Genomic DNA, 1,153,433 nt, shown 5'->3' on the forward strand with positions numbered 1-1,153,433 from the left:
TCACCTTCGACAATACCTGGATCAATACCTGGCAAATGGGTTTATTCGTCCTTCCAAGTCCCCTGCTTCTTCAGCTTTGTTCTTCGTTCCAAAAAAGGAAGGAGACCTTAGAACTTGTATAGATTATCGCTCCCTGAACCAGATCACCGTTAAGAATAGATATCCGTTACCTTTGATCCCTGAACTCCTGGACCAAGTCAGAAAAGCATGCATATATACAAAGCTGGATCTTAGAGGAGCTTACCACTTGGTACGAGTAAAAGAGGGTGATGAATGGAAGACGGCCTTCCGCACCAAGTATGGGCTATTTTAATATCAGGTCATGCCCTTCTGACTTTGCAATGCCCCGGCCGCCTTTCAATATTTTATGAACGATGTCCTCAGAGAGCTCATAGATGTGTGTGTTGTTGTTTACATTGACGACATCCTCGTTTATTCTTCATCGGAATCTGAACATCGGAAACACGTGAAAATGGTCCTCGAAAGATTGCGTCAACACAAACTTTTCGCTAAGTTGGAAAAATGTGTTTTCAACGTGACTGAAGTTGAATTCTTGGGATTCATATTATCACCTGGCGGAGTGCGTATGGATTCAAAGAAGGTCGATGCAGTTCTCAAATGGCCATCACCATCCTCCGTAAAAGGTGTGCAAAGCATCTTAGGCTTCGCTAACTTTTACCGCAGGTTTATCCCCGAATTCTCTCGAATAGTCCAGCCCATCACTGCCTTGTTAAAGAAAAACAAACGTTTTGAATGGTCTACCGAGGCAGAACAAGCTTTCCAGGATTTGAAGACTAAATTTATCTCTGCACCAATCTTAAAACACCCTCGCCCCGAACTCCCCTACATCGTGGAAACTGATGCTTCAAGCCTTGCCATGGGGGCAGTTCTATCACAAAAGGACCCGGTAACCAATCAGTTGCATCCCGTGGCATTTTGGTCCCGCAAATTCTCGCCTCCTGAAATCAATTACACGATTACTGACAAGGAACTTCTGGCTATCAAGTCTGCCTTTAAGGCTTGGCGGCATTATCTGCTGGGGGCCCGACACACCGTTACTGTGATTACGGATCACCGAAACCTGCAATATTTGAAAACCGCAAAAGCCCAATCCTCTAGACAACTCCGTTGGGCATAATTCTTTGCCGAGTTTGACTTCATAATTACCTATCGACCTGGTACAAAGAACGGTAAAGCTGATGCCCTTTCTCGGATGGGAGTGGAAGAACACTTGATCAACCCTAAACCTGTACCAATCATTCCCGAACAAAGAATTCTGGGTGTAATCGCCACAGAATCCATAGAGGAAGTTAAGGATAAAGCCAGGCAACTTGTAACTCCAGCAGACATACAGAATTGGCATCTGCAGGGAAAGGACTTTGCAGTAAAGGACAATTTATTGTATTTCCAAGAACGATTATACCTACCCAGCACAGATTTACAGAAAAAAGTAATCTCTTGTTATCACGATTCTTTAATGGAAGGACATCCCGGTATGGCCAAGACCTCAGAAAAGATCAAGCGCTACTTCTGGTGGCCGTCTGAGAAAAAAGATATCAGAGACTTTATAATTATAATATCCTGTGGAGTATGCGCCCAAAACAAGAGTCAAAAGGAAAGACCAGCAGGCCTCTTACGCCCTATTGACATCCCACCTCGCACTTGGCATACGCTTTCTATGGACTTCATCACCGATCTACCTCCATGCTCCGGATACAATACGATTCTAGTAATCGTGGACTTATTCTCCAAGATGGCGCATTTCATTCCGCTCAAAGGCTTGCCAACAGCAGCAACTCTGGCCCGAGAATTTCTCGAAAACATCGTCCGACTGCACGGTTTTCCTTCGGTTCTAATTTCGGATCGAGGTAGTCAATTTATTTCTCATTTTTGGCGAAGTTGCTGTCGGTCGGCTCAAATTGATGTGAGACTATCGACCAGTCACCACCCTCAGACCGACGGACAAACCGAGAGGACCAATCAAACTCTGGAACAGTATTTACGCTGCATGCTGCAACAAACTGAAAAAACTTGGAAAGACATCCTTTGGATAGCCGAATATGCCTACAATAACTCTGTCCATTCGGGAACTGGGAAAACCCCGTTTTTTCTTTTGTACGGCAGTCACCCTCGAACCTCGGAGTTGGATCCCCTCCAAGATCTTGAAACACCAGCAGTAGACTACCTGCATTCTACAATCACCCAAGCCTTTAAGGAAGCTGTTTCTCACCTTCAAAGGGCTAAAGAACAATACAAGAAAGGAGCAGATCAACATCGGAAGGAAGCCCCTCAATATCAAGTAGGGGATCAAGTCTGGTTATCCACCAAATATCTACCTCTAAAAGGGCCACGCACATTCAACCCAAGATACCTTGGTCCCTATTCCATCACTACCATAGTAAACCCAGTAGCGGCCAAGTTGGACTTGCCCCCGCACATGAAGATACATCCGGTCTTCCACGTCTCTCTATTAAAACCCGTGCAACCTCAAACCCGACTAACTAAATCTCCAAAACCTATCCTAGTTGATGGAGAACTCGAGTTTGAAGTCAAAAGCATTCTGGACTCCAAGATCTCCAAATCTAAACTATTTTACCTAATTGACTGGAAAGGCTACGGCCCCCAAGAGAGATCCTGGGAACCTGCTGAATATGTCCACGCTCCTCGCCTAATCAAAAGATTTCACCGAACATTTCCTGACAAGCCAAAACCCCCGGAGAAGCCCGGTTTGGGAGGGGCCTTGAGGGGGGGTACTGTCATGATCTCTGCTTCCAAAAGGTCAGGGTTTTCCCAACTCCCTTGGAAGCAGATCCATAACCCAGGTTCCGAGTGCCAACCAGTCCTAATTGGGACCTTTTGGACCCAGTCCTGGCGCCAGTGGCACCAGGCTCATAAATATGCCCAGTCCCAGCGCTGGAAGCGCCGGGCTCATAATGCTTGGGTGGACTTACCTGCAGCAGACCATGCTGCTTACTTGCCTGCCAGTTGAGCCTCTGATCCTCTTCTGTTTGGAACTACTTTTCCTGTTGGGTGGGGCAGGAGCCACTCCCTAGATTCAGAACACTGGAACTCTTCTGGAAAGCAGGAACTCTTTTCTTACCTAGGCGTGGCTGTGGAAGGAGACACCTAAGCACTACAGGAGGCTATTTAAACCACACCCGATGGATGAATCTTGCTTTGCGTTATTCTGCATCTTCTGCAGCAGAACGCTCATCGTGTCTTCTGCATCTGATCCTGGGCCTAAGGAAAAAGGCTTACCATCCTGAATCCAGTCTTCAGCAACACCTATAAAGACAAGAAAGAACAGGTTAGCATTACGGTCTTCAGTGACAGCTCTTCACTTACCTGGTCCATCGGCTGTCACCAACGCCTCGCGCTGCATTCCGGCATCTGAAAGACAAAGGCTTACCTACTCCTCGCGCGCTCCAGAGGTCTTCACACTGCATTCCGGCTTCTGAAAGACAAAAGCTTACCAACTCTTTGCACGCTCCGGAGTGCTTCGGCGCTGCATCCCGCATCTGAAAGACAAAACAAGGTGCGTTTAAAGACATTGGGGAACTTTAATACTCACGTGCCATTACTCCTTTCCACATCTAACCCAGTGGGTATTCCGGCACCCTGCAGCCGCTCCGAACTTGTACCTGCAAAATAAAAAGACAGTTAGAGCGCATCGTGAAGCAGGCAACAAGCGCTTACTTACGTGCTTCCAGGCGCTTCTATTCATCACACGGGCTCCATCTTCAACTCACTTCAGCCTGTCATCCGCCATCGCCGGAACCCTGCAAAACAAGAAACATCATTACTAAAGACTTTAAAGACATTAGAATTACTCGAAACTTACCATTCGTGCAGTAAACGACGGACAGCAGTCCTCTGAAGTCAAGAGGCCTGCTCCCCTTATCCAGTGAAGAAACTGGTTACAGCACCCTGCCCCGAGGCAGATGGAGAGCACGGCGTTCACTTACCTAAGGTGAGAGCGTTAACCTTTGGGGTTCTACAGGAGAAGAGAAAGGGAAGAAGAGAGAGACATTCAATAACCCAGTTCCTTAATCCCATATTTTCTATCTGCAGACATCTTACCCTTCGAGTCAGACATACAGTGCACAGAGGTCCAGCCCAAAGAGCCAGCCGTGTGTTACACATCACCTTTGAAGATACGGTATACGCCCAGTCAAGACCGGCGCCTCTACGGGAATCAGGTGAGCGTTACAGAACGCAAAGCCTACCACAAAACTCCCGTCCAGGCGCTATGGAAACCTCGGATACCGACCAGCTAGCCCAGTTACTTGGGGAACTAAGGGCAGAAGTGCATGCAGCCCGTCAGGAAATGAACGCTCTAAGAAGGGAACTGATTATTTCCAAGGAGCGAACAGATGATCTCGCTAGACAATTGCTACAGTCACAAGCCGGACAGACCCCGTTACCCGCATCTGGGGGAAATCTTCCTTCTACATCCTCTATGAATCCAGTGCAGATCAACCTACCTGGGAATGTACCTCTGGCTCCGCCCGAACGATTTTCTGGTGACCCAAAGAGGTTTGCAGTATTTATCAATCAGTGCCGGTTGCATTTCTTATGCCGGCCAGCAGCCTTTCCAACTGATCAAGCTAAAGTAGCTTTCGTGCTTTCGTACCTTAGTGGCAATGCGGCAGACTGGTCGATCCCTCTAGTAAATCAAGATGATCCGGTCCTCCATGATTTTCAAGCTTTTCAGCTCAGTATGGAAAAACTGTTCGCAAGACATTCACAGGGGCAGGCCTTGGACAATGAGCTTCTTTCGTTGCGACAAGGTAATCAAGACCTTTTGGCTTATATTGCATCTTTCAACAGACTGATAGTGGAAACTCAATGGCCTGAGGACAAAAGGATTACGCTGTTTTATAGAGGTCTACGTGGAGAGCTCAAAGATGTGTTAGCCCAAGTAGTGAATCCCCCACAAGATTGTTCGGACTATATAGACGTAGTCGTTCAATTAGATCACAGACTGCAGAACAGGAAGGCCGATCGTTCCAAGTTTGATGCTCGAGTATTTTCCAAACCGCCAACTCCTTCCAAAGGAGTAGACTCCGGGGAACCCATGCAAATAGGGGGTCTGAAAGGTCCTCTAACACAAAAGGAGCGGGAAAGGAGAAAACAGTTGCAATTATGCCTCTATTGCGGAAACTCAGGGCACTTTCTTCAAGACTGTCCGGTGAAACCTGCCAAGAAGGCAGTAGGAGCTGCAGTTACCAAAGTTACAAACTCTGAGCAGGGAAACGACCTCGCCCGACAAGAATAGAGGTCCTCTTGCCGAGCGTGAAAACCAGTTCCGTGACCTCGCATTTCGTGATAAGTATGGTCCTCATTAGCCCTGATAATCCGGATCGATTACATGCAATTGAAGCTTACGTCGACAGCGGTGCCATCGGCAATTATGTGGATCGTGAAATGGTTTTGAGGATGAATCTAACTCTTTGTCCCAAGGCTGTAAAGGACGTCATTACTACGGTGGATGGTACGGAGATAGCCTCCGGGCCAGTAACGCATACCACTCAAGAGGTGACGCTAGTAAGTCAAGATGGACACCATGAGAAGATCGTGTTCGATGTGATCAAGGCCCCTCCGTTTCAGATTATTCTAGGAATACCTTGGTTAGAGAAACACAATCCTCTGATCGATTGGCGAGCAAGAACGGTCCAGTTTCCAGAATGTGTCTCTACTTGTCACCCTCCACCTGGTGTTGCACTGGCAGCAATTTCTTCAGAGACTCCCCAGTTACCTCCCGAATACCTAGAATACCAAGATGTTTTCCGGAAGGATCAGGCTAACTCTCTACCTCCTCATAGGTCAAGTGGCACAGCGAGTAGAGCGCTCGCTTTGACATCCGTGCAGAGCCTGCTAACCCAGGTTCGAATCCCGGCAGGGCCAAACTCAGCCTTTCATCCTTCCGAGGTCGATAAATGAGCACCACACACCGTGGGTAATAATAAGCAGCGCTCAGATACCTGAGGGTTCGTAGCGCTATATAAATGCCAAATTATTATTATTATGACTGCCAGATAGACCTGATACCTGGATCTACTCCTCCTTGTAGTAGAATTTATGCCCTCACCGAGCCTGAGAACCTTCACCTTCGACAATACCTGGATCAATACCTGGCAAATGGGTTTATTCGTCCTTCCAAGTCCCCTGCTTCTTCAGCTTTGTTCTTCGTTCCAAAAAAGGAAGGAGACCTTCCTTTTTTGTATAGATCTTCCTTTTTTGTATAGATTATCGCTCCCTGAACCAGATCACCGTTAAGAATAGATATCCGTTACCTTTGATCCCTGAACTCCTGGACCAATTCAGAAAAGCATGCATATATACAAAGCTGGATCTTAGAGGAGCTTACCACTTGGTACGAGTAAAAGAGGGCGATGAATGGAAGACGGCCTTCCGCACCAAGTATGGGCTATTTTAATATCAGGTCATGCCCTTCGGACTTTGCAATGCCCCGGCCGCCTTTCAATATTTTATGAACGATGTCCTCAGAGAGCTCATAGATGTGTGTGTTGTTGTTTACATTGACGACATCCTTGTTTATTCTTCATCGGAATCTGAACATCGGAAACACGTGAAAATGGTCCTCGAAAGATTGCGTCAACACAAACTTTTCGCTAAGTTGGAAAAATGTGTTTTCAACGTGACTGAAGTTGAATTCTTGGGATTCATATTATCACCTGGCGGAGTGCGTATGGATTCAAAGAAGGTCGATGCAGTTCTCAAATGGCCATCACCATCCTCCGTAAAAGATGTGCAAAGCATCTTAGGCTTCGCTAACTTTTACCGCAGGTTTATCCCCGAATTCTCTCGAATAGTCCAGCCCATCACTGCCTTGTTAAAGAAAAACAAACGTTTTGAATGGTCTACCGAGGCGGAACAAGCTTTCCAGGATTTGAAGACTAAATTTATCTCTGCACCAATCTTAAAACACCCTCGCCCCGAACTCCCCTACATCGTGGAAACTGATGCTTCAAGCCTTGCCATGGGGGCAGTTCTATCACAAAAGGACCCGGTAACCAATCAGTTGCATCCCGTGGCATTTTGGTCCCGCAAATTCTCGCCTCCTGAAATCAATTACACGATTACTGACAAGGAACTTCTGGCTATCAAGTCTGCCTTTAAGGCTTGGCGGCATTATCTGCTGGGGGCCCGACACACCGTTACTGTGATTACGGATCACCGAAACCTGCAATATTTGAAAACCGCAAAAGCCCAATCCTCTAGACAACTCCGTTGGGCATAATTCTTTGCCGACTTTGACTTCATAATTACCTATCGACCTGGTACAAAGAACGGTAAAGCTGATGCCCTTTCTCGGATGGGAGTGGAAGAACACGTGATCAACCCTAAACCTGTACCAATCATTCCCGAACAAAGAATTCTGGGTGTAATCGCCACAGAATCCATAGAGGAAGTTAAGGATAAAGCCAGGCAACTTGTAACTCCAGCAGACATACAGAATTGGCATCTGCAGGGAAAGGACTTTGCAGTAAAGGACAACTTATTGTATTTCCAAGAACGATTATACTTACCCAGCACAGATTTACAGAAAAAAGTAATCTCTTGTTATCACGATTCTTTAATGGAAGGACATCCCGGTATGGCCAAGACCTCAGAAAAGATCAAGCGCTACTTCTGGTGGCCGTCTTAGAAAAAAGATATCAGAGACTTTATAATTATAATATCCTGTGGAGTATGCGCCCAAAACAAGAGTCAAAAGGAAAGACCAGCAGGCCTCTTACGCCCTATTGACATCCCACCTCACACTTGGCATACGCTTTCTATGGACTTCATCACCGATCTACCTCCATGCTCCGGATACAATACGATTCTAGTAATCGTGGACTTATTCTCCAAGATGGCGCATTTCATTCCGCTCAAAGGCTTGCCAACAGCAGCAACTCTGGCCCGAGAATTTCTCGAAAACATCGTCCGACTGCACGGTTTTCCTTCGGTTCTAATTTCGGATCGAGGTAGTCAATTTATTTCTCATTTTTGGCGAAGTTGCTGTCGGTCGGCTCAAATTGATGTGAGACTATCGACCAGTCACCACCCTCAGACCGACGGACAAACCGAGAGGACCAATCAAACTCTGGAACAGTATTTACGCTGCATGCTGCAACAAACTGAAAAAACTTGGAAAGACATCCTTTGGATAGCCGAATATGCCTACAATAACTATGTCCATTCGGGAACTGGGAAAACCCTGTTTTTTCTTTTGTACGGCAGTCACCCTCGAACCTCGGAGTTGGATCCCCTCCAAGATCTTGAAACACCAGCAGTAGACTACCTGCATTCTACAATCACCCAAGCCTTTAAGGAAGCTGTTTCTCACCTTCAAAGGGCTAAAGAACAATACAAGAAAGGAGCAGATCAACATCGGAAGGAAGCCCCTCAATATCAAGTAGGGGATCAAGTCTGGTTATCCACCAAATATCTACCTCTAAAAGGGCCACGCACATTCAACCCAAGATACCTTGGTCCCTATTCCATCACTACCATAGTAAACCCAGTAGCGGCCAAGTTGGACTTGCCCCCGCACATGAAGATACATCCGGTCTTCCACGTCTCTCTATTAAAACCCGTGCAACCTCAAACCCGACTAACTAAATCTCCAAAACCTATCCTAGTTGATGGAGAACTCGAGTTTGAAGTCAAAAGCATTCTGGACTCCAAGATCTCCAAATCTAAACTATTTTACCTAATTGACTGGAAAGGCTACGGCCCCCAAGAGAGATCCTGGGAACCTGCTGAATATGTCCACGCTCCTCGCCTAATCAAAAGATTTCACCGAACATTTCCTGACAAGCCAAAACCCCCGGAGAAGCCCAGTTTGGGAGGGGCCTTGATGGGGGGTACTGTCATGATCTCTGCTTCCAAAAGGTCAGGGTTTTCCCAACTTCCTTGGAAGCAGATCCATAACCCAGGTTCCGAGTGCCAACCAGTCCCAATTGGGACCTTTTGGACCCAGTCCTGGCGCCAGTGGCACCAGGCTCATAAATATGCCCAGTCCCAGCGCTGGAAGCGCCGGGCTCATAATGCTTGGGTGGACTTACCTGCAGCAGACCATGCTGCTTACTTGCCTGCCAGTTGAGCCTCTGATCCTCTTCTGTTTGGAACTACTTTTCCTGTTGGGTGGGGCAGGAGCCACTCCCTAGATTCAGAACACTGGAACTCTTCTGGAAAGCAGGAACTCTTTTCTTACCTAGGCGTGGCTGTGGAAGGAGACACCTAAGCACTACAGGAGGCTATTTAAACCACACCCGATGGATGAATCTTGCTTTGCGTTATTCTGCATCCTCTGCAGCAGAACGCTCATCGTGTCTTCTGCATCTGATCCTGGGCCTAAGGAAAAAGGCTTACCATCCTGAATCCAGTCGTCAGCAACACCTATAAAGACAAGAAAGAACAGGTTAGCATTACGGTCTTCAGTGACAGCTCTTCACTTACCTGGTCCATCGGCTGTCACCAACCCCTCGCGCTGCATTCCGGCATCTGAAAGACAAAGGCTTACCTACTCCTCGTGCGCTCCGGAGGTCTTCACACTGCATTCCGGCATCTGAAAGACAAAAGCTTACCAACTCTTTGCACGCTCCGGAGGCCTTCGGCGCTGCATCCCGCATCTGAAAGACAAAACAAGGTGCGTTTAAAGACATTGGGGAACTTTAATACTCACGTGCCATTACTCCTTTCCACATCTAACCCAGTGGGTATTCCGGCACCCTGCAGCCGCTCCGAACTTGTACCTGCAAAATAAAAAGACAGTTAGAGCGCATCGTGAAGCAGGCAACAAGCGCTTACTTACGTGCTTCCAGGCGCTTCTATTCATCACACGGGCTCCATCTTCAACTCACTTCAGCCCGTCATCCGCCATCGCCGCAACCCTGCAAAACAAGAAACATCATTACTAAAGACTTTAAAGACATTAGAATTACTCGAAACTTACCGTTCGTGCAGTAAACGACGGACAGCAGTCCTCTGAAGTCAAGAGGCCTGCTCCCCTTATCCAGTGAAGAAACTGGTTACAGCACCCTGCCCCGAGGCAGATGGAGAGCACGGCGTTCACTTACCTAAGGTGAGAGCGTTAACCTTTGGGGTTCTACAGGAGAAGAGAAAGGGAAGAAGAGAGAGACATTCAATAACCCAGTTCCTTAATCCCATATTTTCTATCTGCAGACATCTTACCCTTCGAGTCAGACATACAGTGCACAGAGGTCCAGCCCAAAGAGCCAGCCGTGTGTTACACATCACCTTTGAAGATACGGTATACGCCCAGTCAAGACCGGCGCCTCTACGGGAATCAGGTGAGCGTTACAATGGGTCTTTGACTACAGCTCTTATACCAACCCCTTGTTACAAGCCCTAAAGAAAGCACAGGGGACGAAAGTAAACATTGTGTGGACCGAAACCATTGAAGAAGGGTTTGTCGAACTAAAAAGGACATATGCACGGTACCAGTTTTAGGGATTCCCAATTATGCAGAGGAATTCTACCTGTTTTCACACACGAATGGCAGTGTTATGACAGCAGTACTCACACAGAGAACCACGTTGGGGTACACGCCCCTGGCATACTACAGTGGGAATTTGGACCCAGTGATGACAGGTCACTTCCCGTGCAAACAAAGTTTAGCCGCCGCAGCGTTCGCCCTAGAGAAGGCTACAACCATTGTGATGAGATGCTCAATGACGTTGTTCGTCGAGCACGAACTATTTGCCATTCTAGAGAAACCGAAAGGCACATTGACATCTCAGAGAGCTTCTGCTTATGAAGTTATCATATCAAATCTATCGATTAAGATAATCTGATGTAAGATAGTGTATATATAAGATATATATGTCTATAGCAGAGCCAGACACTGAAGGAGAGCCAATCCATGACTGCGCGAACTATGAAGAATTTTATGATGAGATTCCCAGAGTGAAAGAAAATGCATTGGCAGAAGGAGAAGTCGTCTTCGTTGACGGTTCTTCGAGAATCAATCAAAATCATGGGCAGAGATATACAGGCACCGCTGTGATGAAGCACACGGCAAATGGAGAATTTTTGGTACTCATTAATGCACGATTACCATCACATTTTTCAGCACAAGCTGCAGAATTATTAGCGTTGATACTCACGCTCGAGAATCATGCAGACCAGGAAGTGACGGTGTACAGTGACTCCGCCTATGTGACATCAACAGTGCACACAGGCCTAGCGCACTGGAAAAGGAGGGGCTACCTCCGAGCGGACGGCACGCCAGTGCAGCATGCAGCCCTATTGGACAGGCTCATTAAGGCACAACAGCTCCCAGTGGGCATAGCGGTCGTGAAATGCACCTCCCACATGAAAGGGACAGATTTTATCTCACGAGGAAATCAAGCAGCAGACACAGAAGGCAAGCGTTTGTCGACCAAAGACGAAACAATAATGAATGTGGAAATAACTGATGTGCATGAGAGAATTATTGTTGCACGAAGTGAACTTGAAGGTTATAGTAATATGGAGAAAACCCAATTAATGGAACTCCAAGGGGAGGCACACCAGGAGCAGAAAAACCTCTGGAAGCAGTGAGGTTGTTCTTTAAACCCCTTCCGAGAGCTTGTGGTGACAAGACAGCACTGGTAAACCGGTGATGCCTATAGCCTTATTGAAAATAACACTGGAACAGTTACACTATCCAACGCACATGACAAAAGAGAATCTAGCTGTGACGATTGCTGAAGACTGGTTTATACCGAACTTGGCAGAGCATGTTGCATTTTTTATGGTGAACTGTATAATCTGCCAACAGTTCACAGGGGAAGTGGTAGGATCAGAAATGCAAAATGACTTGAATTGCATGACATCTTCAGGGTAATTCATGGAATTAATGTGCGCTGAAAACGGGGGCACAAGCATGGAAATCGCAGGGCACGCATGCATAAGCCATGCATGTAGCCGTTTGTCAAGTCATGGAAGGCGCTGCACGTGGCTTACCTGAGATCTGTGCTGAATCCACATGTGGTGCACACGTCATTGCGACATCCCGAAGGCTGTGCGCGAGACAGCATTGAAGGTGCACACAGGGCAGCGCACACACCTAAATAGGGGGCACAACACACAGAATGGGGAACAACACGTGAAAATGTGGGCATTATGGGGGAAGTACCGCTGCTAAATCCTCGCAATGCCCACACGTGCGCTAACAACACGTATTCATGAAATCGAACAGGGGAAACCTGTGCGCCACAAAAGACGTGCTAATCTGGAAACACGTACGCCAGGCAGAAGCTGGCATAAGCGGCCCCACGCAGCATAAAAGTGCGTGCAAACAACAAACAAGCTCATACGATACAATGAATATACCGTTCCTTGCAGCAGTGGTCATGGGACACCGCAGGAGAAGGAGGATAGCCAGGCCCTGCATTTTTTTTTACCCAGGACCAGCCTTTTTGGGATGCCTGATGACCAGGTCTATGGCAGGTACATGTTTCCACCCCATATCAGCCTAGACCAGGTTGCTGAGTGGGAGGATGACCTCACATCACCCACCCTGTGCTCCCAAGCATTGAGCCCCTTGGAAAAGGTGCTCAATGTATTGCATTTCTTGGCCACTGGGTCATTTCAGAAGACAAGTGCCATAGTTGGGGGTGTCTCACAGGCTACGCAGTCACGCTGCCTACACCAGGTGTTGGTGATCATGACTGCACGCCCCTCAGTCCGCAGGCACATATACATGCCCAGAACACCCGCAGAAAGGCAGGCCGTAGTCCAGGACTTTTACGGGGTGGCACAATTCCCCAAAGTGCTAGGTGCCGTTGATTGCACCCATGTGGCTCTACGTCCTCCTAGGGCCACTGAGCACATCTATCGCAACTGCAAGCACTGGCATTCCATCAACAAGCAGGTTGTATGTGATGCCAAGGGAATCATCACCTCTGTATATGCCAACTATTCGGGGTCCAGGCATGACAGTTTCATATTTAGAATGTCACCCCTAAACCGGGACCTGGAAGCTGGGAGGAATGTCGACACATGGCTCATTGGTGAGTACAAATGCCTCTGCACATGCATGCATGTCACACACAGAGAAATGGCAAAACCCAACTAATGACAACCATTATCACCTCCCAAGGGGACAGTGCCTACCCTCTGAGCACCTACATGATGACGCCAAAACGGAACCCCACCACACCACCCGAGGTAAGATACAACGCAGCCCATATTGCAACCCGGGGCATAGTGGAGCGCACATTCAGAGTGCTGAAGTCACTTTTCCGCTGCCTTGACCGCTCTGGCGGCCAGCGGATAAATGCGCCCCCAGTAGTGTGCAGAATTATAGTGGCAGCATGGGTCCTGCACAACATTGCAAACCGGCGGGGCGTGACAGCGGACATGGTGGAGCCCCCACATCCCCAACCACATGCACGGCCGCTGCGCATGTAAGGGGAAAGGGCATGTGGTGAGGCATCCTGTACCCAGCTTGTGGCAACATTTTTCACCTAAAATCCCACCCCTGCAGAATGCACACAGGCCTGGCACATACCAGCTGACAATTGATGATGACAAAGGGACAGTCAACTGTCACAACCATACTACCCTGAGATTGTTTCCCTGGAAGTGCTACATTGTGTGCATCCCTAGCCACTTAAAAAGCCCCAATGCTGTGTCAGTAAAAGGCACACATTCATTCTGCATGAAGGACTACCCCATTGCAAAACACCACACCCAAATACTGGTATGTCACCCAACCCCTCCCAAACCCCATCTCACCTGCCCAAGACACCATGGCATGGCATGCAATTTGAAAGCAACCAAATGAATGCACAACACATTACACAACTCTCACCAAGTGCACCGTCACAAATGGAAACAGGCCACAGACAATTCCCTGTCACTGATGAAAAAGAAACAACACACATGAACATATGCTTACCAGCATGACAAAACATGAATACAGGACCCAACAGTGGCAACGTCTGACAGCAACCAAACACAATAGTGCAAGTGTGACAACCTGACAAATGCAGCACATCAACCCCTTCCATCTCCAGTGTGTTGCTGGTATGTAAATGTGGCAGGGTACTGCATACAACATGAACTGCATCTGCAATGGAGACAGGCAAGTTAAGACATGAAGAAGCTACATGCAACTATGCATAATGAGCAATATGGAATACAATATAGAAATCAAACATTCAGTGGAGAAATCATCAGTAATCCCCACTAGGCGTGTATACACAGTTTGGACTACAGACTGGCCACATAACTGATGGAAGCCCAATGCCTCTGTGTAGGTTACTGTCACACGGTGCCACCCTTGCGAGCCCATGGAAAGGGGAAGCAGGAGTGGCATATGTTTCTGGACCCCAAGCTTCAAACACAAACACAAGACAAGCCTGCATGAGCCCAGCTGCAACACACAGTGGATGCCTACGGGTGCCACACAAAGCAGCACACTGTAACATGAATGCACAATAGACAAAAAAAGAGGAATTTATTTTGTTTTAAATGCTCATGGGTCGACCAGGGTGGGGGGGCACCCAGGAGGGAAGAGGTACAGGATGCACCCCAACACCCACATGCATGGATGATGAGCGAAAAAAAAATACCCTCCATGGGCTCATGGCCTGCACGGTTACCTGATAGTGGGAGAGCTGCCATCACTGTCATCACCCTCTGGTGCTACATGAGAAGGTGTGTGTGGTATGGGAGGCAGATCACGGAAAGCCCTGGCATGCTCCTCCATGGCAGCAAGCATGCAGGTTTGAAAGGTTTGGTTCTGCAGGATGATGGTCCGGAGGTCCCCATGCAGCACCTCACGGGTAGCACGGATTTCTGCCTGCAAGGCGTCACGTGATGCACAGATCTCCTCATGGGTTGCCTGGAGCTCAGCTAAGATTGTGCGTGTTAGCTGCTGCAGCTGCTGTTCTGACCGTGTACTCTGGGACACCTCAAGTGCACCCAGATTAGCTCTGAGGAAGCTGTTTTCGTCCCTCAGGGCATTCCTGTGGGCCGGTGCCTCTGCAGATATGGCTGTGCGCAGAGCCTCCAGTTCAGCCCATCGGTCCCTGTTGGTGGCCAACTTATCCTCCCTGTGTGAGCTGCATGTGGACTACGTTACCTGCTGCTGGAGCTCCACCTGCCTTTCGGGTGGGAGAATGGAAGTGGCCACCCTATCCACGGCCTGAGCCATCATCTCACATGATGCCCCCTGTTGTGCTGCAATTGCATAAATGGAGTGTACCTTGCTGTGCTGGCACTGCCTGAGGCTGCAGGATTGCATTCCTCCTTTGATCTGTTGCACCAGGAACAGGAGCAAATATTGGGGAGTGTGACCTTGCATCCGTAACCGCCACAGGTGGACATTCAAACACTGAATGGGCCATTGAGGGGTCTACCCGCAGTGCAGGTGCATTGGACAGAACAGCATCCCGGCCAGAAACACTCACCTGTGACGGGACATTTGTCTCAATGTCTGATTCAGCACCTGAGCCATAGAGATCATCAGAGGTATATCCAGAGACACCCGTGGACAGGATGGTCTGTAGACCAATGTATTTTCGTGCACCACCACCCCACGTCATTCAGTGGTGCTTGGCTGGGGCTCTGAGTACTCCTGCCCCTGCGCCATCTCCTCCTCCTCCACAGCATCTATTGCCTCATCACCTGCACAAAATGAAAAGAAAAGTAATGAGGACACACATGAACAGCATAGCCGACACACATAGGCATCACAATGTACACATCCAATACATTAATCAGACATGTCACACATGACACAAACTCAGCCATGCATGCAGTGGCAATGAAGTGGAAGGGGACCCTGAAAGCAGACACTGATGACTCCAAAATGGAAAAGCAACACATGTGCTGCATGGTGCATAGCACCTGCATCACACATTAGCCTGTGAGTGGCATGGACCATCCACAAACATGACACATGCCAGCACACAGATGGCACGTAGCATAGCCATGCCAGAACTCACAAGGACACCCAGATGGGAGTTTATCACTACTGTCCCCCATCCATGTCAAATGCATATCATCAAACAGAATATGCAAAAGAGTGGGACAAAACACACATGTGTCACACGCTGCAACAACGCCAGTGTGTCCAAATGCAGTGATGGGAGGCGCATGGATACATCAATGGTAGGTCACTTGGACATGACACAAGTCAATTGTCATGTTGAACATTCAAACAGGGCTCAGAAGTGATCGGGTGCAGTGCATGTGTAGGTGCACAGCAGTCAATCAGCCTGATTGATGAAATCATTTGTGTAAAAAGTGCACATTTGTGGTCCTTTGTGGGGGAAAATCCCTGTCTGAAGTATGGTGATTTTGGGGCAGAATGGCATACACACCTGCATTTATCATGCAAATGATTTGATCAATCAGGCAGAATAAAGAGAAAAAACTGCATTAACAATGTCGTGGCATGATGGCAGTTTAAGGGCAAGTGCAGTCATCATGTGCAAAGTGTTTGCAGTGGTCAGTAGGGATACAGTGAATCCCAAACCCCAGGGCGGGGGATGGCTTGAAGGCACTACATGGGTCACATATAGAAGTTATGACTACACAGCCTGACCTGGAACTCAATCACAACACATCACCCAAGCAACATACACATGGTCTGGACACACATGGGCCCTCACCGGACATTGTCTCAAGATCTGGTAGGTCTCCCACACCTTGGATCTGATCCTCTGCGATGAACCCTCCAGTGATTGCCTCTTGTTCTGTGAGTTCATCCTCCTCTGGTGGTGACCCACTGCCAGTCACCAGAGTAGAGGCGTAATTGGAAGCCAGCTTGTTTTTTGCTCGGCGTTTGAGGTCATTCCAACACTTTGAGCAATCATCAGCTGTGCGCTTCACAAATCCAAGCGAACTAATGTGGTCCACGATGCACTGTCACTCCGCTGGGAGGGGGCATAGGTGTCCCTGAATGGTCCTGGACACACTGCCCTCTTGGGCCACCCTACCCATGTTGGCCACCACTGCCATCTTGGCCACACTGGCCACCCTGCTCATCCTGGCCATGTCCCCTACTGCAGACACCTCTTGAAGGTTGGCCACCTTTGCCTCCCTTAGCACTTGGGCGCCTCCCAACCATGGCACTGATGTACTTGTGCGAATGGGAGATGCCGAAAACAATTGGGATTGCCAATGGGCTGATGTTTCGGTGAAATATTTAGGAGTCTACTTGGTGCGCGATATTAAGAGAACGGTAGAGTACAATGTAGACAAATAGAGAGAAATTCTGCTGAAGGATGTACACAGATGGGAAAGATTGACTCTTAAGCATCTGGGCAAGAATCAATGCTATCAAGATGATGCTGTTGCCAAAGGTCTTGTATTTTATTCAATCACTTCCCCTTAAATTTACTAAAAGAGTGCTCCGGAGCATTGATAGGATTTTTATGGACTTCCTATGGGGAAAAGGTAATAGGCCAAAAATTCCACGATTTATTTTGGTGCGTAGAGTTAAAGATGGGGGCTTTGGTTATCCGGTATTGGAGAATTATTGTAGGGGATTTTTATTGAAGAAGGTTTCTTATTACTTTGAGGAAGGGCGGGGATCAGACCCATATTGGCTTTTAATGGAAAAGGAAATGCGGCATCCCTTTTCCCTGGACTGTTTATATTCGTATGGGAGGTTGGCAAATTCTGGTACAAAATTGGAGACTCTAGTGATTTCTAAGTCAGTGTTGGTTAATTGGATTCTAGGGTGTGGGCAATCCTTGTATTTGTACGATTCGGCCTCTATTTGGCTAAATCCGGGTTTAGAAATTAATAATAAAATGCTTAATTGGAGGGGCTGGGCTAACAGTGGCATTCTGAAAATAGGGGATGTATGGAGAGGGGGGAGGATGGTTCCATTTGAAGAATTAGCTAATCGTTATAGTCTGCATAATGGAGAGGCGGGTAGATATGGGCTTTTGGAGGGGTTGCTGATGGAAAGATTGCAAATGTTGAGCGGACCTTTGAGTGGTAGACCTCAGATTTGTGAGATTTTTGCTACGTCTTCTAGGACAGTTTCTACATATGTTAGGTTGATGCCTTTGCAGGACTGTATGAGGAGTTCCTGGGGTCAGTTGCGAATGAAGTGGGTGTCTGAATTGGAAACTGATCTTTCTGATGGCTTGTGGGATAATAGCTGGAGGGCTTCAGTGAGGGCCAAGGTTGATTTAAATCTGAGGTATATTCACCAACGTCCTTTAGGCCGTATTTATTGGACACCAGTGAAAATGAAGGAGAGAGGCTTGGCTGATGTAGATCTGTGCTAGGGGTGTGGGGGCTCGAGAGGGACCTATCTACATATGCTCTGGGAGTGTAGCAGAGTGCTGGACTTTTGGAGAGAAGTTTTGGATTGCATTGATATGGTAACTACTATGACACTGCCTCGTACTTTTCTGTCAGTGATTTTCCTTTCAACTGATAGTCGAAGTGTAGAGATGTGGGATTGTTCGGAATGGATTGATAGAGCATTGTTGATGGCCATAAAACAAATAATGAAGGTGTGGAAATCCAGGAAGAAGCCACATTGCGAGAACTGGGTGTCGGATATGCGGACGCTCTCTTGGTATGAGAAGATTCAGGCAGTTCGACAACATCGGGAAACTGAGTACGAGGAGAGATGGGGGTCATTCAGGGATTTATTTGGATGAGGTGTAGGCTTTGGTTTATTTTGTGGATATTGAGGTTGGGGATTGGTAGGGGTGTATGCTTTGTCCTTTTTTTTTGTGTTTTGTGTTGTCACGTCTTGCCATGAGATAGGAGGGTGGGGATGTTTTCGGATTTCGTTTTGAATAGCTGTTACTATCTGTTGTTACTCAGTTGTATTATGTTTTGTATAATTATTAAATAAAGTTGATAAAAAAAATAAAAAAAGAAAACAATTGTCCTGGGCAATTGGGGTGAAGGGGGCAGGGTACTAGATGCAATAGGTACCCCAACGGCTCAGGCGCCCCAAAAACAAAAAAAAAGGGCACTCAACCCCTCGGTAGCTCACGTGCATGCAATGAAGGACCTGCAGTCTGCTATGGCACCCAGAAACACAAAAATGTGTACACATGGTACACACAGACTACAATGGCCTCTGAATGGGTGCGCGACACACAGGGGCAACCAGAGTGTAAAAATATGTGCGCGACTCACCGTCTGCCTGGAAAATGAATGAAAAAAAGACGCGCGTGTGTGCGTTGGCAACACCCCCGCCAAAAGAAGAATTGAACTCTGCCTCAGTAAACAAGGAATACGCACTGCAACCGTTGTGAAGTAATCGCGTGTCAACCAACAAGAATCACAAGCTCGCTCTCCACGAAAAGCACGTACAAGAAAATGGGGTACTACACGGACCTTTAACCCCTGCTCACAGCAACGCCTACGTGTGTCACATCACTTACGCGCTTATGCACTAAGTGCTTTTCCTCAATTTTCACGCAAACGTGCTGATTTTCATGCGCAGATTCACTCTTCATCAAGCTGGCCACGGGACAACACACGGAAGACCTCACTCCTGTCCAGAAGGCCATTTTCCTGCACCTCAGAGCTCCGAGCAGCCTCCCACGAGCCATCTGCTGATGCCTGCCTGCCTGCTGGCCATGTGCCTGCTATTTGGTGCCTGCACATCACCCATCTGCATGGGTCCAGTTGCTGCAACCACCCCTGCTGGAACAGAAGACTCCCGAATGCTGTTCCATCACTCCACAGCCCAGCGCCAGGGCCCAGTTCCCCACCCACACCTGCCTCTGGGTTTGCCATGTCAGGCCAAACTCTACTGGGACCAGTGGCGACCCCCCGGCAGAGAGGCAGAGGGCTGCCAGCTTCACTGCAGGAGAAGTTGACATCCTGGTGTAGCAAGTCCTGGTGCATTATGATGCCCTCTTCGGACGACCATGCACCTACAAGGATGGATGGGAGAGGATCTGGTTGGACATTGTGGATGCCATCAACGCAGAGGTAGTGGCAACCCGTGACCTGAAACACGCCCATAAGCGCTGGGAGGACTTCATATCTAGTACCCTCAGAAAGGCCCGGCGCCTCTTTGACGCAGCGGATGCAGTGCAGCGCCGGGTCCTGTTTAGCACCGGCCAGATGAGGGTCCTGGAACGCATTTGCCCAGCGCTTCACCTCTAGGTCCTTGAGAGGCAGACCCATCTGGAGTCGAGCGGTAAGTGTCCATGCGTACTCATTGGACGCAGTGCATGTTGAGGTGTGCCAGGAGTGTGCAGCTTGGACGTATGTCTGACATGGCCCATGTATGGATGTGTATGTGCAGGGACATGATCGTGCTGCATGTGAGTCCAGTCATGTGTCATGCACATCAATGGTGTATGTGTACCAAAGCATAATGCACAACTGCATGTGAAGATGCACACATGTTTGCATGCCTGGGTATGTACTCAGCCATTTTGGGGTACGACACATGGATGTTTGTCATGCCTTCATGTACATTCATGGTTTACATGTGTGTGTGTCTGTTTGGGGGTGTGTGACTGTGAGACACCATGGATGCATGTGACACAGACATGTAGGTACCTGATTGGCAGATGTGCCATAGTTGCAGATGATTGCACTGTGACAGGTGGTGGAGATGTGGAGATGCATGACTGTCTGGTGGCATGTGTGCATGTGTTCGGCACTCCCCATGTTGCTTGTGACGTCATGGCAACCTTTGGATGGTCATGCAGTTGTGTGTGTATGGATGCTGATGCCTGCTGCACGATTCCTGTTAATTTATGCATGTGTGTGGGTTCAAATGATATGAGTGTTGGGGAGTGCGATGCCATCTGTGAAGTTTGACACTGCCACTCATGTGCAACTGTCATGTGTGTATCAGACCATTGTACAGTGCCCTGATGCCTGTGTTCTAGCTCTCCCTGTCTGCAGCATCGACTGATGAAGAGGGAGGAGACTGTGCTGTGGAGCACAGCGGCAGGGATGCCACCGCCAGCCGGAGACGCAAGATCCAGCTACCCTCCGAGGTAATCATATCTTCCGGGAGTGAGGAGTCTGGTGCCGCGTACTTGGCAGCAGCTGCCAAGGGAAGGTCCAAGAGGCGGATGTTGGAGGTTGACTCCTCAGCAGCAGAAGGGGCAGCTGAGCCCCCACAGGGGCCTATGGAGGAAGACGGCACAGAGTCATCCAGGTTGGTGGGGGGTTTGGTTGAGGAGGCCATGACAGCCCCACGCATGGGGCCTGCAAGGGGGGATTCCACTGGTGCTAGTGTTGCAGTCCAGGGGCAGGGACAGGAGGCAGCACAGGCCATCACGGAGGTGCCTATGTGTATTCCTGTCCCCGATCCTGTGACTGCATCATACCACAGCAGTAGGGATGCCTTCGTCCAGACCTGTTTTCAGGGAGGGGATGCGGGAACAACAACTGGCATTCCTCTCCCTGCAGACGTGGCAATCTGTGAGTGGGTTAATCCTGTCCTAGCTCGGTTGGTGTTGTGCGCACGTGGAATTCGGGAAGACGTGCAGGGTTCTTGTCAGGACAATGCACGTCATTTTGAATTCCTGTAAGGGCGCGTCGACCTACTAGAATGGGTCATCGGCATTGGGTTCCTCCATGTGCTGGATCTTCTTGCGACCCCCTCCTCAAAAGAACCCCCTATGCGCTGGTCATCCACTGTGCCATCTTCCCGCCCAAGTATCACCTGGGCCCCCTGTGGAGCTGCCCCTCAGCCAGCGGCCAGGCTGGTAGAGGACACATCCCTGCCACAGTCGGGAGTCGGAGGTCCAGCAGGGGTGGCCACCCCACCAACTGGACCCCAGAAAATGGATAACCTGCAGGCATCAACAAGCAGGGTACGTGCACGCCGCCGCCAGGGGAATCCATCAGCATGGATGCCGTCATGGTGCCAGAGGCAGTTGCATTGTAGACAGCAGCAGGCTCAGTGTGGGAGGCATCATGGCTCGGGGCCATCAACATCCAGGGGGCAGGCATCGCCCAAGAGGCAGGAGGACCCAGGACTGGGAGTATCTTCCGTGTGGCAGCGGTTGGCCCAGCAGATAGATGCGGAGCAGCGGCAGGCGGAGAGGACACGGCTCACAATGGTCAGGACGGACAACTCCATGCACCCGGCTTTGAGGCGGGCTGAGTGCCTTGAGGCAACTCGCAGGGAGTTGGAGGATGCAACTCGCAGGGAGTTGGAGGATGCCATGGCTGCATCCCTGTGAGACCTTGTGGCCAGGGAACAGGCCAGCCTCTGGAACATCGACATGGAGTCTGATGATGCCCTGGCCCAGGACATCAAAAAGTGAGCCGTCGGACTATCCCGCTGCCTTTATAAATAGTTATTTAGGTTTAGGTTTCATTTTCTTTTTTTATGATTTGGAGTACACAGACTTTGCTCCACTGTTTGTATATAGTTGTGTTTTACATAGAGTTTTTTGTAGGTTTCATTTTGTTTTGGGATCATGGACCCTTCTGATTTACATTGTAAATAGTTCTGGACATGTACATACTTTCTTCTTTACGTCATCCCATGGAGTAATGGTTTTTTTATGCTTTTTAATTTTGTATTTATTTCTATGGACTTTGGCGATGGACCACTTTCATTTTTCATGTGTTGGATTTTAATTTTTCCTTGGATTTTACTTTCTTTTTGATATTGCATTCATAATTTCTTCATTTGCATGTGTGGTTTTCACTTTGTTGTTTTGTTTTGTTTTTAATACATTTCACAAATCTTCATTATTGGTGTGGTCTACTCTCATTCGTTTCGTGCATGTCTCTATGAGCATTGGCTCAGTCATGTGTTGCCACTGTGTGGCTCTGTAGGACATTTATTCATGGACATGCTGGTTCTTTTCAGACTCTCATTGCATGGGTAATTTACTAGGGAGTGGGTGCAGTGGATGGTTGGGTGTTTGTACTTGGGGTGGGGGGATGAGATTTGGGTTGGCATTATGGCCATGGGTCTGTATTGTTATGACGTGGTGTTTGGAGGGACATGAGTCGGGCCCTGCTGGCAGGTGCCCATCAGTGGTGGGGGTGCATGAGTTGGGGTCTGCTGGCAGGTCCAGTTACTGGTGGGGGAGACATGAGTCAGGGCATGGTCAGGGGCTGCAGGGGTCCCCCCTGTGGTGTGGGCTGGCTGCAGGGCATGGTCAGGGTTGAATGGGCTGCCTGCGGGGCATAGCCAGAGGTGTAGAGTGGTCCCTTGTGGTGTGGGGTGCCTGCGGGGGATGACCAGGGTGGATGGGCTGGCTGCCGGGCATGCCCAGGGATGTGTGGTGGTTCCCTGTGGTGTGGGCTGCCTGGGGGGCATGGTCAGGGGTGTAGGGGGGGCCCTGTGGTGTGGGCTGCCTGCAGGGCATAGTCAGGATGGATGGGCTGCCTGCGGGGCATGACCAGGGTGGATGGGCTGGCTGCCAGGCATGCCCAGGGGTGTAGGGTGGTCCCCCTGTGGTGTGGGCTGCCTGCAGGGCATGGTCAGGGTGGATGGGCTGCCTGCGGGGCATGGCCAGGGGTGTAGGGTGGTCCCCTGTGGTGTGGGGTGCCTTCAGGACATGACCAGGGTGGATGGGCTGGCTGCCGGGCATGGCCAGGGGTGTAGGGTGGTCCCCTGTGGTGTGGGGTGCCAGCAGGGCATGACCAGGGTGTATGTGCTGGCTGCCGGGCATGCCCAGGGGTGTGTGGTGGTCACCTGTGGTGTGGGCTGCCTTCGGGGCATGGTCAGGGGTTTAGGGGGGGCCCCTGTGATGTAGGCTGCCTGCAGGGCATGGTCAGGGTGGATGGGCTGCCTGCAGGGCATGGTCAGGGTGGATGGGCTGGCTGCCGGGCATGCCCAGGGGTGTAGGGTGGTCCCCCTATGGTGTGGGCTGCCTGCAGGGCATGGTCAGTGGTGTAGGGGGGGCCCTGTGGTGTGGGCTGCCTGCAGGGCATAGTCAGGGTGGATGGGCTGCCTGCGGGGCATGGCCAGGGTGGATGGGCTGGCTGCCGGGCATGCCCAGGGGTGTAGGGTGGTCCCCCTGTGGTGTGGGCTGCCTGCAGGGCATGGCCAGGGTGGATGGGCTGCCTGCGGGGCATGGCCAGGGGTGCAGGGTGGTCACCTGTAGTATGGGGTGCCTGCCGTGCATGAACCGGATGGATGGGCTGGCTGCCGGGCATGCCCAGGGGTGTATGGTGGTCCCCCATGGTGTGGGCTGCCTGTGGGGCATTGTCAGGGGTGTAGGGGGCCCCTGTGGTGTGGGCTGCCTGCAGGGCATGTGGGATGTTCTGACCCACTAGGGTCTTCCCTGCAACATCACTGTGTGCTGCTTTCATCAGAATCAACAGAATGACCGCCAAAAAGCCCGATGTGTGCTAAAAATCTGTCATGATTCCTGCCCCTCATGTCCCCAGCCCTCCAAGATGTCAGGCTGGAGCCAGGCCACAATCACCTACATGGCCCTCAAGGGCCTCTCCATCCCTCCAAAGACCCACTTGGAGTCAAACTTGGCGCTTGTGGCACCAGACTCACTCACTCCCATAGGATAACATTGGGGATTGGACTTGTAGTGCATTGATGGGGACAAGATGGATTCCCCCACATATTTCGGTTCCTGGAACTGCATGTGCGGTCTAGTCTTTTGGGTGTGGTTCAGCCCAGAGCCACCTGGAATACCCAGAGACTATTTAAGCCACACCCAGGCTGAAAAACATGCTTTGCGTTTTCTGCACCTGCAGCGTGATACTCACCGTGTTCGGATCGGTCTCCAGTAGGCCTGCATATTTCTTCTGCGCTCAGCTTCTGCAAGAACAAGGACAACGTTAGGAACAGCCTTACCTGCGGCGCTTCTGCCCATCAGTCATCGCTCCTTCTGTTCTGCGGGCATCTTCGGCAGTGTCATTCCCATCCCGGCACGCTGCTTCCTAAGGAAAAGGGAAAAGAACAGAAAAAAGGCATTAGTAAGCATTCTGCAAATCATTGCTTATTTTTAAATACTGTACGAGCTTCAAACGCTTACCTGAATCCCAGCCACTCTGGGGGAACTCTGTCTCCGGAACTTCTCATCCATCTGCAAGAGGAAAAAGACACTCCAGGTTAGCGTGGAAACATCTAGAGGTGCCACATGCCACGCTTACCCATCGCATTTGTTCTTCATAACCGGCATCCACGCTGAAAACGTCGCAGCAACTAAAAGACACAGAAAAATAACTCAGTTCAATGCAAATACGAAAGGGGTGCATCGCGCATCACGCTCTCACTCACCTTCAGCGCTAGTCATCTCAGCAGCACGCTGCCATCCCTGGAAGCCGGCCATCATCTAAGGAAGGAAAGGAACGAAGTTAGAGAACTGTTCAAAAGACTCATTATACTTACCTGTCGGACTCTTGCCAGTGAAGTAACTAGGCAGCAACGAGCCCGCATCAATCAAGGCGCCCCTGCGCTGAAGGCAGGATGGAGAGCACAATATCCAAGAAAACAAGGTGAGCTGTGGATCAAAGGGAAGGGTTGGACCCCGGGGAAGAAGGGGTTCAAGCACACAGAGACAATAGGGAGTTAAACTCTACCAATCCTGTGTTTCAGGCCCAGTCTCCAGTCGAATAGCCTGCAGGGAAGGGTTCAAGGTCGTTAGAGGTCAGATCAGGCTGAGTGTCATCCCCGTGGATACCAGGTGAGCGTTACAAAATCTCTGAGAAGTGCGCAAGGGAAACCGGAAAAAAAGGCTGCAAATCCATTTTGCCTATGTCAGTGGTAAAACAGGAGACCCCACTGCCAAAACCTGTCATTGGGCTGCCCACAGAGTGAAATAGAACTGCTTGAAAAGGCTGTGCTGCATTGCCAGGAAAACCCAGAAGTGCTTTAAAATCTGTTTTTCCTTGCTGTTGAAATTGCAAAATCATGTTCCCCAAACAGCAGAGAAGATCCAACATCCTTGTGCAGTGTTCACCATCACCTTATTTAAGGAATCCCCATGAGCACAATGTCAGGAGAAGCACCTTTCATCACAAAAATATCCCCATTCAAAAAGGTGCTTGCCTGGAAAAACCTGTCAGATGTGGGCGCAGTACCGCTGCTCACCTGTGTCAAAGCTGTCATTTACTTACCCTGTAGTTTAAACTTGTACATTAAGATCAAATTGGGGAAAAGAAAAGACTTGCCATCAAAAGCAATATAGGTTGCTACAATTCAATTTCTATGTTTTAAAAAGACTGGAATTAAGAGATCTGTGTGTATATTTGTTGAAAATGTAAGGTTTATTTTAGCAAAAGACAATTTTGAACAAAGTGTTTTACAGTGAACTGAGGCCAGCCACACTGGACTTCAAAGGCACATTCCACAGTTTGCCCCAAACAAAGGTGCCTTCCTGTCACGAACCACATCCAGAAACCCCCCTGGCATGCCCATGGGCCAGGAGGGGTCTTGGCTCGGGTCTCCAACAAACTTAGGCATCCTTTGCCTAGGCCCTCTTGGGGCCAGTCCTGGCGTCTTTGGCACCTGGCTCATACTTAATAAAGACTTGTGTTTAGGGAACTACTTTATTTCAAGTGCCAGCCAACATGGAGGCATCCACATAACTTGGCTCCTTGGAACCAAGCTATGCGGTATAGTGTTTTGGGTGTGGTACCCTAGGAACTACTTTACCTGGGCTACTTTCTTGAAGCTATTTAAACCACACCCAACTTGGATAACACGCTTCGCGTTACTTTGCAATCCTGCAACGTGACGCTCATCGTGTTCAGCTGTACCAGCGAACCTTGGAAGAACAGCATCTGTAAAGAGACAAAAGGACATTGTTAGCAGCAACAGCTTACCTGTAATTTTCATTGTTAGCTGCCCACAGCTCCTGCGAACAACATCCTAGGATCAGCGCGTCTCCCGGACTGACGGATCTGCAAAAAAGGAAGAAACTAGACATTAGACACTTTTACAACATAATGAACTGTGCCGAAAAGCTTACATGGCAAGTTTCCCCTCGACCAGCATCGCCTCGGGATTTCATACACAGGGTGAGCACCGCGATCTATGGGAAAGAAAAGACAACAGGTTAGCAAAGGCAAGGCATCATAGCGCTGCGCATAGCTCCTACCTATCACATCATAGCGATCTTTATACGCCATCATTTACCGGCGAGACCCAATTCAACCAATGCATCACATCTGACTTCCGCGCACCTAAGGAAGAGAAAGAGACATTTATTAAACCAAGAAAGGCATGCAAGAATAACAACAATATAGAACAGCAATAAGACCTACCTGAAAGACTCAAAGCGGGCCGGCATCAGTGAAGTAACTAGATCGCATTCGCCCACAAAGGACAATGCGCCCCTGCCAAGAAGGCAGGACAGAGAGCATACCTGAATTAACAACAAGGTGAGGAGAGGTCCAAAGGGGCTGCGGGCATACAGGGTGGTGGGGGGGCTGCTTACCCCAGTTGCCCAGTCTTGAACATTGCCCGCCTGTATTCCAGGCAGAACTTCCCCGCTGGTCACATCTGGGAACCGCAGAGAAGGATACCAGAGTCCCTACGGCTGGGTGGCGTCCCCGTGGATACCAGGTGAGCGTAACAGAACGTGAAGCCTGCCAAACCAATCAACCTGGGCGCCATGGAGACATCAGAATTAGGCCAATTGGCCCAATTGTTAGGAGAACTTTGTGCCAAGGTTCATTCTGCCCGACAAGAGACTAACGCTCTCCAGAGAGACTTATTAGTGACTAAAGAGCGCACTGAAGGAATTAGCAAGCAATACTTGCAATCACAAGCAGGACAGACACATCTACATGGAAACATCCCAACGATGCAAAATCCTACCATGCCATCCACTACCTCTACTCCGGTACAAATCATGTTACTGGGAACAGTTCCTTTGGCACCACCGGAGAGGTTTGCAGGTGATCCACGGAAATACGCAGCCTTCATGAATCAGTGTCGCCTTCACTTTCTTTGCAGGCCTGGAACATTCCCAAATGACCAAGCTCGGGTAGGCTTTGTTTTATCATACCTGAGTGGTAGCGCAGCAGATTGGTCGGTACCATTAGTGACCCATGATGTTCCTTTATTACATGACTTTGGGGGATTTCAGAGGGAAATGGAAAAACTCTTTGCTCGCCATACCCGAGAGCAAGCAGTGGACAATGAACTCCTTTCCCTCCGACAGGGGAATCAGGACTTGTTAAAGTACATTGCTACTTTCAACAGATTGGTTGCTGAAGCTACGTGGCCTGAAAACAAAAGAACCACGTTGTTTCATCAGGGCTTATGAGGCGAATTAAAAGACGTTCTAGCTCAAGTGGGTGGTCCTCCTAGAGACTGTTCTGAATTCATAGATTTGGTCGTACAACTGGACCATTGGTTGCAAGACCGAAAAGCAGATCATTCCAAAATGGACCCTCAGGCTGTGTACGTTCGATCTAGAGACAATGTAACTCGAGTGCAAGAAAATACTGTGGCGCCCATGCAAATCGGAGGGGTACGACCTCCACTAACAAAACAAGAGCAAGATAAAAGGAGACAACAACAACTTTGTCTGTATTGCAGAAAACCAGGGCATTTCCTGAGGGACTGCCCAGTGAAACCTCCAAGGAAGATCGTCGGGGCCACGGAAAAAGATGAAGAGAAGGAATCTAAGTCAGAAAACTACCCAGCTCGGCAAACGTAGATGTCAGTTTGTCGAGTGAGAGAAAAGAGCCACCGACCTCACACTTTGCAATACCGGTGATCTTAATTAATAACCAACGGTCGTCAAGAATGCATGCCGTTGAAGCATACATCAACATCGGAGCAGTTGGGAATTATATAGATCAAGATCTGGCTGCAGAGATGGGGCTTCCCCTATGTTCCAAGCCGACTACAGACAAGGTAATTACGGTGGATGGGACAGAAATCACTTTTGGACCCGTAACCCAATGCACAGCCGAGATAACCTTGCTGTGCCAGGATGGACATCCGGAACTTATTTCGTTCGAGCTCATCAAGGCACCTCAATTCCGGCTCATACTAGGGATGCCCTGGTTAGTCACTCACAACCCTTTGATTGACTGGTGGACAAGGAAATTTACCTTCCCCAGCGACTGCTCCCTAGCCTGTTATTATCAAGAACAGAAACCAGCTTTCAGTATCTCTGTGACTCCCGGAGCGACAGCATCAACCCTGGGAGTAACTAATACATTGCCTGAGGAATACCACGATTTCCAGGATGTATTCCAGAAGGACCAAGCCAACACGCTGCCGCTGCACAGGCCCTATGACTGTCAGATCGACCTTGTTCCAGGTGCTTAAGTCCCTTGCGGTAGAATCTATGCTCTTACGGAACCTGAAAACCTTCATCTGAAGTCTTATTGAGACCAGCACTTTGCAAACGGATTCATCCGTCCATCAAAACCCCCTGCAGCCAGTCCTTTGTTCTTTGTACCGAAAAAGAAGGGGACGTAAGAACCTGTATTGACTACCGCGCATTAAACCAGATCACTGTGAAGAACCGTTACCCCTTGCCACTCATCCCTGAAATGCTGGACCAGGTCAAAGATGGCCAGATTTACACCAAATTGGACCTTCGCAGAGCGTACCACCTGGTCCGGGTCAGAAGCGGAGACGAATGGAAAACTGCTTTCCGTACCAAATACGGTTTGTACAAATATCAAGTCATGCCCTTTGGGTTATGCAACGCTCCCGCAGCATTTCAATATTTCATTAATGACGTCTTGAGAGAGTAAATTGATGTCTGCGCCCTAGTGTAAATAGATGATATCCTAGTGTACTCAACCTCAAAATAGTATCATATCAAACACGTCCGTTCAGTCCTCACCAAGCTCTGTGAAAATCGTTTATATGCAAAGCTTGAAAAGTGTTTTTTTCACATCACTGAAGTTGAGTTTCTGGGTTTTATTCTTACTCCAGGAGGCATCCGAATGGACCTGCATAAAGTAAACGCCGTTTTGAAATGGCCATCACCAACGTCAGTAAAAGGGGTACAAAGCATGTTGGGCTTTGCGAACTTCTATCGCTGGTTCATACCAGACTTCTCTCAGGTCGTACACCCGATCACCGTATTGCTACGAAAAAACAACAAAAAATTTGCCTGGACCGAAGAAGCAGAAAAAGCTTTCAGGAACTTAAGAAAAGGTTCACCTCCGCGCCAATCCTGCGACATCCTCGCCCAGATCTTCCTTATATCGTGGAAACGGACGCTTCCAGTATAGCAATGGGAGCTGTCCTCTCACAAAGAGATCCAGAAACCGGCCAGCTACATCCAGTGGCCTTCTGGTCAAAAAAATTCTCACCTCTGGAGATTAATTACGCCATCACGGACAAAGAACTCTTGGCGATCAAATCCACCTTCAAAGCCTGGCGGCACTACCTTCTAGGGGCCAGACACACCATTACAGTTATCACAGACCACCAAAGCCTGCAATATCTTAAAACAGCTAAAGCCCAGTCTTCACGCCAATTGCGGTGGGCCCTTTTCTTCACCGAATATGATTATGTCATCACATTTCGGCCAGGGGTCAAGAATGGAAAAGCTGACGCTCTCTCTCATACAGGCACTGAGGACATAGTATATACGACCCCAGACCCAGTCCCCATCATACCGGAAGACAAACTCTTGGGCCTCACTACGGCCTTAACCCAAGTAGAACTTAGAAACGAGATTCAACAAACCATGAATCCAGATACTTTCCTTGCATGGCAAGCACAGGGGGAACAATATTCCATCAAAGATCACTTACCCTTTTTTAAGGATTGTCTGTCTGTACCCACCAAGGACTTACAACAACAAATGATTTCAGGTTATCACGATTCTCTGATCGAAGGACACCCTAGAATCACCAAGACTCTAGCCAAGGTAAAACAGAACTTCTGGTGGCCTGCCTGGTGTAAAGACGTCATCCAATATATTCAGTCCTGCGGAGTCTGCGCACAAAATAAGTCGCAAAAACAAAAACCATCCAGTCTTCTGCAACCTTTGGACATTCCTTCCTCTCGGCACACTCTTTCCCTCGACTTCATCACTGACCTACCACCCAGTCAAGGGTTTAACACCATTCTTGTAGTCGTGGACTTATTCTCAAAGATGGCACACTTTATTCCGCTCAAAGGCCTCCCTGACGCATCCACTTTAGCCAAAGTGTTCCTTGATGGTATTGTTAAACTACATGGCTTCCCATCAGTCCTGATCTCCGATCGAGGTAGCCAGTTTGTCTCCAACTTCTGGAGAAAGTGTTGTGCAATGGCGCAAATTAACGTCCGGCTATCCACTAGCCATCACCCCCAAACGGACGGTCAGACCGAGAGGACCAATCAGACCCTCAAGCAATACCTACGGTGCATGTTGCACCATGAACTAAGAGACTGGAAAGACTTACTATGGATAGTCTGGTACGCATATAACAATTCATTGCATTCCAGTACCGGACAAACACCCTTTTATACCCTTTATGGTAGACACCCACGTACCTCTGAACTGAATCTCCCAACCAGTTTGGAAATGCCAGCAGTAAAAACCCTTCACACCAACATCACTCAGGCTTTCAAAAAGGTCAAAGAACATCTTATTCTTGCCAAAGAAAAGCAAAAGCAATTTGCCAACCAACACCGTAAAAAAGCCCCTGACTATCAGGTAGGAGACAAGGTTTGGCTGGCCACCAGATTTGGACGCATCAAGGGAACCCGGACCTTTCAACCCAGGTACTTAGGGCCTTACACCATCAAGGCAATTATTAATCCAGCGGCCGTCAAACTAGATTTACCACCTAACCTACAAATCCACCCGGTATTTCATGTGTCCCTTTTAAAACCAATGCAGCCCGGTACACGGATTGGGACACCACCAAAACCCATACTTATTGACAGAGAACCAGAATTCAAAGTCAGAGGCATCCTGGATTCCAAGTATTCAAGGGGCAAGCTATACTATCTAGTTTATTGGAAAGGATTTATATCCCAAGATAGATCCTGGGAACCCTGTGAAAATATTCATGCACCACGTCTGTTCAAAAAATATCATCGAAACTTTCCAGCTAAACCTGGGCTGGACAGAAGGAGCACTTTGAGAGGGGCTCTGGGGGGGAGTGCTGTCATGACCCACACCCAGGAACCCCCCTGGAAAGCCCATGGGCCAGGAGGGGTCTTGGCTCGGGTCTCCAACAAACTTAGGGATCCTTTGCCTAGGCCCTTTTGGGGCCAGTCCTGGCGCCTTTGGTGCCAGGCTCATACTTAATAAAGACTTGTGTTTAGGGAACTACTTTATTTCAAGTGCCAGCCAACATGGAGGCATCCACATAGCTTGGCTCCTTGGAACCAAGCTATGCGGCATAGTGTTTTGGGTGTGGTACCCTTGGAACTACTTTACATGGACTACTTTCCTGAAGCTATTTAAACCACACCGACTTGAATAACACGCTTCGCGTTACTTTTCAATCCTGCAATGTGACGCGCATTGTGTTCAGCTGTACCAGCGAACCTCGGAAGAACAGCATCTGTAAAGAGACAAAAGGACATTGTTAGCAGCAACAGCTTTCCTGTAATTTTCATTGTTAGCTGCCCACAACTCCTGCAAACAACATCCTAGGATCAGCGCGTCTCCCGGACCAACGGGTCTGCAAAAAAGGAAGAAACTAGACATTAGACACTTTTACAACATAAAGAACTGTGCAGAAAAGCTTACCTCGCAAGGCCCCCCTCGACCAGCATCGCCTCGGGATTTCATACACCGGGTGAGCACCGCAATCTATGGGAAAGAAAAGACAACAGGTTAGCAAAGGCAAGGCATCATAGAACTGCGCATAGCGCCTACTTACCATATCATAGCGCTCTTTATACGCCATCATTTACAGGCAAGACTCAATTCAGCCAATGCATCACATTGGACTTCCGCGCACCTAAGGAAGAGAAAGAGACATTTATTAAACCAAGAAAGGCATGCAAGAATAACAGCAATATACAACAGCAATAAGACCTACCTGAAAGACTCAAAGCGGGCCGGCATCAGTGAAGTAACTAGATCGCATTCGCCCACAAAGGACAACGCGCCCCTGCCAAGAAGGCAAGATGGAGAGCACACCTGAATTAACAACAAGGTGAGGAGAGGTCCAGAGGGGCTGCGGGCATACAGGGTGGTGGGGGGCTGCTTACCCCAGTTGCCCAGTCTTGAACATTGCCCACCTGTATTCCAGGCAGAACTTCCCCACTGGTCACATCTGGGAACTGCAGAGAAGGATACCAGTGTCCCTACGGCTGGGTGGCATCCCCGTGGATACCAGGTGAGCGTAACACTTCCCTTTTGCTCTCTGCCCAGGAACTATCATTTAGATGCTAATGAAAGAAGGAGGGGATTTTGCTCTTCTTCTCTGAGGAGAGACAATAGGCTTTCTGGACTGAAAGGGAATGCAAATTCAGGTGTCAACAGAAACCAACTGCCAGCAGGAAGAGAGCCCTGGACTACTCTGGGCCCAGCAAACCATGGAGGCGGGACCAGACAGATTTGTGTATCTAAAACTGTAGAAAATATCATTTTGGAAAAAGACTCATAGAGAACTGTGCAAAACTTGTAAAAATCTGTAATTTATTGGTTGTTAATATGAAAATTCTGCTCACAGTTTGAGACTACTCTGAACTGCGATGTTGAAAGACAGGACTACCGAAATGTTGATGTTGTGGCAATTGTGATAATGCTAGAAATATGAAACTTCACAGGATTATGCCCAGATGTCATGCACATGTATGGAGAAAAATGTGGTCAGATCTGACACTGGGTAACCAACCAAAAGTGTGAAAAACTGTCAATTTTGATCCGAAGCACTCACTAAGTTGGGACTCGGACGGGTACATGCTCTACTAAATCTGGGATGTAAATATGTATTATTAGCAAGTTGGTGATATTGTAAATATGATTTATGTGAAAAATAGATTTACTGTACTGAAACAAAGGGGAGGTACTCCCTGGATTGTAAAATACAGCATCACTATGACACTATATTTCCATCATACGCTAGGCATTGACTTAGGTGGAGTGCCGGGTTGAAATCACTTACAGGCATGGTCAGGGTGGATGGGCTGCCTGCGGGGCATGGCCAGGGGTGTAGGGTGGTCCCCTGTGGTGTGGGATGCCTGCAAGAAATGATCAGGGTGGATGGGCTGGCTGCCGGGCATGACCAGGGGTGTAGGGTGATCCCCCGTGATGTGGGCTGCCTGCAGGGCATGTCAGGGTGGATGGGCTGCCTGTGGCACATGACCAGGGGTGTAGGGGGGGCCTGTGGTGTGGGATGCCTATGGGGCATGGGGAGGGGTGATGGGCTGGCTGCAGGGCATGGTCAGGAGTGTAGGCGGGCCCCTGTGGTGTGGGCTGCCTGTGGGGCATGGGGAGGGCACACCCGGGAGGGCCCGCACTGCCAATTCACATGCAAAGGTCACTCGTGTACCCCAGAATACACGTACCCCGCTCACGCCAGGGAAATAGCATGTAAAGCTCACTCGCATACCCTGGAATACATGTACCCAACTCGCACCAGTGAAATCGCATGGGCAGCTCACTAACGTACCCCGAATACACATACCCCGCTCCCCGCTCTCACCAGCGACATCTGTGTAAAGTTCACTTGCGTACCCCGGGAGGCACGTACTGCGCTCGTGCCAGCGAAATCACGTGGACAGCTCACTCGCATACCCCGCAATACACGTACTCTGCTCGTGCCAGCGAAATCGCGTGGACAGCTCACTTGTGTACCCCAGAATAAACGTACCCCGCTCCCGCCAGCAAAATCGCGTGTAAAGCTGACTTGAGTATCCCCGAATACAGTACCCCGCTCCTGCCAGCAAAATCGCATGTACAGCTCACTCGCGTACCCTGGAATACATGTACCCCGCTCCCACCAGCAAAATCGCATGTAAAGCTCACTCACGTACCCCAGAATACACATAGCCCACTCCCGCCAGCGAAATCGCGTGTAAAGCTCACTCGCGTACCCCGGAATACACGTACCCCGCTCGCGCCAGTGAAATTGCATGGACAGCTCACTCGCGTACCCCCAGATTCGCGCACCAGTGTGGTGAGGAGCCACATTCATGCCCTGTAGGCAGCCCATCCACCCTGACCATGCCCCACAGGCAGACCATCCACACTAACCATGCCCTGCAGGCAGCCCACACCATGGGGGACCACCCTACAGCCCTGGGCATGCCCGGCAGCCAGCCCATCCACCCTGGTCATTCCCTGCAGGCATCTCACACCACAGGGAACCACCCTACACCCCTGGACATGCCCCGCAGGCAGCCCATCCACCCTGACCATGACCCGCAGGCAGCCCCTCACCCCTGACCATGACCCGCAGGCAGCCCACACCACAGGGGGACATTTTCCATGTAATTTGCCTGGCGCAGGCGGAGTATGCGTATTGAAGGGGGTGCGCGGGGAGATTTTCACACCTTTTGGCTGCCGCGAGTGGGGTACGTGTATTCAAGGGGGTGCGCGAGTACATTTTCACGCGTTTTGTCTGCCGCGAGCGGGGTACGCATAGTTTTTCATGTGATTACAGTGTAGGGGACCTGTAAGATGGTCCAGGGTTAGAGCGGCCCTTCATGCCATACTGGAGATTTCTATGGCTTTTCCTTGCGCAAGTGCCATTCTTGGGGGCATAACTGACGCTGCAGGATGTTTCGCTGTGCCACGGCTGCAAATGGGTTGGGAAATCCATGAATATGCAGTGTGCCAGAATGCTGTTTAGCGCTCACAGCTGGAGCACGCTGGCGCATGCTCCCTCTCTGCACTGCCCCCGTGCGCTACTTCTGCGCTGAATTCTATGAATTACCCCCTTGTCTTACTGTAATTTCAGGACAGCTGCAGCGACGACAGAAAGGGTGCAGGGCAGCACAGAACACAGAAGGAGATACTACAACAGACCAAGTTCAGGGTTAACATGTTCCACAACTGTTCCCTGGGGACACGCTCCTGGTGAGAAACCACACAAGGAAAAAGTGGGACGAGCCAAGGTTCAACGGTCCATTCAGAGTGGTGGACGTCACTCCCTCTGCAGTCAAGTTACAGGGAAGAAGAGCCTAGATCTTTTTGGGTGACATCAAGCCGTACATCGGAGAATATCCTCTGACCGCACCGCAATGCGTAGAGACTACAGACAATGGAGAAGTACCACAGCACGTGCAGACGAGATCCATGACGAGGAAGAAGGACAAATGACCAGCAACGCAAAGGCAAAGAACTTTTTGTGCAAAGTTGTGGCTTAATTTTGGACATTTCCTCTGAGCAAAATAAGGGAATAAGGACATAAACACGGATACTCTGTGTGTCCTAGTTACAGGGTGAAGAAGAAAATTGCACGTATAAGCCACAACATCTGTTAACTTTGAACTTTGGACTGAGGCACACTGAAGCCTTGATAAGAAAACGATATGCCAAATTTTGATCGAGGACACACAAATTGGAAGAAAATACAGTATCCAGACTCTCTTAATACAGAAGCCTTATTTGGACTCACGTATGGTGTCATGCAGTAGTGACATCACTAAGGATGTTTTAATCTACTTCAAGTTAGTATTGAGATCGTACCCGTCATTAGTGGGAAGGCTCACTAACATCACCAGATTTCTTCAAGATTCTGAAAATGAAAAGACAATAAGGGGGCTGCTCATTGTGATTGCTGAGCAGTTTGTTTTGCTTCAGGAATACAGCGAGATAAGCCAAATGCCCCCAGCAGAAGAAGCAGCAAATAGGCTTGTCAGCGTGCAATTCTTTTGTTAGCTTAATTGAGATTGTCCAGATCTTGTCGGGAGAAACACAGATGTCTTGACATTTCTTTGAGATCCAGCAAACACAGAACGTTTGAGTATAATCCTGAATGGAATAATAATTCAGGTTGCTCTTCAAGCTCATCAAAATCACAGAAGAGTGTAAACTTTCCACCAAGGGACAGATCGAGAAAGTGTTGCCAGAGAGCTTCACTCCTGCTCATGCTGACCATATAAAGACATGTCTTCTGGAGTGAAACAGATAAGAGGCATTGACTGGGAGCTTGTTGATTTTGAACATGCAAACTAAGAGACTTGCTGAACTTATTCCCTTTTTTTGACATTTTCATATACGGAAAAGAGAACTTTTTCCAGAGACAAAAGAAAATATATTATTCGTTCCAGTATCTGCAACCTACAAGCAGAAACAGCAGAACCCAGATATAACATTACCAAGAATGTATTCAAGAGTTAGTTTTCTTTCCTTAGATGATCGAGCTGGGCAACCAAAGTAGTAATCTTGTCATCCCTCAGGAGGAGAGACGCTCGTATTGTCCCGGAAATAAGTGTTGTAGGTTAACCTATAGAGGAATCATGTACCTATGCACTGTATTCATCATTGTCTTACTGTCACTGAGGATTCGAACTGCATTTTTTATTGGTGCAAAAAGTGTTCCGATTCCAGTGCACCCACCTAATGATGCAAGCATGAAACCCACGAAGGTGCCCAGACCTTACATAGTCATTCCAGTCCCTAGAAGGTCTGACAGAGGAATGAGTCAACTTGAGATGGATGTGATTAGCAATGACACACACACACTTTTGGTAACAAGCAAGTTGAAATGCCGGAGACAGGGACGGCAGAGGAAGCATGAGAAAAGGTTAATGAAAAACACGCACACGCAAATGATGAGTGCGCATACACCAGGTCTAGTGTCAATAACTGCAGAACCACAATCCAAAGAATGGGAGAAGTTTGGACAACCTACAATGAGAAGTTCCACTATAAGTGAAGTCAAAAGTCAAATGGAAAAAGCTGAACTTTTAAAGAGACAAAAGGAGTTGGAGACTAAACAAACACAGACAGCATTGACAAGCACCCTCATTCCAACAATGAAAGGGACAAGTACAAGTCCTACAAAACTATCACATGCAGAGTGATAGCAGAATCAATTTGGCCGTTCATAGCCAAAGCCAGGAAAAGGCAAAGAGATAAGGAAGGAATGACAGAGCTTTCTACTACGTAAGGACCTCGGATGGAGATGCCTGAGAATCCTCCAGCAAGAAGAAGTTATATGGATGCGATTAAGGATGCGATGATAGCAAACTACATGAAAACCTTAAGAATCAGAAGAAGCACACAAGAAGATAATAACAAACTAAACGACTACCTGGACAGCACAGCACACTTGCGAAATATCATCTGCTACCAACATATGAAAGAAGTTGGATGAAGAAATTCCGATGAGGAATGCTTTGTTTATGCACTCCTACCTTACAGCATGGGGAAGTCAAAGATCTTCGTAGCTGTCGAAATAGATGTACAGACAGCACACAGTCTATCACACATAGCAATGTGCAAGACCAGAAGCCAGTTCATGGGAAGTGATGCTTCACTCAAGTGGGCAACTGAAGCAACTGATTCAAATGAAGATGATTAAGTCCAGGACATAAAGACAAGAAACAATGGAAAAACAAAGAACATTGTGATCAGATATGAGAAGCCTGGAGTTAAAGGCGCAGAGATCAGAAGAGAGACAAACCAAAGACTGAACGTTCAAGGAAAAACTCCAGAAGAAGCTTGGAGTTGGAAGAACAGAGGCCAAATGCAAATTTGGGGAACAGTGCTTTCACCAGACGGATGGGAGAAAGGAGTAGTGATCTGCAGAGCATGGATGGTCATCAGGCATTACCATGGTACCATTGACATAGCACAAAATGAATGCAAGCCATTATGGCCAAGACTTGCTAAATTATTGACATGGGTTGAAGACAGAGGAGGACCCTTGCAGATAGTGCCATTGGAGAGTCCAAAATTCTGCTTCAGGAATAACGGCACAAGAAAAATGGGAGAGAATCAGAACTGTGGACGAGTATTTGATGCTCCAGGAATGGTACATGGTACTGCAGTGAACATGGATCTTTTATTGGGCATGTGGATCCAAAGCATATATCAGATTGCCAAAGAATTGGGGAGGTATATGCACACTAGTGAATGTCCATGTTCCAGCGTTGGTGATTCCAAAAAGTGATTTAAACATTGACAGTTTACCGAAAGCAGATACTGATGAGCCGAATGAAGAGAGGGAATTACTTTTCTGCCAAATCAGAAAAAGCCTTTCATGTGATCATGTATGAACACAGGTTGTTCAGCCTAACCTCATCAGTGTTCACGACAATTCTGATGCCAAGAGTTCAGGTTGGAGCAAATACTAAATGGTTGCGGATAATCAGATTGGAGTTACTGCAGACCATCAACACGACCATAAAAGGATTCAATGCAATCAAGGAGGAGTTAAGGGTGATTCTACTAATGACTCTTCAGAACAGATATGTCCTTGACATGATCACAGCTGTGGATGGAGGTGTTTGTGCAAAAATCAGAGAATCATGTTGCACATTTATACCATATCACGATGACGAAAATGGAACCTTAACAGAGGCCATAGGTATGCTGACGAAACTACAGAATCAGATGATTGATGAAGCTGACAAAGTTGACGATGACAGCTGGTTTGGATCACTATTTTCATGGATTCCGCAATGGATGGCAGATGCATTCAAATTCCTAGGAGCCCACCTAGTGATGATATTACTTGGAGTCTGTGTTATCAAGATAACAGTATCTCAGTGCCAGAAAACTGCAAAAAAGGCCAAAGGGATGAAGATCATGATTGATTTCGAGTCCGGATGGAAGCCTAAGGACCTGACAGATGAAGAAATAGGGACTTTGTGAAAGTCAGCATTTATGCACCTGAAGGAACAAAGTTTCGGTATCCAAGGAAAAATAGAAATTATGTGGGAAGACGGATCTATTGCAATCCAAGTGGACAATGTCAACTAATGACTTGGAACAAAGATGAGCACATAAGAACAGCAGGAAGCTTGAAGGGAGTCATAAAAATATGGACCCGAAAGAGACATTTCTTCAGACCTCTATGCATGGATCCAGAGGATGAAATAAAAGTGGATACAAAAGAAGAAGTGAAAGTGGTCGATGAACCGCCCAGAGGGGGGAGTATAGAGGATTTACCAAGCACGATTCACACTACTATCGCCTATTTGGAAGTACTAGGAACATTCACGCCGAAATATGTGACGTATGATGAGCAAATAAACCAGCAGAGAGCCGCAGTCTCAAGAGGAGAGTTTTGCAGCAAACAAATCGAGAATTAAAGATGGAGAGAAACTCAGACGAGGGTAACCATGCCAAGAAGCCAAGGTCGCATCGGCTGAAACAGGCCAACAGTGGATACAATTCATGAGAAGAACAGAGTATCCTGTTCAGGAAGGTCAAGATAAGCCACAGATGGCAGACGACTGGCAGAATTAAATCAAATACACGAAATTGCATGAAGAATAAAACGATTTCACGGTGTCGGAATCACGTGACCAGACAAGCAGGAAGGAATGAAACTTTCACACCTACGCCTGGACCTTTGCCATTCCCAGACACCTTAACTTTCCCAGACCAAGAAACAGACTTGAGGCCAACCACAATGAAATAATTGACACATGACCACTGAAGTGATGAGTGATTTTAACAATAATTGGAGGGAAGTTGGGGGTGCAGATGAACTCCCTGCACCTATTCTGCACGCTGCTAAGCAAGTGGAAAAGTATGAGTGGAGTTGATGCCAACCCAATCATAGTGGACCATGTAATCTAGGGTCCTATAGTTAGTAGAACCAATGAGATGTCGTACTTTTAGTGACGTTTACAGTAATCATTTTGAAGGAAGGGCTTAGGTGCCCCAGCTGACATTGTTTATCCAATTCCCTTTCCCCATTACAATATAAAGATATAATACCTATATTAAAGTTACCTTCCTAGAACCAATCAAGTTGCATGCTAAGTTTTAAGAGTTACACATCAGTGATGACGTGTTTTTGGTATAAATACTATCTTTTTTCTGAAATTAATTGGAGTTGAAGCGAGAAGGAAGATCGAGCGATTGCTGATATTCATTAACTGCCCGTTTTTTCTACTTGTCATTAAACGGACTCCCTATGCCAAACTATTGAGTTGTCATTATTGATTTGATGCGAGAGTACTAATCAGCATCCTGATCCATCTCAAGGGTGCTGCTACTCATTTTAAAGTGCTGTTTGTGTCCGATGGGCCGGCTGGGGTCTCTACAGCACAGAACCATAACTATAGAGTGATGACCGCCACCCTAGAATATACTGAGATGTACAATATGTCTTTTGAACTATTTCTGAAAAGTTCCAAAGTTTTATTCTTGCAACAGGGCCCATCCACTGAACTCTCTCCCCTTAACCAACCCTCTGTAATCCCTCGCGGAAATTTAACATTATTTACAGGTGGAAAAAAGCAGCATCTCCTCCAAACAGGGATTCATGGGTATGTGAATTTAAGCGTTCTGATCTCTGAAGCATGCATCTTAGTTGCTGGACAGAGAACTAAAAACACTCAGGGCAGCAGAGCAAACAGGCAGCTTGACAATCTGTCACATGGCATGACATTGAATTATCAGAAATGTGCTTTAAGGCCACATCTACAATAATATGACTTGCAAAACCAAATAGTCCTTCCTTTGCAAAAATAGAAAAAAATAGAGTGCCGAACTTTGTTTTGCCTGTTGTTGCTTTACAAACAAAAATTACCCTCCACATTTGCAAAGCTAGGGCCTGATTTACAAAAGTGTTTTTCAATGAGAAAATGCTATTGAAAAACGTTCTGTAAATCAGGCCCGTGATCTATGCGATGTGCCAAAGTGTGTTCATATGCCCACTGCTGGTTGTTGCTGTGCCCCATTCTGAAATGTTTCAAATTCCACCCAAAAATGGAATCCTTCAAAATGGTCAGGAACCCTTTCCAGTTTTAATGCATTTTTCACCTGGCAGACTGAAGACCTGATTCCCCCTGTAAAACTCTCGGACTGCTATGCTGCCGATGCGCTCCCCCCCACCCCCCCGGCCCCCGCCGTCCTCCCTGCGATGCGCTCAGCGCTGTCATTTGCTCCCTGTACACTCGCCCCCCACCGCACCTCCCTGTTCTTTTCACGCCCGAAGTAAACCTCCATAAACCTGTCTGGCTGCAGGACCAACTTCCATTTGGCTGAGGCGAGCAGAGCAGCGCGCTGACCTTCCTCGGCGTGCATGACTTACTCCCGCCATTAATCATGCTTTACTCTCGGATAAGGTGTTTTACATCGCATTCATCATCCCTTTCTCCATTCTTCACCCCTGACGATGCGACCCCGTTCCAGAACATTCATCCCAGGAAAAGAATGGGGCAAACGCACCCTGCGGTTCACAAAACACGGAATTGTTCATTGCTCGTATAGCATGTTACAAAAATAATTTCAAACCATTTGCTTCCCTTCCATCTTCCATCAGTCAATGTCCCACCTGCTGTTTCTAAACATCCCGTGTCTCCATTGGATGTAATATGATATGATATGGCATTTATAACGCACCTATGCACAAGTGCTTCATGTGTATGTATGGCTGTGAGGCTGCACAATGTTCTATGCATCCCTCTTTTGTTGTTATGATTCCTCTCTATTGCTATAAAGCTGATATTTAACACCTGACTTTAATGTCTGATAATAGTCGTAGTAAAAATAGAATGAGAGCACTAGCACTAGTCAGACCCGCGCCATTGTTTCCCAAAACTAGACTGGAGCTCAATAATGACTCAAAATAAAACCCATCAAATAAGAAAAGGAGGGGGAATGGAGTATGTAGCATCAACATTAAACTGAATGGCTGCTTGCTGCATTGCTATTAGATGGCTATGTTACCACTCTCAAAGGGGCTAGCTCTGTCAACCGTGCCCTGATGGCAGTCTGAGGAAGCCCTTATGGGTTTCATTTGTGAAGTACTAGTTTTGAAACATATTATCACTTTTTACATGTTCACGTGCATCTTTACATCTTTGCATCTTGGATTTTGTACAGCGCAAGCAAGAACCAAGAGAGAACAAACTCTTACATAACACAGAGGCAGAAGCAGGAAATGCTCCCTGCTGCTGATCTAGGTGGGGTTCCGTCTATCTGCTGCACCCAGATGGGCATTGATGCTTTTCAGGTCAAGCCACTGGGTTTTGGAATTTACTTACAGCCAGGCGTGGACTGGCCTATAGGGCAATAGGCCCATGCCCGAATCCAAAAACCAAATGCTCGTGTGGGACAGTTTTTTTGGTCAAAGTGGGCCACTTTTTTGACCAATGTGTTCGAGGACTTACTTTACTATGGGGCTAGTATTTTTGACCTGTGTTGCTGAATACAATTCTTTAAAATGCACAATATGCATCACATTTTATTTAAAAAAACCTCCCCTTTTGGTACAATTCAAACAGTGTCACAAAAGGAATGAAAAACCCTTTGCAAGTGTGGGCCACTTATTCATTGGTGCCCGAGACATTTTTACGGCTCAGTCCGACCCTGCTTACAGCTTCTTTAGACTATATTCCTGATTGTTCTGTCCTTCAAGAAGAAATTAAAACATAGTAGATAAATTCAGCTTGATTTCCTTTTATTGTACGTTCCTGTACTTTGGCTTCAAGAGGTTGTGTCTTACCTCCACCAACCAGGTGGCCTAGGTAAGTCACTGTGTCCTGCGCTAGCTGACACTTTGTGGTCTTGATAGTCAAACATGCATTCTGCAGCGCCTGAAGCCCTTGTTTCAGGTGGGATAAGTGATCCTCTCAAGTGTGACAGAACACAACAACGACATATAAATAGGCGACACTGAAGTTTTCCAGTCCAGACAAAACCTGGTTAACCATCCTCTGAAAAGTGGCAAGGGCATTCTTCAATCCAAAGGGCATAACAGTGAGCTGATAATGTCCTTCGGCAGTTTAAAATGCTGACCTCCCTCTTTCTCTGTCTGTCAAGCTGACCTGCCAGTACCCTGCCGTGAGGTCAAAGGTTCTCATGTACTTGCCAGTGCTGAGCTTGCCAATGAGCTCATCTGCCTGAAGGATGGGGTGAGCATTTGTCTTCATGACAAAATTGAGCCCCCTGTAGTCCACACAAAAGCAGACTTCAGTCTTCCCACCAGTGGTATTTTTGGGGACCAGGGGCTGTGGGATGGCTCTATCGCTCCTACGGACAGCATCTTGGAAACTTCCTCCTTGACGGAATCCCTGATCTTATCGTACATCCAGTGAATTCTTTTTTTCACTGGTTTACTGTCTCCAGTGTCCACATCATGGGTGCACCAATCTGTGCAACCTGGAGTCAATGAAAACAGACCGGCAAACTGTCCCAGTAAACGGCGACAGTCTGTCAGTTACTTTTCTGACAGGTGCTCCCTCCCCGTCCACCTGTGCCAGAGCCTCAGCATGAATGTTGATTTGTCTTCCTAGCTCTTGACAAGAGCCTGGATGGCAGAAATGGTGATAGCATGCTATATACATCGAAATAAATAGAAACAGACTGATATTGGTAATACTTCATATTGTATAAACTCATTATAAGTACAACATAGCCTGTTTCAGTGTCTTTTGTACCCCAGGATATAAGGAAGTCTTGTGCATGTTCCATAAAGGATAAGACTGCAGGACAATCCATATGATGAGATCCCATTTTAGGAAGAGTCCTTTGTACTTGTATTTTATATTGTTATGGGATGGGTTCCAAGATGCAAGTGTTTGTGAAATCTAACCAGCTATTTCAATGCATAGCCTATGCGAAATAATTAAGGATACGGCTCGTACAGTAAAGTCTACCATGACCAGATACAATTAGGGATTATATGTTGAAAACATGTTCTATTCTGTTTTTTATGTGGCACTTGTATTTGTATTTGGATGTCTATTGTTAGTGGAAGAAAATAGTGCTTGGAACAGAAGCATTGCACATAATATAAGGAGGGCATGCTGTGGGTGTACTAATCCCATTTCAGAGTGCGTTATTATAGATGAAAACTGAACATATAGGATGATACATGAGTCGAGTTTTGGAGGGCGATGTGGCAACATAAAACAGTCATAGAGCTGGAGGGACAGCGGGCCATCACACTCAGGGATAGATAATGTAGTTGTGTTTATGCTGGACTGCTGTTTGAGGACAGCATTTTTTTCAGATGCTTATATCCTTGGTGCAGTTTTTTCAGAATTAAATGAAACCTAACAAACAAAATGACAGCCAGTTTCACTTTCATGAAGTTTTGTCCAGGAGGGGCAATGCTATGGTATGGGACGGGGGACGATACTTACATTTTCCATGCTTTTTCCTCATAAGCCAAATATTTATCTTACCTTCAACAAACACTGCTGGAAGGATTTGCACCGGATCTGTGCAAGGAGCTGGCATCTGTTGTGACTAGAAAACCTAGCTAGAAATAGATATTAAGCTCCTTCCACTGCAGCGTTCCTTGGAAGTTTGGCCCAATGCTATTTGAAGCTTTATTGAAATACATTGTTCCTGAGAGGAATGCTTGGCTTATGTTTACTACAAAGACACCTTTCTTTCGAAATATATCGAAACGGCAATGACTACCTTAATTAAAATCATCATGCAAATCGAATTCTGTTCCAAGTTTTCATTATAGACCACTCTTATTCCTACTTCTGAAGGAGAAGAAGCGGGATAGCAAATTCTAAATCAACAGGATACGGCTCACAAAGTGTACGCATGGATCAGGCTGTTTGAGTGGACAGAGAGAGACTGTCAAAGCAGTCAGTACCACAGGTGCGTTTTGTAGGTGGGGCAATTGCTAGGCAGGCATGTATTTTCTAGGTTGAGGAAAATGGCAAGTCATACATGCATTTTGTAGGTGGGGGAATGCCAAAGCAGCAAGAGCTAGCTACACATGTATGTTATATGCAAGGAGGAAGGCAATGGCAGTGTTAGGCACTCATGCCTTTTGTTAGTGAAGGAGAATGTTGTGTATCCTTTCCTTGCGATAAACTCACACCCGTCAAGAATCCTCTCCACCTTGAACTGGTCTTCGACGCTCTGATTACTAGTTCCAGAGCATGCGCCCAATACCCCTTTGACCTCCATTGCTAACAAATATTATATGTGTCTAACACAGCTTGGTCTTTTTGTCCGTGAATACAAGATGGATGTGCTTAACACTGCCTTGGCCTTCTCCTTTACCAACAAAGGCTGCCTATACCTATCATTGCATTGAAATTCTCCACCAACAAAATACACATGTTCATGGCACTGATTTGACCTTCTTCTCTGCCAGCAAAAGACACATGTGTCCAATACTGCTTTGGCTGTGTATACTGCCAATAAAAGACACCTGTGACTGACAGGGCGTCGTTGGATCTATCATGCGCCAACAAAATAAAAGTGTGCCTGCTGTAACATTAAGTTGTCCTTCTCCTCAATCAACAAAAGACACTTGTGCCTAACACCACGTTTGCCTACTCCACAACAAGGGATATGTGTGCCTAACACTTCTTTGACCTTCACCTCTCTGAATAAAAGAAATATATGCCTAGAACTAATTTGACTGTCTCCTCCACCAACAAATGATGCATGTGCCTAACACTTCTTTGACCTTCTCCAATGCCAACCAAAGAAACATGTGCCTAACACTGCTCTGGCATTCTCCCCAAAGAACAAAAGACATGTGTAAACCTGTTTTAGCTCTACCAAAGAGCCATGCCTCCCTTACAAATGCCGGCCTTTGTATTCAACAACAGACAAATCAACTTCCGGAGTACCCAGTGGTCCGGGGGTGAAGATTGGTTTCTAAACCATCAATCAGCCCCACAGCTCGAATACACCAGAAGGGATCCGAACAGATTGCAATAACAAGCAAATTATAAACCACTGTATCCAATTTTGGCAACATGGACGGAATGGCAGGCTTATCTCCGAAAAGTTGTGGATTGTTGCTTAGTTGCAACACAGCAAAAATACAATTATTACCCAATGATAAAAGGGACTGTTCAGCCATGGTTGTATCAAACATATCTACTTTATTAATCACAACAGACAGTCTAACAACACTACGAAATACAACCCACCTTGTAAAGAAATGCAGAGGACAGACAGTTTCGAAGAAGGAAACAGTATGCGCTCTGGATACTAACAGGAGGGTAGTCGGTATGGTTAATGACCACAACAGTTTGTTAGGATTGCTTGGCTTCAGCACAAAAGGTCTTACAATGCCTGCCCCTAGGAGCCTTTTGGGATGGACCAAGGGGACAGAACCGCAATGTAACTTGTGCTGTAGGTGCTCTCGGTGCTCAACAGAGTCGAGTCAGCTTCAGGGTGCTTTGCAGGCTTCTGGACAGAGTTCAAGATGGGAGTCAGCTGCAGTTATCAGGCAGCAAGACGGTTTGGTGAGCAAAGCTGGATGAACGGCTGCAGGTTGGCCTACATAGCGACTCAGGAATCATCTCAGTGCTGATCGTCAGCTCTGAAGAACTGATCGAGACGTCTCAGATGTGTTTAAGTGACTGTGGCGTGACAACTGTCAGTCTAGCAGTCGGTTGCATCATTAGGAACTCGACTGGCTTGAAAATGTCCTTTAAGGCGAACATCGGTAGATGACTGTCGAAGCACTTCTCCCAGCTCCTTCAATGGGCTTTTGTTGTCCTTTAAGGCAGACGGCCCACGGCTGTGGAGTGTGTTGCAGGCAGCTGCCTTGTCATTGGTTGCAGGTTCATATCCAAGAACATCTGGCACTTCCTGTCTGGGAAGCTTGCTGCAGACACTACCAGGGAACACTGTGTGCTGGGTAGGTACCTGTTCTGGAGCAGCTCGAGGGCTCTCTGAGTTCTCTATCTCCCTCTGGTCCACGGAAGATGTTTAGGGGAGGTATCTTGCTTCCCTCTTTGGATCTCCTGGCATTCCTTCACTGGCAGAAGCTATTAGGCAGACTGTACCTTCATCCAGGGTCCAAGGTTGAGTTTTTCTTTGTTACTTCTGGTGATGTCTTCAGATGGTCTGCTTAAAGAGGGGCACCAGTCCGCTTTTTTTTAAAGCCAAGTTGCACACAGTGATTGGTGTAAGCTAAGCCTAACTTAATGAGCCAACCCCTGGGTCCCTACCAACAATGGTCTATGTTTGTGAGGTCATAACCAGAGTGCTTTGCAGCAGGAAAAGGTAAAGGGGTGAAAAAGGAACCAGGGGTGTCCCAGAACCAAGATGGCGGAAACCTCCTCTCGTCAAAAAGAGCTCTGGGCTCACTCCCTAGTGCTACTAATTCCCACTCATCTGCACATCTGCTGTGATCAAAGAGTCGCTCTGGTTAATGGATCTCCCTATGGTCCTGATTAAAGCAGCAGGTCTCCCTTGAAGATGCCGAGACCAGACTCTCTGGCTTTCGCAAACCACATTCTGAAATCTTATTATTGGGGTCCCACTAACGGGGGTGGCATACTGCAACAAGAGACCCAGACATATCAGTTCACTGTCATTGATACTGAGGGCGGGAGCTGGCTTCAGGCTGACACAGTTACATATGAAATGTTGTTGGGTTTCCTGTCTCCTTTGTTATCCTCCGTAGCCAGACCTCCTGGGGGCCTGTTTGAAGCACCCTCTGCTGTTATTTTAATCACTGCCACCAGCTCCAGGGCCTAACAAAAGAACAGGGCAGTTCCATGGAGCCTTTGTCAGTTAATCAGGCTGACCATGGCAGGGGGGTGAGGGGAGCTTAGCCTCCCTCATCTTCAGATGACATTGTGCCCTCCTCGCCTCCCCTCCAGATCACTGCAATAGAGACTTACAATGGTGCATTAACATTCAAAATGCTCTCCTTGGCAAAATCGCCACACTCCAAGACAAAATGAATGCCAAGAAATCCAAGCTAGTGCCGCCACTCCATACCGGTGATGCACAACACACATCACCCATATCTCTACCAAGATTCAAATTCACCCCCGTAACCATCACTGACACCATCAAAACTATCCAAGGCCTAAAACCATCCAAATGGCAAGGCAACATCTGCCCAGCCTCTTTCATAAAACAATCTGACTAAGAACTAGCCCCTTTTATCACAACTCTGATCGACAACTCATTCGCCTCGAACGACATTCCAGAAAATCTCAGAGGGCTGGGTCCTCCCCATCTTCAAAAAACCCACCTTAGACCCAAACATCCCCACAACCTACTGCCCAATCATGACCGTACCTTTCCTCTTTAAAATACTAGACAGAATGCCATGCATGCAATCCAAACATTTCTGGAAACAAACAACCTCCTTGGCCTCAGACAATCTGACTTCCGCCCAGGCCATGGAACTAAAACCGCTCTCTTGGACCTAAAAATCCAAATGGACAAGATAAAAGACAAAGGCAACATGGCTTCACTTCACTTATTAGATCTCTCAGAAGCCTTTGATTTGGTTAACCATAAAATATTGTGCAGACACCTAGCCCTAGATGCCCACTTCTCGGACCATGCCATAAAATGGGTTGAATCCTTCTTATCTAACCACACCATGAGGGCTTTCTCAATTACGATGGCTGTTCCCCCTGCCCCAGTTACCTGTGGAGTCCCCCAAGGATTCTGCATCTCCCCTACTCTTTACCACATCTTCACCAAGCCATTGTTCGACCTACTAGACAAACTAGGAGTCATCTACACTAACTATATGGATAACACCCAAATACTCCTGCCCATCACGGGTAATCACAACCTTGACTCCAACACCCTAAACTAAATCTACTTAACCATACAGGCATAGATGGCTCATAATAAGCTTTGCCTGAATAACGATAAAACCGAGATGCTCCTCATTGGCAATCTCCCTCAGATCAATAACCTTTCCATCGACTACAAAGCCTTTGTCATTGACGGCAACACCATTACCACTTCCAAAGAGATAAAAACACTAGGAGTGTACCTTGACTCATCACTCACCATGTTTAGGTAAGTCAATGCTATTGCATCGGCAGCAGCCTACACTGACAAATTGATCACTGCCAGCAGATCGTTCTTGACTACGGACAACTGCGTCACACTCGACAGAGCGCTGATACTATTGAGGATATACTTCTGCAACTCTCTCTTTGCAGGCTCCAACACCAAAAACATTAAAAAAAACTTCAAATCATCCAGAATAACGCAGCCAGAGCTGTACTTAACATTCCTAAAAAGGACCACATCTATGTAGCGAGACGTAAAATACACTGGCTACCGATCCAGGAGTGCATAACATTCAAAATCCTATCCCTGATGCACAAATGCTTGTCAAAAAGAGCCCCTAGCTATTCACCCGCGCTGCCTACGCCTTCCGTCTGGACATCCCCCGCTTCAAGCACCAAAAAGTGGGTGGCAGCAGCTTCCCAGTAGCCACAGCTAAACTTTGGAACGCCATGCCGCTAAAGTTGAGATCTGACACATCCCTCTGGTCATTTCTGAAAGACCTCAAAACCTGTCTCTTCAATCAAGGGAAATAGATACTTACCACCTGCATACTTCGTACTGTATCTGTAATTATGCTACATACTGTCCTCAAATGTATCATAAGATGTACTGTTGAACTAACCTCTGTCATATACTGTAACCTAATGTAACCTATGAGAACCACTGTAACCTATTTATTGTAAGCGAGTGAATTATTACCGTAACCTATGTGCAATATAAGTGAACTACTGTAACTACCATGCCTCTATAAGCAGCACCTAGATGCCTCCGGGCTAAGTGTGCTTAACAATTGACAAATAAAATAAATGTTCCTAACCCCATATTGCCCCCCTCTGACAACAAATGATATACGTGACTAACACTGCTCTGGTCATCTCTTCTGTGATGATAAGACATGTTGGGTTAATGCTGCTTTGTCTTCTCCTCTTCCAAAATACGACACGTGTGAGGCACAGCTTTGGCCTTCTCCTTTGTCAGCAAAACACATATTTGCCTAATACTGATTTGACCTTCTCTGTAAACAAAAACATGTGTGCGTAATACTGGTTTGGCCTTCTCCTCCGGCAACAAAGGAAATGAATGTGTAACAATGCTTTGGCCTTCTCTGCAAATAAAAAACACATGTGCCTAACACTTCCTTTACATTCTCATCCAACAAACAAGGCATGCTTTTGGAACACTGCTCTGTCCTTCCCTCCTCTGCAAGCAAAAGACGTGTGTGTAACACAGGTTTGGCTGTCTCTCCACCAACAAAAGGCACGTGTGTCTAACACTACCCAATTCCCAACTAGACTATGGACACGGTATGCTTTCAGGTATCCTGAGGAAACACATGAATAGGCTACAGAAGGCCCAAAATACTGCAGTGAGATTCATTTTTAGAGTTCCAAATCCACTCCAATTTCAGATTTGCGTTGCTCTCTACACAGGCGACCTGTAAAGAAGAGAGTCGATATTAAGACGATTTACCTTATTTCAATTTTTGAACCATTTGGCCCCTAAATATCTTGCTGAAAAACTATCATGGTATCAACCAAAGTAACGACTGTGTTCTGCCAACCATCTTCTTTCGATAACGCCCCCCCCAGAACTCCCTTGCTCAATTTCCAGAGGAGGTCGATGCTTGGCACCAGAATTTAGAACAGCCTACCTTGGGAGCTCAGGAACACGAAGAATCTGATACAATTCCGCAAATATTTGAAGACATACCTCTTTAATAAGTACAGTTTAGAGCCCCTTTACAGGATTATCAATACAGAAACGGGCAGTTCAGAACTACTATTTAACCTGCGTCCAGATACAGTTAAGCCTGCTCGATTCAGCACAATACAAATAAATTAAATCAAATCATAGCACTGCTGGGGGGCGCTGTTGCGCACGGCAGAAATGGCCACCTGATTGCAGAGCTCCCGCTCCACTGAGAAATCCTGCGCCAGAACACCCATTTCAGAACTGCCTGCTGAGCCCAAACTGTGTGTACAGACAGCCCATCTACCCGTGGTGGGTCGGGTGAACTCCTGTGGTCCGGAGACTTGAAACGCTGGAGAAACAGTAGCGCAAAGATCAGCCGACACACATGGCAAATTCGATCCGACATCGAGCACCGAGGTGTGCTACTCGAGCGCCACGGGCGAGGCCGCGAGCGAGGCCCCAGATGGGAGGGGCCTGAAACTGCAACCCGGGCCCAACATCCTGCCCAGTGCTACGTGACCATCTGTGAAGTCGGCAGGGGAAGGGAAGGAGAAGTGAGGTGACCCGGCACACATCCGAGTACGGCCCCAGCCGAGCTCCAGAGGTCCCCCCACATATCCTGCTGCGTATGACGAAGCGAGGCGGGTGGACAGTCCACGACACAAAACCACGCGGAGACTCAGAGGCAACGACATACGCCTGGGCGCCAAGTAAGGAGGCATGGTGATACGGCGGAGAGGGGCCACAGAGACACATCATTATCGGAGAAGGGGCGACAGGCGGCGACCCGAAGACAGCTTCCATTCATCCGACATATAGAATTTGCCAATGCTACAAGGCCAGCAAGACCCAGTAGAGCATGCATTGATCCTGGGTGTCTGGGGCACATTTCTGCTCCGGGGAGTAGTCCCCCAAGGTCTCCAAATACTAGCGGAGACCCTCCTCCTGGGGCAGCACTGTGTGGGCCGCTGTGGGGCCCCCGAGCAAAAAAGAGCACCCACCAGTGGTGGGGGCAGAACGCCGAGCGCTCTACAATACGCGGCATAAGACCCCCGAGGGCACACACTGGCAGTGCTAGTCCCCCGATCCGGACAAAACACTGATATACACCCTGCCCCAGGGGACTAGTCGGTGGTGCTGCTCTAAGCCTATAAAATCCAACTGGCAGCCCGGAATGGCTAAAAAACCCCTGAATAACACGGACCTATAAAGTACCACGAACGTGGCAATCCTAAAGTGAAATACGTGGGGGGACACAGTCCACTCGCGGATACCAAGTACTGGCAAGTGGTACACCAAGAAGTGAACACATTTAACGCCTCTCCCCTTAAACCTGATCCTGCCCCGGGGCCGTGACATAACATAAGGAGCAGCGAGTAATATATTGTATTGCTGCAGTTAAACAGCTCGACAGCACTATGGGGGAACCACACAAGTCGGGGAAAGGTGCCAAGACGCCGGGAAACAAAAAGAAAGGCCCAATGGACGCCTACACGGGCAGCCAGAATCAGACAACGTTGGCATACATCCACACTGACGCTAACGAGCCCCTTAATATAGAGTCTGGTGATAATGTGGACAACTTAACTACAATAGTGCAGAACGGATTTCGCGCAGTCAACATGAAGCTGGATGACATAGTGTCCACCATCGGTTCTTTAAAGGCTAGAGTGGAGAAAGAAAGGGCGCGTGTAACAGAAACTGAAAACGGGACAAGCACTAATGAAGACAGTATTGCGCACCACAGCTGAGACTTCACCCAAATCAAGGAAAATATGGTGAAACTGCAGAACAAATGCGAGGACCTTGAGTCGCGCTCGAGGAGAAACTACATCCGTGTGGTGGGTGTATCGGAATCCTTTGGCAAAGGACAGATGGAAAAACAAGTCGAGGAACTGCTCAGATCCCTGTTCGGACCGTAGACATTCTCCGAACACTTTTTGTTCCAGCGAGCACATCGCACAATGGCACCAGCACCTAAACCAGGCGCACCACCGCGCACTATAATTGCACGACTCCTCAATTACAGAGACAGAGACACAATCCTATGTAAGGCAAGAGAGGTGGGAACTCTCCAATATGAGGAAAGTCGCATACACATCTATCCAGACTTCTCGGCGGGGGTCCAGGCAAGCAGAAGATCCTATGAGCCAGTCAAGAGGCTCCTGAGAGAACGCCAAATCCCATATGCTTTGATGTTCCCGGCCAAGATGAGGATTCAACATCCAGGAAGAGCGCATTTTTTTTAGTCTCCAGCCGAAGCTACGCAATACATTGAAACCTCCATAACCCTTCCTCCTAGAGGGGGCAGACCGGCACAAAATAATAGGCCCAGACCTGCAGACTAAGAAACACAAAAGAGTTAACCATCCCTAGGCTGTACTCAAGATAAGTTGAAGATTAAGCGGCACCAGGCAATTGGTCAAGTGGAGTTGCTGGACCCAATCGGCGGCCATGTGAAGCAACATGGCTACCCTAGGAATATTCCATGAGTTTGCTTGGACACATCGTCAAGTTGGGGGTGATGATGAGGGTGGCGGGATGGGACAGGGGGAGGGGACTGGGGATTTCAGCTCTATAATTGACTTACGGTGGCACGTAGTTGGGGGTTGTTGCCACTCTACTAAGCTATGTTCAAGTGGTAAATTGATGGAGGTAACTTGTTGTTTGAAAAGTAAAATCGTGGTTACATTAAGACTAGCGCTGATCAAATTGCAAAAATACTGTAAACCTGTTAAATGTGATAATGTCAAATATTCAATCTCAGAGTCCTGGAGATGGGTTGAAGGTCAAACTGTTGACGTAGAACGTATGGGGATTAAACAATCATATGAAAGTTAAGAAAATCAGCAATTATATTGGCAGGCACAATCCCCAAATCCTAATGCTGCAACAAACCCATGCAGTGGGAAGGAGTAACGCTCACATACTGGCCAAGTGGGGTCCCCTAAGGTTTCGCACAAACTATTCATCCCAATCTAGAGGGGTAATCACCTTTATTCATCCAGGCCTGGCGTTCAAGGTGGGTGGTCATAGGGTTGATCATCTGGATAGATATGTTATGGTATGGGAGGTGGTTGCTGGCCAACATCTACTCCTGGTTAACACATACGGTCCCAACATCGACGACCCTTCTTTTTACATGGATATATATCAGATAATCGTGTCACTAGATGTGTCTAATGCAAGATAAGGAACTGCTAGCTGACATACACAGACACCTTCAGGAATTTGATAAATTGGCCATAAGGGAGGTCTGATATGTGGCAGCCCCTATACGAGCACGTAGATACGGGGAGGGTAATAAGGCTGTTAGAACACTTGCCAATTTACTTAAGCAGGACAAACAACCCACTCAGATCACAAGTATACTTACGGCACAGGGGGAGGTATGTCGGCCCCCAATTTTGAGCTTTATTACTATGTGGCCCAGAGGCGTCGCTAGGGGGGGCTAAAGAAGCTATAGCCCCCGGTCTTTTGGTTGTAGCCCCGGATATAATCTCAGGAGCTACAGCCAAAAGGCTAGCTAGCCCCCAGTCCCAACAATTCCCACATCAGTGTAGCCCCAGGTCTTTTCCAGACCTAGCAACACCCCTGATGTGGCCCAAGCACAGTTTGCGAAATATTGGTACAATGATGCGGATAGTACACCCCACGCATGGATAGAGGAATACACCACACACCCCAAAAACATACAATCAGTCATTTTTGATCCACACTACAAAGACACTTGTGAATACAATCCAGTGAGTTGCACAGTCAGGGCATGGGAAGCCATATACAAAAGACTGAGACTAGAGACAACCTATAACCCCGAGATATCTTTATGGAACTTTCCGAGTATACCCCCCACACATGACATGAGCATACAGGAATCCTGGGACCCTAACAACGAGATGAAGGTTGGCAATATGTTTGTTAATGGGACGTTTTTGGACCTGGAGCTATTGTTGAGGGCACTGGGTGATGGGCCACTTAAAACACTCCAATATTATTGTATGAGGTCCGCATTTCAGAAAAGGTGGCTGCTCTTTCCAGATGAGCCCGCACCACATCCGTGTATACAACTGTTGACAGGCAAGGATGGCCTGGGAATCTCTAAGATATACTCTGCGGTGCAGGCCCACACCCCCACGTTGAACCAGATTAAGGAGAAATGGGAAGCAGACTTGCAGGTTCCCATTGAAGAGGAGAGATGGGCTAGATATTGTCTGCTCACCAAGAAGGTCTCGCTTAACTCCGGACTTAGGTTGATCCAATACAAAATTCTAAATAGGTTACATTACACCGGCCAGGGTCATCAAATTTGCGCCAGATACCTCAGATGCCTGCCCTAAATGCAACGCTCCTCAGGCTGGTTCTTTTCGTATGTATTGGTGGTGGCCGGTGGTGTAGGGTTTCTGGAGGGATGTGGCAAAACTGTTGGAGGAAATCAGTCAGGTTCCCCCTGAACTGACCCCCCAGAAATACTTGTTCGGCGACATAGGCAAACGTTCTGAAAAAATCAGAAGATTGTTCAACATCTCATGTGCTGTTGCCAAAAAATGTATTCTACAGAAATGGAAAAGCGCCGCGCCACCCAGCATGAACCAATTTCTACAAGAATTGACACATGTCAATGAATCAGAGGAGCAATTTGTTTCCACTCAACATGCGACATGCAGACCCAAAGACATCTGGGGCCCGTTTAGAGTCTACTTGTGTACTATGATTGCTGATGATGACATGTCACCATAACATTGTTTTTTTAAAAGAATGCATTGAATAGTGTACTCCTGTTGTATATGCGAGATGAACCGTGCAACGGTGCCCTGTAACTTTCTGTGACCACTAATAAAAAGAGTTAAAAAAAAAAAATCATAGCACTGCTTTGGTCTCCTCCGCCAAAAAAAGACACATGTGTCTCATCCGTCTTTGGCCTCCTCCCCCAACAAACGATAGGAGTGTCTAACACCGCCTTTGCCTTCTCTGCCAACAAAAGATGCGTATGCCTAACACTGCATTCACATTATCTTCCAGCAAAAGATACATGTGCATAGCACTGTTCTGATCTTCTCCTCTGCAAAGAAGGTGTGTGTGCCTTCTCCTCTACGCATGACATGTGCCTAACAGTGCTTTGAAATTCTGCTCTGCCAACAAAATGCACTTGAGACTAACACTGCTTTGGCTCTCTCCTCCGCTAAGAAAAGGCATGAGTGCCTAATAAAGATGTGGTTTTCTCCTCCACCAACAAAAGTCATATGTGCACTTTGGCCTCTTCTGCCTTCAAATGAGCTATGTGTTAAACACTGCTTTGGCCGTCTCCTCTGCCTATAACAGATGTGTGGCCCCTAACGCTGCTTTGACCTTCTCCTCTGCCAACAAAAGACACTTGAGACAAGCACTGCTCTGGCTCTCTCTACTGCTAAGAAAGTACATGTGTGCCTAGTAAGGGCTGCCTTTCTACTCTACCAACAAAAGACACATGTGCCTTACATCACTTGGACCTCTTCGGCCTGCAAAGGACATATGGCCTTCTCCTCCGTTTACAACAGATGTTTGTGCCTAACACTGCTTTGACCTTCTCCGCTGCATGAAAAAGATGCATGTGCCTAATCGTGCTTTGACTTTGCCTCTACCAAAAATACACGTGTACTTAACACTGATTTGACCTTCTCTCCCAACAAAAGACATGTGTGCTAAAGACATCTTTGACCCTTTCCTCCGCCAACATAAACATGTGTCCAAATGCTACTTTGGCTTTCTCCTCTGCCAACAAAAGACATGTGTGCTTAACATTACTCTGGCTCTCTCCAACAAAAAAAGACACATATACCTATCAATTAGTTGGCCTTATCCAAAAACAAAAGACGTCTGTGACTAACATCAGTTTGGTCTCCTCTACCAACAAGGGACATATGTGCCTAACACTCTTCACCTTTGTGAGCGAAAGAAAAGTGTGCCTAACACTGCTTTGACCATCTCCCATCAAACCAAAAACACACGCGACTAACACGGCTTTGCCTTTCTCCTTGTCCAACAAAATAAAGGTGTCCCTACCACTGCTTTGACCATCTCCTAGCAAAGCAAAAACACATGCGACTAACGCTGCTTTGCCTTTATCCTTCTCCAACAAAAGAAAAGTGTGCCTAACACTGCTGTGACCATCTCCTAGCAAGCCAAAAACACCTGTGACTAACAATGCTTTGCTTGGCCTTTCTCCTTCTCCACCAAAAGAAACATGTACCTAACACTGATTTAGAGTTCTGTGCCAACAAAGACAGTTCAGCCTACATGTGATTTGGTCGCTCCTTCAGAAACAATCAGGAGTGGATCTCTGGTAAATGGAGCACTGTACTTCCCCTCTTGTACCCTAACTTCCTGACATTACCTAGGCCCTACTATAAATTTAATTTTTACTCTATCCTACATTGTTAATAATTCTAAACCATCCTGAAGCCACCCAAAGCAAGAGCTTTGTGATATCCTATCTATTCAAATGCCAACCACTGAGCGTTTTGAGTTTCAGCTAAACAGTCTTTATATAGGCCAAGGTTGAACTTGGGTAAAACTCTTTACTTAAACCGAGAAAAAACGTTACACATTTCGACCTGCTCAAACCGGCTGAACTTTGAGATGGTGAAATTCTGCTCAAAATGTTTTGCCTGTGCCTATGTTTCTGTTCCTCTGACCTCCCTGTGGTTATTGTGTCGTGTGCATGCTGCGTCATTAGGCTACAGAAAGAGGATGGAATTACTCCTTCAATATATCATGATTGGGGTTTTCAGAACTGAAATGTTAAATCATTTCTTGTTTTTCGGAAACACTCTTAGTTCTCCCTGCCAAGGACTATTGTATGCACTCCTTTGCAGCTTTCTCGAGTCTTCAATGTTTTCATATATTTTCCAAAAATCGGTTCTTTTGTGGGGCAATAATTACATCTCTGTCCCCTCTATCAAGGATACAATGAACCACTGGACAGTACATTTCTTTCTGGGCGTGAGCTCTAGCACCCCTCATTTGGCTAGCTAATCAGTGTGATCCTTCCCTTCTTATCTTTTCCTCCCATTTTGGAGTGACCCTGGATTATTTCCCAAAATATAGCCATTTCTTTCTTTTTTACTATGTCATCAATCTTTTGTATTCATTTTCTATGAATATTCGCTGTGCATTTGTTTTAGGTGAGTACTCAAAAAGGTAATGTTGTGCATAATATGAAACTGTGATGATGCCACATTCTTCCAGTGATCTTCACCCATTTTGCGTGCCTAAATTTCTTTTTCTTGCTAGTAACTCATTCTGATTGGCTTCTTTTAAGTGAAAAGAGCACCCAATAAAATATGTAGTATGTGATATTTCAGACTTTTTAAAATGCCTTTGTTGTACAAATCTCCTACCCCCACTCGCCAAAATAATCTTAGACCAGCACAAACACACAGAAACACTTACACAACATACACACAGCAAGCACTCACTGTCTCATTCACAGTCACGAGCACTGATCATGCACTCACTAATAACACAGGTATACATGCACCCATACACATATTTAAATAATAAACAAACATACAAACACACATATTTACACAAAATACACACACAACCTACACACAGCAAACACTCTTTCATTCACACGAACATCCATCATGCACTCACTCATAACACAAGCATACACGCATCCATACACATATTTAAATACTAAATAAACGAACATACAAACACACACATTAACACAACATACACACAGAAAGCACTTACATCAGCATCCATCATCATACATTCACCCAACAACACAAGCATGCACGCATCCATACACATAATTTAAATTTAAAAAAAATAACATAAACAAACTTACCTTCTGCCACAGATCCGGAGGTTCCAGTGCTCCAGCCCCCCCAAAGCATGAACAGGAATCAGGAAGTTTCCTGGTCCCTGCACATGCATGCAATGGGCCTGAGCGTGCGTCCGGAGACGCCCCACTCCAGCCTGCTCTATCTGTATGCGTGAGGAGGCATGGAGGCGCCCCCTTGCACATACAGACATGTGGTTACACAGCCAGCATTTCAAATTAGCCATGTGAGGCTGGGGAAGCAAACATCCCCAGCCTCGCATGGCTCATTGAGCTTGCATGGCTAGGGAAATTTAACTATGAAAGGGAAACAAAGTTTCCCTTTCACAGTTAATAGCAGTCCCTCAGCTGGAAAAAACTGCTGAGGTAGTGCTTGTATTTTACTGGGCTGGCTCCTCCATAATGGGTGAGAAGAGGCCAAGGCCCGATGGGGCGACGCCCCTCGCCCATTATGGACGAGCCGCCCCTCATCTATGAATCGATTATCTGAACAACTCCACGTTTTCCTCTGTACCATGTATGTACCTAAACATGGATTTCTGACAAACATTGCAATATAAGGCTATTTTTTTTTAAGACATATTGAACACACTGAATTGTGTCACAAATCCAATATTTTTAAGAGTCTGGTGTGCAGTTACAGCATTCAGCTTCTCACCTGGAATAAAGGGTCTGCATGTTGGACTGCTCACAAAGCTGCAAGCATGTTACTTTCAAGGAAAAGAGTGCTTTGCTGGCATATAATGATTGTATTCATGTGTTCATGTTTTGGTACAGTAAGATAAATGTCTGAACACCCTGTTTCTACGAGGAACCTCTTTACTTTATGGGTAGAGGACAGGAAAGATGTTTTAGCAACACTTTCCTTTTAGCTCTTCATCTAAGTGACGTTGAACATTGCCCCCTTCCCATGCCTGACCTTTCTTTAGCAGTTTCACAAGTGGCAGTGTTATTTCTGTATATTATTCTCGGAAGGAATGGCTGTAATTGGATATTCATAATAAGCATCTTGAGTTTTTTAAAGCTATTGTCTCTTTTTAAGTTTAGTAGTAGTGGTTCCCCCTTCTTTTTGTGACAATGCATATCTTCCTCAGTGATTTCCTGGCCAAAGTAATTACCCTGGGCTATACACCACAGAGCTTTTTGAAGAGAGAACTTGGGTAGGGCGTCATATGTTTGGAGTAAAATGCCTATCCGATTTCAGCTAGATTTCTCTATATTTGTACTTTTCAAGAGGTCATAATCCATATACATTTGTGTATCACTTTCATTTGCATCTTATTGTTTTGTGACACTATGTTAAATTTCTAGCCACTGTTAGAGAATGCAAATGGACTCCTGCAAAAGTAGGACTTGTATATTTTGGAATTGAAATACTGGAAAGTGTTGCTTGGTCCTGAACACCAAAACTAACCACTGGTCACCAGGCACATCCAATGAAGGGAGCACTTTTAAACCTTGGAGTTGTGCCACTCCATGGTGAATGTGTGGAATAAGCTGGGTGTTACATTTTCTGTAGCTACTAAGGTCAGCACATTGTGGCATTGACCATTGCCTTTGAGAAATGCTAATATTGGGTGTTGTGAACTGTTGTGGTGCATTTCGCGTGTTTGTGTGGTATTGAAATGGCGGGGGATGTGTTGTGATGCCCTTCTCGTGTTTGTGTTGTTATCGGAAAGGAAGGAGATGTGGTGCGATGTGCTTGTTATGTGTGCATGCTGGCATGGAATGCTGATGAATGCTCAGTAGTCTCATGTTATTAAACATATGTTAGTGCACAAACTGTATGCGTATGTGGATGTTGATGGTAATGGGAGTGTGCCTATGTCATTTACAAGCATAGAATAATCGTTTGAGGATTTGCAGCTTTAAATGGATTTATATGGACTTTAGAGAATACCGTTATGGTCTAAAGTGTGAGAGTTGGATAAGCATGATGTAAGAGAGGTAAGAAAAAGTGCCTGAGTAAGATAGAAGTAACCTCTTGAGGAATTCCGGGGTTAGATTGTCTAGAGCAGCATGGACTTTTAGGATTTTAAAGGTATGCGCATAGAGTAAAAGTAGGCTGCAAGAAGTCAGCATGGACTTTTAGGGTTTAAGACTATGTGCATGTGGTAAAAGGAGGCTGCAAGAAGGCGACATGGACTTTTAGGGTTTAAGACTATGTGCATGTGGTAAAAGGAGGCTGCAAGAAGGCGGTATGGACTTTTAGTGCTGCATATATTTGCAGATATTATTGTAATAGGATATTTAAATGCAAAATGTTATATGCTTGAAGTGAGTTGCCAATGTTGAAGTGTGGGATAGCGTCCCATTAAGTGAAGTGTAGGGATAGCGTCCCACACAAAGTATTGTTGAAGTGTAGGGATAGCATCCCATTAAAGCGTAGGGATAGCGTCCCATATTGTGTGAAGTATAGGTATAGGGTCCCAGTTAAGTGAAATATAGGGATACCGTCCCAGTTAAGTGAAGTGTAGGGACAGCATACCTGTAAAGCGAAGTGTAGTGATAGCGTCCCATTTAAAGAGTAGGGATAGTGTCCCATTCAGTGAGAATTGTAGGAATAGCATCCCATTTAAAGTTTAGGGTTAGCGTCCCATTTAAAGTGAAGTATAGGGATGGCATCCTATTTAAAGCAAAGTGTAGGGATAGTGTCCCATTTAAGGTGTAGGGATACCTGACCCAGAGTAGTGAAGTATGAAGTTTGAAGCCAGTGTAGGGATTCCGTCCCAATAGAGGAAGGTAGTGCCTTCCCAGTGCGTCTAAGTCTGAAGTCAGTGTAGGGATTCCGTCCCAATAGTGGAAGGTATCGCCTTCCCAGTTCATTTAAGCCTGAAGTCAGTGTAGGGATTCCGTCCCAGAGTAGTGAAGTATGAAGTCTGAAGCCAGTGTAGGGATTCCGTCCCAATAGAGGTATGTAACGCCTTCCCAGTGCATTAAGTCTGAAGTCAGTGTAGGGATTCCGTCCCAGAGTAGTGAAGTGTTAAGTCTGAAGCCAGTGTAGGGATAACGCCACAGAAATATTTGAGTTGCATCTCTCAGTAAAAAGATGCATGGTATGGATGTTTCGTGTGAGCTTCCTGTGTCTGTATTTCCCGTGTTAGTTTTGTTTGTGGAAAGGAGGGGGATGTGTTGTGATGCATTTCTCGTGTTTGTGTGGTATTGAAAAGGCGGGGATGTGTTGTGATGCCCTTCTCGTGGTTGTGTTGTTATCGGAAAGGAAGGAGATGTGTTGTGATGTGCTTGTTATGTGTGCATGCTGGCATGGAATGCTGATGTGAGCCAGAAGAATGTTTGGTGATGAATGCAATCCCAAGGTTCTATCCTGTGTCAGTTGAGCCTGGGTGATGGGACCCAGTGGTTCCTATTTTATCTGTTAACTTAAAGTAACTTGCAATAAAGCTTAAGTAAGAAGATACAGAAACGTCAGAAGTTACTTCATTTCATTAATTTATTGCATGATTCCACCAAATGCTAGATTCTTATTAATTTCCATTAGCACCCTGCGAGGCATTCTGAACCAATGAGAATGTTGGGCACGCGGGCTGCATTCACTAAGGAAAGCCAGCATTCTGAGTATTTTCATTGTCATCGGGGGCTTCCCTTCCCCGCTCCACCTTCATCTCAAGCTACACATGTGCTAATGTATCTTTTTTTAAATTAAAAAAATAAATAAAAGTACCTTTGTTGTGTGGCCTTGTGCTGCTTAGTAGTGCTATCTACGAACACCATTTTCATGTTGATGACGACACTGTCATCAGCATGAAAATTGGACTTCAGGAAAAACAGCACTGCTGGCACTGGGACGCGCAAGCAAGGTACGCTTTCTTTCTTTTTAAAAAAAAAATAGACACCATTATCACCCAGGTAGGGATCTGCATGGGTGCTAATGGCGATATGACCCTCAGTGGCGGGCCGACTCTGTAGGTAACGGCCCGCCACCCTTGTTAAGGGACCCTCGCTGCACTTGGGCCCTTAACTAAGGCGACGGGCCATTGCCTAGAGGGTACCCGCTACCTCAGGGCATATCGCCTGAATAAAAACTGTAGTGTTGGCAATGGTAACTAGAACGTCTGTACAAAAACCAGTAGCATTTGACAGTCTAGTGGAATTATGAAAGTACGTCCACGGTCTTATGGGTCACTGGAATTGATCCATGAAAATTCTGTGAATATCTATCCTAATCTATCTGTGAGTATATTACGTGATACGTTCCTCTGCCTTTTCAATTTGTACCCAAACTAGGTGGTAAAATTCAGGAAATGGCTCAATTGGAGATGTTTCTGTATCCTCCTGTTGTGGAGATCATATCTCCTGGTGTACCCCCCAGATGAGGTATGTCTGAAGGGTTTGGTTAGTCATTTCTAACTTACAAAACAACTGGCTCATTTTGAATTTAAAAAGCAACCTCTTCTACTTTAAAAGGAAAAGCAGACTGCACTCTACATATTCCTTCAGGGGTGTTGGAAATTAGTTCTGGTGTCTCAACATTTTAATTGGCAAGATGTTCAACTATTATGTGAATAAAAGCATTAGTCAAATTAGGGGGAACATAGATATCGCCATTCTAAGCTTGACCTTTTTTTGCAAATGAATACTGTGGAGTCCATGATTATCTTTAAAAATACAAACAGCGAGACGTGCTTTCTGAACCAAAGATGCAGGATTGACAATTATGCTATGTTGTTCTAGGTGCATGAAAGCATCAGGCCCAGCATCAGTGAGACTTTGGCCTTTTGTATCCTGCAATGGTAGTGTGAATTGCCTTCTCCGGTTTTAGTCCAGCGGCATAAGGTAATACCTGTGCTGTATATTATGCTTGCTCACAGTTTCATAACTCAAATGGATCTCCACAAAGGTGACTTAGTTGTGATGGCCATTTTATGTAATACATCATTCCGAAGAAAAAGGTGAGGTTGAGTATTTTTTACAATCCATACATTATGATAAATATTGTTGCTGCCGCTAGTAATATTTAATATTAATTGCCCCATCATAGGTAATATAGAAACAGATACATTCACCCTGTGCCAATCCCGGCTTCCTGACAACACGTCTACATGCCGAAAGGCAAGATCCAAATTTTGCCGCAATTGCGAAGCTACAGAGTGACACCGTTTTTAAGCATCTCTAGAAGGGCAACTGCCTACTGAGAGATATCCAAGGACAGAAGAGCACCTAAGCCTCAGAAGAAGATCAGTGGCTCAAAACACGTGTTATGCTGACCTTCAAATAAACTGCAGGCAATGATGCATGTATCACTTTGAGATTGTCGCAGTGTGTATGTATCTTTTTCTATTAGGTCTTTATATTGTGGAGTATTAGGCAATATACCCACTCTATACACTCACCTGCTGCCATTTCTTTATCATTAAGTGTACAATGCTCTTGGGTCTCTTTTTGCCACAAACGTGTCCTATCACAGGCAACTCTGATATACGTTCATCTAATCCAATGGCCCATCAGTATTAAAGAGAAAACCTAGGTATTTCAACTTTGTGATGGAAGTTTCTCTTTCTAGGAAAGTCAAATCTGGGTGTTTTGCATTGCTGTCTGTTCGTACTTTAGGCGTTCCTCCCTCTATCCCTCTATCTAGGCTTTTTCCCTCGACCCAGAAAATGTGCTCCTAGGTGTCTTGCTTTTTCTGCTGCATGTTGAAACCTTGGCTTTCTCCCTCTTCCAAAAAATGTGCATCTAGATTTTCTACTTTTTCTGTTGTATGTTGAAATGTAGGCATTTTCCCTTTATCCTGGATGCTTGAATCTAGATGGTTTCATTGCTGTTGTGTTGAGGTTGGGTGTCGTGCACTGCATTTTTTCCCTCTCTCTCTCCCCCCTTGTCTCCATTCTCTCCCTCCATGGCACTTTCAATCTCTCCTATCTTCTCTAACTGCTACTCTATTACCTATCCTAACTCTCTTTCGAAGTCTGGAAGGAAATAGTTCAAGAAGGATCTCCTGGTTTCCAATCCAGGCCTGCCCATCGCTGACACCTATGTCAACGCTTCTTCCAGGTAGACTGTCACTGACATCCTCTTTGACGTTCCCTCTCCGGACCTTTGGATTCCCCATATTGTCTCCGTACTCTCCCCTTTCTCATCCTCACCCATTAATGGTGGCACCCATTGGCAAGTACTTTTGGCATATTTCCCTTTCTCTAGGGCCATCATTAATGTCTACTGAATGGCACTGTCATCGTCCAGGGCTGTCAGCCCAACCTCCTCCATCTTCATAGGCGTCTTCTGTCTCTCATCAACTTCCTCCCTTCTCCTGCCACTCCTCCTTCTGCCACTCCTCTGGCCCCTATGCCACCACCAACGGGTGTACCACATTCCTGTAACCCTTCTCGGAAGATCTTCAAAAGTGGTAACCAGCTCCACTTAGCTACCCTCAACTGTCTCTCTGCCGTTAAACACTCCTCTGACATCTGTCACCTCCTTGAAATCCTCGACTTTGACGTCCTCGCTCTCACCAGAACATGGTTTATGGCCAGCTCTGTCACAAGTTTTGACACTCTCCTCCCGGAGGGCTACAAGATCCTCTCTAAACCCAGGCCTAACCCGTCCGGGGGAGGAGTGGCCCAGACCTTCCCTGAATGGCACCCTGCTACTATCATAACCTCTCAGTCCCACTCGTCCTTTGAATGCCTCATCTGCAGGCTTGGTGTCTCTCCAACCCTCTCACTGACTCTGGCCACCATCTACAGGCCCCCTGGTCCAGTCTCCCTCTTTCTTTCAGAGTGGTCTGACCTCACATCTTCTCTCCTGGCCTCCACCTCTAAGCTTCGCCTCCTTGGAGACTTCAATATTGACCTTGACTCCCCTGATGCAGCCTCTGGACTCTTCAGCAACCTCTATGACTCTCTTTCCCTCTCAATTCTTCCCTCTGGTCCGACGCACTCATCCGGACACACCTAGGATGCTCTCATCTCAGCAGACATCCCCAACTCCAACCTTCTCACTACACCGTTCTCCTGGTCTGATCATGCTCTCCAGTCCTCTCACCTGGACCTCCTGGGTCCCCCAGCTAAACCCCCACCCGCACTGTGAGTCTCCAGCTCCGTCATTTGACCAATGAAGTGAGTGTCAGTTGCGACTTTTGTCGCCACCTTCATTTCACCACTCCTACCACTGACTCTCATACTGACACAGCCTTTACTAACCTTCAACTCTCCATCTCCAACACTCTGAACATCCTTGCCCCTGTCATGAAGATCTGCATGAGGCCTGCCTCTAAGCGCAACACCTTGTATAACTCTGACCTGGCCACTCTGAAACGCGCTGATACAGACTATCCATTAACTCGAAGAAGAGGTCCTATATCAAGCATGCATCTGTGGTGCCACTAACAAAACAGCAGAACTTTCAAAATATGCAAGGAACTCGCCAAACCTACTGCAGCCTCTATTGCTCCTCTGCCTTCCCTGGCTCTCTGCACTGCACTGCCTCTCACTTCATTACTAAAACTCATGACATCCTGTCCTCACTCTCCTCTATACCACTTCCTTCTGCCTCGCCCGCTCTCAGGCCTCCCTTGCCCCTCACATTCACTCCTTCTCTTCTGTTGCTCTCCCATATCACATTATGAGGTGTCTAGACAGACACTCTATGAAAGTCCCATCCAAACAGGTGCTACGCTGCTCCTCCAGAACTATCAAGGACAACATTGTCTCCCTTGCTACAGCCTTGGCTGATTTCAGCTATCACTCTGTTGCCAATGGCTCCTTCCCACTACTCCTCAAGCACTCCCTTGTGCACCCTCTCCTAAAAAGAAAACCTATGCCAACCCCTCCTGGCTGGCTAACTACTGCCCTATCTCCATTACCCATGTCTTGGGCAAACTTTTGGAGAACCTGGACATCTCCCAGCGTATGCACCACACTGAATCCGTTGGTTACTCTACGACCACCAGTCTGGCTTCAGAGCAGCCAAAGTCATGGAAACTGCACTCCTGAACACCCATCAAGACATGCTCTCTAATCTCAATTCCAACTCTCCTTCTGGTCTCATCCTTCTTGACATTTCCTCTGCCTTTGATGCAGTCAATCATGCCACTCTTATAAATTGGCTTTGTGATACCCTTGGCATTACAGACCTGGCTCTGGACTGTTTGACTTCATTACTCTCTGACTAGCCTTCACAGGTTCAACCGGGCTCTTTTCTCTCCTCCATCTCACTCTCCACCTGTGGTGTCCATCAGGGCTCTATCCTCTCGCAGTGGCTTTTCAACTTCTACATTGTCCCACTAGCCCATTTGATCTCTGCCTTCTCTCCTAACTTCCGGTGTTGTGCGAACCACACACAGCTCTCCTTCAAGCTTACCTACACTGCCTCCTCTACTTCCTCTCTCATTTCTGACTGTCGGCCTGCTATTCAGGCATGGTGCACTGCTAGCGATCTCTGCCTTAATGCAGTACGACTGATATCCTTCTCATTATGAGCCCAGCTCCCTCCTACACTCTGGCTCCTCTGCATGGGCCCTCTCCCCTCACCCTCCTATGAGGCAAAAAACCTTGGTGTCATCTTTGACTCCTCTCTCTCCTTCCCTCCTCACATCACAGACCTTGCCAAGAAGGATCACTTTCAGCTGCACCTCCTCAGAGGCATTCCCCCTTTCTTCCCATTCCCCCAGAAACTCAATGTCTCCAGAGCTCTGTTCCTCTCCAGGCTGGATTACTGCAACATCCTCTTCCTTAATCTGCATAACTCCTCCCTTTGCCCCCTTCAACTAATCCAGAACAGGACTGCTAGACTTATCCTTGGCCTCAAGCCCAGGGGCTGCATCTCTCCAGCCCTAAAATCTCTTCACTGCTCCCGGTTGCCTGTGAGAATCAATGTCAAGACCTTCTGCATCATCCCCAAGGCTTTCTGGGGCCTGGCACTCCACTGCATCCAACTCTCTCTCTCCCTAAATACCCCCCTGCTAGAGCCCTTCAGTCTTCTAGCTCCAACTCTCTGCAGATCAGATGCTTTTCCAAGTAGAGGGTGGAGGGTAGATATCTTTCCTCCTCAGGTGCCTCCCTCTGGAATGGCCTCCCTGCCCCTCTCAGACTTGCGCTGGATCTCCTTAAGTTCCAGAATCTTCTCAAGACCCTCCTTTTCTCCTCCTTCCCTCTCCTCTTCCACTGCTAATGTCCCCCTTGGCTGGCTGCCTGGTTCCTTCAGATTCTTACAGGGCACCAAGCATTCCTCAACCAGTCTACCCTTCACTTGGTATCCCATCACCCCCCCAACCTGCACTTGCCTTTCCGGGCTCCCTCCGCCTGCACTAGACTGGCTTGGCCTGCACCCCATTGAGCCCATCCAGTCCCGTCTCTCGCACGTAGCATGTGAACATCTTTCCCCTGCACTCTCTGCTTTCCCCTGGCACTTGTCCACCCGGCCTCCCCTTGGCACATGTGTAACCCAGGAGCCCTACGCCCTGACCGACACTTCCCCACTCCCCTCTCCCAAGCACTTCTTGTTATTGCACTTCCACAGTCCGAATGACACATTGCCTAGTAGGACTGTTTTTGTTTCTTCATCCGTCCCCCCACCTTCCACCTTTTGCCTTGTTGCACCTTGAAACACCTTTTGCCGTATAGGCGCATTATAAATACCCAATAAATAAATACATTACATAAAGTAATGGAATAACATTTCACTCATGTATGTTGCTGTTGGGATATTGGGATATGATTATGTCATAATGTTATGGGCGAAACAAGAGAATGCAGCATGGTGTGCAGTATAAGATGTGTTTTTACCCCGGGACAATAGCATGAAAGGAAACTATGATAGGGTGAACATTTTAAATTTGGGCAACAGTAGGCAATTTATTTGACATATTGGATCACATGGCAGGGGAGACCGGGGAAGTGAAAACTAGTGAGAAGAGTTCAACAAGTCTCTTTTGCTGACTAAGCATGAGGTCCGGAATGGGATACATCCTGGACAGGGGAAAGCAATACATTAAGCTGAATCACAGATAAAATATACTGAGCAAGGACACTTGCCAAGATCCTAGAATATTAGGCAATGGGGAAGTCTTATTAGAACAACATAAGTACACAGGCAGGAAGAAATAAGGTCTTTGAAAAATTACTTTATAGTGTTAGAACTGTATGAAAAATATATTATTTCATCCTACAAATGTGTCCTCCTGCACTCCTTTACATGTACAGTTGCTAGAAGGCACATCCACAAAACCTCTTTTGATGATGGAAATGTTATCTATTCAGGACCTGGCTACATGCAGAATGAAACACAACTTCGGATTGCCAGGAGGAACTCCAGAGGGTTACAAGAAGAAGCACCACACAGGTATTTTTTCATGTCAAATCTCTTTGTGTTAATACAAAAATGTTTGCTGACCACTCCTGAGTTAGTCTCTCAGCTTTGAGGACATGCTAATTTGGCTGGGCAGCTCCTTTTAGGAACACTAAGGTGAGTTTACCAGGCAGAGTAAGAATCCCAAAGCTCTCCAGGAGGGTAGACAATATGGGGGTTCTTCCAGTCTGAGTCAGGCACTTTGTGAGAGGAATTGATCCTGAATCATACCTCCTGGCTGGTGACTGGGCCATCAGGCACCACCACAGTTCCAGTTCTTGCTTGGGTTAATAAAAGTGCAACCTACATGATGTTTTTCTGCAGTTTGAGTACGTTTGATCAGATTTACTCCTATTATTTTATTTTGGAAATTACATAAGATTGGCCACAGGTTTTTCTCAAAAGTTTTGTCTCTGGGGGCTCTCCATACTTCACTTCTCTGGGCAGAAGCCACGCCCCTCCACTTCAAAGGACCTGGACCCAACCCGCAAGGTGAAGCCCGGAGGAAAGGGCGTGGGTGCCTGGCGCTGATTTCATCCTGGGGGCTCGCCATACTTCACTTCACCGGGCGGAAGCCACGACCCTTTCAGTTCAAAGGACCCAGACCCAACCCACAGGAAAAGGCACGAGTGTCCGGCGCTGACCTCATCCTGTTTCTGGGGCCTCTCCTCCACTTCAAAGGTCCTGGGCCCAATCCGCTGGATGAAGCCCACAGGAAAGGGTGTGGGTATTTGTGGCATGAAGGTTGTTCGGCACACCAAGGGAGAAGGCCGGCATTTCGAGAAGGCGGACACAACATGCAAGACAAGACAGAAAGCAAGGCAGAAGCACTATGCACAGCACCTGACCAGGTGAGAGGATGGGCTGGTGGTGACCCATACCAGGCATCACCCTCCCTCTGCCGTGGCTGTCAAGTCTCCAGAGAATCCCTCCACCACCACATATATCATCTCTCCTCTCACCATGGCACACAACGCAATGCCAAAATATGAAAATACTAACTCTCAGGTGGAAAATTGCAACAGATCTTTCTTCACTTGGAGCAAACATAAAATGGCACCATAGCCCCATAAGACTCACAGGTGAGGCATACACCCTGATGAATGAACTTTACCAGTTGCTCGGTGCTACTCAGGATGTTTTAGTTGCCAAAGATAAAGATAAAGAGGCCAAGGACAACATATGTATCAACAGCAGTAGCAGAGTTGTTACCAGTAGCCCTGTGTGTTGGGCTACAGATACCATTACAGCCAATGACATAGCCGACCCATTAACTTCTGTAGGCCTGCCAAGGGGTCTGTCCATCGACACAGTTGAGTCTAGCTCATGTGCTAGGGATGTTCGGGGGGTGACAATTGCATTACTCCAACTATTTCACTTTCGGAGGCTATGATTCCCAATAAGTACCCGGTGCCCCTCTCTGACACTTCTGACATCCCCACAATCAGATCTGGCGTGGGTGAAGATGAACCAGCGCCTTTGAGAGCCAGTACAGGCCAGAACGTTGTGAACAGTGTGCAATTAAATCAGTCACAGGTGGGGAATCACCGGCTAAGAATAACCCCAAGAGAGATAAAAAAGATGATGTGACCACACCAATGCAGGGACTACAACCGGAACTCACAACAGCGGCATTGCCCCCAGTGTCTAACAGACCTACTGCACTTATGGAAAATGTGTCCCATCAAGGTGCTGAAGGCAAACTGTGTGTTGCCCAGAGACTCAAACAAGAAGAGGCCTGTTATGTGCGTAAGGAGTGGCCCCCTCCTGTTCACCCGTCCCCTCCCCCTGGCCATCTCTTGTGCACACTGTGAACCCAGCTGCCAAGGCGGACCTGCCAGTGGGTGTAAATGTACCCTTGTTCTGTCTGAGCTGTCAGTCCTAAGGAGGCTACCTCTGGCCCTTTTTCAAGCCCACGCAAGAGAGGGACCCACTTGGGGAGTCACTAACTAAACTGGAGGCTGTCCAGAGGGCACCAAATACATCAAAGGTGGTAGACCCCCATAACTCTGATGTCCCAACAAATATGATCAGCACTAACATGGTCGGGCTGGGGCCCATTAGTGAAAACATAGAGAGCACTGGCCCTGATAGCATTTTGCCTGACAAGGGGCATCAGGTACAAACCACTCAAGTTCCCTTGCCCTTACCCTAAGATTATAGAACCATGCAGCACCACCGTCCCCACCGATCTCTACCCAGAGGTACATTGTGCCCTTAGTGCTAAGCCCACTGCGGGCAAGCCAGTTAGTAGGGCTGGCTATGCGGCATCCACTTCCGCCCCCGTTGGTGTTCGCACTAGGGCCTGCAGATCACAGCCTGAGCAGGGCATGAGAAACAGCAAGGTGAGAGGTGCCATATGGGGGGGATAATATGTTTGGGCAAGGTCCCCAACCACCTGGAAGCCAGGGAAGAGCTCACAAACAAATCCACTGGTCTCGTGCTGTGCGTGGTTGCCTATCTGTAATCTGGGAGGATATCTTAAACTGCACCCGATTCATTATCAGGGGTGAGCGTTTTTGCCTGCATATGTATAAAGGGACTTTGGGCTACTCCATTAGAACAGTTGAATCTGTATATTTGGTTAATCTGAGAAGACTTTAATTGGATTTGAGATTGCTCTCAAACAGCGGGTTTGAGGTTCCCAGTCGCTTGCTTCATTGCATCAAGGAAGGATGTATATATATTCATTTGTTTTATTGTTATTTTGTATGTGTTAGGATGTACTTTTATGGCCCCAGGCCGAAATAAAGTTGGTGACTGTCAAACTGAAATGCTAATATGCTTTTACAAATATGTATTTTTCTTGCTTTCTTTTCTCTCTTATTATATTGTGGTGAAACACAGTCTCTCTTCACTCACCCATTTTGTCATTCTTTATGAGGCTGAAATTGATTCAGTATCCTCATTTTCTCTAGTTCTCTTGCACTACAGTAATGCCTGGGATTTGGGTGTTCTGGAGGCACACTTCCATAGAAATGTTGCATTTTGACACCAGATGGCATGCACCAGGAGGGTGTACATGGTGTAACATCTTTGATATCTAATCGTTGTACAAGTCAAGGATGTTGTACAACCATTCTGAAAGTGAACTCACCTGCTGATATCCTACAATAGCATTGAGAAAAGGTGTGCTATTTTGATGCCCAATGATTATTACATGCTAAAATTCATGCTTTCCAATCTTAGTGTCTATCTCATTAGTACCTGTTAGCTTAATCTCTTTCCTATATCAATTAACAGACCCTTCGAAAGGCGGGAGGTGCACTTTTGTTTCTCTTTGCCTTTTTGAATAATTATGTCAGTAATGGTTTAGACATGATGATAGACTTTTCTCTTATGTCAAGGAGAGTAAATACATTTCACTGCCTTTTAATTAACATGTGTGCATACCATCTTTCCTCATGAGCCACTCAATAACACAAAAATGGGAATGTTAGCTTTTGTCAGTGTTGATTTCTCATACCCTGCCTGGGCCGAGTTCCTGGAGGCGTAGCAGTCTATATGGTTTCTCTTTTAAAAGTGCCATTGATGTGTTTAATTTATGTTACAACCTGTAGCAGTGAATGTTTATTTGGATTTGCAAACATCCTAGCGAGGTGAATCCTTATTGATTTCTCCTCTCCTCTTGGGTGATCAGACTACCTTTTAAATTCAGCTCTGTGTGATTATGGGCCTCATCTCAGGATTTGAGCAGTGCTCATATCACCTGTATGTACTGTGTTGTGAATACAGTACGCGGTGGCGCCAACCAAGCCTACTTTAGGCTCAACTGCCACCTTAAATCTCAAAATCCTGATCTTCACCTGAGATGTTCCGCTTCCTCTGGCTCTCCCAAGGCTTTCCATTCCTGTGCATCTGGTGCGCTATTTCAAAGGGGAACTTCAGAGTGGGGCTTTCTTATGACTTTGTAAAGTTTGGTAGACATAAGAGCCCCATGAAGAGCAGGGGTACATTTCAGTTGCAGGGCGACACCTGGCCTGTCTGTCCACCCCGTTCAACACCACCACCATGCCCAGGCAGAGACGTTGGCAGAATGGCCTTTGTATTTTGAAGTTTTCTAGGCCTTTTTTGAAGGGGATTTCCTACATTCTGAGGCTTATTTTCTATAGAAATGTCCCCTCATTTTAAGGTCAATCAGTTGGTTAACCTACATATGAATAGAAACTCATCTTTCAGAAGTCTTAATTGGTTTAGAAAGGGAATTTCCTAAAAGATGTGTTTCATAATTTCTTTCGGTTCTAACAGGGATTTTTGAATTTTTTGTGCCACAATTTTAGTTTTGTGCAGCCCAATTTTAACTTCCTTATTTTTCCTGTCTCCTTTACATTGGAAGTAACCTTTGGAAGTGTATCCTTATCCTTATGCTGTTCATCAGACTTATTTTGAGCAACAGATGTAGATTTCTATTCAGTGTTTAAACTTGCTTTTCAAGAGACCGTTTATATTCTTCCCAGCTGGAGTCCTTCTGGGGTTGCCATCAATTATACAGCTGTCCTGGTTCCAGATAAGAAGTATCAGAATGATATGGGAGTGTGAGATGACCTTTTTAAGGCGTGCTCCCCATAGTTGGTATTCTTTTCCTCCACGTAGAGAGGTCTGCATTCTCATAAACTAGGAGCAGATTATATATACTGTGAAATACATTTTAGAATCATTTTAGAGTCTTGGAAGGATTACTCAGCGGCGATGTGCTCGCCTTGGAAGCAAGACGACACGGAGCAACACAGGTTCGATCCCCAGTCCCTGGGTCCGCGCTTAGAAACCTCTCGGTGTTAAGCGTGTTATAAATAACCTATCATATCATTGCATAGAGCTGTTATGGACTGGTATTCTGGCCAGTTTTAATAGTGCAGTCATTCACTCGGGATTAGAGTGAATTACAGCATTTAGAGTAATGATGTTGCAGCCCTCCCAATCTAGAGTGGAGAGGAGGATGTTGGACCTCTGGGGAACTGAATAGTAAATAATAAGACTTATGTGTGGGACCAATTTCTGTGGGTATTTACAACCTGCCGTGGGCCTATTTACTTTGTATCCTGAATTGACATAGGTTTTCACTTGAATGTAGTCTGTTCTCAAAGTGAGTGCATGTGCTGTATCGGTGACACTGGGAGCATGGTTGTGTGTGTGTTAGCTTGATTCAGTTGCAGGTAAATTATGCACCCGTACAAGGATGCTTTCAATCTACGACCCTGGGGGTGGGAGGGTTGCAATGCGACGGAATTACTTTCAAGTAAGTTTATACATACATATTTCTTCCATTTCCAGGCCTTTTAGCTGTTGGATCTTAATGTAGTGCCCCCACTACTGCATGCCAAAAAAGGTGTTGAAGATAGTCCTGCGTGGCTTTATTCGATTCTACGCCTCTATGCACCGGGTCTCCCGGGCACTGCCCAGGATACAATTTGTGTACAGATAAACCTAGAGTGATAATGCCACAATGTGCACTAAACATGTGCACTTTTAATTCTATGAGACGTCTAGATTCTGGGCCACTGGCTAATCCCATGTTTGACCTTTATTATTTGTATTATTTAGCCCAATTGAAGCTCATCTTCTGGGAAGCCCAGTGTATCAGTACAAGTGTGTTGTCCCTGCCCTTAAGAGTGAAGATAACATTGAAACATGTGATCAACAAGTGTAGGTCTTTTATTTGTTGAGTTCTTGTTGTATTTAAATAATGTAAGCAGTGAATAATATGTACACTGAACTTGTTTTTCAAAATTATTATTTGGAACTATTATCGACTTCAAGACACCCACTGCAGCAATGAATTTGCTTTGCCCGTCTTACTCTTTGTAGACCTATACTGTTGGTGATGGTGCATCACTTGGAACAGACCCCTTTGTAAGGCATATCCTTTTGTATCTGGATGGGTTTGGGCTGTAAGACCCTCCGACAGCACATCCTATTACATTCTGTCTGACCTTGTGGACAGACCTGACTGTAAGTGTGAAGGATCATCCCTCTCCTTGACTGACCTGCTGTTCAGCCTGAAAGAGGGATCTTCAGTGAGAAACCTGTGTGGGTGCAAGAATGGCAAGCCCAAACATGGCATGAGATTTATCAGACACCAACTAAAATATGGGCATGTCTGTATATCTGCAGAGTACACTCCCGAATAAATCAGTTGGACAAAATGGCCTATCCAAGATGGAGGAAAAGGTAAGTGCTCTGTGTGCCACACGTTTATACTTTCCAGGTGATTATCAATGACTCAGAGAGAATGGGAAAGCACATGTGAGATGCTGCTTAGCTTGCAGGAGCCAGAGGCCCTATAGGAGACATTGACTATCCTCCAGATCCTGGTCCACACTTTCCTGCAATCCTCATTGAAGTACCTGCTACTACAAAATCCCTATTCAGGACAATTGTGTTACCTATCATGCTAATCACTCCAGTGATGAATTCAATGAACCTGTGCCCCCCTTTCCAGTCCTATGCCTATTGCATCAATGTTGGGTCTATTAATAAAACCGTTTCAAGAAATGCTGGAGGAAACCATTGAGGCCATTCCGGATAAAAGAGAGGCCCAAAGGGAGGATTCAGCTGCTAAATGCTGGGGGAAACCAGATCATATGCAGGATGACCTGGATGAGAATGCACAAGAATCCCTAGGCAACTATATCAGAACAACCCTGTGCTTTGATAATGTGGACCAACCTCTCTCTACAGAAAGAGTGCAAGTTAGACAACTACAAACCACAGTTACTACTAGCCCGTTCGTCATTGGAGATACAGAAGATGTACTGACCACAGATTTATAAGGAACTAGAGCAGGCTTCCATACTTAGATACCTGGCAAATCTGTACCGTATACAAGATTTCCAAAAGGATTTCCTGTGCACATTTAAGGTGGTCTCTTTACTGCTCTCCATTTTAACGAACACATTGGTTGCTTCATAAGATGAGGCACCACCCGATTCTGTGGATAGAAATGCTGAAGCCTAATTAAAAAGTTTGTGTACACCGAACACATTTGCTGGAAGAGCCTCTCCTTAAACACCTTATACTGCATGATCCTTGGACAGGAGGTTCAGCAGCAGATTATGGTTCTGATTCACAGAGAGACTCATAATGATGAATTAAAAAGACTGATTCACTTAGGCTATTGCTTGTGATTCACTAAATGTAGCTGCCTCAGCATCATCCTTTACTGTGGTTGCCAGAAATCAATTTTAGTTATTTATTCTGAAAGTTGATGTTAGTTTATTTTAGTTTATTTATTTGTAGAGCACACCTAACCTTAAGGACAATTGTTACAAGTATAATGTAAGCATTGGTTTGACAGTTAGCTGCTGACACGTGTTACATATCGGTCAACAGGATGGCAAACATGAGGGACGTAGGTACAGAAGAACCAGAGGACATAAATACAATTGCAATTGTTACAATAATAGGAAGAGTAGAAGCGGGCACAGACTTCAAAGGAAGCAGATCTATGGAATTAGAGACGGGTAGACTGTGTTGGATTTGCTGTTCATAGAGCCATGATTTTACTTTAGATCGAAAGGCCCATAAGGAGGGTTCGGCCCTGATGGCAGTGGGTATGGAGTTCCATAGCTTGGTGGCTAAGACCGGGAAACTAGACATTCCTGCAGTTTTCAGATTGAATTTGGGGATGTTGAGGCAGTGAGAGTAAAGGGATCTGGTGGGACTCGAGTATTGGTTCCTAGAGAACTTGTCAGGCAGATAGTCCGGCGCTATCTTAGAAAGGCATTTGTGTGTGATTACTAGCGTACGTAGGGAAATTTATCTCGCACTGGGAGCCAGAGAGTATCTCGTTTTATGGCACAGGTATGGTTGGACCGAGGGATGTTTAAGGCTGACCTGAGGGCATTGTTCTGTAGGATTTGTAGTTTATTCAGATTGTGTTTGGAGGAGCCTATGAACAGAGTGTTGCAGTAGTCCAGCTTTAATAGGATCAGGGCTCTGGCAAGCGTGAGACAGATATTGGTGGATAGGTAAGGTTTACATGAGTTGATAGGTTTATTGGTGTCGGCTGTAGCCGATGCTGTAGCATTGACTTGTCTTTTGAGTGAAAGAGTGGAACCAGATAGATGCCCAGTATTTTGACCTCTCTGGCAACATTAATGATGTTCCCGTTCAGTTTGTACTGAGTGTCTAGTTTGTTTAGGCTCACTTGGGAGCCTTCAATAAGAAGTTCTGTCTTATCGTCGTTTACACAAAGGTTGTGGGAAGCCATCCATGCTTGAATGTGCTGGCATATTTTGTTTAGCATTTTGGAATTTGGTCATAGAAGCCTGTGAGAGTGATGAGGATTTGGGTGTCATCTGCATAGTTAGTGTAGGAGACACCCAAGCTGTCAATGTGGTCAAATAGGAACTTTGTAAATATATTGCAGAGAATGGGTGACACACATGAGCCCTGGGGGACACCACAGGTGATGGGTACTGGGTCTGCAGATGCTGTTGGTGCAAAGACCCTGGTTGTTCTGTTCATGAGGAAGGATTGGATCCAGCTGGCGGCGCCCTGAGAAAATGAGGCAGCGGAGGTTAGATGTTTAGTTAGGATTTGATGATCTACGAGAGAAAAAGCTGCTGAATGATCCAGCAGTAGGAAGAGGGAAAGGTTTCCTTTGTCTTTGGCCTCGTCCATTTGGATTTTTAGATCGAGGAGGGCTGTTTCCGTGCCATGCCTAAATCTGAAACCGGACTGGTGCAGGTCTAGGAGGTTGTTGTCATCCAAGTGTTTCTGAATTTGTAGAAAGGACGCTCTATCTACAATTTTTAAGAGGAAAGGGACCGTAGTGATAGGTCTATAATTAGTTGGAATGTTTGGATCTAAGTTTTTTTTTTAGGGAGGAGCATCACCCATGCCTCTTTAAGATTGTTGGGGACTGTACAGCTTTCAAAGGAGGAATTAATTCGGGAGGTAATGAACGGACCTAGTTCTTTGGCTCCTTCCTTGATAACTGGGGCTGGACAGGTGTCTCCCTGGCATTTGGAAGGTTTCAGGACGGCGATGATGTTTTCTATTTCTTCAGTAGTGACTGGTGAGAAGTAGAATGGGTGACAAGGAATGGTCTGTCGGTCAGGGTTTTTACTTGGATTAGTGGTCAAGAATAGACTTGTCTTTTTAGCATCTATTTTGGTTTGTAACAGGGATATTTTATCTGATAATGCCTTTTGTATATTAGCACACCAGCTAGAGTCGTTAGTGCAGGTTTCAGTGTGTAGGGTTGGTGATTCCAGTTCCCTCAGTATGGTAAAGAGCTCTTTGGTTCCTGATTTAGCGTTTTTAATTCTAGCATTGTATGTCTCCTTTTTGGTGTTGAGAATGGCTGCTTTGTAGTTGATTGCCGCTGTGGAGCACTTCTCCTTATTAGGCACAGAGGGTGTTTCCTCCAAGTGGCTTTGGTGGTTCTTTTGATATTGTGGAGGGTTTTTTTGGTTGGAGGTAAAACATTTATTTAGGTGTGCTATTGGTTTAGCCTTAGTGAGGCGATTTGGTTGAGAGCTTGATCTAAGGTGTGATTGTAGAGGTCTACAAGAATACATGGACACTTGTCAAAGTCTTTAGATGGATTGGTAATAGGCAGTAACAGTGGGATTAGATTGTCTGAGGTGATGTTACGATTATTTCTAGATAACATTTGCGGGGCGATGGGAGGGCTGGTATTGAGGCTATCCTTTATGGTAAACATAATACAGTGGTGGTCTGACCAGGCACATGGTACATTATAGAGGATTGTGGTGGTGAAGTTTAGGTCTGCCAGCCAGTCCAGGGTTCTACCTTTGTTGCGAGTAGGATCATTGATACGATGTTTAAAGCCGAGTTGTGAGATAGAGTTCTCAATAGTAGTTGCATTAGTGTCGTTCGGGTAATGCACTACCAAGGTAGAGATCTCCCATGAGTAGGATTTGAGAGCTAGGTTTGGTTTTTCGGGTGAGGAGAAGGGTGATGGGGCCAGGTGGTCTATAGATGAGATGTATTAGAAGGGTGCGGGCAGCTGCCAGAGGGAGCTTAACTGACATGAGTTCACCAGAAGGGAAGCAATCTTTTTGGATGTCTCTGAGACCAAGGTTTGTTGTTTTGTCTAGGAAGGCAACTCCCCTGCCTTTGCCAGTGTTTTTGTCTGCTCTGAATAGAGTAGTTATCTGTTAGAGCTAGGGAGAGAGCTGGTCCTGTGGCAGGGTGTAACCAGGTTTCAGTTATCACCAGGAAATCTAATTGGTTTGAGGAGATGAGGATGGAAATTTCAAGGGTGTGAGCTAGCAGCGATCTATCATTGATGAGAGCTCCTCTGATGGAGGGTGTGTCAACATCTGAGGTTGCTAATGCTGGAGATTTCAATTTAGGTGTTTAGGTGTGTGTGATCGGATGATTAGATTCAGAGGTGGTTAAGGAGCTAATGTGAGAGCTAGTAGAGGGTGGTGTTGAGGGCGCAGTGAACTCTTTGGTGTGATGGGTAAGCGAGCCCAGTCTGGCATTCCTAAGTCACAGATGAGTGGGTGAGGAAGCAAAGAGATGAATCAATTTGGCTGGAGTGATGTTGCATTGAGTGCTATTCGCTGGTATAGCAGTGAGGCCTGGGAGCGGTGTAGGAGGTGTAGGAGGCTGGCATGTGGGTAGGAACCTGGTGGGTGCTATGGTGTGAAAGAGGGGTAAGAGAGTAGCCATGGTTAGAGTAACTCTCTGAAGGGTGGCCATTGGTGCTGGGAGGTGGGTAGCGAATGTTGTGGTCCTTAAGGCAGGCACAGTTACTATGATACTAGGATAGTGAATGGGTTAATGCTAAAGATACAAGCACAATTACAGTGATACTGGTATAGTGAATGGGCTAATGCTACAGATGCAGGCACAAATACAGTGATACTATTATAGTGACTGGACTAATGCTGAGGATACAGGCACAAGGATACAGGCACACTTACAGTAATACTAGCATAGTGACTGGGCTAATGCTAAAAATCCAGGCACAATTACTGTCATACAAGTATAATGACTGAGCTAATGCTGTGGATACAGGCACATACAGTGATACTAGTATAGTGACTGGACTAATGCTGAGGATACAGGCACAAGGATACAGGTACAATTACAGTGATACTAGTATAGTGACTGGACTAATGCTGAGGATACAGGCACAAGGATACAGGTACAATTACAGTGATACTAGTATAGTGACTGGACTAATGCTGAGGATACAGGCACAAGGATACAGGTACAATTACAGTGATACTAGTATAGTGACTGGACTAATGCTGAGGATACAGGCACAATGATACAGGCACAATTACAGTGATACTAGTATAGTGAATGGGCTAATGCTGAGGATACAGGCACAATTACAGTGATACTAGTATAGTGACTGGGCTAATGCTAAGGAGACAGGCACAAGGATACAGGCACAATTACAGTGATACTAGTATAATGAATGAGCTCATGCAGGTACAATTACATTGCAAGGTCTACGTCTATGTGCAAGGTGTACTTGTGCAAGAAATGCAGGTAGTAATACTTTGCACAGACAGCTACTTAGTCAGGGACGAGTGAGTGGCAATCTACTAATGTGTGCCAGGGGCGAGCAGGATAGTATCCTATGGGAACAGTATAGTTGCATTTATGGTCACTAGCAGAATGCATAGACGGCTATCCAGTGATGGAGGCCGCTGGAGGCACGTCAGGGCAGGGATCAGAAGTGCCTCTATTGAAGGCTGTGCTGAAGGCGGTTTATCTGAGCATGCATCAAGTCGGCGGGCAACAAAGCGAAGGATACTTGCGGCTAATGCAGCCAATCGTGGTATTACGGCGGATAGATAGATAGGTGCACAGGACATATCTGCAGGGCAAGTGAATACTGAGTCAGTGTGTGCTTAACATTGCTAGGTAGATGGTGGGGTGCAGCAGTACAGTGCACAGTAAGTCCACTTGAGGGAGATCTGCTGATGGGTTAGTAGAGTTCTGACACAGTTCTGCTACAGGGTGATGTGTGTCAGGCGGGAGGAGGTGGTGGGGCAGGGGAACATGGCCCAAGGCTCTCAGAGGCCCGACAGTCACAGACAGGGATGGCATTGTGCTCTGGGCCTTAGGCGAGGAGCCGGCTTGCGCCTTCCGGCTACCCGCCTAAGGCAGAAAGGATCCCTACTCTTTCTACCATTCACAGGGCAAAAACCGTTCACATTGCATTTGGGCTACTCTCTGAAAGGTGCAATGGAGAATAGGAAAGGGTTAATTCAAATACATTCTCACTGGTTACCAAGAGAATGGAGATTATAACACCACTTTGTTTCAAAAGACAAACATCTTTCCAGTTGATAAAGCATTGAACGAGAATACAGGCAGAGGGAGATGTAGATGATATCCTTACTCACGTGAAGCGGTGCAACAACAACCTGCATAACAGTCCTGACTAAATGGATGGGCTACCTCTACCCCTGATACTCCTTTCTTCAAGTTAAATCAGGATTGTTTTTGGGCATGCCAATAAAACTGCACAAAACAAACCAATTAATGGTCAGTCCATGTGGAGCAGTCTTGGCAGTTGTGATGCAGTGGTGGAGCAGGCAAACACTTGGACCCTGATGTTCCAGGTTGGTGAAGGACAGAGGATGTTCATAATGCTGTAGAGAGCATTACAACTTATTTTGTTTGTTGCTGTGTTCACCCAGTGCATAATATTTCATAAAGCTTGATGGGAAATTTGTTCAGCCGCTCATCTGGTATTCCTTTTTGTTTTCAACAGTTGCTGGTATGTTGGTGCTTGGTGACTGCTGCCTAGACTGACATTCAGAAGAGCCATGCACTCTTAGGATGGTTCTTACCAAGGCCACAGAAGATAGTTACTTAAAAGAAACACCAACACAAATTGCTACTAAATCACGCTGTCTTGTGTGAAATAAAACCTGTGACAAAAAAGTCAGACTGTTTGTGTTCAACAGACAATGCAACATATTATGATCCTCATACTGATGGTAATTAATGGTAGAAGAGATACAAGCAAGGGAAGGCATTAAATATCATCAACCCAAGTAACAAGTTATTGGAGCCGCCCAAACATTGGGACAAGATCCCTGCCTACTTTAGTAAAACAGTGACTAATTCAGCAGTAGGCAACTCTATTGATTCCCGAGATGTGGCTTCTAGTTTTGTGAATGGAGATAGAGGAAATACTGTTATGCATCAAAGCTCTCACTAAATCATAACTTTCAAGGTATTAAGTGTGCTGGCAACAGTCATGATAGAACGGAAAATAGCTCAGTTGGTTTCGATAAATCATTCTTGTGAATCTATATGAATCCGGAAGGCGATGCTCTAAAAGAAAAATCAAACATATTATCAATTGCTGAAGAACAAATCGGCAAACGTTCACATGCTGTGGAAGTCTATTGAATTCTGCAGCATGGTAGCCTCCACGGTAGTCCTGTTTGAGCCTGTCGTTTTTTTGCCGATAACTACTCCTTTTTGGCAAATGTGTTTGATCCTGGTACTGCAGTAGAGAGTGATGGGCTACTTTTGGGTAATAAACACCACCACTGTCCTCATCTTTTACTGGTACTGAAGTATCTAATAAAATGGTATTGGCAGCTGTCGGAGGACTTGAAAAGTTACACGTTTTCTCTTCAGAAACATTTGACTGTATGTAAAGAGCTGGAAGCGCAAAAGCCAATGATCTTTTCTGTGTGTGATGCTTCTTGCATCCAGATGGTGGCCGTGCCCCCTTTCGTGGCCAGTGTACGAATGGCAATTCAGATGAACTGGAGTCCAGCTCAGGAATCAGTACTTTTGTTAAGCTTCCTCTTGGATGCAATTGGGTATTGGAGTGGTTGACTACCAAATAGCACCATTAGGAAAAGAGACTACTTGAAGTCACTACTTAGTGTTTAGAAATGGACCAGCAAGCTCACAATTTCATGAGTGTGGTTATCAAGGAAGATCAAATTTATGATATTGAACCTTCATCTAAATTATTAAAAGTAAAGTAAAACAAAATATATAAGCCTGGCAGCAAGAAACTGAAAGTGCAATCACTTAAGATCATTGCGCTGACCCAAGGCCATTAAAATGACCAACGGGTTTGGTGATCCCACATTACCAGGTGTCTCCCCAGGTAATTTGGGTTTAAGGATGTGAGCGTGTAGGAAAAATTAAAATGAGAAAGCATTATTCTTCTGAAGTTCGGCTAAAAAAACGGCTATTCGGTTTTCTGCCATAGTGACTGAAAGCCGAAGTCCACTTTCTAATATTAGCTGTATTCTCTCTGTTTGGGAGATGACAGCCAATCATAGAAAGTGTGGCAGTGTCTAGGCTGCAGAAGCCAAATAAGCTGTTTGCTTAGTGGCTACTGCAGCCTGACCACAAGGGAAGCAGCCTCTGCAAGTTGAAATAGGAAGTGAGAGAAGGGAACAGGTCTTCCCTTCCCTTGCTTCCTATGCCAATGGACCAGCAGATGCCAGCACCGTCAGAAAGTTCACTGCCCAGGTAAGTCCCCCGCTCAACACACAGTGAGGCCACTGAGGTGGCCAGCTTTATTTGCGTAGGGACACCTGTGCAAAGCCGGTGGCCCGACCTTCATTTTAGTATTAGGGGGCCGCTCCACTCACCAGGAGTGGCCCCCAGACTCACAAAGCTGCCAGGGCATTTTCCCCCGGCGACCTTGACATTTGTAAAGACCCCCCCTTCAACACACAGTCAGGACCTGGGGTGTCCTGTACCCCCGCAGCCTCACTAAAATGACCAGCAATATTTGCGCCATACCACCAGTGCAGAGCCGGTGGCCGGACCTTCATTTTAGTAAGTTTGGGGGCTGAGAGTCATCTGCTGGAACACACGGGGTCCCAATAATTGTACTTCAAGGGGCATAAAGAACTATCTGTTTGATGTGGGAGATGTGATAATGTTGCAGGAGACATGGCTCGTAAACCCTATAGTAGTTGAAGAGTATTCAATTGTTGTACAAGGGGCAGCACAGAAAGCCAGAGGGAAGCCAAGTGGGGGTTGCTTATTGCCTCCAAAAATTAAAAATTTAAGGATGTTGTCTCCTCTGAAGGGAATTTTCAAGGGTTACAAATGTGTAAGGCTACATTCAGAAATGGGGCGTGTGATAGAGCAATAATTTTCTGCAATATATACTGGAATCCATCTAATATGGCGCTCCTTGTATTTCTTGATGTGTTAGCCAAGGCATTAGGTGACATGAAATCTGCTTTTCCAGGGGCGGACATAATCCTAGGGGGTGCCTTTAACACACAATGCATTGACCTCCTAAGGAATCAGAGAATATCTCTGGGGAAAAGAACTACCAAAAATGGCCACCTGTGGGTAGAGTGGTTGAATGATTGGGGCTTGAAAATGTTAAATGGGTGTCTTCCAGGTGACATCCCGGCTAATCCAACTAGGACTCAAGGCACGTCTGCCTCAATATTAGACTATCTTTTTCTATCTGGTGGTCTCTTCGAACAGAAAGTAAACCTGAATATTAAAGAGGGAGGTGGTAGTGACCATCTTAGACTGGAACTCTTTTTCCCAGAAATCTCAGCAGAAACTTTGCCACGGATGCCTCAGAGGCTTACAGCTCGGAAAGGCAAAGTACGCCTAATGAAATATAAAGCTGGGGGAACTGACCTGAATGAAAGGCTTTCTGCACTACCAGAAGTAGTGCAGAGAGAGAATTGCTCTCCCTCAGGCTTTATTAAATTCATTTGGCAAATTTGTCCCCCGAAGCCAGGTAGGGGTGGGTCTAAACATGCCCACCGGCACTTGTATGATGAAGAAACGATGGCTAAAAAAAAAGATCTAAATGTCAGGTTGAGGTTTATAAAAAAAAGACTCATCTATTGGTAAAATTGAACAAGGGGTGCAAATAAGACTGCTTAAAAACAGGTGTCAGTGGCTAGGAATGTAAAAAGGTTCCAACAGGATGGGGAACATATCTTGGAGGTCCTAGGCAAGATAGTTGCTAAGGGGTTCTGGGACACCATGCATGAAATGGAGGGGGAAAAAACTACCCAATTATGCAATCTGGTACCTAAGGATGAGTGGATCAAATACCTAAGTCAGTCTTTGGTCAACCAGTAAGAACAGTTTGTGATTATAATACCAAGGCAGAATGGCGGCTTGATCTCAACACCTTGAATATCGAAGACTTCATTAGGAAAGCCTTGTCCTCGAAAGCCGCAGGGCCCAACGGGCTGACTTATCAAGTCTTGAAGGGAAATCCAGCTCTATGGGCAAAACTGCTTAACTGGCACTAAAAGGAAAATCCTGTCTAAGAAACAATTACCAACATCATGGCGTACTGCCACAGTTATCCCACTATTCAAGTGGGGTGATAGGGAGGCGTCGAAAAATTATCGCCCCATCGCCTTGCTGGATATTGACAGCAAGATTTTTATGAAAATCTTGCTGGGGGAACTAGAAGCATGGGAAAAAAATCAGAATGCTCTCAAAATGTCAAACTGGGTTCAGGAGGGGTCTCTCAACGGCAGTGAATGGCATAGTATTAAATCTCCTGAGTGAAAAAACCCAGGGTAAGGGAGGCGAACAACTCTATGGTGCCTGGGTAGATTTCTCAAGGGCCTTTGACCAAGTGGACAGGGGAAGGTTGTGGATGAAACTAAGAGCAAAAGGCATCCCAGAAGGGCTGCTGGCGATGCTCATAGAATTCCATAAGGATAATGATATCAGGGTGAGATTAGACGCGGAGGGTCATCTGTCAGAACCTGTAAGAGTTAACTGGGGGGTCAGTCCTTCCCAAAATGGTAAGAAAATACATTGGCTGGCCTACGCCGATGATGTGGTGGTTTTAAACAAAACAGCCATCGGGCTGCAACGTCTACTTACTGGCATTCACAACTACGCAGTTGAAAATGGGCTCTCCCTGAATCCTAACAAATCAAGGGTGTTGGTATTTAGGCAAAGGAACAAAAAATTGTTTTTCCCAGGTGGTCAATGGGGGGGGGGGCAATCAGAAGGGTGGATAATTTGATTTACCTGATCTACAAAATCTATGCCACACCGGCATTATGCAAGGTGGAGTCTGGCCTTGAGATAAAAATAAAACCCCTAGCAGCCCAGATGAAAAGAATTCTTTGGAAATACAGCAAATTTTCATTCATACCTGTCCTCAAGTTCTACCAGGCCAAAGTCATCCCCGTCTTATTAAATGGGCTAGAAGCCAAACCCTACCTATGGAACACGTCTTGGCAAAAATGGGAAGGTCTCGTTTGGAAACATGCCTTGGGTCTACCAATGAGTCTATCGATGGATAATATCAGATTCGAACTGGGCTTAAGATCATTAAAATCCCAAGCAGGGTGGAAATTTGACTCTACACCACCGTATTATGACAACTCAAGACCAATCCTTATATACAGATATGAGAAAACATCTGGAGGCTGGTAATTCCCACCATTTGGATAGACTTGACTCGCTGGCGAAGGAATGGCAAGAGTGGGCAGACATAGGCCCTCATTACGACCCTGGCGGAGGTCCATGGTGCAATTTGCACCATGGACCATGGCGCAGAGCTGCCAACTCCGCCATGGGGGTTGGCGGACTTACCGCCCCATTCCGACCTTGGCGGGGCGGTTAGTCCCCAATCCCCATTTACCCTTCCCCATTCCCATTTTCGCCCCATAGGGTATAATGGGAGTGGGGAAGGCGTTAATTACGCCACCGTAGATTACGGTGGCGTAATTAACAAGAGGTCCCGTAGCGCCATGGATTTTTCCGCCCGGAAAATCCGGGCGGAAAAATCACCATGGCGCTACGGAAAGTCTTAATCTGGCGGAGAGGTACGCCATGCATTACGCTGGCGTATACCCCTCTCCGCCAGGGTCGTAATGAGGCCCATAGACTCAAAATTGTTGGAGGAAAATCCATTAAAGGCCCAAAAAACATGGGAAGAAATGGATTGGATTAAGACCCTTGAGAAAATAAGATCAGGGTCACACCCAAATCCCCTACAAAGATCGGAAAGAAAACTGGGCTTCCTCAGCAAATATCTAATAAAATTCCCAGACTGGAGACTAAGGAATACGTTTTTCAGACTGAGACTGAACATATTACACACTGGGGAAATCCTGGCGAGAAGAGGTTTGGCAGCCTCTTCAGTAAGTCTATGTCAGTCGTGTGCCAAACCAGAAAACCAATCAATTAAACATCTGATGATGGAGTGTGAGGGCACGAGAAACTCTAGGCATCAATTTCTCAGTAGATTTATGTCCGATGTGACATACGGGGCACATGACCATTTCTGGGAAAGCCTGATCGATGGTCACTCCCATCAAAAGACGATCGCTGTTGACAAGATGCTTGAGGACTGTAAAATAGATTTGTAAAATTCTTTTAAAAATTGTTTAAATTTTGTTTGAACTAGTTTGGATGCAAATGCTTTGTTTGTTAATTGTTTAAATGTTCTGTTCTTTTTAAAATATGTATTTGACTTGAGATTTGTGAAAGGTTATATTTTTGTAACCATATACAATAAAAAATAATTTTAAAAAAATATGGCTATTCATTCCTTTTCCGACACTGTCTGACTAGTACCGAAGGGGGTGTTTTTTGACAAAATGTGATGCAATTCAAATTGTGCATTTTAAAGAATGTGTATTCAGCAACACTGGTCAAAACGATTAGCCACATAGCGAAGTAACTCACCAAACTGGCCCACCACATTGCCCCAAAAAGTGGCCAAATATGGCCCCAGTCAACTGGTCCATGCCCTATTGCCCATTCCAAACTTGGATCTGAGGCCACCAGCTTTGCCTCAATATTGCAGCAGCCAGGGGGCACTAGGACTTTCATTCCGGAGGGGAGAGATTTGCAAGGTGGGGTTGGGTTGTGACAGGGGACAGCATAGGCCATTGGTCAGTGCTGGGGGCTTTCAGTGCTGCAGGATTGGGGTCTGGCATAGGAGTCTAAAGGTGGGTGCTGCTTAACACTCTGTGTGAAGTATTTGTTTGTAAGCATTGGTGTATCCTGCTCTCAGCCAATCAAACATAACATAATCCTTTACTTTTAGTCATATAGCTGCCCTGAAAAGACGCAGCACCAACCAAGGAAGCTCATCTCTGAGACCAGATTGCCATTCCACCTTGATGCAAATCACTGCCTAGTGCCTACACATCTGGTGAGTACTATGGGGGTTGTACTATTCAGGGGAAGCTTCAGGTGCGAGGTCACCACTCTGCGTGTAGGCCTGATAAATGAAAGACTGCTATGTTATGCTTGCCGTAGTCAGTGGATGTAAATAGCTTCCCACGCCTGGGAATTCCAAATCCGATTCATGTCATTGCATGCTCATATTTCCTTTTCTACATAATTTGACATGCCTTTTTAAAAGGTTTTTTTTTAAACAACATTTTTTGAAGTAAACCCGAATACTGCTTCAGAGCCATCATTCGTTACAACCCGGCCAAAACATACTCTAAAGTTTGACTTTTGCTTTACATTTTCTTTCTGTCATCAGTACGAGATTGTGATTTATATAAAGGCCCGCAAGCAACAGCTAGAAGACGTGCATAGCAGAAACCCTATCCCTGGGCCAAAGCAGCAGAACCCCTCATTGTCGGCATGAGTAGCATAGAGGCGAAAACCAGTCCCATGTGGGATTATTTTACCATTAAAATGGAATGATAACACCAAGGCAGTGTGTTCTGTGTGTCTTGCGGTTTTGTCTTGTGGTTCCGCAAACTCAAGACAGTGCAGCACATCAGCACTGACCAATCATCTGCGGTCCGAGCATCACAATGACTATGTTCAATATGAAAGGAAAAAAGAGGCTGTTGTAGGAACAATAAACAGCAATGTGACTCCCGCAAAGTGCAAGAGGGCATGGTCACAGCTATCCATTTAAGATTGTCTGGACAAGAAACAATTCTGGCCTCTGGACAGCCCTTGCGTGCATTTTAAATTTGCAAATTTCAGAAGTAACTCGATCAAATGGCTAATTGAGTAGTATCAACCTCAACATTACTCGTTACACCATTCCACCTCTGAACCCTCATCCTCAAACCTATGACTGCACAGTTCGAGTAACTCAGTGTCTTTCAGTATTGCACATGTCTGCAACTATGTAAATTTGATTGTCATACCTCTGCAACTCTGTATCTACATACATAACTTTGTAAATACATATCTTCTGCTCACTTGTAACTCTTGCAACTGTATTACATACCCTCTGTACTCCTGTAATATTACAACACTGTATTACATATCACCTGTAACTCTTGCAACTGTCTAATGCACCCAGATACCGCTGGGTTAAGGTCTGCTATGGAAATAAACAAACAAACCAAGCAGCAAACAAACATGCTGTGCATCCCAGTATTGGCGAAATGTTAGCATTAGACTTGCAACCATTTTCTGTTGTTGAGGATGTAGGTTTTGTGCATTTGCTTCATAAATTGGAGCCTAGGTACAAAGTGCCATCACGTAAATATTTTTGGATTTGCATCATCCCTGACCTGTATGAGAAAGTGAGCCAGTGTATTGCTTCAGAGGTTGAGAGCACTGAGAAAATAGCATTTCCTGTAGATCTTTGGACCGCTGATAATACTGTGAAATCTATTATGAGCTTAACAGAACATTGGCTAGCCAGAAACATGAAAAGGCGTGGACTTTTGTTGCAGTGTGAGGCTTTTGGGGGAAGCCATACCGGGCCCAAAATAGTCTTGGCATTCCAAGAAATGCTTGAAAGGTGGCAAATTAGCCATTCCAAAGTGCACGTTATTGTTCGTGATGATGGAGCTAACATGTGCAAGGCCTTCAGAGAAGCAGATTTTGTTAGTGCGGGGTGTTTTGCACATACCCTACAGCTTTCCATCCATGATGGCCTTTTTGTGCAAAGATCTGCGTCAGACATGATGTCACATGCAAGAAAACGTGTTGGCCACTTCAAACATTCCAGTTCTGCCAAGTTCTGCTTGCACGCACCACAAAAAGATCTTGGGTTTCCTGAATTGCAGTTAATCCAAGACGTGTCAACACAGTGTCAACAAAGTGGAACTTGTCCTTTTTGATGGTGGGGTGACTGGTGGGGCAGAGGCGGCCAGTAAGTTTGTACTGTGCTGAGGATGATTAAGTGTCTAATCTTTCTGCCTGCCAGTGGCTTTTGGCAGAAAATGTTTTGTCTTTCTTGGTACCCTTTGCAGAGCTCACAAAGGAGATTTGCTCCCATGCCTCAAGCATCTCCTTGGTGGTTCCTATTGTCAAAGCTTTAAGGTCCTACCTGAGCTCTCTTGAGGTTAGGGACACTGGTGTGAAGCTTTTGAAAACAGAGTTATTGAAGGCTGTAGAGGCAAGGCTATACCTATCTACTTTGTGACGACAGGTATCGATCCTTGGTTCCAATGAAAATGTTTGAGTAGTGATGTTGTGGCCAACAATGTCAAATGTGCAATCCACTCTACCTTAGCCCTGTGCGAACAGACCTCTCACCCTCCTGTGGGGCAACATGCATATGCTGACCTGCAAGAGGATGAGCCACCATCCAAAAAGAGTGTCCCACCAGGTGGCATATGGGCCTTCTGGGACAGTGTTATTCAGCAGTCACCGGCTGGTGTGAGTCAATCAATTAGTTCCATGGACACTGAGCTCACTATCTTTTTGAGTGAGCCGCTGCTCCCTAAAACAGAAGACCCCCTGAAATGGTGGGAAATTAACAGTGTTTGATTTCTAGGGTTGGCAAAAGTTGCTTGTGTATAATTGGCACCTCCTCCTACCAGTGCGGACAGCGAGAGAGTGTTCAGTACAGCTGGAGATATTTATTCTGAACACAGAAGTAGTCTCTTAGCAGAAAATGTTGAACGCCTTGCTTTTCTGAAATATTACCTTCCCCTTACAGGTTACTCTTATTAGTGACATAAGAGTAAAGTAGACAGGCTTTTTCCAGATCTGTATAGTATTTATTTTTGTCTTTTTAATAAGATTACAGAGATATGTGTCCAATTAATAAACATGAATACCCATGCAATAGAATGTCTCCTTAGTTTATTCATTAAAATGTTGTTTATTATGCCCTAGAACATGTTTACCTAAAACAAAAAAAATATTTGGCTCACTATTCCGCTCCGGCCAAATAGCTGGACCAACTATTCGCTATTCGGCCAAATACTAAATTAACTATTCGGTACAACCAAAATTGTGGCCCTCATTATGAGTTTGCCAGTATCCTGGTGGGAATTCTGGCAGGTTACCAGCAAACTGTATTACAGGATTATGAGTGGCGTTGACAGTGGTAAAAACCCATTCCCAGGAGTCCCATTTGACTTCATGAGGGAATTTGCCAGTATTACCGGCAACATTATAATACCGGCTAGTTTTTGCAAGTAAGGTAGTGGAATTACCTCCAGATTGTAGCTGGAGGTCATGCCGCCCACCTAACCGGCAAACTTGTAGTTGGCCAGTGCAGAAACATGACAGTAAACGGTAATACTGGTACGTTAATTCTGCACCGGCCAACTTGTAATGAGGGCCAGGGCCCTCATTACAAGTCTGGCAGTATTTTGGTGGTAAATCCAGTGAAATAGATGTGGGTTTACCACAGGATTACAAGTGGTGGTTGGTGGTTTAAATCCCCATTTTCTGGGGTCCATAAGACTCCATTGGGGATTTTTGGCCGAATTACCACCGGCGGAATAACTGAGTGGTAATTGCACATATTTTTGGATTCAAAGCAGGAAAAGTGGCAGTAACATAATGACTTCCAGTTTTCTCCCACACCCCAAACCTCGTAATGAAGCCCATGTATCTTATCTTATAATATTGAGAGTGACTCCCCTGTGTATACAGAAACAGCTGTGATTCAAAACACCATCCACCCTGTTCTGGTCCATGTTGTTGCCTAAGGATTGTTGGCACTCAAATATTTATTTTTCCTCCTGCACTAATTTACACAGACTGCAGGAATTCTAAGACTTTTTACACACAAGCATCAAGTATTTTGTCACCTCACAAAATGATGGTAGACTGATTATGAACCACTTAATGTAATATCCCCTTCCACTGAAGAATACGAATACTTTGTCTTCACCAAGAACAACTGTTTTGCCGTTTTACCAAAATAGAAATGCTGGTTTGCAGTCACTGAACATAATCTGCTTCTACCAACGAAGAACGGTTAGAATGTATTTCTTACAGTGATAAGCCGGCCTCATTACACGGTAGGCGGTAAGGGTTTACCGGTACCAGTATTTTACCGGTACCGGTAAATCCTTACCGCCTTACTACGAGGTCCCTTTGCGGGTTGGGGAATTTAACACCTGCTTTTTGCAGGCATTAAAAACCAACCCGCAAAGGGACCAGGGAGCTAATTACGGTACCGCAATTTGCGGTGCCGTAATTAGCACCTTCCCCATTCCCATAGAGCCCAATGGGGCAAAAATGGGAATGGGGAAGGGCAATGGGAGAAGGGGGATTACGGCCCCACCAACCTTGGAATAGGGCGGTAATTCCCCTTTCCACCAAGGCGGTGCCGGTATTTTACCAGCATGGACCAAGGTGCTAATAGCACCTTGGTTCACCGCCATCCGTGTAATGAAGCCCTATGTCTCCTAATTGTATCAGCACCTCCGGGTGGAGAAAAAGAAAGAGTTTCAGCTGAGGCAAAATGCCTCTAGGTAGCAGATGATTGTTTAAAAAGGATTATGCTTCTTTGTAGAAAAATAGTGATTCAAATAGAGGAGGTAAACATTAGGCAAGAAGAAAACACCGCTGTCTGCTTGCCTACACAAAATAGTCCTTGCAAAATTAGGATCATTCCTAAAGCGCACTCATTTGAAAAAAATGTCTGTATTAGCCTGGGTTTGTCCTTGCTTAGATCTGCAGTCTAAGCAGTTGCAGAACTTTGACCCTATCCAGTGCTTGAGCAAGAAGGCTTGGCTGCAGGCACAAGTACCAGCTGTCAGATGATGTGCATAACGGCGAGGCGCGCCAGAATCACAACCCAATCAACCCAAAACGTAACCTCATTGTAGATGATCAAAACTGCAATGTTACAAATAGGAGGCACGCATAAAGAAGAATGTGTGCGCGGTTGAAGTGAAACAAAGCTTACACTGCACATGTCACAAGTGAGCGAGTGTGAATGAGTGAGCCAATTTGTGTAGCGCAGGGCTGCACATTTAATCTACTGATCCTCTTAGCCAAAGAATTCATTTTTGAGGAAGAAGGCTTCAATTTGCAGAAACATGTTAAGTGGCACCTTTTTCTAACCAGGTTTCAGGGCTTTCAAATGGATGACCAGAACTAATGTTTGTTTTATATTTTCAGATCATTTTCAATAGTCTCTGCTGCAATGTTCCCTCTAATAATTTTTCTCCATGTGCGGAACTGGTTGGTTGTTGTGCGCACATTATTTTCCATGTGCGCAACTGACTAAAGAGGTAAGCCTCTTCGTGAGCATGTGTATTTAGTGAACTACCATCGCAGAAGAGTTTGAAAAGGAAGTTCCTCTTCCCACCCACTGCAATTCTTGACAAATCATACAACACTTTTTCCAAACACATAGGCTAAAATAAAATATGCCATATGTGATTATACAGAAAAATCATCAACCAGTCCAAGACTTCAACATCTGCCACAATACCGTGAAAACCTTTTAGGCCACTGGTAAATCACACATGAGTACTACAAAACACAAATATCTCTTGTCATAACTGATGTGGCTGTCAAGAAATTCAGACAGCATACAAAATATGCCCATGGATTAATGTGTCAAAAACATGCTGATAGGAGTTCAAGTGCCACTTTAATGAAGTAATTCAAGGGCCAGGAGAACATGTTTCTAATCATTTGTGGAAGGATGATAATTACATCAGAATGACTGCACCTCAGAATATGATGATCATACATTCCTGTGCCTCTGCTTACTATCCACATTACGTTCCTCTGAGGGTAGTTAGAACACCAGCCTACAGCTAAGAGACATATGCACCATCAATTTTTACTCCCTAATAAATGAAAATGTGCCTAACAAAAACGAGAAACAATGAACATATCGTTGTTTCAACCCACAAAGCTCCACTGATATTTTTTCAAATTAGTGACCAGTAAAGTACTGGCATAGGAAGGAACACTAATATTAATGCCCAAGCTCGAGAGGAATTTTAAGGGGAAGAACATCTTTTAATAAACAGAAAGTATCCCTATTGGCAAAGCTAATTACTTTTTTACTCTCTGAAAAATCATTTGAATCCAAGTAGGGAGCAAAATCTGATTAGAGCCCCGACATAGGAAGTGAAATGACAGGGAACATAATAAAGTCCATAGTTTTGCCCAGCTTCTGCACCACAGCCTAGAAAAAATTAAACAAGAGCCTTACTGAGGTTTATTATGGAGCCCTGCTGAAGAATATATATGCCTTTTAAGTTAATAGCATCAATTCATCAGAGATTCAACTGATTGAGTGCCTTCTTCAGTAACTATGGATCCCTCTTCTATTATTCTTTGTGATCAGTTAAATAAGATGGAGGGGGATGCTAGAGACGATACACATAACACATGGTTATATTGTAAAGCCCTCAGCAGCTGAGCATAGAAAGAAAAATAAGGTGCTGTTGTCTAGACCGGTACTATACTTTCCTATCCTTTAGCAAACAAGCAACACATTTCTTTCAGTGTGCTGCCGAAACGTATGACTAGGTTTTTAAAAGTGCTGCTTTGTTCATCATCTCCAGGGAGTGATAACCTGTGCTCTTCCACCCATACCCTTACCCAGCCCCTGTGCTAGCCTCCAATACTAGTTGAAAGAGCACTGTAAAAAGTGAGGGATTGTAGTAGTGAACACTCACTGGGATTTGCAGACCCACAAAACTTTGTAAGCAAGCCATATTTAATGCCTCAACATATTATGTGCATTTTAAGAATGTCAGGACTCTGCATGTACACAATTATTTTGCAGCGCATACAAGATTGTTTGCAGCATACCCACCCCACCCTTATATCATTGTGTAGGAAGATGCAGTGGTCAGGGAAACCATTTTTGGATAGCAGCGAGTTGTCATATAATGTGTGAAGGTCTATAACCAAAGGAACTCTGAACACAATGCATATTGTGTGAAAAGCATTCTCCTGTTTGAATATCCGGTGCCATGATACTATGGACAAGTAATCCCAGGCATAGTTCATACCCATTATCCATTGTGGGCAAAGAAAATGATATTGCATTGTTGCTCTCCACTTATAGGGTAGTGTTAGTGATGCTAAAGTAGGACACGCTGAGCATCACATTTGTCTTCTCAAAATCCTAAGAGGACAAATTAATATTTGATTTTAATAATGCGTTAACTTGCCAGGGGGCCACTTCAAAGCATGTGCGTGACATATGTACAAAGAAGAGGAAGTATGGGATAACGTTACACATCCAAGTAGCCTGCTTACTTGCAGTCATTATTCGATATTTGAGCTAGTAGTTTGATTGTATAGTGTGGGTGACGCTTTTGGTAAAGCACAGTGAGTAACAGAAAGGCTGGCACGTGAACGTTATTCATATTACAACAAACATAAAACATGTGGATGTAGGTACACGTTTGCTAACCTTTCACAGAGCCAAGAGAGGAAGAGTCAGGGTTGTTTGGTAGTATCATAATGTGTTCTGGGGCAGAAGTTAGAGTCATAAGGTAAAAGTGTGGTAGAGTCAAGTTTGGGAGTCTTGGGTGGTGAGGGAACGTTATTTGGTTAATGGGTGCAGGCATATCTTGGTTAGATTCTTCGGTTCATGGAGCTAGTTTTTCTTATTAGTTTTTAACCTCTTGTGTGTGTATTTTGCTGTTAGAGATTTTAGGTGCCTACTGTCACCCTTGCATAATTGAGCAGAATATCAAGACTAGTTGCTTATTTTAAGAGAAATAATATTTCAGCTAATTACTGTGGCTTGTGCCTTAAAAATCTTCTGAGCGGCACCCAGAAGGAAGCTGGGCAAGCGCACATGCGCACATCTTAGAGGGAACATTGCTCTGCTGTCTTGTCAATAAAATATAAAAATATTGTTTTTCTTGACAGATTCCCCTAGTCCCGAAGCACTGTAATAATACTTATACATTATTACCTAATGCAATTGCACTCAGTGTGTCAACCTTGGGAACATGAATGGCTGAATGAGCCCAGCCCTGATGCAAAACAATCACAATAAGCAACACACTGATCTCTGAACAGAGCGCTTGGCTTGCTGATCTATCTTTAGGGTTCGAAATTAAGATTGGATAAGCAGGAGTTAAAAGAGGCTCCTGGTATCCAGCATTAACCCAAGGCTGCATTCTTTAAATGTCGTATAGATGTGTTCAAATTCACATAGGTGGGTGTGTCCAGCTTCACTTTGCATGAGGAGCCGAAAGAAGCTCCAGGGACCAGATTACAGAAACTTTGCAACGGTGCAAGTGCAAAGTTGCACGGTGTTAATACTGGTGCAAAATTTGCCCTTTTTTTAAAAAAAAACACTGGGACATATAAGAAAACTATTTCACAATCACAAGTGTAGATTTGCATGTTATAAACACGAGGGCAAAAATTGCCATAGTGCAAAAAAGATAATTTTCAATGTGTTTTTTCAAGAGGGCAAAGTTTGCCCTAGTGCTAACACCATTATGTATTAGAATTAGGAAAAACGTTGCCGTGTTGCAATTATGCAGTGAAAGGTTATCCTTTTTTTGCCCATGGGCAAGTACCATGCCAGACTGCATTTGTCACAGCTTAATAATTTTCTGAAACCTCCCAATGTGTACAAAAATAGGAAAATCTTTGCCCAAGTGCTAATACCGTGCAATTTTGCACTTGCACCCGTGCAATGTTCCTGTAATCTGGCCCCAGGTTGCTGCTGCTATAAGGCTAAACAGGCTCTTCTAGGCTACAAGCAGGACATAAATAGCTCCCAGCTTCCCTCAATTTAGCACCCTGTCGCTTACATTGAGTTGTCTATAACAAGCATATCTCGTTTGAGATTTTTGTATTGAGCCATTCATTATTTTCCACTGACTGGCACATTTGAAGGGGTACACATAGTGTTACAGGCTAAAGTTTGCATGTTTTCTACAGATATCAGACCAATCTGCAATAGGGGATGTATACATTTTCTCAGAGCACAATTTATTTATTTTATTGTTTTAGTTTTCTAAATGTAGTAATGCACTCATTATGTTGCGCTATTTATTTTACCCACTGTTAGTAATTTATAGCCCACCATCATGACTGACTCTGGGTGGCTTTGTATAAGTTACAGTTGAAAGAGTTTTTACTGAGGGAGTCAGAGTGCAGATTGCAGCAGATGAAACCTTTTATGATGAGTCTAACCTCCATCCTATCCGACCGCCCATCCCAGGTGGAACTTGGGTCCTTTCTCTCTACAATCACTCTTTCAACCTGTGGCGTTCCCCAGGGTTCTAACCTATCTCCCTGGTTCTTCAATGTCTATATGGCTGGCCTGGCATGTGTGATTGCCACTTTCATCTCTAACTTCCAGTGTTATGCAGATGACATGCAATTCTCCTTCAGGCTACCCTCAGCCACCTCCTCTACCTTGCTCATATCTAACTGTGCACAATTCAGTGCAGGTGTGCTGCAAATGACCTCTGCCTCAACGCCAGTAAGACTGAGATCGTTTGCATTGGGACTAATGCTCCCGCTTTCCCACTCTCACTCTGGCTGGCCTCCCTTGTTCCTACGCCCACACCCACAAGCGAGGCAAAAAACCTTGGGGTCAACTTCGACTCCACTCTCTCCTTCTCCAAACACATTTCAGACATTTCTAAAAAGTCCAACTATCAGCTGCACCTCCTCATAGGTACTCTTCCTTTTCTCTCCTTCCCCCAGTGGATCACAGTCTCCAGAGCCCTGGTTCTCTCAAAGCTGGACTACTGCAACAGCCTCTTTCTCAACCTCCCTGCCTCTGCTTTGCACCCTCTGTAACTCATCCAGAACAGAACCGCGAGACTTATCCTTGGCCTCAAGCACATTGACCGCATCTCTCCGGCACTGAAATTCCTCCACTGGCTCCCTGTGGCTGCAAGGACCAAGTTCAAGGCCCTCTGCATTGTCCAAAGGCTTTCTGGGGCCTGGGACCCACCTATCTGCAATGATGCCTATCTAAATACTGTCCTTCCTGAGCCCTCCCCTCATCTACCTCCAGACATCTGTGAGTGAGCTGGTTCTCCAAGCAGAGATTTGGTGGGAGATCTTTATTCTCAGCAGGGGCCTCCCTCTGGAATAGTCTCCCTGCCGCCGTCCGTCTTGAGCCTGATCTACTTAATTTCCAGAAACTCTGTAAGACTTTCCTCTTCTCCTCTTCCTTCTCTCTCCCTTTACCCTGCTAACCTCTGTCTCTGCTCTATCCCTCTCTCCCTCCACTCCACACAGCTTGCTGACTGGCCGCTGGGTGTACCTCAGAGTCTCACAAGTTCCTGGCTCCCTTGCCAGTCCTCTCGCACTGTCTCCAGTGCCTGCACTTGCCTCATTGCTACTGCACTTGGTCAATGACCCATGAGAGTGGCATCTCTCAGCACTTACCCAGGTGTCTGACTGACTGGGCGCACTTGGACTCCCCGCCCTGCCCTTGTCCTCCCCCCTCTCATCTCCTGTACCGTCTGTGCACATGCACGATCTCAATGTACCATGCCTTGAAGATCGTCTATCTTTCCCTGTTCTCCCCTCCTTGCATGGTGGCGCCTCAATGCACTTGGAAAAACTGCAGAATCGTTGTCAGACATATTTGCTGTTATCTACACTGTTAATTGTACTATATGCACTTACTCTACCTTTGCAGACTTGTATCTTTCAGAAATTCAAGGGCTCTGAATGACTGTTGCTTTTTCCCCCTTGTTCCCTCCCTTCTTGAGCACTTTTAAACACTTGCTTTGTGTATAGGCGCTTTGCAAATAAACAATCTCTTACTGCCATACTCAATATAAAGCTGTCTTTTTAGTATTGCATAGGCCTCTTGTGGGTTTCGTTTTTATACAGCAATGTTAAATACAACGATGTGTTACTCAGGAAAAAGATATTGCTTACATTACCAAAACATGTTTCAGAAATGCATTCTGCCATGTAATTGCTGTCCTGCACATTAATCTCAGCACGAATGTCAAAACCTTGCTGCTATGTTCAGTTGCAGGGATCAGACGATGGGAAATCCTCTACGATGCTATTTTAACCGGGCAACTACTATCGTACTAAGGATATTTGCGTACTCATCCACGAAACTGGACCAAAGCACCCCAATAGCCCCCTTGGCAATACATTGAATGGTGCAAGTTTTGATCGTGGACGATGGACACAGGCAAACGCTTTGATATGCTGTAGCCAATTGGGTCCTGATTTTGATGGGGCCTCGGCACTGTGGTGGGGAGGCAGGAGCCAGGTGGGGCAGAACCTATGCACTCCGGGGCTTCTCTGAAGCCAGATGTTCACGCTGCTTCTGCTGCCATAGGACTGCAAAGGGGATAGGGCGTTTTTGCCGCAGTAGATTTCATCGAGATAAATATCATCCATTTTTTTCAATGGATTTTGCCACAAATATATGGGTTTAGCTGAATAATTAATGTATGGGGTTAACGGAAGGGGGGTGCTGCAGCGTTTATCTCCCCCACATATATTTTAGGCAAAATCTTCCCGTAGAAAAAACAATTCTATGATTTCGAATTTGGATGAAAACATTGCAGAGAAATCACATAGAAGGCTGCAGAGGGATGGGTGAGGAGCAACAGTGTTATTCCATTATACCATGTGTTCGCTGGAGACAGGATAATGCATATCATGCTGTATTGTGTAACTTTCTTTCTGACCTTTTAAATGCCACAACATCTGGCATGTAACTGCTTCGGCGAGATCTGAACACACATGCCGAGATGTTTCATCCACATTTACATGAAAAAAGGATTGCTGAATAAAACATTTTTTGGGGCTGATTCATGGAATTATTTGCGCCAAAAAACGGGGATTTGTGCGCCATTCTAGCCGCAAATCCCCATTTGTTAAACAGGGATTTGCGGGCAGAATGGCGCACAAATCCCTGTTTTTCGTCACAAATAATTTTGTTTGCATTCCAATTTATTGGGCAGTTACGGTGGCTTCCTATTAGGTAGAACAGCTTTTCGTAATTTCAACAGAAGCAGGAACATTTACATCACATCTTAAAAAAATGTGCTTGTATGGATTATCCGGTAATCCATAGGGCTATCAATGGAGAGTGTCACTTTTCTTGCTGCTTCCTCCTTTTAAACCTGTCCCATACAACACAGTCTCCTCTTTTCCTGTGTCTTTCCTTCTATCAGATCAGTATTCATGTAAACATTGTATTTCTATTCATAATTGATGAGTGTGGCAAGAGTGTTTATAAATATTGACTGTCCGATATATTTAAATAAAAACACTTTTTAAGTTATGGTGCAGAGCTCTGCTCTGTGAACTAGGATCTGCACGTATATGCAAGGATGGCACACACACATTTAGGATGAAACCCCACTAGAATAGTTTGCTTACCACTTGAGCTGGTGTTTGAGCATATGCATGGAGTGTCATCTCAGGGGAGTGGGGCTTGTTTTGTTAAATTTAAAATCCTTCGGTCCTGAATGACACCCGACGCAGATGGATTATCACATAAAACCCTCTGAAAGAGAACCAAAGGCATGATATGATATGATGTGGCATTTATAACGCGCCCGTACACAAGTGTTTCAAGGCGCAGCAAGACAAGGAGGGGAAACAAAGGGAGGACAAAATAACGATCTTACTAGGTCATGTGTCATTCAGATTGTGCAAGTGCAGGGAAGATGGATTGGGAGGCCCAGACTTTACTTAGGGCCTAATCACGAGTTGGGCGTTAGCCCTTAAATTCGGCGGTCACGGGAAGTCAGGGGAGCATCCAGCCTTGCAAGAGTGGGGTGGGCAAAATGTATGGCTACTTTCCCCCCAAATGCTGTGCACCCAATTCCATATGGTCTCATTCGAGCCCACAAACCGCCCACTCTACTTTTTTTGGTAAAATTAGTGGTAGATGGCATTTTAACACATGAGAAAAATAATAAAACTGCAGAATCATTCCAGATGCAGGAAACTCATCTATTAGAGCTCTGTCCAGGCGCTCTGGGACAAAATACATACAAACCTCCTAATTTGCATATGGATTGCACCAACAGAAATGAATTCACAGAAAAGGACATCGCAAGGAGCAGCATCAGTCTTTGATACTTGGAGGCACCATGGAACCAAGTTTAGACTAAATTGCCATAAGTAAGTCAAGTGGCAAATAACTCTGTGGTGCAAAATACCTAAATGGCACTATTGTTGGATATGTTTTAAATAACAGCATGATATATTAACATAAGCTCTGAAGTGAATCACAGAGCTGCAGATAAGACACTGCATGATCAAATGATCTGCCCAGGATCACACACTTTGGTTAAATGGTGAAATCAGGATGTGGAAAATTTAAGCAAATGAGCACATTCTTCACAGGTTTAGTTGATATAGATAATTATTAAGGTTTCTCTTTGCATTTCATTTGCGTAAATAATACTTTATTTATAGCAATGCCTTGGAAGCAAAGCACATTATATGAGAAACAAAGTCACCATATCATCATGCAGATACATTTTAGCCTAACAAATCCGCGTAGGGTAAAGCCATAGTCATTATTTCAGAAAGCCTGCAGCATTTTGCACCCTTCTCACTGCTGATCACTCCCTCCCATGCACATTTCCAAAGGGAAGAAAGTCCCTGCTAATAGTCCCCGCTCCCTCCCATCAGTGCCTAATGGCTCACATTGAAATGCTCTGTTGACACACAGCAACGTGAGAGCCGCTCTGCTGCTGCCCGGAGCGCCTTGGGACATTGTCCTGGCAGAGGGACACCTCTCTCGTTCTGCTGACAGGACAATGAGTGTGCTGAGAAGGAATTGCACCATCATTGAGGTGCCGAACAGGAGCGGTGTCGCACTCTCAAAAGAGCCTGTGGGGGGCAGCTTTCCCACCCTGCTCCTCCTGCTCGGTACACCACTGTGGGGAGTATCATATTTTCCTCTGCCCATGCATCCAACCTGCTCAAAAGACAGCTAGTATACATTTTTGAGCTGCAGTCCAATAATGAAAAAGGGCGGTAGCAGTGAGGATCCTGTCTCAAGCCCTTTTTAAACATTGGTTTTATGAAGCTCAGAGACCAGGAAGAAGGTATCATCACAGAGGCAGCAATTTCACTGAATGATTTTAACAAGACTGGTATCCACCAGTCCAGAAACCATCTATATATTTCAGGACTAATATTGGCAGAGCTGGGAGCAAACACGCAGAGAAAATAAATCAAACCCATATTAAAATGGGGCGGGGATAAGGACAACCAGGTGCCATTTCCACCTGTCAAAAATATTACTTTAAAAAAAGGGCCCCCCCCTTAACTACTTGTGTGCAATCAAAAAGTAACAAGTCTTCCGCATATGCTAACCAAAAGAATTTAGATGTGACTAGCTTTGGGGGCATAAAAAAAGCCACACTCCCTAAATATTCTCCGATGTCTGACACATAGAGGTTGAAAAGACAGGGTGCCAAAATGCACCCCTGCCTCAGCCCAGAATGCATGGGAATAGATTTAGAAAGGTGAACAACACGATTAAGCCTAACCTAGATGTTCGAGTCCCAGTGGAGATGAATTATAGTGTTCAATAGCCTTCTTTAAAGTGCCCACCTCGCAAATTTGCACCAAAGCAAGTCTATATTGACAAGGTCAAAAGCAGCAGACAAATCTATTGACGCTATGTATATTGATTTACCTTCCTTACCCCGGGTCAAATCCTGTAAACAGTTTATTATAAAACCATTCAATGCAGTCCCAATATTTTTGCAGAAGCCATTTTGATATTTTTAAGTGTGCCTGAGCAGAGTGCCTAATTTTCTAGCACCATCAAAACTAAGGAACGCAAATATCACCGTTCATATTATTTATGGATCTATAGTTTCCTGGGTCCTTTTTTATTCCTTTCTTAAATATAGGGACAACATATTAGGTTTTTTAAGCAGGTGGAGTTATGGATTTACACAATATCTGTTTAAATAGAATATACAAAATACTTGGCCAAATTTCAGGTGCTTGTTTAAACAGTCGGTGAGAGAGGTAGGTAGAACCCGCAGCATGTGAACCACTAGCCTTTTTAATAATAGTCATCATATCCTCAGACTCAAAACTAAATGATCACTCAGTCCCCATATTACACTCCGGCTCCACAACTGATGTGTTTGTCGCATAGAGATCCCAAGAGTAATTCACCCAGTCCTGTTCTAAAATAGGGTTTGTTTGTAATTCAACCTGCTTTCTCTCAAGATCATTGATTATTGTCACAAACTATTGACTTTCCTTAAGTAAATGCCCTACATTTATCTATTTGTGGGTAAATATTTATCTGACTACTACTTGCCTGACGTCTGAATCCTGAGCTTGTGTTGCCCAAGTTCGGAACGTGCTACATATAGTGAAGACTGAAAATGAAATGGTGCAGTAGAAGCGTAGGATTTCTGGCACAAAATGGAAACCCAGTGGTGCTGGATAATCACATTTCATAAATAGACTATTACTGGAAATGGCATCGGCTAGTTAATAGATCGGCCATTTATTAGAGAGCCAGATAGCAAAGCTTCTGCTGTACACCGTGTTTCTGAAATGACAACTTCCCTGCGGCCCTATTCATGTTAATGAGCAACTTTGTTTAATTCCCTTCCAATGTCCCTTATCTGATGTACCAATAGCTAAGAAAACCCTAAATAAATTATGCGCTGGGTATAATTTTTTTATATTCATTTATTAATTATCTCTGCGCCAGCTGAGATGCAATCAGCTCATTCGGATGTGATTGCCTTCTCTAAAATGCTAAGCTAAGCAAGTGACACAGACAGAAAATCAGCTCCTGATAAAGGAAACAAGCCTCACCTCTGTGCGACTTTCCTTACTAAAGTTTGTCATTTTCCACATCACCATAATGCCCTTCCTTCTGCTCAAATGGTGTGATCTGCAAAACATCTATGGGGGTGAGGCTTGGTGGTTAAAAAAGATACACTGTGGCCACCACAGCAAAGAAAGCCAAAATCTGTGCTCATCAGTCCTCCACCCACTTGCTGTGCAGGCAACAGAAAATACCGTAAATGCACCATAGAAATATGTCTGCAAGCCGGCCTCACACACACTTGCTACACATACAATAGGCATTGGCAATGCCAACAGATCTGGCTTTTGTGCAGGCATGGGGTTGACATTTGCCAGGTACTTCCATAATGGTATTCCCAAGCCACAAAATGGCAACAGGTGGAAAGCGGCGTGATTACCTGGGCATATGATGGCAGAGTCTGGCAAATGCGTTCCTAATACCTACCACAAGCTAAAACCGTTCTCTTTGTCAATAGCTGTTGTGCAAGGAACATACATAAATCAATTGGCTGAAGGCACACATGCTTAAGAAATGTTTAATACACCAGTGGCTACTTTACAGCTGCAATTAAACCAAAGACTGTATTAAAATAACATTTTCAGGCCAACGTTTGATGTTGCAGCTTGATAGAGCAGGACGGTGTGTGTTGGGCTGAGAGGTGCAGGTAGTGGTTGGGAATGGCCAAAGGGATAACACCTTCATGCATAATAAATGGATGGGTAAATAACAAAGCAATACCCACAATCTGGACGTCCATCCTCAGATGCCATCTCTCTGCTAAAGAAATTAACTGTGCCAGTGTGCCCTTTGCTCTAATTGTTTTCTCTTTGCCAGTGTATCTTCTGCATAAATTTCGCTATGGCGCCAAAAGATTTCCAATGCTTGTAAGTACAAAGAAAAGTTAGATGATGCTTCGGTGGATTAATTTAATTCTACTACCAGTTGTTCCCCCTACACTGATTTCAGGGTGGCTAGCAGTATATGCACTGCTTAGAGAGATGCCACCAGAATATTCCCTGCATGAACTTATGAACTCATCGTGCCTCCTGGTAGTCCTATGCATACATTTTTCGTTGTGGTAGCAGTGTAACCACTGCATAGATTTCCACCAAGATATCTACTGCATAGTTTGATGCATTTTTTATGGTGTGCTAGTGTGCCCTCTGCACTAATATCTTTGTGGTGCCACTGCACAGATAGATAATTGTGCCGCACATATACACGTTGCACAGTAGGATTTTCTCACTGTGGTTACTGGCGTGCTGAGGCAGCTGTTGAATTTATTAATTGGAGGGGCCTAAATGTGTGCGTGGAATATGTGGGAGTGATCCAGTGTGGCGAGGAAACACCCGAACCAGCCAAGGGTGGTTTGGGGTTGTTCTGGTTAAAATTGTGCATTTTACAGCACACTTTCTGTGAATAATTGGTTAAAAAGCCACACACTTTTCCATTCGTTTTGTATTTATTTATTTATTAATTTTATTGTTTGCTTGTTAGGCGCTTATACAATGAGAGCATACTGTTTCAAAGCACCCACAGGGTTGAGAGGGAGCAAGGGTGGGAAATGCATTACAACATAATATTTAAGAGCAGTGGGGGAAAGAGGGAGAGAGACGATCGTACTATGCCTTATGAGTATTCAGAATGTGCAAGTGCAGAAAGGAAGAGGGAAGAGGGTGTAAGTGCTGGGATGGGAGGTCCGAGCTCATGGGTGAGCCACAAATGAAGTGCTAGGAATGTTGAGTGCTACACGGAATGGGGTTGCGCGAGGTGTAAGTGCGAACCTCCAGAGTGGAGGGTGTGCAGATGCAAGTGCTGTGGGTAGACAGGAACGGGGCAGAATTGGTATCGGAGGTCAGGGCCCAGAGGTTGTATAAGGGACCAGAACACCAATTCAGCAGCTGTGGGATTAGCAGAGTAGAAATGAAGGGAAGGAGGAGGAAAAGAGGAAGGTCTTAAGGAGATTCTGGAATTTGAAAAAATCCTGCTCAAGGCGCAGGGGGTGGGGTGGCTATTCCAAAGTAGGGAGCCCGCTGAGGAGAGTGAATGTCCCCCTGCTGTCTGTTTAGCAAAACACTTTACACACAAAGGCCCTCATTACGACTCCGGCGTTAACCAGAATTACCACCCCATTCCAAGGTTGGCGGGGCGGTAATTCCCCATTTACCATTGGCCCTTCCCCATTCCCATTTTTGCCCCATAGGGCTCAATGGGACTGGGGAAGGCGGTAATAACGGTACCACAAATTGCGGTACCGTAATTACCTCGAAAGTCCCTTTGCGGGTCCCTACTTTAACGGCTGGTCTGGACCAGCCGTTAAGGTCGGGAGCCGCAAAGGGACCTCGTAATCAGGCGTTAAGGGTTTAACGGCGCCGACACCTTTTACGGCGCCATTAACCCCTTAACGCCAGGGTCGTAATGAGGGCCAAAGAGTTGGTGCCAGAGGAAAGTAGTGGTCTAGAGGGAGAGTATTTAGTGAGATAAAGTTGATGATAGTGTGATCCCAGGCAGCCTTGTGGATGATGCAGAGGGATTCAAATGTAATCCCTGCAGCAACCAGGAGCCAGTGAAGACGTTTTAGTGCCAGAGAGATGCGGTCCCTGGGCTTAAGGCCAAGGATAAGTCTTGCTGCCCTATTCTGGATTAGCTGAAGGGGTCGCAGAGTGGAAGATGGTAGATTCAGGAGGAGGCTGCTGCAGTAGTCATACCTAGATAGAACCAGGGCTTGGGTCACATTGAGCCTCTGAGGGAAAATGAGAAAAGGTAGAAAGAATTCCTTTGAGAAGGAAGAGCTGAAAGTGTGACTTCTTGGCAATGTCCTGAGTGTGAGGGAGGAAGGAAAGCGATTCGAAGATGACTCCAAGGTATCTGGCTTCAGATGAAGGTGCAGAGAGAGAACCCAAGGAAGAAGGCCAGAGTGAGGGGATTAAAGAGAGGCGGGGGTCTTGATGGGAAGGATCTCAGTTTTACAGGCATTGAAGCAGAGATTGTTGAAGGTGCACCAGGACTGGAAAGCATATAAGCAGTCGGGGATGAAGGGGGGTGCAAGAGGGTCAGCAGGGAGTTTGAAAAAGAGCTGTGTGTGTCATTTGCGTAACACTGGAAGTTGAAGGAGAAAGAGGAGATGCATGCAAGGAGAGCAAGGTAGAGCCAGGGGGAGCGTATAGAGCCCTAGGGGGACACCATAGGTGGAGAGGGAAGTAGGAGAGGAGAAGGGGCTAAGGATGACTTGGGAAGAGCGGTTAGTGAGGAAGGGGGTCAGCCAGTCCAGTGCCCTTTCTGAGATACCAAGTATAGCGTGGAGCCTTTGTATGAGGATGGAGTGGTTGACTGTGTCAAAGGCAGAGGAGAGATCAAGAAGGATAAGGACAGCTGGGGAGTTGGAGTCCATTGAAGCAATCAGTTATTCACAAGTGTTCAGAAGAGCAGTTTCCGTGCCTCTGGATACTCGGAATCCAGATTGATGGTCGTGGAGACCACCAACAAGTTCAGTGTGTGAGTTGAGTTGGGGCAATGCCAGCTTATCAAGCAGCTACCCCAGGAAGGGGGTGATGGAAATAGGGCAGTAGCTGACAGAGCAAGTAGGGTCAAAGGAAATATTTTCAGAATTGGGTGCACAAGGGAGTGCTTAAGGGGGGAGGAGAAAGATCGAGCAACAAAAGAGTTATTGCGGAAATCTGCGAGAGCAGGGGCAAGAAAGCCGATGTTATCCTTGATGGTCCTTGGTGAGTATGGGGAGACCTGTTTAGAAGACACCTTCATGGAGCTCACAACTCTGGTAACTTCTTCAGGTGTGATAGGGGAGAAGGAGGAGATGAGAAAGCAGGAGGCAGGGGAAGTTGGGGTCAGAGTGTGTGGGATTGGTTGTGAAGGAGTATAGAAAGGGTGGTCAGGATGTCCTGAGTGTTGGTGGCAAAGTGTGAGGCCAGGGCATTGCAGGGGGCCTGGGAAGGAGAAGGTGAGGAGGAGACTGCGGATGGGTTGGCTAGTTCCCTGTAGATCTTGAAAAGCTCAGTGTCTTGTTCGATGCGCCAGAGACCAGTGCCTGTATGTGGGCTCTTTTCTTAGCATGGATGGAAGGTCTGCATTGCCTTTGGATCAAGCGGCAGGCCAGCTTGTCAGAGGATGAGCCTGAGGTTAGCCATTTCCGTTCTGCTGCCATGCACTTTCGTTTCAGGACCGCAAGTTCGGTGTCGTACCAAGTGTTACACTTAGAGGCAGGTTTCAGATGGATCCTCGTGACTGGGGTAAGAATGTCAAGAGTACTGGCGATGGAAAGATGGGGGTGCCGTGGGTAGCGTCAGAGGCGGGTGGGTGAAAGTGGAGGCGAAAGCAGCTGCAGTCACTCGTTTTATTGGGTGGATGTTAATGAACGAGGTAGGTGGGACTTTTGGGGGGGGCACTCAGGGGGCCAAGGGGACCCAGGTAGGCAGAGAGGAGAGGATGGTCTAACCAAGAGAGAGGGGTGTCTAGTGGGAGGGGAGAGGTCAGAGTGTATGAGGGCATCCAGGGAGAATGGAGAGGGAAATCAATGTGCAGAGGTCAGTAAAAAGAATGGATGCAGAGCCAGGGGAGTCCAGATTAATGTTGAAATCACCCAGTAGGAAGAGGTTAGAGGTGGTGGAAAGTAAGGAAGAGCAGAAGTCAGCCTATTCAGAGGAGAATAGGGTTGTGGCACCTGGAGGCCGGTAGATGGAAGCAATGGTCAAGGTGGAGATGGGAGAGATGACCAACTTGCAAACCAGGCTTTCAAAGGAGGAATAGGGCTGGGTAGGTAAGATGGAAGCAGGAACACACTTAGGGAAGATTAGGGCAACCCCCCCCACCAGTGAGGTGAGGTCGAGGCTTGGAGATGATCTTGAAGCCATCAGGGACGAGGTAGTCAAAGGCAGTGACTGAGCTAGCATAGAACCAAGTCTCGTTATGAGCGAGAATGTCAAGGTCAATGTCTTCAAGAAGGAGGCAAATGTCAGAGGAGTGTTTGTTGGCTGAACGGGCATTAAGAGTCGCCAGGTGGAGGAGGTCTGTGCCTTTGAAGGTTTTCTGAGGTGGAGTACAGGAGCATGGTACACCATTCAGAGGAGGGAGAGAAGGGGGAGATGCAGGTGAAGGAAGGAAGTTAATGAGAGAAGGCAGGATCCGGTCAAAGAGAAGGAGGTTGGGTTGTGCCCCCTGAACCAGGATGGTGCCAGTGTGGTAGACATTAACGAAGCAGCATGAGAATGAGAAACCGGCCAAGAGGACTTTCCACTTGGTGCCACCATTAATGGAGGAGCATGTGGAAGGAGACAGAGTAGAGGTGAGACGGGGGGTCCATAGCTCTGGAGAGGGGACAGAGAAAAGGATATCAGTGAAAACCTCTTTCGAGGAAGCACTGACATAGCTGTGTGTAATGGGAAGTCCAGGGTTTACACTCAAGATTTATTTTACGTGCTTTTTCCTAACAGACTTTAAGAGGGGGCGTAGGTGATAGTGTAGCAGTTAGAGAATATAGTAGAAATGGAGAGAGCCATAGGACAGCAGAGGTTTAGACAAGGAATGAAGGAGGAATGGCTGCACAGCACAGTTCTAGTTAAACACACCAGGACGCCTAGTAGATGGAGTAGGAAAGAATAAATGCAAACCAGAGGAACATTACATCAGATGAATGGCATACAAATGTATGAACTAAACACACCCAAATTCGATTTAAAAGTGGAGGCAACAAACAATGCAATACAGATGGTGCACAGATGTAATGCTAACATACCTAAATTTGATTTTAGAAGCACACCCAAATTCGATTTCAAAATGGAGGCAACGAGCAATTCAATGCAAATGGTGCACAGATGTAATGCTAACACATCTAAAATCGATTTTAAAAGCACACCCAACTTATATTTCAAAATGGAGGCAACAAGCAATGCAGATGGTGCACAGATGTAGTAACACACCTAAAATCGATTTTAAAAGCACACCCACATTTGATTTTAAAAGCACACCCAAATTCTATTTAAAAGCACACCCAAATTCGATTTCAAAATGGAGGCAACAAGCAATGCAATGCATATGGTGCACAGATGTAATGCTAACACACCTAACATTGATTTTAAAAGCACACCCAAATTTGATTTTACGAGCACAACCATATTCAATTTCAAAATGGAGGCAACAAGCAATGTAATGCAGATGGTGCACAGATGTAATGCTAACAAACCCAAATTCGATTTTAAAAGCACACCCACATTTGTTTCCAAAAAGGAGGCAAGAAGCAATGCAATGCAGATGGTGCACAGATGTAATGCTAACAAACCCAAATTCGATATGGATATACCTTGCGGCTCCAACCGATAGACTTGTGCGTTCACTTGGCGAGCTTGTCAACAAACCTGGTGGATATGATAGCACATGGAAAAAAACAATAAATGCAAGTCACCAACAATTCACAGAAACATTTTCCATGATGCCTCTGCCCAAAACATATGACAATATAAAATCAATGTCATGCTGACTGTGCCCAAACATGTCCATGCAGGCTGCAACAATATATGCCAGATTATCACATAAGAAAGTACTTCTGCTGGCTTTGCCTTTACAAAATGCCATGCCACACTAGGAAAGCATGTCCATTCTGGCTGCACTAATGTAGTCTGGAATAGCCATGAAATAACACCTATCATGTTTGCTTTACCCTTGATGCTCAGTAGTAAATGCCACTCTACAGTAAGGAAATATATCCAGACTGGCTGCACCAATGAATGTCAGTCTACCAAGGTAAAGACACTAATCATGCTGTCTTTATGCTTCATAGCAGTAAGAAAATGTCACACCACAATAGGAAAGCATAACTAGACTGGCTGCACCTTCAGTCACCTCTGGCTGCACATCTCTAATGTAGGCCAGTATAGCCATGTAATAACATTTATCATGTATGCTTTACCATTACAGCTCAGTAATAAATGCCATGCCACAGTAAGAAAGTATTCCCAGACTGGCCACACCAGTGAAGATCAGTCTAGCAATGTTATAATACTTATCATTCTGGCATCACCTGTCACACCAGTGAAAAAGGCCATGCCACAATAGGAAAACATAAACATTCACACATATACTGCATTCATGAACTCTTTCATTTACATGCACACTCAAACAACATTCACGCTCTCATTCATATCCACACTACACTTTGTTTGTGGCTTCACTTTCTGTTTGTAACATCACTTGCTGCAGCCATCTTGGATCAGTGACATCACTTCCTTTGGCCATCTTAAATTGGTGACATCACTTCATGTGGCCATGTTCTATCGGCCCACTCTCCTGCTAAAGGCTACAAGAAACTCCTCTGGGAACACTAATCAGGAAGTAATTGCCTCATCCCAGCAACACATGGATAAAATCAGGGAGACCAACCAGTGATGGACTAGACTATCAGGTGACAAGAGCATCTGTCAGCACATCTGCTTTGTGGCTTCACTTTGTATCTGTAACATCACTTCCTTGTGGCCTCTTGGATCGGCACAATCTCCAGCTGAAGGGCACAAGAGAATCCTCTGGGAACACCAATAATGAAGTAATCGCCTCATGTCAGCAATACCAGGAACAAATTCAGAGAGAATAGCAACTGATGGACTAGGCGATCATGTGACAAGAGCGTGCAACATCACTTCTGAACTCCCTAGGGGAGTCCAGCCAGCGGTGTCTAAGTGAAGGGCGGTACAGTGAAGGGTGAAGACCAGGTAATGACCAGACTCTTTATCTCTACGCCTATCAGTCTTTGCTTTTGCCTTCCTCCATGCTGCACCTCTGAGTACCTCTAGCGTGCTAATTACTGTGCTCTCTCTCCACACTGCAGTATTCAGGTACAGTGCTTCCACTCCTGCTCCTCCTGCTGCTCCTGCTACTCACTAGTCCCTACACTTTATCCAATCACACTACAACTTCCTGCTTTGCTATCCCTATTATAAAACTCACATCTCAAAACTCCCACCACGCCATCTCTCTTTCACCTACTTTCGACTAATAAAGCCAACGAGCTAACCATGGCTCTCCTAACACCTATCCGCCTTGCCTAGCATCCTCTGAAACTCAACTTCTCTGCACTTCCTTACTGCATCAACTGAACATTGCATTCTGGAATGCTCAGTCTGTATGCATCTCTCCTGCCCTATACCTTCTTGCTATCACTGAAACCTGGATTTCTCCATCTGTCACTGCCACTCTGGCAGACCTACACGACTCCAAACTATCCTTCATTCACTCTCCTCATCTGACTGACAGAGGTGAGGTGTCAGGCAGATACTCTCTCCCCACCTCAATGCCTCACTATTTTCCAATGCCAACTCCTCTCCTACCTGTTTTGAATCCACCACCTCTACTATTTCTCTGCCTCACTCAGTTCAAATCATCTCCCTTTATCGCCCTCCTGGGCCCACCCGTCACGTGACGTTAATCTTCCTTCTCCAACCACTTCTCGTAAATCTGAACATTGGTCTTTTCTTAGTGACCACACTCTTTACTCTATCCATAAATTACCTACCCACACTGGGGGTAACTTTTTGGATCTTTTATTCATCTTCATTCTTCTCTCAGCCACTAATACTACTGTCACACCAACCCTATCTGATCACTCCATTGTTTCCAACACCATCTTCATTCCACCCTCTGACCTCACCTCACCACTTTCCTCACCTATTACTAAAAGGAAATTTCAACCTTCTGACATTCCTCCCTTCCTCTCTTAGCTACAGTTCTCACTCACCTCCTTCACACCTGGTACCTTTTTCACTAACAGTGCCTCCTCCAGATTCCAATCCTTACAATATGACTAATTCTTTCTCAGTTCCCACTGCTAAATTTCACCCCTAAGTTTCAGCATCCTCAACCATGGGCCACCCTATTCATACACCCTCTCTGCACAGACATGCATTGGTTGCTGCGCACATGGAGTCATATCCTTTTGTATGAGGACCTGCAACTCTACCACTCTGCCTTGAACTCTCTCAAGTCATCGCTTGATAGAGCAAAAAGGGAATTTTAACTCACCCTCATTGACTCTCACTCAACCATCCTCGCCAGCTACAGGGTACCCTAAGCTCACTACTCACTCCACCTAAACCTACTACCATTAATTCTACTCTCACAGCTAATGGCCTAGCTGAATAGTTCACTGCAGACATTTCCAAAATTAGAGTCTTTCCTGACCTTCCTCACACTCCCTGCTCTTACATTCTACACTCTGCCTACTCAACCATCATCCTCTGACTCTATGTCCCACTTGAGTCACATTAATACTGAAGAAGCCCTATATCTAATGATGAAGGCTATATCCTCATATGCCCTATCAGGCCCTCTTGCTCCTCAGCTAGTAAAGCCTATTGTCCCTTTAATGGTCTCTCACCTCACTGAACTCTTCATTCTGTCCTTCAACTCTGCTTGCTGTTCCTCTATTTTCAAAATGGCCATGGTCATCCCTCTTCTAAAAAAGCAAGGCCATCTTTCGCCCTTTGTCCCTCCTTCAGTACTATTCTAAAGTGCTTAAAAAGGTCCCGTTCAACCGCCTTTCCAATTTCTTAGACATGCGAAACCTTTCAGACCCCCTACAAGTAGGTTTCTTCTCCTGTCACTCCACGGAAACTGCTCTCATGAATGTCTCCAACTTCATTGCCTCTGCTAAGTACTCCAACTTATCCACTATCCTAATTCTTCTTGACCAGTCTGCTACCTTTGACACTGTCAATCACTCTGATCTCATTAATACTCTGGCCCTCATTACAAGTCAGGCGGTGGACCATGGTGCTATTAGCACCATGGTCCATGCCGGATTCCGCCATGGTGGATGGCGGAATTACCGCCCCATTCCAAGGTGAGTGGGGCGGTAATTCCCGATTCACCATTTGCCCTTCCCCATTCCCATTTTTGCCCCATAGGGCATAATGGGGAAGGGGAAGGCGCTAATTACGGCAGGCGTTAAAGTGTGAATCAGGCGTTAAGGGTTAACGGCGCCGTTAAACCCTTAACGCCTGACTTGTAATGAGGGCCTCTGTCTTGGGATTTGCAATCAGGCCATTGTCTGAATTGAATCCTACCTGGCACCTCACTAATTCTCTGTCTCCTGGAGCAACACCTCTCAACTCAGTCCTCTATCTGTAGGTGTTCCACAAGGCTCTGTCCTGGGTCCTCTTCTCTTGACACTCTACACCTCTGCTTTTGGGGCACTAATCTCCTCCTTTGAGTTCTCGTAGTAACTCTTCAGGGACGACACCCACATCTTCTTCTCTTTTTCTGAACTTTCACCTGATCTCCAAATGTCCACCTGTCCCTCTCCCATAAAATATTGAATGGCTTTGCACTCTCTACTGTTAAACTCTACCAAAACAGAGGTGCTCTTATTCTCTGCCAAATACTCTCCCTTCTCTCTTCCACTGCTTAGCCAGTTCCCACCTGACACTCTCACCTACCATTTGTCAGCTAGAAACCTCAGCTTTATCTATGACCCTTCTCACACCTTCTTTACTTTCACCTCCAAAAGTGAAAAGGTGGCTTGTCTAAAAAAATATTTGTTTCTAAACATTAGGGAAATCAGGCAACCCCTTCCTTTCACCACTGCCAAGCATCTCTTAACCCCTCATGTCTTCTCTAAACTGGACAACTGTATCAGCATCCTCTTTGGTCTCCCCAGCTATGCTTTCTGTCCTCTCAGCAAAATCATTAAGTTTGCTTTCACAGGCACATCTTGTCAAGACTGCAACTAATGTTCTATCAGCCAACTTTTTGCATAGCAGGTTTCACCTTATTTAACACCAGTTAATCCTTTGCATAGCTGAATCAACTAACTATTCAACCCATCACATAGACTAATCCCAGGTTAACAACACAGCTAATGCTAATGATTTGTTATTTATAGAGCACTTTCACCAAAGCAGTGTACATAGAACATTTATATACAATTAACACCCAACCAAAGTTGATACTCATTTCCAATTTCGTAAGGATGAAAGGCTGATTTAGCCATGGCTGGGATTTGAACCTGCAACCTGCAGATAACACAGATTTCATCAGCAAATGCTCAACCCACTGAGCTATCTTGCCAGCAGCTATTGTAACAGGAACATATTTTCATACTAATGACAAATTGCTCTCACTGCTCAACATCAAGCAGAGGGCTCCAATGAAGCAAACAGGAGCCCAGGTCTTTGAACTAAGCAAGAAGCTGTGCATCCCCACTCTGACTCCCTCTCCTGCCTTCTACTCTCACCCTTACACTCTCGCCACAAAATGTGCTTGGGTCACTAAGTCAGAAAATGACATGCCAAGAAAATGCAAATATAATAGAAACAGAAAAGAAGGGAATAGAAAGAAAGGAATGGATTCTCTCCTAGCTACTCCCTCAGATCAATTGACACAAGATGTTAGAGAAATCCTACTTTCTCACCTCAGAAGACCTCTAATAACGTTCATTTCTAGATACCTTCTGAAGCATTTACCTGTGCGTTGCCAGTCTGAGGAACCCACATGACTTCAGCCAGGATCACATATTGGAGAAATAGGAGCCAGCTCTCATCCAGCAATCTTCCTTTCACCCACTCCAGGATGAACAAGCATGCATTGCCCATCCCACAAGTTTGCCAGGAAGAGGAGCCAGAACCCAAGAAGAACCTATTAAGTCTCTTTATATCATAAAGCCTTAACTTCGAGGCCTGAAAAACCAACGGAATGAACATTGAAATGTTAAACATTCCTCCTACCGACAGAACCTGCCATGAAATGCTTGGTACCAAATGCTTTCTGATCAATGCATGCTCAAATCACCAAACACTCTTCTGAGATCTTTGTCCTTTAACCTGAGGATCAAAATGAGCTGTGCTTCATCATGGAAAGCTGGCTCCCTGATGAACAAGCACAGTTATCTTCACAAGTATCCCGGTGGACTACAAAATCAAGTGCACAGATCGTACCAATAAGAGGGGTGGGGGGGATAGCACTGATACACAGAGATTATATAATTGTCTCAACACCCTATGTTAACAACATCCTGGACTATGATTCACCCACTCTTATCTTCTCCATCTCTCACACCTCAACAATAAGCATCATCCTCATATACACATATCTGTCCTGCAGCCAAACCTTTGCAGAGAAGCTTGCTGATGCAGCCACCAACATAAAGGTGGATTGCCAATATCTGACTGTCCTTGGAGATTTGGACATCTGGCTTAACAAAGAAGGCAATTCCAACGCAAGCTCTCTTGTAGCAAACCTTACCACACTACACCTCAAACAAAGGTTTATGGGTCCTACCCACATAGCTGGTCACACACTGGATGGCATTTACTGTAACAAGAGCATAGTCACTGTTTCCTCCCCAACCCACCACTCTCCCCTGGGGAGCTCACCAATGAATCCCTTTCACAATATTCCCAGATGCACACCCACTTGCAGCACCATACGACGAACACCTGATCTTAATGGACCTTGCACAAAAGTGCATACTAGCACTTCTATCTGGAACACTTGAGGCATGTAAACCATCCCTTACCATAGATTTACACCAACAAATGCACAAAGTGAGCATATCCAAAACATTCATGACTCAATGAATTTTACTTTACCTTGGAAACAATCCAATAAGCTCTTGCTTCCTCTGCAGTTTACTTTGCTACGCAGGGCGCCCTGGGTGATGGGATTCTACTTTTAGGGGTAGTGGGTCCTTGCTTCCTGCACCCCCTTACTTACTTGATGTCTTTTTATTCTTTAGTTCCGTTTCCTCATCGCCAGTGTTATAACGGGTACTTTGGAACGCTTCAGGTAGGTTACCTCCTAGGTTCTTTTATTGTAGATACATAAAGTTACATCAGAGGAACTCACTGGCTCCCATCACTTAGACTTACATGTTCCATCTGCCTGGGTAGGAACATGTAGCATCGCTTTCATTGTGTCACACGCAATGAGATGTCTGTTACGTGGATCAGCCCATGTCTCGAGGGGAGTGAAGTGCTGGAGTGAAAGGAGAGACAGTTGGCGGAAGGCGAGCAGAAAGCTGGAGTCCGGTGGGGCTCATCTGTCCATTCCTCTTAACTTCCCTCAGGGGAGAGTGTAGAACAGCCCTTATCTTCCCTGAGTGGATTCCTGCCACTGTCACTCCTACGCAGACCTACTCCTCTTTTGAATGTCTTGTCTGCCGACTCTCTCTCTCTCCTAGCCATTCCCTTACCGTGGCTACTATCTATCGGCCACCTGGTCAAATTTCCTCCTTCCTCTCTGAGTGGGCTGACCTCTCCTCCGCACTCCTGTCCTCAACCACTCAACTCCTCTTTCTTGGCGACTTTAACATCCACCTTGATGCCTCCAGTCCCCCCACTGGTCTCTTTCGTGACCTCTGAGACTCTCTCTCACTCTCTATTCTCCCATCTGGGCCTACTCACTCTGCTGGGCACACTCTTGATGCTCTGATCTCTTCTGACCTTCCCCTCTCCGATCACTTTCTCCTATCCTCCCACCTCACCCTGCCTACCCCACAGGCAAAGCCACCCTCTTCACTGCCACCCACCTTCTCGGTCATCCGACCCATGAAGCGTGTGTCAGTTGAGGCTTTCGCTGCTACCTTCTCGCCCCCCCCCTGCCCCTTCGGCTGACTCCCACCCTGACACAGCCCTCTCCATGCTCCACTCTGCTATATCTGTTACTCTTGATATCCTTGCCCCCGTCATGAGAATCCGCCTGAAGCCCAAAGCCAAATGTAACTCCTGGTATGACTCGGATCTCGCCACCCTAAAACGCAAGTGCAGGGTTGCAGAGAGGAAATGGTGTGCTTCATGTTCATCCTCTGACAAACTGGCCTGCCGCCTGCTCCAAAGGCAGTACCGGCTCTCCGTTCTCACCAAGAAGAGAGCCCTTATCCAAGCCCGCATCTCTGCGGCATCAAACAACTCCGCCGAACTCTTTAAAATCTGCAAGGAGCTGGCCAACCCTAATGCAGTCTCTACCTCTCCTGTCCCCTCCCAGGCCCTCTGCACTGCACTGGCCTCTCACTTCATCTCTAAAACTCAGGACATCCTGTCCTCGCTCTCCTCCTTTCACCTCCCTCCCTCCCTACCCGGCCCTTCCTCTGGCCCTTCTGCGGTCACCCCTCCTCCCTCTTTCTCTGCCTTTCCACCTTTCTCTGCTGACGAGGTTTCCAGACAAGTCCGATCAATGAAAGTCTTGTCTAAACAGGTTCGCCCCTGTTCCTCCAAAACTATCAAGGACCACATCGACTCCCTGGCTCCTGCCCTGGCTGACTTCTGCAACCACTCCTTCGCCTCTGGAGTCTTCCCTTCCCCCCTCAAGCACTCCCTTGTGCACCCTCTTCTCAAGAAACCCTCCTCCGACCCCTCCTGCCCGGCTAACTATCGCCCTATCTCCATCACTCCCTTCCTGGGCAAGCTCCTGGAGAAACTGGCCATCTCCCAGCTTAACCTCCATTCTGAATCTGTTGGTAGTCTTCATGACCATCAATCTGGCTTCAGAGCTGCCAGAAGCACGGAAACTGCTCTCCTGAACATCCGTGAAGACCTGCTCTTGAACCTCGATTCCAACACTCCGTGTGTTCTCATTCTGCTCGATCTCTCCTCTGCCTTTGACACTGTCAACCATGCCATCCTGCTCAACCGTCTCCGGGAAAACCTGGGTATCACTGGTCAGGCTCTGGCGTGGCTGACCTCTTTCCTTACAAATCGACCCTCCCAGGTCCAACTGGGGTCCTTCCTCTCCGACATCTTTTTCTCCACCTGTGGTGTCCCCCAGGGATCTAATCTCTCTCCCTGGCTGTTCAACCAGTATCTGGCACTCCTTGCCCACCGCATCGCCGCTCTCTGCCCTAATTTCCAGTGCTATGCGGACGATACCCAGCTCATTTTCAGGCTACCCTCAGCCTCCCCCTCTCCTTCCCTCATCTCTGACTGTCTGTCTGCTATCCGAGAATGGTGTGCCGCCAATGACCTCTGCCTTATTGCCAGTAAGACTGAGATTCTACTCATCGGTACTCCCACTCCCTCCTTCCCTGCAGCTCTCTGGCCTGCCTCCCTTGGCCCCCTCCCTGCTCCTACCGGCAAGGCAAAAAACCTTGGGGTCATCTTCGACTCCAAAATCTCCTTCTCTCCTCATATTTCTGACGTCGCCAAGAGGTCACACTACCAGCTGCACCTCCTCAGAGGTATTCTTCCCTTCCTCTCCTTCCCCCAGAAGCTCACTGTCTCCCGAGCCCTGGTTCTCTCGAAGCTGGACTACTGTAACAGCCTCTATCTTAACCTGCCTGCCTCCACTCTCCGCCCTCTGCAACTCATCCAGAACAGAACTGCGAGACTTGTCCTTGGCCTCAAGCCCAGGGACCGTATCTCTCCAGGACTGAAATCTCTACACTGGCTCCCAGTGGCTGCGAGGATAAAGTTCAAAACCCTCTGCATTGTCCACAAGGCCTTCTGGGGCCTGGGTCCTAAATACCTTCAACTCTCTCTTCCCAAATATCTTCCTTCCCGTGCCCTTCGCTCATCCGCCTCCAATTCCCTCAGGGTTAGCCGCTTCTCGAAGCATCGAGCTGGGGGTAGATCTCTCTCCGCGGCAGGGGCCTCCCTCTGGAACAGCCTTCCTGCCTCCCTGAAACTTGAGGAGAACCATCTCCGGTTCCGGAAGCACCTCAAAACCTTCCTCTTTGCCTCTGCTTTCTCTCTCCTTCTCCCCTGCTGAACAGCTAATTAATTGTTCACTGAAACTGCACTGATCCTGCAACTGGACCACTCTTAACGGCCTCGGTCCTGGGCCCAGCCACTCTCCACTTGCACTGATGCCCTGGAACCCCTTTGCACTGCGGGACTGTCTCTGTATCCCTACAGCCCCCCCCTTCCCCAGCACTTGCTCTGCACTTACCTCGCACTTGCCACCAGCTGGCCCTATTTATTTATTTATTACTTTACGCCACTTACCTTGTACTGCACTTCCCCCCCTCCCCTTCCCCTTGCACTTTTCCCCCTCCCCCACCCCTGCACTTGCGCGATCTGAATGACACCTGGCCTAGTAGGATCGTTGTCTGTCTCCCCTTGTCCCTCCCCTCCCTGCCTCGTCGCGCCTTGAAACACCTGTGTATAGGCGCGTTACAAATACCATATCATATCATATCATATCATACCAGACTGAGGAAGTTAGCAAGAACATGCAACTTCAATGAACAATTAGATGTACGGCTCAGAGACCAGCTTATGCTTGAGTGCAACAATACCAAAGTCAGGGAAAAGCTGTGGTCAGAGGATAACCCATCTTAGACACAGTTCTACGTATTGCAACAGAGGTGGACACAGAGGTGTGTCAAATTGTTAGAAAACAAAATATTAAGACAAAGATATCAAAGTAAACACCTTACCTATGAATGCACCCAATACCAGTGAGGCCATTGCATCATTAGGTGATGCTGTTGCTAAAAGAAGAACCGATGAGAGGAAACGTAAGTCGACCTGGAGAGATGACAGAAGAGGCAGACCATCGTTTCGGGGACGGAGAACAAGTAGCCCCAGGAGGAACAGTCCAGGCAGGTGTTTCAGGTGTGATAGTGTCAACAACTGGGGCAGATGATCCCGATTGCCCCGCTTTGAAAATCATTTCCCATACATGTAAAGGTAAAGGTAACTTTTCAAAGTGTTGTAAAACAAATAAGATATCCATGAATTGGATTGGAGGTAATCACAGCGAAGATGAAGGAGAGAAATGTGTATCCATGGTTTTCGATGATGATGATGAAGAAGAAATAGATGGTCCCAGGGCCCCAGTGTTTATAGACGATACAAAAATGGACATGATGATTGATTATGGTGCTAAATATACACTGCTGCCACAGAACAATTGGGATTGGTCAAAACACGAGTATCTCAACGAGATTGACATCAACCCCAAGGCTTATGGAGGAGTGGCAATCGAACTAATAGGATGGTTTTGAGGAATACTAAAGTTTAAAGAGAGGACGGCCAGAGGAAAAATATATGTAACGAAAAAAGGGAAATCTCCACTTCTGAGCTGGATGCACCAGCGAAAACTTAAAGTGAGGTTAGACCCTAACGCAGTAGATTCCATACTTGCAGTGGAGCAACATACACGATGATGTTATGAGAGGAGTTATGAAGGAACTCTTCCGCAATGAAATAGGATGTCTACGTGGGTTCGTACATAAGATCCAAATGAAGAAAGATCATCAGCCTGTGGCACAAATGTTGTGCAGCATTCCTTTGTCAATGAGGGAGGAAGTGAAGATTGAATTGAAGAAATTGGAAGATCGGGACATCATAGAAAGCATAGATGCCAGTGAGTGGGTGTCACCCCTTGTTGTTCTGAGGAAGAAAATGGGGAAACTCAGGATATGTGTAGATATGAAAGAGCTCAATAAGTGTGTAATCCCGGAAAGTCACCCACTACCCAACATACAGGAAATTATGTCCACGATTGGCAGAGCTCAAATCTTCTCCACATTAGATCTAGCATCAGTGTATCACCAAGTTTAACTACATTATGAATAGAAAGCTATGACCGCGTTCATCACGCCACAGTGGTTATTCCAGTACAAGAGGATGCCATTCGGACTTGTCTCCGCAGCTTCTGTCTTTCAAAGAATTATGCATAGACTATTCGATGGAGATGATGGCATCATATGTTTTCAGGATGATATACTGAAACATGCTGACAATCTGAAGCTTCATAATAAAAGACTGGAGTATGTGTTTAAAAAATTGAGTGCAGCGGGAATGACCTTAAGTAAAGAGAAGTGTAAGATCAACAGACCAGAAATAGAGTATTTGGGTCATGTCATTTTGGTAGAGGGAATACGACCCAAGAGGCAACTGGCTGTGGCAATAGAGAACATGCTCAGACCTACTTCTAAGGAGGAGGTTCGTACTTTCATAGGCATGGCAGAATATTACTCAAAGTTCATGCAGGATTTTGCCAGACATACGGTATTCCTGCACAAACTCACCAAGGGGAAAGGTTTTTTTGCATGGAACAAAGAGTCTGAGGAAGAATTTGTATCGATCAAGTCAGCATTGGCAAGAGCTCCCGCCTTAAATAATTTCAGAAGTGATCGTAAAACCATCATAACGATGGATGCCAGCAATGTAGGTTTAGGTGCTGTTGTCACACAAGATGATGATGGAAGAGAAGTTCCTATAGCCTTTGCCTCCAGGTTGTTAAAAGGAGCAGAGAAATCATAAGCCACCATTGAAAGGGAGGCGTTGGCTATTAAATGAGTGGTGGATACATACAGAAACTTTATTTGGGGCATAGACTTTGAATTTTGCAATGTCCAGACATCTTTGCTTGAGATAATTATGTCCAAAGGATTGGACAAGGTTTCTGGTCGCAGCAGGAGATGGGTGACTCAGTTACAGGAATTTAACTGTGCAGTAAAGTATGTGCCTGGTGTAAGAAATGTGGCTGCAGACTTCCTACCCATACTGTATCAGACTGCCTATCCAGACTTACGAATTTGATGGAGGCGGACAGAGAAGAAGACAACTCAGAAGTCATTTTCAGTATAGATTTGGTGCCTGTTCCACAAGAAGAATGGGAAGAAGCGATGGTACAAGATAGTTCTCTTAACAAACTTCGTTGAGTATTGGAAGACAGCAGTCTTCAAAAGAAGAGTCATTTTGAGGAGTGTGATATGTTGCCATACTGGAACGTTGCTGATGATTTAAGCATCCAAGGTGATTTGTTGATGCGCGGTGACAGGATCATCCCACCATTGAATGTACGTCAGAGAATCATAGACTTAGGTCATGACGGCCATCAGGGGATTATCAAAATGAAGCAAAGAATAAGGAGTGATTATTTGTGGCCTGGATGGGATCTCCAAATTGAAAGAACAGTTTGGGACTGTATCCTTTGTAATATGAGTGATAAAGTTTGTGTGGGTTCGAGATAGCCTATGGTCATGACAGATATCCCTGAGAGACCGTGCGACAAACTGCTATGGATGTGTTGGGTTCAGTGTGGAGTAATGGGAGGAAATATTTCTGCTTAGTAGTGATTGATTTGTTAACCAGATGGGTGAAGGTGTTGATCAGGCCCTGCATTACCACCAAATCAGTCACTGATTTCTTGGATGAAATTAGCAAGCATGTAGGTCTTCAGAGAGTGATTGTCACGGATAATGGGACCCAATGTCGCTCAAAAGATATGGAAGACTAATGCAAAAGGAACTCCATTGAGCATAAACGTAGTGCCATTACCACTCCCAAATGAATGGTATTGTGGAACGTTTCAACAAAATTCTCAAATAAGCCATTCGTTGGTGTGGTCTAATGGTTTAGAGTGGGAGAAGGCTGTTAGAGATGTGATTGTGTCACACCGTTTCCCCCCTCATTGTACAATGGGTGTTTCCCCGTTTAAGTTTAGCAGAGGGCGGAAAGCCAACACAAAATTGGTACCACCTTGGTTGGGGAAAGATACTGACATAGGAAAGAAATTGGAGGGTTTTGTAGAGAATATTACAAATAAACAGCTAAAGAACAAGATATCGCATGACAAGTCAGGTGCGATAAGGTTGGAAACACTCGCCCATATGTGGGTGACACAGTTAGTATCAAGCTTCCTCCTGTTCTTAGGAATGGACCGTGCAGATGGCACAGACCCAATGTGGTGACTGAAGTATTCAAGGATGCAGTGAGAGTGGATGGCAGACGTGTATGGAACATGGAGAGGGTATTTGTGGTGAAAAGGTTGGATGGAAGGGTGAAGAGTGGTTGGAATGCAAAGGGTGGTGTTGATGATGCAAGGGGAAAGAGGAGACAAGGGGAAAGTTATGCTGGTGGGAAGAGGAAACAGGAATCAGAATTTTCCTTGCCTAGCAACACAGTGAATGTTTTTGTCAGTCAAGACATGGGAAGACCTATCAGAGACATCTACGTTTGGCTGAATATGTTTAGACATAAGGAGAACAATCTTGTGGCGTTCCGTTCATCTGCGAAGAAGGGAGGATGTGTAGCATCGGTCTCATGGTGCCAGGTGCAATGAGGTGTCCGCTACTTGGATCGGCCCGTGTCTCGAGGGGAGTGACTGTGCTGGAGTACGAGGAGAGACGGTTAGCAGCGAGCAGAAAGCTGGAGTCTGGTGGGGCTCGTCTGTCCATTCATCTTAACTCCCTTTCCATATTTAATGTATTCCCTTCAGTACAAATAAACCCTGTTCCGTAAACTATTCTCTGTGTCCTCGCCTACCGCGTAATACCGCAGAACACCAGCACACTAGCATTCTCTCACTCACACAGCAACATTCTCACCATCCGACATTCTCTCTGGCCTCATGCATTCCAGAGCAGCTTACATGCAGCCATTCAGCAAAGCACTTCACTACAATTTCAAATTTAAAACTGTGGGCATTCTTATTAAAAATGGCCATAATTTTAAATGTGACACATGTCTGTTATAGTGATTCTGCAAGATATCCTTTTGAGCGAGTAATGGGAGTTGAACTCTGCTGTTTACATTGGTCACAATTCTCACCCTAATACAAAATTCTGTAAATTGCAAGACATATATAGCAATGTGGACATCTTTTGAAAAGGATGCAAGGTTGCATCCAGTCTCGTTGCAAGTCTACTGAAACATATCTGGGAGTTTCCTTGGTCAGCCCTGGTCCTCACGACATAAAAGCTTTCTGCACATGCTGCTGCAGGGAGATCTTCTTTTACATGGTGCACCAGCCAGCATGGGGGAGCCTCGAAGAGCTTTCCTGAGCTGGCACGCGCAGAGGCTGCCTCAATTCTTTTGGAGGGTAAGGGTTGGCTGGATGAACATGTTGAAAAGCTTATCATATTGATATCGCCTGGGCGGGCTATTGTCCTCCGCTTCTGTATGTTTGCTGCTGCTGCCATATTAATGAATGTTTAAATGTAAATGGTCTGCTCTCCCAGGTGAGAATTCTGGCAGGATCTTGGTAGCACCCCTTTTTCATCGGACCGCAAGGCTTCGTACTCGGACACTAAGGCAGAGCGCTGCCTTCTTCCTGCAGCCTGAAACCTAAGTGGGAGGCTTTAGTCCTCCCAAGGCAGGGGCCGGCACAACCCTATTTAAGTGAAAAGCACCCAGCTCCCGTGCTAATGCCGGTCGTGCCTTCACAGTTGCCCACTGTATGGCGCCAACTTTTATTTCGTCCAGGGTGACGCCAGAGCGAAGGCCATCCCTTACTTTAGTCTGCTTACAGGTCTGTGCCACTGAATGGAGACCTTGCCAGGTTTCACCACTACGAGGCATAAAGCAACACATTTCCAGGATTATGGCTTCACTCCTATTACATGTTTAAAACATTTCAGTTCTGAATTTGTTTCATTACATAGATCTAACACATAGAGCTTTAATTATTGATGTGTTGTGTTATGGACAGTGAGCAAATATCTTTTATATGCACAATATTTTTTTTGCATGTATTATTTATGTGTGCAAACAGTTTTGAATATACAAAATACAACAACCAGTATTGTCATACGTGCAGAAAGACGGTGAAAGCATTTGGTGTATACAAAATAAAACGGCCAAAAAGAACGATGTAGTCCAAATGTTTGGTGCTTCCAAAATGCAGCAGTTGACATATGTTTCTCAGAATCCTTCTCTAAGTTTTCAGGTTTGTGTCCAGGTGCATTTCAGTCAGACTAGTCTAGTCTTTAACATGGTTTTGTATCAGCTGTTTTTCATTTATTCAAATTTAATTTGGAACAAGTGGCTGAGTCGTTCTTCTACCTTTCCTTTGGGGAGTATTGTATTCCTTGTGCAGAAAAGGATTATTTTTTGACTATTTGGGACATGGATTCCATTTCATTTTTGGGATAATTATCCTCTTGCTTCTGTTAGCTTTTGTGTTTCCATATTTTAATTTGCTGCCCATGTAGGGGGTACGTCTTCCTGGATGTGTCCTCTGGTGTGTGCCATTGAGTGGAAACGTTACCAGGATGAACCACTGTGTGGGAATGTTCTAGTTGTGTGCATACTTAACGTAGAAAACACTGTAGCCTTTTTACCAGTATGGGCCATTGAAGGGAGATGATGCTCTTGAAGGATAGAGAAGACTGGTTGTGCCAGAGCCACCTGAGATCTGAAGGGATCAGACACTTAGCTATGGACAGGAGGCTGAACCTCTACGTGATCCCAAAATGAAAGGTGCGCCATATGAAGCCTGAGCAGTGCACACACAGCTTGCAGGTGATCGAAAATACCTAATTATGATTGCACGCCAACCAACGGGACTGCAAAAAATGTTAATAGTACTATCCAGTACCAAGCCTTATTATCAAAACCTAGCAACAAGAAAAGTCTGGATCAAACCAGAGCAAGTGTGTCAGTAACCATAAAAGGCAGAGATATCCAGATGCCAGGAGGAATGTGAGAGAAAATATGAACAGAACCTATGGAGGTCAAAATACTGAACCATTGTTGATTAAACTGGAGGATACACCTGCAAGAGGTGCATTGCCTGAGAGAGCGGGAGGCCTAAAACACCAGAGAGAATAGAAATCTGAGGGACCTGAGAGCCTAGGGAGACCTGTGAGACCTGTAAGAATCTTGCCTAGTAGGTCTGGCCCATACATGTGGTGGTACTTCCTGGAGTTGGCAGCTAGAGAGAGCAAGGCATTAGCACCTAGGGTGAGGGGTGCAGCCAATCCGGTTCCGTGGTTCGAGGGCTGAAACCGATAATCTCAGGCCGCTTTCTATGGAACCTGCAGGCTGCTTCCCCTGCCCCACACCACCATCTTTGCCAAACCCTCCCTTCCCTTCTTTTTTCTATATGTCCAACCCCCACCCCTAGACATATTTACATGATCACCAGATAGAATGCCTATCTTGCCCTATGCTAAGGTCTTTCTGTGTTCAAAGCCTATCCTTGCCCTCACAACTAAAGCTAAACAATGTGTAGGGATGTTAATAATAAAAGAAATAGTGATTAACACAAAGTTCCGAGCTTCCTTTTCAGCTCCTCTTCCCCCAGTTCAAGAAAGTTCCAAAAAAGTCTTGGGATTACCTTTCCCAAATTCAAAACAGTTTCACAAATCCTTGAAGTTGCCTTCCCCAACTTCAAGGCAATAGAGTTCCACACAATCCTCAGAGTTCCCTTCACCAAGTTCCAGGCAACACAGTTCAAAAGAAAAAAGAGTCGTGAGGCTCTGTCCGCAAGACATCATTTGCAGTTCATCAGGTCTCAGGGTTCTCTTCCCCAAGAATTCAATACAGTAACTGATATTTTTTTCAGTCTTTCAAAGTTCAGCACAAGTCTATGTCATCCCGACCCTCCTTCAGGATTGCATTACCAGTTCACTTACAGTGCTTTACCTTGGCTTGTTTCACAATGTCTTTGTCTTTCACAATTTAGGGCTCACTGGTCTAGGCGCAGTTATCAGACCGCACAGTCCACCCATCCCACGTAGCGCAACCAGGAACCCTAGGCTCTCCAACACACACAGGTTCTTCTGTACGTTTCCCCGTGTACAGATTCACATTCACTTATATTCTCTTTGTCGGTCTCTTTGCTATATGCGCAGTGTCACACTTTCCTGCCTTCTCCTGGTTAGCCTCATGTCTTTGCCATAATGTGCCACAGACCTCTTGCCAGTCTTTGGCCTTGCTGCACTGTATCCAGTCATAAAGTTCACTTTGTGGTGGTCTTGTCCATGCCCAAATTTCTATGGCACTCTATCACACTTGCACTCTTTTCTGTAGGTTGCTTTCAAATGGGCAATTTGCCTTTTGGCTTTAATCAGATATTAACTTTGCCCATAAAGTTTTACTCAGTTCAGTGTTCAATATGCTTCATTTTACTTGTTTTCAAGTTTTCATTCAGTTCAGTATTCAATATACATAATTCATCTTTGTTTCAAAGTTTCATTCAGTTTGGTATTCAATTAGCTTTGTTTCAGGTTTTCATTCATTTCAGGATTCAATATTACTCATACAGCACTTAATTGCCTATGCATAGTCCTCTAGGAGTGCCCCAGTGATGAGTGACTTTCCCTGACACTCACCGGTCCTCTGCGTACCTCTCCATTGGCTCCTTTTCTTCCGTTCTGCCTCTCAGGTTGGTGGGCAAGCCTCTGCAGCCCCGCTCGCACTTGGATGTTGTCCTCCACATGCAGGCAGCTCTGCTACCTCGGCACAGACGCGGACGGAGTCCTTTCTTCTTTCTTCTTTGCTCGCAGCTCCAGCTACTCTCTCTCCAACACAGAGGCTGCCATACCTGTGGCAGCTTAATGGCCCAGCTTGCCCTGGGCTCCACAGGTCTTCTGGGACTTTTGACCGGCGTCCTGGCATCTGCTCAGTTAGCACCACGGATGCCTCCTCATGAGAAGGTTCCCCTGCTGGTCTCTCACACACAGGCCTCCCTGTTGCTCTTCTTGCTGCTTCTTTGACCTCTCTTTATACACCTGCACCAACCGACAAGTTGCAGGTGTGGACTCTCAATTGGGCTTGCCTGACTATAATTAAACAGACATGAGTGACCTTTAAAGCACTCTACAGGCATCTTCTTTAACCTAGTACTAGAGTGGTGACATGAGGTTTTGTTGTTCATCACTCCTAGTCACCTCTTCCTTGTCCCAGTACTGTCAGAGGAAAAATGTGGGGAAAGGAGGGGAGATGTTTTACAGTAGCCTATAAAGGCTGGAGAGGGTTAGGTTGGTCTTCAATAGGGAAAGAGGGATATCATGTTTAACCTGTGGAGACACCCCACTCCCAATCCCCAAGGACCCTCCACCCAGGCGATCCTTCCTCACTTCTCCTCCCTTAGGGTCAGGATCCAAAAGTGATGGCCTTTTCCTGGTCACCTGTGAAGAGGATCCAGGGGGCAGTAGGAGTGAGCATACCCACTGGTTTCACACAGGTGTCACCCAGCTAAGTGGGTGCAATGTGCTGATACTTTGTTGAGACTGCAGGAAACATACAAGACACCATAACCCTGGAACCAGGAAGGTAGATTAGATTGAGAACTAGGGGGAGTCCAGTACCCCTGAGGGACAGAAAAACACTAATGCATTACAGTTTATCCTTTTTCTACACCTTTACCTTAGATTGTTCTCACTGAAGAACACCATTTTCAGTTGTACAGATCACCCTCTGAGCAATACGGTTCGAATCCACGTTCTGGTCTCTGGTAAGCGCATTATAAAAGTTGAATTAATAACTTCTTATTACTTGTCAGTTTTGTATTTTTTATTTGATGAATAGCAAACAAGTTATAGTGAGAGTTGTTTCTCCTGGGTTCTTATTCAAGAATTGTCAGTGTCTTTACTTTAGGTAGAAGGCTACGTGTTCTTTGTCTCCACCTTTGTTTGTTATACTCATATACACTCTGACACTCTGGAATGTGACATTTCACCCAACATGTTTCCAAATCTCTATGGGCGGTTCTTATAAAACCCTGGGTCTTTGCAGCTCTTTATCAAATGAAAACGCTGCTCCTGAGTGACTGCTTTAATTAATGCATACTTAGCTATTTAAGCAGATGCCGGTGAGCGTAGGCCAGTTCTAGCACATCAACACAAGTACATCATGCATTGGGGCGCAGATTGTAACTGTAGTACAATCCATGGTGGGAACTCTTGAAATGTGCATAATCAGGGTGCTTTGATGAAATCAATGTTGTGACTCAGTCCCAAGCAGTTGTAAATGCTCTCTGAAGCCTCTGGAGCCGAAAAGCCAGCCTTACAGGTCCCTCTGGCCAGTTCTGTGGGCCACCGGAAGGCAGACAGAGTTAAGATGAGCAGACCCTTCCTCCAGTCACCACCCTGCGTTTACTGCCCACAGTAAGGGTTCGTATCCAGTTCCCCAATTACACATGAGGCCGGTGACTTTGGCTCCTAACCATAAAGCGGAAAACAAGAAAAGGAGTTGCGTTAATACTTACAAGGTCAAATCAGTAGCCAGGCTTCCCCACAACAGAGTCCAGGCTCTGTGTTAGAATGCTGGAGCTGTGCAACTTGAAGTTGAGAGCAGGGCCAGCCCTAGGCATGAGCAAACTTGGTGGTCACCCCGGGCGCCAAACTAATATGATTTACGAAGGGCTCCATAACCTCTGCCATGCCAGCATGGAGGAGCCTTTAAAAATCTCCTTTGGGTTAGCGCGACTGCAGCCGTGGTGACCTATGTACAATAAAATGCACCTCCATGCCAGTGCAGCACTCTATGTAGGTGAAAAGCTCCACCACCAATTGGGCGCCACTGCCGCACCAGCATGGGGGAGCAGCCTTTCTATTACAAGGGACGCCACGCCAGCTCAGGGTGCCTTTCAAGGGGTCCCCTGAGCTGGTGTGGTGGAGGTGCCTTAAATGAAAAGCGTCCAGCTCTTGTGCTGCCTCTGGGCGCTCCAGCACGGGTGCAGAGAGCTTTTTTATTTGAATAGGGTGCCGCTGTTACATCAGCATGCGGCAGCCTATGAAAGGCTTCCCTGAGCGGGCATGGCTGCACACAATTTAAGTGAAAAGCACCTTGCTCTCGTGCTGGAACGGGACACTTTTCAGTTTGATAGGGCACAGCTGCCACACCAGCACATGGCAACACTTGAAAGGCTTCCACGAGCTGGCATCGTAGCTGCTTCCTATTTCAGTGAACAGCTCCACTCTCCTGTGTTGTTGAGGGGTGCTTTTCACTGAAATAGGGTGCTGCTGCCCAAAAATAATACCCTGGGCTCCCCTCCTCCTTGGGGGTAAGGTCACAGCTAAACATTTTCATAAAAGCAAAGAACATTTTGGAAGCATAACAGATACTTATCTTCCTAAAATGCTCTTTGCATTAATTTAAAATGCGTGATTCTGTTAAAAAGGATACTTCTGGACACTTCAGGTGGGTTACCTCCTACGTTCGTTTATTGTAGATACATCAAGTTACATCAGAGGGACCCAATGGCTCCCACCACTTAGGCTTTTGCCTTCCAACTCGCTGGGTAGGAACACCAGCACACTAGCATTCTCTCACTCACACATCAACATTCTCACCTTCCAAACTCTCTGGCCTCAAGCATTCCAGACCAACTTACATGCATCCATTCAGCAAAGCACTTCACAACACACCTCCCGTCCTTACCATACACACCCTTCATGAACCACATCACAACACACATTCCATAACACTCACATGGGCACACTTTCCAGCACCACTCACAGGACACCTAATCATCCAGTACCATTTAAATGGCACATACACTTCCAAGTACCATTTACAAGGCACACACGTTTTCCAGTACTACTCACTTGGTACCTAGCCATCCAGTACCACTCGAATGGCAAATAAACAACCAGTGCCACTGACACAGCACATACATTTTCCAATACCATTTATACAGAATCTTACCACCAAGTACCATTTGCACATAATGTTCTGCCACCACTCACATGGCCCCTAACCATCCAGTACCACCTCCATGGCACAAACATTTCCCAGCACCACTCACATGACACACACACGCATCCTTTTTAAAGAGCATTAGAGCTCACTCTGTAAATACCAGGCATATAAAAATTCATCTGAACCAACCTCCACGGATTGTCATATCTCTTCCACCCCAACAGCACCAACGCGGCTCCTTTTTCCGGCACCACTCACATGGCACCTAAACCATCCGGTACCACTCAACTCACATGGCACTTACATTTACTGACACTACTCACATGGCACATACCCATCCATTACCATTTACATAATGGGTATGACTTTGCTCTACTACTTGGGCAACATGCCACACATCCAAATGTTACAGTATCCCGCTGTACATAACAACACGGTGCACTCTCAAGTACTCCTTTGACCAAAAACCATACATCCACATTTTCTGGTACCTCACAGAACATAACAACACTGTGCCCTCTTAAACACAACCTTTACCAAAAACCATGCATCCCGATTTCCGGTACCATTTACATGGCATATAAATATCCGGTGCCACCAGTCTGGCACCTGCACATGCGATATTACTACAGCAGTACAATTTCTCTCTCGTCCACTCCAACCACTCCTCCTAGTAATTCAATCGTGTCTAAAATTCCCACACATTTCTTAAGACTCTATTTCCTAACATTCCTACTAAACATTTAGACATGTTCTTGTTTCCTTAAACATCAGTTACATAGAGCAACGCTAAAAGTTCTTACTGCTCTTCCGTGGTTCTAATGCCTGAAACTCCTCCAAGTATTAATGGCTAACACCAAGCATATTGAAATGCTACAAATCCATGATAATTGGTGCACATTTTACACTGTGTCACCACTCATAACTTTCATCCCAATCAAAGTGCAACATTTGGCTTCTTTAAGTATTTTTGAATACCTTGCACTAAGCGTCCTTGTGGCTCTTTCGCTGCACATATCCTGACACACCTCAGACGTTTTAGAGCTTTACATATACCTTAAATAGATCATAAACCTATATTCAAACCTGGGAATACGCCTAACCCTTCAGGATTTCCTATCATTCACATATCCTTCCCGAAATGACATTTCTGCAAATGTCCTATCTCCCGGAACACAAAGCAGCCTTGTTTCACCTTGTGATTCCCGCGCATAAGTTTACTTGCCGACACTTCATGTGTTCGGCCGTCACTCCATATGTTTCCATGCTTGGAAAAAAAAGTATTTCCTTCCCTTGGTGCATCGAACCCACACATTTCGCTTCAAAAGCTGTATTGACCCTCTTCTTTTTTTACCACTCCTACACAGCACCTTGCTATTTCCTAGCATTGCGTGGTCATGCGTAAGGTCCTTTCCTTTATGATGTTGAAGCTACCAGCTTAGTGACATCCACTCCTCACTGATACCCGTTGTTATGCGGTCCATGTCACCATTCTGCAGCTGAGTTCGAAGCAGCGTGGAGCACCGGGTCCTCCTTTCGGGACCAACATCTCTACGGACACCTCTGTGAGCACATGGGGCTTTCACATCAGCAGCAGTACCCCCAGCACTGTACTCCAAACGATAGACTCTGTTCCTTCTACACACCGTGTACCACAGCAAGGTTTAAGTTCAAAAGTACTTTCCTGCACAGCACGACCTGCACCAGCAGGTTACTCCAACAAGCCTTTGATATGCATCTTCAACACAGACCTCTTGGTGTGTTATGCTGGCTCATCCATTTGCCGGCCTACCATGGCCTGAGTATCAACTCAACTTCCTGGGTGTTTCCTCACCCACTTCCTTGCCAGCCTTGATCTTATTACCCTGTGGCTGTTTCCTTACAACGGTCTCCAATCAGCACATCAAAGACAAAAGGACATTTTAAAGAGCATCCAGGAATTCAAGGACAGAGCAGCATGCAACACATCTCCAACTCCAACTCAATACATTTGAGACCAGATTGCCAAAAATACTTTGGGGGTCATTATGAGTGCGGTGGTAAGGGGTTAACGGCACCGGTAGGAATGCTGGTGCCGTTAGCCCCTTACCGCCGTATTCCAAGGTCCCTTAGCGGGTCCCACTAAGGCCGGCTGGTAAAACCAGCCGTCCTTAGCGGGAGCCGCTAAGGGACCAGGGTGCTAATAACCGGCCCGTTATTAGCTCCCTCCCCATTCCCATTGAGCCCTATGGGGGCTTGAATGGGAATGGGGAATGGTTTTCAGAATTGGGACTTACCGGGTGACTCCGAGGTTGGAATGACCCAGTAAGTCCCCATTCTGAGAACCCGGACACGAGTTTGGAGACAGCCATGGCGCTAATAGTGCCATGGCTGCCTCCAAATTCGTAATGGCCCCCTATGACAGAAAAGATCCAGCACCTTTCTACACCAACATCAGAGATGACCTTAAGAATGAACAGCCCCTTCTCTAACTTCCTTTTGCTTTTTCTCAATAAATTACCTACTCACCGCCATTGGCTCATGTAAGTCAGCTGGATCTCTGAAGTATCTCTGCCCACCAGATACTTACAAAACTATACTGACACATCAACATTGATGCCCTTGTTCACATCCTTTCTCAACAACTCAATGACTACTGATCTTTTGATGTTTGCATACAAGAAACTGTTCCTCAAAAGCCAACAACTGATACAAAAGACCCTGCAAGCGAATGCCCCATATCAAACCCTAAATTCATCAAAAAAGTACAGGAAAAAGGTACACACAACAACTTAAAAGTTTTGTTGAGATAAACAACTTTTTTAACGAGTAACAGCACAGACTTAGATCATTGAGAGGTACAGAATCAGCTCTGTGCTTAATCTGGGACACACAAAAGAACAATGCACATGACAATTCAGAAAACACGCTCATGCTACCGGACATCTCAGCTGCATTTGTCACTACTAACCATGATACAATTATTGGGAGTTTTGGAGACATTTGAACAAAAGTTGCCATCCTATGCTGGAATGCTAGATCACCTCCATCATCACTGGTGAAATGGAAATTACCATCATGGCACCCTAGAATGTCAAGCCATGTCCTCTATTCTATGGTGAACCACAAGGATCCACACTGGCCCCTCTTCTTTTCAACATTTACAAGACACCTATTGGACCACCTCACTCCCTCCAGCATTGCATACTACAACTCTCCGGACCTAAATACTTGCCTTGCACACATGGCCCACTGGATGAGAGCAAATAAACTGAAACTCAACCTACCAAAACGGAAGTGATGCTCTACAATGCAGGCCCATGAAACACCACCTCAGTCCACTTGCCTAAAGAGATGGACACATGCTCAGTGCAATCCCTCATACTATAAAATCCAAGAACCACTGTTGCCCATACGCTCCCATTCAAACCATAAATTACAGCCATTGTTGTTTCAACCTTCACACTTTGTGTCACATCATGCCTGATACCATAAACACATGGCTGCAATACCTCAAGTGTTTACAAGACTACCCAACACAAACTACAAAAGTGCAAAGCGCAAAATTAAGCAGCCAAGCTACTCCTCAGGATGAATGTGTTGATCATATAATTTCAGCACCTCCTATGCTCCACTGACCCCTGTCAAAAAATGAACATATTTCAAAATCCCCTGCATCACCAATTGCGCTTTTCATGGAACAGGTCCAGCATGCTTCAGAAGGAAATTCCAGCACTACACACTTCTCAGAACGTTATGGTCCAGCATTGTAGCACTAGTTCTACTTCCCAATTTCAACAGGGAAAGACAAGGAAGACCTTCTTTCTCTCTACTTGTCTCCAAACTGTGGAACTCACTACCTAAGCATCTCTGCATTACATTGACCTACCAGAGGCGAAGGACACAACTAAAGACCTGGCTCTTGATTTAACTGTTTTGGACAAAAGAGAAACATGCCAACATCTTCACATCCAGTAATTAATACAATTCCTGGGCCACCCCATTTTTCATGAACAATACTCTTAGCTCGCCATATAAAACCACTGTATACTGGAGACCAATCTTCAATCCCTCTTGCTCAAGTAACCACAGTTTCACATGTTCCTTCTCTAAATAAGGCATATCATCATGATACAAGACATATCAATATCTTAACTTAAGGACAAGCTCTAAAACAACAATTGAAAATCTTAAAAATAATTTGGACTTATTTACATCCCATCTCGATAACCACTGGAGGTGACCAGCCAGCGGTTACCCACCATTTGCCCACTCAATTTTCCTACAACAGTCCAAACTGGGCCACTTTCTCTGGTACCCAGGAAGGACTTTACCCACACCCTTAGCAGTCTCTGATAACATTTTATTTCCACTTCTTTCAATGCCCATTAACTCCTCACTACTGACATCTTGCATCCTTACACCACAATCACCAGCAAAGATCAACAGAGTCTAGCTTACTTGACACATTCCCATCCTCTCCACTTCCTATCAACAACCCAGTGTATCCATCACTGCTTTCTCAACCTTGATGCTGCCCTAAGGCTAACCCACCCTAGTGTATAATTATAGTGTATCCACAACCCAAACAGAGACTCCATACAAACAGGTAATGGGTGCTTCAAGATCAACACTGCAGGTTTCTACGTTAGCCTACCATATTTTTTTGCAAGCCACGCGCAGCAAGGCCAATATTATTGGCAGATGGGTGCTATATAAGATAACTTACCTCACATTATCTTATTATACGTTATACTACTATTCCAAGTCCCAGAGGTATGATAAGAGGTATTTTATTCCTCAAAATATATGACCATGCTATCATCTCTTCCAAATCAGGTGTGCCTCTTTTCATTAATTGAACAAAAGGCAGCCTTTCTTATGTTCTCGACTGCTGAGGCTCTTATCCCGACTTCACTGCTCCCTTGACTTGACTATTGTTTGTGTCTTCTTGTCAGGCTACCTGAATGTGCTCTTGCTCCTATTCTATCTGTCTTTAATTGGGCGATGCGTGTACTCTGTGTACTCCACCCTCTCACTCATATTGCCCCTGCCTTAGCTACATTTGACTGGCTTTGTTTTCCTAGTCATCTTTATTTCCGTTTCCTCTGTATTGTTTTTAAATGTTCTCATGGTATTGTGTCCTCATGTTTCCTCTTTAGGATCTTCTCATCATCTGACACTTTTTCAGTTCTTTTCACTGTTCATTGCCCCCCTTCTGCACAAATAAACAAAACCAAAAATGTCAGGGTGAGAGGTCACACCACTCCAGCTTACTAAAATGTACAACAGTCACTGGAAATACATTTTTTTATAACATAAATGTGTTTTAATAACATCTGGATAATACTGGTGGGGATAGAGCACCAAGGGGTATTTGTGAAAACAATACAAATAGGTATGATCCAGTAGACAAAACTGGATCTCAATGAAAAAACAATAACAGCAAACTGCTACTCTTGGACAATCATATCAGTTGTGCAGTTACAAGAAAGAAAATAAAACCAAATTCATAAACATATATACAAAAAGTCACAAAAACAACAATGCTTAAACTGTGACTGTTCAGGTGGTATTTATCGTCGACACAACAGTGTTTCGGCCTAGAGGAGCTGTAAAATGCAGCATAGTGGGCAGGCCTTCATCAGGACGTGTGATGGCAAAATCGTTGCCCCGGGATCTCTATCTATAAACAACAAATGGAGTGTGGTGAGCGGAATAGTGACCTCAGATATAAAATGATAATTCAATAAGCTCCCTCAGGATGCTTCATCAAGTAACACAGAAAAGCTCCCTTATTGTGGAGCCTCAATCTTACCAAAGACTTCTCCAGTGCAAGGGTAAGCGAGAAAATCCATCATGAGTATAGATGTCTGGATGGCATTAAATTTGCCGTAGAGGAAACAAGTGTGTACCTGTAACGACATATGAGGGTCTGTAAGAAATCGTGTACAGATCCTTGTGCCATACATAACTAAATGAAATAAAAGGTAAAAGCTTACCTCAAACGGTAAGAGGTGTCTTCTAAGTTGATAATAGTGGAGACACTCACTGCAGATGGTGGCTGCTGACACAGATTGTCCAAAAGTGACAATGCCTGTGTGCAAAAAAACGCACAGGGATAAGCCAACCAGCTTTGCTGAAGCACGTGTTGTAACAGAGCCAAAGCGGCTCATATTAGTGAAGAAACACTGAGTGTAACAATTAAATGGACACGGGTGTAGTCGGCATTCTAAACTTAACCCAAACCAGTAGCCCAAGCCGGAACCCAAAGTGTAGAACTTACTTCTGTAAATTGAAGCATACATCTGGGCTACGCGGCGCTGCATCTGCTCTGGATGCGAAAGTTGCTGTGAAAGTGAAACCGTAACCATGGCGACCCCGGGTAATCAAACCCATGGGTCGTGTTGATTGGTTCGGTAGTGGCGCTCCCCTAGTGAGGCGCCATACAACACAACCAATTGCTGGCCACCACGAAAACCTGGGGGCGGGCCCCTAGTCGTGTTGGCTGGGTGCACGACAAATGCGTGCTGCAGTATTAAAGCGGAACGTGCAAGTGGCGCATGGGCAGTGGAAATCGCGCTCGCCGGCATGCACGGGCAGCTATGTCTAAAGTATGCATTCTGTGTATACCCAGGGTGGATATGCTAGTGTTAAACAGAAGGTGGTCACACAATGGAGGAATTGTCTACGCTGGCAACACTGAGATAAAAGCAGTGGCCATCTCTATTCAGTGATTATAGTGGCAAATGGATGCTGGTGTCGCCACGAGGGAAGGAGGACTAAAATATCACATTGCCTAAATCTAAAGTCATGTCTCACACAACTACTGAAGTTAGCTATATTGTGACACTGTATGACGATAAGTGCATGGAACACAAGGGCAGAAAGTGCTGACAAAACCATCCGATCATGTGTGCTTGGATAATTGCAATCAACTGTCAAGGACAAAACTTTTTGGAACAACACTCTTTCATTTGTAACATAATATGTATGTCATCAATATTGAGTCTGTAGCAACATGCAATTGGAGTACAGTGCAGTACATAATAGTGTATTGACATGGTGCAAATGGAAAAAGCAACATATAAGTGTCATTAAAAGAATTTTTAAATATTTTTGTCGTTTGCACAAAACCAGCTCGGCATGCACTGTACGTGGAAAAAATGCAAACTATGCAACTAAATGACAAAGTCCATATAGGTAACAGAACCCACAACACAACAGTAAGGAATGTGCTTCTCCCAGCACAGAAACAAATGCCCTCATGGTGTGTCAGATATAAGGGTCAAAAGGACAACAAACGATCCATTCCAATTCACTGGTTGTAGAAATGTTTCCATTCTACCGAGACAGTCAAACCTGTTTTAACAGTGTCAAGTTTGTGGACTAACTGTTGTTCAAGCCTGGTGAGTGCTTTGTCCCTATCCCCTCCTCTTTTTTGTGGAGTAAGTTGCTGTATGATGGTCCACGAGATGTCATCATTGGTATGTCCCAGTCGGTTAAAATGCTCGACCAAGGGCTTGTCCGGTATTCTGTTTTTAATACAGGATCTGTGCTCTGAGATCCGCTGTTTTATTGGTCTAGTAGTCTTGCCTATGTACAGCAACAGGCATGGGCATCGTATTCCGTAGACCACAAACTTACTGTTACAATTAGTATGGGTTTGTAGAATACGGTGGTAGTCCTTGTAATCGAAGGTTTTGGTGGGGGTGGTGTAACGGCATGCCACACAGTTTCCACACCGATAGTGTCCCACAACACTCAGAAGGTCCCACAATGTGTTCGGAGTCTTGGTTTCTTACACATATGTGTGGACCAAAGTGTCCCTTAGGTTCCTGTTCTTTTTAAATGCAAAAATGGGCTTTTTCTCCAAAGTGCCATTGTTTTTTATTAGATGCCAGTGTTTGTTGATTGTTTGTTTGGTGGGATTACTCAATGGGCTGTATGTTGTGACACAAAGTAGTCTATTCATCTCGGTTTTTTCCTTGGGTGTTAGACATATGGTTCTGTCCATGTTCAGAGCCCTTTTTCTTGCTTGTTTAATGGATTTTTTGGGATATCCCCTTTCTCTCAGCCGATTTTGTCGGCCATTGGCATGCTGCTCGTATTTTTCTTTGTTGGAACAATTGCGTCCGATTCTCAGTAACTGGCCGTAAGGTAAATTGTATCTGAGGCCCTGAGGGTGATAGCTGGAAAAATGCAATAAGCTATTGCGATCTGTTGGTTTCCTGTATAGTTCGGTATGAAGATTGCTTCCTAATCTGTATATGTGTAAATCGAGGAAATCCACCGCCTGGTAGCTCCAATCGATGGTGAACCGAATATGGTCATTACATTGATTGATCCATTGGTGGAAAAGATTCAGATTTGCTTCTGTGCCGGTCCATATGAGCAGGACATCGTCAATGTACCGTCTCCATACAAGTATTTGTGATTTGAAGGGGTTGTGGTCATTGTGTATATGATCTGTTTCATACTGAGCCATGTACAAATTCGCAACATCGGGGGCAAAAGTGGCCCCCATGCTAACACCTTTTATTTGTTGATATAGTTGATCCTTAAATAGAAAGAAGTTCTCCGACATGGCACGTCTCACACATTCTAAAATGAAGTCTGTGGGTGTTGTAGTCACATCATTCCTTTTATTGAGGCACGTTTTGAGAGCTTCTAGCCCCTCTCTCTGTGGCATTGATGTATAGAGGGCTTTGACATCCATCGTGGCCAGAATACAGTGTTGCGGTAAAACAAGGTCTTGTAGTATTAGTATAACATTCGTGGAGTCCTTGATGTAAGATGGCATCTTGCTCACAAATGGTTTGAGGAAGAAATCTGTGTATAAGGATAAAGGTTCTAGGAGGGAGTCACATGCAGAGACTATGGGCCTCATTACAACCCAGGCGGTAAGTTCCCTACTTTACCACCATGGTGTAAACTCTGTTTACACCATGGTGGATGGCGGATTTACCGCCCCATTCCAAGGTGAGTGGGGCGGTAAATCCCCATTCCCCATTTACCCTTCCCCATTCCCATTTTTGCCCCATAGGGCATAATGGGAGTGGGGAAGGCGCTAATTACGGCACCGTAAATTACGGTGCCGTAATTAGCACCAAGGCGGGTTAGCGCCTTGCATTTTAACGCCTGCTAAAAGCAGGTGTTAAAATGGTAATCAGGTGTTAAGGGTTAACGGCGCCGACGGCGCCGTTAAACCCTTAACACTTGGGTTATAATGAGGCCCTATAGGTCTTCCCGGTGGTTGTCTTGGGTTCTTATGGATTTTGGGTAGAATGTAAAATTCAGGGGTTCTTGGGTGTGTTTTGTTCAAGAAATGACGTTCTCCCTCACATATCCAACCTTCCTGTTCAGCGTGTTTGGTTAAACTTGTAATCTCTTCCTGGAGTCTAGTAGTGGGATCTCTCATCAAGATATTGTATGATGTTTCGTCAGCAAGAAGGCGTAAGCATTTTATCTTGTAGTCAGCCATTTCCATAATGACAATCCCACCACCTTTATCAGCAGGTTTCAGAGTAATGGTGGGATCTTGGTTGAGGTCTGCTAAAGATTTCCTTTCATCAAGAGTCAGATTGTCTTTGTTATAGTTTTTTCTGGGCAAGACCTTCAGTTAGTGTTTTAGTGACCAATTTTTCAAATGTTTCAAACTCCGCTGGTATAGAATGTGCGGTGGCATAAAAACTGATTTGGGCTTAAAGCCTGTGGTGTTCTCAGGCACTTGGTGATTGTCAGATATGGTCTCTTGATGATCAGGTAAGTACACCTCAAAAAAATACTTGAGTCTGATGTTGCGGAAAAATATCTTCAATTCCATCTCGGCTTGAAAGGAGTTTGCTCGAGCGGATGGTACGAAAGAGAGGCCTTTTCCCAGTAGGGTCTCTTCTGACGGAGTTAGAGTTCTAGATGACAAGTTAAAAGTAGGGATCTGTTGTCTCATGGCTGGTTCGAATACCACTGTCGGGTTCTCATATACTGTCCTTTTTGTTGCGGCCATTTCTTGGGGTGCGCCCGTTGTCCCCCCCAAGGATAAAAAGGATGTTGTGGAGGTGGGCCTGAAGCATTGCCTCCGGAGAGACTAGGATCACTCCCACTGGAAGACGCAGAACTGCCGGAGAAATGTACCACTTTATTGCACCTGTAGAAGTTGCTCTGTTGTTGTTGCTGTAAATCCGTGTAGTATGTCTCTCATAGGTACGGATAGGTCTTCTCCTCCCCGTAGCTGCTAAGGTCCTTCCTAAACTTTTTGATCTTACTGTCGATAGTGATCTGTTTAAATTTTGCGATCTCTTCTTCTAATTTTTCCAATTTCTGTTTGGCGTCTTGTACAGTTGCGTTCTCGGTGAATTTTTTCTCCAGTTCAAGTAGCTCCTCTCCTTGTTTTTTACATTCCTCCTGGGCAGTATCTATGATCAAGAGGATCCAGTCCCTGCTACATTTATTTCCCACGCCACTAAAGTTTTTCTTGAACTTGGGGTTATCAATAAATACTCGGGGTATGTTTTTAACCTGTAACCCATCTGGAATGATTCCTGCCCTCAAATACTCAAGCATGAAAGTGCCATGCATCTCTGTGCGTATTAATTTATTTTTGCGCTGATTGATGCCATCATCTTCGTCTTTATTGGATCCTTGGGCTAAAACGCCTTCCGGTGTTCCAAGGGTCGTCGAAATGCCTAGTAATTTTTGAAAATATTCATCGGTGTATGATACAACATTAACTTTGTCCATTGCTTGCTCAATTGTAGGATTTTAATTCCTTTTACAGTCTAGACAGAGTACTAGATAAGCCCTACAGCCACGGGCTTTGCTAGAACTAGATTAAATATAAGGGCACCTGGCAAAACCCTGAAAACCCAGGTGGGTATACTTAAATAAACAAAACCAAAAATTTCAGGGTGAGAGGTCACACCACTCCAGCATACTAAAATGTACAACAGTCACTGGAAATACTTTTTTTTATAACATAAATGTGTTTTAATAATATCTGGATAATACTGGTGGGGATAGAGCACCCAGGGGTATTTGCGAAAACAATACAAATAGGTATGATCCAGTAGACAAAACTGGATCGCAATGAAAAAACAACAACAGCAAAATGCTACTCTGTCGGGTGTGGGTGACAGTAATATATTTATCAGCTCCCAGCACTCATGTAGGTGCTGCAAGCACATTTCAACATCATGTATTGTATTTGTATTTTATTGATTTATAAAGCGCCTTACGCCAAAGCGCTGTACAAAGAACAACATGATACATAAAAACATGAACGATAAACTGTGGAAGCATAACAATATGAATCAATCAAACAACAAAACAATGGAAAGAGCAATTAACTGAAAGGGGAGGGGGGAAAGGGAGAAGGGACAGGTTGGGGTGGAGTGAAGGGGGAGGAGGGCAAGAGGGGGAAAGGGAGGGAGGAAAAGGGGGTAGAGGAGGGGAGGGAGAGAGTCAGGGAAAGAGAGAAGAAGGGGGGATGCAGAAGGGGGTAGCGGATTCAAGGAGGAGGATGGAGAAGAAGAGATTTCAGGGAAGTGCGGAATGAAGGGAAGGTGGGGGAAGAACAGATGGCAAGAGGAAGGGAGTTCCAGTGTAAAGGAGCTAAAAGCTGGAAGGAGCGAAAATGGGAGGAGGTACAGGGAGGAGGAGGTGAAGTGAGAAGGAAATGGTCAGCTGATCGGAGGGAACGGGAGGGAGAGTAGAAGGAGAGAAGGGAGGAGAGATAGGGATAGAAAGGGCCCATCATGCCCTTTAAGGCATCCAAGACACCCAAAAAGGATATCTTGGCCTCCAACCCTGATCTCCTTATCGCTGATACCTATACCAGCGCCTCTTCCAGACAGACCCTCACTGACATCCTCTTTGTTGTTCCCTCGCCCGATCTATGGACTCCACATTTGATCTCTGTGCTTTGTCCTGTCTCCTCCTCTGCTATTAATGGTGGCACTCGCTGGGATGTCCTCATGGCTTCTTTCGACTCCTCCAGAGTCATCCTTAATGTCTACCTAAATGGCACTGTCATGGTCCAAGGTCCTCAGGCCAATCTCCTCCTCTTCGATAGGCATTTCCCTCGCCTCATCAACTTCCTCTCATCTCCAGCTGTCCCCTCCTTTCACTCCTTGGCTACCTTGACCACTTCTTCCTCCTCCTCTGCCACTCTTCAGGCTACCTCTGCCACTCCGCAGGGGGTACCTCTGATTTGTACCCCTCCCGGAAGATCTTTAACGCCGGAAACCTTCTTCATCTTGCCACTCTCAACTCTCGCTCTGCTGTCAAACACTCCTCTGACATCTGCCATCTCCTTGAAGAACTGGACCTTGATGTCACAAGCTTTGACACTCTACTCCCTGATGGCTACAAGATCCTCTTTGCACCCACATCCTCTCGACCTGGAGGGGGCGTAGCCCTGATCTTTCCTGGATGGATTCCTGCCACTATCATTCCCACTCAGCTTTACTCCTCCTTTCAAAGACTTGTCTGCAGGCTCTCAATCTCTCCTTGCCACTCTCTTACTGTTGCTACTCTCTACTGACCCCCTGGTAATATCACTTCTTTTCTCTGAGTGGGCTGACCTCTCCTCCTCCCTCCTGGCCTCAACCACTCAACTCCTCCTCCTTGGTGACCTCAACATCCACCTCGATTCACCGTGTCACTCATCCCTGCTCTTTCTCAACCTATGTGATTCCCTCTCCCTCTCTATCCTCCCCTCTGGCCCGACGCACTCTGCAGCTCACACACTTGATGTCTTGATCTCCCCTGGCCTCCCCCTCTCTACCCCTCTGACCACGACACAACCCTGTCCCTTCTCTACTCTTCTATCTCTGACACTCTTGATGCTCTTGCCCTTGTCATGAGGATCCGCTTGACGTCCAAAGCCAAGTGCAATTCCTGGTATGACTCCGACCTAGCTACACTTAAACGTAAGTGTAGGGTGGCTGAGAGGAAATGGAGGGCTTCCTGCTCATCCTCTGACAAACTGGCCTGTCGTATGCTCCAAAGGCAATACCGACTCACTGTCCACACTAAAAAGAGAGCCCAGATTCAAGCCCTCATCTCTGCGGCATCTAACAACTCTTCTGAACTCTTTAAGATCTGCAAGGAGCTTGCCAACCCTGCAGCAGCCTCCACCCCTCCTCTTGCCTCCCAGGCTCTCTGCAATGCCCTTGCCTTGCACTTTATCTCAAAAACCCAGGACATCCTGTCCACCCTCTCCTCCCCTGCCCCCCCTATTCCCTCTCAGTCTGTGCTTTTAGACCCCCCTTTAACCACCCCCACCGCCCTTCTCTTCCTTTCCTATTTTCTCCCCTGACGAGGTTACTAGACAAGTCCGATCTATGAAAGCCTCGTCAAAACAGGTTCACCCCTGCTCCTGTAAAACCATCAAGGACCACATTGACACCCTCGCTGCAGCCCTGGCCAATTTTTGAAACCACTCCTTTGCCTCTGGATCCTTCCTCTCCCATCTGAAGCACTCCCTTGTGCATCCTCTTCTCAAGAAACCCACAGCTGACCCTTCCTGTCTGTCTAACTATGGCCCAATTTCCATTACCCCCTTTCTGGGCAAACTCCTTGAAAAGCTGGCAATCTCTCAGTTTACCCTTCATTCAGATTCCGTTGGCTGTCTCCATGACAACCAGTCTGGCTTCAGAGCGGCCAGAAGCATGGAAACTGCTCTCCTGAACATCCGTGAAGATCTGCTCTCCAACCTGGACCTCTAAGATTCCCTCTGTCCTCATCCTTCTTGATCTCTCTTCTGCCTTCGACACGGTCAACCACACCATCCTGCTCAACTGTCTCCGTGATAACCTGGGTATCACTGATCAGGCTCTTGCCTGGCTGACCTCTTTCCTCTCTGATCGACCATCCCAGGTCCAACTGGAGTCCTTCCTATCATCTATCTTCCTCTCTACCTGTGGGGTTCCCCAGGGGTCTAACCTCTCACCCTGGCTATTCAACCAATACCTGGCAACTCTCGCCCACTGCATTGCCATTTTCAGCTCAAATTTCCAGTGCTACGCTAATGACACTCAACTCATTTTCTGGCTGCCCTCGGCCACCTCCTCTCCCTCTCTCATCTCTGACTGCCTAACTGCCATTCAAGATTGGTGTGCAGCCAATGATCTTTGTCTGAATGTCAGCAAGACTGAGATCCTCCTCATAGGAACACCATCTCCATCCTTTTCCCTTATTCTCTGGCCGGCCTCCCTTGGCCCTCCTCCCACCCCTACCTGCGAAGCTAAGAACCTCGGGGTCATCTTTGATTCCACACTTTCCTTTTCCGCCCATATCTCTGAGGTCTCTAAAAAGTAAATTTCCTACTGCACCTCCTCAGAGGTACTCTGCCTTTCCTCTCCTTCCCTCAAAAGCTCACTGTCTCCCAAGCTCTGGTTCTCTCTAAGTTGGACTACTGTAACAGCCTCTTTCTAAATCTACCTGCTTCTACCCTCCGACCTCTGCAACTTATCCAGAACAGGACTGCGAGACTTGTCCTTGGCCTCAAGCCCTGGGATCGTATCTTTCCAGCTCTGAAATCTCTCCATTGGCTCCCTGTGGATGCAAGGATTAAATTCAAAACCCTCTGCATTGTCCACAAGGCCTTCTGGGGCCTGGGTCCAAAATACCTTCAGCTATCCCTCCGCAAATACCTCCCCTCTCGAGCTCTTCGCTCCTCTACCTCTAACTCCCTCCGGGTCAATCGTTTTTCAAAAAAACGCGCTGGGGGTAGATCTCTATCTTCGGCTGGGGCCTCCCTCTGGAACAGCCTCCCTGCCACTCTAAAACTTGAGGAGAACCATCTCCGGTTCCGGAAGCACCTCAAGACCTTCCTCTTGGCTTCTGCCTTCGCTCCCCCTCTCCCCTGCTGATCTGGTCTCTCTTGGCACTGTGCACCTGGCCACCCTCTGTCCCCAGGGCCCAGGTACCTGCTCACCCTGCCACCCTCCTGTACTGCCTCCTGGCCACCCCTTCACTGGGGACTGTATCTGTACCCATACAGCCCCCATCCCCATTTTCTCCTTTTTCTGCACTTATCAGACTTACTCAGTCTGCTGCCGTAAACACAGCACTTGCCACTTGCTTGGCTGCACTACCACTGTTTATTGCCTCCGTTTTCTTTTTAATTTATATTTATTATTTATCTGCTCTGCACTTTGCACTCTCCCCTTTCCATGCACTTTTCCCCCTTTTCCCTTTCCCATGCACTTGCGCGTTCTCAATGTCACTGGGCTTTGTAAGATCGTTTTTGTTGTTCTTCCATGTTCCCCTCCCTTGCCTAGTCGCGCTCTGATACACCTGTGCACCTGTGTACGAGCGCGATACAAATCAAATATCATATCATATCATGCTCAATAGCAAATTTGTTTGCGGGCAGCATTGTTTCCTGATGCTGCCTTCTAAAGTCAAAATATTACACAGAATAGTCAGAAAAGATTGTCCTGTGACTTGAGCATTCCTAACAGGTACTGGGGAATGTATGCTATTTCAATGCACTTCAAAGTGCATCCTTTCTACTACTATAAAATGTGCTTTTTGTTACATATAAATACCTTATACAAAATGTCCAGGATTTATGCATGTAGATTAACAAACAGGATCTTAATATGAACATATTGGATGGGCACATACAGATGCGCTCAGTGAATCGGCTGCACCTCTTGTTTTGCTCCTTAACTTTGAGCTTGGGCAGCTACAGCTTTCAGCCGTGTTATCAACTCTTCTCGTAGGTGTTGTTTTGGACACATTGGTCCTGGAGGTCTTCATCATGCAACACTGAAAATGTGTCAATCAGACTTCAGCTTTCTTAGCTATGTGTAGGTCAAATCTGACTCTTACCTATCCATCAACCACGCACCGTATATGAACCATTGTATTACATTCAAACAATCTTCAATCTCACTATCAATACAAGATAATATAAGAGCTTATACTCACCTGATGTCAAATAGTCCGTCCGAACAGAACTTCAGTGAAACCTAACCCCATGCACCTCCTGTGCCCATTTCACAAGCCACATGTCAAGATCTGAGTGACTGCTTTACAGCCACCTGAGAACAGCGAGAAACAAGCAGGCTGAGACACGGATCAGATTTACATTGATGCACTGATGCACCAGGTGGAAAGGAAACTGCAGGACGAAAAGTCAAGAAGAAGATACATCTGCTCATGCGTACAACACACCACGCCCACCAGGGATATTAAGAACATTGCATTCTGTATCATCAGGGATTACATTGCTCGTGTTGTTTATACTCCCTGCTCCATCTGCTAGTGATAGGCTGGCAGCAGATAGCCCTTGGGATACGCTTCTTATTCAGTCAGGGATCGTCCATGCTGATGAGTCTTAGAAAGTACACAGCAGATCTCCAGCCGCTCAGGTGGCGGAAACATACTTACTTGACCCACTTTACACAAGCAAAGATGATTATCCACTACAGTGCTGGTCTAGTAAGTGGTCTTTCTGTTGAGAACCACTTGTTAGAGTTACCAAAGAAGCACTTACTGCTCACCTGTCTGGGTAGCCTCTGCAAAATAGCTAAGTGCTGGGGGCGCTGTTGCATTGGATCTCAGGATAAGAAATGTACGTTAATTAAAATTAAAAAGCGCAATAATGATGAAGACTATAATATAACCCAGACACCAGCTGTGAAGATGAAACCTTGTTGTACACTTCAAGTTAGTGGTGCTATTACTAAGATTCTCATAGATATATAGATATGGGTGGCCTAACTATCGACACTGTGCTTACCATCGGTCAGGCCATGCCCATAGCAATTTGCACATATGGGGCCGACGTATGGGGCGTGTCTCTAGTATCAATAATCCAGACTAAGGAAATTAACTTTCTGTGATATCTTTTGGGGGCCTCCAAATGTGCCCCAAATTATTTGCTTCCCCAGGAATTAGGGCTGGATTATGTACATGATTTAATTAGTCTAAAACCTCAATTATTTTGGATTAGATTATGGTCACAATCAAAACCACACTTAACACATGACATTATTAAGGGTGCATTGGCATCTGACATCTGTAAGAAAATCCCCTGGTTTAACCACATGACGAAAGAGTTCAGTTCACTTGGTCTTTCGAAATTATACAGTTCCTTTGTTGACATTTCAAGGAAGGATAAACCATTGGTTTATCAGTGATGTATGGACTACAGAAGGTCCATACGCCATAGTGTGGTGATTAGAAAACCTTCCGTTTTTCATTATTTCGAGCTCAGTTGTAACAAGTCAAATGCTAATTATTTAAAATTGCTTTCTGAGTATGCGCAAGTGGAGAGTTTTATTTAGTTTAAGTTCTAGCAGTCCACCAAACCAATTGTGCTGAGCCACCGTATGGACAGGAATGGTCCAGAATTGAGTGCTTTTTGCCTGTGTAATAATGATGTTTTGAGAAATCTCACACATGTTCTATTCTTTTGTCCACTATTATGCAATACTTCTAAGATCTAATTGTAGAACAATCAGAAAAGCCACTGAATATTTATGTCTATTGCCAATCAAAGATGTTGCTATTGCTGTTCATGGGGTTTTAGAAGGAGCCTGTCGCTGAAAGAGAACCCATGCTAGAATGAAATTAAATTTTTACAATTTGGCATATCAGATTCTTTATGTTTTAAACAGGGCTGGACTGGCCCGTCGGCCAATCGGCCCGTGGCCGGGCCGTTCCGAGCCCTGGGGGCAGGTCTGTGTGTGTGGGCCGGTGTGCCGGGCCCAGGTAGCAATGTTTTGCTGGCTGGCTTGCACCGCACACGGCGGGTGCATTCATTAAGGAGAGGTAACACGTGAGTGTTGTCTTTCTTTGGTAAATGCACTGGCTTGGCGGTGCCCTGGGCTCTGGGCTGATCCAGCGACAGCGTGACACCAGTTGTTGCAAATGCAGTGGGTCACGGCAAGGGGAGCGGCTCCTGGGCAAGGAGCCGCTCCTTTTGTTGTGATTCATTGCATTTGCAATGACAGGTTGTTGGGGGTGGGCCAGTCATGTGAGTTCCTGAACTTCCTGGTGCTGAGAGGGCTGAGCCTGATTGACCCGATGACCATTCAGCCTGTGGCTGTGCCGAAATCATGGGTGAGGTACTAGGGCCAGTTGCTGAAACCCACGCCTGGGCCCACAGTCGCCGGAAGTAAGGTACACATTTTGTTTTCTTTTTACTCGCTGGTGTGATGTCCAATGCACCAATCATGCAGTGTTAATAAGTAACGCTGGTGAGCACAGAGCAGTTCTCCATATGGCACCTTTAATTGTAACCCACAATGGATGCTATCTTTACCGCGCTGCAACATATTGTGTTTTCTAATTTTTCAGAGCACTAGGCCCCCTTTTGTGCAGGTCTTCCTAACGCCGGGAGGTTTTCATTCGTTCTTTGACACTGAAGTTTTCACTTCTGATGTGACCTTCGCACCGCAGTTGGGACCGAAACGATAACCGAACACACACAAATGCAAACAGTCTGAATTCAAATGTAACCCCCAGCTATAGACACACGACTTTCCTCCAAGAACCCTTTACACATTACAGAAAGAGCACCTGGACTACGAGGTGTTGCGATTGGCAGGTGTGGTTGAGGTCTTATTACAGAAAGGATGGAGGGGTAGGGTTGAAGATGGATTGCGTGTGTGAGCTTGTGTGTGTTGCGAGGGGTGGAGGAATGCATGCAGCAAGGACAGCACTGGATGACCAACTATACAGGACCTCTGTTTCCAGTATTCATATTTATAATTTGACGTATAACAATATGCTCAGAATCACACATTGTTTGGTGCTAAACTAGTGCAGACGCCGGGATTAGAACCCGGGCTTGCCCACTATTTCACATCTTCTCGACAGAGTTTCTAGATTTCTGCAGTGCTTTCAGCAAAACATTTCGCTTCGAACATTTTCAGAGCCACACATTTTTCCTTGCATGGTTAGGTTTGCTGGCGGTGGCATAGTTTCCAAGGAAGCATAAAAGTCAGACGTCAGTCTCCCTGGGGACGGTACCAGTGACCACATGATAATTCAGGATTTGAATGACATCATTGCCCTGAATGAGTTCCGGAGAGATCCCGCCTGTCTGCAGAGGGATGTCAGGCTGATTTATGGCAAAGCCGAGACAGTATTTTACAGTCAGATGGAATTAGTGTCTCATCAGACAGAGGGATCGCCCTCCCCATATGGGTGAGGTTAAACCAGACGATTTCATGTCCTCCATTGATTCCAGGCTTTAAATCCGCAGGAGGTGCCCGGGTGTAGGCGTTACTTAAGGGGATTTGATGACAGACAGAGTAATCGTCAGTCACTGCGTGAAAGACATTAGTAAAGTTGGTTCCCAGTTTAGTACAATTATTAAAAAAAAGAATTGAGAACGAGAAGAGAATGTCATAGTGTATGGCAAGAAACCATCTGGGACATTTTAAAGGCATTTCAGATTGGTTTGCTTAGGCTGAAAGGAAACAGGAAGTTAATAAATGCATGCCAATTGGCTGCCAGTTTGGGCCAATAGATGACATTTCACCTCAATATGACACAATATTACAGCACGTCCTAGACTCCATGCATGTGGTCTTAAAAGGTGTGGTGGTTCTTTTCCACCAAAAGATGCCAGGATCTCAAGCCACCTTGCACATGGCATGAACCTGCCATCAGGGTGGCAAGGGATTTAACAGTAAAGAGGTGGTCTGTGATGGCCATCCGCAAAGAGGATATTATTCTCTATTTTATACTGCCAGTGCAACTCAATCCAGCGTGTCTGCTGTAGCAGAGAGCACAGACCTTTAAAACATTTCACAAAAACAATTCAGAATGAGATGAACATATAGTTTTGTCTAAGGAGGTCAACGTTACAACTCTCCTGAAATTGGCTTTTTAACTGCAAATTTTACCTAACCATACACAAAGAGCGCTATTGTTGCTGTTGTATTACAATCTGAAATCCTCCTTATTACGCCAGAGCCTAGGTAGGGCTGTAGTGGAGACGAATACTACATTGGTGATGAACGAAGCCTACCCACACGTGCGCCTGCTCCATTCCGGCTCCCATAGCTCTCAACTCACACGCTTTTGGCGGGTGTCACCCGCCTTGCAAAGGGCTGACTCACCCGCCAAGCCTCCTGCACGCCCATTCATTTCAATGGGCGTCTCACCCGCCAAAAACAAAATCGGGTGATTTCACCCGCCTTTGCGAGGCAAATGGTTGAGAGCTATGGGCTCCAATGGTTCGACCCGCATGCCCGGGCCGGGAAGAAGGCGTAGGTTGAGGTGACGTCGGTCTCTGAGCAGGACTGGGCAGCCAGAGGGACGACGCTCCAGGGGAGGAAGGTGTCTAACCAGCAGCCAGCTTGAGGTCAGGCCACACGGTGCGCATGCGCCTGAGGCACGCTCCTCTGATCGGGGCAACGGCCAGCCCAAGACGATACGAGCATGAGTTATCACACTGACTTTGATGATTTTACCCAACACAGGTAGAATTAAAATATTTGCACTGCTGTTCTATGCTTCCATCTAGTGCCCTAACATAACAACATCGAAGCATACAGACCAGAAATCATCTCTTATTCATTAAGAAACTGGAGCATCCGGGTGTTAAACATTTCAGTTAGTTGCTCTTGGCAACACAATGACCCACAACATGGATCTGGTTTGCCCATCTGTAACCAAACATTTACAGCGCCCTTTTTAATATTATATTTATTTTGATTTATTCACTACCCTGAGGCTCTTCCGAGCGAATAGAGTGTTGTGCACATTTTAATAAAAACAATACATAAACATACTACATTTTTTTAATCGCCTGGGGCATTTTTGATGTGCACAGCTTGCGTGTCCTCTTTTTAGAATGAAGCAACCCAGGCTTTTACCAAATGGGAACAAATGTTCAGTCGGCTCACTGAACAGACAACTTTAGGAAAAGCCATACTTGCATGCGCTAAACTGTACTAATTCATTTGGTTCCCACTGGAATCAAATTTCCTTTTGACTAGTCAGTTTTGTAATCGTGTTAAAAACTGAAAACTGAAGCGCCGAATATCATTATTAGTTGGGTAAAAATAATATCTCAGTGATGCGTGATTATGTACCAAATCCTTCATATGTGTAAGGCACATATTACTATCCATTCCTTCTAAGCTTATTTTTGATAGAGAACATATGAAATATTATTAGCATTTCGGGAAGACAATTTATAGAATTTGTGCACAGTTCATGACAGAATATCGCACATATTTCTTCTAATTTCTCGACTTTTCCTTAACCCAACTAAAAACTATTGATTTAATAGAACCCGAAGCCATAGAATGCGATATCTAACAAAAGTATAAATAAAGAACTTAGGTTTAATAATAATGAGCCACTGAGGCCCTGATTCATCGAACGTTTTCCGATGGGGTTGCACCATTATAAAACACTTCCATGAAACAGGCCTTGCATGTTCAATCCTCAGTGCTTAACAAGCCTGTAGAACTTTCAAACCCTGGTTGTATGAAATCAGGATGTGATTAAATTAGAAGTATTGCGCATACTTTTCCTTTTAAAACATTGAATTACATAAATTACCAATGACACCTTAGTGAAAAGCAATAGCTACAAGTAATCATGTCAATAAGCCCCAAATGAGTGATCAAAATCGAGCACATTGACTACTGTGGCCAGCCATTTTACAATGCCCTTAGCCACTCTGCAGCTGCTGTTGCAGACTGAAAAGAATCGAGTGATTACTGGACATCTGACACTGTTCTGCTGAGGCTACATCCTATCTGAATGTAAAAGCAGGGTCACATAGTATGACTGACAGAACACACAAATGCACAACACACACACCATGCACGCACACACAAACACACATTTAGAGACAGAGGGAGGGAAAGAGATAGGGGGGAGAGAGAGAGATAGAGGGAGAGAGAGAGGGGGTACACCCAGTTAGAACAGTGAAGTGTCCTCTACCTCATAGTGTAGTGATGCAATGTGGCCATATATTTATTTCCAGGCAGGACTTATCCTCACAGATCAATGCCAGACTTCCAGGAATCGATTATTGTAATTTGTAGTAGTCGCATTGTAGCAGCAAATATTCATTCTGAAACGGCTGCCCACAGGAGTCTATATTAGTGTTCATTCGTAAAGAATGTACATATTTATAGTCCATTGCCATTCGCTAAGATGTTATTGAGGACTACTTCAATGATTTGAAAGAAAATGTATACACAATAGCACTATTTTAACCACAGGGTGAATACTTTAGGGTCATGGAATTCGGAAGTATCAATCCACTGCAATACTAAATGACATATATTTTTTTTAATACTAAAAAATGTTCTATTAGTACTTTAGGTGAACAAACAAAATTGGACCGTAGCTATGAGGTTGGAAAGAGGCTTCCTAACACAATAATTACAACAAAATAAATGTATTACAAAAATAACATATTTTAACAAATCTTACTGTATTCTCATAAAAAACCAATACACATTTCTATCTGGACACAAATCACCCCTCACTTATTTCAGTCCACCATGCATTCACATTTTTTCGATATCCTCTATCACAAACATATTGCAAAATTACCTAGCTTATATACTATATATAACCTTCAAACGTATAATAAAAGAATATAATAAACAAATCCTTGACACCCTTCTTAATTACTGTATTCGCACAGTTTAATGTGAAATCCGTGTGTTTTCAACTGCAAAGAAAAATGGGAGACCAAAACAAAAATGGATGGATCAACCACTGTCTCTCCGTTCAGCATAGATTTCTGCCTCCAGTTTCAGTACAAAATACAAAATACAAAATACACATTTACGTGTTCCTCTAGGACCCCCCTAGTGGAGATCTCATTCCCTAATGCTATTTGTCATGAGTGATGGCCATTTGCATATCCCTAACGTTGTCTAACTGGGGTCATCTATTTTCCTCATGTAGACAGAGCGGGTCTACATGAGTACATAAGTGAGGGATGATTTGTGTCCAGATAGAAATGTGTATTGTTTTTTTATGAGCATACAGTAGGATTTGTTCAAATATGTTATTTTTGTAATACATTTATTTTGTTGTAATTATTGTATTAGGAAGCCTCTTTCCAATCTCATAGCTATGATCCAATTTTGTTTGTTCACATTCTCCTACCTGGAGGACCAGTAGCGGTACAGGTACCCTTGTAATTTATAAACTATTAGTACTTTATGCACAGTTCTATGTGATTACAGAGAATAAATAACAGAGAATGCTTTTTTTTAGCAAAAACAATAACAGTGAAAAAAAAATCAAATTAGTTTTTTTTGGGGGGCAAACCTCCCGTTTCTCTATGTGCTTAAACCAACCCCAAAGTTTCAATGTTTTTTTTCCTCTGTTTTTTGTTACTGTGTTATAGCATTCTCTGTAATTGTATTCTCTATTATCACTGGATACAGTTATACATGTTATAAGGAAAAGGTACGTAATTCGATTGTTTAGAAATGTCAATTACAAAACAATCGTTGATGCAAAAAATACTTTTGCTCTGTGCAAGATAAACAATTTGGTCATGCTTTATGTTCTTTTATTCAAGGAGCTTTACTATTGAATAGCAAGTGTTCTTCCACCTAATTAATTTATATCTCTTTGTATGGTTTTAATTACTACTTGGGTATAACTGCTTGTCTTATTTTGCATTTTATTCAATATTCGTTTATGATGGATTTTACCCTTCAAAATAAAGATAATAAATTAGCACTTAAATATGACTCTAATACTCTTTAGTGCCAGACATTCGTACTCATGGTGCATTATCTTTAAAAATACACAAAATATAATTCTTATGACCTCTGGTTATTTGACTGAATAATACAAATAAAATGGTATATAACCCGGCCACAATATGTCCTCTTTCCTCTTCTGACATTCTCTCAAAACTCACTTGAAAAAGAGGACTGTCTTCCGCTATTATAGATTATGTTTGTGGCTCCAATCCAATTTTTCAGCATAGTACGCATTTTTAGGTAATAGATGCCATGAAAGTTACCATCTGTCAAACTATCGACCTTTTACCCTTTTGGATACTGCTGTAAAAAAAACTGTTCTTCCATCTTGCTTGAACAGATATTGGTCTGGGATACTGATGCTGTTGTAATGGTCATCTTCCAATAATTTCTTTCGATAACGGTTTGGAAGTGGGTTTAATGGGCTACTTTTAGCTATCCTGATCCGTCAATCTTTGGATTAGCAAACTCTGCAGTACATGTTCCATTTGTTGATTTATCAAATGCTCTGGCAGACTTCTGCAACCACTCCTTTGCCACTGCAGTCCAATCTTCCCTTCCCGCCAAAGCACTCCATTGTGCACCCTCTTCTTAAGAAACCCACAGCCTACCCCTCCTGCCCGGCAAACTATCGCCCAATCTCCATTACTCCTTTCCTGGACAAACTCCTGGAAAAGCTGGCCATCTCCCAGCTTAATCTTCACACTGAATCTGTTGGTTGTCTCCATGACCATTAGTCTGGCTTCAGAGCTGCCAGAAGCACGGAAACTGCTCTCCTGACCATCCGTGAAGACCTGCTCTCCAACCTTGATTCCAACACCCCCTGTGTCCTCATATTACTTGATCTCTCTTCCGCCTTTGACACAGTCAACCATGCCATCCTGCTCAACCGCCTCCGTGATAACCTGGGTATCACAGATCAGGCCCTGGCTTGGCTGACCTCTTTACTCTCCAATCAACCCCCCAAGGTCCAACTTGCGTCCTTCCTCTCCTCTATCTCTATCTCTACCTGTGGTTTTCCACAGGGGACTAACCTCTCTCCCTGGCTGTTCAACCAATAGCTGGCACTTCTTGGCCACCGCATTGCAGCTCCCTGCCCAAAATTTCATTGCTATGCTGATGACACTCAACTCATTTTCAGGCTCCCTTCTGCCACTTCTTCTCCTTCTCTCATCTTTGTCTGTCTGTCTGCTATCCAGGAGTGCTGTGCCGCCAATGATCTCTACCTTAATGCCAGTAAGACCGAGATTCTCCTCATTAGCACACCTGCTCCCTCCTTTCCTGTCTCTTGGCCCTCTTCCTGCTCCCACCTTTGAGGCTAAAAACCTTGGGGTCATCTTCAAATCCACACTCTCCTTCTCTCCTCACATCTCTGACATCTCAAAGAAGTCACACTACCAGCAGCACCTGCTCAGAGGTATTTTTCCGTTCCTCTCCTTCCCCCAGAATCTCACTGATCCAGAGCACTGGTTCTCGCTAGGCTGGACTACTGCAACAGCCTCTTTCTAAATCTGTCTGCTTCTACTCTCCACCCTCTGCAACTCATCCAGAACAGGACTGTGTGACTTGTCCATGGCCTCAAGCCCAGGGATCATATCTCTCCAGGACTAAAATTGCTGCACTGGCTCCCAGTGGCTGCGAGGATTAAGTTCAAAACTCTCTGCATTGTTAAAAAGGCCTTCTGGGGCCTGGGGCCTCAGTACCTTCAACTCTCTCTTCCTAAATATCTTCCTTCTCAAGCTCTTTGCTCATCTGACTCCAACTCCCTGAGGGTCAGACGCTTCTCCAAGCAAGGAGTTGGTGGTAGATCTCTTTCTCCGGCTGGGGCCTCCCTCTGGAATAGCCTCCCTGCCTGCCTGAAACGTCAGGAGAACCATCTCTGGTTCCGGAAGCACCTCAAAACCTTCCTCTTTGCTTCTGCTTTCTCTCTTCCTATTCCCTGCTGAACTCCTGGCTGAATCTGAAACTGCACTGGTCACCTGGCTACCCTCTGATCTCGGGCCCAGGTCCCCTCACCTGCCAGTTGCACCCCTGCACTGCCTCCCTGGCATCCCCTGCACTTGCAGCCTGTTTTCTGCATCCCTACAGTCCCTCCCACCTGATGTCTGCACTTACCCTTTCACATGCCACCAGCTGGCCGCACTTTTACAATTATTTTTATTTATTCTATTTATTTTTACTGTCATTCCCATGTACTGCACTGCCCCCTCCCCCACGCACTTTTCCCCCTCCCACTTGCCCTGCACTTGCGCAATCTCAATTTCACCTGCCCTACTAAGATCATTGTCTCTGTCTTCCCTCTGTTCCCCCTCCTTTGCCTCATCGTGCCATGAAACACTTGTGTATAGGTGCGTTATAAATGCCATATCATCTCATATCATATCATAGACAGAGTCAACAATTAAATTATGGGGAAAACTAAAGTTATGGGATATACCCAATTTTATTTTGGACATATTAACAAATGTGCATGCTAACTACTCCCTTAAGGTCTGTTTGGATAACTCTGGGACAATGGCCCTCATTACAACACTGGCGCGAAACCATGGCGCTATTAGCACCATGGTTGGTGCCGGTGTTGTAACGGGTCCGCCATGGTTCAATGGGGAATTACCACCCCATTCCAAGGTTGGCGGGGCGGTAATTCCCCATTGAACCATGGCCCTTCCCCATTCCCTTTTTCGCCCCATAGGGTTCAATGGAACTGGGAAGGCGCTAAGTACGGTACCACAAATTGCGGTACCATACTTAGCACCAAGGTCCCTTTGCGGGTCCCTACTTTAACGGCTGGTGTAGACAAGCCGTTAAGGTCGGGTCCCACAAAGGGACCTTGTAGTAAGGTGCTAAGTGGTTAACGGCGCTGCAGCCTTTTATGGCGCTGTTAACCACTTAGCGCCAGGGTCGTAATGAGGCCAAATGACTTGGACAATACATATTTTTTATGGGCTGCACCGGGTGTGTGTTCTGGCCCCTGCACTTTTTAATCTTTATATTTCTGATTCCCATTCCCATTTGTCTATGGCCAATTATTTTCCCCCAAAAATTAGAGCTAATCCCTTGCTTTTTCTAGCATATTGAGATGATCTTATACTTTTAGATTAAACTCTTATTGTCGTCCAAAGAATTATCAATATCTTCAAGTGGTACTGTTATTCCAATGCATTGCTTATAAATATGAAGAAAAATAATTCTCAAGATTACCATTGGTAGGAAATCTTCACCCTTTTATTCGAAAATGGGGTTCCGTGAGATGGAAATTAGTCGACAAATTCACCTATCTCGGTTTTCGAGTTTGCTCTAAACCCCAAATAGGTAGTATGTACAAAAATGTGCAGCATAAAGCCATGGTTTTCTCAGCTCAAATGATTAGGCTTGACCGTAAGTATGGAAGATTCTCGGCCCTCCCAATAATGCTGTAGAGGAGGTCCCAAGTACAGCCCGCACTCCAACCGTCCATTTTGAAGTACCAGGAACGTTCATGCCGAAATATCTGACGTATGATGACCAAATAAACCAGCAGAGAGCCGCAGTGGGGCTCTGTCCAGTTTCTATCAGGAGAACAGCGCATATTGAAGCACCGATACCAAGGAAACCATGGACAGTAAGGTACCCATTGAGAAAACCATATCAACAAATGAAATGAAATGAAGATCGTCTAAGTACAGTCCCTGAAGAAACCAAAAAGGTTTTAATGGAAGATGAATGGTGATGACACACAAATCCGGACAGACTCACATTTAGAAGATATGACGACCAGAGAATGACATAAAGAGATGAAATGCCATGGGCCAGGGACATTGTGAACCTAAGGTGAAAGGATGATGTCAAATGTCAGAAGCTTAAGCCATGAGCATGATGAAGATATTTCACCAGTTTACGCATGTACATGTGCTTAGAACCGCAAGAAAGAAGCAGAATCAACACAAAGGTTACTAAAGGCCACATGAGGAGAGCTTCATACTTAGCAAAATCAAGAATAAGCAGCAGAAACGAAACTCAGCAGAGGCAAATTGTGCTATGAAAACCAAGGTCTTATCAGTCAAAATGGACAAACAGTAGCTACAATTAATTGAAGCAAAGAACAGAATATCCTGGTCTGAAAGGTCAAGATAAGAAACTGAAGGCAGGTGGTGGGTGAAATGAAAATCAAATACACAAATTACATGAAGAAGAGGCAAATTCATGGTGTCTGAATCACGTGACCAGCCGAGCAAGAAGAAGTGAGACTTTCACACCGATGCATGGCAGTGGGCCAGTCGAAGATATCAGAACTTTTCCAGACAGGAGCTGCAGTCTCGAGGCCAACCACAATGAAATAATTGACACATCGCCACTAAAGTGATGATTGATTGTAACAATAATTGGAGGAAGGTCGGGGAACTAGGGGGCACCCTGCACCTGGCCGACCATTCTGCATGCTGCAAAGCAAGGTGGAGAGGTATGAGTGGGGTTGGTGCCAACCCAATCATAATGGACCAAGTAATCTAGGGTCCTATAGTTAGTAGAACCAATAGGACGTTTTACTTTAAGTGAAGTCTACAGTAGTGATTTTGAAGGAAGGGCTTAGATGCCCCACCTGGCAGTGTTTACCCAATCCCCTTACTCCGTTACCATATACAGATCTAGTACCTATATTAAAGTTACCTTTCCTGAATCAATAGAATTGCATGCTAACTTTTAAGTGTTACACATCAGTGATGACGAGTTTTTAGTATAAATTATGTGTTTTTTATGAAGGTCGTGGGAGTTGTGAGGCGAGAGAAAGGATCACGCATCTGCTGATATTCATGAGACTCCCCGTTTGTTGTACTTGTCATTAAACAGACTCCCTTTGCCGTACCGTTGAGTTGTCATTATTGATTTGGTGTTGGAGTATTAATCTGCACCCCCATCCACCTCACGGGGGCTACTATCTTATCTTAAAGTGCTTCTGGGCAAACCCTGACTCTATGGGCCGGTTGAGGGTCCCGTAGTACACTTGGTAGCAGAGGATGGTTTATTGTTTATCGATTAGACAAGACACCCATTGACCGTCAACATAAAGTAACTCTACGTCCTCTGCAATATCACAAGTCCTTTACCATCCCGCTGAGTAGACCGTAAAGCTCCCCGTAGACAGTGTTTAGAGTAAAAGTAGAACCTGCAGGCAGAAGTCTGAAGGCACCTGTGTTTCCCCACATGTCCCCATCCCACTCCTACGGGCAGCTGAGCGGGCGAACGCCAGGAGAGGCGGTGACGAAGGCGGTGATCCTGAGCATCCAAAGAGGAAACATGCGAACGGTGAGTGCAAATGACTAAATGCTTTGGCAAAAAGTACATGCCTTAGAACAAGTGAGGGAACGGTAACAGATGGAGGCAGGAAAACAAAATATAGTCGTAAGTAGAGTAGAATGTATATATATATATATATGGGGAAGGAAATAGTGACACAGAGGGTGACTAAGTAGCAAAAGAGGATACTGGGGAAGACACCCGAGAAGAGAGAGAATACCAGGAAAGACAACCGAGAAGAGAGAGGATACGCCCAATTCCTACGATTTAATATAGCGGCTAGAAAAAACTTGCATGCATAGTCCTGAATAAAAAAGGAACAAATAGGTCACCACAGCGGTTAAAGACGCTTGTGAAAGGGATGAATTTGCACTCCATGTCGGGGTAAACATTAGGGACAGAGGTCTGTGTAACCAGCTTGAGTTTGTCTAGTCTGGTAACGTCTGTCTTATGTGTTATTTGTTGTGACGTCATAGGACAACATTTTTTCCTTCGAAGAACTAGCATATTGGATAATTGAAATATTGTAGAATACTACCTGATGTTTGTTGATTAAAATAGAAGATATACAATTTTGTGGAAAAAACGGGATTGGAGCTTGCGACGATTGGTGCTCGCTCATGCTGTTGAAATTGTTGAAGGAACGAAAGACATAACAAGTGTTATATAAAGATAAAGTGAATAGATTTAAGCATGGAAGACATGACTCCATTAGTACACCTGTGCAAACAGTTGCCAAAACATGCAACTTAGCTGAAAAAGTACAGTGCAGAATGGGTTAAAGGAACGGCAAACAAGATGTGTATGCCATGGCCCCAGGGTGGATCGTTATCTAAAGCGGTCCTACAGCACATGACGACATATTTGCATGCCACATACACGGGCAAAAAGTTAGACAAACGCCTAGCTAGTTTAGAGTTGTGGAAGATGTATCAACAGTATAAGGAGGAGGAGCTGCCATTAGACTGGATACTTAATGTATGAACAGAGGGGGATGAGATGCCTTCAGTGCCACCTGCCCCATCTGAAATGAAAACTGAAGACAGTAAGGATGAAGGGTTATACCCGCTAAGAGAACTTAAAGTAGCTACAGGGTATAGCAATGCGGCATATGAGTCACCTACGCAAAGTAGTGACAAAAACCTAGACAAGGCTAAAGATAGAGATATCAGCTTCAAAGTCCAGGGGGACAAGGAGAGACGCAAGAATGAGAGAAAACACCAGGCACAAGCAAGTACATCTCTTGACACGGAGAGAGAAGGCAAAAGATGGAAAGCAAGTGAGGATAGAACTGATGAGATAGCATTCACACAAAACAAATGGATGCAAGGGCAGATTTTATTGAAACGCGATGGTAAAAGCATAGATGACATGAAACAAAAAGAGAAGCTGGATGATTTACAGAGAAAAGAGAAGAAAAAGAAATAGGATTGAGAGACGAAAGAAGGAAAAAAGATAGGCAGAGATGGGAACAGTTATATTGGTAAGAGCAAGAAAGATTACACAATCGTAAACAGAGAGCAGCCAATGATCAGGACAGACAGGAGCAGCGAAAGATAGAAGAAGAGCAAAGGATACAGGAGAAAAGAATAAAGAGACGAAGGGATGAGGAAATCTGAAGGGCAAATGAACGTAGAGACGCAAAGAAAGAGGAAGAAGATAGGGTCAGAGAAGAAGCGAGGAAGTGCAGAGAATTCGATGTAGAACGTAAACATAAAGGCAAAGAGCATGCAATCTTGAATATCTGGAGAGGGAGGTTAAAAAACCTGAGCCAGTAGTAGATTGGGAAGATATTGAAGAATTCTTTCCTGAGTACGATTTGGTACCAGGCACATCTAGGGTGAATATTGAGGATGACTCCAACACCAGAAGCATCAGAGAGACGATCGATAGAATATATGATGAAATGGGGCTAGAACAAGTACCCCAAGAGGAGGGGGAAGACGAGAGCCTGGAGAGCACTCAGATGTACGGTGCTGAGGACGTCTCCCGAAATAGTAGAAATAGAGAACTGTCCCTAGATAGGTTGGAAATCAGTAGAAACAAAGAGGATGCAAGAAGTTGCACGGGTTGGGCACAAAAAATGTCACACACCGAAAGAGAGGAGCATGAGGAAAAGGAGGAAGAGAGGAGACGAGATGCGAAAAATGATTCTCAGGAGGAAAAGGGATAAGATGGTTAGATTCTAGTGGGTCTGCACCGAGGGCATCACAATCAGCCCCACAGTCAGACACGAAGAAGTATCTCCCCCCGGTCAGAGGGGGGTGTCTCCACCACCCTATGTGAGCCGGCTAAGGACATTGCCAGGTAGGCGGCGATGCAAGAATATGACTCCTGCAATAGACAGAAGAATAATGAGAGAAGAGAGAGAGGGGTAAGCGTCCTTATTTCCGTTGCTCGAGAAAGGTCGAACGAGACTACAGTATATTCCATGGCTACACATGGATCGGGAAAACTTGAAAAATAAGCTTCCAATGTTGACATCAGGAGCCAGAAAATGGATACACGAGTTAGAAAAAATGACAGGAGGAAACACGTTAGCTATAGGGGATATCAAAGGTCTCTTAATCGCCATAGAGCAGATGATGTGTGGACACAGGTAGGTTACCCTTGTGTGACCACAGTTAATACCGCGCATGACAGAGCTCCATTTAATAATTGCAGAGCTCCATTTAATAATTGCAGAGCCGCGGTATGGAAAGCATTGCAATTGCTATATCCGGATACTTCCTACATGGGAGCTATAATGACACGTAAAATGAAGGAGTCGGAAGACCCTTTGCTTTACATCCAGAATTTCCAAGATGCGTGGGTACTTGAGACTTAGGAATCTTGGGGGAAATCTATACCCTGTTTTACCATATATTATGCCAAGGGCTGCCAGATCAGGTACAGAAACAGCTCAAGAAATTGGTAGGAATCAAGGCCAAACCATGGTCTGAAATACAGTTGACAATAGCACACTATTGCAGGCTTCTGCAAGAAAAGAATCGCAAAAAAGTGGCTGCACGAAAGGGTGAAGAAGCAAAATGAGTGCAGAAGAAATTGTCAAAATATGCCCTTGAAGGGGCAATGATAACTAGCACAGATGGGTCGAGCATTGAGCAGGCCAATAATCCACAGAAGAATTATCAGGGCAATGCTGGGTTTTATCCCAGTTTAAGAGGATTTAGAGGAAGAGGATGGCAGAGTAATCAGGGAGGGTTTCAGAATAATCAAGGAGGCTTTCAAAACATGCAAAGTGGAAATCAAGATATGTCAAATGGGCAAATAATCAGACCACCGCCAGTATGTTGGTTGTGTGGGATGACAGGGCATCTAGCACGCACATGCCGAAGTCATGGCATGATGCAAAACGACCAAGGAACAAGCGCAAGCATGGTGAATCCACCTGTGTTCTTACAGCAGGTAGGAAATGGAGTTGCACAGAATCACATGGTGCAACAACAAACGCCAGGAGCACAGCAAAGCTTGCAACCTCAGAATTCGATGAGTTTTCAAAAAAGAACAGTCTCAACAGTCACCGATGCAACTGTCGCAGACAGTACAGGCCAGGCTGTAACCCCTGGAATGAGGAGTAACACTGGTGATGGGGGAAGTCCATTCGCACAAGGTGGGACAAAATTATATATGGACTATGACAGCTCTCTGGGAACCCTGATGTGTTCTATCCTATCAGTGACACCAGACCCTCACCAGGAACCAAGGGTGGATGTCATTATAGGGGATAAAGAATATTCCTTCTTAGTTGACACGGGTGCAACACATTCGTGTATACGTGAAGGCAAGTTTTCCTTGTCCAGCGATGCTATAAATACTCAGAGTTTCACAGGAGCTACAAGTCGTGTTCCTTTTACAGACGCACTTCCAGTCTGTATAGGAAAATGTGATATGAATGTACCGCTATTATATTCACGACAAACCCCAGTAAACATCTTGGTTTGAGATCTAATGACGAAGTTAAACATGACAATCTCGTTCACGGAGGAGGGCATAATATGTTCAACTCAGGAATGCACTATTTGAACGTATGTGAAATGGTTAGAGCATACTCAGGACACAGCTATAAGGGCTATACCATAAGAGCCTGAAATATTTGCATATGGAGTATGCGTGCTAATGGCAGGGCTGCCAGGCCTTGCTCAGGAAGCCATGAGGACACCAGACGAATTTCTATTTAGGCCAAGAATATTTATGCACGAGGAAAAGGTACAAGTATTTCCCTTGATGATACACAAAGCCGCGATACGAGGGAAAATGGCTTTGATTGATGGTTGTGATGATGAAGGCTGACAATGGTGTAATCACCATTGAAGAAGGGTACAGATTGACTGACGTCACTGATGATGATCTGTTTGACGAGCAAGCAGATAGGGGAGAAACAACAGTTGAGGTAAACCTCACTTTTTGGGTGAAAATGATCAAAAGAGAAATGCCTCAGAGAATGATGTTGGCACAGAACCATCCTGAATATTTCGAGGACTACATGGCCCAGGTGCCTGTCTCAGTATGGACCACAGGCCCCTATGACGTAGGTTTATTGAAAGGAGTCGGAAAAGTGAAAATCAAACTGAAGCCAGGAGCAATACTGCCAAAAGCAGAGCAATATCCCATGCCCAGGGAGGCAGATGAAGGAACGTTTAAGACAATTTCAGCTATGATGGAGCAAGGCATTTTAGTGATGTCAGAGTCGTCATGCAATACTGCAGTTTACCCTATCAAAAAATCAAAGGGAGGGTCTTGGCGTTTAATTCAGGATTTACTCCAATAAATGATATTGTTGAGGCAGAGTTCCCTTTAGTCCCTAACCCGGCTACAATTCTATGTAATATATCTGCTGAAGCAAAATATTTCACGGTGATTAACTTGAAAAATTCCTTTTTCTCTATCCCATTGCACCAAGACTCACAAGATCTGTCATTCATGTTCAGACAAATGCGTCTGAAAAGCAGGAGGCTACCCCCAGGGTTACTGTGAGTCTCTTTCGATTTTTAACAGAGTCCTGCAGATGGACCTAAGCAATATTGCATTAGAAAGTTTTGTTTTACAATATGTTGATGACATCTTAATTTGCAGCACGACAGAGGAGAGATGCAGACACGATTCTATTCAGCTATTGACCGTATTGGCTGTGAAAGGATTTAAAGTTGACAAAGAGAAGTTACAATACTTACTGTCAACAAGAAGTGCAATACATAGGTCAGCTGATCTCACATGAGGGGAAAAGGGTTACTGCAGAAAGGGCTGAAGCCATACTGAACACAGCCAAGCCACACACAATAAAGTAGATGCAGAGCTTTTTAGGTCTTTGCCATTATCTCAGGGCATGAGTCTTCGACTACAGCTCATATACAGAGCCCTTGCTAGAGGCCCTGAAGAAGGCAAAAGTGACAAAAGAAAAGATTGAATGGTCTGAGACTATAGAAGAAGGGTTTACAGAACTCAGGAGAGCCATTTGCATGGCACCAGTTTTAGGGGTTCCCAATTATGCAGAGGAATTCTACCTGTTTTCACACAAGAATGGCAGCGTTATGATGGCAGTGATAACACAAAGAACCACATTGGGGTACAAGCCCCTGGCATATTATAGTGGAAATTTTGACCCATTGATGAGAGGTCATTTCCCTTGCGAACAAAGTTTAGCTGCCGCAGCGTTCGCCATAGAGAAGGCTACAACCATTGTGATGGGATGCTCCATGACGTTGTATGTCGAGCACTCGCTGATTTGCTATTCTACAGAAACGGAAGGGCACATTGAAATCTCAGAGAGCTTCTGCCTATGGAGTGATCATTTTGAATCCTTCTATTAAAATAGTCCGATGCAAGATAGTGAACTCAGCTATGTTCATAGCAGAGCCAGTCACTGAAGAAGAGCCAATACATGACTGTGCAAATTATGAAGAATTCTAGGATGAAATTCCCAGAGTAAAAGAAAATGCATTGGCAGAAGGAGAAATTGTCTTCGTTGACGGTTCCTCGAGAATCGATCAAAATGATGGGCAAAGATATACTGGCACTGCTGTGATGAAGCACACAGCAAATGGAGAATTTCGAGTACTCATTAGTGCACGATTACCATATCATTATTCAGCACAGGCTGCAGAATTATTGGCGCTGATACTAGCGATTGAGAATCACACAGACCAGGAAGTAACGGTGTACAGTGACTCCGCCTATGTGACATCAACAGTACACCCCAGCTTAGCACGCTGGAAAAGGAGGGGCTACCTTCGAGCGGACGACACGCCAGTCCAGCACGCAGCCTCATTGGACAGGCTGATTAAGGCACTACAGCTCCCAGTGGGCATAGCGGTCATGAAGTGCACCGCCCACACAGAGGGGACAGGTTTTAGCTCACGTTGAAATCAAGCAGCAGACACATAAGCCAAACGTATGGCATCCAAGAGTGAGACGATCATGGATGTGGAAGTCAATAATGTAAATGAAAAAATGATTATTGCACAGAGTGAACCTGAAAGCTACAATAATATGGGACAAACACAGTTAATGGAACTCCAAGGGGAGGTACAACAGGAGGAAAAAAAACGTTGGAAGCGGTGAGGGTGTTCTTTAAACCCCTCCGAAAGCTTGTGGCGACAAGACAGCACTGGTAAACCAGTAATGCCTATAGCCCTGTTAAAAATGGCATTGGAACAGTTACACTATCCAGCACACATGCCAAAAGAGAATCTCGCAGCAACACTTACTGAAGACTGGTTCATACCGAACTTAGCAGAACACGTTGCAATTTTTTATGGTGAACTGTATGATTTGCCAAAAGTTCACGGCTGGGCACACACTAAAAGTAATTAGAGGAGTCATCCCAAGGCCCAATGGATCTTTTCATCACTTGCATGTCGATTACGTTGGTATGACTCAAGTATGTAACAGGTACAGGTATCTAATTGTTGTGGTGTGTCCATTCTCCAGATGGATAGAAGCAAGTCCATGTACACACCCAGACTCTACCTTTTGCTGCCAAATTTCTAGTGTGAGAGGTATTTCCCAAATAGTTCGTTTACAATTGTTTGAATGAACAATTGACCGAATTTAAAGGGTCACAATTGACCTTTTCAAAATTGACCGAAGATATATATTATATATATATATATATCAGTGAAAAAAACTTTGTTAAAGGGACGTTATGGTTAAGTTGCGCTACTAAAAACCTATGAAATTCAGTGAAAAAACTTTGTTAAAGGGACGTTATGGTTCCAAGTAAAACCGAAAAACCCTTGAAATTCGCCAGTTATGGTAAGCTAAGCAACCATAACTCGCGCCACCACCGTGCACTGCTAAGACTAACACCCAGGACATCAAAGATGACATCACAAATGTCATTGATGACATCACTGATGACATCACATGTCTGGCTCACTATTTTTTCTTTTGCTGACATATCTAGGCCACATGGTTTTCTTCAGTAACAGTCAGAAACTAAGAATTTTATTTTATTTGTAGACATATCCTTCTAGTAGGTTCTTACAGTAATTCCCTTAGAGTACAGCCACATCATATGAAACATATACATATGGGAAAACACAAGCTTGAAAGACAGCAATCCTTTTTGTGCATAAAGATAATCACTAGACTTATGAGCACTTTCTGATAGTTCTGTTGTTTTTTTTATGGCTGTACTTTCCCTGTATATGGTCATATTTGTAGTCATTGTACTCACACTACTTTCCTTAGGGTCCAATCACACCAAGTGATACATATACATAGGGTAAATAGCAGCTTTGAAACAGAGCAATCATTTATTTGCATGAAACTAATCAGTTAAGTTATGAATTGTTTCTGCTACTACTTGTGCTTTTTTGCTAACTTCACTTTCCTGTATATACCCATATTGGTATGTGTTCTGGTGCCTTTGTGTTTTGTCTATAGTAATGCAATTATGTAATACATGGGTTTTATTAGCTACTTATTACATATTTCACAGTACACAAAAATCTATTAAGAAAACAATTATCATTTCATTATTCAACATATTAACTTTATGAATATCATACCTTCATCTTGTACGCTGCACACAATGTTATGTTTCTGTATGAGTAGCTTAGTATACTAGATAGAACCCCATAATAGGATGCTATTTATATCAGTGCATCGTTCAATGCACTTATTAGGGTATATTTCTTGCAATGATTCTTGACACTTTTTTCGCAACATAATAAGAATCCCTTCTACACATATTTCATGAGAAGTACATACACATGTGATGTCATCAGCGATGTCATCAATGACATTTGTGATGTCATCTTTGATGTCCTGGGTGTTAGTCTTAGCAGTGCACGGTGGTGGCGCGAGTTGTGGTTGCTTATGTTACCATAACTGCCGAATTTCAGGGGTTTTTTGGTTTTACTTTGAGCCATAACGTCCCTTTAACAACGTTTTTTTCACTGAATTTCATAGGTTTTTAGTAGCGCAACTTAACTATAACGTCCCTTTAACAAAGTTTTTTCACTGAATTTCATAGGTTTTTAGTGCACAACTTAACCATAATATCCCTGACTTCATATACATGTAACATAGAACATACTAACCCCCTCGTAGTGATTTTCATATCCGCGGACTACCGCCATGTCCGCGGACACATAGAAAATCTGAGCGTGGTGAATGTAAATTTAAATAGTGTGCCCCATTTCCCCTTTGAAGTTGGCTCTGAAAAGAGCCGTTTTTTTTTTTACAGATGCTTGACAGACACCTGTTATTTTGTATTTTTTTCTTGTTTTTTTTCTTACTTTACTCCTAAAATCTTCACATAACCTTCTCCAAAGCAACCCTTACATTCCAAAATAGAAAGGCATTTCCCGTAAAAGATAAAGAAATGCCATCTTCTTTAAAATTAACAGCATTACTGGCATTAATATTCTCATTGTTACAGAAGAACATACCAGCTCTAAGCATGAAGGCACACATGCCTCGGTTGATGAAACACCTAGCAATATTTTGCTGAGGACAAAAAACTGAACTATTGTCCCATATTGCCCTAGGTAGTAATCCAGAAAAAATTACTTTTGCATTTGGAAGAATCTTCATTACTGCTTGAACCAAGCATTCCAAATCAGCCAACAAAGCAGGGGCACTGACGTTGCCCAAATGGAAAGCACCATAGTGCAAAACTACCACATGCGGACTGTTCATCGTGGCCACATCCTCACAAACTTGTACAATTCCCTGTACATTGCAATCAAGCACACTGCTCCACACCACCTCCACTCCTTTCACATCAAAGTTCTTTGCAACATGCCTGCATTCAGCGTACTGCTGTAAACCATGCACAAACATATCTCCGAGCACCAATACCCTGACTTTCTCCACTTCTGCCATCTTCACCACACACAGTCTCTTTCAACACAAATCCACAACCTCGACATCTGATTGGCTGATCCGTACAGTCTTCTTTCCATGTTGGATTTCCTGGAAAAACCCGGATGTAGCACGCCCTGTCCACGAACAGCCGCGGTGTCCGCGGACGGCGTCCACTTTACTCTCTGTGCCATTCCCTCATTGCATACAGCTAAGCAATCACACAATACGAATAACGTCCTCAGAACAACCCCATTTTGTGAATTTATGAACATTTCAGAACAATTATTATTTCATTATTCAACATATTAACATTACACATATTATACTTTCATCTTGTACTCTGCACACAATGCTATGTTTCTCCATTAGTAGCTCAGTATACTAGATAGAATTCCATAATACAATGCTATTTATATCAATGCATCGTTCAAAGCACTAATAACGGTATGATATTTATTGCAATATCCTTGACACTTTTTTCGCAACATTATAATAAAAATCCCTAGTACACAAATTCCATGAAAAGTACATACACACATGATGTCATCAGTGATTTCATCAATGACATTTGTGATGTCATCTTTAATGTCCTGGGTGTTAGTCTTAGCAGTGCACGGTGGTGGCGCCAGTTATTTTTCAAAGCTTACCATAACTTGCGATTTTCAGGGGTCTTTCGGCTGTACTTAGAACCATAAAGTCCTTTAAACAAACTTTTTTTAATATCACGCAAACAATATACAAACATGGCGTGCAAAAACCAACTTCTACAGATGGCTTTGCACAGGATGTTTCAAAGTAAGAATTTATGCTCGTTCACAGTGAAGGTCAGCTGCTTCCACAACTTCTACAGATGGCTTTACACAGAATGTTGCAAAGTAAGAATTTATGCTCGTTCACAGTGAAGGTCAGCTGCTTCCATTTTTTTCTTGGCCCCGGAGAGGCTCACGAAGCGGACTATAAGGTTGTATTGTGTTTTGACCTTGACAGACAGAGATTGTGATGAAAGACTTCTCTTGAAGGAGTGTTGCTTAAACGTAAGAGAAGATAAAGATGAAATTTCTGAAACGAAACCACTTTTATATATTATATCACTATGCGAAAGATCGTTGGCACATGCAGAGTCGTATTTTGGGACTGCACTACTCATAGACAATGGAAATTGCAATTGTACTGTAAGTAACCCTTTAGATTATTTTATACCAAATATAATTACAATAGCGTAGCATTAAAGACCGCTCAAGTTGAACTTGTTCGTTGAAAGTGGCATAATGTTTTCTACCGCGCACTATCACCGCCGAATTTATCCCCTATCGTTTAGAGGGCTCTGAAAAAGGCAGACAACACAGGGTGGGTTAATAGAAATAATTTAACCGGTCTATAGGCGGTCAACCGCTCTACCCGCTGTGCCACTTCACTGTAGCCTGTCAAGTGGCACAGCGAGTACAGCGCTCCCTTTGACATCCGTGCACAGCTTGCTAATGCAAGTTTGAATCCTGGCAAGGCCAAACTCAGCCTTTCATCCTTCCGTTGTCGATAAATAAGCACCACACACCGTGGTTAATAATAAGCACCGCTTAGATACCTCACGGTTCTTAGCGCTATATGAATGGGAAAATATTATTATATTATTACAAACATACTCTGTTGCACTATCTTCGATAGCAAATATTTTCAAGCCCTAATAAATAAAATGATGATTTTTAATGAAGATCGGCTGGTGATACTAATTTATGTTTTTTAAAACAGGTATGTGGCTCCATTTTGCCTAGGTCACGATTTACAGACTCCAGCGGATGGCGTCTTCAACTGCCAGGTGCAGGTCCAAATATGCAACTTCATGACCCTCACCATTTTATGGGACAATCGCCAAGGACCAATATGCCCTTACGCAGTACTTGCGGCTACAAACAACATACCAACCAATAGGGTGGTCTAATGGCTCGTTGTTGGAGCAACCTTCCGATTATCAGAGCGACCATTTACTGCTTTTATCATAAACCAACAGCCTATCTACCGCAAAGGAACAACGTGTGGCTCCAAATAAACTTTTGCTGATCGACAGCAGAGACAATAGCAAATCGCTGAATATTCACTAAAAATTTCATGTGAAATAAATGTACTTTACCAAATGTACAATCCTGCTGTTTACTTTTAAACCGCAGTTTCATATTCAGAATTGTGGCGCACTGAGTTGTAAGCTGATCTAACACTCTCTGTACCGCAAAGGAACATCGCGTGTCTCAACATGAACTTTTGCGGATCGACAACAAAGACAAATGCAAATTGCTGAATATTCTCTAAACATTTGATGTCAAATAAATGTACTTTACAACATTTACAATCTTGCTGTTTGCTTTTAAATCACAGTTTCATATTCCGAATTGTGGCGCGCTGTGTTGTGACATAATGTGTGTTTTCTTCCGGGTTCTGTGTAAAGTCGCGTAGTACTGGAGACGACTGGGCGCGTTTGATTACGCACTCTGTAACGTCATGGAGAGAGGCGGGGAATATGAATGCTTTGATAATATCAGGCTTAGGGGCGGGAGATATGATTTAGTGTCGCAAAAGCAAGTCAGCCAGGTCAATAGCACATTTATCACATAATGTCGGCGCACACCAGCCGGATTTATCGTTTCTTTAGTGGACAAAAAGTCAGTTGACGCCCATAGGAAATTGTACTATTAGCGAACAAAAGGAGTGCTCTTAAAACACTTTCACCCTGACAACGAACAATACAAACAACGTTCTCAGAACACCCCCATTTTGTGTAATTGCAACCATTTCGGGACACTGTGAGTGTTCTTAGAACACATTCAACTATGCAGATTACAATACGGACAGCTTCCTGAGGACACCCCCAGTTTGTGTATTTACGAACAATTAAGTACACCGCGAGTGTTCATAGCTCATTTTTACCTTCCTTGCGAACAAAAATGACACATACTCCGTCCTCTAAACACCCCACCATTTAGTTTATTTACAAAATGTCAGAACAGCCGTGTTCTCTGTGGACAAATCGAACGCAACAAAAACGTCTAGCACATAAAAAAACAAAACATTGAACCTATCTCATACTCCCCCACCCTCCCCAAACACTCTTAGACACCAACACACGGCACTAAATACAATTTTGTATCCACGTTTCACTGCGCTGTACGCGGTCGACTGCGAATACAAGATGGCAGGCGCCAAAGAAAATCTGACGCGCTCCACGCCCCTCGCCATCCGCGGACATGACGCAAGGCCATGGGCCAATCGGGGTGCTGTCCGCGGAGCGAACAGGGAAGTCCGTCCGCGAAGCGAACACAGATATCACTAATTTTTTTGCCTTACATTTTGGTAATTTTTAAAAAATCTACTGGACAGATTTACACCAAATTTACAAAAGCATGCTTTTGGGACCAGGCCGCCGCTCCTGCCGCAAATTTGGTCTAAATCCATCCAGCGGTTCGGGCTGTAGCCGTGCGCAAAGTTTTTTCCCATTCAGTCTACGGGAAAAACAAAAGTTTTGGGACCCCCCCTATAACTTTTCCCCCCTGGACGAATCCTCACCAAACTTTGCAATAAAATTCAGAGTGGCCCAACTACTTTTTTTGCAAAGTTTGGTGAGGATCCGTCCAGGGAGAGCGAAGTTATAAGCCACCCAAAAAGTGCTCTTCCTATGGAAACAGCAACTTAACCATAACTACATGGCCACTACCGTGGCCATGTAATTATATATATATATATATATATATATATATATATATATATATATATATATATATATATATATATATATATATATATATTTAAAAAGAACCCATTACCCGGTCCGTGATGGAGACGGGATAAAGTTTACGGAATGCACTCCCAAAAACAAATAGAGAAAGCCAAGGTGACTCTCTATACTGAGGCAGAGAGACCAAAGTTGGTCCAGACTGACATACCTTTATTTTTCAAGTCAGCATGGATAAGAAAAAAGCACAGAATCCCAAGGCCCAATGGATCTTTTCATCAGTTGCATGTCGATTACGTTGGTATGACTCAAGTATGTAACAGGTACAGGTATCTAATTGTTGTGGTGTGTCCATTCTCCAGATGGATAGAAGCAAGTCCATGTACACACCCAGACTCTACCTTTTGCTGCCAAATTTCTAGTGAGAGAGGTATTTCCCAGGTATTACCCAAATTGTTCGTTTACAATTGTTTGAATGAACAATTGACCGAATTTAAAGGGTCACAATTGACCTTTTCACAATTGACCGAAGATATATATTATATATATATTCAGTGAAAAAAACGTTGTTAAAGGGACGTTATGGTTAGGTTGCGCTACTAAAAACCTATGAAATTCAGTGAAACAACTTTGTTAAAGGGACGTTATGGTCCCAAGTAAAACCGAAAAACCCTTGAAATTCGCCAGTTATGGTAAGCTAAGCAACCATAACTCGCGCCACCACCGTGCACTGCTAAGACTAACACCCAGGACATCAAAGATGACATCACAAATGTTGAACACATTCCACTTGACAGAGAACAATACGGACAGCGTCCTCAGGACACCCATACGAACATTTCAGGACACCGGGAGTGTTCTCAAAAACGTTTTCAGAACACCCCCATTTTGTTTATTTGCGAACATTTCAGGACACCGCGGGTGTTCTTAGAACACATTCAACTTGACAGAGAACAATACGGACAGCGTCCTCAGGACATCCCCAACGAACACTCCCCAGACACCGCGAGTGTTCTTAGAACAGTTTCACTTTGCTTGCGAACAAAACGGACACATATTGAGTCCTTAGAACACCCCCTAGTCAGTTTATTTAGAACATTTCAGAACACCTGTGATGTCCGCAAACAAATCGAACACAAAAAGGACGTCTAACACATAAAAAACACAACTTTCATCCTATCTCATACACTCCCACCCTCCCCAAACACTCCTACACACCAACACACTCTACAAAATACACATTTTGAACAAAGTTTCACCGCGCTGTCCGCGGACGTCCGCGAATCCAAGATGGTGGGCGCTACCGAAAAATCTGACGCGCTTCACGCTCCATGCCGTCCAATCAGCGAACACGTTGCATGTCCGCGAACATCACGCAAGACGATTGGCCAATCAGGACACTGTCCGTGGAGCAAACAGGGAAGTGTGTCCGCGAACCGAACACAGATATCACTAATTTTTTTTTACCTACTTTTTGGTCATTTTAAAAAAAACTACTGGACGGATTTTCACCAAATTTGGAAAAGCACGCTTTCGGGACCAAGCCGCTGCTCCTAGTGGAAATCCGTCCAGCGGTTTGGGCTGTAGGCGCGAGCTACATTTTTTTCCCATTCAGTCTATGGGAAAAAAAAAGTTTTTGGACCCCCCTATAACTTTGCCCCCCCTGGACGAATCCTCACCAATCTTTGCAAAAAAATTCGGAGTGACCCAAATACATTTTTTGCAAAGTTTGGTGAGGATCCGTCCAGGGAGAGCGAAGTTATAAGCCACCCAAAAAGTGCTCTTCCTTTGGAAACAGCAACTTAACCATAACTATATGGCCACTACCGTGGCCATGTAATATATATATATATATATGTATATATATATATATATATATATATATATCGGTTTGGTAATATATACATATATGGTACAATTGATCTTCACAATTCGGTCAATTGTGAAAAGGTCAATTGTCATTCGAGCAGTTGTAAAACAAACTATTTGTATAAAACCATTTCCCAGGAGGGGAGTATTGTAACGCTTACCTGACAAAACTCTGCGGAAACGTCTAGGAAGTCTGAGGTGAATTTCCTTTTTCTGTTCTATGCTCTCAGGTGAGTTCTGTAAGGAAACATGGAAAAGACTTCAGCTATCTAGCTACTGCTTTTATCTCTGACCAAGAACCTAACTGTAGAAACCCCTTTTTTAGGACAAACACCAAGGCTCACCTTAACCTTTAGTTTGGGGAGCTATCCATGCTGAACTCAAGCAGGGGCGCTAGTTCTGAAGAAATGCAGAGGGAATTCTGGAGTTGGTTTTCAGGGTAGGGAATAATCAGATAAAAACATAGGAGAATTTGCCATAAGACGGCGTGTGGGAAGAAAATGCCAATGCCTTAGATTCTCCTAACCAATAGTAATTTGCGGTTGGCACTATATCTAAAACATCAGGCATGTATAGACAGACACTATATGTGGGCAACCACAAGATATATTCGTGAACATATAGCTCATCACAATATACAGCCTGAACCCAGCATAAGGTGAATAATAGCACTGGAAAACAGCACTGACAGGTAATAATACCTAATACTTGATTAACCCCCAAAACTTCACATATAATATCGCCCTCACCCTGTGGTGCATACTGTCAGTCACAAAACTAGGAGCACTCTGGTGAAAAAGGCGTACAATAGTAATGCGCAGGTATAGACCAAAATAACTGTACTTGCGTGACACTGAAAACCAGGAACTAGTTTTCAAACACCACACCTCAGGGGAACAGCTTCGACTGACAGGAATACCAGAAAGAAAAGTAACGGGAACACTTCACCAAGAATGGAGGGAAAACTAAGAGAGACTGGAACAGAAATAGTAACTGTGACTGACACAAAAACTGTAATTGGGAAATGGGGTATTCTGAGGAATTTCTGAGGAGACGAGGAAACTGCGGTAAGCGCTGCTTCTGCTGAAGCAGTCAACACGCAAAGCGCTGACCTCCAGAGGGGCGGGGCTTAAAAGGAAAACTTAGCCTGAAGCATAAACCGGCAACGTTAGTAGTCAAGGGCATATTGCAGGCGGCCACGATAGGAAGGCAGGGGGTTCTAATTCCCCATGATAGCCTATCCCTTCTCTGAAGCCGTTTGCCACCAATGCCATGCCCATGCCCAACCCTTCAAGACCTTCCTATGGGAATTGATACTTGGTGTTTTGCCCGTGATCATGACAAGTATGTGAAGTCATGAGATCAGATAATGGGACTCACTTTGTAAATGAAGATTTTGAATAGATTAGCTTGTTGCTTGGTATAAAGCACACGTTCTCATCGGCGTATCACCCACAAGGTAACGGAATATGTGAGAAGCTCAATGGCTTGTTAAAGGAGAAGATAGCCAAGTTGAAGCCTACTCTAAGAAAGGGATGGTTACACTGCCTTCCTTTGGCACTGTATGCACTCAGAAACCAGCCTGGTTCTGACCATCATCTTACGCCACATGAAATAGCCACAGGAAGAAGAATGCGCATTCCCCTTACACCCCGAGACCGAGCTAGATGTGATGCCTAGCCAACAAGAGAAATCTTAGGTTTCTGAAATGCAAAATTACTTGAATTGCATGACATCTTGTCTTACTGTAATTTCAAGCCAGCTGCAGCGAAGACAAAAAGGGTGCAGGGCAGCACAGAACACAGAAGGGGATACTGCAAGTGACCAAGTTGAAGGACTACATATTCCATTAATCTTCCCTGGAGACACCGTCCTGGTGAAGAACCACAGGAGGAAAAAGTGGGACGAGCCAAGGTTTAACGGTCCCTTTACAGTGGAAGACCGCACTCCCACTGCAGTGAAGCTGCAAGGAAGAAGAGCTTGGATCTTTTTGGGTGACATCAAGCCATACATCAGAGAAGGCCCCCTGCCTGCACCCCACCATGAAGAGACTACGGATGATGGGGAAGAACCACAGCACGTGCACGCGATCCATGACGAGGAAGAAGGACGCATGACCAGCAGCAAAGTAAAGAAAAGGAACTCTTGTGCAAAAGTTGTGGCTTCATTTTGGACATTCCACTGAGCAAAAAAAGGGATAAGGACATAAAAACAGATACTCTGTGCATCCTAGTTGTAGGGTGAAGAAGAAAATTGCATGTGTAAGCCACAACACAGGGCCTCATCACGAGTTCAGCGGTAATCCTTAAAATCGGCGGTAACGCTATCAGCGCCGATTTGAAGGGGCCATCGAATCACAAGTCCAAATACCATTGGCGCCATTGCAGCTGGGGCAAGTACAGCCGGCTGTACAAGCGTCAGCTGTAAAAGCGCCAGTAACCATTCGCGCTAAAACATTTGTAATCACAAGTCCAGCCTAGGCGCAATTAGTGCCAGAAAAGCGGCGGATACTCCGCTGAAAATACCCGCAGCAAAAAGCTGGAGGTAAAAGAACACAGGCCACAGCAATAAGGGCCCAGGTGAAACCATTGCAATTCAGAGGCCTACAAAGGTCCCACCCATGCACAACACACCCTCCCGAACACCATTACACCAGTAGGAACAGGGAGGAGACAGCAATAAGGGCCCAGGTGAAACCAATGCAATTCAGAGGCTTACAAAGGACCCAACCATGCACAACACACCCTGCCAACACCATTACACCAGTAGGAGCAGGGAGGAGACAGCAATAAGGGCCCAGGTGAAACCAATGCAATTCAGAGGCCTACACAGGCCCCACCGATGCACAACACACCCTCGCCAACACCATGTTGCCATTTGGAGCCGGGAGCCTTGATGTGGACTTCTATCTGCTGCGCCTGGAGCTACAGAGGCCAGCCAACCAGGCCAGGGCCCTGGGAGCACAGGGGGTGGTGGGGATGAGGAGAAGGAGGAGGAGAGCAGCACCAGCAAGGCAGCCAGCAAACCCCAGGGTCAGGTCAACACCCTGGGCCCTGACTGATGGCCAGTTGGTGACTGAATATCGGCTGGACCGGCAACCATCACCCAGTTGCTGGACACAATCCAGGCTGACATCAGCAGCCGCATAGCCATCAGCACAGCAGTACCTCCGCTAGTGAAGCTTGTGTCTGTGCTTCAATTCCTTGGGACTGGCAGCTACCAACATACCATTGCCATGATGCATGGAATGGCCCAGTCCACATTCAGTGCCATGCTGGGACAGGTGCTGGATGCACTGTTGAATCATGTGAATGAGCACATCGCATTGCCAGCCACACAGGCACAGGTGAACCAGCTGAAGGGTCAATTCCATGCCATTGCAAAAGTCCCGAATGTAATAGCAGCCCTGGACTGCACACATGTAGCGCTCGTACCACCCCAGGCACATGAGGCAGTCTACAGAAACCGGAAACAGTACTATTCCCTTAATGTGAAGATGACATGTGGGCCTGACCTCACCTTCACCCACTGCTGTGCCCGCTACCCAGGATCCACACACGACTCCATGGTCCTGCGCAACAGTACCCTGCCAGCGTACATGGAAAGGCACTAAGGGCAAAACACATGGCTGCTGGGTGAGTAGAAATGTATACCATAATGCATGTCAATCTACAACTAATGGGGCTGGTCACACACAATGAAATCCATGAATCTCAATAGGCAGCACCATTGCTGCAGCATTCCCATTCAAGCACCTTGCACGAGAAACCTTGGACATGTCCAACATAGCAGAACACACCCATTCAGGATGTAAAAGACATGTGGCAGCACAGTGACATATGGAAGGCCTACCACCATAAAGCCTCCTGTGTGAGTAGCACTATGGCTCCCAACACTGACACAGTACAGACATCCCACCCTGCCCACCCGACAGTCATGCAATAACACATAAGTTGCCACATCCACAAATGCACCACACATAAGCAGACTGAGTAATGGCAATGTACATCCCACAAACACTGCCCCCAGAATGGCCAAGGAAATGCATGGAGAACATTACAGAATAGTGACAACCAGCAAATGCAACTGCAGCCAAAGGGAATACAATGACACATGAGGCAGCCACTTCTTTCATGCAGAAGTAGATGGAAGGGCCCCCTTACCCAGTGAAAAGTGAATGAGTACAGTTACATTCTGAAACAGAGGCGTACCAAGTTGAGAGTACCTCATTGATTCAATTCTGCTCATAGCACAACACACTCCACAATGTTGTTGACCTAATGACAAGTATGGCAAAATGACACTGATGACTGAGCTCTGTACACCTACTGAACTTACCTTGCCCCCATACCGGCTTTCTCTCCCCTGCAGGTGATTCTGGATATCCCCAGTACATGTGGCTCATGACCCCTGTGCGTCATCCACACACAGCAGCGGAGCGGGCATACAACCTTGCCCATGCTCGTACACAGATCTGCTTGGTGAGGGCATTTGGACTGCTGAAGGCACGCTTCCGGTGCCTCGACCGCACGGGAGGGGCATTGATGTATGCACCAGAAAAAGGTGGCAAAATTGTACTGACATGTGCCATGCTGCACAACATCTGCTGTAGCAGAAATGTGCCACTGCCCCCTGATGCTCATGTGCAGCCACCTGAGGATGGGAGTGAGGATGATGATGTGCCTGAAGGTGTTGCACGTGCACAAAGGGTTGGGCTGAGGGAGGGGAGGTAGGCCAGACAGGGATTGATTATTTTTCTAACACGGGTGATGGGTAAATTGAACAGATGTCACTTCAACATTAAATAGCACTTTTTCACAATCACTACTGTGCACGCTTTGTGATTTTTGAAACGTGATTTATTCTCAGTGCAACAAACCCCCCTCCCTCCAGTGAACACCCAGCACACAATCCCCTCTACCCCCAGTGAACACTCAGCACACAATCCCCCCTACCCCAGTGAACACCCAGCACACAATCCCCCTTACCCCCAGTGAACACCCTGCACACAATCCCCCCTGCCCCCAGTGAACTCCCCACAACAGTGCAGGTAGGTGCATGTGTCTTATCAGGGCACCAACAACAATGCCATGTACGACTAGGATGGTCGTGTGCACTTTCCTTGTCCGGGCACCTCTGGTGTGTGTGACCTCAGGTGGCGCATAGACCGGCGCCTAGGAGATGCTCAAAGGATCCCTCCGTGGGTGTGGTTGAGGTTGAAGGGACTGACCCTTCAACAGCATGTGCTGACGGATGAGGTTGTTTCCCTCCCTTGTTTGCTCAGCAAGTGCTGACACTGCCTCGCACGACTCCCTCACCCTTTGTACAAACCCTGTCAGGGCAGCGGTACATTGCTCTACAACTCTGCATGTGCGCGCATTGTCACGCGTTATGTACTTGCATCCATGGCGTATGGATGCACTGATAGCCTTGATGTGATAGCTGTGCACCTTGGCCATTGATTCTTCTTTGGCTTGTTTGGCCTCAATCACATCCAGTCAGCCCACCACTGCTGCCCCTGGTGGGGGGGCTGCATGGGGACATGGCGCCGGCTTGGATTGGGCTGCCAGACTCTGAGTGCCGGTCTTCAGGGCTGCCATATGATGGCTTGTCCTCGTCTGGCTGTGGTGTGCGAACACAACGCACATGCACTTGTGGGCTTTGTGCTTGCTGTGTGCCTGGCCTTGGGGTTCCCTGTGGTGTGACCATCCCTTCTGCATCACTGCTTCCGGGTGAATGCAGTCCTCCTGGTGAATGCAGTCCTCCTGCATGATGCGCACGTGGAGGTGTCACTCCCATGTCGGGCTCCAATCCACAGGTCAGTCCCTCTGCATTGGGGCTGTGCCTGGTGGCTTGGGGCGAGCTGGCCGTGGGCTCCCTGTGGGCATGTGGGTGCTGCTGCGGTCTGGTAGGGCTGCGTTGTGGTGAAGTGGGGGGTGGCCTGCGTTGGCTCCCTTCTGTGCGGCCTCTTTGTGGGGTGGTGGTGCTGGTGGAGGCTCGCTGCCATAGGCGCCGTGATGGTGTGGCCTCCTCCCCATCATCCTCATCCCGTTGGGTTTGACGTGTGCCTGTGGGGTACATAGAATGTGGTTTGAGTTCAATGCTACCTACATTAGTGTAATGCAGTTCATGCTAACAAGTGGGATTGAAGACAGTATCAATCATGCATTCAACTTGCATTTTGTTCAGTCGCCATGTGGTGCTTGGTGTGAGTGAGTATGGAGGTACACTGCATGGGAATGTTTGAGTGACAAGATTGCATGCGTGGTTGGGGTGCACTGCGCTCAGGGTCTTGGGGGTGTATTCCTGCACACTCAAACTCTACGTAGGTGTCCCATGGCTATGGATGTCTATCCCCTGCCCCTAACATTGATGCACTGCATGTGCAGGGTCGTCTAGGCAGCACTACGGTTCAATGGATATAGGGCTCACTTATGGGTGTCTGCAGTTCCTCACACACATTTATTCACATTCACTCAGGGTCTGCATGTGTGGTACTTTCAGTTGCATGCATTCGGGGGGACTCACCTGCAGTTGGATCGATGCCAGTGCCTGCCTCCGCTCCACCAATTCCCTTGATGGAGCCAATATCAATCAGGGCACTCATCTTCTCCTCCCAAGATGTGAGTTCGGGTGGGGGGGGGTGTCCCTCCTCCAGTGCCCCTGCTTGCACTCCAGTGCTGTGACAGGATGCAGCGGACTCGCACACTCAGGTCGTTGAGGCGCTTGCGGCAATCCTCCCCATCCGGGGCACGCGCCCCACAGCAGTGACCCTTTGGCTGATGTTGCGCCAAATCTGTGCTCTGCGGTGGCCACTGGTTTTGCGCTGCTGCAGCTCCTCATGATATGTGTCGGCTGCCTCCACCAGTACAGCCAGCTCCTGGTCGCTGAATTTGGGCTTTCTCACCCTGTCCAGGGCAGTCTTGCCCCTAGTGCGCTCCTGTGACATGTTTTGGTGTTAGATGAGGGTGAATGGCTTCCAGGTGCTGTGATATCCGATGGATTGTGATTTCCAAGATGGGCACCTCTTTGTTTCCCGTTCCGGCAGTGACGCGTTTCCCACGCGCTAAAAGCGCCCGCTCATGGCGCTTGCTATCAGCGCGATATGGCGGTAGCGCACGGTGCGCCGGATTTAAGGGTTCTACCCGTTGTGCACTATTTGCGCTAACGCCATGTCCCGGTGCGCGTGCACGAAAACTTGTGATTTGGCGGATTATCCGCCGGGGGGCTTGGCGTTAGCGCTATTTATGTCCGACGGGAAAACCGCTGCATTACTGCCGAACTCGTGACGAGGCCCATAGTCTGTTGACTTTGAACTTTGGACTGAGGCACACTGAAGCCTTGATGAGAAAAGAATATGCCAAATTGTGATCGAGGACACATACATTGGAAGAAAATACAGTATCCTGATCCTTTCAACACAGAGACTTTGTTCGGAATTACTTATGGTGTCCCACAGTAGCGACATCACCAAGGACATATTAACATATTTCGATCTAGTGCTAATAACGTACCCGTCACTGGTGGGGAGACTCACCAGTATCACTGACTTTCTTCAAGAGCATGAAAGCGAAAAGAATATAAGGAGGCTGTTCACTGTAATTGCTGAGCAGTCCCTCCTACTTCCAGAATACAGCGAGGAAAAACAAAATGTCCCAAGCAGAGGAAGAAGCGAATAGACTTATCAACGTACTGTTCATTCGTTTAATTGAAGACTGTCCAGATCTTGTCAGAAGAACTGCAGACGTCTTCACATTTCTTCGAGATCCAGCAAACACAGAACACTTAAAGAATTGGTTCGATCAAAAAATGTTATTGTCCCTGCGGGTCGGCCATGTGTTTTTAAGCCTAAATCGCTCGATTTTAGAACAATTTCCTATGGACCTTACCCGAGTTCTCGTCCATTAAACGCATGTGAAAACAGGCACCAGGGCGCTGCCATTTTGTGATAATCCTATCACTTGCCCCATCGCCCTGGCTGACCTGCTTTTGCGGGACCCAAATCATATCCCCCACCCCTGAGCCTGACATTGTCAAAACATTCAAATTCCCCACCTTTCTCCGTGACGTTACTGTGCTGCGTAGGCAAACGTGCCCAGTCGTCTTCTACGCGACTTCACACAGAACCCGGAACCAACACAGATCAACTCACAACACAGCGCGCCACAATTCGGAATATGAAACTGTACTTTAAAATCAAACAGCAATACGGTACATTTGGTAAAGTACATTTATTTGACATTAAATGTTTAGAGAATATTCAGCAATTAGCATATTAAATCAGAATGGAATTTTTTTTCTTTTCTCTCGATCCGCAAATCCGGAAAGTTTATCGTGAGTCACGCGCTGTTCCTTTATGGTACACAGGGTGTTGGTTTTCGTTAAAAGAAGCACTTTGGACGCATGGTGTACCGCAAGGCTGTTCCATCAACTAGGCACTAGGCCACCGTAAAGGTTGATATGTCGCTTCTAGCCGCTACTACCACGTAAGGGCATATGGCCCCTTGGCGATCGTCCCATAAAATGGTCAACGTTGTCCAGTTGTTTACAAGAAGCTGCAGCTGGCGGTTGAAAAATCCATCTGCCGGCGTATGGAATAGGTGGTAGTGGCAGTACGGTAGGATGTACCTGTTTAGAAAACATAAAAATTGAAATTAGTCTCACCAGCCAATCCTTATTACTATTATTAATTTTATTTATTACGGGCGAGCTGAAACTATTTGCTTGCAAGGATAGTGCAATGGAGTATGTTCGGCTCTAAAAGCAATGCGAAAACTAACGAAATAAATCGAGGGAAACACACAAACTAATGACTTTTTTTACCGTTGAACCACTGAGAAACAACTGTATGTCTACATGCGTGTCAAATGGGCACATGCATGCCCATGTGCCCGGTAGAAAGACGATCCCACAAATGTTGTACTTGCTCTTCATTCATTCATTCATTCATTCATTCTGGTATAAAAGCGTCTAAAGAGTTCCTTACATTATATTTGCCATTTCCATTGTATCTCTGTGTAATGCAGTCCGTAAATCCCACTGTGTTCATGCCAACGGTTTTTCATATACTGAACTAACATGAAACTCGGTCTAGTTTCAGAATTTTCAGCCTTATCGTCTCTTACGTTATTGCCCCCCTCCTTCAAAGTAAGTCCTTTTGGCATGGTCCCTGTCTCTCAAGGTAAAATAAAATAGAACGTTATACTGCCAGTGCGATTTGTGGGCCTCTTCAGCCTGCGAGCAAAATATCAAAGCCACTGACCTTCACTCTGCATGAGCATAAATTGTAGATTCTTACTTTGCAACATCCCGTCTAAAGCCATCTGTGAGAACTTGAATTTCCAACTCCATGTTTGTACTAGGCCTCAATGTGCAAATGCGAACTGGCTTCTCTCCCATCGGCAACGCCTCGCTAAGGCCCCCAATTTTGTCCTCGTTGTCAGCGAGCTTTGCAGCCCTAGAGAACCATAACTATGGAGACATTGACCTTTTGGGGGAAGGTCAGGGAAAGTATAAAGTACCCGAGGAGTTGAGTTGAAAGTGAGATTTATTGTTTATTTGTTTTATTATTTGCAATACGCAAGCCTCCCCTCGGTTAACAGTGCACAGCATTTACATGAGATTGCGAAACTTAGTTGCATCAACAAAAATATATACATACACATACTCACAAGGTCAGCGATATGAGGTGAACAGAGAGAGAAGTCAAAGATGACACCCATGTTGTTCGCCACCCAGGATGGTGAATGGAGGGTTTAGGGTTAGCATACTTTGTATGCACACTGTACAATAACATTATTTCCAAAAAGACAATCAGATTACAATGATTTATTTAAACCAGGATTTGAACTTCTCAACGAGCTCTGCTTTGGGTGGACATGGCACAGTGGCAATGTTTGGTGGCAATGCATCAGTGCTCTGCACAGAAACGCTCAAAATTCTATATCTGTGCTTCTCTAGTACACTAACAATAAGGCCTTTAATAAAGTCGAACTCCATTTCCTCATATACTGGTTTTACCCCCCATTTCTTAGTACTTTTTCCAACGGTCGTAGTGTAGCAAGGCATCCCTACATTTCCCGTAGACCTAGACTGTTCACGGCCCACATTCTCGTTATGGGCCAAGACTGTCAGGAAATGGAATTGGGGCAAGCCTCGGCGACCGTACCGTAGGAATTAGCTGTGAAAGCTGAAGAAACTACATTTCCAGTAGGCTGAGGGGGCTGGAGTAGTTCTTTCCTCCTTGCGCCATTCGCCAGCTAGGGATAATTGAGACGGCAGCTGGGGGTAATTGAGACAGCTATTAAACCATTGACCGCCCGTGCACTGGTGCTGATAATTGTTGATTATGAAGCACGGGCGGCTACGACGTGTCGGAGCAGCAGGAGAAAATATGGCATGCTGATCTTCACATGTACTCATTAAATAGGAAGAAAGCTGCGATACCTTTCGAACTCTCGGTTATGAGTAACGAGAACATTGCATTCTGTTTTATGCCGCGGCGGTGGGAACTTCCAGTTCACGGCGGCTGACTGCAGCATTTCAAGAGGTCCGGGTGCGCTTGTGAGCCGCCCAAACACACAGATAAGTGTTTTTCTTCTTATGGTTAAATGACACAGGAGTATTTGTGATTTATTTAGCGGCTGGCTGCATTGAAGATGGTCTGTTATGTCCACGAGCAATGCTATTGAGTTCCCTGGACATTTTTGTTAATATGTATTCCGCTATGTGTTCCGCAGTCCTTTCTTAGGAACTGAAACTCTTTGAAGTACAAGAGCACACTTTTCATTTACGTTCGTTCAGTGTGGGCAGAGTTTTGTAACACCCTCTGTAATGTTCATGTTGCCTGCATACAGTGGCCAGAGTCTTGTCACAGTCTCTGTGAAGTTCATGTGCCTGCTTTACTAAGGGCAGGGTTAGTTTCACGTTTGTCTACTGCTTTGCTAGCCCAATGGGCCATGTGTTCACGTTTATTCATCATGGAAGCAGCTTTCTTGTTTGTGTCATTCCGCTTGTCATTACTGTGGGATCATGTCATTGTTATTTGTGGCCATCCTTCATGTTTGGTGTAATATGCAAAATCAGGTTTCAGGAGGAGGTTTAGGTATACTATGCATAATTCTGAAATAGGTGTAGGATCAGGAGTAGGTATTCAGAATTCAGGGTATTAGTATGTTGTTATGTGGAACAATTGTGAATTATATGTTATGTCCCCTTCTTTCCTTTGTCTATCCACCCCCTTTCCCTAATTCCTTCTTCCCCCCATTGGCTGCCACGTGGTTCGCTGTGATATTATATTCAGACGCCCGTGCCAACCACGGTGGGAGGGTCGATTCATTCGGCTTCTGTGGTTCGGGAGAGGGGGTTGATCCCCTATTATCCCTTACGGTTTTTGACAAAGACCGCTAGTAGAGTCCTATGTTTCATGCCCTGTAAGATGAAATGCAATCGTTTTGGCCGATACTTTAGGCACATATTGTGGAACACCTCCAATTCTCCTGTGTGACAGAATTCTGTCAGTCCCCTCAAATCTCTTGATAGAGTTTTATCGTAAACAATCTTCTCAATGGCTTTGTGCGTAGGTGAAGATGCAATCAACCACTTCTTCTTCCGTGCCTCCTCTGTGGACAAAGGGCCATGTTCACATTGGTGGAAATGTTGGTTTTCTGTGCAGCGGTGAACGTTGGTACAGTGGTGCATCAGTGACTGCCAAGTAGGATTTCCACTGACCCTTCACAGGTTTTGGAGCTCCACCAAAGATGGTTGCTGATAGACTGGGACCACTGTGAAATAATTTAAAAACCTTTTTTTTCCCTGCAGCCGAGATTTTCTTATTGATTGATTTAGCAAGATGTCAAATTGATGTTTAATATGTGGGAACTGCTCTCTCATTGTCTTGGCAATTGAAACGTGTCTGTCCGTGGCTATGAGGTCGATGTGCATTCCCCTTGATTGTAGATATTGCAATGATTTTATAAATCCTAGTTTCTCCATGGCCACTGAGGATTTACATTGGGACACCTGCACGACCACCGAACTCACAATTTTCTTACTATCCATGTCCTGAAAGTGGTAGGTGCAGTACTTGGCAGAAAATCCAGGGCTGTCGGACTGTCCATTGCTGGCTAGCCTGAATCGTTTCCCTTTGAATGTACTTGCTAGAGACAATTGTTCACTTTTCCAAGCATCACTAATGGCCGGAAACAGATAATCATGTTGGTATTTGTAGTACTGCGTTTTAGAAATAAAATAGAGTCCCACAAACTGAAAGAAAGACTCTGACTTTCTAAAGCTGGACCCACTAAAAAGTGAGGCAGCTGCACACAGTAGATTGCCTGCTGGCAGCTTCCCCAGCATCGGTTATGCAGACCATGAGAACGCATGATTTAATCTACAGGCGGCATGTATTTTGACCTTACTGCCTTGTTTTTGACGAGTCACATGAATCAATGGCTCTCCACATACTTCCCCTCCAACTGAATGCCCACATTTCAGCATACTTATAATATCCATCAAACAACTGTCGAATACTATGTATTTGCCCTCTTTCATTAGACTGTCATCCGGCGTGAAAGTTGTTTCGGACTGTGGCGTTGAGGACATATCAACAAATTTGAAAGAGATATCGCTGATATCAAGTTCTGATGCGTCGTTGGGTGCTGCTGCGGGTTCATTCTCTGTCATTTCAACATCTGTTACTTCAGCATTGATGGGAGAACACAACAATGTCGACAGCTTTTTGGGTGGCATTTTTTTGGCGGGTGTAGATTGTGTGAATTGATACATTCAGTATCATCTTCTTTTGGTGGTGCGGTCGAACTGTAGCAATGGTCCAATAAAACTTTACTGGATTCTCCGGACATATTCAATTCATGTTCTGGCCATTGGACATGAGCATCTCGAATCTCAACACGCCGCGTCTGAATTAATAGTTCCTCCATAGTGTAAATGGTCTGGGAAGCAACATCTCTCATTTGCTTCACTGTCTGTGTATGTATAGTTCGTACACCCACGGGTAACTAGAGGGCAGATTGGAAAAGGGATGTTCATTTTAAACACAATATAAAGTATAGTACAATTGACAGGAAAAAAACATAATATAGTCCCCAACACAAAACAATTTCTAAAATTATGAACTGTTTGTAACTAACCTTATTTTTGTTTCTTTTCTTTGCAACTTTCTTGACTCGAACTTCAACATCTGCACGCTGTTGCTCCGATTCATTTCCGCATGTCTTCCCTTCCTCAACGACTATATTTTCTGTATCTGCATAGACAACACGGAATGACGCTCCATCGACTCCCTGAAACATAGTACTTTCATTACTATGTATCACAATATTGAAAACATAAGACACACGTGAGAACGAACACTCAGGTACATCTCAATAGCTAAACACAAATTAAACATTCTGTAGAACAATCAAACGACAATTATTCGAGCTCTGATGATCTAGTTCGATGGAACTGTCAGTATCCATACCTCTGGCTCCGCATGGACTGCCATGAATGGTTGTATTGGAGAGGAGGCATCAGCAACTCCCTGAAACACAGTACTTGCATTAGTATGGTTTTCAATATTGGAAACATAACACACACTTGGGGTCGACGGCACAGGTACATATAAAGAGATAACCACAAATGATGCATTGTCTAAAATAATCAAGGAATATTTAAATATGATCAGATTTCATCGACTTATTTCTCTGATTTATTTACATCTGCATAATCTAAATGGGATGTTGTTATTGTAGTTGAAGCTCCGTCGTCTCCCTGAAACACAGTACTTGCGTTAATAGGGTAGAAAGTGTAGCAAATGGAATCACATTATATGATGAGGCTCGATGGAGCTGTCAGTATCCATACCTCGTGCTGCCGAAGAATATGTAGGGATCTTGTAAATGTAGTGCGCACTTCCGAAAGCTGTTGCGCCGATTCGTATACGCAAGTTCCCGCTTCCACTTCCTCTGGAATTACTTGAATGTCAGACTCTGCATCAAGTGCAGGTGTTGACGCTCCATCAACTGCCTGAAAGATAGTACTTGCATTAGTAAGGATTACAATATTGAAAACATAACACACACTTGGGGTCGACCGCACAGGTACATATCAATGGCTAACCACGAATGAAACATTGTGTAGAACAATCAAACGACAAGTATTCCAGCACTGATGATCTAGTTCGATGGAGCTGTCAGTATCCATACCTTGTGCTGCTGAAGAACATCTAGGGATGTTGTCAATGTGGTGGACGCTTCAGCATCTCCCTGAAAGACAGTTCTTGCATTACTATGGATAACACTAATCATAACTGAAAACAAACACCAGTGGACGATAACTAAGCTGTATATCAATTGGAAAGCACTAACCAAACATTCGGTAAAATAATTACACGATACAATAAAAATATTACTTGACATGAATAAAACAAGTCTGTAGCGGAATAGCCAAGCAAGATTACCTGATAGGCGCTAGAAGTGGTTGATAACTGCGAGCATGTCACGGATGTAGAATTTTCTTGCTTCAGATTCAAAGGATAGTCAAGCAGTTGTAAAGGTAAATTATTGATTGATAATGAAATGCCAATATTAAAAATTGCCATGTAAGGAGACAGAATACTTGAGAGTAATGCTATTGAAAATGCGCAATATAGCACAGTTCCCTGTGCCCATATATAGATTTTGTTTGTGGGTTATGAAATCGAAAAAGAATATATTGATGAATGTCATTATTCAAAAAGCTATACACTCATATCAATGTCGAAGGTATTACAAGGGACACAACACCTAAAATATCAATGAATCCATTCGGCTACCTACACACAACCGCAAGGCCTAAAGCTAAATCCGGACACTTGACTCACCAGTGGCGAAATGTGGACGAATAGAGTGGGAATAGCGTTCGCGAGCAATTTTCGTGTAGTTCGCCGTTTATTCTTCTTTGTTACCCAAGATGTTGTGTACATGTTCGAGGAAAAGTGCCGGCTGCAGATCACCCCTCTTGTCCTCTAAGACTTGTTGGACTCTACTTTCCAGCTCATCCAGTGGATATCCGCAATGTCTGACCCATTCTCTTATTCGATCAACAGTTTCCGGGAATACATGCATTGTAGTGCCTTCAGATTTAGCATGGGTCTTCGAAGGGCAACCACTAATGGAACATGCAGGCATTGTTGAAAATTCTGAAAAGTAAATATCGACATTATTATACAATTTTGATGAATAAAAATGTGATACAAAAGTAAATGAACCATACAATGTTCAATGCAAGGTTTGTTTTGGTCGCAGGAACTATACCAGTTCATCATGTGCGGCTTAGTATGTGATGTGACTAAACTCTGAACATGTGACTCGTCCCTTGGATGTTCTGTCTTGCACAAGAAGGAAACATGCTTACATTATAGACTGGACCCCCGAAGGATGCAATTCAATGACAATTGACACAGATGAAAATAAATAGATCTAATGATAGCATAACAATGGAAACTCAAGACAATATCAATGAGACCAATGAACATAGCACTATTGAGAACTCTACTCGCAAATAGATAGCAATTTAAAAATCAACGAAATATGACTAGGATACAAGGCCTTACCTTGACCAACAAACAGTTGGATTCATCAAGCAGAGCAGTATGTTGCAGGAGAACAGGTAGATGGCCACAGGTAGCACACTGACAAGTTTGCTCGAAGCGGTCACAGAAGTTCACGGATAGCATGACGACGAGCAGATAAGCATAGATCTCAGTGGTTCTCAGGTAGCACGTTCAGGAGTTGACTTGCAAAGCACAAAGATGTTCTCATAAGATATATCAAGTGGTTTATAAAGTATTACAAACAGGGGTGTGTTTGTGAATGAATGACGTGTGTATGTTGTGGTATTATGTGGTTTGCCGGGGGCCGGCCAGCGTGAGCGAGGGGTCCTGGCCAGACACACTGGGTCTGAGGAGGCCATGTGAACGATGGGCCCTTGGCGTGGGATACCTTTTGAAGTGTACATGCTGTTTGGCACCTTGGCCGTTCGCACCCCTGACAGCCCCCCATGGCAGTGCGCATCCACTGGCGCGAACCGCCTTTGATAGAGGGGGTGGGATGGATGGGCCTGGGGCGTGCAGGTAAGGCACAGGAAGACTGCTGAATGGAGACACACTTATGTGGATTGCAGGGGGGCGGCCTGCTTCAAGGGGGAGCCCTGCGTGGAGACACAGAGTCTGAGGAGGCCATGTGAGCGATGGTCCCTTGGCGTGGGATACCTTTTGAAGTGTACATGCTGTTTGGCACCTTGGCCGTTCGCGCCCCTGACAGCCCCCCATGGCAGCGCGCATCCACTGGACTTGTTGTTATGGACTTTTGTTTTTGTTAAACTAACCACTTTTTTTATACTTTATATAGTTATACTTCGCCTTTGATAGGGGAGGGGGGGCTGGATGGATTGATGGACCGGTCGGCGTGCAGACAAGGCACAGGAAGACTGCTGAATGGAGACACACTTGATTCATTTAAAAAATCGAAACAACCGTTGTTAAAATATATGTGGTGTTTTATTTTTTGATGGCACAAAAATACAAAACTTTACACATTGTACAAGTCAGGTTGCAGCACAGCGAGGGAAAATCCCCTGTACTGACCGCTGTCACTCAGGAAAGTTTCTCTTATGGCACGAACGGCACAGGCGGGTATTACTCTTCGAACGCGGTGTCCAAGCCTCCCGTGAAGCCACCTTTTAAAGGAACGATAGGCCACCAGCCAGTACCACCTGTGAAAAATAATGATACAAACTGTATTTAAATGACCAAGATAAGTTGATTAAACGTTTGTTGTCAATGACAATTCTTGTAACTAATGGCATTCTGCTCGGACAAATGCTATCTAGACACTGCACACTATTGAATGACTTTCATGCGTTACAATGATATGTAGATGTAATTTTGGATATAGGAGACCACCATGAAATAGTAGTGGCATCACAAGCAGATTATACTTACTCGTTACTCGGATTACGAGGACGAACAGTTGCGCAAAGTGGACTGTGTGAGGCAGGCTGCCCTGAAGTCTGGCAGCTCGGTGATGCATTGCGGTCGTGGCTCGCCTTCCGAAATGTAGGCCACGCATCCCGAGTTTTCACAGCAGCAGCAGTTCTCCTCCTCGGTTGGCATTAGCTTGCACCGATTGCATATGCACCAGGTGGAAACACCGTCCATGCGACTAGGTCCAGTGTCTTTACCCGTTTATTCGTCCTGCCAACTGCCATCCGAAGCCCCATTGTTTTCGCGTGTTTCCCTTTCCAGTAGTTCCTCCTCGGTATACTCGGGAATCTACATGTAGGGCATTATTGTAGCCACTGTGTGGTAAACAAACTAAAATAATTTATAGCGATGGTACAGGTGTTCACACGGGCTACAAGCAGCAAAGGTAGCTGACCAGAGCACAGAAACTAGTCACAGAATACTCAAAGTAACACAGAGAGAGGAATGGAATCGAAAATCTGCTGCTGTGTGTTGTGAAACGGTCTGTTTATACTTATTGAGGAAAGAGGCGTCTTGCCATTTCCATGGTGACATGTCTTTAGCTGAAGCGCAGCGATTGTTGACACGAGACGTGCTTTGGCGTTGTGAAATGGGCGGTACGCGTCTGCTGAGGACAGGCTCAGAGGCTGGGGATATGATTTAGTGCCGCAAAAGCAGGTCAGCCAGGGCGATGGGGCAAGTGATAGGATTATCACAAAATGGCAGCGCCCTGGTGCCTGTTTTCCCGTGCGTTTAATGGATGAAAACTCGAGTAAGGTCCATAGGAAATTTTTCTAAAATCGAGCGACTTAGGCTTAAAAACACATTGCCGACCTGTAGGGACAATAAAAAATGTTGACTGAACCATTCCTTTAAGCATAATTCTGAATAGGATAGTTATCCAAGTAGCTCTTCACGCACCCGAAATTGAAGAAACTGTTCACAGTGAGTGAGGGCCAAACAGTTCCAAACTTTAACAAGGGCAGGACAAATGTCCTTGTCACCATAAGACTGTAGGTTGGCGAGTAACTTCTTTTTTCGCCTAATTGAGGATTTCCCTGAACTCGTAGGGAGACCTGTCGGTGTTGACGTCCTCACATTCATCAGAGACCCAGCTAATTCTGCGCAAATGAGCATACTCTTGCATGTATCGTGATGCAAGTCGAACTTTCTAGCCATCAACAGAACGATCTGAGAAGATTTTAACTTTCCACCGAGAGACAGATCGAGAAAGTAGTGCAAGAGACTTTACTTTTGTTATATTGGCAAGGACACAACATGTCTTCAGGAATTAAACAAATCAAATGCATCGATTGGGAACTCACATATTTTGAACATGCACAGTAAAGAGACTTGCTGAATTATTGCCTGATTTTGACACTTCCCATAGCCTACCAAGAGAACTGTGTCCAGCGATAATAGACAATCCATTGTTCAGACAAAGGGGGACAATTGTTTTAAGTACCTGCAACACACAAACAGAACCAGCAGAATCCCGAAATAATATTGTCTAAGAGTGTGTTAAAAGTTACCATCTTTCAACGGATGATCGAGATGGGGATTCAAAGCAGCAACCTCGTCCTCCTTCAGGAGGAGAGACGTCCGCATTTTCCTAGAACTAAATGCTGCAGATTAACCTACAGGGGTATCATTGTTTTACTGTCACTGACGATTGGAACTGCATTTTTTATTGGGGCACAAAGCATTCCAATTCCAGTGCACCCACCTAATGATTCACGCATGAAGCCTACAAAGGCACTCAGACCTTACATAGGGCCTCATTACACGGTAGGAAGTAACTATGGCGCTAATAGCGCCATGGCTGCCTCCAAAACCTTACCAACTCCGCCCTGGTGAATGGAGCTATTACCGCCCCATTACAAGGTTGGTGGGACCGGTAATTCCCCATTCACCAGGGCCCTTCCCCATTCCCATTTGAGACCCGATAGGGCTCAATGGAAATGGTGAAGGTGCTAATAACGGTACTGCAATTTGCGGTACAGTTATTAGCTCTAAAGTCCCTTTGTGGGTCCTGTCCTTAATGCCTGGAAAAACCAGGCGTTAAGGGAGGACCCACAAAGGGAACTCGTAGTAGGGCGGTAGGGGATTACCGGCACCGGTGCCCTTACCGGTGCCGGTAATCCCCTACCGCCTACCGTGTAATGAGGCCCATAGTCATTCCAGTCTCTAGGAGGTCTGATGGTGGAATTAATGAACTTGAGATGGATGTGATCAGCAATGACACAAACACAATTGGGGTAACAAGCAAATCGAAAAGCCGGAGACAGAGTCGGCAGAGTATGAATGTAAAAAAGCTAATGACAACCAAATGCATGCAAACACTGAATGCACACACGCCAGGCCTAGTGTCAATAACTACAGAACCACTGGTCAAAAAAGAGGGGAAGGTTGGATTACCAACAATGACAAGCTCTATGATTAGATGAGTTGGAGAATAAACAGAGACAACATTGACAGGCACACGTGATCAAATGAAGGGGTTAAGTACAAGTTCTACACTACAGCCATATACTGGACCAATGACAGAGTAGATATGGACATTTTTAACCAAAAGAAAAAGAATGCAAGAGGGGAAGGAAAGAATTGCTAGACTTTCCTCCACTTGACTGGCACAGATAAAGATGCCTGCATCATAGACAGGATGCCAGAGAATCCTCCAGCAAGAAGAAGCCATACAGATGCATTGAAGGATGTAGTTATAGCGAACTACATGAAAATGTTAAGAGTCAAGAGAAGCATACAAGGAGATGCCAGTGAACTAAACAATTACTTGGACAGCACAGCACATTTGGGAAACAACATCTGGTACCAGCACATGAAAGAAGTTGGAAGACGAAGTTCAGAGGGGGAATGCTTTGTTTGTGCACTCCTACCGTACAGACTGGGAAATTCCAATATCGTCGTAGCTGTAGAAATTGATGTCCAGACAGCACACTCTCTATCACACGTAGCAATGTGCAAGACCAGAGGCCAGTTCATGGGTAGTGATGCCTCACTGAAATTTGCAACTGAACCAACCGATCCAAATGAAGATGATTATGTCCAGGATATAAAGACAAGAAACAATGGAAAGACAAACACATTGTGATCAGATATGAGAAGCCTGGAGTGAAAGGAGCAGAAATCACAAGAGAAGCAAACTAGAATTTAAATATCCTAGGAACAACTCCAGAAGAGGCTCGAAGTTGGAAAAACAGAGGCCAAATGCAGATTTGGGGAACAGTGCTTTCGCCAGATGGATGGGAGAAAGGAGAAGTGATTTGCAGAGCATGGATGGTCCTTGGTCAATACGAGCCTACCATCAACATAGTGCGAAATAGATGCAAGCCATTGTGGTCAAAGCATGCAAAACTGCTGACATGGGTCGAAGACAGAGGAGGACCCTTGCATATAGTGCCACTGGAAAGCCCAAAATTCTGCTTCAGGAATAATGGCACTAGAAAGATGGGAGAAAATCAGAACTGTGGGCGAGTTTTTGATGCTCCAGGAATGGTACATGGAACTGCAATAATTATGGACCATTACTGGGCATTTGGATCCAAAGCATACATCAGACTTCCAAAAAACTGGGGAGGTATATGCACAATAGTGAATGTCCATGTTCCAGCATTGGTGATCCCAAAAAGTGACCTGAACATTGACAGTTTCCCGAAAAGCAGATGCTCACCTGAGGAAGAAGAGACCTGTGGAACTGCTGAATCGAATGAAGAGAGAGAATAACTTTTCTGCCAAATCAGAAGAAGCTTGTCATGCAATCTCATATAAACACAGGCTATTCAGCCTCACTTCATCAGTGTTCATGCTAAGATTTCAGGTTGGAACAAATACTAAATGGTTGCAGATAACCAGATGGGAATTACTGCAAACCATCAACACGACCATAAAAGGATTCAACGCAATTAAAGAAGACTTAAGGGCAATCCGACTGATGACTCTCCAGAACAGATATGTACTTGACATGATCACATCTATGAATGGAGGTGTTTGTGCAAAAATTGGAGAATCATGTTGCACATTTACACCATCTCACGATGAAGAAAATGGAACCTTAACAGAAGCCATAGGTATTCTGACGAAACTACAGAATCAAATGATTGATGAAACTGACGAAGTAGACGACTACAGTTGGCTTGGATCACTATTTCCATGGGTTCCACAATGGATGGCGGATGCCTTCAAATTCCTAGGAGCCCTGCTAGTGATGATATTGCTAGGATTCTATGTTATCAAGATAATAATCTCTCAGTGCCAGAAAACTGTGAAAAAAGCCAAAGGGATGAAGATCATGATTGATGTTGAGCCAGGATGGAAGCCCAAAGACCTGACTGATGAGGAAATCAGAAACTTTGTGAAGGCCAGCATTCATGCACCAGAAGGAACAACGCTTCTATATCCCAGGAAGCATAGAAATGATGTGGGAAGGTGGGTTTACTGCAGCCCAAATTGACAGTGTCAACTAATTACATGGAACAAGGATCAACACGTGAGAACAGCAGAACGTTTAAAAGGACCCCAAATATACATTTCTTCAGACCATCATGTATAGACCCAGAAGTTGAAGAAAGAATGGACCCAAGTAATGAAGTAAAAGGGAATACAGAGGAACCAAAGAAGGTGGATCCAAAGGAAAAGATGAAAGTGGTCAATGAATTGCCCAGAGGGGGGAGTGCAGAGGAGGTCCCAATTACAGCCCACACTCCAACTGGTAATTTTAAAGTACCAGGAATGTTCACGCCGAAATATGTGATGTATGATGAGCAAATAAACCATCAGAGAGCCGCAGTGGGGCTCTGTCCAGTACCTATCAGAATAACAGCACATATTGAAGTACTGATACCAAGGAAACCATGGACAGTAAAGTACCCATTGAGAAAATATTATCAACAAATGAAACGAAATGAAGATCGTCTAAGTACAGTCCCTGAAGAAACCAAAAATGTCTTAATGGAAGAAGAATGGTGACGACACACGAACCCGGACTGACTCTCATGTAGAAGATATGACGACCAGAGAATGACATAAAGAGACAAAACGCCATGGTCCAGGGAAATCGTGCACCTAAGGTACAAGGACAATGTCACATGTAAGAAGCTTAAGCCATGAGCATGATGAAGATATTTGACCAGTTTACGCATGTACATATGCTTGGAACTGCAAGAAAGCTAAGAAAATCATGCAGCTTGCTATGCTTAGTAGAAAGATACCACCTATACATATCTACCTCAAAAGAAGCACACCATTTTGCTTCAATTGTGCTTTGATTGGTAACTTTTAAAAGAGATTCTTGCACACCATTGATACATGAATGATCGTTTGGCAAACCATATCACTATTCCATTACACCATCAGACAAGGAACGCACAGTGTTGAGGAGATGGCCAATGGCGTGAGCGTCAGAATTAGACCATAGTGATGGCCCACTGGAGATGCAAAGGGGATGAGGGACTCAGAGATTTAAATTCAAGGATCTCGTGGAGAATTAAGGGCCAGCTCTGTATGTAGGGATACAGTTATGGGAAAGGGGTAGGGAGATTTACTGTTGGGAAGTGTTCAGGAAATTCTGAAATCTGCTGAGTGGGTGTTAAGGGGTGGTCTGTATGGTATCCAGTCATTTTACCAAAAACAAGAGAGGTAAGTTTTAACAAGTACCATAATACCGAAAAGAATACCCAAAATATGAATAACATATGTATATGGTAGTGGGGTAGGGGTTTACATGGGTGGGGGTGTGTTTAAAAGGATAGGAAAAAGGAGGGTTTGGGAGGGCCAAATAAAAATAACAAAAATCAGTATTTTGGCTTCGTTGAAATTTACCACTCTGATTTTACCTTTGGAAAATCACATACAACCGTCTGTATGTGACAGGGTAACGTTGATAATGTTAGTGGATATGAGCACAGTATGGGGTATTTCTGTAGGATTTGGGTGCTTGAAACCTCATGTGGAGATGAGGGCATGAGGGTGTGCTGAAAGTGGACACTTTTGATAATGTGAAACAAAGATGCAGAATCTTAAACATTCTCCCACAGGTTGGACCGCGAAAAGAGAGTAAAAGTTATACAAATGGTCTTCTAGCATAGTCAAACTCAAGCATGAAATGACTTGGAAATCCAAAACCGATCAGTATCAGACACTATACACATATTCCCAAAACACCAAAATTCACCATGCTCTTTCTCAGCCAGATCCACATCCCTTTAAGAGAATGGGTACAGTATCCAGAGGCCTCTCATCAATATAATCAATCTGTGAGAAGGAGTTACGTGCTTAAGAATACATATGTAATACCTTGCAGGATGAGAATGGGTGCAGTATCCAGAGGCCTCTCATCAATATAATCAATCTGTGAGAAGGAGTTACGTGCTTAAGAATACATATGTAATACCTTGCAGGATGAGAATGGGTGCAGTATCCAGAGGCCTCTCATCAATATAATCAATCTGTGAGAAGGAGTTACGTGCTTAAGAATAAATATGTAATACCTTGCAGGATGAGAATGGGTGCAGTATCCAGAGGCCTCTCATCAATATAATCAATCTGTGAGAAGGAGTTACGTGCTTAAGAATACATATGTAATACCTTGCAGGATGAGAATGGGTGCAGTATCCAGAGGCCTCTCATCAATATAATCAATCTGTGAGAAGGAGTTACGTGCTTAAGAATACATATGTAATACCTTGCAGGATGAGAATGGGTGCAGTATCCAGAGGCCTCTCATCAATATAATCAATCTGTGAGAAGGAGTTACGTGCTTAAGAATACATATGTAATACCTTGCAGGATGAGAATGGGTGCAGTATCCAGAGGCCTCTCATCAATATAATCAATCTGTGAGAAGGAGTGACGTGCTTAAGAATAACTATGTAATACCTTGCAGGATGAGAATGGGTGCAGTATCCAGAGGCCTCTCATCAATATAATCAATCTGTGAGAAGGAGTTACTGCTTAAGAATAAATATGTAATACCATGCAGGATGAGTTTAGCCTGCATGCATTTTTTAAAGATAAGTCAATTTTCATTATTTCATGATTGCTGTCGGCATTTAGCTTTGTTTTGCAACACATACTTTAACACAGTTTTGGGTCACTATCTCCTCAGCAATGATTGAAAATGCTTTTTTGTTAGGCAAGAAAAGATTCATCAACAGTACCTCGTCTCCTTCGCGCTCTAGTTGTAACATTTACCATTTAACATCTGTGACTTTAACAACATATTCATTTAAACTGCAATGCTTTCGTTGATAGGATACTCACACATTCTGGCTTCCGGAGAGCACATAATGGTATTCTGTACCTATCGCCACCGTAGACAATTTTAAGCCCTGCCACGGGTCAAATATGTTATGAATAGATGTACTATGTGTGCATTTACCATCACTGCAATTTGTTTTGGTGGTTAATCCACTAAATTACAAGTGAGAGGGTGACGATGTTAGTCCCCATTTAGGAATCGCTAGGACTCCATATAGGGTTGGAGCATTTACTGTGGTTGCTTAATCTTCCCTTCCCAGTGAACATGGTTTACTGCTTTGTCGGCAGGCCACAAACCAACAAACACATTTTACCTTTTGCTGAAAACCAGGTAAAGGGGTGGGGTGTCCAAATCTCATGTAGCCAGTAATGTCCAGCGGATCCTAACCGGTATCTATGCAAATTTTTGTGCAGATTGGTGAAAATGTGTGGAATTGTATGAGGAACAATGCTTCGCTAAACCACAAACCCACAAGCACATTTTTATTTTTGCTGAAATCTGGGGACAGGAGTGGGGCATCCAAATGTCAGGTATCCAGTAATGTCCAGAGGGTCGTAACGGATAACTATGGTAAATTTGGTGCAAATTGGTGAAACTGTGTGGAATTGTATAAGATAACAACCCCACACACACGTTTTGACTTCTATATATGTATAGACTAGCAGAAGCACCCGTTCTCCGTACAGGTTCTGTACACAGGCATGATAACACTGGTCCTGTAGGCCGCTGTTCCGATTTGTTTATCGCTTGATGTGCTTTGCACCCTGAAGCAATCTGCACTGAGAATGGGCACATGTGGCTGGCTGACATACCCTGGAGCAAACGTTGGGGAGGCGAGAGTTGGTGTGCTGCCGCATACTGGGCCCTTCTGTGCTTTCTCCCCACCTTTTGGCTCACCCTGGCGTGGTGCAGCTTGTTGCGGTGCATTGCAGTGCAAATATCTTGGAAACCGTGCATCCCAGAGACTGGGCCTCAAGTTTTGTTCCTCGTGTCAGGTCCGATCCTTCCGTGACCACATTGATGTTTCCCGATTTCCAGCAACCACCTCATGTGTGAAGGTGTTGAAATCCGGGGAAAGTGGTGGGGTGTCCAAATGTCATGTAGCTAGTAATGTCCAGTGGGTCCTGTCCTAACAGGTAACTATGCAAAATTTGGTGCAGTGTGTTGAAACGATGTGGAATTGTATTAGGAACAACGCTTAGCCAAGCCACAAACTTACAAACACATTTTGACTTATGCTGAATTCTAGGGAATGGGGTGGGGTGTCCAAATGTAATGTAGCCAGTAATGTCCAGAGAGTCCTAACAGGTATTTATGCACAATTTGGTGAAGATTGGGAAACAGTGTGGAACTGTATAAGGAACAATGCTTTGCCACAAACCCACAAACACATTTTGACTTGTGCTGAAATCTATTTATTAATTTTTGTACACCTAAATAATCACTTCATTCAGGCCTACAATATGACTCTTGGTTTTAACAATTAGCGACTTTTCAAGGGATATTAGCACATGGAAATTGTCACTGACCTTCTCTTGGACAATCATAATGTTTAGAGTGGAGTCAATAACTACTGGTATTGACTGCATTCTAAACATTCTGGGCCCAATTAATGGATTTTTTTGCATGGTTCAAAGTGACTTTGCACTGCAGAAAAGTGACTTGCACTGCCGACATATGTCTTCAGAAGAAAACAGGGAAACAAAAATGCAATTTTCAGGCAAGATTTTGGGCCTCATTACGACTCAGGCGGTAAGGGGTTTACGGCAGCGTAAACAGCGCCGACCCTTACCGCCTGATTCCGAGGTCCCTTAGCGCCATGGCGGATTTAACACCTGCTGGTGTTAAAATCCATGGTGCTAAGGGACCATGTTGTTAATTACGCCACCGTAATTTACGGTGGCGTAATTAACGCCTTCCCCACTCCCATTATGCCCTATGGGGCAAAAATGGGAATGGGAAAGGGTAAATGGGGATTGGGGACTTACCGCCCCGCCGACCTCGGAATGGGGCGGTAAGTCCGCCAACCACCATGGCGTAAACATAGTTTACGCCATGGTGGTAAAGGTACGACCCAGGCGGTAACTTACCGCTTGGGTCGTAATGAGGCCCTTTGTTTCAACAAGACACTTCCTCTCTGGGAGGACCTTTTTATTTGCTGCAATATTCTATTTAACACATGAAATAGAAAGTTAAAAAAGTTGGATCATGCTTTCACTTTCTTATAGAGAAAACATTTACTTTGACATGATAGTTCATGCATGCTCATTTTAAATCAGTTCCAATTCACCCAAGTTGTAATTAAAATGCTTAACTTATGAAGTCAATGGGCCTCATTTCGAGTTTGGAGGTAGCCATGCCATCATTACCGGCATAGCTACCTCCAAACTCGTGTACGGGTCCCAAATAAGGGAATTACAGGGCCATTCCAACTTTTGGGTGCCCGGTAATTCCCATTTTTGGGACCCGGTACGTCCCCATTCCCATTAAGCCCCAATAGGGCTCAATGGGAATGGGGAGGATGTTAACAACGGACCCATTAATGAGGGGTCCGTTGTTAGCATCCTGGTCTGCTCACGGGTGCCAGAATGCACGTCTGACCAGACCAGACGTGCATACCGCCACCCGCAAGCAAATTCGTAATATGGCAGGCCGGTATGAACGGTGCCGGTACATTACCGGCACCGTTCATACCGCGACCGCCAGGGTCGTAATGACGCCCAATGTCCATAGTGAGGGCTGAGTGGACACCACTTATTTTGCTCTCTTGAATGAGTTAATCAAACTTAATAAAAGAATAAAGGTTATTTGGTCCTGTTGCCAGATGCCTCCCCGTTCGCACTGTGGGGTGGTACAAACTAATAATAAACAAGTGACTGGGTTGGTTCTCCCAGTCGGCTGGAAGGACTTACGTGGAAATCCACTCCAGTTATTTCTTTGATTTGTCACATTATATATTCATGTTCATTGAAAATTCTTGATCAACTTTATCCGTTCAGATATTTATTTATTTTTTTATTTATTTTTTTAGATATAGTTGTCTTTATTGTTCAAAACCACTTTACGGTAGGCCTATTGCAATTATTATTGCGTCTAATGCATTTCGGTCTTTATATGACCTTCTTCAGGAACTGTTATAAGAATATAGAAATTAATAATAATGATAATGAATGAAGGGTAAAATAAATGCGTCATATGATTTAAAGATTGTTAATCATATCACTTCAAACCATTCAAAAATGTACCTGTGGTTACAATTTCCTTGTATTCTTGGCTTTGTTCTTAAATTCTTTACTTTGGAAAAATGTTTCTTAAAAAGGAATGTAATTATTCATGTTTCCTTTAACTTGTTTAACATTTGAGTGAATAACACAAACAGAAGTTGAACACTGAAGAGGTTGTTATGCAACTACAAGTACGAGTGATAGACATGTGCTGTCAAGAAAGGAACTAATGGGGGGCGTGGCCGAGCGCCAGGGAAGATGGCCGTTTAAGAGAGCCGCTCCGCCTCCAAAAAATGTCAACATTGCATTAAGCCTTTTTTTTTGCATAAACGTAACTTTTTATGAATGTTCCTTGCTGCGTTGCTGGTCCGCACGGGATTGTGGAGTTTCTGCAGTGGTCCAGTGTCATGAAGAGCTTCTCTGAGAGCAGCATCCCGTCCTGCTGAGAGGCTCCGTGAATAAAACTGAAACACGCCACCCCTCATGTGGAGAGGTGCAGAATCGCGTTTCAAGTGACGCGGCAGCTTGGACCTTGCATTACGGGCACCATTCCTCAGACTACGCCACCTGTGGCGTAAAAAAAAATAAAAGTAAATAACAGTTAACTTAGGATCACAAAAGAAAGGAGATCTATAGGAGCACACATTAGACAGAGACACAGAGAAAAAGGTGAGAGGATAAGGAGGAGGGGGAGGAAAGAAGGGGATAGAAGAAAAAGATGAAGGAAAAAAGTTTAGAGATAAAAACAAAAATAACAACAAAATATATGTAATAGTGGAAGGGGAAAAGAGAAATATATTGCTGAAATATAGATTTCACAATAAGTAAAGCAGAATATTAAACAATGACAAAGAAGGACTACTGACAATAAAGGAAATATATATTCTCAAAGACTAACGTTATCAAGCAGCATAAATACCACTTCCCTTCTGTTTTTTCATAATCAAATAAAGGTCTCTGCACTAAATACTTCTCTCCTCTAAATATTATAAAGAATTGCCACGTTAATCACTCCAACAATCTACATCTGCTAACTACACAGCATGGATTATTAACCCCCAACTTCTTCGCCTCCTCATAGAAAACATCAATAGCTCTCATCTCATGTTTTTAGCTCCACAGCTTTGACTGCTTGCTCCTCTCCTTATTATTATATACTGTGCTGGTAGATTGCTTCTGGATTCCATTACGCTATTATAAATCCCTATATGATCTCTTCATACTTTTAAGTCTCCATAGTCTGCGCCTTATTATTCTCTGTCTTTCCATTTTGGACTCTTTATGTAAGAGTAAGACAGTATAAATAATATGGATGTAATAAATGCATACTATGAGACATCATAGAAAATAAATACAAAAAGACATCGCCAAACACTTTCAAGTTAAGAAGTCACTCCAACGTATTACAAAAAGGTGTTCACACAATTGGATGCAAGCTGAATGTTGTTCTGACATACACCTATTTTCAAATCTTTACCTCAGTTAAACGCTCCAATCAAAAATCTCAGTCAATAATTATCAACAATGGCAGCTAACAAAGCTAATAAAAAAAATGCATACTCTGCAAAAATGCCACCTCCTCTTAAACAAATCTTAAAAGACCAAAAAGTCACTCACCACCTCCACTAGGCATTTCCGATCCTGCCATTGAAGCCATTCTTGCGGAAATCAGATCAAGCACCTGTAATTACATCCTTTTGCCTCACAGAAGTGAACAAAACTGGTAGCAGATGGAAGCTTAATAATTTCTTCCTACATGATCCACAGTGTAATCAATCAGTTCAATCATTCATCCAACAATATTTCATTAATAATCAAGACTGTGATACTTCTGTTCTTAACAATTGGGATTCGTTCCAAGCAGCATTAAGAGATCACATTATGGCCCTCTACGGTAGGAATAAGAAACGTAGGAAAAAACACCTAAATGACCTTTATTACAAACTTAAGCAAGCCGAGCAATGCTAGTATTTAGACTCTGGCTCGACTAACCTATGGCAGGTCATAATGTTACATTTTGAAATTAATAAAGAAATTACAGAACTTGCAGTGGGAACAATATTTAAATATAAAACAAAGATATATCAAACATCAAATAAAGCGGGCAAAATTCTTGCTTCTTACTTAAAAACCAAAGAAGAAAAGTTTCACATTTCCCATATTGAGGATACTCAGGGCATATCTCCTCATCGTTCTGATGAAATACATGACTGCTTCAGGAAATTCTATACTGATCTTTATACCTCAGAATGTTCTATTCCTAATGATAATATTGAATCCTTCCTTAAAAGTATCAGTCGTACATCATACCCTCGAACAGACCCTTCTCACCTTGATAAAGATAATACATCCTCAGAGATTACTAAAGCCATTCATGTCCTGGGCAAAGGGAAAGCACCTAGCCCAGATGGGCTATCCACTGAATTCTACATCAATTTATTTAAAGCATTAACCCCAAAACATAAAACACTATTCTCATACTTTATATCCCAAAAATCATCTTCTGGTTCATTCTCAGAAGCTTTACTTATCATATTCCTTAAACCAGACAAAGACCCTTCACTCACCAGTAACTATTGACCAATTTCCCTTATCAACATTGAAAGTAAAAGTTTTGCAAAAATACTAGCAAATAGAATCGAATCCTGACTCCCAATCCTGGTTAAAGCAGATCAAACTGGTTATGTGAAAGGATGCAAACTATCCTCTAATGCTAGACTGCTACTCAATGCCATTAACCTAGCAGCTAAAGACAAAAAAGATAGACAAGGCTATGCTGCCATTGCATTGGACGTGGAAAAAGCTTTTGATCGTGTAGATTGGAACTTTATGTTTGTTGCAAACCCTACGCTGGCACGGATGTGGTGAGAATTGTATATCACTTTCTTTGGGGAGCAAAAGAATTGAGCCATCCAAACTCAAAGCACCTTATGAAATAGGCGGTGTTAGATTTCCAGACTTTAAGCTATATCATTCTGCATTTCTCATAAAGCAATCTCACCACTGGTTCACAGATCCCGAAATCTCTGATACTCCTACATGGTGCACATTAGGAAACCACCACACAGTTCATCCTTATAACATCACTGATATATATATCTATATATATATATATATATATATATATTTTTTATTATTTTTTTTAAACATACCTCCAAGAACATCTTGGACTCTATTAAAGCATCCGTCACAGCCCTACAAACCTTTCTCTTCCCCCATACCAAACTCCCAATAAGTACCTTTCCCCTTTACTATGTCACAACAAGAATATAGTAATTAATAATAAGGTCCTTAATCGTAAATCATGGATTAAAAAAGGAAATAGATTCATCCAATACATTATAGATGGTCCTTCTATTATCTCCTTCCTGCAAATTTCATCCAAATTCGCCATTCCCAAAGCTCATTTTCAGTACTACAACAAAATAATTAACTCCTGTATCGATGCACTTAATCACTTCTCCAATGAGATTCTTTCTCCAGATGCCCTCATACTATTACAGCTTACGCGAGGGAGGTGCCCTGCTGCTTAAAGACGGATCAAAAATAGGTAAGACTCCCCAATTGGGGATGTTAAACTCTATCCTTTTGATACCCTTGTACATTACTAAATTGGAAGCAATAGAATTTTGCAGCTGGTATATTTTTTTGTTATTCAGGTCATCTAGAACAACCATTTTATGAGGAGCACACGCAAGATTATAGAAAAGGTATGAGTATTGCCAATTGTTAAATTACAATTTTCGATATACTATGAAAGCAACCAACCCAGTCACTTGTTTATTATTTTATAACGTATGAAGACAACCATGTTATTTAAATACTACAAAATAAAACCACATTTAATTTACTAACTCAGTTTGTCTATTTATTTTACTCACACTTAAAGCAGAATTGTTTACTTCAGCGCAAAAACTCCAAAACATGTATTGCTACCATCATTATGTGCTCATAGCCTTATAGACCTTGGGAGGGGTCATTATCTCTTGGGATAATGACCCTTCCCCAACTTACGGCCCTTGGCATTATCCCACAATAATGACCCCTCCATCAGTCTAAAAGGCTATAGTAAATCACATTGAGGTTGGGGCCTTAGGGAATTGTTGTTAAAACAGACCAGTTGAGTATTGACACTTCAAATTGTCGTTCCACTGTATTTTTTCTTGCATGGACAAAACATGATTGAAACTGTGCGGTGTTGCAATTCATAAATGTCTTTTCAGAGCAGCATTAGGAGAGACCTACATCCAAGTATGTGATGTTCTTTGTAAATCAACCAATGATGCACTTTGCACAGATTGATGCCCTTTGACTAGAGCAATGCCCCAGACAGATTGGGGCACATAACTCACATAAAAAGAGTTCAAGAACCAATTATATAATATTATATGTGTATTTATTTATTGAACATTTGTTAGGCATCTGTACAGCAAAATGGTGTTTCCAGGCCCCACAAGGCTAAACGGGGAGGGAGCAAGGAGGTAAATGACAATTGCAAAAAACAGTAAATAAACAATCAAGGTCCTACATTCGGATGTGCAAGTGCCTGCAAAGGGAAGTGCAGGGGGTGGCAGGGCAGTGGAGGGAGCAAGGTATGGGGTAGTGCTAGAGGGAGCCCGGGATGGAAATGCCACAGGGACCCAGGGTGGAGGACAATTGCTAAGTGCTAGTGTGGAGGGATCCCAGGGGTGGGATGCAGAGCCGCCAGGCAGGGGGCCTGCAAGGGCAGTGCAGAGGTTGGGGAATTTGCTGGTGACAAATGGGTTGGGGCCTGGTAACTAGTGAGATTCATGAGGGACCAGACAGCCAGTCTCAGTGGGATTACCGTGAATTGATCGAGAAAAGAAAAGTCCTACTGAGAAAAGACCGATTTTATTTTAATCTAATTTAATCTAATTTTTATTTTTTGTAATGCGGCGGAGACCCACTGCAGCCCTCCTCCAATTCCCCCTACCTTAACCTGTGCTCTTTTCCCACCCCTCCATCTATTTTTAATAAAAAAATTAACAGAAATCCCTAATAAATGTGACCAAAACAATGTGGTTATTTCTCATTAGGTATTTTTGTATATGATCTTTTCTGCAGATACCGTCTCAGTGACCGTCTCAGTGACCGTGGGGTGATTAGCAGGGAAGGAACAGAGGGAAAGAGGTAAAGAAAAGCAGACTTTGGAGAAGTATAAGGAACTTAAGGAGTGCAGGCTTAAGCCTGAGAGGGGAAGGGAGACTGTTGCAAAGAAAGGCACCAGCCAAAGAGAGAGCGGCCCCCACCCCCATTCTCTGTTTGGAAAAGTGTTTGGCGAGCAAAGAGTTGGAGTTAGTGCAGCAGAGGGCTCTAGCTGGGAGGTATTTCGGGAGAAAAATTTGAGGTAGCGTGGTCCCAGTCCCCAGAAAGCCTTGTGGATGATGCAGAGGGTCTTGAATTCGATCCTCGCAGCCACCAGCAGCCAGTGGAGTGATTTAAGGGTTTTAGAGATAGGGTCCTAAGGCTTGAGGCCAAGGATAAGTCTTGCAGCCCAGTTTTTAGCTGAAGGGGACGTGGGGGGGGGGGGAGATTGAGGAAGAAGCTGTTGCTGTAGTCCAGCCTAGGGAGGGCGGACCAGAGCTCTAGAGACATTGAGCTTCTGGGGAAAGGTGAGGAAAGGCAGAATGCCTCTAAGGAGGTGGAGCTGGAAGTGGACATTCTTGCCAAGGTCCTAGATGTGAGGGGTGAAGGAGAGGGAGGAGTCGAAGATGACCCCCCAGGTTTATGGCCTTACTGGATGGTGAGGGTAGATGCCCCAATTATCAAAGTGAAGAGACAGCAAATGGAGCTACAATTGATTGAGAAATAGCAACTATCTATGTGGAGGAAACATTACAGCATGCTTTTTCACACTGTTGTGGTATGATGGTGATATATCCATGATTACATTGTCATTTGGGAAGGTTCAAAGGATCAAGTTCAGAATGTCATCCCCTGGCTCAGCTCTTTAGATACACATATAAGATTCAGTATGGAAATGAAGGAAAACAAAATTGATTTTCTTGACATAACCATCTTTTAAGCTGATAACATCCTGAAAGTATGACCTTTTACAAAACCAACTGCCAGCAACTTTCTATTCAGATATGATAGTTTCCGTCAATGCTCTTTGACAGGCACTGTACCAATTACCCAATTTCTGTGTCTTCATAAAAATAGTGACAGGAATGATTTGGAAAGAGAGACTAGAATACATCAACATTGGTCAAACGATCTTGGAAAAGAGCCTCTAACAACAAAGCAGTTTTACTTTAGAAATAAGAAAGAACAACACACACGGATTAACTCGTGTGTGAGAGTGTTTATTCCGGCCTCTCACACAAAATAAATAAGATCCTTCTAAAACATTGACATTGAGGAAATGGGCCTTCAAAACTAGAAATACCTCTTTTTGCTTTTTGTGAGAAGTAGAAATTAATGTGATCACTTGGTGCATATTACTAAATTAACACATATATACATGCATCCACGCATGCTGCGCCTAGTCTGCCCCACGAACGTAGTGCCATCAAACTGTGTTGCCAATTGTTTCTGCTTTCATGTTGTGCTATTGAAAGTGTTCCTGAATTCACGTGTGCTGCTCCCAGTCTGCCCCACGAACATAGTGCCGCATAGCTTGTCAGAACTGCATCGTGATCACACACTGCCACAGGAATAATGCTGGTCTAGCTACCCAGTTCACTCTGTGCCTCAGTCACCTCAATCATATCGCACATTTACCACATTGCACCAACAATCCTTCAGCAATACAGCATTCGCCCAGCCACCTGCTACCAATGTATCCTACTTCTCATCCCCACCATCTTACACGCTAACATATCACCACACTCCCTGTACTACCCTACACATAAGGCGCATCTTCATTGCCCTCGCACTCACATTAGCCACCTTCTGGCACACCAATCCAGCCACAATGCTAACTTTCAACACACGCCTCACCACTCGCACTCCTCATCACAAGTCTAGCTAACACTGCCCTCACAAGCAACCACCTCACTGCCCTTCCAGGCGCTCAAACCCACCTTAGATCAAGGATCTCTATGCTCATGGTACGTACCGAGCCCGCTCTGTACCCCAGCCTGTTCCAACCCCACTGCCATGAGAAATTTCAAACTAGGGTCCTGAACACCCTTCACACATGCTCCATCACATACCACCACATCCAAGTTCCCTATTGAGCAGCAAGCTCCCTCACTCTGGCCACCCCCCCTGGTTGCCCTCTCTCAAACCACCAACACACCTTTACATCCTTGCAACAAACTCTTCTACTCCAGCTTCCCTTTATCCACCCAGCCAGCTCTCCCCATACCGCTTCCATCTCTAAAATAAACAGTCCCGCCCATGCCCTCAAATGTGCTTTCATTAACGCTCGCTCTCTCTGCCCATGCTCTTGAGATTAATGATCTCATCACCATGCATGACCTAGAACTACGTGCTATCATTGAAACCTGGCTCCATGAGGCATCTGGCCCAGCTATCTCTCTCTCACACCCCCAGGGATACTCCATCCTCTGTCAGGACCGTCCGCTTTCAAAATGTGGAGCTGTTGCCCTTATATCCAAGGATACACTCTCCATTAGGCTGTTCAATCACCCATGGTAAGGTAATGCAGACCTCCTCTCCGTCAAAAGGTCCCTGTCCTCCACTTGAACTTTAAATATACACATCATATACAGGATTCCTGGCACCGCCCCTACTTCCTAGGCCACCTCCTACATGTTCTAGGCAACAACCTAAAAAGCTCCACTAAATCCATCCTACTCAGTGACCTCAACCTAGGTCTCAATGACCCCCGAGGATAAAGCAGCCTCAGCCATAGACCCCTTGACTGGGTCACAGACCTCAACTGCTCATCCTCCATCAGTTCCAACATGGCTTACCCGTGGACTGACCAATTCACCGTTCCTACCAAACCCACCACTAAATTATTCTCCTATGCCCCTCCAGCCATGGTCAGAAGCTCCAAAAAACTAACGAAGCATAACCTTCTTCCATTCCTGGACATCCCAGGACTCAAACCTCTCTTCACAAGTGACTCCAGCTCACTCACTGACATATACTCTCACACCCTCATTAGAGCCATTGAAGCCATACCCCCATCGAAGCAAAAAAGGCAAAAAAATCCATGAACACCAACTCCTGGTTCACGAAAGACCTACTATCCCTTTGTACCAGCAAATGCCTTGCTCTTACCAAATGGCAGTCTAAGCCCACTGATTCCACTTTGGAAGAATTCAAAAGGCTATCCTTGCAATACATAAAAGCAATTTTCAAAGCTAAGTCCAATTCCTGCAACCAACGGATCACCAATGCCAACTCTAAAACCAAGGAAATGTTCTTCACCTTTAAAGACCTCATCACCCCTTCCACCAGCCCCGATGAGATCATTAAAGACGAAGCCTGGTGCTCCAGCATGCAGGCAGCCCTGCTAAACAAAATCAATCTTCTCCAAGATAAAATACAATCCCAACGCAAAGCACTCCCCAAGCCTGGCCGTCTTACGATGCCCACCAACCATCCACTCAAACCCCCCACCCCTCTCTTCTCCTTCAGACATGTCTCAAAATCAGAAGTCTTAGATCTCCTCCAACATCTCAAACCATCTATGTGTAAAGGAGATATATCCCAACCTAACATTATCAAAGACTGCTCTCACACCCTGGCTCCTCATCACTGCGTTCATCAATGCCTTTTTTACCACAGGCACAGTCCCATCCACCCTAAAACAAGCTTGGGTCTGCCCACTTCTAAAAAAAACCTCCCTTGATCCTACCTCTCCAATAACTACTGGCCCATCACCACTGTGCCCTTCCTAATCAAGATACTAGATAAAGCAGCTCACAACCAGATCTAAAATTTCCTCGAATCTAACGCCATTTTAGGTAAAAGACAAGCAGGTTTTCGTAAAGGCCATGGCACCGAAACGGACCTGCTGGATCTTAAAAATCTAATTACTAAAATAATGGACACAGGCAAAGCAGCCCTCCTACTGCTCTTGGGCCTTTCAGCCTCATTTGATCTTGTTGATCACAAGATTCTTACTTCCCATCTCACCAATGCAGCTCACTTCTCTAATCAGGCTTCCTCCTGGATAACCTCCTTCTTAGAAGGTAGAGCCATGAAGGTCTTCTCTGATCAAGCAAACGCAGCTCCCGTCACTACCCACTGCGGAGTTCCCCAGGGCTCCTGCACAGCGCCTACCCTCTACAACCTGTTTAACAAGACATTCTTTGACAAACTGGACTCCGTTGGCATAGTTTACACCAACTATGCCAACGATACACAAGTCCTCCTCCCTCTCACCAGATCCTACAACCAAGACGCAACAGCCCTCCTCCAAATATACTCCACTATTCAAGCTTGGATGGCAGTCAACGGACTGTGCCTTAATGGAGACAAAACGGAGATCATCCTCATTGGACTCAAAGCAATACTATCCAAACTCAACCAAAAATACTGCAACTTCGCCGTTGACAACACCACTATCCCTGTCTCCTCCGCTGTGAAGACCCTGGGGGTCTTCCTAGATTTCACACTCTCGATGACACGACAGGTCCATGCCATTGCCTTCGCCTCTGCCCACACCACCAAATGAATAAACGTGATAAACCATTCCTCTCCAACCAAAATCACCCGAGTGACCATTGGAGCTAAATCAGATTACTGCAATGCTCTCCTAGTAGGGACATTGGCCAAAAATCAAAAAAGGATTCAAATAGTCCGAAATAACATTCTCCGAGTAGCTCTCACCATCCCTAAAAGGATCCTCATCACTCAGGCTGGAACAGCCGCTCATTGGCTCCCTGTAAAGGAGAGAATCACCTTTAAGACCCTCACATTAATGCACAAATGCTTAAGCCTCTCCGCCCGCCCTACTTATCTGAAACAATCACCAGAGATACCTCTACTCATCCAAAGAGAAGTCACTACGCCAACAGGACATGAAGTGGGGTGGGGGGTGCTTTAAAATCCCACGGAGGACAGACAGTAGTGAGACCTGTTTGGCAGAGGCCGTAGAAGGTGTAGAAGGACCAAGGGTGCCCTGTCTTCACTGCACTGCCATTAGCATCACTGTAAATAACTGCACCGAATTAATGCCACAGGAATTTACTATGCTGTTAATGGTGACACAGGAACAGAGCCATTTACAGATTGGCAGGTGGCAGCGAAAGGTTATGGATATAGTGGAACAGTGGAGGAGTCAGGGCAGAGAAAGGGTTTGGACAGGGCATGAAAGGGATGGAGATTGGGAGAAGTAATGCTTCAGAGAAAGGAAAGAGTCAGAGTAGAGAACAGTGTGTAAAAGGGCATTGAAGACACAGCAAAGGCGTGTGGGGAGGGGTGGTTGGTGATGGGAGGGATCGCCTTCGAATGTTGAGGATGGCAGAGGGGTGGGTGTGTAGGAGGGGACCGGCTTCAAGCGCAAGGAACCCAGCTAGGCAGGAGTCTCTGTGGGAATTAAGGCGCAGTAAGTGAGGGTACATTAACGATCTTTTCTGTAGATGCAGCGTGGGGAGAACATTGATGTACAGACATGGAATTGCACCAAGAGACCAGAGAGGAGTGTGGAGCAGGTAGATGAGGAGCTGGGGGAGAGTATGGGTGTGTCGAGTGACAGTAAGGTACTGGGGTAATTGAGCGTGTGCTACCACTGTCCGCTCAAAAGAGAGAAGGTGAATGTTAAGATGAGCAGGCCATCCCTGTTTACATCACCTAGAAATTCACAGATGGGGAAAGAGAGAGAGAGAGAGAGAGAGAAAGAGAGAAAGAGAGAGAGAGAGAGAGAGAGAGAGAGAGAGAGTTACAGAACGGAATGGACCAGCTTATACTGTAGGTGAACCTTGTGTATAGTGACCTAGGTCTTCATTATATATTGCTGGAGTAGGGAGCGTGGGCAAGGGTGGTTTGAGCCCCCTCTAAGGTTGATTGGAAGGCTTCAGGGCCCATCCCTGTACTTGGAATTCAATTCCACTAAATCTGTATGTTTTAACCTAATAAAAAGTACACTTTCTTTATTTCCTTACTTAGATTTGTTAACAACCTTAATATGTGTGTGTTTTTCGCCACCTGATTTCGGTGTCCATTCATTACTGTAAGGATTATAAGCTTCGTTGTTTGTTTTATACACCTAATTCAAAACATGTCCCTACTGCACAACTAGGCTGACCCCTAACCATACTAACCCAGACTGCATGTCAACTTGAGTGAATGTGCCTACTAAATCTGTGTAGCACCGGAGACTTATTGCCCTAGTCTAGTGGTCCCACATGTCAGAACCAGTGCTTGGGTAACTATCTCCATTTCAGGGGGGATGTGAAAGGATTTCTTTTTAGGAAACAGGCAGCCTCTGTAAATGTGGTTCATAAACAGTAACCAGGCTAGCATTGAGTGTTATCTTACAGAAAGGACCAGTAAAAGCTGTAACTCGGTAAGAACACCGAAGATAACAGACTTGGGAATGCAAGTGTTGATGGCAGGTCCCACAGCCAGAAGGAAAATAAGCGTGATTTCCCATATCTCTTTGAATTTAACGAGTTACCAGGTGATTACAACCCCCAATGGCACAGACACTATGTGAACCCGTGAATTGGGAGACAGAGGGGGTCATTCCGAGGTGAGCGGTAGGGGATACCGGGCACTGGTAAGGAGACCGGTGCCGGTAATCCCCTACCGCCCCATTCCGAGGTCCCTTAGCGGGATCCGTAAGGGACGTGTGGTCGGACCACACGTCCTTTACGGGTCCCACTAAGGGACCACGGTGCAAATAACGGGCTTGCCATTCGCGAACCTGTTATTTGCGCCCTCCACATTCAGGGGGCTCAAAGGGGAATGGTTTGTTCAATGGGGATTTACCGGTCCCTCCAGGGTCGGAATGGGCCGGTAAGTCCCCATTGAACAACACCGGAGTCGGAACCAGTATAGGAGGCAGCCATGGAGCTAACTGCTCCATGACTACCACCATACTCGGAATGACCCCCAGAGTGTTTATGAATGCAGAGACGGGTCAAATCTATAGGTCACAAGAAGCCATGCAACCAGTCTGCAGCAACCCTACTGCACTTCTCCCCAGCAAGATTGTGTGTGGCCCAATATCCAACACATGAGAAGGGGCAACGAGTGGAAACGCCTGTGGGGAAAAATGTAAACGTGAAAAAACAATCCCCACACTCAGCTATTGCAGGAAAACAATTAAGTGTAGTTCAGCTAGGGCCACATAGAAATAAGGATTCCCAGTGGGCACCACCTGGAGGGGATGGATCAGAAGTAGGCAGGGAAGGAAGAAGGTGGAGTCTCAGAGCGGCGAGGAGACAGAAGAGCAGAGAGAGAGAGAGGAGGAGGGAAAACAGAAGGAGAAGAAGACTGGAGGTGGTGGAGCAAAAATAAAGAGGCGGAAGGAGAAAAGGGGAAAGATGGAAAGATCTGAGAAGTGTGCAACAGAGAAAGGAGAAGGCAGCAGAGAGGATGAAGAATGATAGAAAAAATGGAGGGTGTTTGAAATATCAGACTCAGTGAAGAAAGAAGGAGGAGCAGAAGAGACCACTAGAAAGAGTGCTGGATGCTCGAGAGAAGTCAAAGGCATAGAGACAGGAGTGGGCGGGAGAACTAAGAGAACCAGGCCAGTTGAGGTTGGAGAGGATTCTTTGAGTAGCATAAGGGGGAAAGAAAAGCAAGAGAAAAGAGATAGTGAACAAGAGAGGAAACATCTGGAGAGGGGGAGGTGGTTAAGAGAGAAGAGTAGAAATAGAAAGACGGGGTCGGGAGCCAAGAGAGAAGGTGTAGAGGCCCCAAACATTGCATAGGGTTAAGGAGGAAGTTAGAGATTAAATAATCTTGTAGGAGAGCTTCAAAAGCCAGGAAGCCAAGGAGGCAAGGAGAACGAGGAAGTGTCAAAGCCAACTAGCTCCAGAGGCAGGTTGCCCATCACTCCAGTGTCATTGCCACCATGTTACCTCTGCATTACCTCACTTCTGTACTAACGGTTTGTAGTTAAATTGGATGATGAAGCATTTTACTGGCGGTAAATCCTCCACTTTACCTCCAAAACCTGGTAGATTTACTGCACGGTAATACGCTTGTGGTAAATCTGCAAAAAATTCTAATGAGTGCTATGGGTTCCAAAAATGGGGATTCATACCACCTTACCAGCACGGGACATAGTGGAGGAAACTGTAACCCAGTTTGGCAGTAATTCTGTGGATTTACTGCCAGATTATCACCAAACTTGTGATGAGGTTGAAAATGTTTTTATATATCTGGAAAACCATCAAAAGTGTGTGCAACCAGATTTTTACTGTAGCATCAGAAAATGATACACTGCATGCATGCATTACTGTGCAATTCCAATTGCAGTGCTAAAGAAAATGCTCAGGAATATGAAGGACATGCATATTCCCCATTCCTTGCACACAATGAGGAAGAATGAGGAATAGCATGGGCAAGTTGATGGAAGCTGCAAGTAAAAAATGAACATACCCAGTAAAACGCAAACAAAGCTCAATTCACTGATTACTAATTGCAACTTCCTGGAGCAAAAAGGCACATGCAAACCTTGTGATAGCACCTCCACGTGATATGCAACGCAACGTACAAAGCCCAATGAATATGTATATAAGCACGCAATGCACACCATTTGTTGCACTTCCAGGATGAATCCAGCAGTAGTGGCAGAGATCATACATGTTCGTGGAAGGAGGAGGAGGAGGGTGGTGAGGGAGAGAATCTTCTATCCTAGAAACAATACTTTTTGGAATGCCAGATGATGAGGTGCATGCAAGTTACTGATTCCCTCCTCATGTCATCCTAGACCTGGTCAGGGAGTTGGAGGAAGACTTTGCATCACCCACCATCTGCTCCACAGATGGTGCAGACAGCCCTAAATGTTTGGGCTATGGGCTTATTGCAGCACTGCTCTGTCATTGTTGGGGCATATTGCAAGCAACGCAATCCCGGTGCCTATATCAGTTATTGCTCTCCATTACATCATGTGTGCGTAGGCACATGTACATGCCACACACACAGCAGGCAAAGCAGAGAGCGTGGCAGGTTTTATCTTATGTTATGTTACTTGGCATTTATATAGCGCTCTATATATCATTGGTATGACCTCAAAGAGCTGGTAGGTTGAACGCTCTCGGGAACCTGTAGTTCTAGTCAGTAGAGATAGGTAGTGTTGTAGGGTGCGTGGGTGCAACAGATATGTGTGCAGCTGATGTAATTGCCGGATGGTAGCTGCATCCTAGCGTTAAGTGTGGTGCTGAAGATCTCAGTTGGATGTGTGCAGTCTGGTGGGTGGACATCCACACTGGGTTCTGGCTGCGTTAGGCCTGAAGGACGCTTATGTGAGCAACTAGGCCGGAATGTCCTCAGCTAGCTGCGTTTTATTACGGTGATGGGGTGTTCATGGGGTAGTATTCGTAAGTGAACAGCTACGCCGAATTTGTCAGGGGTATAGCTGTGTTCTAGTTGTATGATGGTGTATAGTAGAGAGTAAGCGTAGTGATTTGATGGTTATCTTTAAAGCGCCAGAGACCAGGCACGTGAACAGGATGGCAGGGAACACAGCGACACATGGACACACAATGACAGGGGGCTGGGCTTACAGCGACAGGAGGGGGGATACGGATATATAGCAACAGCGTGGGGAACAGGAAAGCAGGGTATGCAGTGACACACGTGTGGGGCATGTTACATTCACATTTATATCTAGATGCGATTCAGGTTAATGTTCACAACTCCACCCAAATGTGGAACATGCTAACATTTGCATTTCTGTCTACAAGCGACTCAGGCTAATGTTGTGATTTCATCTAGGTGTGGCACATGCCGCCATTCACAATTCCATCCTAGTGTGGGACATGCCGACACAGTTCACTCTAGATGTGTGCGATAGCTAGTCCACCCTGCTCTGTAAACAGGAATTAATTATTTTGGGTCTCCTAGCAAAAGGTCATTTATCCTCTTTCCGGCCACAAAGGGAATCTGCTCTCACAATTGTTTTCGGCCACTATGCAAGAGATAGCTTTGTAACCGTCAGTCATCACACCCACCTGACATATTTTACTGGTTGCAGAACTTCTAGAATATAGTGGCCTGTGAAAACGTACTTTTCTATTAACAATACTCCCGAACTATGCACTCAAAGAGAATAAAGACATGCCATGCCCGCCACGATACTGAGCACCGGTGGTGGTTAGGTGATTGACCTGAGGTTTGGGTTGGATCCGGTTGGGAAGTAGGATGGTCGTTTGTCTGAGGAGAGCAAACTGGTTTTGCTTCATCATGGCTTTTCTCTTGTTGTGTGAATCTGGTGGTAATAGCTGCTTAGCATGGGGTTGTGGTGGGGTGGACCACAGTATTCATATTTGCTGCGATCGCATATTATGGCATATTATGCCATAGCATACTTCCCACAGGTACTGGGAGCCATTGATTGCACACATGTTGCACTACAGTTCACCTATAGCGACCAAGCACAGGTAGTGCAACCGGAAACATTGGCATTCAATCAATGCAAAGGTCATCTGCAATGCAAAGGGAGTCATCATGCATGTGAGTGCCAATTTCCGCAGAAGCAGATTTGAAAGCTTCATTTACAGCCGTTCAGCACCATACCAGTCCCTGGCATCGGGAACCTTTGGCAACACCTGGCTCATCAGTGAGTATCAACTATCACACACATGCAAGCAGTCACATGACACATAATAACACACCATGACAATCAGTGCCAGCAACAATCATTTCCACATTTGCAGGGGACAGTGCCCACCTGCTCTCACCGGTCCTGCTCATGCCATTGAGGAATCCCAGCCTACAGCTGATGTAAGGTATAATGCAGCACACATAGCCACTAGGGGCATAGCGGAGCACACGTTCGGGGTGCTCAAGTCACACTTCCCCTCCCTTGACCACACTGGTGAGGTATTGCTATATGTCCCATCGGTAGTATGCAAGATCATTCTTCTTGTGTCCTGCACAATGTTGCCACATGGCATGGCATACCAGTAGAGCTACAGGAGGGATGTCATCCTCAGCCCCAGGCACTACCCATCCCCTTGTCAGGCCAAAGGGCACAGGGACAGGATGCATGCAATCAGTTCATTCTAACCTACTTCACCTGAATAGCAGCCCCTGTGGAGCATAAACAGTGAAGCCACATCCCTGGTCCTTCAATGATGAATCATGGATAATCCACTTTGCCCATATCAAGACCCTGAGAATGGGTGTCTGGCAGAGGCAAACTATTTGTGTCCATAGCCATCATAACTGCACAAAACACTTACACAGTCATAGCAAGTGGAAACAACAGTATCCTTGTCACTCACACAAAGCATACAACACAATCAATTAAACCTGTAATCACTTCCACGTGCTCACCACCAACAATTGTGCACTCAGACACCCAACAACACACAAGAGAACGCAAGTAGAAAGGCACAGCATATAATGTAAGCAGGAAAAAACACTTGTGAGGACTGCTCTGGCCACCTTAGGGACGTCTCATGCCAATATGCAGGTGGAGTCCCTGCTCCATTCCCTCCCAACATAACAGCTCATAAAACACATTTACATGTAAATAGTCATAGAAACTGAGAATAGTGCACGTTCAGTTAAAGAAAGATGCCCATCTCACCTCAGCTCTTTTTCCTTGAGAGTCTGCTCCAGCTCCCCACACATGTAGCAATCCACTTCTCTGTAGGTGTTCAAAACAGCCTAAACTGCTGATGTGTGGTGTGCAGGCATTCCACAGACATGTGTCCTTGCATAGCAGCAACCATCTCTCCTATCTGAATACCTCAGAAGAAAGTAAAACACAAGGTCAGAGCAGGTAACACATCCCTTCACCCAATGACACTGTACCCTTTACCCCCCTGAGTGCCATGCAACAACTGCAAGCAATGACTCACGAGCTACCCAGCTTCATGTCTCCCTCTGCACCCATGCAGCTGAACCTGCTCACCTCTGGCCAATGCACACATATACACCCAACACAGTGAACACGTGCATGCCATCAATGCCACCATACCCTGTGCTGCCCTGAGTGCCATGAACCAAACAGCTCAAAGTACACACCTGGCTCCCATCCACAGCATTTCACCCTAGATCACCTTCTCAGCTTCCATAGACATGCAGCGTGTGAAATTAAACCAACTGGAAAGCCTTGAGGTGTCCTGTATGGAGCAAGGTAGCTTGACAGCTATGGTGTACCCAGTGGCGAAAAAGGGTGGGATAGCATTCCTAGCCATCTAGGGCACTGCCATCAATGCCTTTGAGCTTTGCCTTCCAGAGTGGGCTGGGTGCCCTGTGAGGAACTCTGCAGAGTAATGTTGCTGGCACTCTGCATTAGAGGAAGGTGCAAAATGGCTGGGACACCTCTGATACATGCCATCTATAGAGGCCTGGGTATGGTCTGTCAAAACTCCCTGCCCGCTTACCTAGGCATGCATTGCAGAATAAAATAAAGACTTTGTCAATTAATCCTGCATGGAACTTTGAAACTTGACAACCATGGGTAATGGGGCAGTGGCCTCCGCGTGCCTGTGGTATGCCCCATGCCTTGCAAAGCTCTGATGTGTTTAGCAGCTGCTTGCCCTGCCAAGGTACCCACAGCCACTGCTTTGCACCATAAAACCACCTGGGTGGTCACTCCTGGAGCCACACAGAGGGGGTTGTTCGGTGCTTGGAGGCCAGGGGTTGTGCCTGTTAATCCAGCTCATTGAAAGAGCTATCTTGTGATCTGGCCTGAGCTCCATGACGGCTGGGTGTGCTGCCTCCTCCCCTGAAAACCTGCTTCAAATGTGGGTCGGCCATTTTACTGGCCAGCAGCAGACCTGGGGAATACTGCCGGGGTCCCTGTTGCTCCCTGGAGGTAAAAGCCAAAATGCACCCTTGCCAGAGCACCACTGCCACACCGCCTGACTGTGAACCTGAATTGCATATGGGTCCACTGTTGCCCCTGATCAGCTGCTCCTGCTGTTACTTGGCAGGGGGCCACATGGACCTCCTGCCCATGACCATTGGAATGCATTACACTACCAAATGGCTGGCTTCCTCTGGAAATCCAGATGGTTGTCAATTGAAAAATTTAATTTCAATGTGGGTCCAGAAGGAGACAGGATGCTCATGGCCAGAACGTTCCCTCTGTCATCCTACCACCACCAGGTTCATGCTCTGGGAATGCATCATCTGACCCCACCAGGAATGAAACTGTGATGTCAGGAGTCCTGGGAACAAGTACCTGCAACAGGTCCAAGGATCCAGTGACGGTGCTGATCTGAGCTTAGGAGAATAAAGGCAACTGGGACCTTGTGACAGGCACAGTTGCAGCACCCCAGGCAGGGCCATTGGACAATTGATGTTTAAGTGACACTCAGTCCGGCACAGCATCAGGAGGAACACAAAGCTGCAAGGTGAGATTGCAGTGTCAATGGTCAATGTGTTATACAGATCACACATACAAATTTCAGCTAGCTGCACCTTTTCATTGATGCGTGAGCTGAGTTATCTACCAACAAGAGACAACTTATATCCATCAAGATGTTGGTGCAGGAGAGGCTGGGGGGGGCAGTGCCAGCCGTCCTGCCTGCATGGCGACATGGATCCATGCCCTTTACAGCATCCATACTTGGGAGTGCAACAAGGCCATTGTGTAACACAACACACATGTTCCCGGTGCAGACTTCTAAGCTTGCTTGCTGTTCTGCGTGGCAGCATGACTGCCATTCACATGGTGATGGTGGACAGGTATTTGTGTGCCTTGTGCAAGACCATCAGCACCATCACAAGATGCCCCTGAGATATCCTCGGGAGGATAGCTCAGGGGACACATGCTCACCTTGGAAGCAAGACGACGCAGAGCAACAAAGGTTCCATCCCCGGGTCAGTGCTTAGAAACCTCTGGTTATTAAGCACGTTATAAATAACCTATCATATCATATCATAAAACTAGGGCCAATTAAACAGACTCACCATGGCTGTTGCCACCAAACTTGCCCCCCAATGATTCCCTGTTAAAGGATGTGAACTGAACACATTCCATTCACATTGAATCAAAAGAATCCTGTGACGCTAATTCAAGCCACTGCCTCACCAAATTGGGATTGGCCAATTAGCATGGCTGTTTCCTTCCTTGGATGTGGTGACTGTTTGTCAGGTTCACTCACTTGAACTGAAACATGATTGACACTTACCTGTGAGCACCATGGTAGGCATAGGAAGTTGGCTGGCCAGACATCACTATGTATGTTTGCCATCATGGGGAAGTGAAAGCTGACTGAGTGTAGCTACAGTCACTGAAGTGAACATGATATGCCATATTGTTCTAGGTCTGATTAATGAACGCATCCCAGGAGGTCAGCGACTGCTCACATATATTAGCTGTACATCCACCACGGAAAACAACGTAATTGAGCCAGCCATCACTAACTCAATAGCCTATTTGCACTGTCACTGTACTAGTCGTGCGTACAAACACGTGTATGGCTCACTCTTTGACACAAGATAATGCCACTGGCTGGATACTCACAGTAGCTGCACCTGCATGAGCGTAGCAATCGGGGTGCCTTGCGCCCGCCTCAGGCTGATCTTCACACCATCTGGGACTTATGTGGGACAGAAGCAAGAGAGCATGCAAAGCCCCAGCACTTGGTGGGTGGACAGGTCAACCACACGTGCACCAACAGGTCAGCCTGCACCGGGGGTGGTGGTGCAAGGGGAGAGACTGGACTCAGGCACAAATGAAAGTGGGAGGGGTCATGCCATGCACCACCACCAGTGTGGTGAAAGGGGGGTTGTCACCCCACAGAGCGGTCATTATGAACTGCTGCATATGTGTTCACAGTGACAAAGGCTGAAAAGCAAGGCCAAGAGGGCCTGCACTGGGGCAAACAACATCCAACCCCATCCACTATGAACTGGCCACCAGGGAGCTTTCAGGATGCTCAGCCTCTGCTCTGCCAGTAGGGGAAAGACACTGATGCAAGGGGGCCCAATTGATGAGGCATACCCTTAACACAATACCAAGATGGGTGGAATCAATTTTCTTATCCTGCCACCATGAATGTGAGAGCCCCACCAGAATGGGAAAGGCTGTGTCGGTGCCCCACAGGCAGAGCAACAGTTCAGGACCAAGGATCAGCCAACACGTGCGTTGCATGCACAGATGGACTGGCTACAACCGGAAGGTCACATCAAAGAGTGTGAGCACCAACGAATACACGAAAATCAGAACTCAGAGACACAGTAATTACTGGCAGTGTAGTATACAAATGGTCACCCAAGTATGTTATGCACTGTGGACACAGGGTTTAGTCTACCCTGGGATGTAGGCACAAAGCAAGTTGCCCAGGGACCTGGCGGATACCCTTGGATGAAGGGGATAGAAAGGGACACCAAGAGAGGGGTGGAATGGCTGGGGAGGGAAGGTACAAGTGGGGGAGTGGATGGGAAGGATGAAAGAGGGAAAGAGGGATTGGGGAGAGAGGACCCAGAGGGAAGAATGCACAGCTGGGGAGCAGAGAGAGAAAGTGGGAGTGGAGAGCAAGGGGAAGTTCTTCTGGTAGGGAGATGAGGGGAGTGAAAGTGGCTGTTAGAGCATGTGAGGGGTGAGAGAAAGAAGGAAGACAGAGACAGAAGGAATCAGGGGCAGAGAGGCCCGGAGGCACACTGATGAAAAAATAGCACCGATGTGGGTGAAGGAGGACAATATGGGGAGAGGGTGAAAGGCAAACTGGGAAAGAAAGGCCACTTGCTAAAGGGTACTCCTCAGATTCACATCCTCCAACCCACACGATCAACACACCACAGCATGCAACACAGAAAGAGACCCAGGTCCTCAATCCCCATGCATATATCGCTGTGGCAACCCCACGCCAGGCTCCGTCACACCCACCTACACCCCCATTGGACAAATGAGTTCATGGACAGGTCGTCAAACCTTAGCTGTTTATTTTTTATCTTTTTATTAAATGATTTAGTTTTTTACAAACTTGTTCATTTTGATCCTTCAAATTCCTTTCTGAGGATGAGAGGGCCTTCAGCAGACCTATACCACATAACGAAAAGAAAAGAAAAAAAGTGAAACTACAAAAAAAGAAGAAGATAAAAATGAAAGAAAACATAAAAGGCCTATTATCAAAGCAAGGGTGGTGTGCTATAAAAATTACTGTTCGAGAGAGAATCTCTCTTTGTAATCATGCAGTCCGTTCTCTTTAAAGTCTGCAGGCTAGTTTTAAGTAGCTTCATGACTAAGCTATGTACAGGGCTTTGCGATCACTTCTCTCCAGAATTGAACAACTCTGAAAATGAGACTTTTAAGGCCTCCCATCATCAAGATGGCCCAACAGTCCTTAGAAGAGATAAATCTGGGTGGTAGCATGACGCTATACTTTTTTCTTTCCTTATTGAGCGCTTCACAATCCATGAGCAAATTTTGGAGAGATTCAGGTTGACAAGGGGCTTGGCAAAAAAGACATGCATTAGAGGTCTCCGTAATTTGTTTGGTTTGTACCAGGACTTCTGTTGTCGGCAGTAGATTGAGTCGCATTCAGAGAAATAAATCTCGGGTCTGCTGACATGGAAAAAGCTTCAGTGCTGTACACTCCTGGATACAGTTTATCGACAATTTATACTGGCTTTTCTTCTTTATGGTCTCTATCCAGTCGTTTCTCTGTATTTTTATTTTCACTTGCAGAGGACGGTGTTGTAGCATTTCCAAGTTACATTCCAGTTTGTCAATTAATTGTACACAAGCTGCTTTCCATGTATTAAGAACTGTGTTGTGCATGGTCTTTGTTCTTGTTCTTAGTATGTCTATTGGTGGCAGGTTGTTGTCCACTATGGTTTTTTCTGAAGCAGTCTAATGATTTCCATACTATGATTGATTGTATGGATTGAAGGGCTAGTTCAAAGCGTATCCCTTGGACTGGATATGCCTTAGGAAGAAAAAGGGTTTTTCTCCGAAAAGTGCCTTTGAGAATGTCCCATTTCTGCCTGGACTCTTTGCGTGCCTCACTAACCAGCAACTCTATCACCAGCATGTCGCGCGCGCACACACACAGCCATCTGGTAAAGCTCAAACCATTGGCACGCTCAGGGGAATGGGTAGAGGTGCAAGCCGAGCAGGATACAGAACCCTGGCTCTCCCTTCAGGAGACACACACACAGAGTGCAGTTGCCTCCTTGTGTTATGGGGCGGCGCTGTGTCCAAAGGGTAAATAAACCAGAATGCCTGCCCCTCGGCGAGAGCGAGATGCCCCAGTGGGACTGGAGGGGAATCGGACCGGCTTGGGTAAGTATAGGAACAACCTTTTGGTGGTATAACGCAATGAGTGGTCGTAAGGAAAACATACCATACCTGTTGCTCCAATTTCCAATTCCACATCTAGGAAATGTAGTCTGGGTGTGCCCACCTCCATAGTGAATTTAATTCTGTCGTGTATGGAGTTTAGATATTCCAAAAACTCTTCCACCTCACTTTTTGTTCCCCTACAGTTCACGAAGATGTCGTCTATGAATCTTTTTCATATAATCAGGTGTGTTTTCCATCTTGGCTCAGGTAATATGAGGGTCATTTCTAGGTAGTACATGAATAGATTGGCATACGCTGGGGCCATAGATGACTCCATGCGTTACGATACTCAGGACAAAGTCATCATATCACAAGGATGATCAAGAAAAATTGGAGAATAATTGGAATGGATCCACAGTTGAAGAGGAAATTGGAGCAACAGGTATAACAATGAAAATATACCACAAGAAAACGGATGTCAACAATTCTCTACATTTCTTGAGTCACCATCCTGAACATTTACGTAACAACCTACCATACAGCCAAATCATTCGTTTGAAACGGATCATATCTTCTCCAACCACATTGGAAGAAGCCAACCTGGCTATGACCGCCAAATACAAGAAAAGAGGCTACCCAGCAAACATTATTGAGGTAGCTAGAGAGTAAACAGAGAGAATATCACAAACTGAACTACTAATTCCGAAAGAGAAACCAGAAGGATTTCCCTTTATTTATGCGTTACGATATTCAGGACAAAGTCATCATATCACATGGATGATCAAGAAAATTGGAGAATAATTGGAATGGATCCACAGTTGTAGAGACTGTTCTCCAAGCCCCCAATTATAGCCTACAAAAGGGGACGCAATTTCAAGGACGCATTAGTTAAAGCTGAAAGCCCACCCACGGAGGAACAATCCACTTTGAAACCAAGAAAGTCAGGGACGTTTGCATGTTTGAACTGTGGTCATTGTAATAACATAATGAGAGGTACACATGTGAGACATCCATATAATGGAACTAAAATCATGCTAAGAGACTATGCCGCATGTGACACTAAGTCGGTGATCTATGGATTGAGTTGCCCTTGTGGCATCTTTTACGTAGGACAGACAAACAGAAAGGTCAAAGAAAGATGGCATGAACATAAAAGTAACATCAGAACCAAAAACATAATGTCACCAGTGGCACGTCATTTCGACGAGAAGAAACACAGTGTAGCTCAATTGAAGGTAATAGTCCTAGAAGAAGTCAAAAAAACAACAAGGGGAGGGATTCATACCAAAAGATTGAACCAAAGAGAAATCTATTGGGTAGACAGGCTGAATAGCTTAGCCCCTAGGGGCATGAACGAAGACTACAACTTGGGAGTATTTTTGTGAATATTGTTGTAAATGTTGTTGATGAATCTTTTTCAGACATACATCAGAAACTGAAGGATTAGGACAATCACACGGAACAACTAAGCACAGTATTGAATGGAGCTGTAAGAGGGATGCAACATACAATGTATAAAAAACATTAAGAGAAATCAGAATGTGAGCGCACCTTTTCATCCTATAATTACCTACATATCAAATATATGAACTATGAAGGTACGAGATCAGGGTACTGCATAGTACAAAAAGATTTTAGGAATCAGGAGATGAGTATATAGTTGGACATTAGAGAATTTAAGACTAATGTACATTAACATATACCACCTAACGCTTAGTGGAATCTTCTATTTTTCGTTCTGGTAAACGGCGAGATTATTTGCAGTTTTTGACACGGAATACACTTTCAATTCAGATCATATTGACAGTGAGTCATCATGATCTAGACATCCATAGTCACTATCACCGCTATAAGCTGGTGACACATATGAATATCTACTTGTTGATACTTGTTTAGATTATATGAGCGTGACGTCATCACGCCGCCGCGTGATGTCACCACGCATACGCGTCCTCACCATGACGCTTACATAAACAAAGCGGACATTTTGCGGATCTCTTCTACCGCGGCAGCTTAGCAAGATTAGGAGAACGAACTGAGGTAAGCATTAAAACGCCCTAAAACTATGGGGAATTCAGAGCCATATGCACTGAACCATTGAGGATTTAATAGACTGGAGCATGAGTTCTAAACTTAATGAAGAAGTAATTCCATATTAATTCTCTACAGATTCACCATCGGGTGAAAAGTTAACCCACTTAACTGGGAGGACAATTTGAATACCCCTTACTGGGAACAAGGACATATATCATCGGATTATGGTACCGGTTGATCTCCTGAACAAAAATCTTGTCTTTAGAACATTGATTGAAGAATACTGACGTAGGAGAGAGGCATCTGAGCACCCATTGGTGCATCAGCTGAGGACAGCGAACAGGTAACAATTGAACCATTGGTACTACACCATGACTCTCATTATCCACATATGGGTTTATATCACAAGAACCTTTCTGGAAGTGTAAATAATAGTAGGTTCATCCTTATATTTATTCTTTTAACTTTACAGGCCGATTTCACTAGGATACCAGAAACGGTTGCTAAAAGAAAGAACACAGGTAATTATGAGATGAAAATGAATGACAGATATAAACAAGAAAATGTAAATGCAATAGATGAGTGACAATACTCTATTTACTTATTTGTTGTAGATGGGATAACTGCACATGAAAAAGGATAGACAACTCCTGAAGAAGGGGATAGAATACCTCGAAACGCCTAGAGACACATAATCTAATATTGGATGTTCAATAAGAAGTATTATTGAAAGGAATGAAAAACTATCTGATATTAATGATGTGTATTTGTTTATCCATGCTATGTTGAAACAAAACATAAGTCAAAAGCTAATACCAATTTTGAAATGCACTTTGTTTGAATAGTAATGAAGATTGGAAAAGAATATTCTTTTTACTATAAATTGATTGATGAAATACATCATAAGATTGTTTGACACTATTTTTTTAAATTTACGTTTATGATAAGGTTTGAACCTACAAAAAACATATTACTTTTTGGTTGTATTTAAAATAAACATTGGGTGTGCAGGGGACGGGAGAGATCCACAAGGTTGTGGACATCTGTTGTATTGTATCTTAGTACCACAACCCAGTGCCAGGGTTGTTTTCTCTCCCCCGCACCACATTACAGTACATATAGAAAATCTAAAGATTGAAAGTCACTGAATGTATTGGGAGTGCACTAGGACTATCTAGAGGAGAGGTTCTCAGCCAGGTGATGGATGTCTCTGGCCACCCCCTTCATAACCTTACAATATCGCATGGTCACACACATCATCTGCTGCTCCCACTCTGACTGTCCATCATGCACACATCCACCATGTGTGCCTGGTCGATGACAGTGGGATTCTGGGTCCCAGGCCCATCACAGTGGGACTCCCCGGCTTGGCTGCAGATCTGCAACCCTCCACTGGACAACAGACCATGCTGCTGATTCTAACACAAGCAAAGGCGACCTGGCAGCCGTAACCAGCATAGAGGCAGTGCTTCCCATTGACCATACCCGTGACTCCTGGCTCACCTCCTCAGACTCAAAGGCCCCATCTGAGCTGCTGATTGGGGCACCCTCCATGTCCCTCAGTGAGCCCTCCACATCTGATTCAGCAAATTCATGTGAAGAGTCAGGAAAAGAGTCTGCAACCCTACCAAGGACTGCCTGCAGCAAAAGGAGATTCTCATTGGGTACGAGACCCCAGCCTCCACTGGTGGGCTTTCGTGTGACCCCCTCCTCTTCCTCCTCCACCTCTTCATCTGCTGCATCATCATCTGCACAAAGACAGACCACAACATTCTGAAGAATCAGTACCTGGCACAACATGCATATGTGCATTAAAAGACATACAGTCACAAAATGGCCAGTCACTCACACATCACACATTGTGACTGCACACTGTGACCTGGACAGCACAGATTAATGGCATTTGGCAACCTGTGCAATCATCGCTGGGCATACCAGGCCGAGCAACATGGCCTGGTTTGTGGGATCAAGAGTACATACATACACACGGGCATGATTGAGAGTGATTCCTATCAGTGGAAGGTTGGAGATCTGTGCATCGTCAGTGAGCCCCTACTCTGCTCTGACCTTTTCTTGCAGCAACATGTGGAAGTCTGACCTGTTCATCCATTGACCCAACATTGTGTGCAGACACATGAGTTGCCATGATCTCCCCAGCCACCATTGCAAAATTGCCCCCTGCAAGATACTTGTTGATATCAATCACCTGCATCGCCATCATGTGTGAGGAGACTGTGACATGGAAATTACCGAGGCACGCATGCAGGGCCAATGCTCCATTGACACTCCAAATGTAAAATGCACTACACTGAAACAACTATTGGCCATCCACATCTAGTCCTATCTGGAAGACATCCTCTTGTTTCTATGCACAGACATTGTTGCTCATCCCTATCCATGGCAACCTGGGCCAGGGAATGGATGACTGTGACATCATGCACACATTGCTGTGATTCTCGGTGAGTCATGATTAGCATCCACAACAGCCTATATACATGCATGACACTGTGAATGTGTCCAATGAGAAGGGTGTTGCAGGCCATTAACACACATACGAGTAATGGCACAGCAGTGAAGTCCAGCAGACAGCGATGTGTACTGTGACACCAACATGTACCACACACAGAAAACACACAACCACCTCCCATAATGCAGGTCATGTTATACAGGTTTACACGGTAGCATTCATGCAGTGCCCATGGATGGCTGCCAACTGCAGCCAACCTTAATCCAACACATAGCTGAGCATGTGATGCAAATTTATCAACACATATGCACAAATGCCACACACCAGATGAGTCGACATCATACCGGTCTGATTGCACAGCGAGTAGAGCGCTTGCTTTGACATCTGTGCACAGCCTGCTGATGCAGGTTCGAATCCCGGCAGGGCCAAGCTCAGCCTTTCCTCCTTCTGAGGTCGATAAATGAGGACCACACACCGTGGGTAATAATAAGCAGCGCTCAAATACCTGAGGGTTCATAGTGCTTTATAAATGCTACATTATTATAGGGGTCCATGCCTCCCACGCCATGTACCGGCTCATTGTTGATAAGTCCACTTGTGACCTCTTCAAAAGGAGTCGGCTCCTCCTCCTCTGGTGACCCCCTCCAGTGGCCTGGGCAGAGGCCAGGTTGCCACTGATCTTTTCCTTAGTCCTTCGAATAAGGTCATCCATCCGCTTGTGGACCACGTTAGCAGTGCGCCTCTCCATACCACAATCGTTAATGAGGTCTGCGACCTCCTGCCACATCCTCATTTGCTGAGTGGGAGTACGGGTGCTGCCATCCAAGTGGTAGAGATGCCCATGGTGTTCCTGCGCATACACCATGAGGATTTAAAGCTCCTCATTGGTTAAGCACTTCTTCCTCAGTGGGCCCTTCTTCACTTGTGTCTGAACATGGGTTGGAGCCTCTTCCTTCTCTTCAGGGTATCCCCTCTTGGCCTTGGTGGTGCTGGGCCTCCTGTAGGCCTCTGACCCTGTCCTCCTCCTGGTGCCAGGTTACCTGTGGGCTGATGCTCTCCACGCCCTGGGGCCGGGTCGTATGTGTCCTCACCAGGTCCTCCTCCTGGGGCTGTGTCAGTTGTCTCCTCAACAGGTCCTTCTCCTGGGGCATGGTCATGTGTGTCCTCACCACACCCTCCTCCTCTCGCTTTCAGAGCCTTACCACTCATGGTGCCAGCAAATGGAGAAGCACACCCAAAAAAATATACAAGCTATATGATAGACTATGTAGAGTGGTACTGCAAGCCTCCAAGGCGCCCCACCAGATAATTATGCATTAAGCGATGAGTAGAGGGCCCCTCAATTCATAAAATGTGCACGCAATGCCATATAGCCACACAAAACTGAAAGAAATGTGTATGCAATGCCGTAGAGGCACCCAAAACCAAATAAATGCATATACGCAATGCCGTATAGGTACCCAAAACTGAAAAATGCATATGCAATGCCGTAGAGGCACCCAAAACTGAAAAAATGTGTATGCGTAACATGAAGGCAATGGCTTGCGAAGCACCTTCAAATATGTGTCAGCGATAGCAAATCCTCTGTCTCTCCTTCTCGCGCACGTCCCACCTCTTACATATCCCTGTCACTGCAGTGTGCTACATAGGCATGCCGTAAGCATGCCGCGTGCATAAAGAAACTTGCCAATCCTACTGCAGTCTCCACTTCTCCTCTACCATCCCAGGCCCTCTGCACTGCACTGGCCTCCCACTTCACAATCAAAACTCAGGACATACTGTCCTCACTCTCCTCTACTCCCCTCCCTCCTCTCTTACCGCTCTCAGGCCTCCGTTGGCCTCCCTCTCCCCTTCCCTCCTACTTTCCTCCTTCTCACCGATAGCACTTCTCTAAACAAGTCCTCTCTGAAAGTCTCCTCCAAACAGGTGTTCCCCTGCTACTCTAGAACCATCAAGGACAACATTGCCCCCCATGCCTCAGCCTTGGCTGATTCATTCAATCATTAATTTGCAACTGGCTCCTTCCCACTGTCCCCTCAAGCACTCCCTTCTGCAACCTCTCTTTAAATAACCTTCTGCTGACTCTTCCTGCTCGGCTAACTACCGCCCTAAGTCCATTTCCCCCTTCCTGTGCAAACTCTTGGAGAAGTTGATCATCCCCCAAATGATCCATCACACTAAATCTCTTGGTTGTCTCCACCACCAGTCTGGCTTCAGAGCAGTCAGAGGCATGGAAACTGCTCTCCCGAACACCCGTTACAACTTTCCCTCCGTTCTCATCCTTTTCGATGTTCCCTCTGCTTTTGATATGGTCAATCATGCCACTGTTATGAAGCGACTCTGTGATACCTTTGGCATCACAGACTTAGCACTGGATTGATTGACCTCCTTCCTAACTGACCCACACTCCTCGGGTCAACTGGGCTCTTTCCTCTTCTCCACCACAATCTCCACCTGCATCGTCCCATCACAGCTCTATCCTCTCGCCATGGCTCCACAAAATCTACCTTGCCCCTCTTGTCCTCTCCACCTTCTCTTTTCACTTTTAGTGTTTATGAGGACAGCACAGAGCTTTCCTTCAAGCTTCCCTCCACTTCCTCCTCTTCTTCCTCTCTCATTACTGAATGTCTGACTGCTATTCAGGCACGGTGTGCTGCTAACGATATCTGCCTTAATGCCAGCAAGATCCTTCTCCTTGGGACCCCTGCTCCCTCCTTCCCTTCTACTCTCTGGCTGCCCTGAATGGGTCCCCTCACCTGACCCTCTTGTTAGGCAAAAAACCTTGGTGACATCTTCAACTACCCTCTCTCCTCTTCTCACATCGCAGACCTTGCCAAGAAGGCCCACTTTCAGCTGCACCTCCTCAGAGGACTTTTCCCTTTCCTCACATTTCCCCAGAAACCCAATGTCTCCAGAGCTCTGGTCCTCTCTAAACTGGATTACTACAACAGACTCTACCTAAATCTGCCTTTATCCCCCATTTGCCTCCTTCAACTTATCCAGAATAGGACTGCCAGACTTATCCTTGGCATCAAGTCCAGGGACAGCATCTCTCCATCTCTAAAATCTCTCCACTCGCTTCCTGGCTATGAAGATCAAGTTCAAGACCCTCTGCATCATGCACAAGGCCATATTGGGCCTGGGACACCATAACATCCAACTCTCTCTCCCTGTCATGATGCCTACCCCCGGGGACCCAGACCAAGTCCAGCAACCCCGGAAGCAGGCATCAAGTTATCATAAGCAAGCCCAACAACCCCTGCTAGGGGCTATTTGGGTCCAGTCCTGGCGCTAATGGCGCCAGGCTCATATGGAGAGTCAGTCCTGGCGCCATAGGTGCCAGGCTCATAGATTAAAACTTACCCGATGCAGACCATGCTGCAAGCTTACCTGATGCAGACCATGCTGCAAGAGCTCCAAGCCAAAAGAAGCTTGGAAGGGACTACTTTACTTAGGGACTATTTTTTTACTCGGGCGGGGCTGGGGAGGAATACTTACCTGGGACTACTTTGGGGGCTATTTAAACCACGCCCGAAGAGCAGCACACGCTTCGCATTATTCTGCATCAGCAGCGTACAAGTCTGCATCCAGCCTTCTGCCACGCCTGCCTCGAGTTTGGAGCTTCTAGAAAAAGGGAGAAAGAAGGAGAAAAGGTTAGAACAAGAGCAATACCTTTGATCCTTACCTGAATTCCCGATCCATCACGCCTTCGAGCTGGAAGAAAGAAGTTATTTTATGCACGTCACCTCGCCTGCTGCAGCGCCGCGCTGAACTCACCGGCCTTCGCAGCATCATCACATTCCACTGCATCCTCCTGCATGTTCCCGCCGCACTCCGGCACCTAAGGAGAAGACAACAACAGCAAAGTGAGCCAAGGGAATACACAGAGGAATAATAGTTACCCACCCCATAGACTTACCTGATTTTACCACCGGGGGTAATATTCCTCTTCACGGGTCGGCGAGCTTCCACTGCATCTTCGCCGAACCCCGGCCCCTAAGGGGAAACAAAAGGACAGGAAGGTGAAACAAAGGGACTAACAAGGGGATCCCTCCTCACCACAATAGACTTACCTGATTTTACCGCCGGAGGTATTATTCCCCGAGACTTCATACTTTCTCCCAGCGCCTGAATAAGGGAGAAAGCAACAGGTTACCTATTGACATTATTTTATCGAACTGTGTTGGAAAATACAAATCCTTACCAGAATACTACCGGTTGCCACGGGGAACTTTTCATTAGGGTCAAGCTGCAACCTTCAAGGAATCGGACAAGAGTGAAAGTCAGGCATTTGAACTCTTAGGAACTTTATACTTATGGCGTCTTGCCGGGAATCTCGGAGTCAATATTGTTCTGGAACTCACCAATTCCTTCGAGCCAGTGAAGCAACTGGTTATCAACGCGCCCCTGAGCTCAATGCAGGATGGAGAGCTCATCTTTTCAAACCATTAGGTGAGACTACAGGAGGGGACATCAAAGGTGATCTGAGGGGAGAACAGCGGGGGTGCAGGGATTTACGCTCAACTCCACGGGTGGTTAATGCCCTTTCTCCATTTGCAGAAGAATATTCCTACGGGCCAAGCAAACGAAGCTAGGTGGGCCAGTCCAGTCCGTCATCTCGGCCCTATGCATCACATTGGTGGAGACCGCAGCTGTCCAGTTCCGATCGACGCCTCTGTGGGAGCCAGGTGAGCGTAACACTCCCTAAATACCTCCGTGCTAGAGCCTTTGGTCTTCTAGCTCCAACGCTCTGTGGATCAGATGCTTCCCCAAGCAAAGAGTTGTGGGTAGATCTCTCTCTTCGGCAGGAGTCTCTCTCTGTAGTTGCCACCCTGCCTCTCTCAGGCTTGAGCCAGAACTCCTCAAGTTATGAAAGCATCTCAAAATCCTCCTTTTCTCTTCTTCCTTCCCTCTCCCCCTCCTCTGCTAATGGCCCCCTCTGCCCACTGACTGGCTTCTTGGTCTCTTCTGGGTCCTACAGGGCACCAGGCCCTCCTCGCCCTGTCCACCCAAGCACCCCGTCTCCCTGATGCCCCATAATCTGCATTTGCTCTTCTCGGCCCCCTTCCCATGACTAGCCTGGTGGGGTGTGCCTCCTTACCGAGCCTGGTCCACCTCGCACTTAGCATGTGATCGTCACTCCCTGAATTCCCTGGCACTTGCCCACCTGGCATCTCCTTAGCACCTGCCTATCCACAGGGGCCCATTGCATACCCCTCTGGATTTCCCACATCCCCACTTCTCTTCCACCCTGTACTTCTTGTTACTGCACTTCCACGATCCAAATTACACAAGGCTTAATAGGACTGTTATTGTTGTTTTTCTCCCCTGTACCTCCCCAGCCCCCATTTTTGTCTTGTGGTGCCTTGAAACACCATTTGCTGTATTGCACTTTATAAATACCCAATAAATAAATGAATAGCTGCTGCCTGATAGAGTGCAAGTGCCTGCTGCCTACCAGCACTGTATTGGAGTGGTAGCTGTTCAGCCATTGCCTGTTCTCCTGTGTCGACTCTGTGGCCACCACATCTGGCAACTTGGGACTTCCACCTCTATGTACCACCACTACAGGTCCACAGCATATTGTCAGGACCCAGTTCGCCCACACCTGCCTCAGGGATTGCCATGCCTGTGTCATCCTCCTCCTCGGTATTGAGCAGCACCCCCATGACAGCGAGGCAGAGGGCAGCCAACTTCACCTCCACCGAAGTTGGCCTTCTGGTGCATAGTGTCCTGCAAAAATTATGATTCCCTCTACAACCCAGCAATGCAGCTCGGATCAGATAGGCATCATAGGATCTGGGATGCCATCACGGTTGCCATCAATGCAGTGGGGATGACAGACCATTCCACCAAGAAAGTAAAGAAGCACTGGGGGGACCTCAAGCACTCGAGCCAGGATAAGGCGAGGGCAGCCCTCGAGGCAGGTACCTCCGTGGAGGTGCACTGTGCGGGCTGCCATTGGATGTCAGCCCTTCAGCTCCGGGTCCTCAAGAGGTGCTGCCCAGAGCTCCACACTGAACCCTTTGTAGAGGAGGTCCCAAGCATGATTCGCACTCCAGCCACCCATTTTGAAGTACCAGGAACATTCACGACGAAATATGTGACGTATGATGAGCAAATAAACCAGCAGAGAGCCGCAGTGGGGCTCTGTCCAGTACCTGTCAGAAGACCCGAACAGCACCTGTTGAAGTGCCAACCCCTAGTAAAACTTGGACAGTAAGGTACCCATTGAGAAAACCATATCGACAAGTGAGACAGAATGAAGATTGTAGAAATGCAATACCTGAAGAAGCCAAGAAGATACTAAAAGAAGACCAATGATGATGTCATAAGAACCCGGACTGACTCACATATAGAAGATATGATGACCTGTGAATGATGAAAAGAGACGAAACACCATGGATAAGTGACATACTGAGTTTAAAAGTGAAACGATTGATGTCAAAATATCAGAATCTTATGCCATGAGCACGATGAACATACTCAGTTAGTTTACACGTGTACATATGCAAGAAACCGCAAGAAGAGAGATCTTGAGGCTTGCTTAAGCTTAGCAGTAAGATAGATTGCAGCAAGCGCCACCTATACATATCTACCTCAAAAGGGGCACTTTATACAAGTATACTTCCACTTTGCACAAGAGCAGAATCAACTAAAGGTTACTAAAGGTCTCAAGAGGAGAGTTTCGCAGTAAGCAAATCACGAATTAAAGACAGAACGAAAACGCAGACAAAGGCAAGTTATGCCAAGAAGCCAAGGTCGTATCGGCTGAAGTAGCCCAACAGTGGATACAATTAATGAAGAGAAGAACAGAGTATCCTATTCTGAAAGGTCAAGATAAGCCACAGAAGGCAGATAGCTGACAAAATTAAATCAAATACACAAATTGCATGAAGAATAAGACGATTTCACAGTGTCGAAATCACATGACCGAGCAAGCAGAAGGGATGAAACTTTAACACCTATCCATGGACCTGTGCCATGCCCAGACACCTTAACTTTTCCAGACCAAGCAGTTTCAAGGCCAAAATACAAAGAAATTATTGACACATGACCACTGAAGTGATGATTGATTGTTGCAATAATTGGAGGGAGGCTGGGGGAGCAGACGAATTCCCTGCACCTGGCCGGCTATTCTGCACACTGCTAAGCTACTGGAAAAGTATGAGTGGGTCGTTGCCAAACCAGTCATAGTGGACCAAGTAATCTAGGGTCCTATAGTTAGTAGAACCAATGAGATGTCGTAGTTTTGGTGACGTCTACAGTGTCCATTTTGAAGGAAGGGCTTAGATGCCCAATCTGGCAGTGTTTGTCCAATCCCCTCACTCTGTTACCATCTACAGACATAGTACCTATATCAAAGTTACCTTCCTATGACCAGTAAAATTTCATGCAACATTTTAAGCATTACGCATCAGTGATGACGAGTTTTTAGTATAAATGATGTGTTTTTTATGAAGTTCATTGGAGTTGAAGCGAGAAGGAAGATCGAGCGATTGCTGATATTCATTAACTCCCTGTTTTTTGTACTTGTCATTAAACAGACTCCCTTTGCCAAACCATTGAGTTGTCATTATTGATTTGATGCGTGAATATCAATCTGCATCCCCATCCATCTCATGAGTGCCTCTGCCTCATCTAAAAGTGCTACTGGGTAACCCCCAGCTCTATTGGCCGGTTGGAGTCCTACTGCACAACTTGAATAGCAAGCCTGTCTGCAAGGTGCTGGTGAGTACCCATGGGGTGCACTACTGTACAATGTATGTGTGTCATGAATGGACATGCATGATTGCAGGTTCTCCTTTCTGTACACAGCATGTGTGTTGCACTGATCTGCGCCAGCTTGCACCCTCCTGCTGCTACCGGGCATACATGATGGCAGACATATGTGAAGTGGACCAACATAGGCATGTGCATTGCAAGTCCTCGGTGAGTAAGTGCACTCAAGCGCATGCAATGTGAGTTGGTGAGACATGTGCCCAGGTGCACGTCCCATGGCCCTGGCTGCGGGTTACATTTGGGTTACTTTGGCATTGGTATTGTGCCATGTCATGATTTCTTGCAATGTGTTTGTGGCCCACGTCAATGTGCTGGTTTGACATGTGTGTGTGTCATGACTGTAAGTCATTGTTGTCCCGACACTCGAGTCAGTATTCAGGCTGATTGCATGGGAGTGTGTGTGTGTGGGGGGAGGGGCAGTTGCTGGCTGACACGTGCTGTCTTAATGATACTGTTATTGTTGTGTATGCCACACATGCATTGTCACTGTTTACTGATGTCAATGTTCTTTGTCCACTTTTCCACAGTTGCTGCAGCTGGCATAGAGGTAGGACGCTGTGCTGTGGAGCGGAGTAGCAGGGACAGGGTCTCTATCCCAAGCGCAAACCCCAGCCACTCACTGTTGACAGCTCCTCCTCTGAGTGGTGTGGCTGGGTGAGCATCAGTACCATCAGGCGAGGCTGATGAGGGTAAATACTAAGAGAGGATTGTGGTGGCAGACAACTCAGTGGCTGTGGTACAGGATGCTGACACACATGGGGCTTCAAGGGAAGAAGACTCTCTGGAGTCATCAGGTTTGGAGGTGTATATGGAGGAGGAGGAGGCAATTGCAGGCCAGCCCACAGGCTCAGGTGGGGGCATCCAGGAGGGTGTTCCGGCTGCACCCTTTGCCCAGAAACATGAGGTTGTGCAGTCCATGATGGAGGGTTCTGCCCAACCTCCTGTCCCTGGGCCATCTGCTCCGGCAGTGACCACCTTTGTGAATGCCTCTGTCCAGACTGAGGCTTTCTTGAGACCAAGCTGGCTATCCTAAATGTGTTGCAGCCCCTGCTGGCTGGTCTTGTGAGGTGGACTGTGTCTCTTTGTGATGCTGTTTCAGCTTCTTGTGAAGTGCTGGTTCAGAATCATGTGCAGATGAACCGCTACCTGGGCCAGCTGGCAACTGCACTGCTCTCGGATGGTCTCTGTGCATCGGCACATGCAATTGCCCCCTCTTCCACTTCCTCCTCTGAACCCCAGTCATCCTCTAGGGAGTCTTCCGTGCCACATAGCCACACAACTAGCTGTGCACCAGTCCAAACAACACTGGCCATTCTGGTGGGTACCTGCATCCCTGCCTGAGGTGGAAGTCCCAAGAAAGCCACATGAGGTGGTCACTGTGTCTGCTCAGGCACCAACACAGGAACAGGCAGTGGAGAAACAACTGGCACTTCGAGGCAGTACAGGTGCTGTGCCCCCGACAACAAATCTCATCCAGATGGAGATGGTACCTACGCAGCTTACACTCTGCCAGGCAGCAGCAGATGAGGAGTGTGAGGAGGCAGTTGATGCAGGGCCATTCCACCCTGAGGAGGCAAATTAGGCATGAAATGGCGAACATCTGGCAGGAGGAAAGAAGGTGGCTGAAGGAGATGGTGTGAAACACTTGTGTACGTGCGCGATAGAAATAAAATATCATATCATATCATATCCAAGCAGAATATGAGTGGCGAGGCAGCAGGCGAGGGAGGCAATCATTGCCAGGACCAGGGCCGAGGTGGCAGAAAGGCTGGCAACGAGGTTGGCAGCAATCCTGGAGAATGTTTGTAGGGATGCAGAGGTGGAGGATGAGGCATATGGTTGAGGACCTTCAAGCCCTCCAGGCAAGAACAGTAGCCCGCCTTCAGGCAGAGGATGAGGAGAGTGTCTCAGCCCTGGTGGGAGCTTTGCAAGATATTTGAGCCTGCTGCCAGTGTATATAGTTGTATAGTGTTAGGTTTCATTTTGGACTTTTATTTTATTTTTATTCCAGAACATTTTTACCCTTCCCCATATGTTATTATTGCAGTGTACACATTTTTAATACACGTTTACGAACCTAGATACCAGACTTCTTGCAGTCTCCATGTGCAAAATAACTTTTTCCATGTTATCCAAATGCATTTCTTCTATGACTGTCATGTGGGTTGGGGCCTCACTGTGGATGTGTTGGCCATGCTCATCACTTGTCCACTCGATATTCGGTAGCTGTATCCCTCCCAAAGCATGGCCACCCACCATATCTGCAATCACCCACTACCTGCTCTCATATTGTGCTCCACATCTGCCACTCATACTCTTCATATTCACTTGATTGATTAATCTGTACAAAATATCCATTTCCTTGACTCTCACACTCTCCGACAGCCTTCACATCACCCAACCACATGCCTTTACTACTTGTGTCACTTGCAAGGACTTTGCCACCCCAGCCTACCTACAGACCTACCTTCCGTCCTTCCTTTCTGCAGGCTACAATGGACACACGCATTCCAAAGGACTCAGAACAATCTTTGATATCTCAGACTTGGGTCCCCCAAGGGCATTCACCTACAGCGCCTTGAGGCCATTGCAATGACACATGCGCACAATAATACGCAAAATTGCATTACATTGCATTACTATGACACAAGTACATGTAGTGGTCAAAGTGTAGCTGGTGCTACATTATGCTGTCCTGTTGATGTGATACAGATTATGATGTACCAGGGAGTCTTGTAAGGATCTACGGCCATGGATTCAACAGCAGGGCTCCCAGTTGTTCATGTTGTAGTAGGATATGTGGCAGGTATACTTCATGTTGGAGGCAGGCCAGAGGAGTTGAGGTAAGTTGTTGTTCAACATTGGACTGGTAGGGGTGCAAACTAGCAGGGGCACCCTAGGGTCGTGGGCGGGGGTGAGTGGGGTTGGTGTGAACACTTCAGGGGGCAGCCTGGAGTTTTGGGTGGCTGTGAGTGGGGGTGGTGTGAGGTGGGTGGACTAGCAGGCGCAGCCTCCGGTAGTGGGCCAAGGTGAGTGTGATGGTTGGAGGTGTCAGGACTTGAGGGGGCTGCCTGAGGTTGGTGGCAGAGGAGAGAGGGGTGGTGGTGGTGTGAGCACTTGAAGGGGCAGCCTGGGGTTTTGAGCAGAGGTGAGTGGTGGTGATAGAAGAAGGGAAGGCTAGCAGGGGTAGCCTGGGGAAGTCAGCCATGGTGAGTGGGAATAATGGGAGATATCAGGAGTTGAGGGAGCTGCCTGGGGTCGTGGGCCAAGGTGAGTTGGGATGGTGGATGGTGTGAGCACTTGAGGGTGCAGCCTCGGGTAGTGGGCGGGGGTGAGGGGGTGTGGTGGGTAGTGTGAGCCATTGAGGGGGCAGCCTGGGGTTGTGGCCGGAGGTGGGTGAGGTGGTGGGTGCTGTGAGCACTTGAGAGGGAAGCCTGGAGTTGGGGACCGAAGTGAATGGGGTGGTGGGAGGAGGGCAGACAAGCAGGGGCAGCTTTGCGTAGTGGACCAAGGTTAGTGGGGGTGGTGGGAGGTGTCAGGACTTCAGGGGGCTGCCTGGGGTTATTGGCGGAGGTGAGTAGGAGTGGTGGGTGGTGTGAGCACTTGAGGGGGCAGCCTGGGGTTGTGGGCGGAGGTGAGCGGGAGTGGTGGGTGGTGTGAGCACTTGAGGGGGCAGCCTGGGGTCATGGGCAGAGGTAAGTGGGGGTGGTGGGAGGAGGGCAGACTAGCAGAGGTAGCCTGGGGTAGTGGGCCAAGGTGAGTACGGATGGTGGCAGGTGTCAGGACGTGAGGGGGCTGCCTGTGGTCGTGGGCCAAGGTGAGTGGGGATGGTGGCAGGTGTCAGGACTTGAGGGGGCAGCCTGGGGTCGTGGTCCAAGGTGAGTGGGGTTTCTGGGTTGTGTGAGCACATGGGGGGCCGCTTGTGGTCATGGGTGGAGGTGGATGGGGTGGTGGGTGCTGTGATCACTTGAGGGGGCAGCCTGGGGTGGTGGGCGGAGGTGAGTAGGGGTGGTGGGAGGAGGGTGGGCTAGCAGGGGCAGCCTGGTGTAGTAGGAGGTATCAGGACTTGAGGGGTCTGCCTGGGGTTGGTGGCAGGGTGGTGGGTGGTGTGAGCACTTGAGGGGGCAGCTTGGGTTCATGGGCTGATGTGGGCAGCCTTGGGTCATGGGCTGAGGTGAGTGTGGGTGGTGTGAGCATTTGAGGGGGCAGTCTGGGGTTGTGGGCTGAGGTGAGTGAAGATAGTGGGAGGTATCAGGACTTGAGGAGGTTGCTGTGACTTAAGGGTGATGGACCGCAGTTTCGCTGGGATGGCGCTTGAACTTAGGAGTGGTGGTACGTGGTTTTGGTGCAGTTTGAACTTAGGGGTGATGGTACGTAGTTTTGGTGCGGCATTGAGTTACAGGGGACAGCATGCAGTTTTGCCAGGGTGCTGCCTTGAGTTACTGGTGACAGTTTGCAGTTTTGTCAGAGTGCTGGATGGTGATGCAAAGCAGGCGCAAAGGTTGTTTGTTCCTGCTAGTTTTTGTTTGCATGGGGGCATGTTGAGGGCGCTCTGTGCACAACTTGTTGTTGTTTGCGCTGCGTTTTACGTTGCTCTTTTTAATCTATGAAACCACGGACAGCGCAAAACATTTCTCCCGTGCAAGTAGGCGCAATGTTTTTTATGCTGCTAAGTAATTTGTGGGGACTTAGTGCTTTTTCTATGAATTTGGCCCTAAGTCACTTCACATCCTAGGGCCTCATTACGACCCTGGCGGAAATCGAAAAACGATGGCGGAAATGCAATACCGCCATCGAATAGCGCTCGGTGCGATCATGACCCGTCACCGCAAAGTACGATGCCATTAGCGACACCGTAGTGAACGCCAACGCTAACTGCACCAAGTACGCGCGCGCGCGCCATGCCAAACCGTAATTACCACCATGGCGCAACGGTACGCGAATTCCGACCCTAGCGGACATGCACCTAACGCCATCAAGCACGGCGGAAAGTACCATTCCGCCATGGTGAGAAGTACGGCATCGCGAACCAACCGTAAACGGCCCTACTGAGTGCTTGTACACCGCTCCCTGGCCACATTGTACAACCCCCCGTAGGTGCAATGAAGTCACACAATGCAACCAGTGAAATGCACTAGTCATCCATGCCTGCCAACGAACAAATGAATCTCAAGAGGGCCCAATGGGAGCTGCAGGGCACAGATGGCACGAATACAGAAGCTATACAAATGGACATGACCTCAGTCTCCCACCAAGAAACGCAAGCAAACACAGGCACCTGTGACCAGCAATATTCCGATAATCACATCATTCCACCAATCCAACTGGCTGACCGGCATCTGTTACACAAAAGCTAATCCCCCGCCCCTGAGCATGACATCATCAAAACAGTCATAATGGCAGCCCTTATCCCTGACCTCACTGGGCTTCGTAGGCAAACGCGCCCAGCACAGTACCACGCTACTATACCCCGAAGCTGGAACCCAATGCAGATCTCCTCACAATACATCGCTCCCCAAATAGTAATATGCCACATCACTTGCAAAGAAGAACGCTACACGGTTCATATCAGAATAGAAATTTAATGCACAACAAATTCTCCAAGCCCATACAGCCATTAGGCCATGAACTCCAAAATACATTTCACCATTGTGGGCTGCATCCGCAATAAATGACCAGCTACTTCTTGTGTGACGCCCTGTTCCTTCATGGTACACAGGGGCTACATTCCCGTACGAAAAGGCAACATGGAAGCGCCTAGAACCGCAGGGCCGTCCCAATAGGGAGGCACTAGTCCAGCTGAAAGGCCAAAATGTTGCTCCTAGCCACTAGTACTGCGTAAGGGCATGTGGCCCATTGGCGATCGTCCCATAAGATCGTAATGCTGCTCCACTGATTAACACGAAGCAGCAGGTGTCGGGAGTAAAATCCATCTGCAGGAGTGGCATACGATGGCAGTGGCAAAAGGGGAGGAGATACCTGTCAACCAAATGAAATGAAAAAGAATAGTATGGCCATCAGAACTACATTTGAATTACTCACTTCAATGATCACACCAAATCCACAGCCATATGCATGCTAGCCCACTCCAAAGGATCATCACCACCCAAAAACCACTTGCGAATCATAACTATCTATATCGAGGTGAAAACACTATCACAAACGAGTGTACCTGTGCATGCGTCTGTTAAAACAGAATCCATCAGATGGGATTGGTAACGTGCATAGACACAAGTGTCTGAAGGCGCGTCGAGACAGGGAGGGCTCAACAAGGCCAGATAGACGATGGTCCCACTATGGCAGCCCTGCATCACATAGCGCAGGGGAGGCGGATAGATTCCAAGAAGCCCTGTACATGGCAAACTCTGTATCAAATCATCTGTCCATGCATCCATACATCATTCCCTCATCCCGTAATGAAAACGCCTGTTTCCATACTCACATAACATGTGAAATTTCCATTGAGTCTGTGCGTTATGCAGCCTGCAAAATCCACTGTGCCCCAGCCCGTTATTGCAGTGTTGTGAAGTAACATGTATTTGGGAACGTCCGGCCTCATCGCCCACGTCGCTATTGCGCATCCCAAACTATTCATATCAATCATTGCATCCTCGCCATGGCCCCTGTCCCAAGGACATTGAACAATAGAACGTTATATTTGCAGTCAGACCTGTGGGCATCTCCTCGCCGCTAGCTGAAAACCGAAAGCGCCGCCCTTCGAATTCCTCATTTGCAACATCACGTCGAAAAGGCATCTGTGGCCGCTTGAAATCACAAATTAATCCATCTAGTGCGGCTGTGTGTGAAAATGGCAACTGCCTTCACTCACAAATGGGACGCCCCGCCCATCGGTGAAGCTCGGTACAGTGTTGCATGAGGGTCCACCGTTACTCGAGTACTACGTTCCACTGACCCTTCACAAGTCTGTTCGCGACTGCAAAGATAGTATGTGAAACAATGGGACCATAGCCGAATGAACATATCAACCAATGTTACACTGCCATCGGGTACAAATACATGATTGCAATAGCAAGATGCCATTCGTCGAATTGCAGCGTTGTGTGCGGGACGTGCTCGCCCAAAGGGGAGTGCAGCTTGCACAGGTGGAATGAATCACCACAGGTGGAGGCCATACAGCCTGAAAACACATAAATTGCACACCCAGTCTCCTCCCACAACCACACCCACTCCGAAATGCTACCGGCAGGACTAGCCATGTTGGCCCTGGGGGACCTGATAGCACTGCAAGTACTCCAACTTCAAGAAGAAGACGAACACCAACTACAACCGGCCGCACGGCGGAGACGCAGGAGGAGGAGGAGGCCAAGGCAGGGCCAGCAAGGGCCGCCAGCACAGCCACTACCACCACGCAGGCAGCCCGCAATCCCACGCCTCCGAGCACATCCGTTCAACCTCACTGATGAGCAGATCCACACCCTCTACCGTTTGGACCGGGACACCATAACCGCCATTGTGGGCATGACACAGGCTGACCTTGTCAGCATGATAGATAGCCCAACCGCCATCCCACCCCTACTGAAGGTGGTGTCTGTACTACACTTCCTGGCCACAGGCACCTACCAGCACACAGTCGGACAGTTGCATGGCATATCACAGCCACTGTTCTCACGGACACTATTGCAAGTGCTCGATGCCCTCCTGAAGCACGCAGACGACTACATCTCTCTACCACGCTCGGAGCAGGAAAATACCAACACAAAAGTGGGATTCCATGCACTTGCCGGCATACCGGGTTGCATTGGTGCCATCGACTGCACCCATGTGGAATTGGTCGTCCCACATGCCATGGAGGCCCAGTACCGCAACCGAAAACAATTTCATTCCCTGAATGTACAAATGGTGTGTGACTCCAACAGGATCATTACACATTGTTGTGCCAGATTCCCTGGATCAACCCATGATTCTATGGTCTTGAGGAACTCTACTATACCACGCTACATGGAGCGACACGCAGGGAACAGATCCTGGCTACTCGGTGAGTCTCATTTCATGCATGATGATGTGGGGTATGTGATGCGGCAATGACCTGGCAGGAAGGGGGGTGAGGGGCGTACGTAGCAATGGCATTCCTCAATATTCCTTTCTTGTCCACATACAGGTGATGCCGGGTATCCACTGAAGAGATGGCTCCTCACACCAGTCCGGAACCCACGGGACCAGCATGAGGAGGACTACAACCATGCCCACTCACGTACCCGTGTAGTCATAGAACAGGCATTCGGCCTACTGAAGACTCGTTTCCGCTGCCTCAGCAGGTCTGGCGGGGCACTCCTGTACCGCCATGTGAAGGTTGCAAAGATGGTCATGGCATGTGTCATGCTCCACAACATGTGCGTACGTAGAAATGTGCCCATGCCCCCTGACGCAGAACTGCAAGCACCTGATGATGGTCATGATGAGGGTGGGGATGTGGCAGCACCTCAAGGAGTCTGCGAGGCACAGGAGGGCCGTGACATTCGTCAGCATCTCATAGATGCATGCTTCTAGCACTCACGCCTGGTGGCTGATACATGGACACGGGACTCGTGGCACTGTGTGTGTCTGGAACATGCACAATATGGACTGTATGCCTATAATGGCCTCGTACACAAAGATCAATGTCCACACATCTCATTGCATGATCGTGCATTGTTTATGGCATATGTGATATCATGTTAAACACCCTATCGACCCGCCACCCAAGTGAGCCCAACACACCCCCTCCACCCTTCTACCTCCCCCCCGAACACCAGTGTCCAAAGATGCTCATTGTCAGTGAGCTGTCGCTATTGCAAGCCCCCTCTGCGGGTATCAGGGGCACCCCTGCCTGTGGAGCACAGGTTCCTCCCAGATCTACGTTGGGGGCTGCCCTGGACGGAACTTGCAACGGATGATGTCTCTGCCTGCTCACGTCCATGCATGTCCCTAAGGGTTTGTGAGAGCTCAGTGAGCACACGGCGCACTGCGGCAAGTTCGGCACATACGTCTTTGGACGTCGCATGCAGTTCCCCCCTCAGGCTCTCGGTGCTTCTCTCCATTTGTACTCTCAGGCTCTCGGTGCTTCTCTCCATTTCTACTCTCAGGCTCTCGGTGCTACTCTCCATTTGTGCCCTTAGTGTCTCTGTACTTGTCTCCATTTCTGCCCTAAGTGTCTCAGTTGATGTTTCTATGGCTGCCTTAGTGCCCCCACATTCATCGGCATGGTCCTTGAGGAGCGTGGCCAGTTGCTGCTGTTGCACGATTACCTGGTCGAGGGACTGTTGCCTCTGCTGGGCCATGGCCATTTGCGGTGGTGTCACAGAGGGGCTGATCACCTCATGTTGCCTTGCCACAGGGCTTGTGGGGGATGGACAGTCGTCGTCTTGTGGGTGCCCCTGCGTGGTATCCTCATGGTGTACGGGATGGAACAGACAGGGGGATTGAGACAGGTCATGGATGGATCTAACTTCGACATCCCCGTTTTCTGTGTCGGAGCATGCTGCCATTAATGCAGTATCACCTATGGTGCTGCTGCCACCAGAAGCAGTGCCTACTGTGGCATCCATTGGGGGGACCTGTGGTGGTGTTGTTGTGGGCATGCTGGCTGCTGGGGTGCCTGTTGGAGTTCCCTCCTGTGTGCTGCCACTTGATTTGTGCTGCTGCCGTGTCTTGATGCGTGCAGCTGAGGTGGAGGGTCTTTGGCCGTTGGTCTTGGCCCTCTTTGCAGGTGTGCTGGTAGGGGTGTCCTGGAGCTCGTCGTTTGGATCGGACCCTGTGGTGGAGTAAAGGAGGGCGAGCGTTATTTATGGGTCTGTGGGAATTGGAATGGCAATGTATCACATGCATTGGGGTGGTACCTGAGGGTGATTTGGGTCGGGGCCTTGGAGGTGGTTTCATTTGTGTGTGGAGTGAGGGTGCAGTTGTTTGGCAGCCTGCAGTTAGGGTGTGCCTGCTGCACGTGTAGAGGGTGTTTTTAGGATTTTTAATTATTTATGTATTTGATGTGAGTTTTAAAGTGTGCTATCAGGCCTATGTATGTGGACGTTCTCCTGGACATGTGTTCCTGTTGCACTATGTGGGCACGTGGTACTTCACATGATTGGACATTGTGGTTTTGGCATTGTTTTATTTGGGACACCTACCTGAATCTTCGGATGTCTGCACTCCTTTCTCCATCCCTCCGACTCCCTCTATGCTCTCCATTCCAATGGTGGAGGCACAGATTTCTTCCCAGGGGGTCAACTTGATGGGTGATTCCGATCCTCCCCCGGTAGCTGTGGCAATGTTGCGGTTGGCAGAAAGTATGCTACGGACGCGTATCCGCAGGTCGTCCCATCGCTTTCTGCATTGCTGTGGGTTGCGGGGTGCGGTCCCCACCGCACTTACCCGCTGTGCCACCAGGGCCCATATGGCCTTCTTGTTCGCAAGTGCCGTCCTGGTCATTTGCGTGGAGAAGACGACGGCAGCATTCTCCTGGAGGGTCTCCGTGAGCACCGTGAGTTCCTCACGGGAGAAGTGGACCTGCCGCTTGCGGTCGCACGCTTTCTTCGCTACTTTTCCCATTTTTCTTGGTTTCACTAGGGTGGATGACGGGTTGGGATGTGTCTCAGGGTAGTATTTTTAATGGTTGTGTGGAATTTGTGGTTTTATAGGTGTACGGCGGGATGTTTCCCGTTCCGGGACCATGCTTTTACTTCCGTTTCCGTATATTTACGGTCACCGTACTTTCCGGTTGGCGCTCACTGCGGTGTCCGCTGAGATGGGTGGCGGTATTGCACCTAGGGCGCCGTACGGCGGCGGTGTGGGCCGTTTTGGGGTCATTTCCGCCATCGCGGACTTTGCACTTCCGCCATGGCGTGGTGCTCGTGCCCGATGGGTCGGAATGAGCCGCACTTTGCTCCATCGTGCAATGGCGGAAACGCTATTTACGCTATGGCGGTCCGGTCGGTTGATTTCCGCAAGGGTTGTAATGAGGGCCCTAGTGTTTAATTGCATTTTTCTGCAACATGGAACAAAGTATTCATGCACGGGTTGCTTCCAGTAGTGTGATTTCATTGTTGTTATTATCACATTCTAAATAAAAAGATATAGCAGCAATACTAAAAAACCTAGTTTGGTCTGCTTGGCAAAATGGCGTGCATAACCACATACAGATGTGGGCTCCCTGCAGGGGCCGGTGTATATCTGGCATGCTAAGGAAAGGGAAGAGCCCCAGGCAGCAGCCTGACCCCTTAAGTGCCGCAATAGCCATATTGTTTGGACTAATGATCTAAAACAAATAATGCTGTCAAACAGTATATTTGTATTTGTTTTTATTTTCCTAAAGTGACACGTTATGTTCCTTTCTCTGAAACAATCTGACAGATGAATGCACAAAAATATAGGAGCAAATGAGGATATCGGCTACTGCCTTCAGCTCGATGTCACCTGACATGTAATGAGAGGAGACAGGTCTACTGAAAAGACTGTTTTGTGGCTGCCATTGTAATGATTAAACCAACAAGTCAGTTTCTGGGTGTCTGAGTCAACTAGGAGAAAAGGATTTGCAGGCTTAGTTTAGGATGGCAATATTTTGAACGTAATTGTCTTATTTTTTTATTTTTTTTTAAAACATATTTTTATTGTTTTCTAATGCAAAAATAAACATTAACACAAATTATTTCTCCCAACTTCCCCCCCACCTCCCCGTTAGAGTGGGTCCTCATCAGTTTTCAGTTCTGGAACATTTACGTACTGAACAAGTCTGATATTTTAATATTATGTGGGCACCATTGGGCCATGTAGTCTGATTTCAAATACTCTAGGACTTGTCCCCATTCCTTCATGAACGTGTTGTTTTGGTCCTGGAGATGGTGCGTGATCTTTTCCATGGTCATTTGGGACCACACCTTTTGCAGCCAGATGAATACCAGCGGCGGGTCTCATTTCTTCCAACTTTGGGCTATCGTTGCCCAGGCTCTAATGACTAAACCCATGAAGCTCCTCCATTGTGCTTTGTGGAGTCTCTTGTCCTGTGGGTCTTTAAATCCGAACAACCACACTCTTTCCCCCATTTGGTCTGCCGCTGGGAACATTTTCTGGATTTCCAGACGCACTTCCTTCCAGAATCCCTGTACCCCCTGGCAGTCCCACCAGATATGCCTCCAAGTTCCTGCGTCCGGGCACCCCCTCCAGCAGCGATCCGACGTTGCCGGGTACATTGATTTGAGCCTCTCTGGGGTGTAGTGCCATTGTGTGGTTATTTTCAACCACATTTCTCTGGTTTGGACTGCCCTGGTGAGTTTTGGGATGCCCGCCCAAAGTTCTTCCCATTGCTGCCTGGTTATTTCTTCCCCCAGCGTGGCTTCCCATCTCCTCATGTATGCCCATTTTATTTCCTCTCCTTGTGTGTTAATGTGGGTATATAGGGTTGACACCAGTTTTTTGTCTCCTGGGTTGGAAATGATGCACTGTTCAAATGGTGTGAGGTCCCTTGAGGCCGCCTGGAAGATCTCTGGTGTACTTAGCCAGTGTTTTAATTGCTCGTATCTAAAGCGGTCGGTCTCTGTTAGTTTCCACATGTTTTTGCATTCCTCGAACAATCGTATTTCATTATCCTGGATCATTTCGCCTAATTTCCTGCATCCAGCTGTTTCCCATTTCTCAAAGGCGCCGGATTCCTGTCCCGGGGGGAACTGAGGGTTACGGCAGATTGGCGTGAAGGGGGCCAGTGGGGTGGTCATGATTCCCTTCCTGGTTTGGTCGTCCCATGCGTTGAGGGTGGCTTTCATGACCTCACTGACTCTGAGGTTTTGGTGTCTGTGTTGTTTTTGTTTCCATAGTAGGTCTTCTAGGGGGGTCCTGGCCACTGCCCTGTCTTGTGTTGCCCAGATCGTCTGTTGGTCCCCCCGCCAAACATTCCTTGAGGAGCCAGAGTTGGGCTGCCTGATAATATTTTTTGAAGTGGGGGAGGGACATACCGTCTGCCTTGGTACCCTCTTCCACCATTTTTAGACTTAGCATACCTGCAACTGTTTCTGTTGTCTCCTTGTCTCCGGCGAGGAGCATAATCTCTGATTTATTCTTGTTAATCTTCAGGCCTGAGATCACCCCAAATTCCTCCAATATTTCTATGGATCTTGTCAGGGAGTTCACCGGGTCTTCCAGGGCCAATAGCATGTCGTCTGCATATGCAATAACATTATGCTGCCTGCCCGCCATCTCGATCCCTCTTACCCCCACCGTTTCCCTTATCTTAATTAGGAGAGGCTCCAAAAATATGGCATATAGCAGTGGTGATAGGGGGCATCCCTGTTTCGTACCCCTCGTGATCTCCACCCTCCCAGTGACTTCTCCGTTTATTGCTATTCTTATCGATGGGGAGTTGTAGTTGGCCTTAACCATATTTATAAACTGCTCTCCGAACCCCATATGCTTCAACGTTTTAAGGAGGAAGGACCATTCAACCCGGTCAAAGGCCTTCTCGGCGTCTAGTGAAAGTAGGGTTGCTGGTGTGTGGGTAATGCCTATTTTTTCTATAAGGTGGATGACTCTTCTTAGATTGTCGTGTGTTTGTCTACCTGGGATGAAGCCTGATTGATCTGTGTTTATAAGGGTCGGGAGGAGTGGTGATAGTCTGGCAGCCAGTATTCTAGTGTAGATTTTGGCATCTAGGTTTATTAAGGCTATCGGGCGGTATGAGGCCGGGAGAGTGGGATCTTTACCTTTTTTGTGGAACACAAGGACTTTTGCCTCATTCATGGAGAGGGTGACGTTCCCACTGTCCTTGAATGTGTTTAGCAGCCTCTTCAGGAATGGAACTAAAGTGTCCGCATATTTTTTGTAAAATTGGGCCGTGAAGCCATCCGGGCCTGGTGCCTTTGACTTGGGAAGGCCCGCTATTGCCCTTTGGACCTCTTCCTCTGTAATCCTTGAGTCTAAAGCCTGTTTGTCTTCTTCTGGTATTATCCGGATGGGAATAGATTGCAGGAACTTGTCTTGTTTCTTTTCGTCCGGGTGTTCCGTTGCATATAGTTCTTGGTAGAACGCCTTAAAGACTCCCCCTATGTCCTTTGAGTTAGTATGTGGTACACCTTGCGCATCCTTGATGTTCAAGATCGACATTGCTTTCCGTTTTTCTCTAAATTGTCTTGCAAGATATGTGTCTGCTTTGTTGGCCTTGATGTAGTGTCGCTGTTTTAAATAAAGTAGCGATCTCTCTGCTTTTTTTTTGCGGAGCATCTCTAGTTGACCATGCACATGTTTCATTGCTTTCTTGAGAGTTCTAGTGGGATGGAGTGTTAGCTCCTCCTGTATGTCTGTTAGTTTCTTTTCGAGCGTTCTTTCCCATTCTTGATGTTGTTTGTCTTTGGCTACCTTTTGTGCTATGACATGTCCCCGTGTTGCTGCCTTAAAGGCTTCCCAGACTGTTCCCAGTGGAACTTCTCCATTGTCGTTTAGATCAAAGTATTCCTTGATTTTGTCCCTTAGATCCTCTCCCTGCATCTGGTCCGTTAGAATGTCGGACGGCATTCTCCATCTTCAGAGACCTCTTTCCCTTCCGGGGGCCTGTACGTCGAGCCATAGGGGGGCGTGGTCTGACAGCGCTATCACTCCCTTTTCGATATCCTGGATCCTACCCATCAGTCCCACCGACACCCAGATATAGTCAGTCCTCGACATCGTGTTGTGCACGTGCGAGTAGTAGGTGAATCCTGCATCTTGTCCCCTTATTTCCCTCCAAGCGTCTCGTAGTGCCATCTGTTCCATCCTTTGCTTCATTCGTTTGGAAGGAGTCCCATGTGCCTGCGTTCCCCCCGCACTCCTATCTATGTGAGGTTGCCAGGCCAAGTTCAAGTCTCCTCCCAGGATTATCTCACCCTTCGCAAATTCCTCCAGTTTCCCCAGGGTATCCAGAGAAATCCGTCCTGCCCAGTGTTCGGCGAGTATTTTGCCGCTAGGGTGAGTCTATAGCCTTCTAAGGAGATATTAACAAATGCAAACCTTCCTTCCCTGTCTACTCGAGTGTCTCTGAGGTTTGCCGTCAGGCCCCCTTTCGCAGCAATCAGTACTCCTGCTCTTTTTTCCCCAGCGTTCGCCTGCGCCCAGATTGTATATCCTCTGAGGTGTACTTTCTTTTTGTCCTGTGCCTTAATGTGTGTCTCCTGGAGGAGCAAAATGTCCGCCTTTTCCCTTCTCAGCAGGGCCTCCATTATTTTCCTTTTCACCGGTGAGTTCAGCCCCCTTATATTCTGTGAGAAAATTCTGAGCTTCCCCATCTCTTCTACTCTGCTTGTACAATTATCGTTCCCTTATGCTGTGATCCCTTCCCTCTTCCGGATTGTCCCCCACCCTGGCTCCCCCCCCAACTTCCCATCTCTCCCCCAACTATTAACATGAATTCAACTTCGATCCCGAGGAGGGCCCAGGCACCTAAGGTTGCTAGGGCGTTGCGCCTATCGCTCCCTGCCCTCTCATAGCTCGGGATTAACTGTGTGGGGGGTCCTAAACCCTGCTTCATCCTCTACCTAGGGTACTTCCTTCCCATTCCCCCGCCGGGCCTGTTCTACTTGGTAATTCAAGGTTTTCTAGTTAATCTTCTTCCGTCCTCGCCCTTCAAGGGGGGACCAGCCTGTGGCCCTGTTGATCATCTCTAGTGGTCTCCTGCTGGTTTCCCTGTTTTCCCCCAGCCATTTGGTTTCTTCTTTTGTCTCACTACCTCCCATCCTCTCAACCTTTTGTGGGTCTCCCTTTTCGTCCTGCTATCCCCTGTGTCCGTCTCTTCCATCTGCTTGTCCATTATATTGAGCCCCTCCTCGCAGGTAGTCACCCTTCTCTGCTTGCCCTCCCATTCGAATACTAGGCCGAATGGGAACGTCCATTTGTATCTGATTTCTTTCGCCACCAATTCCTTCACTAATGGGGCCATTTCCCTTCTTTTTAGGAGTGTTGCTGAGGCGAGATCTTGGTACAACTGTATTTCCACTCCATTCATCCTAATGTGGTCAAGGCGCCTCGCTTTCCTTAGGATCAGTTCCTTTTGTGGGTAGGAAGCCAGTGCTGCTAATACACCCCTGGGTCTCTCCCTGGGGCACCAGTTCTTCTCGGACCCACCCTGTGAATTCTGTCTATCCCAATGTTCTCCGATTCTTGTTCTTCGATTATATATCTGAACACCTCTTGTATCGCTGTTTTAAGGTCTTTGTCCGTCACCGATTCGGGCACATTCTTTATACGGATTTTGGATCTGCGGGAACGGTTCTCCAGATCTTCACACTGGATTTCCAGGTTATGGGTCAGCCGGATCAAGTGCTCTTGTGTTTAGCTGTTCTGTTTCGTTTCCTCCTCTAAATTTTGTACGATTCTCTCTACTGTGTCTGTCCTTTCCTTAGCTTGGCCACGTCTATTTTCAAGTCCTGTACCGCCTGCTTCATCTCGTTTTTCATGGAGGCGAATTGGTCCTGGACTGTGGACATAAACTTGTCCTGGAGCTCCGCAAACCAGGCCTTCATATCATCCCTTGTCGGGGGGAGAGCGCTCTGGTTTGGGAGATATGTGTCAGAAGGGAGTTCTTCTCCTGACCTGTCTCTTGGGACTGCCTGGGCTTCTGAGGACCACATTTGTAGCAGACTTGTGTCCTGTTTGTGGGATTGCGATGTGGGTTGAGAGGGGGCCCCTTTCCCCTTTGCTCGTGACATCCTCCTTGATTGTGTGGGGGGGGTGGCTGGTGGTGGTGTGGTCACCCTGAGGGCTGCCGGAGTTTTCTTAACGGGGGGGTCGTGCTGCCTCCCCTGCTTCCTCCTTGAGTGCCCTGAGGCCGACGTCTTGTGTATGTGCCGGGGATAGTGAAGGGAGGGGGGGGCGCTTGTGCGGGCGCGCTCACCTCTCAATCTCCTCTCTTATGTCCGCAAAGCCCGCCGTGCCGTGTCCGTGAGTGCCCGGATCGTGCCTCCTCCTCCTCTCGTTCTTCGCCGCCGGAGTGTCGATCCCTGTGTGCCTGTGTGCCTCACCGCTGTCGATCCGGCTGCTCGTGCCCTTCTCTCCCCGTCTGCGCTGTGCCGCCCACCGCACCCGGCGGTGATGGGGGAGTTCTTCTTGGTGCCGGGGCGGGTCCCGTTCCTCTTTTCTGTGTCGGGATAGTAGGCGGCCTTCTCCCCGGGACTGTTCTTTCACGGGTCTGCCGCTGCGCGGCCTTCTCCGCTAGGCTGCCGAGAACACCCTCGGTGGGGGAGGGGCGGTTGGTTCTTTCAGCAGCGGGATCGCCGGGGGCTGTGTTGCCGGGGTTGTCTCCGATCGCCACCGAGTCCACTGTCTCTTGGGTGTTGCGGCTCCGATTCCAGTGCGGGAACCGTCGGAAAAGCTCGATTGAAGTGCTTTTTTGTTTAGGCCCTGCGGGAGCGCGATCTAGACGCAACCTCCTCTGCCGGCGGCCATCTTGGAATGTAATTGTCTTATTTTGAGTGTAATTCAGTGAAGTTCTCCCCCAAATGAAACAAAAAAACGGTGGGATATTTAAAATGCATACTTCCTATTTTCAAACCACCTCCTAATTTAGGATTAAGGATTCTATAGGGCATTTATGGCATGGGGTAAATATAACAGTAAGGGGGTATTGACTGCATGGGGCGGGGCACACAGAAAATACTGCATGGGGTATATATGTGGTATTTAAATATGCGTTGTTTACTCCATGTAGTACTTTATATGCACCCTATGCCGTGAATATCCCATGCGAGCCCAATTCATAATTAAGTGATATTTAAAATAGCACGTGTGTTCCCCAATACCATCACGCTTATTATGAAGCTATAAGAGTTATAAACAGTTATAGTAACTGTTCTAAAATAACCTAGGACAAGCTGTTCAGCTTTTTCAATTCAGGATTTGAGAAATAGGTCCCAGTGTTTGCATTGTATCAAGTTAAGCTTCATAATTAGTTTGCTGTTCAAATTTGTTTTATGTAATATCCACCAGGTACCAGTTAACCAAGCTCGGATAGGTGATGCAGTAGCTGTGACGTGGACTGTGGACTCGGGGGATCTGATTTATCACCTTGTTTTTCCAAAGTGACCACTGTGAATGAATTCATTGAATCGGAACAATTTCAACACCTAGACCAGGGGTCTGCAACCAGTGGCATCGCCAGGAATTAAATTTAGGAGGGGCACAGAGGGGGCCAAAGACAAAATTAGGGGGGCACAGACAAAAGTAGGGGGACAACATGGTCACTGCTCGTCTTAGGTAGGGTGGCACAAGGGGGGGGCACAGGGTTTCACAACGGGGCCCCGGCTCCCCCAGGTCCTCCCCCTAGCGACGCCAGCAACCTTTGGCTCTCCTGATGTTTATGAACTACAAATCAAATCAGCCTTATCCAGTGTAGCATATAGTGGGGGAACGTGGCAGTTGTAGTCCAAAACATCTGGAAAGCCGAAGGTTACAGACACCATAGTCCTAGTCTGATCCTTGGACTAACGAAGTGCAATCTTCTTTTTCCAAGAAGAGAAGCTTTCACAAACGTGGATTTATCCCATAATCATGCCTTAGACCCACATGTTCGCAAGGCATGTGAAAAGCATTGGTTTTGCATGATGTGTACTAAATAGGAATGGGACATGTCAGAAGAGTGCCTGAGACATGAGCGAAGATTTCCAGAAACAAAACAAACTGCTCACATGACCCGCACCTGCCATTGCCTTTGTGGCGTGTTTGTATGTGCTTTCTGTTGCGTACTGAACATGCACTGGCTTGCAATTTTATGCAGATGTTCTTAAAGCAGTAATACCTCATAAGAAATACTGCATTGCGTATTTACATATCTTTAAATTAGGGACGTAGAAAATCGAAGGCAATTTTCTGGGGTTGTGGGCTGAGGTGAGTGAGGACAGTATTTTTTGCAGCTTTCCGTAGCTCGCATTCGGCTTCCCACTAGCTCCTTGCATCACACACCAAAATGAGCACTGTGTGTATATTTCGGTGTCTGCGGTTCCTGGGCCTCCTCCCCTGCCCCCTCCCTCTCCTCTTCCTGCAAAGCAAACAGTCAAAGGCTATTTACACTGTGAGATGATGGCCTACATTTGGGCTTGAAGGGCTCCGAGCAGTGTCCCAACAATGGGAAAACTATCAATAACAAAAGTGACTGTGAAATGCATGTTGTGGCCATTGTCACCGTGGGGTGCAAATGATGACAGAAAGGGAAGGGGTGCATACATCTGCATAAATCTGCATGACATGTGAAACAAAGCTGTGGCTGTGACGTTTTCAGTTTTTATGTGGTCCTTTAGATTTTTTTCGGTTAGAATTACTTTGCATGCTGGTAGTTGTATGCTTTCGATCAGGATGTGTAAAATAAAACTACGGCTTTAATCAGGTTTTGCTCAGCGCAGTGGGTAGAAAAAATACACTCAGTGTGAGCCTCAGCCCGCAAGAAAAAAGGTACATCTACTGGTATATGTTGCTCTTTATGGTAAAACTGCAAATTTCTTTTTTTTTGTTGTTGAAGATAATGAGTTCTTTTAGAGGGCGCTAGTACCCCGGTTTTGTTTAAGGTTACGATGGAATGTGCTGTGATATTGAGGAGTCCACATCTATTTGTGTCGCAATACAGGAATTTAAGTGTTAACAACAATTTTACATTGACGTAAGTGCGGGAAACTTCTAGCAGCACTGCATTGTTTCTGGTGCATGTCCACTTACATTTAAAAACTAAACCGGAATGTAAAATGACATTCTATAAATGGCAGGACTTTAAAAAACATGATTTGAGAGTTCTGTTTAAGCCTATGTTTTATGAAACTAAAGTACGAATTAAGTGATAAGGTGAGAAAAGCAAGCAGTATTTTGTATGTATATATTTTGAAATGTATACGATTAATATAGTGTCAGCCTAGTTACTAAGTAACACAGCACTTCTTGTTAGGATGAAGCCGGCGATTTCAATCTATTAAGATGATGTTCGCCAAAATAAACACAAATCAGGCATCCACCTCCACTAGATCTAATTCTACCTACCTGTCTCCCGCACAAACTGAAGCAGGAACCTACATTGTCATCCACCACCCCTCTTTTCCAACTGAACAGATCAGATAACCCCTGTACAACCACCCTAACGCCACTCATCCTGACTTTGATGAATTCCCGCAGCACATCAAATCTCACACAGTCCAACATATAATGAGGCACAGTCTCTGGGCACTCACAAGCCTCACACGCTGCTAATGCACCTCTACCCATCAAGCACTTCCACCCCGTCAACCCTGCATGACCCACCCTAAGGCGATTCAAAATAGTTTCCTCCCTTCATGTCAACTCCACACCCCCTCAAACGCCCGAACCCACACTTCCCTGCACACTGCATACAAATGCCGACACTTTGAACTCATATCCCACTGATCCTGCCACATAGCCTTAATTTTCCCACGCACCATCACCTGTACCTCAGCCACGCTCAATGGGACTTTTACATCCTCCTCCCCCCGCAACGTGGCCCCATATGCAGCCCGATCCACCAACTCATTACCCAAGACCCCACAATGATTGGGAACCCAAGCCAACTCACCACGGTACCTCCTGCAACACACTCCTCTAATCGCTGTCCCTATACAAAAGCCATGGGATGGGACGTTAATTAATAGGGTTGGTCTCCTTTGACTATGTACACAAACTGGGAGATCTGCAAAGATCTGTGGCAAACCTGTATGCAGATGCTCACATTCTGGTATGGGATTTTCAGCCTTTCAATGCTGGCTTGTAATGGTGCGATTTATGGACACTGTCTTTGGTAAAAATTGGGCAAAACACCATAAAATTAACAAGTAATTCTCTAACCCACGGAAAATTCCAATAGATGCCTTGTCACCAACAGTACATGGGATATGCCTGCACTGTGCCAGCACTGCCACTGTAAAACAATGATTTTGCAAACAATATGTCATAATTGTCATTTTAAACCATGTATGTGATACTCAAGCCCTCAATATTTCTGAGAGAGCTCTACCTGCAAACTAGGCATGCCCCATTTGTCTTGCACCAGAATTACCTGCATGATTCCTTCAGGGAGAAGCAACAATCCTGTGTGAGCTTTTCACTGTGATGCTGCCTCCTTCATAAAGGGAAGACAGGTGGCAGGTCGGCACCCATTAGGAATAAGTTGCCCCTAATTACAACCATACTCTCTTTGCTCAAAATGTTAATATACCAAGTTATATATTGTCTGGTTGATATGATAGTTTATTTATATAGCGCCTATACACAATGTGTTTCAAAGCGGTTCAAGGCAAGGTAGGGAACAAGGGAAAATACAACAACATTCTTACAGGCCATGAACAGTAAGGATGTGAAATTTACTATTGTACTCGGCCTGACGACATTTCTGGTAGAGCCAGAGGAAAACAAAAGGTGAAGGAGAGGGGTGCAGAAAGGGAGGGGAGGAACAAAGCAAGTGACTATTGTACTAGGCCTGACAACGTTTCAGATAGTGCTGGAGGGAGGGGGGGGCAACAGTAAGGGGTAAGGGGAGCGACAGACGAGGTTGCTATCATAGTAGGTCCAGGGACAATTCTGATAGAGTAAGTGCATAGAAGAAAGTAAGGGGAGGAGATGGGAAAAGGGAGAGGGGAGGGAAGGAGAGAACAGAGAGTAAGCAGTCAAAAAGAGTGGAGAAGCAAGAGAGGAGAGGGAATACAATTGCAGAAGTCAGTAGTAACACATAATGTTGCAATCCAGGATACAAGATGAAGATGGAACAGCATGATTCAGGGCCACCATGAGTACAAGATGCAAAGGAAGTCCAGCATGAGAGTTGAGAAAGGGTGACGCACCGTGAATCAATGAAGTCCATAAAAGTAAAATTCAGCATTGGCCACAAGACGTTGATGGTGAAACCAGAATGTATCAGGACAGACTCCTGTGTGCAGGAAGTGGGGGTGCACAAGGGAACAACACGGGGGGGACCAGAGAGGGTGGGGATGGCCTGTTGGGACAAAGGGTGTAAACACATGTTGGTGCATGCTTACCTGCTGTTTTAGCAGGGGGTCAGACCCTGGATCCTCCTGGTCCTCCAGGTCCAAACAGCAATATCCCTTTTCTTTGACTGCCCTTCACTTTGGACGCCCAGTCGAGAGACGCCCTTCATCTAAGAGTTAAGAGCAGGAAGGAAGAGGCATGGCTAAGAAGGTGGGCGGAGCTTAGGCCAGGTGACCTAGATCCACTTGCACCTGCTCCCCAGCTGCAAAGGAAAAGAGGCTGGAGGGCTCTTTAATTAGGGAAAAGAGCGGCAAGCAGGAAGGCACCAGGTGGGCGGGGCTTGCTAAGTGGTGAAAAGGAGCGGCAACCAGGAAGGCACCAGGTGGGCGGGGCTTAGGCCAGGTGACCTAGATCCACTTACACCTGCTCCCCAGCTGCAAAGGAAAAGAGGCTGGAGGGCTCCTTAAGTAGGGAAAAGAGCGGCAAGCAGGAAGGCACTAGGTGGGCGGGGCTTGCTAAGTGGTGAAAAGGAGAGGCAACCAGGAAGGCACCAGGTGGGCGGGGCTTAGGCCAGGTGACCTAGATTCACTTACACGTGCTCCCCAGCTGTAAAGGAAAAGAGGCTGGAGGGCTCCATAAGTAGGGAAAAGAGCGGCAAGCTGGAAGGAACCAGGTGGGCGGAGCTTGCTAAGCGGTGAAAAGGAGCAGCAACCAGGAAGGCACCAGGTGGCCGGGGCTTAGGCCAGGTGACCTAGATCCACTTACAGATGCTCCCCAGCTGCAAAGGAAAAGAGGCTGGAGGGCTCCTTAAGTAGGGAAAAGAGCGGCAAGCTGGAAGGCAGCAGGTGGGCGGGGCTTGCTAAGTGGCGAAAAGGAGCGGCAAGCAGGAAGGCACCAGGTGGGCGGGGCTTGCTAAGTGGTGAAAAGGAGCAGCAACCAGGAAGGCACCAGGTGGGCCGGGCGTAGGCCAGGTGACCTAGATCCACTTACACCTGCTCCCCAGCCGCCTGGGTTGTTATATGATGTGTGCACAGTTCATGTTATTGCTGTCAACCCAAAAGTTATTTTTGCCCTCTGATTTACACTTTTTTCCATATGTAAATTTGTTCAATCTTGCCAATTATTTTGACGTAAAATGTTTTAAGGGTAGTCAACAAAGTAGACTATTTTTTGACTGAATTGGGGATATGCTAAACTGGCAGTGGATTTTATTTTTTGACAAGGCAGAAAGTGCTATATGGGGAATGTTTTTAAAACCATATAACACACTGGCCCTCATTACGACCCTGGCGGAAATCGAAAAACGATGGCGGAAATGCAATACCGCCATCGAATAGCGCTCGGTGCGACTATGACCCGTCACCGCAAAGTACGATGCCATTAGCGACACCGTAGTGAACGCCAACGCTAACTGCACCAAGTACGCGCGCGCGCGCCATGCCAAACCGTAAATACCACCATGGCGCAACGGTACGCGAATTCCGACCCTAGCGGACATGTACCTAACGCCATCAAGCACGGCGGAAAGTACCATTCCGCCATGGTGAGAAGTACGGCATCGCGAATCAACCGTAAACGGCCCCACTGAGTGCCTGGACACCGCTCCCTGCCCACAAAGTACAACTCCCCGTAGGTGCAATGAAGTCACAATGCAACCAGTGAAATGTACAAGTCACCCATGCATGCCAACGAACAAAAGAATCACAAGAGGGGCCAATGGGAGCTGCAGGGCACAGATGGCACGAATACAGAAGCCATTCCAATGGACATGACCACAGTCCCCCACCAAGAAACGCACGCAAACACAGGCACCTGTGACCAGCAATATTCCGAAAATCACATCATTCCACCAGTCCACCTGGCTGACCGGCATCTGTTACACAAAACCCAATCCCCCGCCCCTGAGCATGACAACATTCAAACAGTCATATTGGCAGCCCCCATCCCTGACCTCACTGGGCTTCGTAGGCAAACGCGCCCAGCACAGTACCACGCAACTAAACTCCGAAGCTGGAACCCAATGCAGATCTCCTCACAATACATCGCTCCCCAAATAGGAATATGCCACATCACTTGCAAAGAAGAACGCTACACGGCCCATATCAGAATAGAAATTTAATGCACAACAAAATCACCAAGCCCATACAGCCATTAGGCCATGAACTCCAAAACACATTTCACCATTGTGGGCTGCATCCGCAAGAAATGACCAGCTACTACTTGTGTGACGCCCTGTTCCATCATGGTACACAGAGCCACATTCACGTACGAAAAGGCAACATGGAAGCGCACAGAACCGCAGGGCCGTCCCAATGGGGAGGCACTAGTCCAGCTGAAAGGCCGAAATGTTGCTCCGAGCCACTAGTACTGCGTAAGGGCATGTGGCCCATTGGCGATCGTCCCATAAGATCGTAATGCTGCTCCACTGATTAACACGAAGCAGCAGGTGTCGGGAGTAAAAGCCATCTGCAGGAGTGGCATACGATGGCAGTGGCAAAAGGGGAGGAGATACCTGTCAACCAAAAGAAAAGAAAAAGAACAGAATGGCCATCAGAACTACATTCGAACAACTCACTTCAATGATCACACTAAATCCACAGCCATATGCATGCTAGCCCACTCCAAAGGATCATCACCACCCCAAAACCACTTGCGACTCATAACCATCTATATCGAGGTGCAAACACCATCACAAACGAGTGTACCTGTGCATGCGTCTGTGAAAACAGAATCCATCAGATGGGAATGTTAACGTGCATGGACACAAGTGTCTGAAGGCGCGTCGAGACAGGGAGGGCTCAACAAGGCCAGATAGACGATGGTCCCACTATGGCAGCCCTGCATCACTTACGCAGGGGAGGCGGACAGATTCCAAGAAGCCCTGTACATGGCAAACTCTGTATCAAATCATCTGTCCATGCATCCATTCATCATTCCCTCATCCCGTAATGAAAACGCCTGTTTCCATACTCACATAACATGTGAAATTTCCATTGAGTCTGTGCGTTATGCAGCCTGCAAAATCCACTGTGCCCCAGCCCGTAATTCCAGTGTTGTGAAGTAACATGTATTTGGGAACGTCCGGCCTCATCGCCCACGTCGCCATTGCGCATCCCAAACTATTCATATCAATCATTGCATCCTCGCCATGGCCCCTGTCTCAAGGACATTGAACAATAGAACGTTATATTTGCAGTCAGACCTGTGGGCATCTCCTCGCCGCTAGCTGAAAACCGAAAGCGCCGCCCTTCGAATTCCTCATTTGCAACATCACGTCGAAAAGGCATCTGTGGCCGTTTGAAATCACAAATTAATCCATCTAGTGCGGCTGTGTGTGAAAATGGCAACTGCCTTCACCCACAAATGGGACGCCCCGCCCGTCGGTGCAACTCGGTACAGTGATGCATGAGGGCCCACCGTTACTCGAGTACTACGTTCCACTGACCCTTCACAAGTCTGTTCGCGACTGCAAAGATTGTATGTGAAACAATGGGACCATAGCCGAATGTACATATCAACCAATGTTACACGGCCATCGGGTACAAATACATGATTGCAATAGCAAGATGCCATTACTCGAATTGCAGCGTTGTGTGCGGGACGTGCTCGGCCAAAGGGGAGAGCAGCTTGCACAGGTGGAATGAATCACCACAGGTGGAGGCCATACAGCCTGAAAACACATAAATTGCACACCCAGTCTCCTCCCACAACCACACCCACTCCGAAATGCTACCGGCAGGACTCGCGATGTTGGCCCTGGGGGACCTGATAGCACTGCAAGTACTCCAACTCCAAGAAGAAGACGAACACCAACTACAACCGGCCGCACGGAGGAGACGCAGGAGGAGGAGGAGGCCAAGGCAGGGCCAGCAAGGGCCGCCAGCACAGCCACTACCCCCACGCAGGCAGCCCGCAATCCCACGCCTCCGAGCACATCCGTTCAACCTCACTGATGAGCAGATCCACACCCTCTACCGTTTGGACCGGGACACCATAGCCGCCATTGTGGACATGACACAGGCTGACCTTGTCAGCATGATAGATAGCCCAACCGCCATCCCACCCCTACTGAAGGTGGTGTCTGTACTACACTTCCTGGCCACAGGCACCTACCAGCACACAGTCGGACAGTTGCATGGCATTTCTCAGCCACTGTTCTCACGGACACTATTGCAAGTGCTCGATGCCCTCCTGCAGCACGCAGACGACTACATCTCTCTACCACGCTCGGAGCAGGACATTACCAACACAAAAGTGGGATTCCATGCACTTGCCGGCATACCGGGTTGCATTGGTGCCATCGACTGCACCCATGTGGAATTGGTCGTCCCACATGCCATGGAGGCCCAGTACCGCAACCGAAAACAATTTCATTCCCTGAATGTACAAATGGTGTGTGACTCCAACAGGATCATTACACATTGTTGTGCCCGATTCCCTGGATCAACCCATGATTCTATGGTCTTGAGGAACTCTACGATACCACGCTACATGGAGCGACACGCAGGGAACAGATCCTGGCTACTCGGTGAGTCTCATTTCATGCATGATGATGTGGGGTATGTGATTCGGCAATGACCTGGCAGGAAGGGGGGGGGGGTGTGCGTACGTAGCAATGGCATTCCACATCATACGTTTATCGTCCACATACAGGTGATGCTGGATATCCACTGAAGAGATGGCTCCTCACACCAGTCCGGAACCCACGGGACCAGCATGAGGAGGACTACAACCATGCCCACTCACGTTCCCGTGTAGTCATTGAACAGGCATTCGGCCTACTGAAGACTCGTTTCCGCTGCCTCAGCAGGTCTGGCGGGGCACTCTCGTACCGCCATGAGAAGGTTGCAAAGATGGTCATGGCATGTGTCATGCTCCACAACATGTGCGTACGTAGAAATGTGCCCATGCCCCCTGACGCAGAACTGCAAGCACCTGAAGATGGTCATGATGAGGGTGGGGATGTGGCAGCACTCAAGGAGTCTGCGAGGCACCGGAGGGCCGTGACATTCGTCAGCATCTCATAGATGCATGCTTCTAGCACTCACGCCTGGTGGCTGATACATGGACACGGTACTCGTGGCACTGTGTGTGTCTGGTACATGCACAATATGGACTGTACGCCTATGATGGCCTAGTACACAAAGATCATTGTCCACACATCTCATTGGTTGATCGTGCATTGTTTATGGCATATGTGATATCATGTTGAACACCCTATCGACCCGCCACCCAAGTGAGCCCAACACACCCCCTCCACCCTCCTACCTCCCCCCCGAACACCAGTGTCCAAAGATGCTCATTGTCAGTGGGCAGTCGCTATTGCAAGCCCCCTCTGCGGGTATCAGGGGCACCCCTGCCTGTGGAGCGCAGGTTCCTCCCAGATCTACGTTGGGGGCTGCCCTGGACGGAACTTGCAACGGATGATGTCTCTGCCTGCTCACGTCCATGCATGTCCCTAAGGGTTTGTGAGAGCTCAGTGAGCACACGGCGCACTGCGGCAAGTTCGGCACATACGTCTTTGGACGTCGCATGCAGTTCCCCCCTCAGGCTCTCGGTGCTTCTCTCCATTTGGACTCTCAGGCACTCGGTGCTACTCTCCATTTGTGCCCTTAGTGTCTCTGTACTTCTCTCCATTTCTGCCCTAAGTGTCTCAGTTGATGTTTCTATGTCTGCCTTAGTGCCCCCACATTCATCGGCATGGTCCTTGAGGAGCGTGGCCAGTTGCTGCTGTTGCACGATTAACTGGTCGAGGGACTGTTGCCTCTGCTGGGCCATGGCCATTTGCGGTGGTGTCACAGAGGGGCTGGTGACCTCATGTTGCCTTGCCACAGGGCTTGTGGGGGATGGCCAGTCGTCGTCTTGTGGGTGCCCCTGCGTGGTATCCTCATGTTGTACGGGATGGGACAGACAGGGGGATTGGGACAGGTCATGGATGGATCTGACTTCGACATCCCCGTCTTCTGTGTCGGAGCATGCTGCCATCAATGGGGTGTCACCTATGGTGCTGCTGCCACCAGAGGCAGTGCCTTCTGTGGCATCCATTGGGGGGACCTGTGGTGGTGGTGTTGTGGGCATGCTGGCTGCTGGGGTGCCTGTTGATGTTCCTTCCTCTGTGCTGCCACCTGATTTGTGCTGCTGCCGTGTCTTGATGCGTGCAGCTGAGGTGGAGGGTCTTTGGCCGTTGGTCTTGGCCCTCTTTGCAGGTGTGCTGGTAGGGGTGTCCTGATGCTCGTCGTTTGGATCGGACCCTGTGGTGGAGTAAAGGAGGGCGAGGGTTATTAATGGGTCTGTGGGAATTGGAATGGCATTGTATCACATGCATTGGGGTGGTACCTGAGGGTGATTTGGGTCGGGGCCTTGGAGGTGCTTTCATTTGTGTGTGGAGTGAGGGTGCAGTTGTTTGGCAGCCTGCAGTTAGGGTGTGCCTGCTGCACGTGTAGTGGGTGTTTTAGGGGTTTTTAATTATTTATGTATTTATTGTGAGTTTTAAAGTGCGCTATCAGGCCAATGTGTGTGGACGTTCTCCTGGACATGTGTTCCTGTTGCACTATGGGGACACATGGTACTTCACATGATTGGAAATTGTGGATTTAGCATTGTTTTATTTGGGCCACCTACCTGATTCTTCGGATGTCTGCACTCCTTTCTCCATCCCTCCGACTCCCTCTATGCTCTCCATTCCAATGGTGGAGGCACAGATTTCTTCCCAGGGGGTCAACTTGATGGGTGATTCAGGACCTCCCCCGGTGGCTGTGGCAATGTTGCGGTTGGCAGAAAGTATGCTACGGACGCGTATCCGCAGGTCGTCCCATCGCTTTCTGCATTGCTGTGGGTTGCGGGGTGCGGTCCCCACCGCACTTACCCGCTGTGCCACCAGAGCCCATATGGCCTTCTTGTTCGCAAGTGCCGTCCTGGTCATTTGCGTGGAGAAGACGACGGCAGCATTCTCCTGGAGGGTCTCTGTTAGCACGGTGAGTTCCTCACGGGAGAAGTGGACCTGCCGCTTGCGGTCGCACGCTTTCTTCACTACTTTTCCCATTTTTCTTGGTTTCGCTAGGGTGGATGACGGGTTGGGGTGTGTTTCAGGGTAGTGTTTTTAGTGGTTGTGTGGATTTTGTGGTTTTATAGGTGTACGGCGGGATGTTTCCCGTTCCGGGCCCATGTTTTTACTTCCGTTTCCGTATATTTACGGTCACCGTACTTTCCGGTTGGCGCTCACTGCGGTGTCCGCTAAGATGGGTGGCGGTATTGCACCTAGGGCGCCGTACGGCGGCGGTGTGGGCCGTTTTGGGGTCATTTCCGCCATCGCGGACTTTGCACTTCCGCCATGCCGTGGTGCTCGTGCCCGATGGGTCGGAATGGGCCGCACTTTGCTCCATCGTGCAATGGCGGAAACGCTATTTACGCTGTGGCGGTCCGGTCAGTCACTTTCCGCCAGGGTCGTAATGAGGGCCACTGATGGAAATACTTTTTGCACATGCAGCCCAAAAATAAAAAAATTAACCACCCTCGTTGAAATCCTGCATGCAGATGCAGACACACCATCCAAAAAAAGGCAACAGATGTACCATTTCCATCTAGAGTGGGAAACATTTTTTTCTTTAATCTACGGTGGGAAAAAAGAGTAACGTTGAGAGGCATTTTTCAATAATACACACAAATTGCAAAAATCATTTCCCCAAAGCAAGCTGTCTACAATCCTAAAACGTAAGTAGCACTGCAATGTGAACGCTTTTGCAAAGGTATCCTTCAACGTTGCTCATTATTTTATGGAAAACAAATGTACTGTTACAGATGGTGCAATTGTGAAGGGTGCAGTGTCTCCCGTCACTAGAGCTACTCATAAAAAAGAATGAAATCTAAAGATGTTTTTGAAGTTATTAATGTCATGGTAAATGCATATGGTGTTCCTTTTTTTTTATAAAGAGCAAATAAATCGCCCAAATAAAACTTGTTACAAATTCTCATACTCATGGACATCACCACCCCAGTAGCTCCTGCCAGAAGCTCCTGTCTATTGGCGATTAACTACAAGTACCTATTGTTACCGTAAAGGTTGAAGACAGTGTAAATGGCCCACTTATTAGCGCTTTTATTTCTAAATATGTGTTTGTTTCACCTCATTGCGTAGTTCACTACACATTCCTCTCCATGGCACAGGTGTATTTTTACAGCTAGTGTAACTAGCCTGCAGGCAATGCGCTTCCCTGTTGCTGACTGAATAGAAGATGTGGCAGCGAGTTAGGTTGATGCTTGATTTGAGCACATTGCTGGTTTAAGACCACCTAGGACCTCTAGTCACCAATGTTTCGAGGGTCTCTCAGATAATGTATAAGATAAACAATTCTCTTCAGTGGCGGTGGGTTATCTTTCCAATCATTGTGACATATGTAACCACCAGGAATAGATGGCATCCCAATGGTCCTGGGTGGGTTCAGGTGAGGGGGATTCGGCTACTGAGATAATTTGTATAATAATGGACCGAAATGGTTCTTATTTCGCAGCTCATTCTCAGATAGTAGTTTGATAAAATGCTATAGGATTTACAGTCAGTGCGTTCTGAAGAGGAGCCTGTGAGCGACATTGCAATACTTCAGATGTCTGGTGGAAGAAGCCTTTCTATGCAGCAAATAATGTGAATGCCGATCCAAAAATGGTTCAAGGATCTGAAGCAGACATGTATTTGTACCACATAACCGAAGCAGTGCCTGCTTCAATGTCAGGTGCGAACCATTAGAGTCATAGGCCATGTGCCAGTAGAAATGACATCAGTTTTAGGTGTTGTGCCTCTACACTTTTGCTATCCCCATGTTTAATTACTCAAGTGTTTGGCCCTAATTTGCAGGAAATACTGCCAGCCAAGTGCTTGCGGTACCTCCCTCACGTTATGACCAAATTCCAAGTATGGCGGTTTGATCACAAATGGTGCTAATTATACTACTGCCACTTTTTTACCACACTGCCGTACTTGTAATGAGCCTCATTGTGCCAATAGGTATAATTCAAACCATTTCTAAATTTTGTACCAGGAGGGATAAACACAGACCATTGAAACTGTAAATACAAGAACCATAAGGCAAAGAATAAAAGCCACACTGGTTGAAATACTCATGATTTGACTGAGATCAAAACAATGCTCAACACAACAGTGCACATACAACATGTCAATGTTAATGTTAAAGGTATTTGTACCACGCACCGTCACACCGAAAGTGGTCGCCAGGCACACTGGAGGATCTGAAAGAGGAGGGGTGGAGGGTTAGTAGGATGTAGCGGGAGTAGGATAGTGAGAGCTGCGATGTCTTGTTGACAGTTTCAGTCCGGTTTTCACTGTGCGCTGAGCTTGAGTGCATTTATCGGATCAGAGGGTTCCCATGTGCTGTTGATACAGTTTATGTGTTGTTTGTCTGCTGTTGCAGTGTGGTGAAGTATGTGCGGATTGCTGTGCAGAGAAGTGGTTGTATGGGTTCTGTGTGAGAAATGTATGTTGAAATTTGAGGTTTTCTAGTTAGGGTTAGTGTTTTTATTTTTGGTCTTTCCTTACCTCTTAGACTTTGTGTTTCTTTGTTCCACATCCATGGTTACCCTGTGAGTTTGGAATTGTAGTTTGTCCATCTAGTTGGCAGGTATGATGGGGTGGCAGTTTTCCTCTGTGCTACTTTAGTGGTTTGTGTACCTTGTTGAGGCAGGCATATTCCCCCAACCTGGTGTTGGCTATGCATAGTTTTCAGGATTCAGGCCCTTCCTGCCATTTACATGCTGGTGGTCCTTACCTGCCTTTGTTTCCTCTGTGGACTAGCAGTGTGTGGATATTGTGTCCTCCCCTGCCCGCCTGGTCCCTCCTTGCTCATTCCCAAGCAGGATCCTAACCTACCTACATTTCCTATATGGCTTAGCGGTATGCAGAAATGGCATTCTCCCTCATGCCTCTGTTAGGGAAGATAAGTTAGTGAGTTAGGGAGGATGGGTTGCCTCTCTGGGATTCTTCTTTCCCGCTGTGTATATGCTTCCTGGTAATTTCCTTCTGGTTTTGGGGCAAAGAGCCAAGTTTTGAGTAGTTTTCTGAATTGACGATGATCTCTTGTGTTACATATGTATTGTGGTAGCCCATTCCAGGTTGCTGGAGCCAGGAGAGCAGGATGGTCCTACAAATTTTCTTTTGTTGTATGGTTTTGGTTCTAGGCGGATGTCGTTTCTTGATCTGAGTGGTCGTGTTGGAGCGGTAGACGTTTATTTTCTCTTTTAGGAACACTGCTCCCTGGCCGTGGATTGCTCTGTGCTTTATGCAAATTGATTTGAACTTTATGTTTTGTTTTATTGGTAACCAGTGTAGCATTTTTACTGCTGGCGTAATATGTTCTCTTCATGGTAGTTTTAGCAGGAGTCTGGCTGCCGTGTTTTGGGTGCGTTGGAGTTTTTTTAAGAATTGTTTCAGCATTCCTAGGTATAGGATCTTGGTGTAGTCTACTCTGGACATGATGAGAGCGATGATGGTAAGCGTTTTGTGGGTGAGAGGAATGGTAGGATCCTTTTTACTGTGTGTAGGAGGAAGAAGCATTTCTTGATTATAGTGTTTACTTGTTGCTCCAGCGTTAGTTTGTTGTCCATCACAACTCCCAGGTTCTTTACTATCGTCGATGGAGCTGGCGCTGTACCAAGTTCCATCAGCCATGGGATGTAAGGATTGTTTTTTCTGCTTTTGGAAATTATCATTTTTCCTGGGTTGAGTTTGAGGTTGTTTGAAGTTATCCTGCCATAGAGTTCTTGGAGGCAGCTCTCCAGTCTTGTGTTTTTTCCTGCGTGTCTTTTATTTTGTAGACTATTTGTGTGTCGTCAGTGTATTTGTAGCATTTGAGGCTGTGTCTTTTAATGAGCTTGATTAGTGGAGCCCTATCCAGAGCCTCAATGTCAAGACATATGAGCCTTTTTATTATTGTCAGGGCCTTCAGGTCTATAGGAATTATTTGTGTGTGTCTAATGGGTAATCTGGCCATGTTTGTCTGCACTTGGTTTCTAGGTTATGGGATCGCGTGTTGCTCCCGTTGGGACTGCAGCTCATTTGTCATCTCTGGGGCACTTCTGCAGTGCGTTTGCCATCATGGGGAAACTTCACCCAACTACTGATTTACTGATTTCTTTAAAGGCTTCTGAGGAACAGTTAATACAGATACCTGCACTTCAATGCCTCAGATCTGGGAGGTCATTAAGATTCTTAAGCCTATATTGGAGTGGGCTACCTAAAACATCTGAGTTTATTCCTTAGACATAATAAATGATACTGACACAGACATTGAGTAGCTGGTTTCATGTGAGTGTCTCCCATGGACAGTTGAGCCAAAGCAGCAAAAGGGGAAGCAGAGTGCATAGAGGAGAGTGACGTTGTTGAGCTATGAGCACTCTACGAGCACTCTATGAGCTGCTGCTTTGGTCTGCTGATACTTAATTCACCCCCCCAAAATGGAGCGGCGAGAAGTGGAGTTCCGAAAGGAGAGTGCCGTTGTTGTCGTTGAAGGCGAGAAGCGGCATGAAGGGAGAAATCAGCCGTTACTCTGTTCCCGGCACCCAGAACCCGTTAATCTTGTTGCCGCACAGTGATCTATCAGCCACCTACGGCCTGTGCGGGGAGTCCCTATATCTGAGGATTTATCCAGTGGCTCGTTCTGATTGATTCTGTTCGCTGCGGCAAACAGCTTGTGCTAGAAACTATGAAAATTATGAAGCAGGGCTTTTGGAAGATAACACGGCTAATGCACGGATAAAAACGCAGGTGAGGAAATTTCTCTAAAGTTCTGCAGTCTCATAAACTGACCCTTAATTAGACTCACCAGCTGTTCCTTACCATTGCAGGATTTGTGTTTAAGTGATTTGTAAGTGGCGGGTCTCATACCACTGCATTGCTAAGAGGCTCTGAGTCTACGTGGAAAAGCCCCTGTTTGTGGCTGCAACTTTTGGGTGCACATACTACAGAGACTGCAGGGTGTTACCCTTTGATGCATAGTTTTGCACCAATAACTACAAATAAATCATTAGCACCAGCCCATTTTGATTACCCTACAGATCCTGGACTGCCCCCTGCAGCGGTAGTGGCTGTTGAGATTATGTTATCTCTTTACTCTTATAGAGACTATTCGCCTAATGGAGTCTGTTTCCTCTCCCTTCGTTTGAAGGATTGGTACCAGCTTTGGATAGTTGTGGCTGTTTTCCTGGTGAGTGAGCCCATAAATTGAGCATTTCCTAAATTGTTTAACATATTGGGCACATGAAGGGGGCTCAACTACGGAAATATGGCTTGTGTAGCGCTGGCAAAAGGTTGCGCAGCCCACAAACCGACCATATGCAATTAAGTGGGATTCCATGCCCTAAAAAGGATAGAAAAGATTGTAGCCCTGAAACACGAGGCAAGATAACGGGCTATTTTGGGTCAGTAAAGAAGGCATGGGAATGCCAAATCCCTAGTCCAACAAATGTATGCACAGACATAAGCATATCTAGATCTGAGAAAACAGCGGGGTTGTAATCTTCGATTGACAATGAGAACTCTTTATTGAATCTAGTTTTGGATCTGCAAAAGAATACTCTGGGAGCCGCTGATACAGCATTAAACTCTTGTAACAATTTCAATCATGTAATTGGCACCCAATTATCAGCCTTAACGAATTTAGAATAATTGTTCTTGTTTTTCGAGTTCATCAGTATGTACAAACATGGCCAAAGAGCAGCAGGAATTAAAACACATCCTGGCCAGAGTGGTCGATGCTATGATGGACTCTTATTGGAAGACACACAGCCAATTAAAGGTGCAGCAGGATGAGTCAGCAGCTATTGCCGTGAGGGAGCAGGATCTGGTCACTGAAATCTTGGACTATGACATTGACTTGTGTGAGGATCAGGTATTGCCTGTTAGTGGCAACACCAAGGTGCAGTGTGCACAAAGGAAGCCTCTGGGAAATGAGGCTGATGAAACCTGCGACTCTGATATTCATCCTGTAACAAGTGTTGCACTGGCAGGCAAAAAGAAAATGAGGAAAAGGCAGTATCACAGGCAGCAGACCTTTTTTTTATAAAGAAATGAGATCTTCCCCACACAACTAATGCTACCACATTGACATCTCAGGAATTTGATCACGTGAAGTGTGCTCACACAGTGAATCCTAGCTGTAATTGGGGTTAGGTGAACCATATAGAGTCCCACACTGATTCGAGGAAAACCACCATTATTAACACCCTTGCGGATAGCTCTACCCAGCAGGTACAAATATCTGGGCCTATTGATAAATAGCTACAATCCGGCCAAAATGGCCAGGGCTTTTGGGAACAACCAGCAGCTCTTCTGGCTTCAAATGGCATATAAGACTCTCAGGTAGTCCCCATTCAGCAACAGATTGCAAGGCTGATTGATAATCATCAGGCAATTGAGCGAACAAATGTACAATGTAAGCAAGTGCAGTCTTATTTACATGTGATAACTCAAACTGCTGATTTAGGAATAGGAGTAGCTACACCTGTAATAGATCTGCCATTGGGAAAATAGGCGAAGTTGGAAGAGATTCAACCAACTATTGCTCGCCCATTTATGAATCGAGGCTTTATCATGAGACTGTTTCAAATCATTCCTACCCTCAATAACATAAACAGTGAGGATATTTCACAAGTGGAGTTGCCCGATATTGAAAGTGCTAGTAATTGGGTGGTGATGGAATTTGTATCACATGTAGTGACAGCTCTTTTAAGTTCATGGGCCTCATTACAAGTCTGCCGGTCCAGAAATAAGGGTGCCATACAGGCACCCATTGCGGACTGGCAGACTACAACTATGCCTGCTGGCCCGGTAGGCACAGGTATCATGGAAGCACCGGCACCGTTACTAACTCCACAGGAATGGGGACTATCATTTTCCAGCACCTGAAATCCCAGCACACCAGGACCTGAAATGTTTCGGTGGCACCGGGATATCAGGCCCCCGAAACAGTGTTACAGTCTGGCAGCTTTACCGCCAGACTTGTAATGAGTTCCCATGTCATACAAAGCATAAAAATTTGTGTTTTCAGCTTACAGTATGTCATAAGCACAGTCTTTGTTTCCCAGGCAGCAAAGTAGTTGATACTCATATAAATCAATCCTCTTCTTCTAACATTATAGACATGCTTACATCTGAGAGATTAAGCTTATTGGCAACAACAATTGATTCTACAGCATCTGCAGCGGGTTCTAGGTTCTTAAATCAGTGGATACCGGACTCATTTGAGTCTTATGACAATATACGTGTGAAGGTACCGAACCAATGTAAATGGGCCTCCTGGAATACACAGGGGCACAGTTCCTTTTTACGCAACCATTTGGGACTATCCTTACTTGTGTCAAATGATGTTTTCTTATTGCAAGAGACTTGGCTAATTGATAATTGTTTCATTGATGGTTACACTATATTGTGTAATCTATCACAGCAAAATCCTCCAAGTCGCCCTATGGGAGGCCTTGCTATTGGCGCTAGATCTCAATCCATACTTACACCATTTACTTCTGGCCCTGTTTCTCCAAATGAACTGTCGGCTATATTGAGTGACCATTTAAAGTCACATATCCAAACATTAATTATAAATTAGTATGATCTCCCAGGAGCGGTGTATTCTAGCTCGGATCAAGGTAAAGTAGATAAGCTCCTCTATCTTTGGTATGATCTTCATCCGAAAGGTCAGGTGATGGTGGCAGGTGGTTATAATGTCTGTATAACAGAACAGACCTTGGTATTCACCGTGCCCCCCACCACTGGAAACAAATCCATTGAACAACTTTCTGTTAACTCGAAAAGGAAAGGGAAGGAAACTGAATGGGGCAGTGTTTGATACTTTTGACTTAATCCAACTTAACTTAAGGGCTGGAAGGGGAAAAGTACCTAATAAATCTAAACGCATTAGGACCAACATTAATGTTAACAATCAGGGATATCGGATCAACTGTACAAATCAGGCAGTAGAGAAAATAAATGTATATTTCTCCTCTGATTATCAGTTACTGGAGAAAGGTCTAGTCAAACATAATTGGGATTTACGGGCAACCAAGTCAACAATCACTGCCCCACTTAAGGTGCAATGTATTGGGGAAAATGGGAGCAGGTGCATGCAGGTGCATGCAAAGTTCCTTTGATGGCTTTGTACATCATTGAAAAAAAGAGCTGCACTGAGCTAAGACAGCAATTAAAAACACAGCTGCATTAAAGAAGACTGGCTGCCTGGCCAGTTAGTTCAGCTTCAAACCTGATACAAAAACTGGCTGAGACAACATCGGAGCTCATTAAATAGTGCAAATTGGAAATATCTTTTTAGATTATTATGTACTAATGACAATAGGAAATTCTGGTAATATAATAGATAATACTTCCAAACAACACACAGGAATTAAATCCTCTATCTGGGGAAGTTGGATTAATCATTTTACCTCACTTTACTATGACCAGGATGTGGCTAGCCCCATAGTAGCGATTCCAAAAGAAACGATTGCGCTAGTATCAGATCAATGATATTTGTGATGTCATCTTTAATGTCCTGGGTGTTAGTCTTAGCAGTGCACGGTGGTGGCGCGAGTTATGGTTGCTTAGCTTACCATAAGTGGAAAATTTCAGTTTTTTTTTCGATTTTACTTGTTACCATAACGTCTTTTAACAAAGTTTTTTAACTAAATTTCATAGGTTTTTAGTAGCGCAACTTAAGCATAACATCCCTTTTACAACGTTTTTTCATTGAATTTCATAGGTTTTTATTAGTGCAACGTAACCCTAATGTTCCTGTAAGAAAATGTTTTCATTGAATCTACACATATAGATAATGTAAATTTGATAAATGTTAACTAGGATGCCCTTAGTTTATATACATATCACATAGAACATGCTGAACCCCCCACCTGCGCTAGTGCGTCTGATATCCGCGGACCATGCGTCTGTTGGCGGACACACTTGGACAACATCAACACTATCCAAAAACTCAGGGGGTATCTTACATTGTTATATCATCCAAAAAAAACACTAAACATGTTAAAAAAGCAGCACATAAAAAATTACATTCAATAATAAATAAGAAGTGACACTGTGTATGTAAGACACTAACAGTCCAATTACATTGCATATGCAACATAGTGGAATATACCAAAACACAATAAAAATTCCACCAACAGAATTACCTCACAGAAATTGCACAGCAAACATCAACAGGACACCTATGCAGCAGTAACAAGAAAACTTAGCAAGACACTATTGACTACACTACATTTATTGTATATATTTATACACTTTCTGTATTAGGTACACTAAAATTTATATTATTTGTTTTTACACAGAAATGTCCAGTACTTTGGAATGGCTGGAAGAAAATGTTTCTCGGGATGAAATGAGTGAAGACAGTGATACTAATGGTAGACACTACACTTCTCTATATAAGCCAATTAATAACCTTTACTTTATGAGTTTCTCTAACAGACCATACAGACATTAAAAATAATATACCAAGAGAGACGTTAGAAAATCCTCTGCAGCGAATGGAGCTAAAAATGGATATGTTAATGAAAAATGTCATTCATATATAAAACCTTGTGGAGGACCATATAAAAGACAATATTAAATATCACTCTCCCACATGTACCTGTTCCCCCTCTCCATGTCCCAGCCAACTATCCAGAAAAACCTCCCAACAATAAAAATGTTACAATGAGACTTCCATCCCTTCCTCCCCTCCCATCTTCTTCCCCCTCTCTTTCGTAATGTGTATACTGTTATACAATAATAAAATATTAAGTGTGTTGTTAGTATATTCCTCTGTGTCTCATTTAAAAAAAAAGGCAGTTAAGGTATCCACGGACAGCGCGGCTGTCCGGGATGTCCTCAATTAACCAAAATGGGGGTGTCCTAAGGACACTATACCTGTTTGTATTGTTGGCAATCAACATTGAGGTGTTCTTAGGACACACAAGATGTCCGCCTGCATGTAATTAACCAAAATGGGGGTGTCCTAAGGACACTATACTTGTTAGAATTGGCCGTATTGAAAATGGGGGTGTCCGTAGTACACTAAAGACATCTGCATGTTCGTAGCTATGCAAAATAAGGTGTCCTAAGAACATTTCCCCTGTCTGCATTGTCTGTAACCAGAATTAATATGTCTGTAGAACACATAGCCCACCCGCCTGTCTGCAAAGTTCTGACACACATTTGTTTTGTTCGGGGACCTGAACACTGTCCGTATAACACCCACACGCATGCATAGCACACCCTTGCCCCTACGAACATCGTGCCTGTCCGCAACTGTCCACTGCACGTGTGTCACACTTTTAATTAGTTTGGGGACTGGAACACTGTCCGTAGAACACCCACACACATGCGTAAATCCAACCCCACGCATTTGGTGGCCTACGGACAGCCGTCCCATTCGGCAACATGTCCTCGACGTCATCATGTGACCTTACCCACGCTAAGCGTACCAAACACTGTCCAGGCCCCCGGACACCTAAGAAGTGTTTTTCTCAGCAATCCAATGTATTTTCCTGAGAAAGTTGCACATGTCCCACACTAGGTCCCTGGCGATCTGCATACTTTTTGGAATTTTTTTTCAGCCCTTTCTTGGTGTTCAAAATGTTCGGGGACAGCACAGATGTCAGCGGACCTCTAAATTCTTTGCGGTGCTGCCCTGTCACAATCATTGCACTTTTTGCTGGGAGGAAGTGGTGGCTCTGAAATGAGCCTTTTTGTGTTTTTTGAAAACTTCGTATGATCAACACCTAATGCAAAATGGATTGCTGTAATTCCAAAAAAGGTTGCAATGCATTTTGTATATTTCACAGAAAAATCAAGTAAGATGTACTCCGTCTCTGTGAAAAATGTGTGTACTACGAAACATAATATTTTCATTGTGAACAGAGGACATACCAACATCTCTCAAAAAGGCACAGACAGCCTTGTTAACATTGCACCTTGCTTTCTCCATTTGTGGACCAAATGAAGAAGAACGCAGCCACATTTGTCTCTGCGCAATACAGGAAAAAATTACTCTAGAGTTTGGATACATGTCCATGACCTTCACAGTCCTTCTTTCATTTCAAATTGAAAACAGATTACAGACACATGTCCTAAACTGTTCCCTCCACAATGAATAATAATAATGTCTGGATGACACTGTGTCACCAAAGTAGCACAAAGAGGTACAAATCCAGCCACTTCATTCCACGCACTCCATGCCAGTGCACTTCCACATGAGGGAATCCAAGAAGGACAGCCACTTTGCAGCAATCGGCATGCACCTCCAACCAATTTATCTGCTTTCTGAAACACACAGCCATAGCTATCTCCGCACTTCACAGGAAAAATACTTTTTAACAAACTCTCTGCTCACCCAGTAAACCCTACTGACCAATCCCTTTCTATGCTACTCTCATTTGCATCCCTCTCGACCTCAAAAATCCTGTATGTAATACGCACTGCCTGCGGACAACCGCGGTGTCTGCGGACAAATCGAAAAATCTGAGCATGGGGAATTAAAATTTAAATAGTGTCCCCCATTTCCCCTTTGAGGTTGGCTCTGAAAAGAGTCTTTCTTTCGTTTGTTTGCAGATGCTTCAGAAACACCTTTTATTTTGTATTTTCTTTCCTAATTTTCCCCCAAAAATCTTCACATTACCTTCTCCAAAGCAACCCTTATGTTCCAAAACAGCATGGCATTTCCCATAAAAGATAAAGACATGCCATCTTCTTTAAAGTAATCAACATTACCAGAGTCAATGTTCTCATTCTTGCAAAAGAACATGCCAGCTCTAGTCATAAAAGCAAACATGTCTCGGTTGATTAAGCACCTACCAACATTTGGCCTGGGTATCAAACTAGAAAAAATTATCTTGGCATTTGGAAGCAGTTTCATTATTGCCTGAACCAAGTTTTGTAGATATTGCAACAAAGTAGCGCCACTGACATAGCCCAAATGCAAAGCACCACAGTGCAGAACAACCACATGTGGACTATTATACCTAGCCATATCCTGACAAACATCTACAATTGCCTGCAAATTAAAACCAGGCACAGTGCACCACACCACCTCCACTCCTTTTGTGTCAAAATGGTTAGCCACATTCTTAGATTTAGCATACTGCTCCAAACCATTCACAAACATATCTCCAAGCACCACCACCCTGACTTTCTCCACCTCTGCCATCTTCACTACACACAGCCTCTCTCAATACGAAGCAGAACCTGATTGGCTAATCCTCAAAATACACTCCCATTTCATGCTCGGAAGCCCCGAATGTGGCATGTCCTGTCTGCGAACAGCCGCACTGTCTGCGCAGCGCGTAAGTAACACTGGGGCAGCCCTCCTACCCTTTCCACTTCACTCTCTGCACCATTCCCTCATTGGCTACTGTTAAGCAGTCACACAACCATCCACCAATTACATGCAAGACCTCTACATCTAACTCCATCATCACAATTAAGCACTTTAGATGTACTGTTGATCACTCCGAATACAATTGCGCTTAACTGGAAAGCACCTACAGAAGCCACTAGTACACTCTCCAACATTTCTACTTGCAGATTCATGCACATCCACATGCATGAACACTTGTTGCTTCAATCACAACTTTGCTCCTCTTGGATGCAGGTTTCGGATACGCTAAATTTTGTTAGGAAGGCTAGGCAAGCGCGAGCGCACCATGCGTGTAACAGGCCTTTGTATGGCCTTCGTTTCGGCCGGCGTATCCGCCTACCGGCGGATGTAGAGATAAAAAAAAAATGCGGGCTCAGCCTTGTTGTGGCACCGCGAAGCGCCCGGCATGAGCAGGTCAGGCACGGCTTGTGGACAAGGTCAGGAAGGCCTTGCACAGTGTGCCCGTGCTAACGAGAATGTGCAGTTGGAGACTGCGTCCTGGGGTCGAGAGGGCTCCTGCCCTCTTCCCTTGTGGTGGGGGTGATGGAGTGGGGGTCCTGGCTGCAGAACAGGCCTTTGTATGGCCTTTGTTTCGGCCGGGGTATCCGCCTGCCGGCGGATGTAGAGATTCAAAGAAATGCGGGCTCAGCCTCGTTGTGGCGCCGCGATGCGCCCGGCATAAGCAGGTCAGGCACGGATTGTGGACAATCTCAGGCAGGCCTTGCACTGTGTGCCCGTGCTCACGAGAAGCTGCAGCTGGAGTCTGCCTTCTGGGGGGAGAGGGCTTCTGCCCTCTTCCCTTGCCGTGGGGGTGATCGAGTGGGGGTCCTGGCTGGAGAACAGGCCTTTGTATGGCCTTCGTTTCGGCCGGCGTATTCGCCTGCCGGCGGATGTAGAGATTCAAAAAAATGCGGGCTCAGCCTCATTGTGGCACCACGATGCGCCTGGCATAAGCAGGTCAGGCACGGATTGTGGACAATCTCAGGCAGGCCTTGCACCGTGTGCCCGTGCTCACGAGAAGCTGCAGCTGGAGTCTGCCTTCTGGGGGGAGAGGGCTCTTCTTTTCTGAGCGATGTGGAAATTGGAGGAACCGTTTTTTTAATTTGCAACAATATTTGTCTCGGTCGTCTAGTATTGTACAAAGTCCATTTTCATAAGGTTTTATTAGTGTTTGTTAAAGCTCATTCTTTTAGCTTTGGGGGAAATAAAGGATTGTGATTAGCCCTAGAACATAAAACACTGACGAGGCAGAGCCAATGAGTGTCAAGGAGGCATTTTACTAGTAAATCTTCGACCTACATAAATATAGGTCAAATAAAATCAATACAGCATAAAATCGTACAATCCATTAATAATCTGAAACTTGAGGAGAACCACCCCCGGTTCCGGAAGCACCTCAAGACCTTCCTCTTTGCTTCTGCCTTTGCCCCCCCTCTCCCTGCTGATCTGTTTCTCTCTCGGCACTGTGCACCTGGCCACCCTTTGTCCTCCAGGCCCAGGTACCTGCTCACGCTGCCGCCATCCTGCACTGCCTCCGGGCCACCCCTTGCACTGGGGTCTGTATCTGTACCCATGCAGTCCCCCTCCCCTTTCTTTTCTTTCTGCACTTATCAGATATACCCTGTCTGCTGCCTTAAACACAGCACTTGCCACTGCTGGCTGCACTATCACTGTTTACTGCCTTTATTATTTATTTGTTTTATTTATTAGTATTTATCTGTTTTCTCCTCTGCTCCGCACTTTCCACTTCTCCCCCCTTCCATGCACTTTTCCTCTATCCCTTTCCCATGCACTTGAGCGTTCTCAATATCACTGGGCCTAGTAAGATCGTTGTTTTGTTCTCCCCTGTTCCCCTCCATTGCCTTGTTGTGGTCTGAAACACTTGTGTGGGAGCGCGATATAAATAAAATATCAATCAATCAATCAATTAATATCATCATAAGTCAACTAACAACACATTATATAACATCATCGCACAACATACAAAATAAAATCCATTATATGATGAAAATACATTGTAGGATTGCCATCACTCAACCACCTATTGCACAGAAAATAAATATCTGTTATACCATTGTACCATTAATCAACCGCGTAAGCTCTCACATAATGTTGATTTTTAAAAGTGCTGCCTTCCATAGGTAATATGTAGCTGCCGTTAGAACGAGGGATTCTGCTGAAAATATTGCACTCCCAAATTGATCAGACAGTAACCTTTCAGGATCAGCGACCAAGTCACCATATACTTTAAGGTGTGACTTCACTGAAACAGTGTATTCTGATAGTATATGCCAGCTATTTCCAATTTATAGCCACAAAGGTGACAACGTCTGCCTCACGCTCAATGCCCTGCCACACACACCTAAGTATTCAAATGTAGATACAATTCCTAGGTTCAAATACAAAATAAATTGCCTCGGAGCCATAGAACAAAGTTTGCCCAAATAGGTGTATGGTTGATCGGGGCAAAAGCCTTGCGTGGAATATTCTAGATATCTCTTCTTCAAACTTAGTTTCGATATGTTCATGTCTCGATCCTAGGTCTTGTTTTTACGCTAGTAGAGTTATAAATTGAAAATGATCCACCTTGGATGGAATGGTTAAGGCAATGGTGGAAAGTTGTTTGGTTGCTGATTGTTCTAAGTCCAAATAAAGTGAAAAAAAAAAATATGATTGACAACATTTGCCAACAGCTCAAGTAGAGAACTAGCCTAATTATTAAGCATTTGTCTTATCCTGGTGCTGGACTGGCACGATGGCTGGCGAGGGTCCGTATGGGTCATACTCAATGCTTCTGCTGCCCTGAATTCAACAGGCTTCTCACTCCACAGTAGAGACATGATGAAGAAAAGGATTTCTCCTGCAAATCATAAATCACTGCTTCTCAAACAAGAAGTATATGTAGTCCTGCGGCAAACACCATAACAGAAGTTGAAAGCCGTGTGACCCGAACCATTTCATGATCCCAGTTTTGCACCAGGAAGTGATGCAAGGAGCAAGAGTCACTGCCTTGTGCTACATACACCCTTTACCAATAAATGGAGCACTGTGTCAACTTGAATCCTCCTTGAAGGTTGCTCACTCATGAAAAGCTGTTGCTGCTTTTTCTTAAAAAATGTATTGTGCGATTGATTAAACAGAAAAACCTTAAACCCAGTATTTCATAACACCATAAAACAGATACACACGAAAAATCAAAATATTATCACATTAAAATTATTTGATCCAAAATAAAATTCTCCAAATCCAAAAACGCATATACAAATTACACCAATAAAACATAAAATGTCATCTAAATTACACAAAATCTATCCATACCAATTACAATATAATCTAATTCATTTGTGTTAATACGATCAATACTTCCTCTCATACAAAAAAACCTGCAGAAGTTATTACTAGTGAGCTAGCTCCAAATATGTATCACCCCGTATATCTTCATGGTGTTCTACAAATTCGTAACAACCTTTCTTGTATAGAGTTTTTTAGCAAAGACACTGGGTTAGGACATGGCGACTAGTTTCCACAGTTTGTTTACATAATCTAACCTCATATGGTTTATTAGCCCAGCCACCATGAAACTCAAACGTGGGCAAAATATTAAAACGTAGTGATAAATCTACTTAGTTCGCCATCACAAAAAGTGGTTGAATACATACAAGCTGCATTGACACGAAACCCTTGTGCAGTATTCCCCAAAACCATTTTTTGTTGTTGCAATATTTATATATTATTTGCTCAATCTCAAACCTGTGTTTTCTACATTATTATAGCCAATACATTTGGAAGCTCCAAGATTTCCTCCAATGAATAATCAATATTAGTAAAATGCAAAGGTGCTGTTTTCTTTAATTCAGTAATAAAATAATGTATTTTCCCTAAATACAGATTTGAAGCAATGAGACCCACGAGTGTACTTGTATTCACCTTAGTCAATAACAGGGATATATATAAATATATATTTACACAGCCATGGTAGTGGCTGTGTAGTTATGGTTAAGTTGCTGTTTCCATAGGAAGAGGACTTTTTGGGCGGCCTATAACTCCGCTCTCCCTGGACGAATCCTCTCCAAACTTGCAAAAAAAAGTATATGGGCTACTCTGGATCTTTTTGGCAAAGTTTGGTGATGTTTGGTCCAGGGGGGGAAAAGTTATAGGGGGGGTCCCAAAAAGTCTTTTTTTCCGATAGACTGAATGGGGGAAAAACTTTGCGCACGCCTACAGGCCAAACCGCTGGACGGATTTTCACCAAATTTACGGCAGGGTTCTTTGTCCCGAAAGCATGCTCTTGTAAATTTGGTGACAATCCGTCCAGTAGTTTCCTTTAAAACGACCAAAAAGTAGGTCTGAAAAAATTAGCGATATCTATGTCCACTCCGCGGTCACACTTCCCTGTTCGCTCCGCGGACAAGAAATAGATTGGCTAATCCATAGCGTCATGTCCGCGGACATGTGGCGCTTTCACTGATTGGTTGTGGAACAGCGTGAAGAACGTCAGATTTCTTCGCTGCCTCTGCCATCTTTTGTTCATGTTTTGGTGTACACGGACATCGCCGGTAACACATACAAAACAAGACACCAATGCACTTGTTATACTTATGAAATACTGTTTCAAGGTGAGCTTTAATTAGGTTGTGATCTAATGTGGCAGCACAAACTGAAAAAGTGGTGTTTTCTTGCCACCAAATTCATACGGTAAAGTGGAGGTTGGTGCTCAATGTACGGCGACCAATGCCTGCGTCTGTGTTACAATGTTTTCAGATTAATATTGAAGTCGGACTGGCGTCCTACGTTTTGAAATCTGAGGCCGCCACCTGGAGTGTTTGATGGAAACAGTGGTTCTGGGGGCGTATGGGAGTAGCGGTTCTCATGATTGGATTCTCATATGTTGTTGCAAAGTGAGAATGTATTTGCCTTCTGAGTGAAGGTCAGTTGATTTGCTTTTTTGGTTGCAAGCTCAGTAGGCCCACGCATCCAAGTCAATCCATAAGGGGCTATTGTTTTTTGACCTTGAGCGAAAGGGAAACTTCAAAAGCTATGCAAGGAATGAAAGCTTGAAAAAAAATACCATTTGATAAGGTTATGTTTTAAAAACGTTTGTAAGGAACATGAATATCAGTTCACGACCATTCTTTGATGCAAACACATTGCTGTCTGACTTTGCCAAAAACAATGGAGACTGTCAAGATCATGTAAGTTTAAGTTTGACGACTCTACACTGACCCGCGTTTTAATTTTATATTACCAAACACTAATTGTGACAATGTAACTGAAGCATTATCTTTTTGCGCAGTTGTAATTTTCCTCCAATAATAGAGAGTGCACATTGTCTGTGTCTGCAGGCTACGACTAGAGTCACCCTTGTTGACTGTTATTTCTTCTTCTTTGAAATGTTATGCTTGCCCACACAGCTTTGTGTATCAGTTTGCACGTTCTTTTGGTCTTGTGTAACATCAAGACATGTCATTTTCTCTTGCTTGTCCATTCATGTTGGCTTCTTAACTGAATTACCATCTCACTGTGCAGTTGCCCTTTTTTTAACCCTTACGGCGAGTGCTGATTGTCGTCTTTTGTAGGCTGTCACTATATGTACCCATGGTCAACGCTAATATTTCTTAAAATGTCAATGTTTGTCCACTTCCATTTGTGTACTACTTTCCACAATCTTTGTGTCTTTTTTGGAATTTTTTCCTAAAGGTTGTGTATTAACACAGATTTCCTCTTTTTTTCGCCTAGCTACATCTTGCCATACTGTGCATGCCATGGTTTCCAGATGCCGAGTGACGGCTTCTTTCAACGCCAGATGCAACTGCTCGTGACCGGCTGCCTGTCCATTACAATGTTGTGGGATGACTGGTCAGGCCCCCACTGTCCCTATGCTGAACTAGCCATTAGGAGTAACTTAACATCATTTATGGTGGTGTAGGGTAACGGTGATGGCGCCGTCTTGGAAATACCTGTGCAAACAAAGCAGGTGCTTTAACAGAAACGCATAATTTGTGTGTGCGAAAATAACTGCGTGTGTCTCACCATGAACATTTTCAATGTCGCCCTTAGAACCATTGTTACAATTTAATTGAAAATGGGATTAGTCAGATGGTCTCTGACAGTTGTTTGTTAAATAAAACTACTTTACAAATTCTAAAATGTTAACGTTTTCTTTTAAAATCCAGTGTATCATTTCAAAATGTATGGTACCACGTTGTACATCGCTGTATGTTTATTTACAGGTTCTGCGTCACGGCACATGCATTTGCTTTTTGGAGGCAGTCCTGGAAAGCGAAGAGGGGCCATGTATGGAACAACCACCTTTCCTTTCGATGGTGGCCATCTTAAAAAAGGATTTTGTTTTGTAATCAATGTATGTTTATGTACAGGTTCTGCGTCTCGGCACATACTTTTGCTTTTTGCTGGCTGCCATGGAAAGCGAAGAGGGGCCATGTATGGAACAACCACCTTTCCTTTCGATGGTGGCCATCTTGAAAAAGGATTTTGTTAACCAGAAATCCTATTTTTCAGTAGCACACATTAATGCTTTGCACATCTATACTATTACTGACAAATCGTATTGCGCTTATGTCTTTTACTGAGAAATATAAAGTACATGGAGTGTATGCAATTTTTTTTTGTTATATATTTACACTGTGAAAGGTGGTTCTTAACGCAACATTTACTTTGTTAACAGGTGGCTTTCTTTTTTGGTAGGACAGCTAATAAGGCCATTTGCGAATGGAAATGAGGAAAGAGGCATCGAACAGTGATATGTGGGGTGTGTGGACGGTGCAAAAATATTGTGCGTTTATTATTTCTAAGGTTGGGACAGTGTTTGTCATGCTCCTTCAGTACAGCAGTGCTGCTGTTTCTTGGGGAGGAGGGATGGCCTTAGCTGATGTCATTTTCCGATAACTAGAACTTTTGCTAAAAGTATGTAATGTGTACTACATTGTTAATGGCTAACTACCCAATACGTGTTGGTGCTGTGCAAGGCAAAAGTTGAAGGTGGACATTTCTACATCAATATAAAATCTGTTTCCACACTGTCCATGAGGCAAACATCTTACTGTGAAGTGTTTACGGATTCTGGGACACGTTACCGTTCTGTACACCAGCATATTGTCATGTGGTATTCTCCGCAAGGTGTGTAAATAAGTCAGAAGTTACTTTACATTATGGTTACGTGCCACTACTATAAACCGATCATCTTTAGCAAAAATATTTGCAAAAGAGACGGTATGGGTAAGTTGCTGTACTGAAAACCTGTGAAATTGAGTAAAAACTTATGGTTAAGTTGCCCTACTAAAAACCCGTAAAATTCACAAAAAAATACTTTGTTAAGGGGACGTTATGGTTAAGTTGTGCTACTAAAAACCTGTTAAATTCACACAAAAAAACGTTATAAATGTGACATTACGGTTCGAAGTAAAACCGAAAAACCCCAGAAATTCGTCAGTTATGGTAGGCTAAGCAACCATAACTGGCCGCACCACTGTGCACTGCTAACACTAACACCCAGGACATCAAAGATGACATCACAAATGTCATTGATGACATCCCTGATGACATCACATGTACATTTAGTTTTCATGCAGAGGCTCCACAAGGAATTGCAGTTATATCATTGGCAGAAAAGTATCAGAGATGACTGAAGAACTAAGATATGCCACGTAGGTCATTAAGCAATGCATTGCTAAAAAAAACAATTCCATTACTCAGTTCTTTCAGTACATGAACAAACTCATGAAGACATGTAGGCATTGTATGCAGCATGCACTACAGAGGTGCAATATTTGCAATCTTCGCATGTTGCATACCACATTGATAAATGCTACCTTTACAAATGTTTACATACTGTGAAACATAAATATCTACGTATGCTTCCTTTACTGCATAATTGCTCTATTGCTCACAAAAACATATAGAGAGCACTATGCATACAAATATAACCATATACAGGGAATATAAAGCATGCACCAAAAATTGCAGCTTTAATAGAAAATGTTCATACCCAAACTAATTAACTTCATGAACAGACAACATTCTTTTTTCTGGATTTCTTCTTCTATGCATCTGTATGATATGATGTAACCGTAACTTAAGGAAAGTATTGTTAGAACAAATGAGAACGGTAAGGACTGCAAATATAGAACCTTCTTAAACTCCTGACTGACAGTGAAGAAAGCCACCTGGCTTACATATGTCAGTGAACAAAAAAGAGTGAGCTACACATGTAATATAATCTGTTCTGTCACCACAATACTTTGTACTATAGTATAGTGACTTTTTAGTTTCTGCCTGTTACTGCCCCAAATATATCAGTGAAGGAAACAAGAGAGAGCCAGACATGTGATGTCATCAGTGATGTCATCAATGACATTTGTGATGTCATCTTTGATGTCCTGGGTGTTAGTGTTAGCAGTGCACAGTGGTGCGGCAGATATGGTTGCTTAGCCTACCATAACTGGCGAATTTCAGGGGGTTTTTGGTTTTACTTTGAACCATAATGTCACGTTTATAACTTTTTTTAGTGAATTTCACAGGTTGTTAGTAGCGCAACTTAACCATAACGTCCCCTTAACAAAGTTATTTTTAGCATATATATATATATTACGTGGCCTGCAGTATTGGCCATGTAGTTTTTGGTTAAGTTGCTAACCCCATAGGAAGAGCACTTTTTGTGCAGCTTATAACTTCACGCCCCCTGGACGAATCCTCACCAAATTTTGCAAACAATGTATATGGCCCACTCTGAATTATTTTACAAAGTTTGGTCAAGTGTGGTCAAGGAGAGGGGGCAAAGTTATTGGGGGGTCCCAAACATTTTTTTTCCCATAGAAATAATGGGAAAACATTTCTGTTGCGCCTAGGGCCCAAACCGCTGGACGGAGTTTCCCCACATTTGCGGCAGGAGCGGCGGCTTGGTCCCGAAAGTGTGCTTTTGTTCATTTGGAGTAAATCCGTCCAGTAGTTTTTATTTAAACCAACAAAACGTAAGGCAAAAATAATTGTGATATCTATGTCCGCTCCGTGGACACACTTCCCTGTTCGCTCCGTGGACAGGACACCAATTTGACAATCAGCTTGCGTCATGTCGATGGACACGCAACGTGTTGTTTGATTGGCTGGGATGAGGCGTGAGATGCGTCAAATTGTTTCGATGCCCCCGCCATATTCGATGTGCGGACATACGCTGGAAGTGAGCATAAATCCAATTTTAGGGAGTGTGTTGGTGTGTATGAGTGCCTGGAGACAGTGGGGGAGTAAGAGATGGGTCAAATGCTGTATTTGTTTAGGTGAGAGAAGGCAGTGATGTGTTTGCGGTGTCCGCAGTCACGCCGTTGTCTGCGGACATTCTAGACACTGGGCAGACTACTGGCTAATTTAGTTTGTTATGATGTTGATTTTCGCTTGTTAAAAGAGCATTAGGTGAACAGGGTATGTACTGAACAGTTTGTATGTTGGTTGTAATTATTTTTTAGAATGTTAATTGAAGTGGATAGTTTTGAGTTGGATGTATTATGTTTTTGGGATGTGGTCATTTGGTAGGTGTTTGTTTCTATGGGTGTGTTATGTTGCAGTGGTTGTGGCCAGGGCCTAGAGTCTTGGTTGCATGGCTGAAGGCCGTAGGCCGTAGGCCATGCACCCAAAACTCTAGGCCCTGGCCACAACCACCGCAGCATAACTCTACAATGCTACCAAACATTTTGATTGTGGTATGTGGGCTGCTTATGGAATATGCTTTCAAAAACTGAGTACTGATTTCTGTTGTGCTTGGAGATGGGAGAGTCTGAAATAAAATAAGGGTTGCAAGGAAGGACATGGTGCTTGTGTTGCAAATTGAAGGGAAGGGGGGAGATGTTGTATGTCTTGCTTTACAACACTATACATAATTGTAGATGATGTGATAGATATGACTACACCAGTGCATAGTTGAATGCTGTTGTGAAATCTAGAACAGAATGGGCAACCATCTGGAATGAGAGAGCTGTGTAGATTGGAAGAACAGTTGTAGGGGCAGTGGTGTTGTTTTAGCTGCCTTTCAAATAATATTGGCTATCTGTGTGCATAAATAAAGATGCATGTACTCATCCTGGCTGCGTGTAATTTTATAACACACTAGAAAGGGTAACTACAAGGGTAAGTTAAACACGAATAAGGGAAATGTCAACATTGCAGATGACATCATTCAAGTTAGCACGATAAATGACACACATGACATGGCAAATTGCCTCTCTCCCCAGTCAAACAAAGTACCTTCCCTTCCTTTGAATACCCTAGTGCTGAATTTAACACTCTTAAACACTTGATCTTTGGTCAAACACACCTTGGATGTCCGGGGCTACATCAGTGATAACAATATAGATATCATGTGCGTAACTGGACCCACTATAGAACAGGTCACCCCACCAGGCTATACATTTTTTGGGAAACATCGCAAGGAGGGCCATGGTGGTGGCGTCTCAGTTATCTGTAAAGAGGATTTGAAAATGTATGAGACCCAAATTGACTGTGAGGGATGTGATATCCTACATACAAAATGTATTCCTAATCCCAATTTTAGCATACACTTGATAACGGTATATAGACCACCAGGTGTCTCACAAAATTTCAATGTACTCAATGCTATCCAAACCATGAACTCCGCCATCATATTAGTAGGAGACTTACATTTATGGAAGGGAAATATTGCAGATAAAAAAGCTAGGAATTGGAAAAACTGTTAAAAAAAATAACATCTTGTTGTGTAATAATGATCCAACACATATTAAAGGGAACATTTTGGATTGGATGGCAAGCCAGAATATCACACCATCAGGGATCACTAATACACCATGTATTTGGTCCGACCACTTTCTTGTCTCCAGCCAAATATTGCTTCCCAACTCTAAAAAGACCAAGCATGAGCCACTGCGTAAAACTACTATTAGAAATTACAAGGCACTTACTGCAGATAATCTATCGGAATGTCTGATGCACAAAACCAACGAGTCGGACCATCCTGATACAGTTGTGGAAGAATATAATACGCACATAACTAATTTACTGGATGATGTGGCCCCATTCAAATCTAAAACTACTAGGAAATCTGTGCGCCAACAAAGTTGGTTTACACCAGAGCTGACTAAATTGAAGGCGAGCAAAAGACGCGCAGAACATATCTGGCTTAAACACCAAAACTCAAATAATAAGGCCACTTGGAAACTACACGAGAAAGTATACAAAGAAACAATAACGGAGGCCAAGCGAACCTACTATAATGATCAAATTGAATCAGCAGATAATGATACTAAGGAACTCTTTCGCCTCTTCAGATACTGGGAGAAGCCAGAAGTTCTTAATCACACCATTACACCGACTGAGGAGGACTGCGTTAGAACACAGAAAGCTTTCGCAGATAAACTGTTAAGCGCCCAAGACAAAATTAGGAGAGAGCTACAGAATCAAACCTCAAGTAAAATTTCCCCCAATTTACATAATGTAGGAATCAAACATCCGATCGATCAGACAACTACTATAAATGAGGAACTGAAATATACTCATATATGATTTAAATTCCCAGATATCTCAATTTGCGGAGATTGAAGACATCATGAGTGCCATGAACTCGACTAGTTGCCCGGGGGATCTCCTACCTTCAAAAATAATTTTGGACCATTTGGGCATTTTTGCTCCATTTTTATGCAGATTTGTGAATGCTTCGTTCAGACACTGTATGGTCCTGCAAGCCATTAAAACTGTTGCAGTCACACCTCTCTTAAAAAAGGCAGGCCTAGATCCTAAAGATGCCACCAAATTTCGGCCAATTACAAACACATTATTTCTCTTGAAATTGGTCGATAAGGTAGCCACAATCCACCTTCAACTTCATATCGAAAATACAGGTAGGCTACACGAAAGACAATCAGGCTTCCGTCGTTTCCACGGCACAGAAAGTGCCCTGGTGGACCTCCAAACTCACATGCTAACTTTAGTGGAAAGGAGTAGACCAGGACTGTTAATACTATTAGATCTTAGTGCTGCCTTCGATCTCTTGGATCATAAGATCCTACTAAATAGGCTGCTAGATATGAGCAGCCTGGCCACCGAGACTATAAACTGGGTTAGATCCTTTCTGGAGGGCAGAAGATCCAGGGTACACTGTGGAGACGCATTCTCTGAGGTGGAAACTATCTTGTGTGGCGTCCCTCAGGGAGCATGCTTGTCGCCCCTGCTCTTTAATATTTACATTGTTCCCCTCTGCAGAGAATTGGAAAAGCTGGGCTTTTTATTTACTAATTACGCAGATGATTTCCAGTTGTCTATGGAGCTGTCAGGAGATTACCAGGAGGATCAGTATAAACTAAATGAAGTCTATAAAGTGATAAAGAACTGGATGACTTCAAACTGGTTATGTCTAAACGCAGGCAAAACGGAACTCATGATTTATGGGTCCAAAAAATCTAGAGAGGCGCTAGTTCCAGCTTTTTCGAGTTTCATGGTTGAGGACTGCCCTATCGAAGTGGTTGATAAGGTGAAAACCCTGGGTGCATATCTGGAGGCCTCCTTGGATGCAGGATCCCAAGTAGATGCTATCGAAAAAAACACCTGATACCATCTGCGAGTACTGAGACAAGTTGCCCCTTTAATCTCCAAAGAAAATCGAGCTAAATTAGTAAGGGCAGTTATTTTGCCATGCCTGGACTACTGCAATGCCCTATTGGGGGGTGCCAGCAGAGAAGAGGTCCTTAGATTGCAGAAAATTGAAAATACTTCCGTGCGTATAATCTATGGCATGAAAAGGCATGAACCCACCTCTCTTGCCAGAAGGGAACTACACTGGTTGCCGATATCGGCCAGAATTTCCTTTAAAGTACTGACTATGTGTCACAAATGCATCCATGGGACAGCCCCAACCTACCTAAGGAACAGGATTACTATATACCAGCCCACAAAAAATCTCTGCTCTACCTCCACCTGGCTTTTACAGGTGGCAAGGACTAAGAGAGCCAGTGGAAATGGATGCTCCTTTCCAGTGCTTGCGTCCAAGACATGGAACAATTTACCGCCGGGACTTAGAGAGGAAAGTAACCTCCTATCTTTCTGAAAACCTTTGAAAATTACACTCTTTGTCTAACTCTCGGCTCAACCTCACTGAACCTTTTCTGCTTGTGTAGGAGCGCTTAGATGCCTGAGGGCTTTGGAGCTTTATAAATGTTGTAACAACATAACTAAAAAAAATGAACAATAACAAAAGCCTTTTTCTATAATTATACTGTTATTTCTCCCATGTTTTAACATGAAATGACACTTTGTTAGATAGTTGCGTGTGTTGTGTCTGATTACTAATATAGTCATTTGTAAAGGAAGTTGAAATGATAGGATTTATGTGAAATATGCAGAATGTATAGAAAGGAAATTGTATGTACATCTTATGCACTATAATGCTTTAAATCCTATCATGGTTGAAATGTGGTTAAATATGTGGCAGTGGTTACAGAAATGATAGAACGAATGAAGAAAATAACAGTTTGCACATTGCAGTTAATAATAGGATAAATAACCATTTGGAGAGCAGACAACTTTGCAAGGGACACTTGATCATAGTATATTGGAGAAATTACAGTAAGTTTGTTTTACAGGTCACAGAGGGTAAGTGGTAATTAGTCTGTTTAAATGCATTTATACAAGAGATGTGCATGTACCATACATGCCAATCCTCCTGTTTTCTCTGGGAGACTCCCGAATTGTTATTTTTCACGTTCTCCCGCCGAAAATACATCTTTGCACAATGCATTCTTATGACACAAATTTTGTCTCCCGATTTTTCGGAGGAAATGTCCCTCCCATCCCTGGATTGGAATGTTGGCATGTATGATGTACTGTGAAAAGAAATATTCATACGCTTGCCTAGCCTTCCTAACAAAATTTTGCGTTTCCGAAACCTGCATCCAAGAGGAGCAAAGTTGTGATTGAAGCAACAAGTGCAGAGGGAGGTTCTCCACCTCAATCACCACCCTACTGGTGCTCAAGGTAAGCCTATGGGCATACTTATCTATGTACTCGCACCATCCTCTTACTCACCCACCTTCTTCTACTGCCTACTGGCAGCACTGAGCGCATACCCCTTTGAGTCTCAAAGCTGCACTTCCATAGCGCTCCACGTGCTTACCCATAAGTTACCTCCTCCAAAGATGGCCGCCTCGCACTGGTGTGCGCCACCCCAACGAAATACCTGATTCATAGCAGCTAGCTGTGCTGCATGCTGCTGTTAACCCAGGCCTCAGCCTACATTGCCTCATTGACCCTCGCTGCTACCCGCTGGTCTACCAGCCCAGCCTGAACCCCGGGCCTCCCAAAACAACCTTACCACACCAGGTACAACAACATTGGTCAACCAGTCAACACTTCACTCTACTTGCCTAAGGCCATTCATCCGGAACCTGCTTTGCAACCCAATTGACTCATACCATTTTTGCTCTAAACCTGCATATGTGCACTTGCCTATTTGGGATGATGTGCCCACTGTGTACTATATACATGTGCCCTGCCATTTCATAGTTGCACTTAGCCTATATAATCTAGGTGTTGCATTCTAGCTTAGGTGTATGACTTGAATCTAGGTGTTGCCCCACTGCATTTTAGACAAAAGTATTACTCTGCATCTAGGTGTTGCCCCACTGCATTTTAGCCAAATGTATTACTCTGCCTCTAGGTGTTGCCCCACTGCATTTTAGCCAAATGTATTACTCTGCATCTAGGTGTTGCCCCACTGCATTTTAGCCAAATGTATTACTCTGCACCTAGTTGTTGCCCCACTGCATTTTGTCCAAATGTATTACTCTGCATTTAGGTGTTGCCACATTGCATTTTAGCTTAAGGGTATGACTTTGAATCTAGGTTTTGCCCCACTGCATTTTAGCTTAAGTGTATTACTCTAAATTTAGGTGTTGCCCCACTACATCTTAGCTTAAGTGTATTATTTGAACCCAGGTGTTGCCTTATAGGCCTGCCCCCTATCAGGCCAAATTAGCTATCTGCAAGCCCTAGCCTGTGCTGCTCACCTAACTAGCTCTACAAAATCAGGTCACCTGCACTGCGTAACCTTGTAGCCAGACCATGCTCACCTGGCTCTCTCTTGTCATGTTCCCCTTCTGTGTCACGCTGGACAACGTACCTTGCAGCGGTAACAATTACATAGCCTTTAAGGACGGCCTACCAAAACTTGGATGTCCAAGACAATACCCTGTCCCCTGCCCCATGCCCTTCCTACCACCCCTGCCTCCCTTCCCTGCCACTCACCACTCGCCTTCTACCTCCCCCTTAAACACTGGCCTCCCAGCTAATGCTGACAAAATACTCAGTTTCCCAAGACCTAGTGGTCCAGGTAGCGCCTCACCCATCACTAAGCCTAACCACACCAAACTGAACACCAAGCCCTCCGCTCCACCAAGCCCCCAGGACCTACCCCCACAATCTCCCCCAACCTCACAGCTCGCAACAATAGACTAGGCACTAGGCTCCCCATTACAACCAGCAGGCCTAATGCCAAATCTAACACCAAAGCCAACAAGAAGCACAAGGCACCCATTAAGCCCAAACAACTCCCACTAAAAGGAGCCTTACTTAATGTCAGATCCCTTGCTGCCCACCCAACAAAAATCACTGACATCATTCTAACTAATGATCTTGACTTCTAGCCTTAACTGAAACCTGGCTTCACGAAGCGTCCGGAACATACTTATCGTTAGCCATCCCAGTCAATTACTCTATCCTTAGAGCCGATAGACCCAACACCAGGGGAGGAGGCATTGCGATCATCTCCAGATCCTCCTTAGACTTCAGATCAGTCTCCTCAGCGACACTCAAATCCTGCGAATCACTCACAGTCAAGCTGCAAACCTCCCCCACAAGCACGATCACCTTGCACCTCATATATAGACCCCCAGACCCACCTGGGATCTTTGAAGAAGACATCACCTCTCTCATTGCTGAAAATTCCAAGCCATCAGCACAAATTATTATCCTAGGAGACTTTAACCTTGGTTACCGCGACACCAATGATGCCCCTGCTGCTTCCTTAGCCAATGCCCTAACAGAACATGGCTTTGCACAACTTAATGTCCTCCCCACCCACCAGAAAGGCAGAATTATCGATTGGGTAGCGACCTACAATTGCAACACAATCTGTAAGGACCCCCAACCTCTTGCAAGGACGGACCACTATCTCATCCCACTTGAAATCAACACTAATCATGTAATACCCAAAAAGTGCCCCATGGCACCTGCCTTTCCTACCGGAGACAAACGCAACATTACGGCTGAGGCCCTACTTCCCCTGGTCCTGCCCACCCTCAACGCACTTCCAGCCAACACTGATCTAAACCTACTGATTGACACCTTAAATGACTCCATGGCCAATGCAATGGATAACATTGCCCCTTTGAAATTGCGCAAAGATAAACCTAGAGCACACCTGAACTTGTGGTAAACCCCCGAACTCAAGCTCGTCAGAAAAGAGAAAGCTAAGGCACAACTCCTATGGAAAACCAATCCGTCTGCAGAAAATAAATCAAATCTCACGAACATATCTTCTTTATACAAAAGTGAAATAATTTGTACCAAAAAAGACGCATACAACGTTAGGATTGATCAGGCAGGGTCCTGCACTAAAGAATTATTTAAAATTCTAAAAGAACTAGAACATTCCAATCCACCTATAGATACCTGCCTGAAAGACAAACCCTGGTGCACCAGCATCCAAAACGCCCTTAACAACAAAATTATAGGACTCCAAACTAAAATTGAGGACAAACGTCAACAACTCTCCAATAACAAGTCTACCAACCCCAGCTCACCAATGCCCATCGATACCAAATCGGTCTTCACGTTCAAGAAAGTATCTACAGCAGAAGTTAAAAAAATAATCACCTCCTTAAAACCCTCAAACTGCAAAGGGGACAGCTGTGCCGCCCAGATCATAAAAGATGCAGCTAGAGATCTATCCCCTTTCATCACTAAACTTATCAACCTTTCTTTCTCCAACAACTCAGTCCCTAGCAACTTAAAACACTCATGGGTTCTCCCACTCTTAAAAAAACAATCATTAGACCCAGCCATACCCACCAACTACAGACCCATTACCACAGTCCCTTTCCTTTTAAAAATCCTGGACAGAGTCGCCTACCTTCAAATTCAGGAATATCTAGAATCCAACCAACTACTAGGAATACGTCAATCTGACTTTAGACCTCAACATGGAACAGAAACGGCCTTTGTTGACCTCAAAAGTCAGACTGATGACATCAAAGACAAAGGTAATGCCTCTATCCTGCTCTTCTTAGATCTATCAGCGGCCTTTGACCTGGTAGATCACAAAATCCTCTGCAGACACCTAGCCACCGCAGCTCACTTCTCCTCCTCTGCTGTCACATGGATACAATCCTTCTTGGCAAACAGAACTATGCGGGTCTTCTCTACAACAGCCACAGCAGGCCCTATCCCTGTAACATGCAGGGTCCCACAAGGCTCTTGTGTCTCCCCCACTTTGTATAACATATTTACAAAGCCACTATTTGACCAACTGGACCGTCTGGGTGTCACCCACACGAATTATGCAGATGACACCCAGATACTCCTCACCATCACAGGCAATTACCATGAGGACGTAACCCGGATTAATGAAATATTCTCCATCATTCAGGCATGGATGGCCTCTAATGGCCTTTGCCTGAATGATGAGAAGACGGAGCTCCTCCTTGTCGGCTCTCCCAGTAACCTGTCTAAACCTAATCCTAATTACAACAACATCACGATCGATGGTCACACCATCCCTATTGATAAAAGTGTGAAAACGCTTGGCTTTTACCTTGATGCCAACTCCAACCTCACCAAACAAACTAACATGATCGCCTCAGCCTCTGCCTACACCGGCAAGCTTATCAGGGCCAGTAGACCCTTCCTTTCACCCAATCGCTGCCTCACCCTTGCCAGAGCCCTCATACAGTCCAAACTGGACTATTGCAATAGCCTGTACCTAGGTGCTAACCAATCTGTCATTAACAAATTACAGGTACTTCAAAACAACGCACTACGTGCAGCACTCAACATCCCCAGGCAAGAGCACATCTCCACTGTTAGGAAATCGTGCAAATGGCTTTCCATACGTCAAAAAATTGATCTGAAAACCATCTGCCTCACATACAAGGCATTAAACCATCTATCCCCACCATATCTCACTAATAAATTTACCATGAAACCCGCCACGAGAAAAACGAGCTCCTCCAATACTTTATGCCTGACAGTGCCTAGATTCTCCTTAAAAAGAGCGGGAGGTGCCAGCTTCACAGTACTTGCCTCCCAACTCTGGAACACCTTACCACTCAACATTAAAACTATTGAGTCCTTCCAGGTCTTCAGGAAACATGTAATTGGTTGGCTCTTGAATAAAGAATAGCACGTACCCCCCAGATATGTATATACACCTCCGTCTGCTCAACTGTGCTTGTGAACTCTGTAAATTGCTGTATATTGAAACTGTATATATCTCACTATGTAAACGTCTTCTACAAGCGCCCTTCTGCCTCTGGATTTGGAGCGCTATACAAATAAATAAACATAAGCATAAACAAAAAAGACAGCTAGCCCCGTAGCTACTGGAGAGCAGTGCTCCTTTCCATTGGACCAAACTCAATTTAGTGTATGCAGATCCTGGGGAAAGCAGAAACCAAGCTAGTTCACCTTGGAGAGCGAGGAATGCTGACCACTGGACAGACAACACCAGGGAAAAGGGAAGAATATGCCAAGATGGTGGCTGAGTTACTATCAATTCCCCTCCTTCAACCATGTGATCAAAGGGCAAAGGCTGAGAATGAAGAGGTATAAAGTGGAGACAGAACAGTAAATAGGTAATGGGATTTCGCTTTAATCGGGTGAAGGCAGGAGTCGTATGACAAGGAGACGGGACACTGCAGAAAGTGAAAAGCTTTAAGACCTGGAACAGGTGCGGTGGGAACAAGAGCTTTAGAAGACTGGAGGACAACTAGCCCAGAAGGTACTGTGAGCACGTCTGACTTTGATGGTGCTACACCCTGGTAAAAGTCTGTCCTGGGGAACCCAGGTTGTTAGAGGGGTTCTAAGGCCTGAGGGTCGTGGCAAATAGTCAGGGATCCCAGGAGAAAGTGTTCCCCGAGGAGAAAGGAACGCTAGAGTTCCTGCCATGAAAATTATGAGAAGTTCTCCCAGAAGTGAAAAGATGTCACATAGGGCTGGGCAGCAGAGTGGTTGCTGCAAGAGGACAGAGATGCGCAAATGTTGGTGGTACACGGGAAGCCTGCAACAGGATGAGAAGAAACACAAGGAAAAAGTAAAGCAGAGGAAAAATAACTTTGGGTGGATTCTGGGAAATGTACTGAAGGTGTTGAAAGAAATTGGACCTCATTACAAGTCTGGCGGTAAGTGGAAAAGAAGGTGGTAACGAAATTACTGACACTTTTACTACTCGGATGAATTAGAGGTGCCAGAAAATGGTTGCTAATTCCACTGGCGGAATTAGCATGGGTGGAATTACTTCCTGTGAAGTTACTGCCAAAACTCTGCAAAATTAGCCTAGGCAGTAGTTCTTCTAGTGGAATTATAGCCAAAAATAAAGGTGGTAATTCTGAATCATTACAAGTGGAAATATCACTGAAACCAGCAGAAATAGCCCGTAACAACACAGTGCAGTTACCTCCACCTAAAAGGTGCAAGTAAAAGCATCCAGGTGAGGAAACTGACCCTGCAGATGCCAATAAATGCCCCAAAATGGTATTTAAGGCCCACACCTTCCCCAAACACACTTTCAAGTAACATCCAACCACAACTAGACTACAGCATACACAGCCGGCTACTGTTCATTGAGCTCCAGCACCATGCAAGACCACAGTAGGGAAGGATATAAGCACCACAAAGGCAGAGGAGACATCTGTTGCGGAGGCCACACATGCCACACATCCATCCACCCCCCTGGACACTGACTGACAACAATTAATGACGGTGTATAGGCTGGACCGCACACCATTGCAGACCTACTGACGCTGACTGGGGTTGATCTTCAGAGCGCCATCACCATCAGAACTGTCATCAAACACCTGTTGTAGCTGGGGTCCATCCTTCCCTTCTGTTCCATGGCTTCATTCCAACACACAGTGGGAACGCTACATGGCATGTCACCGCCAACATTCTCCAAAGTGCTGGAGCAAGTGTCGGATGCTCTCATTAGGTGTGGTCAATGGCAGGACTTAACCTGGGTAGACTAGCACTTGGATTTGACGAAACCTGACTGTCCGTCTGAGGAAGCCATGCTGTCTGATATCTAAGTAGACAGGTGACCCCCAAAGACAGGGACTGAATCCAGGGAAAACCCCCAAAGGGATAAAAACCTGTAGCAAGGCAGGTGGAGATTGGCAAAGCTGTCAGCAGGATCCAGTTGAGAGGCACAGAGACAAGGCAAGGAACAGGATCCAAATTCATTCAGAAAGTGCAGTCCCCAGCAGAGGAAAAGGGGCCGAAGAAGGAGACGAGGACCAGGCAAGCAGCAGCAAAAAGAAGAAAACTGAGGCTGAAGGGAATGCAGGAACGAAGAGGAACCCTATACGAGTCGAGCAGAGACAGCAAGCAAAGGTACGCAGGCGGCCGCTGGTGACTTTCAAAGGCAATGGAGCGTACATTTCTGGCTGACCCTGAGAGCGAGTGAGTGCACAGAGTGAGCCAGAGCCTCTTAAGGCAGGGTTTTCATCCTCGAATAACATTTGGGGAAAACACTGGTTAGGAATTGCAATATACTGCCCTAATTGACACAAACATGGCATAAAAAGCTTTAGGTTTTAATAATGGTAAATTATTCTGACTTGTGTAAGTGCCATGGTGCCATGGTGTATTTTAAAGCGAAGTGTAGTGAGTATAGCTGTTACTATGTTGCACACACAAAGAAAGGAATTATATAGGTATCCAGCAATGCTGGAAATATTGTCTTCTGATGCTGTTACTGGCATTCATATGCGTCCAGGGGCTTTTAGGCATTGCCTGCCCTAGACTGTGCTCTCTTTTCAGGCACCATAAGCCTATTTCTGTGCATACCATTGTAGTGAATATAGTGCAACCAGCAAAGAGTGTATATTGTTCCACACATAGGAGGAACACGTTGTTCACCCCTAGTTATTATAAGTGTCTAAGGGTTTCTGCAATCTGATCCAAATCTCCTGGACCCAATTCTAAAAGACTTTGCATTGAGGCAACAGAGAAGACGCCCGGGAGCATCTCTGATTTGCACCCGCTCCCTTCACAAAGCCTAAAAGGGGAGCATGAATGGAGATGGCTGGAGCATCTCTGAAATGCGTACATGCAAATGCTATTCACAAAAATGCGCTCAAGGACATCTCAGAGATGCTGAATGAATCTTTCGATTTGCTCCATTTTAAGGGTTTGTGGATCAGGTGTAGAAGGGGAAACACAGAGATGCACAAGTTCAATACCACATTTGCTCTGATATAAAGCTTTGAGAAACAGACCCTTTGTATTTTACCTATGACAGTATCCACATCTACTGTTCAGAAAGGACTTGCAACTTGGTAAAAGTCCCACTACATTGACAGGAACATTCATAGCAGTAACATTTCAATCAAAACAAGTTGCAGCATCTCAGATAGTGATGGTTAATCAAATGTTCCCCAAGTATGTCAGTGGAGATACAGGCAAGAAAGAAGAATGTAGGAACACTTTTGATTCCTTATGCATGATATCGTTTTTCTTACATAATAAAGGCTGCTAAGTTGCTTATTAAATAAATAACTAGGCTTTTACAAACGTTTCTGGCACGCTGCGATCAGACTTGGCGCTATTTTCAAGAAGATTAATTAAATTCATTTTGGCTACTAGGTGGCGCATTAGCACCTCCTATAAGCCAGAACTATTGCATTGTACAGCTAAGAGGGGGGTGACAAGTGAAGAGGGGCACGCAGGAGGTGTTTGGTCATTTACCAACCCACTAACTTTCCCATGGCCATAGTAATCTCTTTGGTCATTCCGACCTACAATGCAGCATACTGTGATCTTTTTGAGACATGTCTATTAAACAGTAACATCAATCTTTAGCCTGCCAGTGTTATTTCTATGCAGTCTGCTTAGAGTTCATGGCTTAAATTCAGTTGTAAAAGTGGAACGGGTGTAATAAAATGTCTCAAACAAGCTACTTGATTTATATTTTGTTACTTGCACTGACGTCCTGTTAAAAAACAGGCACTACTATCATGTGCCCAGATAATAACGCCATTTTTCATCTGTTGCCTTTTTATAGCCAGCTGGACCATTATGGCCATGCCAGGCAAATGCATATCCAAAACTGTTGGCTTTGCCACTGCTGCAGAAAGTCAAGCCCTTACTCCCTCTAGACAGCTTTAGATCCACCGTCGTTCAAGGACTGGTCCTATCCCACTTGGATAGGGCCAATGCACGCCTCAAAGGCCTCCCGTCGGCCTCCTTTGTGCCATTGAGAAGTGTCCTACATGCGGCTGCATGCCTCATCAAGGGTCTACGCAGATATGGCCACATCAACCCATCCGTCATAGACCTTTCAATGGATCCCACTGCACCCATGAATCACCTTCAAGATTTGCTGCATCATCTTATAATGTACTCACCCTCAAGTCACCCAGCTACCTCGTGGAGAAACTCAGCATCTCTGGCAGACAGGGCACCACCAGAAGCCGGGATATGTGCAGACTTGAAATCCACCACTGCAAAAAGGAAAGGACCGGAAAACAAGCCTTCTCTACCTATGCCCCAAGACTATGGAACCTCCTTCCCATCAGACTCGCCCCCACACTCCTAAAATTCAGAAAAGAACTCAAGACCCACATCTTCAAGGAGTCTCTCCTCCGCAACACCTAGGCCATCACGTCGCCCCTCGTGCCACATGACTCACAAGACGCTGTCTGCCCCTCTGCTCCAAGCCACCATGTACAGCTGCACCCCTCCTCAGTGTCCCTCTGTATCCTACCCCTGCTGTATATTTGTTCTGTTGTTACCTCTGGAAAGTGCTCCGTTATGCATGTGTTTTTATTTATTTATTTATTGTGCATTTGTAAGGTGCTTACACATCAAGTAAATTGTGTTTCAAAGTGCCCACCGGGCAACGGGGAGGGCATATGGGATTGAAAGGCAATTATAATAACAAAGAAGAAAGAGAGAGACGGTCCTACTTGCCCTTGTGAGCATCCAGAATGTGCAAGTGCACAGAGAGAGATGGTCTGAGGGAGGGGTGGGGTAATTGCCAGGAGTGCCACGAAGGGAAGTACTAGGGTGTAATTTGCAAGCAGCTGTTAAGTGCCTGCCAGAGATCACTTGGTAGGAAAACAATAAGTTCAGGCCTGTGAGATAGCATAGGCCAGTGGTAGCCGGACGGAAAGTTTTGGGAAAATGCTGAATGATATTGGAGTGGGGAGGCCAGGACCTAGAGGGGCACATAAGGGCCCTGGCCACCAATTTCCGCGACTGCAAGGTTTAGCAAAGGAGGGAGAGAAAAGAGGAGGAGGTGAAAAGGGAAGTCTGGAGGAGCTTTCGGAATTTGAGGAGATCCGGCTCAAGACAGGGCGGGGGGGGGGGCAGCCAAGGGAAGAGATTGGCCACCAGCTCGCTATTTAGAGAGCGGTTGACACAGAGAGAGTTGGTGCCGGAGGAGCATAAAGATCTGGAGGGAGAGTATTTAGTTAGAGCCAGATGTCGATCACGCGGTCCCAAGCCCCAGACAGCCTTATGGATGATGCCAGTGGAGAGATTTTAGTCCTGGAGAGATGTGGTCCCTGGACTTAAGGCCAAGGATAAGTCTTGCAGTCCAGTTCTGTATAAACTGGAGGGGACGTAGAGAGGAAGAGGGTAGAGTGAGGAAGAGGCAACTGCAGTAGTCCAGCGTAGAGAGTACCAGAGCTCTAGAGACAGTGAGCTTGTGGGTGAAAGTGAGGAAAGGAAGGATTACTTTCAGGAGGTACAGTTGAAAGTGGGCCGTCTTGGCAAGGTCCTGATTGTGTGGTAGGAAGGAGAGAGAGGAGTCGAAGATGACTCCAAGGTTTCTAGCTTCAGAGGAAGGAGAAGGGGGGAGTCCATAGAGGGTGAGCAGAATGAGGGGAAGAAAGAGGGAGCAGGAGTCCCAATGGGTAGGATATCAGTCTTGCTGGCGTTGAGGCAGAGATCATTGGAGGCACACAAGGAATTGATGGCAGATAGGCAGTCAGGAATGATGGAGGAAGTAAGGAGAGGATCAAAGGGTACTTTGAAGAAGAGTTGTGTGTCATCTGCATAACACTGGAAGTGAAAATTCGGTGTGCAAGCGGAGCAATATAGATGTTAAGGAGCAAGGGAGAAATGTTGAGCCCTGGGCAAAGCCACAGGTGGAGTTAGAGGTGGGAGAGGAGAAAGAGACCAGATAACCTGGGAGTGACGGTCAGTGAGGAAGGAGGTAAGCAAGTCCAGTGCCCACTCCGAGATACCAAGAATATCTTGGAGCCATTTTATGAAGATAGAGAGGTTGACCATGTCAAAGGCAGGGGAGAGATCAAGTAGAATGAAAACAGCTGGATCGTTAGAGTCAAGAGATGTGGGCAGTTCTTCACGGGTGTTCAGGAGAGCAGTTCCCGTGCATCTGGATGCTCGGAAACCAGATTGATGGTCGTGTAGGTAGCCGACAAGCTCGAGTCAGTAGGGGTACAACCAGCTTCTCCACGGGTTTCCCAAGGAAGGGAGTGATAGAGATGGGGCGGTAGTTAGTCGGACATGTGGGGTCGGCTGAAATGCTTTTTTTCCGGAGGGGGCACACAAGAGAGTGCGTGAGAGAAGAGGGTAAAGACCCAGTAGCAAAGAAGTGATTGCAGAAATCAGCAAGTGCACAGGCAAGAGAGATGATATTGTCCTTAATTGTTCTGGAGGAACAGGAGGAGACCTGTTTGGAGGAGACCTTGATAGAGCGGACAACTCTAATGACCTCATCGGATGTGATAGGAGAGAAGGAGGACAGAGAGGCAGATGGGGGATAGGAGGCCATAGATGGCAGGGGGATAGGGGAAGGGGGAAGAGAAGAGAGATTGCTCAGGATGTCCTGTACCGTTGTATACCTCTGTAAAGTGCTCTATTATGTAAATGTATTGCTGTATACCTCTATAAAGCACTCTGTTGCTTCTAGATGTTAGGCCCGTGCTAAATAATACAATAATAATAATAATAATAATAATAATAACAATAATAATAATGCTTGTTTTTGTGTGTGTGTAGCATGCAGACTGTGTGTACAATCCTGTACATATTCCCTGGAGAAGCAATGCACATTGAAAATCTTTTAAGGATGTGTGTGATACACAGGGAACTTTAAGAGCAGCATCTCAATGTGTGATCACTGTATGGTAATCAGTGGCCTCAAAGGTTGAATAGGGAAACAACTGTCATTGTAGATTAAGGTAAAGTCCTGGGGTTGGTTAACTTGACAATAAGTATTTTATTGATATGGTGCCAGGAATCAGTCAACTGCAGAAATAGTTTTGTCATTATGTGCAGAAGTGCAAATAGTTCACATGTGCGACAGCAATTCACATGCACGAAGTGGCGGGTGCCGGGAGGAGGGAGCGGATAATCAGGGGGCCAGTGGGAGGCTGGGGTGCACACTGGGCACCAGGTGGGAGCCAGGGGGATAACAGCCCCCTCCCTCCCCTGTGTCAGCCACTGGCACGCTAAAAGTCAACAGTAATATGCTTGTGCAGCGAAGGTGAATGAATATCAAGGTCGGATTCATTTTAGATAGTGCTCTACTTTTGGAACTTTAATCTTTCCTGGTAATGCCCTAACCATCATTCCTAGTCGATGATAAACAAGTCATGACGGGGTTGTTGAATCCTCTGACTGAGCACTGGAGGGTAGAAGGAGGAAGTAGCTGACAACTCTCCCGGGCTGGATGCCGTGAGCCTTATATATAAGCATGGGCAACCGGTCATTAAAGGAACAATATCTGCCTGGCTTTACAAGGGTTCTCAAGTTATAACTGCGAGTGCGTTCCACTTTTGAGAGGCACTGAACAAGAATATACTGCTCTCCAAACAGGCAGAAAGAAACCTTTTTAATAAAGTGTCAAGAATACTGCCAAAATTGGAGGCAAAGAAAATCATCATCAAGCCAAGATGGCAAATCTGTCTGCATTTTAGATATCCAAATGCCTGCATCTATTGCTATGACGCTACACCCTGCTGACATTGCAACTCGTGGATAAGAACATGTCTATTAATAACAAGTCCCAACAACTCAGAGCAGTGATAGGCGAGCTTTTCGAGTTTCCGAAATGGGCGACACAAGAGCAATGGAAGGTAAGAGGAATTATTGCATTTCTTTATGAAGGCTGCAGTTTTGCATGTATAATAGAATAAAGTCCCTTCAGTTTCATTTGCATACAAACACGTTAACAAGGCTTTTACAAATGTGTTGGCTACCTCAAATATGATCTGCCTGTCATCAGACCTCGGAATATTTTCAAGACTAATCCTGTAGCAAGTGAACTTCAGAATAAATCGTAACATTTTATTTTGGTATTGTTTATTTGTAATGGTCCCGTACACGTTTGTGTCTCAAAGCGCAACAAGGCAAGGTAGGAATGATCCTACTAGGGCTTGAACATTCGGATCGTGCAAGTGCAGTTATTTATAAAGCGCTTAATACCAGAGGTCGATTTTAAACACAGATCCGGGTTTGCTCAGCGTGGTCTTGCTTCCAAGACCTGCGTGTTGCCACTGAGCTACACTCCCTACACTCCCTGCATTCACATTGAGCTATCCTCACGTCCATTGACCTGCTTCGAAGAATTACTGCAAACTAGATGATGATGTTTAATCTTGATTGGATATGATTGGTTATTTATAATGCGCTTAATACCCAGAGGTTTCTAAGTGTGGACCCGGGGATCGAACCTGCTTTGCTCTTGTCATCTTGCTTCCAAAGTATGTCCTTCATTACAGGCATCCCTTTCCAGCTAATTGAAATGTCTCCCTAAATTGGCAGTAGCAAGGATGAATTCACAACTCACAAAAGTTGCAGAAGCAAGTATTTCATAAGAAATAAAAGGTGTGCACCTTTTATTATGGAGACACCTCAGTACATGTAATCCCTACTATTCACAGTGCTTTTATCAGTGTGCTTATAATGTAATGATGCTTTCATTCAAGTGAAAAGAAGCATTTGAAATCTAACTGCAAGGAGCGCCTTTGACTACAAAAGACCCCCCAAAAAGCACACCGTAGGAAGTGCTCTTTTTTCCAGACTTGGAGTGGACATGTGTGCCGTGCTATAGGCCCAGTCACCATGGTGTGCACCTTGGTCGTCTAAGGGGCACAATGTCAGTCTTAGAGAAGCTTAAAGACATCTGGGTTTGCCAATAATAGTTTAAAACATAAAGTGCCTTTTATTCTGGCAAAATGTATTCTACATTATAGCCGGCAGCCTTGTTCCATACAAACTGATTCCTTCTAAGGTCCATACTACACGACTGTATATTCATATCAACAATTGTTCTTTGGTGGGAAATCTTTGCAGTATGTCTCAGCCCTTCCTACATCTTTGTGACATGCGGCACAACAGAAAAACGAATGTGAAAAAAACACATGTTTATTATAACCACAACCTGCATGGGGCTAGCTTTATTGTATTGGCTGGTATCGGCATTTCACAGACACTAAACCCCTGAATTAATCATTGGACAGTGAACATAAGGTCCTTAATCAGTAACACGTCATGCAAGGGATCGGATGCAGAGTAAATGTTACACCAAATAATCAGACCAACTCAGGAAGTTGGCAAAGTCCCATTCGACTGTTTAAATATCAATTGTCTAAAACAGGGAGTTACAACGGACATCGACGGACGTTCGTTTGAGCTCTCAATACATTTGACATAAAAACACACTTTTATACTAAAAATTCATCATAAGTTACATCATGCTATGTGGCAAATAAGAAAAACCTACGGGTGATTGTGGGTGGCTCAAGGGGAACATCTAAGTATACATTTTATATGGGGTCGGGTTGTGATATGACATCTACTGTAAAGTGGACAACTTAAGCCTGCCTCTAGTGCAAGTCATCGTCAACACTTATTAAGTACACAGACTACTATTGGCTCTTAAACTATAAGGCCCTTCATTATACGGCCCTCTGTAACTGGTTGGCACGCTCGTGCCTGGAACATTCGGCTCCTTAGCAGCACTTAAGCTCATACGCAGGTGCCGGGAGGTGGACTTGACTGTACCTCCCCACCCAATTAGCCCATCATCTCTCATCCTCCATGCCTTCTGCCATGAAGAATGCCTTTGAACTTGGCCTTGCAATGTATTCTCGTCTCTGGGAATATAAGAGAGTACGGGCACACGCTTATCACAGTCCTAGTCTGCATGCCCAACTCCTATTTCCATCCTTAGCTCATGTGACAGGAGAACGCAATTCAGCCCATTTTGCAGCAATTGTCTTGAATTAATAAACTTGACACTCATGGTGTTCTTTCTGTGCACCTTAACAAGGAGCAATTCAGCTTCTCACGGTTTCTGTTCTTAAAGGATAAATAACCAGCTTTGGCTTGCTCCAACTTTGATACAAGGCCAATCAGCTTCACCCTTCTTCGCTCCGACACACACAGCTCTCAATCTTTCTTTCTCTGTGGGTTTGAACTTACTAAAGTTTGTGACACCGATGTCCAGACACTATACAATGGCAGCTTCACCTGTGGTCTGTTCACTATGTATAGCTAGCTTCTATGGTCTACTTGGGTTGCTGCATCTGTACATTCATTGAACGGCTTGCATTTTCTGCAGTGCGTCACACACACACATGCAATCTTCTTTTCTGCATAAGAACGTTCACTCGATTCTTTATTTCATCATCATTTTCAATAAGGGCTATACAAAATGTACTTCTTCTTATCTTCTTAGTGCGTCACTCTCACTTCTTGTGATGTCACCAGCTTCTCTTTCTCTCGTTTTTATATTCCTTCCGGGACCTTTTCCAAGAGATTGTCATCTCTTCGGGCATACATATGGTATGGCTTTCTTAACGGATACCTTTTCTCGCACACTCGTTGTGGTATGGTCATAATTACTGGTGTCAAGCATGGTTCAGTTTCAGGCTTCCAACATATAGGCAGTAGGGGGGCGGGACTTCCTGCAGAGGCATTTGGCTGCTCCTCTAACCACCCCGGGCAAGTAACGGTCTCCACATCTTTATACCTGTTCTTAAAGATGTGATTCTTCAGAATCCAGATCTTCATTACTCCCCTCAGGGAACCGGCAGATTTGACATGTTCATCCACACTCCAGGCCATATAACTGCACTGCCCATTTGGATTACAATAGATCCATCGTCACACGTACCTCTTGTGATTCTTTGGATACAGGAACTTTGTTCCCTCAGGTGCTAGGATGCTGGCCTTTATGTATCCTCTGATTTCTTCATCAGTAAATTCCTTCGGTCCAAATCCTGATTCAGCATCAATCATGATACTCATTCCCACTGCTTTCTTGGCTGTCTTCCTGTATTGCACAATTATTATCCTGATCACACAGAATCCAAACATCACCATCACCAATATTGTTCCACGAAGCTTGAAGATGTTTGCCATCCACTGTGGAACCCATGAGAAAATAGATGCAAACCAACTGTCGTGTGCAACATCCTCTGTCTAATCTTCCATCTTGTTATGCCGGTTCATTAGCAACATTACGGCCACTGTCAAGGTCCCATTCTCGTCATTGTGAGTAGGTGTGAATGTGCAGCATGATGGTCCAATTTTGGCACAAACACCTCCTTCCATTGCTGTGATCATCTAGGGCATATCTGTTCTGGAGGGTCATTAGTCGTATTGCCCTCAATTCTTCCTTGATAGCATTGAATCCTTTTATGGTAGTGTTTATTGTCTGCAGAAGCTCCCATCTTGTTATCTGCAGTCATTTAGCATTGGACATCATCTGGATCCCAGGCATAAATATAGTCATGAAGATTGAAGCAGTTTTGCTGAAAAGCCTATGCTCATACGGGATAGCCTCATATGCATCTATTGATTTTGCTGAGAAGTAATTTTCTCTCTTGGTTCGATTGAGAAATTTCAGCGATCTACTCCTTCTGAAAGGGGCATCTGTTTTTGGAAATTCTCCAATGTTCAGGTCACTCTTAGGAATCACTAAAGGTGGAACATGGATAAGCACTAAGGAACAAGTTCCTCCCTAATCTTTGGGCAGTTTCATGTAAGCTCTGGACCCACAAGCCAAATATTGATCCATCAGGAAGGCTGTCCCAGCTCCCATTCTGGAGACATCAACTGTAGTCTTGCAACCTATGTAATCGCCCACATGCTTCTTTCCTTTTCTTCGAAATCACAGTGTCGCATTTGCCAATGGAATCTCAACCTTTGGCCCTGATTCATCTTCTACCCATGTCAGCAACTTGGCATGTTTGGCTCATGACTTCAAACACTGATCATTTACTCTTTGCACTTCTTGCACATATTCTGGCTTTAATAGATGAGCTGTACAGGACATCAATCCTTCTTCCCATCCTTTCTTGGGGTTCACTTGTCCATTAACTAGCAGCTGAGATCGTTCCCAGCATCCAGGCATCCAAGCTATTTCTGTTATATCAGGACAGTCCATTCTCTTCATTTCTTCTCTGACCACTTCATCCTGTCCTTCCCTAGGATACATGAGCATCTTGCTTTTCAATGCAGGCTCCTTTTCCATGTGTGTAGTCTTGATATAATCATCCTGGAATGGAAATGACCATTTTGGTCTCCATCGCAAAGTGGCCCAATTTCCTTGGAACTGTCAATGAGTTGTGCATGCTGCAAGGTGAACAATACATCTGCATCGTGTTTTGGCATCTCTCTGGAAATGAAAGTTCGGGCAGCATTCATGGCATCGGGCATGAGAGTGCAAACATGACAACTCTCTTTAGATGTTCTTTCCCCTACACTTTCTCATGTGTTGATACCACATGTTGTGACCAAAGTGTGCTGCATTATCCATGTATGTATTTATCCCCTCATTATCTTCCTCCATGCTTCTCCATTGTCTTCCTAACAGAATGGTTGTAGCCCATGGAAACAACTCTAAAGCAGCTTTACTACGCTAAGACAACACAAGAGGTTTTGGTCCATCGGTAATGGACAAATCAACAATAGTTCCTGGAGTGGGGAGGATCAAAGGCACATCTGCCTTATTTCGACCAATGAAATAGAGAGTGTGAACCAGGAGAAACAGAAAGAGAAAGATAGAAATTGAACATGCATATATCATACACCAGAATACCAATATCCACCTTTCGTGTCATTTTGAGATTGGGTGGGCTTGTTCATTCCCTAAAATCGTGTTTACCTCATCATTTCTCATTTCTACTATAATCAATTAAGGAAAAAAGAAACACTTTTACTCCTGCAGTTGTAATTCTTGTTCAATAATTGCGATTAGCAATCATCTAATCACTGGTCCATTTTTAGGATCCTGTAAAAAAGCGAAACATCAATGTATCTTCTGACAATAGCAGGATAAGATTGAAGGATAAATATAAAAACAGAAAGCACAAGTTCTCTCCATTGGTTAGAACCATAGGGCTAAACAAATAGATACTCTGTGAACAACAAGTCGGGGTATTGCTCTCGTTTCCAATCTTCGAACTCGAAATCAAGATCGGGCATATTTGTGATACATCCATATTTTTCTAACGTTCATTTTCAAAATTCCTGTGACTCTCAGCAAAGATTTCCATGCCTGCTATAATATCTATAAGGAGTGTCCAAAGTGAATCACAGTCCAAATGCAAATCTGCATTTATCAGCTAGTAGCTTTATCGTCCTTCTTCCTTGTCATTGTCATCGATCGAGTCTGCACACACTGACATTCTTCTTGTCTTGCTTCTGGATTGGCAACGGTGGGAGGTATGGTCTCGCATCTTTATGGTTTAGTGTCACTTAAATGAAGCCAAGCTTGCCTGCCTTAAAACGTTTACTGCTGATGGGGTTATATTGTCAACAATAAAAGGGCCATGGAAACGTGGCTCGTGCCACTTACGGGTGACATTTCTAATTAACACGGCATCGCCAATAAATAATTTAGGTGTCGATAATAGTTCAGTTGATCCGGTTGCTGAATGGTTTTCATCTGTGATCTGAGACCTACCCCCTTGGCGCTTGAGTTCATCTGCAATGAGAGAAATCCTAGACATCATACATGTCAAATATTCATTTGCATCATTTCCTAACATTTTTGCTGTGCTCTGGGCATCACTTCTACTCCTGGATGGAGGTGTAAGAGGTGTTCTCATTTGCCTCCATGTTACTAGTTCATGCAGGGTGAGGTAGTGGTTCAAACCAGGCTGATTCCGTAGGCCATATAAAGCTAAGGGCAGGCAATATAGCCATCCCCATTTTAGTGTCAGTTTTATCTTGGCAATCCTTTCCTTACGGAGGCCATCAAGTCTCTCACATATGCCGTTCGCTTGCGGGTGATAAGCAGAAGAAAACCTATGCTTAATGATCAATAAAATAACTATCTGTTCAAATACTTCATTGACAAAATGTGGCCCATTATCAGATCTCAGCACTTCACACACTCCCCATCTTGGAAAGATTTTGGCCACTAGAAACATTGCTGCACAAGTGGCATCAGGGTGTGTACCCGGTCCGGCCTCGATCCACCTGGAGAAGGGACAAACCACCACTATCAGATACCTATGTCCACTACACACCTGCAGCATATCAACATAGTCAATATGTAAATGCTGAAAAAGACCATTCGGCCAAGGAAGTACTCCTGTAATCATTCTCAGTGTATGCCCAGTGGTAAACCTTTGACATACAATGCAGTGTACTACATAAAATGCAACATGTTCTAACAAATGTGGAATAAACCAGTCTTCTGCAGTCATTTCAGCAAGACTTTCTCGAGTTACATGAGCAGAGTAATGCAGCTGTTCAAAGGTGACCTATAATAATGCTACTGGCATCTCTGGCTTTCCAGTGCTACCTTGTCACCATAATGCTTCTGTGGAGGATAAGGAACACCCCTTTCACTTCCATAATTCCTGCTCTTTATGTGGTATACTTCGTTGAATCTCCATTAATTGGGTATTCAGTAATTTATTAACCCCTTCTTGCATCACCAAAACTGTGGCTACTTTCTCTTTAACATTGGGTATATCAAAACTTGAAATATCTGGAGAATATGCAACCCTCTTGGATTCTATGTCTGTGGCTTTGTTCCTGAAAGAAATAAAGTCTATACACTTAGTGTGCACTGTGCATTTAACGACTGCTATAGCTACTGGGAGCTGTAGTGCTTTAATAAGCCTGTCCAATAAAGATGCTTGCTGGACTGGCGAGCCGTCCACACAGAGGTAGCCCCTCCTTTTCCAGCACGCTAACCCTGTCTGTACAGTTGACGTCACATAGGCGGAGTCACTGTACATGTCACTTCCTGCCCTTCATGTTTCTCAAGAGTGACAATGAGCGCTACCAATTCTGCTGCTTGCGCCAAAAAGTGAGACGGTAGTCTGGCACTTGCTATCACTTCAAATTATTCATTTGCTCTATGCCTCACTACAGCTGCGCCAGAATGCCTTTCTCCACTAGTTTGATCAATTTTTGAAGAGCCATCAATAAAGAGAATTTCCACTCCTGGCAAAGCATTTTCTTTTAGACAAGATAAATCATCATAAAACTCAATATAATTTGCACAATCATGCACATGGTCACCCTCTGTCACTGGCTCGGCTATAAACATGGCAGGATTCACTATTTTACACCTGACAATTTTGATTGTTGGGTTTTGAAATCATTACTTCATAGACAGAAGCTCTCTGAAATGTCAATTTGCCCTTAGGTTTCTGTAAAATGGTGAACAGAGCATGCTCCAGGAAGAGGGTCATAGAGCAGCCCATCACAATGCTTGTACACTTGTCAATTGTGAACGTGGCAGCTGCCAATGACTATTCGCAAGGAAAGTGTCCTTTCATAATTGGGTCTAAAATCCCACTGCAATATGCTAAAGGTTTATACCCCAATGTGGTCCTCTGTGTAAGCTCTGCAGTCATGACTGTCCCATTTCTGTGTGAGAATACATATAATTCCTCAGTATAATTGGGAATTCCCGAAAACAGGAGCTGTACAAATAGCTTTTTTGAATTCCTCAAATCCTTCCTCCATCTCCTCATTGCATTCTATTGTAACTTCGTCCACTTTTCCCTTTTTTTAAACCTGCAAAAGGGGTCTTGTGCATGAACTGTAATCAGACACCCAGGCTGTAACATAATTATATAGTCCCAAAAATCTGTTTTACTGTATGCGGTTTTGCAGTTTTCATAATCGCCTCAGCCCTTTCAGGTGTCACCTTTTTTCCCCTCATGTGAAATCAACTGTCCTATGTATAACACCTCTTATTGACAATACTGCCATATTTCCTTGTCTACCTTGTATCCCTTGTCTGATAGGATAGTCATCAGCTGAATCGAGTGTTGTCTGCACTCATCTTCTGTAGTGCTACAAATTAAAATGTCATCTACGTAATGTATCACTGTAATTTTCAAATCAACATTTCATAGGTCCATTTGTAGGACCCTGTTAAAGATTGATGGAGAATCACAGTACCCTTGAGGCAAACAAGTATGTTCCAGTCAAGGTGGATGTAATGTAAATGAAGTCAAGTCGTGTGCAATGGGATCAAGAAAAACACATTCTTCTAATCGATCACTGTGAAATATCGAGTTTCCACTGGGCTACTGCATGATATCGTCGCTGGGTTAGGAACTAAAGGAAACTCTGCATCTATAATCTGGTTAAACGGTCTCATATCTTGTATAAATCTCCATGATCCTCCCTTCGATTTTTTGATAGGATACACCAGAGTGTTACACAACGATTCTGATTATATCAGAATGCCTTGTTTCAACAGTGCTGAATGGTCTTGAATATACCCACATCGGCCTCTCAAGACATAGGGTACTGTCTTGCTTGAGGTAAAACTGCTCCTTGCTTCAGCTTTACTTGGACTTCCCTTAGCCCCTTTAACAGACCCATGTCATAAGGGCCTGTAGTCCATAGAACGCTTGGCACCTTTTCCAGGTCTTCTTTAAAAAAGGCTGGACGCTGTCTCATTATTGCCATTCGCTGGTGGGACTTCCATTTTCTCTATCCTTATTCAGTATGTGATGCTCATAGAGAACACTACTTCATCGTCTGTTGGGTCATCTCTAAACATGTCATTGTCAATAATGTCAGTAAATCTACACCCTTCTTTAATGGCTATCACTGTTCTCCAAGGTCTGCCTTCGTCATCTTTCCCTTCAAGCATTGCCATTTCCCCTTGTACTATGGCTGCATCTAATTCTAGAGGGATAGTTTGTCCCCCCTCTTCGTCCATAGGTATCTGTGGTCCAAACAAAAATGTGTCAGGTATTCTCATAGTCCTTCCCACTAAGCCAGGTAGCCATGTTAATAGAATGCTCACCCCACAAAGGAAAACATCAGGCTCAACTGGAATGCCTCTAAGAGCCACTTGCACTATGAATGCCAATACAAATACGCCCAAATTTAAATAGTGTATGCCAGGAGTAAACACACAATACCTTTGTCAGTAAATGAAATCGTCATGTGAAGTTTTGTCATCAAATCTCTTCCCAGAATGTTAACTGATGTCTGTTGTGAAAGTAACAATGGAACAGACATGTCACACTCTCCTATAGAGACTGGATATTCATCAGTAAAATGAACTCAACTTGTAGCTCCAGAGAACTCTTTAGCATTCATGGCAGTTCCCAACAATGGATATTTTCCCTCTCGTATACACAAACAAGTAGCCCCAGTGTCTACTAAAAAAGAAAATGATGTGTTTCCTATCATCACATCGACCCTTGGTTCCTCTTGGGTGTCTGGTGTCACAGATAATACTGAGCACATCAAGTCGCCCTGTGAGCTCTCCTATTGTGGGTACATGCATACTCCTGTACCAGTGAAAGGATTCCCTCCTATTACAATGACAACCCCTATCCCAGGTGTCAACAATTGTCCTGCATTTGCATACTGCTGTGTCTGCATGGGCGCGTGCTGCGACTGCCCTTGTGGTGGATTCATTTGCGCTTGCTGTGGTTGCTGTGCCTGTTGCATCCGTGGCGCTTGCATTTGATACACTGTGTGATCTTGGGCAAACCTTTATCTAATTTGTGTGCTATATGTTGGAGGATAAGCTGTCCCCCTCGTGTGAATTGTCCATTCTGTACATTCCCTTGGCTCCCACATAAGCGCACAATGTGTCTTGTCATCCCACAAGTCCAACATACAGGAGGAGCCATCTGATTAGTCCCCCTTGGTTAAACCCTCCTTGAGCATTTTGATTCTCACTCTGTACATTCTGAAACCCACCTTGATTGTTTTGAAATACACCTCTTCCTCTATATCCCATAGCTCTGCCTCGTGGCATGAACCCATAACCGCCCTGGTCCATTGTGCGCTGGTTATTCGCCTGTGATGCACCTACTGCTTGCTGTATTCCCAGTCCTTCTATGCTTGTCAATACCCCCGTTCTATGGCATACTTTGAAAAAAAATTCTAAACTAATTTGGCATCTTCATGTTTCCTGATCTCATCTTTCTTCTTATTTTTCTCCTGCCATAGCCGGCATTGGTGCACTAATACAACTGTATTTTAGACCATGGCCTGGCTTCCATTCCCACTTGCTTTTTCATCTGTCTCTGCACGTGCTCTTGAAACCCTTGACATAGTATGGGGTAACATAATGCCACTGTTTTTCCCACGGCTCTTTTGTTTCAAGAGTTCAGCACTCTTGAATAGCCTGAATATAAGCAATAGGACCTTCATCTTTCGTGTCATAATTGCACCCATGTCTAATGTGTGAGGATACTGTAGCCTGTGAGCCCTCCATACGTCTGCTCTACAATTATTAAATGGCTCCCTATCGTGCGCTGTGTTTTGTGCTGTCACACTTGAATAGCCTGCTCTCTTTCATATGCCATCAACTCTTTCTCCAATGATGGCTCCCAAGAGACATGTAATGCCCCCTATGGCCTACGTAGTTCCTCCTGTCATTTTTTCTAATTCATAAATCCATTTTCCTACAGAAGATGTCAAACTCAGAAGCTTGAATCTTAAATTTTCCTTATCCATCTGTGGTCATGGAATGTACTGTGGTCTTGCTCCCCCTTTTTCCAATAAACAAAACTGCATAAACCCTGACCCACAGTCAGCTCCCATTGTCTGCCTATCCATAGCAGGGACAATCATTCCTGACGGTTTCCTTCCTGGTACTGATCTTAACCTGCTCATATTTAGCAGTGATTCTCCCCTTTCACTATGAGATTGTCCTCGGGAACGCTTTGGATATGGTATGGGATCTGGCAGTTTAGGTTGCTCTAAATTGGACCTTCTTACTTCCTTGTCCACCTGCAGACTTCCCTCGGGGTGCATGTACCTCCTCCCTCTTCCCCATAGAAGGATGCTCTTTCCTCATCTGACATGTCTAGTCCCCAACTAGTATGACTCTTGTCTCCTATACTCTTATCTAAGGTTAGTCTACTTAAAGACAAGGCTCTGTGCTCAAGACTGAATGGATTTTTCACTTTGTTTTGTGATTGGAAGACTAGGGATTCATCCCCCTTCCCTTGGGTTCCCATTTGCTATGTTCCTTTAACTCTTGATAGGCCTTAATGATCCTACCTCTGATGCTTCCTATATCAAAATTCTCTTTGTCTAATGCCACTCTAGATGCCCCTGGTGTTGCTTCCTTTAACAGAAGGAATTCTTCTATACTTTCCCATTGTATTGCTGGAATCGGTTCCATTAGCTCCTTTTGAATGTGATTAATGTCCAGCTCCCATTGTCTCCTTTTACGTTCTTATTCTCTTCGCTTTCTCGCTCCCCAACTAACTCTCTCCTCTTCTTGTCTTATCTCTTCTCACTGCTGCTCTTCTTTCTTCTTCTTCCCTTCGCCTCTGTATTATTTTATCCTTTAATTTCTACGCTTCCTCCTTTCCTCTTTTCTTTTCTCTTCTTTCGCTGCCTTCCACTGCTCTCTGTCTTTTGTAATACTTTCTTTGCTCCTCTGCCCTTTCTTCTTTCTTTTGTTGTTCCTCTTGATACATCTGCTCTCGCCATTATCTGTTCCTTCTTTTACACTCGTCTTGCTTCAAACCTTTTTCTCGTTCCCTGTATTTTATATCCTGTTTGTCTTTATCTTCCTTTTGCCTTACTTCCTCGATGCAACCTAATCTTTTTTCTTACTCTCATCTGGCCTATCATCATTGCTATAAGCAGGCGATTCATATACCGGATTACTATACCCTGCTGCCACTTTTAGTTCCCTTAACAGATATAACTTCATCTTCTGTATTAACGCCTTTTACTTCAGGTGAGGTAAGGGGAGCAGAAGGCTCGACACCTTCCTCCTTACTCTGATTTACCATCCATTTCTCGGGTGCCGGATCCTCTCTCTTCCTGGTTCATCTTCCAGAGCTCAAAAATAGCTAACCTTTCCTCCAATTTCTTCCCAGTGTACGCAGCGTGCAAGTATGTGGTCATGTGCTGCAACACCGCTTTTGACAGCGATCTCCCTTGTGGTCATGGTATGAACATCTTATCTGCTGTGCCTTTCACCCATTCAGCACTATACTGTTTGAGCTTGGGCATATGCTTTGGCAATGTCTTACATTAATGCATCAAAGGCGTAATATCTCCCATTGTGATGAGTCTCAATTGGCTGTCAATACTTAAGAGACTTTTTATAAAAGTACCTTCACCAAAAACAACAAATATATGCGTACTCCAACAATCGCCAGTCAAGCCTCTACCTTTTCACTGATCTCTTTCTACCTCTGCATTGTTACCAACAATTTTCCTAGATAGACAATAAAACTTCTTAACATAATCTCAACTCTTTTGCAACTCATTGTCACTCTTTGAAACCTTAATTTAACACAAACAAATAAACAGACAAACAGACTAGTCGACTCTTCATATTTAAACAGCGGTAATCACCCTAAATTTTTTTCTCTTTCCCTAATCAATACTCTGATCACAGAGTATGGATTATCATTTTATACGGACCTGTCCTGCGCGTAGCCTAGTTTACTCTGACTGGAGTGTATGACAATCTCTTCTGCACTCAGGACTCATTAGGTGTTACTTCTATCTCATCCCCCATCAGAGGAGCAGGAGCTCCGTCTGACCACTGCAGGAGCAGTGACTACCCCAGGAGAAGAGAGCTACATCTGCACCACACACACAGTAAGCACGTAGTTAATTTGTGCCTGAATACTGATTGCCGTGTGAAAAATCATCGGAGTACATCTATTTAAAGATGCCATTGAAAATAGCATTATTGCTACCATTTACCCAGAATCCTTCAACTTAAGCTGGAATACTGCCACTTGTAACCTCCATTCTTCATTGTGCACCACAAGGTGTGCACCTTCAAAGATGGCCGCCCAGGGGTATGATGCCTCAGCACCCTCTGCCTAACTAGGCCCAAGCTCTACTGCCAGGCTCGTATTGGCTACTGTGTGCCTTATTTCCACAAATCCGGCGCCGGCCGGCGTAAACCGGCCCAATTCGCCAAGGCCCAGGAAACAAGGCTGCTTCCTGTCCCTAGCCTGTCCACAGCCGTACACGCCGTCAGCCAGTAACTCTGCCCTTTGATCAGGATACTCAGCATAGGATGGTCCCATCATCTTGCAACACTGTCCACATTGCAAAGGTACATTTTATTTGCAAAAACGTTACAATCCATCGCATCTACACTTTACGTTTGCTGTGCTTCTCCTTGTCTGCGTCTGAACCGGAGCCTGAATGCAGAACCATGCACTGTCTGACCTTCTATCTTGCTTGACCTCAACGTGCACCATAACCCCCTGTTGGAACTAACCCACGCTACTATCGTTAAATATGAGAGCCTGGTAACGCTTTATAATATGTTTCCCCTTGTTTAGCTGCCTCGTAATGCGGAATGATTAGCCCACTGCTGTTACCAGTAATTGCAGATGCTAATCACCACCACCTATGTAACTAAGTGGCTTTGCATACATCCATTGTTATTTTGGTCAGGAACTGCTGCCCACCTTGATATGCTTGCTGCATCCTTGCTCGTAAAAATCCAGTAAAAGGCACCCTTAAGTATCAAAACTGCCACAAGACCCAGACAACTCTGATGCCTGTGGCAAAAGTGTTGTAGGACATGGAGTCAGCATCAGAGGCGAGCTTCATGAGGGAATGTGCCCACTAACAACTTGCCTAGTTCCCACTCCCTGCACAGATGCCGCCTTACATTTGACGTGCCCTCTGCGCATCCTCCTAAAACCGCCACACATGTGGTATTGATTGCTGCTGGTCTGCTGCTCACTCTTAACGTTGTATGCATTGCGGCCCACGGCCACATCAGCTGTCTAGTCTCTTACGTGCTACTCATGGTATACTGATTGCTGCACACATGCCTACTGCCTAGTTTCATATGTGCCCTGTGCTGCCAATTATGTATTGATTGTTTCCCATTTTTATACGTGCCCACTGGGTTTTTTGGTACACTGACTGCTGCCCACTTGCCTACTGCCTAGTTCCATATGTGCCCTTTGCTGCTCATGATGTATTGATTGCTGCCCATTCCTTAAACGTGCCTACTGTGTTCCATGCTGTTCTGACTACTGCCCACGTGTCTACTGCCGAGTTTCCTATGTGCCCTCAGCTGTTCTTGTTAGTAATCGCTGGCCATTTATATGGGGCCCATTCTTAATGTGCACCTGCTTACCCACTCCATTTCTATCGTACTAGCCTATGTTCACTGTCCTAGCTTTAGTGCACGACCATCTGCTCCTGCTTATTTAAGCGCGCGCCCCTTAAAATTACTGTTCTTTCATGCAAGACACCAGTATTCTTTATTTTTTAAACTTTATTTATTGATTTTAATAATACAAATAGATTGTAAATACAAGAAAAGTAATGCAGAATACACACTTTTGAGGCAATTCACAACAATATTACACATCAGTCAAATCTTCAGAAAAATTATATACAAGAATTATCTAGCTCCCTCAACACATAGACGATAGGACAAGACAGAAGACTACAAAAAAAAGTACCAACAACATTATCAAACCTATTAAAACAACCCATTCATCATGACCATTATTATGCACTCCACTACCATGTAAATCAATAAAAGACTTCCAAAAGGACCAACAGTTTTCTTCTTTCTCCGTTTTCCAAAACATAATTCAGATAACACAATTACATCATTAATCCAGTCTTCTACTATAGTTTTTTTCCTGGACTTCCACAACTTCGAGATCTGTTTTATTGCTATCACTAAAATCTTATCTATGCAAACTCCATATAAGCGGGCTGTCAAACAGCGCTCACTCTTCGCTAGCAACAACACTTGAAACGTATTCCTTGGAAATGAGATTGACAAAGTAATGTCTCACCTATCCAATACCTCACGCCAAAAAGTCAATATTCTAGGGCAATTCCACAACATATGAACCAATGCCCCCCTCTCATTGCCACATCCCCAACAAATATCTTCAGTTATCAAACCCAAAGCAGACATTCATACCGGCATCCAGTATAGCCTCCCCAAAACCTTCTGATGTATAAGCCGCAAATTAAGATCCATCTTGCTACTGTACCCAACTCTCCACACATAATTCCAGGCATCATCAGTAATTACACAACCTAAATCAAATTCCCATTTCTCCTTCAATTTGTTCCAAGACTTCATCACCGAATCATCCTTGCGCATAAGTTTTAAATATGTAGATACATTACGTATCGACAAGTTGAGCATGTTCCAACCCGCCGGCTATTTCTCTAACGGTATAGACAACATATTGAATACTTGAGTCAATAGACTTTCTTATCCACTATATCTATTCCTCTCTCTTCCTCTTAAATGAAACACTTCTTGAAGCTCCTCAAAAGTCAACAAACGCCCATCCCGTAGTAAATCATCCAATGACAACACACCTTTTGAGACCCAACTTTGCAGTATAGAAATGTATTTCCCATTTTCAAAGCAGGGTTATACCAAACAGATGACTAAAGATTCATAAAAACATTTCGATTAAAATTAAGTATCCACCATGACATTGATTCTTTAGTCACCTTAATTGTCGGCAATTTAGTAGACCCTCTAGGCAATCTCCCCATCAAAAAATATTCCCTAAACTGAATGGTAACAAAGCTTCCCTTTCTATAGTTAACCAAATTGGTTCTCCCTCCAACTCCTTATTAGCATATAGTGCCACCTTCTTCAAAATAAAACCTCTATAATATTTTCCCAAATCCGGATATCCAAACCCCCCTTCTTTTGTATCTCGTAGCAAAATGCACTTTGGAATCTTAGGAGCTTTCCTCTCACCCCAAAGAAAGTCCTAAAAAACCCGATCAAGGTCCTGAAAAAAGCAGAGGAATCGACTACATGACATATAAAATATTTGGTAGAAGTGACATTTTAATTGTATTAATTTTTGCCCAAATCCCTAAATCTAATCTCGACCACCTCCTAATATCTCTCCTAAGGGTATCTAACAACTTGTAACATTAAACTGAACAATTTTCCGCATATCCTTGATCAGAAAAATCCCCAAATATTTCACATATACTTCAGACCATCTACAGTTCCACCCTACAAAATCCCCTCTCTTAACTGCAGTTGAAAGTGGGAACACCTCCATTTTATCCCAGTTGATTTTGTAACCTGAGTATCTGCCCACTTTTTCAAGCACCTCCTTAAGAACCATGCTACTCTTCTCAGGATTCGAGAGTACCACTACCATATCATCCGCATAAGAAAGTACTTTCACTTCCTTTGTCCCAAAATTCAGACCAAATATTCTCTGTTCACTCGTATCAATGCCACCAAGGGTTCCAGTGCAATGTTAAACAAGAAAGGCGATAAAGGACACACACTCCTGTCGAGTTCCTCTGCTGAGTTGAAAAGGTTCAGACAACATATTATTAACCCAAACATGCCCCAATGCAGAATTCTGAAGACAACAAATCACTCCTCTGTACCTATCCCCGAATCCAATTTTTTCCATAGTAAAATCTAGAAAGTCCCAATTCACTCTGTCAAATGCTTTTTCAGCATCCATAAAAACCAAGGCAGCATCGAAACGTTTATCACTATGAAGGCTTATTATGTCTATCAATGTCTGTATATTATCATAACCAGATCTACCCTTCATGAATCCCACTTGAGACTCATGAATGATATTCCCAATGCAACCACTCAATCTATTTGCCAGTATTTTTGTAAAAAGCTTAACTTCCACATTTAATAAAGAAATTGGCCTATAGTTCTTACATTCCTTGCTATCCCTTCCATCTTTCGGTATTACAGTAATCATGGCCTCTGCCATTGATCGACACAGATCTTCCCCTTCTAAAAAAGAATTAAGCAAGTCACACAAAATCGGAGCCAGAAAAGTATCACATTTTCTATAGAACTCAATGGGTAATCCATCTAAACCTGGAGATTTCCCTAATTGTAATTGACCAATGGCCAGCAGGACCTCATCAACTTCAATTTCTGCTTCCAACATATTGGAATCACTTGATGCCAACACATTAATAGGAATATTTTCAAATAGAACTTCTAAACTCCGCCTGGTCATTGATTCCTCTTCTGTATACAATTTTTTGTAATAACTTCTAAAACTGGAACAAACGTCAGCATTCTTCCACACCAATTGCTCATTCTCATCCCGAATTCCCTGAATAAATGCCCCACCCAGTATACCTCTCAGTCTATTCGCTAACAATCTACCACTTCTATCACCAGTTTCCCAATATTTTTGTTGTGTAAAGAAAAGACCCCGCTCCGCCATCAAATTATTTACTTTGCCAACTTTACCCGAGTTTGTTCCAATACAGCTCTGTCCTTTACTCCCCCAGACCAGGCATATTGCTGTTGTAACTTTGACAACTCTAATTCCAATACATTGATTTCATTCATGGATTTCTTCTGAAGACGAGAAGTCCAGTTAATTAGAGAACCTCTAATATTCGCCTTAAAGCTATCCCATATAACTCCTTTCCCAGCAGAACCCTCATTAATTTCCAAAACAATGGTCATTTGTGACAACAGATCAATCGCCACTTCCTTCTCTTCCAATATTCTGGCTTGCAATCTCCACTTTCTAAAAGGCGAGGTTATTTCATCCATCTGCAAACAAATATCTACCGGTGCACCTAGAGGTTTATCCAATAATGTCTTAGTGATCAAAATATAATCCAACCTAGGGAAAGAATCATGCACTGGGGAGAAGAATGTAAATTCAATTTTGCAATTCTCTCCAAACGTCGACCAGCTCAGATTTTTCATGAAAGAAATTGAACTACCTACAATTACTTACATTAGTATATCTGCACGAGCTGATTCTATCTATCTTGAAATCGCGAATACAATTAAAATCACCTCCTAAAATAACCATCTCACCATGCATCTCATTTAAAAGATTTGAAATATCATCAAAGAATCCCTTACCAGATGTACATGGACCATAAACACAACCTAGGGTGATCATTTTTCCCTCATAAAAAAATCATGCGGCCTTCCCCATCCATCACTACTTTTTCAATTTTATATTGCAAACCCTTCCTAAACAAAATACTCACTCCTCTAGAATTCGCGGAATAACAATTTGACAGGTCCTTTTATTATATTTAGAAGTATTCAGCCATTGTCTAGTTTCATCTATCAAACACGTTTCCTGTACAAAAACAATATCAGCCTTGGATCTCCACAATCTCGCCATAACTTTCCTCCTTTTCCTAGAGCATTTCACACCTCTCACATTCCACATTACTACTATCCGATTGTTTTCCCCCATCTCGACCTACTCAATAAAGTAAGATATCCTGCCGTTCCATATTATGAGTCCATATTATGAGTGAAATGGCGTTCACCACTCGAATCCATATATACAAGAACCAGGAATCTTCAAATTCATGTGATTTCAAAAGATAGAAAAACAAGTAAGGTGTCAACATATGCAAACAATATAAAGACAAATACTCAACCCACACATCCACAAGACAAAACAATGAAACACAAATCAAAAATAAATTAACAGAATCCTGGAAAACCCCTCCAGGTAACACTAAATTCCAAACCTCCTCAAACAAACAGTATTCCAACTCCATCCCCTCAAGTTTGTACCTGCCTCCATATAATATACTTGTTAAATATCATTGTCTCCGTATCAATCAGAACTAAAAAAATATTAACTAGAACACTACATATAAAAAATCCCACAACTAAATTTATGTAACTATTTGCAATTTCACAAGGCTAACAATTCCATAGCCCATAACATTCTCAGAAAAACAACCCTTGTTCCTATTCTATATAACCCTTAAAAAATAATGAATCAATGCAATGTATGGTCATCAACAATTGAAGCTTAATCTGTAAACCAACAATTTAATTTTAAGAATATATTGTCCCTTTCACCAATAAGCTATAGACATCATAAATGATGATCCCACAATACAACTGAACTCTTATTTTCCCCCTTAGGCCGAAAGTGTAAATTCCCTGATGGACAATCACCATAGAAATCCACAATTCAACTGGAATGCACAGATCATTTTCACATGTAGCACATATATTTTTAACAAGCCTACTACATCATCAAGCGTGTCTCGTTTTGGGAATAACACATCCACACTTCTTCCTTACCATTAATGTATTGCTGATTTCAGGAAGTACATGGTATGTGCATCTACAGATGCATCCATTTATTGATCAGACAACAACCCACCAAAATGATAGGTTCAGTAATGTTACAACATGGCACTGATTAATCACATACATAAGTGGTAAATAATACTCCAACAATTCATCATATATAAATAAAATAACCTTGCCTGACAATACGGATCAAATGGACACTGTAAAAGCATACTGTATCCAATATAAACATTGCCACATACTTTCCCGAAAGTCAAATATGGAAGCAAAACACATTCAGCAAATGGCTATAAAAGGACCAGTTGGTCACAGCTTCAGCGAAGATGCTGGAGAAAACAAAGACAATGTTGAGCAGGTTGTTAGCAAAAACCAGCCCACCCATGAGATTTCCCACATTCTCTCTCCAGTTAATAGCAAAACCACAGGGACCAGTATCGTTTGTACTCTGAAAAAAAATGAAGCAGGATACACCTGGAACAAATCCCTAAAATAAACACGCGTTTTGTCCAGAGGTGGTAAAAGTGTTTCTTACTAAATTGCGTCCCTGCCATTACAGGGCTTATATATGTGGACATTGTGCTCCATTTTCATTTACAAAAGCTTTTCAGCAAATCCACGCGCATTGCAGAAATAAGAGAAATATAACAAGCTCCCCAATACAGCGCTGGGAAAGGTAAGTGTCTGCCTCAGCCAATCAAAAGCAAAGCTGGAAAGGCATGAACTACGAACAGAGCAACAAAGCAGTCCTTACAGCCAGCACCATTCTCCAAGTAGAGGCAGGAACAATTTACACACAAGCGACCACTATCTAAATCCTGAATGGGCTCCATTTCTGCCTCCCACACAACAATCCAGACTCCAATCAAGCACTGCCCCCTCTCTTTCCTCACATCATCCCCCTCAGAGAGCATCCAGCCCCACAACAAATCAGACGCCCACATAAGCCTGAACTCACACAGTAAATGCATTCTAAGCACCAGGCCGTGCCCGGGAGCTGTTTTTTTACACCAGTGAAACAGCAGATTTTGATCCCAACTGTTCAAAGGCAGGATCCCGAAAGATAACACCCCCAAAAGCATTCTGAGCATTCATGCCTGCCTCGGAGCTCCTCGCTGAACCCCTCAACATCAACCGATGTTTACTGCCGTTGAAACGGAACACATTTTGATCTGTCGTTCAACCAGGTGCAAAACACGACATAAAGAGCAAAATGCATTCAAGAGAGAGTTAAAAAGTGGCCTGTAAATGGATGGGAAGAGAGATGAACAAAACTGCTGCGGAACGTACACAAACACCCCCAATGCACCGAAAATGGCACCTCCCAAAACCCAGCCCCAAAATCTGAAGAGAAGGGAGGATGAACACATGTTGAATGGATCAACGGATGCCAAATACACGTTCAAAACACCAGTATTCTAATACCTTACATATCACTCATTGTGCCACCTCCTAGTTGCCACCACCCTACCTAGGCCGAGGTTAGGAAGTGTCCCAGCTGCCACCTACGTACACCCACTACCAACCATTATGCATTGGTTCCTGACACACCTCATTCACATCCTGCACTTCAGTACTTGTCTCATCTCCGGCCCTACTGTTAGTAGCAGGACCTACCAGCAAAACACATTCCATAACACTATCAGCACACCACTCTCTGCCTACTTGTGCATTAGCCACTTCGCACATCAACAGTCTTTACACCACAGCCATCATGCCCTGCATTAACCCTTAATTAAACGACCCTGCCCTTTGGCGCCAACACTTCGCCACCAAACCAAAACCCAATCAACCTTGCCCTACATCGCTCAGAAATCTTAGGGTGAGTTCTAGATTCACCCTAACGAAATTGTGCACTCATCCTGGAACTAATAATAGAAAACATTCATATCAGGATAACAGTGATTGTGATATTATCCAGTCCAAACCCTCACCCAATCTCCACAGTACCACCACTATAGAAACTCAAAACTAGGACCTCGACCTTGCTTAAAATCTCCTGGCCCATACCCACCCACTAATAGTAAACTCTCCCTGCCCCATACTAAATTAACAAACACTACCAATGACGCAGGCACCAGCTCTGTCACTGATAATATGAGCACGACCCTTCCAACTACCGATGAAACTAGTAATAAAGTTACCACGATCAAAGCAGCCCTTATTAATGCAAGATCCCTTCCAGCCCATGCACTGGATATTGCAGACTTTATCACTACTGAAGACCTTGACCTCCTTGCCGAAACATGGCTACATGCAGCAACCGGCCCATCTTTGTCCCTTGCCATACCAGACAACTATGCCATTATTAGATGTGATAGAAACACTAACCAAGTGAAAGGAGGCGGTATTGCCTTTATCTTCAAGAACTCTATTGATATCAGAGCTATTCCCAACTTCCGGATCCCATTTGCCGATTCAATGTCTATCAAACTGCCTCTATCACCCAACCATACTGCCACAGTGCATCTCATTTACCGGCCATCTGGACCGATCTCCACATTCTCGGAAGACATTGTGACACTCCTTGCTACCAATACTAAACCTAACTCGCAAAATATAATACTAGGAGACTTTAATCTTGGCTTCAAAAAACCAGCACACTAATGCTCTTGATTTAGCCAGCACATTATCGGGACCTCGGATACACACACCACATTCACGAGCCCACGCACGTTAAAGGTAAAATCCTTGATTGACTGGCAGACCTGAACTGTACAACCACCCTAATGTCCATCACGCCATGTATCGGGTCTGATCACCACAAAATAACCTTCTCCATTAAAGCTACACCACACAACGCTAAACAGAATATTGCCCCGGCTACCCATACCCATAATAAGAAAGACATTACAACAGAAAAACTCCTCCTGCTTATTCTTCCCCTCCTCAATAACACATTATCCTACCACGTATACCCAACAGTCTTAGTAGATACCTACAATCACGCCATTCTAAATACTATAGCTCCTTTTAAACTGCGTAAGGCCAAACCTCGATCTCACCTTAACTCCTGGTTTACACCGCACCTACGAGATCTGCGCAAAACCATGAGAAATGCTGAGGCACACTGGAAAAACTGCCCTTCGGAAGTCAACAAAAGCTTCCTGACCACAGCTTCTTCTAACTACAAAGAAGCAATCTTTTTAGCAAAAAAAGACATATATAACAAATGAATCGTACAAGCTGATTCTAATACAAAAGAACTGTTCAAGATCCTCAAAGAACATGAATCTCCTATTACCCCCATTGACAAATGCATCACAGACTCCTCGTGGTGCACCAACATTCAAAAGGCACTCTTTGATAAATATCTATGTTACAAACTAAAATCAACTCTAAAAAATGTATCTTACTCGCTGACCCAGAATCCAAACCAGCTACGTACAATATCGCTACCACGGAACACTCTCTCAAACCATTCAGTTTCTCACCTCTGTCCATTTGGGAAGTGGAAAACATTATTAGGAAGCTCAAACCTTCCCACTGTCAAGGCGATCTATGCCCTGCTCCAATCATTAAATCGGCCGCTCATGACCTTTGCTCCTTTCATTACCACTCTCATTAATGCCTCCTTCAAAACAGGAATTGTTCTGTACAACCTTAAGGATGCTTGGATCATCCCTCTAATCGAAAAACCCACTCTTGACCCTTGTAACCCATCCAACTATAGACCGATTACAACGGTACCCTTTCTACTAAAAATACAGAATTACCTAAAATCTAACAGTCTCCTGGGCCTTAGGCAATCAGGCTTCCACCACAGACATGGTACGAAACAGCCCTGATTGACCTTATAACACAAACCCAAGATATAAAAGACAAGGGTAAATTAGCACTCCTACTTCTGCTTGATCTATCGGCAGATTTTGACTTGGTCAACCACCAAACTCTCTGCCACCACCAAAAATCAGCTGCCCACTTCTCAGATGAAGCTACATCTTGGATCAAATCCTTCCTTGTAAATAGAACCATGAGGGTTTTCTCACCATCTGCCTCCGCTGAACGCTCACCAGTCCTCTGTGGGGTACTGCAAGGGTCCTGTGTCTCCCCTACTCTCTATGATGTGTTCACGAAGCCGTTCTTCGACATTCTTGATTATCTGGGTGTTACGTACACAAACTACGTGGATGACACCCAGATACTCATCCCTATCACTGGCGACCACGCAACTGACACAAAAGCCCTGAATGAAGTCTACTCAGTCATCCAAGCCTAGATGGCGCATCATGGACTCTGTCTAAATGACGAGAAAACTGAGCTACTAATCCTTGGTTCTCACATTAGACTTAATAAACTGGACTCTGCCTTCAAATCCTTCATTATCAATGGTAACACTATTAATGTCTCCAATAATATCAAAACCCTAGGTATTTACCTGGATGCTACACTATTGCTCACCAGACAAACTAAAGCTGTGGTTGCAGCATCAGCGTACACATGCAAACTAAGTACTGCATGCAGGCCCTTCCTCATGGCAACTAAAAGTATTACCCTTGCTAGAACCCTAGTCGTGGCCAAAATTTACTATTGCAAGGCCCTCTACCTTGGGACCAGTCAAAGAAATATCAGCAAGCTTCAAGTAACCCAGAATAATGCCATTAGGGCTGCCCTCAACATCCCGAGGCAACTTCACATTTCTGACACAAGACAAAACCTTCAGTGGTTACCAGTTGAACACAGAATCTCCCTTAAAACCTTAGCACTGACGCACAAAGCCCAGGTGAACCTCACTGCAGCATATCTTACCTACCGGCTCTCTGCCCACACATCTTCAAGACCCCTTAGATCAGCTCAAGCACACACCCTTTCCATTCCTAGATTTAATCTCCAAAAAGCTGGAGGATCTAATTTCCCTGTCCTAGCGGCCAAGCTATGGAACACTCTACCTCCTCCCTCAGGGCCAAACCCTCCTTCCAACTATTTAAAAGCAAAACCAAATGTTGTCTTCAGGGGTTGGAACATGATGGGCAGCACTCTTCAGCCTAGCTACCTCTTGACCCGCTGATCTGGAGGGCTCTCCATTCCACCCTGCCCCTACTATTACCTCACCTTAATGTGTAACCTTACATGTTCCTCCTTTGTAACCTCACTGTTACATTCACTTGCCTTTACCTATGTAATGTACCTGTCTGTACTATTCTGTGTACCAGATGAATATTCCTCTGTATTCTTTGTCAATCTAGCCGTCAGCTTAATATATGCACTGTCGTCTCATTATGTTATAATCAAACAAAGGCTGTTTTACCGTGTATTGCTATTTATATCTTTAAGAAATGCGCCCAGATGCCCCAGGGCCAGGAGCGCAACACAAATAAAATAAATATAAATCTCCTCACACAATATTTCCTGTTACCCCTGTTACTTTCGTTACTTTTAAAATTACCACAAGCCCGTTCCCTTATTTTACCATTCCCCTCAATCTACCATTCAATTGTCTTCTCCTTCAATCTGACCACTTTCACCTTTTGTCTGCAAATCGCCTGTGGAAACCAGGAAGGGGTTTCATCAAAGAGGGACCCTGCCCACTGTCTCGATTTTCTTGCTAGATTTTCTATTTCTGATGCTCTCCACAGGAAACAGTGCTTTCTTCCAGCTAGATGGCAGAGGCTGCCCGATTGTCTGAAACTCTGGAGTCAACAGGTCGATGGGTCTTCATCAACCATCCAATAATGCTACCACATGAACCCAGGGCACCCTTAAATCAGTAACATATCATACTCAGGATGGGATGCAGAATAACTCTTACACCAAATGATAAGACCAACTCATGAATTTGGCAAAAAGTCTCATCTGACTGTTTAATTATCAATTGTCTAAAATATGGTGTTACAATGGACATCAATGGACGTTCGCTCATGTTCTCTCAAACAATTCCCATAAATAACATAGCTTTATACTAAAAAGTTGTCATATGTCACGTCAAACTATGTGGCAAATAAGAAAAACCCATGGGGGTTGTGGGGTAACATCTAAGTATACGTTCTATATAGGAACAGGCTGTGATTGGGTCTCTATAGTCAGGTGGACAACTTATGCCCACTGCTAGTGCAAGTCATCTTCAACAGTTATTAAGTACACAGTATACTATTGGCTCTCAAAATATAAAGCCCTTCATTATATGGCCTCTATAATTGGTTGCCACACTTGTACTTGGAACATTCGTCTCACTAGCAGCACATAAGCTGATAACCCAGGCATCAGTGGGTGGATTTGACTTTTGCTTCCCACCCAATTAGCCCAACATCTCTCATCGCTCATGCCTTCTGCCATTCAGATTGTCTTCGAACTTGGCCTTGCAAAGTATCCTTGCTCCTGAGAATATATGGGAGTACAGGCACACTCTTATCACAGTTCAGGTCTGCATGCCCAACTCCTATTTCCATCCTTGGCCCACATGAAAGGAGACCATATTTTGACCTGTTTTGCATCGTTTAATTGTCCTTAATAAACTTGGCACTCATGGTGTTCTTTCCTTGAACCTTACCACGAGACAATTCAATGTCGCAAGGTTCCTGTTCTTTTCAGATAGATAACCAGTTCTTAGCTACTTCATCCTTTGACACCAAGTCAGGCAGTCCTTCTCAGTCTTTCTTCGATCTTCAGCCACTTCTTTGCTGCAACACACACACAGCTTTTAATCCTTCTTTCTCCATGGGCTGAAGCTTACTAAATATGTGACACCGAATGTCCAGTTTCTATTGATATATAATGGCGGCAGCGCCTGCAGTCTATTCAGTATGTATAGCCAGCCTTTATGATTACTTAGTCTACCTGCATTGCTGCATCTGTGCAGTTATTAAACGGCTTGCATTTTCTGCAGTGTTCTTCAGACGTGCAATCTTCATTCCGCATATGAAAGTTTAGTTGATTCATTATTTCGTCATCAGATTCCATACGCACTATGCATCCTCTTATTAAGCCACTCTTCTCAGTGTGTCACGCTCACTTTGTGTGATGTCACCAGCTTCTTTTTCTCTCATTTTCATATTCCTTCGGGGACTTCTTCCAAGAGCTTGTCATCTCTATGGGGATACATCAGATAGGGTTTTCTCAAAGGATACCTTTTCTCGAAAGCTCTCTACGGAATAGGCACCATCACTGGTGTTGTGCATGTGGCGATCTCTGGCTTCCAGCATATAGGAAGTATGGGGGTGGGACTTCCTGCAGAGGCATTTGGCTGCTCCTCTAAAGTCTCCTCGCTGGTAACGATATTAATCTGATCACATATGGTGGTGATTCTCCCTTCTCACTATACGATTGTCCTCAGGGAACTTCTGGATATGGCATGGGATCTGGCGTCCTGTTTTTAGGTTGTTCCAGATTTGACCATCTTACTTCCTTGCCTGTCTGCAGGCTGCCTTTGGAGGCACATGCACTTCCTTCCACCCCCCAGGGAAAGATTTTCTTTCTTTGTCTGACATAGCTTGTCCCCAGGATGTATGACTACCCTCCCCTTCTCCCTGGTCTAGGTTCAGTCTGCTTTCTTCTTTGTTTCATGGTTTAAATGCTGGGGACGCATCCCCTTTCCCTCGACTTTCATAGCTGCTACCTCCCTTTAATTCCTGATAGGCCTTATAAATCCTATCTCTGAGGCTTCCTATGTCAAAGTTATTTCTTCTAATGCTACTCTAGATGCCCCTGGCATTGCTTCCTTCATCGGAAGAAACGCTTCTATTCTGTCCCATCATATTGCTGGACTCGGCCCTACTGGCTCCCTTCGAAAAAGGCTAGCTTCTGAATCACGCTGTCTCCTTTTTTGTTCTAATTCTTCCTGTAATTCCCTTTGTTTTCTCTCCTCCATTCTGATTCTCTCCTCCTCTTGTCTTATCTCTTCTCTCCTTACTCCTTCTCTTCTTTCTTCTTCTTCTCTTCATCTCTGTATCCATTTCTCCCTTAATGTCTGCGCTTCTTCCTCTTCTCTCGTTCTTTCTCTTCTATCCTTATCTTCCATCGCTCTCTGTCCATTACCATATTTTCTTTGCTCGTCTGCGCTTTCTTCTTTCTTTTGTTGCTCCTCCTGGTACATCTTTTCTCACCGCTCTCTGTCCTTTCTTTTATGTTCGTCTTCCTTCAATCTTTTTTCATGTTCCCTGTCTTTTCTATCCTGTTCACCTTTATCTTCTCTTTGCCTTCCTTCCTCGATGCTTTCCCCATTTAGCTTGAGTAATATCTGTCCTCCCATCCATTCATTCTGCATAAGTGTTATCTCGTCAGCTTTATCTTTTTCTCCTTTCCATCTCTTAATCTCTCTTTCTATTTCTGTTGACGCACTCAATCGCTCACTCTTCTCTTCTTTGTTTTGTATGATTCTAAAGATCTCTTTTCTCTTACTCTCCTCTGGACTATAGTCACTGCTATATGCGGGCGAGTTTGCATATCAGATTACTATACCCTACCGCCACCATCAGCTCCTTTAATGGATACAACCCCACGTCTTCCATATCAACGCCTTTCACTTCACGTTAGATAAGAGGAGCCGAAGGCTCAACATCTTTCTCCTTACACTGGCTAAGCATCCACTCCTCGGGTGGCGGATCATCTTCTTGGTACATTTTCCAAAGCTCTAAAATAGCTAATCTTTTCTCTATTTTTTTCCTCTTGTACGCAGCGTGCAAGTATGTGGTCATGTGTTGCAATATCGCTTTTGACAGTGATCCCCCTTGTGGCCATGGCATGAGCATCTTATTTGCCGTGCCTTTCACCCATTCCGCACTATACTATTTGAGCTTGGGCATGTGTTTTGGCAATGTCTTACATAAATGCATCAGAGGAGTGATATCTCCTTTGTTACGAGACTCAATTGACTGTCAATACTTACTAGATTTTATAAAACGGCCTTCACCGCTTTTCAATACTTTTAAAACAACAAATATGAGTATGCTCCAGTCAAATGCCGCTCAAGCCTCTAATCTTTTCAATTATCTCTGTCTGGCTCTGGATTGGTACCAATTTCTCCACTAAGATATCTACTTATAACTTCTCAATTTTTCTCAACAGTAATTTCACAGCTTCTGCTGCCTCCTCAATATGTCTACTTCACCAGACAAACAAGACAAACTAGTCGACTTTACACATATACTAAAAATATCCTGTGATCACCATTTATTTTCTCTTTGCCTCTAATCAATTACTCTGCCACAGAGTCTAAATTGTCTCCTTATGTAAATCTGTTTACATGTAGCCTAAAGACTCTGACTGGAGTGTTAGACGACTTCTTCTGAAACTCCCTTGAGTCAGGACTCGTTAGGTGCTATATCTAACGATCACACAATATTTCCTGTTACTTCAAAAATCCCCACAATCGCATCCCCTTCATTTGCCATTCCCCTCAATCTACTCACCATTCGTTCATTTGACTCAAGGCCCTCGGTATTGTCTCCTCCTCCAACCGACCACTTTCGCCAAAGCACCTGTGGAAACCAGGAAGGCATTTGGTCAAATAGGGACCCTGCCCACCGTCTCGATTTTCTTGCAAGATTTCTAATCAGCAGCTCTCCACAGGAATCCCTGCCAACTTCTAGATAAAAGGTGGAGGATGCCCGATCCTCCAAAAATATGGAGTTAACAGGTCAATGTTAGAACATCCAACATTTTTGCCACTTGAACATAAGGTCCTTAATCAGTAACATGTCATACAAAGGATGGTATGCAGAGTAACTCTTACACAAAATAATCAGATCGACTCAGGAAGTTGGCAAAGTCCCATTCAACTGTTTTAATATCAATTGTCTAAAACAGGGAGTTACAACGGACATCGACGGACGTTCGCTCGAGCTCTCAATACATTTTACATAAAAACACATTTATATACTAAAAATTCATCGTAAGTAACGTCATACCACGTGGCAAATAAGAAAAACCTATGAGGGATTGTGGTTGGCTCAAGGGGAACATCTAAGTATACTTTCTATACAGGGTTGGGTTGTGATAGGACATCTACTGTCAGGTGGACAACCTAAGCCTGCCTCTGTTGCAGGTCATCCTCAACACTTATTAAGTACACAGAATACTATTGGCTCTTAAACTATAAGGCCCTTAATTATATGGCCCTTTACTATTGGTTGGTACACTTGTGCCATGTCTGGAACATTTGGCGTTTTAGCAGCACATAAGTTAAGACCCAGGTGCCGGGAGATGGACATGACTTTGCTTTCCCACCCAATTAGCCCATCATCTCTCATCGCCCATGCCTTCTGCCATGAAGATTTGCCTTTGAACTTGGCCTTGCAATGTATTCTCGTCTCTGGGTATTTAAGGGAGTACAGGTACACGCTTATCACAGTTCTGATCTGCATGCCCAACTCCTATTTCCATCCTTGGCTCATGTGACAGGAGACAAGACCATAATTCAGCCCATTTTGCATCAATTACTTGTCTTGAATTAATAAACTTGACACCCGTGGTGTTCTTTCTTTGCACCTTAACAAGGATCAATTCCGCATCTCATGGTTTCTGTTCTTCAAGGATAGATAACCAGACTTGGCTTGGTCCAACTTTGATACCAGGCCAAACAGCTTCATCCTTCAACACACAGCTCTCAATCCTTCTTTCTCCATGGGTTTGAACTTACTCAATTTTATGAAACCGATGTCCAGACACTATACAATGGCGGCTTCGCCTGCAATCCATTCACTAGTTTCTATGATCAATTAGTCTACTTGCATTGCTGCCTCTGTACATTCATTGAACGGCTTGCATTTTCTGCAGTGTGTCACACACACATGCAATCTTCTTTTCTGCCTAGGAACGTTCACTCCATCCCTTATTTCGTCATCAGTTATTCTAAAGTCCATACATTTTCTTCTTCTTATCTTCTTAGTGTGTCACTCTCAGTTCTTGTGATGTCACCAGCTTCTTTTTCTCTCATTTTCATATTCCTTCTGGGACCTTTTTCAAGAGATTGTCATTTCTTCTGGTATACATCTGGTATGGCTTTATGTATGGATACCTTTTCTCGAACACTCGTTGTGGTATGGTCATAACTACTGGTGTCAAACATGGTGCAGTTTTAGGCTACCAACATACAGGCAGAAGAGGGGTGGGACTTCCTGCAGAGGCATTTGGCTGCTCCTCTACACATACATAGCCTGTTTCTGACTAAGTAATGAGCGTCCTTATACCTGTACAGCTGACATGTGTTTCTTGGGCGTGAACCTTATCTATGCAAATCCATTATCCTGGGTTCTTATATATACAGTCTTAAGTTCAAACAATGTCTTACTTATTCTCCAAGGATCCTGAGTGCTACTTGTTTCTGGCATTAGCAGTATTTGGGTATCTAGTTCCTTGTTAGTCGTGTTTTTACTCTTTATGAATTTTAATGTTGTGGTGAATAGAATTGCAGAATAACATGTATGGTGTATTCCTCAGTGCGGCAAATTGTTTTAGTGTGCCTTAACAATAGCCTGTTCCTTTGGAGATGCAGGTGTTGTAATTAAAAGTTACTAGAGAAGTAGAGGAAGAACCGGATAGCGTAAGGGGTTTCAGTGTAGATGAACCCTCTATTTCAAACTCCTGATCTGAAAGATTAGAAGATGAAGATTTGGTTGTGTTGGGGCCTGTTAGAGAAGACCTATTCAATCTAAAAGAGCTATATTGTTACTACCATGTATAAACAATAATGCTCAGATAATAATGAATACCATGGCAAGAGTTCCTTGCCTCTGATTCTTGTGTGTAGCATTCAGCTGCACTGTTAGATTTATCTAGAAGATTTATCAAGAAGATCATTTTGTTCAACTACACTGTGCTGCAACTTGTGGCTATCTTAATCTTTAATTTTGTAAAACCCTTTTTATTTCATTCTTCTATAGTGGTATTCAAGTGCTCCTGAGGATGGCATATGCTGAAATTTGTTTAGCAATTGCAAATTGTTACCATGAAGTTATGACTTCTTGGTTAAGATGTGATTTCCATGGGGTTTGCTCTTATCTTCTCATGACTTTTGAAGACTGCAGTTGTATTCTTTATCATATTATATCAGTGTTTCCACCCACCTTTTCCCAATGTATCCACCCCTTCTCACCTGTGCACACAGTCTACTATCAGCTGTCACCTTTGACAGTTGGTTGAAACATGTATGCCATTTGATCAGATATCTGGAGTGTACCTCATACAGTGAATGTGTTTACTGTTTTGGTCAGTCCATTCCTCATCAATTCCCATTGCTGTACCTCTGATTGCATCTTTGAGTGCAGACTTATCCTTGTCTGTGAATAAACTCTCTTGATGGCACCCTTCATTATCCATGATTTTACTGGGTCTCTAGTGGTGAGAAGTGAGGGATCCTTGGGGACAGTAATGGATCTTGCGAGATAACAGATTATTTATTAGTCATGTAAGTTTAAAGCCATGTCATGCTTGATATAATGGAAATAAAACCTACCCTCCAAATTAATTGTCCTTTAAGGTTGAAGCACACGTGATAGTTTTTGATTGGTGAACAGAATACACGTTTTTCAACAGCATCTGGTAAGTGACCTATGATCATCTAGAGTCTACATCAGAGAACCCATACTTTCAGAAATATTATCAAATGCAAAGAAAAAACATTCCATTAACAAGTGGCATATAATTACAAAAATATGTATTACCCTATTAACACATGTATTAGGTAATTATGAGATATATCTTTAGACATTCCATAACACCTATAATTGGACAATTATAATTTCATATTCACAAACTCTATTTGTATTTGTGTTTTATATAGTGCAAACCTAGCTCAAGAGCAACGGAGTGGTGTACAAGAGTTCAAGGAACAGAAGGTCAGTTCTCAATGGGCTAGTAGTGGTGGTAGAACTGGGGCAGAGTTACCTGAGTCACACCTAGGAATTCACAGAAAAGTACGATTTTCAGTTCTTTCCTGAACAGTAGGGGGACTATAGTGCTCCTTATTCCGACCGAGATGGTGTTCCAGTATGCCGGGGAATAGCAGAAGAAGGACTGTTTCTGGTCTTTGCCTGTCATCTAGTTTATTTTCTAGACTAGCAATGTCCTGTGTCCTATAAGCGAGTGCACCACACAAGGTGTTAAATGTTTCTGCAAGGTTAGCAGGTTTCCAGGAAGTGGTTGCCTTGTATTATTATTATTATTATTATTATTATTATTATTATTATTATTATTATTATTATTATTTATTTCTTGTAAAGTGCTGCATGCCAATGGGCGTAAGATGATACAGCCATTTTTAAAAAGATCCTGGCAGGGATAGGAAGCACAAATTATTAATTAATTAGCAGTCTTCTATATGCAAAACTATGTTATATAAACAATTAAATATTTCAATAGAAATACCAAGTCACTGCCAAAGATGGGGTGACATAAAAGGTAGAAACACCTTCTACAGGTACTCCATGTCTTTTAAGTAATGAGATTTCAGAGGTAGAATTTGCTGATATGCATTAGTGACATCAGGCAAATGACAGAGTTCATCCAAAATGACATTGCTGTGTCAGCTATGACGAGTCGAGGGAGTCCAACCCCCTCTCTGCAAGTTGGAGCCACCCCCTTTGGGACTAAGGAGGTGAGCTTGCTAAGCTAACCACAAACTATGGAGCAGGGCAAGCTGGATTCCGCTGGGGGGACCGCCCCTTAGAGGACAGGTAATCCCTAACCAGGGATATGTGTTTTGCTCACTCGTTTCAAAAGTCTAATTGTTTTGTTGGTTATATGGCAGTTAAACTGTGTAATAACTTGCAACTTGCTACACAAATGGCTGGTATGGTTTCTGACCCTTTTCAGGCATCATCTTCACCTCAGAAGGGAGAGAGGGAGATAGGCCCACCCCCTTGTTGTGTGGAGGATAAAGATCTAACCAGCCTTGGAACACAGGATGAAGGTAGCTCACAGAGCTGCAGAGGAGGCAAGACTTGTATGGCAAGAAGAAGCGAGCACATGCCAGCATTGTGGATTAAGACACGGCTGAGACCGTCCATGCTGAGACACAAACCGCAGAATCCCGACTCCGGAGACTTTTGAGTATTGGAACGGTCCAAGTGGCAGACAAGCACTATGCCCTATGTCGGCACTATGAGGATCCAACAGCGAAGGAAGGCAGCCATTGAACACCCAGTAGAAGCCAGAAGAGGGAACCTGCATCGCCTACCCGGAGGAGAACCACTCAGAGACAAAAGGTATGTGGTCGCCACAGGGAACCTGGAGGATGGAGGAAAGGCTATACCTGATCCAGGATGGGGTGATAGAAAGCAGACTCCATGCGGGTGAAAGAAACCAGGCACCAAGGCAGGGTGAGAGACACCAGACCATAAGGCATGGTGGGAGAAAGCAGAACCCAAGGAGGGGTTTGAGAAACCAGATGCCAAGGTGGGGTTTGAGAAACCAGATGCCAAGGTAGGGTGAGAGAAACCAGACCCCAAAGCGGGATGACAGAAATCAGACCCAAAGGTGGGTTGAGCAAACCCAGACCCCAAGATGAGGTGAGAGAAACCAAACGCCAAGGTAGAGTGTCCATCCGAAACCCCAGGGCTGGCTCAAAACCAGGGGGCAACTAGCTGGAGAAAATACCATGAGATTCCTTGGTGGAGAACCCAAGGAAAGTACCTTGTGCCGATTTATGGACCAGGGGATTCATAGAGGTGGAAGAAGACCTGGGACTGAGACAAAGTCCCTGGTATCCAGGGAGAACGATTTTAACCAAAGACTGAGGCACAATCCAAGAAGGCGATGTTGCAAAAGACATTTGGTCAAATTTTCTGGAACTGTGAAAAGAGACATCACAGTGCAACATAAATCATTCACCATTCCTCTGCTGGGCAAAGGCCCTCATTCTATTTTTTGTTAGAGTTATGGTCTTTTTCTATTTATAGTAGTAGGCTAGAACAGGTTTCTGAATGGCAAACTTGTATTATTTTGTAGGACATCCTGACTAGAACTCTTTTAGACTCCATTTCTTTGCTCTATGCTAGGGCCAAATAAACTAAGGGACAGCTTATGTTTTGAGTATTAAAATAAAGAAATATTTAACCCATAAAGCCACCTTCTCCGTCTCCTGATTCTTACTTACCACACAGACTACTTTGATGTCAGAAAAGCAAGTTAAGTATAAAAAAGTCATTACCCTATGGGCAGGGGAGATATCATTATATTCTTGCAAGCCAACAACTCAGAACATTCAAAGAGAAAATGAATTCCAAATTGCAAACAGGGGTCAGACACACGAGGAGAGGAGAATTTACCCAGAACAGTGAAAAGAAGACACAGCTTAGGATACCCTGTTCTTGAATCCAAGGGGTGAGAGGGAGAATTGGATGACCTTCTGTCTCATGATTTATTTGCTTGAAAGGGGAAGCAGGAGCCAGCGAGTCCAGAACGAATCATCCCTGATGCGGACTCCTGGCTAAAGGTTTCTACCCAGCAAATGAGTAGCATTAATGAACAAATGCTCCTTTTACAATTTAAGATGTGATTATCCCTTGGAAGTGAATTTTGGAGGTGGGGTGGTTTACTCCACATCCACAACCTCTCATTTATTTCTGATGAAGTGCAAACCATTTCAAGCCCAATTTTAAAGTGTTAAAATTCTGAACAAAGATAGAAATTAATGTGCACGTTTATATGTTTTTTCTCCACCCAAAACGTAACACTTTGGGCCTCATTACGACCCTGACGCTAATTGGTTAACGGCGCCATAAAAGGCTGGAGCGCCGTTAACCCATTAGCGCCTGATTACGAGGTCCCTTTGCGGGACCCGACCTTAACGGCTGGTCTACACCAGCCGTTAAAGTAGGGACCCGCAAAGGGACCTTGGTGCTAAGTACGGTACCGCAATTTGCGGTACCGTACTTAGCGCCTTCCCCATTCCCATTGAGCCCTATGGGGCAAAAATGGGAATGGGGAAGGGCCATGGAGGAAGGGGGAATTACCGCCCCGCCAACCTTGTGATGGGGTGGTAATTCCCCCTTTCTCCATGGCGGAGTCGGTAAGTTACTGGCACGGACCATGGTGCTGTTAGCACCATGGTTTTCCGCGTGGGTCGTAATGAGGCCCTCTGTCTATGTTGTATAATATGACTTTTTCTAATTTAATCTGATTTTACATTAGTTTGTCTGATGTGACATTTCATTGAATGCTACAATAATTGTGTGCTTGTCATTGAAGTAAAAACAATGGTGTTCAGATCACATTGAGGCAAGCCATTTGTATATTACAGCTTATTATGGATGTCTATTTGAACAAGTGATATTAACCTGGATTTACCTGTAGCATTTGGGTGACTTCCCCTGTAGTGAGATGGGGACTGGAGGCAATTAAATTCATGTTTTTCATAATGAATACAAACAAAATTTTCTAGCCAAAACAGTTGTATCCTGTCCCATATTGTGAGGTTGGATTGCGAATGTAGGGATCATTTAATAAGGGTATGGGTTGTCCATTAAAATACGTGCATCAAATAATTGTGCAAACCTGGCTTTGAGTAAGGTTGTTCAATTGCCTTGGAGGGAGTCCTCCCAATTAAAGTTGTGCAGATATCTTTGCATATGGAAGAAGTTACATTCATTTTCATTCTTTCTTTTTATTTGGATAAGGATGCTAACCGCAAACTAATTACTATATCCTATTATATACATCTTGTTCTTAACTCCCATCAGCAACCTTTGCCCCAACACAGATTAATAGATTAAAATGCCATTAATTACATTTTGTGTTAGAGAGGCCACATTGTATGACCAGATTGACATCCATAACAGTGCATGGGCCATCTATATTGTTTCTCCAAAGGATTTATTTTTATTGTTCTATGTGACCTTTCCTCATTTTGAAGCCCGAGCACAAAAAGATTGATTTAATTCAGCAGATTTTGTGTGGCCTCCAAAATGGCAAAATATCACCTATTAGCACCCTGGCAGGGGGAGCCAGCCAATCAGGTGGCTAGGAACACTGGCTTGAACCTCCGGTGAAAGCTTGCATTCCATCCCGCCTGATGGCCGGCTCCCTCGTCACCATCTTCCCCCTACGCTCTGTCCTTTTTTTGTTTGTTTTTTCCTCCTCCCCACCCCCACTTACTGCATTTCTGTGATGGCAGCACTTCCCACCACGGCTGCACCTTCCTCTCTGCTCCTGCAGGCCGCCATGGAAAGGGAAGTGGGGCTCCATACCGTAGTTGGTAGCTTTGTTTACAGGATATTAGACAGGATAATCTGCTAAATCCTTTCACCTAATCATTATAGTAATGCTGTGTACAGAGCTTTGTATTTTGCAGATCCCAGATCTCAGCTTGTGATAACCACTGTATTCCTTGGTTTTAAAGTTGTAGTGTTACATAGTTCATGGCAAGAAAGACCAGTTCAGGAAAAAACACTGTTGTATATAATTGTGCCGAGTTTAATGTTGCATTGCTTTATTTTCAAATGTTTTTATTAGCATTTTTTTAAACATAACTTTGCAATTTCAATATTATTCATATAAAACAGTTCACAGTACTTGCAATGATGTCTTAGCATCAACAACATGTTCAAACAAGTAACATTCACCACTTGCAATGGTTAGTGTCGCATTTAGTTTATTGGTGTACCTGAGACGGTGCAGGATTCCATTAGACCATCCATCTCAGGGGCTCCGGAGCAGTGGGACAAGGCATGACGACATTACAAAAGAGTTCAGACCATACACTAACTAGTGTGATGTCACTGTTCAGGAGGGTTTGTCATCTGACGGGTGGAACATGTCTCTGATTAGTGCTTTCCAAGCCTCACATTTATCACTCCCATCCAGCCCTGTCCCCCTGGAGCTCATTCTGCATCTGCCCAACGCTCAAACTCTCTGTACCAACTCTTGTAGTGCGTGCAACGTGGTGATTTGCAGGCCATCGTGATGGATCTTTTGGCCAGAACATGCCATGTCCATAAACTTCAGGGCATGTTTAAACTTGCTGACTCTCGGGTAGGCCTCTAGTAAGCACTCCTTCAGTGACCACCTATATCGAACTAAGCTGGCCTTCCTGCAAGATTGTTCAATTCTTATCCAAAAGCTCTGTACTCGATCGCACATCCAGAACATCTGTATTAAATCAGCCTCCCCTCTCCCGCACCAGGGGCACAACGGTTGCACATTCTTATTGAACGTGGCTATCCTACCCGGTGTCATGTATGTGCGGTATAGCACATTTAGTTGTATCAGTTTAAGGGGGTTCCTGGTTACCTCTTTAAGGTATCCCAGTATCCTTTCCCCTTCTTTCTTGGATATGTCCACACCCATGTCTTTTTCCCACAGTGCCTTCAGCGCCATGCCTTTGGGGTTGGGGATATCTATGAGCACGCTGTATAATCTAGAGACCGGGCGCCAACTGTCAATTAGGTTGTACATTAGGGTTAATAAAGTGTTAGCTTCCGGTTCCGCGGGTCAACCATCCCACTTTTCTTTGGCTACTTTCCTGATCTTTTGGTACCAGAGGAACTGTTCACCCAGCACCCTTTCTTTTTCTTGCAATGATCTGAGTTCACAGAAAACCTCCTCTTCATATAAATCACCCCAGGTGTATACGCCCCATTCTTCCCATCGTCTTGCTGTCGCCAGATCAGCTTTGACTCTGCATGTTTCAGCAAGAAACATCATCTCAGGTGAGTAGGGATTGCTAAATTTCAGTACTGACAGTGTCCTTTTCCATATCTTCCTTCCCAGCACCAATATCATGGGGGAGTGTCCCAGGCAGTTTAAGGTTACACGTAGAATTTCCTTTAGCTTAGCTGGGGCCACTAATCATTGTAATGGGTCTGTCTCAGAGGTGCACTCATCTACTAGCCATTTAACTACATGGCCAAGTTGAGCTGCCAGATAGTATTTTTCTAGATTCAGCATTTGTATCCCACCTGCTGCATAGGGCAGACATATTGTGGCGAGTGAGAGCCTGTGATGAGCCACTCCCCACAAAAATGTGCGAAGTAGTACTTCCAGCAGTCGGAAGAATTAGGCTTTTATGTAGCAGTGCATGTTATTAAAGTAATACAAGAATCTCGGGAGGATAATCATTTTAGTGATAGCTACCCTACCCATTAGTGATAGTGGTAACTTGGACCAGAATTTCATGGAGCCACGCAGTCCCCTCTCTACCGCTGCTGTGTTGCTTTTGTGCATTTCTTCCAGAGTGTGACGTAAATTTACCCCCAAGTATCTAAACGATTCCAGTTCCCAGCGCACTCCGACGTCCGGCAATTCCCCTACGCCTTTCCCTCTTAGTCCTGCTATCGGGAATATGCAGGATTTGATTGTGCTGAAGTTAATACCAGACACTCTTGCATAGTTACTTAGTATATCTAGAACCACAAGGACGTTTAGGAGTGGATCCCTCAGGTATAGGATGTTCCAGGCCGATGATACCAGCCTTCTGGTCTTCACTCTAGCCACTGGGGCTGCATATAGCAGCTACACCCATTTGATAAAGTGTTCCCCGAATCCGAATTCTCTCAGTGCTGCCACCAGCCACTCCCAATATATTGAGTCAAATGCTTTAATTGCGTCTAGGGATAAAATAGCATATTGTGCCTGGGAGTCTATCGTGTGTGCAAGTACATGCTGCAGTCTCCGTAGATTTAGCGCAGTGCTGCACCCTGGGATGAAACCAGTTTGATTACTGTAGATAAGACCCCCTATCGCTTTGCTTAATCAATTGGCCAATATCGTGGTCAGGATCTTGATGTCGTAATTCAACATCGCTAACGGGCGGTATGAGTCGCATTCATTCGTTGGCTTCCCTGGTTTTGTTATTGGGATCAGTAGGGTCTCTCTCATGGAGTCCGGCAATATTCCTTTTTCTTTTGCCTCCTAATAACAGGGTGAAGGTAGACTCATATATTTTATAAACTCCAGGGGGAGCCCATCGCTCCCGGGAGTCTTGCTCGAGGCCAAAGACCTAATCACCTCAGTTATGTCCTCGGCAGTTATTTCTGCCTCCAGCGCCTCTTTTTGTGTTGCCCCCAGCTTGGGGAGACCTATCTCCTCAAGTGTGCTCAACAATTCTTCTTGAGACACCTGATTTTCGTGTCTATATAGTTGGGAGTAAAAATTTGCTAAAAGTGTCATTAATTGCCTGTTGCGATCTATGAGTTGTACCCATCCCATCTCTTAGTTCCATAATCAGGTGTTTTGGGTGTGCCCTCCTGCAGAGCCATGACAACAACCTCCCCAGTGTATCCCCTTCTGCGTGTCCCCTGATGGTTTTCACTAAGTAGTCAAATTTTTCTTAGTCTTCCCCACACCTCTTGGCACCCATTCCTTAGTTGTGCCAATGCAAGCTCTTCTTCTTTTGTACCCAGCAGATTTAATAATTTCTGTTTTATATCATTCTCACATCTTTCCAGCTCCAATTGTAGGGTTTTCCTGATGCCTCCCACACTGGTGATAACCTCACTCAGCACCACCACTTTCATTGCTTTTCAGAGTGTGCCCCACTTTTCCACAGTACCCACATTCTTCTCAAAATATTCTACCAATGTATCTCTTAATTCTTCTTTGAAGGCTGGGTCTGTTAGTGTATCTGTGGGCATGCGCCACAGTGGTGTGGGAGGTCTCGGACCTAAGGTTCTCCATGTCAATAGTAACGGTGGGTGGTCTGATATCGACCTGCCCAGGTACTGTGCTGTGTCCATCTGCTCAAGGTGCATTTTAGCCACAAATATATAATCAATCCTCGTATACAGGTGGTGCAGTGAGGAGAAGTATGAGTAGCATCTGACAGTTGGGTGTAGTTCCCTCCACACATCTACTATGCCCAGTGACCTCAGCAGCACGTTTAGTGCCCCAGTTGCTGCCTCATTCTGAGTTGCTGGTTGGCTAGATCTGTCAAGCTCCCAATCACACACACAGTTAAAATCACCACCCCAGATGAAAACACATTCCCAAATTGGAGCTATCTTAGCACCTAACATATTTAAATATGACGGGATTCCGTGATTAGAGAAGTAAGAGTTCAATGCAGCCAGGACGAGAGTGGCACCACACCTGCAGCCTCTCAATATCAGGTACCTACCCTCTGGGTCTGCCACCCTCTCCAGTAGCTTAAAGGGCAGTGCTGAGTTTATCCAAGTGATAACACCTCGGGCGAACTGAGAGTAGGTGGCTCCACAGCATTGACCTCCCCAGTGCTCAACAATCATGTCCATGGTTTTTTGTATTAGGTGGTTTTCTTGCAGTAATGCTATAGACACTCTCTTGTTACGCTCACCTGGTCTCTGCGGAGGCGTTGGGGCACAGTTGCAGCCATCCCATGGGTGAGGTTGCGCGGGTCCAACTTCACCCTCTGCGCTTATGTGGTGACTGGTGGTAAAAGTTGATGTTGCTCGGGACTGCTCCTGCGTGGAGAATAGGGGGTGTGAGTATGCCAGCTTGTGCGCCTGATCCCCTTCCAGACCCCTTCTCCCAAACCATGGTACCGTGGGATGCGCTGTCCCTGGAAAGCTCACCTGTTGATTAGTTTTGGCGAGCACTCCATCCTGCTGCTTCTGGCAGGGGCGCTTGTATGATCTGGACTGAGTTCCTTCACTGGTCCCTTGCACATGGTAGTCCAGTCCTGTTGCAACTAAGCCACTATACTTCAAATAAGTGTTCCTGTTTGCCTTTGTCTTTCCTCATCTGTTTTTGTTGTATTGCAAAGTTTATTGTCTTGTATTGCTGTCCTTTCCACTTTTGATGTTTGCTCTTTTGCTTTCTTCCCTTGCAGGTGATGTTGCTGGCCTGGCAGAAGCTGCGGAGCTCGAGGCGGCAGCCGGAGGGAATGAGGAACGAAGCTGCAGCGGTACAGTAGCTGGTAAATTGTTAAATAGGGGGCGCGCAGGGTTCAAATGTGGCGCAGCCCTACGACGGATGTTCTAACCTTGTCTTTCTTCTTCTTCACAGGGTCCGAGTTCGTGGATGCGGAGTGCAGTGCTGCGGCGTCGGGGTCAAGATCACTGGATGTCATAGATGAGTCTGCAGATGAAGCGATGAAGCACCGGTTTCCTGGAGGTGAGTATGCAGGAGAACAGCTGGTTTCAAAGGTAAATAAACTGGTCCAAGCGGCAGTGAGCGTCACGTTGCACGTGAGTGCACAGTAACGCAAAGCACCCCCTTAAGGATGGAGAAGCTTATATAGTTGACCTTCTGAAGCCACGCCCACCAGGTACAGCCTGCCTGCCACACCCTGCCACACCCAATGAGTCAGCACATGAAGACCAGGCCTAGGGAGCCACACCCGATGAGTCCGCACATGAAGATGTTGGCCCTCATTACGACTCCGGCGGTAAGTAATGGACATTACCGGCATGGCGCAACTAACGTGTCCGTGCTGGTCTTGAACCATTAAAAGCAGTAAATTACGACCTCTCGGGTACGAGCATTGCGCCATGCCATTAATGTAATCAGCGCCATGCCGGTAACCTCCCAAAAACATCAGCTACCGCCATCGTATGCCGTGTAAACTGCACCACCGCCTCCCTACCCACCGATGTTAGCGTGCACCGCAAATAGGGGTCACCGCTATTAGCGGTGATCGCTATTAGCGGTAACCGTAAAAAGCCGGATCCGGAAATTACGCCATCGCACCGGAACGGGAAAGAGCACGGCGGCCATCTTTAAAAACACAATCCATTGCAATCCTCCACAACCACTGCACATCTGACCCCGAGACCTTGCAGAAAACTACACCCACATCCATGCATCCCCACAATGCCAAAAGTTGTTAAAAAAGTCTGCGATCGGCAGCGGCAGGACCGCTTCAGCAGGGAAGAGCTAACAATGTTGGCGGAAACGCTCCAGGAAAAGGCGGACATCGTATTCTCCACCGAAATGACCAGACCGGCCATAGCACGCAAAAAGGCCATATGGGAACTAGTTGCACAATGGGTCAGTGCCGTAGGAACTACACCCCGCACCACCAAACAGTGCCGTAAAAGGTGGGATGACCTCCGGCTCTGGGTAAGGAGCATACTGTCGGCTAACCGCAACATGGGCTTGGCAACTGGCGGAGGAGCAGACTCCCCAATTAAAATGCAGCCGTGGGAGGAGATATGTGCCACGACGATCGGCATTGAGAACATCAAGGGGGTCGGTGGAATGGAGAGAGGAGCCCCAACATCAGGTGACACAGGTAGGTGCCTCCAATTAAGCCATGCGAAACTCCCTGAAGTCCACTTACATGGGAATCACAATGTTACCCTATAGGGTTAACGCAACACTTCAGCATAAGACTGCCAACAGGCATCATTGACCTACACCCTGCACACATGCAGTATGCACACTCCACAGTAGGCACCCACATTCCTGCATGCTCAACCCACTCAAAAGTGAGACAACCTGTATGTCACAGCCTACAAAGTGCACCATCTATCCATCAAATTCATGGCAGTCATCACAATGCCTGCTCAATATCTGCTGACCCATCAATAACACTTTCCCTCATTCGGCTCCAACACAGGCTCCCAATTGGACACCGGCAGGGACGAGAGTGGCACCACACCTGCCAAGAAGGCCAGGCCAGAGGCAACAGCACACCAACCCTCCACCTCTGCTGGACCCAAAAACAAATCACAGTAGCCAAAATTGCCTGCCACAACACAGCCCAGGGCAGCGATGATCCCCAAGGCAAGCAGCATGCTACCACCCACAGAAGGCACGCAACAACTGGTGCCCACTGAGGGGAATGTGTCTGCAGGAAGCAGTACAATTGGGGAGACTGCTGCCATTGCAGCCTGCTCTGACAGTGATGTGGGGAATGATGAGGATGACACAGAATGTCCCCCACTGCCCACCTTCATTCCTCCCACCTGTCCCTAAGTAGCCTGCATGATGACAACACACAGGGGCTATCCCCTGAGAACTCCTGGCCAGCCACTCCCTGCCCAGTGGGAGGTGTGGAGGAGGGGAGTAGCCCAATGAGCCCGGCAATTGCATCATCCAATGCCCCAAATTACCAACAGTCGCTGGACCAAATATTGACGAGGCAACACCAACTGTCCTCACTCCTCACGCAGCATGTGGTCGATTGTGGAGGTGCCAGTGCAGACATGCAAAGAAGTGCTGAGACTGTCAAGGCAGCCATCGAATCCTCCAGCAAAGACATCTGTGCTGAAATAGCCGCGGTGCGGAACGTGCTCAGTGAGCTCATACAGACAATGAGGGACATGCGGCATAGCGAGCAGCCCAGTACCTCCTCCGCTGCCAGTTCTGCCCCAAGCAGCCCCGTCCGCAGGTCGGCCAGGAACCTGCGGAGTACAGGGAGGGGTTCCCCGGGGGCCGGCAGAGGGGGCTGCCAGTAGAGGCCACCCAGTGGATCAATTCCACATTAGGCACCGCGACACAGGGATCCACGCACTTTTGTGGGGAGTTGAGGGGGGAGGCGGGAGTGGGTGTGTTGGGGAGTTGAGGGGGGAGGCGGGAGTGGGTGTGTTGGGGAGTTGAGGGAGGAGTGGGCGTGTTGGGGAGTTGAGGGGGGAGGGGAGAGTGGGTGTGTTGGGGAGTGGAGGGTGGAGGGGGGAGTGGGTGTGTTAATTGAATTCACATTTACAATATATTTTTTCTTGACCACAAATCACATGTGTGGACATTGCTCATTGCGTATGTGTGCTTTATTGGTGAACAGTCCGCAGTGTCCATATCCCAGACACACACAGTGCCACAATTGCCATCTCCATGTGACACCCCCCATTCGTGTGTGCTAGAAACATTGGTTGATCAGAGTCTGACACATTTCACGCCCCTCCTGTGCATCGCTGCCTCCCTGAGGTGCTGCCCCATCCCCACCCTCCTCATCCTCATCGTCAGGTGGTTGCAGTTCAGCGTCAGGGGGCAGGGCCACATTTCGTCTGATGCACATATTGTGTAGCATGACACATGCCATGACGATCTTTGCAACCTTCTCATGGCGGTACAGGAGTGCCCCACCAGACCTGCTGAGGCAGCGAAACCGTGCCTTCAGTAGGCTGAATGCCTGCTCAATCACCACACGGGTACGTGTACGTGCACAGTTGAAGTCCTCCTTGTGCTGGTTCTGTGGGTTCCGGACTGGTGTAAGGAGCCACCTCTTCAGGGGATATCCTGCATCATCTGTATGTGGGCAACAATGCATGTGTCCGTCATGACATCAAATACCAAACATGATGTGCCACCATGGCATGCATTTGACTGTTACTTTGTACCAATTTGACATGCACAAATGGATTCACGCTATGTGACCGGTATATGTGTATTCCTCTCATGGACTGTTTTGCATGCCATCAACCAATGTATGCAGGGGGGTCAAGTGCCTTGTGAGTGCCCATCCACTGTGTTCGTTCATGGCGTTTGTTTTGGTGACCTGGCACGTGTCCTGTGATATCAACGCTCACATCTTGGCAACATTGCTGTCAGCCTCATGATGACCCCACTGAGCATTACTGATGTTGATAGGGAAATTTTTGGGGCCTCGCTGTCTGTGTAATGGTGTATCTATGTTTCTGTATGTCATGTGCCTCCTTTGTGCGCAGTTATGGGGGACAGGCCTTTCAGTTGATGGTGTTTGGTGCCGTGCATGTAGGTGCATTTTGTTGAAGTCAATGTGGTCCGAATCGGTACAATGCACTTGCAGATGGTTGTGTCATGGTTGGGGCACACCTTCATTCACATGGTAGGGCTGCTAACATCGGGCATTATGTGTACAGGTGCCAGCTGATGTTTGTGCTGCTTTAGGGTATGAGCTGGCTCCATTGCCTCTGCTACTCGTAGCCAGGTTAAGTATGCATCATTCCCCCCCTTTCAGCCAGGTGAAGTATGCATCATTCCCCCCCCTTTCATACAGGTAAAGTATGCATTGGTACGTCAATCACCTACCCACTTCATATTTCCATGGCCATGGCATGGGACTCACCGAGTAGCCAGGATCTTGGCCCTGCATATCGCTCCATGTAGCGTGGTATTGTGGAGTTCCTCAGGACCATTGAATCATGGGTTGATCCAGGGAATCGGGCACAACAATGTGTGAAGATCCTGTTGGAGTCACAGACCATTTGCACGTTGATTGAGTGAAATAGTTTATGGTTGTGGTATCGTACCTCCATGGCATGTGGGACCACTAATTCAACATGGGTGCAATCGATGGCACCAATGCAACCAGGTATGCCGGCTAGTGCATGGAAACCCACTTTGGTGTTTGCAATCTCCTGGGCAGACCGTGGTAATGAAAATTGGTCGTCTGTGTGCTTGAGGAGGGCATCGAGCACTTGGATCAGTGTACGTGAGAATAATGGTTGTGAAATGCCATGCAAGTGCCCCACTGTGTGCTGGTAGGTGCCTGTGGCCAGGAAGTGGAGCACGGACACTACCTTCAGTAGGGGGGGGGTGGCGGTGGGTGTTTCTATCATGCTGACGATGTTGTTGTGTATCATGTCCACGATGGTGGTGATGGTGTCCCGGTCCAAACGGTACAGGGTGTGGATCTGCTCAGCGGTGAGGTTGAATGGACTGGCTCTGATGCGTGGGATTGGGGGCTGCCTGCGTGGTGGCACTGGCTGTGCTGGTGGGGCTTGCTGGCCCTGCCTTGCCCTCCTTCTCCTCCTGCGTCTCCTCTGTGCTGCCTGTTGTTGTTGTTGTTGTTGTAGTTGTAGTTGTAGTTGTAGCACTTGCATTGCAATCAGGTCCTCCAGCCCCAACATTGCTAGTCATATGGGAATCATTGTGGAGTGTGACTGGGTGTGGGAAGGGGTGGGGTGTGCTCTTTTTGTACTTGGTGAGTCTGTATTGCCTCCACCTGTGCTGATTCTGTGCACCTGTGGCAGCTGGGTACACTGCGCATGGCCATTTACGGTTGGTTCGCGATGGCGGAATTAGCACCATGGCGGTAAGGTACTTAACGGCCTTTGTAATGGCGTTAAGAGCATGTCCGCTTGGTTCGTGATTCGCGTACCTTTGCGCGAAGCCGGTATTTACGGCATGGAAGGTTGCATGCGCGTGACCTTGGTGCAGTTAGCGGCACCGTTAACTACGATGCCGCTAAGAGCACTTTCACAGGTCATGATCGTACCTAGCGGAGAACAATGCCGGTAATCATTTATCGGCATCGTTTTTCGCTTACCGTCGGGGTCGTAATGAGGGCCGTTCTCTGGAATAAAGGCTTTCAGCTCCTGGAAAGTTCTTGTAAAATAAAAGCACTCCTGCACTGAAATAAAGTGTTCCTGCTCACATCTCTATATGAGCCTGGCGCCAAACGTGCCAGGACTGAGTCCAGCCAGGGCCCCTGTGTTTATGGGTCCCAAATGGACATAAGTGAGTCAAGTGACCCATTGCCCCCATCACTAGATGGTGTGGTTTTTCTGTTCTGGGGCCTGTGGCCATGACATCTCTTTCTATTAAGGAAGGACTTCACCCGGTTCCTACGCATATATGTGCCTAGTCCCCTGACGTTCCATGTCAGTACCTTGACATCCGTCCGCCGCCATACCATTGTTGTTCCTCCCTTCCAGAGTGTCCCGCATCCAAACCCGTGTCCCAGACGTGCGCATACCTGGTCATTTTCATAATACAGGTATTCCTTTTACCTGTCCGTTCACCCCTCCATTCCTGTACACACCCCTCCATACATGAAATTTTTTGTGGAGAATTTGTTACGTAAACATTAGTAAACCAAAACAAAACCAAAGGACTGCCCGTAGCTGCCCTGTAATGAACAACCAAGCATACATATGCTTTCATTACATGCTAGGCGGTGAACCAAGGTGCTATTAGCACCTTGGTCCATGCCGGTAAAATACCGGCACCGCCTTGGAGGAAAGGGGAATTACCGCCCTATTCCAAGGTTGGCGGGGCGGTAATTCCCCCTTCCCCCATTGCCCTTCCCCATTCCCATTTTTCCCCCATAGGGCATAATGGGAATGGGGAAGGTGCTAATTATGGTACCGCAAATTGCGGTACCATAATTAGCAACCTGGTCCCTTTGTGGGTTGGTTTTTAACGCCTGCTAAAAAGCAGGCGTTAAAGTACCAACCCGCAAAGGGACCTCCTAGTAAGGCGGTAAGGGTTAACGGTCACTGGTACAATTACCGGTGACCGTTAACCCTTACCGCCTTCCGTGTAATGAGGCCCATAGTAACTGCGCTCAGCAGCCACATACCAACTGCGGCGCTCGAGCACCCCCTTGCTCTCTTGACCATTCCAGGCCATCTAGTGAGGGTCGTGTGGTGTCAGCAACAGGCCAACGCACAACTGTTCATGGGGAGGGACGTATAGTCCTTAGGTGGGAGCTCAGGTATTGCTTCTGTCATTCATGGAACACATTGGGGACAGTAACAGCAAGTAGACATTATTCATTCACTAAACATCAGCTGGATCTCCAGTCGCCTTGCTCATCCTCCTCACTGCTCTTGTTCTGACCTAGCAAACTTTAAGTGATCTGCTCATCTCCACGGTCTAGATTGTTGTGTTCTAACCACATCGTGGCCACCACTGGTGTTTTGCAGAAGATTGGGCGGCCTTTATAGATCAACTTGAGCCTTGATGGGTACATCAGCATGTACTTAAGATTTAGTTGTCGGAGCCTTGCCTTGATTGGTATGAAAGAGTTTCTCAGGCGTTGCACAGCTGGTCTATAGCCCGGGTATATTGCGATGGTGGTGTTATCATGTCGAATCTCCCCCCTTCTCTTGAGAATTTTAGGATGATTTATCTATCCCGGAAGTTCAGTATCCTAGCTATCACGTGGTGGTGGTGGGAGCCTGATGGAGGACTCTTTTGTAAGGATCTGTGGACTCTTTCCACCACAAAGCCCTGCGAGAGGTTACCCGTCCCAATTTCCTGGAGTAGTAAATTTTCAACAAAGTTTGTGGGGTTTGGTCCTTCCATCCCCTACGGAATTCCCAGGAGGCGTATGTTATTTCATCAGGCCCGCCCCTCCGCGTCTTCTGCCCAAGCTTCATCCGTGATCAAAGCCACTGGCTAGGAGCTGCCACCAAATGAGCACCAGGGAGTTAATTGCCATTTGCAATAGGTCCATTTTCTCCAGGTGAAGTGGCACAGCAATGCTAGCAATTTTTTCTTTTTTTTTATAATTTATTTATCAAGGTTCATGTTAACAGCAAAGTTCAATGAGTGCATTTAACTTAACAGTACAAAGTGACAGGCCATCCACCTCATGTAATATCTTACATAGCAAACAATAAGTCATCAATTCTTCCTACGACCTTCCATCACTAAGGAAACCAAGTAGTCCATGGTGCAGTGTCCCTATTGCTTAACAATCTCGTAACCTAGTCAAAACTCATGTCTTTCCCACTGCACACCAGCTCACTGAATGTTAGCAACCACTTTCAAGGGACATCAAACTACAGAGGAGTAGGGCAAAGTCCATGGTGCGTGGCACACAATCGCCCACCAACAATGGTACCCTTAAAACGGCCATTACCAAGTTGATGGCAGCGGAGCACAGAGGCAAGAGAATTCAAGTGTGGTGCTGGAGGGTGGGGAAGGGTAGCAAGAGACAAAAAGTATGCGCTTTAATTAAGCATAGCGTCTAAGAATGGTACTAAATGTGTTGTCGGTGGTGGAGGATGTGGGGAGTGTACACAATGTACTGTATCAAACCATGGAGCTCTGGAAAACGATTGTTATAATGTCGCTGAGTGCTTTGGTTTTATGTCCTCAAACATCTCTACAGTAAAAATACCTGAAAAAATCTGTGGGAAAATCAAAAACGGACTGGATAAATACAATATATATGCAATAAATGCTTCAGGCATAAAAAGTAAGAATTCATGAAGAGATTAAAAGTAGCAGTGGCATATCAAATCGTATCCCATTGTTTTGCCAACAGGAATCCTTCGAAGTAATTTACTTTGAAGGAATTCTGCCAAAACAACTCTTTGGGCCTCATTACGAGTAAGGAGGTAGCCATGCCCTTATTAAGACTGCCTCCATACCGGGTTCCAGTACCGGGTCTTCTAATGAGGACTTACCGGGCTATTCCAACAATGGAGGACCCGGTAAATCCTCATTGGAAAAACCCATCCCTATTTGAGCCCCCATAGGGCTCAATGGGAATGGGGAGGGAGCTAATAACGGGCCTGTTAATAACTAAATGGTTTTATCAGGCGTCCTTACCAGGTCCCGCAAGGGAACCTCGTAATAAGGCGTCCCGTAATGAAGGGTGCCGGTCCCATACCGGCACCCTTCATTACGGGAGCGCCATGGCCGTAATGAGGCCCATTGAATTATATAGGTGCATAGGGGTAAGGGGACCAAAGGGGTGGGGAAGAGCTTGGGGTAGGCAGACTAGTATATGGAAAGTGTGGACTTGGGGGGAACCCCCCAAATAAAAAGAAAATCAATGAGTTTTTTTTTGGCAGAATACCTGCAGAGTAAATTACTGCAGAGGAATTCCTGTCAGTAAAACGACATGGAACTGATCATATCCTGGGATCTAGTTGATACTATTGATAAAGCATCCACCTAATCGATGAGGGTCATGCCACGTTCAAACTCTGGTACTCAGTCTCTCATGCGCACAGCAGGTAGATAATCAACCCTGCCTACATTACATTCTCCTCCCACTTGCAGCATGCCTATGGCAGGATCAGCATATGAAGGCGTGGTGCACTCAACCTCTTCTTGAATGTCAAGCATCCACATAGTGTTGAATTGATGAACTGCATCTCTAAAGGCTGTGCGTGATCAATTTTAAAGAGATATTGCGGCAAATGTTGCCATTTGAGCCAATTAAAAAAAAGTGATACGTTGCAAACATGATCACAGGTACTATTACCTGGCATGTACAAGGTCTGCAGTGGTACAAAAGGAGGCTCCGAGAATACCTTTTTGAAACACAATCTCAATCTCTTGCAATGCTGCTTTGCTAGCAGTTTCCAACATGACACTGCAAAACATTGAAGTTGAATTTTTTTTTTTTTGTCTTGCAGATAAACAGTTAACATTATAAGCTAGACCCACCAGACCCATAACACAGTATAAGAATGCCTGGTCCTATGTGCTTCATCTGCATCACAAGCTTTTCAATATGTAGGTTCCAAGTCAGATCTCTAGAAATTCTTAACTCCAAATAATCAAATTGATTAAGTTATGTTATGGGATGTCCATTCGTGCCTAGTGGCATCAGTTTAAGGTTCTACTTCCCAACCATTGCACCTGGGGCCAGATTACAGAAACATTTCACAGGTGCAACTGAAAAGTTGCAAGGTATTAGCACTAGGGCACAAAATGTGCCCTATTTCTAAAAACACTGAGACATAATAGAAAGTTATTGCACTATGACAAGTAGAGTTTGGCATGTTATAAGCAGCAGAGTGTTGGGATGCACGTACAGTGTGCCAGCCAGGCAAAATGGTTCAGGTTGAGAAAAACCTATTAGAATGCAATATCGGAGGAGCAGAGTGAAGTTTGCGCCACAGACAACGCATATGTTGTTTTACTTAGGTTTGATACACATTAGATATGCACATTTTGCAACACAGAAATATCTACAAATGTAATAATGCTGTGGTTGCAGAGATCATAGATAGGGCAGCATTATAGGCCAGTGTTTAGTTGATGTACTGTAGTGACGTAGGATAGTGTGCTATGCAGGAAGAATTAAAATAAGCAGAATATGGAGTCAGGAAGGCAGACTGGTAGAAGAAGGGTTGGTTTGCTAGGTTTGCTAACTTGGTAAAAGTGTTGCCATTGTTGATGTTAAGGCCTAGCACACGATGAACAGAAGAGAATGCACGCCTTGGTGTGGAGATGCAGTTCTGGTAGTTTAGATCCAAAAACAAATTCCCTTTTCCCGTTCCCCAGGAGGGAAGCCGATGTCAGAGTCACCCATGGTTGAACACTAACTGTATCCAGCTGCAGGGCCTGAACGTGGTGGGAACGGAATGTTAGTAGGTAGAAGAGCAGGAAGGGATGCGCCCTTTGAAAGATGTAGGGCCTCATCATAAGTTTGGCGGTAACCCTTAAAAGTGGGTATAATGGAACCAGCGTCGACAATACCACTCCGCCAGACCAATAGCCGGCGCAAATACAGCCAACTGTAAAATCAACCGGCACTATTACAGCTGGCGCTATTACAGCCGGCCACACAAGGCGCGAACACAGCAGCATCACAAGTCCATGTCGGCGCTATTAGTGCCGCAAACTGACGCTAATATCACCAAAAACATGGCACAGTTGCCCTCAGCTTCCAGCTGGAGGTAAATGAATACAGGTGCCTGAAATGAAGCCACAGGAGATCCCAATTCACCACAGAGGGCTATATAGGGCACATCCCTACCCAAAACTGTTTCCCACACCATTCCGCTATTAGCCACTAAGAGCTGGGACAGGCAGCTGCTCATGCTGCTTCTGGACGCAGAGAGGCAGGAGGATCAGGCCAGGTCACAGGGAGACACAGGGTATCAGGGGAGTAGGAGGAGGAGAAGGAGAAGAGCACAAACAAGGCATGCACCCATCCCCAGGGACAGGCCCTCACCCTTTACCATCACCGACACCCAGTTGGTGACACTGTACTGCCTGAACAAGGAGACCATCACAGAGCAGCTCACAACAATCCAGGATGACATAGGGATTAACATCTGTACAGCTGTGCCCCCACCCCTGAATCTAGTGTCAGTACTGCAATTTTTAGGTGCAGGGCCCTTCCAGCGTTCTGTGGCCATGATGCACAGCATGGCATAGCCCACATTCTGTGCAGTGCCTGGCCCGGTGATGGATGCCCTCATGAGTCATGTACAACACCACATCACACTGACTACCACCCCAGCTCAGGTGAATGCCATAAATGTACGAGTCCATGCCATAGCACACATGCCAAATTTGATAGCAGCCCTGGAATGCACCCATTTGGTGTTGATGGCACCCCTGGCCCATGAAGCAGTGTACAGAAACCACAAAGACTATCACTCCCTCAATATGCAGGTGACCTGCAACCCGAACCTCATCATCATCCACTGCTGTGCCCGCTAACCAGATTCCACCCACAATTCCATGATGCTACGGAACAACACACTCCCAGGATGCACATAGAGGCACCGTGGACAACAGACGTGGATTGTGGGTGAGTGCAACTGTGCGCATGCAGCGCTGGTGAGCACCGGACCAAAAGGGAGCGGGGGTTGTAGACGTGAACACTGACACAAAGCATTGCATGATTAATATCTGCAAGAGTTTGACCAGTCCACCTCCTATACCAGCGTTACAGTACAGCCCAGGGAGCATGCACATGTTGCACAAAAACATGAGGGATGGGTCCATGTACACATATAGTTGGATTCGTAAACACCAAAATGCTTACATGAAGAAACAGCACCTACACCACTGACATGCACCCACGTACCCCCCCCAATGGTGTGCCACTGCACCCAGAACCCTACAGATTGCTGATAGTCAACCCAGCATGCCCCATGCACCAGAACAGTACACCCACACATGACTACCACCATGTTGGCATCACATGTCACTGACGGACATAGCATGTAACACCCGCTTGTAGGGGACATGGCGCATGTGAATTAAAAACCATGCATCACACTGTGGAATCAGAAAATACAATATTAAGGCTTTTACACCATGCAAAGAGAAATACACCAACACGGGCTTGTAAAGATTCCCAGAATCTTTATTGCAATTCTGTACAGTTTACAAAACAAAGTACACAAATAGCTATTTGGCCGTCAATACATCACAGAGACCACCAGCAGGGTTCAATGTGAGCAGTGAACAGGATTTGCTAGCTGGACATCAGTGTATTTATACAGTTTCGTTATAACGATGTCCAGCCTCTTACAAGTTAATCATGTACTGGGCTAGGGTCGCGCCAGGTTCGTTCCTAATTTACATATCTCATGCATGCGGTTTACTTTTTAATACATTTGCTAACAAACACTATTATTCTCTAGGTTTAACTTTACACTCTTTACACATTGCTTTAATACAGGTCAAACAGATGTTTTGCATGTCGTGTTTAGATAGCGTTATTGTTCTTGTATACTTGTAGGTTAACATCGCTGATTCAAGTAATCCCCTGATCCCGAGGTCAACAAAGGACAAGGTCTACATGACCCTAACATGTAGCCTGAAGGCAGGTTGGACATTAACTCTCCTACAGAGGTTGAAGAGGTTAAAGCAAGAACAAGAGAACACAGGTCGGCCATTTTAGGCCACAGGGTGACTTTGCACAAAAAACTAAAATGGCGGCTTTAACCTAAAATGGAGGCTTGATTCACCTAAGGTCACGACCTTGCAATACGGATTTCCTCGCAAAGCGACTGGGCATAGGCCAACATATACAATGAGGACGAAACAATATTATATCAGTTCTAACAACACGATTGACACAGTATGAACGGACATAGGACAGACACATTCAACGGATTGATGCTGTATATACCCCAGGACAATGTCAATTTCCATGATACTGTAAAAGTCCACCGTCCCACGTAACACAATGTCTAATGGCTGTCTCTCGCCCTATGCAGGTGACTCTGGATATCTGCAGCTGCCTTGGCTTATGGCCCCTGTGCGATACCCTAAACACCACAAGAGACAGTGTACAACCACTCACACAGCAGGACCCGCATATACATTGAGCGCACCTTTGGCCTGCTGAATACATGTTTTCACTGCTTTGATCCCACTGGGGGGACACTGATGTACAGCCCAGAAAAATGTGTCCGAATTGTGCTACTGTGTTGCATGTTGCACAATATCTGCTTGCAGCGAAATATACCACTACCCCCTGATGAAGGCATGCCATCCCCAGAGGATGAGGATGCTGAACATGATGCAGGGGCTGCAGTACACATCAAAAGAGATGATGTCAAGGATGGTAGAATTGCCAGCCAGACCCTCATAGACAATTTCTTCTAACACATGCACATGGCACAAGACTTTTACCACTGAGTGAGACCCACTATTGTTAATAAACTTGGCTTTGACACAATCAACAATGTCCTCGCTTTGATGCAGTTCAACAGATTTATTGCTACCAACTCCCCAGCACAGTATCCCCCTCCCCCTCCCACCACCAACTCTCCTGCACACTATCCCCCTCCTCCCTCCCACCACCAACTCCCCTGCACACTATCCCCCTCCCCCCTCCCACCACCAACTCCCCAGCACACTATGCCCCCTAACCACCTCCGACCACCACCAACTCCCCAGCATGGCCACTCATGGTGCCCAGTGTCCCAGAGTCATTCACAATCAGGGCCTCTTTGTTGCCTGCCTCTGGTGACTTTGTGCGCAGAAGGCACTGGGACTGTCTTTGCGGCGTGCCCTGCTGTTAACCCTCTGTGGGTGTTGTGGAGGTGGACAGGAGGAGCCTGTCACCATGTTTTGCTGCCACTGCAACTCATTGGCTTCCACTAGCGCAGATACACCCTCCATCATCTCCCAGAAACCTTGTGCATAGAGTGCCAGGCCGGAGGTGTTGGCACTCATCTTGGCCCTGTTCTGCAGCATTTGATGCACAACTGCACAACTCTGCGGGTGGCCTTCTGGATACTCTCCCTGATGGCGTGAAGGTGGTCTGAGTGAGTATGCCCAATGGCCTCCATCTGACACTGTCTGCACTCCATGTCATCCAGCCTTTGCAGCACCACATTGTGTAAGGAACTATATTGTCGAGGGGGTGGGATCTGCACTGGGCTAGGGCTGTATGCGGGTGAGCCATAGGATGGAGTGTCCTCATCCGGCTATGGTGTAGATTGCCGCTGGTGGTGTGGAGGGCTTCCTGGAGGCCTTGGCCAGGCGTGGACCCCGAGCTGGTGTCCCCCTGTCACTCCTCAATGGTACTGGTAGCAGGTGTCAGCTCTGTGTCCGTGTATATGACTGCAGGTGTGGGTGCAGCTTACCCTGCACTGCTCCAGGTGGCTTCTGGTGTTGATACAGCGTCTGTGGTGCTACAGGCAGGCTTGGCCTTGCTGGCTGCAGGCGCTGCATGGTGGTCCATGCTCCGAGGCGAGGATCATGTGTGCCTAAGTGGGGTAGTGGTGGCTGACCTTGAGGGCCTTGTAAAGCCACTCCCTGATGGGCCTGCAATGTACTCTCTGAGGCCTCTGGTGATGCATGACTGCTTGTAGGGGACATAGGAAGTGTATGGTTCAACCACGTGTGTTAGCATGCAAGACATAATTGCAATGGTACAGAGTGTAACCCCAAACATATGGGTAGATGGGCATGGTTGGCCTTTGGAGGATGCATGTGGGACCACCGTCATGGGGTTGCCTGTGGTGATCAGTGTGAGACCCATGGCCTGTTGGTAATTGGCCTGTGTATGTGTAAAACACAGTGTCCATGCTGGGCCAGTTTATTTCTGACATGCATGCTTTTGGAGCTTCATGGCCCCACATTCCCTCCCCGGGTGGCACTGACATGGTGGGGTTGGGGGTGGGGGGGTGGTGGCTTATTCCATGACACTTTTATGGCTCAATGGGGCAATGCTGTGCTGCCAGCAGGGTTGTACTGTGGTGCACAGTGAATGTCAGGCTGAACACGTGTCTGTGTGTGGGACATGTACTTCCCTTTGGCTTGTCTGACATGCCATCATGGGGCAGGCCTACTGGGACAGCTTCTTGCTGCGGTTATTGCTGCACAGTGTTATGGTCATTCACACACATAATTCACGCTGGCACAGGATGCGCCAGTCGGGTGTGGTGGCATTTGTTTTGTTCACTTGCCTGCCCTTCCCGCTGCTGTGACTCTCAGGGATACCTTTGGTGCCATGCCCGATGTGGAGGGTGGCTGATGTGCCACCTCGTCACTCTGCCCTGTCGGCGTACTCAGCGTCAGGGCATGATGAATTCTGTCCCTGTCCACTGGGGCTTCTTATGTTGAGTTGTCATTTATGCATGCATTCGGGGGGACTGATTCACCTCCTGCCTCCTGGCTGCTTGCTCCTGCCTCCGCACTGCTGACTCTGTCTATCCCCTCGAGGTCCAGCAGCATGCCGCATTTCTCCTCCCAGGCGGTGAGTGCTAGTTTCTCGACAGTGCCTCCTCCTGTCACCAGGACTCACAGCAGTGTTGGGACAGCAGTCCCCGCACATTTACCCTCTGATCGTTCCACCTTTTTCAGCAGTGCTCTCCATCATGGAGTGCACTGGCAACTGCTGACATCTTCCGGGCAATGGGGTGCCATATTGCTGTTCTCCGCTGGCCACTGGTCTTCCTCTGCTTGCTTCGGTACAGCTCCTCACAGTGGGCCACCACCTCATCTTTGAGGACCGCAAGCTCCCCCTCACTACATTCCGGGATGTGCAGCCGATGATCAGACCCTTGCCTTGTATCCTCTCCTGTGACGTCTTTGCAGGACTGGATGGCTGCTAGTTGTGGAGATATTCAATGGATTGTGCTTTTCAAAAAGGCTGCTGTGATGCTTCCCGTTCCGGCGATGATGCAATTTCCACTGGCGCTAATAGTGCCAGGTTTGCCAGCAGTAGCGCTATTAGCAACTGTTTTGCTCTGGTAGCCATTATTTCGATGCAATTACCCTGGGCGCTTATAGCTTTACCGGCAGTAATGCTATTTGCTCCAGTCTTTAATTACACCGATTTACCGCTGAACTTGTGATGAGGCTGATAATCATGAGACTAGGGCAAAAGGTTCTGCGATTCCAATGAGCCAAGCAAAGATTTAGAACACTACTGCCCTCACCCGGGGGCGGACATCCCATCTGAATTACACATAGGTACACAATTTAAGCAAACAAATCCTCCATCTGACTCAATAGAAGTGCCCTGGTCACTTCATACCTGGGCACCTGGGGGTGGGGGGATATAAGGGGAGAGCCGTGTCTGGAACGTCTTGTTATTTGGGAAAGGAGGAGCGGAGGTGATGTCAATAGATTAAGTACAAGGTCAGGGGTGCAGCTCATGTGCACCATGATGTCTGGGTTAATGAGGAAGCCTATTGTCTTATCAAAGCAGAGTTGGCCTTGCCAAGTTACTTTGATCACACCTGGAACAGGAGGGTGCACATCACGGGATGGCGCCAAATTTACAAACGTATTAATAAGAACCCACCAATCAGATACTTGGGTTCGACAGTGACGATGTAGGGGACCACGTGTTCAGGGGAATGGGGGTAACGTAGATGTGGCCATTCAGTCAAGGTACTATAGGGGGGATTAGCATGTTCTATAGGTAGTAGCCAATGAGGTTGGTGGAATTATGCTGTACTCATTATTATGGATAGTATTGTTAACTTGTGGAATTTCCACTATAGTAGCTGTAACCCTTTGAGATAAGCCAGGCTACGTGTCATTACGGTTCAACTGGACCATCTGAGAGCCTTTTTGCATGCAATAAACCATAAACCTTGTTTTTCTTTGAAAAGAGGAGCAGTGATTATTTTGCAGTCTGGATTGTTTTTATCTCCCGGGTTTTGGGCTACCATCCTTTCAAGGGCAAAAATTGCCTTTGTTCAAAAAAGATACCTTTTCACTGAATTCTTGAACTAGGGCAAAGTTTGCCCTAGTGCTAATACAGAATGGTATTAGTACTACGGCCAACTTTGTCCTGGTGCAAAAATGCATCAAAATGTGTCTTTTTTGTAGTAGGGCAATTTTTGTCCTGCTGCTAATACCATGCCAAACTGCACCTGTCATGGTGCAATTACTTTCTAATATGTCGTAGTGTTTTTAGAAATAGGGCAAACTTTGCCTTAGTGCTAACTTCGTGCAACTTTGCACTTGCACCTGTGCACAATTTCTGTAATCAGGCCTCAGGATTTACTATCATTTAGAGTTAATCTCCTAGTAGACATGCAATCTGATTTGGGGTTAGTCTCCTATTAGACATGAAATTTGCATAGGATCCAGGTAGTGCTGAACAGACCTATGTTTGTGGGGTAGTAAAAACAAGAAATCACAGTAAGGAGGATTTATAGTTTGTGAAATGAAAGATTACATTAAATTGGTGCTAATACGCAGTCTTGACAGACATCACATTTGAATGGGAAAATGTTTGTTCTAGCTCTTCTCAGTAAAAAAAGAAACGGATCTGTTTCCCAATACATTTACAATTATTTGAACAATTGTTATGGGACAATATAAGATTGCACTCTCAAGATTAGTAAGCAAAAATATACATTTCATACAAAATGAAAATGCAGCAAGATATATTGCAGACTTCATGTTGAACAATTTTACATTTAGTGCAATAAAATCATAGACATACAGAAATGGTATACTTAGCTTCTATGCTCTCATGTTAATCTCACAGAACACATATCTTGTTACACAAACAGACCACATCCGCAAGAGTTTCAATGAAATGGGGTGGTGTAGATTTAAGTGCCCTAAAATAGGAACAGGGTCACAGGCTCCCTTCATCCCTCTTCATCAGAACTGGCTGAGTGTCGGTTATATTTTTGTACTATGAAAAAAATATGCAACTTGCATCTAGTTATTCCAAAACAGCCTAAATGCTGGTATCTACACATAATACAAACATAATACACACAAACGGGGCTCATTATGAGTATGGCGGTCCAGGAAAAAAGTGGCGGTAACAGAACTATTCCCACTTTTTACACTCCGCCATACTACAAGTTTGGCCCTGGAGTGGGGGATTTAACTCTAGCATCATGCTGGAGGTAAATCATCCCACTTTCCATGGAAAAATCAGAAAAAGGCGGCAGAACTCCTGCTGGCGGAATTATCGCTGCAGTAATTCCACCAAAATACCCATTGGAGTCCTGTGGACCCCAAATTAATGGGGACTAACACCGCTACCACCACTGGTAATCCGGCAGTAAATCTGCCAAACCAAGGGGCAGTAATGTTTATTCCATTGGGCGGTATTTCGGCGCATTTACCACTGGAATGCCGCCCAACTCATAATAAGGCCCTATATATAATGTCTTTTTTTCCCAACTAGTCAATTCCATTCAATATTCAGACATGCACATATTTAACGAAAAGACAAAAGCTACATCAGACTAAAAGTGTCTCCTTCCAGACAACGATCCCCAGTCACCCCTAAGTGCAACATCAAACTCGAGCATTACATTGATTTATTTAAACATAATTACAATTACGAAAAGCATAATACCACTGTACCTTCATTATGTTTGCACTCAACACTCTGCTTGTAATCCAATATTTATGCCCCCATTCTGTCCAAGAACACATCAGAGTCTTCAAAGTTTCACAATTTCTTAAGGCACAAAGTGATTCAGCGCTGCAACATGAAAGTAATAATACACTCTGTTCTCGAATGGACCTCACTATTGCTTGGTAATGGAAACCTTTGTTGAAATAATCAGGCTTACCCCTTTATGTGGCGAAATAAGATACAGAGTCCCAGGCTTCTTACATATATATATATATATATATATATTTTAAAAAATCCACCTTGGTCTCTAAGTCCATGTATTGGTGACAAGGTTTACAGAAAGAGTATTTACTAGAGCCGTTTTGCAGAAGGAACGCCGCTATACTTCCCGGCTGCGTTCAATGGCAGAGGTCACTATATAACTAACATTTTAAGTTATCTTCACAACACTAACTTCATGGCGCTACGTTTTTATTCACATTGGCCATATTTTGAAACAGACTGCTGACTCTGTTTTTAGTGAAACTAGCTATAATATTTCATCCTACGTTTATTGTGGGAATTGTATTCTCTAAGCCATAGTTGACTAATGTGTTTCATGAATGTCAGTAGAACCTGCACAAAATGACACACAATTGTTTCATCTTTATAATCTCTGTTGTGCCTGTCCTTTTCTTTCATCCTAGGCCACTAAACTCCTGATTGACTCGCTCATCTTCTCCCGGCTCAGCTAGTGCCTTCTTCTCCCTATGTCTCATTTTACCCCATTACTTTTGTTTTTATTTAAAATGATGTGTCAACTAGTTCAAAAATATTAATTTCCCATATGCTTATAAAATCAATAAAAATCAATAAAAGAGCAAAAACCTGTATGCACTTCTTCACATTTGAGACCACCATCAAAACAAATATCGTAATTATAAGAAACAAAAACAAAATCACATCTTAATATTAATTATCTACAACAAGAACCAAATTCAAATTGAAGGTCCGTTACCTTCCAGACATTAAATAAAGCAATCATCAGGGATGTGTTACATGCGTTAAGGCAATATTTCCAGTAGGCATCTTCACACAACCCCTGAAACCTATGACCAAAACGGGCCAATAGTTTCTTATATGTTGATTTCATACTCGGGCAAGAAGTGAAAATGTGTTGTGCCATTTCTAGCACTTCAGGTTTTAAACAGATACGACATGTGTGAAATTCCTTAGATATGCCCAATTGAGGGCCAAGTGTAGTTAGTGTAGGCGACTGATCTAATCTTAACAAAAGGTAGCATCTTCGCACCGAAATTGCCCGGCACTTAATTAAATACTGCTACAGTGTCATGAATTTATAACATAATTCATAGTGTCTCTGGTACCTTTTTAGATTATCTAAGTGGGAAACGTTGACAATCCAATCCCATGCCTTTACTTTTGTTGCAAACTCCTCTTTTAACTTGTAGAAGTCTAATGACCAACCCAATACAAGCAATCAAAGACTATTTCCCTTGGCTTCATTACATAGTCTCAGGAGGATAGCTCAGGCGCAACGTGCTTGCCTTTGAAGCAAGATGATGCGGAGCAACACAGGTTCGGTCCCTGGGTCTGAGCTTAGAAATCTCTAGGTATGAAGTGCATTATAAATAACCAAGTATAAATATAAGTATGCATCACTTGGCACAAAATGTTCAATAGATAGCACTGAGGATCTTTCCATGCCTGTATCAATAAAATACCCATTCTCCTCAATACATGAGAACTGAGTGAGCACAGTCCAAGCGCCAAACATATCCGCTCAATTGGAATGAAGCGTGGCAGGCCCAGAAGGGTATGCCAAAACCTGCCCTCTATCCTTTCCATAATCAAACAAAGCTCATGTCAAGTGGAACAGAATAAGAACAAACAAAGAGAAAATAGGGAAAAAGACCCAGAGCGAGACCAAAAAAGAGCTAAAAATGAACAGACAATTTTATGTCATTTTTTGAAAAATACATGATCATTTTATTATTGTATCAAAAATTGGATAATTTCATATTCGGGCTATGTAAGCCTATACCAAATGTTGATTCAATATTTTACAGAAAAGATGCATTGCAATAAAAATACATTTATACATCATGAAGATGGGCCCACTAAAGGGTCCAAACCACATGTGCACGTGTGGGGAACCGGAAGCCCAAGAAGAGTGAAGGGGATCAAATAGAATGTTCTAAAGTCTACCTAACAATTACAAATGAGTCATTTTGATAGTTTAGACGGGGTGGAAGCATCTAGCCGCGTTTCCAGTTGATGCCTGTGTTCCTCAGGACGAGATGCTACCTTGTAGTCAACAGCCCCAAATTGTGGCTCACTTCAATTATACACAATTTTAGAAACAGTTACTAAAAACCCAGTTATTATTACAAAAAGGCAACAATACACTTTGGGGGTCCCATTACATGCTTGATCATTGTCTCTGCTAGTCACATATTTATCTAAAAGTTCGGTACAAGTGGTAGCGGGTGCAGGTATCGTAGTCTTCAATCGAAAAAACACCAATTGTTAATTTGCTGGCGACTCCAGTCGCACGTCTTCTTAATGTCTTTCCCACAACCCTTAGCCAACAGAATCCTTTCGTACAGTCGGGCCAAAAGGCAAGCTCTCAAATGATTTCCTCAATCGCACAGTCAAACCGTGCTGTACATCTATTTCCTTGGACGTAAATTATATTTCACAATTTCTGGTGCCGAAGGATCGGATAACAATATGTCGTCACTTCCCACTGGAGGTGGCGAGTGAACGGAAATGGGATCAGAAAATGATTGATCCGGAAGTACCACTGTTGGAGAGTGCGGAGACAAGATGGCCATTGTGTCTGGCCTTACGAACTCTGGAACGGTCTCCGATACTCTTGTGTCGGTTGTTGCTGTTTCGGGCACTTTGGTTACAGCAGTGGAAAGGGATTCTGTGTCTTCTGTATCGTATGGCACGGGCGGCGGGATTCATTTGGTGTGCGTCGTGTGGATCCAGTTCTTATGACCTGCTACCCACACAGCAGTCTTGGTGACTAGCAGGAGCTGGTAGGGACCCCTCCACCAAGGTGCAAGGAAAGACGACCTCTCGAAAACTTTCTTGAGGATCCAGTCCCCCGGTCGTAGACTGTGACCAGGACCCTCGTAAAATACAGGTAATGCCTCTCGCACCTGGTGATAAATTGAAAACAGATTTTTAGTCAACTGGTTACAGTAATCTGAAAGAAGCACATTCTCTATATCCCACAACGAGTGACTTTTTGGCATACCCCAAATATTAGCAGGCCTCCCCATTACCACCTCAAAGGGAGAGAGCCCAGTCTTAGTTTGAGGGGTTGTTCTCATCGACAGCAACACGATTGGTAAGGCGTCCGGCCATTTTGGTGCCAGCACACGTCTTAGCGAGCTTGTTCTTTATAACGCCGTTGTGCGTTTCCACTAATCCGGCACTTTGGGCATGTCTGGCTGAATGGAACCATTTATCAATCTGTAATCCTTCGCATATTTGTAAGATTACAGCAGCGATAAAGTGTGGCCCATTATCCGACCAGATGACTCTCGCAGCCCAAACCTAGGAAAAAACTCTGTCAACAGAGTTTTTGCCGTGGTTATGGCTGTTGCATCTCTAACAGGGAAGGCCTCAACCCACTTACTAAAGGCACAAATGACAACCAACACATATTTAAGATTGTTGCAACATTCCATTTCAATAAAATCAAAGTGAATATCCTCAAACGGAACAGAAGGTGGAGTGAAACTTCCTCTAGGAGTCGAGGTGCCATACTGAATTTTCGTGCCATGCGAGGTCAAGAAACCTTGTTCTTTCCAAAGTCTACCGAAGTTGTGAACCACCCCAAAAGCATACTGACTGTTGGTATATATATTTACTGTAAGCCCTTCAGAAATTTCACAAGCTCGAGTTAATGCTATAATTTCTGCGGCCTGCGCAGAATTATACATAAATCTTTTGGTTTCCACAATCGTGCTTAAAGTAGTTACGGCATAAGCAGCCAATGATGTACCATTCGGAAGTTTAAAACAAGAACCATCACAAAATAGCTCTCCTTGTGGGCTATTCAAAGGCATGTCTTTCAGATCGATTCTACCTTTAGCTCTTGTTCTGTCACATAAAGACAATCGTGTGACGTTTCGTCACCATCAACAGTATCTTGCGGGACAGGTAAAAGTTCAGCTGGATTTAATACACAAGACCTCTGAATTTGAATGTGGGGAGCAAACAAGATCAATTTGTATCTTGTCAATCGTGCGGAAGTGAGGTGTTGCGTTTGAGTTCTATTCAATAAAATATCTACATAGTGAGGTACCATTAGGGTTAACGCATGACCCAGGACCATTCCCTCACTCTGTTTTACAGATGCAGCAGCAGCAGCGACAGCTCTCAAACATCTTGGCAAAGCGCATGCAACAGGATCAAGGGCGGATGAGAAATAGCCGCACGGCCTATTCTTCCCTCCATGTTCCTGCGTTAACACAGCCAAAGCACATCCATCATGTTCATGCACATACAACACAAAGGCCTTTTCATAATTTGGAGTTCCTAAAACCGGCGCTGAACACAGCGCGGCTTTGAGCAAGTCAAATGCTGTCTGGTGTTCCAAAGTCCATGGCAACGGCAAAGAAATGCCCTTCTTTGTCAAAGTCAGCATTGGTTTAATCGTTAACGAAAAGTTAAGGATCCACAATCTACAGTAAGAAGCCATACCTATCAGGGCACTAACTTCCGTCTATTTGGGACAGACATGCCAGAAATAGTTTTTATTCGTTCAGGTGTCAACCGTCTTCCCTCCTTTGACAGGAGATAGCCTAAATAGGCGACCTCCTGACAACAATATTGGAATTCTTTTGAGTGAAGCTTTGTGGCCATGTTTTGCTAGATGAAAAGCAACAACATGGTGCCTTCTTTACAGGCACTCTCAGAATCAGCAGCCAAGAGGAGATCATCTACATACTGTAGTAACGTGCAAGTAGTAGGGAACTTGAGGGTATCAAGCTGCTCTTTTAATGCCCTACTATAAATACTTGGACTCTCAGTGTACGCTTGTGGTGCACGAGTGAATGTGAACGAGCATCCACCGAGGGTAAACGCGAACCAATACCAACTCTCCTTGTGTATGTGAATACTGAAAAATGCATTTTTGAGGTCAACAACGCTAAAGTGAGTGGCAGAAGCCTAAATCATGGTTAGTATCATTGTAACATCATGTACAATAGGGAATTGAGGAGCCACAATTTTGTTAATAGCACGTAAATCAATTATAAACCGAAAGGGAATCACATTATCACCTTTTTTGTATACTGGCAAAATCGGGCTGTTACACAAACTACCCGTAATTTCCTCAATTACTCCACGATGTACAAAATCAGAGACTATACATTTCAAAGCCTGTTCGCCTTCAACTGAGATCTTATATTGTGGGATGCGAGGCAATTTAACTCCATGTTTCAGAATAATTCTAACAGGTTCAATTTGAAGAATGCCCACATCATTATCATCAATTGCCCATAAGCATCCCGGAATATTACTGAATTCTGGCAGTAAAGGTCGAGTCAAAAACTGAGAGACGAGTGATTGCTGAGGTGAAATTGTTAACCGAACCCTGTCCGGAGAACAATGTATTACTGCATGCAATTCCTTCAACAAATTTAACCCAAGCAAAATCTCCCCACAGTTTGTAGTAAGTAGAAATGGACACTGCTCCGTGAAGGGACCCAGTGTTATCGGTACCGGCAAAGAGACCGGACAAACTACAGGTGTGCCTGAAAACCCTACAGAAACGTTAGACTGCCCTGACAGGGGAATATTTGGAACCCACGAATGGTCAATGGAACATTTCTGTGCTCCCGTATCTACTAAAAATAGATGCTTCCTATTTCCCACCGCCATCTCAAAGTAGGGGCCTTTCTGATGAACGGGAATAGGCGTCGGTTCCAAATCCTGCTTCGGGCAATCCTAGTGAAACAGAATATCGTCAAAAGGAAGCTCTCCAGAAAGGTACGCGGCAGAAGGGTGATCAAAAATGTTTCTATTATCCACATTCGAAACTTGCTTATCCTGTGAAGGAGGTTGCTGTGATTCTGGTGCAAACTAACCTCTGCCAGGGCCCCCTGCACCTGGGCGACCTCTGGATCATCTACCCATGTTTCCAAATGACCTTTGCTGCAAGGTCGGATATTGTGCGCGCCAGTGGCCTTCCTGTCGACAATAGGCACACTGGTTAATGGTTACCGGAGCCAGGGGCGTACTTCCCTGTGGAACATACTGACTTCTAAATTGATTACCCCCTCTAGGATTTCTAACAATCTGTTGTAACAGGACTTTTGTTTTCAGGTCACCCTTTTTTTTCTCAAGTTTTTCCATTTCATTATTCACACCATTTTCATAGAACTGAGCCATGTGCAGTCATTCTGATTGAGACTTTGCCTGCCAAGCTCTTTCGGAAGACATCATCTGTAACTGGATGTCAGGCAGCAATCCACGTACAAATTTGTCGACAAACAGCCTTTTCCCTGACTCTGTGCCTAAGTCTTGTGCACTGAAATCTGAAAATAACTGTTCAAACCGATTGAAGAAATCGGTAGCACCATCAGACTTTCCTTGGACACAGGCCGTAAGCTTGTCCCAAATGATTCTTTTTTCAGGAACTATAGTTTTTAATTTTACAATAATCCTATCAGGCAAAGTTAATATCACTTGAGGCGGCCGCTCGCCAGCTGGTCTTTCTCTGTCGTGCCTAACCATGTTATCCCATGTATGTCCTAACCCAGGTACATCATCTACAGTCCTAATCTGTTTCCACAAATCAACTGGTAGGAGTACGGTAAATAATAAATCAATATCACTTAAGGTAAATACCGATGATTGTAAGATTGACTCTATTTCTTTATAGAACCCGGTCGGATTCTTTCTTACATCGGGAATAGATTGCTTTATGGTGTTCACTTCCTGTCTTGAAAACGGGACGTGAACAAACTGTGATACGTAATGTGCAGGAATTTCCCCCGCAAGTATTCCTCGTGCAGCATCGGCCGCAATCTCAACTTTTGGGACAAATGTCAGAGGGACCTCTCTCATAGGCAACTGAGAAGTAGGTAGCTCCGAACGCTTACTAAGCAACAGAGCCAAATCAAGCGCTAAGTCAGTCAAAGAAGTATCAATCGAAAAGGCTCTCTTATAAACACTCAACAATTCTGCGGGACAACAAATCTTTCTTTTTACACACTCATTCTGCAGGTATTCTACCATAACCTGTATCACTTTCTTTTGCATTTCTAACGTATACTGACCATATGTGTCATATACTTCATCTGGAGTTATTGACATATCCGAAATCCATCTTATCGCATAATTTGTACAAATTCGCGCTTCCTCACCTTTTAATTCACGGTGAGGAGAAAACCGTTTCTATAAGATCATAATACCTAAACTATCACCATCTGCTTCCTCATTCTGTAACCCTTCCAACTCCTTCCTATACACAAAAATCTTCTTGACATGCTCATATACATTCTCCGCAGTATCTATGGACAATGCTAAGGTGTTCAAATCCTGTAACCCTTGTGGGAGATCAACATTGTTTAATCTTTTCCACATTATACTCAAACGAATCCCTTATCCTTCAATAAAGACATTTTTTTTCAGGACTACCTTTTAAATTTTCGAGTGTGGAAAAAACATCAGCTTGTTCACCCTTCTCCATACAATGTTTGGCCCAAGCAATCAATTCATTCTTTTTATCTGGGGACACAGTATTACGAGTCACAACCCTTGGTCCCGCTCCCTGGTCTACTACAAGCGATGCAGAATCACTTGGAAGAGGAAGAGTAGGCACATTCTGAATATCAACAGGTGGAGGCAAGGGGGCAGGCAAAGGAGCGACGGCTGGAAGAACAACAGGAAGAACAACAGGGAGGACCGGAGGAACTATAGGAGGAGGAATAACAACGGGAAGGGGCAAAGCGCCAAGCGCGGAGGCATCGGGCCTTCGTTCATGCAAAGGTTTATTAATCAATTCATCTGACGTATAAAAATCTTTTGAAGGGTACATTTTTTGAATGCCTAATTGAAACGCTCTGTCCGTGTTCCTCACTGACTCCAATTGTTTATTTTGATCATATAACCGTGCCTTTTCGACACTTGTCATATGTCGACGCATATGTTTCTCTCTACTCTTTTGTTGCTGCAAAGCTTCTGTTTTCCAACTGTGTAATGCATCAAATGCTGCAGGTCTAGCCTTTTTCTTTACCAATACAGACTCTAAATATTCTACATGAGGGATTTCAAAGCTACCATTGGTTGGTCACCAAAGATTAGAGTTATGTCTGGTCTGTCTGTGCCAAATGTCATTAAATGCTATACTACCAAAGCCTTTCTTACAGTACATAGTACATGCTGGCGGCCCCTCCTGTGATGCGGGATGGCTATCTTCCAAAGATTGTCTGTCTCTGCGGAATAATTCCCTAAAGCAGGCACACAATTTCCCAGGCATATCAAAGTTCTGGTGTTACCTGGTCAAATAATTGTGCTCGCTAGTACAATACGCCAAATTCAAATTGTCAGGGTTAAATTAAGAATCGGGTCACGATTCACCTGACCAAAGGACTGGGAGGCCCGATCGGGTTACTAAGGTCAATGCCAAGGATCCATGTGTCTGGTGATTTTGGCAAATTTACCCATCTCAATATATGGACCCTCGTCAAGACGTCGTCTCGGGCTACAGCTCACCGTTCAGGGATCGGATCGTGCAGTTCTGTCGAGGAATTCACTTCTCGTCCAGAGGGGCCGTTTCTGTTGGCACCGTCTGGTCACGGTCTGATAGCCGAGCCAACCTTCAACGAGACGAAGTCGATCTTGAGGGTCCCTATTCGGGCGCCATCTGTGGTATCAGAAAATACAATATTAAGGCTTTTACACCATGCAAAGAGAAATACACCAACACAGGCTTGTAAAGATTCCCAGCATCTTTATTGCAATTCTGTACAGTTTACAAAACAAAGTACACAAATAGCTATTTTTCCGTCAATACATCACAGAGACCACCAGCAGGGTTCAATGTGAGCAGTGAACAGGATTTGCTAGCTGGACATCAGCGTATTTATACAGTTTCATTATAACGATGTCCAGCCTCTTACAAGTTAATCATGTACTGGGCTAGGGTCGCGCCAGGTTCGTTCCTAATTTACATATCTCATGCATGTGGTTTACTTTTTAATACATTTGTTAACAAACACTATTATTCTCTAGGTTTAACTTTACACTCTTTACACATTGCTTGTATACAGGTCAAACAGATGTTTCGCATGTCGTGTTTAGATAGCGTTATTGTTATTGTATACTTGTAGGTTAACATCGCCGATTCAAGTAATCCCCTGATCCCGAGGTCAACAAAGGACAAGGTCTACATGACCCTAACATGTAGCCTGAAGGCAGGTTGGACATTAACTCTCCTACAGAGGTTGAAGAGGTTAAAGCAAGAACAAGAGAACACAGGTCGGCCATTTTAGGCCACAGGGTGACTTTGCACAAAAAACTAAAATGGCGGCTTTAACCTAAAATGGAGGCTTGATTCACCTAAGGTCACGACCTTGCAATACGGATTTCCTCGCAAAGCGACTGGGCATAGGTCAACATATACAATGAGGACGAAACAATATTATATCAGTTCTAACAACACGATTGACACAGTATGAACGGACATAGGACAGACACATTCAACGGATTGATGCTGTATATACCCCAGGACAATGTCAATTTCCATGATACTGTAAAAGTCCACCGTCCCACGTAACACAATGTCTAATGGCCGTCTCTCTCCCTATGCAGGTGACTCTGGATATCTGCAGCTGCCTTGGCTTATGGCCCCTGTGCGATACCCTAAACACCACAAGAGACAGTGTACAACCACTCACACAGCAGGACCCGCATATACATTGAGCGCACCTTTGGCCTGCTGAATACATGTTTTCACTGCTTTGATCCCACTGGGGGGACACTGATGTACAGCCCAGAAAAATGTGTCCGAATTGTGCTACTGTGTTGCATGTTGCACAATATCTGCATGCAGCGAAATATACCACTACCCCCTGATGAAGGCATGCCATCCCCAGAGGATGAGGATGCTGAACATGATGCAGGGGCTGCAGTACACATCAAAAGAGATGATGTCAAGGATGGTAGAATTGCCAGCCAGGCCCTCATAGACAATTTCTTCTAACACATGCACATGGCACAAGGCTTTTACCACTGAGTGAGACCCACTATTGTGAATAAACTTGGCTTTGACACAATCAACAATGTCCTCGCTTTGATGCAGTTCAACAGATTTATTGCTACCAACTCCCCAGCACACTATCCCCCTCCCCCTCCCACCACCAACTCTCCTGCACACTATCCCCCTCCTCCCTCCCACCACCAACTCCCCTGCACACTATCCCCCTCCCCCCTCCCACCACCAACTCCCCAGCACACTATGCCCCCTAACCACCTCCGACCACCACCAACTCCCCAGCATGGCCACTCATGGTGCCCAGTGTCCCAGAGTCATTCACAATCAGGGCCTCTTTGTTGCCTGCCTCTGGTGACTTTGTGCGCAGAAGGCACTGGGACTGTCTTTGCGGCGTGCCCTGCTGTTAACCCTCTGTGGGTGTTGTGGGAGTGGACAGGAGGAGCCTGTCACCATGTTTTGCTGCCACTGCAACTCATTGGCTTCCACTAGCGCAGATACACCCTCCATCATCTCCCAGAAACCTTGTGCATAGAGTGCCAGGCCGGAGGTGTTGGCACTCATCTTGGCCCTGTTCTGCACCATTTGATGAACAACTGCACAACTCTGCGGGTGGCCTTCTGGATACTCTCACTGATGGCGTGAAGGTGGTCTGAGTGAGTATGCCCAATGGCCTCCATCTGACACTGTCTGCACTCCATGTCATCCAGCCTTTGCAGCACCACATTGTGTAAGGGACTATATTGTCGAGGAGGTGGGATCTGCACTGGGCTAGGGCTGTATGCGGGTGAGCCATAGGATGGAGGGTCCTCATCCGGCTATGGTGTAGATTGCTGCTGGTGGTGTGGAGGGCTTCCTGTAGGCCTTGGCCAGGCGTGGACCCCGAGCTGGTGTCCCCCTGTCACTCCTCAATGGTACTGGTAGCAGGTGTCAGCTCGGTGTCCGTGTATATGGCTGCAGGTGTGGGTGCAGCTTACCCTGCACTGCTCCAGGTGGCTTCTGGTGTTGATACAGCGTCTGTGGTGCTACAGGCAGGCTTGGCCTTGCTGGCTGCAGGCGCTGCATGGTGGTCCATGCTCCGAGGCGAGGATCATGTGTGCCTAAGTGGGGTAGTGGTGGCTGACCTTGAGGGCCTTGTAAAGCCACTCCCTGATGGGCCTGCAATGTACTCTCTGAGGCCTCTGGTGATGCATGACTGCTTGTAGGGGACATAGGAAGTGTATGGGTCAACCACGTGTGTTAGCATGCAAGACATAATTGCAATGGTACATAGTGTAACCCCAAACATATGGGTAGATGGGCATGGTTGGCCTTGGGAGGATGCATGTGGGACCACCGTCATGGGGTTGCCTGTGGTGATCAGTGTGAGACCCATGGCCTGTTGGTAATTGGCCTGTGTATGTGTAAAACACAGTGTCAATGCTGGGCCAGTTTATTTCTGACATGCATGCTTGTGGAGCTTCATGGCCCCATATTCCCTTCCCGGGTGGCACTGACATGGTGGGGTTGGGGGTGGGGGGGGTGGTGGCTTATTCCATGACACTTTTATGGCTAAATGGGGCAATGCTGTGCTGCCAGCAGGGTTGTACTGTGGTGCACAGTGAATGTCAGGCTGAACACGTGTCTGTGTGTGGGACATGTACTTCCCTTTGGCTTGTCTGACATGCCATCATGGGGCAGGCCTACTGGGACAGCTTCTTGCTGCGGTGATTGCTGCACAGTGTTATGGTCATTCACACACATAATTCACGCTGGCACAGGATGCGCCAGTCGGGTGTGGTGGCATTTGTTTTGTTCACTTGCCTGCCCTTCCCGCTGCTGTGACTCTCAGGGATACCTTTGGTGCCATGCCCGATGTGGAGGGTGGCTGATGTGCCACCTCGTCACTCTGCCCTGTCGGCGTACTCAGCGTCAGGGCATGATGAATTCTGTCCCTGTCCACTGGGGCTTCTTATGTTGGGTTGTCATTTATGCATGCATTTGGAGGGACTGATTCACCTCCTGCCTCCTGGCTGCTTGTTCCTGCCTCCGCACTGCTGACTCTGTCTATCCCCTCGAGGTCCAGCAGCATGCTGCATTTCTCCTCCCAGGCGGTGAGTGCTAGTTTCTCGACAGTGCCTCCTCCTGCCACCAGGACTCACAGCAGTGTTGGGACAGCAGTCCCCGCACATTTACCCTCTGATCGTTCCACCTTTTTCAGCAGTGCTCTCCATCATGGGGTGCACTGGCAACTGCTGACACCTTCCGGGCAATGGGGTGCCATATTGCTGTCCTCCGCTGGCCACTGGTCTTCCTCTGCTTGCTTCGGTACAGCTCCTCACAGTGGGCCACCACCTCATCTTTGAGGACCGCAAGCTCCCCCTCACTACTATCGGGATGTGGAGCCGATGATCAGACCCTTGCCTTGTATCCTCTCCTGTGACGTGTTTGCAGGACTGGATGGCTGCTAGTTGTGGAGATATTCAATGGATTGTGCTTTTCAAAATGGCTGCTGTGATGCTTCCCGTTCCGGCGATGATGCAATTTCCACTGGTGCTAATAGTGCCAGGTTTTCCAGCTGTAGCGCTATTAGCAACTGTTTTGCTCTGGTAGCCATTATTTCAATGCAATTACCCTGGGCGCTTATTACCGGCTGTAATGCTATTTGCTCCAGTCGGTAATTACACCGATTTACCGCTGAACTTGTGATGAGGCTGATAGTCATGAGACTAGGGCAAAAGGTTCTGCGATTCCAATGAGCCAAGCAAAGATTTAGAACACTACTGCCCTCACCTGGGGGCGGACATCCCATCTGAATTACACATAGGTACACAATTTAAGCAAACAAATCCTCCATCTGACTCAAGAGAAGTGACCTGGTCACTTCATCCCTGGGCACCTGCGGGTGTGGGGATATAAGGGGGGAGCTGTGTCTGGAACGTCTTGTTATTTGGGAAAGGAGGAGCGGGGGTGATGTCAATAGATTAAGTACAAGGTCAGGGGTGCAGCTCATGTGCACCATGATGTCTGGGTTAATGAGGAAGCCTATTGTCTTATCAAAGCAGAGTTGGCCTTGCCAAGTTACTTTGATCACATCTGGAACAGGAGGGTGCACATCACGGGATGGTGCCAAATTTACAAACATATTAATAAGAACCCACCAATCAGATACTTGGGTTCGACAGTGACGATGTAGGGGACCACGTGTTCAGGGGATTGGGGGTAACGTAGATGTGGCCATTCAGTCAAGGTACTATAGGGGGGATTAGCATGTTCTATAGGTAGTAGCCAATGAGGTTGGTGGAATTATGCTGTACTCATTATTATGCATAGTATTGTTAACTTGTGGAATTTCCACTATAGTAGCTGTAACCCTTTGAGATAAGCCAGGCTACGTGTCATTACGGTTCAACTGGACCATCTGAGAGCCTTTTCGCATGCAATAAACCATAAACCTTGTTTTTCTTTGAAAAGAGGAGCAGTGATTATTTTGCAGTCTGGATTGTTTTTATCTCCCGGGTTTTGGGCTACCATCCTTTCAAGGGCAAAAATTGCCTTTGTTCAAAAAAGATACCTTTTCACTGAATTCTTGAACTAGGGCAAAGTTTGCCCTAGTGCTAATACAGAATGGTATTAGTACTACGGCCAACTTTGTCCTGGTGCAAAAATGCATCAAAATGTATCTTTTTTGTAGTAGGGCAATTTTTGTCCTGCTGCTAATACCATGCCAAACTGCACCTGTCATGGTGCAATTACTTTCTAATATGTCGTAGTGTTTTTAGAAATAGGGCAAACTTTGCCTTAGTGCTAACTTCGTGCAACTTTGCACTTGCACCTGTGCACAATTTCTGTAATCTGGCCTCAGGATTTACTATCATTTAGAGTTAATCTCCTAGTAGACATGCAATCTGATTTGGGGTTAGTCTCCTATTAGACATGACATTTGCATAGGATCCAGATAGTGCTGAAGAGACCTATGTTTGTGGGGTAGTAAAAACAAGAAATCACAGTAAGGAGGATTTATAGTTTGTGAAATGAAAGATTACATTAAATTGGTGCTAATACGCAGTCTTGACAGACATCACATTTGAATGGGAAAATGTTTGTTCTAGCTCTTCTCAGTAAAAAAAGAAACAGATCCGTTTCCCAATACTTTTACAATTATTTGAACAATTGTTATGGGACAATATAAGATTGCACTCTCAAGATTAGTAAGCACAAATATATATTTCATACAAAATGAAAATGCAGCAAGATATATTGCAGACTTCATGTTGAACAATTTTACATTTAGTGCAATAAAATCATAGACATACAGAAATGGTATACCTAGCTTCTATGCTCTCATGTTAATCTCACAGAACACATATCTTGTTACACAAACAGACCACATCCGCAAGAGTTTCAATGAAATGGGATGGTGTAGATTTAAGTGCCCTAAAATAGGAACAGGGTCACAGGCTCCCTCCATCCCTCTTCATCAGAACTGAGTGTCGGTTATATTTTTGTACTATGAAAAAAATATGCAACTTGCATCTAGTTATTCCAAAACAGCCTAAATGCTGGTATCTACACATAATACACACATAATACACACAAACGGGGCTCATTATGAGTATGGCGGTCCAGGAAAAAAGTGGCGGTAACAGAACTATTCCCACTTTTTACACTCCGCCATACTACAAGTTTGGCCCTGGAGTGGGGGATTTAACTCTAGCATCATGCTGGAGGTAAATCATCCCACTTTCCATGGAAAAATCAGAAAAAGGCGGCAGAACTCCTGCTGGCGGAATTATCGCTGCAGTAATTCCACCAAAATACCCATTGGAGTCCTGTGGACCCCAAATTAATGGGGACTAACACCGCTACCACCACTGGTAATCCGGCAGTAAATCTGCCAAACCAAGTGGCAGTAATGTTTATTCCATTGGGCAGTATTCCGGCGCATTTACCACTGGAATGCCGCCCAACTCATAATAAGGCCCTATATATAATGTCTTTTTTTCCCAACTAGTCAATTCCATTCAATATTCAGACATGCACATATTTAACGAAAAGACAAAAGCTACATCAGACTAAAAGTGTCTCCTTCCAGACAACGATCCCCAGTCACCCCTAAGTGCAACATCAAACTCGAGCATTACATTGATTTATTTAAACATAATTACAATTACGAAAAGCATAATACCACTGTACCTTCATTATGTTTGCACTCAACACTCTGCTTGTAATCCAATATTTATGCCCCCCTTCTGTCCAAGAACACATCAGAGTCTTCAAAGTTTCACAATTTCTTAAGGCACAAAGTGATTCAGCGCTGCAACATGAAAGTAATATTACACTCTGTTCTCGAATGGACCTCACTATTGCTTGGTAATGGAAACCTTTGTTGAAATAATCAGGCTTACCCCTTTATGTGGCGAAATAAGATACAGAGTCCCAGGCTTCATATATATATATATATATATATATATATATATATATATATATATATATATATATATATATATATATATATATATATTTTAAAAAATCCACCTTGGTCTCTAAATCCATGTATTGGTGACAAGGTTTACAGAGTATTTACTAGAGCCGTTTTGCAGAAGGAACGCCGCTATACTTCCCGGCTGCGTTCAATGGCAGAGGTCACTATATAACTAACATTTTAAGTTATCTTCACAACACTAACTTCATGGCGCTACGTTTTTATTCACATTGGCCATATTTTGAAACAGACTGCTGACTCTGTTTTTAGTGAAACTAGCTATAATATTTCATCCTACGTTTATTGTGGGAATTGTATTCTCTAAGCCATAGTTGACTAATGTGTTTCATGAATGTCAGTAGAACCTGCACAAAATGACACACAATTGTTTCATCTTTATAATCTCTGTTGTGCCTGTCCTTTTCTTTCATCCTAGGCCACTAAACTCCTGATTGACTCGCTCATCTTCTCCCGGCTCAGCTAGTGCCTTCTTCTCCCTATGTCTCATTTTACCCCATTACTTTTATTTTTATTTAAAATGATGTGTCAACTAGTTCAAACATATTAATTTCCCATATGCTTATAAAATCAATAAAATCAATAAAAGAGCAAAAACCTGTATGCACTTCTTCACATTTGAGACCACCATCAAAACAAATATCGTAATTATAAGAAACAAAAACAAAATCACATCTTAATATTAATTATCTACAACAAGAACCAAATTCAAATTGAAGGTCCGTTACCTTCCAGACATTAAATAAAGCAATCATCAGGGATGTGTTACATGCGTTAAGGCAATATTTCCAGTAGGCATCTTCACACAACCCCTGAAACCTATGACCAAAACGGGCCAATAGTTTCTTATATGTTGATTTCATACTCGGGCAAGAAGTGAAAATGTGTTGTGCCATTTCTAGCACTTCAGGTTTTAAACAGATACGACATGTGTGAAATTCCTTAAATATGCCCAATTGAGGGCCAAGTGTAGTTAGTGTAGGCGACTGATCTAATCTTAACAAAAGGTAGCATCTTCGCACCGAAATTGCCCGGCACTTAATTAAATACTGCTACAGTGTCATGAATTTATAACATAATTCATAGTGTCTCTGGTACCTTTTTAGATTATCTAAGTGGGAAAAGTTGACAATCCAATCCCATGCCTTTACCTTTGTTGCAAACTCCTCTTTTAACTTATAGAAGTCTAATGACCAACCCAATACAAGCAATCAAAGACTATTTCCCTTGGCTTCATTATATAGTCTCAGGAGGATAGCTCAGGCGCAACGCGCTCGCCTTGGAAGCAAGATGATGCGTAGCAACACAGGTTCGGTCCCCGGGTCTGAGCTTAGAAATCTCTAGGTATGAAGTGCATTATAAATAACCAAGTATAAATATAAGTATGCATCACTTGGCACAAAATGTTCAATAGATAGCTCTGAGGATCTTTCCATGCCTGTATCAATAAAATACCCATTCTCCTCAATACCTGAGAACTGAGTGAGCACAGTCCAAGCGCCAAACATATCCGCTCAATTGGAATGAAGTGTGGCAGGCCCAGAAGGGTATGCCAAAACCTGCCCTCTATCCTTTCCATAATCAAACAAAACTCATGTCAAGTGGAACAGAATAAGAATCTAATACATGAGTGTTGAATAAACGATGAGAAAATAGGGAAAAAGACCTCCGGTTCCCCACACGTGCATATGCAGTTTGGACCCTTTAGTGGGCCCATCTTCATGATGTATAAATGTATTTTTATTGCGATGCATCTTTTCTGTAAAATGTTGATTCAACATTTGGTATAGGCTTACATAGCCCGAATATGAATTTTATCCAATTTTTGATACAATGGGCCTCATTACGAGTAGCCTGGTAAAAACGGGTCCATTACCGGCATGCCGGTAAGAGCGGGCCCGTGCTCGTATGAACCCGCTAATAGCGGGTGATTACGAGTGCGCGAGCACGCGCGAACCCCCATGCCGGTAATGGCAATACCGGCATCCCGCTAAAGGCCCTCAAACCCCCGATAGCGGCATCACGGGACCTTCCAATACCGGCACCGCCTCAGATAACCCCTAAATACCGGCACGGTAATACCACCATGCAAATAACAGGTTTGCAAAAACGGACCCGGAAATTACGTCATCGTGCAGGAACGGAAAATGGGCCGGCGGCCATCTTTAAAAACACAATCCATTGCCATCCTCCCCAACCACCAGTCCTTTTGTGTCGTGCTGCATCAGAAAACACTCAGGATGTCCAAGGCAACCAGGAAGATGACCCCACGGAAGCGGAAACAGCGTTTCTGTGACGCTGAGCTCAATATGCTGGCAGACACTCTGGCCCAGCATGCAGACATCATCAGGTCAAACGACATGAAGCATGCTGCCCAGATGAAAAAGAAGCAAATCTGTCAGGAGGTTGCCCAGAGGGTGTCGGCCGTGGGGACCACCCCACGTACAGTGCACGACTGTCGCAAGCGGTGGGACGACCTCCGCCTGAGGGTGAGGAACATCCTGGCAGTCAACAGGAGGGCGGCCATGGCGACAGGTGGGGGGGCCACACTCACCAGCAAAGCTGATGCCATGGGAGGAGACTGCCAGCTCATTCATTGATCCAGAGTCAATAGAGGGATTTGGAGAGATGGAGATGGGCGCCGCATCATCCACAGAAGGAGGTGAGTGACCCAGCACATCCCTGTAGGGGAAACCATGACGTGGCACAAGTGACATGGAAGTGAGACTAGGCAAGGCAATGCATGTCCCAAACCCACATCAACATATCAAGTCAAGAATGCGTGCCACACCCTGCCATACACAAATGCATGCTGAGTGCCAATCCCAATACCAACACACAGGCAACATAACTCGACCGTGCCCATGTAACCCAACACACAGACACCATATCAATGGCATGCCACCTGCCATGCATTGATAGCCTACATGCCCCCTGAGAACAACAAAAGCCACACCCCTGTAATAAATGGATGCATGAATGCATGGAGATTTCGCAGCACAATAGAATGTCGCTGGCATGTAACACCATCCCTGATGACCTGCATCTCTTCTATCCCCCAGGCACCGATGAGGAAGATGCCAGGCAGGACAAGGGTGCAAGGGTATCAAAATCACGGCAAGGGACAAGGGCCACCACCACCCCCCAGCCTGAGAAACAGGCCAGACCAACAGGCACTGTGCCAGACTGGGCTGAAACCCAGGAAAGAACACCTGCAGCCAGTGTGGGCTACACACATGGAGATCAGCAGCAGCCACCCACAACAGTGGGATGTGTTCCCGTACCTGCATTGCCAACCACCGCGGACGTTGCAGATGCTAATGTGAGCACCGAGGGTGTCACAGTTGTGTCCACTACACCCACCCAAGCCCCATGCCCACTCCCCCACCCCATTTGGAGGCCAACAGCAGTGACGATCCCTGCCTCCACGACTCCGACCTCGGACATTCCGACATGTGCCCCTTCGAGGAGGACAGCACCCTGGATGTGGGCCCCATGCAAGCGCCATCCTGTTACGCTCACCTGGCTCCCACAGATGCGTCGATCTGAACTTGGCAGCTGCGGTCTCCACCAATGTGACACGTAGGGCCGAGAAGACGGACTGGACTGGCCCACCTAGCTTCGTTTGCTTGGCCCGTAGGAATATTCTTCTGCAAATGGAGAAAGGGAATTAACCACCCATGGAGTTGAGTGTAAATCCCCCCACCCCCACTGTTCTCCCCACAGATCACATTTGATGTCCCCTCTTATAGTCTCACCTGATGGTTTGAAAAGATGAGCTCTCCATCCTGCATTGAGCCCAGGGGCGTGTTGAAAACCAGTTGCTTCACTGGCTCGAAGGAATTGGTGAGTTCCAGAACAATATTGACTCCGAAAAGTATGTAGTTCGTAAGAGTTCAAATGCCTGACTTTCACTCTTGTCCGATTCCTTGCAGGTTGCAGCTTGACCCTAGTGAAGAGTTCCTCGTTGCATCCGGTAATATTCTGATAACCATTTGTATTTTCCAACGCAGTTCGATAAAACAATGTCACTATGTAACTTGTTGCTTTCTCCCTTATTCAGGCGCTGAGAGAAAGTATGAAATCTCGGGGAATAATACCTCTGGCGGTAAAATCAGATAAGTCTATTGTGGTGAGGAGGGTTCCCTTTGATAGTCCATTTGTTTCACCTTGCTGTCCTTTTGTTTCCCCTTAGGGGCCAGGGTTTGGCGAAGATGCAGTGGAAGCTGCGCCGACCCGTGAAGAGGAATAATACCCCCGGTGGTAAAATCAGGTAAGTCTATGGGGGGGGGGATAACTAATATTCCTCTGTGTATTCCCTTGGCTCACCTTGCTGTTCTTGTCTTCTCCTTAGGTGCCGGAATGCGGCGGGAACATGCAGGAGGATGCGGTGGAATGTGAAGATGCTGCGAAGGCCGGTGAGTTCAGAGCGGCGCTGCAGCAGGCGAGGCGGCGTGCATAAAATAACTTCTTTCTTCCAGCTCGAAGACGCTATGGATCGGGAATTCAGGTAAGGATCAACGGTATTGCTCTTGTGTTAACCTTTTCTCCTTCTTTCTCCCCTTTTTTCTAGGAGCTCCAAACTCGAGGCGGGCGTGGCAGAAGACTAGATGCAGACTTGCAGACACGGTGAGCGTCACGCTGCTGGATGCAGAATAACGCAAAGCGTGTGCTGCTCTTCGGGCGTGGTTTAAATAGCCTCCAAAGTAGTCCCAGGTAAGTATTCCTCCCGAGTCCCTAGGTAAAATAGTCCCTTACAAGCCTCTTTTGGCTTGGAGCTCTTGCAGCATGGTCTGCATCTGGTAAGTTTGCAGCGTGGTCTGCATCAGGTAAGTTTTAATCTATGAGCCTGGCGCCATAGGCGCCAGGTCTGCACCCAAATAGCCCCTAGCAGGGGTTGTTGGGCTTGCTTGGGGTAACTTGATGCCTGCTTCCGGGGTTGCTGGACTTGGTCTGGGTCCCTGGGGGTAGCATCATGATACATCCACCACCCCGGCTACCACCACCCTGGCTACCAGCACTCCTGCTACCGACAACACCTTTCAGGCTCGCCTGTCGAGGGTGGAGGCTGTTGGGTATTTTGTGTAGATTTGGGGCCTAGCAGTATTTTCTTACCGCCAAAAATAAAAGTAATTTAGCAATAATCACTCCTTACATTTAGATTGGGTTGGTATTATGTTGGTATAGTGGTGAGCATTATTTCAGTACACAGATATATTTAGTTGGTGTGCATTTTTACTTGTGGGCATGATTTCATTGTTTTATTCGTGGCCCCACCATCCAGATCCCCTTATTTTTGTTTAGATTGTTCGTGTGATCACTAGAGAGACCTCAGGCCTACATTTCAGAAACACCACATTTTCATATAGAGTGCCATCTTGGGCTGTTCTCACTGACTTATCTGCACCAGCGAGCTAAATCATGTGGTATATCACTAATTTATTACATTAGTGAACTATATCCAGAAGTCTCTCTCTTTCTGCTGACTCATTTACCTCCAGCAGACTATTCCATTATGTCCCACTCAAATGTCACACACACATATACCGAGTGGAACCATGCACACAGCTATTTCACTGCCAAGTCTGATTTTTAGCTATCTTGTTCTTTCTGCTTTATCTACATGAAAATTGACAAATGCACTGTCTAAAATATTCCCCATGTTACCAGTGCTATAATGATGTATGCACCAAGAAAAGAAAAAAAAAGAAAAACACACTACCTGTCTGTTTTCAGATATTTTAGTGTATTATAAACAATTGCATTTCAACACCATCTTACCCTTTTTACAGAAATAAGTGGAAGTTTCACAGCAGTAGAAATATTCACTTTACTTTATCTGTAACAAAATGAAAAGGAATACAGCAAGAGAACACTCAATTTACAATATTAGACATGTTGATTAAATCCAGGAATTTCCTCTTCTACTCTGCCTGAATAGGTTTCGCACACAGACACCGCCCCTGCACTCTGCAATGTATTTACCGGGCTTGTGCTGCAGGCGAATTCCTCAGGCTGGTCGCCTTCTGGAAATGGCTCAGTGCCCCCTCTTAAATCACCCCAGCGAGGACGTGCATCTGCCGTCACTCAAGCCAGGATTCATTGACTGGAATTTCCCAACCTGTGTAGCAGTGCACTGGGACCTTCTTCTCAATCAGGAAACTTCCCAGCCACACCAGCCGAGTCTTTCTCCCAGCTGTGCCAAATGCCTTCCTCCCTTCTTTCTCTCCGAGATTCATTAGAAAATCTCTGTTACAGCCTACAAAACGAGTTCAACCAATGAAATTCTATCCTGTCCTACCCTCCCTCTCTTGAACAATGGCTTACTTTTACAGCAAACAACTGTAACAAAACTGATTTCCTGCTTATTCAAGTTTTTGCTTCCTGCAAATACTGTGGACAGAGCACAGAGAGAGAAGAGAAAAATAAATAAATCTGCACACAGTCTAGTGTGAGTTTCAGCCTGCCTCACTTTGCACTGGAGAACACATTACAATATTAAAAGTTAATGGGGTTAATTCATTAATCCTCTAATGTGTCTCCTGTAACAGAGGCATTTCAGATGAGAAAAGAAAAAAAAAATGTGCATTTTACATGTAAAAAATTGTTTGCATTTTAGATGTAGAAATCGTTTTTTGACTGAATAGCCTGTCTTCATTTACATGTCCATGTCACACTGGCAACACATGCCTTGCTGTACAACATTATAGCAATGCAATAAACCCATGCAGTGGCGCTGCATAAAAAATGCTAATTGACACATGTCTTGCTGTACCACATTATAGCAATGCATTAAACCCATGCAGTGGCGCTGCATAAAAATGCTAAATAAAATAATCCTACAAGGCACGACAGGAGTCGATGTTAGATCTAATGCGGCAGTATATTGCCGTTGGGGAGGACTCTAGGAGGGCCATCACTACTGCCATTGGGGAGACCACAGCAGCCATCGCTGCAAACACTGCTGCAGTTAACGCGTCCGCAACTCTCATGAGGGACTGTCTGGGGGCAGTGACGGAAGTCCTAACGTCCATCCTGCTCCAAATGCAGCGGCCACGCCTTGGAGCAGGCGTGGAACCAGCTTCTGACACGTCCACTGCTACGACCCCTTCAACCTCTGCCCACTCAAGCCCCGTGCGGATGACCCTGAGGAGTCCACGGCACTCGGACATGCCACCCCCCGATAGCAAAAAGGCCAAGAAGTAGGGTGGCCAGACAATGGCCGTTGGACACATGGATGATGGTGAAGGGAACAATCTTTAGAGTACATTTGGGGACATCTGGGGTTTGTAGGGTGGGTTAGGGGGTTCACTGGGGTTTATTGGGGTTTGTAGGGTGGGTGAGGGAGTTGACTGGGGGTTGGGGGGAGTGTTCACATTTTTGCTTGCTTGAAAAATACACCCGTTGTGTGCAAGAAATGCAATGGCTGGACATACTTCATTTTGTGCATGTACATTTAATGTGTGATGGTGTACAGTGGCGAAGTCCAAACAATACAAGTGTGCATGTCCACATGCAGCCAGTGTGTCACTGACACATGTCCGTCATAGTCCCTGTGTTTCAGAAGTATTTGTAAATCAGTGCTTGACGTACAGCATGGCCATCCTGTGCATCACGTACTGGGAGGGGGGCTACTTCACCTCCATTTCCATCACCATCATCCTCACCCGGGCCATGCATGTCAATGTCAGGTGCCAGTGGTACATTTCTCCGGACGCACATGTTGTGCAGCATGACACAGGCCATGGTGATCTTCACCACCTTCTCAGGCCTATATAGGCGTGCCCGACCAGACCGCCTGGGGCAGCGGAACTGCGCCTTCAACAGGCCAATGGTCTGCTCAATCACAACACGGGTACGGGTGTGCACACGATTGTACTCCTCTTCATGGCTGTTCTGAGCGTTCCGCACAGGGGTAAGTAGCCACGGCCTCAAGGGATATCCTCCATCACCTGCAAGCAGATACAAATAGGGGTGTGTCACTCTGAACTGCCACCTTCAGGGAGCACAGTCATGGGGGCAGCTATTTGGTGTGGGCATGCACATGTCCACCTAAATGCAATCTATGCTGTCATGAGGTGTGGTAGTGGGGATAGCGTTCAATGGCTGATGCAGGGTGTAATCAAGCATGATGAGGCAAATGTGCTGTGGTAGTGCAACAATGTTTGGCCTCCAATTCATGCTGTTCATTCTTCACTGTGCATGGTCACACTGTCCACATTGCCACAGTTGCCATCCTGTTCATTCATGCATTGCTTGCCATCACCATGGTGGCCTGGTTGTGCCTCTTACTTGTTGTCATCGATATGCATTATTTGTGAAAAGTGGGCCAGTGATGTGTCATGTTCCATTTGGCCGGTTCAGGTCAGGAGTGTCTAGCTCTGCATGCATTCTCCAATCACCGGCAATTGCCACCCAGGTGTAGTATGCCCCCCCTTTTCCACCCAGGTGGAGTATGCCTCCCCCTTTCCCACCCAGGTGGAGTATGCCCCCCCTTATGCATCCCTACACATCAGTACCCCAAAGCACTGCCATGGGACAGCTGTGCAACTCACCAAGCAGCCAGGCATGTGGTCCAGCATGTCGCTCCATGTGACGGGGTAGCGTGGTACCATGGCATCATGTGTTCATCCGGGAAATCGGGCGCAGCAATGTGTGATGATCTTGCTGGAGTCACATACCAATTGCACATTGATGGAGTGGTATTGCCTGCGATTGCGTTACACCGCCTTCATGGCATGGGGGACTACCAATTCCACATGGGTGCAGTCAAGGGCACCAACACAAGTGGGCATGCCTGCCATTGCATGGAAGCCTACTTTGGTGTCGGCTATCTCCTGGGCAGTCCGCGGTAGGGATATGTGGGTGCTTGCGTGCTTCAGGAGGGCATCCAGCACTTGGTTCAGTATGGGTGAAAATAGTGGCTGTGAAATGCCATGCAGCTGCCCCACTGTGTGTTGGTAGGTGCCTGTGGCCAGGAAGTGTAGCACAGACACCAGCTTTAGTAGCGGGGGGATGGCAGTGCGTATTTCAATGAGGCTTGCAATGTCGTTCTGTATCATGTCCACTATGGTGGTTATGGAGTCACGGTTCAACCGGTACAGGGTGGGGATCTGCTCAGGGGTTAGGTTAAAAGGGCTGGGTCTGGTGCGAGGGATTGGTGGTTGCCTACGAGGCACTGCTGCCTGCGCTGGTGGTAATTGCTGGGCCTGTCTCACCCTCCTTCTCCTCCTGCGTCTCCTCTGTGCTGCCTGTTGTTGCTGCTGTAGTTGTGATTGTTGTTGCTGTTGTTGCTGTAGTTGTAGCAGTATGGGCATGTCCTCCAGCGCCATGATTGCAACAGCTAGTGGTAGCATTTTTGTGTTGGAAGGGGTGTGGTGTGTGGGTGTGCTCATTTTATACTGGCCCAGCCTCCATTGACTCCACCTGTGGGTACTGTGTGCACCTGTGGCAGTTGCCTTGTATCCTGATTGCTGTTTGCGGGTGGTCCGCGATGCCTGTATGGCCGGCATCATGCAGCCCATGATTACCGGCTTCACAATGCCAGTATTTGCATGTCCACGTGGGTTGGGATGTCCCCCTATTACCGCCATGCCGGTATTTGCTCCCCAAAGGGGCGCATGTATGCGCCTATGCCGCTATTAGCGCCACTGTTGTTTAGGGTGCCGCTAATACCGGGTTTGTGGGTCGGAATACACCGGAGCGGTAAATGATGCCAGTATTGCCATACCGGCATTTGTTTTGCCTTACCGCCAACCTTGTAATGAGGCCCAATAATAAAATGATCATGTATTTTTCATAAAATGACCTAAAATTGTTCATATTTAGCTCTTTTTTGGTCTCGCTCTGGGTCTTTTTCCCTATTTTCTTTTTGTTTATTCAACACTCATGTATTAGATTTTTATTCTGTTCCGCTTGACATGACCTTTGTTTGGTTATTGTTACTGCTGCCCCACTGTCAGCGACGAAGGGGACACTCATCCTTTGTTTCAACTCTATCCTTTCCAACCATGTCAAGTCATTCATGCAAGCCACTTCAAGCCCATACAACACGGCAGGGCAAAAGCTCTGCTTATAAAGCTTTATGATGCCAGCATATTTATAGTCTGCTGTGCAAATTGCACGTTTTTTCATGAGCATTGTTTGCAGCTTGGCTTTGAATATTTTTTCAGCCTTGATTCCAACATATTTACCCATGTCCATCTCGAGTCCCAGGTATTTATAAGATGTTGCTCTTTCAATAATAACTTCTGCTACCTTTAATGAGCATTTTTCACAGCCCTTTCCATAAAACATATACTTCGTCTTATCGAAGTTCAACACCAAACCGTTCAATTCAGTACACCTCAATAGCTCATTGGCCGCCCTATGCAGACCCATATATGTGTGCTCTATTATCGCAATGTTGTCCGCGTAGGACAGCAAATCAACATGGGTTCCCTGCAAATTTGGAGGGCAACCATTAATTCCTGCTAGATATCCCGGTAGATGAGAAATGTACAGATTGAACAGAAGCGGAGCGAGCACACAGTTCTGCTGTGGAAATCGAGCAGGTGCCAGCTCTGCCGCCGCCCAACTGCACGTACACACACATTTGTTCATGTAACTGTCTGAGAGCAGCCAATAACCAGGGGGGAATTCCCAGTAGATTAAGTTTTTCCCAAAACATTTATCAATCCACCATATCAAACACGGCCCAAACGTCCACAAATAATATGTAAAACTGTATTGCGTACCTGTCCTAGTCAAGTCCTTCCTGGTCAAAGCATCCAACAACAATGCATTATTTATGGTAGATGATCCGGCCCTGAAACTGGTCTGAAACATTCCCAGAATCTTACGTGTCTCTATCCACTCCTTCAATGCTTTCATTAGCATGACACCAAACATTTTCCGGTGCCATCTAACATGGATAAAAGTCGATAATTAGCAGGAATATTTCTGCAGCCCGTCTTAAACACTGGTATTAGTAATGATTGACGCTAAGAATCGACCCTGAAGCATGTACCTTGTCAAACAAGAGATCAGTAGGGATACCCATTGTGCGGATTTCTCTTTTAGGACAATATTGGCCAGTTTGTTTGGGCCTGGTGTCCTATATCGTTTCTGGTTTTGTATTTGAATGCATAAATCTTCTTTGTCATATGTTGACTCAAACGGGACAATGGGTTGTACCGGCTGTGCCACAACTGAGTCCACTCTACTATTAAATGTTTTTCCAATATATGTCACCCATTTTGCAGCAGAAATAGGATGTAGGATACTGTTTTAGTGTTACCTTTATACGCCCGCATGCCTCCCAGATCAGTTTGATTTTCCCACCCGCAAAGATTTGAAAGATATTTTGCCATAGACTATTTTTTAAAGAAAAATTGTGCCGCTTTAGCCAGTTAGCATATTTATTGTTGGCACTTCTGATCAATGCATGGAATTCGTCCACATTTTTAACCTTACGGGACATACTCCTGATTTTTTATCTTAGTTCACGCTTCACGTTCCTGATAATGTTATCAAAATGTTTACACAGCTCCATTTTTTTTACATGGAATGCTGAGGGGGCATTAACCATTGCGAATTTGGATTTTAGTTTGCATATCCACTTTTCAATTTCATCTGGGGTTTTATTTGAGAGTGTTCTGATGTTAAGTTCTCCCATATCCCCCATGTATCTACTCATTCTTTTTAAATTACGTTCTGACCGACTAGTCCTGTTGTTTCCATTATTTACTGTTGCCCCAGCTTTAAATGTCGTGTTAGAATTGTCAATTGGCAGATTCAATTGTAAGATTACTGGACAGTGGTCACTGTTCTCATTGGCTGCTATGCTAAGACCTCTTATGTGTGTGATTAACCCTTTGGAACAATATACATAGTCAATAACTGCACTTTGAATACCACAGTGCCAAGTATAGCCCCCTGGGATATCTCCCATAGTGCGGCTAATGAGCATCACCATATCACACACACACATGAAAGCGGACCAACGTTGGCCAGCTCTGTTCGTCTTGTGCTGTGACAGAATAGAACCAGATTTAACCCACTCATTAGCCTACACTTTTGTTAGATATTTACAATAAGCATTCAAATAACATGCCAATATGATTTTATCAGTATCAGACATTCACCACGACATGATCACTTCAGTGATGCCATCAAAGATATCCTCAGTACAATAACCACCTGGCGGATCATTGATATTCAACAAGAGGACTCTTTGTGCATCAGTTTGTTTACTCGTTCGTATTTCTATAGCAAGGATGTTTTTCTGAGGTATGGGTATGCTTAACCATAAGGCCATGCCTAACTCCTATTGCAAACCCCCTGATGGTCTCCCCAAAGGACGTTTCTTTGCTTTACTCTAAAATATTACATAACCTTCAATGATCAGGTCTCCCATGCTCCAGTTTTCCTGTAACAGAAATATCCTAGATAAGTGTAACAATGCTAATGAACATGTCCAATCAAGAAAATGTTGGAAACCACTAGTATTACATGTCAAAAGTTTGATTCACTCATTGTTCAATATAGCTTTGGGCAGAAATGTCACCAACCATTTCCACCACTGCAGATTATCCATAGACTCACCCTCAGTCTCAGCGAGAGTGTGTTTGTTAACCCTCATCTTTTTAGTGATACCCTCCTTGCTTGCTTCCTTTTTTGCACACAAATATCAACTTAACATCCTTCAGGATAAAGCCCAATTTTAAAAATTGGGTCTTATGGGCTCTTATCAGATTGACCACATCCTGTGTAATGCAGTTTATTTGAGTTGTATTAGTTGGTGAACCTTCTAAGATTACCATAAAGTCTTAATACTCTGAGGGATGGAATTTTCTGCTAGATATCACCAGAATTTCTGGTTCGACCACCGCCAAACCATTCTCGCCCCCACTCCTGAGTACTTGGTTAGAATGACTCTTATTAAACTTTATTTGGGGCTTAATTTTTTGTTCAGGCATGGATCATCTTCCAATCACTATTTCTATGCATGTATCAGAATCAGTAAAACTTGTTACACCATCTTCACTAGTAGTTTATTGACTTGATTGCGAGTCTGTTGTTCTTGTAATAGCCAACTCGTTACTGTACCAGTCTTTATTTCTCTGCTTCCCTCCTACCTTTACAATTTTTTTTTTCCTCGCCCTCTAGCCAACTCCAGTGAGTATACTAGCCATATTAGGCATGCTTTCAGTGGTAGTTTTTTCCCCACCCCAATCAAATTTTTCTGTTTGCCTTTGTTGGATTTTCAGCTGGCAACATTGTTTACCGGTCGGGAATACATCAATATTATCTGAATCATCCACCTCTAACTGCTGGTTACTCAGGGGTTCAGTTCTCACCGCTTCTAGTGGTTCTAAGTAGATGGGATCTCCCCACACTTGTACTTCCTTTCTTTCAACATTACCAGCATTTGGCTACATCAAAACTGGGCCTCTTGTTTGTAGCGCTGTCTTTTCGATTTTCTGTAACACTGTACCTTGATGGGTCATTTCTTCATTGAGTTTGCCACCAAGTTTCAAAATAATTTTTGAAGCGAATTACATTGTGGAGACTGCAGATAACAAGTCCATCGAGGACTCCATGCTTTGGTTAGTTTGTTCTTCGTCTGCAAAGTCTGCATATAATTGTGGTGTATTACTTAGCCTAGTAGCCGGTACTGCATGAGCATTTAATGATTGCCCCCTATTAAGCTCTTTACTGCAAGTGGGGGTAACTAAATTAATGAAGAGTGGGTGGAAGTTGTCCTGAGTCTTGTGAATTTATCATATCCGTGCTAGTCATCTTCTCTTGCATGGGGCTGTTAATTGTTCTTTTGTCAGCCATTAAGTATGAAGTTATTTTACCAGCCCCTTGCCATGTGAAATCTCTTCCACATTTAAATGCGTACCCACTGATACTGCAGCGTGTACCTCCACACCTTCCTTGCAGGCAGTCATATTGTTTAGTTTCTTATGAGCATGCAGGTTACACACTGTCCTCTTTGTCTTTGATTTGTTCACCATTTTAATCAGTCTGACCGTAATTTAATCAGGTTTACCACTACCAGTCCACACTTCTTTTCTCTTATTGAGTGGTCGGCTAGAGCACACACCTGATAGAGAAACAGTCCAATTGTATTCCAACGTACCTCGAGGAAGCCACAACCGATCTTCCAATTTGCTCTCGAAGACCACATGAGAAGAATAAACAATATACTGCATCGTCAGTAAATCATTCCCATCCAAACTTCTCCAACTCTAATTCTATAGGTCTACATGTAGATTACAAGAGATGCAAATTTCAACAAAGATGTTGACCCTATATAGGTTGTAATCCCCATATTTGAGGTTTGGACCTGAAAATTGATTCTTTATAGGTGGTAACAAGGTTTTGATGCAAATGTTCCCTTTTTCAAAAGGCATAGTGGAGATTTATTTGGTTTCTGCCTCAAAGTATATGCTAGTTTACTCCTAATCAATTGTTTCACTTCTTGACCTAAAGGGTTGAATATAGAAACACATACAACGTTGTTGTCTCTGTTTTTAGGGATTTTTGGAGTTAAGAGAGAAGTCCAGTCTGTTTCATTGCTCTCGTGATAATGTTTTTCATACTAAGAAGTAGGAAGGACTGGAGGTTGTACATTCTCAGTATCCAGCCTGCAAAAGTCTGGATTACTACAATTTAATTTGAGACAAGGGCACTTTCCATAAGGCAGGCCTATATTGGAACTAGCAGGATGATACTGGAGAAATGAAGCAAGGTATTTTGATTAGCATTTTTTGTATATACCTTGATACCCAAAATATTGTTCTTATTAATGAGCAGTAAATCACAGAAAGCTATTAACTCTTGCTATTGTGACATGTAAAAATAACATATGCAGCATACAGAAATTGAGCAAGATGCCAAATGCATTAAGGTCAAGCAATGGCCCTTTCTAAATCCTGAACATATTGCCAATGGACTGTAGAGGAGCAGGTAGACACATAAATCCAAACTCCCGCCCCTCACCGCCATCATACTGGAAAAGCAGGAGAAGAGCTCTGTATAGGACCATATGTGTTGTCCCTATACCGCATCGAGTGCACGATAGACGATATGCACTCAGACAACCATACCGAATGTACCCTCTCACTGAGAGAGTGGAAGGATGTCTGCATGCACCGTTGGACATCATGTAGTGCTGAGTGAAATCTGATGAGGGCAGAGTGATGTCATGAAGAAGATATACAAGGACATAGTGAAACGATATGAAAATACTTAAGAGAAACGATGTAACTGAAGCAACAAGAGAAACATGTACAAAATGATAAAATAATCATGTATGCAAAAGAAGATAAAGTAGCTTGGTGTCCAATAAGTGTAAATACGCAGTAATGCAAGGTAGATGAGATTTATAGAAGCTTGCTATAGAGGAAAAGATAACATGGCAAGGACGGCCATGATAGAAAAATTGACGTCGTCTTGTGCAAAGATTCATTCCATCTACCTCAGAAAAGGACCAGGGCTGCAGAATCAGGAGACGCTGGAAAATAGCTTTACATGCAAACGAAGAGGAGTCTATGTTGGCCTGGGATGAAGGATGATATTTCAGGAATAGCTGCAAAGCACAAAGGGAGGCAGGCGGATAAGCCATGAACGTGAGACATATTTCTCTTAGATTTAAGAAGATGAAAGCATTTGCAAGAGCTACGTATTGGACAATTAACCGTGAATAAGGCTCATACAAGATGGAGCGAGCAAGTCTCTAGAGGCCAAAGGAACAAGAACGCCCAGCATTAATGAATCAAATAGCAGTAAATAGGAGGTTGAAATGGACACATTTGCGGTTTCTTCACACGCGATGCAAAAGTCAAAAACAAGGGCTATTCATTAAGCTGTGATTGAAGATAGTGATATGCTCATACTCCCTTAAGTGTCCCAGAGCAGAGAGCAACTGCAAGGTCAACTACTGACTGAAAACTTTGGCTTATGGTCAGATTGATGAGGAAAGTGGGGAGTAATCTTACCTGACTCAAGCACCTGGGTTCGTTTCACTTACGTGCTGCTAGCCGAGCCGAATTTCTAAAGTTGGGTGGGAATGCCAACCAATCAGTGGGTCTATGGGGCAACCTGCTTTACAATGTTGCATAGACCAATGTGTTGCCATTTTGTCCGCTATAATCAGTATTATACATATTTAGATGTAGTTTGAGGTGTGTCTTACAGATAAGAGACAGCCAATGAGGTACTAACCCATATACATTCTGTAAGTAGACATGTTCCCCTAACTAATGCTTGTCACCAATAGGTTTTACAGTTTGACATATTCTTTGAGTCTGTCCAGTTATTTAGTCTGAGATCTTTATTGGTAATTCCATCTTGCACAAGAGACGCTTCAAGGTGCTAGAGCACAGAACCTTTTCCATGTTACGATTTTCTCGATTTGTAGATTTAAATCTGAAAGAACATAAGCATAGGATAATTATACAAATATGAGTTGGCAATATTTGGTGCACAAACAGAGCTCATGCAGGATCCCTTTCTCCTCTCAGACCGAAGCAGATACTCCATTCTAAGTTTGGTTACATCTGAATAGTCAGGACCAATAGGGTTTTATAGACTCCCATATTGTAATTACCTTCCATGAAAGAGCCCTGTCAACTTGATCATATGATGTACTTAGATCCAGCAACTGCAGGTGTCCATTAAACTTGGTGGTCCAAATATGCAGATTCAAGTTTTTCTGTGCTGTAACTAATGTGTACTCAAAACATATAGTAGAGTCTATCATCCACCAATGCAGTCTCTCTCCCGCTCTCTCTCAGTATCTTAACTACCTATCTCTCTATCTCTTTCTCTCTCTCTATTTCTCCATCTCTTTGCGGCTCTTTCTCTAACTCCCTCTTTCTATTTCTAATGCTCTTTCTATAGCTCTCGCTCGCTCGCATGCTTTAGTGAGATGTGTGCATCTCTCTTTTATCTCTGTGCATGTGTTACCTCTCGCAATCTTTCTCTTTGCTGCCCTTTCTCTCACTCCCTCTTTAATGGCTATTGCTCTGTCGCTAGCTCGCTCTCTCTCTTTCTCTATCTCTCAGTCTTTAATGAGATGTGTGCATCTATCATTTATCTCTGTGCATGTGAAACTCTTTCTCTCCATCCCTCTCATTTCACTCTTTTGTGCATTGCTTTCTCTATTTCTCTCTGTCCTCCAGCTGGATATCGTTGGCCGGCCCTCACTATCACTCTCTTTCTCTATCACCTTCTCTCTCCACTGCTAACTCCTCCAACTCTATCTCGCGATCTCTCTCACTCCCTTTCTCTGTGTAAAAAAGTTAGTTTGTATCAATTTATAAGCATCCAAAATATAACAGGACAATGTTGCTGCAAAGAAGTCAGCAGATCTTTATCCACAGATACTGTAGCAGAATAAGCAGGTTACAAATGCACAGTGTAACCTGTAAAAATGTTTCCATCAGACAGCGTTAAAATATATCTGGAATATGCCAACATCCATGGCATGTGAGAAAGCAAGGTAAACGTACATAAACGTCTGATGTTAGATTTAAATGCAATTGAAATCTTGTTATACACCGGAGAGCAAGAAATCACAATGGAATTCTAGAAGTATATGTCTACCAGCACCACCTGGTAGTTACAATCTAATTAAAGAAAATAGTAACCTGCAAGAATACAGAATGTGTTCATGCTTTTTTGCGAGCGATGAGGTCTGCAATTAGTACTAGTGCATCATGTATTCCTTTTGGATTGGGACATTTTGAACTGCAAAAGTAATCCATAGCACAAAACAATGTCCCTCATTTTCCAAATTCCCCTGAGAGTTACAACTATGTAAAAAAAATGACGTAAATGGTGTATATCAGGTTTTGCACTTGTTTAAAAACAGCTTTTTTGGGATTCGGGACACGGAATGGAATTATAATTTCAGCCGAATTCCTCCACTTGCAAAACCAAATGTTTACATGTCATGTACATGCTCACAGAAAACCATTGGTTTCCTATGGAATCCACCTGTTTATAGCACCTGGTAAAATCAAGAGGATTCCAAAGAAAATCGGGGGATATATTTACACTTTTTTACTATTAAGTGCAAAATCATATGTCAACCAGCTTTTGTCAGGTGTAACGCTTTTTGACAATGTAGCAAGCCGCTCCCCGTGCAATTTGCATTTTAAAAAAATATTTTTTCTCAAGTACATTACTCCCACATCCCTTCTTCCCCGTCCCAGTCCTTACATAGCTGAAGGACGTCAGTCAACACTCCAGTTATTTCCCACACATGCCTTGTACTTCAATACTCCTACTTACCTCACATGTTCCAGAACAGTAAAAAGCAAGCCCCTGTTTTGTTGGCTGCACCCCAGCCTTTTTGGGATGAAGGCCCGCTGGGCTGTGTCTTCTTTATTGTTTCGGCAAGAGGGCATCCTGGGCTCAGGGGGTGGTGGAGCATGGCGGGCGCAACATACTCAAGTAAATCCTGGCCCCCAGGCACTGCAATCAGGGTTGGAGGGTCTGGTGTTATGGGTATGTGGCAGCACATCCTGTGCACTGCTAGCTGACCATGGCAGACCGGCAGCGTGATGGAGTAATGCAGAGGGAAGACACTGCGGGTGGAGCTGCTTCCCACAGCATACCTTTGCTGGTAGCTTCCCATGCGGTAGGTTTTCCATGTGCCTCCCAGTCGCTGGAAGCTTCCTAGAAAGGTCTGGGGTGTGGGGGGTGAACGATTGGTGGTCACCGGTACATTCTTGTGGTTGTGGAAAGTATGAACTACCTCAAGAAAGCAAGCAGAAAGAAGGCTTGGGGACACCTCTACTTGGGAGAAGGGTCTGCTCCAAAGTGATGTTGATCTTCATCTTGTATCCTGGCTTGCAACATTATGTGTTACTACTGACTTCTGCAATTGTATTCGCTCTCCACGCTTGCTTCTCCACTCTTGTTGACTGCTTAATCTCTTTTCTCTCCTCCTTTCCCTTCTCCCTTTTCCTATCTCCTCCCCTTACTTTCTTCTATGCACTTACTCTATCAGAATTGTCCCTGGACCTAATATGATAGCAACCTCGTCTGTTTCCTCCACCCTCCCATTACTGTTTTTTTCCTCCCCACCACCCCTCCAGCACTATCTGAAATGTTGTCAGGCCTAATATGATAGTCACTTGTTTTGTTCCTCCCCTCCCTTTCTGCACCCCTCTCCTTCACCTTTTGTTTTCCTCTGGCTCTACCAGAAATGTCGTCAGGCCGAGTACAATAGTAAATTTCACATAAGAATTCAGTTAATGGAGGCAGACCCTAAATCCCTCAACCCAAGACCCATGGCATGGCAATTTAAAAAACTGTCAAGTAAAAACTCCCTTTGATTGAGGACATGAGGGACACAGTACCTTTGCAGTGCGAAGAGCCAGATTGCATTGCTGTTCCTAGATGTATTTGTAAACGGTATCCACTGAGGGAAGAAGAGCAGACCTTACCAGTGGCTCTGAAGCAGATTCACTACCGTCCATTTAGTTCAGAGGTCCAACTCTGGCTCCTGTGAAAGCTACAGTTCATGATCTGACTGACATAAACATGGACTCAGACCTAAAGAGAAGTTAAGCTACGGCTCACCTGGTCTTTTGGGCATCCACCCATGACTCTTACACAACACAGGTGTTATTGGATGCCTTTCAAGAACTTTTCTCAAGGAATGAGGAAGGACGGGAATGCTGGGATTTGTTGGAATGCATGCATCATCAATCTGAGTTCCTTTCAGACCGGGCTTACTCTTTGGTACTGGGGCAACCATTGCCATGGGGGAAATGGTGATGGCCAGGTGTCACATTCATGTGAATAAATGGCAAACGGAGAACTCACAGAAGAAGGCACAGCAGGAAGAAGCAGAGGTTGCAGCCTTCAAGACATAACCCCTCCATTTCAGGACAATTCAGGGTCCCGTGCTCTACAGGTGGAAGTTGGCAGAAGGTAACAAAGACACCTCACTCATGACTGGAAGAGCTCCCTTTCAGCCCTGGTGGGGTGAAAGCTGTCTCTGTTCAAGGAGATCTGGCTCTCCTCCATCACCGATCCCTGGGTGTTTGACATACTGGAAAAAGGTAACCACACAGAGTTTTACCTGAGCCCCCAGACACAGGAGTAGTGGAGGGAGCATGGCACTGGGATCCGGAAAAAGGGCATGCTTGCAAACAGAACTTATGTCGCTTCTACAGAAGAAAGCAATTTCCCTGTTAGCTCTGACATCTCAAAGGAAGGGAGGAGGGAATGGTACTCCAGAGTTTTGCTGGTCCTGAAGAGGTTGGGGGTGGGGGGATAGCATAACAACGCATTCAAAAATTCAGTCGCAGGTCTTCATTTCGAATTTGTGGTGCTTCTGTTGGGACTTTGCTCAGAACTCCAAGGCTTCACAAACATGATTGCCTCTTTCATGGGGATTCTACACTCTGAAGGGCTGAGGGTCTATTCATATTTGGACATCCATGGTTTCTCACCTCTGGAAGTTAAGGAAGCAGTTTGTAGAGTATCCTCTGTGCTCAGGATTTGATCTACATTTTGGCTCATTTTCCAAACAAGTTCGGAAGGATGACTCTGCCGAGGAACAAAGCAACCAGAATTGTGCAGGAGACGGCTGGTCTGTGTCAGCTGAAGAAATCCTCTAGAGTGGCTAAAGGTTAAGGGACTGCCGAAAGCAACACTTTTTGGAACTCTGTGTGTGATGCTACATCCCCACCTCCTCCCTTGCCACCTGAAAGGAGACCTGCAGTGGTGTTTGAAGCGGGGCAATCGTCAGAAGGGTGCCCTTCGGCATCTGTATGTAGTGATCACCACTGATACCAGTGCTCGAGATTGTGGGTCTGCACTTGGGTCTGCCAGCAAAATTCTTTTTCTAATTATGACATATTTGTGGTTAATGAAAATGCAGAATACAATTGAACGAATAAGACATCAAAATAAATGGAAGAAATTATTCTGAATAAGAAGTACATGTTTTAAGTGAGAAAACTAAAAGGCTCAAATCCTACTAAATGGAAAACCATTCTGAATTAAACAGATAACACTTGGGATACATCTTTGCCACTGTTTGCATACTGGTTTTGCAATGTTATGTATTTTATTTATTTTATTTTTTGCATTTGTATAGCTCACTAAGCCCAAGGGCATGAAGGCACTGAGAAAATATAATTAGGTCACACATTCAATGAGGTTCAGGTAGGTGAGTTACATGGAGACTTGTCACAGACATGAAATCAGATCAGGTTACAAGGTTAGGGTGCAGTATAGAAGGCCAATCAGATAGTGTCTTCCCCGAAAAGCCAAGTTTTGAAGCATTTCCGGAAAGCCCAGTAGGATTGTTCCGCCGTAAGTCATGAGGGAGGGCATTCCAAAGTTTAGTGGCAATGACAAGGAAACTGGACCCTCCAGGTTTAGTAAGTCTGAATTCCGGTGTAGGCAGGCAGTTGGTGTAGGCTGTTCTCGTGGGTCTCCTTTATTGGGATATGGTCAATTTCGTGGAGAGGTAAGGTGGTGCAGAATTAGACAGGCAACAGTGGGTGATTACTAGAGTTCTGAAGGTGATCCTGTCACATATGGGTAGCCAGTGGGCATGTCTTCTTACCTCGGTGATGTGTGCTTGCCTGGGGATGTTGAGAGCAGCACGCAAGGCATTGTTCTGTATGACTTGCATTTTCTGTATGTTGCGGGTGGAGGCCCCTGCGAATAGTGCATTGCAGCAGTCAAGTCTTTAGCCAATGATTGCTCTGGAGATCGTTAGACAACTGTCAGGGGTGAGGAATGGTCTTGAGGCATTAATGAGTTTGGATGTAAATGCTGCTGAGGATGCAATGGCGTTCACTTGGTGATTGAAGGTGAGTGATGCGTTTAGGTATATGCCTAGTGTTTTGACAGATGAGGAGACAGGGATAATAAACCCATCAATGGAGAAGGATCTGTACCGGGAGTCAAGTTTTTTTTAGTATGGGTGGTGAACCCACAAGAAGGATTTCGATCTTGTCATCATTGAGACACAGGCGGTGCATGGCCATCCATGGCTGGATGGATTGGTAGACTGAGTTTAAGACGGTGGAGTCAGTGTCAAAGTTGCCAGAGAGCCAGAGAACGACATGCGTATCGTCCGCATAGTTAGTGTAGAAGGTTCTGATAGTGTCTAAAAGTTCAAAGAGGGGTTTTGTAAAAACATTGTAAAGTGGTGGTGGGACGCAGGATCCTTGGGAGATGTCACAGGAGATGGGTGCTGCTGGAGTGCATACGTTTTCTGTGAAACCCTTTCATGGCCCTGCCTTCCAGGAATGAGGTGACCCAATCTGTTGCTTCAGGTGAGAAATTGGCTGCAGACCTGAGGTGTTGGCACAAGATCACATGGTCGACCAGGTCGAACGCAGCTGAGAGATCCAAGAGCAGAAGAAGGGTGGGTTTGCTGGTGTCCCTGATCTCATCTAACTCGTTCTTTAGGTCGAGAAGGGCCGACTCTGTACCATGCCATGCCCTGGTCAGAAGCCAGATTCTTGCAGTCCAAGGATGTTGCTCAATTTTCAGGCTGCTCTGTCCAGGATCTTGAGGAGGGACGGTACTGTGGTAATGGGTCTGTAGTTAGTAGCCATGGATGGGTCTAGGGTAAGTTTCTTAAGCAGGGGTAGAACCCAAGCTTCCTTCAGGGATGCTGGAACCTGGCATGATAGAACGATGCGTTAATGAATTTGGTGAGAAAAGAGGTTAAGGAGTCAGCGCAGTCTTTGATGATGTCAGCTGAGCAGATGTCCCCTTTACATCTGGATGGTTTAAGCCCTTTCAAGATGGAGAAGACTTCTACTTGGGTGACCAGTTTAATGTGAAATGGGGGTGTGTTCCATTTGCTAGAGGTGGAGTTGTAAGGGGGGGTGGGCTATGAGGAATGGAGGCTTGTTTGACGTTGATCTTAGATTGAATGGTGGCAATTTTGTCAAGTAATGCACTCTGAATTGCCGTGTTCCAGGTTTCATCTTTAGCAAAATGTGTAGGAGTGGTGGTAGGGGATTCTAGCTCCCTGAGAATAGTGAATAACTCGCGAGTGTTGTAGTTGGCATTGGTAATTCTGGTTTTCTAGGTGGACGATTTGGCTTGAAGGATGGCTAGTTTGTAAGTCTTGGCGGCTGTTACAAACTGCTGCTTGTTGGGGTCAGATGGGTAGTTTCTCCAGTTAGATTCAGCCATGCATTTTTTGGTGATGAGTTTAATAAGGTCAGGCATAATCCATGCGTTGCGGTGAGTAAAGGGTTTTGCTTTGCGTAGGGCAAGGGGGGATGCTGTATCTACTGCTTTGAGCAAGGTTTTGGCATAGAGTTCCACTAGGAGGTCTGGATCTGAGTCAAATGGTGTTTCTTTTTGTAGTGCGTCAAGAGGGGGGTGAGATGTTAGCTTTTGTACGAGAGCTTAGCACCATAGGGGAGTGCAGGGAACGGATGAGTACAGAGGGTGGATGAATGCAGGGAACGGGCGAACATAGAGAGCGGATGAGTGTGGCGAGCGGATGAGTGTGTCGAGCGGATGAGTGTGGCGAGCAGACGAGTGTGGCGAGTGGATACGTGCGGGGGACAGGTGAGTGCGGAGAGCGAGTAAGTGCGAAGAGATGGTAACTGCGCAGGGTAGATGAATACATACGTGTTCAAAGGCGGACTGGAGTGCGTGAGTGTATCGAGCAGACCGGAGCATGTAGGGCAATCTGGGACGAATGAAACTAATAAAAGTGCATAGAACCGACGTGATTGCATAGAATTGCGTGACGTACATAGTAAGGTTTGGAATGCAGGGAACATTTGAAAAAACATATATCCCATCATGCCACACCCCACGCTTACTCTATTCTTTACACCACCACTCAATTAGAACAAAGAGATACTATGACACCATTCGGTATAACTGTTCTCATATCAACATCTCCCGCTCACTCCCCAACACTCTAAGTAAACACTGCTGGTTACACACCCCCCAGCCAGGCGTTCTCCTCAGGCCTAACGCAGCCACACTCGGTCTGGATAAATCCTGCCAGAAAGAACACATACTCCTGATCTCTCAACCACCACACCTACCGCTAAGAAGCAGCTACTACACGAATTCCGCACCAGCTGCACACATACCTGGTGCGCACACACATCTTTTGACTCTCTCTACTCTCTCTACTGACCCGAACTTCGGTTCCCAAGGGCGTTCAACCTACCAGCGCCTTCAGACCATACCAATGGTATATAAGGCGCTATATAAATGCAAAATAACATAACATAACATAGTGAGATGGCAGGGCAGTGGTGTTCAGATAAGCGTGATCGGGGTCATTGTGAAGGTTATATCATGGTTATCAGACCAGGGGACAGGCTGGTTGGTGAGAATGGAGATATGGCAATTGAGGTCTGTGATCCAATCCAAAATGCAGCCTTTAGAGTGGGTTGGGGTGCTAACCCAGTGATTGAATCCAAGGGCACCAAGGGAGGTGGCTAGAGAGGTTGCATTTATGTCAGCAGGGTCATTCAGTCCTAAATTAAGGTCTCCAAGGAGGATTCTTTTCGATGAGGGTTTGATGTTAGAGCTCATGGTGTGGGGGAGGTCTTGTTCAAAAGGAGAGTATGGGTCCAGGTGGACAGTATACTACATGAAGCGTGAGTGTGATGATTTGTGAAAGCTGCAATTTAGCTGTGAGTATATCACAGTAGGCTGATTTGGAAGAGTTATTTTGTCTAAAGTGCAGCAAGTCTTTAAATATTAGTCAGTTCTATCGCTGTGGATGATGGCAAAGCCGGGGGTAATGCAATGGATAAGGCAGGTCCCGAGGCGGCATGTAGCCAAGTTTCTGTGACTGCCAAGAGGTCAAGGTTGTTGGCTATGATAAGGTCATGGATGTCAAGGTGATGCGCCCCGATGGATCTGGGGTTAACTAGTGCACAGGTCAGGGGTGCAGCTGGCTTGGATGGTTGTTGCATTTGGTTGGACTTGCTGGTGGGGGCCTTGTTTGGCGTGCCCGGTGCAGAGGGTATCATGCCGGTGTTGTTCAGTGTCACAGGTTTAGGGACAGTGTTGTTGCCTAGGAATGTTTCTTGTGGGCTGGTATGCCAAATCAGGGTTTCATTAGTATGTTTGGTGTGGGTTTTGGGAGAGTGTGATCATTTGCTTGGGAACGTGGTGTCATGAAAAGCCTCTAGGCGCTTTCAGTAACCTGCACTTCCATTAACCTATTGAGCTATCTTGCGTGTATTTAGAGCGTAATCGAAGCGTGGAGGAAAATGCTGAACCAGCCAGGCCTCTCGAACTGGATGAGCCCCCATGCTTGTAAGGGGCTAACTGCGAAGGCCCTTCTTGAAGACATAAACATCTAGTTTTAAAAGAGGCTCGGCGCAGCCTTTAGGAGCCAGGCACAGCCTAGCTCTTCTTTGCTCTGCGAATCAGGTGCACTAATAACACAGTAATGTAAGGCCTTCCCAAAACAATGTACACGCAGCCTGGAAGCCAAGACTGGCTGTTTCTAGTTGTAACTTTCCAGGTGAAAACATGTTTTGCCGCATAAAGGTTGGGCCCAGAAGATTCTTGAAAAGCTAGTACGTCATAGTGATTGACATGCAGCCCCTAATAAGAGAACTTTACCTGGGCCAGCTAGTGGAGGACTCTTCCTGGGGTGTTCATGAGACGTGCGCACAGAGACAAACAGCACCTGGACTACCAGCCATGCACTAGAGGGCCGAGACTCCTAGCATCACATCCCCGCTCTGGTGCAGGCCTTTGGGGGCTAGGCCAGTCCCCCCACCCCTTCCTGAGGGGTGCCAGGCACACTGAGTGGCGTGGGTCCTGGGTGTGATTCAATCGTATCTCCATCCATGATTCCTAGGAACGTAAGACCCATTATTGCATATTCACCTGTGACTGATAATTGGTATTATTCAGCTTGCACTTTCATTCCCATATTATTGTAAAATGCTGCTTAATTCTCATTAGACACTGTAGTAATAAATGCATGCATCAAAGTTTCCTTGTGATTGGCTTTCTTCCAGACTGAGTTCACTGTGCTTCGCATAGATTCTTACTTGTGTGGGAGGGTGATTAGGAGTGATTTTATTGCACTAAGGGCTGGCCCTAGGGAAGTGTGGGGTCCCCTTTTCACTACACGTGGGTTTAGGGGGAAGGTGCCTGTGTTTAGTGTGGAGGGCTGGGGCACAGGTATTGCGAGTCCTAGTATTGATGTGAGAGTTGGAGTCTTCAAGTATTCCTTGCGTTTAGTGGTATGGGCATAGGCCAGAGTCTGTGTGGAGTGTTGTGTGATCTTGGCTGGTAAGTGGGGTGTTGGGTTGGGCAGGAGAGGGAAGTAGCGGTCCAGGTGACTTTAATTGGGTGTTTATTGGAGTGCGAGCTGGAGGGGCACAATGGCTTAGATGCATCAGACTGCATAGCGTTCTGTGATCCATTTAATGTAACGCATGGGGATACATTTACATCAGAGAATGGGGCCTTGTTCTAGGTGAGGGGCTGGTTAACAAGGACTTCATAGTGTAGGAGGCAAGCGGATAACAGGTCCGCAGTCTCTTAAATTGGGTCACTGCAGCCTGCGCACTGTTGCTTGTGACCATTAAAGGCATCAGAAATGGTGTTGGAGTTGGTAGGCATTGTTTCAGTGGGGGAGCAGGATTGAACAGCAGCATTCCAGAAGTAGTGAGAGGGGGGAGGATCAAGCTGTTGTAGAGTTTCGAAAACATGGCCAAGGGCGTTGGGGGAGACGTTAACTTAAGGGATGCGCTGGTGTCAGAGGTGAGGGTGAGGTTGTGGCTGTTTCCATTAGCTACAGCAGTTTGCTCAGCAGCAGGGGGTTTCACCTGCAGCACGGGTGAGTGATGGGGAGGTTTGATGATCAACTGGGGGGAGAGGGAGTTGGAAATAGTGAGTTGCGTGATAGGCACCATTGGGGGGGAGTGTGTGAGTCTGGATGGGTCAAGGGGGTAAATAGGGCTTTGGGCGATCGTGGGTTAGCAGTAACATACTATAATTGCAGTTGGCAGGGCAAACAGGTGCACAGCAGTGCAAGACGGGCGGTTTTAGCAGAGATGAAGTACGGCACGAGGCATGTAGTCAGGCTTACCTTGATGTTGCGGAGGTTGCAGCGGAGCAGGACAAATCGAACAGGCAGCACTTTGTTCTGCCACATTGTCTAGGAGACCAGGATCTGCCAGGGCTGCAAATTCTTGCAGACTTGAGTAGGATCCTTGGTTTATGTTTATGAAGCCGGATGGACAGATGCAGACCAGAGGACAGACGGGATGTGTTACAAATGGGACCATAGGGCACGGGGTGCAGGGAAGTGGTGTTGTGCGCCTGTTAGTGCCAGACAGGGGCAGACAGGGGTCCTTGTCCTTGAAGGTGGTCCTTCAAGGGGGGCCGGCTTTGCCTGTTGGCTCTTCATTCAATTCAGTTGCTGGCCAATCATCTTCGGTTGAAGGTGGCTTTAATGGCACACAGGGCCCAAGTGGATGTAGTGCTGCAGCAGCGGCCATTTTAGCATGGAGCTTCGGCTCCTTTGTTGAAAAGGTGAACCCAGCTACCCTGACCTCAGACAGGCAAGATGGAAGAGCATGATTGTCAGAGCTGGGTTCCTGGCACTGTAGAAGTGCAGACTTATTTCTCTGGGTCCAGACAGTGGTCCTGGTCCTTGAAGGTGCTCCTTCAAGGGGGGCCGGCTTTGCTTGTCGGCTCCCCGGGCCATCTTCATTCGATTCAGTTGCTGGCCAATATTCTTCGGCTGAAGGTGGGATTAGAGGCACACAGGGCCCAAGTGGATTTAGTGCTGCAGCGGCGGCCATTTTAGCATGGAGCTTCGGCTCTTTTGTTGAATAGGTGAACCCAGCTACCCTCACCTCAGGCAGGCACGATGGAAGAGCTTCATGGTTGGGTTGGGTTAATGGCACTGCAGAAGTGCAGACTGATGAATGTCCTACACTTTTGACAAAGAGCAGAAACATGTCTGAATTCTGAACACATGGGATATAACACATGTTTTGATTAGTAAACCTCATCTCAGGAGCTGGCTATCAGTTTTGAGGCTTTCACCCTGATGGTGTCTTGGCTTGGCTATCCTGTCATCTATATGGTTGACTCCCGTCAAAATCAAAGACTCACAAAATGTTGTGCCAAGGGAGTGGAAGAGGGGGTCTGGGCTGTGGATGTTCTGTCAATTGCCTGGCCTGTGGAACTTCTATAGATGTTTCCTCCAATCCCACTACTGCCTAGGTTCTTGGGGAGAATCAAATATTCCAGTGAAGAGGTTCTCCTCGTGACTCCATGTTGGATTTGCAGGGCTGGGTTTCCCCACTGGTACAGATGATGTTTCTTCCAATCTACTAGCCTTTAATTGTAACTGCACAACAGATGGCTCACAATATCTGGCGTTGGGCGGTTTGAATATTGGAAGGGAAAGTTTAAAATATCAGGGTTTTCTATCCCCTATATCTTTGGCAGTCCAAGAGTCTAAAAAGACTAATACTCTATGAGCATACTATAGGCACGGTGAGACCTTTTCAGGCTGGTGTAATAGGAGTAATCTGTTTCCTTTAGACTGTGGGAACCCTGTCCAGTTTTCTGCAGGATGTATTTCATGTGAGCCTCTCTGTCTCCACTCCCAGGGCTCAATGGACTGCAATCCGGATGGTCAGGGCTCTGTGGGTGGTCACACCTGAATCTGGGCAAATCATTGCCAGGTTGTTGCGCTGTTTTGCCATTTCTAGACCGGACCGAGAGTGAAATCTCTATTGATCATTGTGGACTTAACTCTGGTGCTGCGAGGTCTGCACACTCCTCTTTCTGGACCCTTACAGTCAGATGAGCTAAAATTAAATTCCCTACCATGAAAGCTGTCTTTTTAATGGTAATTGTGTCATTATGGGCACTGCAGTGCTCTCTTCCTTTCCTCTCTGTTTTCTCAGAGGCGGTCATTCTATGTTCTGGGAGCCCACGATGGACATAGCGCTTCCTCGCTTTCCATTAGCAGATGGATTAATGATATCATTGTGTTGGCTTACAAACTGGCACAGACTCCTCTTCCTGGTAGGGTGGCTGGGCATTCAATAAGTGGTGTGGCTACTTCCTGGGCAGAGGCCACGGGAGCCGGACATAAGCACGGCATCTGCTTAGGCCTCTCCAATAGTTTTGCCCATCATTATCGTTCGACTATTCCGGGGTGAGCAGATCAGGGGTTTGCATCAGCGATGCTACTGTTTGTCAATCCTTGATTCTGGTTGAATCCAGATTGTATGTTTATTAAAGGTACATTGGGTTTGCAGTACTCCTGGCTCTGCCTGTTTCTTCATGGATGGACCATCGGTCTGATCTTGGGGAATCTTCAAAAATGCAAGGACTGGGACGAGGAAGTGAGGCTGTTCGTGTATGCTCAGATTACTTACCTGTGATCTTCATTACACCAGGTCTTCCTCTTCCTTGTGAAAGTCCTGAGGTCCCGCCCCTCTGCCACACTGGAGGGACCGTTGTCCTTGGTCTTGGTTAGGGGGCAGGGTGTTTGTGGGACTCAGCCTTTCTTTGTACTACTCTGGGAGAGACGGTGTCAGTAGTAGTATTGACAATCAAAGCATGGGTGGGAAAGGACTAGGATGAGGACTGACGCCTTTCAGAGCAGTAAGGACTGTAACGAGGAAGAGGTGGAGTAGGTGTAATGAAGATTAGCGGTAAGTGATTCACTTATTATTTCATAACACCGTAAACTTATACTCAATCGCCGTCAGGCCTATTTGCTGTGTCCCAAATGTTAAATGTACTTTATGCACTTTTCTGCCTGTGCAGACTTTTATTGTCTCATAATTTCAAGGGCTTCTGAACGACTGTTGTTTTTCCACTTGTTACCACCCTCCTTGAGCGCTTTGAAACACTTTCCTGTGTCTAGGCGCTATATAAATAAACAATACAATACAATACTCACTTATCACAACACAGTGCTGTGTTGTTTGACTGGATCTACGTTTGTGGAAATAGTCCAGTTCAGATTCAGCTTCAAAAGGATGACTTCTTTACAGCTTTGGTGTTCATGCAAGCCTGTACCGTGTACTGAAAATCCAGGAGCATCAAATGTGCTGCATATTTTATCAAGGTTTAACAAAAGAAATAGAGAATGTGCAACCAACTTCACCCTTTGTAGTTTCCTCGGGTTCTAATTTGTAGTTGTAGTGTATTGCATCCACTAAGGTCCAATGAGCTTTGTTGTATTTTAACAAATTTACAACACTTGGTGTAAATGCTGATGAGCTGCAAAGTAAAATCCACAAATTTGTATCTTGGAAGGACTGCCCTTGGGTTCTATGGTGCTCGCATGACCTCAATCAATTGTTTTTCTGCTGTGTTAGCTTGCTGGATACCTATAACCTTAAACGTGTCCATTAGACAACAAATGGCTATGTACTGGTACACTTTAGTTAATGTTGAGAAGATTGCTACCTATTTATCACATGCAGTAATGGAAATCGATATTGTTCTCACCTCCTAGGCTTTTGAGCACAACATTACATGAGAATACTACATACGGCTTCCATGACTACTGCCAGCAAAGGATATGCTGCCTATCACTCATAGCGGCTGTATACCTGTAATGTGTTTTCAAGTAAACAATTATAGTTTAAAGGGGAAGAGGGGGGAAAACAAGGCTGCATCTGTGTTCAAAATTATACGAGGATGGCAGTGTTTAAAGGCATTTACGCTTAACCATTTTTACAGATGTGGGAAAACATTCTCTGTGTACCCAAGGTGTTCATTCAACTGCAGCCGACAACCCATTACCAAAAATACGGTCAATATATATTTATATTGAGCTTAATGGCCTTCTTCCGTATAGATATCAGTTCTATGTTGTCTGCAAAGTAAACACATTTTGTAGCTACTAGGTGCCTTCGAGCCAGGGGTGTTGCTAGATCTGGAAAAGATCAGGGTCTAAGCTATTGCCGGGATTGTCCGGACTTCGAGCTAGCTATATAGCCTTTTGGTTGAAGTCCTTGAGCTTCTATCCGGGGCTGCAACCACAACACCCGGGGCTATAGCCCCCCCAACCCCGCTAGCAACGACTCTGCTTTGAGCATTCAGGCAAAGTAGGCTCTCTGAGTCCGTATCACCTTCGTGCAGACTGTGGCTTTGGACGACCTGGGTATAAGTGCTGCTGTGAGTGCACACACTTCTCTCTCGATCTCTGCTGTTTGTGACACTTTTGTGCATCTTTCAATTTTCAGCATTTGGATGTTTACTTCCCTGCAAGGTACTCGTCTGTACTCTGTGTAAATCCATGAAACTTTAGCAATATAACAGATAGCCTGACACTCTGATATTTTTAAACTATACACCTGTTCTTGAACGTAACTTACTTTTTTTTTAGGGTTCACAATGTTAAAGCAGAATGGATGTTTTCAGATTTAAAAAGGAGTCTTGCGTCCTGAACAGAGCAGCCCCGCAGCCAGGATTAGTGACGTATGAATCGGCAGAGACGCTAAAGCCTATGATTGGTTGCCACACAAAAGCAGTACAAATAATAAGGCTGTGAGGTGGGAAGTGGGAGTCCGTTCGAAACGAAGCTGCAGCTCAAGTATCAATCTGAAGGGGAAATGGTTTAGCGAACGGACAGAGGCTTGGCCTCGCTCGAAGCATGGACAATTATGTTGTGTCCGATAGCAGTAGTCTTGTCAATCATGTACCAGGAAAAGGAAATACGTCATGTGATCAGAAAAATTGGAGATGCACAAGTGAGAGAAGAGGGGCTGCTAGAAGTATGTTGAAGGTTAAAGGATGCCTTTGGTAAAGCCGTAGGAACTAAAATGTAACTGACTAAATGTATACAACGTTTCTCAATGTTTAAAAAGCCTATCTGCTATTGCTGTATTTTACCAAGTTTGTGTCATTCTTTTAAAACAGGGACACTATGTCGGTATCCCTGCAGCTGTTAAGAAATCAACTTACTCTGTCAATTGCTGCTACCAGAAAGAGTGTTGAATTTAATTTCACATTACCAATAGACATTCATTTTGAATAAATTATCAAAAATCTAATACATTTGGTGTTTGCAGTAAATAAATCACTGGCCAAGGAATAAAACCTGACTTGCTGCGGTCTCAGGGAAACTATCCTAAAAGTAAGGCTCCAAAAACAGCTAGAGCAGTGGTCTTCAAAAGGGCCCCCCCTGAACAAAATGTGGGCAGGCCGGGCCCCCCAAAAAATGCCAAATGGACAGTAAGTCCAAATGGATATGAACAATTGTGTGCCGTCACAGCACCTAATTCCAGTATAGTCCCTGGGTGCCCCCACCTGCTCCCATCACAGTCTCTGGGCTCCCTCATCCCACTCCTAGCTCATAGCCTGGGCTCTTGCCACCCCACCACAGACCCTAGGATCTCCACACCCTGCTCCCACCAAAGTCCCTGGGCTCTCCCCACCCTGCTCCCACCACTATCCCACGCCTCCCTCCCATCCTGCTCCCCCCGCAGTCCCTGAGCTCCCCAACCCTGCTCCCAGCACCATCCCAGGGGCAGTGGCGGCTGGTGAATTATTTGAGTGGGGAGCATAAATAATAGTGACCGAAGGTAGCGAGGGAACCCGAACCAATCAAGGGTGAAACGGTGGGTTCTGCTGCTTAGAAGTGTTTTAAAATAATGGGTTAAAATGTTGAATTTTGGAGCATACTTTTTTTTAAAAATTGCTAAAAAGCAAAACAGTTTGTAATTGGTGTTGGGGGGCCCAAGGAGGAGGCATGGTATTTTTTTACTGAACATCTATCATAGATGTCTAGTAAAAAAAATACCATCCCTGTCCCCTGGTCCCCACAGCGCCTAACACACACAATCTGTGTGATTATGTGTGTGTATGCAAGGCACTGGAGGGCCCAGGGGGCAGGCATGGCATTTCTTGCTGGATATCTATCATAGATGTCTATTAAAAAGATACCATGCCTATCCCCTGGGCCTCACAGAGCCTAACACACACACACACAATCCAAGCGATTGTGTGTGTATGCAAGGCGCTGGGGGGCTCAGAGAGAAAGCAGAGTATTTTTTACTGGACATCTATGATAGATTTTTGTTGCAATCAGAATTAGCAGGCAGCATTGCCAATGCTGCCTTTTGTTTACTAACCATACTTATTATAAGTATTTGGGTATTTGTCTTATGCAGTCTTTTCAAACTAATACATGTGTTAAATACTTCACCACTATAAGTTGTAATACTTCTTGCAAATCAGATATTTCCCTATAATTGTATATCATTTAATTTGCAATAAGTCCAGAGTTTAGTTGCTGAACTCGTTTGCCATTTGTGGTTTTGACTCAAACTCCCCGTCACGTAAGTCATTACATTGGCTCCCTCTAATGCCTGATATTCAAATGCCCTGGGGGTCGGTCCCTTCATATCTGCACACAAAAATCCATCATTATTTACTGTACCATTCTCTGTTCTCTACATTCTGAAAACAAACCTTTACTGTTAGTGCCTAAATCTAGTTTTCGACACTGCGGTGATCGCAGATTTGTTGCCACTGCTCTGTGTTTTTGGAACGACCTTCTCTTTGCCACTAGAGCCATAAACAAGTTCTGTCAATTCCGGAACGTCTTAAAGACTTGGCTGTTTTGTTAACTCCTTCTCTCCTATTTCCAGCAATACATGGTTTAGCTCTGAGCCTAGATACAGTTTGGTCCATAGGTGGCGTGTTCAAGTCATTGTAATGCATTAGCACCCGGGGTGGGGAGCAACCAATCAGTTTGCTTGGATCATGATCCAAGCCACGTTCCGAGCAACTTAATAATTTGCGTTTGTCTGATGCTTCCTCCACCTGCCATTTTCCACCCAGCCTCCCTTCCCTTCCCATCTGTTTTTCCGTCACTCCCACCCCCAACCCCGCTTACCTGATTCCTTCAGTGGCTGTGGCACCCCTGCCACTGCCGCTGCTAGCCGCTCTGTGTTCCTGCTGCTCCCCATGGAAATGGAAGAGGGTCCTACAGTAGAAGGGTACTGTCATATTCAGGAAAGCTGAACCTGTTGGTGAAGAGGATGTGGGAACAGGAGAAGGGTTGGGGGAGGGGTCAGACATTCGTTGTATGGATAGTTAAAGAATAAACAATTTGACCCTAACATTTTGTTATACACATTAGTCTACAACTGTATACAATTGGATATAGAAAAGATGGTTACTTGAGAAGTGTGACACCACTGATGGCCTCATCACAAGATATGAGGTGATTTCTTTCTGCAATCATAAAGTCCTGATTATTAGTAATGTTTTTAATTTCAGGGGATGAGAATTCCATTGGTGAGGGGAAGTCAGCAGAAGGAACGTAATCAGTTAGTATTGCACAGAGGGTGAGGAACAGAGAGCTTTTGAGGGCCTGTGGTGTGGTTGGAGGATCCAAGTATGGGTGCAATAGGATATAGATTTAGATAGCTCAGCGATCCCATGAGAAATGTAAAGATAAGAAGAAGGTGCTTAAAGAGTCACTGGGGCAGAATAAAGAGCCAGCCCATGTTGGTGGACACGGGAGAGCAAGAAGAGTGAAACATGATGTAGGTATTGTTTCTCTAGCTGTTTATTAGGTTACACTTGGCCACTGTGGCCATAGGTGATATAAGCTTCTTGGGGTTGAGATCAGTATCAAAGAGGACGTTCAGTTGAGGAGAGGGTGCCACTCGCATCAACTGAAATCCTGGAGTCAGAACCATCAATCAGTGTTACTCCTCAACTTGGGTGTTCCTCTCCATTTCAATTTCTCCTTCCATCTTTAGGGGAAATCGAAATCAAAATCAATTCAATTAAGCCATCCAACTCTATGGCTAATTCTAATTTGACTCATCTTTTTCCCCTTCCATTATCAACATCATTAATCCTGTCATTAACCATTCATGTGTAGAAAATGTTACATGCATGATCTTGTCGACCCACTAATCCAGAACACCTATTTTGATCAGCCATCTTTGTCCAATGAATGCTTCAACATCATGTACCTCTTACTGCCAAGTTTCTAGAACTGACAGTTACATACAAATGTAAGCATATATTCTGGCAAAAAACATTATAAGATGCTGTCAATAGAATTTCCATCCTGGACATGGAACAGAATCAGTTCTTCTCTTTGTGTTGGGATCCACTCTAGAAGCTGTTATATTTTTGATCTGCCTATGATCTGCCTATGAGATCTCATAGCAGCATTCACCACAGTGGACGAGGGGACTCAAATGGAAAGATGATCTACCATCTTATCTGCTATCCCAAAAAATATAAACTAATATCAAATACCCTGCATTCATATGTAACAATTTTTATTTTATTTATTTATTTGCATTTGTAAAGCGCACAAACTGCCCTTGGGCATCATGGCGCTGTTAAGAATACTTGCTTGGTTACATAAGTGCCTATGGTCAAAATCGGTGGCATAAACAAGAGAGCCAACCCCATCTTGAAGGGTGGCAACAACGGGTAATACATAAGATCAAAATCGGAGGCATAAAACATGAGAGCCAACCCCATCTCGAAAGGTGGCAACAACAGGTAATGCATAAGGTCAAAGTTGGTGGCATAGGACATGAGAGCTAACTCCATCTTGAGGGGTGGTAACAACAGATCATGCATAAGGTAAAAACAATTGATACAGGGGTATGACAAATTATCGGAAAAACATTCTATTATTTATTTTAAAATGTCAACATTGTAAATATGTTACAGATTCCTTAAAATGATTGATCATCTTGCCAAGCATGCTCTTCACGCTAACTAAACAATGAACAGTGCATATCTACCACCTTAAGTGATCTTCTGTTTATTTGTTGTTGCCTACTTCATGGCATAATTCCTATTGGCTAGTGAGCTACAATACTTGCACAGAGGAGAGGGGTATGAAAGGCATTCACTGAGGATTTAGGTTTTAATGCAAAAGGGGCATGGCCGCATTAGTCTATGACATAAATATGTGTTATGTAACCACACCATTCCGGGGTGCTGGCATGCAGTGGACGAGGCTGAGATATTCCTCTTTTTTAAACATATATTTGAGTGGGTTGACAGAGACAGTGCACTCATTGCAATTCAGAATAGACCTATCACCTGATAGATCCTATAGATAAGTTATTGCTGTACTATACCGAATTTTGATTCAACGAACTGAAGAAATATGGTTTGCTTCATCTTCAAAATTCATCTCTAAAGTTAGATGTGATTTATTTAAAGTCATCAATGGTGTGATTTTAATGGTCATATTACAATGATTTCCTGCCAATATCTTGGGGCCAGGGGGGGGGGGCGGGTTTAGGATCCACAATAATCAATGTATACGTTAGAAATAGAATTTAAAAGTAGACCATCTTCTCTCCCCATCTTTCTAGATTTACAGACAAGGAACTATCAAGTGTAGAATAGGAGCCTCCTGGACTGTCATCGAATGTGTTTTTTTATGCAAGGTTAAATAATGTCAAATGTACATCCTCTAGTCTGAATATATGAGTGTGTAGCAAACACGAATCCATATATTTCTGCAGAAACCCAACATGTTTGCCTCTCTGAACCGCCATGTTAATCGCAACTCCCATTATTGTTGGTAACTTTTACCAAAATCCTATGGGTTGCTTTGCAAATGACGTACCTTCACAATATCTCCACACTCCATTGTAAGAAATGTGTGGTCTCAGGTGGAGCTGGAGGATTTTGTTTGTGAATTTGGACCTTCCTAAGTTGTCAATGGAAGAAAGCAGGGATTTAGAAATAGATATTGAGGTTGATGAGATTTTATTGGCTATTAAGCAGCTAGGAAGAGGTAAATCTCCAGGTTTGGATGGTATTCCTGTGGAATTTTACAGGAAATGTGAAACTTACTTGGCTCCTACCTTGTGTCGGTTGTTTAATATGTTTATACATGATGGTGGTTTGTGTCAGTCGATGTGTGAAGCAATGATTACTTTGTTACCAAAGGAGGGAAAGGATCGGAAAAATTGTAGCAATTATCGTCCCATTTCACTACTGAATGTGGATGTGAAGCTATTTGCTAAGTTCATGGCTAACAGATTGGATAAGTGTATTGGGAAATTGATTCATACATCCCAAGTGGGGTTTTTGCAAGACAGGTTTGGATATGACAATATTAGAACTTTGATTGATGTAATGAGTTTGAGGCAGGATGATTTATCGGATGCTGCATTGATTTTTATGGATGCAGTGAAGGCGTTTGATAGGGTGAGTTGGAGATTTTCGTGGTTTGCGATGAAGCAGATGGGTTTTGGGGATGGGTTTCTAGGGATAATCAGTTGTCTTCAGAGTGGTGCCAAGGCTAGGATCTGGGTAATGGTGTTTTATCCAAAGCTTTTGGATTGACTAGAGGGACGAGGCAGGGTTGCCCGTTGTCTCCCTACTTGTTCAACCTTGCTTTGGAGCCATTGTTGGCCTATATACGTGGGGAACGTGGCATTAGGGGCCTGACATTTGGTGAGGTGGAAGTTAAGGTCCTTTCATATGCAGATGACATGGTGGTGGTTCTTGCGGAGCCTGAACGAGGTAGTGTGGTTTTGAAAAATATTTTCAATAGGGTGAGTATGTTGTCGGGACATAAAATTAATTGGGATAAAACTGAGATATTTCTGATTGCTGATACTTGCAGGCGTGATTATTTTTTGGATTGGCATTGTAAATGGACTACATCTCATGTGAAATATTTGGGTGTTTATCTGACTAAGGATGTCAAAAAGATGGTGGAATTCAATGTGGGAAAGTTGGTGGCTACTTTGAGTAAGGATGTTAGTAGATGGGGTCAGTTGCCGATGGGGATTTGGGCTAAAGTCAATGCTATTAAGATGTCTCTTTTGCCAAAGGTACTTTGCCTTTGAGATTTTCAAAAAGGATGCTGGCTAGTATAGATCATATTTTTCATAACTTTCTGTGGGGTGATAATAAGAGACCTAAGATTCCAAAGTTTATTTTGGTGCGTAGTACTAAAAATGGGGGTTTTGGATATCCAGATTTGGAACGCTACTATAAAGGGTTTCTTTTGAAAAAAGCGGCATAATATTTTTCAGTAGGGAATGGGCCAGAACCTTATGGGTGCTAATTCAAAGGTATAAATTGAACGGCTTTCCGTTGCATGCTATTACTTCAATGGAACGTCTACCTGGGAGAGGTAGTAGGCTTTCGACTATTACGGTGACAAGAGAGGTTTTGGTGTGGTGGTTGAATCTCTTTCAGGGGAGCTTGTACTTTCACCAGCGCTTAATCCGAGCTTGCAATTTGATAATAAACCCTTTTGCTGGATAAGTTGGGTCTCGAAAGGGATTTTATGTATCAGGTATGTAGTGCGTGATGGTCATGTGTTGTCATTTGAGGAGTTGCAGCGGACGTTTTATTTGGCAGGGAGGGAATTTAATAGGTTTATGCAGTTGAAAGCTCTATTGTGTGAGCGATTGGCAAAGTTGGCAGGGCCACTGGAGGCGGTATCAGCGGGTGGTCAGATTCTTGTGTCATCACCGCAAATGGTATGCACTTATACTAGGTTGATGCCGGTTTGTTCTAGGGATGTTGATGCTGACAGGAATACATTGGAGAGATGGAAACAGGAGTTGGATAGTGATATTACGGATAAGGAGTGTGAATCTATGTGGGGTGTAGGTTTTAGAAGTATGTTGGATCTCAGGTTGAGATTGATTCATTTGAAAGTATTGGGACGTGTACATTGGACTCCGTTGCGTATGCATAAGTCAGGACTGTCTGATGATGACTTTTGTTGGGGTGTGGGAAAGAGAAGGGAACGTTGCTTCGTATGTTGTGGTTTTGTTCTCGGGTGTTAGAATTTTGGGTGGGAGTGTTAGATAGGTTGGAGGCAATCCTGTCTATATGTTTTCCCAGGAAGCCTATGCAGGTGTTGCTTTTGTCTGGTGAGGAGCATTGTGCGGTTGCTCGTCGATATGGACAATGGATAGATAAAGCACTTGTGGTTGTAGTGAAGCAGATTCTGTTGGTGTGGAAGACGAGGAAGAAACCCAGAGTGGAAAATTGGATTGATGATTTGTTGTTATTGTCTGACTTTGAGCGGGTGATGTTTGTGAGTCAAGGAAGGGAAGTTAAGTATTGCGCGCTTTGGCAACCGTTTGTTGATTTATATGGTGACTGTGTATCTGAGGGTTAGATGCTCATATTGGATCCGACTGTCTGATGATATATGTGTGCATTAGTTGCGGATTCCCCTATTATGTTCTTGTTTTGTGTAGTCTGTGTGGTGTCTTTATGTTTTTTTTGTTTTTTATTTATTTTTTTCGGTTTTGTTATTTTTTTTTGATATATTAATTTGTGCTTAGGTGTTTTCTTTTGTGACATATACATGATTTGAGATTTGACATTTGAGATGTTTCATTGTTTATTCATGTTTTGGATTGCTTTTGTTTCCATACCTATGTAATGTTGGTTTTATGTTCTATGCTCTGTTAAACTTTTGGTGACGTATACTTAGATTGTTGAAAATCTTATAAATAAATTAATAAAAAATAAAAATAAAATGTTCTTTAAAAAATAAATGCGTGGGCTCTGTAGATGCAGACCCTGCCCCGGGACACAATGTAGCCTTATCCTTTTACAAAGAACTGAAAACTGGCTCAAAGTTGGTTGTCAGCAGCACCAAGGCAAAACATCTTCCTTAATGGTTTGCTTAAAATCCACTTGCTAAAATCAGCTTCCCTTTTCAAAACCAAATGATTGCAGCTAAAGAAAGGCATACAGTTTGATTCAATAAATTGCAGTTCAAAATAAAACTAATCCCTATAATCAAATTATGTTTATTTTGGGAATCTATCCATAAACAGCAATTGACAAAATAGAACAAAACGATCAGTACAGCCACAAATAATTACAACAATACATTCCGATAAAAACCGTGATTATATGCCGTATTGCACAAAATCCATTCGGATATACATTTCCCAAATTCATACAAATTATGTTTTATGAAACCATCACGAAAACGAATAACCATATTATAATCCAGCATAATTTTCTTTATCTTCAAGGGAGCTGATATTATAGCACCCCGGTTTGCCCCTTAGAGTGCTGAAAATAATGCGTGTACTCTGCAAACGTCCCTAGTGGCTGACACTGCCTGTCTGGCAAAGCATTTAGAAAAACTCACATTCCCCGCTGTCTAGACACAATTAAAGTGATTTTCTCCATCAATGAGTAGGAGGTGCCAAACTAATACAACATTATGGAACGGTGCCTGAGGATGCTGGTTGCACTGGATGGTAGAGCCCTGCAGCTCAAGTTAATATGCAAAAGCACAGCAAGGGCCTTTGATGCACGCTGCAACACTGTTAACATCCTGTGCAGCCCAGAGGGGAAGGGATTATTGCTACCAGCAGCCGAGAGCAGCAGTTGGGTGGCCTTTGTGTGCTTTTTCAGTTATGAAAACACGCTCATGAGTGAATGTGTTTTAATCAATGAAGACAAACCCAATCCAAAATGGCCACCGACAGAAGTGAAAAAGAAGCTCCAAGGATATAACCACATTTCTATGTTTCTGGTGCCTAAAGTGCATATTTGTATTTATTTATTTTATTGGATATTTTTAAGGCACCTATACAACAGAACAGCGTTTCAAGACACCACCAGGCAAGGGGGAAGGGAACAAGAGAGAAAGTAAAACAATAATAACAACAATGAATAAATGATAGAAGTAGAAGCGGTCCTACTAGACCTGTGACATTCGGTGCATTCAAGTGTATGGGCGAGATAAGTGCTGGAGAGGTCCCCTGGGTGGGGGAGGAGGCATGGCTTCAGAAGTGGTGAGGAAACCACACAAAAAAGATAAGTGCACATTTTAATACTTTGTAAACAAAGCAGGAGTAGCTGGTCAGAGGAAGGAGCAGAAGTTGCAGCCAACTGCTTGCTCATAGCAAAAGCTAGTACCGTCATATACATCATGCATTCAAAGCACCATGATTTTATGATGCATCTGCACGGGATGATAAAAAAACACAACGGAGGCCGCCAAAATCAATCTACACAGATTATGCTGCAAATCTGCCAGTTATGTGGAAGACATTAGGTGAACCAAAGTTTACTATAAAGAACCAACAAATATGTCTCCTCATGACTGAAGTTATTATTAAAGGAGACACTTTCCATTGTTGGTAACTATTGTCTTCTGGAAAAGTTGAAAAAGTTGACATTCAAAGGCTAAGCTAATTACAAGTTTCTTTGAACAAAAGCCACGTGCAATGTAGGAGGCTGTGACGCCGCATGCATACACTGCGCATGCGCGAGCCTCGTTGGAGATCGCGCATGCGCAAAGCGATTAAAGGAAGTCCGTGCGGCAGTCGCCGTTGGGACTCCGGAACACTCACACGCATGTCTCCTGTCTTCTTGTACGAATGTGCATGTATGGCAGTACGGGGCGGGCCGAGGCGCGGGTACACCCATAACATCTGGCGACGAAGCGGGACGCGAACGGGGGGCATGTTGACATGAATTAACATGTCAATCACTCTAATTTTCTCGTTGTGTTTTCCGAACCCGACGCGAGCAACGGAAATGGGCTTCTCTGCAATGCGTGAGGCAGTAGCGGCCTGGAAAGGTGCTTGTGCGCTGCCCACGTGCTAAGAATAAGCGCAACACACATTTTTGGAACCCATGCAGTCTTTTGACACTGATGAGGACTGCCCAACAATCAGTGACCACGGGTCCAGTGGTAACACGAGGGACTCCAGAGCACTGGTACCACACGGCACCACCACTGCACAGTCGATCAGGTACGTCAACCGTCCATGCAAGTCAGGTTTGCGGCCTCTGACCCGATTGGGAGGTGCCTGTGCAACCTGTGAAGATGTCGGATAGTGACGGAGAAACAACGGTGGCACAGCCTGTAGTACGGAGGCAACAGGGTTCTTTACTACCCATGCAGGAATTCGACACGTCGGGCCCTCCCTCAAAGTTGGGTCCAAAATGGCTGTTGTGGATAAAAAAATTGGACATGTATTTTACTGCAACTGGGGAAACCAATGACGATGCCAAGAGGGCGACTAAGAGGGCGACTTTGCTCTACTCAGTAGGGATGGACGTTCTTCGCATTTACGAGTCCCTCAACTTGCAAGTGGTGACGTACGATGCTGTCAAGACCGCCCTGAAGAACTATTTTATTCCTTTGTCTAATGTGGACTTTGACAGATTCCTGTTCTGCAGAGGAAAACAGCGGGAAGAGGAATCACTTGACCAATTCTGCACTCGGCTGCGACAGATGGCGGCCACCTGTAGATGGGACAACGAAGAGGTCATGGTCCGGAACCAAGTGATCCAAGGATGCAGCTCAGGCAAGTTACGCAGACAAGTTTTGCGAGAGCCAGGTTTGACTTTAGTACAGATTCTAGACAGCGGAAGAGTATATGAGCTGGCTGAGTCAAGAGGGGCTAAGATGGACGCTGCGGTGCGTCCCGGCAAGCATGAAGAGGTCTTTGCAGTGGGGAGGCAGATGTCGTCGAAGGCTCGGTGGGGCCAGAAACACCAGGAAGCGGTTCAAGCACATGGCCCGGCTTCCATTTGCCAATATTGTTGGTATGACCTGCCGCACTCTGAAGAATGTCCCGCCAAATCAAGATCCTGTGGCAGGTGGAATGGCCCCGGACATTATGCCAGGATGTGTTGTGCTACCATGCCGGTTGCTATACAAAGGGGACCGGCCAGGATTGGTGGCGGTGGTCCTAGGAGGCAACGCAGTATTGCGACTTTGGAACAAGATGCGCAACATCTCAACATTACGGAGGAAGAAGAGGAGGAAGATGAGGTGTTCTTCATTTCGAACATAGCAACAAGGGCAAAGAAAAAGAGGCAACCCAAGTGCGTGGTAGACATTCAAGGGGTACCAACGCAAGTATTGATAGGTGATACAGTAGATTGGGGATTTTTGGTGATACCAACCATCTGTGTCCTGCGCTCTTCGAAAAATGGCCGCTGATCGGTAGAGTGACGGTGTAACAACCCCCTACTCCGGTAAAACAGAAAGGTTAGTGGGGTTCGTGGGAACCCCACTCTACTTTAAGATCAAGTGCCACAGGGTAAATAATGAGTGTACACAAAAGGTATTTGAATTTGAATATTATATTTCAGAAAAAATGTCCTATAAGAGACACGTGTTTCGGCGGATACATCGCCTTTTTCAATCAGGGCTAAGATAGTTTACACAAACAGGTCATAAAACATATTAGTAAGTACAAGACGGTTCGGTGAAATAATAAGCAGTTGAAAAAACAATGTAAAATCAATATTGCAAAAATTAGTGCACAGAGAGACAAGGAAGGGGGAAAAGGGGAGGATTGTTAGGGACGGTAGAGATATCAACAAAGGGGAAAGAAAAGATGAACATCATAATGTTAATTGCAATGTGTTTACAAGTTCAGCTAATTAGAAGCAGATTTTTTGAGGCAAATACAGTTGTCTTATTAATCACACTCGACATCTTACCTGATTTGGTGCAAGCTATAAGTCAAATCATTGGTTGTTTGGAGGTTGTCATGGGATAAATCCCGCCTGTAGGGAAATTTACACATATTACTATGTGGTTTCTTTATGGGTTGCTTATTACAGAGAGTCCATTGGTTGCGGGTGCTGGGTAACATAGGGGTTTACAGACTAATAATTCCGTGATTCGGTCTGGAAGTGAAAATAGTGCTTTATCTGTGTTACAAAGACCGTCGGGTTACGGGTTGTGGCAAATGGAGCCAATCTCAGGATTGTGAGATAGACATGGGAGCCTCTGTTTGTGTGCTGGCCACCGAACACTACGAATCGATTCCTGGACCTCCACCATTGGAGGCATCCATGGCGAAGATTTTCACTTTTGGCGGAGATACCCCTCTTCCAATTCAAGGGGTGTTTGTGGCACCCGTTTCGAAGGGGGCCAAGACAATAAAAGCCAGATTTTTTGTCACCGACGTCAGCCCGTACTCCCTGCTCAGCTGCGTGGCGTTGGAGGCGTTGGAGCTTGTACATTTTGCATTCGAAGTATATCAGGTAGACATCGAGAGACTGTTGGCCAAGTTCTCAGGCATTTTTCAAGGGGTGGGCAAGTTGAAGGCTTCCCCAGTGCGTTTGCACATTGACAACACTATTCGGCCCACGGCCCTCAAGCATAGACGGATCCCGTTCCATCTCAGGGAACAAGTGGAAAAGGAGCTGTAGCTGCTGGTCCAAATGGACATCATTGAGAGGGTGGAGGGACCAACGCCCTGGGTGTCGCCCATAGTGGTAGCCCCCAAGCCCAAACAGCCGGGAGCCGTACGCATTTGCGTGGACATGCACTTCCCGAATGCTGCGATTAAACGAGAGAGGCACATCACACCCACCCTCGATGACATCATAGGAGAACTACAAGGGACCAGGGTGTTCTCGAAGTTGGATCTGAGATCGGGCTACCACCAGCTCGAGCTCCATCTAGATTCAAGATATATTACAACTTTTACGACACACGAGGGCCTCTATCAGTTTAAGCGCCTAAGTTTTGGCATATCATCTGCAGCGGAGGTCTTCCAAAATACCATCAGGGGAGCACTGGCTGGTCTGAAAGGTGTATTGAATATGAGTGATGACATTTTGGTTTTCGCTGCATCCGAGGCAGAACACATGCAAAGGCTGGAACACACTCTAAGGCGTCTGAATGAGTTGGGGCTTACCTTAGATCGTGAGAAGTGTGAATTTTTCAAGGACAAGATCGGTTTCTTTGGCTTCATCTTTCATGCCAGCGGGGTATCACCTGATCCGGAGAAGGTTAAAGACATTTGTGAGGCCGTGGCACCCCAGTCTCCCACAGAGGTACGTAGTTTCCTGGGGATGGTTAACTACTGTGGACGTTTTATCAAAGGACTGGCATCCCTATCAGAACCCCTTAGAGCACTAACCAAGAACGAGGCCATCTGGGTGAGGGAAAGGAAGGAGCAAGAGGCATTTCAGGAAATCAAGAATGCCCTGTCGGATAGAGATACTATGGCGTACTTTGACCCCACCACAGAGTCTGAGATTGTCGTTGACGCCAGCCCAGTGGGGCTGCGAGCTGTCCTTATGCAAGCGGACAAAAGAGGTGACATGCGCCCCATTGCATATGCGAGCAAGGCTCTCACGGACACGGAGAGGCAATACTCGCAAATAGAAAGGGAAGCGTTGGCCATCCTGTGGGGCTGCCGCCATTTTCGTCTGTACATTTTGGGCAAACCGGTCAGGGTCGTGACTGACCACAAGCCACTCCTGCCCATTCTAGAGGGAGCATCATCTAAACCACCTCCCAGAATAGAGCGATGGATGCTAGCTCTAATGGAGTACGGGGTCAAGCTCGTGTACAAGCGGGGACCAATAATCCGCGGACTATCTGTCTCGACACCCGAACTGCGAGAGAGAGGGTTAGCCCAAGGAGGTGTTAGACTGTCAAGGGTTGGTGTGCCACGTCGTGGAGAGTGCGATGCCGGTAGCCCTGTCCAGAATCACTGTAGCTACCGAGTCAGCCAAGGATGAGGTATTCCAGATCATCAAGACAGCAGTAATAAGCGGTGACTGGAAGGAGGTGCTTCAGAACAATTCCAAGCGGCAAGTGGGAGCACAGAAGGATCTTCAGGCTCTCTGGAGGGTGAGGGATGAACTCTCGATTTCAGACGATGGGCTACTGCTGCGGGGCAGGCAAATTGTGGTCCCACAAACACTGAGGAATCGCGTCCTGGAGCTGGCGCATGTAGGACATCAAGGGGTCGCCAAGACCAAGACGAGACTTAGGCCCAAGGTATGGTTCCCGGACCTGGAGAGCATGGTGGAGCTCCATGTGAAAAGGTGGGCCCCGCCCATCAGCTCCATGGAAAGGAGTGAGAAACCCTGGGGTACCGTTCACGTGGACTTCGGGTCGACGGGGAGGGGCATGTATTTCTTGGTGGTGGTCGACCAATGCTCAAGGTATCCAGAAGTGGAAGTAGTTGAATCCACAGCAACCGACCACACCACAAGGGCATTTGACAGGATGGTTGCCGCACATGGTTTTACCGAAATGTTATGTTCAGACAATGGACCTCCATTTACGGGCAGCTGGTTTGCGCAATACTTGAGAGAGAAAGGCATCCACCACAGACGAGTGTCGCCCCTCTGGCCAAGGGCCAATGGAGAAGCGGAGAGACTAATGCAGACTTTGAACAAGGTGTTTAGAATATCGACCAGTGGAGGGGGTGACTTACAGCAGAAATTGGTCGCATTTCTGAGAGAGCACCGGACCAGGCCCCACCAGTCGACTTGGGTTGCCTCCGCCGAAGCTTTGTTCGGGCGCTGCCCAAGGGGGATGATGTAACGCTCACCTGATTCCCGCAGAGGCGCCGGTCTTGACTGGGTGAATGCCGTATCTTCAAAGGTGATGTGTAACACACGGTTGGCTCTTTGGGCTGGACCTCTGTGCACTGAATGTCTGACTCGAAGAGTAAGATGTCTTAGGTAAGTGAACGCCGAGCTCTCCATCTGCCTCGGGGCAGGGTGCCGTAACCAGTTTCTTCACTGGATAAGGGTGCAGGCCTCTTGACCTCAGAGGACTGCTGTCCGTCGTTAACTGCACGAACGGTAAGTTCTGGGCACTTCAAATGTCTTAAAAGTCTTTTGTAATGATATCTCTTGTTTTGCAGGGTTCCGGCGATGGCGGATGGCGGGCTGATGAGAGTTGAGGATCGAACCCGCGTGAGGAATAGAAGCGCCTGGAAGCACGTAAGTAAGCGCTTGTAGCCTGCTTCACGATGCGCACTAACTGTCCCTTTTATCTTGCAGGTACAAGTTCGGAGCTTTAGAGAAGCTGAAGGGTGCTGGAATACCCACTGGATTCGGCGTGGGAAGGAGTAATGGCACGTGAGTAATAAAGTTGCCCAATGTCTTTAAACGCACCTTCTTTTGTCTTTCAGATGCGGGATGCAGCGCCGAAGGCCTCCGGAGCGTGCGAAGAGCTGGTAAGCTTTTGTCTTTCAGATGCCGGAATGCAGTGCGAAGACCTCCGGAGCATGAGAAGAGTAGGTAAGCCTTTGTCTTTCAGATGCCGGAATGCAGCGCGAGGCGTTGGTGACAGCCGATGGACCAGGTAAGAGATGCGCTGCCACTGAAGACCGTAGTGCTAACCTGTTCTTTCTTTGTCTTTACAGGTGCTGCTGAAGACTGGATTGCAGGATGGTAAACCTTTGTTCCCTTAGGCCCAGGATCAGAAGCAGAAGACACAATGAGCGTTCTGCTGCAGAGAATGCAGAATAACACAAAGCAAGATTCATCCATCGGGTGTGGTTTAAATAGCCTCGTGTAGTGCTTAGGTGTCTCCTTCCACAGCCACGCCTAGGTAAGAAAAGAGTTCCTGCTTTCCAGAAGAGTTCCAGTATTCTGAACCTAGGGAGTGGCTCCTGCCCCACCCAACAGGAAAAGTAGTCCCAAACAGAAGAGGATCAGGGGTTCAACTGGCGGGTAAGTAAGCAGCATGGTCTGCTGCAGGTAAGTCCACCCAAGCATTATGAGCCCGGCGCTTCCAGCGCTGGGACTGGGCATCTTTATGAGCCTGGTGCCACTGGCGCCAGGACAGGGTCCAAAAGGTCCCAATTGGGACTGGCTGGCACTCGGAACCGGGGTTATGGGTCTGCTTCCAAGGGAGTCGGGCAAGTCCTGATCTTTTGGAAGCAGAGATCATGACAGATGATACCCGAGATCGAAGGTAGGGAACCTGGTGTCATTGACAACGAGAAGGTCCGAGAAGATCGAGCTGCACGCAACCAAAAGGAAAGCGTGAGAAGGGGCCTACAAAACAAAGAGGTGGCTGTAGGTGACTCGGTGTTGGTCCGGAATCGCCGACCCAAAGGAAAGCTGTCACTGCCCTATGAGCCCCAGCCATGGACCGTGACTCATGTGAACGGAACGATGGTCACGGCCGCTAGTGAACGAGGAACTGTCACACGCAACCGTTCTTTCTTCAACAAAGTGGACAGTACACCTGAACACGTCGACCCCGACGAGGGTACCTCATCAAGCACCGGCAACGAGAGCCCCGCAGAGGATGCACCCCAGGGCGTAGGGCCAGACGCCGAGAGGCCCGGTGTGGCTCCTCATAATGCACATCGGTATCCAGTGCGAGGTGAACGCAGACTGCCTACTTGCCTCAAGGACTACGTCCTGGACTCGGGCGACTGAGCCTATGTGCGTGTCAAGTCTGCAACCCACGTTGGGTTCCTATGTTCTAGTTCAACAGTTATTTTGTTGCATTTGAAATGTTGTTTTGTTTTTATTGGAAAAAAAAGGGATGTGACATTGCATGCATACACTGCACATGCGCAAGCCTCATTGGAGATCGCGCATGCACAAAGCGAATAAAGGAAGTCCGTGCGGCAGTCGCCGTCGGGACTCTGGAACACTCACAAGCATGTCTCCTGTCTCTGTGTACGAATGTGCGTGTTTGGCAGTACGGTGCGGTCCGAGGCACGGGTACACCCATAACAGAGGCCATATCCTGAATCTCCCTCCTACTGGGCATTATCCATAATACCACTGCTTCTATCATAGACTCTCGGGAGCCTGATTCAACACCACAAACCCGCCAGATTGGAAACTAACAGCTGAATAAAGGGGAAGACCAGGAAACAAGCCTTCTCCAACCAGGCACCGAAACTATGGAACAACATTCATTGTGAGATGAGACCGGTGCCCTCTCTCCTGCAAGTCGCATCTTCACTGGCTTTTCACCACTTCCAGAATGACATATAATCAACTTGACAAATGCTTCAAGACCAATCTGCCAGAAAGAGCGTCAGATCCTCAGATGCTGTCCTCCTAAATGTAGCAAGATTTTCAAAACACTGTCTAAAAGGCAGTGTATTTGTAGTTGAAGATCTCACCCTCTGGAACCAGCTACCTTCCCATGTTTGCCACAAAGAGAATGTCTGCTAGTTTGATGATCACTCAAGACTCTTCTCTTTGCTCATGCATTGTAATGTTCACCATCCTTCTACCTCCCTCTTGACTACCGAGCTCTGAAGCGATCATCAGAAACTGTGGGCATGCTACAAAAAACCTACAAAAATACTACAAGAAACCCATATAAATACAAAAATAAAGCTCATCAAAGAATATGTGATGGATCAATAATGTCAATAAACGGTCTGACTCAGGGTGGTGTCTGCCATTCCATCTCTAACCTGTATACCAGGTCTATAGGCCTATGTATCCCCACTCTCCATATCCTTTTAACTCAGGGGTCTGCAACCTCCCCAGATGCTTTGGCCTACAATTCCCGGGATCCCTGACCTTTGAATGTGCTTGCTAGGGATGATGGTTGTTGTAGTCCAAAACATCTGGAGAACCAAAGGTTGCACAGCCCTATATCTAACTGTACCTTGTGGAGTATTCAAGCAATTGATCACATTATAATTATGAATTCAATTTAGAAATACATTTTACTTTACCTAGTCTCAGAATTTCATGGTGAGAACTTCCAGTGTTATACATTGCAGTAAACTGGAGCTTTCCCACAGTGCTCTTTATCTTATTGCTTGCTTGTGAACCTTCACTCCAAACTCCAGGTTCCTCCCAGGATTTTGGACTCACAATGTTCAGGTTTGGCTTTGCATGCTTGGCAACCTTGCCTGCCTATTCAAAGGTGCAGGCTGAGGTAGCTTTCTCTCTCACAATGTGCAGTTTTGATCGATGTGAGCTCCAGTTTCCAGGAGGTAACCTGAAGTTTCTCTCCTTTTCACAGAGTTCATTTTGACTGGTGCACTCTTTGGAGCCATAATCCAGGTGCCGGGATGCTCCATGACCTTCTTTGTCTCTCTCACACAGTTTTCAGTAGTGGCAGTTGCGTGTTTGCGAACCATCACTATAGGTTCCCGGATGCAGTGCAAGGTTTCTGTAGAGGAGCAGCTACATGCCTCTGCAGGAAATCCCACCCCACTGCCGCTTATATGTCGGAAGTCGGAAACTGCGCTATGTTTGACACCAGCAGTTGTGCCAATTCCGCAGCAAGTGTTTGAGAAAGGGTATCCTCTGAGAAAACACTATCGAATGTATCCCTGAAGAGACGACAATCTGAGGCAGGAACTCCCGGAAAGAATATGAAAAAGAGTGAAAGAGAAGCTAGTGACATCACAAGAGACGAGCGTGATGCACTGAGGATGGTAGCTGAAGAGAATGCATGGATCTTACAGAACTGATGACGAAGTTAAGAATTGTTTAAACTTTAATATGCAGAAATGAAGATTGAACGCATGCGAAGTGCTACAGAAATACAACTGTTCAATGATTGCACAGACGGTGAAACGCAATTAAAATAAGTGATCATAGAAGCTGGCTATAGGCGGTGAATAGACTGCAGGCGAAGCTGTCATTTTATAGAAGCTGGACATCGGTGTCATGAATTTTAGTAATCTGAAACCCATGGAGGGGAACGGCTGAGAATTGTGTCGCAGCAAGAATAAGCAGAGATCGTGGAAGGGCCTGGCATGGCTGTCTGGCCTGGCTTCAGAACAGAACTAGCCATGGTCGGTTATCTATGCTTGAAAGCAATTAACTATTAGACGGATGAATCATTGTTAGGGAGAATTCTCATTCTATGGCTAATTTCCCTTACCTATAGAGTCCCCCAGCAGCTTTGCTGGATTTGAAGGGTTTGTTTCTTTTCTCCTGCTAAGAGTGAGACTCCTTTTCCCACTCTTAGACATTTTTGCTATGTGTGTTCTAGGCTATTTTTGTGTTTAATGTCTATGGGGTTTTTCTCACCTCCATAGGAACCATCTTTATTCACATGTGTTGCACAGCACCCTCAGTGCAGTGACACAGGGGTGTCATAGCGACCCCCAAACATAGACTCCATACCCTGGGAGTGACTACTGTTTCCCAGGGCACGTAAAGTCCCCATTGACTTTACTAGTCAAATCTTATGAACTAAACCAGTACAACCAATCTTACTGTGGAAGTACTGGGAAGGGTTAATAGTTTTTCCCTTATGTTCATTTTCGAGAGGATACCATACAGTCCCTCTCTCAAAGGTTTCTGGCTGGTAGCAGTGGTTACTACCATAAATATTCGACCGCAAATATTTCTCTATAGGATTTTCCCATTGTTCGAGGCTACCACATTTTCTGACAGCTTCTAACATACCGCCGGTGTATTTTAATATTAACTTTACCTTGGTAGGTTTTTATTGCCAGAACTTTAATATAACTTCTTTCTCGTGTCTTTCTCTAAACTCCTAACCCAGGTCGGGGATCCTTTGTTCATCCTTTTGGTGGGCTTCTGCCGAGAAGCCCTCCTTTCGGCGCCACTGAGTCTGGGGTGGGTCCATTGTGTGGGAGGGGGAGTAGGACCCCTGGACAGGGTTGCCTCAGCAACCCATGTCGCACTCTATCCTGATAGGTTGTAGGGTCTCCCGCCAAGATGACCACTCCACTGTGTGAGTGGCAGCTAGGCTGTAAGAATGGGGATCTTTTTGCATTAAGCAGGGTCCTGAGGACTGGAAGAGCAAGACGTCGCCACTGGAATTAAGAAGCCGAAGAGGAGAGAAGCCAAAGACCCCTGCAACGACTGAACCACCGGTGAAGCCCTGCTGCAGCGTCTCACCACTTTTCTCCACACGACGAGAGGAGATCTTCATCTGCAAGAGCCTTCTTCCCTTGAGCTGATGGGGCCAACCAGTTTGCCAATCACCTTCCCGGACCTGCCTTGGTTGTATTGCCAGTACCCAGTACTCGGTGGCCGGATAGCCAGGCAAAAGTCCACCCGGACCGTGATTTAAACAAGCGTACCTTTTATTCGTCGGGCAGCACCGCGGCTGGTTTCTTCCCTGGGTAGTGCAGTAACGCGAACCTTCCTCCACGACGAAAGCCTCTCTTCCTCTGCTGGATCACCTGAACTGTAGGAACTACCAGGAACGACCGCCATCGCAGGAGCCACTTCTTCATTTTAAGGTTCATTGTTCCGCCAGGCCACCCTTTCTTTGCGGTAGTGCTAAAGGTGTTTTAAATCCTTTACCTACCTGTTGGGTCGGCCACCCCTCTATCTTAACATTGTCTTTCGCTTTCTGCATCCACCTTTTCAACATCGTTAACCAAAGACTTGACTGCAGCAACAAGAACATTTTGCCCCTTGGCCCTTGCCCTGTACCACTAACTCTGGCATAGGCCTACCGACTCTGGTCACATTTGTTAGACCTGCTTTCTCGAGATTGATTCTCCAATCAAACTGTGTGGTGCAACCCTTTATTATAACTACCCTTTTCTTCCCACTGCATAATCATTTCTCAGTTTTCATTTTAAGTATTGACTATTCTGATGCACTGTTTTGCTGAACTGGTTAACAACTGATGGGAAGTGTTGCTAAGGGGTATAAGAACCTATTTCTAGATAACCTGTACTTTCCCTCCCTTGTGAGAAATTGTTAGAGGATCCCTTGTGTGTAGTTGTCAATGTGCCGTTTTGCTCAGTTTCACTGGTTCACTTGGTCTACAATTTATATAGGGAGTGTGTATATTTTTCCTCTGACTTAATTTAACTTGCTTGATACTTGAGATAAATGTGTTTTCTTAGAAGTGTGTAAAATAAATATATATCTACTTTTTAATACAAAGCTTTGGTCAGTGTTTCCTTGTACCATAGTACAGTAGGCCTATTGTGTAAACCCTGAATACTGCTCATCTCCCTCTTGAGATAAGTCTGACTGCTCAGCCACATCTACCAACTAAATCTTTGTGGTACAGACTGATACAAAGGGGATTTATTGCTCTCACCTGTAGTCCTAATCTTGTGTAGTGCTCCCCAAGGGAACTGCACAGGATTCTGCCTAACAATCATCCCTTATCGAGGGGCAAAGAAAGAACACCAAGAGTGCCAAGCTTTATTCATTTAAGACATTTAAATGCTACAGAATAGACCAGAATCATGATCTCTTGTCAAGTGAGCTGAGGATGGAAATAGAGTTGAGCTTGGAGTCCTAGAACAACAATAGTGAACGCCTGTACTCCCATATATTCCCACAGACAAGGATACTTTGCAAGGACAGGTTCAAAGACAATCTGCATGGCAGAAGGCATGGGCGATGAGAGATGCTGGGCTAATTGGGTGAGGAGGTAAAGTCAAGTCCACCTCCTGGCACCTGGCTATGAGCTTAGGTGCTGCTAAGTGAACCAAATGTTCCGACATGGCACGAGCGTTCCAACCAATTGCAGAGGGCCGTATAACGAAGGGCCTTATAGTTTGAGAGACAATGATATATCGTGTACTTAACAGTGCTGAAGATTACATATTTTTAGAGGTAGGCATAAGTTGCACACCTGACAGTAGACAACCAATCACAATCCCAGTCCCTATAGAAAGTATACTTAGATGTTCCCCTTGAACCTATCACAATCCCTTATAGGAATTTTCTTATTTGCCGCACAGTATGATGTCACTGCTGAAGTAGTTTTTGCATATAATTATGTTTTTATGGGAAATGTGTCGAGAACTGAGCTAAGGTTTGTGTCATGATCACTGTTTCCAAGGAGCCAGGACCAGCCCAACGTCCTTGGAAGCAAGCCCCTAACCCTAATCCTAGGCACCAGCCGGTCCCTACTGGGACCTTTTGGACCCTGTCCTGGCGCCGGTGGCACCAGGCTCATCAAAACCATAGGTCCCGGCACTGGAAGCGCCGGGCTCATAATTGGTGTGAAAGTGCTTGGGTGGACTTACCTGCAGCAGACCATGCTGCTTACTTACCAGCCACTTAGAAGCCCTCTGTGAAACAGGAACTACTTTCTTACCTGGGTGGGGCAGCTCCACTCCCTGGATACAGCACTGGAACTCTTCTGGAAACTGGAACTCTTTTCTTACCTAGGCGGGGCCGTGGAAGAAGACGCCTCATCACTCCAAGGCTATTTAAACCACACCCGATAGATGAAACGTGCTTCGCGTTATTCTGCATCTGCAGCAGAACGCTCACCGAGTTTGTTCCAGCCTTTCTTCTTTTGATCCTGAACCTGCAAGAATTATACTTACCATTCCTGTACCCAGTCAACATCAGCACCTGCAAAAGACAAGAAACAACAGGTTAGCAAGACGAACTTTACACGCAGTGCTTACTCACCTGATCCATCGGCAGCGGCCATGTCTCACGCTGCACCTTCGCCTGCAAAGACAACAGCATTGTTATACTTACCGGCACGCTGTGCATTCTGGATTCTTCACGCTGCATCTTCGCCTGCAAAGACAAAAGCATTGTTACACTTACCGGCACGCTGTGAATTCCGGATTTCTTCATTCTGCATCGTCGCCTGTAAAGACAAAGAAAAAGACATTAAGCAGGTATTTACTCACGCCCATCAGGCTCGTTGCAATCAAACGCCTGCGAATACTCCGGCGTCTCTTTAACACAAACTAAGCTGCAAGGAAAGAGACAGTTAGAGCGCTTGCCATACTTACGAATTTCCAGGCGCTTCACTCCATCTTCCATCTCAAGAGTCCTGCAATACATAAGGGAAAAGCATTATACAGTGTCTTCAAAATTAACGTGCCACGCATTTAAAGACTATAAAGACAAAAGGTGTCCAGAAACTTACCGCTCGTGCAGACAACGACGGTAACCATCCTCTGAAGTCAAGAGGTCAATGTCTCACCAGTGAAGGAACTGGCAACGGCACCCTGCACTAGACGCAGATGGAGAGCCCAGCATTCACCTATCTAAGGTGAGCACGTTGACCTGGGAGGGGGGCTCTACAGACAAGCTGGGAAGAGAGAGAGAGAGAGATAGGGACATTCAACAACCCAGACCTTTAATCCCCATATTCTTTCACCTGCAGAAACCTCACCCTTCGAGTTCGACACACAGTGCGAAGAGGTTCGACCCCAGAAGCCAATCGAGTCCTGCACATCACTTTTCGAGTCACAGACACCTTCCTGCCAAGACCCGCGCCTCCGTGGGAATCAGGTGAGCGTTACAGAACGCAAAGCCCACCACAAAACTCCTACCCAGGCGCAATGGAAACCTCAGACACTGATCAACTAGCCCGGTTGCTCGGGGAATTAAGAGCTGAAGTACATGCAGCTCGTCAGGAAACGAACTCTCTAAGAAGAGAACTGATCATTTCCAAGGAGCGGACTGAGGACCTCGCTAGGCAGTTGCTACAAACACAGGCAGGACAGACACCTTTGCCCGCTCCAGGAGGAAGTTATCCTTCTGCATCATCTTTAAATCCAGTGCAAATCAATCTGCCCCGTAATGTGCCCTTGGCTCCGCCCGAACGCTTTTCTGGTGATCCAAAGAAATTCGCGGTGTTCATCAACCAGTGCCGCTTACATTTCTTATGTCGACCAGCTGCTTTCCCAACAGACCAGACCAAGGTGGCTTTCGTGCTTTCTTATCTCAGTGGCAGCGCCGCAGATTGGTCGATCCCTTTAGTCACCCAGGATGATCCGGTTTTACATGATTTTCAGGCCTTCCAGTCCAGCATGGAGAAACTGTTTGCAAGACATGCACAAGGGCAGGCCTTGGACAATGAACTTCTTTCATTACGACAAGGTAATCAAGACCTCTTGACTTATATAGCCTCATTCAACAGACTTATAGTGGAAACTCAATGGCCCGAGGATAAGAGAATAACGCTTTTCTACAGAGGCCTGCGTGGAGAGCTCAAGGATGTGTTAGCTCAAGTTGTGAATCCTCCACAAGATTGCTCAGACTATATTGACTTAGTTGTCCAATTGGACCACAGACTACAGAACAGGAAGGCAGATTGTTCCAAATTTGATACCCGAGTGTTTTCTAAACCACCAACCTCTACTAGGGCAGCTGACACGGTGGAACCCATGCAAATAGGGGGCATGAAAGGACCTTTAACCCAGAAAGAGCGGGAAAGAAGAAGGCAGCTGCAACTATGCCTCTATTGCGGAAACCCAGGACACTTTCTTCGGGACTGTCCAGTGAAACCAGCTAAGAAGGCTGTAGGAGCCGCGGATACCTGTACCACAAATTCTGAGCAGGGAAACGACCTAGCCCGACAAGAGTAGAGGTCCTCTTGCCGAGCGTTAAGATCTGTCCCGTGACCTCGCATTTCGTGGTACCCATGGTCCTCATTAGTCCTGACCGTCCAGATCGTTTGCATGCAATTGAAGCTTACATCGATAGTGGAGCAATCGGTAATTATGTGGACCGTGAAATGGTATCAAGGATGAATCTACCCCTTGTCCCTAAGGCTGTAAAAGACGTCATTACTACTGTGGATGGCACGGAGATAGCCTCCGGAACAGTAACGCATGCCACCAAAGAAGTGACGCTAGTGAGTCAAGATGGACACCGGGAGAGAATCGTGTTTGATGTGATCAAGGCTCCTCAGTTCCAGATCATTCTGGGAATCCCTTGGTTAGAGAAACACAATCCTCAGAGCGAGCAAAGACGGTTCAGTTTCCAGAATGTTTTACCACTTGTTATCCTAGGCCTGATGTTTCACTGGCGGCAATCTCTTCTGAGGAGGTTCCTAAATTACCTCCCGAATACCAGGAATTCCAAGACGTTTTCCGGAAGGATCAAGCGAACACCCTGCCTCCTCATAGGTCTTATGACTGTCAAATAGATTTGATACCCGGAACAACTCCTCCTTGCAGCAGGATTTATGCCCTCACCGAGCCTGAGAATCTTCACCTCAGACAATATTTGGATCAATACTTAGCTAACGGGTTTATCCGTCCTTCAAAATCTCCAGCTTCATCGGCTTTGTTCTTCGTTCCGAAAAAGGAAGGAGACCTTAGGACTTGCATAGATTATCGCGCCCTGAATCAGATCACTGTTAAAAACAGATACCCGTTACCTTTGATCCCTGAACTCCTGGACCAAGTCAAAGACGCATGTATATATACAAAATTGGATCTCAGAGGAGCCTACCACTTGGTACGGATAAAAGAGGGCGATGAATGGAAAACGGCCTTCCGCACCAAGTACGGGCTATTCGAATATCAAGTGATGCCCTTTGGACTTTGTAACGCTCCTGCCGTGTTCCAATATTTTATGAACAATGTCCTTAGAGAACTCATAGACGTGTGTGTGGTTGTCTATATTGATGACATCCTCGTCTATTCATCATCCGAAAAGGAACACCAGAGACACGTTAAAGAGGTTCTCGAGAGATTGCGTCAACATAATCTTTTTGCTAAGCTTGAAAAATGCGTTTTCAACGTAACAGAAGTCGAGTTCCTGGGATTCATATTGTCACCCAACGGAGTCCATATGGATTCAAAGAAAGTTGATGCAATCATCAAGTGGCCATCACCAACCTCAGTAAAAGGAGTTCAAAGCATGTTAGGCTTCGCTAACTTTTACCGCAGATTTATTCCTGAATTTTCTCGGATAGTCCAGCCCATCACCGCTCTGTTAAAAAAGAACAAACGTTTTGAGTGGTCTTCTGAAGCAGAACAAGCTTTTCAGGACTTAAAAGCTAAATTCATTTCTGCATCTGTTCTAAAACACCCTCGCCGAGAACTCCCCTACATCATGGAAACTGATGCTTCTAGTCTCGCTATGGGGGCAGTTTTATCACAAAGAGATCCGGTCACACACCAGTTACACCCTATAGCCTTTTGGTCCCGTAAGTTTTCGGCTCCCGAGATCAACTATTCAATTACCGACAAGGAACTTTTAGCTATCAGAACGGCCTTTAAAGCATGGCGGCATTATCTTTTAGGAGCCAGACACACAGTCACCGTAATGACTGACCACCGCAATTTACAATATCTAAAGACGGCCAAAGCTCAGTCTTCCAGACAGCTTCGCTGGGCTCTGTTTCTGGCTGAATTTGACTTTATAATTACTTATCGTCCAGGCAGTAAGAACGGAAAAGCAGATGCCCTCTCCCGGGTGGGAGTAGATGAACATTTGACCAATCCAGATCCAATACCCATAATCCCAGAACAAAGGATTTTGGGTTTGGTCAGCACTCAATCTTTTGAAGACATCAAGACCACGGTTAAATCACTCCTAACTCCGGCGGATTTGCAGGACTGGCAATTAAAGGGAAAAGAATTCTCAGTGGATCAAGACCTACCATATTTCCGAGGACGATTGCACTTGCCCTGTGAGAAAATACAAAAACAAGTAATCTCCTGTTATCACGACTCTCTAATGGAGGGGCACCCTGGCATTACCAAAACCATGGAAAAGATTAAAAGACATTTCTGGTGGCCATCGTGGAAAAAGGATATTAGAGACTTTGTAATCTCCTGCGGTGTGTGTGCCCAGAATAAAAGTCAGAAGCAGAAACCAGCCGGCCTATTACAGCCACTTGACATCCCTCCCTGTCCATGGCATACCCTGTCCATGGATTTTATCACGGACTCACCTCCATGCTTGGGGTATACTACCATCTTAGTAGTCGTGGATCTATTCTCCAAGATGGCTCACTTCATACCCCTGAAGGGTCTACCTTCAGCCTCAGTATTGGCCCGAGAATTCTTGGCAAACATCGTTCGCTTACACGGTTTTCCCTCGGTTTTAGTCTCCGATAGGGGAAGTCAATTCATCTCCCACTTCTGGCGCAGTTGCTGTCGTCTAGCCCAAGTTGAGGTAAGACTTTCGACCAGTCACCATCCCCAAACTGACGGACAAACCGAAAGGACAAATCAGACACTAGAACAATATCTACGTTGCATGCTCCAACAAACAGAAAACCCCTGGAAGGATATCCTTTGGATCGCTGAATACGCTTACAACAATTCGACTCATTCTGGAACCGGGAAGACTCCTTTTTCCTATTATACGGACACCATCCTAGAACCTCCAACCTGGATCCTCCCCAAGAATTTGAAGCACCTGCTGTGGATCACTTGCACTCGGAGATCACCTGTGCTTTTAAGGAAGCCACTGCCCATCTGCAAAGAGCTAAAGCTCAATTCAAAAAGGCAGCAGATCGGCACCGTAAAGAGGCCCCTCACTACGCTGTAGGAGATCAGGTCTGGTTATCCACTAAGCACCTGCCTTTAAAAGGACCCCGCACCTTCATCCCGAGATACCTTGGACCCTATCTCATATCTGCCATAATTAATCCGGTGGCTGTCAAATTGGAATTACCTACGCATATGAAAATACATCCAGTATTCCATGTCTCCTTATTAAAACCAGTACAACCAGAAACCCGATTGACTGAACTTCCAGAACCGGTTTTAGTAGATGGAAAACTTGAATTCGAAGTGAAGAACATCCTAGACTCCAAAATCTCCAAATCTAAGTTATATTATCTGGTTGATTGGAAGGGATACGGCCCTCAGGAGAGGTCTTGGGAACCCTCGGAATATGTCCACGCACCTCGTCTGGTCAAGAAATTCCATCTGAATCACCCCAACAAGCCAAAACCCCCGGAGAATACACGCTTAGGAGGGGCCTTGAGGGGGGGTGCTGTCATGATCACTGTTTCCAAGGAGCCAGGACCAGCCCAACGTCCTTGGAAGCAGGCCCCTAACCCTAATCCTAGGCACCAGCCGGTCCCTACTGGGACCTTTTGGACCCTGTCCTGGCGCCGGTGGCACCAGGCTCATCAAAACCATAGGTCCCGGCACTGGAAGCGCCGGGCTCATAATTGGTGTGAAAGTGCTTGGGTGGACTTACCTGCAGCAGACCATGCTGCTTACTTACCAGCCACTTAGAAGCCCTCTGTGAAACAGGAACTACTTTCTTACCTGGGTGGGGCAGCTCCACTCCCTGGATACAGCACTGGAACTCTTCTGGAAACTGGAACTCTTTTCTTACTTAGGCGGGGCCGTGGAAGAAGATGCCTCATCACTCCAAGGCTATTTAAACCACACCCGATAGATGAAATGTGCTTCGCGTTATTCTGCATCTGCAGCAGAACGCTCACCGAGTTTGTTCCAGCCTTTCTTCTTTTGATCCTGAACCTGCAAGAATTATACTTACCATTCCTGTACCCAGTCAACATCAGCACCTGCAAAAGACAAGAAACAACAGGTTAGCAAGACGAACTTTACACGCAGTGCTTACTCACCTGATCCATTGGCAGCGGCCGTGTCTCACGCTGCACCTTTGCCTGCAAAGACAACAGCATTGTTATACTTACCGGCACGCTGTGCATTCCGGATTCTTCACGCTGCATCTTCGCCTACAAACACAAAAGCATTGTTACACTTACCGGCACGCTGTGAATTCCGGATTTCTTCATTCTGCATCGTCGCCTGTAAAGACAAAGAAAAAGACATTAAGCAGGCATTTACTCACGCCCATCACGCTCGTTGCAATCAAACGCCTGCGAATACTCCGGCGTCTCTTTAACATGAACTAAGCTGCAAGGAAAGAGACAGTTAGAGCGCTTGCCATACTTACGAATTTCCAGGCGCTTCACTCCATCTTCCATCTCAAGAGTCCTGCAATACATAAGGGAAAAGCATTATACAGTGTCTTCAAAATTAACGTGCCACGCATTTAAAGACTATAAAGACAAAAGGTGTCCAGAAACTTACCGCTCGTGCAGACAACGACGGTAACCATCCTCTGAAGTCAAGAGGTCAATGTTTCACAAGTGAAGGAACTGGCAACGGCACCCTGCACTAGACGCAGATGGAGAGCCCAGCATTCACCTATCTAAGGTGAGCACGTTGACCTGGGAGGGGGGCTCTACAGACAAGCTGGGAAGAGAGAGAGATAGGGACATTCAACAACCCAGACCTTTAATCCCCATATTCTTTCACCTGCAGAAACCTCACCCTTCGAGTTCGACACACAGTGCGAAGAGGTTCGACCCCAGAAGCCAATCGAGTCCTGCACATCACTTTTCGAGTCACAGACACCTTCCTGCCAAGACCCGCGCCTCCGTGGGAATCAGGTGAGCGTTACAGTTTGTTGATGTCCATTGTAACCTCCATATCTGAGATAATTGTTAATAAAACAACAACCTTTGCCATCTTCCTGAGTTGGTTTGAATATTTGGACTCAGAAGAGTTATTCTGCGAACCCCATCCATTGAATGCACAATACTAAAGAACCATACGTTCATTTCACCCACACTGTGCACATTTTTTGGCGTTTGCCTGATCGGAAATTTTCAGTGCAGCTTCCAGGATGCACCTCAGTGTTTCTCTCGCTCTCTCGAAATGTTCTAAAATGAACAACTTAGCCCCATTGGGTATATTATTACATTATTTCACGGAACTGCAAGCTTACCAGGCTTACCTGATGAACGATTCAGCTTGCTTTCCTGGCCTGGTTCAATTCGGTGAGGATATTTAAGTCCTGGTTGTTTTAAACTTTACATCTACCACTGTTAATAGCAGCATCACATTGTTGCGTGACTGGGTCTTATATCGAACCACCTCAGGTCTTTTCACAGTATTTTTATACTTCAGGATCAGGAAGAGGAAACAGTGAGGTAGGTTGTGTGTTAGCGGGTGCAGGGCAACAATGGATTGGACAATATTATTGTGAACAAATCAAAAGGAGCTAGGCTCTGTGTAGTAGTTATCTTTCAAGATGGTTTCCAAGCTGCCAGGGTGCTGTGGTCGATGTGTGTCTGTGGTTGATAATGGGAAAAGATTGTTTAGTTGTCACTGGTGTCCGGAATAGAGTAGTGTTACGGAGAGTATCAAGTGTTGTGGATCTGTTGTGGGTCCATGTGATGTTCTAGGAAATCTATGATTGGAGACGTGTATAGAAGTGGAATTGGTCCGTGTGTCAGTCTATGCTATTTGGGTGCTAGGGTTGTGTGATGAGATGTGGACAATTACAGGTTAGGGTGAGGTGATATTGAAAGATGTCTTCAAAGTTATCAGATTAGTGACTGGACTGTGGATGTCATGGCAATCTTTGTCACGGCACTGTGCTAAGTGTAATATACAGACTCAACACCGTGGTAGTTTCCATGCGCCTGTTCTTCTCTGTAAGTGGCGTATTGCTCCTTTGCCTGGGGAAAACAAGACCATTCTCTGCTCGATAGAAAAGCATGAAAAGGGTTACAGTAAGAGAGGATAAAAGACTGATAAAGACAAAGGGAGAGGCGCTTCCGAGGGGAAAGGTGTTTGCGCTAGTGTTTCCTTAGGTAGGTTTTGCTATGCTATATTATATGCTAGGTCGCTGTGAATATGACTGGTCAGCAATTTTCAATTTTTATTCTTTATGATCTGCTCAGTTTCTCTTTAGCCTTGTGGTAATCCTGCTTGAGTTGAACTGCTCTAGTTGATGTTTGGTACTGGATAGTTATTCCATTTAACAGTGTTGATGGAGCATTGTTCTAAACAGTAGCGCTCTATGGTGAAACGCCAAGTCTTGAGTCCTATCCGGAAGGGGCGCTAATCCTGAAGGTGATTAATTCCTTTTAGAAGTGTGTTTCAGAGTCTGGTGCTCATTATTGTGATCAGTCTCCATGGCCTTTGCAGACGTAGCGGGCCCTATCAGAATTGTTGCATTGCTGACTCTTAATAGCCTTCATTTGAACACTTGCTAGGCACCCGCCATCTAGGGCACACTGAGGTATACATCACTTTCCATTCTCCTGATGCTCTGCCAGTATAGCGTTTGGAGTGCTGGGGTGGTATATTCTCTTTTGTCCATTTGTAGTTGACCTAGTTGCAGGATTTTGCATTCTTTGTAATTTCCTCAACATATTTTCTGCAATGTCTAAATAGATACCTTTGGTGCAATCCACACTTGATAGGACGAAGGATGTGATTGTGTAGGTTCGGAGGAAACACAGGATTTGTCTGATTGGTCATGGATAGAAATTAGCATGTTGTTAGGTGTTGATGCCTAACGTGGTGTAACACTGTTCTTGTGATAAAAAAATTAAATAAAAAACATCTGTCTGTGTTTTTCTTTATTTCACTGGGCCCACTTGCTGCGTGGTGCATGCTGGGTACGTGCACATGCTGGATAAGGTTGAGGGTAGCTGACAAATATCGACTAGAACAGACCTTGGGGAATGGGCTAACACATATTAATTTCTCCCTTAAATGTTGCAAAATGCGCCTGAACATATGAAACACTGGAGTGAAGACCTCTAGTTAATGAACTCACCATAATTCAGGTTTAAAAAAAAATGTGTAAAGCCATTTATTTATTTACCACATAATCAGGAGGCTCTAAAATAATGACTTCTGTGCCATGCGCAGAACAATTATTTGATGTCAAGACGCTGCTGGGCCATCGAAAAATAGGTACAGGAAACAAGATGGATGAGATGCTATGAAAAAAATGTTTAGTCGATTTGTACTTAGGGGTTTGCAGGCGAGGTAGATCCCTTTCATCCATTTTGGGTTAATGAAGCAGACCTTAGTGTGGCTTCTCCTAAAGGAGCATTTATGAGATCAATTGGCTCACAGGAAACGGCTCTGAGATGAGTATCAATAATGGATGACACCTGTATTCAGCCCTTTTAAGTTTATCAAGGGTCTATCTGGGGTTTGGTTGATTTAAAAGTACACGCCTGGGAAATATATGGGGTGCATTTAGGACAACCTTGCCATGAAATGTTATTCTCTTTTATTCTGTCCTTTTTCTCGCCAATAACAGAACTTCAGCATTCAGGGATGGTCATACCATGGACCGATACAGCAACAAGGGCACAACCTCTATGCCTCTCCACAGAGGGCTGGTGTGTGAATTCCATTGCACCAGAGCAGCAATGAAGGGGACGTGAAGGGAGTCACGTGATGCACTTCTTGGGAAATTCGGGTGGTAAGTGGATGCATAATGGAACATTTGTCCATAACACTTCCCTATTTTGTGAGATAAGCTATTCCCCTTGTATTGCTAGAATACGTTTTTATGCAGCCAAACAATTTCTATGGTACCTTCCAGATATATCTTGAATATATTGTCCCCTTGTTCGTTATTGGATACTCTTTATCTATACTTAATAATTACTGAAAGGCTGAGGCTACTGTTCTCTAAAATGCAGGGTGAGATTGTACTCCAAAAACACTAAGGTACCAGAACTTGCTACCAGGCATTTTGCCAAAAAGATTCCTGCCGCAGCAGTTGCTGGTAGCGATTATAACTAAGCCACTTCTGATTAGAATCAGTGCAGCATTTCAGCCCCAACAAATGTTGGTGGATCTTGGGACCAACATCGTGTCTGCCCCCTACTTAATTTTGGTGAAATTTTGGAGCTGGGCACTGTGGTGTGTGATCCTCCCAAATGTTTTGCCCCTTAAAGGGAATGTGTCCCTACCATGTTTATTGCCCTTTTAACATTGGCCATGATTGTGTCCATCGTGGAGGAAGGAGGGTGCGCAGCATCTACCCCCAGAACGAAGAGCAGCATCCACCCCAGCACCCTGCCCGCAGATCCACCCCGACCGTGGTCCTCAGTGAGGAGGGTGCTTGTGTGGTCGGTGTGAAGGTAAACCCACAACCCATAGCCCATAGGAGATCCGTTCAGCTCTGTGATTGGAGCTCCACAATAACTCCAAGTGGGAGATAGCCGATGACCGCTGCATTAATGGTCTAAGTTGTCCCATTTGGATGGGAGGAGTGGCTCCTGCCGCGAGTGTGCAGCCCAGCCCCGGTGGACGCAACTCAAGTGACAGTGCAAGGCATGCCAGCTCCTTGCCTTGTCAGCACACCACTGCTACTTTGATGTACCCGGGCCTCTGGTGATGAAAGAATGAAAGGCCAGAGGTTTCATGAAGAAGCGCGGTTGAGACGGCACCGGCTGATTGAGCCCTGACCGGGGAGGAAGGAGCGCGACAAAAATCGCATCCAAAAGTGGTGAAGCTCTCCTACCTGAGAGAGAGGGCTTGTCATGTGGTGACCCGCCTGGAGTGGGATGGCGAAGCCCGCTCTGTCGTGACCTCAGGGGAATGACTGCTGAAAATGCGAGGACCTCCATCACACCCATCCGAGTCCAGGGCTGACTGGTGGTGAGTATACTAGGGGGGGTGACCCTGAAAGAAAAGGGAACGTTGAACTGCTCCAATGTCAGAGCTGAAGTGCACAGTGCCTGCTGCCTAGGTGGTGCGAATGCTCTCACGTGGAGGAGGTAGTCCCCGACCCCCAGGACAATGGCAGTGTCAGCGTGGTCTTCATCGAGCTATCGGAGCCCTCAGCTGAAATCCCAGGCCCGGGGCCGGTGAATGATAAAGTGCTCAACACCAGACCACGCACAAATAAAAATGCTGTGAAGTTGACGGTGCTCTCTGATGAGCCTGGAGCAGTGAAGGTGTGCTCCAGGTTGGAGCAAGAAGAAAATGGAGGTCTGTTTTCTCTGGAATTGCCTGCCCTCGACACTCAGTTCAAGGTGAGGAAAATAATGTAACGGTGCCCCATGGGTTTTGTCGCGCCTGAGGCATTTTCACCCAGTTGCACACGATCCTGCAAAAAGAATGACCATACTTAAAGTTGACTGCTGCCCCTGCTCGAGAAGTTTACCATCATGACGATGTTGGCGGAAGGCAGTAGCCCAACTTTCTTCAGTGGACCCCGGATAAAGCCAAAACAACACTGCTGCCACATAAGCAGTGTAAGAGGAAGCACTCTGTGGTGGCAGAGTGCCAAGAATTTGCAAATGGCTCTCTGAAGATCCGGGTGCAGGTATGCGGTTAACAGTGATGAGCTCCATCTCGGAGTACAATGGAAGAGAAAAGGGTCAGCTGTGTTGGTGACTGGCAATGTGCCCACAGGAGCAACATGAATAAGGAAATTGCTCCATGAACGCATCGCACGAGGAGGTGAATGGGAAACGCAAGAAGGAGGCAATGGATGGATGGGTGTGTGTGCTCCCGAGATCGGAGCTCCTCAATCGGGAAAACAGTGTTGTGCACCTGCGTGGTAGGAGTACAGAGAAATTGACAAGTAGTGCGAGAACACATTGGCTCGCAATGGCTAGGGTTCTTTTGAAGATTTGAAGAAGCAGTTAACCGAACTACCAGGTGTGCTGGAAACGCACAAAGTTGCTCCTTGAAGGGAATTTGTCCCTGCCATGTGTATTGCCCTTTTAACATGGGCCATGTCTGTGTCATGGCCCAAGCTAATAAAAGGAGCCCCTGCAAGCACGTGCACCAGAACGGCTTCAGACTCCAAAGAGGAACAACTGGTCAGCAGATGTGCCAGCCCACGCAGGGGGCGCTAGAGGCACAGCTCACATAGCGGGCCGCCCCTCTGGCCGCCCCCTGCGTGGACTCGCCTCCTCTGGGGAGGAAGCAGTCAGGGTGCCCCGGGGGTCCGGCCGGAAACGGCCTGCACCTCCGGGGGCTTAAATAAGCCCGGGCTGAGAGAGCTAGTCCTCTCATACAGCCCTGGCAGCAGCGACGTAGCAGCAACAGAGACGGTGACGCACAAGGTGGGACGACCAGGAAGAGCAATCATTTTCAGAAAAGGTAATGTGTGGAGTTGATGGACGGCGCGGGGACGCCATTCCTTGCCGTGTGTCGGGAGACCATGGCATTTCCTCCACAGTGCCTCGAGGGCACAAAGGGATACCGGGGAGTGGATGGAGGGCGCGGTGGCGCGGGTCCTTGCCGTGGGCCTAGAGCCCACGCAATTTCCTCCACGGTGCCTCGAGGGGCACAAAAGGGGTATGGTTCTGGTGTCGGAGGGCAGCGCATTTACGCCTTACCAAGCGGCGAGCGAGGGGACTGGGATGCGACATTGCTGCCAGATGGCGAATCCTTACTGCAAGGCCCGGGGGCCTGGAAGGCGCAGGGGATGGGGGAGACATTCCGGTGGCATGTGGAAAATGTTTGTTGTTTGTGATACGGTCGGAAGCGCAGGATTGCCAGGAGGCGATTAACATGTTTAAGGAGTATGGGTTTTTGAAAGGCAGACGAGGAATGCGCTGCGGGCAGCGGCCACTGGCGCATTGGGGAGGGGATGATGTCGGCTAGCGCTGGTTGGCCGGCATTGCACAGGGTTTCCTTTGTTTGCCGCGTGCTCAGGTATGGACGGACTGGCCCTGAGCGCCTACGGGTCACAAGCGCTTTTCTTGTCATGCCGAGGCTTTTTTGATGTCAGAAGAAGAGTTTCTTATGGCAAGTTGCGAGTTTGTGCTTTGTATGGGAGCGATGCACAAGGGGTTTCCGGTGCAGTGGACGGCTAAAAGCTTTCGGTCCTTTTTTCAGGGAGGGGGCGATGCGGGAAGTTTTAACGCCATTATGCAAACTGATTTGCAAAACAATGGGGGCGACGCAGGCATTACTCCATTGTGCGATTGAATTGGAAGGCGGAGGGAGGTGCACCGCGAGAGCCGGGGCACCGCCTGCTTTCCCTGACGCTCTACGGTGAAGCCGTATGCTGGTGTGATGGTCAGCTCATCACTCATCAGGAGTGCAAGGGCACCGTTTGGCTTCGGGACTAATGAAAGAAATATGTGACGCTCAAAGAAGCAGGTCTGAAGAATTGTGCACATGAAAGGGCGGTAGAATTTCTATTGCGTGCGCAGCGAGTGCAGAAAGCAGATAGCAAACAAAGAGGTCAAGCGACAAGGGCTCTTCAAGCTGAGGAAGGCTTGATGTGTTTACTATACATGCTGCGAGCTAGTTTAAAGATGCGGCCCTGCAAAAACAGCTGGGGCAAGCCACAGCAGTGCACATTACAGTGGAATGAAGGGTGTCAGTTTCGCTTGTGGAATGAAAGGAATTTATAACGAGCCTATACACAAGTATGTACGGATTGGTGTGCAGGCAAGGTTTATTACCAAGCAGCAGTGCACACCAATTTAAAAGAAGTATGATTAGTTTCACCGCGGGCACTGTTTATTTTTTCATGGCTTTTTAGATAATCTAAGAAGGAACTTGTAACGTACTTACACATGAGTGCGTACTGAGTGGGGCAAATGCAAGGTTCATGGGGAAGGAACTGTTTGTTTTCATATTATCTTGCTAAAGAAGAGGAAATTAATAACTTTTTTCATAATTTTTCCGGTTATTCCAAGAAAGGAATTTATAACGCGCATATACACAAGTGTTGACCGGTTTGAGCATTGTAAAGCATAGTTCGGGGATGGCGGACGTGAGGGGATTTATGCACACAGCAATAAAATATTAGACCTGCACGGTAAAATGTTAGGAGGACATCTTTTACACCCCCCTTTGGGGCGTCCGTGGGGTACTGTGCCAAAGTGTGCATGCAATGTACAAGGAGTCTGGGGCACGCATATGGCTTAGTCCAAAGGACAATATTAACAAATTATGTGTATGTTTACAGATCACAGCGAATATCTTCGAGGTACGGCACCAGAGGTGGTTTGTTAGAAGGAAGAAGGAAAAGATCTGTGGTAAGGAAGGGGGCCTACTGGGGGCTGGAAGTGGCTAGCAACTGAAAGAGGCAGCCAATTGACTGCCACAGGTAATGTGAACAGGGGCCGGAGGGACAACTGGCATTAGGGAAGGGCCACGGCACTGGCATTAAACAGCGGTAGCAATAACCGGGGACTCCATAAGGAGTAGCGCAAAAGGGTTTTAAAGATACACAACTGGTCAACATTATATTAATCAACAAACTCTTGTTGCACTATTTTGTTTGCTTTCTTTCACAGGGGCAACATGTCCAGCCTGGGATCACCAAGTTTGTTCGACAGTAGGGAGGGCACTTCCGACAGTGGAAGGTCCTATGAGAGCCAGGAGGAGGCCCAGATGGTGGCATGGTTCCAAGAAAGGGTCCGAAATAAAGGTGCGGAATGGGCGAAAAGAATGGTGGAGCAGTCTCTGGAAGGACCAGCACCAACTGGATCACCGGACACAGGGGTACCTCCAACGGGGCCAGAGGTAGGGACACCCACTCCCACCAAGAGAAAGCACGCGCCCAGGAAGCAAAAGGGTAAGGAGCATAACACTGTAGTGAATGTGTCTCCAAATGTCTCTATTCCGGTGCCCACAACAGAAATTTCCCCAAGCACAGGTACTGACCAGGCACATGGGGCAAGCCAGGGGATTCAGCCAGTAGCATTGGTAAACACTGGTCCGGTGGGGCCGGTAGCGAACACGGGGACATCCCCCCAGAATGTTGCACAGCCCGAGGTAAGCGGGCAGACCATGGAGTGGGCGAAATTGGAAATGACTAGATTCATGGACCAGATGATGCTCCGGTTAGGACAGGTACCGGTGGCACCTCAAGTGGGGAACGGGGTGGGCCCACTCGCCGTCTGGGGTCAACCAACAGGGCCGGCTGCAGTCGCAGGGGCACAGGTAGGACTCCCAGGGCAGGTCAGCGGGATAGGGGCACCGGCCAATGGGGTACCCCAAGCAGCAGGGGTAATACCACCAGAGGGGCTGCCCGTGGGTTCCCTGGGGTCCAATAGGGTGGCACCACCAGAGGGACTACCAGTGACTTCCTTGGGTGCTGGGACATCCACGGTAAGCGGTGGGGTGCCATTGGTAACAATAGCCCCAGTACTGACAGGGAGAAGTACGTTGTCTTGGTACATTCATAAACAGGTAAAGGAACCTATGTGGGCGAGGGATTACTTTGACATATTTTCTGTGCTGACATCTGAAAATGAGGGCCCAGATGTTAATGTATCAAAAGAGGAAGAGAAAAAGAGGCAAAAGCGGTACAGGCCGGAGGAAACCATTGACAACTGGTCAAAGGCCTTCTCTCTGTATGCTACAGTGATGATGGAAAAGTTCCCAGAACAAGGGACTGACCTATGGAATTACAGGGATACCATAGTGGCAGAACATAAGACATATGGGACGACGGGTTGGATAGATTATGATAGGGGTTTCAGGCATATGATGGAGGATTTGCCCTCAATGTCTTGGGCCCAGAAGGACACAGAGGGTTGGTTCGCATTCATGGGTGGCCAGGAGAGGTCCAGCGAGCCAATCAGAGATACTACCAAGTCCGGGTCGGGTAGGTACAACGAGGACAAGAGGGAAGCTTGGCAGCCCTTTCGGAACAGGCAGAGGGGCAGGGGGAGAGACGGCGGGAACAGACCGAGGGCACAGGGGAGCGGCAGGGGCACCTCAGGGTTGACACAGCCAAGGGCACGTGCAGGGGTTTTAATGCAGGGTACTGCCGCTTCGGCCGTGAATGTATATTTGCCCATGCCTGTGAAAAATGCAAAGGGTCCCAGCCCGCCTCTACATGCTATCAAGGGTCCAGCAGACCGCGGGGCAGGGGCCGAGGTAAGAACACCAAATGAGGGGAGCTGGGGGAAGGGACCTTCACCCATAAAAATGACAACATTACAACAATGGCTAACGGAATACCCAAAAATTGGCGAAGGAAGGTTGATCTCCCAGGGTTTCAAGGAAGGGGGTAGAATCCCTTATGAAGGACCCCTGACTTCACGAGGGGCTAGGAACCTACCTTCAGCAGACAAGCTACCAGGGATTGTGAGCGAAAAACTGGCCAAAGAAAAAGCATTGGGGAGAATAGCGGGTCCATTTAGGGTGGCTCCCCTCCCTAACTTCATTGTGTCCCCATTGGGGGTTGTCCCTAAAAATGAGGAAGGAAAGTACAGGTTGATTCACCACCTATCTTACCCGGAAGGGGATTCGGTTAAGGATTGGCTGGACCCTGATTATTGCTCCGTTACATATGCTTCCTTTGACAAAGCAATGGAGCTACTGGACCAGATGGGAAGAAGGGCATGGTTGGCAAAGGTCGACATTGAGTCTGCTTTCAGGCTCCTACCAGTCCATCCTGATAGCTTTCATTTGTTGGGATTCAAATGGGAAGGCCAATTTTTCTTTGACAGGTGCATGCCGATGGGATGTGCTGTTTCATGTGCCTTCTTTGAACAATTCAGCTCCTTTTTGGAATGGGCAGCAAAAGAAAAGTAACCAAGGGGAGCAATCATGCATTACCTGGACGATTTTTTGTTTATTGGTAGGGAGGGTACTGAGGACTGCGGATCGGCATTAGCATCCTTTCAGGGTCTAATGACAGAATTGGGGATACCCCTAGCCAAAGAGAAAACACAAACCCCAGTCCATGTCCTCACATTTCTAGGCATAGAAATTGATACTTGCAAAGGCACATGCAGGTTACCAACAGAAAAGGTGGAGGGGCTAATGGAGTTGATTTCCAGTGTTCTAGCAAAAGAAAAGACAACTTTGGGTCAAGTGCAACAGCTGCTTGGGAAACTCAACTTTGCAGCCAGGGTGGTTCCAGCGGGAAGGGTGTTTGCCAGGAGGTTAGCAAGAGCCACGGCGGGGGTGAATAACAAACACCACCACATCAAGCTGAGCGCCGCACTCAAGGAGGACCTAGTCATGTGGCATATGTAAGATACAGGCACAATTTCCCCCCACACCCCAAAATTTCATGATGTTTTGAACACAGCTACACGTATGTGAACGGAGGGAGATGGGAGACCACGGGGCACATTGGGGCACTTGACAGCATAGGATTTTCAGGGGTTGTGGGTGGACGCTCGGATTTAGGTGTACTCCGTTAGCATAAGAATATGGGGGTTTTGCTTTGCATAGGGCCTGTTGCAACTCGCTTGGGTGTTGTACAGGAGATTTTCGTGAAGGGCACGCTTCCACGTTAGCAGTTAATTTTAGGCCATTAAGGGCAAAGTAATATGCTGCACTGCAGCACGTAAGTTAAGGGTGTGTAAGTGGGTTACCTCTACCGGGTACTGGGGTTACTCCTGTTCGGTTGCTTGTCTGGGAACGGTCATATACCGCTCCCTGAAACTTGGATGTTGTGTCCCGGAAAATGTAGAAGAAAGTCTGAACAGAGACTTTATTTGAAGTCTTACACTGGGTTTAATGGTACTAATTAATTAAGGATGACATGGCTTAATTACTCCCAGTTGGGAGTGCAGTGTTCCCTGGAGGGGTTTATCTGAGACACAGGGATGTTCTTTTGCAGGGACAGAGCTACACAATGGTTACAGGGGAATTGCAAAAAATGGTGGACGCGGGGACGGGTTTGCATCCTAGATGAACTTTGGATGTACGGAACGCTATGTACTAGCGCAAAGTCCCCCGGTGGGCCCCCTTGTCGCTGGAGGGCTGGTAGGTGAAATTAAACTAGCATGAGGTATGACACTCCAAGATTGGTGCACATTTGATGTGAGGAACGCAAGGGACGTCGGCACGGATGGAAGGGTGCAGAAAGGGGTAATTACAGCTTACGAGATGCATAGAGCTACACTAGTGTAGAAGGCATGATGTGATCAATGGTGGACAAAGTGTGGGAGTTGGTCAGAGGTGGAAAAGGGATTTAGATAATGATATGTGAACATGGGCTACATGCAGCAAGGAGGGCGCTGCAGAGGGAATAGGTAGCAAGGTTGCTGCATGCACTGACTCTTTACTACCTCCCGGGCACCAGGCAGCTGGCGATTTTGTAAGGCCAGGGATGTCTAAACTACTAATTTTGGATTTTGTGTCACAGGAGCAAAGGACCAGGCAGAAGGTTGCCAAGAAGGTGATACAGTGTGGCAAAAGCTCAGAGTGGTTGGTGGAGCAGCACTGGTACAGTGGGCTCACGGAGGGAGGTGAGAAACCGGTTTGCAAGGGGAACTCCCGGAAAGGCGATCCATAGTGTCGTGGAGAAAGTGCTTGGACCCAACGCTCTGGCCGGTGCCAGGAGCAGGTCCAGGTGGCAGCTGGAGTTGCATGATATTCTAGGAGGAGGGGCTGAAAGGAAAACGGCAGGTAACCACCATCAATGGGCTGATGGTCAGCAGATCAGCTGTAAGGGTACAGGAATGCCCTGGGAAGGCCGGGGGGCACCCGGAGCAAGGGTGAATATCAATGTACCGGTGGGCCGTTCACCAAAGGGTAAGATGGCGGAATGCAGAGTTTGCTAGTTTTCACCTTGGGGGGAATGACCTTGCAGATTTGGGGAAGGGCTGATTGGTGAGAAAAGTGCAGGAGGGCATTAGGATCTTAGCAAGAATGCTGCCTGCAACAGAAATAGCGTGGTCAGAACTGATCCCGAGGAATAGTATGCCGGGGAACAGAGTCCAACGCTGCGATGGAAAGGTCTAGGAGGAGGGTGAACAGGAGCATGGAGCGCTTCATGAAGCAGGAAGGGCTTGTTTTGTCAGACACCCAGAGTTAGGTGAAGGGAAGCCAATCGATTTTGCAGCAGATGGAGGGCGTATATCAGAGCACGGGATGGGCCATTTCAACTTATGGTTATGGGGACTGATGGCAAGAACAGGATGTTAATAGGGGTTGGGGAGTACTATCAGGAGGAAGAATTTGGTGTGGGGGCATTTGGGGTCGCGGGGGGGCCACCCCAAAGCGTGGCGGAGTTACGAGGGCGGTCCCAGAGAAGGAGACACGCGGTCTGGTCCGTGAGCTACAACCACTGGCTGCTTCAGGCAGGTGACACGGGCGCTGATTCCACTAGGGACGGTTGGGACTCCTCAACAACCGATGCAGTGGCCTTATTCGCTCCATACTCTCTGGAGGAATGACTGAACTGGCAGTGGAATCCAGGGCGGGCCGTTCACGCAAGAACGGAATGGTGTGAGATGGCTCACAGGCTTTTGGACATGGGACTTTTGTAAGGCGGGATTGGCGGAGCCACTCGGCTAAGGACCATGGTTGGTGCCAGGCAGTCATAAGACCTGAGCAGGGGATGGGGGGCCGCCCTGATAAGATGACTACAAATTATGCGACCATATGTTTTTCCAATAAAATGTTATATATGTTTCCAACTTTCAGAATGTCTCTGACTCTATCATTGGGGCAAGCAAGCGGGAAATGTTATGCATGTTACTGATATGATGTAAGGGGCCAAGGAGTAGGGGTTAGCCCCGCTAAGCAGATGCACCAGCCCACGCAGGGGGCGCTAGAGGCGCAGCTCACATAGCGGGCCACCCCTCTGGCCGCCCCCTGCGTGGACTCGCCTCATCTGGGGAGGAAGCGGTCAGGGTGCCCCGGGGGTCTGGCCGGAAACTGCCTGCACCTCCGGGAGCTTAAATAAGCCCGGGCTGAGAGAGCTAGTCCTCTCATACAGCCCTGGCAGCAGCGACATCCACCCTCCCACCCAAGCTGCTGAGAACTGTGATGGGTAGATTGAGGATCAGGGGTTGGTCCAGGGGGAAGGTAAAAGGGCTTAGAGTGCTTGTTATGAAGGAAGGATGTGTCTTTTGAATTATAGCATTGTAATGAGGGTATGGTGGAACTGAATGAATGTTTTCTATCAAATTGTTTTTCAGAGATGGTGGAGACAATTTACCGTACTAACTAATGTTTCTGTCGCAGGCGGAGTTACGAGGGCGGTCCCAGAGAAGGAGACAAGCTGCAGTCTGGTCCGTGAGCTACAACCACTGGCTGCTTCAGGCAGGATGGGGTGACACAGGCGCTGATTCCACTAGGGACGGTTGGGACTCCTCAACAACCGATGCAGTGGCCTTATTCGCTCCATACTCTCTGGAGGAATGACTGAACTGGCAGTGGAATCCAGGGCGGGCAGTTCTCGCAAGAACAGAATGGTGTGAGATGGCTCACATGCTTTTGGACATGGGACTTTTGTAAGGCGGGATTGGCGGAGCCACCCGGCTAAGGACCATGGTTGGTGCCAGGCAGTCATAAGACCTGAGCAGGGGATGGGGGGCCGCCCTCATAAGATGACTCCAAATTATGCGACCATATGTTTTTCCAATAAAATGTTATATATGTTTCCAACTTTCAGAATGTCTCTGACTCTATCATTGGGGCAAGCAAGCGGGAAATGTTATGCATGTTACTGATATGATGTAAGGGGCCAAGGAGTAGGGGTTAGCCCCGCTATGTCTCTCATTTAGGCCTGCAGGCCCACACTGTGTGAGCACAGGCCATGATGCCGTGGGACCCTCGTGCCTGTACGGTGGCAGAGGTCCGCATGGTCATGGGTATGGCTCGCCCTGCCGCCACTCAAGGTCGGGTGTGCCCCGGGAACCCTCTCCAGTGCTGATGCCACACAGCACCCTATGGCCTGCTAGATGCCCATAGCAGGTCCAACCCCAGAGGCACTGGGCCTCTAGGGTGCTGATGCCCCATAGCACCCTGGGGCCTACTGGATGCCTATAGCAGCCTCCTCCCCATGCAACAGACACCAGCACTTCTGGCATGATGTTTTTCCGAGCTTGTTCTGCTGCTCACAGTGCTTGCTCCATCCCAGACCACTCTTTGCAAATGAACTGCTTCTGATGGAAATCACAATGCTTATCATGGTTTCATCACTTACAATTTTCCAGGAGTGGAATAAAACTGTTTCAAGATACTTTTCCGCATTATTATTTGATAGTTGCTGAATTCTATAGCTGTTTAGCCAACATAGTAAGAAATACATTGTTTAAAATTGCAGTTTCTGGAAGTTTGCTTGCTATGATCACTTGCGTTGTGAATCCCCCCTTTCCTCAGTTGCGCAGATACCCGAAGAGTAACTGCACACAGGGAAACAAATAATTAGAAGGAACTTTGTCCGAGGTAGTTCCGCAAAGCCCCCGTGCCGAAAACGATGCTGCTCGAAGTTTACAATGCACCCCGCGTGTTCATGGAATCCAAATCGCAAAGCAACCCGACCCAAAAAGAAAACCAAGCCGAGCAAGAAACGCCCACAACTTCCCCCCATGCAAACCAAAACCATAGTCCTAGACCAACCTTTGCGCAAACCTCAGCGTCCACCTCTGACCCATCATCCAGCACCCCAGCGAGAGTGCACGGTGTCCCCCATAAATCAAGGCTGCAAATCTGTGTGAGTTCCCCTGTAAGTAAAGGCTGCACCCTTGCAAAACTGCACAAGCTCCCCCATAAGTAATGGCTGCACCCCTGTGATTCTGCGTCAGGTCCCCAGCAAGTAACCGCTACACCCCTGTGGAACTGCGCTAGGGACACCCGTGAGCAAAGTCTGCACCCTTGCAAAACTGCACAAGCTCCCCCTAAGTAATGGCCCCACCCCTGCGATTCTGCGCCAGGTCCCCCATAGTTAATGGCTGCACCCCTGCAAATCTGTGCTATGTCCCCCGTAAGTAAAGGCTGCATCCCTGCGAAACTTCAAACCATCCCCCCTACTCACAAGGCACCCAAACTGCTGGCATATACCCCTACTGCACAGTAGCCCCCTCTGGCCCAGACACCACCCACCTGCCCCCCTCACCTCTGACACTACCCTCAGGCAGCCCTGAAACCTCCCACCAGGCCCCCTCACCTCCGATACTACCCCCAGGCAGCCCCTTAGGGCCTGACAAGTCCTGGAAGTCATAGCTGTCAATGTCCCTGCAACTAACACAAGTAGAAAAGGCACGTGTCTGATTAATGTGGAGGCTGTCTGAGTGTGTGTGAGCCAAGGAGATGGGTGATATGTACAGCCAGATTTAAAAACTATCATGTGAACATGTAAAATTTGAGAGTGGCAGATGTGCAGCATGACAGGAGAGCCTCTTCTGGGTGATAACTGATGTGTGCGGGTGGGTGGCTATGCATGGGCAGGGATACACCTACCGAATAACGACAGCACAAGTGATGTGTGTATCCCACACATCCAACAGTGAGGCCCCAACCCATGTGACAGTCACAGAACAAATGAATTCCAAAATCATAGTAAACCAAATTCAGGACATGAACAAAGAGACAGCAACAAGTGTGTGGTCAAGAAACTGAAGTAATCTGTATTCAAAACATGTACACTACAACCAGCAACTATGTGTAAGGGGGAAATGTCCAAGGATCAAAAATGAAAGAAGAAAAAAAAGAAAGTCAACATTAAGAACTATTTACACAGGTAGCAGGCTCAAATGTCTATCGATGTGTCCGCCAAGTCAGAGTCACATTCCTCAGGGGGCCTCTGTTCTTGCCTGTATGGCTTATATGCTCACTAACCCTCCTCTCCTCCTCCGCATCCCTGCAAGCCTCCTCAAGGATTGCATCCTGCCTCAAAGTGTGTCTCTCTACCACCTCTGCCCTGGCCCTTGCAATCCTCGCCTCCCTATCCCGCTGCCTCTTTGCCATCAGCTGCCTCCAAAAACCCCATCCGGATGCGCACTGTATCGCAGAGTCTCCTCTGTTCCTCCTGTGAGGTGTCACAACTGCCCCGCCTGACATGCCTCCTCGATGACTAATGGGCCTGCAGGGATTGCTTCTGGACACTCCTTATCCGTTGTTGCCTGGCTGAGCATAGGCTGAACTGGTACCCCCGCCGTCTGGATGTCACATCTTGGGGGGGGGAGGTACAGTGCCAGCACTGTCCTGAGGTGCGAGCTGTCCACTGCTGCCTGTCCCTGTGTTGGTGCCTGGGAAGGCACAGTGACCACCTCTTCTGTAGTACGTGGGACTTCCACCAGAGGATGGGACATGCTCACCACCAAACTGGGACGGTGTGGGTGGGATTGGCATAGATGGGGCATTGCTGTTAACTGGCACGGAAGGTTCCCCGGAGGATGACTGGGGCACAGTGGAGGCAGTGGAGGAGGGGGCAAGTGAAAGTGCCAGTGCACAAAGACCACCTGAGAGTAGTGCAGGTGCTAGTTGGTCCAGGTAGAGGCACATTGAATTGTAATGCTGTGCCAGCTCCTTATGAGTAGCTGTCACTGCATCACGAACCGTGCTCATCACCAGACCAACCAGCAGGGTGCCACCAATTCAGGGCTGGTCTCCTCGGGTCTGGGTGGAGGCATCCACGACAGTGGTCCCTGCCGCAGCAGATGTACCAGGGACAGGAGAATGTGCAGCTCCCTCCATGGTACACTGAACATCCTTTTGCCCATGGCCCAGGGTTGCAGCTTGAACTCACTCATGGATGCCCCCACCAGACACTGGGTGCTGGCCTTCACTTGCCTCCTTCTCCACCACCACCTCCATCTCCCTGGATGACTCCTGAGAGTCTTACTCCCTGGATGGGCCCTCTGCCCCCCGACTCTGTCCCACCACAACCACCTCCTGGGACGTACCCCTAGAAGCACCGCCTGATGTTACTTGCACTCCACCAACCAAATATCCCTCAGATCAGGTGGTGTCAATGGTGGCAGGCTGGGGTGTGAGCTTTGGTCTGGTGGCCCGGTCCCTGCCATTCTGCTCCACAGCGATGCCTCCACCCTCTTCACGAGCTGCAGCAACTGCAGAAAATGTGACAAAAGACATTCACATCAATTATCATTGTCCGTGCATGTGTGGCATACACACCATTAACATCACCCATCATGCAGCATGTTGCAACCAGGAACACAAACAACGCACACACACACATGGATGTGCTTATGCAAACTGCATGTCTACTGCCACATGAGTGTTGTGTGAAGGATGATTCACAGTCATGACGCACACACATGTGAACACAGCACATTTTTGTGTGGCCACAAACACATCACCAAAATCATGCAACGCCACCATACCAATGACCAACCAACAAAAGTATGACATCCAGCCAGGTGCATGGGAACTGCACCAGGGCACTTGCCCACACAAACAGTCACCACAATATATCTGCAACAGCCTAACCTACAAGCAAGCAACATATACGGACACACATATCTGGGAATCAATTGCACATGTTTCCTGGCCCAGAAAAAACATATTGCACGTACACACATACACTTGTGCTCCAAATGCAGTGTGACGACACGTCAAACCCCTGTCCCTGAGATGTCAATGCAACAACTTGACATACATAGAGATCCATGCACATGTGTAACTCTCAGCAGATGTGTCTGCATGGATGCACTTGCAAGTGTGCCACACATGGAGCTTTCCACCATGCACATCCCTCACATAGCCACAACATAGCATGACTGCATCCGTATTGTCCCTGCACTTGGTCCATGATCCCACACAGCATGTGCCCGAGTCCAACAAGTCACTGATGAAACATTCTGCCAATACTCTTGCATGGTATGCAGTGTTTATATCAAAAATGTTATAGTGAAAGACACATATATTGTATATTTTATAACAAAAACCTGTATACCGAATGTATTTTGGGTTGGGGTAAAGGTTTACATTTTTTGGGGAAATGTTTGAGGTGGTTTTTTAAGGGGGTAAACACGGGTTTGTGGGTCACTCCCCCCACCCAAAAATAAATGCATTTGGTATAAAGATTTCCGTTATAAAATACTCTATATGTGTCTTTCACTACAAAGTTTTCAATATAAAGACATGTAGCCCCCATGCCTATGCCTGAATACAATGTCTGATGGCACATATGCCCAGCATTGGCATGGGGCAGCATGCTGCTGCATCTCACACCTACACACAAGCTGCATACAGAATGGGGAATCTGCAAACATGCATGCCACACATACACTGTAGAGCATTGCTCCACATGGGTACTCCCAGCAGCTTCTAGACAACTTCTCCATGCACAGATCCGGGTGGCAAGGTCCAGATAAAACCTCTCAAGGACCCGCTGCTCTATATGGGAGAACCGGTGGCAGCCCGCACGGTACACTTCCCCAGTCGACTCCTTAGCAAGGGCTGCCACCACCTTTGAATGGCTGTGGGCCTTGAGGTAGTCTCATCATTTCCGGACCAGCTTCATCGGATGGTCTACCACCCCCTCTCCGTTGATGGCAGCCATGATGTTGTCCCAGATCTGCTCGTGTGCATCAATGCCCAGCTGATTTGATGGGTTGAAGAGGGCATCATAGGCTCCCAGGACCAGATCCACCAGTAAGCCAACTTCAGTTGTGAAGTTGACAGCCCTCTACCTCGCTGACATGGGAGTGCTGCACTCTTCCGAGGATGTCGATGGTCCAGACATGGCACCCCTGAGGCAGGTATGGCTTTGCTGGGTCCTGTGTAGTTGCTGTGGAGCTGTGGTGGTGTTGACAGGGAGAGGTGGAAGTCCTAAATACAGAAGAGGTGGTCACAGGCCCAACACAGGATTACAAGCAATCGTAGGACGGCTGGCACTCCATGACAGTGCTGGTTGAAAGCAAGCCCTCGCACTCAAGCAGGAAGCAGCAGATAAGGAGTGGGTGAGGCAAAGCAGGGCCAGATGAGGCAAAATCATCAGTTGGCATAGAGGAGAAACTCTGTTATGTGTCTCTCATCCATATCAGCACAGGGTAAAGTCCCTTACTGAGCAAGTTACGTCCTACGTGCTGGATAGAGCGCACCTACACAGCGTGCCCATGCGGCTCACAACAATGACAGTGTAATATAAGGCACGTGATCCCCGGGACCTGGGCCCTTTATGACGAGGTAGCAATCTTAGAGATGGATGGGGATGCAGAACTTACTCATATATCAATAATCAAAACGACTCAGGAAGTTTGGCAAAACTTAATACTGTTTCATTAACAATTATCTGAAACAGGAAGTACAACGGAAATCAATAGACGTTTGGTCAAGTCTCTCAACGTGTTACATGAAAAAACATTCTTATATAGTAAAAATTCATCGCATTGATGTCACACTACGTGGCAAACTACAGAAACCTACTTGGGGATGTGATAGGCTTAAAGGCAACAGCTAGGTATACGTTCCATACTGACGGGGGTTGTTAGTGGATCTCTAAGATCAGGTGGACAACTAAGCCCTCTCTAGTGCAAGTCATCTTCATCGTCACAAAATACACAATAATCTATTGATTATACAAACTATAGGACTCTTTGATACGTGGCCCTCTATAATTTGTTGGCACAATTGTACCCTTCTGGAATATTCCACTTGCTAGCAGCACGCAAGCTAGTTACCCCAGGTGCTGGGGAGGGGGGTTGTCCTGGTCATTCCTCCCGAGCCAATTAGCCCAACATCTATCATCACTCCTGCGGTCTGTCATTCAACTAGGCTTTGAACTTCACCTTGCAGAAGCTCTCTGTGCCTGAGAACAAAAGGGAGTGTGGCATGGTCTTATATTCTGGTTTCGGTGTAGCTCGACCCACAGTCTATTTTTATCTGACCATGTGACTGGAGACCACGTTTTCGAGCTCTTTGTGGCATATAATACTATTAAATGATGAGCTCTTGACGCCTTCAGTATTTTTTCATTCCCCCTCAAACAGAAGTTTTTTCTTTCTCATGTTCATGTAGCTTCTTGACAGACAACCATGCTCATGGTGGCCTCGACTCTTGGTGCTGGGCCAGCCAGCCTTTTTTGAATTCTCCTTCACCATCAGCTATTTTCCAACTGTGCCATACTCAAGCCCTTTCCATTCACGGGGTTCAAGTTTGCTAAAGTGCATTATGGAGCATCCAGATTCTATATATTCCTATATATACATTGGCACATCGCCGCAATCTATTCACTACAGAGGCAGCCTCAGGATTACTTTGTCTACTTGCATTACAGCATCTATAAAAGTGTAAAATGACTTTGCATTTTCTTCAGTGTTTCTATGCACGAGCATCTCCATTTCGATCCCGAAATGTTGCTTGACTTCGACGCCTCCTCTTCATATCTTATAAAATGTTTATGTTCCTTCTTCATTTGTGTCTTTTCTGGGTGCACAGTTCTGCTTCCTATGACATCACCAGTCTCCTTTCATGTTCATTGTCATAATTCTTCCGTGTCTCTTTTCAGAAGACCATTACTTCTTTGTGAATGCATATAGGGTTTTCGAAAATGGATACCTTGTTGCAAGAATTCTTTGCAGTATAGGCATCCTCATTGGTAATGCACATGCCACAATTTCCAGTTCACAACATATATGCAACTTGGGGGTGGAGCTTTTAGGAGGGGTATTTGGCTCCTCCTCTACACTCCCCCCTCTGGCTGATTCATCGACCACTCCCTCATCAATTTTCACATCTAGACATCCTTATCTGAAGAAGTGCTTTTTTGAAATCCATATCTTTATGACTCCTTTCAGGCATCCTGCTGATTTCACATGTTCATCAATGCTCCAGGTCATAAGACTGCACTGCCCATTCTCTCAAACTTTTCTCATGACATTGTTTCTGAAGCATAGTTCTACACTAGCCAAAGGCACTATCTGCAAAGGGCCTCCTTTGTCTTCGACCCACATCAGAAGCTTTGCCAGCCTCGGCCAGAGAGGTTTACATCCTTTTTCCACTTGTTCAATTACTAGCTTGTGATGACCACTTACTGCCACAGCTCTGCATACAACTATGCTTTCTTCCCAGCCATCTGGAGAAAGTACTGTTCCCCAGATTTGCATTTCGCCTCTTTCCTTGCAGCTTCAAACCTCTTCATCAGTCTTTCCTTGGCAGTTGAGCTTCCTGTTTATTTCCCATCTGATTCCAGCTTCCTTCATGCCACGCTGTTCATATCTTATCACATGATCTCTGGTGTGTGCTCTTTTTCTTGTCTTCAAATCCTGTACATAATCATCTTCTTCTGGGGCTGACCATTCTGTCGCCCATACCAAGGATGTGGTTCGACCCTGGAACTGACTTCTTGTTTGTTTGTTTGTTTCTTTGTTTGTTTGTTTTAATCACTTGTAATGCGCACCAGAGCCGGAGGTTAACGGGCGCAGCAGTACAGAAAATGCAAAGCTTAGGTTACAGATAATATACAATGAAGAACATAAATATACAGTAATGTACAGGTTACAAATAGTGTGTAGTGTTGTGCATGTATGTACAATTATATACAGGTTACATTTGAGTGAATACCGGATTTTACATGTAGCATGCTGACAAGTAAAAATTAGACTTTTGAACAATGGAGTGCAGAATAAGGGTGAAATAGTAGCAGGCTACAGCCAGGCTCAATATACATAGACCAGAGAGGTTGATTAGTGGTAGCGCGAGACTATCTTAAATAGCCACTATCAGGCTAACTAGCACAGATCAAGGAGGTGCAAGTGGGATAGAGTGGTAACCGGGAGGTGTCTAGCATGACTGCTCAGAAATGTAGCCAGTCTACTCTAGGGAGTAAGGGAGCTGGGTGGGTACTGATCAGCTAGATGTCAGAGGCTTTCAGGAGATTGATATATTTAGATCTGAATTTCAGAAATGGCTGGTCTTCACGTAAGGTAGGTGGCAGTGAGTTCCAGAGTTGGGCTGCTTGGACCTGGAAGCTAGTTTTTCTGGCCTTGGACAATTTAAATCTAGGTGTGATGAGGCTGTTGACATTGGAAGTTCTTGCAGGTCTAGTAGAGCATCTTTTAGAGAATGTATCGGTGTATGACAGAGTGCAAGGTGAGTTGGGCAATTAGCTGTTTGGACATCTATCTCAATAGCTATGAATATTTTAGACTTTCCCATAGCATACGGCAGGAGTGCACATACATAGCAATCCTCTTTGGATGTTCTTTTTCCCACTTCCTTCATGTGCTGATACCACATGTTATTCCCCAAATGTGCTGTACTGTCTAAATAATCATTTAATTCATAATCATCCTCCCTTGCACTTCACTTGAGTCTCTTCTTTGGCAAATGATTTCATACGTAATGATCATAGAAGATCAAAAACAGACTTCCCTCCAAATGAAAGCCTAGGGCCATTTGTCATAGACACAGGTACCCCCACATGTGCTACTATAGTGGGAACAATCACATAAGGCCTTGGCCTTCTTACAGTGTCTAGTTTTGCAAAGGTAACTAGAGTGGGAAGGATGAACGGAACTCCTTCCCTTTTGAGACCATTAAAGTAAACAGTGTGGATCAATAGGAACAGAAAAACGATAATAGATACTGAACAGGCATATATTATGCACCAATACATTAGGCTCCACCATCGATGTCTCTCCACACGTCGTAGACACTGTTCAATTTCTGGACCTGAAATATATTCAATAGAACACATCTTTTGCCTATAATTACTTTGAAGGAAGGAAAAATGTGTTTTAATCAGACAATCTCGTTAAATGCTCAGGCAATTGCCTGATTTGTTCTATAATTGCTGCCAATAAATGTTTAATCGCAGGGACATTTTTAGGATCTTGGATAAAAGTATGCACATCAGTGCTGCGCCCATCAAGAGCAGGGTAAGCTTGGAGGATAAATATGAAGACAGCAAGAAGTAGTCTGTGTACATCAACATCTGTCAGCACCTTGTGCACTTCCGAAGAGAAACTCATTGAGAAATGAGTTGGGGAACTGATATCTCTTCCAGTCATCGAAAAGGAAGTCTAGATCAATGTCAACAAACTCCTGTGGCTCAAGAACAGTAACTTTCTTACTTCCTGCTATAATATCTATAAGAAGTGTTTCAGGGGAGCCACAGTCCAAATATGCACGTTTGTCGATCTACTGGATAGTCTTTGCATACTTCTTCCTTGTCATCGATTGAGTCTGCCAATGCATAAACTTCTTCTTCTTGACTTGCTTCCAAATGGGTTGGGGGTATGTCAGCCTCTCCAGTGTAGACTTTCACATCTCCCAGGTGTATCCAAGCTTGCCTCCCTTGGACTTTAACTGCTTAAGGTAATGTTTTCCACAACAAAAGGGCCACTAAATGTGGGTGTGTGCCATTTTCTTGTGAAATTCCTTATTAGAACTGTGTCTCTGGCAAACAATTTAGGAACACATAGCTTTTTAGGTCCGGTTGCTGTATTGTCTTCATCTGTGTTCGGAGACCGATACCCCTTCCACTGGATTTGATCTGAAATGACAGAGATACTGGCGGTCATACATGTCAAATACACACATAACTGATTTCCTAACAATTCTGCTGTTGTCTGAGCATCACTCCTACTCCTCGATGGAGGAGTTAGAGGCGTTCTCATTTGCTTCCCTGTAACTACTTTGTGGGGTGTGAGGTGGTGGTCAGAGCCGGGATGATTTCTCAATGCATATAATGCAAGGGGCAAGCAATGCAGCCACTCTTCTTCAGTGTCAATTTCAATTTTGCTATCCTCTCCTTGAGAAGACTGTTGAGTCTCTCACATATCCTGTGCACTTGTGGGTGATAAGCAGAAGAAAATGTATGTTTTATACTAAGCAATAAGATAATCCGTTTGAAAATCCCATTCACAAAATGAGGTCCATTGCCTGATCTCAGCAACTCGCATACTCCCCGTCTAGAAAATACTTCTCAGACTAAAAACATCACAGCGCAAGTGGCATCTGGATGTGTGGATGGACCGGTTTCAATCCATCTCAAGAACGGGCACGCCACCACTATCATATACCTGTATCCATTTCAAACCTGCAGCATATCAACATAATCAATATGTAAATGCTGAAAAGGACCATTTGGTCGAAGGAATTACTCCTCTGACTGTTCATAGCGTGTGCCCAGCAGCAAACTTTTGACATACGAAGCAATTTACTACATAAAAAGCAACGTGTTCCAACAGGTTCAGTACGAACCAGTCCTCCGCAATGGTTGCTGCAAGGTTCTCCTTAGTGACATGCACAGGGTAGTGTAGCTGTTCTAATGCCTCCCTTAATAAGGATACAGGCATCACCAGTTTACCAGTGCTGTCTTGTCGCCACAGTGCTTTGGAAGAGAATAAAGAACACCCCCTCCGTGTCCACAGTTCTTTCTCTTCCTATGGAGCTCCACCTTGAATTTCCATCAATTGCGTTCGCGATAAATGATTAAATCCTTAATTCACAACCATTATTGAAACCATTTTCTCTTTCAATCAGGAGCATCAAAACTAAAAATATCAAATGAATATTCAACCCTTTTGCCTCTTCAACTGCGGCTTGGTTTCTGCGTGAAAAAAGTCAGTTTTCTTAGTATGTTCTGCGCACTTAACTGTTGCAATGGCTACTGGGAGTAGTAGTGCTTTCATAAGTCTATCCAATAATGCTGCGTGCTGCATTGGAGTGCCGTCCGCTCGGAGGTAACCCCTCCTCTTCCAATGTGATAATCCTGCATGCACAGTTGACGTCACATAGGCGGAGTCACTGTACACCCTTACTTCCTTCTCTGCGTTATTCTCGAGCATGACAATAAGCACCACCAATTCTGCAGCCTGTGCTGAAAAATAAGACGGTAGTCTCACACTTGCTACTACCTCAAATTTCCCATTAGTTCTGTGCCTCCCCACAGCTGAACCTGTATAGCTTTCTCCATTATTTTGATTGATCTTTGAAGAACCAGCAATAAAGAGAACCTCCCCTGCAGCTAAAGCGTTCTCCTTTACCCTCGAGATTTCATCATAGAACTCTTTATAGTTAGAGCAATCATGAGCAATCATGCACTTGCTCATCCGCTGCCAGTGGTTCGGCTACAAACGTAGCAGGATTTACCACTTTACACCTGACTATTTTGATTGCAGCATTCAATATAATCATTTCATAAGCAGAAGCTCTTTGAGATGTCAATGTACCCTTAGGTTTCTCCAAGACAGCAAACAAAGCATGCTCAACAAATATTGTCATGGAACACCCACACTATACTTGCAGACCTCTCAATAGTGAACACGGCCGCTGCCAGCGATTGTTCTCAAGGGAAGTGACCCCTCATAACTGGGTCCAAATTCCCACTATAATATGCTAAGGGTTTGTACCCTAATGTGGTTCTTTGTGTGAAAGAATAACTCCTCAGAATAATTGAGAATCCCTAAAACTGGAGCTGTGCATATTGCTTTTTTCAATTAATCAAACCCTCCCTCCATCTCCTCAGTCCATTCAATATTTTCCTTATTCACTTGTGCTTTTTTCAGGGCCTGCAGATGTGGTCTCGTATATGAACTAAAATCAAATACCCTGACATAATTACACAGTCCCAGAAACTGCTGCATTTGCTTTACCATGTGCGCTTTTGACATTTTCTTGATTGCCTCAGCTCTTTCAGTTGTAAATTTCTTTCCTTCATGCAAAATTAACTGTCCTTTGTATAACACCTCTTCCTAACTATACTACAATTTCTGCTTATCCACTTTGTATCCTTTCTCTGCTAAAATAATCATTAGCTGAATTGAGTCTTGTCTGCACTCTTCTCTGTTGTGCTACAGGATAAAATATTGTCTACCTATTTCAGCAAAACACTTGGCAAATCAATATTGCTTTAGTCCATCTACAGGACCCTTTTAAAGATCGATGGAGGCTTACAATACCCTTAGGAAAAATGTGTGCTTTTCAGTTTGGTCTGACGGAACGTAAATTACGTAAGATCTTGGGGATCTTTGTGCAACGGGATTGTGACAAATACATTTTTTAATGGAATCACTGGTAAAATATCGTGCTTCTGGGGAAATACTGCAAAAAAACCTTGCAGGATTCAGAACTAGAGGAAACTCTGCTCCTACAATCTGGTTTATCGGTCTCATGTCCTGAATCAAATGCAATGACCCACCCTTTGATTTTTTAATTGGATACAATGCAGCATCACATGGTGATTTTGACATCACCAAGATACCTTGATCCATCATGGCTGATATAGTCTTAAAAATACCCATGTCTGCTTCTCGAGACATGGGATAACTCCTTGCTTGGGGCAAAATTGCTCCTGGTTTCAACTTAATGTTGAGCTCTCCCACCGTCTTCAACAGGCCTACGTCATAGGGGCCTGTAGTGCATGAAGAGGTTGGCACCTTTTCCGTGTCCTCATCAAAAAATGCTGGACGCTGCCGCACTATGACCATTCACTGTGGGATCTCGCTTCTTTCTATCTTGATCCAATAAGTAATGCTCATTTCGAACACTTCTTCATCATTTGATGGGTTGACTTTAAACATATCCTCGTTAGTGACGTCAGTCAACCTGTATCCTGCCCCAATAGCAATCACTGTTCTCCATGGTCTGCCCTCATCATCAAATCCTTTGAGCATGGCTAATTCCCCTTACACTATGGCTGCCTGCCATTCTAGGGGAAAAACCTGTCCCCCCTCTTCATCCACAGATATCTGTGGCCTGAACAGAAATTCATCAGATATTCTCATAATCTTGCCCACTAAAACCAGGTAGTCATGTTAACAAAATGCGTACCCCATAGTCTCATATTCTCTAATTCTAATATCTGTAGATAGCCTGTGCAAAAGATTAGGTGCTATAAGTGTGCCTGTCTGCATTGCATGTGATGTAGGTGCATGGTTGAATGATAAATGTGTTGATACAGTTCAAAATAGTACCACCTGTCTGAGATGATAGCCCTATATGTTTCCAGCAGTCGATGCAAGAGAGGCACATGCCTTCTCCCTTGCCTCTTGTGTCCGCCACTTGCCTACATCTATTTGTCCACCAACGGCATGGACAGGACCAGGGGTGGGGTGGTGCCGCATTTCAGCAAATGTAATGAATCTGTGGCTTACAGCTCACAGTGTGCCAAGGTACGATGTCAGATGCATGGGTGACCTGCCAATGTATGTATGTCTTCCCTTTGATGCACATGTGCTTGTTTGTCAAGACACACAACTCAAAAGTACATTATCTGTCCATGTGCAGGTGATGATGCAGTGGATACACAGGAGGATGAGGAAGAAGAGGTTCTGGTACATCAGTCCACCAGTGGAGGCCGTGGTGTAGTGCGCCATGAAACTCCACAGGTGCTGCAGGCCATTATCAGTCATGCTCCGGCCTCTTCGGACTCTTCTGACTCTGCTGATTCCAATGCAGAAAGAAAAGTGGAGGACTCGATGAGGGAGAAGGTGAATGGCCCAACTGGCAGGTCATATGGGGCTGTTGGGTCTCCAGTGGCTCAGCTGGTTTCACAAGACCAGTCTCTGGTGGGCCCCACGTCCGCGATGGTTACGGCTGCAAGGCTACCCTCCCATGAGTTGGTGTCAGGTTCTGGGGCTGATGTCCAACAGAGGGTTAGAGGCCTGCAGCCAATGATTGAGGCACTGCAGCAACGGGCCTGTTCCCTTACATCATGCCGCCGTGGGCCCTGCACACATGGTGGATGTGTGCAGGATGAAGAGACAGTGTGAGAGCAACAAATGTTGCGTACTGCCATGTGGCTTGGTAATGTGTTGGATCGAATTGCAGAGGGCATGACTCGACTGGCGAAGAACATGACCCCACAAGCGGCCCGGGATGCGCAATGACTGCAGATCATGCGGTCCTCAAGTTGCGCCCACAGACTGGGTGTGGAGGCCAACATCAAGGGCCATCGGGCTGATCTGATGTGACTGCAGGAGTCCCTGCATGCAGATGCTAGGGCACATAGAGAGGCCTTGAGGCGTGAGATGCAGGAATCTAGTTGATCCAGTTGCTGTGAGATGGAGAGCTTAAGGACTGCAGTGCATGATGAACTCTCAGCCACAAGGACACAGCTCCATGAGGAGATGGATGCCTTGAGGCAGACACTGTCCCAGCAACTCGATACATCATGAGTGAGTGCACATACATACTCAGTAGCCATTTGCGATGAAGCGCATCAAGACCTCATTGCCATTGGGATGTTGGTGCATACATCCGTGTCATGGCTGGCCCTGGCCCATGAATACCAGGCCTTAGCACTGCGTGGATTGGATCCACCACCACAACCACTTGCAGATCAACCGCAGGATAGAGGGGCCAGCACACCCATGCCTCCTCGACCACCGGTGCCATCATGTCCATAACCACATTGATGGTTATTATTTATTTTCTATTTTTATTTGTGGTCCTCTCATGTGTGATTTTGACATGTACCCTCCCACCTTCAGGGTGGACATTTTTTTTAACCTCACTTGCGTGGTCTGAATATTATTTTGCAGACCCCTTGATCTGAATGGACCCATTTTTCTTATTTTTTCATACCCCTTTCCAGGATGGATTCTAACTCTCCCTCTGTTCTGATCCTCCTCAATCTTTCATCTGCCTTTGACACAGTCAACCACTTCATCCTCATAAATTGTCTCCATGATACCCTAGACATCATGGACAGGGCACTGGCGTGGTTGACCTCCTTCCTTCAAACTGACCCTCCCAAGTGCAAATGGGCCCCTTCCTCTCCTCCACCTCTCTCTCTAACTGAATCATCCTAAGGGCTCTATCCTATTACCATGGCTCTTCAACATCTACCCAGCACCTCTGGCCCACCTCATGGCTACCTTCATTCCTCATTTCAAGTGTTATGCCGTTGACACACAGCTCTCCTTTAAGCCCCCTTGCTCCTCCTCCACTCCTTCCTATCTCACACATGACTGCCTGATTGCTTTTCAAGCATGATGCTCTGCCTATGATCTCTGCCTTAATGCTAGTAAGAGAGAGATCCTTCTCATTGAGACACCTGCTCCCTGACTCCCCCCTGCTCCCAGGCCACCCTCCTTGGGCCCCCTCCTCTAACCTTCCTCTGAGGCAAAAAACCCTGGGGTCGTCTTTGTCTCATCTCTCTCATTCTCTCCTCATATCACAGACCTTGCCAAGAAGTCCAACTTTCAGCTCTACTTTCTCAGAGGCATTCTCCCTTTCCTAACCTTCTCCCAGAAGCTTCATGTCTCCAGAGCCCTGTTTCTCTCTAGGCTGGACTACTGCAACAGCCTCCTGCTCTATCTGGCTATTTCCTCCCTTCACCCCTTCACCTAATCCAGAATAAAGCTGCAAGACTTATCCTTGACCTCAAAGCCAGGGACTCTATCTCTCCAGCCCTAAAGTCTCTCCACTGGTTCCAGGTGACCGCAAGGATCAAATTCAAGTCATCTGCAAGGCTGTCTGGGGCCCCGGGACTCTCTGCATCCAGCTTTCTCTCCCTAAATACCTCCCTACTAGGGTTCTTTGGTCCTCTAGCTCCAACTCTCTGTTGGTCAGGTGTTTCTCAAAACAGAAAGTGAGAGGTGGTTTCCTTTCCTCTGCAGGTTCCTCCCTCTGGAACGCTCTCCCTGCCCCCTCAGACTTCAGTCAGATGTTCTTAAGTTCCAGAAACTTCTCAAGACCTTTCTTTTCGTGTCTTCCTTCCCTCTCCCATGCTAATGTTCCCCTGCTGCTGTGATTGGTGCCTGGTCCCTCGTGAGTCATACAAGTACCTGACCACCCGGACCAGTCTCCCCAAGCATCCCCTGCCAGCACTTGCACTCAGGCACCCTTCCTCAGGATAGCATGAATCTGGTCCACCCTGTCCACCGCACTTATTTTGCCCTTCCCTTTTCCCATGGCACGTGTCCTCGCTGGCCCCCTCAGCACTGCTCGCCCCGTTGGACCCCCAACTACAGCCCTTCACCCCCTCCCATCCTGCTTCCCACCCCTCCCTCTCCACCTGCACAAATCACCTTTGTCTGCACTTGCACGGTAGGATTGTCACAAAGCCAATATAACCATCATTGTTGTTTCTTTTTCCTGTGACCCTCCCACCCCCCATTTGTATTCTTGTGTCGCCATACAAATGCCCAATAAATAAAATGTATTGTTTTTTCCCCAATCCAAGATGGACTTTAAAAAAATGAATACAAGTTTCTTAAGAGATGTGCTTTTGCCCTCTCAAAGGAATGACAAGTGCAGTACTGGCGATGCAGCCATGCACAGTGGTGTCAACTGCAATGGTTGCCTTGTGAACAACAGGATGACAATTGCAGGTAACAATAGGTAGATGGACATTATCCACATATGTGCTGTATGTATAATTTTCTACTGTGACTGGTGACATACCATGTCCCATGTTGTTGCAGTGATCCTGATTCATCCAGTTACTGCACTCCATGGGAGATCCGCCCTGCATCTTTTCATCTCCCTAGTCCCTATGCCCTCTGCCAGCCACTGGCCCTCCTTTCACAAACGTGGAGGTACAGTTTTCGGTGGAGATGATGAGGGAATCACATCAGGGCAGCTCTGTCAGCAGGTAAGTATGAGCACAATCTCTCGTGTTATATCTGTTTAGTCATTACCACAATATTTGCATGCATTCTTGCAAATTTCCTTTCTCAGGGTATAATGATTGAGTTACGGTAAATGTCAGTGCAGATATGTGTTTGTCCACATGCATGTGTGTGTATGGGACCTTCAACCTCAATGTGTGTGCATTTTTTGTAATGTTACACTTCCACAACTGACTGCTAAATGTATGGGAATGTGCTGCACTTATCACACTTGAGCCATTTGCAGTATTTGCCACATTCTGTATCTACATCATCATTAACGCCCTGCATTCTCTGTGCATCTGGACTATTAGCTGTGGATATGTGCACAGTCCAGAAGTAGTGGAATTATCTCACGCAGAGGACCAAGCACAAGCTCAGTGTCAACCTGACCTCTGCACTGGCCAGTGGAGGGGGGGCACCAGAGGAGGAGGACCTGACTCCAATTGAAGAGACCACTCATCAGCATTGAGTAGGTGCAAGGTGTGGGAACCATGAGGACACATCTGGTGAGTGGCATTTGTGTGTATTGTATGTGTGTAAAATCATTGTTGATCTACCCATATTTATGTAGTAGTACAGCTTGCTGCAGTTGTCAGCCATCCTTGGGCAGTGCACGTTTGCTACCATGTACACTTCTGTCAACAGCCTGCATTTAGTGATTATTCCTGTGTGGTCCACATGTGTGGCATATGCTAGCATGAATGTTCACATCACTGTCTGCTAGCCTACACAGCCATGCTAGTACTTGCATGCAGTGATTACATGTTTGAAGCATGCGCAAATTGTGATACCCCATAATATGCACCCCTGACAGGCACACATCACCCAAAGGGCACACCTCTGTGTCACACCAAACAATGCCACATCCACATGTCTGGTTCATTTCGACATTTTTGGGTCATGTCACATTGCATTGTACATCAAGTACATGTAATATACGTCGATCACACACATCATTTGCTGCTGAGTTTCATGTTATTATTGTCACCTGCTCTTACCGGATGGCTTGTCAGGATGCATAGACGAGCTTCCTGTCATGACACTCTGTGGTGTGACCAGTCTCCTGGGGAATCAGTGGCCACAGACCACTGTCCTGTGCAGTAAGCGTTCTGAAGATGCAACTTGACTTGTGTAATGCAAGGGGCATCACTAGACAAACATGGTGAATGATAGCTGATGGTGGGTCCTCATGCCAAGGTGGGCAGTCTCATATTCTCTAATTCTAATATCTGTAGACATCCTGCGCAAAAGATTAGGGGCAATAAGTGTGACTGTCTGCATTGCATGTCATGTAGGTGCATGGTTGAATGATAAATGTGTTCATACAGTTCAAAATAGTACCACCTGTCTGTGATCATAGCCCTGTATGTGTCCAGCAGTCGATGCATGAGAGGCACATGCCTTCTCCCTTGCCTCATGTGGTACATTGTCCGCTCGCCCATCTTCTGTTCATCTGTTGTCCCTGTAGTTTTTGCCAGTGCACCCTGTGATCCCTGCACACCTACTGGGACAGTCACATGCAGAGTGTGCTGTCTGTTGGAGGGTGATTGGACAGCTGTGAGTTGTCCTCATGTCCATTTGCAGTGGTGTCCAACGGGGGGAGGGGTTGTTGCAGGGGATGGGGATGTGGTTGGAGGCACTTATTTGTGGGATGCTGCAGACAGGGGTCTCTTTATGGTTTAAATGGCATGGTGGGTTGTTCATGTTGCTTCTCTGATGTGAAACTGCTAATTGACATTTAACAGGTGGCCTTTGTTTTCCAGTCTGCCCTTCTCCATCACCCACTTTTGTGCTTCCTTGACCCCAAAATGTGCTAGTTTTCCATCTATGTACCTTCCAGGCTCTCTGACCATGCTGCTTTTTTCATGTGTTTCTATCGCTGTCTTCGTCTCTTGGTCACACCTCTCTGCGCTCACCCACTGTAATGTACAACATAACACTCTTCAACTCCCCACTAGGCAATCTCCTCCTTACACCGTGATTCCCCTTTCCTTCTCTCTCTCTCCACTCCACTGCTATACATTCATCATGCTGTGTCCTGTCTCACTCTTGCTCTCTGTCATCCTTCTCATCAGCTACCACACTTGGACTTCCACTCCGAGACCATCACCTCCTCACTTGGAATCCTTATCCTCCACTGCATCCATGGGTGACCCAAAGGCACAAATGACACCTGACAGTGGGTGTGCAGAACTTGTATGCCTGCAATCATTGTCCCCACTTATGGCTACATCACACGGGTGACTGACACCTGTTTCCAGGGTGCATGCCGTGCTGTGCTTGTGATCGTTTGCTTCACTGCCAGTGAGTTCTCTGTTGGTGAGTTTTGCTGTTGGTATGTTGATAGTTCTTAGACGCTTAGTTATTTATACTTCTGGAAGCGGACACTAGATGGTGCAGAGCTATATTCTTGTTCCATAAATGAGTTGACATTGCTGTACATTATGTTTACATTGATGCAATGCATGTCTTTGCAAGTTCAGAATGTTGTTTCAGGTGGGATGCTGTGGATGCAAGAGAGCTGGGTACCTTGTGCAGGTAAGTCGATGGCATGGCACTTACAGTGGTACTTGTTGTGATGTTGTTGGCGGCAGGGAGTCTGGCACTGTGTGGGGTACATTTATTGTTCCATGTACTGAGCAGGTCTGGCTTCATGGGTGCAGGGGCACATGGTGATGGTAGGCTGGTGGTTGTACGCTTGCTGTTTTTCATGGTTATCAGGGGGAACTGGTTGCGGCAGTATTGTTGTGAGGGGGGCTGTCACTGTAGGGCATTTATTGGTAAATTCTCATGAGGGTGGGCGGTCCGGCTGCATGGGTGTTGGGACACATGGTGATGGGAGTCTAGCGAATGATTGCTTGCAGTTGTTGCATGTGTGTTGCCTGCCGGGAGCTTACCGTTCACTCAGCTATTAATGTCATATATACCCATGCTGGCAGTCCACTCTTGGTACTGCTGCTCCTGGCGGTGGTGCCCCATGACCAATCCACACACAGCACAGAATTGCAGGCCATTTGGGGGATGCCATGTTCACCACAGACACCAGGCACACACTACTGGCCTGGTGTTGTTCTTTGCCATGGGGAAATGTTCCATGCAGGGCACACCGGCAGATGTTTTGCTGCCTGTTGACTGCTCCTCAGTGCATTTCAACGCTCCCTTCAGTTCCCAGCACATTGGTCCCCATTCAGTTCAGTCCCTATGAACTCTGCCTTCCATTCCGCTTGCCTGTTTCCTGCTTCCTTTTGTGTGGCAGTCTCCTTGGCCTCCTTTTCTCATTCCTTTCTCTTGTCTGCTTATCTCTTATATGCCAGTTGCCTCTGCCCTGCTTTCCTGTATGACTGCTGCCTCTTTGACCAGCTGCCCTGGGCCAGATCCTGTCTTCACTGCAATTGATGAGATGTTTGCATCCCATAGTCTTGGACTTTCCATCATCGGCTCCCATGCCAGTGTTTACTGCGTCCTGATGCCACATTAATCAGGGGATGCAATTTTGTGGCATTGGGAGTGCATCCAAGGGGATCCTAGGTTTCCAACCTCTCCCTGATCTTTATTTGGGAGTCCTCTCAATGTCATTCTGACTCAAACCAGATCATCAAAGTGTGCACAATGTCCCCTCACCAGGGCAAGAAGTAAGTGTAACCTGGTTTTTCACTGCATGGCAGTGTAGGTGTTGTGGGTGTTGTGGGTGGGGAAGGTGTCACTCTTTGGGGTGATTTAATTGCATTTGCCTGAGGTGGGTGGATCTGACTGCATGGGTGCGGGGACACATGATATGATATGATAAGTAATTTATAACGTGGCTGTATACAAGTGTTTCTTGTGTATGGCTGGGTGGGGCGTTCCTGTTTGTTTGCATGTAATTGGGTGCATGGATGTGTTACCTGCCCTGACTGTGTGTTAGTTTTCCCTACTTAGGCATATTGCAGAAGAAGTTGGTTGCTGCATTTGAAGGGCAAATTGCTGTTGAATGAGTACACTTGACACATCAGCAGAGTTGGGTGGTATGCAGACCTACGGAGGGGAGCATCAATGCAGTGAATGGTACAGCTAGTGCAGGCTTAGAAGGAGAAAGATGTGAGGTGAGATGTGCATCGTTCTTGCAGTGAACTTGCATTTCTCAAAGTCTGCATGACTACTTTTATGTGAATATGTATTGTGAGCATACTAGTCACGGAATGGAGTGGCCACTCCATATGTTTACTGTTGTGTGGCACGCCTAGTGTGGGCAGGGCAGTCCTAACATGTTTTACTCGTTGTTTTCCATTTTGTGCTGTGCCTTCCTACTTGTGTTCTCCTGTGTGTTGTTTGGGTTGTACATGCACAATAGTTGATGGTGTCCATGTAACAGTGATCAACGACTTTGTTGCTTGTGTTGTGTGCTTTGTTGTGGACAATGTAGAGTAACCTCACAACAAACAGACATTGTATTAACAACTCACTGGGGAAAAAGGCTAGGTGCACCCTTTATCAAGAACAAGTGTTTTATTTTGTATTAAAAAAGGAAAATGGTGACAGGGTATTATATGTCCACTGCCACAGTGCTCTCTGTTTTCATCAAAGCAAGCAGCACATTATAACCATGTAAATTGTCAAGTGTGGCACATTTCATTTACAGTGTTCATCCACCATCCTCACTGACTACCTCCTATTTACATGCTAATATTCACATATATTCTCCTGCCCCATTGGCCATGCCATCTTCTCCTCCAACTTCTTCACACATGGGCGACGGTCTCTTCACCCTGGGTCCCTGTGGAAATATTGGGTAAGCTTTCGGAAACTCAACCCTATCTTGGGGTCTAGCCACGTGATGTGCCCCTGGCCATCAACATGAGCTCAGTAGGTAACTTCAAGGTCAGCCTGGTCCTTGCAAACAAGACAGGTTTCTCATCTTAGACACCCAGGCACACCCATCAGGTCTCCCTGTCACAATCTTATTTACGTTGGCATTGCCCTTTGCTCTCCCTGGTACAAAGGATTGGCCTTGTTGCTCTCTGTTACCCCCTTTGTCAGGTACTCCTCCCAAGGGGTAGGCCTGGGGTTCCGGCATGTCCCACGGATCAATCTGATTCATGAAGGATTTAGGAGCTCTATCCCTGGGAGTCCTGAATCTCAGCTCATGTTTTGGCAGCTCAGGAACTCTGCCCTGTATCTCATGGATGTGATCTTAACAATTGGCTGAAGCCCTACTCCCATTTGACTGCTTGCATTCCTGTGTAATTGTTCAAAGTTGTAACTTGATATATTTGTATGTGTGTGTATGTGCATGTTCCCTGCCTTGCCTAGGGTTTGGGATGTGATACTGAAGCAAGAGAAGAGGCCATGTGTTTCTGTGTTTCCAGCACAGCATGCAAGGATTGTGGCCTACCGTCAAATACGGTGTTAGTCCATGTTCTGTATATCATGTGCATGTAATGTATTGTGCTTTTAAAGAGTATTTAACTTACTGTATAAGTGTCTAATGAGCAAGCAATAAATAAATAAATACATTGTGTGTGATACTTCTGCAAAGCAAGTGGTTCTTTTCACTTGGATATGTATGTGCTTCTACAATACATGTGTATTCTGCCAGATACCTCTATCCACAAGATTGCCTTGTCCCCCATATGCCCACCCCTATGCATTCCCCACGTGTTAGTGTTCATTCCACAATCTGAATCATTTGGGAGAGGCTGGGCTCTGAACGTGCATCCCAACAACAAAACGGATACTGTTCTCTTCATTTTCTATGACCGTGTAGGTGGCTGGTGCATGGTATATTATGTCTAGTGAACACACCCAGTTTGCCTCTCGCAGAGACACATTCTCGGGGTATTGTTATTGGCACAGAGGAAAGGCCTCAAATCATCATTGAATGGTAGCAGGGCTGTGGCCTCACTGTGTGTGCTCCACAGGGGCAGGTATTCAGGTAATGTGTGTTTGTACCAGCTGGTTGCATGCAGCCTTTCCCTGTGTCCTTTGGCCGACCAAGGGCAAGGGTGTTGCCTGTGTCTGAGGGAGATGTCCCACCTGCATATCAACTGGTTTGCCACGCTGTGTGGCTACATTGTGCAGTACACATGCTGCAACAATAATTTTACAGACTACTGGTGGGGCACATAGCAAAACCCGGCCAGAATTATGTAGGGAGTGGGAATGTGACTTAAGCACCATGAATTTCCACTCCACTATTCCCCTTGTGACTACATGTGCCGCAATATATCTTACCTGAACTGGCATGGCAGGATTCCTGTATAGCGTCATCATGAACAGTGATAGCATGTAGGCACTGTTCCCTGAACATTTTTGAATGGTTTTTATTGGCACTTATTGTCATGGACTGCTCTTCAGTGTGTGATGTGCATTTACGCATGCATGTGTGTGACAGTTAATACTCACCAATGAGCCAGTAGTTGCCATATTTTCCCAATGCCAGGGCCCGGTAGAGTGGTGACTGGTGGTAAATAAAGCTGTCATGCGTACTGCCAGGGAAATTTTGGCATTAACTTGCATGATCACTCCATTTGCGTCAAAGACGACCTGCATGTTGATGGAATGCTAGTGTTTGCAATTGCGGTATATGTGCCCCATCATTCGGGGGCCGTAGCGCAGCATGTGTACAGTCGATGGCTCCAATACACATAGAAAGTATGCAACTGCATAGAGATCCTGGCACACTCTCTGACTTTCCTCCAGTGTTATCATCATATATATGTGCCTATGCATACATGCACGTGATGTAATGCAGGCCAAGACCTAGTGGAGACAGCTGGATTGTGTGGCCTGAGATATCCCACCAACTATGGCAGTGGTGCACTGGAAGGAGACTGTGGCAATGAAATGTAGTGCTGTCAGTACCTTTTCAATGGGGTTAAGGGCCTGGGAGCAGATGGTGGGTGATGCTAGGTCTTGCTTCCAATCCCTAACAAGGTCTAGGATGACATGGGTTGGGAGCCAGGACCTAGCATACACCTGGTCATCAGGCATCTCGAACAGCGTTGCGCGTCTTGCAAATATCTGGGGCCTGGGCATCCTCCTCCTCCTTCTGTGTCCATGTAAAATGGCTCCCACTATTGCAGCGTTCATCGTGGCTGTGTGATGTTTGTATGGTTTGAATTGCGTGCTTTGTATGCATTGGATCCTTTGCGCATTGAGCTTTACGACAGCTATCATGTGGCAGTTGTATCATAGAGTTTACATGTGACTTTTGCAGACGTGAGGTTGCACGATGGAATGCATTAATTCAGTTGGGTTTGCGGTGGATTGGGCGTGCCATTGCTTTGCGTGCCCATCCCTCAACACGCCGATATTATTCCTAATTCTACATGGAAATTGGGGTATATACATATTTCACCCCCTATTTTAATCTAAGTGCAGACCCCTCCTACGCTCTGCAAGGAGATTCGCGCAATGCACTCGACTGCACTCAGAGACCTGCCGGACCAGTGTTGAATCCCCACAAAGTCCGGAAAAGTCCTGCAAAGTCGATTCCTATTTTGCCCACAGAGTATTCCATGAATCGAGCCCTTAGAGTTTTAACAGGTGGTGAAATATTTGCACCATCATGAACCAAATAAAAGAAAAAAGTCATCCATACCTCATGCATCAGGGTGCCGGCTGATAATCTACGTGAAATGGAAGGCCTTGGAAAAACGTATTTCACAAAATAAGAACTGGTCTGTCCCAGCAAAGACTAATATGCTGGGTCCAAAGAAACCGCTGTATCAGTGTTTTTGTGAGTGATTGGGAAGAAAAAATTGTTTTGTTCCAACAAATTCTGTGAAAGATCAAGACCAAAATATACTCCGTCAAAGCAGAGCTAGGGCAGGCTGAGAGTAAAAAGCATTTCTCAACCAGCCAATGCTGGATGAGGCATATACAACAATGTTTTTTTTTATTGTATACAACAATATACTCCTGCCTTTGTAGCTGGTATGAGGATGGATTAATTACACTTGAATACCACTTACCAACCAGACCAGCGTGAGCAATGACTGGGTAGAGGCAGAGTATGTGACAATCTCGGGCTAAGGAATAATGCTCAGGAATCTTGTGCAAGTTGGGATTCTGATCAGGGACAGTGGGTGAATAGGGTTCCTCTCTGTGCAGTGGCAACATGTGCAACACAGAAGCAGTGTGCACAGGAGCGGGTATGGGACAACATTTATGGGAAATTGGCAGTGAGGGTGTGTGGGCAAGTTGTGAGGGGAATGCCTATTGGGGGCAATATATGTAGAGCTGGGGCAGTGTTTGAGAGGCAACAGTAGTGTGTACATACATAGGAACCTTTTGCTAGTATGAAACCAAGATGGTGAAGACCCTGTGCTGCATTATGGCCAGAAGCTAGATATGTAGCCCTGTAGTAGATTGTGCTGAGGGATCCTTTGTGCAACTGGGTGGCAACAGTATTTTTAGTCACTTTGCTGAGCAAAGATAGATGCATGATGTGGCGATGCTTGCAAAAGTTAGCTGGGTCAAATGTAGATTTCTTCAGCCGGGGACGGTCTACCCCATATTATGTATTTATTTATTTATTCATTGTGCATTTGTAAGGCACTTGTACATCAAGTAAATTGTGTTTCAAAGTGCCCACAGGGCAATGGAGAGGGAACATGGGAAAAAAGGCAAATATAACAATGAAATAGAGAGGCGGTCCTACTATGTCTTGTGAGCATTCAGAACATGCAATTGCAGAGAGAGAGAAGGGATGAGGAAGGGCCGTAAGTGCTAGGAGTACCACAGAGGGAAGTGCTAGGAAGTACGTTGCAAGCAGCTATTAAGTTACTGGCAGCGATCACTTGGTATGAGTGGTCAATTACCAATAAATAAGTGAAGGCCTGTGATAGCACAGGCTGGTGGGCGCAAGGCAAGTGCTGGGAGCGGACGGAGACTGAAGGCGATTGGATGGGAGGCCAGGCCCCAGGAGGAAACATCAGGGCTCTGGTCACCAACCTCAGTGACTGAGGAGTTTAGCAAAGGGGGAGGGAGGGAAGGAGGATGTGAAAGGGAAAGTCTGAGGAGCTTCTGGATGATGCAGAGGGACTTGAATTTGATCCTTGCAGCAAGATTTTAAGGCTGCAGAGATGCGGTCCCTGGGCTTGAGGTCAAGGATAAGTCTTGCAGCCCTACTCTTGATTAGATGGATGGGTCATAGAGAGGAAGAGGGTAGATTAAGGAAGAGGATATTGCAGTAGTCTACCTTGGAGAGAACCAGAGCTCTAGAAACATTGAGCTTCTGGGGGAAAGTGAATAAAGGAAGGATTCCTTTCAGGAGGTTGTAAGTGGACCTTCTTGGCAAGGTCCAGGATGTGAGGGAGGTAGGAAAGAGAGGAGTCGAAGATGACTCCAAGGTTTTTGGCTTCAGTTGAAGGAGAAGGGGGAGAGCCCAGGGATGGTGGCCAGAGTGAGGGGAAGAAATATGGAGCAGGAGTCCCAATGGGAAGGATATCATTCTTGCTGGCATTGATGCAGAGATCATTGGAGGCACACCAGGACTGGATGACAGATAGATAGTCAGGAATGATGGAGGAAGTAAGGAGAAGATGAGAGGGAAGTTTGAAGAAGAGTTGTGTGTCATCTGCATAACACTAGAAGTAGGGGTCGTGTAGGCAACCAACAAGCTCAGTGTGCTGGATTAGTTGGGAGAAAACCAACTTCTCCAAGAGTTTCCCAAGAAATGGGATGATAGAGATGGGGTGGTATTTAGCTGGACAAGATGGGTCTGCAAAGGTCTTTTCAAAAGGGGGCTTGAGGGAAGAGGGGAAAGACCCAGTAGCAAAAGAGTGATTGCAGAAATCAGCACGTGCAGTGGCAAGAGAGACAATATTGTCCTTAATGGTTCTGGAAGAACATGGGGAGGCCAGTTTGGAGGAGACCTTCATAGAGCGGAAAAGGCTAGTGAGCTCATCAGATGTGATAGGAGAGAAGGAGGAGTGAGAAAGAGGGGGAGAGAGGCCATAGACGACAGGACAGTAGGGAAGGGTAGGGGGAAAGGGAGTTGAGGGTGCTCAGGATGTCCTGAGTTTTTGCAGTGAAGTGTCTGGCCAGTGCAATGCAGAGGGTTTGGGAGGGAAGAGGTGAGGTGGAGACTGCGGAAGGGTTGGCTAGTTGCTTGCAGATTTTAAAGAGTTCAGCCATGTTGTTGGATGCACTAGAGATTCAAGCCTACATGTGGGCCTTTTTCTTGGAGCAAATGGAGAGTCAGTATTGCCTTTGTAGAGGCTAGTTTGTCAGAGAGGGAGCCTGAGGTCTGTCACTTCCATTCTGCAGCCCTGCACTTGCATTTCAGGGCTGCGAGTTCAGAATCGTGCCAGGTATTAAGCTTGGATGCATGTTTCAGGCAGATCCTCAAGACTGGGGAAAGAATGTCAAGAGTATTACTGATGGCAAGATGATGATCGCTGAGAGCGGAGTCAGAGGTAGAGTCTGCAGTGGGGGACGGAGAATGAAGGTAGATGCGAAGGCAGCAGCTGACACTTGTTTCATCGGACGGATGTTCGTAAACGAGGTTGGCAGGGCTGGGGAGGAGTAATCAGATGGAAGAGAGGACCCAGGTGACAGGAGAGAAGGGACTGGTCAGTAATTTAGGAAGGTTCCTTGTGTGAGGGATGATTTGATGATGTTGAGAAGTGTTGCGAGTGCTTCACCTGTGATAACCTTTTCAATGGAGAAAGGAGACTACCATCTTTGTGGTGGGTTTAAAATCTACAAGTGCGTTGGTCAGGTCTTCTGAAGTAATTGTCCTGAATTTATAATATCTTTATATGATGCGAGCTAGTATGGATGGAATGTCTGTGAGGTATTTGTAGCTATCAATGTTTTACCTTATCTTGTCTTTCCTGTCTGTGAAGAAGTTGTTTTGGTATTGGATAATTGTTAGTCTGGGGAGTACATTATTTCCGGGTCTGACAGCGGGGTGTTTAATGCAGTACTTCATGGCTTGGAGGATTGCTATGCTCTGGTTTGATTCTTCCATGATGGTTGCTGTGCATTATTATGCTTTGGCAGTAGTCAGAAGCTGTGGGTTTTCAGGGTGATGAGATCATCTAACTGATTGTATTTCCTCCAGCGCTTTTCTTGTCAGGCTATGTCATGCCTGCTATTTATTCTTGTATGTGCCAAAGTTGTGGAATTGATGTTTTAGTGCTGTCTGGGTTTTTGTGGAATCAGTTAGAGTGTGGTTGGGTGCATTGAGCTGGGAGCTGACATTCTAATGGTCAGACATGAAAACTAATATGATGTGATGTTCTTTCAGTACATCCATCTGGAATTTCTTGAAATAGAAGTGAGGAGTTGTTTTTGGGTTGGCCGTGGGGGAGAGTAGTGTGTAGTGGAGCAGGATGGACAGACACGAGTGTTGGTGAATACCATATTGACTGTATTTCCTTTGTTGTGGGTTGGTTCTATGATGAGTTGCTTGATGTCCATGGTGTGAAGCAGTTCAAATAGATTTTCTCTGGTTTTCATGATGGTGTGGCTCTCAGCTTGGATGAGGTCTCCTAGAAAAATGTCAGCTGTGTTTTGATGGATGCAGTTGTAATAAGGTCTGTGATTTTTCAAAGAAAAGCTTTGTCGGTTTAGGATGTTCATTAGATCAGGTGGAGGGGTAGATGTATGAGCGGGACTGTGTCAAATGTTGCAAGTGAGGGGTTTTATAGGTGCAGCTGTGGTAGCCTCCTTGTGGATTTTAGGTCTTATGGATAATAGCAAGCCCTCTGTAAATCTTCCCTTATGGGGCTTTCATGCTGGATGCTGTAGCGTCTGGGGATGAGGACATTTAGCATGTGTGTGGAGATGGGGGGTGTCTCTGCAATAACCAATGCATATGGGTTGTCAGTGTTGATGAGGTCAGTAATGGATGCTGCAAGTAGTACAGTCGAGTGATCATTAATGAGCATTAGGTTGTGTGTGTTTTGGAGGTGGAGTGTGGGTGGTAGTAAGTGGCATGTGGATGAGGTTTTGTGTTTATTTGTGTGCGTGAGGCATGGGATCAGAAGGAGTGAAAGAGTTGTGATGCACATGCTGTACGCTTCCCTGGGGTGCGTGGAGCAAGAGATCCGCCCATTTCTATGTCCTGACAGAATTAAACAGGAATTACCTTTTTCATCATCTGACCTTCACTTTGGACACCTGGAGAGAGATGTCTAGGTATCTAAGTGCTAAGAAGAGAAAGAAAACGAGTGGGTCAGACAAAAATAGTTCAACATTTTAGGTAGGTGGTCGGGCAGAGGTCATGTGAGCCAGTTCCATATTCAGCAGCTGATCAACTGCAAAAACAAATGAGAGGCAGCTTCAGAAGGGAAAGAAAGGGGGAGCACAGACAAAAAGAGTGCTAAAGACAATGCCACATGATTAGCAGGAATTAGCCGCTGTGTGGGGCAGAGGTCTGTGGGGCAGAGGTCGTGTGACTCAGATCGTCTTACCTCGGCTGACAAAATGCAGAAGAAATGAAGATGGGAGGCACCTAAGGAATGGAGGAAAGGGGGTGGCAGACAGAAAGAGTGCCTGCAAAAGTTAAAAAAGAATAACGGTTTGTCTGGAGGTCAACGCGCAGGTAATGTGACCTAGCTTAGTGACGAAATGCAACTCTACCAGATTGCCCAAAGACTTAGCAGTTTCAAAACATTTTTTGTTTTTGTAAATTTGGTTTTATTAACATTTTAAATTGAAAGTCACATTACATAACACAATTACAATCTCAGAGTTACATTGCGAGAACAGGAATTCAATACTGCTACAGAATTATTTTTACATGTTTCTTCCATCCAGCTATTGTAGTTCTACATGACTTTATCCCTCCTCCCTTTTACCCTCCCACTTCTCCCCTATAGGTCGAGTAGCAAATCTCTTGGTCGTCTCGGCGTGTTTCCTTAAAGGGTCACAGTCTTTTTAGAATGTTTTCAGAGTGTAGGAATTTTATTTCAAGTCAATTGTTCATGAGGCTGTTACATTTCCTTGCTTTGATCACCTAGCCGCTTCGTGTACTTTGTAGTTTTAGGTTTTGGTAGGTCAACAGAACAGCCCGTTAGGGAGGTGTTCATTCTTATAGTCCATCCATATGGCCACACACTGTGATGAATTTCCGTGCAATGATACAGTGATCAATTCCATTATACCTATATTAGTGGCAATATTAACCCATTCATTCTTGGTGGGGGTTGATTTGGATTTCCATTTCATTACAAGCGTCGCTCAGGCAGCTAATAACAGCTGAGGTGCTAGGCCTCTAATCTTATTCCAGTCTTCCTCGTCCCTCTCAAGACCAAACAGTATGAGGTAGGGGCCAGCCTACCGGGATATGCCATCTATGTCCTTGATCCATCCCAGGACCTCATCCCAAAAAACCTTTATCTGGGCTCATCCCCACCACGTGTGCCAATAATCAGCGTTTTCCCCACACCCTGGCAAACATTTTGGGTTAGCTGTTTGAAACATTTTGGAAAGCCGGACAGGGTCGTACTGCCATCTGTGTAAGAGTTTGATAGCGTGTAGCTTGTATTGGTTTGAAATAGATGTGTGGGTGGCGGCCTCACATATCGTTTCCCACGTGTCTATACTAATCTGTTCACCTAGATCTCTTTCCCATCGGTCTTTGAGTGTTTCTGTGGACCCTGCGCCTGCGACAATCAACTCTTTATACAGTGCCGATATTAGGCCCTTCATCTCCGTTCTCAAATCCAGTATCTTCTCAAGGAGAGTGAGGTCTCTCATTAGTTTGGGCTTCCACATTGGTTTTGTTAGGATACCTTTTATTTGTATATTTTGGAATGTGGACGGGGGGCCTATAGCCAGGGCTTCCTCAAGTCTGGTAATGTTACAAAGGTGTCTTTTCTTTGTAATTGCCCCACTCTCTCCAAGCCTGCCTCGTACCATGATTGAAATTGTTGTACATTAGGGATGTGGTTATTGATACCGGGGGACCATAAATGGCTTAGGGGGGGTGGCCATGTGGTGATTTTGTGCATATTTCTGCCCTGTTTCCAGATGTCCCATATGACACTCAGAATTGGGTGGCCTTTGATTTTATTATGGGAGACCATAGCCCTTCAGATATTGTGGCCGGCGACAAGTAATAGTTGTCCATGTGAACCCACTGGGTGTCCTTGTGGTTACGCAAGTGAGGGATCAGTACCCGCAGTTGGGATGCTTCATAGTATGTTCGTAGATCTGGGAGTCCTACCCCACCTCTACCTTTTGGGAGTGTTAGGATGTCATACGGGATTCTCGGTTTAATCCCTTGCCAGAGAAATTTAACAATGTTTTTTCTGGTTTCTGCAAAAAAGCTTCTCGGCATCTTAATGGGTAGCATTTGGAAATGGTATAGAAATCGGGGGAGGCATATCATTTTGATGGCGTTAAGTCGTCCCAGCCAGGATATCGTTAGTTTGTTCCATTTTGTTAGGTCGGCACGAAACATTTGAAGGAGGGGGGGGGGAGTTTGCTTCGTATAGGTCATCTATACGTCTGGTAATCTGTGTACCCAGGTATTGTAATCTAGTATGTTCAATCTTAAAACCTAGTGAGGAAAATTTTACCTAATTTTCTTCTTTTTGTCCTTGTAAGGGAAAGAGTATTGATTTATTTTTATTTATTTTGAACCCTGAAAGCCGACCATATTCTTCTAGCATTGATAGGGCTCGGGGGATGGATGTCATGGGGTTAGTGATGTGCAGGAGTATGTCATCGGTGTAGAGAGCTGCTTTATATTCTGTCGTTCCTAGATGAATACCTTCTAGTATGGGGTCTGTTCACATGGCCTGTGCAAGGGGCTCTAAGGAGAGTGCGAAAAGAATAGCAGAGAGGGGGCATCCCTGATGGGTTCCACGTCCCAGGTTAAACCATCTGGAGTATTCTCCATTCACAAAAATAGATGCTTTGGGGGCCGTATACACTGAGTGTATTGCTCTTCTAAATATTGGGCCTATACCTACTTTACATAGAACTGCTTTCAGAAATCCCCATTCTACCCTGTCAAAGGCCTTTTCTGCATCAATCGAAAAGAGGACTGGGTCATTATTTAATGTCTCTGATGTGTGGAGAAGATGAAGGGTCTTACGCCTTGTATCTGCTCCCTGTCTCCCTAATATAAACCCAACCTGATCAGAATGTATAAGCTGTGGCATTAATGTTTCCAACCTCGCAGCTAGGACCCTCGTGTATATTTTTGCATCTAGGTTGAGCAGGAAAATTGGGCGATATGATCCACATTTTTTGGGGTCCCTCCCTTCCTTAGGAATCACTGTAATCAGTGTGCAGATGAAGGAATCAGGGGCATTCCCAGTTTTTATTATTACATTAAAGAGTTCTGTCATAAATGGCGTGAGTTGTGTACTAAACGTTTTATAGAATCCAGCTGTATATCCATCTTCCCCAAGGGATTTACCCAAGATTAATCTCTTTATTGCGTCTTGGTCCTCTTATTCAGATATAGGGGATTCCAGCTGTTCCGAGTCTAGTCTTGGTATTTTGGGCATATTGATCAGGGACAGGTATGTCTCTGTTTCTGATTGGTCGTGGTTTGTTTCTGAGGAGTATAGGTTCTCATAGAAGTTAGCAAAGCATTCAGGAATGGTGGAGTGAGTGTGTGTTGTTTTAGGGTTATCTTCAATGATCTCCGCTACTTTCCGCTCTGCTCTCTGTTCTCGGAGCCTGGCAGCCGATAATGCGTATGCCGAAACATTTATTTTTAATTCACGGACAGAAGCTAAGGTATGTACGAAATCTCCAAACTACACAGGTAAGTGTATCATAAACATGACCATAAATGTAATTTTATTGATTACAGCGCAAGCCTAGCTGGAGAGCAGTAGAGTGAATATCAGTGGGAGAGTATAAGAATTGGGATTGGCATTTTATACAGTAGCGCAGTACTGTTGGTGGAGGGGGAGTGGGGTAGTTTGTCCAGCAGGTATTGAAAGAGCCACGTTTTGGGTGGTTTTGCGGAAAACTGAGGATAGTCGGGGCATTTTGAGACTCTGCTGGGATTGAGATAAAAATATTAGGGGCCTCCAGAGGTGTGAAGTTTACCTGCCAAGTTTGTTGGTGTTTTGTCTGAGAATGATTTGTAGGTAATACATATAGGTTTGACTATAATCCTGGCAAGGATGGGGTGCAAGTGAAACCTGCACAGCGTAGAAGAGATACATTTGAATTTGCGGGAGCCTGTAATGAGGTGGGCTTCCTGGAGGAGGGCCAAGTGCACAGCTGGAAGCCCAGTAAGGAGAGTGTTTTCCCTGTTGATGTGTAAAATGACAAGGGCTTGGCCCACCATGCCGCAGCTATGCTGAGAGTTGAGGGTTTAAATTTTGTGAAGTGTAGAGATCTGTAGCCACATGTTTTGCAACATTTTGGTAATGAGCTTTTGAAATGAAAGGCTACTGTCAATGATGATCAGGGATTTGGCTGAGCTTGCCAGCTGCAGGGTGACTCCTTTCACCCAGATGTCATCTAGCCATTGTTGCACAAGTTGTTGTTGGGCAGGATAACTGATGAGGATAAATCCGGTCTTGATGGGGATTAGTGTGAAGCAGGCATTTGACATCCATCTGTTGATGAAAGCCATGCATTTGCAGATGTGAGCAATGTTTTGGGGGCCAAAGACAAAGATAAAGCTGAGTGTCCTCAGCATAGTGATGGATGGCTACGTTGGGGTCATTTATGAGTTTTCCCAAGAGTTCTATGCATATATTGAATATGATTGGCGAGAGGATGGGATATTGGGGGACCCCACACTTGGCTGGGAGTTGGTTGGATGGAAATGACCTGGTGACTGCCAGATAGGTTGGATGAAAACCATTTTAGCATTGTTCTGGAGAAGCATTTAAAAGGGATAACAAGTTCTCTGTACCAATGCGTTGGAGCTCATCAAACACCACTTGAATTGTTCCACTCTTGGTGCTTCATTTGTCACAGAATCAGGACTAGTAATCATGGAGGAGGTCACGCTGGTCAATTTTGGCAAGTAGTTGGGTGGCAAGTACTGCCTCGTTAATCTTCCCAATTAACGGGAGCCTCATGATGGGTCTGTACTTGGCTAGGCCCTAGGGGTCAATAAAAGGTTTTTTAAGAAGGGGTAATATTTGACACGTCTCCAACAATTCTGGGACAGCACCTGCGTTGAGGGAGGCATTCACAGTAACAAGGAGTGCATTGCGATCTGGGAAAGTGAGTTATTATAGGGGAAGGCTGGGAAAAAGTTGTGCATATAAGTGGTACATTTTAGGGAAGTTACTGTGTCTGAGAGCTCCTGCGGAGAGGGGTAAAGTGGGGCAGTAAGACCATTGCGGGGGTGGAGCATTATGGATAACAGGGCTCTGTCTGGTTTTGAGGCATTAATGAGATCTGAAATCTTATCAGTTTTGTTAATGAAGAGGGTATTGATTCTGTCACATTTATTTTCTGACATCAGCACCTCAGGTAAAGGTGTGGGCTTGGCACAGTGCTTGACTACTTCATATAGGGTTTTACTATTGTTATAGGCTGCCTTAATGAGGGAAGTGTAGAAATCCGATTTGGCCTCAGAGATCTTGTGTCTGCATGGGGTTGAGGAATTAGAGATACTCTGGACTGTGGTTCTTGTACCAGTGCTTTTCAAGGGACCAGATCAACTATTCATCGGCACCTACTTCAGGTGTGTACCAGGGTGTGTGTCATGAGGCAGAGCTTGGGTCTATGTGTACAGGACCCTGATGGGGCCCACAGACAAGTTTCAACAAAGAAAAGAAAGAAACAAACTGGAAGCAAAAGAATCCAACCTTATAGGAGGCTTCTATGTCTTTATTGCAGAAAGAAAAGCCTACAAACTACATTTCCCAGGCATCCCCGGGCCAAGAACTACTTGAAGAAGACCACGTTGGGCGAGGTACACGCACGCGTGCGCGCACAAACAAAAGCACAGGGCTTGTGCTTAGATGCTTGACCTGAGAGGACGTGTTCCTTGGAGCTCCGAGCAAGAGGATCAGCATGAGGGGCCACGCCCCAAAGAACCTCATTTCAGGCCCCTTGCCTGCAAGAGATAAGTACTGCCCGCCCTAGGGAACCCAAGCAGCGTGGGGGAAAGCAGCATAACACTGCATCGCAGCAAGGTGAAGCAGGCAAACTCGTAGAAGGCAGGCGAGGAGCACGCGCAGGGGGCATTGCCCAGGATCCCAGGTCCCCTTGCTCCAGAGAAGCTAAGTGCAATGCGCTCATGTCATAGCGCCCCTGGTGGCGAACACGAATTATGCTCAGAAACTAGTTTGGGCATTCAGCGCTCAAGCAGTGCATATACTCTTCATGCTAATTAGCCACGTGTAGTGGCTTACCTTGCGATCGTGATTATCCCTGCGCTGCTCCTAGAACAGCCACAACTTGCCACGTGCGACAGACAGCACAAAACATTCGCCACAGCTGGCGAGCAGCTCTGGGTGCCTCAACCCTCAGTGAACAGCACAAAATACAGCACGGAGCCACGCACGGCCTGTAATCTGCATGTGCATGGTTTAAACCTGGTTACTTGCATGCTCATTAACACCGGGGCAGACTAAAGGCCTACAGCACCTATAGCAGGGTGTAACTAACCTAATTGCATGAGTAGTGCCTGTTTTAAACCCATATGTGTGAGGAAACACACAAATCAGTAACTCTCGCTCTCTTTGCAGCACTGATACTGCTCCGGATACCGGACACGAGAATGTGCAGGCAGGAGGCCAGCACTCACCCCAGAGGTAAGTCTCTTTCTGGATTTTAAGCCAAATTGTGCCTATTGTACATGTTCTGCATGTAAAAACTGTGTTCTACTGTGTTTTCATTGTCCCCCCCCTACCTATCCACTTCCCCTTTCCCAACCCTCTTCCCGGTTACCCTTCGATCTTGTACCCATCCAACCATCGAGCCCCTAACCCTCTTTCCCTGCTGAGGTCTCGGAGGCTTGTGTAATCGTTGACTTGCAGGCACCCAGACCTCAGAAGTGTTGGTTGGTTCGTCCCACTCCTGAGCCTGGAAACCGAAGCTGTGACAGTGTGGACAGTTTGACATGAGTGTCACTAGGCTTTAGAGACATGTGGGCATCCACTAGTTCTTTGGTGATGAGGTTGACTGTATCCCTGTGTGTCTAGTGGAACATCCTTGAAGGAGTGGCACTTAACATAAGGGTATTTAACCTGGCCTTTATGGGGCCATTTTGTGTCTGACATGACGAGGGAGGATTGCCGTGTGGTTGTTCAAGTCGAAGGGAGAATAACATGAAAGAAGTGGGGAGGAGGTGAAGACGAGGACAAGCGTGTGGCCTTGACATATACTCCAGTGAGAGAAGAATTATTATTATTATTATTATTATTATTATTATTATTAACAAATTATTAATGGTGACATTAAAATCAAAAACAAGTCATTGCTGGTAATAATAATAATAATAATAATAATAATAATAATAATAATAATAATAAATGAGTATGATAATAATAATTCAAATAACAATGAGTAATTGCTCAAATTAAAAAGATAGCAGATAAAAAACCTGGAAGGGCTTAGAATAGTTTTTTTGTTTTTTTAAATCATGTTCAAAACCCAACTATTAAACGTAGACTAAAGTCTATTTTGGAGTTCGGTTCAGAATGATAGGCATTAAAGGCATCTAATTATAATGTAAAACTATCATTGACATAGGGGACGGAATCCTAATTATATTAGTGTCTGCCTATTGTACATTCTATGCAAATTTCATCACAGTTGGGATAATGATAAAGTGGGAGTATAGATAAATATAGCATTGCTAACGTATTCGCATAATAAAGTGACAGCTTTGCGGTGCCCTCTCAAGAAAGCGGCATCATGCCATATAGCAATTATTAATAATCTACTGAAGCTTTTCAAGCCCAGGCGGCACCAACAATCACCGCCAGCGGGAGATAAACCCGCGCAGTAATTGAGCTCTCCAGCGACACTCACGCTGCATTTCAATGAAAGGGCGGGAAAGGGACTAGGTGTGAGGATCCTGATTTCATAATGATGTGTGGCTGCGCCAGACCAGCAAAATGTCTTACATATTACAGTCTCCTCGTCAGTCTTAGTTATTGACAGTGTTGTGGGGCTGCAGGACTGTCAGGGGCAGGGTAATGTTGGAGGATTTGGACAACGGATGGCTTTTAAGGGGAAGCTTTTCTTCCTCCAGGAGGCATTAATAAATTAAATGGGGTTGATTTCAAAGAATGAACATCGCAGCACTTCCATCTAAGAATCACAACAGGAAAGCAGCACTTGAAAGGACCTTAGATGGGTTACTTACTGGCTCGTGCATGATATGCACTAGATTCACAAAACCAGTTAAAAGTGAAAAATAATGAAGCCTGTGCGAATTCGGTCCCCAAGTTGCAAGAAGTGTCAGCTTCCGGAATGTTTGAGTAAATTCCACGTCTTTCCCTCTGGCGAATCGGACATATGCCTTTCCTGTGTATATTGCAAATCAAAAGGGATGCAAGTGATGGTTTGATTTGTTTACAAAATATATCAGAACAAAGCTCCCCATATTTGAACTGCACGGGGAATGGAAGCTTTTCATAGCATTTTAAAGGGCGTTGCAATGTTGCCTCTGCCATTGATTTTATGCAAGAGAAACAGGGTGGACATTACCACTGGTCTATCCTGAAATTTAGATTATTATTGCTGTTTAACTTTCTTCCTCTTTATGTGTCTAAAAGCACCAAGTAAGCAGGTAAACTCACTTTAAACGCAAATGCAGTGTTGACAAATATTGAATTCTAGATGTGTAGCCGTGATGCCACGGGTCCGTCACCAGAACAGGCCCACCACATTTGAAGTGCTAACAAAGCTCAGGAATTCTACTCAGCAATTGGCTTCAGTGTGAGGGCTGTTGTCGAGTGCCACAAATCTTTGCTTAGACCGCATCCTCTGATCCCCTTAGATCTGCGGAGACCCAGGGGCCTTGGAGAACATGTATTTCATTCAATGCTGCAACATCACGCCAGTGGAATGTGGCTTTCTTCTTCCACTGCTCTGAAGTTATAGTGGGTTTATATATATATATATCATTTATAATTTATCTACATGCTTCACAAAACACTGGAATTATAGAGGCAGAGCTTCACGTCACTGTTGAGGCCCAACAAGTCGGAAACACGTGACTGATGTTAATGTTGGCACTCTTGTCCAGAGGACAGTTCCCTAACATTTCCTGGCTGACTTCCCAGGTGCATGGGGCCAGCCTCACATGCAAATGGCCATTTCCTCTCTGTGAAAGGTACAGTGAGCTAAGATCTGGTTGTAGACCCTACTGAGTGGAAACCTACCCATAGAACAGTCTATTTGGCATGTTCGTTCGCAATAGAGTAGATCCAACACCTGTGCTAATTTTGCATGGTAGTTATATAATTCAGAAGCTCAATTTGCTTCTATGCTTGGCTAAGCTTAACTGTGCCCACATATACTTTATATATGTCAAAGCTGTCGATATGGATATCAGAACCGTCGGTCCCACTTACCTCCTCCGACTCCTCACCTGATTAACTGGAATCCGTGGTGTATCTGGGGGCTTCTTGGTATTGATGACAGTTTGAAGTTGAATCCCTTCCACGGTGAGAAGACACAGCGGCCACCTATGAACTGTGGCCACTGCACCCCCATCACCGAAGGCAGGTGAATAGGGGAAAAAGCCAAATGACAAAAAAACCCTTGCTGAGATCGATGTGCTGGAGAATTGGCTGGATGGAATCCGGAATTCAGGAGCAGTCCGGAACAGGCCGAAAATAGGATTCCAATGAGGCAGAACAATCGGAAGAATTGGTTCAAAAAAGGAAGGATGGAAAACACAGGTAAGCTGGGGAAGCCTGGACTAATGTGGACGTGAATGTAAAGAATACGAGTCCAGCGGAAAAGCAGCGTGAATGAAGGCACGTCGCTAGAAAGGAGAGAACAATTGATACTGGGAGAGGAAAGGAGCCCCGAAGGGGGGAGAGAGAGGAAACGAAAGTACACACAAGCGTACAGCAACAAAGTAAGCAAGCGATAGCTCAAAGTTGCAATGTGTTGACCGCCGGGGATACGCAGAAGTAATGCCTCCCAGCTACGCAACGTCACCATGTGAACAACGTGAGAAAGACTAGACCGCCACCTATGCAAGGACAATAAAGCGTGTGACAACCTAATGGCCACTCCAACGGAACCGTTGCCACAGTCTCCATGCGGTCGGGCGCATGACAGTATGCCCCCGTCTGAAGGAGACCCCCCTGGCTTGCCTGGATACAGGTGTGAAACCACCGGAGTAGTCTTGGGGCATCAATGTGGGCCAAAGGTTACCATGAATCTTCTGATCTGGGGTATGCTTTCCATCCAATTAGATACTCCAGTCTCCCTTTATGGTATCTTGAATCGAAAATATGGGAAACCGCATATTCGTCACCTTCTGTGGTGGCTCGAAGATGTGCATGGTTCGATGTGGAGTGTCCATGAGATTGAAAGAAAGATTTGAGTAGAGAAGCATGAAACACTGGATGAATGCGTTTGAGATTGGGGGGAAGATGCAGTTTGTAAGAGACAGGATTGATCTTAGCTAGGATGGAAAACGGGCCCAAATATCTGGGAGAAAGCTTGGAAGGATGGGCCCACAGAGGGAGGTATTTGGTGGATAACCATACTTTTGAACCGACCTTCTTATCCGGGCCCTGCTGATGGTGAACATCCGCTTGTTTCTTGTAGTATATGGCTGTGTCTCTGAGACTGGAAGAAGCAGAGGAATCGGCTTCCTGGATGGTAGTAAGGATAGTCTCTATGGTTGCGAGCTGAGATCGTACATGTGCCACAGGAAGAATGCTTCTTGGGTGCAAACCGTAGGTGCAGTAAAAGGGAGACATCCTGATGGCAGAGTGTTTGGCGTTATTGTAGGCAAATTCTGTGGTGGGTAGAAGCGCCACCCAATTATCGAAGATATTGTTCTAGGGTAGCGTTTGTGCTCTCTGTCTGCCCGTTGGTCTGTGGATGAAAACCAGAAGAGAGTGCTCTTTCTATGCCCAAATGGTGACACATAGCCTTCCAGAATCTAGAAATGTACTGTGAACCTCTATCTGAGATAATTTTGTCCGGCAGCCCGTGTAGACGGAAAATGTCCCGAAGAAAGACCTGTGACATCTCCTCAGCCGATGGTATTTTGGGTAGTGGGGAGAAATGTGCCATCTTAATAAAAGTGTCTACCGTCGCCATGACACAGGTGCATGAATTTGAAGGAGGTAAATTGACTATAAAGTCAGTAGTGACAATACTCCGAGGACGTGTAGGGATGGTGGACTGTTCAAGCAGTCCTATGGGTTTGCCGGAATGATACTTAGCTTGGGAACATACTGAGCATTTCTGAACATATTCAGTCATGTCTTTGCGCATCTGAAACCAGAAATATGAATGCTGGACAAGATCTAGTGTTCCTGACACTCCTTTGTGTCCCTCAGTGCGAGCGTCATGACAAAGAAGGATCACCTTTTTGCGGAGATCGTCTGTGGGTAAGTAGAGCTGCTGCCCTCTAAACCAGAGCCCATCTTTCACCTGGAAATCCTTAGTGATGAAAGGTTGTTCACTCACCGTAGCTTGTCTTACTTGCTGTATAAAGGTGTTGATGGTTGCTATACAAATCTGATCAGGGAACATTAACTCTGGGTCAGAAGTAGGGGTTTTACTGGCATCCTTCCTAGACAGAGCATCGGCCAAAACGTTCTGGCTACCTGGGTGGTATGTGATGTGCAAATCATACTGAGCAAAAAAATGTGCCCACCGAGCTTGTCTTGAGTTTATACATTCCATTGACTCGAGAACTTTAAGATTTTTGTGGTCTGTCCGAATGGTAAAGGGATGAATCCCTCCTGGTGTAGGTGTCTCCAAGTCTCACAAGCCTGTTTCATATTCAGCAGTTCTTTCTCTAGTACCGAATAGTTTTTTTGACTTGAAGTTAATTTCTTCGATAGGTAGGCGATGGGATGTTCTATGCCTTCGAAGGTTTGGAGAAGAACTGCCCCAATGGCTGCTGCAGAGGCATCCGTCTCGACTATGAAGGGATGAGATTGAATTGGATGTCTGAGAATCGGAGCAGAACAAAAGAGAGTCTTGAAATGGGTGAAACTCTCTTCTGCCTCAGAAGTCCATTGGAATGGAGAAGAACTCTTCTTTAGGAGAGAAGTGATCGGGAGGACTACATCTGAAAAGTTCTTAATGAATCTGCGGTAGTAGTTAGCCAAACCCAGGAATCTTTGGACCTCCTTTACAGAACTTGGCGAAGGCCATTCCAATATGGCAGCTACCTTCCGTTCGTCCATAGAAACCCCTTCATGAGATAGAATGTATCCCAAATAGGGTATGGTATCAACGCCAAAGACACACTTTTCAAGTTTGGCACGTAAATGATTGTCATGGAGGCAGCACAGTACTTCGGAGACGTGGATGGTATGTTGTCTAGGATCCTTGGAAAATATAAGTATGTCGTCCAAGTATATGATGACAGAGACAAACATCATGTCAGAGAACAAGCGGTCCATGAACCTTTGGAAAACTGCTGGTGCGTTGACTAGCCCAAAGGGCATCACCTGATATTCATATAGCCCAAAGGGGGTGCGAAAAGCAGTCTTCAATTCATCCCCTTCTCGAACTCGGAGGAGATGATACGCACTCTGTAAATCGAGTTTAGTGAAGATCTTGGCTCCTTGTATTACCTCAAGGATGTCTGATATGAGCGGCATTGGGTATCTGTCCCGTATTGTGACCTTGTTAAGTCCACAGAAATCAATACAGGGTCTCAATTCGGTGGCGTCTCGCTTGGGAATGAAGAACAGAGGTGCCCCTGCGGGGGACTTTGAAGGTTGTATCAGTCCATTTTGTAGATTACTATCCAGATACAACCGAAGGGCCTGCTTCTCAGTATTAGAGAGCGAAAACATGCGCCCAAATGGTACCAAAGCTCCGGGAATTAGGTCTATGGCACAGTCTTCTGGTCTGTGAGGTGGTAGCTCCAATGTGGCCTGCTCATGGAAGACTTGTTGGTATCGAATGTATTCCATCGGTAATGAGTGGATCCCAACAGAAAGAGCTGAAGTCGGGTTGGTAGCTTGAATATTCACAGTGAACGAGGGCAGGCTACACTGTTTCTTGCAGTATTCCGATTCAAAAGCTAGGAAGTTGTTGGTCCAATCAATCCGGGGGTTTTGGCGGCAAAGCCAAGATATTCCCAGGATAATAGGGAAATGCGCAGCCCTTATAATGTCAAATACGATCTTCTCTGAGTGTTGAAAAATCTTGAGTTGTAACACGCCGGTCGAATGTGTAATAGGGCCTGAAAATAACGGGGTACCGTCGGCCCCTTCCACTTTCTGATTTTCGAGCTTTTCAATCAGTGGTATTCCCATTTTGGTTGCCCAGTGGACATCCACAAAATTCCCAGCTGCACCACAATCTAGTAGGGCCAAAGCCTCCACCCAGCTTCCATTGATCTGCAATTGAACCACAATCACCATCAAACAGGAATCCTTGGAACTGTTTTGTGTAGGAGAAGAAACTGATAGAGAAACAGGGATGAGAAGAATATCTGGTTCCTCAGTAGTTTGTCCCTCTCAACTCCGAGGATGATCGTTTCCCAACCGTCGTGATCCTAGCTCCTCACAATTATTTATAGAGTGTTTCTCTGATGCACAATATGCGCACAATCCTCTTTCTCTGCGGCGACATCGTTCTTCACTGGTAAGTGGGCCTTGGGTCATCCCAATCTGCATTGGTTCATCTTTCGGGAGAGTGGAGGAAGAGGGAAGGACATTTGGTAGAGATCCACCAAAATATGACCGGCTCTTGTATTTGTGCTGTTCGTTCTTTCGTTCAGCCAGTCGGTGTTCTATTTGAAGAACTGCAAAGAATAGTTCTGCGAGAGTCTGGGGTCTCGGCATACGAGCGAGCTCATCATTGATGTCCTCCTTCAGACCCCTTCTGAAGATCGCATACTGAGCCTTTTCTGGCCAGCCTGCCTAGGCCGCTAAAGCTTTGACATTAGAGATGTAAAACAGCACATCCATAGAACCCTGATGTGCATCCAAAATCTCTTCACATGCTGAATAGGTGGTCTCGGGATGCTCAAAGGTCTGTCTGATTAAGGTGCAAAATTCATCGTATTGTTGGAGAGCGGGATCCTCTCCTATCACTAACGGCGTGACCTAAGACAAGGCGTTTCCCACCATATTCGACACCATAAAACCAACTCAAGCCTTGCTTGTAGCAAAAAGGACGGGTCTGTACGGGAAATACAGCTTACAGGAGTCGAGAAATTCACCTTCTTGGAGGACCCGTCAAACTTCCCGGATGATAACGGCATAGGGGGCAATTCCGGGCCCTGCGGGTTCTCTCTTGTAGTCGTCAGTTGTTTGAGCACAACATTTTTAGCCTTTAAAGTCTGGACTTCTTGGGAGATTTGTTGTAATGTCTGGTTTTCCACCTTCAAAGTTTGTACTTAATGGGAAAGCTTCTGTATAGCCCCGACAAGATCTTGGATCTGTTCTGGGGTAGCCATTGTTAGGCGTTGCAAACTGTCAAAGCTGTCGATATGGACATCAGAACCATCAGTCCCACTTCCCTCCTCTGACTCCTCACCTGATGAACTGGAATCTGTGGTGTATCTGGGGGCTTCTTGGTATTGATGACAGTTTGAAGTTGAATCCCTTCCACGGTAAGAAGCCACAGCGGCCACCTGTGAACTGTGGCCACTGCGGCCACCGTCACCGAGGCGGGTGAATAGGGGAAAAAGCCAAATGACAAAAAAACGCTTGCTGTGATCAATGTGCTGGAGAATCGGCTGGATGGAATCCGGAATTCAGGAGCAGTCCGGAACAGGCCAAAAATAGGATTCCAATGAGGCAGAACAATCGGAAGAATTGGTTCAAAAAAGGAAGGATGGAAAACACAGGTAAACTGGGGAAGCCTGGACTAATGTGGATGTGAATGTAAAGGATACAGGTCCAGCAGAAAAGCAGCGTGAATGAAGGCACGTCGCTAGAAAGGAGAGAAAAATTAATACTGGAAGAGAAAAGGCGCCCCAAAGGGGGGAGAGAGAGGAAACGAAAGTACACACAAGCATACAGCAACAAAGTAAGCAAGCGATAGCTCAAAGTTGCAACGCGCCGACCACCGGGGAAACGCGGAAGTAATGCCTCCCAGCTACAGCGATGTCACCACGTGAAAAACGTGAGAAAGACTAGAGTGCCACCTATGCAAGGGCAAGAAAGCATGTGACAACCTAATGGCCTCTCCAACGGAACCGTTGCCACAGTCTCCATGCGGTCGGGCGCATGACAATATATTTGTATGTAGAGAGAAATGCAGTCAATGATCAACCTTCATGGCCAATCATATTCATAATATGTGTATGGCTGCGTAGCTGTCGGCAAAGGATGTCCCTATATTGTGACTGCCCAATATGTATAAATTTATTTCATAAGACTCCAAGTGATCCTTCAATGAATTTCATTCATTGAAGGATCACTTGGAGTCTTATGAAATATATCTCATAGTTTCATAGATATTGGTACCTCTACACATGTTTCTTCACTGTGGCTCCAGTGGGTCGTCAGAAGGGGTTTAAATGATCACAATTTTAGTGTAAGAAAAATAAATAGACCATCTCCCACCATCTCCCACCATTTAGATAGTTCTTTTTTAGAGAGGGCTTCCAGTTGCTCAAACTGTTTTTGTGGAGTATGTGGGCACCGTATTGGTTGATTGTCTGTGCCTCTGTGTTCTTCAGCTTCTGCATCCCTAGATTGAAACTCGTCTGCCATCTTCTAAATCCTTGACAGTTGCTACAAGGAGTGGTCGGTAGTTTAGTTTGTAGTCTTTCTCAAGAAAAGGGAATCATATAAACATTGTGCAATTCATCAACTGTAACTCGAAATGTGTCATTTATGGTGTACAATACCTTTGCAATAAACTTTACATAGGCAGTACAATACGCCCCCTAAAGTTTAGACTAATGGAACATCTAAGAGCGATCAAAAATAAAGATTTAAAATACCCATGAGCCACGCCATGGCTGAAGACACCTGTACGGAGGCCAAGGAACAGGCATGAGGAGGCATACAACAGGGAACACATCCGCACACGTGGCATGATTGAGAGGACATTTGGCCCACTGAAGGCCAGGTTCCGCTGCTTGAGCAGATCTGGAGGATCACTGCTCTACAACCCAGTGAAGACGGGTAAAATTGTGCTTGTGTGTGCCATGCTGCACAATCTGTGCTTGCGCAGGAAATTTCCACTGCCTCCAGACGCAGAATATGAAGATGGGGATGACGATGGGGATGGGGATGGGGTGGCAGCACAACCTCCCAGGGGTGCGCAAGATGGCCAACAAGCACGGGATGCACTCATTCGCATTTACTTTTGAGAGACTGCACATTGACAGAAAAGCATGGATATGACGATGCCAGTGAATACATTATTTTTATCTGCTAATGAAATGACAGTTGTCCACTCATTATGGTAGTTCTCAAAGGTTTTGTATTATCAAATAAACAGGGAAGAAAGTGCATTGGGTAGGGAAGCTGTACACCCATGCCCACCCACCACCCAAACCACCCAAACGTTCCCACCCCCAACCAGGCCCCTAACAACTAACCACCTAATGGGCAAACCCCACCACCCCCACCACCCAAACGTTCCCACCCCTCTAACACCCATGGTGTCCCCAAATGTCATGTTGACTGGCATCCCCACATGCCACTATATGTGGGGGTGCTTGTGCGCAGGCGTGTCCTTGCTGGCGGATCCAGTCAACCGACTTGAACGCCTCCGTGGGCTTCCAGTGGCAGAGCTGGATGGGGAGGTGCTGGCTGCGGTGACTGTCGGTGTAACTATGGGCAAGCGTCCTTGAAACGCCTGCTGCGCTACCAACATTGACTCGGCAATGCTGGACTGCACACTGTTCCCTTCCCTGACATGGCGTGCCAGGGTGAGAATTGTGGCCACAAATCGTCCAATCGACCTGGTGAGGCGACGCACCGATGTGGCATTGCTCTCCCGCTGCAGCCTGGCCTCCTCCCGCTGCAGCCTGTCCTCCTCCTGCTGTTGCTTGGCCTCCTCATGCTGCAGCCTGGCCTCCTCCAGCTGTCTTTCCACCAGCTGCGTCAGGGTGGTCTGTTGTTGCTCGATGTGCTGCAATCGTGTACAGAGCTCGGCCATGGATAGAGTTGGGGAGCGCATGGGGCTGTGCAGTTCTGGGGGGCTGAACTGTAGGCCCTGGATGGGTGACAGGCCATCCATGTTGTCCCCCTCACCCTGTTGTACTGCTTCGGCCTGCATGGCCGGGGTACTCCCATCACTTGATGCAGCCTCCTCAGCTGTGCAGATGGGTTGTGAATCATCATCCGGGGCCAGGGTGGGTGGCTGCATGGGGATGGTGTCGTCTGCTGGTGTGCCTGCTGCAGCCAGTGTGCCTGATGTTGCCGGTGTGCCTGCTGCAGCCGGTGTGCCTGATGTTGCCGGTGTGCCTGGTTCTGCCGGTGCCTGTGTGCCAGAGCAGCTCGCATCATCCTCCTGGACATGAGTGCTGCATTGTGCGCCTGCAGGTGGCCACGGCATAGCCTCTTGTCCGTCGTCGCTGTCACTTGTCATGACTGTGGGGATACAGAGGGCATGCGTTTAGTTGTGTGTTGTTACGTAATGTGCCCATCACATGCATCAAACATCACAATCCATGTCCACTTGCAAATCAACACTTTTGACTATTGATACACACAGGTGTGTGTCTCTGCTTCCAGTCAGACTCGCACTGTGTGAATTTTGAGGGGTCATGCTTTGGGGATGTGATACTCGTCATTTGGCCAGTCAGTGGGTCCATTGGGTCACTCCTGCCCTGTTTGGGGGGGGCATTGGGAGTGGGTCAATTGGGTCACTCCTGCCCTGTTTGGGGGGGGCATTGGGAGTGGGTCAATTGGGTCACTCCTGCCCTGTTTGGGGGGGCATTGGGAGTGGCTCCATTGGATCAATCCTGCCCTGTTGGGGGGGCATTGGGAGTGGGTCCATTGGGTCACTCCTGCCCTGTTTGGGGGGGGGCATTGGGAGTGGGTCTATTCGGTCACTCCTGCCCTGTTTGGGGGGGGCATTGGGAGTGGGTCCATTGGGTCACTCCTGCCCTGTTTGAGGCGGGGCATTGGGAGTGGGTCCATTGGGTCACTCCTCCCCTGTTTGGGGGGGCATTGGGAGTGGGTCTATTGGGTCACTCCTGCCCTGTTTGGGGGGGCATTGGGAGTGGGTCCATTGGGTCACCCCTGCCCTGTTTGGGGGGGGGCATTGGGAGTGGGTCAATTGGGTCACTCCTCCCCTGTTTGGGGGGGCATTGGGAGTGGGTCCATTGGGTCACTCCTGCCCTGTTTGGGGGGGGGCATTGGGAGTGGGTCCATTGGGTCACTCCTGCCCTGTTTGGGGGGAGGCATTGGGAGTGGGTCCATTGGGTCACTCCTGCCCTGTTTGGGGGGGGGCATTGGGAGTGGATCCATTGGTTCACTCCCAATCACACTTATGGCTTTGTACTCTGTGCACTTACCAGCATCTGCAGGTGAGCTCACTCCTGCCTCTGCCTCTCCTATGCCGTGGATGCCTTCGAGGTGCATGACACTGCTGCAGCGCTCCTCCCACGATTGCAGCTTCAGAGGGGATGCAGGGCCTCCACCAGTACCAGTGCTGTGTTGGCGGTGTGCTGTGATGAGGTTGCGCACCCGGATCCTGAGGTCATCCCACCTCTTGTGGCACTCCTTCACTGAGCGTGTGGTCACGCCAACCGCTGTGCACTTGCGTGCTGCCGCAGCTCACACCTCCTTGCGGAGTTGCTGAGTAGCGTGCCGCTGATCTGCACTAAAGAGCATTTCAGCATGCTCAACAATGTGCTCCACCAGTACTGTGAGCTCAGCCTCACTGAAACGCTGCTTACTCTGTCTGCGTGCTGGTATCCTGGATGCCATGATGGTGTTGGATGGTTTGTCAGTCTCAGGGAGGTGATCTGACCTGTGGTGTCTGAGGATGGCAGTGGATTCTGCTTCATATAATTGCCGCCTCTCTGTTTCCGTTTTTTTTCCCCGCGGTCATGGTATTTCCGCTTCCAGTGTTTCCGTGTCGGCGGGGGCAGACACGGTTCTAGCTCTGTTTTCTGTGGCGCTAAATCCGCGCGCATAGGTGTTTACGTGACGGCGGTGACTCCGTTTCCGCCTTGGTGTGTTGCGCGCAACCCACATGCCGTAATCGGCCCTTCTTTCCGCAACCTTGCGGTCGCGGAAGCGGAGTCACCGTCGACACGGAATCACTGCATTCCAGCAAAGCGGACTCGTAATGAGGTCCAATGACTACTTAGAAGGAAAGAGGCAAGATGGAATAACCTTATGGTCACATGTACATCCGGCCTCAATCAGGACAATGCAATGTAACTACCTTTGAAAGGACACTTAATAACTAAAGGATTAAATGTCTCTGAATAGACATAATAGCAACTGAGAGAAAGCAACATCCAACACTTTATTTATAGTACAGAAGATACCATTGAGCCCTGCGAAAATGTTATGACATATATCCTCATCTGATAAGGAAGATATACCGCTGAACACTGTGTTACAAAACTGTTATCATTTATTTATAATTTTGTACAACATACGAGTCTTAATGTTAAAATGTCACTTTAATTGCTCCTGTAAAATGTTATTCCTATCCCCATAAAAGAACCTATACAAATCCGAGCATTTTCCTGAATAGCCACTTAAATGTCTAACAAAACATCAACTTCCAGCATGGTGTTCGAATACAACAATAAAGATTGATGGGCACAGGATGGCCACGCTAAGAACTGGTGTGATAATGTCATTGCGCATAACAGTGCATTGATGTCACTGCATAGACAAATAAATAGGCAGTCATTTTAAAACGCCGATCCCAAGCGCAGATCAGCGTTTCCATACATCGAGGACAATTGTATCCAAGAGCAAGCAAAATAAGTTAAGAAATGAACACCTTTTTATTGCAATTCGAAATGCATTACACTATGGTTATGGTTACAACAAATTATTTGCAACATTTTCAGAAATACGGAGAGACTTGGAGAAATAGTCAGCATATTGAACAACTCTGAAAGCATAAGGAGATTTTGACAGCAAGCATACAGGAGAAAGCACAACTACACTAAATAACCATTCAAGCTGAGTCACTAATGTTTATTCACAATTTAGAACCAGACGAGCTCTTTCAAGTTTAAGTTCCAACTTCACCTTTATTTTTCAACCTATGTTTGACTACTTTTTTTTCTTAGACTATGTAAAAATTGAGATAATTTAAATACCCAATGGAGCCACAGTGGAGATACACGTGTAGAGGTTGCCAAAATTGAGCTTCTGAATCTATGAAACTATCAGATATATTGTTTTGGAATATATTCAACACAAAATGGCACAATAATATGGTAATATTCCACTGAATTTAGCAAACGTATACCACCCTTAAGACCCCAAGGGATCCTTCAATGAATGAGAGCTGGCGCAAATTGAATAACCCTTCTAAGCAACTCATTTATATATTAGTAATCTGCTCTACATGCAGGAGTTGTAGGCTTTAGCGCCACTGAAATACACAACTTGTGTCTCTCTGCTGAAAGATGTTTCATCTTCCCAAGATAACCACACGGACCTCTATTCAGACCCCATCAATGGTGTCCTTTTTTAATGTTATGGAGTCAGAATTGTGAGAAATGGTGGCCCCATAATCAAGTTGTTTTTCAAGTTCATAGTCGCATTTGCAATAAATATACCCTTGCTTGTTTGACGTTTAGGGATTCCAAGAAATTACTGGAAAAGCAACATTTACATGGAATTCAAGGCGAAAGCTGGTAAATTACAGAATTTGGTGTAAAACATTGTAATTCTATTTGAGCAAAAGGAATGATGGGATGAATGACAGCCAGCAAGGGGGAATTTATGGTCCTTTAGAGTTAGCCACACAAGTCAGTAGTTCACCCTCAGGTTCACGTGTGGGCCTTTTACAGTGACTTTACAGGAAACTGATGTTTAGCCAGGTAGAGAAATGGATGTTAGACAATTGGCTACCCAAAGCCTTAACATTATTTCTATGTATTTTTATTGTGGGTATTTATTGAGTGTGGGCCTAGCTTTGAGAAGCAGTAGAGCACTTTACAAAAATTGATTACTAAACAAACAGGTAAGGGGGCATGAGTAGAGCAGGGCAGTACTACATTACAATTAATCAATAGGGGCAGTAACTAGGGGTGAGGTGGGGTCAGCAAGTGGGTTGGTTTTAGCGTATCTACAGTGCATGAACAGGGTGCTTCTTGAAGTGGAAAGTCTTGAGCTCCTTTCTGAATTGCAAGAGGGTGGGTGAGAGTATGATATTGATGGTTATGAAGTTGCACAGCGCAGCAGCATTGGTCGAGAATGTCTGTTTCCTATTTTTTCTGCTACTGTAATCCGACCAGGTACTAGCTGTTCTTTGCCAATGTGTACTTGCCCTTGGAAAGAGCCCAAAATAAATGCACACACTTTTCAACAGGTTCGACTTTGTGGAAGCAATGAACGCACTCTGGAAAGGAAGGCAAATGGTTTATACTTGACATTTATTTAGCAATGAGAAGATAATATGATGGATAAGGACTACAAATGGCACAGGAATGTGAGAAAAAAATGCAAGCAACAAGTTACAAATAACACAATCTTACGTTGCTCAGATATCGTCTGCCAAAGCCAGGGACGCTTTTTGTTTAAGCACTGGATACTCTGGGCCACACTCTCTCTCTCTCTCAGGTCTTGCACCGGACTGGCCTCTCTCTTGTCTGGGCAGGACTCCCTGCCTAGCCCCTCTCTCTCACAACACTCAAATAAGATGTGGCCAGACAGGAACCACCGCTAGGAGCTACCAACCCAGGACACATGCATGCTCATGATGCAAATCTGCTGGATAATCCCCCTGTTCTCAAGGAAGTATCCTCTTTTATTGAGTACCCCCATCTATCAAGTGTTACGCAACTCTTCCAGAACCTTCGGTGCAAAACATGTTTTTGGTGGAAAAGTGCAGCTTCGAACCTGTGTCCAAGCTGCTCCTACCCCTCCATCCTAGAAAATGGCAGTGACCCCTGGGAACATCACTAGAATGCTGCTGTATCAGTAGCCAGGGCCAGGCTGAACTTCCCATATCATCCTGTGTCTGTTTACATAAAGTGTTACAGTGGAAGCTTTCTGTGCAGGGCTCGAAAAGCAATGACCCCATAGCAAACAAACTCGTCAGGTTTAGATGCTCTGCAGCTTGTCATATCAGATCTGGGTTGATTGTTTGTGCAGCATTTGTTCGCGGCCGAACTGCCTGTAGCCTATTTGCTCGGGCCCCATTTTTTCGGTAATTTTATTTTTTGTCCGCCGCAGCCAATGCTATGTTAGTGGGGGACACCCCGGCAGCCCCCGCTCCTCATGTTCGGTTATAGGCAAACAAACGGGTAAATGGTCAAAAGGTACAGGGCAAAATCTGTCAGATGAAGCATGCAAACAAAATAATTCTAACAAAATGGGTAAAACCGTCATATCATTGCAAAGCTAACAGTTGTGAAAAAATGTTTACATTTTTTTAAAATTTGTTTATGGTTCAAACAAACCAACACTTTTCAAATCAAAGGTACATAATAAACAAAATATACCAACAGAAATCAATCACATCTTCAATCATAAAAAATTACTAAAGTTCGAAAATCTCTTTTTCAATTATTCTTGAAAATGGCACTAATGCAAAAATGAATGCTCTATCATGTCCTTGCACTAGCTGGTTCCAAAGTGACTCCATGCAATCTTCGTAATTAACGTTTACAAATCGCTTCAGGAGTTTAGTTCTGACATCTCTAAAATGTGAGCATTCTAAAATCAAATGTTTTAAAGTTTCGTTGGACTCTGCACATTTTGGAAATCAACATTTTGACACACCATTATTGTAACAGGAATTTCTCCAATGAACATTCAATATTAGCTTCGAAAAAGGCAGTAGCCTTATCATAGTTCAGCAGGGTTTGCACCTAGGCACTATCATGTCATTACACAGCACTAGCTTCTTGTGACAAGTGGACCACTAGAGATGGTGTCCTTGTCAGATAGGAGGAGGGAGCATGCAAAGTGACAGCTCTGTAAATGATGCGGCTGGCCTTAACGGTGATGGATGTGTGCAGGGGCAACCAGTGAAGGTCGACAGGTGTGGGTGTAATGTGGACAAATCTTCAGTGGCCATTGATGTGGCAGCCTGAGGTGTTAAGAACGCTTCTCATTGGTCCCAGGAAGGAGGTTGATAGGGTGGTGAGTAGGGTGTTTCCACCATCCACTCTCTTCCCCTCTTTCTCTTTCTATATTCTCTCTTCGGTATTTTCTAGTATTCTACCATCTCTTTCTCCCTGTTTTTTATGCTCTCCCTCTCTTGGCATACCACCAATCCACCCTCTTCCCCTCTTTCTCTCTCTTTCTCTCTTTGTATTTATTTCTAGACAGTATTTTCTCTTTTGCTCTGTCCAACCTATCTTCTCTTTTTCCCTGTTTCCCGCTCTCTCCCTCTCTCTTGACATTCCCTATCCACTCTCTTTCCTGCTTTTTCTCTTCAGTATTTTGTCTTTTTCTCTGTCTGATCTTTCTTCTCTTTTTCCCTGTTTCTTGTGCTCTCCCTCTCTCTATTTCTTTTGCTCTACCTCTCTCTGTTGCGTCTCAGATACATAGTAGGACTCACTGAGGTCTTTCGTCGCTGTCAGGGTTAAAAATAAAAAAAGTGGGGTCTGATGAGACCAGCCTTCCATCTCTGTATAACAAGGTGGCTGGTCCACTTCCCCAAGCACAGATATCCAAAGTGTAGAAGGAGAGCCCTCTAAGGAATAAACCCCTCCTGTTGTTCCTTGCTTCCAGAAACTTAGCAGGAATATTTAGGAGTCATCTAAGAGGTGTCCACTGGTCGCACTGACAATGGGCCAGGTTGAAGGTAAACACATCCACTGAGATGAAGAAGAGTAACAAGAAGGAGAACGAACAAGAAAAGTGGTAGAATGGGAGGCAGGGCAATTGTGAACAGAGAAGAAACAGTGCTATAGCAGCGTACCTGAAACATTTTGATGTGGAGTCCCTCAATCCTGCACAGCCTAAGGACAGGGCATCTGCTGACATTGGTGTCGATGAGCATAACAATTAGACCATTCGTCAAGTTCCAGTGAGCAGCATGGCGGCCTCATAATGTGTGCTAGAATCGTGGATCCTGGCATATAAACAACACCCAATACATTGGATTACAGGAAAAGGATCAAAACAGCGAGGAACCAATTTAGAATGAACAAGGTGTCGTGGAAGTGTCTTAGAGGAACACCAAAGCAGGTCACCCTTGACAAAAGACAGGGATTCCTTTCTATTCATGACAGCGAACGTCTTCACCGTCTCTTGGGCTGCAAGCAACTGTTTTCTAGCCTATACATGCATGTCACATAGGAGGCCTCTCCCCCCAACCATTGGTCAGCCATAGGAACTTGGGTTTCTGGTGCAAGTGCATCCAGAAGACATTGAGGATGAAACCCAATTTAGATGAAAAATGGCATAGTGCTGATAGAGGAGTGATGGGAGTTAGGTATGCAAACACTGCTATAGGGATGTATTGCTCTCCCAGAGTGCACGGATAATCATAAATCACCAATGCAATTACGGAGCCAATACTTTGAATGCAGGAAGACACAATAACTTGCAACCACACACTCTTAGAAAATAATGAGCACTTATACGGCTATTTATTCAAAGCTTAGAAGCAACCAGTGATAACATAGAAATAAATCACAGAAGAAACAAAGAATTCAAAAGAAAATACATCACCGTGAGCGTAACTGGATTCCTCATCTCGCCAGAAGCGGCTGGAAGACCCTGATAACAGCCAGGCCGAGAGCACAACAGCCACAGGTATGCCGGAACGAAAGCGTCCCCCTCCGGCTGAAGTCTCACCTGACTGCTCAGGGGTTCCGCATATATGCACCCTTCAAAAGGGGTGGTGATTTCTCGAGCCTTCTGGCAACGCACTTGCGCATTGATGAGCCGCCGTTGGTTGCCAGCTGGGTCAACCGACAGTAACCTCAAGGAGCAAAGTGCCTCCCTCCTCTAAAAACAAGCACCACGGAAAACAGTCCCATAGCTCATAACAAGACATAACAAAGTCAGCTTTCCCAGCAGAAATGTCCTTGACTGCATACCAGGTTTGGAAAGCATGTTTTCTTCAGCATCGTGAATCTAGCTCTTAGCAAAATGAGTGCAGCTTTTCACTGCGGCATGAAGTAAATATCCATCATGGCTCCGAGCGCTCCCAGAATGCACTGCGCACCAGCGCCATGTTTTAGCTCAAGCATAACAAGGGAGGACCAAGGCCCAGTTATTGCAAGTTGCTGTAGAAAAACATTGGAGATATTGTAAGACCTGATTGGTCCTTTCCATCTGACCATCGGTCTGGGAATGTTGTCTAGAAGAAAGAGCATGTTCAACACTCAAGGCCTTACAGGTGTTTCCAGAAAAATTAGATGTCCTGTGTTCCTCGATCAGACACTTTAGATGAAGGCAATCCATGATGAAACAAAATCTCTTAAAGAAATATTCAGGCCATTTCCGAAGCAGAAAGCAGTTTTTCCAAGGACACAAAATGAGCACTCTTGGTAAAGCAGTCAACCATGACCATATTAATTGTCATTTCTTCAATAGGTGGTAAATCTACAATACATTTCATGGGGACAGTTTCCCAAGGTATAGAGGGAACCATTATTGGATGAAGTTTACCGTAAGGTTTCTGGGTTCCAATCTTATTCTGTGCACAGACTGAACAATTCCTGACATGCTTATCAACATTGTGTTGCCACTTAGGCCACCAGAAGTAATGAGATACTGCTGACTTAGTACTAAGTCCTCCACGATGACCAGAGACAGGATTGGCATCTCTCTGAGGAACTGCAATACTTGGTTCCTCAGAGAGATAGAAGGGACAAACACATGTCTTCCTTTGTATAGGTATCCTCCTTTCATGTAGTGTCCATGAGGAGATTTAGCGAATTCCAGTACCTGCCGAGTTTTTCCCAGAATTCTTTGAAGGAATGGATTAACAAGAAAAACAAAGGTTTTATCATCTAATGCTCTCTCAGGGAGAATCATTGGAACATGATAATCAACTTCTTTCCTGAATAAGGCAAACGCAATCATGTTGGAATTCCCAGGAATATACGTAATACAAAAGTCAAACTGGGCAACAAAATATGCCCAGCGAGCTTGTCAACTATTCTGGCATTCATATTATTGCAGCGTTTTAGATTTCTATGGTCCTTCTGAATTCCACCTGAAGTTTGGCTCCCAAAAGAATACATTACGTTGTTACTGGACCGGCAAACTATGAGTTCTGCGAGCGGGTGCCTGTTTGCCTGCCAGGTCTGACCTGGTGGGCGAAAAAGGCACCCGCTCGCAGACCTTGGCGGATGCACCAGCATCAATCATGAATGGTGCATCCGTCCTCCCCATTTCCATTGAGTCCAATGGGACTCGAATGGGAATCGCGAGTAATATTTTCTGGCACCCGGCAATGAGGAATTACAGGGACTGCGGGGGCTGTAATGCCTCAGTAAGTCCCCATTGCCAGGCGGTGAAAAAAAATTGACACCGGCGGCAGCCTTGCCGTTTTTACAAGCACGGCTACTGCCGGACTCATAATGAGGCCCTATGTCTCCATTGCTTGCAAGCATGTTTTAAGGCAAGTAACTCCTTCTCCAGTACAGAATTGTTAAGTTCACTTGCTGTGTCCACGAGACATGGATGCTATGGGTGTTCCATACCATCTGTAAGGCATCAGCCTCAACTATAAACGGGAAATCCGGATTAGGTTGAGATAAAATAGATGCCTGCATAAAAGCCTCCTTCAGTTCTTGAAAGTATTTTCTGCCTTAGCCAACTAGACAAACATCCGATTCTTAGAAAGTTTAGTCAGAGATCTGACTCGGAATAAGAAATGATTGATACATTTTCAATAAAAATGTGTCACCTGTTTAATTTAATGGTCTCAGGGGATCTCCATCCAAGTATCACCTCGATCTTCTTTGTGTCCATAGCGATGCCTTCGACTGACAAGATGCAACACATAGATAGGACAGATGATACATTAAATGCACATTTCTCCAATTTAGCTTTTTTTCTTGTTGATACGTAGACCAGGAAGTACCTCAATGACATGGGGCCAATGTTCCAGCAGGTGCTTAGAAAGTATCAACATATTGTCTAGGTATTCAATAACTGTGGTCTACAGAAGGTCACAGAGAATCTGATCCACAAAATTTTGGAAGATTGCAGGCACGTTAGCTAATCCAAATGGCATCACACGATACTCAAATAGGCCAAATGGGATTCTGAAGGCCAAATTCCACTCATCACTGGATCTAACATGGATTAGGTGATAGGCCCTGCACAGATCTAGTTTCGTGAAAAATCATTGCTCCTCCCACCGCCTCCAGGATATCCATTATGAAGGGGAGAGGATGTTTGTCCTTCTGAGAGATCTTATTGAGTCTTCTGAAGTACAAGCAAGGGTCTAATTCAGTTGACTCCTTCTTAGACGCAAAAAAGGAGATTCTTGGCCAAATAGTCTCATAATGCAGCTTTCCTAGATCCGGACAACACAAACATTCTCCCAAATGGTACCATATGACCTGGGGTAGATTGATGGAACATTCTTCTGATTTATGTGTTGGAAGTGTGGTCTCAATATTTTCCTTGAAAACATCAGAAAAAAACAATGTATTCTTATGGCAAGATGTTGATTTGATCTGGGGTTGCTTGTGTTTCTGTAAGGAGGGAACCTGGCCTAGCAGTTTGGCTGGGCTGCTCAAATTGGTAGCAGTATCTGACTGATTTACATATGTCTGGACCCCTTTTGCAATGGTGCAGACGGGCTGAAAAACGATTGTGTGGAAGGTTGTCCAGAGCAGTGGAAGTGGTTCAGATTTATTCAAATCTGCCCACCATCACTTTCTTGATTAAAGTGTTGATATTAGCCAAGGAGAAGGTTTCTGGATGAATATGAGGGATAGGACCAGTCTCCTGGAAGCAGTCTCGTACACAGACCTCTGAGCCCAGTAATACCATGCCAGCTTGTCAAGTGATTAATTGGGCCATGTCTTCGCAACCATGGAAAGTCCAGAATGATTGGAAGGGTACCACCCTTGATCAAGTGTAGTATCAGCTTCTACTTATGATTTCCAATACATAATGTCACTTCTGCAGTCTGTCTCCTGATAGATCTTGAATTTAAAGGTTTTCTATTTTATTTATTTTATTTGTTTATAAAGCGCAATACAAAAGCCCAGAGGCCTAGGTGCGGTAGAACCGGACCAACACACACTCAAACAAATAGATGGAGTCATTCAGAGACCATTGTACTTGTGGCAAGAAGTAGGTCAGCAGAAAAGCCGAAAAGCCTGGTTTTCAATTTCCTTATAAATTCTGGAAATGACACACATGCTCGCAAATCAGGAGGAAGAGCATTTCACAGTAGGGGGGCTGCATGTGGAAAAGACCCACGAGCAATGCAGGACAATTTAGCACGTGGGGTAACCAGCAGGCAAGTATTGTTAGACCGGAGGGATTTGCGAGACGGAAACAAGTGAGATGTTTAGCCAAATATTAGGGGCCTTGACCATATATGCAGCGATGGGAGATGCAATGAATACGAAACAGAATGCACTTGCTCATGGGGAGCCAATGTAGGGCTCTGCGAGCAGCGGACACATGGTCTTTTCTATGAAGACCTTCAACTAAGTGCACTGCATTGTTCGGGATAATCTTAAGCCGAGATAGATCCCTGCTGGTGATGCCTAGCAGGAGACTGGCACAATGGTCGAGTCTTGATCCTATACCGGCACGTGCCACCATGGCTCATTTGTTAACCTTCAAGAACAGCCATACATGTGCGAGCAACTTCAGCATATATGAGGTGCCTGCCACCAGGCTATTCACCTGAGCCCTCAATGCCGGGTTCTGATCCAGGGTAACACCAAACGTTTTTACTTTGGGTTGTGTTTTAATCAGACTCGCAGCCTTATCAAATGCACATATTTTAGCACTAGTTTCTTGATTTGGGGCCCAGTACTGGCCACCATGGGTTCTGTTTTGCATCGTCTCGTGTTAGCTTATTCACCAGCATCCACGTTTGGATCAGTCTTTAATTGCTATTTAAGGAAGTAGAGTCAACATCGTAATCACCTGAAAGTAGCAAAAGGCACTGCATGTCATCGGCATAAATTGCATTAAATAGCCCAGCGGCATGCAGTAGGTCAAATAAAGGGCACATAAAGATTTTAAATACAGTAGGGGACATGCATGATCCCTGGGACACCCCACAAGAAATCAGAAACTCCCCTGCACAAACGTCTTGGATGAAGACTCTGGCCTTACCACCGTCATACCACCTCGCCTGAGAAGTGCGCTATGCTTCAGAGTCTATCCACGAGGATGGTGTGATCAACAAGATGAAACGTAGTGGAAAGATCTAAAGAACCAGCAGCGTTGTGTCACCCTTATCAAATTTGTTTCAAATGTTAGCTTTCACGTCTAGACTCTGTACTATGTGCACAGCGGAAGCCGGATTGTTTATGTATTAAAATGTGAGATTGACATAAGAACTCTTCAATGTGTAGTTGGGCTATTTTATCCAGAATCTTGAAAAGAAAAGGGGCATTAGTATTTGGCCGATAGTTCCCAGGCACATTTGCATCCAAGGTAGAATTTTTTTATCAATGGGGATATTCAGGCCTGTTTGATATTTGCTCGGACGTAACTTTCCCTAAAAGAGGCATTTATACATTTCTTGATCACTTGGACCAATAGCGGACCGCACTCCTTGACCATCAGGGCAGGACACATATCTCTCTTGCAGTTAGTAGGTTTTAGCTGCCTAGGAACATTTGCAAGATGCTCCTCGCTAATGGGTTGAAACTGAAATTGGGGTGTTCCACAGTGGCACAATGTGAGGTGATCAGATTGTCTCCTTGTTTATGCTTGGATTTAATAGAATGTCCTTTTGGATATTCAGCAATTTATGACACACGGTGTCTTGGATGGTCTGACACCACTTAACATCCTTTGTGACCTGCGATGGAATAGGACATGTGTCCTCCAGCTCTTTAAGAATCCTAAACAATTCCTTTGTGCTTGAGTCCGCCCTCTCAAACCTCATGTTATTAAAGCATTTTTTTGTTATTAAAATGGGATTTTTATGTTTTTCTCTGCTGCAGTGTATGTGGTTTTGCCTTCAACTGCCTGTGGTTTTTGCCATTGCTTCATGGCTCTCACCTTCCTATTTTTAACCTTTGAATCTCAGAGTAATACCATTTTTTATTAGGTTGTGGTTTAAGCAGCCTAGTTTTTATTGCAGCTAGCATATTGACAGCCTTCTCAAGTGTGTTGCCAAAAGCCATCGCTAATTCATCTGAAGTATTTAGATTGTTAAGATTGTCTGTCGTGGAGGAGAGAAAAGGTGTAGTTGCCGTGGGGGATAGCATGCACAGGTGTCTATACGATGTCCATACCTTTTCAGGCTTGATTATGTGCTTCACATTTACGGACATATTCCATTCCAAAAGGAAATGGCCGGACCAAGGACAGGTAGTGCTCTTAAGGCTATTTGTCTCAGGAGGATAGCTCAGGGGCAACGTGCTCGCCTTGGAAGCAAGACGACACAGAGCAACACAGGTTTGATCCCAGGTCTGTGCTTAGAAACCACTGGGTATTAAGCGTGTTATAAATAACCTATCATATCATATCATATTTATAGACATGTTCAGTGTCAGAACCCAGTCTAAAATTCTCCCTTTCATGTGGGTCGATGAGTTCACATGTTGAGTAAAACCCCAGGCCCTCATAGTCCAATTCACAAGTATAGCATGCAAGTCTGCCTCATCATTAAAACCCAGGTTGAAACCATGATGAGGACTCTTGAATTAGGCTTCAGGTTAGGTGAGATCAGATCACCTAGATTCAGCAGAAAGTCTGGCATATTATGAGGAGGTCTGTAGAGGAGGAAGATGTTCAATGTGGTAACAGGATTAATTTCCAGTTTGATCCATAGTATTTTGCACTCTGCTATTGTGATATTCTCTAGTTTCCTAATCTGCAGGAAAGAGCAAAAGATAATAGTCACTCCACCACCTTTGCCCAGCATTCGGTCAGTCCTTAGACTGCTAAAGTCATCTGGTACAGCCAGTGTGAGAGCATCTTGCAGCCAGGTCTCAGTAATAGCACATAAGTCTATTTCATGTCAGGTGATGTAATCTGCTACCTAATTTTATTTCCTTTACATGACCTGAAACACCCATGACCTGAAACACCCATGTCTTTCACATCATCTGGGCTGCTCCTATCAGTATTGCACTAAAACGACCATCTACACTTTACAATTTCATACAAATACAATTTCAAATTCCCCACGTGCCAGCATATATGAGCGAGAAGCAGTCTGCAGTCCCTTTTGAATACCGTCGCTAACCAGCCTTGCAGAATGTGCCGGGTTTAAGAAGCCTGAGGGATGTTGGGTTCCCCATCTACTCTCCAATGGGAATGGCCAGCTCCTTAAGTACCGTCAGAATATAAAAAGTTACTGGCTGCTCCACAATCTAGGAGTGCTGGAAGGGTATATATCTTATCCTCCACCAAATGTTTGACTAGGAGTGCCAGCAGTTGGTTCTCATATTCAATAGCACTGCTGCCAGAGCTTATGCAGGGACTTGTCTCCATCTCCCAAAACAGTGTCCGAAACAAGACGGCCCTTAGCTCCACAATACATGTATAAGCCCAATGTTCACCGCCTTCTTCTCTCTTCATCATATAAAGGCCCACGAGCGATACTGATCTGCATTGGCTCGGGCCTGTGGCAGCTGGAAATGGGTTATGTGCACATAAATTATATTGTCGAGCTGACTGATATTTCTTGAATTCGGCTTGTAGTCCAACTGCAAAACTAGAGTTAGTAAGTCCGCAAATTAAGTTGGATGTGCTTCTCTGGCCAGTTTGTCCTTCAGATCTTCCGATATCGTCTACGAAACAATGTAATCCTTGTTTCATCAGGCTAACCGTGACATCTGCTAGTTGTTTAAAGCATGTAACATAGGAAAGGACATCTGCTGCTCCTTGGTGAAAATTCAACAGTTCTTCCTGTGCAGCACAAGCATTTTCCATCCTTTTGAACATGGCTTTCACTTAGGTCAAAAGCGTCACATAATTATCCAATATTGTGTTATTTATGGTCGCTAGAGGAGTCACCCAAACCAGGGCACTACCCAACATATTAGTCACCATGTAACCCACTTAGCCCTATCTGACAAGAATTGATGCGGGCGGAAGGCATACTGAATCAAGCAATGATCCAGGAACTCCTTAATCTTCTTCAGTGATCCATCAAACATCATGGACGTGCTCTGGCCAACTGGCGTTTCCATGGGCAGCCCTTCTCCAGTAATTACTGCTAGTCTAAAGGTCTGGTTCGCCAATCTTAATGTTTGTACTTCAGTTGTTAACAAATGAACAGCATTCATAAGACCTTGCAACTGAGCCATCTCAAGGGTAGATTTTGGTGGCCGTTGCAAACTGTTGCATATCAGATTACGTAGTAGGAATCATAAGGTTGTTCATTGTTTTCGAGGTTCAAAGGTAAGGTCTGTCTCCTGATGAGACCAAACTTCCATCTCTAAATATACCAAGGTGCCCGGTCTGCCTCCCCATGCACAGATCTCCATTGTCTAGGATGGGATCCCTCTGGGGAAGAAACCCCTCCTGTTGTTTCTTAATTCCAGAGAGTAGTCTTCGAAGAGGTGTCCACTAGTAGGGCTGACAATGGACCAGGTTTAAGGTAAACACATCCACTGAGACGAAGAAGAGTAACAAGAAGGGGAACATGGGAACAGGAAATAGAAAGGAAATGGCAGGGTAGGACTAGAACGAACAAGAAAGTGGTGGAACGGGAGGCAGGGCTATTTTGGACAGAGAAGAAACAGCACTGTAGCTGCGTTCGTGAAATGTTGTAATGCGGAGTCCCTCAATCCTGCACAACCTAAGAACAGTGTCGTCTGCTGGTGTTGGCATCGATGTGCATAACAACTAGACCCCTTGTTTAGTTCCAATCAAGAGCGTGCCGGACCCACAAAGTGTGCTGGAATCATTGGATCCTGACACTCTCTTTACATTCTTGTGTCTCACTCTCTTCCCTCTTTCTCTCTCTTTATCTCTTTCTATATTCTCTCTTCAGTATTTTCTCTTTTACTCTATCTCACCTATCTTCTATTTCTCCATGTTTCTCTCGTTGTCCCTCTTTCTTGACATTCTTCTTTCTCACTCTCTTCCTGTCTTTCTCTCTTTCTATTGTTTACTCTTCAGGTTTTTCACTTTTTCTCTGTCTGACCTATCTTCTCTTTTTCCCTGTTTCTCACTCTCCCTATCTCTTGACATTCAACCATCCACTATGTTCCCCTCTTTCTATTTTTCTCTAATCAGTATTTTCTCTTGTTCTCTGTCTCACATATCCCCATTTGCTCGCTGTTTCTCTCAATCTCCCTCTCTCTTGCCATTCTTCTCTCACATTCTCTAGCCTGTCCTCACTCTCACTATCTTGCTAATATCTCCTATAATTCTGCTGCAAATAGAAATGTATATGACCTGCCACATTCTGCTCAAACAAAAATATGAAAATTAAAGGTGCATCAATAAAGGTAAATGATGTGTAAATAGTGAATAAACACTCTTGTAGCATTTGCAAAATCACTGGAATTACTATTTTATTTTATAATAGTAGTAATAATAATAATAAAATAATAATAATAATACTAATAATAATAATAATAATAATAATAATAATAATAATAATATCAAGTTTTTACATAGTGCCCCATAATGGGATCTTCCTTGTTGTATGTGTTGTGCTAACAGCTGTTACTATTAGTCAAATTAATGGCACTCAATGTATCAACATTAGAAGGATGATGGACTGAGTCCGTGCTAATGGGATTCTCTCAACATTACTCTATCAAGTTTCCCCATTTCAACACAAGAACAAAGCACACAAGTGAATAGGTTCAAGAACACTATTGCTCATGCACGCAAAATCCCACAATTTTTGTGTAAACTCTGCCGTTTCTTCAATGAGACAATACTCATAGAGGTTATATCGTAGAGAAAAAAATCTCTCAGACACAATTATTTTATATATTGGAACTGTGTGAGCGGTATACATAAAAGCACAATTCCAGGGAGAAAACAGAGATCAAAATGGTTTCTTGGACCACAACAGAACAAACAAGAATATGTTTTCAACACACTGTATCAAGGCATTTTTCAGGCAAAAATATAGACAGTGTGTGTATAACAGTTAACCCAATCTGTGTGGGGGTTTGTCAAAAATGCACAATTCAATGGTGTGAAGTTACAAAACAAGGTTCTTAAAACAACATAAAACATTTGCAAGGACACAAAAGAGAAATGTGCATGTGTGGACAGTAATATATGTGCTGTAGTTTCAGGGAAATAGTGCGTCTACACCAAGTGTTTCGGCCATTTGGAGTTGAGCTAGATGAGCCTCATCATTCATATGGCCATCTTCAGGATGAGTTCTGTGTGAAATGACGTCTGTGCTGCAGGGGAGGGAGACCACAATCAGACAGGTGTATGAGCAAAATAATTTAAAAAGAATAAATCAGAGGTATTGTGTAATCAATGTGATTAGAAAACACACAGCTTACCTATGGGGTAAATTCACAGGCACTCTATAAGAGATCCGGTAGCCGCGTTGGCTGGTCTCTAGGTAATCCTGTTATACAAAACAGAACAAGTACTATTGGTGGGGAGTTGAAAAACCCTCCAGTGTCATGTACATAATAGTTATAAAAGTACATGCTTTGTTGAATGTAAATGAGTCTTACCTCTCACCAGCAAAATCCAGGTAAGAAGGTCAAGGAGTGCTCTCTCAAAAAACAACAATCCACCATTGGGTGCACGGCTAAAAGATAAATATAAAGTAACAATGAGAGTCCAGAACTACAGGATCCTCGTTTTAGTCTAAGCTGGGGACCGTAGAAGTAGAATTACCTTGTATCGTGTATCAGGCAGAACTGGTAGTCTGCAGGAAAAAGACAGCGGGCAGCGTCTCCTCAAGCTGCTGAGTCACTGGGGAGAGCCGGCAGCAAAGTGTTAGTAACGCTGTTGCCAGGACAGAGAGGCTGTTTTATATGGCAGCCATTTTAGAGTCAGGATAGGATCGAGTGCCCCCAGGAATTGGTGTATAGCACTTGATCCAGATTAGTATGATTGCACTAAAACAAATACTAGTGTGCCTAATGTTCAAGTGATTATGAAAAAGCAATTTAGGGGCTATTTTCAATCTAAAGGTTGCCATGGCAACCATCGACCACAAATCCATGGCAACCATCGACCACAAATAAATTCAAGAACGGGTGGAAGGGGTTCAATGCATTGAAGTAGAATGGAAATCCTTTCCATTCTAAAACGAGGATCCTGTAGTTCTGGACTCTCATTGTTACTTTATATTTATCTTTTAGCCGTGCACCCAATGGCGGATTGTTGTTTTTTGAGAGAGCACTCCTTGACCTTCTTACCTGGATTTTGCCGGTGAGAGGTAAGACTCATTTACATTCAACAAAGCATGTACTTTTATAACTATTATGTACATGGCACTGGAGGGTTTTTCAGCTCCCCACCAATAGTACTTGTTCTGTTTTGTATAACAGGATTACCTAGAGACCAGTCAACACGGCTAGCAGATCTCTTATACAGTGCCTGTGAATTTACCCCATAGGTAAGCTGTGTGTTTTCTAATCACATTGATTACACAATACCTCTGATTTATTCTTTTTAAATTATTTTGCTCAGACACCCGTCTGATTGTGTTCTCCCTCCCCTGCAGCACAGACATCATTTCACACAGAACCCGTCCTGATGATGGCCATATGAATGATGAGGCTCATCTAGCTCAACTCCAAATGGCCGAAACACCTGGTGTAGACGCACTATTTCCCTGAAACTACAGCACATATATTGCTGTCCACACATGCAAATTTCTCTTTTGTGTCCTTGCAAATGTTTTATGTTGTTTTAAGAACCTTGTTTTGTAACTTCACAACATTGAATTGTGCATTTTTGACAAACCCCCACACAGATTGGGTTTGTTAGACACACACTGTCTTTATTTTTGCCTGAAAAACGCCTTGATACAGTGTGTTGAAAACATATTCTTGTTTGTTCTGTTGTGGTCCAAGAAACCATTTTGATGTCTTTTTTCTCCCTGGAATTGTGCTTTTATGTATACCACCCACACAGTTCCAATATATAAAATAATTGTGTCTGAGAGATTTTTTTCTCTACGATATAACCTCTATGAGTATTGTCTCATTGAAGAAACGGCAGAGTTTACACAAAAAATTGTGGGATTTCGCGTGTATGAGCAATAGTGTTCTTGAACCTATTCACTTGTGTGCTTTGTTCTTCAGTTAACCCTCCTGGGTAGAATAGGTTCCATACCAGGAGCCCAATTGTTTGGTTCCCATTTCAACACAGCAAAAGGTGAAAACACGGGCGAGGAGGGATTCCTTCTTATATGGCATTTTGAAGGTTAATAATATTTCTGGCAGTGTAAATTATTACCCTGTGACAATAAAAGGATTGCGATTGGAGGCAGCTTTGCATCGGAGCCCTAAGAAGGGAATCAATTAGCAATTAATTATGCTAACCTGTGGTTTTCACCTATTTCTGAAATCCTACTGTGAATGTAGATCCAACCAGCAGGTTTTCAGTAGGTTGGAAGTGGGGGAGGATATGTGTATGTATAACAGAGTGCGGGTAGAAAAGATGAGGCCTTTCTCTAAAGGGAGGAAGGAGTAGAGAGAAAGACCAAGGAATAGGCTTGAGCAGTAATCAAGTTTGCTGAGCATGAGAGTGGAGATTATTGAAGGACACAAAACATAATTCTTACTCCCAGAGGAACGTTTGAGATGCTCCATAAATGGATGCTGAAAGCACTGGTTATCCTGCATCACTGAAATACATCACCCCCTCACAAAAAAGAAAGCAGTTACATGATTTAACACCCATCTAAAACTCCAGAAGAAAACAAACTGAAACTAGAAAAGGCATGGAGATAGCATTAAAGCATGCGAGAATAGGCAGAATATCTTTCACAGTTTCAACACAACAAGGCAGCAGTATTAAAGGACAGTAGGTTTCACTGCACAGAATATATCAGAACAGCAATTTACCCACAGAACTAAACGTTAGATTTTTGGGTCATCATTAATGAAATGGAAAGGCCACAGAACGCAAGCCAATGTAATATGGTGACTGAAGAACAGTGGATTGGGCATTACACAAATCTCTTCCAGAAGCAAAATATATGCCCTGATCCTGATCTGGTTATCCGAAGGAACTGCAACATTGTAATTCCGAGAGATGATAAATTTATAATAACATCAAGAGGCTAAGCGCATCTCAAGCTCCAGGGTCCAATGGCCTGACGAATCAGATGTTAAAAAAGAACCCACAGGAATGGGCCGACTTCTGCAACAAACTTTTCAAGAACATAATAAAGGAGGACAGAATACCATGCTCTTGGAAACATGCAATAATTGTGCCAATTTTCAAAAAGGGTTCAAGGTTAGAGCCCAAAAATGATCGCCCAATAGCGCTACTAGATGCAGTAGGAAAGATCTTCACCACCCAGCTGTTAGATCACTTAACATCATGCATCAAACAGTCTGGAGAGGTTGTATACAGGATTTGTCAAAAGCCTGGGGTGTAGTCATAACCTCTTCATCCTAAACATACTAAAAATGGAGGCAATCAGAAAGAGGACCTTCTTGCGTTCATAGATCTGGCTCACGCCTTTGACGATGTTGACCGAGAGATGCTCTGGATGAAAATGGTGCAAAGAGATTGTCCAGTAAGTTTGATCAGTTCCATAAGAGAACAGTACTCAGACACCCAAATACAAATCCGCTTGAATAAGAATGGGAAATTGACATCGCAGATAAACACCTCACGGGGCGTGAAGCAGGGGTGTCCATTAGGATCTACTCTCTTCAATTTTTTAATATCAGATGTGGGCCCAGTTCTTGAAGAAGCACAATCTTTCCGGCAAGGATCAACGAGAACCACATCAACTGGATGATATATGCGGATGATATTGTGCTTCTAGATTTAACTCCCATTGGCCTACAGAGGAAGATATCAGTGCTAAAAGAATACATAGACGCCAATGAGCTAGAAATCAATGTGCAAAAGATGGAGATCCTTATATTAAAGAACTTACAAGGATCAAATAGGAGAAAAAAAAATTAAAACTTTCAATGGAAGCTAGGAAAGGACATCCTGAAATGTGTATTAGAAGCTCAATATTTGGGAACTACAATAAAGTCAAATATCAATGATGAGCCTATGACAAGTAAAATTGCACTGAAATGAAAAGAACTGGCCGCTCAAGCAGCGACGATACATAAAAGATATGGCAAATATTTGTTAAAACCAGTCACTCTAGCACTCACCCATGGAGCGGAAGCATTGTTTGGCTGTTCGTACAACGCCTGGATGCAGTGTGAACATATTATTTGGAAGAGAATCCTCCAATTGACAAAGGGCTTTCCAACTGCCTGCATGAGATACGAGATGAGCGTGACTTCCATTAATGCTATCGTGATATGGAACACGTTGGCCTTCTACAGAAAGGTGATAGGAGTAGATCATCTCCCCCAATTCAAGATCCTAACTAATCCGGTAGAGTTTGGAACAGATACTCTGCTGATTAAATGGAGACGAAATTGTGAAATAATCTTAGCTCAGTTAAATAGAGATAGAGAAACACTCCTACAAAACACAAATGCTGTAAAGAAGAAGCTGCTCGAAACAGACTGGATTGAAATATATAATCCAAGACTGCAACATAAAAGTATGAAGAATGCCCCATCTGAGGAAAAAAACTAAATATAATACCAAAATACATGGTACGATTTCTGTGTAATAAACAAAGAAATATATTCCTAAAGTTTAGATTAACCTTATTCAAGAAAAAAGAAACCAACTATTCAAAAAAAGGAAATCGTGAGGAAGATCGATCATGCAGATTTTGTAAAAATCGGGAAGAGTCTTTGAAACATCTTGTCTTGTTCTGTCCAGATCTGAAAAAAGAAAGAACTAGACACATGGGGTCAGAAATCACCAAATATCCATCACGAACAGCAGAAGATTGGTGGTCAATAATGCATGAGGGAGAGAATAATAGGCTGACATTTGCGCTGTCCTTTTTTCTTGATGATTTGGGAAAAAAACTGTTAAGTAACATTTTTATTCAAAGAACAATGCGAGCATATTGACTTATGGAGGCAAACCTAAGTCAACTGCACATGAAAATTAGTCAGTTGTGAGATTCTTTATTGGACAAAAATATAGCGTGGTACATTGAGATTAATCATGCAACTCAAGTCAGTTGCATGTACCCAACCTTCACTAAATTCTCAATGTGAATTAGTTAGTTGAACATGCTACACTCTCCCATGAACTGATTCTTGCAATTTTGACCCCTTGTGTATTCCTCAACTATGTTCTGTAACATTGAATCCATGATGTCTAAATTATGATCTTAATTAAAAGAATTGTTAAAGTATGTAAAAGCAAAGAATTTAAAAAATGTGTAACAAATTAATTAAAAAAAGAAATGTTCAAAATGATCAATGAAATTCGGAAACCTTAGATTAAGAAACAGATCCCCCATGCCCATACCAAAAATGTGCAATGATATGACTAACCAATTTCAAAATAATGTGAAAAACACCCAGCAAGCCATTCACAGAGCAGTAAGCCACTCACAATTCCGACACTCAAGTGAGTCAACCAAATTGCAGAAGTGGATTTAAGAAATCTGGTGAGGAAATGCACCAAAGCAGGGTCCCGCGTGGACCCCTTCCCCTGAGACATCTATAAAGACATACAAAAGAAAGTCCAGTACTCTAAAATCATAAATGTATGAACTCATTCCTAGAAACAACAATTGTAACAAAATCATTGAAGATGCCATACATTAAAGCATTCTTGGAAAACATCACCAAAGACCTGGATGATCCCACCAACTACTGACCTATCTCAAAAGTACTCATGTTTCCTGATACCCTGGAACATATAGAGTCCAAAAACATCCTAGATCATGTACATGTAGGTTTCAGACCAATGAGAAGAACAGAATCATCATTATTATCTATCGCGGATGATCTCAAAATCAAATCTGATGCCAACATCAACTCAGCCCTGATACTCCTGAATATTTAAGTGCCTTTTGACATTACCAACCAAAAATCCTTAATCCAGAAATTGGAAGACTCAACACAACACTACAGTGGCGAAAACCTTTCCTCACGGATAGACTGAGTTCACTTGGTTTCCCAGTTTCAGTTCCAACTCATAAAAAATAACGTGTGGTTTCCTGTATGTGTATCGAGCCTATCATCCCTTCTCCTTAATAACAATGTGGATTTATATTTGTGGGCCATACAAAACAGGGATTCACCCACTGCAACTATGTAGATGACACACATGTTATTTTCAAAATTACTAGATGAGTTCCACAGTGCCATCACTAACTGCCGTGCACAGGTAAGACAATGGATAAACAAGAACATCATGAAATGCAACATGGACGAAACAGAAATCATGATTGCTTCACCAAATGTAGCACCAAAATCACCACTCCCTTGCCCTACAGATACGGGCACTTGTCTGGAAACCACTAAAGTAATTAAGAACCTTGGGGTCCTTATCAACAACAGACTCACACTGGAACCGCAAATAAGCACACTAGTAAAGAAATGCTTCTACCAGCTTCGTTCAGTTCGATAGTTTATACAATTACTCACTAACCCACAAAGAAATATTGAAGTCATAGTGATGGTCCCATCAAGAATATACTATGGCAATGGCTCATACTTCGGCATGTCTGACTATCTCATGCAGATACTTAAGCACACACAGAATTCAACAGCAACACTATTCCTCAAACTGAATGGCAGGGGACATTTACCTCCAGCACTAAGAACTCTCAACTGGCTACTGGTTGAAAAAAGAATACATTTCACAGCCCTCTGCACTGCACCAGTAGCTTCAGCATCGTTGAGCCAGATTCACGCAACCAAAGCTCATTCAATACCAACCTAGAAGGCCATTAAGATCCAGCTATGGTGTACCACTAAAGACCATGCACTACAACAGAGAGTGAAGAACTGTGAAAAGATTAAAGATTTGAATCTTAACACCTTGTGCAAGTTACTGTACCTTGTAAGAGGATTCAATTCAACACTACAGCTAAGTCAATGCCTAGTCTGGGATACTGAATGGAAACCCTTATTGATATATCTTTATGTCCAGTTCATGCGTTCTGGATGACTACCCCTATATAACACCCCTCTCTTGGAATCCCCCTGACCCCGCTGAGCCAAGAAGTAGTTCTGTTTTGCAAGTTTAAAAGGTTTATTTGATAATTTAAACAATAGATATATATATCACACTTTATAATAATTAATAATTGGATATCACACTTAATCTGAGCAGTAATCAATAATGGATAGTCTGGCACTAGCACACTTGTGAATAGGAACAGAAGAATAAGGTGGTAGAGAATGCTTTATATAAGTTCAGACGGATGTAATGTTGAATGAAAAATGCAATACAGAAAATACTCAATATGATTTCAACAAAACAATGTAATCACTTTTCTCTGGCAATTCACCCCCCCCTTTTATGCAATGCAAGGAAATGGAAGGAAAGCACACAGTTCTCAGAAATGCAATCAAATGTAATTCAGTTCACCCCAGCAAGATAAGACTACAGAAGTTTGAAACACGGCCCAAAATGCTTTTATATGTGCTGGCAATGAAGTGAAAAATATGCTAAAATGCTTTTAATTCCCTCTAGAGGTTCAGGGTGAGTGTATCAAGTTAATATTAGTCCAGGCTCACTCTAGCAATGATTCAGGGATGGTTCTTAAGAGGCAAACGAATTTTTAGCAAGGAAAGCAAGGAAGCTGCTGTTTTCACACGTGGAGAAATTTGCAAATCGCGGTAAAATTCACAAGTGCGTTTTTCGCGATTGCGGCAAATGTATAGGGGGTAGGAATGCGGTTCTAGGTTCGTTGAAAAGCCAAGATTCCCAGCCTTCAGAGGAAAGCTACTGCAAGTCTCTAAGACAAACGGTCACAGAGATATGAGCGATATGGTAAAGGTCGTTTTTCAGATTTGAAATTTTAAAGTTCAAAGTGACAAGTGACAGCTAGCAACTAGAAATGACAGGTGGCAGCTTTGCAAATGACAGGTGACAGCTAGGAGGCAGTTCTACTTAGATTAAAATAGCTTGGATTAGATTATTTTAACTAAGAGATTGGTTCTGCACAGTTCTGCTAGGTACTCACAATATATTTAGAAATAGAATGGGCCTCGCCACGGATCTGGTCAGGTTTTCTTCACTCGCCACGGAGGGTCTCTGCGCACAGCGTCGGGGTCAGCTCTACTCTGCTGGTCTGGGTCTCTGGTTCTGATCAGGTCTGTGGGTCCGGATACAGCGGTCTCCGGTTCAGCTGGTCTCTTTCTGGATACAACACTGCTCTCTGGCAAATGGCAAGAGTTCTTGCAAAGAATTCAAACAGCTCGCCTGGCTGTGATAATGGCAATGATTTGAGGCCTGCTAACGAGGGATTTAGCTTGTAGTTGACCTCTCTGCTACAAATTCTGAAGTGAAGTCTTGGTCTCTGAAGGTGGATAGATTGAAGTCTCTATGTTGGCTCTCTGGAGGTTGACTGTCTGCTTTTATGTGTTTTGAAAGTGGGTGTGTGTGCAACATCACTATCCAGCCCCTCTCTCAACTGCCCATTGGCCCAATTCTCCCCTCTCCCATGATTGGGGAAGGAACTGTGAGTCAGAGTGAGGCTGTAGGATTTATGGGTCAGAGGATCCTCCCCTGGTCAGTTTGCCCACAAAATCTATATTTGATCAAAATGCACACTTCATAGATACACAGTGGTTTGAAATTACATGCATCCCTCATGCATTTACTGATGGTAGCCCCTGTTCAAACTCTGCTCTTCCTGGGGGCTTGCATTCAGAAATGGCAATATTTTGTGCTTTTTAATGGTTTTGCAACATCAGATTTTTCTCCAGATTTGTACACATGTACACGGCCTGTCCATACATACTCCAGTAAATTAACATGTCTCTAGCTTAAACACAGAGTCTGTAGTATACATAAATAGCAGGGTTTTGCCCCAGAACATCACACAAATTGGAGTTTGGGCTTGAATTGAAGGTACATTTTTTTAAATTAAGGCTCTCAAAGTTATACATTTCTGTCATTTGATTACAAAGAGTTATCAGTGTTTCTGTAAAATATATATTTTGCTTTCAATTCAGTTCTCAGAGTGTTGGAGTCTGCCTCCAAGACTTGGGTGGGTCAGTCACATGTGTCTTCTGGCAGGCAAGCCTTTGTTGACAGGAAACAGTCAAAATCAACATATCCTATTTAATTGCAAGAGCCTATTGTGTGGTCTCCATGAGGCTCCCAGCCAGTCTGCCTTCTATCAATCAAGAGGTCATGTGAGATTCTAACTCCTGGTGTGAATCTCTGGAGGTGAGAGGGTTTCCCAGGCTTCAGGCCTCTGGGAACTGCAGGTGGCTAATTTTTAATTAAAATGCAGCCTTTGAAGTCAGCTGAGTCAAATCCCTTTGTCAGCAACTGCACTCAGTTCTCCTGTCAGAGTTTAGACCGCTAGCGCCGCCTTGAGGATTTTGTTGGTACTGCATGCAATTTTGGGATCTTTCTTGGATTAATGCATTCTAAACAGGAATGGTTCTTACATGGTAGTAAATAATCCTTGCTTAACATTGTTTTGATGGGGCTCCTTACAGTAAAATGGTTATGTGGAACCCCACAAAAGGGTTGAATCTTTAAAGTGGTCTGGTGAGCCACGATTTCAGCAACTTTTTGACATCAGTAACAGTGGATTTTGTTAACAAAGATCTTTCTTTACTCTGGTGGGTGGCAAGTTAGGTAACCATTTTGGTGTGCGCACAAACTGCGTGGTTCTCCTGGATTCTGGCGCACTTGTGGGCTTTTTGGCCATCTTGGATTTTCTAAGCCCACAGCACCAAATGTTGCAGCATGATAGCTCAAACGTGGGTCAGGACACCCAACAAATCCCCCCACGTGACTGCCCTTTGAATTTGAGTCGATGGTGAGTCGGGTGCGCAAGGGTTTTGACCCACGCACTGGTCTGTCCGCATAATCTTCTTCCAATTCTGCAAATGGCACAGTTCAGCATCTTTTCCTCCATCTGGTACTGATCGATCGGTTCTCCTCGCCGGTCCTGATGGGAATATTGGGCGGTACCCTGGGCCCCTTACGTCTCTGCTCCCGGTCTCCGGATCGTCCTCCCTGGCCAATCTCAAGGTTTTCTTTCTCCTAGGACGACAAAGGAAGAGCGGCAATACCTATTCATAGACATTTTCCCCCACCATTGATATAGTGGGGTGGGATATAAATTTATAGTCAAAACATATGAACATGCACATTTCTTTTTGCATTCAAAAACGAAAACACCCACATTGAGAAACTCAGAATTTGATAGGCGATATGTAGGATATTTTAAGTTAGAACTGAATTAATCTGAGACAGTACCCTCTAGGATTCCAGAGGATTCCTCCAGTTGTTGCAGAGTGTGCCTGGGATGGCAACACTTCAACTGGTTAATGTGGACCCACTTGTCTTCCCCCTCTGCCAAACCGCCTTTGGGGTTGCGGATCTTGTAGGCCACAGGGGAGATCTTGTCTATAATCTCAAAGGGTCCCTTCCATGTAGGCAAAAATTTTCGCTGTTTGGCCTGGTTCCTTTGGAAATTGTATAGATATACCCGGTCCCCCACCTGATATTCCTTCCTGGAAGTCTTCAGGTCATAGTGGGTTTTCATGCTATCAGCTGATCTTTCTAGATTCCGCTGAGCATAAGCAAAAGCATGTTGAAGGTGTTTCCTTAAATTCTCCACATACTCATGAGTTGTGGAGGCATTTATCAGTGTCTGCTCTTGGGTCCTGTAGAGCAAATGCTGAGGAAGCACCATCTTGCGCCCAGTCATCAACTCAAATGGTGACATTTTGGTTGCAGATGAAGGGGTAGATTTGATGGCCATTAGGACCAGAGGTAATCGGATGTCCCAACTTGGCCCAGAATCTGCCACAAACTTCTTTAATATGCTCACAATGGTGCAGTTATATCTCTCTACTGCCCCAGAAGAAGCTGGCCGGTAAGCAATATGCAACTTCCTTTTGACCCCCAGTATCTCCCACATCTTTGTCATCACTTCACTGGTGAAGTGGCTACCTCTGTCTGACTCAATCCTTTGAGGTAAAACGGGAAAGATGTGGTTAATCATCAGGGCAGCTGCAGTTTCTGCCTTGCAATTTGGGGCTGGGAGACATTCCACCCACTTGGTAAACAAGCATGTCACAGTCAACATGTACTTATTCCCCCTAGCAGAGCGAATCACGGGGCCTACAAAGTCGATTTGCAAATCTGACCATGGCAGGGTCATCCCCCTCTTTTGGAGAGGTGCACGGTGCGTGAGGGATGATGGCTGAAATTGTGCACACACAAGACACCCCTTCAAGTATTGGCCAAGGTCCTGCCCCATGTGTGGCCAGTATGCAACCTCTCTTAAGATTTCCAGTGTTGTGTGAAACCCCCTATGACCGGCGGTGGCCGCATCATGGGCGTGACTTAACATCAGGCTTCGGAATGAGGTAGGAACCACCCACTGATCGTGGCCAGCTTTGGATTTCCTTACCAGCAAACCGTCTTGGATTCGGAACATTTTTGGACATTTCATCAACACTCTTAGGTCCTCTTTCCCAATGTAATCGGTATCCGTCAGGGGAAAGTTCTCAGGGTCCTCAATGTGCTGGTAAAATTTACCAATTATTGGATCCCCTCTCTGAGCTGTAATTAAATCAGCATCAGGGGTCTCCTTGCTCCATTGGGCAGTTGACAGATCATGGTGAGCATTTGTCTGGGACCTAGTGATTACAGTGACCTGGATTTCCCCCAATAGGGACTCTATCTCAATTAGATCCCCTTGGATGGCCCCGGTTTTGGCCAGCTGATCAGCTAAGTCATTTCCAGTTTTGTCTGGTCCCTCTACTTTGGAATGACCCTTGATCTTTTTCCAATAGATGGTCATCTCATTCGAGGTGACCAGATCATCAATGTTTTGGATCAACTTCCCATGTTTCAAGGGTTTGTTGTTAGCACATAACATGCCTCTGGTTTTCCAATTAACCAGGTGCTCCACGAACCCGTTCCGTACATAATCCGAATCTGTGATTATGACCAGTTTGCGGAGTTGATGCTGGACAGCAGTGAGGATGGCCTGATGCACAGCCATCAATTTTGCCACCTGACTACTTCGGGGACCAATTTTGTACCCAGCGGAGGGTTCTGGGAACTCCTTCACCCATGCATTCCCTACGCCAGCCACCAGTTCTTTCTCCCCGTCGTTGTCAACATGGTACGAGCATCCATCCACATAGACAGTGGGCATTCCCTCACACTTGTCCTCTTCAAAGACTTTGTGTGGGGAATTAAGGTATGCCTCCATGTTGTCCTTGATTTGTAGACTTTCGTCCTCGAGACAGTTTTCTCTGGCACAATCATGCAAGTCAGCCAGACCTTGCGCGAGGGGACTCTTCTTGTTTTGGCCATATCTGACCTCCACAGGAAAGCCTTGCATTGATAGAATCCAGGAAGTAATTTGGGAATTACTCACATTTCCGGCCGGATTCTGTCACTTTGGAGATATTGCAGAGGCTGGTGTGGAGTCTCCACTATGATGTGTTCCCCCTGGAAAAACGGGCGGTAATTTTTCAATGCCCACACCGTTGCCAGGAGTGCCTTCTCACAATCGTTGAATTTTTCCTCCACAGAGGATAAAGTTTTGCTCGCATAGGAGATTACTTTATTGACCTTGTCATGCTTTTGGTATAATACTGCTGTCAAGCACGTATTAGAGAACCCCGTCTCCAGGAAGAACTCCTTGTTTCTGAAAGGGTAAGCTAGGCAGGGCGCTTGTGAGAGGCTTCTTTTGAGTTGTCTTACTGCCTCGGCTTGTTCTGGACCCCATTCCCACTTGACCCCCCCCCTTCAGGAGATGAATCAGGGGTCTGGTGATCTCTGCGTAGCCCTCAATGAACTTTCTGCTGTAATTAGTCAGTCCAAGGAGGCTCCTTAGTTCCCGCAGAGTTGTGGGGTCTTTCAGTTTCTGAAGTGCTTCCACTTTCTTTTCCTGGGGACAGAGACCCTGAGGAGTAATCTCATGCCCCAAGAAATTAACACGGGTTCTACACCACTGTGCTTTCTGAAAGGAAAGTTTTGCTCCGGCGGCCCTCAACTGCGTCAGAACATAACGGATCTCCGCTATGTGTTCCTCCACAGATGAACTTTTGATGAGGACATCATCTACATAAGCCAGGTTACCCCTCGCACCCAGGTCGGGCATGGCCTTATGTAGGAAAATATTGAACTCATTACCAGAGTTAAGGTATCCGAAGGGAGTCCGGGTCCATGTATACTGCTGGCCCCCAAAGGTAAAAGCCAGCTTGTATTGGTCCTCCCTACTGACAGGCACGGTCCAGTATCCATTGGTCAGGTCTATTGCAGTGAATATCTGTGACCCCTGAATCTGGGCCAGTCCTTGGTCATTGTAGGGAAGAGGCCATCGGGAAGTATGGACCCATTTGTTGAGCTCCCTGAGGTCGGAGCAGAGTCTCCACTGGCCGTTTGGCTTCAATATTCCCAGCACCGGATTATTGAAGGTGCTGTGGACTGAACGGATTATTCCCCGGGACTCAAGGTTCTTAATTATTTCAGTAAGGGACTCCATTGATGCGAGAGGCAAGCGATATTGCTTCACAAACACAGGAGTCATGCCAGGGTCCGTGGGGATTGTTGTTGTGTGGATGTCAGAGCGACCACAGTCATATGAGTCTACCGCAAAGTGATCTTGGAAATCCAAGAAAACTTGTTTCAACTTTTGCTTTTGTTCCAGAGTCACACAGGCATCAGCTAGGTTGACTCTCTCTTCCACCATCTGCCTAAAGCCTGGAAAGACTTCTGGTTTGGCTATTTCAGCGGCCTCCTCCAGCTGAGTGGAGAAGTCCCTGGTCAGAGTGCTGATTTAGACTGGAGGCTTCAGGTGGGAAAGGCAGCCCTCATGGACCTGGAAAATCACCTCATCCCTTCTGAAGTCACAAGTCACATCTTCCTTACCATAAGGGCAAGAAGTGTACACCAGGAAGTTCCCCCCATGCCGGGTAAAAATCCTGTCTGGTGTTGTATTGTTATCACTGTCACTGTCAAAGCAGTCCTTGGGGATTGGCCCTAACAGTTCGTTACCTAAATCTATGGAAAAATGTCGGTCATCAACAGCCATTCCAATAATGGTGCCTGCGGCTAGAGTAATACTCTTTAAGTCGCTGTTATCCACCTCTATTGGAATGGTGTCATGTTCTATGTTGACTAATGGAGTTGGGTTTACCCCTAACCCTTGCTGTTGCAGAGAAGCATTTAGATGTATGTAAGCATCAGGGTTTTGCAAATATTGTCCTCTTTTAGCTTTCACTTCCAGGGAGAATTGTCGGGTCCTTTCTGGGATGGTGACTTCCTCTTTGATCTGAATTTCAACTGCATGAGGTAGCAATTGAGCTGACCTAAATGCTTTTTCTGGATCATCAAAGCCCATGGGATTATCCGCTAATCGGGACCAAGCTTTGAAGTTTATTAGGTCCAAACTAATGGCAAAGCGATTGAGAATGTCACTGCCTAAGTAAAAGGCGGCAGGGACGTCTCGCACGACCCAACAATTGTGGACTATGCTCTTGTTGCCAATGGAGATTTTCAGCATACAAATGCTTGGCAGGAGATGTTTGGAATTAGGTGCTTCCAGGTCCATTTCCCATTTGTCTATCACTTTGAAGGTGGGAATGGCTGGATCTTTTGGGAGTTGGCGGAACATGGCTTCGCTGATGAAGCTCTTACCGTTGTTCACACACACTCGAGCGAGAACAGAGTCCTTCCCATCATTTAACTGGACAGGGATGAACAACTGCTCTCCAATTTGCTGAATATCAGCCAGGCTCTGAGCTGATTTCACATCTTTCTGGACTATAGGAGTGGGAGTTTCTGATTGTGGATTAGTATAGAATTTCAGAGTGTTTCCTTCCAGCGTGGAATACCACTTTAAACTGGAAGGGAGGTTGATTTTCAGAAATAGAGAGGACCCCCCATCACCAGTCTGTTGTCCTACTGCTATTACTGTCACGTCTGGAATTTAGCTATTCTGGAAGTGGAATTCTACTTGGTCAGATTTTTGTTCAACCATGTGGCAGGTGCCGTTTAAACTAACATGGTTGACACTCTGTTTTAATTTTATTGGTCGGCTAGTCTGGGTCCAGAGGACCTTGTTTACGCAATCTATTAAGGGTGACAACCTCCTCAGGAGGTCATTCCCCAGTTATCAAGGGGTGCCCTCTGGAGTCACTACTATGACCGGGTGTTTCAACTTGTGTCGCCCAATTTTAATGTCCAAATCTGCCGTCCCCTCGACGGAAATTTCCTTCCCGTCAAAGTTCTGGAGTTGTCCAGGAAGTGAGGTGAGAGGAATTTGGTAATTCCCTCCCCTTCCTGCATTCAGTTCATCAAAGGCCCTTCTGGACAGAAGGGTAGCTTGAGATCCCGTGTCCACCAGCGCTGAAATCGTACCCTGCCCCTGTACTTGTACCGGGGCATAATATCTTCCCTCCTTCTCCTCAAGGGGGCACAGATAATGCACATTTTTGGACAACTGGTGGGCTAACTTTCTGGTTTTGGACATTTCAATAGAAGAAATTTGGGCAGAATTCTGTGGAGAACCTTGGGAATCTGAAAGAAAAAGTTGGCAACGGGAGATCAGAGCCATTGTGGGTTCCCCTGGTTCCGGTTCTGGGCCGCCCCGCCCTTTTTGGAGGCAGTCATCAGGATGGGTTTGAACCAGGGGATTTCGGTATTGTGGGTTCTGGGATGAGATGATGGGCGGCGGCAGCTCAGTCTCCATATCTCCCCAGTCTGAATTGACATCCCTTGGGACCCATTTTTCCTTGGGAGGAGTTGCCCCATCTCTGAAGGAGAAGATCCTTTCCCCAGGATCCTCTGGGGATCCCTCTCCTTCAAATTGGAAGATCTTACAAAACGGGTCTGTTTGGGTCTTTTGTTTCTCCTACCCCCCCCTCTGCTCCTTAGGAGGCAGACTTTCAGGGGCAAGAGATTTTGTTTCCGGTTCCTGGGTTTCCAGGGGCTGTTTACAAGTGAGGAAGGAAGCTTCCTCCAAGGCTTTACACCCCCCTTCCCTTTGTGCCTCCTCCCTGGCAACCAGTGAGTTATCGGGGTGCTGCCCCGTCAATGTTCTGGAGCACCAGGTCCAGAGTTGGGTGCGTTCTGCGCTGGCATGCCGATCTGAGGGTTCTGCTGAGCCCTCAGTATGTGACCCAGATCCCGCGCCATGTTTTGAACCTGGCGCTCTAACTGGGAAACCCGCTCAGGCTGATACGGGGCCCTGTTTTCTCCCCTGGGCTGATCCCGGGAAGGGTAGCTATCCCTTCTTTGGTAGTACCCCTGGTTGGGAAGATTTGGATACCCCTCCACCCTTGGCCTCCCCTCTCCCGGATTCGGTTGTCTGGGCTCAGGGAATTGTGGAAAGAAGGGTGGAGGATTTTGGGGCTGGAAGTTGGGTGGATACCTGGGGAAGAAGTTCTGCCCAGGGTTTGGTGAGTTTCTGCCCTCCTGTGAGAAGTTGGGAGGGAAGTTCTCTGGGTTAGGTGCTTGGCTGGATCCCCCCCCTTGGGCTGGAGGAGTCCACACATAACCCAGGATGGGTCTGTTTCCCTTGTAACGGGGGCTTACATAATCAGGAGAGCGAGGGACCCCATTTGTGGGGCTGCCTCCCTGGCTCCCTGTCTGTGACTGGCCCAAGGACCTTCTGGGCCTAGCATTATTAGGTGCAGGTAGGTTTTTAGGCCCCCCATCTCCAAATGTAAAACGGGGGTGACCTTTACCTCTGCCACCTTGGCAGCAGCAGGGGTGTTGTTGGCTTTGGGGTTTTTGGGCGCATTATTTTTATTTTCTATTGGCTTCTGCACCTCATAGATCCGGGTCGCCTGTTCAATGACCCAGTCTAAAGATCTTTTCTCGTGAAAATCCCTCACGAGCTGGGTCATTATATATTTGGGCAAGGCATGGAAAAACGTATTAATAAATTCTCTGCTATCCGTGCGCACCCTTCTTGTGGTCTGTGCAAAAGCACGCTTTAACTCCTGCACAAATTCTTGTGGGGCATGATCCTCCCCACATTGTAAATTGTAGGCTGCCTTGCGAGCCTCTTGAGGATTTCTGTGAACAGAAAAATGTTTCAAGATGGCCGCCTTATAGGTGGACCACCTTAAATGATTTTGGTCCTCCAGCCCCGCAAAGAAACTGGAGTATTCTGGGGAGAATGTCCATTTGACGTACTGGATACAGCTACTGCTGTCCTTCAAATGGAAAGTCTCCATCATTTGCTCATAGAGCTCCAAGTGTTCCCAAACAGAGTACTTGGCGTTCTTATGATAAGGCGTGATGACACTCCTGATTGCCTTAATCTGTTTCAATGGGTCCTTAAGCAAGGCCCTTTTTGCCTTATTGGCCTTTTTAGTTCGGGTAACCCTTGTCCATTCGTCCTCTGACTCAGAGGCACTGCTCCCCGAGGTTCCTGTCTGATCTTCCAGGTTTTCCCGGATTCTGCGAGCCTGGGAATGGCTGGCAGAATGTGAGGACCTGGTCTCCTGTGCCCTGTACCATTCAGAGGAGTCTTCAGATTCCTCTTTGCTGCCAGGATTTGATGGGTACCCCCCCCACTGACCTAACTGGGCAGAAGTTTTCAGGATGCCCTTAATGCGCCTATTCTCCTGGGGTTCCCCACTAAATTGCACTGTGCTTGGGTGACCATACCCGGATGCCCGCCCATCCATTCCTGGGAGGTACTGGCCTATGAGCCCCATGCTTCTGGCTGGATAGTAATCTGCCATCCCTGTGGCCCGGTGCTCATGTGCGCCAGGGGACATGGGGGTGGTAGAGTCTAGGGACTGAGAGAGATAAAGGTCTCTGGTACTAGGGCTCCTGAGGTTATGCTCAGGAGTTTCCTTTTCCCAGCGAACCTGGTCTCTATCCGCCCCTGCTCCCTGTTGCAATGCAAGAGCCTGCGCCTTCAGTTCCTCAGTTAAGGCCTTACTAGACTCTATCAGTCTCTCCTGCATCACTACCTGTTGTTGGAGTCTATCATTGGGCTGGCAGAGAGCCTCATTCTCTCTCTGTGCCTCCTGATTGGTCCTGGAGCACTGGGCCAGTCTTTGCTACAGGAGGGTTACCTCCTGAGCTGCGTCCCAATTGGCTTGCTCCTTTCTTGCTAGAGCATCCTCCACCCTCCTGGTGTGCTCTAACAAGTTCTGGTGTTCTTTTTGGAGGTCACTCAGTCCCTGGAGGGCCAGGTGATTTTCTTCCATTTTCCTTTTTAAGTGGCAGACTTCCTGGCCTAAGGTATCCCTTTCCTGACTAAGAGCCTGCATCTGTGCCGCCAGGTCGTCCCTCTGCCTTTGGAAGGCACCAGCTTTCTGGCGCTCCCGGTCAAACTCTGCCTGGGTATCCAGGTCTTTCAAAATCAGTTTATTGCTCTCTGCCTTCTCCCTATCTAGGTGGCTTTGCAGGGTGACTACCTGCTCAGCACATACCCTATTGAAGTCTAACTGTGCTCCAACTTTTTCTGGCTTTGCAGTAGGGAGTCCAAACCTTCTTGGTACTCCTTCTGCAAGGCCAGAAATCTGGTATCCTGGTCAGCCTTTTCCTGTTGCAGGATGTCCATATCCTTCTTTATTTTAATGATGTGCTGTCTACTCTCATTTTCTGACTCCTGGCTCCCTTGCAGCCTCTGCTCAGAAGAGACCAGGTCAGATTGGACCTTCTCTAACGCCATATGTCGCTTATTCGCCAGATCTTGGCTTTCAGTACATTTATCCTGCATGTCTCCCATATATAGGTACAGGTATGCCGCTATCCTAACCATCTTGTCTTGTTCATCCTTAGCTTTAGGAGCCATGTATAGTTCACTCAGGGCCACATGTAAGGGACCCTGATCTCTCCATATATCTGACCCTGTTTCCGTGACCTGTTGCGTGATGGCCTGCAACCAGACCATGCGGTCCTGGTGAGTCCACTCACCTCTCACAAATAACTTATGTAAGAAGTGCTCTCTGGCTATTTTCATGTCTACTAAGGTCGTCATTCTGGAATTTGAGTTCCTTCCTGACTTACAGAAGTTTGTATTTTATTTTTGCAAAACAGACCTTTTCCTTAGAGCGTTCCTTTGAGGAGTGCTTTACAGCGTAACACAGCGTGGTGATCCGACTGGATATGTGTATCTGGTCAGCTGGCACACTGTATTAATCTGCACAAGTGATAGATCTAATCCGGAATCCCGGACGAGCCCCCAATTTGTAAGAGGATTCAATTCAACACTACAGCTAAGTCAATGCCTAGTCTGGGATACTGAATGGAAACCCTTATTGATATATTTTTATGTCCAGTTCATGCGTTCTGGATGACTACCCCTATATAACACCCCTCTCTTGGAATCCCCCTGACCCCGCTGAGCCAAGAAGTAGTTCTGTTTTGCAAGTTTAAAAGGCTTATTTGATAATTTAAACAATAGATATATATATCACACTTTATAATAATTAATAATTGGATATCACACTTAATCTGAGCAGTAATAAATAATGGATAGTCTGGCACTAGCACACTTGTGAATAGGAACAGAAGAATAAGGTGGTAGAGAATGCTTTATATAAGTTCAGATGGATGTAATGTTGAATGAAAAATGCAATACAGAAAATACTCAATATGATTTCAACAAAACAATGTAATCACTTTTCTCTGGCAATTCACCCCCCCCCTTTTATGCAATGCAAGGAAATGGAAGGAAAGCACACAGTTCTCAGAAATGCAATCAAATGTAATTCAGTTCACCCCAGCAAGCTTAGACTACAGAAGTTTGAAACACGGCCCAAAATGCTTTTATATGTGCTGGCAATGAAGTGAAAAATATGCTAAAATGCTTTTAATTCCCTCTAGAGGTTCAGGGTGAGTGGTATCAAGTTAATATTAGTCCAGGCTCACTCTAGCAATGATTCAGGGATGGTTCTTAAGAGGCAAACAAATTTTTAGCAAGGAAAGCAAGGAAGCTGCTGTTTTCACACGTGGAGAAATTTGCAAATCGCGGTAAAATTCGCGAGTGCGTTTTTCGCGATTGCGGCAAATGTATAGGGGGTACGAATGCGGTCCTAGGTTCGTTGAAAAGCCAAGATTCCCAGATTTCAGAGGAAAGCTACTGCAAGTCTCTAAGACAAACGGTCACGGAGATATGAGCGATATGGTAAAGGTCATTTTTCAGATTTGAAATTTTAAAGTTCAAAGTGACAAGTGACAGCTAGCAACTAGAAATGACAGGTGACAGCTTTGCAAATGACAGGTGACAGCTAGGAGGCAGTTCTACTTAGATTAAAATAGCTTGGATTAGATTATTTTAACTAAGAGATTGGTTCTGCACAGTTCTGCTAGGTACTCACAATATATTTAGAAATAGAATGGGCCTCGCCACGGATCTGGTCAGGTTTTCTTCACTCGCCACGGACGGTCTCTGCGCACAGCGTCGGGGTCAGCTCTACTCTGCTGGTCTGGTCTGGGTCTCTGGTTCTGATCAGGTCTGTGGGTCCGGATACAGCGGTCTCCGGTTCAGCTGGTCTCTCTCTGGATACAACACTGCTCTCTGGCAAATGGCAAGAGTTCTTGCAAAGAATTCAAACAGCTCGCCTGGCTGTGATAATGGCAATGATTTGAGGCCTGCTAAAGAGGGATTTAGCTTGTAGTTGACCTCTCTGCTACAAATTCTGAAGTGAAGTCTTGGTCTCTGGAGGTGGATAGATTGAAGTCTCTATGTTGGCTCTCTGGAGGTTGATGGAGGTAAAGTATGGATTTTCCCGGCAGAGCGTCCCGCAGCAGATGGAATTGAATTTCCCTATCTGTCCTGACTGTCTACTTTTATGTGTTTTGAAAGTGGGTGTGTGTGCAACATCACTAGCCAGCCCCTCTCTCAACTGCCCTTTGGCCCAATTCTCCCCTCTCCCATGATTGGGGAAGGAACTGTGAGTCAGAGTGAGGCTGTAGGTTTTATGGGTCAGAGGATCCTCCCCTGGTCAGTTTGCCCACAAAATCTATATTTGATCACAATGCACACTTCATAGATACACAGTGGTTTGAAATTACATGCATCCATCATGCATTTACTGATGGTAGCCCCTGTTCAAACTCTGCTCTTCCTGGGGGCTTGCATTCAGAAATGGCAATATTTTGTGCTTTTTAGTGGTTTTGCAACATCAGATTTTTCTCCAGATTTGTACACATGTACACGGCCTGTCCATACATACTCCAGTAAATTAACATGTCTCTAGCTTAAACACAGAGTCTGTAGTATACATAAATAGCAGGGTTTTGCCCCAGAACATCACACACATTGGAGTTTGGGCTTGAATTGAAGGTACATTTTTTAAATTAAGGCTCTCAAAGTTATACATTTCTGTCATTTGATTACAAAGAGTTATCAGTGTTTCTGTAAAATATATATTTTGCTTTCAATTCAGTTCTCAGAGTGTTGGAGTCCGCCTCCAAGACTTGGGTGGGTCAGTCACATGTGTCTTCTGGCAGGCAGGCCTTTGTTGACAGGAAACAGTCAAAATCAACATATCCTATTCAATTGCAAGAGCCTATTGTGTGGTCTCCAGGAGGCTCCCAGCCAGTCTGCCTTCTATCAATCAAGAGGTCATGTGAGATTCTAACTCCTGGTGTGAATCTCTGGAGGTGAGAGGGTTTCCCAGGCTTCAGGCCTCTGGGAACAGCAGGTGGCTAATTTTTAATTAAAATGCAGCCTTTGAAGTCAGCTGAGTCAAATCCCTTTGTCAGCAACTGCACTCAGTTCTCCTGTCAGAGTTTAGACCGCTAGCGCCGCCTTGAGGATTTTGTTGGTACTGCATCAATTTTGGGATCTTTCTTGGATTAATGCATTCTAAACAGGAATGGTTCTTACATGGTAGTAAATAATCCTTGCTTAACATTGTTTTGATGGGGCTCCTTACAGTAAAATGGTTATGTGGAACCCCACAAAAGGGTTGAATCTTTAAAGTGGTCTGGTGAGCCACGATTTCAGCAACTTTTTGACATCAGTAACAGTGGATTTTGTTAACAAAGATCTTTCTTTACTCTGGTGGGTGGCAAGTTAGGTAACCATTTTGGTGTGCGCACAAACTGCATGGTTCTTCTGGATTCTGGCGCACTTGTGGGCTTTTTGGCCATCTTGGATTTTCTAAGCCCACAGCACCAAATGTTGCAGCATGATAGCTCAAACGTGGGTCAGGACACCCAACAACCTCATCCCAAGTAAAAGGTTACCTCACCCCAGGATATAGTTGAACATCGGGAACATGGTGTAGAGGAGGAGTCAAATACCCCTGCCAGAAGCTCCGCCCCCATGTTGCCCATATTTTGGGAGCCGGAAATTGTGACATGCACAGTGCCAGTGAGGATGCCTATACCGCAAAGAATCCTTGAGACAAGGTATCCACTGAGAAAACCCTATATGCATTTACAAAGAAGTAATTGCCTTCTGAAAAAGTCCGGGAAGAAGCATGAACATTAATGAGAAAGAAGACTGGAGATGTCACATAAAGCATAATTAACACACCCAGAAAAGACATAAATGAAGAAAGAATATAGACATTCTATAGGATCTGAGGATGGGGTGTTGAAGTAAAGCAACATTTCAGAATCGAAATGAAGATTTCCTGTGCGAAGAAACACTGAAGAAAATGCAAAGACATTTTACATTTGTACAGGTGCTGTAACACAATGCACCTTAGCAAACTTGAACCCTGTGAATGGAAAGGGCTTAAGTGTGGTGCAGTTGAAAATAGCTGATGGCGAAGGAGAATTCAAGAAAGGCTGGCTGGCCCAGCACCAAGAGTCGAGGCCACTGTGAGCCTGGTTGTATTTATATTTGTATTTATTGATTTTATAGAGTGCTTTAATCCACAGCGCTTTACAAATTAACAACAAGAATACATAGAACATTACTTGACACAGACTGATTGTTCGTTTTTAGTTTTCTAGGCAGGGAACTATTTCTTTAGGACACAGCTAGAGATGTATTATTCCCACCCACCGTATGTTGAATAAAATGTCTGACTCTGAGAATATTACAACTTTGTGTCCACCTCTCATTTCTGACCCCTCACAGACAGGTCCCTGCTTTCTCATGGATTTTAAATGATCTAATTAGCTCCTTCTCCTTGCACCTCTGTACTGGTAGGTAGAACCGGTAATAGGTGCATCCAAATGTGGCTCTCTCCATCAGGTAGGCAAAGCGGATCTGGGGGTGGCGGCATAAGGGTGGTTCTCATAGTGCTTTCTGAAACCACCTGCCCATCCTTCCTTTGCAGCCTGTTAGAGTACCTGGTGGTATTCCTTCTGTCTTTCTGCTCAAGCACTTGACACCTGAGTGTGGTAATCTCTTGGTGGTGGTGATCATAGGAGGAAGGGGAGCCCATTTGGGAATCATATATTCTCACAAGAGCCTGGCAGAGACTGGCTAGAGTTCCTTTGAGCCAAAACGAGGTTGGAAGGTGCAGCCTGGGTTCTTTAAAAGGAAGGGCATGTGCCTTTGGGAGTCTGGACAAGGGGTTAATTCGGAGATGGCTGTGAGGATTGCAGAAGGGTCTACAGCCAGAGTCAGATGGTTGGAGGAGAGACCAAGGAGACTGGGGAATGAAAGACCCAGAAGGCTGGGATGAGAAGGAGATAAGGGGTTGGTGGAGAGACCCAGGGGCTGGAGGGAGGAAGATCCAGGAGGCTCTGGTTAGTACGACCCAGGTGGCTGGGGATAGAGAGAATGAGAGGGCTGAGGAGACAAAGACCCAGGAGGCTGAGTAGAGAGAGAGACCCAGGAGACTGAGGTGAGATACACCCAGAAAACTGTGGAGGGAGAGATTGAGGAAGTTGGAAGAGAGAGCCATTCTCAAGTTAGGCAAGTAGTATGTGAGGAGAGACACTAAGGAAGAGTTTGTCAGAGAAGCCAAGCAGCCAAGCCCCACAAAGCAGGGTGTGAAGAAGCTATCCCTTAATATGAAGATACCCAAGGAGGATGAGCCTAAAGAAAATGTGCTGAACTGGGTGAAAACATTAAAGAGAAGGGTGGCAAGAGCGGAGGAGCACAGCTAGCAGAGAAACACAAGGAATAGGGGTGGAAAGGAAGCTCAGGGGGAGAGTAAAAGAGATGGAGGAGGACGAGAGTAATGGAAGATGCAAGGTGAAGCCTGTGAAGGGTAGAGGAAGAAGCCAGAGGCAAATTGTTGTGGAGGTGCAGGAGAAGCATGAGGACATAGAGAAAGAGAGGGAAGGAACAAGTGAAGGTCCTCCAGGTTCAAGTTTGTGATGGGACATCGAGCAGGAGGAAAGTTTGGGTTTGAAGGCCATTGAATTTTGATCCTGATTGAGAGAGTTGAGAGGCCTCAGGAGGACCAATGTAATACCCTAGGTTGGTCTCCTAACTTCCTATGTCTCTGTGCTTTAGTTTGGGGCCAGCTCCACTGTGACACAAACTACAGAACCAACCACCAGCTTCCAGTGGAGTCTTGAGAACCAGGAGGGGTACTCTCCAACATACTCTAGCTGCACAAGAACATTGCCACGAAGCTACAAACCCCAGAGACTGTACTTATAGATGCAAACAGCAATATCTTTATGTTTAATTTGGGACAATGAGCACCTTCAATGCCAATTTGGTTTATGTGATTAAGCCTGCTAGGAAGGGCCAGGATCCAGCTATAATACAATTGAAAAAAACTTTCTTTGGTCTTTGCTTGAACCTTTCGGAGACACTGATATATTTTGGGCCTAACCATTAATTTCATGGACATTTTAGGCACTCAAAGAATTGCTTTAGGCAGTCCTAAAAACCCAATTAAAGACCTGTTGGGAAACATACTCCATGCCTGGCTCATGTCTTGCAGTTTAATTGTTCTATACAGTGCATAAGCTTAGACACAGCCCATCTCTTCATTTATGTCACCATGCACGCATCTCCATCTTGGCTAACTCACAAACCCAAATCTTTTATATGCCATGAAGGAAATCAGATGAAACAAATAAATAAAATAAGAGTAAAAGGTATGCACATTGGTCACCACACATTACAATGCACTGTGCGTTATCTTGAGGCTGCTCCTCAATCCATGCTGTGCAGGGCAGTGATAAATTCGACATGTTGGACATTGCCAAAACCTTGCACGTGGGTAGTGCCTTCTTTATCTAATGCTGCGCTTTGGGGAGAGTGGAGCGGTGCAGTCCATTTGTCTTTAGGTTTATCAGCAAGGGACAAAATAGGAATACATAGTTGGACGGCTCCTTTCAGAGACAAAAGGTTCTCCTATCAGGGAACATATAAATGCATTGTATGTCGGACGATATTGCATATGTTTATAACAAGTACAGTACCCAAATTTCCTCTAATTCTGTTGTGAAGCAGAAACTCGAACACACCACTACTTACAATGGAATGCACCATAATGTTAATATTTGTAAAAAGAAATCAACACAGCCATAAAAACGTTGCTTCAAAGTAAATATAGCCCTCAATGATATGAATCATTGAAGCTACACATTCATTGGATGAAATATTAAGGATCACATTACTTTGCTCATATGATGCCTTAAAGAAGCTATATACTTCCATGTCAATGTCAAACACCCTGGACCTGATGCATAACATGTCTAACTCCATGCTTAAATCAGGATAGTTTTCAGTTTGTGTTTTGTTCTTTATGTAATTTCCCTGGGGGTTGCTTTGGGGGAACAGATGATTAATTGGCTCTCCTTTCCCAATGAACACTGGCATCATCTGCCTACCATTGGCCAGTTGCCGGAACTCCAGTCACACATTCCCCATCAGCCTACCGTTTGCCAGATGCTTGAACTTCAGTGACACATTTCCTATGACTGGGAGAGGTGCTGTGCTGTTTAGGGATATTTAACTTGGAAGACCCTCCTTTGATTGATCTGCAAGTGAACCAATCACTCATGTGTTTTGACGGTTAACTCTGACTGAAGTCCCTGTTAGAGGAAGGTGAGGACATTGGTGACTAGAACCAGACATGATCTGACGTTCTGGCAAGGGCAAAACAAATTGTAATCAAGGACTAAGAGTTTATACTTTTAAAATTCCGGATATAGCCTCCCCTCAGTTTGACGGAGCTGCCATACATGCACATAGGGATGAATGTGTAACGCCCTCCTAGCAGGCGCCTCCTTGAAAAATATCAGTAAACTCCAGACCGTTCAAAACAATTCCCTCAGGGCAGCCACCGGCATTTCCAAAAGGGTGCACATCTCAGCGGCCACGAAAAAAGTTCACTGGCTCCCCATTAAAGAGCAGAGCTTTAAAACTCTCACCCTCATGCACAAATGCATCCACAACACAGCTCCCAAAAGAGTCTCCAAACCCACCTCAGACAGACCCATCAGAACCGTATACACCAACAGGATCACCATTCCCAAATCACTCAAGGTTCGGGCAGGAGGCTCCAGCTTTCCTGTCATGGCCGCGACACACTGGAACTCCCTTCCTCTCCACCTCAGAAACATTGATCACTCCTAGCTTTCCGGATAGTGATCAAAAACTCGGCTGTTTGTATAACGTTGCCTCTCTGAGGTGAGCATTCACTGTATAATTATGATACTTTAACCTGTAACCACCTATGTTTGACTTTATTATGCCTGTAAGCTCACTGTAAACCAGAGCATGAAATGGTCTTGTAACTAAGACACCTTCTTGCAATTAAATGTTCCTGTAACTAAGAGACTTTCTTGCAACAGCGCCTCCATGCCTAAGGCTGTTAGTGCGCTTTACAAATACAAATAAATAAATAAATACATTGTTATTATATGTTTTTCCTCTGATAGAGAAGCTTATAAAGAGGGAGAGTTCCTTGGGATTAGCCCAGGAAGGGCTCCTGCAGAGTTTGGACATCTTGTAGTAGTGGGTTGACCGACAGAATGGCTGACAGAAGATTGATTAGGAGTTAGGTTATAGTCTTCTGAAGTAATACCCCAGAAGCTCAGTGATTTAGGTATAATGCTTTTACAGGGCATGAGATTTCACAAACTCCCAATTAACCCTGGATGTATTGTTTTTCTGCCAGGTTTCAAAGCTGATTCGTCTGTTGATTTATTTTAACACATTTATAAAGTGTGCCTATAGCCCCATGGGTATCTGGCCGCAGGTCATCAACCTGCCTACAGTTGGGTCGCTGTAAACTCAAGCCAGGTTGCCTCATCTAGAGTGCCCCCATAGTTCCTCCTAACAAAGCTATTGTGTACAATGCTGGTGCTATGCTGGCAGTTCACCTTGAGATCGTCTGTAGATGCAGCCATACGAAAGTGTTGCGGATGCTGAATGCTATGTTAGCAGTATTTGCTAAGCATCAAACAGGTACTTGTGAATGGCAGTGGTGTTTGCAGCTAAAGCACAACACTAGGTTCTTGTTAGAGAGCGGGTCCTGCCATGAAGGCTATGCCATTACGTTCAATCTCAGGGCACCTTCCGGAGGTCTGTTGGGCTCTTTCCCTCGGGCTTCGTCAGTGTAATAAGCCAACAACCATGCAGGGTTTAACTCTTTAATGGAGGCCCTTGGCCCCTCCAGGCCATGAAGTTATGAGACTGTGATAGATATATAAAAACAATAGGATAATTTGTTATGTTTTACCGTGCACATTATACATTCCATGTTCATCAAGATCACCAATTGTAAAATAAATTGATAGACCTACACTTAAAACGTGCTTTCTTTTTCTATAGAGTTGACTGGCTTTATGTGGTTAGTTTGTCTGGGCCACGCACCAGCCCCCATGCATACCATTGGTAGATGGTGTCACATTTTGTTATAGTTCACTATATAATTTGTATTTCAATTTTGCTGTTTTACCAATGCTCGTCTCGGGAGGATAGCTGACGGGCAACACGCTGGCCTTGGAAGCAAGGCGACACGGAGCAACACAGGTTCGATCCCCGGGTGCGCTTACAAACCTCTGGGTATTAGGGGCCTTATAAATAACCAATCATATCATATCATACCTCAGATTTCCATCTAACCCCCCCTTTTGAGTTCAGGGTATTTTATGTGCGCCTCTCCTAATTTCAAGACAGTTTAATGTCAATGACCTCATTAGATAGGATGACCACATCCAATTCTGTCTTTACCTCAGTGATTAGGCCACTGTGGCAGCACCAGCTGGGGAAGACTGAGGAACTCTGGGATTCAATGGAAGCCTCCTTCTCCACCATGGGATATGCTAATTTTAGAATCCCTCGTAGCTCACCTACTCTTCCACTGCTGGTATTACCAAACGTCACTAAACATGTGCCTCCTAAAGATAGGCAGCTTTGGTGAATACTGCATCCACAGGAGAAGGAATCGACCTTCTATTCCTAAGTCACGTGTCAATTTTTGGTTGATCACCACAGAGTTACTTTCGATGGCCCAGAAATGTGAAATTCAACCCTGAACGCTCTCGGATCACTCCAAGTGACTTTATCCTTAGTGCTTGGAGAGTTCCACTAGACTGCGTCCCCTTTGGAGGATACTTCTGGCGGTGTTGAAGGATTTGAGTATAGTTGAAAGACATACCTGAGTTTTTTCAGCTAAATGCGTGGTCAGTAGCGTCACATGCTACCCTCTGGGAGTCATTTAAGGTGTGGGTACGGGGGATTATAATGTCAGTCTCTAATGGGGCTCTTTGGACTATTAGGAGAGAATTAAACACAGTGGAGGACAGGCTGAGGGACCTGGAGAATGAACATGGTACGACTCAAGATGGGGCAGTGTGGGGTCAGATTAGGGAACTGTGGGCGCAATTCCATGGACTGGCGGACTGAAAGGTCCTGCACATGCCCTTCCCCATGAGGGCCAGGCAGTATGGAGAGGGAAATAAGGCAGGTAGGCTACTGACCAGGATGACTAGTGCTGAGAGCACACCACAGCCTATTATCAATATAATAGGGCCAGATGGCTCTGTTCTGGTGAAGGAAGGGGATATTGATGGCACGTTTGCCAATGTCTACTTAAAATTGTATTCGAATTGTGATAGTGTATTAGACACTGATATCACCCGATACCTTTCGGGTATTGACCTGCCTGTTTTACCGGCAGAGGGGGCCAAGAGGTTGGAACAGCCTATCACTGTTGAGGAGGTGGTCTTGACGATGAAATCATTGCCTTCAAGTAAGGCTCCTGATGCAGACGGGCTAAGGATCGAGTTCTATGAAGAATGTTCAAAAGACCTTGCCCCCGTTTACTACAAGTTTGGGAGGAGGCCTTGATGACAGAGGTACTGCCCCGAACTATGCGTGAGGCCATCATAACTGTATTATAGAAGCCCAAATGACCAGCCCAGGCCACTGTCTTTGATTAACTTAGATGCAAACATATTTGCTAAGGTCTTGGCCACCCAACTTCTCCCGTGCATGCCTCTTTTAGTGTTCCTGGACCAGTCTGGTTTCATTCCTACTATATCTACTGCCTTAAGCCTGAGACAATTATTCAGTGTAATGTGCCGATAAGCCCACGGGCTACAGCTGTGGTGGCGCCCTTGGCTGCTGAAAAAGCTTGTGACTCAGTCTCTTGGTGCTACTTTTTTCCGGGTTCTTTGCTGCTGTGGTATTGGTCTGCACTATTTGAAGTGTGTATAGTTGTTATATTCCGACCCACTGGCCAGTGTTCACACTAACCTAACCATGTCTGCCCCATTTCCATTAGGAAGAAGAACCAGACAAGGGTGCCCTCTCTCCCCCCTGTTATTTGTGCTCACTATCGAGCCGCTAGCTGCATTGGTTCGGGAATCTCATGGGCATAGAGGGATCTCCTTATATGCAGATGATAAACTGCTTTATGTTCATGAGCCTGAATAAAAATTGGGTCCGATCATGGCAGATGTTCATAACTTCACGTAGTTCTCGGGGTATAGGATTAATAACTAGAAGTCTGAACCTTTTCCCCTTACATCAGCTACTGGGTAATTGATCTATCTTGGGGGATTTCATTGGGACCCCCTTCCCTTAAGGTATCTGGGGATTATGGTTTCACAAAATCCCCAGTCACTATACACGGATAACCACCAATCATACCTGAATAAATTAACCAAGAAAATGTGTTTATGGGCAGGGCTTCCGATTTCAATGTATGACCGAGTGACACTGCTCAAAATGGTGGTCCTGTCGAAGTTGATTTATTTCTTTTTGCAACATCCCTGTCTGGCCAGGAAGGGCCTTCTTCTCCAAGCTTCAATCATTAGCAACAGCATTTGTGCGGGGTGGGGGAGCAGCCAGGATGAGCTGGGGAAAACTAACCAAGCCCTAGGAGCACAGTGGTCTTGCAACACCAGATTTTGAGTTGTACTATTTAGCTGCTTGGGCCCACTTTGCAAGGCATTGGTACGATGTGGATCAAACTGTAGCAAATCTTCCACTTGAGCAGCACCCACAAACTTCAACTCAGTAATATTTAGTGATTGATGCATTGATTCTTGTACGTTTTACACAGTGCGGACTACGGTTAACACCTGGTTGAGAATATTTCGTAAACTGGAGGTTCAGGCACCTTACCAGAGGGCGATCCCCTTATGGAACTTCCCGGGCATTACCCCCACATTCGATTAGCGAACTTAGAAGGTCCTGGGATTCGTCGGGTCAAATGATGATGGGTGATATGTTTCCAGAGGGACGGTTGGTATCAGTTGAGGACTTCTCCTGCAGGTCGGGAAGTGGCACCCTCCAAATTCTGCAATATAGTCAGATGCATGCCACATTTCACGGAAGGCGGCCCTCCTTTCATAAAGAGCCAGAATCCCATGAGTGCATTGATCTAATGGTGCTGGGAAAGGGGTTGCGGCAGCGGTGTCCAAACTTTATAGTTTACTACAGACACACCTTCTGCAGAGGAACACTATGAAGGTTGCTTGGGAGAGGGACTTGGGATGACATTGCAGGTTGGACCATGGATTAGATGCTGTCAGTTGATGAAAGCAGTATCCCTGAATACCGGCCTTCAATTGCATTACAGTCCTGCCAGGGTAGCCAGGTTTTCTGTAGATGCAAGTAGTACCTGTATAAAAGGTGGGCTGGTGTAACGTGAGTCTTTTCACACGTACTGGGCTTGCCCTCCGACATTGGCATTCTGGGGTAAGGTGGGGGAAATGCTAGATCAAATGCTGGAGGTTACACGGACCCTTGCTCAGATCAAGTACCTGTTGGGAGACTTGGGTAAGATTTCTGTGGTCACGTGTCGCTCTTTTAACATCGCATGAACAATGGATACTTCAATACTGGAAAACAACTTCTTTCCCTAGTAGAGAGGAATGGTTGTGAGAACTGGTGTATGTTAACAATGTGGAGGAGGGGGTATGTTAAGACTGTCTTGTTATATGTGTTGTCTTGCAATTACTGCTCTGAAAGGTCATGGTAGAAAACACTGGTTCAAACTTCTGTAAGCCGCTTGTTTCGTGAGTGTATAAAAAAAGGTTTAAAAAACAAAGAAAACTCAGAGTTACACACACACGCTGGTAGATGTTCACAGGCAGCTGATGAGAGAAACAAACCCTCACCGCCTAATTGGGAATAGGTCCGCAGATCCATGCGAGGAGTGGAAGCCCAAGCTCCAGGTGATACCAGAGAACAGAGCTAGCCATGGATCACTGACCTGATGTTAAAGCCAAACATATGGCAACCAGAGAAGAGATCAGAGTTAGGTGACAGTACTCAGTAGGAAATTGCAAACCACTGCTGTCAGGTAACCGTCAGGGATAGAGAGAGGAGCGCCAATCCACCACAAACGAGGCCAGAAGGTTAGCAGTGGGGGACTCCAATATTTGGACCATTGCAGGGGCTTGGTATGTACATTGCCCAATACTCAACTGGAATGAAGGCAGGGAGCATTAATCCATAAGGCAAGGACGTTGGTTCATGGGGGGCCAGGGCCAATAAGAGCATCAGAAGGACAAGAAAGGACAAGCCAGTGAATAAAGGGGTAGAGGACAGCGAGCCATTGTGAAGAGGGTGAAGGTGAACCAGGAGGATGTTGCATGGTCTGTGGTGGTTAGAACAGGAGCAAGGTCAGTGTACATGGGTTGACTGAACCCAGGGAACCACAGTGCAAAAGAGGCCATGGTGAACCTCCAGCCAAGAGCTGTGGGCCTCTGAAAGACCTATCCAGAGAAGATGATGCAAAAATATGTAACAGCGAGTGGTGTGTGGTGCATAATTCCCCTAAAGGTTGGAGAAGCAAGTTAGGGGCACTATAGCTCTGAAATGATCAGAATGAGTAGGGCACTATATCCCGAGTTTGAGGAAGAATGAAACCAAATATTGAGGCTCAGACTAGGGTGGCAGTGAGTAGGTTATCAGCATGACCCCAAGCACCCTAGATAGGCGGGATGCTATATGGAAGCACAAAATTAGTTGGAGAATATCAACGCTAGTTACCCAAGTGAGGTGACAAAACAAAAAAGACTCCCAGGGCAGGAGATGGAACTACACACCTGCTCACTGCAAAGTCTATCACACCCCTGAGGACATGAGGTGTCTAACCATCTCCAGATTCCATACCTAGATCCCAAGAGGTGACACTGCTAAAGCAATGGCAGAAAGAGATGGTCAGGCTTCCGGAAGACCCAACGGCACCAATGAAAGAATAACTGCCTGAGACTTTGAATAACTTTGTTTCACACTGTCATGGGTGAGACCACACAGGGTGCTTGCCTTCAAGTCAAGGACCCCGTGCCATAGATCCTCCCAGAGCAGGGAACACGCTGTATTGATTGGCCCATCCTGACACTTTTCAAATGAGGAAAGCCTAGTTCTCTTTGGAATTCACCAACCCCACCAAGGGAATCACAAACCCACAGCACCGCCAGAACGTCTAGTGTCTGCGGACAGAGGGAGTGCCACCGGGAAGAGAAGCTTCATAGGTGTTTCTCATTGGCATGGTATAGGAGGCAGCTAGTCTCCTGCTGATGGAACCAGGTTGACTGGAAGGTGGAGTGAGACTTTGCATTTAGTGTTTTAACACCTTATGGCCTGGAGGGCTTCCTATTTTGTTATCTCCCTTCGTTTTGCAACCCTATTCTTCTATCAATAAACTATGTGAAAAATGTCTGATTGCAAGGTGTTCTATTCCATACCCCTTATGCATTTTTGGCTTTATTGTAGGCATGGGAAAGGCACTTGGCCAGCTCTGCCGTAGTGGTGGTAACTGGCCATTGATGGTAGCAGCTGCAAACTGGTGCGAACATCTGGTCATATAAAAGCAGTGCCCTAGAAAATGCCTAATACTTAAACACAAGCCAAAACTGTTGGCTTTGCCGATGCTTGTTTTAACAGGACTTTAGTGGAGGACACATAGTGCTTATACATCGAGTGGGTGAAGGCAGGCCTGGTTGAAACATGTTTATTAGACTAGTGGCGTGTTTCAACTCCGATGAAGTCATAACTCTCTAAGAGCTGCTTTAAAAAAAAACACAATAGCATGCACTTTGAGTGCAACGTTTGATGGTTAGGCTTAATAAAGTTAATAAAGTTATCTCAAGGAGATCCCAGGATGGTGTGTTTTGGGCGGGACTGGGCAGGAATTGGGTGGGAATGACCAGGCATTGGTCAGTGAATGAGTGGGTAAATAATCAAACAACACCCACACGCGTTGTATCCCTCTTCAGATGCCATTTCACCCTAGCGTCTCCTATTAGCTGAAACTGCTGATATTGTTTTAGGTGCTGTGTCGGGCCGGCTGCGATTTTAAATGCAGGAAACTACATTAGCAACAAGCATTGAATTTGGGAAAGTAGCACGTTGTGCTTATTTCTGGTAAATGCCACCTGCTACGTCCGTTTGCGCGACACAATCTTTTTTGTCACTGGAGACATTGTGGAAGTTCAAAAGAAAGTGAAAGTTATTGTGTTTCAAAGTGTTAGTTTATACTCCACCGGGGGTTTTGTTCCGGTCACACATGGCTGAGTGAGGGTAATTGAGGTGAGCTCAGGTGAGCCAGAACAGCAGTGTTTTAGTGTCTGGAGGCATGCCCTCTTCAGATTTCCGAGCACACGCAAAGATCTAATCTTTGAGAGGCTTGAGCTATGATACAGTTGGTCACATAAGTGGCACTTGCTTTGAGAAAGCAGAGTGCATGGAATGTGCTAATTTAGCTCTCCTGGCAATTAGTTTGTGTGTGAGAGAAGAACAATACACATTGACGGCTGCTTTCTTCAGAGTATACCAGAGTTAAAAAATAATGTTGTGTAAGAAAGTTAATTGAAAATAGAGTCATTAGGTTTTCTTTGTTTTACCTAGCCCTGATGAGCCGGCAGTGCGATATGGTTTGCACAGAACTGGGACTCTGTCGTAATGTCATCTGATGAAGATGAAGGATAGTGATGTCATATGGGCATCTGTGTGTGGATGCAGGAGGATGAGGTCATATGGAACCTGGAGTGTTGGCGAGACAGGGCTCTAAGGGGTTCTACAGTGACAGTTGGAGTTGTTGTGCTGGCTGGGGTGGATGTCCCAGTACTTTCTATCATCTGACTTACCTGTGCTCGCAGACAGGAATAAACTTACCTGTATCTTACCTCCTGACTCCAGTGTGGTGTGTGAGCCTGAGAACCCCATTACTTAGACTCTATTGAGGAAACATTGGTAACAGCTTTAGTGACGGCTAGGGTGATGACTAACAGAGCAGGACTAGGGTTTCAACCCCTCTTTCAGATCCACTTGATCAGAGAGCTCCCTCGTTCCGCCGTATGAAGCGACATTGTGTGATTGGTGGAGGGCTCTACCGTTACCGCATTCCCATACTGGACGTGTTGTCCAAGCCAAAAATCAGAGGTCTTTGCTGGAGCTTTTTTGAATTAGGTCTTGGTCGCAGAACCTGAAATATATGAGAGGGCCAGCAGAACCCCAAAATCCAAACCAGTTGGGTTGTGTTTGTTCAAACATCACTGTCCTGGTTGAAGGAGCATATGAGAAGGTCAGTGAAACATGAGAAACGCAAACCATCTGGGTGGTGTTAAATAAGGCTGTGCAAACTTTTGAAAAAGACATTGTTTTATATTTCTTTATAAACAGTGACCATGCACGTATCAAAGACAAAGTGAAACCACAACCATGAATAGGAATGTCGGCAGAGTGACACCGCAGCCATGCATAGGAATATTGCATGTCAGAAGCGACACAGTAGCATGATTGGCTGACACAATTAGCTAGCCCACAAGGTTGTACAGCTGTGACATTTCCCTAATTGGTTTTTATTTGTGGATTTCTACAAAACCACGGAGGAACTATCAGTCCATGTAATGTCCCCAAATGTACAAGCCATTGTTGGTGAGTCACCAGAGTCCCCTGTGACAATTGCAGAGACCCCAGAGTGAGAGTGGCATGGTAAAAACCATGTTACCCTTACCAGCGATTGCCATCTGTGTGCCAGGGAACCATGAGAAGACTTGCCTTGCTAAAACCGTCTGTACCATCTGCCATGCAGTAACTGGCAGAGACACACATTCAGAAGGATGCAGTGTATTTATCACAAGGGTTTACGGTTCCAGAATAAATGCACCAACAGAATTTAATATTGTGGCACCTCACTGGTCATGTCGGGTATATGAGGGTTATAATACAGACTACTGCAGTAGTCGTCAGCATTACTGCACTAGCCAAATTAAAGAAGAAGCTTTATCACCCTACAATCAATCTGTACAATTTTTCAGCTGCTCTAGAAATAACTCAGAAGCCTTTGGCGACATCTGAGTTTAGAGATTCTTCTTGATTGGGGACTACTGCACTGGAACTCATTGTGTTTATAAATACAAATGATATAAGGCAGGGATTAGAGAGCGGAGGATTTGGTTGGCGAGAGACATGGATAAAGGTTTCAGGACTAAAACTCTGACATTTTGAATTCTGAAAGAGGAAATTAAAGCAAAAGTGACCCATATAGGAAGAGAACTGGAGGTGCAAAATATAAACCGACTGCTTTCGTTAGCGATATATGTAAATTGCCGGGCATATCAACAAGAGGAAATTGGCAGAATTAATTTGCCTGACAACAGAAAGTTGTTAAACCTCATTAGACTCAATTTATTGATGTAGAAGGTGGAGAAGTGTAAATGTGATGTGTGCATGTAAAATCGGGCGGGGGGAATATTTTATGCATTTTCTCTTAATTTGTACCCGCTCTTCCTTACGTTTGTGCAAAGGGAATGAAGTAATGCGCAGCAGTCATTTATTATATGATCAATTGCGAGGACCTACATTGTGTATATAGCTTGACCAAACATGTCCGAGGGGCTCTTTCCCTATGACATTTTGTATTGTTTATCCACCCTAAAGTTGTATTAATTTGTATTTCATATGATGCAATGGTTTTATTTATTTTGTAATGTGTATTGTAATGGAGACTTCCAAATACGCATATTTGATATTTTTGCACTGGATCCTCAAACTACTTCATCTGATCCTTGAGCTCCTGACCTGCCCTGATGCACCAAGTGCAATCAGGACCTCTGAAGCTGCCACCATGTGACCACCACAAAAGGTAACGGGAGTCCTGGTACTGACCAAACCCAGTGTTTTCTATGGTGAGAGGCCTGGAAGTTCAGAAGGGCACTGCTATGTTTAATAGGAACCATTCAACAACACAGGTACCTTTCCCTTACCCATCAATGAATCCATGGGTTCCAGCATGGGTGATGGGCATTCTTTAGAAGCAACACGAGCTCTGGATAGATGAGGAGGTATACCAAGATGCCTGGAAGAAAAAAACTTTGTAATCCTATTACTGATGCCCAGTTGAAGAAGAGAGGCTCAATATCCTTAACATTGTGTAGAATATATTGGAGCCCAGGGAGATGCCCACCTAATCATATGTTAGCAACCCATGATCAGGGAAACAGGGTATTTAAGCCCCACCCTGAGATGCACTGGGGATCACCCATCTGCTATAGTGCCACTAAGAAGCTGTAACATTTTTCTTTTCTTTCTATTGTTATCACTGGGCATGGCTGGACCCATGGTAGTGTGATGAAGCATCCTTCCTTATTTTGGAGAGAACTAGTGATGTGATCAAGGGATCTAGGGCCCACTGCTTGCCAGTTGATGATGGCCCTGGGGCGGTATAGGGAGGATCTCCTAGTTATGTTCCACTGAGCAGGAGATAATCACATAATAGGCAAAGGTTTACTTGCCTTTTAATGGTTTTAACAAAAGGCCTGAAACCATGCATGGGACAATTCACCCCCTCCTCAAACGAGATAACCAAAGATGCAGACCCAACCTCACCCCAGCCATGGTTGACTGTACATCTACAAAGAATCACACAGATGAGAAATCCAAAATGGTATAGTGTTTCTTTACCCTGAGGTCCAGCCACTGTTCAAATTATACACTAAGACAAATGATACACCTTTGGTGAAAAGGCAAGCACACAGCAACCAAACACACTGCAGCACTCATGAGGATACACATGTGCAGGCCCTAACAACTAGACTGGCCCACCTTCCACCTAAACATTATGTAAACCTCGGATTCTTTTAACATTGATCTATGCCAATCAGTAGCTTGAAGAATAATACAATTTCCTCCCAATTAGAACATGCATTTAGGGTTTTCACACACGAACCAGTTTCGACTATATGGGATTCACTTTATTTTTAATCACCCCATCTTTCTTCAGGGTAGCTATTTCATAATTGCTGGCATCCTGCATATAGTATAGGACAAGTGAGCATAAAGCCCCTGGTGACCAGAATGGAGACCAACACACAAAGTGTATGATTAAAGGTTTTTATTAGGAAGAGTATCAAAATAACTGGTCAGGATTGCTGTGAAAGTAAAACAGTGAATGGGTAACCAGAAACTGGTGGGGCGTCTGTGGGAACAGGGCAACATAAATGTTATCCTCTCTTTTCCTTCCAATGCTCCCTGATATTGAGGTCCTCAGTGTCTCAAAGTTCCTCAACGACACTAACACAGTGCTCCAGGATCCTAGTTTAACCAAAAGTTCCAAAATAAAGATGATCCTTTTATCAGAGTCCAACATAAAGTCGTGAAGCCAAACAAAAGGTCTTTTGTCCAGTGGTGGGGGTTGCAGAAGTCTCTATGCCACAAGTATCCAGGGTAGCACCCTAGACTGTGGATCCAAGTGTGTATGTCCAGTCAGCCATCAGTCTTGTGGTCCAGTATTTTAGCCTCCAGCCTTTCCTGGATGGACCTGGGATCTGAGCAGTTTCATTGTGCCTGGATGAAGGCAGACTGAGGAGCAGGACCCAATTCTGCACTTGCCTCTTGAGTAGCTACATGGTTCTTGGTTCTGGACCCTATCACCTGCCCCCCTTCCTCGTCCCTCACTATTCTCTGGACTTTGTTAGCATCCAGATGCCTCCTTGGGCATCCGCTATTTGTTCATCCCTTCATAGACTACTTTCTCCACCCCACTCAGTCTCTTTACCGCTTTGGGCCCCTCCCTCCTCCCTGTTATGCTGTCCCATGTGGGTCCTCTAAGGAAGCCCCTCCTCCAACTCTGTCTGCACTATCCCTTCTTTGCTCCTAATTGCCCCACCCTCCTCCTCTGTCACTTCTTCGCTCCATTTAGGACCACCCTCATTCTCCTCTCTCTCGTATCTGTCACTTCTTTGCTCCTTTGAACACTGCCCTTCTATATTCTCATCTATCTTTCTGCCTCACTTACTTGACCCCTTCAACAACCTTCAGATTTACTCTTTAGATTGGCAGTCCTTACTCAACAATGCCTTAAACTCTTACACATCCTCCTTATACAGTGCAATTTCCTGCTTAAACTTTGCAATCTCCTCTTTAATCTTTTCTACCTTGCCCTTATACTCTGCAACCTCCTAATTAAGCTCATTCACCAGCCCCTTGAACTCTGCAACCCCCTACTCACACTCTACAACCTTCTCCTTACCACATTCAATCTCCCACTTAAATAATGTCTCCCCCTCTAGCTCCTGACCATTCTTCCACCTTACCTTGCCCCTCCAGTCTCCCCCTCAGCTGCTGTACTCCTTCCTCCTGCCAATCTCCAGATCTCTTCAGATACCTACCTCCTTGTCCTGCTTCAGCAACTGCCCTCCTTCTCCCATGCTCCCACACTGACTGACTGAGAGCCTAGGTTTATATAGGGCTTTTCCCCACTTTCTACCCTTTCTTTGGTAGATAACATTTATCACTCAATGTATTTTAAGAAATCTAATCATCAACACATTATAGATGTGGGTTCGAAGCATCCTGGAGGAGTCAGACAACATGCAGTCCTATCAATGTCCCTTACTTAGTTCCAACAAGTTATCGAAACACATATTCCTTTTTATGCAAATAATCAAGAAGCATGTCGTTACTGTCATAGAGTACCCCTAGGGTGATTGCCTTCATGGAAGAGGAACGTAAGTCAGGTTTAGAGGTGATGCAAGAGGGAAGTAGAGGCATGGGCACTGTCTAAGGGGAGTTGTGCATACGACCCATCCATTGATGAATCACAGAGAGGCAGTCATAAATGTGTGAGTATAGGATGGGAGTGTAACTAGAGAAGGAAAACAAAACTAGTTGTCTTGTGTGAAAAGGTGGCAGGAGACTCTAAATGAGGAGTTCAGGTGTTCAATTTGAGGAGTAATCAGTGGTCTTATTGTTGAACTCTTCTAACACCACCCTGACCATATGTCCCACTGTGAACCCAAAATTCCTGCTCCCCACTCCCCAGGATGGGAACCACATGAAACAGACATCCATGGCTGTGTTGCTATTACAAAATACCTTTCCATGTCCAAGATTATTTTAGTGACACTCCCTTACACAACACACACTTAGTTTACTTTGTGGATGGATCATTTCATTAAGATCAAAGAGTTATGTTGGTGGTGGCATATGTGTTATGTGCACCGGGGGGCTTGTAGAAAGTGGCAAACAGGTGGCGGAACTAGTAACACATATTAGGGCATGTAAACTGACAGAACAGACAGTCAATATATATACAGATTTGTGCTATGCCTTTGGAGTTTTTTATGATTTCGGACAATTGTGGAAGCAGCGTGACTTCTTCACCTCATCAGATCTCATCAGCCTCTCCCATCAAAAACCATCATTTTATTTTCTTTTATTAAGCATTTAGCATACATAATTACCAACTTTTACTTTAAATGAAAAAAAAAGTTTGTGTCTTGCTTGCAATATCCAAACCATCGACACAGTCATTCCTTTTATTCCGGAGTCATTATGGTCTGTGTGTTTCAATTTTTGTCCTCCATGAATTGGCTTAGTCTTTGACACAAACATCAAGTCAGGCAGTCTCCACCGAAAGAGTGTCCTTTCGATTTTATTGTGGAGTCAGTTGGTTCTTTTCTAGTCTGGTTAACATTGTCTGGAGGAACATTCCAAGATCTCTTGTAGATTTTTGATTCGGGTTGTCGTACAGAGCTAACCACCGGATCTAGATCACATGTCGGCATTAATGTTGGCTGTAACAATTTTCCTCTTGCTGATCCTAACTCAGCACAGTACAGTATCAAGTGTTGTAAGGATTCTTTATCCTGATTGCAGAGGCGACATGTGGTATACCTTACTATGCCATATTGCTTAAGGTTTATTTTTGTTCTTAGGATATTTAGTCTAAATCGTAAGATTAGATCTCGATGAGTAGGGTTTGAACTTATTTTCAAGTAGCCAGGTAGGCTTTTTGGTACTGTGGTAGATCTTAATGAATGTGTATGGAATTTGGAGGTTGCACGGGCACTTTCTGTTTGGGCCCAGTCAATGGACAGGAGCAAGGTCTTTACTCTCTTGCGGTTGTTGCATAGAGTGTCTTTTGTTACATGCAAATTTAGTAGAATCTCATTACATTTTTTTTCCAGATGCTCAAAGGCCAGAATGGAGCTTTTTTGTTTTCCACTTTTAAGATTGCATATTGTGGAGGGCAATCTTTTGCAAGTGTCTTTCTAAATGTTCAAAATGCTTCCCATACCGCCGAGACTTGCATGGAGTGAAGGCCTAATTCATGTCGTATTATACTCATGGGAACGCATGACGGAAGTCTCCGAAAATTTCTCCAGAACCTGGCTTCGATCTTGTCCCAGGTATCTCACGGAATTCTGAGCGCTGTGTCACAAGTGTATGTTATTGATAGGATTACCTTTACGTTGTAAAAGTCCACTGTTGGTTCGATCGAAAACGTACTATATCTTCTTTTCAGGACAAGGGCTTGTGCCGTAAACTGGTCCATTTTGTGGTGGAGATGTTCTATCCATGGCTGGTCATTCCAATTGGCACTTATTATTTCTACGAGAAATTTCAAGCTCGGTGTTGTCGGTATGGGCTTATTGTCAACACACCATTTAAAGGGTTGTTGGTCTCTTGCTCTCGGTTTTTTGATTATTAGGATTTCTGATTTGTCAGGATTTATTTTTTGTTTATTTTCTTTGACGTAAACGTCCAGGGCTTCGAGCTTCTTCTGCAGACCAATGGGGGTCTTGTCCAATATGATCAAGTCGTATGCATACAATAAGTGGCCTATTGGAGTGGTGCCTATCTTTGGCGAGCAAGCTCTTGTTGGTTCAAGCCGATCTTTTATTTCCAAGATGTAGAAATTATAGAGGATGGCCGCCAAGGGGCACCCTTGTTTCAGGCCTTGTTTTGTTGGAATAGCCTTAGTTAAGTTGCCCTTTTGATTTAACCGCACTTGTATAAATGTATCAGTATGAAGGGCTTTAATTGCTGCCACTAGGTCTGTTGGGCATCCTTTCTGCTCCATCTTGGCCCACAGTATTTGTCTGTCCACTCTATCAAAAGCGGCGGCCATGTCTATACATGCCAGATATAGCTTCTGATTTTTGCAGATGGTTTTCGCCTTCAACAGATTAAGTATGAGTAGATTGAGGCCACAGTCGACTTTCTCGACGAACCCTGCTTGCCTGAGATCATAATTTCCTGACAATTCAATCCATTCTTTCAATCTTTTTAGGAGGATGCTGGTGAAGATTTTGCCTATCACGTCAAGTAGTGATATAGGACGATACTTCTCAGGCCTGGCTCTGTCCCCCTTTTTATGTATTGGAATGATTATTGCCTTTGTCAATGTTTCTGGAATTTCTTTGGGTTTGAAGATTCTGGTAAAGAGTATGTGACACATGTCCGCCCGCACTTCTGGGGCTTGTCTTATTATGGCATTATACAGACCATCGGGTCCGGAGGCCTGAGAATTGCTGGTTTTATCAATTAGGAACATCATTTCTCAAATGGTATGTTCCATGCAGACTCGTTGGAGTTTCCTTGGGTACAGTCGTCTTCATTCGAGGGCTCACTATAGATATCTTGGAAATGTTGTGTGCATTTTCCCTCATGGATGGGTTTTATCTGTTCCGCTCCCCGTGATTCGATATTCTGGTTCAAAAGTGCCCACATATATTTGCCATTTTTGTTGTTAGATACTAATTTATGTCGTCTGACTATTTTGGACTTTGTATTATGGCTTTTATTTCTCTGAAGATGGTAGGACAGGCTTCATATTTTACACCTGTGTTGGATGCTGATTGCCAACTCTCTATTGCTTTTTTAAGAGTCGGAATCATATTTGGTGCCAATCTCAGTCTGTTTAGGCCATTGTACGCCTCAACTTTATGAGGCCAGGTTTCTTGATGTTGCAGACCATATTCATGTTTACTATATGGATGTGAGCATGTGAGAATAAGTATTTTGTGATCGCTTTTTGTTGTCGGTATTATGTTCAAAGAAGAAATTGAGTTGAAAGTTTCGCGATCGACAAAAAAGTAGTCCAAGGTTGCGCTCAGAGTATTTGAGAACCAAGTCGGTTTTCCTTGTAGGTCACCTGTTACATTTCCGTTCACCTGTAGGAGATCCCGGTTTTTCATCTCTGTCAGCCATTTTTTCTTACGAGAGAGCTTCTGTTGTTTTTGACTTATTTGTCTGTCATGATTTTTCCTCTTTGTACAGTCTATGTTTAGATCGCCGCAAATAATTATTGAAGAGTTTCGATATTCTGCTCTTAAATCTTCAATGTGTTTGTTCATGATGTCCAGAAATTGGTCTCTGTCTTTAACTTTGTTGTTCCAGTAAAGATTCATTATTATTTGCATCTTCTGTTCAAATTGTGTTGTTCCACCTTTTTCCTCTTGAGTTATTATTATTTGTATGAGAGGTGAGGGAGTACCAATCCGAATGATGTTGCCTTTATAGTCATTCTTTACGATGGTTAACAGGCACCCTCATGGTCTTCCTTTATGTCCTTTGAATGCTTGGTTCAAAAAACATGTGGCCTCGTTTATAGTTGGAGTCTCTAGAAGCCAGCATTCTTGAATGCATATGATATCTGTCGTCAATAACTCGACATGTATTTGTTCAAACAGGTGTCGAAAACCTTGCATGTTCCATGACGCTATCCGCTGGTTTTTCATGACATCTGGGCCTTCGGTCTATTGACTTTTTTTAGGGGCTAGGGTCTCGGCTAGCCAGTCCCATGGTTTTTTTGTGTCAATTTTTGTGACAATTGGGTATTCACTGTTCGCTGTGGGGTCCGCATCCTTATTTTCAACACATTCTTTTATTCTCATTCGAAGGGCATTTCGTCCTCGTAGAAGAGTTGGGGAAAACCGTATTGGTTTTACATCCAAGTCGTCTGCAAACTGAAGATCCCTTGTAGGACTGTGTTTCGATAGCTGTTTGGTGGTCTTTGTCTGTATCATTCTTTGTTCAGTGTTTGAGGATTTGTGCGCCTTAAGGCGAAGCCAAGTATTCTAGGGTCATCTGCTGCAGTCCAAATTAGATTCATAACTGCTTTAGAGAACAGGTGAATACAGATCCAGTGAGTTTCTTCTTCTTTGAGAAAGGCAACAATTTTAATGTTTTTTGGCTCTAGAGCACGTAATTGTGGTACGTTATGGAGTCATTTCATGAAATTTGATCTATTGAGAATTAGACCATCCTTTGCTTCCAGTACCCTTTCAATGACGAGTTTGTGGCCACTATGTTTCTCCCCTCTTTTTTCTTGGTCATGTGAGGCGATGTTAGCTTGAGTTTAATCACTTTGGGTCTGTTTCTCCTTCATCGGGATTTCCCATGATTGATGACCTCTTTTTTTGTGTTGATCTTGATTTGAGTGAGTCAACACGGCTTGAAGTAGTTTTTGTTGTCTTGTTTCGTTAGAGTTTTCGAATTCCAACTGGTATCTTTTTTCTTGGAGTGTGCTGAACGTCTTCCAGGTTCCGAGATCCCTCTAAAATCACTTGGCTATCGGATTCAAATGAACTGTCGCTATCATAGACGGAGAGGAGCAATAGGGCATCTTGGTCCTCCCTGTTATTTATAGAAACCTCTCCGTCATTCGAGGTATCTATTATTGTGATGAATTCTTGTTCCTTCAGTTTTTGTCGTCCGACATCTTCTTTTTGATGGGCATTTGCTTGAGTGGATTGCACAGGTTTGTGTGGCACATCATCAAAAGGTTTCAAGTTACAGATGAAGTTGCGAGTTCCCTCGGTTGAAGTATGTTTTGGTAGCGACAGATATTTTGTCTTCTTATTTTGATTCCCAGTTGGAATTTTTTGCTTTTTATTAGTTTTCTCTGGGAATTGTTTCAGTCTCGCTCCTGTCTCATTTTCTTTTGATTCTCCAATGGCCTTGAAAGAAAATAGGGGAAATAATTCTTTGTTTTGTTTTACTGTAGTTGAGTTTTCAACGTGACCTGTCAGACTATTTATTGTCACTACCTGTAGGTCTGATTTTTGTTCAGGTCCTATTTTAGATATATGCTCTTCTCTTTCTCCTCTAGTAGTGTTTTGTGATCCCGCTGTGGTCACAGGGCCATTTTTTTTGGTTTGGTTATTTGCATCCAGTGTTCTTTTTGCAGGTTCTCTGTCATTAACAGAGAGATACAGATAGTTTTCTGTTGATGTACTTTTTTCTGCGGTAGAGCCACATTGCTTACTTGCCTCGGGTTTTAAAAGAGTTATTGTGTCGCTAAATCAATGTAGAAATGCCCTTTTATCCTCTCGAGCATCCTCCATAAGGTCAATGAGGGTTTTAAAGATGACATTTTCTGTTTCTTTCTCTCTGGCCCTCTTTTCTTTTATGGCATTAATGTATGATTCTACGTATATTCATTTAGATTGTATTAGGGCCAGTAAGGTGGTCTTTGTAGTTTTCCTGTAGGGCTTCATAAAGTTTAAGGAACGGTGCCATGGTTATTGTCACCATGGATCCAACTGCGGCCTGCAAGTTGGCACAGGCCTCGGCGTTCGCTTGTACGATTGCTGAGACAGCATTATCGTGTACATTCACTCCCTGGCTCTTTTTTTCAGAGGCTTTTTTTTGTGTGCACTCATTTTCTTCTGTCCAACTCTCAAATGAAGTTGAGTCTGCACTTATGACCTTTTTTTGGAGAGTGTCTAGCCATTCTTGTGGGCCGTTTTTAAGTGCAGAAATGGATGAATGAACTTGCTGGGTCTGTTTTTCTTGGATAGACATGGCATTTTTCTTTATGGTTTTGAGTTTTTTTCAGGAGCCATCTGTGAGGTGGATATGTTAATGTCGACTTCGCTGATTGATCTTTTGGCTTTTGAAGGGTGGGGAGTAGATGTTTTCGTTGGACTACTGAACTCCACCAGGGCCCCTACATCTGGGGTAGGGATATTAAAGGGCTGATCTTGGCTCACATCTTGTATGTTTAAATCAGCAGATTCGATGTTTACACGTCCAACATTAGCTGCCCCTTTTGCTTCTATTGGGGGACTGCATGGAGTATTTTCTCTTTTGAGTGTACTCGGCTGTTCCCCCTTCCTTATCAGTCTCTGCTCAGGCGAGCAGTTGGTTATAACGCATTTTCCTGATACTAAAAGTAATTCCTGGTCGGTCACTTCATGCACAACCCTTTCGGCGTCAACTGCCGTTGTGCTGGCCTCCCTGTTGGAATCTAGAGCTTCTTTCAATAAGGGCCATCACTCTTTGTTTTTAAAGTGCCATCTGATCGACTTTATGTCTGAGGGAGAATTTGCTCTTCGTTTGCTCTTTTGAGCAGAGTTCAGTGGCTGTGTTCTGTTTATTCAGGGGCCACCTTTTTTGTTGGCCACTATTATGGTTTGTGGATAATTTTTTGGTGTAGTTAGCTTCGTGGTGGTTTACTTCCACCATTAACGTTGCTCGCAGCCCCTTTCTGCGGTAGATGTTGGGTTTTACTTGAGGAATCCAGTTCCTTGAAAGATGGTTCCACTGACTGGGCATTATTCGCAACATGATTTAACTGAATATTGGCAGGCACACTTGGTAACTCCTCCACATCATCCACGTAAAGGGCTGAGTCTGTGCTTTCACAGGGTTCCTTATTCCTATTTTATTTTGGAGAGACTGTGTGGAAGTGAAGAATGTTTCTTCGCAGGGCGCGCATAAGACATCCTCACTTTCTCCCACAATCTCCGGCACTCCAGTCAGCTTTGTTGGGCTCAGCCCTCTTGCTCCACCTCCGTCCTTAGAGAGACCCGCCCGCCCGCCTCTCCCTCGGGCCGGCAGTTCCCTGTTGTGCACACGTGGCTTCTCTAATCACGCCTCCGCTCACGCACAACTGCGAGCGGCCGACAGCATTCGGACGGGCCGCTCGTTTTATTTGATGTTGCCCCCACATTGCTGGTAAGGACAGGGGTAACGGGGAGGTGGGCGCATCGCACACAATGAGGCGGGGGGCGGCACACGATTTACACGTACCATGGTGCTCGCTAGGCTTGTAGTTCACGTTGTCATCATTAGTGGGCCTCGCGAGTTGGCATGAACTTGCATCCATAGGGCTAAGTTGATTCATAGGCATAGTGCTCTCGCTTTGGGAGTCGCGGCAGACCTACAGGAACTCGCCGACATGGGTGATGGCAGGCAAGACTGATGCAAGGAGCAAAGGGGGTCGCTCCTCCTCCTCCTCAAAGGCACTCCGATTACAGACTCTGGACATTTTCATATGGCTCTGTGTGTGAGGGGCCTGTTTCTTTGAATGATTTGGTATGCTTGATTTTGGGTCCATGTCGCATTCTGCGCCCTCTCTGCAAACATTCTGCTATTACTCTGCGGACGGTCCGCGTCAAGTGTATAGCTTTTGTGCAAGCACCACCTCCAGGCAATGGCAATAGAAACGTTACTGAGCCTCCAGCAGGGTAGCTTCCAGGACATAGGTACCACACACTCTGCTAACACAAACCATCAATATGTTAAGGAGCTCTTAGATGCCATTGTGCCCCCAGTCAAATATCCATAAATTTACATTTAGATGTGGCACATGAATATCACAACATTTCTGTCTAGATGTGACACAAGCTAATATTTGCATTCCTGTCTAGATGTGATGCAAGCTAATATTCATAGTTCTGTCTGGATGTGAAGCAAGCTAATATTTACGGTTCTGTTTGGATGTGGTGCAAGCTAATATTCACATTTCTGTCTAGATGTGGCGCAAACTGATATCCACAATTCTGTCTAAATGTGGAGTAAGCTAATATTCACAATTCTGTCTAAATGTGGTGCAAGCTAATATTCACTTAGCTGTCTAAATGTGATGCAAGCTAATATTCACTGCCCAGATGTGACGCAAGCTAATATTCACAATTCTGTCTAAATGTGATGCAAGCTAATATTCACATTTCTGCCCAGATGTGACGTAAGCTAATATTCACAATTCTGTCTAAATGTGATGCAAGGTAATATTCACAATTCTGTCTAGATCTGACGCAAGCTCAATTTTACATTTCTGTCTAGATGTGCTGCAAGCTAATAATCATACTAGGTCGGATAATCCGCAGCCCTGAGACAAGAGGCAGCGCAGCAGGATCTAGCCCCAATGGAAGTCAATAGGAAAATGTGGTTAAGGCACACCTGCAAACAATTTTTACCACAGACCACTGGAACCCTGGACCCAGCGATAGGTACATTGTAGTGGTGGTTCCTGAAAAGCCTGTCCAGGAATCTGCAAACAACCCAACACGTACCATGCTCCTTTTCCAGTTACGATTTACCAGATCCAAACTGCCAGGAAGTTGAGCCCGGCCACCCATGGCCCAAGAGGCAGAACAGAAAAATAAGTGACCTTCCTAGGACTGCAACCCTCATGTCAGACGTGGTAGCATTGTTGAGATTGACTACAGGAATAGGCAGGTAACTCAATTTCCTTTGGCTTGTCAGACAAAAGAAAACACTCACCCAGCATGAAACAATCCCATTGCCGAGACCACAGTGGGGGAGACTCGGAATGGCCCAGAGGAGCAGGCGAGGTGGCGTGTTGAGGTCCTAACACCCACACAGGAAACAGCAACTTCGAACCCCAAGGTGGCAGCACCAGATGGAAAATGCAGGAAGCAGCAATAAAAGAGCCCAGAAGATGGTCTGAGAATAGGCAATGAGGAGGACCGGGGGAGAATGTGGAAGGACCAGGAAGGAAGTCCAGCACCCTAAAATGTGGACCAGAGTTAAGTTCAGGAAACAGGGTTGAATCTGTATGGATGGATCTGGTCCTTTAAAAAGCTGAAAAAGCTCAAAAATAGCAGGCACCCTCCAGTAGGTAAGTACTCTACCCGACCTCCACAAAATATCCAGCAAACTAAGTGTAGGCCTAGAGTCTCCCTTAGATATACCCAAACTCACAGGGGCTGACCTAAATCAACCCACCAATCATATCTAACCCCATATAAGGGGTTAGGAAGCCAATCTGGTTGGCTATAAAACCACCATACACCCCAGACAACTGCTACAAGATGTGAAGTGGCCAGTCCAAGGCCAGGAACTGGTCTAAGCCAGTTCCAACTACCAAGAGAGTACTTGACTGGGCTCATAATGTGCACACATTTTAGGGCTAGCTCTGGGTTTTCCCATACAAAGAGAGGCCCCTAAAATAAAAACAAATATTGTTACCATAATGGCTACCAAAAAGGTACTTTGGGCACCAATATGGTAAATCAGCTTGCACCCCTGGTGAAGCCAAACCTAAAATACAGCTGCCACCAGTCTACTACTTAAAACCAATGCAGGGTAATAAAAGAACCGCAGAGCCAAAACGGAGGGCTTAAGGAGCACCCTTGGCCCCTGAGCCTCATGGGCTGCCTCGGACTAGGTACTAAAAGAAAAAGTCAAAAAGTGATGCAGTGGCAGTGGGACTTCAGTAGAGGTCAGAGATATAGAGAATAAAGAAGAAAAAGCAAAATGTTTGGGATCCCTAATAAACACAGAATTCTCAGTGTGCATGTACAGTTCATTCAGCAGTTAAATATGTTGCAAAGAATTGGCATTGAAAAATTCTGGCGAACCCTCCATGTCTTGTCAGATAAAGGGGGGTACACATGTCCATATATTTCCACAGGAATTGCTTATTGGAAGAGTGCATTCAAACGTTGTTAATATTAATACGGTGCTAGAATCTATGCAGCTCGTTGCTGCAAATGATCACTTGGCACTGACTATGGCAGGCAGAAATGAGATCCTTTATATTTTGAGATGAACCATTAGATTTCGTCACTTTCTAAATGTTGTACCTCAAATCGTCTGATGCTAATACACGTGAAATTGTACTTCCATTTAAATAGGATAGCAATAATTTCATCTGCTTTTTAGCTTTGAAACTCTGAACTCCCGCAATGTATATACTTATAGGATGTGATATGATGGCATTCTATTTTCCTAAAAACGAACTTAAGGAATCTTTTATAGATCTTGTTTTAGAATCAAAACATTTAGTGATATATTTGAAAATTTGAACATGTGGATTTAAACACTCAAATTGTTTCTGTAACCTTCATCTGGTGGCAGATAAATGCATCCTACTGCCCTCGCCATGTCCCCTCAATCAGTGTTCTTGGTGATTGAAGCCCTGATGTCCCACTGCACTGGCCCTCACCAATACTTCCAGGATCCAGGCTCTGCTGACCCTGAATCATGTAACACTCTTCAGAGCCGGGTCACACACCCTGCTTAGAGACAGAACAGTCTGTCCTTGATGAAACCCTACTCCTGGATTTACAAGCCCAAGCAAGGGAATAAGGACAGATGTGTCAGTGTCAAGATTATTTCATTTTTTTAAATATGATTCAAATATAATGAACACAAGTAATTGGTATGCCCAGTTGGAGCATTTTTATATATGTGGTCTAATTAATTTCTGGCACTTCAATGTTGAATTTGCATACAAATAAATCAAATTGACTATTATACAATCACTTAATTTTTGATATTGTGTGCATTCATGTTGAGATATGCTTCAAGGCATGCATATAAATGCATTATCCTGTAGTCTTGTTGACACTGAAACTATAATACTCTCTCCAATTGATATTGGAAATTGCTTGACCCACATTCAGCAAGCAGATTTTATAGCTCCTTAAAAATGTATGAACAGGGAATCATCATGGGATCATTCTGTAGCTGTGCGCAATGAATAATACAAGGTGTAGCAATGAGTGGCACTGCAGTTTCAATTAGTGTGCGCTCCTGCCTGATACATTGTGACCTACTGGATGTGTTGATTGTGAAATGCCTTTTTAATGACACCTTACATTGGGAAATCATACTTTATTTCCATTACCAAAGATCATATTCTGAATTATTTCGCCTGAAAACAACTTATGCATGAATTTAAAATACAACGAAGAACAATTGTGGGGATTTCCTTTAAGTACATGCTGTCAAGCCAGTGGATGCTGGGTTAGAGATGCATAAGTACACAGATCACTGAAAGATTTGTATTTAATCTACAATGTCTATATCTTCAAACATTTCTAGGCCTGGGAGGATAGCTCAGTGGCAACGTGCTCACCTTCGAAGCAAGACGACATGGAGCACCACAGGTTCGATCCGCGGGTTCGCACTTAGAAACCTCAGGGTATTAAGCGTGTTATAAATAACCTATCATATCACAAAGCCATTGGAAATTATGCCTCATGGATATCCACTGATTGCTAATGTTATATGTTATGTCATTGATGAAGTCATTTGTCATGTGTGTCAGTTTTAGCAATGCTTATGTGTCAGTTCAGGCAATACAAGAGTTTCTTCAACAGAATCAGAGTTATTGCTCTCTCAGTTAGTAATGTATTGCACAACTGGTGAGGTACTATAAGAAGGTTGTTCAGCAGCTATAGCTTGAGCATAGCTTTCAGCAGAGTTCTAGTTAGGTAGTGCTTCACATGTATGGAGAATCTGGCCGGGCTGACACTGAGCAGTTTTTTATAGGAAACCTACAAAACAGTCCCAACACCCTCCAAAATCACAAGCACCTCCTTACCATGTCACAATTGTTCTCCTACTGTGCCAAGAACCGTAACTCAAATTGAATTTCTTCCCTTGTCGGTACAGGTTGCAGGTCTAGTAAGGAAAGAAAACAACTTCATTGTGTCATGAAGGCCAAACTCCAAGGCGCAGGAGCGACGCAGTACCAACCACCCCCACTTTGGTCGCGGAGCCCGCAAGTCAGAGATTACACGAGTTTCCTGGATTAGTGCAGTGAAGGAAGGTTAGGGTCTCGATGGTTGGATAGGTGGGGGGAAGTTAGGTAAACCATATTGAGGGTAAGGTAGAGGTTATGGGTAGGAATGGGGGAATACTAGGGTAGATTGATTGCTGCGCACTTTTGTTCAGGTGTCCTCAGCCCTTACTTGCTAGTCTTACATAAGCACCAATTTGCACATAAGAACGCCCTTACTAACCCTAAGTCAACAGACCAGTACAAAGAATTAGCATGCAAACTTAGCTCTGGTCTTCTGAGTCCTGTCCGTGAAGGGCGGTCGCGTCCTTGAGCACGTCTGAAGTGTTGTCTTCAAGATTCAGGCTAAAAGAAAATGACATGCATTAAAATGTGCCCTCTGAATTTGTCAGCATTCACCTCATGCGACATCCGCACACACACACACACACATCAAAGTGCCCCTCTTAGGGCCTGGATTGTTCTATGCAAGATGCTGCACAAGCGGTCTTCCTGCAGACCCCTGCGAACGTGGTTTTTGCCGTAGCCAACATTTCACAAGCGTTCTTCCTGCAGACCCTCGTGAACGATCGTATTTTTAAACGTAGCGAGATTTCTTCAGTACGGTGTTTTCGCCTCGCGAGCCTCCAGTGGTGTCCAGGAGGCGGAAACACCCCTATGACAATGCGCCCCCGTACCGGTTAATATTCCCAACAGAATGTACCGCCGGCGCATAGGGCGCCAAAGTTATGCCCACTTAGCTTTTTGCATCGGTGCAGGGGCTCTGGATGGGCTTGTGGTCGCCCCCTGCACTTCCCCCTCGATCCCCTTGGGCGCTTAGCATGGAGAGGTACTTATCTCGTGTAGGCGAGGGGCAAGGCTGCTGCTCGGGTGGGGCTGGGCCCCTCGCATATGATTCTCCTGGAGCTCCGGTCCGCACGTCCTTTCGGCATGGAGTCTCAAGCGCAAGCCCCGTGATCCCTGATTGGCCCGAATTGGCCCATGGCATGCAGGGGATTGTAGTCCTTTGATGCCGGCTGCTGGGTAATGCAGTCTTTAGCTTCTGTTCCCTGCACATGGGGCAAAGCAGCCTTCTGTATGGTTGCAAGCTTTCCTGAAAAGCTGATTTCTCCACAACAGTGCCCACAACAGTGCCCACAACCCTCCTGTGCCCAGCCTGTCCATGTTTCTGTCTGCCTGTAGTCCTGACAGTACTCCCCCTCCCACAGAAGGTAGCTGTCCCAGGTTTGCTAGGGTAATTCCTATGAAAAGCGCGCAGCAATCTGCGGGCATGTATATGCTGAGAGGGTTCCCAAGTGCGTTCTTCAGGGCCGTACCCCACCCAGTCAATGAGATAAAACACTTGCCCCTTTTTATCCCGCTTGGAATTCAATATTGCTTGAACTTCGTATTCGGGTTCCCCTTGTACTAGGACGGGAGGTGGTTTCTTAGTAATCATCCCATATGAGGCAGGTTTCAGGAGGGAAGTGTGGAAAGTGGGATGAATTTTCATTTGGGGAGGTAAGGTCAATTGCACTGCAACTGGATTCACAATTTTCGCTATTGGGAATGGACCCAAATATCGGGGTTGTCATTTTCTGGGCCCATCTATGCGAAGGTTGCGGGTGGATAACCACACTTTATCTCCCACACGATACGGTGGGCTAGGTCGACGACGCTTGTCCGCATAGCGTTTATATGTGTCCTTGGCTTCTGTGAGATTTCCTTGCACCTCCTTCCAAACCTGCTCTATGCCAATCCGTTGTCTGGCCAACGTAGGCAATTCTAATTCTGAAGCCGGAATTGGGAGTATCCGTGGGTGTCGTCCATAAAGGCAGTAGAACAGAGTCTTTTTGGTAGAGGCATGTGTGGCGTTGTTATATGCCAACTCTGCCAACCATGTATGCTGAACCCAGGTTGTCTCCCTACTCGTGGCAAAACAATGTAAGTACTGCTCTAGGCATTGATTTACACGTTCTGTCTGGCTGTCTGTTTAGGGATGGTATCCAGACGACAAGCGGACTTCCATTCCTAGGATCCTACAAAACTCACGCCAAAAGCGAGAGGTGAACTGCGGGCCTCTATCTGTAACCACACAATTGGGGAGGCCATGGAGGCGAACTACATTTTGCAGAACTAGTTCGGCGATTGCACTAGCGGTCGGGACTCCCTTACAAGGGATGAAGTGGGCCATTTTCGAAAAGGTGTCTACTATCACTAATACTGAAGTGAACTCCTGAACCTCGGGAAGATCCACAATAAGATCCATGGTGATCGTATGCCATGGTATCGTAGTAGTGGTAAGGGACGGAGGAGCCCAGCGGGTTTTTGGTCACTAGCTTTGTTTCGAGCACACACCTCGCAATTCGTGACATATTGAAAAATGTCTTGACGCCACTTGGGCCACCAAAAATGTCTGGCTTCCAACTCCTGGGTTTTTGACTTTCCCGGGTGTCCCGCTAATGTCGAATCGTGGCACCAAGATATGGCCTTCTCCTGTAGTTGCTTAGTAGGCAAGTATAAGGCTGACCCATGATAGGGAAGCCCCTCAATAAGCGAATTCTGAGGATCTTGCTTGCACCACTGATGAATTTCTTGCATGGTGAGATCCTTTAACACAGCTTCAGAGAAATCCGAAGTGGCCCCAACGATACGGGTCGAAGGAATAATAGGCTGAGGTGTGATACCAACCTCTCACCCTGCTGACTCAGGATATCGTGACAGTATATCCGCCTTTCGGTTGTTGGCTCCGGGTCTATATGTTATGATAAAATCAAACTCAGCAAAGTATTGAGCCCATCGCAACTGGCGCGGGCTTAGCGTCTTGGCGGTTCTTATGAACTGGAGGTTACGATGATCCGTTATTACCGTGATGGTATGACATGCCCCCATCAGGTAGTGTCGCCACTCACCAAGAGCTGCCTTTATCGCCAACAATTCCCGATCGGCAATGACATAGTTCTGTTCAGCAGGGAGTAATTTCCTTGAGAAATAAGCCACAGGATGTAGTAGGCCTGTGTGAGGGTCCCGCTGGGACAGGATGGCACCCAGAGCGTACCTAGACGCGTCTGTCTCTACCACAAACGGTCTGGACAAATCTTGATGTTTCAGTACCGGCGCATCGGTGAAGGCCTTTTTGAGCTGTTGAAACCCCTTGTTGGCTGATGTGTCCCACACGAATGGGCAGCCCTTTCGTAGAAGCTTCGTGATTGGAGTAACCAATTCTGAAAAGTTCTTTACGAAGCGTCTGTAGAAATTCGCAAACCCCAGGAAAGACTGTATCTCCTTCACACTGGTAGGGGGAGCCCAATCCAAGATTGCCTGCACCTTTTTTTTGTCCATTTGTACGCCAGTCGGGGTCAGGAAGTAGCCTAAAAATTCCACGGTGGTACAGTGGAATTCACACCTCTCCAGCTTTGCATAAAGGTGGTGTTCTCGCAGCTTTTGCAAAACCACGCGTACATGTTGGACATGTTCCTGGAGGTTACGAGAATATATGAGGATGTCATCTATGTACACTATGGCACACACATCTAAATATTCCCTAAGGACCTCATCCAGGAAGTGTTGGAAGGCTGCGGGGGCGTTACAGAGACTGAATGGCAGAACCTGATATTCGTACAATCCGAACTTGGTTCGGGAGGCGGTTTTCCATTCATCTCCCTCGCGCATCCGCACAAGATGGTATGCGCCTCGAAGGTCCAACTTGGTATAGATGGCCGCATCCCTGACTTGATTCAGAAGAACTGGGATAAGAGGAAGCGGATAACGGTTCTTAATGGTTATCCGGTTCACTCCGCGGTAATCAATGCAAGTCCAGACTTCTTCGGTACGAAGAACAAAGGTGACGACACGGGTGAATTTGAGTGTCGGATAAAACCATTCTTTAAATTCGCGGCTATGTATTCTTGGAGGTGATTATTTTCAGCCTCCGTCAGGGCATAAATACGGCTACAAGGTAGAGTAGCCCCTGGCTCCAGATCTATTTGGCAGTCAAAGGGCCGATGTGGGGGTAAAGATTCTGCAGCTTGTTTATTAAACACGTCCGCGAAATCTGCATATTCTTGGGGTAGATTTTCGGGACAAACTTCCATTTGCTTATTTGAGACGCTGATAGCGCACACAGAAGGTGGAATTTCTTGCCGGCATTGTTCTTGACATTGCAGTGAGTCCAAACTGATTAATCCTGTGGATCAATGAATGTGGGGGTTATGCTTCTTTAGCCATGGTAATCCCAAAATCAGCCCAAATTGCGGGGCAGCAATGATATCAAAGGCAATACTTTCTTTATGCCAAGCTCCGCATTGTAAGGCCACCAAACAGGTGTTATGTATTATAGGCCCAGAGCAGAGGGGAGTGCCGTCCACGGCACGTACAGGTTCCGGCCTTGTTTTTTGCAGTACTGGGATACCTAAGGTAACCACGTACTGGGCATCAATAAAATTCCCCGTCGCTCCCGAGTCCACAAACATTGTAACCTGTTTTCTATGTGTTTGGAACTCCAAAAAACCTGTCAAGGTGACATGCGTGGCATAGTTTGAAATGCCAGCCTTTGGGGCCCTGCTACTCCACAGGCTCGATCGGGTGACCCCCACTACCGACGAGCCAAAACGTTTCCCTGGGTTTTGGGCTTAGTTGGGTATTCACGGACAAAATGACCGGGCTTACCGCAGTACATGCAGAGGCCGTCCTTCCTCCTTTGTTCCTTCTCCTCTTTAGTTAGGGGACCTCGGATTGAACCTATCTGCATTGGTTCGTCCCCCTCAAATTTGGCCGCCACCCCCCGGGATCCCTTATACAGATCTAGTCGAGGTACAGGTCGTGAATCTCCCTTTCGCCTATCGCCCCACCTTTCCGTCATACGATGATCGAGCCGTAAGGCCAGATCAATCATTTCCGAGCACTCCCTTGGTTGTGGGTCAACCTGGGCTATAAGATCTTTGATATCATCCCTCAATCCTTGGTAAAAGAGGGACATCCTCTTATCATAGGGCCAGTCGGCTTCGGCTACCAGCCGATTGAAATGTGTGACGTAAGTCACCAGTTCCTTGGACCCTGCTTGAGGCTTAACAATTCCCGATCCTTACAAAGGGTGGCAGCTCGCCGGTTGAATATTTTTTTTAAACTCAGCCAGGAAGTCACCCCAGTCATAGAGAATGGCATGGTCCTTTTGGACCAATGGGTTTGCCCATGCTGCGGCGTCCCCCATGAGGTACGATATTACAAACGCCGTTCGGGACTGAACGGACCTAAAGGCTGCAGTCTTGGTCAGGAAATGGAGACGACACTGAGTAATAAAGGTGGAAAACGTTTGTGGGTCTCCAGCATTTCGCTCTGGGGGCGCCAACGGAACTATGGGCTCCGGACTTACATGTACCTGCACCGGGGTAGATGGTTGACCAGGTAAGGGTGCTGTTTGAGCTGCTAAACTACGTACCTGCGCGGACAGGGTGGCATAATCCTGTCTAGACGCTGCCAATTCACCTTGTAAGTCCTGCAGAGCTTTGGCTATTTCTTCCATAGCTTCGATGGGGGCTGGTTACGCCGCTCGGGCGCCTGAATAATACGTGGGCTTGCGCTTCTGTCACGAAGCCCAAACTCCAAGTCGCAGGAGCGACACAGTACCAACCACCCCCACTTTGGTTGCGGAGCCCGCAAGTCAGAGCTTACACGAGTTTCCTGGACCAGAGCAGGGAAGGAGGGTTAGTGTCTCGATGGTTGGATAGGTGGGGGGAAGTTAGGTAAACCGGATTGAGGGTAAGGTAGAGGTTATGGGTTGGAATGGGGGAATACTAGGGTAGATTGATTGCTGCGCACTTTTGTTCAGGTGTCCTCAGCCCTTACTTGCTAGTCTTACATAAGCACCAATTTGCACATAAGAACGCCCTTACTAACCCTAAGTCAACAGACCAGTACAAAGAATTAGCATGCAAACTTAACTCTGGTCTTCTGAGTCCTGTCCGTGAAGGGCGGTCGCGTCCTTGAGCACGTCTGAAGTGTTGTCTTCAAGATTCAGGCTAAAAGAAAATGACAAGCATTAAAACGTGCCCTCTGAATTTGTCAGCATTCACCTCATGCGACATCCGCACACATTAAAGTGCCCCTCTTAGGGCCTGGATTGTTCTATGCAAGATGCTGCACAAGCGGTCTTCCTGCAGACCCCTGCGAACGTGGTTTTAGCCATAGCCAACTTTTCACGAGCGGTCTTCCTGCAGACCCTCGTGATCAATCGTATTTTTAAACGTAGCAAGATTTCTTCAGTACAGTGTTTTCACCTCGCGGGCCTCCAGTGGTGTCCAGGAGGCGGAAACACCCCTATGACAATGCGCCCCCGTACGGGTTAATATTCCCAAAAGAATGTACCGCCGGCACGTAGGGCGCCAAAGTTATGCCCACTTAGCTTTTTGCATCGGTGCAGGGGCTCTGGATGGGCTTGTGGTCGCCCCCTGCACTTCCCCCTCAATCCCCTTGGGCGCTTAGCATGGAGAGGTACTTATCTCGTGTAGGCGAGGGGCCGGGCTGCTGCTCGGGTGGGGCTGGGCCCCTCGCGTATGATTCTCCTGGAGCTCCGGTCCGCACGTCCTTTCGGCATGGAGTCTCAAGCGCAAGCCCCGTGCTTGGGGCTCTGCGCATGCGCGATGGGGCCGCCGCGCCCTCCTGGTCCCTGATTGGCCCGAATTGGCCCTTGGCATGCTGGGGATTGTAGTCCTTTGGCGCCGGCTGCTGGGTAATGCAGTCTTTAGCTTCTGTTTCCTGCACATGGGGCAAAGCAGCCTTCTGTATGGTTGCAAGCTTTCCTGAAAAGCTGATTTCTCCAAACAGTGCCCACAACAGCGCCCACAACCCTCCTGTGCCCAGCCTGTCCATGTTTCTGTCTGCCTGTAGTCCTGACAGATTGGATAATAAAATAGCAAACAGTCACTGTTAGTAAATATTTCATGTCCATATTTCTCATCTTTGGGGTCACTCCTCACTTGCAATGACTCACATGAATCATGGTGGGAAATCACGAACTTTGGTTGCAGTGTAAGGGATTAGAAGTACCTGGAATGGTCCAAGCCACCGGGGAGCAAGAACAGAGTTTTGCTGATAACCTCTGACCATCACAGTGTCCACTGGTTCCAGAGAATGGCAAGCCTCGGTAGGAGTGTTTCGAAAGGCTTCCTTCACCTGTGAGTATATAGAACTGGTAGAATGGGTGAGGCTCTTAACATAGTCTGCAGGGGGGTGGTTTTGCTGCCCTGTCGGCTGTTGGAGTGACAGCAAACAACTCATTTAGGATGGCGCAAAACGAGGATCCGGCTGCTCTTTTAAGTGAGAGACTGGCTGAGGTGACTAATGACTTTGCCACCCAGCCTCCTGAACTGAATTCAGCTGTCTTTCACCAAGGGGTGATGCAGTCAGCACCAGCTCGGTTACCACCAGCCCAGGAAAAAGACCCACAGAATTCAACAGCAAGGGTAAACTGTGATACGCTGGGACCCTCAAAGCTGGTCCATAAAGCGATACCAGCTGCAGCCAGTTTGCCATTGCCTTTAGCAACAAGGTTGGCCAGAGACATTGCTCTCCTCAAGCATAAACTGGATTTAAAGGCAAAAATTGAACGAAAGACAAAAATAACAAAATCAGAATTTACGACTAAATACCTAAACACTACAAGGACGTAATAAAGCATCTGTAAGTAATTTCAATCTGGCACTTCACATAAGTCAACGCCTAGCGTGTAATGCACAACTGAAATCCTTATTTATTTGTGTCTAAAAGTTCTTTTATTCTGAACGATGTACCACACATATCACGCCCCTCTCCTGGAACCCACCCCCCGTCACACTGAACCAGGAACCAGGCTGGTTTGCAAAGTTAAGATATTTATGTATTTACAAATTTATCACAATATGTTTAATGGGTACACAATAATCCCCAATGGGGTGATGTCACACTAAATAATCTCTTTAATACACAAGGAGTAATAGTGAGCAAAACAATTCAGCACAGAAATAATACTTTGGTGTATGTTCAGATCAAATAGCAAGATGGTTACTATTGGTTACTATTTCCCCCTGCACACCCTTCAACCCCCCAATAGGCAATGTAAAGAGATAGGAGGAGATAGAGCAGGTATTCAGGAATGGCAGAATTCAAACAAAATATCAATCCCAATTTCCCCCCAGCAACACAAGAGGAAAACAGAATTGATTTGAAAGTGGTCAGAATGGTTTTACAGTTATCTTGAGAATGGATTGGGTAAAAACACTAAATATGGTTTAAATTGCTGAAATTGTTTCAATTCTTATGGGATCTGCTTTGGAGAGTTGCACACAAACACTAGCAATGATTTGATACTAAGGAACAATTTGAAATCTTACAATTAAGGTCGGAAGCAATCAAAATCTGTTTTACACGTGTCAGAATTTCCCTAAAACGAAATTGGCACCAAACTTTTCAGTGTGTGATAATTGCGATTACGGGAGAACCGTATGGATTTGGGATGCGAATTAAAGCCGTGGATGTTAGCTAAAATCAGACGTTGAAATTTTGTTTCGAGCACAAAAACTGAAGAAGTTATGGACGTTTTAGTGGAGGTCGTTTTTCGAGACAGGCGCAAGAATGGGAAAACAGGAATGCGCTTTTAAAATGACAAATGTATTCCTTACACTAGGGGATGACTATGAAGAAACTAATACCACACAGAAGCACAGCCACTTGATCAGGGCGACTGCCTGCCGAGGAGCTTGCCTTCTTCAGATGAAAAATATCAGCACAAAGATAGTTTGAACAATACTAGTACAGGAGGAAGATAGAAGGAATAAGATAGAGTTTAGACAATTCAAAAATACTCCTAACAATGCAGGTTCTGAAGACAAGATAGAATGGATTTAAGATAGGGATTGACTATGGACAGTATATATGCTAGTGACACAGTTCTATCTATAGATACACACTAGATATGTTTTTAAACGGAACCGTCAGGATTCTGGTCCGTCAAGATTTCTGGTCAGGGATTCTGGTCAGGGATTCTGGTTCTGGGACAAACTGCTGGGCACCTCGGACAGGACTGGGTCTGTTCACAGCGCGGCACAGGACTGGATCGGATCTGCAATGGTCTGGTCACAGCGCGGCACCGGACTGGATGGGATCTTTTGGTTCTGATGATAATTAGTTCAGCAGGCAAGCAGTACAGCACAGCCTGGCTGTCTTTGGGTTCCCCTTAGGCCGGCTGTCTTTGGGTTCCCCTTAGATTTCTGGGGTTGGTTCTGGTTCTGGAGCTTTAAGGCCTAGCTGAAAATGGTCCAGCTATGCAATGGGTTTCTGTTTGCCAAGTTTCTGGAGTCTGGAGCAAGTAAGATGGATGGTTCTGCTGCAGGGTGCTTCGCCAGCAATCGGGTAGTGGGTGAATCTGTCTGTCCTTTCTGAGTGCTGATCTGTCTCTATTTTATGCTTATGATAAAGGGGTGTGTTTGCTGGTTTATACTAAACTCGCCCCTCTGACAGGGATTGGTCAAGGACTCCCCTCTTCCTTGATAGGAGGAGAAAAACAATGTGTCATCTTTATGGTGTGGGTTTATGAGGCCTAGAGTCCACCCCTAGCCTCTTGAACACAAAATCTACTTTTGATACAATTCATATTTACAAACGTGCAACCTCTATAACAGGCATATATACAGATAACAAATTTTGTGTAGCAGATACTCCTCCAAGTCCCGTTGCTGTAGGATCTTGTGTCTGCTTTTCACAGAATGTTTCCCTTTTATCCAGAACACAATGTCCAATTTTGGAGCAAATTTCTACAAATGTGCGCGTTGACCATGAGCATACGTGTATAAAGTTTCATACTTCTATCTGAAATACATTTTGTGTAATATCACTTTTTCCACCGTTTCTTCCCAGAACATGTCACAGAGGTCTGGTGCCTTTTCACCTGTGCATCCAAAAATTACATTAACAATGCTGTTATTTATATATTGTGCACAATTTTACGTAGGGTGTTATCAGTCTTTTTAAAATGTGTCTTTTGTCCTTGTTAAGCAACAAATGGTTGTTTAGCTCCACCCCTTTGGTCTTTTCCTGAGACCCAGGAACAACTCCTCCCTGTGCCTCCTGGGCAGAGGCCATTTATGACTCTTCACACTTCGCATTTCCTGTAGTTGGAGGATGTCCATTGTCTCCTTCCCCCTGCAAACCAATTCTTCCCCCCCACCCTGTAATCACCACATAGGTGTGATTTTCTGCTGGAGAGGACTGGAGAGAGAGAGAGCTGTTATTCCAGTTTGGGTGGCTTTTAGCCAGGCTTAAATTTAAGGTTCATTCTGTTGCATTTTTTTCTTGGTTTAAAATAAACTTGTGATTTCAAACTTGCAGCTAGAACACTTATTCCAGATTCTACACCATGGGCTCAAACAATTACAACATAGATTACTCTCAAGAACAGGTCACTTAGATTTCCAACATTAGATTTCAGTTTGTACAAGTTTACAGTTTTAATGCCAGCTTCTGACAGCTGTCATTGAGGCGGCCTAGGGTACTGCGCCCAGATTTTTGACAGATTTCACAGGAAGGCAACTTTTGCTGTGGATTTTTCTTTGATACTTTCAGCTTTTCCAGACATTGTGAGTTCACAATGATTTCTTGACTTAGTGAATTGTAGCACCCAGTAAGAATTTTGGATGTTTAAGAGTGTTTTGTACCGGCATTCTGCAGTTTCAGCAACAAAGAAAAAGATTCAAATCAAGGTTTTGGGGTTTGCTTTAGCAGAGCACTGCTTTTTCCTCAGTACTCCATTTTCACTTGTTGTGGAGCCCAGTGACATGTTTCAGGAGTGAGCTCTCTGTTCCACCACTGATAACATGCATGGTAGATTGGGCAGCCATCTTTTGGTGCTTTGCAGAGCTGAATTTCAGAGGTTTTGCCGCGCACAAGGGTTTTGCGGCCATTTTGATGTTTCTGGCACCATCAGAACAGAGGGAAGCCGCATGGCAGAGCAAACATTGATTGAATCATCCCACACATCTATTCCTGGTGCAGAAGGAATTGCCCTTGTGGAATTGTCAAATGAAGATGGTTTAGGTGTAGAAAGTCTAATTGACTTTGACCCGGCGTCTAATCCTGACATTCAAAGATTCCCATTATCCACTTAGGTGCGGAAATTCATAACATTCAAGGAAAACCAAAGCCATTCATCTGTGTCATCTTCTTCATCATTAGATAACTCAATCTTTTCTCCAAAACACCTGCTAAATCATACGCTGTTTCAAATTCACTGCAATGTTATGGTGGCTATACTGGTTTCCCTAGCACCATTTCTCAAATTATATGCACCATTACTCAAATTATGTATGAGCACGATAGAAATAATATATCAATTCAATTCAATTCAATATGAAACCATCAATGAGAATTATAAGGACCAAGCGAATTTGTTCGCTATGCTCCACTCAAAGATGATATATGTGGAATCCTTCATGACTTCACTACAAACAAGAGTGGACCATGAAGCAGTAACTTCGATGCAATTACAGAAACACTTCAAGAAGCGTTGGAGGTAGAACGACTGGAAAATAAAAGTATACTTGATATAGAGCTGACGACCTTAAAGGAGAACAAAGGGGCAGAGAGTCAGAAACATAAGATAGTAGACCAACAACAGACAGAGTGCTTACCAAAAATGAATCACATACTAATTGAGGCTCTGTCTCGATTACTTAATCAAAAGGTCTTCAAGGAGAAAATCGTCAAACACCCTGGGGTGCAACCCAAGGACGTACCCTTATTGTGTAATGAGGAACTTTGTGATGCTGCTAGTGCCCCTAACACTCTCCTGCTAAATGATAAAAATGTGAAGAAAAATCAAAACCTCACAGTGGAAACAGCAAAAACCTTGGTTTCTGCGACTGAAATTGGCTTTACTATTGGTGATGCACTGGATGATCCACATCCTATCTTTCAAAAGAAGGAAACAAGAAAACTCTTTACTAAAAATACTAAGAAGATCAGCCAAGTAAAGAAAACTAAATACACCAGGCAGGTGCGAAGTAGAAAATCCAATGGTGCAAGGCAGTTTTTTCGTTATATTTCTATGCCCCCTAGATGTTCTAAAGCAAACTTGAGAAAAGATAACAACTCACCAGTCTCTCACATAACTTCACAACACAAGGTATATGAACAAGACACGCCCCCATTAAAAAAACACTAAGAAACCTCAGAGGATAGAACAAGTCGAAGTAGATATTCTAGATTTTTCTACCTACTTGGTGGAAGATGAAAAAAGGGAATGGATGAAACTAAACGATTACTTACAAATGGTGAACTTAATAAACATGGAGTTGGATGGGCTGGAAAATTAAAGAGCGAGCTTTGGCGAAAATTGACCATTGTTTACATTGCTGGAAAAAAGAGAGTTGCTACAGGAGAAATCTAAATCAAGGTCCAACCACGCAATACAAAACGCCTCTAACTGATTTCTCTGGAAAGAACTGGAAAGCAAACTACCTACAGCCCAGATTGTGATTTTAATGTGAAATTTATAAGATATGATGAACCAAAGTTGGTGCAAAACTCTGAAGGGAAAGACTATGAGGAAATCTTCTCTTCTTAGATCGTATATTACCTATTGAGGATGCTTTGATTTTAAATTGTCATAATGTCTTGCGATTACTATTTCACATCCCTGTATTACGTTTTCTTGACAGTGGGGACATTAAGGTTGTGGAATTCCCTAAAGAATCTTGAACGGACAAAGTGAATCTCCATCTAAAATCCAACATGATTAAAGCCTTGTTGTTGGAAATGGCTCAGTTACTACTCCATTCGGGATTTGAATTGTCAGGCGTGCAGTCGGTTGGGAACCCTGCAACAAGACAGTCCACATATAACAAAAAATCAATGTTCAAAAGGAAACAATCGCCTTGTGAAGTTTTTATTCCTTTAAAAAATGGGATAAAGCAAAACTGTATAACAAGGAACAGTAGGAGAGTCCTAACCAATTCTGGTATAAATGTAAGACACCCACAAAAGGTCACATTCAGCTGCTCTAACAGAGTTGATTGAAAATGTAAGGAAATTGTGGATATTCGTCCCAGGGTATCTAGTCAATGGACTTGGATATGATAGGTTAATACCGAGAGGTTTTTAAGCGCGGACCCAGGGATCGAACCTGTGTTGCTCCATGTCATCTTGCATCCAAGGCAAGCACTTTTCTCCTGAGCTATCCTCCCAAGACTAGGTCCCTAAACTACACAACAAAAAATATCATGTTTTAACACTGGGTGGGGACATTTGCTTCCTGGAACACACATGGGTTCACACATTTATTTAAGAATTGTGAAATTCACGTCCTACATTTTGATGTATTGTGTTTCCAGGAGACATGGATGTTGTGTGAACCGATTCTTGATGGTTTAAGTGTTAACCTTAACCCTGCCTACAAGGGGGACTAAGGGGATACCCTCATCTGGCCTCTTCACTTTAAAAGAAAATGGCATGGGAATGAAGGTGGTGTCATCCTGGAACCTGAATGTTTTCATCCAAGGAACTTTGTGGTTACTCAACCAAACAATTGCCTCTAAAATGCAATTGGTTCTAATTCTTTATTTATATTGGAACCCCAATATCAATAACGTCTTATTACTTTGTGGACTCTGTTTTGGAGATTGTGGACAAGTACATGGGTCAAGCAAATCCCCCTTTTATAATTATATGCAGTGACTTGAATGTTCCATGTCTTGATAAAAGCGTATTCACCATCACAGACTTTAACATTATCTCTAATAAGTCACACAAGGGAGCTGCAAGTTGGGTGGGGCAATGCAAACTAGGGATTTCCAGATGCTGAATGGCTAAATAAAGGGGGATATTCCCAGTAAACTGACCTGGGTCAGAATTTGGCACTCTGGACTATTTCCTTATCTCTGATAACATGATACAGCACTTAAGATCCTTAGAGGTGGTAGCTATGAGGAAAAGTGACCATTATCTTCTAAAAATGACATGTTCAAGTTTTGGTTAGACTTGAGCATCGACCAGCAAAGCCTGAAATTTCAGAAGGAATAAACAGGTTATGTATTCGTCTGATGGACGTCCCATCCCTTCTGTACAAATATAACAAAAAGTTAAGAGAAGAGGACAGGGGAGTGAATTACGCTCCCTCACTGCTTGACTTCAAGGTCACAAACAACAGAGATTTTAGGGCGACTTTTAGACCAAAACACACCTACGATGAAGCGATTGTTATGAAAAAAAACAACTAAGGGCTGATTTAAGGGAAATGTGCCAAACAAATTCTAAAATTGCAGTGGAACTGCTTAGAAAACGGAAGCTGAAACATAAAAGTTGGTTGATATCTCATAGAGCTCAAATCTTCCAGAATCTATGTTGAGGGCAATTGACAAGAAAAATTCCAGAGAAATTTGGTAGATGCTTAATAAGGAAACGTCTGCCCAATCCACGCTGTTGACAAGCACTGTGACAGAAGATCCTTTTGCAACATTATGTACTAAATTGTCTGGGCTAGAGGAGAAACTTAATTATCTTCCAGTTAAGGATGACAAAAGGCTGTGGAATATTCCGTTTCATATTTGTGATTTGGAAATTCTGATCCACAATGCAAATTGCTCGAGAGCACCCGGACCAGATGGTATCATAAACAACATGATCAAAACTGCTCCAGAGGCGTGGCCCTCTCTTATTTTTAAGATATTCAAACAGGTGACGCTGCTGGGAGTAGTGCCATACTCTTGGAGGTCAGCCATTATAGTTCCCATATTCAAGAGAGGCAATAGGGAGGATCCCAACAACTACTGCCCTATTGCCCTCTTGGATGTTTTGGGTAAGCTGTTTGCAGGTAGTATTTTAAAACCCATCCATAGCACGGCCTGTATGTCTGATAGATGTGATCCTTCACAAACAGGATTTGTAAAGGGTGTAGGTACTCAATTGAACCTGTTCCTTCTAAACCTTCTAAATACAAATACTATACAAAGTGGGTTGAAAATGTGCCTAGCTTTTAGCAATCTTAAGGAAGCTTTCTCTAGTGTTGACAGGCACATTTTATGATCCAAATTGGAGGCTTGGGAGTATCTGTCAGATTTGCTAGTGGTGATCAAGGCTCTGTACACGTCAACCAAGATACAGATTAGACTGAATACCCAGGATCTCTTAACAAATGAGATTCCCAAATGCAGAGGCCTAAAACAGGGCTGCCCGCTGGCGCCAATTTTATTTAACTGGTTCTTACACGAGACATTGAAACTTACCTTAGCATTTCCGCCTAAAATCAATGGTCAGCCCCTGACATGGATTCTCTACGCTGCTGATCTGGTCTTGATTGGCCAGACCCCCTTTTGCTCTTCAAAGTAGACTAGGTAGTCTACAGGAATACGCTGAAAAAACTAGGTTGCATATAGATGCATAAAAACCAAACAGCTTGATCCTGCGCACAATGAGGGGGAGCTAAAGGTGCCACTTTAGATGGGTTTTAGGTCAGAATGAACCAAGTGAATGTAACAACTTACTTGCGGACATGTATACACTCTAGGATTAATGATATGCCTCGCCAGCTCGAGTTAAGAAACACAATTAAGAGTTTGACATCTCATGGCATGGTTTTATTTTTTTCATGGAAAATGTGGGCTTCGTTTGAGGGTGTATTGTGGAGGAGAGTACTCTGCCTTTAAAGGAGAGTGACCACATCAGTAATCAGGTATGAACTTGCTCTGATTTACATCTATGCATTAACGGTATGGAAAACTCTCTCCTTGTATAGGAAATCTGTCAAAGTGGATACACCACTCCACTACCAGAGATTGCTGTATTACAACAGAATGGGTGATCTCTCACTAATTGACCAATGGAAAACGAGATGTTTGGGTATTCTCGATAGCCTGGGAACCACGCAGGAAACCCGGAAGTTATATCCAGTCTGGTCAAGAGAAAGGTATGGCTACAAGACTGGATCTTGACAGAGAAAACTATAAATAAATATAAGCTCCATGTAAACCTAATACATGAAACTAAGGCATATACTTGTTTGCCAAAATATCTAACTAAATGTCTAAGTCTGTTGTATCGACACCAATTCTTGAGATTTTGTTTGAACATATTGCCCACAAAACAAACCCTAGAGGCTCACAACCAAATGGTTGATAACCTTAACTGCAGATTATGTGGTCTGGAGGATCCTATCGAAACATTGAAACATATTGTTCTGTCATGCACAGGGCTGACTAGGTTGAAAACGAGACTGTTGGGAGGTTTTATTAAAGAAAGGGAAATTTATACGATAGATGATTGGTGGGCCACGCTTTTGATGGGAGAAAAGTTTTCTCTAACTTTTGGATTGATAACTTTTTAAATGAAGATTTTATTGGAAAACCATGAATTAATCTATTTAAAGGAAAGGCCGATTAATTTGAAGATCTTAATATGAATAGATCGAATTTTACACTGATGATGAAGATGTATATAAATTGATGTGTTTTTTTGTGTTTCTTTTTTCTTGAGGATTTTATAGACAAAGGTTTGTAATAAACTACATGTAAAAAATAAAAAATAAAAAGTCAAGCAAGACATTGCCAAACTAATGAATGGTCATGCGAGCAACTTGAACATGGGCAGAAGAAAGCATGGGGACACGGTATTGCCTTATGGTTTGGCATACTGCGGATAATGAGCAGGACCAAAGGAAGGGCATCAGACAACTTCAACCCAGTCTCTTGACACCACTTTAACAGTATATTTTCTGTTACACCATTCTGGCATTCTGCTGCTCCTGCAGACTGCGAATGTGAGGACAATAAAGGAGATCCTGCACTTTCAGAGCAGTAATGATGCCTTTAATGATATGGTTGACAAAATGCATGCCCTGATCACTGTTTATGGTGAGTGAAATCCCGAACCTCGCTTTGAAATCTGGTATTAAGATCATTGCAACGGTTATTTCATCTGCATGTGTACACCCAGTGGCGACTGGTGAATTTTTGAACTGGAGGAGCATAAATGTTTGCCCTAAACATGCAAGAGTGACCAAGTGTAACACGGGAGCCAGACTCAAACAGGGATGTTTTTTCAAATGATGGTTAAAATGGTACATTTTAGAGCACTGTCAGTGAAGAATTGGGTAAACAGCCACATAGTTTGCAATCTGTTTTGTATGTGGCACATGAAAAAACCCAATAGATCCAAGTCACAGAAAGTATGCTATACCAGCATAGGCCATCACACTTATGTTTGCTTGTTTTCTTGATGCTTAGTACAGAATCGCCATGACACAATAAGAATATATGGCCAGACAGGAGCCACCAATGTATGCCTGCCTAGTCCTTGATGCCCACTAAAAACTGTCAGTGAAGAATTGGGTAAACAGCCACATAGTTTGCAATATGTTTTGTATGTGGCACATGAAAAAACCCAATAGATGCAAGTCACTAACAGTACAGAGGAGTATTTTCCAACTCATTTTAACTATGCCTTTGCCCACAACCTATGCCAGCACATAAAACATGTTCATGCTTTCAGTGACAATACATGTTCTTGTAGGTTGCGCTTACATATTTCAATATTATCATATAAGTACTCCCAGCCAGTAAAAAAAATGCCTGCCACAGAAAGTATGCTTTACCAGCATAGGCCATCACACTTATGTTTGCTTGTTGTCTTGATGCTTAGTACAGAAACGGCATGACACAATAAGAATATATGGCCAGACAGGAGCCACCAATGTATGCCTGCCTAGTCCTTGATGCCCACTAAAAATGCCAAGCCACAGTAAAGGCAATCTGAGACCACCAATGAAGTACAGTCTAGCCACATAATAACACTTATCATGTTTGTTTTATCCTTGATGCAGAGCAAACCCCATAAGTGTTGTTGTGTGGCTAAATAAGCCTCCATTGACTGTAGGCCATTCTAACCACGTAATGACACTTATCATGTTTTCTTTAGCCTTGTACATCAGGGGGTAAAGAAAACATGATAAGTGTCATTATGTACACAGACTGGCTTACATTGAATGCAGGCCAGTCTGTCCACATAATAACACTTATCCAGGTTGTTTTACCCTTGATGCAAAGTAAAGGTTTTACTATGCATCAGGGATAAAGCAAACAAGATGAGTGTTATTATGCCGCTAGACTGGCCTATATACAATGTTGGCCAGTCTAGCCACATAATAACACTTATCATGTCTGGTTTAATGAGCATTAAAAAGTATGTTTGCTTTACTGCTGATGCAAAGCAAACATGATAGGTGTTGTTACTTGGCTAGATAGATCTATATTCAGTGTAAGCCAGTCTAGCCATGTAATGGCACATGTCATGTTTGTTTTACCCGTGATGCACAATATTGTGCACCAAAGGTAAAGCAAACATGAGTGTTATTACATAGCTAGAATTGCCTACATTCAATGTAAGCCAGTTTAGCCATGTAATAACATGTATCATGTTTGCTTTACACATGATGCATAGTAAGGATTTTACTGTGCACCAAGGGTAAAGTAAACATGTTAAGAGTTATTATGTGGCTAGACTGGCCTATATTCAATGTAGGCCAATCTAGCCACATAATAACACTTGCCAGGTCTGCTTGAAGTGGGCCACACAGTGGATCAGGCCATACTAAAAGGGAAGACTAAAACTGGGAGCCTGCTAGGATTGTGGGCCTAAAGGCTTGTAGGAGATTCTGGAGAATATCCTGTTGGGGTCTATAACCCAGAATCTGGTAGCAACGGTGGGGCTATGGCAGAGAAAATGGTGCAACTGCCCCGTCTGGCTCCTGCCTCACAACCCAGGGTGCCCCCACTGCTGCGCACTTTGCCACAGCTTGTATAAGTGTGGGAAGGGAACCGAAGCATTGATGCTCGGGTCACCCAAAAGCCTACTAATGTACTTGTTTTCTCGTACGTGACCCCATGAACGTTATATTCAGAGCAGGAAAATCGAGCTCTGCAGAAGTCTTTTGTTAATTTCTAGCAAAAGCATGCTGCCAATGCGGTTGCTGCGTGTGTGGAATGCAAGCCAAGCAAGAATAGCACCTAAATGTGCCTGCAATGCCCTGAGGCACAGATTAGTGTGAAGGCAAGTGTGAAATGATTGTTTGTTTGCATGTTAGTTTGTTGTGAGTGCAATGTAAGTGCTGCATGTATATGTGTGAGTATGTCTGTCTATGTGTGCACGCATATGAGTGCCTGCAAAGGAAGCATGTGTGTTTGATTTTGGAAACTGGAAAGGTGGGAGGGCCGAGTTACTGGCAGAATGGATGGCCCGTTTTCATGGGACAGTGAAGTGAGAATATTAGAGCACAGGCCGATGCTACAAATGGGTGGATGCAGCCAGAATTTTAAAAAATCGTGTTCCGCCTTTCATGAATACATTGTTTTTTCTTGTGTTTGGCCACCATGAGGTAAACCGAAGTCAAGATTCAAGCTCAGTTCGTCCTCTTTGTCGGCCAGAAATGTACCCGCTAAGCCACATCAAAGCATGCTCAGAACAAGGGAAATGGTCATATCAGGATTTCATTTCACTTTGCAGAGAATATTTCATTGCAGATTCTTGGGTTTATAAAGTATGTGCCTTTTATACTTTGCCAGCAACATTCCTTGAAAATAACATCTCTATTTCTATTATTTGGATGTTGAGGATTCATTTTCTGAAAGGCAAATGCTAAATTCTGCAATGCACATTCATTGATTATGAAAGGTCAATGTAATAAACTTTTTATATGCAACTTTAAGATAGATTAATTTCCTGTGCTATCATTTCCCTATTGCATATGTAAGAGTGTGACAAAATGACTTCTGCTCTGAAGGAGTATCAGGGTGAGTATCCGGGTGAGTAGTGGCTACACCGCCTACTCAGGCCTCACACTTCCCCAAACCAACAGTGATCACAATCATAAATGTGAAACAGGCAGAGCAAAGAGATATACCTCCTTTTGTGGTAATGTGGGCCAACAGAAGGCTATCCTCTTTAAAGGTCTGTGAATGTGTTACTTTGCTGTTTGGGTTGCTGCTGTACCACAGCCCAAAGTAAAAGAATGTTCCAATCAGGGTTCCACACAAAATGTAAATGTAATATGTAATGGTGCAGGACACTGGGCATTCAGCAGGGAGGAAAATCAGGCAGGTAATGGAATAAGGAATTTTAAAAGGAACATTTTTGGTGGAAAAAGGTACAAACGGGATTTAGCCAGTCGCTAGTGCCCGTAAGGTGGACCAGGATACCGGGTTAGTTCAAAGACATTAATTCAATGTTCAACGGTGTTGTGCCGGGCTTCGAGCAGTTATGTTTTGAATCTATGTCGAAGGTGCTGAGTCACATTGATTGGTATCCAGTTAAACTTTCGAAAACACATTTTCAAAATGCCATTTTGTCGAAACAAAAATGCTGAAAAAAAATATTACGAATGTTTTATTTTATTTTATATGTTTTATTTTTGTTTCGTTAGTAAATAAAAAAGTGTCATTAAAAAAACAGGGAGTTGGGGGGAACCCCCCCCATTTAAAAAATAAAATAAAAAAAAACATTGAATTTTGTTTTTTTCAGCATTTTGGTGTCGAAAAAATGGCATTTCGAAAATGTGACGTTCAATGTCACTATAAACCACATTGATCCAGGTGACAGAAGGCACTGAGTTGGGTTGAGTGAGTGCTCCATGTGGTTTCAAGGCGTCGTTGAGCAATGCAGGTCGAATTGTACACCATGGGAGGCTCCACGATTGAGCATGTTTTGTGACGATGAGTACTGCAAGGTCAGACCCATGGGTCATGACGTGATCCGGTGGTTTGAGTGTAGTTGCAATGAGAAATCCTGGTGGTTGAATGCTAGGTTCAATGTAGCAGTTTAAGTGGTGCACTAGTGTTCGAGGTGAGCAGGTGAAGAGCCAGTTTGTTGATGCAAGCACAGTGGTTCGACGTTAACTGAGTGCCATAAGAAGCACTGCTTGTTCCTGTTGACTTGACAGTGTCAAGCGTGATTGAAAGGTAGCTCGAAGTGGTTCAATGTTGAAAATAGGGATTCTATCTGACCGGTGTCGCAGGATGCTGTGAAACCAACTGCAGGGGTTCTAGAACATGGGTTGCTGCTTCAGGTTCTGCTCTCCCAGCCTAGGGAGATTTTCAAGTAGAATGGCAGTTTCTGGTCTTCAGCAAGCCATCACCATGAGTGTGCCCTAGACATAGTTAGGCAGGAGAGCTTGCTTCTGCCTTGGTGCACTCCTTCTTCAAGTCAATATTTGATGGCTTTGGCAAGACAACTCTCCCAAAACATGTCCAAATCAATTCTTTTGTGTGTCACCCTCTTTTATAGGCACAATTCCAATTCCCTTAAAGGGGTCCAACCCCTGTTCTTGTGACAAGTAGGTTTGCCTGCTTCTATCATATCCAAAGTGCTGTGTGCTAAAGGAAGTGTAGGAGACAGGAAGGAAAAAGAGAGATGCAAGATAGTGGAACCCTTCCCCACTTGAGCTGATATCCTCCTGGCTAAACTAACCCTGCCCCCTTCTCAGACACATAGCATCAAAGGATGTGTGGTATGCAAAGCCCTAGTGTGAAGCTAGTCCTTTTGTGTAAGGTCTGCCCTTTCATTCCTGTTTCCCAGGACAGCTCCTGATGAGGGCCTGTCTTGGTGGAGAGAGGTGTTACCTTATTTCACAAAGCATCAAAGAGAAACAGCACCCATGGCTACACTCCTGCTGGGTACAGCAGAGACAGTCAGTCTGGGGGAATACACAAAGCCTGTGCGCAGCTGGCCTGGGCTCACAGTGTTGTCACATGATATGATATGATATGATATGGTATTTGTAACGCGCCTATACACAAGTGTTTCAAGGCGCGACGAGGCAGGGAGGGAGGGAAACAAGGGGAAGACAGACAAACGATCCTACTAGGCCAGGTGTCATTCAGATCGCGCAAGTGCAGAGGTAAGGGGAAAAGGAGGAAGTGCAGGGGGAGGAGGTGGGGGGGAAAGTGCAGTACAAGGTAAGTAGCGTAAGAAATAATAATTAATAAATAATAAATAAAAAGGGCCAGCTGGTGGCAAGTGCGAGGTAAGTGCAGAGCAAGTGCTGGGAAGGGGGCTGTAGGGTACAGTGACAGTCCCACAGTGCACGGGGAGCCAGGGAGGCAGTGCAAGTGGAGAGTGGCTGGGCCCTGGACCGAGGTTGCTGAGAGTGGCCCAGATGCAGGTTTAGTGCTGAATTCAGTGGGGGGTTAAGCAGGTTTAGCAGGGGAGAGGGAGAGAGAAGGCAGAAGCGAAGAGGAAGGTTTTGAGGTGCTTCCGGAACCGGAGATGGTTCTCCTCAAGTTTCAGGGAGGCAGGAAGGCTGTTCCAGAGGGAGGCCCCTGCTGCGGAGAGAGATCTACCCCCAGCTCGTTGCTTCGAGAAGCGGCTGACCATGAGGGAGTTGGAGACGGATGAGCGAAGGGCTCGTGAAGGAAGATATTTAGGAAGAGAGAGTTGAAGGTATTTAGGTCCCTGGCCCCAGAAGGCCTTGTGGACAATGCAGAGGGTTTTGAACTTAATCCTCGCAGCCACTGGGAGCCAGTGAAGGGATTTCAGTCCTGGAGAGATACGGTCCCTGGGCTTGAGGCCAAGGACAAGTCTCGCAGTTCTGTTCTGGATAAGTTGCAGAGGGCGGAGAGTGGAGGCAGGCAGATTAAGATAGAGGCTGTTACAGTAGTCCAGCCTTGAGAGAACCAGGGCTCGGGAGACAGTGAGCTTCTGGGGGAAGGAGAGGAAGGGAAGAATACCTCTGAGGAGGTGCAGCTGGTAGTGTGACTTCTTAGAGACGTCAGATATATGAGGAGAGAAGGAGAGTGTGGAGTCGAAGATGACCCCGAGGTTTTTAGCCTTGCAGGTAGGGGCAGGAAGGGGGCCAAGGGAGGCCGGCCAGAGAGCTGCAGGGAAGGAGGGAGTGGGTGTGCCGATGAGTAGAATCTCAGTCTTACTGGCGTTGAGGCAGAGGTCATTGGCGGCACACCATTCCTGGATAGCAGACAGACAGTCGGAGATGAGGGAAGGAGAGGAGGAGGCCGAGGGTAGCCTGAAAATGAGCTGGGTATCGTCGGCATAGCACTGGAAGTAGGGGCAGAGAGCGGCGATGCGGTGGGCAAGGAGTGCCAGATACTGGTTGAAAAGCCAGGGAGAGAGGTTGGAACCCTGGGGGACACCACAGGTGGAGAAAAAGATGTCAGAGAGGAAGGAGCCCATTTGGACCTGGGAGGGTCGACCGGAAAGGAAAGAAGTCAGCCATGCCAGAGCCTGACCAGTGATACCCAGGTTATCACGGAGACAGTTGAGCAGGATGGCATGGTTGACAGTGTCAAAGGCAGAGGAGAGATCGAGCAGAATGAGAACACAGGGAGTGTTGGAATCGAGGTTCAGGAGCAGGTCCTCACGGATGTTCAGGAGAGCAGTTTCCGTGCTTCTGGCCGCTCTGAAGCCGGATTGATGGTCATGAAGATTACCAACAGATTCAGCATGGAGGTTAAGCTGGGAAATGGCCAGTTTCTCCAGGAGCTTACCCAGGAAGGGAGTAATGGAGATTGGGCGATAATTGGCCGGGCAGGAGGGGTCGGAAGAGGGTTTCTTGAGGAGGGGGTGCACAAGGGAGTGCTTGAGGGGGGATGGGAAGACTCCAGAGGCGAATGAGTGGTTGCAAAAGACAGCCAGGGCAGGAGCCAGGGAGTCGATGTGGTCCTTGATGGTTTTGGAGGAACAGGGGTGAACCTGTTTAGACGAGGCTTTCATAGATCGGACTTGTCTGGAAACCTCATCAGCAGAAAAAGGTGGAAAAGCAGAGAAGGAGGGCGGAGGGGCGGCTGCAAGAGAGCAAGAGGAAGAGCCGGGAAGAGAGGGAGGGGGGAGAGAGGAGGAGAGCGAGGACAGGATGTCCTGGTTTTTGAGATGAAGTGCGAGGCCAGTGCAGTGCAGAGGGCCTGGGAGGGGACAGGAGAGGTAGAGACTGCAGCAGGGTTGGCCAGCTCCTTGCAGATTTTAAAGAGTTCGGCCGAGTTGTTAGATGCCTCAGAGATGCGGGCTTGGATAAGGGCTCTCTTCTTGGTGAGAACGGAGAGCTGGTATTGCCTTTGGAGCAGGCGACAGGCCAGTTTGTCAGAGGATGAACATGAAGCACGCCATTTCCTCTCTGCCACCCTGCACTTGCGTTTTAGGGTGACGAGATCCGAGTCATACCAGGAGTTACATTTGGCTTTGGGCTTCAGGCGGATTCTCATGACGGGGGCAAGGATATCGAGAGTATCAGATATAGAGGAATAGAGCATGGAGAGGGCTGTGTCAGGGTGGGAGTCAGCCGAGGGGGGAGGAGGGGGCGAGAAGGTAGCAGCGAAAGCCTCAACATGTATGATACCAATCAGATGTGGCTTTAATAATTAGGAGGAATACAAGCCACCATACCCTATACTCAGCTATGGCCTATATTTAAATTTTACAAATGCCACCAGGTTAGTAACTCTCACAACAATGTGGTTTTGGGACAGAGGTGCAGATATAAATACAGCCTTTGCATTGCAGTGACTTGGCTGTCACAACAACTGTCTAAATGTCACCTGTGACCTCGGAACACACACTGTGCCACTGGAGAGCGGGTGCTCCAGATCAGAAGACTGATGCAGCAAGGCATATCTGCCACTGTGCTGTTGGCAAAGAGTTTTATAAAAGGGGGGTCTTCTGGTTAGCAGAGATAGAATTACTGCAAACCTTTATTAATGATTACAAATCAAAAAGCCAGGGCTTCTACACTGCATAAAATAAACTGTCCCACATTATTTGTACCCTGGTAAGTAAGTGTGTGTGCGTGTGTGTGTGTTCTGGCAAATGTGCTTGTGTCGCAGAGAGTTTAAGGGTCAGACAGTGTGTGTGTGTGCACATGAATGAGTGCTGTGAGATTAAGAAATAGATCTGAACTACTGGTAAAATGTCATGATCGACAATGCTGTCTGCTTTATTTTTTATAATTGTTTACTTGCATTATTACTAGCATGTAGGTCAAAGCAACGTGAGTGTTTTTTGCAGGTACTGATCTGACCTAAATTGTCAAAACCTGCAAGAATTTAGTTTCTTACAGTGGAAGCATTACTGGCATTAAGGGCAAAGCAACTTGACTGCCCTGGCATGCGGATACTGACAAGTATTGGCACAGTCTGAATTAACCTGTTTTCTTTCAGTGGCATTATTACTATCGTTATAGGCAAAGCAGCATGACAATTCTTATGTGGCAATGCTGTCATATATTTCAATACCGGCATACAGTGAACGACTAGCATGGGTTTGTCCTCTTATAATGACAAGAAGGGCAAAACTGACATGTTTGTTCTTATTAGGAAATACTGGTTTATATTGGCACAGAGAGCATGACATTGGGCCTCATTACAGGTTTGCTGGTATTCTGGTAGTAAATCCTCTGAAATACGACCAAATGAATTTACCGTTACCGCCACTTGGTCCCTCAGATTTATCGCAGGATTACAAGTGGTGGTAGGCAGTGTTAGTTTCATTGTTCTAGCATCAATAGACCTCCATGAAGATTTTGGCGGAATTACCACTGGCAGCAAATCCGCCAGCGGCTATTGCACCAAATTTGTGGATTTATAGCGGTAAGGTGGCAGATTTACCTCCAGCTTTTTGCTGGAGCCAATTCCTCCACTTCATTGCCAAACCTGTAGTACAGCAGTGCAATAATGCAGCAGTAATGGAATAACTCTCCTTGAGGCCCATTTGTCTTCTAACAATTGCATACTGGTATTATTGAGCAAGCCAGAATGAAAATGCCTTCTTACACTGACCTATATAGACAAGCATATGCCCCCAGAGACTATTCCAGTGGCGACTGTGAATAGTATACAGGTCCGGTAACATATGACATATTAACTCTAAGGGCTTCATGAAAACCTATTGGAAAATGCTCCTGTGTACGATAATGAATTGTTTGATTATTCCATATATTATCCTACAAAATCAATTGTAAATTTTTGTGCTTGTTACCCATTTTTTTCACAAAAAGGGTGCTGTTGAATGCAAAATGTTTACCCAATATTTTTAAAACATGTTTTCAGTGGAAACCAACTATAGACTTCCTCGGCTTGTTTGGGAAGCCCTTGCATTGCTTGTTTTTCTTTTCTGCAGATTAGTGGTAAATATTTACACCCATCCATTCATAAAAGTCAGCAGCCACCAAGTATTGGCTCAAATTGAGCGCATCCAGCATGAAAATGTGTTCTTATAGTGGTAACACTAGCATTTATTGTGCACATCCAGCGTGCAATTGTAGTAAAAGTGACAGCACTGGAATTTCTTGGGCACAGACAGAATTCTTTTTTTTACAGTGCCAATACTGGAATATACTGGGCACAGACAGCCTGCTTGAAAGTTCTTATAGATCAATGGCATATAGTTTGTAAAATGACAGATCAGTGGCCATGATGGCATTTATTTTGGGCACAGCAGCATGTAAGTGTTTTACTTTGGCATTGTTGACCGATATTTTGGGCACATTGATTGTTAGTGTGCTTTACAGAGGAAATGCTGGCTTATATTGTAGACAAAATCAATGAGAAGAAATGTTCCTGTTGTTGTAGGTTACCTGCATCTATTGGATTTTTTCTTCTGTTACCATAGAGGCATTTCTATAAATTGTATGGCTTTTTCCGTAGCCCAGGAGGGGGCAGTGCGGACACAGAAGCCCTGCCGATTGGCAACCGCACATGACGAACCGGTGTTTCCTGCTCGCCTCCCGCGGCTGAGACCCTGCCTCCCCAACCAGCATTGCCCTAAGCAGCGGTGCCCCCCACGGGGCGAAGTTGCCAACACTGCTCAGCCCTTCGCTTGCCGGGACGCGGCCATTGTCCAGCACCGGCTTGGTGCGCTCCCGGGCCTCAGCCTACATACGGCCCACAGCATAAATCCTCCAACCTTCCGGCAGCCCCACCGAACGCTAACGGCCCAGCGTTAGCCAGCGGCACCGCGACGGGAGTGCCCTCCATCCACGCCCGCAACAGATCTCCACATCGGGCGGAGGAGCAGCTGCCTCTCCCCCTTCACCCGCCTGCCGGGACGCAACAACTGGTCTGCCCCTCCCCCCCCGAGTCCGGAGTCAAGCGGCACTGCAAGCCGCATGCCCAGCACAGCCACCTGCTTGTGGCCCACCTCGGGTGGCCAGCGGTTGCTCCCCAACATCACCTGAAGCCAGCCGTCCTTCAAGCCCGCACTCCCCGAACTACCTCACAAGACTACACAGGATCCCCTGTGACCCCGACCCGCGGGCCTCCCTCTTTACACCCGGGGCACTGTGCGGGCGAGGGGGCGGCTGGCTCACCGCACCGCAGCCCGCCCGTCCTGGAACGACGCCCCGGGGGCCTGGGACCCGCGCTGCAGACCCCGCAGTTTTTGCGCCTCTGGGCCCGGCGGCCATCTTGCGGATCCCCGCCGAAACCCGGATCACTCACCACTGCAGCAGGGCCTCCTGCCCACCTCACATCATCACCAAAGCTCACCTAACAAAAATAGTGCCCCACCAGCTGCAGAAGCAGATTCCACTCCGCCACAAGCTGCAACTAAAGCTGATCTGCAAGACCTATTAGCGGCCCTAACCAGGGAAATCCAAAAAAGCTCTGAGGAAATCACTAAGAAAATAAACACCCTGGACAAAAGAATGGGGGAAGTGGAGCATCGGACTGTCGAAATTGAATCCGAAGTCTGTGACCAAAGATTCGAAGATGAACAGAACAAGGACAGGATAGCCAACCTCGAAGCTAGATGCAACATCCTTGACGCAAAACAGGAGGATTTGGAAAACCGATCACTGAGGAACAACATCAGAGTCCGAGGGACCCCAACCACTATCCCGGAATCAGACCTGAAAGCTTACATATCGGACCTCTTTCGATTTATCATCACCCTCCCAGACAACTCCACACTAGAATTGGAACGAGTGCACAGAACCACTTCAAGGAAGACCTCCACACTCCCCCCCGATGTTTTGGCCAGAATACACTTTTTTCAGATAAAGGAGGACATTATGCGAGAAGCAAGGCAAATGAGACAGATCTCCTTCCGAGGGTCCATGATCTCACTCTACCAAGATCTAGCGAGCGCAACACTCTTGAAACGGAAAGCTATGCGGCCCTTGACAACCTGGCTACAAGAGAAGAAAATCCCATACCACTGGGGTTTTCCCACCTCAGTGAAATTTAAATGGGATGGAGCACAGAGGCAAATACAGTCGTTGAGAGAAGCGGAAAAACTCATGGGCATAAACAATACCGTCCCCAGCGACGAACCTGAAGTACCAGTTCGCCCCCCCCCGGGACGATTCCCCTGGAGGGTCATGGTCCAAGCCCAGCAGACGACGCAGACTCAGGGGCCCCCCGAAAAAAGACGGCGATAGGGGCTGAGCATGCGACAGCAGATTTCCGGTCCAGGAGGCGGTGGACCCCTCATGCAGTGTTTACCCAAGAACAAATGAGGCCCCTCTGGAGCTAACACAAGCAACTCACATGCACCTATACAGAGGCGTGCCCTCCGGCGAGCTTCCACACGGTTCGTCTCGGCGGCCCAGTTGGCCACACAGAGCGCATTGGTGCCACAAGTTCCTCAGTGGCAGTAGGTAGACGTTCCCTCTACCAGTTCAACGTTGGGAAAGGAGTAAAGATACAGAAAGAATTATGAAACTTACAGGATTGTACTATTCATCACGATTATTCACCGTCCCTAGAGTCATCCAAGGACTCTGCAACACAACATGCAACAACATACGAAAACAAACCCACAATTCATCACACTCATCAGGCCTTATCCAAAACCCACAGATCAACCCAGGGATGAATCCCACAAGACAGCCTCAATGCCACGCTGCCAGAGATGGCTAATACAAGTGAGTTTAGATTCCTCTCCTGGAATATACAGGGGATGAACTCCCCAAGAAAACGCAAATCAGTAGAACACCACCTGGGTCAACTGGCCGGAGACATCGTCCTACTGCAAGAAACGCATCTCCTCGCAGAGGATGAACACTGCATAAAATTCAAAAGATACAAACAGTCCTTCTTCGCCACCTCTGGCTCAAAGAAAAGGGGGGTGGCAATCCTTCTCAGCGATAAAATCCCACTACGCAACATCACAATAAGGAGAGACCCGGAGGGCTGTTATTTGCTACTCAAAGGTATCTTCGAAGAACTTCCCATCACGTTTGTCTCAATCTACAGTCCCAATACTTCCCAATGCAAGTTCCTAAACGACATCTTACCAACGATCCTATAATTCTGGGAAGGCCACCTATTCATTGGCGGAGATTTCAATGCCATCCCTAACCCTCTGATAGACAAAACTCTTCCCGCCACGAATAACGATTACACGCAGGCCCTGGCATTACTTAAGTTGTTCAGAGAAACAGAAACAGTAGATGCATGGAGAATACAAAATGGCACCTCAAGAGACTACACACATTTCTCCAACGTTCATAAGGGATACTCAAGAATTGACCTAATCTTAATCCCTGGCATCCTCTACCCCTGTGTCAATGGCACGGAAATCCACACACGCATGATCTCCGACCACTCCCCGATTTCCGTAAACTTAGCCATCTCAGGCCATAAATCCCCCCTCAAAGGTACTGGAAACTGAACGACTCACTCCTTCTAAATATTAGCATAAGAGCCGAAGTGGAGGACTCACTGATAAACTACTTTGAAGAGAACACCACACAAACATCCCCCATCAGTACAATCTGGGACGCAATGAAAGCGGTGGTTAGGGGTGTCCTAATAGGGGCTGGAGCTGAACAGCGAAGGATCTCAAACATAGCCTCCTCCAAACTAGAAAAAGAAGTATCCCTCCACGAATCACAGCTAAAAACTCAATACTCAAGGAAAACCGAGCGGGCCCTGAGAAAGGCGAAAACAGCCCTGGAAAAGCACTGTGCCGACCGGACAGCCAAATCCCTGGCGTACACAAAGCAATTTTACTACGCCAAAGGAAACAAAGCAAACAGGATATTAGTGCAAAAGCTGAGGGAACTCCATAATCGGAACAACATACTTAAACTACGAGGAGGAAATGGAAAACTGCTCTTCTCCCAATCGGAGAAAATAAACAAACTCTTGAGATACCACACATCTATAATGTCCAGTGACCCGCTAATACTAGAAGATCTACCAGAATACCTGAGCGCACTTCCGCCCCGCAAACCCGCACATCTGGAACATCTGGAGGCTCCCATTGGAGAAGAAGAAATTATTGAAGCCATCAAAGCTCTCAAACCCTCCGCTCCAGGCCCAGATGGCCTAACCGCAGACTTCTATAAAAGATTTGCCAGAGTTCTGGCCCCACAACTATTCGCATTATTCAAATCCTTCCTATCCACGAAAGCCGTCACTAAATCCATGGCCGAATCAATCACGATCCTGCTTCATAAACCCGGAAAAGACCCCAAACTCCCAGAATCCTACCGGCCCATATCACTCTTAAACAATGATGGGAAGATCTTTGCCAAAATGCTAGCCAGAAGACTGGGCCCATCTCTTCCAAGCCTAATCGACCATGACCAAACAGGATTTATCCCTGGCAGAGGGACCCATGACAACATTCGGCGAGTACTAAACCTAATTGAAGGCGCTCACAAATCCAAAACAAAAATGGCGGTAATCTCATTAGATGCCCACAAAGCCTTTGATCGGGTGGACTGGGGATACATCCACAAGGTCCTCCAACGCTTCGGCTTCGGCCCCAACCTCACATCATGGGTCATGGCTAATTATCAAATCCCCACTACACAACTCCGAGTTAATGGCACAAGGTCCGAACACATCCGTATCACAAGAGGCACTAGACAAGGCTGCCCGCTCTCGCCCCTGATCTTTGCTCTATCCATGGAGCCTTTCGCTGCCAGAATCAGACGAAATGAAGCCATAAAAGGAATCCAAGCGGGAAATCACGAGTATTAAATCGCACTCTATGCCGACGACGTGATGTTAACCATTACAGACCTTTCGGCCTCCCTGGGGACACTATGGAAAGAGATCGAGGACTTCGGCACCATGTTAGGATTTAAAGCCAACTTAACCAAATCCTCACCACTACCCATCAATCTAACCCACCTGGACGAGGCCGCCCTCGCACCGCTCTCACCAATTCCCTGGGCCAAAGACGCCATAGAATACCTCGGAGTCCAGATCACCGTAAACCCAATGTGCCTAAACTCAAAGAACATCCCACAACTACTCAGCACCCTTCAAAATGATCTCAAAAGATGGAAACAACAAGAAATCTCATGGTTCGGACGAATCTCAGCTGTGAAAATGAACCTGATCCCCAGATGGCTATACCAATGCGCATCCCTGCCACTACAAATCCCACCCCCAGCCATACGTGCACTACAGAAGAAACTAATGGAATTTGTCTGGGGAGGGAAGAGGCCCAGGTTCAACAAACGAATCATGATGAAAGGCAAACCACTAGGAGGAATGGGTGTCCCTGACCTAGCCAGATACTCGCTAGCAGCTCAACTATCGCACGCATTCGCTTGGGTGCAGGAAGTAGACCCCCCGCTATGGCGTCAAATCAAAGAATCCTGGTGCCCGGTCCCCCTACATGACCTCCCACACCTACCACTACTAAAACCACAAGCCAACTCCGGGCCACTATCTGCCACGACCATCACAACCCAATGTTGGAAATCCGCAGCGCGGAAATGGGGACTTCGCAGCTCCCTGGGACCCATGTATCCCATCTGGAACAACCCGGAATTTACCCCTGGAAACCCACCTTGAGACTTTCACGCCTGGATAGCAGGGGGCCTGGCAAAAACTAGCGATTTCCTTGAAGAAGGATTGCCCATCACCATCGAGAGATGCAAATCAAAATTCGGAGTGGGGGAACGGGAAAGATTCCGATACTCACAAATCAGACACTGGATGTCACACAGAAGGACCCGGGACAAATGCTCGAGAGAACCAACAGCCCTGGAGCTCACGTTAACATCCCCGACCAACAAACGGAAAATATCCATCATATACCGGCTCCTAAACAGATCGGACCCAGCAAAGAAAGAAAAATATATGACGGAATGGGAAAAGGATATTGGCCGGGAAATAGCAGCAGAAAGCTGGGAGCAAATCTGGTCCTGACTACATAAAAGTTCACAATGCGTCACGAATAAGGAAGGCGGCTATAAACTGTGCTACAGATATTACATCACCCCCACCCAAATCCATAAAGCCAACCCGGACTTTCCCGCCACATGCTGGCGAGGGTGCCAAGCCCCCGGATGCCTCTATCACCTAGTATGGAGCTGCCCAAAGGCAGAAATATACTGGAAAGAAGTGCTGAAACACATTAAAGAAATCTCTGGCCTCTCTATCCCTTGGGACCCAGGAATTGTCCTCCTGGGGGAAACCGGTGATGGAGCATTCCCAATCTCAGGTCATATTTCCCGACTATGCAACCACTTGCTATTAGCCGCAAAGATCGCTATGGCTCGATTATGGAAAGACAAAAATGGCCCCTCGATCGCCCTATGGTGGGCCAAATGCTGGGAGATTGCAGTAGCAGAAAAAATCACAGCAATCCGCTCGGACTCCCTAAACAGAACCCTGAATATATGGGACCCATTCTTGGACTATGCGGCCAAATACCCAACCCTCACCAGGAGACCTCCACTTACTAGATGGCTCCAATGCAGCCCCCTCTACTAATCTTCGACCGAACCCTGAACACACCAGAACAGAGGGAACATGTACCCAGAACTTTTCCACCTAATCGCCACATCCAGGAACCACCCACCATCTCCTCCACCCTCCAACTCACATTAGACTACAAAGGCACTAATTAATGTTTAAAGTGAAATATATTGCATTGTTGCATGTAACACTCTATCCTGTAAGATCAATAAAATGTTATGAAAAAAAATATATATATATATATATCTCAGGAGGAGAAGCACCCGCCCTGTGAGCTCCCCTAGGATAGTCACTACGCTCTGCCGCTTGGTCTACTTTCAGGAAAATACTAATGAACATCCACTGAAAATCCCAAGCCAGTCCAGACCATGAATTGTTTATAATGGGAGGTGCCTCTTCAGGAGATCTCACGCCCCCATTGGCACCAAGAACTGCCTCTACCACTGACTTGTGGTTCCTAAAAAGCCACCAGACGTAACTAAGGACGTTTTCAGTGCTAAAGAAACCCAGTTTTGGGGTAGAGGATAGTGGGGCAACCTTAACCCAAAGTACCCAGAAGTGCCCAGATTGGAGAATCCCTAGGGAAAGGGGGAAATCTACAGGTCTGTACTTGGTAAAGTAACCAATCGGTACATCAAGGCTACAGACTGACAAGATGTCGGAATTAGTAGGCCAAAGCAAAGCTGGGGCACTCAAACATTTGTGACTGTGAGTGGTCTAGAAGATACTTTTCTGGGTGAATTCATCCCAGGAACATGTGGTTTAACATAGGGAGTGAATGTTGGACTCAGGGCATCAGATTCAATTAGAGTAGGCCCTCGTGATTTGATTGAACATCCCAGCTTTGCACATTGTCAACGGAAATGCCCCAAATGTTTTATTTTGTTTGTCCCTAGTAGTTTCTTTTAACCTACCATAGGCCTCAGTGCCCCGAGGTGGAAATAGGATGCCCAGGGAATTTTAAGATAGAGACAATGGATCTTTTGAAGATGGGCTTGGCAAGAAGGTACACCACCTTGTAGACACGAATGTTGACTCACCCCTACTCTGAGCCACTGGATACCGGCAAGCATAGTGCTTTGGTTAGGAGAGATTCGTTCATTTTTCCACTATGACTGTGCCAAGTAAGCCAGTCCCATTCATGTTGGTCTTTATCCTTACCACTCTGACCTTGTATTATTTTGCTTTCAAACAAATCTAGTTGTAACATATTTTCCGTGTATGGATGTTCTGTTTTTCTCAGCTCCTGGCACCTGATTTAGGGGAACTGAGTCTTTGGACTCTGTTGGAGGCCCCAAGATGACTGGGGAAATGGCCTGAAACTGAAACTCAAAGAGCAGCTGTCACCAATCAATGCAGAGCTCTTAAAGAACAGCTGCAAGTTGGTTAGAGCTTACATACTTTGCGGCCGTGTGGTCACCAGGGCATGAAGGCTAGTTGGATGGGGCCTGCCCATCTGAAACTGACTCGCTGTGTGGGGTGTTTAGCTTTGGCCAGATTGTGCTGGCCACCGTTGTGGCCCAAAGCATGTGGAAGATTATCCCTGTAGGTTCACTATGTGAGCATTAAAGTCGGTAACTCATATTGTTTTTGTGTACACCTTACAGCACACTAAGTAGACCACGGTTGAGTCGTCTCTATCAGCAGAGGGATAAAACAGGTCAGTGACGCAATGGCCTAGATCAGAAATTGGAAGGTGGAAGGGCTACCGGTAGCCTTTGCTGTTTATTTATTTAGTGGACAGGTGTATAGCGCCTATACACACGTGTTTCCCATCATTTAAGAAGAATCTGGGCAGAAATCTGAGCGAGCTACCCACTAAGGGTGGGCATTTTTGGCTGACAATCCTGGAAAGAAGGTGTGAGAAGCAAATCGAGAAATGTAATTCAATCTGCTTACCAAAGAATGTATTACAATTTTAGAACTTATTTTGGATTGTTCATATTTTATTTTTATTTATTTTTTATTTTTTTATTAAGCAATTGGTTAAAAAGAGTTAAACCTTAGCTTTACAACACCATTTTTTTTTCTTCTAAATAAGGCAGGAGGCAAGCATGTTTTAAATATATTAGATCTATTTAACAAAGTGCTGTGGGGTGTTAAATACCAAGAGGGCATTTAAAGGACTTGTATGTCTGGTACACATTAATGGATACAAACGGGCCAACTCACAAACATGTTAGGGAAGATTTAGAAAATAACTCCAGGTGTTATTTGTACGTACTGTATGTCTTTTCTCGATTTACCAATTTTTGCTGTAAACATGCATTTCCTCAAATAACATACATACGTTAAGCTATTTCTCGCACAAATGTGGCTTTTGTTCTTTCATTTACCTTGGAGTTTTGCAAAGTGGTTCAGAGGATGTTTATGCAACTTTAAAGCACTTTCATGACGACAAGACCAAGCTTGTGCTTACATGAGTTCACCATGTTTAGAAGGTGCAGCAATGGTGCAGCAGGAGAGAGAAGCGATTCAGTTCCTTGGATGACCCTTGTTGTGTGTTGTGGTTTTGATGGAATGTAAAGCACTGATGATAAAAAGTCATAGCACTTATCATGAATGATAAGTAGAGATGACAGACCTTAGGCATGTGGCTGGAAGGAGGTTTACAAAGTGGAAGAAACGGAGTGGAGTGTTGTGCTGTGGGGGTGAACATAACTCGTGTGCAGTGGTTGTGCAGATGAGTTATGTATTCAGGACGCTCTGAAATGTTTAGAAAATCAGGTTCACCTCTAAGATAGGATGAGAAACCATTACAGCTGAATGAGCCTTTTTCATAAGTGATAAACGTCTGAAACATGGTTTAAAGTAGTTTATTCTAGAACAAATATGTGCCAGAGGTTTAGTATAGACGGCAACGAATACTGTGCACAATTCATAGAAGCCCAGGATGAGTAATTCCATTTGGCCTAAGCACTGTAGTCCATCAGTCTGACCCTGTCAGTTTGGACTCCTCTTGGAGGCCAAGAAAGGTCACTCAAGTCTTTGGGGTTTAAAGTATCACCAACACATGTTTCTTGGCTTGGATCAGAGCTCTTTATTTCATTAGTTTGGTCCGGATGATGGACTTTTTGGTCGTCAATTCCCCCTGTAAAGGCTTGAAGGGTCCCTGAGAAGTCACTCTAGTTTCAAAACTGCTAGGAAGATGTGCCAGACTTCCCCTGGCCTAGAGATGGCACAGCACACGCACCACAATATATTTGGCAGACTCTGCATAGTCTCTGCTAGCACTGGGCGAACAGGCTTCCTACTAGGTTGGTGTCTCTAGTGGCGAAAACCTCCTCCTTCTTCTGGCCTCCCTTTCTCTGACATGTCCCCTCTCATCCCCGTAATACTTTTTCCTAACACCTCCATAGTGCACCTGTTTCTTCCTTCTGTCTCCCGCCTTCTACTGTTCCACCAGCTCAGATTTTACTTCTCTCATGCTTTCCCCTACTCCTCTCTCTCCATTAACACCTCCTTGCCACCACGCACTTCCAGTTCTGCCTCTGGCCTCTGACACCTGCGTTAGGCATAGGAAGCTTAAAACTCTTTATATCTTGATAGGTCTGACCATGGGCGTCCAGATTGCCAAACTATGATCATCTTTGCACCTCAATCAGGGCAGCATGGGCATTGGTTCCTCAAATTTAAACTTTTTCTCTCAGCTGTTCCTTCTAATTATCTGCGGCTGTACATGGAGTCACAGACATAACCCTGATAAGGGTGGTCTATAATTTTGCCTGTCAAATTTCTTCTCTCACTGTCACTTCTGCAACACCCCTTGGCTCCTGGTAGCTTGCCCACATGTGCTTCAATGATTGCTGGTGTCTCAAAGTTTGAGGTTTACCTCCAGCTTTTTGCTAAAGGTAAACACCTCCCCTTTCCGCCCCTTTCCGCCCAGTTTCGGCGCTAGTGTTCGGCACCATTTTTCAGCGCTAATGTCGTCGTTACTGCCACATAGGTTCCTATGGACTCTACAAAAAGTGGGGAGTAACAGCGTTACCGCAACTCGGGATCCGGCGCTAATAGCACCAGACCGAGTGGCAGTAACGCTCTTTGGGTTGGCTGTATCCCGGCGCAATTACTGCTGGGATACCGCCAAGGAGGTGATGAGACCCTTAGTGTGTATCTTGGATGGGGCCAGCAGGCTTTGAGTTTGATAAAGAGTATCGCTTTGAGGCCATACTAATGAGACAATGCAGGTGAATTTGTTGGTTTCAGATTATAAAGATAGTATGGTGACTTGGTGCGTGTGAATCCATAGGAAGGAAGAGCATAAGACCATAGCATTCTCTTTTATTTCAACTGTAATTAAAAGGAACGTGTGCAGTATGGTATGGTTGATGGAATTAAATGAAGTTGATGAATTCAGTCTATCAACATGCATAATTTGGGCTGCTCTCTATTGGTCCGACGCTTTTTTTAATATTGAATATCATCATCCCTGATCCTCTTCTCAGTTTTAAACCTCTTGGAAAGTCACTTGGTAGACATTGGGCCTCATTACAAGTTTGCCAGTCTGGGAACTACAGTACCGGTAAGCTTGCCGGTACCGTAGTTCCCACGCCGGCAAACTACGAGTTGTGCTCGTGTGTGCCTTTCTGCCTGCCAGGTCGGACCTGGAGGGCATAGCGGCACTGTGCTGGATGCCCTCCTCAAGCACACAAGGGACTACATATTCGATACAAAAGTTGCTTTCCATGCACTGGCAGGCATGCCAAATTGGGTAGGCGCCCTCAACTGCACCCACTTGGAGTTGGTGGTCCCGCATGCCATGGAGGTGGTGTATCGCAACCGCAACAATACCACTCCATCAATGTGCAGATGGTATGCAACACCAGCAAGATCATCACATATTGATGTGCCCGATATCTCGGATCAACTCATGACTCTATGGTCTTGTAAGAATTCCACGCTACCAGGCTTCATGGAGCGACATGCTGCTGGACGACGTGCCTGGCTGCTTAGTGAGTTGCCTGACTGGGCCATGGCAGTGCATCGGGGTTGTGAGGTGGGTGGATGCATACTCCACCTGGGTGGCAATGAGGGTGGGGGATGCATACTCCACCTGGGTGGGAATGGGGGGGGTGCATACTCACCTGGGTGGCAATGGGGGGTGCATACTCCACCTGGGTGGCAATGGGGGGATGCATACTCCACCTGGGTGGCAATGTTGATGTGACAGCACAATGTGCACATCACCAAACACTGTGCCCCAAAGCATCAGAAACTGTACATGACACCCAAATCCCATAGTGATGAAGTAAGGTCAACACCAATCACTACATGACTAACAGGTAACCAGCCCACATCCCACAACACATGCACCACTCATCAGCGGCCCTCACCCACCGTAAGGCCAACCTGCACCATGCAGTGCATATGCACTATGTTGCTGTCTCCAGCATATCACCACACAGGACAATCATCCCTGGGAGTGCATTAAACTGAGCCAACCCGGGATTCCACAGTGTGTCACCGGGTCGGCACACCCATAGGAGTGCTGCATGTCACCATGGAAATGATCAGCGCAGAATGCCCAATATTGTACAGACTACAGCCAACACTCCCTACTAGTAAATCTCACAGAACACAACACATAACTAATTTGACTCCAACACTGGTGTATGCATATACGATGCACGTGCAACAAGATGTCAGTGCACACCATGAATCATCTTGAAGATGCAACCCACACCATTGGTCCATGGCACATGACACATAGAGGGACCTGAAATGGGGTCAATGCATCCAGGGACATGTGCATGTGGGCACCAATTACCTGCAGGCATGTGAGACTAGTACAGTTGTCCAACATGAATGTGCGAACATTTACCTTCATTCCCCTCTCATGCAGGTGATGGTGGCTATCCCTTGAGGCTGTGGCTCCTGACCCCTGTCCGAAACCCACAGAACAGGCACGAGGAGGACGTGTGGTAATTGAGCAGACCTTTGGCCTGTTGAAGGCACGATTTCGCTGCCTCAGCCAGTCGGGTGGGGCACTCCTCTACAGACATGAGAAGGTGGCCAAGATCACCATGGCATGTCTAATGCTGCACAATATGTGCATCTGCCAGAACGTGCCCCTGCCCTCTGACATGGAACTCCTACCACCTGATGATGATGAAGGGGATGATGAAGATGTGGCAGGACCTCATCACGGTGACGTGCTGTGCGCCAGTCAGTGATCGCCCAATATTTCTGACATACATGTCAGCAGGGGGTGACATAATGGTTGGACATAGGGCACTGGGTGTGGGGGTACATGTACACTGTGCACTGTGCAAGATTAAATGACACATGCGCAATGGTGAATGTTCACTCTATTTTTTTTTTTACACAACCAGTGTATTGAAAGTATTAATATTAACGTGAATGACAAAACCCTCCACTAACCTCCCCCCTCCGCCTCCCCCACAACTCCCCCACATACCCTCACCCTCCACAACTCCCCCATTCACCCTCCCCCCACCGCCTCCGCCCACAACTCCCGCACACAAGTCCCATAGAGTCCACGGCGCCTACATGAGGCTGCAAGAACAGTCACTCAGCACTCCCAGAGCCAGGGGGTGGCATGTCCCATCTGCGCAGCACACGGACCGACCGGCGGAGAGGGCTGGTTTGTGTAGAGCTACTGGTGGATGGTGTGGCCTCATGCTGAGACTGTTGGGCGTGAAGACCTGCCTCCAAAGCATCAGCGATGCGCCCTAGCACCTCACAGAGGCGGTTGGTGTTTTCCATGATGGACCGGCCCAGTGCTGTCAACTCCATGTGCCACTCCTCCCTGGCCTGACGCTTGTCCTGCACAAATTCCTGGATTATTGCAGTGAGCAGGTCAGCCCGCTGTGCTCCTGCGGCTGCACCTGTGGCCGTGCTGGGGGTCTGGCTGGCATGCCCAGCCTGCTCATCCTCCCCGGGACTGTATACCGGACTGATATGTCCCTGGGTTTTGTCTTGCCCAGACTGCTCCGGGGTGTTGGTATCAACGGTGTCACTCATGGATACCTGTGGGGATGATAATTGTGTTGGGGTGTGGACAACATCCACTGAGTCATCCTCAATGGTGCCCCGGATGTCTTCTGGACTGTTTTCAACTGTGATGGGTTCCGTGGCTGCCACCTCCCCAGCCACACTGGACTCCTCCGAACGGGGTGTCGGACAGGTGTCTGCAGGAGAACAGTGGGGGTTGGGGGTGGGGGTGTTGTGCCCTCCACAGGCCTTGGTTTTGCAGGTGGTATGTGTCCCTGTGGTGGCTTCCTTGCTGGGACACGGCACCCCCTTGCTTGTCCCCTGGATGTAGACGGACGGTTGCTGTCCTGTGCAGGGGGGGTGGTGTCCTGCTCTTCACTGTCATGCTCACTGCCTGTGTGGGTGAAAGAGAGGGTCGGCATGAGTGATGTTTGGATAGGCATCATACATACATTGGTACGATTGCACATCCACACAATTGTGGGTAATAGGCATTTGTGTTGGGAAGGGCACGTCATTTCATACATGGGTGGTAAATGCAGCCATATGTCGGTGTCACTCATGTTGGCCAGGTACTGTGCTGTCTGACATGCTCACAATTTAGGTCATGCACGCTGTGTGCCTTATGGAATTTCCTACTTTGTGTGGTATGTGTCATGTACGTTACGGCCTTGCACCAGGCATCGGCATGTGTCTCACTTGCTTCGGCATACTTTACAGGGAGTGTGTGTGTGGCTGACCATGGCGTCACTCTTTGGACAGACATTGACATTGACTTTCATCACATTTGGCTTAGCAGTTTTTACTTTGGACACTCACCTCCATCCGCAGATATCGTGGCGCCACACTTCATCTCTCCTACGCCTTCGATTGATTCTGGGCCAATCATGCTTGCACATGTTTCCTCCCACGGGGTGAGCTTAATGGGAGAACTTGGTCCTCCTCCGGTTTCCAAGGCCTAGGTACGGTTTACCGATAGAATGTTCCTCACCCTCAGCCGCAGGTCATCCCACCACTTACGGCAATCCTTCACCGTGCGGGGTGTGTTGCCCACTGCACTGACCTTCTGGCAAACTAGTGCCCACATCTCCTGTTTGCGCAACACGGCCTCCCTCCTCATGTTGCTGCTGAACACAGTCCTTGCATGCTCATTCAAGGTGTCGACGAGCATCTGCAGCTCATCCTGGCTGAATCTCTCCTTTCGGAGGCGGGCAGATCCCTTCTTGAGTGCTTTTGGCATTCTTGGGTGGTTGGATGAACTTTATGGTCGATTTGCAGTGTCCCAGGGGTCCTGTGTGCTGAGGATGGAAATGGATAGTGTTTTTAAAGATGGCCGCCGTGCTCCTTCCCGTTCCTGTGCGATGATGCTATTTCCGGTTCCGCTATTTAGCGGTGACTGTAAATAGCGGTGACTGCTAATTACGGTCACCGCTATTTACGGTCACCGGTAATGCCGCTTTGGACTATGGCGGTAGTGTTATCTACGGTGCGCTTGATGCCGGTAAGGGCTTTTTGGGGCCCTTTTGCGGCATGGCGCTAGGTACCTTACCGGCATGGTGCAAAGCTTGTGCCCGCGAAGTCGTAATAGTCCTCTATTAGCGGGCTGCTTCCAGCTCGGACACGCTATTTGCGCCATGCCGGTAAGGGACGATACTTACCTCCAAACACATTGGGCCTCATTATGACCTGTGCGGAATGCGTTTAACGGCGCCGGTAATGGTGACAGCGCCGTTAAACGCATTCCGCACTATTACGAGCTTCCCTCGCGGGACCCGATGTGGACGTCTGGTTTTACCAGATGGGGGGGACCAGGGAGCTAACAACGGGCGGTCGTAATCGTCCCGTTGTTAGCTCCCGCACCCTTTCCCATTGAGCCCTATGGGGGCTCAAATGGGAATGGGGAAGGTCCGGGCCCGGGTTCCCTGAAGGAGGAATTACCAGGCCCTCCAAACTCAGAATGGCCCGGTAATTCCCCATTCAACCCAGACCCGGACCCGATTTTGGAGGCAGCCATGCCCTTATTAAGGGCATGACTACCTCCAAAGTTGTAATGATGCCCAATGTGTGATATAATCCACATTAAAATGCAATCAACATCAAGTTATAAACAATTATTTTCTATGTGCACCGCAAAATCGTTGTGGTCAAATAGATCCCGGGGTAACCCTCAAAATTGTTACAGAATAATCCCTAAAAATAGAGTAAATTAGACTTATTATTATATAGACCAGTTCCTAAAATTAGTTGAGGCATACATGGGTTTCACACTGTGGTGCCTTGGATATAGCCCACAAACCACTGAGTCATTCCAGGCCGGAATATGACTAATTTATAAGAAATCTTGCGCTTCACCTAATTTTGCCACTAAGGGTATGCTCACATTTATGTAATGACCCATGAGTAGTTAACAATGACACACCAAGTGTGCACTTATATTTTATTTTTCGAATTAGTCACATTTTACTGATGTGCTGGTTATGCATTTTTAGGGGGCATCATAACCTTTTGGAGTGCTAATACTTCTACCAGCTTAGACCAACTGGCTATTTATTATATGCTCCAAAACATATAATTTCGTATTCCCCATTTTTTTTTTTTTTTACATTTATAAATCGCTCACACAGCCCGCAGGCATCGAGGCGCTGTTACAAGAATTGTTTGTTTTTCTTAGTTGTTAATTATGTTTTATTTTTTGTCTTAGTCACGTATTTATAATGCGCTTAAACACCCAGAGGTTTCTAAGCGCGTACCCGGGGATCGAACCTGTGTTGCTTCGTGTCGTCTTGCTTCCAAGACGCGCACGCTGCCGCTGAGCTATCCTCCCTGGACATTGTTCACCCTCTTTCGTCAGCCCAAATTCCCTAATTCTCAACATCTATTGTTACTACACAGCTATTTTCATTACATGTGTTCCAAACAAAAGATAAGTATGCTTGTTCACCCAGAGTTGTTGAATTGCCTTTCTGCCCTCTGCTCTTTCTCTCACTCTTGCAAACCGAATGTTGCAATAATGTTCAGACAGCAAGTATAACTCCACCAGTCTATATATTTTCCACCAACGGTTGGCCACAAGACTTTTCAAACGTACTATGCGTGAAAAGGTGTGCTTGCTTTTGCTCGTTCCCTGTTTCTGTAATCTGGGCGTGATTTATGCAGGGGAGTTGCTAGGTCTGGAAAAGACCCGGGGCTAAGCTGATGTCGGAACTGTTGGGGCTGGGGGCTAGCTAGTCTTTTGGCTGTAGCTGCTGAGATTCTATCCGGGGCTACAACCAAAAGATCAGGGGCTATAGCCCCCTTAGCCCCCCCCCCTAGCAACGCCCCTGGATTTATGGATGGCAACGTTGGTGAAACTTGGCTGTACCAGATTCCAGTGGTTGAATGTTGGTACTGCCACATCTCCTGCTTTACCTTCAGAACTCGGTCAAATTGGGATGGGGAACCAAAAGTATTGCTTCTACAATGTTATAATGGTCTAGAAATCATGCAGAGAATATAGATGTTAAACATCTTTCTTTATTGACCACAGCCAATCTGAACACTATATGAATACCTGAAGAAAGAACAAAAAAAAGGGGAGGACGCCATGCTACCACTTTTTACCCGCAAATCCTAGGCAGCCGTACCACTTTGATAAGGAAGGTCTGACTGGATCTCAGCAGTCAGCAGTCATGTGACCTGGTGTGAATCACCAAGGCAGTGATTGGGAACCTTCTACACATCCTCCAAGAAACCTATTAATTTAAATAGGGATGCACAGGAACAGGAGGTGGCCTGCATCCATAGGATAATGCAGAAAGGTTGACAGCATCAACTTGTCATCCAAAGGTTCTTCAAAGTAGTGTTTTGACAATATTTCCCATTAGGCATCACAACCAGTAATAATTGGCTCCTGGCACTTGGGCCAAATGGGATTCTTTGTCCATGGCCAGTGCCTATCTCATTTCTGTGGTGTTTTGTACTTTCTTTCCTAATCCATAATTTACGTGGTCTGCCTGAAAATAAGGGTTGAAGCCAGAAAATTCCTTGCCTTTAAAATTAGACAACATCCTGCCAAAAACCTCTTTTCTGAGTTTCAATTCAATTTTGCCATTTGAATTAGTATTCAGCCTTTTCAGGGTTGACTTACATGGAACTGAAAACATGGGAAAAGTAGTAAAATGAAAGCAGTAAAAAAATAAAGATAGTGTCAAAAAGGGATTGTGAAAAGTGGAGTTTTCGACGTGTCTATTTGGACTCCAAAATAACATGAACATCTCTGCTCTGCAGCTGGGGAACATTCCTAACACGACAAATTAATTTGTGAATGTACTGTGTCAAAACCGGTCAAATTTGATTTTTGACTTTGTCCTTGGAATACATTGCAGTGCCTTCATTCCAGTGGACATTCGGGAACATCTGCTAGTGCACTGCAATTCAATAGCCAGTGTTGCACTTTCGATAAAAAGATACCAATGCTCTCATCATTGAAATCGTGTAAATTAAGTTGTCTTTGTGACTGCGGTATTTCCATATATACGATTAAAAGTATCTTGCTCTATTTTATGATTGAGATTTTTTTTTTTACTTTTATTTTATAGGATTCATATTTGCAAATGTTCCTTACATGTACAGTAGATTACAGCAGGGCCACGTTCAAATGTCCCAAGCTTTTCAAAATGTTCAAAGTGTTGTAACTCTCACAAATGAAGTCCGTGCAATGCGTAAAATGACTATGAATGGGGACTGCAGATTTTGTAAGGTGCCATTGCAACCTGAGACATTAAAACATCTGATTGTTGCCTGCCCTGCTTTAATTGAGAAAAGAGGCCATTTTTTTAAACATATGTTTAATGAATTTTGCATTGTAGTATACGAGGTTTTATGGGACAAACTGTATCATAGTCAATTAGCCACAATGAACACAGCAATATTAATGTTCATTGAATCACTTAGTCTGAAAGACTGTATGGACACTGGTGTTTTAGAAAATGTTTAGAAGTGGAAAGCTTATTTGATAGCTGCTGAAAATCATGTCCGATGGTAAATGTCTAAATGTAAAAAAAATAATCTGCTATGAAGTCCACCGATGTAGGCGAATGATCGAGTTTTCGAAAACATAGTGTAAATTGCAACAATATCATGATAGCTTGCTTGGATCCAATATGTTTTTGTTTTAGTAAGTTGTTTTACAAGTTTTTGCATTTTATCATTGCTATAGTATATGATATAGGTTGTATATTCTGTATATTGTGATTAATATGTTTTGTTTGTTTTAATTTTGAAAGGCTGTTTTTACAGCAACATCAAATAATGCTGGTGTAGCAACAATCAAATCTGCTAATTGCAAATCAATGCACGCTCTTGGAAGTCTTCAATAGGAATGTGCACTTTTTAGCCTTCCTGAGACGGGGATGCTGGATACACCAGAGCAAAACACTATATACCACACAGGGATGCTGGATACACCACAGCAAAACACTATATACCACACAGTGAAATGTGCTTGTCCAGTGAATGGACCCGAACCTAAATGCCAATATTTCTTGAAACCCTCTCAGACTAAGCATCATCCATCATTGTATTGATAATTAAAGACATATAATGTTGTGGGGTGCTCTCTACGGAGTTATGCAGAGTCCAAGGGCTCTAAAAAATCTTGAAATAGCCTATAGCTCTTTCAAGTTAGGAGATGATATCATCTCTCCACTACCGAAAACTAAAATCTTAGGAGTCACCTTCGATTCTACGTTAAGTACGAAGGCTCATGTGTCCACGGTAGTGAGGGGAGTAACTTATTATGTTAAACTTCTTTCCCAACTAAGGCCTATGATTTCACAGGAGTGTGCAGAGACTATTGCCAGAGCAATAATCGGGGCAAAGTTGGATTACTGCTGTAGTCTTCTTTTAGGCATTAGTCAACTAGAATTACGCAGAATACAGGTTGCTCAGAATTGGGCAGTCAGAGTAGTTCTTAGACTCCCCAAGTACAGTCACATAACTGAGGCTAGAAGATCTCTTTATTGGCTTCCAATAGAAGCCCGGATAGAGTTCAGAGTCCTGGTCATCACCTTTAAGTGTAGACAACAAGCTGTGCCCACCTATTTACAGAATCACATAATAGAGAAATCTAACCTGCGCTCCCTTAGATAAGGAACACAAAATGTCATTGTGCAACCCAGATGCAGGACTGCTAAGGCAGAAAACGGGGCTTTCAATGTTAGGGCTCCTTCCCTCTGGAATAAACTTGCAGACCGATTAAGGCACCAGAAGTCCTTGCAAGTTTTTAAGAAAGAACTCAAAACACATCTCTTTGCCTAATCTAATATAAGAAATCTACTCGCTATGACCGAATGTGGATAGCTGGTTTACCAAGTGGCATATATCAGTGTGCCCCCCTTTTTTTTCTTATGAGGATGATTTGTCTGCTGTCCTATTTGTTGTAAAATACTTGTTGTTTGATCTGCGCCTTTATGCCTGAGGGTCAATAGCGCGCACTATAAATGTAATGTAATGTAATGTAAAGTACATGGGCTGATTTATAGAATATTGTTTCTTACACCTCGATTCCTTCCACATAGAGCCTGTCCACGTCAGCACCCAATCAGTAAGATAAGGCGCATGCAGTCAGCGCAAATAAGCCACCAACCTCTGCTCACAGGTGCTCTCTATAGCACGAAAGAAAAACTTTGTAATTCAGAATCTTGCACAGAGCAAAAGGGCTTTGTGTTCAGACGAATGCACACTCAGAACATATGCAGGGAACATATGGTGCATTTTCAGGGTACATTGGTGAGATATGGATCGAAAGTAAGCAGCATTGGCAGATGATTTCATGACACCAAGGACACCATGTTCCAGTTCTGGGCTTTGCTTGTACATTAGTTTTTCTTTAGTCCATTTCATTTTAATTGCAGTATATTGAGATAACAAGTCCCAGAATGCTATTGGTGGAGAAATGACTAGGGCATGCTGTCCCAGATGAATTAGCCATCTGGCAACCTGAACTATTTGGGAGATTTGCTGAGAACATTTCCTAGAATATAATGAATAATTTCAAGGATTGACTGTCAGTGAGAATTGGGGAAATCATTAGGTACAATTGGAAAGCATATCAGGGAGATTTGTCGATAGCCTTCAGCAGCGGGGGAGGGGGGGTGGGAGTGTGTGTGTGTGTGTGTATGTCTGAGCACCAGATGGCAGACTTTGCTTTTTTGTATCTGCTCAAGCTTCATAGATTTGTATGTTGTATATTATTGTTTAAAGCTTGGACCTAGCTTGAGAGCACGAAACGCTGTAGATATGAGTAACAGTTCAGTCAGATGTTACTTAAACCATAATGAAATATCAACATTTGCAGCTGGGAACTTTGGTGAGATCTGAGACATTTTTGGATGTGAGTGGTCATCTGTACTGGGGCAATGCATGTTTTGGAACATATTAATGGAACATTCTTTCATTAGGCAGTAGGCATTGTGTGACTTGGAGTCTTATTGAAGGAGGGGGGGTCCCTCTGTACTGAGTTGGAGGTATTCTTTGATATTTATTCTGCTAGGGTATCTGCCATAAGACAGGGTTTGTTCTAATATGTGTAACTGTGCAATAGCTCCTGGAGAGCCAAATGGGATTACCACAATAAATTAGCTCAGGCCCAAATAACTGGACAGACTCAAAGAATAAGGCAAAATGCTAATTTATTATCAGTTCAATAAAATAGAGAAACCTGGAGAGCACACAGACTGTAGCTCACACCCTGTCAATGCATTTCAGTTACACAGAAGGTTTTATACCACGATATACGTCAGCTATGATGTTATCCTACGTGGCTAACAGTAAAAGCCTGCTGGGTGTAGGGATTGGTTAGGGGATATGTATACATATAGTTTATAAAAGTGTTAGAATCATCATTGGATAACTCTTATCTAGTAGGCACGCCTTGAACCACCACTAACTACGTAAAATACAGGAAATACCATAATACCAGCAGCGGATATGCCGGTGCAACAATTTATGGTCAAGTATTACATAGACCCTCACGATTGGTTGGCACTGTCTTACCAGCCATGGACATTCAGCTCGTAAGCAGCACGTAAATAACGAAACCCAGGTGCAAGGGAACAACGTCGGACCACTGCCTTTCTTAGCTAATTAGCCTACCATCTCTCATCAGTTAGGCCCTAAGCCAAGGCTTCTTCTTTGTAGTTGACCTTGCTGACTGTTCTCTTTCTCAGAACTTTAAAAGGAGTGAAGGTACATTGCTATATTTGTCTGGAACTTTATGAATAGGCCTTGTTTCTGGTTCTGAATCACGTATTAGTTTATCCTCTTTGAATCCTTTCGAGCCATATTGTTGCTCATGATGCGACATCCTCTGAGTCAAACAAATACCCTTTGTTCTTGCACAAATTTGTATTCCTGTGACTGTCAGCATTGTAGCCTTGGTTTCCATTCTCGAGGCTTCTTGCTTACTATTATACAATGCCGTCATCTTTTTTCTTAGCATACTCGTGTTCTATTTTCTACTTCAGCAATCTTCTATATTGTATCATCTACCTTGCATTTCTGCTTATATACATCTATTAAATCTCGTGTCACTTACCTCCCTAGTGTATATGGGTTTTCTTCATATTCACATATGTTTACTTTGTCACTTCAATCACATCTTCATTCTTTAGATATCCATACATCGAGTTCAGTGCGTCCACGTATCTTCTCTTTTTAGTGGTGTCACTTTACATCTGTCAGACTTTACTGATAGTTCTTCTATGTCCAGTGGTGTCTACAGATGCATGTCTACATACGATACAGTTGTCTGAGCGCATATCGTCTCTCATACCTTCAATGTGGTATTGGGATGATACCAGATGTCACACACAGTGCTTTCATGCTGTTCTTCCAGTTTGACAGAGGTGAGGGGAGGGGCTCTATAAATGATGTCTACATCTGAAACTCTACATACCTCTGTACCAAGCAAGATACAATGGATGCTGGGATATGTAGCCCTTTTGTTGGGGCTCTGAACTTAGTGTGACAGTGTTCCTTTGGAATAGTAGTCTTATGGAGGCATCTGTATTTAGTGATGCAATGTGCATTCTGGTGCATGTGGTCCTCTGAGGATATCTCTACTGAGTAGAGCAGAGTACATTTATGGAATTGTGGTGTTCTGTGGTGATCTATACTGAATGGAGTAATGTGCATTCCTGGACATGTTGTTCTGTGTGTATTGGGGGTAGGGGTTCTGAATTAAGTGCAGCCCAGTGCCTATTGAAACTGGTAGTCTTACTGGGACATTTTTATAGAAGGAAGACCAGAGTGGTTTATGGGACACATATTGCTGTAGAGACCTATTTATAAAGCAAGCAGCACATTCTGGGATAAGTAGTCGAAGGTGTTTATAGGCACTATGAGATTCTGAACATTTTCTGAGACCTGTAGTTGTGTGGCGGTAGCTGTATAGAAGCATAGCCCATTATGGGATTAGAGTTCAAAATTATGGTTTCTATTCTACACAGGATAATGCATTTTGGTATGCCGAACCCTGTGACATTTGAGATAAAATCATGTCAATTACTCTATACCTCGTCTGTCAAAGAACATGCCTATGGTGAAATCAGTAATGAGTGGAGCATAATATATGTAGGGACATATAGTCCTGACCCAACATCAGTACTGAGTGAGGCAGTCTGAATAATTGCCATCTGGCAATGGTGTAGAAGCCCTAGCTTGTTTGATTTTTAATAATAAAATGATACAGGGAATTATATCTCAGAAAGGGTGGTCTGCAAACCAGATCCCACTTCCCCAAACTCCATGGCAAAAGCATTGTGTACATTTGTGCCCTGCTGCATCTATATTCTGGTCTGAATTGTCTGCTCTCCAGTGGCACAGAGAAGGTTCAAAGGTTATAGGTGCCCTCTTGACAGTTGAGGTGACAGCAAAGCCACTTCAGCACAGAGGCTGCATTTAAATCTGCACTTCTGTTCCAAAACCACAAAATCAGCAGTCCAGATAAGGTGCGTCTGAGGCCTTTTTATGCACAGGAATCTTGTCAAAATGGCCCTATTAATTATTCTCCCTTGCAAATGCAGGCGATTTATGGCAGCACCCTCATGAATCATGGAGTTCACTGGTGAGAACCTGGCCAGCAGCAGCTTGCAAATCCACTGTTCATTTTAGCAATCCACACAGTTCCTCTAAAGAAGCAACTCGGATGAGTCCTGGTCTGTTTATTTTTTTCAACACTCTCCTCTGTTAATAATTCTATCAAGATAATACTTTCTGAGTAATGTAGAATGGAATTTGTGTCTTGTTCACTTTGCTCAACTGCCTGCATTTTGTAGGTCATAGTGTTATTAAAGCATTTTGAATCATGAACATGCTTTTCACATTGCTTTAGGACACATGTAGTATTATGTAAAATGAAAAATGGCGTAAAATATGGGAGCATGTTTGCTTCATTTTCCTGTTCTAATCAGCTTTAATATAGAGAGCGCAGTTGCAGCAGCATGGGCATTTCATACTTTGTTTTTCTTTTCATCACAGAAGCACATCAATTGCATTTAATGGTTTGGGGTTCTTGGTGTCTTGAAGTTCTCGAAGAGCCTCCCAGCATGTAGATGTTTGGCATTTGTGAGTAGGAAAAGCTTTTGGTGTTCTATATGAAGGTGTGTTTTTTTGTCTTAAGATTGAATGTGTTCGCGTGCATGCTTGCGTACAGTTAATGCAGGCTATTTATGGCAGCACCCCCATAAATCATGGCATTCACAGGTGACAGCCTGGCCACCAGCAGCTTGAAAATTCACTCTTTATTTTTGCAATCCACATAGTTGCTTGAAAGAAGCAACTCGGATGAGTCCTGGTCTGTTTATTATTTCAACACTCTCCTCTGTTAATAATTCTATCAAGATAATACTTTCTGAGTAATGTAGAAGGGAATTTGTGTTGTGTTCACTTTGCTCAACTGCCTGCATTTTGTAGGTTACAGTGTTACTAAAGCATTCTCAATCATGAACATGCTTTTCACATTGCTTTAGGACACATGTGTTCTGTAAAATGAAAAATGTCTTAAACTATGGCTGCATATTTGCTTCATTTTCCTGTTCTAATCAGCTTTAATATAGACAGCGCAGTTACAGCAGCATGGGCATTTCATCACAGAAGCACATCAATTGCATTAAATGGCTTGGATTTCCTGATGTCTTGAAGTTCTAGGAGAGCCTCCCAGCAAGTAGCTATTTGGCATTTGTGAGAAGGAGAAGCCTTTGGTGTTCAATATGATGGTGTGTTTTTTTGTCTTAAGACTGCATGTGTTCGCTTGCATGCACATGCATGCAAGGGCACTGTACATAGTTTGTTTTAGAGGGCAAGGAATAGCTGGGCATGTGGTCTGAACTTTACTTCAAAGCCCTTACTGATTACCCAAAAGCGGGTTTAATGGATGCAGTTAGAAACAGTGCTGTATATATTTTCAGTGGCACAGATTGTACCAGTACCTCTCAGCTATTTATTCAGACAAAGTAGCCTTATATATCAGTGGACCTCCAATACACATGACAAGGTACAATTACAATTATTCACAGCAGGGCTGATTGCTTCAGGCACACATTTCCTAGTTGACTGCTATGTTTTGGGACAGTACCTGAATTTCTTAACAGAGCTGCTGTAATGATAAATCTCAAACATGTGTTGGCATTTTCTGAGCAAGAACAGTGTCTGAGCACTTCCCACCGGTATCACTACAAAATACCGAATCCCATTACTGAGAGGTAGAAAACCGTGCATGAAAAACAATGAATTTCCTCAAGAAAATAGATTGGGATGGGGGCAGTCGGGTCAGGGTATTTAATAAAGTGGGGGGATTTGAGGGGGATCTGTGGGATCTACCCCACTTTAAAAATACAGAAATGAGTTTTGCATGCAAGACTTTCCACCTCACAGTAAACAATTGGGTATTTTCACGTAGGTGCTTCCCACCATCCTCCGGAGCTGGTGTGATGCACACTGGTGGACAGTGTGAGAAGATGGCACTGCTGTCATAGGCTTCAATCCCTTCTTCTTGGTCTTGTGCTTTTCAAAACTTCTTCTTCTCCTACATCCGATTACTGAGACCCACTGCCAAAAATCGAGCACATTTCAAAGCCTCATTATGAATCTCCTGACTCATGTTGGATAGTCCAAACAGGCGAAAAGCTTTTGACAAGCCAGTTATGTCAGGCAAGCCTCAAATGGAATTGCCAGTGCCCTAACCCTATGTGCCTTTCCGAGTCAACAGCCTGCTGGGAAATGTAGCTCAGTGGGTCAATAACCCTGCTGCAGAGATTATTGTGTAACCTATTAGTTAAAATCTTGTTGATAGGTGAGTTAATGCGTCTGCATCAGAGGTATGTTTTTAAGATACAGGTAACATTCAATTGTAACAGAGCTAATTTTACTTTCGACTTATCAAAAGGACTACTAAATGTTCAGTGATTCAGAAATTCAGAACACACACATTTCATCAGGGATGCTATATCTGTAATGGCTGAAGTAGAATGCACATCCCATGAGGACTGCCACACTTATAATGGCTCAGAACACGCATCTCGTCTGGGCTCTTATACTTGTGATGGCAAACAGTGTTGGTAAAACATTTGCATTCGAAAAAGTGCATCTGGTGAGACAAAATGCTAACTCTATAATTCCTAGCCTAATGGACAAAAGAAGGTCTGCACATATCTAAAAAGGAGCACCCAATGGTAAAGCTGCACTAGATTTGTAAATGGGAAAGGCATTTTCAGCTTTTTGAATATTTATTGATGTTATGTCAAAAGACACAAAGGAGAGGAGAGCAACTCTGAACCTAAGCAATACAGGAGAACAAAGTGGTGGCTAGTAGGGGAGGCTGAGAGAACAGAGAATGTATTAGACAACCCAAAACAGGAATTCAAGCAACAGGAAGAGAGACACCAATGAGGTACATAAGATAGCAACAAAGAAGGTGAGAAGGGAAATGGTTAAATAATAGGAGACATGCACAATAGTAGTGAGGGATGGAAGCAGAGCAAAAGAGACATGTAGAGACAGTAAAATAGTAAAACACAGATCAACAGCAGACTGGGACAGCTGGAAATAGAAAATCCAGACTAGAGAAAGGCAGGCCAATTAAATAAAAGGCACAGTGCAAGAAAGATAATCAAAAGGATCAGCAACCACAACAGAGAAAATGAAAAAAACAGAAATACCCAGAGTAATGACATGAGAGAAGAAAAGGAGTTATAGCAACTGATTCAGCACAATGTAGCAAGGAAACAGCAATAATAGAAACCAGAGATGGGAGAGGCAGAGTGTCAGAGCAAAAGACCTCAAAATGTGGCATAGCAAAACTCAAGGGTAAGAGGCAGAACATCTGAAGTGAGAGACACGGGAAACAGAGCAGCAAAGAGAAGGAGAGATAGAGCAAAAACATGCAGTGGCTATCAAGCAGGTAGTGCCAGGCAGAAACAGTAGGACTGAGAGGCAGGCAGAGAAATGATATTGAGTGAGGGACTTGATTTATGGTGTAACTAGCTTGTATCTGTACTCCCACAGGGATACCACGACGCAGAGGGCTCCGTCTGGCCCCTAAACTCACCATATTGCTTCTGCACGCAATACGTACTGCCTATACAGATACACTACCACCACCCTGACAGCACCTACCCAGCCTTCCAGAATCTCTGCCTAGGGCACTGGGACCACCATCAGGCTCACTACCTCCCCTCCTTCAAATACACTTCCACTTCCGTCACTATACACACTATCAGGCCTGCATCACGCATCACCTCTTTTAACTCCATAACACCCACCCGGCCTCCACACACATTGCTGGCACACTAACAAAACACCGCCCCCATTTGGGCAATACACAATAATCCACTGCATTAATCCCTTCTTCTCTCCCCACTCAGCTGCTATCCAGCATCCTTAATCAAGGAACATGACTCCTCAACTATCCTCTGGTAAGAACCACCTCCCACTCTCTATTTTCTCCCTAATATTGAGCTTTACCACTTCTATTCATCTAACTCAACTTCCCTTCTTCTTTGCTTCTTGCCCCTTGGTGCACCCCCGGCCCTTTACCAACTGGGCCTTCCAAATGTTTGACTATCATGTTTTATTATATTATTTACTTAAACTGGACATGCATACAATTGTCACATCTGACTCACCTTGTCCCTCAAAATGCAATCTGTATGCCTTCATGTATTCTGACAATATTTTGTGAGAACTCACATTATCACGGCAACCCGCCACCCACCACTACACCACTTGGTAATGTCACTATGGCACATTATCACAGCCTTGATAAAGACCTGCTGGTTGAAACACATGTCTGCCTTTTTCATGTGAATGGCACTGCATGTGCTCTTACAACAGCAGCAATCTCATGCTAATAAAATCTGCACTACACCACTAACCAATTAGTCTGACTCATCATTTGCTTGTGCTAGACGCACTACCCTAACGGATGACAGCTCTTGAAATCCAGTGCCAATACAGATATGATATGATATGATATGGCATTTGTAACGCGCCTATACACAAGTGTTTCAAGGCGCGATGAGGCAGGGGTGGGGGGACAAGGGGAGAACAGACAACAATCCTACTAGGCCAGGTGTCATTCAGATCACGCAAGTGCAAGGGTAGGAGGACTGAGAAAAGTGCAAGGGGAAGGGGAGAGGGGAAGTGCAGTACATGGTTAGTAGAATACAAGATAAGTAATAGGGCCAGCTGGTGGCAAGTGCAAGGAGAGTGCAGTACATGGTTAGTAGAATACAAGATAAATAATAGGGCCAGCTGGTGGCAAGTGCAAGGTAAGTGCCGGGAGATGGGGCTGTAGGATACAGAGACAGTCCCGTAGTGCAGGTAGGCAGTGCAGGGAAGAGTGGCAGGGCCAAGGACCGAGATCGGTGAGTGGCCAGTTGCAGATTCAGTGCAGGTTCAGTGATTTTAGCAGGGGAGAGAGGGAGAGAAAGCGGAGGCAAAGAGGAAGGTTTTGAGGTGCTTCCGGAACCGGAGATGGTTCTCCTCAAGTTTCAGGGAGGCAGGAAGGCTGTTCCAGAGGGAGGCCCCTGCTGCGGAGAGAGATCTACCCCCAGCTCGTTGCTTGGAGAGCGGCTGACCCTGAGGTAGTTGGAGGTGGATGAGCGAAGAGCTCGAGAAGGAAGATATTTAGGAAGAGAGAGTTGAAGGTATTTTGGCCCAAGACCCCAGAAGGCCTTGTGGTCAATGCAGAGGGTTTTGAACTTAATCCTCGCGGCCACTGGGAGCCAGTGTAGCGATTTCAGTCCTGGAGAGATGCGGTCCCTGGGCTTGAGGCCAAGGACAAGTCTTGCAGTCCTGTTCTGGATGAGTTGTAAAGGGCGGAGAGTAGAGGCAGGAAGATTTAGATAGAGGCTGTTACAGTAGTGCAGCTTCGAGAGAACCAGGGCTCTGGAGACAGTGAGCTTCTGGGGGAAGGAGAGGAAAGGAAGGATACCTCTGAGGAGGTGTAGCTGGTAGTGTGACTTCTTAGAGACGTCAGATATGTGAGGAGAGAAAGAGAGTGTGGAGTCGAAGATGACCAGGGCTTTAAGTGGGCCGGGGCCTGCCGGGGCTGGGCCCCGGCAGGCTCCGAAATTTCGTTTTGAGGCGGGGCCCTGCCGGGGCCCACTAATCTCCCCTGGCAGCCCGGCCACTACACGAAAAGGCATTTTTTTTTACAGCCTGAAGCTCTCGCTCGTGAGCGATAGCTTCAGGCTTCAGAAAAAATGCCTTTTAGCCATAATGGTGGCGCCGCACCTGCGAGGCATCCCTTTAATCAAGTGATGCACGTGGGCCGGCGCCACCATTATGGAGAAAACGTGAGGCCGCTGGAAGCAGAAGCCTTGCTTTCTAAATACTGAAGCTCCCGCGTATTTGCAGGAGTTTCAATCTTTAGGAAAAAGGCCTCTGCTTCCAGTGGCCTCACCCTTTCAGCCTTAATGGTGACGCTGCCCCTCCTCAGCTGGCAAGGGGCAGCATCACCATTAAGGCTGAATAGGCGAGGCGCCGTCCCCTGCCAGGCAAGCCTATACAACATAAATGCAGAGATCAGCACCCTCTCCCCCATTGGGGAGAGGGTGCTAATCTCTACAAAAGGCTGCCTGGCAGGGGTGCCAGTAGCCCATTGAGCCGGGGTTCGTCAAGGGGGCGTGGCCTAATGGGCCATGAAGACCTCCGTTGTTAGGCCACGCCCCCTCGATGAGCCCCGGCTCGATTTGTAGTGGCACTTAAGGCACTGAAGATGACCCCGAGGTTTTTTGCCTTGCAGGTAGGAGCAGGAAGAGGGCCAAGGGAGGCCGGCCAGAGAGCTGCAGGGAAGGAGGGAGTGGGTGTGCCGATAAGTAGAATCTCAGTCTTACTGGCATTAAGGCAGAGGTCGTTGCCAGCACACCATTCCTGGATAGCAGAAAGACAGTCGGAGATGAGGGAAGGGGAAGAGGAGGCCGAGGGTAGCCTGAAAATGAGCTGGGTATCATCCGCTTAGCACTGGAAGTTGGGACAGAGAGCGGCGATGCGGTGAGCAAGAAGTGCCAGGTACTGGTTGAACAGCCAGGGGGAGAGGTTAGATCCCTGGGGGACACCACAGGTAGAGAAAAAGATGTCAGAGAGGAAGGAACCCAGTTGGACCTGGGAGGGTCGATTGGAGAGGAAGGAGGTCAGCCACACCAGAGCCTGACCAGTGATACCCAGGTTATCACGGAGACGGTTGAGCAGGATGGTGTGGTTGACAGTGTCAAAGGCAGAAGAGAGGTCGAGCAAAATGAGAACACAAGGGGTGTTAGAGTCAAGGTTTGAGAGCAGGTCCTCACGGATGTTCAGGAGAGCAGTTTCCGTGCTTCTGGCAGCTCTGAAGCCAGACTGATGGTCATGAAGACTACCAACAGATTCAGCATGGAGATTAAGCTGGGAGATGGCCAGTTTCTCCAGGAGCTTGCCCAGGAAGGAAGTGATAGAGATTGGGCGATAGTTAGCTGGGCAGGAGGGGTCAGAAGAGGGTTTCTTAAGAAGGGGGTGCACAAGGGAGTGCTTGAGGGGGGATGGGAAGACTCCAGAGGTGAAGAAGTGATTGCAGAAGTCAGCCAGGGTAGGCGCCAGGGAGTCGATGTGGTCCTTGATAGTTTTGGAGGAACAGGGGTGGACCTGTTTTGACGAGACTTTCATAGATCGGACTTGTCTCGAAACCTCGTCAGCAGAAAAAAGGGGAAAGGCAGAGAAGGAGGGAGGAGGGGAAGCTGCAGAAGGGCCAGAGGGAGAGCAGGGAATAGAGGAGGGGAGGTGATAGGAGGAGAGTGAGGACAGGATGTCCTGAGTTTTTGAAATGAAGTGAGAGGCCAGTGCTGTGCAGAGAGAGAGCCGGTATTGCCTATGGAGCAGGCGGCAGGCCAGTTTGTCAGAGGATGAACATGAAGCGCTCCATTTCCTCTCTGCTACCCTGCACTTGCGTTTAAGGGTGACGAGATCCGAGTCGTACCAGGAGATACATTTGGCTTTGGGCTTCAGGTGGATTCTCCTGACAGGGGTAAGGATATCAAGGGTTTCAGATATAGCAGAGTGGAGAGTGGAGAGGGCTGTGTCAGGGTGGGAGTCAGCCGAAGAAGGAGGGGGGGGCGAGAAGGTGGAAGCGAAAGCCTCAACTGACACGCGCTTCATGGGTCGGATGACCGCGAAGGTGGGTGGCAGTGATGAGGGTGGCTTTGCCTGTGGGGTAGGGAAGGTGAGGTGGGAGGATAGGAGAAAGTGATCACTCCAGGAGAGAGGAGTGGAGAGAGGGACAGAGAGGGGAAGGTCAGAAGAGATCAGAGCATCAAGAGTGTGCCCTGCAGAATAGGTCGGCCCAGACGGGAGAATAGAGAGTGAGAGAGAGTCGCAGAGGTCGCGAAAGAGTCCAGAGGGAGGACAGGAGGCATCCAGGTGGATATTGAAGTCTCCAAGAAAGAGGATTTGAGTGGTTGAGGACAGGAGTGAGGAGGAGAGGTCAGCCCACTCAGAGAGGAAGGAGGAAATTTGACCAGGTGGCGGATAGATAGTAGCCACGGTAAGGGAATGGCTAGGAGAGAGAGAGAGTCGGCAGACAAGGCATTCAAAGGAGGAGTAGGTCTGCGTAGGGGTGACAGTGGCAGGAATCCACTCAGGGAAGATAAGGGCTACACCCCCCCAGCACGGTTGGGCCTGGGCAAGGAGAGGATCTTGTAACCGTCAGGTAGGAGTGTGTCAAAGCTGGTGACAGAGCTGGCCGTGAACCATGTCTCAGTGAGACCGAGGATGTCAGGTCCAGTTCCTCAAGAAGGCGACAGATATCAGAGGAATGTTTGATGGCAGAGCGAGAGTTGAGAGTGGCAATGAGGAGAAGGTTGCCATCCTTAAAGGGCTTCCGGGGAGGGGTACAGATCAGAGGTACGACCTGAGGAGGTGAAGAGGAAGGAGCAAGAGAGAGGGCAGGGTGAGAGGGTGAAGGCAAGGTAGCAGAGAACAGAGAAGAGGGGACAGCAGGAGAGGAAAGGAAGTTGATGAGGCACGGGAAGCGTCTATCAAAGAGGTGGAGGTTGGCCTGAGGGCCTTGGACCAAGACGGTCCCATTAGCGTAGACATTAATGATGGCCTTAGAGGAGCGGAAGGGGGCCAAGAGGACATCCCAACAGGTGCCACCATTAATGGGAGAAGAGGAGAAGGGAGAGAGCACAGAGACCATATGAAGGGTCCATTGGTCAGGGAAAGGCACGAAAAAGAGGATGTCAGTAAGAGTTTCCTTGGAGGAGGCACTGGTATAGGTGTCAGCGATAGGGAGGCCTGGGTTGGAGACCAGGATATCCTTTTTAAACTTTTTCCTACCAGATTTAGTGAGGAGAGCAGGATAGTCAATGGAGAAGCAGTTAGAGAAGATAGGAGAGATAGAGAGCACCATGGAATAAGGAGGGTGTGGGGGGGGAGACAGACAAGAGCAAGCGGACAAGAGTGAAAGCGGCAAGCCCTAGTTTACCACAATTACAGAGCAACAGTAGCACAGTAAATACGATTTAGGTACCCAGTGGAGAGGCCACCTAAGTTTGAGAGTCCTGCGAGGGGAGAAAAAGCCCTAGTTTACCACAATTACAGAGCAACAGTAGCACAGTAAATACGAATTAGGTACCCAGTGGAAAGGCCACCTAAGTTTGAGAGTCCTGCGAGGGGAGAAAAAGCCCTAGTTTACCACAATTAGCGGTACACACTGAAGTGTAGAAACCATGTGAGTGAAAAGGAAAGGAAGGTGTAGGATGTTGGGCTGGGCAACAGGTGGAGCTAACCAGAAAGAATGGCGGACCAGCTCCTGGCGTCCCCTGCGGACACCTGCAGACACAGGGAGCCGCAGCCTTAGGAGCTGCCCTTTGCCTAAGGGGGCCCTTAGCCGAGGGGGGCTGCCGGGCAGAGGGGCTGCCCAGGGGGGTGGGAATATAAGGCAGGAGGAGAGGAAGGGGAGGGGGGGTGTGGGCGGGCAGGGTGGCGGGAAGGGAGCGGGGAGAGGAGGACCAGGAAGTGCGGTGGAGGGAGGGGGCAGGGGGCAGCACAACGCGTTTGGAGCGCCAACAAGCAAACAAATAAAATGCCTGAATTAAACTTACTGCAGGCCCAACGGGGCCTGGAAGGCAGCCTCACAGCAGACCACACAGGGCTACGGGTGACCGCTCAATCCCGCTCAGGCTCAACAAGGTTCCCAAACCCCCCCTTGTCTACAATTCATCACTCTGGACTTTTTTAGCATTGTCCCACAGGAATCCTTGACCAGGCAGCAGGACGAACTATTGAAGATGGAAAAAGATCAGCGCAGGGATCCATTGTTCCACTAATGCTCTTGCCACTACCTATCCTAGCTGGCATCTGCAGTAGTTCTTAACAGAGTTTTAGTGTCCAAGTAAAATGAAGATGAAGCTGGTTAGTACGTATCAACAAGTTCTTTGTCTCTAATGTTTTCGCACAGTTTTAATTTCAAGCACAAATTAGATAGTTGTCAGACACCTTTTTATTCTCCTGTGAAGGAGGAAACTCATTTTCACTCTCTTGAAATTGGATTTACTCTCCAATTCTAAAAATTGGGAGTAAAATACTGTCACGCCCAAATCCTATCTGGAGCACTGAACACAATTGTGATTAACTACCATCATTTTGGAAGTATGATCTTAAAACACAATCCATATCTGAGTTGGGTTATGGTAGCTGGTAATTTATATAATTATTAAAGTCACATCTAATCTTTATCACACATGTCAAAACTCTGAGCTCAGACCTGTCATTTACAGGTTGTGTGCATTCTCCCATGACTGACTATGTCTGCTGCACACAGAAGCACCATGGCCAGTGGGGGTTGCCTCTCTTTGGATCCTTTGTGAGGTCAAGTAACACCTTCCTTCAGCAGAAAAGCTCCTTAGCAGAAGCTGTCCTGTGGAACAGGAATCAAAATGCTCACCCTAAATAAAAGGACTAACCTCACACTGGGGTGTTGAATCCCTAAGGTCCTTTGACGCTAGAGGTCTGAGAAAGGGACAGAGTTAGTGTAGCCAGAGGGAGACCAGCACAGTTGGGGAAGGATACCACCATCTTGTTTCTCTGTGTGCCTCTCCTTTCCTTCCAGCCCCCATCACTTCCTTTCGCACAAAGCACTTTGCGTATGATGCAAGAAGGCAAGGATCACTTGTAACAAGTACAGGGATTGGGCCCCTTAAAGTAGGCTTGCTTTTGTTTTGTTCAATCTCATGTGGACCTTTGCCTCTAAAATATGGGTTCTCCCACCCCTTCTTCGATTCACTTCATGGCCATCCATGGCTTAAGGAAGATTCATTTGAACCTGTTTTAGGAGATTTGATCTTTCCAAAGCCCTCGGCCAACCAATGAGGTGAATAAGAAGTGTTTAAGTCAAAGGAAAGCTCTGCTCCCTATCCACTCCCAGTGCACATTGGGGGTGACTCTTACTAAAGCCAGGACCTGCCCTCTGCTTGAAATCCCCTAAGGATGTTAGAGCAGAATCTGAAAGGACTCACCCAGTCCTGGAGCCCCCTGCAGTGCATCTCGCAGCATCCAGAGGGTCAGACCAGCCAGGATGCCTGTTTTCACCACATAGAAATGATCGAGCTGCACTCAGGTTGTGTATGCTGCATTCAAACCAAGAAGGATCCGCTGGTGCTGCCTTTGGCACTCACTCAGTCTTCAAACCACTGTGCTCACCTTATCTAACTGGATTGAGCACCATCACCTTTCAGGCTCCAAAAGACCACTTTGAACTGCTTCATCGACCCAAGCATTGAAATGCCGGGATTTTGCATCACAGCTCGATCTGGATTGTTGCACCATTCTGTTTTATCGAACAGAACTGGTGGTACTCATAGTCTCAAACCACACTCAATCCTTGAACCATACCTAATGATTAATTTGACCTGAATCAATTGATGCTACCTCAAATCGCATGAAGCACCCGTTCAAACCTGGTGCCGACTCACCGCCTAGGATCATTGTGACTTGCCACTTTGGAAACCAATGTGGCCCACAAGCACAACAGCTCAAAGCCTGGTTTGATGCCGTCAAACTGCTGAACATTGGAGTAAGGTACTTTGACCTAACCCTGTCCCACTGGCCCACCTGTTGGGACCCCACAGACTGGTTAAGTCCCTTTTACAGCCTTTTCCACTAAGAACATATCCTTTGTCAATTACCTGTTTCATTTCTTGCCTGTTTTTCCTCCCTTCTAAGCATCCAGAGTGCTGTATTATTACAGTCTCGATTTCTCTGCCTTTGCTTTACAGAGGTCAGATTTTTGTCGTGATTTTGATAGGTGAGTGTAAAATTGATTAGTGCAATTGAAGAATACATTTTTATAGAACCTTGATTGGCTATTTCTTTTTGGGATGCTACTGGCTCACAATCACACTCCATCTGAGGGTATAGCCTTTCCTCATCCCAGATTACCGCAAAGGGAGAAGGAGTTATATCTCGTAGATGTGCCTGTTTTACATTAGTGGTTAGAGGTTTAGGGGATGAGTAGTTGGTTTAGCCACTACTCATCCTTATACCCCTGCAAAGTGGAGGTCATTTTATCACAGGCAGAGTGCATTCTTCCAAATGAAGCCCTTTAGTCAGGCATACGGCTTTGTTGACCACAGAAAAATGTTGTACATGTTTTTCTGTTGGGTATTTCTATCTAAGAGAACAGGGTGTATTCTAGAACATACTTGAGCTTCTTTACTGAATGTGCCGATCTGGTTGTGGAAATTGTAGTACTGTAGATTTGTGATGGAGCAAGCATTGTAGCTTGTGTTTTGTGTACCTATGCATGTGATGGCAAACCATGGCATGATATTAAGGTATTTGCACATTTTTGCCAGAACCTAACATAAAAGAATGCATTTGCATAATGGGAGCCACCTGGATAGATGATGGTTATTAAGCCTGGGCAAATTAATTTGCTGGAACCCTGAATCACCTACTTTTTGTGTCTATCCAGGTAATTCTGGTTTGGCCAAACTTTTAAGTGATTTGGGTGACAATTCATACTGAGGAAACAGTGGGTTGAAATGGTTAGACCTTTTCATGTCGGCATATCATATGTTAAAGAAAATACATTATAAAGGTAAAGGAATAGCTCAAAATTTCAGAATCTTTGTGAAAATTGTCAAAAACGCAAAATGTCTAAATGACTAAATACTTACACCTGGCTTTTTCTTTAATCTAGAAACCAAAATTAACTCTATGTTTGCATCTGGCAAACAATTCTAATCTGTTGAAAAAAGGCAAATAAAAATGCACAAAGAGAGCATTTTTATTTGTGTTTTTTGAGAAATTCACATGGCATCTTTTTCACAAAGGTGGCCTGTGCATTTTCAGGGGGTTGTGCTGCATAATGTGTTCTTTCCCAGGTACAGAGTTAATAGCATTGCAAACCAACCTGCCTACATGTTATTCCTTTAGGGACCTCAGAGTGTACATAATGAATGTTTGACATGGGACTCACTATGCCCCAGCCCCACTGGCCTTTCTGAAGTCACTGACCTGCACCCATGGACTCTCCCTATTATTGAATAAATATCCTCAGTAGTACTCACCGAACCAGACTCCACAGGTTGAAACGCCATGCAGGTCGAAACGTCATGCACCCCTAGAGCATGCCTGACTCATTCCCAGCCATATAGGCTTTTCAAGGTCCAAGGCTGTTATGAATTCCCTATATTGGAATATTATGAACCTCAATACTCTGCTGGTCTGATATGTAATCTTACAATTTCCCACTTCAACCTTATTCATTTGATCAACTTCAGAAGAATGAAAGGCTCATTTCTCACCCAGATTCAAGCCTGGGACCTGCAAAGTTACACATAGATCTATGTAGACGATGCATTCATCTACTGAGCTATATTACAACAGAGGGGAATGCGCTATCTATTGGATAACATTCACAGATGCACAGGTCTCAATTTCCGCTTGCTAACCCCTCGATCCAGCCTCACACGGCCCCTCCATTCCTCCTAACCTTTTTCACCCTGCCTGAAGAGTTTTAAGTTATTGTGTATATGTGATTCCCAACAATCATCCCGAACCAGTGGCGGACTTAACGGTCGGCAGACAGACAAATGGAGAGCGGGCCCCTGTGCCCTGCCCCACCCCTTCCCAGTCTCTCTCTGAGACACACGTTGCAGTCAGACCCGAAACACTGTAATGGAGGCAATGAATCTATTAATGGGCGTTAAACGCCTGCCACTTGGTGCACAATGCCCACTATTTCTCTGTGTTAATCTCTTCCCAGTTGTTCAGTGCAGCTCGGTCCAGGGTGGTCTGACTGGGCAGTTTACTTCTCGCCAGAAACGCACACTCCTCTGCTCTAGCAAGTGTTTAATGTATTATAGTTAAGAAATAATGCAGATTTAAGCAGACCTGAATTCTGCTTGTTGTAATATTAGTTCAGGGCTGGATGTCTGCGCTTGGGCCTTTAAAATCACAAGTTAAATAAAATGAATCATGTGTCCCTAAAGTTCATCTTTGCGCAACTCTGCCCACTTTGGGGCCCCGCCTCCAGAACCCGCCCACTTGGGGCCCTCTGTAATTTTTGCCCACGGGACCCTTTGCCTTAAATCTGCCATTGTCCCGAACCTCCCAGAAACAGGCTAGAACACAGATCTGCAGGAACCCGCAAAGCTAGCAAATCTCACTGGCAGATTAGCAGGAGCCCACGGATCACTGTTATGAAGGCTTGTCTAGGCAAGCACAGCTGGTCTTGATCATTGAGCGGTGGCAGGCGGGTGCACCTGGCTGCAGCTGGGTAAGTGAGGCTTCACCTCCTATGCAAGAGCTGTGCTCCACCCTGTGTGGCTGCAGCTAGCATACGATGGCAGAACCTGTGCATGCAAGGCTTTCACTTTGCATAAGAAGCCCTTTGCTGGGCGTATGGTACTGTCGTTGGTATTTAATAAAGCCATAGCTATACCCATTGTCTTTGCCACTGACTGTAGGTTAGGTCGTACAATTCTAAAGCACAAAAGTGGTTCTGTAGCAGCAGATTGGTGTGCAGGAAGGCTGAAGCAAGAGAGCTTTCACTAGAGAGTACGTAGAATGTTCGAACGTGTAGGTCACCGAGTTCAGAAGGCATCATTCTGGGTCTGAACCTTGGTGGCATTCTTCTCTGCCCTCCGGGAATCTGTGCGTGCTGAAGGGAAGTCGGGTGGCAGGCTAACTAAAATGGACGTTTATATAATGAGAGCACTTGCCTGCAATCTTACCGTTTAAGTATGTGCACAACTACGGTGTCTGCTTGCACTCTTTATTTTCTCTCCCCCCCGTGACCACAGGTGAGCCGCTTGCCCAGCAAGGCACCCGAGCCCATTTTTGAATAAGGGCAGCAGCCCCAGGCCCCGTGTGCAGCGCGGCCCAGAAACCCACTTCCTGGTCCCGCCTCCCTCCAGCCCTGATTGGCTAATCCTCCCGCTACTGCCGGACCACATCTTGGAGCCATCGGCATGCTCCCACTCTCTCCCCCCCGCGACCACAGGTGAGCCGCTTGCCCAGCAAGGCCCCCGAGCCCATTTTTGAATAAGGGCAGCATCCCCAGGCCCCGCGTGCAGCGCGGCCCAGAAACCCACTTCCTGGTCCCGCCTCCCTCCAGCCCTGATTGGCTAATCCTCCGGCTACTACCGGACCACATCTTGGAGCCATCGGCGTGCTCCCACTCTCTCCCCCCCCCGACCACAGGTGAGCTGCTCGCCCAGCAAGGCCCCCGAGCCCATTTTTGAATAAGGGCAGCAGCCCCAGACCCCGTGTGCAGCGCGGCCCAGAAACACACTTCCTGGTCCCACCTCCCTCCAGCCCTGATTGGCTAATCCTCTGGCTACTGCCGGACCACATCTTAGAGCCATCGGCGTGCTCCCACTCTCTCCTCCCCATGACCACCGGTGAGCCGCTTGCCCAGCCAGGAACCCAAGCCCATTTTTGAATAAGGGCAGCAGCCCCAGGCCCCGCGCGCAGAGCGGCCCAGAAACCCACTTCCTGGTTCCGCCTCCCTCCAGCCCTGATTGGCTAATCCTCCGGCTACTGCCGGACCACATCTTGGAGCCATCGGCGTGCTCCCACTCTCTCCCCCTGCGACCACAGGTGAGCCGCTTGCCCAGCAAGGCCCCCGAGCCCATTTTTGAATAAGGGCAGCAGCCCCAGGCCCCGCGTGCAGCGCGGCCCAGAAACCCACTTCCTGGTCCCGCCTCCCTCCAGCCCTGATTGGCTAATCCTCTGGCTACTGCCGGACCACATCTTGGAGCCATCGGCGTGCTCCCACTCTCTCCCCCGCCGCGACCACAGGTGAGCCGCTTGCCCAGCAAGGCCCCCGAGCCCATTTCTGAATAAGGGCAGCAGCCCCAGGCCCCGCGTGCAGCACGGCCCAGAAACCCACTTCCTGGTCCCGCCTCCCTCCAGCCCTGATTGGCTAACCCCTGCCCTCTGCCAATTCCACCCAAATTCTGTTTGGAGAGCCAAAGGTCATCAGTGACCCTCCCAGGGCAGCCCTCTGCCCGTGCTGCCCCTGCGGCTAAGGACCCGAGGCAAAGGGCGGCTCCAACAGAGGCGGCTCCAGTAGTGTCTGCAGGTGTCCACAGGAGGAGCAAGAAGCCAACAATAAGTAAATGTGGCAAGGGCAGGGACTGAAGCAACTACTTCACGCCATACTACCCTACCACTCATACGCCGAAAGCTAAACCGTTATAATCTCTCCCATCTGTAGTTTAACTGCATATAGAAGTGTTCCTAACAGAGTTTCCCTAGATAGCCTCTCTGTGCACAGTTGAATCTAGAAGTGTGCCTAATAGCATGCCCTGGTTGAATTTATAATTGTGCCTAAATATCCCCTCTCTGCATAGGGTTGGTTCTGTCTCCTAATTGCATTGTATGATGTTTAGGTTGCACTGATAGGCCTCTCTCCCACTATACAGGTCTCTCAAATTTAGCAGGGGTTCTGTCTCCTAATTGCATTGTATGATGTTTAGGTTACACTGATAGGCCTCTCTCACACTATACAGGTCTCTCAGATTTAGCACGGGCTCTGTCCCCAAATTGCATTGTATGATGTCTAGATTGCATGGTTAGGCCTCTCAAATTTAGCTGGGGTCTGTCTCCAAATTGCATTGTATGAGGTTTAGATTGCATGGTTAGGCCTCTGAAACTTAGCAGGGGTTCTGTCTCCAAATTGCATTGTATGATGTCTAGATTGCACTGATAGGCCTCTCTGCAACTGTGCGGGTCTCTCAAATTTAGCAGGGGTTCTGTCTCCTAATTGCATTGTATGATGTCTAGATTGCATGGTTAGGCCTCTCAAATTTAGCAGGGGTTCTGTCTCCAAATTGCATTGTATGATGTCTAGATTGCATGGTTAGGCCTCTCAAACTTAGCAGGGGCTCTGTCTCCAAATTGTATTGTATGATGCTTAGATTGCACTGATAGGCCTCTCTCCCACTATACAGGTCTCTCAAATTTAGCAGGGGCTCTGTCTCCAAATTGCATTGTATGATGCTTTGATTGCACTGACAGGCCTCGCGAATTTATCAGGGGTTCTGTCTCCTAATTACATTGTATGATGTTTAGGTTGCACTGATAGGCCTCTCTCACACTATACAGGTCTCTCAAATTTAGCAGGGGCTTTCCCCCCAAATTGCCGTGTAGGAAGTTTAGATTGCACTGATAGGCCTCTCTCCCACTGCGCGGGTCTCTCAAGTTTAACAGGGGCTCTGTCTCTAAACTGCACTGTGTGGTGTTTTGATTGCACTGGTGGACGTCTCCCCCCACTGTGCAGGTCTCTCAAACCTAGCAGGAGCCTTGTCTCCGAACGGCACTGTACGTTGCTTAGATTGCACTGATAGGACTCTCACCCTCTATACAGATCTCTCAAATAATCTAACCGCGCTTAGTTCAGTACTCTACCAATCCCGGAAACCCACCACTACCTAACCCAACTAAAACCCATACCAGAAGACCGTTAGCACCCTATAACATTGCTACCCTACCCACCAACGGAAAACAACACTGAGCCAGAGAGCACCCCAGCGTATCCAGAGAAAGAAAACCGAGGTCACTGCGACCACACAGCACAGCATAGAGGACCAACTACCATAACGCGCCTGCACCTAGACTGGAAAATGGCCCGTACCAGAAAAGGATGCCGAGAAAGAGAACAAGATCGTGCAACAAGAGACACGAACACACAACACCGACAGAACCCACAAGAAACAGCCCCATTGGAAGAAAACACACCTAAAACAGCCACAACTGGAACAAAATCCACAAGAGAAAAATCCTTATACCTCACACCTTACCTCGCAACAACCACGGTACACCGACACCCCAACACGGAAACCCCGAAACATGCAAAAAATGTCATGATACACGCGGAAAAAAGACGGGGGCTCTCAACAAGAGAGTGGGAGGGCTCTGACCCCATTACCCCTTATATTACAAGAACAGAGGGGCAACATCGATTTCCACTACATCCCGCACAATACGGCGAAGTACCAACAACCAGCAACGCCACCTCCCACCCAACAATCGGACCCAATGAAGAAAGCACCGCTGATCTTCAGCCGAGTAGCATCACAGCAGAAACACCAAGACTAATCAGCCCTGTTATCAACTTACTAGACCGCTTCAATGAAGAAGCGGCTGTCGCCGTTCTTCATCCTACCGACATCAATGCGGAAACTCCATGAACAGACAATTACAAACTCAAGCAAAAAATAACCTCAAAACAAAATCTCACCTAGAGAATCCACTGTAATCTAATAAACGCAAGGTCAATGTCCAAACACTCAACGGAAATATACGACCTCCTGTCAGAGGAGGCATAGACATCCTATTTGTAACCGAAACATGGCTAGACGACAACTACAAGATCACCCTCAACAACTGCCTGCCTGAAGACTTCAGATGCAGCCAAACAAACAGAAAATCCAAAAGAGGGGGGGGATTAGCGATCATCCACAAGGAACAACTGGCCATCAAAATGGAAGAACCATTAAACATCGATAAATGTGAGTCCTTAATACTATGACTTTCAGTAAACCCCAAAACCAACCTGAAATTCATACTGATATACAGACCACCAACCTACGATGTGACTTTCGTAGACGCCTTCACGGAAGCAATTACTACCCTGGCCATAAAGTACAATCATCTGATCATCCTTGGAGATTTCAACATCTGGTTCGACGAAGAAACCACAACCACACAAAAATCCTTAACCGCCCAACTAGCAGCCATGAACCTACAACAACTAGTCAAAGGAGCAACCCACTCAGCAGGGCACACACTTGATGCAATCTTCGCCAACAAGGATCTCATCACCACGGCACCCCCAATTCAAATACTTTGGAGCGACCACCTCATTATTCCGTTCATAATCACAATGGCCGCACCGACAAAAAAGCAACAAGAAAAGCAACCCATCATGATGAAAAGAAATTGGAGAACCATAAAAAACTCCAACCTAACCGAGCTCCTAGAACTCAGCAAACCACAAGCATCAACCATGGAAGAAGCAGACCTAGACAAAAAAGTTGCCCTACTTCATACCTGGATCGCAACAACCCTTGATGACATGGCCAAAGAAAAGCGCTTCACCCCATCACGCAAGAAAACTACAGCAAAATGGTTCACCCCACTACTCAAAGCCATGAAAAGAAAAAAACGAAAACTAGAATCTGAATGGAGGAACAACAACAACACCGCAAACAAATTGAAATTCCTACAACAGATCCGCGCATATAAAAAGGAAATACAAAAAGCGAAGAGGAAACATTACGACAACCGAATCTTCATAGCACCAAACGCTCAAAAAGAACTATTCAAAATCATAAACGAAATAAAAAACACACCGGCCTGCAACAACACGCCAATCCCATCGATGAAACTTTGCGAGGACCTCGGAGACCACTTCAAAAACAAAATAACCTCCATCCAACACACCATACAAAACAGACCAAGCGTTCACAGCTCAAACCCCACCGACACAGACGAGGAACACGCAAACAAGCTACGAAACTTCCCAGAAATATCAGTTGAGGCTTTCGTCAAACTGGTAAACCAAAGAAACAAATCGGGCTCTCCTGAAGACCCTTGCCCCCCGGACATATACACAACAATTCTCAAACAAGGAACCCCCATGGAATACCACACGAACCTCCTCAACCTCTCAATCTCAACAGGTAAAGTACCGAAGGCCTTCAAATCGGCAAGACACAACAGGAAACGTAGAGGACTTATCTAACTACAGACCCATCTCCAACATACCCTACAAAGCCAAACTGCTAGAAACTATCGTCTACTAAACAACCCAAGAATTCATAGAAGAGCATTGCCTACTAGACCAGGCACAAGTTGGCTTCAGACCTATGAGAGGAACAGAATCGGCTCTCCTCTCAATATGGGACAACCTAAAATCAAGCGCAGACTCAGACAACAGCACCGCCCTGATTCTCCTTGATCTGTCTGCAGCCTTCGACACTGTCAACCACGCCATCCTCATAAAGAGATTAGAAGGACTAGGGATAACAGACACTGCCCTACTATGGATCAAATCCTTCCCAACAAACATAACAGAAACAATATGGATGAAACCTTGTAAATCCAAACCCAGAGTCTCCACGTGCGGAGTACCACAAGGATCATCCTTCTCCGCGCTTCTATTCAACATCTCCATGTACCTATTAATCAAACTCATCAAAAAACACGGCCTCACATGCTACAACTATGCCGGCAATACTCAAATAATCTTCAACATACAAGACACCCGAGAAGAAAACACCACACTAAAGAATTGCATTCGTGACATATTGAACTGGATGAACCTCAACCATCTCAAAATCAACCCAGGCAAAAAAGAGATAATGATTGTTTCAAAAAAGGAAAGAGACATTGACTACATCCCCTGGCCAAGAGAGCTCGGCACCACACCAGAACCATCATCAACTGTAAAAAACCTAGGGGTCCTGATGGATAACAACCTCACTCTGGAGATACAAGTAAACTCGGTAATCAAGAAATGTTTCTTCCCCCTGCGAGCAGCAAAAAGGATCCTACCATTCCTGTCATTCACCAACAAAACACTTACCATCATCGCTCTGATCATGTCCAAAGTAGACTATGCCAACAGCCTATACCTGGGCATGCCCGAACGACTTCTAAAAAAACTGCAACGCATACAAAATGCAGCAGCCAGACTCCTCCTCAAGCTACCCAGAAGAGAACACATCACACCCGCGCTAAAAATACTACACTGGCTACCACTGAAACAACTAATAAAGTTCAAGGCCATGTGCATCATGCACAGAGCAATACACAAACAAGGCGCAGAATTCCTAAGCGACAAACTACGCCTACACCAACCGACAAGAACACTAAGATCAAGCACCGACATACACCTGGAACCAAACCCCTACAACAGAAAAAAACTTGGAGGATCGTCTTTCTCTCACCAGGCACCCAGAACCTGGAATGACCCACCTAAGAATATCCGAAATACAACAAACCACCTAGCATTCAGGAAACTCCTCAAAATATGGCTCTTCAAAACGTAACCACAACGGAGACGCACTAGAATGCCAAGACATTAAAACAATGACGAAAATAACTCCAACCTCGACCGCTCTCAAATTGGACAAACACTCAAACCAAAGAACCAACCATTCGACAGAGCATAAGACATCATGGAAAATAGCCACAATGGAAGGCTGCAGAGACTGACTACATACCTAGACCCAGACGAAAACCCCAAGTGACACTCCCACTCGTACGTACCGGGCGAACATATCCAGACCGGCAGACGCATCTAGATAGACGTTGGCCTGCGTCGCATCTGGATAGGATCGATTGAAGGATAACATGCCCGCGCCTAGGAAAAACGTGAATGCTAACATGTGCCACACCTAGAGTTGTGAACACCAGCCTGCGTGGCGCTCAGATGGAGTTGTGAATTTTAGCATGCCCACACCTGGACGGGTCTCTAGACACTAGCCTACACCGCATCGGGATGGGGGTGTGAGGGTTGCCATGACCACACCTGGATGGAGTCCTAAACATTGGCCTGTGCCGTGTCTAGATGGGAATGTGAAGGCCAACAGGTGCCACACTCAGACAGAACTATGAGTGTGAGCATGGTAAAGGTCAGGTAACCCACTAACCAATATAAGCTCAAACTCTGCATACTTATCTCACTCAAAAAACTCACACAACCATCTCTCGCACAACAAGCCGCACGCACCTCACAACACTACAACAACACATAAGCCGGAACAACAGCACAGGCGGACTGACTCCGAGCCGATACCTGCACCAAAGCTCAGCACCCGGTGTATACTGAGTTGAAGCTGCCAACAGAACACCACTCCTCTCACTATGCTACTCCCTCCTTCACCTTACTAACCCATCCCACCTTTATCGTTTACAGATACACCTGAGCGCCTGGAGACCAATTCCGTTGGTGACGGTGCGCGGTACAAATACCTTTAACATTTAACGCTCTCGATGAAAGGGTTCGGAGAGAGGATGACGCACTGGGAGGGAGGGGGACAAGGAGGAGGTAAGCAAAGATGCACACGAGATGATAAAATGCAGAAGAAGAACACCGAGAATCGGGATACCGCACACAGTAGGAGGGACACATCCTTGACCGGCAGTACGTTGATATTGGCTTTTTTAATTAAATAACAGCAATTGTGATTATCCCGAGCAGAGGCAGGCCGAGATGATATTAATGAGAAAATAATGAGAAAAAGGAGAGATAATGGGAACTTTAAAGGGAAGCGGGGAGTAAACCAAGTGGTGCTGCAGCCTGAAATTGATACGAATTGCCGTTGCACAGCTGGACACATGCACGAGCGCGACAATGCGTCCTTAATCTACCAGCTACGGAAAAAGCTAAGCGCATCTTGAAGGCCTTCTTGAGACGGAAGAACCGAACTACTCCAGCGTCTTTGCGAAATAGAATGTCATTCTGCGTATGGTTAGTTTTTAATTAGAACCCTTTCACTGCGGGCATTTCCGTTCTGCAGTGTCTCTTGCCTTGCCGGCGTAGAGAGGGATGTGTAACGTTGCGCCTCCTGGCTGCGTTTCGAAGCATTTCGTGCCTAAATGCTCTCACGTGGTAACGGAACGGACACCCACGTGTCGCAATCCTTGAGAGTTCATTGCAAGTAATTTCCGCACAGGGCTACTTATCAAGCCGCCTTCATCGGCGGAGCATTGATTATGGCGAACAATGCCCGCCTCGGGGACGCGCAGCTCAAGGTTATGGCAGAGTTGCATTGATGGGACAGTGCAAAGGGCGCGCGGCTCTGCCTCCCCTGCAGTCCCTTCATCCATCTCCATCATAAATAACAAATAGAGATGGGTGAATAGGCCGTGGCGCAGCGCATTCAGGCCTGATAACACATTTCATGCTGGAAGCGTTCAACTTCAGGGCACATTTCCAACAGTCTCTGCAAAAGGGGTCCTTCGTTTTTTTCTTCCTCCCAAGGAATCCATCACATTTCGCCAAACGTGCATTGAGGCTGCCATGAATCAGACAGGATATTTTTTTTCTTCACAGCCATCTTTATTGGCGACGTTGGTGACGTCTCGCGAGGAATCCAGCGCTGTGAAGCGGCTATACGCGTTGGGCACCGCTGTACCAAAACACCAATACACGAATAAGTATGGCATGCATTAGAGAAAAGTTACATAGATGCTAAGGTTATGATAAAGGGAATGTGACTTTTACTTCTGCTGCATGTTGCTTATAGGAAGGGGTGGTGCTAGACGTCACCAACTTGTTAGATAAGAGAACTCCCATTACCGTGTTTGGAAGATACTGCATCGTTCCCAGATGATTGAACCTAAAGTTTTTATCTTTATGAGTGATCGACATCAATTTTTTTGGGGGGATATTGTCAAGAACAGGACAAATTATCACCCAGTTAGTCTTCAGTGGAATGGACAAGCAAAACTTTATTCCAAGACTTTCAAGTTTTGGACTGCATAACATCCCACCCTGCTACTCAGGACAAACCACCCCACCCTGCAGCTCACCTTTGCCATTTAACCCCCTATAGGCTCGATCTATTGCCACTTTTCGTAATTTCCATTGTGAATACCCCCCCAACCCGCCCTTATAGAACAAAAGACCCTTTTATATTCAATCTTAGTCCGTCATCAGTTCCTATTATCCTTTGCTTCATCACGTCCCTCTATTTCTAGTCCAAGTCGTCACGACTGACAACTTCTGGTCCCAATCCCATCCTCGTCAGGCGAGAAACGTTGATCCGCCTTGCATTTTCATACTTGTTTTTTTTTCAAATACGTTTTATTGAGTTATTGAAAATATGAACAATGAAATATGCATGAAATTAGTAGATAATGATGACAAAAAACTCGATAAGAATCATAGTATAAACGTGCTTTAACAGTCATGTAAGGAGGTAAGATGGCAACAAACAACAGGTAACAGGAAAGGTTAAATGATGCAGAATATGAAAATACAATCTCCTTATGAAAAGCGAATTTGAGTGCTGAACACAGGGAGATGATAATATAACTTTGGGAATACTATATTATTAACTGCCACTAAGTTCGCTCTACATAAATGAAAAATATAAAATGAACAAACAGGGGGAGTACAAAAGACAAAGGACAAACAGGACACAGTAAGGGAAGGGTGGGGGAGAGGGAAAGCATAATGATTTCATTTAATGGTAACCAGGTGCAAAACCACAGAGGAATTGAAATCACTACCAATGACTGAAAAGCAAATAATACAAAGAGATTCATGAGCAGACATATTGTGAAAAATTAGATAATCAGTGAAATGTGCCCATTTAGCGTCATATTTAGCAATTACATTAAGACGTGCAGCCATACCAACGTTTGAGTCTATTTACATGAGAAATATTATTCCATCAACCCTTAATGGATACATTCTGAACATTTTTCCAATTGGTAGTAATTAGCTTAATCGTGATGGCTATGAAAAAGTAATACAGCAGAAATTAAGCATCTACCACATCATTTTTAAAAGGGATACTGCCCAACAACATATTTGTGAGGGATAGGGGGAGGTTTACCTTAAAAATATTTTTGGGAGCTCTCCATATATCCTGCCAAACATATAGACATAAGGAATATCAGAAAACATAGGCATCTAGAATCCTGGAGTGTTCCCAAAGGACCAACAATTTCCTTCCTGCTACAAGGGGGGTTGCTAGGCCATTGTAGTCGAGCCACAGTGCAGAGAGCCTGCAGTTGCCTACCTCAGTACCTGCTGGTGTCTTGAAGCGGCTTTCACGCCCCGATTATTCCGATTTTTCCACTGTGATGTCTTATTAATTGGCTTTCGTGGTTTGGCTGTTCATACTTTCTGAGAAAATGAAGTTCTAGCTGAATTCAGCCATTGGGAAAAAGCCATGTTTGCAATGCTTTACAGAAGGCCATGTAGTCCTGGTTGTGTTGAATATGATGATAAATGTCCTTCAATCTTCCAGGCTCCACTGGAAAAACATCAGTAAAAAGTCTTACAAGGTCATACAGGTCTAGCTTTTGATTGTTACTAAAGTCAGGTGAGATTAAGGATTTGTTATCTGTGTCTTCTGGTAATAAATAGGATAATATTATAGCCTGGGAATCCAAAGGATTTTCCCTCAATTCCTTTTAATAGGCTTATGTGGTACACTTGGGTTTTAAGACAGAGGTCTAGTTGGGAGATCTTATAATTACACATACCCATTTGTTCCAGTACCTCGTATGGTCCATGCCATCCGGATACAAGTTTATTTTCAGAAGTAGGCAATTGTACCAGCACCTTTTGACCTATGGAAAAGGACCTTAAAGAAACCTTTTTATCATAGGAGTTCTCTTGTTGTTCCTGTGCTTTAACCATGTGAGTTTGTACTAAATATCTAACAGCCGTCATTTGTTCTTGAAGCCTAGTTGCAGATTGTGATTGTGGAATTGGGGCATCCTCTCTCTCCTCCGTTTCCCTCAACATATCCGGGACATTCTGGAGTTCTCGTCCATAAAGGAGTTCAAATGGGGAGAATCCTGTCAAGGCCTGAGTGGGTTTTCTAACTGCGAACAAAGCCCAGGTTATTATTTGATCCCAGTTCCTACCATCCTGTTCAACTAACTTTCGTAGTATAGTTTTTTGGGTTTTATCAAATATTTCCACAAGGCCATCTGTCTGAGGATGATACAAAGATGTTTAGATGTTTGTAGTGTTGTGATAGGCAAAATTGTTTAACTTCCCCCATAAGCTTGCACATGAAAGTAGAGGCCTGGTCTGTTAATATCTCCTTCAGAAACCCTAGTCAGGAAAAGAAAGGGAGGTGGTGTTTCAGGATTTGTTGTGTTGACTCTCATGGGGAAGGCCTCAGGATATTGTGTAGTGTAGTCTAAAATGACCAGAATGTATTTATTCCCCAGTTTGGATATTTACAGGGATCCTACAATGTCCATACCAATCCAGGGAAATTGCACCTCAATTATTGGTAGTGGATTTAAGGGAACTGGTGGTGGTATATTTCTGGCAAATCTCACAAACCTGAATGAAATTTGTAATGTCAGCATGGACTCCGGGTCAGTAAAATGTTTTTGTTTTTTGGGCCTGAGTTTTGGACTGTCCCTGGTGGTCGCATGCCAGATGTGAATTTGCTATCTCTAGGTCCACCTACTTGTGACTTTTAGGGACCACTAACCATGTTTTTACCAAGCCCTCTGAAGTGGTGTCTCTTCTATAAAGAAGTGCATGTTTCAAAAAGAAAAAAGGTCCCTCTTTCTCAAGACCCTCTGGCTCCAATAAGACTTGCAAAAATGCTTCAGCTAACAAGACGTTGTTTCTTTGGGCAAAGGCAATTTCTGGAAGTGCCTCTGGTTCTTCATCTTTAGCTTCTCTGAGTTCAGGGTGGGAGGGCCATCAGATGTTTCATGCGCCTCTCCAAAGCCTCGAGTTACCCCATCTGTGTCTTGCTAATTTCCCAGCGTGTGTGTTTGTTATTTTGGCTGGAGTCAGCAGACACCTGCGTTCGCTCTGGGGCTATTACTCAACGAGCGTGGACTTGCTATCTGCAGTTCTTTTCAACACACACTTTTCCAAGCAGCTCTCACTTTCAAATCGTGCCCCTTGAGTTGTGTGCTTCCTCTGACCTGTGTAACCTCTCCTTCTGTTTATTTTACTCAACCTTGCTCACAGAGTTCTTGGAATTTTTTCCAAAGCTTAGACATTGCACCCAAGTGCATTCTGGTATATGTAAGTACTCTAAAGAAGTGGGATTCCAAGAAGGATTGCGAATTACCCACTCGCTAAGCAGTATTCCAAGAAGGATTGCGAATACCTATTTGAACAGACCAACTCACCTGAAACTACCCAGGGTTTTTCTGCTGCGGCTTTTCCCTGATTTGGGGTGGACTCCCCGGAGTCCCCGCTGCCGGGCATATTGCCTTACTGGCAAAGTGGCCTCCGGGGGAGCTCGGCCCTATCTCTTCAAACAAAAGGGCAAGACGGTGAAAAAGAAGAACCCAAGTGCCTGGAGAGAGAAACCAGTGGAGACTTCTCCAGACGAGCCTTAGGAAGCCAACTCAGAAACCTCAGGTGAGGAGTGGGAGAGTGATACGGGTACAATTGTAGACACTAAACAGCCCGAACCTGATAGATGTAGTCAATAGTACGCATTGCCAGATCATGATCAATACTAGTATAGAGGGCTGATACATCCAATGTTGCTAACAAATAATCGGCCTCCCATTGTAATGATTGCAAAAATTGTAAAACATGAGTGCTATCTCGTACATAGGATTTCATCGCGATCACATGGGGTTTGAGAACTTCATCCAAATACTGTGAAAGCCCTTCTGTGGCCCACCCTATACCATTCATTATCGGTCTTACAGATGGAAAATCGATGTAGTCTTTATGAATCTTCGGTAGAAAATATAAGGTGGGCATAACTGGTTCCGTATTGATCAAAAATTGTTTTTCATCTTCTGTCAAGAAACCCTTTTCATTCCAAAATTTTATGAGTTCCGAGAGCTCAGCAGCTACTTTTTTAGTTGGGTGGATTTAAGGGGATGTAGCATCCAGGTGTGTTAAGATGTAACATGGCCATACTGATATAGTCCAAAGTATTCATTACCACAATATTGCCCCCCTTATCTGCTTCTTTGACAGTAATTGATTTGTCTCTTGCTAGATCATCTAGAGCTTTGAAATCCTCTTGTTTCAAATTGGACCTGATTTTTCTCCCTTTGTGAAAATGTTGGTCTAAATAATCATGAATGTCTTTGGTCACAGCTCTATGAAATGTCTCAATAATATTGTCTGATCCAAACTGCGGGGTAAATTTCGATTTAGGCTTAAATTCTTTAATCTCTATATGTCTGGTATTTATACCCAAGTCCTGACAGATAGTATGAATGTCTGTGTTACTTTCTGGATTGAGAGACATTAGAGTCTCAATATTTGTGATATCTTTGATGGTGTAAGTGCTAAGAGGTTCAAGTGAGGCTTTACGCTCAAAGGTATGTACTTGTGTAGAAAATCATTTTTTCAATTTAAGTTTTCTCAAAAATTTGAAAAGTCAGAGCAGAGTCAGTTGCAGTCTCTGCAGGTCGGACTTTTCATTTGCTCCTCTACTTTCCGAGTCTGTTCTCACTGTCTACTACAGGAAGAAGAATACAAATACCCAGATACACCGTGGAGCGGGCGCAGAGTCAGAGCAGAGTCAGTTGCAGTCTCTGCAGTCCCTGCCAGGACTGGCAGAGACATGGCGACAACCTCTGACTTCCACCAACCAGGCACTTTAAATATTTCCAGCGAGGGCATAGAAGAAGAAGAAAACATGCGCCTTAGAAGCTCACGGAAACTCCAACTGTCCTCAAGTCCTCCGTTTTCCTCAAAACACCCGGTCAAACTCAGAACTCAGGCTTTATTGCCTATAAACACCACGTTGATGGGCACCTGCCCAATCATCACATCAGCCGGGTCTCAGCGTCAGAAAAAAGCGGCAGTGACCACTCAGAAATCACCTAAAAAGGGCCAATCATGTGTGGCTAAAACTCACATCCCCCTCACGGAAGTCACAAATCAACAAAAATCTAAAACCCGAGGAGTGAGTCATGAGGTCGAAGCTCTAGCCACAACGCACCACATAACCGCCTCTCTGACCAAAGAGAACAACGCGGGAAGTTCTGAAAATGCGGGAAAGGTTCTGAATACTCAGCCCGAATACCCAGCCCAGCCCTTGCCAAGTGTCGTAGGCATCCCAGTGTGGCCAGTCGGAGGACCGACCGCGAGGGAAAAGTCTCCACAGGTGCATCGGCTCAACCAGGAAGAGGCCGTAGAGCAACAGGCAAAACCAACTAAAAAACCCAAACAAACAAATTGCTGCATAACACAAGACCTCCCACTTACCGTGGAAGCTTGCACTGAGCAGGCGGCTCTTCGGGGTTTGGGGGGTTCCTCTTCCCATGACGCGGCTCAGGCGGGAAGGTTGGCGGCAGAGACGGAGGACCCGCCTCGATGCCGTGGTGGGGTGGCGGCACCCCAGCCGGCGGTGGGGATCCACGCACAGGTGCACGCAGGCGGCTTCGGGGACGGTGGTACCTCCGGGTCGGTTCGCCCGAGGGGTGATTCTCCGGTCGGCTGCCCTTGCGCAGGCGCGTTCGGCGCCAGCCCGGACAGACTAGCTCCCCCGGAGGAGACTAGCGGCACTGCAGCCCAATCCGAGGACAAAACGCCAGACTCAGCTGAGGAATGGGAATTCATCCAAGACCCTAAACTCGGGCTTCTGACAAAGAAAAAGACAAGTTCCCAGAGACCCAATGGAGAGTCAAGTAACATCAAAAAACTACAAAAAAAAAAAACATAGGACAAATAAATGCCAAAAAAACTGGCCAAATGAATAAAACACAACAAAGAGCGCTTGAGGATGTTACCCCCAAAACCAGGATCTGCAACTCATAAAAGAACTTTTCGCTAGACAAGGGAAAAGAAAGCACGATGTGCTTACCGAACTCACTGATTATGAGATACTTGATGCCCTGATCGATGTACAACCCGTAGTGAAAACAAGAAAGACTGCACCAATCCTAAAACCCAGCAGGACTCCGAAAATCACAGAAGAAAACTCAGCTGAAATATGCGCAAATGAGTCCGCGCCAAGCGAGATGAATGCTGAGAAGGGGTTGGTTGTACCCCCCCCTTTTTTGGGGTCTCCAACTACGACCCACCCACTCCAATCGCCCTTAAACAAGGACCGGGGAGCTGAAGTCACCGTCCCGCCACGGCCCAACGAATCAAAAAAAGTTGGTGAAAGCTTAGATTCCGCCTCCCTCAGCAATCAAATAACTTTTACGCCAGACCACCCGGAAGTCTTTATTAAATCTAAAGCCTCATTGTCCCACCATCCTAGAATATCCGCAGACGCAGATTGGCTGCTTTACGGTGCACATAGACCGGCAAGAAGATCTTCTCTTCCTCATTTCGTACGAGAGCCTCGAGAAACGAACCACCAGCAGGAACAGAGGGTTCCTCAAGACTCCTCCTTTGAGGCATCAAACAGAAACCAACCTGATTATTTTGGAAGGCAGAATGAATCCTTTACAAAAAAAACAGACCTAACGACGATAATGTCGGCTATAACAATTGGTTTATCACCATTTGGTAAACTTTACGAGTCTCTCAATGAGACAATGAGAGACCACACTACGTTATTAGCTATGTTGCACACGAAGCTGATTTTCATCGAGGGCTTCATCACTGCAAAAGAAAAGAGTCCCCAAACACCTAAAAATTGTTTCAACTTAGCAACTTCAAGTCCTAAAACGAACAATACAGCAATGGCGGCTCCTAAACTAAAGAGCGCTTGCGTTCATACACAAACTGATTCTCAACAAGGACCAGTTCAATTTGTATTTTCTGGCATTCAAGAAATCTCAGCCAACGAAGAAAACAGAAAACCACAGGCAGGTCCAAAAACCTCTGCTGTCGAACGAAGCCAAAATGATCAAACATGCATCATCATTGACCACTTAAATTCTCCTGATAACAGTATAAAAAGAGCTTCCAACGAAAAACAAAATTACCTGGCATTCGATCACCAGAAAAGTTAATCTAACTTTGGTGAAAAGTCTGCAAATAAAATAAAAAAATCTCCAAGAACTGCTGAAGATTTTTTAGCGGATCAAAGCGCAATGAATATTACCCTCCATCTTTCGCCAGAAACACGAGATAAAATTCCCCCAAGAGCATGCAAACCAACATCGATATGCTCTTTTGAAAAAGATAAACAATCAAAAAAACGCAGAAGAAAGAGTTCAACTAATACTACTCAAACTCTCTCGTGCTCAGACCTTCTCCAGAAAGAAGCTCCGCAAAAAAGTAAACTAGAACAATCATCCTTCAGCTATAGAACTTCTAAAGTCAAACCGGAACCACAAGGGCCGGCAGAAATGAAAAAGCAAAGACATCAATCTCATCAAGACAAGATCAAAGACAACAGACCATGGGACAGAAACAGATTAGATCACAGTTCTCCCCGTAAGAGCAATAATGGAATAATTCTAAAACTGGAACAATCCGAAACAAACAGGGAATCGCTAACCTTGAATAGAAGCACTATTATGAAGATTCTGAAAAACACCAAAGACCTCAAACGTTTAACCCCGAAGGAAATCACGCTCGTGGAACCATACCACATTGCTAGAAAAGCTAAAGCTTTTATTCATATAAAGGAGTGCTCTAACTCGTTTATGTCCAACAGAGACTCTGAAATCCTCTCAAAATTAGGACTAATCAACACTGAATACACAAAGTCAAAGCGAGCTCCAGCAAAAAACCAACGAGAAAGGTCGCCAGAGAACCTTCGGGATAACATCAGGCAGCAAGACCATATTCGCCACCATCAATCAACGAAAAACGAAGCCTTCCCGATAAAACATCCACGACTAAACTCTGCGGAGATATTGCGGCCAGAAGAACGAAGGTGCACTAATCCATCGCAAACGGAGCCTAATCTAAGAAGTTCCAAAATAGACCTGGGAAAAAAGCTTCCCACAATTCATCACGCAAAGCTTCCTCTGTCCTTAACTAAAACAAATAGCAAAACCCCTGTTGGACCAATTAAACAACTTTGGGCATGGCTGCCAAAACCTTCATTTTCAAATTCTAGCAAATAGCAGTCAGAAGTGAGGCATACAACATCTGAAACTCCAACTCAAACAAAAGATGTAGCCTCACTGAAATTTGGATCATGGAACACCAGGGGATTTAAACACCTAACAACGAACGGAGATACAAACCTTGGGCAATTTGATATCGTGGCTCTCCAAGAAACTTGGCTAGCAGAAGCTCCAGCGATAGATGGATACTCACTCGAAATTGCACCAGCCAAAAAAGCTGTCATAGGCCGATCGTCCGCAGGTTTGCTAATAGCCGTAAAAAGCGGCTCTGGCCTCGAGATAACCAAAAAACGCTAATTTTCCCAAAGTCATCTATCATTTCAAGTGGAATGGTCAAGAAAAGACCCGACAAGTAAAAAGTCTTTAAAGTCAACATTGGCTGTAATAACGGTATATTGGAACCCGAAAGCAATCTCAGACGAGAGATTCCTGAGGATGATCGAAGCTGAGACCGATGACATTCAAGCAAACACAGAAATCACGATGATTGCGATTTGTGGTGATCTAAACGCGTCTTGTCCCGTTCCGAAAAAACCATCGACCAACCTAAAAGAGCCACATCGGGGAGACTCAAGAGGACAACAATGGGTGAAATTGATGGACTCGAGGCACATATACAACGTAGCCCAAAAGTCAACAAACGCGCAACAAATACCGACATGGGAAAGAGCTAATCAAAATGCCACAATAGATTATATCTTTACTTCTGAACCCCTGCTAAACCTCCTAACATCTTTCAGCGTGATACGAGCAAAAGCAAGTGACCATAATATCGTGGAAACAACTTGGCTGTCTGACAACTCCTCAAAAACAACTTTGGAAACAAGGGTCGAAATAAACAACCAAGGAAACCGGCTAAGGATGACAAAAGACCGGATTGTGGAACTTGCTGAATTTTACAGGCAAAAACTTGCTGGTGAAGAAAAAAACAAAAGCCAGCACACAATAGACTATCAACCCCTCTTGATCCCATATCAAAGTGACTATTCAAAAACAACCAGTAAAGCCCCACAAGGCTCACACCAATACAACAAACTCCTGGTTACAAAAAGAAGAGCACTTAGAAAACTCAAACGACAAGCCCAAAAGACAAACTCACAATCGCTGAAGAGGCAATTTAAAGAGGAGACCAAGAAATATAATGGATGGTTAACATTCCACAGAGCTGACCTCTATCAGCAAGACGCCGAACTAATGTTAAAAAAGGTTAATGGAAAAAATTCTCGTGAGTTTTGGACCCTTGTAAAGGGGGCAGGAAATCCTTCAATCGCAGCAACAACAAATGCAGTAAGCGAAGAACGCTGGATACAACATTTTACTACGCTTTTCAAGAAACCTCTGACTCACTTGATTCAAACTTGTACCTACACCTGGAGTAGTACACTGTGGGAAGACTACTCGGACAAAGAGAACATCGAAAAAGCAATACAGACTTTAACCACTTCAAGAGCGCCTGGTCCTGATGGGATATCAAATTTCGATCTAAAAACAAACCAAGAACCATGGGCATCTTTTATCAGCATACTCTTCAAAGAAATCTGTTGTTCAAAATCGTTTCCTAGCACATGGTCATCAGCAACGGTGGTAACAATTTTCAAGAAGGGAGAAAGATCCGATCCATCAAATTATCGACCGATCGTCCTATTAGATACAATAGGGAAAATCTACGGCTCATACCTGCTCACAAGTTTCCAAAAGTGGGCAAAAAATTTGTCATGTTATGACCCGTTGCAAGCAGGTTTCACAAAAAACATTGGAACAACAATAAACATCATGCTCATAAGCATTTTAAAAAATCTGCCAAGGAAAAAAGATAAAAAGATCTATCTGGCATTTGTGGACCTGACTCAGGCCTTTGACATGATCGATCGAGACCTATTATGGGCGAAGCTAAAAAGATGGAAGTGCCCCGACAAGATTCTTGAGCCTATTATTGCACTACATGCAAAAACATCTATCAGAGTAAAGTTAAATCAGACCGGTACCCTGTCAGAAGAAATTACAACTGAAAGAGGCGTAAAGCAGGGTTGCCCTCTGGCTCCGGCCCTCTTCACGCCTTCCTCGGCGACCTAAAAGACTCCGAAGACCAGCCCAGAACTTTTCCACCTAAACTAGGGGGCGCAGAAATTCCGAGGCTGCTTTATGCTGATGACATTATCCTGATAGATCATACCTCGATCGGTCTCCAACGGCAGTTGGATACTTTGAACACTTATGTAACTAAGAACAATTTGCTGATCAATAAAGAGAAAACCAAAATCCTGGTTCTTGAAAGAACAAGTAAACCAAACCAAAAACCTAACCACTGGTCGATAGACTCCATAAAAGTGGACCAGGTAAAGGACTTTAAATACTTGGGGGTTATGATTGACTCCTCCGAAAGAGAGACAAGTATGCAATCAAACCTATGGGAAAAGACACGGAAATTATCCTCCCAGGCAAAGGCCCTAGACAGAAAATTTGGCCGATTTTCTTTGTTGCCTGTAATAAAATATTACAAAGGAAAATTTGTTCCATCAATAACATATGGAGGAGAAGGTATGCCAACTATTCCGCCAAACATCTGGCCACAATTGGAAGCCTATTTCTGGCGAGAACTGCTACACCTTCTGAAATCGACATCCCTACCAGCAATTCGAAGGGAACTGGGACTGCTGTCACTGAAGGCAACTGTCGATTGGAATGAGATGGCCCTTTTTAGAAAAATCATTATGCCAGACTCCGCTCCACAATATAATATGCTTAAAGATGAAACAACTACAGGGAGAAGCGAAATCCTTGCAAAATGGGTGCTCAAACAGAAAGCCTCTCTGTTAAAGATCGGATGCGATGAGAACGATCTAACCCGAAATCCAATGCGGGTGAAGAAGAAGCTCCAAGAGCTTGACTGGATTGATACATTGGAAAAAGCAGCTGCCAATAAGCTCTTTGGCCATTTACCCATCCAACCCAAAAAACTAAATGAAATCTACCAAGTCTTCACATGCTTTCCGGACAAACGAAGAAGAAACATCTTCCTAAGGGCCAGGCTAAACCTCTTGCATACAAACGAGATAAGAGCTTTAAGAGGGCTATCAAACACAAACAAGTGCTGTCTTTGCAAGAATACTGCTGAAATCGAAACAATAAGACATCTTTTGATGACATGCCCGAAAACCGTCTATCTCAGGAAAGCATACTTAACCCCGCTCCTGGAATCCTTCGTCCTCCGAGAGGAGGATACTTGGTGGTGCCGCCTCCTAAGTGGGAAAAAAACCCGCTGGACGATAGCAACAACTAAAATCCTAGAAGCTGCTTTGGAGAAATGCTTGAAAAACACAAATCCAACATCTTAAGGACAGAAGCAGACACAGCGACCGGAATACAGGAAAAAAATAAAGAAGTAAAATAACAAAGAAATAAAGAAAGAAATTATCAAATGAAAGTAATAAAGTATAAAGAACCAAGGAAATTAGAAACGGAACCACACACAACCACAAACAATAATGGACACAATTACGAATTAACAACCTTTGTAAAATCAATTTAATTTTGATAGCACACAAAGTAAAAAAAAAAAAAAATTTGAAAGTTCACAAAATCAGTGCCCATAATGGGTGCAAAGGATAAACCTTTATTCAATACTGAAATTTCAGTTTTATTTAGCTGTCTGTTTGACAAATTAATTACCAAGTCTGATTGTATCACTTGAGCAATCGCTTCTTGCTGGTTGAACGGGTTAGAATCCCTGGACGTGAAGTTTCTTCGTCTGAGCTTCCACTCCCGCTTCCGCTTCCGCCCTCTCCTGCCCCTGGTGTGAAATTTGGTGCTGAAGTAGGTGTTACTGGAGGATTTGCAAATCTGACTTGTTTGCTTGTAGTGTATCGTTGATTTCCTTTGTTGTACCTTCTGATTTCTTCTAAAAAACTTTGCTCTCCTTGAGAGCCTCTTTCAGGCACTTCTTTGTCCCCACTATTTGTGGAATTACCGTCCTCTTCTGATTCAGGGTCTGAACTAGCTGGCTTAGTATTGGATGAATTTGATTGATGCTTAATGGTAATATTATCATATTTCGGTTGAAAAGTGTATACCTTTGATTTTCTATAGTCGTTGTCATCCCTGTAAAACTTTCTGAACTTCCTTAATTTAATATAATCTTGATATTCGCGTAAAATCTCATTAAATTTCTCATAATTCTTTGATTTAGTGCTTTCAGCATTGGTCATATTGACTATCTCTTCTTTCACAGTAGTAATTTGTGCTATCACTCTCTTATGTTCGTGTGTGGAGTGTGTAATTAAAAGTTACAACATGGTTTAGAACTTGCATTTAAATTATTTTCCCAACTTTCTGCCAGGTCACAGTCCTCTTCATTATTGGTGTAGAGTCAAGGTGTTAGCGGAGTAGTTTGTCTTAGTTATTGGACATTTTGAGTGTAAAGTTGAAAAGTCTGTCTGCGAGGCTTTGACTCCTTGATTTTGATTATCCTGCAATTGTGTGTTATTTCCATTTGTTGATTCCAATCTCGTCGGTTTGCTCACTTTACAGCTTACTGATGTTTGGTTTTGTTTGAAGTTTTTGTTTTCAGTCGTGTTTTGTGGAATGTTCGAGCTCACAATGGAGCCTGTTTCATATTGCCTTGAGGCCAGTAATAGGTCTTTATCCGTAATTTCTTTCCAGACAAATTCACTTTCGAATATTTTTGCTTTTTCTTTTTTTAGTGTGGCAGGACTTGCTTTAGTACGGTCGGCCTCTTTGGCATTGAAATGCCAGCGTATTGATTTGGCATCAAATGTGGAAAGTGATTTGGCTCTGTTTTTTAGGTGCTGGCCTTGTGTTTTTTTTCGTTGTAATTCTTTCCCTTTATTTAGTTCTGGTTGTTGAACTGGGCATTGAGCACTTCGAATCATGTTTCCACAAATTCCGCTATTTTCACTATTTGCAATATTAGACACTGAATTTTTCTTGAATTCTTGACCAGGTTTTTCAAAGTTTTTTCTGGATGTGGGCAGCGTGTTATTTTCATTTTGAGGTTCTACACCTCTTGGAGTTGATTTGGTAGGAACGTGGCTTGTATGGGAGTATACTAATTCTGTTAGGTCGCATTGGGCGTCCATATAGATGGGAGAATCACAGTAGCTTTCATTCTCCTCATAGTTCTGTTTTTTGTTGTCTCATTGTTTGATGTGTGGAGAGTGTCTTCGGGGGCCACAGTTCGACCACACTTCTGCGTCATCAATTCCCCATTGGCCACCAGCGCTGACTTGGGCCGAGACAGCCCTTCCCGCTCCCCTCCCACTCCGTGGCCCTACGCGCATGCGCAAATTCCTCCGCGACCGAAAAACCGGCCGAGGGGCAGCCGCACAACACCACGGCAGCCCTATCACCTCACCATCGCCGCTGCCGGCGCCATCGCAGCTCTCGGGGATTTCCCGCTCATCGGGTAAGTCTTTGTGCATGTTGGGGGGAGGTGAAGAGGAGGGGGAGCGGGAGAAGAGGCGAGGTCACATTGCAAAATTGGCAGCACACAATTAACGTACCTTGATTTTCTTGTTGCTTATTCAGGACTCCGTTTTCGATTCCGTATCGTGGCTCTATGGTTGCTTTCGTTGTTTTAGTAATGCATACATGCAGGTTGGTATCATTGGTGTCATTTGGCTTAGAAATTGGTTCAGCCAAGTGTTCCATCGATGCATTTAGCATACTATGTATGGGCAGATTTTTCTCGTTAGTGATGTTGATGGGTTCAGTGCCATGCTGACTTGATGCTCTGCCAATAATGGCGTCAATTTCAACAACGTCATTAATGTCTTCAGGAATTTCAGGGCCCATGCTCGAGTGTTTTGTTTGGCTTCTTGTTCTCGGAGGTAGGGGATTGGCACCCTTCGGCATCCCCTCGGCAAACACTCTGCCAACACTCCGCGCACGCTCTGCGTGGAGGTAGAGGTTTTATGGGTAAAGAGTGAAAATGGAAAAAGTATTCAGCAGCAGCAGTAGAAAAAATCACTCCTCTCTCATCTGTGTCCCAACACTCTGCCAACACTCTGCGCATGCTCCGCGTGGAGGTGAAGGTTTTATGGGTAAAGAGTGAAAATGGAAAAAGTATCCAGCAGCCGCAGTAGAAAAAATCACTCCTCTCTCCTCTGTGTTCCAACACTCCGCGCACGCTCCGTGTGGAGGTGGAGGTTTTATGGGTAAAGAGTGAAAATGGAAAAAGTATTCAGCAGCAGCAGTAGAAAAAATCACTCCTCTCTCCTCTGTGTCCCAACACTCTGCCAACACTGTGCACGAGGTGGAGTTTTTATGGGTAAAGAGTGAAAATGGAAAAAGTATTCAGCAGCAGCAGTAGAAAAAATCACTCCTCTCTCCTCTGTGTCCCAACACTCTGCCAACACTCCGCGCACGCTCCGCGTGGAGGTGGAGGTTTTATGGGTAAAGAGTGAAAATGGAAAAAGTATTCAGCAGCAGCAGCAGTAGAAAAAATCACTCCTCTCTCCTCTGTGTCCCAACACTCTGCCAACACTCTGCGCACGCTCCACGTGGAGGTTTTATGGGTAAAGAGTGAAAATGGAAAAAGTATTCAGCAGCAGCAGTAGAAACAATCACTCCTCTCTCCTCTGTGTCCCAACACTCTGCCAACACTCCGCCTAAGTCTGGCCCAATTTGTTTACATACAAAGTCAGCCCAACATATTTATGTCCCCTTCAAACAATTAAAAGGACATTCATCAGGGCATATCCACTGCACACTTGCAAAGTTTTTGATAGATGGGTATGTTGCTCTCCACAGCGTTACAACCAAATCACAGGATTACTGATACTGCTCCTTGCGCATGGTATCATTTGATATGCAAAAATGCAATTGTAGTCCTCCTTAGTAGAACTTCTGATATTCTATGAAAGGCATCAAATGTCCCAAGCCAACACTGGCAGCTGTGTTAAACCTCCATCAACATCTGGGTTAAATGAAGACTATTATTTTTTTCTAAAAAGGTCCATACATTTCATCAGAGCGCCTCTGTCTCCCGTCCTGGGGCACTTCTGTGTTTCCGCCTGATGTCTACAGCTGGAATTTGGCCATGGAATTTGGAATGCTGACTCCAACAGCAGACAGCCTTAACATCCCCTTCAGTGCACGGCACTTCTGAATGGGTCGCAGCACACCCAAACCACATTGATCAGGTAGCTGCTAATGAAAGGGCCTGCTCCTGATTAGCACACAGCTGTCACACCTACGCCCAAGCCCCAACACAACACTAAAAAGAGTTTAAAAGGGGAAACACATAGAAGAGGTGTGGAAGTAGGGAGACTGTTGGAGCAAGGTGAGTGGAGCAAGATGAGTGGAGAGGAAGGTGGAGGAGAGAAAAGAAAGTGAGGTGTAAGAGTGGAATGAGAGAGAAAGTGCAAAGAAAGAGAGCTAGTTAGATAGGAGAACAGCAGGAAGGAAACATTGAAGGTGAGAAGAGCTAGTGAGAAGGGAAGGAATGAGTGGGAAAGATAAAGATAGAAAGGAGTTGGTAGATGGAAAAATAGTGGAGGGTAAAGAAGATTAGAAGAAGAGGTGGGGAGCAAGAGTTGAGAAGAAGTGAAAAGTAGTCATGGGGATGTGTTCCCTAGTCCAACCAGTGTTTTGGTACCTGCTAGCTGAGTCCAGGAGGACAATACAGTGCCCTGATGACCCATGTCGTAGCAAAAAAAAAAAGAAAAAATGCCAAATAAATCAGAGCTTAGAGCGCTATAAAGGGTACTACCCACTTTTGCTTAACTACACTTTTGCCGAATCACCTTTTGCCACATGTTTACCATTTTATTTTCCTGAAAAATGCAGATGGTAAGTTGGGGTAAGGTGTATAGAAGGTGTCTTGAGGGTATAAGGGGATGTAGGGGGCTCTTACATCACATTTGTCAGTAAAATAAAGTGGTTAACTCAGTAAAATAAAGTTCAGCAAACATTCATAAAAACCCAGTGACTGCTTGATTCACCAAGGGAGGTGACTTTGAACTAAGTAGAGTTAGGGGGGGGACTAAGGACCATAGGGATAAAGGAAGTACAGATTCTGGTAAAATACCAGCCTGGTTGTGGTTGTTGTACTGTTTCTAAACCCATTTCTGTTTATAACAAGAATAAAAGTGTTCAGAAAACTTCGGAAAGTCATATGTTGAGCCCCCACCTGGCACATCATGCACAGATCTCATAATCCATTCCTTTCTATTATCTCGCCACCAATAGCCGTCTTCCATCTGATATGTCGGCCGTGCAATGATCTGGCCACAAATGAAGCTACACAATTTTCCTCGAGGACTGTTAGAATGCTTATACTTCTAAGTTACATATATTCATCCTCTGAAGCCAAAAAGAACTCCCGGAGACTTGCGCCAAATCAAGATAACTTAGAAATGTTTTCTTCACATAGATTTGACAACTGACCTTGATGACACGTGTTTCGGCTTGCCTTTCTCAAATTCAGGCAGATTAAGAACACAATTTCACTCTTGTTTAGACAATTATGTTGATGCAAATTAGTTAAATGAACAAGATAAATCATTCAAAACGCATAAAACATCCATGTGTTCATCAGAGAAGTAATACGTCATTTGATAAATAAATCATCCATGTGTTCATCAGCAAAAGTTTTTATGTCACCTTAGACAAAAATGGATTGTGGACAGAGATATTAGGGTTGGGGTTCAGGGGAGGATTGATAGGGGTTGGAAAAACAGATTCAAGAAAAAATAGAAAAGATATTTTAGAACATTGATCTCCAGTTTCGGTATGGCTAATGAATATTTAGTATATACTGATAGATTAACATAGTCCAATGGTGTTAGCCTAGTTCCAATATGCTTACCAGTCATGGTTGGTTGTGGGTAAGCGTTCAAGTATTCATATCTTTGGGTTCAATCCCCTTAAGACTACAATTGAGAAAACAAGTGTATTAGGGTTCCCACCTTCCGGTAAATGCTATTATCAATTTTGCTGTTACTTGGCCTGTCCACGGATGGTTAATTGCTAACATTTACTCGCCAGTTATTCTAATGTGATATTTGTATTTCTACTACGTTTCCTGACCTGGTCTCTTAATATTTCTAACTGTATTGTTCATGCTGTCTTTTATAAGCAAACCCCGTCAGACTCCATGGAACTGTTCCTTATATTTGCATACTTATAATTACCCCGTGTGGCTGGACCGAATGACTTGTCAGTTCGGATGTCGTACTAAGAAAACAGACCGCTACCTTAATACATTTGTTCAGATGAGTACGTACCGAATCTGCGTTTTGTATCCAGACACACCAAAGAAACGCACGTATACTGTGCAATTTTACCTTTCGGTAATACGTCAATATGCAAACAAATTTGATTTGTTTATAGTACTACAAATAAATACTTTCGGATATCAATGCGTCCTTACCGTATAAACTCAAAGAATTCCCTCTGTCCTATTCTTCCACTAGTGGCTGCTCGGCGGCACCATCTTCAAGACTTAATAATAAATAATAAAATAAGGTCAGTTTATCTTTGTTAGGTCAGTTTCCATGACAACCCGGCTTAATTACGAGCCGTTGTCATGGTCATGTCTAGCTTTCCTTAGTGTCGTTTCAACTCCATTGCAAACCGGAGGCGGCCATATTTAAAGGGTAAAATACACTCTTTAAGACTCTAAAGTAATATTTGTTCTGCCGTTCTCTGCACATCAAAATGGTTCCAATTTGCCTAATATTACCAGTTGATACTGTTGGTAAATAGTTCTGACCAAACTATAAAAATATTGAGATCCCCCATCATAATTGTATCTCGATCCAAGTGACCTAAATCAACTGTATGAGCCCAAATACGTTGGCATTTATGTATAAACACCAAGATTCAGTCATGCATGGTTCTGTTTAGTCTATTCCATTGTGTTGAATCTTATATGCGTGTTGGAAGGTGGAATCTCACCCTCCCAGTGTAGTGGTAGATGTAAACAAAAGCCTATCCGTGCCTGTGCCATGTTTAGTATATGTCTCATGCAGAGGATATTATTCCAATCCCCGAGAAGGAATGTATTATAATCACATTCCTCATGCTGTTATATTCCCAATGTACATAGTATAGAGTTGTAGAAATTGATATTTATATTGCAAGTTCAATGACACAAGAATTATTGGTGTGTCAATCCCGTGTCAATCCTGATGGCATGTGTATTGATAATGCAATCTCATATGTTCTGTCATTAGGGAAGTGAACCAGTCGCCAATCTATGGTTGTCCTATCTAGCTTAATATCACTTAAACAATCACACGCTTCCATTACTATAAAAATGAAACCATTTCATGATCAGAGTTCAAGTCAATCACAGTTGTATTAAGAAAACAAATAAGTCTCACTTCCACTTGTCTGAGGAGTTTAATCTTGTCACCTCCTCTTCTTACTAGGTTCACCTGTTGTAAGCCTATAATCTGATATTTGCTTTATCTTTCATCTGATGCATTGTTTGCCAGTAAAATGACAATGGAAAAAGGATGTATTGACTGCCACTTTTGGCCATGTGTTCTCTGATCCCTGTACGTAGCTCTCTCTTGGTGCTACCAATGTATAATTTCTTGCATATGCAGATGATGCCATAAATGACAAACCTGGTCCTGCAGTTGATGCTTTGTTTAATCTTGATAGACTTGCCAATCATGTCTTGGAATTCTTTGGTTTTAGCATGTGCGTACCTGCACATGGTAGAGGTACCACATTTTCTAAAACCCTTCTAATCTGTGGGCAGCCATGTCTTCTCCTTAGGTATGGTGATATTTGGTAATGGTGATGGACTAATTTTGGATTTTAATGTTCCTGCACGTTTAAAGATGATGTTGGGTTTATCAGCAACATACTGCTTAATATGATCATCCAATTTTAGTAAGTGCCAATGTTTTGCAAGCACTCTCCTTAATGTAAGATGATTTCTGCTGTATTTCATAATGAAACCCACTTGTTGGGGCCCTAGTTCATCAATTTTATTCCTGGTGAGTAATGTTTGATCTCTGTTCAACTTCCTTACCTTCTTATATGCCGTACTGACACTTGAGTTGGAATATCCTCTTCGGTGAAAACATTGCTCCAAAAATATGCATTCACTCTCAAATCTACCTCTTTTCTGCCAATTTCTTCTCGCTCTTACATATTCTCCATATGGTATATTGTCTGTGATGGGTTTGAAGTGATAGCTGCTTACGTGTAGCGTAGAGTTGACCTCTGTGTCTTTTCTGAATGCCCAGGTCTCTAGATGGTTTCCGTCAACCCTTATCGTTAGGTCTAAAAAGTTGATTAGGTTGCTGTCACTCGTTCCTGTGAATTCTATTCCAAAGGGGTAGCAAGCTTTTGCATTTATATTCATCCTCTGCCTCATTTGTCCGTTTTCAGCTTTTGTATGTAGGTCATAAATCCCTTCCTGTTGATTTGCCCCTTTACTCCATTGATTTTCCACCAATGGCTGACAGACTTGGGGACTGTGCAATCTTGAAATGATCATTCCTACGTTTTCTTGTTTTGTACACTACCGCTCAAGGCCTCAAAAGGTTTGGGTATCATAACTAATGGACAGCTGCATTTTGTTAGTCTGTTTAAACAAAATAAATGTGTATTCCTTTGCCTCAATAACCAATCTTTATTGAACAAAAGTGTTCCCTTTTCCACACATTGTCCCCTCCATGTCACAAATGGTTTCCCCCATTCATCTATCCTTTTCCCCTGCTTCTTCTCAGTACAATATTTCAGTGGGCACCATCATACCCCACGCACATTCAACCCTGAGCCACATTAAATTTGCTGTAAACATGTATCCCACCTCCCACCTTTCCACTTGTGGCAGGTTCTAACCTTGAGAGGGAGAACAATAGGTATCCCTTACTGTCTCTTCATAGCTTCTCTCCCTGTCCAATTTAGTTGACCATATATTTCTCCTGCACATCATTCCTCTGCCCCCACCAAACCCATAATTTCACACTTCTCATGGTATGCTGACCCCCCCCCCCCACACACACACACACGAACTGCAGAGAAACATGACTGAGGAATATTGACTGTCATACTATACTGGCACCTCTTCACATTTTGAGATTTGTCCACACTGTATTTGTGTCTTTTGCTTTCTGTCGGAGGGTGTTATGACATTGCAGCTGCAATACTGTGGGACATGTTACTGCAGGCTCATTAGATGACTATGGCAGCAGGTTGTGTTCATGCAGGGGGGAGCAGGGGAGCAGAACATTCCAGGCATGGGAAGGGACATTGTAAATAATAAAGAAGAAGCTGGAGAACAGGACACCCAGGGCTAAAGCCACAGGTGCACGCAGAGTCCACTCACTTTCTTCAGAGGGTGGACTCAGTCCCCCCCAGCTAAAATGAGAAACATTGAGGGGGTAATTCATAGAATTCAGCGCACAAGTGGCGCACGCGGCTGGCGCACAGTGTGCGCGTGCGAATCCCTGCGCCAGCCGCGTGCGCTAAAATCCATTTCCGCGCACAGCGTATTCATGGATTCCAGCCACCAAAACCAGCCGTGGCGCACAGTGGCGCAGCGACCCTGCAGCAGCGCCAGTTACGCCCCCAAGAACGCCTCTCGCGCAGGGAAAAGCCATCAATATACCCAATCCAGCGGAAAGGGCTGCGCTAACCCTGTACCAGCACGGCAAGCGGGCTACGTGTATCACTGGGGTGCGCGGGAAGTACCTCACGGCCCCGTGCGAGCAGGGTACGCGTATTTCAGGGGTGCGCGGGAAGTTCCACATGCGGTTTCCGCAGGGTACGCATATCTCAGGGGTGCGCGGAAAGTGCCACACGCGATTTCAGCAGGGTATGTGTATTTCGGGGTGCGGGGCAAGTTTCACAGGCGATTTCAGCAGGGTATGTGTATTTCAGGGGTGCGCGGGAATATCCACACGCGATTGGGCCTGTGCGAGCAGGGTACGCGTATCTCAGGGGTGCGCGGGAAGTGCCACACGCGATTTCAGCAGGGTACGTGTATTTCAGGGGTGCGCGGGAAATTCCACACGCAATTGGGCCCGTGCGAGCACGGTACGCGTATCTCAGGGGTGTGCGGGAAGTGCCACACGCGATTGCAGCAGGGTACGTGTATTTCAGGGGTGCGCGGGAATTTCCACACGCGATTTCATCATGGTACGTGTATTTTGGGGTGCGGGGGAAGTTTCACACGTGACATCAGCAGGGCACGTGTATTTCAGGATTCCAGCGACCAAAACCAGCCGTGGCGCACAGTGGCGCAGCGACCCTGCAGCAGCGCAAGTTACGCCCCCAAGAACGCCTCTCGCACAGGGAAAAGCCATCAATATACCCAATCCAGTGCAAAGGGCTGCGCTAACCCTGTACCAGCACGGCAAGAGGGCTACGTGTATCACTGGGGTGCGCGGGAAGTACCTCACGGCCCCGTGCGAGCAGGGTACGCGTATTTCAGGGGTGCGCAGGAAGTTCCACACGCGATTTCATCAGGGTACGTGTATTTCGTGGTGCGGGGGAAGTTTCACACGCGACATCAGCAGGGTACGTGTATTCCAGGGGTGCGCGGGAAGTTCCACACGTGATTCCATCAGGGTACGTGTATTTCAGGGGTGCGCGGGAAGTTCCACACGCGATTCCAGGTGTTCCCTCTACACCCTCCACGGCCCCTGCAGGTGGCTCACACCACAGGGGCCTACCCTGCACATGTCCTGCAGGCACACCATCCACCATGGCCATGACCCCCAGCCAACCCACATGTCAACTTGCACTACTGCCCACCAACGCATGTCCCCCTGCATCCCCAGCCACCAGGGGCACCCTCCACCTGGCCCCCACCCATGTCTCCCACCACCCCCACCCCCCAGCAGTGCAGGGGCACCCTCCACCAGGCCCCCACCCATGTCTCCCACCACCCCCACCCCTCAGCACTGTGGGGCACCTGCCAGCAGGCCCCCACCCATGTCCAACTCATGTCTCCCACCACCCCCACCCCCCAGCACTGGGGGGCACCCTCCACCAGGCCCCCACCCATGTCTCCCACCACCCCCACCACCCCCACCCCCCAGCACTGTGGGGCACCTGCCAGCAGGCCCCCACCCATGTCTCCCACCACCCCCACCCCCCAGCACTGTGCGGCACCTGCCAGCAGGCCCCCCCCATGTCCAACTTATGTCTCCCACCACCCCCACCCCCCAGCACTGTGGGGCACCTGCCAGCAGGCCCCCGCCCATGTGCAACTCATGTTCCCCAGCCAACATGTCATCACAATCTAGATCCCTGGTCCCTATGGTCAGCCTCCAAATGCAAAACACCCACCCGAGTATTGCATCCACCCACTCATAATTTGCAATTACATCACAGAACACCAATTGCAAGTTCCGAAACAAACACATTTCCCTCACATACACCCAATGGGTGTCAGTGAATCTCAAAACCCACATCATGAAATGCATGAAACCAATGAGATACCACACATTGAAGGGGTGCGCGGGAAGTTCCACACGCGATTCCATCAGGGTACGTGATTTCAGGGGTGCGCGCGAAGTTCCAAACACGATTCCATCAGGGTACGTGTATTACAGGGGTGCGCGGGGAGCACCACACGTGAATTGCACGTGTGGGTCCTCCCAGGTGTTCCCTCTACACCCTCCACGGCCCCTGCCGGTGGCTCACACCACAGGGGCCTACCCTGCACATGTCCTGCAGGCACACCATCCACCATGGCCATGACCCCCAGCCAACCCACATGTCAACTTGCACTACTGCCCACCAATGCATGTCCCCCTGCACCCCCAGCCACCAGGGGCACCCTCCACCAGGCCCCCACCCATGTCTCCCACCACCCCCACCCCCCAACAGTGCAGGGGCACCCTCCACCAGGCCCCCACCCATGTCTCCCACCACCCCCACCCCCCAGCACTGTGGGGCACCTGCCAGCAGGCCCCCACCCATGTCCAACTCATGTCTCCCAAGCACTGTGGGGCACCCTCCACCAGGCCCCCACCCATGTCTCCCACCACCCCCACCCCTCAGCACTGTGGGGCACCTGCCAGCAGGCCCCCCCATTTCCTCCATGGCCCGAGGGCCGGCAGGGCCGTCGACGTGCCCACCTCCAAACCCCTCCGGATTGCCTCGAGGCACTCGGCCCGCCTCAGGGCCCTCCGCATGGAGTTCTCCGCCCTGACCATTGTGAGCCGTGCCTCTTCCGCCTGCTGCCGCTCCGCATCTATGGCGTGGCCCAACCGCTGCCACACGGAAGACACTCTCTGTCCTGGGTCCTCCTGCCCTCCGGCCGATGCCTGCCCCTCCGATGTTGAAGGCCCCGAGCCTTCATGGCTCCCACCACGTTGCTGCTGCTGCTGTGCCTCTGCCCGTGCACTGCCTCCTGCTGCCTGCACATCCTCCGCCGGCTGGGGTGCAGACGTAGATGTGGCCACCCCTGCTGGACGTCCGACTCCCGACTGTGGCAGGGATGCCTCCTCCACCAGCCTGGCCGCACCGTCAGAGGCATCTCCACAGAGCACCCAGGTGACTGATGGGTGGGAAGATGGCACGGAGGACGACTGGCGCGTAGGGGGTCCAGCTGAGGAGGGGGTCGTAGCAAGCCCCATCATACGGAGGAATCCGGCCTGGGTGATCTGTCCCAGCAGGCTGACGTGGTAAACGAGCCATTCGAGATGACGTGCAGTCTCCTCATGAAAAGACTGCAGGTCACCTCGCATGGCCCTTTGACGCAACGCCACACCAGTCAGGATAGGCTCAACCCGGACCTGGATAGCCACGTCCACAGGCAGAGGAAGGCCAGTTGACGTGAGCTTATTCCCTGCCTGAAAACGGGTCTGGACGTAGGCATCCCTGCTGGTGCAAGATGATGCAGGGACAGAATCAGGGACAGGATTGCACACAGGCACCTCCGCGGCGGCCTGTGCTGCCTCCTGTCCCTGGTCCTGCACTGCACCACTAGCACCAGTGGGATCCCCAACTCCAGACCCCATCTCTGGTACTTGCACGGCCTCCACCTCCACCAAACCCCCCACCAACCTGGATGACTCTGTGCCATCTTCCCCTGTTGGGCCCTGTGGGGTCCCAGCTGCCCCTTCTGCTGCCGAGGAGTCCAACTCCAACCTCCGCCTCTTGGACCTCCCCCCAGCAGCTGCGGCCTGGGACGCGGCACCGGACTCCTCACTCCCCGACGAGATGACAACATGGGAGGGGAGCCGGGTCTTGCGTCTCCGGCTGGCGGTGGGATCCCCGCCGCTGTGCTCCACATCACCTTCTCCGCCCTCTTCATCAGTTGACGCTGCAGACAGGGAGAAAAAAACACAGGCATCAGGGCACTGTACAATGGACACATACACACATGACAGTTGTACATGAGTGGCATTGGCAAACCCCAGACATGTCATCACAATCCCCAACACACATGTCATTTCAACTCGCACACATGAGCCATACCACAGCCATATCGCAACTGCCAGCACCATCCATACACATACAACAGCATGAGCAGCCAAAGGTGAGCCAGACATCACATGCAACACAGGAAGTGCACCACACATGTACACACACCACCACACTTGCATGCATGTGTACACCTCTGCCAAGTGTCGCAGTGTTCAGACGGGCATCCATGTCACATCTGCCAATCAGGCTTCCATATACCGGTGTCACATGCATCCATGTTGCATCACTGTTGCACCCTTGTCATATACACGCACATGCACATGTACACAGTGCTGATACATGCAGCCGAAAACAACATACATGCGTGACATCACGGACATGTCTACTTACATACACATTCATCCAAACATGTGTGCCCACACAACTGCATTTGGCATGCAAGCCTACACACACATCCACCATCCATATCTCACACATTCCAGCCCTCGCATGTGTTAGCCCCACGGCCCTGTACACCCCCACCCATACTCGACCCCATACAAACAGATGTGCAACCTGCACACTACTGAAAAATCACCACACGCACTGCTCACAATCAGGGTGCATGTACACTTACCGCTCGACTCCAGACGGGTCTGCCTCTCAAGGACCTGGACGTGGAGCGCTGGGGATATGCGTTCCAGGACCCTCATCTGTTCTTCCGACAAGTGGCCCCGGCGCCCCTTGGCATCCGCTGCCTTCAAGAGGCGCCGGGCCTTGTTCAGGGTCCTGGACCTGAAGTCCTCCCAGCGCTTCTTGACATGTTGTAAGTCGCGGACTGCCACCCCCTCCGCGTTGATGGCAGTCATGATGTCAGTCCAGATCCGAGTCCGTCCTTCTTTGTCGGCGCGGGAACTTCCGAAGAGGGCATCATACTGCCCCAGGACTTGCTCCACCAGGACACGAACTTTGGTGGCACTGAAGCTGGTGCCCCTCTGCCTCAGGGGGTGGCAGTCCGAGACTTACAACATGTCAAGAAGTGCTGGGAGGACTTCAGGTCCAGGACCCTGAACAAGGCCCGGCGCCTCTTGAAGGCAGCGGATGCCAAGGGGCGCCGGGGCCACTTGTCGGAAGAACAGATGAGGGTCCTGGAACGCATATCCCCAGCGCTCCACGTCCAGGTTCTTGAGAGGCAGACCCGTCTGGAGTCGAGCGGTAAGTGTACATGCATCCTGATTGTGAGCAGTGCGTGTGGTGATTTTTCAGTAGTGTGCAGGTTGCACATCTGTTTGTATGGGGTCGAGTATGGGTGGGGGTGTACAGGGCCGTGGGGCTAACACATGCAAGGGCTGGAATGTGTGAGACATGGATGGTGCTTGTGTGTGTAGGCTTGCATGCCAAATGCAGTTGTGTGGGCACACATGTTTGGATTAATGTGTATGTAAGTAGACATGTCCGTGATGTCACGCATGGTGGGGGCCTGGTGGAGGGTGCCACTGGTGGCTGGGGGTGCAGGGGGACATGCGTTGGTGGGCAGTAGTGCAAGTTGACATGTGGGTTGGCTCGGGGGCATGGCCATGGTGGATGGGGTGCCTGCAGGACATGTGCAGGGTAGGCCCCTGTGGTGTGAGCCACCTGCAGGGGCCGTAGAGCGTGTAGAGGGAACACCTGGGAGGACCCACACGTGCAATTCACGTGTGGTGCTCCCCGCGCACCCCTGTAATACACGTATTCTGATGAGATCGCGTGTGGAACTTCCCGCGCACCCCTGTAATACACGTACCCTGATGGAATTGCGTGTGGAACTTCCCGCGCACCCCTGGAATACACGTACCCTGCTGATGTTGCGTGTGATACTTCACCCGCACCCCGAAATACACGTACCCTGATGAGATCACGTGTGTAACTTCCCGCAAACCCCCGAAATACACGTACCCTGATGAGATCGAGTGTGTAACTTCCCGCACACCCCCGAAATACACGTACCCAGATGTGATCGCGTGTGTAACTTCCCGCGCACCCCTGATATACAAGTACCCCGCTCAATCGCGTGTGTAACTTCCCGCGCACCCCCGAAATACACGTTCCACGCTCAATCCCGTGTGTAACTTCCCGCGCACCCCCGAAATACACATACCCCGCTCAATCGCGTGTGTAACTTCCCGCGCACCCCCGAAATACACGTACCCCGCTCAATCGCGTGTGTAACTTCCCGCGCACCCCCGAAATAAACGTTCCCCGCTCAATCGCGTGTGTAACTTCCCGTGTGCCCCCGAAATACACGTACCCCGCTCAATCACGTGTGTAACTTCCCGCGCACCCCCGATGTACACGTACCCCGCTCAATCGCGTGTGTAACTTCCCGCGCACCCCCGAAATACACATATCCCGCTCGATCGCGTGTGTTACTTCCTGCGCACCCCCGCAATACACGTGCCCCGCTCGCACAGGCCCAATTGCTGTATGTTGCCACTTTTGTGATGCGCTGGGTCTCTACTGCCTGCCTTCGTGTGGCGGACGTGTTTCAGCTTGTGCGTGTCTTTGGCTGTGCGTGGCTTTGCCCTATTCGATTCCATGAATAGGTGTGTTTCGAGTGCGTGTGGGCGTTCCGTCTGCTTCCCTGCAGTACATCCCCAGTCACGCCCTTAATTTCATGCGGTGTTCCCCATTCTGCGCATTACACCCCGTGTCCCGCCCACTTTCTGGTGTATGCGCCGAGGTTGTGCGCTTTCACTGTACGCGTCGCGCACGCCTTTCGGGATGTTGCAGTGACTTGTGCGCCATGCACGGGTTTGGCGCACATCCCGAGGTAAACACGCGCAGGGACTTCCATGAATCGCACGCGTGCGCGTGTGCCTGTTTTTTTGCGCTTGCGCCTGCTTGCGCCTGCTTGCGCCTGCTTGCGCAAAGATTTTCGGCGCACGTTTGTTCCATGAATCGGCCCCTGAAAGTCTTCCTTGAATTTATGAATGTAAGCCGACATCAGGGATTAAAATGCAGTCGGGATTTCGGTACTACGTGTTCCAAGGAGAACATTTGTATTGGTTCTTGGCGTTTAAAACATGCACACCTTTTAACGTTTTCAAAAACACTATTACACGAAAATATCCTCTCTTGGTTTTGTGTGTGTGTTGATTTTATGAGAGGCAAGTGCCATTTGTCCTGTGCAATTCGGGTGGTTATACAAAGCCAATTTAATGAAATGTGCATATTTCCACTTGACATGCTAATTTCTTGCGACGTCACAACCCAGTGCGTTTGTTGATGAGTCCCCGCACTTTTATTTTTAGGACTTGACCCCTGGAGACACCACAGCGGGCCAGGCTTAATTAACAGCGCCAAGACTTGCATGGAGAAAGCTGTGATGAGGACTGGGTCGGTAATAAGGGACAGAAAAGGGAGCGTGGACGGGGGACACCTGCTGGCACTCAAACAGGCCAGTCACTCTGGGAACTGGGCAAGTGCTGCATTAGAACTATCTGCTGACAGAGAAACAACATTGAAATGGAATTTGGAGCCCCTGCTTCTGAACTTGAAATCCCCCCTCTGCGCTTGCTTCTGGACAGCAGTTGCCACAGAACATGCTTTAGTGGCATCATTCTGAGAATGTCTGTGATGAGCTGCTGCCTCAGACTGCTCCGCTACAGCCTCAGCCTGGGCAGCAGCACACTCCTTCTGTGCCCTAAATGCTCCGTCCTGTCCTCACTGAGCTCAAGCAGCAATGTCTCCCATTCAATTGTTGCTGTCCACATAAATTCTTGATGGAGCTGGCCGAACAGGACCACAGGCTCCACAAGATCGCTCCGATTTGATGTCAGCTCTTGCTGGCTGGCCTCCGTAACCTTGGCCCTGAAAAGTCTCCATCATAGTTGCTGCATCATGCAAGGGTGCGGCTATGCATTTACTGTTATCAACATCCATAAGGTATATGAATCTGAATAATTCCCCAGAGTTCAGGTTCTCTAGAACCGGGGGGTCGCAGGTGTGATTGTAGAACGTGGCACCAAGAGGGAAGGGGATGGTTGGTGGTGGGTACTGCGGGTTGGGACTCTGGTACCTGGGAATCCAGTGTCTCTTGTTGAAAAGTTGGACTTGACCTTTCATTGCACTCATCTTCAACCTCTGCTTCCTGTCTGCCATCTTTAAGCGGGGTCATGTTTTGGGGGATTGTGACAACTGTAAAATGACATGCATGTATATGATATATGTTCTGCTGCAATCTCCATTTATTTATTTATTTATACGGGTGTTCTACAATGTTCTTTTAATCACATATGTACAATAGATAAGAAATCAGATTTGATAAGAAGCAGTGAGCTTCCTACAATGGAGTGAGTTTGAGTGACATTTTGACCAGCTTGTGGATAGGAGTAAATCGAACAGTCAATAGGGACAATACACACATGGACATACATAGATTAAGGACCACCAACATTGGACATTTGTAAGTGCAGGTAGGTGGCACGGTCAGCTGTGCTCAGGATGTGACCATGATGGGTGAGATGCTAGAGTGGAGGCAGAGGAAGTGTGGGGCAGAGGCAGGCTAGAGGCGAGAGAAAAATGTTAGCTAGCAGGCAGATGAGAGGTAAGTTAAGAGGGTAACTCAGAGGCGAGGTGGTAGGCTTTTAATTTTGTTTTAAACAAATCCATGTGAACTGTTTTCCGGATGTCTTGGAGAGCAAGAAGAGAGAAAGAGTGAAAGCGAGGGGAAGCACAGGGGGGGTGTGGTTCCACAAGGGTAGTGGAGGAGGCAGAGATTACGAGAAGGCTTGTAGTGTTGGTTAGAGAAGGGTAGAAACAGTGGTCCCTTACCGTGGATAGATTTGTGAACCAGGAGAAGAAATTTAAATCTAGCCATTTTGCATCATCAGCCATCCAGCCTGGTGACGTACAAGGAAGTAGGTGTGACGTAAGGGAGTTCAAAGAGAATCCTGGTAGCAAAAGTAATAATCTTGTCAAGAGGACAGAAAGCATAGATGGTTAGACCAAAGGAGATGCTGGCACAGTAGTCCAGTTTAGAGAAGACAAGAGTGGTTAAGAGATGCTTGGCAGTTTTGAAAGGAAAGAGGTGCCTGACTTTCCTAATATTTGGGAGGTTGAGGCAAGCTGCCTTTCCAGTTTGGGAAATTAAAGTAGAGAAGGGTCATCAATGATGCCAAGCTTTCTAGCTGAAGAAGAGTATGGGAGAGTGTCAGTTGGGAACCTGATAGGCAGAGGAAGAGATGAGATAGTGTTTTGGCAGGAAAGAAGAGCACCTCTGTTTTGGAAGAGTTTAACTTCAGAGAGTGCAAAGCCATCCAACGTTTAATGGCAGAGAGAGTATTCGAAATTTTGATAGAGAGATCAGAGGAGAGTTCAGGAAAAGAGGAAGATTTAGGTGTCATCCGTGAATAGTTGGTGCGAGAATACAAAGGAAAATAGTGCCCCAATAGCAGAGGTTTAGAGTGTAAAGAGGAGAGGATCCAAGACATAGCCCTGTGGAACACCAGAAGTTTAGAGCAGTGAGCTGGGAGGAGTTGTTCCAGAAGTAAGAGAATTGGTGAGGTGCGAGGTATGATTCAATCCAGGAAAGGGCTTGATAGTGAATCCTAAGGAGAATTAGAGTATTAAGGAAATCAGAGTGATTGACAGTGTTAAAGGCAGTAGACAGGTCAAGGAAAATTAGGATAGGGGATAGGTTGTAGTGCTTAGCAGAGGAGATGAAATTGGAGGCATTCATGAGAGCAGTTTCCATGGAGTGACAGCAGTGGAAACTGGCTTGCAGGGGGCCTTAAAGGTTGTGAAAGTCTAAGAAATGTGTGAGACGATTGAACGCAAGCCTTTTGAATACTTTAGAGTAGTGCGGAAGGAGAGACACAGGGAAAAAGTTAGCTTGTAGATTAAGGTCAGTCCCTTGCTATTTTAGGGGAGGCATGACCAAAGTAGTTTGAAAATAGAGGGAACACAAGCAGAGTCTAAGGACAGGTTGAAGAGTTCACAGAGGTGAGAAGCTACTAAAGGGGCAAGAGGATTGACATGTTGAAGAGCAATAGTGTCTGATGGGACACAAGAGGGTTTAGCCTTCGTCAGTAGAGATAGGATGTCTTCAGTATTGGTGTGACTGAAATAGAGGCAGAGGTCTATGATCTTATCAAAAGATGGATGAATGTTAATTTCTCTCGCCTCAAATGGTAATAAAACAGAGGTGATGTTAGTCGGCTCTAGTCAGCGTCTGTCCACTTTAGGTTCAGGTATAGTCAATTCTCCATCGCAGAATGTACCATTAAAACAAGTCCCTGGGTTAAAACCCTTGATGTCAACCTAGTCACCAATCTTAACATGAAAAAGCATGTTACACACATTAAGTCCACATGCGCGTATACAACCAAGCTCGTCAGGCAGATTAAACCTATCTGTCTGATGTTAATGTTGCAGCACTCGCTACTGCACTTGTTATTTCCAAAATGGACTACTACAAATGCCTCCTTGCTGGCACTGCTAAAAACAACGTGAAAGCTCTGGAGATTGCATAAAACAATGCTGTAAGAGTAGTATGTGGTCTTGCTCGCAGGTACCATGTATTTCCCACACTCATCGCTCTTTGCATTGGCTTCCGATCAAACAGCAGATCTCTCATAAATTGATTTCTTTAACCTACAATTGTTTGACCAATCATGCTCCTGTATATCTCATAAATAGAATTCGTAGGACGCCCATTGTACGCTCTCTTCGCTCAAATGGTCATATAAATTCTTTCAACCTTGTCATAAACTTCAGAATTTTGGAGTAACTAGCTTTGATGTTTTTACTCCTGCCAGATGGAATTCCCTGCCTCTTGATATTAGAAATATTCCAGATGTTTTTGGTTTGAAAACAGCTATTCAACATACTTGTTCAACTCTAAGGACTAATCTAGTATTTTGTACTACTGGTCTATCATCTTGCTCCCTATCCTGAATCTGTTCTGGACTGCTTATTCTCCTGTCTGTCCATTCTTTTGCTCATGGAGGCCCCAGGGCATTTTGCGCATTATACAAATTAATTATTATTAATAATATTAATAATAATAATAATGTAGGAGGAGGGACTGCGAGAAAGGCCAGGAGAGAGTCTAATTTTGGAAAGTTTTGCAGTGCGGTATTAAACTAGAAAAGAAGGGAATCAATAGGTGCACTCCAAATTGCGGAATCAAAGTAGATAATTAAATCTAAACTTGAATTAGTATGGGTGCTGGGGAGGAATACAAGCCCTGACACGGGGTTTGTGAAGAATATTAAACAGAAAAAAGTGTCTAAATATAAAGACACTCCCGTCCCCTGCACACCATTAAAGCTGATGCAAAATCAGTCAAATGTAGTTTTAATTTTTACAGGTGAAAATTAAATGTTGTCAAAGCAAACAATATTAACAATGTCATTACCAAGACACTTCAGGTTAACAAGGAAATGTATAAACATACAATTAATTAAATGAGGCCATTAAAGAAACAAAAGAAGTGTTGAAAAAAGGACAAATGAAACGATGCTTAGTAATATAAAGCACAATGATCAAAGTCAAGTAATATTATTGTGATGAACTCAGATGCTCTACGCGTTTCGGGGAACACCCCCTTCTTCAGGAGCAAAGTAATCTGAAATTAGATGCATTTGAAAATGCATATAATTTCAGGTATTAAACTAGGTCATTAGCTGTGATTGTGGATTTGATAGTCCTAGGTTTAGAAGGAGTGAGGAGTGAGTTTAGGGGGCACATAGCTAATGAGGATGGTTGGAGTAAGAGTCGATGAGGGTGCAGTAGAAATCTGTGTTCACTCTATCAAGAGAGGACTTCAGAGAGTTCAGGGCAGAGAGGTAGAGTTGCAGGTCCTCATGCGAGTGGAAACGCCTCCATTTGTGCAGCAGCCGACACATTTCTGTGCAGAGACAGGGTATGAATGGTGTGACCCATGGTTGAGGATGCTGAGGCTTAGGGGTGAAAATTAACAATGGGACGAGAGAGAGGAATGAGTCACATAGTAGTGATTGGAAGCTGGAGAAGGCAGTGTTGGTGGCAGAGGCATCAGGCGTGAAGGAGGAGAGTGAGAATTGTAGTTCAGAGAGAAAGGGAGGAATGGCAGAAGGTTTAAATTTCCTTTTAGTAATAGGTGAGACAACTGGTGAGGAGATGTCAGAGGGTGGAAAGGAGATGGTGGAAACAATCGAGCGATCCGATAGGGATGGTGTGATAGCAGTATTAGTGGCTGATATGTGGAGATGAATAGGAGATCCAAAGAGTTACCCTCGGTGTGGGTAGGTAGGTTCTAGATAGAGTAGTGAGCGTGGTCATTTAGAAAAGCCTGAAGTTCAGATTTCTGAGAAGTGGTTGGAGAGGGAAGGTTAAGGTCAACTGAGAAAATGAGGTAATGTTTAGTGGAAAGGGAATCAAGGGGTTGCCCAAATTCAGCAAAGAATGGTTCAGTGGAACTAGGGAGGGCGATAGCTGGAGACAATGTGAACCGAGTGAGGCAGAGCAATAGTAGAGATTGTGAGTTCAGGTAGGAAATGACATGTCTTTGGAGATGTGTGAGGCTTTGAGGCTGGAAGAGAATAAGTGTCCAACATCGGCACCTCTGCCAGTCAGATGTGGATTGTGAATGAGGGATAGTTTGGAGTAATGTAGGGCCGCCAGGGTGGCATTGTCAGGTGGAGAAATCCAGGTTCACATTATAGCAAGGATGTGTAGGAGATATTTATATATTTACTTATATATTTCTCCTGGCATCCAACTCTATCAAGGACAGCACTTTGATGATAGCAATGGTCTTCTCCTTCCATTGTCATAGATTGTGACATGGTAATGAGACCCGACGAGTGGCAATGGGCCCACTCTGACTTTCTGCCATTCTTGCTGTGGATTTTCCCCTTCAGGGATTTGAATCTTTATTGTAGGGCCTCCACACCATGCATTCTGTACGCCACGTGGCGACACAAATAAGGATAGCCTCTCAAAAAAGACCTGATCTTTTTCATCACAATAATGGATGGGCTCCTTGTCTACAATAACAAGCAGAAAGATTGTCACCTCCGCTTCAGAGAATTTCATCTTTCTTTGCTTGACATGTTGCCAGTTGGTCCTGATGACAAGGGACTGTGGAGGTTTGTGGTAAATCTGTCTTTCATCCAATCAAAGGCATTCTTCTGCAGGAACACACAGCAGCTGATGAGGAGAAGACATCGGCTGACGAGGAGCAGGTAGGTGTGGCACGTGTTTTCAAAGAATGCAATGTAAAGTTTTGCACTTTGTGCACGTTTGGTTGAAATCAAAAATTTAGATATACATATACATGTATATGTATACATATATGTGGGAAAGGGGAGAAGGGGGTGAGGTGGTGTGGGATGCAGGATGGGGAAGAACCCCCATTTGAAAATGTTAAACAAAATGGTTGAATTCATGATGATCAAATGTGCACAAACAAAGTGCAGACTTAAAAACAGCAGTCCATGAAAACATGTGGAACCTTGTGGCAGCACATGTTCCTGAAAGTCATAGCTGTTTGGAGTAGGTGGTATCCTTTATGGGCTTGACCTTTGGGGGCAGATGAGAACAAAGTTCGTTGAATCAGGAAGCCACAGACCAGTTGACACATGGATTCACTGCATTCCTGCGGATTATGATCCTGCACTGACCGGTTTGGACAATTCATAGCCTTACACCGCAGAGCAAAATATTTAATCGAAATCTCAAAACAGCCCCTGCAAAATGCCCCAAAGGAAATGTATTAACATATGCTACCATGTACCCCAGACTTCTATGCATCTGGTCAGTAAGTCATTTATATTTTCCGAATTCAATACATGTGGCATCAATCTTGCTGCCATAGATGATTTTTTATTCACAGCTAGATTCTTTCAAAATGATGCTAAGTCAAATCCCTTTTCTGCCAAAAGGCGAGAACATTCATTCACTTAAGAGTTTTGCACCCCAGCTTTTTCTGCCTTCAAACACACATACAGGGCCTCATTATGAGTCTGGCAGTAGCAGTGCCGGTAAAAACGTCACGGCTGCCGCCGGAGTAGTTTTTTTATCCGGCGCTGAAAAAAGAAACTTCCCATTCCCATTGGAGCCCCATTGGACTCAACGGGAATGGGGAGGACGGATGCACCAGCATCCGTCAACGTCTGCAGGTGGGTGCCGTTACACCTACCAGGTCAGACCTGGCGGGCTGGATGGCACCCGCCCACAGAATTCGGAGTGTGCCGCTCCGGTAACAACAGTGTCGGTAGCTTACCAAATCTGTGTGTTATATAAAACCTCAGACCTTCAATGGTTTTGTAACCTTGGATTCATTGACCAGCAAAAGGTGGCAGCATAAATAAAGGTAGTTGCTAATCACAGTTAAAGTCACTGCAAAGTAATGTCCAAGTCTCTGGGCTTTCTCTTAGTCTTTAAGGCTGGGTCAATTCTCTGACTCCTCATGCAGGAGGAGCGCTGGAAGCTACTGCTGCTCCGTGGCTCTCTAGCCTTCCTTAAAGCGGATGCCGCTCCCTTCAGCATTCCGCACCTCTCGCTTCTAATCTCGGGAGATCTCAGTGTTGCCTGGTCTCGCAAGTAGTCCTACACTGTGCTTCTAAAAAAATAAAAATCTAGTCTGCTATCTGGTGGTAGATTTCCAATCTGGTCGTGGTCGATGGAACAATTATCCCCGCATAGAACTTGAGTACCGGGATGAATGAGAACTTTCAGAAACGCCTTTGGAAGTGTTTCATTTGTGATAGGAGGTGTTGAGCTTTTCCTTTAAAAAAACTAATAATTAACACCACGTTATTTCTCTGAGCGTTCATTTTAAAACCCAAACATTTGATGTTTTACTACTTCCAATCTGTTTCCAGAAATCCACCAATTAGATGTTCTTTTATAGTCCCTGCAGTACTATAACCTTAGTATTAGAAGTCTTTATGTATAAATCATTTGTTGTTGTGCAATGTTCAAATACATTCGGTAGACACTGCAACTCAATCCTGGTGCAGTCATTTAATATAATATCATCTGCATAGCTGATACCTGAGAGCTGAAAACCATATTTCTTTGGCGCTGTTAGAGGTCTGTAACCTCTCAGGAAATAACGAGACACACCAGCGATGAGGATTGGAACCTTCTTTATTGAAAAACGTAATGGAAGTGAGTCCACTTCCTCCTCCCTCCTACAGACCCTCTCCTCCTTGTACGTCACATCCTGTCGTGACTCATTCTGGAGGGGACTGTCTTAAAGAGACAGTCCCTGTAACAACACCCCCGGACAAATTTCCTTGCAAGGTATCTAACGGAAACTTTTAACTTTAATTTAACACTCTTCCACCAGTCTTGGATGTCTCTTGATGACCCTTTGAGGGTCGTCCTCATGACTCTGTGTGTGAGTCACCGTCAGTCTGATTGATCGTGTGGACTCAGCTGGCGCAGAACCTGTGGTTCGAGGGGGAACCCACTCTTCGTCCTGTGGGTCATAGAGTTCAGGGCCCGGGTCAACCAGCGGCGGTCTCTCTTCTTCTCCCCTCAGGACATGCTTGAACAGCAAGCTGTTCCTGGTCACTTCTCTCAATTTGCTTGCCGCTGTTATCATTGTCCCATTAACAGCAATTACTTGGAGGGGCTCTGGTGCATACACAGAGTCTGTTTTCTTATTCATGGTTTGTTGGACGCAGACTTCATCTCCTATTTGAAACTCCTTTTCCTGGGCTTTCCTCCTCCCATCTGTCTGGATTCTGGTCTTCTCTTTCCGTTAAGCATCCCTTCTGATGACCTCTTGGTCTGGTTCAGGCCGCGTTGCTGGGTTGTTGACGAGTCTGGTTCTGACTTGGTATTTCATCATGAGTTTGGCCGGAGTTTTGTTGGTGACCTTGTGAGGGGTGTTCCGATGATCTCTCGACATTCTGCACAAGGCTTAGTGTGGGTCTGATCCTTCATCCTTTGCTCTTTGCATGGTCTTTTTTAATTGAGGCCATGAACCTTTCTGCCATCCCATTGGCCCGGGGCCAGCGTGGGGTGTTCTTCTGGTGTCTAAATCCCATGTGCTTCGCAAATATCCCGAACTCATGATCACTGAATGGTGGACAGTTGTCTGATTTAATTGTATTGGGGATCCCCCATTCACTGATGACTTCGTCGAATGTGGCAGCTACGTGGGTAAACTTTGTGGACCTTGCTTTCTTCACAATGGGAAACCTGGAGTGTTTATCAATGAACAGTAGCAAGTAGTTGCCAGTTTCAAGCGGGTCATAGAAATCAACCGCGACTCATTCCCACGGGTAATCTGGGATTGTGGTCACTCAGAGCAGCACAGGTGGTTCTGCTTTTGCGGTGCATTGGCAAGCTGTGCAGTTCTTGACCCACCTGCCGACCATATCGACCAGGAACAGGAACCAGACGTGACATCTGAGTTGCCTTTTTGTGTTATCTGCGCCCCTGTGGCCTTCATGAGCTGTCGTGATGATCTCAGACGTGAGTGCTGCTGGTATCACTAGGCGGCATCCTCTGAGTAGGATTGTTTTGTCTTGTACTGCCAATTCGTTGTGTATCTTGGCGAGCCTTTCGAGTTTGTCTCTACACGTGCCAGGGTGTCTCTGGACTGCATGACAAAAGTCTTTCCACTTGTTGTTTTCTGTCAGGGATATTGCTAGAGCCATGGAGGGATCTGCTGCTAAGGCAGCTGCAATGGCTTCAATGGAGATGGCGGGGGCAGTGCGTTGGTGATTAAATAGCTCATGTATTCAGCATCTCCTGTCCTCGGAATGGGTTATCCTGTCAGGTGCCTAGACAAATACTCAGCAGGGTTGTTCTCACCCCCAGGTCGATGGATTATTTCAAAGTCATATTCTTGTAGGCGAATGCCCCAGCGTTCAATTCTAGGGGGCATTTTCGTTCTAGGATTCCCAAAGAGGGACAGCAAGGCTTGATGGTCCGTGATAAGTGTGAATGGTTTTCCAATGATGAAGTTGTGAACATTTTCACAGGCCCATACTGCTGCCAGACTTTCCTTCTCCGCTTGGGAGTACGCTGATTCGGGAGGAGCCAGTGCCCTGCTAGCATAGGCAACCACATTTCTTGGGTGAGTGTTTGGGCCGCTGGTTTGCGCAAGGATAGCTCCCAAACCCAAGGGACTGGCATCTACCACAATTTCAGTATGCCAGTCGGGGACAAAGTAGACAAGTTTCCGGTCCTCCGCAAGGCCTGTTTTAATGGTGTCAAATGCTCCTTGACATGTCTCTGTCCAGGTAAAGGGGACATCCTTTACCTGGATGGTGGCAAAATGGGGTACATAGCGGGCACACTAGCCAGCCATCCTTAAGAATGATCTTATGTCGGCAGCTTGTTCCGGTCTCTGCAGGTGGAAAATAGCGGAGACCTTGTCCGGATCGGGGGTCATCCCATCCGCTGAGAAGATATGTCCAAAGAACTTGAGTTTGGACTTGCTGAATCGGAACTTCTCTAAGTTTAGAGTCAGTCCAGCATCTTGTATAGCTGTACAAGCAGCACAAAGTGCCTCATCATGTTCCTTCCGAGTCTTTCCGAACACGAGGATGTTGTCGCTATAGTTTAGGGTTCCTTTTAAAGGTTTAGTCGTTTGTAACGGAACAATCCATCATGGGATGCGAATGTGGTGATTGGTCTTGACTCTGGATGGAGTTCGAGCTGATGGTATCCTTGATTTAAATCCAACTTCGAGAAGACGATGGCCTTGTCCAATTGAACAATCATATACTCGATCTTGGGTCCTGGGTGGCGTTCCCTTTGAATGGCTGTGTTGGCTACCCTCATGTCGACACATAACCTCAACCGCCCTCCTTCTTTTGGGACGATGACGAGTGGGGAGACCCACGGGGTCGGTCCTGTGACCGGTTCTATGATTTCTTTCCGTACGAGCTGACTCAGTTCTTTTGATATGGTTTCTTGAAGGTGGAACCCCACTCTGCGCGGGTGTTGTGGGACCGGGCGGACTGCTGGGTCAATGTATAGTTTGACTGGTGGGCCCCTTCATTTTACCTAGTCCTTGGCAGAGCTGTGGAAATTCGTTCAAGATCTCTTCCTTAATGATGACTGGTCCCGCGTGTGAAATATGACCCATGTTATACACGTGATTTCGGGGTTCATCTCCTGGCACAGTTGAGGTAATCATGTCACCTTCCAATACGTTTATGTCGATGAGGCCTAGCGAGGTGGCCGTTTTGTAGCTCAGGAGGCATCGTCCTTTAGTTGGGCTTCTTATGGGGTGGATTACTGTGGTTGTCAACTTGCCCCTGTGAATCAGTTTCCTTTTGAACTACCCAATACTGTGTAGGGGGACGTCGGCACCCCATTGGAATATTCGGATGACGTTTGCGTCAGTGGCGGTTGGTCTCGAAGTTGTTGAAATTCTTTTTCCCCCATAATGTTGACTGTGGCTCCCAAGTCAATGTGGAAGCAAAAGCGTTTGTCGCAGATGTCTACAGGTATCCGCAGAGCTTCACGTGCCTCTTCCTCGTCCATGATGAAGTTCACAAATTCATCTTGCGCATAAAAGTCAAAACGGTCGCTGTCGTAATCTGGTGCTCTGGGCCATATGGCATGATAGCTTGATCTTGGTGGATTGTCGTATTCGTCTCAGATATGTGTGTGGAACTCTTGTGGCTCATAGTCCTGATTCCGGCTTCAGGATACAGTTCTTCAATTACCCTGACATAGCTTCTCGGCCTTTGTTGGTACGGGCGTGATTGGTATGGTTGATTCGATGGGGTCCTTTGATATGACCTGTATTGCGGTGAGGAGGTTGGCCGTGGGGTGGGAAAAGGTCTTCCTCTCTGCAAACGAACTGGAAGTGGCCTTCTCTGCCACAATTTCTGCACTTCTGGGTGATTGCAGGGCATGATCCTGCGTGAGGAAAAGCCATTCCACATCTGTAGCACTGTCTTTGCATACGTGGGGTCGGTGCATAGTTGGAGGTGGTAGTTCTCGCTCGTCCTGTTGTTGGCTGTCTGGAACGCAGCTATCAGTTCATGTTTCTCCTGTTTTAGGGTCGTTGTGTTGGTCATCTGTGTGGCTTGCTTGTCAACTCTTTCGAGGATCCTGGCCATTACTCTTACTTCCTCAGTGGTTATGGGTTTCTTAAGAAGCTGCTTTTTCAGGGCAGGTGAAAGACAGCCTTCTATCACTCGTAGGTGACCCTATTATATCAGTAATATATTATTTTCTGACCACCTTTTGACCAAAAAGTACAAATTCCGTACCTTTTCATGAGCTCTTTACTTTGCCTCTTTATGATTTCCTTCATTTTCCTCCAATACTTCTAGTTCATCTTGTAATTCATGCATATCCCTCTCTCTCACTTTCCATACCTTCGTCCATCATTCCCTTTGTCTCTTCTTAATTTCCCTTGCTCCATCCCTCAGTCGCTACTGCTCATTGTCTATATGTCCAAAGCTCATTTATCATCCTGTTGTGTCCTCCTGACTCTCTTCTTCCCCTCTTCCTTTCTCTCTCCCTTCCCCCTGATAATCTCATACTAGTTCTGACTTCTGGTTGTAATCCATAGTGATGATTCACCAAGAAGTTTCTCTGATTTTTCCTTGCCCGAGACCTGGAGTGGACCAGGGCACTAAACCCGAATGAGTAACTCTGACTTGCTCCCGACTTACTCCTTCTTATGAATAAATCAGAGTCCCTCATAATTTTGTATTTATATTTGTCATAATAACTAAGATGAGAATTGAATAGCCCACTCCATGTTTAAGTCAGGAGTAACTCAGAGTTGCAGCAAATTCATTGTAAAATGTCCAACCCCTGGGGTCGAGGGTTTATTTCAGTATACTTGTTAAGGGTGATCACTGTGTAATTTAGGTCTGGACACCTTACTGGTCTCACCCAATGTAATGTTTAATATTTTGGGAAAACCCTAAGTCAAAAATGCTTCATAAATTCCATGAAATAAAGTAATATATGTACTAGCCCGTGAAAGGGCATATTCCGTGCAATTTTTTTAAGTAATATTGTTTTACTAAAATATGTGCGAACCGATGGATTTTCCAGCTTAGACATTTTACCACCTAATGAGTTGTCACAGTAAATTGATACCCGACTTCATGAGCTCGTGGCCACCTCTGCATTTGCTGCACAGGCTTGCAGTGTAAATGGCAGTATTTCTATCACTTTGCTGTGGAACTGTTCATATTGTTATAGGTTTGCTTCTCCCTAGAATACCAAGTGATAGAATACAGTGGGTAAAACATCTGCCACTTTTATATTGTGGACGGTTGAAACAAACAGGTTTGCAGCTACGGTAAGTGCCCATTAAATCAGCAGTAGTCTGAGGAAAAAAACAAGACCCTGATCTTTTTATCCGCTAAGTACATTGGAGCAAATTATAGAACCGCAGGTGGGATACAATCTCTCTCTGGCAAACACTATCACCACTCTTAATAAATTATATAAACCTCAACAGCAAAGCAATTTTCCAAAGGCTTTGCTTTGTCCTTCACTCAAATGTAACATGAATAATTGAAATGAGATCTGAGGAGACAGCTCTTTGTGAGCATGGTGCCAGCTAATGTAATTCACACAGCATGCCGCATGTAGGCGGGGAGGAAAATCGCCATCTTGGCACACACAGGGGAAGCATCATCTTGCTAATCTGACCTAATGCAATTCTTCCAAAACAAGAAACCTACGGTGGATTTGCACACGTGGTTCTTCTCGCCTTGGCCACTATGCTGTTTCTGAGATCTTCAGATAATTATGAGTTAAGAACTTGTTTCAGACATGCACTGGAAGTGATATGTATGCATTGCAATGATGGAACACTGCCTCGATAATGTAAATAATGGAACAGGGACTCTACTGTAAAACAAATCTATAGTAAAATAGGCTGATGAAAACTAATAATAATTGAGTAGAAGAAAGACAAATGCCCCACTTGAACTGTTACACGATAAGGTGTGCGTGTTTGTTTTGTGGGAATCAGAGTTGGATCGGTAGACAAGATGATTGTAGCATAAAGTTGTAGCAGCACAAGAGTTAAAAAGTGGTTCTTACATTTTTAAGATAAAGTTGTAGCATGCTCATGTTGTTATCAGGTTGTTTCAGAGAGTGTCTTAGAAGACTGAGATCCTTCTCATTGGGACCCCAGCTCCCTCTTTCCCTCCAACTCTCTGGCTTCCCTCCATGGGCCACCTCCTCTCACCCTCCTGTGAGGCATAAAAGCTTGGTGTCGTCTTCGACTCCTCTCTCTCCTTCTCTCCTCACATAACAAACCTTGACAAGAAGGCTCGCTTTCAGCTGCATCTCCTCAGAGGCATTCTTCCTTTCCTCACCTTCCTCCAGAAACTCAATGTCTCCAAAGCTCTGGTCCTCTCCAGGCTGGACTACTGTAACAGTCTCTTCCACAACCTGCCTAACTCCTCTCTTCACCCCCTTCAACTAATCCAGAACAGGACTTATCCTTGGCCTCAAGCACAGGGACCGTATCCCTCCAGCGCTAATATCTCTCCACTGGCATCCGGTTGCTGCAAGGATCAAGTTCAAGGCCCTCCGTATTATCTACAAGGTTTTCTGGGGCCTGGGACCCTGCTATATCCAACTCTCTCTCCCAAAATACCTCCCTGCTGGAGCCCTACAGTCTTCTAGCTCCAACTCTCTGCAGATCAGATGTTTTTCCAAGCAGAGAGTAGGGCGTAGATCACTCTCATTCGCAGGTGCCTCCACCTGGAATGGCCTCCCTGTGCCTCTCAGACTTGAGATGGATCTCCTTAAATTCCGTAAGCTTCTCAAGACCCTCCTATTCTCTTCCTCCTTCCCTCTCGCCCTTGACTGCTAATCTTCCCCTCGGCCTCCGGACTGGCTGCCTGGTTCCTTCAGATTCTTACAGGCCACCAGGCCCTCCTTGAGCAGTCTACCCTGCCCTTGGTCTCTCCTGACCCCCTCCTCCCAACCTGCACTTGCTCCTCTGAGCTTCCTCCCCCCGCACTAGCATGGCTGGGTAGGCCCCCCTTGAGCCCTTCCAGCCCTGTTTCCTCACTATTAGAATGTGGAGCTATTTCCCCTGCACTCTATTCTCTCCCCTGATTCTGTCCACATGGCCTCCCCTGGCACTGGCTAAATCCACGGCACTTCCCCTGTCCTCTCCCTCGCACTTCTTATTAATGCACTTGCACAATCCGAATTTCACAAGGCTTAGTAAGATCATTTGTATTTTTGTCATCCCTGACCTCATCCTTGTCTTGTTGCGTCTTGAACCATATTGGGCACGATTCATGGAAATATTTGTGTGGTAAATCGGGGATTTGTGTGCCAATCTGCGCACAAATCCCTGTATGGTGATTCATGGAATCGAATGCGATGGACTTTTCTGTGACTTGCGAGGATTCTGCGCAAGTCGTCTCTGCAAGTGGACGAACGCCTTGTGTGAGACACCATGCAGAGCATGGGGTGGAACCCGGAAAATGAGGAAGAACAAGGGAACAAGTGGGAATTATGAGATATGGGCCTTAGGCAGTCCATAGCACACGCACCAATGCGCATGACAAAGCATATTCATGGATGTGACCGTGCAACCTCTCGCCTGCAAAATGCCCAGGCAAATCCCTCGATCTCTTCACCACCCGAAGGCAGGCGTAAAGAAACTTGTGCATAGGAATCGCAGCAGATTTAGGGGTGCGTGTACACCGCCAGGATTCCGATCGGATCTGCGTGCGAACCCCCATAACCATTACTGCACCACTCTACATTGCATACACGCACTTAGGGGTGCACATTCACAGTGTAGTGTGGTGCAGGAATGGTTTATGGGGGTTTGCATGCTGATTTCCTGAGTTTTAAATCGTACACATGTTTCCAGGGTGCTGGTACCAGTTACGGGGAACCCCACAGGGTCCCAGAGATGCAGGCCTGCTTGCAGGGAGCACTGTTTGAATGGTGCGTGTATTCAAACCTGAGGGAGCACGCAAAGGTAGCTGTTCTGGCTGTCTTTGCTTTGCGTGGGGGCGTGTTGGGCGTTGCGTATACGGTTACTTTGCGCAGAACATTCCATGAATATGCAGGGCATGCATTTTTTGTTCTGTGCGCACGCTCGCATAGTGTCCTTCCTGACACGCGGCCTTTGTGGGATAAATGCACACTTTTCCATGAATTGGGCAATTGTGTATAGCTGCATTATAAATACCAAATAATAAAATAAAATAAAGAGGAGTGCACTGTGTTACTATGTTGAGTGCTGCAGTGACGGAACTGAACATTACAAGTAGTCTGAGAATTACCATTTCATCTCTCTTTATCGGCAAAGTACTTAACGTAAGAGGTTATAACAAGCACAGCCCACTAATCGACCAACTGTACTCAGTAGCTAAGCACGAGTATAGCACAGCAATGGACCCGTGGACATGAGGACGCAGACGTACGTAGAAGGTGCGGGGGAAAGCCGCTGCATGACCACGAGGGGAGAGTTAGGCAAATAGCCAAGTCTTTCGTTTTCTTCTTAAAGGGCTCGAGCTTAGTCTAGAGCCTAATATCGAGGGGTAGCATGTTCCAGGCCACTGGGGCAGCCACTGAGAAAGCCCCCTCTTCTGACTTCTTGTATTTGCATCTGGGGATAACTAATAGGTTTTGATTGTTGAATCTGAGTGCTCTGCTGGCACCTTTCTTCACTACTAGATCCTCAAGATAGCCTGGCATGGTGCCCAGTATTCACTTAAAGGTGACCATAAGGAGGCAGAAGCGAATTCGCTCCTCCACTGGTAACCAATGCAAGGCTCTTCTGGCCTCAGTAACATGGTTGCATTTAGATAGTCCCTTGACGGCCCTCGCAGCGCCATTTTGTATGACCTGGAGTCTCTTAGATTCTGCTTTGCAGAGCCCTGTCAGTAAACTGCAACAATAATCTAGTTTGGAGCCCACGAAGGCTCTTGCCAGGGTCTCGGCATTGACCTGGGTTATGAGGGGGAGCAAGTGGGCAAATAATTTAATATAGTAAGCAGCAGCCAAGACCAGACTCCCTACTTGGGCCTTCATGTTACTGCTACTGCTGTAAATATTCTTGTATCGGTCCTCTTTGTTATATGATCAAATTGCCGTCTGATGTGCAGAGGACAGTGCTGCATATTTTTGTGGGGGTAGATGGCAAAGGTTCGTCAGGTTTTCAAATACTATGCCCTTATGGCACAGGCAGAATAACACCCAAATGATAGTAGAGGTTGCTGCTTCTGGTCTCATGCAATACATCCATGCTAGCGTCTTACAGTCTCCACGTGATCATGAAAATTATGCATAGAACATATTTACATACACTGATCACCCAACCAAAGTTGGTGCTCATTTATCGACTTCAGAAAGATGCAAGACTGAGTTGGCCTTGCTGGGATTCGGACCTGCGATCTCCAGAACACAAACAGATTGCAGCAGAGCACGCTCAACACACTGGCTGTTTGTGTAACCCTTTGTGTCCTTTGCATTGGCAAAAACTGATGGATGGTTTCCAATTTTGAGTAAGAAATGAAGATTTTATCCGAATTATCAACTTCACTATCTTAATGTATGCAGGTTAAATTAATCTTTAGGGGCTTTGGTTTAGGATTCTGCTTCAAACATATCTGTGGATGGATTCATCGTTACAAACCTTTCTACAAGATGGCTGAGGCCACCTCTCCTGCAGTGTCTTTCTCTTTTGGGTGTATGTCTGCAGAAGGTTGTTTTCTCACTGGCTTGGAGATAGCACATTCCATTGCTGTACCTATGGTTGGACTCCTGCCACTGGTTTCATTTGGCAATGTATTTTTGTTTATCATCATGTCTGCTTGTGTTATTTAACATTGGGTGTGTGTCAAGACATGAATATGTTCCTCCAGCTTATGGTATCGCTCACTGTTTTGCTGTAAGGTCTTGGTTCCTGCAGTTTGGGTCCTCTTCAAATCATTCTCATGATGAGCTGAGAGGTTTTCTGTGCTGGGAGTTTGTGATGATATGACACAGCATATCCCCTTGGTGGGAATGTGTGAGTTGTTTGTTGTTGTTTTTGTTGCATGGCAAGCCGTTTCAGTGTTTGTTCGCTGCAAGTTCTCTGTGTACTTTTGCATGTTTGAATTGATTTTCCAAGTTCCCTTCCCATGGTCAGGTTGATCAACGATCATAATGAACACTTGTATATAACCTATCCAATGGTTTTTTAGGAGGTTTAGGAGCAGTTTTGTGTCTAACAAGTTCTACTGCAGTTTCTCTTTCCTACGGCGAATGATTATTTATGGGAGCCACTTTTATGCTGTATGTTCCCCGTGGAATGGCTATGTTTTTCTTAAGTACTCCATATTTTGGTCTCCTAGATCTGTTTTGTTTTGCTGAAGCCTTGTTGCCTTAATGTAAAAACCGTTTCGGTGTAGTTTGTATGGCTTGTCTGTCTGTGTGCCTTTCCACCTCCTGCAAGTTAAGGCTGGATGGGACATGGTTGGGAAGTAACAGCTTGATAGACACCATTCTGCTGAGGCCAGCAATGTCATGGTGCGCCAATAGGGTCTACGAAAGCACTTTCTCTATGACACTTATTGATGATGGTTGTTCTTTAAGTTTCTTTCCTGCCTGGTTTTCTTCTGAAAGTGGTATTTCTCTAGGGCCCTTGCTTGTTGAGTGACTCAAGTAGTTAAAGTAAAGTAAAGCATACATGAAATTAACAAAATAACCTATGTTTTAAAACCAGGTCCATCAATCCGCAAGTGACAATTATTACAAGCCACTTAAAAAGAAGGCCAGAATCAACAAAGTGCATCTCTCCTGAAATGAACACATGCCATTGTCTGTAGAATAAAACCATCCTAAGGCACTTAGTAACAAGTCACAACCGACAGAAGAACGATGGCACTCATCCACAAGCCGATTGCATAGGATGTTAGAGATGTTAGAGTGTACGGGTGAATCATTCCTTATAGCTCTGTGAAACAAAGCAAGCCATGGCTTTGAAATCCGGAGGAGGACCCTCATGTCTTACAATCAAAAACTCAATCATCCAGAGGTTGTCCTCTGGTATCCCATAAGGACAGCTCATACCTTTGGCATAGGCACAACCTCTTCAGTTAATTCCTAGAAGTCCAGAAAAGAAATTTCAAATTATAGAAAAACTGGCCCAATTCACAAACATAAAACAACAACAAAAAAAGAATTGACCTAGCCCCGGACAAAGCACAAAGATCTCTTCATAGCCAGGTGGCATTCCCGCAGGTGAATAGTTGCCACGACACTCTAGTAATCTGCGTCTTGCATGATGTGTCCTATTCATAACTGTGAAATCCCTAAAATTACATTTCTTATGAAACTGTTTACCTCATCACTATAACCATAAAGTAGTAGCGTGTCTTGTATGAACCAATACTCACCTGATACAGGTAGGCACCATGTGATACATAGAGCCTCTGAAATCTGGACAGGTGAAGTGCCACATACATCGCAGCGAACCGGAGAAAATGACATGTATGGCCCAAGAGATGCCTGCCTGATGGATGATCAAAAGAGACCATGCACTAGCTCTATTTCATTACAAGAGTGTATTTTGCTTGTCTATTAGTTGTTTTTGCATTGAGTCGTGTGTTTCTGTGTAGCTCCAGACAAGCTTCAAAGGTGGCGTCAGGGCACTTGGTAAGAGGAAAGAGGGAGCCAGCAAAAAGCTTAATAAACTGTGGAGAAAAGATGAGTTTTCAATCATTTTCTGAAGGCCAGGAGACTGAATGGAGTCGGAGAGTAGATTTGCCAGTAGGAAGTTCCAGAGGAAAGATCCAGGTTGGATGGGGCTGAAGCTCTGAGAAGAGAGGAATGAAAAGTCAGGCTGGAGATCTGTTTTAATGAAGATGATTGGAGGTTGCCGGGAGGGAGGTTAAGGTGCTTTGTGCTTTTCCATTTAGCACCCTATGGATATGACCTGACAGGGCAGTTGTTAGAAGAATGGTTATTTGGTGTGAAATGGAGAGTAAGGGTCGGAATTTCATGATGGATTTTGACATGAAGATGGCAGATGCTGGGATGTTGTAAATTTGAAGATTAATTAAAGATTAATGTCCATTATCGCTCTGATGCTGCAGAGAGTATTAATAGGCTAAGGTGCGGAATGCAGGCTCTTGTTCCAAGGGCGGGGTGCAAGGTGAGGGAATGAGTTGGAGAAAATGAAATTTTCCCATTTAGTGCCATTGAGATAGAGCCATAACATACAAATGATGTTAAATACAGTGTTTTTCTAGAGTGCACTATTGCCAGGGTCGGGCCTAATTGTACTTTATGCGGATAATGTATTGCCTCTACCACTAATAATGTAGAGGAAAAAGGTGTGGTTTATAGTTTCTGCTTTAAGAGTATGCAGTTTTAATGCCTCCCAATGCAATCTGGAGAGCGTTCCAAAGTGTTGGAGCTAAATTGATGAAGGCTGTGCTGTCTGTTCCACAACCAGCCTTTTTTGGTTGTTTGAAGTTGGAGGGGGTTTGCAGATCTAAGATGCCTGGAGGCTTGTATAGTATGAGCATCATTGGAAAACATGTCACTAAACGTTTACCTGTGTAGATACCAGCAATACAAATACAATAGGTAACACAGACAGAAAAGTTAGAGTCAAGTTTTCTTTCCAAACAGCTGTGCAGAAATGGACACGGAAACTGTGCTGGTTGTTTGCCTGCTCGTTTGCTTATGTTGCAAGATCATAAATGTCAAAACATGGTGCAAATAAATTCAGTTGAGTCTGGGAGAGGTTTATTGGAAATTGGAAAATATTACAACAAAGGAGCAGAGGTGGATCTAATCAAAGGTCCAAGCTGCAACAAATGGCAAAAAACATTTGGGAAGGACAATATTAGGAACAGCAAACACCTGACGGAATTGGAAACAGTGTCATCAGGAAACACCGCCCATATAGGTGGCGATCCTGGTTATCTATTTCCAAAGATTATTCAGGAAGAGAGGGAACCTACTATGTGGAACAATCGAATCAAACGAAGTACAATCTTCAAGATGAATTAAGCAACATACCTGTGCCTTTTTGCTGCAGGAAATGGAAGAATGGTTTAGACAGAAGGTTACTACTATTCCTCTACCAAACACGATTTAGGGAGGGTGCGGGAACCACTTGTAGCATATTTCTTTGAACATTTTTAAATAAAGCAGCAGAAAAACCGAGCCCCTCTGTGTGCTGTATTTTTAGATCTAACTATGTTATTTGATAGCGGAAGTTACAGGACTGGTGTGTGGATCAGGACCACCAAAAATGAATAATGCTGCTATAAACAAACACTGCAATTAGGATATGTTTAAATGGTGAGAGGGAACTCTCCAAAGAACTGCCTACTAGCATGGGATTAAAGCATGAGTGCACTCTCACACTCTACTTTTTAAATCTCTATATTACTGATATATTTGAGGCGCTGGAGAGGATTCCAATGTTCCTTCCGAAGATTGGTAAGAGACACTTCTCCTGACTAGCATATGCCGATGATTTAGTGTTGCTAGTCTTGACCCCGACTGGCCTGTAGGACAGTTCAGATCAATATGAAAGTACCTGGAGAATAATTCCTTGGATGTTAACTTAGGGGAAAAAACGAAATCAGGATATTTGAGAAAATATTATTTATGTGTATTTGATATCATTTATATTTTTTATATTAATGTTACATAAATGGAAAGAAGTAGTAAACAGCTCTTTTTTAAGGGGCATGGTTAACAAAAATAACTATGGCTATTAACCAAAAGATAAAAAGAAAATGTTCCCCAGTGAAGGCATCAGGTTTGACATTATATGCAGTGGCTGTTCTTTGATACCTATAATCACAGCATGCCAATAAGAAATCCTAAACAAATCCTTCATAATATTTTGCATGGAATGGAGGTGTGGATTGACTATACTTAGTGTATGTTTGAAATGGCTGAAAGGATAGTTTTGGAGATCCTCATTGGGACTCCCTCCTCAATGTCAATATCATTAATTAGGATAGAATTAGATCTTAAATCCCTGTAATGTGATATGATATGATATGGCCTTTATAACGCGCCTATACACAAGTGTTTCAAGGGAGGGGGAACATAGGGAAGACAGAGACAACGATCTTACTAGGCCAGGTGACATTGAGACCGTGCAAGTGCGTGGGAAGGGGAAAGTGTGGGGGGAGGGGGAAGGGACAGTGCAGTAGACAGGAATAGAGTAATAACAATAAGTAAAGTGAGAAGTGCAAAGGTAAATGCAGACATCAGGTGACAAGTGCTGTAGTGGGACTGCAGGGATACAGAAACAGTCCCCAAGTGCGGGGGTTGCCAGGCAGGCAGTGAAGGTGTGTGTGACTGGCGGGGGAGGGAACCTGGGCCAGAGGGTGGCCAGGTAACCAGTGTAGTTTCAGTTCAGCCAGGATGACAGCAGGGGAGAGGAGGAGAAAAAGCAGAAGCAAAGAGAAAGGTTTTGAGGTGCTTCCGGAACCGGAGATGGTTCTCAAGTTTCAGGGAGGCAGGGAGGCCCAAGCCGAAGAAAGAGATCTACCCGCAACTCGTTGCTTGGAGAAAGCGACTGACCTTGAGGGAGTTGGAGGCAGATGAGCGAAGAGCTCAAGAAGGAAGATATTTAGAAAGAGAGAGTTGAAGGTATTGAGGTCCCAGGTCCCAGAAGCCCTTGTGGACAATGCAGAGGGTTTTTAACTTAATCCTTGCAGCCACTGGGAGCCAGTGCAGAGATTCCTGTTCTGAATGAGTTGTAGTGGGCAGAGAGTAGAGGCAGGCAGATTTAGAAAGAGGCTGTTCCAATAGTCCAGCCTGGAGAGAACCAGAGCTCTGGAGACAGTGAGCTTCTGGGGGAAGGAGAGGAAAGGAAGAATACCTCTGAGGAGGTGCAGCTTGTAGTGTGACTTCTTAGAGACGTCAGAGATGTGAGGAGAGAAGGAGAGTGTGCAGTCGAAGATGACCCTGAGGTTTTTAACCTTGCAGGTGGGAGCAGGAAGAGGGCCAAGAGAGGCCGGCCAGAGAGCGACAGGAAAGGAAGGAGCAGGTGTGCCTATGAGGAGAATCTCAGTCTTACTGGCATTAAGGCAGAAGTCATTGGCGGCACACCACTCCTGGATAGCAGACAGTCAGTGATGAGAGACGGAGAAGAGGTGGCCGAAGGTAGCCTGAAAAGAATCTGAGTGTTGTAAGTGACTCCAATCAAGCAATCCCACTAAGTCAGTGCCTTGTCTGGGATGCCCAAGGGAAGCCCTTATTTATATATTTTTATGGCAAGTTATAATCTGGATGATGAACCCTTGTATAACACCCCTCTCTTAGAATCCCCCTGGCCCCACTGAGCCAAGGAGTAGATTTGTTTTGCAAATTTAAAAGGTTTATTTGAAAAATTAAACTATATATATAAATAAATTGATAATGGATAGCACACTTGTGAATATGAGCAGTAATCAGCAATAGGTAATCCTACAGTAGCACAGTTCTTGGTTACTTATGAATAGGAACAGAAGAATGAGGTGGGAAAGAATGCTTTATATGGTTCAAGGAAACACAATGATGAATGAAATGCAGTACAGAAAATAACTTGATATGGCTTCAACAAAAGACAATGTAATCACTTTTCCTTGACAATTCACCCGCCCCCTTTATGCAATATAAGGAGATGGAAAGGGGAGCACACAGTTCTCAGGAATGCAATCAAATACAATACGAAATTCAGTCCCCCCCTAGCAAGCTTAGAGGAAAACAGGTATGATTTTAAAACACAGGCCCAAAATGCTTTGAATATGGTGGCATTGAAGTGAATGATGCTAAAATTGATTTTAATTCCCTATAGGGGGTTCTGGGTGGGTGATATCTAGTTTATATTAGTTCAGGCTCACTTTAGCAATGCTCTATGAGTAACCAGCAGGTTAAAACGAATTTTAGCAAAGGAAAGCAAGGAGCTGCTGATTTTTACACGTGGCTGAAATTGTGCAAAATGTCAAATCGCGGCAAATTTAATCGCGTGCGTCGAGCGTAATTACGGAGGCCCTATAAGGAATAGCAAGTCGGTTCAAGGTTTGTTGGAAAGCCTATAATCTTAGCTTTAAGATACAAGTGAATTTCGCTCCTAGCCCAAACGGTTCCGGAGATACGGCCGATTTAGTAAAGGTAGTTTTTCGGATTTGAAATTTTAAAGCTTAGAATGACAGATGACAGTTTTCAGTTTTAAAAATGACAGGATGACACGATTTTAGGAGGCAGTTCTAATAGGCTAAAATAGTTTGGATTAGATTATTTTAAACTAAGAGATTGGTTTTGCACAGTGAGTACTCACACTATATTTTTGAAATAAGCCGTCAAGGTCTGGTAAGGTTGGACGGGACCTCCGGCAGGTGGTTCTGAAGTCCCGGCTAACTGGGTCAGCTCTGCTCTCTGGGTCTGTCAAGCACCGGTTCTGCTCACAACGTTCTTGTTTGTGGTTCTCTCTGGTTCCGGATACAGCACTGCTTTCTGGATACTGCTACAGGTTCTTGCAAAAGTTCTTGGCAAAGAATTCAAACAGCTCGCCCGGCTGTTGAATAGTTTGGTTGGTTTTGAGGCCTGCTGAAGAGAACTCAGCTTGTGGATTCAGGCCTCTCTGCTACAAATTCTGGAGTTAATTTCTGGTCTGTGGAGATTGATGGATTTGAAGTCTGGATCTCTGGATGTGAAGTCTGAAGTCTCCCAGCAAAGCGTCCCGCAAGAAAGTGGAAAGTGAATGTGCCCACCTGCCCTGCACTGTCTGCTTTCATGTGTTTAGAAAGTGGGTGTGTGCGTGGCATAACTGAGCCTGCCCCTCTCTACTTGTCATTTGCCCAATTCTCCCCTCTCCCATGATTGGGGGAAGGAAAGGGATTGTCATCATGATGAGGTCTGTTTATGGGTCAGAGGATCCTCCCCTGGTCAATTTGCCCACAAATCTATATTTGATTCAAATACATATTTCCCAGATACACAAGTGGTTGACATTACATGTACATATTACAGATAAATTAAGACAGGTCTCTGTTCAAGCCCCATGTTCCTGCGAGCTGGGATTCAGAGATGACAACATTTTGCGCTTTTTGGTCGGTTTACCAATATCGGACATTTACCAAAAATTACACAAATGTGCACAAGGAGTATGGACATTAATTGATGAAGTGTCAGATTTTTAACATGCAGACATTTCGAGTAAGACCCTATTTTCCGCTAGCAACCCCCCAGAATACACCACAGGGTCCAAACACCTCTTAAAACGTGCACAGAAAAATCACAAGAATAATGATATTACTTATATAATTCTGGGGAGCACCAGTATTGCATCCCTTTTGACATTATGAAGTATTATGATAATTCATAATACTATGAATTATCCATCTTTTTTAAAATTATGCTCTGGCCCAAAGGGGTGTGGTTTCCCCCAAGCACATGGTGGAGTTTCTGGTTTGTCCACTTCCCCCAAGCTCAGCTTGCCCTTCCAGGCACTGCCCCTCCCAGTTTCTCCCAAGAGGAAGCCACTTTACGGCCCCCCCAATATAACATTTGCCTGAGTCCAGGACAGGGCTTTGTTCAGTTTCCTGTAGTCCCCAGGTGCCACTCCCCTAATTCAATCAGAGAGGTGTCATCTCCTTTTGGGAGGGGCAGCAGGATGCAGCCAGGACTGGGAAGAATTGTTGAGCCAGTTCAACTCCTGTAGGGGGTAGTTGTCAGGCAGAATTCAGGTAAATGTCACTTTAGTTCCCAGTTTTCTACATTCAAATCACACTGACAATTTTTACACATGCAGCTAGAATGCTGATTCTAAGTTCAAAACTATGACATTTCAACAGTTGCAAACTATGTTCCACTCAAAAGTAGGTCTCTCATTTAATTTAAACATTTCGATTTTAGTGGTTTTAAATCCAATTTCCCTTAAGCTGCTGACATCCCGAGCTATTTTTTATATATACATTAAATAATTACTTCCTTCAAGTCATTTCAGAATATAGTTTTACGTTGTATCCACCTCTTAGCAAGTCTTTCCTTGGCCTGGTTTCGGTTCATTTGTTCAGTTTTACACAAAAGTCTGGTGGTTTTAAAACGACAGCTTTCTGATAGTGGTGAGCACCAGTATTGCATCCCTTTTGACATTAATAAAATGAATTCCCCACAATTCTGGGTTGCTTTTGGCAATCAGCATTGCCATTCCCCATGGTTTCCGGCTACTGTGTGTGTAGCCCAATGGTGGTTTTAGGCAGTGCCCTCCTGTGCTTACAACATAGGCAAAAATGGGTGGCAGCCTATTCTTCATGTTTTCCCTGTGCATTCTCCGGGGAGTTCTGGCCATGATGATGTTTTCAATGCCAGTCCTGCACAGTTTTATGGTAGGGCTTGGCGCATGGGTAAAAACATCCCACAGTGTCATCCGCATAGCACTGAAAGTTGGGGCAGAGAGCAGCAATGCGGGGTCAAGAAGTGCCAGGTATTGGTTGAAGAGCAACAGGAAAGGAGGGAGCGGGTGTGTGTATTTCTGGAAATGAAATTAAACCTTTATTTAGAGCATTCTGCATGTAAAGAGATAGCACTGTTTTCTCTTTTCTCGGATGGGAAATGTGACACTTTAGAGTCTATTAAAAAGATATGTTATTGAAGAGAGGGACTTCCAGGAGTAAAGCTGAGTTTTCTTCAAAGCATCCCTTTTCATCAAACAAAGAGGCCCTCCTGCTGCAGAGGAATCTGACACCAAGGGAGATGTGCAGGTATATATATACATTGCTGTGGAACCTTATGAAGATTCCATGGGAGACTACAAAACATGTTTATTATGACTTGTCATATGTATGGCAACAATTGTAAAATTCACATTCAAAAGAGAGATGGTTATATGTACAGTTATTACTAGAACCATAACATGTGTGTTTGCCAGAGTTACCATCACGAGATGGTGCCGGTGTTTCCACTTCCCCATTCCCATTGAGTCCTATAGGACTCAATGGGAATGGGGATTAACACCATTCCGCCTCTGTGACTCCCGGGACACCGGGGCTGTAATGCCCTGGTAATTCCGGGAGTCACGGAGGCGGAATGGTAATACGAGTCCGGCGGTAACCAGGCGGTTTTACATCCGCGGTTACCGCCGGACTCGTAATGAGGCCCAATGGACCTCATTACAAGTCCAGCAGTAACCCTGTCGATGCTATCGGCGGGTTGCCGCCAGATTTGCAAGATTTACAGGTGCCTGGTTTGCCGGTAACACCGGGGGATTACAACCCCAGCGTTCCGGGAAGTCAGGCACCGGTAAATTGTAAATCCCCATTTCCATTTGAGTCCCATAGGACTCAAATGGGAATGGGGACCACAGAAGCACTGGCACCATTATTAACAGTTCCCGGGGCTTCCGTGAAAACTCTGCAGGCGGGTGACGTTCCACCGGCCATGCCTGACCCTGGCGGGTGGGACGGCACCCGCCTGCAGCGTCGCACTGTGCCAGTCCGGTAACAACAGTGCCGGTAGGCTTACCGGCACCGTTGTTACTGGATCAGCACAGTCATAATGAGGCCCAATATAGGAGAAATGTTTAATATTGAATACACTTATAGTGTTGCACTATTTTACATAGTGAAAAAAATCTGTATTGTGAGTAGTAATAGATGACCATCTACAGATAGAACATACAGCCTGAGCTACCTATGCGGGCTAGATCACTGGATTGTGCGAAAGGCAGAGGTGGTTGTGGGATGAACAGGGCAGGTAGGGCAAGAAGATCCTGATGTCTGTCTTTCATTATGCAGTGACAGTCTAGCACCCCTCTGTTCTGTTTTATGTTATGTTATGTTATGTTATGTTATTTTATTTTATGTTATGGTACTATGGGCCTCATTACACGGTAGGCGGTAAGGGTTTACCGGTACCAGTATTTTACCGGTACTGGTATTTTACCGGTCCCGGTAAACCCTTACCGCCTTACTACGAGGTCCCTTTGTGGGTTGGAGAATTTAACGCCTGCTTTTTGCAGGTGTTAAAAACCAACCCGCAAAGGGACCAGGGAGCTAATTACGGTACCGCAATTTGCTGTGCCGTAATTAGCACTTTCCCCATTCCCATTATGCCCTAAGGGGCAAAAATGGGAATGGGGAAGGGCAATGGGGGAAGGGGGAATTACCGCCCCACCAACCTTGGAATAGGGCGGTAATTCCCCTTTCCACCAAGGCGGTGCCGGTATTTTACCGGCATGGACCAAGGTGCTAATAGCACCTTGGTCCACCGCCATCCGTGTGATGAGGCCCTATGCTTTGACTGTCTTAAGGCTTTATCACCCTTTCTTGCTTGTACTTGGCTTTATTTCCCAGAAAGGCCTCCTCACAGGGCTGAGAATCTTCCAGGTTGCAAGCTAACAATATGAACACCAAAGCACCCATAGATCAGCATGGAGGAACTTCCTAGCCACCTAGCCAGCCAGCTAGGCAGCAAACATGCCAAAGTGGAGGGAATGGGCCTGCAGCAGAAGTGAGCATGCTCCAATATGAACTCACAGCAAAATGAATGGGGATGTTTACAGCTTGTACGCTTGCAAACCATCTTCATGAAAACATTTAGAAGGGGATTTATGTCAGAAAAGCAAATATGACATGCTTGCAACTTCCTGAAAAACAGGCTAAATTGTCCATTTCGTTTTGCCACTTTAAGATACTCAAATAACCAAACACAAATAAAATAAAATACACATTTGTTATACTTCACCAAACCACCACTGCAGAGGTTTCAAAGTCCCTATGCTTGTCGGTTTGTACAAAATGTTTAAGATCACTAACCACTGTATTTGGCTCAGCAGTGGTCAGGCCTTTAGGCCTTCGACAGTGGAAGGGTGCCACTGAGCTTGTGAGTCTGTGTTCTGTAGACAGGAACGCTGGAAGGAAATATGGGCACTTTGAAACAAGGGTGGGTTCCGAACGATGGCTCATGGGCCTCATCACTACCTCGGCGGTAACCCTTAAATCTGGCGGTTGCGCTATTACTGCCGGATTTAAGGATCCGCCGAATCAGGGCCTCGGCGGATTTCAACCCAGCTCTGAGCTGGTGTGAAATCCGCCGAGAATTCGCGCTCATACCGCCAGCGGGAAATCCGCCGGCGGTATGAGTGCGAAATTTCCCCATTGAGCCCAATGGGGAATGGGGCATTCCCGAATGGGCTCAATGGGGAATGGGGAGTTCCAAGTCCGCCCAACTTGTGATCCCACGCTATTAGCGCCGGGGGCTATGGCGGTCGTGCTAATAGCCCCTGCGCTAATACCGCCGGCGTTACCGCCGAGCTCGTGATGAGGCCCACAGTGTCCTTTCTGTAAATTGACTGCCACAGCTCTGTGTTTTTTCTTTCTTTCTTTGCTTATGGCAACCTATACAAAACGGCATTGTGAAAAATTGCCTAGTGTATATATAACCTGATATAACATGTAGTGCTCTGCTAAGTAATCCACTGCAGTGCAAAATGGGAGAGTTAAATTACAGTTGCGGTTTTAAAATCATACACAACAGGCCACAAGGAGAGCCCTCTAGGAGGGCAATAGATAAGGCCTGTATGCAGAGAATGCCTGGCACTTTAAGCAGAGGCCTGACGCCTTCCTAAAAAGGGACAAGACATTGCAAATACAACATAACAAAACATGACACAATATAGTATGACATAGAACAATCTATTAAAATGGTGTCATCTAACAAAGAGGTCCATTGAAGATCAGTCAGGCAGAAAATGTTCACACACACCTGCTTTCATCAAGGGTTTCCAGAAAAAGCCAGGACGAGAATGCAGACTTTTGCATGTATTTTAAATGTGTAGATTTCTTTAGGAAAATTGATCATATAAATGAGGAATTATCATTAAGAAAAAAAAAAAGAGTTTGAAGAAGAAAGGCAACAATTGGGTAACATAATCACAACGGTATAGCAATGAAGTCTTAGTTAGGTGATCATGAAAAGTGTGCCCCCCTCAGGAATGGCCTCTGAGAAATATTCAGAATCTTCTGATAAATGCATTCGCTGTACATTCCTGAAACTTCGTTTTAACCAATAAGAAACTTTAGAATGTACGGGAGCATAGCCAAAAAATCCCTCGAATGGAAAAGCGTTTTAGATGGTGTAAATAGGACTCATTTTACTAGAACGTAAAAAAAAACAGAAACGTGCACCTCACCCAGTTTGAATAATTTGCGCATAATAATGAAACTTTAGGTTCTGAACAATTTTGCGGGAGGATTGTCAGCCGCCATCAAATAACTTTAATAATTGCGACCCTGAGAGTGTTGGGAAAGTTGTTCTTCTATTACATTGTGCTTAAGGGGAATTAATTGCTGTGAGTGATTGATATCTGGAGGTTTTCAACAGTTTTTTTTCTTCCTATTGTCATTTTGCACTCTATGTAAATATGTATTGTATAGTTTTACAGTTAAGTTGATTTTTGATAATATATAAAAGGACATTTTTAAACGTTTTAATAAATAAAACTACATCTCAAAAAATCTGTGCTTAATCTTCTGTTACAGGTAAAAAAAAATGATCTAAATGCTAAGCAGTTGTGCGCTTCCTGATATTCTGAGAACTCAGCCGGCCGCTCATACTAAGTTGTACCAGTAGATGTTTGTACACTGACTTTTCCCAACTATAGAACTATGTTCATCATTTGTCCTTTTGAAGACTATGGGCCTCATTACACGGACGGCGGTAACCATGGCACTAATAGCTAATAGCGCCATGGTTACCGCCAGTATTTTACCGAGTCCGCCATGGTGAATGGCGGAATTACCGCCCTATTCCAAGGTGTGCAGGGGCGGTAATTCCCCATTCACCATGGCCCTTCCCCATTCCCATTTTTGCCCCCATAGGGCTCAATGGGAATGGGGAAGGTGAGAATGGGGAAGTACCGTAATTACCTCCTAGGTCCCTTTGCGGGTCCCGTCCTTAATGTAGGGTCCCACAAAGGGACCTCGTAGTAAGGAGATAAGGGTTTACCAGCACTGGTACCCTTACCAGTACCGGTAAATCCTTACCGCCGTCTGTGTAATGAGGCCCTATTTGTTTTACTGACAATAGACCTCAAAGCATAACATCGAGAGACTTTGCGAAAGGCCACTTTTGGTTTAGGTTTGCTTAACGCAGTTTGGTTATTTTTGTGAAATATATCTGGGTCATATTTTGTAATTTCTCCCAATTGCACAGCAGCAGAAAATAACATGTGTAATTTCTAAAGGGCTTTGTGCAATTTTTCTCTGTTTAATTTTTTGTTCATATTGATTGTTTTTTAAACTTCAGTCTGTAGATAGTGGTTTGAAATATTAGGAGAACCTTTCATGAATACCTATGCCTGGAAATTGGTTTTGAAAGTGTGTGTTGTCTGAGTTACATTGCACCTTGATCTCTGCACTTCCTGAAGTAGGGAAGAAGACTTGGTTTTGACCCTATAACAGGCGTATTAAGGGGCCCCAGGGAACCACCCATTAACGATGCAACATAGCTAATGGGAAGGGGCTTGAAAGTTAACTCCTCACTAAAGGTTCCGTTGACAGGCACAGTCCTAGTAAGAATCAAAGTAGGCTACACAGTGTTGTGTGGCCTAGCATGGTGTGGGTGGCCAAACACACGTGCACACACACACGCATGCACAGACGAGCCGGACACGATGTTGCCGGTTGCATCACCCGGCGGCAACTGCCGCACGGACTTCCTTTATTCCATTACGCATGCGCAGGCCCAAACGAGGCTCGCCCATGCCCAGTGCACACACACACGGGACGTCACATCCCTTTTTATCTTTAATGACAAACAACAACAACAACTTAACTCATAAAACATTAACTGGAGCAAACTGGGAGCAGGTTAATTCCCGTCCCTTACCAACAGTCACAGATCTCCTGACTTCAGTCCCCGGAGTCCAAAACATAGTCCTTGAGACGGGCAGGCGGTCTCCTGGACACTCTTGAGGGGTACCTCGACGAGACTGTTGGGGTCTCCGTGCTTGCGTCCGCCGCGGGGACTCCAAGGTTCATGGGTTCCTCGCCGAGACCTTAAGAGCCTCCATCCTGAGTGGGCACGGCTGGGGCACTGGACATTCCTGTTGACGTATCCACCTACTTGAAGAAAGATACATTACGCGTGACCGTACCTCGCTCGCAGGCGGCTGTCACCATGGTCCCCTTTACATGTGTGACCTTCCACGGGTGCAGTTCAAACGGTAGAGCTAGCTTTCCTTCGGGGGTGTCGGTTCTTGACTAGCACTGAATCTCCGACCCGGATCTCCTTGCCCTGCAGACCGCGCCTGTCACTTTCCTTCTGGTTGTGTGTGACCCGCTCTTGTTGTACCTTTTCATTGTCTATGACACCCAGGCTCCTCCCCTCCACTTCAGGTATCATTCCTCTGGGGCAGCGTCCAAACAGTGCCTCCGCCGGGGCGACACCCGTGGACTGATGGGGTGTGGTCCGATACTCTCTCAAGAACTCCACTAGCTTCTTCTGCAGGTCGTCACCTCCGTATGCCGAGATCCTCAGCACTTTGTTCAGAGTGCGCATCATTCTTTCCGGTTCCCCGTTAGCGCGAGGCCACAGTGGCGATACTCTGCGGTGCTGGATTCCCCTATCACGGAGGTATTGCGCAAATTGGTTGCCGGTAAACGGCGGGCCGTTGTCAGAGCAGAGTATCTCGGGAAACCCATGTGCCGCAAACATCCTGTTGAATGCCCTCGTGGTGAATTCTGTTGCCGTTGATTCTACCACCTCCACCTCTGGGTATCTTGACCATTGGTCAACGGCCACCAGGAAGTACATGCCCCGACCCGTCGAACCAAAGTCTACATGGATGGTCCCCCACAGCTTCTCGCTCCGCTCCATCGAACTTATAGGGGGAGCCCTGTCCCCTGGGGTTGCCGCCTGGCAAGCCAAACATCTTTTCACGAAGCCCTCGACCTTTTCCTCTAGATCCGGAAACCACACCTTTGGTCGGAGTCTCGCTTTCGTTTTGACCACCCCTTGATGTCCAATGTGTGTCAGTTCGAGCACTCGCTTCCTTAGCGTCTGCGGGATTACAATTTGCCTCCCTCTCAGTTGCAGGCCATCGTCGGAGACCGAGAGCTCCTCTTTCACCCGCCATAGTGCCTGAAGATCCCTCTGGGCCTCCTGCTGGCGCCGGGAGTTGTTACGCAGCATTTCCTTCCAATCTCCACTTCTAATGGCTTCCTTAGTGATGTCAAAGACTTCATCCTTGGATGACTGTTAGGAAAGATTTCGTAATTGTAGGTAATTTTCCTTCCATGTGGCAACCCCTAAACTTTTTGCTGTTGTTTTTCACCTTGTTCTTGACTTTGCCAGAGAAGTGCAGCCTTCTGCCGCACTCCTCTGGGCTTTCGCTCCTTTCTTACGGGAAAACTGACATGCCCTTAAGACAGTCAGTACCGGGGAACGCTGTTTCCCGTAGTTTCTTTTATCATGTTGCGGCTTTCGTGCAAAATGACACAAGAGGGCACTGTAAGCTAAGTTACAGCTCTCTTGGATCTCTAGCCTTCTACAGGCCCTAGATACTCGTTTAGGATTGTATCTGATCGGTGCAAGTGATTCAGGGACGGGAATGGTGGCAGCGATCGTTTCTTGTGTTTTGAGCTCCTTTTGGCGTTCTAAGCGCGTTTCTCGCGCTTAACCCAAAATGGTGGCCTGGCTCCCAAAATGGCCAGACCACGAGGCTCCTTTGTCCTGTCCGCTGACCGTCTTGCTCCCTTCACCTTCCCCAGGTCGAGCCGACCCGGGGCCTTCCTTATTTGGGCATGTACTTTCCCGCGAAACACGGATGCTTTCGCGGGCTTCTACATGTCTTGTGTGTGCCTCCAGGATGTGGGCTGGGATGTCTGGTCCCAATACACATCCTGGGTGCCAGAGAGTCTAGGGTGGTGTGAATGCCTGGGACCACCGTGGTCCGTGATTGGTCCACGAATGGTGTGAGTGTTGATGAGCGGATCTCCCATTGGGTCCCCTCCGTTTTGGCGCGAAGGGAACCGTGGATAAGAGGGGGCTGGAAACACCACTACCATGTCGATCTCCTGAGTTCTCACGAACGAAGGAATACAGGAGCCAAGTATCCTGCAACCAAGAGGCTGGACCGAGGAATCGCTGGTGACCCGCTGAAGGACTTCTCCTCTGCACTGCTGTCGCCTTGTGAAACCCTTTTCACCTTTGATCGAACCAGAAGGCCTGTACTGGTACTTCGACCCTTGGAATAGCGGGAACAGCTATTCTCGGCATCTTCAACATCTCCTGCCAGTAAGCCTTCGGAAGCGTCTCTGGGCCATCCGGCTGACTGACCAGCTTACTCGGGAGTCTTGCTCTGTAACCGCCGCCAGGTTGTGTAGTATTTCGAGCCCTTGTCACTCTCACACGCTTCGTACACTTGGCGTTCCCAGGTCTGAAGTGAGTAGTGTACATTTGGCTCAGATACACACGGCCGCTCCGTTGCCCGGCTGTGGTAACAAACTGTGCGGGTTTCTTCGATTGGGACGCCTTTTTACTCAACACGACGACGAGGCGTTCCCTGCTCTTCTGAACCTGCCAGCTGCTGAAACTGACGCGGAGAAGCCTGGGTCTGCTTGCATCGGGGACCGGTGAGTAGCATAGCTAGGATCTGGTCGCCCTCCTGCAGGAGCCCATTGCTTTTCCCCGCTGTGTCAAACAGCACCCTTTTCCGTACTCGCGCTCTGCTTCTGCCCACTGTGGAGGCTGCGCTTGAGTCGCGGAACTTGTTCTTCTTCTTTTGTGCACTAAACTGAACTGCCTGATTTCCCTCGAAGAGCTTCTCCTTTTGCCCGTTGGCACCAGCGCGTGCAGGTACTTTTGAGCACAAGGCTCCACTCTTCGCAGGGCTCGGACTTCCATCTAGTTAGGTGCCTCTGAAGGCGAACTGGGTCTAAGCATTATTGCGCACTGCCTGTTTTCCCTCCCTTTTAGGAGGACTGCACATTTCGTGCATATAACGCTTGAGACTGGTTGTATTTGTATATATATTGTGTTGATATGGTATGTGTTGGTTTACTATCGTTATATTGTGATTTTCTCTCTACGGTCATTGTTTTAAAGGCCTTGAAATAAATGTGTATATATTTTTAATATAACAACTGTTTGGAGTAGTTTGTAAGCGTTCTTGCTTTGTGTGCTCATTGCGGGCTTTCAGTCACCCTCACCCCTCTTGAGACCTAGTCTTGACCGCCGCGATCGCTACCTTGATTGGTCTGGCTCGTCCAGAGGTTACCCTGTTCCAAGCAATTAGGTTGGCCTTCTGAACTTCTGCGCCACCAGGACAGAGTTCAGAAATCCGTCTTAACAATGACTCAGAGGCAATGGTTGCTCTCGACAGCGCTACGGGGAGTGCCACGTCCACCACATTACAGAGTAGACCCTGGCAGTCTGTCACCTCTCCACCTTTGTTTGAACCCCCAGCATTGGGGTGACGTGACAAGTAGTCCGCCGGGTTGTGGGTGCCTGGCCTGTACGTTAAACGCACCCCGTACTCCAACAGGGCCAGCATCCACCTCTCTATCCTTGGCGGCGGCTTCGAGGACAGACCCGCCAGAATTGGTAGTAGGGGCTTGTTGTCTGTCACCACTGTCACGGGCTTACCCAGAATGTACAGGCGAAAATGGTGGCAGCCCCACAAAATGGCGAGCGCCTCCCTCTCAATTTGCGAGTATCGCATTTCAGTATCAGAGAGGGCCTTGCTGGCGTATGCGACAGGTCTCATATCGCCCCTTTCGTCCGGCTGCAAGAGCACTGCCCCCACTCCCACCGGACTGGCATCGACGACGATCTCCGACTCTACGGCGGGATTAAAGTAGGCCATAGTGTCCCCATCCGACAGGGCATTCCTGAGTGCCTGAAACGCCTCCTGCTCCTTACCTTCCCATTTCCACACCGCATCACTTCTGGTCAGTGCTCTGAGGGGTTCTGATAAGGAGGCCAGGCCCTTGATAAAGCGTCCGCAATAGTTTACCATCCCCAGGAAGCTCCTTACCTCCGTGGGGGATGTTGGCGCCGCTGCCTCCCGGATGTCCCTGATCTTCTCTGGGTCCGGGGATACTCCCGCTGCGTGAAATATGAACCCAAAAAACCCAATCCGATCTTTGAGGAACTCACATTTTTGGCGGTGCAAGGTGAGGCCTAGGTCGTGCAACCTCTTGAGTGTGCTCTCGAGCCTTTTCATGTGCTCGGTCTCTGTGTCCGCAAACACCAAGATATCGTCACTTATGTTCAGCACCCCTTTTAGACCGGCGAGAGCCCCTCTTATCATGTTCTGAAAAACCTCCGCCGCTGAGGAGATACCAAAGCTCAGACGTTTAAATTGATAAAGCCCCTCGTGAGTCGTAAAGACGGTGATGAACCTCGAGTCTTGGTGAAGCTCAAGCTGGTGATAGCCCGCTCGTAAGTCCAATTTTCGAAAATACTTTTGCCCCCTGTAGTTCGGCAATGATATCGTCCAGCGTTGGCGTGAGGTGCCTCTCCCTCTTAATGGCGGCATTGGGGAGACGCATGTCCACACAAATCCTCACTGCCCCTGGTTGCTTCGGCTTTGGTGCCACTACTATGGGGGATACCCAGGGTGTCGGCCCTTCCACCCTCTCGATAATGTCATTGTTGACCAGCGAGCGAAGCTCCTCTTCCACCTTTCCTCTCAGGTGGAATGGAATCCGTCTGTGTTTCAGGGCAGTCGGCGTGATCGTGTTGTCAATGTGCAGCCGCACCGGTGGTGCCTTCAACTTTCCAACCCCTTCAAAAATGCCTGTGAATTTGTTCAACAGTACCTCGATGTCCATTTGATAGACTGCCATCGTGAAGTGGACCAAATTCAGTGCCTCGGACGCTGCGCAGCTGAGCAACGAGTGGTGGCTCACGTCCGTAACGAAGAAACGTGCCTTGATGGTGATGCCGTCCTTGGACACGGGCGCTATAAACACGCCATCAATGGGGAGGGGGGCATCCCCTCCAAACGTAAATATCTTGGCAGTTGATGCACACAGTGCCGGAGGTCCCGGAATCCGCCTATAGTGGTCTACGGCCAGCACGCAGACCGATGCACCGGTGTCGATGAGCACTTGCGTCGGCACCCCTTGGATGTCGACTACGCATTTCGGCTGTCTCTTGCTCTTGGCACCGGAAGCAATGTTAGAGATGAAGAATACTTCTTCATCTTCGTCCTCCTCCTCCTCTTCTGCCATGTTCAGCCTCTGTATCTCCAGCGCCGCGATGCTCCGCAATCTTCTCGAGCCACCACCACGTGCTCTGGCTGGGCCTCTCTGCACTGACACCGGGGTGGGGGCACGACACATTCGGGCATAATGCCCAGGTCTATCACATCTGCCACATGGCCTGTCCTTGGCAGGACATACTTCAGAGTGGGGCAGGTCATAGCCGCATTGCTGGCAACTGCTGTCGGACCAGGCACTCGCGCGACCTTCCTGCTTTCTCTGCCCCCACTTGTCTCTCGATGTCGACCGCTTCCCCATGGCGAAAGCTTCCTCCGATGCTCCTGGACGCACCGCCGCATCCATTTTCGCTCCTCTGGACTCGGCCAGCTCGAATGTTCTGCCACTGTCCAATATCTGCTGCAGGGACCAGCCTGGCTCTCTTAACACTTGTCTCCGCAGTTTGCTGGAACTGCAACCCTGTATAACCTGATTACGTATCATGCACTCGTCATTGTCCCATCGACAAGAGGTGGCCATCATCCGAAGCCGGGCACAGAACTGGTCGAGCGACTTCTCCTCTCTCTGCTTTTCCCCGCAGAATAGAAATCTCTCGTAATCGACATTCGAGAGCGGAATGAAGTAGTTCTCCAGCGCCTTCTTCACCTCGGTGTAAGTCTCTACCTGCAAGTTGAGGGACTCGTAAATGTGTAAAACCTCTAAGCCTGCTGAGTACAACAAGGTGGCCCTCTTTGCATTGTCATCGTTAATCCCTGTTGCTGTAAGGTACATGTCTAGTTTTTTGATCCAGAGCCGCCATCTTGGGCCCAACTTCGACGGGGGTCCTGACACATCAAATTCTTGCATAGGTAGCAAGGCTCCCTGTTGTGCTCTCGCCGCCACTGCTGCAGTTTCTGTCTCTCCCTCAATGTCCAACATGATCACAGGTCGCACAGGCACCTCCTGCTGGGCTGGAGGCCGCAAACCTGACCCTGGAGGGTCTTGCACGTACCTTGACCTCTCTTACTGCGTGTGGTGGCCCCCTTGTTGCGTTCTGCTGCTTTCAGGTCCCCTCCGTGCCGTCTCTGCCATCAATGGGTCATCCTCTGGGTATGGAGGATAGCCCCGAAATTCGAAAAAGTGTCGAAGTGGAGCTAGTGGCGCACAAGCACTTTCTCAGGCCGCTACCACTGTGCTTCTACGAGCGCTCGTGTGGGATCCCGCCTCATCGCCAGTTGTTGTGTGGCCTAGCGTGGTGTGGGTGGCCAAACACACGCGCACACACACACGCATGCACAGACGAGCCGGACACGATGTTGCCGGTTGCATAACCCGGCGGCAACTGCCGCACGGATTTCCTTTATTCCATTACGCATGCGCAGGCCCAAACGAGGCTCGCGCATGCCCAGTGCACACACACACAGGACGTCACACCCAGGAGGTAATCAAAGATTGACGCTGCGTTGCAAAATCTCTGACGCAATATGTTTCCGTGTAGTGAAAGGCACTGATACGCCATACTATGAAGGCCGTCGTGAAAAGTCTCTCTTCACATGCAGTGAACTGAAAAAAGAGATCAAGCAATTTAGCATGGAAGTCACAAAAGATATGTTCAAGATTTGCTTCAAACCCTTCAAAATTACATTTCATGCGCTCCATTTTAAAGATATGATATATTTCACACAGTAATTTGCATGTGTGACATTTTTGAGTGGCACAACTCGGAATAGCAGGTGGAATCACTGATACTGTCTGGGAGTAAGTGAGCGATTGACTGGCATTTGGTCCAATTTATTTTTTTGCCACAGCATGTCATCTATTGATAAAGGACAAGTTCTTCTTAACATCACTCACAACTGCTGTATCTGTCACTGGGAGATAAGCCACTAGAGCGCTCCTGGGCACACAAGGGGGAGCCATCTTTTCCTTTTAGCATTTCCCTTCTTGAAAGTTGAAAGCTAATTTATTCCAGAGGCAAGATGTTTTAGAAACAGAGGAATAACTTTTATTCTCTTTGCTAATGTGTTAGTTTTGTCTTCACCATTCAATGTTGAGTTTGCCACCAAGTTTGCATTTTGCCATCAATGTAAATGTTACTCGTGCAATGGCCACCGGTGTGTCCGCCTAGTGCGTTCTATGTCGGGACAATGGATGGAAGAGTGTGTCGTGGAATATGTCCTACAAAAGGGTTGTGTTCCAAATGAGATGTAAATGATGCTGTGTCTGACGGCAAAAATGGAATCTAATCGGTGCATTCTATGTGTGCACTAGTTTGGTGAAAAAGGATTGAGGCACTGGATAGGGGAGAACAAATCATATCCTGCAAATGGAACACCTTGTAGCTGCTTGCAATTATCGTACCTGTTGGATTAACATATTGGTTGGGTGGCTGGGAGGCTGGCTGAGTGCAGTAGGGTGATTGTGTTGATGGAGTGTTTATATGGTGGTATGTGTCCTACTGTATGTAGCTTATGTTGGATGCTGTGCTTGAGCACCAGATGTGTGTTACAGCTGGAATTCTGCATACCTGAGGTGCCTGAAGGGCCAAGCAGAGAATGTGCTGATGGTGGAGGGCTACAATCGAACATAGCAGAAATAACATGTGTTAACTTAACTTTGTGTGGATTGTTATTGAGGTCGTTATGAGGCATTTTGAAAGTCTTACGTGCCAGGTTTAATGATTTCCCCTGTGTATGATGTTTTGAGTACTGTAGATACAACTCGCAAGAGAGACCGAGAGGGTGTTTGTTTGGTCTGCGGAATAAGCAGCGGCTGGGTTGGTTTTGGGGAAAACAGGCATTTTTGATGCAATCTTCTTAGTTGGAGCAAAGGCTCTGCTCAGGTAGACATCTCCAGGGAAAGGGTGTGTCAATGGCCGAGCTAACATTGTGTTCTAGACCTGCTTTAATGGAAGAAATGGGTGTTGTGGCCTGAATGTGCTTGTCGCTAAATACTGAAGACAAAGGTGTTCCAGAGCCATGGTGGGAGAAACTCAGTGCACCATGGAATAACAACATGATGTGCCCGAAACTGTTCGATAGATCAGGCTGGGTGAATATGCATTGATTTGGATGAACTTATATAGGAAGATAAAAAAATGCATTCCTAAGAGTTAAGACCACAGATTGATTCAGAATTCTGCATCCATTGCAAATTGCTGTATCATGTGTTTAAAACCCACTGCAAATAAACATTATGGGCCTGATTGAAGGAATATTCTGTGGAGAAAAAAAGGTATTTGTGTGCGAAATCACGCAAAATCTTGTGCGCGAAATCACGCAAAATCTTGTGCAAATTCCTGTTCGTCGATTCATGGAATCCAATGCACGCGGCTTATCTGGGACTTACGAGGAATCCTTGCTGGTCCGCCACGTCACTGCGTGTCGAGGAATGTCTTGCGCGAGATTCCAAGAAGAGGGTGACCGGGTCTGCGCAGGCAACTAAAAAAGGGCAGAACAAGCAGAATTAGGAAGAACAAGCGAAAATGTGGCCATTACGAGAGACGTTCCACCATCAAGGAACTGCACCACCAACCATACACGTGCAAACGAAACGTATTCATGGAATTCAAATGGAAACGCCGGGTCGCGAAGAAGCATGCGCAAATCCCAGCACACCAACACCACGTGATAGCAGGCTAAACATCAACGCGCACCCTAACAAATGCCAAATGAATGGATACAACCACAATGAATGCACCATTGGTTGTGGCAATCATCCTGGAACCCCGCTGGTGGAGGAGGATTGCAAGGGTTAGGTCCCCCCATATCATCCTGGACCTGGTCAGGGAGCGGGAAGATGACCTCACATAACCCACCATGTGCTCTCAAGCACTGAGCCCCTTGCAAAAGATGCTCACTGCTCTGCATTTTTTGGCAACTGGGTCATTCCAGCAGACCACCACCATAGCAGTGGTATCTCCCAGTATACTCAGTCTTTATGCCTACAACAGGTGTTGGCATCCATAACTGCATGACCTTGTGTTCCCCGGTGTATCTATATGCCAAAGCAATGGCAGAAAGGCAAGCAGTGGTACAGGATTTTTACGGAGTGGAACACTTTCCCGAGTGCTAGATGCTATTGATTGCACCCATGTTGCTCTGCATCCTCCTAGAGCAACAGAGCACATCTACCCCAACCGAAAACATTGGCACTCCATCAATTTTCAGGTTTTGTGTGATGCCAAGGGCATCATTACTGAAGTGTATAGCACACATGATAGTTACATCTTCAGGATGTCCCCGCTACACCGGGCCCTGGAAGCTGGGAAGCATGGCAGCACATGGCTCATTGGTGAGTATGAATGGCCATGCACATGCATGAATATTGCACACAGACCAATAGACACTGCCAACAAATGCCATTGACAACCATTCTCACCTCTACAGGGGACAGTGCCTACCCTCTGATCACATACATGATGACACCCATACGCAACACACCACACCTGCTGAGGTAAGGTACAACACTGCCCATATCGCGACTCGGGGCATTGCGCACATTTGGAGTGCTCAAGGCACACTTCCGCTCCCTTGACCACTCCGGTGGTGTGTAGCTATATGCACCACCAGTAGTCTGTAGGATCATTGTGGCAGCATGTGTTTTGCACAATGTCGCAACACAGCGTGACGTCCCAGTGGACATGGTGGTGGCCCACCATCCACACCCACAGGCACCTCCCTTGCGTATGTCTGGGAACAGGGCACATGGAGAGGCTGCATGTACCCAGCTTGTGCAATCTTTTTTCACCTAAAATCCTTCCCCTAAAATCCTTCCCACGATCCAGCCAAATCCCAGGTGCCATTCAGTGATGACAATGGGCCAATCCACTGTGCCCACAAAACTACCCTGAGAATGTGACCTTGGAAGTGCACATTTGTGTGCATCCATTAGAACTAAAAAAAAACATTCATTTGGTGTTTCCAAAAGAAACACATTGCAGAAGGAGTGCACCACTACCACCATGGAAACCATTGAATGAAATCACCCCTTAGGCACAAAGAACATCCCATTTGACTAATTAACATACCCACAAAATGGGTAACCACTGTTAATTCCATAAACTGAACAACCATCATATCTGAGCTGCGAGCCATACATGGCCTCCAAAAGTAACATGTCCCCAAAATCCCAGAAGCAAAATGGCATATTGGTGCACACCTGTTCGAGAATGTGCATGATGTGCACAAACATGTCCCTATTGTGGTGTGTGGAAAAGCAGTGCAGTAAGGATCCACATGTGACATAGATTCTGCCAACATGACCACAATGCACCCTGTCCCAGATGAACCACTGAACAAGAGGTAATTGACAATTGTGGCAAAGAGGCTGACATTTCAGAATGGCCACATCCACACATGCAGCAACTAATTTTGCCATTTCATATCGTTCAAGATAAATACACATCTTACATGTCCCCTGGGCATGCAGTCGACAATCAAAACTCATCCCATGAAATAGCCATCATATCCTGATGGAAGGCTCTGCAGACAATGAAAAAATTCAAACTGAGTGCAGCCAACATATCCATGCACCCAAAAACCGCAGAGACATGTGCCCCCCTCAGTGACATGCAACACATGCAAACAACAACTCACAAGACAACCATCAACATGTGTCCCAGCACACATGCAGCAACACCTGCACACTGCATGCAATTCAAACACACACAAAACACACACACTGACAAACAACCACAACACCTGCACTACCTGATTCCCCTGAATGCCAGGCAGTGAATGTGCATGTCACATATCCCCATTTCCAAGCCAATGGCACATACACATCATACGCATCAGTCAATACCCTGCATGAAAATGAGAATATGTCAGAAATGCAGATAATCTAGACTCCAAAAAAGCAGGGACCAACTGGAAGACAATCAATGACATGACAAGGCATGCCATCACCAGCGTAGTAGTGGGACAGTGCAGTGAGCACAGTCATGTGAGGCCATGATGCAAAGCACAAGCAGGCCAGAACACAAATACTAACCTCTTGCACTCCAGGCAGGATCATACTGGAGGTAGCATTTCACAGAGGCTGATGTCAGACTGGAAGGCTGGCTGGCCACTGAGGCAACTGCCATGGAAGACATACGCAAACATGAGAAAGCAATGTGAAAATGCAAACAAGGATAAATACACACAAAAGGTAGGATGCAAGGGAAAAGTGCAAGGTCAATACAGACTTCATTGTGACATCATGCAATTGGTTCAATTGTGCATTCAATTGAATGCATCAGTACCATGCACCCAACTGCGGTCAACTTGAAGCTGCAAACACCATGGTGCAGCATGCATGGGACATGTATGTGAAAACACCAACACTGCACAACGTTGTGTGCCTGTTCACAACATAGCATCCCAAAAATGTGCATTAATGGCGCCATGTTTGTGGATCGTAACTGGGGCTGCACAACATCAATGGGGATGCCTGAGCAAGAGAAGCCAAATGTGCCCGCAAACCATTACCCCACAAACATTGCATGGCATGCAAAGTATCACTCAGTACACATGTGCGAAGTGCAATGAAACACATACCAGCACAACCATCAACACCTGTCACAGGCCACAAACAGCTGGTCCTCCCACCCACTCACAACCCCCCAAGAAAGGCCCACATAGCTCTAACACCCACAATTTGGAATCTGCAACCTATGGCACCATGAATCCATCGAAACAACACCATACCCAGACATATGACCAGAACCACACCATGTGACACATTCACCCATGAAGTAGTACCCGTGCCCCACAAGAGAAGTCGATTTAAAGTGATCACACACAGTGCAAGACTCCCAGCCAAACACCACACAAGTGCCTGGAAATACCCTTCACTTACCTGCACAGGGTACCCACCTGCCTTGCATATGATGCAACCCACCGGGAGACACATCCCCTAAATGTAAAGACATGCATAGCAACAACAGAAAGAAACTGCACATCCATGACAACACATGAATGGATGACAAAAATATGCAGAGACCACTGACTGCAGAAGGACCACAGGGTGCAAGAGGGTGACAGGACATAGATTGTGATCTGCCCATGAGTGCAGCGTAGCACAACAGAGATAGAGAGTGAGAGGGAAGGCCAAGGGAAAAACACATCAAAAAGTACACTTGGCCTCATTACACGATAGGCGGTGAACCATGGCGCAATTAGCGCCATGGTTCATGCAGGTAAAATACCGGCACCGCCTTGGTGGAAAGGGGATTTACCACCCCATTCCAAGGTTGGAGGGGTGGTAATTCCCCCTTCCACCATTGCCCTTCCCCATTCCCATTTTTGCCCCATACGGCATAATAGGAATGGGGAAGGCGCTAATTACGGCACCGCAAATTGCGGTACCGTAATTAGCTCCCTGGGTCCTTTTGCGGGTTGGTTTTTAACGCCTACAAAAAGCAGGCGTTAAATTCCCCAACCCGCAAAGGGACCTCGTAGTAAGGTGGTAAGGATTTACCGGTACCGGTAAACCCTTACCGCCTACCGTGTAATGAGGCCCACTGTCTGGAGTGGAGATGGCAAGGGACATGCACTACACCACAGTCGGTGCGGGCACAGCTGAGTTGACCTGGGGGGGGAAGACAGTGACATGAATACCAATTGAAAAACCATCCTGGCATGGTAGCATGCAAAGCACATATAAGTAAACTGCCACGTGCAGCAAACACAGGGAACAATGACACATGTTCAACATGCAAGACAGTGCCCATGCTTCCCTGCTGGCTGAGCCAGCATGATGTGAATCCCGCATCACCTCCACCGGGAACTGTGCATCAAAATGAGTGAGGAAGGCGAGTGCCTGGCAGAGGGCATGGGGAGCATGGACGTCAGAGGGTGCATGGTGTCTCCCCCGGGACTGCAGTCACCACCTCATTACGGATTACTGAAACAACATGGGACAAGACATTACAACAGGCATAGTACAGTACCATTCACACAGAACACATGAGTCAGGATACACTGAACCCATAGTTACCTGCACATGCCATCCTGAGCACCACCATGCAAACAGGCAAGTTGCACTCACTCTGCATGACTGAATGTCCACCAGTGCATACGTCATGGCCTTGGGAGGGAGACTGTATGTAAAATGCTAGAAATCAGGATGGGAGATCCGTAGACAGCTGTCTTGTTTTGAAGCTATTTTATTTTGCCTTCAAAACGATTTTGCACAGATAAATCGAATTAAACATTTACAGGACTTTCGATAAGCACGAAAGTATGAACAGACGTTTTTTCTTAAGGGAAATACAGGTGAGTATAGTCCTCTTCAATTATCGAGAGACAATTTCCACAGTGGTGCACGAGTATACAATACAGGTAGGTAGTGACATAGAACTTGTGCAGGGTGTGACCCAGGACTGTAGTAGGACCGGGGGTATTCAACAAAATAGTGTACACAACACTATCCATCTACACATATATACAAAGGTTGTGCCACAAAACATCGACACAGAGGTGTTTCGGCCAAACAGGGCTGGGTAGGGGCCCGTGGTGGTGGTGGCCTTCATCAGGATGATCACTGTAAGTGGTGCTGTCCGTATAGGTAATCTGTGGTGGAAGGGAAAGCTGTCAGGATCTCAGGGGATTGATGGTTGATTCAAAAAGTTAATGAATAATGGCCGATTGGTTTATCTAAAAACAGCTTACCGTCTGCAGTGGTGCAGCGGGGACGCTGTGCTTGGATTCCTGTGATCATCCTGATGAAGGCCACCACCACCACGGGCCCTTACCCAGCCCTGTTTGTCCGAAACACCTCTGTGTCGATGTTTTGTGGCACAACCTTTGTATATATGTGTTGATGGATAGTATTGTGTACACTATTTTGTTGAATACACCCGGACCTACTAGCATTTTACATACAGGTACCCTCCTCGGCATATCAGGACTCCGCCAGGCGCCCTTTATTGAATCTCGACTTGAGAGGGAGACTACACTCAAGTTAAAAAGTCAAATAGTGAGCAAATGGCCCTTTGAGTATCGTGCATGCAATGGATGGGGATGCAGAATAACTCCCACACCAAATAATCTAACCAACTAAGGAAGATGGCAAAGGTTGCTGTTTTATTAACATTATTTAAAACAGGGAGTTAAAACAGACATCAACGGACATTCGCTCGAGCTCTCAATGCATTTCTCACAAAAACAGCCTTGTATACAAATAATACATCAGAGGTAATGTCATACTACGTGGCAAATAAGAAAAACCTGCGAGGGATTGTGATACCTTCAAGGGGAAAATCTAGGTATACTTTCTATAAGGGGTGGATTGTGATTGGCTACCTACTGTCAGGTGGACGACTTATGCCTACCTCTAAAACATGTAATCTTCAACACTATTAAATACACGGTATATCATTAGTCATCAAACAATAAAGCCCTTTGATATACAGCCCTCTATAATTGGTTTGCACGATCGTGCCATGTCTGGAACATTTGATTCAGTTAGCAGCACGTAAACTCAGACACAGGTGCCAGGAGGTGTGACTTGACTTTACCTCCCCACCCAATTAACCCAACATCTCTCATCAGCCATGCCTACTGCCATGCAGATTATCTTTGAACTTGGCCTTGCAAAGTATTTTTGTCTGTGAGAATATATGGGAGTGTGAGCACTCACTATGGGTGTTCTAGGACTCCAAGATGAACTATATTTCCATCCTTGGCTCACTTTTTCATTAAAAAGAAATGACTTTCATGTATAAAATAGTTAAGGCACCGGCGTCTTCTCCTTCTCTAGCAAGTTGGTACAGCTGACATCCACCTTTGCAACAAATGATTGCTCCTGGTAGGTCAGGGTTCCTTCATTCCTTTTCCTGACTCCTTCTTTTAGCATATTGGTCCACTCATTCGGTGTCTGTTTCATGCAACTTGCTTCAGCTTGGTGTACACTATCCTCCACCCCCAGGCACAGATTCCTGTCTGGTTTCACAATCCCCTATGCACTGGGAAATGAGTGTCACTGGTTTTTAATTAGCCTAGGTGCACTTTTAATAACGTTTTTTTTTTCATTTTAATTAGGACGTTGTAGGTATCTGTACAGTGAATTCCCCTTCCTTTTTGTTTTTTTGTCTGTTTTATTGTTTGTGGAGTTTGGTAAGTGCACTAATTACTTTGTCGTGCACATTCAATTCCAGCACATCATATGTTCTTCCTGATGAAGATGTGGATTTAATTATCCTTTACGTCAAAACCGGTTGAAGAAAGTTGGGGATGTGATCATATGGATTACATTGATTAGATCCCCTCCATCATTTGACAGCATGATCTTATAATTGTTGTTATCTTTAACATCTTTTTTTTCAAATACGGTTTGTTGTGTGACTATTCGAATGTTGTATTCCACATTGTATGTATTTCGGTATATGTTTCAGTGGCTTGAGGTTGGATGATTGTTATTTAATGCGGACAAATGAGTGAATGATGTATTGTAATTTCGATTAAATTGATATGTTTTCAAAGTTGACGTTTTCCTGCAATGCAAATGAAATTTGAAGTGTTGATTAATACATGATTTGTTCATTCTGTAGAAATTCTATATCAAGCTAAATACATTTTGATACTTATTTTTGAAATAAAGCCCTCTGGACACATTTTTCAGTATAATTCACGTGACAGGAGACCACGATTTGGTCCAATTTGCAGCATTTAAATGTCTTAAATGAATAAAACTTGGCACGCTTGGTTTTCTTTCTTTGCACCTTAACAAGGGATGATTCAGCTTCTCACGTTTACTGCCTTCAAGAATAGATAACCAGTCTTGGCTACTTCAGCTTTGACACCAGGCCAAACAGCCTCGCCATTTGTTTCCACAATCTCAGTTTATTCTTGCTGCGGCACAGTTCTATGCCTTTCCTCTCCATGGGTCCTGGCTTACTAAATTCATGGCACTGATGTCCAGTTTCTATACAATGGTGGCTTCACCTGCAGTCTATTCACTACATATAGCCAGCTTCTATGATCATTTAGTCTACTTGAGTTACAGCATCTGTATAGTTATTGAACGGCTTGCATTTCTGCAGTACTTCGCACACGTGCAATCTTCTTTTCGCATCTGAACGTTTACTCGATTCTTAGCTTCGTCATCGGTTTCCACAAGATCCATACATTCTCTTCAGCAAGTATTCTCAGTGCGTCATGCTCGTCTCTTGTGACATCACTAGCTTCTCTTTCACTCTTTTTCATATTCCTTCAGGGAGTACCTCCCTCAGATTGTCGTCTCTTCGGGGATACATTTGATATGATTTTCTCAATGGATTCCTTCTTCCAAGGTACTCGCCGTGGTATGGTCACAACACGTAGCGTTAAGCATAGCACAATCTCAGGTTTCCAACATACAGGAGGTAGGGGGGACGGATTTCCTGAGAGGCTTGTAACTGCTACTCTACAATAGCACACACACACAAAAATAAGAAAATCAAAAGAAACCTGTAAAGATCAATTCAAAAATAACATGCCAACATCTGAAAAAAAAATCAATCATGAAGAGGGGGATGGAGGGTTCTAGCCGGGAGGGGGAGGGATTGGGTGCAGGTGCATGTCAACAGCCACATGGGTGGACGTCCAATAAAAGAAATTAAAATTAAAAAATAAAAGAAATCCCCTCCATGGGCTCATGGACCTCACAGCAACTGTGGACCAGGAGGCATGTCTGTACTGGCACCCCATCCTGCGTTGAATCTGCAAGTGAAAGTGGTCCTGGAGGTTGACTATGCAGTGCCCTGGTCTGGTCCTCAGCGGCAGCCGCCAGGCATGACACTGATGAATGCACTAGCAAACTGAGGGCGGTAAGGTCATTATGCACAACCTCATTGGTGGAACAGAGTTCCTCAGAGATTGTCTGCCTCAATGCAACCACCTCCTGGTGGAACAGTCCTCTGGTGGCTGCATGTTCCTCACAGACTGCAGTCCTGTGGGCCAACATCTCACGCCTCAGGGCAACCCCGTGCGCCCGACCCTCTGCAAGCAGAGATGCCTGCAAATACTGCAGATTTGCCGGTCGGCCCCTGATGTCTGCCACCATGCTCAGTGTGTGGGAGCGGCAAGTGGATCACATGACCTGCAGCTATTGTGCCAACTGTATTGCTGAGGGGGTCATGGGAGTGGCCACCCTATCCGTGCCCTCAGCCAACCTCTGAAACTCATTACCCTGTTGGTGTGCGGAACGCAACATCTGCTGCTCCCACTCTGTCTGTCCAGCCTGCACGCATCCCCCATATGTCCGTGGCCCATGTCTACCTGATGTAAAGGAGCATGGGCCTTGCTGTGATGCCCCTGTCCTTGGCTGCAGGTCTGCAACCCTCCCTTGTACATCTATCCCAGGACCAGAAACCAATACATGGGAGGGTGTCCTTGCAGCCGTAACCACCACAAATGGGGTGCCACCACTGACTGGCCTTGTGAAGGCACCTGACCCCCTGCAGAATCACCTGTCCCAACTGCTCCACCCATTGGTGCACTCACCTCCACCAGCATTGAGGATTGCACATCCGGTTCAGCACCAAAGCCAGCTGAGTCCAAAGGGTCAGAAGAGTCTGCAGCACAGCTTAGGATGGTCTGGAGCACCAGCGGGTTCTCACGGCCTGCAACGCCATGCCCTCCACTGGTGGTGTGATGCACCACAAACTCTTCTTCATCCTCCTCCTCTGTATCTGGTGCATCCGCACCTGCACATGGACAGAAAAAGACATGTGGAGTCATGTGCAACGTGTCTACCGTAAACATGTGTATCACATTGCTGTCATGCAATAAAATGCAGGGCATGTAGTCATAAGAAATACAGCATCCACACAATATGGACAACAAGCATATGCAGATTGGCCACCAAATCCCCTGCTCATGGCCATGCAGGCAGTGGCCACATTGCCAACCAACAGGGTAATTAAGAAACAAATTATGGGCCATGGTACCGCCCACGTTGACTAATACCAGTGAACTGGTGATGGGCATGTGTCTCTATGATGTGCAATTACATTACATGGCAACAGACAGCAACACATATCCAGATACAAGGCTGCAGGCATCACATGCCACACCAGTGTTGTCTTGGTACAGGGACTGGAGACAACAAGAACATGGCGTAAGTTTGGGAAACAGGAAATAGTCCCAAGAGATGTAAGGCTGTAAGAGGACCATCTAGGCAAGGTCTGTGAAGTGGAGAGAGTAAGTTAATGGAGTTGTAGATAGGAAAAAGGTTCAGGGAGCATGGGTCCATGGAGTGTGGGCTGAGAGTGAGAGGGTAACAGGGAGCAGGCATCACATCAATGTGCCTCTGGAGTCATTGCCATTGGGGCAGCGGGTGATTTGTACAGTGTAAACATGTACACACTCACTCAGGGCATGCCATAAGGCGTGTTGTGTGTCAACTTGGATGGTCTATATGGCATGGCAGCACATACGTATATGTGTGAAAAGAGATTCAATACCCTGCATGGCATGAAGTGTAACTAAGATTTAGGACACATGCACATGTCTAGCAGAGCAGAGTCACTCACATCAAGAATGCAGCAAAGAACTGTGCACGTTGTTGTATCATGTTGCAGATGTTAGGGGTGGGGATGCTTGTGGGGGATGAGTAGTGTCACACGGACATGTTCCACTGATGTACACCACATGGTTTGGATCCACTGTTGTGTCCACTGGACAGGAGTCAGTCCACCACATGAGATGGTTCACCCAGGGCAGTCATTTGAATGCAGCCAGATGTGCACCACAATTAAGCATCTTCATGATGCATTACTTCACATACTCAGGATGCACAACGTTGGTCACTCACCGGACGTGTCCTTGTAGATTTCCAGGCCTCCCACGCCTTGCACCTGCTCCAGTAGAATGAATTGGCTCATAGCCCCTTCATGCTGTGTCAGCTCCTCCTCCTCTGGTGAGCCCCCTCCAGTTGTCATATCAGAGGCTAGTTTGACACCAAGCTTGTGCTTGGTGCGATGGGTGAGATCATTCCAGCACTTCACTACCTGTGCAGCAGAGCACTTCTCAAACCCTAAGGCATTGATCCCATCCGTGACATGCTACCAATGCACCATACTCTGAGCAATTTTATGGGTGCTCCCCGGATGCAGGCACATGTCACAGTGGTGAATGGTCACGTAGTCCATGAGGATCTGCAGTTCTTCATCATGGAAGTTCTTCTTCCTCACCGTGCCAGTGTCCTGTGCCGTGTCATGGGGTTGAGCCTGTCACTGCTGTGCAGGCTTTGCCTTCTTGCCACAACTGGCACAAGGTGATGATGCCACCCCTGTGTGGCTGGGACCACTTTGGGGTCCAAATGATGGACCACAAGTGGCTTGGGGCATGGCATGAACCCCTGGGGCTGGGGCAGCTGCTTCCAGACCCCGTCCATGTCTGCCCCCTTTCCCTCGTGGGGCCTTTCTACTCATGTCACAGGTGTAACGGGAATATGGAAGGCACACCAAGTTATTGTACCAGGAAATATGAGTGATGGGGCAGTCTATGTGATGTGAGACATAGTCCTGTGGTCCGGCAAGGCTCACATGTACCCCATATGTGGATAGTATTGTACACATAACAAACAGGCACCCAGAAAAAAAAAATGTGTACGCGATACCAGTATAGCTTCCAAAATAAGAAAAAATTGTTACGTGATACACAGTGGCACCCACCAACACAGAAAATGCGTATGCAAAACCCAGAAGCTACAAGAAATGTAAAAATAGTGGTACGCGATACACAGGGGCACCCAGAGATGAAACAAATGTGTACGCGACTCACCGTTAGCCCCGCAAAAATCCAAAGTAAATGCGCATGTGTATGGATGCAAATCACCCCCAAAATAACAAGTATGTACGGTCCCTGAAGTGAACGGAATGCGTGGCACCTCAAAATACGCGTGTTCTACATTGGTCCATCTCCTCCCCTTTGCTCGCACGTTCGGAGTTGCTTTTCCACGTCCTAATGTATTCCCGACTATGGCGTGGTCAACGCGTGCATGCAGCGCGGGTCAAGTAAGTTACGCCCTGACAGCCTTTCCTCTGTTTTCACGTGTCCACACTTTTCTCCGTTTTTACATTTTCACCCGCAAAGTCCCTTCACTCAGTTTCCGGCTGCTTTAATTGCGAGACATGGAAGACCCATGCTCCTTCCACCATGCCATTTTACCTGCCTCCTCCTGCCCTGTGCTGCCTCCTTTGCCATCTGCTGCTGCCTGTACAGTACGTGTGCCTGCCTCCCACCTGCACTGTGTTTGGTGTACCTGCTGTCCAGCCATTGCCTATGCTCCTGTTTCCGGTCCTGTGACCAACTCAGCGGCTTTGTTGGACTCCCACCATGCCATTTCACCACCACCGCTCCACAGCCCATCTCCAAGACCACCTTGCTCACCCACACCTGCCTCGGGGGTTGCCATGTCAGCACCAACATCATCTGACCAGAGTGCTAACCCCATGGCAGCGAGGCAGAGGTCTGTCAACTTCAGTGCCAGTGAAGTTGACATCCTGGTGGTGAAGGTCCTAGAGCATCAAGATGCCCTCTTCAACCCATTGATGTAACAAAGCAAGGAAGGATGTCAGCAGATCTGGGACGAGATCACGGATGCCATCAATGCGGAGGGGGTGGCAGTCTGCACATTGAAGACCGTCCATAAGCGCGGGAGGATCGGAAATCCAGGACCCACAACAAGGCACTTTGCTACATCCAGGCCGGGGCTACCGTGGAGGGGCACCGTGCACGCATGTACCGGCTGTCAGGCAACAACATGTGGGTCCTGGAGAGGTTCTACCCGGCGCTGCATTCCCAGGTCTGCAATTACAACAACGTCTGGAGTAGGCATGGGGTTTCCTCTAGGGTCATGTGATTCATCTTGGTATGTGTCTGTGCAATGGCCACATTGTGCTGCGTTTACATGGGGATGTGTCATGTATGACTTTCACATTGTTCCTGGGTTGTTGTGTCTGCATGGATGTGGATTGCATGCCCATGTGCGTGGGTGTGGGGGTTGATGGTTATTTCTTCGACAGGTCATATTCCTGTGAATGTTGGTAATGCTGCCACACCGGCTTTGGTGCAGTAAACCGATGTTGCTGTTCTGTGTCTCCTTTTCCACAGTTGCAGCTGATAAAGAGGGCAGAAGCAGTGCTGTGGAGCATGGATGCAGGGGTGACTCCCCCAGAAAGAGGTGCAGGCCCCAGCCATGCTCCTGTGACAGCTCATCTTCGGGGAGCGGTATGGCTGTGGTAGTGCCGGTGACGTCGGGCATGGCTGCTGGGGGTGTGTCCAAGAAGGTGAAGGTGGGAGGGTACTCCTCAGCAGCGGGGGGGCCAGGTGATGCAACACGGGGCCATCCATGGTGGAAGATGACTTGGAGTCACCCAGGTCGACGGAGGGGGAGGTGGAGGAGGTGGCCGTTGCTGCTCAGACCATGGGGTCAGGTGGGGGTGTTGAGGTTGCCTTGCTTGCTGCAGTCCTGTTCGAGGTGCATGAGGCTGTGCAGGCCACCTTAGAGGCACCTGTGCAAAATCCTGTCCCTGGGCCATCAAATGAAGCAGTGTGTGCCTGCCAGGATGCTTCCACCCAGACCGACACCCCCTTGTCAGCTGGTGTGTCCACCCAGACTGGCACACCTTACCATCTGGGAACATGTGCTTCAACTGATGGCCCGGTTGACGAGACGGACAGGTGTCATTTGTGTTGATGGGCAGGCTACTCGTAGTCTCCTTGCCCATCGTCACAATGAGCTATACTGCCTCATGGCCTTGCTTTCAGCAACCCTGTTCCCTGGTGGACTCCATGTGCTGTTCACTGCTGCAAGCACCTCCTCATCTTCCTCCTCTGTGCACCAGTCATCCTCCAAATTGCCTTCCGGCCAACATACCAGCAGGGCCCCCTGTGCATCAGTCCCACCCACAATGCCCCGTCTGGTGGAGCTCACATCCCTGCCCGAGGTGGGAGTCACAGGCACAACAGCTGAGGTGGTCACTATGCCTACACAGGCACAGACAGCCTCACAGACAGCCCCACAGACAATGGAGGGACAGCAGGCACCTAAGAGCAGTGCAGGTGTGGTATGCCCCCTCAATCATCATCAACTCAGAGGCTGTACCACTGCAGCGTGCACCGTGCAACAGGTTGCAACATGAAGGAGGTGTTCTGTCACAGGGCATACAACAACAGGGAGGCAGGTTGCACCTTTGGGGCAGGAGGAACACGTGGCTGCTATACAGGCTATGTCGTCTGTGTTCAGAGGCTATGAGAGGTGGCTGATGGCAGCCAGCGGGCACGTGAGGCAAGGGTGATGGCGGCCAGGGCTGAGGTTGCGCTGCATCTCACAAGGAGGCAGGCTGCCGTCCTGGAGGCCACTTGCAGGGCGGCGCGGGAGACTGAACATCAAATGCTTTCCACCCTGCAAGCCCTCCGGAGTCTACGGTTGCCCGCTTGAGGGAGGAGGACGTGGCATTTGGCTCATATTGGTGTTGAGGACTAGCCCGCTGCCTTTGTATATAGTTGTGTGGGTGTAGGTTTCATTTCTTGTTTCCTTTTATTGTCTTCCCCGGACTACTCTGACTTTCCTTCCCTGTTTTCCTGCATATAGTTCTTTAGGTGTGAGGTTATTTGTATTTATTTGATATCCACATGGACAACTTGGACCTTCATTTACATTTTTTTAAATAACTTTGTTTTTGTAAATACACATTTATTATGGTTCCATTCCACACATCATACACTTCATTTGTGTGTCTGGAAGTTGACATTTTAGCCACTGCTTTTCTCCATTGCAGGTCATGCGTGTTGTGGCTGTTACTGTGATGGCTGCGGGGTGAGGGATTGACTAGTACAAAACATGTGGGGGTTACATTATTCAACTGGGGTTGCACAGGATGTTTGAAATTGCATTTACATGTGCTGCATCAATGTGTGTTTGTCATCATTGTGGTTGTGGTGTAGGGTTCTAGTGTGTGTAAGATGATCTACATCCATGTATGGTTGCAGTGATGTGCAGATGTGTTTATTGATTTTTGTTTGGATATGCTTGTGGATGTTATGCCACAGGTTCCTGTGTGTTTACAGAGTTCAACTTGGTTTTCATATCAAGTCCACTGTAGTTCATGTGTACCCTTTGCAGATGCTTGTGAATGTGTATGTGCACACACTCTATTCACTGTACCGTTTATTTGGCATTGTGATTGCTGCATTGGGTGGTTGTGGGCAGTGTGGGTGGGTGGCCTGGTCCTATCGCTTGCACATTAGTTTATCATTGCTTTGCCATACCCATTACACACACACACACACACACACACACACACACACGTGCCATCATGCACTGCCTTCTCTCATGTGTTGCTCCACCTCTACCACTGGAGTGCAGTAGTGAGCCATGTTTGCTCTTCCGGTGTGGCGGCACACTTTTCCTGTCTCAGTGACTCATGCACTCTATGACTGCCATCCCATCACCCATTCATGGGTCTGCCACGTTATTGGTCACTGACAGGGATTTTGCCACCCCTTCCACCCTGGTCACTGATGCTCAGGCTGTGATGCGCCTAGCCATTGTTTGTGTATCTGGCACATTTTCTAGTAGGTTTACTTCTGTCGTAGGCACACATTCAGTAGGTGTGCTTTGATGCCTTGGCAATGTGTCATTGCCAACATGCACATGCCACTTGACATTGCATTCACTTGTTCAATGTGTATGGGGTGGGCAGATTAGGGTCTAGCAGGGTGTGTCAGCAGATGGTCCAGTCATGGATGGATCTCTGGTGCTTCCTGTTGATCATGTTTGCGGTGGACATGTTGGTGGTCCACTTCATGGTGCTGGAAGACCACAGAGGTTCAGGTGAGCTGCAGACATGCTTGAACTGGAATTGTGGGAGACTGTCAGGGGACTACCTGGGTGATGTCAAGGGTGAGTGGGGCTGGTGGGTGGTGTCCAGACTGGAGGGGGCTGCCTGGGGACATGTAAGGGGTGAGAGGGGCTGGTGGGTTGTGTCCAGACTGGAGGCAGCTGCCTGTGGTGATGTCAGAGTTGAGGGGGGCTGGTGAGTGGTGTCCAGACTGGAGGGGGCTGGTGGGTGGTGTCCAGAATGGAGGGGGCTTCCTGGGGTGATGTCAGACGTGAGGAGGGCTGGTGGGTGGTGTCCAGACTGGAGGGGGCTGCTGGGTGGTGTCCAGAATGAAGTGGGCTGCCTGGGGTGATGTCGGAGGTGAGAGGGCTTGTGGGTGGTTTCCAGACTGGAGGGAGCTGGTGGGTGGTATCCAGAATGGTGGGGGCTGCCTGGGGTGATGTCAGAGGTGAGGGGGGCTGGTGGGTGGTGTCCAGAATGGAGGGGGCTGCCTGTGGTGATGCTGGAGGTGAGGGGGGCTGGTGGGTGGTGTCCAGACTGGAAGGGCTGGTGGTTGGTGTCCAGAATGGAGGCGGCTGCCTGGGGTGATGTTGAGGGTGAGGGGGGCTGGTGGATGGTGTCCAGACTGGAGGGGGCTGCCTGGGGCATGTCAGAGGTGAGGGGGGCTGCCTGGGGTGATGTTGGAGGTGTGAGGGGCTGGTGCATCATGTTCAGACAGGAGGGGGCTGGTGGGCAGTGTCCAGAATGGAGGGGGCTGCCTGGGGTGATGTCGGAGATGAGGGGGGCTGGTGGGTGAGGCCAGACTGGACGGGGCTGGTGGTGGTGTTCAGAATGGAGGGGGCTGCCTGGGGTGATGTCAGAGGTGAGGGGGGCTGGTGGGTGGTGTCCAGACTGGAGGGGGCTGGTGGGTGGTGTTCACACTGGAGGGCTGCCTGGGGAGATCTTGGGGGTGAGGGGAGCTGTCTGGGGTGATGTCAGAGGTGAGGGGGGCTGGTGGCTGGTGTCCAGACTGGACGAGGCTGCCTGGGGTGATGTCAGAGATGAAGGGTACTGGTGGGTTGTGTCCAGACTGGAGGGGGCTGGTGGGTGGTGTCCAGACTGGAGGGGGCTGCCTGGAGGTGGTGTCACCGGTGAGGGAGGTCTGCGGAAGGGAGTGTACTGTCAGGGTGCTGTCTGGGGTGATGTTAAAGGTGAGGGGGGCTGGTGTCCAGACTGGAGAGTGCCTGGTGGGTGGTGTCTAGGCTGGAACAGGCTGCCTGCGGTGATGCCAGAGGTGAGGGGTTTTGGTGGGTGATGTCCATACTGGAGGGGGCTGGTGGGTGGTGTCCAGACTGGAGGGGCTGGTGGTTGGTGTCCAGAATGGAGGCGGCTGCCTGGGGTGATGTTGAGGGTGAGGGGGGCTGGTGGATGGTGTCCAGACTGGAGGGGGCTGCCTGGGGCATGTCAGAGGTGAGGGGGGCTGCCTGGGGTGATGTTGGAGGTGTGAGGGGCTGGTGCATCATGTTCAGACAGGAGGGGGCTGGTGGGCAGTGTCCAGAATGGAGGGGGCTGCCTGGGGTGATGTCGGAGATGAGGGGGGCTGGTGGGTGAGGCCAGACTGGACGGGGCTGGTGGTGGTGTTCAGAATGGAGGGGGCTGCCTGGGGTGATGTCAGAGGTGAGGGGGGCTGGTGGGTGGTGTCCAGACTGGAGGGGGCTGGTGGGTGGTGTTCACACTGGAGGGCTGCCTGGGGAGATCTTGGGGGTGAGGGGAGCTGTCTGGGGTGATGTCAGAGGTGAGGGGGGCTGGTGGCTGGTGTCCAGACTGGACGAGGCTGCCTGGGGTGATGTCAGAGATGAAGGGGACTGGTGGGTTGTGTCCAGACTGGAGGGGGCTGGTGGGTGGTGTCCAGACTGGAGGGGGCTGCCTGGAGGTGGTGTCACCGGTGAGGGAGGTCTGCGGAAGGGAGTGTACTGTCAGGGTGCTGCCTGGGGTGATGTTAAAGGTGAGGGGGGCTGGTGTCCAGACTGGAGGGTGCCTGGTGGGTGGTGTCTAGGCTGGAACAGGCTGCCTGCGGTGATGCCAGAGGTGAGGGGTTTTGGTGGATGATGTCCAGACTGGAGGGGGCTGGTGGGTGGTGTCCAGACTGGAGTGGGCTGCCTGGGGGGATGTCAGAGGTGTGGGGGGGGGGGGGGGGGGTTGCCTGGGGTTATGTCAAAGATGAGGGGGGCTGGTGGGTGGTGTCCAGACTGGAGAGGGCTGGTGGATGGTGTACAGAATGGACAGGCCTACCTGGGGTGGTGTTGGAGGGGAGGGGGGCTACTGTGTGGTGCCTGGCCTAGAGTGATTGATGTGCAGTACGGGTGTATGCTGGCAGAATGGGTGTGTAGGGGGGAGGACTCACATTTTCGTGAGGTGTCTAAGCCTCCACTTATGAAGGAGGGCCTGCGTTTTCGCAGGGGTGCAGCCTGGGCTTGCGAGGCAAGGCAGGCATTTTCGCAGGGGTGCAGCCTGGGTTTGCGAGGTGAGGTGCGCAATTTTGCTGGGGTGCAGCCTGGGGTTGCGAGGGAGGGCCCACATTTTTGCCGGGGTTCAGCATGGGCTTGCGAGGGAAGGCACAGGTTTTCCGAGGGGCATGGCCTGGGCTTGCGAGGTGAGGCGTGCATTTTTGCTGGGGTACAGCCTGGGCTGTGAGGGAGAAACCGCATTTTCGCAGGGGTGCAGGCTGTGCTTGTGATGGAAGGTGCACCTTTTCGCAGGGGTGCAGCCTGGGCTTGTGAGGTGAGGTGCGCATTTTCACAGGGGTGCAGCTTGGGTTTGGGAAGGAAGGCGCGCATTTTTCGCTGGAGTGCATCCTGGGCTTGCGAGGTGAGGTGTGCGATTTTGCTGGGGTGCTGCCTCCACTTACGAGGGAGGGTGCACGCTCTCGCAGGGGTGCAGCCTGGGCTTGCGAGGCAGGGCCCGTGTTCTCACAAGGATGCAGCTTGGGTTTGGGAGGGAAGGTGTGCATTTTTCGCATGAGTGCAGCCTGGGCTTGCGAGGTGAGGTGCGCGATTTTACTGCTGTGCTGACTCCACTTATGAGGGAGGGCACTTCTTCTCGCAGGGGTACTGGATGGTGGGTCAGGGTTGGACACAGAGGGTTGCGCGTGGTTTGGGATTTTGCTTTCTTTTTGGTGTATGTGGGATCGTGTGGTGGGCGTTTCTCATGCAGCTTATTTTTACTTGCGCGACGGCTAGTAATGCACATTTGAATTCATGAATACGTGAGGCACGTATTTATTTTTCTGCGTCACGGTTCACGTAGGGTCCTTCTTGGCGCAAGGCCCTTGCGTGATTTCTGCGCCTAATTCCATGAATCGAGCCCTATGTCTTCGTGACAATTGCAAATATTTGGTCAGCCTTACTGGCAGGTAACTCCACACCAGGGCATTCATGTGGGCTTGAGCAGCAGTCCAGTCAATACTGACGGAACTTTTAAGTGGCATTTGTTATTGCCTTTTTGGGCCCTGACCACTGGTCGATGTGATGTTTTCCCTGACATGACAGGACATATATTGGTCATCTGCTCAATTCACCAGAGTTTTGTAATAAAAATGGCAACTTAATATCAACTGTCTTGCATCCTGCAGTTAGGCAATAGAGAAATGTACTGCCCTCTCGCCAAAGATCCAGCAGGGGTTTCATGGGCCTTGGCCATACTAAAGTGATGAGTGCTCTTGGACAGCGATTGATTGGTCAGAAGGAGGGGGATTTCTGGACACCTAACAGGAATATATGCCCTACCTAACATCTACCAAAATTATTTGGACCCCAGGTCGACCATTTGTCTCGTGGATTGGCTCTGCTGTGAACTGTTATCACAGTTCGGGGATAGGTTTAGGCCACCATTTGTGTGACGAATTTTATCATTTGTGGGAGATGCTGATGATGATTGTATGAGAATTAGACTGTGATCCCTTTTGATGATACAATGAGGCGGTAATTGCACCTCCTGCCAGTTAATGCCTCGTAGTCATGGCACAGAAACCATAGTTAAGATACAGAAAAAAATATTATTTGGGATCTCATCAAGGGTATGAAAGTTGCTAACATAGATTGCACATGAAACGCTACAAAATTACATTTGCGGTCCAAAAAGGATGCACCCACTATCAGCTAAGTGTACTGATGAAGAAGGACGCCATACATGTTTCATTTGTGGAAGTATAGCATTAATACCTTCCCCCAAGGAGTCTTTACAAACGGTGTTCGTATAAGGATTTGAACACTGAGCCCGAAAACACATGCCATACCCATAACAAATGGTAGGGGTTGGAATCCATTGCATAAAAGGCACTTGTCTGAATTGGGTGGTCCCAAATACAATGGAAAGGGCAAATCCCAACATGTGACACGTTTCTAGCATTTGTTAAATCCATCCACACGGGCAATGAGGCATGGCTCAAATTATTACATTATTCCTATACATTGCCACGATTTAAAGCCTTTTTCAGATTGTTTAAAAACAACTAGGCAATGAAAATCAGCCCACATGGCATAACGTATGTTACTTCTCAGCTTTTAGAACTAACCTCCAAACTATTCAGGCAAAATATTGAAACTCATCCCAGAAACCACATACAATAGTGTGAAAGTCAAAGTATTTGGGTAAAATATCAGTCAGTATATCACCTAATTCCAGAAACACAGCCCATTCCTCCCCTTTTTGTAGTGCATATGGCTGTTAATGTGTGAGGTGGTTTCTTTCTAGCTTGCGGACACCCTCTGTGGGGACATTTTACACCTTGTGCAAATGATGAGCCTGGCAGCCCATTCCCATCTCTGGAAGAACAGGCCCCTAAAATGAGATAAATACTACATAGCTGCTCGAGAACTGGGGGACCTTATGCCAAGGGATAATGGACTCTGCTGTGTTGGCCACATTGAAGAACCGCTGGGGATAGCATCGGGCGTACTCTGACACCTGATGTGGGTAGCCTTTACATTGCTGGCTTCTGGGGTAACACATCTCATGCACAGAACTTTCTAATGATCTCTACAAGAGATCACTACCTAGTAAGGTGAAGGATATACAACACACTTCAATTCCCATTATTGTTTGACTGCTATCCTTCTCGTGACTCTCCATCAATCAGGCTGTTTTTTCTTCACAGTGAGAATGTTTCGCTTCACCTTGCCAGCTTTGAGTGGCTCTTCGGGGAATTCACACCTTTTACCTTCATGCTCCTCATCTCATCGAGATATATGTGAAGAACCCGTTGCAGGGTTTCACCATCATTCTCATACCAAAATTACGGAGCTGCCTCACCACCAAAAGAGGGGGCATTTTGGGATGATTGCGTGGGTGGGGGCGTTTTTGGCCTGTGTCTGCTGTGTGAGAGGGGTTTTAATCCTTTAAGAGACACAACAGTAAACGTCTCGAAGAAATGGCCAGGGATTATGGCCGCTGCCCCAATTACCTGTCGAATGCCTGTCAGAGACTCGATGGGTGACATGAAGGAGAGACTGCTGCACATACAAAAAGCTTAGGCAAAACATACAGACTAACAAACAAAGCAGTGAGCAGATAAGGACAGGGAGTTCAACTCATACAAATATGTTTTGTTCCCACTGAGGGTGTACACTGAAACGTCTCAGGATTGTCCACAAAGTCAGGGAAAATTCTAGCCCTCTGAGCAGGTTGTTATTACAGTGCCTCACTATGGATAATCATGGAAAGGAGCATCAGCAGTGGACTTCTGCATCTGAACACTAAAGAACAAACAAAGCAAAAATACTTGCAAGAATGAAGCCTGGAGTGGCCCAGCAGGAACAGAACTGTAGCTACCTCCCGAAACTGGAACCAGCATTCTCTTAAGAATTACGGCACAATGGACACTACTTAGATGAAACAAAGGAAAAGGACAGAGATTGCCTGCTGTAAATTGACAGCAGCGAAACTTTGGACAAAGGAATTATACAAACACAAGCGAGGACAAAATCAGTTGCACAACTCTTCCACAGAAATGTCCAGAAAAAGCATTAAAAGTAGAAGAAAACAAATCTCAAGACAGATCAGAGAGTCAGAGCATAAGCAAGAAGATTGAAGACTATGCACCAGTATATTGAGGACTGGAAACCATAGACAGAAATCAAGGAACTGAAGATTGAACTACAGTATCAAACAAAAGAGCTACAGATGAAACTCTGGACTGGATTAACCAGGACTGAACTACAGACTGGTACCAAGCAAACTAGAAACTGAAACTCTGGACTGGAATTACAAGGAAACTATTGGAAATGATCAAGGACTATGGACACAGAAGAAGGAAGTGTATGGATGTAATAAAGGAAATGTCGGCAGAGAGAAAGGGGCTGCAGGGAGGGAGCAGAGTGACTGCAGGGCAGAGAGTTTGGCTCTGCAGGACAGAGAACATAGGTCACTGGTAAACAGCAGTTTAAAGTAAGTGGGGCTGGACACAAAATCTATGCAAGAACATAGTGCTCTTACAGGCAACTGCTTAGGTACTGGCACATACACAGGGCTGAAGCAGGCACACCACACCGGAAGATCACCTGGCTCCCCTCTCTCTCTCTCTCTCTCTCTCTCTAGATCAGCAAAAGTGAAAGCAAAGTAGGCCAGTAGTACGTCGATGGATTGTGGCTTTAAGACTCTTGCAGTATCTAGATTTCCCTAAACTACCAAAAGGTGCGTTGTGGGGCATGCAGTTGTGCAATATAATAGGAACTTTCCAATGCCTTACAAAGAGAATGTATAGCCAAACATATTAATTGATATAGTTCAGTAAAAATGATGACAATGAAGTGTGTGCCCTGATTTGTTTTAGCGCAACTGCAAAGTTTGTGACAGAAATGACTGCATGAGAAATATACGTAATACAAAATTGTTAGCACATTTCCCATTCGATCATCCAAGGTAAAACAACCCCAATTCTATAGAAAACCTAACCCCCTCCATGCTTCCACCCCCCTACTTACCTTTCCTTCCGTCTCGCTGGTCACTGCAACACCAGTTCCCTTTCACTTCTGTGATCGGGAACCAGAGCTGCAGGGTCCTTTTCTTATTTATTTATTTTTATGGTCGGGTCAGGTGCAGGGATGTCCTCCGCAACCCCCACTCACTATACTATATAGTCATTTGGATTCAGTCATTTTGGCCGAGCCCCAGCTAGTCCACAACCAGTGTCTACTGCTGTTCATGTGGCACGGTTGTGACAATGCCAGACAATGACTGCTTGTTACACGACAGGCAAAGGTCCTAGGTGGTCATACTGAGCACAGCACCTAAGCAAGCTATAATGAGATTTCAGATGTCTATATGTTTGGCAATCAAATATTTCTAGTTCAAGAACTCTTTCCCAGATTACAAACTTGAGCATGGGTTCCACATGTGTAACCAGTATGACTTATTTGTGCATGGGCAAATCTACAAATTACATTATTGAACCTCTTCTTAAGAACATTTAATCGAATGTACATAGGTATGTGGAAGAGATGTAGCCACCATATATTTACATTCTGGGAAAGTCCAGAATTTCATTTACTAGCATTTAAAGAATATCTAGAGAATAGGAATCCACACATTACACTAATGATGATCTGGCTAAAGAGAAGAAGCCCCTTTGTGTCAACTTGTGATAAAGCACATGGGAGGCAAGATTTAAACCACCCCACATTCCAAGGAAACAGACAAGAAACTCACTCTAAACTCCGAGAGCGATCCTTTTATCAGTCTGAAATTTGGACTCCCTTTGGCCATTTCCTGCAATTTTGCAGAAATTGCCCCAACATTCAAGACTTTGAGAAGGAAGGAAGCCTTCTTACTTCAAAAAACCAGATAGAATCCAAATCATTTAATTAAGTCATACTACAAGGTACAACAATAACATTTCTACACTATTTTAATTTTTTTAAATTTTTTTTATGGTTAATAAAATCAACCTTTCAAATGTTACACAGTATCAAAATATCAAAACACTACAATTGATAAAATGTCTTTCATAGTCAAGATAAGGATATACATTGTCCAATTATTACAATAATAATATACAAAAATATAGAATTAATTCAATTAAGTTAAATAGTACTAAACAGAAAAAATTGCATCGAAAAATTGCACAGTAGCTATTTTGATGCCTAATGATGTAGATGAAAAAATACATTGCCACATATTCTTTTGAATATACACATTTTGGTCTTCAAAATAATTTCCCAATTTTTTTTTTCAGAAGATGACTAAATTTGGACAATGAACTAGACAATGTTCCAACGTTTCTCTTTGGTCAGCATTTTTACAAAAACGACACACATTCTCTGCCTCCGTGATTTGTTTTCTACACGCCAAAACATTTAGGGTCGGCCAAAGGTTCAAACGGAAGCGGAGAAACTTCTGACGAGTCTTTGAACATGGAAATTTGGCCAGATAATCGGTCATTACTCTACAGCGCTTGTGATCGAACAGAGTTCGATCAAAGTCCTTATAATTAAGGCATTTGGTCTGAGTTATGATCCAATCATGTTGATGGATTTTTGTTTTGGCTCGCGCTTCATTAGCAAGAGTAATTTCTACACTATTGACTGTCAGACAATGTGATCAGCAAGTGGAAATGGAAATATATGTACTGCCTGCTAGCAACAAATGTTTCCAAAGAATTCGAAGAAAACTGATACCTATATTTGCTTGCCTTAGGAAAGATGAGAACATTAGTGAACATGTGATGAAAATGTATGTTGCATCACAATTTTATTTTATTGTTTAAAGAGCGTACCTAGCCAGCATTTGGGATGGTGTCTTTTAACAGTAGCGTAGTACTATGTGGTCTGTGCGTCGGTATGTGCATCCATTGGAATTAGTCCTTGGTCAGGTGTTGCTGAAAGAGCCATGTTTTGAGAGATTTGGGAAATTGGAGAATTGTGTGGGTATTCCGCGCCAACACCAGTATTGAGTTCGATAGGGTGGGTGCATGAGAAGAGAAAGATTGTTTGCGGGTAGTCTCTTTGAGGATGAGTTGGGATGCAAGCCGGTTGGTAGATTTGTTGTGTGAGGAGCATGTGCCACCAGATATATGTAGTTTTGCCGCCAGGTATGCTGGTGTGCTACTCATAACTGCGTTGTAGATGACACAGCAACCTGGCTTGAAGTGAAAGACAATGTAGTTTGCATAGAATGGGGGTAATTTGACCACATTTCAGTGCTCCCGTAATAAGATGTGCTGCACTGTGGTGGACTGCTTTTAGGGGATCCAAGAGAGCAGCTGGGAGCCCTGTCATGAGAGCATTTCCCCCATCCATGTGCGAGACCACAAGGGCCTGCACTACCAGAAGTCCTGCAGCGGGATGAAGGGTTTTATTTTTCGATGGGTAGAGATTCTGAGCCGGGCTATTTGGGCCTTCTTGGCTGTATGTTTCTAGAAGGACAGATTGCTGTCAATGGTGAAGCTTAAGGATTTTGCTGAGTCTGAGAGTTGTGGATTAAATCCTTCTAGGCGCATACAAGACCCTCTCCGCGCCCAGATCCAACTGCACCAGTGGGGGTGTAGCCTTGATCTTCCCAGAGTGGATTCCTGCCTCTATCATTCCAATGCAAGCCTACTCCTCCTTCGAATGCCTTGTCTGCAGGTTTTCTCTCTCTCCTGGCCACTGTCTCACTGTGGCTACTATCTACCAGCCACCTGGCCAAATCACCTCCTTCCTCTCCAAGTGGGCAGACCTCTTCTCCTCCCTACTGGCCTCAACCACTCAACTCCTCCTCCTTGAAGACTTCAACATCCACCTGGATGCTTCCAGTCCCTCCACTGGACTCTTTCGCAACTTCTGCAAATCTCTCTCTCTCTCTATTCTTCCCTCTGGCCCAACTCACTCTGCAGGGCACACTGGATGTTCTGATCTCCTCAGACCTCCCCCTCTCTAACCCCCTCACCACTCCTCTCTCCTGGAGTGACCACTTTCTCCTCTCCTCTCCTTTCCTCTCATCTCTCTCTCTCTCTACCCCTCAGGCCGAGCCTTCCTCCACACTGCCACCCACCTTCTCGGTCATCCGACCCATGAAGCGTGTGTCAGTTAAGGCTTTCGTCACGACTTTCACTCCCCCACCTGCACCTCTGGCTGAGTCACATCCTGACACAGCCCTTTCCATACTCCACTCTGCTATCTCTGATACTCTTGATGTAATTGGCCCTGTCATGATCATCCACTTGAAGCCCAAAGCCAAGTGCAACGCTTTATATGACTCAGACCTTGTCACCCTTAAACGCAAGTGCAGGGTGGCTGAGAGGAAATGGCGGGCATCTTGGGCATCCTCTGACAAACTGGCCTACATCCTGTTCCAAAGGCAATACTGACTCTCTGTCCTCGCTAAGAAGAGACCTTACATCCAAGCCCACATCTCTGCAGCATCTAACAACTCAGCTGAACTTTTTAAAATCTGCAAGGAGCGGGCCTATCCTGCTGCAGTCTATACATCTCCTGTGCCCTCCCAGGCTCTCTGCACAGCCCTGGCTTCCCACTTCATCTAAAAAATCCAGGACATCCGGTCCACCCTCTCATCCACTCCTCCTTCTCCCTCTACTCTCTCCTCTATCTCCGGCCTCCCTGCGGCCCCCTCTCCTCCTCCATTCTCTGCCTTTCCTCTGTTCACCCCTGACGAGGTTTCTAGACAAGTCCGATCTATAAAAGTCTTGTCAAAACAGGTTTCTCCCTGTTCTTCCAAAACAATCAAGGACCACATTGGCACCCTCGCTCAAAACTTGGCTGACCTCTGCAATCACTCTTTCACCACTCGTTCCCTCCGCCTTATCCCTCTACTCTCTCCTCTACCTCTGGCCTCCCTGTGGCCACCTCTCCTCCTCCATTCTCTGCCTTTCCTCTGTTCACCCCTGATGAGGTTTCTAGACAAGTTGGATCTATGAAAGTCTTGTCAAAACAGGTTCCTCCCTGTTCTTCACTCTTTCAACACAGAAACCTTCCCTTCCCGCCTGAAGCAGTCTCTTGTGCAACCTCTTCTCAACAAACCCTCTGCTGACCCCTCTTGTCCGGATAACTATCGCCCGATATCCATCACTCCTTTCCTGGGCAAACTCCTAGAAAGGCTGGCCATCTCCCAGCTTAATCTTCACACTGAATCTGTTGGTTGTCTACATTTGTTTGTTTGTTTGTTTGTTTGTTTATTTGTATTGCGCACCAGACCCAGGGGTATTCGGGCACGAAGGCAAAAAGAGGTTTGTTCAACTTAGGTTACAGTTACACATTAAACTAGGAGGTACAGCTACTGTTACAAGGCTGTAGACATGTATAGTCAAAGAATCGCAGATGTATATACAGTAAATTTACAAGAATACACGTGTGACACATAAATAAAGCAAAACAGATATACAAAATATACATAATATCCCAGGTGTCAGTGGGTGGAGGTTAGGCATCATGTTCTTTTAGCCGTTGAATCAGATTGGATCTAAATTACTGGTAGGGGAGATCTTCCCTTAGAGCAGGGGGAAGGGAGTTCCAATATTGTGCTGCTTTAACAGCGAAGCTGCTCCCAACAGATTTAGTGAGTTTGAATCTTGGTGCTAACAAAAGATTGGAATTAGCTTTTCTTAGGGGGCGAGAGGCTGTTTGTCTGGTGAATCTGTCTATAAGGTATTGCAGGGCTGCATGGTTAAGACATTTGTGTGTGAGGGATGCTGTTTTAAGGAGGATTTTGTCTTTTGTGGAGAGCCAGTTGGTGGATCTCCTAAGGTCTGATATATGGGCGTTTTTAGGGAAGTTTAGGGCGGCTCTCAGGGCATTATTTTGAAGTGTCTGTATTTTGGCGGTGATGTGTTTGTTACTACCTATGTAGAGGGCGTTGCAGTAATCTAGCTTTGACAGAATTAGTGCCCTTGCTTCAGAGCGGCCAGAAGCACGGAAACTGCTCTCCTGAACATCTGTGAAGACCTGCTTTCTAACCTTGATGCTAATCACCTCTCTGTCCTCATCTTACTTGATCTCTCTTCTGCCTTTGACATGGTCAACCATTCCATCCTGCTCAACCGGCTCCATGATAACCTTGGTATCACTGATCAGGCTCTGGCCTAGCTGACCTCTTTCCACTCGCACCAACCCTCCCAGGTCCAACTTGGGTCCTTCCTCTCCTCTATCCCACTCTCTACCTATGGTGTTCCCGAGGGTCTAACCTTTCTTCCTGGCTGTTCAACCAATACCTGGCACCTCTCTCCCACCGCATTGCTGCTTTCTGCTCCAGCTTTCAGCGCTATGCAGATGATACTCCGCTCACTTTCAGGCTCCCCTCTGCAGCCTCTTCTCCCTCTCTCATCCTGGATTGGCTGTCTGCAATCCAGGAGTGGTGTGCCGCCAATGATCTCTGCCTTAATGTCAGTAAGACTGAGATCCTCCTCATCGGCACACCTGTACCTTCCTTTCCTGTCACTCTCTGGCTGGCCTCGCTTGGCCCTCTTCTTGATCCCACCTGTGAGGGTAAGAACCTCGGGGTCATCTTTGACTCCACACTCTCCTTCTCTCCTCACATCTCTAACGTCTCTAAGAAGTCAAACTACCAGCTGCACCTCCTCAGAGGTATTCTTCCCTTCCTCTCTTTCCGCCAGAAGCACTCTGTCTCCAGAGCTCTGGTTCTCTCTAGGCTTGACTACTGCAACAGCCTCTTTTTAGTCATCACAAGAAAGAAATATGGGATATATGATATGATATGATATGGCATTTATAACGCGCCTATACACAAGTGTTTCAAGGCGCGACGAGGCAAGGTAGGGGAACAGAGGGAAGACAGACAACGATCGTACTAGGCCAAGTGTCATTCAGATTACCCAAGTGCATGGGAAGAGGAGGGAGGAGAGTGCGGGGGGCAAGGGGAGGAGGATGGGATAAGAAAATAAATAAACAATAAGTAAAAGTAGGGCCAGCAGGTGGCAAGTGCAAAGGTAAGTGCAGACATCAGGTGTCGAGTGCTGGTAGTGGGACTGTAGGGATACAGAAACAATCCCCAAGTGCAGGGTTGCCAAGAGGGCAGTGCAGAGGTGTGACTGGCGGGGGAGGGGGCATGTGCCCGGGATCAGAGGGCGGCCAGGCAACCAGTGCAATAACAGTGTCAGCCTGGAAGTCAGCAAGGGAGAGGAGGAGAAAAAGCAGAAGCAAAGAGAAGGGTTTTGAGGTGCTTCCGGAACCGAAGATGATTCTCCTCAAGTTTAAGGGAGGCAGGGAGGCTGTTCCAGAGGGAGGCCACAACCGAAGAAAGAGATATACCACCAACTCGTTGCTTGGAGAAGCGATTTACCCTGAGGGAGTTTGAGGCAGATGAGCGAAGAGGGACAATTGTTTGCTGTGCTCCCACATGGGGGCATTAACCATGTGAGGCAGGCACATTCTGCCAGTTCATTGAAAGGTCAAACATGTTTGTGCAAATGAACTTTATGTGGCAAAGGCGAGTCTTCTCTAACGGTTCATCATTCAATGTCATGCATTACCTGACATGCCCATGTTACTACAGAACATAGGAATTATTGATTGTGAAAGAACAGGTAAACCTAGGTCAAAAGTCAGAAGCAGATTAATTCCTACCAAATTGACACAATGTTTTTTACACGATAAAACCAATTATGGATAGAGGCATAAGGTACATTATTAACAAGAAAATTCCTATTTCAAAGAAGGGAGGGAATATACATAAACTCTTACAAAGTAGTCCATCCTCCTTGATTCTGGGCCTTAACAACAATAACAATGGTCTGAATAAGAGAGGAGAGAACCTGGCTATGTAAACATTATGATAGGAGCTCTTCATTAATTCTCCTCACCCTATCAGTTCCTATATTACCCACTGTCAAAGGAAGGACTCATTGATCTCCCTGCCCGTATTGTGGCTGCTAATATAGCCTATGAACTATTTCATCAAGATCAAAGGCTATCATGGTGTCATTACGGGCTGTGGGGGGCAGGACCTGTCAGGCCTCAAATACCCCCAAATATAGAGCATGTTGATAGACATCCCTGATTTCAAACAGCACAGCAAAAGGATGCAGTGAAATACCAGCAATTGATTTAGGCATGCACATGTGAGATGGGAGACCAGAGAGAGATTAGATCCTTGACTACAGTTAAGGTCTTTTATTTTTTGGCCACTTTGTGAACCTATATGGGTCTCCCACCCACTTCTTTTTTCTGGAGACTACATGATAGACTTTAGTGTACATTGTCGACAGGTGCAATTTGAAGAGGCAAGAGTTTCAAGACTATATATTTTTAAGTTTCAATCTATTGATGAGTTCCTTTCTGACTTACATACTTGGGACCGTCACCCATCCCTTTCCCCCGCTATCGTTCTGATGCCGCATTAGTCCTTCTCAGTCGATGGAGCACACATTAATTAGTTATTTTTCTATCATCTATAGTGCATACATCAGATTTGGAAACAGGTGTCTACTCCAACAAAAGAATGCAATGACACGGGTCTCTGGTGAAATAATGGGCACCGTCAGAAAGTTAAATCCTCTAAAATGAGGGTAAAACTAACCCATATTTAAACATTTTCCAAACAGTCAAACATGCCAAGAATACAAATATAGCACCTTGTTTCTTTGCCCAATTATTATGATGTAACTATTATTTATAGCATAATTATTTTTTTTCCTTTGGGGGAGGCATACGTGTTGCCTGGCTCAGTATACTATTGCTGTAGTGATATGTTTACGGTGCAAAAGAATAGGGGGAGATATGAAGTTTGGATGTTTGAGAGGTTAGAGAACAAGGAACATCATGATTACATCCGCAATGGGTTTATAAAGCTGTATTATTCATGAAGACTGGGGTTGGCACATTGTCTGACATCTGTAGCTGGCAGCTGACAATACTATCTGGCACCCTTGTCAACTATCAGTTCTGTGTGCATGCTTGTTGTTTTAGGGGACTACACAATCTCAATATTATCCATAGATGGTGTCTCAACTGAGTGCATTTGTGGTATTGCATGAACTTAGTTTGCCCTCCTTTCAGATTTACTGGGCCCCATATACATTCTGGACATTGTTTGGTGTGTAAAGCCAGCATGATGGGTCATCTGTAGTGGCCACAGTGGCCTACATTGGCAGTGCAAAGCTTTTTGATGGCACCAGTCAGGAAATGTTTTCTTACTGTAGCATGGGATTGAATATTGGACATCAAAGGTAAAGCTAGCATGAGTGTTCTTAAGTGGCCATACTGGCCTACATTGGTGGCAACAGTCTGGACATATTTTATTTGTGTGGCAAGGAATCTTTAACTGAAAATCTAGGGTAAATCCAGCATGACGAGCAGCAAGAGTCGTGGCCAGGGTAATAATGCTCTCTGTGATGTTCTAGCCAGGATCAGGGCAGCCTGTTCTTACATTTCTTAACTGCATTTGTAATGTTAGTGGGCACCATTGGAGTGTAGGAAGAAACATTGTTCAGCAGCATCCTGCTAATTGGTGCACCAGGGCTGGCAGGGCTTTTGATTTGGAGGTGATTGTGGGCTTCTTTAGCTACAAAGACAACCACTGTCGGTTCTGTAGCAACTCTGAGGAGGTTCAAACATTGACTCAGTTTGTTACAGGATGTGCTGGTTTGAGAGACCTTCAGACGACTTATTTTAGCCATTTCTTTTCATTGTTTTCTGACTATACAGCACTCGACCCTTTGGTATGGTGGACCTGGTTGATAGACAGGTCAAAACCCAAATATGTAATTGCTCTTATCCAATTTCTTAAGAGATTATCGTTTGAGACAGGTTCAAAAAGCTGATTCAATTTACATTTTATTTCGGTTTTGTGTTTGTGTTTTATTTTTTGATTTTCTGTTGTTGTGTATTGCGTTTTCTGTTACTGAAATACATTGCTAAAAATTGTTTTTACAATTTAAATGCAATAAACAAATAAATAATTAGCTACCACTTGGTGGTAAAGAACACAAAGGAACAATCTGTAAAAGACTGTGATGACAAAGAAGTGACGTGCAGGCCTCTGGGGTGCTTATCCCTTGGTAGATTCTAAAGAAATCAGCTGATGTGTTGGTTGGTGAATCAATACATAGGTGTATGGGGGCACTCTTTATTGCTCTTGATGTAGACACGCCAGTTTGTCATCCAAAGATGTGGTTTCATGCAAGCGGCATTCCATTGCTCTCTTCTTTCTGTTCATACTGCTCAGGTTGGCATCAAACCAGCAACTGCATTTCTGGGAAAGTGTTTTGTCCGTTGAGGATTTATGGAGCCAGCCAGCAAGGCATCAGGGGCAGAGATTATGAGAGCCATCTCTAGGCAAGTTCAGACAAGAGGAGAAGCAATGGCAGGCAAGACAACTCTTTTTCTAGACCTAAGGCTCAGGAACTCAGCATCAGCAGGAAGGACAGTTGAGCTAGGCTGGGGGTTTGCAAGGTGGATATGTTGGAAAGAGATAGGGGAGAAGGCATAAATGCATTAAGAGTGTGCTCACTCACATGTGTGTTGGCGGACGCCCTGACCGTAAGTGTCACCGCTTCGCAGGAGGCTACAAAGAGTGCAATAGAATTGCTTGATGAGTGCCCAGTCACATATTAAAGTAAGCCATGATAAGGTTTGAGGTAGATGCAGCTTGGATAGCTAGAATGAAACCAGTCCATTATTTAGCAGAGAAGGCAGTGTTACCAGGTTACATATAGATGGGGCGATTTGAAAGTTGATATTATCACCCAGAAGGCATTTACATGCCAGGCTCTTAAATGATGAATGGGTCACAGCATCAATCACACATATTGTGATGGTAGTAGGGCAGCAGAGGACCTGGCTAAACCATGCCGGCAGGGGTCTCTTTAATTTTCAATTGTTTTTGCCTGCACCACTCTGCTGGATGAATTGCACAAGCATTGGCGTCCCATTCTGTGAAAATATATATGCTAGTGTTCAGTGACGCCTGAAGAATGTTTTAATTGCAGGGGCGTAAATATTTACAACAAATATGCCACAGTGACCAAGTGTAGTGAGGAAGCCGGAACTAGTGAAGGAGGGTTTGGGAGTGCATGGCGGTTCCCCCCATAACATTATTTTGAATAATGGGTTCAAATGGTGCATTATATAGCATACTTTCTGAGTAAAAAGCCAGACAGTTTGCAATTGGTTTGTAGGGTAACTCCAATCTCTCACCAACAGTGCACAGGAGCTTTTCCCAATGCATTTTCATGATGCCTTTGCCCCCAATATATATGCCAGTATAAAAACATTTTTACTCTAGCTGTGCCTATACATTTCAATGCTGGCTGCACCAATATATGCCAGAAATCATATAAGAGCATAGTCATGTGTGCTTTTCCCCTCATGCTAGTGATGATAATATAAGAAAACATGTTCACAAAGGCTCTGCCAATAAATGGAAATAGCCCCACGTAAGAACATACTCCTGTTGGCTTTGCCTTTAGAAATGGCATGCCACAATAAGAAAACATGTCCAAACTGGCTGCACAATGGAAGGCAGTCTAGCTTACTAACACTTATCATATCATGGTTGCTTTACCCTTGATGCCCAATGAAATAGGCCATGCCACAGTAGGAAATAGCTGTACAGGTTGCACCAAAATGCCAGTCTAGCCACTTAATAACACTTATCATGCTTACCTGATCAGAGATGCCTTACCTGATCATAGATGCCCAGAATACAATGTCATGCCACAGTAAGACATAGCTAGACTGGCTGCACCAAAATGCCAATTTAGCCACATAAAAACAGATCGTCCTTTGTTTTATCAACCTCATTTTTTATTGGGCACCTATCATAGGTGTCCAGTAAGAAAATGCCACTGTTGACGCACCCCAACCCCATCCACCAAAATCAGCACAAACACACATGCACACAAATTACCCAACATTCACTCACTCATTCTCACACAGCATTCACACATGCATCCATACATCATACACTCACCCATTCACGCACACATTTTATAATTCGTAAAATATGCTAATCTTACCTGCATGCAGCCTCAGTCCGGCTCTCTGCTGCCTCCTTCTGAAACCCCCCGGCTCCTGCGCAGCCTGAACAGGGACCAGGAAGCAAAGCATGCTTCAGGGTTCCTGCACATGCGTGCATGAGCAATGAGCACTTCAGTGACACCGTCTTGATCCATTTAGATGTGCAGGTGTACTGTATCACTCCCTCACACAATCAAAGCAAATGCCCTAGCCTTGCATGGTCTATGGGACATGCATGCTGGTTAACGTACTGTCAAAGTGAAACCATGTTTTTCTAAGACAGTTCAACCCAGCCCAGGAATGCTTCCTCAACTGCAACAAGCAGCCTAGGGTGCTCTCAGTGTTTCCACCTAGCTGGCTCTGTTCCTCTATGATGAGCGACAGTATGGGTGCATCTGCGCCACGTCGCCCATTATGGACAAGCCACCCCTGCAGTATTACTACTCAGTGTGTTACCAGCCTGCATCTAGTTTGAATAACTGCGCCACGTTACCTATTATGGACATGCCGCCTCTGCTAGAATTACTACTGAGTGTGTTACCTGCCTGCATCTAGTTTGAATATCTCTGCATGTTGGTAGGCTACCTATAAAGCAGCCTCTGTGATGGCCACAAGTGTATACCCCTTATGGAGACAGGAGAGGAGAAAAAATGGGTAAGTCCCAAGATTTATTGTTAAAGGGGGATTGAGCAATAGTGGGACTACTTATATAGTGTTAGCAGCAGGGAAAATACTCAATTACCTCTCTTTTAGTCTACCTTATAAGGTGGTCAGAAAGAAACTAACAAAAGGATAAATTATCTAGTTCATTTACCCACATTCCATATGTATTGACAAAATTTGTCATGCCAGAGAAGTGAACACATTAAAACACATTTTAATCAACAATTAAATTCAGTGCATAGTTGTGTAGTGTATGCTTTTCACAAGGCATCACCACCATTTAGATTCATTAAAAAAATGTTTTAACAAACTATTTGAAAAGCAAATCCAGAATGCTTGCAAGTTTATGCTACTAACCCTAGCCATAATTGGCATACACTTGCAAGCATTCTGGATTTGCTTTTCAAATTGTTTGTTAAAAAAATGTTTTTATGAATTTAAATGGTGGTGATGCCTTGTGGAAAGCATACACTACACAACTATGCACTGAATTTAATTGTTGATTAAAATGTGTTTTAATATGTTCACTTCTCTGGCATGACAAATTTTGTCAATACATATGGAATGTAGGTAAATGAACTAGATAATTTATCCTTTTGTTAGTTTCTATCTGACCACCTTATAAGGTAGACTAAAAGAGAGGTAATTGAGTATTTTTCCTGCTGCTAACACCCTTATGGAGACAGCCTTATTACTCTGTCTAGTCAGTAGGGACCTTGCTTCATGCACTCTGCCTCAAATTCCACCTCAGCACTGAGAGGGGAGCTGCCCCAAGGAGACAACCATCCTACCGCTCTCACTGACAGAACCAGGTCTTTGGGCCTCATTACAAGTGAGGCGGTAAGGGGTTAACAGCGCCGGTAAAGGTGCCGGCGCCGTTAACCCCGTACCGCCTCATTACGAGGTCCCCTCGCGGGACCGCTCTGGACATCTGGTCAGACCAGACGTCCTTTGCGAGTCCCGTGAGGGGACTAGCATGTTAACAACTGGCTCGTCATTAACGGGCCTGTTGTTAGCATGAGGATGGTCCGGGTTCCCTGAATGAGGAAATACCGGGCCCTCCAAAGTCGGAATGGCCCGGTATTTCCCCATTCAGAGACCACGGACCCGGACCCGAGTTTGGAGGCAGCCATGCCCGGATACCTCCAAACTCGTCATGAGGCCCAAAATAATTGTCTGACTACTCGAAACACTGGGAAAGCACTCACGCTGTCTGACTTGGCTGAGAGGCAATTGCGCTCTGTGAAAGGGAGAGCAGAAAGCCCCTGTCTAGTACAGCACCAAACACAAAGAGATCACATGGTATATTTCACAATGCGCTAGTTAATGCAGGGGGACCTCCCACTGCTGGGGAGCACCGAACTACTCAATATCTCTGAGTATTTCATTAAACTAAATGCTTGATATATATTTCATATATTTCATAAAATGAACCCTGTGAAAATATTTTTCTTTTTTGCACCAGGGTTGAATGTATTGTTTGTCTTATGTTAAATTAGTATTTCCACCACTTTTGTAAGGCAATGTCCTTTTTTTGTCTTTGTTATTGGTGATTATTGTTGGTGTGAGATATTTCGTTTAACCAGTGAAAGGTCCATTGTTTTGTTTATTAGCATCTGCTGCAACTAGATGTAGCAGAAATCTTTTAGATAGCTGGTCTACTGAAACATTCACTTTGGTAAGTCATCACTTCTGTGTTTTTCTTGAATCTCCCATTCACATTATGGGCCTGATTCATGGATAAGTGCACATTTCTCCCGCAAATGCTGCACAATGAGAATAACACTGCGTGAGCCTTTCCGCAGACTATAAAAATGTGCGCCCCGCGTATTCATGGAATTTACTGCGCAAAGTAACCATATTCGCAAGTCGTGCCCGGAATGCTCCTGACAGGCACGCAAAGCATAAACAGCCAGAACAGATACATTTGCGCACTCAGCCTGGTGCGAATACATGCACCCTTCAGTGTGTGGGGTCCCCCACAAGCAGACCTGCATCTCAGGGACCCTATGCATGGTCCCCCAAAACTGTTGCGGGTACCCCGACAACATGCGTATGACATTTCGTTACTCGGCTATAACTCAGAATATCTGGGTGCAAACCGCCAAAAAACTGGGCCAGCACCCCACTACGTAGCATGCAGGCACCCCTAAGTCTGCTCAGAAACCTGTCTGCTTGCATGCACCCCTAAATCTGACATGCAAACTCACCTTTGCGCTGCAAATCCTATGCGCATGTGTGCTTACGCCTGCCTTCAGGTGGAGGAGAGAGCGAGGGATTTGCGTGGACATTTCGCAAGTGACAAGGTGCGCGCTCACAGGCCACTTTTTCCCTTGTTCTTCCTCATTTTCTGAGTTCTGCCTCCTACTCTGCCCTCTACGGAGGCCTCGCCGACGCTCTCCATGGAGGCTCGCACAAGGCACTCGGCCGCTCGCAGAGACATGCCGAGCCTGCACGACAAAAGCATTCCTTACCCTGAGATTGGGCTAAAATTGTGTGTAGGGAAAGACGTTACCTTTCAACTTCCTTTTGATTCCGATGGTGTAACTGTTGATACAACTATTTTACACCCGTAATCGGATCCTGGGGCTATCTGAATAAGTACATGTGATTCAATGTTAATGCCCAGGTGAGTGTTGTCAAAACTTAAATGAGCGCATAGCCCAGTGTGCATTATGCACTTAGTGATTCAAGAAAACAACCCTTTTAGCACATATCCATCAAATATAAAGATATGTGGTTATCCTTATGTTTCCACAGTGATCTTTATTTTTATGGAAAGCATGCTGAAACCCTAATTCATGCTATTTGTCCCTTCCCCCTTTTCATAGGAGTATGTCAAAAGAGTGCAATATGTGTATATCAGATCGTTCATCTTGGAATGGTAAACTTCTATCAGAAAATACTCGATTTGCTCATTAAGATAAGTGTAGTGTTCCAATTATGGCTACAATATATACTGGAAGTGATCATTAGAAACACACTTTCCAACATTTTGAAAAAAGCAGGTTTACCATGTTAGTACAATTATATAATTTCCTTTTTTCCTTTTTTTAATAGTTTTTTTTAACTGGTCCCTCACCCCCACACCAAGATATCTGTTTTTTGCCTCTGGTCTCCCAGCTTTCAACAACAACAAGCGTGGATTTAGCAAACATGCACCTGACTACATGACTTCCACCCACATAGAAAGAGAGAAACAGAGAATGGGAGATAGAGAGGGAGTGTGACAAAGAACGAAAGAGCACAGAGAGAGAATTGGTGGGTGTGTCTGTGTGTGTGAGAGAGAGAGAGAGACACAGGAGGGAGTGCAAGAGAGAGAATGCAGAAAAGGTGGCACAAACACAGAGAGAGAAAGAGAGAGAGCGAGAGAGAGAGAGAGAGAGAGCGAGCGCGGGAGAGGGGTGATAGAGAGTGCTACATTATCATATGATATTCAGGTACATCTAGCTTAAACCGTTTCTTTTATTTTATTGCTTCACTCGTTTTCCTAGCACATCGAAGCACTGTCTGATAGGTGGCACAAATGTCAGTTTGATGAAAGCCCCTGACGATAGTGTGAGTACCTAGACATTGGACTACTATCCATGCCAATGGTAGGAGTGTGTGGGCATTTGATGGTGTTGAACAAAAATGCAAACATGTGCAAAAGAATAGGTTGGGGTTATTTAATTGTATGTGAAACACTAGTTCTCATATAATTTAGAGACAGACTCCATCTTGAATTATATGTGTGCAGCCAGAAAGAGAAACGGACTTACCGTACCTTGCTGAAATACCGCTTAGCCCGCTTGCAAACGCTGAGCAAAAATGAACGTTGGAACGAACTTTCTGCATTTTGGACTTTGTTTACCAGAAAGCACTCGGTGCATAATCTACTTGTCACGCCCCTGGAGGGGCCGTACTTCCGTTACTCTATATCTGGAGATCGTTCGCGCACTTGTGCGCGCGCACCCTGCAAGGAAGTACCTTGCTGAAGTACCGCTTAGCCCGCTTGCAAACGCTGAGCAAAAGTGAACATTGGAACGAACTTTCTGCATTTTGGACTTTGTTTACCCTGTCAGCAAATTATTCAAACAAAAAGACTTTCAGTAGCTGGATAAGAGACTTGACGTTAGTGTTTGTTTGTTTTTAGAAAGCACTTGGTGCATAATTTACTTGTCACGCCCCTGGAGGGGCCGTACTTCCGTTACTCTATATCTGGAGCTTGCTTGCGCACCTGCGCGCGTGCACCCTGCAAGGAAGTACCGCTTAGCCTGCTTTGCCTGGCGTGTCCGGGTGTTTGGTACGGAACTTGTTAGGAGACTTGTTTTCATATTTTGTTTTTTTCTTCTTTTTTTAAACTTATTTATGCCCAACAATACGTCATACACTAGCGTAGTGGATAAATCAGTAATGGCGGGAGGGTCAACAAAACTGTGCATCTCTAGCACGGCTATCATCTTAACCCCCGCCACTCCGACTAAATACATTAGACCTTCTGTTGCTAATAAAAGTCAAAGGGCATTTCAGTGGAAAGGACCTCCCATAAGTGAAGCGTTAAATAAAGCCACCTTCTTCACCCCTAAGAGAGCCGGCAGAGGAGAGACCAAACTTACAGTAGCGGCAACTGTGTCACCAATGCCTCAAGTAGTATCTGATATTACCATTCTAGACCCCGCCGTTAACTCGATGGGAGCTCAGGATGCTGAAGGACTCTCTAATACTAATGTAAACACTTCTCAGAAAAATTTGAATAGTACCGTGATTGACAGTTTAGAAGCTGGGAACATATCATTGTATGCTAGCCAATGTGAATCTCACATCACCATTTGTAGCAATCAATCATTTCAAGGTGTAATGCATGATGGAGTGAACGCTAACTTAGAGGAGTCCTCTGCATCATCAGCATATGTACACCCCACCCCAAGACAATGTCCGATGAATCAACCATTTATTGATGTTTCAACACATTTAAATGTTCCCTGTACAAACATGCTAAAAATTACCTTTTCAGCAATAAACACGACATTATTGACTTTATTCAAGTTAATGGAAAATAGACCAGAAACTTACAACACAAGCAGGACAAATCAATGCTATCCACACCTGGATGCTTCATACACAACACCAGACACAGGTTATACCGGAAAGCATATCCAAACAAAGTTGTGTACCTTTGTTTCCAGAAATTATTCGGCCCATTGACATCACAAACAATGAACCAATAGTGATCATTAAGGAAGCGTCATGGATAAGCATTGATCAGAATGTTAACCAGGAGGTGAGCCCCGATTGTAAAATAAGAACTGAAAAGCAGGTCACTAAGAAAACAACGAAACCATCATCCCAGATCATAGCAAAAAAAGTTCTAAAACAATCATTAATAAGGAAATCAAAGAACATGCCAGCAACAAAGATATCTAAAAACTGAAATAAGATGACCTCCTTTTTTAATGCACTTGCCACAGTTAGCAACCAACATAACAAACAATTGAGTGGTGATCAACCTAGAACTGACAAATCAAATCCGGAAGTGGTCCAGACTGAAACTAGGACGGGAAGCCAGCAGGTCTCTATGAATGCTATGCCTAATAAAAATACTCCTAAAAACGCTAATGATCCTATTCAACACTCTACACTAAATGATTTGGTGCAAGCACTTGAATCTAATGATAAGAGTGCGTTGAATTGTCAAGAAGTGAAAGGTTGAGGTAACTTCTACCAATATGGCAGTGTTTCCACCACCCAATGCTATAGAATTAACGAAAAAAATGATTGCCTCGTACTTAGCAGACAAGGAGAAACCTTTAGCACGGGTCTCAATAAATGTGGATACAACTTTAAAGACTGGAACCCAACCGCCTAGAATAGATAAGGCAAGACAAGGCTCACAAGGCATCTATGGGGTTCAAAATAAAACCAAGTGGCAGACCCAAGAAATAGAAAGAGAGCGGACAATACAGTCTGAAAAAGAGCCAGCTTTAAACAACATGGCGCACCAAGATTATGATAATCAAATGCGCAATCAACCTGAAGGTATGACAGAGCATGAACTACCTTTTTACCAAGCCAGAGATCAGGCCTACTTGCATGCAAAACCTTCACCACTTCCCTATAAACAAGCTCTATTTAAGGCTCCTAAACCTTTAAGATCCACAAATAATCGTACTCAGGCACATAATCATCAGCTGAAAAAACCTCAACTTAAGCCTAGTCCTAATTGTCATTCGTTAATAATGAAATGTCGGGGAGGACAGTTCAATATGTTTGATTTAAATAGAGAAAGTGTATTAAACATTTTTGCAGATGTTACTGAGTTGGAGTCAATAACATCTAGAGATATTGAACTGATACAATTTGTTGCAGGAAAGAACCTCACAATAATAAGATTGTGGATACCCTCTGGTTTGGTTTGCAATGTTATATGGAAAGCAAAATTGCGGCTCTTTGATATGGGTTTTCTGATAGCACAGGATTCAGAAAGAATACATAATCAAAATATACATGCTATTTATCCAGCTTCTAGACCTTTAGAGAAATCAGATCATAGAGCAAGATTGCCATCCAACTCTTCTGCATTTTCCAGAGCATAACTAAATGATGATCAGGTTCCATTGCAAATCACAGTGGGTTGTTGGAATACACAAGGCCATATTCATCTAGAAGCATTGTTAAAAACACTAACCATAGACTTTGATGTACTAGCACTCCAGGAAACCTGGTTACTTGTAGCACCAATATGGGACAATTATGTGGTTTCATTGATCCCGGCAGTCAAAGGACTTAGGGGCAGACCAGCTTCGGGCCTACTAGTTGCAACTCGTCTGACATCAGGTTTTAAGTTGGAGCCCTGGCTACACTATGGTAGTTTTTTACAACTAGTAAAACTAACCAGCTCAACTGGAACTATTGGCTTGATAAACATTTACCGAAAAACTTATGGAATATTGGATGATATATTCTACTTAAAATTATCTGGAATGCTAGAAATAAATGCACTAACTAATGAGGTAACATCTACATTTGTAGTTGGTGATTCCAATTTGGATCTCAACAACCAAAAAAAAACAGGCCTGCAATCTAAGGAGGCTCAACGGTGGTTTGCCTTTATGTCTGAAAGAGCATTTACTCTTGCGAATGGTGCAATCTCAGGCGATGTACCGGCCCAAGATACATGGCATCGAAAAAACAGCTGCAGCATAAATGATCATATTTTTGTTGATAACCGACATTTTTCAAATATAACATCATTGAATGTTATCGAACTGCCTACAAGTGATTATAATTTGCTGATATGTCAATTCAAGTGGTGCCAAACTAAAGATCAAGACAAACAATCATATTTACAACATTCTTTGGCAATTAATAATGCCAACACTAGATTTAACTGGTCTACATCAAAGTTGCAAGCATTCAATGAACATTTTCAAACCCACGCTGATGATAACAGTTTGCATCCTTATACCCATATTCTTGATCAATTTAAAGATACTATTCTTATAAGAAATAATCAGCCAGTTAGACACACTCATAAATATTATCCCATAGTGCGAGAAAGGAAAGCTGCATAGCGTAGAGAACGGAGATATATTCTTAAAATGGGCTCACCTTTGATGGCAAGAAAACTAAAAACAGCCAAATGCAAATACTCCAATTGGACTAAAGCATATAATGCTAAACTATTTAATCATGATAGTGTAGCCTTTTTTTAAACAATTCTAACAAAAAACTCTGCTGCCACATGGATTTTACTAAATGAATGTAAACAATCCCATCAAATTGAGGCACAAGCCAATGGTGTATCGGAAAAATAGTGATCATATTTTAATGAATTATATGCAGATCCTGGCTTTGATAAATATGAGTATAAAATGCAAACGAATGAACAATGGGAATTAGAATGTTCCATAAATACTATTTCTGACCATATTAAACAAGCAAGTAACTCAAGAGCGGCAGACCCCGATGGGCTAAACAACAAAATGCTCAAAGAAAATGTTGATTTATGGTCCACAATCTTATACTCAATGTTTCAACAAGTTCTTATTCATAAATCTTTACCAAATACATGCAATCTTCGATTTTGGTCCCGATATTCAAGAAGGGCGATTATTCACATCCATCTAATTATAGGCCTATATCCCTTCTTGATACACCGGGGAAACTGTTTGCAAAGTGCGTATTAAGGGATTTTAATGCTTGGAAATCAGCATATAAACTGCGAGATCCCCAACAGACTGGTTTTGTTAAGGGCTTAGGAACGGGCATCAATCTTTTATGCATTAATGCTTTAAAATATCAATGTCACCAAACAAAACAACCAATATTTTTCGCATTTGTAGATTTGCAAGCCGCGTTTTGTTGTGAGTTCTTTTGATGACTAAATTAACACGCGATCAATGCCCACCATCCTTATGCGATGTGATATATGAATTTCATTATAACACTGTAATTCGCATTAGGCTAAATCTACAGGGCTTGTTGTCAGCAGAAATACCAACCTTTCGAGGTTTAAAACAGGGATGCCTCAGAGCGTCTGCCATTTTCAATTATTTTATTCAGGATGTCCAACATGTGTTTGAAACAATAAATACAGATTCACCAAAAATGAATGGACTATTGGTCAAAGCACTCTTATATGCTGATGACCTGGTCCTCGTGTCCAAGACTCCTGTGGGCATACAAAAGCTTTTGACGGCCTTCGAAACATGCACTAATCATAATGAATTGAGTATCAATACATCTAAAACTCAAATAGTCATATACAAACCGACTAGATATGGAGGTAAGATGTATAATTGGTCCATTAATGACATACATTTGGACATTGTACCTGAATATCAATATCTTGGTATGCATTTTGAGGGATCCATAAAAGCAAAAGCACAACATATGGCAATTGAACAAAAGATTCAAACTGTGGTATCTCAGGCAAAAATTATGCAATTTAGATATGTCAAATTCACAATGCGTCGTGCCTTAACCTATTGGAAAGCTAAAGTAATTCCGACCATTTTATATGGCCTTGAAACAGACATCCCTATTTCATCTCTTATCTGTGAGAAATGGGGAAAAAAAATTTGGATACATATACTACAGTTACCACACTGCATTCCTATGGCATGGATTCGTTATGAATTAGGACTCACTTCATTGTATGCAAATTTTTGCTGGAAAATCTGTGCATTATTTCGGAAATGTTTAATATCGACATGTAATCCAAGTATACTAAAAACAGTAGCGGAATATATTGTCTCGAGTTCCCATCCTTTTGTACAGAAGTGGCTAGTGACAATTCATCAGATCATGACACATGCAAATGTTTCAATTGACACGTTGATAACTAACCCTGATAAAGCAAAACATTTAATTTACAGAATGGACTGGATTGATAATCAGGAAAGGTGTCTAAATTATCAATCTATATCTCCAGAAGTATTTAAGCCAAAACAAATGGGCACTCCAGAAAAGTACCTTGAACAAATACCAACTGTATTTTATAGACATGCAATTTTGCGATTCCGCTTTAATTTGTGGTCCACAAGGGCCTTGAATTGCAAACGAAAACTTATACCAAAAGCTGAAAATATATGTAGATTCTGTCAGAATGAGGGGGTAGAAGAAACAACTCAACATCTAATTACAGAATGTACTGAATTGAGATCTTTGAGAGTAACACACTTCAGAAACTTCCATAAATATTTGGGACAACTGGAAGAGAAAATGTGTTGGTTTTACATTACAGGCTCTTCTCAGAGGATGTTACAAATAGCAACAAACAACTTTTTAACAGCTTTAAAGCTGGAGCTAGAATAACCAAGATACTGAGCCCAGATAGAAGCAACAAGAATGATCAGACTAGATTTATGCGACTTATGCCTATATCAGTTCCTCTTTACTAAGAGATGTTATGTGTAGATAAATGCAAGATATTTATTGCAAATATAATGTTTTAGTATTGATTTACAAATGTAAAAAATTAGTTTGTAACATGTCATGTTTTTAGTTGTTTTGTACTTCTTTGTCAAATATTAATTTTTTGTATTTCTGTTTTTTTTATGTATGAAATGTTAAAAATGAAATTGAAAAGTTGATTAATTTCAACTAAATCAACAAACAAAAACAAAAAAGAAACGGACTTGACAAATAATGTTGTGTTTAATGACAGATTTCTATTCTGCTGCCTTAGAAAGTTATTTTAGAAATATGTGTACACGGCCAAAAACATACCCAGGTATCAAAAACAGAAGCAGCTTCAAATGAATAATGATAGAGAGTGTGCTTGTATTAAGGATGCCCAACTGTGCTGGTTATCTCTGGGGATGTGACCTTGTGATACTAGATTTGCGTGTCGCTACATAGGCAGCCATTGTGATAATTGGAAGGCTGGCTCCTCTGTGATTAAAGAGTCCCCACTTGTCAGGGATTTCATTTTCAGCATGGCTGCTTCATAGTCAAAATCTTGGTCAAGTGAACATGTGAACGTCGTAATACCTGTGCATATGGAAGGTTCTGAGTAACGCTTTTTGGATAGTATGATTGAGCATCTAACAAATTGTTGCAATCTGTTAGTTTATGGAACACTTCTGTAATGAAAGTGCTTGCTTCTAATCTCAGTTCTGTGGTTAAAGAAATCACATGTGTTGTTCTCAAATTCATGGAAAAAACTATTTGCGGATCAATTGAGTCAAAGAAAATATAGGATTCTGCCAAGGTTGATAAATCACCTAACCACACCACCAAAAAATGTCATCAATAAAATGCCACCACAAGCCCTGCCATTCCACGTCCTGTGCCCCCCTGATGAAGACCATATGGCAGAGGTGATGATATTTTCCTAAATTGCTCCATAAACCAATTATCAAAACATGAAGCAAAAAGTGCTCCCATAATTGTACTTGATAACTTTAAAGAGTAACCAACTTCAAACATAAAAAAGTATATAGACAAACTGTATTCAATGTTACTGAAATGGCTTCTTTAAACACCTGATTTTTGGGAAATCAATCTTTGCAAAAAATAGAATTTGTCAAATGATGTTAGTTATGGGTTTCTAATGTTTGCTAAGTATCTTCGAAATATGTAGAAATGTGCTTGTAAATTGACTAATTTTAAGCAGTAATATGTCTCCTTGAGAATGCCAATATGTTGTGACTCTTTGGCAAACCGAAAATTATGTACATCAGTCATAAGGTCATGATCTCATCTCAGATATGTATCTGTATTTTCAAGCTGTTTTAGGACTTCTAGATTGATTTTGTTTTTTAGAATGACACTAGCACTGCCTTTGACATCACATTTCAAGGGTGTTTATTGAACTTCAATTGGGTTTGAAAAATGCCTATCTAATCCTAAATCTAAAGATGGAAGCAAGTTACGACCATCAAATAATAACAATGCAGTCCTAGTCGAGTCTGTCAAAATAATACTAATAAACCTATTGCCAATTCTTACTTCTCAATACAAGTAGTGTGGGAAACAATGTCATGCAAAAGAAAAGTGTGCAAGAAATGATATGTCTGAATATTCAAGGCGTTGGCTTCCCTTCTGCACGTTTTCAGCACGGGACAAGGCAGCACACTCGAGCTTAGCACACTCTCTGGCTTCTCTAGCACGAGGATGCAGTTCAAAACTTCAACATCAGGGCCTTCAGTGCCAAAGTCTCTTTGCCATTCAAAGTCTCTTATTTCAGTGGGCCTGATGCAAACATTAACGTTTCTTTCTTCCTAGGATTTCACATACAACTTCTCGGGTGATTTACTGCGCACCCCGGGTCCCCCTTCACTGGGTTCAGACCCACATTAACGCAAAACCTTCAATTGGTCTCCCTCCGCCGGCCTCGGACCAATTCTTCTTTATCAAACTTTCTCTACTTCATCAAAATCGAAGACTTTCGACTGTGCGCTTGATTTTGCTTGAACCGTCGCAGGACCACTTTGAATCACAATTTTTTGTTCTCTTCTTGATACCCTTTTTCTCACCCTCACTTTTGCCACTTCTCAGCCTTACACCTTACAGAGACCTTTGATTGAAAACCCATGCGATGCCGGACCACTGTGTCAAAGGTATTCTATCTTTCTTAAAATTTCAGTCACTTATCAGAAGTCCAACTTTACTTGCGTCACTTATCATACGCATGTTAACAATGTTCGTTCCAGCGCTCGCCATACAATGTTGCTGCTTGCAACCTTGGCTTCAACAGAGACCAGTCTTCTATCGGTCTACCCAACTCACCGGCTGAATTCATTTCACTTATGCTGCTTTGTTCTTGGAGCCAAGGATGGCACCACGGCGGCTGGTGATTCTCCCCACCTTGATTATTGACGGGAGAGGGCCCTGGGTATCTCCAACACACAATGCAGGATTCTTCAGCTTGGTTTCCTGGTCTCACATTTCTATTCCTGAGGTTTCCGGAAAGTAACGGTTCCTTGTCAAAAAGGTCAAGGGAACTGCCTTGTAATCCCCTTCTGTATTGCCATTTTCCTCTCTCATACAGCTGCTGTCTGGAAACTGTGGTTTCCTCATGTGCTTCGCCTCTGTTGGTGAGAAAACCCGTTATACCAGAGGTCTAGGCTAGGGATGGCTAGAAGCTTACCTGCTCAGCTCCCAAGGGCCCAACAACACTTTCCCCAGAATAAACAAAGGACTTAGTCACCGGCAATTTAGAACTGTTGTTTATTACAAAAAAACAACAAAGACCATACAAGACATTCACGATTCTCCAGTACTCAATTTCACAAGGCGTGTTTCACAGTTTTGCTGCCACATGGCGTCATCACCTGGGCCCTCCCCCAAAAACGTATCCCTCTTTCTTGTTGGGTGCTCAGAGTAGTATAACCTATGGATCACCTATAGGTGTCTCAGTCGATTATGGTGTTTGGATCCATGATCACTGTCGAGTTACCTGTATCCGTGAGGACATGCACTGGATAAGGTTGGAATGGCTGTCTGAGGAAATACCTCTCTGCATACTTGCCAGTCAGTGGTGCACTTGGGGGTTGTCTGTAAAATGAGTGACTTCGGGCATCCTTAAGTCTTTGGGCCATCATGTTCATGGGGGTGAGGAGGGACATTCCTGTGACCCTTTCTTCACCTTGCTCAGAGTGTGCTCTTGTGCTGCGCCTTTTATCCATGTGGGTAAGTTTAATGGAAGTCAGGTGTGTGTGAGGTCAGTCATTGTGTGACCTTGTCTGACTATTGTATTGGGACATGTTAGGTATACTGCTCGGGTGTTAGTCTGTTTTCTCTCATAGTGGACTGTCTGTGAGAAAGTGTTTGTGTTGTAAAGGGGGGTAGAGTGCCTAAATATCCTACCTGGTAGGATGGGGTAGAAGTGTTATAGGGAAGGAGATACAGTGTCTCACCATCTGGTGTCCCACTCCCCAAAGACCCCTCCCCCGGTGAGCCTCCAGCAGTGGTCCACACCCAGGAACTGGCTCCAAAGAGATGACTGTGCCCTTGCCACCTGAATGACAGATCCCCGGGGACCAGTGGGTGAAACAGCTTCTGGTTTATCGCAGGGCACAATTGATATAGCTTGCATTTTTCTTCCCTTCTGCTTACATTTTTTTAGTGGCTCTATCTCCAAAATGCACTTTTCCTAAAAACCTAACAACACTTTCTGAAACATTTCCAATGCATGGCACCCAATGGCCATTTAAGACCACTGTGTCAACATCTTCCCCACCACTAGCTCATTTAGGGGCCGATTCATAGAATTCGGCGCACAAGTGGCGCACGCGGCTGGCGCACAGTGTGCGCGTGCGGTAGTCTGCGCCAGCCGCGTGCGCCGAAACACATTTCCGCGCACAGCGTATTCATGGATTCCAGCCACCAAAACCAGCCGTGGCGCACAGTGGCGCAGCGACCTTGCAGCAGCGCCAGTTACGCCCCCAAGAACGCCTTCCGCGCAGGGAAAAGCCATTAAAATCCCCAATCCAGCGCAAAGGGCTGCGCTAACCCTGTACCAGCACGGCAAGCGGGCTACGTGTATTACAGGGGTTCACGTGAATTTTCACACGCGATTCCAGCAGGGTACGTGTATTTCAGGGGTGCGCGGGAAGTTCCACACGCGAATAGCCTGGGCGCGTGTATTTCAGGGGTGCGCGGCAAGTTCCACACGCGAATAGCCTGCGCGCGTGTATTGCAGGGGTGCGCGGCAAGTTCCACACGCGAATAGCCTGGGCGCGTGTATTTCAGGGGTTCGCGGGAAGTTTCACACGCGATTTCAGCAGGGTACGTGTATTTCAGGGGTGCGCGGGAAGTTCCACACGCGAATAGCCTGGGCGCGTGTATTTCAGGGGTGCGCGGGAAGTACCACACGCGAATAGCCTGGGCGCGTGTATTTCAGGGGTGCGCGGGAAGTTCCACACGCGAATAGCCTGGGCGCGTGTATTTCAGGGGTGCGCGGGAAGTTCCACACGCGAATAGCCTGGGCGCGTGTATTTCAGGGGTGCGCGGGAAGTTCCACACGCGAATAGCCTGGGCGCGTGTATTTCAGGGGTGCGCGGGAAGTTCCACACGCGAATAGCCTGGGCGCGTGTATTTCACGGGTGCGCGGGAAGTTCCACACGCGAATAGCCTGGGCGCGTGTATTTCAGGGGTGCGCGGGAAGTTCCACACGCGAATAGCCTGGGCGCGTGTATTTCAGGGGTGCGCGGGAAGTTCCACACGCGAATAGCCTGGGCGCGTGTATTTCAGGGGTGCGCGGGAAGTTCCACACGCGAATAGCCTGGGCGCGTGTATTGCAGGGGTGCGCGGGAAGTTCCACACGCGAATAGCCTGGGCGCGTGTATTTCAGGGGTGCGCGGGAAGTTCCACACGCGAATAGCCTGGGCGCGTGTATTGCAGGGGTGCGCGGGAAGTTCCACACGCGAATAGCCTGGGCGCGTGTATTTCAGGGGTGCGCGGGAAGTTCCACACGCGAATAGCCTGGGCGCGTGTATTGCAGGGGTGCGCGGGAAGTTCCACACGCGAATAGCCTGGGCGCGTGTATTTCAGGGGTTCGCGGGAAGTTTCACACGCGATTTCAGCAGGGTACGTGTATTTCAGGGGTGCGCGGGAAGTTCCACACGCGAATAGCCTGGGCGCGTGTATTTCAGGGGTGCGCGGGAAGTTCCACACGCGAATAGCCTGGGCGCGTGTATTTCAGGGGTGCGCGGGAAGTTCCACACGCGAATAGCCTGGGCGCGTGTATTTCAGGGGTGCGCGGGAAGTTCCACACGCGAATAGCCTGGGCGCGTGTATTTCAGGGGTGCGCGGCAAGTTCCACACGCGAATAGCCTGGGCGCGTGTATTTCAGGGGTTCGCGAGAAGTTTCACACGCGATTTCAGCAGGGTACGTGTATTTCAGGGGTGCGCGGGTAGTTCCACACGCGATTGGCCTGGGTACGTGTGTTTCGGGGTGCGCGGGTAGTTCCACACGCGATTGGCCGGGGTACGTGTGTTCCGGGGTCCCGTGAACTTTCACACGCGATTGGTTGGGATCCACGTGTGTACTGTCATCACGTGCAATGAGGGATACTCCCTCGCACGTCACGTCACAGACGCGCTCACGCGCTGAGGGCCTTTGGTCCAATGAAAATGCGTATGCGTGCAGACGCGCTTACGCGCTAAGGGCCGTTCCTCGAATTACACGCTGACGTGCAGAATTTTCACGTGCCAAATCACTCCGTATCAAGCTGGCCACGCGTAAGCACACGGAAGACCACGCTCCTGCCCAGAAGGCCGAACTACTGCCCCCCAGAGCCCCGAGCACGCTCCCACCTGCCATCTGCTGCTGCCTGACTGCCTGCTGCCCACGTGCCCTGCCATTTGCTGCCTGCACATCAGCCAGGGGTGCTGTTGGTGTGACCACCCCTGCTGGAACCAAAGACTCCCGACTGGGATTCCATCGCTCCACAGCCCAGCCCCAGGACCCAGTTGCCCACCCACTCCTGCCTCTGGGGTTGTCATGTCGGGGCAAACTCCATCTGTGACCACTGACAACCCCCGGCCAGAGAGGCAGAGGGGCACCAGCTTCAGTGCCACCGAAGTTGGTGTCCTGGTGGAGCAAGTCCTGGGGCAGTATGATGCCCTCTTCGGAAGTTGCCGCTCCGACAAGGAAGGACGGACTCGGATCTGGACTGACATCGTGACTGCCATCAACGCGGAGGGGGTGGCAGTCCGCGACTTCCAACATGTCAAGAAGCGCTGGGAGGACTTCAGGTCCAGGACCCTGACCAAGGCCCGGCGCCTCTTGAAGGCAGCGGATGCCAAGGGGCGCCGGGGCCACTTGTCGGAAGAACAGATGAGGGTCCTGGAACACATATCCCCAGCGCTCCACGTCCAGGTCCTTGAGAGGCAGACCCGTCTGGAGTCGAGCGGTGAGTGTACATGCATCCTGATTGTGAGCAGTGCGTGTGGTGATTGTTCAGTAGTGTGCAGGTTGCACATCTGTTTGTATGGGGTCGAGTATGGGTGCGGGTGTACAGGGCCGTGGGGCTGACACATGCGAGGGCTGTAATGTGTGAGACATGGATGGTGCCTGTGTGTGTGGGCTTGCATGCCAAATGCAGTTGTGTGGGCACACAAGTTTGTATGAATGTGTATGTGAGTAGACATGTCCGTGATGTCACGCATGTATGTTGTTTTCAGCTGATTGTATCAGCGCTGTGTACATGTGCATGTGTGTGTATTTGACAAGGGTGCAACAGTGATGCAACATGGATGCATGTGACAGCGGTATGTGGAAGCCTGATTGGCAGATGTGACATGGATGCCCGTCTGATCACTGCGACACTTAGCAGAGGTGTACACATGCATGCAAGTGTGGTGGTTGGTGTGTACATGTGTGGTGCACTTCCTGTGTTGCATGTGATGTCTGGCTCACCTTTGGCTGCTGATGCTGTTGTATGTGTATGGATGGTGTTGGCAGTTGCAACATGGCTGTGGTATGGCTCGTGTGTGCAAGTTGTAATGACATGTGTGTTGGGGATTGTGATGACATGTCTGAGGTTTGCCAATGCCACTCATGTACAACTGTCATGTGTGTATGTGTCCATTGTACAGTGCCCTGATGCCTGTGTTTTTTTTCTCCCTGTCTGCAGCGTCAACTGATGAAGAGGGCGGAGAAGGTGCTGTGGAGCACAGCGGCGGGGATCCCACCGCCAGCCGGAGACGCAAGGCCCGGCTCCCCTCCCAGGTTGTCATCTCGTCGGGGAGTGAGGAGTCCGGTGCCGCGTCCCAGGCCGCAGCTGCCGGGGGGAGGTCCAAGAGGCGGAGGTTGCAGTTGGACTCCTCGGCAGCAGAAGGGGCAGCTGGGACCCCACAGGGCCCAACGGGGGAAGATGGCACAGAGTCATCCAGGTTGGTGGGGGGTTTGGTGGAGGAGGAGGCCGTGCAAGCACCGGAGACGGGGTCTGGGGGTGGGGATCCCACTGGTGCTAGTGGTGCAGTGCAGGACCAGGGACAGGAGGCAGCACAGGCCGCCGCGGAGGTGCCTGTGTGCAATCCTGTCCCTGATCCTGTCCCTGCATCATCTTGCACCAGCAGGGATGCCCATGTCCAGACCAGTTTTCAGGCAGGGGATGAGCTGACGTCAACTGGCCTTCCTCTGCCTGCGGATGTGGCTATCCAGGCCCGGGTTGAGCCTGTCCTGGCTGGAGTGGCGTTGCGTCAACGGGCCATGCGAGGTGACCTGCAGTCTTTTCATGAAGAGACTGCACATCATCTCGAATGGCTCGTTGACCACGTCAGCCTGCTGGGACAGGTCGCCCAGGCCGGATTCCTCCGTCTGATGGGGCTTGCCACGACCCCCTCCTCAGCTGGACCCCCTACGCGCCAGTCGTCCTCTGTGCCATCTTCCCACCCATCAGTCACCTGGGTGCCCTGTGGAGCTGCCTCTGACGGTGCGGCCAGGCTGGTGGAGGAGGCATCCCTGCCGCAGTCGGGAGTCGGACGTCCAGCAGGGGTGGCCACGTCAACGACTGCACCCCAGCCGGCGGAGGATGTGCAGGCAGCAGGAGGCAGTGCAGGGGCAGAGGCACAGCAGCAGCAGCACCATGGTGGGAGCCATGAAGGCTCGGGGCCTTCGACATCGGAGGGGCAGGCATCGGCCGGAGGGCAGGAGGACCCAGGACAAAAAGTGTCTTCCGTGTGGCAGCGGTTGGGCCACGCCATAGATGCGGAGCGGCAGCGGGCGGAAGAGGCACGGCTCTCAATGGTCAGGGCGGAGAACTCCATGCAGAGGGCCCTGAGGCGGGTCGAGTGCCTCGAGGCAATCCGCAGGGCTTTGGAGGTGGACACGTCGACGGCCCTGCGGACCCTCGGGGCCATGGAGGAGGACCGCCTCCGGGACATTGAGGAGGAGTTCGATGATGCCCTGGCCCGGCACATCCAGAAGTGAGCCGTGGAACTAGCCCACTGCCCTTGTACATAGTTATGTAGGTAGTGTTAAGTTTCATTTTTGTTTTTATTTCATTTGGACCTTTTGGACATTGGCCACATTTTTGTATATAGTTTTTTTTATTAGTTAGTGTAGTTAGTTAGGTTTCCTTTATTTTGTTGGGATGATGGACCCTGGCTTCTTGCATTGTACATAGTTGTGGACTTGTACATACTTTCTTTTTTGACATTATCCATGGATCAATGGCTTATAATTTTTTTTTCACATTGGATTTTGTTTGGTGGACATTGACTTTGTACTACATTACTTTGGATTTCTATATTCTTTAATTTTTTTTTTATTTTGAACGGACATGCTTCTTTTCATTTTTTTCCATTCACATTTCTGTTTCTTCATTTTTGTTTCTATTCATCTTTCCTTTAATACATTATTTATTTGTTGCACTTCAATGTGTGGTGTCTCATTGTTTTCATGCATTTCATGTTATGTGTTTAGAGAATCACTGACACCCATTGGGTGTATGTGAGGGACATGTGTTTGTTTTGGAACTTGCAATTGGTGTTCTGTGATGTAATTGCAGAATATGAGTGGGTGGATGCAATACTCGGGTGGGTGTTTTGCATTTGGGGGCTGACCATAGAGACCAGGGATCTGGACTGTGATGACATGTTGGGTGGGGAACATGAGTTGGACATGGGTGGGGGCCTGCTGGAGGCTGCCCCTGGTGGCTGGGGGTTGGGGGTGGTGGGAGACATGTGTGGGTGCCAGGTGGAGGGTGCACCTGCACTGCTGGGGGGTGGGGGTGGTGGGAGACATGTGTGGGTGCCAGGTGGAGGGTGCCCCTGCACTGCTGGGGGGTGGGGGTGGTGGGAGACATGTGTGGGGGCCTGGTGGAGGGTGCCCTGCACTGCTGGTGGGTGGGGGTGATGGGTGACATGAGTGGGGGTCTGGTGGAGGGTGCCCCTGGATGCTGGGGGGTGAGGGTGCAGGGGGACATGTGTGGGGGCCTGGTGGAGGGTGCCCCTGCACTGCTGGGGGGTGGGGGTGGTGGGAGACATGTGTGGGTGCCAGGTGGAGGGTGCTCCTGCACTGCTGGGGGGTGGGGGTGGTGGGAGACATGAGTGGGGGCCTGGTGGAGGGTGCCCCTGGATGCTAGGGGGTGGGGGTGCAGGGGGACATGAGTGGGGGCCTGTTTGAGGCTGCCCCTGCACTGGTGGGGGGTGGGGGTGGGGGGAGACATGGGTGGGGGCCTGCTGGAGGGTGCCCCTGGATGCTAGGGGGTGGGGGTGCAGGGGGACATGAGTGGGGGCCTGTTTGAGGCTGCCCCTGCACTGGTGGGGGGTGGGGGTGGGGGGAGACATGGGTGGGGGCCTGCTGGAGGCTGCCCCTGGATGCTAGGGGGTGGGGGTGCAGGGGGACATGAGTGGGGGCCTGTTTGAGGCTGCCCCTGCACTGGTGGGGGGTGGGGGTGGGGGGAGACATGGGTGGGGGCCTGCTGGAGGCTGCCCCTGGTGGCTGGGGGTGCAGGGGGACATGCGTTGGTGGGCAGTAGTGCTAGTTGATATGTGGGTTGGCTGGTGGGCATGGCCATGGTGGATGGGGTGCCTGCAGGACATGTGCTGGGTAGGCCCCTGTGGTGTGAGCCACCTGCAGGGGCCGTGGAGGGTGTAGAGGGTACACCTGGGAGGACCCACACGTGCAATTCACGTGTGCTGCACCCCGCGCACCCCCGGAATACACGTACCCCGCTCAATCGCGTGTGGAACTTCCCGCGCACCCCTGAAATCCACGTACCCGGCCAACTCGCGTGTGGAACTTCCCGCGCACTCCTGAAATCCACGTACCCGGCCAAATCGCGTGTGGAACTTCCCGCGCACCCCTGAAATCCACGTACCCGGCCAACTCGCGTGTGGAACTTCCCGCGCACCCCTGAAATCCACGTACCCGGCCAAATCGCGTGTGTCACTTCCTGCGCACCCCCGAAATACACGTACCCCGCTCAATCGCGTGTGGAACTTCCCGCGCACCCCCGAAATACACGTACCTCGCTCAATCGCGTGTGGAACTTCCCGCGCACCCCTGAAATCCACGTACCCGGCCAACTCGCGTGTGGAACTTCCCGCGCACCCCTGAAATCCACGTACCCGGCCAAATCGCGTGTGGAACTTCCCGCGCACCCCTGGAATCCACGTACCCGGCCAAATCGCGTGTGGAACTTCCCGCGCACCCCTGGAATCCACGTACCCGGCCAAATCGCGTGTGTCACTTCCCGCGCACCCCCGAAATACACATACCCCGCTCAATCGCGTGTGGAACTTCCCGCGCACCCCCGAAATACACGTACCCCGCTCAATCGCGTGTGGAACTTCCTGCGCACCCCTGAAATCCACGTACCCGGCCAACTCGCGTGTGGAACTTCCCGCGCACCCCTGAAATCCACGTACCCGGCCAAATCGCGTGTGGAACTTCCCGCGCACCCCCGAAATACACGTACCCGGCCAAATCGCGTGTGGAACTTCCCGCGCACCCCTGAAATCCACGTACCCGGCCAACTCGCGTGTGGAACTTCCCGCGCACCCCTGGAATCCACGTACCCGGCCAAATCGCGTGTGTCACTTCCCGCGCACCCCCGAAATACACGTACCCCACTCAATCGCGTGTGGAACTTCCCGCGCACCCCCGAAATACACGTACCCCGCTCAATCGCGTGTGGAACTTCCCGCGCACCCCTGAAATCCACGTACCCGGCCAACTCGCGTGTGGAACTTCCCGCGCACCCCTGAAATCCACGTACCCGGCCAAATTGCGTGTGGAACTTCCCGCGCACCCCTGGAATCCACGTACCCGGCCAAATCGCGTGTGGAACTTCCCGCGCACCCCCGAAATCCACGTACCCGGCCAAATCGCGTGTGGAACTTCCCGCGCACCCCTGGAATCCACGTACCCGGCCAAATCGCGTGTGGAACTTCCCGCACACCCCTGGAATCCACGTACCCGGCCAAATCGCGTGTGGAACTTCCCGCGCACCCCCGAAATACACGTACCCGCCCAAATCGCGTGTGGAACTTCCCGCGCACCCCTGGAATCCACGTACCCGGCCAAATCGCGTGTGGAACTTCCCGCGCACCCCCGTAATACACGTACCCCGCTCATTCGCGTGTGTAACTTCCCCCGCACCCCCGGAATACACGTACCCCGCTCAATCGCGTGTGTCACTTCCCGCACACACCCGGAATACACGTACCCCGCTCAATCGCGTATTTTACTTCCCGCGGCGCCACTTTTTTGATGCGCTGGGACTCTACCGCCTGCCTTCGTGTGGCGGACGTGTTTCAGCTTGTGCGCGGCTTTGGCTGTGCGTGGGTTTGCCCTATTCCATTCCATGAATACGTGTGGTTCGTGTGCGTGTGGGCGTTACCTCTGCTTCCGTGCAGTGCATCCCCAGTTACGCCCTTATTTTCGCGTGTTGTTCCCCATTCCGCGCGTTACGCCCCATGTCCCGCCCACTTTCTGCTGTGTGCGCTGAGGTTGTGCGCTTTCACTGTGCGCGTCGCGCACCGTCGCGCACGCCTTTCGCGATGTTGCAGTGACTTGTGTGCCATGCACGGGTTTGGCGCACATCCCGCGGTGAACACGCGCAGGGACTTCCATGAATCGCACGCGTGCGCGTGCGCCTGTTTTTTTCCGCTTGCGCATGCTTGCGCATGCTTGCGCCTAGATTTTCGGCGCACGTTGGTTCCATGAATCGGCCCCTTAATGTATTAACTACTATATCACAACTTTCTAAAGATGACTAAAGCACCCAGAGGTGGGATTGCACAAGCCATCAATCTGCCATTTGTAGAGTGCTTCTTCATGAATCAGTTTCATGAGACAAACACATATGAAATCTGTCCTATTGCTAACTTGCTGGGCTAGCATTTCTCTATCAAGATCACGGATCTTAGGAAGATTCATATTTTTCTCTTGATTATTCATGCTTAAGCCTGCCTCAGTGTACAAAAGTAAGTGGTCAATCTCTGTGGTGTTTTACTGTACTGTAGGTATGATTTGTGTCTTGTTTCTTAATCCTATATAATATAAGGCCAGATGTAATGTTGTCCGATGCAGTCATGCGCAGTAGAGACTGCCTGTTTCACCTGTTGTCACTGCTAGAGGGAGCTGTTGCCTTAGGAACTATATAGTGGTCCTACTGTCCTTTGCCTATGCACTTTGTCCCATGTAGAAGGCTTTGACACTAGTCTTCAAATAATGCATTCTCACTGCTTTTTCACTTCACTCATAATAATGTTGATTTATGTTATGCAATGCAAATTCTGCCATTTTTGATAGAATTTTATTTGGCTGAACTCTCATATTAGAAATATTTTAGAATTTTTCACAGGATCTTGTGGACTTGTGTTAATTTTATAGGCCTCCTGTCTGAGTCACTGAAGATTTTCTCTCTTTCATTGTGTTCAAATTACCTGCCAGAGTTGTATGCGTCTCCTGTAACCATTTAAACACTCTACACAGCACTTTATCAGACAGCATCTCGTCTCCATTGAATCGAAAATATTCCCCAAACGTATACTTCAATCACCCCACTTTGTACTCTCCAAAAGACATGGGTTAAATATCCAAACACACAGGATTGGATCTGTGGGGCTAGGGGTAGATTTAAGACGGGACTTGGTCGACCATGATCAGAAGTAGTACTGCTCATGATGGAGCACTCCCTTACCAAGGGGATCAGTTTGGTGTTAACATTAAAAGAGTCAGTGCATGAATGAGCCATACGTCTGTGGTCACTGTAATGTGGTTAGAAGAGTGCCTAGGTTACAAAAGAGGTACGTCTTTGGTTGGCAAAGTGATTATTTCACCGGTGATAGTAGGGAAGAAGTCAACATAGGTAATAACAAAATGAAACCTCCTTGGTAATGCTGACTCGCCTACTGCTGCTCAAAGGCCAATTCTTGTGGGTCATGCTTTATCCCAGAGAAGTGATGTGAATGTAGCAGCTTGCGGACGAGCCTTTGAAAAAAGAACCTGTAATCCAACACTGGATTCAGGTCATGTGCCTTCATTGTGTAATAAAGGTCTTTGGCATAAAGGGAGACTGATCTTGCTCTGATGAAAGTGGAGTGGAGGGAGCTCAGGCTAGTAATGGCTGAAAGATGAGGTGTGACTTGTTCATGAGTTTTGAAGTGATGGGTTTATTAATGCATCAGCTCCAGTTTTTAGCATTCATTGGCTCAGCGGAAAGTAGATTTTGCATCTTTAACTAAGTGGCAATCAATCTGTGTGTTTATTAATTCAGCTGCAATCATTTATTGCATGTATATCCCCATCAGACTAGTTAAAGTACCTACTATATCAGTGACCTGGTGTGTACCAGGATTGTGCAAAGGTGAAGTTTTTTGGAAGTGTCTGTAAGGCGAGCAGACTTGGGCATAGTCACTGGATGCATGTGAGAGAGGAGCTGAAGTCAAATTCTCTTTGCATTTGGTACTCATTTCATGCAGTCTTCAGGCATCTAGCTCTACAGATGTAGCCATGAGGTACTAGGGGATAATGTCGAGGCAGGATGAAAACAGACAAAGAGCCAAACAGTCTTGAACATTATTCACTCTCCTTTTGCTCCCGCGCCAGGATGGACAAGGGCAGGTAGTCAGGCGCTGGGCATCTACTGTTAGGCAGAATTACATGCAGCACCCTTTGGGAACACTACACACAATAAAGACTACAGGTGTAAGCACAATCTCACCTTTGGTATAAGTCTGTACTACATAGTTTTGTGGTAGCAGGGCTGAGCATCCAGGCTTATCTCAAGACGGATGTGAGCACTACAAGGTGTTACGCAAAGGACTTGCAATCACAGTGGCTCAAACAAACACTTACCCAAGGTTTCTTGGTAAAACAACATTCATTTATTTACACAGTCATTTAGAAAACATTCCACTAGAAATAAGCAGCTCAATATCACACAATAATATACTCCAGTACCAAACCAATATGTTTCTGAACAAGTTAGGCTCCCCAGAAGTGGGAGCAGAATCGCACTTCAGTAACTTTAAATGGGAGTAAAAAGACACAGGTTATAGGAATTAAACACAAATGCTTTCTTAGGAAGGGCAATAGTTTCAGTTCACTACAAGAGGCAATTCAATTCAATAGGCCTGGGCCAAAGTCAATGGATCAGTGTCTTGGATAGGATAGCACAGTTCTGGTAGTAAATGGTTAAGTCTTTGCCAATGTCCTTAGAAGTAGTTTGCACGAAAAAGAGTGATATGTTGGATTAGACGTGAACAAGACTCCAAAGTTGGGAAAGTTTCACAAACTTTCACCGTGTTTGCACAGTACCAAGGTAATGAAGAAAAGCTGTATCTGAGACAATTGTTCCTGGCAGTTCCAGCAGATCTCTCTGTTCCTGGTCCTCAGTCATGGGGACAAGAGGGAGGACGTCAGGAGGTTCCTGCACTGCACGGGGACGGATCCACAAGCTCGGCAAAACGTTGGTTTAAGGTGTGTGTGCCTTAAAGACCACACGCTGGTATCCTTCTCACTGGCTATCCGGTTTTCAACAGCTCAAGGGAAGAAGACGTCCTTGAAGGGGCTTCTCTGTCGAGGGAGTTTCAGGCTATTCAGACCTGCAGCAGGGCTTCACCAGGAAAACCAACGGTCCAGGAGTTGCAGCAGTCATCTTGCTTCAGCTCGTCTTCGGTTCTTTCATTCCAGTGGTCGACTCTGCCTTCCAAGTCCCAGAGATCTGCTTTTAAACAGTTTGCTCCCATTCATTCCATCCTGGCTGCCACTCGCCCAGCAGGGTGGCTGTCTTTGCCGGACAGTCAGCCAGCCAATCACACCAGAGTGCTTTCATGTCTCCTAGGAGACTAAGTACAGGGAGTTTCAGGAACCTCCCTCACCTACTGTCCACCCCAGACACTCAGGCGCCAGAGGAGGGCTTCAGTACTGAAGCCGGCCAAAGGCAAACAAACAAAGGGACTAAACCTGGTTTGGCGCGCAGAGACAAACACTAGAAGGACCTTTCCAAAAAGAAATTGTGAAAAAAGTCGATCGGAACCTGTGTTTACACAGGAGGCTCAGACGCCATCTTGAAAAACATGGCTCCGGTGGATTTTAGCTACCGGAGCGTTTAAACGGGTTGTGGTAGGGAAAATCATGGTAATACCACTGCCACCCACCAATCTGAGAAGAAAGGGTAGCATTTGAGTGCTACATGGGTTTTCTAGGCATATGGAATAGTAGGTATTCCCTCAAGCACTCTTCTGTAAGGCAATGTGTGCTGGGTCTAGCAATTTAAAAAGACTAGCGAAGTCAATTTAAATTTACATTCACTGGGAGACAGTAGTCAGTCCCAGAGAAGGTTTTTAAACCTTGGAAAGTCTGAAAGACATCCCTGTGCCACTGCACTGAGGGTGCTACGTGACACACTAGAAAAAGATGATGCCTATGGAGTTGTCTAAAACTCCATATGCAAAGAACACAAAAGTAAAACACACATCAAAATACATGAAAGAGTGGGAAAAAAGGCTCACACTCTTTCCAGGTAAAATAATCAAGTCCCCGAAATCCAGCAAAGTTGCTCAGGGTCTCTGAGTTAAGGGAAATTAGCACATTTGTGAGAATTCTCCCTAACACCTATAGTGAAAAAAATGTCCTTTATTTATAGTTCTAAGTTAGTTTGCTATTTATGTACTTAGTTAACTTACCGTTATTGCATTTTATACAACAAAAGGAAGGAACACATGTTGTTCATTTTTGTATAGAATGTACTATTTCAACTATTTTAAGGATGGGGAAGGATATGGGGTTATGGCCATACCCTTGCACTTTGCAGTGAGTCAATTCACCGCAGACCGTGTCAAACAAAAAGGAGAAGTAGGGGAGGGCATATCAAAGAGGATTTCGGGAAGAATGAGTAATTGGTAGTCTCAGAATGCACTTCTGTTCTCTAAAGTAAACCTAATTAGCATGTGCAGTAAGATGTGGACAGTGCATTGGATTCAATGAATAGATTAATTAATGACAAAAACAAATCCCATGATAAGCATTAAGATCTCTGCTAGCTATTTTGCTGTATAAACATCCCCTATGGCCTCTCGATTATCCTCCATTTAGAAAATCTCCCAAATCCTTGAACTGAGAAAAGGAGCCGATACAAGACTGGGCTCCGCGGCTCTGAGGGTGGCTCGATTATCCTTTCAGCTGTGTTTGAGGTGCACAGTAAGTGTGCTTCTGCTTTCCCACAAGCTTGCACTCCCAGAATGATCCTATGTCTTTAACAGTGAAGTCCCTGAGCACATGTGCTGTGGGTCAAATAAGATAATACATGAATGCATTATAGTGCTATACGTTTGTGTGACACCAGATATGCTGGTGCCAGGTAGGCACCTTTGGGCTTTGAGTCCAACAAAGCAACTTGTGGTCCTGTCGTCTCACGTTAGCCTGTGGCCTCTTACTGCCGGTTAAAGAGTTTTTAGAAATGGAAATATGAGACGAAATCGTTCTAAGTGAATGTGTCCTGCAATTTTTACTGGTTCCCATTCCATGATCACTAAAGGTCTGGATGGCATTGGAGCCTTCTCAATTTATCATGATTGTCTCGTTGCCCTACCCTCAACAATTGCCAAAACTGTGTACATGTTTATTTATTTATTATTGAATGTGTTTTATCCCAAAAAGAGGACTTCTCACATATATTACGATCACATGATCAAAAACAATTATACATGAAACTTCATAAACATAAATTGAAAATCTATATAATTCCAAACATTTAATAATCAATATACATCTTTTTTTACCTAAAACAGAAGTTCAGTATGTATACAAATAGTTTCAGCCAAGATACCGTATTCGACGTAGGTAGCTAAAATCATTTCAGCTTTAATTTAGTAGCAATGTGATTCCATATTCGGTAAAGTGGGATGTGCAGTGTAATAGTCAGTGCCTTTAAATGCATCATAATGAGGTACGTATTTACCCAACTCATTCATATACAAAACTCCCAGACATTAACATTCTGTAAAAACATGCCTCGGAGATTTCAATGTATCACTAAGGTTGTATACGCTGCAGTATCTTTCCTCCTAAGGTAAGCCATATCCAGCCCCCACTATACTCAATACCGGGAGCTGATTAATCCAAGGTATTAAAACAAATCTGCGAATTTTAGCTGAAGTGCAGATTAGCAAGTACCTGTGAGGAGTTTGATATTTATGCATATTCTCAGACACATCAGCATATGATCTTAATTTCCTATATTTAACATAGTTGTTACTCCAATCCCAAGTACAAAGTTTAGATTTTCATTTACAACATGTAACTGTAGATACGAGGGACCAATTCAGGCATCCAAACCAGCTTTTCAAACATGTCATGGCTCGCAGATTCAATGGCTAACTATTTCTTAGGCAAAGCTCCTGCAGATGGTAGGAGCCTGCTAGACATTTTCAACATAGGGCACGTGGGTACTTTAAGCATTTTAAAATATATGAATGCTCTTTTAACACATACCTGGCCCTCCCGACATCAAACCAAGCTCTAGTCTAATTATAGACATCTGCACACCAGGGAAAAACAATAGGATTCTAGCCACAATTTGCCTTCCAGTACATCCAGCGACCTAAGGTCAGCGATAGGTAACGCTTCCAGGCAGTAACGGAGGATAGCTCAGCGGCAATGTGCTCGCCTTGGAAGCAAGACAACACAGAGCAACACAAGTTCGATCCCCGGGTCTGCACTTATAAACTTTGGTGTATTAAGTGCGTTATAAATAACCTATCATATCATATCATAGTACTGAGGGGCAAAAACATTTTCTATAAAGGCGGATAATCCCAGACAAAATGTGTATCCCGAGGTCTGTTGTGCAAATTTAGCAATTAGAGATGTAAGTGAGCCTTTCTTCTTCTTTCAAAACTAAAGTCTTATAACCACTGCCAGCATCAATGGCTGCGCCTAAATATCTGTAGCTAATGACCTATTTCAAATTCTGGCCCAGCAGGCGGATAGACGGATGGGGAACTGGCCTATGGCTAAAGTGAATTACCTTAGTCTTAGAGAGGTTAATGATGAGATCAGTTTCCCTTGCATAAAGTTCCAAAGTCCTCAGGGAGAGATTGAATCCACTACTACATGTATGGTCAAATACGAGTTTATTGTCAGCATAAGCCAGACTTACCATCTGAACCTGACCAATCCTCGGTGGTCAATTACTCATTGATCTCAACAGTGGGGGCAAGTCGGACACGTAGAGATTGAATAGGAGGTGGGGCAACACACACACCAGTTTAACTCCCCTCCTATTTCTATAGGGGCAGTGAAGGCCCTGCCACTGTCCAATCTCACCTGGACACTTGTTTCAGTTTACAACCACTGTATCAAATTAAGCAAATTACCTAGGCATCCCAGTGCAGCCATCTTCCTCCAAAACCTGCTGCGGTTCACCGAATCAAAAGCAGCACAAAATTCAATAAATGCTACATATAAAACTGGGCCACCATTAGTCTTAGATTGACCTGCATGCAAGTCGATCACCATCAGGAAGTGAGTAGTAGAACTTCTCTGCCTGAAGCCCAATTGCGTGTCATCCAAGATCTCTTCTGTGTATGTAAGAAACCTCCTGTTGTATGAAGGAGCAAACTAGCCCTTCTGACCTATCTATGTTGATGCTGCTTTTTATGTCAGAGGATTCATTATCTGCTTCTCGTATGTTTTGCTAGGTTTTTGTTTCGTTCTTGGTGTTTTTGTACATTTTGCCCATTCATGCAGAGTAGACAATTTCATCTCTGATATGGTCCCTCTCATTCTGTCCAGCCTCATAGATTCGATCAGCCATGAAGGCATGCAGTGACTGCCCATCCCCATAGATTCACTCAGCCATGATATTCTGGTCAGAATTCCTTGCATGGATTCAGAGGCAGAGATGAAAATCCATAACAACTACAGTCACAAGGATGTGTGCGGTGAATTTGCTGTTACACTTACTTTTACAGGTCACCTTCAAAAAGGATCAAATGTTCTTAATTTCAGAGACACACATTTCCGTAATTTTATAATTCACACATCACAAGTCAGGGTGTTCATTACTCACATCAGAATCTAACAAAATGTGCAGGGCGTGATTTAATGCAATATCAGAAAAATGACAGAATGCACATCAAAAATATCTTTAGAGCAAATCCTTAACCCACTGTGCACCAGCAAACCCATGATTCTGGAAATGGTGTTAGGCAAGACATTAACTAATTGCTAACCTGCTCGCCAGGGATCAAAATGCTCATTCAGAGGATGTCTGGCATCACACAAAGTGGCCATCAACACTGGTCCAGAGGTGCGGGGATACTACTTTACATGTACCTTTGTCTTTGATTCGTAAGGCTAGACCATAGTGTGTACTGAACCCCTATGTTTTTTGCATGCCCATAATCCTCCATCTTCCCAGTGGTCTTTTCCTACAACGTTTTCTGTGTCCCTTTCTTTCAATTTGCCTTCCCCTGATTGTTTCTGACCGTGTTGTTCGTGTTGTTATTTCCAATCTCCCTAACACTCTTTCTTCTCAGCCTATTTGTACTCCTTAAAACTGTCGATCCAATGCTCACAATTGGCTTATTCATGCAACATCAGCCATAATAAACAGATGCTTATTGGTTGGGACTGTAATGCAGGTATGTACTGGAGCTTGACAAGCTCACCTTCTTGGAGTAAAAGGCAACAGTTCAAGGGGAGACCCAAGATAAGACACTGCCTTAACTGCTAAAGCTACATGGACATGTCAACTGAACGACTAGTTTTCAGAATAGATGTACCATTGTGGGATATTACCAGCAACATGGTTTCTTGCCCACCCCCCACATCCCTCAGTGCACCACAGCCCCTCCCATTTTTCCAATTGTCTATGTGCCCTCTCGTTCTGACCTGCCTGCCAATCATATCTCTCTTTGTCCCCAAGGTGACAGTTGTAACTTGCAGACATTTTACAGACTGCTGTTGCCTCGGATGTCGTTGCAGTTTTCCTGTTGAGGAGCTACTGTCTTGTGCTGTTTTATGGAATTTGAATAAACTCATGAAAATAAAATAAAAACAGTGTGTGACCAGTTGGATTGCCTCTGTCTTGAGATGTTAGAGAGGGGCAGCAGGCTACGACTGCTCTCTGGGAACAAAAAGCCATATTGCAACGGCTTGCCGCACGTATGGCAGGATCAGGAGAAGTCAAGACACCTATGTTTGGTAGTCCTAGAGAGGCCACTGGTAGCACTGCCAGGGTTCCAGAGCCATCATGTGGGCCCTTCTGGTTAATGAAAAATCCCAGTGCTGACTAGAAATTGAACACGCTGAAAATATAATGAAGCACCCTGATCGACGAATGTCAGCAGACTGTGTGCATTATTTGTAAATGTGTACAAGTTTGATACAAACGGTGTGTGCAGACGCGGTTGCAGTGTAACTACTTGGAATGTTGTTGGCAGAATGAAAGGTTCGGCATATGGATGGGAGAGCAGGAGATAGCTTCCATTCTTGCTGACAGTCTAAACCAGAAGCGCATGTCAAGTAGTAAATCTCAAAATGAGCTGAAAGAGCGCACGGGAAAGAGGGGAACAGATTGTCAAACTATGAGCAGGGCTTCTGTCAAACGTTGCAATACCCTATACAAGAGAAGACTTTTTTCTGGATTTAGGGCTGGTGGTTTAAGTTAACATAGGCTCTCTGTAAATGTTCACCCAATGTAGGTTTTTGGGACAATTTTATTGAACAATGTGCTTTCCTCTTTTTTCTGCTTACTCAACCTAAAACAAGAGAATTAGTAAACCACTGAAACAATTCCTCTCGTGTAGTTTAAATAGTTGCATTGCATTCGGCCCTCGGGTATGATAGGTTGTGAATCAGCCTGAACTCCCCCCTCCTCTTTTTTGGGTACCAAACCTAAAGGGGAACAAAGAAAACCCTTGAGCGGGTGGCCTTGAATGGCCCTGCCACCCTACCCATACTAAGTACTTTCAAGATATTTTTCCTGGCTGTCCCTTGATCTAACCGCAATGACTCCGGATTCTTCCGGATTGACCCATTACTGATGGCGAAGGAAGGAATCCTAAAACCCTCCCGAAAACCATGATACAAAAAACTTGCATCTGCTACACAGGAGTGAGTTCTCACCTGAAATGCCAAAGCCTGAAAATTGATAGGGGACTTTGCCACAGCAAACGCAGCCAAATGTTCCTCCCCTGATTCCCCCTTAATCCGACCATCACTTGTCTGTTCTCCATCCTTTTGCTTCTTGAAACACTTGCTTTCAGTGTGGGAGGACCCTCCGCAAAAAAGAACAGATGTGCCTAAATCTACAGGCAACCCCTTTTGCACACAACTTCTTGTTGAACTGCCAGCATGCAGATTTTGTGTCGAAAGCCCTATTTGTTGGGCGAAAAAGCGTTGGATTCTGCTGAACAAAAGGAATTAGGGGCCCTGTTATACACTTCTGTAGGGGTAATGTCGTCTAACTAACTGTTCACATCCCTCTGATCCCATCTCATCTCCAGCTGATTGGCATTCATCTGATGAAATTGAGTGTCATACTTCAGCCAAGCTGCCTGATTGTTCTTGTGCTGAGCGGCACGATGGTGTTAAGGTAATACAATAGCCCACCGCCCAGCTCCAACTTTTTTTCTATCAGGCTGCTGGAATATATGGCAAAACCTGTGATCCAATTGGACAGACTCTTATCTACCCATATCTTCTTAGGCTTGAAAAATGCATCATTCCCCTCCTGCCTTCTCTTGGAATTCACCCCCTATGGATGAAATCAAACACAACCACATATTCCCCTTTCCATATATTTTCCTTCACCTCATTATTGAAATGAAGAGTTGGGAGAGCCAGGGATTTCATGGGTAGGGCTGAGCCAGGGCTAAGCCTGGGGATTAGGTCTGGCTCTAGGAGCCCACCATGGGGCGAGCCTATGAAATCTTTGTCTCCCCCAGAAAAATGTAAAAAAATAAACGTGGCCTTGGGAGGGCCAGATTTTTTTTTCTTCATATTTGGGCATTTATTTCCATTTTGCCAGCGCAGGGCCAGCAAAAATGGAAAGAAATGCCCAATATTTAAAAAAATAAGCGTCCCTGGTGCCCTCTCCGCACCGAGCCAGCATCATGGCCAGATATTTTATTTTATTCATATTTGGGCATTTCTTTCCATTTTGACTGTGTAGCGTCAACAAAATAGAAAGAAATGCCCAAAAAAGGAAGATAGGCCTACCTTAATTAAATCTGTTGTATCTGCTACCCGCTGCTGCATACCTGTCTCATGCTGCACCAAGTGACTCCCTGTTCTGATCCCAGCCAATCGGGTTGTCTGGTGGCGGGACAGGAAGTCGTGGCTCAAGGGTGGTGTGGGCATACAAGCAGCATAGGCTACGCTGGTTTTCAAAATGTAATCTTTTTGCCGCGATCGTGTGCGCACAGTTATATTGGGCAGCCATGGTAGTGCCCGTGGTGTCCGGAGGTACTGCCCTGCAAGGAGGGTCGGGCTGGAGCCCTCGTTTAAGCCCGGGCCGGCCCGGTCCTCACCAGGCTTGCCCACCTCTACTTAAATGCCAGCATAAACTAACCCCTGGAGACAAAAGGGGGGCAACACTCCCTGATGCAGTAGCAGATAAAGATACTGTCGCCTGACCACCTGACTGAGACTGCGTAACTGGCGATTGTTGTCCCGCTTAGCCGGCCCACACCTGGGCGGCCGACACCACGGCCTTCTCACTCACGACCAGTATTGACACTGGGGGAGCAACTGTTGTCACAATGTGGGGGGAAAGGACAGAGCACCCCAGCCCTGAAGAAACTGGCCCCTGTAGCCCATCGGGTGACCCCAGGATACTGGCCCCCACGACTGGCTGCACAACCCCCAACCCCTGCCATAGGATGCCCCAGTGATTGGCTCGGGAACTCCCCGGTCCTGTTAACATTCTGCCCCAATTGAAGGTGGGCAAGAATATTGAACTCGGGTTTGGGTGCAAGATAGGGATCCTGTGTGGACCCCCAAAGGAATTTGTCCCATTCCACTCAAAAATTGTATGCAGGAATTGTACACCCGGCCAACCAAGGACCTCTGCCCCACCTAGTGCAACACTGGGGGCTACCATTTCCACCACATCGGGACCTGGTGTCTCACCCAAAATCTGTCCCAATCATGTCGCTCGTGCTGGTTGTCCTGGTTCGTTAACTGGCGGTTGCACAGGTGGGCTCGGTGCCGGGGCTTCACTACCTGGTGCAGCCGACAACGACCCCACCCCCGATGGACCGGCTAATGGAGTTTCTGGGGCTGTGGCTGCTCGTCCTGGCCTTTTCATCCTTCTTTTCGCTGGAGGCTGAGTGCTGGTGCCCAAGGCTTCCTGCGGTACCTTTTCACTCTCACACCAGGTGCCCTTGTGGGTGGCCGCTGCTTGGGTGCCTCTATGACATTGGTGGCCCCATCAAGCATGTTGTGTACCCATTGCATGCCCTTCTCGTTGTCCTTATCAAGAAACCAGGACATCACTGCTAATTGTTCCTGCTCCGCTTTTTGTGTGTACCGGTGCTCCTGCTTTGCTTTTCCTTGGGGCCATACCCTCCGGGTTGTCGCTGCCCAAGTGCGCCGTGCCATAAAACCTAAAAGAGTAATGGTGAGGATATTATTATAATTCCCACTCTCCACAAATATATACACCTACATTACTGCACTGCCCCTACAAATGGCAGAAATTTAACCATATGTAGCTCCATGTAACCCGGCATTCGCATTGATTTTTAAAACATGGTTGCACACACAGCCCACGCAAAGTGCTGCTCTGCTTCCAAAACGAGCGCCTTGTCACTGCTACACAATCCGAGTTCAGTTCTAGCTTCATGAGGCACTCAATGGTACGCATAACCCCATGTAACCGGCAATCTCATTGATTTTAAAACATGGATCTACACGCATCCCGGCCCTTGAAAATGTGCTGCTCTTTGCCGTCCTGCTTCCTAAAGGAGGGTGTTGCCCCTGCTATACAACCAGAGTACGATCCTAGTTCACGGATGCTTTTCGTATATCAAACACGTTCCTGGGCTTGAAAGCATAGCAACCCACGCATACATTAAGCTCTCCACTTTACACCACCATTTCTAACAAACTGCATAAACGGCGCATGCTGTCCTAAACAAACCAATGCTTTTCTGTGCAACGAACGCGTTACCACCATGAATACAATGTGGCTCAACACCCTGCCAGGACCCCGCTGTATTAACATTTGCTAACCCAACCTTAAAAACACAAAAAACAGGGAAAAGACCCCTCCCCCAACCCAACCGCCTGCAGGACCCACCCGTGGTTTGCAACTACTGGTCGTGCCTCCCCCACAGGTCCCGCCGTAATATATTCCTTGTTTCCAAAGCGAAGATCCCAGTTAGGGGCCGTCACAAAATGCATTCACCCCACGGCCCGATCCGCCTTGTACCCGTTGTCTATCTCTCCTAGGATGTAGGTACAGAACAATGGCATTTCGCTAAACTGGTTACATGGCTTTATAAAGAGATATTATATACCGAATCACTTATATATCGAAACATATATCTTGAAAACCTTAATAATGAATTTTCATTTTTTTGGGGGGTGTCCCCCCTCAAACCCCAGTTTCCGACCCCTAAAAACCCATCGTGACCATTACCCCAAAAGAATGAACCCTTTACCCCACCATAAATATATTCGATGTATGGGTTTTCAAGGTATATGTTTAGATATAAAAGTGATTCAGTATATCATTCTTCGATATAAAGACTGGATACCCGCTAAACCCGTTACTGATGATCCCCGAAATCCAGGGACTGCCCCCGCCGCTCTTGCGCTCGCCCGCACGTAATCCCCTGCGACCTCCACAACCCGACACATAATTATCAAACTTTCCAACGATCCCCAACCCTAGCAACCGCCCCCACACAGTGCAAACTTGCTATTTACTATGCTGCAGTGCAGGGGTCAAGACGCAGACCGGAAACCATGACGCTGAAGGAAGGACCCAAGCAATGGTGCTGCAGGACCCCGGCGAGGGACAGGAACTTTGTGGATGAAGCCTAGACAGGAAAACGTGAGTGGGCAGCGGCGAGAAAGCATGACTAGGATTCCGGGGGCGGACCCACTTATATACCTGGTCCCCCCCCCACCGGAGGCAGGTAAGGAACAGGAGCCCACGTTGCTGCGACCCCGCCCCCCATCCCCTAGGATGTCCCCACTTAATGAATGAGCTGCTGCCATGGCCCATCAGGTAGCCTCTAATGGCGCCACTCCTGCAATGGCGACGCCTCTAAACAATTCATCTCACGTAGTTTAAATAATTGCATTGTGTGCTTAGATATTCCAAAAAGAAAATATGAACTACAAAGCAATGATAGGCACCTGAAACATCACAACCCAGTTAAGAGCATCAACAACAAAGTTAATTAATTTCCCCAAAGGCATACAACGTATACATAGTACAAAGAAAAAAACATCAAATAACAAAGATACAACTCCAGTTTTTATAACCAGATGAAAACATAAAGTAAAAAGAAATACACACATACCATCCTGCATCCCTTTTACTCAATGGTGACCCCTCAAAGGTTCGGCCCAAGAACGTGCACAATCTAGCGCGTCTTCATCACAAGCATGTGTCACAGATAAAATCAAAGCATAGGATCTGCAGCAAACAAGCATTGACAATGAGAACAGTTTTGGCTTTTGTGTAGGCATGGTTACAGGCGTTTCCTACCTCTGTTATAATGCTGTTGACTGGCCATTAATGATAGCAGCTGGAAAATGGTGCAAGTACCTGGTCATATAATAGTAATGTTAGCAAATGCCCATACACAGACTTGCGTTTAACAGGACTTCATTGAAAGGCATGCATGCATAAAGGAGATCCCAGGAGGATGCGTTTTGAGTGGAGGGGGGAGGGGCAGGCAGAGGTTGGTGGGAATGTCCATAAGAATAGGTATGGCCATGGGCAGTCAACAAGTGGGCAAATAACCAAACAACATCTACAACCTGTATGTCCTTCATATATCACCTCCCCTCGGCTGAAATCCAATTCAATAGTGTTTGCTTATAGATGGTGTTTCCACACTACCTCATAGTCAAAACGAAAAAGGGGTGCAGCATACAACACCCTTATATTTCAGCAATAAGGGATAAGGTCACTGTGGTAAACAAAAAGGGAGACAAACTGCAGTATCTAGATATAAAACATCACACTAGCAAGCTCTTGAGTGTCTGTACACTCTCATGATGTGGATAATTAATTATGTGTGTATGTGTGTGCTCAAAAGGTGGGTGTAGGGGGGTTGGAGGTGTGTGGGTGTGTGTGTACGTGTGTGCATGTGTGGAAAATGAGTTACAGTGTGGTAGCATAGTTTAAAAAACCTCCTACATTGGGTGGACAATCTAATATTTGCAACATTGCTACAAATCGAACAAATGCCCTTAACACCCGTTTTTCTGTGTGGGCAATACAGATGGAACAAACAGGTTTTGCCCCAATCTAAATAATGATTTTTATTTTTTATTTTATTTATTTATTTTATTGTATTATTAACAAAGTCAACTTTTAATACTACACACTTAATAGAATGGAAAAGCAAAAAACAACAATCAAATATCCAAACAAATCCATAAAATAAACAAATGTACAAATCCAATTAAGATCCCACATAACCATCTTAACAAGCAAGGATAAACAATCATCCATGATCAGCCAATGATATCAAAGATTAAAAGTATCTGCTTCCAAGGTTTTTTAAAATAAACAGTGCAAGCATCTTTATTACCACTCTCACAAGTTGTCCAGAGAGCCTCTGACGGGTAATTTGTCCTCTATGCCAGCTGATCTCAAAGCTTGTAGTCCTACTGATGAGAGAGGGGTATTCTGTCAGAAGATGTTTCATGGACTCTAAGCAGTCCTCCCCACACAGACAAACACAGTCTTTTATTTCTCCGGATTTTGAACAATGACCCTGTGATTGCCAAGGACCTTAAAGAGTTACATTTCAATTTCAAATTGTCCCAAACAAGTGAGTTACCTAAGAGATGATTGATATAATTGGGATATAATTGGGAGTTCCCACTCGTTCGGAGATGTCTTCAAGAAACAAGACTGTGGAGGTTTTGGTGTCAATATTTACAATCAATTGCTCCTTACCCTGCATAAAGAGAAGAGCTTTCATAGTTGTTCTATAGCGGGGAAGGGTCATGGACAGTGCATTCTCAGGAGCTATCTAGAACCACATTTCAGCCATGAGCTGGGTCTGGACAAGATTACCACTAGGCATGGAACACTTTCTAGTAGTTCAATTGTCATACATCACCCTAATCAAGGAGTTAGCTGGGGCATTGACCAATTTCCAATATGTGTGTTTCATCATTTTAAAAAGCCCTTGCTGTGGAGAGGATCTTTCGTTTCTGCTCATTTACTTAATCCTGCATTGCGAGCTGACAAGGGGCTCTTGCAGGGGAGTGAACGCTGTCTGTTGGAGGCGGGCTTTGCACTCGGCACGTGACCCATCACGTGACTTGCCCCAGTGCTAAAGTGCACTGCCAGTCACCCTTGCGGCGTTAAGCCCGGCGGGGTAAAGGCCGCTAGCTGTGCTGTTGTGCGGCTGTTGGGTGCTGAGGTGCTCTGGTAAGTGCCACACCACTCGGAGGATTTTAATAACTACCAAAAGTGATTAGTTGACTTTTCTTGACAGTTTTATTGCATTTTCAACCAAATTTATAGTATTTATTGACCAGCTCTTCTATTATGCAGTCACGACTGCCTTCAATAACAATGGGCTTGCCCCCAAAATCACAATTGGCACGCAATTCATGCACACGAAATTCCATAGCATTAACTGTACAACAACCAGCATTGTCTTTGTGCTCAACGCCAATAGCAAGCAGAACGCGCAAGGGTCGCAAAGCTGCGCCTCTCGGGCCTCCTTTGCAGGATATTCGACAATTTTGCAAAGGATCCGCGAAGTGGCCAGTTTTAAACCTCCCAAAATCGTCTTCTATTGTTCACACGGTTCATGAGCAATCTTTTGTTGAAATGAATGTGCGTCCTGTTTTGCGTAATGATATCAAAGATGCACCAATAATCGTTAAACCAGTAACACCCTTTTTGCCTGGGTCAGTTCAACATGTTTCCCTTTCTGATAGCATATTATTACACAATATACCTTCCTCTGCCCCTACTCAACCAGTAGGGGCTCAAACTCCCATTGCTACGGCAAAAAATGTCACCGCAAATCTAAATTTGAGTGATGCTGATCTTTCTTCCCAATTACTCCATGTGGATGTTTCTCATCGTCTTTCTGAATCTCCTATTATGTTCTCAAATTGTGAGTCGAACTGCTCCGCCATTGATGCTTCTTATCTTGCTCCCACCCCTCGACAACGTCCACAATCTCCAATTTTAGCATGTAAGGTGGACCCAGAAATGACAAACAAAAGCTTGGTCAACTTAACATTAGCTGCCATGCACACTTCACTCCAAACATTAATCAAACTATTTGATGTGTGGACAAACAAGTCCACTGAACATACTCAAAAATTAGACAAAATCCTGGAATGGCAGGAGCATGCCCCCACCCTATTTTCAAAATATGCTAATGCAAAGAAAGTATGTGAATCAAGTGATACACTTGTAGTATTGAAAGCTTCTTTAGGTACACAAACTTCTGGCCCATTGCAAACTTTGGTGAGTCATCTCACTGAGCACAGTACACCATCCAAATCTTGTGCATACACAGCCGTTCCATACATTGAAGGCATAATTCACAGTGCCGCGGTTCGTCCAAGTGCTTTTGCACAAGGTCTAGCCACTACTCAGTCTGACTTTGGCATCTCGTCAACTACCAATGCTCCCTATGAAATATTTACAGATAAAGCGCAGACAGGTGCTGGCAAGGGGGTTACTCCTAAGAGGGCGGAGTCAAAAATAATAAAAACAAAAAAAACGAAAAACCAAACCACTATCAATCAAGACCACACATCCAAAACTAGAAATTTTATTCGTCAGATTCACTTGCCGAAAAAAAATACCTTAATTGCTTCCTCAGCAGTATCAAAAAAATATCAACAATTGGCCTTGTTGCGCACCTCGACTATCTCCCTGACTAAAAATCTTAAAAGTGCGCCTATCGTGCCGCCTTATGCCCCATTGGATGCTCAGGTGACCGCAATTAATGACCCTAAATCATCAAATTTCATTCCACCAAATGAAAGAGATATCACCCTGAATCCCTCATCCTCTAAAGTCAGTAGCTCTTCCTCAGAGCTCCATCGTTTGGAACTTAGACGGGCTGTTGATGCCTATATGTCAGATCAGGGCTTCCGCAAACATGAGTCCTCTCCCGTAACTCAACTAATGCAGACTAAACAGGCAAAGCCCGAGGTTGAACAAGATCGTCAACCTGTGAGTAACCCTTTGTCTGTATCTACCGAGCCCAAGGCATCTCCCATCAAGCACTGTTCTGAAACTAACTTTTTGACCATGCCCCCATCTGATAAGTCTGGGAAATCACTTTTGGCTGCAATTGTTCCTGAACTATTTAGCCTACTTAAAGCCACCATTGCCAAGGATCTTCAAATGCCATCTAGTGTAGCTTTAACTAGTGATAAAAAACTTCTCGCAAGTCACTCGGTTTCTTTGGCTCCCAATAATAAATTCATTACTACTCAACTTACTCCAAAACGTTTAGCTAATTTCTGTCTAGTGTTAAAATGTCATCCGTTGCCATATAAGCAGTTTGTTTTGAACAGAAATTCTATTTTGAATATCTTTGCAGACATAGCGGCACTTGAGGATATCAGTTCGGACGATTTAACATTGGTAGATTTCTTTGACAATTCGAACTTCCATATTGTGAGACTTTGGATGCAATCTCGTGTAATCCAAAACGCAATATGGTTAGCAAGAAAGGACCTGTCTGACCTTGGCTTTGAAGTACACTCTGAATCCAACCCTAATCCGCAGGTTGCCCACCAACAACATTTTCTTAGTCAGTCGAAACATGCTACATATGAAAGCCATTCGAATGGGCTTAAAGAATCCAGAGCTTTATAGGTTCTGAACACCAGCAGTAACTAGACCAAGCTCTGACAACAAGTGAATTCACACTTTTAAGTTGGAACTCCAGGGGCTTTTCTCATCTCTTGAATAATGATCTGAGTTCACTAAGCAAATACAATCTGATTATGTTACAGGAAACTTGGCTAACTAGTATGCCAATTTGGGACACACATGATGTTTTAATTAATACTGCTAGCAAGAGTTCTTGTGGCAGACCTTATGGTGGTCTTTTAACAGCCATTCAAGCGAACATTAATACCAGTCTCACTTTTTGGTCTTCACCTAATCCCTTTATTCAAATGTCACGGTTAAAATTGGATGCTACCTCGTTTGCCATTATTAATGTATATTGGAATCCGGCGGGGATAACGGACGAACGCTTTTTGGAAATGTTGAGCGATATGATCAGTCTGGTTTATATGGACAACACAGTATACAAAATTTTGATTGCTGGTGACCTAAATCTAGATTGTATAGGTGGGAAAACCTTAAACTCCCAAATTCGAATTAAGAAATGGTTACAATTTGTAAAATATCACAATCTTTATTGACTCAATGGTGCGTTCAAATCCGATATCCCTCCGGGTTCAACATGGCATAGAGGGAAGTCTTCCTCCATCATAGATTATATGTACATGAATCTCAGTTGTTTCTCTGATGTAATAGACTTTGAAATTGTACAATCTGACGTGAGTGACCATAATCAACTGACGGCCAAATTTCTGTTCAATGGTGTCCCAAACTTGCAGAGAGATAAATATCAACATTCTCAATTGATCACCAATAATGCAGGTAATAAAGTAAGATGGACGGACAAAGCTTTAGCCCGCTTTTACACACATTTGAATCATGAAGGTAACAAAATCCAACAGAATGTGGCAAACTCTAACATCTGCTATTCTGACATGATTCAAGCCTTTCGACCTCCTCTGGTGAGCACTGTATCTAAACCTAAGACTCGACTTCCCTCTCTTCATAATTTCAACTCTGAAGTCAGAAATCAAAAGATATTATTCAGACTTCAAAAAAGAGAAGCTATGAAATTACCTCATAGTATTCGTTTCAGTCAGTTATTAAAAATCAAAACCAGTTATAGAAACTGGATTAAATCCAGGCGTGCCACATTATACCATCTTGACAGCCAACTGTTATTGGCTACCATTCAAAGCCTGAATATTGCTAATACCTGGTCCCTGCTCAATCAAGCCACAAATGGGCCCCAGGCTATAATACAGGCCAACGAAGTCACTGAGGCGGACTGGATTTCCTATTTCTCTATTTTATATAGTACTCCAAAAGGGGGTTCTGCACCATCATCCGACAAGTTCACGACGAAGTTTCATCTAAATTTTGATTTGGATGATATTCGCCTGTTTATCAAGAAGTCCAGTCGATCTGGTGCATGCGGACCTGATGGTTTATCTAACAGAATGTTCAAAGATCATCCAGACATCTGGTCCAAAATACTATTTCAAATATTTTCTACCATTATTAACACGCAAACGCTCCCCCCCTCCTGGACTCACTCAATAATCATTCCCATTTTCAAGAAAGGGAACAGGAAAGATCCTACATGTTACAGACCCATAGCATTATTGGACGCTCCCGGTAAGATCTTCTCACGTATAATTTTAAGAGAGTTTCAAAAATGGACTATGCAGGCTGGACATAATGATCCTTTTCAAGCAGGCTTTGTGGCACAAGTAGGCACTATTCCTAATATTTTCACTCTAAATACACTTCTTTCTGAGCATACTGTTCAGAAACAGACTTTATTTTTAGCTTTTGTTGACTTTAAAGTCGCTTTTGACTCAGTCGACAGATCTCTTTTATTCTCAAAATTAATTAAATACAATTGCCCCTCTTTGCTGACATCACTAATAGTTCTCCTACACACAAATACTACCATGCAGGTCAGACTTGCTTTGGGGGGCGATCTATCGGCTAAATTTAAAACACACAGAGGATTGAAACAGGGGTGCATTTTGGCCTCCTCTATATTTAATTTTTTTATTTTTGATTTGGGCATTGCTCTTAAGCAGATAAGTAGTGACTCTCCGAGTATGGGTTTGACCAAAATCCAATATCTTCTTTATGCAGACGATTTGATTCTCATCTCAAAAACTCAAAGTGGTTTACAAAATCTCTTAAATGGTCTGGAATCGTATGTGGATGCAAACCACCTAAATATAAACATGAATAAAACACAAATAATGGTTTGCAAATGGCACACGGGAGTAAAAGTCAAACCTTTCACATGGAAATTGCATAATTTGGCCCTTGTCAAGGTTTCCATATATAAATATTTGGGGATTTTGATCATTGAAACTCCTGCAAACCCCAGTCAAGATTTGGAAATTAAGGGCAAACTTCAGACTTTAGTTGCCCAGGCTAAATTGTTAATGGGCAAATTTGGCAAATTCACAACAAAAAATGTGGTAACTTTCTATGTGCAGAAAGTCCTTCCAATCTTAACTTATGGGTCAGAGGCCCAGGCCCCCAAAAAAGAAATTTGGTGGGATAGATTGGAATCATCTTTCTGGAAGCAAGTACTACATGTTCCGGCAAGTACACCGTTGCCGTTGATTAGGTTTGAACTGGGCTCTCTTTCTATTTTTTCGTATGTTACTTGGAAATACTGTGCATTTCTTCGAAAATGTCTTCTCTCTCTTGATCGTCCAGATATCTTGGGTCAAGTGGCTGTCCATCTATTAAGCAGAGATCGATTGTTCTCCCAACAATGGTGTAAGTTAACTCTAAATGTATTAGCTGATGCATCAATCTCGCTGGAGCTTCTATTATCAAATGAAGGCAGCGCAAAAAAAAAAATTCAACAGCATGATTGGTGTACTACCCAAAATAAATGCGTAACTTACAAAGATTTTAAACAGAATTTATTTGGTCACAAGCGTCACAGTGTCATGGCTGATTATTTGGTCAAATTTCCATGCTCCAAAATACGTCACAAGCTGCTTCGCTTTCGTTTAAATTTGTGGCCGACTCGAGATGTTTTGTCTCGCAGAAATTTAATCCCGAAGGCTGAAAATTACTGCCGATTTTGTCAAGTTCTAGACCAGAAAGAGACTTTGGAACATTGTATAGTGTACTGCCCTCAACTAGCAGCGACTCGTAAGCTATACTTCAAAAATCATCTGGAAGAACAAAATAGGTATATACACAAAGATCTGTGGCAATTCATCTTTTCATCACCTAAGCTAGTCATAAAGATAGCCACCATACAATTTCTGGATGCTGTATTTCCTAATGATCACAATAAGCTGTAGTCAAATCCTACTGAACATCAAAAAGAATACCAACTGAGTAGCCCAGACTGTTAAATTCATTCACTGAAATTGTTGTTTTTGTACAAGTTTGCTGATAAATAATCATGAAATGCAATTTGCTTTGTTTTCTCTTGTATGTGGAAAATTTGAAAGGTTGATTGTATTAACCAAACAAATAAATATTAAAAAAAAAAAAATATATGTGACTAGACAGTTCAGGGTAAGCTTTAGCAACATTGGTTGGATATTGACCTCCTGTGGGAATAGGGTGGCAATCTCGGCAGTCTCCTCAAGATGGCATGCTCTAATTTAACTACCTCAGTCATTTGGCTGCAGCGTCTAACATAGCCAATAGCTGGTAATTAAGTGGGTCAGAACGACAGCCTTTTTTGTATACTGGAACAATGATGCTGTCCTTCCAAGAAACAGGTACGGACTGTGTCACACAGATCCAACGAAATAAACAGTAGAGCACCACTGCCCAGATGTTAGTGTACGTCTTGATGAGAAAGTTGCAGAGGGCATCAGAGCCCGGTGCTCTGGAGGATTTACTGGCCATGATCAAGTTGGCAATGTCAATGGGGCCCTTCTGAATGGTCCAGCAAGAATATGCCTGAACTACCAGAGGATTTGCGGGATCGCAAACACATAGTGTTTGCCGGATGTGAGTTACCCAGTCCTTTTCCGAGACCTCATTTACATCTCTACCTTGTGAACTACTTCCATTGATGATTTTCCATAACTCTATATGATTATTAGAGAGTGAGGAGTGTACCAGATCATGCCACTAGAGACAATCTACGTAATACCTGTGCCATTTTAGCCATTTGAAGTATTTGCCCTTAATGGTTTTAGCCGATTTTAGCTGTAGCTTAGACATATTATGGAGGTCTTTGCAAAGCACCCTCTTTCCATCTTTAATGGACAAGGGAGAAATCCAAGTAGATTGATTTCCTTCTGTTTATGTAATAAGGAACAAAAATAAATGTTGCAGCACTTTTCCAATGAAAATCATATTTATATCACATTTATATCACATTGAAAACACAGTATAAAAGTTAGAATGTAGCCTTTTGTGCCTGGTTTAAAAAAAGTTATTTAATGTGAATTGGAGAAAACCCTGTTTGCTTTCCAGGTTGATGACCAAACAGATTTTTGCTATAAAGCCCCACTGTGGCCTAAGAATCAAAGCCTCATGCAACACTGTGAAATATGGGGCCCAGCAAACCCGAGCACCCACGTCAACCAATGTCCTGATGGAAAACATGGCCACCAAAAACAATGTATTTTTATAAAACTCACACCATGCAAGAATGAGAAATGCCTTTTGTCCCAAGAAGGGTGTGCTAGTGTCTAAACTGCCTACTCAGCCCTCACACTTCTACAAAACAAGATTGATCCCGATCATAAAGATGAAACAGGTACAGTCAAGAGATATACCTCCTTCACATTTTGTGTCAACATGGGCCAAGCGCAGGCTATACTCTTAAGAGGGGTGTGAATGTGAAATAGTACCAACCCAAACAGCAAAGTAGAACATTCCAAAATAAAGGAAGGACCAATTAAGGTTCTATTTTCATTAAAAATATATCTTTTAATTAAAGACACCCTATGCAATAACAACTAAATAGAAGAACACTTCAAAAATACAACCCCAGTAGAAAGAACACAACGTATGCAGAGATAGAAAAAAGATGCAGCACTCTGAGTCATGAAGCAGGGATGAAAAGCAATCAAAAGCCACAATGTTCATAAAATGATATGACTTTTGCTAGCAAAAGGCATCAAACATGACCTAACCAGTCTCTAACATCCAAAGTTGAGGCCTGTCGGCAGTTACGAGTCAATAATACCTTCTTGCTATTCTTGGAGGTTGTCGAACCAGGCTTCTGGGCACTGTGAGAGTGGTTTGAATAAGGTTCGAATTTTGCTGTTTTATTTTTTTCAGAAGGGGAGCAAGCGTTGAGTCTGGTTCAAGCTGAAGTGTGTAGCGGTTCAAAGTGGTGTTCGATGAATGTGGATTGTGAGACCACCAGGATTCAGAGGTCGACAGGTGGTTAGACATTATGGTGACTGGACACAAAGTTCCAGAGGGTCCAATTCAATGTCGCGTTTGAAGGTTGTGGTTCAATGAAGCCACCATCATGGTCGATCAGCAACGAGTAAGCGGGTGCTTTGAAAGGCTGTTCAAACAAGGCGGTTGAAGAGATGAGGTTCTGTTCAAGCCAAGGCAGTGACACACTCAGCTGGCATGGTGAAGTGACTAACTGGTTCAAGAGTACAGCACAGCGGCTCATTGATAGGAAGAGTTCCAAAAGCATCTCCAGAGGGTCCTGATGGTTTGATTGTGTTGAATGGTGCTTGAAACATGGTTTGAAGTGGTTCAATGGCAAAAACACAAGGATCCTGGCTGTCTTGGCTCTCAAGGTAGTGTTAGTCCCAAACCAGGGGCTCAGAAAAAGGGTCCTTGTTATCATTCTTCCAAACAGGAGAGGCTGGCAAAGACCTGCAGGAGTCCTTTGACTCCTGTAAGGCCCAGGTTACCAGTTTAGTTGTCACGTCTTGCTCCAACAGCAGGTCACCCTCCAGTATGTTCTGGGGATGGTTAGGGAGCCGAGCTTGCCTCTGCCTTGGAACACCTGTTTTCACCTCACAACTGGAGGACTCAGAAAGGACCTCTTTTCCAACAGGGTCCAAACATTTTTTTCTTTAAGTGTTGAAGTCCAGAGATGAATCAGAGAAGGAGTGAGAGGCCCTCTCTTTTATAGGCAAAGGTCTGCAGTTGATTAGATAAAAGCTACCCTGCTTCAAGGGGTGCAATCCCTGCCCTTGAGACAAGTGGCCTTTGACTGCTGACTCTCTATCCAAAGTGTTTTGTGCTAAAGGAAGTGGAGGAGACAGGAATGAAAAAGAGATTCATGGAGCAGCAAGATGATGACACCCTTCCACACTTGTGCCGAGCTCCCTCTGTCTACTCGTACCCCCCTTCCCAGACCCACAGCATCAAAGACCCTTTTTTCGTCTCGGGAGGATAGCTCAAAGGCAAGACGCTCGCCTTGGAAGCAAATCGATGCAGTGCAACACAGGTTAAATCCCTGGGTTCCCGCTTAGAAACCTTGGCGTATCAAGCGCGTGACAAATAATCAATTACATTTACATTTACATTTATGCAACACTTAAGTGTGAGACTAATCCTTTTGTGTAGGGTGTGCCCTTTGATTCCTGTTTCCCAAAACAGCTCTTGCTGTGGGTCTGTCTTGCTGGAGAGAGATGTTACCCAAACTCACAAAGGATCAAAGGGAGACACCCTTCAGGGCTACAGTCCTGCTGGGTGCAGCAGAGACAGCCAGTCTGGGGGCTATACACATAGCCTGTCCACAGATGGCCTGTTGACACATGTATGATCCCATCAGATGTGGCTTTAATAATTATGGGAACTAACTACCATAGCCTAAACTCAGGTATGGCATATATTCAAAATGTACAACTTCCACTAGGAAGATAACTCTCATAATTATGTGGTTTTGAGAAAGGGTGCAGATCAAAATACAGTGTCTTCACTGCAATGACTTGGCTGTCACAAAAGCTGCCCAACAGAGTCACTTGTGAGTTCTGAACCTGCTCTGTGCCACCAGAGATCAGGCGATGCAGATTTATTGATTTGTTATTTATTGTGTGCCTGTACACAAAGTGTTTTTTTAAGGCTAAACCAGGCAAGCAAGTGGAAACAAGGGAAAAACAAGACAAACGATCTTACTAGGCCTAATGAAATTTAGATTGTGGAAGTGCACAACAAAAAGTGCAGGATAGATGGTACCGGGGGAAGAGCAACCGGAGCAGCAGGGATCTTGAGTTAAGTGCAACGGAGTCTAGGGCTACAGGGAGCAACCCAGCCAGGTAGTGCAAGGTAAGCCAGGCGGCAGAGCAAGGTGGAACAGGTGGCAAGTTCAGAGGGACTGGTCAAGGGGGTGGGGGGCTGGTGCCCTGTAAGACTCAGAGTACACAAATCACCCAGTCAGCAGACTGATGAAGGAGCAAGGGTAGGTTAGCAGGGGAGAGAGAGTGAGAAAGACGAGGAGAAAAGGAAGGCCTTGAGGAGCTTCTGGAAAATCTAAGGCGATCTGGCTCAACACGGAGAGAGGCAGGGAGGCCATTCCAGAGAGAGGCACCAGCAGAGGAGAGAGATCTACCCCCATTCTCTGCTTGGAAAAGCGACTGACCCACAGAGAATTAGAGGTAGATGAGCAGAGGGCTTTAGAAATAAATTATTTAGGAAGAGATAATAGAAAATAGTGAGGGCCACGGCCCCAGAAATCCTTTGTGGATGATGCAGAGGGTCTTGAACTTGATCATTGCAGCCACAGGTAGCCAGATGAGGGATTACAGGGCTGGAGAGATGCAGTCCCTAGGCTTGAGGCCAAAGATAGGTCTTGTGGTCCTGTTCTTGATGAGCTGAAGAGGGCGAAGAGTAGAGTTGGGCAGATTACGAAAGAGGCTGCTGCAGTAGTCCAGCTTAGAGTGAAACAGAGCTCTGGAGACTGTGAGCTTCTGGGGTAAGGTGAGAAAAAGGAGAATACCTTGCAGGGGGTGCAGGGAAAAGGGTAGGGCCCTGGGAACACCACGTGTGGGGAGAGAGGAGGTGGGGAGAAAGGAACCAAGCGTGGAGGCTATCCCCAAGAGGAAGGAGGTTGGCCACGCCAGGGCCTGTTCTGTGATTCCCAGGGTCTCACAGAAATAGTTAATTGGGATGGCGTGTTGACTGTGTCAAATGCAGAAGAAAAGGTGAAGGAGAATGAGGAGAGAGGGAGAGCTGGAGTCAAGGTTCGAGAGTCGATCTTCACGGGTGTTCAGGAGAGCAGTTTCCGTGCCTCTGGCTGCTCTGAAGCCAGAATAATGGTCATGGAGACAACCAAAGGATTCAGTGTGGAGGGTTTGCTGGGAGGTAACCAACTTCCCCAGGAGTTTGCCCAGGAAAGCGGTGATAGAGATCGGGCGATAGTTTGCCAGAATGGAGGTGTCGTCAGAAGGCTTTTTTAGTAGAGGGTACTCACGAGAGTGCTTGAGAAGAGAGTGGAAAGAACCAGTGGCGAAGGAGTGATTACAGAAATTGGCCAAGGCTGGAGCGAGAGAAACAATGTTGTCCTTAATGGTTCTGGAGGAGCATGGAGTCACCTGTTTGGATGAGACTTTTATAGAAAAGACTTATCTAGAAACATCATCAGGTGTTACAAAAGAGATGGAGGAGAGAAAGAGGGGGGCAAGGAGGGCCTGATAGAGGTAGAGGGAGAGAGAAGAGAAGAAGAGGGTTTGTGGCAGGATGTCCTGGGTTTTAGTGGTGAAATGAGAAGCCATGTAGAGGGCCCGGGTGGGTTTAGAAGAGGTAGATAATGCAGTAGGATTAGCCAGCTCCTTGCAGATTTGGAATGGTTCGGCCATATTGGTAGAGGCCGCAAAGATGCAGGCTTGAATATGGACCCTCTTCTTAGAGAATATAGAGAGTCTATATTGCCTTTGGAGAAGGCAGCAGGCCAGTTTGTCAGAGGGTGTGCCTGATGCCCCCCACTTCCGCTCAGCTACTCTGCACTTGCGTTTCAGAGCGGCCAGATGGAGTCGTCCAAGAGTTGCACTTGTTGGAAGGCTTCATGTGGATCCTCATGACAGGGGCAAGGATATTCAGAGTGTTGGTATAGAAAGGTGAATGGTGACAATGGATGTGTCAGAGTGAGAGTCAGCCGCTGTAGTAGATGGGGTGAGAAAGTGGAGGCAAAGGCAGCCACTGGCACTCACTTCGTAGGTTGAATGACCACAAAGACAGGTGGCAGTGTTGGGTGGGCCTTTGCCACGGGGACAGGAAGCTTCAAGTGAGAAGACAGAAGGAAGTGGTCAGTCCAGGAGAAAGGAGTAGTAAGAGGATTAGAGAGGGATATGTCAAAAGAGATGAGAACATCCAAGGTGTGTCTGGCTGAGTGTGGTGGACCATAGGGTTGGATGGAGAGGGAAAGGGAGTCGCATAGGGTGCAGAAAAGCCCAGAGGAAGGGACTGGGAGTCCAGGTGGATGTTGAGATCCCAGAGAAGGAGAAGCGGAGACATAGAGTAAAGGAGAGAGGAGGTGAGGTCAGCCCATTCAGAGTGGAAGAGGATGACCTGGCCAGGTGGGCTGTAGATGGTGGCCAAGGACAGCGAGAGGCCAGGAGAGATAGAGAGCCTGCAAACCAGGCATTCAAAGGAGGAATAGGCCTGAGTGGGGATGAAGGAAGCAGGGATCTATTCAGGAAAGATCAGGGCCACTCCACCTCCAGGCCGTTTTGGCTTGGGCTCAGAGAGAATCGTTTAGCCCTCAAGTGTGTCAAAATGACAGAGCTGGCCTTGAACCATGTCTCAATAAGAGCGAGAACATCCAGGTCCAGGAGTTCTCGGAGGTGGCACATGTCAGAGCAGTGCTTGACAGCAGAGCGAGAGTTGAGAGCAGATACGTGGAGCAAGTTGGCACTTTATATAGACTTCTGGAGGACCTCCCACCCAGTGCCACCTTTCATGGGAGAAGAGGAAAAAGGGGAGAGAAGTGCAACCATATGATGGGTCCATAGGTCGGGAGAAGGAACGACAAAGAGGATGTTGGTGAGAGTCTGTCTGGAGGAGGCACTGACATAGGTGTCAGCGATGTGACTGGATTGGAGACCAGGGTAACCTTGAGCTTCTTCCTTTCAGTCTTACTGAGAGGAATAGGATAGGAGACAGAGAAGCAGTTGGAGAGTGTGGAGGAAATTGAGAGCACCATAGAGGGTGTGATAGAGGAAAGGGGAAGAGAAGGAAGCACTGCACAAAGCTACTCCACACGAGGTGCGCAGGAGGGGATTAGGGAATGGGGGACAGAGGGAAACAACAGGCAACAGCACAGACAGAGACGAGTAAACGAGGGCAGCAAACAAGCAGTGAGTGGACAGCGGTGGGAGCCAACCAGGCTCAGCCTAGAGAGGAAATAGGCCTCAAGGACACCAGTGGTAACCAACAGAGTGAGAGGGAACCTAGAGCAGAAGAGAAAGGCCTAGTGGACACAACAGTGAGCCACGTGCAAGCACGCACAGGATCACTCAGCTACAGGGAAAAATGCATGAGAAATGCACAGAAACAGTAATAGTGGCCAAAACCTTCACCTTGAAGGGAGAAAATGCAGAAGAATACAGGAGAATGCAGAGAAACATTGATAGAGGTCAAAACATTCACCTGGGAGAAAAACATGCAGAAGAATGCAAGAGAAATGCAGAGAAACAGTTGCAGAGACACAAAAAACTAAGTACAGCTACTCAGGAGAGGGGAAACCTAATGGGTGCGTAGGGGCAGTGCAGAATGAGATATGCGATGAAATGGAAGTAAGCATGAGGTAGGGCAGTTTAGTGGGACGCAGTAATGACTGCACCTCCACCAGCACCTTTCTTACCTTGCGGTCGCTGCTGGTCGATGGTTGCACTGTAGGCTCACTCTCTGCGTTCCGACCCCTTCATCGCCAAACACTTGCGTCACACAACACTGCGCTCTTGGCCTGCTTGCGCAGGAGACTAATACAGTGGCAAAGGTGTATGCAATTGTCTTGCTATGGAAATTATGAAAGGGAAGGTCTGATTAGCAGGTGACCCTTTCTTAGACGGCATTACCGCCAATATTTTATTAATAAAAATCAAAAAATCCTGGGATGCTGCAACCATGGCAATGGCAATTCCTCAAATGATCTAATTGCTGTCCATGCACCTTAAGTGTAGATGTTGCCAAGCCTCTCTGAAAACCATCAACCAAGAAATACAAAATCCAAGGGCTAGTGCGATTCGGGGTATGAAATAGTTTTAGCAAACACCATTTATGAAAGGACTAGCTTTTCCTGGCATAACATACGCCTTTCTAGCATATCTTAAAGTTCACTACTGGTCAGCAATTCATAGGGTCACTTCTGTCCCCCTTCTTAAATATCGGAATTACCACCGATCACTTCCAGGAAGGAGCTTAGGTCCCTGTGACTTATTAAAGGTCATTGAAAAGGCTAAACATATCAGATGGAATGAGTTATGCATGGTCTAAGAACAGTATCTAAGTTTCATCGATCACACAGACCTCAATGATTTGTCTTTGTAGTTGCGTAATTGTCAACCTTGTTCCATTGCCGTTTCTCTGACCAATGTCGGAAGCCACTGCAGCCCTCTGTTGCAGTGCGGCTTGATATTTTTGGGTCCTTTCCTCTCTTCCTCTTTCCGGCTCCTTGCTGCCTGCAGCATTGTTAACTGCTCCGGTGACAGTGTCTGCTGCTTTAGTTGGAGTAGGTGGGTCAGGTTTCTGGTGCCTGTGTTTGGTGGTGGTCCGAACCTGCAGCTGTTTTTTTGGTGTGTTTCTGACAGAATGGTTGGGGAAAGCATTAGCACTGACAACGGCATGGAAGGGATCTGATATATCAGTGGCCCTGTCTCCATCCTCTGCCTCCTATTTGGGTGAGTCAGTAGCACTGTTAGTGCACCAGGGTCTTGATTCCTACCACAAGCTAGTGTTGCCTTGACTCCATCTCTTATAGAAAACAGCCTTTCTTTCCTCTAGTGTTGATACGTGGATCTCTCTGCAGAATATGCTGGCAAGAAGAAAGTGTGCTTCTGAAAAACCCTCAATGCCTTGGATATGCAGTGTGTCCGAGTTGACACCTGCAGAATTCCCAACAGGGACCGCTTATCTCGTAGGAGAGAGAGGCTGTGAGCCAAGTGCCCAGATGAGTTTCCTGGCACTGAGGAGCTATATGGTGCAGCTACTACTCTTAAGTGTTTTAAGAAGGAATTGGATAGTCAGGCATCGAATTTGGACTGCACAGGGGTTGTTATCCTGGATTTTCAATCGGGAGGTAAAGATATCCACATAAGTGCTCCTCTTTCGGCCACCTGCCTTCTTGGAGTAAAAGAGAAGAATGATAAGCAAGAAATATTGACACCTCCTACAGTACAATTTCGTGTAGGGTCTGATAATGTCTCTGAGGATCATATTACCCATACAAAGTGGTCTCATATAAAAGCTAATATATCTAAAGAGCTCCATTTGTTTAACAGTTTTTCCGATTTGTGCACTTGGGTAGACTTTTTTGTTAACTGTGTTACAAAATGTCATCCCTCCAAAGTTGATAATGTGTCTCAAACAGATGTACAACCTGTTTTAGCCACACATCATCCTGAAAATTCATGCAAACAGTTGTACAATCTGAGAGGGTGGATGAGACCTCACAAACTGTACAGAATGTGATTTACCCTTGGGTATCTGAAGGTATGGTAACTCCAACTATTGTAAAATACCTGCGAGTTGTTGACATAGGGGGGCTAATACAGGAGCCTACTTTTACATCTGTTGTTGCTGAACGTAAATCATTACCAACACCTGCCAATCCACCTCAAGTGGCGAATGTAAAAATCAAGCAAGCTACTCTGCGAAGACTGTGTATGGGAAAGTCCCTAATGTCAACATTAAACGTCTCCGGAGGATAGCTCAGGGGCAATGTGCTCGCCTTGGAAGCAATACACAAGGAGCAACACAGGTTCGATCCCCGGGTCTGTGCTTAGAAACCTCTGGGTATTAAGCGCATTATAAATAACCTATCATATCATATCATACATCATATCATATCAAGGATAAAACCACAAGAGCTTTTGTTATTGATCAAAGGAATTTTACTATCACAAACATTGAGAAGCCATAAGGAAAAGAACCTAGAGAAGCCTTATGTAAAAAAGTGCTGGCATGACTTTGCTAGAGACCAGGACCAGGAGAGGTCAGATCGTCTGATTTGAAGATCCTATGTAGGATTGAGCTGAATGAATGGCGTGCTCAATCAAATAGGGAATGTGTCCTGGTGGGTTGTGGGTCCAGTAACCTTCCTCCTTATTTAAGTATGTGCCAATATCTGCAGAAGGGTTCTTCGGACCTGAGTTTGATACTTGATTCCCCTGACCTATTTTGGTGATCATTTGTTTTTGTTGTTTGTCTTGTTTTAGCACCCCTATGCCCCGAGGCTTTTGTATGGCACTTTATAAATAAATACATTTTTAAAATAATAAAAAAATACATTTAAATCATTGCAGCGTCCCCGTGATGGCATAAGATTGCGTATTAGCATAATTACAGCACCCACTTTCAGTTTTGCTTGTGGGGAGGCATTCGTCGTACAGCATAGTAGCATCATTTACAACACCTATTTTCAGTTTTAGTTTTAGTAGCATAATTTACAACACCTACTTTCAGTTTTAGCTCATGAGGAGGCATTCGTCCTATAGCTTTTCACTCTTTAGAGACTGAAACATTGAGCCGGTAATAAACTGTTCATTGACACTGAAACCACCATGCCCTATGTGAAGAGAAGTAGGATTGGAAAGAAGTTACTTGAAATTATTCCGAATGTTTGCGATAGTGGAAGGTGAAGGTGACCGTGTACAACCGTGCTCATTCTGTTTGTTGAAATGATAGCTGTTGTTGAAGTGGGTGCACTTTGCAATTTGGATAGCAGAGGACAACCTAAAATGGATACATTGAATCCGTATGTTGAAATTATATTTATGTTGAAATGGGTGCACCTTTCCATTTGGACAGCAGAGGGCAACCAAAAACTGATGAATTGCATCAGCTGAGTACGAAAACATGTCTAAGCATTTTAAATAGATAGATAGATGGATGGATGGAGAGATAGCTAGATAGATAGATAGATAGATAGATAGATAGCAAATGATGAGTGTAAACCCTTCTGCTTCAAGGTCTAGGGGAAAGCTGTATAGCACTGACTGCTTCCCCACACATACCTAGGTTCTGGAGACCATTTGTCCAAAAACCAACTGACAGTTTGAGCCAATTAAACCTCTGTATTGGGACTAGCAAAAACCTCTCAGTTGATTGTACTACATCGAGAATCATTCCTCATTTGACTACTAAATTCGCAATAATCTGGAATATGTGACTCAGAAGGGGACCACCAGTAGATGCTCCAATCTCTCCTCCTCGCACTTCATCAGAACATTGGACATGAGAGAAAAGAGAGGAAAGGAATAACAACGTTCCAGTGGTCAAGAGACACAGAGAGAGACAGAGAGAGCTCGGGCTCCAAATATAGTCTCTGAATCCCCCATGTATTACCAATGAAGTGGAAGGTCTGTTGGAGCAGACACAAATCCAGGGGAAAAGGTAACACCCTGGCAAGATGGTCCATTTTCTGGTTTACCACCCCTTGAATCTGAGCTGCCATCAGTTGCATTCGATTTTTCTTGTCCCACGTAAACATCAGATTTGATATTTCTGCCACAGAATTCCAGTTGTTACCCCTTGTTGATTTATGTAAGCATGTAAAATAGTTTGTTTGCCATGAAGAGAACTGGACTGGTGTTTAAGAAGCTGGTGAACACCCTAAAGACATTGGACACTGCTTGCAATTCTATCCAGTGAGAGTACTGAGATTGTAAAAGAAAACATCCTCTTTGAATTAAGAGTCCTAGGTGACACCCTAACTTCTGCAACTTGCATCATTGCCCATTTCATGGGAATCCATTATCTAAACAAAATCCATTTCCAGATGGCCTTGTTGCAACCAACCCTGAGGTTTTTCCTTAATTTGTGGGGAAACTAAAACAAGCAACTTGAAGTTTGTGTCAACGGTTTAATAATTATAATAGGTGTCTCATGAGATACTTGATGAACCACCTATTAGAATTTTAAAAGGCAACAACAATGTCCTGGCAGCTATGTATACCAGGGAAGATAGACACCTATGTGCAGTGGCCAACTGTTGTGACAGGAGGCGCTCCAATCTTATTCTCAACTTTTTGATCCTTGAAGATGGGAGAAACACAATTCCTTCCACTGTACACAATCCACTTCAAATTGAGTGCATTTGTGGAAAGGGAATTGTAAAAGTATATGAAACCCCAGACTCTGAACATAACAGCACACTCTATGAATGAGCCTGAGTGGCACCTCTTTCAAGAATTTAGCCATCATACAGGTATGGATTTATTTGTGTTCCCTCAAGATGAAGCACGTCAAACACTGAAGCTATGTTATGGTACTAGGAACTGACACCAACCTAGCACTTCATATTGCATATGTTGCGATGAACCAGAAAAACCTCAAGTGACTCAGGGAAAAAGGAACGTGATAGTATGATTCTGTATGTCTTTTAACATCTCACACTCTCCGGGGTTTATCCAATGTATCACCAGTTGAAGAATTTAAATTTAGAAATGTATGGTAGAAACCCAATTGCTGAACATTTGTAAGCTTAGAATAAGAAAGAACCCACCAGATACCATCAGGACAAGGATAAACAATGAACTGAATAAAAGCTGAGCCTCATGGATTGTTTCTCAATGAGATCGTGAGCTTTCTTTAGCAACTGCATTTTAGGCATCAAACTCTCTGATGTCCCAGAATCTGACAGACAGGAGGAAAACTCAATCTTGTATTGATGCCTCGCATTGAAATAAACCTAACTGTCTTGGATTTAGTGGTCCCAGACCATCACATTATGTTGTATTTGACCTGAGCAAAGGATAATCAGGATGAACCATTCATCTGTTTCCTAAAAGAACTGTGCACAACATGTCTCATGCCAGCCATTCCGAAGCTGCCACTACTATGCTCTGAAGGATAATAAATCATACTTTCTTTGAATGTTATCAGCATAGGCTGTTTATAAGTGTAGCCTCCATCTTCTTTTCAATTGGTGGTGTGAGTAGTCTTGTAATTGGCTGACATGGACTCCTTTCCTGTAGGGTTGGGTGTCCATGTGTACTGACTCTAGCAAAGATTCCTCAGATTCTTTGAACAGATATATTTTAGAAATTAACTTGGAAAGCAGGATCTTTTCAGGATTCTTCAATTCTTTATTGACTATGTTCTGGATGGTCTTCATGATAGGAGTTTGAGACTGATAGGGAGACTTATCTGCTCGGCAATCCATATACTATGGCTCCTGCATAACTGAGGGAAACTTCAGAATCTTAAGGCATGGGAAGGAAAGACCTTTTCCTTTGAGCTATATCAACCCTCTGTTTCATCAAAGCACTCAGCTGGAGATCCGATCTGTCTTTACTACCCTCTCTGACAGCCATGGTTATGACATCAGACATCATCTTTTCAAGTTCCTGTCTAGATTTTGGAAGCACAGTGGGATGTTTGTGTGTGCATCCTTTAATATGGCCCTCTTATGTATTCCCTTCCTTGCCACTACTCCTCTGTCTGCCATTCCGGTCATGCAATTGCTCAGATCGGTGTAAAGACTGCTCCCTCCAATGTGACATTGAAGCATTTCCAGGTCTGTTGTTTTCTGTGCACCATTATTTAAGACATGGTAGCCAGGAATATGAGGTGGAATGCTTCCTGCTCTGATCAATTTTGCAGCAGAACATGCTCATGGTCTATCAGAGAGGCCAAACACTGATGGGCTAGGTGATCAGGTGACAAGAGTGTGTGTTAGCCCGTAGGAACTCCCTAGGAGCGTGCAGCCAGGGGTGTCCCAGTTAAGGGCAGTACAGAAAAGGGTGAAAACAGCCATTGACCAGCCTCTTTGCCTTGTAGTCCTTGCTTTGCTGTGTCCTGCTCGTGTCTCTAAGTACCCCTTTTTGCTTCTTTTCAGCTTCATCCTCACCTTGCACCTCTTATGGTATCTCTTCATTTCCGTTCCACTTCTCTATTCACGCTCCACCGTTCGGAACCATCTCAACTCTTTTCCCATCCCTATCATCTCTTCTCTTACACGCCACCTCTTTTCTCGCTGCACTACTCTCTTTAAACACAAAACCTACTCCAACCCTAACTTCCATTACACATCCTTTTCTCACATCTACCCCCAGTGCCTTGGCGGTAACCCTTAAATCCAGCGGTAGCGCTATTACCGCCGGATTTAAGGGTCCACCAAATCAGGATTTAGGCGGATTTCGCTCCAGCTCTGAGCTGGGGGGAAATCTGCCAAAAATTCACGCTCATACCACCGGCGGGAAATCCGCCGGTGGTATTAGTGCAAAATTTCCCCATTCAGCCCAAGGGGGAATGGGGCATTCCCGAATGGGCTCAATGGGGAATGGGGATTAACATTACCGCCAAACTCGTGATCCGGCGCTATTAGTGCCGGGGAGTTTGGCGGTAGGGCAAATAGCGCTGGCGCTAATAGCGCCAGCGTTACCGCCCAAGTCGTGATGAGGCCCTCAATGTTGCTATGCTTCTACATCTCACTCTCTTTCGATTGCTCTTTGAAATGAAGTCTGTCTGCAAATAAAAATGTCTTTACCTCTGACTTCTTCCTTTCTCATTCTCCTTCTCCTGACCTCCTTACCCTTAATGATACCTGGATCTCTCCTTCGAATTTTGCAACCCTTGCTGACCACCATGACCCTGCCTACACATTCACTCACTTTCCCCACCCCACTGGCAGCAGTGGTGGTGTAGGACTGTTTTCATCCTCCAAACCTCCTATCTCTCCTACTCCCACATCACCTGCTAATTGTATCCCATTTAAATACGCTATCTCCACAATCACTGCCCCTTATGGCATACACATTAACTCTCTCTAGCAGCCACCTGGTCCAGTAGGGAATTTCTTCGAACACATCTCCCAACTAATTGACTCTCTGCCTCCCAATCACTACCTCTCACTACCTATCATTGTTGACTTAAACCTCCCCTCTCTCTCTCTCTCTCTCTGCTGCTTTATCCATTGACTTTAATACTCTTCTACTTAACCACTCACCTTCTTCTGCCCACCCATTCAAATGGAATCTCCGTTGACCTTATTTTCATCTCCTCTCAACTCCCTGCCTCTGATATCTCCACTGCTCCTCTGCCTTCATTCATTCTATTGTTGTTGCCTCAATCTCCACTTCTACTCCTTCCTCACTCTCTCCAACTACTACAACTACTACTAAGCACAAGGTTCCCTCCTCCAAACTCCCTCACTACCTCTCTGACCTACACCACTCTCTCCCCTCCTACGATGAACTCTCTTTTCCATCCAATGAAGAAGCATTCACTAAAACTACTCCTTATGCTCCCTTCTCCTTTCACATCTCTCTTACCACAATCACTATTAAATCTGCCTTGATGGCCCTGGATTACACCTCTCGTCGGCACCCTGAAAACAACAATGTGGAAAACGTTTTGCACTTCGAAAAGGTCAATACACTACTCCGGTGTCCAACACTTTTCATCTCACTGGTCTTCCAAACTAGTCCTCTACTCTTGACTCTGCCAAACGCGACTTCTACCTTTCTCTCATTTCATCTCAATCCTTCCAACATAGGCACCTAAAAACATTTCTCAACTTAATTCTCTCTCTCCTAAACCCACCTTCATCTCCTCTACTCTTTCTGCAAATGATCTTGTTTGTTTGTTTAGTATTTATTATGCGCACCGGACCCTGGGGTATAAGGGCGCAGAAGGTAAGAAGATGTACAGATTAGAGCACAGTTACAGGTTACAGGTTACAATAGTTGTAGGTTTACAGGTGAGTAAAACATGCTAACAGACAGGTAGGAACACATTCATTCTTACTCTCTACTTTGCTTCTATAATGTCTGCCATTCACAATACTCTTGCTACTTACCTCCTTTCCCCTCCTCCTGCTCACTTTTCTCCACCACTCCTATGCTCCTCTCCAACAACTATGTCTACATTTGCCCCACCAACCCTGAATAGATTCTCACCCTACTCCTCAAGGCTAACGCTTCCTGTGCTCCCAGTGACTTATTATCCCGACACATTCTAAAGCACATAGCTCCAAGTGTTGCTGTACATGTTGATTCCCTCTTTAAATCCACACTTGAAATTGACACTTTTTCCTCATCGTATAAGACCGCTACTGTCATCCCTCCCCTTAAGAAACCTGGTCTGAATCCTACCTGTTCCACTAACTTTCACACTGTCTCTCTTCTATCATACTATTACAAAATCCGAGAGCGAGCAGTATTCAATTGAGTTACTTTATACACACAACCTCTGAGACCCCCGTCAATCTGGCTTCCAACTTCTGCATTATACTGAGACAGCTCTCCTCGATGTCAACTTAATATCTTCCACTCATCATGCAAACTTTTCATCGATTCTTATTCTTACCAACCTCTCTGCTGCCTTTGATACTGTTGACTATTCTGACCTTCTCTCTACATTATCTCTCCTTGGCATAAGAGTTAAGGCCCTCACTTGGTTTGCTGCATACCTTCCCCATACCTTTCTCTAGACACTTTCAGGTGTCCTGAAACAGCCTTATGTCCCCACTCACATCCATTAATGTTGGAGTTCCCCATGGGTATCTTTTTGGTCCTCTTCTCTTCACCCTCCATACTTCAGCTCTTTGGCACCCTGGTCTCCTCTTACAAGTACTCCTATCAACTCTTCACTGACAACACTCAGATCTTCTCCTTTCACTCCTAATCTGATGAGCTGTTGTCAAAATGTTCAAACTGTCTTTTCACCATCCAATATTGGATGGTGTCTCACTCGCTCATGCTCAACTCCACCAAGACTGAAGTTTCTATTTCCCAGCCAAACAGGCTATCTCTTCCCCTCCCCCTCCTTTTCTCTTCTCTCCTGACTACCTGCCTTACTCTGCTTCTGCTTGTAACCTTGATGTCATCTTCGACCCATCACACAACTCTTGCTCTTCATCTTTAAATCTGCCACTGCAGCCGTACTCAACCTCCTTAATATCAGACAAATCTGTCCTCTACTGTCTTTCAATACTGCTCAACAGCTCATCTCCTCCTTAGTCCTTTTTAGATCTAACTACTGTGCCAGTATCCTCTATGGGACTCCAAACTATACTTTTCACCACTGGACAAAGTCATCAACTTCATGGTCTGCACACTTTTCAGCCTTTCTCGTTTTACCTCTACTGCCTGTGCCTGTCACCAGATTGGCTGGCCATCTATGAAACACATGGCTAAGTATAAACCCTACCACCGGTACAAGCCTGCTTTCCAAGCAACCTGACGGCCGGCTCACCCCGCCACCATCTTCCCCCACCCTCTGCTCTGTTTTTTTCTTTCTGAACCCCCACACACCCCGCATTTACCTTATATCAGCTGCAGCGGCCCTCACAGTCGAAGCCGCAACTCCCTCTCAGCTTCCGCTGGCCGCCATGGAAAAAGACAAGAGGCTCTGTATGGAGCCGGGCCTTCCCTTTCCATGGCGGACATCTTGGATAAGGATTATCCTTCCTACAACAGGACACCACACGCGTCCCGTTGTAGGAAGGAAAATCCTTTTTTTTAGTACCCCGAGTTACTGCTTTGCTAACCCGGGGTGCTAATGGCCTTCATCCACATTCCAGGTTCTGGAACAGGGATAACAGCCCAGAGCACTCGTTATCCGCCCTCGCTTCACTCGGGCCGATAACTTGGGCTGCCGTATCATTATCTCCTGTTTCAGCTCTTGGAACAGGAGATAAATGCCACATTCACTCACTCTATTGTAAAGGTCAGTTGTCCTCACTGCTCTGTTATCAATGGTATCTATGTGCGCGTTTTTGTGTAAAAAATGTATTGTTTTCTCTGTTATTTTTATAAATAAATAAACGTAAACCTTCAAAAAAATGGAACACCTGCAGCTTGGCATCCCAGTGCCCTGAAGATGCCAGAGTCTCACTTGAGGGATGTAAACATTATGTGGCCAGCTCATTTCCTCATCCCCACTGGATGCTGTTCCATGACATTGGTATCAAGCCGTTCCCTTTTCAAAGGCTTCTTATTTTTCAGCCAGAGTTTGTACTATCTAGAAACGTCGTGGGATAAGGATGCTTTTGTTTCATCTGTGAAGGGTTTCGTTGGTGATAATGTACACAGGTGTCTCCAACTAGAGAATCTTTTTTCCTGGAGTGTTTGAATTTCTGTAATGGCTTTAAATAATTCAACGTTGTGATTTTCATTAGTGTTTTCTCTAAATTATGACCAGTTCCCACACATTTGCCATGTAAGAAAACATATTCTAATTTATTTAGGTTGGCATGTGCACGTCAGCTCACACCCCACATTTTTTGATTAAATCAATTCTCTCATAAATGGAGCTCTAATTTTTTTATTGAGTTCAAAAGCTCTTCAATGTTTATGTCTTTTTGCTGGTATTCTTTGAGTGCCTGAGGCAGTTCCTGGCTGAGTAGCCTTAAAATCGCATCTTGATTCATGCACTGATTGGTTGCTTCCCAAATTTTGGCTTAGGCAATGTGTGCTGCTGCCAGTTTTTAAATTCGCTTATATTAACCTTCATTTTACAAAACGTGAGATCTCCCCGCATCTGGTCTTTGGAGGTGTTTTCCCGTTCTAATGCATGAATTATTTTCTCACTTCTACAATGCAACTGAGTACTTTCATTTTTGTTAATTTCAACTTCTGCACTTAATTTCTCTCCTGTTTGAAACTGACACTCGATATAGAAGGCCTTTACAGCTGCTCGCTGAATTAGACTATTCCTATCATCTTTTCTTCTCACCCACATATTCTCACGCTCAATCAGGGTCGGCTTGAGACAAGAAATAGGCCCGGTCACCCAAAAAAAAGTGGCCCACCCCTCACCTCACGACCCTTGACCTCTGATGACATCACCAGAAGTGATGTCATTTGACCCCGCCTCAAAGTGACATCCCGGGAAGCGATGAAACACAACCTTTCACCCCTTGACAAAACAGGAAGTGGCATCAAATAGCATTGTTCCTAATTACACTAAATTACTGTGAATCCAAGCAGACGTCCAAGGCGAAATTATAATATGTTATTGTATAGCACTTACACTTAAGCTCTTTTTTATTGAACAAATATGCATACAATATCACCCAACCTCTGTTGGTACTCATTTATCGGCCTAAGAATGATGAAAGGCTTTTTGAAGAAAAAAAAAGGAAAAGAAAAATGTGAAAAATGCTATATATTTTTTGTACTTTTTTTTTCTTCCAAACCGGGCCAGGAATGGCCAGAAACCGGCCCCCACTCCCTAGGGAGGATTTCGGCCCAACCGCGGGCCGAAAGGCTGAAGGGCCAATCCGACCCTGTGCTCAATGTGGTCTGATCCCAAATGACCTTGGTTTCCTCATTTGTGGCTTCTGTTTCTCACTGTTACATTGGTTGAGCTGGCTTGGGCACAAAACACGTGCTAATACCATTTAGTGAAAACGTTCTTATGACCCCTTTAAACTCTTTGAACTCTACCAACAGCAAAGGGCCCCTCGCAAAACTAATATCCACATATAGCTCTCACAATATTTCCAAAATGCATAACTGTCCGTATGCTCATAGGAGCCACAAGCGGCCCCCAAAATGTAACCTGTTCCAGATCACTCCCATCAGATAAGATTACTTTGGTTCTCTCTACGACTTGCTGCAGGATCTTTAGAATACACAGGGGCATCTAAATACAGACTGAGCATATACACCATGGCACATTGTCAGTTTCAACCAATCAAAATGCAAAATAAACTTGCAGACATATTTATCTTCAGCTGTTGTTTTACTAGACCCTGTCGTCTTCTGACCTTGCAGGGTACATTAGATACATTTTCTAAATTCAAAGAGAGTTGTTGGACTACAACCCCTTTAATGACTTGCGGCTGCACTCGATTTCTACATCACCAACCCAAAGGAGTTGAATGCTTTGGCTGGACCGTATTTTACCTATTATAGGGCTGTTATTGGATCCGATTTTATTTATTGTAGTTACCTATATATTCTAACATCTCTTACGGTCAACCAATGCTCAATTACCCTTATGACTTTAAACAAATTAAGAATATGCAATATATATATTCCATGTGGCTGTGTTCGCCCGCTGTCCTTTTTTATAAACTGGCTCTGGTAAGGTCTGTGCTGCACTGATCAATGCCAGGTCGGCTGCGAGCAGTGCAGCATCTCTGGACGATTTTATTGAACATACAGATTCGGGGCCTCATTTACAAAAGCGTTTTACAATGGTCCAGTCCCATTGCAAAACCTTTTTAAATCAGGCCCTTGGACTTTGTTTATAACCGAGACTTGGTTTACTGAGGGTTCTCCCGCTATGTTTCATCTAATTGTACTCCATGACTTCTGGATTAAGTGGGTTAATCATACTACTCATGGGGGAGGGGCTGTATTGCAGTGATCTATATGCGGGACACTATCAAATAAGTTGTACATTTTGGGATGATTTTTTACAAATGTGTATTTGTAATCTATCCCCCTTGTGTATGCACAACCTTAACTATGTTATCATCCAGCTAATACATTTCTGGATTATATGCACGAATTCCTGTCCACCAAATCACTGAAATGTTCTAGGCTGATGCTAATCAGTGGTGAGAATTGTTTTTATTCTATTGTTTATGGACCCCGGCAGGGGGGAGGAAGAGGGATGCGAAGACAGAAGTAGGGTTGTAGGGTTGTAGGTGGAGAATTTAGGTTGTGGGTGTTTTAGCTTTGGATGTTGTTGAACATATTTGTCTACACTACTATTCACGTGTATGGCGAAAAAATGTTTGTTAACAAAAAAGGTCAAAACTCAGAGAGCAGTGGTGAAGCAGGGGGCAGCAGGAAATCAAGTAGTAGAGGGTTGGAGGTGTGAAAAACAACCAACCCAGGTGGAGCAGGACCATGAAGCAAAAAGAGGTGTGAGAATGAACTAGGAAGGGCAAAGGAAGCACAGGAAAGAGGAGCCCAGCATTCCAACAACTGAGCAGAATTAGTCAGAAGGAAGAGGGTCAAAAGAGAGGAGGATGGAAACATGGAAAAAACAGTGGCAAGACATGAGGAAAGCTTCAGAAAGACTGAGTGTTGTGGAGCGTCGACAAGGCATCAAGTGGAAGAGTGCTAGCTGGTTCAAGAGGCCAGGAGACTAGGGAAAGCCTGAATCACCGGGTACTTGACCAAGCCTCTGAGAGCTAAGAGCAGTCCAGTGCTTATTGGGTCAGTGGAACAGTCATTTTAAGGCAGTGTAGCTACTATGCTCTGAGGTAGTCAGCTCAAGGAAGGTCAGGCATGCATCATCCAGGCTTTAGAGACTCAGTCTACAATTCCAGGGTTTATCTGGATGGAGGCATTGACCTTCTTGGATAATCAATATTCTGACCAAGATAGTGAGCAAAAGCCTGAAACAAGCCAAGATAGAAGTGCAGGGGAGACGCTTGAAATGCCAGTCTGTGAGTGACATTGTATTTGACTGATCAAAGGTGGATCCCCAGGAAAGCATGAGACTAAAAGACGGATATGCAGTATTTAAACAAGAAGGAGTTTCTCTTCTTTGATGTCTTTGAACCTTTCTTACCCATTTACCGAGTTCCTCCGGCTCCCATGACATATTTCTTTTGTAAAGTACATTTTTTCAGCTCACATTTTAAGAGTCATGTGTTGTTTTTTGATCCCTCGTCCGTGATAAATTCAAGAAAGGAGTGGAGCGAGAGAGGAGACAACCAGCCAGTTTCCAAAAATAAAGAGAGGAGAACCTGTGTAGGAGGACGACTGAGGCAGGTGAAATGATTAAATGTGGTTATGTGAATTATGTTAATCAAGGTTTTTAAAATGGATAGGTTTTAAATGTTATGTTTTATCATAATAATGTGAAGAAATGACTATGTTTGTGCTGATTTTACCTTATGAACTTGTTTTACTCAGTTTAGGCCCTTATTTACTGTGTGAGATTGTAAAGGTTTGTTTTAAACCAGATACAATAAACAAATTAAGAAGAATTAAAGTAAATGAGGTTTCCATATACCAGACGGCTATTTTCCTGAACCAAAAAGGTCATGCCTTCCGTATTCCTCGAAAACCTCAGCACTTCACTGCTGCTTAGAGTGCTAATGAGTGGAGTGCCCTTTCAGCTACACTCCCATGCCAATTCCCTGATCCTTGCTGTACATGCTGTACTTTGTATCTGAAAGAAAGAAAGAAAGAAAGAAAGAAAGAAAGAAAGAAAGAAAGAAAGAAAGAAAGAAAGAAAGAAAGAAAGAAAGAAAGAAAGAAAGAAAGAAAGAAGATTGCTAGTAGCAAAGTGAGGCAGTGTAATTGGAGTTCAGTGCAGAGGCTAGTTGTAGGATTGCGTGCAGTTGACAACAATATGTTGCCTTTTATGTGCTTTTTATGCTTTGATGTGACTTTTAATGCTGTGTTATGCCTTTAATGACTTTCTCCCTATGCCTTTCTGATCCTTCTGCAGTGTGATTTGGGGCCAGGTCCTAAATGCCCCTTACTGCTATTAACACCTGCCCAAACCTACGCTACTTAGAATTTCTCCTCACAACTGCCCTACTCCAGGTGCACCACTCCCAGGAGGTTGGCAATGCTCCAAAGGCCTATTAAGGTTCCCATTGAATGCTCCCAGGCCTAACACGAGCAAATGCTAAACCTGATTGACTATTCCCTACCATTGGCCAGCCAATCATAGAGCTTGTTATTCTTCAGCAGTTTGCTAAGATCACTAATTGTACTTTGATATTCCTTGTCTAAGAACATGATGCAATGAGGACGCGGGGTGTACAAGTAGTCTCAATATCACAGGGAGTAATCCCTTTATTCCACGTGTTCTCTTCCTCGTTGAATTACTAATGGCCCTCAATCCGTTTGGTAGCAATCAATCTACTATGCATTGACTTCTATATGGACAGAAAGGGTTCCAAAGAAGGATAATACCTTCATGGGATCAGAATCTTTTATTTTCGGATCAGTCACATATTATGCCTGTCGAAGGATGCAGACAACCATCACTAAGTAGTGGAATAACACAAGGTAGAGTGTGGCCTAATGGGGTTTACCTCCTGCTATCAGGGCATGATGAGCTACTACCTCAAGATGGAAGATATGAAGATGGATGATGTTCTTCGAGTTTCGATGGTCGGATGAATAGTGCAATAGAGCTGTGTCATTGTTGTTACACTTGAAGGATGGTTGTTTCAAGTAATCCCGAAGTAAGCTGCATCAGTTGCTCCCAATTTTTGCGAGGTACTGTTTTGAAGTTCATAACTGCATCAGTTTGTTTTAGTTAGAATGTGTCAAGAAGCCGACAAATGTACCTGTGAAATGATTTTCGTGGAGGGTGTGATCATGATTCGTTGGATTTTTTGAGACACATGGGTGTAAAAGTATATTCAGGGGCATGTTCTGATCTTTTGCTCCATGGTCCGAACAGGATGGGGTCTGAGTTTTTTTGGTCCTTTAGTGAAATAGGCGGTCATAATGAAATGGTCAAAATAGAAGGAAGAGGTAAAAATAAGAAGTTTGATGCCTACCCTATGAGAGAAGAAGCGTGGCTAAAGATCCACAAAAGGGTATTACGAGGATTTTCTTGGTAAAGCAACGGGTTTAAAAATAAATGATGACTGCACAGAGCACAGTATTTTTGTGACCTCATCTTGGGTTTTTAAATACCATTTCTGGATCCTTTTGTCATCTGTAGACCATTACGTGGTCATGTTATGTCCCCATAGCCTCGGCTTCAGGATGTTTAGATGAGTTTGAGGGAAAGGTTGCAAATGAAGAACGCATTTAGTTGATATGTGTCCAGACTGGAACACATTTATTGGTGGGCAATGCATAGTTTGTATCATTCTGTAATACTGTGATACTTCACCCTATTGCAGCATCAGCACTGAATGATGAAGAATACCCCCTCGAATCCTAGCCTTTAGGAGGCCTGATATGCGCTAAAAAGAGTTAGAGGCATCTATTACAATGGGGTGAGGTGCAACAAGTGGCACAACATGTATTCTGCCACATGTCAAGCTGCTGGCACCTCTAAACTGACTGAGGCAGAGTGCATTCTGGAAATCGTAGTGCTGCAGAGATCACTGCTCTGAGTGAGACAGAGGGCATTTTTGGAGATTTGGTTTCCTTGGACTGCTTTACTAGTGAATGGGCTCCCATTTTAGCATGTGGTGGCCATACCTGAATAGATGGTGGCAAAAGACGACTTTTGATAGGGGTAGCTGAGTATATTATTGCAAAAACCTTTCAGTCTGGGTGTAAGGGGCCTCGAGCGGAACAAGGACATGTGTTTGTGCATGTCTCAACACAGTAATCCAAAATCGAAATATTCTTAATATGTACAGTGCCATTGCATATTTACTTATTGTGTGTAGAATTAGAATGAATATAACATTTCACACTCTATAGTGTAATCAATTCAAAGTATGCATAATTTATTTTCTCTAAAAGGCACACACTGAACTTCCACATTTTCTCGTGGGGAACAATCTTTTCAACTAGGTTCCTAATGTTGGTTTGGACACTCAGTGAACAATCTGGCTTCAGGAATGGGGTTTCATAGCGTGGCAACATGGATACACTGCTATTTTTAATAGGCCTGGTCTGACAGCTCAGAAATACCATATGCAACATAGAATTAGCATTGTATGAGGAGCAGCATGGCCAGGGACATCACTTCACCAAAATGCCAGGGGTAGCGGAAGTGACATCACTGAGGGGTGGCAATACAGCCCCAGAGTGACAGAGATGGAGAGGCCATATTAGGCCCCTATTGTGAGAGTGAAGCTGGCTGAGGTAGAGTCCGATTGAAATATAAAAGCCAGTACAAAACAACGATTTTCAACATAAGGCCTAATTAAATGAAAAGAAATGGGCCGAGTTCAATTCTACTAAAATGAACAGGTGCTCAAGTGAAAGGGAATCTACCTGAGAGTGTAAAACTGCTGGATATGCCCAATGAATGGGAAATGACATGTGGTGCTGCAGATGCTGACTTTGTGTAACCTGGGAAAAGACACTTTTTGACAGATTCAAAACTGCAGCAGTACACATGGGAAAATATACATTGAAATGCTAAGCATGTAAAAAATACCAAGGAGGAATTGTGCCTTACATTTAAAAAGTGAAGCCAAGTGACATATTTCAGAGAAAGACACTTACTTTTCACATAAAAACTGACATTTAAATGGAAAGGCTTACTTGTTGGAGAAGTGAACAAGAATTTTCCATGTAACTGTGGCCTATGTGTGAATAATACCAAAGGTGAACTTATATCTGTCCAAACTGTATGTAAAGAAAGATTGTATTATAAACAACATGCCCAGATATAATTCTAAATATTACATGTAATCACATCATTTTGATTTAAAGCTGTATTTTCTGAAGTATGGGTGCAGCTTGTGTTTTCCCCACTGAACTGAAAGATCTGTGCCTTTGAAGCTTTGAAATGAAGACCGTGGGCTGGGCCCACCGGGGAAAGCAGGCCTGGTCCAGTTATACATACAAAGAAATAACAGAGAATTAGATCATAATGGTCGGAGTTGCAGATAACACGGCCAGCAGAATTTGTATTTGTATTTTGTATTTTGTTTATTTGTATAGCGCACAAGGCCCAAGGGCAACCGGGCGCATTTTTGGTTACAGGCAGGTTAGATACATATACATCGTTTAACTTGAAAATATACAGGATGTACAGGTTACAGGCAAAATATTACAATGAGAATATACATAATGTACAAGAAGCATAGGGAGGGGAGTAGGGGATGTACAGTCTGAGCTGAATATAGGGTAACATATTATGCGGGGGCGGCCTGGAATGCTGGGATATAAGTTCTGGTCAGGGTCAGGCCAAGTCCAGGGTGGCCAGCCAAGCTTTTGCCTTGCGCTTGAAGGCAGGGAATGAGGGTTCTGCTCTGAGTGGGTTGGGGAGAGTATTCCATAGCTTCGCAGCAAGGACAATTAGCGTGTGTGCTTCTGAGGGGTCTCGTAGCTGAGTGTGTTGTGAACCTGTTGGATAGGTAGTTGGGGGCTTGATTCGCAATACTTTTGTGTGTAAGTGTCAGAGCTTTGAGGGAGATTCGTTGGGTAACTGAGAGCCAATGAAGATTGCTTCTGTGTTCTGAGATGTAAGAAGTCCTAGGGATGTTAAGGGGCACTCTAATAGCATTGTTTTGGATGATTTGGAGTTTTCTGATATTGCATTGGTTGGTACCTAAGTAGAGGGCATTGCAATAGTCAGTTTTGGATAGGACCAAGGTCCTGGCTAGAGTAGTAAAGTTGGATGGTAATAGGAAGGGGCGTCAGTCAGTGATGAGCTTGCATGTGTAAGATGCAGCTGAGGAGACTGTATTGGTTTGTCTAGTTAAGGAGAGTGTGGTGTCGAGGTACATGCCTAATGTCTTAGTGTCCTTGGTCACTTTGATGGCGTTGCCATCGATGGTGAAGACTTTGAAGGAAGGGTCAAGTTTACTGAGTTTATGAGGTGAGCCTAAGATGAGTAGCTCGGTTTTCTTGTCGTTTAAGCACAGTTCGTGCTGCGCCATCCAGGCCTGGATGACATGATAGATAGAGTTGATAGCTAGTCAGTACGTTTTATAAATAATGTAATGGGAATAAGGATTTGGGTATCGTCAGCGTAATTAGTGTACTTGACGCCCATGCGATCCAGTATGTCAAATAAGGGTTTTGTGAAGACATTGTAGAGTGTCGGGGACACACATGAACCTTGGGGGACTACACATGTGACAGGTGAGGGTTTTGCAGTGGCGGTAGGGGAGAAGACCCTCATGGATCTGTTGTCCAAGAAGGAGGTGATCCAGGCTGTGGCTTTCTTGGAGAAGTTGGCAGCGGTTTTGAGGTGGTGACAGAGGATTTGATGGTTGACTAGGTCAAATGCTGCAGAGAGGTCTAATAAAAGTAGGAGGGCCAATTTTCCCTTGTCTTTTAAATCTTCTATTTGCGTTTTTAAGTCTAGCAGCGCAGTTTCTGTGCCGTGGCGAGGGCAGGAGCCCGATTGCCTTAGCCCCAGGAGGTTGTTTGTTTCGTGATAATCTTGGATCTGCAAATCTGCTGCGCAACAAGAATTTTTAGAAGGAAAGGTACACTGGTGATTGGCCTATAATTAGTGGGAATGTTGGCATCCAGTGTTGGTTTTTTTAGAGGGGGAATGACCGAGGCATCCTTGGAAGTTGTCCGGAACGATCCCCGTCCTGAAGGAGGAGTTTATGAGTGAGGTGATAAAAGGCGCAAGGTTGTGAGAGGCCTCTTTGATAATAGTGGCAGGGCAGGAGTCTCCCTGACAATTAGTTGGCTTGAGGCTGTTGATGATGTGTTCAACTTCAGAGGTGGAGAGAGGTGAGATGCAGAATGGTTGCACAGGGGCAGTATTAAGTTTGTGGTTAACCTGAGGAGCAAGCTGTGCTATGAGAGAATGCAGACTGTTTTTTTTCCATTAATTTTAGTTTGGAGCATAGTAATTTTACCCAGAAGGGCCTCTTGGATGTTAGTGCACCAAGAGCTGTCTTTAGTGCAGGTGTCTGGAGGAGGGGCGGGAGATTCCAATTCCTTTAGGATTTTGAAGAGCTCCTTGGTGTTAGATTGGGCAAGTTTGATACGTTTATTGTAGGTCTCTTTCTTTGCAAATAGTATGGCTTCTTTGTAGTTTAGTGTAGCTAATGCCATGGTTGCTTTATTAAGTTCGGTCGGGTGGCTTCTCCAGCGAGTTTCAAGGGTCCTTTTTTCCTTGCGTAGGGTACTCAGCTGGGGCGTGAACCAGGAATTCAGGTGGGTCCTAGGTTTTGGTTTGCGTAATTTGGCTGGGGCGATGAGATCTAATGCTTTTAACATAGTTTAGTTGTAGGAGTCTACCAAAACAGTGGGGTCCGAGCAAACTGAGGCAAGGTCGTTGAGAGCAGGGAGGATGAGTGGGATAAGTTTGGCATAAGTTATGTTGCGCTTATTCCTAGTGAGTTTGGCAGGTGCTATGTTAGGGATGGAATGGGTAGTTTTAGTGGGGATGCTGAAAGTAATAAGGTGATCGTCCGTCCAAGCACATGGTAGGTTGGAGTTGACCTTGGCGTCACAATTAACATCAGCAATCCAATCTAGGATTCTACCCTTGGAGTGGGTGGGTGCATTCACACGTTGTGTGAAGCCTAGATTGAGTAGTAAACTATTAACATTGTGGGCAGGAGCATCGTTGGGGTCGAGAAGGCCTAAGTTGAAATCACTGAATACGATGATTTGCGAGGTAGTCTTGGTGTTTTCAGACAGAGTGTGGGCGAGATCCTCGGTGAAGGTAGAAATGGGGCCAGGAGGTCTGTAGATAATTTGTACAGTAATAGTCTGGTTTGGTGAAATAGCAAGCTTAGCTGAGAGGGATTCTGCGGATTTGAATTGGCCAGGGGTGGAGGGACGGAGATTTATAGCTGTTTTGTGAATGATGGCTATGCCTCCTCCTTTAGTTTGAGCGGTGTTGCGGTCACTTCTGATGATAGTGTGGCCGTCGGGGATCGCAAGGGAGAGCAAGGGTCCTGAGGCCGCATGGAGCCAGGTTTCGGTGACTGCTATGAAGTCCAAGTCATGAGTGGTGATAAGATCAGCCATGTCGAGGACATGGGCAGTAAGAGACCTAGAGTTGATCAGTCCTGCTTTGATACTTGTTGGAGGTTGTGTACTGGGCAATACAGTGTCAGAATCAGGGTAGGGATGAAGCGAGGATGAGTCCAGGGAATGGGTGGGGTCAACTGTGTGATTGATATTAGTGGGTTTGGTTGATTGGGTGCTGGTAGAGCGATGGTAGGCGATGTGTGACAGTCTGGATCCTAGTCTGAGGTTTCTCACTGAAGTAGCGCATGGCTGGTTAGGTGTGGGGTTCCTGGTGAAATGTTGTAGCCAGAGTGTTGGATTGTTAAGGTAGGGGTTAGTCAGTAGGGTGTCCATAGTGGAGTAGGAAGGGAGTTGTTGGTGTGCGTTGTCACGGGTGCTGCTAATGTGTTGTGCGTGTCCAGGAGAATCCGCGTTCAGTATTTGATGTGAAACACAGCGGGGTGACAGGGAGGTGTGTTTGTAGATCTGTGTTGGTGCATCGGTGGGGGTGTTCAGGCAAGATAGTGCTGAGTTTAGATGGGCTATGAGATTGATTAACAGGCAGAATGCAAGTTGTGGGGAGGTATGTGCTACATGTTGCAAATGCATAGTAGCGGGAGAGAGGGGCGCAAGTTGTCAGTTACCCAATACACACATGCATGGTAGGTAAACAAGGTAGTGGTCAGTAAAGCAGAATATGGGCAATCAGGCAATACTGGCAAGTGGCTGTGCGGTACAATTAGGGTTCACAGATAGTGCAGAGCAAGTGACCAACTCGCAACACAGAATGTTGTTTGCAGGTAGTGGCACGGGTCTCAGCAATACAGTGCAGTGCAGGTTTCATAGAGTGGTACTGGGATGCAGTGGGTAACGCTAGAATATGAAATAGCATGGTTAGGTGCGGTATAAAGGATGGCAGCTAGGTTTGAGATACAGCAGAGCGACGGGCAACAATACAATAAATGCGCAATAATCTGGACAGTATCAGCAATGCAATGAGCAGTAAGGCAGTCACATTTAGGATTCAAACAAAATCTGGGCATCAGTAGTAATGCGATGGTCGACAATAACCAACAGTGGTGCAATGAATGCGCAATAATCTGAGCAGCATCAGCAGTGCAATGATCGGTGAAGCAATCACGTTGTTATGCACTAAATGGCAAATTTCTCTATATGGAAACAATAAAGCAGTGAACAGCAGAGTCATGAGAGGTGGATTGCTTTAGGATGGGTGCGAGGCTCGTTTCCCACATGGTGCATGTCCATGGGATAAGGAGGCGAGGCGGCCAAGGCTATTGGTGTGGTAATTGCGGTAACAGATTGCAATGCATTATTCAGTTTGCATACTATACATAGCATGCAACAAAGTTCCAGGCGGGCAGCGGTGCGGGCAGCGGCCGGTGGTCGCACAGCATAATGCGCCCTCTGTGGGTGGTCGGATGCGGAGAGACTAGAATGTGGGCATAGCAGCGAGGGGTGGGGGTTACAGTTACAGTGAGCCGGTTACAGGTGTTGGTTCGTAAAAGGCGCAGGTCAGTTTGGAGGCAGTGAGGTAGTGTAGTGTTACCTTAGGGGTGGAGTAGGGCCGATTTGGGCAGCATTTCTGGCGATAGGCGGTCAGGCTCGTGACAGGCTCAGGACAGGGCAGCCTTGTCAGGCAGCCTTAGTAGGTGGGCCGGCATTCGCCTGCCGGCAATTGTGATTGGCTGAAGTAGATAGAAGAACAGCCTACAGGAGGCTGTAGTTGCACACAAGAAGTTACGGGCAGCCATCATGGAAAGGAAAGTGCCCCATGGAGGCTAATGGAGTCAGGATGCCAAAAAGCAGTTATCACAGGCATCGGATATATATTTTGTAGAACGCTGTTTTCATGCAGCGTACAGCGAATTCTGGAGGGCAATGCAGATTTCAAATCTGCTCAGGACGAAAAGTGTCCATGAAGGTGCGGCGGCCTTAGTAAAGTGGGAGTGCATCCCTGGCCTCACCTAATGAGTAGCACTGCTCCAGCAGTGATGAGAGGCCCAGTGCCTCCGAGGTCTAGGAGAGGGGAAATTAATTTTAAGGTCAGGTCTTCCCATTAGCTGTGCATTAGTGGACAACAGAAATGACCTTTTTAGGGCTGACTCAACCTCAAGAAATGGCTTCAGAGCCACTAATGGGTCTTGAAACATTGTGTAAGAAACAGGCACTGTTGATAAGCAGATGTTCGTGTCAGGTCACAAGAACAGAAATTAATCTTTAGAAAAGGTGGGGGGCTACTGTGAAGCTGAGGGGCACAAGTGAAGCCTTGCCATGTGATTAACATTGAGCCACCTTTTCTTTAATTAAAAAACAACTGTGTGTCCCAGTGATCTCATCCCAGACTCATATTAAAGGGGATAAGAAGCCCGTCGGTACCATGTAAGTATGAATCCTGTGTGATGTACACAATTTATGTTATGAGGGTAATTATGAGTCTGGCCTTCTCATAATTCAGAGGAAATGGAAAGTTGGTGTGGTGAAGTAAGGTTTGAATCTTGAAGGGTCAGATTTGTGACTTTTTTGGCTCTGGAGCTAATTGATAAAAATGGTAGCTCCTCCCAGGAAGGGTGTGCCGAGATAAGATTAGTATTTTTTACTCACCATAAAATATATAACTCAAATATATATTTGTGCCTGCAGTTATCTGAAAAGGTAAAGAGAGCTGCTGTACCACATACAAGAACAGAAGCAAATGCATTGGGGTTCAATTGATGAGATTTACATGGGGAGGTCGGAACTAGCACAGAACAGACGGAAATACACTGTTTGGGTTACATCCCTGGCATTTTCAAGTCCTGGGTGCAGCATTTGGTAATAGGATGATTTAGAGAACTTTTTGGCCCCCCCATTCTTGGGGGGTTTATCTGTCTGATTAATAGGAAACCTATCCTCTCTGAGCACACAATGCCAGATTCCTGCCAGAAGCTCTGGGCTCCATAAAGGAAAATTCTCTCACTCTTGGGAGGCATTGATCTGCCTCAGTGAACACATGCACCCTGGCACCTGCGGCATCCCTGAATTTGGGGGCTGTCACCAGGTGACTGGGATCAGGCAATATGCCAAGACCACAAGTATGGTTAAGTTTTATCTTGGATAACCGGCATAAGATGAGTCAAAAGAATAAATTGGGGGGGGAAACAACTCATTATCTTGACCCTTTTCACACCCAAGGCTAACTGCTATGATTTTGGCTTAACACCAAGTCTATCACACTCTCCTCTGTGAGGAACCAAGTCACAGTCAGTTGTGGACTCCTGAGGTCCCAAACCCTTCTTCTCATCACTGTCCATTGCAGGCTTCTGGGGGTCTTGACACCCTTGTGACAATGTCCCATTTGTATTATGCTTTCTTCCCATTTCCCAATTTCTCAAGCTCACATAGGAGTTGAGTGCATGGCATTTGATGTAAGGACTGGAGGAGGATCTCCTGCTTTCCCCTGAAGTTGTAATCCGTGGACCAGGCTATCTCTTCTATTCTGGGTATTGGGCTTCCTCTTCACCTCTCTGATCTTTCAGTACACTCTTTTTTCAAAGATTGTACTTCCTCCAGCTCATTTCAACTTCCATGAAATTCCTATCTAATGTGGTTCCTTGCTCCCACTCTTCCTGATAGACAGTGACTACTGTCACCACAACCCAATGTCCGTTTTCCTCTTCTTTACATTCTCAGACCAACTCTGTCTCCCCTTCTCATTTCTAAACTCCTCTCCAAACCCTTCTCACCTACTTCTGTAGAGCATTCTGGACCCTGTCCACCACCAGAATGTGGTCACTACCTTCCCCCTGAAAACCTTCTACTTCCTTCTTATGTCATCCAACAGTCTCATAGTTTTACTCATCAGCTTCTTGTTCTACTCCACCATCGTGCTGTTCTCCTTCGCCAACCTTCTGCTCCTCCTGATGTTGTTTTCTTCTTAACACCTCCTTCTGATGCACCCCAAACATCTGGTCTTTTCAACTAACCTCCTGTTCTAGCTCATCAACTGCATGTTCTATTTCACCAATCCTGATCTTTCCCCCAACCTCCTGTTCATCTCTACCAATCTTCTGATCATCACCACCAACCTTTTGTTCTCATCTACCAACCTCCTGATTCTCTCAACCAACCTCCATCTGATGTCTCCGACCCTCCTCCTTACTGTCACCAATCACCCCATTGTCCCCTATTGTCTCCAGCCTCTCCTCCCACCTCCTCCATTTACTCTCTGTGTTGAGACCCTGCTCCAAACATTTTTGCTCAGCACTGGCTCTGCTCTCCAAACTCCATCCACCAAATACCCACACTGCTAGCCTGAGTTTGTGAGCTTTCATAGTCCTGTGTTCCCTCCAGGTGGCCTCTACACACCATGGGGATCTGCACCTGTGCCCCGGTATTGGTGAGGGGGTGGGATGGCCTACCCCATACATGGTCCCCTAAGCTTGCCTGCATGGTAAGACCCTGACCAAGCCTTTATCTGATGCCTCCTCTGTCTTGGATGTCACGTTTTCTTCTCCCTTACTGTAGAGTACTGTTTGGTAAGAATACATCTCCAGCACTTCCCCAGCATGTCAACCTGATGCTTAAATATCTTCAGAGAACCTTTCTAATCCATCCAAATGTGAAAGGAATAATTGTCCTTGGTAAAGCTGCACATTTACATCAGCCATTAAATGAGACTCTGCCAGTAGAACATGGGTTTGGAGGTCTATCACATGTGGGACCATGAGCTTGGGGACAATCTTTGAGGCCCTTTTGCAGTGAGTTATTCCCTACTGCGGGATCGTTTGCAACAATAACAGTGTGTGTTTTGAAAGTCTCTTGTTTGCTAAACTGAAGGTTGATGAACCAGTGTGCTTCTTTTACTTCTCAGGAACTGTGGTCTGGGTAGTGGGACCTTCAGACTTTTTCACCTGGGGCAGGGTAGACATAGGTTTCTGCTGTGGCCTCTCCCTGCCACATGACAGAGATTAATGAAGGGTTGTCAGGGGATCCTCTCCATTTCTTCAACAGGCCCATCCTCTGCTAACTTAGGTAGGCACCTGGCCCCCTTAATCACCCGTCTTTGTGTCCACAGACTTCGGCAGAGCACTTTGTCACCGGCCCATTCCCTGACTACAAAGAGATGGCCACAGAGGCGACCCAGAAGTCCATTAGGTGCAGGCAGCTATTCCACTGGAATAGGCACATAGAAGCACCACACAATACCTTTCTTGTCTATCCCTCTATAAATGGCCTCCAGAATGTTCTTCAGTAATTGTGTCCACCTTCCCATTCCTGCCTTCGTCCTATTGTACAGCTGTGCATTAGGGTCCTGAATTGTCATTAACTAAAGCCTGGCTTAATGGCTTGGTTAGTGCACGTTGCGCTTTGAATCTGAGCAGTTCCATTTCCCAGATGACACCTGTAGTGATTAAAGGGATGTTAAAGGACTGTTAATTCACACACAATGTCCATTGATTGGCGTGTCCTTTTAGTTGCTAACTAAATAGCCAATGGATAGAAACTTTAGATAATGTATGTCAATAGGTGACTTATTTTGAAACACTTTGGCCATTTCTGCACTTGTGCTTGCAACACAATCTAAACCTAAGTATAAGTAGGGTACAGGCAGGCAAAGGAGCTCCTGTCCGCAATCTCTGTGAGCAGCTTCAAAATTAGCAGCTAGAGGCTAGAGAAAGCCATGGAGAGCCTGCCAGATTCACCACGAATTGCCAGTAAAAGACTTTGCATTCAACCCTTGCTTCTTGGGATTATATTAACAAAGGCCACATTGCATTGCTTATTTTTTTAAAACATTTATTAACAAGCCAAGCCATAGCATGTTTCACTCTCCCGTGCTTTTTTAAGGCTGGTAGACTGATTCAGTATTGCATAATGTTTAAAATATGAGCGTGTTAATAATATTAGCAGTATTATATTAGCAACAGAGCAATCCATGGTGGGACTTCTCCGAAAGACCATTCAGCTTCAGCCCCCAGTTGTCAAGCCAGTAACAGCAGGTGGGCAATGGAGGCCAAAAGTGGCACACAAATAAAGCCAGTGGAAATGGCTGTCAATGCTTCTTTTTACTTTGGAGTGGAGAAAGACTTTTTCTCTTCACATTCCCATTGCCCAGACAGAAGCTGTAGTCCATAAAGGGATGTTGATTCACCAGGCGTTCAGAGTGATTGACAGAGGTATTTAAAATGTGAACTGAGTAACCACTGTGTAGAGACTCTGAATAACGCGTGCCTGTGCTCGGCTGCATGCAGAGTAGGATGTCGGCCTGTTCTATGCGAGGTTCCAACTTCAAACTAATGGCTGGCTTATGCATTCTAAGTGCAAGTGGCAAAGCAATAGAATACTAATACCCAACCCACTTATGGCGGGTGATGGATGGATGGTGTTGAATTAATCATAACCACTGGTGGGACGAAGTCTGATTTGCAAATAGTTTCTTCTTCTGTAATGTCACAGCAGTCTTGGGGTCTCGGCATACTTTCAAAGTAGTTTCCATGAAAACTTAGCGTGTCTAAGGGTCACAAAGAAAACTTGCTGCCCCATCGTGATAGAAATCTCCCGAATAGCACAGATTAGTAGAATCCAGTTGTGCCAATACTTGGGATGGGAGATGATAACGCGTCAGTGTATCTGCTTGTGAGTGCTTGCTATAGCGTCTGATGAAAGTTGAACTTAGCCCCAAACCTTTTTTGATTTGGCAGGTGGTGTTGCTGATGGTCATAGAAGCATCCCGAGGAAGCGCCTATAGTTGTGAAATACATAATGCAAGTAACAGATATCAACAGCAGTAAAGCGGAGCACCACTACACCATCCTGTCTTGAAAATGCAATCTATTATTGTTCTCCGACATTGATACTAATAATCGCAGAACTATTTCAAATATAAAGACACATTTTAGGTGATACGTGAAACATGATTTTAAACTTAAAACTTGGCGTATAAGGCGGCGCTGTTGCACTTAAACAGTATGGCCGCTTGAACGTGCTGCTCCGTACTGTGGAAAATCCTTGTTATCATTCCTTCCTTGTTGGTGCCGCGTTTAACTGTGGAAATACACTGGCTGCTACCCGTGGACTTGCTGCGAGGCTTGCCTGACTGGAATTGCCCAGGGGAGTACTGTTGCAGAGAAAACTGCACCTGTAGGGGCACCGTCTGAACCCATCACGGCGCCCTGCACTATGCTTCCACAGAGCGTGGATCCCTGCTGGCGCGAGAGGCGAAGCTTGGGGACTGGTGGAGAGGAGGAGCATTTGCTGTTCGGGGCTATGCGCCCTTGCCTAGAGTTGCTCCGGACGACTGCGGACAGCGTCGCAGAATCCACAGCCCCCTATGACATGGACACCTGTCTGTGCTCCCTGCGGCGACCACCTCCCACAGACAACTACCTGCTGGGGTCCCTGCTTCCCTAGTAAAAAAGAAATCCACTTTTTGGATTGCTTTGGGATTGCTTCTGGCTTGTTTTTAAACTGCAGATTTTTTTTGGATTGATTTTGGATTTTTTGTGGATTTTTCCAAGCAAAGATTTATTTGGCTTGGGTTGGAGGATTTATTTTGGATTTTTACTGACTTGTTTCTCAGTAAAAAACAATCCACTAACACTAATTGGCAGGCACGCATATTTACAGGGTTTATTTTGGATTTCTACTGACTTGTTTTTTGGTAAAAACAATCCACTAACACTAATTGGCAGGCACGCATTTTTAAAGGATTTTTTTTGGATTTTTACTGAATTGTTTCTCAGTAAAAACAATCCACTAACACTAATTGGCAGGCACACATTTTTACAGGATTTATTTTGGATTTCTACTGACTTGTTTCTCAGTAAAAACAATCCACTAACACTAATTGGAAGTCATACATTTTGACTGGATTTATTTTGGATTTTCTGACAAGCAAGGATTGTTTGGTCTTAAAGTGGAGGATTATTTTGGGATTTCTTTCAATTTGTTTCTCAATAAAACCAATCCAGCAACACTACACATTTTTATTGCATTTATTTTGGATTCTTTTACAAGCAAGGATACATTGTATCTCTGTAAAAACAATCCAGTAACATAGGCCCACATTTTTACTGCATTTAAATGTTGGAAAAATAATGTCAAACTAGTTTCAACGTTGGTTGCAGTTATTTAGCATTTTAATCTGGTTAAACATTTCGCAGAGTTTAGGTTTTGTTTATTTTGCATTTTATTGGTGCAAATTACAAGTCCAACTGCACTTAACACATTTCTACAGTAAATAATGCCTAGTCGCAAGCGTTCAGGCTATACCAATTTGCAGCAATGCGTAGAAGAAATGGCTAACACCTCGCCCATCCCATCTCCTGCTTTCCCCTGAAGTTGTAATCCGTGGACCAGGCTATCTCTTCTATTCTGGGTATTGGGCTTCCTCTTCACCTCTCTGATCTTTCAGTACACTCTTTTTTCAAAGATTGTACTTCCTCCAGCTCATTTCAACTTCCATGAAATTCCTATCTAATGTGGTTCCTTGCTCCCACTCTTCCTGATAGACAGTGACTACTGTCACCACAACCCAATGTCCGTTTTCCTCTTCTTTACATTCTCAGACCAACTCTGTCTCCCCTTCTCATTTCTAAACTCCTCTCCAAACCCTTCTCACCTACTTCTGTAGAGCATTCTGGACCCTGTCCACCACCAGAATGTGGTCACTACCTTCCCCCTGAAAACCTTCTACTTCCTTCTTATGTCATCCAACAGTCTCATAGTTTTACTCATCAGCTTCTTGTTCTACTCCACCATCGTGCTGTTCTCCTTCGCCAACCTTCTGCTCCTCCTGATGTTGTTTTCTTCTTAACACCTCCTTCTGATGCACCCCAAACATCTGGTCTTTTCAACTAACCTCCTGTTCTAGCTCATCAACTGCATGTTCTATTTCACCAATCCTGATCTTTCCCCCAACCTCCTGTTCATCTCTACCAATCTTCTGATCATCACCACCAACCTTTTGTTCTCATCTACCAACCTCCTGATTCTCTCAACCAACCTCCATCTGATGTCTCCGACCCTCCTCCTTACTGTCACCAATCACCCCATTGTCCCCTATTGTCTCCAGCCTCTCCTCCCACCTCCTCCATTTACTCTCTGTGTTGAGACCCTGCTCCAAACATTTTTGCTCAGCACTGGCTCTGCTCTCCAAACTCCATCCTCCAAATACCCACACTGCTAGCCTGAGTTTGTGAGCTTTCATAGTCCTGTGTTCCCTCCAGGTGGCCTCTACACACCATGGGGATCTGCACCTGTGCCCCGGTATTGGTGAGGGGGTGGGATGGCCTACCCCATACATGGTCCCCTAAGCTTGCCTGCATGGTAAGACCCTGACCAAGCCTTTATCTGATGCCTCCTCTGTCTTGGATGTCACTTTTTCTTCTCCCTTACTGTAGACTACTGTTTGGTAAGAATACATCTCCAGCACTTCCCCAGCATGTCAACCTGATGCTTAAATATCTTCAGAGAACCTTTCTAATCCATCCAAATGTGAAAGGAATAATTGTCCTTGGTAAAGCTGCACATTTACATCAGCCATTAAATGAGACTCTGCCAGTAGAACATGGGTTTGGAGGTCTATCACATGTGGGACCATGAGCTTGGGGACAATCTTTGAGGCCCTTTTGCAGTGAGTTATTCCCTACTGCGGGATCGTTTGCAACAATAACAGTGTGTGTTTTGAAAGTCTCTTGTTTGCTAAACTGAAGGTTGATGAACCAGTGTGCTTCTTTTACTTCTCAGGAACTGTGGTCTGGGTAGTGGGACCTTCAGACTTTTTCACCTGGGGCAGGGTAGACATAGGTTTCTGCTGTGGCCTCTCCCTGCCACATGACAGAGATTAATGAAGGGTTGTCAGGGGATCCTCTCCATTTCTTCAACAGGCCCATCCTCTGCTAACTTAGGGAGGCACCTGGCCCCCTTAATCACCCGTCTTTGTGTCCACAGACTTCGGCAGAGCACTTTGTCACCGGCCCATTCCCTGACTACAAAGAGATGGCCACAGAGGCGACCCAGAAGTCCATTAGGTGCAGGCAGCTATTCCACTGGAATAGGCACATAGAAGCACCACACAATACCTTTCTTGTCTATCCCTCTATAAATGGCCTCCAGAATGTTCTTCAGTAATTGTGTCCACCTTCCCATTCCTGCCTTCGTCCTATTGTACAGCTGTGCATTAGGGTCCTGAATTGTCATTAACTAAAGCCTGGCTTAATGGCTTGGTTAGTGCACGTTGCGCTTTGAATCTGAGCAGTTCCATTTCCCAGATGACACCTGTAGTGATTAAAGGGATGTTAAAGGACTGTTAATTCACACACAATGTCCATTGATTGGCGTGTCTTTTTAGTTGCTAACTAAATAGCCAATGGATAGAAACTTTAGATAATGTATGTCAATAGGTGACTTATTTTGAAACACTTTGGCCATTTCTGCACTTGTGCTTGCAACACAATCTAAACCTAAGTATAAGTAGGGTACAGGCAGGCAAAGGAGCTCCTGTCCGCAATCTCTGTGAGCAGCTTCAAAATTAGCAGCTAGAGGCTAGAGAAAGCCATGGAGAGCCTGCCAGATTCACCACGAATTGCCAGTAAAAGACTTTGCATTCAACCCTTGCTTCTTGGGATTATATTAACAAAGGCCACATTGCATTGCTTATTTTTTTTAAACATTTATTAGCAAGCCAAGCCATAGCATGTTTCACTCTCCCGTGCTTTTTTAAGGCTGGTAGACTGATTCAGTATTGCATAATGTTTAAAATATGAGCGTGTTAATAATATTAGCAGTATTATATTAGCAACAGAGCAATCCATGGTGGGACTTCTCCGAAAGACCATTCAGCTTCAGCCCCCAGTTGTCAAGCCAGTAACAGCAGGTGGGCAATGGAGGCCAAGAGTGGCACACAAATAAAGCCAGTGGAAATGGCTGTCAATGCTTCTTTTTACTTTGGAGTGGAGAAAGACTTTTTCTCTTCACATTCCCATTGCCCAGACAGAAGCTGTAGTCCATAAAGGGATGTTGATTCACCAGGCGTTCAGAGTGATTGACAGAGGTATTTAAAATGTGAACTGAGTAACCACTGTGTAGAGACTCTGAATAACGCGTGCCTTTGCTCGGCTGCATGCAGAGTAGGATGTCGGCCTGTTCTATGCGAGGTTCCAACTTCAAACTAATGGCTGGTTTATGCATTCTAAGTGCAAGTGGCAAAGCAATAGAATACTAATACCCAACCCACTTATGGCGGGTGATGGATGGATGGTGTTGAATTAATCATAACCACTGGTGGGACGAAGTCTGATTTGCATATAGTTTCTTCTTCTGTAATGTCACAGCAGTCTTGGGGTCTCGGCATACTTTCAAAGTAGTTTCCATGAAAACTTAGCGTGTCTAAGGGTCACAAAGAAAACTTGCTGCCCCATCGTGATAGAAATCTCCCGAATAGCACAGATTAGTAGAATCCAGTTGTGCCAATACTTGGGATGGGAGATGATAACGCGTCAGTGTATCTGCTTGTGAGTGCTTGCTATAGCGTCTGATGAAAGTTGAACTTAGCCCCAAACCTTTTTTGATTTGGCAGGTGGTGTTGCTGATGGTCATAGAAGCATCCCGAGGAAGCGCCTATAGTTGTGAAATACATAATGCAAGTAACAGATATCAACAGCAGTAAAGCGGAGCACCACTACACCATCCTGTCTTGAAAATTCAATCTATTATTGTTCTCCGACATTGATACTAAAAATCGCAGAACTATTTCAAATATAAAGACACATTTTAAGTGATACGTGAAACATGATTTTAAACTTAAAACTTGGCGTATAAGGCGGCGCTGTTGCACTTAAACAGTATGGCCGCTTGAACGTGCTGCTCCGTACTGTGGAAAATCCTTGTTATCATTCCTTCCTTGTTGGTGACGCGTTTAACTGTGGAAATACACTGGCTGCTACCCGTGGACTTGCTGCGAGGCTTGCCTGACTGGAATTGCCCAGGGGAGTACTGTTGCAGAGAAAACTGCACCTGTAGGGGCACCGTCTGAACCCATCACGGCGCCCTGCACTATGCTTCCACAGAGCGTGGATCCCTGCTGGCGCGAGAGGCGAAGCTTGGGGACTGGTGGAGAGGAGGAGCATTTGCTGTTCGGGGCTATGCGCCCTTGCCTAGAGTTGCTCCGGACGACTGCGGACAGCGTTGCAGAATCCACAGCCCCCTATGACATGGACACCTGTCTGTGCTCCCTGCGGCGACCACCTCCCACGGACAACTACCTGCTGGGGTCCCTGCTTCCCTAGTAAAAAAGAAATCCACTTTTTGGATTGCTTTGGGATTGCTTCTGGCTTGTTTTTAAACTGCAGATTTTTTTTGGATTGATTTTGGATTTTTTGTGGATTTTTCCAAGCAAAGATTTATTTGGCTTGGCTTGGAGGATTTATTTTGGATTTTTACTGACTTGTTTCTCAGTAAAAAACAATCCACTAACACTAATTGGCAGGCACGCATATTTACAGGATTTATTTTGGATTTTTACTGACTTGTTTTTTGGTAAAAACAATCCACTAACACTAATTGGCAGGCACGCATTTTTACAGGATTTTTTTTGGATTTTTACTGAATTGTTTCTCAGTAAAAACAATCCACTAACACTAATTGGCAGGCACACATTTTTACAGGATTTATTTTGGATTTCTACTGACTTGTTTCTCAGTAAAAACAATCCACTAACACTAATTGGAAGTCATACATTTTGACTGGATTTATTTTGGATTTTCTGACAAGCAAGGATTGTTTGGTCTTAAAGTGGAGGATTATTTTGGGATTTCTTTCAATTTGTTTCTCAATAAAACCAATCCAGCAACACTACACATTTTTATTGCATTTATTTTGGATTCTTTCACAAGCAAGGATACATTGTATCTCTGTAAAAACAATCCAGTAACATAGGCCCACATTTTTACTGCATTTAAATGTTGGAAAAATAATGTCAAACTAGTTTCAACGTTGGTTGCAGTTATTTAGCATTTTAATCTGGTTAAACATTTCGCAGAGTTTAGGTTTTGTTTATTTTGCATTTTATTGGTGCAAATTACAAGTCCAACTGCACTTAACACATTTCTACAGTAAATAATGCCTAGTCGCAAGCGTTCAGGGTATACCAATTTGCAGCAATGCGTAGAAGAAATGGCTAACACCTCGCCCATCCCATCTCCCATCGCGCCACCTGACTCGCTGGACTGTGGCCACCTGTCTCCTGCATGCCACCCAATACAGCTGTACCCCTCCTCTTTGCCCCTCTGTATACCACCCCCGGCTGTATATCTGTCCTTTTCCTTGCCTCTTCCTGGAGCAGAAGACGGTGCCCACCTTCCATCAGGGCACAGAGCCTGAGCCAGCCAACATCCATATGGTTCAGAATGGCCTCATAGACGTGTTGAAGATGGCCACCAGCTTCGTACCCTTGCCTGGCCTCTTGGAGGTCTCCACACCATGCAGCCTGCTGATTGTCTGCAATATTCATCAAATCCCCAGTCCAGAAGGGGCAGGGTGGCAAAGCCTGGCCTATTTGAAAGGGCTGTGTGCAAGGGCCCTGCCTTTCCCTGTCAACACTGGTTCGCCCTTAGGTAAGAGTAATGGCAGTTGTATACCCCTCTCCCGCCTCTGTGAGAAACACTCTGTCCCTCTGTCCCTCACCTACGTCCCCTTTACTTTGCTTCTGACCTGCGCACCGCCAGCATCTTGCGGAACGAAGGCACCTAAGCTTTGCACTTGAGCTCTTTCATCCTTGCGCCTATCCGGACTTAACCTCCATCTTATTTGCGTAAGCCCCCCGTAACGTGAGATGTGGCGCGTGGCTTGTAATGTATGTGTTGCTCCTGCCAGTTTTTTCCTCCATTTCTTAACTAGCCCAGTGTAACTCGAGGCATGGCTCTCTATTGTATGTTACCACCGTTTTGAACTTGCATCTATTACGTTAAGCCCCCCGTAACATGAGGCGGGGCTTGTAATGTGTTGCTCCTACCTGATTGACTGTAATGTGCTGCTCCCACCAATTCTACCTACATCTATTGCATTAAGCCCCCGTAACATGAGGCATGGCTTGTAATGTGTTGCTCCTACCTGAATGACTGTATTGTGCTGCTCCTACCAATTCTACCTGCATCTATTGCATTAAGCCCCCTGTAACATGAGGTGTGGCTTGTAATGTGTTGCTCCTACCTGATTGATTGTACCTAACTGTACTTTACGCTAAGCACTTTTGTAACCAAGTAAGCATTCTGTAACAGCGCCACGATGCCGCAGGGCTGTTTGTGATCTTACTCTACATAAAGCAACCCCCCACCCCGACAAATGACCAAAAGGGGTCAACCGTTTGAATGGAAGATATGGAGGGGAACTGGGAGGCATCATTTAACATCTGTATCCTGTTCTGTCCGGCAACGTCTGTGTAGGTCAGCCATGTTGAGTCAACATAGTCCAAAATCTAGTGGGAGAGACGTGGGGGGGGCTGAAGCCCGGTCAGTACAATGGTGTTGCACCACTGCGTGGGCTTGTCTTGTAAAAAGTATTTTGCCTGAATAGGCTTGCTAAGCACACGTGCAAAGCATAAACTTGTAGGACAGGTGAAGCAAGGTAGCAAATACATAACAGAATATCGAGAACAGGAGAAGATCAAAGACGGAACTTTCTTTATAAATGCCTAACAGTGAAAGCTATTCACTTTAGCATTTGGAAGAATGCTGACCAGACGCGTTTCAACACGCTGCAGGAAGGGTCTCTTTTTCTTATGTTGTGTCTCACTTGTTTCTCAATGCCGTGACTCTGCTCTAAATCGTGCCTTCACTATACCCTCATGATGCTGGCAGTCAGGTGGCCGGAATACAGGCAGACAAGAGCGTCTTTTTTTCCTTTTAAATTGAAGGTGTGGGCGAGTACCCGGTGGGGCTCATGGCTGGCCCCTGCTTCTGGCAGGCAATGGGCCACGATGGGGGGGATAGGCCAGAGTCCTAGGCGAGGCTCGGGCTGGTCTGACCTCTGCCGGGATCTCCCAGCTCTAGTATCCCCACTTAATAAAACACTCCTTTTGGCTTTACCTTTAAAAATGCCATATCACATTGAGAAAACATGTCCAAACTGGATGCACAATGTAGGGCAGTCTTATCAGGCCTGGCTGAAGAGGTATGGGGGCCTAATTAAACATGATGGTTGGGGTACCCTTTTCTTAAAGTGGAAAACAGTCTGAGGCACCTGTGGGGTGCATACATTATAATGGAGAGAAAGAAATACAGCCATGGGTTAATAGGCGCCGATTTTCCCATTGCACTTGCACGATTTGAATGCAACGTGCCTGAAGATCCTCCGTTTGTTCTCCCTTGTCTTCTCCCGTTCATTGCACTGGTAAAACTGCAGAATCGCTCTCAGGCCTATTTGCAGTGTCTCAACTGTTAAATGTATATTACGCACTTACTCTGCCTGTGCAGACTATTATCGTCTCAGAATTTCAAGCGCTCTGAGCGACTTTTATTTTTTCCATGTTGCCACCCTTCTTGAGCACTTTGAAATACGTTCTGGTATATAGGCGCCAGGGACGTCATTTCACCAAAATGCCAGGGGTAGCAGAAGTGACATCATATGACCCTTGACCGCTGATGACATCACATGAAGTGATGTCATTTGACCCCGTGCGAAGTGATATCGCGGGAAGTGATGGAACACGACCTTTCACCCCTTGGCAAAACAGGAAGTGGTATCACATAGCATTGTTCCTAAGTACAGTACGAAAAATATGGTTACTAAATCACTATAATGTGTTATACATTTAATTCAAGAATGGATCTCCATATGTATCATTAAGATCAGTGTGTGTATAGGCCCACATTACCAAATTACTTTGAATGCAAGCAAACGTCCATGACCAAATGATCATTATGTTTTATTATATAGCCCTTACGCTTAAGCGCTTTATATAGAATACATACAATATCACCCAACCTGTGTTGGTGCTCATTTATCACCCTCAGACGGATGAAAGGCTGAGTTGAGGTATTTAAGAACAGACTACATCAGTGACTGACCCCCTGAAGTGTGCCTGAAATAAACCTTTAATGAGTCCAGCAATTATTGTATAGAAACCTGTGTTGAAGGGTAACAAGGTAATAAGATCACTTCTGTATAACCCAAGGAAAGTGACGGACAGAAGGACTTCAGCAAACGCAGCTTGTAAGGCAAGCGCTGAAAAGCACACATTCAAACCCCCAGAATGAAAGTAATATAGAAAGGAATATATTTCTGTGTTATAAGATTGCTAACTAGCAACATGGGGGCAGTTGCTAGGGGCCCCACTGACCGTTAACAGAGTATACTAATCAAGGGCAAGTTGGACCAAGGACCAGAGAAAGACCAAAAGTGAATGATGTGAATGTAGTGATACACGAAATTGCAACCTTGCCAATCAGGGCTTTAGATGACAGCATTAGCCGCTGAAAGCCAATAGTGTATTCAAAGTATGTGCTAAAAATGCTGACAGTAGTCTGTTGTAGCACTTCCATTATACAGTAGTGAGCTACAAGGAATATGCAGGCCTAGTATGAAATAGGTCAAATTAAGCATTGTTGATAGACAGGCAGGGAGGGCCCCTAGCTATGTAGCTAATAGGTTTTTGGAGTGTTTGGAACATCATGGCACCTATATAGCGCTTAGATAGCCAGTCTTAAGCGCTATAAACACTAAGCTATGAGTGCATGCCTTTTAGAGCTTGCAGATGGGGTTAATACATCCCTGCTTCCCTTAGAATATTCAGCCTCACTAACGTTAGCCCTGGCTCCAAGCTAATCTTCCTTTTCTCTGGGAAGGTACTGATAAGACATTCCTCAGCCAGCGCAGATGGGAACAAGGGAGGGGGTAGGAGCGAGCAGGGAGCATCTCAGAGAGAGCTGGGTTTTTTCCATGAGCCAGTTGCACAGGGAAAGTTCTGGAACTGTGCGTCATGGTGACTGACAGCAAGAGATTATAAAATATCCATGCACACATGGATCAGGGGGAGATCGCCTGTGGACTTGATTCGTGTACAGTCAGGTGCCCGGAATTGGCTCTCACGGTGTCCTCCAGCCTTGTTTTTCTATGAGCGGGGCTTGTTTTACAGCTAGCTTATGAGAAACCCAGGTCTCCCAGGGCTGAGATTAAGGGACGTAAGACTGTGTTTCTCTATGTTTCTCTATATTTCTCTATGTTTCTCTATGTTTATTTAAGTTCCATGTTTCACTATATTTTGCATTGCTCTTTGTTTTATGCTTTGTAATATTCTCTAACTTGAATCCCAAATGTATATGAAATTCACTGCTTAGAATAAATATGCTAACACTTTGAGGGTGTCATTTGTCACTAGCATGAGATCACTGCTCAGCACAATAGAACCTGTATTTTGGGCTGAATTGGGTATTTTTGCTCTCAAAGGGCTGGCCCCGAGGAAGATTTTGCCCAATATCAAGACATTTGGTGGCAGCTTTGTGGGATTTGTGAAGAGCAGTGCCATGCTGACATGACAAATGGTGTGAGAGAACACAGTGTAGAGTGGGGAGCAGGCTGTCGCATTTCCTTGATGGTCTCACTGCAGCTCTGAGACTTCAAAAGGCAGCAATGTTGTGTCGGTTTGCCGTGGCCGATAGCTTGTGTGGTTAAGACTCCCTTCAGTAAATCAGTCGTGACTGACTTATTGCATGGGATTGGTGCCAGGGAGTACAAGGCAATAAACGAGCGGGAAATGGCTTTGTTTAAAGCACTCCGATGAATGGTTAAGAAAGATGTATGCTCAATTAGAAAAGAATTTTATCATGTGGTTTCCCAAGTTTAAAGTTGTAATTTGGAATGCATAATGAGACGGAGTTCTCATCTCTATTCTGTCATGAGGGCAGGAAAAAAAAATAATTGCAGGGATTTGACATGCAAATTGTGAATAGTGATTTAACCATTGACTCAGCCCCAGTGTGCTAGCGAGTGGGGGCTGTAATGTTCGGAGGCGAAGGTTCGTCTTTTTTGATATATGCTTTTGAAGGGTTGGCATTCCTGAATAATGAGGAAGGGGAATGAGCCATGCTTAGGAGAATGAGTAACATCTGTGCTGAGAGCCTAAAGAGTTTTTTCTTTCTTTTGGCAACTGTAAAATTCCATGTGCTAATGGTGGCAAATTCTGTTTAAAGGAAACACACTAAAATGGTTATATTGCATTTTAGGCTGTGCCATGCTTATATTGGGTGAGAGACTCACTTAAAAGGAAAGTGAGTGAATGTTATTTGGATTTTCGATTTTTGTGTACTGATTTGAAATTGCAGAATCAGTTTGCAATGTTTGGGGGGAAAAACAATTTATATTTTTCTAAATTGCCCCTGGAGTATTTTTGACTGTCCCCATGCTATGCCATGGATTTGTGCTGTTGCCTTATAAGTGATGTATGATTTGGAAATAGTGACCTGTTGACTGTGATACATGGGGAAAAATGTTGTTGACACATTAAACAGCCCACAAGCAATAGAGTGTGGGTTGTTCTTGCAGAAAAAAAACGTGCAGGGAGCTGCACTAAATATGGCATTTTTATTTTTTAAATGCACTGAACTGAGTGGTTATAGTTTGGCAATGGTACAACAGAATGAAACATCTGTGTGTGATAAGATAGCACAAAGATTTAATGGGTTGTGAGTTCTCTTGAAAGATCGCACATTACAAGAAAAAAAGACGCTTTGACATTTTGCAAAATTACATGGAGTAGAAAAATGACAAGAAAAGTGCCGCTTTTGAAAACAAGAGTCTTGCTGTGTGTGCAGAGCTTGTGCCTTGAAGCTGTCTTGGGCGAGGTGCGTGAAGGCAAACAAAAGCAGAAACAGTACAAGAAAGAGTTAATTTGGATGAACTGTCTGAAACGAGTGAAGCCGCCACAGTATAAGAGTTATAGGCAAAAGAGATAAGCTGCCAGGTGCACACGAAAGATAAACATGCCTGCATTCCTGAGGAAGGGGGAGCAAAAACAGAGAGCTGTTCAAAAAGTAAAGAATTTGCCCAGTAAACTGTGGTACGGAGCAAAGGCTTCATGCAGGATGGCAGACGGGCACATCACATCTGAACATTTACCTATGCATCTGTGAATGGGCCAAGAAAAGACAGCTGCCCATTCCAACAGACATTACTGTGCAAACCGCTTTCCCATGTGATGTGATGTGAAGTGAAGTGAAGTAAAGCGCTATTGCTGTGCAAGCTGCATTCCAATGCTCCATGTGATGTGAACTGAAGTAAAGCGCTGTGCACTGGAGAAGAAACCTCTAGGCGCTTTGAGAAGAGAAAATACACATCTGGCAAACTGCAAGCTACATTGCCGGGGATGGAGTAACTGACAAAGACATTATGGCATTCCAGATGGAAGCAAAACTGACAAAAAGTGCTTAGCCGTTTTGCAAGAGACAACATGCAGAGCGGGGCTTTGAAGTACAACATGAACACTGCACATTAGCCATGATCCAGAAGCCACACGGCTTAGTGCAAGAATGAATGATTTGTTGAAGCAACAAAAGAAACTGGCTTAGACTATCGCACTCAAAGGGGTGGTTCAAAAACAGCAAACGCCCTTTGAAAAAATGACAAGTGAAAAAACCAGAGGCTTGAAAAGACACTGCTAAGAAAAGAAAGATAAATAAACAAAGCTGCTTGTACAACTGTAAGCGGTATTGGACTGAAAGACTTTACCTTTGAAAAATGGAGTGATGCCAGCAGGGCAACCTAAACCAAGATCATGGGACACTGGAAGCAAGTTGGCGCCTGGCATTGGTGATCGCTTTGGTGAAAAAGAAAAGCATTGTGCGACCTGGGTACTTACTATATGGCTTTGTAAAAGCACAGATCAGTCTGAGGTACCATTGACCAGCTATGATTGCATTGCACAAATGAGTTTGTGATTAGGCAGTTACACCCCGTATGGTTGAGTGTAAATAAGCCCCCAGAAACATGCAGAAAGGTGATAAATAATTGCAGTAGCTATGACAAAGTGTGTAGTTACCTGATGAGACTTTTTGAAGATGGGGGTGGTATTATGGGAAGGGGTGGATAACGCTGATATTGAAGTTTTGATGAAATCCTAACATTTCTGTTTGTATTTTGCCTAGACAAAGCACAACAAGACATTTTACAATATCAGGAAGTTAATATGCAGTTTGTGGGTGACACTGATCAAAGAAGGGTCAGACGCATTCTCAGAGAAAGCGAGCCACTGCGACATGCTATTTCAACTTTAACGTGCCCTGCACCGCACTCAATGCTGTAACCTGCGAATAGTGTCCAACAGAGTAATAACTTTTACTGAACTGGCACGATGCAGACTTGGCTAATTATCAAGTATTTGATGCTACACATTTAAATGACATGTTTTGCCCTTTCTTGTTTAAAGGACTATGGACAATGAATTGTGGACTGTAACATCAGGCACCACATACAGCTGTGTGACACAGCAATTGAATGCTAACACATTGAAAAATGGTTTTTAAATGCACTGTTGAGATGAATCTGAAAAAACCAAATGGTTTTACTCTTCCAACTGAATGGCTTTAACCAGAGATGTTTTGTTTTTTGAAAAAAAAAAATATTCTACATTGCACGTAGGCAGGAGAATGATTTATGAACTGTTGGGGCAGCAGAATTATGCAAGCAGGAGTGTAATTAATTTTGAGATAAGATGAGTGCGCACATCAAAGTCACCTGTGCGTAGGTTAAGATTCTTAATTGAAGTAATGCTGCCAAGTGTACGAGCTATAATTTGAAATGGTAATCTTTGAAACACTGGATACTTTTACAGCCAGCTTAAGGCAGGTAAATGAAACCATGACTGACTTGATGTTTGATTTTATGACACAGAGTGTGACACGGTTTTTTGTTAAACCAACCAGTTTCATGTTTTTGTGGGGACAGCTGTCTCCAGCACACTAATGCAAAGAGTCACCTTTTGATTGTAAACATTTGGAATAATTCTTTGGAAAAGCGCTGCAAATGAGTATCCACATGGAATTGCTAGAGTACTGGCCTGGCACATTGTCAGGCATCTTTTGTCACTGAATGGATACCATTTGTTTAATTTGTCTAATGTGATGTTTTTCTGACCAAGAACTGCAGCGAGTGTTCTCGCCAAGATCTTATGAACTATAACTTGACTAAATGAATTTTTTCCATGGTGTGATGAAACAGCCACTGCCGGATAGTAGTATGGTGTTTGTGGCTAAAGTTAATATTGTATATGGTAGATATCCCACTTGAAGAAGGGTATTCTCCAAGTCACAGAAGGTAGACACTGTGAACCTGTTAGATTTTCCAGTAGTAAGACAACATGTAAATTGTAGACTGGTAATGCACACCTTCATTATTACAGTGCTACACTTAGACATAGATTTATCATGAGGCAATGTTTCCTTAGTACTACCAAGCTGCTACAAATGGAGTCCATTTCTATGGCCCATCACTAGAGTGCGCGTAGCTAGAGAGCTAGATTCATTAATTGCAGGAGCTTTATATGCTTGTGACATAGAAACTGTGCACAATAAGCTAGCCACTATGGGTTCTGATGCCAGCTCTGCTATAGAACTTCTGGCCTAGTGGGGCCCATTGATATGCCCAGCACTGCTACAAGTATTGACAGCCAATTGAAGATGACAGAATTTTAGACATGAAGACATTTTTGTCTGCCATAGGGCAGGTCAACAAGACTGCTAAATACACACAATGCATTGTATGGCAAACATTGTTAAATCAGCAGGTGTTGGCTTTTTACTGGGTGGGGGCGACCATCCTCCACACACTGGCACGCAGAGCTACAGTTACCAGCATACATATGGATTGAATTGCTTGCTTTTGATTGCATGAATAACACATGCCATGCTTTGATGTAAATTAGTAGAATTGTTTTTATTTAGACAACCTGGTGCCCATGGGTTCACCTTGTTCACGAAATTAGATGGTTTCTGGTTGGGTTCCACCTACCTGGGGGAAGTGTCTAGTCACACAGCCCATAGTCACGCTTGAATGCCCTGGGATCAGGGGGAGGGTAGGCCCTTAGGGTGAAAGGCTGCCAGGTTTTAGAATTGGTAACCATACATAAATGCAATAGTGCATTGTAGATTAGACTACACTGGATTGCCTTGACATTTTAACTGCATGCTGCTTTTTAACTGACAATCAGTTATACAAAATTGATTTAGGTATTTTTGTGTAGGCCATGTTTTGGCTAGAGTAAATGTCCATGTTCACTTGGCGTAGGTATTTTTGTGTAGGCCATGTTTTGGCTAGAGTAAATGTCCATGTTCACTTGGCGTAGGTATTTTTGTGTAGGCCAGGTTTTGGCAAGGGTATATGTCACTGTTCACTTTGTGTACATTTTTGTTTAGGTAGTGCTTTACCTTGCATGCCACGCTAACTAACCGCTATAAGATAGTTTGCTTAAACCTCTTGCAAAGCCCCAAGGTCTTTATCACTGCACTAAATACTATATTGATAGGTATTAGTCAGCATTTGTCGCACAAACGTTGAATAGGGGTGGAATGTAGTGATACACGAAATTGCAACCTTGCCAATCAGGGCTTTAGATGACAGCATTAGCCGCTGAAAGCCAATAGTGTATTCAAAGTATGTGCTAAAAATGCTGACAGTAGTCTGTTGTAGCACTTCCATTATGCAGTAGTGAGCTACAAGGAATATGCAGGCCTAGTATGAAATAGGTCAAATTAAGCATTGTTGATAGACAGGCAGGGAGGGCCCCTAGCTATGTAGCTAATAGGTTTTTGGAGTGTTTGGAACATCATGGCACCTATATAGCGCTTAGATAGCCAGTCTTAAGCGCTATAAACACTAAGCTATGAGTGCATGCCTTTTAGAGCTTGCAGATGGGGTTAATACATCCCTGCTTCCCTTAGAATATTCAGCCTCACTAACGTTAGCCCTGGCTCCAAGCTAATCTTCCTTTTCTCTGGGAAGGTACTGATAAGACATTCCTCAGCCAGCGCAGATGGGAACAAGGGAGGGGGTAGGAGCGAGCAGGGAGCATCTCAGAGAGAGCTGGGTTTTTTCCATGAGCCAGTTGCACAGGGAAAGTTCTGGAACTGTGCGTCATGGTGACTGACAGCAAGAGATTATAAAATATCCATGCACACATGGATCAGGGGGAGATCGCCTGTGGACTTGATTCGTGTACAGTCAGGTGCCCGGAATTGGCTCTCACGGTGTCCTCCAGCCTTGTTTTTCTATGAGCGGGGCTTGTTTTACAGCTAGCTTATGAGAAACCCAGGTCTCCCAGGGCTGAGATTAAGGGACGTAAGACTGTGTTTCTCTATGTTTCTCTATATTTCTCTATGTTTCTCTATGTTTATTTAAGTTCCATGTTTCACTATATTTTGCATTGCTCTTTGTTTTATGCTTTGTAATATTCTCTAACTTGAATCCCAAATGTATATGAAATTCACTGCTTAGAATAAATATGCTAACACTTTGAGGGTGTCATTTGTCACTAGCATGAGATCACTGCTCAGCACAATAGAACCTGTATTTTGGGCTGAATTGGGTATTTTTGCTCTCAAAGGGCTGGCCCCGAGGAAGATTTTGCCCAATATCAAGACAGTGAAAATACTAATTGTCAGACACATACAATAAAAAATATTTATTAAAAATTTATTTTTACAGAGCATGTGTGTGTTTTTTCTATGTTTATGCTATTGTGCTGTTTGTTACTTTTGAGACCTATCCACCGCGTTTACGGTGTGTGCTTGTTTTTTCTGCTTATTTGGATGGGAGTCAGCTTGTTTAGGGCTTTTTTCTGAAGGAGGTACAGCTTGATTTTTTCCTCCCGGCCTGGAGTGGAAACACTTGGAACCAGCAGCAATGGCCGATGAGAATCCAGCGTGGGTCGGAGAATGGAGAAAGAAACAGCAGAATAAGGTAAACTGGAGACGATGCATGCATCATGCGCTTCAGGCTTCTTCACTTCAGACGCAGGCTTTCTATCCGTGTCTCGCAGGACACATTAAAATGCGATCTTGATTACGAGCAGGCCTTCCCTACCAAAAAAATCTGGATTGAAAGTGGATTGCTACTGGATTTTCCCAAACATTTAAATCCTCTTTAAATCCTCTTTAACTCCAGAAACTCCCATTGTACTCAGTGGATTGCTTTTGGCTTCCTTTTGGCTTCATGCACCCTGAAATATGTTAATTAGCAATCCTCAGTGGAATGCAATCCCAAAACAATCCAAGCAATCCAATCCCCAAACAATCCATTAAAAATCCAAAAGCAATCCAATCCCCAAACAATCCACTAAAAATCCAAAAACAATCCAATCCCCAAACAATCCACTAAAAATCCAAAAACAATCCAATCCCCAAACAATCCACTAAAAATCCAAAAGCAATCCAATCCCCAAACAATCCACAAGCAATCCAATCCACTAAAAATCCACTCCCCAAACAATCCTATAAAAATCCAAAAGCAATCCAATCCCCAAACAATCCACAAGCAATCCAATCCACTAAAAATCCACTCACCAAATGAAAATCCAAAAGCAGTGCCATCCCTAAATAAATCCAAAAGCAACGTATTACATCTGGCTTCCTTTTGGCTTAATGCACCCTCGTAGAGATCCAAAAGCAATGCAATGCAATCCCCAAATAAACCTTTTTTAATCCAAAAGCAATTAATGTAGTCACCAAATAATACTTTACAAATCAAAAAAACAAAGCAATCCCAAAAATATCCTTTAACAATATAGGCATTGTTTCGGTTAATGAGCTGGGAATAAATTTAGGAGTTTAACAAAAATAATGTTTACTATAATCCTGAAAAGAAACGCTTAAAAAACACATTTGGTGCACCTTGTTGAATTGGGCTTTAAAAGCCTCACTGTTGTTTAATTGCTGCCCATTTCAGAGAGTTGCATTTTGAATTGTTTTTAGAACTATAGTGATGACTTATTAGGTCAGTCATTTAGGTAAAATGGCCATGAAATTCAAGACCATGTAATGGCATATTAACTATATTTAAAAAGAAGCGACACACATTTTTTCCCCCCACTATATTTATTAAAAAGAGGCAGAGATTCAATCAGACACTGTGTGCATAGCACAAAAACACGACTATAGCAATCCCAAACATGGGTGCTTTACAATTAAAATATGGGTGAGAGGTCCCAGAACCAGTCCAGAAAGTCACAAGTATCCAGGCCAAGCCGAGGGAGCAAGTGAGTCTGGTGTGGTCCAGCCCAGGGATAAAGGGTCAGAGGGGACCCAGAACCAGTCCAGGGAGTCATCAGTATCCAGGCCCAGCCCAGTGAGCAAGCAAGTCCGGTGGGGTCGAGCAAGGGTGAGAGGTGACCACCTCCCACGGACAACTACCTGCTGGGGTCCTTACGCCCCCCACGCTTGAACTGGACTTCTGGGGCTGGCGGGAATCATACCCTGCATATTCTCGGCCCCCAGTTTTGAACGCGGATGGGCCTTTACTGGTAGCACCAACCGTTGCTTTATGGGCTGAAGCAACAGCCTCACTGACGAACATCGAGACGGCTCGGAGGTGCATGGTGCCGCCTCCGCATTGAAACCTAAGGTACGGGGCCCGACTCATAGTGCCACGTAACAGCCTTATACAAGCACCGAGATGACCCCACCGTGTTTGCGCTAACCCCTGGGAGGGAAGAAGGGTACAACACGACTCCAGCATGTTGACACTGTGCTGAACGGAGCCCCTCTTCACTCAGCATCGCAGATACTGGCACAGGGAGACCTCGGCCCCCCAGCTGAGCACTATGGGCCGATGTGGCCTTTGAGCAGCCATTGTACACAGATCTTTCTTCTCTGAGACGGATAGCCGAATATTCAGAGCCCCCCTTTCTCAGTCACTGGCCTTCCCCCGGCCTGCTGCATAATATTTACCTGAAACGTGGACACCTTGCCTCGTGCAGCAGTGAGTTGAACCCACTCCTAGCTACCTAATTTAATTCCTTGATTAGCCACATCACAACTCATTACCCCATGATACGGGGGAGGCCACAGCCCACTCGGACACAGACTGAATCAGGCCTGCTGGATACCACCATCAGTGCTGATCGTTAAGCCTGCTGACACGAAGGGGACCTGAGGGAATCAGACTTGCTGGGCCTTCCCAGCTCTGGATCGTCCTCACCAAAGTTACCCTCTGGGGTATCGTTCACGATACCAGGACCTCTCGTCCCCTGGACTCTTGACCACCCCCCCACACAATGTGGCTCATACCGGCCCCTTTCCCTTATCAATTGTGATGTTAAAATGTATGCCAAAGTACTGGCCCTTAGGTTGGCACCATATATGTCATTCATTATCCACCCAGATCAGTTGGGCTTCATCCCGTGCGCTCCATTTCTCTTTATTTGCACCGGCTATTCAACATACTTGCTCGAGTCAACCCAGGTACACAGGCAGTCGCAGCCACCTTGGAAATGCAAAAGGCATTCAACTCTTCAGCTCTTTTATTCCTCTCCCATGGCCATGGTCAAATAGCCAGAGGCACTAGACTGGGCTGTCCCTTTTCACCATTAACATTCGGTTTATCTATTCAACCTCTGGCAGACAGGATATGCCAATGGCATGCACGTAGGGGCATGAGGTTGTTTGGGTTCCCCAAGATTATCTCCCTGTATGCAGATGGAGCTATCCTCTTCATCTGCTCTCCTCTTCATCCGCTCTCCTGAACATAACCTCGCCCCAATCTTGGATGACGTCATACTGCTGCAAGTCTGTACTATTCCTGCTGACCGATACCACCACCCCCACCGCCCAGACCCTAGGGGATTCACCTGGTCACAATCGGAGATTACATACTTCGGGATAGTGGTTACACGTCAACAGATCTTCTTATATGAAGCTAATTTTGGGAAGTACCTATCCACCCTTTTCCAAAAATCCACAAACTGGGATAAACTGCTGATCACACTGGTGGTAGGATCACCATCCTTAAGATGATAGTACTACCACAACTCTTATACAAATTCCTGAATGTCCCCCAATGGCCAGGCCGCAAATTCTTTAAAGTACTGACCTGAACCATTAACACCTTTTTATGGCACTCTGGAGCGGTCCACCTGAAACTAGACATGCTAACCACTCCAAAGTCTAAGGGTGGATTTGGCGCCCCTAACTACGAGAGATACTGGATAGCTGCTCAGGCCCACTTTGCATCAGACTGGTTAGAAATCTACCACCCCCCCTCCATGTTAAACTTGAACGCCTGGCCGCAGATGAGCGGGATATCCACTTGTTGATTCTTCCCTCCGAGAGCACCAAACTTGAACCCCTTGATCCCACCGAGTCCACACCATTAGCTTTGAATAAACTGTGGAAACAGAGCAGCACCCCATGCCCTTTCCATGGTGACCTTCCCCTCTGGAACTTCTCCCCTTAATCTCCCCGGGTGGACGCTGCAACAATACATTTCTGGTCCAACACAGGCCTCGGTACTGTTTGAGATGTGTTCACCCTGGGAATCTTTACTGAATGGCCTGACCTATCCAAACCCCTGCAGGGTAGGCCCTCCCACTGGCTCCAATATGCCGGTCTATGCCGCCCTCTCAGGAATAGCTACCCAGACTTCCCCGCGATTCCTCCTGATGATTCAATAATATCAGAAATCTTGAACATCCGGTCCTCAAAGGAAATGTCTCCAGAATGTATAGCCTCCTCCAGAGTAGAGCAGCCTCCTCATTTATCAAGCTTAGAGGCAACTGGTGTGGGGACCTAGGAATTGAAATTTCCTTATTTTTGACTCCGACACAGGGGTAGGTTGGTCATGATTCTGTGTTGGAGTTTGGGGATCTCAAAGAAAAAATTGACATTGGGATATGTGGGGAGATTTGGGCTCCCCTTTTTCTGATTCTGGGCCTTTTTGGAGGCAGTCACCAGACTTGGTTTGGACAGTGTGGTTTCATTGATGCTCATTCTGGGGTTCAATGATGGGCGATTCTGACTCAGTCACCACATTCACCCAGCCTTCATTTGGATCTCTTGGGACCCATTTTTCTTTGGGAGGAGTTCCCCCATCCTTGAAAGAGAAGATCTCTTTCCCAGAATCAACTAAGGATTCTTCCCCTTCAAATTGGAGGACACTGACTTCCTCCACAAAATGGGCCTTTTTGGATTCTTTATTTCTCCTACCCACCATCTGTTCCCTGGGTTGCAGACTTCCAGGGGCAGGAGATTTTTGTTCCAGTTCCTGGGTGTCCAGGGGCTTTTCGCGGGTGAGGAAGGAAGCTTCCTCTAGGGCTTTACACCTCCCTACCCCCGTGTCTCCTCCTCTGGAACCGGTGAGGTTTCGGGGTACTCTCCCCATCATTGTTCTGGAGTACCAGACCCTTGGTTGGTGTGGTTCTGAGGCGCCATGTTCATCTGAGGGTTCTGTTGAGCCCTCAACATGTGACCCAGATCCTGGGATAGGTTCTGGACCTGGCGCTCCAGTTGTGACACCCGTTCCGGCTGGTACGGGGGTCTCTCATCAACCCTAGGTGAATCACAGGAAGGGTAACTATCCCTTCTCCCATAGCACCCTGGGTATTGAGAATTTTGGTAACCCTCCACCCTTGGCCTCCCCTCTGCTGGATTGGGCTGTCTGGGCTCCTGAAAGTGGGGAAATAAAGGAGGGTTGTCCTGCAGGTTAGGGTTTTGTGGGTACTGGGGAAAGAAACTCAACCCGGCATTTGTGGGATTACTGCCCTCCTGGGGAAAGTTAGGAGGGACGTTTCCTGGGGCGGTACCTACCTGTTTGGATCCCCCTTGGGCGCGGGGAGTCCATACATAACCCAGGATTGGTCTGTTGCCCTTGTATCAGGGGCTGATGTAATCAGGGGAGTTAGGGGTCCCATTTGTGGGATTACCTCCGTGACAACCACCTGTCTGTGATTGGCCCAAGGGCCTTCTGGGTCTTTGATTGGGTTGATTAGGTACAGGTATATTTTTAGGCCCCCCCTATCTCCAGATCTAAAATGGGGGCAACCTTCACCGCCGCCACCTTAGCAGCAGCAGGGGTGTTGGATGTTTTTTTTTTTTTTGTTATCTGCAGGTTTTTGGACCCCATAAATGCGGGTTGCCTGCTCTATAAACCAGTCCAGCGATCTTTTCTCATGCAAGTCCCTCACCAGCTGGGTCATTATATATTTTGGGAGTGTATGAAAAAAGTGGTGATGAACTCCCGACTATCTGTGCACACCCTCCTGGTGGTCTGTGCAAAGGCGCGTTTGAGCTCTTGCACAAATTCTTGGGGGTCTGATCTTCCCTGCATTACAGTTTGTAGGCCACCTTGCGGGCCTCTTGGGGGTTTCTGTGAGCAGATATTTTTTCAAAATGGCCACCCTGTAGGTGGACCATCTGCAGTGGTTCTGGTCCTCCAGTCCTGAAAAGAAACTGGAGTATTCAGGGGAGAAGGTCCATTTTACAAACTCTATGCAATTCTGTCTGTCCTTCATATGAAAAGTATCCATCATTTGCTCATATAGTTCTAAGTGTTCCCAAACAGAATACTTCGCATTTTTATGATATGGAGTTATGACACTCCTAATGGCCTTAATCTGCCTAATGGGATCTTTGTTCATAGCTCTCTTAAGTTTGTTTGCCTTCTTTGCTTTAGTCACCAGAGTCCACTCGCCCTCAGACTCAGAGGCGCTGCTACTGGAGGTTCCTTCTTGATCCTCTAGGCACCCCCGGATGATGTGAGCTTTCAAAGGGCTACCAGAATGTTGGGGCCTAGTTTCACTACTCCTGTGGAGCTCAGAAGAGTCTTCTGACTCTTCCCTGCCCCCAGGGTTTGTGGAGCATCCCCCCCACTGCCCTAACTGGGTTGAGGTCTTCACGATGCTGTTTTTGGGTCTTATTTCCTTTAGTTCCCCATCAAAGTTAACCAACTGGTCCCTTGGAAGGCAGTATTTCAGTGGATCTGAGTCCCTGACCCTCCTCTCATAGGAGTCTTCCTTGTCAGAGATATCAGCCCTAATATTTGCGTATCTGTACAGGTACGCCCATCCATCAATTTCTGGGGGGCGCTGATCTGTCAGTCCCATCTTACCAAACCTATTGAATTCTGCCCGTACCATGGCTCCCGGCTCATCTGAGCCAGTAGACACGAAGTTGTCAGTGTTCATGGTATTGAATGGGTTTAGTCCCTGAGCACAAAGGTCCTATGCTATGATCAGGTGTTGCCCTGTCCCTCTCTACCTGTTCAGGGTCCCTCCAATTAGGATTTAGTCTAGCCCCCTCTTTCTCCAAACTTGCTAGCTTTTCTTTTTCAGCCCCTATTTCTTGGTAATAAGCAAAGCTGAGCTTTTTGTTCAGCTATCAAGGCCTTACTGGTCTCAATGATCCGCTCTTGTGCTGCCACTTGTTGGTGGAGCCCATCATTCTTTTCACAGAGAGCCTCATTGTCTCTCTGCGCTTCCTGTATGGTGTGGGAATACTGGGACAATGTCTGCTGCAGGAGACTCACCTCCTGAGTTTTAGCACCTTTGGCATGGGTGTTCTCTTCCAGAGCACCCACTACCCGTCTGGCGTGCCCCAGTAGCTTCCCATACTCTGTTTTTAGTTCATTGAGCTCCTGGAGGGCTAACTCTCTTCCCTCTAACTCAGTTTTTAACCTGCTTATTTCCAGGCCTATGGCGTCTTTCTCTTGGTTTAGGGTGCCCCTCTGTTCAGCCAGGTCGTCTCTTTGTTTTTTAATAGCATTGGATTTCTGGCACTCTTCATCAAATTCTGTCTGAGAGTGGAGGTCTCTCAAGACTAACTTATTATTTTCCTCTTTTAGTTCATCTATCTGATTTTGCAACATCGTTATTTGTCCTGAGCAGACCCTGTTATCGTTTAACTGTTGAGTCAGCTTCTGTTGACTCTCTTCTAGAGAGTCAACCTTCTCCTGATGCTCTATTTTTGCTGCTTCTAGTTGGGCCTCTTGGTCTGCATTATTTTTCTGTTGTCGAGCCAAATCCTCTTTTAATTTTGTGATGTAATTTGCAGATTCTACCTCTAACTCTTGGCTCTTTTGCAATGTTTGTTCCACCAAACTTAAATCAATCTGAATTTCATTTAACAGTTCAGATTGATTCTGCGCTAAAATTACATTTTCCTCTTGCCTTTCCCGCATCACTCCCGTGTGGAGATACAGGTAGGCCGTGATACTGGGAATTTTGCTTTGCTCTTCTTTGAATTTTGGGGTCATATATAGCTCACTCAGAGCTTGGCGTAATAGGACACTGTCCTGCCATGTATCCAGGTCCATGGCAGTGACCTGTTGGATTATGTCTTGTAGCCAGACTTTCTCATCCTGTTCTGGCCACTCCCCTCTGAAAAATAGCTTGTGCAGAAGGTGCTCCCTAGCCATGTTGATCTCTACTGGAACAGCCATTTTGGAAATGTTCTTTCGTTATTAATTATTTCTTTTTTTAATTTTACTTTTATAGATAGACCTGGTATTAACAGTATTTGTTTTGGGAGGCGCTTGTACAGTGTAACACAGTATTCCCGCCACACAAACTATTACTACCTTGCAGGTTAGTCTGCTGTGCTAGACTGTCACGGGTGGTAACCAAATCAACCCCCGGACTGGAGCCCTCAAATGTGTTAAGCATTTCAATCAGGCGACGCACACCTTAGTCTCGGCCTACTATGCAGCGCACAATTGAAATGCTTATGTTTTCTGCTAGATTCAATATTGAGATGATACACCTCTCATATCACATCCCCTTTTCAAAACCCCTGGGCCACAATAGACAATGAACCAGGCTGGTTGATAAAATATAATATTTATTTACTTAAAAAATGTAAAGAAATCATACAATTTTTAATATGGGGCAGCAATCACCAATGGGGTTATAAGAACAATAGGAATGTAAGCAATGCACTTAGTTTAACCTTCTATTGACACATCTACAAAACACCAGGGAATAGGAGCACTTTTTGATTTTAGGTAAGATAGCACTTCAGTTAGAATTTCCCCCTGCAAAGTTCCCTCAATGCACAAATAATCAATTCTAAATGGATAAACAGAATCAGCAGGTTATCAGGAATGATAGACAAGAAACCGAAATGAAATCCGACCTTCCCTCCCCAAACAAGAGAAAAAAACGGATTGATTTTAAACCCTAGCAATGCTAAAATGACACTCGGAAATGGATGAATAAAACAATGAATGTGTATAAAACTCTTGAAACAAAAACAATTCTTTACTGGAACAACACTGGAAAGATACTAGCAATCACAAGCAATGGATTGAGCAAAAGCATACATTTCGAAATTGAATGGAAGATTTAAAACAGTTTATGCTCAAATGACACATTGTAAATTTAGCAAAATTTTGCAATTCCCACCTGAATTTACCAAATGTTTTTTAAATATTATGTTGGGGCGTAGCTATGGATAATAGGTACAATATGGAAGTGAAATTAGGTCTGTAGCTGGTAAATTGAGTGAGTTATGCAAGCTCTAGTGAGGTGCGTTTTTGAGAAAATGAAGGTACAAAAAAGGAAAAGAAATCAATTTTGGCAAGGACAGTTTTACACTACACTAGAGCATTCAGGCTAGGCTACCAGATTGAGACACAGTAAGCTCCAAGGTTGACTCGCAAATTCAACCCTAGCACCTTCGTGCCCGCCCTGGCGGAACCAGTCCGATCACTCGAAAGAGGACCAAGGCTTAGGATTTCACGAGACAAAATTATTAAAGAAGTTGGTGCTAGCTGAAGAAATCAAAGGCAGGGTTTCAAGAATGATTTTTGACAATATTACACGTTATTGAGATAAGGATAGGATGATTTAGAGAGTGGAACTAAGAGCAAGGCAAGGTATACTGTAGTTTTCTATGGTTCCTATTCATACTCACAGTCCACTTCTTAGTTTGGATTTTAGACAGGCAGCGGTCTGGTCACCACACGGGTCTGGTCTAACAAAGGACAGCCAGACAAAATCAGCGGGACAGGATCAGTTGGGCAGGGACTGGATACCAAAGGATAGTTCTTCTGGACTGGCAATTTCTGGTTACTAGGTACTATAGGAAAGCAGGGTAACAGGATGGCAGCAGCATGCAGTGAGTGGCGGCAAACCAAGCTGGATTAGGATGCCAAAAGTACCACAGTTTCTCCTGGTTACTGGGAGATTAGTGGGTTTAAATATTGTAGGGCAGGCCTTGCCGGAGCAAGATCAGCAATGCTTGGCCTTGTTGTTGGAGTCTGGAGTCTTGAAGATGAAACCGGAATGCAGCGCAGGAAATCAGGAAGAGTGTCTGTCCAGTTATTTATAATGCAAAATGACATCATCAAGGTAAAGGCTGGGCAGGGTTAACTACGCCCGCCCCTAAACTACTTGGACTAGCCATCGAGCTAGTCTCTGCCTTGCTCTCAGTTGGTTGGATTTCTAAGGGAATGATATCAAATTTATGAGGTGAGGTTTACAATGTCCAAACACTCCCACATTTACTTTACTTAAAAAACAATTTTGCAAAAACATAAGTTTCTTCACTTGCACTCTCTTGGCAAATTATACACACAGGTTACATATTATGTGCAGACCAGTCCAATCCTCAGGTCTGTGTGACCTTGTTTCGCCTTTCTGATACATTTTGGTAATTTTACACATTAAAGATTTGGCCTAAAATTCCACAATTCTATACACAAATGCGAATTGGCCCTAGGGATGTATGTCACATTAATACTTTCCATGGAATCTGTCATATTTTGTAACTTCTGTTCCCCATTCGGCAATGTGTTCTACCAAGTTTTAAAATATAGCCCACATAATTAGATTTAAAACTGCACACTTTTTACATTTTTGCTAATTGTTGCTACAGAAATAAAAGTCTTTAACGTTTCTTTATAACATAGTCTGTATAACCAAAAGGCAGTCCCTTTGTTACTAGATCCTGTTTTTGTTTCTTCCTACAACTGCAAGCAGCTGTAATTTCCTTCCAGTCAAGGGGGTTTCCAGTCTTAATTGAAGGTTGTATTGCCCCTTCACACTTTACAGGTGAGTGTCGCAGGACTGCTATTGTCCCAGCCTGGAGCACAGACGAATGTCTGACGAGCGTGTGAACTTTCATTTTCCTGTCCAATGAAAGTTGTTCATGCTGGCACTTCGAATCTACGTGTCCTGGATTTATGGTGTATCTCCCTTCCTTTGGGAAGTTCCATGGCTGGCAACTGTAATGACTGGTTTTTCTGAGAGTTTGCAAATCCAGCCCATGTGTTTTAAACTGTTTTTGGGTCTTGACTTAAACAAAACTGCGAAAGAAGAAGAAGAAGCCTATATGTGTATTATCACCACTAAAATGATCCCTTTATATTGCTGAGTGGGCAGGCTTTCATTAACAATTGAGTTTTAAACAGGCCATTTTATTTCTCTTCAGTCAGCAAAGCCCATTTTTCCACATGTGTTAAACTGCTAGTATTTCTTTCTTTAATTTGGTTTGCAGCTCCTCAGATGGCCCACACTGTCTTTGCAGCTATAGTCATTTGCTTGCAGCAGGAGTTTTATCCAAAGTATGGATACATTTGCACTTGACCTGGCTCAAAGAGTTAAAAGTATCTTTGAACTGCTGTACTGGGATACATTTTGGCAAGAAATAAATGTGTGTTCCTGTACAAGTGAAAAGAAAGTTGCTTGTTGATTTCTTTCAAATCTACTTTGAAAGGACCTGTCATTCAGGAATTATGCCTGGTTTTTCTGAGACACAAAGCCTGGCAGGTCCATTTCCATCACAGTGGTTTCAGAATGCACAGATGGAAATAGCATAACACAGCATTTTGAAAGGGTGTAAAAATGTTTCATTTTGAAGGGGAATTTTTGGCTTTTGCAGCAATGCAGTGCTGCCTGTTCACTTGATTCTATATATGTTTCAGAACACACTGGCATACTTTTTCAGGGTGTCCCCTTGTTCCATTTTGCCTGAGGTGTACTAGACAGGACGGTGCAGCCATCTTTTGTCGCTGCCCAAACGCAGTTTTGAGGTCCTGGTGCGCAGAGGAGCCAGCTCCACCAGGTTGCTGTTTCTTGCATAATGCAGCTTGGTGATGTGGTGCAATGCCATTGAGTGGGTCAATATATCTCACACATCTAAGTATTTTCTTGTATGATGCACATTGTTACCTATGTAATCTAAAATGATTATAACATATATTAAGTGACCGTGAACCTGCATTAATTTTTGTAACATGTAATTAATTGCTCATTTACTAGCGCTCAGATACGCATGGGTCAGGCGCACTATATAAATAAAATAAACAAACTGTGTGGTGGATCTATTACTCCATATTAACGTGGCACACATGTTATCATTGTGGCCAAGAATGTCTGCATTGTATTATATTGGGTTTTATGGGCATGTTGTCATTTCTGAACCAGCAAGAATTCATTATTTCACCTTCAGAGGTGAGGTAGGGGGGTGAAATGATTTGAGCAATCTCATGACAAAAGGAGAATGTATATCGGAACTATCTATCAGGATAAATGTCTTCTGGTTAAAGCCTGAACAATCTCCATCATTTTAAGGTGGGTGAATTATGCACCAGAGTTACTATATAAAACGTAATTGCAACCTGCCAACTGACTGCAATGTGCTGCATTAATATTGGTTAGAAATAATTGTTTTCCGAGTGCTTGGTTATCGCTCTCTGTTAATATACCGCCGCAGAGAGATCCAGAACAGAAGCATGGTTAAGAAAAATTCCATTCCCTGCTGATTGCCCCAATGTAAGTTTAAGTCAGTGGGTGTGGGCCAGACGGGCAACTCAGCTATTCACACTTCTACTACAAGTTATTCCAAGGCAAACTGTGCAAATAACTTCTTAATTTGATATGCATTTATTCTGTTCTTCTACCTTTGTTGTAGCAGTGTCCGCAAGTTATTCTAGCCCTTTGTGATAACATGTGTTTCGGCGAACACACCGCCTTTCTCAAATCAGGGCGAATTTCACAAAAAATGAATGAATCCATTCTAATTGGTTTTCAAAAGAATGAATACAACATAAGAGTGATGATGTAACCAGCAGAAAGCAAAACATTGGAAATAAACCAAGAACCAAAAATACAAATAAAACAAAAAACCCTATATAACATCATTGTAAATTTGGCATTACACATATAATTGGTATGAACAATTTTGTACCAACGCAACGTCGTTTTGCATTTACATGATCAATTTGCATTTGTAATCAATGGTGGTCATAGTGTTTCATACATTCCATTGTTCAGTGAACCACAGACATGAGGTATGGGGAAAGGGAGGGACGGTTAAGAAATAATTTTAAGAGAATGCATAAAAATGGGAGAAATAAAAAAAAAGAACATCTATGAGCATTGGTAATAGATCATTTGAAAAATAGAAAGTGTATAGGTATAACTTTTCCTGGGCGGAAAACAACCTCTTAACTAACTTTTGTATCAATTTTCAAAAAGGCTTGCATACGAAGTGTGTCATGGGTTAAATCCCTCCTGGTAAGTAAAAGAGTCTTTGTTAATTTTTCCGTATGTATTCTTACTGAAGCATTTTGCACACTAACACGTGATGTTTATATGTCCTACTGATTCAAATAAAAATTGTCCTGCCTTTATTCGGCATATATTTGACATAATCCCTTGCTACAATAAGTGGGTGTTAGCACGTGTAATTTACCTGTCCTGCTTGTTAAATCCGACCTATGCTTTTCGCTAATAATATAAATCGATTGCTTTTAAGATAAGCGTGCATTTTTCCTTTTACCTCATTGATTTCTATATGGTTGTAAATCGCTTAATGCCATGAATCCTGACATCAAATGTTTCGCCAATTTTCACATCTCAATTGAGTATACTGATCTTATAGTCTGTTCGTAGGTACGTCCATTCGTTTTAGGGTTTACCTGAAAAGTCCCGTGTTCACAGCATCTGTGCATTCGGAACCCGCATTCAAACGCGGTCTGAAAGCAAATGTATTTGTTTACTGGGCATTACTATGGAAACCGAAGTAGTCTTACTTGTCTTTCAATTACGGTCACCATATTTTGGGTTCTAACCCTAATCTTTCAATGGAAAGAGTGTTATTATGAATGAAACTAACTCGGTTCACCCTTTTTTACAATCTAAACCCTTAAATGTCATTGGAGCGTTCATCCATACACATTAAAATCTAACCAACCGTTGTTTTGAAATCAGATCATTGTGAGTTTAACTGACTAGAGATACCCAATATCTCACCTCGACCCATTATTCTTGTGCCATATATTTGTGCACTGAGACTAATCCAATGTTCTAAGGGCTGGTGTCCGTAATCCTTTACCGTGTATCACCTGTCCAATTAATTTATTTTATTATTTTTTGTTTTGTCAGCTTGTAGATATAATGGTAACATACAGCCTGTTCGGAATGTAATGATTGGGGCAAAGTGACCCATTGGTTTCGAGAGTATATTGCGCAGCCTATTAAATAGTAGACTTGTGAACTTCTAATTGCGTCCCCAGATATCTAGTGCCAGGAAAAATTGGCACGCACCTCAAAAGCTTACATAACTTTAGGTTTCAAGATAAAATGAAGTGTTCCTAAAACCAAATGTTAGTCAATACTTCCCAGTGGGTCATCTTGGTGTGTTGTTGGAATGATTTGCCTATTGTATATATTTAATTCATGATCATCAGCGTGTGTACATTATGTGGAATAACACCATCTTAAATATCTTACAAGAAGGCAGGCATCTCATTTAATGAATTGAGTCCCCTCTTCACTGTTCTGAATTTACAGATTCGTTTTGCGTCTTCTTGTCTTAGCCTCTGTTCTTGATTGCCTCCCCTAGGTCCTAGCGTGACCTTCCTGAGTCCGACAAACTTGATATCTCGTTTGTCACAAAGTTGATGTTTCTGCTGTCAATGGTGGGCCAAAGGCAATGTTGTTTCTTGACTCCAATAGATGACAAATGTTCCCGAATCCTTACCCTGAGCTCTCTAATAGTACTGCTTATATATATCAATCCACATTTGCATCGAATGGCATGAGTCGCAAATTTTGATCGACAATTTATGTTGTCTGTAACCTTGATCTTGATTCCATTCGAGTCTTTAAACACTTCTGTGCTGCCTAATGCATGTCTACACATGGAACATGTACCGCAGTTCCTGAAACCTGATGTCCTCTGTTGCAACCATGTTGTTTCTTGTACCTGCTTGATTTCGTGAGGAAAAGATGGACTTAAATTGGTTTTCAGGGTTTTTGCTCGTCTAAAAATAAAAGATGGAAAGTCCTCCACAAAATCTTTTATATGCGGGTCTAATTTAAGCAAATACCAGTTATTTTTCAAAGTTCTTCGAAGTTGTGCATTGTTCGCACAGAACGGCGTTATGAATCTTACTTTATCAGGATGCTGTTTGGTCTTCATTCTTGGTATTAGAGTTTTTTCTCTGTTTAATTTGTGTGCCTTGTCTTGTGCTGTTTTTATACATTTCTTGGTATATCCTCTGGCCTTGAACCGTGTTGATAGCAGAACACATTCATCCTCAAAAACCTGTTGGTCTGTACAGTTTCTGTCATGATGCCTGCTCCCGAGGAGCCAGGTCAGGCCCAGCGTCCCCTGAAGCAGACTTCATACTCACCAAGCAGGACCCAGCAAACCCCTATAGGGGCTCTTTGGACCTTGTCCTGGCACCTTTGGCGCCAGGCTCATAAAAGGCATCTGTCCTGGCGCCATAGGCGCCAGGCTCATCATGGTAGAACATATGGTAATGCTTGGGTGAACTCACCTGAGGCAGACCATGCTGCATACTCACCCGAGGCAGACCATGCTGTCTGAAGCTCCAAGCCAACTAAGGCTGGGGAGGAACTATTTTCTTTCAGGATCTCTTTTCTTACTCGGGTGGGGCCAGTGGAAGAAAACTCACCTGAAGCTCTTCCAAGGCTATTTAAACCACGCCCGGATGGCCACACGTGCTTCGCGTTATTCTGCATCTGCAGCAGGACGCTCACCGAGTCGGCTCCTGCATCCTGGCTCCTGCCACGCCCGCCAGCACCTGGAACACCTGCAAGGAGAGAAAGGCAAGCATTAGGACATTACCTACCTTCATCCAGCATCCGGATTCTTCACTCCGTCGATTGTGCAAAAGAAAGTCAAGGGTTAGAAACGCATCTCATCGCTCGCTGCAGCGCCGCTTCCACTTACCTTCACGTGGCGCCGGCAACCTTTTCAGCGCCCATAGGCGACATCGGTCGCATTCAAGACCTACGGAGAAAAAGGACAAAACAAGGTGAGCAACGAACTAATTGCAAAAGGACAGATTACTCAACTTAAGTCTTACCTGAATTTTGTTGGGACCTCAGTTCCCTTTTCGGGTCGGAGCGGCTTTTCTGGCTTTTCCGTACCCCGGCCCCTATGGGGAAATAAGACGCACTCATTAAGGTGTCAGAGCAAACCACTACGGCACACCTTCATTAAAAGTACTCACCTGAGCTTACCTCGGTGAATCCATTCCTCCACACGGATTCCTCACCTAGTCCCTGAAAATTAAACAAAGGCCAAGGGACAAATAAGACTTGATCTTTTGAACTATATACTTACGGCAGCATTTTGGTAAAGGCAAGCAGACATCGAACCCTCGCCAAATCCGAGATCCAGTGAAGTAACTGGAAATCTACGCGCCCCTGCGTCAGAAGCAGGATGGAGAGCTCGTCCATACAGAAATTAAGGTGAGAGTCTGCGGAAGGCACAGCTAGGGCTCGAGGAGGGTGAGAAGGGGAAAAAGGGGGGAATCTCACACACAATCTAGCAGACAGTTAACTCCCTTTTCCCATCTACAGAAGGATTATTCTACGGGCCAGACAGACGAGGTTTGGGGGTCCAGTCCAGTCCATCTTCCAAGCACTACGCTTTACCGTGGAAGAAGTTGTAGCAGTCCAGAACGGGTCGGCGCCTCCGTGGGAATCAGGTGAGCATTACAGTTTCTCCGTGAAGTGAGCTGAAGTGTGATTGAATGGGCTGATTATTATCATAAATTGCATGACATGTCAATAATTACTGCTGGGCACGCATTGATAATGTGGAGAGGAGCAATACCCAGTCCTACTAAACCATTTCAGCATTTGCATATCGATTATGTAGATATCCCGCAAAATTGTAACAGCTAGAAATATATGATAGTAGTTGCATGCCCATTTTCCCACTGGAGGGTCAATGTACAAATCCAGATTCTGTCTCGGCTGCAAAATAATTCATCGTGCAAGAGGTGTTTCCGAGATGGGGGGTATACCAAGTGCTATGCTCCAATAATGGACCCCATTTTGTAAACAAAGTGTATGAAAACATAACATGCCTGTTGGGAATGAGACATATATTCTCATCTGCCTATTACCCACAAGCAAACGTGATTTGTGAGCACCTCAACAGCCTCTTTACGCTGCAATGCACTGCAAAAATAAAAGATACATTGCATAAGAATTGGCTGCATTGCACACCACCAAACACCACCTGACACCTCATAAGCTGGTGACAGGATGCAAATTGACGGCCCCAATTGTTCCTCATACAGTCTCAAACTAATGCTGAGAATTCGTACGTGGAAAAGAAATGCATGACTATTTGATGGCTATGACTAAATCTCTGAAATGTATCTCCAAACAGTTGCAGTGGGGCACGAGAGCAACCAAAAATACAAGTGGACATATTGATGTAGATAGGTTGTTACAGCCCCTTCAGCGATGTCGAGGGGATGACGTTCTGTGTAGATGTTTTGTGAGACATTGGCACAAGCCTAGGTTCAAAAGACCTTATTTCATAGAAGCAGTAACCCCTTCCACAGTTGAGGGAAAGAAAGCCTGGCTCCATTTAAGTGACATCAACAAATACTGTTGTGAAGCCCCCTTGTCCATTGATATGGGGGTCAAAGATGAAGAAGAAATCCAAAGACCCAGAGGAGGGCGATGACCAGAGCAAATCAGCAGCACAAGTAGCAGCAGCACCAAGACTGAACAGAATGTACTGGTTATTTACTACAAGAACATGTTTTCAAAATTCTGCAAAAATAAAATTTGGAACATAAAGGTAGCTTTTCCCGTTCCAAGAAGAATATCAAATGTTCTCCATTGACATCCTGTTTTTTTTAGTCCTTTCATTTTTTCTGAACACTTATCCCTTTTTAGGAGCTTGAAACATTTCCATAACGGTTTTGTTGTTCAACCTAAAGACATACATTGTCCTAGAAAGAAATGTTCTCTCACTTTTAATCAGGTTTTCCTTGTGAACACGTATCCTCTTAAAGAACAAACAAGATTTTCCTGAGGGCAAAAAGCGGACATGGCTGGCTATTATGATTACAGCAACATTTTTCTCATTCTGCTGTCTTTATTGTATTGTTTGTATCACAGTAAAGGAACTTGTAACTAACATTGTGGCATGGCCGCTATCCAGTGAGAGTAACACAAGTATGGCCACTGAAAGAATGGCAATTGCAATGATACCCGAAACATTTCTTAAAGCGAGCACAATGACTAAAACATTAAAAAGCGGTGTGCAAGATGACCAAAACCACTTCAGCAAGTATTTTGGTAATTCCCTCCATGTTACCAATAACAGGTGTTACAAACATATGAGCGAAGTGGGGAGGGAGAAGTCTGATGAGAGCTGTTTTGTGTATTCCATCATCTCATACACCATGAGTGCCTCTAGAGTTTTTATAGCAACAGAAGTAGCTGCAAACATAGCATATTGCCGAACACATCTTACACTATGCATGACATGAGTGGGTAACCAAGGCAGACTCTCCACAAGAAGATAGATTTATAAAAATAAATGCCCCCGATGATCAATACTAAAACACAACACAAAATAATGAAATACATACAGTCAAGTCCAAATATGGGAGAGATTACAATAGAAGACCACACACTGGGCCTCATTAGGAGTTTGGCGTTAGCCCTGCCCTTTATAAGGGCACCGCTACCCTCACTCGCTACCCTCACCGGCACCCACAAATGGGCCATTACCGGCCCATTACAAGTTGAATGGGCCGGTAATTGCCCATTCGCGGGTGCCGGTATGGCCGGGCTCCCGATCACCATTCTGCCCCATAGGGCAGAATGGGGGTGGGGAGCAAGGTTGCACCGGCACCGCTGATAACATTTATTACAACATAATTTCATTTAACATAACACATTCACAGGTTAAAATTTAATAAAAATAAAAATTGATTAATATAGGGTACACTTTTCTGCTTGCGGGTGCCGCTCTGCACGCCTGGTCTGACCAGGCGCGCAGAGCGGCACCCGCAAGCAGAACTCGGAATGTGGTGGTATGGTAACAAAGGTGCTGGTAGCACTACCGGCGCCGCTGTTGCCTTACTGCCACATTCGTAATGAGGCCTACTGTTTGTTTGTTTGTTTGTTTGTTTGTTTATTTATTTATTGTGCGCACCAGACCCTAGGGTAGCAGGGCGCAAGAGAACAAGGAGGTTTACAGCTTAGTTAACGTTTACAGGTTACAGATTAGTTAACGTTACAGGTTACAGGCATAGTGGACATTTCGAATCTGCAGGGTAGGGCAAGTGCAAGTGCAGATAAGGCGTAGCTAAACAGTCAAATCTATGGCGATCAAACAGTAAAAGCAGGTTAGTACAAACATTATAAGAAGACGTTACGTATAAAGTGACATGCGCTATGTCGCATTCTCAATAAGCCATTTTATGGTGTTCTTTCTAAAGTTATTGAAGGTTTGGTCAGATCTAAGTGCAAGGGGTAGGGAGTTCCATAACTGTGCTGCCTTAACTGGGAAGCTGGAACCTCCAATGGTGGCTAGTTTGAATCTGGGCACTAGGAGGCAGTTGGGGCTGGCTGTCCTTGTGAGTCTCGTTGGATTTTTCCTGTTGAAGCGTTCTGAGAGGTATCGGGGAGCTTTGTTGTTTAGGCATTTGTGGATAAGGGACGCAGATTTAAGGTTGATTTTTTCTTGGGTGGAAAGCCATTTGTGTTTTCGTCTTATTTCTGAAATGTGTGCACTTCTGGGGATACTTAGGGCCGCTCTAAGTGCATTGTTTTGGAGCACTTGGATTCTGTGGATGATTTGTTTGGTAGTCCCTATGTAGAGGGCGTTGCAATAATCTAGTTTCGATAAAATGAGGGCTCTAGCTAGAATAAGACAGCTGTCCTCTGAAAGGAATGGTTTCCCAGCTCGTATTAACTTGCATGTATAGGCAGTGGATGATGACAGTGAGTTCACCTGTTTAGTGAAAGATAGTGTCGCATCAAGGTAAAAACCTAGGGTTTTTACTTCTCTGGCGACCTTGATAGTGTTGCCATCGATGATGAAGGCGGAGTAGTTTTGGTTAAGTTTGGAGATACGGGCTGCCGTGCCCAGGATGATGAGCTCTGTTTTGTCATCGTTCAAGCATAGGCCATGGTTGGCCATCCATGCCTGAACGATGCTGTAGACTCTATTCACCAGAGCCAGATCTTCGACGTAATCCCCAGTAAGTGGTAAGAGAATCTGAGTATCATCTGCATAGTTAGTGTAGGTGATACCCAGATTATCAAGATCGTCAAAGAGTGGCTTGGTGAAGATGTTATAGAGTGTCGGCGAGACGCAGGATCCCTGGGGCACTCCGCAAGTGATTGGGATAGGGTCTGCTGCCGCTGCGGGGGAGAACACCCTCATGGTCCTGTCACTAAGAAATGATTGAATCCAGACTATAGCCTCCTCTGAGAAGTGGGCAGCCGAGTCCAAGTGATTACATAGGACTTTATGGTCCACCAGATCAAAGGCGGCTGAGAGGTCTAGAAGGAGGAGGAGAGCTAGTTTTCCCTCGTCTCTGAGTGAATCTATTTGGGCTTTTAGGTCGATAAGGGCAGTCTCTGTGCCGTGTTGCGGACGGAAACCGGATTGGCGGGTGCCGAGGAGATGGTTCATCTCAAGGAAGTTCTGGATTTGGGTGTATGCTACCTTGTCTAATATTTTTAGTAGGAAGGGAACCGTGGTGATGGGCCTGTAGTTAGTAGGAATGTTGGGGTCCAATGTTTGCTTTTTTAGGAGGGGGAGTACCCAAGATTCCTTTAGATTGCGGGGGATGGTGCCCGTAGTAAAGGAGGCATTGATAAGTTTTGTGATAAAGGGGGCTAAATCCCTAGCCGCATCCTTGATCAGTTGTGCGGGGCATTGGTCGCCTTTGCAATTAGAAGGTTTGAGGGTCAAAATGGTCTTCTCTACCTCAATTACTGAGACCTTGGAGAAACGGAATTGGGTGGATTCTGGGTTGTTGGATGAGGGAATTTTGACTATCAGAGGTTGAGTTGGCAGAGAGGCTTTCTTTAGGGCAATTTTTGTTTGGAGGTTGGATACTTTGTTGGTTAGTGCCAGTTGTATGTCTGTGCACCAAGTTTTGTCTTTGATGGAGTCATCCTGTACTGTGATAGGAGTTTCCAATTCCTTTAGGATGGAGAATAGCTCCTTCATGCTGGAGTTGGATTGGGAGATCCTATTATTATAGGTTTCTTGTTTGGCCAGGATGATGTCTATTTTGTATTGCGAGGAGATGTTAATTAGGTTAGTTTTATTTTCAGCGGTCGGATGTCGGTTCCAGGCTGTTTCGCATTTTCTCTTCTGTAGTCTTAGGTTTTTTAGGTGGGGTGTAAACCATGAGTTCAAATGCTTTTTGGGTTTACTGATCCGAAGTTTAAATGGAGCAATACTGTCAAGAGCAGAGCACATGGCTGCGTTGAATGCATCCACTAGGATGCCTGGGTCAGAGTGGTCAGGTAGGGAATTTAGTTTGGGTAGGATGTGGGGCAGAATATTGTCGGCTGTAATGTTTTTCTTGTTTCTCGTTAAGGTGGGTGTGGCTGGCGTGGGTGTTAAGACTGTGGGTCTTTTGGTGTTGAGGGTGAAAGAGATAAGGTAATGGTCAGACCATATTTGGGGGGTGATGGCTGTTATAGAGGGGTAGCAGTTGTGACTGGCAATCCAGTCTAGTGTTCTTCCCTTGATATGTGTGGAAGTATTGACGAACTGCGTGAAGCCTAGCACTGACAGAGTATTGCCTGTGGCAGTAGCATGATGGTTGTTGATATCGTTGAGCCCTAGATTGAAATCTCCTAGTACTAGTGTTTGGGAGGATTCTTTTAGCTTCTCAGAGATAACAGTGGTGATGTCTTCAGTGAAGGTGCTGACGGGGCCAGGGGGTCTATAGATAAGGTGGATATTTAGCGTTTGGGAGTTTGCAGTCGGTAATTTGATAGAGAGAAGCTCGCAGGATTTGAGGGAGGGTGTGGGTGTGATTCTCATAGAGAGATTAGATTTGGCGATAATTGCAATTCCTCCACCGCGCGAGTTTGGTCTGTCAGCTCTGAGAATGGTATAATTCTCTGGGACTGCCAGAGTGAGAGCCGGACCTGCTGCATCGTGGAGCCAAGATTCAGTAATGGCAATGAAGTCAAGGCTATTATCCCGTATGATATCTGCTATGTCAGTGGCATGGGCGACTAATGATCTGGCATTGATTAGAGCAGCTTTTAGTTCCGGTTCTAGCTGTACTGTGAGCGGAGGTCTGGCTATAAGTTTATTGATTTTATGATGTGGTTGGTGTCTGAGAGGGGCGGTGATTACCAGTGGTCGGCATATTTTGGGTCGGAGGTGTTCTAGGTTAATGTTATATTTAGTAATAGGTTCGAATATTTTAGGTAGTCGAGCCCGGAGTCTAAGCTTCCTTTGTTCTAAGTTGCAGGGTTTAGAGATGAGTTGTATGTGGGCACCAAGGCCCTCTGTAGGCAGAACTGTAGGCATGGTCGTGTAGATGATGGTAAGGATAATTGTCAGTTTGGAGAATTGTGCAAGGTGAACTGGGTTGGGCATGTGGAAGTACATACTGTTACTACTAGCTGAGCTAGGTGGGCTGGAATTAGTTGCCGTGGATGGATACGGGGCAGAGTTGGCAGAGTACAGTTCACAAATACTTAGCGAGATTAATGCAGCAGTGACGTACTAGTGCAGTAATGCACAGGGGAAAGAAATACCTGGTTGTTGCAACAGAGGCCAGTGTAACGCTCACCTGACTCCCACGGAGGCGCAGGCCTGGTTCGCGCTGCTGTGACCTCTTCTAAGGTGATGCGCAGGGTTCGGAGTTCGGAAGACAGACTGGACCGGGCCCCCAAATCTGGCTTGTCTGGCTCGCAGAAGTATCCTTCTGTAGGCGAAAATAGGGGATTAACTGTCTGCGGGGTAATGCAATCGGCCTCCCACTTTCCCCTCTCACCCTCCTCGAAACCCTTCTATGATTCCCCGTAGAGTCTCACCTTAGGGTCTGGAAGGACGAGCTCTCCATCCTGCTTCTGATGCAGGGGCGCGTTGGTATCCAGTTACTTCACTGGATTTTCGGATTGGTGAGAACCAAACTTGCTTGGCTTCCAGGTAAGTTTTTTGATAAGAGGTTCCCCTTGTGTCCATGCATTAATGTACTAATGCTAGTGTCTTTTTTCCCCATAGGGGCCGGGGTACGGAATGCCGGGGAACAGGCACCGACCCGAGATGAAAGGTGAAATCCTTGTAGAAATCAGGTAAGTCTTTAATGAGCGTTTTTTTGGTAATGTCTTTTCATTCGCTCATTAACGCTGATGTCCTTTTTTCCCCTTAGGGGCCGGGGTCCGGAAATGCCAGGATGCGGCGCGGACCCGAAATGAAGAGGGAATTAATCAACAGGTAAGTCTTAACATGGACATTTAGCTTTCCTTATTCCCTTCTCTCTCTCAACTTTTGTTCTTGCCTTTTTCTCCCTAGGCGCTGGGGCGTGACTGCGAATCTGGATGATCGCTGCTGAACATGGAGGCGCCCTGTGAAGGTGAGTGGAATGCGGCGCTGCAGCGATCGACGCGATGAACTTTTAAATAAAAGTCTTCCTTTTCAGGATTGTCGGCGAGATGTCTCCGGGATGCGGAATTTAGCAGGTAAGGACTTTTCCTTCTTCTGTTCTCTTCTTCTCTTCCTTTGCAGGTGATCCAGGATGCTGGCAGGCGTGGCAGAAGTCAGGATGCTGGAGCAGACACGGTGAGCGTCCAGCTGCTAGATGCAGAACAACGCGAAGCACGTGTGGCTGTTCGGGTGGGGTTTAAATAGCCTTGGAAGAAGTTCCAGGTATGTATCCTTCCTCCAATCAGGTATGTATCCTTCCCCAACCACGCCTGGATGGTAAATTAGTCCCACAGGTAAAGTAGTTCCTTTCAGGCCTCAAGGAGGCCGGGATCCTGCAGCATGGTCTGCATCAGGTAAGTGCACCCAAGCACTCCCATAATGAGCCTGGCGCCAGGACTGAAGTCTTTTATGAGCCTGGCGCCATAGGCGCCAGGACACTGTCCAAAGGGCCCCTATATGGGGTTGCTGGGCCTTTCCTTGGGGACTGGATGTTCGCTTTCGGGGACGCAGGGCTTGAACCGGCTCCCCGGGAGCGGGCATCATGACAGCACTCCCCCCCAAGGCCCCTTCCAAGGTTGTTCCCTCCGGGGGTTTTGGTTTGTCTGGGAGGAGTCAGTGGAATTTCCTGACTAATCGAGGTGCATGCACATTGTCGCTGGGTTCCCACAACCTCTCCTGAGGTCCGTACCCCTTCCAATCAATTAGGTAGAACAGTTTTGACAAACATTTTTGAGTCTAAAATGTTCTTCACTTCGAATTCGGGCTCCCCATCTATTAGAATAGGTTCTGGAGGTTTGAGTAGTCGGGTTCCGGGTACCACTGGTTTCAGAAGTGACACATGAAAAACAGGGTGAATTCGCATACTAGCTGGTAAATCAAGTTTAACAGCCACTGGGTTAATTATTGCTGTAAAAGAATAAGGTCCCAGATATTTTGGGTTGAAAGTTCAAGGCCCTTTGAGTGGTAAATGTCTGGTAGCTAACCACACTTGATCCCCAATCTGATACTGAGGTGCTTCACTCTGATGTAGATCAGCATTCTCCTTGTATTTTCTCTTGGCTTGTTGTAAATGCGTAGTTGCCTCTTTGAAGGCTTGGGTAATTGTAGAATGCAGATGTTCTACTGCAGGCATCCAAGGTTTTGAGGTGAGTCAAGGTTTGAGGTTCGAGGGTGATGCCCAAACAAAGTATAAAAAGGACTGTGGCCAGTTCCAGAGTGTGCCAAATTATTATATGCGTATTCGGCTATCCAAAGAATGTCTTTCCAGTGGCTTTCAGATTGCTGTAACATACACCGTAAGTACTGCTCAAGGGTCTGATTTGTCCTCTCGGTCTGACCATCGGTCTGAGGGTGGTGACTGGTCGATAATCTTACGTCCATCTGCGCCATTTGACAACTTTTGCGCCAGAAGTGGGAAATGAATTGGCTTCCCTGGTCAGAGATTAGTATAGATGGGAATCCCTGTAGCCGAACAATATTTTCGAGGAATTCTTTGGCTAGGACAGAAGCTGAAGGTAAACCTTTCAAAGGAATAAAGTGGGCCATTTTGGAAAACAAATCCACAATTACCAGAATAGTATTGTACCCCGAACAAGGAGGCAGGTCCGTAATAAAATCCATTGATAGGGTGTGCCAGGGTGCTGGCGGTATGTCTAGAGGTTGAAGGAGACCGGCTGGTCTTTTCTTTTGACTTTTATTTTGGGCGCAAAAACACCACAGGACATCACAAAAGATTTAACATCATTTCGCCAAGAGGGCCACCAAAATTGTCGTTTCACCTTTTCCTCTCTCTTGGCAATACCGGGGTGTCCCTCTATTAATGTATCATGATAACCGGAAATAACTAGTTTGTGTAATTCCTTATGTGGCAGGAATAAGCGTCCTCGGAAATAAGGTAAACCATTATCTATAAAGTCTGATCCCTTTTGTATCCAATCCTGTAAGGTTGTAGGGTCCAGGAGTTGTTTCACTCTGGCTTGAATGTCTTCTAGCGTCTGTAACGAAGTAATGCCTAGAATCCTCTGTTCGGGAATTATTGGTACTGGTTCTGAGTTTGTATCAGATTCTCCCATTCCAATTCGGGATAAGGCGTCTGCTTTGCCATTCTTGCAGCCAGGTCGATAGGTAATCACGAAATCAAATTCAGCGAAAAACAAAGCCCATCGGAGCTGCCGTGATGACTGAGCCTTGGCGGTTTTCAAATACTGTAAATTCCGGTGATCACTGTGATGGTATGTCGAGCGCCAAGCAGATAATGCCGCCAGGCTTTAAAAGCGGACTTAATGGCTAACAGTTCTTTGTCAGTGATTGCATAATTAACCTCGGGTGGCGAGAATTTTCTGGACCAAAATGCTACGGGATGCAGTTGGTTGGTTTTGGGATCTCTTTGGGACAGGACAGCTCCCATGGCTAGGCTGGATGCGTCAGTCTCGACGACATAATGGAGATCTGGATGCGGGTGTTTCAATACAGGTGCGGAGGTAAACTTAGCTTTTAAATCCTGAAAGGCCTGCTCGTCTTCTTCAGACCATTCAAAACGTTTATCTTGCCTCAAGAGTGCAGTAATGGGTTGTACCACGCGTGAAAATTCCGGGATAAACCTGCGATAGAAATTGGCAAAGCCGAGCATACTTTGAACCCCTTTTACAGAGCTAGGTGATGGCCATTTGAGGATGGCATCCACTTTTCTTGAGTCCATTCGGACTCCTTTGGGTGTCGGGATGAAACCTAGAAACTCGACTTCTGTGGTATGGAAAACACATTCCTCCAATTAAGCAAATAGTTTGTGTTGGCGCAGTTTTTCAAGTACTGCCCTGACGTGTTTTCTGTGATCAGATTCCGAAGAGGAGTACACCAGAATGTCATCGATATATACGACAACACAAACATCGATGAGTTCCCGAAGGACATCATTCATGAAGTATTGGAAGGCAGCCGGCGCGTTACACAATCCGAAAGGCATCACCTGGTACTCGAATAATCCGTATTTAGTACGGAAGGCAGTTTGCCATTCGTCGCCTTCTTTAACTCGTACCAGATGATAAGCCCCCCGGAGATCTAACTTGGTGTATATGCAAGCGTCCTTCACCTGGTCAAGGAGTTCAGGGATCAGAGGCAGAGGATAACGGTTTTTAACCGTTATCTGGTTCAATGCGCGGTAATCGATACAAGTTCTAAGGTCGCCTTCTTTTTTGGGCACGAAGAACAAAGCCGAGGATGCCGGGGACTTTGATGGGCGAATAAAACCATTAGCAAGGTATTGATCCAAATATTGTCTCAAATGCAGGTTCGATAAGGGCATAAATCCTGCTACAAGGGGGTTGTGCACCGGGCACCAGATCGATTTGGCAATCGTACGATCTGTGAGGAGGTAACGTGTTGGCCTGAGCCTTTTGGAAGACATCCTGAAAGTCTTGGTATTCCGGAGTTAGTTGCATGGAGGCAGAGATTACAGATGCTAGATTAATCTTCAGGTTTTCTGGGTAGCAGGTTTGTGTACAATCCGGGACGGTTATTCTCTTAGCTCGCCAATCAATTCGAGGATTATGTGTCTCTAACCAAGGGATTCCAAGAATAACCTGAAACTGTGGAGCCTTGATTACATCAAACACAACACCCTCCCGATGGCTGTCGGGACCAATAAGAGTCACCTCAGTAGTGGAATGTGTTACCGGTCCAGAGGCAATTTCAGTTCCATCGACTGTGGTGATGACATCTTTGCTGGTTTTAGGACGGAGAGGGAGGTTAATCCTAGAGACCAATTCACGATCCACATAGTTTCCAATAGCCCCACTATCGATGTATGCCTTTATTGCATGCAACCGCTTAGGCTGTTCTGGATCTACGAGAACCATTGGCACAATGAAATGCGAGGTCTGAGAGTTAGTTTTCAAGCTCGGCAAGCGGACCCCTACGCTTGTCGGGCAGAGTCGTTTCCCGAAACAGAGTCTTCATGGTTTTTATCAGCGGCTCCTACCGCCTTTCGGGGCGGTTTTGCCGGGCAATCTTGTAGAAAGTGTCCAGAATTCCCACAATAAAGACATAATTTTAACTGCCGCCACCTTTCACGTTCCTTTTGAATTAAGGGTCCTTTAACCCCTCCAATTTGCATAGGCTCAGAGACGTCAACTCCCTTGGGATTAGCATGGGTCTTGACCAACACCCGGGTCTCAAACCTGGACCGATCTGCTTTTCTGTTTTGAAGTCTGTGATCCAATTGGACCACTAAGTCTATATACTCTGTTCATTCTTGGGGCGGATTTAAAACTTGGGCCAAGACATCTTTAAGTTCTCCGCGTAGGCCTCGATAAAACAACGTGACTCTTTTATCCTCTGGCCATCCCGTTTCCACAATTAGTCTATTAAAGGTTGCAATATAGGATAGGAGGTCCTGATTGCCCTGTCGCAGGGATAGAAGTTCGTCATCCAGAGCCTGCCCCTGAGAGTGTCGAGCAAATAACCTTTCCATGCTTGCTTGAAACCCTTGAAAATCACGGAGAATCGGGTCATCTTGAGTAACCAGTGGAACTGACCAATCGGCAGCACAGCCGCTGAGATATGACAATACAAAGGCTACCTTGGTCTGATCATTAGGGAAGGCCCCAGGTCTGCATAGGCAGTGCAAACGACACTGATTCATGAATACGGCAAATCGTTTTGGGTCCCCAGCAAAGCATTCGGGTGGGGCCAGCGGCATGTTTCCGGGTAGATTAATCTGCACAGGGTTACTGGAAACCACAGGAGTGGGGTTCCCTCCGGAACCGGGTAGAGGAGTTTGCCCAGCTTGACCTTGCAAAAGCTGTCTGGCCAGGTCATCAGTTATTTCCTTTGATATCATTAATTCCCTCCTGAGGGCATTAGTCTCTTGACGAGCGGCATGTACTTCAGCCCGTAATTCCCCCAGTAATTGAGCCAACTGATCAGTCTCAGAACTTTCCATAGCGCCTGGGTGGGAATTTGTAGGAAGGCTTCGCATTCTGTAATGCTCACCTGACTCCCACGGAGGCGCTGGCCTGGTTTTCGCTGCTGTGACCTCTTCTAAGGTGATGCGCAGGGTTCGGAAGACGGACTGGACCGGGCCCCCAAATCTGGCTTGTCTGGCTCGCAGAAGTATCCTTCTGTAGGCGAAAATAGGGGATTAACTGTCTGCGGGGTAATGCAATCGGCCTCCCACTTTCTCCTCTCACCCTCCTCGAAACCCTTCTGTGATTCCCCGTAGCGTCTCACCTTAGGGTCTGGAAGGACGAGCTCTCCATCCTGCTTCTGATGCAGGGGCGCGTTGGTATCCAGTTACTTCACTGGATTTTCGGATTGGTGAGAACCAAACTTGCTTGGCTTCCAGGTAAGTTTTTTGATAAGAGGTTCCCCTTGTGTCCATGCATTAATATACTAATGCTAGTGTCTTTTTCCCCATAGGGGCCGGGATACGGAATGCCGGGGAACAGGCACCGACCCGAGATGAAAGGTGAAATCCTTGTAGAAATCAGGTAAGTCTTTAATGAGCGTTTTTTTGGTAATGTCTTTTCATTCGCTCATTAACGCTGATGTCCTTTTTTCCCCTTAGGGGCTGGGGTCCGGAAATGCCAGGATGCGGCGCAGACCCGAAATGAAGAGGGAATGAATCAACAGGTAAGTCTTAACACAGAGATTTAGCTTTCCTTATTCCCTTCTCTCTCTCACCTTTTGTTCTTGCCTTTTTCTCCCAAGGCGCTGGGGCGTGACTGCGAATCCGGATGATCGCTGCTGAACATGGAGGTGCCCTGTGAAGGTGAGTGGAATGCGGCGCTGCAGCGATCGACGCAATGAGCTTTTAAATAAGTCTTCCTTTTCAGGATTGTCGGCGAGATGTCTCCGGGATGCGGATTTAGCAGGTAAGGACTTTTCCTTCTTCTGTTCTCTTCTTCTCTTCCTTTGCAGGTGATCCAGGATGCTGGCAGGCGTGGCAGAAGTCAGGATGCAGGAGCAGACACGGTGAGCGTCCAGCTGCTAGATGCAGAACAACGCGAAGCACGTGTGGCTGTTCGGGTGGGGTTTAAATAGCCTTGGAAGAAGTTCCAGGTATCTATCCTTCCTCCAATCAGGTATGTATCCTTCCCCGACCACGCCCGGATGGTAAATTAGTCCCACAGGTAAAGTAGTTCCTTTCAGGCCTCAAGGAGGCCGGGATCCTGCAGCATGGTCTGCATCAGGTAAGTGCACCCAAGCACTCCCATAATGAGCCTGGCGCCAGGACTGATGTCTTTTATGAGCCTGGCGCCATAGGCGCCAGGACACTGTCCAAAGGGCCCCTATATGGGGTTGCTGGGCCTTTCCTTGGGGACTGGATGTCCGCTTTCGGGGACGCAGGGCTTGAACCGGCTCCCCGGGAGCGAGCATCATGACAGCCAGTAACAGATAAAAGGAAGCGTATTTACCACAGAAGGGTGGGTCGATGGATTGATAGGCAGCAAAGCTCAAGCACTCCTAGAACAGCCAGAGGAGGTGGTGCGGAAAGTGAACAAAGTGTGCCTTGAAGAATGGCCTAAATACACCAAACTGCTCACCTCGGTAGAAGATGAGGGAGCACCAGTACCGATAATATCAGTCAAAAATGCAACTCTGTGCTTCAGAAATAATGGCACAGTGGAAGTTGGAATTAACACAGGTTGCAGATGTGTTTTTAACATGCTAGCCATGAAAGTAAGCACATCAGTATTAATGGACTATTATTGGGCTTGTGGTTTAGAGGCTTACATGCAGCTTTCCCCAAATTGGGGAGATCTCTGCTCCATATTGATAATAAGTCCCCCAGAAATGGTGGTGCCTCGGAGTGGGGTGCAGATTGGTTATTTCCCCCTGATGAGTACAATTATTTGGAAGCAGAGGTCTCTTACCCTAAAATGGACCAAAAGGGAAAATGATTTTTCGGTGCAATCAGTACAAGCATATGATGACATACCAGATGAACACAAATTATTTGGTGAAACAGCAATATTCTTTACCACCTACCTCGCTCCCAGTTTGCAAACAGCCACAAATGTAAAATAGTTACAGATAAACAGATGGGAGCTGTTGCAAACAATAAATCCCACTATAAAAGGGTTTTAATACAATCAAGGATGAGTTGAGAGCGCTGAGATTAATGACCCTTCAAAATAGGTATGGCCTTTATAAGTTAACGGCCAAGAAGGGAGGAGTTTGCACAAAGATGGGCCCATCTTGCTGTATATACCTACCAGCAAATGATGAGGAGAATGGGACGCTCACGGAAGCTATCATAGCCCAACAGGAACTGCACACCAAGATGTTGTCATAGGTGGAAGACATTGAAGATGATGACTGGTTTGATTACCTGTTTGCATGGGTACCCACCTGGTTGGCAAATGCATTCAAAGTATTATTGGCTATATTGGTAGCCATCTTTGTCCTTAAAATAGCACTGAACCAATGTAAAAAAAGTTAGCCAAAGAGGCACTGGAGATGACCATAATAGTAAATGTGAATGCTCTGCTACATGGTTATACACAAACAGATGGACTACCCAGGATGTACCCCCCTAGAGCATCTTATTGGACCTTCAGGGACATTGTTAGACTGTTCCATTGACCCCCACAATTACACCAAAAGGTGTGAAGCTGATGGGGTTTGCTGCTTTATGACTTGCTGCCCTGAAGAATACGTAGCACAAGTGGACCGCTTGAGGGAGGTGAGCAAAATTTGGATACCCAAGGATGACTATAGCAGAATGGGCAGAAGTACGGGCGTGGTCAAACATAACCATACAGGACAATGTGATGGTGCAGATAAATGTGCCAGTTCTACCTTCTACCCCAACCCCGCCCCAGGACTGGAACGGTGAGAAACGTTACAAACTGAGACAGGCTTACCACCCCATGAACCTAGGGGTGGTTGATAATATGAGTTAAATATGAGTTCCAGAAAACAATATGCTTAAATGAAATAACTGTACATGCAATCTGCTATAAAGGATATGTTACGTTGCATAAAGACTTAAAGTAGTGGTAGAATGCATAAGTAGTGTGTGGTATAAATAGTGCAACACAGGACTGGAGGTTCCTGGGTACAAAGAGAGGGACTCACTACACTGCTATGGCAATTGGATTATAGGTAGATAAGCTGTTGAAGACATGGTGCAGGGAATGCCAGACGTACAAGAAGAATAGATGTGGCTATAGGTCGGCAATATGGAGCCAGGAAGACAGAAGTGCAGCCATGTTCCTAACACAGAGGCTGCAGCGGGTCTCTGAATTAGCAAGGTCTCAGAACCCAAGATGCGGAATTATCAAAAACACATGTATTCTAGAAACTCATGCAGAGCCCAGACAGTAGATCACGGCAAGAGCCAAGATCAGAAACTAGAAAGGGAGTAATAAATTAACGGAACGCAAGCACAAGATGACAGTTACCAGGATGGGAAGCGTTAGACTCCCTAGATTAATTAATTTGAAAAAGAGCACAAACAACCATTGATGGCCAGGTGCACGAGATCAGTAAGCCAAGAGACTATAGAACAGTAACTGACTAGGGTCCCCAGTGGCCACAAAGAACACAACATGCACATTAGAATTAGCTAAATAGAAGGAAATCCACTTTCAATCACAGTACCCTAACACATGTTCCAGATAGAAGAAACATTGGCTATTCATTATGAGCAAAACACAAATAAGACACTTGCAGAACTCTCTTAGTACACGTGCAGACACCCGACAGCGCACATGGCCAATTACAAATGAAACAGAAGGCCTCATCGCCTTTGGGATCAACAGGGGTATTCTTTAATTGGAAATATGGCAGACTGCAGAGGTCTGTCCCCCATTTGTGTCCTGCTCATATCTTGACGCCTGGTCAAAACGCCCAAGGTTGGTAAGCTAGATGCCTAGCCACACATCACCTTTGATGGATGATGCCAACCCATTAGCTGTCCCTGTAATGATGATTCAGAAATGGTATCAATAGTAGGATGGGCCCAGGTGGATTCATCAGATAGGTATTAACCAATAAAGTAACTAACCCATATATATTCTATATGTCGTTTGAACTACTAACCAACCCAACTTCCCCGTAGGTTTTGTTAACTGATAGTGTAATGTGATGTCATTGCTGACATCATTTTGGTACTTGCAGTCATTGAAAATGTTGAGAGCTACGAGAATGAGCTGATTTATGCTGTCCCAGCTAGGATTCATTGCTTGAATAAAGCTGGGGTTTGATGTGCACCTGAGTCCTCCATCATTGAGTATTATTTTTACTAATTGTGTGATCTTGGGAGCACCTTTACAAGCACAATGCTATATCTGTACAATTCCACTCAGCCCACCCACACGATACAATCTCCACGTGCAATGGATTTCTCCATCATATGTAACAAACTATATTCTTGTGACTGGCACCCACGTGCCCTTACTCCGGTTCTGATGTAAGAATGATTCTCCTTCATGTATGATGTATTACGCATCACTGGGTGCATATCTGTCATGGGCAGAGACTAACATCCCAGTTTCACAGCCTTATGGGCTTACTGGTTTCTGCCAACCCATCACACTCACTTACTTGGGACCATGATAAAATTCAGCCAGACATGCACACTACACTAGCAACTGAATCGGCATACCACAGAGCAACCATGTGCATCACAACTGCAGCATTATATTGCTCACAAGCACCTGTAAGGGATTGTCAACCATGTTCTATTGATGTATTACGCTTTTCTTAATGCAGCTTTATGCTAATTCCTGTTTTCAAAGTATGCATGTGCCTAATGTCTATATTGTCCAGGTAAGTGCTGTCGGCGGAGGGCTCACGGACAACGCGCTTACCGTGGGAACAAGATTATGCCAAGCAACATGGGTTCAACCCCCACTTGAGCACTTAGAAATGAGAGGAGTCCCACATAAAGATCTATATAAATCATTAATAACAATAGTTTACTATTCATTGTGGAATTAGCGTCTTCAAAAAACCAAGAACCATGCAAACTAACACACAAAAAAGAACACGGCCACACCATTATCACACAAGGGGCCTCATTACGGCCATGCCGCTATTGGGCCGATTACGACCGGCCCGTTGTTAGCCCATTGTTAGCTCCGTGGTCCCCTTGCGTTTCACCAGGCGTCCTTACCGAGTCCTGCGAGGGGACCTCGTAATCGTGCGGAATGGTGTTAATGGGTACGCATCCATTAGCGGAACCCGTTAACCCATTCCGCACGGGTCGTAATGAGGCCCAAGGTCTCTACAAATGACAGCATAATATAACAAAGGCGTGTATATTGTAAAAGCACTTTTACTCGCAAATTAAGGTGAATCAAAGCAGCTAAGATGCATATCCGTGGCAGGGGGCACTTACATGGGTTCCTGTGGTGTCTGGGTGCACTGTGAAGGTGCAGAAAGCTTGCAGATGCCAAAGTAATCCAACATCTTGCCTGCAACAAAATCACACATGGGCGAAATGCTGTCAGATAACTAACACCAGTGCTTAATGTGTAAGAAAATAAGTGCCATATCCAAAATCTGCTCTAGCATGCTTGTGACACTGCAGGCGGGCAGTTCCCCACCATTTTTGCCACCACCTACAGCTGCTCCCCACAGTGTTAACAGATTTGGGGGTTAAGCTGCACCACGCACATCCTCATTAGGGTTGATGGATGCTCTGGCTTTCATAACTCCATAATCAATCTGGGGCTGAGCCCTGGCAAACACCCCCACGAATTAAGCACTGGCTAAAACTGAGCGTTTTGTGCTGGCTGAATTATGATCCGTGCCCCTGCACTCTGCCAAGAATCCAGGACAATTGAACAGTTCATGAAAAACATGTGAACCACGTTCTTAGCAAGAACCTCCCCAACAAAAATGACCCCCAGGGTGTTAAGGATGCTGCAAAGGTGGACTCAGTAATGTAAAAGGCACTTACATTCATGCGTATGGGCAACATAAAGGATTAAACATGTTGCCATCGCTAATTTTAGTGTTCCTGGCTCAATTTAAAGATACATGTTCTCTCCAATCAAGGGTCCTGTACGTGCCAACAAATTCGCATTTGGAATGAGAGCATGTAGACTTGTGTTGGCGTGTCGTGAATAATGACAGAAATGCAGCAAGTGCCAACTCTAACCAGGAGCCGGAGAATGTCTCCAGAAATCAATCTGCAGTTTTCCTAAAGCATTACATTCTCAGACGCTTCTCTAAATGTCACACTAATAATTTTGATTACAGATGTAATCACGGTGTATTTTTTCTCATCATAACTGATTGCATTGTCTAAAAGTATTAAGAAGACACGGTATGTGCGTTTGCACCGGAAACAAATGGGGAAATAGCAAAAAGCTGGCAAATAAGCTGCATCGAATTCATTCTCTTGTGAAATTGGCTCGATAATGTATTCTTCTGTGAGGAAATGCTGCAAATGTGGTGTCTTGGTGCGTTTGTCTGTCGATCGCCGCATTATCCCTTACCTTATGAATTATTCTTGTCTTAATTTCCGGGGGAACTGAATATTGCATTAGTGATTTCACACAAGAGCAGCATTTAAGGTGCGGATGGGTCCGCATCATGCTTCGTGTTTTCTGCGACGGATGAGGGAATACTTCCTAGCTGTGGCTCAGGTTGTTTTGTTAACATGTTTTTATGAATTATGTATTGTATTTTATTTTACAACGGGATATGGAATTTCCAGGCAGAAGACCACTGGCGCTATTTCCAAGTCGAATCACAGAGGTTATGAGTTGTTATCAATTGATTGGTACTTCCTGTTTTTGAGCATGGATTCTAGTAACGTTGGTGATGTGAGTGCCTTAACCTCAGATGAGGAACCAAGGCTAAAGGGTTGTACATTTGAGGCTCCATTTTGATTTGTCTCATTGACTTCCACACATTTGTCTTGCAGTTGGATTTAGGTGAACTTCAGTTTTATGCCACAGAACAAGTCCCAGTTTGCTTCTGTAAATAAAAGCGGACACAAGGCAAGGCCCTTGCCTTGTGAAACATCTGGCAAAGAGATAGAAGGGAATGGGAGGAGCAGGTTGGTGCAGCAAAGGTCTTCAAGTCAAGCACATAATGCTATTCTTGTGTGTGGCGTCTATTCATAGCCATTAACAGCAATTTCCCTTTCTACATGCTCTATTTATTTACTGTGACAACGTATTACTCAAACATTTATGTGTAATAGAAAGAATCTTGAAGATAATCCTTTCCGTAATCGGGAGCCAATGATGCTCTTTTCTTACTGCTGTGATCTGATCCTTTTTGGGGATGTCAGTGCTGATCAAAGGGTGTTATTCTGTATTACTTGTAGTTTGTTTAAGTTCCATTTGGAGGTTTCCGCAAATAGGACATTACAGTAATGTACCCCTGTGCGAGAAGCCAGCTACCAGAAGCAGCCCTAAGTGTCCCAGGACTATCCTGTGGACTTACCAGCCTCTTCAAGATAATCTCTTCTGCATCGTTCGCAGCACTGAGCTGGATCTTGGGACTCTGAAGGTTGTCGACTTGTGGCCAAAGACCATCTCTCCTGCACAATAATGTGCCTCCCTGGAGTCAGGAATTTTTCATCACCACAAACTGTTTGTGCCACCTCCTCCAGTTTGCGTGTTTCTTTGCTGCCTCTCTGCTCTGCCATGTTCTGCAGGTCTTGTCAAATCGTTGCTGGGGCCTTCCTGCTCTAAGTCAGTTGGAACCACCCTACTGCATTTCGGAACTACTAAATATCTGCGCTGACTCCTGACGCCAACTTCAGCCGCTACACCTGCAACCTCTGGACCTCCATTGACAGGAACAATGGCAGAAGTAACTGTCCCCAGTGATTCTCAATACCCGAGGGGTGCTCAGTCAGAAAATTGGAGTAAGGGTTGTGAGTGTACTTTCCTGATTTCGTGCCCTCTTCTGCCATAGTGATTTTCTGTGTGCAAAGTCTGCTCCCTAACTATATCTTGCCTGGCTGTGATCAGTGGAGTTCTAGCCAAGGATCCCCCAGAGTAAGGCCTAGTGTGGTGGGAATGAGAGAGTATCCCTAAAAGTATATACTTACCTTGAAACCCTTGAAATACTTGTGTATAGGCGCATTACAAATGCCACATCATATCATATCATACCTGTTAACGTCAAAGGTGTTTTATTTCTGTGATTTTTACCAACCTATTGGCTTTGCCAAAACATGTTCTATAGGACATGTAAGACTTCCTTTTATCAGGTACTTACCTGGAACTTTGAGTCTGTTGAAGCTCTGGGCCGTCTTACCTGGAAGGTAAGGACTTCTTAATCTAGATGTGCCTTTTAACTATAAAACAGAGTATATGGCTATGGATATAAATATTGATCTTTCACATCTCCACTTACAGTATTTCTTGTTTCATTGATGTGAACTGCTTTACTGTGTTGGTGTGTACAGTGTATATAGTCTCACTTTGAGACTACCAATATATGTACATATTTGTGAATATAGATGTGGTTTGGGGTTACGGTCTTATCTTTAATTGTAGCTGCTTAGTATGTGAACAGCCTAATAAATTAGAATATTTCTATACTTCTGTGTGCACTCTATTTGATTGCTATTTGTGTACTTAACTGTACTTAAACACCCCCTATATCTCTTGAAGACTGCCTTACTGATCAGTGTACATTATCTTAATGGGGTCTGGCTAGAATAAGTATCAAATACTGTGATCAGTAACTAGTGGCTTCTTAGAACCACCCTCCCCCACACACAGGGCTGGTTCTGTTAATCCACCTTAACAAACAGCATGAGGGAGTCATTACTACAGGTGCTCCTGTTTCTATTCCCAAGCACAAGGTATGCTCCCTCAGGAACCTATCCCTCGCCCCTCTTTTCTTAACATACAGCAAAGTTTACTGGCTCCTCTATTCTTGTTACCAACTCTTTTCGTTTCCACTATTACCTTTACTTGCTGGCTCAAAATACCAAACACAAACTAAAAAAGCTTTTCTATACTACAACTCTAAACAAGGCGTCTGTAATCAGGTCGAGGGCTTCCTTCTCCAGCCCCAATGCATTCTATTAGATGAAGTCCCCTTCATCAATAGGGTTTCAAAACATAAACCATGCACCCAGCAAAATGACTCCTCCCTTATAGCCTTTAACTTGGGAGAAGACAGAAATATTAAGAACAAGATGATACCTAGAAAAGTACTAAAATGAAAAGAAATAGAACATGCCCAGGAGACACAGAAGACTGGGACGCCCCAGTAATATCGGATCTGTGTCCCCTAGAAATTATTTGTTTTCTAGTGTTCCTAAACACCACATCGACCCTGTCCCAACATCAAAGCAAAGGAGTATGGAATTCGAATTCAACTCCCCTGAAATCCTGGCACGGGGATATGAGATTTGCTCTGCCTGGTATTTCATTTTTTACTTTTTGGGATTATGTGGGCATTAGGGGATACAGGACCTATTTGTTTCCGTTTTATATAGTCCCTAATACTTCTCCTTGCCACTCCCTGAGATGTGGGTCCATGGGAGAAGCACAGGGGATGGGAAAGGCGCGGGTGCAGAGGCATACATAACATTGAATTATCGATGGGCAGCTTTCAACTATGGGCAGTATCCCACTTCAGAATTCCAAGTGCTTCAAACCACAGCTTGAGATTCACTCTTCTTGTCTAGCAGATGTTGCTCGGAAACCCTTGGCTGTATGTATATTCAGAGTTAATTACTGCCCCTCTATACTTCCTCACACACAAATATAAATATACCAGCGGGCTAAACTGTCAGGATATCAAGGGGATCACTCTCGTACACATGATCCCCACTTTGGTCACTCACCTATTGGAAGTGTATGGCAGTCTAACTTGGAGCGTGTGGCTCATTGCGAAGCTGTCAGGGTGTAACCTAAGGTGATTTGTCAGCGTTGCCCAGCCATTGAGCAACTCGCCTGGTTACCGGTTTGCTCTGTGCTTTCCCTATCCTATGAAATCAGAAACTGTGTGCCTGAAAGGTAGAAGAGTTTACCATGGAAGATTTATTATTCTAACCTTCAGAAGTTAGGTATTTGAGATTCATGTTCAGTGTTGCAAAGTCTCCCCAGACCAAATTAAAAACGGTCCATCTCACAGTCTGATTGCATCGCCTTGTTCCTGCTCTTGCTTCCATAGAATAATAAGGTGAATTTTATCTGCAAGTATTGATAATTGACTTTATCTGTGTTGACAGCAGGCACGCAGCAGCGATGGAGGCGGCTCCCTGCATTGAAAAGGGCCCTATTGTGCGAGAATGAACTCTATTGCTATCCTCCAGCTGTCAAATTATTCATTATGTCACAGAAAAAAGGTTCTATCCGTCTGGATCCGTGCTGTTAGTGCAGATAACAGACAGTTGGTAAAAACCTTTCAATACATGGATGCTTCAGTCCCTCCAATCATTTCATTATCTAGTAAAGAGTGGGCATATGACAATTCAAATAACCTACAGCTAAAATGTTCCAATTATCTTCATAAAACTTCGTCGGACAAGCAGAATGTTCAGGCTGAGGGTTCTCAGCACTGCCGTACTCCTTGATAAGACAGTAACTGCATATTGTTTTTTATGAAATGGCACCTGATAAGACTTTTTGAGTTGGCATTTGCTCTACAAAGTTACATGAAAAAGAGGTGTGCCCCCATGCTTTTATCTGCATGCGTTGTTGGGTTGTATCTGTATTATTCAGGGCGGGGGATTCTATATCAGGAGATAGGGCTCAGAAGAGTTTCACAGCAACACTGTGCAAACCAGGTTCCCAAGGGTAGCCTTCCATCCCAAGGGCAAGCGAAAGGACACAGCACTTGTCAAGGGATCCGGTGCTTGTGGTCACTTAAATGATCAGGGTATACAGCGGACATCCAATAGAGGGGCCCTCCCATGCTTTAAGGCAGAAGATACCAAATAAGGTTCTTGCCTGCATTCACACACATCTGAAAATCATCCCATATACACAATAAAGTGTAGGATGCCTGCCTTCAGTCATGTATTGACGGACCATAGCCTGGTGTTGCTGCCTGCTAAATGCCTAGGTTAAAGGGCGGCACACATAATTAGGCTCATAGCAAAAGGCTCTTTACCCACTCTGTTTCAGAAGATTCATTATCTCAATTGCAAATTTAGGAATGTTGTCACAACCATTAATTATTGATTAGATTGTGACTCAAATATCATTTCCTGGGTTGTTCCCACTTTGTATTGAGAAATATAGACTCTTAAATCTTGCTCTTAAAGCACCCCTGAATCAGTGGGCAAAGGAAAAAATAAACAAGAAATTACAACCTCGTTGCACTCTTGGGTGCAGCTGCAAAATGGATCCAGCTGCAAATCGATTGCCAAAACGCAGTTGGAACATCTGACAGAATGGGCTGCTAAGTTAACTATAGTCCTGCTACGCAGACTGGCTAGCCACCCTCCCTACTTAGGTAGTGGTGGGAGTGCAGAATAAGAGGCACTGGTAAAGGGGGCTGATACCTTGCATTAAGCACACATTGAATTTGTCACAGCCTTCGACAAATCAAGGGAAACCTTAAAGATGCTGGTCAGATGGGATATTTTCCCAAATCTCTCAAGACATTGTCACGGTTTTATAACACAGCACACTCACGCCAGGGTCTCCTTCCCCTGACAATGAATGTGGCGCACAAAGAAAACACTTTTTATCTTTAATCAACCACAGGTTCTTTTATTTGAGTAAGCCCCCAACCCATGTCGCACACAACCTTCACAAACACCCTGTGTCACAATGAAATAGGTACCAGGCCAGTGTGTATCAATAAGATATTTATTAATTTATGGTTTAATGAAAAGAAGAAAAAAATGAAACAATTTTACAACAGCCAACAATGTAGTGGCAACGCAACTGCAATGATTCCTACAGAACAATTGGTTCAAAAATCCTAACACAGTTCACATGGATCTTTAATGACAGCACAGGAAAAATAGTTTTAAAGCAAGTGATAGCACCAAGGTTAAGCACTCCCCCTGCAACACTAACCCTCAAACATCATCTGACTTAATTCTCTTTGAATGTAAGGCAGTGGCAAGGAGTAAGGTTAGAGGGAGAAAAGTCAGATTTGGAATAAAGCCCACCACCCCAAGATGGGAAGCCAGAAGAGAAAGTGAAAACCTGTTTTTGGAGCACAACGGCAGTATTGGATTTTGCTTATTACTCGCACAGCTACTCACAACGGCGCAGAACAGAATAAAAGGAAATTTGTGTTGCTACACTTGAAGAGCTAGGCAAGCTTAGAGACTACTAATCAGCACACCAGGGCAATGTGGAAACAAGGTAGGTAATCGATTTTGGGGAGAAAGCAAATGCAAAAGAAAAATACACATGGCAAATGAAAATTCATTTTACACAGGATTGGCAATGACAGGTAGCTAAGGAAAGGGGCTTCGCTTTCAAAATTGGAAATCGGTTTTTAAGGACAGGGACAGAGGCACATAACAGATAGGATTCTAGGAAAAAGAGGCTGCTCTCAATGGGATTCCGTTTTTTTTCTTTTTGTAATAGGACAGATGCAAGTTAGGAGTTTGTGGGGTAATGCGCACAATACACGGGAAAATTCGGTTTTCAGTTACACAGACACTAATTCTGTTTAGGCTTTAGTTTAATGACTATAGTTATTAAAGCAAGACACTAGACACAAGGGGGATAATTTAGAATTTTAACCAACTCGGACTGTGAATTTCAATGGGGAATTAATTGATTTATTTCAAAATGAAACTACGGACTTATACAGACAACTGAAAGATTTATGAAAGGAATACGCTAATACTCACGGGCTAATGCAGATTCAACTATGGGCATACAGATTCTACTATGGGCAGGTGAATGAATTATACCGGCAACAATTTGGGACTTTCAATGGGATTTCAATGGGATTTTCAATGGTGTTTCAATGGGGGGAAATATTGGATGCTATGTTACAAAAGGAGAAGTTTATGCAATTTGGGGCTGGGGTTATTTGCTACTTACAAAGCAAGCCTTGGTTTGGGATTCTGGAAAGTCATTTGGATCTCAGGACCCTCTGGACAGCTAGGGCAAGGGGTCTGGTCCCGGCGCTGTCCTGGATGGGATTCTGGATGGCCAGCTGGATCTCAGGACTCTCTGGACAGCTAGACAAGGGATCTGGTCTCTGCACTCGGCCTGGATGAGATTCTGGACAGACAGCTGGATCTCAGGACTCTCTGGACAGCTAGGCAAAGGGTCTGATTTCTGCACTCTCCTTGAATGGTAAGGTTTAGCTTTTCCTTCGTCCTCCTCCTTCTCCTTCCTCCCTGGATTCTTGTCTGCATGGCTCTCCCTGTGTCTAGTACCGTCCCACATTACATAGCCCAAATGACATCATTCATTTTACAATCTAGGGAAGTATTCTAGAATTACTCATACCCATGGATAGGACAGTTTCCCATTCCTCTCTCCGCCCCCTGGCATGATTGGTTCAAGGGGGGAGAGCACCATCTGTCTGGCATTTATTACAGTTTCGTTCTCTTGGACAACTTTTTAGCAAAACTGAGTTATGTATCATAACTTCAAACTAATACTAGACACCTGTCATAAGAAATGGATAGGCAGTTCCAGGGGGTCATAGGGAATTAGGCAAGCCAATCGCCAACTCTGTGCGAGGTAGCATGGCCCCTTGTCACCTTTTTGTCTTTTTCATGAAGTGCATAACAGTGATAACTCTGCAAATGATCAAGCATGTTCATAATGTCCATCTCCATCTTTCCACCATCATATTTGTACTATTTTTAAATCAGCCAGAAACGAGTCTTTACTGGCCATTCCAGTCCACAAAGTCCTAGGAATATGTGCTTAGTCTCTTCTGAACTCCCTGGAAATTACATGGAAAAATATCATACAACTAAATGATTTCTTATTCTGTGTGCTGGGAGAAATGCCTAAAAGTAATCAATCCTTTAATGTCAATTTTGGAGGATCTGTCACATATGGGAGGGCGGTGCTTCATCCCCCACAGGCAAATGTCCCCCCCCGGCTCAGCTTGCAAAAAAATACTTTTATTATGTGGGGTGCATTTATAGCCCTAAGCATAAAACCCCTTCACCTAAAAAAACACATTTAAACAGTGCCACAAAAACGGCTGTGCATTTGTCTCCCTGGCACATGTGTGGAAAGCACTTAACACTGCCACCCGAAGTATGGCTCTACATTTGCTGTTCTGTCATATGAATATCAAAGTTGCGCACAGCATTCAAGACAACCCTATATTTGTTCTTTCTTTCATCTGAAATATCACAAAGTTATGAGCTGCATTGAAAAACAGCTCTGCATGCTTTATTCCATCTGAACTCCAAAAAGTTAAGGAATACATCCCAAAAACACCATTATCTTGCTGATAAATCACATGAGGGGCAAAGATTTCTACATTTCACTCGACACTGCTTTTGTTTGCCTTTGATGTGAACCACCACGCTCAAAACATTGTAAATGAAAGAAACCGCATGGTTTTCCCTCTTTATTCTGTGTCCAATCAAAGAACCCTGTGCAGAACCCCTCTGTGTCCATAAACCAACAGTGCAGGCAAGCCCACTCAAAACCGACAGAACCGCATTTGAAACTTTAAATGAAATACAGTTCGCCCACGTGTGAAGGAAATCAAGAAAAATGATGTTTGAAAGGCAACGTGAAATGACAATTTTGCTTGCACAGAAATGTCAGTGAATATGTGTGGGTGGGTGGTTTGAATACACATGTACATTATGTTCTTGCCCACAGGACTTCAACTACCTTGAGAACCAGTAAAACCAGTTTGGCCCAGACAGAAAAAAACTCAATTTGAAGTCCTGCATCCCCTGGAAGTCACACTTGTAAGTGAACTATTTAGCAATGGCAGGTGAGGTGGCCGAGAGAGTGAGGATTCTCTGCCCTGCCAGACTAGCAGGCAGTACTGGAAGACGGAACTGTAGTGAAAAGGGAAATCCCGCACCCGCCCTAGGGGCCAGTCCTTGGTGCTATAATCACTCCTAATCACCTTCCCACACAAGTAAGTTTATACGAAGCACGATGAACTCAGTCTGGAAGAAAGCCAATCACACAGAATATACGATGCTTTCATTTATTTCTATGTCTAGTGAGGACTAAGCAGCAATTTACAGTAATATGGGAATAAAAGTGCAAGCTGAATAATACCAATTGTCAGTCATAGATGAATATGCAATTATTTATCTTACGCTCCTAGAAAATGTAGATGATTAGATCAGATCACACCCGGGACCCTCGCCGCTACAGGTGCCCGGCACTCCTCGAGAGAGGAGGGGAGGACTGGCCAAGGCCCCCACAGTCCTACACCAGAGCGGGGATGTGATGCTAGGAGTCTCTGCCCAGATAGTGCATGGCTGGTCGTCCAGGCGCTGTTCCTCTTCGTGCACGCGTTTCACCAAACAGCCCAGGATGAGTCCCTCCCTTACTGGCCCAGGTATAGTTCTCTTATTAGGGGCTGAACGTCAATCACTATGACGTACCAGCTCTTCGAGAAGCATCTGGGCTCATCCTTCCGGGCAGTAAACATGTTTTCGCCTGGAAAGTTACAAGACTGGAAACAGCCAGTCTTGGCTCCCAGGCTTCGTGCACGTTGTTTTGGGGAAGGTATGGCATTCTTGCGTTATCAGTGCACCTGACTCGCAGAGCGAAGACAAGCAAGGCTGTGCAAAGCTCTGCCTGGCTCCCAAGGGCTGCGTAGAGCTTCTTGCAAAGGCTAGATGTTTATGTCTTCATGAAGGGCCTTCGCAGATAACCCCTTCCAAGCATGTGGGCTCACCCAGTTCGAGAGGCCTGGCTGATTTCAGCATTTTCCTCCACGCTTTGAATAAGCTCTAATATACTCAAGATAGCTCAGTAGGTTAGTGCAAGTGCAGGTTACTGCAAGCGCCTAGAAGCTTATCATGACAGGAACAAAGAAAGCCAGTGTGGCTAGTGCGTGACCATGAAGTGCGAGTTCCTCCAGCACCCAATCTGAAGGATTAACTGTCAAACTTCTAAGGCATCATAAATGTCTTTTGTTGCAAGCTGAGCCAGGAGGAGGCAGTTTGTTGTGGGGGGTTGCAGCACCGCCCCATATGTGACAAATCCTCCACATTGACATTAAAGGACTTCTTCATTTTAAGACAATTTTCCCAGGACCCTGAATAAGTAATCATTCTGTTTACAAGTTTGGAGTTATGATCCATAACTCATTTTTGTTGAAAAGTGAACATAAGAAACAAAGAAGTGTCATAAATGCAAATAGACAAATGATGCTCTCTCTCCTGAAACAATAGGCCCAGGGGGGCGGAGAGAGGAATGACAGACTGTCCTGTCCCAGGATAGGAGTATTCCAGAGTACTTCCCCCATATTGTAAAATTAATGATTTAATTTTGGCTATATAAGGGGGACACAGTGAGACACAAGGGATCCGTCGTTCCATACTCAGCAAGATACACAGATTCCACATCCAGACATACACAAGAATCCAGGGGAGACAGGAGAGGCAGCTGATCCCATCCAAGAGAGTGCAGTGACCAGTTCCTTGCCTAGCTGGCCCCATCCAGGAGCGTGCAGTGACCAGACCCTGGCCTAACTGTCCAGAATCCCATGCAGGAAAGTGCAGTGATGAGATCCATTGTCCGAGCTGTCCAGAGTGACCAGAGACCTCACTGGCTTTCCAGACGCCCAAACTCAAGCTTACATTGTAAGTAGCAAATAACCCCAGTCCCACATTGCATAGCCCTCTCTTTTGTGCCATAAGTCCCATAAAAATCCCATAGAGAATCCCATTGAAAGTCTCTAATTGCCAGTATAATGCATTCACTTTCTATAGAAGAATTCGTATTAGCCTGTGTATGTTAGCACACTCCTTTGATAAATCTTTCAGTTGTCTAATTAAATACTTAAAATTATTTGGAAGTAAAGCAATAAATTCCCCTATAAGGAAATTCACGCTGTAAGCTAGTTGAAATTCGAAATTAACCCCCTTGCTCTTAGTGTCTTTCTTTAATAACTATATTTTTTAAAATATAGTCTCTAAGAAGTAGTCTCCTTGTCATTGCAAACCGAATTTGCCTGTGTTTTGTGTGCATTCCCCATGAACTCTTAACTTTCATCTGTCCCATTGAAAACCCGAACTGTAGTCCTATTGAGAGCAATCCATTGTGCCTAGCATCTTACCTGTTTTGTGCCTTTGTCCTTGTCCTGAAAAATCGATTTCCGATTTTGACAGCTAAGCACCTTTTCTTAGCTGCCTGTCATCAGAAAACCTGTGTAAAGTGAATTTCCATTTTGCTGCAGGTTTTTTTGTTTTGCATTTGTTTTCTGTCCCAAATCGATTTTCCTACCTTGTGTTTATGTTGCCCTGCAATGCTGGGTAGTAGTCTTTATGCGTCCTTCTCAAGAGTAGCAACCCGAATTTCCTTTCTAGCTGTCCCACTGTGGTTATGAGCTGCTGTGCGAGTAACAAGCAAATCCGATTCTGCCGTTTTGCTCATAAATCGGTTTTTCATTCTCTTTTCTTACTTCCCATCTGGGGGTGTTGGGCTGTAGTCTAAATTCGATTTTTCTCTATTTATCTTTTTCCTTGCCACTGCCTTCCATCCAAAGGGAATTAAGTTAGCTGATGTTTGGGGGTGAGTGTTGAAGGGGGAGCGCTTAACTTTAATGCTATCAATTGCCCTAAAATCATTTTTCCTGTTTGCCATTTAAGATTCATGAGAATTGTGTGGATTTTGAACTCACTGTGTTGTGGGAATCTTTGCATTTGTATTGCCACAACTTTGGTGGCCGCTGTCAAATTGTTTGATTTTGCTTTTATTTTCATTAAACCATAAAAGTAATAAATACCTTATTGATACATACCGGGCTGGTTCCTAGTCCATTGTGACACAGGGTGTTTGGGGAGGTGGGTGCAAGATGGGTTGGGAGCCTACTCAAATAAAAGAACCAGTGGTTGATTAAAGATAGAGAGCATTTTTGTTGTGTGCCACATTCATTGTCAGGGGAAGGAGTCCCTGGCTGGAGTGTGCCGTGTTATAAAACCGTTACAACTACACCCTTTGAAGTTGATCAGTTTGTCCTTGGAAGTGGGTGTTGGAGGAACTCACACTTCTTGGTAAAACTCTGGCCCCAACCATTTAAGGAGGGGTTGGAGAAATGTTGTTAAAAAAACATATCATTTACCATTGATTTTGTAGAATAAACAAGACAAAATCCAGCAGATGCCTGATCACCGACATCATACATGAGCATGTCACAGTGCATTTTGATGATGCCTTGGCATGTAACGCATACCCGTGTTCTGACAGTGTAAAAAGACATTTTCATCCTGGCTGTGCCCATTTCTCCACATAAGTGTGGTATGTCACCGCCCTCGTTGCAGTGACCACATGAATTGAATGAATAAAAAGAATGAGCAGCCTCCCGCTCATCAGTCTTGTAAGTAACTGAAAACGGTGTCCTTATTACCAACGCCATGCTGGCGCTGCGAAGCTGGCTGAGGGCCTACCACTAGGACAGTGCCTCTGCCGGGCAACACTGTCCCTAACTGCAGGCATCCTTGTTGGTAGAGCCCCTGCTGGGCAACTCTGCCTGGGGATGCCAGAACATAACAATAAGCACACTCACCTAATTCCACTAGGAATGGCATGCCACATAAACACAACATGTTCATGCTGGCTGAGCCCATGATAATATCTCCATGTAACAACACTCACTTTGACTTTTCCCTTGATGCCACTAATAACGCCATGTTGCATCCTCGACCTGGAAATATTTAGGAGCATTGACAAGCAGTGACCTGCAGCGAAGGGCACTGCAAGACAAACCCAAAGCCACCACCAGTACCCCAGCAGCACTCAATTCACATGTAAGTCTTGCGAGGATAGCTCAGGGGCTACGCGTTCGCCTTGGAAAAAAGACGACGCAGAGCAACACAGGTTCGATCCCCGGGTTCGCGCTTAGAATCCTCTGGGTATTTAGCACGTTCTAAATAACCTATTATAATTATAAGTGATCCTTCTTTTCATCCCCAGTTACATGACCCTCTGCCACTTATGGGCCAGCTGATCGCATCAACCAGGCAGCCTCCAGAAATCTATGCACCACACTGGCCCAGGACCAGAATGTCTTCCGCTAGTCATGCTCAAAGCCAAAATGCCCAATTAAATGCTGCTGTGGAATCAGGATCGAGCGAGAGAAGGCTGCTGATCCAAAGGGAGTTCTGAAGCTTATGCAACCTGCGAGTATCCGGGCAGAAACTGTAGTAAACAGGAAGTGACTTCTGTGACTCCAGTGAGAGTATCTTCATGGCTAAAGGCAGCACCCAGTTTATCGCCTGGAACTCACAATGAAGATGTGTTTTTCCCCATGATAACAACACTGTTAGGGAGAATTCTCAAGAATGTGCTGATTTCCCTTACCTTTTGAGACCCCCAGCAACTTTGCTGGATTTCTAGGATTTTCATTTTTACCTGGAAAGAGTGTGAGCCTTTTTTCCCACTCTTTCATGTATTTTGATGTGTGTTTTACTTTGTGTTTTACTTTTGTGTTCTGCGGATATGGCATCATCTTTTTCTTGTGTGTCACACAGCACCTTCAGTGAAGTGGCACAGGGATGTCTTTCAGACTTCCCAGGGTTTAAATACCTTCTCTGGGACTGACTACGGTCTCCCAGTGCATGTAAGTTAAATTGACTTTGCTAGTCTTTTTAAATTCATAGACCCAGCACAAACTATCTTCCTATATCTTCCTATAGAGTGCTGAAGGGGTTGCATAGCATCCCCTATGTCTAAAACTCCCGCTGCTTAGTCTCCTAGGAGACCTGAATGCACTCTGGCGTGATTGGCTGGCTGACTGTCCGGCAAGGACAGCCACCCTGCTGGGTGAGTGGCAGCTATGCTGGAATGAATGGGAGAAAAGGTCTCTGGGATTTGAAAGGCAGAGTCGACGACTGGAACGAAAGAACCGAAGACGAGCGGAAGGAAGACGACTGCTGCAACTCCTGGACCGTTGGTTTGCCAGATGAAGCCCTGCTGCAGGTCTGAATTGTCTGAAACTCCCTCAACAGAGAAGTCCCTTCAAGGACGACTTCTTCCCTTGAGCTGGTGGGAACAACCAGCTCGCAAGCCACCTGGACACTGTCTCCATACTGGTCGAATTTTCTTCAGAGTGCTGTTGAAAACCGGATAGCCAGTGAGAAGGATACCAGTTTGTGGACTTTAAGGCACTCACACCTTACAAGCTTGTGGCTTCTTCCCTGGGCAGTGCAGGAACCTCCCGACGTCCTCCTTCTTATCCCCATGACTGAAGCCCAGGAACAGCGAGATCTGCAGGAACTGCCAGGAATAACTGCCTCAGCTACAGCTTTTTTTCATCAATAAGGTACTGTGCAAACGCGGTGTGGAAATCCTTTCGCCGCGGTGAAAGTTTGTGAAACTTTCCCAACTTTGGAGTCTGGTTCGCTCCTAATCCGACATATAACTCTTTTTCTAGCAAACTACTTCTAAGAACATTGGCAAAGACTTAACCGTTTACGGTGTCCAGTTAAAGTACCTAATACAAAAGGATCGAATGCCAAAGGGTCGACTCAATTTGACCTAAAACCAAAGGGTCGAATTTTTTTTAAAAATATATTTTTTGGGGTTTCCGTTTTTTAAAAAAAAGTGGTTTTACCACAAAAAAGGGGGTTTGGGGTGGTCCCCCCCATAAAAAAAAAAAGATTTGACCCTTTGGTTTTAGGTCCTTTTGATTTGACCCTTTTGTCATTCGATCCTATGCATTCGAAACTTTGACCTATAACCACCGTTTACTACCAGAACTGTGCTATCCTATCCAAGACACTGAACCATTGACTTTGGGCCAGGCCTATTGAATTGCCTCTTGTAGTGAACTGAAACTTATTGCACTGCCTCTGAAAGTAATTGTGTTTTGATTCTTATAACCTTTGTCTTTCTACCCCTTTTGAAAGTTACTGAAGTGCCATTTTGCTTCCACTTCAGGGGAGCCTAACTTGTTCAGAAACCTATTGGTTGTGTACTGTAGTGTATTATAGGGTGATATTGCGCTGCTTCTTACTAGTGGAATGTTTTCTAACTAAATGTGTAAATAAATGTATATTCTTTTACCAAGAAACCTTGTGTAAGTGTTTGCTTGAAGTACTGTGATTGCAAGTCCTTTGTGTAACATCTTGTACTGCTCACATCCCTCTTGAGATAAGTCTGGCTGCACAGCCACTGCTACCACATAACTGTGTAGTACAGGCTTGTACCAAAGGTGAGATTGTGCTTACACCTGTAGTCTTAATTGTGTGCACTGTTCCCAAAGGGTACTGCATGTAGTTCTGCCTAACGAACACAATGACGCAGAACCCTGGCTGCCATTGTTTAGACACTGTGTGCAAAGACACTACTGTAAACTGACTTAGAAAGAACCAAAATTGACATGGAAAGGGGTTATAGTAAATAAATGCATGTCGCTTTTACGATCCATTTTTCCTCTTCCCACTCAATAGTTTATCATGAATTATGATCCTAGACCTAAATTGAGATATGCTTGGAAAATGCAGTATATCTTAATAACAGTAAACCTATCTGAAGTGCCTTTGAAACAGATTGCTAATATTGTTCTTTGCCTATGTTAATGGAGCTACATTAATCTCCATCCTGACTAGTTAAACATGCCGCGTGTGCCCCATTGTGTGTTGGGTGACGTCAGTTTGTGGTCAATTCGGATTTACACACTGAATAATCCTCGGCACCTCTTTTACTGGAAGTGATGTCTCTTGCACGTCCTACCTTATTTGATAGACATTCAAGTGAGATAATCTTACACAGGGCCACGATGATATGTCAAGCATGTTATCAGCCACAATGGCATTGTCAAATGTGATACAAGAGCAGGTGCTGCGGTAAAATTCCAATTAGAAGACATGTTCAAAGTAGACAAACTCAGAAAGCACTCAGACTTTAGGAAAGTTATTGAAAGTGCTCCTATGTGTGGAGAAGGACACTGTGCTGGTCTATGGGGAAGATGTCCATGTTATGGCATCACATCATATTCAGCGCTGAGAAATGTGGCCAAAACGGCTGCTGCTATTTGACCATGCTGAATATAATGAACCGGGCACGATGACCCCATTCACTTCTCATGGATCCTGTTCCCTCCTCTCGGCCCACCTCAATGTCCTCCTCCTGTAACCCTGAGGTTTACAGCCCAGTGCTTAGTAGCCTGCACTCAACATTCTTTCTCCATCCAATTGTGCTCAAAGCCTCAACCTCAGGCAGTAATATTTGGAGTCCCTCCCCGAACTTGACTCTCTGAGTCCTGTCTTAGCCATCTTTCTGCAAGATGGGCTGCCTTTCTAGGCCAATGGTGACCGTTTGCCTTCTCGGCAAGGGCATGGGCACTCTGTAATGTGTGATAAATGTGGCATTATTTGCCGTAGTGGTGTCACGAATTGAAACAAACTGAATAAAACCTAAGTGGTATTACAGAAACTTTGCACTGGTGCATGTGCAATTAGCACTTGAGCAAAAATTGTACTAGTGCAAAAACCGTATGTTGCAAATACATATTTGTACCAGAGCAATGTTTGCTTTAGTCCAGGGATCTGCAACCTTTCGCTCCCCAGATATTTTGGACTATGATTCCCATGATCCCTTGACATTAACTATGCTTGCTAGGGCTGATGGGAGTTGTAGCCCAAAACATTTGGCAAGCCAAAGGTTCCGACCCCTGCTCTAGTTCTAGTTCTTTGACCCGGTGAAAAATGCCTTGAAAGTACATCATTTTTGCCTTAGGGCAATCTTTTCCTTAGTGCTAATTGCACTTGCATGGATACAAAGGGCCTCATCACGACTTGGGCGGTAAATGTGGCAGATTATCTGCCGGACCTAAATAGCGCTAACGCCAAGGCACCCGGCGGATAATCCGCCAGATCACGAGTCATCGTGCACGCGCCACGGTCCAAGGCATTAGCGCGAACCCTTAAATCCGGCGCACCGTGCGCTACCGCCACCTCACGCTTATAGCGCGCGGGAAATGCGTCACCGCCGGAACGGGAAATAAAGCGGCGGCCATCTTGGAAATCACAATCCGTCGGATATCACAGCCACTGGAAGCCATCCACGCGATCTGAACCCTGAAAATGAGTCAAGAGCGCACTAGGGGCAAGTCTGCACTGGACAGGGTCAGAAAACCCAAGTTCAGTGACCAGGAGCTTGAGGTACTTGTGGAGGAGGCACTGACGTACCATAATGAGCTGCAGCAGCGTAAAACCAGCGCCCAGCGCAGAGGCCAAATATGGAGATCCGTCGCACAAAGGTTCAGTGCAGTGGGGCGCGTGCCCCTGGATGGGGAGGACTGCTGCAAGCAGCTGAATGACCTGCGCGTACGAGTGCGAGGCATCCTGTCCCAGCACAGGAGTGCAAGCAGGGGCACAGGAGGAGGGGCACCACCACCCCCACCCGACCTCACACCATGGGAGGAGAAATTGACGGGCCTCATCGACGTCGGAACCATTGAGGGCATTGGTGGAGCGGAGGCAGGGACTGGCATAAATCCAACGGCAGGTGAGTCCTATCCCCAAATACATGCATCTGAATGAGAGTGAAGACATGTGTCTGAGGCACTGCATACACCCGTAAGTGAGGGCCACATCCCTAGAACGTAGTGCTGCCTAGACGACCCTGTACGTGCAGTGCATGAATGACAGGGGCAGGGAATAGACTCCCATACCCATAGGACAGCTACGTAGAGTGGTACTGTGCATCAACACAACCACAAAAGCCTGAGCACAGTCCACCCCAACCACGCTTTCCCATGCAGTGTACCTCCATGCACATCCACAACAAGCACCACATGGTGACTGAACGGAATGCAAGTTGACTGCGTCATTGTCACTGTCTTCATTCACACTTGTTTGCATGACCTGCATCACACAAATGTATGTAGCATTATGCTCAAACCACTCCCTATGTACCCCACAAGCACACGTCGATCCCAACAGCCTGGTGATGATGGTGATGAGGCCACACCGACAATGTGCCCACAACACCGTGCCTCCACCAGCACCAGCACCCCCAAAGATGCCGCACCCATGGGAGACAACAGGGGAACACCCACCTCACCCCAACGCAGCCCCGCCATACAGCAGCGGTAGCCACATGGCCGCAGGGAGGCGACCGGCAGCTCACCAGAAGCCACCATCCACAGCCCCGATGCCGAGGGAGAGAGGCCTGAACTGGAGCCCGATGTGGGAGCAACACCTCCACGTGGGCATCATGCCGTCGCACAACACTCGCAAAGCAGTAGTGATGGAGAAGGGGTGTCAACACCCCATGGAAGCCCAAGGCCAGGCAGACACCAGGCAGGGAGTCGCCATGTGCCTGTGCGTCGCTGCAGCACACCGCAGCCCGATGTGGACACTCCGTTTTATGGGAGTCCAGAGGGCCAGCGATCTGAGCCAGGCAGCCCAGTCCAGTGTGGTGGCATGTCGCCATGCAGCCCCTCCCCCCCACAGTGCCCAATTCGCGGTCCACCACCTGACGCACCAGGAGAGGCCTTTGTCACTGGGGCAGCAGTCATGGGCTGACTGGATATCATTGAGGCAAAACAGGCCCGGGTGGAAGGAATGGCAAGGGTCCAGAGCCGGCACATAAAGGCCGTGAGTAAATCCATCCGGCATGGGTGCAGGTACATTGCGCGGGACAATGCGCGCACACGGCAAGTTGTGCAACAATGCACCGCTGCCCTGACAGGCTTTGGCCAACGAGTCCGCGAATTCACGGAGGCAGTGTCAGCACTGGCAGAACAGCAACGCGAGGCCAATAACCTCATGCGCCAGCACATGATGGCCAGCGCTTCCATACCCTCTACTTCCACAACACCCACAGAGGGTTCACTGGACCCATCTCCGAGGCGCCGGTCCATGCGCCACCTGAGGGCACGCACACCGGAGGGTCCTGGGAGAGGGAAGCGCCCGCGCCCATCCTAGTGGTGCATGGCAACATTGTTGTTGGCCTGATGAGGCAACTGCACAGTTGTTGTACACTGGGGGGAGGGGGGATTGTTGGGTGTTCACTGGGGGAGGCGGGATTGTTGGGTGTTCACTGGGGGCAGGGGGGATTGTTGGAGGGAAAATAAATCACGTTACAAAAAACACAATACATGGACAGTAGTGATTGTAACAAATGCAATTTGATGTTGAAGTGACATGTTCACAATTTACCTATTACTCATTTCTAATGGAATCCATCAATCAATCCATGTCTGGCCAACCTCCCTTCCCTCTGCCCAACCCTTTGTGCATGTGCAACACCTTCTGGCACTTCATCGCCCTCACTACCATCATCAGGTGGCTGCACATGTGCATCAGGGGACAGTGGCACATTTCTGCGACAAGAGATGTTGTGCAGCATGGCACATGTCAGTACAATTTTTCCAGCTTTTTCTGGTGCATACATCATTGCCCCTCCCGTGCGGCCGAGGCACCGGAAGCGTGCCTTCAGCAGTCCAAATGCCCTCTCCACGCAGATCCGTGTACGGGCATGGCCAAGGTTGTATGCCCACTCCGCCGCCGTGTGTGGGTGACGCACAGGGGTCATGAGCCACGTGTACTGGGGATATCCAGAATCACCTGCAGGGGAGAGGAAGCCGGTATGGGGACAAGGTAAGTCCAGTGGGTGTACAGAGCCCTGTCATCAGTGTGATTTTGCAATATTTGGCATTTGGCCTATAACATTGTGGAGTGTGCTGTCCTACAGGCACGATTGAATCAATGGGGTACTCTCCAATTCATACGCCTATGTTTCTGTATGTAACAGTACTCATTCACTTGTCGCAGGATGAGGGGGCCCTTCCATCTACTTCTGCTTGACGGAAGTGGCTGCCTCATGTGTCATTGCAAATCCATTTGGCTGCAGTCGCATTTGCTGCTCTTCACTATTCTGTACTGTTCTCCATGCATTTCCATGGCCATTTTGGGGACAGTGTCTGTGGGATGTGCATTGTGATTACTCGGCCTACTTATGTGTGGAGCATTCGTGGATGTGCCAGCTCATGGTTTGGAATTACATTACTGTCGGATGGCCAGGGTGGGATATCTGGACTGTGTCAGTGTTGTGAGCCATGGTGCTACTCACACAGGAGGCTTTTTGTGGTGGGGATTCCATATGTCACTGTGCCGCCACATGTCTTACATCCTGCATGGGTGTGTTCTGCTGTGTAGGACATGTCCAAGGTTCATCGTGCAAGGAGCTTGAATGTGTATGCTGCTGACTATTGGGAATGATGGATTCTGTGACAGGCACCATCAGTTGTGGATTGACATGCTTTGTGGGATACATTTGTACTCACCCAGTGGCCATGTGTTTTGGCCTCGGTGCCTTTCCATGTACGCTGGCAGGGTACTGTTGCGTAGGACCATGGTGTCGTGGGTGGATCCTGGGTAGCGGGCACAGCAGTGGCTGAAGGTGAGGTCAGGGCCACATGTCATCTGCACGTTGAGGGAATGGTACTGTTTACGGTTTCTGTAGGCAGCCTCATGTGCCTGGGGTGGTACAAGTGCCACATGTGTGCAGTCCAGGGCTGCTATTACATTCGGGACTTGGGCAATGGCATAGAATTGACCCTTAAATTGGTGCACCTGTGCCTGTGTGACTGGCAATGCAATGTGTTCGTTCACATGATTCAACAGTGCATCAGGCACCTGTCCCAGCATGGCACTGAATGTGGACTGGGCCATTCCATGCATCATGGCAACGGTATGTTGGTAGCTGCCAGTCCCAAATAATTGAAGCACAGACACGAGCTTCACTAGGGGAGGTACTGCCGTGCTGGTGGCTATGCGGCTGCATATGTCACCCTGGATTGTGTCCAGCAACTGGGTGATGGTTGCCCTGTCCAGCCGATATTCTGTCACCAACTGACCATCAGTTAGGGCCCAGGGTGTTGGCCTGACCCTGGGGATGGCTGGCCGCCTTGCTGGTGCTGCTCTCCTCCTCCTTCTCCTCATCCCCACTGCCCCTGCACTCCCAGGGACCTGGCCTGGTTGACTGGCCTCTGTAGCTCCAGACGCAGCTGGTAGAAGTCGACATCAAGGCTCCCGGCTCCAAATGGCAGCATGGTGTTGGGGAGGGTGTGTTGTGCATGGGTGGGTCCTTTGTAGGCCTCTGATTTGCATTGCTTCCACCTGGGCCCTCATTGCTGTCTCCTCCCTGCTCCTGCTGGTCTAATGGGGTTGGGGAGGGTGTGTTGTGCATGGGTGGGTCCTTTGTAGGCCTCTGATTTGCATTGATTCCACCTGGGCCCTCATTGCTGTCTCCTCCCTGCTCCTGCTGGTGTAATGGGGTTGGGAGGGTGTGTTGTGCATGGGTGGGTCTTTTGTAGGACTCTGATTTGCATTGCTTCCACCTGGGCCCTTATTGCTGTGGCCTGTGTACTGTTACCTCCAGCTTTTTGCTGGAGGTATTTTCGGCAGATTATCCACCGCTTTTCTGGCGCTAATAGCGCTTACGCCGGACTCGTGATTGATGATGTTTTAGCGAGAATGGTTCCTGGCGCTGTTATGGCCGGCGCTTGTACAGCCCGCTGTCCTTGCGCCGGCTGTTATTGCGCCGGCGGTATTTGGAGTCGTGATCCGACGGACCCTTAAAATCGGCGCTAAGAGCGTTACCGCCGATTTTAAGGGTTACTGCCCAAGTCGTGATGAGGCCCAAAGTCTCTAAAATGTGTCGTACCAGTGTCAAATGTGCATGGCAGGGACTCATGCAAACTACAATGGGTGCCAGGTACACTACCATGGAAACTTGCTAGGTGCGCTGTGCATGAGCCGTTACTTATAAGAAAGGTGCATGGTTGCAGCGATCCTCATTTAATGATCTTGCCCCTGAAGGATCCTACTTTTTTTTTAAACTCTTCATTTTTGTATATTAGTGCTTCTGTGTATCATACAGGTAATTCTTCAAGTTAAGTTTGAATCAATTGACCGTGGTCGCTATTACAAAATCTGCATTACTTCTTGCAAGGCTATAACATCGCATCACCCAGATCCTATTTATGTGCATATATATTTAGGTATTATGTTGGGACACTTAGCCCCTCAATGCCCAATATACTGTTCATCATAACAATGAGAAATTCCTCTCTAGCATTGGCTTCATATTTTGTGATACTTTGTCTGGGCATAGCAACAGATTATGATCCATCTTTTCAAGTATTTGGGAAATCAATTTGACACAGTGGGCTCCATACTGCCCAGATAGTGTTTGGTCTAATCCCTGAGTTTAAAGTAAGGAAATCGTTTGATTTTGGGGAGAACCCATTTTTCACTTTGCATTAAGTGAAAGGGGTGCTTGCATCATATATTTAGAATAACCTTTTGAAATAACCCCTAGTCCACCTATCAGAAGAAGTCAGAACCTTCCAAGAGAGAAGTGTGGGTTATCGGGGCACAGTGTGAGTGTACCTCTCTTGTTATTAATTCCCATTATTCACCTTATCCTATCCCTGCATTCCAAGGTGCTTCTGGAGGAGTTCAACACCTTAACCACTTTTAATCTATTATTTCTGTAGAGAAAGTGGAAATTGTCCAGTGATTACTTTAAACTCCAAGTCTTCTTTCTGGACTCCATCGTTTTGGCCCTCTTCGTTTGGGTCTTTTCCAACCCCGGCCCGGGGATTAAAGATTTGGTTGTTAAGATCTCAGCCTCTCTATCGGTTGAAGCCAAGTCGGTGCTGTTTGCCAATTCGGTCATTACAAAATGAAGATTCTTCAGAAGGGTCTTCCCTCTTTGCCAGCCCTCATGAGAGCTCCCATTGTAGCCTCTCTGGCATTTGGAACCATGGACTATTGCAACTCTCTTTTTTTGCAGAACTTGGCTGCCAGAATTGCTACGCAATCTCTGTATGGCGTCCATCTCTCCCCCATTTTGCGCTCACTTCATCGGCTCCCTCTATGCAGTGAAATTCATTTGAAATCTCTGTGTATTGTGCATTGCGACTTTTAAGGCGTGGGTGCGAAATATCTTCAATCTAAGTTCCGTCCTTACATTCCTTCTCAGAGCTCTTCGTTCTCAAGATGCTCGTCTTGTTTTGATTCCACATTTCAAACGTTCCTGGATTGGAGGATGCACTTTTTCAGTGGCTGTGGTTTCTCAATGGAATCAACTTCCACATTAACTCCAGTCTACTGAAAATCATCTACTTTCCGAAGTGCTTCGAAAATGTAACTTTTCTAAGTCGTGGGTTGCTTTTATGTGAGTTATGTTAGCGCCAAGATGCCTTGCTGGTGTAAGAAATAAACTTAACATAAAATAACATAACATCACAAGTGAATCAATCTTTACCCCTAGCACCGTAGTGAAACACCTGACACTAATGGCCCAGCTAATAAGAACTTCTCAACTTTGGGGACCCTCCTCAATACTTTCCTGAAAACCATAGGATTTTCTTTAGCCCATATAACATTAAATATTTTCTTTTGCATGGCCTTGATATGATTACTGGGAATATTAATTGGTACAATCTGAAAGTAATTCGAAGATGTTCATTTAGTTACTGCCTTTTTTTTCAAGGCATCATACCTCTAACTGTGGGGTCTTTTCTAGATCTCTTTGCAGTTCGCACCAACGTCCCGGGATTTTGTTCTTATGTAGGGTTTTATATGAATTGGTAAAGGATGATACCTCAATAATCAAACATTCCTTTAAACAGAGAAGGGCATAATAACCCTCTGGCTCACAGTGGTATTCAGTGTCTCCAAGATATCCAAGCTCTTTCAATGACTATGTTAAGTTTTAGGAAGTGTCTTTTAACAATAAAAGCAAATCACCTGTGTACAAGAATATTTTGTGGTCAGAAAATGTGGTTATGTAAGGCTGGATGTGATTTGAAATGCTAATAGCTCCATACCCATAGTAAAAGCAGGCCTTTCTGATGATTCTTCCTGCTTATATGGATTACATTTGAGAGTTATACCTTTTCATCTGTTGGGTTTTGGGACTATGAAAATGTAACACAGTGGTCCAGTAGGTTTTGAATATGTACCCAATCTATGCAGTCAAATGCCTTTTTATATCTGATGGTATTAGAGGGTGCCTTACTCTTCCTACAGGGGTCCATTGGGTCGATGGCTCTTCAGCAATATCCTGAACACTGTTGCCTACAATGAAGCACCTCTGACCAAGCGAGAAAAGTCTGGGTAAGACACGCACATTTCTGGCAGCTAATATTTCATTATACAGTTTAGCACTCAGATTCAAAAGAGATGATCCAAGACAAGACACATTACATGCAATTAAACCCAGGCTTTATGATAACTGCGGTCCCAGACTCGTCCCAAAACTTGCAAACGTTGAAAGGTTTTTATTAAGATTTCTAGCAGAAGCTCTTTACATTATTTATAAAAGGTTGTCAGAAAACTGTCTGGTGCCAGGTGCACTATTATTCGACAGAGGGGATGTAGCCAGCTTAACCTCCTCAATATCAAGTGCTTTTTCTAGAGAATTATGATTCTCTTCTGATATCTTGAGAATGGGGGTGGATTGCATCTGGCTTTTGAGGGGGAAATAGTTGTGAGTTTCAGTGTGGGACTATGGGTTTTTTCAGACCCTCTATGTAGTTTCTAGATTGGGTTTCATAATGTATGCCCCCTGTCCCTTAACTGCATCTCTGAAGTATTCCTTCTCTCCACACAACTGTTTTCTGTATCATAGTTCTCTAAGGCATGAGACTTTGGGCCTCATCACGAGTTTGGCGGTAACCCTTAAATCTGGCGGTCGCGCTATTACCGCCGGATTTAGGGGTCTGCTAAATCAGGGCTTCGGCGGATTTCTCCGCAGCTCTGAGCTGTGGGGAAATCCGCTGAAAATTCGTGGTATTACCGCCGGTGAGAAATCAGCCGGCGGTAAGAGCGCGAAAATTCCCCATTGAGCCCAATGGGGAATGGGGCATTCCCGAATGGGCTCAGTGGGGAATGGGGAATTCCATTAGCGCCAAACCCGTGATCCGGCGCTAATAGCGCCAGGGGTTTGGTGGTAGGGCTAATACCACCGGCGGTAATACCGCCGGCGTTAACGCCCAACTCGTGATGAGGCTATTTGTCTTAACCACTATTGGATGTAATCAAATTAAATTCTTTATTCTCCATTGTGCTTTTGTCCTTTGTCCTTGGGGCACTTGAGACTGTCTCTCATACAGTAGGGTCTGATAATGCACATTGGCATATTTCTTCTTCTTATACTTGGGATATGGTCACGGGAGGATAGCTCAGTGGCAACGTGCTCGCCTTCAAAGCAAGACGACACGGAGCAACACAGGTTCGATCCCCGGGTCCACGCTTAGAAACCTCTGGGTATTAAGAACGTTATAAATAACCTATCATATCACATCATATAAGGCTGGTTGTGATGATAAGCAGTTTGAAATGAGAAAACCCATCTGTGTATTTAAGGCAAAGAAGAAATCCCTCTTCACTTGAAGTGGGAATATTACCAGCAATCAATAAGGTTTAGGTCATTTATGTGCTCCTGAAACCTTTGAGTATTTTAATATTGGTAGGAGAGCGAGGAAAAGCTTTATCTAGGTTTGGGTCAAGGACCTTGCTAAAATCCCCTCTCAATTCCTTTAGCATCATGAAGCTGTTATTTCAGGGAAAACGTCCTCAATTAATTTGTCTTGATTTTAATTCATAGAATTGAATGCCCTTGTCATTACTTTCTGCACATCCAATTTGCCCTTTACTAATAGAAGACTGTGGGCCTTATTCTGTGTTGGCCGGTCCAGCATTAAAGTGCTATGTTCACAAATAACGGCACTTTAAGGGACTGGCAGATGGCAGGTTTGCTGGTGGGGCGCCTGCCTTACCTCTAGCTAAAAGGTGTGCTTCCTAGCGGATCACTATATAGGCAGCTGATTCAAAGAGGTTTCAAAACAGAGCCCCTTTGTGAGAGGGAGAATTGAAACCCTGAACATTCAGGGATATAATCTGAGTTGTGGTCATTTCATATTTGTCTTGTCTCTTACACAGGAGGCTCTGGGGACATCTACATCAATTTTGGTTTGACCAGACTGAACTTACACTCAGCCTGCTATCATCCTCTTTTCATCCCAGACATCTTATTTTTATCCATGAAAACAAACTTTTACCCATTGTCAGATTAGTGAAAATAGGATTAATCACTGGGAATCTCCACTGCCTCGTAAAATAGCTTACACAAAACATTGCATCTTCATCACAATCTCATCACCATCCTGAACTGCAGCTTTAGATAGCGTTTTTGAAGCTCCAATACATTATTTCCACACTTGTCTTCATCTAAACTTCAATGAGATTCTCAACATGAATACTCTTCCCCTTCAATCGTTCATCAGAGAGCCCATAGCCATTTAGCATATAAGGAGCACCTGTAGACTGCCCCTGGGTGGTAGCGGTGCACAGTATAAATCAACATAACATAACATCCACAACGCATGCAATGTTACGAATAATCCAAACAATTGTATGCATCCGCAATCGTCCACCTCCACGTAGTGGTTCAGGGAAATTCTTTTTTTCAAGTAAATCCTGAACCATTCTGTGCACCTCAAACGGTTTGGGAGCATTATCCTTCCAGTATCATCAATCGAGTGTCCCTTCATTTTCAGTAATTTAGCCAGCCATCTCCTCTGATGCTGATATTGCTTTGGAATTTTCATTGACTTCAAAGAGCAATTTATATTTGAATCCCCATCTGCTGGGGTTCTTTCTGTCAATAAACCAAACCATCACTAGTCTCAGCCTATGTTGTTTGAGCTGCATATTTTACGCCAGGCTCCGAACCATCTGGAGCTTAGCTACGTGAACATTGCCTTCTTGAGTGTTGCAAATATTCATCATTATCCTTTCTTCTATTCTGTAAAAGTGTACTCTTGTAAGCAAGTCAGGCAGATAGCCTTTGCTTTCTTGAAATTAAGACTCCTATGTAGAAAGAGGTCAATATCATCGGTCCAGTGGGTGATATTTATTAAAGAGTGCCTTCATGACCAGTACATGGTATTAATCCAAAATATCCTGAGGACTCCTTCCTGATGTGGATACAGTTTATCCAAGAGCAGAATGTATTCAGAATATTACATTTGATCTAATAGTTATTTAAATTATGATTCCAAAGATCTATTCTAGATAACATAACTGCCTACTCCTTCCCCTGATCACTCCGGCTGTATTCAATATCATTCGCCCTTTTTTCCACATCCATGATATTTCAACTAATCTCTGCAAAACATGTAGTGATCTTCACCTTACATGAGCAGATTTCACTCTTGATTTCTTGCACCATCACCTGTAGATCAGTCTTCACCATCAGGATGCTTTTTGAGGTGCCACGACAAATGTTATTCATATTTCTAATGGAGCTCCTGCATCATACCTTTAAGGTTGGGGAACCTGGTGTTTCTTTGCTCAGATAGTGACATTCTGATTCCTCCTTCTGGTCCCTCAGGATCACTCAGATGCAGTGATAGCTTATGATGGTAGTGATACTGATAATCCTTGAACCTTATAGAAGGTACCTGTGTTCCTGTTGGAATGGTCATTGAAATTACTTTTTCAAATCACTTAATGAATTTGATATAACTACACTGTCCAAACTCAAAACATTGATTGTTGGTAACAATGAAGACACACAAATGAATTACGCCGAATGACTTTCATAAAGAAAATACATATTTGCATCTTTATTAGTCCATTATTTTTTTCAGAATAAACTAGCTACTAAACATGTATTCAAACAAATGCAAAATGTAGATCCAAAAATCTGTTCTAACAACAAGAAAAGGAGGACTCACAAACTTAAAAAAACACATATAAATACACATAATATACAAGTTTACTATATAACGACCACAGCTAATGTGATCATATTGGAGATCCACTTCCATCTGGCTCCTGTAGTAAACACTCAACCAAGACTGCACTCATACATGTCTCCAATTTTCTCTCTAATGGTTACCTCTCCAAACTCTCTTTTGGACCTTTCTGCCATGTTCAGCACTGTCAGGAACTCCTCTCTCCTCCTCGCTCTCCAGGACCTTGGGTTTCAAAATATCTGCTCTTGCTTGGATCACCACTTACTTAGAAGGTAGATCCTTTAAAATCACATGGGACTCACAAACCTCTGATCCTACCCATGTCCCTGTCGGCATTCCCTAAAGACCAATTCTTGAACCTCTGCTCCCCACCCTCTGTACCTTTGCCCCAGAAAGACTTCTCATTATTTGGCTTTCACTATCATCATTTTTCTGATGAACCTCAAATATTCCTCCTTCACTGCAGCCATCTTGGAATGGATTACGAGATGTCTAACTGCATTTCATCACTACCTCATGCTGAACTCTTCAAAAACAGAAGTCATCTTTCTCCCAGTTTCTAATTCCATCACTTCCCTCCATTCTCCAATCTTTTTTACACGGACCTTGTTTCTCCCTCTCACAAGGCTTTCAATCTTGGTGCCCTCTTTGATAGAGGCCTACGTCTGCAACAATTCATCACTAGCACTGCCTCTGCTGCACGTATTAACCTTCACAACATTCCGAAAATGCATCTTATTTTTCACTAACCACTCTACAAAACATCTAAACTCCATTCTTGTGCTCGGCAAACTTGACTACCTCTAAAATATACTGCTTGGCCTTCCTCTCTACCTTTTCATCCCTCTAGAAAAAGTCCTCAACTTTGATACCCGGACTCCCTACAACCTACCCAGTTCCTCCTACACTTCTACCTACTGACAGCAAGCTTGTTGGCTCTCCCAGCACAGCCACTCTCTTTTATGATACCTTTACCTAGTCTACAAAGCTATCAATCGTCTTGCTGCACTGTACCTGTCTGATCTTATCTCAGATTACTCACCATCCCATTCTCTCTGATCCTTCTTCGAACTCAACTGCACCATTGCATACATTCTCTGTGCCTCCTCTCACCTCCTCTCCTTCTCCCTACTTGCGCTGCTCCACTGGAATCCGCTGCCCATAATATTCAAAGCCAGCCAAACTGTGAGCCTCTTCAAAGCTCTTTGTAAAATTCACTTACTTGCTAAAGAGGGAACTCCTCCTTCCTCCCCACGTGACCCCACCACTGCCTGCAGTGACACTTAATAATGAAATTCTGTATATTTAAATAGAGCTCAGCTTTAGTTTGAAGCACTTGCCCCCTTATGGTACTGTTGTAAGTCACCTGGTTTCTTATATACATTTTTATTCTGTTTGTTTTGTCCCTATTATATGTCCCACTTTTAATACCATCACAAACTGGCTCACCACGTGTTGTCATCCTTTTAATATTGTAGAGGCACCCTTCATGGGAATGCCTCCAACATATGTAAATGTGTTATTGTCATTTATTTCTGATTGAAATTGACATCTCATTTCTTCAAATAAATACAAATACATATAAGAAACGGTTGACGCATGTTTTTTGGTGTATGTTCATTGTAAAGGACCGTTTTCTTAAGGGCCAAAAACGGTTATGTCATTGAGCTTTGCAGTTAATAAGGACAGCTGCCAGTGACATGAATCACAGGGGGGCAGCCACAGAGTCAGAAAAGATTCAGATGGATGTCTAACTTCAATAAAGTATGTCACTATGTGAGGGTGTATGCTCAGCCAAATTGCTTTGAAATAATACATTCAGATCTCCTCAATAGGAGAGGACTTCTGGTGTTTGGTGTGGCCCCGATGCCCCAGAGAATTAAATTACAAAGCAAGCTGTATGTAAAGGTTTTGCAGAGGTTTCAGTGGCAACCTATACTTCTTGAATGGATTAACGCTTCTGCTGGAATAATAAATCGAACTGAAGTTTTAGTCTTAGAAGCAGGAGCTATCCCACCGTGAGAGGTCTCTTAGTTTCTGTAAGACCCAATTTCTACCTTTTTCCGTCCTTCGACTCAATCGTGGGTTTCCCTTCAGCTGCAGCTTCCTTTGTGAGAAATGGCCTCCCCTTTCTCCCTAGTACCTAAAAAAGCCCTTCTCTCTTCTCTTGTCTGCTTTGTGCCATGTCCGGGTAAGTCTAGATTAAACCTCTCTGCCTAGTGACAGAGTTACTCCATTGCATCTCTCCCCCCATTGCTTTGTTTAGATGGGATCAGCAGCAGGGACGAAGGGAGCGATGGAAGGGTCTCCCATCCAGGGAGACAACTGAAACATGGAACGGGCAGCCTTACGATGGTGAGGCTGTATGGCTACTCCCCTCCTTATTTCTTTATTTATTTCATTTATAAAGCGCACAAACAACCCAAAGGCATTGAGGCAATGTTACAGGCACAAGTTATTACATCACGTTTCACATAATCACAAATTTAGCAGTAGATTGTCATGGGGCAGGGAGAGAAAAGTATCAGTGCACAGAGGTGACCTAGCCAAATAGCTGTGTCTTTAATGCTTTTCGGAATACCCAACAAGAGTTTTCTGCTCTCAGCGTGGGGGGTGCCACTGTTTGACTGCAAGGTAGGAGAAGCTGGAGCCACCGGCCTTAACTCGTTTGACTTGCGGTAGGACTAGGCGGTCAGATTAAGGAGTTCTGGTAGGTCTTGTAGAGTGGGCATTGGTAATTTTCTGGGAGAGGTGGGGGGCTCTGTTGGACAGGCATTTATTGGTGATGGACAAAGTTTTGATGCGTTCTCGGACGGGCAACCAATGAACATCTCTTCTGGCTGCTAAGATATGTTCTTTTTCAGAATGTTCAGTGCTGCTCGGAGTGCATTATTTGTATTACTTGTAGTTTGTGGATGTTTCTGGAGGAAATGACTGCAAAGAGGACATTGCAGTAATCTAGCCTCGAGCCGATGACTGCTCAGACAACTGTTAAGCAAATGTTTTTAGAAAGGAGGGGTCAAGCAGCATTTAATACTTTGGTGGAGTAGGCTGCTGAGGAGGCAATGGTGTTCACTTGGCGGGACATGGAAAGGGTGGCATCAAGGTGCATTCGAAGGTTTTCACGGTGGCTTAGACAGGGAAAATTATGTTTTCTATCTGGAGGTCCGTCTATTGTACATTGAGATTTCTTTGAGCTGTGGGAGGTCCGACAATCAAGATTTCAGTTTTGTCACCATTTAGACACAGGTGGTTTGCCGCCATCCATGACTGGATCATGGAGTAAGTATTGTTGAGGGAATTGGAGTCGTCTACATAATTGCCTGTGAATGGGAGCAAAATGTGGGTGTCGTCTGCATAGTTTGTGTAGGCTATGCTGTGGGAATCCAGAATGTTGAAGAGGGGCTTAGTGAAGATGTTTTATAGGGTGGGGGTATGCATGAGCCTTGAGGAAGCACACATGGGATAGGGGGTGTGAGGCATTGGCATTCTCCGAGAAGACTTTCATGGCCCTTCCTTCAAGAAAGGATGCTATCTAGGCAGAGGCCATAGGGGAGAAGTTTGCAAACGTATTGAGGTGGTGACATAGGATTTTATGGTCATCCAGGTCAAATGCAGTGGACAGATCTAGGAGGGGGAGTACTGACTTTCCCTCATCTCTAATCTCATCCAACAGATTTTTTAAGTCTAGCAAGGCAGATTCTGTGCCATGGCAGGGCGGAACATCCAGACTGCTGCACTCCTAGGACGTGGTTGGTTTCAAGAAAATGCTAAACTTGCAGGTAAGCAGCTCTGTCAAGGATATTTAGTAGGAAGGGAACTGTTGTAATTGTCCTGTAGTTGGTGGGAATAGAGGTGTCTAGGGAGGTTTCTTTTTACGGAGGGGAGTACCCAAGCTTCCTTGAGACTGGCAGGCAATGTGCTTGTTGAGAATGAGGCGATTATGAATTCTGTGATGATTGGAGTTAGGATTTCAGCAGTCTTTGATGATAGGCGCTGGGCAAATATCTCCTTTGCATCTGGAAGGTTTTAGACTTTTGATTATTTTTAGGACTTCAGTCTCAGGGATTTCCTTGAAGTGAAACTGGGGGATCAGGATGTTGAGGTGGTCAGGGGGTGTAAGAGGCTAGGGCATCTGGGTACTTGTGGCATTCGGATAGTTTCGACAGAATTGTTTTGTTTAGGGTATCAATTTTACTGAGCATTTTCATTTTGATGGTGGAGCACCAGGCTTCATCCTTGGAGATGGTGGGTAGTGGAGTGGCCAGGGGCCGCAAGTTCCCTGATCATAGTAAAGATCTCTCTGGAGTCCCATTTGGCATTGGATAGTCTGGCATTGAAGGAGGTGGATTTGGCAGAGATGATTGCTAGTTTATATAACTTGGAGATTTTTGCAAAGTCACCTTTCAAGGTGTCAGTGGATTTTTTGCCACATTATTTCTGCCTGTCGTTTCTTATTGCGCAGCTCTAGAAGATCGGGGGTAAACCATGAGTTGGAATGTCTGGTGGGTTTGGCTTTGTGATGAGTTAGGGGTCGATGGCGTTCACTGCTTTGGATAGGGTTGAGGTGTAGTGTCCACTAGTGAATTTGGGTCGACAGAGAAGGGGGGTTTAAGGCAGGGTATGTCCAGCCATAGCATGATATTTTCTTTTGTAAGTTTGTGTGAGCTGCGAGTTAGTGCTGATGGTACTGATGTGGCAGTATGTTTAGGTTTCCTGGGGTGGGGGATGTAGAAGTCAATAATGTGATGGTCAGACCAAGGGCAGGAAGTGTTGGTGTTGATTTTTATCTGGCAGTAGTGGCCGGCAATCCAGTCCAGTGTGCAGTCTATTGCATGGGTTGGGTTGGTGATACAGTGCCTAAATCCTAGTGTTTCGAGGGTGTTAGCCAGTGAGGTGGCTTGGGAGTTGTTAAGAGTCTCTTGCTACGAGGAGAATGCCACCTCCTCTGGAGGAGAGTTTGTCGCTCCGGTAGATAGTGTAGCCAGATGGAATGGCTAGGGACAGTGCAGGACAGAGGCTTCATGAAGTCAGGTTTCTGAAATTGCTAGGGTGTCTAGGTTACGGCTACTGATCAGGTCATTGATTTCAAGTGAATGTGCGGACACAGAATGTGCATTAATGAGGGCACAGGTAATGGGGGGTTGGCTGGCGTTGCGGATGAAGTGTGGTTTTGTGAGATTGGCAGGCATGGTTGTGTTAGGGTGTACTAAGGTCCCAATGGTGGCAGGTGGCCCTTTGCTGAGGTGGGGGGTGAGCTTCCAAGTGATTCGGCATTATTGGTAGAAGTGGTGTTTGGAGGGTCCCTCCTCGTCTCCACAATTGCTGCAAAGAATGTTATGTCCCTGGACCACATGTTCCGCCAACAATACTGCAGCTACATTGCATTGTCTGGCACTCCTGTTTCACACCCCACTCTGCCTTCATTGGTTGCAGCTTTCTTCAAGCCAATGACAGGTGATGTTCAACTGTTTTCTTGTGCAGTCTGGCACCAGCACATATCAGCCCACAGACCAGCCGCAACCTTGTGATGCAACACAGCCAAACCAGGACACACTTTGGCCTCTTTTTTCGCCTAAACCCATAATTCATCCCTGAACGGTGAGCTCATAATTTTACTGGGCTTACTTATTTGCATGGGGGTGTTTCACGTTCTGTTGTTTCCACAGCATTTGACTCTATGGGGCCCAGGGATGGCGGATGGCCCCAGCAGCCAACAAGGAGTCAGTCCATGATACTCCACCACAAATGACAATTTTCCTTCTTTGATCAACCAGAATGTTTATCTATCTCAAACTGATACTTTGCTGCTGACTGAACTACACTTGAGATCTCACAATGAGAGTGCCTGTGCCCTCAGCAATATATTATGCTTCGATAGTATATGGTGTTTAATTGTGCACATGGAAGGTTTTAGTTGGTGCAAGTGCTCTTAATATAAATTTATTTATTTATTTATTTATTTATTTATTTTATTTATATAGCGCAGACCAGGCCCAAAGGCAACCGGGCGCATATCTTGGCAGAAAGTTACAGGTATAGCATATCATCACATTAGTACCAACCGATTATGAACAGAATATACAGAATATGCAATTGACGTTACAAAGCAGAACAATAAGCGGAACAGTAGTGCCGGAACAGCGCAGAGCTAGGTCCCGGATGGCCCAACAGAGTCAGAAGGCGGTTGTTAGTGAGATGTAACTAGCCAAAGCTTGGCTTTGTGTTTGAATAGGTTAAATGACGGTAAGGATCTGATAGTGAGTGGTACAGTGTTCCAAAGCTTGGCAGCCAGGACAGGGAAGCTGGCACCCCCAGCTGTATGAAGCTTGAATCTAGGTATTTCAAGACCGTGGGACTGTGCAGATCTGAGTACTCGCGTAGGAATATGTTGGGTGAATTCAGCTAATTAATAACAAACATAAGTGAGGGGAAATAGCAGCACCTTCCCTCCCTCTTCCATGCTTTGCTCCTCAGCTTCATAGAATCAAACTCAAAATGAGGCTGTCATGTCCCCAAATGTTGTAAGCAAAATGAATCCTCTGCAGGAGCCACGACTTATCTTCTATCTCACTCGTCAAACCCAAGCCAGAAGCACAGCTCACTATTATTATTGCATTAAGCAATACTGTTTTCCTTGTATATGGTTTACTATTGTGCTTGAATTAACATATGGTCCGGATACGTTTGTCCAAGTATTTTACGGGCATTAACAGCACTGATCCTGGGGTCAAAGAAAATACATATGAACAGTTAGCAAATATCATTGCAATATGCTCAGTGTGCTATTCCTGGGGAAACACTATACAAATATGTGCATGACTAAATATGACAGAGCTATTGCAAAGGAGCATATTTCCAATGATGTATTCATTCAATACTATGGGGCTGCCTGCATCAAGCAGAAGCTTGAGGAGAATGGCAAATTCTGGCAACCGAATGTTCTCCTTGAGACTTTGTCATTTAGAAGCAAAGGTGTCTTGACATTTTTCCAGAATGTCAATCATGGCTGAAATGCTCCAGCACTTGAAAGCAACATTTCCTGAAGGGTCTAGTTCATATTCTGAAACTCAGCTCCTGAGACGACATGGCATGAATACGGGTTGAGTTTCAAACGCGAAAATACTTTCCTTTTTGTTTTTGCCAAACTTTAGTCCACTGACACTTCTCTGGAAAGTTATACTCCCCGAACAGACATCGGAAAGGTGACTGCCAACATTGTATATGAGCATGTATTAATCATTGGCGGCATTGGTTTTATATTAGAGCTAGCCTCCTTATTCCATCAAATAGTAATCTCTGACCGTTGTTCAGGATAACAAACAACAACAATTTTGTATGAGGAAACACATTGTTTTGTATTTGTTTTATTGTATTGTTTAAAGAACCAATCTAGCTTGAGAGCAGCAGAACGCTGTACCGTGTGGGTAGGCAACATAGAGCTGGCATCTTTTAACAGTAGCATAGTACAGCGAGTTGAGGTCTGTGCGTCGGTATGTGCATCCATTGGAATTCGTCCTTGGTCAGGTGCTGTTGAAAAAAGACATGTTTTTAGAGATTTGCGAAATTGGGAAATTTTGGGGGCATTCCCAACCAACACCGGGATAGAGTTTCCAGCGGGTGGGACATGACAAGAGAAGGATTGTTTGCGGGTCCTCTCTTTGCGGACGAGTTGTGATTCAAGCCAGTTGATCGATTTGCTGCAAGAGGAGCATATGCCACCCAATACGTGGCACCTAGCCACCAGGTATGCTAGTGTGCTACTCGTAACTACATAGTCTTGAACAGTACCCTAGCCTGGAGAGGAAGTCGATGTTGTTCGCATAGGAAGGGGGTGATTCATTCAAATTTCTGTGCACTTTCAATATAACATGCTGCAGTGCGGTGGACTACTTTTAGGGGAATCAAGTGAGCAGCTGGGAGCCCAGTCAGCAGGGCATTTCCCCAATTGATGTGCAAGACCACAACGGCCTGCATTACTGTCCAGAAATCCTGTAGCGGGATGAAGGGTTTGAATTTGTGAATGGTGGAGAGTTGGAGCCAAGCTGTTTTGGCCTTCCTGGCTATATGTTTCTAGACGGGCAAGCTGCTGTCAATGGTGAAGCCTAAAGATTTTGTTAAGTCCGAGAAAAGTGGATCAAATCCTTCTAGCCGCACATCATTGAACCATTGTTGGACAAGTTTTGGCGGGCGGACTGATAAAGACGAACTCAGTCTTGGATGGGTTTAGTTTGAGATAGGCAGTCAACATCCAGGACTGCATGATGGCTAGGTAATCGCGCTGACAAATGATGTCTCATGTGCTATTTACTCTCATGTACAACTGACTATCATCCGCGTATTGGTGGATGTATATTAGGCTATTTGAGGAGAGTGACTGGATCTTCATATTAAGGTTAAAAGGGACTGGTGAGAGGACAGAGCCCTGGTGGAATCTGCAAAAGACCTAGAATCAGTTAGAATGCAAAGAGTTCATCTGGATGGCCTGGTGTCTGCCGGAGAGGGATAAGATAAACTAATTCAAGACAGTGCCATAGTATCTCATCCTGTCGGCAAGGAGAGAGAGGAGGATACTGTGTTCGACGGTGTGGAATGCAGCCAAGAGGTCAAGGAGGACAAAGAGGCATGAGTCACCCTTACAAAAAATATTGAGCAAATAAGTTCCTCGTTTTTTCGGGGACTAGGGTGATTGAGGTGATACATATCAATAGGAGCACTTTCACCACTAGTTTCCCACCTTCCCAACACAGCAGCCGTAAGATAACTACTTATTGAATGAAGATAACTTTCACTCAATTTATGTGTGTCCATGTCAATTCAAGTATTAAAAAGCATATTTTAATAGGTATACAACAATATAAAAACATGTACATTGTGAAAACAACCCAATAAAAGGCCTCTTATAGGCCAGCATGAGCCTATCAGCGTTTTTTTGAAGACGCAGGACAGAAAAAAAGAAAAATCACATGAAAATAGTCATGTCGGCCACCATAAATGAAATTAATCGGCCAACAACTTTCAGTGGTGTGTGGTGTTAGTAACACAAGTGATTTGAAACAATCATGAGTCAATTTCTATATATCATTATGCGTCTACACTCAATCGTGTTTCTGGGGGTGGACAACACCCAAGCGGGTTAGTTCCTGATGTCAATGTTTTGTCGGCCCATGTCTTCAGGACGCTAACAAACGTTAGTATTAGGATCGATTTGGTTATCTGCACTGGACCATGTGCATAGCCATTTCTACCTATGGACAAAAAATAAAACCTGGTTTTAAAACTTGCGTACCACTAAATTATTTATTTCTATGAAACACACAAAGGGAAGTAGTTTTCCCACTAACCTGCCACTTTCAATTTCTTTTCAGTGTGGGAGGAGTTCAAGTTCAACAATTATTACGCACACCACTTGTGCATCCGAGTGAATAGCTAACTGTAAAACAAAAACCCAGACTTATTATTTCTTTTCTAGGTGACATAAAGATGTGTATGTATCATCTTATACATCCATTTCAGCATATATTAGTCAACAAATTTACCTTTTCGGTTAAATGGCGTTCCCATCATAGTTGATAGTATCATTCTTTCGTTGGAGTTTATTCATCATTTGTTATTTCTGAGTATCAGGCCCTTCATAGATGGGACTACATTACCCAGAGTCCCTCAGTATTCCATCTACAATTAGAAACATATGCAAGACTAGTTTCAGTTTCTAATGTGATTGAAACAGATTGCGCATTTCTCATCACCTCAGTCTTTACTTACTTAATGGGTTAGTTGTCTGTCTCTAATTCCATGGACCGCCGTTGTTACACCATAAATGGCTGCGTTGCGTGGATGTTTGGCGTGGGGTCCTTTAGTGTGTTCCCAGTTTGTTCTTATGAAGGGTCTAACCTACAGAGAAATTATCAATGATCAATGGAACGATCTGCTACTTCTTCATTTCGGTCATTCAGATTCACGCAGCAAGTGGACACTTACTTGTGTGCATATCAAATTGCTTCCCGTAATCCGGTCTCATTCAGCAGAGGCTCTGCGCGGTTTGGCAGGTATTAGGTCCTCCGCTCGAAAAACTGTCCAGACGCTAGTCATGTACTCGCGTCTTCCTTTGTTTATAAACTGCCGCCATCTTGTGTCAGTATTTCTTTACATATGGATGCACACAAACACTTCCGCATTGCCTGTTTCTACAGGTTATATATAGAGGGAAGTTTAATCCATACTAAATAAGATCTAGTATCTGCTGATAACTGTATTCCTAATGTATTGCGTCCCGGGATCTATATATGTATAGTGATCTTTGCATTCCTTCACATTGAGCACCAACTTATATATAGATCATCAGTGGACAGCTCAGATATTGTCAGTATATAACATATGGAATCAAAGGTAAAACAGATTCCACTCAACTGCGATGTTTAACCCCGCTTTAACAGTGTTTAGGTCATATATCCATTTTTGCTCCCGTTTTTTAAGGGCCAGATCCCTATCACCACCACGAGGATGGGCTCTAGATGTTTGAAGCACAAAACAGGACATATCGTTGTGTGAGTGCTTCGCTTTTTTAAAATGTGCTACCATTTTGGTTTCTGATAGCTGATCTGTGTTCACATATGCGTGTTTTGACCGATCTTTTGGTTTTTCCAATATATACGAGGCTGCAAGGGCATCTAATGCCCATTTGGTCAGACAGAGAAAGTATTAAACTTCCAAATACATCCTTTGGGGTCAATTTGTTTGATGTTACTTGTAAAATGAGACACAGAACATTGGCCACATTTAAAATGGCCCTGTACCAGGGGTAACTGCCACAACTGATTCTGATCAGATGGTGCATTTTTATTAACTGGGTATGTATGTACCAACCTATCGCGGAGGTTAGGCATCCTCTTAAATGCAAATTTGGGGTTCTTAGGTTTAAAATCATCCGATTGGGTGATTCTCCAGTTTTTTAGGATGATCTTTCTAAGATCATTGCAAAGGGGTGAAAAAGAAGAAATGCATGTCATTCATTCTTCCAGGAAATGTTCTCGCTTTGTTAAGCACATTTCCCGGTTGATGTTGCGTGCTTGATTCATGGACCTTTTTATAATCTTGGATGGATATTGGTGGTTCTGTATTTTTTTACTTAGATCATTTCTGTTAGTTTTAAAGTCATCTATTTCGCTGCAATTGCGGCAAATCCTCAAAAAATGTCCGTATGTGAGTTATCCCTTGACTCAAGGGGTGAAAACTACTATATGGCAGTAGTGTGTTTTTATCAGTGGGTTTCTTATATAATGTGGTCCCCAGGGTATTGTTCATTAAAAAAAAAAAAATGACAAGATCCAAGAAAGCCATTTTTTGTGTGTCAAATGACATAGTGAACTTCATGGTAAGGGCCTGTTGGTTCAACCATATCAAGAAGTCAGTTAGTTCAATTTGAATAGTTGCGGACATGTGGACGGGTTTAGAAACCCCCCATTTTAACTATGGACAGTGCGAACAGGTATAGTGTCCTTAGGACACGCCCATTTTGGTTAATTGCGGACGGGCGGACATCTTGTGTATCCTAAGGACACCTCCATTTTGATTGCGGACAGTGCGAACAGGTATAGTGTCCTTAGGACACCCCCATTTTGGTTCATTACGGACATTCCGGACACCCGCGCTGTCCGCAGACACCCTAACTGCCTTTTTAAAAAAAATAAGACACAGAGGAATATAGTAACAGCACACATAATATTTTATTATTGTATAAAAATATAAAAATTATGAAAGAGAGGGGGAAGCAGAAACTGATACAAATACAGGGGAATTAGGGATTTGTACATGTTGGATGGTAGGGCAGGAAGGGATTGAAGTCTCATCATAATGTTTTTCTTGCTGGGGAGTTTTTGGGGATAGTTGGCTGGGACATGGAGAAGGGTTACAGGTACATGTGGGACAGTGATATTAAATTTTTGCCTTTTATATGGTCCTCCAAAAGGTGTATTGAAAGAATGAAAATTGTCATTATTAGATCAATTTTTTGCTTCACATGCTGTAGATGATTTTCCAAGGTGTCTGTTTCTGTATTATGTTTAATGTCTGTATGGTCTGTTAAAAAATATATGTTAAATACACATAACGTAATCGTTATTAATTGGTTTATTTAGAGAAGTGTAGTGTCTACCATTAGTATCACTGTTTTCACTCATTTCATCCTGAGGAAAATGTTCTTCTAGCCATTCCAAAGTACTAGACATTTCTGTGTAAAAAACAAAATAAATTACTTTCAGTGTACCTAATACAGAAAGTTTATAAATATATACTATTAATGTATTGTGCTGTTGATTCTTGCTGTGCAGTTTCTGTGAGGTAATTCTGCTGGAGGCATATGTATTTTATTTTGGTATGTTCCATTATTTTGCATATGCTATGTAATTGGACTGTTGGTGTCTTACATATACAGTTTCCACTTCATATTTATTATTGAATGTAATTTATGTATGTACTGATTTTTGAATATGTTCAGTGTTTTTATTGCATGATACAACAATGTAAGATACCCCCTGAGTTTTTGGATAGTGTTTATTTTGACCGAGTCCGTCCGCGGACATGTGCACGGTCCTCAGACATCAAAATCACTAGCGTGAGGCAGGGGGTTCAGTATGTTATATGTTACATGTATTTAAACTAAGGGAATCCTACTAAACACCTATCAAATTCATGCTATCTATATCTATATATACATTTTTCCCCCTAGACGAATCCTCACCAAACCCCCCGAAATCTGCCGGTTATGGTAAGCTAAGCAACCATAACTCATGCCACCACCGGACACTACTAAGACTAACACCCAGGACATCAAAGATGACATCATAAATATCATTGTATATTTTGTATCCCAACCTTCCAAAACTCTTGATCTGTTCCATCAGAGATGGGTTTTAATCAACCAAATCCTGCAGGACCAACGGCAAATCATGTGCACATAACCACATTTATTTTTCAAATTCCACCCAACTATACACCAAGAATTCTCTCATAATTTCTTCTCAAGAAGGGCAGGGGTCCCAATGCTAATTCAAACAATAGCAGTGAACAAGGGCATCCATGTCTGGTTCCTCCCTCTAGAATGAAGCCTTCTGAAAAGACACCATTCGTCGTTACAGACAACATAGGGTTCAAATAGAGCAGTTTGGAGATTCCCTTTTCAGACTCTTCAAGAGATTAGTTTTGGAAAAGGTTTTTTCAGATAGGTCAATCAACAGGGTTAAATGCCTTTTCGGTCGGCATCCCCAGTGTCTACTTTCCGGCCTTCCAACAATGTCAGGATCAGTTTCCTCATGTTCACCACTGTGTGCCTTCCTTTCACCAAACCCACCTGGTTCAGGTTCATCAGACTCAGTAAAACATTGTCCAGACATCTTTGCCATCCTCTTCGTCAATATTATGCAGTCTGAATGAATAAGGCTAATGGGCCTGTAGCTTTGAAGTGCTGTAGGAGTCTTGTCCTTCTTCAGCAGGACTGATATTGTGGCATGTTGTAGTGAAGCCAGGAGCAGCCCCTTATCCCAGGAAGAGCTGTACATATCTGTAAAGAGGTTGAATACACTGTCTGTCATTATCCTGTAAATTTCTGCCGGAAGATGAGGCAACCAGGGGGAGCAGGAAATATGGCAGCACTCATGAACAAGCTCCTCACTCACCTGCCTTAATCAGGCCCTGGCCCCCTTCTTACCACCCCACTGGCTATCATGACGTGGATGGTGAAACGTCCATGGAGAGTTGAGCAGGGTACCTTTCAAGGCACCGAGGACCCTATTAGGCACTGGTACATGCTTCTGACAGGATAGCAGCCCGGGCCTGCAATCCCAGCAGGGCCAACTGAAAAGAGTGGTTTGAAGTGTAAGGTGGCTGCTCAGACTCGAGCCGGTGTCGGGCCCAGAGGCGGTGCCAGCAGAGGCTGGAAGACCACAGAAGCGACAGTCCATGCACACTGATACCGCCCCATGTGAAGAGGAGCAGGGCTTCGTGCCATAGGTGGAGGTGACCGATGGCCATTATCCTCCATGGCAGTGGGCTGCAGAGCTGAGCTGGTGAAGCTCTGGGGGGATGGTGAGAGCACACTACGCTGCAGGATTGCCCTCAGGGGACAGAAGGCTAGGCACAGGACTCAGGCAGAGTGGAGCCCAGACATTGATTTTGGGAGAACACCACAGACTGCAGACAAAGCCTCAACAAGGTGAACATCCCTCTGGCTTTAGACTCCCAGTAATTATTGGAGGAGCTCAGGCAGAGGTACAGGCAGAGGGGACACATGATCAAGGAAGAGGAAAATAAGAAATAGTCCCCCCCCTTAGCCTGAAGAGGTCGTAGTGGTGTGGTGTTGAGGCCTTGAAGCCTTTCGTGGCTAAGAAACGGAGAACTCTTGGAGGAAGAGAGGGTTGGAAACCATGCAAGGTGCCTCCATTGAATGGAAGACAGGTCAGTACATGAGCTATGCACAGCTGTAATAGTAGGTGAGGACATATTGTGGGGAAGAAGGGCAACAGAGGAGGCAGTCAGAGGCTGGGGCCAGAGAGGAGGGGGGCAAGAGAGGCTGGGGGTAAGAGATTTGGAGAAGGCAGAGGAGTCCAGGGTGGAGGTTCCCATGGTGTTGCGAATAGTGAGGCCACAGAGCTGGACTACACTGAAAGCCAAGGGAACAAAAAGGCAGTGGAAGAAAAACAGAATGTATGGGGTATAGCATCCCCCAGAAAGCTTTGGTTCGAGGAGCAGTTAAGCCTCCTACTGTCCCCCGCAACAGCTGTGATGGTATGGTATGGTACTGTTTATTTATAAAGCGCCTATACACAGGCAAGTGTTTCAAGGAGCTCAAGGAGGGTGGAACACAGGGATAAAACAATAGTCACTCAGAGCCCTTGAATTTCTGAAGAGATAACAGTCTGCACAGGCAGATTAAGTGAATATGGTACATTTAACAGTTAATATACATCAAATAGGCCTGATGGCGATTCTGCTGTTTTTTCAAGTGCACATTACGGGGTGAGACAAGGAAGGACAGAACGATCTACAGGCAGGGCTGTAGTGCAAGTGCCGCAGGACAAGGGAGGGGTAGGGGACCAAGTGCACCCAGTCAGTGGAGACTGGGGAAGTGCAGAAAGAGAAGCTATCAGGATTTATTGAAAGTGAAGTGAGTGCGTGGGGTGCAGGTCCTTGGGCTTAAGGCCAAGGATAAGTCTTGCGGTTCTTTTCTGGATGCGCAGAAGGTTGGAGATTGATCAGCAGAGGGCTTGGGATGATGTGGTAAAACCAGCAGAAGAGGCCTCCCAGAAGTTCCTGGAAGTTCCAGCTGAGCAGAAAGTGGGGTCCTTTTCACAGGGACCCTCACATTAAGGATGATGATCCAGATGAGTTGGAAGGAATCACTCCAGAAATGTTTGAGTGTCAACTAGACATCACAGGCGACAGGGCACAATAAGATCTAAACCCTCCGGACATGGAAGATTGGCATTTTCACAATCATGGTGGAGATTAGAGGGACAGACATAGGGCTGAGGATAGATGGCATAGACAAAAATATTGAGTCTCTTCGTGAGGGAGGTGGGGGATTGGTTTAATGATCTCCTCTCATGCTCCAAATTCAACGGTAACCTATAAGAGCTTCTTTGCGATAGTTTCTATCCAATCCATTCGCTTTATCTGGAGCTTGATTTTACCAGGATTAGTTTTGAGATCATCCTCCATTAGATCCAGCTGCCCAAGCCAGTTTCTAAAGGAGGATTTCCAGGTGTCCAGAATCTGATCACTCCCCTTTACTTCCCTATTTCCTAGAATTTTAAAAGGGGGGAAGGCTATTATCAACCATACATTTTAGGGAGAGACTCAGGGACCTCCATCTGATCATAGAGCGAAGGGATTGAAGACCTAATTCAAATCAAATCAAGGAGATTGGATGGGACTTAGGCAGACTCAACACACTCTTCCAAAACAGGCCTTCCAGCTTGTCCAAAATCCTCTGGGAAGGTTAGGGACAGATTACGCTCCATATATCAAAATCAGAGTTACTTTGAGTCTGTAGAAAGAGATTATCGAGCCGATGGACAATTTGCAAAATGTCTTGTGGATCCTTCTAGTCCGGGTGGCCAATCTGACACATTTCAGCCTAAGACCATCCATCCAGGACTTTTCAATTGCACTAAAACTAATCGAAACACCCATGTACACCATGGAATCCATGCTTTCAATTTCCACCGAGTTCATAAACCCAGGAGAATTTGGACTTCTTTTTTCTACCGAGCTTTGGGAGAACCATTAGTTTGCTTTTTTTCGTGTTCACTCTTATTTCATTCACTTTTAGATAAAGTTCCAGTTGAATTAACCTTCTTTGGAGACCTATCAGCGTTTGACCAATTAAGACCAAATCATTTGCATGTAGGACCCACGAAATAGGTTGATGGTATATCTTTGGGGATGGATTCCAAATTTGATAAGTAAAGATTGAATAACTCCGGGGCAGCCCTGTTTCAGGCCTCTAAATGTTTGAATGGGTTTTGTTACGCTTCCTTTAACCACTTAAGTGCCAAGGACGAGGTATCTCGTCCTTGGGATTACCTCCAGGTTGCCAAGGACGAGAAGCTTGTCCTTTTTGGCACTTTGTTTTGAGCGATCCCTGCAAACCAGGGATTGCTCAAAACAGTAATCCAACCCTCGGGCTATGTGAGGGGGAGGTCCCTCCTCACTGCCCAGGGCTGGATTACCTTCAGAGTCACATCGGCGTGCATAATGCACGCCGACATGAAAGTGAAAACATTTTCACTGCGGCAGCCATATTCGGCTGCCACAGTGAAAACACAATGTGAGTGTCCATCTTGCTCTGCCTTGATCTTCAGCTGTATTTCAAGCCAGAGATCAAGGCAGGTGTCGTTGGAAAGGGGAGATTCTCCCCTTTTCAACGACACCTTGTGTGAAACCTTGCTGGTCACAGAACGGGTGCAGAGCGCTCAATCTGTGGGCAGCAATGCCCACTAGACCACCAGGGATCCCTTTTAGAAGCAGTGGAGGGGGGCTGCTTACTAGCTAAGCAGCCCACTCCCCCCAAGGCCCCAGCATGGGGCCACAGGTATGAAGACCCCTGGGGGCAGATGGGTGATCATCTGCCCCCAGGGAAGGGGACAAATGAAAAAAATGTAAAATTAAAAAGCAACCCAAACGGGGATGGGGTGGGACCCACTAGCCACCAGGCCTTTTTTATATGAAAGGGTGGTGGCCCTCTCCCTCCCACCCCAAGTGGAAAGGGGGGCACCCCTTGTAGCCCTCCCTGGGGGCAGATCTCTGCCTCCAGGCAGGAGTACATAAGGTGGCCCCCTATCCAATTGGAGGGGAGGGGGGGCGCCAGAAAAGTGTGGGCAGGCCCCCAAAGGATGGGGCCTGTAGTTTAGGGCCCCTCTGGGGTAGATGGGTGCCCATCTGCCATAGGTAATGGTCCTTAGAAGGAAGAAAAATAAGGGAAAAACATGGATGTGTTGGGGTGTTGCCCCCCACCAGACCACCAGGGAATTGTTTTTATGGAAAGGGGGTGTCCCTTCTCCCCCCCACCTGAAATGAACTGGGGGGGTCATGTTATGCAGCCCTCCCTGGGGACAGTTATCTGCTCCTAGGAAGGGGCATCTGACCCCATGGAGGTCTGCATGAGATGCCACCCTTCTTATCCGCCCACAGGGAGGGTTCATTGAGATGCCCCCCTTGCATTTGGTGTGGGGGGGAGAGGGCCACCCGCCTTTACATTAGAAAAGTCCCTGGAGGTTTAGGGTGCCCCTCAGCCCCCCCTAAAGTGTAGTGTACCATTTTCAGTTTTTCTCTTTGTTTACCAAACGTCCCTTGGTGCAGATGGGCACATTGGTGTGCCAGTATGCCCCCAGGGCTCCCAAACCTTACTGCCCCACTTACTGGGGGGCCTGTTCCACATTTTTGGTGGCCCTCTCCCACCCACCCCAAATGGAGGGGGGGGGCACCTCATGCAGCCTTTCAACGGAGCCTCAGGGAAGCCTGCATGAGGTGCCCCCTCTATATATGGGGTTAGAGGGCCTCCACAAAATGTCAGGCAGGCCCCCCAATGGGAGGGACAGCAGGTTTAGGGCACCCTGGGGGCAGAATGGCAAACTATTGTGCCCATCTGTGCCAAGGGGAGTTGGGTAAACAAAGCAAAAACGTGTAAATGGTAAACAGCATTTTAAGGGGGCCTGTGGGGCACCCCAAAGTGCCGGGGAATTTTGTAATGGGAAGTGGTGGTGGCCCTCTGCCCCCCCACCCAAAATGGAGTGGGCCGTGTCATGCAGCCCTCCCTGGGGGCAGATATCTGCTCCTAGGAAGAGACACCTGACCCCAGGGAGAAGTGAATGACAGCCCCCGCCTTATCTGCCCCCAAGGAGGGCTACATGAGATGCCTAGCCCCTCCATTTGGGTGGGCACATAGAGGGGCACCCCCCTTTACATTTCAAAATTCCACAGCAGTTTAGGGTGTCCCTCAGCCCCCCACAAAGTGCAGCCTACCATTTTCAGTTTTTTTCTTTGTTTACCAAACTTTCCTTCTTGGTGCAGATGGGCACATTTGGTGTGCCAATCTGCCCCCAGGGTGCCCAAACCTTACTGCCCCATCCATTGGGGGCCTGTCTAACGTTTTGGGGTGGGCTTCTCCCCCCACCCCAAATGGAGTGTTGAGGGGGCACCTCATGCAGCCTTCCCTGGGGACAGATTTCTGCCTGTACAAAGGGGCAAATGTGTTTTCACTGGGGGGGTGAGGTTCAGTAGACCACCAGGGATGGCTTTCAAGAGGGGGCATGAGTCCATTTGTTTTTCCTTGGGTGACCGTAGGTAACACATATTTTTTGTTTCGTTTACAGCTTTTTCTACACAAGCAGCTGCAACGGTATGTGAGTACTGGTTTTTATTATTCTATGGTTAGGGCCCACTGTCAGTGGGGTGGATGAGACTGGGGCTGGATTGTTCGTGGTCTGGGTGGGAATGGGCCACCTGGGCAGATATTTTGGTGGGTTGGGACACAATTGCAGGGGCAGGCCACAAATTGCCCCCCATGCCAGCAGAACATTGGTGTTTCCCTGGGAGCGGATGTCGCCCATGTGGGTTGTCTGTCTGCAAGCCCAGGCTGCACCTCTGGCTGTGCTACGTTACAGATGTCACCTCCGGGGAGCAATGGGGATCCTGCTGGGGCTCCCTGGAGCTGCCGCTGTTCTTAGGGCATGGTACACCCACATGGTACATGGATGTCCAAGGCCGGGGACATCACCTCCAACCGTCCTGGAGTTGCGGCTGGGCTGCATTGCAGCTTTTCCCTTCGGGGAGGTATTGGCACACTGTTGGGACTCCCTGGTGGGGAGAAGCTGTAACACAGGGCAGCCAGAGCTCCAGCAAAGTCGGCGGTAATGTCCCTGGCCTTGGGCACCAATCTCCCATGTGGATATAAGGCGGGCTTGTGGGTAATACATTCTGGGGAGATTTGCGCAAATCTGACATCTTTGGATTCCCACGGGTGTCTTCTTTTCAGAAATGCATGGGGTTCCCTCTTTTCCTTGGTGGCTTGAAAACCCTAGGCCCATATCTGTATGGTCTGCGCTTCAGAAAAAATCCTGAAATTCAGCTGTCGGAAAAGACTTGGGGTTAGCCGTGTTTTCAGCTTTATCCACTGGCTGTCTGCAATGACTGCCACCTCTGCTTCCCAGCTCAGCGGCGCGATGCACACTGAACTCCAGTAACTATAGGAAAGGCACACCCCTTCCAAGGATGGAAAGCGAAAGCAGATTCTATCCACTGGCTGTCTGCAACGACTGTCCACCTCTGCTGCCCAGCTCCAAATTATGTGGTGTAGGTGTCCTGAGATGATGTGGATGATGCGTATTGGAAATTGAATGAGCACTACAAAAAAGAAATGCTTGGGGCTCATGTGTTATGTGTATGGAATTGCATGCACGTGGAGTAGGTGATTCCACCAGTGCAATGCCACCCATAGTTAATGAACTGTTGACTTTGACAAAAGTGTCAACTCCAGATGTGTGGGTTTATTGTTGTTAGGATTGTGTTCCATTAGAGTGGAGTAGTAATAGTGTCTTTATTTGCTCAGAAGACATACCGGAATTTTGCAACTGAGAAAGATTTCTGGCCTGGAATGAGATAGAAAGTGTGTTCACTCTTTCTTTGTATCAATACAGGAGGATTATGTCTTAAACTGGCACTTAATGCCTGTTTCTTTATTTTTCTTTACCATGATTTGAATGGTTCCTATGGAAATGGTGGCCATTTTTGTTTGCTTTTTTTTGTCGAGAAATGGTCGCTGTGCCGTTTGTCAACATGTGTATTCATGAGATTAGCAGGAGTGATGATACTACCATCTGGCTCCCCAATCCATCAACAGTAGTAGGAAGTCATAAGAATAAAATGTGTGTAGACAGTTGGAGATATTTGAGGTGAATGAATAGTTCTTTAAAATGGAGGCAGAGGATATCCAGTGTACATTGTGGAAGAAAACACTAAGATGTGGCCCTTCTAATGTTCTGTTTTAAAGCTTGGGAACATCAATTATAATAAAATATGTGGTGCAAGTTTCCTGAGATGATGTAAATGATGCATATTGGAAATTGCATGAGTGCTACAAAATAAGAAATGCTTGGGGCTCATGTGGAAATTGGCTGCACGTTGAGTAGGTGATTCCACCAGTGCGATGCCGCCAATGGTTAATGAACCATTGATTTTGACAATAGTGTCACCTCCAGATGTTGCAGTTTTTCTGTCTGCCAATGTGTAAGTGTTCTGAACAATAGAATTCCTCTCTTTCACAATTGGGCTGCATGTTTGAAATATCTAATCCAAGAATAAATGTACCCCAAAAATAGTACAATCTCCTAAACTCTGTTACTTCATTGCCACGTTTTAAATTTTACTGATTACTGCTAGATCAAATCTTGCTGCTAGATCAAATCTTTTAGATTCACTGCTGTTTTTAATATTAGATTTTTAAACCTTTTTAGACCTCTTATCCACTGTATGTAGTTGTGTTGATTGTTCAGATTAATTTTACTCTTCACCTACAAGCCATGTTGATCGTCTTTGCTAGAACTATATATTCCATCAGTTTTGTAATTCTTTCGCTACACTAATTCTGCGACCAGGCATGTGAGCGCTGGCGCGTGAGTTAGGCCGGTCTGTGCCGGTCCGTGTTGGTCCACACTTTGATTACTTTCCTGGTCCCTGGCTGGCACGGCCATGTCTGTTTTTCATGCTGCTCTGTTTGCTCTAGTTAGGTAAGCACCTTTCTTTGCTCCTCTGCTTTACAAAACTTTGGACCAGGTGCAGGTGATTGCAGCCTTGTTTAATATTCCTGTAATATCTTCTCTGCTCTGATTGCTGTTTGTGGTCATTAGCTTCCTTTTCTGTTATTCTTGGCCTTATTTCCTCTAACTGTTCTAGTCTCTCGAACATGGTACTTTTTTCACTTTGATATTATATTACCCCTTGAGCAGCTGGAAACCACCAACGTGAGTGCTAACAACTCTTTTCTTGTTTATGCTGTTGGGGATTATGGTTCTGCATCCCCTGGCCTGTATGTTGGGCTCCTGAACACCCGCTCAATGGTTAAACATGCGTTTGAGATCTCTGACCTTATTCGCACTCAGCAACTAGATATACTATGCCTTACTGAGACGTGGCTCTCCGATGTCAGCAATCATGGCGCTGTCGCCGTTGTTCCCAGTGGTTATCAGATTTTTTTAACTGACCGGCACTCTGGCCGTGGTGGTGTCACAGCGTTTATCATCGGAGACGCACTGATCCCTCATAAATGCACTTTTATGTCTGTTGATGACTGTCAATATACATTTATTAGAATTGCCATTGATTATAATACTACCATCTGCCTCCTCACTATTTACTGTCTGCCAACAGTAATGCCACCTTTTGAAGAACAGTTTCTTATGCTACTTGGTGATTTTATCAAAACCACATCATATGCTGTTATTCTGGGTGATTTTTATTACTGGGCGTATCATTCTGATGATCAAGAGGCTGCTAATCTTAGTCAGTTATTTGAGGCCTACGGCATCCAACCGTTGATAAAGATCTGTACGCACCAAGATGGGCATATCTTGGACTGGATTCTTTCCCATCGTTTAGCCTTGAGTAACTTTAAAATTGTGCCCTGCCCTTGATCTGATCATAGCTTAATTTATTTTTTCCTAGATCCCCAGAGTAAGCCTGCTCGACCGAAAAGCAACCCTTGAGTAGAAATGACTGTAAGGAACCATCATAAGCTTATGCAACCTTTTTTGACTAACCTGCCTTACTCTAGTAGCACTGTGACCCTTACAGACCAATATAATGAGACCATTTTGTCCATTATGAATACATTAGCCCCCCCAGTTGTAAAGCTTGTCAAAATTGAAACCGTGGGTAAATCCTGGTTCTCTGACAGGATTTTAGACCGTTGATCATTGAAGAGACAAAAAGAACAGGCATGGCAGAAAAACGCCACAGTATATAATCTTGCCCTCTATCGTAAAGCATTGGGTGATTATAAGATTGCCATTTTGGCGGCCAAATGAGTCTATTACGAAGTGCGAATCAAAACTGCTGGTTCCTCCCAAAGAGAACTCTTAACTATCCTTAAAGAGTTTCAAGGGACATACAACCTCTTTCCCCCCATTGTGAAGAGAATCACCAATGGTGTTTGGATATCCAACAGGGCCTCATTGGCAAACTCAATTCTCACTGTGTTAAGATTGCTGTGTTGTAATCTAACTCTATCTCTGTAACTACTACCCAGCCTAATGCCGCAACCTTGACAGTCTTCTTGCACTAATATCCCTGTTTTTGATTTCAAGGAGGTAACAGAAACTGACCTCCTTAACATTATTATGCATCTTAAGCCCACATACTTCCCTGATGATATTTGTCCGCCTTTTAGAAATGAAAGAATCATTTGAATTCCTGGTCCCCTTTGTCACTAGACTTGTTAGCTCTACCTTTGTAACCTCTACGGTCCCTGCCTTGCTGAACATTTTTTGGATCTCCCATGTGATTAAAAAGGCCACACTTGATCCTGCTGGGGTTGGCAACTATCATCCGATCACTAATGTGACTTTTTTGTTGAAGATGCTGGACCGGGTGGCATACACTCAGCTCCAACAACATATCAAAGGTAACCAACTATAGGGCTCCTTGCAATCCGACATTTGTGCCTTACATTGCACTGAAACAACATTGCTGGATCTGAAAGCCATGTTGTGGACTCTGGCAAGGTGGCTTTGTGGATGCTCCTGGACCTCTCTGCAGCGTTCGATTTGGTGGACCATTCATTACTGCTGGAGAGGTTGGGGGTCATTGCAAACTAGTCCAGTAGTGCTCTTCTCTGCATGGCCTCATTCTTGGGTCTGAGATCTGCTTTTGTCGCTTCTGGTGGTTTTAAATCTCCCACTAAACTTCTTACCTATGTGTCCATAGGGAGCATGTCTCTCCCCTACGTTATTTTGATCTTTACATTCGCCCTTTCTTTGATCTACTGGATAGCATCGGCATGGGTTACGCTAACTAGACCGATGATACTCAGATACTAATCAATCTCGCAGATGATTATGAGAAGGATCACACCAAAATCCTCTCAATCTATGTCATGATTGAGAAAGGGATGATTGATAACTCCCTGGCTCTTAATGAGAATAAAACTCGTTGGCACTAGCCAGCGTATCGCTAAATTGGATTCCAGATGTGCTGCTTCTAAAATTGCTGGTCCTTCTATTAAAACTAGTCCTTGGATTAAGACCATGGGTGTCTATTTTTATTCCACTCTTAATGTGAAGAAACATGTCAATCAGATAAAGGCATCATGTGCCTATACTACACGCCATATTAGGCAAATTAAACCATTTCTTTCGCAAATGAACACCACTGCCCTTGCTGTTGCCTTGGTAAATTCCAAACCTGACTATGTAATTAGCCTGTTGGCAAGCACATTGAAGTCTAATCTTGATACCATTCAAGTTGCCCAGAATAATACTGTTTGTGCTATGTGCGGCCTTACGAGAAGGAACCATGTCACTGAGGCATACAGATCACTTCATTTTCCCCCCATTAGACACTGCATCACACATAAGGTCCTAGATCTTACTTACAAATGTCTAACTGTTAAAGCCCCAGTTTATCTTAAGAACAGGGTCAAGTACTACTGTATTCCTCGCTCTCTTCGATCCAGCAATTCTAAAAGACTTGAGCAGTCTTGCTATAATCTGACTGGCTTTGGTGGATCCTGCTTTGACTCTATTGCTCCTAGCCTGTGGAATTCACTTCCCAATAGTCTTTGGCTTTGCTCTGATTCCTCTTAAGAGTTCTCTTAAAACTTTTCTTTTTAACTATAATGATTAGGCTCTTTTCCGAGTTCTGGTGTCTTCCGGGATTTTGACTTTCTATGATTTGCTGCGAACTGAGGCCTGCGGGCCAGTTGCACCTATATAAGAGCTTTAAAACAATAACAATAACTATACATCACTCTCATGTAATAAATATGTACTATGTAGAAAAAGTCTTAATAGAACAATATAATATAATCTATAGTTTTATGTGATGCAGAAATGTACCCCCGCCCATGGCTGTGGGTTTATTGTTATTAGAATTGTGTTCCATTAGAGTGGAGTAGTAATAGTGTCTTTATTTGCTCAGAAGACAGACCAGAATTTTGCAACTGAGAAAAATGTCTGCCATGGAATGAGATAGAAAGTGTGTTCACTCTTCAATGGTTGCTTTATAATGCAGGAAGATTATATCTCAAACTTGCACTTAATGCCTGTTTATTTTTTGGGAATATTTTTGGGGCTTTTATGTGGTCTTATATGTTTAGTGTAGCTATGAGCGATGGTTGTGCATAATCAACCTCCACCTATTGAAGGCGCTGCTAGCAACAGGTATAGTCTTCAAACATCTGCAGCATAGGCACATTCTATTTGGAGGTTCAGAGATGTGGCTTCATATTTTATGGCATTGTCTTTTTAGAATTGTAATTTTTGTTATTTTATATTTTTGTCACCAATTTTTGTTGGACATTTGAATATGTTTAACATTGTGCATGAAAGCACTGAGACGTGGCCCTTTTAATGCTGCGTCAGAGAATTTGGGAACATCAATAATGATAAATCATCTGGTGTAAATCTCCTGGGATGATGTTGAGGATGTGTATTGGAAATTGCACAAGGTGGTCTGGCCCATACTGGGCTGCAGCATTTTTTTTTGCCTTATATGTAGTGTTATATGTTTACTGCATCTGTGAGTGGTGGTTGTGCAGAATCAACCTCCACCCATTAAAGGTGCTGTCAGCAACAGCTGGAGATTCCAAACACCAGCACCACCGGAACACTCTTTTTGAAGAGTTATTAGACATGTTAGAGCGTTTCAGAAAGGAGGTTGTTCATTGTTTATAGATGTGATGCTCCTGTCTCCAGTAGTACCACTTGAATGAGCGAGAGGTCTTCCCAGCATCTTTTCTTTCTGATGCAATGCATCCGTTGGAAGTTTTCATCCACTTCACCCTAGGGTACTAATAGTGTCTTTATTTGGTTGAAGACACTACAGCATCTCGCAACTAAAAAAAAAATAAGAAAAAGATGTGGTATATGAAGCTTAACAACATCAATTATGATAAATCATTCAGTGCAAGTTTACTGGGATGATATGAATGATGCGTATTGGAAATTGTATGAGATGGTCTCGACCATACTTGGCTGCAGCATTTAATGGCTTATATGTGGTCTTATATCTTCACTGTATCTGTGAGAGGTGGTTGTGCAGAATGAACCTCCACCAATTAAAGGTGCTGCTAGGAACTGCTAGAGTTTTCAAACGCCTGCAGCACCAAAACACTATTTTTGAAGAGTCATTAGGAATGCTAACAAGGTTCATAGAGGAGGCTTCACAACTCACTTGTTCAGATTTACTTAAACCAAAAGAAAAGGTGCGTAAAGATAATATGCAAAAAGTGAGAATGATAACACAATTTTCGATTGATGCTCACCTATTGTACAAGATTTTGTATAAACACTGGAAAATACAAACACTGGATTCTGGTCTAATGGATTACATAGAGGATAGAGCAAATGTGTTGTTTTATACCAAAGCTCCTACTTTAAGGAAGGCATTAAGTCCATCATGTATGCAACCTTTTCAGCAGCCCAACACTTAGTTGCACCATAATTTGATTGTTTTTTTCAAAGGTTTGAAAATCAATATTGAAGAAGAATTGAAGATAACAGAGTTCATTAATTGTAAAAGCAAATTCAGTGCATATGCCATTGTGTGTCCATGTGGCCTTGTATATTTACAAAGAACAATACGTGAACTCTGGCTAACAATCTGTGAGCATGTGAATATATTACATAAGGAAGATATCAGGCTGCCATTAGCAGAACATTGGAAAGTTCATTGGCAGATGGACGATAAGGCTAAAATCAGGTTTGTGGGCCTGAAGAGCCTATAGAGTAACCCTAGGGGTGGTGATAAGCAGAAAGAGTTAACGAAATAGGACGCCAAATTGATTTGTAAACACAGAACGGTGTTGAAAGGATTACATTCTGATACAGAAATTTATTTTTTTGGTAACTGTTGGAAGGATTGACATTCATGAATCATGCTCATAATATTAAAGTAATGGTTTGGTTGGTTGTTTGTGGATTGTGAGTAATTTAGATGAGAGATATTTACAACAATTGTGAATGCTAGAAAAAATATTTTGTAAAAGGTTTTGTGAATAAACATCTGTAAAATTAGTTTGGAGATGTCCACCGACAATATTTTGAATAAATGTGTATTTCCATTCTTTGATTCATCAACACGAAAATGAGATAATTAAATGATCTCAACATAAGTGTGTATTCAAATTCCGAACAATTTTACCTGTGAGGTAATGTACCGCATTCTTAAAAATGTGTATGTTCCCAAGAATTATGACAGTTTGGCATTAACAACCCATACAAATAGAAACCACATTGATTATGCCAATCAGGGGCTGATCCATGACACAGCAAGTAGGGCTTTGCCAATCAGGTGAGTATGCGTGATAATATAACTCGGGCACACACAACTATTTGCTAACAATAGAGTGGGCACATGCCCAGTATAGCCAAGAGGTTCAGGCCTCTCAGGAATGCTGAGAGCACGCTTCACCCGTTTCAAGCTCGGAAGTAAATATTACTTTGCAGCATAAGTGGTTAATGGATGACACACTTCCTTAGAGCCTTTAAAACGAGGGCGTTTTCAAAATGGCACCCTCGCACCACATGGAATGCAGTGAATCTTGAATTGGAGTAACTCTGCAGGTATACTTCTAGACAGGAGTAGTAAGTGTTGGTGTTTGTGTTCTGTGGGTCGTAGGTGTTGTGGTATTTGCAGAAGAGATTGTTTTTCACAGTCAAGAACATTAGGATTTGAGCGGGAATAATTTACATTTTTGGCTAAGAGAGGAAGTGCTATATATTGATCGAGATTCACCAATTAATGGATGGATCTGGAGAGAAAGAGATATATTGTGTATATTTTTTTCTTTCTGCCTTCAGGATTGGTGATAAAGAAGTAAGCGGAGTGACTATTTGGAAGTCAGTAAATTGATTATTTGGAGCATGGACGCAAAGCAATTTGGGTAAGCAACATCATTTTTTAGAGAAATGTTAGTACAATAGAATCATGAGAGATCAGAATTTTTTTTTTAAATCAACATTTTATTGGCATTTTTAATTTTAACAACATAAGACAACCACACCGTACTTCTCAATATCCCCATTGCAAAACATCCCCTACCCCTCTGACCCCCCAAACCTCATGCTATTGATTCCAGCACAGAACTCCAGTGGAAAGTGGACACACAGTGATATCTCCTTTCGAAGTCAGGGTTCTCCTTACAGTCCGGGCCCTGCAATGCCCCCTCTCAGTAGGTGAGTTACCTTCTCCCAACTCTATCCCCCTCCCTTTAACAGGCGGTCCGATCTGTCCGTCCATATTTCTCGAAGAAAGGGAGCCACATAACCTCAATATTAGTCTTGGATTCAGCTAAGTGGGGGGTTAGATACTCCATGTCATATATAGCCCTAATCTTGGAAACCCATTCCTTCTCCCAGGCATTCATGAATTTTTCCACATTTGGGCCAAGCAACATCGTGCAGCTACCAACATTATCTGACACATGTGGCCTAAATCTACTTCAGTCTCCTCCTCCGTTCTGACTCCAAAAAGAATAAACCAAGGAGAAAGGACCAGTTGAATTCCATCTACCCTTTCATCCAAGACAAGACCTCCCTCCAGTAAGCCTGCACCATGGGGCATCCCCACCACATATGTATATAAACTCCCTTTTCACTGTGGTACTTCCAACAATGCGGGTCATATCCCTCACAGATCCGGGCTATCTTGGCCGGGGGGTAGTGCCATCTATGTAACAGTCTCAGGGCCTGGTGACTATATTGCAGTGATGTAGGGGAGTGATGGGCTCGCCTGCACATATGGGTCCTAAGTGAGTCCTTGATATTTCTACCCAGGTCTCGACCCCAGTGGACTCTCGAAGGGTGGGTCTCTTGGGACCGCCAGGAGAAGTAATTTATATAGCCCCGCTATCAACCATTTGGACCCCTTTTGTGTAATCAGAAATCGCTCAAGATCCGTAAGGTCCCTCCTGACGTTTACCCCCCATTTTCCTTCCGTCAGGACCCCTTTCAATTGCAGGTAGCGGAAGGGTGATAATGTACCTATACCCAATGCCTCCTCCAATCCCCCCAGGAATATGAACTTGTTGCCTAGCCATAGTTGCCCCGCCCTACTGAGCCCTACTTCGTACCAAGATTGGAATGCCAGAGGGTCCTCGATCCCATCCCTATGAGGGGGTGCCCCTATACAACTTACATGTTGAAAGCCATCTGCTATCCCCTCCCTCCTTGCATATGGACCACAGAGCATCCAGGACCGGGTGGCGTGGGACCCTATTTGGGATGCGGGCCTTGGGGACCCATAACCACTAATCCAGCGTGACCGGGTCTAGTACTTCATTATCCATCGCCACCTACTGTTTCCCAGTTCCTGTGTTAAGGTGTTCTACCAGAACTCGTAACTGAGATGCTTTATAATATGTAGCGAGGTCTGGGAATCGCACTCCCCTTTCCTCTTTCGACCTGATGAGTACCTCATAAGAGATCCTGTGCTTCTTCCCCGCTCAAAGAAACCGCAGCATACATCGCTTTATCTCTAACCAAAAGGACATGGGCACCAGTACAGGCAAAATTTGAAAACAAAAGAGAACTTTGGGGAGAACCACCATCTTAATGGAGTTCAGCCGTGCCATCCAGGACAACCCCAGACCCGCCCATCTTTCCATTTCTCGTTTTACCACCACCAACAGGGGGAGAAAGTTACTGGAGAAGAGATCGCAGGATGCTGTGTCACCTGTATCCCCAAGTACCGGAACTCTCCCTCTGCCTTCTGAAAGGGAGCCCATCCCCATATTTCTGTTCCTCCACTGGGAGCCCTCTGATTGGAAACATCACCAACTTCCTCAGATTAACTTTATAGCCCGACAATTTCCAATATTGATCCAGACTGGCCAGCACATGAGGGACCAATTGAGATGGCCTAGTGATGTAAAGTAGGGCATCACCTGCAAAGAGACTTATCTTGTAATGTACTCCCCCTACCTTAACCCCTTTCAATGCCTTCAATCCCTCTGACCGCTGCTGCCCATGGCTCCATCACCAGTGATTGCGTATATCAGCAGGGAGAGAGGGCATCCCTGGCGTGTAACTCGCTGTAGTGGAAATTACCCTGATTCGTTCCCGTTGACCCCGACCCTAGCAACAGGCTCTGAGTACAGGCCTGACAGTCAACCCATCCACTGTGGGCCCATTACAAAGGATACCGGGGTCTTCCTCATGAACACCCAGCTCACCCGGTCAAATGCCTTCTCGGCGTACAGAGAAAGCAGGAGCGCCCCCCTCCTTTACCTTTTGAGAGTTCATTACATGGAGGGTTTTTCTCATGCTATCTGCTCCTTGCCTATCAAGCACAAACCCTACCTGGTCTGGGTGGATCAGTCGGGGGAAGTGCACCTCCAGGCGCGTCGCCATTATTCTGGCAAACATTTTGACATCAACGTTGAGGAGGGAGATTGGCCTGTAAGAAGCACAGTCTGCTGGGTCTTTTCCTGATTTAGGTATGACGGCTACCATGGCCTTTAGGAATGTTGTTGGTATTGTGTCTTGCCCTGCTATCTGATTAAACAACTTAACTAGTGGTTTCACTGGGATTTTCTGGAACTGCCTATAAAAGTCAACCGTAAAGCCATCTTCCCCCAAGGTTATCCCCACCTTCAACCTCTTGATGGCTCCCAGCACCTCCTTTCCTGTTATGTCCCCCTCCAGGGCGTCCCTCTCTGCTCCCGTCAGCCTGTGGAGCACTCTCTCAGTTAGGAACTGTCGCATATCCTCCACTGATTCCTCCACAGACCTAGCATACAACCCCTCATAAAACTCTGCAAAGCAGCCTGCTTTATCTCCCCCTTTTTTCGGGATCTGACCCCCTTCGTCACGGATTACTTCCACCCTCCTTTCCACTCTACTGCCTCTCACCCTGTTTGTCAAGAGAGTGTGTACCGCATTTCCTTAACAACCTCCCCAATGAGTACCGTATGAAGCTCCTGTCCCTCATATCACTCAGTAGGGCCCCGCTGAGTTAGTTTAAGGCCAAGGGCTCTCAGTTGCCCACGCAATTTATTTTCAATCAGTGCCCTTTCCCGTTTCTTCTGGGCTCCTTCCGCAATCAGCTGGTCCCGGAAGGTGGCCTTTGCTACTTCCCACACCAATGCCATACCCGTCTCCCCGTTGTCGTTGCTCTCAAAATATGCCTGCATTTCCCCCCTCAGGAATTCCACAAAGACTTGGTCTCTCAGCAAAGCATCATTACACCGCCATCTATAAGTCCGCTTAGCCTCCGGCAGTCGCCAGTCCGCCACCACTAGGTCATGATCTGACCATGCGATGGCCTCCACCCTCAGGTTATCCACCTCACCCTCTTGTTCCCTTGGTACTAGCAAGAGATCGATCCTTGTGTATGACTGATGTGGGGGAGAAGAACGTGTAGTCCCCAGGTCCCGGCCAGGATCATCACCACATGTCATCTGAAAACTTTTCCTGGAGCAGGTCCCTCAGGGCTTGATTGTCTCTTGTCTCCTCTTTTGTCCCCAGTCCCTTTGCGGACCACCAGTCCAACTTGGGATTTGTTATCAAATTGAACTCCCCCCCGAACAACATCACTCCCTCCGCCCAGTCAACCATTACCCTAAACACCTGGCAAATAAACCCCACCTGACCCACATTGGGTGCATAGAGGGTGACTAGCGTAACTCGTGTCCCCTCGCATGTGCTTTTTAGACCCAGGAACCTTCCCCCATAGCCCCTTTTGATCTCAATCTCCATAAGGCAGAATGATTTCCCCAACAGTATACCCACCCCTTCCTTTTGGAGGTTTTGTGAGAGGCCCAAAAATGTCTCCCTATCTCCTTGCCCTTTATCTGTGACTCTGCCCCTTGTCTGTAGGAAGAGAACCACCATTCACTGTTTGCAGAACATATTGCTAGTCAGAGACCGTTTATTTTGTGAGTTCAGGCCCTTAACGTTTAGCATACCCACCGCCTCTTCCGCCATTATACCTATTTTCCCCTTGCTCCTTGCACCTCTCATGCTCCACAGGGCACGAAGCCTCTTCAGCTGTCAGAATCCATTGCTTGCTCAACTCACCACCCCCTTTCCCCCCCTTCACCCACCCTTTTCTCCCTCCCCCCTCCCTACCATCCCCCAAATGTAGGCGTCCATCTCCCAGTCGGGCTGGGCATGGTCAACAAACCAACAGGGACTCGCCCCCAGCCTGGGGTATCTCGTCCAACTTGTCTACCTCTCCCATATCCCCGAACCACTCTGCAGGGATGTTTGAACCACTATGATGCTGAATAGGAATCTCATGACCCCCTCCTCCCTGGCCCCCTCTATCCCCCTCGCAACCTTGCAGTACCAACCTTCAAAATCTGCTAGAAAATGAAACATGTGAAAACCACACAACTTATGCATTGTCGGCTATCCGCCATATCAGCTAGTAACCGCCTAACAGTGGCATTTCCGTGGACTGCCCCCTTCCATCCAGGCACCGTGAACAACAAAGGCACCCCGGAGAGAGTGCAGGTGATCATCATTATTTTGCTTCCCAGCCCCTCAGGTGTCCTCTTTCCACAGGGACAGGGTATCAGTTTCTGGAACTTTCGACCTCCCCCGCGCGTCGCTTTCCACAAGCTGATTCCAGACCTCTGGGTCCCCGTGCAGGATCCAGCCCACCCTGGCCATACTCCGCAGAGGAACCTTACCTACCCCCAACCAGGTCTTCTGTGATCCTCTGAATGTCCTCCTCGGCTACCAGATGGTGTCTCTCCCCCTCCCATTCAAAATCCAGTGAGAACAGGTAACCCCAGAGGTACCTGACCCCCTTCTCCTAGAGCCATTTAGTGAGGGCCTAACACTTTTTCTGTCTCAGCAGTGTGTGGGCTGAGAGGTCCTGGAAGATGGCAACTTTTGAATCACCATATTGTATTTCCCTGAGTCGTTTAGTCCTCTCCAGGATCTTCACTTTGTCACCGTAGTAGTGCATTCACTCTAAGACTGTGCAGGGACCGTGTGTTCCGTCACCTGTTTTTTAACACCCCGGTTTACCACTTTGGGAACCCGGGGTGCTAATGGTCTTCATCGCACATTGCAGGGGCTGGAACGGTGGATAACAGAACGGAGCCCTCATTATCTGTGCTTGCTTTGCTTGGGCTGATAACTTGGGCCGCCGGGCCATTATCCCCCATTCTAGTCCCTGAAACGGGGGATTAATGCCACATTATTCCCATTAGCATTACACAAAATGCTAATGGAAATGTTGGAAAATCTTATTGAGTCTATACACTTTACTAAGAAATGTAAAGTAGATGGAGTCTATAAGATTTTTTTTTAAGTTCTATATTTTAACTGTGAACGGTGGTTCCTAAAGCAACCTTCCTTTTGTTGTTGTTTGATGTATTTTTTTTTCTTTTTTTTCAGGAGAGGTTAGAACTTAAGGTGGGGAGGGAATTGAGGGAAGAGGCATCAGCACTAATATGGAGGGGCAGGTGGACAGGGGAGGATGCCATGCGTGAGTTACTTCGAGGGTAGGGGCAGTGTTTCTCATGCTCCTTGATTACAGCTTCCAAAGCACTTCGAAATTGCTTCCCCCTGCAGAGTGGTGTATTGCAGTATATACAGAGGACTATTGTGTTCGAAAGATATGGATCAACTACCTCTTTTATTGCTTGCAAGGTAGCTGCTGGGATTTTGTGTTCCACAGAAGTAGGGTGTGTGGTTACGGTATTGGTTGAGGAAGATGAGATGGAGGAAGACACCCTACTACTTGCTAAGAAAGGAACAACCTTTCTGAGAGCATGGCCGCAGTTGGATTTGGTGTGGTGGTGCATGCAGGTGGTCCTGTAGGTGTACTGTCGAGGCTGTCCGCGACTGAGTGCAAAAGTGCATTTCACCTTAGTAGCTTTAGCCTTTGGTACATTCCCAACAGTGGCAAAGAAGTGCCACACCCATGATTCTCTCTGGGTCCTTGAGGTAGGCCCCTCCTCTACCTCATGTTCTTGGTCGTCTTCATTGTCTTTGGATGTACTGCACTTTTTTTGTTGTGCAGGTCCTCCAGCTGGTGGTGGTGGTGGCTCTTGTGGAGGAGGGATGGCAATAGCTGATGCCATTTTTAAGAAAAATAGCAGTTTTGCTAATATTCTTCCAGGTATGTGCTTTATACTAGATTGTTAATGGATAATGAGTAAGTTTAGGTGTAGGAGCTGTGCAAGGGTACATTTTGAACTTGATAGTTCATATATAGGTATAAAATGCAGTTCCGAACTGTCCTCGAAGCACGGACCCTATCGCGAAGTGCAGATGCGTTCGCAGACACGCCATCATGTTGCGCGCGAGTCCTTGGACATGTGGCACTATCCGGTAGGTCAGTGATGATGTCAGACGTTCGTCGTGGATGTCAACAGATGCAAAAACAGTAGAAAAAGTTGCTAAAAATGTATAGAAGTGTTAAAAACGATGCTAGAAGGTGGGAAATGGCAGAGTTTTAAGGTGAACCTTTGTAAATTGCAAAATAAATTTGCAATATTGGGGTAAGTATAATATTAGTAAGTTGTAGGAAAATAGCATGCACTGGAAAAACGCATGAAATTCACTGAAAAACCTTTGGTAAAGCTGAAAAACCTGTGGTAGCGACCCTATACTTATGGCTAAGTTGCTCAACCCATCGGAAGAGCAGTTTTTGGGTGGCTTATAACTTTAGTGACGTTTGACGAATTTGCAGAAAACTTTGCAAGTATTGAGCCACCTAGGAATTACTTTGCAAAGTTTTGTGTGATTTCATCAAGGGAGGAAACAGTTATAGGGTTGGGTCCCAAAACCTTTTAAATCTGGATAGACATGAATGAAAATAAATGTTGCTTTGCTACTACAGCTCAAACCCCTGCATTAGGTTAGGAGCGACTTGGTCCCGAAAGTATTCTTTTGGAAATTTGGTGTAAACCCATCCAGCAGTTTTTTTTGTTTAAATGGCCCAAAAGTAGGTTAAAAATATTAGTGATCTCTCCGTTCAGTCTGTGGATTCACATCCTGGTTTGGTGTCTGCAGATGCGTCTAGGCCAATCAGGGAGCTGCATAACATTTGCAGACATCGTATGTGCACACTGATAAGTCAATTGAAAACGTGAGGTGTGTCAACACTTTTTAAATGGCTGCCACATTGTATATGTGAACCATGACCTCTCTCCATGGATAAATCGGAAGACATTTGCACTGAAAAATACTTTTGTGGTTATTTGAGAATGAAGGAGTGTATCGGAAGAGTATGGGAGAGATAAAAGTGTTTTTATTGTCAAAAAACGGCCACGTGGGTGCCACTGAGTCTGCAGTTTTTTAAATGTTCGCTACCAATACAGACATGAACACGGGTCATTGGACGTATTTGGTGGTGTGGACACAAACATCTGCGCTTTGGGCATGGGACTGTGATGTGCTATGTGATAACTTATTGATTTTAGATATAGATGTGTAATAAAACTAGTAAGTGTGAGTAATATCTAGGTGTGTTTGTAATGTAAATATTTATTTTATAGGCTACAGTGTTTGTGACATTGTTGAAGTATATTGTTGTGGCCATGGTCAGTGTCCAAATTCTTTGGCCTTTAAGTGTTTTGGGCCTCTTCAAACTCTTAAACGCTGGGAGTCTACTGAAGGACGCTCTCCAGGTGTGAACACCCCTGATCTGTGTGAATTAGAATAAGGATTGGATTTTGGATTTAGGACATTATGTCCTTTAGCCTAGGCCCTTCACCTGATTCATTTTATCCCTCCACCCTAACACTGTTAATTGAGAATCTTTCCTAGTTGGTAAGGTGTTCCTTCAAACACTAATTGCAGAAAATGAATGCAGGTGTTAAAATACCCCTGTATTGTTGTGTCTGTTCTAGCCAACTTGTGACAACATCTAAATGTATCCTATGTTTGACTATTGCATATGGATAACTGAATAACATGATTTTTGTATTCATATCTTTGATCAGCCTGATGACATTCAATGCTAAATGCTGCAATGCTAAGGATATGAGACTAGCAAGGTCTAATTCAATTGCACGGTATGACATATATTGGGCCTCATTCCACCATGACTGCCACCAATAACGGGTCTGGCACCGGTCTAGTTCAATGGGGACTTACCAGTGTAGTCCGACCTTTGCAGGACCGGTAAGTCCCCACTGAAAATGCCATTCCGCATTCCCATTTGAGCCCCCATAGGGCTCAATGAGAATGGGGAGGGCACAAATAACGGGCTGGCATATGTCAAGCCCGTTATTTGCGCCCTGGTCCCTTAACGGGTCCCGTCCATAACGCCAGGTCAGACCAGGCGTTAAAGGGGGGACCCGCTAAGGGACCTTGTAGTAGGGTGGTAAGGGATTACCGGCACCGGTCTCCTTACCGGTGCCCGGTATCCCTTACCGCCTATCTTGGAATGAGGCTCATTGTTTCTGTTTGGTGCCAGTTATATCATAATTCACAATGATGGTCAGTTTTCATGTTCACATGCTTCAGAACAATACAATGCTATACAATATATTCAACTTACGTCTAGCTCCCACTGAGGTCTACGAAAAAAACTGTGACTAACATGAGATTTTATCATTAGGAGAGATACATTGAAGATGTAATATGGGTGGTAAATATCTATCCAGAATCCCATGCAGGAGGAATCCGACAACAGACCTGGAATTTGAATTAAAAAGGAACTGTACAAAAAAACAACACCTGGGCCGTTAGTGGTTTCTACCACTTCTGTACATTATCCATTTCCACTTTCACAGTGAAGGTGGAAATTGCCCAAAAAAGTATTAAATAAGTACAGCTGGAGACAGTATTTCTGGAATACTATAGGCTACTATAGAAATACCACCTCCGCCAGTGGTAAACACTTAGGGCCTGATTTAAAAATAAAATGTTAACATCGGAAGGTCCCATTGAAAACTTTTTTGTGACTCAGGCCCTTATTTGGGTGGATGTTCAGAAGTACATCTGGCGGAGGTGGTAGCTTCCTCCAGTCCTTCGTGCCTGGGCATAGAATTCAGTGGAGACCATGAGATAGGTACAGGGAGAACTTTAACTTTGGCAAACTTTAGAAACATTTCTGACGGGCTCCTCAAGTAGATACAGTTCTTTAATTTAGCATGTTCATTGTGCTGTTTCTGCATTTCTACAGAGCCCTTTTAAATATGTTGAACTTTTTGGAATACATGGAAGCTTTCTAACTTTTGAAGCTGCCTTGTTTGTGTCGTTAAGAGGCAACAATGGCACACAAGTCTACAAAAAGCTGCAAGGCCTACAGTATCCATGGAAATTAAAAGGAAATTGTTTATCCAGAACAGCGAGAGACACAGAGCTGGCAGGCAGCCAAGAAAAGGTTGACTGCTTCCAGCGCGCCTTCTCCATGTGCAGGCGCGCACCTGACAGAGTCAGAATGCGAAAGCATTCATCATTATGTGTAAGCTTGGTCAAATATCACAAAGAAATATGAATGCATTGCATTGGCAATAAATAATTCAAAAGATCACTAAAGATTTGTGTTGTCACTACTAAAGAACAGAGAAAAACTAGAAAAACTGCACTAACGATTGATGATTTGGGTTCCAATGAGAGCAGAAATGCTAAATATGGTCCTTTGGAATTTTAATAAAAATAGGAACGTTGCATATATATTTCTTACAAACTCTTGGATGAATAGTCACATTATGGTTGTATGGCCCTCTGATGTTTTTGATAAAAGGAATGATAGAAAGAAATGACAACTATTGTGTAATGGAATTATTCATTATATGCATGAATCTAAATTGAATTCTTCTAGTAATGTTTTGTATGTAAATAAAATACACATGGGAAAAAGATAAGTGTGTGAATGTATTCTATGATGAAATGTCATATTCTATGTGAAATATGTTCTAACGGGCGGCGTGGCCTGGCGTGCCTAAGAACAACATGGCCTCCTAAGTGCCTCTGGAGCTGCGACGAACAGAGGGCCATAGTAAGCCTATCTGCTGACCCCTAATGGCTGTTTGGCCCCTACCTATGGTGTGGATCCCCGCGGGGTAAATAGAAGCCTCACATGACATTGTGTAAATGGTATACCAGAGGGCTGAAGTTCGTGCTACACAGTCACCGTTCAGCAGAGTGCCCAGGCACAACAAACCCTCCCCCAGTAATGATGGAGGACTCAGTCAAGAGAAAGTTAGAACTGTCCATTTATTTTACATACCAGACAGGGATCATACAGGAAACCCAAAAATCTCCAGCAATCACTGCTCCTGAGCCTGTGTCAGGGGTTTTTGTTACCAAATGGCGTCATAGCCATTGGCCTCTCCCTAAAAACCTAACAGCCCATTCTATTGGGTGGATGGGGTGGTACTGCCTATAGAAAAATAGCTAACTGGTCCTTCCAAAGTAAGGTAGTCTCACCTGATACTTTACCAAAAACAACCAGTTACATTGTTGCAAGGTTGTATGCCTACCATTGGCCCTTGCCCATTACCCTCCACTCTAGGATTTGTGGTCCCTGATTGGCTGGAGCGGGGCTCCTCAGGCCTAGGACCCTGCTCTATTCTCAGCATTCTGTGTACCTTCTGAAGGTAATGAGAAAGACTATATGTCCCAATTGTTGCCACTGGTATATCCACCGAGCCTGAGAGAGTGCCTGTAACGTTCAATGTTTGTTGGGTAACACATGTATCAGTTCTTGTCTGCTTCACTGGGAACCGCTTCTCTTCCCGCCATGGGTAAAATGGCTATTGTTTGGCTCGACTGCATTACATGGGTAAGGATCACAAAGCTGAGCTTTTTGGTCTGCAATTAGTGAGGATTTAGTCTGCTATTTTGCAGGTGGCTCCCTGCCCCTGAAGTCTGGAATTGTCCACCAGCCTTTGTCCTTGGCTGCGAACACTGGCCCTTTGCTTTGGGCTGTAGAGTCTGTATGTCTTTGTTCCTTGTTCTGAGGCCTGTGGCTTTGTGCAGTTTCACTATAGTTGTTCTATGGTTTCTCTCTCTCTCTCTCTCTCTCTCTCTCTCTCTCTCTCTCTCTCTCTCTCTCTCTCTCTCTCTCTCTCTCTCTCTCTCTCTCTATATATATATATATATATATATATATATATATATGTATATTGTATTGGTTGTCTCTCAAGGTTAGTAGTCTTTGGTTTCTTCTAGGCTCCTTATATGTCCGTGAAATTCCAAATCTTTAGTTGCAAGAAGCGGTTGCAAGCTTGTTTTGTGTGACTCTTGCTCTCTTGCGTTTCTGCATTTGGCTAATGACAGAAAATAAAAAGACTTCTGACAGCATGTACATGTATCTGTCCTCTATCTATAGAAATGTGTATGCATGTTCTTTGTGTGTGCGTGTGGGTGTCCATGTAACTTCATACAGGGATGCAAGTTTGCTTTGTGGTTAACGATACTGTGTCATGGTATCTGTAATGATGTCAGCACAGCTGGATATTTATCGTTAGTCAAACTGGTCCAGTGTTGAGGGACCTGTGTCAATGAAGACATCAGCTGGATAGGGTTTGAATGGTTGTCTAAGAGAATATCTGCTCACATATGTGGAATTTACTGGCCCTCCTGGGGGCTGGCCAAACAGTGACTGGCATCTCTCATTTCTCAGTCTTCGGGCTGTCATGCATATAGGGTTCAAAAGGGCCATTCCAGGGACCTTCTCTTCAGTCCCCCCTCAGGTCGACCTGTCAACCACATCTCAAAATCTATTCACTGCAGCTCTTCTGAGCCATATCTTCGTTACTCCTCCAAGATGTCATAGTAATTTGCATTGTCATCCAAACTTCATGTCATGTAACAGCACTCTCCTTCTGAGTTGCACCACAACCATTTAGCCCAATATTTCTTGTAGTCATTAGGATCATTAAATAATATCCTTTCAGCCGGGAACAGTGGCCATTCCTTTATCTGCACCCTTATTGTATTTGGAGCTTCTACTCTCTTATCCTCCTCACCATTATTGCCTACTAATATTTTCATCCCTACTGTTTTCTCTGTCGTCTTCTTGCATTGTGTTATGCATATCCTTATCATGCATAATGTCAATAATATTAGTATCAGTGCTGCTAACAGTACTTTTAGCCCAACCTCCCTCCATGTGGGTATCCATGAGAACATATATGCTAGCAATCTTTCATCTTTTCCTGCACCTTTGGCTTCCTCCTCCATCTTAGCATGCATTTTTTTTCGATAATCTGGTAACCGCTTCAGTTAGTGTTCTGTTTGCTTTGTCATTTGTTGGCGCAAACGTGCAGCAAAAAAACCTGATTTTGGCGCAAAGTCCTTCTTCCATTGCTGTGAGTATGTCTAGAACATATCTGTTCTGGAAGGCCATCAACCTTACTGCTCGTAGCTCTTCTTTTATGGCGTTGAAGCCATTGACAGTTGAATTTACTGTCTGCATAAGTTCCCACCTCGTTATCTGGAGCCATTTTGCATTTGTGTATGTCTGTATAGCTGGAACTACTGAAGCAAAGAACATTTCTTGTCCTACTGAACAATCAGCGTTCAGGTGGTATGTCATCCACAGAAGCTTCCGATGCTGGCAAGTGTTTCTGCCTCTTTACTCTACTCACTTCTACTGACCTCTTCTTTCTTTTGACATCATCCATCTTATGGAAGTCTTCTGTCTTGATGTCTTTTTGATGAACCACTAGTATTGGCGTATTGCTGTTCAGTAGTGAGCATGCTCCTCCCCAGTTGGGTGGAATCTTTCCATACGCCCTAGAGCCACATGCCCAATAATGATCCATTAATACTGCCATCCCAACCTTCATGCATGGACGCTTCACTGTCTGTGTGGAGACTTTGTTTTCTCCAACCTTTACTGCTCCATCATTACGGAAACATAATGCTGCTTTCTTCTGTGGTATTATGGGCATTGGGCCAGCTTAATTCTCCACCCAGGTCGGTAACTTCCCACTGGCGTCCCATCCTTTTAGGCATTTGCCGTTCTCTACCTGTACTGTGTTTACTGGAACTGTCATGAGCGTATGTAATTTTCTCCCTACTACCCATTCTTTCCATGCTTCAGCTGTCTACACTTGTCCATAAACAAGCATCTGTGGTTGTTCCCAGCATCCTGTTTCTCCTCCTACTTCCTTGGGTGCCTTCTTAGGAGATGGGAATTCATTCAGTGGTATCATTTTTGTCTCTCCTTTTTGTGTGCTGTCAGTTATGTATTGTATAGCCTGGTCTTTCTTCCAATAATTGTCCATCATGTCAAGCATTTTGATGTAGCTATCTTCATATGGAAAAGTTGTCTTGGACATCCATTTCAATGTTACTGTCCTCCTTTGGAATCTTCCTTGGGTAGTACAAATGGACAGTTACATAAGGCATTGTTCTCTTTCTGCTGGTATTTCAGTTGCCACAAATGTTTTAGAGGCACTCATGGCATAGGAGATAAGAGAGCAGACATAGCAGCTCTCCCTCATGGCTTGTTTGCCTACTTTAGTCATGTGCTTGTACCACGTTATTAGATACTCGAGCAGTATCAGTGAGATAAAACTCCCTCCTCCCATGTCTACATCAGCACTGCATATACCTCTCCTTACTGTACTTACAGTGCTTACCTCTCCACCTGACATGATAGTTCCTCCTGCCGACGTTGTGGTTGTGCTAGTAGGGGTGACAGCTGTGTTTCTTATAATATATGAAATTCACCAAGCGATGAGCGTAAAAATAGCAAATGAGAATAATACACAGGACACAATGAGCATTCTTTTAATAATATCATCCATTACATACTCCTCTTTGGAATCTTGTGTTGTTTTGAAGAAGTTTGTTGACTGCCTGCAATGCACTAGAAAAGGTGTTATTGTTATTAGTACTTTATTCCTGTGTGTCTTACCCCTGTTGTTGGATCTATCGTCGATGACCCATCAATGTAGAGCACTTCCCCACTCAAGGGGCATTTCCCCCACCTTGGGTAAATTGTCATACTATTCCATGCATGTAGTACAGTCATGTACATAGTCTCTGTCTTCTATTGGTTCAGCTACAAACGTCACCGGATTGACAGTTCTGCACCTTACTACTGCAATTGCTGGATCCAAGATAATTACCTTATATCCGGAAGCTCTCTGCATGGTCAACATACTGTTGGGTCTTTGGAGAATCGCAAAAAGGCATGCTCCATGTAAAGCGTGGTTCTAAACCCCATAGTGATACTTGCTGACTTTTCGACCGCAAATGCGGCAGCAGCCAGAGCTTTCTCACAAGGGTAATGTCCACTCATCACTGGGTCGAAACGTCCAATATAATAAACTAATAGCTTGTGTCGTAAGGTAGTCTTCTGTGTGAGTTTTGCAGTCATCACTACTCCATTGGCGTGTGAAAACAAATCAAACTGATTGTGGTAGTCTGGGATCCCTAACACTAGAGTTTTGCATTTCACTTTCTTCAGCTCTTCAAATACGACAGTCTACTCATGTGTCCATAGCAACATACCATTTCCTCTCTGTGCTTCCCTGAGCCCGCTCAACAAGTGTCTCATGTATATGCTATAGTCAAACACCCATGCTCTGCAATCATTGCAAAGGCCCAAAAACTGCTGGATTTCTCTCATTGTCTTTGGCATCAGCGTTCTAAGGATCGCTTTAGCTCTTCTGGAGTCACTTTTCACCCCTCATGTGATATTAATTGCCCTATATACAACACTTCCTTCTAACAATATTGTCATTTTGCCTTGTCCACCTTGCAACCCTTTTCTGCAAGTACTGTCAGAAGATATACTGGGCCTCATTATAGGTTTGGCGGTAGCCATGCCCTTATTAAGGGCATGGCTACAGCCAAACTCGCTACCGGCCCCGGCACCCGCGAATGGGTAATTACCAGCCCATTAGAAGATGAATGGGCTGATAATTGCCCTTTTGCAGGTGCCGGTATGGCCGGCCTCCTGATACCCATTCTGTCCCGTAGAGCAGAATGGGGGTCGGGAGCATGGTTGCAGCGGCAACAGGGAACCTCATGCATTTCCGAAAAGAAGACACCAGTGGGAATCCACAGAGGTCTGACTTGATTGAATCACCCCAGAATGTATTACCCACAATCCCAAGCAAAGTGAAAATTGTGTTTTTTCCACTAAATTTCAGACTTTGTCAGGGATTGTGGGTCATAAATTATGGGGCGATTCGCGCAAGTCAGACCTCTGTGGATTCCCACGGGTGTCTTCATTTCGGAAATGCATGAGGTTCCCTGTTTTCCTTTGTGGTTTCGACACCCTAGGCCCAAATCTGTAGGTTGTCCACATGAGCAAAATTCCCGAAAATCTGCTCTGCGAAAAGACTTGGGGGTTACCAGTGTTTTATGCTTTTCCCTTTGCACCCAGGTAGGTGCACCCACACGTGAAGTACCGTTTTCATCGGGAAACCTGTGGGACCGTGGGAAGGTAGGCCATGTGTTGTTGGCTGCGTGTTTCGGTGGGTGACCAGAGTGAAATGTGCGGAAATTGTGGGGGGGGGTTTCTGTCATTTTGCCAATTTCCCCACAAATTATGGAATCTTTCCCTACATAGTTGGTGCCTGACCTGTGCAAATCACCCCTTCCTAAACTTGGAATATTGTCTACTTTTCAGAAATGTATGCCTCTCTGGCTTCCCATTCAACTTTCCTACCCATTTCTTCCATTCCGTCCACGCATGTCCTATTGGACAAAAAACACCAAAATCGCCTACCTCTCACAAAACGGCTGATTAGCATATCAATAAATGTTATTTTGGTTTCCACTCAATCTGTTCTTGAAAGCCCGGAAAATGGCAAATCCAGCAAAGCAAACCATTTGTTCCTAGCTCTTACAAAGAAAACACCACAGGCTTCTTTGTACAACATTTAATTGGCATTTTCTGAAAAAAAAAATGTTCTCCTTTTTGGTTATTTTCTCTCACCCCCCTACAGAAAACTAGGATTCCTGGGTGGCGTTACGACCACCTCCATGTGGGGAAAAAAGGGGCCAACTTTGGCCGAGATATCTCATGTAACAAAGAAGTTACAAGGGATTGAATGGCGACATACCGAAATCACCAGAGGAGATATCATTTGTAAGGTAGCTCAGTTAATTAATTTTCCAAATGCAGATTGTGCACAGGAATATGTAACACCTGTGTTCAGCACCTGGTTGAATCTTCCGGTGGGATAATAGGCAGAGTGAATGCATTCAGCTTCTGATGCAACACAGCATTTTCCAGGTCAATTGTTCAGAAAATGTGGTGGAAAACACTATTACTGTCGTTTTTTCTAATTGGCCAGATTTTCGTGCATTTTTTGAGTGGAGTTTGGGAGCCGAGTGTACACACCAGGACCCCCTGTATTTCCCGCATCACCAGACAAATGCGGCCTTACTGCCAGCATGGATTCTCATGCTGGAAATAAGGAAAGGGCTTGGAAATGAAACCTGGTAAAAGCGGGCAGAGTCCAGAGGAAGCCATTGTCAATTCGCCAGCAATCGCTAATTGCGTGACATATTTACACTCTTCCAAAGTAGAAAAGCAATGTGATTTCACCTGCCTTTTATGCTAAAATCTTCCATTTTGTGACAGAAAAGTAAAAATGTGCGCCAATGGAAGTGGTCCACTCCATGCACTTTACTTTGCGCCTTGATGCTTGCGGGTTTTGCGTGATGCTACACATGTAATAAATAAATAAATAAATACATTTGACATGACCCCAGATAAATGCCAATTCGTGATCAGAAATGAGTGAGCATGGCATGTCGCTGGTAAGAGGGTGTCCTGTGCATCTTGAGTGTGTTGGCAAATGCCCTTAATTGCCATCTCGCGTTAAGCAGGTGCTGAAACCCATCAGTGTGGATTGCGCAATAATAAGTTCACAGAGGTATTCACAGAGGTATTTCAAATGGCCAATTTCACTCTTTGGGTGACATTGCCAAAGTCACAGAATGTTGTCCAGCATGTGCCACTTTCTCTGCGGAGTGAATTGTGCCCACCCCGAGGAAGAAGTGTGAAAAACCACAAGGGCACTGTGCCCTACTCTTTCTGTTTGTGTGTCTTCCCCACAGGGTGACAGATGCCGACTCAGACATGGGTAATTCTGAGGTGGCAAGCCTGTACCCTAGTTGATGTGGCAAAGGATTACAGACTTCTTAGGCTGATAACATTAGTAGCATTGTGTTACATGCCACCTGACAGGTATGTGTGATAAAGTTGCAAAGCAAAGCTGTTAGTGGGCTAAAGCAGGAGGCAATGTCTGCCCACCCTCAAAGGGTACGTACAACCAAAAGTAATAGGCCCCTCCCTCCATCATGGCTGTAGGGGCCAGGCTCCAAAACAGGGCAAGAATGCCCTCCAATCATCCATGCCCACGAGTAGGGTACCCCTCGTGCTCCAGGAACCCTGTTGAGCAGGTGATACTAACATTATTTAAAGCCAGAAGTCTAAAAGGTAATCGCTTAATTGCAGCTGGAAATTAGCTCCTGGCGTGATCAAAATGTCTTAACCAAGTGTGACATCATCCCCTTCCTTTATAAGCAATATCTGTGCTCTCGCGTTTCTTCATCCACTGAATTACTGTTAGAAACAAAGGCAAGAGTTGTGTCTCTTGTGTAGGCATTAGGAAGACAGTTGCCAGCCTCTGGCATAATATGCCCATGTTCTTCCAATATTGGCTAGCTGTTGCCCTCTTATGGCCAGGTAGAACCATGATGGCAGTGACTGGAAAATGCCTTTCCCCTGCAGACAGAAAAGCGGAAATAAGAGGCCAATTCAAGACACAGAACAAATAGAAGTTAAGACAGACTGCAGCTGCCTTTGACGTGTTAGGGAGAATATGTTGAGTGTTCAAGCAAGGAGGTATGTATTAAGCAAGCTAGCAGTGAGACAAGGAAGAGGCAAAGAAAGGCCAGAGGGGCTCTTTGAATAATGTAACAGGGCAGAGGACCCATGCTCTGCCGTCCTAGTAACATATGAGAGAATCAAATAGATCAGGCTTTGCAGCAAATTTTAAACGAGAAAGGAACAGAGTCCAGCTCTGCATTCAGAATAACAAAGGCAAAGAAAGGCTAGGCTCTGAAGCCAGCATGAAATGAAATAAGAGGGACCAGACTCATCATGAGAGGCTGGCCCGGCCCTCGCAGGGGCGCTAGAGGGGCAGCCCACATAGCGGGCTGCCCCTCTGGCTACCCCCTGGCTCCATATACACCCCACCTACTAGGCATCCCCTGGGTCCGACACATCTGGTTAAGGACCTGGGGAGTGCTTATAAGGGGGTGGGTTTGCGATCGCTCATCCTCCTTGTTTGCTGTACCATCTCCCGGAGGACAGTCAAAGCAGCAACATCACACACCTGGTCCCTCTACTCCCATAACAGGGCTTACTCAGAGGTACAAACAAGATTTCCTCTTTCTTTGAAACCCCAATCTTTCCATTCCAAGAGACACACACGTCTCCTTGCCCCACACAAAAAAGTAGCAACAGGCTTCAACTCCTTTATTTGGCAGGAGTCCACTTACAGGTGATCTGCCTCTTAACGAGCCGGCGTCCGAGCTGTGGCCCACTGGAAGTAATTGTTATTTCCTCTCCATTACCATGAGCTCATAGTCAGATGAAAAATCCAGAAATGCAACATACAAAGACATGTTCTTTGCTGCTGCATCCTTTAATTTTCTTCTGTTTTCTTTTCTTCTTTTCTCTTGTTTTATACAGTGATATTTGTAATTTAATACGTACTGCTATTTTAATTCTAATTTTGTGAACAGTCATTCTTTGACTAAAAACACAATAAATAAATAAATAAATAAATAAAGCAAAGTCCCCAAGATGTCCCCTGTCCCCCCCAGATTTTATGTGTCTCCTACGCCCCTGACTATGCATGCAGTTTGGCACCGGTGAACAGAACTTGTAATGTGGCGGAGAGGTAACAACGGCGCCGGTAGCACTACCGGCGCAGTTTTTGCCTTTCCACCACATTCATAATGAGGCCCACTGAGTCATTTCGACACTGTTCCTCAGATTTGCTACAAATTAGAATGTCGTCCATGTATTTTATAACTGTGCTCACTATATGTATGTTGCCCCGATCCATTTAAAGGACCCTATTAAATATGGAAGGTGACTTGCAGTACCCTAGTGGTAATCTTGTGTGTTTCCATGTCTGGTTTCTATATAGGAATGATGTCAAGTACTGTGATTGCTCATGAAGTGATATAGAAAAAAAGGCATTTTTCAAATCTATTACCTTGAAATGTGTAGCTTCCGTTGGGATGCTGGACAGAATTGGAGCTGGATTTGGGACTAACAGGAATTCTGCTTCAACAATTTAGTTCAAAAGGTGCAAATCCTGGATAAAATGCCACAATCCCCCTGTTGCCTTTTTCACAGGATACACTGCAGTATTACACTGCTATTATGAAGGCACTAGGATGCCTTGCTTCGCCAATGCAGTCAGTTTCTCACAAATGCCCTCATATGCTTCCCTCAAAAGGGGATACTGGCTAACTCTCTGTAAAATAGCCCCTTGCTTAAGCTTTATCTTGATTGCCCCTATCCCTTTTAAGAGACCCATGTCATATGGAATATTAGTCTATAAGACAATGGGTAACCACCCTAGGTCTTCTTTGAGAAATGGTGGTGGTGAAATGTATTTCCACCCAATGTAAAATGCTCATGCCAAACACCACCTCACCATCTGATCGATCGTCTTGGAATAACTCTTCATTTGTCACATCAGTCAACCTGTACCCTTCCCCTACTGCAATTACAGTTCTCCATGATCGTCCTTTATCATCTGTTCCGTGCAATACTACTCTCTCGTCCCTCATTATAACTGCCTCTAGTTCTATTGGGATCATTTTTCCTTTTTTCTCATTTACAGGAATCTTTGGTCAAAATAAGAATTTGTTGAGTATCTGTACAATAAACACATCGACATTCATAAACTGAATGTGCTTTTGTGTGAGAAAAGCCACACATCCCCTTAAGGATACACCTATATGAAACAGGTGCAGGGAGATGCGCAATTCATTATTTTCTGTCATTTCGGTATCAATTTTTTAACTGGAGCAGCAGAGAGTTGGACTACTACAGTTCAACTTGCATTTCTATCCCTCAAACAGAGATAAACATGCATATTTCCACATTTAAACATTACTCCACAATTGTCCCTTTATGGTCGCTTCATAGTTAATGACCTCAGGAGAAAAAAGGAAGTGTATGAATACACGAAGTCGGGGTTATACTTTGTGCATTCAAAGAGATAAGGCAGTTGTTCACTGGCATTCATACAAGTCACCTTTGTGAGGACGTTGACCTCTATATTACTTAGAATCACGCAACTTAACAAAGTTCATGCTCTGAGCTATTTTTAGGTTGGTTAATGTTTGTGAATAATCGGCAATGTTCAGGTAAGTGTTCTTAAATGTTCTTGACTGCAAAACAACAATACATATGATATGCACAGGTTCAACAGGTGTACTATGAAGGAGGCCATTTTGGATCTTCCCACAGTGGATAACCCATGTATAAAAATAATGCCTAAATAAGCCATGCATGGTTTATCAACATCACAACCCTATCCCATCTCTCTCTCTACCCTCTGCCACCCACCTTACCCCTGCTCTCTCCACCCCAACCACCCACCCGAACATGCTCTTTCTAAACCATCCACCCTACTGCCACCCACCCTACCCACACCTACCCTACTCCCACCCTCTCTACCCCCACCCTCTCTACCCCCACCCTCTCTAATCCACCCACCCACCCACTACCCTACCCTACCCCACCTACCTACCTACCCCACCCCCACACTCTCTATCCACACCCTCACTGCGCCAACCTCCACCCACCATACCCCCACTCTGCCAACCCCCACCAACCTTACCCCCACTCTCTCTACCCCCACTGACCCACCCTATCCCCACTCTCTCTAACCCCACCGACCCAACCCCCACCTCCCTCTAACCCCACCTCCCTCTAACCCCACTCACTGTACCCCCACTCCCTGTACCCCCACTCTCTGTACCCCCACTCTCTGTACCCCCACCCACTCAACCCCCCACTCTCTCTACACCCACCAGTCTAATCCCCACTCTTTGTACCCCCACTCAACCCCCACTCTCTCTACCCCCACACGACCAACCCCACTCTTTCTACCCCCACCCAACCCCGACTCTCTCCCCAACCATCATCCTCTACACCGCCATCCAACCCAACCCACCCCACCCCCTCTCTCTCTACCCCATCCACCTACCCTACCCTCTCTCTCAATCCCCACCCATCCTACTTGCATCTCTCTACTGCCATCCATCCTATCCTGTCTTTCTCTACTCAAGCCTACCATCTCTCTTTACACCCACCACCCACCCTAACCCATCCTACCTCCTCTAATCCCCAAACCCACCCATTTTACCACCTCTACCCTCTCATCCTTCTTCTCACACTTTTACTTTATTTCGTACCCTCTCACTCGCATCCTTTCTCGCTCATATTTCCTCTCGCCCATCATCAATGTCGTCCTCCCCTGCTCTATTCCCCTTCTCATTCTATTGCACACATGCACCCCTTATTGCATCCCCCTTTGAAACATTTGGACTCCCCTCCTTGCACCCTGGTACCGATAAATGCAAAATAAAAAGAACAACAGTAAACGCTGAAACATTTGCCAATGGTTGTTTCAAAAAGATTCCACAGCCGTGGCCACGAAGAAACAAGGGCCAGGAACTCTAGTATGAAGTAAGTCCATCAATAGCACGGCCTTACTCTTGAAGACATCCCCAGAATGCCAGTACAGGGTTGAAACATGTCAGGCCTGATGAAGGATACAGAAGGTCCAAGAGTACAAATAATAAGCAATATGGAAACATGGTTGCAATTTTCTAAATATGGACATTCTGTACATGTGATCTTATAAACAAGCGTGTGTTTGTGTGTGTAAGGAATTCAAGTTCATGATGGCTGAGGAATTTAAACAGGCAGGGTTATGCAAAGACAAACTCACAAAAAACTATTCGAAATCTGCCACCAGGTTTTAAAGGGCTTTTTTTCAGTTGAATAAAAGGATACGATGTTGGTGGGCGCACTTACACAGTAACAATCGGAAAATCATGGAATGCAGTTGAATCACATAAGACATCTCACGGCCATCACTGTACACTGAGGATCAGCATGCGTATTCCTGCAGGATGAAATGTAATGACAAGACCTCTTCCTGACAAAGGCATGAGTCTCACCTTACCTCTGTGCCCAGCATTAAAACATGCACACATTCATGTCCTAGGTAAACTGCAGTAAATGGTGGAACTAGCAGTTACAATCATAAAAAGAACGCAAATGATTATCACCACACTCCTTTCCCCATTCTGGTGCTTCTGGTCACCCAATGCGCCCTTTGTTCACGATCCCACTTGGCCAGCTGTGATATAATGCTCAAGGTGTGCAGAGGTGCACAACATGCTGAGCTAACTACACTGCGCATAAGTGCACAGCTTGCCAAGGCAGAAGGGGGGATAATAGCTAATAGAGGTGTGCATTGAATTCTTGCAACCTAGTAGTATAGTGCTTAGACACTAACTAGCAGAACATAGTGCTTGCAGAGCCTGCTCACTGAGGGGTAATCGCAATGCTTGCATTTAGCTTCCATTGTGACACTGTGCTTTCGCAAGCGATGCTCCACCATCCATGTTAAAAAGGTACATGTTTGCATGAGAAAGTACAGTCTGACCCGAGCACACTGATAAGACACATTCCAGTAAAGCGCTTTCCAGCTACGGCTGGTCTCTGAGATGGGAGGGGGAAGAGGGAATGAGCAGGCTGTTGCCTACCGGTACTTTTCCCTAAAGCAACAGGTTAGTGAACATTCTAGAAGCTTTTTGTCACGGCGAGTGACAAGCGCACCTGATAAAAGTGTACACACACACTGATCGGGAAGGACTCTAGAGTGGGATCCCTGGTGGGATAGCCCCTAGCAGAAGTTCCGTTTGCTACGTCTCACTTGTGGGCTTACCAGTACCTGAAACAGAGCGAGAGGCCAGTCCAGTGCCTGAGAGGGAGGGAGGCCAGTCCATGATATGATATCATATGATATGATAAGGCATTTAAAATGCACCTATACACACGTGTTTCAAAGCTGAACGTGTCCTTGGCAGTTGGCAGTCAGTCCAAAGAAACGTAAGACTGTGCTCTATGTGATCTGTAACCTATAACTTGCATGTTTCCCTTCTATGCCAAATTGCTGTGTTATCAACAAACTGTTCAATAAATCAGACAGCAGTGATTTCCTTACCATAACAGAAAAGAACATCGCTCCTGCTGCTAGGCCATGCATACCCTCGCGCATGTAAACAAGGCACAATCACCATACATGAACTGATACGCCAGACACGAGGTTCAATTCCCAAAATCTAGGGTTTATTACAAAGCAAATAGTCTCAGTCGGCCGACTGGATCTCGCGTCTCGCAACTTGTGTCACCCAGACCTCGTGAGTCGCAAGAGAGCGAGCATTCTACAACAGTGACATATATACAAAAGGACCATCATACAATCAGTTTGTGACACATCAAAACCGCCCATAATGTATCTTCCTGAACAAGGATTCGGTGATTGACAATTATGACGGATATGACACCTTCTAAGACGTTTCTTTGTTAATCTATATTACTAGATTCAGCAACAGTTGCAATTTGCAAAGGCACAGACAGGATTCTTTGTTACAGAGAACATAATGCTCTTGTTTAGTGAGCAAACTGTGTTCGTAGGAGAGACACATTCCAAGGCATGCTATCTTCTAGTTTCTATTTGTGAGCTAGAGGTCAGCTTGATCTAAGAGGGACCAGAAAGGGGGGCTGTGAGGAGAGTATAATTCATGCCTTTAACGGCCTATTTCTACAGTTTCTGCAGTTTCAACTAGACCAGCTGGCACCTGGCTTGGTGATTAAATGCCTCACTGCTCGCCTTCAAAGACTTGTGAGGGAGGAAAACAATGTATTTCTGTCTGGGCTGGTCTGTGCTGGTCTCTCAACATGTAACTTGTGGCCTTGCTCTGTGCAGGAGCAGAACGAAATATAATTCATTTTTGCAAAGCGTTTGAACAGAAAAGCAAGAAAAAGCAAAATGGCGGAGTCTGTGGGCACAAAATGGATGTTCTATGGTTATACTGACGATTCTGTCATTGGCGATGCTGGGCATATGATGCGATTGGTTTTCGGCCAACATAATATACCATCTATTCTGTGGTAGGGTATATTCTAGACTAACAAACCCTCCTCTTGGCCGTAAGCCAAACGCATCAACCATATATCGCATCTTCCTCTGAACATGTATCTAATTCTGAACTATGCATACTACTGTAATCTTCATCATCAATATCAATTGATATAACAAAAATTTCAAAAAAGGTAGCAGGCACTCCTCTCCAGAAAGAACAATGCATGATAACCTGTTCTGAGATGAGAGTTTGCAGCACACGCTTTTTGCTCACTGTACCTTTCACAGATGGGAAATAACCATTTGCATATCAATCTTTGTCCCGCCCACATGGGCAGTCCAGCACCTAAATGCTATGGCGATTCCTCTCTGAACAAGATTACCAACTGCAACCCCATACACGTATTTCAACCTTGTTGGGCCTCATCAGTGAGGTGAAGCAGTGCCTCTCTGAGCACAGTGAGCAGGGAGTCCACGTCTGGTTGCTCCCAGGTAACTTAGGGTGACCAACCCCAAGTTCCTTGCAAATATTTCAAAAAAGGTAGCAGGCGCTCCTCTCCAGAAAGAACATGGCATGATAACCTGTTCTGAGATGAGAGTTTGCAGCACACGCTTTCTGCTCACTGTACCTTTCACAGATGGGAAATATCCATTTGCATATCAATCTTTGTCCCGCCCACATGGGCAGTCCAGCACCGAAATGCTATGGCAATTCGTCTCTGAACAAGAGTACCAACTGCCACCCCAATTTCTAGGTAACCAGGGATAAGCTTTTTCTCCACATACAAAATAAACAGGGTCATCTACATATATTGGTTCTTCTTCTTTCTCAAGTACTGCAATATTCATTCATCTATCAAATGTCGCTACTGAATAGGAACCTTTCTTTCGTAAACAAAATGGAACAGTGCAAGGATTATAATTTATTCTATACGAGGGGGGCACTACATCTTTGTTCCCTACTGGGTTCATGTGAAACGTGATTACAGATGACTTATAAGGCACATATAATCTGTCTACTGGCCTTACTACTGGTTTTATCACTCTTGCTCTGTTAAATATGGAACAACCTACGGGTTGCATTACCACTTTCTCAAATTCATCTATGTTTGTCTTGTCTATTTGACCTCTGCCACTCTTATTCCACTTTCCATAAAAGAGTGCACTTAGTGATGCATAGCATGCTGTATTAAGGGGTAATGGCTGTATATACCAACCTATTCCTTTTCCGCCATGCTGGGGTAAATGAGTGCAGACCCAGCAGTTAGTCTTGTTCAAGATTGAGTGAGTCATATTCATAACTAAAAGCATTGTGTTATTACCATAACTTTCGCTGTGTCTTTCTTCTATTGGAGGGAGAGTGTAAGAGAGTGCATGGACTGGACTGTCTGTGACAGGTGCTTTCATGGCAGGCAAAAGAGACCTCAATGGATGCACGCTCTGCAAATACCATAATACTGGGATAATGGTACATAGAATACACAGAAGTGTTGTAATCATCAGCATTAATTTCTTACAGCAACTCTTTCTAGATTTTTTTTATAGTCTCTATATCCATTACATCATCAGCGTTGATGGAGGAGGGGACAGGAGCAAGTATGGGCATTGTGTACGATTCTTCTTATCGAACAATGTTCGTCGTGAATACTTCTCACAGCAGTGCTCGTTGAGACACCAATAAGTTCGAAGACGTTAACAAAGTGTTTAGGCCAGTTCTCGGCAGCCTGGATTGCTAAACGTGTGGCAAGATTATCGTGCCTCTGCACATTGCTCAAAAGACTCCAGAGCAAACATCAATTGCCTTTGTACCATAAGCGCCCCGCTTGTTCGCACAGGGTGATAAACAAATGGATTTTTATTTTCAAAGATAGCACCGGGAAGCCACGTTCCAGAGCTCCCCGATTGATACAGCCCCCACGCTCCACTTCCCTATGCCTCTGATTCCCAATTCATCTGTGATGGGAATAGAGGCAACAACAAAACGCGAAGATCAGATCACTTTCGATTTTTGAGAACGTAGGTTGTACCTTATCGCTCCAGGTACTGTGTGATCAATGAACAATGCAGATGCACTTCCAGATGTAAGCTCAGTGTCAGCCTGTGATGCAGCAAGTGACGATGCAGACTTTATGTCAGCCTGTGATGATTCAGATTCAGCTGGGCAAAGTTGTGGCACATTTAGCCCTTTCTCCTTAGCAATCTTCTCAGGCTTTCTCTCAGGCTCAGGCAGAATTTGTGGGAGAGAACTGCCAATGGTGTCTTTCGAGTCGGGTGCAGCTATTTCTTTCTGGTCGTCTGGATCAGGCAGTTCTTTCAATGGCAATGGAATTCTTTTAGTGTGGGTGGCATGGATCCACGCCTTACGACCATCCACACGGACTGCAGTCTGTGTTGCCAGGAGTATCTGATAAGAGCCCTGCCACCTCAGTGCAAGTGATGACTTCCTTTCAGAATTTTTCACCAGGATCCACTTGCCTGGCTGCAGACAATGCCCCAGGCCTGTATATCTGACAGGAAGAGCCTCCTGCACCTGCTGATGAATCAAACAGAGCTTTTGCGTTAAAATGCCACAGTATGTACTAAGCACAGGGTATTCGACTTCACTCAGATGCCTAGGCTGCAGTGCACACCAAACATTAGCAGGTCTCCCCATGACAATCTCGTCTGGGTATGGGGAGAGTCCAGTTCTGGCTTGCACAGATGTGCACATGCACAACAAAGCTAAGGGCAGCACATCTGTCCATTTTAATTGACTCCCTGAACAGATCTTACTTATTTTATTCTTTAAAATGCCGTTTGGATGCTCAACAAGACCGGCACTCATCGGGTTTATCAATCTGAAGGCCTGCACAAATCTATAATATCACGGCAGCAACAAAATGCGGGCCGTTGTCTGAACATATGACCTGTGGCAGGCCAAATCTGGAAAAATACTCTTTTAGCATCACTTTTGCTGTGCTTATTGCTGTGCAGCCTTTGAGGGGGTATGCTTCCACCCATTTACTGAATGCACAGACTACCACCAAGATGTATTTGAGATTCTGACATCTTTCCATTTCTATGAAATCAAAATGGATGACTTCAAAGAGCATAGAGGGGGGGCCAAAACTACCTGTTGGAGTAGCTGTTCCTTTTCCAATATTATGTTGCAAACAAGTCATACAATTCTGAACTAGCCTCTCAGCATGTTTCCTAATGTGTGGGTTCTGCCATACTTTAGCCAGATGCTGAATCATTTTTTTCGCACATATGCATGTGGGGCTGTGGGCCATGGTGACCATTGCAGTTATATAGGAGTTGGCCAGCATCCACTTTCTACTTTCTTTGTCCACCCAGCAACCTTCTACGTCTAATTCTGCAGAGCCCTTAGCCCACCCTTTTATTTCATCGGCAGTTGCTTCCGCCTGCATCTCTTTCACTGTGGCAATCCCATTCTCTATCATGCAGGGAACTTCTTCTGACTGAACTGTCAACATTTTCGTGGGCAAATCAGTGGCAATTGTTTCGCAATTTTGTCTGCAAATGCGTTTCCTTTTCCAACGTTACATGTTATTTTCTTATGCGCCTCACATTTCATTATTGCTAGTCGATTTGGACACGTGAGTGCAGACAACAATCCTGCTATCAAAGGGCCATGTTGAATTTTAGTTCCATGTGATGTTAGAAAACCCCTCTCAGCCCAGAGTCAACCAAAATTGTGTACAACCCCAAATGTGTACTGACTGTCAGTTTATATGTTCTTGTCAATGCTATTATCTCTGCGGCCTGCGCTGAATTGTATGGAATTCTTTTGCTCTCTACAATACTCTTCAGTGTCGTGATGGCATAGGCAGCAGTTGACGTGCCATCGGGTAATTTAAAACAGGAACCGTCACAAAACAGTTCTCTGTCTGGCTATTTCTGTGTGGTGTCTGGTAGGTCAATTCTCCCTTTTGTTTCTTGTTCAGTAACCATTATACAATCATGGGGTAGTCATTTCTTCTCACCCGTATCTTCATTGGGAGGGGGCATTAACTCTGCAGGATTCAAAGCGCAACATCTCTGAATTTGAATATGTGGCGCAAAGAGGACAATTTCGTATCTAGTCAATCTGTCTGATGTAAGATATTGCGTTTGCGTTCTATTTAAAATAATGTCTACTGTGTGAGGCACCATTAAGGTTAAGGCATGACCCAAAACCATTCCCTCGGTTTGTTTTACTGATGCGGCAGACGCAGCGACAGCTCCCAAACAGCACGGCAAAGCACAAGCGACAGGATCCAGCATGGAAGAAAAATAACCGCATGGTCTATTTCTTCCTCCTTGTTCCTGAGTCAAAACAGCCAGCGCACAGCCATCATTTTCATGCACAAATAACTTTAAATCCTTTTCATAATTAGGTGTGACCAAAACTGGAGCTGAGCACAATGCAACTTTGAGCAGATCAAATGCATTCTGACATTCCTCACTCCATGGTAAAGGCAAAGTAATATCCTTCTTTATCAATGACACCATTGGTTTCACAATCATAGCGAAATTCGCTATCGACTGCCTGCAATATGAAGCCATGCCTGTTATGGCTCTGACCTCTTTCTGTGTCTTTGGAATAGGCATACCAGAGATACTTTCTACTCTTTCAGCAGTCAGTCTCCTTCGCTCTTTCGAAAGGAGGTAGCCCAAATAGCCCACTTCCTTTCGACAATACTGACATTTTTTCAATGACGCTTTATGTCCATGTGCAGCCAAATGTGTTAACAATTTAACAGTACTCTCTTTGCAAATGTCTTCGGTGTCTGCTGCAATTAACAGATCGTCAATGTTTTGTAATAGTACACAACCTGCTGGTAATTCTAATATGTCTAGCTGCTCTTTTAGTGCTCTGCTATAAATACTCAGGCTCTCAGTGTAACCTTGTGGAATTCGTGTGAATGTGAAAGAACGCCCTCCTAGTGTGAAAGCAAACAGATATCTGTTATCTGAATGTACTGGGATGCTAAAAAATGCATTGCTAAGATCTACGACACTAAAATGTGAAGCAGAGGCTGGAATAATTGTCAAAATTGAAGTGACATCTGGGACCAATGGAAATTGGGGATCAACTACCTTATTCAATGCGCGCAAATCAATTATGAAATGATACAGTATTTTATTACCTCCTTTCTTATAAACTGGAAGAATTGGACTATTGCAGGTGCTACCAGTAGTCTCTTCAATCACGTTTCATTTAAACAAATCAGAAACTATGCATTTCAATGCTTTCTCACCTTCTACTGACATTTTATACTGTGGCATACGTGCAATGTGACTCCCTCTTTCAAAATAACTATCACTGGCTCTATTTTTAAACAACCAACATCGTTATCATTCATTGCCCATATGCAAGTCGGTACATTACTTAACTCAGTTGGTAATGGCTTAGACAAAAATTGTGATACTGGCATTTTTTGTGGTGCAATTGTCAACAACACTCCATCCGGAGAACAATGAATAACCGCACTTAATTTTTTCAACAAATTTAACCCCAATAAATTCTCGCCAAAGTATTGTGTCAAAAGGAACGGGCAAGACTCAGTGAATGGACCTAATGTTATGGGTACTCACTGTGACACTTGACTAATTACTGGGGTGCCTGCGAACCCTACTGAAACATTCTTTTGCCCTGACCGTGGTATCGCTGGAACCAAGTGATGATCTATTTAGCACTCCTGTGCACCTGTGTCCACTAGAAAAGTGTGCTCCTTATTCCCAACTTTCATTTCTACGTAGGGTCCTTTCTGATCAACGGGAATAGACAACGGTTCCAACCCCTGTCTTGGGCTGTCCTAGCGGAACAATACATCATCCGATGTGAAGTCACCAGAATAATATGTATTCGACTGAGTATCAAAAACATTTCCTTCTCCTGCACCATTCTGCTGATATTGATTTTGGTTCTGATTCTGGTTGTTATTTCCTCCATTATTCTGATTGTGTGGCATTCTACTGTTCCTATTTTGTCCTTGTGTTCCCGGGCGACCTCTATTCTGCCTTCTCAGGGCATTCCCATTTCTATTCTGTAAATGTGGGCACTATGCTCTCCAATGACCTTCTTCCTTACAATATGCACATTGATTCAGTCCAATTGGACCTCCATGCATGTTCGAGTAATTCCCTCTTGTCTGTGTATTACCTCCGCCCCTATTATTATTTGCTACCTGTTGCAGTAACACTCATTTTTAAATTCACTCTATCCCTCACCTCTTTCTCTTTTTCTGAATTTACTCTATACTCATAATATTGTGCCATGTGTAATACCTCACTCTGTGACTTTGCTTGCCATGCACTCTCGGACGTCATTATCAAATTTTGAATTTTCGGCAGCAACACACTCATATATTTGTCAACAAATAGTCTTTTCCCAGGTTCAGTGCTTAACTCTTGACCGCTATAATCTGCAAATACCTCTTCAAATCTATTGAAATAGTAGCCAATACATCTTTGCCTTGCACGCATGCAGTTAGTTCGTCCCATATAATTCTCCTTTCAGGTACTATAACCTTTAATTTCTGTACTATTCGTGCCGGTAATGCTAACATATTAGATGATGGCTTTTCACTAGCTTTTCTGTCCGTATCCTCTTTTATTAAATTTTCCCAAGTAGCACCCAAAGTTTCATGATCATCTACATTCCTAATTTGCTTCCATATATCTGCTGGGAGAATTACAGGGAATAATAGGTCAATATCTCTCATATTAAAAATGGACGATTTCAAATAGGATTCAATTTCTTTATAGAATCCCGTCGGATTCTTTCTTATATCAGGGATTGTTTGTTTTATATTATTCACCTCTTGTCTAGAAAAAGGGACATGTACATATTGTGCTGTATAATGTGCTTCCGTTACCTGCGCTGGTTGTCCATTAATACCAGGAACTTCTACTTTTGGCACAAAAGTGGGAGGGACTTCTCTCATCGGAAATATCGCGCTGGCCTTTCCTCATTCCTCTCTCTTATTAAGCACTATAGCTAGATCGAGGGATAGAGCAGTCTTTCCAGTTTCAGGTAAACACGCTCTCTTATATACTGTCATTAATTCAGCGGGACAGCAATCATTTCTCTCAACATATTTATCTTGCAAATATTCAACCATTAATTGCAATACTTTCCTTTACATTTCTATCGTATACAGTTCAAACGTATCATACACTTCCATTATAGGAATACTAGCATCCATAATCCATCTAAGCGCCTCTTGCAAACATATTTTCATCTCTTTACTAACAGGTTTTGATGGCGGGAAAAATCGCTGCTCGACATATGATGCCGTCTCTTGTTTCCCTCTTTTTACCTCTTTGTACCGAAACCCAGGAACAGAAAACATCTCTGAATCTAAATCATCAAGTTCACCTTTAAACTCAAATAGCCTGTCCACATGCTCCTTCATCTCTGACTAACTTTCCCTCAAACGTGAAAAGATGTTCAAATCCCGCAACTTCTGCGGCAGTACCATACCAGTTAATTTCTTCCATCTATCCATGAGATACTCTCCCATGCATTCCAACAGTACCTGTTTTTCGCTGAGCTTCTTGTAATCATACATTGAAGTCAGCGTCGATCCCTCGTTGTTGCCTTCAAAGTACATTTCGGCATGTTCTTCAGCTCTCTCTTTCTCTCCCTGCTAACCCCACTATGGATTATTCTAGTGCTTCCTCTCTGTGCAGGCCCCGCCTCCGTAAGGCTGCCTTCTCTGATAGCTACTAATTCAAGCTCTGTAGGCGGAGGCGGAGGGGGGAATGGGATCTCGTGTTCAGGGGGAGCTGGTGCAGATGGAACAACCGGAAGGTTGAGCAATGGGCCCTGGTGCAATTGTGTCAATTTTACTTTTAGGAGGTTCTTGTCTTTTCTCATTCAAGATCTTATTTATTAGTTCATCTGATGCATGTAACTCTTGTTGTGGATATATTGTTTGTATGCCTAATTGAAGACTCCTATCCGCCCTTCTGATATCCTTATCCTGTTGCTTTTCTTTCTGTTCTAGCGCTCTGTCTGCATTAGATCTGTGCCTATGCACATGTTTCTCTCTACTTCTTAAACGGATGTTAGCTTCCTTTCTCCAGTCTCAAATGACGTCAAATGTCGCAGGGCGTGCTTTCCTGCGCAGCAGTACTGATTCCAAATGTTCTATCCGAGGCATCTCAAAACAACCATCTTTCCGCCATTGCAAATCTACATGTCTGGTTTGCCTATGCCAAATTTCATTAAACATGATTGCCCCTGCTCCATACTTCACATACATCTCGAATGCTGACGACCCTACGGGTGCAGCCTGGCCAGTTTCCAAAGATTGTCTACCGCAGTGGAAAAATCTGACTAGACAGGAAGACAATTTCCCAGGCATGTTTAACCTTATTTGTACCTTACCCTGGGCGTTTGATCTTGCAACTCTTAACCAATGTCACGGCTGTTAGGAATCGGGGCACGAATCACCAGATCAATCGGCTCGTCTCTCAAGACACAATTCGTCCGTATACAGACGCAACCAAGAATCATCGTGACTGCGTATCTGGCTCAAAATGCCTCGTTTCGGGACCCTCGCCTTCTTGCTCTCTGGCCAGACACGTAGATCAGGGACCGGTTGTGTAAAGATCTGCAAAGGAGTCTCTCATCACTTTCACTGGGTCACCCTGAACACCTTCCGATCCCGGCTCGACAGCCTCATCCTCGATTAGTTTTCTCCTTCTTCAAATTCAAACGTACACGATGGAGCAAGTGGGGGCCGGTCCCTGTTCGGGCGCCATTTTTTTGCTATGCCATGAAGACCCTCGCACATGGAAACAAGGCACAATCACCATACACAAACTGATACGCCAGACACAAGGTTCAATTCCCAAAATCTAGGGTTTATTGCAAAGCAAATAGTCTCAGTCGGCCGACTGGATCTCACGTCTCGCAACGTGTGTCACCCAGACCATGTGAGTCGCAAGAGAGCGAGGATTCTACAACAGTGACATATATACAAAAGGACCATCATACAATCAGTTTGTGACACATCAAAACAGCCCATAATGTATCTTCCTGAACAAGGGTTCGGTGATTGACAATTTTGATGGATATGACACCTTCTAAGACGTTAGGCCCGTGAGGAGAGTATAATTCATGCCTTTAACGGCCTATTTCTACAGTTTCTGCAGTTTCAGCGAGAACGGCTGGCACCTGGCTTGGTGATTAAATGCCTCTCTGCTCACCTTCAAGGACTTGTGAGGGAGGAATACAATGTATTTCTGTCTGGGCTGGTCTGGGCTGGTCTCCCAACATGTAACTTGTGGCCTTGCTCTGTGCAGGAGCAGAACGAAATATAATTCATTTTTGCAAAGCGTTTGAACAGAAAAGCAAGAAAAAGCAAATGGCGGAGTCTGTGGGCACAAAATGGATGCTCTATTGTTATGCTGAGGATTCTGTCACTGGCGATGCTGGGCATATGATGCGATTGGTTTTCAGCCAACATCATATACCATCTATGCTATGGTAGTGTAGGATATTTTCTAGACTAACATTGCCTGCAGGATAGCATGGCGGAGAAGCCCGTGGTGGAGCACTAAATAGAAAATATAGTAAGGAAAATAAATTGTTCTGTTTTTTAGACAGCAGAATATGCCTAACTCAAAAGGTGGCAACATGGATGCTGCCCTAAGTAAAGTGGAACAAAGATGGACAAAGTGCGTGAACACGGTGGAACAAAGCATGACCATTTGCATTGAGTGGAACAAATATATTGGTGCCTGGTTCACAAGGCAATTCTAAACACTACCAGGTTGTTGGTTTTGATACAGGTAAACACTTCTGAATTTTTGTGCGTAAAATGAGTATGTTTTTTGTTTGATTTTGATCACATTGTGATATAAATGTTCATGCGGGCCACTAGCATTTGGACATATTTAACAGTTGAAAAGAAGATTAATAAATAGGAGTGAGCAACACTGTAGAGCATCTTAAATAATTCGGTTTTCTTTAGCCCTATCAAAGGATATCCTCCTGACGTGATTCATATCACCCCTATCTCCACATCTCCCCCTCCAACCTCAGGGGAGTGTCCAAGACCCCCCCAGCAGGGGCTGTGGTACGAATAGAGATAGGGAAGCGCATATACATATCACTGTGCATGAGTCAAGAGAGCAGGCAATCAAACCCTGAAGTGGGTGGCTGCTACTCATTTGTCTGCACAGAAGAGGTAAACTTATGTCACATTATTTTTTATTTACGTCCACTGCTCATACCGTGCTATAACCCTTTGTGTGTGTTAAAGAATGGACCATGTGTAACCTATCAATGCATAGTACATTTAAATTTGTGCCCCACTCTTAAAGTTAATGTTAAAATGCTTCTTGACAAAACACTCAATAATGAACACTCAATTAATTCTTCTTACACTCTCATGTATAATGTAAATCGTTTAATTATGACAAATAAGTAGTAAAGAAACATTGCCACCATTATGATCACTACACATAACACACTTAAAATTCAAAAAGTAATTCATGAATAAGCAGCCATCTTTGTCTATGTCTACGCAAGACAAAGACTAACCAACCTTCTTCAAGATTTCATAGTCCCCTCAAGAACAACTACCTGCCTCACCAGGTCTTGCTAGGCAACCTCACAAACCATGCTAGGCAATCTTTATAAAAGTACTTAAAAACACCTCCCCTTTCAACGCCTCAATACCTTTCTCAATGTGATATCAATGAAGGGTACAATATCTCCCATACTCACTATCTGTAGAAGGTAGTGAGATGAGAGGGCTGGAGAAGACTGGATGCCTTGAGCCATCTGCAATCCAAGAAAAATGCCCAAAAATATCAAAAACCACCTATTAAAGCATCATGATTTTTTTTATCACAAAAACAGAACAATAAGAAAGAATCCTTCAAAAAGAGTTAATGCCAAATTATATTAACCATGGTGCCAGCGGAAAGCCAATGAAGAATAAGATCTGTTCATAGGTGGTGAGCTGAGTTGCCTTTGGGGGTGGCGTGATGCAGAAATATTCCCATTACAGCTCATTAAAAATCAATAGTTCTGCTCAAAAGTCAATAGAGTCCTTTGGGAACTCACATGCCTCAAAACAGCCAAAAATCTAATTAAGTGACTTTGAAATCCAGCCAGGAAAAAGGAGGTATTTCAGCTCCTCCCTTCTGCATGGAGGTCAATGGGCCCAGTCTTTCCCCTTATCTGTGTTCCTTCAAGCTGTACATCTTTCTCCTACTGTTTTCTCGCCAGCTCCCAGTCCACGCACACAGCTTAAATCTCCCGCACTGCCTTCCTTATAAACTATCTCGGCTGAAACTGTCAACTCCCACTATTAGCATAGCTATCAGACAGAAGCAAGAAGATGCTCACAAGCAAAAAATGGTTGAGGCCCAAAAAGCTGTCAAGTTAAATGGTCTAGTATAAGTATCTCCAACTCAAAGGTATTCATAAAAACTGCATCGTTTCGGTGGCACTGGTTCTTTTCTGATTAAATGTTCTATAGACAAGTAGAATACACATGGTTAACCTCTTATGGTGACCATCGAAATAGATTGGATGTTTTCCTCACATTTTTAGAGACCTTTTGTGACTTTTATGCCTTCGACATGGCACTTGGCACTAACTGTTAATGCACATTACCCACAAGGCAGTCTCTAGCCTCTGAAATTACGTGTTTAAAATGGCTGTCTTCTTTAGCTTCACCTTTATTATTTTCTAAAACAGTGGAAAGATGCCAATGAAGTATGAGGCTCAGTTGCATGCCTCCTTCAATACTCTAGGAAAATAACCCTCTGTCGCTCCAGTGAGTTGTTTCATGGTCACCTTTTAAAACTTGCTAAAGAGAAAACTCACCTTTGTTTTACATGCCTGACTAAACTATGATTACACTAAAAGAATATAACAAGGTCTTTTTTACTCTTTTAGGTATCACTAAAAAAAAGGCTGTTAGCTATTTCCTTGAGCTATTTCCCTATTATTTATTATGGAATATCCTTTATTGCAGAAGCTTAGATATCAAGATCTCCCTCATCTTGAACAATAGGTGAGACACCACCTTTTTTTCCTAGACTCAGCCATTAGTTTAAATATACAAAAGAACAAAAGAGTGTGGCATCCCTCTACTGTGAACGAACATGGGTCAAATACCCTGTTCTATGGAATTTCTTCCACTCAGGAGTGTTACCGGGTCGTCCTTCTCCCCACGATACCAGTGCTCATCTAGCTCCCTCACACCATCTCAGGAATTCCGGGCACTCAGACACAAATAACACACAAGGCCAGAAGTTGGACGAAAAGCACTGTAATGTTAACCTACACCAGTCTTAGGAGGGCTGCATTAGTCTCTGCTCCTCCCAGGCCTGGCTCATAGTTACGTACAATGCAGAAGCTACATATTATTCTCCTCCCATTAACCGTACGTATGAAAACATTTCCCCAACAGGGAGAGAGAATACACATTTCATAACAGCATAATGGCCCTCATTACAACCCAGGCGTTAAGGGGTTAACGGCACCGTAAAAGGTGGCGGCGCCGTTAAACCCTTAACGCCTGATTACGAGGTCCCTTTGCTGGTGGCTCTTTAATGCCTGCTTTTAGCAGGCGTTAAAAAACCAACCCGCAAAGGGACCTAGGAGCTAATTACGGCACCGTAATTTACGGTGCCGTAATTAGCGCCTTCCCCAGTCCCATTGAGCCCCATGGGGCAAAAATGGGAATGGGGAAGGGCCATGGCGGCATGGGGAATTACCGCCCCGCCAACCTCGGAATGGGGCAGTAATTCCCCATTCCGCCATGGCGGAGTCGGTAAGTTACCGGCATGGACCATGGTGCTATTGGCACCATGGTCCAACGCCTGGGTCGTAATGAGGGCCAATGTCTTTACATGGCAGCCTGAAGCAGCCTTGGGACCTGAGCCAGCAGCATCAGAACTGTGTACTTCTCGAGGAGGGAGGGCTGTTCATGCCCATCTATGAGGCCTATGGCATTCCACAGGTCAGCTGCTGTGCTCAGAGACATCACTTGGCACAGATGTTCAGATGTCAGGCCAGTTAGTCTTTAGGCCAGTCCTTCCGTAACTAATGCATCTCAAAGAAACCAAGAGAGAGTGCAGAATTAGAAATTTAACATGTAACATGTGCCCACTTTCTTTCCTCTCTTCTCATTTTATTTATTTATTTTTCTATGAATCGCTAACTAAAACACACTGCAATAAGACTATTCTCACTCAATAAGGAAACAAGAAAAATAAAAAACATTATGAAACTAAGATAACTTATTTATGTCTTAACTGATCTAAAGCTGTTCATTCACTGTACTGTATTGCATAAAAAGCCCCACCTATTAGCATCAGCCATAATCTAGGGTGCAACTAAAGCACCAAAAAAATGAATTACTACATGCCCCGCCCTTTCTAGCTCTGAACAACTGTGACACTCTCATATTCAGCAACACCCCTTTCAGGTAGCTGTCATGTTTGTGTGCACTTTCCAAGTCAAAGCCAATGTTGCCCTTACTTTCCAATATGTAGTAAGCCTCTAGTACCTCCCAGTCCCTAGGGGCACACGCAGTCAGTGTCAGCAGCAACTTGTCAGCGCTTGTCATATTTTTCACAAGTAGCATCTTGCATGGTGAATACCTGGTCACTGACCACTCTCTAAGTAGTCCATGGAGAACAAACAACAGCCAGTCTTCCCACTGTGTACCTTTCACATCCATCTGCTTGAGCTGCTCCTTCTTTTGCTCCTCTTTCTGTTTTTTCTTTCAATGAGCCACACAAATGTCCATGTGCTCCTGCCAGTCTTCTTTTGCCATGGGCCACCAGGCCATCTCTGTCAGGCACTAAAATGCATTGTCTTGTCCTTTCTCTGCATTGATGTCCTGCATCATTTCTTCATCTTCCCCTTTACAAATGGCCAGGAGCCGCTCACATTTCCTTTTATCCTCCTTCTTGCTCATCTGCAGGATAATCTCCACCACTTCAAGCTGTGGGCCCTCCATCACATGACACTCCTTGGGCCTCATTACGACCCCGGCGCTAAACCATGGTGCTATTAGCACCATGGTCCATGCCGGGGTCCGCCATGGTGAATGGTGGAATTACCGCCCCATTCCAAGTTTGGCGGGGCGGTAATTCCCCATTCACCATGGCCCCTTCCCCATTCCCATTTTTGGTCCATAGGGCTCAATGGAAATGGAGAAGGCGCTAATTACGGCACTGTAAATGACGGTGCCGTAATTAGCTCCTAGGTCCCTTTGCGGGTTGGTTTTTTAAACGCCTGCTAAAAGCAGGCGTTATAGTGCAACCCGCAAAGGGACATCGTAATCAGGTGTTAAGGGTTTAACGCCGCCGACACCTTCGGCGTTATTTTGGGAATATTCCATACATGATACCTAAGAAGTTTTTTGCTAAACTGAACAGCATGTGTAGGGATTTCCTGTGGCATGGTACCCAGAATAGAGTGGCTCTATCGAATCTGCAGAACTTTTATGAAAAAGGGGGGATAAAACTACCTAAATATGAGATTTATTATGTAGCGAGCCAGCTGCAATATATTGCCAAATGGCTCTCAGATTAAGCGACCCGCGAATCCAGGTTGTTTGGACATGATTGTGCCCCATTTTATTTAAAAGAAATGATCTGGTTGCCTAAAACAGAAATGAGAGAGCGCCCTAGGATGATGATGCTTGGGTGGAGGATGTGGCGCCGGGCATGCCGGATGATGGAGAACCCATTCCCATGCTCCCCGCAGATACCCCTGGTTGCACTGGCAGGGGGAGATAAGCAGCTGAGGATGATAATCAGAAACCACTGGGAATTGGTGGGGCTGGTAATGTTAGGAGATATCTGGCGAGAAGGGACTATTATAGAGTTTGAAGTGCTGGGGGAGGAAATGGGGTTACACACGGGCCAGTATATTACATATCACACAATGGTGCAGAGAATAAGGAAAACATGGCCCGAAACATTATTGGAAGAAGAACCAGATGCTATCATAGATGCAATATATGATATATCGGAGGGGGGGCATGAGATCTCTAGACTGTACGAGATGGTGATGTCTAAGGTCGGGAAGGACTTAACACAATTGAGACTAGATTGGGAAGCGGAAGTAGGAGCCCCGATAGAGGATGGGATGTGGCAATGTGCCCTTGGATACCACAAGAAGGTGTCAAGGAATGTGAGGCTAAAACAAATACAACTACAACTATGCGTGTATATCACGCATAGGGCATACATGACACCTCAGCGGATATCCAGGTTTGAAAATGCTGGACGACAAGCATGTCCCAAATGTGACGAAGAAAAGTCTGACATGGTACACATATTTTGGTCATGCCCAGTAATTGAGCGTTTCTGGGGCGAAGTGGCACAGAAACTGGCGGAAAAGGGGTCACGATCATCATAGATACAGCCTGAGCCTGCCTGGTGGGGGGGTTCCCAAGATCGCAGAAACTTGAGCATGTCGGTAAACTGAAAGATCTAGCATATGTGCTTACAAAAAGAAGGATTGCCATGGGATGGAAGACAGGTCACAGGCCACGGGTGGAGGTGTGGTGGAAAGAGTTGCAGAAATGGGCAGAGGCAGAAACTATGGTATGCCAAGAGGCAAGCAAGGTAGGGGGAGAGGAGGAGGCGGGAACCCTGATGGCATGGAAATCATTAATAGTGGAATTGTTTGGAACAGTACAAGACCTGACAGAATCCACGGAAAGTGAGACCCCACCATGTGTGGCAGATACAGAATGTGCAGAATAAATAGGCTCATAAAGGGGGGAGGTATGGGGGAGCAGTGATTGAAATGAAGCAATGAACAATATATGATATATGATATATGCACTGCGGGTTTGGTTTGTATTTTTGTTTGGTTGAAAATCAATAAAAAACTTTTTTTTTTTTAAAAAACCTTTCCTCCACATCGACATTCCCTTCCACCACACTCCTTATCTCGTTTGGCAACAGCCACCATATTGTGGCCCTCATTAAAATTTGTGTAAGCATTACTGCAAAATCTGAGGGTCTAGGATCTCGCTCTACCTTCATCCCCTTTGTGATATCTTTATGCTTTGCTTGTGTTTTAACACTATCTCCCTTGTCCCTTCCCTGCGCTAACCTTTGTAACTGATATTCCTGGGAAGCCCCCACCTCTTTCTTCCTTTGTACCAACTGGGGGATCATATCCAAATTGTCCACCATGCTCTTCAGTCTTTCCAGCACAGCCCTCGCGCCCCCGACTTATATGACAGATCTCCCCCGCCTTTTGCCTGGTCAGTGGACCGGCATCTGCCATATTGTCACTGACACTTTAATCTGTAATCTGTTTTATTCCACTTTAACTCAAGCTTCAGACCTCACACACTCCCACCATGTGCTCTTTACAGCATTGACCCTACCCCGCTTCTCCACGACAAGTGCTCTGACTGTATCACAGGTGACTAAGAATTCTCTGACCTTATTTCAGTCCTGTAGTTGCCCATGCGACCGTGTACTGTATCACTACAGCACTCTGAGGCACTATCTCTGTATAATTCCTAGAGCCCCTGAAGACGTCAAATTTCATAAATTCCACTAGTCAAACGTGCAACAGGTACAGTGAAAAAATGTTTTCACTTACCCGTTGTATCGCTGTAATCTCCAGTCATGCACTTCATGAAGGGGAGCTCCCGGGATCGGCACCACATGTTACAGGTTTGTCCTGCTCCCCACGATACCAGTGCTCATCTAGCTCCCTAACACCGTCTCAGGCATTCCAGGCACTCGGCACTCAGACACAAATAATACACAAGGCCAGAAGTTGGGTTAAAAGTGCTGTAATGTTAACACACCAGTGCTTAGGAGGGCTGCATTTGTCTCTGCTCCTCCCAAGCCTGGCTCATACTTATGTACAATGGAGAAGCTACATATTATTCTCCTCCCATTAACCGTACGTATGAAAACATTTCCCCAACAGGGAGAGAGAAAACACATTGCGTAAAAGCATAATGTCTTTGCAAGGCAGCCTAAAGCAGCCTTGGGACTTGAGCCAGCAGCATCAGAGCTGTGTACTTCTTGAGGAGGGAGGGCTGTTCATGCCCATCTACGAGGCCTATGGCATTCCACAGGTCAGCTGCTGTGCTCGAAGACATCACTTGGCACGGATGTTCAGATGTTAGGCCCGTTAGTCTTTAGTCCAGTCCATTTGTATCAGATGCATCTCAAAGAAATCAAGAGAGTGCAGAATTACAAATGTTACACGTAACAAGGAGGGTCTACAACAATGATTTGTGGGTCGGGCAAAGACTGATATGCAAATGGATATTTCTCCTCTTTGAAGGGTGCAGTGAGCTAAAACATGGTTGTAGACCCTCCAGCATAAATGTTAGGGTTGCGGTTATAGGAAGGCTGGGGCTAATAGATTAATGCTGTGGGCATGTGTTAAAGAAAGGGATAGGGAGGTTGGAGATGACTGGTGATGTTTGGCGTAGGATAAGGGTTAGGATAAACCCTGGGGCTATGGTGGTGTAAGCATTAGGTTAAGTTTTAGAGTAGCTGTTAGGGTGAGATTAGGATTAGAAATAGGGTTTGGACTAGGGCAAGGGCTTTGGAATTTGTGGTGGCTGGTGATGCGGCTGGAGGTAGGTTCACTGTTCCTTTTCTTTTTATTTGGTGTTTTGTATTGAGTCACATGCACATAAAATGCTTTAGCGCCATGAAGCCTTGGTGATAGGTTCAGAGTAGAAAGGGGGTTGCAATCAGAGTTAGTGTAAAGGTTAGGAATGGATTTAGGGTGGTAGTGGAGGTTTTATTATAGGTTTTAGTCATTGTTAGGTTTATATCCTTGTACTTGTATGTATTGAAAAATAGCTCTTTTGGCGACCTTATAACTGACAACATGTTCACTCTTTGTATTGTCCGTATTGAAGGATTACATTTTTTTAAACTACTTTTTGCTGACTACTTTTTCACATGACTATATTTTTCTGGGGTCATTTCCACATAGACTAAATAGGAATTGGTTCCCATATCCATACACTAATGTTGCCCCCCCCGCCACTTTATCTTTGAAAAACATAAAAACATCTTCCAAATAGCATTTTTGATTTGGCCATGTGGAAACATGAGGTTTTCTCGGTTAAAGATATTTGTCATGACAGAGACCATTTTATAAATAGGCTGAGGGCCGAGTTGATCTATGTGCCTGGTCAAATGGGCCAAAAACAGTGGTTTGACCTGTTTGTGTCCTTAGGACCGGTTTTTGTGTCATGCGTAGATGATGCGGCTAGCAATTTGCAGCACAGGTTTGAGGGGCTCCCTCTCAAGAACAAAGAGTACTAAAGGTGTACCTCAGACTGTGAGGGTCATAACATTGCTTAAAGATATACCGGTACAGATTTCCGGACGGTCACAGAACACATTTGAGAATACCCATAAATATTCCGTTTTTTTTTTAATATGTGTATTCATTTTGTTTTATATGATTGTGTGTACTAAACCCCTAATGACCTTTAAATGAATGTATTAAAAAAAAACAGCAACAATTGTAAGAAACTGTTTTCTAAAACAAAGGAGGTCTTACACTTATGGTTTTGCTAATCTATGTCTACATGATATGATATGATATGATATGGCATTTATAACGCGCCTATACACAAGTGTTTCAAGGCGCGACGAGGCAAAGGGGTGAGGGTGGACAGAGGGAAAACAGAGACAGCGATCTTACTAGGCCGAGTGACATTGAGATCGCGCAAGTGCAGGGGGGGGAGAGGGAAATGCAGTACATAAGATAACCATAAAAAATAAATAAATACATAAATAAATAACAATATACTCATCGTTTGACTATTTATGAAATACCATCTATGTGTGGATGGAGGCTGACCCAGGCGCTAAGTGTTTAACGGCACCGTAAAAGGCTGCGGCGCCGTTAAACACCAAGCGCCTAATTACGAGGGACCCGACCTTAACGGCTGGTTTTACTAGCCGTTAAAGTTGGGACCCGCAAAGGGACCTTGGTGCTAATTACGGTACCGCAATTTGCGGTACCGTAATTAGCACCTTCCCCATTCCCATTGAGCCCTATGGGGCAAAAATGGGAATGGGGAAGGGCCATGGTGGCATGGGGAATTACCGCCCCGCCAACCTTGGAATGGGGTGGTAATTCCCCATTCCGCCATAGCGGACTCCGGCATCGACCATGGTGCTATTAGCACCATGGTTTTCCGCCGGAGTCCTAATGAGGGCCAATATCACTCTATTAATCAATATGTCTCCTGTGTAGATGACCCAGCAGACTAACAATTCTTACAGTTCTAACTTGGTGGCTTTGATAACATGGTGTATACTTGTTGGTAATGTGTACCTGGCACCCCATTTGTTCTTTGTATACCAAAACAGAGAACGCAGCCCCCTCCATTTTCCCCTCCTGTTTTAAATGTCAGTGGAAATGCATGAAACCAAATGCCACCTTTACAGTAAATGTCATAGGAATCAACATGTATTCGAAATGGCGGGGATAGTGTTGGTACAGCGCTAATGCGGATCTGGTGGAAATTAAAACAATACCTTATCCGGAGCGGGGTGGGTTTGGGGGGGCGGTTCTAACGTGATCCACTATCCAAGGTTTGGCCAAATTAATTCTAGAATCTGAGAGAGGGGGTTCAAATCAATTCCAAGGCGAAGCCTGTATGGGAATAACCAAACATAAATAGACATTCTAATTCAGAACGGTTAAACTAACGGTTAGGTTAGGAAATAGAGAGAGGTGGCTTCTCCCTCCTTGGCTGCTTTTTTGGGGGGATTTTGGAGGGGCTACAGTGATGTTCAAGTAGCTAATGTTGGGAGCCGTGGAGTAGAAGGGTGGGTTACTGCAAAACAGAGGAGTGGGTGTAGAGGGTGCTGGAGTGGACAGTCAGGACAGAGAGGTCTTGGATTTCCTTGATACAAACTCCTGCCTTTCAGAGACAGACTGCTCCTGGCTGGCCTACACCGCCTGGTGGTAGTGAGCAGTGCTGGTGCAGGCCATTTGGTGCACTGCTCCTGGGAAGTCACGGGCAGCATGGTAAGTGGGCAGGTTGGGCCTACAGCCCTGTTCTCGGGCCAGGGGAGCATCCACCTTGGCCATCGCAATGGCCTTAGCAGCTGCCGCAGCAGTATGTGCAGCTGCCGCAGCTGCTGCCACTGACAGGTTCTGCATGCACCTCTTCAGGTCCTGCCAGTTCTTCTGTATGTGGCTGACGCTGTATGAGGTGGCAACCGCGGCATTGAAGTTGGACCAGATAGCCTTCCAGAGATGTTTGCCCTGGTGGAGTGGGGTTCCCATTTACTCTGGACCAATGAGCATCTCCTTCAGCGTGCAGTCTACCAGGACCATCAGCTTGTTGTCGGAGAATTTTACGCACCTCCACTTCCCAGTGGTCGGTGGCTCAGAAGGAGTCAAACTGGTCAGGCTTGGAGAGGATCACAGGATCTGGTTGTAGGAGCAGGGATTTGGCAGACTAGGGTTCCCAGGGGGCTTCTGAGGAGGGACAAGGGCACTCGGGAGAAAACGTAATGGCAGACAGCAGGTAGCAGATGGTGCTACAACGAGGAGGGCAGTGGCAGCGCAAAGGAGGGGAAGCAGCAGTTAGTGAGGGGGCACAGCAGCCAGGGAGTGGGGCATAGGAGTCAGAGATGCGCAAAGCAATCATGGGCAAATCTGTCAAGGAGGGAGTACAGCAGTCAGTATGGGGGCAGCAGTCTTGGGGGTGGCATAGCAGCCAGGGGCGAGACACAGGGCCAAGTACAGGAATACGCTGTTATACATTTTGAAGGCAAACAAAAAAGTAATTGGTGGATTCCAGAAGGACAGGGGCGATTGCAGGGGTTGGTGGACGGCACATGGTTCTGGGGGCTAGGAGGCCAGTTTTTGCCTTGTTTACCCACAAAACACTTATTAAAATGCCTGAGATGTAACGAGGCAAGATCTAAGACTCACAGTATTGTCTATGCTGTGTGTGCACCCGGAAAAGGAAATGACACAAAGCGGCCATTACATGCAGCTTTTATTCAGACTACCCGTGTGGATTTTCCCCACATGCACATTCTTTGATCTGCATTGAAATACCAAGTCAGATGAAAAGGCATCAAAAGACCAACTGCACGCATGTGCGGAATCGGAAATGCTAATTTAAGTGTCCTTTGCATGCGCAGCAAAATGACGCCCAAAACGTGTGACTTTTTCATTTGCATAACAGCGAAAGTAAGCATAATGAAGCACAACTGGCTGATTTCACACACCATAACTAAGATGTCTAGTTGGACTATTATGTAAAAATCAATCACAACACCTTGAATAAAAATGTCTTTTTTCGCTCAAAAACAGTATTTTGTGCACTGATCAGCTCACAATCGTACAATGTACGGTATTAAAAATGCCAAAATGTAAGTCGTAAATCACTATATCCATGCTTTCTTTTCACCATTTTACTGGTAATTGTACATCTCCCCTACGTCTCCTACGTTCAGTTTCTGACACGTCTCCGGTAATCAGAATGCAGAGCAGGCGATTCTAGAACAATCCAGGATTTTAACAGATTCAAAATGGACTCGGGGACATTGGAGTGGCTCTAACAAGCAAAGTCAAAGAGGAGAAATATAATGACGCATTTGGATTTAATGGGAAGCTCCAGCATATGTCCGTTTCTTTCTCAATGTATTAGACGTGGTTGTCTAACATGTTCCCACTGTCTGCCAAGTGAGTGGCTTAATTACACTTGAGCTGGTGGCCATTTTTGCGGTATTGTTATCCCTCTTTCACAGTCCCTTTGATGGTCTGCTCCCCTGCAGGAGACGAGGCGGAGGAAGGAGCGGAGAAGTGGCATCCAACACAATTCACTTTTCAATTTAATGTATAGTTGTCGCACTCCTCATAATTGCCTCCTAATCTCATGAATCTGTGCTTTCGGCTGACGCAGCAGCATCCCCCCACCACCCTCGTTTCATGTTAATCACATCCTCACAAGTTGACTCATTCCTATCTGTGCAGCACATTCGCATTTTTAGATGTGAAAACGCCCCGAAGAAGAGGTGAGTAAACCTTCCAGGCAAACTGCAGCTGTTAACACTTTACTTTGTCAATATGTAGGGGTGGAGTCACAAAGAAGCCACTCTGATTTACCCCTCATTTAAATCACTTCATTCCCAGATGTAATTCTAACCTACTCCTAATTTAGCCGTGTTATATCAGGAGTAGGTCAGACTTAGAGTAGCTTCTCTGTGAATCAGCCCCACACATGAGATTTTATTTAGTCCGAAAAAGGTGTTTCATTTAGAGGGTACTCTAGTCACCTGGGGGCCCTTAAACCTATAATTTGTCACATTAGTTTAAATTTCAGTTTATTTAGTAGTCTAGTAGTCAACACATAGGATTCGATTCACAAAGAAGCTACTCTGAGTTACCCCCGACAGAAACCTGAAAATGGCGGTTCCATGTGGTAATGTCACCGTGAAAAAGTCGCCAGGTAGTCGACCTTTCTTTCCTTTGCCCTAAAATTCTTTCCCCAAATATTGTACGAGGGGTATAATTATATATTATTACCTCCAATGCTAGAAAGTTTGGGGAAAGTGTTTCATTGTCTGGCGGGTGCATTTTCAGGGGAATGTCACCACCTGCTGGCCATTTTCACTGCAACATTATCACTGGATACCAAAACAGCTATTGGATTAATAAAAAATGTACTATATGTAACGCTGACCTACTTCTAACTGAACGGTAGTATGTCAGAAGTATGTCAGAGTTACATATAGTACATTTGGATCTATGAACATTCCTCTGAATTTTTTGACTGAATTGCAATTTTGCCAAATTGTTTTTGCCAATTGTACTGCTTTTTGTAGCGCAAAAACTGGCATGAGAACCCCCACGCCACCCCTTCCCACTTAACTACACCTTCTATATACCTAACACAAACTTGCCATCTATTTTGTATTTTTTTGTATTTGTACACATATGAGGTGCCAGAGCCCGCAGAAAGAAAGCATGAAGCATTGGTAATAGTAAGGGGAGGGGATGGATTTATCCAAAGACAATTGTTTTCACCCCCTTCCTAAACTTCAGAAGGTTTGTTTCAGCGAGCAGGGATTTGGGGTGTTTGCTCCATAAGGTGGCAGCCTGAGAGGTAAAGGATTGGCCCATTCCTCTGACCCGCTTGCTCCTCGGAACTGAAAGACAGACCCCATCACTTGATCTAGTAAGTCTGGTCGGAGTGTGGCTTTTAACACACTCTTTAAGGTAACCTGGGGCAGGACCATAGAGGCATATGTGCACTGTTGGCACCACCTTGAAGTGGATACAAACTTCTACGGGGAGCCAATGGAGGCTCTTCCTGTGAGAAAAGACTGGTTCATGTCTGGGTATGTTCTTAACAATCCACACAGCATCGTTTTGCAAGACCTGGAGGCGTCTGATACTGTTTTTACTGGCCCCCAGCATTAAGGACTTACAGTAGTCTATTCTTGTCTTTATGAGGGCACGTAGTAAGGTAGCGCAATTTGCCTCTGAAACGTAAGGCTTAACTAGCCTTAGGAGTCGCAATATATGCTGTGCCTTATTTGCAATGCTCTTGGTATTAGCGTTGATGTTCATTGTGGATTCAAAGGTCACTCCCAAGGTCCTAACCTGGTCCACATTTTCAATAGCTTGACTTTGGATATAAAAACCAGTGTGTTGTGGATCCAATTTGGATTTTGTCTGTGATGATCCGAAAATCATAATCTCATTTTTTGTGTGCATTTAAGCACATTCCATTGTTAGCCATCAACTGCTGGATGGCGGCATACACTTTATTAATTAGATCTGTAACGTCTGTGTACTTGCCGCTCAGTTCGAAGATGAGCTAGGTGTCATCAGTGTAGTTAGTGAAGTGAACACCCAGCCCATCCAGCAGATCACAGAGAGGGTGGCAGTATACATTAAAGAGGGAGAGAGACATGCAGGCACCCCAAGATACTCCACATTTCAAAGGTTCCTTGAGTCAGCATGCATTGCCCCATTCTATCTTGGACATACAACCTGTCAAAAATGATTTAATCCAAGCCAAAGTGTTGCCTGAAAGGTTCCCTGTGTTCTTCAAACTACATAGCAGTTTATCATGGTCAACAAGATCAAAGGCTGCTGCTATGTCCAACCACATCCGCAGCCCGACCTTGCCTTGATCCATGATCTGGATCATCTCCGACTTCATTTTCAACAAGACACTCTCCATGCCATAGTTAGCTCGAAAGCCTGATTGTATGTGATGAAGAGCACCAGAGGTTTCTAAAAATTCTTGAAGTTGAGAGGTGTCCACCATATCCAGAATCTTCAATAGGAAAGGGGCATTAGATATAGGCCTGAAATTGGAGTAGTCTTTTTGGTCCAGACCAGGTTTTTGGAATAAGGGGATAAAAGATACTTTCTTCAAGGCCATCGGGACGCAGCCATCCCTGAAACTAGCGTCAATAAGGCGGATAAGAAAGGGAAGGAACAGTGCTTTATTGTTCAAAATAACTTTGGATGGGAGAATTTCTCCTACGCAGGTAGTAGGCCTCATATTAGTCAGAATGTTGCCTAGTACGTCTTTCCATTATGCTCCTAAATTCAGATCCTGAGGGAATAAATTGGTCTATATTTTCAAAAGTTGCAACGGGGTTAGTGCACTCTGTCCCAGCTAGGCTAGCATTAATCTTAGTTTGTGCTGCCGATATTTTGCCTGCAAAGGCAGTGTGAATGTTTTCACGATCAGCACTAGTGGGGGTAGTTTGCTGTAGCATGGATTACGGTTTTTCAAGATCCCTGAGAATCTGAAAGAGTTTCTTGGAATTATTACCTGCATGAGCAATTTGGTTATCCAAAAAAATACTTTTTGGCAAGGAGAATCTCCAACCGATACACATGCGATTTCCTTCCACTTATCTGTGTTAGCTGGAGATTGGTCCTTTATCCAGGCCCTTTCTGCTTTCCTTTTAACTTTTTTAGATCATGTAAGGCCTCAGCACACCGCTTCTGATCATTGACTTTTTCTCTGATAATTTTGGTAGTAATAGGGGCACCGTGGTCTAGCATATCTGAAAAACATATCTCGAATTCCGGCACCAGATGACTGGGAGAGGCCGAGGCGGATGTGAATGTCATCAGTGATAGAAGACAAACTTCTAAGTCCTCTTGATGAATATTGTTAAGGTTTCTACTTGATACCGTACAGAAGAGAGGATTGGTTTTCTGGGCATGCAGACAAGGCAGCATGAAGTCAAAAGTAACAAGGAAGTGGTCCGACCAGACGCAGGATTGGGTGGCAACTGGGCTTAATGCTAGGTTTTTACTAATCACACAATCCAGCGTATTGACCAAATTGTGTGTCGGTTGTTTAGCATTTCTAATAACAAATTTGTTGTAAAGAATTGAGCAAGCATAGTTGTTTGGGGATCAAGTGGATTTGCCAACAAATTATTAAAATCTCCCAACACAATAGTAGATTTGAGGGGTTTATGAAAGGAAGATAAAATGTCATCATAAAAATAAGGGGTTTCGTGAGGAGGCCTGTGTATCAAAACAATATGTATACAGTTGTTAGGAGAGGGTGTGCTTTTAAGAAACAGAATTTCACAACCCCGAAAAAATTGAGATGTAAGCGAGCTATGATGGCAGCCCACCCCCCTGCCCCCCACCGCCCCCCACCTCTGTTTCCTTCACTGTTCTGACCAAAGAAGGAATACCCAAGATGAGTGTCTAGGTTGATATTGGGACCGCTTGATTCTTGTAGCCACATTTCCGTGGTACACATAATATCCATATCATAATCGATGATATGGTCTCGAACCTCAAGTGCATGTTTATCTAGAGATCTAGTGTTAAGTAACGCAATTTTAGTAGTCTTTTTTATCCTGCGGCAGGCCTTTGAGTATGTGGGCCCAGGAATCACTGATCGCCTGCTTATGGGGTCTATAAAGACTATATTTTAGCGTTGAAAAATAGTGGGGGGCATGCATTCATTGGGCGGGTCTGTGTCCAGTGTCTCACGCCCGATGGCGGGCTCACTTCTTGTAATAACTGCGTCTTCTTATTTGTTTTAGTTGATAATAGTTGCTCATGCCAGTGTGAATGCCATCACGTTCTTGTCTATTGTTAATATGAAACTGATGAAGTTTGTTTTTAAAAGTGGTAGAAAACAATTTGATGTGCCAAGTCATAGCATAAATTCTCTGTGAATCAGCCCCACAGAAGAGATCTTATTCAGCACAAAGCAGTGTTTCATTTAGTGGGCACAGCAGTGGCCTGTAAGCCTCAGGCCATATCATTTTCCACACTAGATAACATTGCAGTTTATTAACGGTGTGATTTCAGGTTAAAAAAATATAATAGCATTTTCACAGAAACGATTTTCAAGAAAATACAAAAAGTAGTAATCTAAAATTCAGTACTTTTGATGTGTACTACAATTACATTGTCTATGGCTTTTATGCACATTTTATAACCCCATCCATAGACAGATCCATAACCCACAAAACAGCACTTATTGTGCATATTTGAAGTGTAAACATAAAAGGCCTGATTTGCAAAAATATTTTAACACGAAGAGAGTCGCATTGAAAATATTTTTAGTAAATCAGGCCCATAAGGTGCTTAGTCCTGTTCATCATACAGCACTTTAAAAACAGCATGCAGACAGAATCAGACCCCAAAAAGACCCTAAAACAGCACATATAATCAAATTGGCATGTCCTTATCAATTACTGTAAAACTAACCATGGCACCTAGATCCTAACTTTGTTAAAACCACCCAGGAAAGCCACCATGTTGTAATTTACACTATTAATCTGCCCTCTTACCGAAAACGTAAGTTAATTCTCTGTTTTGCAAAACTTGATTTCTAAATAGTGGGCAGATCAGCATTAATCCACGGGATATTTTAGACACATTGTGGTGTCTCCATGTGTCTTCCTTGGCACGCGGAGAAACGCACATGTAATCTAGGCATAGTATGTTTGTCTATCACTGTTCCACAATGTTTTAGACAAATGTCTGAAAATATTATGTAGTTGAAAAAGTAATCATTAAGCCTGACAACCAGAGATGTTACAGCACGTGTCGTCAAGATTTTTAATAGTTGTCGACACGAGTGCACCCTTTGCCGTGATACAAACCCTTTTGCACCAGTGAGAAACCTCTGGAAAATCAATTTCTTTATTCCCCGTCTTCAATTGGCTAAAAGAGAATCTAAGGACATCGCTCTCCTCTCTTTCCACATTGTGGCGCTAGGGACAGATTGCACTGGCAGTGCGCAAGATTTTACAGCTTATGCCAGCTTGCGCTGCTTCATAGCCACAACATGGGTAGTAAAGCGGAATGCCTGCAGGCCTCGTAAAAGGGAGCAGTGATGGCATGGGAGCTAGGTTGGAATATGCTACTCCCTGCAATGCTTGCTTAGTTTTGAGGCAAAAGGTGGTGTTGAAGCCCCATCTTCTGGCCAAAACAAGTGCTACAGAAAAGAAAAGAGGGGTTTGTAAAGCAGAATATCTGGATGCCATTGCAAACGGCAACTCTTGTGGCAAGCAATTGATAAAGTACTGACTGTTTTTAGGATACTGCGAGGGTCTGCAGCTCTGCACGCTGAATAGAGTGTGTGTCATTCTGAGACCCCTGTATACCAGCCCTTGGAGCTGCAGGCTCACCACACATAACTTGGTGATCTGTGCTCCCCATCCCTTTTTCTCTGGGTGGGCCGCAGCTTCTTTTTTTAAGTAAAACTTCGCATGATTTTACCAAATGAATTTTCTATCATTTGCGCTGCTCATATAATAGAGTAGGGATCAAGCAGATTTTGCCCTGATAAGTGTTATCTAAAAATGTATTTACTAAGGACATTTGTGTACCTTTGTGCAAAAATAATTGTAGTAAACAGATTTCTTTTTATGACATGTAGCAGACATGGTACACATGTCTGACGGATCATTGCTGCCCTATAACAAATGATTTTAGCTGGCACAGATTGGGACAACATCTGTTTGCTTCATGCCATATTAGCTAAGCAGCCAAACAGGTCATCTCCCGCAGTCCCTGATGTCCTTTCTTTATTCCCGCTGCTATTGCAGCATAGCCAGCAGCTAGCTGACTTGAGTAAAGAAGAACATGACCCAAAACTCATACAATAAAAATAATCCAAGAGCCCAAAGAACCACTGCACCGCTTTACAAGGGAAAACAATGTTTATTACATGCAAAAAGGTCTCAGACTGTCCCAGAGAACCGAACTGACATGGAGCTCATCGCGACCCAATAAGTTACAGGTTATATAGCAGAAAACCACATATTAGCATACATAGGTTACAGTGTCATCCCACCACTCTCATTGGCTTCCACCTATAGACCATGCTAATACCCTCCTATATTCCCTGGACTGATTGGCCACACCTTATCTAAACCCATTCCACTATCCACATGGCCCACTACATCGCCACTATTCAATCCAGGTACATGATTGGCTGACAGGTACAATAATACACTAATAAAGCGTGACCGTCACGTGATGTCACCCCCCTGACCCAGACACATTTAAAGTAAGACTGGCGGGCCGACTCTGCTTTGATAAGACAATAGACCATATCATTGTACCAGATGCCGCGGCACACACCTGACATTGTACTAAATGTACTGGCATCACCTCTACTCATCCTATCCCAAATCACGGAACGTTCCAGAAACAGGTCAACCCTTACCTCGTTCAAGCCTGAGGTGCCCAGTAATGAAGTGATCAGGGCACCGCTCCTCAGTCTGAATGTCAGGGATTTATTTGCTTTGATTATGCATCTACTTGCAGTTCAAATGTGGTCACCACTTCTTGCAATCTTAGCCTGGCCTATTGGCATCCCAAAACCTTGTGCCCTATTCTCATGAATTTGTCCTTCAAATTGGTGCATCCCTACCTACCCTCCCCACATCTAACAGTCCGTTCCCACCGCTTTCAGGCTCTACAGCTGGATATAATTGGCGTTTATCTGTGCACTGCGGGTGCCTCTGACCTTGGCTTCTCTCTTGGGGAACGGAAAAGGGATTTGTATTGGGACTGAGCTAAACAGAGCTGGAGCTCCACATCACGGCCTTCATTCTGTTCATTGTGTACTAAGCACTCCAGCCATGTTGGCACACAGATCTTGCTCTTAACACAGTACCTTTCTGCAGTGGTCGAAGTGTACGAAAAGAAGTAGTGGAACTATGTTCCCTCCTGGCCTGCACCCACTCCCCACAAACCCCATCACCACGCCCCCTTCCACACACAATACAAATCCCAAACACATGCACCTGCTGTTTAAGGGAACGTTCAGTGCATTGCACTGAAAGTACAAGTTTCAACTTCTTCCTACACTTTAATTTAAAACGAAACCATTCCGGAACGGTTTCTTTTTAAAATAAATGTATAGGAACAGTAAAACATAATTTAAAAAAGTGGAGGAGCACCGCTCCCAACCGCTCCCGCTCACTTCCACCACTGCCTTTCTGACTCCATCGTCTACATACTTCTCTCCTCGAACCTCACCAAGGAACATAACTTTGTGTACTACTTCTAAACACACGGCCTATAACATTGCCCTATCTATAACCTCTGCAAACGCAACATTAATATATGTGTTGCTCCTTCTGTGTTGCTGTAGGTGGGTATCTATTATGTGTTAACACTAACTACAAGTGATAGGTGTGCCTTCTGCCACGTAACACTCAACCTGCTCAGACTGTGGTACGCACTTATAGGTTTTTCTCAGCCTGAACCTTTTTACCTGGCTGGGAGGCTGCAAGTGTATCCCAACACTTGCTCCAGCCCCCCCCCCCAGCCTTTTGTTAGGTCACAAGGATTGTTGCTTGACACAAGACTGTGCATACTGTACAATAGAGTGTCTTGGAACCCCAGTTCATCGTGTCCCAGAGAGGGTCCTTTTATGTTGATTGTAAGGATGATGCAGGCGGATCTATTACTCCTCGCCCTGTGAGCAGCGTGCACACAGGACATTGCATTAAGCAGAACCTTCTGAGGGATGGCAGCGTACTGTCGCCATCTACACGTATATGAGCAATGCCCTGCAACTGAGCACCAGATTCTGCCCAGCCATGCAGAGCCCCGAAGAAGTGCTCACAATCTCCAAACTGGATGTAATTTGTGCGGCCTGTGTGCACATCTCTCACTGCCATGCAAGATCAGTGAAAATGTGTGGATCCACTTATCCGTTGGTGATGGGAGATTCCAGGCGAGGCCTACAGCAAGCGGTGTGTTGGGCGGCACAGCTAAACCGCAAGCTGGAAAATGTCCTTCCTTGCTGCATACTTTAGTGAGTTTCGAGTGCACGTGCAAGCAGTTGTGCGAGTTCGGGTTATTCCAGTCTATAGCACGCCTGGCTGCATCTGATCGTTCCTGCTTCTGACATTTTAGAAAGTTACTTGCCAAAGCATTCCTTTTGCATTTTGCATAATTCATGTTAAGTGTCAAGTGTCATCATGTCTGCAATGCAGACAGCGTGGGTAGTGACAGTGCGGATACACATTTATCCATAAAGGAAAAAGGAAAAATGGCATCAGAATTAAAGCCTTCGCTGTTGGCGTTTGAAGTTCAAGTGTGGTTTATAATGAGGTGTATTCACCCGTTGCGTGCCTTTAGCACATGCATAGGCTGTGTACCAAAACCTCACTGATGAATCCCAGGGAACGGCATGGAACATGTTTCATAGGACACTGTGACAGCATACGTTGGTGCTACATACAAGGCAGCGCACTGCCTGCACTGCACGCGTTGATCGCTTCAAACACATCTTGAAAATGTTGGCCTGCTGCACGAGTATAATGGTGTTGTTTGCAGATGGGCGACTGTACACAGTGAGCAGCTTTACTAAGAGGTTTACCTGTATGCATACGGATCTTTTGCTACCTAGTTGTGTGTTTGCTTTGAATGTGAGGGAGAGTTCTATTCTGCTGTGGGGAAATACACTGCAGTCCATGTAAAGCAACTTAGAGAGTGTCATATGCTGAAGAAGCAAGCACTATGGAGGCAGGTACTGTTGATTAATTTCAAAGTCAATGCACGGCTAATATTTGCAGGCTTGTAAAAAAAAAAAAAAAAAGTCTATATTTTTAGTGATCATCGAGGACTCTACTCTCACTAAGCCCATTCCCTTCCCATGGCTGTCACAGGAATTGCTGCGGGCCAGAAATTTGGGGAAGCCCCTTAGTAATATTTGCGCTGGCCTAGCTGCAGCGCAGCGCTATGAAGCAAGACCTCTCCTTAGAGTTTATGGGTGGAAGAATCCCAATGTAGTTTGTTATTATGACAGCGAACGAAAGAAAACGAAGCATTGTACAAACTAATAATCAAGCGATAGGTGTTATGGTTTCTGTGTTAGAATGTTTATGGGTTCCGTTCCGGAAACTGAATGGGGCTGCTTGCGGGGAGTGGGAATTGTGGAGAGGAGGAGGATGGCAGCTAAAGAGGTTGCTGGTGTGTGGCAGGAGAGGTGTACCTTTTGAATGAAGTAAGGTTACCACTTACCTGTGTTGCGCGTCATCAAGTGGTGTTGGGGAGCGGCGGAAGGAGCTGCTACTCACCTCTTTGCCCCGTGGCAAGTTGACGACCCCAGCGTGTGTGAAGACCAAAGTTGAAGGCCATCTTGGAAAATGTCTACTTCGGTCTCAATGGGCCTCATTCCGAGATTGGTGGTAGTCATGGCGCTATTTGCGCCTTGACTGCCACCAATAACGGGTCCGGCACCGGTCTAGTTCAATGGGGACTTACCGGTGTAGTCCGACCTTTGCGGGACCGGTAAGTCCCCATTCAAAATGCCACTGAGTTTTCTGGATGCATCTTTTTGCCTTCAAGCAATTCAAAATGGAAAGCACTATATACAAGAAAGTTTACGGTATTGATAAGCATTGACAATGTTTGATATGTTCAAATGTATCAAAGCAAAGATCAAAATTCTAAATTCTAAATCCCAGAACCAGTGAATATGCAGAGGTCAAAGTTCCAAATTCAAGACATAGATGTATGCGGATGAATTCCATTATCAATGTATACAATCACTATGTTCATAAAGATATCACAGAGTTATCAATTTACAAAAGATCATGATATAAAACATACAGTGTTTAATTGTGATCAGTCAGTGGGCGATGTTCAAACAGGAAAATAAGCGGAAATAACAGTGAAAAATAAAAATTAGAAACTAGAAAAATGTATAGGATTCTACTCTCTGAGTCAACCGATATGGATATAATTCAGTATACCGTTACCTGATGGTATGGCCGTGTGGCCTGAGTTCTTAAATGTGCCTGAAAGACATCAAGAACGCATAGTGATTGTTTAATAAAATTGAATGCATTTAGGAGATCTCAATCGAGTTAGGTGCTGTGGTATATTCAAGCTGTATAGGTAAAGAATGCCTACCTGACAGCGTTTTCTGTTCTGTCATGGCTGATCAATCTAAACAGTAACACTAGCAAAAGGTCAATCCTCTCAATTAAGAATGGGCATTACGGTAGTGAAAAATAGGGGCTGACATCACTTAATGTACATACTTGCTGTTGGCCTTTTGTGAGAACGCCGCCTGGACAAGCCGGCGTGTACGGTGTATACTGCTGTATATGATCTGGGAAGCCATTGCTAGGTGACGTAAAGCTGTGTGTTCGAAAACGTGACAGTGTCAATTACACCTCGCGTCCCACAGGTCCCTGTTGCCAGGGGCTACGGGAAGGCTTGCCACGCTGCGCATGTCCTGATGGAACCCATAAGGGGCTATATTGGAAGTGTGCTGAGCCTATATTGAAGTTGTGTTAAGTTGTGCAAGGATGTGTTTTGTCACTACCCTGTGGTATAGTGTGCCATGCAGATGTAATTGAGCTAATGTTAGCTAGATTTAAGTGTATCATATACTTACTAAATCAATCAATGGATCCGGCTATGTTGCTTTGTATGTCCTTGAGTATACCGTTGCTAAGCAATGTGACGCTGTGCAATTAGAAACGCACAGCATCACATGTGTCCCGCATCGCTGTTGCCAGGGGCTACCGGAGTCAATCACTGCTGTTACAGTCGAGCAGGATTCACACATACAGGGTCATTATAGACTAAAATAGATCACGTCACCCCTCAATAAAATTATGATGTGCTATCAGAAGAGATATTACATATCTACAATCCTGTCACATAAAGGGCACAGACCCAGCCTTAGTTGTATGGTGTGCCGCCAATGACCTCTGCCTTAAAGCCAGTAAGACTGAGATTCTACTCATCGGCACACCCACTGCCTCCTTCCCTGCTACTCTCTGGCCGGCCTCTCTTGGCCCTTCTCCTGCTCCTACCTGCAAGGCAAAAAACCTCGGGGTCATCTTCGACTCCACACTCTCCTACTCTCCTCACATATCTGACGTCCCTAAGAAGTCACACTACCAGCTGCACCTCCTCAGAGGTATTCCTCCTTTCCTATCCTTCCCCCAGAAGCTCACTGTCTCCCGAGCCCTGGTTCTCTCGAAGCTGGACTACTGTAACAGCCTCTATCTAAATCTGCCTGCCTCTACTCTCTGCCCTCTGCAACTCATCCAGAACAGGACTGTGAGACGTGTCCTTGGCGTGAAGCCCAGGGACCGTATCTCTCCAGGACTGAAATCTCTACACTGGCTCCCAGTGGATGCGAGGATTAAGTTCAAAACCCTCTGCATTGTCCACAAGGCCTTCTGGGACCTGGAGCCTAAATACCTTTAACTCTCTCTTCCTAAATATCTTCCTTCTCAAGCTCTTCGCTCATCCATCTCCAGCTCCCTCAGGGTCAGCCGCTTCTCCAAGAAACGAGTTGGGGGTAGATCTCTCTCCGCGTCAGGGGCCTCCCTCTGGAACAGCCTTCCTGCCTCCCTGAAACTTGAGGAAAACCATCTCCGGTTCTGGAGGCACCTGAAAACCTTCCTCTTTGCTTCTGCCTTCTTCCTCCCCTCTCCCCTGCTAAATTCTTGACTGAAACTGCACTCAACCTGCAACTGGGCCGCTCTCCACTTGCACTGCCTCCCTGGCAACCCCTGCACTGCGGGACTGTCTCTGTATCCATACAGCCCCCCTTACCAGCACTTGTCTGCACTTACCTTGCACTTGCCACCAGTCTGGCCCTATTATTTATCTGTTGTTCCACTACCCTGTACTGCACTGTCCCCTCCCTTTCCCCTTGCACTCTTGCACTTGCACGATCTGAATGACACCTGGCCTAGTAGGATCGTTGTCTGTTTTCCCTTTGTTCCCCCCTCCCTGCCTCGTCGCGCCTTGAAACACTTGTGTATAGGCAAGCTACAAATGCCATATCATATCATATGTGTTAAATGCCATGCAGAATGGGGCTATGCACAGGCTCGTGTTACTCCTGTTCTGATCTCTAGGATGTCCAAAGTGTTTCTATAAGAGATTTGTTGCAGAGTCTGAAAATAAGGGAATGTTCTAATCTGTATAATAACGGAATCAGGCGTACCATAAGTTTAATACCATGATTCAATTAGAGCCATGTAGCAGCACAATATTAGAGTGTACTCAAACCATCTACGAAAACATCTTGGTGGATCACAAAGACGCTTTATACCTAGGGAATGTGTTTTTGTTACTGTGCTATGAGTGCTATTCGCATAGGGATAGGGATAGTAATAGTGCAGGTCATTGACCAACATCAGGCTCACTAGTAGAACATTCAGAAACCGCCTGCGCATTGTTGAGTTTACCATTGCATTGAAGAAATTACAAAACCAGTTTGTGCCAAAGACCAACACAGTATTTGAAAGGGGCACATTTATTTTAAAGAGCACAAGAACCCAATGAACTGGTTGAAAACTATGTTGCAGCACATAGTTTGAACCATACTTGTGAATTTTGAGGAGAAAACCACATCCCTCAAAAGCGATCAACTAGTCAGATGTACCAACGGTGTGAAAGATAGTTGGCAATATATCTGTCAATTGAAGAAGCTGTATCGGCCACATGCAGTACATAACATACTGTCACCTATATCAAACAGATGAAAGTAGATAATGGGGAAAAGCCAACTATTTGTGCGCTGAAATCAACAGCAAGTGTGGGTATTAAATAACAAGAGGGTGATGGGCAAGGAAATAAATGCTTCCACTGTGGGATATTTCCAATAACCGATTTTGCCCGCCCGAAATGCAGCTTGTCTCAAATCTAATTGCTCGCCAATGTAGGGATGTCGGATTTATAAATAGCATAGAGAAGATGGTCAAATCTATTGAGGAGCAAATGGGAGGAGCAGACAACAAAGAGAAACATGTATTTGCAGTTACTGCTTTTCATGGGGGAAAAGGTCAGACTGAAATCTTCCATCTGGGAGGTGTGGAAATATCCATGAAGGTGGACCAAGTTCCCCATGAACTAGTGTCGGAGGCCACCTACACATAGGGTCTGAGGTGGTACATTGCAAAATGATTACCTCCCAATACGAATTCCTTAGCCTATGGAGAAGTAAACATTGATTTGCTAGAAGCGATCCAAAGCAAAGGTAAAGAGTACAAAGCGTGGATTTATGTTTTAAAGAAAGCATCATCTTTAATAGCACAGGAGGAGCTATCAAATAGAATTTGGTGCTTAGGAACTTGTAAGAGATTGTGAGCTGACTGACATCTGGCCTAGAAGATACCCACGGTTTTCTCAGAGGTGTTAGGGGAGCTGAAATAATTTGAACACTTTATCAAAATTAAAGAAGATGCTACTCCTGTGGTTCATAAAGTGTGGCAAGTCCCGCACAGCATGAGATATGGCTTGAAGCAAGAATTGGACAACATGCTGAGAGGAGGCGTGATTAAGGAAATTGAATGTTCAGAATGGCTGGGCTCATGGTATCGGTGACCAAATCGTGTGGAAAAATAGTCTGTATTGATCTGAAAGATCTAAATAGGAACATTTGGGTGGACAGAAATCCATAACCAAACATTACGAAAACATGGTAACATTAGGTATAGCTGGATTTTTCAGTGTGATGGACCTGTGGTCAGACTCTTAGAATAGTGTCAACATCTGACACCATTCGTAACACAATGCACACAAAGGTGTCCTGACAGGAACAGTGTTTTTCAATGGAAGCGAATTCCTATAATTGTGCACAGCTTAATTGTTGCGAACCCTAGGTATGGTATTTTGAGATCATCCTGCTATGCCAATTTATGCTACAGGACGCCTTCTTCTAAGTGAGAAGAACCAAAGACATCTAAATGTCAATACCATTATTTCTTTGTGTGTAACAAGGCATTTATTATATATCTGCATGACACAGAACATTAAAACATATACACAAATATATAATGCAGGCAAGTAATCACAATTCCATATACAAAATGAAAAATATATCAAAGATAGACACAGAGGGGAGGTTCAGGTTACCTACAGGGAATTACTCAATGACAATTGTGTAGTTTAGGGTAACCTACTCATGATACATGCCTCTCTATCTAACTGTATCTAACATTTGTCATCTGAATGCAAACTCAAACAAGCATTTGTAGGTTATGGGGTCATTTATAACACCCCTGGAGGTGTTTGTATTTCTATGAATAATAACTGCAGAATTGATAACATTTCTGGAGGAGGTGGTTTTCAAAGAGGGCTTTCCCCAGGAAGTCATGCCAGAAAATGAAATGCAATTTACCCAAGATTGATGAGGAGGTTTTTGGGGAATATAGTAATGAAACACAACAAAATAGCTTTGCATCATTTCAGGGCCAATGTGCTAGTGGAGATAGCAAATCTGCAGGTTGGGGTGGAGTTCAATTATTCATCAATCTTACCTATCATGGAGAGAGATCGTTAGAAACATGGTCTGGGCATACTGCACCACGCCTCTCTCGGAATACCACTGTTTGTATCCCTGAAAGGAAGAGATATCCAAGGACTTTTTTATGTCCCAGTTGGGTTGGGTCAGCAAAGTCGACAGTGGTGGTGGATCGAGATGCTATATCGAATGACATACAAGATGCACAGTTTGGTTACAAAGAACTATTTGATGTATGGTATATGGCGAAGCCCCAGTTGTGGGAAGTTGGAAGGGTGGGTATTATGAAATCAATCCCAGGATTAGTATTACATTTCAGGTTGAGATGTCCCTTGGGCCCAAAAGAATACATTCTGTAAAGGTTGGTGTTGTGATCTTGTATGGTGGGGTGGTCTGGTAAAATGGTTGGTTGGTCAAATTTCCCATGGAATGAGGCTTAACTTCATGCCAAAAAATGGTCAGGGCAAAGGTTGCATTGCAAGAAGGCAGACAGCCATCATTCACTGGGAAAGAAGCCTCCAAAATGGAATCCCAAACCAACGGGGCCAGAAGACCTCAAGAGGGAGGGGGGACACTGAGCAAGTCACAGACATGTGGTTCCCCCAATTTGGTTGCAGGAATTTAGGTATAAATACTGTATAAAGTTCTTACACTTCCCTGGGATTGGCTTTCGTATTGTTTGTGGGGAATAGGGTGTGTTATGGTGTCTGTGTTAGAATGTTTATGGGTTCCGTTCTGAAATCTGACTACGGCTGTGTGGGGTCAACGTGTAACGGCATGGATGGCTGCTGGAGAGGATGCTTTTGTATGGAAGGAAAGGTGTACTAGTTGAATAAAGGAAGGTCACTACTTACCTCTGTGACACGCCTCATCAATAGGCTACTAGCTGTGTAGAAATGTCAATCAATTAACACCATCAGGCAGCCTTAAACACTAATAACCAGTTATTAGGGTGGATTGGAATCAACTATTTGTGTCTCCATGGTAGTGCAGATATCAAAAATCCAGATGCCACCAAATGGATCCAATAAAAGCCATGTGTAACTGGTTATCTGGGGTGTTATCATGGGATATCTAAGGCTACACTGAAACATTTCAGTTCCACTCGGTTGCTGAAATTGCATGGCAGTTTTGTTGCACTATTGTCCATCTTAAAGAACAGTTCTTACCATTCTAACTCCTTTAAAGGGGGCACACAGAGTCAAAATGGTCTGAGTCTGATCTCCTGAATTTCTTGGCTGAGATGTTGTGTGCTGCTGTGTGTCTGTTTTGTCCACATTTATGAGTTTGCTGTTCTGGCTGTTCTTTGCACCGTGTGATCTTTGACATCAACATCATGTTTATGGTATTGACTCAACATGTGAAAAGGTCTGAGGCGTCTGGCCTTAACAGCTGCATATCCATATTTCTTATTGTTTAAAGTTTGTCCTTGTCTCAGAGATTGGGATGTCTGTTGCTTGAGGTTGGTCCAAATGGCTTAGTATTGTTCTGGCATTTACATGTGCCTTGCTAGAGTGTTGGAATATAACATATTTAGGTAAATATATACTCTTTCAATAGTAAAGTCAGAACATCGTTTATAACTTTGTCTATATTTATTGCTAGCCAAATAATCTCTATATTTTTGGATTTGCACATAGATTTCTACCAAAACTCTTTTTTTTATGTGTGTTTAAGTTCAAAAGAACTTTTCACAATTATTTTATTAAATTAATTACACAACAAATCAACCAATATGAATGCATACAATTAATCCATAGAGACATAATGAATTATATCCACAGATCTCTAAACATTCAATTACACATTAAAAGATTGTATCACCTAAAATGGAAGAAATATAACATTTCTAATTGTTTATAAAGTACCTGATACCGAACACATTTAAAATATTAATATTAATACCACCAATTGATCTTCAAGCAGCATAATATTCCTAGAACTAAGAATCCTTTAATTTGCTCACTAGTAACAGCTCTGCCCAAACCGCTTCAAAAGAACTCTGATTCTTTGCCACAATTTCAAGAGGGCCATCATCATTTTACCATTATTTGCCTGCATGCACATCATCCAAAAGGTTTTACTTTTAATTTCATCCAGATTGGGTACGAAGTCTCCAAGATAATACATATAGGTGGCCTTGCGTGGGGCAACAGGTTAAAACTTCTAGAATAGTCTCCGTTAGATGATGTAACTTGCATAATCTACAACCTCTATCATCGATCAGCTTCCCAAACCTCGGCCCCAATACACCTAAAGTTGGAAGTTGATTTAGCCGTTGACACAGAAGAATTATCCTCAAGGCCGGAGCACGGGATAACACCTGGTACCTCAAGTACGTATTTTGAGTTTCAACATAATCTGCATATGTCTTTAAAGACACCATATGTATGTGGTTCAGGCCCCTGTCCCAAGTTTATACTTTATCTTTAAATTCCTTTCTTATGATATACTTCTCTGACGAGTTCGGTGACGAGTTCAGTCTACCGAAGAACTCTGCTTGTGTGTACCTCGAGAGGAGCTGCTGCGACGGACCATGTTTTGTGGGCTGCTGCCCCTTTTACTCCTGGTCCTGCCTTTATATTCTATGTTGGAGCGCGGAGCGCAGCGCAGAGTTCGGTGACGAGTTCAGTCTACCGCAGTCTGCCGAGGTCTTCCGCCCGCCTGCTTGCTCGCCTGCATATCCTTTGCGAACAGAAGCAGTTGTCTTCAAACTGCCGAAGAACACTGTGGCATGACGTTCGAGAGTTCAAAAGCTGATCCTCAAACGCGGTATAAATCCCTGCTATCCCGTCGTAAGCTACCGCAGAGAACTATAAAGGAGGTAAGCCAAGCTGATTTGATCGAATTTGAGGCTGTCACAGACACTGTGGCGGGCATTGTTCCCTCCCTTGCCCCCTTGACATTAACATTATTGGGTGCCCTCGCAGAGCCGGCGAACGGACAAATACTATCCACAACCGTTGATCCCAAAATTTCCCTTGGTGAAAATCCTGTCAGTTGTGAAGCGGAGCCGGCAGTTATGCCCTTCCCATCAATGTATGTCGACGCTAGTGATGTTGCACAGGTTTCCCCCTTTAAACTTACAGATTCCGACTTACTAGCAATCAGCCTCCCAAGTGTTCTAGGCCAGGTGAAGGTGATGGTGCAGTCTCCTCTGTCTGCTAGGCAGAGCAACTCACGCGGCATTGGGGAGCCATGTGTGCCACATGTTCCAAGTACTTCTTTCGCCCCAAGTTACTCGCCGGCGGTGGTCTCGCCATCGCAGCACGGGGTGAGTATGGCTGGCCAACTGGACTCAACACATGAAAAGAGACCTGAGGAGAGGATGCATACTGATCCTCTAGGATTCACACCAGGAAATAACATAGTGCAGGACACGGTAGAGAGCCGAAAGGCTAACTTCGTTGCTGTTCCAGGGGACGATTTCAATCAGATGCAGCCGCATAGGTCGATAGTCATTATTATGGATACAATAAAAAGTAAGGCCCTTCCTGATGCTGTCCTCACCGAAATCTCAGCACGAGAAGTACGGCTAACAGCAAGACTAAAAGCTGACTTTCTGGCCATGTACGATCAACTAAACAATAGTTTCTTGCAAAATCAACATACGCCAGCAAAGAAGATGGAGTCCAAAAAGATCATCTCCTCTGCAACACTATGTGGCACGACATCTGAGCCACCGACCCAGGCAACGTTTAATATTTCACTTCCATCAAGATCCTCTGGAGACACGGAGTCTCTAATCACCAAGGAAGTAGAGAAGAGAGCTACTATGAACGACTCTAACTTGGCGGGTTTGATGTCTGAGAACTCTTCCACTGGCTCTCATGAAAAAGTGGCCTCAGAGGAAGTAAGAAATTACCAACCCACCAAAAGCTCCTTATCAACTGCGGCAGGCATTCAAATTCATAATAATGTGCTTGCGGCAACATCGATTGCTCTATTGCCCTTCATGAAACTTTATGAATCGTTGCATGACACTGTACGCGACCAAACATCCTTGTTAGCTTCTGTCAATAACAAGATCTCAACCCTGGAATCTTTCTCACAAATAATTGCGCAAAGACTTGATCATGAAGCTAAAACCTCTTTAAAATGGTAAAATAGATTATGTGATCTTGCCCAACAGTTAAATGGGGATAAAGCATCGTTGACTGAAGCTGTAATTGAATGTACAAAATGGATGCGCCATAACATAACAACAAAAAAACGTGTTGAGAGCGATGCACATGATGCCCTTGTAAGACCTACACTAGCCTGAGAAGCAAAATCGACAATGTCTTGAAAGGAAACTAACAACTGCCAAGGGATTGATGGGGAATCCAGCAGTAGAGTTGGTATCGAGTGTCCGAAATGCCAACCAACAGCCCCCCTAAAGGCATCTATTATACCTCAAAGTAGAAGCTCAATGATTAATAATGTTGGGGACAGCCACAAGCGCCCTGGTAACATCGTAGCTATTCCACAGCAGATAGCCACTGATGAAACAAGAATTGGCGGTGCGTTACCTGCTATACTTGAGCAGGGTGTCGCAGGCGGCGATAAGCTGCCTGTGCCGAGGGTGGTAGCTGTAGAGCTGGGCAACCTAACAAAGAAACTGTTGTTTGGGATCTTTAATAAAACAAATACCCCTGAGCCTGCGAGTGAACAACAATCACATCAAAGAAATGGCAGTCTAAAAGTACAACAAAGACGCCCAAATCAGAAACAGGTGGCCAAACGCGTACGCACAAGTGGTGCAAAAAAATTCATAAGGAATCTTACAACTCCCTCTCGCCCAAAGATATTTGCTCGCGCCGAGAAAACCAATGAGGCAGCACACAATTCCACAAACAATTTTGGAATAAAAATCTCCACACAAAATTGCGCCAAAAGATGCCTCTGGTGATGAAGATGAAGTAAACTCTGAAGCATCGATAGAGTTATGTGAGTTCTCTACGTACTCGATTGATGATGATGTAGAGGGTGCCTCCTCCATTGTGGTGGAAAGTTCCTCTACCGCCATAGACAAAGGAAAGGCAATCATGACTATGTCTTTAGAGAGTTGAACGTGGCAGTTCCTCAAGGTGGTGGCCCGGCAAAAAAGCAAAAAGTGACGACGCTCTCTATGCCGTTGGCTGACAAGGAAACAAAGGCACAGAGTAAACAGGTGAGAGTCTCTCATCTTCGATTAAATGTCTTGTGTGAAAAATTGAACCCGAAACACACGAGAGCTGAAGCTGAAAAACTTGAACGACGCCCAAGTGACTGGTGCAAAAAACAAATCTCAAAAACAGATCAGGGTTTATGGAGAGTTCAAATTAAAAACATCTTGCCTGAACAAAAAGAGGTGAATTTGAACCGACGTAATATACTAAAACTGTTATACTGCATTCCAACGCTTCGAGCGACAAAATCGGACGACATTGCAGTGGTTGAATATATGTCCGAAGAGCACCTGGACTGGGTCAGGCTACATCTCAAATCGTGGTCTTTAATGACGGCTGTAAAGGAAGCCGCTGAGGATCTTTTGTTCTTTGGTTTTGAAGTTCATTGTGTGGAAGACCAAGATGATGAAAGAGAAAACTGTTCGCTAGTGGAGCTAACCGCAAATGAAATAAGAAGGAAAGATTATGGGCCCAGATGAGCTTCAAGTGTACACCAAGCTCGAAGGCCTTAACCCATAATAGCCAATAGCATAGTTTGAAAAAACCAGACTCTTTTCACCAGCTATTGTCGTAGAACACTTGTGGATTTGTGCACCTTTTTCAAGAACAATGGCAATTCCCGGCCCATAATTCCATAATGTGTATGCAAGAAACATGGCTACGTGAATGTCCGGCTTGTGACGGCTATACAGTTCTTCTCAATCCTGCAAGAAAGAACTTATTTGGTCGCCCATTCTCAGGTCTAGTTACACTGGTCAAAAATAGTATGGAATGGAAGATTCTATCTTCAAAAAATCTTAACATGTTTGTGCAAGCCACAACAATTCTAAATAATCGGTCTAAAAGTCCACGGGATCAAGTGATCTTGATGGTCAACCTGTACTGGAACCCTGCAATGATCCCACAAATCGTCTTCATCACTGCAGTAATGTCCGCAGTTGATGAAGGTCTATTGTCTTTTAACGATCCGACAATTCTGATATGTGGTGATTTCAATTGTGCTTGGTTAAACAATGCAATGATAAAGTGCAAAACATCTGAAATTAAACCGGGCGCTATACCAACAGATAGAGGTACCTGATGGACCAACGAGATTTCTCAGAGAGACTGTTCAATGCTGAATGGATTTACACAAGGTGACATCCCCCCAGGATATACCTGGAACCGGGGAAAGAGCAAGAAGACACTTGATTAAATCTGGGCGTGCCGAAATTTTCTAGACCAAATCATAAGTCTAAAAGTACTAAAGACTGACAAGAGCGATCACAACGCGTTGGTGTTGTCATGGTAAAAGGCGCTAAAAATTCAGTATAATAAATACAGTGACAGCATTACAATAAACAACAGAGCTAATAGACTATGCATGAATGCTCCTCAGTTGGCCCTGATGACAACGACCTCTTACAGACCAACTGAGTCATCTTAAGCATAAACTATCCTATTTTGTTACAACAATACAAGGTGAAGAACAAAATCCACAATGGCAATGTGATCTAATTGAATCACCCCTACAGTGCAGCAATAGGGAGAGCAAAGAAAGATCTACGAGACGATCTATGACTCTTGAAACAAAATCGTTCCGGCAGTAACATTGACTTGATAAAAACTCAGCGCCAGCAATATAGAAATTGGAAAAAATCCTTCAACATGATTAGAACTCAAGATCAAGCTGAACAAATGTTAAAATGAATCCTACAAAAAGATAGCAGACACATTTGGCAGATCATCAACACAGGCAGTGTGAAACACACATATTCAATGTCGAATGATGTGAATGGGGCGACATGGGTGGAACATTTCTCGAAGGTGTTTGATGACCACAACTGTATCGATGTTCCAAAATTGATCTTGAGAGGATCAAGGTGGAATGTGGCTGACTCTGAAGACAACATTGAATGGGCTATTCAAAAGCTAAAGTCCTCACGAGCGGCTGGTCCTGATGGCGTCTCAAATGTGATGCTAAAAGCCCACAGTGCCTTGTGGGCAAATTTTATGGCCGTCCTCTTTGAAAGAATTGCTGCTGAGAAAGTGCTGCCCGAGTCTTGGCTGAAAGCGGTTGTGGTGCCCATCTTTAAAAAGAGCAATCGGGATGATCCTAACAACTATCGCCCGATTGCCCTTTTAGATACAATTGGCAAAGTCTTTGCATCCTTCCTTCAGAAACGACTGGCGATGTGGGCCGAGGAAGTGGCAACGGTTGACTCACATCAAACAGGATTTACGAAGGGTGTGGGTGAAGAGCTCAATCTGGTCCTCTTGAATAGTTTGAAGCTAGATACTCTGAGGCGAAAAAGAAGGTTGTTCATCGCCTTCATAGACTTGAGTGAGGTATTTGACAGCATTAACCGTAACTTACTGTGGAAAAAACTAAATGCCTGGAATTGTCCAAGTGAGCTGCTGTCCCCGCTGATTGCCTTACACTCAAATACATCTATCAAAGTACGGCTAAATGAGCAAGGTGACCTGTCTGATGAAATTCATACAAAAAGAGGAGTAAAACAAGGCTGCCCCCTGGCTGCTCAACTATTCAAGCTATTCATCTCTGACCTGCTGCTGTCTTTAATTGGCCAAAGGGTTTTCCCCCCGTTAGTAAATGGGCATCAAATAAGTTGGGCCATTTACGCAGACAACATTGTGCTTATTGACTCCACCCCAATTGGACTACAGCGTCTGCTCAATGCATTACAAGGGTACTGTGCGCAAAATGACTTACAGATCAACACGAAAAACTCTAAGATCATTGTGGTTGGTCAAAGCATCACCAAGGAATCTAACAACTTGTCGTGGAGGATAACAGATGAACATCTTGAGGTGACAAATAGCATTCAGTACTTAGGTGTATTATTTAACACCTCTATACGTGAATGGGAATGGACGGAAGGTTCGCATGCAGATGTTTGCGTTACAGGGGGCGAAATTGCATGCTGCCTATGGAAAATGTACTCTTAGGCCAGTATTATCATTCTACCTCCAAAAAGTGGTTCCAGCGATAACGTTTGGAAGTGAAACAAGCTGGAATATTCCACACCGAGTTGTGGGATAGGCTTGAAGGTAACTTCTGGCGCAAGGTGTTAAGACTACCGAAAAATGTGTCAATTACTGTAATACGGTATGAGCTATGTATCGACTCTCTTTACGGTGCAGTTATGTGGAAATCAGTGTCTACCTTAAGAAAAATGCACGTGAACTCAGTTGTAAAACCTTATGAAATCCTGCATGCAGTTTCGAAGGACCTTTCTGCTTTCTTGTTGAACGAGTGGGGTGCAAGACTGATACATGTATTAGATAATGCGGATGTTTCTTTAGAAACCGTGTTGTTACGACCTCAAGAAGCAAAAAAGAAACTGCGGTTAAGGAACTGGATATTAAATGATGAAAATCAGAAGAATCTTGCAACATCGCTTGACTTGGGTAGTGCCTTGAACAAACTTGATGTGCTCCCTAAATACTTGGAGCAATTTCCATCTAGTTACCATCGGAACATGTTTCTACGTTTACGTCTTAATGTTTACTATACCAAGGAGATTCAAGTGATGAAGCGAGACCCGCTTGTCTATGACTCATTGTGTCGGTTCTGCAAACATGATGTAGAGTCTGTGAGACATTTAATTATCGAATGTAAGGCGATCACAAGACAGCGCTCACTGCATTTAGCCCATTTTGCACCGCTATCAGTAAACATGGAGGCATGGTGGAGTTATTTGATTGGAGGATTCAATACTCAGTTAACCTGTGCCACAATACATTTTATGGATGCTCTGATGCTAAACAAAAAGGAGCAATAATCTCAGAATTAATATGACAAACATTTTTAGTGGAATGTATTAGAAAGATCTAAAAAGTGATTCCTTTACGGATGAACTGTAACTTAAAGTTTTTTTTTCTGTATTAAACTAATGTTACAATAAAAAAAAATTAAAAAAAATACTTCTCTACCTCCCACCACAGGGACCATCCAATGAGATCAAACCATCAGGGCTTAAAGTACCCTGATGGTTGCCCACTCTCATTCCTATGCATAACCTTACCCATTAGCGTTAGCAGGGGACATTGATGGTCCTTCATAGCTTTAATATATAATACACCACGTCTCAAAGCTACGTGCCCACTCATAGATATGATGCCCAATTCCGGCCTCAGTGCCTGAATAGGAACGCATTGTGCCAAACCAAGGAGTCATCGCAGGCACAATGCAATGCCTAAATATGTAATAATGCCTTTGATGTAATACCCAGCTGTTTGATCAGCAATTACTTTCGCCATGACAGTAAGGGCACAAGCTTTATTCTGTTTGCCGCGTATCATCTCCTTATATTTGGCCTCCTGGCTTGCACCCAAGTACTTGTATCCAGTTACCCTTTCATCAATACCTTGATTTGCCATATGTAGAGTATTACCTGTTCTCTTATTATTCCCAACCCACATATACTTCATTTATTTATTTATTTACATTTATATAGCGCACAAACAGCCCAGGGGCATTGAGGCGCTGTTACTTGCAATGACTTAGTTACATGGTACAGGTAAGATAGCGTTTGTTGACACATTGTAAATGTTGCAGGATGACATACTGTTGTTACAGATATTGCTTTTGATCATATGATACAATATACATGGGGTAATCGTGCTAGTATGTTTAGCCTTAAGTGAACAGGGTAGTCTTCAGCATTTTGCGGAAGGTGGTGAGGGAGGCCTCTCCACGGATAGTGTGTGGTAGGGCATTCCAGTGCGAGGGCGCAAGGTAAGGGAAGCTGGATCCGCCCGCTTTTACTTTTTTTACTAGAGGCACTGAGAGCATGTTGGTGTAGGGTGATCTGGTTGGCCTGGTGGTGGAGACAGGGTGTATCCTTTGTGAGAGGTATGCAGGCGCAGTGAGGTGGATGCACTTGTGGGTCAATGTCAGGGCTTTGAATAATATCCTTTCTTTTATTGGGAGCCAGTGGGCTAGTTTTCTGGCCTCAGAGATGTGTTCTCTTTTTGCAATACCTTGGGCTGCCGGAGCGCGTTGTTCTGTATTACTTGTAGTTTCTCTAGGTTTTTTTTAGAGGTTCCAGAAGGAGTACGTTACAGTAGTCTAGCCTAGAGCCGGTGATGGCTCTGGCTATGTTAGTGCAGTTCTCTTTGGAGAGAAAGGGTCTGACTGCATTGATAAGTTTGGCATGATATGCCACTGCAGAGGCAATTGCATTGATTTGTCTGTCCATGGATAGGCTAGAATACAGATAAACTCCCAGGGTTTTGACAGAGTCGGAGACTGGAATTTTAATGGAATCAATGGTGAAGTGACTGAATTGGGCATCTAGATTCTTTAAGGTGTCGGGAGAGCCTACCAGGAGGAGTTCCGTCTTGTCAGAGTTGAGGCATAGACCGTTGTCTGCCATCCAGGCTTGGATGGTATTGTAAAGGTTGTTGAGGGCCAGGGAGTCAGTGTTGTAGTTACCTATGAGAGTGATGAGGATTTGTGTGTCGTCGGCGTAGTTGGTATATGAGATGCCCATGGCGTCGAGCATGAGGAAGAGGGGGCGTGTAAAAATGTTGTATAGCGTGTGGGAGAATCAAAAAATAGGGCTCCTGGTGTGGAACCTATTCTACCCAGGAGGGTTAACTAGGAAAACAAAAGATACAAATGAATAGGTCCAAGGATGCTAGGCTCAGAACAACACCTCCACATGTATTATCAAACTCTGTATTGCTAAGGAAGGAATCACTCTTCAATAGTATGTTGTAGAGATAAATCTCATTTTTTTATATTAAAGTTGTGTGCAAAAAGACATAAATCCAACATTTAGAGAAATTAAGACATCAAAATGGTTTGCAAAAACAGAACAATCAAACAAAAAATATATTTACAACACACAGTGCCAAAAAAACATTTTTTGGGACAATCTCCAAATTGTGTGTGTGTAACAAACCCGACTCCTATTAGGATTTGCCAAGTAAATGTGTGTTGTAAATATATTTTTTGTCTGATTGTTCTGTTTTAGCAAACCATTTTGATGTCTTAATTTCTCTAAATGTTGGATTTATGTCTTTTTGCACACAACTTTAATATAAAAAAATGAGATTTATCTCTACAACATACTATTGAAGAGTGATTCCTTCCTTAGCAATGCAGAGTTTGATAATACATGTGGAGGTGTTGTTCTGAGCCTAGCATCCTTGGACCTATTCATTTGTATCTTTTGTTTTCCTAGCGTGGGGGAGAGGCAGGAGCCTTGGGGCACCCCACAGAGTATAATGGTTGGTGATGCGGCGGCTAAGTCAGAGAATACTTGCATGGTTCTGTCTTGTAAGAAGGAGGTGATCCACGCTGTGGCTTCAAGGGAGAATTTGGCGGTGGTGGAGAGGTGGTGGCATACTTCATTTTATCATAATTAATGATCAGATCATTCTCTTCAGCATACAAAATCCATAAAACTCGTTGGACATTCAGTTTAGGGAGAAAGTTATTTATCCATGCCAAATAATCTGGCAAACCGCTATATATAGGTTGAATAGCATGTGCGCCAACACACATCCTTGCTTCAACCCTTTGGTGGTTCCTATCTTTTGGGATGTTTGAAGGTTTCACCTCACTGAGCTCTTTCTTGAATCTCTTACAAATTCATTACAATGTTTCAATAATGAAAATGATGCAGTCATGTGTGCACTTTTTAACCACATGACAGAACACATGTATGTACTGGAGATGTTTGCTACTCATACGGCTTCTGTTGTAATTTTGGCCTTCAAGAAATCAAACAACTCATAGACATGTAACTTAATGCAAATTTGTTTCTTTTTACATATTTCTACTTTGTTCTTATTCAAGCTTTAAGACTACAGAATGTCATGATGCCAACTGTCTGATAAAAACAAGAGAGGGCTTCTATGGTGCCCATCATGCTGTTAATTACCCCACCCACAGGGAACATTTTAAGCCACCTGACAAAGGTTCAGCTTGCATAGCACCTGTCAATCATCTAACAAATATGGTCACTACGTTCTGTTAAAGGGTGAGTATTCTGAGTTAATTCCTTGATCAGACATATTATGAATCACGGTTAGTCAAAATGGTCATAAAGTATTTGTCATAGACATGTCATGTTATGACAACAACATGAAGACAACTACTCCATTTTAGATTGTCTCATCTAGTAGACGACTTATGACTTCTGTGTTATGAAAATGTTGCATAATTATAAAAATGCTTTATGTCTGCTATTCATTCCAAATTGTTGGTTTGTTGGATTTTATTTCTCATCTGTTTTACATTGTGAATCAATTTGGAGCTTTCTTTTACTTTCATTAATGAGGAAGTGATGGTTATTTCAGCACTTTAAAGCATTCCTCTTCCCATTTCTCCCCCAATGTGGGGGACGAACTCTTTGCACCTTTTGCACACTGCACTTCACATATTTCCTGTGTATTATTGAAATGTGTAGGATGTTTACAACTTTTTTATTGTTTTGTGTCAAAGCCAGTGGAATGCAGCTATAAAATAGAATAAAACATGTTTGGTTAAATCGTACCTCCATTCCGGCCACATGTTGGTGTCTTACATATATTATGCCCCATGGAATGAGGGTTTATGGGCGTGCCTACCTTCTTGTGTATGTGATGTTATGCTATGTTGACCGATACCACGCACTGCTACCACACAAGGGTGATTGCAAGGCGCTCAAGTGGCTCTGCAAGAAAAAGACGGTGTAGTGTGTTAGTGAAGGATAGGATGACAGGATAGGCTCAGAACCAGGAGGAACTGGCAGCTGTGTGTGTGTTGTCTTGAATACAAGTTGGTTATGCGACCTGGCTCGCTGTAAACATAAGGGTAAGACTCAGTGCCTGGGTTATGAACTAGTGTTTATGTTGGGTGTGTGCGTCATGTGCGGTTAGGGTGGTAGTGTAATTGTGCGCATCAGTTTGCTGTATTCAGAAGGGGGGTCCGGTGTTGTGGGGTTTTTTAATGCATGAGCCGGTTATGCTGGTGTGGGTTTTAGTGTGTTTTGTGTGTGGTTTGGCTTGTGTGTATTTATGGTTGTATGCACTGGTATGTTTCATATTTAGGTTAGGTCCAGTATCTGGGATGTTTGTTGAGTGGGAATATTTTGGTGTGTGGATGTGTGGTTTGGCTAGCCCATGGGCATGTATGGTGGTTGCGAGGTATGTTGGAGGAGCAGGAGTGGGGTAGATTAGTTAGAACTTTGGTTCCTCTCGACAATTCCTCCAAGTATGTCCTAAGAGCTTGACCAGTCGCAACTCAGTGGTACCCTCCGAGTCTTCCGGCTGAGGTCCGTTAGCTGCCCTTGCCACCTCTCCAAGCTCAGAGTGCTACGTTCTACCACAAGTTCCTATGAGTGCAACACATTAGCTGCTCCCAACTAGTCCCTATATACTCAGCAAAAATTAGACAGTAAAATTGTGCTTCAGCGTGTTGTAAAATTAGCAGCTAAAGTGACGCATGGATGATTTTTGCAAACCTTCAGGAAGTGGCTGATGTACCCTGACTCCAGTGATGCATGGTTAGTCCTACATAGTTCAATTTAATCCTGTACCCGGCTGACCCTCCCAAGATTTGTCTAGATGTTGCATGTGCTTTGTATTCACAAAACTATCTGATTGTGATGCATGGCTACTCTTCGCAGATCTCTCAAGGTGTGACTTGTGATGTGTAACTGTGAGGGAGGTGGTGAAGATTGGGGCATTTCTTTCTGTTTTCATTGGTTTTCACTGCTGTTGTCCCTTTTTACTTCTCTTCTCCCTTTGTATGTTTCTTTCGGTCCTCATAGGTTTCAGTGCTATTGTCCCTTTGTGCTGGTCATTGGCAGTTGAATAGCCATGTCTTTACAACGGATTACACCTACTGGGTTAGAAGCCCAAGAAAAAGGGGAATTATTCTCCACATTTGACAGGAAACGTCCCTGGAAACTATGGGACAGATGGTCAAGATGGAAGAAGGACTAGTATTCCTTCCTCCCACTGAACAGGAACACTCTAGTCTTTCATGTGGGAGACTATAATTAACCACCAGGTGTTGCAACCGGTGCGTTGCAACTTTCTTCCAACGCTAGTTTGCTGAGATGGTACGGTTTCAGGCTACTCCTTTGTTCTTTACTCTTGTCCTTTTTCCCCGTGTATTCCTCCTCCTGTAATTCGCCATAGTTCACATACCGTGGTGCTTACACCCTGCCTTCTTGTTTTCCTGCTCTCTCGCAGATGCTTCACCACCGCATGTACACGAACGCAGGTTTCCATTTCAGCCGCGTGTGTAGTTGCACGAAAACGAGCAGCTGTTGCCTGCCAGCGCTTGCACTGAAACTACCAGCTACTTTCAGTGCGTGATCGTCTGTGGGCACTTTAACATCTTCTTGGACTCCTCCACTCACTTGCACTGGAACCCGTTTGTGACAACTCAGTGCATTCTGGTATTTGGAGTCATCATCAGGATTCTGAATTACAAGACGGAATTCCAACACAAACACATACAACAAAAAGCCTACTCCTCAAGATCTACACAGGGTTTTTCTGCTGAGGCTTTTCCCTGGTTTGGGGTGGACTCCCAGGGTCCCCGCTGCCAGGCTTATTGACTAACTGGCAAAGTGGCCTCCGGGGGAGCCCGTCCCTATCTCTACAAACAAAAGGGCCAGACGGTAAAGAAGAAGACACCCAGTGCCTGGAGAGGTAAACCAGTGGAGACATCGTCCGACGAACCTTCAGAAGTAACTTCAAGTGAGGAGTGGGAAAGTGATACAGGAACCATTGTTGATTCAAGATTGACTGAACCTGAGAACCTTAGGATGAATCTATTCTTTGCATACACACCTGCACATTCACTGCAGAATAAAAAACCTTGTAGGACGAAAATGCACATGTTCTGAGTACAATGTACATGATTTGCAGCATGTTCTATTCTTCTGCCCTGTGTTCTCAAGCTTGAGAAAAATATTTATTCTCCCCTTGGTGAGGGCATGGAGAGTGAGACATGCTCATTCAGCCTTCATGCATCTTCTTTCTGTCCTGATCTTACATGTGCCAGTGTCTTTCCTTCTATATTGAAAATGCTTTTTCATTACATAATGAACTAGTGGAAGTAGTAACCTCTTAGGTTATTCTAATATGTTTTGAACATGGTTAGAACCGCCCTCTGTGCAAGATTTCTAATGTTATCATTTGTGCCCCTCTCTTTTTAATTACTCATTTTATTGTTATGCATATGTACATTGTGTTGCTCTTTTGTACAATTTGATGGAACTTCAAACGTATTTTATCTATCATGTCTTTAGATATTTCCTGAAGGTGAGGTGGTCTTCTGTGGTTCTAATTTCCTTTGGCATTTTGTTCCATAGGTTAGAAATTAGGCGTGAGAATGCAGTTCCTCTGAATTTCCTTTTTCTTACTGTTTCGTCTCTGTTTGGAGGTTGTTGCTTGATCTTAGGTCTCTTCTTGGTTGATAGCGGCTGATCTGGTCCTGGAGAACTTTGGTTCCTTGACTGTGTAGGGATTTGTGGGCAATGCAGAGGGCTTTGAATTTAAAGTGTTTTTTTTTTACTGGGAGCCCATGTAGGCTTCTCAGTGCTGGTGTAGTGTGTTCTCTTCTGTTCAATCTCACGAGTGTTCTTGCTGCAGCGTTCTGGACATGTTGAAGTTTTTTGATGCTCCTTTTAAGGCATTCCGAGGTAGAGGTTTGCATAGTCAATTCTTGACAATATTAGGGGTATGATTGTGAGGGTTCTATGTGGAAAAGAGGTAGGGGAGCATCCCCTTGAACAGTCTTAGGAGATAGAGGAACATATTTGTGATAGTATTCACTTGTGGTTCCAGGGATAGTCCATTGTGCATCACACTTGAAGTTTCCGGTTGGGTTGCCAGGCCTGGTGGCCCGTCCACTTGGGGGTTGATTCCATTTTGCTTTGGCGGTGAGACTATTATTTCTGTTTTGGCCAATTTCGATTTGACTTTGTTCATTGTCATCCAGATGTATATGTCTGTGAGACAATTGTTGAGGGTATTGTTTGGTTCTTGGGGCATGGGTATCTTCATGATCAGTTGTGTGTCATCTGCATAGTTGTAGGCAGTTAATCCGTGGGTTTGAATGATTTTCATCAAAGGTGACATGTAGATGTTGAAGCGGCGGGGGGATAAACTGGATCCTTGTGGCACTCCACAGGAGATATTTTTTGTGTTTGAGGTGAAAGGCGATAGGTACGTTCTTTTGGTTCAATTAGGGTGGAGTCTTTTAAGCCACATTCCACAGTCTTATTATTAGTGTTGGGTGGCTCATTGTGTCTAATGCCACTGATATATCCAGTAGCATGGGGGCAGATTGAGTGACATAGTCTCCATTTATTTTTAGGTTGTCCCATATGGATAGGAGTGCCCATTCCGTTCCTCTTATTGGTCTGAAGCCAACTTGTGAGTGGTCAAGTATTCCATTTATTTCTGCGTAGTTAAATAGGATTGTGTATACATGGTTCTACAGTATCTTCACCGGGTAGGGCAGGTTTGATATTGGTCAGTAGTTGCTGGGGTCTTCCGCACTTTCCATTTCCGTTTTTACAAGTGGTTTGATAAATGCCGATTTAAAGGAGTTTGGTTCTTTTCCTGTGTTTAGGGACGGGTTCATTAGGTGCTGTAAGTGTAACGCTGGGGTGCTGCGTTTGAGGATTACTTGTAGATGTCCGGTGGGCAAGGGTCGCTTGAGGATCCTGCGAGGTAGGTGTCCTTTATAAGTATGGAGAAAGTTTCTTCATTTATTGGTTCAAAGCAGGCAAGTCTTTCTGTGGTCGGTGTTTCACCAGTTATCCGTGATTCAGTGGTTGTGTTTATATTTGTGCGGTTTGTGTCGATGGTCTGTTGGATTGTTTATATTTTTGATCTGAGGTGGTTGGTGATGTCACATAGTGCTTGTGTTGGGATGACACCTTTCTTGCATCTCTTTGATGATTCTGAAGAGTTCTTTTTATGGGTTGGTTTCTGATTCGATTCTTGTAGAATAATATTTTTTTGTTGCTTTGAGGACTGTCGATTTGTATAATCTGACTTATCTTTGGTATGTTATTTGGTCCAGTAGGTTGTAATGTTTTCTCCATATATTATTTTTTAGATCTTTCTGTTTTTCAGTTCTTTTGTTGCGGTTTTGAAAGGTTTTGCTAGTGCTAGTTGGTCTAGGGCCTCAGTGATCCAGGTGTTGAGTATGTTTTTCGCTGAATCTGGGGTAATTCTGTTAATCTCAGCGGTGTTTGGTTGCGTCGATTCAAGCAGATCTGTTAAGGATTCCAAGTCAAGACTCTTCCAGGTACTTTTCCTAGTTGCGTGTAGTATTGTGTTTCCGGACGGTAAGCGGGTTTGAAATTTGATGTAGAATGGTATTAGGTAGTAATCACTCCATACCATTAGTGTTGGTGGGACAGATGCAGTCCTTCTTTGCAGCAGATTGTGTCCAAGATTTGTCCAGCGTTGAGGGTGGATCTCTTTACTATTTGCTTGAAGTGGAGTGTTTCCAGGAGTGTGCAGAGTGAATTCGCTGAGTTTTCATTTCCTCTTTAAAACCAGATGTGGAAATCTCCCTGTACGATCAGGTTGTCATGGTAGGTGGATAGGTTGGCGAAGGAGCCTGCGAGTTTTGTCTTTGTCGGGTTGTAGGATGGCAGTCTGTAGATCAGGAGGAACACAATGTTGGCTTGACCGTTGAGATTGATCTTGACATGTGTTTCCCTCAGTGACATGTCATATGACTTTTGCAATGATACAATGCCTTGAACCACAGACGCCCAACCATTGCACATGTACTTGCTTTTTCCCCATTGTGGATATGCCTAAAAGAAAGCTAACTGGGCAACTTTTTTTTCTTTTTTTTTTTTACAAACGTGTGGCACTGTCAAATCACATTGGCCTGTTAGCAGAGGCTCAGCCATGCCCAACATGTCTTCCATTCTCCTGTCCAGTAGCAATTAATGTCAACTTCACAATGGTTCTGGTTGCTGACTGATGTACTGTGCTCTATTTTTAGGTTCATACATGAGTGTATGCACATCGTAATCAGAACATTGTTAGTTGAAAGGTTTGAACATTCACCTTTGGAAAAGGGATCAGCCTTGGGAGTTCACACCTTTCCACCAGTGGTCTACTAGTTAGTCTGTGTGATATTATTATCTTGCTTATGTCATCAGCTCATCAAGTTCTTATTGGGCTTTTAAACAGTAAAACAAATATTTTATTTTATGTGTGCAGTGCCAAGTCACAATGAATGCCGACATATTATATTGGGTTCTTCCCCTTCCCCTACCCACGTAGCTAGCCCTCTTGGAGGTGGTTCCTTTCCTCTGCACGTGGTTCCCTGTCCTCTGCACGCCTACCTGTGCAGCCCTCAGCATAGAGCATCAGCCCTACATAGGACATGTCAGACTATGGTACTGCATACGCAGATGTTGTGCCATTTAGCCACTGCAGGTTTCCGCCCCTACCTCTGCCTCCTCGACCCCTGTAGCAGTGGAGCACAAACCATGATGTATTGTTTACCTCAACCCAACCATCTTAGACTGCATTCACTGATGCTGTGGCAGCCTGCATATTCAGACAATTATGCCAACCTTTAAGAGCTGGCTGAGTCAGGTGTGCTGGTATTTGCGCATGTTATCACACAGAGATATCTGTGGCAAGAGTTTAATTCACTCAGCTGTCTTATCAGCTATGCTACCAAGGTAGCGCTACGTTTAACTTTTCTGGGTAATAGGAACGGTTTCCCTCCTTTGGACATTCACAGACAGCTGCAATACTGTAATAGAAACTCCCATTCAGAGGTATTATACAGAAAACTGTTTCTTAATGAAACTTTTTTTTTAAACAATTACATTTGAAATCAAACTTGCTTTACAGGTTTCCCAAGTTCTGTGATTTGTAAACAGGTGGCATTTGATACAACCGTGCAGCTCAGTAAAAAAAACTGGGCTGCACAATGTAAAATTGGTTTAGGATGCATTCTGGATTGTTAAATGATCGTTGCAAGGGATGCATCCTGTCCGAGTTACTCTTACTTTTATAATTATTATAATATTTATAATCGTTTTTTTTTTTTTGTAACGATCTTAATACCGAAAAGGTTTCTAAGCACGAGCCTGGGATTTGAACCTGTGTTACGCGGACCAGGGATTCGAACCTGTGTTGCTCTGCGTCAAGCGCGTTGCCACTGAGCTATACTACCCATGCCACTTTCCATAACCATGTTTAAATTACACCAAATTAAGTGTGCATCCTCTACCATGCCTAGCACATGAGACATAGGGCCTCATTACACGTATGGAGGTAATGAAAAAAGGAAGTAGGAATGGCATTACCGGCATCGTTAACGGGTCTAGGACATTATGAGCCGACATCCCGCCAATTCCGTCACCGCCCATACTGTGCCCCATCTTACCGGCATGCGCACGTACACCCGCCCCTTCACGGCACCAATACCAGGATGCCGCTAACAGGAGGACCTCACAAGTTACGCGGGCATGCACTTACCGGCATCCCGATGGCAGTAATTAGGGACTGCACGACTGCGGCAATACAGGCATCGCAGACCACCCGCAAATAGCAACCTGCAGTGCAGGCAACTGCCACAGGTGCACACAATCACCACAGGTGGAGTCAATGGAGCCTGTCCCAGTACAAAAGGAGTACAGCCACACACCACACCACTTCCTGCACCAAAATGATCCCACTAGCTGTTGCAATCATGGGACTGGAGGACATGCTTGTACTGTTACAACAACAGCAACAACAGCAACAAACAGCCAGCACAGAGGAGACGCAGGAGGAGAAGGAGGGTGTGACAGGCCCAGCAGGTTCCACCAGTGCAGCCAGTTGTACCACATAGGCAGCCACCAATCCCTCACATCAGACCCAGTCCATTCAATCTAACCCCTGAGCAGATCCACACCCTGTACTGGTTGGACCGGGACACCATCACCACCATAGTGGACATGATACACAACGACATTGTCAGCCTGATAGAAATCTGCACTGCCACCCCCCTCTACTAAAGGTGGTGTCTGTGCTCCACTTCCTGGCCACAGGCACCTACCAGCACACAGTGGGCCAGCTGCATAGCATATCACAACCACTCTTGTCCCGCATGCTGACCCAAGTGCTTGATGCCCTCCTGAAGCATGCAAGCATACACATTTACCTACCACAGACTGGCCAGGAGCTCGCTGACACCAAAGTAGGCTTCCATGCACTGGCAGGCATGCCCAATTGCGTCGGTGCCCTCGACTGCATCCATGTAGAATTGGTGGTGTACCGCAATCGCAAGCAGTACTACTCCATCAATGTACAGATGGTATGTGACTCCAGCAAGAACATAACACATTGTTTCGTCCGATACCCCGGATCTACACATGATGCCACGGTGCTGCGTAACTCCACGCTACCCTGCTACATGGAGTGACATGCTGGACGACGTGTCTGGCTGCTTGGTGAGTTGCCTGACTGGCCCATGGCAGTGCATCAGGGTTGTGAGGTGGGGGGGATGCATACTCCACCTGGGTGGGATTGGGGGGGATGCATACTCCACCTGGGTGGGATTTGGGGGAAGCATACTCCACCTGGGTGGGAATGGGCAGTGAGTGGACAATGCACTCTGAGCTAAACACTGTTGACCTGAACATCCAAACCTGAACATGACACATCAATGCCATACATAAGACCAATGCCGTACATCAATGACAACATGCAAGATGTACAAGCAGGCCATATTGCAGTACAAAATGCATCAAATCAATCTGTGTGCATACATACAGGGACATGTGCATGTCAACACCAAATAGCTGCGGCCATGGGCGTGAATCCTAAAGGTGTCAGCTCAGATTGACTCACACATACCTCTTTGTGCTCCCATGCAGGTGATGGAGGCTATCCCTTGAAGCCGTGGCTACTTACCCCTGTGCGGAACCCCCATAACAGGCATGAAGAGGAGTACAATCGGGTTCATACCCGTACCCGTGTCGTGATTGAGCAGACCTTTGGCCTGTTAAAAGCACGATTCCGCAGCCTAAGCAGGTCTGGTGGAGCACTCCTTTATGGCCCTGAGAAGGTGGCAACGATCACCATGGTCTGTGTCATGCTGCACAATATGTGCATCCGGAGAAATGTACCACTGCCACCTGACAATGACATGCATGCACCGGGTGAGGATGATGAGGATGATGATGGAGGATAAGCAGCACCCCTGCCAGTATGTGATGCACAATATGGCCGTGCAGTACGCCAATCACTGATTGACGATTACTTCTGAACCACAGGGACATTGATGGTTATGCGTCAGTGCTACACTGAGCACTGGGACCGTGTGGACATGGACACAGGGTGTGTGGGGAGTTGGGCACTGTGCGCTGTCATGAATTGAATGGACACACATGAAATGAACAATGTCCAGGCATTAAATGATTTTGCACACAACGGGTGTATTAATGAAAATTACAAAATAGTGATTCCTCCCTCCACCACTCACACATCCTTCCCCCTCCCCACAAAACACCCAAATACCCCATACCCCCAATGAACACCCCATACCCCCAATGAACACCCCACACCCCCAATAAACACCCCATACTGCCCAATGAACACCCCATACACCAATAAACATCCCATACCCCCAATAAACACCCCATACCCCCAATATACACCCCCTTAATCCCCTCTACACCACCAACAGCACCTCCCCCCTCACCCATTGTCATCCCACACTATTTCTGGGATTTTTTTGTGTCCGGGGGCAGCATTTCGGTCTTTCTTGCACTCCGCCTTGTCATCCGCACAGGGCTGGAGGGAGCGGAGGATGCAGGTGTGGAAGATGGGGTGGATGCAGATGGGATTTGCACCGCCGGTACAGGTTGTTGGCACTGAATGTGTTGGAGCATGCTGGTTAGGACCTGCGTGACGGCTCCAAACTGTGATGGATCATGGTTGCACTAGAATTAATGGCCGCAATGGTCCCAGCATTGGCCTCACGGATCTCTCGGCGTATTTCCTGCCATAAGCCACAAATTGGCGCACCAGCTCGAGCATCGAGTCCTGCCGGGCCTCCACCTTTGACAGGCGTGCCTCCATGTCAGTGGGGGCTGTGGAGGTAGAGGGTGCTGCAACTGGATGGGCCATTGCAGAGCTGGCCTCTGGGGTGGTTGTGAGATCTGGACTGTGCAGTTGAACTGCAGAATCCAGCATGGGGCTGGACAGTGTGCCCTGACTGGCGTGTTGGGGGGTTGACGGGGGGCTTGGGGTGTGGGGACATTCCACATGGATTGTTCCATCAAGGTCCATGTACTCCTCCACTTCCACACCCACATCACTGAGTGGGGCTGTGGCTGCTGCCTCACCCACTGAACTTGTGGCATCGGACTGGGTGCCATCAGCCTCCCCTTCAGCTGTTGTTGGCAGTTCACTAGCCGCAGTCTCATCCGCTGCTGTGGTTTCCTCATGTGCCTGCCTGGCCTGTGCACGTGCCCTGGGTTGCGCTGTGGGCTGCGGTGCTGCCCCGGAGGTGGAATGGCATGTGCCCTGTGGTCTGGCCCTGGATGTAGATGGCCTTGGGCCAGGGTCCTAACTTTCACCTTCTGCATCAGTGCCTGTGGGGGAAGAAGAGATGCGGGGCATCAGGGATGGTGTTACATGCAAGATGCATCAATTGGTGCTGTTCAGTTTTCATTTCTCATGCATTGCAAACTTATAGGTGTGTCACACAGGTTACGTTCCAGGGGGGGGCATATTGGCATAAGCCGTGGTGTCTCCATTCGGCACTGATGAGTACCAGGTGGCACGCCATTGTATTGAGGTTTGTGTGATGTATGACATGCAAATGGTCCCTGTGTGTTGGGTGTCTATTGGTAATGGGATCGGCACACAGCATGCATTTCATTGTGGTAGGGTTTGGACCTCCATCTGGACATGGATCTTTATATGTGTGTATGATGGGCCATGCATTGCCTTGGCTCACTTTCACATCAGTTGTACTACGTCATGGTTTGGCCAACTGGGGTTTGCAGGGTCACTCACCTCCATCTCCAGATGTCGCGGCACCTGTCTCTATTTGGATCGTCGTGCTGCAGGTTTCCTCCCAGCGCATGAGTTTCACTGGTGAGTGGGCACCCCCGCCTGTGGCCATGGCCTCCCTGAGATTGCTGGACAGGATGTTCCGGACCCTGAGACGGAGGTCGTCCCATCTTTTTTTACAGTCTTTGACTGTGCGGGGGGTGGTGCCAACCGCTGACATCTTGCGTGCAACCTCCTCCGAGATCTCTTTCTTCCTCAGCTGGGCCTCCCTTTTGAGGTTATTAGTGAAAACCTCATCTGCATGGGCAGCAAAGGTATCGGCCAGCATATTTAGCTCCTCATCGGAGAAGCGCTTCTTGCGCAGGCGGGGGGTAGTTTTTCGGGTAGCCTTCGACATGATGTATGCAATGGCCCTGGTCTCTCCTCTGTAGCACTGATGGATTGAGAGGATTGCAATGGATTGTGTTTCTTAAGTTGGCCGCCGGCGCATTTCCCGTTCCGACGTGATGACGTTACTTCCGGACCCGGCATTACGAGCCCGGTATTAGCAGGTTGTTATTACCGGGTCGTTATTAAGGGATTGCTCCTTGGAGGAGGCGGTATCGGCGAGTCCCGTGATGGCACTATCGGGGGGTTGGAGGGCCTTTAGCGCCATGACGGTGCAGCCATTACCGGCATGGGGGTTTGCATGTGCTTGCGCACTCATAATCAGCCTCTATTAGCAGAGTCAAGGGTGCACAGACGCGCTAATACCTCCATGCCGGTAATTACTCCGTTTTTAGCGGGCATCTTGTAATGAGGCCCATAGTCCATTTTATCAGGACCAGTGGACATGAAATTCAAGGTCTATCTTTTATGATGGGCGCATGGGGAGCAGGGACGTCATTTAGGGGTCGCACCTGAGGTCTCCCTTGCCACCCCTAAAGAAAGAACATTTTTTTGTTTTTTTTTACAAATTGAAGGTCCTGGGCTCTAGTCAATGCCATGTGGCTCTTAGCGTGTAGAGTGCCTGGCTTTCTTGTTCAGGCTTCTTTAAAAAAAAAAAAAAAAAGGGGTTCCACAAGTGTAACACTTTGAGCAGTGACACTAAATAAGAAAGAATAGGAATAACACATAATTTGTCTTTCTGGAATTCTTTACAATAATTGCTTGACTTATTAAAGATTTATTTCAGGCACAGTTCAGGGTGAGTCACTGATTTAGTCTGTTCTTAAACAACTCTAATTCACAATGCAGACAAAATCCTCCAAAAGGCATTTAGAGTAGAATAAGTATCCATTTCGGACTATGTATATTGCTTTTTCACAAGTTGCAGTTATAGCATGTTTTTCTGCTGATACATATGGTGATCCTTTCTTGTATGAAATGTATATCACGTTACAGTGATATTGTAACCATATTTTTCATAGTGTACTTAGGAACAATGCTATGTGATGCCACTTCCTGTTTTGTCAAGGTGTAAAAGGTTGAGTTAAATCTATTCCTGTGATATCCCTTTGGGTGGGGTCAAATGACATCACTTCCTGTGATGTCATCAGAGGTCAAGGTTCATCTGATATCACTTCTGCTACCCCAGGCATTTTGGTGAAATGACGTCCCTGGTGGGGACTTTGTCTAAAACACACAGGCCCTCATTACGACCCTGGCGGAAATCGAAAAACGATGGCGGAAATGCAATACCGCCATCGAATAGCGCTCGGTGCGATTATGACCCGTCACCGCAAAGTACGATGCCATTAGCCGACACCGCAGTGAACCCCAACGCTAACTGCACCAAGTACGCGCGCGCACGCCATGCCAAACCGCAATTACCACCATGGCGCAACGGTACGCGAATTCTGACCCCAGCGGACATGCACCTAACGCCATCAAGCACGGCGGAAAGTACCATTCCGCCATGGTGAGAAGTACGGCATCGCAAACCAACCGTAAACGGCCCTACTGAGTGCCTGTACACCGCTCCCTGGCCACATTGTACAACTCCCCGTAGGTGCAATGAAGCCACACAATGCAACCAGTGAAATGTACAAGTCATCCATGCCTGCCAACGAACAAATGAATCTCAAGAGGGGCCAATGGAAGCTGCAGGGCACAGATGGCACGAATACAGAAGCCACACAAATGGACATGACCTCAGTCTCCCTCCAAGAAACGCACGCAAACACAGGCACCTGTGACCAGCCATATTCTGATAATCACATCATACCACCAATCCAACTGGCTGACCGGCATCTGTTACACAAAAGCCATTCCCCCGCCCCTGAGCATCACATCATCAAAACAGTCACATTGGCAGCCCACATCCCTGACCTCACTGGGCTTCGTAGGCAAACGCGCCCAGCACAGTACCACGCAACTATACTCCGAAGCTGGAACCCAATGCAGATCTCCTCACAATACATCGCTCCCCAAATAGGAATATGACACATCACCTGCAAAGAAGAACGCTACACGGTTCATATCAGAATAGGAATTTAATGCACAACAAATTCACCAAGCCCATACAGCCATCAGGCCATGAACTCCAAAATACATTTCACCATTGTGGCCTGCATCCGCAATAAATGACCAGCTACTTCTTGTGTGACGCCCTGTACCCTCATGGCACACAGGGGCTACATTCTCATACGAAAAGGCAACATGGAAGCGCCTCGACCCGCAGGGCCGTCCCAATAGGGAGGCACTAGTCCAGCTGAAAGGCCGAAATGTTGCTCCTAGCCACTAGTACTGCGTAAGGGCATGTGGCCCATTGGCGATCGTCCCATAAGAACGTAATGCTGCTCCACTGATTAACACGAAGCAGCAGGTGTCGGGAGTAAAATCCATCTGCAGGAGTGGCATACAGATGGCAGTGGCAAAAGGGGAGGAGATACCTGTCACCCAAACGAAATAAAAAAGAATAGAATGGCCATCAGAACTACATTTGAATAACTCACTTCAATGATCACACCAAATCCACAGCCATATGCATGCTAGCCCACTCCAAAGGATCATCACCAACCAAAAACCACTAGCAAATCATAACTATCTATATCGAGGTGAAAACACTATCACAAACGCCTGCTTCCATACTCACATGACATGTGAAACTTCCATTGAGTCTGTGCGTAATGCAGCCTGCAAAATCCACTGTTCCCCCAGCCCGTAATTCCAGTGTTGTGAAGCAACATGTAATTGGGAACGTCCGGCCTTATCGCCCACTTCGCTATTGCGCATCCCATACTATTCATATCAATCATTGCATCCTCGCCATGGCCCCTGTCCCAAGGACATTGAACAATAGAACGTTATATTCGCAGTCAGACCTGTGGGCATCTCCTCGCCGCTAGCTGAAAACCGAAAGCGCCGTCCTTCGAATTCCTCATTTGCAACATCACGTCGAAAAGGCATCTGTGGCCGCTTGAAATCACAAATTAATCCATCTAGTGCGGCTGTGTGTGAAAATGGCAACTGCCTTCACTCACAAATGGGACGCCCCGCCCGTCGGTGAACCTCGGTGCAGTGTTGCATGAGGGTCCACCGTTACTCGAGTACTACGTTCCACTGACCCTTCACAAGTCTGTTCGCGACTGCAAAGATAGTATGTGAAACAATGGGACCAAAGCAGAATGAACATATCAACCAATGCTACATGCCATCGGGTACAAATACGTGATTGTAATGGCAAGATGCCATTCGTCGAATTGCAGCGTTGTGTGCGGGACGTGCTCGCCCAAAGGGGAGAGCAGCTTGCACAGGTGGAATGAATCACCACAGGTGGAGGCCATACAGCCTGGAAACACATTAATTGCACACCCAACCCCCTCCCACAACCACACCCACTCCGAAATGCTACCGGCAGGACTAGCCATGTTGGCCCTGGGGGACCTGATAGCACTGCAAGTACTCCAACTTCAAGAAGAAGACGAACACCGACTACAACCGGCCGCACGGAGGAGACTCAGGAGGAGGAGGAGGAGGAGGGCAAGGCAGGGCCAGCAAGGGCCGCCAGCACAGCCACTACCACCACGCAGGCAGCCCACTATCCCACGCCTCCGAGCACATCCGTTCAACCTCACTGATGAGCAGATCCACACCCTCTACCGTTTGGACCGGGACACCATAACCGCCATTGTGGACATGACACAGGCTGACCTTGTCAGCATGATAGATAGCCCAACCGCCATCCCACCCCTACTGAAGGTGGTGTCTGTACTCCACTTCCTGGCCACAGGCACCTACCAGCACACAGTCGGACAGTTGCATGGCATTTCACAGCCACTGTTCTCACGGACACTATTGCAAGTGCTCGATGCCCTCCTGCTGCACGCAGACGACTACATCTCTCTACCACGCTCGGAGCAGGAAATTACGAACGCAAAAGTGGGATTCCATGCACTTGGCGGCATACCGGGTTGCATTGGTGCCATCGACTGCACCCATGTGGAATTGGTTGTCCCACATGCCATGGAGGCCCAGTACCGCAACCGAAAACAATTTCATTCCCTGAATGTCCAAATGGTGTGTGACTCCAACAGGATCATTACACATTGTTGTGCCCGATTCCCAGGATCAACCCATGATTCTATGGTCTTGAGGAACTCTACTATACCACGCTACATGGAGCGACACGCAGGGAACAGATCCTGGCTACTCGGTGAGTCTCATTTCAAGCATGATAGTGTGGGGTATGTGATGCGGCAATGACCTGGCAGGAAGGGGGGGGGTGCGTACGTAGCAATGGCATTCCTCAAAATACCTTCATTGTCCACATACAGGTGATGCCGGGTATCCACTGAAGAGATGGCTCCTTACACCAGTCCGCAACCCACGGGACCAGCATGAGGAGGACTACAACCATGCCCACTCACGTACCCGTGTAGTCATTGAACAGGCATTCGGCCTACTGAAGACTCGTTTCCGCTGCCTCAGCAGGTCTGGCGGGGCACTCCTGTACCGACATGAGAAGGTTGCAAAGATGGTCATGGCATGTGTCATGCTACACAACATGTGCGTACGTAGAAATGTGCCCATGCCCCCTGACGCAGAACTGCAAGCACCTGAAGATGGTCATGATGAGGGTGGGGATGTGGCAGTACCTCAAGGAGTCTGCGAGGCACAGGAGGGCCGTGACATTCGTCAGCATATCATAGATGCATGCTTCTAGCACTCATGCCTGGTGGCTGATACATGGACACGGGACTTGTGGCACTGTGTGTGTCTGGAACATGCACAATATGGACTGTACGCCTATAATGGCCTCGTACACAAAGATCAATGTCCACACATCTCATTGTATGATCGTGCATTGTTCATGGCATATGTGATATCATGTTAAACACCCTATCGACCCGCCACCCAAGTAAGACCAACACACCCCCTCCACCCTCCTACCTCCCCCCCGAACACCAGTGTCCAAAGATGCTCATTGTCAGTGGGCAGTCGCTATTGCAAGCCCCCTCTCCGGGTATCAGGGGCACCCCTGCCTGTGGAGCGCAGGTTCCTCCCAGATCTACGTTGGGGGCTGCCCTGGACGGAACTTGCAACGGATGATGTCTCTGCCTGCTCACGTCCATGCATGTCCCTAAGGGTTTGTGAGAGCTCAGTGAGCACACGGCGCACAGCGGCAAGTTCAGCACATACGTCTTTGGACGTCGCATGCAGTTCCCCCCTCAGGCTCTCGGTGCTTCTCTCCATTTGTACTCTCAGGCTCTCGGTGCTTCTCTCCATTTGTGCCCTTAGTGTCTCTGTACTTCTCTCCATTTCTGCCCTAAGTGTCTCAGTTGATGTTTCTATGGCTGCCTTAGTACCCCCACATTCATCAGCATGGTCCTTGAGGAGCGTGGCCAGTTGCTGCTGTTGCACGATCACCTGGTCGAGGGACTGTTGCCTCTGCTGTGCCATGGCCATTTGCGGTGGTGTCACAGAGGGGCTGGTCACCTCATGTTGCCTTGCCACAGGGCTTGTGGGGGATGGCCAGTCGTCGTCTTGTGGGTGCCCCTGCGTGGTATCCTCATGGTGTACGGGATGAAACAGACAGGGGGATTGAGACAGGTCATGGATGGATCTAACTTCGACATCCCCGTTTTCTGTGTCGGAGCATGCTGCCATTAATGCAGTGTCACCTATGGTGCTGCTGCCACCAGAAGCAGTGCCTACTGTGGCATCCATTGGGGGGACCTGTGGTGGTGCTGTTGTGGGCATGCTGGCTGCTGGGGTGCCTGTTGGAGTTCCCTCCTGTGTGCTGCCACTCGATTTGTGCTGCTGCCGTGTCTTGATGCGTGCAGCTGAGGTGGAGGGTCTTTGGCCGTTGGTCTTGGCCCTCTTTGCAGGTGTGCTGGTAGGGGTGTCCTGGAGCTCGTCGTTTGAATCGGACCCTGTGGTGGAGTAAAGGAGGGCGAGCGTTATTAATGGGTCTGTGGAAATTGGAATGGCAATGTATCACATGCATTGGGGTGGTACCTGAGGGTGATTTGGGTTGGGGCCTTGGAGGTGGTTTCATTTGTGTGTGGAGTGAGGGTGCAGTTGTTTTGCAGCCTGCAGTTAGGGTGTGCCTGCTGCACGTGTAGAGGGTGTTTTTAGGATTTTTAATTATTTATGTATTTAATGTGACTTTTAAAGTGTGCTATCAGGCCTATGCATGTGGCCGTTCTCCTGGACATGTGTTACTGTTGCACTATGTGGACACGTGGTACTTCACATGATTGGACATTGTGGTTTTGGCATTGTTTTATTTGGGGCACCTACCTGATTCTTCGGTTGTCTGCACTCCTTTCTCCATCCCTCCGACTCCCTCTATACTCTCCATTCCAATGGTGGAGGCACAGATTTCTTCCCAGGGGGTCAACTTGATGGGTGATTCCGATCCCCCACCGGTAGCTGTGGCAATGTTGCGGTTGGCAGAAAGTATGCTACGGACGCGGATCCGCAGGTCGTCCCATCGCTTTCTGCATTGCTGTGGGTTGCGGGGTGCGGTCCCCACCGCACTTACCCGCTGTGCCACCAGGGCCCATATGGCCTTCTTGTTCGCAAGTGCCGTCCTGGTCATTTGCGTGGAGAAGACGGCGGCAGCATTCTCCTGGAGGGTCTCTGTGAGCACGGTGAGTTCCTCACGGGAGAAGTGGACCTGCCGCTTGCGGTCGCACGCTTTCTTCGCTACTTTTCCCATTGTTCTTGGTTTCACTAGGGTGGCTGACGGGTTGGGATGTGTCTCAGGGTAGTGTTTTTAATGGTTGTGTGGAAATAGTGTTTTTATAGGTGTACGGCGTGATGTTTCCCGTTCCGGGACCATGTTTTTACTTCCGTTTCCGTATATTTCCGGTCACCGTACTTTCCGGTTGCCGCTCATTGCGGTGACCGCTAAGATGGGTGGCGGAATTGCACCTAGGGCGCCGTACGGCGGCGGTGTGGGCCGTTTTGGGGTCATTTCCGCCATCGCGGACTTTGCACTTCCGCCATGGCGTGGTGCTCGTGCCCGATGGGTCGGAATGAGCCGCACTTTGCTCCGTCGTGCAATGGCGGAAACGCTATTTACGCTATGGCGGTCCGGTCGGTCGATTTCCGCAAGGGTCGTAATGAGGGCCACAGATTGGGCTCCTCCTGAGAGTAGAAATGTTTTTTTGGGAAAGCCAAAGGTTCTCGGAATTAGCAGCTAACATGCTAATTTCAACACCCTGGAAAACGAAGTTTTGGTCGAGTTTGGAGGGTCTGGAGTTTGCTGTTCGATGGTCTTGCCAATGACATGCCCTGACACACCTCACGTTCCATCATGTTATCTGACTTTTATGTCCCTCATTTACTTTTTTTAGTGACTTTCAGTCGCACTTTACATTGCTTAGCATTTACAGAGCAATAGAGCAAGTGATGTAATAATCTAAACAGTGATGGTCATAGAGATGTATTGTACTCGCATTTTTAAAATGTCAAGTGGCCTTCATCACTTGCACACTTAAAATGCTAAAATGTTTCCACAGTCTTAATTGAAACTTCCGAACTCTACAAAATAAAAACCAAAGAACAATTACTTCGACCGTGCCTTGGTGAGGAGTTGAATATTTTTTTATTTTATTTTGTAAAATACCTAAATAAATGCATCGTGTTTTGGCGAACATTGCAGTGGGAAAAAACACCTTTGAAAACATGGTATGCATTTCCATATCTTTAAATTGCATTTAATTTTTGTGGAAGTTTGCAAGGCAGAGCACACTTTTGTGGATTGCGTGAATTGTGTCTTTATACAAGTTAAGTGCCTATGATATGTACTTTTGTTCTTGCATATAAAATAATACATAATAAAAAATAAATGACCATGCTGAAAGTGGTCCAAAAGGCAATATGGCAATTATTACCCAAACTGACCTTTTACAATTGACCTTTTGCACAATTGGCCTAATTATAGTGGTTCTAATTGACCTTCTGTACAATTGACCTTTCTATTATTTTAGTTATTTTATGTATGTATTGGGTTGGTTTTGGATTATAAATAATATAAGGGGATTGGGCAGGGAGTTGCGGGGGTTTTGGATTGGGTGGGCGGCTGCAGAGGTTTTCCCCCTGCATATATGTCCTAATTGACCTTCTAAAATAGGTCAATTCTCCTGAGTTCAATTCTCCCGAGGTCAATTGTGAAAAGGTCAATTAGTATACAACCGCCTAAACATGCCCGCGTGGGTCCGTCTGATGAGCTACTGCTGAGTTGCTGCGAGTGTTGACCAATCTGACTGGGCCTCATTAGGAGTTGGCTGGACTTTTGAGCAGAAATACAGCCAGTGGTAAATACCACCTGGGTGAGGCATGCCTGCAAATCCATCATATGCAGAGTTTACCACAGAGGAGATGGTATTTCTGGAATACCTCTGGAGGCCTACTTGAAATAGCTGCCAGTGGTAACCTTAAAGGTGTTTTTAACTTGTATTGTCTATTCAGTCCTACCTTCACTGTCAAGTTGGGAATTGATCATGTATATTAGTGGTTAATACCACTATTGTGCATTTTTAATGCAATACTGACGCTTGTGTGCATTATATTGGAAAGGTGTTAATGGGGTAGACGGGGCATCAGAGATGCCCATCGTCTCACCCCCTTACTATGCTCCAAAAACATGTTTTGTGCCATTTTAAAAAGAGGTGACATTTGTTGAAAATCCGCCGTAGGACATTACCACTGGAGGTATTCCTCCACACCCTGAATCCAGCGATGGAAAATCTAGGTGTACTTTGACACCAAACTCGGCATGAGTGCTTTAAAATGCACTGTTTGTAAAAAAAAAAAAGTTTAGCAAAAAAGCCCCAGTAGGTAAGACTCAAACAGTTTGTCAGGAGAATAAGCAAACGGTAATTTGCCATTGACAACCACTACTTTATTGGTGCCCAAGCATACCTAATGTCCCAATCCAGCCCTGAAAACGCCAGCATCGATTTTGCAATTCACCTTTGAGCCAATGCTAGCAGCAGCCAAGTGGCTAGAGCAGTTTGGAATGGACTGGGTGTGGTGCACAGAGTCTTTCTTCTGATGGGACAGTCTCCTGCAGATGACGTCACTACGGAAGGGAGGAGGCAGGAAAAAGAGCGCAGAGCTGGCGACAACCAACAGGTACCTTCTCATTCTTGCAGTGCTTCTTACTGAGTCTGAAACGAGAATCGTATACCCATTATCAGGGCACTCTGATGGTTTATAGGTACACCTGGCTTTTTTCTTTTGGCTGGAAATAAACAGCAGCTCATTTAATCCAAGCAGTGTGTACTTTCTCTGATGGTGATAACAGTTCACCTATGTTTTCAGGTTACAACACTGGCAATTAGTTAGGATTGACACAGTTAAAGAGTTAATGCACAACTATCGCACAAAAAACTTCCAGATAATCACATAAGACACAGGTCTAACCTTAGGGTGCAAGGCCAGCAGCAGCATTATTTTGATCGTATCCATGTAAACCAGGGGCTGTGTGGTGACAATTGCATAAGCTATTTAAGACGATGAGAGTTAAAACTGATAGTGCCAAATCCCACTGATTTTACCCAGTTCAGGATGTTCCGGGTAGGTTTCAGTAGAAAGTTTGCCTATTTTCACCTTCACCTCAAGGTGTCTCTCATGCATCCTCGCACTGCCAAGGGTCAGAGTAAACATTATGTGCATTCAATAAATCTGCAAACTTTCTTTTTGCAACAATTTCGACTATTTGGGGATAGTTTTCAACAGTCGGTTGGCATGGAAGGACAATATACTGGCACAAATCAGTGCCCCATTTACCCACAGCTTACATGGGGAAGGGGCTGGAGGCGGGCGCCTACGGCAGCAAACTATGAGGCACAGGGAATCTTATGGGGCTTTGGACAGAGGAATATCTTTTTCTCTCTCAACTTTTGAAGGCGCCCAAAATATCTGCGGCCCACATCACACATTTAGAGATGGGACAGGATCCTATTCTGGCATTCATTGTGGTGTGGATGCGGATTGCTTGACTAAATTTTTGTTGAAGCACATGTTCACTTTTGGCAACTATTATAGAATTGATTGGTTAACTTATATTAAATTGACTCTTAAGTCTGTTGGCATGGGCCCTTATTTTTATAATCCCCAGATCATTACTATGGTTCCGATGTCTGTATCAAAATCATTGTTGTTGCGCACTGGGGCAACAACAGAGAAGATCGCAGTCTTAATCGGCCTACGGTTCAATCTGTCTGAATGGATAGCAACATATCTTAAATTTGTGATGAATTTGTATCATCGGCAGTTGGCGGAGCCAGGGAGGCAAGGGTGGGTGACTGCCTCCCCTGGTGCCCGATGCGCCCCAGCAACCTCCCGCAGCTGGCGTTGATTTGAAAGAGAAAATAAAACACCCTCTGAGTGGTATGCTGCGCCGCACAGGAAGGCGTGCCACTCACAGGTTTTTTTTTTAAAATATTTAATATCAGTGCTGGATGGCTAATGAGTGCCAGCCAGCACTGATATTTATTTTTTAAAAAAACATGAGTGGTGCGCCGTCCTCTGCGACGCAGCGTGCCACTCACAGAGTTCACACAGCAACCACGTTGTTGCTGTGGCCGGCATGGTTTCGGCGCACCCCGGAAGGGCTTGAATCAGTCATTGAAGTCCTTTCTTTGTGTGCTATCAGTGCATGTCAGGACCCGCTGAAGATGTGTGGGGGCAGTCTGCTGACTGTGAAAACAGTCTGAGGCTGCAGCACCCGTGTTACAATTTCAACAAAGATCAAATGAATAGACGTCCATCAACCCATCCAGCAGGGAGCTTAAACACTAAATGCCCGCCCGCAAGCTTCTTTCTCAACAAGGGGCTGATGTGGAGGAAGGAACCAGTGTTTGAAGGCAATGAGGTGAAAATACTTATTTATTATCCCGTGGGAAGAGCACACGCAGCTTGTAATGCGAGCCCTGCAAAGGAAATGGCGAACCCTAACAAGTGAAATCTCACACCCTCCCCTTCCCCTAAAATTCTTCCAAACCCCTGCAGAAAGCATTGCCACTTTTTAATGCAGGACTAAATGTTCACCCACTGCTATCCCTGTTTCTTTGGAGTGGAGTGTGGTCGGCCTGAGGCAGGAGCAGCACTGACCTCATTACATCTAACAGAAGGAACACGTTAAGCTAGGTTCTTTCCCTTTCAATTAAATTTGCTGTTTGAGGAGCGCCCTTTGGTTGATGTGGTAGTCGAAATCTCAGCGGTCACCAACCTCGATTAATTTGGGTGAACTCAACCTTTTCCATGTAGTAGACGGAGATTAAGATGCGCAATTTCCTTTCCATGGCTTTAGTGTTGCCCAACACCTGCTCAAATAAAGCAAGTTCATTTCATATATAAACAAATAAGACTGCCAGGCGATTTCCCATCATCACTGACACCAGGTTTCAGACAGTGTTGATTTTGCATTTACAGACCTTGTGAACCTGCTACTTTACTCCCAATAGGTTCAAACTGAAGTGAACCATGGCTACAATTCCCAGAATGCTTTCAGCTGAAACGCGAGCACCCAGAGTTGGAACATGCTATCCCAGGTGACATTGGCAAAACATACAAAAACGACAGCAGACCACGTGGCAATGCCATGGACAACTTGTGAGGCAGAAGGCAAAGAACTCTTTTTAGAGGTCATCAGCTGTACAACTTGTGAAGCAGAAGGCAAATAACTCTTTTTAGAGGTCATCAGCTGTACTGCTAAAGAACAGCCAATTTGTGTGAATACTCTGCTAAAAGGTGGAAAATGTAAAAGACTTGAAATAATGACATCCGAGGGAATCCACGAGTAAGTAAAATAGGAATCAGCCAAAAGGACTGACATTAGAAAGAATGAATGAGAAATTTGGCTGAATATCAGCCGTACGATAATACTGAACGGCCGAATAGTTTGACCAAATCCCCCATTCAGAGGCAGGGGCTGCCGGGGTGTCCGCGCACACTTTCTCACTATATTGTGAGTGGGGATTGCGGGGCTGTCCCCCGCAGCCGGTCCCGTAATAAAAAGAAAGAAAAAAAGGAAAGGACCCTGCTGCGCCAGTTCCCGATCACAGAAGTAAAAGGGAACAGGCATTGCAGGGACACAGTGAGTCGACAGCAAGGTAAGTAGGAGTCTGTGGGTGTGGGGGTGCTTGTGGGTAGGGACGGGGGCCAAGTCAGAAATGTTCAGGGGAAAAAAGACCAAAGGTTATTTCGGAAAAATAAGCTTTGGTCTTTTCTCACTCGAACATTTCCATTTCTGGCTTTCAACCCCAATCCAGTAAAATAAACCGGCTACCTTGCAGAGAAGGCAGAAAAGTGCACGGAAGAGAAGGTTACCTAGGGCAATTCTCCTATTGCTCAACTGGTGCAGACCAACAGAGCTCACAGGTCTTCATTGGGAATAGTAAAGATCTTGGGGTATAGTGATGGTTTCTTAGAGCATTCGAAGGACTGGAAATCAAACTAGCCTATTGTGCCATACACCACCCCACCCTCAGGTTCAGCATCATGTCAGAATAGCAATGTAATGTCCCTCACCAACTTCATTAAACCTAGGTTGTCCGAGAGAAGATGTCGTAAGGTGTGATGACAACTCTCCTCCAACAAAGCAGGGATGGACTGAGGTCACCACAAAGCATCCACTTTACAATCGGCTAATTCCAGTTAGAACCAATTGCAAAATGATGCATTGATCTTAGCTCCTACAAGTGATCAATGCCCGAGCCCTTTCTTCATGGACTCTGCTACCTCACTATAATGACACCGAGACCGGACTTGGAAGATCCAAACACTTCAAACAGCTTCAGATTGGGATGCTTCACGGCAGGCACACTGAGTGCCACAAAGGAGCCGCAAAGCGCACATTTTAAGCCCCAGATCGAAAAGAGAGAAATTCATACTTTGCTGTGTTACAATACTGTTGACTGGCAACATGGGGGCAGTTGCGGGAGGCCCTCCTGAGGCTCGAGCCCCTTTTAATTTGAAACACTTGAAAGGCACGGATGTTAGCCCTGCCTCGTCATGCCGCTGCCCTGGAGTGGAGACCTACGGCGTAGGTTAGTGTATAATGTAGGTATCATGTAATGTATGAATTGTATTGTATGTATGTATCATTTATTGTGATTAATGTATGTATGTATTGTAATGTATGTAACTATGCATGCATGCTTATATTAGTCTAAGAGTGTATGGGCATTTGTGTGTGCGCTGACCACCTCTGTAAGGGATTTACATGACCAGCCATACAATTGGTATAGTTGGTCACGTAAATCTCTAGCAGAGACTGCTGAAGTGACCATTACTGGCATAGATAGGGTTGCTATGTATGCCAGTAATGGTCAGTAATGGCCATTTTAAATTGCATGCATGAAGCTGCTGCCACAACCTATCCATGACAGTAGCAATCACTTTAAATCATAAGCAAGATGGCTGAATCTCTTCATGCATGTATTTTAAAGTGACCGTAACTGACAGATAGATTGTGGCAGCAGCCTTGTGCATGCGATTTACACTAGCCATTCCAATTTTTGGAACTCACTAGATTAAAAATTTAGAATCCATTACTGTGGTGCTGTCGTGCGGCGGCAAGAGCTCTGCCCTTGCAGCCCGGTGCCTCACCTCGGTATGCAAAGAAGGCACTGTTAAAGACTCCAATCAAGTAGTCCCACTAAGTCAGTGCCTTGTCTGGGATTGCTCAAGGGAAGCCCTTATTTATATATTTTTATGTCCAGTTCGTGTACTCTGGATGACAACCCTTATATAACACCCCTCTCTTAGAATCCCCCTGACCCCACTGAGCCAAGAAGTAAGTTTGTTTTGCAAATTTAAAAGGTTTATTTGAGAATTAAACAATGTATATAATATTGCACTTTTATAATAAATTAATAATTGATATCACACTTAAACATATGACAGTGAGTGATCAACAATGGATGATGTGATACTAGCACACTGGGTAATTACTTAGGAGTAGTATAGAGGATAAGATAGCTGAGAATGCTTTATATGGTACAAGGAAATGCAAGGTGGAAAAGAAGCAACACAGGAATACATTTGATATGATTTCAGCAAAACATAATATAATCACTTTTCCCCTTTTGGCAATTCACCCCCCCCCTCTATGCAATGTAAGGAGGTGGAAGTAACTCACACAGTCTTCAGGAATACAATCACAGTACAATCCGAATTCAGTTCCCCCTAGCAAGCTTAGATCACAAGGATGATTTTAAACACAGGCAAAATCCTTTTAAATGTGGTGGCAATGAAGTGAAAAATATACTCAAATTGCTTTTAATTCCCTATAGGAGGTTCAGATTGAGTGAGAGATACTTTAAATTAGTTCAGGATCACTTTAGCAATGCTCTATGAATGATTGTCAGGTTGCAAACGAATTTCAGCAAAGGAAAGCAAGGACAAATATTTTTACACGAGGCTGAAATGAAGCAAAATGTCAAATCGCGGCAATTTTTCTGAGTGCATCGAGCGCGATTATGGAAAAAGTATAATGAATAGACGCTCGGTTCTGGGTTCGTTGGAAAGCCCAGAATCTTAGCTTTAAAAGAATTTCATTCCTAGGACAAACGGTTCCGGAGATGCAGACAATTTCATGAAGGTAGATTCTCAAAAGAAAAGTCAAGCTCAGAATGACAGATGACAGTTTTCAGGTTTGAGATCACAGAAGGAACACAAGATTTCTAGGATGCAGTTCTCAATAGGTTAAAATAGTTTGAATTAGATTATTTTAAACTAAGAGATTGGGTTTTGCACAGTTCTGGCGGTACTCACACTTTATTTTGGACAGGAATGCGACTTCGCCACGGATCGGGTCAGGATTGGACTGCGGTTCCCTCGCCACGGACGGTCTCTGCCTGGTTCTGCTCACTGGATAATTCTGCCTTCTGGGTCTGTCAGGCACCGGTTCTGCTCATAGCGGTCTGGTCTGGGTACAGCTCTGCTTTCTGGTCTAGTCTGTGGTTCTGGATTCAGCTCTGCTTTCTGGGTACTGACACAGGGTACTAGCCAGAATCAGACAGCTCAGCCCACTGTCTGAATGGTTTGGTTGCTAGGTTTTGAAGGCCTGCTGATAGGAGTTCAGCTGTTGGGTTCTAGAGCTCTTGGAGTTTTGTTCTGGAGTCAGGAGTCTCTGGATGTGAAGTCTGAAGTCTGGATGTGGAGTTGTCTGTCAAAATGCTCTGCAGAAAGGGAAAAAGAAAGTGTCTATCTGGCTTCCATTGGCTCTTTTTATGTGTTTAGAAAGTGGGTGGGTCGGCTAATTCTGCATGCCCAACCCTCTCAACATTTGATAGGTCAAAGGATTCTTTGGTCCCTGATTTGAGAAAGGATAGTATTTCAGAGTGATGTCAGCCATTTACAATCTATTGAAGAAACGCCCCTTTGCTTTTACCTTAGAAATCATTTTTCATAACTACACATATTTCTCAGATACACAGTTGTTTGACATTAAATGTACACATTACAGATTACTTAAGGTACATTCTGGCCAAACTCTGATCTTCCTGGGGGCTTGCATTCAAAAATGACAACTTATTTTCGTTTTTAGTTGATTTACCAATATCGGACGTTTACTAAAAATGGCACACATGTACACCGCCTTTCTACCCATATTCTATTAATTTACTAGGTCTCTGGCCTAAACACAGTCTCTGTACTATCAATAAATAGCGGGGTTTTGCCTCAGAACATGGTACAAAGTTGAATCAAGTCTTTCTTAGATTAAGGTTCTCCAAATTGCACATTTTTGTGAGCTTAATACAATATTTTAGAAGCATTTAACTTAAACATATATTTGCTGCAATATGATTCCACAAAAGTGTCTGAGTCCACCCCCAGAAACTTGGGAGTACCACATGTCTCTCCTCTCCCAAGCAGGGCTTTGTTTACAGTCCACACTGAAAATCAACATACCCCATTCAAGGGAAAGATTCTATTGTGTTGTGTCCGGCAGGCTGAGGTCAACAGACCAGGGGGGCCACTCTGCATTTGATTAACAGAAACCTGTGATTTCCTGGGCTGTTGTGTGGGTCTCTGAGGTGAGAAGGTTTCCCAGCCTCTTGGCCTGTTAATGGAATCAGATTGTCTCTGAGAACAGCAGGTGGTTAAGAGTTTTAATTAACCAGCGGGCCTTTGAAGTTTCCAGCTGTCTCAGGAGGCTGATTAGCTTCTGAAGTAGCAGTTTTCCTGTCAGAGTTTAGACCGCTAGCGCCGGTTTGTGGACAAAGCTGGTACTGCACCCATTTTTGGGATCTGTCTTGAATTAATGCATTTCAATAGAGTGGTCTTGTGCCCATGATTTTAGCAACTTTTCGACATCAAGAAAATGAATTCCCAACAGCTCTAGGTTGCTTTTGCCAATCAGCCTTGCCATTCCCAATGGTTTCAGGCTACTGTGTGTGTAGCCCAATGGTGGTTTTAGGCAGTGCCCTCCTGTGCTCACAACATAGGAAAAAATGGGTGGCAGCCTATTCTTCATGTTTTCCCTGTGCATTTTCTGGGGAGTTCTGGCCATCATGATATTTTCAATGCCAGTAATGCACAGTTTTTGTGGTAGGGCTCGGTTGCATGGGTAAAACATCCCACAAGCCCCCCCTCTTGCGATGGCCATTCTGATCTTTCACTGATGGAACTCGCAAGATCTGGGATGTTTACCTCATCTTCTTCCGGTAGATGGCACAGTTCTGTATCTTTTCCTCCATCAGGTTGATCGATCGGTTCTCCTCGCCGGTCCTGATGGGAATATTGGGCGGTACCCCGGGCCCCTCGGATCTATGCTCCTGGTCCTTGGATCATTCTCCTTGGTCAGTCTCCATGGTTTCATCTCTCCTAGGATGATAAACCAAAAGCGGCAATACCTATTCGTAGACATTTCTCCCCCACTATTGATATAGTGGGGCGGCATGTACATTTTATAAATCAAGAGACATAGCATTCTTATTTTGAAAAACAAGATATAATTCAAAGACAGTTGCATACAAGAATCATAATATTTTAGAGACTATATGTGGGATATTTTAGGGTTGGAACTGAATTAATCTGGAGCGTTCCCCTCTGGTATTGCAGAGGACTTCTCCAGTTGCTGCAGAGGGTGCCTGCGATGGCAACACTTTAGCTGATTTATATGAACCCACTTGTCTTCCCCTTCCGCCAGACTACCTTTGGGGATGCGGATTTTATAAGCTACTGGGGAGATCGTGTCTATAATTCCATACGGTCCCTTCCATGTAGGCAAACATTTTCACTGTTTGGCCTGGTTCCTTTGGAAATTTTATAGATAGACCTGGTCTCCCACAGTATATTCCTTCCTGGTGGTCGTCAGGTCGTAGTGGGTTTTCATGCTATCAGCTGATCTTTCTAGATTCCGCTGAGCATAGGCAAAAGCATGTTGGAGGTGTTTCCTTAAATTCTCCACATACTCATGAGTTGTGGAGGCATTTATCAACGTCTGCTCTTGGGTCCTGTAGAGCAAATGCTGGGGAAGCACCATCTTGCATCCAGTCATCAGCTCAAATGGTGACATTTTAGTTGCAGATGACGGGGTAGATCTGATGGCCATTAGGACCAGAGGTAATCGGATATCCCAACTTGGCCCAGAGTCTGCCACAAACTTTTTTAATATGCTCACAATGGTTCGGTTGTATCTCTCTACTGCTCCAGAAGAAGCTGGCCGGTAAACAATATGTAGCTTCCTTTTGACCCCCAGTATCTCCCACATCTTTGTCTTTACCTCGCTGGTGAAATGGCTACCTCTGTCTGACTCATTCCTTTGAGGTAGACCAAAACGGGAAAATATGTGGTTAATCATCAGGGCAGCTGCTGTTTCTGCTTTGCAGTTTGGGTACGGGAGACATTCCACCCACTTGGTAAACAAGCATGTGACGGTCAACATGTACTTGTTTCCTCTAGACGAGCGAATTACAGGGCCTACGAAGTCGATTTACAAATCTGACCATGGCAGTGTCATCCCCCTCTTTTGGAGAGGCGCACGGTGTGTGAGGGATGATGGCTGAAATTGTGCACACACCAGACACCCCTTCAAGTATTGGTCGAGGTCCTGCCCCATGTGTGGCCAGTATGCAACCTCTCTTAAGATTTCCAGTTTTGTGTGAAACCCCCTATGACCGGCGGTGGCCGCATCATGGGCGGGACTTCACATCAGGCTTCGGAATGAGGGAGGAACTATTGGGATTTCCTTACCAACAAACCGTCTTGGATTCAGAACATCTTTGGACCTTTCATCAACACTCTAAGGTCCTCTTTCCCAATGTAATCGGTATCCGTCAGGGGAAAGTTCTCAGGGTCCTCAATGTGTTGGTAAAACTTACCAATTATTGGATCCCCTTTTGAGCCATAATTAAATCAGCATCATGGGTCTCCTTACTCCATTGTGCAGTTGAAATATCATTGTGAGCATTTGTCTGGGACCTAGTGATAGCAGTGACCTGGATTTCCTCCAACAGGGACTCTATTTCTATTAGATCCCCTTGGATGGCCCTGGTTTTGGCCAGCTGATCAGCTAAGTCATTTCCAGTTTTGTCTGGTCCCTGTACTTTGGAATGACCCTTGATCTTTTTCCAGTAGATGGTCATCCCATTCGATGTGACCAGATCATCAATATTTTGGATCAGCTTCCCATGTTTCAAGGGTTTGTTGTTAGCACACAGCATGCCTTTGGTTTTCCAATTAACCAGGTTCTCCACGAACCCGTTCCGTACATAATCTGAATCTGTGATTATGACCAGTTCGTGGAGTTGATGTTGGACAGCAGTGAGGATGGCTTGATGCACAGCCATCAATTCTGCCACCTGACTACTTCGGGGACCAATTTTGTACCCAGCGGAGGGTTCTGGAGACTCATTCACCCATGCATTCCCTACGCCGGCCACCAGTTCTTTTTCCCCGTTGTTGTCAACAGGGACTCTTCTTGTTTTAGCCACATCTGACCTCTACAGGAAATCCTTGCATTGACAGAATCCAGGAAGTAATTCGGGAATTACTCACATTTCCGGCCCGGATTCTGTCACTTTGGAGATATTGCAGAGGCTGGTGTGGAGTCTCCACTATGATGTGTTCTCCCTGGTTGAATGGGCGGTAATTCTTCAAAGCCCAGACCGTTGCCAGGAGTGCCTTTTCACAATCGTTGAATTTTTCCTCCACAGAGGATAAAGTTTTGCTCGCATAGGAGATTACTTTATTGACCTTGTCATGCTTTTGGTATAATACTGCCATCAAGCACGTATTAGAAAACCCTGTCTCCAGGAAGAACTCCTGGTTTCTGACAGGGTAAGCTAGGCAAAGCGCTTGTGGGAGGCTTCTCTTGAGTTGTCTTACTGCCTCGGATTGTTCTGGACCCCATTCCCACTTGACCCCCCCCTTCAAGAGATGAATCAAGGGTCTAGTGATCTCTGCGTAGCCCTCAATGAACTTTCTACTGTAATTAGTCAGTCCAAGGAGGCACCTTAGTGCCCACAGAGTTGTGGGGTCTTTTAGTTTCTGAAGTGCTTCCACTTTATTTTCCTGGGGGCAGAGACCCTGAGAAGTAATCTCATGCCCCAAGAAATTAACACGGGTTCTGCACCACTGTGCTTTCTGAAAGGAAAGTTTTGCTCCGGCGGCCCTCAACTGCGTCAGAACATAACGGATCTCCGCTATGTGTTCCTCCACAGATGAACTTTTGATGAGGATATCATCTACATAAGCCAGGTTACCCCAAGCACCCAGGTCGGGCATGGTCGTAGGTAGGAAAATGTTGAATTCATTTCCAGAGTTGAGGTATCCGAAGGGAGTCCGGGTCCATGTGTACTGCTGGCCCCCAAAGGTAAAAACCAGTTTGTATTGGTCCTCCCTACTGACAGGCACGGTCCAGTATCCATTGGTCAGGTCTATTGCACTAAATACCTGTGACCCCTGGATCTGGGCCAGCCCTTGGTCAATGTAGGGCAGAGGCCATCGGGAAGTATGGACCCATTTGTTGAGCTCCCTAAGGTCGGCGCAGAGTCTCCACTGGCCGTTTGGCTTCAATATTCCCAGCACCGGATTATTGAAAGTGCTGTGGACTGGACAGATTATTCCCCGGGACTCAAGGTTCTTAATTATTTCAGTAAGGGACTCCATGGATGCGAGAGGCAAGCAATATTGCTTCACAAACACTGGAGTCATGCCAGGGTCCGTGGGAATTGTTGTTGTGTGGATGTTGGTGCGACCACAGTCATATGAGTCTACCGCAAAAGAGATCTTGGAAATCCAAGAAAACTTGTTTCAACTTTTGCTTCTGTTCCAGAGTCACACAGGCATCAGCTAGGTTGACTCTCTCTTCCACCATCTGCCTGAAGCCTGGAAAGACTTCTGGTTTGGCTATCTCAGCAGCCTCCTCCAGCTGGGTGGAGAAGTCCCTGGTCAGAGTGCTGATTTGGACTGGAGGCTTGAGGTGGGAAAGGCAGCCCTCATGGACCTAGAAAATCTCCTCATCCCTTCTGAAGTCACAAGTCACATCTTCCTTACCATAAGGGCAAGAAGTGTACACCAGGAAGTTCCTCCCATGCCGGGTGAAAATCCTGTCTGGTGTTGTATTGTCCTCACTGTCACTGTCAAAACAGTCCTTGGGGATTGGTCCTAACAGTTCATTTCCTAAATCAATGGAGAAATGTCGGTCATCAACCGCCATTCCAATAAGGGTGCCTGCGGCTAGAGTAATACTCTTTAAGTCGCTGTTATCCACCTCTATTGGAATGGTGTCATGTTCTATGTTGACTAATGGTGTTGGGTTTACCCCTAACCCTTGCTGTTGGAGAGAAGCATTTAGATGAATATAAGCATCAGGGTTTTTCAATTTTTGTCCTCTTTTAACTTTCACTCCCAGGGAGAATTGTAGGGTCCTTTCTGGGATGGTGACTTCCTCTTTAACCTGAATTTCAACTGCATAAGGTAGCAATTGAGCTGACCTAAATGCTTTTTCTGGATCATCAAAGCTCATGGGATTATGCGCTAATCGGGACCAAGCTTTGAAGTTTATTAGGTCCAAACTAATGGCAAAGCGATTGAGAATGTCACCACCTACGTAAAAGGCGGCAGTGACGTCTCGCACGACCCAACAATTATGGACTATGCTCTTGTTGCCAATGGAGATTTTGAGCATACACCTGTTTGGCAGGAGATGTTTCGAATTGGGTGTTTCCAGATCCATTTCCCATTTGTCTATCAGTTTGAATGTGGGAATGGCTGTATCTTTTGGGAGTTGGCGGAACATGGCTTCGCTGATGAAGCTCTTACCGTTGTTCACACATACTCGAGCGAGAACAGAGCCCTTCCCATCATTTAACTGAACAGGGATGAACAACTGCTCTCCAATTTGCTGAATATCAGCCAGGCTCTGAGCTGATTTCACATCTTTCTGGACTATAGGAGAGGGAGTGTCTGATTGTGGATTAATAAAGAATTGCAGAGTGTTTCCTTCCAGTTTGGAGTACCACCTTAAACTGGAAGGAAGGTTGATTTTCAGAAATAGAGAGGACCCCCCCATCACCAGTCTGTTGTCCTTCTGCTATTACTGTCACATCTGGAATTTGGTTGTTCTGGAAGTGAAATTCTACTTGGTCAGATTTTTGTTCAACCACGTTGCAGGTGCCATTTAAGCTACCTTGGTCGACACTCTGTTTTAATTGTAGTGGTCGTCTAGTCTTGGTCCAGAGGACCTTGTTCACACAATCTATTAGGGGTGACAACCTTCTCAGGAGGTCATTTCCTAGTAAACAAGGGGTGCCCTCTGGAGACACTACTATGACCGGGTGTTTCACCTTGTGTCGCCCAATTTTGATGTCCAAATCTGCAGTCTGCTCGACGGGTTCCTTCCCGTCAAAGTTCTGCAGTTGTCCAGGAAGAGAGGTGAGAGGAATACGGTAATTCTCTCCCCTTCCTACATTTAGTTCATCAAAGGCCCTTCTGGACAGAAGGGTAGCTTGGGATCCAGTGTCCAATAGCGCCAAAATTGTACCCTGCCCCTGTACTTGTACCAGGGCAGAATATCTTCCCTCCTTCTCCTCAAGGGGGCACAGATAATGCACATTTTTGGACAACTGGTGGGCTAACCTTTGGGTTTTGGAAATGGCGAGAGAAGAGATTTGGGCAGAATTCTGTGGAGAGTCATGGGAATCTGAAAGAAAAAGTTTGCAACTGGATATTGATGCAGTTTCTGGTTCCCCTGGTTCCAGTTCTGGGCTGTCCCCCCCTTTTTGGAGGCAGTCACCTGGATGGGTTTGAACCAGGGGATTTCGGTCTTGTTGGTTCTGGGACAGAATGATGGGCGGCGACAGCTCAATCCCCACATCTACCCAGTCTGGGTTGGAATCCCTTGGGACCCATTTTTCCTTGGGAGGAGTTCCCCCATCTCTGAAGGAGAAACTACTTTTCCCAGGATCCTCTGAGGATCCCTCTCCCTCAAATTGGAAGACCTGTACCTCCTCCACAAAATGGGTCTGTTTGGGTCCTTTGTTTCTCCTACCTCCCCTCTGTTCCTTTGGTGGCAGACTTTCAGGGGTAGGATATTTTGTTTCCGGTTCCTGGGTTTCCAGGGGCTGTTTACAAGTTGGGAAGGAAGCTTCCTCCAAGGCTTTACACCCCCCTTTCCCTTGTGCCTCATCCCGGGGAACCGGTGGGGTGTCGGGGTGCTGCCCCCGTCATTGTTCTGGAGCACCAGGTCCAGAGTTTGGGGCGTTCTGTGCCGGCATGCCCATCTGAGGGTTCTGTTGCACCCTCAGCATGTGACCCAGATCCCGTGCCATGCTTTGGACCTGGCGCTCAAGTTGTGAAACCCGCTCAGGCTGATACGGGGCTCTATTTTCTCCCCTGGACTGATCCCGGGAAGGGTAGCTATCCCTTCTCTGGTAATACCCTGGGTTGGGAAGATTTGGGTACCCCTACACCCTTGGCCTCCCCTCTCCCGGATTAGGTTGTCTGGGCTCAGGGAATTGGGGAAAGAAGGATGGATGAGTTTGGGGCTGGAAACCTTGTGGATACCTGGGGAAAAAGTTCGGCCCAGGGTTTGGTGAATTTCTGCCCTCCTGTGGGAAGTTTGGAGGGAGGTTCTCTGGGTTAGGTGCTTCACTGGATCCACCCGCTTGGGCTGGAGGAGTCCACACATAACCCAGGATGGGTCGGTTTACCTTGTAGCGGGGACTTACATAATCAGGGCAGCGAGGGACCCCATTTGTGGGACTACCTCCTTGACTCCCTGTCTGTGACTGGCCCGAGGGCCTTCTGGTGTTAGAGCTATTCTACGCAGACAGGTTTTTAGGCCCCCCCATCTCCAAATCTAAAACGGGGCAACCTTTACCTCCGCCACCTTGGCAGCAGCAGGGGTGCTGTTGGTTTTGGGATTTCTCTGCGGATTACTTTTATTTTCTATGGGCTTCTGCACCTCATAGATCCGGGTGGCTTGCTCAATGACCCAGTCTAAAGATCTTTTCTCGTGAAAATCTCTCATGAACTGGGTCATTATGTACTTGGGAAGAGCATGGAAAAATGTGTTGATAAATTCTCTGCTGTCCGTGCGCACTCTTCTGGTGGTCTGCGCAAAGGCACGCTTCAATTCTTGCACGAATTCTTGTGGGGCCTGATCCTCCCCACATTGCAAATTGTAGACTGCCTTGCGAGCCTCTTGGGGATTTCTATGTACAGAAAAATGTTTCAAGATGGCCGCCCTATATGTGGTCCATCATGAATGGTTTTGGTCCTCCAGCCCCGCAAAGAAACTGGAGTATTCAGGGGAGAATATCCATTTGACGTACTGGATGCAGCTACTGCTGTCCTTCAAATGGAAAGTCTCCATCATTTGCTCATAGAGCTCCAAGTGTTCCCAAACAGAATACTTGGCGTTCTTATGATAAGGCGTGATGACACTCCTGATTGCCTTAATCTGTTTTAAGGGGTCCTTAAGCAAGGCCCTTTTCATCTTATTGGCCTTTTTGGTTCGGGTAACCCTGGTCCATTCATCCTCTGATTCAGAAGCACTGCTCCCAGAGGTGCCCGTCTGATCTTCCAGGTTTTCACGGATTCTGCGAGCCTGGGAATAGCTGGCAGAATGTTGGGACCTGGTCTCCTGTGTCCTGCGATGCTCAGAGGAGTCTTCAGATCCCTCCTTTCTACCAGGATTTGATGGGTACCCCCCGCTGACCTAACTGGGCAGAGGTTTTCAGGATGCCCTTACTGGGCCTACTCTCCTGGGGTTCCCCACTAAATTGCACTGTACTTAGGTGCCCATACCCGGATGCCCGCCCATCCATTCCTGGGTGGTTCTGGCCTATGAGCACCATACTTTTGGCTGGATAGTAATCTGCCATCTCTGTGGCCCTGTGCTCATGTGTGCCAGGGGACATGGGGGTGGCAGAGTCCAGGGACTGGGAGAGATGAAGGCCTCTGGTACTAGGGCTCCTGAGGTTATGCTCAGGCGTTTCCCTTTCCCAGCGAACCTCATCTCTATCAGCCCCTGCTCCCTGTTGCAATGCAAGAGCCTGCGCTTTCAGTTCCTCAGTTAAGGCCTTACTAGACTCTATCAGTCTCTCCTGCATGGCTACCTGTTGCTGGAGCATATCATTGTGCTGGCAGAGAGCCTCATTCTCTCTCTGTGCCTCCTAATTGGTCCTGGAGTACTGGGCCAGTATTTGCTGCAGGAGGGTTACCTCCTGAGTCCCGTCCCTACTGGCCTGCTCCTTTCTTGCCAGAGCCTCTTCCACCCTCCTGGTGTGCTCTAACAAGTTCTGATGCTCTTTTGGAGGTCACCCATCTCCTGGAGGGCCAAGTGGTTTTCTTCAGTTTTTCTTTTTAAATGGCAGACTTCCTGGCATAAGGTGTCCCTTTCCTGACTAAGAGTCTGCATCTGTGCCGCCAGGTCGTCCCTTTGCCTTTGAAAGGCACCATCTTTCTGGCGCTCCTGATCAAACTCTGCCTGGGTATCCAGGTCTTTCAGGATCAGTTTATTGCTCTCTGCCTTTTCCCTATCTAGGTGGCTTTGCAGGGTAACTACCTGCTTAGCACATGCCCGTTGAAATCTAATTGTTGCTCCAGCTTTTTCTGGCTCTGCAGTAGGGAGTCCAAACCTTCTTGGTACTCCTTCTGCAAGGCCAGAAATCTGGTATCCTGGTCAGACTTTTCCTGTTGCAGGATACACATGTCCTCTTTGATTTTAATGAGATACTGTCTGCTCTCATTTTCTGACTCCTGGCTTCTGTGCATCCTCTGCTCAGAAGAGACCAGGTCAGATTAGGCCTTCTCTAACGCAATATGTTGCCTATTTGCCAGATCTTGGCCTTCAGCACATTTGTCCTGCATGGCTCCCATATATAGATACAAATATGCCGCTATCCTAACCATCTTGTCGTGTTCATCTTTAGCTTTAGGAGCCATGTATAGTTCACTCAGGGCCACAGGTAAGGGACCCGGATCTCTCCAGATATTTAACCCAGTTGCAGTGACCTGTTGTGTGATTGCCTGCAACCACGCATCCTGGCCCTGCTCAGTCCATTCACCTCTCACAAATAGCTTATGTAAGAGGTGCTCTCTGGCTATTTTGATGTGTACCAGTGTCGTCATTCTGGAATTTGAGTTCCTTCCTGACTTACAGAAGTTTGTATTTTATTTTGCAAAACAGACTGTTTCCTTAGAGCGTTCCTTTGAGGAGTGCTTTACAGCATAACACAGCGTGGTGATCTAACCGGATATGTATCCTGTCAGCTGGCACACTGTATTAATCTGCACAAGTGATAGATCTAATCCAGAATCCCCGGCTACGAGCCCCCACTTTGTTAAAGACTCCAATCAAGCAGTCCCACTAAGTCAGTGCCTTGTCTGGGATTGCTCAAGGGAAGCCCTTATTTATATATTTTTATGTCCAGTTTGTGTACTCTGGATGACAACCCTTATATAACACCCCTCTCTTAGAATCCCCCTGACCCCACTGAGCCAAGAAGTAAGTTTGTTTTGCAAATTTAAAAGGTTTATTTGAGAATGAAACAATATATATATATATATATATATATATATATATATATATATATATAGCACTTTTATAATAAATTAATAATTGATATCACATGTGATACTAGCACACTGGGTAATTACTTAGGAGCAGTATAGAGGATAAGGTAGCTAAGAATGCTTTATATGGTACAAGGAAATGTAAGATGGAAAAGAAGCAACACAGGAATAAACTTGATATGATTTCAGCAAAACATAATATAATCACTTTTCCCCTTTTGGCAATTCACCCCCCCTCTATGCAATGTAAGGAGGTGGAAGTAACACACACAGTCTTCAGGAATACAATCACAGTACAATCCGAATTCAGTTGATTGTTGATTTAAAAGGATGATTTTAAACACAGGCAAAATCATTTTAAATGTGGTGGCAATGAAGTGAAAGATATACTCAAATTGCTTTTAATTCCCTATAGGAGGTTCAGGGTGAGTGAGAGATACTTTAAATTAGTTCAGGATCACTTTAGCAATGCTCTATGAATGATTGTCAGGTTGCAAACGAATTTCAGCAAAGGAAAGCAAGGACACATATTTTTACACGTGGCTGAAATGAAGCAAAATGTCAAATCGAAGCAATTTTTCCGAGTGCGTCGAGCGCGATTACAGAAAAAGTATAATGAAAAGAAAGTTTCTGGGTTCATTGGAAAGCCCAGGATCTTAGCTTTAAGGTGAAATTTCGTTCCTAGGACAAACGGTTCCAGAGATACGGACGATTTTGTGAAGGTAGATTCTCAAAGGAAAAGTCAAGCTTAGAATGACAGATGACAGTTTTCAGGTTTGAGATCACAGAAGGCACACAAGATTTCTAGGATGCAGTTCTCAATAGGTTAAAATAGTTTGAATTAGATTATTTTAAACTAAGAGATTGGGTTTTGTACAGTTCTGGCGGTACTCACACTATATTTTGGACAGGAATGCGACTTCACCACGGATCGGGTCAGGATTGGACTGCGGTTCCCTTGTCACGGAAGGTCTCTGCCTGGTTCTGCTCACTGGATAATTCTGCCTTCTGGGTCTGTCAGGCACCGGTTCTGCTCACAGCGGTCTGGTCTGGGTACAGCTGTGCTTTCTGGTCTAGTCTGTGGTTCTGGATTCAGCACTGCTTTCTGGGTACTGGCACAGGGTACTAGCCAGAATCAGACAGCTCAGCCCGGCTGTCTGAATAGTTTGGTTTGGTTGCTAGGTTTCGAAGGCCTACTGATAGGAGTTCAGCTGTTGGGTTCTAGAGTTCTTGGAGTTTTGTTCTGGAGTCAGGAGTCTCTGGATGTGAAGTCTGAAGTCTGGATATGGAGTTGTCTGTCCAAAACGCTCTGCAGAAAGTGAAAAAGAAAGTGTATATCTGGCTTCCAGTGGCTCTATTTATGTGTTTAGAAAGTGGGTGGGTCGGCTAATTCTGCATTCCCAACCCTCTCAAGATTTGATAGGTCAAAGGATTCTTTGGTCCCTGATTTGAGAAAAGATAGTGTGTCAGAGTGATGTCAGCCATTTACGATCTATTGAAGAAACGCCCCTTTGCTTTTACCTTAGAAATCATTTTTCATAACTACACATATTTCCCAGATACACAGTTGTTTGACATTACATGTACACATTACAGATTACTTAAGGTACATTCTTGCCCAACTCTGATCTTCCTGGGGGCTTGCATTCAAAAATGACAACTTATTTTCGTTTTTAGTCGATTTACCAATATTGGACGTTTACCAAAAATGGCACACATGTACACCGCCTTTCTACCCATATTCCATTAATTTATTAGGTCTCTAGCCTAAACACAGTGTCTGTAATATCAATAAATAGCGGGGTTTTGCCTCAAAACATGGTACAAAGTTGAATCAAGTCTTGAATTGTGGGTACATTTCTTAGATTAAGGTTCTCCAAATTGGACATTTTTATGAGCTTAATACCATATTTTAGAAGCATTTAAAGTAAACATATATTTGCTACAATATGACTCCACAAAAGTGTCTGAGTCCACCCCCAGAAACCTGGGAGTACCACATGTGTCTCCTCTCCCAGGCAGGGCTCTGTTTACAGTCCACACTGAAAATCAACATACCCCATTCAAGGGAAAAAGTCTATTGTGTTGTGACCGGCAGGCTGAGGTCAACAGACCAGGGGGGCCACTCTGCATTTGATTAACAGAAACCTGTGATTTCCTGGGCTGTTGTGTGGGTCTCTGAGGTGAGAAGGTTTCCCAGCCTCTTGGCCTGTTAATGCAATCAGCTTGTCTCTGGGAACAGCAGGTGGTTAAGAGTTTTGATTAACCAGCGGGCCTTTGAAGTTTCCAGCTGTCTCAGGAGGCTGATTAGCTTCTGAAGTAGCAGTTCTCCTGTCAGAGTTTAGACCGCTAGTAGGTTTGTGGACAAAGCTGGTACTGCATCCATTTTTGGGATCTGTCTTGAATTAATGCATTTCAATAGAGTGGTCTTGTGCCCATGATTTTAGCAACTTTTTTGACATCAAGAAAATGAATTCCCAACAGCTCTGGGTTGCTTTTGGCAATCAGCCTTGCCATTCCCAATGGTTTCAGGCTACTGTGTGTGTAGCCCAACGGTGGTTTTAGGCACTGCCCTCCTGTGCTCACAGCATAGGCAAAAATGGGTGGCAGCCTATTCTTCATGTTTTCCCTGTGCATTTTCTGGGGAGTTCTGGCCATCATGATGTTTTCAATGCCAGTAATGCACAGTTTTTGTGGTAGGGCTCGGTTGCATGGGTAAAACATCCCACAGCACGGGACAACGGAGGATAGTGCACACAACCATCTTTATTGATTGCACATCAGGAACTGCCCTTTCTCCCCGTGCCCTCCTTCCTAACCCCAACTTTACTTCCCGTGGGAAATGGCAACAATGGCAACAGTCCCACCTAACAATGTGGAGGGGCTGCCAGGCTGTTTATTGCACACCTTGACATATCCCCCCTTTTCAAGGCACGGGGTCACCCACTGTTCCTTACCCCATCTCCTTGATGAGTCTGTGGGGTTTTATGCAGCACCTCTGTGACGCGGGGAGGCTTGAGGCATCGGCGGCACTTGTCCTCTACTACCTTCATCCTCAGACGACTCTACGTCATCCAGATAGGGTTCATCTGCCCATCTTTCATCTGGGCTGTCATCGGTGCGGTCTCATGCAGGTTCAGGCGGGATCACTATCTTCTTGAAATGTAACACGTTGTGCGTCACTGAGGAGTGTCCTTCCCCTTGAGCCGTTACCATGTTGTCTTTCCTGTACGTCACTGTCAGAAGCTCTGGTGGAAATGTGGCGTCTTCCTTCCTACTTTTCAGTTGGCGTACCAGCACTTGATCCTCTGGTTCCAGGGTGGATCTGTGAGCCTGCCTCCGCTCGTCCACTCTGTCTTTCATTTTGTTCTTCTCATCCAGGTCCTTGGCTCTAGCTTTTTGTTCTAGCAGGGTTGTTATATTCAGACTTTCCGTCAGTCTCGACTTGACAGGTCTCAACATGAGGTCCGCTGGGCATACCCCTGTGGTGCTATGCGGAGCGTGTCGAAATTCCCTCAGCACTTGGTAGAGGGCCTGTTCGAAAGGCTTGTTGAGAATGCAGGCTATTTGCAGGGTCCTTTTGATACTCGCCATTAACCTCTCAACAATGCTGTTGGCTTTTGACCATCAAGGGGTTATTTTCCAATGCTGAAAGTCCATGTATCTTGCGAAGTTCTGAAAGTCTTGGCTGGTGAAAGGCGGGCCGTTATAAGACTTTATGACTCTCGGGATCCATATGCAGACAACATGCGGTCGAGCACTGGGATCACGCACGTGGCAGCTGTGCTCTCGACCAGCTGCGCTTCCGGGAAGTGGGAATGCTCATCTATTAGTACTAGGACCTATGGACCATTATGGAGAGGGCCAAAGAAGTCCATTGCCAGTTCATCGCACATGTGTTCAGGGAGTGGGGACATCTGCAACAGGTTAGGGTGTGGTGGCGTTGCCATTTGCGCACTCGTCTGGCACTTTCCTACCACTTCTTCTAACAGGGCGTCTCGGGAACCACACCTTTTGACTTAATAGGCTCTTCATTGATACTACCCCCGGTGGCCTTTGTGCGCCAGCCTGATTGTCATCCCTCGCAGTGCCTTGGGTATCATCAACTTACAGCCCTTCATTACGATGTGGTCATCCATGATGGAGAGTTCCTCTTTGACCAGGTCTAACCATCGGATGTCGTCTCGTACGGACTCGCTTTCCGGCTTGGCCTGTTGTTTCAGATGGGCCTGTCTTTCTGACCGGATGCAGCGTCTCACTATGCAGAGGGTTGGATCCTGCTCAGATTGAGCAATGAGTTCCGACCACCCCACCAGGAGTGGTTACAGGTGAAGGACTACATAATTAATGTATGCATCAGCTATGGACGGCAGTGAATGCGCCGGGCCCGTGGGGTGGCACGAAATGTAGTCCGCCGGATTGTCTTCCTTGTCAGGTCGATGTTTGATATCAAACTTGTAGTCCTGGAGCCGCAGCCTGCATCTGGCGATTCTGGGAGGCATCCTGGGCTTTGGGTCACTATAAATCGTCAGCAGGGCTTGGTGTGAACGCCTTGCCATACAAGAACAAGTGGAAGTACTCACAGGCCCACACCACAGCCAGGCTTTCCTAATCTGCCTGGGAGTATGCCTGTTCTGTGGCAGTGAGGCTCCTGCTGGCGTAAGCCACCATAAATATGTTGGCTCGTGTAGCCGGGTCTCTCTCGGTCAGGATGGCTTTCAGGCCCACTGGACTGGTGTACAAAATGACTTTGGTGTCTCTTTGTGCGTTGAAGTACGCCATGTCCTCTGCTCTCGCGATGTCATTGCGGATGGTTTCGAATGCTTTCTGGCACTCATCAGACCACACGAAGGGCTGGTCTTTGCATGTGAGTAGCCTCAGAGGGTTGCTGACGGTAGCATAGTCTTTGAGATATCTCGAGCAGTAGCTCGCCAAGCCTAGAAAAGAGCGCAGCTCAGTCGTGGTTTTGGGGAGCTGTGCAGTGTTGAGGGCTGCCACTTTGTCTGGATCTGGTCTCATCCCCTTTTCAGAGAAAATGTGTCCACCAAATCTTAATTACTCCTTTCCAAACTCGCACTTGGCCTTGTTGAGAGTGAGGCTGGCCGCCTTCAGCACGGCGCATACTTGATGCATCGCTACATCATGTTCTTCCTTCGTCTTTCCAAATACTAAGACGTTGTCTGAATAGTTGATGCAATTTGGCACGTGTCGTATGACCCTGTGTATTTCCTCTTGGAAAATTTCCGCTGCCGACGAGATGCCGAAGCTGAGTATTTTATACTGAAAATGTCCTGGGTGAGTCACAAATGTTGTGATATCCCTAGACTCAGGCGCGATTTTGATTTGATGGTACCGCTTTGTACGGTCAAGCTTGGAAAATACCTTTTCGCCGTGAAGTAGGTGAATCATGTCTGTGATCCTTGGTGCCTGGTCTAGTTCCCTTTCAGTTGCTACGTTTGCCCTTTGCATGTCCATGCACAGGCGTATTGACCCGTCGGGGCACTTTTTGGGCAACACTCAGGGCGTAGGACCCGTGACTGATTCAATCACTTGTAGTTTGATGAGTTTATCCAGTTCCTCCTCAACCTGCCTCTGTATGTTGACAAGAATGCCCCGATAGTGGTGGGCAACTGGGCGGATGTCTGGGTTAATATGCAGTTGGATTTTCCTGTGCTTCAATTTTCCGAGCCCTTTGAATAATTTTGGGAAGGCTGCTTCCACCGCTTCCAGCTTGGCAAAGTACTTATGTGCCATCAGCTGGTATAAGATGTGGACTATTGTTCTAAATCTTAGTATGCAGCCACTGTTGGCCCGGTCTTCAGTACATGTGTGCATCTTGTGTGTGCACCAAGCCGTGATGGTGCCCTTGCAGGGCAGTGGAGTGTTGTCGCCCCATATGGGTATATGTCTACTGATGCCTTTCTCAGCTTTGGGGTCCGGGCAAGTGAGTTGTATGCTTCCTCACTGATGATGTTTACGGTGCCTCCCGTGTCGATAAGGAATTCTAGTGGCATGTCATTGACTTGTAGCGTGACGGTGTCATTGTTGAGCAGCCACACATATCCCTTTTTCCGTTGACCCTCGACTGACGATGGGGGTTCACTGCTCGAGGGTGATCTCCTTTCTATGTAGCGGACGAATCATCTTCTCCCGCTATGTCTGGAACCCTCTGAAGACCGTCTCTCCTCTCGGGTATATGTGCTTCTGCGTTCCCTGTCTTCTCGCCTTTGATTCTTTGGGTTGCCTTCCGAAGAGAGCTTCTCCAAGGTTCCTGGAATCTCTGTCTGCTAGGCATGGACGTAGGCGCGTTTTAGCAGACAGCTAAAAAATGGCCCATTGCCCCGCATGCGGCGCACTGCTGCCCGACCGCAGGGCATTCACCAGTGTGCGAGTATTCATAGCCGCACCTGAAACACGTGGCTTCTGAGTGTTTTCTTCCTTGGTTGGGCATGGCAGACAGTTTGGTGATGATTTTGGGGTCTGTCACTGGGTGCTGAATTGAGATTTTGCCCAAATTGTTGAGTTGTGACTCCATCTGGGTAAGTGCGAGTATCTCCTCCAGTGACCTTTGTTCTGAAGTAGCTGTTTCCTGAAGGGTTGTGACGAACACACAGTGATCACCGGGGACCTTAGGGCCTCCTCATTGGCGTAGCAGTGAAACTCAAAGTATTTGAGTTTGATGCAGAGGCTCATGACGAAATTGTCGAGGTACTCACCCTTTTCCCGTCTCGTTGTGTGGAATATGTGTCTTTCATAATCAATGTTGGTGTGAGGAGCGAAATATTCTGATAGCTTGCCGTGTAGATCTCCGTATGAGGCGGTGTCTAGATTGAGTAGCTCCCCAGCAATGTCCCTGATGGCAGGCCCAACTGCCATGGGCAGTGTGTTCTTCAGTCGGGCATCGTTGGTTAGTCCTATGGCTCCCACGTAGAACTTTAAGTCTCTCAACCATATGCTCCAGCAGGGCCCTAGGTTGGTGGTGTCTCTTAGGTCAAAAGGGTCGGGCATGTGGAGTACTTGAGATGCGCCTCCTGCTGTTTGTGCTGTGTTGTTGGCACCTCCTGCCGCACCATCTGCCCCTGAGGAGGATGCTACCGGATTGGACATAGCGCCGGTAGGATATGGCCTTCAGGCGTGAGGCAGGGTGTGTTTCTTTCCGATTGTGTTGTGGGCTTTCTTCACCCCTAGGCCCTGGCTCAGACCTTTTTTTGTTGTTGAAACTATAACTTGTCCAGCTGCTGACATGACGCTTGTCCAGCTGCTATGAGCTTCTGTTCACCCCCTTTCTGTTGTAGGGGGGTTGTGCCACTCCTTCCCTGGCCCCTCTATGCCCTTCTGGCTTGGGTCACCTGGGCCACTGTTGTATGTTGCTTTGGGGGCTCCTGCCCTGTTCTGCTGCTATGAGGGCTCTTGCCCTTTGTATTTCAGTCTCTTTTTGAGCACCAGGACTTGTCCTGGAGCCACTGGTGAGTCAGCGGGGCCTCGCGGGTTTCCTCCGCACCTTTTGTGTGCCCCGTGGCGTGACTGGTTCCCAAGCGTCATGAGGAGCAGGTTTTCTGGGCTCCGTGACACCGAAAAGGGTTGTCTGGCCTTAGCGGCGGGCGTGGCACTGCAGCCTTCATGTGGCGGAGCGGGCGGCGGGCTTAAGCGTTGGAGGCATGCCAACACGTGGTTATATACCCAATGGCATCCTCCAGGCCTCACCTCTGTGCTGTCCTGCTGCGGGTCCACTGCTGGTCTGGCGCAGGTCCATGGATCATTTCGTCACCATTGAGGTGCTGTGGTGCGGCAGCAGGAACTCTGCCTTCGCAGCCCGGTGCCTCATCTCTGCATGCAAAGAAGGCACGGGACAACGGAGGATAGTGCACACGTCTATCTTTATTGATTGCACATCAGGAACTGCCGTCCTCCCTAACCCCAACGTCACTTCCCTTGGGAACTGGCCACACCGGCAGCCGTCTCACCTAACGATGTGGAGGAGCTACCAGGCTGTTTATTGCACACCCTGACAATTACTGAGAAAATGTACCACCCAGTGAAGGCTTGTTTACCCATGAATCATTTAGAAATCTTAGTGCCCTTTCATGCGCTATCTGCCACGCCGAGCCGCAAAAGCGGCCTCCGCCACTGATCACAGGTCATTGTGGACACGTCCTAGGCTAAATACCATATTTTAGAAGCATTTAACGTAAACATATATTTGCTGCAATATAACTCCACAATATGACTTATGTAACTATAAAATGGGCTGGTAGGCCTTTGACAGATGCTGCCTGCTTATGTGGCACTGTTGACACACTGGCCCATTTAGTGATCATTTGCCCTTGGTATAATGATTTGCGCAAACACTTTTTTGTCATGATCTTATGAAGGACTCGGGCATCAAGCAATGGCGTCCTGCCTTCCTACTGCTATTGTCAGCCAAAGATGCTAAAGATCGATGCTTGAAAGAGAATACCATGACAATGACTGACTGTGATATTACCCTTATGAAACTATGTAATTAATTGTGTGTGTTTTTATCTATAGATGTGATTATTTGGCAACGTTTTTATCATACTTTTATGACTGTATATTTGTATGTTTTATGGAAATAATGTACATCTGAAATAAACAATTTCAACAACAACAACAGTAGTAGCATTACCCACTTCTGTATACCACCCATTTTCACCTTATGACTGGGGGTAGTGGTATTTCTTGTATACCTGAAAGGATTCCAGCTCTGCCAGTAGTAAACTATGAATTGCGTGCATTTACATAAACACGATCAGCAGTCATGGTAACTTCCTCTGGCAGTATCTCGGCATGAAAATCCACCCAACTCTAAATGAGGCGCCAAATAGAGACCAATGATTGATTAGACTTTGCCATCCAGGACAAAAGCAATGCTGGTAAATAATCTTGAAATACAAGGAAACATAATCCTTGAGATACAACAGCATGGAGCGCCACCCAATCCGGATGCAGATTTTGATTGGTATCCAGACACAGGTGTGGAAGAAAATTGGGAAATCAACATTGTATGTACTCTCCAGGCCTAGCACTGCAGTGTTACAGCAACTGGGCCCTGTAACCTGTAATGTTTAAACAACTTTTCTTACTTATGCGAGGTGGAGACCATAGGATGTACTGTGCATGTCTTTGCAATGAAGGCCTCTTGCCTAACTGGTTGGAATGATTGCTTTTTCATCTCTCACTTGTGACGTGTTTACTTTTTGGCATATGCAAGCAGGATCAATGTTCTTTCCTTCTTAATAAAAGCGACACTTGGGAGCAGAAGTCATATTGCGAACGCTCTCGCTTGCCTCAAAACATACGGGAATCTTTAAGGAGTAGAGGCACTTTGACTGAGTTACCAAAGGGTGACCTCAGTGATAACATTGGCTTGCATGAAAGATTGCATCTGGTGTCAAAGGCTGATAAAATGAGGCTGTGTTCTTTGCTAGAAGGATGAATTTAGTGTGCAACCATGACCTGTTGGGATCACCCCTTTACATTCAAAAGTATGAGACCTGATGGGTATAAAGTCGAGAAGTTTGGATGGAAGGGAATGCTCAGAACTGTGTGTCTTGTGTTGTTGTTGGGTTCATGCTGCAACTGCTTTCTACTAATAAACGTGTTCAACAATCCACCGGAGTTGTGAGTGATCCTTTTTCCCCCATCAAGATTGGTGCCATTCGATGTCGGATTCCTGTTGCTCTGTTGCCAGGTCCTGGGGACAGCGGGTGTGCTTGCCGGTGATCCCTGTGGGTCCAGCAGAAACTATTTCATCAGAGGGGTGAACTGGTCGGAGTCCCTGAAGTCCCAGCGATGGGGGGCTAAAGCAGGTGCAGAAGCAAGAGGCGACCGGAAAAGAGTGCATTGTTGAACACAGGTAATTGTGTCAATGTATTGTCATTTCTTGTATGGTGGGGTATAAAACGGGGAAAGGGCTTGATGTTTGTCACTGGAATCTCGAAAACTGAAATTAAATAATCTGGAAATCAGGTGTGGTTATCCGAGGATACAGAAGGGAAAGTTCCCTGCATATAGGACTGGTTATCTGAATAAGGAAATGATAAAAGCGGTTGGCCACCACTGTTCAATGTCCCTACTGACTTCAAGAGAGCTTGGGACCAATGTACCGGTCAGAGCAGAGTAGTGTGGGACCAATCAGGGATTAGGATGAATGCGTTCTGTATGAATGCGAAAAAGTATGTTGGAAGATAACCCCATGATTGTGCTGTGTTAACCCATACCTCGTCACCACTGGAAATCCTTATGTGTAATTCAGGTTGCGATCCCACTTTTATTTCACACTCTCCTCTATCGAGTATGGAAGCTGCAATAGTCTATGTTTCTACTGGTTATGTGTCTTGTTTTTGACTCTTCTTCATTTGTTTCTCTGAAAAGCTGAATAGCGCTCTGCATTGTGGGTAGCACAACTGGAGATATAAGCTGCAAACCAGGAGTTATCTGAATATGACCAACACTTAGACGTGTTTTTTGAAATGTCTGTACCTGGGAGGAGCAGAGGCTGGGTGTTATAAATGAGCCTCTGAATCGATGCGGCAGAGCTGCTAAACTGATCAGCCGTACCCACGACGCCAACTACAGGACTCGATACTGTCCTGATGCAGAGTTAGGAACAGACCTGGATGTGTAATAAGTCATACCTTGTTTTACCCCAAGAGAATGAGTTCTGGGCAGTCTAGACAAGTGCTTTGTGCTCCTAAAGGGAGTCCAGCACACATCATGTTTACTCACTCTTCCCCAAAAGCATGAAGTACCTAGAACAATGGAATTCATTTACACAGACTGAGTCACCTAGTCACTTTCCCCATGAAGGAACATTTGATTTAGATGGGATAATGAATTGGTGGAAGGTACTAGAGAATAAAGGTGCATGCAGTGCTCCAGATACGATTTTGAGGTGGGAGTATTTTACTCCCTATTTTTAAACTTTGAGAGTAAATGTGATTTTAGGAGAGTAAAAATGACTTTTCTCCTTTCAAGATAGTAAAATGTATGTGACATCCAGCTGACGTGTGCAAAAACTAGATGGAAATCATTACTATGTGGCAGCTTTCTGCATTGTGGCAGAATACACCTTACATTATTTCTCTAAGGTCTGGCCATTTGATCTCTCCTGTATATATTTATATGTTGAAATAAAAAAAAACCCAGCCAATTACATAGTAAAGCAAACATTAATTGTATTGTGTGTTTTGAGTTTCGATAGCAGAATTGTCTTTTGGTGTTTAATGAAAGTCCTCATTTCCTGGAGTTATTACTACCTAATAGTATGCCAATGTTATGATACAACAGTACAGAGAGGTACGGACTCCATGCTAAATTCTACATCTAATCTAAAGGTCAAATGGTTCTTTATATAGCGCTTTTGGCAAAGCGCTGTACATAGAACATATTTATCACAATTATCACCAAACCATAGTCGGTACTCCTTTATTGACCTCAAAAGGATGAAAGGCTGAGTTGGCCTTGACGGGATTGGAACCTACAGATCATGCACAGATTGCAGCAACAAGTACTCAAGCGGCAGAGCTATCTTTTTGGCTAACATCCTTCAGAGGTCGGTTAACTGAGGATCGATTGAGGTATAATAATCACAGTACCTGCATGTTGTACGAACCATTCATGAAGCGCTATATAAAGTTAAATACCTATCTGGATTATCACAGGGACAGGTTTTGTTGAGTTTCTATTTCAATTACCAATGTAACTTTCCTTTGTTTGTTTTTGAACAGCACTTGCACTTCCTGGAGAGTCAGGTTTTGGATGTTTTAATTGTAGTTTTGAAGATTTGAGAGGCTAGAACACCTGTGATTGGTGTAATGACAATCACTCACCCTTGGGCAAAGACTCTGCTGCCACTAACCGTTTAGAGTATAATGTACCCCATTGACTGCAAGGTTGAATGAATGTAAACTATACTGTGCGTAGTCATCATTTTACATACTGTTTTTATAATTAGAGCGTAAATGAAATTATAAGTGCAAAAATGATCTGCCTCCTCATGATTATGCACGTAGCACCGGAACTCTGAAAAATACAATTGTGCAATACTGGTTTGCTTTCACCATAAAAACAAAGCATAATTTGCTACAAAATATGAATTCTCAATTGCAATTTAGTTTTCCATCTTATTAATTATACAGTCCTAAAATTCTAGGAAAATATGCACAGTGCTTCTGAAGCTGAATGGAAAGAAATCATTCCTTTTATCACTGTGTGCAGTTTAATTTTTTTGAAAGGCTTCAGAGAAATACATTGGGCCTCATTACGAGTTTGGCAGTAGCCATGGAGATATTAGCTCCATGGCTGCCACCAAACCGGGCTCATTAACCAGGTTCCTGCAATGAGGAATAACCGGGTTATTCCAACATTGGAGGACCCGGTCATTCCTCCTTGCAGGAACCATTCCCCATTCCCATTTGAGCCCCCATAGGGCTCAATGGGGATGGAGGTAACAACGGGCAGAGTACAACTTGCCCGTTGTTACCTCCTTCTTCCCCTCGCGGGACCCGGAAAGCACGCCTGGTTTAACCAGGCCTGCGATCCGCGTCCCGCAATGGGAGGCTTGTGATCAGCCCAGTCGGAATGAAGGGGGCCGATCCCGTACCAGCCACCTTCATTCCGACACTGTACGGGTCGTAACGAGGCCCATTCGCTTTCAGAGGTGGCTTGCAATTACATCCATGTAGATAAAAATCAAAAGAAGCCTTCTGGTTTCTGTCAAGTAACCTGACCTTTGCACTGCCCTCTGCTCTAAACCTGTGTGTAAATGTACACTGGAAAATAATAAAGCTGTCGTATTTACAAGATTTTAATGCGTAAAAAGGCCTAGTACGCACCTTATCTGGAGGCCTGGGTGCATGTGTACACCAACAGCAATGGGACAGTTATCTCGACTGGTATACAGAAGCCACAAAAAGACATTAAGAGATACTCAAGAGAAGCTCCAGGAGCAAGTAAAGGATTATAAAACCAAGCAATTTAACCTGCAGATAGCAGCCCATAGGCCTGGGTACAAATGAAGATATACTGTACTCGAAGGATAGCCCCCATTAAAAGAATGTCCAGAAGATATTTTAGACATGTATAATCTGGCTACTCTTAAGGAAATACCTGGCAGGCGAGTGGTTAGTCTGTTATCTTCCCAACTGCCAACCTATCTCCAATCCACTCAAATAAATCTTATGGACGGCCCGTTCACTCCTAAAATCCATGCTCAGGTCTCTAACATGTTTTCACCGGCCTCACGCATGTTTGAAGGGTTTCCGAACACACCGCTTAATATCATTGCAGGCACATTCCCACTCAAACAGCTTCTGGGAGAGGGAGATACTATGGTGACTGTATATGCACCATGGAGCGCTACTGATTTGTTTAACATTGTTCAATGGGAGTCTGGGGAAGGGAAGCCTCACCCGAGCAGGTCAGAGAATGCTGCAGATTAGGAGGAAGGTCATGCAAGCAATGGGCTGGAAAGGGAAAGTCATCAGACAGCATCCATTATGGGAAAACTCCAACATGAAGGAGTTACAAAAACTAGGGAGGCAGCCAAGATGGGTGGGAAAGATAATCAGCAAATTGGGAGATATAGTAGGAAACAAGGAATTAATCCCATTCCAAGCATTGAGAGAAAAACACGGATTAGGCCAGGTAGACATATTCACATACATGAGAGTGAGACACAAAGTGGAAGCACAATTTGGAGGGCAACTCGATCTCCCACAGCATACCCCCTGGACAACAATCTATCATTGGAGGGGAAGGCGATAACAATAATGTACCAAGTCATAAATAATAACACATCCCCCCCATTGACAAGGTTGAAAGCAAAATGGGAAAGCGAATAGGACAAATAGAGGAGGAAGAATGGGTAGAAGCACTAGTAGCTATGAGAGAAGTCAATATATCCTCCAGGATCAGACTAATACAGAACACATTCATGCACCGAATATACTATCCCAGGAAGAGACTTTACAAGATGGGCAGAGCAGTGGATTACAGATGTCTTAAATGTGGTAGGGAGGTGGGAACATTCTTCCACCTATTACGGGACTGCCCAAAGTTTTAAGCACACTGGGCAAAGGTTATCAATAAAATGTAAAGATTATTGGTTCACACAATCCCAAGAGACCCCAAGATGCTGCTACTGCATGTGAGAGGTGAATATAAGGACAACAGTTGGGAGGAAAAACTGAAACATGTTGCACTGATGGTGGTGAAAAAGGATCTAGTGGCAAAATGGGGTACCCAAGAAATGCCCACCCTGGGGACTGAGAAGATTGGAATGGAATACTGCAACAGGATGGAGGAGATTACATACAGGAATAGGGGGCACACATCGAAAGAATCATAAGATATGGGGGAAGAGGGATTTAGGTGCTTGAATAGAAGGATGCATAGGAACAATATTACAAGAAGGGGAAGCCATCAGAGTGTGGGCAGGGACGGGTATGGATAGGAAAGGGAGGGGGATGGAAGAGCAGGAAATAAGACATGTGGAGATGTGGCAATGTGGGAAAGGAATGTGTACATGAATGATAGATTGTTGGACTCTTGTTATAATAAGGAAATAGTCAACAGAAATTGTTTTAAAAAACATTGTAAAAAACATTGTTCAAAGATTTCCAAAGATATGAGAAGACCCTGTTAAGTTTCAGGAGGAATTGCAGGTCATTATTGACTGTTATCACTTCACTTGTTTTGATCTGAATCAGCAATTACAAGCAGCATTGCCCACTGATACATTGATGTTGCTTAAAGTGTGTGCAAATTAGCCAATGGAAGAGCGTACTAGGGCTAGAGATTTGAAAGCATTCACTGACAGACTGGTGCAAACTATTATTCAAATTGGTTCTTAAAAGACCAATTGGTCAAAGATTGATGCTTATAAACAAGCTAAGGGAGAACATCCAGCAGAATATCTTGAATGACTGAAGAGATGTTTTGAACAGTATTCTCAGATTCTGGATGCGATACAGTTAGCGCTGATTGGACGGACAGCATTTTCATGAGAAGGCTGAGAGACGAAAAGAAACTACTGAGGGGAGTTTATGGTGTTACAGATACAGAGATTGAAACCTCTCCAGGGAAGGGGAGGATTCTACCCAGCTCTGGGTGGGAGAGGGCAGGGACAGAGAAGAGGGACAGAAGCACATCAGTCATTTGGGCCAGGGCAAACTGCTGAAAGGTATTATCCCAACATATACAGTGACCAAAGCAACTATTATAGAGAGTTTGGACACTGGAAAGCTGAGTGTCCACATCAGCCTCAGTATGACGGTCGAAGTAGGCAGCCAATCGTGCCAAGGAAGATGGTTTAAGCGCGTTTGATCATATGAAAAGTGATCGCATGCGGGCTGTTTTTATTCCGGTCAGTTTACCGTTATCTCTTTTCATACGATCAAACAACCCCAATCCCTTTTTCTGTGTACCGTAGTATCCCATTACCTGACAGCCAAAGAGGGTATTCATCCTGTGATAGAATCCCTTCTCTAGCAAGGTATTATTGTCCTAAACCGCAGCCCCTGTAATACTCCCATTTTGCCTACTAAGAAACCACGTAAAGAGGTCTATCATTTTATTCAGGACCTGTGCCCAGTTAAAGCAGCAGCGCTGCTGGATTTTCCAGTTGCTCCCAACCCAGCCATGACTTTGTCATGTATTCCGTATAAAGCCAAATATTTTACTCTTGTGGATTTGTGTTCAGCATTTTTCTCCATACCTACACATCCTGAAAGTGGGCTTCATTACAAGTTTGGAGGTATTTCAGAGGTAATTCCTCTGAATAACACTAAACAGATTTACAGATACGACCACTTGGTCCTGTGGATTTACCACGGGTAATAGGTGGTGTAAATCCCCATTTTCTGGAGTCCATAGGGCTCCATTTGTGATTTCTGGCAGAATTACCACTGGTGGAATTATGAGTGGTAATACCTCCTATTATTTGGAGGAAAAGTGGAGGATTCACCTCCAGCATCATTCTGGAGGTACATCCTCAACATTTCCTCCAGAAATTGGTGAAATTACTGCTCATTATTCCACTGGAGGTAATTCCGCTAGAACCTGTAATTTGGTGGTGTGGAAAAATTGAGGTTACGGAATTTCCTCTGCTTGTTTCCCACACCACCAAACTCGTAATAAGGCACATAAATCAACTCAGTACACATTCACGAGGCTTCCAATGGGGTACGTGGAATGCCCTACTTTGTTTTCCCAAATTTTGAAGAATGATCTGGATTCTGTGCAGTTTCCAGGAGGCTCAACACCGGTGCAATATGTAGGTGATTTGCTCCTAGCCTTCTCTCCCCCTCTTTGGAAGCATGTGAGGAAGACCCACTGGTTCTGTAGACAGCGCTCAACGAAAAGGCTCACAAGGCATCTAAGGGCAGATTACAGTTATTTCTGCTCCAAGTGTGGTATCTTGGCCATGAGATTTCTGCAGGGGAAAGACACTTGTCCCAAAATCGAATGGCTGCGATCCAGAAGGTCCCAAAGCCTCAAACAAAAAAAACAGATAAGAGCGTTCCTTGGAATGGTAAGTTTCTGGAGGTAGTGGGTCCTGGGTTATGTGTCCATAGTTAAGCCCCCCCCTTCAAAACCTCACACATGATACGATCCCCGAACCTCTGCCATGGTCTCAGAAAACTAAAGAAGCATTTGTCACCATTCAGCAAGCAATCACAATGGCTCCGGATTTAGATCTGTCAGATTATAGCAAGCACTTTGTCTTTTTTTCTGATGAACGCAAGGGGTTTCCTCAAAGTGTGTTGCCACACATGGTGACAAGCATTGGCCTGTATTTTATCATAGTGTAGCATTGGATCCAGTGATGGTGGGGCTCCCAATGTGTCTGCGAGCTGTTGCCAGTGCTGCACTATTAGTGGAGAAAACAGACTCCATGGTACAAGGCCATCCGGTTACAATTTCTGTTTCTCATGCAGTATTATCACTATTATTTAACGGAAAGACACAGCATGTGTCAAACTCCTGCCTTAATCATTATGAGAAGCTATTCATCTCTGATGCTATTCTAAACCCTGCTTCATTGTAACCTACCCCACAGGATGGGGAACCCCATGACTATCAGGTTGTTGTAGAAACACTTTTATCTCCCCATGTGGACTTGACGTATATATGCTTGCTTAATCCTGAGCTGATTCTGTTAGTGGACAGCACATGTATTTGGGTGCCAGAAACAGAGGAATTGGTTTCAGAGTATTCTGTATGTACCCCCATGCTGTACTAGAAGCATGCCGGTTACCTAAAGCCACTGCTAAGTCAGCCTAAATGGCCTAGCTCTTGGCCCTCACCCATGCATGTATTCTGGCATGGTACATCAGCCACGATCTACACCAATTCCAGGTACGCCCATGACGTGGCCCATGATTTAAGAGTATGGTGGAAGGAGCAGGAGTATTTCAGGTCCATTGGTAACCCCATCTTAAATGGAAAATGTGTGTCAGCATTATTGGAGGCACTGTTACTCCCCACAGCAGTAGCCATTGTGAAGTGTAAAGGGCATAATCCTTAAGTCCATGTAAATAATTTGGCCAATGGTGCAGCTCGTTCAGTGGCATGAGGGGGCCCCTGGCCTCTAATGAATGTCTTGTTTGTGTTGTAGTTCTCCGAGCACCTATAACTGCCCTGGCCAGTCTGGCTACACTCCAAGATCAAGCTCATGAAGCCCAAAAGGTGACCTGGATGTAACATAAGTGTATACTGGGAGGAGTTTCCCTGTGGCATTCCCCAGGAGGCCGCCTGATGGCACCCAAGGTACTTCTCCCCTGTTTAGTCCATGAAGCTCAGGGTGTGGCCCATTCTGGTAAAAGATTTATGATTGCACAGTTACAGCGAGATTGGATAGCTCCTGGGTTAGCCACTATGGCTCAGCAGTATTGCGAGAACTGAATCATATGTCTAACCTACAATGTCGGGAGATTGGTTCCTATGAAGCTGTCTGAACTGCCTGTAGCAGAGGGTCAATTATTACATGTGCAGACAGACTTCATACAGCTCCCCATGTGCATGTAATAGCTGTATTGTCTGCCCTAGTGGATATGTTTTCTGGGTGGATGGTGGCCTATCCTTGTAGGAAAGCAGATGCAGATGTAGCCACTGTGTCCAAAAAACTGTTAGCTGAATGTATGCCTCGGTTTGGATGTCCCTTATGTATTGGCAGTGACTGAGGTACCCACTTTATGGGTGAGGTTATCATGGAGGTGTGTAAAGCTTTAGGGACAAGACAACAATTCCACCGTGCTTATCATCCTCGTTCCAGCACACATGTAGAACACCAAAATGGTGACCTCAAGTTAAGGCTGTCTAAAGTATGTAAGGAGCCTGGGTTAAAATGGCCACATGATCTGCTATGAGGTTACGAACAATCCCCAGCGTAAACACAGCAGTTGTTGGCCCAAAAGATTCTTACTGGTTGCCCTATGAGAATGGGAACTGCACCTCCAGCAGTCACCCATATGCAGAGTCTATCATTGGAAGATGATACCTTGAAGAAATATGGTAGTACATTAATTAAAGCTCTTCTCTTCATGCTCTGGTTCGCGAAGACACAGGGCCCTTCCACCTTCTGTGTCCTGGACATTGGGTTGTGATGAAAGTCCACCAAAGGAAATCTGCTCTTCAGCTGAGGTGGTGTGGACCGTATCAAGGTCTGCTTACCACCAACTCAACAGTGTAGTGCACAAGCATCCCGGGTGTGGTCCACATGGCACATTGCTTCAAGGTTGCCGCCCCAGCTGAATACATCACCTAACTGGCCACCAATCTTCTGCGGACTGGCTCCAGCTCCCCCACTGAGAAGGTGGTGCAATGGTGGAGAGCAGATGCCACTGCTGCTAAATCCCCAGCATCTGCATGTTACAGGCCTTGCTGTTGTAACGCATTGATTATGCTTTTCATTGCAATGACTCTGATATTTGTGTGGCTCTGGTACTGTTGGTATCTGTAGTTTGGAGTTGGGGTTTTGTCCATCGACCAGAAAACCTTGAACTGCGGATTTCGCTGCTGGACACTTGACAAACGAGGTAGAACTTGAGATTCGCTGTACTATAGAACCTAAGGGTTTTTGACTGGGGGGTTGGTCCAGAGAAGAGTCTCAGCCCACATGTCATACTGTATCTATCACAACGAACTAGTAAAGGAACTTTGTCTGCAACCCTCAAACTATTGTCCTGAGGATGTGGCTCAAAGCTTTAAGAGGATAATCAATGAATAGCACCAGGGGCACGATGTTGTACTATATCTCTGCCAGTATAAATGTCGTTGGAATGTTGATATATCTCCATTGTATGGGTACTCAGGTTTTCAAGCAACATGTCACGAGATGGGTGTGCCTGCAGCCCAGCCCAGTGTACTCAGTGAAAACACATATTTTGTCCACTCCTGGCAGTATGTATGCATCTTTACTGCGACGGACTGGTTGGTGTGCGGAAACTTTCCTCAGGATTTGTCATCACTGTTCCTCATTGCGCTAATCCCCTTTCAGTCGGGGGGATCTATGTTTGGATCTCAAGTTGGTCTCCCGGTCACAATGCCCAAAATCATATAGGGATGTTCATTCCCTGTTGAGATTAAAAAGGCCTCCAAATTTCCCTGAGCCAAACCTGGTACACCAAAAACCTGCTACCTCCACCTATCATTCCTGATGGTGGGCCTCTTGCATTATACATTCTTTTATCTGTTTGTCAGGAGGGCAGGAGCCCGTCCGTGATCCCCCATCTCTCCATTGATGCCTGTTCGCTCCTATGCTGATGCATCATCATGTCTACTGCCTGGGTAAGGCCTCATGCAATACCTACTAGCAGTGGCCACTGCTCCTACTGCCATTCTGCAGTCTGACCTACCTCTGGGCCACGACCTACGAGCCCCCTGCACACACAGACACGTAGCTGCAGCCAGCTGCTTATCCGCCATTGACCGCATGGCGATGCTAGAAATGGCTGCATTCTATTTTTGTTATTAGGTTGTCAAGCAACCTGCTTGCTCCTGATTGGCGAACAAGGCAGATATCTCCACACCTCCGGCACCGGAAGGCGCAAGCCAGCCCCTCCGAAGGCACCTCATAAGGCACAGGAAGCTTCTCTGTGCCTGTCCTCGACCACGGACCGCCCCACCAGGAAACTTTGTCTATTTCCCCGACCAGACGTGAGTACTGCTCTATGCACGCCGTTGGTCCTCGTCAACACTTTCTCCCCGTACCTTCGGCCACATCCAAGAGTGCTGTGTCTCGGTACTCCCGACTCTCTCTTGAACCATCCCGCCCATATCAACAACTGAAATTGATAATAAACAATGCAAAGGTAAAGACGCTAATGTAAACAAGTGTTACACCCACAAGTTTTATACCTCAGCTGTGCCGCCATCTTCTTAAACTGCCACTTTCACATTTATTGTCTGAATCAGCCTACCCCAGACCGTATTGCCACTACATAGATACTGTGCCCAGACACAGCCGCCATCCCCCGAACCTGCCTATTCTTAGCCATTAATGTACATAAATATCCTGTTGAACCAGCCTATTCATGCCATAGTTATTACTTGCACATGTATTATGTTTGAACTAGACTATTCATGCCATTCTGGCTACTTGCACATGTATTATGCTTGAACTTGAACTACCCTATTCATGCCATTCTGGTCACTTGTATTATGCTTGAACAAGCCCATTTATGCCATACTTGCTACTTGTACAGGCATTGTGTTTGAACCAGCCTATTTATGCCATACTTTCCATCTACTTGCTGAGTCTAAACTATCTCTAGACTGTATTTTCCAGCTCATAGATATTGTACTAGCCTAGTCAACGCTTACTATGTATCTGCCATCCACATATACCATCCTGCTCAGGACTATCCTTAACTTAATCTGCACATTGAATCCCACAATGGCCCCTACTTCACCCACTGTAACGACAGTACCTCATACTGCGACCCTATATGACAACCTCTCCAGCCAGCTCAACTTTGACACTAGACCATGCAGCCTACCTCAGAGAAACCTTAAACTCTGTGCCAGGTTGCCCAAACTATTTGAACCACCAGCCAAATCCTTATGCCCTATCAATAAAAGGACCACTAGAAACTTGAGCCTGCAGTCCAAAATTAGTAAATCTCTCCATAACATTACCACATCTAAGCACATCCTTAACACACATGCACTACCCATCGAATCCATTCGGACTAACATCAGAGGCGCTTTAATAAACGCCCGATCCATGGCAGCTCATGCCACTGAAATAGCAGATCTACTTCAGGTAGAAAAAATGTACTTCCTAGCTATATCTGAATCCTGGCTCCATCCAGCTGCAGGTCCTGCGATCATGCTAGCGATTCCAGAGGATTATACGGTTCTCAGAGTAGACCGAACTAAATCCAGAGACGGAGGCCTCACCATAATCTCCAAAAACAGCCTAGCCCTGAGAATCGTCACACCTCACAACCTCGACTCCTGTGAATCCCTCACAGCCAAGTTACCCCTTACCGACACCCAAACCTTGACCATCCACCTTATACACAGTTGAGTTGAGGTATGCCAGATCACGGTAGCGCTCAAGCCAAGATAGAGTTACAAACAGCAAAGCTATAGTATTCACTAGCTGCTGCAAGGTAGTGGAACTGGTAGGCACCTCCAACCTACTCAACGTAGACAACAGGAAAAACAAGGGGTTTGGTTCCACTAGTAAATTGCGCTGCTAGATTCAGATTATTACAAAAATCTTCAAATATAATAACAGGTTAGAGTCCAGAAATTAGTTGACGTAAATCAGGTGAGTGTCAAATGAGTCTTGTATTGAGGTTTTTCCGTTAACAGTAGCCAGAGTAATTTGACGACACGTGTTTCGACCTTCAGCGGTCTTTCTCAAGGCAAAATTCAAATGTAAATGCCCTTCATCCAGTGCTGATGCTGTATTGCTGCTATAATAAGTAGTTATGCTGTCGAATCCAATAAGCCTGTGAATGTGTCCTGTTGTGCCTCTCAAAGTATGTGTGGCGTCGGGTCACTGTGAGACTTCAACGATATCCATTAGAGTAAAAATCTCAAATATCCTAACGTCGTGCTGCGTTAACATTATATATTATATCATTATATATGAAGATTTTTGTAATAATCTGAATCTAGCAGCGCAATTTACTAGTGGAACCAAACCCCTTGTTTTTCCACCTTATATACAGACCTCCTGGCCCCTTAGGATCCTTCAAAGAAGACCTTGCCACAATTTTATCTCTCAACCTTAAAAACTCCTCCCAATGCCTTCTCCTAGGCGACCTAAATCTAGGGTTTAACGACCCTCTATACCACAATGCCATGCAAATTAATGATTCCCTTGCAGAACTTGGGTTCACCCAAAAAGTAACCTTACCTACATTAAAGGCAGGACTCTCGATTGGATAGCAGAGTACAACTGCCAGACCTCCATTACCTCCATAACACCCCAACTATGGTCCAATCACCACCTGATAACTTTCACCTTAGAGGCGACACCTCTGCCACCTCCTAGTAGTAGCATAGCCCATGCCATCCCCACCAGAAATAAAAGAAATATTACAGCCAAAAAAGATACTCCCCTCATCCTTCTGACTCTGATTTCATTTCCTGACTATACTGATCCCTTCACGTTGGTAGATGAGTATAATAAAATAATGATCTCTCCTCCCTAGATGCCACAGCACAGCTAAAACTCAGAAAGAGCAAACCTAAAAAACATTTGAACACCTGGTTCTCTCCCCACCTGAAATCACTCAGATTAGAAAAACACAAAAGAGAACAAATATGGAGACTAGAGCCAACTGATATTAACAAGAATAACCTCAGCAAACTAGCTACGCTCTACAAAAAAGAAATTGTTCTTGCCAAACAATCTTCTTTCAATTCACGTATTTCTCTAGCTAACTCCAGCATCAAAGAATTGTTCACTATCCTCAAGGAGATGGAATCTCCTGCCCAGGCCCCCGACACCTGCCTCAAAGACAAAACATTGTGCACTAGCATCCAAAACGCATTATCCAACACAACAAAGTAGCATTGCTCCAAGCTAAGATCGCCAATAAAAAAGAAACCCATCACCTCGCCCCTAATGCCAGTAAAAACTCTCGGCCCACTTGCACCTTGCCACCCCCTAAACAACCTCCTCCCTGCTTCATCTTTACCAAAGTATCCATCGTGGAGGTCGAAAAAGTCATTCTCACCCTCAAACCTTCAAACTGCCAAGTCAACCCCTGCCCAGCCCAAATCATAAAGAACCCTGCTCGCGACCTTTCCCCATTCATTTCTAAACTCATTAACACCTCCTTCATATCTGGCACCATCCCCAACAACCTGAAACAGTCATGGGCCCTCCCACTACTCAAAAAACAAACACTGGACACCTCCATACCCACCAACTACAGACCTATCACCACAGGCGCCTTCCTTCTTAAAATTCTAGACAAGGTGACTTACCTTCAAATCCAAAAATAACTGGAACTTAACCATTTATTAGGAGTACGTCAGTCAGGCTTCAGACCCCAAAAGGGGGCTGAACCACTTAAAAGCACAGATTGACGCACTTAGAGACAGTGGAAAAATAGCTCTCCTGCTCCTACTCGACCTCTGAGCAGCGCTCGACATAGTGGACCACAAAATCTTGTGCAATCACCTGGATTCCGCCACCCACTTCTCACAAGAAGCAATAGGCTGGATACAATCCTTCCTTGACAACAGGACTATGTGTGTATTTTCATCAGCAGCAGCCGCCGATCCCATACCCATCACCTGCAGAGTCCCTCAGGGTTCTTGTGTGTCTCCAACCTTGTACAATATATTCACAAAGCCACTTTTTGATGATCTAGATGATCTTGGTATCACCTACACAAACTACGCTGATGACACCCGGATCCTCATCCCGTTGACGGGAGACTACAAAAAGGATTTGGCCTTTGTGAATAGAGTGTATCTCATCATCCAGGCATGGATGGCCTCTCACAGGCTATGCCTGAATGATGACAAGACAGAACTCCTCATCCTCGGCACCCCTGCTCATCTTAACAAACTATGCCATAACTAAACTAACTTCAGAATAGATGACAACAAAATTTCAGTAGCCAAGGAAGTCAAAACCCTTGGTTTCTACTTAGACGCCACTATCACCTTCAATAAACAAGTCAACTCCATGGCCTCATCCACTGCTTATGCCTGTAAGCTAATCAGAGCAGCTAAACCATTCCTCTCAACTAACAGTTGCATTACCCTAGCAAGAGCCCTTATTTTGTCTAAACTGGACTATTGTAACGCCCTATATTTAAGGATTAACAAATACATTACCAACAAAATCCAGATTTTACAAAATAATGCTTTCAGAGCAGCCCTGAGCATGCCCAAGAAAGCCCACATCTCTGACATCAGAAGAAATAATAATTGGCTCACCACCAAAGATAAAATCCTTCTAAAAGCAGCCTCCTTGACTCACAAATGTCTTCATAATGTCACCCCACAATACCTCATAGCTAGATTCACGAGACAGTCCTCTAACTGCCCCACAAGAACTGCCAATGCCAAACTCCTAACCGTGCCTAGATTCAAACGCACCAAAACTGGAGGAAGCAGCTTCCAGGTTAAAGCCGCCCAATATTGGAATTCCCTCCCTCCGCCTCTGAGGGTGATCTACCCTACCTAGGCTTTAGGTCCAACCTCATCCACTGGATCAAGGAAAATGACCACTAACCAATTTCCTCACGCCCTACGTACTCCCTCCTCTCCCCAGCTCATATCCAAACACTGTGCACAGCCTTCTACGGCCTTTTTTTTGTCTACCACACATTGTTGTATTAACTGTATATTGAGTTTACACTTTAGACCTATCTTGCCTAATGTTTCCTGGCAATCTTCCTAATTGTCTAATTCATTCTAACTCATCCTGCATACAATGTCTGTACCTTTGTCCTCACAACAATGTAACCTAAACTGAACAACTTCTTGATGCCCATTGCGCCCTGATACCCTCAGGTCTGGTGCGCACTACAAATATTAAAACAAACAAACAAACAAACAAACAAACAAACCAACAAACCAGCAAACCAGCAAACCAACTAACCAAGGGCCCGTGTTCATGGGACAAAGCAGATGCCAGTATTATCTGTCCACTAACACCAGTGTGGTAATCAATAATGTTACATTTGCTTTTTATTGGATTTTCACATTTTCCCGGGCTGGATATGCCACTTATCCCTGAAAGTATTTCATCGGTGGAGATAAGGCATACCCGTGGTTACCCATCAATTGGGGTGGGAGTTGCTACATGGGATTTATTCTGCCTGCAGTGCATCACACCTCTACATTCCCTGCACCGGCTTGCCCTAAGCAAAGCTTTTCAAGGGAAGACTTTGGAAGACAGGGTTACCTGATACCAGCACTGGGGATTAAAATAAACAGAAATTGGTTAACGCAGCTCTCGCTGTTGGTAGAGGATATTGCCAATGTGATAGCCTCCTCCTTGTCTATGCTGTCCAGGGAACAGTTGGCCCTCTGAACCATGGTTCCTCAGAACTGCATGGTGCTAGATATGGTTCTGGCCAGGGAGGCATCTGTGCAGTTGAAAAGGGGAAGTGCTGCACTTTTACACCAGATTACGCAAGCAACATCTCTGACATCATTACTCATATTCGGCAAACACAGTAAGCGTCCTGCACACTAGGCAGGGGGCATCCTGGTTCTTCGACACGTGGATCAAGGGGCAACTGGGATCCCTGCAGACGTCTCTCAGACAGATCCTGCTTGTAGTAGTTGTGATCATTTTGGGTCTGTCAATGGTAGGCAAAAGCCTTCACTATCGGTTATTTAACACCTGTTCTGAAGTGTCACAACCTGTTAAATTGCTTTACTATCATATTGAAGAAGATTATAAAATGTTATGACCTAATGGAATGCAATGCTTGATCCTCTAGAGATGACTGTAATGAGAATGGAGTGCATGTCTCATAGGAAGGGACGATGGAGGAAATTTGGGAAAGGAAAATTGTATGTACCCCCCATGCCTGACACTGCAGTATTATAGCAACTAGACCCTGTAACCTGTCATGTTTAAACAACATGTCTTGCTCATGCAAGGTAGAGACTGTACTGCACACATCTTTTCAATGAAGGCCTAACTGGTTGGAATACCCATTTCCTCATCTCTCGCTTCTGACGTGTTGTCTTTTTGCTAAATGCAAGCATGATCTATGCTTTTGCATCTTTAAGAAAAGCAGCACAGGGGAGCGGAAGTCATCATATTGCTAACGCTCTCGCTTGCCTCAAAGCGTATGGGATTCTTTAAGAAGTATAGGCACCTTGAATAACTGAGTTACCACAGGGTTACCTCACTGATAGCACTAGCTTACATGAAAGAGCACAGCTGGTGTCAAAAGCTGATATAATGAGGCTTTGTTCTTTGCTAGCAGGATGAATTTAATGTGCAACAATGGCCTGCTGGGACCACCCATTTACAATGGAAGATATAGGCCCCGGTGGGTATAAAGACTGAGGGGGTTGGAGGGGAAGGAACACTCATAACTGTCTGTCTCGTGCAGCTGTTGAATTTGTGCTGTCACTGCTTTGAACTAATAAACTTGTTCACCAATTCACCGGAGTCGTTAGTGATCCTTTTTACTCATCACAGGAAAACTGTTTGGTGTCACATTTTACACTAGAATGCACGTGGTAACTAATCAATAGGCAATTCTGTAGCAGTCTTCAGGGAGCTGTTTGTCACAGGCAACTTTGCTGGCATTTTGGATATGTTGGTCAGGTGACAAAAAAATTCAAACTGTCAAAGGTCATGCCATGTCAGAAAGGAGCAGAGATGAACATGACTGTAGAGGAAACCCACAGAAGAAAGCCATCGAGCAAACGCAGCAGATGAGAGAAAAAACATGGTGTTTTAGATGCAGAGATGCCAGTCACTTAGCCAATGAAAATGTGTGTCTGGCTAGAGGCACACTATGTTAGTTGCAGGTGCAAAAGCAAAGGCCACTATTTCAAATACTGCAACAAGCAACAGGTGAAAGCAGTCAAAATCGAAGAACTAACATTTGACATTGAGACATCAGAAGAAAGGGATGACCATGTGTTACTTACTGCACAAAACGCACCCAAAAAAATTGAATCCTCATTTTAAGGTGGACATAAACAAACACAAATTGAGCTCTTGCTGACTGTGCCGCAAGTTTACCAATTCTACCAGTCGGCACACTCAAAGAGGAAAGAAAATAGGCTTGCCAGGAGACCCGAAGCACACACTCAAATTCAATCATCGATATGTGGTTAGGTGAGTATACGCTACGTTTTAAGATGAACCTATCCTGGGTTGGCATGAGCAAAGGGCCAGCAAGATGTAGCTTGATCTCTGTTTGATGAAAACAGCGTTCTCCATGGAAGATGATGCATGAGAAGACATTGTAAAGAGAAATTAAGGTGTGTTTTGCAATAAAATGAGGTAAGATAAGGGGAACTCACATTTCAAATTAAAACCTGATGCAGTCCCTAACAAGGATAATGTGACACCAATCCATATCAGAGCCAGGCCCCAGGTCATCAGATCATTGAAGAAGGCACCTTTGAGACAGTCAGGTACACTAAATGGCTTTTCCCAGCTGTACTCCTTAAAAAGAAAGCAATGACTAATTGAAACTTTGCATAGATTCATGAAGTCTCAAAAAGAAAAGTGCACTGTCAATTATCCATTGCCCAAAATTTCAGAACTAATACCGCATCTTGGTAAGGCCAACCATTTCACAAAATTAGATATTCACAATCACATGAAAACTGGAAGCATTTAACAGCCCTCATAATGCCAATAGGGGAATTTTAATTTGGTATTTTCTGGCCGCTCTGTTTTACATGAAATGGTGAACCATCTGCATCTGGAAATCAAAATAATATCATATTTCTCCAATATGACACACCTACATATGGAGAAAAGGCACAAGACCACACTTTTACATTTATTCAAATTCTCAAGAACATGAAAGACAAAGGCTTGACATTGCACAAACTGTAAATTAACAAGGGGGGGGGGGAGTCCTGGGAGTCCCTCTGCCAGACATTAGTCCTGGTTACGAGAGACTTACCCAGAGTCTTTAGCTCACTATCTTTCACAGAGAAGAAATATCCCAAACATTTCAGTCTTTGTCCTGCCCTGGGGCAGTCCAGCACCTAAATGCTAGGCAATTCTCCTCTGAACAAAAGTACCAACAGCAACCCCAGACAAGTGTTTTGGTCTGGTTGGACCTCATCAGTATGGAGGAGCTGTGCCTCTCTAGGAATACCATGGAGAATTAATCACACACAATGGGGTCCAATTAACATTCCTAGACATGGCTGAAAACTAAAGGAATAAAGCACAATTGTACACCTGTCTATCACCTCTAGGCCAACGGTCAAGTAAAGCGCACAAATATCCATGAGGCTACCTATCATTTGTACATATCTATGAGATGAAAGGGAGATTCATCAAAAGAACTACAAGAATATGCTTTATTATGTAGCCCGAAATAAAGGATGTGGTGGAATAACCTCCTCGTTATTCCTGCAAGACACAGCGATTGCATAATTAGTTAATTCTGGTTTATTTCTAACATAGAGATGGAAATTAATGTTTGACACATTTGGGCATATTGTATTGCACCCCATACTATGTGAATTAGAGGTAAATACGACAGAATATGTGTACGCCTTTGCCATTTTTCATTTGAAGATTGCCTCACAATAAGAAGGCAAAACTGATTTTAATTTTCCAAAATAAAGATGGTGACTGCAAACATATACCAGATGAATTAAAGGCTCACATTGAATTATGGCGAGGATACGCCATTTTTGTCCTACAGATGGAACTATTACTTACTCAAAGATATCAACATACCTTTGCCTCTTTTACTTTGACGAATGACCTGAAATAAGTAGATAAGCACATGTTTTTCCTATATTCAGTTTAAAGGATGGCTTCCATGAATACATGCCATGCACATTGAAGGTTCACTTTGAAAGTATTGCAGGCACACTCTAATTTCTTTTCCAAGATGGAGCCACTACCTACTCGTCTGCAATTAAGTGCTTCAAATATCCACTTGTCTTTATCTTTAACTTTTAAATGTTTTCAAACAGTGCAGAGATGCCGGTGAATGGAATGTGAGGCTCAGTAACATGCCTCCTTCATGGCTCATGGAAAATAACCCTCTGTCACTCCAGTGAATTGTTTAGCGGTATCCTTTTGAAACTTTATGAAGAGGAAAATTGTCTTCGTTTTGCATGCTTCACTACATTATGATTACACTAAGAGAACATAGCAAGTTTTCTTTTACTCTTTAGGTTCCATCGAAAATGGACTATCCCCTGTTTATTAAGGAAAATCTCTTTTGGAGAAGCTAAGAAGTTGAGCTTTCTCTTATCTTGACCAATAGGTGGGCCTTCCCTTTTTTTCTAGACTCCACCATTAGTTTAAATCTATAGTTTAAATGTATACTTTATATTTAGACAATCTTTGTTGTTGGTTAGGTCTGACACATACTCTGCATTGATTTCTAGGAAATTGTTTTTCTAAAAAAGAAGATTAGAGATGGTATTAGGTCCCCAAATAACTATATTTATGTATATCTGAGTTACCCCCATGTTTTCTTTAAAAAGAAATTAGTTCAGATGCTACTTATGAACTGGCCAAGAGGGAACACATAAGGTTTCCTGGAAAAGAGGTTTGTCATGATGAAGGCCATTTAATAAATAGGTTGAGGGCAGAATAAATCTTTGTGCTTGGTCAAAAGTGGAAAAACTGTGTGATTTCCTGTCTGTGTCCTAGGAACCTATTGTGTGTTATTAGAAGATATGATTATCAGTTTGCAGCACAGATGTGAGGGGCCCATTCTGAGTTTCAAATAGAATAAGCACACACAGAACCAGGGGATGAATTTTTCAGACGACTGAGGGCCTTATTAAAGTGTGGCGGTCCAGAAATAAAGGTGCCGGTCACACCGTACTTGCAACCTTTCCATAGCCGCCACACTACAACTCTGTGGGCAGGGGGTTGTTGTGCCTGGCAGGTCTAACCTGCCAGGCATAATGGTACCCACCCGCAGACTTTTCACAGAAGCACCGGCACCATTAGCAACAGAGCCGGTGCTTCCATGCAGCCATTCCCATGGAGTCCCATGTGGCTCCATGGGAATGGGGCCTAACATTATCCGGCGTCTGACATCCTGATCCGCCGGGACTTGTAATGTCCTGGTGGCACCGGGAAGTCAGGTGCCGGAAAAGTGTTACAAGTCCTATGGCACCCGCCGGTAGCATCAGCGTGTTAATGCCGGACTCGTAATGAGGCCCTAAGTGTTTGTTTGCACACTTACACATCTTTCAAACAACTGCCTAATATTTCAATCATTTCTAATGTCAGAAAAGCGAGTTGAGATGTTTAAAAAGACCTTACTCATGGGGTTCAAAAATCATTAAGGAAGTAAAGCGCACATTTTATAACAAAAGACAAACTTGAGCTCTGCCTTGAGCCAAACATTGATAAACATCAGATATGTTCCTGTTGGAAAATTGTATTTTTAAACTCTCAAATCAATAACGTAAGTATAGTACATCCACCCATTGAAAGACCTCTGTTATACTCATATACTTATTTTCATATGCGCATGATACTGTAACCATTGTTAGGCTGCACAAGATCCATTCTACTATAGGCCGTCAAATTGCATCTCCCTCTTCTTGCAGAGGTGAAACGTCTCCAAAGTCATCCATTTTGGAGAGGAGAAACCACACTGGTAATTGTAGTACTAGGCAAGGAAACAGAACTACATTGGTGGCATTCCAACACCCTTATTCGGATGAACTGGTAATGACATCAGTAGATTCATGGTAAATTGTATCAATTTGAAGTTTGGGGCTTTTATTCCATTTCACTTCTGTCCTGAATAGAGGAACTATAATTTGACAGCCCCCCACTTCAGGGTGCCAGTGGTCTGGCAGTTGGACATACCACTCGGCCTCCAACGATTCCAAGTAACACATCTTTGTGGTTTTAACCAGGTGTTAGGTTGTACCTCTGTGGGTTCTATTGAGTTTGCATGGTTTAAAACCATGTTTGTAGTTAGTATGCGGTTTATGAAGCATTATAGCTGCTCTGAGTTAATAATGCTGTTTTCATCTACCGCATGATTGGTACTCCTAGTGTTCGACTTGAAACCTGCAAGTTATATACAGGGCCCTTCACTCACTGAGCTTACATGCCTGGTATTTTTATAAGTGAATAAGTGCAAACAGAGAAAAATAAAGTTAGGTTTTTATAATACTGGTCACGTGAGAACAGCACATCTTTTAATGTATCCCGGTTAAGTGGGACCAACCCCTTATTGTGTCCATTCAGTGTCCATATAGTCCCCACAAAATATTATGCTGCCCTAATAAGTTTCAAAGATTATTTTAGGCAGAAGCAGACATTGTATGTCATAGGCCCCTCATAACAAGTTTAAAGCAGCATAGAGATGTGAATGGGATTATTTGACATGCGAAACCAGCTTGTAGACAGTTTATCAGATCACTGTATTTGTCAGCTCCAGCGACTAGCAAAGGAGCAGCCTTCTTGTACACAGTCTTGGGTTCAAGATTACAAATGCACAGCTAAGTGTAGGTTTGGAGCAGGAAGTCTCAGAGTAGTAAAATGTTGGGGAAGAATTGTTTTAATACCCCTCTTTGCCTTAATGCCAGTAAAGCAGAGATCATCCTCATTGGGGCCCCTGCTCCTGCTTTCCGTCTTGCACTCTGGACGGCCTCACTTGGTCTTGCGCCTTCACCCACCAGGGAGGCAAAATATCTAGGGGTCTTCTTCAACTCCACTCTCTCCTTCTCTTCTCACATCTCGGACATCTCTAAAAAGTCCCACTACCAGCTACACCTCCTCAGAGATATTCTACCTTTTCTCACTTTCCCCCAAAGGCTCAGAGGCTCCAGAGCCCTGGTTCTCGCTAGACTGGACTACTGCAACAGTCTCTTTCTCAACCTTCCCACTTCTACTCTCCGACCTCTTCAACTTATCCAGAAAAGAGCCGCAAGACTTATCATTGGCCTCAAGAACAGGGACCACATCTCTCTGGTGCTGAAATCTCTCCATTGGCTCCCAGTGGCTGCAAGGATGAAGTTCAAGTCCCACTGCATAGTCCACAAGGTGCTCTGGGGCCAGGGCCTGCACTACCTACAACGCTCTCTCCCTAGATACTCCCCTTCTAGAGCCCTCCATTCGGCCTCTTCCAACTCTCCGCAGGTGAGCCATTTCTCCAAACAGATATTTATGGGTAGAACCTTATCCTGGTGGATCCTACACTCAGGTGGCCAGGGAGAGGCCATCACTCTTGGATCCCGACCCTGCGGGTGTTGACATGAGGGAGGATCAACTGGGTGGATGCACCTTGGGGAGTGGGGAGAGGATGTCTTTGGGTGAGACATGGTATCCCCTTTTCCTTTGTAAAAAGAAACCCTATAGTCCCCCTGCCATCACAGGCTATTATCAGTCTTTGGTCCTTTCTGACCACCAAAATGTCTGACAGCCCTTTTCCTTTAAGACTGGGATGAGAAAGAAGCAACCGGGAGTAATGCACACTTCCATTTATTCACACCACTCTGGTACTGAGATGAGGAAGAGGGCTGTGGAGGTGTACTGTTGTAAAGGTCGGGCAACTAGAATGAAGGACTAACACCTGAAACCACTTAACAGGTCCCAGTTGTATAAAATTAGTGACCACCCAGCAACTGAAGAGAACCATCCGGGAAAGAGCCATCCAGATGAGAACACGGTGTGCAGAGGCAGAGCGGGTAGAAGAGGAACCAGCTGGAGAGAAGCTGGGTGAGCAGGAGAGCAGAAAGGACGCCAGGGCCAGCGCAGGCCGTGCAAGGGTAAAGCAGCCTCCAGTCCCCTCTTACCAGTGTCCACAATAGGAGCTGTGGGACACCAAATGCTCTCAACCGCCACAGGCCACTGGTAGCCTCTGCTAGAGAAGACTAGGGCTACATGCAGTTGAAGCCAAGGACGGCAATCGCTCTCAGACGCTCAAGCGCGGAACAGGCGGAACTGAATAAAGCAGAGAAGCCAAATCGAGAGGCCAGGGGGTGTGATAACAGATTGGTGAGCGTAAGAGAAGGGACCACTCGGACTGGGGCACTCTGGGGCTGGAAAGTGGCATATTGGCATAGCGAACGAACTAAGAATCATTATTATTGCTATGGAAGATTAAATCCAATGTTTTTGAATGCAGAACAAGCTGCAAATTGGCATAAATACTTTTTAGAGTGCTACGAGCATTACTGAATATCGGATAAAGCTGAAAAGGTTTACAAGTATTCCTGAGAGTGCTACAAGCATTATTGCATCCTGGAGAAAGATGACAAGCATTATTGAATGCTGGATAAAGATCCAAATTATTATTAGCACTTTTTGTGAATGCTGCAATCATTGTTGAATACAGAACTAATTGAGAGGTGTGAGGAACCTACGTGAACACAGAAGAGATTAAAGCAAGTGATGAACACTTATGAGCAAAGTGAAATCAAAGTGGTGTAGAAAGATGAACACTACGGAATGATTAATGTGAAATACACATTGTAGCAAAGCAAAGAGAATGCCAAGCAGAATCTGTAATGGGTGGACCATGGGGTCCAACAACTGTGCCTAGACCAAGTGACCCATATTTGAAAAGAGCCAAGGAAAGCAAATGTGAAGAAGCTTGCATTCTGTTACAGTTACTTGTGCCTGAGAAAAGGAGCTTTTGTGAACTTTTGAAAAGCCTGAATAGTTATGGAGTTGAATTGGAATTATTTTGTAAGTCAAGAGACTTGAACTGATTGTTGTTTTGAAACCTGGAAGAGCTGATGTCTTGGGGAAGGGAACCCCAGAACACTGGGAACCCCAAGGCCTTTTTGGAATTGTTCTGAACTTGTGAAGAGAAGCTGAACCTAAGCCACGAGCTGGAAGAAGCTCAGAACTTTGTGCTGACCACCATTTCTTTTGAGGATGATATCCCCACACATTATATATGATTAATTGTGAGGTCAAGTATAGGTTTTAAACACAAACAGACCTTTAAATTGAACTTACTGAAAAATACTACCCTTAGTTTTCTTTAGGTAGGGAAATTCCACCTTAGCACAGGGCAAGTTAGGCCTTCCTCCTTCCTAACATTTAAGAAAATAAAAACGTCTACTTAAAAAGTTGAATCTGTTGTCTGTGTCTTACTTCATGATTCTTTCACAATACAGCATGGGCCACTCTGTCATACCTGCCCCCCAGGCCAAATGCTGTCAGTCCTTCCATGTTGGTGTATGTAAAGGGTTGTTCAAGCAGTCACAGGGAAGAAGAATTGGTTATTTCTCCGCAGGGCAGTGATTTTAAATATGTGTTATTCATCTCCCCTTGCTGGAATTAGAATGGCCCACATTTCAATCAGGCTCATTCATTCAGACATAAAGGTGGGTGTGGTATGCCAATTTTCCTGTTTACAGACATTGAGTCATCATCTAGCCACATGCAAATGGAACATTACAGTGGGTTACATGCTGCCTTGTTCAGCATGACAAGAAGGAAATGGGTTAGAGGAGTTGGTTTTGGTAATCTCACAGTTCCATTGCTGTTTCATGTGCGTGCAGTTGCGTGTGGGGGTGTGCATGGGTGTGATATTGTGCATGTGCACATTTGTATCAAAGAAAAATCATCTAGCACACACTCACGTGTGCCAAATCATACACCACTACTTTGTGTCATGAATGCATGCAGTGGACTCACATTCAAGCCCAGTCTTCACCCCTTAAACTCCCTCTGTTTCTCCTTCCCTGCTCCATATGAATCAAACACAAGATTAACTCCCTTTATGGCTATCAGGACCTGCTCCACCCAGGACAACGGGTTCAAAGGTGGCAGTGGTGAAGCAACTCACACAGCGAGGCCCTCCCTTCAGTGGTCGGTGACCAGCTTCTGCACATACCTCTTCGGTTCCTGCCAGTGCGTGTGGATTAAGCTCACCCTTTTTGAGGTGGTCACCACGACATTAGCCTTCCAGAGTCTGTTGCAATGACGGAGGTGTGGCATCGCCTTCTGAATGTAATTCATCATGTCCTTCAGTTTGTTGTGCGAGAATTGTGGGCAACTCCACTTAGATATGGCCCTGGTGGCTGCTCAGTGGTGTGCAGCCCAGATGGAGGCACGCTGATCAGTCTGGGAAATGGCTAAAGGATCTGGTTGCAGGAGCAATGATTTGACTGACAGTGGCCCAGAGGGGGCAACTGAGGAGGGGGATGAAGGCACTGGGGGGAGCCAGATTACAGGCAACAGGAGCTAGATTCTACTACCAGGAGCAGGGGAGGAGCAGCATTGATGGATGGGGGAACAGGAGTTAGGGAGGGGACACAACAGTCAAGGTGTAGCAGGGAGGTGGCACAGCAGCGTGGGCAAATCAGGTAGGGAGCAAGGACAACAGTCTTGGAGGGGGGATTCAAGTCAGGGAGGAGGTACAGGGCCAAGAACAGGAATACATTGTTATATTTTATATTTTTTGAAGGTGGAAGAAAAACAAAAATTGCTGGATTCCTTGGGGGGTGGATGCTAATGCAGGGGCTGATGGAGGAAGTTGGGATTGTGGGGATCTGAGAGCAGCTTTTGCCTTGATTACTCAGAAAACACTTCCCAGCCTTTCTCTAGTGTAACACGGAGCATGCATGCACACACAGTCTTTTATTATGTTGTACGTGCACGTACGTGCACTCAGAAAAGCAAAAGACAGAACACAGCCATTACATATTATGCCTGTCTTGATTTTCACATGATGGATCTTTATATGAATACTTGTCGCTCTGCATCGAAATACTGTGTCAGGTGAAAATGCATCAAAATATGCGTAAACACAGACTATATATGTGTGTGTAGATTTGTAAATGCTCATTTAAGTGGCTTTTGCATGCTCAGAAGAAAAATAACACCTGTCGGAAACACATGTGTTTCTCGTAACTCTGACCAAACATCTATCATCGTCATTCTCATTCAGTCACACTCCATTGAAAACATTTTCTTCCTGCAGGAACATTTCTGTGCTCAATGATTTAGTGTAGAAAAAAACAGTTTTTTATTGTATAAAAATGAAAGAAAAACTCAATAGCACCAAATATCAGTCTCAAATTCACTCTTGTGGATTATTTTTCACAAAAAAAAAGATAGGGTTAGTAAAAGTGATTTGAAAAAGATCAAAGCAGCAATATTACACTTAACAACAAATTCACTTTTCTTAATCCACAGACATCAGTCTGGACTTGTCACCTCAGTGTCTTTCCTCTGGCCCTTTACAGTGTTCACACCCTATTTTAATATTTTCTTATGGCCAAATGACTGACAAAACCATAACAATCTAAACTAAAATGTCATGTGTTCCGTCTCAGACTTGCATATATTTTCTTTAATGCACTGTGTATTATACAAACTAAACAATTTTTACAGACGTGTGTTTCGGCCTCTTATGGGGGGGCTTGTATCTTCACCACCCCTCAATTTTGGCTAGGCCTTCATCAGGACAGATAGCAGGTGACTCCCCATGATGAAACTGAAATGTATATATGGCACAATTAAACCCTTCTCTTCTCAAATGTCTACCCTTGGGACTCTTAGTAACTCTCCCTGTTCAATGCGCGAATGCTGTTCTATATGTACTATTCATGGCACACAGATTCACTTGTCAACTGGTGAATCTTATTAAAAACACAAAGACTTCCTGGTCACAAAAAGATCTGGGGCTTCTTTTTAAAGCTGAACTTCATGCAGCCGCTAACTTGTTTCTTGTTTGCAATCCTATAAGGTTGTTTCTTTCTTGTTTCTTTTAGTGCTTGGAAAAACACACACCGACGCATCTGTTCAAGCAATCACGTCAGAATTGTAAGTAAATGACCAAATCCCCCTCACAGCAGCTTAACATGGCTCCAGCAACAGCGATTGATGTACTCAGCAGAATGAGGCTCAAAGTGTCATCTGACAAGTTGATTTGATTTGCATTATATTGAAAGTATGCATCATGAAGCACAACTGGCTTATGCCATCTCCCATAACTATGATGTCCATTTGGACTATTCTATACAAATCAAAACACTTTCAATAAAAACATCTGTTTGCAATGAAAAAACTGTTTTTGGATACTGATCAGCTGAAAATTCCTATATTAAAACAATGTACGATAATAAAATGAAAGAAAAGGACTAGTGAATCACTATATCTATGCTTTCCTTTTAATATTTTAATAGTACTTGGATACCTCTCCTACATTCAGTTTCTGACACATCTGCGGCATTCAGAATTCAAAGCAGAAGATTCTAGAACATCCCAGGGCTTTAACATTTTCAAAACTAGCAGTACCCAGACAGTGTTGCCTGGGTCTGTAGCTGGCATGCACATGGGGGTCTGCTATAGCATTGTGTATGTTATATTGTTTCCTAACTTCCTATTTTTGAAAAATCTCAAAATCGACAATCTCCCGAAATCACTTAGACTGATAGCAGAGGGCCAGACCCTGCTCCACCCCTGTGAAGGGCAAAGGGTGGGGTTGATCAAATTTCACTATCGCCAGTACACCCCAGACTGTCATCCTGACCTTGTGTTCTAACTTCCTATTTTTTTTTATATCGTCGATCTCCTGAAATCGCCCATACTGATAGCACAGGGCCGGACCCTGCCCTGGGCCGGGCAAATGGGTGGGGTTGGTCAAATTTCACTATCACCAATACACTTGAGACTGGTATGCCAACCTTGGGCATTCATTTCAGCCCACAAACTGATATAGGGCTGGCGTCAACCCCGAACATACAAACACACTTTCACAAATATATATATTGACATGGGGAGCTCTGCCCCCTTGGCGCCTTCGGCACCCAACCTCCCGAGAGGCTCACTTTGCTCACCTTCCCAACCCTTTGGCAACTGCTGCGTGTTGAATTCAGCAGCTTGGTCTCTTGTAGGCATACGCCACCAAGGGCTTGCTTCATTTGCACCCCCCCCCTTTGGGGAATTGGAATGTTGCGCAGTATACTAGCATAGTTGGTGAAATGTGGGATGGAATGACAGCCAACCCATATCTTTAGGGCATACAATGACCCCTATTCAAAGCGGTACGTTACGGTACGGTCACTTGTCATTTACACAAGTTCACCACACAACTTCAGTTAATATCAGTTAATAAACTTCAAACGCATTACGAATTTCGGATTTGGACAGTATACCATCAAAGTTGGATGCATGTGGAATGGAATGCCACCAGAATCATATGAAATATTACACAAAATCGTCAATTATACACAACACCAGTGAACAAACTCCAGTGAATGGACTTCAAATACCCTAGGAATTACACTTTGACAAGTATGCCATTAAAGTGGAGGAAATGTGGAAAGGAATGACACCAGACCCATGTCTGTAGGATATGCAATGACCCCAATTTACAGTGTTATTAAAAAATAAATAAATAACGGAATCGTCACTTATACACAACTTCATCAGTGAATAAACTTCAAATGCCATAGGAATTGCAGATTTGGACATTAAAGTGGGCTACATGTGGAACGGAATGACACCAGAACCATGTCTGTAGGACATACAATGTCCCCAATTTACAAAAATCATTGCATAAAAAAGTTACGCGAAACCGTCACTTATGATTTTATATTATAGGGTGTATAGATGGACGCATGCGTTCCACACATTCCACTCATTCCACTCATTCGAGTGGCTCTAACAAGCAAAGTTAAAGAGGAGAAATATAACGATGCATCTGCATTTAAAGGCAACCTCCAGAATATGACCCTGGTTCTCTATAAATGTACTAGGGATGAGGTTGTCTAAAATGTTCCCAGTGTCTGTAAAGTGAGTTGAGCTTGTGGCAAACTTCTCTGGATTGTTATCCATATTACACAGGCCCTTTGATGATCTGTTCCCCCCGCAGGGAGGGGAGGGGGAATGGAGAAGTGTCATCCAACACAATGCACTTTTCTATTTAATTTATAGCTGTCGCACTCCTCATAATTGCCTCCTAATATCATGAATCTGTGCTTTCGGCTGATGCAGCAGCACCCACCCACCCTCCAAACCCCTTTCATGGTTAATCACATCCTCACAAGTTGACTCATTCCAATCTGTGCAGCATATTCTCATTTTTAGATGGGAAATCACCCTGCAAAGGAGATTAGTAAACCTTCCAGGCAAACTGCAGCTGTTAACTCTTGTTTTACTTTGTCAATATGTAGGGGTGGATTCACACAGAAGCTACTTTGACTTACCCCTCACTTAAATCTGAAGACAGCTATTCACTTCATTCCCAGATGTAATTCTAACCTACTCTAATTTACCCGTATCTTGTCAGGAGTGGGTCAGAGTGGGTCAGAGTTACTTTCAGTAACTACTCTGTGAATCAGCCCCACAAATGACATTTTATTTAGTCCAAAAAAAGTGTTTCATTTAGAGGGTACAGTAGTGACCTGCGGGCCCCAAAACCTATAATTGTTCACGTTGGTTTAAATTTCAGTTTATTTAGAAGTGGGATTTCAGCTTTTAAAAAGCATACATATTTCCCTGCTTTTATCTGGTCCCACAGTCACATTGTCTATAGCTTTTATCCTCACTTTTTCTGCATAATGCATATATACATATATTGTTTGTTTGTTTGTGTTTGTTTGCTTGTTTGTTTTATTGATTTATAATGCGAACCAAACCCGAAGGTAGCCGGGCGCAGCAGTACAGACAATGCAAGGCTTAATATATGATATATTATTCAGTAAATAATATATATGTGTCGAAAATGTGGTCAGAAGCCTGACACCCAGGTAAGTAAACAGTACATGTCATCGACATTTGTAATATCGGCCAACACCCAATGCACATTTTGCCATGAGACAAGCCTTTTTGTCTCAGTGGACGTCCTCTGGAGAATCAATGTCATTTTTCCCCAATCACCACTTCTCAGGACATCTCTCCACTCTTTCCATGTTGTGGGGGTAGCCACAGATTGCACTGCCAATGCACACGTTTGTGATGATGTGTTTGGCTATAGTAAAGCTTATGTAAGTTTTAATGGCTTCAAAGCCACCGCATTGGTAGTGCCTGTGGGCTTCCGAAAAAAGGGAGCTGAAATGGGAGCTTGAATCGAATCTCACCTCCTGCAATATTTATTTTTCTTTTATTTGTGTCTATGGTTTAAAACAAACCTTACATAATTTCATCCTACAAATTCAGCATCAATCACAATTCACATTTCACCAAGAGATAATATAAAACACATTTTCAACATAGCTAAGAACAAGTTACAATCATTATTAAAACGTTGACTTATAATGCGAACCAAACCCGAAGGTAGCCGGGCGCAGCAGTACAGACAATGCAAGGCTTAATATATGATATATTATTCAGTAAATAATATATATGTGTCGAAAATGTGGTCAGAAGCCTGACACCCAGGTAAGTAAACAGTACATGTCATCGACATTTGTAATATCGGCCAACACCCAATGCACATTTTGCCATGAGACAAGCCTTTTTGTCTCAGTGGACGTCCTCTGGAGAATCAATGTCATTTTTCCCCAATCACCACTTCTCAGGACATCTCTCCACTCTTTCCATGTTGTGGGGGTAGCCACAGATTGCACTGCCAATGCACACGTTTGTGATGATGTGTTTGGCTATAGTAAAGCTTATGTAAGTTTTAATGGCTTCAAAGCCACCGCATTGGTAGTGCCTGTGGGCTTCCGAAAAAAGGGAGCTGAAATGGGAGCTTGAATCGAATCTCACCTCCTGCAATATTTATTTTTCTTTTATTTGTGTCTATGGTTTAAAACAAACCTTACATAATTTCATCCTACAAATTCAGCATCAATCACAATTCACATTTCACCAAGAGATAATATAAAACACATTTTCAACATAGCTAAGAACAAGTTACAATCATTATTAAAACGTTGACTTATAATGCGAACCAAACCCGAAGGTAGCCGGGCGCAGCAGTACAGACAATGCAAGGCTTAATATATGATATATTATTCAGTAAATAATATATATGTGTCGAAAATGTGGTCAGAAGCCTGACACCCAGGTACGTAAACAGTACATGTCATCGACATTTGTAATATCGGCCAACACCCAATGCACATTTTGCCATGAGACAAGCCTTTTTGTCTCAGTGGACGTCCTCTGGAGAATCAATGTCATTTTTCCCCAATCACCACTTCTCAGGACATCTCTCCACTCTTTCCATGTTGTGGGGGTAGCCACAGATTGCACTGCCAATGCACACGTTTGTGATGATATGTTTGGCTATAGTAAAGCTTATGTAAGTTTTAATGGCTTCAAAGCCACCGCATTGGTAGTGCCTGTGGGCTTCCGAAAAAAGGGAGCTGAAATGGGAGCTTGAATCGAATCTCACCTCCTGCAATATTTATTTTTCTTTTATTTGTGTCTATGGTTTAAAACAAACCTTACATAATTTCATCCTACAAATTCAGCATCAATCACAATTCACATTTCACCAAGAGATAATATAAAACACATTTTCAACATAGCTAAGAACAAGTTACAATCATTATTAAAACGTAAAAATCCAAATTCATTCCAAACCTTAACTACAAATATTTCCCAGAGATTCCAACTCTCCAAAAATGAGTTTTAAAAACACTACCAGGGCAATAATCAATGACAGTTGAGTACCATTCATTACCCTCTCTCACAATTCATCAGCAATCACAGCCCCCATGCTATGCACACATTTCCCTAAAAACAATACTATCGACTGCATTATTGCCAGACATTCTAAAACTAAATGATAGAGAAATTCTAGGCACTTCATCTCACATAGCCTGCAAACTCTCTCTTCTCCATGTAAGCCCAACTTTGGACGTATGACCTCAAGGGTCTGTAAACAATTCAAACGAAATTTCATATCCCAGGTCTGTACATTTTGCGAGGGGAACTTCTCAATATATGAGCGCACACCCTTGGCATTGGTGTAGCAATATCTTGCATCCTTATACAACTTCAGCCTTAGAAAATCATTACCATCTTCACTCTTATCCCATAGTCGAATGTGTTTCTTTAATACAAAATTTGAGGTGTTTTATGTAATCCAAATTTCGCACATATAACCCTCACATGTATCATTATATTTGGTTAGGAAGTCATTGGATTTCATTCTAGCTGTTTCCCCCAATTTAAGACAGATCTGAGGTCCCATCCATGCCTTGTTCTTTATATACAATCCAATTTTCCTTGCTAAAACTGCTGACTGTCATGATTGTAGACCAAATTCTACTTTTATGATACCAATAGGAACTGGGACAGGAAGTCCCAACAAGGCTCTCCAGATCTTTTCCTCCATAATATTCAACCATTTTCTTGTTCTCATAGGTAAGAGCTCCAACCCATATAAAACTGAAGGTATCACCTTTTCACAATAAAACGCTACCAAAGGATACATCCTAAAAGCACATTCTTTATAACTTACTACCTTCATTACTGAGGTGAGAGACAATACTTTGCTCATCGCTTTCTCTGTCCTGTTCTTGTTCGCAAATATGTAGCCCAAATATACACAGTGATCTAGTTCCTCAATTCTATTATTGTCAATAGCCCAGACACATTTGTTCCAATTTCTTTTATCATTCACAGGCGTAACTTTCGATTTCTCTTTGTTAATAATCACATAATAACAGTTTGCACTCAAGAATCCCCCTACCCTCCCTAATGCCGGTTGCAAGCCTATTTTGGTTAAATCAATGAGAATGAGATCATCCACGTAGACCCTACAGCCTATTCACAGATCATTTCATTTCCAATTCTCACTTTGTGTTTACAGATCAAAAAAGTACAGGTTGAAAAGGATAGGTCCAAGTACACAGCCCTGTTGCAAATCCTTCCCAGCCTACACTGGCTTTGTAAGATTCCCCTCAAAGTTTAGCCACACCTTCACCTCATTATCGGTTTGAAAAAGTATCAACATTTTCAGGAAGCCTAGATCTATCCCACACATCTCAGTTCTAGCCAAAGCTTATTTCTATCTATGTTATCGAATACAGGGGACATATCCAGGCTCGCCAAAAACAGAACCACCCACTACCCATACCAGTCCTCAATAAAAATGCTGAAAGAACCATCCCACTCACTGCTGTCGCAATTCCTTTCCTTTTCAACATATGGAACCTATTTTCTGATTCTGCCCACCTCGTCAGATCTTTCAGAACAAATTCTGCTAGGGCTTTTGAGGAAGTGTTGATGAGGGTGATGGGTCTATAACTTAGGGGAGAGTCGCGGCTCCCCTTTTTATAAATCGGTGCAATTATTGCTAGCCTGCAAGACCCAGGAATCATAATATTAGTAGCCACCTGGTTAAATAGAGCAAATAAAATATCCAACCATAGTTTGGGATTATTTTTTAGAAGAATAATATGTATCGCGTCTGGCCCGAATGCCCTTGAATTGTTTAATTTACTAGTGTCAAAGACAATTGAGGCTCATTGTGAGTTTGCCAGTATTCTGTCAGTAAATCTGTCAGAATACCCCCAAACGGAATTACTGATACTGCCACTTGATCAGGTGGTATTACCCCTGGAGGTATTACCTTCGGTGGTAATACCACCTGATTAAAAGTGGGAGTGTGCTGGTTTTAATCCCCAATGGAGCTGGATGTAACTCCTCCAGTTAACCTCCAAAAATCGCTGGTGTTACCATCCAATAATAATGGCAGAGGCAATTCCAGCAAACTTGTAGTTTGGCAGTGTGGGAAAAATCGAGGTAAACGGTATTAGCTCCACCTTTTTCCCACACCGCCAAACTCGTAATGAGCCTGAATATCGTCCTTATCAAGGTCTAGCACCCAGGTGTCATCACTAGACTCCACATCCTTACTCACTGATGCCCCCTTTTGTTGTGCCAGCAGTACTGCAAAGTGGGATACCCATACAGTTTCCGAAACGCTGCTTACGTGGGCTGCAATTTGCATTTTTCTTCCATTATTCAGTCTTCACTAGATACCCTGACATCTTTCTCTGCTAGGATTTTCATCAGCACTTGATTTTTTGGGATGTTCGAATGCAGCCTATAAAACCTCAACCAATTCTTATGCTTCTGTCGTATCTTACATATCTGCTCAATTACCTCTGTAGATGAAAGCATCACACTCCGCCCGCGTCACACTCTGCGTCACACTCCGCGTCATCTCCCGGATCTGAGCTCACATAGACTTTTTCCTTTCACTGATCGTCTGGTCAAATGCACTTTCTAGATTCTTACTAAATATTTTTTGTGTACATTTGACTGCCGTGGCCACCTCCCTGTTCCATCTACTCAATGTATTAGAGAATTCATCCCAATCTGTTCTTCATGGGACCACTTGTTCCAGCTGTGTCTGATTGTTCTATTTGTTCTGCCCACATTCCCACATAGTTGGCTTAACCTTTTACCAGCAGAATGTCCTAACACATTCACACAGGTTCGTTTATCATCTGTCAGAGACCCCCCACCCCAACCCCAACACCACTAATTGACAGTTTTAAAAAACAATGGTCACTCAAAGCAATTCTCTCTACCTCAAACCCCAATATATCTTCCTTTGTCAAATTGGCTAAAAATATATCATCAACTGTAAAGAAGACAGTGGGCCCCACCATGTATACTGCAATACTGCATTGGGATGTCACTTGGAGAACCAGCTTTCATTTGCCGAAAGCCCCATCTTGCCATAAATCTTGATATTTTAGTAGGGACCGCCGCTTGCATAGCCAGCTTTTTATCCTCAATGTCCTCATCTGATTGCTTAAACGCCTGATTTATTTCCTGACATTGTAACATTTGATTTATGGGCAAAAGGTGGTGCAGACCGCCACCCTGTGGCCAAAATACGCGTTACAGAAAAGAGAGAAGAGTGGGTATTGGGAAGCAGAGTCCAGGTGGCATTGAGATTGGCAATGCGTGTGGCAAGCAATTGGTGAAGTATTGATTGTTTTTAGGGTATTCGAAGAGTCTGTAACGCCACATAGTGTGTATAGTGTGTGTCGTTCTCAGTATTCTGTGAGCCAGCACCTGGAGCTGCAGACTCACCACATATAACGGGTTGATCTGCGCTCCGCATCGTACTCCTCTGTGCAGGCTTCAGCTTCCTATTTTAGTAAACCTTTCCACTCCCTCCCTATGCTTCCCACCCCGCCTCCCTCTGCCCACCACTACAAATGCGGCAAACCCACTAGTTTTTTTACTTGAGTCCAGACTCGGATTTCTTCCACGGGCTAAATTATGTAAACTTTGCTCTTGTAGAAAGATATTGAAGCAGCATAGAATTCCACTGAGGAGCAGGTCTGCAGAATTCACATAGAGCTGGTAACATAATGTGTACCAGCGGGTCACATTAGTGACTTCCTAGAGCACACGCAAAGCAATTCTGCGAGTTCAGGTTATTCAAGTCTGTAGCACATCTGCCTGCAAGTGACTATTCCTGTTTATTGCCATTTTACAGCATTCCTAGACCATTTTGCCTTATTAATTTAAATTGTCAAATCGCAATGCATGCAGTGCGGAGAGCGTGGGCAGTTCCAGTGTGTTTAAACATTTATCAATAAACGTTAAAAGAAAGGCAACAGAATGACACCACTTTTCTGCATTTCTATCCATCGCTGTTGGCGGAGCACTTCCAAAGTCATAGGGGGAAGTACACCCTGCAGGAAATAACCTGATATGGCTCAGCTGATTAATACTTAAATCTGTGCACTCTGGTCATTAATAAGCATTTCTTAGATTTGAACTAGAAAGTAGTTAAAACATGTGTCTACATATATAAGTTGAGCCTTGCCATAATGGAGCATAGATAATTTGAGCGTTGCCATATTGGAAATGGTGGCTTACCGTGTTTCTGATGTCCTATATTGATTTGCATTACGTCTGCGCTGTGCCGGATGTACAGGGGTTAAATCCAGTCTGCATATGAATAGTAACAATGAATTGAGTTTCCCTTTTTGGTTCAGTTGATTGCTGCGATGTGCTTATCATTTGTTAATGCTTATTATTCTAATGAAAATCCCCAAGTACCCAGATACCTCGAGAGCGGGTACTGAGAAATAGTAGTATTTTGAGTACAGAGGTGTCGAAACACGTGTTATCACAAAAGGCCTCTATCACAAATAAATACTTACCACCCTTTTTTATCTGAAAGGACTTTTATAACTTATTTGAACTAGTATGAATTGAGAGTGTCAGACAAATGAGTATGTCGCAGTAAAATGTGTGTGAGAAACTCAGTTAAACTCAGTTAAAAACAGGTTGTTCAACAGAGTAGAGGAACTGGCCTCATTACAAGCATGGCGGCCGGGGAACTACGGTACCGGTAAGCATGCCGGTACCGTAGTTCCCGGGCTGCCATACTACTGGCTGTGCCCATGGGTGTTTGACAGCCTGCCAGGTTTTTCCTGGCGGGCTGACCGGCACCTGCGAGTACAGCACGCCGGATGCACCGGCAAAACTCTGCATGTGCCGGTGCAGCCGACGTGCCCATCCCCATTAAGCCAGAATGGGGATGAGGAGGCCCTTGATTCTGGCACCCGAAAATGGGCAATTACCGGATCCGCCTAACTCGGCATGACCCGGTTCTTGCCCATTCACGGGTGCCAGAAAAAAGCAACTCCGGCGGCAGCCGTGCCATTTTTAACAGCACGGCTACCGCCAGAGTTGTAATGAGGTCCAATGTCTTCGTAGATTCCCACACCAATGCAACATAAGGTTTTGACTAAAAACCACACCAAGTGAATCTGGTTGCTGGGGGTCCTTAGGTTGATATCCACCAAAAAGTTCCTCACTACCAGAAAATTATATACAGTATGCATTTTCAGTCGAAATGATCATCGAGGAGTGCGCCCACTAAACTGGTACCCTGGTGAGAGGGTGAAGAACCCACTCATCTCTCACTGTGCTCTGACACTGCGCGCCCAGGTACTATCGTTCCAAAATGCAGTCTTTTCCTGGGTCCATGGCCAACCCCCTTCCCAGGGAATGGTGTGTCTCAGGCCCAAACATTTGCTCTTTTTTGCACAGGCCCAGCTGCAGTGCAGCGCCGTGAAGCAAGCCATTTCCTGAGTGCAAGGGTGAAGGCATCCGAATTTGGTTTGTTATTACACCAGGAAATACAATTAATCAAATCCATGTTCAAACTAATAATCAAGGGGTGGGCTACTAGCTGCATATAGAGGTAAATTAACGCCCCCAGGCACCATTAAACATCAACATCCAGTTGCTACGCGATTGGAATCAACTATCAGTGGGCCTCAGTAGAAGTTGGCCAGTACAGGGTAAAAGGGCTGCTAATAAGAGCTAGAGGAAAATTTGCCCCAACCGGCAAAAAAGTACTGGCATTACCAGCAACAGTATCACCATGCACTTGGAATCTGCCGGTAATTCCAGAAGACCACCAAATTGAGCCAGTGAAAACCATGTCTGACTGGTTGTCTGGGATTTCCACCGTGATAAAATGAGGACTAGTATCTCCAACAGAGGTTCACTTTAGAGCCGTGAGTCATTGCTATCGGGTGCCAACTATATCACCGCCGCCCCTCACTGTCTATAAGAAGTGCAGCATTCCAAGCGTATTCTAATTGGTCCAGTTGCTCACGGATGGCTGTCTGTACATCTCTGAACTTGCTATCAAGAAAGGTCCAGGCATGATTTTAATTTATCAGGTGACTTCGGTATGAAGCCCATATGATTCAACATGATACAATAGAAACTATTTCTTAAATATCAATTGGAATGTTACTAGCACGAGCTACTTGCAGCTGACATAGAACCACTCGTGAAAATCCACCCCTGCTGCAACTATCCTCTGCAGGCTCAGGTCTTTTACTTGAAGGCTAAGTGCTCTATTGTTCTACTGGACCCAGTTGCTGAAATATGGGGTTTTGTAAGTCTCCAGAATCCCCTTTGAAGAAGGTTTTAGTTGTGATATGTGCCCATCCCTGTGCACTGGACCACCCATTATCTTCCTAATCAGACATCTGCAGGCAGTGCCACGAAAGCATCACTCGTTCCCCTCTTTCCTTTGCTCTTCACCCCGCTTTCTCTCGCCCTCACTTTCCCTCACTCCTGCTCACTGCCCCCACACTGCCTCACTCCTCACAGCTCCTATTTTCAATGTCTATATCCTATGCAGTACTTTTTAAGGTCTCACTGTTTAAAGCACTCGCAATTTTAACACTTGAATGGACTGAGGCAATGAGGGAGAAGGTGATCTGGTCACACAATTTCAGTAATGTAGGAAATTGAGCTCTGCTGTTCCCAATTTATTTTTAAAATACAATGTAAAATATCTCCCTACAGACAACAGAACTTTACACTTTTACAACTAACAAACCACCACCCGGCTAATAGACCCTAGCACTGTGGACACACAAGGCTCCCATCTCGACACAAATGCCTCTGTGCCTTGTACACTGGCCACCTATAAAAATACCCTCATGCAATACTGGGTGCATCTGAAATGCACCCTTCAAGACAGCAGTGAAGCTATCTTTCATTGTCCCTCTCTTTGCACCAGCCTTACCCACCCGTTCTCTTCCAGATCCGATTGAGCGCCCGGAGACCATTTTGATGGCAGTGATGAGCGGTATAAATCCGAGTAACATAACAGAACTTTGACTGTTAAACCGAGGGACAGGATGCAACACGTGTTTCTGAGACCTGCGACCCGAGACCAACCCAATAGAGAAAAAGTTGTAGTCCATAATTTGTTTGAGTTTTCTGCACATGACAAAATGTAAGAGGTTATAGAACATATTATGAGAAACAAGCATGGCTCACTTTTAAGAGTACACATCAACACAACAGAGAATATATAACTCCAAAGGCAATGTTAAACAAGCATTGGCAAAGCCAATAGTTTTGGTTTGTATATAAGTGCTAGGCATTTGCAGTCACTGCTATTAGATGCCCAGGGACTCTCACCATTTTCTACCTTCTACCACTCATGGGCAGTCAATACCACCACGGCAGTGCAAACACAAGTCTCATCTGCAGGATTCTTTGTGAGCTAGTGCCTTCATGGAGTGCCGATTCCTCCTGAATGTCTGGGCCTAAAACTGATATAACTGGTATGGGCACAGCAAAGGGCATATTTGAAGCAGGTTAATAAACCCATGAACAAGGATTAACTGACATCAAAAAGACTTGGTTTGAAATACCTTCACAAGATATATGCTGCAGGACATTTTGTCTTTTTAAAAAGGTCCTGCAAATGGTCATTGAAATTAATAGGGCAACAATCTATACGTGATGTGTAAGTTGTTTGAACCTGATTCTGTTTTTTAGTCCTGCAAAATTGATGATATAAAACAAATATGTGATCCCATATTTTAATATGATAGGTAATTCTCACTTTGGTTGAAGGGAAGTGGTGTGTTTGATGGCAAAGGAGACGTGGCAGGCCTTTTGTACCCCCACGATTACCTGCACCATCATTGTGACATGGGGGAGGTGGAAGTGGGATCAGGGAGAGATTGATCTGCAAGATGCAGGAGCTGGGTTCACCCTAAAACACGTCTGTGTGGACAACATATACTGAGAGACAGTCTCAGCTAAAAGGTATTTTTTTAGGAGTTGCAGAGGGCGCTTCTGGCTAGGTGGGCAGGAACATCACAGCAATGGGGGGCTCCTTTGTAGGCACCATCACAAATGTACCGTAAAGCATGTTAATGACGTGAACCCTCTCAATCAGGAAGTCACAGGAACACAAGTACTGCAACCCCTATAAAGGTTTTTCAATGTAAAATGAATGACAGCCTTGTAAATGGAAAGTACAAAACAAATTGTACACCACATATCAAGATGTTGCAGGTCCATATTGTAGGAATGGGATGCTCATGCCATTTGTGTTTGTAAATTGTAATTGTAATTATTTATACAGCGCTAATGCACAGGTGGAGTGCTTCAATGCGCTTCAAGGCAGAAAGGGAACCAGGGAGTACAGTAATCATTCTTAGGCCTTGAAGTTACTGAATGATCTGACAGAAAAACTAGCATACTAGGCCTGACAGCATTGCTCGTAGAACAAGTGCATGAAGTGTTACAATTGTGACCAGGCTAGGGAGGCGGGGACAACAAAGGGGAGAGGGGGGTACAGTCCTAGTACATTCAGGTCATGCATGCGTAAAGACAGAGATGCAAAGGAAATGGGGCCTGGGGGGGAGCAAACACGTCCAGTCCAACAGGGCTCTGGGTTAAGGGCAGAGAGGTTGCCCCGCTCAGGAACGTAAGCTGAAAGTGCAGTAATGCTGAACATAGTGCAGTGGCCAGGAGGCAAGTGCAAAAGACTGGCAGGGGAGCTGTAGGGATATATTCATGAATGACATATTTGTGCAAACAACAGCACATGTGTACAGATTCAAATGGAAGAAATTGTGGGGTTTCATTGGTTAGTATGTAACTACAGTTAGTTTAAAATGGGTGCTAGAGGCAGATTTTTAGCAACAGGCCAACAAGCATATATTTTAAAACGATTTAGGAAAACGTTTTTCTTTTAAGCAACAAGCCAGCAAGCATTAATTTTTAGAAAAGCATTTCAGAAGCATCTAGCACAGTGTGCTGTCATTTTAAAATGCAGAAAATGTGCATATGTACAGATGGGTGATTTTATTTGTCCCACTAACCCATTAACTGTTCCTCTAACATATAATGCTGTTCATTAAACACAGTGAGATTCATTCCATTTTAGTGTTTTTCCATGGAGAGAAGAAATATTGGAGAAATATGCACCAGCAGGAACTAGATGAAGTAATTTTACACTGAAGCCTTCATTGTTCTAACAGGCAAGGTGTTAGTGCAGGACATCCTTGTAATTTGATTGGTACGGATCAAGAGGTGGAAGAGCTGATGTCAGAAGAGAGCTGACCTAAGAGTGACAGGCAGGGAGAGTTTTTTTAATCAGCTGGACTGGGGAAAGCGGGCAGAGCTGCTTGGGATCTGAATGCGAACAGTCCTTCCAGGGATTCGGATGCTGCTGGTGTCTCCTTGGATGGGGGCTCGGTGAATGCAGCTTTGAAAACAGCTGGCAGTCCATAGAACAAAAAGGTTGCTGGCATTGAAACTGGAGGAGTTCTGAACTCTGTGTCTGTGAGATGTGAGGTCGCGCTGATAAGGTCCTGGCAGCAAGAAATTCAGACATCGCATATCTGGGTGAGTTAGTTTTGAAGTGAGGGGTGCGGAAAATATGAATGAGAAATAATGTATTTTTGCCAGACAGTGTAGCGAGTCAGGGTTAAAAATAAAACATGTCAGATTTCTCTTTGTAACATCACATAATGTAACCTTGTTATTATGATCGTGTAATACATCGTGTACTGAAAGTAGATTGGATTTTTCCTTTGTGCTTCAGTTCATGCGTCTGTTGGTCATTTTTCAAGGGAAAGGGAAATCATAAGTGTTTGATGTTAATGCTAGAGCGGTAAAGCATTTGCCATTTTATTGCCAAAGCTAAGATAGTAAACAAGGAAGAACATAAATATATCTATCTGCAAAGTAGGAAGGTGTGTGTATGTGTTTTGAATGTGCTTTTCTCTGCATGCGGAAGAGAAGGTGGTGCGCTGGAGCACATAGGTTATTGAATGTATATAAGTCAGGAACACGAGTTACATGCAATAAGTGGCATTCTGAATAAACTCACTGGGTTCCCTAAAGGTGTTAAGTCCAAAGAGAACCTGCAGACAGCCAAAAGTGGGTCACAATTGTAATGAGGGAAAGTTTGTTCTATGATGGGGCGATAGTATAAAAGATATGCTCACCACTATACCGCAAAAATAAGGTAATTCTAGAAATACCACCAAAAATAAGATACCACTAAATTACCGCCAATATAAGCTATTATCACCAAAATAGGGTAATACTGAACTATCTATAATGGTAAGGCAAACTTACCACCAGTCTACCACCAGATTACTACGGTAAGAAAATACCACCAAATCCAGAATTGCCCCAAAAGACAAAGCCTCCTATAAAATGGTGTGTTGGCCTTGTGGGAACAGACTGTATAGCAACTACTGGGTGTGGCAGGTGTGTCCCACACCCCCATACGTGCATTAAAGGGAATTCATTTTGTGAGATCAGTGTGACACTGAAAGTGGAATCTCAGGATGTCTCAAATTGATGCCACATTCCCAGAATTGGTGAAATACCTAGAGGCAAAATTATATGCACATGGAACATGGTCATCAAATGATGCCACATAATGCCATGATTGTATCTATGGGGAAGTTCAGAAAGAACCACTGGACAGCATTTTTTGAAGAGGGCAGCATAATTCAGGTCTGTCTTCTGAGATTATTTAATGATGCTGACAAACATTCAGAGAGAGAGACTGTTTGATACGGCTCTGTGCCAAAACATGGTTAATTTTAAATAGGTCTCTGCGAATGCAAGAAATTGATGCTAAGCTAATTAGCAGACTAAAAGTCGAATTAGATGAAGCTAGTGAACAGGAGAAAATGTTAAAATCAGAACTGGAGGTATGTCAAAAAGGCATGCAATCAAAATGCAATGAATTTGACACCCAATTGTCTCAAAGAAGAAAACAGTTTGGGGATAGTGAGCAAGAATTAAAACACCTGAAAGGGTTGGTAAGCCACATTAGACAAGACAAAGAGGAGGCTATTTTACAGATGCAAGCTTTACAAAGAGAGAATCTAGAGAAAGAAGGTGAGCTCCAAGCTGTTGAACAAGAGATAGCTAAAATATTTAAAGAAAAGGACAAGCGGGACAAAAAGTTTAATGAATGCCAAATACAGATGAGCGATATGCAGAATGTGATTAATAAAATGTGCAATGAAAATACTTGCCCGTGTAAGGAGGCAGACCAACTCCTTAAAAAGTGCAAAGATTTGGAACAGCAGATATGCGATTTCAGGTCTCAAAACAAGCGACAGGGCACCACATTCAATGGGATTGAGGTTAACTCCATTTCTACACAGGGAAATAGTGTCCCGGTTGCTGTGCCGGTTTCTGGACTTGGTTGCAGTGCCTTTGGGGGGTTTGACTCACCCATTGGGGGTTGCCACCAATCCCATATGCCTGAGACAAGGGTTGAACCACAAAGTAAGGCTATTAAACTGTTCAAAAAAGGAGGGGAGTGCTGTATAGAAGACAACCTAGAAGCATTACATGATATATGTAAAGCCCTAAAAATACCTAAGGAACAATATAAAAAATACTTTCACTTAACTCTGAATGCTCCCACAGCGAGCATCATCAGAGGTTTGAATGAACAGGAGAACAAGTCATGGGCAGATTTTGAAAAGGAAGTTCAGGACCATTTTTCTCCATTTCAGTCATTGCAGGATGCAAAGAAAGCTGCATACACGATGACAGCTGAGTCAAATGTGTCACCTCGACAATTTCTCTAAGAGTTAAAAAGAGCCTTCTCTTGCTTTGATGTGACTTTCAATCCCAATTCCAATGAGTTTAAAACTGCTTATTTCTATGGTTTGTAGAAAGATATATCACAGTTAATTTGCAAATTTGATTGTGAGAAGTCCCTTGAATGGATTGTGCACCAAAGTACTAAACTATATGAGGTGCTCTATTGCCAGAGTGGGGGGATAAGATAAAAGAAAGAAGACCAAAATCTAAAGACTCCTCAGCAACAGTAATGGATATCAGATCTGCTAAAATATCACTTGAGCCCGCTCAAACTTCAGGCAGGCAAAAATAATATGGCACCCAAACAGAGGGATACTCCATAGAGGCTGCCACCCCAGACACCAATGTTTTAGTCACATGATCCGAGTAATAGAGAGATTTACATTAGTCCTAGGTACCTAGGAGACAGATCCCAGGTAGGATACCGGCCCGAATGTCAGGCATGAAAAACAATCAGAGACAAAATAAAGATCAAAGAAATAATAGTCCCTACCAGACATTGGGGACACAGAGCAGATTTGACCCCAACACCATGGTATATGGTAACCAGGACAGACCACGGTATGTAGATCGATTTATTGAAATGGGAATCAGCATAAGGAACAGTACTCACAAAATGAGAGACAGAACATGAGGCAGAATATGAACGATGCTCCACGTCAATACAATCACCGCCAGCAGGGGATCACGACCAAAGAATGGGCACAACCCGTTCCCTGCCTCACATGAATCAAGAGTTCAGAAACAATTCAAATAGGAACCAATCCTCTGAGAGATATCAGAACAGATTTAACCAGGGGGAGAACAACCAATACCAGCCTAGGTCGCAAAGAGAAGATTCTAGAGAAATGGACAGGTTTCAATGTCTTGAGGCCCAGGTAAAAATGTTAGCTGAACAAATAGTGAAACTCTGAACAGTCAAAAACAAGTCATCAAATGAGGGGGCAGAAGGTCATAGAAATGACCTGGTGGCTTCTGATAACAATTGACTAAATGTTCATGACACCTGCAATGATAAAAAGACAGATTCCCATGAGCCAGTTGTGCGTAACAGTCCTCTGCTGCTTGATGATTTAAACATGAGAATACCTGCAAATGAACATGAGGCAGGAATTGCAACCACATCTAAAAAAGAGGTTTGGTTTAACCTAGCATTGAATCAAACTTTGGAAGTCTATACAAATGAAAAAGTAAAAGGAGAAACACATGAAGTTACAAAGGAGCAAAGAGACAGATTCAAGAAATACAACTTATGCATTGATAAAATAACTAATGGGGGAGTAGATGTGAATGTTAGAACACCCTCCATAGACAATCAAGATGCCGATAAAATGCAGACAAAAAAATAAGTACTAAAAAGGAGGGTACGATTCAGTCACCTGAAGAGTTTTTTGAGCCACATATTTTTGAGGAAATCAAAAAGGCTGATATCATGCCAAACACCAATAAAGGCCCAGAATTAGAAAACGACAACCTATCATGTGATGTTTATAAGCATGTTCAGTTGGAGAATTGCAGTGGGAACGCTGATGATCCCCGGACAGACGGGAGAACAGTGGCCACACACCAAATGACCTCTGAACATGGAGAGATGGTCAAGGTTTCTCTAAAGGAAATGGGAAAAAAGGAGGGAAAAATGTTGTTTAATTTACCGATGTGCTTAGCCAAGAGTGAGAAGAGCCTGACAAAAGTGAGTCCTGAAATCAGTAAAAATTTGCACTTTCTGTGTGTATTAGAGGAGGTTGAAGACAGATATTATGCTACCATTACTGTGGAAGAGAGATGCAATACATTTGCAATGATTGACACAGGTGCACAGGAAGCCACAATTATGTCCAAAGAATTGGTAAAAAGTATCAATGAAAGGAGATCCCCACAGGACCAGATCAAAGTGAGACAAAATGAAGGCCCAGTACATAACTTTAATGGCGAGGAGGTACCCATTGAAAGTGTCACTGAAGTTGACATAAAGATGGGAAAACAAACAATGAGACAGGAAGCATTGATCACATCTATCTGTGAAATTCCATTCTTGATGGGAACAGATTGCTTGAAAAGATTGTCGCCTCTCATTGATGGAGTAAATGGGGTTCTGTGGTCTTTAACCAAAAAACGATTAAGGCCTAAGAAAATAAAGTCACAAAACAGCAGTACAAACAAATGTCATACTGTTGCTAAGTGGAAGTGTATCTCCAGAATAATTGTGTGCCTCTAGTGTCACTTATTTTAATGTGTCAGGACAAAATGCAAAGTGAAAAAGAAAAACAATCTGTGCAGATTCGTTGTGCAGATTCGTTTGGATCCTAAGAAGAAAAGGCAAACTAAAATTGATGAACACACATTGCGCTTCTATTTAAAAGAAGAGAAGTGCAAACAAAACACCATCTCTAAAGCTGACACAGAAAAACATATCACCACCCTTGCTGAAATGCATATGGAAGATGAGCAGCCATGGATTCATGTTGGTATAAATAGTCATTCTGAAGTGCTAAAAGCCACTTTGGCACTTTAACAGGAAAGGAGTTTTATTCATGAGAAATTATTTCAGAGAATAATGGAAAGGGAGGAAATCCCGAAGTTTAGAATTAAAAACCAATACGTCTCTGGATTGGACAATCCAGATTTTGAAAATCGAATTGCAGGAAAGTGCATGCTAAAGATTACTGTTGGACAAAAAACCATCTACCACAATGTGGGTAGGTGGGCCTGTCCCTGAATTTGAAGATAAAAGACAGGCTTATGATTGTGCACAGTTGCTGCCATATGCAACTGAGCTACAGGTGAAAAAGGATATTACCATTCCTGCATTCACCAAACAGGTTGCTGTAATGCTAAAACATAAAAATGGACAGAAAATGAAGGATTCTGATGCATTTGTGTGCTTAAATGAATTTATGAAGCAGCAAGGGCTGAACTGTGAATATACCCCATTGGTAGATATTGGGGAGGGATCCGTCAAAATCATGGTGGATAATGAAGGTTGTCAAAATATTTATTTAGAAGAGAATTCCATGCTAGGAATGGCAACACAAGAATCACATTATACTGCAGATTTCAACAATATGGTGATTGGGAATATCCCTGAGAGATATGTAGATGCACAGGGTGTGTTGCCAGAGTCCCTCGATTCTCAACCCAAAGGGATGTTCACGATTCAGTGTGTATACCCTTATGATTCCAATGAGACAGTGTGCTGTCACCAAGAGAATTGCATGTTATTTGATTTAAATGAAAATGAAATAGGAAATCAGCACATTGAAATGTAAGCTGATAACCAAAATATTTAAAAGTGGCAACTCTGCAGAGAGATACAGCTACACAGTTAGAAGAAAGCACAGTGGTTCCTCCATTGGAGGATTTCCCAGAATTCTCAAAAATGATAGAGGAGCAAATTCTGTTAGCAGATGACTGTGATATCGAAGAGGATAAGAATGAATTGAGAAAAATATGTATGGAATTATACTGAAGTTTTTTCCAAAGACGCATATGATTGCGACCTAACTGATTTACCTGTTGCCACATTACCAGAAGGGTGTGGTAGAATTCCAGTATTTGTGCGCCAATATCAATTGCCACTGGCATGCTTGGAGTCATTGGCAGAGATAATTAAAAACTTGGAGTCTAGGGGAATTATCAGGCCCATTCATAGTACCTCCAACACTCCCATTTTGCGTGTATTAAAGCCGAATGGTCAATTGCATTTTGTGTGCAGACCTAAGGTAATTAAATAGAAGAGTGCCAGTGTCTAGATGGCTGCTGCCATTCATTGATCAAGGCCTTGCACATGTGCATGGGTCAAAGGTATTTACCACATTAGATCTCACATCTGGGTACTGGTGTGTGCCATTGGCAGAAGCTAGTTAGAATTTCTTTGCATTTTCATTTGATAAAATGTAATACGCTTGGTCGAGAACACCATTTGGGTATGTTAATAGTGGGAGCGAATTTGGCATATTTTTGAGAAAAGCTATGCCAGATGCAGCAGAAAGAGGGACCATAGTTTATGTGGACGATGTCCTGATAAAAAATGAAAGCATAAAAAGTGTTTTTGATGAAATTAGACATGTACTTGGCCAATTGCAGAAGGCAGGTGCCAAAGTATCTTTACAGAAAGCCCAATGGTGCAAGAAAAAAGTGAATTTCTTAGGCCATGAAGTAACTGAATATGGGTTAAATCCACAAAACAAAAAGGTGGAGGCCATACAGAAATTGTAAAATCCTAAAAACATGAAAGGTTTAAAAAGTCTATTAGCAATGACAGGATACAACAGGAAATGTATTGAAAATTGTGCTGAAATCACTTTACCATTGACTAAACTGTTGAAGAGGAATGCACCCTGGAAATGGGAAAAGGAACAGTCTGAGGCAGTTGCTAAATTGAAGGAATGTCTCATAAAGGTGCCATGCTTGGCCTATCCCAGAAAGAATAAAGATTTCTTTGTAGAAATAGGATTCACTGAGCAGTGTATTTCAGCAGTGTTATCTCAAAAACATGTTTTGAACCATAAAACTATTGCCTGTGCAAGTAAGGCATTTTCTCAGGTTGAAACTAAATTCAATGAATGTGAAAAGTCTTCTGACCACTTTATGGGCATTGCAACATTTGTGTCCCATTATTCAAGGGGAAAAGGTGATCACTGAGACAAATCATCAACTGTTGCAGTTTTTACAAAGAAAAAGGATTAGATCAGGCAATCTATCCAGAATTACTTCATGGACATTGGCATTGCATGGTTTCCCTGTAGAAGTGAGATATGGCCAGTATAAAAAGAACCCAATTGCTCAAGGGATAGCAGATTCACATGACTGTGCAGCTGAGTGTGTTTCAGATGAGGTAGAGGTGGAGTCCAGTTTGTAGGAGTTTGAACAATCACCACACAAAGCCTTTGATGAAAATATGTGTAAAGACTTCCCAGTGTTTGTCAACGGGTGTGGTTTTCACATTGAAAATGACAGCAATAAACAGTTGGTGTCAGGGATAGGAAATGTCTGGTTGAGATATGAGGACATTCCTAGTATAGGAATGAGAATTGGGACGAGGAGTAGCCAGATAGAGTTAGCAACCATTTATAAAGCAATTACTACTGCAGTTGATAACAAATTCAGTGAAATTGTTCTGGTGACTGCTTCTGATTATGCACGAAATAGCTTTGTAGAATACTTGCCTGGCTGGAAAGCAAGAGGCATGCTCACATATAACAAAAAGCCCCTTAAACATGGTAAAATGATTCAAGCTATAGACAAATTAGTGTCAGAGAATGGTTTATAAATACGTTGGAGGAAAATTCGTGGACATTTGAAAACACCAGGAGAGGATAAGGAGGGAAATGATAGAGCAGATCAATTGGCCAAGATTGGGGCTGTTATGGGAGAATTGTTGCCCATTCAACACCTCATTGGTGAAATACAAGTATATGCAATTACACGCTCTAGATCCCCAAAAGAAGTTCAACAACCTGTAGTGCAATGGAGTTATGATATGCCAGATCAGGATTTGATTAAGGCACAAAAAGAAGACCCAGTATTGGGGCTTTATTATAATCATTTGATAGACCCCAACCAAAATCCCTTACCTTAAAATGATTGTACAGGAAAAGAAGAGTTGAGAGTGTTATTAAAGAACAAAAAATGAATTAAAGTACAGGATGGTATGATGATCAGGGAATCCATAACAGGGCAGATACAGTGAGAGGTACCTCTATCATTCAGAGGGCTAATGTTACACCATGCACATCATGCGATAACTGCAGGACACAGAGGTTCACAAAAATACTATAAGATTATGCTTACTGGCCACACATGTCTCAAGATGTGGAATTATATACCAGGGGGTGTCTGGTATGTGCACAATTTAAACCTGCTTCACCAATGCATAGAGCTCCATTAATGAAAAGAGGTTTAACACTTCCATGGTCAGATTTACAAATTGACTATGTAGGGCCTGTAAAGCGATCAGGTAGGAGAAAACGATATTCATTGACGGTGGTATGTTTAATGTCGAAATGGGTGGAATGCATTCCTGTGCCAGATTGTAATGCACAAACAGCAGATACATTGCTGGTAAATCACATATTTTCAAGATTTGGGTTACCACAAAGAATAGAGTCAGACAGAGGAAGTCATTTCATGAGCACTTTGATGAGCACGGTGTGGCAGATATTGGGGATAAAAAGGAAATTGCATATCGCATATCGGCCCGCCTCTTCGGGGAATGTAAACAGAAGCAATAGATCAGTCGTGGAGATACTAAAGAAGTTTGTGGCAGCGGCAGGTTCCAGTGGGATCTTTGCTTACCTTTAGTGTTAATGGCCATTAGGTCGACTCCTGCTAAAGCAACAGGCATCAGTCCTCATGAGGTGTTGACAGGAAGAAAAATTGTACTGCCACAATATTTATTGTACAGGACACAAGAGCAAACACTTGTGAGTGCATCAATAGTTCATGAGTATGTGGAAGACTTGAGGAAGCATTTACAACATGCATTTGCATTTTCACAGTGAAATTTGGAAAGGGCTGCTGAAAACGCACAGTCCTATTATGATAAAAAGACACCTGTGAGAGAATATTAGATAGGTGATCGGGTATACAAGTTGCATTTTGGTAAAAACAAGCATAAAAATTCAAAATTCCTTGCACCATGGCAAGGACCATTTGAGATTGTAGATCAGATATCTCCTGTAGTGTATAAAATATTAAAGACAGAGGGTGAAATGGTGAAATGGTGACAGGGCTTAATTTGGTTAACATGGATAAACTGCTCTGTCATCTAAAGCATGAAATCTGGAGACTTGAGCAGATGGAGACGGGTTAAGTGTACTGGTTGCATTAAAAAAAAGTTGTTTTAAAGAATGGAGAAGTACAGTATGTTTAATGTTAGCGGTTGCATTGAAGGGCAGTTTCATAATGCATGTAACCTAATGACAAGGTGGTGTATGTTTCACTCCATGAGAAACTAGAAGTAAATATAAATGAAAATGTCAAATTTAAAAAAAAAAGAAAGTGTGGTACTATGCATTCCTGGAAGGTGCTGAATCAGGTTAACCTACTCTGGCACAGTGTGGTAAAATTATTCTGCATGAAAATTATTGTGATGTATAATAATGTGAGGTGTAAATATTGTTGTTTTTCTCTAATGTGTGTTTAATTGCAGGTATCCAAAAGTGATGTCATGATGGCTTAAAAGAAATTGTTTTATTTTTGGCTGAGTGGTGAAAGGGATGGAAATGTATTGTGTGCAATGTACTATCTGTTCTTTTCTATTCAATTTAGATGTAAATAACGAATTGTCCTGACAGGGACCGGAGATGGCTTAACCGGAGACCGCTGGACCAGACTCCGCAGGACAAGGAAAGCCTCCGGACCAAAGTATGGAGGTGAAGATGAATAGTTGAGATGCCAAAAGAGATGATTTCTGTGGAAAAGCCCATGAGCGTCGGCTCAAAGGGATTCCACTGAAAAGGATACGAGTATGGAAGTTTGGTGATCAGGACATCTCAGAGGTGTGGTCCTGAAGATGGTGAATGCCATCAATGGACCAGTGTTCAGTTGAACTTAATTCCACAGCGTTGCTGGTGGGGCATAGTATTGTGCTGTGGTTTACTCTGTGAGACTTGAACTGGAGACAGTGGAAATTGGATATTTGTAATTTTAAGCCATTGTGTTATTTTATTGACTTATTATATTGTTGTATTTTGATGCATACACATTAATGAGAACTGTTTACTCCAAGAAATACATAGACAAAGACTATGATTCAAAAATACACATGGAGATGTGCGGTTCAATCGGACATATGTACATATGCAATTAGATCACATGCACATGCATGTGAGGACTGATAGGCCCTATTTGGATTCTGCTTTACTTTAGCTTTACGATTAAGCAATTATTTGTTGTAAAATGTTTAAATGTTCATTTCATTAAGATGGTATTATATCAACTGTGATTCATCTGTCAATAATGGGGAAGGAGAGATGTCTCGGGACAAATACATTTTAGAGTTTGATACGTGTTTCCTCCAATTATGAGTTTATTAGCCAGAATTGTTGGAAAAGGGAGGGTATGTAGGGATATAGTCATGAATTACATATTTGTGCAAACAACAGCACATTTGTGGGGTTTCATTGGTTAGTATGTAAATACAGTTAGTTTAAAATGGGTTCTAGGGGGCAGTTTTTTAGCACCAGGCCAACAAGCATTAATTTTTGGAAAAGCATTACTTTTAAAAGGATTTAGTAAAACGTTTTTCTTTTTAGCAACAAGCCAGCAAGCATTAATTTTTGGGAAAGCATTTCAAAAGCATCTAGCACAGTGTGCTGTCATTTTAAAATGCAGAAAATGTGCATGTGTACAGATGGGGTGATTTTCTTTGTGTGGAACTGCATTGGAAATATATAATTAACTAATCCTATACTAATTTGTCCCACTAACCCATTAACTGTTCCTCTAACATATAATGCAGTTCATTAAACACGGTGAGATTTATTCCATTTTAGTGTTTTTCCATGGAGAGGAGAAATATTGGAGAAATATGCACCAGCAGGAACTAGATGAAACAATTTTACACTGAAGACTTCATTGTTCTAACAGGCAAGGAGTTAGTGCAGGACATCCTTGTAATTTGATTGGTAGGGATCAAGAGGTGGAAGAGCTGATGTCAGAAGAGGGCTGACCTAAGAGTGACAGGCAGGGAGAGTTTTTTTAATCAGCTGGACTGGAGAAAGTGGGCAGAGCTGCTTGGGATCTGAATGCGAACATTCCTTCAAGGGATTCGGATGGGGGCTCAGTGAATGCAGCTTTGAAAACAGCTGGCAGTCCATAGAACAAAAAGGTTGCTGGCATTGAAACTGGAGGAGTTCCGAACTCTGTGTCTGTGAGATGTGAGGTCGCGCTGATAAGGTCCTGGCAGCAAGAAATTCAGACATCGCATATCTGAGTGAGTTAGTTTTGAAGTGAGGGGTGCGGAAAATATGAATGAGAAATTATGTATTTTTGCCAGACAGTGTAGCGAGTCAGGGTTAAAAATAAAACATGTCAGATTTCTCTTTGTAACATCACATAATGAAACCTTGTTATTAAGATCTGTAATAGATCGTGTACTGAAAGTAGATTGGAATTTTCCTTTGTCCTTCAGTTCATGCGTCTGTTGGTAATTTTTCAAGGGAAAGGGAAATCATAAGGGTTTGATGTTAATGCTAGAGCGGTAAAGCATTTGCCATTTTATTGCCAAAGCTAAGATAGTAAACAAGGAAGAGCAGAAATATATCTATCTGCAAGGTAGGAAGGTGTGTGTATGTGTTTTGAATGCGCTTTTCTCTGCATGCGGAAGAGAAGGCAGAGCACATATGTTACTGAATATAAATAAGTCAGTAACACAAGTTACATGCAGTAAGTGGCATTCTGAATAAACTCATTGGGTTCTCTAAAGATGCTAAGTCCACGGAGTACCTGCAGTCAGCCAAAAGTGGGTCACAATTGTAATGAGGGAAATTTTGTTCTATGATGGGGCGATAGTATAAAAGATATGGTCACCACTACACCGCAAAAATAAGGTAATTCTAGAAATACCACCAAAAATAAGATAGCACTAAATCACCGGCAATATAAGATAACACTATATTATCACCAAAATAGGGTAATACTGAACTATCTATAATGGTAAGGCCAATTACTGCCAGTCTACCGCCAAATTACTACGATAAGAAAATACCACCAAATCCAGAATTTGCCCCAAAAGACAAAACCTCCTACAGAGCCTGGGACCTGTAAGGCTCTGGAGGTGAACCAGGCAACTGGTCAGCAAAACAAAATGCAGTGTTAGGGATGAGAAGGAAAAAGGACAGTGGAGAGAAAAGGAACTCAGGTTAGCAGGGGAGAGGGACAGAGAAGGAGGAAGAGAAGAGGAAGGTATTTAGGAGTTTCCAGAACTCGAGATGCTCCTGCTCAAGACAGAGATAGGCAAGGAGGCTGTTCCACAGAAGATAAAGATCTACCCCCAAATCTCTGTTTGTGAAATGGCTCCCCCGCAGAGAGTTGGAGGATGAGCGGAGGACTGTATATGGAGAGTATTTACGAAGAGAGCGTTGTAGATAGTGCGGGCCAAGGACCCAGAAAGCCTTGTGGATTATTCAGAGGGTTTCAGCGCCAGAGAGATGCAGTCCCTGGGCTTGAGGCCAAGGATAAGTCTTGCGGTTCTGTTCTGGATGAGTTATAGAGGGCAGAGAGTAGAAGTATGAAGATTGAGAAAGAAGTTGTTACAATAGTCCAGTCTGGAGAGAACCAGGGCTCTTGAGGTGGTGAGCCTCTGGGGGAAAGTGAGAAAAGGTAATATACCTCTGAGGAGGTGGAGTTGGAAGTGGGACTTTTTGGAATGTCTGAGATGTGAGAAATAAGGATAGAGTGGAGTCAAAGATGACCCCTACATCTTTTGCAGCATTGGTAGGTAAGAGCGCAGGTTTAAGGGGGGCCAGCCAGTGAGAAAGTGGGAAAGTGGGAGCAGGGGGCCCAATTAGGACGATCTCTGTTTTACTGGCATTCAGGCAGAGATCGTTAGCAGCACACCAAGACTGAATTGCGGATAGACAATCAGGGAAGAGCGAGGAGGAGGAGGAGGGTTGCCTGAAAGAGAGCTATGTGTCAACCGCGTAACACTGAAAGTTAGTGGTAAAGGTAGAGGTCCGGTGGTCCTAGGAGTCCAGGTAGAGGTTGAAGAACCAGGGGGATAAGTTAGATCCCTGGGGGACACCACAAGTAGAGCGAGTGATAGAGGAGAAAAAGGACCCAAGTTCCACCTGGGAGGGTCAGACAGAGAAAAAGGAGACGAGCCACGCCAGGGCCTGATCAGTGATGCCCAGGGTATCACAGAGATGGGTGATCAGGATGCTGTGGGTTACCGTATTGAAAGGATAAGCGAGGTTGAGAAGAATGATGACAGAGAGAGTTAGAATCAAAATCTGAGAGCATGACTTCACAAGTGTTCAGAAGAGCAGTTTCCATGAGGGGAAGTTCTACTCCTTGGGCATTATGGTCTCCATTCAGAGATTCTGGTGTTTACAGAAGTGGAGCCTTATGTATATATTTGAATGCCTGCAACATTGATAAAAATGAAAGGTCTGAGTGGAAGTAGGAGTGGCACATGGGAGAGATTGATCTAACTGTGTGGAAAATAAATTAACATGATTTGCAGGAAGAAAGCAGCAGTATATAAAATGCAAAGAACGGGACTTCCTTGGTATGCACACTGGAGCTGGCTGATTAATAAGGCTTTAGAGCAAAGAGGAAGCTTGGCTATCTGCTAGAAATTATGAAATGGAAGCATTACGGATTGTCTTCAATGGAAAATGCACAATAACAAACAATGGCAAAGCCACTAAGTAAGGCTTTCCAATTGTAGAGATTATGCTTTTCACCCACCGGGTGCTTTACAACAGAATATTACCCTCGACATTTACAAAAAGCAAGACCTGCTGCTTTTGCTAAATTTCACCATCATTGTTAAGACAAGCCAATGTTGTTAGAATCTCATTCTTTAATGCAGACAATTACATTTAATCACATTTGAGGTTTTTCAAACATACAATTTAGTTTTATTTGTTAGTATTTGTTTTATAACATTAATATTGTATATTAGTACCCAGCGGATGGCGGGAGGAGATGGCGGGAGAGAGATGGTGGCTACCCAGCCAATCAGGAGGTTTGGAACAGAGTCTTCATGGTAAAGGCCCTGCTCCGAGCCTCCTCAGAAGCGGCAGGTTGCCATGTTCCCACTGGTAATCAGGTAGGTGTTCCCCCCGTGCTCCTCTCCCCCACCTCCGACCCTAATTCGAACATACCCCGCCCACCACCACCCCCACCCCACTTACCTTGCACTCCTTTGTACCCCACCGGTAACAGGAACACTCAGTGTTCCTGTTGCATCTCCGTCATGGCAATGGTCACCATTGAAAGGGAGAAGGGACTATGTGTAGTTCCCTTCTCCCAAATCCATGGTGGCCATCTTGGTTTGTTTTTTTTTAAAGTTGGAAAACGGCAAACACACCCTTTTTCAACTTGAAAAAAACAATTAGAATCCTGGTACAATGTACCAGAATGCTAAAAGCAATAAATCCGTCCGGGCGGGGGCTTTACCGAGGCAGGTAATGCCCAGGCTTACATTAAAGCCCTCGCTTACCTTGGGCTTTTAACTGGCCTGGGCAATACTTGACCCAGTAAAGTCCCCACCCATCACAGATATTGATTAATTGGATGTTTTGCTTGTCATAAACCTCTTTTTTAGAATATGATTTCATAAATACAAAAGTTAGGTTCTTTGCTTCAATCAACCAGCAGACTGTTTGGGGTGAGCAAACAGGACAGGAGAATCTGCCATAAATGTATTTATTTATGCTGTAGACAGCAACACACTCACACACCATATAACAGTTTTTCAAAGTAATAGAACAATATTTGACCTAAACATTGAGTAATAGAGTGGGAAACCAGAAGGTGTATCACCGGCTAATCCCCAGGGATCTGTCATCCAGGTGGCCAGGACACAGCCATCGCTTTTGAATCCAGTTCCTGGGGGTGGGCCAGTGGGGGAGGATCACATGGACGAGGGGTCCTCGGGAGTGGAAGTGGGAACCGGAGGGTGAGACACTGTATTCCCTTCCCAATAACACCTTTTCCCCATCCTACCAGGTAGGAAACCTAGGAATTCAAACACCCCCCACTCCAGCCCCCACCCTTCTCCGACACAAACACTTTCTCACGGATAATTCGCTGTGAGCGCAAGGGACTAACGCCAGAGCCGTATACCTGACATATCCCAACACCATGGACAGGCAAGGTCAGGCAATTACGGATTATTACACACACCTGACTTCAATCACACCTCCTCACATGAATAAAAGGCAGAGCATGAAACCACATGAGGAAACAGCAGTTCCAAGATGGCAGTTTCATACAAGGAGAAAGACAGCGATACCAGAGAGAGTCGCAAGGAGGGAAGTACCCGTGACCTCTAAAGACTGTTACTTTCATGAACCTTGGAAAGTAAAAACCAAAGACCAGGAACTAAGGCTGATCAAACCTGCATAGTGTGTCAGAGGTACCCAGGGCTCTCTCGTGTTGATAACAAAGGCAGGCAGGAGCCATTGCCGCTGTGATACTGTCCTTGGTTCCTGCAACAAATAGGCATCAGAAAAGACAGCACAGTCGGTGAGTCAGAGAGACTGATACCAAACCAGCTTATGTTTTGAACCAAAATTCCAAGCAGCAATATTATAAAAAGAGAACAGTGTGTGAGGCATTTGCAAAGAGTGATGCAGAGATGAGTGGAAACCAAAATGAGTAATTGGACTTTATAATTGAACTTTGGGAGGCCAAGAAAGTATACCATAAACAGAGTGATCTGGCACCATGTGGATGCTCATTCGCAAGTCTACATTAGGTATCCAACTGATGTTTAGTGAGAGAAAAAGGAATATTGAGATCGAAGTGGTCATGCAACTGGTCAGTGCACATTTGAAAGTATTTGATAGTTTAAAGTACTTCACAATTGGTCCGAGCCCGGCTGAGGGAGACTAATCAAGTGAAAAAAAGGGATCTAAGCCAAGCTGAGGGGAATCCGGGGTGAACCATGATTCACCCAAGAAAGAATTACCTAAACATACTTTGAAAGGGATATGAGCCTGGCTGAGGGAGATCCAACTTTGAAATTTTGTTTTGAAAGGAATCTGAGTCCGGCTGAGGAGGATCCAGGGTGAAAACCCAAACTGAATACTGGAAAAGGAAAAGAAAGTTTTGTTGTGTTTTTTTTTTTATACCAGACCCTCTGAGTAGGGAGTCTTGCAAGAAGCAAAGAGGCTTGGACACAGAAGGTCTTGAACTGTGAAAATGGATCTGTATCCTCGTGCTGCAGAAGCCAGAGTGTGTGCTTTTCTCGAGTGAACCGCCTTGTCCCATGCTGAAAATGTGGGAAGGGAGGCCAACAGCCCGAACATCCTGACTTATCATTTTGTGAACACTTCTTTTTCATGACATCCCCCCCACATTATTTGAACATTAGCAGTAAGGATAGTAGTAAGTCTGTAGTATAGGCCCTTTTAATTTGACAAGACTCCACTAGGACATAACTATTATTATTAGATGGTCTTAGCCTGCTCCAATCTGTAGATTTAGGTTTGGATAGGCGTTTATCCCACCCACGTGAAAGTTCAACCCTTGAACTGTGATCACTTGTGTCTGTTTTCATGTTGATACCATGCCTTCTTTACACTAGGCAGTAAAAAGTTATTTTGATAACAGGGTACTCAATACAATGTTTTATTTTCTTCACAAATGACATGTCAGCGTAGGCCAAGATAAACACAGTAGAAGTATTTATTTACAGTGCATACCGTAACAGGAAATCAAGCCTTCAGTACCTTCCCAGATGTGATTAATAATATATTTAACATTAAAGATACATATTAAAGATACATATCGCAAGGGAACATGACCAAGCAAATGATCCAAAATAGAGGGGTCAAGCAAGGGCGTGTTACAGCCCCACTGGTATATAATTTGTTTGTACATGACCTACCAATTGCTGTAAGGTCTGTTCATAACTGTCCACCAATGATTGGCGCTGATCATTGCCCGGTCCTGGTTTACGCAGATGATTTGGTGATCCTGGACCACACCTTCAGTGGCCTACGTAGATCTACGGAAGCATTATGAGCATACGCACACTCCAATGGCCTAATTATCAACTGCGAAAAAACACAGCTGATGGTTTTCACCAACAGGAGGATCGCTAGCCCGAGGTTGACTATCAAAAACTTAGAGATCTCTTATACTCGGCAGTACAAATACCTGGGTGTAGAATTTGATGATAAGGGAGATTATCCCTCTTGTAAACAAACACGCATTACTAGAGCTGCGCAGATTATGGCCATGGTGCATCGATTCACCATTGACTATGGGGGATATACCATTTGGGCCGCCCGACAGCTCTTTAACGAGGCATTGGCACCTATGATGATAACCTATGGTTTGGAGTCACTTTTATCTATTGATTTAAAGTGGCTACAGATAATAGAGGGCAAATATTGGAGGAGGATTTTAGGTCTCCCGGGTTGTATCCCAATGGCCATAATCAGGTTGGAGTTAGGCCTTATGTCATTTAAATCAATTGTGTTAAAAAAACAGGCAGAACTGTATATCACAATGAGTAATGATACCACTAACAGTCGGTTAAGGGCCATGAAACAGGAATCACTCAAAGAATCTACGACTTGTCAATTAAAAAAAAGCATGGAAATGCTCTTTGAGGAGATATGTTGGATACGGAGTAAGGGGAATGATATCATCAAAAAGAAACGCACCCTTGTTAGGCGTGTTGAGCTATGGGACTGGCTTGAGAACTATGCTCATCTGAATAGTTTGGAAAAGTATAAATCTGGGTCCCATTTGCTATATACTTTTAAGAAGCCGCAGTTGTATCTAAACCTATCTCCGTCTTTAAGACTGAGATGCTTTATATTGCTTCTGAGATTGGATCATCGGCCGGTATTGTCAGTTACGGGGACTGTAAGTCAAATACCATGGATTGATCGATGGTGTCGTATATGTAAAAACAGGGACATCACAAAGACTGCAAAGCATTTATTATTTGAATGCCCCGACACGAAAAAAGATCTGGCATTTTGGCAACAGTGCATTAATACAAAGAATATGAAAATGTATATTTGAATGTATAATGTCTGGCAGAAAATAGAGAGCATTGTGGGAATTACCATTTAGAATCAGAAACAGGTCACCATTTTCAAAACAATAGAATAGTAAGGAGTTTGTAAAACCCTGGGAAACTGTGAATATATATTTTGAGAATATTCTATGTGTATATAATTCTTATTGATCATTGGATATTGAATAATTTGTGTGACTGATTAGATGATCTAGTGTTTAAATATAGCAAATTTATGTTTTTTTTAAAAATAAAATTGCTATCTTATATTTTATATTATTCTGATGAAATGTATAACTGAATGTCTTTAATAGTCATGTAATGTGAAAAGTGTACTTGTAAACTGAAACACATTAAATAAATAATAATAATAATAATAATAATAAAGATACATTCCACCCAGAGTTAGAACTTTTTACAAAGAAGGATCTGCCTGCTGAGGGAGGTTGCACCAGATTTTGTGGTGCAACGAGCCACTGACTCTGAACATGCTCGAGATTTGGTAACAGAAAAAACAGCCATAGTGGCCACAAGTATCCAGCAGTTTCCACCATAAATAGATGAGTGAAACACAGCCAACTGAGCCCATGCGCCATGTGTTACCTTCAGCCTGCATTGACCTTATAACCTCCAGTACTCTGCAATACTGAGAATTACTAAACAGATACATTTAATAGGAAAAGCAATACTACATGTCCTGTGTGTATGATATTATTATCTAAAAATAACGCCAGTAGTTGCACAACCACAATGTCAAGCAAATTAGATGCTTTATAGAAAGCTACAGAAGAAACATAACTATCCAGTTATTGGGCAATAGAAGGAAGTTCTTGTGAGTTATTACTCAAGTAAACAGCTGCAGTACTGAGCCAGTCAGCTACCAATCATATTGCTGCCGTGAGACGGAGGATAGGCATGATCCTATTATTCTGGATATGACCTTTGGGAGCTGTTTGCCAAATAAATTAACCAAGAAATGCCTCCTTGGGAGGATAGCTCAGGGGCAAAATTAACCATTACAATAAGATCTTGTTTTAATGAGTTTTTGCTTCTCCATTGTAAGGAGCAGATGTTGCAGTCACCAGATCATGTTGTCTCGTGGCTAACTGCAAGCCCAGAACCAAGGAGAAACCTATTTCTAGCTAGGCTAAAGATAACTAAATAGGCCAGCATGTCAAATCTAATAGATTTCCAAATGTTCTTTCTGAACTACATTTAACAGAATTTGTCTTGATTATCAATTCCAGCACTTTCCCAAATCCCAGCCTCATTATAGGCTAGGCAGATGTTTTAAAAGATTAATGTTTCTGCATGTAGTCATTATTGAAATCCACTTCAATACAAGACATTCACCAGGGTTGTAATAATAGATGCAGATGCCCAGAAAAACTCCATCCAGTGATTTTAGAACTCTGCCTGTCATTAATGCATTTCCACCCACATGTTGTGGATCGAAAAGGTATTGTGATCAATCTGATGTCTTCACTCGTTTCCCAGAGATAATCTCTTCCCTTGTGGCCAGTTGATGACGGCCGGTACCTGATCCTGACCCTTGGGGAGGCTATAAGAGCGAGGACCACATGGGGGGAGGTAACCCTCAGCAGGATGACCTGGCATCATAAATAATAATAATAAAATGTCATCATCAGATGAAAACACATATCTCCTTTCCCTTTTAGGGATATCCCTTCCATTTCTCATGCCTTTATGGGTGGGGCCTTCCTCTGGAACGGCCTCCCTGAAACTTGGGAAGAATCATCTGCGGTTCTGGAAGCACCTCAAAATCTTTCTCTTTGCTTCTGCTTTTTCTCCTCCTCTCCCTTGCTGACTTCCTGGCTGACACTGAAATTGCACTGGTTCCTGGTCACCCTCTGATCTCGGGCCCAGGTCCACTCCCCCACCAGTCGCACTCCTGCACCACCTTCCCAGCAACCCACGCACTTGGGGACTGTTTCCTGTATCCCTACAGTCCCTTTACCAGCACTTGACATCTGATGTCTGCACTTACCCTTGCACTTGCCACCTGCTGGCCATACTTTACTTATTGTTTGTTTTGTTTTCCTCCTACCCATGTACTGCACTGTCCTCCTGCCCTGCACTTCTCCTCCCTCCCCCTTCCCAAGCACCTGCGCGATCTGAATGACACCTGGTCTAGTAGGATCATTATCTGTCCTCCCTTTGCTCCCCTCCCTTGCCTCGTCGTGCCTAGAAACACTTGTGTATAGGCAATAGGCGTGTTATAAATGCCATATCATATCATACTGTGACAGTCCCCTTCAACCATCCATAAAACCTACTAATGACATCTTTCAATATGCGGTGAATTGAATGCCAAGGACTGCCTATCATTCCCATGTATATAGAAACACTGGGACAAGGAGGCTGAATGGAGCAGTGAGGATCGGTGAAGCCAAGAAGCCTAGGATGTGTTCTAGTGGTTGCGAGCATATGATGAGTGCCGGGACATTTAAAAACCCTGCCCAGCAAGACACTGTCTGGAGAAGCTTCGTCCTCTCATTGCTGAGGGACTGCCGAGTCGCAGAGAAGACTGTGGAGCCTGGAGGCTCAGGTAGATGGCGGAATGAGGAGGACTGCTGGAGCGGATTCACCGTGCTGGGACCATAGCAGGAAGAAAAGGGAAGTCTTCCTGGCCGCCATGGTAACTGAGAGGCAGCACCAGCATGGCCAGAACACAGAGACAGGATTGGCAGCAGACCAGGAGCCACAAAGGATGTGGAAGCCGCTATGCAAAACCAGTGTGCCTGTGAAGAAGAGATGGTACGCTGGAGCGTTGCTTCATGTTTACCCGCGTGTACCGGACAATGCCACAAAAATCCTCAGAAGGGAAGCTAGGACACCGGCGCACTTCCGCAACACTATCAATGACAAATAAGAGCCAGTGAAGTGAATGAAAAGGGATTTGAAACCTCATATGTTAAAAGGAAAAATAACATAAATCAAGTTTGTAAGTGTGTAAAGTGAACCACATGGGAAAGCCCTGGCAGAAGAGTATACCAGGCACCGTCAAGTTTGAAAGTGTGTAAAGTGAACTGTACAAGAAAGTCCTGGCAGGAGAGCATACCAGGCGAAGTCAAGTTTGGTAGTGTGTAACGTGAACCAGATGAGAAAAATCTATCAGGAAAGTACACCAGGCAAAGACAAGCTTGTGAGACAAATTGCATTGAATGTGGAGAAGAACTTGGCTGGGGAGTATACCAGGTCACCTGCGAGGCTGGGACCCGCATAAGTTATTTTGGCATCCAAGTTGTTTTGTTGAGCGAAGAATACCAAGGAAGACTCATGTCTGTGGAATTTTAAATTGTTTGAACAGACCTGGGGTAGGGAGACATTTCCCCAGGACTGCAGTGCAACGCCAAGATGAGGGAGTTACCTTCTGGGGCTATAAAGAACTTTGATTGTCTGTTGACCTGTTGTATTGGTGATCAGAAACCTGGGAAAGGGAGCCATTCCCTGAACTAGGAACTCTAACCATTGCAAACGTTTGTGTTGGAATTATACTTTCTTTTAAACTTGAACATTTGCGCACCTTCAATGTCAAAGACATTACCCTAGCACCTTAGAGTTACTTTTAGAATGCTTTTACTTTGGACATCTTGACACAGGACAGATACTTAGTTTTGCTTGCGGAAGGTAAATACCTCCTACAATAGGGAAAGAGTGGCATTTTCCAACCCCCTTTATTTTTGATAAAAGTTTGTAACTACAATCATGAGTTCGTTGTTTCTATCTCTCATTCCTGGCTCCTAACAGTATGTATACAGTAGAAATTCATAATGCTTGGGTCCACTGCAAAAAGCGACACTCTGTTTCAAACTATAAGATCACATCCATTATAAGATCACATCATTCTGTACATGCCCAAAAGCAGCATCCCTGTGGTAAAATGACAGCTGTCCACGGGGCGGCAAATACGCATATTGGCACATTGAAGACGGTCCGTCCTGGGCCTGAGGCAGTGAGGGAAACAGGGGAAAACAGGGTGTACAGTGACACCCAGGAGAGTTGAACGATGTTCTACGGCTGCTGGGCTATTTTGCCACTGCCTCACAGCCAGTCAGGGGTATGGTCTGAAGAATAAAAAGACAGAGTTCGAGGAGCCAACTGCTCATGCCTAGCGGTGCACTCACATTGGTGCACAAGAGTACCAGGATTACCCAGCGTTCGACAGAAAAAAGGGAAGTTCAGACTAGCAGCACAGGGGCAGATGAGGCACCAACAAGAAGGCAAACGAGGCCCATTAAAACAGCCCCCTGCAGAGCAGGGGTCATAAGTTACATCTGGTCAACTTTAATTCAATTAAAGACTGAAGGCAAAAGCGACTCCCTCTAGATAATTCCTAAAGTGAATAGGTACTTTTTGTGATTGGATGCATTAGGATGTTGGAGAATTCAAAAGCCTCAGCAGACTGCAGCTTTCTGGGGAAAGGGGATTATTTTATTTTACAAGCATTGTGGCCACACTGTGGGGCTTCCTTCAGATTATACTCATGCCTTCACCCAGGGCAGGAGCACGCAGTTACCCCTAATCAAACAAATGTTTCAAGTATGTGAATGTTAGCTACTGGAGTGGTCTACTCTGGGGGCGAGAACTGCTAATGGACCTGAAAACAGTGTATTGTGACATCTGATCACTGCATAGGTGTTTGAACGAATGTTGTGTTGTGTTATGTTACAAGGCTTTACTCCAACTAAACACCAACTTAGTGGTCTCAGGGCACCTGGCTTTTCTGGGGTTTGATGTATTGCTCCCCCATCCATGGTCCCCAACCCTTAGTCTGTGGTAGAAAGGGAATTTGGAGACGATATGATGGTAAAGCAGATGAAATGCCATATATGCCAGGATGGGGTAAGGTAGAAGGGGAAAAGAAATGTTTTGTGATACCTTGGGTGCTGTGAGAAACCAGAGGGTGTCTCACCTGCTAGTACCCAGGGATCTCTCTTTCAGGTGGCCAGGGCAAGGCCATCACCTTTGGTTCCAGATCCTGGGGGTGGACCAGATGCGGGAGGATCACCTGGATGAGGGGTATTTGGGGAGTGGGGGTGAGGAAGCGATGGTGAGACACGGTATTCCTCCCTTTTTTGTGCATCTAACAAATCCTATATTTTAGGATTCTCCTTGGTCCCAACTCCACCCCCCTTTTTACATGAACACTGGGCTGAGGAAGAGAATGACTGAAAGTAACAAGACTAATTCTCATACATCGTAATGGACATGTCCCATTAATCGGGTCAGGCACTTGACTTTAGTGCATACACACTTTGAGCAAGGCGGAACACGAGTACGAGCAGCACTTCTGGAGTGAAGGCAAACCTAGTGGAGCAGAGCGACGGATCAAGGAACGAGAGCAGCAGGTAAAAAACCCCAAGAGTTCCCTACTGGAGGTTGTTGCCTCCGATAGGCCGTGAAAGAGATGTGGATAAGGCCAGATCCCGCATCAGAAGGCTGCATTGAGTTTCAAGGATGCCAGCAACCCTACCAGTGAATAGCAGAGTTGGGGAGGCGAGGCCAAGCCTGTGATACTAACCTTAACCCGTGAATTGGAAATCATAAAACCAAGAAAGAACCGCACAAAGCCGGTGAGTTGACAAGGGACCTGAGAGACTGGTGTGTGTTAACGAAAGTTTGAAGCGGCAACATTATATCACAAGTGAAGGCTGCACGCGTGTGGATGAGACACGAAGAAAGGCAGACCTGTGAATGAACTTTTAAGTAAGGACAGCTGTGAAATCAGTGATACTGAGTGATGGAGTGGTCCGGCGAAAGGAAGTAGCCCACTCAAAAGTCTCCGGGAAAAGTTAATTGTTTGTAATGATAAAGAGAATTAACTGCAAAAGCAGAGTAAGCAAAACTAACTCCTAGAAAAAGGGAGAGAGAAAGTTGAGCCTTGCACTTTTAGTTGAAGTGGTCCTGTGGAGGTCTGTAAAGAAAGCCACGCAAATTCGAAAGTCTTTGACATTCAAAAGCGGTCTGAGCCCGACTGAGGGAGACACGATGTGTAATAAGCTTGGGGAAGGGAGCCCCCTTGCAAGTCTTGTTGAACTTTGTTCTGTAGAAGTCTGAGCCTGACAGAGGGGGACCTATGTGAACTTTGCTGTGAAAGGTCTGAGGCAGACAGAGAGGGCGCTGCATGAACTTTTTGTTGAAACATTATTTGGAAGTCTGGAAAGAGAGACTTTAATGTGGAAGGCCAGGCGTGCCTCGATCCACGTTTTGGAACTGTTTATTGTGTTAAAAAGCCAAGCCAGCATGTGTCATCCTGCCTACAGAGACTGCCTTACGCCGTGTGGTCTAACGTGGGGAGGAGAGCTGGTTCAGTCACATTTATACTTTTGAACACTGATTTTTCCTTTACATACATATCTCCTTTATACACAGAGATAGGGCAGACATTAAGTTTTGTTAGCATAGGCCATTTTTATTTGACTGACTCCACTAGGACTGTTTTGTTTATTGTTTGATGGTCGAGACTACTCCCATCTTAGTTATAGGGCAAAGTAGGAATTTTTCCAACCCCTTTTTCCAAACCCAGAAACTTCAATAACATTTTTACGAATTGTACCTATTGTGTCAGTGCCGTACTTGTAATACCATGCCTCCCCTACAGTGCATATGGAGCCATTATGGTGGCTGTAAATTGGTCTAGAGCAGATGTTATGTTCTAGGTGTGTCTGACATCAAAGTGATTGCCTGCTTGCTGCAGTTTAGAGGAGCAATAGGTATTTAATACACATGATGTTTGACCGCATGATGGGCTCGATGTGTGCTCGATGGTGACATTTTTGGCCAAAGATTACCTTTTACATTTCTCGATGGGGCAAACTCCAGAATAGTAATTTAAGACTGCTAAACTGGGAGGCCAGGTGTCACCCAGCCTAGAATAGACTGTGTAAAAAGGGAATGCAGTTGGAGAGCAAAAGGGCTGCTATGACTTAAAATGCAAGCTTGGCACTCAGGAGGGGAGAGGAGTGTGATAATAAGATAATGGGCCTCATTACACGGTATGCGGTAACCATGGCGCTATTAGCGCCAAGGTTGCCGCCAGTATTTTACCGTGTCCGCCTTGGTGGATGGCGGAATTACCAGCCTACTCCAAGGTGAGTGTGGCCGGTAATTCCCCATTCACCAAGGCACTTCCCCATTCCCATTTTTGCCCCCATAGGGCTCAATGGGAATGGGGAAGGAGGTAATTGCGGTTCCGTAATTAGCACCAAGGTCCCTTTGCGGGCCCGCTCCTTAACGGCTGGTAAAACCAGCCGTTGAGGTCGGGTCCGGCAAAGGGACCTCGTAGTAAGGCGGTAAGGGTTTACCGGTACCGGTGCCCTTAGCGGTACCGGTAAACCCTTAACGCATACCGTGTAAGGAGGCCCAATGTATTCTCTGAGATTGGAGTCACTGCAGAGCTGTGGATTCCTGTGCACTTTCGGTTACATGACTGTACCACTTAAGGCGATGGTATGCTTCTTCCTAGTATAGTAGCACTTGTTATCACTGTAAGGCCAACTCATATTCCTAAAGAGGAGTGAGGGATTCTTTCAGCCAACAATGTAAGAGCCAATGAGGCTTACGAATAGTGCTAAAGAGCCCCAATGCCCTGAATGGCCAGTTCTACAATAGGGATAAGAGGACGACCCTGAAGACACTTGCCGGTTAGGGTGGGTTTCACTATGAAGGTTCTCTAATGGGGATAATTTCCTGCAGCTGTTGCCAGAACAGCCAGGAGACCCTTCCAGAAACTCTCATGATTTTCAGGGCTGGTGGTGGGTCGACATCTCTTGTGGTTGCTATGCTAGCCTGGAAATAATCTGAACATAAACCACCTCTGTGTAGCCACTTCTATGAGCTACAGTTACCTAGTTAGGGTCACAGGTGGCAGAAGGGTGAACCAGGCAACAGCTCGGCTGACTGGACAACATTTATTTTTTCTTTATTTATGTATTGGATATTTATAAGGCACCTATACAACGGAACAGTGTTTCAAGGTACATAGACAAAAAGGGAAAGGGACAAGGGAGAAAATAAGACAATAAATAAATAATAACTAGCAGCTGACCTATTAGCCTCCCCATAAAAATCCATATTGGTGCAGAACATTAAGGGCCAGATTTACAAAATGTTTTCAATTAGACTTTCCCAAGTGCCATCATCGTATGCATTGTGGTCACCATGCAAAGATGTACTTCAATGTATTAATATGCAACGTTGAGTTATCCTCACCCTTTTTCAAAAGCTCCTGATGCTGTTGCCATGGCTATAGATGATTTATAAACTACAAACCGAGGTTTAATACAGAATAATGCTTTTATAGCAAAGAACAATGTATAAAGAAGTAGTAGTATATTTGTTTGTAAACTAATTTGTTCTGTTTAAATGTTGTATGAATGCTAAAGAGCGTTAGATTTTAGCTTCGTTGTAATTTTATTTTTGATATGAAAAATGTGCTTAAAGTTTTTGTAAATAAACTAAAAGCACAATAAAAAATAAAAAAATAAGTAAAGAAGTAGTCACAGAATCAGGTATACCTAGGCCAGTCTTCCTCAGGCGTACAGTCTCCATCTTCATTTATACCAACAATTAAAGAAGGATCTGAATTATATAAAACTCCAAGGATAAGCAGTGTCCGTACAGTATATGGACAACCTCCGCCTGTCTTTCTTTGACATCTTTAAACAGGACGCATTGGTATTATTAACTCACAAAGCACCCAAGCAAAAACTACAGTTATGCAGAGCAAAGATACATTATTCAGGGCCCATTTATGGCAGACTCTTCCCTAATTCAAGAACTAAAGTTATACTCAAGGTACCCAGGTCTACTACACAGATGCCCACTGTAGTGGTCCTGAAACACTCGAAAAGCGCTACATAATGCAAAAAGCAAAAAGACAAGTGAAATAGTATTGTGTGCTTGAGATTCACCGCCATAGAATCCTTTTTGGGAAAACCTGCTAAGCTGTTCTGCACCGCCGCGCTTCACAGTGAAGACAGAATATGTAGACGAGCCAGGCTTTTTGTTTACATTTCTGCTTTCCGGGCATCCCTTGAGAGAAATGTCCTTGACTTTCTGCCCGAAATACCAATCGGAGTGCTCTGGGTTAAGAGAGCTTTCTGGGCATTGCACAACCACAGATGAAAGGGAAAGAAACAGTATAAAAGTGGGTGATATCTAACATTAGAGGGAAGCCCTAAACCCGGGAAGGAATTGTGAAGATACATGGGAATCCTTGCCCCGAAGGTATCATGCAGATCCGTCCCTGGACCCCATGCATTCGAGAAGCCCACATCCTCTGCTGAGTGTGGTCACCAGGAGCGTTCAATCAGCGAGACCAGGAGGGCTTCCCAGGCATGCTAAAGGGGTGTGAAAATGAGTTTGCCCATCCAAAAAAGATGAGACCAACAGACTGAACGACAGAAGGAACGTGCGAAAAGGCTCAAGAGTTTCATTAATTAATCTACCTCTTCTCACTTGCATTTTGCCTATATCACTGCCAGCTTTGCATGTTACACTGGTTCCTGTTGTTTGCTTTTTCCTGTTCATTAAAGAGCAAATGTAAACTTTGAGGCTCTGGGTCTACAGTGTCAGTTGTGTGGCATCAATTAACTTTCTACACCTAATAGAACTTGTGCTAAGGGTGGCTCTCATATCTCAATCAAGCTGCCGGTGGAGATACAGAAACCAGCCCAAGACAACAGGCTTCTTGAGGATATAAGAATATGTCAGAAAACAGATTTTGGGTAACCTAGCACCATTGAATACACCAGAGACCATACCAAGGTCTGTAGAAACGGAACAGCTGTCACTGCAGTTAAAAGTGTTCTCAAATGCTCCAGCTTTGGGGTTGCCAGAGTATAGGAGGAAATGCACTCCTTACACAAAAACATGCTTAAGGAACACTGACGGCTCACATGTTATAGCATGGCCCTGGATCCAGTACCTGTGGGATTTCCTCCCTGTCTTAGATCTATCTGTAGCTGCAGCCGCACTCATGTTGCAACAGTATGAATGTTTTGTCCTGGGTTCCCAATTAGAAGTAGCAGTGCTTCGTGTCAAAGCCGCACTGTTACTAAAGACAAAAACACGACACCTTTCACTTTCCCTGACTAAATACAAGATTTAAGATGCTGCTCTTGAATTTGAATTAATATCATATAACAATAACATGCTGTCCAGTTCTCAATCCTGACCCTTTTTTGCCTTGTCCTCTTGAAGATGAACTGCATGGGTATGTAGCCAGCCCAGATTAGCTCCTACAACCCAGAAAAGATATCCTTGACACTCCCTTGCAGAACCACGACTGAATTGCTCGACAAGAGGTCATGTTCTCAGGATGCCGCAGGATAATTGACGGTAGGATAGGCAGTTTGCTCTTCTCAGAGGGGTGCACTACCTAATGTGTTTTCCACCCAGGTTTCAGCATATCAACAGAGTAACCATATATACCAACTCCCACTATGCGTCTGACGTGGTGCATGACTTTGGGAATACATCAGTTTCATCAATAACAACATCATGAATAAATAGCAGCTCGTTTACACTCCAGAATGTTACCCAAGCACTTTCCAGTTGTAAAGTGCACATCAACAAGTTAATGGCAGGTTTTTTTCAGATGGGAATAATTCAGCAGATGAAGCTGCGAAGATAACAGTAGTTTCTTGCTCTAAGGCTACATATCATGAATAGAGAGTCAGGCACAGACCCCCCTTATTTCATTTCCTAGTAGAATTAGCACTTAAATGACGCTGCCCCAGAAGCAGAAAAAGGGGTTTGGTCTAAAATGGGCTCCCATCTGCACATAGAAAACATTTGGGATGATGGACATTTTCACCTCTTCATCCTAAAGGCAGTATTATCGAACTTGGCAGTCATTTACCACAGACTCATGCATGTAGCAAAGGAGGGTATGATAACCACCCTGAATAAAAGTTGATATGCACCGGAATGTTCTGCCACTGCACAAGCCTTTTGCAAGCTGTGTATTACCTGCCAGCAAACACATGTGGAAAGCAGCCCCAGGAGAACATCCATGGCCATTTATGAATATTCAAGCCAATTGCATCTCACTCCAAACACTACATGTATTGCTACCTGCTGGTGCTGTTAGATGCCTTCTCCGGCTGAGTGGAAGCCGGCCCGTGTCGATTAAAGAGTTCATGTCTCAATTTGGTGTATAAATCAGCCTAAACATTGAGAGGTACATGCTTCATCAGACATGTGGCAAAGGAAGGGTGTGCTGCACTCCAAATACAGCAAAAGCGCATGTGCCCACAACACTCCCCAATCAGCAGGGACAGTGGAGAGAAAATCAAAGAATAAACATGTAAAACTGTGATGAGATGCGTCTGAAGTAGCTGGACACCTTGTCCCTACTGCTTTTTAGGTATTAGTACTACAACAAGCAAAACAACTGGTTTGAGCCCAATGAAGTACTAAGGGGACATCCTAGACATCTTTCTTCATCAGAACCATCTCTTGTCTTAATGTGGTTGTTGATATGCTATTGCTATACTGCAAATTAAAGTCTTTTCATTTGCAGGTTCAGAGGTTGCTACCAAAGGAGCCAGAGTAATCTTGCCATTCTTTTGAAGTCAGGAAAGTACATGTCTTTTAAGGTGTACCAGAGGAAGAGTGCACTGGGTACTTCCTACCACTATCACAGGTTAGGAAGTTCCAGTGTGGATTAATTTAATACACTGCAAGTGCAGGTTTGCAATGAAACATGCAGACTGTGATGCTGGAAATGCATCGGAGGGGCAGGGCCTCCGTATCCTTGTCCTTTACTGCTTTTTATCGTGTGTTCTGTCGTGTTTTCCGCACAGGATTTCATGTGGGACTCCTGGCGGTGCAGCTCTCTTTCTTTTGGTTTGGTGAACGGACCCGTGGGATACCCTTATGGCACCCATGGGTGGGGGTACAACCCTGTGCCCCTAGTGTATGTTTTTGGGCACCTGTGGGTGGCCCACAGAGCAGGGTATGGGCTGGTGGCAGCTCCATGCTGAATTTGACAGGTGCGCGGAGTATCCTCCATTTTGGGATACCCCGGCCCTGCCATTGGGATCAGTTGATCCCTGATGGAAAACAAGATGGCCCCGGTGGCCCCTTGCTTTCTATTACCCATTACCTTGTTTTCCCAAAGTCCCGGGAAGCCCTGACTCTGTCCCTTCCCCCTGACTGGCTGTTGGATGGAAGTGCCATATATGGTGTTGTTGTGAAGGCCCAGTCAGACTAGCTGGAGCCTTCCCGGTGATGTATGTTGTGGGTACCTCCTGTGGGTGGGACCTGGGTGAATAGAATGTGTGACGAATATGCATTCTGTGTTGTGGGTGTCTAGTATCTGGTGGTTGACACAATGACTGAGACAACCCTGCCCGAAACCGGTATGAATGCAGCTTTGAGTGTTGAATGGCTCGGTACTTGTCCCAATACACATAACTTGTTGTGAATGTCTGGAGAGAAGTGAATGGCCTGAATACCTTGTGTGCCTGATTGGCTGCCTGCCTGCATGAATGCCCGTAGTCGTGATTGGATGCTTGAGTGTGACCCAGCGAAATGAATGGGAGATCAACAGTATATCTGGGGACCTCTTACTGCTAGGAATCGTGTTCAGAAGCTGAAGTCCACTACGACGAGTAACTGGATTAACTGACGCTTGACCTTGAAGCCCTGCTGGACGAGAAGAATTGCTGTTGCTCTCCTTCACAATCTGAAAGCTGCTGTGCCTCCAAGGACTGACCCAGAGAGGACCTGGTAAGGCACCCTCTTCCCAAGCTACGAGGGACAATCGTGCACAGCTGATCTTTGCCAACGCTCCCTTGTAGACAGACCTACGATAGGCTGCCGGCCTGATACGGGGACTGCTGCGGAACTCCAAGGAGAAGCACTCGGACTGTTGTCCGCCACTGTCGACGACCGCCGTCGCCGACCGGAGCCGCCGTGCTCCCGTTTTCCTAAGAACTTCCATTGATCATCGGACACTCTCGTCTGCATCGTCACCCGCTTGTCTCCCGCTGGAGAAGGCCCGACCGTCGACGTGCCGAGGAGCATCCACCGGTGGGTTTCCCGCCACCTAAAGACCGCAGAGACGCCGACGACTCGACGCCCTTGCTGGGCCACAGTTCTTCATCATCTCTTTGCGGTCCAGAACTATTGTCACCGAGGTGCCCCGCACGCCTCTTCCTTGCAGGACGCCAACGCTCTGTCATCGACGAGCACCGCTAGGAACGAATCTGCCACTTCCCTGCCATAGTTCACCCTGTTCACCGTCAGACATTCGACGACCCGTGACTCCTGCCTTAAAGGGAGGGCACTCAAGAAGGGCCGTCGATTCCCCGACACCGAACGCCAAGTTCCCCGACACCCCTCAACGATCCGTGGCTCCCGCCTGAAAGGGAGGCACTCAAGAAGGATCGGTCGGTGCATCGTCGGAGAATTCTACTCCACCAGGTACATTGGGGGGTAAAACCTTAACAGGAAGAAGTAAGACTATTGAACATTTGGACTGGGCTGGTGCTATATATCTTTATTTACAGGTTGCCCAGGTGGGGGGGGATCTCCACACAGAACTGTGCCTAGGGGTAGGGGTCAGTATTCTGCCTATTTTTCAACCATCTTGCGTTCCTTCCTATCTCTATTGCTGGTTTACTCGTTATTGATCTGTGTGACATTTTAACCGTACAGTTGATGCACTTTAATGAGATTTGATAACATTAGTGGTACCACTCTAGACGTGTATATATTTATCATTATTGACTTCCAAGTACAAAGTGCGTTATTGTGATCATGTACATACCTTTGAATATTAATTATATAAAGACTATGTTTTCAGTAATACAGTGTGTGGACATTCCTTTGTGGGGGTTCGGGGACAACACTGTACTTAAGAACCAGCCCGTATCACCTCCTGAGAAGCTAGGCCTTGATTGCTCGACTACTTTACCAATAATAGATAATCTTGGCTGGGGTCCTCTGTGCCTCTCCTCTACCATAGAGAGAGCGGAAGTACAGACACCCCCCACTGGTCTTTACTCAGACGAGTGATAGTTTTCTGGTGGGACCTCTTCCGTCGTGACTGTAATCAGGGAATGTTGGGAAGTACATCAGAAATGTTTGGTTAGAGAAATTGATAGAATTAATCTGAGTAACGTTATTATCACTGCAGATAGAGCTGGCCTGGGTGGTGCAAGAATAACAGCATGGCTTCGCAAAGGCGAGTCTGTGATTTCCACAGAGCCTGGCAGTGTCAGTGAATTTGAAATGGTGATTTATTCTGTCTGCAGCACAATGCAAGGAGGGCCAGTTTGTCACAATTTGCTACACCCTTCATAACTGGATGTCAAGGATGATGCCAAGGTAGCGGCTGCCACTAATAAACCAAAAACACCTGTTCCGCGAATTAGCCCAACGATACTAATTACTGTTTACAGGACTTTTCCCCGATCAAGGTGGCACAAGCCTTCGGTTGTTACCATTCTAGTTTTTTTAAAAAATACTATTAATTTGTATCTTCTAGCAATGGAACAAATTATAGCAGGGCCCTAGTGTTAAAGTAATGGAACTGTACAGATAACAGAAGCAGATCAGCTTCCACATCTAGTACACAACAGTACTCTCAACAAACGGTAGTATTCCTTAAAGGAGTAAACATGGTGGCACTCCCAGGTTATAGCAACAGATTAAGACAATGTCAATGGGTCTTATGGTTTCTTATTTACACTTAACTGTGAAAAAAACACTACTGGAAGTGTGTTCAGACATCTCATTTATGGTGCACTTGCATGCATGAGCAGAGCAAGGTTTCTTGTTTTATTGTGTAGTAATCTCGCTTTCATGTTATGAGTGTGTTGTGAGTGAATAAAGAATGGGCCCCTTTAAGAGAAAGAGGGCATGCAATGGTGAGAGGGAGGAGGGGGGAAGAGGAGGAGCAAAGGAGGAAGAAGGCAGTAATGTTCTGGAGGAATAAAGAGAAGGTTGGGGTGGACAATGACTCCCGTGGAATCATTTAGTGTGTGTAATACAGCCCCACGAAGGGGGCCAACAGAGCGGTGCAGAACTTAGCAATGCCACTACTGTATGAAGTCAAGAGATGCGTATGAGACAAGCCTAGACCGTTTTGAATTCAGATATTCCTTTGTTAATGTCACACCAGATCCTGTCCGTTTTTTATTGTATCTGTCGGTATTCCGCAGAATGTCAGTGCCTGAATTGTTCCAAAGGGGCATCTAAACGAGAAGTAACACAAAGGATCGGCCTGGGAAAATACTGTTCTTGCAGTGCTTATTGGGCCAGCCACTTAACTGTTTGGGTCACACACCGAAGGTAACAGGACTTGTAAGTGGGGCAAAAATATCCTACACTGATGACAATATTGGAGAATTGAAGAGAATCACTGCCCTGATCACAGCTACTCAAGAACCTCTGAAATGCCTGATCTGAAACATCACCACAACGGAAGTAGCTCTGGAATGGGATATCCCCATTAGCCACTAAGGATTCGTGAAGAGGTGCAACACCAGGCTTGGTCCCAGAAACTTCCAAAATAATCCAGAACACCTGCAGAACCATGGCCAAGTAGAAGGCTTTGTAAGGTCAGTAGCTAGAGCCATCAGATCACAACACTATTTTTTTTTTTTAGGCTTGCGGACCCATCAGACGAGTTTCAGGCCCCTTCAATCCACACAGCTGGAAGACAGAACGAAGTAGAAAATGCTAAGAGGGTTGAAAACTGTACAACAAAGACCTTTTACTTCCTAGAGTGCAATTCTATTGACATAATTTATTATTACCTTGTTGCTCTAAATAGCACTCTTAAAAGTGGATTAGGAATGGTTTACACCACCAGACCCTGAAGATGGCCATGAGCAGTGTTTTAGATGAACCAGAGAACATTTTTAAAATTGATGCCCTGATGAACAGGTGTAGACGTTACTTTAGGGCTAACAAACGAAAGCACTCTGTGACAGCCCAGTCCCCATCTAACAGATGAATGTGTAAAAGGGTAAGGGGTAGGATTTGGGCGTGCCTAAAATTCAGGGGAATTTTTGGAGCAGTTGCTGCATGTTTCATCATTCTCTGTTTTTGTCTACGTTATTCTCTTTTCAGCTTGGACACAAATATATTTGCATTATATAAGACAGCATACGTCAGGATTGTCAGTACCGCTTGGGAGGGCCCACTGTTAGAACAATTGGTATGCTTATAAGCCCTCAGTGGAGCATTAGATGTTTGGCACTAATAATGCCAACAGCACTCCGAGGACTAGGCACTGGGAGGCATTACATTGTATGGATGCTCATTGAGAGAAAGGATGAAAGACATTTCTAGAAGGTTCTGGTTCAACTGACCAGTACAGCAGGTATATTACATTGACAGTAAAGAAAGAGAAGATTTTGCAGGACTATGGCCCTCATTACAAGTCAGGCGGTGGACCATGGTGCTATTAGCACCATGGTGGATGGCGGAATTACCGTCCCATTCCAAGGTGAGTGGGGCGGTAATTCCCCATTCCCATTTTTGCCCCATAGGGCATAATGGGGATGGGGAAGGCGCTAATTACGGCACCGTAAAGTACGGTGCCGTAATTAGCACCAAGGTCGCTTAGCGCCTTGGACTTTAACACCTGCAAAAAGCAGGCGTTAAAGTGTGAATCAGGCGTTAAGGGTTAACGGCGCCGTTAACCCTTAACGCCTGACTTGTAATGAGGGCCTATGCCTTCAAGGCAAAGCAGGGAGTCTTCTCAGCAATTGTCAATGTTATCCTTTGTGTGTATTATCTTAATATATGGTTGGCATCTCATCATCACTCAATGATCTATAAAGGTCAGCGTCTTGTGGGTGGTAGCAAAGTGCTGTTAGAAGGGGAAATGCAGTGAGTGTGTGTTTCTTACTGAATTGCAATGCAATAAACCGTTTGTCTTTTGCTACTCTTAAAATTAAATTGGGAGAGCTTCTAAAACAGGACTACAACTACCTGGCAGTAACAGGATTTTATGTCAATTCCTTTGGAAATATCAATGTTGAGTCGGACATGCACCCAACGTTCAATCATACAGGATGGCAGTAAGACCACTCTATAATCCTACCACAATATTCTTCTGTGGCAGATTGTGGCTCTCATTCGTAACCAGTCATTAACATTTAAGAAGAAAACACGTTACTTAACTTTGCTAGCACACAAAGGTTCTCAAGATGAATAACGTTTGGTGGGAAGGCATTCCTTCGTGAAATTATGCCAGATGTTTTCAGTTGATACTAGAACATCTTGTGAATCTCCAGGTGACATCTTCACACCTCACGTGCATGTGGAGGACATCTACAGATTGGACTGAACTGATCTAGTCTCGGAACCTGCTCAGCAAGGAGAGATATGGGCAATACAAGGCAAGTGGCAGAAGAGCACTTTGTTCTCAAGGAGGAAGGGCATAGGCAGATCCAAGACAGCATGGGGTGCACTGAAAAGCATGTCCACATTGTGTATTCTCTCTACATTCTTAGCGCTGCGCCTACATGTACTCTACTGGGAGCAAGACCCTTAGTGGAAAGTCAATCCCCCTTTGCAGCCATTCCTACAGACGAGTTTCTAGATGGAACTTCGCTAAGCCCTAGCTAGCAGGTGGATTGGTGGCTTCCAAGCCTCCTGCGATCAAGTGGGAGCCCAAAACCATCCATTCTGTTCTTTGTTGGGTCTGTGGACAGTATATATATTTCGTTTTGGATCACAACAAATTGCTGAGAACTGCTTCAAAGCACACAGAGAGGCAGACATTTACAATGGACCACAGTAAAGTGCACATTCCTGGATGTGAATTAAAACAATTCAGCTCCCAGTCACCTTTCATATGGATGAAGGGGAAGTGGCCCTTTGCCTGGCATACTTTCGGCACATAACAGACATTAGATAGAAGGTTGTTCTCTGGGTACCTAGGCATTCAAGGTCCAGACTATGTGCTTTGAAGTGCCAGAGTATTATTCAGCTTCAGGGGTTGAGGGGCAGTGGAGGAGATCAGAGTGCTCCAACTCAATGTGGTTTTGTAGAGGGGGACCCCAGCACCCTATGGTTCAGGAACCTCTCAACCATGCCTCTGCTCAGCAAACTAAAATACTTCCACTTCAAGCCTGGTGTATGTCATCCTACACATACTAAACTGGGAGACCACTTCATACATGAGGCAGTTTTCTTTTGAACCTTGAGATACTGCTATGCCTGTAGTTGCACGAGAAAACCACTCAATCTACCTGGTTCAATGCAGCCCATGCTACAATAGAGGTTCTTCCAGCTGCTTGAAACATCTGGATCAAACCTTCTGCTTCCCCCAATATCTAGCCTTCCTGTGGAACTTGGAAACAGTCAAGCCATTGGGACGCCCATTTGTAAATACATGCCGCAATGTCTGTATACCAATGAGCTCAACAGCTTCAAACTAGCTCAAACTCACAGAACGCACTTAAGGAATACTCAATGGTGTGGAACATTACACAAAGAACTAAGGTAGAGAACATGGCCTAGCTATCCTTTCCCAGGCATCGTAGGCCCTGGCCTTACCATGGGCCTTACGACTGGTTAAATCCAATTTCTATTCCTTAACCAAAAAGAAACAAAAGAATACCTTTCGGTGCCGCTACTCCCCCCTTACAAAAAAAAAGAAAATCCTGCAGTACAATTGATGTACATTTTACTAGTAAATACTTTTTATTGAAATTTACTTGGATAGCACTTATTCTGGTACTTCCGGTATTGCTTGAAGCTTCCCCTGCTAATCAACATCTCGGGGGATTATAGATCACCCTCAAGGACATATACCATCCACCTGTGCCCATTTAACCTTCGGACTAAAAACAACCAGGAAAGTTGTGGTTCAGGTTTTGGAATAGCGTATCTAATCTTGTGCTGCCCTCCCACTATTTTGGCCAGGGGGTTATTATATTACCACTGGACAGCCACAGGATACTCCCTAGATGTTTATGAATTGTCCAGGATTACAAAATTCACACCCTGAATAGGGGTCCAAACACCTCCCCACAAATGAACTATACATTCCACAAATGCAGAAGATTCTTTGAGGATCTTTGGATTCCACAGGAGGGAGTAAGCCCAATGCCTCCAAAGCTGCTTGGTCATTAGAACCAGCAGTCCAGGGGTGCAGACAGTTCCTCCTCAGTCGGAAATGGTGTTCTTCAGGAGGAGCGCCAGAGGCATAGGCTAACAGAAACTGAAGGAGGGACAGGCAGATTACCCACGGGACTAGTTCTTGAGGTTGAACTGAGGTAGGAAGGACTCTATTCCGTCTGACCAAAAAAGGCCCAAAACAGAAGCAACGCATGAAGCCTCTTCCACAAGGGATCCCAGACTAAAAAGACATGGGAGTTTGAGTCCATCAGCATTCTACATCAAAAAAGGTGTGTAACCAACTGAGCCAATACTGAAGAACCAAAAAAATGCTGGCTATTAAAACTCTTAGGCCTAGCACACTGTATATAGAAGAAAAAACCAATGTGGTGTTGAAGGAGGCAGCTAAGAGAATATTGGAACTGGAGAACTTGCAAGATACTTGGGGGTGGTGTGGGCGTTCTCATTCTACCCCCTTGTCAGGAATGAATACCTAAATCATTTCTAGAATATCCAAAAGGGAAACGTCATTGAGCCTGTTAATGGCACAAGATAACTGCCCATGGCATGTAGACCACCCTCACTCCTTTTTGGTGCATTTGTTTTAAGACTTGGCAGCAAAGCCACACTAGTAACATGTTTGGCATCATACTGTATCTTGCTTTTAGAGTGCATGCCTGGACAATGAGTAGCAGCAAAAGGGCCACTCCATCAGGTGGCAAATGAGGACTTTTGTAGGACAGCAGAATCATTGGTATCAATGCAACTCTGCACGATGGCAGAGGTGGTCAACCTCCAGAGGGAGAACTTGCACACAAATCCTGCAGGCATTTACAAAGCTGAGCTAAGGCCTGCCCCTGCCCATACCCTCTGCCCCCTTCAGTACTGTAATCTTGCCAGGCAGGAAGAGGATCTGGCACTGATGGCTTGGTGTTGGGCAGTCCATGCAGCATAGGGGGAAGACATGTGCCTGAAGACATTGATGGGCTGATTCATGGAATTATGTGCGCCAAAAACGGGCTTTGTGCGCCATTCTGCTCGCAAATCCCCATTTGTGAAACAGGGATTTGCGGGCAGAATGGCGCACAAAGCCCGTTTTTCGGCGCACATAATTCCATGAATAAGCCCCTGAATAGTTGCTCAATAGACCACAGAATGACCATGAACTTTAGTAGCGCACAGGAGAATGCAAGTACAGGACACTGGCAGCACCCATCAGCATTTGTTTTTCAGTGCATCAGTCTTTTTAACCAAATAGTTCATATCCAAAGAATGGCCAATATGTGCTTTAACCTCAGGCTAGAATGCACTTTAGGCCATCTTGTCATCTGGCTCTGGCAGATTGCCTGTAGTGCAGTCCTCAGATTCGGCTCCGCCCACTTATATGTAGCTAGTCATTGGACGCAGCCTCCCTTCTTAAGGTCCTCTGTCAATTTGTAGTCTAGCAGGTGCTTCAGTATAGGTGTCACATGGAACCACATCTGTCCAAGTATGGCAGAATCACCATTATATTTGGCATTTTGGCACTTGTGGCCACCGTAACTAGATCCCTATTGCACAAGCCATCCACCTTTATGATCAGGTAGGATGTAACATTGTGCCAATACATTCACAAACCTCCCCTTCGACACAGGTAGGCTCAAACCATCCCAGCATCTAAGCAACTCATCTGAGATGAAGAGGGCCAATGGAAGGGGTTCCTCAGGATGACAAACCCCCCAAGGGTCACATACGGGAATGGACGTCACTTATGGCTTGCCCACTAAATCGAAAATGGAAGCAGTACTTTTTGCCAAATGACTGTAGAAGCCAAACAGAGTAAATGCTCTACTTAAAGTTACATGGAACACAAATCTCATCTGGGTGGAACTCTGAGGCAAGTCCTCTGGTGCTTCCTTTGAAATGTAGTCATCCTAGAAGCGAATATGATTAGTTACAAAACAATCCTTTCATGGTCACGGGCTTTGTACTAAAGAGCAGTTTATTCTAAATTGGCTCAGTCAACGCAAAACAGAATTTGAGAGCCAGGTAACAGCTAAAGTGTAAAACACTTCACTTCTAGGGTATTCACGCTCTAATGGGCTCACCTGACAGCAAAACAGCCGTTTCCTCTTCCTCCCAACAGTACAGGAGGCTTTTCCTTCACGGGGCTTGTAGTGAATACTGCAGCACCCCTTAAACACCTTTAGGCTTCGGTCTTTCACCACCTCTTCCACATTCAGCTCAGACTGCATCAGTTTTAACTTGGTCGACTCTTTTCTGAGCTGTTGTATTAGTGCCATGTTATCTGCATCATTTAGGCTTTCCTCTTGGAGCCTATTCAATCCGATGGGCATCTCTGCAATGCAGTTCTTTATGGATTTGTCCCAGCCGAGGTGCACTTCCACCAACGACTCCGCATTTTCCTTCATTGGGAAAGTGGATGTCAGCCAAACCTGTAAAGTGCGGGTATCGTGTTCAATTCATGGACTAGACAGTCAACCATTGTCCACAGATTTAACTATTTCCTTTAATTGAGAATTCTTCACAGTGCACACCTGCAGTGGGCACTGCCATATTGTAAACACAGGCAGGACCCACCAGGGTCTGACCATATTCAGCTACAACCATGTCTGTGCAGATAACAGCACACATGATAACGCCCGACCTGTCCAATTGTGTTTATTCTGACAAAAAATAAAAGTGAGTATCCACTACAACCAGCAGCAAGTTTTGTTTTGATGAAATGAAAACACTGCAAGGGCACTAGGGCTAGTAATTAAGCCCGCCTTAAACATGTCCTGTCGCAACAGCCTATGCTCATGTGTGACATTTCCACATAGCTGTACTTTTTAGCTAACAGAGCTGCTGCATACATCTGACTTAAAATACCCACACGAACAGTACAAATTTAAGTTCAGACTGCAAAGTGCTTTTGACTTTAAGGCCAAGACACTTGTTTTTTTCTTATAGGGCAGTGCTTTTTTTTAACCTAAGGCAGGCAGCTCTCAAGAATGCAGACATATACATCCACTATATTAATGATCCAAGTGATAGACTATGACATCCTTTTTAGTTTTAGCTATTAGGTGTGCCACCTATAAGTCAAAACTACTGCACTGGAGTACAGATAGGGGGAAATGGCACAAAGCTTGTAAGTGTTGTCTGGATATCTCCCTCTACCCCCCATTGACTGCCTATGGCCATGCTAATACCTATGGCAATTCCCACCCAGTCCCTGACGCCCCCCCCAACTCCCCAAAAAAAACACAGCCTCATGGCAGCACGTTGAGCTACCTTTAATCAGGCCTTACTGTCAAACTTTACACTCGTAGTGCCTGCCAGTGTTTTCTCAAGAGTCTTCTTAGAGTGAATGACTTAATGGGCACTGTACACACACCATTGGTGTAATAAAAATGTCTTGACCAGGTCTGTCTTCAGCCACTTTTAAGTACCATGCGTGTCCTTTATTGAAGTTCTGTTAAAAACAAGCATTGGCAAAGCCAACAGTTTTGGCGTGTGCACAAGTATTAGGCATTTTCCAGGAATGCTATTAGTTGGGAAGGTTCTCGAACCATTTTGCACCTGCTGCCATTGATGGTCAGTTAATTCCAATACAGCAGTACCTTTCCCATGCCTACACGAAAGCCCAAATTGTTGTCATTGCAAATGCTTGTTTTGCTTTACCCCTGATGCACAGGACCGTGCATCAAGGGTAGAGCAAATTTAAATGTTTCCACATGGCTAATCTGGACCATATTGAATGTAGGCCAGTCTAGCCACTAATAACACTGATGTGCAGCCACCCTGGATATACATTCTGGGAGACCTTATGGGGTAATACTGGCATATATTGGTGCAACCTGCATGGGAACAGCCGGCATTAACATATTTTTATACTGGCATATGTATTGGGCAAAGGCGGTATGAAATGCATTTGAAAATGTTCTTGTGTGTGGTTGGTGACTTGTACTATTGGTTTTCCCATGTGCTACCATACAACACCAATTGGCAACTCAATTTTTTAAAGAAAGTGCTGTAAAATGCACTATTTTAACCCAATGTTTCAAACATTTTCTCGGGAGTGAGAACCCCTCTCAAGAGCCCTTTGTTTGGGTTGGGCTCCCTCACCAGCCCCCACTGTTCATGTCACTTTGTATGATGTGTGTTGTAATACGCATACAGGGGCTGGACCATCCTTAATGCTGGCGCCTTGCACCACTAGTCGACATGCCATCCTATACACATTTATGCATATGATACAAAGGATAGTCTGGCATAAACCTTTCTTCAGTAGAGAAACCGAACTTTGCTGTAGTTGATTCACAGTTGTAGGAATAAACCATATTTCGGTTCCTCCAAACAAAAACTCAAGGGGATATTTCTCATGTCTCCTGTTTGCGGCGGTGCCACCGCTGGCCCAGTGCAAACAATCATAAGGGGGCCTCACCACACCTTGTGACAGCCCTGGGTTAAAGTACTTCCTCCTGAAAAACCACCTCAAACTCTCCCAACCATCTGGAAAACCAGCACACTCAATCCTCAAACAGGATAGCTCGCGATTGGTGCCCAAACATTGGGCAAGAAAACAGTAATCACTGAAAAAACAGTGAAGGTAGAGCCAATGAAAGGGCCCCCTCAGCACTTTTAGAATCTAAGGAGCGTAGAGCTTCACCGCCTCATTGACTAGTGTGCAGCATGGCCATCCCACTGAATCCATGAATAGCCAATGCTAGGGAGCTAATCTTCACCCTGGTATTCATGTTTTCCAACAGAAATCGAGTTAGATTATCTAGGTTCCATTTGGGATAGCTGACAATAGTTTTGCGGCATAGTCAGGCGATACAGTATGCTTTTGAAGTGTTGACATTCCTGAAGATAATGTGGGAATGAGCGGAGTTTAGGAGAAAGAGTAACATCTGTGTTGAGAGCCTAAAGGGTTTGTTTTTTGGCAACTGTAAATTCCATGTGCTGGTGGTGTATTCTGTTTAAAGTAAACACACTAAAATGGCTACATTGCATTTTAGCTGTGCCATGCTTACAATGGGTGAGAGACTCACTTAAAAAAAAGAGAGTGAGTGAATGGTATTTGGATTTTCGATTTTTGTGTATTGATTTGGAATTGCAGAATCAGTTTGCAATGGTTTGGGGGAAAAGACAATTTATATTTTTCTAAATTGCCCCTAGGGTATGTGACTGCTTCTCACACTATGCCATGGGTTTGCTCCTAAAAGACAAAGTACTGTTGCGTTATAAGTGATGTATGTTTTGGAAATGTTGTTGACACATTAACAGCCCACAAGCCATCTAGAGTGTGGGTTGCACTTGCAGGGAAAACGTGCAGGGAGCTGCACTACACATGACCTGTTTTAAATGCACTGAAATAATTGGTTTTATTCTGGCAATGGTACAACAGAATGAAAGATCTGTGTGTGATAAGACAGCACAAAGATTTAGTGGGTTGCGGGTTCTTTTGAAAGATCGCACATTGCATTGGAGTGAGTTTGTGAAGCCAAACTACAAGGTTACGAGGAAAAAGAAAAATGTATGCCTTTACATGGAATATTGATCAGTTTAAAAAAGGATAAAAGACATTTTGCAAAATTACATGGAGTAGAATCTGATGACAAGGAAAAGTGCCTCTTTTGAAAATAAGAGTCTTGCTGTGCAGAGCTTGTGCCTTGAAGATAACTTGCACTGTCTTGGGCGAGGTGCGCGAAAGGAAAAAACTGTTGGAGGAAGGCAGGAAAGCAGAATGCCGCGCTCCTGTTCAGTAAAATGGTGTTTACAGAAGCTGGCAGATATGGGAGCTTTTCTGAGTTGCTGAAGCAGTGCAGGAAACAGTTAATCTGGATGAACTGTCTGAAACGAGTGCCTTCCATTGAAGCCGCCACAGTTTAAGAGTTATAGGCAAAGAGATAAGCTTGCTGCGTGGTATGGCGCTGCCATGTGCACAGGAAAGATAAACAATGACATTCCTGCATTCCATCCCCTGTGAGAGACACCGTCAGTGTGAGCAAAGACTGAGGAGGGGATGCAAAGACAGAATGCTGAAACAAAACTAGGCAATAATTGTTGTGAGTGAGAAGATGAAAAAGAGCGCAATCTACCTTACACATGCTGATGTACGCATGCTTTCTGACACTGGCATGCAATAACAGAGCTGATCAGAAGTAAAGAATTTGCCCAGTATCAACACTGGAAGGAAAATAAATGCTGCATGCAGAATGGCAGACGGGCGCATCGCATCTGAACATTTGGGGAACCTGTGCATCTGTGAATGGGCTAAGAAAAGACAGCCGCCCATTTCAAGAGACATTGCCGTGCAAGCTGCATCCCAGTACTCCATGTGATGTGAACTGAAGTAAAGCGCTGTGCACTGGAGAAGAAACCTCTAGGCGCTGTGAGAAGTGAAAATACACAGCTGGCAAAAATGCAAGCTACATTGCCAGGGCTGGAGTAACTGACAAAGACATTATGGTGTTCCAGATGGAAGCAAAACTGACAAAGGTAGCCGTTTTGCAAGAAACAACATGCAGAGCGGGGCTTTGGAGTATAACATGAACACTGCACACTAGCCAAGATCCAGAAGCCTCACGTCTTAGTGCAAGAATTAATGATTTGTTGAAGCAACAAAATAAAGAAACTGACTTAGACTATCGCGCTCAAAGGGGTGGCCCAAGAAATCAGCAGACACCCTTTGGGAAAATGACAAGTGGAAAACCAGAGGCTTGAAAGACACTAGCTGTATGGAGAAAAATAAACAAAGCTGCTTGTGCAACTGCAGGCGGTATTGGACTGAAAGACTTTACCTTTGAAATATGGAGTGATGCCAGCAGGGCAACCTAAATCAAGATCATGAGACACTGGAAGCAAGTTGGCGCCTGGCATTCGTGATCGCTCTGGTGACAAAGAAAAGCATTGATCCATTTAGAAGTGCGACCTGGGTACCTATTATATGGCTTTTGTAAAATCACAGATCAGTCTGAAGTACCATTGACCAACTATGATCGCATTGCACAAATGAGTTTGTGATTAGGTAGTTACACCCCGTATGGTTGAGTGTAAATAAGCCCCCAGTAACACAAAGAAGGGTGACCAATAATTGTGGTAGCAATGATAAAGTGTGTAGTTACCTGATGAGACTTCTGAAGGTGGGGGTGGTGTTAAGGGAAGGGGTGGATAACGCTGAAATTGTAGTTTTGATGACATCCTAACGTGAATAACAATGACATTGTACTTTTGATGAAATCCTAACATTTCTGTTTGTATTTTGCCTAGGCAAAAAACCAAGACAGTTGCGTGCCATGATTGGGGTAGATGTGTGCAATTTGCGGGTGACACTGATCAGTCAAGCAGACTCATTCTCAGAGAAAGCGAGTCACTGCGAGATGATATGTGAACTTTGAACCTGTCCTGCACCGCACTCAATGCTGCTAACATGCATGACGTATGAGGACATTTGTTCTGCAACCTGCGAGAAGGTGTCCAACAGAGTAATAACTTTTGCTGAACTGGCACGGTGCAGACTTGGCTAGTTATCAAACATTTGATGCTGCATTCAAATGATTCAGTTGCTGGAAATAACCTGGTTGATATGTTTTGCCTTTCTTGTTTAAAGGACTGTGGACAATGGGTTGTGGACTGTGACATCATGCACCACAAACAGCTGTGTGACACAGCACTTGAATGCTAACACATTGAAAAAATGGTTTTTAAATGAATTTTTGAGATGAATCTGAAAAAACGAAATGTTTTGCTCTTCGAACTGAATTGCTTTAACCAGAGATGATTTGCCTTTTCTAAAACTACTACGTTGCACGTAGGCAGGAAAATGATTTATGAATTGTTGGGGCAGCAGGATTATGCAAGCAGGAGCGTAATATATTTTGAGATAAAATAAGTGCGCACACCAAAGTTAGCTGTGTGTAGGTTAAGGTCCTTAATTTGAAGTAATGCTGCCAAGTGTGTGAGCTCTTATTTGAGATGGTAAACTTTGAAACACTGGATACTTTTACAGCCAGCCTTAAGGCGGGTAAATGAAACCATGACTGACTTGATACTTGATTTTATGACACAGTGTGTGACACGGTTTTTGTTAAACCAACCAGTTTCATGTTTCTGTGGGGACAGCTGTCTCCAGCACACTAATGCAAAGAGTCACCTTTTGATTGTAGACATTTAGTATAATTCCTTGGAAAAGCGCTACAAATGAGTATCCACATGGAATTGCTAGCGTACTGGCCTGGCACAATGTCAGGCATCTTTTGTCACTGACTCATATGACTGGTGCTTATGAAATCCTAGGCCCAAATGTTTCAGTGAATGGATCCAACAATTTGTTTTATGTTTTTATTTTCTGACCAAGAACTGCAGCGAGTGTTCTCGCCAAGATTTTATGGACTATAATTTGACTAAATGCATTTCATACAATGGTACGATGAAACAGCCACTGCCGGATGGTAGTATGGTGTTTGTAGGAAAAACTAATATTGTATATGGTAGGCATCCTACTTGGAGAAGGGTATTCTCCAAGTCACACAAGGTAGAAACTGTGAACAGGTTAGATCTTCCAGTAGTAAGGCAACATTTAAATTGTAGGCTGGTAATGCACACCTCTATAATTACAGTGATACACATAGACATAGATTTATCACGAGGCAATGTTTCCTTAGTACTACCAAGCTGCTACAAATGGAGTCCATTTCTATGGCCCATCACCAAAGTGTGCGTAGCTAGGGAGCTAGATTCATTAATTGCGGGACCAGCGGGGGGTGACAGGAACTTTATACGATTTTGACATAGAAACTGTGCACAATAAGCTAGCCACTATGGGTTCTGATGCCAGCTCTGCTATAAAACCTCTGGCCTAGTGGGGTCCATTGATACGCTGAACACTGCTACAAGTATTGGCCACCACTGCAGATGGCAGAATTTTAGGTATGAAGACATTTTTTCTGCCATAGGGCAGGTCAACAAGACTGCTAAATACACACAATGCATTTTATGGCAAACATTGTTTAATCAGCAGGTGTTGGCTTTTCGCTCCAAGTGGGGGCGACCATCCTCAACCCACTGGCACACAGAGCTACAGTTAATAGCAAACATATGGATCAAACCGCTTGCTTTTGATTGCATGAATAACACATGCCATGCTTTAATGCAAATTAGTAGAATTGTTTTTATTTAGATAACCTGGTGCCCATGGGTTCACCTTGCTCATGAAATTAGATGGTTTTTGGTTGGGTTCCACATACATGGGGGAAGTGTCTAATCACACAGCCCATAGGCATGTTTGAATGCCCTGGGATCAGGGGGAGGGTAGGCCCTTAGAGTGAAAGGCTGCCAGGTTTAGAATTGGTAACCATACATAAATGCAATAGTGCATTGTAGATTAGACTACACCGGATTGCCTTGACATTCTAACTGCATGCTGCTTTTTAACTGACAGTCAGTTATACAATAATTATTTAGGTATTTTTGTGTAGGCCAGGTTTTGGCTAGAGTAAATGTCCATGTTCACTTTGTGTAGGTATTTTTTTTTTGTGTAAGCCAGGCTTTGGCAAGAGTATATGTCACTGTTCACGTTGTGTACATTTTTGTTTAGGTAGTGTTTTTACTAACCTTGCATGCCACGCTGACTAACCGCTAGAAGATAGTTTGCTTAAACCTTTTGCAAAGCCCCAAGGTCTTTATCACTGCACTACATACTATGTTGATGGGTATTAACCAGCATTGTCGCACACACTTTGAATAGGGGTGGAGTGTAGTGATACACAAAATTGCAAATTTGCCAATCAGGGCTTTAGATGACAGCATTAGCTGCTGAAAGCCACTAGTTTATTCAAAGTGTGTGCCAAAAATGCTGACAGTAATCTGTTGTAGCACTTCCATTACTCAGTGGTGAGCTACAAGGAATATGCAGGCCTAGTAGGGGTGGTAGGTCACATTATGCATTGTAGATAGACAGGCAGGGCGAAGGCCCCATTTCTGTAGCTAATAGACATTATTGGAGTGTTTGGAACATTATGGCACCTATATAGCGATTAGATAGCCAATCTTAAGCGCTATGAACACTAAGCCATGAGTGCATGCCTTTTGGAGCTTGCTCAAATGGGGTTAATTCATCTCGGCTTCTCTTAGAATATTCTGCCTTTCTAACTGTAGCCCTGCATGGCTTCGTAAATAAATCCTGTTTCCCTGAGAAGGCCTGGTACGGCCTTGCCCACACGCTGATAAGGACATTCCAGTGCTTTCGCAGAGAGAGCTCCAAGGGAGGGGTAGGAGCGAGCAGGGAGCATCACAGAATTGGGTTTTTCCATGAGCAAGCCTATATTTTGCACAGGGAAAGTTCTAGAACTGTGCATCATGGACTGACAGCACGATATAATAAAAAATGCATGCCCACATGACTCAGGTGGGAGATCGATCTGTGGACTTGGTTCGAGCAAAATCGAGTGTCCGGAACCTGCTGCTCTGTCGGCACCCTGCAGTGCTGTCCTCTGAGCGGAGCTTGTTACAGATAGCTTATGAGGGCCAGGGTCTCCCAGTGCTGATTGAAGGGGCATAAGACTGTTTCTCTATGTTTCTCTAAGTTCTATGTTTCTCTATATTTTGCATTTCTCTAAGTTTTGTGTTTTGTAATCTTCTCTAACTTGAATCCCAAGATGTTGCTGAAATTCACTGTTTAGAATAAATGCTAAAACTTTTTGAAGGTGTCATTTGTCACTAGCATGAGTTCACTGCTCGGCACAATAGAACCTGTATTTTGGGCTGAATTGGGTAATCTTTGCTCTCAAGGGCTGGTCCCGATGAAGATTGTCCCCATATCAAGACATATGTTGGTGTGGTTGCTTTCACTTCCATACACACCGAGGAGTCGTCACTTTTGCTATTTTTCTTTTTCTTTGCATGATCTGCAGGGCTGTCAGATGTGTGTGAAGCACTGCTTTTAGCTATCAGGCATTCAGATTCAGAGATTGTATTAAGCGATTTGAAAAACATTTTTTTACTGGATTTTCTTTCTTTCTTTAACCTTAATTTGTCAGCAGGTTTGGCTGTATCATCCTTGTCTTCTTCTATTGTTTTAGGGTTTTAGGGTTTTTCTCACGTCTTTTTTTTTCCTCTGTTGGTGATTTATTTTTGGTAGTGAACTGTTCTTCAATCTTGTCATGATTCAATAGTGCTGGCACCAGAATATTTTTCATTTGCTCAACATTATCATGATAAGAGTAGGAGAATGGGCGGACCAGTTATTAGATCTACGGGTTTCAATTTAATCAATTTCTTGTTCATCCACCATTTGAGCCAGTCTCAAACTCCTCCAGTGCTGATGTCGAGAGCGGTGTATCATCCCCATAGAAAGATTCATTCATCTCCACAGCAACAATTTCCTGTGCACTATTATTCGACTCTTTTTTTTTAAAACTCTTTATTTCTTAGTTTGCAATAGAACAAATAATCACAACAATAAACATGAAGTAGATCACTGGATTACTGACAATAATGAAATCTTGAAACATGGTCAAAGAAAGCATTTAGTAGTATACAACAACTCACCCAATTATCCAGACCTAGCCTAGGAGTGAACCATGAGCAAGAACCTAAAATACACAGACGATAAGAACACAAGACAAGAGGCAGGACAAATACAACCCCCCCCTCAAAACCCCTATACCTTATAAATACAATTCTACTCCACATTTAATTCCACGATCACCCATAGAGTTCATTAAAAGGTCCCCACAGTTCATCATATACTGTTTCTTTGCGTTGCTTACAAAACATAGTTTTCTCAAATTGAGAAAGAGTCTGCACATCAAAATGCCATCCTTCAACCGTCTGTTTCTTCCCTGTTTTCCATACTTTTAGTATCTGTTTAGTTGCCACCACGCCACCAGCAAGGCTCTATTAATCCAACACAATGTTTCCCAGTCATCATTACGTCCACACGTCAGTGACTGTAGAATTACTGTTAAAGGATTACACGGAAAAGTAATGTTCCATACTTGATCAATCCTATCTAGCGCTCCCTTCCAATAATCCTCCACCCGCTTACAACCCCAAAACATATGTAACAGATTACCTCTCTCCTTCCCACAGCCCGAGCAACAGTCACTATCAGCCATCCCCAAAGCACACATAAACACAGGGGTTCAATAAACCCAACCCAATATTCTTTGATGAATGTAGCGTAGATGCAAGTCTATTTTAGCATTAACTGGAACTTTCCAGAACTTTTCCCAGTCCTCCACCAGCAACTTCCTGCCCAACTCCTCCGACCAGGACAGCCTCAACTTTTCCCATGAATTCAACCAATTTTCATCTAATGGCATAAGTTTAATAAAGTTGGACACATTCTGTGAGATAGTAGTAAATAATGTACAGATCTCCGACTTCTGCAAGATCGGTGTATCCAACATCTGTCGCCTTTCAGATATCAAGGTTTCCAAGGCACCATATCTTCTTAACCCCCTTCTATTCAGTTCAAAATTCTCCATCAGATTCTCAAAGGGTACCACTCCTCTATCACTCCAAATATCACCAATCATTAAGATGCCCTTATTAATCCAACTTCTCCAATTCAACATTCTATTATTGATCTGTAATCCTGGGTTATGCCAAATCGACACCCCCTTACATATGAATAACCCTTTCCCACTTCCCACCATCAAAGAAGTTAGTGCATCTTTGGTGACAACAACAGTTCTTAAATTCTACACCTGCCTGGGTAGCCTCCCAAAAGAGTAGAGACTCTTTGCATCATATGGTTCTAATTTCTGCTTTTCTATTTGCACCCACCACGGCATCTGGTTCCGGTCCCCAATGGAATAGCTCACCACCTTTTTTAACAGAAAACATTTGCAATAGTTCTGAAGTACCGGCTATCCAAAACCTCCATCTTGGACACTTCGATCCATGATATGTCAAAGAATTTTGGCCCTTTTCCCCACTCCCCAAAGAAATTCCTGAAATAAGTCTGAGGACTCTCTTTGTGAATCGTAAAGGAAGTGACGGAATAATATATAAAACCTTCGGTAACAGCAGCATTTTAATCACATTGACTTTAGCCCAGATAGTCAAATTAATATGTCCCCATTTCCTAACATCTCTCTGGAGGACTTCAATAACCTTATCTACATTATAATCGACAATTCTCTTACATCCCAGACAATATAAATTCCTAAGTACTTCAGACATACATCTTCCAATTTACAATTCCAACCCAACAGCTGACCACAAACCGGAGAATTTTTCACCGGAAATACCACTGTCTTCCCCCAGTTGATCCAGTAACCGTATAACCTTCCCACTTCTTTAATGATATTCTTTAAGAGGTGACCGCCTTCTTCAGGATTCTACAAAATAATCACATCATCCGCATAGGCAACACTTTGACTTCTCCACCTCCAACACATAGACCCCTAATTCCCCCATTCTGCTGAAGATATGCTAACAAGGGCTCCAGCACCATATTAAACAGGAGAGGGGATAAAGCACAACCTTGCCTTGTGCCTCTATGTAACTGGAATGACGCTGAAAATCCCTCATTCACCCATACCATAGCCATTATGCCCAACTGCAGCGCCCCAATAGCATTAATAAATAGAGACCCAAATCCCAGTTCCGACAGCGTGTAGTTCAGGAACGTATATAGTTCACCCTATCGAAAGCCTTCTCGGCATCTAAAAGATCAGTAAAATATTTCTAACCTCTGAATCTGGCAAGCTCAACACATCCAAAAGCGTTCTAATGTTGTCATATCCATACCGTTGCTTCATGAATCCTGTCTGAGCCCTGTCTATCAGCTCTCCCATATATTTGTCTAATCTAATACTTTGAATCTTGGTAGATTTTCCTGTACACATTGAGCAGTGAAATAGTACGATAAATACAGCATCTAGTCACATCTTTTTCTAACATTGGAATTACTGTAATGATAGCCTCCTTCATCAAGGGACATAAAGACCCTTCCATTGAAAAATGATTATAAAGATCACATCATTCTGGCACCAATTGTTCAAACTTCTGATAAAATTTGATTGGCAAACTGTCCATACTCGGTGATTTCCCAATCTTCAGCTCACCAATTGCTAACAGAAACTCGGAGATGGTAATTGGGGCACCAATGAAATTCCGACCTTCCTCAGACATGGAGGGGATATCAACTTTCTCAAAAAAAACATCCAGTTCACATGCTTGTGGAGTAAGATCTTCAGTATACAGATCAGCATAAAAGGAGCGAAAACACTCACCTATTTCTTCCCTTTTAACAAAAATACTCCCTGACCCATCAAAAATCTTATGAACATACAATCGTTCTGAGAAGCTTTTCAATCTATTTGCTAATAATTTGCCTTCGTGGACGACTCCTTCCCAATATCTTTGCTTCATATAATACATACCCTTCTCAATCTGCAAGTCCAATTCACATTTCAAGGCCTCCTTCACTCTAATTAACTCAACTCTATCGTCCTCATCCTTAGCCAAAGAATACTTCTGTTGTAGTTCCCCCAGTTCCAGCGGAAGCTCCTTCATCCTTGTTTCTCTTACCTTTCATACCCTAGAAGTCCATTTCATCAATTCACCTCTAATAGAAGCTTTAAAGCAATCCCACACCACTAAGCGGTCTGCCAACCTTTATTCTATTTTAAAATACTTTGTTATAAAATTCCTAAAAGCATTTGAAGCACATTCATCCTTCAGGATGAATGTTTTCAGCCTTCATCTACAGATTGCTCGCCTATCCCGGTTAAAATTCAACTTAATCCACACCATCAAGTGATCTGAAAGATTGTGTTCTCCTATGTTTGCCTCCATCACTGCCTCAACCAGTTTATCCAACACTAAGATGTAATCAGGCCTAGAATATGAATCATGTACCGGTGAGTAAAATGAAAATTTCCTGTCTTCCCAATGCAAATTCCTCCAAATACCTACCAAATCATATACCTCTAAGAATTCTTGGAATTCCTTACTTGATTTCCACCCCGTAAAAGTACATGCCATGGACCTATCCATTTTATAATCTATCACGCAATTGAAGTCACCTCCCAGAATAACCACTCCACCACCCATATCACGTAACATCTCTTAATGACTCAAAGAAATCCCCCCCTCCCGCATCTGGACCATATATAGAACCAATTCTGATTAAGGTACCCTTGTACTTCAAATCCACTAGTACAATACGCCCCTCATCATCCATACTTACTTTATCAATACTCGCGCCAAAGCCCCTCGTGAACAGAATCCCCACCGCCCTAGAATATGGAGAATAACAATTCAACAATACTTTAGTTTACCTTGTGTTAGCCAGGAGATCCCCAGAACCATCCATCCAGTGTGTTTCTTGCAAAAAAATCGACATCAATCTTCTCTCTCCAGAGTTTGGACAACACTTTCTTTCTTTTCCTCTGACAATTCAGACCTTTCACATTCCAAGTACCCATAGAAAACAAGCCCATCACAATTGACACACAAACTTTGCCAGCATGCATATCCACAGTTTGCTTCTTATTATCCATTTACCATTCATGTGTCTGTATCATACTTGCATTTTCAATAACCTATCATCAAATTGAAACTTTGTTTCCTTGTCAAGGAGTAGTGGGTCAGATGTTGTATTCTTCCCCACAAAAACAAACAGAAGACACCGCAAAAACATAACATGATTACATTGAACAAAATCCAACACAACTTGGATTTTATCAAAAGTCTATTATATACATAGCTGTCGTGATACACAAAAGTGACAATTTGCCAATCAGGGCTTTAGATGACAGCATTAGCCGCTGAAAGCCAATAGTTTATTCAAAGTATGTGCTAAATGCTGACAGTATTCTGTTGTAGCACCTCCATTACGCAGTAGTGAGCTACAAGGAATATGCAGGCCTATTAGGGGTGGTAGGTCACATTATGCATTGTAGATAGACAGGCAGGGTGGAGGCCCCAGTTCTGTAGCTAATAGAGACATTATTGGAGTGTTTGGAGCATTATGGCACCTATATAGCGCTTAGATAGCAAAGCTTAAGCGCTATTGACACTAAGTTATGAGTGCATGCCATTTAGAGCTTGCTCTCATGGGGTTAATTCATCTCGGCTTCTCTTAGAATATTCTGCCTTTCTAACTGTAGCCCTGCATGGCTTCGTAAACAAATCCTGTTTCCCTGAGAAGGCCTGGTACGGCCTTGCCCACATGCTGATAAGGACATTCCAGTGCTTTCGCAGAGAGGGCTCCAACGGAGGGGTAGGATCGAGCAGGGAGCATCTCAGAGAGAGTTGGGTTTTTCCATGAGCAAGCCTATATTTTGCACAGGGAAAGTTCTGGAACTGTGCGTCATGGACTGACAGCACGAGATTACAAAAATGCATGCCCACATGGATCAGGTGGGAGATCGATCCGTGGACTTGGTTTGAGCAAGATCGAGTGTCCGGAACCTGATGCTCTGTCGGCACCCTGCAGTGCTGTCATCTGAGCGGGGCTGGCAACAGCTAGCTTATGAGGGCCAGGGTCTCCCAGTGCTGATTGAAGGGGCGTAAGACTATGTTTCTCTATGTTCTATGTTTCTCTATATTTTGTATTTCTCTAAGTTTTGTGTTTTGTAATCTTCTCTAACTTGAATCCCAAGGTGCTGCTAAATTTGACTGTTTGTGCTTTTTTCTAATAAATGGTAAACATTTGAAGGTGTCATTTGTCACTAGCATGAGTTCACTGCTCGGCACAATAGAACCTGTATTTTGGGCTGATTGGGGTAATTTTTGCTCTCAAGGGCTGGTCCCGAGGAAGATTTTCCCCTTTTCAAGACATTTGGTGGCAGCGGTGGGATTTGTGCAGAGCAGTGCCTTGCTGTGAAGTGACAAATTGTGTGAGAGAACACAGCGCAGAGTGAGGAGCAGGCGGTCGCATTTCCTTGGCGGTCTCACTGCAGCTCTGAGACATCAAATAGACAGCACTTTTGTATCAGCTTGCCACGGCCGATAGCTTGTGTGGTTAAGACTTTCCCCTTCAGTAAATCAATTGTGGCTGACTCACTGCTTGGGAACGGAGCCAAGGAGCACAGGGCGATAAACAAGGGGGAAATGGCTATGTTTAAAGCGCTCCGATGAATGGTGAAGAAAGATTTATGTTCAATTAGGAAATAATTTGTTCATGCGGTTTCCCCAGTTAAAGTTGTAATTTGGATTGCAAAGTGAGACGAAAACTTGCTCTATTTGGTCATGAGGGCAGAAAAATAGTTGTGAGGATTTGACATGCAAATTGTGAATAGTGATTTAAACATTGAGATCCAGCCCCAGTGTGCTAGCGAGTGGGGAGCTGTAATGTAAGGAGGCGAAGGTTCACTTTTTAAATGTATGCTTTTGAAGTGTTGACATTCCTGAAGATAACATGGGAATGAGCGGAGTTTAGGAGAAAGAGTAACATCTGTGTTGAGAGCCTAAGGGGTTTGTTTTTTGGCAAATGTAAACTCCATGTGCTGGTGGGGCATTCTGTTTAAGGAAACACACTAAAATGGCTACATTGCATTTTAGCTGTGCCATGCTTACAATGGGTGAGAGACTCACTTAAAAAAGAAAGTGAGTGAATGGCATTTGAATTTTCGATTTTTGAGTATTGATTTGGAATTGCAGAATCATTTTGCAATGCTTTGGGGGGAAAAGACAATTTATATTTTCTAAACTGCCCCTAAATTGCCCCTAGAATATGTGACTGCTTCCCACGCTATGCCATAGATTTGCTGCTAAAAGACAAACTACTGTTGCTATTAAGTGATGTATGTTTTGGAAATAGTGACCTGTTGACTGTGATATATGGTGAAAAAAGTTGTTGACAAATTAACAGCCCACAAGCAATACAGAGTGTGGGTTGCTCTTGCAGAAAACGTGCAGGGAGCTGCACTACACATGACATGTTTTAAATGCACTGAAATAAGTGGTTTTAATTTGGCAATGGTACAACAGAATGGAAAATCTGTGTGTGATAAGACAGCACAAAGATTCAGTGGGTTGAGGGTTCTTTGTAAAGATCCCACAGTGCATTGGAGTGAGTTTGTGAAGCCAAACTACAAGGAAAAAGAAAAATGTATGCCTTTAAATGGGACATTGATCAGTGGCCTGTTTTAAAACAGGTTAAAAGACGCTTTGCAGAATTACATGGAGTTGAATCTGATGACAAGAAAAAGTGCCTCTTTTGAAAATAAGAGTCTTGATGTGCAGAGCTTGTGCCTTGAAGATAACTTGCACTGTCTTGGGCGAGGTGCGCGTAAAATAAAATGGCTGTGAGAGGAAGAAGTGAGAAAAACAAAGAATGCTGCGCTCCTGTTCAGTAAAATTGTGTATACAGAAGCTGGCAGATATGGGAGTTTTTCTGAGTTGCTGGAGCAGGACAGAAAACAGTTAATCTGGATGAACTGTCTGAAACGAGTGCCTTCCATTGAAGCCGCCCCAGCTTATGAGTTATAGGCAAAGAGACAAGCTTGCTGCGTGCGTATGGTGCTGCCATGTGCACAGGAAGGATAAACAATGGCATTCCTGCATTCCATCCCCTGTGAGAGACACCGTCAGTGTGAGCAAAGACAGAGGTGGGGCTGCGAAGCCAGAATGCTGAAACTGGACTGAAGGCAATAATTGCCGTGAGTGAGAAGATGAAAAAGAGCGCAATCTACCTTACACATGCTGATGTACGCATGCTTTCTGACACTGGCATGCAATAACAGAGCTGATCAGAAGTAAAGAATTTGCCCAGTATCAACACTGCAAGGAAAAGAAATGCTGCATGCAAATGGCAGGCTGGGCGCATCACGCATCTGAACATTTGGGGGAAACTGTGCATCTGTCAATGGGCTAAGAAAACACAGCTGCCCATTTCAAGAGACATCGCCGTGCAAGCTGCATCCCCGTGCCCCATGTGATGTGAAGTGAAGAGACATTGCCGTGCAAGCTGCATCCCAGTACTCCATGTGATGTGAACTGAAGTAAAGCGCTGTGCACTGGAGAAGAAACTTCGAGGGGCTTTGAGAAGTGAAAATACACAGCTGGCAAAATGCAAGCTACATTGCCTGGGCTGGAGTAACTGACAAAGACATTATGGCGTTCCAGATGGAAGCAAAACTGACAAAGGTAGCCGTTTTGCAAGAGACAACATGCAGATCGGGGCTTTGGAGTATAACATGAACACTGCACATTAGCCATGATCCAGAAGCCTCACGGCTTAGTGCAAGAATGAATGATTTGTTGAAACAAATAAAGAAACTGACTTAGACTATCGCTCTCAAAGGGGTGGCCCAAGAAATCAGCAGACACCCTTTGGGAAAATGACAAGTGGAAAACCAGAGGCTTGAAAGACACTAGCTGTATGGACAAAAATTAAACAAAGCTGCTTGTGCAACTGCAGACAGTATTGGACCAAAGGACTTTACCTTTGAAATATGGAGTGATGCCAGCAGGGCAACCTAAATCAAGATCATGAAACACTGGAAGCAAGTTGGCGCCTGGCATTCGTGATCGCTTTGGTGACAAAGAAAAGCATTGATCCATTGAGAAGTGCGACCTGGGTACTTATTATATGGCTTTTGTAAAATCACAGATCAGTCTGAAGTACCATTGACCAACTAGGATCGCATTGCACAAATGAGTTTGTGATTAGGCAATTACACCCCGTATGGTTGAGTGTAAATAATCCCCCTGTAACACAAAGAAGGGTGACAAATAATTGCAGTAGCAATGATAAAGTGTGTAGTTACCTGATGAGACTTCTGAAGGTGGGGGTGGTGTTAAGGGAAGGGGTGGATAACGCTGATATTGTAGTTTTGATGACATCCTAACGTGAATAACAATGACATTGTACTTTTGATGAAATCCTAGCATTTCTGTTTGTATTTTGCCTAAGCAAAAAACCAAGACAGTTGCGTGCCATGATTGGGGTAGATGTGTGCAATTTGCGGGTGACACTGATCAGTCAAGCAGACGCATTCTCAGAGAAAGCGGGTCACTGCGAGATGATATGTGAACTTTGAACCTGTCCTGCACCGCACTCAATGCTGCTAACATGCATGGCGTATGAGGACATTTGTTCTGCAACCTGCGAGAAGTGTCCAACAGAGTAATAACTTTTGCTGAACTGGCACGGTGCAGACTTGGCTAGTTATCAAACATTTGATGCTGTACATGCAAATGATTCAGTTGCTTGAAATAACCTGGTTGATATGTTTTGCCTTTCTTGTTTAAAGGACTGTGGACAATGGGTTGTGGACTGTGACATCATGCACCACAAACAGCTGTGTGACGCAGCACTTGAATGCTAACACATTGAAAAATGGTTTTTAAATGCATTTTTGAGATGAATCTGAAAAAGCGAAATCTTTTGCTCTTCCAACTTAATTGCTTTAACCAGAGATGTTTTGCCTTTTCTAAAACTACTACATTGCACGTAGGCAGGAAAATGATTTATGAATTGTTGGGGCAGCAGGATTATGCAAGCAGGAGCGTAATATATTTTGAGATAAAATGAGTGCGCACACCAAAGTTAGCTGTGCGTAGGTTAAGGTTCTTAATTTGAAGAAATGCTGCCGACTATGTGAGCTCTAATTTGAGATGGTAACTTTTGAAACACGGAAAACTTTTACAGCCAGCCTTAAGGCGGGTAAATGAAACCAAGACTTACTTGATACTTGATTTTATGACACAGTGTGTGCACACGGTTTTTGATAAACCAACAAGTTTCATGTTTTTATGGGGACGGCTGTCTCCAGCACACTGATGCAAAGAGTCACCTTTTGATTGTATACATTTAGAGTAATTCATTAGAAAAGCTCTACAAATGAGTATCCACATGGAACTGCTAACGTACTGGCCTGGCACATTGTCGGGCATCTTTTGTCACTGACTCATATGACTGGTGCTTATTAAATCCTAGGCCCAAATGTTTCAGTGAATGGATCCAACAATTTGTTTGATGTTTTATGTTTTTTTCTGACCAAGAACTGCAGCAAGTGTTCTCGCCAAGATTTTATGGACTATAACTTGACTAAATGCATTTCACACAATGTTACGATGAAACAGCCACTGCCGGATGGTAGTATGGTGGTTGTATCTAAAACTAATATTGTATATGGTAGGCATCCCACTTGGAAAAGGGTATTCTCCAAGTCACACAAGGTATAAACTGTGAACATGCTAGATTTTCCAGTAGTAAGGCAACATTTAAATTGTAGGCTGGTAATGCACACCTCTATTATTACAGTGATACATAGATTTATCATGAGGCAATGTTTCCTTAGTACTACCAAGCTGCTACAAATGGAGTCAATTTCCATGGCCCATCACCAAAGTGCGCATAGCTAGGGAGCTAGATTCATTAATTGCGGGAGCAGCGGGGAGTAACAGGAGCTTTAAACGATTTTGACATAGAAACGGTGCACAATAAGCTAGCCACCATGGGTTCTGATGCCAGCTCTGCTATAAAACTTCTGGCCTAGTGGGGCCCATTGATAAGCCCAACACTGCTATAAGTATTGGCTACCACTGCAGATGGCAAAACTTTAGCTATGAAGACATTTTTTCTGCCATAGGGCAGGTCAACAAGACTGCTAAATACACACGATGCATTTTATGGCAAACATTGTTAAATCAGAAGGTGTTGGCTTTTCGCTCCGAGTGGGGACGACCATCCTCAACCCACTGGCACACAGAGCTACAGTTACCAGCAAACATATGGATTAAACTGCTTGCTTTTGATTGCATGAATAACACATGCCATGCTTTAATGCAAATTAGTAGAATTGTTTTTATTTAGATAACCTGGTGCCCATGGGTTCACCTTGCTCATGAAATTAGATGGTTTTTGGTTGGGTTGGGTTTGGTTGGGTACATGGGGAAGTGTCTAATCACACAGCCCATAGTCATGTTTGAATGCCCTGGGATCAGGGGGAGGCTAGGCCCTTAGAGTGAAAGGCTGCCAGGTTTAGAATTGGTAACCATACATAAATGCAATAGTGCATTGGAGATTAGACTACACCGGATTGCCTTGATATTCTAACTGCATGCTGCTTTTTAACTGACAATCAGTTATACGATAATTATTTAGGTATTTTTGTGTAGGCCAGGTTTTGGCTAGAGTAAATGTCCATGTTCACTTTGTGTAGGTATTTTTGTGTAGGCCAGGTTTTGGCAAGGGTATATGTCACTGTTCACTTTGTGTACATTTTTGTTTAGGTAGTGTTTTTACTGACCTTGCATGCCACGCTGACTAACCGCTAGAAGATAGTTTGCTTAAACCTCTTGCAAAGCCCAAGGTCTTTCACCACCTCATTTATCACTGCACTACATACTATGTTGATGGGTATTAGCCAGCATTGTCGCCCACACTTTGAAAAGGGGTGGAATGTCGTGATACACAAAAGTGACAATTTGCCAATCAGGGCTTTAGATGACAGCATTAGCCGCTGAAAGCCAATAGTTTATTCAAAGTATGTGCTAAATGCTGACAGTAATCTGTTGTAGCACCTCCATTACGCAGTAGTGAGCTACAAGGAATATGCAGGCCTATTAGGGGTGGTAGGTCACATTATGCATTGTAGATAGACAGGCAGGGCAGAGGCCCCAGTTCTGTAGCTAATAGAGACATTATTGGAGTGTTTGGAGCATTATGGCACCTATATAGCGCTTAGATAGCCAATCTTAAGCTCTATGGACACTAAGCTATGAGTGCATGCCTTTTAGAGCTTGCTCACATGGGGTTAATTCATCTCAGCTTCTCTTAGAATTTTCTGCCTTTCTAACTGTAGCCCTGCATGGCTTCGTAAACAAATCCTGTTTCCCTGAAAAGGCCTGGTACGGCCTTGCCCACACGCTGATAAGGACATTCCAGTGCTTTCGCAGAGAAGGCTCCAAGGGAGGGGTTGGCACGAGCAGGGAGCATCGCAGAGAGAGTTGGGTTTTTCCATGAGCAAGCCTATATTTTGCACAGGGAAAGTTCTGGAACTGTGCATCATGGACTGACAGCACGAGATTACAACAATGCATGCCCACATGGATCAGGTGGGAGATCGATCCGTGGACTTGGTTCGAGCAAGATCAAGTGTCCGGAACCTGATGCTCTGTCGGCACCCTGCAGCGCTGTCCTCTGAGCGGGGCTGGCAACAGCTAGCTTATGAGGGCCAGGGTCTCCCAGTGCTGATTGAAGGGGTGTAAGACTGTGTTGCTCTATGCTCTATATTTTGTGTTTGCTCTAATGATCTTTTGTAATCTTCGCTAATACTTGAATTCCAAAGTGTTGCTAAATTCACTGTTTCTAAAATAAATGCTAAACATTTTGAAGGTGTCATTTGTCACTAGCATGAGTTCACTGCTCGGCATAATAGAACCTGTATTTTGGGCTGAATTGGGTAATTTTTGCTCTCAAGGGCTGGTCCCGAGGAAGATTTTCCCCATTTCAAGACACTAACTGTAGCCCTGCATGGCTTCGTAAACAAATCCTGTTTCCCTGAGAAGGCCTGGTACGACCTTGCCCACACGCTGATAAGGACATTCCAGTGCTTTCGCAGAGAGGGCTCCAAGGGAGGGGTAGGAGCGAGCAGGGAGCATCTCAGAGAGAGTTGGGTTTTTCCATGAGCAAGCCTATATTTTGCACAGGGAAAGTTCTGGGACTGTGCGTCATGGGCTGACAGCACGAGATTACAAAAATGCATGCCCACATGGATCAGGTGGGAGATCGATCCGTGGACTTGGTTCGAGCAAGATCGAGTGTCCGGAACCTGATGCTCTGTCGGCACCCTGCAGCGCTGTCATCTGAGTGGGGCTGGCAACAGCTAGCTTATGAGGGCCAGGGTCTCCCAGTGCTGATTGAAGGGGCGTAAGACTGTGTTTCTCTATGTTTATATAAGTTCTGTGTTTCTCTATATTTTGTATTTTTCTAAGTTTTGTCTTTTGTAATATTCTCTAACTTGAATCCCAAGGTGCTGCTAAATTTTACTGTTTATGCTTTTTTCTAATAAATGGTAAACATTTTGAAGGTGTCATTTGTCACTAGCATGAGTTCACTGCTCGGCACAATAGAACCTGTATTTTGGGCTGATTGGGGTAATTTTTGCTCTCAAGGGCTGGTCCCGAGGAAGATTTTCCCCTTTTCAAGACAATAGCAAAAACTATCGCTAACCATGCTCCCAGACACCTGTACCCATTATCTTATTATTGCAAATGTTCCTCTGTTCCTTACCAATATTGTTCATACTCATCTCAAAGACTACACTAAGTTCCCAATGCCATACAATCCCTTAACATTAACTTGTACGCAATTTATATT

The sequence above is a fragment of the Ambystoma mexicanum genome, chromosome 7q, assembly GCF_040938575.1.
Source record: "Ambystoma mexicanum isolate Mex_15411 chromosome 7q, UKY_AmexF1_1, whole genome shotgun sequence".
Classification (NCBI taxonomy): domain Eukaryota; kingdom Metazoa; phylum Chordata; class Amphibia; order Caudata; family Ambystomatidae; genus Ambystoma; species Ambystoma mexicanum.